A 1,047,724-nucleotide genomic window follows, 5' to 3' on the forward strand; every position below is an offset into this window, starting at 1 on the left:
AATGGAAACAAAGTATGAGTTATATAATGATAAGCAGCAAAGTAACAGTCCCTTGCTGTGTGTCTGGGTGGCTGAGAAAGAGAATTGTGTCCTGCCAAGGGCAGCCAGGATTGAATAGTGGCGAAATGTGTATTCCACAAAGTGAGTCAGAAGATGCATTATATCATACAAGGAGACTTTATTTCAAATCAGCAGTAGTACTTTTGTTCTGCTCTCTCAACCTCTTAACAGTCAATATGTGCTCCTAGTACAGCAGCTTAATTCAAAACCCTTATTTTAAAATAGTGTCAGTGAATTGACACTTGCAAATTGTATGGCCTGCTGTCATAGTAACCAGTTAGAGGTGTTTGATGCATTGGGAAAGATAAAACGTTGGTATTTTCATGCTGCTGATCCAAATTAGGGTCACCACCGACTCTCTCTTCCCTTTGAAGAGGACCCCTACGCCTCTCTCTTTCTCTCTCTCTTTTTCTAAGCCTCATGTGAACATGTGGATTCAGTCAATTTCTTTGCAGTTGTTCTTTTTCCTCTTTTATGTTTTCCTTCTCTCTTTCTTTTGTTGTATCATCTTTCTCGCTCTCTCTTTCTCTCTCACCCTCTCCTCTTTCTTCCTTTCTCTCCATGGGGAAGCAGGATGGTGGACAGTGCAAGCTGACTGTCCAGCTGATGAAACACAGCAGAATCCCAAAGCATTTTCACGCTTGCCTGCCATTTACACAGAATTGGCAATCCAGCAATCCTAAACTAACACAGGTCTGTATGAAAACAGATTGTTGACAATTTGCTTATAATTTTGTTTGCTAGAACAGGTTTTATTTAATATTTGAGAACACATTCTTTTGTAATAACCTGCATGTATTTGTCTTTTCGATATAAACTTTTAGTGGTAACTAAACATCAGTCACAGGAGAAAGTGAGGAGACTGCAGTTGCTGGAGATCAGAGTCAAAGAGTGTGGTGCTGGAAAAGCACAGCAGGTCAGGTAGCGTCCGAGGAGCAGAAGAGTCAATATTCAGGATTCCTGATGAAGGGTTTACGCTTGAAATGTCGATTCTCCCGTTCCTCGGATGCTGCCTGACTGGCTGTGCTTTCCCAGCATCACACCTTTGGACTATAAACATCAGTAACACTCAGGGTAGTTGTTCACTACGTGGAGAAAGAACTAGTAGTACATGAAGATTTTAAACGAGTTACAATTTGTAATTTTTAACAACCTTTAAGTTAGCCCCTGCTTAAACAATGCATTTGATTTTAACAGTAATGATGTTTTTGCCATGAAGATTATTCCCTTGTTGTTGGCTTTATGTCACACTTTGCACTCATGCTCACTACAATGTATAGACAAGCACAGGGCAGGGTTGGTAAATGGTCTCAAAAATACCCGTCAATAGGTTAAATCTGTGAATTGAACAGTTAGTTCGCTTTGCAGCGTTGCTCAGTATTGTATGATCCATAAGTTGTTGAAAATAAGCATCATCCTCCATGGACAGCGCCTCCTATGTTCTCTTGAAGTCAGTTCACAAGTTCCATCCCAGTACAACATGAACAACGAGGAGGTAGCACATGCCAATAGTTGTGGAAACAAGCATCATCGGAAAGCCCAATCTGAAAGGAAAGTAAGGACAGGAGAATAATTAATGGCAAGCCGTAAGAGAATTTAATGCAATATGGGACACCTCTCAGTAAGGATTTGCTCTACAAGAAAGCTATGCTTGTTTGGACACCAACTCCTGAATGCCAATCGTGTTTTGGGAATCTGGAATACAAGAAATCTGGATAAACAGCAGGAGCTAAGAAAGCTGTCTGGAGACAGCAGTAGGTCCATCCACTGCAGAAATGAAACATTTTCCCAGAGTATAAATGGAAATGAAAATTGTTGTGTTTCTATAATGTGAGTAATGTCCATAAAGCTAGTTTCAGACACAAAGGATAAGTTTACATTTTATGTTTTTGGATGTACTATTCCCATTTTTAAAGGTAGTGATGAATATGCTTATAGCTACTCATGCTGATACTGATAGCAACACTCTTCTAGCATTAGCATGGCCTATTCTTTCATTAGAAAGCTAAGCCAGGTTCCAAAAGCAATAATGAAGGATAACAACAATAACAGAAACAAAACCAGAAATTGCTGGAAATGCTCAGCAGTTCTGGCAGCATCTGTGGAGAGAAATCAGAGTTAATATTTCAGTTTGAGTGACCCTTCCTCAGAACTCAGTTCTGATTCATATATAAACCCATAAGTGCAGAAGTAGACCATACAGCACATCAAGTCTGATCCTCCATTCAATGGGATCACAGCTAATCTGATAATCCTCAATTCTACTTTCTTGCCTTTTCCCTGTTACCCTTGATTCCCTTATTGAATAAAAACCTGTCTATCTCAGCATTGTATACACATGTGAACATCCCTCTGCAGGAAAGAGTTCCACAGATTCATAGCCCTTTGAGTGAAGAAATTCTTCCATATTTGTGTCTTAACTGGGTGATCTGTTATTCTGAGATGCTGCCCTTTGGTCCTAGCCACTCCACAAGGGAAACACACCTTTCCGCATCTACACTGTGAAGTCATCACATGACACCAGGTTATAGTCCAATAGATTTGTTTGAAATCATAAGTGCTGCTCCTTTGTCAGGTGAAGTGGAGGGAAGCACCCAGGATAGAGATATGGAAGAATTTCTTCTCTCAAAGGGGTAGGAATCTGTGCCTCTGTACTCCCCTCCAGCGCTCTGAAAGCTTGTGATTTCAGATAAACCTGTTGGACTATAATCTGGTGTCGTGTGACTTCTGACTTTGTTCACCCCAGTCCAACACCGGCACCTCCACGTCCTGGCTATCAAGTAATTACATTGGAAAGGGGTGTGGAGGATACTCACCAGGGCATTACCTCAGTTGCATCATTGGAAAGAGGTTGGATAAACTCAGCTTGTTTTCTATAGAGCACAGAAGGTGGAGAAAGTGACGCGATTGTGGACAGTTCTGAGGAAGGGTTCATTGGACCCAAAACGTTCACTCTGATTTCTCTCCACAGATGCTGCCAGATCTGCTGAGCTTCTTCAGCAATTTCCATTTTTTTTTTGTTTCCGATTTCCAGCCTCTGCAATTCTTTCAGTTTTTATTAACAAGAAACTTGGAAGGTTCAGATCCAAATAGACAATTCAACAGTCCATATTAGTGACAATCACTTGGTTCTCAAAGTCTTTCGGTTCTGAGGGAAAGGAATTCTGAATAATACTCTTTGGGTTCCAAGGAGAGAATGAGTCAGCTTAAGAAGTACTCTTGATGCTCATTTGAGATATAAAGCAGAAAGTTTGGCAGAATGGATGTATCATCATGGTTGGAACTGAACAAGCAAGGGGCAATTTAACCAGCAAAATGTGCGTGGGATTTAGATCAGATGGGATGCTAACATTTGAAAATCTTCAACTTCAATCCAGTCGGTTCCATTTTCAATACAGAGGAACACAACAGACTTCTGAGAGACGTTACCACTTGTTATAAAAGGGGCAGTCACAACATAGATACAAAATCGGCTGAGAGATAGGAAACAGACACTATTAGAGAATGCTAGAGAAACCTCAGCAGCATTTAGCTTTTGTCAGAGAGTATTTGTGAATGGATATGGTTGGAAAGTGGATTACTAAAAGGAGATTTGACAGATGTTTTCAAAATCACGAGGGGGCTGAATTGTGTAAACAGAGAAACTGGTCTCACTTGCAAATTGATCAAGAACAAGAGGACAAAGATACAATGATATTTGCAAAAGAAGCAAGCATGAGGTAAGAAAATACTGTTTCATACAACAAATTTGGATACTGAACTGGTTGAAAGGTAGAAGACACAGGGTGGTAGTGGAGGGTTGCCTCTCAGACTGAAGGCCTGTGACCATTTGAGTGCCACAAGGATCGGTGCTGGGTCCATTGCTTTTTGTCATTTATATAAATAATTTGGATGTGAACATAGGAGGTATAGTTAGTAAGTTTGCAGATGACACCAAAATTAGAGGTGTAGTGGACAGGAAGAAAAGTTGCCTCAGATTACAACAGGACCTTGATCAGATGGGCCAATGGGCTGAGGAGTGGCAGATGGAGTTTAATTCAGATAAATGCGAGATGCTGCATTTTGGAAAAGCAAATCAGAGCAGGACTTATGCGCTTAATGGTATGGTCCTGGGGTGTGTTGCTGAACAAAGAGACCTTTGAGTGCAGATTCATAGCTCCTTGAAAGTGGAGTCGCAGGTAGATAGGATAGTGAAGAAGGCGTTTGGTATGCTTTCCTTTATTGGTCAGAGTAGTGAGTGTAGGAGTTGGGAGGTCATGTTGTGGCTGTAGAGGTCATTGGTAGGCCAATTTTGGAACATTGTGTACAATTCTGGTCTCCTGGATGTTGTGAAACTTGAAAGGGTTCAGAAAAGATTTACAAGGATGTTGCCAGGTTTGGCGGATTTGAACTATAGGGAGAGGCTGAATAGGCTGGGGCTGTTTTCCCTGGAGCATTGGAGGCTGAGGGGTGATCTTAGAGAGGGTTATAAAATCATGAAGGGCATGGATAGCGTAAATAGACAAGGTCTTTTCTGGGGTGGGTGAGTCCAGAACTAGACGACATCAGTTTAGGGTGGAAGGGGAGAAATTTAAAAGAGACCTAAGGAGGCAACATTTTCATGCAGAGGATGGTGTGTGTATGGAATGAGCTGGCAGAGGAAGTGGTAGAGGCTGGGACAATTACAGCATTTAAAAGGCATCCGGATGGGTACATGAATAGGAAGGGTTCAGAGGGATATGGGCCAAGTGCTGGCAAATGGGACTAGATTAATTTAGGATATCTGGTTGGCATGGACAAGTCAGGTTGAAGGGTTTGTTTCCGTGCTGTACATCTCTATCACTCTCTGACTCTATGTGGTTCAGATCTGGAATATGTTGCCAGGATATGTGGTGGACAGAGGTTCAATTCAGGCATTCATAAGGGCATTGGATGATTATTTAAACAGAAACAATCTGTGGGGGATAAATGCAAAGGTGTGGTATTAAGTTTTGATACTGATATGGACAGCCAATTCAGACACAATGGGCTGAATACCCTTAAAACTTTGGTAATTCATTGTAATGTTTTTGAGGACTGGCGAGTAGCTAATGTTGTTGCTCTGTTTTAGAAGGGAAATAGGGATAATCCAGGAAACTGTAGACCGATGAGTCTCACATTGGTGGTTGGAAAGCTATTGGAGTGAATTCTCAGGGATAAGATTTATGTGCATTTGGAAAAGCAGGGCCTAATCAGGGACAGTCTGCATGGCTTTGTATAGGGCAGGTCATGTCTCACTAACTTGATTGAACGTTTCAAAGAGGTGACTAAAATTGATTGATGAGGGTGGAGCAGTGGATGCTGTCTGTGTGGATTTTAGGAAGGTTGACAGTGAGGTCCCTCATGATAGGCTCATCCAGAAGATTAATATGCATGGGATCCCCGGTGACTTGGCTGTGTAGATTCAGAATTGGCAATGCCCATAAAATGCAGAGGGTCATAGTGGAAGGGTACTTTTCATGGTTGGAGATCCGTGACTAGTGGTGTTCTGCAGGGATCCATACTGGGACTGCTGCTGTTTGTGATATATATAAATAACTTGGTTAAAATGTAGCTAGATGGGTTAGTAAGTTTGCAGATGATACAAAGATCGGTGGAGGTGTGGATAGTGTAGAAGGATTTTAAAGGATACTGCAAGATATTGATCAGTTGCAAGTATGGACGGAGAAATGGCAGATGGAGTTTAATCCAGGTCAGTGTGAGGTGCTGCACTTTGGGAGATCAAATATTAAGGGCAAGTATACAGTTAATGGCAGGACCCTGAACAGTATTGACGCATGGGGGATTTTGGGGCTCAAGTCCATAGCTCCCTGAAAGTGGCCACGCAAGCAGATAGGGTGGCAAAGCAGGCAGATGGCATGCATGTTTATTGGTCGAGGAATTGAGTACAAGAGTCAGGCTGTCATGTTGCAGCTTTATAGGACTTTGGTTAGGCCAGTATTGTTTTCAATTCAGTTCTCCACATTTCAGGAAGGACGTGAAAGTTTTGGAGTGGGTGCAGAAGAAGTTGCTGGAGTCGAGGGTTTGAGCTATAAAAGAGGCTTTGGGGTTGTTTTCTCTGGAGTGGCAGAGGCTGAGGGAAGACTTGATAGAAGCCTATAACATTATGAGCTGTATAGATAGGGTTGGCGGTCAGACTCTTCTTTTTTCCTAGAGTTGAAATGTCTAAAACCCAGGGGCGTGAATTTAAGGTGAGGGGAGAAAGTGCAAAGGAGATGTGAGGGGCAAGGTTTTTATAGAGAGTGGTAGGAGTCTGGAATGTGCTGCTAGGTGTAGTGGTGGAGGCAGACGTGATGGGGCATTTAAAAGACTGAATATGAATAACACATGAACATGTAAGGAATGGAGGAATATAGATCATGGGCAGGCAGAAAGGATTAGTTTAATTTGGCATCATGTTTGGCACAACATCATGGGCTGAACTGTTCTCTGTTTTATTGCCAAATGATGGGGACTGGTGACTGGGAGTTGGGATAATTAATCTGATCTCATGAATCAAGTTGGTCGTATTAATATTGCATTGCGCTGCATGCCCCATATTTAGCATGCCTTTGTGCAAGGAATCCTGGAGTTCTGGACTCCCTGAACTTTTTCTTTCTTCTTGCTCACAGGACCAACCTCAGTAAATATCAAAACTTGGATCTGTAAAATGACATCAAGTGAAACTGGAATAAGGAGAAAAATGTGTATACCTGAAAACATTGCAGGGTGAATGATCAAGCAACAAATCTTCTGTTACCTAGGTAATCCCTGTCACTGCTTTTAGCACTTATTTCAGAGACTCTTCCAATCCAGCCAAGCCTGTCTCATTCTTCTAGCTATGGCACCTTCTCTCTTCTTGCTTTGGCTCCACCATCAGTGGCACAGCCTCCAACCACCCACCCTCACCAGCTGATATTCTTTACCTGAATCTCCCTCTCCACGCATCACATGCCTGCTCATGATCATGCTACACCTGCACTCCATCAACCCTACAGTGTGGGCATGACTCCCTTTCCTTTTAACGGGAGGGCTCACTGTTTTAAGAGAAGCCATATATGTAAAAGGAACACTTCTGAATTGTCTTGTCAAGGCGATGTACAATAATTGCGTCATGTTTTATAATCCAAGTGTGTTCACACCAAGGCAGTTTATGTCCTTTAAACAAGCTTTCATGTATTCAGTTAAACCATATTTGTGTGACAAATGAGCTAAAAATATCCTAAATATTATTCATATAGTTTTATTTTTGTGCTGAGATTGTCAATGGTAAAGAATAGAGGATTTTTCCTCCTCTTGGCACTGTTCTAAATATTTCTAATTCCACTGCAGGGTTCTATCGCCTCACCAATTGGCATCACCAAGGCAACAAGGGCATGAGTTTCAGCCTTTTGCTTATTAAAATGTTCACAGTGAGTATGATTCTTCTGGCTTTTAAATAATCAATTGCAGGAAAAAAATGAAAAAAAAGTGAAAGATAAACGTGGGCTATTCAATGCAGTGGAAAAGCACTCTCAGGTAATTTGTTTCTTACTATAGTATATAAAAAAACAAGCTTATCGCTGCTAAAAGGACAGTGCCTTTGTGAGCTCTAAAATCTGTATTTATTCCAGAGTGAAGGAAAACTTGTCCAAAGCAATGCAGAGTTGGTGAAATTGATGTCGATCAGTGCAAAATATATTAATGAGGTGTCCTGAACAGTTCAGTCAATTAATCACCCAGTTGGAAGACTACAATAAATATCCCCCTACTGTCTGAATCATTCCCATTGACAGTATTAGTACAGCAGATAATGAACATAAGAAAACTGAAAGGTCACAGTGCTGGAACAGGATCGAGTTTTGACTTGGTCTTCTTTTGTAAATGAAACACTGCCATCACTAACATAGCAGGTGAATAACTCCACTACAACCAGATCATGTAAACAACAGGCGGGCACTTATGGTTCCTGCTGGATCCAGGGCAATCAGATCTGGGTGGGTGCTGATGTGTCGATGTTGGGGAAAGACAGGGGGAGGGGGTGCTCAGGTTGGGACACAGACAGAGGGGCCGCATGTTGGAAGTTGGGTCCAGTGGTATTTATGAGAGTTGGTTGGGGTTTTGCAAGACAAGGGGGCAGTAAGGACACTGAAGTCAATGTTGTGACCGTGAGGGTCAGTATGAGTGATTGGGGTATCAATGTTATAGTTAACTAAGAATGGGAGAATGATTTAATCCTACTAAGTCTCCAGCTCTCACTCAGATTTGGGGATTTTTTCCAGAGGGTTTAAGATGACAGGTATTTGCTCTTTGGAAGTTTCAACATCGGGGGAATTACAACATAGTCAGTGTATTGGGATTGCCGAGAGCTCCCAACAGGGTGTGTCTGGTCTCTGTCGAAAAGTGTGGCGCTGGAAAAGCACAGCAGGTCAGGCAGCATCTGAGGGGCAGGAGAATCGATGTTTCAGGCTAAGCCCATTCCTGATGAAGGGGTCTTCATCAATTCCTCAGATGCTGCCTGACCTGCTGTGTTTTTCCAGCGTGACACTTTTCGACTCTCTGTCTGGGCTCTCAATATCCAGAATAGACATTTGGGTCAATATTAATTTTGCAACTAGCCAACTATGTCCATGGTATGTTGTTGGCTCTCTGAATACTTTTGTTGATTTCTACATGATTACAACTCTGGTTGCCTTCAACTAAAATAAATGGCTCCTGGATGGTTGCTAAAAAAATCATCTCCAGTCTGAGTGGTAATCCAGCAAAGCAGTGGACAAAGTGCAGTACGGACCAAGGGATTTGGGGATGTGGATATTATAAGAAAGTTAAGAACGAGGGGCAAGAGTAGGCAATTCAGCCCGTTATGTCTATTCCACTATACAATAGGATCATCAATATTCAATAGACTGATCTCACCTTGGCCTCAATTCTATTTCCCAGTCCACTCTCCATAACCCTTCAACCCATTACTCATTTAAAATCTGTCCATCTCCCCTTAAATTTACCTGATGTGCCATCATCCACTGCACTTTGGAGTAAAGAATTCAACAAATTCATGACCATTTGAGAGAAGTAATTTGTCCTCATCTCAGATTTAAATCTGCTCCCCCTTGTCCTAAAACTAGAACCACAAGTTTTAGATTGGCTCAAGTGGTAACTTCCTTTCTACATCTGCTCTGTCAACCCCCTTTTGCATTTTCTATGTCTCCTCTCATTCTTTTAAACTTCAGAAGGTACAGGCCTAAACTGCTCATTCCCTCTTCATAAGGCAAACCCCTCGTCTCTGGAATCAATCTGGTGACCCTCCCCTGAACTGCCTCCAATGCAACTACATCCTTCCTCAAGTAAGGCGACCAAGATTGTATGCAAGATTTAAATAATAAAAGGAAGATCCCAATTAAGGGCAGATGTCTAAATGGAGAATCCTGCAAAGTACAAAATCCATTATCACATCATAGAATCAAACGGCACGGAAATAGACCCTTTAGTCCAATATGTCCATAAAAACCAGCTTTCCCAAAATAAGCTAGTCCCATTTGCCTGCACTTGGCCCAAATCCCTCCAAACCTTTCCTACTGATGTACCTGTACAAATGTTCTAAATGTAAATGTATCTATCATTTCCCTTGGCAGTTCATTCCACGCTCAAACTACCCTCTGCATGAAAAAAGTGCCCCTCAGGTCCTGATTAAATCTTTCTCCTCTCATCTTAAAATTATCCTTTCTAGTTTTGAACTCCCCCACCCTAGGGAAAAGATCTTTGCTATTCACCTTACCTATGCCCCTCATGATTCTACAAATCTCTATATAGTCATCCCTCAACCTTCTACTCTTAATGAAAAAAGTCCCAGAATATCCAGCCTCTCCTGACAATTCAAACCTTCCACTCCCTGCAACACTCTGGTAACTCTTTTCTGCACCCTTTTCAAGATAATAATATCCTTACTATCACAGGGCAATCAAGACTGTGGAAAAAGATATGGAAGATATAGACTGTAGGGAAACAGATGGTGACATCTTGCAAAATGTCCAGATTACAGAGGAGGAAGTGCTGGATGTCTTGAAACGGTTAAAAGTAGATAAATTCCCAGGACCTGTTCAGGGGAACTCGAGAACTCTGTAGGAAGCTAGAGAAGTGATTGCTGGGCCTCTTGCTGAGATATTTGTATCATCGATAGTCACAGGTGAAGTGCTGGAAGACTGGAGGTTGGCTAACATGGTGCCACTGTTAAGAAGGGTGGTAAGGACAAGCCAGAGAACTATAGACCAGTGAGCCTGACCTCAGTGGTGGGCAAGTTGTTGGAGGAAATCCTGAGGGACAGGATGTACATGTATTTGGAAAGGCAAGGACTGATAAGGGATAGTCAACATGGCTTTGTGCTTGGGAAATCATGTCTCACAAACTTGATTGAGTTTTTTGATGAAGTAACAAAGAAGATTGATGAGGGCAGAGCAGTAGATGTGATCTATATGGACTTCAGTAAGGCGTTCGACAAGGTTCCCCATGGGAGACTGATTAGCAAGGTTAGATCTCATGGAATACAGGGAGAACTAACCATTTGGATACAGAACTGACTCAAAGGTAGAAGACAGACGGTGGTGGTGGAGGGTTGTTTTTCAGACTGGAGGCCTGTGACCAGTGGAGTGCCACAAGGATTGGTGCTGGGCCCTCTACCTTTTGTCATTTACATAAATGATTTAGATCGAGCATAAGAAGTACAGTTAGTAAGTTTACAGATGACACCAAAATTGGAGATGTAGTGGACAGCGAAGAGGGTTACCTCAGATTACAAAAGGATCTTGACCAGATGGGCCAATGGGCTGAGAAGTGGCAGATGGAGTTTAATTCAGATAAATGTGAGGTACTGCATTTTGGGAAAGCAAATCTTAGCAGGACTTATACACTTAATGGTAAGGTCCTAGGGAGTGTTGCTGAACAAAGAGACCTTGGAGTCAGGTTCAAAGCTCCTTGAAAATGGAGTTGCAGGTAGATAGGATAGTGAAGAAGGTATGCTTTCCTTTATTGGTCAGAGTATTGAGTACAGGAGTTGGGAGGTCATGTTGCGGCTGTACAGGACATTGGTTAGGCCACTGTTGGAATATTGCATGCAATTCTGGTCTCGTTCCTATCGGAAAGATGTTGTGAAACTTGTAAGGGTTCAGAAAAGATTTACAAGGATGTTGCCAAGGTTGGAAGATCTGAGCTATCGGGAGAGGCTAAACAGGCTGGGGCTGTTTTCCCTGGAGCATTGGAGTCTGAGGGGTGACCTTATAGAGGTTTACAAAATTATGAGGGGCATGGATAGGATAAATAGGCAAAGTATTTTCCCTGGGGTTGGGGAATCCAGAACTAGAGGGCATAGGTTTAGGGTGAGAGGGCAAAGATATTAAAAGAGACCTAAGGGGCAACTTTTTCATGCAGAGGATGGTACGTGTATGGAATGAGTTGCCAGAGGATGTGGTGGAGGCTGGTACAATTGCAACACTTAAGAAGCATTTGGATGTGTATATGAATATGAAGGGTTTGGAAAGATACGGGCTGAGAGCTGGCAGGTGGGACTAGATTGGTTTGGGATATCTGGTTGGCATGGACGGGTTGGACCGAAGGGTCTGTTTCCATGGTGTACATTTGACTCTATGACTCTATGTGCTCCAAAAGTGGCCTCACCAATGTCCTATTAAGCTGCAACATGACTCATTGCCAACTAAGTTCCAGGACATTGCCCATTAATGCCCATTTTTAGATGTAGAAAAGGCACAATACACATTAAAATCTGCAGCTGAGTTTCAAGAGTATTGCGTTAGAGTTCCAGTATGTCAGGGGCATTACTCAGCATCCACACCTCTGCATTATCCAATAGCGATAGACATTATGAGTGCAGTCATTTTTATTTCTACTTTTTGTGATCCAGGAGCACTGTAAGAAATTATTATTATCATTTAAAATGCTCCTAAAATGTCCCAAGACCAGATGCTGCTGCCAGGCTCTTCCTGTCCTCCATTATTCAGTACACAATGAACTTACCAAAAATAAAAACAAAAGAGTAGGAAGTTTGCTACCCATAGCTAAAACAGGAGAAAAGAGCAGGGAATCTTTTAGCTACAGTTCCTTCATTGGAATAAAGATCAGACAAAGGCTTTATACCTGAAATTTCAACTTGGAAAATTGATGGTCTGTGTGAAGGGAGTGGAGCAAAATGAATAGTCAGTCATATTGCTATTCAATGGCAGTGCCAGTGCCTAGCATTAACTAGAAACTGAATTGGACTAGCCATATAAATGCTGTAGCTGCGAAAGCAGGTCAGAATCTAGCAATTCCACAGCAGTAACTCATTTCCTGTCTTCCACAAAGCCTGAATGCCATTTACAAGTGACACGTCGAGAGTAATAAAAATGAAAATTGCTCAAAACAAAATGATCAACAGGTCTGGCAGCGTTGGTGGAGAGAAGGTAGAGTTAACTGTTCAGGTCCAGTAACCCTTGTTCAGAACTGAAGAAGTTGGGAGTAGCTTAGAATAGTCTCCACTTCCCTGCAGCATAAAAAAACACTCGAGACATTCAACACCACCCAGGACAAAGTAGCCTCATTAATTGACCCCACGTCCTGTTTTGATTTATTTGATTTGATTTATTTATTGGCACATGTACCTTTTTAAAATATTGCAATGACAGGTGTTGTAGAGTGACGCCACCCTCCAGTGCCATCTTAAAACACAGAAAAATAAACCAAAACTCAGAGCAAAAAGGCAGAAAAATTAAGAAATAAAGAAAAAGTGTCCAACTTTACAGTATTTCCGGTTAAGTGCTCCGTCATGGACCAAGGGCCTGGTGACGAGGCATGAGTCCCATTTGCAGTGCTACTGCCACTGGAACGTAAGTTGCCCATTCTTCAGCACCATCTTGCTTCCACCAATGCCCTCGCCACTGGACCTCGTCAATGGTGGACCTTACTGCTAACACCGTTATCCCTCCACCACAGTAGCCACAGTTTATACCATCCACAAGACGCATTGCAGCAACTCACCAAGGATCCTCTCTCAGCACCTTCCAAGCCTGCAACTTCACCCAGAACGGCAAGGGCAGCAGATGTAAGAAAACACTGTCCGCAAGCCACAGGTCATTCTGACTTGGGACCATATCGTCATTCCTTCATTGCTGCTCAATCCAAACCCCAATGTAGATGCATCTCCAACCCGTGGACCACGGATATTCATGAAGACTGCTCACTACTATCTTCTCGGGGGGAATTAGGAATCAGCATTGAAAACTAGTCGATGAAATGAAGGGAGATGGAGGTGGGTGAAACAGATGTTAATTTTGACATGCTGGGGAGGTATCCTGATTAGGCAGACCAGCAGGCATCCAAGAATACTACTGTTGGGGGTTAGAGTGGATGACAGTAAGTGAGGGGAGATGTTGTACATAATAGAGAGAGTCGTAGAGCCTTGGTTGAAGGCGGGTTCAGTAACAGTGAGAGAGTGCATACGAGGTGTTCATGACAAAATGGTGACACATTCACTGTCAGAGCTGAGAACATCTTTGTCCTTTTGCCTACATTTCTCTTGGAGCTGGACTGATAACCCAGACCAAGCTGCATGATCTGGTACTGTGACCTCCTCCTGAGGTTCTAGGGGAAGAGAGTGTCCAGTCTGTTCACTATCCCCTGTCCACCATGGCCTCCAGGTCCTTGTTTACAAAGTGGGGTGACTACTTTCCCTCGTCTGCCGTGACCAGGGCAATTGTCAGGAACTTCGCAGGGCACTTCTCAACTGACCATCTTTGACACAGGTGCTGTGTTGGGCGGCTTGGTGGCTCAGTGGTTAGCACTGCTGCCTCACAGCGCCAGGGACCCGGGTTCGATTCCAGCCTCGGGCAACTGTCAGTGTGGAGTTTGCACATTCTCTCCGTGTCTGCGTGAGCACCCTCCGGGTGCTTCAGTTTCCTCCCATAATCCAAAGATGTGCACATTAAGTAAATCGGCCATGCTAAATTGCCCATAGTGTTCAGGGATGTGTAGGTTAGGTTTATTAATCGGGGTAAATGTAAAGTAAAAGGGTAAGGAGATGGGTCTGGGTGGGTTACTCTTCGGAGGGTCGGTATGGACCTGTTGGGTCGAATGGCCAGTTTCCACATCATAGGGATTCTATGATTCTATTCTATGATTCAAATACCAGAACTTGATTATAAAGAAACTACAAAAGATATAATTGACCTCCAATAACACCGGGTACTGAAAACGTAATAACCCATTACTTTTCATTCTACAAAGATACCTTTTTAATCTTCGATAGCAAAAACAGTAAAACAATCATCCTTAAAGAAATATACTTTTATGGCATTGTCACAAATGATAACATAGCCTCTTAAAATATTCATATCTGTTTATGGATAACATTATTTGGTTATGGCCATCTATAATTGGTAGAACTTAAGAGCGAGGTTGTCAAAGCCTTATGAGCAGGGCCTCAATTGCGATCATTTATTTGGACATAACGACAGCAGTAAAGGGAAGGTGAAGTCACCACAGCCCCAGAAAACCATGGGGCTGCTCTCTTGGTAGACAGAGATGGCTGGTAGTGGTTTAACCTGAGGGTAAGGTCAGGTAAGGGGGAGAGACAATGAAGGCAGAACCTTCATGGCAACCTCAGCCAGGAACTGAACTGGCATTGTTGGTGTCACACTGCAGCACCAAGCAGCCAACTGAACTAACCAATTAACCAATCTGGAGAGATTAGCGCTCTCCTCTTATAAAGTAAAACTGCTGGGTTTTCTTTTCATCTTTTTCTTCTTGCAAGATGTCCTGATGAGTGGCATGCAAGATAAAAAGCTTCGACAAAATGGGTAATTTTTCTTTTAGCCATATTCTGTGCCAAATTTAATAACTTCCCATTTTCCCACATTACACTCCATCTACCAGAAATTTCTCAATCGTTTAATCTTTTGATATTGGTCTATATCCTTGTTATGTCATCTTCACAAAATACTTTCCTACCCATCACTGTGTCTCCTGAAAATTCAGCCAAGATTTTGATCGCCTCATCCAAATCCTTGACCCGAATTTGAAGTTGAGGACCCAATTTGGAGCCTCCACCTATCGCATCATTATAATCTGTAAAAGGTTTATGCACACTCTTCATTTTCTGTCAGCCAATCAGATTTCTATCCATGCAAGCATGTTAACCCCCACACCATGAGCTCCCACTTTGTGTAATGATGTTCTTATGTGAAAATCTGGTCAAATGCCTTGTGGAAATCCAAGCACAATTCAACAACTTTACATCCACTGTGTATGTTACTCTTCAAAGGATTTCAAAAGACAGAATTGCCTTTTCGCAAAAACATTTGATTACCTTGAACTTTCCAAGTACCCAACTATAATATCCATAAGGACCAATTGCATCACCTTCCCAATGACTGATGCCAATCTAACTTAGCCTGTAGTCTTCCATTTTCTGCCTGTTTCATTCCTTGTTGTCTGCTAGAATTTTTCTTGAATCTAGGATGTTTTGGAAAATTAACACCAATGTATCTATTTCTGCATTAGCAACCACCTTTAGGGCATAAGGATGAAGTCAGTTGGGACCCGGAGATTGATTAACATCCCTCAGGCTTCTCAGTACTGCTTCCCTAATGATTATAATTTCACCAGGTGTCTCTCTTCCTTTCGTCTCCTGAGAGACTTATTGTGATTCCTATAGTGAAAACAGAGGCAAAAATATTCATTCACAACACCTGCTATTTCTTTATTATCTACAATTTTTAGAAACTCTTCATAGAAACTCTTGCCTTCTGGTTTTGCACTTCTAGCTCCTTCTCATGCTCCAATTTATTTGCCCTGATTAACCTTTCAGTCATTCTCTGCCATTCTTTCTATTCTGAACCACTCATTTGATTTGCCATTCAGCATGCCACAGTTAATTGTTTTTTTCTTAAGTTTGATCCATTCTCTGACTTATTTATTTAATCACAGATGGTGGAATTTGGCTTTAGAGCAGGCATGTGCTTATTCTGAATATCCTGAAATATACCATTAAATGTGTGACACAGCTTCCTTTGCTTTTCCTAATATTCCTGTTCAGCTAGCCCAGCTTTCATGTCCACATCAGAATTAAAAACAGAAGCTGCTGGAAAAGCTCAGCAGATCTGGCAGCATCTGTGAAGAATTAACATTTCAGGTCCAGTGACCTTGCTTCAGAACTGATGGTAGTTAGGAAAATGTTGGTTTATATGCAGAATGTAGGGTGGGGGGAGGGGGTAAGGAGTAAATGATAGGTGGGGATAGAGGTCTAAGAGAGAGAAGAATAGTTGGACAGACAAAGGAGTGGATAACAATCTGGTTGGGAGGGTGGATCGCTGTTAATGGAGACTGTTAGTGGCTAACAATAGGTAGTGTCTAGATTAGAGTGGTGCTGGAAAAGCACAGCAGGTCAGGCAGCATCCGAGGAGCAGGAAAATTGACGTTTCGGGCAAAACCCCTTCATCAGGAATAGAGTGTGATAATAAAGCCTGTTGTGTGGGGTTGGGTGGTAGAACATAGGAATGTTCAGACCCTAAAATTATTGAACTCAATATTGAATCCAGAGGGCTGCAGCACTGTAACAAGCCTGAGACACAGATGTTGGCCAGAGAACAGGAAGGTGTGTTAAAGTGGCAGGCAATGGGAAGCTCAGGGTCTTTTTTGCAGGCAGATGTTCTGAGAAAGCAGTCATCCAGTTTATGCTTTGTTTCCCCAATGTAGAGGAGACCACACTGTGAGCAGCAAATGCAGTAGACTAGATTGTCAGAAGTGTAGGTAAAGTGCAGCTTCACCTGGAAGATGTGTGGATACGGAGAAGGGTGGAGGTAAATGGGCAGGTGTTACACCCTCAGTGGTTGCACAGCAAGGTGCCGTGGGGCTGTAGGGAATGAAGGAAGAGCAGACCAGGGTGTCCCAGAGGGAATGGTGCCTGCGGTAGACTGACAAGGGCGAGGAACGTGTGTCTGCTGGTAGCATCTCACAGGAGGTCATGGAAATGGTAGCTGATGATGGTCTGGATGTGAATGCTGGTGGGATGGTAGGTAAGGACCAGGGGAACCCTATCGCTGTCGTAGGAGGGAAGAAAGGGGGTGAGGGCAGAGGTGTGGGAGATGGGTCAGACCTGGTTGACAGCTCTGTTGACAATGATGCTGGGGAATCCTCAGTTGAGGAAGAAAGTGGACATTTTGGAGGTTCTCTTTTCAAAGTTAGTCTTATCGGAACGTACGTGACAGAGACGGAAGAACTGGGAGAAAGCAGGGTGTGAAGATGTGTAGTCCAGGTAACTGTGGGAGTCGATGGATATTATTGGCCAGTCTATCCCCAAAAATGGAAAAGGAGATGTCGAAGAAGGGAAGGGAGGAATCAGAGATATACCAGGTGAAATTGAGGGTGAAGTGGAAATTGGAGCAAAATTGATAAACCTTTCCAATTCCGGATGAGAGAGGGAAGCAGCACTGATGAGGTGATCGATATAGTGGAGAAAGAGTTGCAGGTGAGGGCTGGAATGGGAGTGGGAACAAGGAATGTTCCACGTACACCATGAAGAGACAGGCGTAACTGGGGCCCATGTGGGTACCCATGGCCACCCCTTTGACCTGAAGAAAATGAGAGGAGTTAAAAAGTGAAGTTGTTGAGGGTGAGGATGAGCTTAGCCAAACAGAGGATGGTGACGGTAGGTGGGGACGCTTTATTCCAGGAAGAAGTGGAGAGCCCTGAAATCATCCTAGTGGGGGATGGACATGTAAAGGGATTGCACATCCATGGTAAAGGGAAAGCAGCTGGAACATGCAAACAGGAAATTCTGAAACTGGTGTAAAGCGTCAGAGGAATCGCGGATGTACGTGGGCAGGGACTGGATCAGGGGAGTCATGGTAGGAAGAGATGAGTTCTGTGGGGCAGGAGCAGGCTGAAACAATGGGTCAGGCTGGACAGTCCTTTATGTGGGTTTTCAATAGGAGATAGAAGTGAGCTGTGCAGGGCTGTGGACCTATCAGCTTGGAGGCAGTGATGGGGGAGTGCACTAGATGTAAAGAGGTCAGTGACCGTAATTGATACAATGGCCTGATGTTCCATGGTGGTGTGATGGTCCACGGTGGGATGGGAGGAGGTATCTGAGAGCTGGTGCTCAGCCTCTGCAAAGTCGAGATCAGTTCACCAGATGACAACAGCACCACCCTTATCTTAACGTGTCGTATGAAAGGCAGCGGCTCTGACATTGCAGCCGCCCTCAGAACAGCATAGAGTCATAGTCATAGAGATGTACAGCATGGAAACAGACCCTTCGGTCCAACTCATCCATGCCAACCAGATATCCCAACCCAATCTAGTCCCATTTGCCAGCACCCAGCCCATATTTCTCCAAACCTTCCTAATCATATACCCATCCAGATGCCTTTTAAATGTTGCAATTATACCAGCCTCCATCACTTCCTCTGGCAGCTCATTCCATACACGTACCACCCCTCTGCTTGGAAAAGTTCTCCCTTAGGTCTCTTTTATATCTTTCCCCTCTCACCCTAAACCTATGTCCTCTAGTTCTGGACTTCCCACCCCAGGGAAAAGACTTTGTCTATTTACGCTATCCATGCCCCTCATGATTTTATCAATCTCTATAAGGTCATCCTTCAGCCTCCAATGCTCCAGGGAAAACAGCCCCAGCCTATAGCTCAAATCCTCCAACCCTGGCAACATCGTTGTAAATCTTTTCTGAACGTTTTCAAGTTTCACAACACCTTTCCGATAGGAAGGAGACCAGAATTGCACCAATATTCCAAAATATGCCTAACCTATGTCCTGTACAGTCGCAACATGACCTCCCAACTCCTGTACTCAATAGTCAGTCCAATAAAGGAAAGCATACCAAACGCCTTCTTCACTATCCTATCCACCTGTGACTCTACTTTCAAGGAGATATGAACCTGCACTCCAAGGTCCCTTTGTTTAGCAACACTCCCTAGCACCTTACCAGTAAGTCTATAAGTCCTGTTAAGATTTGCTTTTCCAATATGCAGCACCTCACATTTATCTAGATTAAACTCCATCTGCCACTTCACAGTCCATTGGCCCATCTGATCAAGATCCTGTTGTAATCTGAGGTAATCTTCATCACTGTCCACTATACCTTCAATTTTGGTGTCATCTGCAAACTTACTAATTATACCTCTTATGTTCAAATCATTTATGTAAATGATGAAAAGTAGAGGTCCCAGCACTGATCCTTGTGGCACTCCACTGGTCACAGGCCTCCAGTCTGAAAAACAACCCTCCACCACTACCCTCTGGCTTCTATTTTTGAGCCATTCTGTATCCAAATGGCTAGTTCTCCCAGTATTCCATGAGATCTAACCTTGCTCACCTATCTCCCTTGGGGAACCTTGTCGAAATCCTTACTGATCACATATAGATCACATCTACCGCTCTGCCCTCATCAATCCTCTTTGTTACTTCTCCATAAAACTCAATTAAGTTCGTGGGACATGATTTCCTATGCACAAAGCCATGTTGACTATCCCTAATCAGTCCTTGCCTTTCCAAATACATGTACATTCTGTCCCTCAGGATTCCCTCCAACAACTTGCCCACCACCGACATCAGGCTCACTGGTCTATAGTTCCCTGGCTTGTCCTTACCACCTTTTTCAATAGTGGCACCAAGTTAGCCAACCTCCTGTCTTCCTGCACCTCACCTGTGACCATCGATGAAATAAATATCTCAGCACAAGGCTCAGCAATCACTTTCCTAGCTTCCCACAGAGTCCTCAGGTACACCTGATCAGGTTCTGGGGATTTATCCACTTGTATGCGTTTTAAGACATCCAGCACATCCTCCTCTGTAATATGGACATTTTCCAAGATGTCACCATTTGTTTTCCTACAGTCTATGAGTTTCTTGTCCTTTTCCACAGTAAAAGCTGATGCAAAATACTCATTTAGTATCTCCCCCATCTCTTGTGGCTCCACACAAAGGCCACTTTGCTGATCTTTGAGAAGCCCTATTCTCTCCCTAGTTACCCTTTTGTCCTTAATATATTTGTAAAAACCCTTTGCATTCTCCTTAACTCTATTTGCCAAAGCTATCTCATGTCCCCTTTTTGCCCTCCTGATTTCCCTCTTAAGTACACTCCTACTTTCTTTATACTCTTATAGGGATTCACTTGATCTATCCTATCTGTACCGGACATATGCTTCCTTCTTTTTCTTAACCAAACCCTCAATTTCTTTAGTCATCCAGCATTCCCTATACCTAACTGAAGTGTCGGCCTGTAATTTGTGAGATGAGGCTTGGCAAAATTAATTTCACGAGGAGAAAGTGAGGACTGCAGATGCTGGAGATCAGAGTCGAGAGGGTGGTGCTGGAAAAGCACAGCAGGTCAGGCAGCATCTGAGGAGCTTATGCCTGAAACCTCGATTCTCCTGCTCCTCGGATGCTGCCTGACCTGCTGGACTTTTCCAGCACCCAACTCTCAACCAAAATTAATTTCACCCTGAATATGTAGATCGAGGAGAGAAGGGTGATCCTCAACTGATCACTCTTGGATATGTTCAGGTACTTGAGGTGAAAAGACAGTATTTTCGATAGTTGCATTTAAAGACATTCACCACTACAAAATTAAACTGTGCCATTCAACATTACCATTCAACACTGAGTTCATAATTTACTGGTTGAAATTACCCATTAAGAAGGAAATACAATAAAATCTACTGAGCCCACTTTAATTAAAACAGTCTCTTAAGTAATAACAGTAATGTTTCTGAAACAATAACTTGTATTTCTATAGTACCTTTAATATAACATGCCAAAGTGATTCGCAGAAGTGTTTTAAAACCAAGTACGACACAAGACCACATGAGAAATTATTGCCTTTCATGACCAAGAGCTTGGAATGTTTGAAAGGAAGGAAACAATTGGAATTGTGGAGAGATTAGGGAGAGATTAAGGAGAGATGACGGAGGGAATTTCCAAGCTGGGGCCTAGGTCACTAACACTGGAGCAATTATGATTGGGATGCTCCGAGGTCAGAATTAGAGGAGCACAGATGTCTCAATAGAGTTAGGGTGTTAGAGGAGATCTCACAAATAGAAAGGGGCAAGATCATGGAGAGACTGTAAAACAAAGATGAGAATCTGATCGATTCCAATGTCCCAACTGCTCCATTTTAGATGCTGTATGATGTCAAGAAAATTAATCTTGAGCTATCGGGCCAGGTGAAGTTACAGGATATGCTCAAAACAAGTTGTTTGCAAGTTCACATATAGTTTAAGATGTTTCACTCCATATGCACATACATTTTAATCAATTTTAAGAAACACTGTGAAAGTGAATTACAAAGTAATTCAGGGAGAGTTCTTTTCATTCAACATAATGCTCCAGAATGAGAGGGTCTCGGTGCATTATAAATGCCGAAGTGTTTTCTTGCGTACTGTACCTACCAAATCATAAACATCAGAATTAATGTGATCATTTATTTAAACATATGCAAAATAAATATGGTGTTAGATATGGTGCACCAATTCACAGGCTGACACATCAGTGCTGAAATGTCAGAGGTGCGGCCCTAAAGTAAAAAGAGGCCCCTTCTGCCTTGCCACATGGATTTAAAAGGTCTTCTGTTATTTGGAAAGCATGTTACCCTATGTCCTGGGCAAGACTGATCCCATAATTAAAACCACCAAGAGTAAACTGGTCATTATTATTTTGTTGACTATGGGAGCTTGCTATGCACCAAGTGGCTGGCTTTCCTTTTCTTCAATACCCCAGAAATCACCTTTCAAACGTATTTTATAGAATTCCCCCAGTGCAGAAGCAGGCCATTCAGCCCAGGAATCCATAATACCTCTCTGAGAAGCATCCCACCCACTCTGTAAAATGGTTAATCCACCTAACCTAGGCATCCCTGGGCACTATGTGCAATTTGGCATAGCCAATCCACCTCACCTGCGCATCTTTGGACTGTGGCGGGAAACCCACGCGGACACGGGGAGAACGGGCAAACTCCACACAGACGGTCGGCCAAGGCTGTAAACTGCTGAGTGACCATAATGCTCTAGAAAACGCTGACAATGTCAGACTGTGGGCGCAAAAAGATCCGGTCCTGGCAAATCTAAAACAGCTAGCGATGATGGGGGAAACCAAAAGGGCCATCACAACCAGATCACAGTGGGAGGCAGCATTTTATTATGGGGAGCAATTATCCTGAACAAAGGGGTTCCAGTGACTTTGGGTCAACTTTGGGTCACCTATTCCAGGTGATATAGAAATACAAATACTTTGCTTTGTACAAAAAGGAGTTTGCAATTATACAACTCCTTTTATTTCCTTAAAACATCTCAAAACCTTTCTTGCTGAAGACAATTTGTGCTCTGAAAGTATGTACAAATGGTAATGTGACAAATTACTAGATAATCTCTTTTTAGTGGCACTGACAAAGGCATTGAACAGGATGCTGGAAGAACTGTGTTTGCTTTCATACATTGGTATGGAATCATTTATACTGAAGTAGCAGATGGGGTATTGGATTAATGCCTCATTTGAAAAGCAGTAACAATAACACAACATTACAAACAGGAACAAGGGTAGATCAATTAGCTGCTTAAGTCTGTCCTGCCTTTCAATGAGATCAGGACAGGTCTTTTTTTGAAATCCACCAGATTAACTGCATCAGTTACCCATCTGGAACACGGAGTATAATTCGGAACACTGTACCTTAGAAAAAAACATATGCATGCCTACAGATGGCGACAGCACATACATTCTGCTGTATTTTGTATTGAGCATACATGACAATAAATTATTTAATTCAATATAGCATACATGGGATGTATATAATGCAGAATCACCAAACCTTTGCAGGAGTCTGAGGGTGTAAACAGGAGCAAAGTGTACACACTCTAGGCCTGTACTCTCTTGAACAATAATGGGTTACTGTTAATTTGATGGAGGAATTTAAGCTTTTGAAGCAATTTGATCGTATAAATCGAAGGCAACAGCATTTGCAGGTGAGGAAGAAGGGCTGTATCTCCAAAATGAAAGCCAGGCCATTCAGCCATCAGGGCTTGATACAGCAACTGCTCTGCCCAGGACCATAAGAAACTACAGAAAGTTGTGAACACAGCCCAGTCCATCATGCAAGCCAACCTTCCATCCACCAATCTTCTCGTTGCCACACAAAGACATCCAACATCATCAAAGACCCCTCCCACCCTATTTATAATCTCTTCCAACCTCTTCTCTCAGGCAGAAAATACAAAAGAAAATACACATGTACTAACAGATTCAAGAACAGCTTCTTACATACACTTTAACTCTCCCTCCCACTCCACCGAGGACATGCAGGTCCTTGGACTCCTCCACCGGCAGAACATAACAACACGACGGCTGGAGGAGGAGCGCCTCATCTTCCGCCTGGGAACCCTCCAACCACAAGGAATGAACTCAGATTTCTCCAGTTTCCTCATTTCCCCTCCCCCCACCTTGTCTCAGTCGGTTCCCTCAACTCAGCACCGCCCTCCTAACCTGCAATCCTCTTCCTGACCTCTCCGCCCCCACCCCACTCCGGCCTATCACCCTCACCTTGACCTCCTTCCACCTATCACATCTCTATCGCCCCTCCCCCAAGTCCCTCCTCCCTACCTTTTATCTTAGCCTGCTTGGCACACTCTCCTCATTCCTGATGAAGGGCTTATGCCCGAAACGTCGAATTTCCTGTTCCTTGGATGCTGCCTAACCTGCTGTGCTTTAACCAGCAACACATTTTCTTCTGAGTGGACTTCTCAAATTTCAAATCTAATGTTGATCTTGCTTTTTGTACACCATCTCTGCAGCCGTAACTTTGTATTCCTTGCTCTGTTCAATCACCTTCTGATGTTTGTGTCTTTGTGTGTTATGATCTACTGCACTGCACATAAAACAAAACTTTGCACTGTACTTAGGTACATGTGACAATAATAAATCAAACCAAATCAAATCAAAACAGGACAGAAGTCAGAATAGAATTCTTCATGCAAAGGGTGGCAGTTACATGGAACTGTCTCCCACATGAAGCAATGGATGCACATTCAATTAATCATTTCAGATCACAGATCAATAGACTTCTCCTGGACAAGGAGGGGGATAGAGTTAAGAAAAAAGACTAATCCTGATTGCACTGTATGGCGGGACATACTGGAGCAAGTACCTAGCCTACTCCTATTCCTATGTTTGTCTGCAGCATCAGGATTGATAATGTAATCACATTTCTGAAATGGAAATTGAATTTTCAGCATTATAAGTCAAGGCGAAAGGACTGAGCTACACAAATCCTCACCAGGCACTGTCACTTTGGAAATGTAAACAGAAAGCAGGAACAGAAGCTATTAACTAACAAGAAAAACTCACGGAAAATTCCTCACCATCTTCCAAACGCAATCGAGCAGGCTCCAGAAGCTGCCACAACTCATTAGCTGATGGAACCTTTGCAATCTTCCTGTATCCTCATGGCTGAGAGTGAAATGACATTCTGAAATCTACCCTTTGTATTTTGTCTCTGACTGTGGCTACTTTGAGAAGATTATTTCTTAAACAATTAGCTGCAAATAGGATCAAGACAACCTCTGGTTTTACATGAAGCCACAAAAATAAAAGCCTTTGTAAAGACTCGTCAGCAGATATTGAGCAGGGAAAAGCTCACAATGCTCTCCAAGGTGGAGATTCTGTGTGGAAAAATCTTCAACTAGAAGGTGAACTGGGTTTTCACGTTGTGAATATGACACATTGTGTGGACGATGTCAAACATTTGGAAGCTTTTGCAACTATTAATAGGATTAGAATTAGGTTTGAAGAAAATTGATAAACACATACTCAAAACCAATATTGCCACTGGATCTAGTATGCACTACAAAAGCTATTTTTTCCATTCCTGCCTGATGTCAGCTCCCTGATTCCAGTTTGAATTTCACCAGGTGCTTGGCAAAATCATGCAGGTGACTCTGGGAAAGTCAAGGTTAGCAGCAGTTTAGGTATTAACCCTGCCATACTGACTATTCTAAAAACACCAACCCTTCCCTCTCATTTCCAAAATAAGATTCAATTTACAATCAGCCCCAAATTATCATTGTTAGTTTTATTCAACGCTCAAATTTTTTTGCCTGTACTAAATAATTCTGAACTACAGTGCAAGCTTAACATGGAAGGTTGCAATAGAAAGAATGAAAAGACAGCTCCTAATCAGCCTGCAAACAGACAAACAAGTCAACAATTAATGGTGATGAACACAGTGCACACTGCTACCATCTCCTTGCCAGATGTCAGCTAAGTCTCTGCTTTGATGAAACATCTGTCTCCTGAACTCTACAGAGGAATCCTTTCAATGAAGGATAATTTAACAAAGTTAGGAGGCAGATGAGTATGGTACAGATCACAGAGAGGTGAGGGTCAATTACTTTATCCTTTCCCTTAATGCAAGACATCTATGGGATAGTTGACGACACACAATCCCTTGTTTTCCTGACAAAACACATTTTTGTTTGCTGTGAATCAATTATAATAATAGCCACAGAAGAGATTAATGAGATATATTCATTTTACAAGCAGCTGGAGAAAGATGATGGATGACTTTTAATAGGAAGTGGTGATGCAGCACCCAATAATTGCTGGCATCAAACTGAAGCCAAACTTTTGAAACAGGATTTATCATATCTAACAGACTGGTTCAATCTTCCTGAATGGTTACTTGTCACATAAATAATGAGCTCCATTTCCCTGAGGATTGCAGAATAAGTCTCACTGGGTAAAAAATGCATAATGCATTTAGCAGCTTAAATGATGGGAGGTTGCCTTCCACAACGTGTTTTATATTTAAAAATGGGTGCGCATATTGTGATATTGAAGAATCTAACAGGCATTTATTGCACCATACTATTATACATAAATGTTATTATATTTCCAGGCACACTAGTTAATAGAATGAAAGTAAAATGAAGTGTGTGATCTTTCTACCCTTTGGTCACATGCTAGGCTACAGTGATGATGTTGTGAATATGACTCTTAAAGGTTTGCTGACCGTGAAACATAAAATAACCAAAAGGGGAAGACTATGTGAGATTTACATATATTGACTCTGAGGCCTTCCTTGTGGTTTTTTTATATCTTTATTATATTGCATTTCAGATATTGACTCATAATCAACTGACTGTAATGCCTTGCCTTTACACACTATAACTTGTGGACAAACTACGCACCTACATTTTGAAATACGTATTCTCGGGATGATTTTTAAAAATCCCAGATACTTCCATTTTATTGAAGCTGGGGCCTCTGTTTAACTTGTCTTTAGCAGAAGACACCAGGGTAAAGTAATTGAAACACTCACTAGAAACAGACATCCTGAAGATCACTAACGCTCTAATTAATAATTAAATTGCCTGCTAGCATTAGGTAAAGCAGCTAAATGATATTTTGGTAGCTCAGACATGAACTAAAGACTTCTCCTGGTCACAGGGAGCTGAATAGGAGTCATGTAGTCATGTTTATCTAGAGCTATGCTAAGTTTTCACTGTTCACTTACTGCTAGAGGTTTGAAGATGGCCTTTGAGGTCCAAAATGAATCTTTCTCTGACACTTTATGTCAATACTTTGTCTGCCCTGTATCAGCATTGATACCTGAAATTTTCTAAAGGCCTCACTCTTATAGGAGCTAGTAGGAGGAGGAGGAGAATGCTTGCTCACAAAATCATAGTACAGGAGAACTTTAATTCTTTGGACCTGCTCCACCAGGACTGTTAGTATCACTTTTCAGAACCTGCGCACTCTCTCCCTTGGTTTCTGACAATGTCTTGACATACTCTGTTGTATGTCAATCAGCTCATTCCTCACCTTTTGTGGTAAAGTGTGTGTAAGGAGACTACTTAAGCTGTTCCATAATGGTCAATGTTTGAGCTAAGCAAGCAGGAGTCTCTTTCAGCTGTTCCAGTCTAGTTCAAATGTTGTTAGTCACCAATTAGTCCTATAATAGGAGCCGAAATCTGAGATTTAAGCTGGTGCATCTCTTATTCCCACAGTAGATAATTAACGCTTGTGATCTGCCTAGCATTAAAGTTATCCACCATACTCTTTGCTGAAGTTAAGTGCAACCAAATTTACAATCACAAGTCAAAGACAACATGAACACTGCCAACTGACACAACAACAAATTTGATTCAACAATTCTGAATTATTTGTTCGACTCTCTATTTGTGAACTTATACTAGGTTTCAAAGAGTTGAACACATAAATTTAACCTTCAACCTTAGCTTTCAAATCAATAGCTAGTTCCCACCAATATCTTTAGCCAAATATCATTGTACATGCCAACATTACCTGACGTAGATTTACCTCACTCTTCATTCCACTGTTACTCCTCGCTCTTTTAGTAACCATTTCCTTTGCTTCTGCTCCTCACTTTCTTAATTCACTTGTCTTGCCATTTTTGTTAGAAGTGTGGTGTTGGAAAAGCACAGCAGGTCAGGCATCATCCAAGGAGCAGGGAAATCGCATTTCCAGCTGGAGCCCTTCATCAGGAATGACTCTGGCCCGAAACGTCGATTTTCCTGCTCCTCAGATGCTGCCTGTGCTTTTCCAGCAACACACTCTCAACTCTGATCTCCAGCATCTGCAGACCTCACTGTCTCCTTGCTGGTTTTTGTCCGTGCTTCCAAATGCATGTCACCAATTTCAAACTTTTCATTGCACCCAGTTCCCTTCCTGGATAACTTTCCCTGTTCTGTAAAGAGCAACTCAATGTAATTTTAACAAAGCCGAGTCATAACCTGAAAGTGTATATTTAAAATAAATGTGGGGCCATCTCAAATCAGGCACAGAACTTGATATTGTCACAATTCATAAGATTCGAAGCACATTGTAGTGGAACAGACCAGGCCTGGTGTAACTGTATCTGTTAATGATCTTGAATGCCTGTTCTCAGTCAGACATAACTGGTGATGCAGTATGCCATTTTAATGATGATGCAACCCATTTATTGATCCTCTGGTGAAGTACAGCATTCATATTGAGGAGAAACTTGAGGACTGATATGGATTGGAATTGTACAATTTGGAAGATTGAACATTACAGAGGTTGGTGTAGCTCCATCGCATGGTGTTTTTAAAGCGAGGTCAAACCATATATTCATGCCTAGCTCCAAAGCACCTGAATCTTTCACTTAAAAGGTGCCCACATAAAATACTGGAAAAATAAAATCTTAAATTTTCCAGAGCAAGTTTCTTTTCAAACCTAGATGTGAAGTGTGAATCCAGGTCTGTCTAATTAATAGAAGAATCTGAAGAGCTCATATTATTTAGGATGCTGTTTGAATGGCATTGTCTCCAATAAATACAATTAGGGTTATCAGTCCCATTAGGGCTTTCAGTCCCATTAGGGTTTTCAGTCCCATTAGGACTATCAGTCCCATTAGGGCTATCAGTCCCATTAGGGTTTTCAGTCCCATTAGGGCTATCGGTCAGTGAAGATGCATTTCAGTAGCATATAGAAAGGATTATTGAGAATGTACCTGGTTGTACTGACATTGCTGATAATATTGCAGTGGTGGGCAAGACAAAGGCACATCACTTCCATCACCAGATAACAGATGTGCCATGTCAAGGCTTGGTGGTTAACAGGATCTACTGCCAGGTTAATCTCACTCAGATAAACCTCTTTGGGTACTTTACTCCAGGTCAGATTAAGGATGTTAAAACAAATGCTGACACCAAAGGATTTTGCGACACTGCCTTAGATTTATTCATTTCCTCCTACCTTATACTTTCCCCTTTTGCAGACAAAGTATCTCCAATGAAAGATTTACTCAAAAAGGAAGAAACCAGCGTGTGGCAAGATGACCAACAATCTGCCTTCGGTTCTCTCAAGCAGATTGTGTCAACAAAGTCCTTACACCCCAGGAAAGACATGATCCAATGCAAAATAGATACGTGCATGTCTTTTGCAAGTTGAGAAACTGATTGCTTTGTTTTGAAAACCTTGTCATCTTTGCACACCGACTATTCCTATATAAATTTGAGACATCAGTTCTGGTACTCAGCATCAAATAGTTTGACATCAATCTATTTCACTGGTAAAACAGATCACAAGCCTTTAGAAATAATCAGCTGCAAACCACTAAAGAGGGCACTACCATATTTGCAACAAAAACAGATATTGCTGGAAAAACTCAACAGATCTTGCAGCATCTGAGAAAAGCAAGCAGAGTTAGTGTTTCGGTACCAGTGACCTGAACTGTTCTGATTTCCAACACCTACAATTCTTTGGGATTTTTTTGTTTACCATACTTGCATCGTTTACTTGTCAAGGTGCAAGCATATAAATTTGAAGTTAGATATGAACCTGATATGCTGTGGTTCTGTTCACCGAGCTGGGAATTTGTGTTGCAGACATTTCATCTCCTGTCTAAGTAACATCCTCAGTGCTTGGGAGCCTCCTGTGAAGCGCTTCTGTGATGTTTCCTCCAGCATTTATAGTGGTTTGTCTCTGCCACTTCCGGTTGTCAGTTCCAGCTGTCCGCTGCAGTGGCTGCTATATTGGGTCCAGGTCGATGCGCTTATTGATTGAATCTGTGGATGAGTGCCATGCCTCTAGGAATTCCCTGGCTGTTCTCTGTTTGGCTTGTCCTATAATAGTAGTGTTGTCCCAGTCGAACTCATGTTGCTTGTCACCTGCGTGTTGGCTACTAAGGATAGCTGGTCGTGTCGTTTTGTGGCTAGTTAGTGTTCATGGATACGGATCATTAGCTGTCTTCCTGTTTGTCCTATGTAGTGCTTTGTGCAGTCCTTGCATGGGATTTTGTATACTACGTTGGTTTTGCTCAAGCTGGGTATCAGGTCCTTTGTCCTGGTGAGTTGTTGTCTGAGGTTGGCTGTTGGTTTGTGTGCTGTTATGAGTCCTAGTGGTCGTAGTAGTCTGGCTGTCAGTTCAGAAATATGAACCTGGTATCTGGATGAATGAGTAGCCATCCCAGGTACTTAGAAAGTCCTCCTTGATTATGGTGCTTCATTGAGAAAAAAAACAAAAGCATGTCCAGAACAGTGTTCAGCTCACCAATCACGCAGGAAGTGACTGAGGGAGAAGACTCCAATGATGATAATTGTGAGGTGACATTGAGAGATAAACAAGCAGCAGTAAGATAACTAAATCATCAAACAAGTGCAACAGAGAACAATGTGTATCTCTCCAGATTGGCACAGAGTAATTGAATCAGAGTGAGTTGTCAAACCTTCAAAACATGACACTGAAGTTTGGAATGTTTGTCTTGGAAACTTTGCTTAAACTTGTAAAATTATCAAACTTACAGCATGAGCCGATGTACGTATATTTGTTTGGGATAGGATTATATCTTTGGAAATTGAGGGATGTTGTGCTATGTCTCATGGTCAGTATGTCGCAACAGCTTTAACAGGTATGCTCATGAAATCATCCCTTTGAACATAGCATCTGACCTGAGGGTATAAAAGTCTCATACTCCAGCTTACCACGGATCACATGCCACAGTCTTGCCAGTCTGTGATGGCAAATCAAAATATAATACAAGTGTACTTTGCACATGGTAGCCATGTAGCTTTGCTGAATGCCTGATTATGTTAGATTAGTGGACCCATCAAAACCTGGGAGGGCATGCTCCAATTACAGTATGTTTGATGGACCTAATTGTTCTCTGCTGAGTCAGTTGTGAATATGTAATTTCAGGACTCAATGGATCTAATTAGAGAAATGGCGATCATCTTTAGATGCAAGCGCATTTAAAGTCACAGGAACAAGTGTTGGACATTCAGCTCCTCCTACATGCTCTACTATTCAGTGAGATTATAGCTGATCTCTTAGACATTTGCCACACAGATGGTGGCTATTTGACCCATCGTGTCTGCAGTGCAGGACAGAAATAGACCCTTCAGTCCAACTAGTCTACGCCAACCATGTTCCCAAATTAAACTGTAATGTGGGTGACCAGAATTGCCCACTGTACTCCAGTTGAGACCTAACCAGCGTTTTATACCGTTCTAGAATAATCTCCTTGCTATTATATTCTGTACCTTGGCTAATAAAAGCAAGTATCCCATAAAAGTAGAAATTGCTGGAGAAACTCAGCAGGTTTGGTAGCATCAGTTAAACAAAAGCAGAAATAATGTTTCAAGTCCAGTGAACCTTCTTCAGAACTGTTTCAGATTTCCAGCTTTTGCAGTTATTTGTTTTATTCCAGTTATCGATATGCTTTCTTAACCACATTATCTCCCTGCCCTGCCTATCTGTGGATCCCAGGGACTCTTAATTGACCAGTCTGCCATGAGGAACCTTATCAAAAGCCTTACCAAAATCTATGTAGACAAAATCTAATGCACTGTAGTTCTCAACACTTATCTTCTCAAAATATTTAATCACTTTTGTTTTATGAGCTTCCTTTGAACAAATCAATGCAGATCTACAACCTAAGTTTATACATCTATTATTGCCTCACTTCCCTTTTATTTTTTGCTTCATAAATATCTATTCAATCTCAGTTAGAAAATGAACAAGCTGGTCTAGCAACAGGTACCATTTGTGGAAGAGAGTTCTGAAATTTTAATCCACTTTGCCTGAAGATAAATTTTCTAATTTCAGTTTTGAAAGATAGGCTGAAAGTTTATTCTTCACAGTGCCCTCTCGTCTTAGACCCCTCAAGCCCGCAGGAAATATTTTCTGACAGTTGACTACTGACATGAGGCAGGCTGTTTTCTGTTTAGTGCATTTGTCATGTTAATGTCCCAGCACGGATTCATGTGACTTCTATTAAAACTATCGGAATTGATTGAACAGTCAGACATTTTATGATTCATTTTAAATAAAACCTAAGATAAGCATCTTTTGTAGAATCAATTAGTAATCACCAATGCCTAAAGAGAGTGAAGCAAATGTTGTTTTATTAATCAGAATGAAGGAGGAATGCTTTTTCACAATTAAGTTAAATGGGAGCTAATCATGGAAAGGAGTCCAGTTACAGACAAAGTTAGTTCCAAAGCTTCCTCTGGTCCTAGGGATTCCAATGTGACATTTGACATGAACTCTTGAACATTTGGTCAAGTGCAGAATTTCTGTAATTCCGATAAATTGATAGGATTGCTAAACAAATTATCATATGAACCGCTTGTGAATTAATTCTACAGGATTTGATAATTAAAATGAAGACCCATTCTATGTCACCATCCATGAAGCTACTCAGCTTTATCGAGCAAAACTGAACATAATTAATGTAATTTTTTTTCCCCGAGGTGACAATCTATTTCTAGAGCATGGTCCTTTTAAGAGAGTAATGATTCCACACTCGATCAACAAATTCAAAACTGCTGCAAACCTTTGCAGCTTTGTGAGTATCCCTTTTTCCTCACCCTACCATTGGAAAACATGCCCTCAGGTGTACTTTATAGGCTGACGGATTCTTTTTCCAAACCTCTCCGATTTCCTACATTCCTCTCCTCATACATGATCATCTTAAAATTGGTCTCTTTAATCAAAGTTAAAAATCACACAACACCAGGTTATAGTCCAACAGATTTAATTGGAAGCACTAGCTTTCGGAGCGACGCTCTTTCATTAGGTGGTTCATCAGGCACTCTGATAGCTAGTGCTTCCAATTAGACCTGTTGGACTATAACCTAGTGTTGTGTGATTTTTAACTTTGTACACCCCAGTCCAACACCAGCATCTCCAAATCATCTCTTTAATCAAACTGTCACCACCAGTCCAAATATCTCATGGGAGTTGATGACAAAATTCACTTGAAATTGCCCTGTGAAGTAGCTGGGGACATTTGACCATGTTAAGAGTGTTATATAAACACATGATGATGTTGCTTTGTGTATGAAACAGGAAAGGTTTCGTAAGATGTGTTTGGAATTCTTCAAAACACTGTTACTTCCTATCGGCAAAACTGTTGAAATTAATTTCCTTTTAATTTATAAAAGCAAATTACTGTGGATGCTGGAATCTGAAACCAAAAGAGAAAATGCTGGAAAATCTCAGCAAGTCTGGTAGCATCTGTAAGGAGAGAAAAGAGCTGATGTTTCGAGTCTAACTGACCCTTTGTCAGCTCTTTTCTCTCCTTATACATGCTGCCAGACCTGCTGAGATTTTCCAGCATTTTCCCTTTGGTTCCTTTTAATTTAAGCCAATTAAATAGAAGTCATGACTAACTGTGGTAGAGTAAGAAATACTATCTTTGTCCACTCTCAGTCCTTGACCCGTCCATTACTCTTTGTTTCTGCTGGATACACAAACAAGTTTGATCATTTCTGTCTTCCATACAAACGTTGCAGGAAGCCAAGTTTGTAGATGACAAAAGATAGATGGGGATGCAAGTGGTGAAGGTGATGCAAATAGTCTACAGGTAGATACAGACAGGTTAAGCAAGTGAATGAAACATGGTAGATGGAATATAATCTGTAAAAATATGAGGGTGTGTGTGCTTTAGCAGGAAGAATAGAGGAGCTGAATAATATTTCAATACAAAAAGCTACGCACAGAGGGATTTGTAAGTCCTCGTGCATAAATCATGAAAAGCTCGCACACACATTCAGAAGATAACAGGGAAGACAAATGGATAATTGAGCTTTATTTCAAAGGGAATGGAGTATGAAAATAGGAAAGTTTTGCCAAAGCTATACATGGTACTGATTAGACCACAGCTGGAATACTGTGAATAATTTTGGTTCCCTTATTTAAGGAAAGATATACTGACATGGAGACAGTCTGCAGAAAGGTTGGTCACATGTATACAGGATTTTCTTCAGATTATGTAGGTTCGTAAAATTGTTATGGAGGAGGAAGAGGCCATTTGGTCCATCATTTTGGACTCCTTACTTGGAAAAGAATATACTGGCACTGGAGAGGGTGCAGAGGAGATTCACAAGATTGATTCAGGAGCTGAGAGGGTTGGCTTATGAAGACAGATTGAGTCGACTGAGACTATACTCATTGGAATTTAGAGTTTATGGAGAGGGTGGTTATCTTATATAAATATCCAAACTTATGAAGGGAATAGATAAGATAGAAGCAGGGAGATTGTTTCCACTGGTGGGTGAAACTAGAATTAGGGGTACATATCTCCTCAAAATAAGGGGAAGCAGATTTAGGATTGAGTTGAGGAGGAACCTCTTCACCTAGAGGGTTGTGAATGTGTGGAATTCCCTGCCAAGTGAAGCATTTGAGGCTTTCTCATTGAAGGTTTTTAAGACAAACATAGATTTTTGAACAGTAAAGGAATTAAGGGTTATGGTGAGCAGGTGGGTAAGTGGAGCTGAGACCTCAAGAAGATCAGCCGTGATCTTATTGAATGGTGGAGCAGTCTCAAGGGCCAGGCGGCCTACTCCTGCTCCTAGTTCCTGTTGCCTGCACCAGCTCTTCAACTGAGTATTATACCTAGTAAAACAATCTCCTGCCTTGAACATCACATTTCTAACCAAATAATCATCCAATTCCTTCTTGAAAGTCTCAATTGAATCTTCTTCATCACACTTCCAGGGTGAGTCTGTTTTGTTGGAGCTGAGAAGAATGGAAATGAAACGTGGGAGATTCTTTGAGGACTTGACAGGGTAGATATGGAAGGATTATTCCTCCTTGTGGGAGAATTTAGGACTAGAAGGCATAATCTCAGAGTAAGAGCACAGGTCAGAGATGAGAAGGAATTCCTTCTCACAGCGGGTAGTGAATCTGGAATTCTTTACGGCAGATGGCTAGTGAGGTTCGGTAATCAAGAATCTTCAAGGCTGAGATGGACAATTTTTAATCAGTAACGGAATCTAGGTTTATCAGGACAAGTCAGGAGAGCAGACCTGGGGACTATCAGAGCAGCCGTGATCGCATTGAATGGTGGACCTGGGGAGCTAAACTGTCTACTGCTTCTATTACTTATAGCCTTGGGAATAGATAACTTTCTGAATGCAAAAGATTCTTCCAGTTCTCAGGATTTTAGAGGGAAATCTAATTTTTGTTTAAATATATTTTTGGGAATGATTTTGCTTTGATCTTAGAAGATGCAGAAAAGCAAAGTACACACAACATGTTAAACACCTCATTTATGTGAAAATTTATTTGTGACAACCAGACCGGACCCCCTCAAATATATTAAGGAGATAGTCAAGGCCCTAACTTCTTATTTTAAATGTAAATCTAATGTGATACATTCCACGTGCAATTCGATTGGTCAAACTACCAGATTTGAAGCAAAACACACTTTATTCATCCACTCTAATTAAAATGCAACAAAAGGACGAATAAAGAAGAGAAGTGACTTAGCTTTAACTTTTTTGAAAAACTTAACAGTAACTATTCCAATATAATAACATCCCAGTAACACACCCTTGGCAAAAGGCAAATTCAGGAAATCGATTGACTCACATGCAATTCCAACAGCCCAAGAGGAAAATCATCAAGATAAAAATCTGAGAAAGTGTAGCACGGAGAGATGTACTGCATCAACAGACCCAGCAACAACTGCTAACGAAAAACTAAGAAGCTAGCTATCTTGGTTCTGTGGGAGCTTGACCACACCCATCCAGGCTGCTTCTATTGTTCTAACTTAAAAATATATACCCAAGGCCTCACAAGCTGTTTACTTTATGAGTTTTCAAATGACATATCTGCACTTCTGTCTTGACCTCTTAAAGCCATAGTATCGTCAGACCTCTGTTACCCATTGTGTTGATCCACTAGATGGTGTCTATTGTGCTAACTTCAGAACATTAATCCATAGATCTCAGCACTCTGTCAACTGGAAGGAAGGCAACCAGATCAGGTACCTGAATAGCAGTCATATATCTTTTTAAAAAGAGTACAGAATTGAGAGTTAAAATGCATTTTCACATCTTATTTTACTGGGGTTTTGGAAAAGACACCCCATCAGTAAGAATTGGCTGCAGCTTGAACATTTTCTGGATGCTTCATTAAGCCAGCCAGCCAAGAGGCATTACACCAACTAGTTCAGACAACTGCCATTGCTATGCAAATAAGGAGTTTCACCAAATTCTGCCACCCTCTGAAGTCCCTGGGGAGTGGAATTGTTGATTCATGTGGGTTCATATTTTCAAGCACCCCTTGCATAAAACATGAAGGCCACTTAAGATCAATAAAGGATTGCATGGATCAGCAGAATGGAGCTATCAGTATCAGTGTGCTTCAAACCCCCCATTATTACAGATAGACAGAGTTATAGATATTTAAATCACAGGAGGTGGTCGGTCAGCCCATCCTGTCTGCACCAGTCCATAAAGATCTGACTAAACTAACTGCATTTTCCATCTTTTGGCCCATATGCCTTGAGGCTATAGCAATACATGGGGACAGCTAAACACTGCCTAAATGGTACAAGAATTCCTGATTCAAACACCCTTTCAGGTGAAAAGATTTCTCCTCAACATTCGTCTTAGTTCTTTAGCTCTGACGTTAACTCTATGCCCGTGGTTATTGACCCCTCTATTATTAGAAAGAGTGTATTCCTATCCACTGTGTCAATGCTCCCCCCCCCCCCCCCCACCCCCACCCCCCAAATTAGGACCTGCTGAACCTTCACTGCTGCAAGGAAAGCTACCAGAATCTGTCCAATCTTTCCTCATAGCTCAACCTTCCAGCCTGGGAAATCTCCTCTGCACCCTCTCTCACACAAACACATCCTTCCTGTAAAGCTGGTGACAGCAGAAGCAATCAAGATAGTGCTGCTGGAAAAGCATAGCTGGTCAGGCAGCATCTATGGGGCAGGACAGTTGATGTTTTGGGCATTAGCCCTCCATCAGGAATGAGGCTTGTGGGCCAGGGGGCTGAGGGGTAAATGGGAGGGTGGTGGGACTTGGCGGGGGGGGATTAGGTAGCTAGGAATTCAATAGGGAGATGAAGGTGGGGAGAAGGTGATAGATTGGAGAGGAGGGTAGAACGGATAGATGGGAAGGAAGATGGACAGGGAGGATGAGCAGAGGGATCTTGGTGTCCATGTACACAGATCTCTGAAAGTTACCACCCAGATAAATAGTGCTGTGAAGAAGGCATATGGTGTACTGGGCTTTATTGGTAGAGGAATTGAGTTCCGGAGTCCTGAGGTCATGTTGCAGTTGTATAAGACTCTGGTGCGGCCTCATCTGGAGTATTGTGTGCAGTTTTGGTCGCCATACTATAGGAAGGATGTGGAGGCATTGGAATGAGTGCAGAGGAGATTTACCAGGATGTTGCCTGGCATGGTAGGAAGATCGTATGAGGAAAGGCTGAGGCACTTGGGGCTGTTCTCATTGGAGAAAAGAAGGTTTAGGGGAGATTTGATAGAGGTGTACAAGATGGTTAGAGGTTTAGATAGGGTTGACAGTGAGAACCTTTTTCCGCTAATGGAGTCAGCTGTTACTAGGGGACACAGCTTTAAATTAAGGGGTGGTAGCTATAGGACAGATGTTAGGGGTAGATTCTTTACTCAGCGGGTTGTGAGTTCATGGAATGCCCTGCCAGTAGCAGTGGTGGACTCTCCCTCTTTATGGTCATTTAAGCGGGCATTGGATAAGCATATGGAGGTTATTGGGCTAGTGTAGGTTAGGTAGGCTTTGGTCGGTGCAACATCGAGGGCCGAAGGGCCTGTACTGCGCTGTATTTTTCTATGTTCTATGATAGTTCAAGAGGGCGGTGCCGAGTTGTAAGGTTGGATATGGGATAAGATGGGGGACAGGAAATTAGGAAACTAGTGAAATCCACATTAATCCTGTGTGGTTGCAGGTTCCCAAGACGGGGACCTGACAGCAGCAGTAACCCATTCACATATATATCTCAGAGGGAATAAATTTTGTACAGGAGGGCCAAAATGTATATCTTCAATGTCTTGACCTCTTAAAGCCATAGTATCGTCAGACCTCTGTTACCCATTGTGTTGATCCACTAGATGATGTCTATTGTGCTAACTTCAGAACATTAATCCATGGATCTCAACACTGTCAACTGGAAGGAAGGCAACCAGATCAGGTACCTGAATAGCAGTCATATATCTTTTTAAAAAGAGCACAGAATTGTGAGTTAAAATGCATTTTCACATCTTATTTTACTGGGGTTTTGGAAGAGACACCCCATCAGTAAGAACTGGCTGCAGCTTGAACATTTTCTGGATGCTTCATTAAGCCAGCCAGCCAAGAGGCATTATACCAACTAGTTCAGACAACTGCCATTGCCATGCAAATAAGGAGTGAGATAGAGGATAGGAATTCTGTGAAAAGTAACTCACATTCTCTCTCCTTATTGCCTGTGCACTACCCACAAGGGACAAGTCAGGAGTATGAGTGAATACTCCCACACTTAACTGGATGGGTGCAATGGAGTAGTTCTAATTTTGCACAAGTCCCGAAATGTTGTTAAGGAAAACTTTACAAGATCAACAGAACTCAATTTGCTATCTTTGCTTCCAATGCTGGCGAGTAGTCTGTTTGGCTTGAAACTTTGCAAAAATTTGCTACAACTGAGAGTCATGCAAGGCAATTTTAGGGGGAGGGTACGAGTTGACCATATTGGTGTTGATCTAGAGTCACATGTAGGCCAGGCAAGATGAGGTGACAGACTTTCTTTCCCTAAAAGGGCATTACTGAACTCGATGGATTTTTGCAACGACTAACAGTGAATACATCATTATCATTAGGTCACCTTTAAATCAGTTTTTAATTCCAGATCTTTTTCCAAATTGAATTAAACTTCACTACCGACTACAGTGGGAATTCCATTTCATATTCCAACAACATTAGCCTGAGGTTCTGGAATTCTAATCTAGTGACTAGTGACTAACTTAATGACATTGTCGATAAAGTGGTGCTGGGAAAAGCACAGCAGGTCAGGCAGCACATGAGGGGCAAGAGAGTCGACGTTTTGGGCTAGACCCTTGTCCTGATGAAGGGTCCTACCCAAAACATCGACTCTCTTGCACCTCAGATGGTGCCTGACCTCTGTGCCTTTCCAGTGCTAAACTTTATCAACTTTGACTTCTCCAGCATCGGCAGTCCTCACTATATCCCAGTTTAATGACATTACTATCATTGGATTCAGTCTAAATCAACGTTTTGGGGTAACTATTGACCATGAAATTGAAATCGACCAACTACATAACGATAGAGCTACTTGGAGGTTGGGAATTCTGCAGTGAGTAACCTCTTGTTTTCCCAAAACCTGTTCACCATCCACAAGGCACAAGTTCAGACTGCACTGGAATACTGCCCACTTGTCTGGATGAGTGAAGCTCCAATAACACTCAAGAAACCTGATACCGTCCTGGATAAATGAGATTGCTTGATTGGACATCCAATCTACACCCTTCTACATCCACTTCTTTCACCGTGGGCATACAATGGCAGCATTATGTACCATTTACATGATGCACTGCAGTAACTCAACAATGTTCTTCCCACAGCACCCTCCAAACCTTCAAACCTCTGCCTTTAGAAAGACAACAACAGCAGAGGTATGGGACCATTCCCCTCCAAGCTAACCATCCTGATTTTAAACACATTCCTGATGAAGAGCTTATGCCTGAAACATTGACTCTCCTGCTCCTCGGATGCTGCCTGAGCTGCTGTGCTTTTCCAGCGTCACACTTTTCGATCCTGATTTTGAACGACAACATCATCCTTTTACTGTCACGAGGTCAAAACCCTGGGACTCACTTTGTAACAGCACCACATGTGTATCTATACTGCACGGACTGCAGTGATGCAAGAAGATGGTTCTCCACTAAGGGCAATTAAGAAAAGCCAATGAGTGTTCACCTACCCATGATGCCTAGATCCCATCTACAAATTTTAAAACATTTTCTGACATTCAATCATCCATTCTGGTCCCAGAAAGCTCTGGAAATTGATCAATATTCATGAGCCTGAAACCTTGCCTACCATTCTGGGGGTGGCAGCATTGCTGCCATAGTTTATTGCCTAGGTTGAATTATACAGAGAAAGTAGCTCACCACCACTTTCTCAAACCACCATCAGCCATGTAGTACACAAATTCATTATTTCTGTGGCAGTTTGATGTGACTGAATGGCTTCCAAACTCATTTCAGACAGTAGTTAACAGTCAACTACATTACCACTGAGTATGTTCTTCTCTGAGGAAATAAATGTTTTTTATGGCAATCTGGAAATTACATTATCACAATTAATTAAACAAACATTTTTATTCCAAATGTATTAATTAATTGCATTTAGATTGCCCAGTTGCTGGAGAGGCTTTTGAAATCTAATCTCCACTGAGCCAGTAACACTGCCAGTCTGCAACCATTCCCATTGACTAATACTGTGAGAACACACAGTCTGTATTTGCAAATCATTGCAAAGACTGGAAATATTACAGGGACCTAATTGTGAAATATCCTTAAATTCCAAATCGTTTTAGAATTGCGTGGATTATGTTCACATCCTGTGGGCCGTATTTGCACTGTAACTGGAATTGTTTTGCATCAGCACTGACAGTGTTCTGTGTAAGTCAGAGACTGACTTGCCTCCAAATGAAAGTGGAGTGAGACTCCCTTGTCAATGGAATCCACCTCCGCATATCTTCTGAGCTCGACGAGGCCTTGATGCCAAATTTACGCCAACCCCTCTCCCACAGTTTAGCCTCATTGCAAAACAAAACTGTAGTCAAAAAGATCAGAGCCAGGAGTCGAATTAGGAGGCAGAACTAAACACATACACAGCCAATGCATGGCAGAAGTATAGAATCTCCTTCTGCAGATGCAGTTGGTGCTGGGTCAGTTGCCAATTGTAGCTGCAAGATTGAGTTTTTTTGTTAGGTAAAAGGTATTAACAGATGATGGAACAAAGGTAAATATGTAGAGTAAGGTTTCGGTGAAGTTATGAAAGGCTGGATTGGGGTGGGGAGTTAGAGACACTGGGATGAGGAGGTGAGTTGCCCACTCCAATTCAAATATGCCTGCATAAATGCAGTCTTAATGGTCATATTTGGCAATCAAAGCTCTGAACTGATAGCATAAAATACGTGCACATAAACACGCATGGTTCTGATTGCTTTCATTGTAAAATACAGTTTGTTACGCTGAGATATTATTTGGTGGCTTACTCATTTATAAGCTGTTAATCTACAGCTCAGAGTGTACATTCACATTGTAAATCCTACATCACACAAAAAAAATCCTGATTCGTTATGGTTTCCTATGACAAATGAGCAATTATTTAGCCATCTGTTGTAAGATAGTGTGTTTCCTAAATACTCAAGAATTGAAAGCAAAGATGTTTTTGAAAATTATGCAGCCTAATCACCAGTGTAGGTTAGCAATGGATACTGCCAAGGGGGGAAAGAAACTGAACTGCAAGACAAATCTGAAACTAGGAATCCTGCCAAACAAGCTGAAAAGTAAAAACGCCATTCCTACAGTCAGTGGCTAATAAAATCCGATACTTTTGCTCGCTGCAATCTATTTTTTTCTAATTTAGTACAATGGTTTTGTACTTTTGAAGGTCTGTAACCCTGGACTTCTTATTTCTTTATTTTTCTCAATTTTTCTCCCCTAAGAATTTTTTACTCAAGAATCTGTGCCCAGGTATATTTGTATCTAAGATAGGGCCATATATGGGGGCTTGTAAACGTTTCATTACACCCATGTGAGTACATGTGACAATAAAGCTAATACAAATCATTCCAGTTCAATTAACTAGATAGCTTTGACATTGGACAATGGGCTATGATTAGATTAGATTCCCTACAGTGTGGAAACAGAACCTTCGGCCCAAACAGTCCACACTGACCCTCCAAAGAGTAACCCACCCAGACCCACTTCCCTCTGACTAATGCACCTAACACTATGGGCAATTTACCATGGTCAATTCACCTGACCTGCACATCTTTGTGACTATGGGAGGAAACCAGAACATCAGGAGGAAATCCTTGCAGACACAGGGAGAATGTGCAAACTCCACACAGACATTTGCCCAAGGCTGGAATCGAACCTGGGACGCTGGTGCTATGAGGCAGCAGTGCTAACCACTGAGCCACCATGCCACCCAATATAGAGCCAGTTGCCTGATGGAAGACAAAAAAAAATTAACAATATAAGCCAGCCTTATACCACTCATTTTACACCATCACACAAATAACTAACTATCTTATTGTTAAATAGACAAATTAACAGTATTGTAGACATTAGAAAATGCATTTGTCATCCAATTAGTCAGGCTGCTTGCATCCGACAGAGAAATTCATTGCCCCAAAGAAGCACAGGTGTAATAAGCTGGTAGAAATAGTAAAAGTTAGAGCATTACATTTAGGAGACCATCAGTGATATTTAGATACAGAGTGTGTAGGAGAATTGAGAACAAAATTATTAAATGGAGTGTCTGAAAAGATAACAAAATTGAAAAGAGGATGGAGAAAGGGAAAGTTTATGCTGACAATAAAATGCTCTGTAAATATCATTACATGCAATCTGAATTTAATTAATCCCTTGAATGATTTCCATTCATAAAAAACAGATTTAAATGGATTTTAATTTGTAAATTATTTCTAGAAAACAGAGACCTTTATACATTGAGGGTGAAAAGATATTCCTCTTGTTTTTATTGGAAGATTAGTTCAGTGATTGATTCACTGAGATTATTGCCTTACTAAATACAGATTAATTCATTTCAAATAATGGTATATGATGGCATCTTTGAAATGTGATAAAATGACCAGCCCACATTACTTTTGCATTTAAGAAGAAGCGAAATAACCTATGAGAGAGAAGGAATCAAAAGGTAATGTGCATATCATTAGCAAAGAGCAATGGAGTGGGAGTGGGACTAGGTGCAGTCTAATAATTGGTATACTGTAGCTCAGTGTGTAGCACTGCTACCTCACAGTGCTAGGGACCTGGGTTCAATTCCACCCTCGGGCGACTGTCTGTTTGGAGTTTGTACATTCTCCCCATATCTGTGTACTTCTCCTCCCCATGTTTGCATGGGTCTCCTCCAGGTGCTCTGGTTTCATCCCACAATGCAAAGGTGTGCACTTTAGGTGGATTGGCCATGCCAAATTGCCCTTAGTGACCAGGGATGTGCAAGCGAGGTGAATTAGCCATGGGAAATGCATGGTTGCTGGGGGGAATGGGCTGCTCTTCAGAGAGTTGATGTGGATTCTGATGGGCTGAATGGTCTGCTTCCACACTGTAGTTATCTAAATGAACTTCAGTAAGGTCTGTTTGATGCCTCATGGTAGATTGGTTAGCAAGGAATACAGGGAGAACAAGCCACTTGGATACAGAACTGGTTGGAAGGTAGAAAACAGAGGGTGGTGGTGGTGGAGGTTTGCCTGTCAGACTGGAGGCCTGTGACCAACGGTGTGCCACAAGAATTGGTGCTGGGTCCACAGCTTTTTGTCATTTGTGTAAATGAGTTGGAGGTGAACACAGGAGGTTTGGTTAGTAAGTTTGCAGATGACACCAAAATTGGAGGTGTAGTGGACAACGAAGAAGGTTACCTCAGATTACAACAGGATCTTGATCAGATAGGCCAATGGACCAAGGAGTGGCAGGTGGAGTTTAATTTAGATAAATATGAGGTGCTGTACTTTGGAAAGGCAAATTAGGGTAGGACTTATACACTTAATAATAAGTTACTGGGCAGTGTTGCTGAACAAAGAGTCCTTGCAGTGCAGGTTCACAGCTCCTAGGTAGACAGAATAGTGATGAAGGCGTCTGGTATGCTTGCCCTTATTGGTCAGTGCATCGAGTATAGGAGTTAGGAGGTCATGTTGCGGCTGTACAGGACATAGGTTAGGCCTCTTTTGAAACACTGCATGCATTTCTTGTCTTCCTCCTATCAGAGGGATGTTGTGAAACTTGAAAGGGTTCAAAGAATATTGACAAGGATGTTGCCAGGGTTGGAGGGTTTGAACTCTAGGGAGAGGCTGAACAGGCTGGGGCTGTTTTCCCTGGAACATTGGAGACTGAGAGGTGATCTAAAGAGGTTTATAAAATCATGAGGGGCATGGATAAAGTAAATAGAAAAGGTCTTTTCCCTGAGGTAGGGGTGTCCAAAACTTGGGGCATAGATTTAGTGTGAAAGGAAAAAGATTTAAAGGGACCTAAGGGGCAACGTTTTCACACAGAGGGTGATATATATATGGAATGAGCTGTGGAGGAAGTAGTGGAGGCTGGTACAATTACAGCATTTAAAAGGTGTTTGGATAGGTACATGAACAGGAAGGGTTTAGAGAGATATGGGCCAAATGTTGGCAAATTGGACTAGATTTATTTAGGATATCTGGTCAGCATGGACAAATTGGACTGAAGGGTCTGTTTCCATGCTGTACAGCTCTAGACTCTATGTAGGGATTCTATCACCCCAGAGGCTGAGCTCATGACCCCACTGAGGGCTCTGACAGTATAATTGAGGAACCTGTGACCTGGTCATTCTGAACACAGAATTTCGCCAGTGAGACAATACAAAATGTCTTGGCAATATTCTCACTCTGAACAGTGGTACCGGCTTAACTAGTTTCAAGAACAGGAGTGCAGGGATATTCACATCCACCCACACACCATGACAGAGACTGACAGCTCATGGATGAACCACCGTCTTTTCCAGTCAAACATCTCCATCAACCTGACTCAAAAAATGACAGGACAGCAGAGCGGCTGCCATAGCAAATTCAAAGTTGACGGATGTAGGATTCTGCTAAAAAATGATCACTGTTCAAAAGTAAGGAATTGCTCGTTAAAACACAAATGAGGTAATGTCACAGAGCTTAGCGAGTGTTTGTAACTCTTTTCCTGAAAACATATTAGATAATGGGTCTTTGAATATTTTTAAGGCAGATGTGGATAAATTCTTGGCAAGCAAGGAGATGAAAGGTTGTCCGGGCTAAGGGGAAATGTGGAATGGAGGTTACAATTAGGTCAGCCATCTTTTATGAAATGGTAGAGCAGGTACAAGGGCCTTAATGGCTTCATCCTAAGCCTGGTCCCTGAGTTTGTTACGAACAGATTGTTGGTGGATAGAAACAAAGAAACCCAAAAATGGAAAATGGGAGCAGGAGTAGACCGGAAAAGCCTGCTCCACCATTCAATATGATCACAGCTGATCATCCAACACTGTACCTTATTCTCAGTTTCTCTCCAAACCCTTTCACCCCTTTATCCCAAAGAACCAAACATAATCCCTGCTTGAAAACATTCGATGTTTTGGCCTCAGCTATGTTCTGTGGCAGACGAAGAGAGCAGGAAAGCCAGAAATTTACCAACAGCCACAATGTGTGTCGATTCTACCACGTGCATGTGCCCCAGGACCTAACCCATTAAGAGCAAAGAACAGAAAGGAGCTCATCAAGGACAGACAGAGACATAGTCAGCACTTGTTGGAAGTACACTTTTTGAATCTCCTCAAACAAGACTCAATCCTTGACACGGGGGTCCTTGAGTGTGTCCTGCCACCAGTGCAGCCCAAGCCCAGACCCACATTAGTTTAAAAAAAAACCAACATTGCCGATGGCAACTCCTTGCCTAAATTCTGAAATATGGTGAAGAAGCACAAATGCATGACAATATCTGGAAGGAGGACAGCATGTCCAAAATGCTACAATTATGACCATCTTCAACAACGCCAATTGCAGTAACTACAGCGAGGTCTCTCTGCTGGTCATCATAGGGAAGGTCATTGCAAAGATCCTCCTCAATCGCCTCCATCCAGTAGCTGAAGAGCTCTTCTTAGAGTCACGATGTGGATTCCATCCAGCAAGAGGCACATGAGCAAAACTAGTCCAAGGCAAACGGAGAGAGTTGCCGCAACCTTTACGCATGACTTCCTTACCCTCACTAAAGCCTTTGACTATCAACCAGGAGCAATCATGGATCAGCCTCCTCAAATTTGGTTACCAGCGGAAATCTGCCATACCGTTCTCTCCACAAATGACAACATACAACCCACCATCCTCACAAATGGATACACCACAGCCAATCCATGCACAAACTGGAGTCAAGCAAGGTTGTGTCATCCTCCCAATGGTCTTCATCAATTTCCTCCCTTTCTTGTGCCTTTGGGAAGGTTTGAAACAAACTTGTTGGGGGTATTGGACACAGATTGGATGTAAAGTCAGGGGCAAGATCTAATCAGACATAGAAGGAATACTAGGATGATAGATGGAAAAGACATGGGCAGGATAAGGTACATGAGATGGTTGGAAAGCTAAGTTGTAACTATTTGAATGCAAGAAGCCTGACTGAGAAGGCGGATGAACCTCGAGCATTGTTCGGCACATGGGAATATGATGTTTCTGTAATCACTGAGAAATAGATTAAGAGAAGCAGGCCTGGCAACTAAAGATTCCAGGGTCGGGAAGTTTCAGACACAAGAACGGGAGGATTGATTATGCATTACTGATAAAGGAGACCAGGACTGCAGTAGTGACGGAAGATGTCTTAGAAGAGTTTTCAAATGACACCATCTGGGTAAAGCTCAGAAATATAACAAGGGGCCATTACCTGGCTGGGATTAAACTACAGGCCTTTCAACTACCAGAGGGAAATAGAGGAGCAGATACATAAGCAAATCACAGGAAGGTGTGAGAAACACAGGGATTGTCAACGTTTCTAAAGTTATCTAGGATCAACCTAGTGTGAAAGGATGAGATGGGGTTGAATTTTTAAAGTACATTCAGGAGAGCTTTTTATGCCAATACAAAGGTAGTCCCACTAGAGATGGGGCAGTGCTGAATCTAATCTGAGGGGATGGAGCTGGTCAAGTAGGTGAGCATTTTGGCAATAGTGATCACAACTCTGTAATATTCAAAGTCATTATAGAAAGGGAAAATGATAGTGCAGAAATTAAGTGTCTAAAGTGGGGGAAGGCCAATTTCAATAACATTGGACAGGACCTCCCAAACATAAACTGCAGGCAGCTACTTGTAAGTAAGTCTACATTTGGAAAGTGAGAGTCTATTAAAAGTAGTATAGTGAGAATTCAGGGCCAGCATGATCCTCTAAGAGTAAAGGGCAAGAACAGCAAGTCCAAGGAATGATGGATGTCAAAGGATATCAAGAGTTTGATAAAGAAAAAGAGGGAAGCATACATCTGGTACAGTGTATTAAAAGGAGGAGAGGATCTTCAAAAGTATGGACATTGTAAGAGGTTGCTTTTAAAAAAAAGGATGAATAGAGACCAGAAATATCTTTGGCAAATAGGATCAAGAAAAACCCCAAGGCATTTTATAAGTATATTAAAAGCCAGAGGGTTACCAGGAAAAAAAATGGGGCCTATTAGAGACCAAAGGGGCAATGTGTACATGGAGCTAGTGGACACTGCTGGCAACTTAAATGAAAACTTCTCATCTGTATTTACAGAGGAGAAAGGCATTGTAGTTGGGGATTTTAGTTGGAATATTGAGATCCTAGAAATTAAGGTTAACAAGGATGATGTTTTAGTGTGCATAAAGGTGCTTAAAACTGATGAGATGTACCCCAGGCTGCTACGGATGCAAGGGAGGGGATTTCTGGGGCCCTGGTGAGATACTTAACACTTCAGGTGATGTGCCAGATGACTGGAGGTTAGCTAATGTGGTTCCTTTGTTCAAAATGACCAGCAGGAAAGGCCAGGTAATGACAGGTCAATTAGTCAGATATCAGAGGTAGAGAAGTTACTGGAAAAAAATCTGAGGGACAGGGTTAATCAAAACTTAGAAGGGCAGGGATTGATCAGGGATAGTCAGCACAGATTTCTTAGATGGGGATCCTGCCTGACTAATTTAACTAAGGCTTTTGAAAAAGTGAGTAAATATATTAATAAGGGGAGTGCATTTGATGCGGTTTACATGGACTTCAGTCAGGCCTTTGACAAGGTCCCACATGGAAGGCTGGTCCAAAAGGTAAGAGCCCATGGGATCCAAGGCAAGTTGGTAAGAATAGTTCCAAGGAGAAAGTGAGGTCTGCAGAAGCTGGAGATCAGAGCTGAAAATGTGTTGCTGGAAAAGCGCAGCAGGTCAGGCAGCATCCAAGGAACAGGAAATTCGATGTTTTGGGCATAAGCCCTTCATCAGGAATGAGGAAAGTGTGTCCAGCAGGCTAAGATAAAAGATAGGGAGGAGGGACTTGGGGGAGGGGCGATGGAGATGTGATAGGTGGAAGGAGGTCAAGGTGAGGGTGATAGGCCGGAGTGGGGTGGGGCGGAGAGGTCAGGAAGAAGATTCCAGGTTAGGAAGGTGGTGCTGAGTTCGAGGGATTCGACTGAGACAAGGTGGGGGGAGGGGAAATGAGGAAACTGGAGAAATCTGAGTTCATCCCTTGTGGTTGGAGGGTGGAAGATGAGGCGCTCTTCCTCCAATCGTCGTGTTGTTATGGTCTGGTGATGGAGGAGTCCAAGGACCTGCATGTCCTTGGTGGAGTGGGAGGGGGAGTTAAAGTGTTGAGCCACGGGGTGGTTGGGTTGGTTGGTCCGGGTGTCCCAGAGGTGTTCTCTGAAACATTCCGCAAGTAGGCGGCCTGTCTCCCCAATATAGAGGAGGCCACATCGGGTGCAGCGGATGCAATAGATGATGTGTGTGGAGGTGCAGGTGAATTTGTGGGGGATATGGGAGGATCTCTTGGGGCCTTGGAGAGAAGTAAGGGAGGAGGTGTGGGTGCAAGTTTTGCATTTCTTGCAGTTGCAGGGGAAGGTGCTGGGAGTGGAGGTTGGGTTGGTGGGGGGTGTGGACCTGACGAGGGAGTCATAGAGGGAGTGGTCTTTTTGGAACGCTGATAGGGGAGGGGAGGGAAATCCATCCCTGGTGGTGGAGTTCATTTGGAGGTGGCGGAAATGACGGCGGATGATACGCTGTATTTGGAGGTTGGTGGGGTGGTAGGTGAGAACCAGTGGGGTTCTGTCCTGGTGGCGGTTGGAGGGGCGGGGCTCAAGGGCGGAAGAGCGGAAAGTGGAGGAGATGCGGTGGAGGGCATCGTCGATCACGTCTGGGGGGAATCTGCGGTCTGTACGCTATTGGAACTGGTCCTCCTGGGAGCAGATGCGGCGGAGACGAAGGAATTGGGAATATGGGATGGCATTTTTACAGGAGGCAGGGTGGGAGGAGGTGTAGTCTATGTAGCTGTGGGAGTCAGTTGGTTTATACTAAATGTCTGTGTTGATTCGGTCGCCCGAGATAGAAATGGAAAGGTCTAGGAAGGGGAGGGAGGAGTCTGAGATGGTCCAGGTGAATTTGAGGTTGGGGTGGAAGGTGTTGGTAAAGTGGATGAAGTGTTCAACCTCCTCGTGGGAGCACGAGGCAGCGCCAATACAGTCATCGATGTAGCGGAGGAAAAGGTGGGGGGTGGTGCCAGTGTAGTTGCGAAAGATGGACTGTTCCACATATCCTACGAAGAGGCAGGCATAGCTGGGGCCCATGCGAGTGCCCATGGCAACTCGTTTGGTTTGGAGGAAGTGGGAGGATTGGAAAGAGAAGTTGTTCAGGGTGAGGACCAGTTCAGTCAGTCGAAGGAGGGTGTCAGTGGAAGGGTACTGGTTGGTGCGGCGGGAAAGGAAGAAGCGGAGGGCTTTGAGTCCTTCGTGATGGGGGATGGAGGTGTACAGGGACTGGATGTCCATGGTGAAGATAAGGCATTGGGGACCGGGGAAGCGAAAATCATGGAAGAGGTGTCCAAGAACTCCCCACCTACGTTTGGGACACCACCCAGGCCCTCCACCTCCTCCAGTACCCTTCCACTGACCCCCTCCTTCGACTGACTGAACTGGTCCTCACCCTGAACAACTTCTCTTTCCAATCCTCCCACTTCCTCCAAACCAAAGGAGTAGCCATGGGCACCCACATGGGCCCCAGCTATGCCTGCCTCTTTGTAGGATATGTGGAACAGTCCATCTTCCGCAGCTACACTGGCACCACCCCCTCCTTTTCCTCCGCTACATCGATGACTGTATTGGCGCTGCCTCGTGCTCCCACGAGGAGGTTGAACACTTCATCCACTTTACCAACACCTTCCACCCCAACCTCAAATTCACCTGGACCATCTCAGACTCCTCCCTCCCCTTCCTAGACCTTTTCATTTCTATCTCGGGTGACCGAATCAACATGAACATTTACTATAAACCGACCGACTCCCACAGCTACCTAGACTACACCTCCTCCCACCCTGCCTCCTGTAAAAACGCCATCCCATAATCCCAATTCCTTCGGCTCTGCCGCATCTGCTCCCAGGAGGACCAGTTCCAATACCGTACAACCCAAATGGCTTCCTTCTTCAAAGACTGCAATTTCCCCCCAGACTTGATCGACAATGCCCTCCACCACATCTCCTCCACTTCCTGCTCCTCCGCCCTTGAGCCCCGCCCCTCCAATCGCCACCAGGACAGAACCCCACTGGTGCTCACCTACCATCCCACCAACCTCCACATACATTGTATCATCCGCCGTCATTTCCGCCACCTCCAAACGGACCCCACCACCAGAGATATATTTCCCTCCCCTTCCCTGTCAGTGTTCCGAAAAAAACCACTCCCTCCCTGACCCCCTCGTCAGGTCCACACCCCCCACCAACCCAACCTCCACTCCCGGCACCTTCCCCTGCAACCGCAAGAAATGCAAAACTTGCGCCCACACCTCCCCCCTTACTTCCCTCCAAGGCCCCAAGGGATCCTTCCATATCCGCACCTCCACACACATCATTTACTGCATCTGCTGCACCCGATGTGGCCTCCTCTATATTGGGGAGACGGGCCGCCTACTTGTGGAACGTTTCAGGGAACACCTCTGGGACACCCAGACCAACCAACTCAACCACCCCGTGGCTCAACACTTCAACCCCCCCTCCCACTCCACCAAGGACATGCAGGTCCTTGGACTCCTCCATCACCAGACCATAGCAACACGACAGCTGGAGGAAGAGCGCCTCATCTTCCGCCTAGGAACCCTCCAACCACAAGGGATGAACTCAGATTTCTCCAGTTTCATTTCCCCTCCCCCCACCTTGTCTCAGTCAAATCCCTCGAACTCAGCACCGCCTTCCTAACCTGCAATCTTCTTCCTGACCTCTCCGCCCCCATCCCCACTCCGGCCTATCACCCTCACTTTGACCTCCTTTCACCTATCCCATTTCCAATGCCCCTCCCCCAAGTCCCTCATCCCTATCTTTTACCTTAGCCTGCTGGACACACTTTCCTCATTCCTGAAGAAGGGCTCATGCCCGAAACACCGATTCTCCTGCTCTTTGGATGCTGTCTGACCTGCTGCGCTTTTCCAGCAACACATTTTCAGCTCTGATCTCCAACATCTGCAGTCCTCACTTTCTCCTTCAGACCAGAGCCAAGACCAAGCTCTGTCATTGGGTTGCAATACGCAGATGTGCTTATATAATCAGAGACCATTATTGATGGATTCACAAGGAGATGTGAGAATATTGGCCTTAGTTCAGACATCATCTAGACAAAACTCCTCAACTAGCCTGCTGCACCATACAACATTGACCTTGATTACCAACATTGTGTAAAGTAGATCAATTCTCATACCTCAGGAGCCACCTTTCAGTGAGGACAAATGTTGGGTATAATATGCAGAATTGCTTATTGTGTGCCAGTACAGCCTTTGGCTGAGACTCAGAGTGCTTGATGACAAAAATTTCAACTGGAACACCAAGTCTGTGGTCTCCCGACAGTAATGTTATCTACATTTCTCTAAGTGTTGAACATGTACAACATACATGTGACATCTCAACTTCATGGAGAAATACCACTGGAAATGGCTGTGAAAAGTCCTGCAAATCCGCTGGTCGGAACTCCGAAGTCAGAGTCCTTTCTCAAGCCAAACTCACCGGCCTTAGGGCACTGGTTCCAGCTGTGTTGGACAGGCCACATCACTGCATGAAAGAAATGCCTCAAAGACATCCTCAGAACCTTCATGAAATATGGGGCAGCCCCATAAATTCTTGCCCTGGGCTGCCCAACTGGAGTAGAAGCATCTACAAAGATGGCAACCATCCCATTGGCAAAGTGGAAACCAAACACAAACAATAGAAGCTTGAGCATGCCATCTGAACCCTCCTCAGACACCAGCATCACCACGGGTGGAGGGGTAGAGTGTGCAGACCAAGCTTTGAATTGTTTACTCAGCCCAGGGCCCAGGACACTGGAGTGGCAGAAACTCATCCTTGACCCAGACAGACCACCTAAGAGGAAGGAGAAGGAGCCACTCAGTGTGGTTTCCAATGGCAGCTCATTCAAAGAGAAGACAAGAACATCTTCAATTTACCAAAAGAATTTGGGGTAATACTTCTGCAGCGATCTCCCAACATTAATTTAACATATGAACCATGGCAACAAGCAAGCAATAGTAATTTGCACTGTTGCTGTTGGAATAACACTGCAGGTCAAAGTAATACAAGACAGTTTTATTCTATTTCCTTAAACTTTACACACAGTGCAACACACACCTCCATTGTGATGTTGGAGTATCTAATCTCATCTGAAACACACAAAACTCATTGTTATCTAATAAATATGTTACAACGAATAGAAGAATGCCTTGATTATAAATTACAAACTGTTTAGCTGCTACTTAGTTTCTTATTGCATTCTACTATCAGATATAGTGTGAGGTTATTAAGATGAAATGTCTTATTACAAATTAATAAAATCTCAGAAGTAAAATGTTTCCCACAGAAAATGTCTGTACTCAAATTAAATAAACAAAGGTGTAATTCAGTTACCAAGGATAATTAAATATAATTTAATGTCCAGATTTTCTGCTAGTTTGTGAATAAGGCCTTTCCTTGTATCCATCAGCTAGAAACTGTTTACCCTGGACACGGATGTGTGATGGCAACCGGGCATCTGGGACTTTTAAGTGAACCAACCTTAACTGATGAGCTTTAAGGATAAAGAAATTGAGGAACAACAGAGAATGTGATGAGGGCACTGGAATCAAATCAAGGAGAAAGAGAAAATAAAGGGAACAAATGACTAGGAGAGACAGGAATGAAGGATGAAAAGTAAACTGTATTTTTAAAATCTACAAGAAACATTTCCCGAAAGTAAGGATGAGTCTTAGAGTCTGAGTCAACAGCGTGGAAGCAGACCTTTCAGTCCAATCAGTGTGCACCAACCATGCTCCCAAATTAAACTAGACGCACCCTCATGTGCTTGGGTCCATATCCCGCTAAATCTTTCTGTGGAGTTCATTCTACACACAAACCACTCCCTGTGTGAAAATATTACCACTCATGTCATAGAGTCATAGAGATGTACAGCACGGAAACAGACCCTTCGGTCCAACCCATCCATGCCGACCAGATATCCCAACCCAATCTAGTCTTCCTCCTCTCACCTTAAAAGTATGCCCACTAGTTTTGAACTCGTCCACCCTCGAGAAAAGACCTTTGTCATTCACCTTATCTATGCCCCTCATGATTCTCTAAACTTCCATAATGTCACCCTTCAACCTCTTACTCTGCAGTGAAAAAAGTCCCAGCCTTTCCAGTTTATTTTTATATCTCAAACCCTCTATTCCTGGCAACATCCTGGTAAATATGTTTGCAACCTTCCCCAGTTTAAAAATATACATCTTATATCAGGGCAACCTGAATTGCACACAGTATTCCAGAGAATCAAGCGTGAAATTTATTTCAAATTATGAAAATGGTATTGCTGTTAAACACCTGCATTTTCTGTCTGAATTTAATGTTCCTGTGAAGCAAATTTTTTAAAATCACCAGAGAGATTGGGAACGAGCTGCTGTTCGTGCAAGGCAGAATATGAATTTGTCATTTCTGGGATATATCTTTATCAGCACAGGTTGTTGTCAATCTCATATTAATAACAGTAAGCATTATTTAATTTGTTACACGGTGTCTCCAAATTCTGAATCTTTATTAAGTATGGTACTATTGACTCTACTCCCAGATGTGCATCAGGGATGACAATTACAGTGTCCATTCCAACAGTGGCACCATATAAACTGTCCTCTCCATAAACTGGAACTTGCTGCAAATTTGCTAGCTTCTTCCAAACTCATGTTCTCTACCACCTGGAAGAACAATGGCAGCAGATGAATGGGAACACCATACTTGCAGATTACCTTCTAGGTTGCAAACATCTGGACTTGGAAATATATCATGACCACTTGGTTGCTTTCAAATCAAAATCCGGGAACTCCCTTTTAATCAGTACTTGGGTGTGCCCATTTAACAAGCAATGCTAATAAACCACAAACATCTCAAGGGCGATTTGAATTGGACAACAAATGCTGCAGTGTTGAATTGAATTTATTGTCAATTGTGCCAAGGCTCAGTGAAAAGCTTTGTCTTGCGAGCAATACAGGCAGATCATAGAGTTAAGTAGCATAGATAAGTAAATAATAGTAAATAGCGGCAAAAACAAAAACACAGGTGCAGGTGAATGTTAAGAGTTTGAGAGTCCATTCAGTATCCTAACAACAGGAGGGTAGAAACTGTTACGAAACCAGCGGGTGCATGTGTTCAGGCTTCTGTACCTTCTCCCTGATAGTAGAGGTTATAGAAAAGCATTGCCAGGGTGAGATGGATCTTTGAGAATGCTGGTGGCCTTTTCTTGACAACGGGTCTGGTAGTTGGATTCTATAGATATGAAGTTGACCTGTGTGGTTGTCTAGGCCAAGTTCACTACTCTCTGTAACCATCTCCAATCTTGAATGGTACAGTTGCCATATCAGGTAGTGATACATCCAGACAGAATGCTCTCGATGGCGCACCTATAAAAGTTGGCAAGGGTATTCGCCGTCATGCCGCATTTCCTCAGCTGTCTGAGGAAGAAGAGACGTTGTTGAGCCTTTGTAACCAGTGCATCTACATGATGAATCCAAAAAAGCTTGTTGTGGATGACCACTCCCAGGAGCTTGACACTCTCCACTGGTTCCACTGTAGGAGGGCATGAGTAACATCCCGTCAAAAGTCAATAATGAGTTCCTTGGTTTTGCCGGCATTGAGAGCTAGGTTGTTCTCAGTGCACCATTTTTCCAGGTCTTCCAACTCCCATCTGTAGTCTGTTTCATCGCCATCTGAGATTTGACCGACTATGGTGGTATCATCAGTAAAGTTGTAAATGGCATTAGTCTGGTATTTGGCGATGCAGTCATGGGTATACAATGAGTACAGTAGGGGGGCTGAGTACACACCTCTGAGGAGAGACTCCAGTGTTGAGTTCCCAGCCCACAAATAAAATAAAAATCAGCTGCATTTTCTATTGCCCAGAAATATTAGCTTGGAAAGATCGTTTGACTTCTTAATTTATTGCGTTAGTTTATGATTCTCTTTAAAATCATAATTAGAACAATCTTCCCATTAACACATTTATTGGTCTTAATTTTCACAAAGTCTTTGCAAAGTTAGGAGTGTGATGGAAACAGGAAGATACATTATCAGTGGGCACGATGACACTTGGGGCAATGTGCCTTCTTTTCTTCTTTGTTGGTGTACAGTAACAGCTCAATGAACTGATCCTTGGGATGACAAAGCTGTCTTATGCAGAGCAATTGAGAAGAATGGTCCTACATGCTCTGGAGTTTTGATGAATGAGAGGTCATCTTATCTAAAGACATGAAATTCTTTGACGAATCAGTCTTAATATATTCACTCATGTGATGCAGCTGCTGCTGGCTGGGTCAGCATTTATTGCCTGTTCCTTGTTGCCCTTGTGGGGAGCTGTCTTCTTAAACATTTTCGGTCCATGTGCTGAAACTATTGTGGGTCTACCATGTCCACAGTAGGCCTGCAGTACTGTTAAGGGGGGAGTTCTAGGATTTTGATTTGGTAAAAGAACAGTAATATATTTGCAAGCCAGGATGGTGCGTAGCTAAAGGCGAACTAGCAGATGGTGGTTTTCCAACGTGTCTGCTGCCCTTGTTCATCTAGATGGGAGTGACGGTGGCTTTGGAAGGTGCTGCATGAGGAGCCTTGGTGAATTCAACAGTGGAGATGCTGTGAGGCTATTTCCCCATGCTAGGAAATGAAGACCATAAGATATAGCAGCAGAATTAAACCATTCAACCTATTGCATCTGCTGCAGCATTCAATCCTGGATGATATGTTTCTCAACCTCATTTCCCTGCCTGCTCCCCACAACCTTTGGTCCCCTTACTAATCAAGAACCTATCTATCTTTGTCTTCAATACCCCCAATGACTTGGCCTCCACAGCCTTCTGCACCAAGAGTCACCATTCGCTGACTGAAGAAATTCCTCTTCATCTCAGTTCTAATGGGTTGTCCCTTCACTCTGAGGCTGTGTTTTTGGAACCTAGTCTCTACAACTAATGGAACCATCTTCTCCATATCCAGACATCTCTGCATAAGGTAAGTTTCTTTGAGATCAGCACCACCCCACCCCATTCTTCTAAACTCTTTTGAGTACAGACCCAGCATCCTCAACTGCTTCTCCTATGGTGTACTCTTGGTGTCTTCCACCGCAAAGACCATTTCAAGAACTACGGCTTGAGTCTCAGGTTCAGAGGTCGAACATTTATCCGGACAGAGATGAGGAGGAATGCCTTTACTCAGAAGTGTAGTGATTGTAGTGAGGTCAGCCATGTGGACCTCAGAGAACATGAGTTCCCTGATTGGGGCTGTTAATTGGGTCTATTCAGGGAGCCCTGGCTGACAGATATAAACAGGACTGTCAGAGGTTCTGTTCAGAGATCTGACTTTGAGGGAACTGGATCAGTGTCAAGGACTCTCCACCTGTAAATAAAGGGTGACTTGGTGATGGGATACCGGCCTCTGTGGAGTTATTTCAAGAAGGCTGTGATTCTTTGGAATTCTCTGTTTCCAAAGTCTGTGGGTTCATCCAAGGCAAAAATCTGGAGATTTTGAGGCACTAAAGGTATTGGGGTTGCACAGAAAAGTTAAACTGACATAAAAGATCAACTATGATCTTAGTGTAACAGCCACATTGCCCATTCCTATTTCCAACACTTATCACTCGATGTTCTTCAGTGAGCAGAAAACGTTGCAGTTAAAATACAACGTAGGGAATCATGAGATTGGCCACTTGGCATTTGAAAGTGAAAAAGTCTGGATGACTTCTGAATGAAGGAACTGTGGAGGAGCAAAGCAGACGAATTATTAAAGGTTAAAACAATGACTGCAGATGCTGGAAACCAGATTCTGGATCAGCTTTATTCCTGATGAAGGGCTTTTGCCCAAACGTCGATTTCGCTGCTCGTTGGATGCTGCCTGAACTGCTGTGCTCTTCCAGCACCACTGATCCAGAATTATTAAAAGTTGTCAGACAGCTAATAAAAGGCATCAAAAAGGCTAGTGAAATGTTTGTCCTTTACTCAAAAGAGGGTTTGGGACACAAAGGGAGAGGAAGTGATGTCGGAATTGTGCACGTCCTAGCGAGAGTCAATGTGGTGTAGTCTATTTATATTTGACGATCTCACTTCAGAATATATTACAGCATAGATCACCAAAATGATGCTCAGGCTTAAAGGGTTCAGTCAGAAGGTTATGTCGCATAAACGGAGCTTATATTCCCTTCAGCTGAGAAGGTTGAGGAATGATCTAATTGAGTTGAATTAAAATAATAAAGTGTGTTCCAGATTCAGAAAGAAACAGCTAACTCCGGTGCAGGTCCCCAAAATGAGAGAACGCCATCTCAAAATCCAGTCGTGAAATCATGAAAGCATATTTATATAAAGGTGTGTGGAAATCAGAATCTTTAAAATTAGATGAAGCTCTCAATTTTCCAGACAGTCACTGCTAGATCTTTGTTTGGTGTGAGCATACAGAGCAGAATGGGAAAGTGTAGTTGAGGAAAAGACCAGCCAGAATCCAAATGAATGTTAGAATAGGCTCGAGGGTATGAATACTCCTGTTCCAACATTTCAAGAGGACATAACATTTTGTTGTGCTTTAATTTTAATTAGCCTGCCTATCTAACAGTGACTACATTGACAATGAAGTGTCCTGGGATACCTTGAGGAGCTGAAGGTGATATATAAATGGAACCTCATTCTTAGTTCATCCACTGGGTACTGTTCTATTTCAGCCTTGCCCTCCATGATTTATTACATCAGTCTTTGTTGATGGTTTGGTGAATTGAAAATATTCATTCATTCTTCCCCAATTTCTCCAAACGTTAACTAAAAATTTTGAAATCTGTGACATTGCAGACAACTGAGGAGCTGAAAAGCCGACGGTAGATCTATTTTAATTGGTACATACAAAGCAAGTACTCGTACAGCAGAACTGGTTGGCAGCACCTCCCTTGATGGGGTCAACTAGTTAAGGCAGTCTGTAAGCCAAGTCTCACATACCCAGAGAGTCTGAAGTTTGATTGGTGGTCAAACTGAAACTCAGTGGTTACTGAAACTCTGACAAGGAGTCAATAGCCATGCTCAAATTAGCTTTTCTGTCAAGATAAATCAGACAAAGTTTCCAGTACAGTTTAAAAAAGACACGTGTGGGCATCAGCCGAGAATAGGATTAGATTGACTATGATGCCTACTACCCACAACTTCAGCACAAATCATGAATGTGGTGAGAAGAGAAAACCCAAGAGTTCAAACAATATGTTAACCATCATGACATGCACAGATTTCTCAAAGCTACCAGGTCCATTTGTAGCCTGAGGTCAAGTAGGAGAAGGTGAATTAATGGTATTCTTAATGCACTATTAATTTAGAGAGCTGTTGGTTCAAATAACACCACAGCAGATAATGGGACTTGAATTCAATGACCAAACCTGAAATAAAAGGCTAAGCTAATTGTGATCATGAAAACAGCAACGATTTTTACGAAAGGTAAGTTGTCATCCTCATCTGTCTGACCTACGTGCGACTCCAGATCCCAAGCAATATGTTTGACTCTTAAAGGCCCTTTGAAATGGCTGAGGAAGCTACTTAGTCATATCGGAAAGCCTGATAAAAGAAACAAGGCTGAATGAATCCAGAAATGACAACAGATAACGCAGCCCTTACTAAGACAAGGGACCTTGTGCCAAAATTAGAAGAGCTGTTATACTCACTGAATCATACTTGACAATTATCCCAATTACTACCATCGCCATTCCTGTCCTACCTACAGGACACTTTCTAACCAAGGTTGTTCCACTGAAAAGTCTCTTCAAAGGATGTCCACTTTGAAGAAGTGCTCTGTCTCCCTCAGCAGGTCTGGCAGTATCTGTGCACCATTTCTGCTACCTCCAGCAGGATGCCACTACCCAACATTTAACCCCCTCCCCTCCTTTGTCAGCTTTCCATAGGGACCATCCTTCTGGGGCACTTTGTCCACCCCCAACACCTCCCCAGACCCCCAAGGCATCTTCCCATGCAACCGTTGAAGGTGAAACACCTGACTATTTACCTCCTCCCTCCTCAGTATCCAAGGCCCCCGACGCATCTTCCAAGTGAAGCACCACACTTCACTCAATCTAGTCTACTGCGTTCACTGCTCACAATGTGGTCTCCTCTACACTGGGGACTTGAAATGCAGACTGGGCGACCACTTTGCAGAACATCAACATGTCATTTGCAAAAATGATCCTGACCTGCCAGTCTCCTGCCACTTCAACACACCACTGTGTTCTCTGGGCAAGATCCTGTGAATCCGCTGGGAAGACAGGCCAGGCCAATATCCCCAGTATCGAGGCACTGACCTCTCCACCTTGATCGACTGCAATGGGCTGGGCATATCATCCACATGATCAAGACGAGACTCTCCAACCAGATACTCTACTCCCAGCTTCGAAACGGAGGGCCAGCCTCAGGTGGAGAGAGGAAGTGCTTCAGGGATCCCCTCAAGGGCTCACTGGGGAAGGGCAGCATTCCCACACACACCTGGGAATCACAGGCCCAAGACAGTCCAAAGTGGAGCAGCAGCATCCGGGAAGGTAGAGAGCATCTCACGACTTGCCGTTGGGAAAATGGGGAAGCCGGGCAGAAACAGTGAAAGGAGTGCACTGCCACAACAACTCACCCACCCCCTTCCTGTGACCACCTTCTGCCCCAAGTGTAACACGGTCTGTAGGAGCCTTGTCAGTCTGGACAGATACCTACAGATTCACCCTGAGAGCGGAAGAGTGTCATTCTCATCTGTGAGGGGCTACCAATAACAATAACGATGATGATAATAGACTAAATATCAACTCCTACCCATTCACCAAATACACACCATATACAAAAACAATTCATCCTATAATAACAATGATGATCAAACAGGCTTCTATCGTATCAGAAACAAAAGCTATAAGTGCTTGGCATCTCTTCATCATGTGCAAACTAACATTGAGTCATTGACAGCAATAAATTTCAATAAAGTCACAGAGATGTCAGTTAACAGTTCTCTGCACCTCTGTAAACAAGTGTTAATCCCTGCAGGAGAATCTGTATTCTGAGCCAAACATTCATAATGAGTCAGAAAATCATGCTTACTATAGGGTTCACTGGCTCTGTTCATAGTGCATACTGGGTGAATTGGAACAGAAAGGTCATATGTTGGTGTGGAAGGTATGAGGAATGATTAGGTGTGGGAGTTGGCACTGAACAGCATGGGTGCTTCAATGTACCATGGGGTTAAGTGGGGATGGGGCAATGATTGAGTCAGGGCTGTGTTGAAATGGATGAGGTGCATGGGTGCAAAGAGCAAGGCATTTTCAACTTACCTTTCGTGCAATTCTCAAATCTAATCTGTGATTCACAACTCTTCTGAGAGGCTGTGAATTACAAGTCATCCAAAAGCTGATTCTACTCAATGAAAGTTGCATGGCAGGATGGTGACTAGGAAGCACCTACCTCCACGAAGGAACTGGCCAGGCCTAGGGGTGGAGGTTCATGAGACGCACCCATATCCCACATCATCAAAAACTGGGAGCATTTTAAACAGGCACAGTAATCCCAGAACCAGATTATTTTTCAAAAGACACTTCTGACTCTGAAAATCCAGCTGCAAATTTGATTTCCTATTTTCTAACAAATAACAATGTTTGCTTCTCATGGTAGCTAGCTTTTTAAGTCATGTCGTGTATCTGCCTCCAACTCCATGCACCTTGAGATTGACCAGTAGTTCCTTTGCACCTGAAGCATGTACATTTTATTTTCCGTATAAACTTGTAGTTCTGGCTGGGACTGTAACAACTCCAGGGGTTTTGCTCTAATTCTGCCAAAATCAGCACAATGTGAAGCCATGGTCTGATGGAGAATCATGATCACAGCGTATTTTTAGATTTTCCCTTGAATGCATTGTTTCGTGAAGTTGACAAAACGGTGGGATATTTTTGAGGTAAATCTTAACCAAAGTGTAAAATAGGAACAGCAAACATGTTTGAAGAAAATAATTTGAAGCCACTAGGATGTCAAGGGAGAAACTTATTTCTCAACCACCAGCAAGTCTTAAGTTTCAAGGCTCAAGTCTGAATAGGATGGAATTAACAAGGAAGTGGACGAGGGGTCACATGGAAACTATGCTCCACAATAAATGGCAGAAGAAATGAAAAAATCGCTGAGTCTGACACAAACTCTTTGAGCAACAGGCATCCTCAAAGACTTTCCTTGTTAATTTGCTCTAGTTGGTTTGGACTTTGGATAATGAAAACAGTTCATTGAGCATGATTAAATTCTGTAGACAATGCTGAAGAAAGCAGAAAAAATGGTCTCCCCCAGGAAATGCTGATAAACACTCGTTTTGGTTTCTTAGAAATGATTGGAAGTATTGATCCATTTTTTCAAATTGTAAAATAGGTCCCACTTCAGCCTGACCTCAAATTTCAACGCTTCTGCAGGTTTGAAGAAAATGTCTCTCAGCAAATATGGACCGATATTTCAGTACATACTGAAGGTTTACCTTCTCCTGTAATCAATAGAACTTCCTTCCCATGACCCCTCCATGGAAAAAAATTGTATTGAAAAGAAGAAATTTAATAACAACTCAAGTAGTTGCCTGGCTTTATGTCAAGCCATCACTTTTACAGTATTAAATTGTGGATTCAAATGCGTATGAATTTAAGTGACATATTTGGATGAAGCTTGGAGTTGACCTAGGCACAGTCAAAAGGGTGGTGCTGGAAAAACACAGCAAGTCAGGCAGCATCTGAGGAGCAGGAGAGTCGACATTTCCCTTCATCAAGAATGGGCACAGCAGAACACCCCTTCAATTGGAAAGTCAGGACTGGCAGTAGTACCTCAAGAGCTTGTACCTTCCTTATGTTTTCTTTGTGGGAGTTTGCTGTGTGTAAAATTGTTACATTAGAACATAAGAACTAGGAGCAAGAGTAGGCCGTCTGACCCCTCGAGCCTGCTCCGCCATTCAATAAGATCATGGCTGATCTATTTGAGGCGGAGAAAGTGAGGACTGCAGATGCTGGAGATCAGAGCTGAAAATGTGTTGCTGGAAAAGAGCAGCAGGTCAGGCAGCATCCAAAGAGCAGGAGAATCAACGTTTCGGGCATGAGCCCTTCTTCACAAATGAGGAGAGTGTGCCAAGTTGTTTTGGATTTTATTTATGTGTACACACCTGTGGTTTTTCCTTATAACTCAGTATTCTAATGTCAGGAGTGACCCTGTGGGCTGTTCTCTGCACCAGAACATCAATTATTTACTGACCAGAAATGGGCCAGATTTGGTCTTACCAGATCAGTTTATCTACCCATTTCTCTGAGCCATAGTCTTCCAATTTGATTGCCCAACATTATTTGCTCTGCTGACTGGTGCTCCACAGAGTGGAAATTGACTCTCTGGTGAATCCTCCTGTTACAGACCAGGTCAGACACCTGCAAAACATTTCAAGAAGGTAACCCAGACCCTACCTTGCCTCGCTGTTTTAAGCAGGTGTACAGTGGATATTCCGGGAGAGATGCAGCTAGTCAAACCACTTAGTTTTAAACGAAAGAGAATTTATTGACAGACTACCAAATGAAACACAAGCAAAGTAACCCAGAATATTGAATAACAGTGATTTGAAAACCCAAAGACCATGATCTAACTTGACAAAGAGCTGTTCCGATTTCCTGCAATACCCACAAACACACCCCTTGGTGAAAAGATAAATTCAAACCCAGGTTCTTACAGGAGAGAGAAATTGCAGGGAGGATCAATAAGAGATCATTGGCTGAAACATGGAACCTCTTCCATTTTCACTGGGTCCCCAGCTAAAACCAAACCAAACTAGAAACATTCCTGAATTGGGAGAACTATCCACTCCCCTTTCATTAAAAGACCCTAAAGGCCTCCTCTGATTGCTGGATTAGGCAGTCAGTCATTATTAAAGTAGCCAGTTCAGACATATTAGCATCTCTGCCTTTATAACCCCTCAAGGGCAAAATAACATTTGTAAAGGGGCAGCAGCATCACACTCCAAATTTCCCATTCTTGTGCCTTCCCATTTAATTTCTTAAGTGCTTTCCACCTTCAATTTAAATGAGTACTGTGACAAGGGAAAAGAAAACATGGGGTTGGTTTCCCAATGTAGTGTTCATGTGTGCTTTAAGGGAGCACGAGTCCGTTTTCAGCAGAATTCTTGATCCGCAAGAAGCTGCAGCAACATCTTTGCTCATCTGCCATCACCAGCAGAAAGGTTTTGGTGTTGCTGCTGGCCTGGGTTAGTAACCCTAAGTATGGCACCACTACCTTGGCATGGAACAACCTGCAATAGGTCAAGAATGGCCACGCCCCAGGGCCTCAAATAACCCTGCTGGACTTGGTCTACATCAAGCGGCGAGAGAAACAAGAGGGAAAATCTTATCTCAGCTCGACCTCACCAATTTACCAGTCGCACGCACACCCTATTCTTGACAGTATCAGCAGGAGCGGCTATCACACAGTATTGTGAAGCTAATGAGTCAAGATTAGAGTGGTGCTGGAAAAGCACAGCAGGTCAGGCAGCATCCGAGGAGCAGGAAAATCAACGTTTTGGGACTGGGAGCCTCATTCCTGATGAAGGGCTTTGACCCAAAATGTTGATTTTCCAATTCCTCAGATGCTGTCTGACCCGCTATGCTTTTCCAGCACCACTCTAATCTTGACTCTGATCTCCAGCATCAGCAGTATTCACTTTCGCCATTGTGAAGCTAATGTCCTATCTTCACATTGAAAACATTCACAAAAGTGTTGTGTGGCATACTCACTGTGTAAAAGGAGATAGATTTTGAATATACCTGGCGACTCAAGCCTAGATATCCATGACGTGTTGTGGGTCATCACAGAAGTGCATTCAATAAGAACATTTTACATTAGGAACTCACATATCTCCCACTCTACTATTACCACCAAGCCAGGAGGTCTGACACAGTTCAGTGAAGAGTGGAGGAGGGCATGCCAGGAGCAGTACCAAGAATATATAACCATGAGGTTTCAATTTGGGCAAAGCTACAGCAGGTGACTCCTTGTATGTCGAACCTAAGAAGCAGCATGAGATAGGTAGAGTCAGGTCATTCCAGAAGCAACTGAGCAAATCTAAGCTTTTCAGTCCTTCTACACCTCATTGTGAATGGTGGTGGGAAATGAAACAGCTAAGGAGGAGGCGACGCCACAGATTTTCCCAACCGGAAATACAGGAGAGCCCAGCACATTCTTGCAAAAGGTAAGACTGCAACATTTGCGAACAGCCTGGAGTGTCAAGTGAATGATCCATCTTGGCCTTCTCCTGTGGTCCCAGCACAGCAGATGCCAGTGTTTGGTCAACTGGATCAATGCACATGACATCTAAAACAGTTGGATACACTGGATACTGCAAAAAGCTAAATTTAGGCCCTGAAACATTCTGGCAATAGACATATGCTCCAGAACCAGCTGGCATATATCTGGCAATGTATAAATTTTACCCTATATATCCTGTCCATATAAAGCAGGACAAATCCAATGGATACCAATTACCATTCCACCAATTGGCCCTCAATCGTCAAAGTAATGAAAGAGATCATCGACAATGCCATCATGCTGCACTTGCTCAGTAATACTCTGCTCACTGACGCTCAGTTTGGGTTACATCAGGGCCACTCAGCTCTTTATCTATATGAGTCCAAAGGTCAACGAAAGAGCGGACATCAGCCTGGAGGACTCAATATTGAGTTCTCCAATTTCAACTAACCTCCCTTCCCAATCCCCTGACTCCCTTCCATTCCTCTGATTGAACCTTCCTTTCTAACCAGGTCATAGCCTCCACCTGTGTTCACCTATTCCCACCTCACCACTCTGCCACCCTCTACACACACGCAGCTCCCCTTACACCCACTCCTGGGTCCTGAAGAAGGGTTACACCTCAACTTCACCTCCTGATGCTGCCTAGCTTGCTGTGTTCTTCCAGCCTCCTGCCTGCCTGCCTTGACATCATGGCAGCAATTAACTGATTTATGGTTTAAGTAGTGTTAGCAAATCTGTAGTCGATGAGAGGCAGGGGGAAAATTCTCTGCTGGTTGGAGTCATATCTAGAACAAAGAAGATGGTAGTGGTTGTTGAAGATCACTGCAGGAGTGCCTCAGGAAGGATCCTTGGCACAACCTCTTCAAGTGCTTCATCAATGACCTCTCCTCTATCTTTAGGTCAGAAGTGGAGATGTTCACTGATGACTGCACAATGTTCAGCAGCATTTGTGACTCATTAGGTATGAAAATAGTCCACATCCAAATACAGCAAGACCTGGACCATATCCAGGCTTGGGCTTAAAAGTGGCATGTAATGTTTGTGCTACACAAGTGCCAGGCAATGACTTTCTCCGACAAGGGTAAGTTTAATCACTTCTCTTCGCATGCTAAGACATTACCATCAGTGAATTCTCCATTATCAAAATCTTGGGGGTTATCATTGACCAGAAACTAAACTGAACCACCATGTAAATAGTGTGACTGCAAGAGGTGGTCAGAGACTAGGAATCCTGTCATGCATCACTCACCTAGTCTACCATCTACAAGGATGAAATCGAGAGTGTAATGGAATACCTACCAGGTGCCTGGATGAGTGCAGTTCCCATAGCACTCAAGAAGCTTGACATCATTCAGAATAAAGCAGCAAATTAATTGGCACCCAGTTCACCACCTTCAACAGTCATTCTCTTCATCACAATACACAGTGGCAGCAATGTGCACCTTCTTCCAGATGCAGTCACTCACCAAGCTTCCTTCAACAACCCCTTCCAAAGCCACAACCTTCGCCCACCCCTGGACACAACACCCACTCTCCCCTTGCCAGAGCAATTTCTCCCAGCCATTCCAAAACTCTCCAATGATGTTAAAAATCTGAAACAAACTCAGAAAATGCTGGAAATACTCAGCAGGTCTGGCAGCATCTGCAGAGACAGAGTTAACAGTTTGAGTACTGTGTGACTCTTATTCTAAACAGGATAAGAATCTGAATTAAGAGTCATATCACATTGGAAATGTTAGTTCTGTTTCTTTTTTCACAGACGCTATGAGACCTGCTGAATTTCTTCAGCATTTCCTGTGTTTGTTACCCTAATAGCTGTGACTCTTATCTGGTCCCTTGCATCCTTATACTTTCCCCACTTGACACTCTTGTCCATTGCATCTGGTGCTCTACAAACCTCACACTTACTGTTATTTACTTTCCACTTGCTGTCCAAATGGCTGTCTGATTCTGGAATTTTAAGTTTAGAATATGGCCACTGACTGCTGAGAAAAGGGGACATGATTTGTCTTGGTGTATACCTCGAAAGGACTCTCAGACTGCACATTTCTGAAGAAACTGTGATTGCAATCGCTTGTCAGAAATGGGGTGCTCTCATCTTTCGTTAAAAAAAAGGGAGCAGAGTTAAATATGGTTGAGTAATGGTAATGGTTCAAGACTAAAAACTCAGAGAATTTCTTATTGCAGAAAAACAGTGAACACAATTGCTAGGTCTGTGCTAACAACAGATTTGTTAACAGAATACCCTTCAAGGAGAAGAAAGTTTCGCACATTTGTCTGATTTCCCTTTCATTTATTCCTTTTAGGGTGTCAGTTGCAAATCTTTGACATGGACAGAACCTCAGCAGTTCAGCGCCTGAGGGAAATCTCTCCAACTGCATAACATTTCCAAGTAAGTCTTTAAAAAGCTTTCCCAACCAAAGTACTAAAAGGACAGAAGTATAAAATGTTAAAAGTGGCAAAAGCCCCTTTTGAAATACCTTTCATACATACATTCAATTTCAAGAGTCCAATGTAATATTCCAATTTAATCCTCATTGAAATGAATGCAAAACAGCACATTGGAACAGACCATCTAGAATATCGTAGGCAGCCTTATTCCTGTCATTATCTGATGTAAGGGAATTCCATTTGATTTTCAGGCCCTCGCAAATCATTCCACACTAACATTTTATGTGGTCTCTGAAAATAGAGTCATAGAGCCATAGAGATGTACAGCATGGAAACAGACCCTTCGGTCTAACTCATCCATGCTGACCAAATAGCCTAACCCAATCTAGTCCCATTTGCCAGCATTTGGCCCATATCCCTCTAAACCCTTCCTATTCATATACCCATCCAGATGCTTTTTAAATACTGTAATTGTACCAGCCTCCACCACTTCCTCTGGCAGCTTATTCCATACATGCACCACCCTCTGTGTGAAAAAGTTGCCCCTTAGGTCTCTTTTATATCTTTCCCCTCTCATCCTAAACCTATGCCCTCTAGTTCTGGACTCCTTCACCCCAGGGAAAAGACTTTGTCTATTTATCCTATCCATGTCCCTCATGATTTTACAAACTTCTATAAGGTCTCCCCTCAGTCTCCGACACTCCAGGGAACACAGCCCCAACCTATTCAACCTCTCCCAATAGCTCAAACCCTCCAACCCTGGCAACATCTTTGTTAGTCTTTTCTGAACCCTTTCAAGTTTCACAACATCCTTCCAATAGGAAGAAGATCAGAATTGTATTGAATATTCCAACAGTGGCCAAGCCAATGTCCTGTATAGCCGCAACATGACTTCCCAATTCCTATACTCAATGCTCTGACCAATAAAGGAAAACATACTAAATACCTTCTTCACTATTCTACCTACCTGTGACTCCACTTCTAAGGAGCTATGAACCTGCACTCCAAGGTCTCTTTCTTCAGCAACGCTCCCAAGGACCATAACATTAAGTGTATAAGTCCTGCTCTGATTTGCCTTTCCAAAATGCAGCACCTGACATTAATCTAAATTAAACTCATCTGCCATTTCTCAGTCCAATGTCCCACGTGATCAAGATCCTGTTATACTCTGAGGTAACCTTCTTTGTTGTCAACTACACCTCCAATTTTGGTATCATCTGCAAACTTACTAACTATATTTCCTACGTTCACATCCAAATCATTTATATAAAAGATGAGAAGTAGTGGATCCGTTACCGATCCTTGTGGCACACCACTGGTCACAGGCCTCCAGTCTGAAAAGCAATCCTCCACCACCACCCTCTGCCTTCCACCTTCAAGACAGTTCTTTATCCAAATGGCTGGTTCTCCCTGTATTCCATGAGATCTAACCTTGCTAACCAGTCTTCCGTGAGGAACCTTATCAAACATCTTACTGAAGTCTACATAGATCACATCTACTGGTGTGCCCTCATCAATCCACTATGTTACTTCTTCACGTTTGTGAGACATGGTTTCCCATGCGCGTAGCCATGTTGACTATCCCTAGTCAGTCCTTGCCTTTCCAAATACATGTACTTCCTGTCCCTCAAGATGCCCCCCGACAACTTTCCTAGCATCAATGTCAGGCTCACTGGTCTATAGTTCCCTTTTCCTTGCCACCTTTCTTAAATAGTGGTACCAAGTTAGCCAACCTCTAATCTTCTGGCACCTCACCTGTGACTATTAATGATACAAATATCTCAGCAAGGGGCCCAGCAATCACTTCCCGAGCTTCCCACATAAATCTAGGGTACATCTGATCAGGTACTGGGAATTTATCCACTTTTGTGCATTTCAAGACCTCCAGGAACTCCTCCTCTCTGAAAGCTATCTGCAAATTCAGCGCTTGGCAAGTTTTACGTTTTTTTTTTCAGTTACAATCTTCTTTCCTGAGTTGGTGCGATTTGTTCAAGCTGAATATATTTAACTTTCTCATTAAAGATACTGCAGATCCTGCCGTGTTGATGTAAAGTTAATTAAAAGGATATAATTAAACTTATGAGGCAAGTTTTTAATTTGTGATAGTGGTCTAATGAAATCTCTTAGTTTGTATTTATTACGATTAGTGAAGCATCAAATTAACAATGGTCACAGACCAACACTGGAATTATCATGAAGCTTGGCCCCAAAATTAAAAATCAAGATAAAATTATTGTTAATAGCAGAGGATCATACTAAGCGAGAGCTCTTGCAAATTAGGATCTAGATAGTACAAAGCAAATAGTGCAATTGTCAGGAACCGTAGTAAAGCAGGTAAGTTACTCAACCAGTAATCCACAAGAGTTCAGATCCTAAAATTTGGGAATTTAAAAATTCAGTTAATTGTACCAAACTTGAGATTAGATTATGATTAGGTCCCCTACAGTGTGGAAACAGGCCCTTCAGCCCAACCAGTCCACACCGACTCTCCGAAGAGTAACCCCACCCAGACCCATTTCCCTCTGACTAACGGACCTAACACTATGGGCAATTTAGCATGGCCAGTTCACCTGCACATCTTTGGACTGTGGGAGGAAACTGGAGCACCCGGAGAAAATCCACGCTGACACTGGGAGAATGTGCAAACTCCACACAGACAGTCGCCCGAGGCTGGAATTGAACAGGCAAGTAATGTTAATTGTAATTATGCAAATGTCCTAAAACTCCACCTGTTTGCTGATGTCCTTTAGGAGATGAAATCTGCTGATCAGACCCACTTACAACTTCAGAACCAAGCCATACTTCTGTCAGTCAGTTACCAACTTGGTTAATCTCCATCTTCTCTGCCAGCAATACCTAGATCTTACTATAATGGAATTCAAAGCTTGCATTTTTTTTAAGATAGACCACATTTGAAATGGTAAAGCTGGAAAAGTAAACTGAGAAGGGAAACCAACTCATCTAATTTATCTGGAAACTAAGTCTGAAACTGAGACTGGAAACCAAAGTTTCTGGGGAAATTGAAATTGGTTGAATCATATAAAATAACCTGGAGCCACCCAAATTCAGAAGGTGATGATTCCAGTGATGTAGTACAGGCACACAGAAACCATCTGTTCTCCTCAATCATCCTCCACCTCTGTTAAAGGGAAAAACCACCATTTTCTAATCCCTTTCCATTCTGAACCAGTCATACCAAGACTAAAACATTAACTCCATATCTCTCTCCACAGAAGGTGCGAGACCTGCTGAATTTCTCCAGCATTTTCCATGTTTGCTTCAGAGTTCCAGCGTCCGCAGTATTTTGCTTTTATTTGAGGATAATCCAAGCAGGCTGAAGAAGACGGCTGAAGTTTGAGCCAGACGCTCATCCATAGTTGCTGCAATTCTTTTTGGTACTTGATTTGATTAGATTTATTCTTGTCACATGTACCTAGGTAGAGTGAAAAGTTTTATTTTGCATGCCATACAATCAGATCATATGATACAAAGTGAATTTGGGTAAGAGAACAGAGTGAGAAGTACAAAGTTAGGGCTGCAGAGAAGGTGCACAAGGAGTGAGGTAAGGCAGCACGGTGGCTCAGTGGTTAGCACTGCTGCCTCACAGCACCAGGGTCCCAGGTTCGATTCCAGCCTTGGGCGACTGTCTGTGTGGAGTTTGCACATTCTCCCCATGTCTGCGTGGGTTTGCTCCAGTTTCCTCCTGCAGTCCAAAGATATGCAGGTCAGGTGAATTGGCCATGCTAAATTGCCCATATTGGTAGGTGCATTAGTCAGAGGGAAATGGGTCTGGGTGGGTTGCTCTTCGGAGGGTCGGGTCGGGCTGAAGGGCCTGTTTCCACGCTGTAGGGAATCTAACTTTAAAAAAAACAATAAATTTGAGAGGTCCATTCAGAAGTCTAACAACAGCAGGGAAGAATAGGTTCATATGTGTCTACAAACTTCTATATCTTCTGCCCGGTGGAAGAGAGTTCAACTGGAGTGAAAGGGGTCTTTGATGATGTTGGTTGTTTTTCTGAGGCAGTGGGAAGTATAGATGGAGTCAATGGATGGGAGGCTGGTCTGTGTGATGGCCTGGGCTGTGTTCATGACTCTTTGTAGTTTCTTGTGATCTTCAGGATAACATTGGTGGATTTTGGTGCAAATCCACCAATAACACTGGTGCAAATTATCACAAGCTGAGTTGAGCAGATTCTACAGACATATGCCATTTCTGGTGCCCATGATTGTGTACTGCTGTCAGATGGGGATTGGACTAAATTCTAAAAGAAAAACCCATAATCATTAATTTGAATTACAGAAGGTTACCCAAGATAATGATTTAAAATTTATTTTTTTGCGTGGAGTACCAACTCTTCTGCTTAAGCCATGTAACTGTGTGGTTTCAGTTCAGTACTGCAATATCAGATGGTTCCACGTTTAGAAGGTGTTTCGAGTCTCTAACACAAAAGAGATATATTTAAGAGGAATCCACTTCAAAAGGCTGTGGATTTTCAGTCATAAGAACTCAGATGAATAAATTGTTGGGATTCGCAAAACTTGGAGAAGTGAAGAGTAGTGAAGTCAATGTAGCAGTTCAGTCGTGATTTCAATGAACATCGGCTGACCTAAGGAATCATACAATTTACTCCTAACTCTCATTTCTTACGTAGGCAGGAAGCCTTATCTTCTTCTAATTCACCACGCTCCAATGTTTCTCCCTTCAAAGCAGATTAATTTAACTTCAGCTTCTTGAATGACAGCAATTAATCCTGATTCCATTCTTACTCTTCAAAGATCCCACAGCCAATTCGGATTCTGTCGTTTCCTTACATCGTCATGCATACACCTTACACAGCGGTCACTGAATAGCAATCATGGAGTCTCACATCATTAGCCAAAGAACGATAAGGCTGAAGTTGTGCCTCAATAAAAGAGCTAACCTTTGGGCTGTCTTAAGGCTGAGCCAGGGATGTCAATTTGACAGATTAATGGACATATTACTAATTTTGCATTCAAAAATTCAACATATTTGAGTACCTCCTTCATCACTGTTTTAACTCCTGTTTCAGCCATGATTATTTTAAAGTTAAAAATCACACAAAACCAGGTTATAGTCCAACAGGTTTATTTGGAAGCACTAGCTTTCGGAGCACTGCTCCTTCATCAGGTAGTTATGGAGTATAAAATTGTAAGACACAGAATTTGTCACAAAAGTTTATGGTATGATGAAACTGAAATTATATATTGAAAAAAGATCTGGATTAGTTGTTAAGTCACTCATCTTTTGGAATGACCACGTGGGTTTCAATTCTTTCATATGTAAATCGCAGAACTTTTCTAAAAGTTGCATTCTCAAGTGAACTTTAACAATTGAAATAGACAGTCTCACACAGGGAAACTCACACCTTCAATGCATTATCTGGCCGACATGACACCAATTGTTAAAGTTCACTTGAGAATGCAACTTTTAAAAAGGTTCTGTGATTTACATATGAAAGAACTGAAACTAACATGGTCATTCTAAAAGATGAACGACTTAACAAACAATCCACGTCTTTTTCAATATTTAATTTCAGTTACATCACACTGTAAACTTTTGCTATAAATTCTGTGTCTTACAATCTTATTCTCCACAACCACCTGATGAAGGAGCAGCGCTCCGAAAGCTAGTGCTTCCAATTCAACCTGTTGGACTATAACCTGGTGCTGTGTGATTTTTAACTTTGTACACCACAGTCCAACACTGACATTTCCAAATCATGATTATTTCAAAGACTTTGAATTAGTTGGCTTGTACAATTCAAAATGAAGGGGCTGCAACATTAACAACTGATCCACTCCTTCTTGTGCTATGCTTTTTAACATATCATACTCTTTATATTTCCCAGTTCTACCTTTTTTTAATTAAAGTTTGACTCCATGGCTGCACACTTGACACTCGGTAAATCACAAATTCAAGTCACAACACAGGCTTTGAGCACATAAACGGCTGCAGTTCAATGACATAATCAGGAAGGGCTAATTTATGTATAAAAGCTGCCTTTTATACAAAACAAAATTGACAGAAGATCTGCCTGTCCACCTAAGGAACTCATTGAAGAAGAGCAGCAAAGATGGACGGGCCAACATATATATACAGCCAATGCTGATTAACCAGCCATATGCTTCATTTGCTAATTTTAGGAGCTTGTTCTATACAAATTGGCCGTCAAGTTTGCTTATGTAGCTTCATTTCAAAAGAAGTTAAATCGTTGTGAAATCTTGGTAGGGTCCTGGGTAGTGTTGGTGAACAGAGACTGAGGGGTTCAGGTACACAGTTTCTGGAAAGTTGTGTCATAGGTAGACAGGTTGGTAAAAAAAAATCTTTGGCACACTTGCCTTCATTGTTCAGAACATTGAGAATAGGAGTTGGAGCATTATCATGCGGCTGTACAGGACACTGGTGACGCCATGTTTGGAGCATTTTTGCCACAGTTTACTTATCACCTATTATCTATGCTACTTAATTATGTGATCTGCTCGCAAGATACAGCTTTTCACTGTGCCTCAGTACACGTGACTAACTTCAATTCATTCAATTCAATTCAATTCAACTGTGTACAGTTCTGGTCACCCTGCTATAGGAAGGACATTATTAAACTGGAGAGGGATCAGGAAAGATTTACAGGGATTTTACTGGGACTGGGGGGTTTGAGTTATAAGGAGAGGCCGGATAGGCTGACAGCGTAAGAGGTTTGTAAAATTATGAGGGGCTTAAATAGGGTGAAGAGCAACGATCTTTACTCTAGGGTAGGGGAGCTGAAAACTTAGAGGGCATAATTTTAAGGTGAGAGGAGAAAGATTTAAAAGGGACTTGAGGGGCAATGTTTTCACACAGAGTGTGGGTCAAATGTGAAATGAACTGCCAGAGGGAGTGGTAGATGCAGTTACAGTTACAACATTCAAAAGACATTTGGACAGGTTCATGAATAGGAAAAGTTTCGCAGGATATGGAGAAAGTGAAGACCGCAGATGTTGGAGACCAGAGTCGAGAGTGTGGTGCTGGAAAAGCACAGCAGGTCAGGTAGCATCCAAGGAGCAGGAGGGTTGACATTTCAGGATGAAGGGCTTATGCACAAAATGTCAATTCTCCTGCTCCTTGGAAGCTGCTTGACCTGCTGTACTTTTCCAGTATCACACTCTTGACTTAGCGGGATATGGGCGAAGCGCGGGCAAATGGGACTGATTCAGTTTGAGAAATCTGGTCATTTGGACGAGTTGGACCGAAGGGCCTGCTTCTGTGTTGTATAATGCTATCCTTTTGGATGTCCTGACATTGAAAGGTGCTGTATAGAAACAAGCTCTTACTTTCATAACTGCCAATAGTTTTGCAGCCATATGCACTGCCATGCAAAGGCAGAAGCTCAGAGGTAATTAAGAATACCACCCTGTGTTAGACACTAATTAATACCGTACTGGTCTGGGTAAACACTTCCAAACAGATTAGAAATGGCTTGAAGTTGAAAACATAGCACATGTTGAGAAATAATCAGCTGTGGCCTCAGTAAAACACTAATGACCTACTGATAGATAAAATCACTCCTACTTGATCATTTCACAGTTCACTGAGAAATATTAATGGGTTTCTTTCAGGAAGCATTTGATTTGTTACAACTTTTTTTATATATAGATCCAGTACACTAATAGAAAGATTAAAAGACATACAAAAAAAAAGTAATGATGCATTTTATGTTCAGGGCATTGAACCACAAAAAATAGAATCATTTCACTCCGATGACCCAGTGACTGCCTTCTGTGTTGTGTAGTCAATAGACAAATGTTTCTGACCACCCTCTGCCCGAACAATGAGGAAAGAAAAAATATATGGCCAGAATTTCCTTGTTAAATGGCCCCTTTCCCAACTGCTCCATACAGCCACCAACAGATCCCAGTGCCAGTCTGTTATAATGTCAGGTTCAGGGATATTCCCTGTTGTTCTGCAGCGGCAAACACAACATTCTCAAAATCCAAGGTCCACTATGGCATCTCTTAAGGGTCTCTCTTCACCTTGCATTTACGTCCCTGCTAATAAGCCAGTGCTATGGACCATACCAAACCCCCTCAAAACATATTAAAGAGATAGTCTGGACCCTACCTTTTCCTTATTCTAAACGTAAAAATAAGGCATTGCGTTCCAGATGTAATTTGATTGGTCAAACTATTCAACTTATAGCAAAACACACTTTAGTTTACAGACAAAATAAAAATAAAATAACTGGCTTAACTGTAACTCTATCAAAATGTGAAACAAAATTGTAGTTATTTTAACAACTACTATTTAACTGTTCCAATACAGTAACTTCCCATAAACACATCCTTGGCAAAGGCAAATTCAGTAAAAGACAATATATCACATGCAATTCTAGCAGCAGGAAGAGAGCCCCAGTTTTTAGCTATAACAGCGAGAGGAATAAGAGCTTCCACATCCAATTTTCAGACCTCAGCAACAGCTGAAAGCTAAAATTGAAAGTCCTGGTTCTGCGGGAGCTTGAACCCACCCATTCAGGCTGCTTCTATTGTTCCAATTTTTTTAAAAAGCCCAGGGCCTCACAAACTGTGTATTCTATTGGCTTTGAGTAGACCACTTCACATCTCTGACTCAACAGTTCTTCATAAAACAAAAGACAAAACCTTTCTTAAGGTCGTTATATCGTCTCAGCAGTCTCATGAGGAATCTTGCTTTCGGGTGCTGGTCAAGAGGAAAGAGAAATAAAAGGCTGGGAATAATGCCTTTCACTCAGTACAGGTGATTACAATGTTGCAGCACCACATTAGGTCCAGATGTGTGGGAAAACATTAGAATTTTAAACCTTAGTCTTGGCTAATGTTACTCAAAATACTGAATCCCATTTCTGTATTTGGAGAGAAGGGATTAATTTTGTATTTGTCTGGGAAATGAAAATATGGAGGAAACGTTACTAAAAAATCCCAAGGCCTGACTTGCAGTGATTTTAAACATTAGTACAATTCCTTGCTGCACACTGCATCAATGGCTGAAAAATTGCTTTGCTCGTTTTCGGGTAAATTCACAAATTCTCTCCTGCAGCAGGAGACTGTGAATCAAGAGAGTGAGGATCAAAGGTAGGTTCCCACTGGGAGTGTAAGCTCGATGAACATACTCTTAATGTCATACATTTTCAGTTAGCTTTTTGTTGGAATGCATCTATAACATGAACGTACGCCATGAGAAAGGCAAGTCTTTACTCACGAGGATAACCTACAACTTTAGGCTCCCTCTACCACAACTAATAATATCAGAGCAGAAATCAAAGCCAGTACATGAGGTTGTCTGGCTATTAGAATATACAATAGCATCGGTAATTAGGAAGACAAATATATTGTTGTCATACATCTCAAGAGTAACAGACCTCCCTCCGGATCCTCCGCTCCACCCTTGCAGCCATGCGTCGCCACTTACACTCCCTGCAATCAGCCCTACCCCAGCTCAGGACAACACTCTCACAGACCTGCAAAGGACCCCTGCTGTACTTCATCTACAGAAGAATCCACAAACTCAACAAACAGTTCTTCCTAGCCCTATCAGAGATTAAAGACAGTAAGTACCAAAAACTTTCATGTACTTACCCCCACACTCGTGGCTCCTCAACTATTCCAGAATCTTCTATAGGCCTGTCGGACGTCATTACACATGTGGCCTCCACAGCGCCCGCGGCACCCAAGGCCGCCGCCGACCGTGACGTCACTTCCGCCCCCCCCCCCCGACCTCGGAGCCCCCGCGATCGCCGCCCCAACAACTGCCCCGGTGACCACCACACACACAACCGCTTCCACGATCGCCGACGGACCCGCAACCCACGCGGCCACCGGGAATGACCACCACTCCTCTGTCGCCGCAACCATTTCCGCCCCTCCGGTTGCCGTCGGCGCAGCCACTTCCGCCCCCACTGACATCACTAACCTGCAGGAGCACAAATCCTCAGGTTTCCCCGCCCCCACGCCGTCTTTCGTCACTACGCGTAACCCCGCCCCCACGCAAACCTTCGTCACCACACATAACCCCGCCCCCACGCCGTCTTTCGTCGCTTCACGTAACCCCGCCCCCACGCTTATTTCCGTCACGACGCATGACCCCGCCCCCACATCGAGCAACGTCACCACGTCTAACTCCGCCCCTACTTCGATCTCTGTCCCCGCCCCTAACCCCGCCCCCAGCCCCAGCTCCAGCTCCAGTCCCACACCAGGTCCTAGCTCCCAGCCATGCCGGATTTTCACCATCCCTCCAGACCTCCCCCTCTCTGAGGATGAAAGATCAGTCCTCAGCAGGGGCTTCACCTTCGTTCCCCTACGCCCTCGGATTAATGAGTTCAACACGCGGCGAGATATTGAACAATTCTTCCGCCGCCTTTGCCTCCGTGCCTACTTCCACAACCAAGACTCCCGCCCACCCTCTGACGACCCCTTCTCCCGCCTCCAACACACCCCATCCACCTGGACACCCCGTGCTGGCCTCCTACCCGCCCTCGACCTCTTTATAGCCAACTGCCGCCGTGACATCAACCGACTCAACCTGTCCACCCCTCTCACCCACTCCAACCTCTCACCCTCAGAACGTGCAGCCCTCCACTCCCTCCACTCCAATCCCAACCTCACCATCAAACCCGCAGACAAGGGAGGCGCGGTGGTAGTTTGGCGCACTGACCTGTATACCGCTGAAGCCAAACGCCAGCTCGCGGACGCCTCCTCTTATCGCCCCCTTGACCACGACCCCACCTCCCACCACCAAACCATCATCTCCCAGACCATCCAGGACCTCATCACCTCAGGGGATCTCCCATCCACCGCCTCCAACCTCATAGTCCCACAACCCCTCACCGCCCGTTTCTACCTCCTGCCCAAAATCCACAAACCTGCATGCCCCGGCCGACCCATTGTCTCAGCCTGCTCCTGCCCCACCGAACTCATCTCCCAATACCTCGACACGGTCCTGTCCCCTTTAGTCCAAGAACTCCCCACCTACGTTCGGGACGCCACCCACGCCCTCCACCTCCTCCAGGATTTTCCCTTCCCCGGTCCCCAACGCCTTATTTTCACTATGGACATCCAGTCCCTGTACACCTCCATCCCCCATCACGAAGGACTCAAAGCCCTCCGCTTCTTCCTTTCCCGCCGCACCAACCAGTACCCTTCCACTGACACCCTCCTTCGACTGACTGAACTGGTCCTCACCCTGAATAACTTCTCTTTTCAATCCTCCCACTTCCTCCAAACTAAAGGAGTTGCCATGGGCACCCGCATGGGCCCCAGCTATGCCTGCCTCTTCGTAGGATATGTGGAACAGTCCATCTTCCGCAACTACACTGGCACCACCCCCCACCTTTTCCTCCGCTACATCGATGACTGTATCGGCGCTGCCTCGTGCTCCCACGAGGAGGTTGAACAGTTCATCAACTTTACTAACACCTTCCATCCTGACCTGAAATTCAGCTGGACTGTCTCAGACTCCTCCCTCCCCTTCCTAGACCTTTCCATTTCTATCTCGGGCGACCGACTCAACACAGACATCTATTATAAACCGACTGACTCCCACAGCTACCTGGACTACACCTCCTCCCACCCTGCCCCCTGTAAAAACGCCATCCCATATTCCCAATTCCTTCGTCTCCGCCGCATCTGCTCCCAGGAGGACCAATTCCAACACCGCACAGCCCAGATGGCCTCCTTCTTCAAGGACCGCAGATTCCCCCCAGACGTGATCGACGATGCCCTCCACCGCATCTCCTCCACTTCCCGCTCCTCCGCCCTTGAGCCCCGCCCCTCCAACCGCCACCAAGACAGAACCCCACTGGTTCTCACCTACCACCCCACCAACCTCCGCATACAACGTATCATCCGCCGCCATTTCCGCCACCTCCAAACGGACCCCACCACCAAGGATATATTTCCCTCCCCTCCCCTATCAGCGTTCCGCAAGGACCACTCCCTTCGTGACTCCCTCGTCAGATCCACACCCCCCACCAACCCAACCTCCACCCCCGGCACCTTCCCCTGCAACCGCAGGAAATGTAAAACTTGCGCCCACACCTCCACACTCACTTCCCTCCAAGGCCCCAAGGGATCCTTCCATATCCGCCACAAGTTCACCTGTACCTCCACACACATCATCTATTGCATCCGCTGCACCCGATGTGGCCTCCTCTATATTGGTGAGACAAGCCGCTTACTTGCTGAACGCTTCAGAGAACACCTCCGGGCCACCCGAACCAACCAACCCAATCACCCCGTGGCTCAACACTTTAACTCTCCCTCCCACTCCACCGAGGACATGCAGGTCCTTGGACTCCTCCACCGGCAGAACACAACTACACGACGGCTGGAGGAGCGCCTCATCTTCCGCCTGGGAACCCTCCAACCACAAGGTATGAATTCAGATTTCTCCAGTTTCCTCATTTCCCCTCCCCCCACCTTGTCTCAGTCGGTTCCCTCAACTCAGCACCGCCCTCCTAACCTGCAATCCTCTTCCTGACCTCTCCGCCCCCACCCCACTCCGGCCTATCACCCTCACCTTGACCTCCTTCCACCTATCCCACCTCCATCGCCCCTCCCCCTAGTCCCTCCTCCCTACCTTTTATCTTAGCCTGCTTGGCTCTCTCTCTCTTATTCCTGATGAAGGGCTTATGCTCGAAACGTCGAATTCTCTATTCCTGAGATGCTGCCTGGCCTGCTGTGCTTTGACCAGCAACACATTTGCAGCATACATCTCAAGAGGACTAGAATATAAAAGCAGGGCTGTACTTCTGAAGCTTTATAAGGCTCTGGTCACACCACACTTAGAGCATTTTGAGCAATTTTGGGCCCCATACCTCAGGAAGGATATACTGGCCATGGAGCAGGTCCAGAGGAGGTTCATGAGAACGATCCCAGGAATGAGGAACATTTGAGGATTCTGGGTTTTTCCTCGATGGTGTTTAAAAGGATGTGGATGATCTGATTGAAACTTACAGAATACTGAATGGCCTGGACAGAGGGAATGTTGGGAAGATGTTTCCATTGGCAGGAGAGATGAGAACCCAAGGGCACAGCTTTAGAATAAAGGGAAGATCCTTTAGAATGGAGATAAGGAGAAACTTCTTTAGCCAGAGAATGGGGAATCTGTGGAATTCATTGCCTCAGAGGGCTGTGGAGGTCAATTAATTAAATATACCTGTGGAGGTATATTTAAAACAGAGGTAGATAGGTTCTTGATTGCCAAGGGGATCAAAGGTTATGGGGAGAAAGCAGGAGAATTGGGTTGAAAAACCTATCAGCCATGATCAAATCGTGAAGCAGACTCATTGTGCTGAATGGTCTAATTTCAGCTCTTATGGTCTCACGATGTTTGTTTATCATATATGATCCTACAGCAGAGAAACCAATTAGTCAGCTGACCAGTCTCTACCCCAGATAAGTCTCATTCCAATTCTTTCCAACTAACCCCATTAGCAGATACTTCCATTTCTTGCTCTCTATTGTCCTCACCTAACTTCCCCTTCAATGTATCGATGTTATTTACCTGATGTAGTTCTTGTGATTGGGAGATCCTTGACATAACCATACTTTGAAAGAAGATATTTCTCTTGAATTCCCTACTTGACTCATTAATGACTGCTTTCTTCTTCTGGTGTCTTGCTTTGATCCACAAGTTGAAGCATCTTGCACCATCTTTGGGAATTTTCTTTGAGCTTTTGCCAATGCCACTACATCCCTTTCTAAAATGAAGGCCAGAACTGTTCACAGCTCTCCAGTATTGTCCAACTAAAGTTCAACTGCACAGAAGTGGTCCTGCAGATGTTGGAGCTTAGGGTGGTGCTGGAAAAGCAAAGCAGGTCAGGCAGCATCCAAGGAGCAGGAAAATCAACATTTCGGGCAAAAACCCTTCTTCAGGAATGGATGAAGGGCTTTTGCCCAAAATGTCGATTTTCCTGCTCCTTAGATGCTGCTTGACCTGCTGTGCTTTTCCAGCACCACTCTAATCTCAACTAAGGTTCAACACAGGTTTAACATAACATCCCTATTTTTCAATTCTATCCTTCTGGAATTGGAGCCTAAAGCTGAGTTTACATTTTCTATTTATGGACTTATTAGCCTCCACTGCTGGATATATTGATTTATTAATAGGTATCTTTGGATCTTGTGAGATATTGTGTGATATCTTTATTAACTCACTCACCAGCTTGCTATATTCATTAACTCCAGGTTCCTATTCATTCATTTATTCAATCATAACCCTTTACTAACCCATTATTTACTATAACAGTTTCATTCATTCATTCATTAAACCCCAGTTTTGTAGTATATTTTAATATCCAAATTCAAAAACAACCCTTTCAAACTCATGACTGCATTTTCACACCTTATCAGCCCCTGCTCCCAGCAGTGTTTACCTCTGAATAAGTGCAGCAGACAGAACAATACCATCCCCATCAAGTCTCCACAAAACAGTATAATATTAATCAGCGAGTAAAAAATGAGGTCTACAGATGCTGGAGATCACAGCTGCAAATGTGTTGCTGGTCAAAGCACAGCAGGCCAGGCAGCATCTCAGGAATAGAGAATTCAACGTTTCAAGCATAAGCTCTTCATCAGGAATGGCCCTTACCAACCATCTCCTGAACCTGAATAGATTCTCCAATTAGAAAGTACCTGTTAAATAAAACTGATGCCGGCAAATAGTAAATAAATCTCATAACCCAGCTGCAGTAATCAGTTTAATATCCTTTATTCTTCTATTAAGTAGATGTACAATTTTTAACTTATTTAGAGCATAGAGTCCTAGCATTTTGACTAATATTTTCTAATTTAAAAGACAAAAGGACTAACACCTCCTAATTATCCAAGCAGACCGGACAGACATCCCATCAGAAGCAGCAGCCAACATTGAGCATGTTTTAACCCATCTCCTGTCTCCCAGGACAGAAGCCTGTTAAATTGTTGTGTACTATAGATAAAAGAACGTAACACCATAGTAATGGAATTTTAATATACACAAGAACCATGTATAAAGGGGCTCTTGTAAGAGCTGTATTTCAGGATTCTATTGCCGCCTTGAACTTGTAATGTGATTGCTAAATAAAAGAGGCTATTTTCGCCACTCACTGATTCTAGTCATTATTTGAACACGATCCCACAATACTATGCTTCTCTATTCTACTTAGACTCATTTTTGGTGTCATTAATGCTCTTACCACTAAAATGTATCTAAATTGTAATTCGTTCGCAAAACGTATGTTCGTTCTGCGAGTGTATTTAGTATCTTCTTGCATTTAGACAAAGTTTTCAAGCCATTTTACCTGAAAAAGGCCATGAAGGAGAAGCCATAACCATGTTGTTCCGCTATTCCTGCACATACCACGTTGGTAGAAGCACCAATCAATGTCCCGTTGCCTGGAATGGGGAAAGGAAATTACACAAAGGTCAGAATAAAATGATATCAACATCAGTGATCATGAGAGGCCAAACCCAAGATTAACACAGGAACCTAAACACGTAGACAACGTAAGGTAGATTTAAAAATAAATGCAATTTGTATTTCATGTGAGAGATGCAAGCTTTGTAAATGAAGACTTGGATGGATATGGCAAAATGTATATATATTCAAGCACAAAACTAAAAGGTGATAAGGAGAAGTATCCATTATAATTCCCCAATCTCTTGCAAACTGGTTCTGATAATTGGTCATGATTTGGAGATGCTGGTGTTGGACTGGGGTGTACAAAGATAAAAATCACACAACATGAGGTTATAGTCCAACAGGTATTTTTGGAAACACGAGCTTTCAGAGTGCTTCTCCTTCATCAGGTAGTTGTGGTACACTCCACAACCACCTGATGAAGGAGCAGCACTCCGAAAGCTAGTGCTTCCAAATAAACCTGTTGGACTATAACCTGGTAATTGGTAACATTCTTCCTTCTGACTGGGAATGCTGTGTTTTAAAAGTCCACTGTGTAGTAAAGTTGAGTTTGTAGCAAATATTGATTTTTAATTCATTGGCTGGTAATTGGACATTCAAGAAGGCAGATTATTTTTTAAGAGCATAAAGTTGTTTTACCCGACAGCAACATGACCAATTCACATCAACAAATGCAGATGAATTAATAATTCAGTGTATTTGATGAGAACCTGAATTTGTTGCTGAATTTCACAGTGTTGAAGTACTGTCTAACTTTCAAAAGGATTTGTTTGTCTGCCAAGTGTTTTAGGATGAACTGAGGTGTGTATGTGCTACATTCCAACCTTGTTGGGTGGAGAAAGAATATCTGCAGAAACTTATCAAATTTAACACGCTTACACACACACTTAATCACCTACAGTGTTTAATAATCGAAAGCGAATGTGGAGGTGATGGCCTAATGGCATTATCACTGGGTTACTCACCCAGAAACCCAGGTTCAAAGCCCCCTTTGGCAGATTGGTGGAATTTGAATTCAATAAAAATCTGGAATTAAGAGTCTAACAATGACCATGAAGCCAGTTGTGATTGTCGGGGGAAAAACAATAGGCGAAAGTGAGGACTGCAGATGCTGGAGATTAGAGTGGTGCTGGAAAAGCACAGTAGGTCAGGCAGCATCTGAGAAGCAGATTACTCTGTTATCTATCTTTGTGTTTGTGAACTACAAGTTCCTCCTGGTTTGTGGAAGGATTGAATTTAGAATTCTGCTCTCATTAGAATTTACTTCAGGAAATCCTGATGAAGGGCTCCTGCCCAAAACATTGATTTTCCTGCTCCTCGGATGCTGCTTGACTGGCTGTGCTTTTCCAGCACCACTCTAATCTTGAGGGGAAAAAGAATGTAACACCATAGTAATGGAATTTTAGAATACCTAAGAACTGTGTATAAAGGAGGTCTTGTAAGAGCTCGGGAAAAAAATCTGATTCACTCAGGTCCTTTAGGGAAGGAAATGGCCTACATGTGACCTCCGGACCAGCCGGGATGTGGATGACACTTAACTGCGCTTTGTGTAATTAAGAATGGGCAATAAAGGCTGGCTCAGCCAGCAATGCCCACAACCCATGAATACATTTTAACCAACAGATCACTAAAAATGTAACTGCTTGAACAATGAGAACTTATGATTTAAGATAGCTCTTAAATGTTTGCTCTTGCCTGCTACAGAATTGGTTCTGGGGGAGGCATGGTGGCTTAGTAGTTAGCACTGCTGCCTCACAAAACCAGGGACCCGGGTTCGGTTCCCGCCTCGGGCGACTGTCTGTGTGGAGTTTGCCCATTCTTCCATATCTGCATGGGTTTCTTCTGGGTGCTCTGGTTTCTTCCCACACTCCAAAAATGTGCAGGTCAGGTGAATTGACCATGCTAAATTGCCCATAATGTGAGGTGTGCTGGTTGGGGTAAATATAGGCTGGGTGGGTTAATCTTCGGAGTATTGGTGTGGACTAGTTGGACCAAAGGGCCTGTTTCCACACTGGAACATACAATTATGCTTGAATTACTGGCAGTTAGAACTAGAGATCACATACCAAGCAAAAGTCCTTTGAGTTTTGAAGCATATATTTGCTCTTCCCTGCTATAGAGCTGGCTCAGGCGCTGAGGAGCAAAGTGAGGTCACTTTTGACTCTCTCTCCCTCCCCAGAAAACTTCTAAGTTCAGGCCCTGCCAACAATATTGAGGCTATGTGCAGCAAGCAGAGACAATTAATCTCCACAGCTATCTCTCCTGGGGCAAAAAAACAACTTTGGTGTGTATGTCTTTAAATCAGAAACTTCAATACTATTGAATTTAGCCCAAGGTCATCCTTATACACCAAACCATTGATTTTCTACTCTCCCTACCTTTCCTTTATATAGATTTTACTTTGGTCAATTATTCTGTCTTACTCTGTTATCTGTCTTTGTGTTTGTGAACTACCAGTTCCTCCTGGTTCGGGAAAGGATTGAATTAGAATTCTGCTCTCATTAGAATTTACATCAAACCCTGACCCTGTGTGCACTTTTTTTGGTAGAAGTAAATTTCTGCTGTCCTCAACAAAATTCACATCAACAAATGCAGATGAATTAATAATTCAGTGTATTTAGTGAGAATCTGAATTGGTTGCTGAATTTCACAGTGTTGGAGTACTGTCTAACTTTCAAAAGGATTTACTTGTCTGCAAAGTGTTTTATCATAGAGTCATAGAGATGTACATCATGGAAACAGACCCTTCGGTCCAACCTGTCCATGCCGACCAGATATCCCAACCCCATCCAGTTAGAATGTCCTGAGAACATAAAACATAAGGGTGCAAAGGAGGATGAACATAAGAACAAGGAAGAGGAGTAGATAATTCAGCCCCTTGAGGCTGCTTTGCCATTTGATATGATCATGGTTTATTTCAACAACATTTTCCTGCCCACCTTTCACAACCTTTCAGCCCATTTCTAATTAAAAAGCTATCTCCTCCTTAAATTCACTTAATCACCCAGCATCCATCACACTCTGGGTGCAGTGGATTCCACATTTCTTCCCAGTTCTGTTTTAAATCTGTTACCCCTTATCATAAAACTATACCCTGTCATTCTAGGTGTTTCAATAATGCCAACTCATGCCTGCAGATTTGCTACATGCCACATATATTGATAAATTTTGCTAAATTGGAAATCTGGAAAAAAAAACAAGAGATAGCATTGGTATATCAACACCCAGAACAAAGGTAATACGCTTCAACTGAAGGTTAAATTCAAAGTTTGTGCGAAGATTTGTAGCTCGGGTGCTTGTTGTAGTGGTTCTGTTCGCCGAGCTGGAAGTTTTTGTTGCAAACGTTTCGTCCCCTGGCTAGGAGACATCATCAGTGCTGTGGAGCCTCCTGCGAAGCACTTCTCTGATGTTTCTTCCGGCATTTATAGTGGTCTGTCCTTGCCGCTTCCGGGTGTCAGTTTCAGCTGTCCGCTGTAGTGATTGGTATATTGGGTCCTGGTCGATGTGTCTGTTGATGGAATTTGTGGATGAATGCCATGCCTCTAGGAATTCCCTGACTGCTCTCTGTCTGGCTTGCCCTATGATAGTAGTGTTTTCCCAGTCGAATTCATGTTGCTTGTTGTCTGAGTGTGTGGCTACTAGGGATAGCTGGTCGTGTCGTTTCGTGGCTAGTTGGTGTTCATGTATGCGGATTGTTAGCTGTCTTCCTGTTTGTCCTATATAGTGTTTTGTGCAGTCCTTGCATGGTATTTTATAAACTACATTAGTTTGCTCATGTTGGGTATTGGCTCCTTTGTTCTAGTAAGTTGTTGTCTGAGCGTGGCTGTTGGTTTGTGTACCGTTATGAGTCCTAGGGGTCGCAGTAGTCTGGCTGTCAGTTCTGAAACGCTCCTGATGTATGGTAGTGTGGCTAGTCCTTTTGGTTGTGGCATGTCCTCGTTCCGTGGTCTATCTCTTAGGCATCTGTTGATAAAGTTGCGCTGGTATCCGTTTTTGGCGAATACCTTGTATAGGTGTTCCTCTTCCTCTTTTTGCAGTTCTGGTGTACTGCAGTGTGTAGTAGCTCTTTTGAATAGTGTCCTGATGCAGCTCCTGATGAAGGTTAAATTCTCTGTGGCAGTCTTTAGCAGGAGGTATGTTCCTCAAAAAAGGATTAGTAATGTTCCTAACCCCTTAATTTTCCCTGAACACTTTAAAAAGGGTCTCATGCCAGGGTTTTAAAACAATAGGCCCCTGTGAATATGGGATTAGACCCACATCAAAGTCTAACCAGAAACTGGTTTTGGTGAGTGGAAGGATGGGCATTGGCCGTGACGCAAACCTCCCACATTTTTCTGCAGCTAGTGCTGCAGCACTTTGTTTATCAAGCTGAGTGAGTGAACAGGTCCTCAATTAAAAATATAGAATAGCAAATAGGAGCAGGAGCTGGCTATTCAACATGGTCAAGGCTAACCACCGGTTATTCCCTGTTTCTGGTTGATCACTTTAGCTCTCAGAACTATATTGAACTCCTTCTTAAAAACACTCATTATTTCAGCCTCAACCACTTTCTATGTCAGAGAATTTCACAAGTTCATCCCTCCCTGGTGAAGAAATTTCTCATTCCAGTCCTAAATGGCCTACCAGATATCCTGAGGCTTTGACCCCTAGTTCTGGTCTCCCTGTTACTGGGAACACCTCTCCTGATCTTAGCCTGTCTCACCTTGCTGGAATTTTCTTGGTTTTGATGAGTTCCTCATTCATTCTTCAGAATTCCAATGGATATGGTCCCAACTAATCTAAGGTAGCTCAGTGGTTAGCTCTGCTGCCTCATAGCACCAGAGACCTGGGTTTGATTCCACCCTTGGTGACTGTCTGTGTGGAGTTTGCACGTTCTCCTCGTGTCTGTGTGGACTTCCTCCTACAGTCCAAAGATTTGGTGGATTGGCCATGCTAAACTGTAGTGTCCAGGGTTGGCCATTAGGATTGGGGGTGGGATGTCCTTCACAGGGTTGGTGTGGACTGAATGGCCTGCTTCCACAATGTAGGGATTCTATGATTGTAAATTTATTTTTCATTGCCATCACAGGAATCAATCTGGTAAATCTTTTCTGCACTCCCTCCTTAGCCAGAACGTCTTTCCATGGTTTAGGACTGCACACAGTATTCCAGGTGTAGTCTCACCAAGGCCCTGTACAATTGCAGTCCTGTATTCACATCCTCTCACTATGAAGCCCAACATACCATTTATCTTCATCACTACCTGCTGCACCTGTGTGCTTACTTTCACCCACTGGTGTACAAGGATATGCAACTCTTCTTACACCTCAGTTAATGAGCATTTATTCCACAAGACAGTACCCCAACTGGTGCAACACTTTCACAGTACTGCAGTGAAATGGCAGCCTTGAATATGTAAAAGATGCTGATAATTCAGCGAAGGGAATGGATTGCTAAATCACCCCCTGGCACACTGTTGATAAAATGCCAATATATTTTGAGAGCTGTCAATTAACATACTTACTCCAGATTGGAGTCTACATTCACTAACGTTACTGTATGAATCTATATTGGATTTATAGCAAATTCCTCTCCCTGTTATTTTATCAGGGCAGTTAACCTGCTTATGTTAAGTAATGCCTCTATTAAAATAGAGAGGAAGAGCAAGTTGATACAAGTAGCTATTTCTTATTCATACAGTAATGTCGTTTACGGTGATTTCCACCAAGAGCACCATTTCAATTTTAAAATGGGCACTCAATCACACGTTCAGCACATTTCAATTTCAGCTTCACCTCCAAGTTTGTGTGTTTCTCAGTGATGGTCATAAAATGGTGCTTCAATTGTGATTTCCTGTTATCCTGTCCAATTAACAACAGATTCCTCACTGCTTATTGACTGGGCTCTCATTTTCCAAACACTGATTAACTTTTGTTTTCAAGAGAGGCATGTTCCTGTTCATGCAGCACAGCCTGCATCTCCTGGAAGACTGTGTACCTGCTTCCTCAAGTAAATTCAATCATCGTGTGCCTGCTGGAGAAGGTATCAGTCTGATGCACTTTATCCCTGTGTTACTGGGGTGGGGGGAGACAAACAATCAGCACTGATAGCATCAGGCCTCCAATCAATAGAAGCTGACAGAATTCAGGTGATTAGGCCTTGATGTTGTCACTAGTTTCTTGTTTTCTCCATTCATGATGCCAATTTTCAGCCAGCCTGCACATCTCATCCTTGTTTTAGGACAGAAAATATCTAATTAAAAATCTCATACTGCCTCAAGAACACAGACAAAAGTTCCCCTTGCTTCAAAAGCCTTCAAATTGCTAAGGAATAATTTTTGAATAGGTCAATATTTCATTGGGTGTGCAGCAAGGGATTTAGATTGAATCCAATTCCCTACAGTATGGAAACAGGCCCTTCGGCCCAACAAGTCCACACACCAACCCTCTGATGAGTAACCCACCCAGACCCATTTCCCTCTGACTAATGCACCTAACACTATGGGCAATTTAGCATGGCCAACTCACCTGACCTTTAGACTGTGGGAGGAAACCAGAGCAAACCCACAATGTGAATGTGCAAACTCCACACAGACAGCCACCCAAGGCCAGAATTGAACCTGGGACCCTGGCACTGTGGGGCAGCAGTGCTAACCACTGAGCCACCGTGCCACATTTCTCAAAATGCAATGCATCTTTCCCACCAATGTTCTTCCTTTCTGTCCTGAAGGCATTTATTCCTTTCAAACCCACCACTATCTAGAAGGTGAGAGGTAGCAACTGCAGATACGAGGAGCTGATAGTTTAGTGGTATTATCACCAGACTCTTAGTCTAGGTGACCCAGGCAATGTCCTGGGGAGCTGGGTTCAAATCCTGCTATGGCAGATGGCAAATTTGATTAAAAGTTTGGGATTTTGAGTCTGATGATTACTACAAAACTGTTGTTGTTTGTTGGAGAAAAAAACCCATCTGGTTCACTAATGACCTTTAAGGAAGGAAATCTGCTGTCCTTATCTGGTCTGCCCACTGTGTGACTTCAGACTCATAGCAATATGGTTGACTGTCAACTGGCCTCTGGGCAATTAGGGATGTCCAAAAATATTGGTCTGGCCAATGACATCCATGTCCCATGAATGAATTTTAAAAATAACCTACCATCTATAAGTCCTCCTCTGAACCATTCACCATCCTTGCTTGGAAATATATCACTGTTCCTTCAGTAGCCCTTGGTCACAATTCAGGAATTTCCCCCTATTTGCACAGTGGGTCTACCTATGATATATCGACTGTAGCAGTTAAGGCAATCCACTTCCTCAAGGGTAATTAGGGATGGATATTAAACACGAGCCCAGCTAGTGACACTCATGCCCTATGAGTGATGTCTTAAAAATGTGCAAGGTATAAAATTGTGCATCAGTAGATGGTTTTACCACAGGATGAATCACTCCCTATCTTCAATAAATACTGGGAGTTACAGAGGGCCATTGGAAGCACTGGTACTATCCTCCTAGATAGTTCAGCATAGATTGATAATCCAACTTTAGATTTTCCTAGTCTATATAACTCAGCCGCTCACTGAATGACTTCTTTATCTATCCTAAAGAGTTGATGGGACACACATCCTAGTGATTGTTGTTGCTTGGAAACATGAACTTTCTCTATATTCCTGGTAGCTGTATATTTACAAATATTTAATTATAGTTATTGATAAGATGTAGGCATCGCTGGTTAGGCTGGCATTTATTAACAATTCCAATTGCCCTTGAGAAGGTGATGATGAGCTAACTTTTTCAACAGTTGCAGCTCTTGGGGTGTGGAAACACCCATAGTACTGTTATGGAAGGAGTCCCAGGATTTTGACTCAGTGACAGTGAAGGAACAACAACACAGTTCCAAGTTAGGATGGTGTGGGTCTATCAAAAGTTGAGAGGCAATTATGTTGCCAGGGTTGGAGGATCTGAGCTACAGGGAGAGGCTGAACAGGCTGGGGCTGTTTTCCCTGGAGCATCGGAGACCGAGGGGTGACCTTATAGAGGTTTACAAAACTATGAGGGGCATGGATTGGATAAATAGACAAAGTCTTTTCCCTGGGGTCGGGGTGTCCAGAACTAGAGGACATAGGTTTAGGGTGAGAGGGGAAAGATATAAAAGAGAGCTAAGGGGCAACCTTTTCAAGCAGAGGGTGGTACGCGTATGGAATGAGCTGTCAGAGGATGTGGTGGAGGCTGGTACAATTGTAACATTTTAGAGGCATTTGGATGGGTATATGAATAGGAAGGGTTTGGAGGGATATGGGCCAGGTGCTGGCAGGTGGGACTAGATTGGGTTGGGATATCTGGTCGGCATGGACGGGTTGGACCGAAGGGTCTGTTTCCATGCTGTACATGTCTATGACTCTATGACCATAATGCCACTTTTGAGTCCATTATGATAATCAAAGACCAAAATGTTACCTTGAACTCATTTTTCAATTATTTTGTTTCTTTTGCAAGTTGAATGTCAACTTGGTTGTTGGGCATTTTAATGGCTGGGTGTCCTTGACTCCATAAACTCTGCTACATTTTCTGAACTCTATATTTGCAAAGTAAGTTCACATGATGTGAATTGACTTCATTTTGGATACGGTGTATTGGAGAGAAGGAGGAAGAGAGGAGACCTGATCGAGGTGTACTAAATAATGAGAGGAATAGATAGGGTCAATAGCCAGAGACTTTTCTTCAGGGCAGGATTAACTGGTACAAGAAGTCATAGTTTGAAGATATTAGGAGGAAGGTATAAAGGAGACGTTAGAAGTAAGTTCTTTATGCAGAGAGTTGTGAATGCATGGAATGCGTTGCCAGCTGTGGTGGTGGAAGCAGAGTCATTGGGGACATTTAAGTGACTGCTGGACATGCACATGGATAGCAATGGGTTGAGGGGTGCGTAGGTTAAGTCATTATATTTTACATTAGGATTAAATCTTGGCACAACATCGAGGGCCAAAAGGACTTTTCTGTGCTGTACTTTTCTATGTTCTATGTTCTAAATGCTACATGGCAAAAAATAGATCAAACCCAAATTGGAAATTGAAAATCCCAAAGCTTTTCAAGAGAAATGTTCTGACCTGAGCCTTTGGTTGATGTGCTTCAACACACAGTTACGTTTAAACTCTTGATATCAAAGAAATTCATTAGAATTTTTTTTAAAGCAAAGGAATTCTCAATTTTTGCAATGGAAGTTTCAAATTTATTCTTTCACAGGCTGTCAGTAACACTAGCAAGGACAATATATTATCCACCCCAACTGCCCTTGAATTGAATGGCTTCCTAGGTCATTTCAGAGTGAAGTTACGACTATCCACATCCGTATACATTGTAAATCACACATTGGCCAGATTCGATAAGGGTGGCAGATTTCCTTCGTAAAGGACACAAATGAAACAGATGGGTTCTGCTAAAGTGCTTTGTGTTTCCATTAGCTTGTTCTACTCATTATTTACTCTTAGCCCTACAGTGCAGAAGCAAGCCTTCAGCCCATCAAGTCCACGTCAACCCTCTGAACAGCATCACACCCAGACCCACCACCATATCCCTCTAACCCTGCCTTTTAATTAATCCACATAGCCTACGCACTATGGGCAATATAGCATGGCCAAGACACTTAACTTGCACATCTTTGGTCCATGGGAGGAAACCACAGTACCCGGAATAAAACCACGCAGACATAGGGAGAATATGCTAACTCCACACGGTCAGTCGCCTCAGGCTGGAATTGAACCTGTGCCCCTAGTGCTGCGAGGCAGCAGAAGACTGGAGGTTGGCAAACGTGCTGCCACTGTTTAAGAAGGGCAGTAAAGACAAGCCAGGGAACTATAGACCGGTGAGCCTGACCTCAGTGGTGGGCAAGTTGTTGGATGGAATCCTGAGGGACAGGATGCACATGTATTTGGAAAGTCAAGGACTGATTAGGGATAGTCAACATGGCTTTGTGCGTGGGGAGTCATGTCTCACAAACTTGATTGAGTTTTTTGAAGAAGTAACTAAGAAGATTGATGAGGGCAGAGCAGCAGATGGAATCTATATGGACTTCAGTAAGGCATTCGATGAGGTTCCCCATGGGAGATTGATTAGCAAGGTTAGATCTCATGGAATACAGGGAGAACTAGCCATTTGGATACAGAACTGGCTCAAAGGTAGAAGACATAGGGTGGTGGTGGATGGTTGTTTTTCAGATTGGAGGTCTGTGACCAGTGGAGTGCCACAAGGATTAGTGCTGGGCCCTCTACTTTTTGTACTTATATAAATGATTTGGATGCGAGCATAAGAGGTACAGTTAGTAAATTTGCAGATGACACCAAAATTGGAGGTGTAGTGGACAGCCAAGAAGGTAACCTCAGATTACAACAGGATCTGGACCAGATGGGCTGAGAAATGGCAGATGGAGTTTAATTCAGATAAATGCGAGGTGCTGCATTTTGGGAAAGCAAATCTTAGCAGGACTTATACACTTAATGGTAAGGTCCTAGGGAGTGTTGCTGAACAAAGAGACCGTGGAGTGCAGGTTCATAGCTCCTTGAAAGTGGAGTCACAGGTAGATAGGATAGTGAAGAAGATGTTTAGTATGCTTTGCTTTATTGGTCAGAGTATTGAGTACAGGAGTTGGGAGGTCATGTTGCAGCTGTACAGAACATTGGTTAGACCGCTGTTGGAATATTGCATGCAATTCTGGTCTCCTTCCTATAGGAAAAGATGTTGTGAAACTTGAAAGGGTTCAGAAAAGATGTACAAGGATGTTGTCAGGGTTGGAGGATCTGAGCTACAGGGAGAGGCTGAACAGGCTGGGGCTGTTTTCCCTGGAGCTTCAGAGACTGAGGGGTGACCTTATAGAGGTTTACAAAATTATGACGGGCATGGATAGGATAAATAAACAAAGTCTTTTTCCTGGGGTTGGGGAGTCCAGAACTAGAGGGCATAGGTTTAGGGTGAGAGGGGAAAGATATAAAAGAGAGCTAAGGGGCAACCTTTTCATGCAGAGGGTAGTACATGTATGAAATGAGCTGCCAGAGGATGTGGTGGAGTCTGGTACAATTGCAACATTTAAGAGGCATTTGGATGGGTATATGAATAGGAAGGGTTTGGAGGGATATGGGCTGGGTGCTGGCAGGTGGGACGAGATTGGGTTGGGATATCTGGTCGGCATGGATGTGTTAGACTGAAGGGTCTGTTTCCATGCTGTACATCTCTCTGACTCTATGACTCTACTAACCACTGAGCCACACGCCATTGCATGAGGTGATGTACCAGGCTGAACTTCAGACTTTTGAATCTTTGGTGGCTTTGTTGTACTTTGTCAACAGAAGTTCTATCAATCAGTCAACTTTTTGCACTGATTGGTCTTTCTCAGACTGCAGCTTGCTTGCAACATCAAGAGACAGAATATCACTCAGCCAGGCACTCAATCACCTTTGATATCTTGTGCTGTCAGTTCTAAATATGTAGCTTTGAATCAACAGGCCCTTACAGTCCCTTGCCTTGTATTGTACTGTCAATCTATACTTACGCAATTTAAACACAATGCGCTACTATCTTGTGTGGCATTTCATACAGTGATCCCTTCATACCTCTCCCACTGCATTACTGTGTGCCTACACAAATTGGCGGAATTTGTAATTCTCAAATACTGCAACTGTCACTTCTCTCTCTAATTGGGCACGTTTACACTCCGTTGGTAGATATTTGTGTGTTGCATTCGGAAAAGGCTTCATCCTCATCAAATAACCCCTCAGCTTCCAATATCAAGCTGGTGGCATTGCACCTAATCTAGAATGGTTTGCTCACCTCACACTCTATTACTGTCACCGTTTCATTTACATTAGAGAATATACCATGTCCATGAGGGCAGAGAAATGCTGGGTCTATTTCAGATTGTTTTCAGACTCCTTTGTGACTGCACATTCCGAACCCTCAGCCATTCTCACCTGGAAGGGCATGGGCAGCTGATGCTTTGTAACACTACCACCTGCAAGCCACTCACTATCCTGACTTCCTTCACTGTCGCTCGGTGAAAATCCTGGGTCTCCCTCTCTAACTGTACTGTGGATGTCCTGCACCTAAAGGACTAGTCCTTTAAGAAGGTAATTCACCACCATCTTCCTGAGGGCAATTAGTGTTAGGGAGTATGTACTTGCCTAGCCAATGATGCTACCATCCCATGAACAACTTTTTTTGAAAAACCTCTGTACCTTTTGACAATTTGACTAACTAAATCACCATTAAAGATCCCATTGCATTTGTCTTCAACTATCTAATTCCTTCCTCTGTTTCCAATTATTGTACTAACTCTTCTCTTTGACTAGTGCAGTGCAATTCGACACAGTCGCTACTATCTAAGATCCATTATTGACAAGCTAGTTCGAATTTTTTGAGTTGATTGAATGAAGTAGAATGTTAGGTTCTTTCCCATTGCTACTTTACTGTCTTCTGTTCCTCTGCAAGTATCAACTATTTACTGGAGAGTTACATTTGTCTCAGAACTGGCTATTTATTACTCTGACTAAAGTTGTATCTTTAATGAGGCTGTGGATAGGGATTCACAAGACTGGAAGCATTTTTCTACAAATCTATTACATGTTAATCAATACTTCCTGCCTCAGCTTGAAGCCTGGTTTAAAAACATCTTTCATCAGTAATCTTCTTCTGAGATGCAATATATTCCTCGAATTTGTCCATTTATCTTTTCCTTTACTGTGCACATACTAAGTTAAAATCATACAACACTGGTATTGTCACAACCATGTGATGAAGGAGCAGTGCTCCGAAAGCTAGTGCTTCCAGATAAATCTGTTGGAGTGTAATCTGGTGCTGTGAGATTTTTAACTTTGTACATCTCTTCAAAACTGGCACCTCCAAGTCATGTATGTACGGGCGGCACAGTGGGTCAGTAGTTAGCACTACAGCCTCACAGCTCCAGGGTCCCAGCCTTGGGGGACTGTCTGCTAGGAGTTTGCACATTCGCCCCGTGTCTGCGTGGGTTTCCTTCGGGTGCTCTGGTTTCCTCCCACAGTCCAAAGATGTGCAGGCCAGGTGAATTGGCAATGCTAAATTGCCCACAGTGCTAGGTCCATTAGTCAGAGAGAAGTAGGTCTGGGTGGGTTACTCTTCAGAGTGTCGGTGTCGTCTTGTTGGGCTGAAGGGCCTGTTTCCACACTGTAGGGAATCTAATCTAATCTACTAGGTATCTCTTTGACGTCTGGCAGTGGCAAGTGTTGCATCTACCTAAAATTGTTTGTACCATGAGTCTTCATGTAGTTGAACAGGCTGCTTTTTCACCTGCAGATCTTTGGGTACATTGGGCACAATGTCTCAGGAGGTAATGGGATCTACAGCCACCACCCTTTGAATAGAGAGATGTGTCCTCATTGCCTAAATGAGTGATTCTTTACCATGAAGTTATGCATATATGTTCTGGGCATCACCTCACAGTGTCTACCCTGTCAAGCCCTTTCAGAATTTTGCATGTCTCAACAACTTCAAAGAAGCACCAAGTGTCAACATTTCTCAACAAAACAAAATTATGCAACCTAGAATTACATTATTAAGGAATAATATTAAAGAATCAAACTATATATGTATAATGCTGACATTGCCTTTTAAGTGAAAATTCTAAAACCTATCTTTATGAAAGCTGGAGGGTAAATAATGAATGATGATATTAGACCTGATTAACATGGCGAATGCATTTCATTATACCTTACTGGATTTGAAAATGAATGTCAAGTCTGTTGGAAACATGTTGAAGCTGACCTTAGATCCAATGCTAAGAGCCATGTGCTCCAACACATCAAAACTAAAACCCAAATAAGCTTTTATAAGGAGTGGAATTCCATTTATCGTTTCAACTTCCCATTCTCTCAGCAGAGGCAAGTGGGTAGTTAATGGGGAAAATGGGTTGAATTAAACTCAGTAGTGACACCCATTGTACAAATAGCAAATTGACCCCCATTGTACAGTTCCTATAATCCTTCAGTCATTTGAATGTAGGACTTAGATCAGTTGGCCTTTTGAGCCGATGTCATAATTCAATAAGAGCATTAATGAATTGTACATTACACTGCTGACATTACCTGTTAAGTAAAAATTCTAAAACCTATCTGCATGGAAGTTTAAGTATAAATAATGAATGATGATATTAGACCTGATTAACATGGCAAATGCATTTAATTATACTTACAGTAATTCAAAACCCAATGTTAAATCTGTTGGGAACATATCAAACCTCTGGCTTGGTCTCAACTCTACTTTCCTGACCCCACTCACCCACCCCAACCTCTGACATCACTAATCTTGTGCACACTCTCTGTGACAATAAATCTAAATCAAAGCTAATCTAATCTAAATTGTGATCCCACTGGTCACAAGCTTGGCTGTAATTCTCTCTCCTTGTAGGGTGTAATTTCTACCTTCATGACTTTGGAGCACCTGGAGGAACCCACACAGACATGGGGAGAAATTCCACACAGACAGTCAGCCAAGGCTGGAATCGAACCCAGGTCCCTGGTGCTGTGAGGCAGCAGTATTAACCATGAAGAAAAGGTGTGAACCCCACCATGGTGCATGATGAAACGTAAATATAATCAAATTTAAAATGAAAAGCCTCTATACTGGTGACCATTGTCAATCATGGTAAAAGCCCATCTGGCTCACTCATGTCCTTTAGGAAAGGAAATCTGCCATTGTCATCTGCTCTGTGATTCCATTCCTACGGCAATGTGACTGACTCTTCAATGTCTCCTGGGCATGAGAGATAGATGATAAATGGTGAGCTAGCCACTGATGCCCACATCCCATGAACACAGTTTTTAAAAAAGTTAAGAATTTAACTTTTTGGGGAGTAACAATGAGGATTGAGGACTGCAGTGCATTATTTTTCTTTTATTCCCTCATGGGACATGGGAGTCACTATCTGGTCAGCATTTATGGCCTGTCCCTAGTTGTTTTTGAACTGAGTGACTTGCTAGACTGCTTCAGAGGGCATTTAAGAGTCAACCACCATTGCTGTGGCTCTAGGGTCACATGTAGACAAGACCAAGTGAGGCCACTAGATTTCCTTCCCTGAAGAGGTTTTGTGAGCCAGATCATTTTCAATAATCAACAATGGTTTCATGGTCATTGGTGATTCTTAATTCCAGTTTTTTTGTTGAATTGAAATCTCTTCACCTGCTGTGATGGGATTTGAACCTGCATTCCTAAAGCTTTAGCAGAGTTAATAATCGAGTGGTAATACCACTAGGCTATCACCTCTCCCTAAAGGTGAGGTCACTGTAGTCGTGACAGGCCATAGAGCTGACCTGTCATTAGAGAGAGATGATTGATGGTGGTTTCACTTGAGGGTGGCCAAGTCTCAGGCAGAGGGAGAGGTTGAAGAGGAGAGTCTTTCATGGTGACCTCACCCAGTGCAGGAACTGATCCCATGCTATTGGGGTCACCTGCATACCAACTATCCAGCCAACTGAGTTGTGCATATAGATTTTAGTAAGGCCTTTGACAGGGTTCCACCTGGCAGACCAATAAGCAAAACTGAAGCCTCTTAGGACACAGGGGAATGTGGCGAGTTGCTTAGTGACAGGAAATAGGGTAATGGTCCGCAGATATTTTTGCAAATGAAAAGTGGATTCCAATGGTGTTCCACAGGCCTTAGTGAAGCTTCCCTTGTTGTTTGTTGTACATATGTGACGTTGAATTAAACATATGAAGGATGATAGACAGTGAAAGTCTTTTTCCTAGGGTGATGATGTCAGATTGTATGAGGGGACATAACTACAAATTGAGGGGTGATGGTCAGAGGCAGGTTCTTTATTCAGAGAGTGGGAAGGGCGTGGAATGCCCTATCTGCCAATGTAGTTACCACAGCCACATTAGGGAGATTTAAACAAAGCTTGGATAAGCACATGAATGATGATGGGATAGTGTAGGGGGACAAGCTGAGAATAGTTCACAGCTCAGTGCAACATCGAGGGCCAAAAGGCCTGTTCTGCGCTGTATTGTTCTATGTTCTATGTTCGGGAAACTTGCAAACAAAACAAGAATTACTTGGTCGTTTTCAACAAACTGAACGGCTCGTCAAAAGTATAATGCTGGAAAAAGCACAGCAGGTCAGGCAGCATCTGAGAAGAAGGTGAGTCAACGTTTCGGGCATAAGCCCTTCAAATGAATAGTAGTCAACTGTAGAATGGTACCAATTGCTTGTTTGAATAGGCAGGGAGGTGGCAATGGAATTCAGTCCAAAGAACTTTGAGGGCATGCATTTGGAGAGGGCAAACAAAGTATGGCAATATACATTAAACAAGTATATTGAGTGGGTTAGATGAAGTAAGAGACCTAGAAATGCACATCCATGAAAGTGGGAGGACAGGTAGATAAAGTGGTGAAAGAAAGCATTCCATTTGCCTTCTTCACTGGGAAAGCTATTGAATACATAAATAGGGGTGCAATGCTGGAACAGTATAACATACCAATTAGGCTATAGTTCGGAGTGCAATTCTGGTTGCCTAATTACAGGAAGGACACAATCGCTCCAGAGAGAGCACAGAGGAGCAGCACAGTGGCTCAGTGGTTAGCATGGCTGCCTCAACAACCCCAGGAACCCGGTTCAATTTCATCCTCAGGCGATTGGCTATATGGAGTTGGCAGCTTCTCCCCGTGGAGAAAGTGAGGACTGCTTGGGATCAGGGTTGAGCGTGTGGTGCTGGAAAAGCACAGGAGGGGGAGCATCCAAGGAACATGTGTATGCATGGGTTTCCTCCGGGTGCCTCCTGTTTTCTCCCTCAGTCCAGGTTAGGTAGATTGGCAATGCTAAATTGCCCATAGTATCCAGGGATGTGTAGGTTAGGTGGATTAGCCATGGGAAATGCAGGGTTACAGGAGTAGTGTGGGTTGCTCTTCGGAGGATCAGTACTGACTTGCTGGGCCGAATGACCTGCAGGGATTCCGTGGTTCTATGAGGACAGATTTATTACAGTGTTGCATGGTTTGAAAATTATCTCAATGCAAAGAGATTTGATAGGCTACAGTTGTTTTAATGGAACAAATGAGGCTGAGGAATGACGTAATCGAAGGGTTAAAAAATAATGAGGGGCCTGGATGGGAGGAGGGGACGACATGTTTCCGGCTGTGAATGATCAGTGGATGTAGGACACAGATTGAAGGGGACCAGTGGAAGGACTGAAAGGGACCATACAGAAAAATATTTTGCCCACTTTGATGGATAATGTGGAAACCCTGAACTCATTTTAAAGGAGATTTTCATAAACCCCTTATTGCCAGCAAATAAATGCTTAGATTCATAGATTTTAAAGGTATAAAGGGGTGTGGAGAGAAATTGAGAATATATTCTTGAATTGGAGGGTCAGCCATGATCCTATTGAATGGTGGAGCAGCCTCAAATGGCCAACTTCTGTTCCTAGTTTTTATGGGCCTGCACCTGAAACACTGTAACCTATAGGGCTGCAGACCAGGGGCTGGAGCGTGGCATTAGACTGGGAAGCTGGTTTATTTAGCTAGGGTAGACACAATGGGCAGAAATAGTTTGATGATCTTCTATGAAATCAATTTTGTCTCATGCAGCAAGTTGTTTGATCTTGAATGTAATGCCTGAAAGGCTGTTCACATTGCAGTGACCTACACGAATTAATGGTCCAAAGGTAAATTTATCAGGCAGCCCAGAGATTTAGAACCAGTGAATCACACAGTATGTCTCATTGGCAAAATCGATATTTTTAAAGTTGGGGCAGCAGGCCAGAGAAATGAGGACTGTTAAAAAGCTCTTTTAACTAAGGTAGTTACATTTAATCAACCTGTGTAGAAACCTTGTGACACACCTCTGGGGCAGATGGGACTTGAACTTGAAGCTTCTGGTTCACAGGTAGGGACACTACCAACTGCACCACAAGAGGCCTCTTTTCAACAAACGTATAACGGACCAATTAGCTGCCTCCTGTGCTGTGATCATCTCTGATTCCACTGGCCAAAAGAGAAAATGCTGGAAAATCTCAGCAGGTCTGGCTGCATCTGTAAGGAGAGAAAAGAGCTGACGTTTCGAGTCTAACTGACCCTTTGTCAAAGCTGATCTGATTGCTTTCATCTGATTCGATTGGTACTGGCTTTCATTATGTCCATGATGGAATCTTCCATGACACATAGCCATAAGTTTCAGAGTTTGGTGCTGGAAAAGCACAGCAGGTCAGGCAGCATCGAGGAACAGGAGAATCGGCATTTTGGGTATAAACCCTTCATCAGGAATGAGGCTGGGAGCTGAGGCGGTGGACAGATAAATGGGGGGGGGGGAAGGTAGCTGAGAATGCGATAGGTGGATGGAGGTGGGGGTAATGTAATAGGTCAGAGAGGAGGGTGGAGCAGATAGGTGGGAAGGAAGATGGACAGGTGGGACAGGTCATGAGGGCAATGCCAAGTTGGAAGGTTGGAATTGGGGTAAGGTGGGGGTGAGAGAAAATGAGGAAACTGGTGAAATCCACATTGATGCCATGGCACAGCCATTAAAGTCAGGCCATATACCATACTTTGTCCCCAGTCTTTGTTGTGGTCATTAATTTCAATTATGACTGCAGAAACATTGGAGTTGATATTAGCTTCTAAATTGGAGAGAGAAAAATTTGTTGAATTCTGCAATGTGTGAGTGTGTGCTGCTGCTGTGTGTAAATTATTAACAAGATATAGACAAAGATGGCTTTGAATGGTCTGGAGAAGAGACAAGAGAACCCCTTATCCTGAATTTAATTGATTGGCTTGCGAGGTTATTTCAGAAGGAAGCAACCACATTGCTGGGGGTCACATATAGGCCAGACCCACTGACAATGGCAGATTTCCTCTCCTGAAGGACACAAGTGAAGAAATTTGTTTTTGTTTACTACAATCCAGTTACTTGGGGTGATGACTATTGATAATGGGTTCTTAATTCTAGATTTATTTAATTTAAATTCTAAAACTGTCATAGTGAAACTTGAACTTGGATACACAGATCATTCATCCAAACCTCTGGATGACTAGTCCAGTAACAGAACCACTACATCACTGTTAACCAGTATTGAGGATGGTCATCTACCTGTCCATGAAGAGATAGTTGAAATTCAGTTTCAGATGAGGACAGTGTCCTTTGGACACCGACAGGGGAGGCAGCAATAAATTGGTGAGATATTAAAAAACACGATATGTTGATAGCAACACTACATTCCTCTTCACTTTGTTTTCTGTAAAGATTCACTGCTTCATGGAAAGAGCTAAAAAGAAAAAGCCAGCATCCAGCGGAGAAAATAAAAAGCCTCATAATTCATGTTCTCAAAGGCATTTCATTGATGATGAGGTTCCTTTGTAGAAATCATCATCTCCAGCTGTCAGATGTGCTGACTATGGTGAAGGATTGGGAGGGAGGGAAACATCTATGTGTACCGGGCTGCATTTTCACAAATTCATCCGCAGCACAGTTTGATGGAATGGCTTCATTGTCTCTTGTTACTGAAACAGATCACCCTTCAGCCTGCTGTAATACAGCCCTGTCACTCACCTCCCAGGCAGGCTCCCATTGCCAGTGCGAAAATCAAAGGTTTCACCGGCAGGTTTACATCTGTGTCCTGGCTCAAATTTAACAGCACGGGAATCTGTTAGAACAGAGGGCAACACATTAGAAGCCTTTTTACTGTCATCGGGTGGCATTCGATCTATTTTAATGATGAACAGCAACTAAGATTTGCCAGCGTCTGTTTTTCAAATGCAGATCACATCCCCATGTACCAATACTCTAAATGAAATAATTTCTCATGAAAAGCAACTGTCTAGTAATTCTTTTGAGAATTTTTGAGCATTTATTGAGAATTTGTGCTTTCTTTATTTGTACTTTCTTCGAAAAAAGTCACTTTCGGTTTGTTTTCCTCCAGTGGTCAAGTGCAATTGTCTGCTTTATAATTGCAACAGCGTCTCCGAAATTGCCTTTTCCACAGATGTATATGTGTATAGATAAAAGTGAGTTTTGACTGAAGGCATTTTCCTCTGTAATTGAGGAAAGGTACTTGCAGCCCCGACACAAAGAGTTCAACCCATTCACCAGCACAGTCCTATTTTTGGGGTCAGGAGCAAACTGCCAACAAACCAGCAAAGAGCAGTCAGCCTCCAATGACTGTGTGTGTGGAGTTTGCACATTTTCCCCGTATCTGCATGTGTTTCCTCCAGGTACTCCAGTTTCCTCCCACAGTCCAAAGATGTGCGTGGCAGGTGAATTGGCCATGCTAAATTGCCCATAGTGTTAGCTGCATTAATCAGAGGGAAATGGTTTTGGGTGGGTTACTCTTCGAAGAGTCGGTGTGGACTAGTTGGGCCGAAGGGCCTGTTTCCACACTGTAGGGAATCTAATCTAATCTAATCTCTGTATAGGCTGTGGAATCAGCTACCACACACAGGTCTTCACTAGATGGGCTGCAAAACCAAATAGATGGAGAAATAATTGGGGGCTTAATTTATCTCAATTACTTTACAAATTCTGTCGAAAAGAACTTTTACATAACGCACAAAAGCTGAACCTTATTGAGAACTAGTTCGCATTCAGGGAGGTCATTGTAAAAGTGAAAGGAGGTATTTATTACTGAAAGGACATAATTGAACAAGTGATGCAAGGTAATTTATTCACGAAACAAGGTGAATACAGATAATGTACTAGTCCAAGGATGTAATGAGAAGTTAATAAGTAGTTAAAAGAGGTTAGCAGCACATTAAATGTAACAAAATCATATTTTTTCTAACACATGTATTTATAATTTTATCACAGGAAGGAAGTTAGGATAGTTACAGCACAGCAGGAGTGGCACAGTGGCTCAGTGGTTAGCACTGCTGCCTCACAGCACCAGGGTCCCAGGTTTGATTCCAGCTCGGGCGACTGTGTGTGGAGTTTGCACATTCTCCCCGTGTCTGCGTGGGTTTCCTCCAGGTGCTCCGGTTTCCTCCCACAGTCCAAAGGTGCGCAGGTCAGGTGAATTGGCCATGTCAAATTGTCCATACTGCTGGGTGCACTAGTCAGAAGGAAGTGGGTCTGGGTGGGTTACTCTTTGGAGGGTCGGTATGGACTTGTTGCGCCGAAGGGCCTGTTTCCACACAGTAGGGAATCTAATCTAATCTCAGTATTGTCTTGCAGCTCACCATCTTCCTGCAAGAGCAACTCAGCTGGTCTAACTCCTTTGTCTTTCTCCCCATAACCCTGCAAATTATGTCCTTCCAGATTGTCCTCCAAATTCTCGGGGAAGTTGTGTAGTGGTAGTAATATAGCTGGACTAGAATCCCAAGCAAATGTTCCAAAGATATGGTCTCAAATTTCACCAAGGCAGATGTTGGATGTGAATTCAATGAAACATCAAAAACAAAAGGTCTAATGTTGAATGTGTAACCATTGCCAATTATTGCATAAACCTGAAGAAGGGTCACTGGACCTGAAACGTTAACGTTCTCTTCATAGATGCTGCCAAAACTGCTGAGTTTTTCTGTTTTAATGCCCTTAAGTGGGAACAAAGCTGCCATCCTTACCTGGTCAGGCCTATAGCAAACTGATGCTGGAAGCCTAGTGATGGGAGATAAGGAAATAGCAGGAGAACTTAACTAGTACTTTGCATCAGTCTTCACAGTGGAAGACATGAGTAATATCCCAACAATTAAAGGGAGTTGGGGGTTGAGTTGTGTATGGTTGCCATTACAAAAGAGAAAGTGCTAGAAAAGCTAAAAGGTCTTAAAATTGATAAATTTCCTGGCCCCGATGGGATACATCCTAGAGTTCTGAGAGAGGTGGCTGAGGAAATAGCGGAGGCATTGGTTTAGATCTTTCAAGAGTCACTGGAGTCAGGGAAAGTCCCGGATGATTGGAAGATCGCTGTTGTCATCCCCTTGTTCAAGAAAGGATCAAGACAAAAGATGGAAAATTATAGGCCAATTAGCCTAAGCTCGGTTGCTGGTAAAATTCTAGAATCCATCATTAAGGATGAGGTTTCTAAATTCACACGGATGATCCCTGGAATGGTTGGTCGAACAAACGAGAAATAGCTGAGGATCCTGGGATTGTATTCATTGGAGTTTAGACGATTAAGGGGAGACTTAATAGAAACTTACAAGATAATACATGGCTTGGAAAGGGTGGGCGCTAGGAAATTGTTACAGTTAGGCGAGGAGACTAGGACCTGTGGACACAGCCTTAGAATTAGAGGGGGTCAATTCAGAACAGAAATGCGGAGACATTTTTTCAGCCAGAGAGTGGTGGGCCTGTGGAATTCATTGCCGCGGAGTGCAGTGGAGGCCGGGACGTTAAATGTCTTCAAGGCAGAGATTGATAGATTCTTGATGTCACGAGGAATTAAGGGCTACAGGGAGAATGCGAGTAAGTGGCGTTGAAATGCCCATCAGCCATGATTGAATGGCAGAGTGGACTTGATGGGCCAAATGGCCTTACTTCCACTCCTATGTCTTATGGTCTTAATATGGCTGCAGTGATTGGAACCATGTAGATCTCATTGACAATGAGATCCTTGATTGGGGTTGTTAACCTGGGCCAATCAGAGAACCCTGGCTAAATTAGATCCCAACAATGTGGAAACAGGCCCTTCAGCCCAACAAGTCCACACTGACTCTCTGAAGAGTAACCCAGCCCTTCTCTGGCTAATGCACCTAACACTATAGACAATTTCGTATGGCCAATTCACCTGACATGCACATCTTTGGACTGTGGGAGGAAACCCACGCAGACACGGGGAGAATGTGCAAATTTCACACAGACAGTCACCCGAGGCTAGAATCGAACCTGGGACCCTGGCACTGTGAGGCAGCAGTGCTAACATGCCACCCTGTGGCTGACCAATATTAACAAGGCAAATGTTTTATTTCCCCCTCCACTCTATTTTAATTTAATCCCTGTCCTCCCCTTCACTATTTGATCACACAGCATTGCCCTCTGAGAAGGGCACTGCTTGTCACTGCCCCCCCTGGTGTTTCCTTCCTTCCTGGTGGGGGGAATTGAATAAAGATTTGTACACCTTGTGCCTTTCACTGTGTCCTACACCTGCACACACACCACATGGGTGCTGGGGAAAAATAAGCACTACCGCTGGTAGGTGGAAGTGTGGGGGGATAAGAAAAAAAAAACAAATAGCAGATTTAGTGTCTCCTCAGTTTAGGGCACTGACTCTGTGCTGACTGGGCCACAGTCAGTGTGTTCCTGCTACTGTTAAAAGAATGTATATATAAACAAGGGATTCAAAATCTCCTCACTTCAGGAACTGACTCTGAGCTGATTGGCCACAGTCAGTGTACTGTGCACACATCAATAAAGGGTGACTTGGTGACAGGATACCGGCCTCTGTGCAGTTATCTTAATGACTGACTCTAAACAGCCTTCTGAGCGATCAGAATGAATGCTGGCCAGGCCCAAGATGCCTGTGTCCAATAGTCACATCACAATAAATTGAATCTGCCATCATCACACTATCAATCAGTGCTTTCCCGACCTCACTGAGTAATGGGAAACATTCTGGTCTCACTGGTTTGTCCCAATTTATTTTTAAAGTATTTAAAATATTCCACAGTGCTTGAAAGGGGCAGAAGCTGATGAAAGCTTCCCTGTGTAGGAGGTAAACGTGGAGAGATAAATAGGAGCGCTGATTGAATGGCTATGTCGATGTTGCCCATGCTGGATGGTTCACTTTGGAACTTGTATGCTTGTATTATCCATCACTCTCGAACTGACTTACCATAGTGGCTGTGAAAGGGATATTATCTATCAGGGACGAGGCCAGAGAAGAAACCCAAATGACTAGGATTAAAGCGACAGAAAGCCGTTGTTCTTCCGGAACAGACTGTTTGGAGAGAAAATTTTAACAAAGAGAATGTTAGGAGAGAAAAATTACACTACATAATCATAACATATTCTTGAATGTATATGAGCTGATTGGGTGTCGACCTCTCCTGCTGTCCAATCAGAGTCACCATGTGGCTACAGGTGATGAGAGAGCTGCCTGCCTGGCAAATGCAAACAGCAACTGTTAGAGGACACTGTGGCCTTGGCACGGAGAGCTGGTAACTCAGCAGCGGGTGAGGAGACAAGAGACGGCACTGTGTGGTCATGGTTTCCAAGTTAAGTCGCAGTGCTCCACCCAGCGCTGGTTGAACGCTCAAATTCCACAAAGAAACAAGTGGGAGCAAATTCTATGTTGTCCTGTGGTAACTGCGCACTGACATGCACTAGACTGGCTTCATCTGTTAAAATACTGCAAACCCCATTCTGTTCTGCACAGGCTCCTTAACAAGCTTAAGGGGTCTGTGATTGGTAGCAAGCAGGTCCCCTATCCCTTTGTCACTCCGTTGCAAGTTACAATGTCCCTACCTCTGAGCCAGGATGCCCAGGGTCAAGCCTTACCCATTCCAGCAATGTGTTATAACATCTCTTAAAAGTTTGATTCGGAAAATATCTGTATATTGCAAACTGCCCTGGAACCAGCAGGTTATTTTGACAACCCTCAAGCAATGCAATTTTTAAATCACACCCACACCCATTGCCACTTCAATCAGCAACTGAAAATCGAGCCCAGTCTTTCGGATAGATTATTTTTCATCACAACTCAATTGGATTAAGGTATTTGACCTGATGTGTTGGGAATTCTCCCTTACTTCAGGTTTCCAGTATCTGCAAAAGTTTACTGTACTCTGGAAAGATTAAGGCGCTGATACATTAATGTAGTGGATTCCAAAGTTAGATCTGGGCATGAAATGTATGAAGAGTACATTCAGTTGATAAGAAGAGTTTAAGTAAAAATAGTCCTGCAGAACCATAACTGAAAAAATCGAGAATTAATATGCAATAATAAACGTGACTGGAAATGTAAGTGACCAGCTACATCATAAGTACATTTTTCTAGCCCTTAACATTTTGTGGGACTCTAAAACAAAACTAATAAGCCTTTATTGGAGCATATCAGTGGTGTTAAAAATTTAACTTTTTAAAACAACCTGGCTTTATTGACTTCTTAGTTATGAAAATATGGATAATGCAAGTCAAAATATCTGTCGAATACAAAGGACCTCGGTCATAGGATGTAAGTTAATGCTGCCGTTTTAACTACGTATCAGGAAGGACTCAAATGAAGGCCTTACATTTCTCTCACAGCCGAACAGATGCTCTCAAAGGCAGAGAAAATGCCAAGAGCTCTCCTTAAATATTTTAATTCATCTGATCCCAGCTGACCACAATTATTTTTCACCAGCCACAGGAATGCTGGCAAGAAACTTCTCTTGCTTTTAATTTGCAAAGAAAATGACCTTTATAAAATGCATGTGGCAGGAAGTTTAAAGATGCAATGTCATAACCTCCGTGCTGTACATCACACTGTTTGTGACTCAGCCATCCTTGTCCAAGCGTTAATTATTGCCCTGAGACCGCTTACTGATGTTCAATGTTGCTACCAGGTACACAAAGATCACCAAACTTGTGAAATTGACCTGAAATTAACAAGCAAGTGCAAAGGAAATTGCACATTGGAATGGTGTTAATTTATGAAGGTTCTCTAGCATCACTGTTGCAATATGCCATCTGGTGAGCTGATTTACGCAAGCACTGATGTGTCAAAGATTGGTGCATTCTACAGAAGCTAGTCTTCTCCTTCGGAAGCAGACCCTCTAGCTCAAGAATTACTTGAATAGATGTATTCTCAAATGGGTGGCAAGTCCACAACAAGATCTGCAGCCTATGCCACAGATGGGATAGGCGATACTTGAAGGGTAAATGGTGTATTTACGAGTTTGTGTCTTCCTTCTGATGTCTCAACCTCACCCCTGCTCATTTCCAATGAAGCCTTATCTTACTTCCCATTTATACAGTACCTTAATGAACACTTTCTGGAAATCCAGATATAATCTAAGGATTCGTGAAAGGTTATTACACTGCATCCTCTACCTCTGCAACTATTTCCTTCAAAGGCGGAGGGTGGAACCCATCAATTCCAGGAGATTTACAGACCTTTAACCCTACTAATAACCCTTGCATGTTTTTGCCTGCAATGATAGTTATTGTGTTTAGTTCCTCCCCCTTTTAGCCCCTTGATTATTTAGTAATTCTGGAATGCTATGAGCTATCTTTGATTCAAAGCATTTATTCAACTCCTCTTCCATTTCCTGCATTTCCATTACTAATGTTCCCACCCTGGTCTCAGAGTTGCCTCTGTTCACTCTGGCCTTTTTTGTCCTTTTTAGATAATTAAAGAATTTCTTACTGTCGTTTTTTTCCATTATTTGCCAGTTTGCCCTCATAGTTCATTTTGTCCCTCAATTTACTTTAAGACAAATTTTATTGTCTTTTAAAGTTTTCCTGATCCCTACAGTTGACCAGTAATCCTTGCCACATTCTTGTTTTCAATCTGATACTGCCCTCAATATTTTGGAGGGGGGGGGAAAGTCAGTGTCTATTGTGGATCAACTTCACATCCAGCAGCTCCCACATGCTGTAACTGCAACACATCACCTGACCAATGTGATGATGCAGGGGCTTTAAGATGTTATTTTGTCCCTTTTTTTGAAGACAGAGGCAGTCTCCAGAACCACTATAGTAAACAGCTTGGGAGGCCTTGGGTTTTTTTTAAAAAACAGCCTGAATGGGTGTGGCCAACTCCCACAGGTCAGGAATCCTGGGACTTTAGGTCGAGCTTTAAGCAGAAGCAATTGGGGTCTCAACAGAGTTGGGAGCTTCCTGGCTGCTACTCTCTCTGAATCTTCTCTTGGTGTTTTTTCTTTCTCCTGGATTGGAGAACTATATGTGAGAATCTATGTCTGATTTATTTCTTTACATCAAGGGATGTGTTTATGGGGGGTTACTACATTGGAACAGGTTGATTAGATTAGATTCCCTACAGTGCGGAAACAGGCCCTTCGGCCACAACACGTCCACACCAAAGAGTTAACCTCCCCCCACCAAGACCCATTTCCCTCTGACTAATGCACCTAACACTATGGGCAGTTTAGTATGGCCAATTCACCTGACCTGCACATCTCTGGATTGTGGGAGGAAACCCACACAGACACGGGGAGAAAGATGCAAACTCCATACAGACAGTCGCCCGAGGCTGGAATCGAACCCGGGTCCCTGGCGCTCTGAGGCAGCAGTGCTAACCACTGAGCCACCATAATTAGTAATAATTATTACATCTATTATTCTGTAAAGTTTTCTGATCAAGTTAAGTTATTCTAAATTCCTCTTTCTTCGGTTGTCAACTGTTTGCAATGACAGTGTTTAAATATATTGTATTTTGCTTAATGTTGAGTAGTTTCACCAGTCACATTCCATTAGGAACAGACATTCATATTTGCCTTTAAAGGTAGAAAAATGTTCGAGTCTAGGCTACCTTCTTAGAATATTTTGTTGGGGTCTGGTCTGGTCCATAGCACCAAAGTTGATTCAAGCTTCTGCTGACATTCACCCTGATATTTCCCAGCAGCCAATGGACTGAATGATGTTTTGACTTTGAGCACTGCCAGTGTTTTTAAGTGCCTCCTCTCAATCTGTTTATTTCTAATCAAATATCTTTACTAATCTATCCTACACTGCCACTGGCAGCATCCTTGTCTTTAGCAAAGACAGATGTAACGCTCAGTTAATAACTCCTGCTCCATTAGAAGATCACTCTGCTCTCATACACTCCTCATTTAGCTTCAGTTTTTCTCTGCCATCTTTGTACTTATCCAAATTCTCAACTCAATAATGAACCTGGAATTTATCCTGGGTTTAGATTTTCTGTTTCATTTTAATGTCCACATCGTTACATCATCCAGGGAGTTCGGGTTTTGGATGCCAATCCATTCTCTCTCGTGGGCATGAGATGCACAAGTGATACCAACTGAGACACAGCTGGCATAGCTAGTAGGCATTCTCACAGATGTTGGGGATAACTGCTGCTTACAATTGTTACAAACTCATTCTCCACAAATGGGATGTGTAAGTAATAGTAACCATCGGGTAAATCAGCCTTTGGATTGTGAAGGTAAGAAGCAGCAAATGGGTTCCTCTGTGCTCCTTCCCAAGGTTACCTTTATCAATGTGGCTGTCTGCTCTCCAATGTAGTCAATCAATTGCAAGTTAGCCAGTGCCTGGAAGAGAAATGTTAAACTGAGAGAAAAGTCAAGTCACACGCAGAGTCAAGAGAAGATGAAAAACAAATATGATAGCTCACTCTGCACACAACAGTTCAGCAAAGAAGTACTCATAGATCAGGAAGAGTTGTTCCATTTAATGACATATTTCTACTAATACTTGAACACAAACACAGTTGGATAACAGGTATCCCATTCAGAACAGATATAACAGCTTCCTGACTTTTGATTTAAGAGGCCTCCTTCAAAATCAATATCTTTTTTAGATTTTGATTCTTATTTGGTTTTATAAGCTTCTGGCAGCTTGCATGGAATTAGAAGCTTCTTGGAACAAGCGTTGTTTCAGAGTTTCAGCTGAAACAATCTATAATAAATAGTGTTAAAGCAGCTCAGATTTCAGCAATGGCTCTCTTGCCATGTTATGAATTGTGAAAGTAGGGATTTTAAATGGTTTCAGCAGAATGGAAGCACATTTTTTTTTTGCCAGCCTTTTCACCCCATTCTCAATCTATTTGTATTGTATCAATGCTATTTAACTTAATTTTTAATGGGCCAAATTCGAAATTTCTCCAGAATGTTCTTTAATGAGATGTGAACATTTTGTTGTAATTTTGCTAAGACCCAGCTTAGGTTATCACTGGTCAACTCAGGTCCCCATCATGATAAATTTTCTATTTTTTATCTAATTGTAAGAGTAGTGGACAGCGAAGAAGGTTACCTCAGATTACAACAGGATCTTGGTCAGATAAGCCAATGGGCTGAGAAGTGGCAGATGGAGATTAATTTAGGTATATGCAAGGTGCTGCAATTTGGGAAAGCAAATCTTAGTAGGACTTATACACTAAATGGTAAGGTCCTAGGGAGTGCTGCTGAACAAAGAGACCTTGGAATATAGGTTCATAGCTCCTTAAAAGTGGAGTCACAGGTAGATAGGATAGTGAAGAAGGCATTTGGTATGCTTTCCTTTATTGGTCAGAGTACTGAGTACTAGGGTTGGAAGGTCATTTGCAGCTGTACAGGACATTGGTTAGGCCAGTGTTGGAATATTGTGTGCAATTCTGGTCTCCTTCCGATTGGAAAGATGTTGTGAAACTTGAAAGGGTTCAGAAAAGATGTACAAGGATGTTGCCAGTGTTGGGGAATTTGAGCTATAGGGAGAGGTTGAATAGGCTAGGACTGTTTTCCCTGGAATGTTGGAGGCTGAGGGGTGACCATATAGAGGTTTATAAAATCATGAGGGCCATGGATAGAGTAAATAGACAAAGTCTTTTCCCTGGGGTGGGGGAGTTCAGAACTAGAGGGCATAGATTTAGGGTGAGAGGGAAAAGATATAAAAGAGACCTAAGGGGCAACTTTTTCACACAGAGGGTGGTACGTGTATGGAATGAGCTGCCAGAGGAAGTGGTGGAGGCTAATACAATTGCAACATTTAAAAGGCATTAGGATGAGTATATGAATAGGAAGGGTTTGGAGGGATATGGGCCGGTTCTGGCAGGTGGGACTAGATTGGGTTGGGATATCTGGTCGGCATGGACAAGTTGGACTGAAGGGTCTGTTTCCTTGCTGTACATCTCTATGACTCTATGACTGTAATATAATGTGGCAGTCCTTTGTTGAAACATCAGGCTACAATGGTGCAGGTTTGGTTTTAACAATAAAATAGAAGTTTATTACACATTTAAAGAAAAACAATAAACCAAATCAAATAATGTAAACAGGAGGCACTTCTGCCGTGGTAATGTTTCTGGATGAGTAATCTCGATCTCTAGGGTACCGTTCTGGGGGCAGAGGTTCAATTCCACCAGATGGTGAAATTTAAACTCATTAAAAACCCAGGAATTAAAAGCTAGCTTAACAGCAACATTGTTGTGGTTCTGTTCGCCGAGCTGGAAGTTTTTGCTGCAAATGTTTCGTTCCCTGGCTAGGGAACATCATCAGTGCTATTGGAGCCTCCTGTGAAGCGCTGCTTTGATGTTTCTTCCGGTATTTATAGTGGTTTGTTCTTGCCGCTTCTGGGTGTCAGTTTCAGCTGTAGTAGTTTGTATGTGGGGTCCAGGTCGATGTGTCTGTTGATGGATGTTCTTGCCGCTTCCGGGTGTCAGTTTCAGCTGTAGTGGTTTGTATATGGGGTCCAGGTCCATGTGTCTGTTAATGGAGTTTGTGGATGAATGCCATGCCTCTAGGAATTCCCTGGCTGTTCCCTGTCTGGCTTGTCCTATGATGGTAGTGTTTTCCCGGTCAAATTCATGTTCCTGGTTGTCTGAGTGTATGGCTACTAGGGATAGCTGGTCGTGTCGTTTTGTGGCTAGCTGATGTTCATGGATGCGGATTGTTAGCTGTCTTCCTGTTTGTCCTATATAGTGTTTTGTGCAGTCCTTGCATGGTATTTTGTAAACTACGTTAGTTTGGCTCGTGCTGGCTATTGGGTCCTTTGTTCTAGTGAGTTGTTGTCTGAGTGTGGAAGTTGGCTTGTGTGCTGTTATGAGTCCTAAGGGTCGCAGTAGTCTGGCTGTCAGTTCTGAGACGCTCCTGACGTATGGTAGTGTGGCTAGTCCTTTTGGTTGTGGCATGTCCTCATTCTGTGGTCTATCTCTTAGGCATCTGTTGATAAAGTTGCGTGGGTATCCGTTTTTGGCGAATACCTTGTATAGGTGTTCCTCTTCCTCTTTTCGCAGTTCTGGTGTACTGCAGTGTGTTGTGGCTCTTTTGAATAGTGTCCTGATGCAGCTTCGTTTGTGTGTGTTGGGGTGGTTACTTTCATAGTTTAGGACTTGGTCTGTGTGTGTTGGTTTCCTGTGTACCCTTGTGGTGAATTCTCCATTGGGTGTTCTCTCTACTAACACGTCTAGGAATGGGAGTTGGCTATCCTTTTCCTCTTCTCTCGTGAATCGTATTCCTGTGAGTGTGGCGTTGATGATTCGGTGTGTTTTTTCTATTTCTGTGTTTTTGATGATTACAAAGGTGTCATCGACGTATCTGATCCAGAGTTTGGGTTGGATTTGTGGTAGGGCTGTATGTTCTAACCTTTGCATAACTGCCTCTGCTATGAGTCCCAAGATTGGTGATCCCATGGGTGTTCCGTTGATTTGTTCATATATCTGATTGTTGAATGTAAAGTGTGTGGTGAGGCACAGGTCTAGTTGTTTAAGCATGCCGTCCTTGTTGATAGGTTCGGCCTCCTGTGTTCTGTTATGTATGTCCAGTAGGTTGGCTATTGTTTCTCTGGCTAGGGTTTTGTCAATTGATGTGAACAGTGCCGTCACGTCGAATGATACCATGGTTTCTTCTTTGTCTATGTGTGTATTCCTGATGATGTCCAAGAATTCCTGTGTTGATTGTATGGAGTGTTTGGATCCGCTGACTAGGTGTTTCAGTTTTTGTTGTAGTTCTTTGGCCAGTTTGTATGCTGGTGTCCCTGGTAGTGATACTATGGGTCTGAGTGGGATGTCTGGTTTGTGTACTTTGGGTAGTCCGTAGAATCTGGGGGTGTTGTTGCTTACCGGTTTCATTCTTTGCTGGTCCGCTTTGGTTATCTGTCCGTTTTTTTGTAGATTCCTTAGTGTGTTGATTATTCTATTGGTGAGTTGTGGTGTGGGGTTGGAATCCTTCATTTGGTAGGTGTTGGTGTCTGCGAGGAGTTGTTGTGCTTTATTGATGTAGTCTGATTTATCTAAGATGACCGTCATTCTGCCTTTAAGAGAACACCCAATGGAGAATTCACCACAAGGGTACACAGGAAACCAACACACACAGACCAAGTCCTAAACTATGAAAGTAACCACCCCAACACACACAAACGAAGCTGCATCAGGACACTATTCAAAAGAACCACAACACACTGCAGTACACCAGAACTGCGAAAAGAGGAAGAGGAACACCTATACAAGGTATTCGCCAAAAACGGATACCCACGCAACTTTATCACCAGATGCCTAAGAGATAGACCACGGAACGAGGACATGCCACAACCAAAAGGACTAGCCACACTACCATACGTCAGGAGCGTCTCAGAACTGACAGCCAGACTACTGCGACCCTTAGGACTCATAACAGCACACAAGCCAACTTCCACACTCAGACAACAACTCACTAGAACAAAGGACCCAATAGCCAGCACGAGCCAAACTAACGTAGTTTACAAAATACCATGCAAGGACTGCACAAAACACTATATAGGACAAACAGGAAGACAGCTAACAATCCGCATCATGAACATCAGCTAGCCACAAAACGACACGACCAGCTATCCCTAGAAGCCATACACTCAGACAACCAGGAACATGAATTTGACTGGGAAAACACTACCATCATAGGACAAGCCAGACAGAGAACAGCCAGGGAATTCCTAGAGGCATGCCACTCATCCACAAACTCCATTAACAGACACATGGACCTGGACCCCATATACAAACCACTACAGCTGAAACTGACACCCGGAAGCGGCAAGAACAAACCACTATAAATACCGGAAGAAACATCAAAGCAGCGCTTCACAGGAGGCTCCAATAGCACTGATGATGTTCCCTAGCCAGGGAACACAACATTTGCAGCAAAAACTTCCAACTCGGCGAACAGAACCACAACAACGGACACCCGAGCTACAAATCTTCAACCAGACTTTTAACAGCAACATTGCAACCATTATAGAGTTGTTAGAGATGTACAGCACAGAAACAGACCCTTCGGTCCAACTCATCTATGCTGACCAGATATCCCAATCCAATCTAGCCCCATTTGCCAGCACTTGGCCCATATCTCTCTGAACCCTTCCTATTCATATACCCATCCAGATGCCTTTTAAATGCTGTAATTGTACCAGCCTTCACCACTTCCTCTGGTAAGTCATTCTAGACATGTACCACCCTCTGCGTGAAAATGTTGCCCCTTAGGTGCCTTTAATATCCTTCCCCTCTCACCATAAACCTATGATCTCTACTTCTGAACTCCCCCAACCCAGAGAAAAGAACTAGAGGGCATAGAATTAGGGCGAGAGTCTTATAGAAATACTTGAAGTGATATGCTTGCATTTAGGAGGAACTGAATAGGTGATTGTGGTATACAAATAATGAGTGTATGCTGGTAACATGCTCCTGCAGTGTCCATTATAACAGAAACATATAAGATGGAGTGTAGTCTATGTCAGATGCCAGCCACTGTACAGATGATATTCCAGCAAGTTCCCAAGATCTACTTCAGCCCTAATTCCAGGCACTCTATTCTCTCACACCTCTTATCAGATACTTCATGTTTCTCATTGCCACATTCCCTTTCATGAGCAATTCTTGTCTAGTTAAAATTGTCTCCTCGAGCAATGCTTGCTGGCATGGTCAGTTCCTCCTAAGAGTCAACAGCATCAACTTCCAATATTATCAATATCTTTCTTCCTTAAATATTCTATTTCTCACACCCCAAGAGATAGACAAGGTCCCTTGCAAGTTACACCAGCTAATTCTGTGCTCATTTCTTCCAATTGTTTCTGTTGCCCACAGGTTTTCCAACACTGCACTCCATCTGCCATAGTTTTGCCTGTTCACTTAGTCTTCCCATGTCCCTTTGCAAATACATCTTCTCAAGCTCACATCTTAACTGTTTGTCCTAATTTAGGATAAAAACACAAAAATCTAATTGCAGGCCGTTGGCAGAATCAAACATTCTGAAGTCATCAGCTTAAGTTCCTGCATCACGGGACACAGTGCTAGAAACTCTGGTCAGGATGTTATCTGGAATAGGCATGATATGGAGATGCCGGTGTTGGACTGGAGTGGACAAAGTTAAAAATCACACAGCACCAGGTTATAGTCCAACAGGTTTAATTGGAAGCACTAGCTGTCGGAGCGCTGATCCTTCATCAGGAAGTTGTCAACCACCTGATGAAGGAGCGGCGCTCCGAAAGCTAGTGCTTCCAATTAAACCTGTTGGACTATAACCTGGTGTTGTGTGAGTTTTAACTTTGTGTGGAATAAACTCCACAAAGATTCACAACCCATTGAGAAATTCCTCCTCACCCCAATCCCAGATGATTGGCCCCTTGTGGCCCAGATGATTGTGCTCCTGTGTTTGAGAGTGGAGAACTGAGCTCTTAACCTTACTAAAAACGAGGTTCATAACAAATATAAAGTACCTCCATGAGGATAAACAGTGCAGCAAAGAAAAGGAGGGTTGCCCATTCAATTCTGTGCAGTATAATCTCAAAGTCATGGATGTCAGCTAGGACCAGAAGCCATATTGCACCCAACATTGCGATCCAACCTATTGAAAATGCACATCGATGGTTAATACAAGAACAATGCTTCAGACAAAATATGTAACATCAATATAACAGAATAACACAAATTCAATCAAAGCGATCTCTAGGAGCTTCACTTGAAATTATTTTCCTTGCAGTTTTGGCTATCAAACTGTGTGTGATAAATATGAAACAGCAGCTCACTTTGTGCACGCAAAAGTGCTGCCAAAAGCTAATGACTGATGCAAATTAAAACAATTAACGATTTCCAGGTGGTGGCTTGGTTTTCAGTCCGACAGAACCAATTGTGTATTTTTGTTATATTTCAGCTGTAGTTCCATATTGCAATTAGAGCTGCAAGTGTTATTTAGCGTTTGTCTTGAAAAGACAAAAAAAAACAAGGAGAAACAAACAGCCTGCCTTTATATAACACTTTAGCAGGTCCTCAGAAATGCCCAATAGATTTCACAATCAAACGATTATTTTTGAACCAGACTCACTGCTAAAGAGCCAGATGTTGCAGTCAATTTGAACACAGTAAAGCCGAAAAAAGAGAAAGTTGCTCGAACAGGATTTTTTTTTAATGGTGTTGGACAAGGAATGAGTGGGCAACATTACTAAAAACGAGGTTCGTAACAAATATAAAGTAGCTCCATGAGGATAAGGAGTGCAGCAAAGAAAAGGAGGGCTGCCCATTCAACTCAAAGTCATGGATGTCAGCCAGGACCAGAAGCCATATTGGTTTGGGTTACCAGCACAGAGGCAGGCGGTTCTGTAAGTTACCAGCTCCTCAATAACTGGGGTTGAGTGGCCTTAGACAGTAAACTTTCCCCTTGGCATCTCTGAGGGAGCTACCTCAAGCTTGAGTGCTTCTTTCATCATGGAGCTTGGAATGTGCCAGTCTGGACCAGTCAGTCGAGGACAACTCTTTGCACATCTCATTTCAGACCTCCTTTCACTGAGTTGATGTTTCTCGGGGCCCAGTTCAGATAAAATGGAGCTGTTGTTGAACTGGGAGTCAATGTAGATCAGTGAGCTGAATGAGATTTCAGACTGTACAGTAGTTGTTTTTCAATTGAATTTAAATCGATAACATTGAAAAATCAAATCTGACATATAACATGTAAAGGTTCTGCATGTTGGCAGGAATGCTTTTTTATAAGAAAACAAACAATCTTAGTTTCTCCATGTCACCAAAGAATTTCACATTTTCTACCAGTACATTTACATTGTTTTCTCTTTCAGGCCTTGACATACATTCCTGATGAAGGCCTTATGCCCGAAACGTCGACTCTCCTGCTCCTTGGATGCTGTGCTTGTCCAACACCACACTTTTCAACAATAAAACCTAAAGTGCTGTTCTGTCAATTGGCTGGAGTGAAATCAAAGCAACTTTTATAACTTCCTTCCCTCCCTATGCTGGATGACGATGCTAACAGCATGGGTTCAACTCCCGCACTGGCTGACATAACCGTGAAGAACTCTCCTTCTCAAACTCTCCCCGTGCTTGAGGTGTGGTGACCCTCAGGTTCAACTACCACCATGAGAGAGCAGCCCCGTGGTCTGGTCGAACTACGGTGATTTTAGCTTTTACTTTCTGCTTCTGTTGACGAGGCTAAGGTTCCCATCAGCCTTTTAACAGCTTTCTCCACTGTTCAGTTATCTTCAGTCACTTGATTACCTGGACCCCCCAGGTACATGTGTCTCAGGAGATGGAAGGATTTACTTTTCTTCCTTTTATTCATTCACAGGATGAGGGCACTCCTGTCTGGGCTGGCATTTATTGCCCATCCCTAATTGCCCAGAGTCAACTCCATTGCTGTGGGTCTGGAGTCACATGTAGGCCACACCAGGTAAGGATGGTAGATTTCCTTCTCTGAAGGACAGTAGTGAACCAGATGGGTTTTACAGACATTCAACTGTGGATTTTCATGGTCATCAATTCCAGATTTCCATTGAATTCAAACTCCCCCATCTGCCTCAGTGAGATTCAAACCTGTGTCCTCTGAACACTACCCAGACCCTGGATTAATAGTTTAGCGCTCAAGAGTTTTTAGCAAATCCCTTCCTTCAATGACAGCAGAAACAACATTTTTGGCTACCTTTAGATAGCAGAGATAGTTAAATTTTGGAGAAATAAGGAGATGAAAGGTATACGGGTAAGAAGCGATGTGAAATAATCATGGATTTATTGAATGGCAGAACGGGATCAAGGGCTGAGTAAACTACACTTGATCTTAGTTCTTATGTTCTTATTATGTTGTTTCTTTACTGAATGTGGGTTCTCTAAGAAATTATTTTACTCTTTATTTGTATTTGTTTTCTACCTAATTAGTTTCTGCCAAGATATTGTGCTAATGGGATGAGCAGGCAATCTGCTCCAAGGCCTGTGAAATATTAATCCATCTGTCGGAGATAGAACAAACAGACGGAAAAGGAAGTCATAAAATGTGCAAAGAAAATTAGAATTGGACGAAGAGTGATGACTAAAAGTAAAAGGTGAATTTTTGTTTTGAAAGTAGGGCTTTAAAGAAGGTAATTTTTTTGACATTTTACAGTTATGCTTTTGTTTCTAGGTATGATAAAATCAGACATTATGACAATGAACAAGCAGCAATTTGGCAGATAGTTGTTAGGTAGTAATTTTATTCAGTTAGTCGAATGGCATAAAATGCTGAAACTGGAAACTTATGCAATTAACAATGGAACAATGAGAAAGGGCACAGGTTCCAAAGTTTGCAGGAAAGCCAATTTCTTCAGCAGTATGGCACAGTACTGACATTCCGAGTGGGCATTGCTGAGATACACTGGCTGGCACAGCAAGCCCACTTCAGCCTTACTTTCTCAGTCCCTTTCCCCGTGTTCATTATCCACCCCCACACGCCTAGCTCCTGCTCAGTATGGGATGGTCCCAGCACAGCTAACCCATTCACAATGACTCACACTTCCCATTAGACCCACTCAGCGTTCAGCGTTCTCCCAGATTATCCTCAGCAATACCTCTATCTGCTTCTCCTCTTCCTTCTCTCACTATGCACTGTCTGCAGCTAGAGAATCCGTGGTACTGGAAAAACACAGCAGGACATGCAACATTGGAGGAGCAGGAGAATCGATGTTTCAGGCAGGACACTTCATCAGGAACCACCCTCAAACCCAAACCCTTCCCACCATCAGCACAAATACCACCAGGTCCTAGCTGCTTTCAGTTCTGATGAAAGGCATAAAATATAAGTCTGCTTCTCTCTCCACAAATGCTGCCAACCTGCTAAGTTCCTCCAGCACTTTTGGTTTCTCACTTTGTTCCAAGGACTTGGTCAACAGAGTAGACAGGAAAAGCCCTGATGAAGGGCTTTTGCCCGAAATGTCGATTTTCCTGCTTCTCGGATGCGACCTGACCTGCAGTGCTTTTCCAGCACCACTCTAATCTAGACTCCGATCTCCAGCATCTGCAGTCCTCAACAGAGTAGGCAGCACATGAAACGGCAAGATAATATTGCATGACCACCTACAGCACTAACAGTGAGGCTTGTGGGCACACTTAAACCTGGGAGCACTGAAGGCTGAAATGAGATACAAAGTGTTGTTTACGATACTCAGTTGTGAGGAAACTATCTGACCACATTTTAGCAGCATGCTTTGCCAGACCAAAGGAGAAAGCTCGTTGTGAAATGCTGCAAGCTGCCTGTTCACAGCTAAGAGCAATCAAGATTCTCCAAGTAGAAACATCTGCATAATGACCTTCCAGCTCAGCAAGCTAACCTTCAAACACATCCACAACCCGAGCTACAAATCTTCGCAAGGACCTCATGGAATACTTGCCTGTGAGGCCCAGTGTTAAAACAGGGATCTCAAGAAAAAAGACGGAAACTGTGTTCAATCATACTCAGAATCACCGTCATATAGCATGGAAACAGACCCTCAGTCCAACTCATTCATGCCACCTAAGTTTCCCAAACTAAACTAGCCCCATTTGCCTGTGTTTGGCCCATATCTCTTTAAACTTTTCCCATTCATGTACGTGTTCAAATGTCTTTTAAATGTAACTGTATCTGCATCTACCACTTCCTCTGATAGTTCCTCCCAAACACAATCCACTATCTTTCTCCTCTCACCTTAAAATTATGTCCCTACTTTTGATCTCTCCAATCCTAGGGAAAAGACCGAGGGAACCCCCTACGCTCCAGTGAAAAAAAGCTTATCCAGTCTCTCCTTATGACTCAGACCCTTGAGTCCCAGTAACATCTTCTATACCTTGTTTTAAGATAGAAAGATGGTTGTGATTGGTCAAGGTGAGTCATCTCAGCTCCAAGACATCTATGCAGGAGTTGCTCAGGGTGATATCCTCAACCCAATCAAATTCAGCTGTTTCATCAATGGCCTTCTCGCCACTGTAAGGTTAGAAGTGGGGACAGTCGCTGATCTTTGCACAATGTTCAGCCCCATTTGCGACTCCTCAGATATTGAATAATGCTACAAGATCTGAACAATATCCAGGCTTGGGCTAACAAGTGGCAAGTAACAGTCATGCCACACAAATGCCAGGCAATGACCACTCCAATAAGAGATGATTTAACCACATTCAATGGTGTTGCTGTCACTGATTCCCCCACTGTCAACATCCTGGGGGTTATCATTGACCAGGAGCTCAATTGGACTCTCCAAATAAATACATTGGGAATAAGAGCTGGTCAGAAGATGGGAACACTGTGGCAAGTAACTCACCTGCTCACTCCCCAAAGCCTGTCCACCATCTACAAGACAGAAGTCAGGAGTGTGATGGAATAATCCCCACACACCCTGAATGGGTGCAGCTCCAACAACAAAGAAGAAGCTTGGCACCAATCAGGATAAGGCAGCCCACTTGATTGGCACCACATCCACAAGCATCCACTTCCTCCACCAATATGCTCATTAGCAGCAGTGTGTACCATCTACAAGATGCACTCCAGAAGTTCACCAAAGATCCTCAGACAGCATCTTCTAAACCCATGACCACTTCCAACTAGAAGGACAAGGGCAGCAAATACACGGGAACACCACCAACTTAAAATTCTCCTCGAAGCCACACATCATCCAGAGACTTGGAAAAATAGTTTTTCATTCCTTCAGTATTGCTGAATCAAAACCCTCCCCAAGCACATTGTGGGTCAACCCATAGTAAGTGGACTGCAGTGGTTCAAGAAGGCAGCTCACCACCACCTTCTCAGGGGCAAATGGGGAGAGGCAATAAATGCTGGCCAGCCAGCTACACCCACTCCGCATGAGTGAATTAAAAAAAACACTTGTGCAGCCCTCCTGATTAATATTTCCATGGACGGTTAAGCTCTTTACAGGTCATTCTGTAATGCTCGTATTTCCTCTCCTTTACCTTTGTCCTATTCCTTTTAAATTCTGCTCATCTGCAATTTTCTTTTCAATTTCTGAAGGGTTATATGCCTCTACTGTTCACTTCCATTCAGATAAACAAAAGAACTAGGAGCAGGAATAGGCAACTTAGCCCCTTGAGCCTGCTCTAGCATTTTATTTGACCATGGTTGATCTCATCTCAGCCTCAACTCCATTTTCCCCATGAGCCTTCAACCCATTACCAATTAAGGATTCATCTATTTCCTCCTCAAATGTATTCAGTGTCCCGGCATTCACCACGAGAGTGAGTTCCACAGATTTATGAACATTTGAGAGAAGTACTTCCTCTTCATCTCAGTTTTAAATCTGCCTCTTAGCCTCGTATATTTGTCAGAGTATTGAGTACAGGAGTTGGGAGGTCATGTTGCAACTGTACAGGACATCGGTTAGGCCAGTGTTGGAATATTGTGTGCAATTCTGGTCACCTTCCGAACGGAAAGATGTTGTGAAACTTGAAAGGGTTCAGAAAAGATTTACAAGGATGTTGCCAGGGTTGGAGGATTTGAGCAATAGGGAGAGGCTGAACAGGCTGGCTCTGTTTTCAATGAAACATCAGAGGCTGAGGAGTGACTTTATAGAGGTTTACAAAATTATGAGGGCCATGGATAGGGTAAATAGACAAAGTCTTTTCCCTGGGGTTGGGAAGTCCAGAACTAGAGGTCATAGGTTTAGGGTGAGAGGGGAAAGATATAAAAGAGAGCTAAGGGGCAACGTTTTCACACAGAGGGTGGTACGTGTATGGAATGAGCTGCCAGAGGAAGTGGTGGAGGCTGATACAATTGCAACATTTAAAAAGCATTTGGATGTATTCCTGATGAAGGGCTTATGCTCGAAACGTCGAATTCTCTATTCCTGAGATGCTGCCTGACCTGCTGTGCTTTGACCAGCAACACATTTGCAGCTGTGATCTCCAGCATCTGCAGACCTCATTTTTTACTTGGGTATATGAATAGGAAGGGTTTGGAGGGATATGGGCCGGGTGCTGGCATGTGGGACTAGATTGGGTTGGGATATCTGGTCGGCATGGACAGGTTGGACCGAAGGGTCTGTTTCCATGCTGTACATCTCTCTGACTCTATGACTCTAAGTGGAAATATCTGCCTTATTAATCCCTTTTAGCATTTGATATTCCTCAAGTACATTTCCTCCCATCCTTCGAAACGCTAGCATGTATTGGGCTAAACTGCTCAATCTTTCCTCATAAAATAAGCCTTTCATCTCTGGAATTAATCTAGTGGGCCTCCTCTGAGCTGACTCCAATGCAGCTACATCCTTCCTCAAGAAAGAAGGCCAAACTGCAGGCAGTTATCCGGTGTCAAACTAAAATATTGCAGATACCCGAAAAATGGAAATAAAAACAGAAAGTAGCGGAGAAATTCTACAGCATTTGTGGAAAGTGAAACAGATTTAACGTGGAGTTCAAAATGACTCACTGAACCTTTTCACTTCCATTCAAACGTTGACAGAGCAGCACTTGGTGTCTTTCTCATTTCACCTCCAGTTTATTTTATTTGTCTCTGCCTAATTTGTAATTAGTGAACAATCCCAACTGAATTCTCATTTAGTTATAATTAATGAATAAGGAGCTACAACTCTGCATTCCCATCTGGGTTTCAATTGTGTAACTTCACCAATGATAAATGCAACACATGTACCAAAAGCAAACACATACAATTGTGACATTGCAGCTTCAGATTTATCCTGGATGATTTCTGGCATGGAGGTGTGTGAATGAGGACAAGCATTAAAGTTAACACTTTTTCATATTAGACACCAATGCACAACTACTGGGTTCAAAACACACTGAGCAAACATTCAATGGGTATTTTTGGCAGGGCATAAATTTAAGACAATGTTCTTGAGGTGCTGCCAGTAGTTTTGCAAACATGGAATGAAAGTTCCACCATGCTGAGCTCTTAAAGAAATCCAGAAGGTGGCACTTAAATCTAGTTACGTACAATAAAACCTTCAAATTTAATGGAGCAACAAGTATACTCTTGAGGATACCTTTATAGGTTAGGATGGGTTTCACGAAATGCTGCATGGAATACAGAACATGATGCAAGAGGAAATCCTTCAGAAACTTGTTAGATTGTCACCCCAAATTTGATGTTAATGGAATTACAACTTAGCATCCTGGGAAATAGGTACTGATCCCATCATATTCTTTTCCAAAAGAAAACCTCCAAAAATAAAGAAGACGACCAGTCCTTTCATAAATGAACCGGTGGGTAGCAACTTTGGGGCAGACTGGCTGACTCTGATGCCATGTTCTCCCGCAGGCTGCTGACCACAAAGCGGTGCACTGATTTGCCCTTGTCTGCCATGTCTGAGACAATTGTCTTGAACATTGCTGGACAGCTCCAGACTGAGTGGATGGACAAAAGGCATTTAAAGATGGAGCCAGGGGGTCCTTGGATCTTCTGACAGCAGTGAGTACATCTGACTACAGAGGGTGCATCAAGCAAGGCGGAGCGGTGTGCCGTGGTGGCTGGTTAACAAAGCAAGTTTGGAACGATAGTACAAAACAACCTACTAAGCCTCAGAGACAGAAACCCTCCATGGAACTCGACAAAAAATAACTCTAAAGCTGATTTCCTGTCAAATTCTTTTATTTTTACCTTAAAGGGCAGGCGCTGCCTCCGAGTTGCATTTCATCTGAGAAACAGTGCCCCCTGAGCCTTCAGCATTCTGCTCACTTTAATCCAACAAACTGCCGACTCAAAGGGGAGAGACCTGGAATAACTATTTACAGAGGAATCTCGATTATCCGAAGGACACGGCAGGGAATATTTCATGCGAATGACGGACGATCGAATGCGGCGGTTCATAATTTAGCCAAGCGTCGGGATCTTGCGGTCTTGCCGGATAATCCGAAATTCAGACAATCGAATGCCGGATAATTGAGGTTTTTTTAAAAAATGATGCAAATTGATCAGCGGAGAGATACAGGGGCCAAATAACAACTTCAGGCAGCAGAGAAAGTGGTTGAGGCTAAAACGTTGAATGATTTTGAGAAGGAGCTAGATATAGTTCTCAGGGCCAAAGAGACCAAAGGGTATGGGAAGACTGCCATTCCTGATGAAGGGCTTTTGCCCGAAACATCAATTTCACTGCACTTTGGATGCTGCCTGAACTGCTGTGCTCTTCCAGCACCACTAATCCAGAATGCAGAAACAGGGTACTGAGTTGGACAATCCACAATGATTATATTGAATGGTGCAGCAGATTGGAAGGGCTGAATGGCCTATTCCTCCTTCCATTTTCTCTGTCTCTGAGAACCAAGAAGCAGTCATTAGAGACATCAAATCTGATCCCATGTGCTTCTATCCTAAACTACTTCTAATTTGTCTATGCTAAGGAAAATGGACGAGAAATGACTCCTTCGCCAAAACAGAATTGAATGAAATATGCAACACAGTTTCAGCAAGTCTCTAGTATCCCCAAATCCCAATTGTATAATTTAGATCAGAGTCCTCCCTTGGTGACACCAGTACTTCCATCACAGCAGTAAAGAAATCATTGTGTTCAACTCAATCTTTGATCAGCTTTATCCCATAACATCAAGATGCTTATTCTGCTTCTTATTTAAACCAAGGTTTTCATGATATAAGTGATTGCATCTAATCTAATTTCATATCCTCTTGAGCAGTAGAATTGTAGAGGTTGGGTTAGTTCCAGTTTTGAAGACAATGCCACTGATTTGATTATCCCCTACCTTTGCAACTTCAAACAATGGAGGAAGGTTCCTAATATATCAATCCAATCATTGCGACAGTAATTGGCTTTCACAGAACAGTAACACGTCTGAAATACTCACTGAGAACAAGTGGTTCTGAATTTCAATTCAGCTCTTCACACTCCTTTTGCAGAAGGATTTCGCTGCTCTGACAGGTTTTCCCTCTGCATGTAAGTTTTGGTTGACTTCAAGCAATTTTTAAAAAAAGAGCATGTTTCAAAACTACTGAGTACTTTTGTATTTTCGATTCCTTTGTGAATTAAGTCTTAAAAAGTATCAGTCTAAATGGTTGCAACAGAGCAGGCAGCTGCATAAAAGATCCAGGCTGGAATTACTAAGTGTTATTCTTTTTATAATGCATATTCCTTTGAAGTTGAGAAGATCGGTGAACAGCCACAGTAAAAGGCTGAAGCAAGTGTAAAAAAGGCAACAAAACAAAGCTGAATCAATCAGCTGCAAATGTACAATTCACTTGCGTTTTAATTTTCTACTCAACCTGTTAACCTGCTGCAGTTAGGAGAGATTGCTTAAGTCTCTCCCTCCCTATAGAGCTGACCATGGCATTGTGGTACAGGAGGCCATTCAAGAAAGGGGGAGAAAACCACAAGTGACAGTTGTAGGGGATTCTATAGTTAGGGGAATAGATAGCATCCTTTTTAAGCAGGAGTGAGAGTCCCACAGGGTATGTTGCCTGCCCGGTGCCAGGGTGAGGGGTACCTCTGACTGACTTGAAAGGATATTGGAGAGGGAGGGGGCGGACCCATTTGCTGTGGTCCACATTGAGACAAACAGGACAGGCAAGATAAGAGAGAGGACCTGTTTATATTAGATTCCCTACAGGCCCAACAAGTTCACACCAACCCTCCGAAGAGTAACCCACCCATACCCATTCCCCTACCTTATATCTATACCTGCCTAATGCACCTAACACTATGCGCAATTTAGTATGGCCAGTTCACCTTTGGACTGTAGAGGGAAATCAGAGTACCTGAAGGAAAGTCACGCAGACACGGGGAGAATGTGCAAACTCCACACAGACAGTCATCTGAGGTGGGAATTGAACCCAGGTCCCTAGCGCTGTGAGGCAACAGTGCTAACCACTGAGCCACCATGCCACCTGTTTAGGAGACTATCAGGAACTGAGAATTAAATTAAATTAAAGATTATCATTTCCAATTAATTTCTGACCCCTGGGCAAATTGATAAGGGAAGTAAACACGTGATTAAAAGAGTAGTCTATGAAAAAGGGACACTGACATCAGTATTGAAACAGGAGGGATTTGTAACGTTGGGATGGTCTCCACCTGAAGTGAGCTGGGACCTGTGTTCTAACAAAAAGACGAAATAGGGTGGTCAACAGGACTTTAAATGAAAAAATGGGGGGGTAAGGGAAGAGTAAAACTCCACAAAGTATAATGGCCAATGGGCAACAAAGCAGCAGGTTACCATCTGTAGGGGTGGATTCAACTGTATGGAAAAATATGAAGAAATGAAAAGGAAGGAGAACTCAGGGGCAGTTATTAAAGTCTCAAGAACACAAAATAGGACAGAATGTTTGGAAACTGTAAGGATTCAAATTTCAAGCACACTGGATAAAGGGAGGAGATTGAGAAGGGGGATGGTAAATACAGAACTGAAGGTTTATATCTGAATGCACACAGCATACAAAACAAGGGAAATGAGCTTGTGGCACAGATCGAAATTGGCAGGTCTGACGTGGTGGGCATAGTGGAGACATGGCTGCAAGGGGAGCAGGACTGGGAGCTACACATCCAAGGATATACATCATATCGAAAAGACAGGCAGGTGGGCACAGGGGGTGTGGTTGCCTCATTAGTAAGAAAAGAAATTAAATCAATAGTAAGAAATAAAGTAGAGTCCGCTGATGTCAAATCTGTGTGGGTAAAGTTGAGGAACCGCAAAGGCAAAATAAACAGTAATGGGAGTTACGTACAGGCCTCCAAACAGTCGTCAGGATGTGGGGCACAAGATACACCAGGAGACAGAAAATACGTGTAGGAAAGGCAAGATTACAGTGATCATGGTGGAATTTCAACATGCAGGTGGACTGGGAAAATCAGATTAGTAGTGGATTGCAAGAAAAGGAATTTGTGGAATGTCTATGAGGTGGCTTTTTGGAGCAGCTTCTAGGGAACTAGGGAACAGGCAATACTGGATTTAGTGTTGTGCAATGAGGCAGACTTGATAAGGGAGCTTAAGGTGAAGGAACCCTGAGGAGACAGGGAAAAATTGAGAACTGCAGATGCTGGACATCAGAGCTGAAAAATGTGTTGCTGGAAAAGCGCAGCAGGTTAGGGGCAGCATCTAAGGATCGGAAGAGTCGATGTTACGGGCATAAGCCCTTCTTCAGGAAGACAGTGACCATAACATGATCGAATTTACTCTGCAGTTTGAGAGGGAAAAACTGGAATCAGAGGTGACGGTGTTACAGTTGAATAAAGGCAATGACAGAGGCATGAAGGAGGAGCTGACCAGAATTATTGGGAGAGAAACCTAACAGGAAAGGCAGTGGAACAGCAACGGCAGGAGTCTTTGGGAATAATTTGGAAGGCACAGCAAAACCTCATCCCGAGGTAAAAAAAATACTAAAGGGAAGATGAGGCAACCATGGCTGACAAGGGAAGCCAGAGACACAGCATAAAAGAAAGAGAAAGCATATAATACAATGAAGGGCAGCAGGAAAGCACAGGATTGGGAAGCCTACAAAGACCAACAGAGGATAATGAGAGCAGAAATAAGAAGATTAAATATGATGGTAAGCTAACCAGTAATATGAAAGAAGATTGCAAGAGTTTCTTTAGATATATAAATGGTAAAAGAGAGTCAAAAGTGGACATTGGGCCACTGTAAAATGATGCTGGAGAAGTAGTAATGGTGAGCAAAGAATTGGAGGAGGAACTGAACAAGTATTTTGTTTCAGTCTTCACGGTGGATGACATGAGTAATATCCCAAAGATTCCAGAGAGTTGGGGGGCAGGAGTGAGTATGGCGGCCATCACCAAGGAAAAGGTGCTAGAAAAACTGAATGGACAAAAGATGGTTAAATCACCTGGACCAGATGGAATACACCTCAGAGTTCTAAGGGAGATAGCTGAAAAGATAGTGAAGGCATTAGTGGTGATCTTTCAGGAATCAGTGCAGTCAGGGAGGGTCCCAGAGGACCTGAAAATCACTTGTGTAACCCACCCCCACTTTTAAAAAGGGAGTAAGACAAAAGATGGGAAATGACAGGCCAATTAGCCTGACCTCAGTCGTAGATAAGATTATAGAGACCACTGTGAAGGATGAGATTTCTGAAGACTTGAAAGTGTACAGTAAAATAAGGCAAAGTCAGTATGGTTCCATCAATGGTTGGTCATGCCTGACAAATTGGTTATAATTTTATGTGGGGTAATGAGCATGTTGGACCAAAGATAGATGTGATCTATCTATACTTCCAGAAGTCAAGCTGCCACACAGGAGACTGCTGTGTAAGATAAGAGCTCATGGTGTTCGAGGCAAGGTACTAACATGGATAGAAGCCTGGGTGTTACGCAAGGCTCAGTATTGGGACCACAACTTTTCACTTCATACATTAATGATCTAGGTGAAGGAACTGAGCGCATTCTAGCTAAGTTTGTAGATGATACAAAGATAGGTAGAGGGACAGGTAGCATTGAGGAGGGGGGGGGGAGGTTGCAGAAGGATTTGGACAGGTTGAGGGAGTGGGCAAAGAAGTGGCAGATGGAATAGCATGTGGGAAAATGTGAGGTCATGTGTTTTGGTCAGAAGATTAGAAACATAGACTATTTTCTAAATGGGGAGAAAATTCAGAAATCTGAAGAGCAAAGGGACTTGGGAGTCCTAGTCCAGATAAAACAAAGAACAAAGTACATTACAGCACAGGAACAGGCCCTTCGGTCCTCCAAGCTATGCCGATCCATATCCTCCATCTAAATTTGCCACCTATTTTCTAAGGATCTGTATCCCTCTGCTCCCTGCCCATTCATACATCTGCCTAGATACACCTTAAATGACGCCAATGTTCCAGCTGAAAATGTGTTGCTGGAAAAGCGCAGCAGGTCAGGCAGCATCCAAGGAGCAGGATGGTAAATACAGAACTGAAGGTTTATATCTGAATGCACACAGCATACAAAACAAGGGAAATGAGTTTGTGGCACAGATCGAAATTGGCAGGTCTGACATGGTGGGCATAATGGAGACATGGCTGCAAGGGGAGCAGGACTGGGAGCTACACATCCAAGGATATACATCATATCGAAAAGACAGGCACCCCCTGTGCCCACCTGCCTGTCTTTTCGATATGATGTATATCCTTGGATGTGTAGCTCCCAGTCCTGCTCCCCTTGCAGCCATGTCTCCATTATGCCCACCATGTCAGACCTGCCAATTTCGATCTGTGCCACAAACTCATTTCCCTTGTTTTGTATGCTGTGTGCATTCAGATATAACATCTTCAGTTCTGTATTTACCATCCCCCTTCTCAATCTCCTCCCTTTATCCAGTTTGCTTGACATTTGAATCCTTACAGTTTCCAAACATTCTGTCCTATTTTGTGTTCTTAAGACTTTAATAACTGCTCCTGAGTTCTCCTTCCTTTTCATTTCTTCATATTTTTCCATACAGTTGAATCCACCCCTACAGATGGTAACCTGCTGCTTTGTTGCCCATTGGCCATTATACTTTGTGGAGTTTTACTCTTCCCTTACCCCCCCATTTTTTCATTTAAAGTCCTGTTGACCACCCTATTTCGTCTTTTTGTTAGAACACAGGTCCCAGCTCACTTCAGGTGGAGACCATCCCAACGTTACAAATCCCTCCTGTTTCAATACTGATGTCAGTGTCCCTTTTTCCTAGACTACTCTTTTAATCATGTGTTTACTTCCCTTATCAATTTGCCCAGGGGTCAGAAATTAATTGGAAATGATAATCTTTAATTTAATTCTCAGTTCCTGATAGTCCCCTAAACAGGTGGCATGGTGGCTCAGTGGTTAGCACTGTTGCCTCACAGCGCTAGGGACCTGGGTTCAATTCCCACCTCAGGTGACTGTCTGTGTGGAGTTTGTACATTCTCCCCGTGTCTGCGTGACTTTCCTCCGGGTACTCTGATTTCCCTCTACAGTCCAAAGGTGAACTGGCCATGCTAAATTGCGCATAGTGTTAGGTGCATTAGGCAGGTATAAATATAGGGTAGGGGAATGGGTATGGATGGGTTACTCTTCGGAGGGTTGGTGTGGACTTGTTGGGCCTGTAGGGAATCTAATACAAACAGATCCTCTCTCTTATCTTATCTTGCCTGTCCTGTTTGTCTCCATGTGGACCACAGCAAATGGGTCCGCCCCCTCCCTCTCCAATATCCTTTCAAGTCAGTCAGAGGTACCTCTCACCCTGGCACCGGGCAGGCAACATGCCCTGTGGGACACATTTTCAGCTCTGATCTCCAGAATCTGCAGAGCTCACTTTCTCCCCGCCAATGTTGCAGCCCCTACTGCCTCCACTGGCAATGCATTCCAGGCCCCCACCAACCTCTGCGTGAAGAACTTTCCACGTATATCTCCCCTAATCTTTTCCACTCTCACTTTGAACTGGTGACGCCGAGCAATTGAGACCCCCACTCTGGGGAAAAGTTTCTTGCTATCCATCCTGTCTACACCTCTCATGATTTTGTAGGCCTCAATCAGGATCCCCCTCAACCCCCTTCTCTCCAATGAAAATAATCCTGATCTACTCAACCTTTCCTCATAGCTAGAGCCCTCCATACCAGGCAACATCCTCCTCTGCACCCTCTCCAAAGCATCCACACCCTTTTGGTAATTCGACGACCAGAATTGTATGCAACTTTCCAAATGTGGTTGAACCAACGTCCTATACAACTGTAATATCATCTGCCAACTATTGTAATCAATACCCTGTCCAATGAAGGAAAGCATGCCGTATGCCATCTTGAACACCCTGTTGACCTGCAGTGCCACCTTCTGAACACCCAGATCTCCCAAATTAACAGATTGAGGTGGCAATTAGTAGAAAGTGAAGACTGCAGATGCTGGAGATCAGAATCGAAAGTGTGTTGCTGGAAAAGCGCAGCAGGTCAGGCAGCAACCAAGGAGCAGGAGAATCGATGTTTCAGGCATAATCCCTTTATCAGGAATGAGGCTTGTGGGCCTGTGGCTGAGAGATAAATGGGAGGGGGCTGGGGCTGGGGGGAAGGTAACTGGGAATGCAATAGGTAGATGAAGGTGGGGGAGAAGGTGATGGGTCGGAGAGGAGGGTAGAGCGGATAGATGGGAAAGATGATGGAGAGGTCAGAGGGCAGTGGAGGCTTGGGATTGGGACAATGTGGGAGGAGGGGAAGTGAGAGAATTGTTGAAATCCACATTGACCCCGTGTGGTTGCAGGGAACCAAAGCGGAATATGAGGTGTTCTTCCTCTAGGCATCGGGAGGTAGGGGTTTGACAATGGACACGGCCCAGGACCTGCATATCCTTGACAGAGTGGGAGGCAGAGTTGAAGTGTTCAGCCACAGGTAGGTGGGGTTGGTGGGTGCAGGTCCCAGAGATGTTCTCTGAAGGAGGTGTTCTGTCTCCCCGATGTAGAGGAGACCACACTGGGTGATATTGGTGGAGGTACACGTAAATTTCTGTTGGATGTGGAAGGATCCCTTGGGGTCTTGGTTAGAGGTGAAGGGGAGTGGTGTGGGCACAGGTTTTGTACTTCTTTCAGTGGCAGGGAAGGTGCTGGGAGTTGGGTGTGAGACGAGGAGGGAATGGTCTCTCTGGAGCACTGGGGTGGGGAGGGAAATATATCTCTGGTGGTGGGGTCTGTTTGGAGGTGGCAGAAGTGGTGGAGGATAATGGGGTGGAAGGTAAGGACTGGGGGGGTGTTTTGTCCTTGTTGCGTTAGGAGGAGTGGGGTTCTAGGATGGCAGTGCGTGAAGTGGAGGAGATGCGCTGGAGGGCATCATCGACCATGTGGGAAAGGAAATTGCGATCTTGGAAGACGGAGGCCATCGGGGATTTTCTAAGGTGGAATTGGTCATCCTGGGAGCAGATGCGGCAAAGGCGGAGGAATTGGAAATAAGGGATGGCGGTTTTACAGGAGATAGGTTAGATTCCCTACAGTATGGAAACAAGCCCTTCGGCCCAACAAGTCCACACCGACCCTCCCAGACCCATTTCCCTCTGACTAATGCACCTAACACTATGGGCAATTTAGAGTGGCCAATTCACCTGACCTGCACATCTTTGGATTGTGGGAGGAAACCGGAGCACCCGGAGGAAACCCATGCAGACACGGGGAGAATGTACAAACTCCACACAGACAGTCACCCGAGGGAGGGATTGAACCTGGGACCCTGGTGCTATAAGGCAGCAGTGCTAACCGCTGAGCCACCGTAAGGTGGGGGGAGGTGTCGTCTTGGCAGCCGTGGGAATCGGTGGGCTTATAACAGATGTCCGTGGTTAGTCGCTCACCGGAGACAGTAATGGAGAGGTCCAGGAAGGGGAGGGAGATGTCCGAGGTGGTCTGGGTGGAAGGTGTTGATAAAGTTGATGAACTGTTTGATTCCCTCATGGGAGCACGATCCAGTCATTGATGTAGCGAGGAACAGGTGGAGGATGGTGCCAGTGTAACTGTGGAAGATGGATTGTTCCACATAGCCAACAAACAGGCAGGCATAGCTGGGTCCCCGGCAGGTGCCCAAGGCTACCCCTTTGGTTTGGAGGAAGTGGGAGGATTAGAAGGAGAAATTGTTGAGGGTGAGCACACATTCAGCCAGGCAGATGAGGGTATCGGTGGAGGAGTACTGGTGGGGATGTCGGGAAAGGAAGAAACTGAGGGCTTGGAGGCCTTTGTCATGGATGTGTACAGGGCCTGGATGTCCATGGTGAGGATGAGCCGTTGGAGGCCAGGGAAATGAAACCCTTGGAGGAGGTGAAGGGCCTGGGTGGTGTCCTGAACGTTGGTGGGGAGTTCATGGACTAAGGGGGACAGGACAGTGTCGAGGTAGGAAGAGATGAGTTCAGTGGGATGGAGCAGTCTGAGACAATGGGTCAGTCAGGTTTGTGAATCTTCGGTAGAAGGTAGAACCGGGCAGTGGGGGTTCCCAGACTATGAAGCTGGAGGGTGTGGGTGGGAGATCTCCTAAGGTGATGAGGTTCTGGATGGTCTGGGAGATGATGATTTGGTGATGGGAGGAGAGGTCATGTCCGAGGGGGGACAGTAGGAAGAGGTGTCTGCGAGTTGGCGCCTGGCTTTAATAGTGTAGATGTCAGTGCGTCAAACAAGGTGCCCCACCCCCTTGACTGTGGCAACTCTTCTTACGGCCACCGTAACATCTACTATCTCAACCTATCCACCCCTCTCACCTACTTCAACTCTCGCCCTCACAACTTGCAGTTCGCCACTCCAACCTTAACCTCAAAACCAAACCACGGACAAGGAGGGCACAGTAGTGGTTTAGCGCACTGACCTCTACACTGCTGAACTCTGGAACACTCAATATGACTATGTATTTGGTGAAAGATATGGGCATGGTATTCCAATTACCAGAGAAGAACCCTGTCTCCCTTAACTAACTTACCAGTGGTTTAATGTCCTAGTGACATTTTCTCTAGACTCCCGAACATAATATCTTCACTTGCAGAACACTCCAGTACAATTCCTGATGGGGAGTAGCTCTATTTTTAAATAAAAAGATGACAAAAAGAATGGGTTCCTTCACTTTAAGGTTCTGATGGGAATGGGTTAAAACTAAGAGAAATTACTTTGACACTGTGAGGCTGATGGGAAGTGGATGGAGGTGTTGAACAAAACGTGACAGAAATTAGATTGAAAATGTATTTTTATATTAAACGATGCTCTCTGGGAAAGAAACATCAGTCGCACACTTGAATGCATCTGTGATCTTTGCCACCCTTTTTCATGATAAACCTCTTTTTGATATTGACTGTTGTGGTTACCATGACAGCAGCAGCTTGCTTTTGGAAAGACTGGATGCCCCAAATCACTGAGTTAATGAGACCTGCTGATTTACTATTATCCCAAAGTCAACAAAACATCAACAGCAAAACCTTCTGGTATCAACTTAAAGTGAGAACTGCTTGACTTTATTCCAATTATCCGCTGTGAAAGGGAATTTGAGCGGCTCTTGTGCTGCAGTAGTAGTGTCCGAACCTCTAAACCAGGAAGCTTGAATTCAAGTCCCATCTACTCCAGAAGGTGTGTCATAACATCACTGAACAGGTTGATGGTAAATAACTGCACGATCGAGGATTCCAAGAATAGTGAAAATCTATTAGGCTGAACTCCTTCAGTTTTGATGAGGCTTGAAGTGTCAAAATATCCAGCAAGGAAAACACTTCTGGCAATCATGTACTTTTAAAGGACCACTCCAAATCTCCTATTCCAACTCATTCTGAGCTTTCTCATACCTCTGAGGGTGTCCTGCATCTAATTTACATATGGTCTCCTGTCAGCTCAAGGTGCTGCAGATTTAAACTTCCCTGATTTCCTCGTATGATGTTGAATAAAAAAGAGATTTTTCTTCTCACCGAGAGTTGGAATCATTATCCTTTGTAAACATTCTTGATTATATTTCATTGCAGCACATAGCAATAACACTGCAGAAAGACATCAGGCACTGATTTGGATTGGGTTTGCTACAGTATGGAAACAGGCCCTTCGGCCCAACAAGTCCACATTGACCCTCTGAAGAGTGACCCACCCACACCCATTCCCCTATCCTACCTTATATTTACCTCTGACTAATGCACCAAGCACTATGGGCATGGCCAATCCACCTGACCTAGGTGAAAGTGAGGACTACAGATGCTGGAGATCAGAGTCAAGATCAGAGTGGTGCTGGAAAAACACAGCAGGTCAGGCAGCATCTGAGGAGCAGGAAAATTGATGATTCAGGCAAAAGCCCTTCATCAGAAACAATGGGCTTTTGATCAAAATGTTGATTTTCCTGCTCCTCGGATGCTACCTGACCAGCCGTGCTTTTCCAGCACCACTCTGATCTGGACATCTTTGGACTATGGGAGGAAACTGGAGCAAATCCACACAGACACAGAGAGAACATGCAAACTCTATATATACAGTCACCCGAGGCAGGAATCGAACCTGGGTCCCTGGCGCTGTGAGGCAGCAGTGCTAACCACTGAGCCACCCTGCCACCCCACTTTACTTTTTAATATCTAATACACAAGTTCATATAACTGTATCATGGTTTGACATTTCCAGATTACATTCCAGAGGATCATGGAAACAATAAGCAACTCCCCCTGATTACTGCAAGACTGTCACACAAATGATCTCTCCTACCCATTCTCAATATAATTGAGATGTCAAAAACAGGAAAAAAACCCAGTAATTTACCACAAAAATAGTGCAACACCGTACAGAACTGTGCACAAGATGTGGTCTAGCCTGGGTTTTCTATAATTGTAGGATTTTCTTTTCTCCACTTTATCTAACAGCCTTCTAGTTATAATGTGAATTTCCAAGAAAGAGTGCCTACTCTCACCACTGATTGTAATGATCCAATGGGAAGTAACTTTGAGCTGCTTCTGTCTCCTGGTTAGTGCATCAGCTCAAAAGAAAAACCCATTTCTAACTGAACACTGAACACAAATCTTAGTCAAGATTTGGAGGAGCCGGTGTTGGACTGGGATGCACAAAGCTAAAAATCAGACTACACCAAGTCATAGTCCAACAGGTTTATTTGGAAGCACTAGCTTTCGAAGTGTGACTCCTCATCAGGTGGTTGTCGAGGATAAGATTGTAAAACACAGCATTTACAACAAAAGTTTACAATGTGATGTAACTGAAATTATATATTGAAAAAGACCTGGATTGTTTGTTAAGTCTCTCATCTTTTACAATGATGTTGGTTTCAGTTCTTTCATATATAAATCGCAGAACATTTTTAAAAAAGTTACATTCTCAAGTGAACTTTAACAGTTTGTATCATGTCAGCCCAGATAATGCATTGAAGGTGTGAGCTGCCCTGTGTGCGACAGTCTGTGCCACAATGTTCAGACTGATTCTAATCTTAAAAACGATTGACAGAATCTTACATGGATTCATACAGTTTTTGAGCAAAATAAAGTGTAATTCAGCAAGTACAAATTCACCCCACAAACCTTTGCACGTGGGTGTGTCCGTGGTGGGCGGAGGGAAGGAGGTTTGAGTGTATGTGAGAGAGTGTGTGCGTGTATACATGAGTGAGTGTAAAGAGATATATGTCTATGAGAGGGTGTGTGTGGAGGGGATATGTGTGTGAGTGTACGAGAGAGAGCTTGTGAATGAGAGGGCCTGCGTGAGTGTGTGGGTCTGTAGGAGTGCGTGTGTGTGTGTGTGAGTGTGTAGTGCAATGGGGTCACCTGTAGCGTGACATGAACCCAAGGTCCCGGTTGAGTCCATCCACATGGGTACCGAACTTGGCTTTGTTCTTGCAGAATTACATTTTATTTTGCTTCCTTACTCAAGGGTGTCTTCATCGAGGACAAGTGATGTAAATAGCAAATTTTAAAAAAAATTACACCTGTGTTTTTCCAGTCAAAATACATGAGAAGATTCCCCAATCCCTATCATTCACAACATTAACAGAAGATCCAAACTAAAGGTGGAAATGACTGTTTTTAGTATGGTCATGGGGTCTCCTCTGATCTTCTGTCAAAGTTGTGGATGACTGGGGGATGCCAGGGGTCGCCAGGGAAGCAGAATAATGATTTAGTGGGAATTTAATCCACTGAACCGGGAGTGTGTTCGATGCTGACACTACAGATCAAGCTATTGCAGTCACATCCTTGACTGTATATAACAGGGTCACATAGAAAGTCAGTTTGTGCTGAGTTGTGAATGCATAGAATGCGTTGACAGCGGTGGTGGTGGAAGCAGAGTCATTGAGGATATTTAAGCAACTGCTGGACATGCACATGGATAGCTGTGAGTTCAGGGGTGCGTAGATTAAGTTACTATAATTTATTTTAGGATTAAATCTCGGCAGAACATTGTGGGCCAAAGGGCCTGTTCTGTGCTGTACTTTTCTATGTTCTATATTCTATGAAACATGAGCCCAGAATTCCCTATTTGAAAAGGACATTAAATTTCCATAATTAATTTTCAAAGATATTTGAAGGTGAGCACCCTGCAGTGTTAAAGATGACAAGCAGGATGTGAGATTAATTACAACCACCCTTTCATAGAGTCGACATCGCTACATAAGGCTGATTGTCCTCCTTTGTTGCAGTACGTTTCAGTGAATATGTCTAACAGAATCGACCACGGAACTTCCCTTGGCCTGTTTGTTGGAGCTAAATGTGCGGTTTTTACAGATTGCCTTTCGTTGCACAGAGAGCAGGCAGCACAGAAGGCAGCAAACCGCTATCAATTGTACTGAAGTTGACCAAACTGCAAGGAAGGCACCTGAGAAGTGCTCCCTTGATGGCTCATGAGATTGCCTAGCCGTTGGCTAAATCACAAAAATCATCAGAATCAAAAGGTCAACCTTCAATCACCACGGCACTGGAGCTCAGTGGTGAGCACTGCTGCCTCACAGCACCAGTCCCAGGTTCGATTCCCATCTCGGGTTACTTTCTGTGTGGAGTTTGCACATTCTCCCCGCGTCTGCAATGGTTTCCTCTGGGTATCCAGTTTCCTCCCACAATCCAAGTTAGGTGAATTGGCCATGCTAAATTTGCCCATGGTGTTCAGGGATGTATAGGTTAGGTGCATTAGTCAGGGGTAAATGTAGGGGAATGGGTTTGGGTGAGTTGCTCTTCAGAGGGTTATTGTGGACTTGTTGGGCCAAAGGGCCTGTTTCCACACTGTAGGGATTCTGTGAATTCAATCTCCACTTAGTTGAGTAACCTGATTTATTCCACTCCAGGAAAGGGTCCAGGGTAGTGTAGGGTGTAATATAAATAGTCTCAGCAGCTCTGAGTTTGGGGAACTACAACGAGACTGAGAAGCATCATTCTATCCAGTGTCAGGTTAGAGACGTGTAGACAATAGGAGACAGAGGAGATCATTAGGCCCTTTCATCTTGTTCCATCAAGTCATGGTTGATCATCCAACTCAAGATTCAGGTCCCACTCTCTCGCCATACCCTTTGATCCCTTTAGACTCTAAAGCTCTTCTTGAAAACATTCAACATTTGGGTCTCAAAGACTTTCTGTGGCTGAGAGTTCCATGGACTCACCAATCTCTGGGGGAAACTCCTCCTCATCTCAATCCAAAATGGCCTATCCTGAATCCTTAGATTTTTACATTTGGTTCTGGACACCCCAGACATCAGGAACATTCTTCCTGCATTTATCCTGTCTAGTCCGACTAGAATTTTATAGATATCAAAGGGATCTCTCTCCTGATTCTTTGAAACCAGTGAATATGTTCCTAATGGATTCAGTCTTTCTTCATATTTCAATCCTACCAATCAAGAACTCAGCCTAGGAAACCTTTGTTGCTCTCCACCCAGAGCCAGAACATCCCTCTCTCCGATAAGGTAGCCAAAACTGAACACCATTCTCCAGGTGTGGTCTCACCAAGACCTTGTACATTCTTGCTCCTGTGGAGACAGTGAGGACTGCAGATGCTGGAGATCAGAGTTGTGAGTGTGGCACTGGAAAAGCACAGCAGGTCAGGCAGCATCCGATGAGCAGGAGAGTCGACGTTTCGGGCAAAAGCACTTCTGAGCCAAGGGGATGGAAAGATAAATGGGAGGAGGGTGGGGCTGGGGGGAAGGTAGCTGAGTAGCACCTATCGCACTGTCAGCCATCTTCACCCCCAGCTCCACCCCGCTCCCATTTACCTCCCCACCCCCTAGGCTCTCAGTCTCAAACCTGATGAAGGACTTTTGTCGATTCTCCTGCTCCTCGGATGCTGCCTGACCAGCTGTGTTTTTCCAAACCACACTCTCAACTCTGATCTCCAGCATCTCGATTCTGACTCCTGACTCCTTGCCAACCAACACACCATTTGCCTTGTTCACCGCGGCTGCACCTGCATGCTTACTTTCAGCAACCGACAGACAAGGACACCCAGGTCTTGTTGCACCTCTCCCTTTCCCAATCTATCATCATTCAGACAATAAACTGTGGTTTTGATTTCTGATTTTGCGACTGAAGCGGATAATCTGATACTTACCCACATCCTGCTTCACCTGCCACGTGTTCACCATTTCACTCAACTTGTGGAGATCACAGTGAAAGACCATCACTACATCCTCCTCACAGGTCACCCTCCCCACCCCCAGCTTTGTCTCAGCTCCCAACTTGGAGATATTACTTTGGTAGCCTCAGCTAAAGCATGAATATACCTTACAGATTGGCAGGTTCCAAGGATTGCTCCCTGCTGTCCGCTGTTTATTCCCACTCTGTCACTTGTCTACCATCAATTCCCAATCCAAATCAATACATCACTGCCAACCCCGTCAGTACATCATCGACAAACCCTGTCAGTACATCACCGCCCAACCCCATCAGTACATCACCGCCCAACCCCATCAGTACCTCACCGCCAAACCCGTCAGTACATCACTGCCCAACCCCATCAGTACATCACCGCCCAACCCCATCAGTACATCACCGCCCAACCCGTCAGTACATCACTGCCAAACCCATCAGTACATCATTACCAAACCCATCAGTACATCACCACCAACCCCGTCAGTAGACTGCCGCCAACTCCATGCACTCTAATTTTTAATGTAAATTTCTTATGTGTGACCTCAGAGCATCCAAGATCCTGTCAAATTCAGCAGTGAGCATCCATTCACCCCAAGTCCTGAAGATGTGCTGCACTATTGAGAGGAAGAGGGAGGTGAGAGATGGATATCGAACAACCCTGAGTCAGCTGTGCTACAACACATCGCCATCATCAGCAAGGGAAGTATTTTGCTCTAATTGACCTGGATCCCCTGCCTACCCTCCTATCGTGACCCCAAACTGGTAAGGAATACCCTTGATCAACTGTCATGAAAAGAAATGAAACAAAAACAAATCAAAACGCCAAAGGAACTGAATGACTTCAATTAAAATTTGCTAATAATACATCCTGCATTAATGTGGTGCATGGGACTGAGGATAGTGCACTGATACAGAACTGCTTGGCAGACAGGAAACAAAGTCTAGATCTGAGTGGTGCTGGAAAAGCACAGCAGGTCAGGCAGCATCCGAGGAGCAGGAAAATCAATGTATCAGGCAAAAGCCCTGAATCAGGAAACAAAACCTAGGGATAAATGGGTCTTTGAGTGGCAGGTAGTGCTTAGTGGGGTCCCACTGTTGAAAGAAAGAATCAGGCATTTTTCTTGATAGTGGACCCCATGCTCCCTCTCTAGGGACATCTGGATGCAAACATAACCATGTTAGGCAGCCCAGCAGTGAGGCCAAATGACCCCTAGAACACCCACTGTCTGGACATTTTAATGACAATCTTACCAATGGAACCTTGCCTCTCGCCACCCGTATTTATTTTCAGCTTGTTATTACTATGTGTCAGCCAAATATTGCAGTTATTGTTTCACGAATATCACAGAAGCAATCTGAGCCATTTGCTCCACATCACATGTGAATTATTGTTAAACAAATACAATTTATTACAAGTCACTCAGTGTCAAAAGGATATTGCATTATTTTAGAAAAAAAAAGTATTTCTAAATCAATAACAATCAGAATGACTGATAAGGATGGTAGTTATTACAAAGTAAAATTACTTTATCAAATGTCAATGCCACAATACTTTATGGTATCTCTCATGCAATAATATGAGAGCAATCTGATCAGTGGACCATAATATCATTGCTTTATTGTAAATCCTAATAAATCCTAGAAAAGGAACAATCTCAGGGGACTGAGGTTATGCCTTCCTCAGTTTGAAATCATTAGGTTCCCAAGTATTAAAACAAAAGCAACAAAATCCCTCATCTGTTTTTACATCAAGGTATTTGGGCAGCTGTCCGATTCCTCAGTTGGTAAAACCATTGTCCATTGTTCACGCCACAGCCAGAATTAGATTAGATCCCCTACTGTGTTGAAACAGGCCCTTCGGCCCAACCAGTCCACACCGACCCATTTTCCTCTGACTAAATGCACCAAGCATTATGGGCAATTTAGCATGGCCAATTCACCAGACCTGCACATTTTTGATTGTGGGAGGAAACCTGAGCAGCAGGTGAAAACCCACACAGACACAGGGAGAATGTGCAAACTCCACACAGACAGTTGCCCAAGGCTGGAATCGAACCTGGGACCCTAGTGCTGTGAGACAGCAGTGCTAACCACTGAGCCACCATACCTGTAATTTGTGCATTTCGTATGGGAGGAGGAGGTGTGTTTTCTAATTAAATAATTCAGTCTCAAGCTTTTGAGAGTTTAAAAATAGAGGAGGTTATTTATTCTTACATATTTGCCCTAAATGAATGAATCATAAAATACTCAGCCATATGCAGGGGCGTGTGTGCACACACTGACATGAACAGACACATGCACAGAAAGACTGAACACAGAAAATAGATTGCAACAAATTCAGTCTCTGATTTAAGGTTTCTCATGTTGAGAACCAGATTAGAACGATGGACAAAAACTCTGTTCTGCACTGGGTTTACCCAGTATCCTGAGATATGCAGAGGGAAGGTCAGACACAATGCCACACACGGTTCTGGTATATGCCACATTCTCCGTCCCAGATTCAGGAGTTTCTCTCCCCTCTGACTTTACACTGGCTTAGATTTATGCCTTGCTTGGAAGTGTACGTTGGTATCGGTGTTAGGATAGGATGGGGTTATAGTTATTTAGTTTTGATACTACTCCAAGTTCACATATGTTGCTGACATATTACTGAAAATCCAACTAACTTAAATACACCCACATTATCTTCACAAAAGTCATAGTAGCTTATGTGGTTCAATTCAATATCTAATACATATGTAGGCAACATTGTCAACAGTAATATTAATAGAACATAGAACATAGAAGGATACAGCGCAGTACAGGCCCTTCGGCCCTCGATGTTGCGCCGACCGAATCCTACCTAACCTATACTAGCCCAATAACTTCCAAATGCCTATCCAATGCCCGCTTAAATGACCATAAAGAAGGAGAGTTCACCACTGATACGGGCAGGGCATTCCATGAACTCACAACCCGCTGTGTGAAGAATCTACCCCTAACATCTGTCCTATACCTACCACCCCTTAATTTAAAGCTATGTCCCCTAGTAACACCTGACTCCATTAGCGGTAAAAGGTTCTTAGTATCTACCCTATCTAAACCCCTAATCATCTTATACACTTCTATCAGATCTCCCCTAAACCTTCTCTTCTCCAATGAGAACAGCCCCAAGTGCCTCAGCCTTTCCTCATAAGATTTTCCTACCATTCCAGGCAACATCCTGGTAAACCTCCTCTGCACTCGTTCTAAAGCTTCCACATCCTTCCTATAGTATGGCGACCAAAACTGCACACAATACTCCAGATGAGGCCTCACCAGAGTCTTATACAACTGCAACATGACCTCAGGACTCCGGAACTCAATTCCTCTGCCAATAAAGCCCAGTACACCATATGCCTTCCTCACAGCACTATTTACCTGGGTGGCAACTAATTAATCAGTAAATACAATAAATTCAATGATAGTACGATGAAGGCTCCTTTGTTATTACGATTGGACAGCTCATGTTCTAGGGTGGAGGAAAATAGAATTTAGTTTACAGCTTTGTGAAGACTTAATCTGTCTTCTTTTTGGAAAAAGCGAGAAAGCAATTTTGAACAGTGAATTAAAAGGAGCATTTCCAAGAAAGCATATGATCTTAGCTAAACGACCAGCACAGTCTCCGGGAGATAATTGCCAAGGCTTTAGCTGACTTGGCTTTTACAGAAGAGGAGGTGCCCAGACACAAAAGTTTACAACAAGAGAGGGGCCATTATTTAACCGTCTCTGAAACAGTCAGAGCAGAAAAGGAGAAGCTCCACGTTGCTGAGAACACAGCTCCAGAAGCAGAAGATTGGAAGTATCAGAAAGGAGGAGATTGTATAACGGTGCTGAGTGCAGCATTGGGGCTGAGGAGGAGTGAGGGTGGTGACGGCTACTTGGGTTCCATCTCAGCAATAGATTTCCAAATCACCCATTTGTTTGATCTTAGAGTAGGATAAAAGGCTGACACAACATCAAGGGCTGAAGGGCCTATACTGTGCTGTACTGTTCTATGTTCTATGACCTAAAACAGCCTGTTGGAGCTCGATTGGAATTGTCTCATATTGCTCCTCTAGCTTCGAGAGCCTGATATTTGGACAATGAGCCCAATCTCCAGCTATTAATTTGGGGAAAATCTCAATTCCCCCCAAGCATGGCTATTTGACCCCTATTTGTGTCTGATGTGTATGTCTTGAAGACCCTGACCTAAGCGTCCATTCACCTGATGGAGAATTAATCCAATCTAAATTCTAAGTGCATATTCCCGCTACTGCAGCTTGATGTCGTGTTCACTTATTTAAGAATCTGTGGTCATTGCAGACATTTCATTGGTGGCCAAATCTTCTACTGTCTGATATTGAAATGTAGCATTGGATTCTCCAAGGAGATGCAATCACACTCAGATTATTTTCTTCTTCTTCACAATAAGAAAGGGCTCCTTCAGACATGTGGAACATACAATATGTCATGGAGCCATTGACCATGTTTCCTAAACAGAACAAATCTCATTTTTCTGCATTTCCAGCCTTTTCTTACAACTCAAACCATCCCGTCTTGGTAACATCCTTATATACTGTTTTTGCATCCTTTCCAGTTTAATAATGCCAGGTGGCCTGGAGGAAGAACACCTCATCTTCTGCATTAGGACCCCCTAACCCCAAGGCATCAATGTGGATTTCACCAGTTTGCTCTTTTCCCCTCTCCCCACCTCATCCCAGATCCAACCCTCCAACTCGGCACCGCCCTCTTGACCTGTCCTACCTGTCCATCTTCCTTCCCACCTATCCGCTCCACCCTCCCCTCTGACCTATCACCTTCACACCCCACGTGCATCTACCTATTGCCTTCCCAGCTACCTTCCCCCCAGCTCCATCCCCACCCTCCTATTTCTCTCTCAGCAACCCCCACCCCCCAACATTCCTGATGGAGGTCTCAGCTCTTGTCCTCAATACTCTGCCAGATCCCCTCTGTGCAGGATGGTCAGGGGAAAAGGAAAACCAGACCTTGTTTTTCCCCACATCAGTCAGTAGCTGTATTCTGCGCTTTAGGTTTCCAGCATCATACACTGTCACTGTTACACCTCACGTGAATAGGTAAGTCCACAAGGTAAGTGTGAGGGTTAAGGTACCAGAAGTGTAGGTTGCTGGGTAAACAGGGAACGCGAACACTTGGTAGGAAGGGGACCAGGTAAGCAATGGAATGCTTAGTATACGTCAGATCGTGTAGGATATCTTGGGACTGGTGGGTGGCCAGTGGAGTCGGGTCTTGGGGCAGCAGGGAGGTGGGGTGTTGAGTCCAGCAGCAGGGGAGGGCAGTGGTGTCAAGTAATGGATGCAGAGGGGATTTCGCCTCCTAGTGGGGGAATAGGCAGTGATTTCAGATCATGGGATGGTGTCAAATCCTGTGGGGGGTTTTTTTTGGGTAGGGGGGGAGGGTGCAGAACTCCCGTCACGAGCTGAGAGGGCTTAGTGTCATCTCCCAGAAGCACAGGGGCTTTGCTTGATCTCAAGCAGAGATGGGAGTTGCCAGTTCCCAATTTGCATGACAGGTATCGTGCCCCAGGGCAGGTGAGGGTGGTTAGGTCCAGGGTGAGATGCGCAGATCGTGATGGGAAAGGTGGCTTCCGAGTTCCAGATCAGGGATGTGGAGCAAGTTGCCGATCCTGGGGGTTGGGTCTCCAGGAGCGAGAGAGAGATCTTGGGCGTGAGGTGGTGTTGGGTCTCAGGAATGGAAGAGGTAGAGTGGGCAAGGGCAGTTCTCAGGCAGTCTTAGGTGCTGGGTGCCAGCGGACACGGGTTTGCAGCTTCATATAGAAGGAGATTTCCATGGGAGGAGTGTGGTACCCGATCCTGGAGAGTGGTAAGTCTTGTGAGGGCCAAGGGCTAGCATGTCCCATGCACAGAGAGCGTTTTTTGGGTTTTGGGCTAAGAGGCGGTATTCAGGTCCTGGGATAAAAGGGACATGTATTGTCTTGTCCCCAGCAGAGAATAGTTGTGGGGTCCCAGGGGAGGGGGAGGTATAAGGAAGTGAGGTGAGGAGATCATTGGATCCCACAGCAAGAGTTGTATCATAGAGGAGTGGTTCAGTTCCTGGGGGGACAGAGCTAGGATTGAGATCATGGGGTGGGTTGGGTGGATATAGGATCTGGGGAGAGAGGGGTGTATTGGGTCCCAGCGAGTAAGAGTGGTTTCATGTCCCAGGAGGTGGGGGTCGTTGGGGCATGAGCTCCTGGGTGGAGTGGATGGTGTCATCCATTAACAAGGAGGGGGTGATGTCAGGTCCCAGAAGGAGCCAGAGTATTGGCTCTGGTGCCAGGGTGAGGTGCTGGGTCCCTTAGAGAGAGAGGTGTTTTTAGTCAGAGTCTGGGGAGGTACAGTTAAAGGTATCCATTGGAGCTATAGTTGGAGGGGTCTCTGATAAACTATAGGGACAGGTTAGAAAGGAGTTTTAAGCAGTAAATTGCTAGTTACTCAGGCATTAGACACGTATTTAATACTCTAATTTTTCCTGAGTAACTGTTAACCTAACTGCAGCAAAACTCTCTCAACTCTCGGATTTAAGTGGATTCTTTCAGAGGGAAATTTCAATTTCCCAAGCCATTCTTTCAGAGTCTGCGACATCATGGATTCTGTACAGGCCCCATATCAATTCTGATCAACCCTGCAGAAATAACTAAGTGGCCATCAGAAAGTCCAGATTGTAGAGAATAGGAGCAACATAGGCCATTCAGCCCAACAAGACTAAAGCACCATTCAACACATCATGGTAGATCCTCTATCTTAATGCCACATTCTTGCATGTGCTCTCTCTCTCTCTCTCTCTCTCTCTCTCTCCAAAACCCTTGATACCTTTAACCTTTACAAATTTATCTATTTCTTTCTTAAATATATTCACTGACATCTTCTCCACAGCCTTCCATGGTAGAGCACTCCAAAAGCCATTTCTCCTGATCTCAATCTAAAATGGCCATGACCTCTGGTTCTGGGACCCATTGCCAGGGAAACATTGGCCCTGCAGCCAATCTGTCCAGTCTCCTCAGCACTTTGGGCTTTATAACATGATCCCCTTTCATTCTTCAAAGCTCCAGCGAGTGCCAAAAATGAGTATCTTACAGAGTCAAAGGTTGCAATATCCACCTCACAACTCAGCTGCTTTAGCTTCAGGACCAGTCTGATGGAGGTTGTCCATATCACCACCAGTATCTGAACATCCCTGCTTTGGTATAAAGACCAGAGTTGTACCTAATACACTCGGTCTGGCAATAAAGATGTGACGCCAAACATGAGCAGAAACATGTCAAGATTAGAGTGGTGTTGGAAAAGCACAGCAAGTCAGGCAGCATCTGAGGAGGAAAATCGATGTTTCGGGCAAAAGCTCTTCATCAGGTTTCCTGATGAAGGTCTTTTGCCCGAAACACAGATTTTCCTGCTCCTCGGATGCTGCCTGACCTGCTGTGCTTTTCCAGCACCACTCTAATATTGACTCTGATCTCCAGCATCTGCAGTCCTCACTTTCACCTATGACCAGAAATATGGGAACTAAAACCCTTCAAAGACACTCCATAAGATTAAAAAATACTGCAAGTGTGTTATCATATTATAAAGGTGTTACGTGACATACATGCGAATGTAAATTCGACAACAGATGAGAAAAATATAGACCGTGTAAACAGTAGCTTGTCTGTTGTCAAATTAGTTTTTAAAAAATGCTCCACAGCATGAAATATCAAATTAGGTTAATACTATAATTACCCCTTTAAATCAAGTGTACCATATAATGAAATGGAATTGCAATTTTAAAGGGATCAACCTTTAATTAAAGTAAATGTAATTCATCAGGTGCTGCATCATAGGGAGGAATAATAAAGCCCTATAGATGCATGACTCATCTTACATTTATTTTCGAAAGAGAGCCATTACAATATCCATCAGCAGCACACAGTACGAGGCAGTTCCAATTCAACGTAGCTGACAAATTTTAGGACTGTAAAGGCTGAGAGAAGAACCTGCAATGCTCCACCTAATGATGTCCACTCCTTACAAAGCAAAGTGATTTGTGTGCTCGTTACCTTATTCTGTCTGAACATCTCTGATTCTCGATCAGCAGCAGCCTCACATGCAGATCATTACTTAAATAAGGACAATCAGAGTAATGACTTGGGAAGCAGCACTCATGTGCATCGCGTTGTCAAAATGTCTCAAAGATTTTCACTGACAAAGCTTTTCACTGTGCTTCGGTGTGCGTGACAATAAATTCAATTCAAACTTTTCACATGCTGAAACTTTTCGCTGATAATATCTGAGCAAAATGTACGACCAATTTACACAGTCTGATGACCATCCTGGATACAAAATCAGTTGAACAAGGAAATGTTACTTTTGACAAAAAATGCATGAAATCATGTAAGATCCTGTAAATCTGTTTTTTAGATTAAAGTCAGTCTGACCATTGTGGCGCATGATTTGCAGATGCTGGTGTTGGACTGGGGTGTACAAAGTTAAAAATGACACAACAGCACATTATAGTCCAACAGGTTTAATTGGAAGCAAGGTCTAGATTAGAGTGATGCTGGAAAAGCACAGCAGATCAGGCAGCATCCGAGGAGCAGGAAAATCGACGTTTCGGGCAAAAGCCCTTCTTCAGGAATAGAGGTTGGAAACACACTAGCTTTCGGAGCACCACTCCTTCATCAGGTGAAAGATGAACAGATAAAAGACTCAACAAACAATCAAGGTATTTTTCCAAGTATTATTTCAGTTACATCACACTGTAAACTTTTGCTACAAATTCTGTGTCTTACAATCTTATACTCCACAGCCACCTGATGAAGGAGTGGCGCTCTGAAAGCCAGTGTGCTTCCAATTAAACCTGTTGGACTATAATGTGGTGTTGTGTGGCGCAGACAGCCTCACACAGGGAAACTCATACCTTCAATACATTATCTGGGCCAACATGACACCAATTGTTAAAGTTCACTTGAGAATGCAACTTTTTAAAAAAGTTTTGTGATTTACATATGAAAGAACTGAAACCAACATAGTCATTCTAAAAGATGAGAGACTTAACGAACAATCCAGATTCTTTTTCAATATATAATTTCAGTTACATCATACTGTAAACTTCTGTCATAAATTCTGTCTCTTACAATTTTATCCTCCACAACTCCTGATGAAGGAGCAATGCTCCGAAAGCTAGTGCTTCCAAATACGCCTGTTGAACTATAACCTAATGAGGTACAGTGAAAAGTGTTGCCTCACATGTTTTACAGGCAGATCATACTATACAGATACATTAGGATAACAGCAGAGTGCAGGATATAATGGTACAGCTGTTGAGAAGGTGCAGAGTGAGATTAACATTAACATTAAAGAAGTCCATTCAAAAGTCTGACAACAGACCTTTTGTTTATCAGTTTCTTTGGACTTAAAGATTTTCACACGAATAAAAACCCTTTGTTTTTAAATTCATTCATGGGATATGAGCACCAGCTTTTATTGCCCATTCCTAATTTTCCAGAGCCAGAGAGCAGTTAACAGTCAGCCACAGTGCTGTGGGTCTGGAGTCATATGTAAGCCAGACCAGGTAAGGATGGCAGATTTCTTCCCCTAAGAGATAAAGGAGAACCAGATGGCTCAACCATGGCTAAATAGTTACCATTTGGATAGGCTTTTAAAGGTCAGATGTAAGTTCATGTCAACAGAATATCAGCCTGAGTTTTTGAATTATTAATGACATGACCCCAATGCCACCCCTTCACCTTTGCCACCTTGCGCGTTAGTTGGGGTCCATGCCACATGACTGAAACAGGCAAAAGTGAGGACTGCAGATGCTGGATATCAGAGTCTAGATTAGAGTGTTGCTGGAAAAGCACAGCCGGTCAGGCAGCATCCGAGGAGCAGGAAAATCGACGTTTTAGACAAAAGCCCTTCATCAGGACTGAAGGCAGGGAGACTCCAGGGTAGAGACATAAGTGGGAGGGGGGTGGGGCTGGGGAGAAGGTAGCAAAAAGTATAATAGGTGAATGGGGGTAGGGATGAAAGTAATAGATCAGAGAGGAAGGTGGGGGGAAGATTGAAACAGATTAACGTTCAAAATGATAAGTCACTGATGGCTTTCCAGTCGGTAGTAACATGAGCAATTTTAACCTGTTTGGTATCATTCCCTCATTACTTCTCTATTCATTGCAAAACAAGGCCACTCTTGCGAGTAGAAATTCTTTGCTTTCTGGCCTTTCATCGCCTGTTAAAATCAACAAGACACTCGTGTCACACTAAAAGCAAAGCAGCAAGGTCATCAACCTGAAACATTCAGTCTGTTTCTCGTTCTGCAGATGCTGAGTATTTCCAGCAATATTTATTTCAAGTTTCCGGCATCTGCAATATTGTGCTTTCTGCTGAAAAGAGAGAGGAATTATAGAATCATAGATTGCCTACCGTATGGAAACAGGCCCTTCAGCCCAACAAGTCCACACCGACCCTCCGACGAGTAACCCAGCCAGACCCATAAATTGTTTTTTTTTGTAGTTGGCTTGCACTCCTCAGGACAAATGAAAGGATGACAAACTTCAAATGATCACAACAATTTATACTGCAGGTGTCGAACAGCGGGTACATGGAACTTCTGAACGCTGATTTGCTTCCGATGTTTCGACCACAACATTGACCGGCAGTGATGTGAAATGAAAAACCAAATGACTCTAACCCAGACAGACCCTAACCTCACACCTTTAATGCATTGTCTGAGCTGAGATGTCACCTTTTATTAAATATAAAACCTTAAGTTAATTCGAGAATGTGATTTAAAATAAATTCTGGGGCTTATATATTAATGAACTGGAACCTGCAACCCATTCTAAAAGATGAAAGACTTAACAGCAAGTTAGGTTTGTTCAATATATTGTTTTAATTGCATGACACTGTGATCTTTTGCTCTAAATTCTGTGTCTTATGATCCTGCTCCATTAGCTATCTGATGAAGGAGCAGTGTTCCAAAATACAGTAACTTCTAAATACAGTAAACCTGTTGGACCATAACCTGGTGTTGTGTGATTTTTAACTTTGCGAAAGCGAGGACTGCAGATGCTGGAGATCAGAGTCAAGATTAGAGTGGGTGCTGGGAAAGCACAGCAGGTCAGGTAGCATTGGGCTGTGTTTTGCAAGCCCCCACTCTAACCTCGACTTTGATTGTTAACTTTGCCCAGGGTAGCCATAGTTCGAGCATGATTATGGAGAGAGTTAAAAAGCAGCCACTTCAGATCACTAAGCAGTGAAATGCAGTTTCCCACTAATGGGTATTGAGCTGAGCTGTGATGCTGCCTTTTGTCGGTAGTTCTGCTGACACATACTGTTTCACACATTCAGGAAAACGTGACACTTGGGTGAAGTGCCGGTTAGAACTATACTTCAGTCAGAGTAGAAAGGGGGAAAAAAATGTGTTGCTTATTGAAACCTGCTCTCTTGACATAAGTTACAATTCAAAGAATAGAAACACCAGTTTCAAAGAATTCAATCTGAATGAAATGGAGTAACATTAGATGGACAATGTAAATAGCTGGTTTGAAAGCCACAAGATGTAATTCGACTCTGTATCTGTTCTATTGCAATAAGCTAGAGGGTGAAATGAAATCGTACTTATTGAACACAATCTGATGAACAGCTTCTGAATACATGATGCACGCTAAATCTACCCTGAAGAATATCCTCCATTCATCTCAAATAAAGCAAAAGTAAAACTCACTGGGAACTGTCAACCATGACTATATAAATCTGAATGGACAATGCCCTCTGTAAATAATAGCACAATGTTCCATTTCAACACTTTCATTTAAGACCAGCATTGCTTTGCTCCCCTTGAAAATCCAATGGTAAAAACAATGACTGCAGATGCTGGAAACCAGCGTTTAGACTAGAGTGGTGCTGGAAAAGCACAGCAGTTCAGGCAGCATCCGAGGAGCAAGAAAATCGACGTTTCGGGCAAAAGCCCTTCATCAGAAAATCCAATCCTCTATCTGGTGGGACTTTGTCCAAAGCAATACTTTTTTGATGTTCATATTAAATTCAGGTTGTTTTATAAAGCGGACAAGATGGATTCAGATGCCCATTGTACATCTATCCCGGCTTTTCATATAAAGGACAGCAGAATCAATAGTGTCTGTTTACACAATTAACGTTAGACACAATAGGTCAGCCTAAATTGTGACAACTGGTGGGTTATGTCTTCCAGAGCACCCCGTCTTCACTGTGACTCTGCGTCCTCACTTGCCCATTGTGTCCCTGGAACCCGCCTGCTCCATGTTAGTAAGGCACCGTCACACTGATTCCATGGCATTCTGGTGGGATTGTTCTGCATTTTGCAGGTACATTGACAATCAGCTGAATTTTCACTCAAACAGTGAGAAACAGAGGTCAGACCCAGTGCCCAGGAGCCCTCGCTCCCATCTCAGATTGTGGGGAAGCCTTTACTCTTGGATTTTCACAGAGGTGCTCTCGCAGCTGGCATGACGCCAGGTTTGCTTTCCCAGTTAAGGGGCAGTGAGCAGGCTCTTGAAGCTGCAGAGGCCTTTCTGGCAGTGAGGAAACGTGAACTAAGTCAGTAGAAGAGAAGTCACCTCGTACAAACTTTGTTGAAACTGCAAATACAAGCTGCTTCCTGCAGCCAGATCACCACTATGAGGGACGGAGACCTGTATACAGGGAGCCCAGTGGCAGGGAAGGAAAGAATCTAGGCCTGGCTCGAGCACTATCTCCGCTCCAAATCTCCAGGTAATGTATTCCAGGCCCAAACATCTTGCCATGTAAAGTTCTTTTCCACTCCACATTTGCTTCTTCTGCAACTTACATTAAATCTGTGCTGCCTCATTCTTAATCCTTTTATAGCTGGGACAATTTCTACTCTATCCAGACTCCTCATGATTTTGAAACCTTGCGTCGGATCTTCTCTCAGCCAACAGTCTCATCTCTCCAAACTATCCTCACAACTAAAATTTCTCATCCATGGAACCATTTTTGTAAATCTCTTCTGTGCTCTCAGGTAACCAGTCCACCCTTTTGGATAGGTGGGATATTCCTTTGAATTTGGTCCTGGGGTATCTTTGGTCAGATGCCAGGTTTCCTTTGAAAGAGGTACAAAGCATGTGGAAGAGGTTAAACCTAGGCACATGCATGTTTAATAGCGTATACAGTCGTTAGCTATAAAGTTATTAGGACTGTCAAACAGGCCCGTCAGAACCAACTGCCAAAATTGTCGAAAGCAATTGTTAAGAGAACCTGTCAAAAGTATTTATCAAGTATCAAGGCATTTGAAAGGCCTGCCATTTACATTTTTGAATCTAAATATCTGCCCTGTTAGAATAAAATCATTGTTTACCACATCACTACCTGTTGACTTCACAACCTGAATGATTTCACAACCAGTTCCCAGCACCCTCCAGTCATGGTCCGGGGTTGACCATCCCAACTTCGAATGTAGCCCGACCACCCAGACCGAAAATCTGACATCACGGTAGGTATTTTTTAAAAGTCGGGTTCACGGAGCGAGGATTGCCCCGGTGCTAAATTACGAATGAAACATTCAGCGTAAGAACTCTTTACTGTGTTTCATTTTAGTCTCTTTGGGCAGAATTTTCTTCCCTTTGGGGTTACATGGGCAGTGGCAAGAAATTTGGGAAAATACTGTAAGAATGAAAAAAGATTGTAATCTTGATGTTGAGAAAGAATTTCCCCTCAAGCTTTAAACAACTTCAGAATCTTGCTATCAAGCAGCAATTATTTCCCTGTTTTAGCATCTCCTTCACGCCACTTCCAATTATCCTCTGCCTTCTGAAAAACTAAATAGCATGAATTCCTGACTTATAACTCAGAGCAGACTCCTACTAGGCACTCGCTGCTTACTTTACTTAGCGTTCATCCTACCGTGTCTTCATCACATTGTTGTACATTCCTTCGATAATGAAACCTAGGAATAGATGTTGGTCATTCAGCCCATCCAAGTGATAATTGCCTGGTACTTGTGTGGTGCAGATGTGGCACTTGCCACTTGCCAGTCCAAGCCTGGATATTGTCCAGGTCATGCTGCATTTGGACACAGACTGCTGCAGTATCTGAGAAGTCAGGTTTTCCATCTGGGTGGTTGGGCTACATTCGAAGTTGGGATGGTCAATCCTGGACCAAGACTGGAGGGTGCTGGGAGCTGAGGCACACTGAGCATAAGGCCTTCCTTGGTACAAGGGCACTACCAGCATCTACAGTCCTCACTTTGGCTTAGCAGTATTGAGAAATCATGAAGGGGATTGAACATTGTGCAATCATCAACGAACACGCCCACATCTGACCTTATCTTGGAGAAAGGCCATTGGTGAAGCTGCTGAAGTTATTTCGGTTTATGACACCATCCTAAAGAACTCCAGCAAAGATGTTGCAGTTGAGATGACTGATCTCTAATAACAACAACCACCTTCCTATTTGCCAGGTCTGAATCCAACCAGTGGCAAGTTTGCCACCTGATACCCACTGACTCCAGTTTTTCCAGGGTCCTTGATGCCACCCTCGGTCAAAATGTAGCCTTGAGGTCAAGGGCAGTCACTTGCACCTCACTTCTGGAATTCACCCTTTTGTCCCAGTTTGAACAAGGGCTACAGCTGAGCAGCCTGGCAGAACTCCAACTCAGTTACTAGTGAGCAGGTCATTGCTAAATAGAAACATAGGAACAGGAGTAGGCCATTCAGCCCCTCAAGCCTGTTCATCATTCAATGAGATCATGGCTGATCTGCGGCCTAACTTCATCATCATGCCTTTGTCCCATACCCTTTAATACAATTTCTTAACAAACAGTTATCTGCATCAGATTTAAAGTTAACAACTGATCCAGGATCCACTTCCATTTGTGGAGGAGAGTTCCAAACATCTACCACCTTTTGTGAGTTGACTTGCTTCGTAACATCTCTCCTGAATGGTCTGGTCATAATTCTCAGCCTATGCCCCCTAGTTGTAGAATCCCCAACCCGTGGAAATCATTTATCTTTATCTAGCCTATATTTTTCTATTAATAACTTGAAGGTTTCGATCAGATCACCCCTTCAACTTCTAAATTTGAGAGAAATCAGGTCTAATTTATATAAGCTCTCCTCATAACTGCACCTCTGAAGTCCAGGTATCATTCTTGTAAACCTACATTGTACTCCTTCCTTGGTCACCATCCCCTTCCTAAGGTGTGGTGCCCTGATCTGCTCACAGTACACCAGGCAGGGTCTAACCAGGCTTTTGTATAACTGCAGCATAACGTCTGCATCCTTGTCCTCCACTCCTACAGATATAAAGACTGGCATTCGATGATCTTTCTTGATTATTTTCTGCACCTGTTTGTGACATGTTAAAGATCCATGCACCTAACCCCCCCAAGTCTCTTTAGACATCCACTGTATTTAACTTTGTAGCATGTAGAAAGTACCCTGATCTATCCTTTACAGTCCAAAATGGATAACCTCACACTTGCTTATGTTGAACTCCATTAGCCACAGTTTTTCCCATTCACATGGTCTATCAATATCCCTTTGGAATTTTAATCTATCATCTACATAGTCTACAATGCCATCGAATTTTGTGTCATCAGTAAACTTGGATATACGACTTTCCATACCATTATCCAAGTTGTTAACGAATAAATAATCCTGTGGGATGTCACTGGTGATCTGTGATAGCACTGTTGATGACACTTCCTATCACTTTGTTGATGATTGAGGGTAGCCCACCATTGCTGGCTTCCTCCAGTTCCAGGGTAGTATGGACTGCACACACCCTACTGTGGTGCACAGACAGTAGGGTAAAAAATCTTCTGCTGCTCCTTTATCCTTGTCTTAAAATTCTGTCTTTGAACTGACAGGTACACCACTCTTTTCCCATACTGTCCCAGTAGTTTTGATCAGTATATTGCACTATTTGTCATGGAACGTGGGCTTGATTAACTGGGCCAGTATTTCTTTGCCACTCAAGAAGATGATGGTGAACTGCCCTCTTGAACAACTTCAGTCTTTAGAGGGTTGGAAGCAGTAGGTAAACCCTGTTAGGATTTCGGGTTATATGATTTGGATTCAGTTGGTGAAAGAATGCGATATACTTCCATGTCAGGATGGTGTGTGGATTGGAGGGGACCTTGCAGCTGGTGGCCTTCCCAGGTATCTGCTGCCTTTGCCCTTCTCGATGAAAGGTGCTTTTGAATGAGCCTTGTTTAATTGTTGTGATTAATTGCAGCTCACTTTAGCTACTTAGATCCTAAATTTTGCAATTCTCTTCATAAAAACCATTTTACCTCTCTACCCCTCACTCCTCCTTTCAGATATTCTTTAAAACCTACCTTCAGTCACCTGTCTAGGTGCAGCTCCAAGTCAAATTCTGATTGTTAACTTGCCCGTGAAAACACCTTGGGAAACTTTACCCTGTTATAAGGGCTATGTAAAGGTAAGTATATATTGCAGAGTGCAGCATGAAGGAATACAAGTTTTGAAAAGTCAATTTTTAAAAAGGCTGAAATGAAAACACAAATTGCTGGAAAAAGGCCAGCAGGTCTGCATTGGCATTTATGGAGAGAAATCAGAGTTAATGTTTCAGGTCCAGTGACCCTTCATCAGAGCTTTAAAAAAGGCTGTTGCCCCAGTTGACTGCTCCCAGCAGTCTGGATAAAATGGAGTCTGCCGATTTCCTGATTAGTTCTTCCCGAAAAGGTCTATCCCTGGAACTGTTAGTTCAAATGAACCTAGAACACACTCGGGCGACTGTGTGGAATCTACACATTCTCCCTGTCTCTGCGTGGGTTTCCTCCAGGTGCTCCGGTTTCCTCCCACAGTCCAAAGATGTGCAGGTTAGGTGAATTGGCCATGCTAAATTGCCCGTGGTGTTAGGTGCATTAGTCAGAGATAAATGGGTCTGGGTGGGTTACTCTTCGGAGGGTCGGTGTGGACTCGTTGGGCTGATGGGCCTGTTTCCATTCTGTAGGGAATCGAATCCAATCTAATCTGGTCTTGAAACCTTGCTTCAAAGTACCCTTTCCAATCACTCATTGCAGACCAGTATCATTATCGCCTGATAATATCTCCTAAACTATCTAACTTTTTTTTATTAAAAGATTCTCCAGCCCCAATTCTGTAAAATTACTTGCACTTGGTTTAACAGTTTTGAAACTGTTCAATCTATATCTGATTCAACAAGTCTTCATCCTTCAAATATTTAGCAGCTAAATTTATTTTCAGTCCTGACTTGCACTGACAGAGGTTTTTTTTTTGGTTTCCTCAGGGGGCTAGATATAAAGGTTTTGTTTTAATCATAACAAGAGTAAACTAGATATCAATAACATGGGCTTTTCAAACCTTCTTTTGTAGGCTTTGCAACTATTCCATTATTTATCTCCTTCTTGCTTGATAGTTCTGAACCTTTCAATTGAAAAATCTCAGTGAAGAACAAGAGTGACAGAGCAGTACATCATCAAGGCTGGGAATGGATGGGATAATTCAGGAATTACGCTGGACATAAGACCCGCTGAAATAGCTGCTCTCCCTGGAACATGGTGACAAGCAGGGGACCCCGAGGAGAGCAACAGAAAGGCTTTAAGGCTACCAAAATGTCCCTAAAGAGATTAGGCTGTTGATTATGAGAATCCTCAGTTTAGGATCGAACACAATGAAGAAGGCATTAAACCACTTCGAGTGACTTCTTGAGGAATATGAACTGAGCTGCTGGAGGACATACACTAAATTCCCAACAACTAAATTCATCCAGGCGCCCTTCCAAGCACCACCTGACCTATAAGTGGCAGAGTCTGTCAATGGAGTCCCAGACCTATCAACCACCCGAGAATCCACTGGAACAATGCAGAACCAAGCCATCTTTGATCATTTTGGGACTGCCAAAATGAATTCAAATGATGCCAAGGGTGGTGACAGGGAATTAAGGGATTCTGGGAAATGTAAGGAGATAAAAATTTGGAATGGAAAGCAGCTCTTGAACCCTTGTATTATTGTTTCGATCAGATCACCCCTTCAACTTCTAAATTTGAGAGAAATCAGGTCTAATTTATATAAGCTCTCCTCATAACTGCACCTCTGAAGTCCAGGTATCATTCTTGTAAACCTACATTGTACTCCTTCCTTGGTCACCATCCCCTTCCTAAGGTGTGGTGCCCTGATCTGCTCACAGTACACCAGGCAGGGTCTAACCAGGCTTTTGTATAACTGCAGCATAACGTCTGCATCCTTGTCCTCCACTCCTACAGATATAAAGACTGGCATTCGATGATCTTTCTTGATTATTTTCTGCACCTGTTTGTGACATGTTAAAGATCCATGCACCTAACCCCCCCAAGTCTCTTTAGACATCCACTGTATTTAACTTTGTAGCATGTAGAAAGTACCCTGATCTATCCTTTACAGTCCAAAATGGATAACCTCACACTTGCTTATGTTGAACTCCATTAGCCACAGTTTTTCCCATTCACATGGTCTATCAATATCCCTTTGGAATTTTAATCTATCATCTACATAGTCTACAATGCCATCGAATTTTGTGTCATCAGTAAACTTGGATATACGACTTTCCATACCATTATCCAAGTTGTTAACGAATAAATAATCCTGTGGGATGTCACTGGTGATCTGTGATAGCACTGTTGATGACACTTCCTATCACTTTGTTGATGATTGAGGGTAGCCCACCATTGCTGGCTTCCTCCAGTTCCAGGGTAGTATGGACTGCACACACCCTACTGTGGTGCACAGACAGTAGGGTAAAAAATCTTCTGCTGCTCCTTTATCCTTGTCTTAAAATTCTGTCTTTGAACTGACAGGTACACCACTCTTTTCCCATACTGTCCCAGTAGTTTTGATCAGTATATTGCACTATTTGTCATGGAACGTGGGCTTGATTAACTGGGCCAGTATTTCTTTGCCACTCAAGAAGATGATGGTGAACTGCCCTCTTGAACAACTTCAGTCTTTAGAGGGTTGGAAGCAGTAGGTAAACCCTACTGCAGTAGGTAAACACAAGCAGCTCTTGTATTATTTTTTTAATACAATATATCATCTCAGCACATTTCACGAAGCGATGTAAAGCAACATTGAACACCATGCCACATAATAGGACACTTGTCCAGACGACCAAAAGTTTGCGCGGTCTGACCGAATATGTGACTCCAGACGCACAGGAATGTGGTTGACTCATAATTGCCCTCTGAAATGGCTTAGCAAACCATTCAGTTCCAGGGCAATTAGGGATGGGCAATAAATGCTGGCATAGCCAGTGACGTCCAAATTCCTCAGATGAATTTGTTTAAAAAAAAACATTGGTTTTAACAAGTGTCTGAAAAGAGGAATGAGGTGGAGAGAGATGGAGAAGTTTACTCCACAGAGGAACTCCAGAGTTCAGAGCATAGCTGAAGGCAAGGTCTTGAATGGTGCAGCAATCAAAACTGAGCTTGCTGTTGGGATCAGCATAAATGCTCACAGATCTTTCAGATGATTGTGGAGATGAAGATGATTACAGAAATAGAGAAAGTCATGGAGGAATTTGTAAGCAAAGCTTCAAACTTTTGATTCAACGTTTGATCCCTATTGACTTAATGTGTCGGATTTTCAAGGAGATTCCCAGGACCTTTAAAACAACAGACAGGATGCATGTCCAAAAGGCCCCCTTCCAGTTTTCAAAGGACACCATCTTTTCTAGTCGGGAAAAGGGGTTAGAGACTGAAATGAATAAGTTGAAACGATAAATTAGCTGTGAGTGACTTAGAGTCAGAGAGTCATAGAGATGTATAGCATGGAAACAGACCCTTCAGTCTAACTCGTCCATGCCAACTAGATATCCCAACCCAATCTAGTCCCATTTGCCAGCATTTGGCCCATATCCCTCAAAACCCTTACTATTCATATACCTATCCAGATGCCTTTTAAATGCTGCAATTGTACCAGACACCTCCACTTCTTCTGGCAGGTAATTCCATACACACACCATCCTCTGTTTGAAAATGTTCCCCCTTAGGTCCTTTTTAAATGTTCCCCATCTCACCCAAACCTATGCCCTCTACTTCTGGACTCCCCCGCCCCGGGAAAATACTTTGTCTAGTTACCTTATCCATGGCCCTCATGATTTTATAAACATCTATAAGGTCACCCCCCAATCTTCTACACTCCAGGGAAAATAACCCCAGCCTATTCAGCCTCTCCCTATAGCTCAAATCCTCCAACCCTGGCAACATCCTTATAAATGTGAGTTTTGAGAAGATTTGTAGCTCAGATTGATGTGCTGGACGTAGATTTGCTCGGTGAACTGGAATGTTCATTTTCAGATGTTTTGTCACCATACTAGGTAACAACAGTGATTCTCTCGATGAAGCACTGGTGGCATGGCCCACTTTCTATTTATGTGTTTAGGTTTCCTTGGGTTGATGATGTCATTTCCTGTTCTTTTTCTCAGGTGGTGGTAAGTGGGATCCAAATCAACATGACAGGATCCTTGTAAATTTTTTCTGAACCCTTTCAAGTTTCACAACATCCTTCCAATAGGAGGGAGACCAGAATTGCACACAATATTCCAAAAGTGGCTTAACTAATGTCCTACACAGCCACAGCATGACCTCCCAACTCCTATACTCAATGCTCTGTCCCATACCAAACACCCTCACTATCCTAGCTACCCTGTGACTCCACTTTTAAGGAACTATGAACCTGCATTTAAATCCAAGATAAACAGATTTGATTTTCAGTACTGGAACAGACTCAACAACACTGTATATTCTATTACAATATTGTGAAGACATAATGGATAAGGTATGTAAAAGTGTCAATGTAATAAGTTATTTAAATCACCTGCTCTTTAAATTTTGAAGAATGAGACTACTTTTCTGTTTCTGAGAGAATAAAAACAAACTATTGTCGGAGTTCAATTAATGTTTGTTGACATAACCCTAAGGGCTGTCATTACAACGTTATCACTGTGAGAATCACTTGCAAAACCTGTCATTACCATGGTAAGGAAATGTAGGTTTACAGTTCAGACTGGGCTATGACATATACATCTACCAACTAAGTCATCAAAGACATCTGGGAACTTACATATATTACAAAATGCCCAATTACATTTAAAGGCTGGGATGTCAAGAAGAAGTTTTACTGTATATTGTAGCGATATCATGCGGATTCCAATCTAAAAGCTATTTGCAGCAAGTTCCAATCCCTTTAAAACATATCACTATAAATAAAGCTAATAGCATTCCTTTCTCAGTTTTATTGTGTTTTTGAATTTAGTTTAAGTACGCAAGAGTAGTTTGCCCCCATTTCCTATTCCACAAAGTTTAATCTTGCATCTCTGGAAATTTGAAAGAATGACTACATTTTGGAAATGGGATTCTTTCACGGAGTGCCACAGACTGACCTTTTAGAGTGACCCGTGGTGATTTAATGTCAGGCAGAGGCTAGTTAGTTATCAAGGTGACTAGTTTACCGTGTTTGATTTTAGTGACAAATATCGTCAATTCACAAGCAATTTCACAGCTCTACAGCAATTCCACATACATGGCAATTAACACAGATGACCTTGTGAAATTCAAAGCATCAATGCAAACGAGAGACAGACACAAAGAGAGGGACGAGAAAGAGAACAATCAAAAGAATTGTAGTATATTTAGAAACCGGTTTTTCCATTCACTCTGTTTTGTGATGTCCTGCTTGTAATAGAAGCTATGTGGACCTGAAAGGCATATAATAAACCTATTTTTTAAATATATTCATGGGACCTGGGCATCTGGATGGACCAGCATTTATTGCCTGTCCCCAGTTGCCCTCAGGAAGGTGGTGGTGAGCTGCCTTCTTGAACCCTGCAGTCCATGTGCTGTAGGTACACCCACAGCGCCCTTGGGGAAGCAATTCCAGGATTTTGACCCAGTGACACTGAAGGAACGATGATATATTTCCAAGTTGGCATAGTGAGTGGCTTGTAGGGGTGATGTTCCTGTGTATCTGCTGCCTTTATCTTTCTAGATGGAAGTGGTCATGGGTTTGGAAGGTGTTGTATAAGGATCTCTAATGAATTTCTGCAGTGCATCTTGTAGATAGTACACGCTGCCGCTACTGAGGATCAGTGAAGGGAGTGGATGCTTGTGGATGTGGTGCCAATCAAGTTGGCTGCTTTGTCCTGGATGGTATTTAGCTTCTTACAGAAATCTAAATCAATAATAACTATAAGCAAGAGTGTTATTTGAAATCATCCTCCCAAATTCTGGTTGTTTTATATGTGGTGACGAGTCCCCAAGCAAGTTCAAATCTAACTATAACCACTTTTACTTATGTTCTGTCAGTTTATGATCCATTTTAACTTATTGCTTGCTGTGGTGTCTGACCACACATCACAGTAACTGTCCGCCTGAAGCTTTATGTCCAAGTGGGTTGGGACAGAGTGGGGCATTAAAACTTTAAAAATTCAAGCCTAATCCAAATTGTTTCTAACGCACACCTGAATCGAATAGAATTGTGACAAGAGCAAGTAGTGAACCTTGGAGGGGGTTTGTGAATTTAATTGTAATAATGAGCATAGCTGCCTTAAAGTTAATCATGGCCTAGCTGGTTAGGCTCCAGGGATCCTGACAGTTAAAGGCAGCAAGGCCAGGGGAAGGTAGGTCTCTTTCAAACAGTCCCTGTGAGCCAAGTGAAGCATTGGAGCTTCCCACTGACTCCCCACTCTGTCCCCAATTCCACCAGGCAGCAAAGCCTATCCCATACAAAGACCCAAGGGTAAGAATGGCCGACACTGAAAATGTGTTGCTGGAAAAGCACAGCAGGTCAGGCAGCATCCGTTTCGGGCATAAGCCCTTCTTCAGGAATGGCCGACCACAATAAGTCAAATGTCATCCAAGAATGGGACTCTGCCTGCACCAAACGTCCTCCAAACACTCTACGTAAATGCCAGCTCTTGCTTCACTTGCCTTTGAAAACCTCCTGTTCAGAGCCTGTGTCCAAGGGATGCATCAGGCTGTCCTGCAGCCAACTACACGATCTGGGCAGCTCTCACTGTCGTGTGTTGACAGTCTAAGCAGCGGATCATTGCCGAATTTACAGGGGACCTTTTCTAAATCAACTACAAAGCAAGAGATGGGAGTCTTCTTTATGAAGAGTACTAGGAAATAGACACGCATAATCATTTAGTACAGAAAGAGACCATATGGTCCTTGTACCTATGTCAGCTCTCTGAAAGAGCTACCAATTCATTCCTCTCCCAATGGCCCTGTTAACCTTTCCATTTCAAGTGGACATCCAATGCCTTTTTGAAAGGTACGACAGAATCTGCTTCCCCCACATATTCAGGCCTTGCATTTCACAGCATTACATCATCTTGAGACAAGATGGCAGCAGAGTTGGATGCTCCAGCCAGAGCTTGTCTGCTGCTCTGTCAGCCCCTTTTGTTCTGTTCTCCCTCATTTTTTTCCCTCAGGAGAAACTGAGGACTACAGATGCCGGAGATCAGAGTCGAAAAGGGTGGTGCTGGACAAGCACAGTGGGTCAGGCAGCATCCAAAGAGGAGAGTCGACATTTCAGGCAGAGGTCCTGCATCAAGAATGTGATGAAACGCTTAGGCCCAAACATTGACTCTCCTGCTCCTCGGAAGCTGCCTGACTTGTTGCCCTTTAAATTTTCCCAGCATGCCTTGTGAGTGACACAGATCCAGGCTGTGAGAAAATGGCTTAGGGGCAGGATAGTGTCAACAAACTGGTAAACAAATGAATGAGGTAAAATTTCATGCCCATCTCTGTTTTTGTCCCCTTATGGAGGTGAAAATTCTGCCTGCTAACTCTGTTTCTTCTTTCACAGTACAGAATTATTTAGTATTTCCAGCATTTTCTTGCTTTATTCTAGATTTTCAGCTCTTTAGTGCTTTGCTTTTGAGAACAATTTGTCCCTATCCACACTTTAAAGCCCTGCTTGAGCCCAAACATTTCTATTATATATCCCCTTGACAATGTCTGCTCTCATTGGAATAACCGTTATAATCTCTACATAACCAAGACCCTCTTCTGTATCCTCTTTAAGCCCTTTATGGCCTCTCAAAGGCGTTGTGCAAAATGGGTCACAAAATTCCAGCTCAGCCTGATCAAGGGCATATTCAGGTTTATTACAATGCTCTTGTCTTTTTTCTGCCGTTTCTCTTCACAACGCCATGCATTCTGCTTGCTTTCCTGGGCGGCACAGTGGTTAGCACTGCTGCCCCACAGCGCCAGGGACCCGGGTTCATTTCCCGCCTCAGGAAACTGTCAGTGTGGACATTCTCCCCGTGTCTGTGTGGGTTTCCTCCCATAATCACAAAGATGTGCAGGTCAGGTGATTTGGCCATGATAAATTACCCGTAGTGTTAGGTGCATTAGTCAGGGGTGAATGTAGGGGAATGGTCTGGGTGGGTTGCTCATCGGAGGGTCAGTGTGGACTTGTTGGGCTGAAGGGACTGTTTCCACACTATAGGGAATCTAATCTAATCTAACCAAAACTGCCTCAGTTCTGTCTTGCCACCTACAAACATCTATGTCCATAACAATGCCCTGCAGACCACAGAAGGTCCTTGAAAGTGGAGTCGCAGGTAGATAGGATAGTGAAGAAGGCGTTTTGTATGCTTTCTTTTATTGGTCAAAGTATTGAGTACAGGAGTTGGGAGGTCATGTTGCGGTTGTACAGGACATTGGTTAGGCCACTGTTAGAATACTGCATGCAATTCTGGTCTCCTTCCTATTGGAAAGATGTTGTGAAATTTGAAAGGGTTCAGAAAAAGTTTACAAGGATGTTGTCAGGGAGAGGCTGAACAGGCTGGAGCTGTTTTCCCTGGAGCGTTGGAGACTGAGAGGTGACCTTATAGAGGTTTACAAAATTATGAGGGGCATGGATAGGGTAAATGGGCAAAGTCTTTTCCCTGGGTTTAGGGAGTCCAGAACTAGAGGACTTAGGTTTAGGGCAAGAGGGGAAAGATATAAAAGAGACCTAAGGGGCAACTTTTTCACACAGAATGATACGGGTAAGGAATGAACTGCCAGAGGAAGTGGTGGAGGCTGGTACAATTGTAACATTAAAGAGGCATTTGGATAGGTATATGAATAGGAATGGTTTGGAGGGATATGGGCCAGGTGCTGGCAGGTGGGACTAGATTGGTTTGGGGTATCTGGTCAGCATGGATGAGTTGGACCGAAGGGTCTGGTTCCATGCTGTATATCTCTATGACTGGTCAGCTTCTAGAGTTCACAGCAACAGCATGATTGGTAGAGAGCACCATCTACTACATGCCCATTGGAGCTGATTGACACTTGCTGTAGGTGTAGGGCTGGCCATGGTGAGGGCATCCTTGGTGATCCATTTTGTATCAGCCTGCCACCAATCAATCCTTCAAATTGAGTTTCCAGTGAGGGCATGAACTAGTGGATATTGTTTATGGTCTTTGGGGGCAAGGTAGAATCTCTACAGCATGGAAGCAGGCCATTCAGCCCATTGAGTCCATACTGACCGTCTAAAGGTATCCCACACAGACCCATTCTATAACACTGCATTTCCCATGGCTAATCCACCTCGCCTGTGCATTCCTGGACACTATGGGTAACTTAGCATTGCCAATCCGTCTTTGGACTGGGGGAAGAAACCCACACAGTCGTAGGGAGAATGTACAAACTCCACACAGAGAGTTGCCCATGGCTGGGACTGAACCTGGGTCCCTGACAGTGTGAGGCGGCAGTGCTAACCACTGAGCCATCCCACTACCCTGGAAACAAATATAGCAACACCTACAGATCAACTTAAAAGAGTAAATGAAATCTGTACACCACAAACCAAGCACAGTGGAGAACATCCTGTAAGTTAGTTACCCAATGAGCAATCTCTTCAAATTCATCCTGCAGAAACATTTGCTCAATTATAGATTGTGCCTCACTGCAGCTTTATCCAGTGCTCTTGAAAACAAACACAGGCATCATCAGTTGGAGAAATTAGGTTTCCTTCATTTTGTTCTTCTATTTCCACCTACCTGCAGTAGTAAACTTCGGCAAAAGTCAACACAGATTTAAAATTCAGCTTAGAAAGACTGAGGTTATATTTGGCTCCAGAAGGTTGCGCCTTTAAGAGTGTTCATCCCTTTAAATTGGAATTGTTATAGATTCTGCATGGTCCAATGTCAATGAGCTGCCAGGCATGGTCCAAAATTGTGCAAGGGAACTTACTTTTATTTAGTAAAATACGGTGTAACTCTATAGTTAGGCAGATTCAGTTCTTCAAAATGTTAGTAGCAGCTGGCTTTTGGTCAGATCATAAATCAACATAATATTTGGATGCAAATTCATAGGTGTTATTAGTGTGGAAATAACTTTCTTTGTGAATTTACTTATTATTTTGAAGTTCCTCTGGTCCATGTTTACTGAGGTTCATTTCATTGGCAATATTATAATATTCACAGACTTATAAGAGGCCAAGTAGCAAAACTTCTCAAAGGAATCAATCTTCAAAAAGAAATAACATCATATTCAGGTACAAGAATTATGTATGCGTACAGAACACCAAACCAGTGCAGCAGCCTCATCTGCACACAAATTAACATATCGATATGAAATCTGCCAAAAGGTGCAATTGTTTTATTTCTTTATTTAAACACAGCCAAGGTACATACTATAGTGGAACTAAGGATTAAGTGTTGATATTGCTTCCTTATTGGTTGAAGAACTGCGCTTTGATCCAGTTTGCAACTAATTAGTGCTAAATGTCAGATCCTTTGCTGAAACAATCCACTAATCTCAGGCAACAAACAACGTAAAAGCCAAAGTTGTCTCAGTCCCACTGGACCACAGGGCTGCTCTCTCATTCGAGAGAGACAACTGAAGGTGTTTTAACCTGAGCATCACCACACTTCAGGCGAGGGGAAAGGTTGAGAAGGAGAATCCTTCATGATAACCTTGGCCGGTGAGGGCTGCTGGTATTATTCTGTACAGCAAACCTGTCATCCAGTCAGCTGATCTAAACAAAGCCCTGGCAATAAGCAAAGTATATTCCCAATTGAGAAAATTAGCATCTTCATCAGTGTGGCCCAAACTTTTCCCATTTTAACACCACAGTGCTCTGGCCCCAGAATGAAGGAGCAATATTATTGTAGTAATATTCTTTGCAGGCTAGTCTTGTTCTGGAAGGTAATGGTTCTGAAGGAGTTATGTCCATGAAACGTTGGCTGTGCCCATTCTGCTGATGTCACATACAGCCTGTTGTTGGGGACAAGCATTCTGATCGAGCTTTTAGAGGGAGCAGATGTACTTGTACAGCTCCTTAAGGTCCTTGTAGTTATGCCTGGCTAAACATAATTGTATTCATTGCTATCATCCAATAAACCTTCCTGTTACCTTCGAATAGAGCCTCCTATGTGGCTGCTATGTGATGGCGTATCCCCTGCCACAAAGACAAAGATCACAGACAATGGAGGAGTGCAACAGTGAACTATCTCAAACAATCCTTGTGCAGCACCACATACTGGGAGAGGTGGAAAATACCACAAAGCAGCAAGAGCAATGATCAAGGAAAACTGCACAACTTTGATTAAAAACAGCAGAGCACCAATCACATGGAACATCCCCTGATGCTGTAAAGAAGGTGTCTGGATTCTGGTGGTTTCCCATTGGTAGTACCCAGGCCCAGCTTATAGCCTCAAAGCAGGGTTGGTAGAAGGCCTAAAGGAATGATATCTCCATGTCACCCAGGAGGCCCTCAGACCTCTCCACCTAATTTATATAACTTTACAGTGCCTGCACATACATGCACTCCATTAGTACTGGAATTCTCCAAAGTTAAAAATCACCAACACCAAATTATAGTCCAACAGATTTATTTGGAAGCACTAGCTTTTGGAGCGCTGCTCCTTCATCAACAGCACTCCAGATGCTAGTGATTCCAAATAAACCTGCTGGACTACAACCTGGTGTTGTGTGATTTTTAACTTTGTACAGCCCAGTCCAACACTGGGCAGCACCAAATCATGGAATTCTTCAAGCAGCCAAAGGGCAGAGATTGGCCCTTTATCCCGTCTGTTTCACTCCACACTCAGTCAGGTCATTGGAGGCAATCTCAGGCCAGGAGATCCTACATCCTGATCAAGCCATGTAAGTAATTGTACAAATGTGGAACACCAATCAGACAACAGTGGTTGGGACCAGGACCTGGAGCCATGTCAGAAGGTTGACATTTTGTTTTCTGTGAGAGCTTTCTTCAAACAGCCAAAGGGGCCTTGTGATTCCTTCCTGAAGCGGTGCCAGCGTAATCATTACCCCTACACCCTCCAGTTTGAAACCGTCAGAGGTCTGCACTCTACCCCTGGGTTTTGCAGACAGCTACCATGGATATCAAAATTCAGTGACCAGTTTCTGGCCCTGCCAATTCCAATGGAGTTAATACTCAAAGATCATTAAAAGGTTTCCAGCCCAAATTTTACTATTTGGAAGCAAAGTAAAGCCAAAACAAATTATGCTAATTAAATAGATTGACTGTAATGGCAGTCACATTTGGTAATATTAAATGGAGGGTCTCAGAAGAAGATAAAGTAACAGATGAAACAGGGAGCTGATACTTAAGGTGTAACAAGCTGCAAAATCACCACTGTAGATCTGTTTATGACCCATATTCACATTCATGAGTGGTTTTCTAATGGATGTTCATGTCTACTAAATTTATCCTTCAGCTAATAAACATAGAGGGCTGAAATATGAGCAGAAAACACTGGAGATACATGGCAGAACAAAGAGAGCATAGAGGTGTCAGATCTGGAACAGGCTTTACTGTTGGATTAAGCAAAATGGCAGGTGCGTGTTTGAGAGCGTGAGTGGGTACATGTGGGGATATCTGAAAAAAGCTGATGCCAGCTCCAGACATTAAGAGACAACAAAACTGCAGATGCTGGAATCCAAAATAGACAGGCAGGAGGCTGAAAGAACATTAATAAGCTGAAAACAACGTGCGCTGGAAACAAATGGGATCCGGTGATGATAAACAAAGGTCAGTGAGATGTAAAAAGATCGATATGGGATTTGTAGGAGGATATTAGACGTGGATCTGACCACGTGCACCATCACTAATACAACTTACTTACCGAGATCAAGATGGATGCTGGGAACAAACGAGTTGAGAAAGAACATGAAGATAACGAATCCCAAAACTATTGAGCATTTAACCAGGAGGGCTTTGTCCACTATCCTGTGCTGTAAAGATATAAACAATGAAAAAGGGTAAAAATTGCAGCTTCTTCTACAAAATCAATAGGACAGAAAAGAAAAATCAAAACACATTATCAAATCTTAGTTTCTGTGCACAGAAGGGAAAATGGCAGAGTAATTCAATCACAGGTCCACATGACAAAAAATAATTGTTCACAAAGTTTTGACAAGCTAAAAATCAATTTTTGATCATTTCTAATACTAAGCATTATAATGGTCCAGGATCGAGAACAGACTTTTGCCCCCATTTTATTGCAAGCTCTGCATGATTTCTACACAACTATAAGCTGTTTCACAATCTACATTTTCTCGCTAATAAATCTCATTTATTCTCAACAGTCCGGTCTCCAGTGGCCACACAGCACTATTAACTGGCATGCATAAGTATAGCTCTAACAGACTTGACCATCCACTTGAAAAGCTTCAGAATCTCATGTTCTTTTGTTCTTGCAGCATTAATTTTTCTTGGTTTTGTTTTCCTGAAGTTAATCATAGAATCCCTACAGGACAGAAAGAGGCCAACCCTTTCTGCACCAGCCCTTCCGAGGAGCATCTAGTCCAGACATCGCTCCACGCTCCCCCCCACCCCCCCCCCCCCCACCACCTTGCATTTCTCGTGGTTATTAATTGAGTAGTTTTACTTTGTGACGTAAAATGTAGTTCACATTTGCATACCAACATTTGCAGTGTATACTTCAAAAAGTAGTCATTATTGTGATGGTGTACAATTATTAATATGTGCTGCATTCATGAACAGCCACCATTCACACAATCAGATTAATTTGTTGCATGGTGATCAATGGATCCAAAGAATAGGATTACTCTGTTTTCAAAAGATTCGACTTGATTATTCAAAAATAACTGGAGAACTAGATGCCTCTCTATCTCTAGTCCTGTGTTTCCTTTGGAATTGTTTACGAAGATAATTGTAGAATTGCAAATTGAAAATCATGGAGGCAAAGATGATTTCTTTAATACCACTTCAAGGATTCGTGACATTTCACAAACAGCTCCAGTGCAGATAGGAAGATAACTTTGGATCAAATGAAGTGAAAATAAATTCATATTCTCACGGCAGACTTTTTGTTTGACCTTTATTGAAAAGTCAATTGAAAAGTAATCACATTGATGCAAATGTCCAGGACAGTCCAGGTGGAGGTGCATTTAAAATATGATTTATACCATCAGTTTTCAGAAGATCATTTTCCTTCCTTGGGAGGTAGTTTGTAACAGCAGCTGTCACAATGCTACTGAAGGCAAGACTACCAAAACCAAAAAGATTCAAGCCTGAGAAATCATTTCTCTCAACCTGAAGAGCTGTTAAAATGCCCTCCAATTCCATTTGACCCCTATTTGACTACAAATTTTAAGAGGTTTAGCGCAAATAGTAGCACTGCTCCCTCTGATTCAGAAGGTTATGGCTTTCAGTCTCCACCCAACACCAGCCAGAGGCATCAGAAATATTCCAAGCTAATAGTCAAATGCAATTGTATCTCAACGCACCACATGGAATCCCCACAGTGTGGAAGCAGGGTATTCAGCCCATCAAATCCACACTGACACTCTGAAGACCATCCCACCCAGACCCACCCCCAACCTTATCCTTGTAACCCTGCATTTCCCCTGTCTACCTCACCAAACTGCACATCTCTAGACGTTATGGCAATTTTTAGCACGCCTGATCCATCTAACCGCGCATCTTTGGACTGTGGGAAGAAATCAGAGCAGAGGAAACCCATGCAGATATGGGGGAGAAAAGTGTAAAATTCAGACACACACAGCCAGCCAAGGCTGGAATCAAACCCGGGTCCCTGGCGCTGTAAGGCAGTAGTGCTAACCACTGGGCCATTGTGCGTCCCAGCTGAATCTGAGGCTGGATTTTCACTGTGGAAGTTGGAAGCTCAAGCGAGGAAATCCCCTAAGTTGGTAGATCCAAGTATCCATGGAAACGACACCAATAGGCATGATGGCCCCTCTAGTTTGGAGCGATGGTCATGTCAAGTTGGTCTAGGAGAAAATGAGGACTGCAGATGCTGGAGGTCAGAGTCGAGAGTGTGTGGTGCTGGAAAAGCACAGCAGGTCAGGCATTCCTGATGAAGGGCTCCTGCCTGAAACATCGATTCTCCTGCTCCTTGGATGCTGCATGTCAAGTTAGTCTGCCATTTCCTGACACAGTTCGGGGTCAGCCAGGAGGACAGAATAGAATTGAGTTGGGTTGTTCAGAAGACACGTCTCAGTTCTTGAAGATCTCGACCAAGTTTTATGAAAGGCTTGAAACCAAAAAATGCTGCAGATCATAACGGGTCAGGGAGCATCCAGGGGAGAGAGAGCAAGCTAATGCTTACCTTGTCAGAGCTGACATGAAGTGTGGAGGGGACAGCATTTATGTAATTGTTGGGGAAGAGGTGCAGTGCTGGGGGAGAAAGGATGTTGATAGTGCAGATTAAGTGATTGGAATGCGAGAATAGTGAAACAACAGTGTGCAGAGCACCCTCCTCTGCCCTGCACTGGGTCTCATGCCCCGTACAATCTGCATGCCACCTCAAATTGCCATGTTGCCTTATATCCTCCAAGCCATGGAGATTCTAAGAAATTACTACTTAAAATAACAGAGTTGTTCCTACCAATTAACACTATGCCCCACCTCAGTTTAAGCTACATTCATACAGTCAGAGTCAGACAGCATGGAAACAGACCCTTCGGTCCAACTAGTTCATGCCAATCATGTTCCCACACTCAACTACTCCCACCTGCCTGCACTTGGCCCCTATCCCTCCAAACCTTTCCTATTCATGTACTTATCCAAATGTCTTTAAACATTGTAATTGTACCCATATTCACCACTTCCAAATGAACTACTCTCTGTGGAAAAAACATTGTCCCTTATGTCCTTTCTACATCTTTCTCCTCTCAACTTAAAAGTATGCCCCCTGGTTTTGAACTCCCTCACCCTTGTCATTCATCTTATCTTTGCCCCTCATGATTCTATAAACCTCAATAAGGTCAAATGCCCAAAACGTTGAATTTCCTGCTCCTTGGATGCTGCCTGACCTGCTGCGCTTTTCCAGCAACACATTTTCAGCTCTGATCTCCAGCATCTGCAGTCCTCACTTTCTCCTCAATCTCCTATACACCAGTGAACAAAGTCCCAGTTGTTAATTTGATTTTTAATCGATTTTAGGGTAAAAAAACCAAAAGAGAGAAATGCTAAAAAGCTTTGAAAAAGGGTCAGTTAGACTCGAAACATCAGCTCTTGTCTCTCCTTACAGATGCTGCCAGACCTAATGAGATTTTCCAGCATTTTCCCTTTTGGTTTCAGATTCCAGCATTCGCAGTAATTTGCTTTTATTTAGGGTAAAAACAATCTACAGTGCACTGGATTGGAATGAATAGAAAGTTGCAAGGTTTGGGTGACAGAGACTTCAGAGTGTAACAGGAACAGCAGATTGAGGGAGGTTGGCAATGTAGTACCATCTCAAGTTTAAAACTTTGGCTAAGATCCCTTTCCAATTCACAAAAGAGGTGCCAGCCTTTTTAACTCATTGTTATGAAAGTACCTGTGGAGAGAAATCAGAGGAAGAATCACTCAACCTGAAATGTTAACTCAGACCAGCTGAGCTTTTCCAGCAATTTCTGTTATTGTCTCTGATTTACAGCACCTGAAGTTCTTTCAGTTTTAATTCATTTTTATCTTTATTTTAATGAGCTTCACTAGCAATGCAGAAGGTCTACATGTTCAGTACTTTTAGGTGCTAATCAACTATTTTCCATAAATTTCAGCAATCAGGCAAAAATTGTTAAGAGGTAGAATTTGTCAGAATAGCTTCAAGTTGCATATATTACAGATGGAGGTTTATATTTTAAACAGTTAACGTTAAAAAGTCAAAACTTTCTTACTGTTTTCTGCAGTTCCTGAATGTTAGTCTCCCAGTTTTTGTCATCATGTGAAATTTGTCTAAAATGTAGAAAAAAATGACATCAATAAATACAAACGCTGCAGCTGTACACTCGACATGACATAGAGCCATAAACAAGCAGGCAATATTCTCAGGAATATTATACTCTGCAGCATTTTACATGTGAGACAATAACAAACTGAATTTTTGATTTCACACCTAATGTTCAAAGGGTGCTGCATCCAGAATTAAATTTGTTTTGTTTTTCTTTTGGCTGTAACTCAATCAAGAGAGGATTTCAATAACATTTTGCAGCTTTACTTTTCGATTTCACCCTTCTCAATTTCACTGAAGGCAGAAAACATCATCCATAGGACATAAGAACATAAGAAGTAGGAGAAGGAGTAGGCCATCTGGCCCCTCAAGCCTGCTCCGCCATTCAATAACATCATGGCTGATCTTTATGTGGACTCAGCTCTGCTTACCTGCCCTCTCACCATAAATCTTAATTCCCTTACTGTTCAAACAAAATTATCTATCTTAGCTTTAAACCATTTACTGAAGAAGCCTCAATTACTTCACTGGGCAGGGAATTGCATAGATTCACAACCCTCTGGGTGAAGAAGTTGCTTCTCAATTCAGTCCTAAACATGCTCCCTCTAATCTTGAGGCTATGCCCTCTTGTCCTAGTTTCACCCACCAGTGGAAACATCCTCTCTACTTCTATCTTATCTATAACCTTCGTAATTTTGGATGTTTCTATAAGATCCACCCCATTCTTCTGAATTCCGGTGAATATACTCCCAATTTACTCAGTTTCTCCTCATGAGCCAACCCCCTCAACTCTGGAATCAACCTAGCGAACATCCTCTTAGAGTCATAGAGTCATAGAGATGTACAGCACATAAACAGACCCTTTGGTCCAACTCGTCCATGCCAACCAGATATTCCACCCTAATCTAGTCCCACCTGCCAGTACCTGGCCCATATCCCTCCAAACCCTTCCTATTCATATACCCATCCAAATGCCTTGTAAATGTTGTAATTGTACCAGCCTTCACCACTTCCTCTGACAGCTCATTCCATACACGTACCACCCTCTGTGTGAAAAAGTTGTCCCTTCGGTCTCTTTTATATCTTTCCCCTCTCACCCTAAACCTATGCCCTCTTCACCCCCTCCAGTGCCAGTACATTGTTTATCAAGTAAGGAGGCCACAACTGCATGCAGTACTCCAGGTGTGGCCTCTTCAGCACCCTGTATAGTTGCAACATGACGTCCCTGCTTTTAAACTCAATCCATTTAGCAATGAAGGATAAAATTCCGTTTGCCTTCCAAATTACTTGTTCTGCAGCCAGAGGACGAGCAACTCAGAATTAGGATGCTGTTCATCTCAAATCCAAACAAATGTATCTTACATCATCAACACTACGTGACAACTCAAACATTCGACCTCAAGAGCCAGGCTACTGTTCCTGCTGGTCTAAACCCAGACCAAATGATGGGAATACAGCATGTGGAATGTTTGCAATTTAATCCACAGTAGAATCCCACCCTAAAATATTTAATGAGACTGACCTAAGACACCCAAGTGTTTCATCTGTAGATAGAGTCATACAGTCATAGAGATGTACAGCATGGAAAAAAACCCTTCGGTCCAACCTGTCCATGCCCATATCCCTCCAAACCCTTCCTATTCATGTACACATCCAGATGCCTCTTAAATGTTGCAATTGTACCAGCTTCCACCACTTCCTCTGGCAGCTCACTCCTTACACTCACCAGCCTCTGTGTGAAAAGGTTGCCCCTTAGGTCTCTTTTATATCTTTCCCCTCTGATCCTAAACCTACGCCTCTAGTTCTGGACTCCCCAACCCCCGGGAAAACACTTTTCCCATTTATCCTATCCATGCCCCTCATAATTTTGTAAACCTCTATAAGGTCACCCCTCTGCCTCCGAAGCTCCAAGGAAAACAGCCCCAGCCTGTTCAGCCTCTCCCTGTAGCTCAAATCCTCCAACACTGGCAACATCCATGTAAATCTTTCTGAACCCTTTCAAGTTTCACAGCATCTTTCCAATAGGAAGGAGACCAGAATTGCACGCTATATTCCAAGAGTGGCCGAATCAATGCACTGTACAGCCGCAACATGACCTCCCAACTCCGGTACTCAATACTCTGACCAACAAAGGAAAGCTTACAAAATGCCTTCTTCACTATCCTATCTACCTGCGACTCCCCTTTCAAGGAACTATGAACTTGCACTCCAAGGTCTCTTTGTTCAAGAACACTCCCGAGGACCTTACCATTAAGTGTATAAGTCCTGCTAAGATTTGCTTTCCCAAAATGCAGCACCTCGCATTTATCAGAATTAAACACCATATGCCACTTCTCAGCATATTGGCCCATCTGGTCCAGATCCTGTTGTATTTGGGGTAACCCACTTCGCTCTCCACTACACCTCCAATTTTAGTGTCATCTCCAAACTGACTAACTGTACCTCTTATGCTCGCATCCAAATCATTTATGTAAATGACAAAAAGTAGAGGGCCCAGCACAAATCCTTGTGGTACTCCACTGGTCACAGGCCTCCAGTCTGAAAAACAACCCTCCACCACCACCCTCTGTCTTCTACCTTTGAGACAGTTCTGTATCCAAATGGCTAGTTCTCCCTGTATTCCATGAGATCTAACCTTGCTAATCAGTCTCCCATGGGGAACCTTGTCGAACGCCTTACTGAAGTCCATATAGATCACATCTACTGCTCTGCCCTCATCAATCTTCTTTGTTACGTCTTCAAAAAACTCAATAAAGTTTGTGAGACATGATTTCCCACGCACAAAGCCATGTTGACTATCCCTAATCAGTCCTTGCCTTTCCAAATACATGTACATCCTGTCCCTCAGGATTCCCTCCAATAACTTGCCCACCACCGAGGTAATGCTCACTGATCCATAGTTCCCTGGCTTGTCTTTATTGCCCTTCTTAAACAGAGGCGCAACATTTGCCAATCTCCAGGCTTCCGGCACCTCACCTGTGACTATCGATGATACAAATATCTCAGCAAAAGGCCCAGCAATCACCTCTCTAGTTTCCCACAGAGTTGTCAGGTACACCTGATCAGGTCCTGGGGATTAATCCACTTTTAACCATTTCAAGACATCTCGCACTTCCTCCTCTATAACCTGGACATTTTGCAAGATGTATTTCCCTACAGCCTATATCTTCCATATCCTTTTCCACAGTAAATACTGATGCAAAATATTCATTTAGTATCTCCCTCATTTTCTGTGGCTCCACACAAAGGCCACCTTGCTGATCTTTGAGGGGCCCTATTCTCTCCCTAGTTGCCCTGTTGGCCTTAATATATTTGTAAAAACCCTTTGGATTCTCCTTAATTCTATTTGCCAAAGCTATCTCATGTCCCTGTTTTGCCCTCCTGATTTCCCTCTTAAGTTTACTCCTACTTTCTTTGTACTCTTCTAGGGATTCACTCGATCTATCCTGTCTATACCTGACATATGCTTCCTTCTTTTTCTTAACCAAACCCTCAATTTCTTTAGTCATCCAGCATTCCCTATACCTACCAGCCTTCCCTTTCACCCTGACAGGAATATACTTTCTCTGGATTCTTGTTATCTCATTTCTGAAGGCTTCCCATTTTCCAGCCGTCCCTTCACCTGCAAACATCTGCCTCCAATCAGCTTTCGCGAGTTCTTGCCTAATACCGTCAAAATTGGCCTTTCTCCAATTTAGAACTTCAACTTTTAGATCTGGTCTATCCTTTTCCATCATTATTTTAAAATGAATAGAATTATGGTCGCTGGATCCCACTGACACCTCAGTCACCTGCCCTGCCTTATTTCCCAAGAGTAAGTCAAGTTTTGCACCTTCTCTAGTAGGTACACCCATATACTGAATCAGAAAATTGTCTTGTACACACTTAAGAAATTCCTCTCCATCTAAACCTTTAACACTATGGCAGTCCCAGTCGATGTTTGGAAAGTTAAAATCCCTTACCATAACTACCCTATTACTCTTACAGATAGCTGAGATCTCCTTACAAGTTTGTTTCTCAATTTCCCTCTGACTATTGGGGGGCCTATAATACAATCCCAATAAGGTGATCATCCCTTTCTTATTTCTCAGTTCCACCCAAATAACTTCCCAGGATGTATTTCTGGGAATATCCTCCCTCAACACACCTGTAATGCTATCCCTTATCAAAAATGCCACTCCCCCTCCTCTCTTGCCTCCCTTTCTATCCTTCCTGTAGCATTTATATCCTGGAACATTAAGCTGCCAGTCCTGCCCATCCCTGAGCCATGTTTCTGTAATTGCTATGATATCCCAGCCCCACGTTCTTAACCACGCCCTGAGTTCATTTGCCTTCTCTGTTAGGCCCCTTGTATTGAAATAAATGCAGTTTAATTTATTAGTCCTACCTTGTCCCTGCATGCCCTGACTGTTTGACTCACTTCTGTTCTCGACTGTACCCATCTCAGATTGATCTCTTTCCTCACTAGCTCCCTGGGTCCCATTCCCCCCACCACCTTACTAGTTTAAATCCTCCCAAGCAGTTCTAGCAAATTTCCCTGCCAGTATATTAGTCCCCTTCCAATTTAGGTGCAATCCGTCCTTCTTGTACAGGTCACTTCTACCCCAAAAGAGATTCCAATGATCCAAAAATGTAAATCCTTCTCCCATACACCAGCTCCTCAGCCATGCATTCATCTGCTCTATCCTCATATCCTTGCCGTCACTAGCTCGTAGCACTGGGAGTAATCCAGATATTACTACCCTTGAGGACCTCCTTTTTAAATTTCTGCCGAACTCTATGTAACCTCCCTTCAGAATTTCAACCTTTTCCCTTCCTTTATCGTTGATTCCAATGTGGACAATGACCTCTTGCTGGCCCCTCTCCCCGTGAGAACATTCTGCACCCTCTCTGAGACATCCTTGATCCTGGCACCAGGGAAACAACACACCATTCTGCTTTTTTTCTGCTGGCCACAGAAACGTCTGTCTGTACCTCTGACTACAGAATCCTCTAACACAATTGATCTCTTGGAAGCCGACATACCCCTTGTTGCATTAGAGCCAGTCTCAATACCAGAAGCTTGGCTGTTTGTGCTATGTTCCCCTGAGAATCCATCACCCCCTACATTTTCCAAAACAGCATACCTATTTGAAATGGGTATATCCACAAAAGACTCCTGCCCTAGGTGCCGACCTCTCTCACCCTTCCTGGAGTTAACCCATCTATGTGACTGTATCTGAGACTTTCCCCCTTTCCTATAACTGCCATCCATCACATACTGCTGCTGTTGCAAATTTCTCATCGCTTCTATCTGTCTCTCCAACCGATCCACTCGATCTGAGAAGATTCGCATCCAACAGCATTTATGGCAGATATAATCCGCAGTAACCCTTAAACTCTCTTTAAACTCCCACATCTGACAAGAAGTACAAATCACTGCAAAGGCCATTTTTGCTCCTTCACCCAGAAACAACTATCAGTGGAGGCTCTGGTGTAGTTGTAACATTACTGGACAAGTAATCAAAAACCCTGTGTAATGTTCTGGGGACATGGGTTTGAGTCCAACCATGGAAAGTGATGAAAGTTTAATTCAGGAAGAATTCTTAGCATAAAAAGCTAGCCGAATGGTCAGCAACTGGTTTTGTAAACCCATTGGGTATTTTATTTCAAAGGTTTAAACTGCAGGAATTTTAAACATCTTGAAAGGGCTGCCTGACACTATTACATCATTACTATCATTTTGATCAGCCCTCTTGATACTTTTAGTCAGGTCCATTGGCAGTTCTTCTTGCTGTTTCTACAGGTCACTTTGGCATGTCTTCTTGACATTGGCCTCTGATTGTTTTGATATGGGATTTCAACAAATATATTGACAGCTCCTAATGAGTTGGAGAGTAATGAGTTTATGCACTTTTTACACACATTTATTTCTACTTTCAGCAGGATCCAATAGTGGCCCTGATTTCTTTTTTGTTTTGGTTTCCTGAAGTTAATCGTAGAATCCCGACAGTGCAGAAGGAGGCCAGTCTGCTCATCCAGTCAGTACCAATCCTCTGAAGAGTATCCCACCCACCCCCATCACCATAACCCCATATTTACTATTATTAATCCACCTAGTCTACACATTCCCGGTCAATTTGAGCAATTTAGCGTGGCCAATTCACCTAACCTGCACAGCTTTGGGCAGTGGGAGGAAACTGGACCACCTGGAGGAAACCCACACAGACAGAGGGAGAAAGTGCAGACTCTGCATAGACAGCCATCCAAGGCTAGAATCAAACCTGGATCTCTGGTGCTGTGAGGCAGCAGTGCTAACTCTGGAGCCACTATGTGCCCCCCTCAAAAGATTCCAAAGGGCATCTGACTTCTTCCAAGGTACACCATAGCTTGCTCAAGTGTGCATTCATGATGAAAGGCTTATGCCTGAAAATGTCGACTCTCCTGTTCCTCGGATGCTGCCCGACAGGCTGGGGGTGACTTTCCAGCACCACACTCTCGACTCTGATCTCCAGCATCTGCAGTCCTCACTTTCTCCTCCTTGCTCAAGTGTGTTCCAGGACAAGATCTAAAAGGTAGTTTACCTCTCCGAAGGGGGAGCACTGGCTATTCTCATGTCCTGACCCTGGGTGAGGCTCCACAATTCACTAGGGTTCCAGACAGGACACCCAAAATTATTAAGTCTCCAGGTGAGCAGCAATGAACTGGCTCCTTTCTCTATGCACCTGCCCCCATGGGTTGATTGCAATAAGATTAATTATTTTTTAAATCCCTTCCTTGAGGACACCATTTTCCCAGACCCAAATGAATATCAGTTTTGTAATGAGCCAAGTTAACCAGCCTTTCTTTAGTTAACCAAGGGTGAGTTTGTTAAGTACTCGTCACAAGAAGTATTATTGACAGAACACAGAAAACAGAAGTAAGTGGAAAGTCCACAAGGAAAGAACTTAGATATATTCAGTCTCTGAATTGTTCATGAAGAGTGTATGGTTAAATGATGTGACTGTTGCAGTGGAGATAGCATTGATGTTGACCAGCGAACAGTGGTAGACCATGAGCATTGATGTTAGGTGGTGCAGTACTGGAATTAGAGTGAGTGCAAAGTGGCAGAGAATATGGTGGCACTCACCCTGGTAGAGTGCAGAGCTCTCTGTTGCATTTCAGTGCATTCCTCTAGACTGTGGACAACTCTCTGGCCTGGGAGGTCTGACAGCATTTGCTGCGATGGTCTTTCTTTATTGGCCTGGGGCAAAGACATGGCCCACCTCTCCATCATACCATCTACCAAGGTCTCCAGGTTGCTTCAGGCAAAGCAGGGTGCTAACTTGCCTCTGTCAGCCATACCACGTGGAATTGAACATCAGTAAGCTCAGGACAGTTCCTGGCCTACAGAGTTTGAGGTTGTCTGCAGCTGGGGTTTAAATATAAACCTTGTGACATGATCCCTGCAAGATCCCAGAGCTCAGTGAGTATCTTCACCTCTGCTGGCTGCAAGATTTTGCCAGAATGTTGCCATGGAGACAGAATGCATAGTTAATGAGGTGCGCAGTGGAAAGTTCAGAGAGAAATGTCTCCAGGGCTTGCAGAGGGAAACCCTGCATAAAACTCCCTCAGTCAAAATGTTGGAGAATTCAGTCCCCAGTGTCTGTAACAGAGATTGCTTCCTTTAAACCCAGTTGGCTCCTTTTGCGTTAATGATTTAAGCATCTCAAATTCTCTTTGATGATACAATTAAAGTGTAGTTGAAAGTCTGATGGCTTAGTGTCTAAAAGCACCAGATGGTGAAGCATTAAACAACACCCACCAGAAGGCTGCAGGTTCAAATCCCAGACTCTGACTAGTTAGTTGATAACCAGGGTGATTGTTCAGAGTGTTCTGCTTGGCATCAAAGCCTCAGTTTAATGGGGAGGAAAGGAAAAACAAAAATAAAATCACCCTGGCTTCCCACTCGTGATTCTGACAAACTTACTGCTGCAGTGATGATAATTATAACGAGCGAAAGATTCTTAACTATGTCCCACATGTGGTCCCTCTGATCTCCTGGAGGGGTTTTCATTGTCCAAGGCATTCAGGTCACTGTATAAAAACTTTTAGCCACAGAACATTGAGGAGGTGGTGTTTGTCGTACCCCTAGTACTGTATGCTGACATAGAATGTGGTCTGTAAATGCCAAATGCATTGAAATGACATTGAGGCACCTGACAGGAAAGCATGGGGCATGGAGAAAAGTGTATTTGTTCTGTACTTTAACATTTCCATTTGAAATGTTTTGCATGAGAACTGTATGCCTAACATAAAATTTACATCGTAAATACTAGGGGTATCATCACTGCATCGAGACTACAAAGAATGGAATATCCAGAAGGAGAAAAGTTGAAATTTATTGTATCTTCTGTAACGTTTAGGTCAAAACATTTTTGAAATATACTTTTACAAATTTGATGAGTAAGGTATATTTTGATTTTAAAAAGTTCAGAGATGGATTGTCCAGGATTTTTTTTTTCTGTTATGAGCTGTGACTTTCCGATCATGGTTACTGCTTGTGGGTGAGAATTGTCCCTTGCCTTCGTGATGTGTGACGTTTTTTGGTTTGTCAATTTCCTATAATCCTATGTACTGAACTTGCTGCCATCCTTACCTACTCGTTGACAACATTACAGACTGATTCGTGATGTGCCAATCTTCTACCACCCTTTTGCTAACCCAGGTCTTTGGATTCTTGAGCTTTATCCCAAATTATGGATGTTTACATAGTTACCAGCTGCATTAATAATCATAAATCAGAAATAAATAGCTTTCTTTAAATACTAAGGGCAGTAAGGAATACGGAGCCAATGGGAGTTAGGATAGAGACCAGTAATGACTTTGTTGAATGGCACAGACAATCGGATGAGTGAATGGCCTACTCTGTATAAATATCACAATGGGTTCTCAGTGCTTTTAACAGATGAGGGCTGGAAACCAAACTAGGGCAAAGTAATGAACATATATTAATTATGTACACCCCTTACAGAGACATAGTTAAGTACACCTCCCATCAAACATTCTTCCCATAGGTCCCAGTTCCATCTGGTCTGACATAAATGATGATGGACTCTAGCTATTAGCATAACATTTACTAATGCTTCATGTTACAGTTCCTCTACTCAACACATCCAACCCCCTCCACTCACTCTCTCTCTCTCTCTCCTCCCTCCACCAGCCCCCCACCCTATTCTGGCCATCTGTCCCAGCCTCTGTTCTGTTCAGAGGAGTCACACAGCCTAATTTGTTCCCTCTGATTTCTCTCCACAGATGCTGCCAGACCTGCTGACCATTTCCAGCAGCCTCTGTTTTTGTTTCCGATTTCCAGCATCCACAGTTCTTTCAGTTTTTACTCTGCCCTTTCCAGTCTGGGTCATTGCTTTGTTTCCTGCTTCTCCATCCTCTGAGGCAGATGTATTGGCCACTCTACTGGCTGGGACTCTCATCCCAGTTCAGACCATTTGCCTTCCTTGGTGCACTGGTCTCCTTTTTCTTTGTCTGGCTCAGAAACTGCTTCCCAACCCTTGAATCCCACCAATTATTACTTCTCTCACTCCATCTTCATCTCTGTACTTTGCCAAGAGCTCAGGATGATTGTTTTCACAAGACGACTGCACGGATTTAAATTTGTTACATTGTTGAGCATTGGGTATGTGTCAGGATGTGTCTCAAAAACTGCCTGCACTGGTAGATTGCCATTGTTCAAACAAGTGAAGCAACAGTCACCCTTTTGAATGACACACTCTGGTAATCGTGTGCATTCAGGGCCACCAAAGCTCCTTTTGAAGGCATCTTCCAAACCCATGACCTTGACCATCTTGAAGAGCAAGGGCAGCAGTTGGATGAAAGCATCACTACCAGCAGGTTAACCCTCGAAGCCACACATCATCTGGACATGAGTCTATATCACTGTTCCTTCAGTGTGACTGGGTCAAAATCCAGGAACTCCCTTCCAAACAGTTCTGTGGGTACATCTACACCTTAAGGACTGCAGCAATTCAGTAGATACCAACTTCTCATGGGCAGTTAAGGACTAGAATAATTGCTCACCTATCGAGCAAAGCCCATATCTCATCAATGAATTTTTAAAAACTGAGAGATGCAGCATCTAGGAGCAACACTGCTCCAAACTGAAAAATTATTGAAATACTTTTACATTTTAATTATTTCAAAACAATTAGTCACATCCAAAAGATTGTCAGAGTTTAATAAACAGAGTCTCGATGCAGTTCACAAACAGTGCCAGCTGGTGTGTGCCAACTCTTCTTCCTTGCTACCATAACACATAACACGTTGAGAATTGCATCAGTGTGAAACTTGACACAACTAACAGACATCGGACAAATTGCTGTGGGAGCTACAGAGCAGAGATTGTAAACGGAGCATAAACCAATTGTATTTAAATGCAAAGCAGTAAGTCATCCAAAAAGTCACTTCAAGTCGACAGGCCTCCTGAAGTTAAAAAGAGTCCCACTGGGAAGCCCAAGTGAGCATAACATAGATTATCATTTATTTGCAATTCTACAGGTTCGCCAACAAAGCTTAAACAGCAACGAGCAAATAAAAAAAACCTAACCTTTGAAAGGTCCTAAGCTTTTTCCGAAGCACGTTCTCCAGATTGAGCACCTTCTGCATTAGCAGGCACTTCACTGCAGTCTCCTCCCGACTGGCAGGGTTAATGCGCTGAGCTGTTAGTCTCCAAACGTGAATCTCATGCTTCAGCTCTGGGGAAGTGGAAAGAACAACAAAATTAGAAGGTTAAATAGACTGGCATGATCTTTTGTTACCAACATCTGACTGTCTTTTCTCCCACCCTCTTTTCCAAGGGTTGGCATGGACCTCATTTGTTTGGCCCACACTTACAAGGAAAGTCCTGCAATGACTTGTCATGGCCTCTGCAGACATGTTGGAAGGAGTTACAGGCTGACAGCCAATCACATTGGCTATGTTATAAACACGGCTTCCACACACACATGTCCTGGCCTAGCATTCAAACACAGAGCGCTGGATAATACCACTTCACCACAAGATCACCAATTGTAAAAATAAAGGTAAAGTCTCCATTGTTTTACCATTGGGTCTGATTTGAGGGACATGACTGGTGGTGGCTTAACCTGAGGGTGACCACGCCTCTGGCAAGGGGAGAGGTTGAGAAGAAGGACCTTCATAGTAATCTCAGCCAATGCAGGAACTGAACCCACACTGTTGACTTCCCTCTGCATTGCAAAATAGCCAACATCTGCCCCCATCCCCCAACTGATCTATCACCATTCATAGCAGTACAACAGCGCCCACCCCACCAAAAAAAAAAGGAGATCTAGAACTAAGGGCTTTTCCACAACTTCAAACCTATTGAACTCTTCACCTTACTCTTCTTCTGAATTTGCACCAGAAAAGACAAGTTTGACATCAGAGAATAATTGCTGCTGGATTTTTCTAGTCTTTTCACCCAATCTTTACAAGCTTTGCTCTTCAACTTGGTTTTGAAATGGAGTGGTTTACAGTAAAACCCAGCAGCTAAAGTGACCAAATTCCTAGGTTAGATTAGATTCCCTACAGTGTGGAAACAGGTCCTTCGGCCAAACAAGTCCACACCAATCCTCCGAAGAGTAACCCATCCAAACCCATTCCCCTATCTTATAGTTAGTCCTGACTAATATACCTAACACTACTGGCAATTTTAGCATGGCTAATTCACCTGACCTGCACATCTCTAGACTGTGCGAGGAAATCGGAGCACCAGTAGGAAACCCATGCAGACACAGGGAGAATGTGCAAATTCCACACAGACAGTGGCCCAAGGCTGGAATCGAACCTGTGTCCCTGGCGCTGTGAGGCTGCATTGCCAACCACTGAGCCACCGTGCTGCCCATTATTTTCTCATTTAGCAACACCTGAATGATCATCTGGTATGACTAATTTAAGATAATTTCATTTGTAAGGGGTCTTTTTGGGATAGAAAGGAAACAATACAACTCTTAGCAATTTTTATGGATGCACCACGGAAGGCATCCTATCCGGATGCCTCACAGCTTGGATTGGCAATTCCTCTGCCCAAGACCGCGATAAATTACAGAGAGTTGCGAGCACAGCCCAGCCCATCATGCAAACCAGCCTTCCATCCATTGACTCCGTCTATACTTCCCACTGCCTTGGGAAAGCTGCCAACATAATCAAAGACCCCTCCCACCTCAGTAATACTCTCTTCCTTTGGGCAGAAGATACCAAAGTTTGAAAACAGAGCCTGATAAGTGCACATGAGCTTAAAGTCTGTTTTCCTAGAAGTTCCTCTGACCAAATCCTCATAGCCCCATCATAGTGGGATGCACTTACTGCACTGAGTAGAGTACTAACCATGACAGAACCTTTCAGACCATCATACAACAGCATGAGATTACTGCCTTGTCCCTTGTACTCAGGCCTGCACCAGTTCGTTGTAAAATAAAAATCCTCTCTCATTGCTTTTGTAACTACTTTAATCCTGTTTCTCTGGTTACCACCTTTTCTACCAATGAAAATACTGTCTTTTTTTTCTATTCTTGTGTAATTTTAATTGCATTAATTCAATCACCTTCGATGATATCAGGAAAACAATCTCAGTGTCTCCACAGACCGCAGAGCTGTTACAGTGCCAATTAGAGGCCATTTGGCTCCTCTTTGAGCATCTTGACCAGGCACCAATCTCCTGGCTTTTCACTTTAACCTTGCGCAATATTTCCGTGAAATAACCAGTGTCCTCTTAAATACCTCAGTTGAATCGGTCTCCACCACATTTCCTTACTACTTGTTGTAAGGAAAACATTTTTGAAACCTCACTTTTGCTTCTTTGGCAAAACACTTGGAGTCATAGAGATGTACAAAATGGAAACAGACCTTCTGGTCCAACTCATCCATGTCAACCAAATATCTTAAATTAATCTAGTCCCATTTGCCAGGATTTGGCCCATACATTCTAAACCCTTCCTATTCATGTATCTATCCAGATGCCTTTTAAATGTTATAATTCTACCAGCCTCTGCCACTTCCTCTGGCAGCTCATTCCAAGCATGTACACCCTCTGTATGAAAAGATTGCCCCTCAGGTTCCTTTTAAATCTTTCCCCTGTCACCTTAAACCTATGCCCGCTAGTTTGGATTCCCCTATCCTTGGGGGAAAGACCTTGGCAATTCATCTTATCCATGCCCTTCTTAAGCTGTGAGAATGTGAGTACTACAGATGCTGGAGATCAGAGTCGAGAGTGTGGTGCTGGAAAAGCACAGCAGGTCAGGTAGCGTCCGAGGAGCAGGAGAATCAACGTTTCGGGTATACGCCCTTCATCAGGAATGAGGAAGGGCTTATGTCCAAAACATCGATTCTCCTGCTCCTCGGATGCTCCCTGACCTGCTGCACTTTTCCAGCACCTCGCTCTCGACCTTTCTTAAGCTGTGCCCTCTGGTCCTCAATCCTTTTCTGAACTGTTGCTCTGTCTAGATCCCTCAGGTGTTGTTTCTCACTGGGGCAGTGCACTGGAAATTAAACCCTGCCATTCCAGAGTCATCAACACCTTTAAAACATTTTAACAGCAGGCGGAGTTCACTAATTATAGTTTTAGGCACAGGTTGACAGAAAGCACAGACCAGATTTCCGTACTTAACAATAATGATTATTTATTAGAAATACACAGAGTCGATAGAGTGTGGCACAATCACAGCAGATCAGGCAACATCTGAGGAGCAGGAGACTCGATATTTTGGGCAGGACCCTTCACCCTGTGCTTTTTTTTATTACCTCACCCTATCTACTCAAACTCTCCAGCATCTGCAGTCCTCACTACCTCCTAGAAATAAATAGGTTCTAGCTTCAGACAAACAATTAAACATAATCAGCATTTAATTACTGTGTAAAACTCGAATCGTCTTATCAACACATATATACAAGTAGACAAACAGACGGAAAAATACGTAGGTGTTCAGAGTAGAAGAAAAGGCTGGGTAAGCAGTTCCATGGTCCCGGTCCATAGGATTTGCTGAGATGATTCTTTTTGTCGTCCAGGACACTGTTTCTCGGTCTTCCTTCTCCAGATGCTTTCACTCGATTTGCAGGAGGCACAGGGTAACTAGTTCATGTTTGTAAAGGTCTTTGGTATTATTTAAAGGTCACATAATAATAGCAACTGGTAAAGGGAAATAAACAGACTACCTTCAGGCCTGACTTGCTGCAGATCAAAAATAGTTCCTTCTCCTCCAGAAATTGGATGTTTTTTGCCAAAATATTCCCCCCCACCCCCACACTCCATCAAGCTATTCAGCTGCCTTGGAACCAAATACATAGTTACTGACAGGCAGAATGGCGTCATCATCAATAGTTGATCAATCATCCACAGACCAATCAGCTATTTGTTGCCAGCTAAAGAGTCATTCATACACACCCCGCAGTTCCAGTTCGTCTGCAAACCACTTCCACTCAAACATGCAGCTGTATAAACACTACTTACGAATCAGGTTACTTGCTTTCAAAGTGCAGCAATCCTTCGAGGAGAAAGTGAGGTCTGCAGATGCTGGAGATCAGAGCTGAAAATGTGTTGCTGGAAAAGCGCAGCAGGTCAGGCAGAATTTCCTGTTCCTTGGATGCTGCCTGACCTGCTGCGCTTTTCCAGCAACACATTTTCAGCTCTGCAGCAATCCTTCACCAACTTATCATTTTTAAAACAGTTCTTTTCCCATTTTAGTCCATAATCAAAAAATATAGAAAAATAAAAAGAAATATCGTTAAATTTTGAAAACACTTCTTTAATCTCCACTCAGCCTTATAATCTCCACGGGAAACAGCTGAACTTCTCTGACTAATCCTCCTAAGTGAAATGTCTCAGCCCATGCACCATTCTCGTAAATCTTTCCTGAACTTTCCCCAATGCATTAATATCCTTCATAAAGCATGGTGCCCAGGTCTGTACACAATACTCCAAAAGAGATCTAACCAGCATCCTCTATAGATTCAGCATACTAACCTCCCTCCTCTTGTACTGTCTGCACCTTTTAATGAAACATAAAATAATGTATTAATTACCAAGTCTGTCTGCCTGTCCAGACTGAAATAAAGATATATTTCTTATTCCTAGTACATGCTTGGATAAATCTCCTCTGCACCCGTCCAAGACCTTGAAAACACTTCAAGTAAGATGGAGTTATATTGTTGAATAGTTTTATTTTGTGATGTAAAATGTAGTTTGCAGGTTTTCCAATATTTGCAGTGTATATTTCAAAAACTTGTCACCATAGCAATGAAAGACTGAAAATTACTAATATGTACTGCTTTCAGAACCATCCAAGGGTACTGTGCAATATTCACACAATCAGATTAATTTGTTGCATGGTGATCAATGGATCCAAAGAATACGATTATTCTGTTTTCAAAGATTAGACTTGATTATTCAAAAATAATTGTAGAACTAGATGCCTCTCTATCTCTAGTCCTGTGTTTCCTTTGGAATAGTTTACTAAGATAATTGTAGAATTGAAAATTGAAAATCACAGAGGCAAAGTCGATCATGATGATTTCTTAAATACCACTTCAAGGATTCATGACATTTCACAAACAGCTCCAGTGCAGATAGGAAGATAACTTTGGATCAAATGAAGTGAAAATAAATTCATATTCTCACGGCAGACTTTTTGTTTGACCTTTAATTGAAAAGTCAATTGAAAAGTAATCACATTGATGCAAATGTCCAAGACAGTCCAGATGGAGGTGCATTTAAAATATAATTTATACCATCAGTTTTCAGAAGATCATTTTCAATCCTTGGGAAGTAGTTTGTAACCGAGCTGAAAATGTGTTGCTGGAAAAGCACAGCAGGTCAGGCAGCATCCAAGGAACAGGAAATTCGACGTTTCGGGCAAAAGCCCTTCATCAGGAATGAGGAAAGTGTGTCCAGCAGGCTAAGGTAAAAGGTAGGGAGGAGGGACTTGGGGGAGGGGCGATGGAGATGTGATAGGTGGAAGGAGGTCAAGGTGAGGGTGATAGGCCGGAGTGGGATGGGGGCGGAGAGGTCAGGAAGAAGATTGCAGGTTAGGAAGGCGGTGCTGAGTTCGAGGGATTCGACTGAGACAAGGTGGGGGGAGGGGAAATGAGGAAACTGGAGAAATCTGAGTTCATCCCTTGTGGTTGGAGGGTTCCCAGGCGGAAGATGAGGCGCTCTGCCTCCAACCGTCGTGTTGTTATTGTCTAGCGATGGAGGAGTCCAAGGACCTGCATGTCCTTGGTGGAGTGGGAGGGGGAGTTAAAGTGTTGAGCCATGGGGTGGTTGGGTTGGTTGGTGCGGGTGTCCCAGAGGTGTTCTCTGAAACGTTCCGCAAGTAGGCGGCCTGTCTCCCCAATATAGAGGAGGCCACATCGGGTGCAGTGGATGCAATAGATGATGTGTGTGAAGGTGCCGGTGAACTTGTGGCGGACATGGAAGGATCCCTTGGGGCCATGGAGAGAAGTAAGGGAGGAGGTGTGGGCACAAGTTTTGCATTTCTTGCGGTTGCAGGGGAAGGTGCCGGGAGTGGAGGTTGGGTTGGTGGGGGTTGTGGACCTGACGAGGGAGTCACAGAGGGAGTGGTCTTTTCGGAACGCTGATAGGGGAGGGGAGGGAAATATATCCCTGGTGGTGGGGTCCGTTTGGAGGTGGCGGAAATGACGGCGGATGATACGCTGTATATGGAGGTTGGTGGGGTGGTAGGTGAGAACCAATGGGGTTCTGTCCTGGTGGCGGTTGGAGGGGCAGGGCTCAAGGGCAGAGGAGCAGGAAGTGGAGGAGTCCTGGTGGCGGTTGGAGGGGCGAGGCTCAAGGGCAGAGGAGCGGGAAGTGGAGGAGGTCCTTGGACTCCTCCATTGCCAGACATAACAACACGACGGTTGGAGGAAGAGCACCTCATCTTCCACCTGGGAACCCTCCAACCACAAGGGATGAACTCAGATTTCTCCAGTTTCCTCATTTCCCCTCCCCCCACCTTGTCTCAGTGGAATCCCTCGAACTCAGCACCGCCTTCCTAACTTGCTATCTTCTTCCTGACCTCTCCGCCCCCACCTCACTCCGGCCTATCACCCTCACCTTGACCTCCTTCCACCTATCACATCTCCATTGCCCCTCCCCCAAGTCCCTCCTCCCTACCTTTTATCTTAGCCTGCTGGACACACTTTCCTCATTCCTGATGAAGGGCTTATGCCCGAAACGTCGAATTTCCTGTTCCTTGGATGCTGCCTGACCTGCTGCGCTTTTCCAGCAACACATTTTCAGCTCTGATCTCCAGCATCTGCAGACCTCACTTTGTCCAGGTAGTTTGTAACAGCAGCTGTCACAATGCTACTGAAGGCAAAATAACTAAAATCAAAAAGATTCAAGCCTGAGAAATCATTTCTCTCAGCCTGAAGAGCTGTTAAAATGCCCTCCAATTCCATTTGACCCCTATTTGATTACAAAGTTTAAGAGGTTTAGCACAAATAGTAGCACTGCTCCCTCTGATTCAGAAGGTTATGGCTTTCAGTCCCCACCCAACACCAGCCAGAGGCGTCAGAAATATTCCAAGTTAATAGTCAAATGCAATTGTAGCTCAATGCACCACATGGAATCCCCACAGTGTGGAAGCAGGGTATTCAGCCCATCAATTCCTGATCAAGGGCTTTTGCCCGAAACATCGATTTTCCTGCTCATCGGATGCTGCCTGACCTGCTGTGCCTTTCCAGCACCACTCTGATCTAAACTCTGTTCAGCCCATCAAGTCCACACCACCCAGACCCACCCCCTGTGCCCTATCCCTGTAACCCTGCATTTCCAATGGCTAACCCACTAAACCTACACATCCCTGAATGCTATGGGTAATTTAGCATGATCAATCCACCTGGCCTGCACATCTTTGCACTGTGGGTTGGAACCGGTGGAAACCCATGTAGACAGGAAGTGAACGAGCACACTCCACACAGACAGATGCTGAGATCAAATCCAGGTGCCTGGTGCTGTGAGGCAGCAGTGCTAGCCACTGTGCCACCTCACATTGATGAGAGGTGCTCTAACGTAAGATTGCCCTTCCACCAATGTCTGCAAAAACAATTAACTGTTGATTCACCCCAATGTAAAATGGTTGTTCTGTTTTATTTTCAATATAACAGCAGTGGTCTCACAGAAATACAGGAATATTTGAACAGGCTATTCAGGCTATTAAGCCATTTAATATAATCATGACTGATTGAAAACTCAATGCCTTTTATCCACACTATCCCCTGAACAATTGAGGGCATTAATACTCAAAAATATATCAACTTCTACTTTAAATATGCTCAAAACTGAGTTTCCATAGCCTTCCCAGGTACCGAATTCCAAAGATTCATCACCCCCTAAATAAACAGACATGTCCTTGTCTCGAGCCTTAGTGTCATCCCCCTTGTTTTTTTAAGTGTGACCCCTGATTCTCAACCAGTGGAAACAGCTTACCTGCACCTACCCATTCTATCCCTTGAAGCATTTTGTAAGGATTCAACAAAACCACTTCTCGTGCTAGAGTACTCTACAGAAAATGCACACACCATTGTCCAAAATTCTTCAGAGGACAGTCCCAGCATCCTGGGCACAAGGCCAGTGAAGCTTTGTTACTCTCCCTTCAAAGACAAGTGAGACAAGTGCAGTCTAACCAGGCTCCTACACAATTGTAGCAAGACTTCATTAATCCTGGACTCGATAATTCATGCAAATAACTGACTAAATACAAGGGTACATATTCTATCAATCCACACTCAAAGGGCAGAAATTCGAACTTTGTACTTTAGATGATAGGTCTGTCGTATTCATTAGACTGTACACTCATCAAGGTATTTATAGATGCAGAGTGAAAGATCATTTTTCACCTTGGATGCAATTTAGCTTTTGTCTAGACAATTTGAGAAAACTCTCTCATTAATGTACTGATGCAGCATGCTACCGGTCACACAGACATAAAGGACAAAATTAAGTTCCAGAAAGTGCTAGACATGATGAAACTGATGTTTTTTTCATCGTGAGTTCAATCAGAGTAACAGGATTGTTGCTATAGCAACATAGATGTTTAAAGAAGCCCATGAGTTACCATTAAGTTAATAACTAGGTCTTCTCTTGGAAACATACAATGTAGCACAGAAATCTATTTTTGAAGTATAACTACAGCCCTGAAAGCAACATTTAGCTTTTTAAATGATCTGAATGCATTAGCTGGCACTGGTACATTTTCTCATTTGTGCCTGTATTTAGAATGTGGCACTGTGTCCCCAATTAAATCGCTTGACAGCTCAGATTTACGTTATTACAATCTGTGATAGATGGTAGAAGTGAGAACAGACTTTAGCTGGTCTCATTAGTCTGGAGTTCAGGAGTCCTCAACAGAACGAAATGCAATTTGCAGGAGTCGAAACCTGTTGCCCTGCATTTCAGCATGCGGATATAAATAGGGTCCAGAACTATAATATAACTGCAGTTTTAGCTGCAATTTCAGCCCCACAGTGTGTGAGGATCTAAGTTTCTTTAATTTTTTTTCTAACAATACTTTCAAATTACAAACAAAAATAGAAAATCTACCTACTTTAATGTCTACCATTTGTTGCAAAAGGAAGGAGGTTAAGCTTCAGTTATACCTATTATATCGGCGAGACTACTTCTGGAGTACTAGGTATTGGTCTCCTCATTGAAGGACGCATGCAAGTGGTTGGGAGCACTTCTGATAAGGTTCACTGGACTAACACCTGGAATGGGTAGGTTGCCTTATGAGCAATGTTGTCACTAAGCTGCATGGCTATGTAGCTGCTTCAAGGATCCATGAGCACAGATTCACTTCCTGTTTCTCAAGCTACTGCCACATGGAGACCTTGAAAGTCTGCACAGTCGTTAGAGAAATTAGAAGACAACCTAACTTATGAGGGAAGGATGGAGAGGCTGGACTTGATCTCCCCAAAGTTCAGACGAGTATGAAGCAGTATGATTGAAACATAAAAGGGGTTGTGACAAGCTGATGTGGAAAGGATGCTTCTTCTTGTGAAAGAATTTTGAGCTTTAAAGATAAGGGGATGCCCACTTTAGATTAAATTGAGAAGAGATTTTATCCCACTGACAGTTGTAACAAGAGATTTGAACTTACACAAAGATGATGAAGTTAAAAATCACACAATACAAGGTTATAGTCCAACAGGTTTATTTGGAAACACTAACTTTTGGAGCGCTCCGGAAGCTAATGTTTCCAAATAAACCTGTTGGACTATAACCTGGTGATGTGTGATTTTTAACTTTGCACACCCCAGTCCAACACCAGCTCCTCCAAATCATAAAGATCATGAAGCAGGTATTCTTTATTCCACAGGCATCGGGTCATTACAGACATAAAGGAAAATGAAGGTCAAACAAGAAACTATTTATAATATCCCCATAGAATAAAAGGGTCTCTTTTTTTTCCAGAGATGGTCAAATCGATGGCTCCAGCTGTCCTTCGTTGCTGTCACCACCTACTGATGATGCCAGCACAACTACTCGAGCTCCCTTGCTCAGCATCCTCTCTCACTATTACTACCTGTTCCTGGAGATTCTTTTACAGACTTCCCTGCTGGGGATTGGTCGTCCCGGTAATAACACACAGCAACTGCTTATTGATCACTTTTTGGTTTAATTGCTCCGTGATGACTAGAACGTTCGAGCCTGCATTAGTTGGCAGCATTTGTACCACCAATCTGGGCAAATGTTCACAGTGAGAGCAATGTCCAGTACTTGCTCAGGAAGACCTTCTCAGCCTCTTAACCTGGGTCAGGGGAAATGTGAAGAGTCTGGTCCACCACACTGATCCTCGACAGCCCCATATTTACTTCAAAGCCCCCACACACTGTATCCAAAAGTTCCCTCCACCTTCAAGCATCTGGGCCATTATCTCAAACCAAGGCAGTCAATAACTTCTGGATTAACGACAGGTGGGAGGTGACACCAGGCAGGAGGAAAGTTTCAACTGAACTATATCAAACTCTTTAAATAAATGGTGCACTATACCCATTCTTTAGGCTAGCTTGTGGCAAGCTGCTAGATGATGATTAGATTCTACAGTCTTACATCCTAACTATACTTAGAGCCATCTTTCTCAGTTAGAAACTCAGAGCAAGCGAACATAAGAACTAGGAGCAGGAGTAGGCCGTCCAGCCCTCTGAGCCTGCTCCACCATTCAATAAGATCATGGCTGATCTTTTCATGGACTCAGCTCCACTTACCCACCTTTTCACCATATCCCTTAATTTTTTTACTTTTCAGAAAAGCATCTTTTTTTGAAAAGAATGTTTAAAAGCAATTACTGAAGTAGCATCAACTACTTCCCTGGGCAAGGAATTCCATAGATTAACAACCCTCTGGGTGAAGAAGTTCCTTCTCAGTTCAGTTGTGAACCTGCTCCCTCTCAGCTTGGGGCCATGTCCTCTTGTCCTAGTCTCACCTTCCAGTGGAAACATCCTATCTATTTCTATTTTATCTTCATAATTTTATACGTTTCTATAGAGAAAGGAAAAAAAGGAAGAGAAGAAACAGAAATTGCACAGAGGATCTTAAAGTGACTCACCCACAATCTCGCTTGGCTCCTTGTTGTACAGCTTTTTGTTCCAGTAAAGCAGTCTCAGGAAGGGAAATGACACGAGGAGGACCAAGACAATTCCGACAAACATGTGACCAGTGAATGCAGCAAAATCCAGGCCCTGTGTGAGACAGAGGCACAAGAGGAATAAAACATAGCCAGTGGGGGGGAGGGGGGTGGTCAAGACATGCCTGGAACCTTCATTGTCGCATCTCGCTCCAAACAAAACAACTTCTTGTATACAGATTGTACCTTTAGTATGGAACAATGTGCTCTGTTTGCTGCAAAAATGGACAAAAGCGATGAAATCCAGAGGTGAGGTGAAGGTGTCTGCCCTTAACATCAAGGCATAATTTTACCGAGGGTGGCGTCAAGGAGTCAGAGTATTCATTGATATCAGGGAGGTCCCAGAGGACTGGAAACTCACAAATCTAACTCCCCTGTTTGAGAAGGGAGGAAGACAAAACATGGGAAATGACAGGCCGATTAGCCTGACCTCAGTCATTGGTAAGATTTTGGAGTCCATTGTGAAGTATGAGATTTCTGAATACTAGCAAGTGTATGGTAAAATAAGGCAAAGACAGAATGGTTACATCAAAGGGAGGTCATGTCTGAAAAATCAGTTGGAATTCTTTGAGAAGGTAATGAGCAGCTTGGACTTAGGAGAGCCAATGGATATTATCTACTTACTTCCAGAAGCCTTTTGACAAGGTTCTGCACAGGAGGCTGCTGAGTATGGTAAGGGCCCACAGTGTCAGAGGCAAGGTACGATTATGGATAGATGCCTGGCTGTCTGGCAGAAAGCAGGGATAAAAGGGTCCTTCTCAGGATGGCAGCCAGTGACTAGTGGTGTTCCTCTCAAGGCTCAGTGTTGGGACCACACTTTTCATTTTATACATTAATGATCTAAATGAAGGAACTGAGGGAATTTTGGCTAAGTTTGTAGATGATACTAAGGTAGGTGGAGGGACAGGTAGCATTGAGAAGGCAGGGAGTCTGCAGAAGGATTTGGACAGGTTAGGAGAGTTGCCAAAGAAGTGGCAGATGGAATAGCACATGGGAAAATGTGAGGGCAAGCACTTCGGTAGGAAAAATAGAGGTATAGACTATTTTCTAAATGGGGAGAACATTCAGAAATCTGAAGTACAAAGAGAACCAGGAGTCCTAGTCCAGGATTCTCTCAGAGTAAACTCATAGGTTGAGTCAGTAGTTAGGAAGAAAAATACAATGTATTTTGAAAGAACTAGAACAAAAAGCTGGGATGTACTGCCGAGACTTTATAAGGCTCTAGTCAGACCACATGTAGAGTATTGTGATCAATGTTGAATCCCATATCTCAAGGAGGATGTATTGGCCCTGGAGCAGGTCCAGAGGAGGTTTACGAGAATGATCCCAGGAATGAAAGGCTTAACAGTTGAAGAACATTTGAGGACTCTGGGTCTACTTGTGATGGAGGTTAGAAGGACGAGGGGGAATCTAACTGAAATTTACACAATACTGAACGGCCTGGACAGAGTGGATGTTGGGAAGATGTTTCCATTACCAGGAGAAACGAGGACCTGAGGGCACAGCTTTAAAGTAAAGGGAAGACCCTTTAGAATGATGATGAGGTGAAATTTCTTCAGCCAGAGAATGGTTAATCTATGGAATTCATTGCCACAGAAGGCTGTGATGGCCAGGCCATTGGATATATTTATCATAGGTTCTTGATTGTCATGGGGATCAATGGTTACAGAGAGAAAGCAGGAGAATGAGGTTGAGAAACCTCAGCCATGGTTGATGATGGAGCAGACTCACTGGGCTGAACGGCCATATTTCTGCTCCTGTGCCTTATGGTCTGAAACTGAAATCAATGAGAATTGGTGAAAAGTTCTCTGCTGGTTGGAGTCACACCTGTCACAAAGGACGATGGTTATGGTTACTGGGGGTCAGCCATCCCAGCTCCAGGACCTCACTGCCGGGGTTCCCCAGGGTGGTGTCCTTGGTGCAATCATTTTCAGGTGTGTCATTAATGACTTTGCCTCTGTCATGACGGTCAGACATGGGAATAGTCGTTGATGATTTCACAATGTTTGCACCATTCACCACTCCTCAGGTACTGAAAAAGCCATGTCCAAATGTAGCAAGACTTGGACTGTCTCCAGACTTGGCTGATAAGTGGCACATAACTTGCCACACAGGTGCCAATAGAACACTTGTGAAGTGCAGTCATGGCTATAATGCAGGAAAAAAATCATTCAGTGGCCTCTTTGGTAGTTGTTTATCATAAATTAATATTTGTCATTCATATTTACAGTAACTCTCAAACTGTTCTCTATTTCCAATGACCATCTCCAACAAGAGAGAACTGAAGCATCACATCCTGATGTTCAATGATATCATCATCACTGAATCCTCCACTATCAACATCTTGGGGGTTACCATTGACCAGAAACCAAACGACTAGTCATATAAATATTGCAGGCACAAAAGCAGTTTGGAGACTAGTAATTCTGTGCACCTCCAATCTCTCTGAAGCCAGTCCACTATGTACTAGTCAGGAATGGGATGGAATAATCTCCAAATGCCTGGAAGGAGCAGCTCCATCAAAACTTAAAACATGACACCTTTCAGCACAACTTGGCCTACTTGATTGCCACTCCATCCACTACCTTCATCGTACACTCCCTTCACCACTATTGCAGAGTAGCAGCAATGCGTAGCACCTGACAAGAAACACCACAGCAACTCACCAAGGCACCCTCGACAGCATCTCCCAAACCCGCAACCTCCACCACGTAGAAAGTCAAGGCCAGCAGATACATGGAAAACACTACTATTCACAAGTTCCCCTCTAAGCCATTCACCATCATGACTTGAAAATATATCAATTTCCTTTTGAAATCCTAGAAATCGATTCTGAACAGCACCATGTATCTGCTGCACTGTCAGTGCCCTTAAACGACAAGGACTGGAGTGTTTTAAGAAGACAGCCACCAGCACTTTGACCAGGAATATTATGGAAAGCCATAAAGTGCTGGTGTAGCCATATCCCATGAATGATTTTTGAAAAATTATCTGGAATATAACGATGCCAGAGTAAGGGAGGGGTTGCCAGTGAGGGCTTTAAAGGAACAGAGTAATCTGAAGGAGAGGGAGTAAGGAGTTTGAAGTCTAAAAGAATTATTGTAAATACGAATGACAAATACCAAAATATGAATGGCAGATGCAAAAGAGGTCATTGACTGAATTAGATTACTTACAGTGTGGAAACAGGACTTTCGGTCCAACAGGTCCACACCGAACCCTCCAAAGAGCAACCCACCCAGACCCATTCCCCTATACTTACCCCTTCACCTAACACTACCTGAATTAGCATGTACAATTCACCGAACCTGCGCATTTTTGGATTTTGGGAGGAAACCGGAGCACCCAGAGGAAACCCATGCAGACACAGGGAGAATGTGCAAACTCCACACAGACATTTGCCTGAGGTGGGAATTGAACCCAGGTCTCTGGCGCCATGAGGCAGCAGTGCTAACCACTGTGCCACCGTGCTGCTCCAATTATTCAAATCTTTTGTAAATTACAGCCTTGACTACACTTCAAAAGCATTCTATTGGCTATAAAACGCTTTGGGATGTCACAGCATCTTTAAAGGCATTATATACAGTATATACAAGTCTTTCCTTCTACCTTGTTTTAGAGCACGCTAATAATTTTATCTTGTATGCAGTGGCCTGAGACACTGCTTCAAATTAACAAAGTGCTGAAGCTGCTTAGGTGCTATGTTTGTTTTCAGCTGTAATTTAGATTATGTCAGACTGTCATTTAAAACTTCAAAACCTCAAGCTAATTAAGAAGCCTACAATCTGAAATTGCTTGTCATTGACAGTTATAGGTCAATTAACCAAAGGTTTGATTTTAAAATCTAGTACGTACATGGACTGACATGGTTTCAGAAAGGAAACATTTCAAATGAGCACAGTAAATAACTGACTACAGATAGACTCGTAGTTCATGAAACCAACAAAAAACATGAACAAGTTTGAGCTGAGATTTAGTTAAAGATCACACAACACCAGGTTACAGCCCAACAGAATCAGACGGGGTTGAGGGGCCTGTCTCATTCGATGGGGAGGGGTATTGTTGGAAAATAAATATTGTGTATTTATTTATATATTTGCATCATCAGAACGGAGACGAGGGAGACAGAGGAAGTCACAGAATGGGATAGTTTCCTTTTCGAGTGGGATGTGATGATATTAATCAGGGTTGCTTGCAATATTTTCCTTTCCAATGTCACAAAGGTTAGCACTGCTGCCTCACAGCACCAGAACCTGGGCGACTGTCTATGTGGAGTTTGCACATTCTCCCTGTGTCTGCATGGGTTTCCTCCGGGTGCTCTGGTTTCCTCCCACAGTCCGAAAATGTGCAGGTTAGGTGAATTGGCCATGCTAAATTGAACATAGTGTTAGGTGAAGGGGTAAAAGTAGGGGAATGGGTCTGCGTGGGTCCCTATTCGGAGGGTCGGTGTGGGCTTGTTGGGCCGAAGGGCCTGTTTCCACACTAAGTAATTTAATCTAATCTAAAGATGTATTTGGAAGCATTAGCTTTCAGAGCGGCGCTCCTTCATTAGGTGATTCATCAGGACAACCACCTGATAAAGGAACGGCGCTCCGAAAGCTAGTGCTTCTAAATAAACCTGTCGGACTATAACCTGGTGTTGTGTGATCTTTAACTTTGTACACCCCAGTCCAACACCGACACCTCCAAATCATGAGCTGAGATTTGTATCTTTAATGAAAGAGCCTGAAAGAAGTCAGCCAGACCAGAATCTCCTGCTTGAAGAAACATTGTCTGCAATTATCCTGTTTGGAGGCAATTAACAGGAGAACACAAATCAGCTATATATTTCAAGCTGCTGCTTGTGGTAGAGCTGGAGATGAATTTGTGATCGGAACAAATGAAGACAGGTCCCGCTCAGCACCAAGGTGTGAAAAGAGTCCAGTGATGAAGCTGATTGAAAATATCTGATAACAGAACATCAAACACTGAAACTGTTGCAGATAAAAGGTTTAAAAACATCACAGAAATCCTGCAATTTAAAGGACACCCTAAAGACTTTAAGTTGTATGTTATTATATCTCCACTTTCTACTAGATCCTATCCCTTATATTTAGTGTGTCTGTATGTTTGATGTTACATCGTTATTGCAGTGGGACTAGATTAAATTAGGATACCTGGTCAGCATGGATGAGTGAGACCAAAGGCTCCATTTCCATGCTGTACATCTCTATGACTCTAATTGTTTTTCTTGAGGTCAACAAATAATAAAATTGCTCTTTGTTTCAGGGACGAAAACCTTGAAATTGGATCATCATCGTTTCTGTTGAATTAGTTAACTACATTTTAATTGAAGTGAGGTTCAGCTGCATGTTAAAAAAGCCCTTTGAGTAATGTGACCAATGGTGAGAAATGTGGGACAATGCAGTGAGAACATAATGAGATTCTCAATGTCATGAAAGAAATCTTGTGGTTCCAATGGCTAGATGACAATTTCAGCTGTAAGTGGCGAGTGCTTTGCATGCATGAACATTTTATTGGTAGCTAACCTTTAAGCACATTGTTGCTTTGTTTAGAAATTACAGGCTCATAGGATCTCAGTCTTTTCGGGCAGGCAGAGAGCCAGGAAGGACGTCATAGTTGTCAGTGCTGAACAATCAATAAGATAGACATGTTGCTGGACAGAACCTAACTAAATCAATGTCAGACCCACAGAACCCAGCAGCAGCTGACGTGACCAACACTCTGCATCTTCTTCAATCGAATGGCCATCTCTGAAAGTCATTAGTTGAGAGAAGCAGGGAGCTATTGTCAATCAAGGGTGCCATCTGCACTCAGTCCAGGGGACTGGCCATTCGACTCGACCTGATTTTCCATGGCAGCCACCTTCTAGGAGGCAGAGCCAGCACTGCACCGATAACATTGGTGGCCTCCTCGAACCGTCACTCCAGATAACCAAATCACTCCTGCTGCAGTTCCTCCTGGGACTGTCACTGTATTTACACAAACCTATAAATAGCCAGTACCACTGGTCTCCAACAGCCCCCTGAGTGCCAATGACCTGTGGCCTCTCTCCCTCATGCCGGTGATATGTTCCTGAGTCTAATCTAGATTAAGCGCCCATCCAGATGAAAGTCTCTGAGCTGGGGGCATGTGCAGGGGTAAACCATGCCAATGTCTCCTCTGGGGAATCTGGTGCTTCTTCCTTAGAGGGAAGAGGGTCAGCTGACTTGAGGGACTGACCTCTCTAGAGGATGTGCAGGTGCCACTGGTGTCTGCAAAAGGCACAAGAGAGGGATTAGCTCCACAATACGAGTAGGAGATTACACACATTTCAAATGCACAGTGGTGGTAATGGGAGAACTGCACACGGCGATGAATCTTATATTGATGGAGGTCTGGGCATCCCGAGCTGAACAGGCTCAAGCCGCTGCCATGAGGTCTTCAATTGGAGCAGATGATTATCAGCCAAATCCACCGCCTGCTTTTTCCCTCTCTGACCAATTCACAGATATAGGGAGGGACTGAGTGAGATGAAATTGGCTGGAAGAGCTGAGGTAGTGGAAAAGAGGGGAAGTGTTCTGAGTGATAGAGTGTGAGAGAGGGACAGAGAGAGAGGAAAACACGAGCGGGGAGAGGGTGCACGGAGGAAGACAAAGAAGTGCAAAGGGGAATGTGGATTAAAAATCTGTGGGAGTGAGTAAGAGCCGTTATGTGCAGGTGCTGCATACAGTGGGGAGGATAGTATAACACGAGCCTTGCTGGGAGGTGTGTGCAGTGACAGCATTAGAATGACTGAGGTAGCAAAGAGAAGAAGACAGCATTCACTCTAGTGGAATCCAGGAGGGCACTAATCTTCTTGCAGCATGCGGTATGTGTTTTCCAGAACATGGGCACCGTACTGACGTTTGTGACTCTCTCTCTCTCTCCAGGCTGGCAGCATCTAGCACAATCCTGAGGGAAGAGGACAGTTCTCCTTTCCACCACCCTCTCCACCGGGATTTCCTGGTCCCTGTTGGTGAAGTGGGCTGCCAACCTCCTTCCTGACAACTTCCTTCCCTCACTGGATTCAGCAGCAGACTTGGATTGGTGGTTCCTGGCTTGCAGAATCTGAGGTGCTGAGCAGCTGAGGTATAAAATATGGCACCCACTAAATCTGCACTTGCAGCTCCCATCAGCAGTGCTCAATTCCAATTCCGCAAACACACTATTCAATAGGAAAGTCAACGTGGAGGCCAGTTGTACATATAATGAGGAGAGCAGCATGAGAAAGGTCACTAGGGCTCACAGCATGAACCCCCTCCTCACCCCAGGACTGATACTTAGCCAAAATATGAGGCAACTTAGCGATTTGTTGTGGATGTTGAAAAGAGGGGAGCTAATTCACCCCACCCCATGTGGTCACAACAATAGACATTAATCAAGCTGACTTAGCAGTTACAATTTCAGTGTGAGTCACCAGCCATCTATAAAAGAGGGAAGACGCCACCACAGAGAGAATGGAAGGCCTAAGAAAACCAAGGATTTGGTGATTTGAGGAGTAAGTGTGAATTTCAGAATCTAGTGCAGTGTAAGAAGGCTGTTTATACCATTTTTACAATATTCTGGTTGGTGTTTAATGTTCAAGTGCACTTATGAGGTGAGGAGGTAGGTATTGCTGAGGGAAAATTTAAGATGGTACACCTCCAAATGGCAGCAGTAGTTTAACCAGTATTAGGGAGATATAAACATGGCCTTCAATTTATAACTGACTTGATCCAAGGCCAAGTGCAGGACAGTGTGACAGTGAATGAGGCAGGTAAAGGGATTCAGGCAGAGCTCCTTGATCCTTCATCAATTGGTCAAAAAGTAAAGGGTGGCTATTCTATTCCTCAACGAGAGAATATAAATAAGACAGAAGAGTATTGTTTAATGATCACCAGAAATCGTCAAAAGCTTTATGACCATGAAGTACTTTTGAAGTTATCAAATATCTGCAGTCAATTTATATACAGTAAACTTCCATAAACAGCAATGTGATGTTGATTGGATAATTTGTTTTATAATAATGCATTGAGAAGTAAATACTGATAAGAATACAAGAGATAATTATCCTACTGTTCTTCAAATTATTGTCACTGGATCCTTTACATGCAACCAAACAGAATGGTGGAACCTCAGTTTGACATCTCACCTGGAAGAGAGCACCTCGAGATCTGTGTACTCACGCCCTGAGGCCTAACCTAGACCCTTATGACACTGAGGCAGAAGTGGGTACTACAGTTGCTGGAGATTAGAATCAAGATTCCAGTGGTTCTGAAAAGCACAGCAGGTCAGGTAACATCCGAGGAGCTGGAAAATCGATGTTTCGGGCAAAATCCTTTCCTAATGACATTGAGGTAACTGCTAGGTCTCAACTCCCATACAAAGAAAAACAAAAAGATTTTGCAGTAAAGGACTTATGTTCTTGTGGAATTATTATGCTTGCAGCCTCAATAAAATTAATAAGAAATGTTGCCATTAGCACTATTCAATTAAATGGGAGGATCAGGGGTGTGAGGGGCGTTTTTGATGGCGACCCTGTCCTAAGTGGCATTCCAGACAGCTAGTTATTCATCTGACTCTGCAACACAAAGCTAGTTGGTACCCCTTATTATAACTCCTGTTCATTTATAAATGGAAAGCAAGTGGCCTTGTAGGACCTCTTACTAAAATCAGAAGGAGGTAACCACTGACAAAACCCTGATATTTTGGGATAGATTTTCAAAAGGAAACAGCAAATTTGTGGCATCACATTCCAGAGACAAAGGAAGGCTCTTTCAGTCGTGTTAGCCAACTGAAAAGGGGATGTAAGGTCTTGAGCCTTTTATACAGAAACGTGCATATCTCAGGACACCTACAAGCATTTCACAGTCAATTAAATAACTGTTGCATTATGGAAAACACAGCAGGGAATTTGTACACAGCCAGTTACCACAGTCAGCAATCTAATTACATCTAGATAATTTGAGGTGATATTGGCCAAGGAATAAATATTGGCCAGGAATAAATATTGGCCAGGACAATTTTAGGAAACTTTGAAGATGTTCTTGAAGACTGAGGAGTCCAGAATCAGGGGTCACCAAAGGATATGGGATTGGCCATTTAGGACTGAGATAAGGAAAAATTTATTCTCCTAGACAAGGAAGAGCCTGTGGAATTCTCTGCCACAGAAAGTGGTTGAGGACAAAATGTTGAAGGTTTCCAAGAAGGAGCTGGACATAGTTTTCAGGATTAAAGGGATCAAAGGGCATGAGGCGAAAGCCGGAACAGGGGACTGAGTTGGATGATCAGCCACGATCATACTGAATGGTGGAACAGGCTTGAAGGGCCGAATGGCCTACTCTACTTCCAAATGTCTTTGTTTCTGTGATTTGCAATAACCAAAGTGCAGGGCGGTCAAAACTTTAGGCCAGAATTTTCTCATAACAGCTAAGACCCCAATACAGGCCTTGAAAGCCTGAGAGGTTCCAGCCTTGGCCAACTGCACGCCACCCAACTGCATTGAATGCAGGCCAGACAAGCAGCCATACGGACCAGCAGCTCATGTATCTCAGCAACACCATCATGGTGGAAGCTCCTTCAGGTAAGTTGGGGGGGGAGGTAACAGAACATAACAGGGCCCATCATACATCACTTGAAAGAGGCACTGGCTGCTTGAAGAGATGCTTGATCTGCTGGTTAAGTAGTGCAATCGGCCTTCAGTTAGGAAGATCATCCTCCAACCTCTGTGTCTTTGGTAAAATGTCATAGAGTCATAGAGATGTACAGCATGGAAACAGACCCTTCAGTCCAACCTGTCCATGCAGACCAGATATCCCAGTCCAATCTAGTCCCACCTGCCAGCATCCAGCCCATATCCCTTCAAAGCCTTCCTATTCATTTACCCATCCAGATGCCTCTTAAATGTTGCAATTGTACCAGCCTCCACCACTTCCTCTGGCAGCTTATGCCATTCACATACCATCCTCTGTATGAAATTGTTGTCCCTTAGGTCTCTTTTATATCTTTCCCCTCTCACCCTAAACCTATGCCCTCTAGTTCTGGACTCCCTGACCCCAGGGAAAAGACTGTGTCTATTTATCCTATCCATGCCCCTCAAAATTTTGTAAATCTCTAGAAGGTCACCCCTCAGCTTCCGACGCTCCAAGGAAAATAGCCCTAGCCTGTCGAGCCTCTCCCTGTAGCTCAAATCCTCAAATCCTTGTAAATCTTTCTGAACCCTTTCAAGTTTCACAACGTCTTTCCGATAGGAAGGAGACCAAAATTGCATGCAATATTCCAACAGTGGCCTAACCAATGTCCTGTACAGCCGCAACATGACTTCCCAACTCCTGTACTCAATACTCTGACCAATAAAGGAAAGCATACCAAATGCCTTCTTCACTATCCTATCTACCTGCAACTCCACTTTCAAGGAGCTATGAACCTGCACTCCAAGGTCTCTTTGTTCAGCAACACTCCCTAGGACCTTACCATTAAGTGTATAAGTCCTGCTAAGATTCGCTTTCCCAAAATGCAGCACCTCGTATTTATCTGAATTAAACTCCATCTGCCACTTCTTAGCCCAGTGGCCCATCTGATAAAGATCCTGTTGTAATCTGAGGTAACATTCTTTGCTTTCCACTACACCTCCAATTTTGTGTCATCTGCAAACTTACTAACTGTACTTCTTGTGTTCGCATCCAAATTATTTATGTAAATGATAAAAAGTAAAGGACCCAGCTCCGATCCTTGTGGCACTCAACTGGCCACAGGTGTCCAGTCTGAAAAACAATCCTCCACCACCACCCTCTGTCTTCTACCTTTGAGACAGTTGTGTCTACATGGCTAGTTCTCCCCGTATTCCATGAGATCTAACCTTGCTAACTAGTCTCCCATGGGGAACCTTGTCGAACGCCCTAATGAAGTCCATTCATATCACATCTACCGCTCTGCCCTCATCAATCTCCTTTGTTACTTCTTCAAAAAACTCATTCAAGTTTGTGAGACATGATTTCCCACGCACAAAGCCATGTTGACTATCCCTAATCAATCCTTGCCTTTCCAAATACATGTACATCCTGTCCTTCAGGATTCCCTCCAACAACCTGCCCACCTTCTTCAATTCTCCCCTATTTTAGTGGGCTCTGTACCATTGCCTCCCAAAGCATTTCCAGTGGGTTGGAAAATCCAGCCCATCAAGCTGCCCTTGTGAAAGAAAAGCCTTTCCAATGAGGATTTAAATGAAACTAACACTGTCCAGTTCAGAGTAACTACTCAGAGATTTATCTCTTTACAATGTGTTCGCATCACAAACAAGGTTTACTTGAGGTTCAAAGATATTAGCATCTTAAACGTCTACTCATGAAATGAAATGATCAGCAAGCACTGCAATCTTTTAGCATAAGCTTATCATCTCAACAAAAGCTTTCATTAATGAATATTTAATTCTGTCATATATTTTTCAATGGATAACCTGTTTCCGTGCCAGACATCTCTATGACTCTACGATGTCTCACTATACAAGATGAGAGACCCCTTTTAAACAAAACAAACCACTAAGATAGGTAAAATATTAATCTGAATGCTTTTGCTTTCTACAGAAGGCTGTGTCAGAGAGATGCCTCTGGAGTACAATCCTGAATTCATGTAGCAGTGAAACCCATTAATATGTTGCTTATACATCACTACTCATTGTGGATACACAAAATGTAACTGTTTTTCTGTTCTGACATCAGAATATGGGCAACACTGGCTGAGCCAGCACTTAGCATCTATCTCTAATTGTCCGTAAACTGAGTAACTTGCCAGACCATAACAGAGGGCAGTTAAAATCCAGCCACATTGCTGTGAGTCTGGAGTCACATGCAGGCCAGACCAGGTAAGGATGGCAGATTTCCTTCACTGAAGGACATTAGTGACCCAGATAGTTTTCTTTTTCAACAATTGCTGCCGATTGTAACAATGTTCACTGTCCTGGAGAAGGGTTACACCTGAAACGTTGACTTCTCCACCTGCTGATGCTGCCGTGTTTGCTGTGTTCTTCCAGTCTCCTGCCTGTCTACAATGGATTCCAGCATCTGCAGTTTTTTTTTTGTCTCTATCCATGTTCACTGTGGCTGAGATTGGTTTCTATTTCCAGATTAATGAAGTGAATGTAATTTCCACCCGCCACTGGATTGGGGTTAAGTCATGATGACAATGGACAATAGCCAAGGTGCAATACATGTCCAGTGGATGAATATTCAAGAATAATCTAATTGGACTGTTTAAGATATTTAAAGGATTTCATAGACTAGGTTTCATTGTTACAGAACTAGCTAAGTGCTTTCACAGAAATCTTATTTTCGATCCACATCCTCTGACTTTTGCTAAGAGGTTTTCTGATACAGGATCCTTCAGAACTTTTGTTGTGCAGCACAGAAGATCTGTGCAGAAGCTATGTTTTTTTAATGCACTAACTTCTGTATTCCAGCAAATAAAGCTAAATGACCCAAAGCTTCTTTGAAAAACTTTGGAGGAAAGGTGAAATGTGTAATTTAAGAGTATCAATGGATAGGCTGGATGACTTGAGTAAGGGGCTGAGTTGGGATTAAGGAGTAATGGGGAGAATGGAGTTGAGAGACTTATCAGCCTTGATTGAATGGTTGAGGAGAGACTCAATGGGCTGAATGGCCTAATTTCTGCTTCTATATCTTATGGTCGTTTGTGTGGCTGGGTCGTAGGCTGGCAAGGTGACAGGGTAGTAGGTAGAGGAGATGGGTAAATGAATGAGGTGAGGGGGTGAGTGAAGAGTGTGGGTGAATGAGCTGGGTAAGCGAGTGAGATGGCAGGTTGGTGATGTGATAGGTAAGTGAGATGGATAGGTTTCATCAGTTGGAACGGGCAGATGGGATAGGTTGTGTCTGTGGTTAGTCAGCTTGGGTAAAGATGGGTCAGGGAACTTGCTGTTCAGGGGAGTAGTTGATTTCAGACCCAATAGTTAAACTGGATTTCCTCCTGTCTGATATTTCCTGGGTACAATCCAAGTAAGGAAGTCAGAATTGCCTGCTAATGTTGAGTCTAATTCAGAATCATAGAATGCCCACAGTGTGGAAGCAGGTCATTTGGCCCATCAAGTCCACACCAACCCTCAGAAGAGCATCCCACCCAGATACAAATCCCCCTGCCACATCCCTACAACCCTGCATTTCCCAAGGTTAATCCACTTAGTATGTATATCCCTGGACACTATGGCCAATTTAGCATGGCTAATCCACGTAACCTGCACATCTTTGGACTGGGACATCTGATGCGGATTTTTTTTCTATAGGGTCCAAGGGAGCAAGGAAATGCCCATCAGAAGTTAAAACTTCCTGGGCAATTCCTATGGACTCCTTGTGTTGGGACTTCAAGAGGTCTTGTAGAACCTTTGGAGACTGGAAGATATGGGCTGTTTTGTTTGGTATTGGAGACCAGAACAAGGAAGCACACCTTTTGAACTTAAACTAGGCTATTCAGGGATGATCTCCTGGAGCAGAGGATCATACAAGTCTGGAACTCTCTCCCCACTGCCCCCAAACACCTCCGCACCCCGTCCCTCCCCACCTTCCAAAAAAAAATTAATTTTGAGGATAAGTCAACTGAAACATTTTGAATCTGATGTTAATAAGTTTTATTTTATTCGAAAAGGTCACTAAGGGTTATGGAATCAAGGTGAGCAGATGCAGATCAGCTTTGGCCCAAACTACAAAAACAGAGGTCAAAGGTAAACACATGACTTCGCAGAGTATCTGGTATTTAAGAAAAATGCTAAATCCTTAACATAATTTTCATTAACTTCCAAGTATTGAATGTTGAGAAGCAAATCTCAAATGACTTTTTCTTAGATAAATTAAAACATGGATTCTCAATTTTTTTTTCTCTTTCTGACACTCAGTCACAAACTTCAGTGTTGCAGAGATAGATATTCACCAAGCCTAAATACAGTGCTCAAGCAAATGTGGAGTCCTTCAAATGTGGCTATTAATTCATGTCCTCGATTCAGTATTAAACAGCTGAGGGTACCTTCTGGACTATTTGCCCAAAGCTCTCTGATCCCTCCCACCTAGTGCTGATGGCCTACCCATCCAGGAACCAATAACCTCTCAGAATCACAAAACTGTAACGATGACAGAGAAAGCCATTCAGCCCATTGTGGTTTCACCAGCTCTGGGTATTTTGACCCAGTGCCACTTTCCTAGCTTTTTCTCAAAACCCTGCACATTGTTTCCATTTTAGTAATCATTTAACACCATTCATGAATGCTTCCATGAAGTTGCCCTCTTTTTTCAAAACACATGTTTGCTTCCTTTGCAAAACATTTTGAATCCTTACTATCTAGTTCTTAATTAAGGAAATGTTTCTCTCCCACTGACTCTGTCCAGACCACTCATGATTTGAAAACCTCTATCAGATCCCTCACAGTTTTGTCCTCTCCAAAGGAAACAGTCCCAACTTCTGCAATCTACCCTCATAACGGAAGTTTCTTATCCCTGGGACCATTTACGTAAATCTTTTGTGTACTTTCTCCTAAAACACAATACTTAAAATTTTGCTGAAGTCCACCCGGTGTCTTATGTAAGTTCAGCATCGTCTCTCTGCTCTTGAACAATATGCCCTATTTATGAAACCTGTTGGTTTTATCATTCCTTTCAGGCCTTTGCCCGAAACGTCGATTTTCCTGCTCCTCGGATGCTGCATGACCTGCTGTGCTTTTCCAGCACCACACTTTTGAGTTATTAACAGATCTCTCTTTCTGTCGTCACAATTAATGGGCATGCATATATGTATATAGGTCTCTCTATTTTAGAATAATACCCTTTATCTCATCCTGTCTCTCCATGTTCTTTGTACCAACATGTACACTGCTCCACACTAAACTTTACCTTCCATCTGTCCACCCACCCATTCTACCCACCTGCCCATGTCTGTTTGAAGCTCTGCACTGTCTTCCTCTCAGTTTACAATGCTCCTAAGTGTTCTATCATCGCAAACTATGCAATTCTCCCTGCACACCAAGATCTAAATCATAGAACAGGAAAAGCAACAGTCTCAATGCCTGGGAATTCCATAACAAGCCTTCCTCCAGGTTGAAAAAAATATCCACTAACCATTACTCTCTGCTTTCTATGCCTTGGCCAACTTGTGACAATACTATGGCTATTTTGCCCTTGTTTTTTCTTGAAGAGAGGTTTTAAAACAGACATAACAAGCAGTCTACAGTCACCGGAGTACACAGCTTATGAGGCCTTGAGGTTTTGTTTTTAAAAGTTGGAACAATAGAAGCAGACTGAGTGGGTGTGGTCAACCTCCCACAGGATTTTTAGTTTGAACTTTCAGCAATTGCTCTTGTGGTCTTGAAGAAGTGGAAGCTATTTTTTTCCCTCTCTCAGCTACAGCTAAAAGCTATGAGTTGTCTGTGAGACCATCTGTTTTTTTCTGAATTTACCATTTGCCACGGGTGTGTTTATGGGATATTATTATATTGGAACAGTTAATTAGTAATTAGATTAGATTAGATTACTTACAGTGTGGAAACAGGCCTTTCGGCCCAACAAGTCCACACCGACCCACCGAAGCACAACCCACCCATACTCCTACATTTACTCCTTACCTAACACTAGGGGCAATTTAGCATGGCCAATTCACCTGACCAGCACATCTTTAGACTGTGGGAGGAAACTGGAGCACCCGGAGGAAACCCACACAGACACTGGAGAACGTGCAAACTCCACACTGTCAGTCGCCTCCACACAGTCAGTCGCCTGAGGCGGGAATTGAACCCAGGTCTCTGGCGCTGTGAGGCAGCAGTGCTAACCACTGTGCCACCGTGCCGCCCACTAATAGTTACTGTTTCTATGATTCTGTTAACTTTTTCAATCCCTTCTTTTTTTTGGTGTATTTTTAACGATAGTGGATGAATAAAGTGTGTTTAACTTTGAATCCAGCAGTTTGACCAATTGAATTGCATCTGGAATGCAACATCTTACAATTACCTTTTAAATAAGAAAAAGTTGCGGTCTGGACTATCTTCAGAATATTTTGTGGGGGTTTGATCGGGTCCATAACAAATTTTGTAAGCACATTGCTACTGTCCCTTTTATTCCATGAACTATCACATTCCTCCCAAGTCTGACATGCGACACCTTATCAAATTCCTTTTAGAAATCCATATACACCAAATCAACTGCATTTCCCTCATTCACCCTCCTCAATCTCCTCATTACTCCCTTAAAAATAAATCCAGCAACTTGATTGGACATAATTTTCCCCCAATAAATCCATGCTGTCTCTTCTGAATTTATCATACTTTCCCATATGCTACTAAGTAATTGTTTCTAGACATTTCTCCACCACTAAAATTAAACTGACACGTTGGAGTTTCCTCCTCATCCTTATGCCAAATCAAAGTGACTGACTGTGGGAATGGCTTTGAGAAACCAGACTGCTGGCCAATTCTGTGTGCTCTGATTATATTTATTTTGCATAATTCTATGCACCAAAGTTCATCATTGTAAAATTGGAAGTGCAGTTTTGGACTCACTCATATGTGACTATGAACGCTGGGCCACAGATGTAACATTACCTCCCTGCAGAGCTGTGATTCTCGATGCATTTCACTGTGGAGATATGTTGCTATCACGCCAGGTGCTTCTCCATAAGGAAGGAGAAGACAGCAGCCAATAAATAATTCAGTTCTCTGCAGTTTCGAGAGTGCACAGCTTAAGAACAGCAGAGGCTCTAAAGTATGACTACTCTTATCTTAAGAGATGAGCAAACAGAAAAGAATTGAGAGTGCATCAAATCCTACAACAATGTATGTTATTTATGTTGTTGTCAGTAATGTTACAGAAATATATGATTAAGGTCCCTCAAGCCTGTACTGCCATTCAGTAAGATCATGGCTAATCTAAACCAAATCTCAAACTCCACTTTCCTGCCTACTCATGATACCCTTTGACTCGCTTGTTAGCCAAGAATCTGCCTTTCAAGTACTGAATGACTCTGACTCCAGTGTGCTTTGAAGAAAAGTGTTAAGAGGAAAATGTGCATATGAACCAGAATTATAATAAAACTAGAAAATGCTAGTGAAACTTAGCAGGTTTGCTGGTATCTGGGGAGAGAGAAACAGGGGTAATATATTGAGTCCAATGACTGGTGTATGTAACTGAGATCTAAGCTCACTATCATGCACTGTTACGCGTATACTCTCAACTGCTTTCTCCATCGGCACCAGCCCACGCTATCTCAAAGCCATCCTGGTCCTCAGTTCCACTTCTTTTTCATTTCGGTCAATGCTTTAACAAGAATCATTTTTCTCTTCCTTTCAGGTGTCAAAGATTGCAAGCTGCATAAGCGCACTGGTACAAACTTCCCATTGGATATTTATTCCCTCTAACTCCATCACAACTTCTAACCCACCTCTTCTTATAAAAATAGAAAAGAACGTTCTGGAGAGGAACCTTTGAACATTAACACCAATTCTCTCTCTTTCTCTCCACAGATGCTGCCAGATCTACTGAGTTTCTCCAGCATCTTCTGATTTTATTTCAGATCTCCAACAATGGGAGCACGCAGAAATGTCCCAATTAGCTTAAAATGAATAATACATAAAACACTGGATTAGCAATAATCTTCTACCTGGCTGTATCAACATGGGGTAGTAGAAAGTGTGGAAACAGGCCCTTCGGCCCAACAAGTCCACACCGACCCTCCAAAGAGCAACCCATCCAGACCCATTCCCCTACACCTAACACTACAGGCAATTTAGTTTTTACCTAATTCACCTAACCTGCACATTTTTGGACTGTGAGAGGAAACGGGAGCACCCAGAGGAATCCCACGCAGACACGGGGAGAATGTGCAAACTCCACACATACAGTTGCCCGAGGCAGGAATTGAATTCCAGGTCTCTGGCGCTGAGAGGCAGCAGTGCTAACCACTGTGCCACCGTGCCACCCCACAAAAAGAAAGAGTAGCTTTCATATCCCCTGGATAACCCAGAATGAGTTACAGCCAACCAAGTAATTTTGAAGTTCAGTCACTTTTGCATTTTGGATCACATACTCCCAATGTGATAATGAACCGATGACTTATTTCTGATGTCGATCTTGGCATAAGTATCAGCTCGAAAACTTTGCTTGTGAGAGATAGAGACAGAGAGAGAGTGGCTGGGGATTTGTGGCAGAGGCAGAAATAGGTGCTTTAACGTTCACTGCAAGAAATAACATCTTCAGAGCAAGTCATGAGTGGAAGTGGAAATAAGATTCAGATCAAGAGTCCGACTTGCACTGAGACTGATGACAGCATGCCATCACAAGTAAAGGGGGAGCAGCTGATTGGTGAGTATTTTGAATCTTTGAAGTGAAAGTTGGGACCCAAACTGGACTTGAAATGTTAACTCTGCTATCTCTCCAGAGGTGCTGAGTTTCTCCAGCAATTTCTGTTTTAGTTTCAGATTTACAGCTTCCAGGGTATTTGCTTTTATGTTATTTGTCTTTTGTTTAAGTTTCTAACCATTTTTTGTTTCTTTTTTCTCAGAAGTAGCTTCCATGGTAAATTTATACTTATTTCAAGGATGACAAGTAGTTTCCAGCATTCCAGGTCAGAAGGGACAAGTGGAGTGTATATCCTGTCGTATGTGTGAAGTCCTTAATATATCACATGTCCCAGACAAACACATTATCTGCAAGATAGGTCACTGGCTGCACAAGCTTGAGGTCTAAGCTTAGGTATTTGAACAACTTCTAAAGTCACTTTTGTGCATCTGTCTGACAGAGGACTACATGGATAGCATACATAGGGAGGTGGCCACACTGCAGTTTAGAAGTGCACAGGCAGAGAGGGTGTATATGACCCCCAGGCAGTCTAAGAAAAACAGTGTAGAAGCTCCCCGAATCTCTTTTGCTTGCTAATAGGCATTCCATTTAGAAACTAGTGAAAACAATGTTTCCTCAGAGGAATGCAGTAGAGCCAAGTCCACAGCACAATGGATGACTCAGCAGGAGAAGAATAGTGGAAGATCAATAGCTTTAGTGGAATCCATTGTCAAGGCTTCATTAAGGTAGCATTTAATGTGTGTTCAGGGTGGTGTGTTGCTTTACTAGCTCCAGGATGTCCCGGAGACATTGCAGGATATCATTCAAGGTTAGGAACAATCAAACCAGAAGGCATGGTCCACATTGTTACCAACAACACAGAATTCTCAGTCACTGGGATAGGTAGGACCTGTACAAGCCAGTCAGGTTATATCTTAATTGGCACTGATCGTCTTGCAGGGTCATAGTTAGTGTTTATGGGGTGCATTCAAGTTGGCTTGTCAAATTATTTGTCACCCCTGAAATATGCATAAATTTACTATGGAAGCTACTTCTGAGAAAAAGAGAAAAATAAATGGTTAGAAACTTTCACAAAAGCTAAATAAAATAAAAGCAAATACCCTGGAAGCTGGAAATCTGAAGCAAAAACAGAAATTGCTGGAGAAACTCCGCATCTCTGGAAAGATAGCAGAGTTAACATTTCAGGTCCCGTTTGGGTCCCAACTTTCACTTCAAAGATTCAAAATACTCACCAATCAGCTGCTCCCCCTTTACTTGTGATGGCATGCTGTCAGTGCAAGTCGGACTCTTGAGAGGGTAAGAAAGTAAAGTTGGTAACAGAAGTTGAAGAGATTGTAAAGAGATTTAAATAGAGAAGAAACAGGGCCAAGCACCAAGTATACTTCAAAAGCTGAGTGATGTCAAAACAAAATGTTAAGTGCACACGATTGGAATGTATGCAGCATTCGTAACACGGTGATCAAAAGGCACAAATAGAAATATATGAATATGATTTAATTGATAATATAGACACATGGCTACGTGGTGACCAGGACTGGGAAATGAATGAATATTCTAGGTTATTCAACATTGAAGGAGGACAAACAAGAAGGAAAAGGAGGTGGAGGTCTACAGATAATAAACCATGAGGTTATTAGTACTTTAAGGGAGGATCTCAGATTGGAAGAAGAATGTGAAATTTGTTTGGGCAGAGCTAAGCAACAGCAGACATTGGTTGGACTTACTTGTAGATCACCAAATAGTAGAGGTCATGTGGGCCATGGTATTGATCAGGAAATAAGAGAGGTTTGTCACATGTGCAACACAGTAATTATGGGTGACTTCAAACTGCATATAGACTGAGTAAGCCAACTGAGCACTAAAGCTGTGCAGGACACGTTTCTAAAATGTATTACGGATTGTTCTCTAGGGCAGGATGTTGGGGAGCCAACTGGAGGACATGCTATTTTAGATCTCGCATTAGATAATGAAAAAGGACCAATAAACAATTTGCTGGAAAGAACCTTTAGGGATGAATGATCACAATAACATTTTACATTATGTTTAGAAGTGAGGTGATTCAATCTGAAGCCAGGTGTTAAATTTTAAGGTGGGAAATTATGAAAATATGAAGCACAAATTGGCCGAGGTGGATTTGGAAAGTACATCAAAACACATGACTATAAATATGCAATGGATAATCTTTGAAGAACTGTTGCATGGCTTACAGCAACTATACATCCTTCAAGGTGCAAATACCCAAAAAGGGCCAGCTGACCATGGCTAACTTAGAACATTAAGGAATGCATAACATTAAAAGAAAGGCTTATAAAAGTTGACAGAAATAGCAGTAATTCTGAGCACTGTTTTTAGAATACAGCAAAGAGAGGCCAAAAAAAAAACTGAAACTCACAGAGAAAGGAATATGAATGCAATCAGGCAAAAACAGACTGTAAAATCTTCAGTAACATGTAACAAGGAAACATTCGGCAAAAATGAATGTAAGCCATTACAGAAAGAGTCAGGTGAACGTTTAGTGCGGGAGAGAGCAATAGCAGATGAGCTAAATTATTACTTTGTGTCTGTTTTGGATGAATGGATTAATGATTGGCTGACAGACAGGAAGCAGAGAATAGGAATAAATGGGTTATTCACTTGTTGGTAGGGTGTGACCAGTGGGATACCACAACGATCAGTGCTTGGTTTCTAGCTGTTCATAATAAATATCAATGATTTGAAGGTGGGGATCAAATTTAATATTTGCAAATTTACAGTTTACAAAGTGGGAATGTGTGGTGTGATGAAGATGTAAAGCAACATCAGGTGAATTTTCAAAGGCATAGTGAATGGCAGGTGGAATATAATGTGGAAAAAAACAAGAGATTACCCACTTTGGTATGAGGAACAAAAGTTCAGAGCATTTCTTAAAATGGTAAGAGGTTGGCAAGTATTGATGAACAAAAGGACCTTGCTGCCCTGTCAATAAATCACTGAAGACTAACATGCAATCTCATGGAATTATGGTATTTAATGCAAAAGAATTTGAGTATAAGAGTCATGAGGTCTTACTCCAATTATATAGGAGTTTGGTTAGGTCACTCCTGCAGTACCATGATTTTAGTCTTTTTACTTTTATTATTATTCATTCATGGGATGTGTGCATAGAGAGAGTCAGCCTCAGTGCTGGGGGTCTGAGCCAGAGCAGGAAAGGACAACAGTGAACCAGGGCAAGTCTTTGCTGCAGTTAACAATGGTTTCAAGGTCCTCATTGCACACTTACTTCTAGTTATTTACTGAATTCAAATTGTACCATCAGCTGTGTTCCTCAGAACATTACCTGGATCTCCAGATTACTGTAGCAACAATATGATGAGGCCACTACCTCCCAAGAAAGATATTATTGTCATAGACGGAGTGCAACCACGGTTCAACAGACTTGTTCCTGGGATAGTGGAACTTTCCTTTGAAGACAGACTAGACAAGTTGGGCTTGGAATCTCTCATGTTAAGAAGAATGAGAGGCAATCTCACTGGAACTTATAAGGGACAGATATGGTCGATGCAGATAAAATGTTTCTCCTGGTTGGGGAGTGTTTAAAAGTAGAGAGAACTGTTACATGAATCCGAAATGGAGAGAAATTGTTTTACTGAGAAGGTAGTGAACCTTTGAAATTCTCTGCTGCAGAGAGCTGTGGAAGGTCAGTCTTTGATTTAGAAAGTGATAGATTTTTGATTACCGATGGCATGGAGTTGGGGGAAGGAATGGTAAAATATTCAATTACACTTAAAGGCCAGGCAGGCTCAATGGGCTGATTTTTGTTCCTATGTTCCTCTTCACTTCGTGCACCACCGATGTCAGTAAGAGAAATGTGTACTACCTAAAAGATTAGGTTGTAGTCCAACAGGTTTAATTGGAAGCACACTAGCTTTCACAGCGATGCTCCTTCATCAGGTGATAGTGGAGGGTTCGATCGTAACACAAAATTTATAGCAAAAATTTGCAGTGTGAAGTAACTGAAATTATACATTGAAAAACTGATTGTCTGTTAAGCCTTTCATGTTGGACTACAACCTGGTGTTGTGTGATTTTTAACTTTGTACACCCCAGTTCAACACTGGCATCTCCAAATCATACCTAAAAGATGTAAGGCAGAAATTCACCAAGGCTCCTGAGACAGCACTATCCAAACCTACATCCATTACCAGCAGGAAGGACGAGGACAGCAGACACATGGAGACACCATCAACTGTATGGTCCCTTACAAACCACTCACCATCCTGACTTGAAACTAGATTGCCATTCCTTCAGTGTCACAGGGTCAAAGTCCCAGAACTCCACCCCGAATTGCATTGTGTGTCTACTGCCACCAAAATTGACTGCAGTGGGTTCAAGAAAGTAGCCCATCAACACCAACTTCTCAAGGGCAAACTGGGATTGGCAATAAATGTCAGTCCCGACAGTAACACATCCCATAAATAAGACAAGATTGATATCTATCTCCAGATGCCCAGTAAAATTTACACACAACACCTTGCCAGAAAATAACAGAATAAATTAATTCCCTCTTACATGAATTAACAACATCTTATCGTCAAACAGCATTTACTCAGCTCAGAAACAGTATTTGTCCAGGTCTTTATAAAGAGTCATGGAGTCATACAGCAAGAACGTGAACACTGCAGATGCTGGAGTCTGGTCGGAGCAGATGAGTTGGGCTGAAGGGTCTGTTTCCTTGCTGTCTGACTCGATGTCGAAGAGTGTGGTGCTGGAAAAGCACAGCAGGTCAGGTAGCGTCCGAGGAGCAGGAGAATCGACGTTTCGAGCATATACTCTTCCCAAAACGTCGATTCTCCTGTGCCCGGATGCTGCATGACTAGCTGTGCTTTTCCAGCACCGCACTCTTCGACATCGACTCAGACAGCAAGGAAACAGACCCTTCAGCCCAACTCATCTGCTCCGATCAGACATCCCAATCTGACCTAGTCCCATTTACCAGCATTTGGCCCAAATCCCTCTAAACCCTTCCTATTCATATACCCATCCAGACGCCTTTTAAATTTTGTAATTGTATCAATGTCTACCACTTCCTCTGGCAGCATGTTCCCATACCACCCTTTGCGTGAAAAAGTTACCCCTCAGGTCTTTTTTAAATCTTTCCCCTCTCATCTTAAATCTATGCCCTCTACCTTTGGACTCCCCTACCCTGGGAAAAGACCTTGCTCATTTATCCTATCCATGCCCCTCATGGTTTTACAAATCTCTATAAGGTCATCCCTCAGCCTCTGATGCTCCAGGGAAAAGATCTCCAGCCATTCAGCGTCTGCCTGTAGCTCAAACCTTCCAGTACCATATCACAGAGAATGAGAAAAAACACATGTTATTCCTTCTCTTCTTCAGGGATACGGTGAGTTACATTATTAAACATTATTCAATTATACTCCTGTATTCTTTGCTGAAATCTACCTGTGGTGTAAAATATTCATCCCTTTTGAGCTATTAAAGGCTGTGATGCAATAAAGCAGCGCTCTCTCCAAATTAAATTCGATAGTCTTCTGAGACTCTGCTCCCAGATTAAAGATAGATTTTGTTCCATTTTGTATGATCTTCAGTATGTTGATGCACAAGATATGGGAAATAATTAACCATCATTTTAATAATGTACAGTTCCTTGCAAATCTGTGCACTAGTCCAGAAGAAATTCTTTTCCAAGTCGGATTGTTCAACACATGTCGATTTTCTGCTGCATTTATTTCTCTCTTAGCCACCCTCTTCATCTCATGGCTCTTGCTTTCCTCATTCTTATCTTCCTATTGAATTTCCACAGAACAGCTCATTTGACATTCAGACAAGGTTGATGAACTCTTGAAAAGATTATTATTTAAAAACATCAGAGCACAAAAAGTAAGAGCAGGGATAAATCATTGCATTCACAGAGTCAGAATCATAAATCATGGAAACAGACCCTTCGGTCCAACTCGTCCATGCTGACCTGATATCTTAAACTAATCTAGTCCCATTTGCCAGCATTTAGCCCATATCCCTCTAAACCCTTCCCTTCGTATACCCATCCAGATGCCTTTTAAATGATGCAATTGTACCAGCTTCCAACACTTCCTCTGGCAGCTCATTCCATACATGCGCCATCCTCTGCGTGTAAAGGTTCCCTCTTACGTCCCTTTTAAATTTTCCCCTCTCATCTTTAACCTATGCTCTCTAGTTCTGGACTCTCCTACCATGGGGAAAAGACCTTGACTATTCACCCCATCCATGCCCCTCATAATTTTATAAGCCTCTATAAGGTCACCCCTCAGCCTCCGATGCTCGAGGGATAATACTATTCGTCTCTCCTATTGCTCAAACTCTTCAACTCTGGCAACATCCTTGTAAACATTTTCTGAACCCTTTTAAGTTTCATTCTTATAGCAGGGAAGCCAGAATCGAACGCAGTATTCCAGAAGTGGCCTAACCAATGTCCTATACAGCTGCAACATGCCGTCGCAAATCCTACACTCAATACTCTGATCAATAAAGGAAAGCATACCAAATGCCTTCACTATCCTATTTACCTGCGATTCCACTTTCAAGGAGCTATGAACCTGTACTCCAAGGTCTCTTTGTTCAGCAACACTTCCCAGGACCTTACCGTCAAGTTTATAAGTCCTGCCCTGATTTGCCTTTCCAAAATGTAGCACTTCACATTTATCTAAATTAAACTCTGCCACTCCTCGGCCCATCGGCCCATTTGATCAAGATCCCGTTGTACCCTGAGGTAACCTTCTTAGCTGTCTGCTATTCCTCCAACTTTGATGTCACCTGCAAACGTACCAACCAAACCACCTATGTTCACATCCAAATAATTTATTTAAATAATAAAAGCATTGGACTTTTGTATTCTTGTGTTAGTTACTTAACACCAGAACTACCACTCACCCTGGATTGGTAAGGGCTATAGGCTGAACTTACTCGAAAATTTCTGAAGTTTACTTAACAGTCGAATGGATACCTTACAGTGGGAGAGCAAATCAATCCAGCGTCCTGTTGCTTGGTGACCTCATGGCTTCTGGTCATGTGGTGCCATCCAATTCTGCATTTTCAACTCTTAAAGCAGTAATACATCAAATAACATACAGGCCCCGAGACAGCTCCATAATTCAACACAGCACGGAATCACAGCAATTCTGCCTCAATCCTGCCCTCTGGCCTATTCTCCATTTCTCTTCATTATCTGAGAGACAAAAGAACTGTCTATCTCATTCTTAAATCTATTCATCGATGGCACACCTACAAAATACTGAGGCACAGAATTCCAAAGATGCACAGTTCTTTGAGTGAAGAAATTACTCCTCTTCATTCTAAACTATTGATACCTTATCCCAAGAGAGCACCTTCCAGAGGTAACAACTTCCAGCATCAAATGCTGCATATAATCAGACCCATATCAGTGAACTCACTGAATGGCAAGGTAGCTTTCTGAAGCAAATCTATTTTTTTTAATCTTATATATCTGCAGTTAAGGTTTAGCAAGCCATGTTGAAGTGGTCCTTGCAAGCTTCCCTTTAGTTTCTGCTCCAGTTTCATATCCTGGCCTTAATTGTCTCCTGATAATCCTCTCTCACTCACAAAAACACTTTGTAAATGTTCATGACATTCTACAACAAAACCTACTGTAAACATGTTGCTTTCATTCATGAATGTTTAAAGCGGGATTTTCCAAAGTTGGGTTGGTGATTTGAGCCTATTGCCAAAGGAGGAATGCTGGGCTGCAATCTTAAATTTACATTTACGAATGTGCCACATAATATTGCAAATAAGATTGCACTGAATGACATGGACATATTGGGCTACGCTTTCTCCCATTTGCAAAAGCAGATATAAACATTGAACTGCGAGGACGTGTTGAAAGCAAAGTAGTTCACATTGGAGGGAAAACTCTACCGCAATATATCTGTCTTTGCCGTCATAATCAGAGAAAGGAAAGAGCACTGAGGGATGGTGTTCATAATTCAGAGATGCCGGTGTTGGACTAGGGTGTACAAAGTTAAAAATCACACAGCACGAGGTTATAGTCCAAACAGGTTTATTTGGAAGCACTAGCTTTCAGAGCGCTGCTCCTTCATCAGGTGGTTGTAGAATATAAGATCGTAGGTCACAGGTTTTATAGCAAAAGTTAACAGTGTGATGTAACTGAAATTCTATTTTGAAAAAGACCCGGATTATATGTGAAGTCTCTCATCTTTTAGAACTCACACACATACACACACTCTCTCACAGACACTGATAACCCCCTGCATACACACCCCCACATGCACACATACACATGTAAGTTTGTGGGGTGAATTTGTACTTGCAGAATTACACTTTATTTTACTCAAAAACTGCATGAATCCATGTAAGATTCTGTGAATCCCTTTTTTAGATTAGAATCAGTCTGACCATTGGGGCACAGACAGTCTCACACAGGGCAGCTCACACCTGCAATGCACTATCTGGGCCGACATGGCACCGATTGTTAAAGTTCACTTGAGAATGTAACTTTAAGAAAGTTCTGGAATTTACATATGAAAGAATTAAAACCAACATACTCATTGTAAAAGATGAGAGACTTAACAAACAATCCATGTCTTTTTCAAAATATAATTTCAGTTACATCACACTGTAAACTTTTTCTGTAAATTCTGTGTCTTACAATCTTATACTCCACAACCACCTGATGAAGGAGCAGCGCCGAATAGACCTGTTGGATTATAACCTGGTGTTGCATGTTTTTTTAGCATTGAAGGATGTCTTTTGACATCAGGTCTCTGCCTGCCCCATTTGGGGTGGCATGGTGGCTCAGTGGTTAGCACTGCTGCCTCACAGCACAAGGGACCCGGGTTTGATTCTAGCTTTGAGGGACTGTCTGTGTGGGGTTTTGTACATTCTCCCTGTGTCTGGGTGGGTTTCCTCCGGGTGCTCCAGTTTCCCCCCCCAGTCCACAGATGTGCAGGTTAGGTGAACTGGCCATGCTAAATTGCCCGTAGTGTTAGGTGCATTAGTCAGAGGAAAATGGGTCTGGGTGGGTTGCTCTTCGGAGACTCCGTGTGGACTTGTTGGGCCATAGGGCCTGTTTCCATTCTGTAGGGAATCTAATCAAATTGTAAGAAGGATTCAACCAGTCCCATTCCCTGCCTTTCCCTGTAGCCCTGGTTTACCTCCACATTTTTAACCAATTGCCTTTTCAAAGCTAAGATTGAATCTGCTGCCATCACACACTCACACTCTCCTCATGTTGCCTCTGGGTTCATTCTCTCATCACCTTGAGTCAGTGCCCTCGCAACTCAACTTATCAAATACTAACCTTTAATTCACTGCTGCATTTTCTTCCAAATCACCCTGACTCGCTCCATCTCCCCACATCCTCAAGACTCACCTCAAAAAAGTATTTGATTACCTCACACTGACTCATCTGCTACTCCTATTCAGAACTCCTCCTCTCGGCCTAGTTATGAAATGTCTTGGGATAGTAAAGGTTCCATGCAAATGTAAACCACGATTACATAATTGCTAATGCACCAGGAACCTGACCGTCGCGTAGTATCCCCTATTGAATCCTGCCCAGTGACCTTGCATGGCATCATCATTGTTCACAAGTCCTGACTGCAACTGTTCCAATTTCCTTACCATCTTTTTCAAATCCTGAGCCTACTTCTTTTAGATTAGATTACTTTTAGATTAGATTACTTACAGTGTGGAAACAGGCCCTTCGGCCCAACAAGTCCACACCGACCCGCCGAAGCGCAACCCACCCATACCCCTACATATACCCCTTACCTAACACTACGGGCAATTTAGCATGGCCAATTCACCTGACCCGCACATCTTTGGACTGTGGGAGGAAACCGGAGCACCCGGAGGAAACCCACGCAGACACGGGGAGAATGTGCAAACTCCACACAGACAGTCGCCTGAGGCGGGAATTGAACCCAGGTCCCTGGCGCTGTGAGGCAGCAGTGCTAACCACTGTGCCACCGTGCCGCCCAGTAATTCTTGTTTAATTCCTCTCCACATCTGAAGCAAACCTCTAGCACTAAACTAAACCTTGTAGTTTATGAAATTTTAAGTGCACAGCTCTGTTGCCAGCTTCTTTTCCCTTATTCCACCTTCTCAAATCTGCACTGATCACAGAACCTTGATCTGTCACGATTCCTTCCCTTTGCTCCCCACTTGCAAAAGCAAATTCTTCCATCATCTTGTTCTACACCACCCCTAAATCTTAGCCCAATCTCTCCTCCCCAACTCCAGTATGTGCAATATCTCAGATTGTTCGTGTAAGTATACAAACCAATTAGCCATGATCAAACTGTGTCAGGGAACAAGTCCTTGGAGTTATTCCTGTTCCTATGCTGTGATTCCAGCACATTTCTGGAAATGAGTTGACTCTGCTCAGTCGCTGCTGAATTCATGTAATATTAACTGATCCAAATAGCTTGTCATTTACCAGTCTTGTTCTCCATAGATAAATACATAATGTGGATATTACAAGAGTTTTGGAAGCCTGCCTCATATTAATTATTCAGCTGCTGCAGTCCAAACATTACTAACAGCAGGATCACAGGGCTTCCATAACTGTGTACAAGGTCCTGAACAACACAGAAAGGTCACCCACTTATAAAGACTTCAGCATCCCTTGTATCAAAACTCAAACTTGACAGGTCTCTGGAAAGCTGCAGTCCTGAAAGGATCATCCCCAGTTTAGAATTTGGACTCCTTTTTGGGAACACTGCCTTAACAATTGGTTAATTAAACAGTCTCCTGTAAAGCAAGATGCCATCAATGTAAGCTCATCACCAACAAATCCAATTTGGAAATCAGGAGAAACCTATTTCTCCAAACAATTGTAAGAAATTGACACAGGTATGATTGGTTAAGCGCAGTTAGGAGCAAGTGTGTAAATCCATGACAGGGAAAGTAACCAAAAACATTTCTGGTGTGGTTGGAAGAAGAGGAATGGGATTTGAATGATGTGGAGCATAAGTGCCATGATGGATCAATTGTACTGAATAGTATATCTCTGTTCTATAGACTCAATGGCCCAGATTTTCCATTAAGGATTGGAAATCCTATTTCTGATCCTGATCCGAGAAGAATTTGGCACTTTAGAGGAATTTTTCCAGAATACTTTCTGGCCAGGAGACTTTTCTTCCAAAAAAAGCACAGGAAAATCTAGGAATCCACAGAGACAGGAGCAGAGTGGATCAGCATGGAAATATTTTGCAGTAGTCAGTGCTGTACTGTGGTTTAAAGATCTGTCACAACTTTGCAAGGTATTGAGAGAAGGTTAAGCGTTTAAGGTCAATCTGAGAGAAGGATGGCAGTTGGATGAGGGGATGAGGGGAGTAGGGTGTCAGGTAGGCGATGCAACGTGGGTAAGGGGTTAGGAGCTGGGGTGCCTGGTGGATAGGCTGGTACAGTGTCATGTTGCTGAGAGGATGGGGTTTAAGCTCATAAGTGGATAAGGGTTTGGAATGGCAGGTGAGAGAGGGTTAGTGGGTGAGGGGGGCAAAGTGGCAGGTGACTGAGGGGGTCACCTTCCTGAGGGTGTCAAGTGATTGAGGGATTTGGGTGTCAAGAGAATCAGGGTACAAGAACCAGGTTGGTCAGGAGCTCATTGTCACGGTAAGTGGATCAGTGCTTCAGGTAGGTTTCAAGGAGAACTGGCGCAGTCAGGGAAGTCAACATTTCGGGCTGGAGGCCTGCATCAGAAATGAGGGGAGGTAAGTGTTTAAGATGTTCAAGCCCCTTATTTCTGATGAAGGCCTCTGGCCCGAAATGTCGACTCTCCTGCTCCTCAGATGCTGCTTGACCTGCTGTGCTTTTCCAGCAACACATTCTCGGCTCTAATCTCCAGCATCTGCAAACCTCACTTTCTCCTCCGCAGTCAGGGAATGTCCGGTCGGGGATGAGGTGGGACATGTCTGAAGGTGGGATGTCAGGTTAGGGGAGATTTGTACCGATTTGAGAGTCAGGGAATTATCAGGTTTAGCAGGTGGTTTTAGAATGGTGGTGGTGTCGATTTTGGTGGGTGGGGAGGGATGCGATTTGGTGATGGGTCGGAGGAGTAGCAATGGAGCAATGATAAGGTAACCACAGGGGTAGGAATGGAGGGAGGCTGCAGGGATATTAGGAATCAGTGTTGGAGGCGGGGGCGGGGGGCGGGTGGAAGCTGGGAAGTATTGTGTAGTTGGGGAGTCAATCATGCACCAGGGACAATAACTATTCAGGAGACTTCCACATTTTCGTGTTCTAATGCTCCCCAGGTAACTATTAAATTTCCAGAGTCTCCTGAGGAAGAAGAGGCATTGTTGTGCCTTCTTGACCTTCTGGTCATGGGAAGTTCAGGACAAGTCGTCACTCCTAGGAACTTGATGCTCTCAACCTCTGCACTGTTGATGTAGATCTGTGCATGTTCCCCTCCTTTCTTTCTAAAATCAAAGATCAGTATGCCAATACTGGGCTTGGTACAGCAACTGCTCTGCCCAGGACCCTAAATAACTACAGAAGGTTGTGTGTACAGCCCATCCCACCAAGGAAGCCAACCTCCCATCCATGGGCTCTATTTACACTTTGTGTTGGCACAGAAAGGCTGCCAACATCATCAAAGATCCGTCCCACCTGGTAATATACTCCTACACCTCTTCCATCAAGCAGAAGATTGAAAACACACACACACACACACACACACACACACACACACACACACACACACACACACACACTCAAGAATAGCTTCCTCTCTCCCGTTATTAGATTGATGAATGGACTCTCTAATTTTAAGTAATGTTGATCTTATTCACGTTCTTGCCTCGTGCACGTTTTGTGAAGCATTACCTGCATGCATAGCTCTGTCCAAGTATTTTTGCACCCTATGATCTGTGTGTTCTTGCTTCCCATGATCTGTCTGTACTGCTCACAAACACAGTTATTCACTTACTTAGGTACACATGACAATAATTCAAATCAAATCAGAATAAGTGAGACAAAGTGAACAAAATAAATAGATTGAGAAATAAGAGGACTAAGGAAAGCAATTGGGGTAGGCAAGGAAATAGAGTGAGACAACTTACTTCCAATCCTACCTAACTCTGCATCCTAAATATTTCTGGACTTCCTAAAAATATTCACTGAAGCACTGCAGCTATCTTAAGTCCACTTCAATACTGTCATACTCCAGAATTGACAAGCAGGAGGCTGGAAGAATACAGCAAACCAGGCAGCATCAGGAGGTGGAGAAATCAAGGTTTCAAGCACAACCCTTCTTCAGGACTGGGGATGGGTGTGGGGGGAGCTGCAGAAAAAAGGGGTTGCACTATGCCTGCAGCTCCCCTTACACCCACCCCCAGTCTTGAAGAAGGGTTATACCTGAAATGTTGGCTTCTCCACCTTCTGATGCTGCCTGGCTTGCTGTGTTCTTCCAGCCTCCTGCCTGTCCACTTTGGATTCCAGCACCTGCAATGTTTTTTGTCTCTAACTACATTCCAGAGTTAGCAGCCATTGTTTCTAAATCCAGCAACTCCAGTACATGACTGTGGCCAAATTCCTCAGCACTGGGCATTGTTGCTTGGCCATTATTGTTGCCCATTTCTAATTGGCCTGAGAAAGTGGTGGCAAGTTGCCTTTTGGAACCAACAGAGTCCATTGGTCTCAGCACTCCTACAATGATGTCACAGAAGAAAGTCCAGAATTTTGACCCAGTGACAGAAAAAGAACTATCCAGTTTCAGTTAGGATGGTGTATGGCTTAAAAGGGAACATGCAGGTCCTGGTATGTCAATGATCTAATGTTCTTTTCCTCCAATGTGGTAGGTATTGCAAATCTGGCAGGCGCTCTCAAAGAACCCATGGTGAGTTTTTGTAGTGCACCTTACAGATAGTACACTCTGCTGCCACTGTGTGTTGGTGTAGGAGGGAGTAGATATTTGTAGATGGGTTGACTTTCAAGTGGATTGCTTTGATTGTAAGGTGTCGAGCTTCTTGAGTTTTGTTGGAACTGCACCATCCAGGCAAGGGGAGAGTAGTCCATCACAATCCACACTTGTGCCTTACAGATTGTGGACAGGCTTGGGGAGTCACCTGCTGCAGGATTCCAATATGTTGCATCCTCCTTTGTACAGTATATAACAAAAAGGATGAGGAAAACCTTAAATGCATTAATAAAATAAATTATAATTGTGGCTAATATCTTATTTTTACATGAAATAATGGGGGAAATTGCAAAAATCATACCTGAAGACACTTGCTAAAATCAATAAAAGAACAATACAGCACTGGACCAGGTCCTTCGGTCCTCCAAGCCTGCACTAATACATTTTGCCCTTCCATATGAAAACCGTCTTCCCTTACAGGATCTGTATCCCTCTATTCCCTTCCTATTCATGTATCATCCAAGTGCTTCTTGAATGCTGCTACTGTGAATGTTACCATCACCTCCACCAACATGTTCCAGGCATGCACCACCCTTTGTGTGAAAAACTTGCCTCACACCTCTCTTTTAAACTTACCCTCTCACACCTTGAACCTGTGTCCCCTAGTAATTCACCCCTCCACCCCGGGAAAAAGCCTCAAACTCGCCACTCTATCCATGCCATTCACAATCCTATAAACATCTATCAGGTCGCCCCTCAACCTCCTGCGTTCCACTGAAAACAAACGTAGCCTATCCAAACTTTCTTCATTGCTAAATCCCCCCATACCAGACAACATCCTGAAAAGCCTTTTCTGTACCCTCTCCAAAGCCTCCACATCCTTCTGGTAGTGTGGTGACCAGAACTGTACATAATATTCCAAATGTGGCCTAACTAAAGTTCTATAAAGTTGCAGCAAAACTTGTCTATCCTTATACTCAATGCTCCTTCCATTGAAGGCAATATTGCCATAAGCCTTTTTTACTACCTTATCCACCTGCGCTGCTAACTTCAGTAATCACACCCAGATCCTTCTGCATATCAGAACTCACACCCAGATCCCTCTGCATATCAGAACTGCATAATTTCCACTTGTAGTTGACCTTCCAAAATGTATCACCTCATATTTGTCTGGATTAAACAACATCTACCATCTTTCTGCCCATGCCTCCAACTGATCTTTGTCCTGCTGTGTTCTCTGACAGTCTCCACTCATTTTTATATCATCTGTAGATTTACTAAGTGCACCAGCTACATTTCCGCCAAATCAATCACATAGATCAGGAATAGCAGAGGTCCCAGCACCAATCCCTGTGGAACACCACTAGTCACAGCCCGCCGTTCCAAAAGAAAATGTCAAAACATAAAGTAATAAATCTCAATTTATCTTATATTGTCACTGTAAGACATGCTCTGATATTAATACATAATATTGTCTAAAACCAACATTAAGCAATACAAAGGATAACCATAAGCAAAATCTTGGGAAGAATGCCATTACGGTTCAAGCGAACTCCTCCAAAATATCGAAGGCTTTTTTTTTGTCAGTCATCTTCTACGATTGGGAGTCTTCAGATTGGTTCTCTATCAGAGAGTCCATAGCAAAGAACTGGGCAACTTTTGTGCTCAGGAGGGGGAATCTCTTTATGAGCAGAATTGATCCAATGTGGATGGAAATTCATTGGATTTTGCTTTTCTATTACAGTTATTTCAATGATTATAGTCATTGAGGTCAACATCACAGAAAAATCCCATTAGCTCACGAAGACTACACTGGTCAAAAACAACCAGCTATCTATTCTAAAACATTTTCTAGCAGTTAGATGAGTAGATTGCTTAGATTACTTACAGAGTGGAAGCGCATAGCCTTGGCATCACAAGTATACATTTAAATATTTAGGTGTTGTGAAGGTCCCTGCCTCTATCTTGTCTTTACAGGCAGAATTCCAGATTCCCATCACCCTCTGGGTGAAAATAAACTTCGTCAAGTCTCCTCTAAACCTCCTACCCTTGCCTTAAATCTACTCCGCTGGGGATTGATCCCTCCACTAAGTGGAAGCATTCTTTGCTGTCTACCCCGCATACATCCCAATTACATCTCCACTCAATCTCCTTTACTCCAAGGAGAACAACACCAGTCTATCCAATCTCTCCTCATGACTAAAAATCTCCCCCAGATAATATCCTGGTTAATCTCCTCTGCACCCTCTCCAGATCAGTCACATCCCTCCTATAATGTGGATTCCAGAACTGCACACAATGCATGAGCTCTTACAGGAAATAGGCTTTGAAAAAAATACTAATCTTTCTCCCCTTTCTTTCTTTATTATGAATTGCAATATTGAAAGATATTATAGTCTCAAAGAAGTATGGAACTTCCTAGATGCGTTTTGGCTCAGTGGGTGCCGTTTAAACCTAAACCACGGTCTGCAGAGGATTTACATCTTCACTGCTTCAGTAAACAGTTAGTCATCTCAAGGTTCTATGCCTTTTGGTTAAATCCATAAACTCCAACCCACATCCCACATCCATCTCCACCACACGATGTCTCGCTATCACTGGAAGGGAAGTGTAACTTGTCAGTGAGCACACCGAAAGAAAAGAATTTTCAAAGCGAACTTATTTTCCTGGTCATTCAAAATCACTTCGCCTCCAACACAAACTCCCAATGAGTGCAGTCTGTTAAAGAGTTGGAGAAGTAAATGGCACGACATTTCATTCGCGGCTGCTCTCCACAGAATGTTGATGGAGCACCAAAATGACAGGAAACCAACCAGAACGTCGTTGTTAATATTTCATTCAAAACTGTCACACTTCAGTTACACTTCCAAGTTAGTCAGTTCCATTTAAAACTATATTTTCTGTGCCACGCAATTGTTGAGATTTTTTTTCATTTTCCCTATAATTTGAATTTATCGTACCATGACTGGATTTGAGTTCAAGCCTTCGGTCTATTTAAGACACAAGTGTTTTGGGAAAGAGCAAGAAATAAATAATTATTTTTCCATTTATTCCTGGTTAGTTAACAGCACTGCCAAGTCTAGCAGTTTTCTGTATTCATTCACAGGATGAGGGCACCGCTGGCTAGGACAACATTCATTGCCCATCCCTAATTGCCCTCAGAGCAATTAAGAGTCACCACATTGCTGTGGGGCTGGAGTCACATGTAGGCCAGACCAGGTAAAAGTAGCAGTTTCCTTCCCAAAAGGACATTAGTGAACTAGATGGATTTTTCCTGACAATCAATAAGAGAAAGGGCTCTGGGGGGGGGGGGGCATTGGAAGGGTTGCTGTGGGAATTAGAGTAAGGGGAAGGGTACCTAATGCTCAGCTCTGAAACTGGATCGAGGTTCCAGCGAACTTAGCTAAATTTTTTTAACCTGTCCATCTTAACATCTGATCACCTCTTTCTCCATCACAGGCCTGCCTCTGGAACAGCCAGCCCCAACTCTAGACCATTCCCACCAGGATGCCATAAAACTTTGCAGGAGTGCAAGTACTTTAGACGGGTCAGTTTTTGCCCAAAGTGTGCTGGATGGCTTCCTGACACAGTCTGTAGACAGGCCAACAAGGGGCAAAGCCACATTGGATTCGGTACTGGGTAATGAACCTGGCCAGGTGTTAGATTTGGAGGTAGGGTAAAGCACTTTGGTGACAGTGATCACAATTTGGTTATGTTTACTTTTGTGATGGAAAGGGATACGTATATAATGCAGGGCAAGAGTTATTGCTGGGGGAAGGCAATTATGGTGCGATTAGGCAGGATTTAGGATGCATAGGATGGGGAAGGAAACTGCACGGGATGGGCACAATTGAAATGTGGAGCTTATTCAAGGAACAGCTACTGTGTGCCCTTGATAAGTATGTATCAGTCAGGCAGGGAAGGACCTGTATTGCGCTGTAATGCTCTATGTTCAGGTAGGGTGTGGGATCATAATGTCAGGAAATAACCTAACTCATGACTCCCGACTCAAAGATGAAAATTTGACCGGTGTTTGCAATTAGTTTGATTGAACCTCAGTTGGAGGTATTCGAAAGTTTAAATATCTTTGATAAAGTAAATATAAATAAATAGTTTCCAATAACAGAAGCACCAATAACCAGAGTAGAGATATTTATAGTAATTGACAAAAGACCCAAAGAGAATCAGATGGAAGGAAAATATTTTTTTATATACAGTCAGGTACGAACAGACTCAATGATAACTTTCAAAAGGACATTGGCAAAGAGTGTGATAAGGAATGAATAGGAGAAGTACTATTTGTTGAATAGCATTCAAATATTTGGACAATGACATGAGTGGCCTCATTCTGTACTGTATCACCCCATGTATATATCCTATGATTTTAAATATGAGCAAATCAGACAGACAGTATAGATTTGTGATGATACCTTATTAATCTGGTTGAATGTTTTAAGTTGGTTCTGGTGTGGTAGTGAAAATGTTGCTGATATGGACTTTCTAAAGGAATTTGATAAGATCCTCGACAGGATTATTTGTAAACATGAAAGTACACTTCTAGCAGCTCGCCATCATCCACAAAGAGATAGAAAGTGTCAATGGCAGTGCTGTCAAGCAGCACTTACTCATTAATAGTCTGGTCAACAATGCTCAGTTTGTGCCATTCAGCTAGAGCTCACTTTATAGTTTTGGTCCAAATATGGACAAAAGAGCTAAATTCCACAGGTGAGGTCCGAATTATTGGCCCTGGAATCGAGGTGCACTTGATCAAGGGATGCATCAAGGAACAGGAGTAGGCCATTCAGCCCCTTAAGCCTGTTCCACCACTCAGTGAGATTATAGCAGGTCAGTGGCCTGACTCCATTTGCACCTTTGGTCCAAATCCCTGAATACCTTTGCTGAACAAACATTTCTCTTTCATATTAAAAACCAACATCGAATTAGCATCAACTTGTGGAGATAGTTCCAAACCTCTACCACTTGGGTGCAAAAGTATTCACTAGCATCTCTCCTGAACAGTCGGGCCCTATGTTTTAGGCTATGTCTCTAGGCCTTGGTAATTTGGAGTCCAATAATCTTCATGAAAGATCTTCATTGTGACTTATCAGCACAGCAGTGGGGAATTTTCACCGATGGTTGCTCAATGTTCAGCACCTGTCAAGCCTTCTCAGATGCTGAAGCAATCCATTTCCAAATGCAGAAAGATTTGGACAACATTTAGTTTGGACTGAGAAGTGGAAACAACTGCAGCACACAAGTGCCAGGCAAAGACCATCTCCAACAAGAGGCAGAAATCTAGCAATTTCTCTAAAACAACACTGTCATTGCTAAAGCCACCTCCACGAACATCAGAGGGCTCACCACTGGTGAGAAACTGAACTGGAAAAACCATTTAAATATTGTGCCCACAAGACCTGATCAGTGGCTGGGTATCCTGTAGCAAGCAACTCACCTCCTGACTCCGCATTGCCAGTCCACTATCCACAAGGCCTGAATGCATTCGGCTCCAACAACACGAGAAGCTCAACAGCATCCAGGATAAAGCATTCTGCTTGATTGCATCCAATCCACCATTTTCAACATTCACCTTTTTCATTGCTAATGCACAATGGCAGCAGTGTGTACCATCTACAAGAAGTGCTGTTACAATTCACCAAGGCTCCTTAGGAAGCACCTTCCAAACCATTGACCTTTACCACCTAAAGTGACAAGAGCAGCAGATACGTGGGGATTCACCTTCAGCTTAATTATAGATATTGTATGTCAAAGTGGTGTCACTGGCATATTGTAGGGTCAGGACCCGCAACTGATCTGCACCTCACATTCTGGATCCTGGCTTGGAAATCAAGCTTCACAACGGTTAACTTCTTAACACTGACATTTATATGCAGTTACTAATCTATGAATGTCCTTCACTGCACCAATCATTTACACCAGTGTGACACAGAGCCATCCATATACTGCACAGCCTCAGACCAAAGGAGCAAATTATCAACTTTTCATAATTGACCACACTTGCCTTTATAAAATAATGTACTGTGTAGAACAACACAGAAAATCCACTTGCATTCTTTTCAAACTGCAGACAACTTGCAGAGCACTAAACACTAATGAAGTGTGGTATCCATTATAAAACAAAGTATGCAAACAATTTACTGGATAACATCTCACCCACATTCATCCATAAATCATCCCTTGCTCATTGTGTGTGTCATTAATTCCATTTTATAACAAGGACTTGGTAGAAAGCGCACAAGTAGAAATGGCCATTTGAACAAAATGTATTTGATCTATTTAATTAAAGTAATAGTGGTAACATTAAAAACTTCATGAGGCTTTGCAGAGCATTTCAATTACACAACTAAGATATGCTATAAAAATATTTTTCTTTTTCAACTTATTTTGTTGAAGCTGTTGACACTTGGTTGAACAGACTTGCTCAGGCAAAGGGGAGGTAATGGCCTGGTGGTATTATTACAAGACTATTAATCCAGACTCTCAGCTCATGTTCTGGGTCTTGGAGTTTGAATCCCACCACAGCAGTTGGAATTCAAAATTGATAAACAAACATCTTGAATTAAGAATCTACTGATAAACCAATGTCTGTCAGAAAAGCCCATCTGTTCCAGTAATGTCCTTCAGGGAAGGAAATCTGCCATCCTCACCTGGTCTGGTCTCCACGTGACTCCAGACCCACAGTAATATGGTTCATTCTGAATTGTCCTCTGAAATGGCCTAGCAAGCCACTCAGTTGTATCAATTTCTTATGAAGTTTCAACAAAGAAATGAAACCAGACAGATCTCCGGGGACATTGACTCAGGCACTGGAAACAACAGCAGAAACAGCCCTCCCACTCCTGCAAAGTCCGCCTCATTAACATCTGAAGGTTAGTGACAAAACTGGGAGAGCTATCTCACAGGACTCGTCTAACAACAACCTGATATAGTCATACTCACGGAATTATACCTTACAAACAATTTCCTAGCCACCCCCATCACCATCCCTGGATGCGCCCTATCCCACTGGCATGACAGACCCAGAAGAGGTGGCAACACAGTGGCATACAGTCAGGAGGAAGTTGCCCTGGGAGTACTCGACATTGACACTGGATCCCATAAAGTCTGTGGCTTCAGGCTAAACGGGGCAAGGAAACCTCCTACTGGTTACCACAGACTGTCCTCCCTTGACTGATGAATCAGTCTACGTTGAACAACACTTGGAATAAACACTGAGGGTGAAAGTGCAAAATGTACTCTGGGTGGGGGATTTCAATGCCCACCATCAAGAGCATCTTGGCAGCAGCACTACCAATTGAGCTGGTCAAGTGCTAAAAGATGTAACTTCTAGACTGGGTCTGCAGTTTCACTATGGACATCCAGTCCCTGTACACCTCCATCCCCCATCACGAAGGACTCAAAGCCCTCCGCTTCTTCCTTTCCCGCCGCACTAACCAGTACCCTTCCACTGACACCCTCCTTCGACTGACTGAACTGGTCCTCACCCTGAATAACTTCTCTTTTCAATCCTCCCACTTCCTCCAAACTAAAGGAGTTGCCATGGGCACCCGCATGGGCCCCAGCTATGCCTGCCTCTTTGTAGGATATGTGGAACAGTCCATCTTCCGCAACTACACTGGCACCACCCCCCACCTTTTCCTCCGCTACATCGATGACTGTATCGGCGCTGCCTCGTGCTCCCACGAGGAGGTTGAACAGTTCATCAACTTTACTAACACCTTCCATCCCGACCTGAAATTCACCTGGACTGTCTCAGACTCCTCCCTCCCCTTCCTAGACCTTTCCATTTCTATCTCGGGCGACCGACTCAACACAGACATCTATTATAAACCGACTGACTCCCACAGCTACCTGGACTACACCTCCTCCCACCCTGCCCCCTGTAAAAACGCCATCCCATATTCCCAATTCCTTCGTCTCCGCCGCATCTGCTCCCAGGAGGACCAATTCCAACACCGCACAACCCAGATGGCCTCCTTCTTCAAGGACCGCAGATTCCCCCCAGACGTGATCGACGATGCCCTCCACCGCATCTCCTCCACTTCCCGCTCCTCCGCCCTTGAGCCCCGCTCCTCCAACCGCCACCAAGACAGAACCCCACTGGTTCTCACCTACCACCCCACCAACCTGCGCATACAACGTATTATCCGCCGCCATTTCCGCCACCTCCAAACGGACCCCACCACCAAGGATATATTTCCCTCCCCTCCCCTATCAGCGTTCCGCAAGGACCACTCCCTTCGTGACTCCCTTGTCAGATCCACACCCCCCACCAACCCAACCTCCACCCCCGGCACCTTCCCCTGCAACCGCAGGAAATGTAAAACTTGCGCCCACACCTCCACACTCACTTCCCTCCAAGGCCCCAAGGGATCCTTCCATATCCGCCACAAGTTCACCTGTACCTCCACACACATCATCTATTGCATCCGCTGCACCCGATGTGGCCTCCTCTATATTGGTGAGACAGGCCGCTTACTTGCGGAACGCTTCAGAGAACACCTCTGGGCCGCCCGAACCAACCAACCCAATCACCCCGTGGCTCAACACTTTAACTCCCCCTCCCACTCCACCGAGGACATGCAGGTCCTTGGACTCCTCCACCGGCAGAACACAACTACACGACGGCTGGAGGAGGAGCGCCTCATCTTCCGCCTGGGAACCCTCCAACCACAAGGTATGAATTCAGATTTCTCCAGCTTCCTCATTTCCCCTCCCCCCACCTTGTCTCAGTCGGTTCCCTCAACTCAGCACCGCCCTCCTAACCTGCAATCCTCTTCCTGACCTCTCCGCCCCCACCCCACTCCGGCCTATCACCCTCACCTTGACCTCCTTCCACCTATCCCACCTCCATCGCCCCTCCCCCTAGTCCCTCCTCCCTACCTTTTATCTCAGCCGGCTTGGCTCTCTCTCTCTTATTCCTGATGAAGGGCTTATGCTCGAAACGTCGAATTCTCTATTCCTGAGATGCTGCCTAACCTGCTGTGCTTTGACCAGCAACACATTTGCAGCTGTGATCTCCAGCATCTGCAGACCTCATTTTTTACTTACAGTAAGTGGTGAGGGAACTAACAAGAGGGAAAAACATACTTGACCTGATCCTTTTCAATCTGTTGGCTTCAGATGTATCTGTCCATAACAAGTAACAGTAAGAGTGACCACCACAAAGTTCTTGTGGAGGCAAAGTCCCACCTTCACATTGAGAATAACCTCCATTATGTTGTGTGGCACTATCACTGTGCTAAATGGAACAGACTTTGAATAAACCTACCAACTCAAGACTGGGTATCCACGAAGCACTGTGAGCCATCAACAGCAGCAGAATTATACTCCAGCACAATCTGGAGGTCCATGACTAGGCATATCCCCAACTCAAACAATACCATCAAGCCAGAGGATCAACCCTGGTTCAATGGAGAGTGCAGGGAGGCATGGCAGGAGCAGCACAAGAACACTTGCATGATAAACAGCAACTGATAGAGTTAAGCGATCCCACAAACAATGGATCAGATCTAAGCTCTGCAGTCCTACCACGTCCAGTAACGAATGGTGGTGGACAATTAAACAACTTACTGAAGGAGGCGGCTCCACAAGTATCCCCATGCTCAATGTTGGAAGAACCCAACACATCAGTGCGAAAGATAAGGCTGAAGCATTTGCAGTAATCTTCAGCCAAAAGCATCTAGTATATAATCCAACTTTGCCTCCTCCAGTGGTCCTCAGCATCACAATCAATTTGATTCACTCCACACGATATTAAGAAACAGCTGGAGGCACTGAATATTGCCAAAGCTATGGACCCTGATAACATTCTAGCAATAGTACTGAAGATTTGTTTTTCAGGATATGTTGCTCCCCTAGCCAAGATCATCCAATCCAGTACTCGACCCGATAGCACGAAAAATTGCCCAGTCATGTCCTGTACATAAAAAGGAAGACACAATCCAACCTGACCAATTACTGTCTGATCATCTACTCTCGATCATCAATAAAGTGATGGAAGGTGTCAACAACAGTCGATTAAGCAGCACCTGCTCAGCAATAAACTGCTCAGTGATGCCCAGTTTTGGTTCTACCAGGTCCAGCTCCTGACCTCATTACAGCCTTGGTTCAAACATGGATAACAGAGCTGAATTCCTGAGGTGAGGTGAGAGCTGCAGTTCTTGACATCAAGGCAGCATTTGACTAAGTGTGGCATCAAGGAGCCTGAGCACAACAGGAATCAATGGGTATCCGGGGGCTGACTCTCCACTGATTAGAGCCATACCCCAATGTATTCTACACTTGATTTAAGCAGAGGGGCAGTAAAATGATGTCACCTATCCGAACAGTTTTGGATGCACCTGTACCCTTGGTCACAGCTGGAGACTGATTAGATCAACCTTTTCGAAGGTGAACCCATCAGAAACGATAGGCCGAGATAAAGTGGCTGTGCACTCAGATCCTGGATGGACCAGCTGGGGTGAAGAGTCACTGACATCATTAACCTCTCCTTACTATGATCTGAAGTCCTCACCTGCTTCAAGAAGACCATCATTATCCCATGTGCCAAAGAAGATTCATGACTACTGCACGGAGGTGCTGAAATCCACAACTATGATGTGCTTTGACAGGTTAGTGAGGGCTCATATCATCACCCGCCTCCCAGATTACGGTGATTCCTCGCAATTTGCCTACCGGTGCAACAGGTCCACAGCAAACACCATTGCTGGAACATCTGGACAACAAGGGTTCCTCATCAGGTTCCTACGTATTAACTAAAGCTCCGCCTTCAACACCATAAATCCAAACACACTCATGTCCAACCTCCAGGACTTAGGTCTCTGTTCCCCAGTCTGTGACTGGATTCTCAAGTTCCTGTCCAACAGATCGTAGTCAGTAAGAATAGGTAACAACACCTTATCCATGATATTCCACAATATCAGCGCCCTCCAAAAGTGCGTACTCAGCCCCCTACTATACTCCTTATACATGTGGCCAAAATCCGCACCAGCTCCATTTACAGACTTGCTGATGACACCACCATTGTAGGTTGGATTTCAAACAACAGTGAAACAGAGTATAGGGAGAGATGGAGTGTTTGACGTCATGGTATAAACACAGCAACCTCTCCAGCAATGTCAGCACAACGAAGAAGCTGGTTATTGACTTCAGGAAGCAGAGTGGAGGGCACGCTCCTGTCTGCATCAATGATACTGAGGTGGAGATGGTTGAGAGCATCAAGTCCCTGGGAATGAATAACCTGTATTGATCCACTCGCATTGACACTAAGGTCAAGAAAGCACAGCAACGCCTGTACTTCCTCAGGAGGCTCAGGAAATTCAGCATGTCCATAAAGGCTCTTCCTAATGTTTATAAATACACTATAAAAGGATTCTATCTGGATGCTCCACAGTGTACTACAGCAACTTCTCTTCTCAAAGCAGCAAAAATACTACAAGGAGTGGTGAACACAGCCCACTACATCACACAAGCCAGCCTCCCATCTACTGACGCCATCCAAAGCTTCTGCAGCCTCGGGAAAGCAACCAACATCTCACCCCAGGGCTATACTCTCTTCTACCCTCTTCTGTTGGGTAACAGGTACAAAAGTTTGCATACAACACAAAAAGATTCAAGAACAGTTTCTTCCCTGCTGTTATCAGATGTTTGAATGGACCTCTTTAATGTTAATGTTGATCCTCTCTCTGCACCTTCTCGACAGCTGTAACATTGTGTCCTACACTTAGTTCTGTCACTCTGGTGCACTTGTGTGGTACAATCTGCTTGTAAAACACATAAAACAACACATTTCAATGTTCCCAGCACACACGACAGTAATAAATCAAATCAAATCATACCTGGCACACAGAAAAATGGTCATGGTTGTTAGACCGCAGTCATCTTAACTTCATGATATTTCTGCACGAGTTCCTCAGGGTAGTGTCCTGGGCAAAGTTAATCACCAGCCACATCATCAGTGACCTTCCCTCCATTATTAGGTCAGAGGTGAGGATGTTCCACAATGATTGCACAGTGTTAAATACCATTTGCAACTCTTCAGATACTAATGCAGGACATGTTCAAATGCTACAAAATCAAGCTTGGGCTGACAAGTGACAAGTAACACTCACACCACACAAACGTCAAACAATGCCCATCTACAATAAGAGACAATCTAACCACCGCCCCTTTTCACTCAACAATGTTACCATCACTGAGACCCCACAACCAACATCCTGGGAATTGCCATTGGCTAGAAACTCAACTGGATTTGCCACACAAAAACAGTGGTTACAACAGCAGGTAGAGGCTAGGTGGTCAAGTGACACACCTCCGGACTCCCCAAAGACTGCCCATCGTTCTACAAGGCAGAAGTTAATAGTGTGATGGAATACTCCCCACTTGCCTGGATGGGTACAGCTCCAACATCACTCAAGAAGCTCAACACCACCCAGAACAAAGCAGTCCATTTGATTGGTACCATATCCAAAACCATCCACTCCCTCCATCACCCATGCTCAGTCACAGTAGTGTATATATCCATAAGATGCACTGCAGGAATTCAAAGATCCTCAGCTACCATCTTTCAAATTGACAACCACTTCCACCTAGAAGAACAAGGGCAGCAGATACATGGGAACACCACCACCTTCAAGTTCCCCTCCAAGCCACCCATCATCCTGATTTGGAAACATATGGCTGTTCCTTCATCGTCGCTGGATCAAAATCCTGAAAATCCTCCCCTAAGGGCATTGTGGGTCAACCTACAGCACACGGACTGGAGCAGTTTGCAAAGGTAGCTCACTGCCACCTTCTCAAGGGCAATTAGGGACAGGCAATAACGAGCCAACAATGCCGAGAACATACCAGTGAATTATTAACAAAAGAAAAGCATGTCTCTGTTGACCACCCAAGTAACCACTCAACACTTTGAACATCAGTGAACCGTCCTACTGTGACGGACCTTACAGAGAAGCCATATCATGTTTTCAACAAGCGGAACATCTTCCTACATCACGACGGTGACAACACTTAAAAACGATTTAATTGACTACAAATTGCTTTGCAACCGCTCAAGGTTATGAAAGATGCAAAATAAACATGTCATTCTTTTCCCAACAGGAAGCATTGAACAACAATTGCAAGTTTAAACTCTGAGCTGAATATTCTCTTCTTGGCCAAAGGACAATTATGTTTCAAAAGCATTCCAGTGGCTGCAAAACACTTTAGGCACTCCAAAGTTCAGGATGTCAATGTATAAAATGCAAGTCTTTACACACAATCTACTCCAGCACAGACTAAGTAGGGATTCTGTATGCCTTAAATCCTCACTTATCAACACTTCAATGTTCTAAAAAATAAGTTGTTTCCTGATGGTGGAAATATTGAACAAAGTATTTTGCACCTGGTGTCCTCACTGAGTCCCTACACATATACACACACAACATACAAGAAAAAACAAAAAGGAAAAAGTATATATAAAAAAACACAGGGGATTTAGAATCTCCTCAGTGCAGGGGACCAACTTTGAGCTGGCCACAGCCAGTGTACTGTGCATAAGGAAATAAAGGGTGAGTTAGTGAAAACAAAAAAAACAAGCTGTGCAGAAGGACCACTGGACCCAAAACCTTAACTCTGCTTTCTCTCGACAAATGCTGCCAGAGCTGTTGAGTTTCTCCAGCAATTTCTGTTTTGTTTCTGGCTTTTCAGTTGCTTTGATTTGAGACCTCTATGCTTCGTGTACATTTGAATTGTGCAGGAGATTTGTTGAACTGAATTGTTCAGCTACCACAGAATATACTAAATGGGAGCAAATATAGACCATTTGGCTCCACTTGTTTGCTCACCGCTCAATAGGACCATGAGCGAACTGTTTGTGTTTTGAATGACACATTCCTATCTATTCCCTATAATCTTTGATTCCTTTGCTTAATCAGAAGCTATCTACTTCTGCTTTAAAAATATTTAATGAAACTGCCTCTATCACCTTTTAAGGCACAGAGTTCCAATCGCACAGAGCCTCAGAGTGAAAGAAACTCCATCACCAGTTCAAAGGGCACCCCTTAACTTTTAAAAAGAGGCCCCTTGTTCGCAATTCATCCACAAAGGAACCATCCGTACAACATCCACCTCATCAAGACTATTCAGGATCTATATATTTTGATCAAATCACTCTTCACTCTTGTAAAATCCACAGAAAATATAAAGGCCAACCTGCCCAATCCATCCATGTAATACAACCCACTCAATACAGAAGACTTCACTTTCAAAACACTTAACTTCTTCCTTAAGTCAGAAGATCAAAACTGTACATATTATCCAAGATGTGGGTCCAACTGTTGAACTGAAATACAATATTCTATTCTTTATGCTCAATATATCTTGTAATAAGCAAATAATCCTCTTGATGACCTCCATGTCAACGTTTTGTAGTTCAGGCACAAGAACATCCAAATCCCCCTTGCACTTCAGAATTCCACTCCTTCTTCACTTCACTAATATTCTGTATTTGCATTCTATGTCCCGAAGTGAACAACTTCACATTTTTTCACATTGTACTCCCTCTACCAGATCTTTCCCACTCACTCAACCTATCAGTCTCTGTCTGCAATCCCTTGTGTCGTCTTCACAATATACTTTCCTACCTTTGATTTGGAGATGCTGGTTTTGAACTGGGGTGTACAAAGTTAAAAACAACACAACACCAGGTTATAGTCCAGTAGGTTTATTTGGAAGCACTAGCTTTTGGAGCACCACAATCACCTGATGAAGGAGCAGTACTCTAAAAGCTAATGCTTCCATAAACCTGTTGGATTATAACCTGGTGTTGTGTGATTTTTAACTTTGTATTTTCCTCCTGATCTTGGTATTATCTGTGAATTTAGTTACCGTGTCTTCCCTCACCTTATCTGAGTCAAATTGTAAAAGGTTGATGCCCCTGCACAAACCCATTTAGACATATTCTGTTTTCGGCCAGCCAGCCAATCTTCTGTCCATGCTAACATGTTAACTACAGACCATGAGCTTTCATTTTCAACAATAACCTTATCAAACACCCCTGGATAGGTTCCTGCCTATCCACTGCACACATTACTCTTTCAAAGAGCTCCAATAAATTGGTTAAACATGATTTCCCTTCAAGTCATAGAGTCTCAGAGGTCCACAGCACAGAAAAATGCCCCTCAGCCCATCATGTCTGCACCAGGTAACACACCAACCTAACTATTCTCATCCCATTTTCCACCACTTGGCCAAGAGCTTTGTAGTCTTGGCATCACAAGTATACTTCTAAATACTTCTTAAACATTATGGGGGTTCCTGCCACTACCATCCAGATTCCCAACACCTTCAGAGTCAAATAAATGTTCCTCACCTCTCCTCTAATCTCCCTGCCCCAGACCTTATATCTACACCCCTGATCATTTATCACTCCACCAAGGGGAAATGCTTCTTTCTGTGTCATCTATCTATGCCTCTCATAAATCTGTACACCCCAACCATGCGCAGCCGCCACCCCTGCCCTCCCCCATCCTTCATCTCTCCTGATCCACAACACACAATCCCAGAACGTCCAATTTCTCTATAATTCAAACTCTCCAGCCCAGGTAAGTCTCCTCCGTACCCTCTGCCCACATTGACTCTTCACTGTTACCTTGCTTTTTTCTATGTGTGCACCTACATTCTCTTTAATGATCAATGGTAATACCTTCCCACTGACTGATATCATGACAACTGGCCCATGTTTTCCTTATTTCTGCTCACTCCTTTCTTGAAGACTGGGGTTATTGTTGTGATTTTCTAATCTAATGGAACCTCTCCTGAATCAAGAGAATTTGGAATAATTATTACCAATACATCTACTCCCACATTAGCCACCTCCTTGGGTGAAGTCCATCTGGACCAGGGGACTTGTCAGCTCACAATTTGATTAGTACTCCTTCCTTGTGATTTCTTTGGAATTTTGCCAAGTTCCCCTCTCTCTTCCCTCTCCTGGTTTACAACTATAGCTGGAGTGCTTTCCGTATCTGCTATATTGAAGACAGAAGCAAAATATTTTGTCATTTCAATTGTCTCTTCCTTATTATTCATTGTCTATTCACTCGCTAGAGGACCAACGCTCACTTTATTTACTCCATCTTTCTTTAATTTACATGCCTTGCTAGATTCCTTTCAACTTTTATTTTTTTCTTCCTGATTAACCATTTCATCATTCTGTAGTGTCTCAATCTGTAGTGTATGTGCAAAACGTATATGTATCAGTAGTGTATATGCAGAGCGTAGCTGTATCTGTAGTGTACATGCAATGGGCATAACATTCTGCTCACTCCCCACATGTAAAATACTAATGTTATGACATCAGCAAGAAACATCAAGATGTCCAAAATCCAAAGTTGGCACACCATGTCATGACAATCATTTCTTTTTCCAATTCTCAACCCTTGTTCTGTTCAGTTACCTCTAAGGCAATCATGCTTCTGTCAGAAGATCATGTTTACTGGACACAGGAGACTGAAGGCATGGATGACCAATATAAAATGAACCATCCCAAGTGTCAGTTACAACTAATCTGAGTTTACTTAACATTAGCTCAATAAAGTCCACGTGCCAGGAGCTGGCAGGAAAACAACAATATAAAATCAATCACAATGGTAAATATTTAATAATTGGATGTACGGACTCATTTGAAAAGACAAGTGCCTGTTATCATTGTAGAATAGCATAGAAAGTAGATGAATTTTGCAATAAAGGAGATGAATTAACAGCAGAAATCATCATGAATGATTATGATGTGGTAGGCATCACAGAGACGTGGTTACATGGGGTTCAGGACTGGCAGTTAAACATCTGGGAGAGCTGGTAGGTTGACTTGCAAATGGACCCCGTGATTAAGAAAGCAAATATAATGTTGTCATTTATCTCAAGAGGTTTGGAATATAAAAGTAGCAATGTGCTACTGAGACTTTATAAAGCTCTAGTTAGGCCCCATTTAGAATACTGTGCCCAGTTTTGGGCCCCATATCTCAGGAAGAACACACTGGCACTGGAGCGTGTCCAGCAGAGATTCACATAGACAATCCCTGGAATGCTAGGCCTAATATACAATGACCGGCTGAGGAACCTGGGATTGTTTTTACTGGAGTTTAGAAGGTTGAGGGGAGATCTAATAGAAACTTACAGGATAATGCATGGCTTAGAAAGGATGGACACTGGGAATTTGTTTCCGTTAGTCGGGGCAACTAGGACCTGTGGGCACAGCCTTAGAATTAAAGGGAGTCAATTTAGAACGGAATTGAGGAGACATTTCTTCAGCCAGAGAGTGGTGGGCCTGTGGAATTCATTGCCATGGAACGTAGTGGAGGCCAGGACGTTAAATGTCTTCAAGGCAGAGATTGATAAAGTCTTTATCCCTCAAGGAATTAAGGGATACAGGGAGAGTGAGGGCAAGTGGCATTGAAATGCCCATCCACCATGAATGAACGGCGGAGTGGACTCGATGGGCCTTACTTCCACTCCTATGTCTTATGCTCTTATAATCCCTACAGTATGAAAGCAAGCCATTCAGCCCTTCGAGCCTACAATGAACCTCCAAACAGTATTCTACTCAGACCCACCCTCCCACCCTATCCCTGTAACCCTGCCTTTCCCATGATTAATCCCTCTAGCCTACACACCCCTGGACACTATAGGCAATGTAGCATGGCCAATCCACCTAACCTGCTTATGTTTGGGCTGTAGGCAGAAACCGGAGCACCCAGAAGAAAGCCACGCAGACACGGGGAGACTGCAAACTCCGCACAGACAGTCACCCGAGGGTGGAATCAAACCCAGGTTCTTGGTGTTGTGATGCAACAGTGCTAACCACTGAGCCACCACGAAATAAACAATGTGTGCCTCTTCATGTCAGTTGATAACATTGTGATAAATGCATAATGATGAAAAATTACCATTTCCTTTCAAAAAAAACTATTCATGTTCAATATTAGAGTGTCTAATTCTGCATTTTTCACACCACAGTTCAATTTACCATTGCTAATGACTGATCAGTAGACAATTAGTTGCAAACCCACGACATATCAGCTAGGAGGCTATTCTAATGAATATTAATGATTCTAAGAGGTTAATCTAGCATGATGGATGACTGAAACAGCAATTAATTTAGACAATACACAATCAAGAATTGTTGTAGTGTGCCACGCTACACTTGAAGAAAAGATAATAATTTCACACTTTCACTCGTGCATCAGTATTAAATGGAATTGAGGACCAAAGGTTAAAATGTCTGGTTAGACCAGAGTCCAGTGAAAAACTTTTCTGGTCAGAGATTTAGTTCTAATTCACACACCACAAACTCCAACACTGCTTGCTATCTCCCTGCAATTACACAATTGGTTCTGACTCAATTATATATTACATTCCCATCACTTGTTCCTTGATTCGATTACCTCTCAGGCATCCCTGCCAAATCCTACTAATAATAACATTGAGGGCGACAGCAGCAAACTATCAATCATAGGTTCTGAGAGTTAGCTGAAAGGACTACTGTCCTCTATTACATGAAGGCTAAATTATTCACTGCATTAGCTCAGACATGCAGCAATTATTGTTCATTCGGAACTGGTCTGAAGTCAGGTTTATTAATATTAATTGTCACCTAATTGGGCTTTTATATGGATTATTGACAAGTTTAGCATTATCAGTCCTTCTTGTCAGTTGCCCCATACCCACAATGCCTCGTGTTCCTGTCCATTACTGAGGAGTTAAAAGGAGCCCCCTTGTGGAACAATGGCCATGTCACTACCCCTGGACCAAGAGACCTGCTCCATAGGTGTGTAATAAAATCTCTGAGCAAATTGATTAGGAAAAATAGACTGAAGAACTAAGTAGGACCACACAGAATCAATGAAAGCCTAGGACTTTTCCGGGATCATTGGACTCAAAATGTTGATATTTTTTTCTCCACAGTTACAGCCAGTGCTGCAGAGTTTGTGTCATGATTGTTAACAAGCTGGATGTCATAGAACATGAGTTCTCTGATTGGGGCTGTTAATCTGGGTCCAATCAGGGAGTCCTGATTGACAGCTAAAAGGAGTGTCAGAAAGAAAAAAAAAGGAGTGTCAGACATTCTGACACCCTGAGAGCTGGTTGTAAAGGGGCAGTACTAGAGTCAGAGATCTACAGCACAAAAACATGTCCTTTGACCCAACTTGTCCATGCCACCCAGTTTCCACAATTAAACTAGTCCCATTTGCCTGTGTTCGGTCCCTATCCCTCCATACCTAACCCATCCATGTACCTATCTAAATGTTTCTTAAATGGCAAAATTGTACTACCACTACCTCTGGCAGCTTGTTCCAGTCACTCACCATCCAATGTGTGAAAAAGTTCCCCCCCGACCTTTCTGTATCTCTCCCCTTTCATCTTCAACCTATGCCCTCTGGTTTTAGACTCCCCTACCACAAGGAAAGGTTGGCGCTCTCTACTTTATCTGTGCCTCTCATGATTTTACTCCCCTCTACAGTCTAAAGTCAAGGACAGCTCGTGATTAAATGAAGGGTGACTTGCCCATGGGATACCGACCTCTATGGAGTTATTTCAGTTTCTCCAGCACCTTCTGTTTTTGTTTCTGTAACTGTAATGCTCCTGGAATACATCATCTACTGTTATGCAATTTTGACTCTCCCTGCTATGCCAACCGTCATTTCCCATGAAAAAAAAGTGAATATATACACTGACAAAATGGAAACTCCTGAATGAGTGAACAGATTGTTACAGTTCACATTGAGCTCAATATTTTGGCCTCAAAACTCAATTCTACAATAATTCTGCAGTTTTAGCATTATGGGTAACTTTTTGATAGCGTCCAATATAGTTTCCAAGCTATATACACAGAAACACACATTTTGGTCTGGTTAATCTGACACAGATGCTAGGCTGGTGCATGAAAGGTATGTAGTGTGGATAGATGGTGGTTGAGTCAATCTGTACCACTAATTTAACACTAGCTTAGTCATTTTCATTGAACATACCCTATTGCTCATTCGTTCAAGAGGAGAAGACTTTGCAGAAATTCTAGGCGAGGACTGCAGATGCTGGAGATCAGAATGGTGCTGGAAAAGCACAGCAGGTCAGGCAGCATCCAAGGAGCAGGAAAATCGATGCTTTGTGCAAAAGGCCATGAAAAAACAGCGTGTGTGTATATACTGACAAAATGGAAACTCTTGAATGGGTTACAAGATTGTTACAGTTCACACTGAGCCCTTCCTGATGAAGGACTTCTGCCCGAAACGTCGATTTTCCTGCTCCTCGGATGCTGCCTGACCTGCTGAGCTTTTCCAACACCACTCTAATCTAGACTTTGCAGAAATTCTGCTGACTTGAGTTCCCTCAGATTTGTTGCTAGTGAATTTCTCCTGACTGTCTCAGAGTTTACAGTCAGGAAAAAAAGCTTTGATTACAACTTCAAGAGTTCTGGTTCGACAATGTGTTCCCAGCCATGTGTAACTGCACCCCTGAGAGACAGATAGAATGAAGAGGAAATGAAGATGCATGTAGACAGAGGAAGAGGAGGTAGACTTTCAGCAGGGTAATTTACACACCCAAGAATCTGTGGGAGTAATTTTTTTATCCATTTCCTAACTCAGAAGCAGATAAATCCACTTTACAAAGGCAATGTTCACAGAAATCTGCAAAGGTGCCTTAGTCAGTGGCTGTGAAGATGGCAACTTCCCTGAATGTCTTTGCATTGGGAACCTTCCACAATTGAACAAATCGTATCTTCCAGTTCGTGGTCGATAGTGGAACCATATTTGTCTTCTGTCTGATTAGAGAGGAGTAGGCATGGAGGAGGAGTGGAATGAAGAGGAAAAAGATAAAGATCAAACTGGAGCTGAAGGGGTTTGTTTATGAGGAAAGACTGAGCAGACTTGGATTCTACTCATTGGAATTCTGAAGAATGAGGGGGGCTAATCTTATAGAAACACATATAATTAAGAAGAAAATAGATAAGGTAGAAGTAGAGAGGGTGTTTCCATTGGCAGGCGAAATGAAGACAAGAGGGCATAGGCTCAAGATTAGAGTGGGCAGACTGAAGACTGAATTCAAAAGCAACTTCTCCACCCAGAGGATTGTAAATCTCTGAAATTCTTTGTCCAGTGAAGTAGTTAGCATAGATCAAGAACATTTCTGAACTGACAGCCAGACTACCATGACCACTAGGACTCATAACTTTTTTTTTGAGTGGGAGCAGCAGCTGAGTAAAAGCGAACCCGGGAGACTACAGCTAAGGTAAGACAGTTTGTTTTAAAATTACTTACCTGTAGCGGGCAGCGGTGTTTTTTTTCTCTCTCTCTCTTCACAGAAAGAGCGGGAGCAGCAGAGGAAGTGACGGCGAGCAGAGGGGCAGCCGGGAAGGAAAGCAGTGAGTATACAACTCAGGCAGGTGGCTAAACCCGAGATTCTACGCCTGTAGTATCTCCCACCCACCCTCCTCCTCTAACCTTCTTAACTACTCTGTTTTTTTTAAGGTAAGGATTTTTTATTTCTTTACCAGTGACTAGTTAAAAATTTACTTCGTTTTTTTGTGTGTGTATATATTAATTCCTTTTTTAGGGAAAAACTATAGCAGAGAGGTATCAGAAAGTATTCTAACTCAAACTTGTACAAAGTAACTAAGTAATTAACTAACTAAGCAGAGATGGCTGGGCAGGTGATGTGCTGTAGCTGTATGATGTGGGAGCTGGCTGATCCCATTGTGAACGGCAGTGACCACATCTGCAGCAAGTGTTGGTTGCTGGAAGTACTCCGGATCAGAGTTGATGATCTGGAATCTGAGCTTCAAACACTGCGGCACATCCAGGAGGGGGAAGAGTTACCTGGACGCTTTGTTTCAGGAGGCAATCACACCTGGGAGATTAAGTAATTCACATTCAGCTAGTGATCAGGCACAACAGAGTATGACTGTAAGTGAGGCAGGTAGGGGGAACCTGAGTTCAGGAGTGGAGGAGCCTCAGCCCTTGACCTTGTCCTACAGGTACGAGATTCTTGCTCCCTGTTCGGATGAGGAAAAGGGCTCTAGACAGGATGAGCCAACTGACCAAGGCACCATTCAAGAGGGGGGAGCTAATAGACAAGGAGTGGTTATAGGGGATTCTATAATTAGGGGGACAGATAGTATCCTTTGCAAGCCGGATCACGAGTCTCGCATGGTGTGTTGCCTGCCCGGTGCCAGGGTGCGGGACATCTCCGACCGGCTTGAAAGGATATTGGAGCGGGAGGGGGAGGATCCAGTTGTTGTGGTCCACGTTGGTACTAACAACATAGGCAAGACTAGGGTGGAGGACCTGTTTGGGGATTACAAAGCACTAGGCAGGAAATTGAAGCACAGGTCCTCAAGGATCATAATCTCCGGATTACTGTCCGAGCCACGTGCCAATTGGCATAGGGACAAGAAAATTAGGCAAGTAAACACATGGCTAAGGGATTGGTGTGGGAAAGAGGGATTCCACTTCATGGGGCATTGGCATCAGTTTTGGAACAGGGGGATCTGTACCGTTGGGACGGTCTCCACCTGAACCGATCAGGTACCAATGTTCTAGCGAAGAGGATAAATAGGGTGGTCAGTAGGACTTTAAACTTCTGAGTTGGGGGGAAGGGAAAGTGAAAGCGACAGGGAGTATGGCGTTTAATGGAAAGATAAGCAGCAGGATAGCATGTGTCCAGGCGGATTTAAAATTGAGGCAGACTGAGAATGCAGAAAAAAGCAAGGATAACTTAGGACATCATATGACTTCCAACATCTCTAATGATAAGGAAGTTAGCATTAAGGCACTTTACCTGAATGCTCGTAGCATTCATAACAAAGCCGATGAACTAATGGCACAGATAATAGTGAATGATTATGATGTGGTAGGCATCACAGAGACTTGGTTACAGGGGGGTCAGGACTGGCAGTTAAACCTCCATGGTTTTTCAACTTATCGAAAAGACAGAGAGGTGGGCAGAGGAGGTGGGGTTGCCTTGTTAGTTAAGAACAAAATTAAACCAATGGTATTGAATGACATAGCGTCGGATAATGTGGAGTCTGTGTGGGTGGAATTGAGGAACCACAAAGGCAAAAAAACCATAATTGGAGTTGTGTATAGACCTCCTAACAGTAGTCAGGACCAGGGACGCAATATGTACCGGGAAATAGAGAAGGTATGTCAGAAAGGCAAAGTCACATTGATCATGGGAGACTTCAATATGCAGGTGGACTGGGTAAATAATTTTGCTAGTGGATCCAAAGAAAGGGAATTCATGGAATGCTTATAGGATGGCTTTTTGGAACAGCTTGTCATGGAGCCCACAAGGGAGCAGGCTATTCTGGACCTAGTGCTTTGCAATGAACCAGACTCTATAAAGGATCTTAAAGTAAGGGAACCCTTAGGAAGTAGCGATCATAATATGGTAGAGTTCAATCTGGAGTTTGAAAGAGAGAAGGCAAAATCGGATGTAATGGTGTTACAGTTAAATAAAGGTAATTATGAGGGCATGAGAGAGGAACTGACAAAAATAGACTGGAAGCAGAGGCTAACCGGGAAGACAGTAGAGCAAAAATGGCAGGAGTTTGTGGGTGTAATTGAGGACACTGTACAGAGGTTCATCCCCAAGAAAAGAAAGATTATCCGGGGAGGGATTAGACAACCATGGCTGACAAAGGAAGTCAGGAAATGTATTAAAGAAAAAGAGAGATCCTATAAAGTGGCCAAGAACAATGGGAAATCAGAAGATTGGGAAGGATACAAAAACAAACAGAGGATAACAAAGAGTGTAATAAGAAATGAGAAGATCAAATATGAAGGTAGACTAGCCAGTAATATTAGAAATGATAGTAAAAGTTTCTTTCAGTACATAAGAAACAAACGACAGGCAAAAGTAGACATTGGGCCACTTCAAACTGATGCTGGAAGCCTAGTGATGGGAGATAAGAAAATAGCAGGAGAACTTAACAAGTACTTTGCATCAGTTTTCACAGTGGAAGACATGAGTAATATCCCAAAAATTAAAGGGAGTCACGGGGCTGAGTTGAGTATGGTTGCCGTTACGAAAGAGATAGGGCTAGAAAAGTTAAAAAGTCTTAAAATTGATAAATCTCCTGGCCCCGAAGGGATACACCCTAGAGTTCTGAGAGAGGTGGCTGAGGAAATAGCAGAGGCATTGGTTGAGATCTTGAAAGAGTCACTGGAGTCAGGAAAGGTCCCGGATGATTGGAAGATCGCTGCTGTAATCCCCTTGTTCAAGAAAGGATCAAGACAAAAGATGGAAAATTATAGGCCCATCAGCTTAACCTCGGTTGTTGGTAAAATTCTAGAATCCATCATTAAGGATGAGGTTTCTAAATTCTTGGAAGAGCAGAGTCTGATTAGAACAAGTCAACATGGATTTAGTACGGGGAGGTCATGCCTGACAAACCTGTTGGAATTTTTTGAAGAGGTAACAAGTAGGTTAGACCAGGGAAACCCAGTGGATGTGGTCTATCTAGACTTTCAAAAGGCCTTCGATAAGGTGCCACACGGGACGCTGCTGAGCAAGGTGAGGGCCCATGATGTTCGAGGTGAGCTGCTGGGATGGATTGAGGATTGGCTGTCTAACAGAAGGCAGAGAGTTGGGATAAAAGGTTCTTTTTCAGAATGGCAGCCGGTGACGAGCGGTGTCCCGCAGGGTTCAGTGTTGGGGCCACAGCTATTCGCATTATATATTAATGATTTGGATGAGGGGACTGGGGGCATTCTAGCGAAGTTTGCCGATGATACGGAGTTAGGTGGACAGGCCGGTAGTACTGAGGAAGTGGGGAGGCTACAGAAGGATCTAGACAGGTCGGGAGAGTGGTCCAGGAAATGGCTGATGGAATTTAACGTGAGCAAGTGCGAGGTCTTGCACTTTGGCAAAAAGAATAAAAGCATAGACTACTTTCTAAATGGTGAGAAAATTAGTAAAGCCAAAGTACAAAGGGATCTGGGAGTGCTAGTCGAGGATTCTCTAAAGGTAAACATGCAGGTTGAGTCCGTGATTAAGAAAGCGAATGCAATGTTGTCTCTTATCTCAAGAGGGTTGGAATATAAAAGCAGAGATATGCTACTGAGACTTTATAAAGCTCTGGTTAGGCCCCATTTGGAGTACTGTGTCCAGTTTTGGTCCCCACTCCTCAGGAAGGACATACTGGCACTGGAACGTGTCCAGTGGAGATTCACATGGATGATCCCTAGAATGGCGGGTCTAACATATGCGGAATGGCTGAGGATCCTGGGATTGTATTTGTTGGAGCTTAGAAGATTGAGGGGAGACTTAATAGAGACGTACAAGATAATACATGGCTTAGAAAGGGTGGACACTAGGAAATTGTTTCCGTTAGGCGAGGAGACTAGGACCCGTGGACACAGCCTTAGAATTAGAGGGGGTCAATTCAGAACAGAAATGCAGAGACATTTCTTCAGCCAGAGAGTGGTGGGCCTGTGGAATTCATTGCCACAAGGTGCAGTGGAGGCCGGGACGCTAAATGTCTTCAAGGCAGAGATTGATAGATTCTTGTTGTCTCGAGGAATTAAGGACTACGGGGAGAACGCTGGTAAGTGGAGTTGAAATGCCCATCAGCCATGATTGAATGGCGGAGTGGACTCGATGGGCCGAATGGCCTTACTTCCACTCCTATGTCTTATCGTCTTATGGTCTTATAACAGCACACAAACCAACAGCCAATCTCAGACAACAATTCACCAGGACAAAGGACCCGATACCAAGAATGAGCAAAACCAACGTAGTGTACAAAACCTCATGCAAGGACTGCACAAAACACTACATAGGACAAACAGGAAGACAGCTAACAATCCATATCCATGAACGCCAATTAGCCACAAAACGACACGAACCAGCTATCCTTAGTAGCCACACAGCTTAAAAATGTGTTGCTGGAAAAGCGCAGCAGGTCAGGCAGCATCAAAGGAGCAGGAGAATCGACCTTTCGGGAATAAGCCCTTCTTCAGGCTTATGCCTGAAACGTCGATTCTCCTTCTCCTTGGATGCTGCCTGACCTGCTGTGCTTTTCCAGCAACACATTTTTAAGCTCTGATCCCCAGCATCTGCAGTCCTCACTTTCTCACATGCAGATGACAAGCAACATGAGTTCGACTGGGACAATACTATTATAGGACAAGCCAAACAGAGAACAGCCAGGGAATTCCTAGAGGCATGGCACTCATCCACAGATTCTACCAACAAACACATTGCCCTGGACCCAACATACTGGCCATGGCAGCGGACAGCTGGAACTGACAACCGGAAGCGGCAGAGACAAATCACTATAAATGCCGGAGGAAACATCACAGAAGCGCTTCACAGGAGGCTCCCAAGCACTGAGGATGACACCTACACAGAGGACAAAACGTCTGCAACACAACTTCCCAGCTTGGCGACCAGAACCACAACAACGAGCACCCGAGCTACAAATCTTCTCACATACGTTGAAGGACTTATATCCTTAATTGTAAGATCCTAGGGAGTGTTGCTGAACAAAGAGACTTGGAATCAGGTTCATTGCTCCTTGAAAGTGGAGTCGCAGGTAGATAGGATAATGAAGAAGCATTTTGGTATGCTTCCCTTTATTGATTAGAGTATTGAGTACAGGAGTTGAGAGGTCATGTTGTGGTTGTACAGGACATTGATGAGGCCACTTTTGGAATATTGCGTGCAATTCTGGTCTCCTTCCTATCAGAAGGATGTTGTGAAGCTTGAAAGGTTTCAGAACAGATTTACACGGATGTTGCCAGAGTTGGAGGATTTGAGCTTTAGGGAGAGGCTGAATAGGTTGGGCTGTTTTCCATGGAGCATTGGAGGCTGAGGGATGACCTTTAAGAGGCTTATACTCATGAGGGGCATGGATGGAACAAATAGACAAAGTTTTTTTCTTTGGTGGGGGCTGTCCAGAACTAGGGTGAGAGGGGAAAGATATAAAAGGGACCTAAGGGACAACGCTTTCATGCAGAGGATGGTATGTGTATGGATGAGCTGCCAAAGGAAGTGGTGGAGGCTAGTACAATTAAAAGGCATCTGGATGGGTACATGAATAGGAAGGGTTTGGAGGGATATGGGCTGGGTGTTGGCAGGTGGGACTAGATCGGATTGGACCAAAGGGTCTGTTTCTGTGCTGTACATCTCTCTGATTCTAAATGTGGAGGTTATTTAGGGAGCACTTGCTGATAGGGTTGGACAGGTTTGTCCCACTGAGGCAAGGACAGGATGGTAGGGTGAAAGAACCTCAGGTGACAAGGGATGTGGAACATTACGTCAAGAGAAAGAAGGATGCTTACTTCAGGTTGAGGAAGCAATCAGATAGAGCTCTAGAGCATTATAAGGTAGCCAGGAATGTACTAAAAAATGGACTTAGGAGAACTAGAAGAGGGCATGAAAAAGCTTCAGTGGTTAGGATTAAGGGATACCCTGAGGCATTGTACACTTAAGTGAGGAACAACAGGATGGCCAGAGTGAGGCTAGGGCAGAGCAGGGATAGTGGAGGGAACTTGCGCCTGGACTCAGATGAAGTACTGGAGGTCCTTAATGAATACTTTGTTTCAGTATTCACTACTGAGAGGAACCTTGACATTTCTGAGGATAGCATGAAACAAACTGATATGCTCAAACAGGTTGATGTTAAGAAGGAGGATGTGCCGAAAAGTTTGAAAATCCTAAGGATTGATAAACCCCCTGAGCCAGACGGAATATACTCTAGGTCACTACAGGAAGTGAGGGAAGAGAAAGGGAAGGGGGCAATCGTGGGAATTACAAACCAGTCAGTCTCACGTCTGTGGTGGGTAAAATATTGGAGAGGATTATGAGAGACAGAATTTATGATTACTTAGAAAACCATAGTTTGATTAGAGACAGTCAACATGGCCTTGTAAGGGACTTGTTACAAAACACATTGACGAAGGTAGAGCAATGGATGTGGTGCACATGGATTTTAGCAAGGTGTTTGATAAGGTTCCCCATGGCAGGTTCATTCAGAAAGTAGGGGGAGAAAGTGAGGTCTGCAGATGCTGGAGATTAGAGTTGAAAATGTGTTGCTGGAAAAGCGCAGCAGGTCAGGCAGCATGCAAGGAACAGGAGATTCTTTTTGACGTTTCGGGCATCAGGAATCAGGAAAGTGTGTCCAGCAAGCTAAGATAAAAGGTAGGGAGTTTTGACGTTTCGGGCATCCTTGGACGCTGCCTGACCTGCTGCGTTTTTCCAGCCACACATTTTCAGCTCATTCAGAAAGTAAGCAGGCATGAGATACAGGGAAATCTGGCTGTCTGGATACAGAATTGGCTGGCCCAAAGAAGACAGAGGGTGATGGTAGATGGAAGAGTGGGTTAGTAAGTCTGATAATGACACAAAGGTTGGTGGAATGGTAGATAGTGTAGAAGGCTGTTGTAGGTTGCAACGGGACATTGACAGGATGCAGAACTGGACTGCTAAGTGACAGAAGGAATTCAACCTAGAAAAGTGTGAAGTGATTCACTTTGGAAGGTGGAATTTGAATGCAGAATACAGGGTTAAAGGCAGAATTCTTGGCAGTGTGGAGGGACAGAGGGATCTTGGGGTCCATGTCCACAGATCCCTCAAAATTACCAAGCAAGTTGATAGGATTGTCAAGAAGGCATATGGTGTGTTGGCTTTCAATAGCGGGGGATTGAGGTTAAGAACCCTGAGGTTATGCTGCAGCTTGGTAGTGCCCTGGTTAGATCACACTTTGAATATTGTGTTCAGTTCTGGTCACCTCATTATCAGAAAAATGTAGAAGCTTTAGAGAAGGTGCAGAGGAGATTTACCAGGATGCTGTCTGGACTAGAGGGCATGGCTTATGAAGAAAGGTTGAGGGAGCTAGGTCTTTTCTCATTGGAACGAAGAAGGATGAGAGAAGTTTACAAGAAGAGGAGAGGTAAAGATAGAGTGGATAGCCAATTCCAAGTAGACCTCACCACCAAGAACATCTTCCCCTCCCCACCCCCTCTGCTTTATGAAAGGGCCATTCCTTTCAACAGTCCTTGGTTTGCATCACTCATCCCACCACACCCCTCACCCCCCACCCCAAATCCACAGGTACCTTCCCCTGCAACTGGGAAAGCTGCAAAAGCTTCCCCTCCATTCCACTGTTCCCTGCAACCAACCAGATTCATTCCTTCCATTGACCAACCAGGTCATACCATCTACCTGTCTTCACCTATCCCCACCTCACCACCCTCTCCCCACTACCCCCTTTACCTGCAGCTCCCCCCAACACCCACCCCCGGTTCTGAAGAAGGGTTACACCTGAAACGTCGACTTCTCCACCTCCTGATGCTGCCTGGCCTGCTGTGTTCTTCCAGCCTCCTGCCTGTCTACCTTGGCTTCCAGCATCGGCAGTTTTTTTTGTCTTTTTCAATAAATTTAAGCAGCTCTGCCAACTTCTTCCCTTAATCAGCACAGACTATCAAAAAGATGGTAAGAAAACTTATAGGAAAATAGTACAAAGTTAAAAATCACACAACACCAGGTTATAGTCGAACAGTTTTAATTGGAAGCACACTAGCTTTTGGAGTGACGCTTCTTCATCAGGTAATAGTGAAAGGCTTAATTGTAAATTTTTGCCATAAATTCTGTGTTATGATTGAGGCCTCCACTATCACCTGATGAAGGAGCGTCACTCTGAAAGCTAGTGTGCTTCCAATTAAACCTGTTGGACTATAACCTGGAGTTGTGTGATTTTTAACTTTGTACACCCCAGTCCAACACCGGCATCTCCAAATCAGGAAAATAGTAAGTATTGAGCAAACACACAAGGCCATCAGCACAGTGAAGGGAGAAATAGTTACTGTTTGCAGCAAGAATTAGGTAACTCACCCTATGTGAATGCTGATAAACACACCATTTTAAACAGCATGAAGAAGATTGTCATCATTTAGCCTTTCATCGGAAGTAATTCAATCGATAACAATCACAAAACACGAATACAAAACTGATCACAATTTAGTGAAGAGGAATAAATTGTTCTTAATTTTGACTTTTGGCTTTAAACATACACGAGTGAACACGAGTAGAATGAATGAGTGAAAGATTAATTTATGCATAACGCCTTAGGTATCTATTGGGTCTTACATCAGTTCTCGTTTAAAAAGTGGCTTAATTATTAAAACGCTCATCCTTGAAACACAGCATATTTGCAGATCATGTCATGACAAATTACTCATCATCTATATTATTAAGGTTGAAAAGAACTGTATTACTTTCTTTTGCAGGTGTTGATTGGAAATGATGATGACATTTGGTGGATCCCCAACAGCTGTGGCCGCTCCACCAATGTTCGTGAAGACAATTTCTGCAATCAGCACGTGCCTAGGGTCCAGATTGAGCACCTCACATAACCTACAGGAGACAAAACAGCATCTTGAAGCTGGAACCCAAATTTAGGAACCTTTGAAAGCATTGGCTCATACCCAATCAATACCCACATGTCTACACCGGCCTGAAAAACAATAGGAAGACAATCATTGACAGAGATTTCAGAATTGCAAAGTCTGGGCTCCTGGTAGAGGTAGAGATGAGATGGATAATTGATGATTTGTTCAAGGACTAGGAATGTTTTTGTGGTAAAATGTCACCTCCTCACTTGGGAATATTCCCTAAGCATCAGCCATCCAATTCAAACATTTGATACTCTTTATGTACAAGCCTATAGAAAGATAGTGCTTGAGTGATTCAACATCCTGCCCTTCCCAGGAAGGCATCAGGTCCCTGCTCAAACCAACGCTCCCTGCACATGTACAAACTATCTTTCTATCCACTGACTCCACCTTCCTTCTTGTTGCCTCAGCAAGACACTAACATAATCAAAGACCCCTCCCACCCCGATATAATCTCTTATAATCTCTTCCAACTTCTTCCATTGGGCAGAATTCTGAAAGCTTAACCATGTGCACCAACAGATTTGAGAACAGCTTCTTCCCTGCTGTTTAGACTTCTGAATGAACCTCTCAAATTTTAAACTTAACATTGATCTCATTCCTTGTGTACCTTCCCTGCAGCTGCAACATTGCCCTGTTCTGTGACCCTAATTCACTTTGTATGGTACGATCAGCCTACACGACATGCAAAACAAAACTTCTCACTGTATCCAGGAACATGTGACAATAATAATAAATCAAATCAAATCAATGTACCTGGTATGGCAGAGGTCACTGGTGGCGTGAACCGAGATTAATTTTTCCCAGGGAGCCAAAACTGCAGCTGGTACCTTGACTCAGTGAGGTCAACATGGACTGAGAATTAAAACCATTCCCTTCCACCTCATGTGACTTAGTGCTAATACAGTTTTCACATCTCCCAACAAAGTAACCAGAAAAAGATATTCAATATTTTAAATGTAGTGGGAAAAACAAACTGAATTGTTGCCAACATGAGGAAAACAGGGGAGTTCCTGACTCTTCCAACACCGCAGAAGCTGAGGTGACAGGTGGGAAGGTGCTGTTTGATTGCGCTGGAAGGTGCAAGACAGAGGGTGGACAGCAACCCTCAGGCATGGAGGCCAAATGGGGCCTTAAAGTAGCCGCTGAGGAGGCTTATCCTAACAGAAACCAACAGGAAATTTGTCGTGTGGGACAACTAACCCCCACCGAGCAAAGCCTGTTGGGTTTGCTTCTGACCTATTTGAGGTGACCCTCATATTCAGGTGCTGTGCCCGCTCGAGGCCCCTGGCATGGGGGGGGGGTGGGGGGGGGGCAGGCCTGAGAAAATTGTTTTGCTATCCTTCCATCATCAGTTCCACATTAAATGGAGGGTTCCATTATCAATCCTTGGTGAACGTAATACTGGCAGAGGCCAGCCCTCCCAGTGGCACGGCAGAGTTGCCAGCCTCTGATTGGCCAACAAGGGAAGGATGGACTCAACAAGTAGACCTAAGCTGTCCAGGGAAGTGCCTGACTGTCATAAAATACCAACAGGGCTCACAAGAAAGAACGAGGCAGAGACACCATAGGTTTTCCAGGTGATTGAGGGGCACCCCAATACCAAACATCAATTTTCAACAATGGAATACTGTATTTTCCTGTCTCTGTAATAGTATGTGTCTCTGTTCCATTTAAAGTTAGCATTTTAAACACCACTCTCAATTGGAAACCCAGCCTTCACTAAACGATATCACATTTGTTCAGAGCCAAATGTCTAAGATTTCTTCTGATTTTGAGGTCAGAACCAGTCAGTGGAACAGAGGAAGCCATTGAGTCATGTGACTCTTTCAGCACAGAAGGAGACCATTCAGCCCATCAGGTCTCACTTTGTGCCTTTTCCCTGTGTCCTCCGGCAGTATGGGGCTTGTACCAATGACATTAGTATCACACTGCATTGCAAACTAACCACTGAGGCATCTGAGCTAAACAAACACAGCCACAGCCCTTCTCTGAGGTGTGGTGACCCTCAGGTTAAACTTACCACTGGCCGTCTCTCCCTAATGACAGAGCAGCCTATGATCCTCTGACTATAGAGACTTTCACTTTGTCTTTCCTCCTTGATTTTTTTTAGAATCACAGAATCCCTACAGTGTGGATGCAAGCCATTCAGCCCATCAAGTCCACCTGGCCCTTCTGAAGAGCATCCCACTCAAACCGTCTCCTCCTACCCTATCTCTGTAACCCTGCATTTCCCATGGTTAATTCTTCCAATCCTGCACATCACTGGACATTATGGGCAATCTAGCATGGCTAATCCACTTAACCTGCGTATCTTTTGACTATAGGAGGAAACCCATGGGGAGAAAGTGCAAACTCCACACAAACTGTTCCCCAAGAGTGGAATCACACCCAGGTTCCTGGTACTGTGAGGAAGCTTGAGCTACCATGCCGACCTCATGGGTGCTTATCTAATTCTCTTTTGAAACCCAAGATACAATTTGCCTTGTCCATATTCAAACACTACATCACAGATCAAAAGCACGCAGTGGGTTGGATTTCACATATTGCCACCCACACCCAACAGATTAAGAAAAGAATATTGGTTAATGATTTGAAGAACAAGCGTTAGGATTTGATTAATTCTCACAGCCCATGGTGCATTCAGTATTGTTAAAATGTCAACAAGGGGACATCCTCTCTGTACTTCAGAACATTTGTTGCTGAATAAGTCGGGTTTGGTTGAACTTGCTTTTAGTCTGTTTGCAATGGTAAAAGCCTGAGAATCTGAAATCTTGACATGAGCCCTGAAGAAGGGCTCATGCCCGAAACGTCAATTCTCCTGCTCCTTGGATGCTGCCTGGCCTGCTGCGCTTTTCCAGCAACACATTTTCAGCTTTGATCTCCAGTATCTGCAGTCCTCACTTTCTCCTGTGTAGCAACTTGAGTTGGTCACTGGGATTCAAATTTCATGTCTGAAATTATGGATCTCTATGGGGAACATAACATTTCTCTTTTCAAGAAAAGGGTATTTATTCTTCCTTTTGTACCACCCTTGCTAAAAAGGTGTTTTATTTCAACATCTGCATGAAGAGTTCAAATTGTCTATTGGATTGGAATGGATAAACATCATTGACTTATTGGTTTCTCTGTTATACTGATCAATCCTTACTGACACTGTTTGTTTTCCTACATTTGCCATCACAACTATGCACCAGCTGCAAGAACCGTCATATAGCTAATGTTATCTGTCTCATTTGATAATCTCCGTAATGCTCAACAGAAAGTTAATTATAAATTAAGTAGAGCAGTGCTAAATATCACAGAGATAGCTGAGATCAAGAGGAATTCACAACTAAAGCTTAAACTGGAATCCACACGGAACAAGTTAGAGTTGGAGGCAATTACCAAGGATAGATCTCTGGCTATAAAAGTGAGTTTAACTTGTTATCTGGTCAAACATGAGATACGAACAATAAGCTACTCTTTCCTTAAAGAATCAAGTAAGCGTATCAAAACGATTACCCTTCTTTTCATCAGAATGGGATTTATTGGATATTTTTATTTATTTACAAACAATACTAACTTTATTTGCTACACTCAGGAGGAATGGAAAATCGACGTGATGCTTCTGTCTTTGAATCAATTGTCTTTTTATCTTAAACCTTTTATAGAAAATCCTCATAATCCTTTCATATATAACTGCAGGTGCAGCATTGCTTAAATGGGTATTGTTCAACAAATTAACAACCATACTTATATATTCTTACTTTACAACAACAGACATTTCAAAATTATGCATTCCCGTTTCTCTGGCAGCAGTGGGAAAAGATAAAGTATTGCATTTTCTGTTTTACAACACCTGACAATCAATAGCAAAGCAAACAAGTGATTGGGCTCAACTGGTCTATTCGAATTGAAAATGTGTTGCTGGAAAAGCACAGCAGGTCAGGCAGCATCCAAAGAGCAGGAGAGTTCTGATCTCCAGCATCTGCAGTCCTCACTTTCTTCTGGTCTATTCAAATATTTACATTCCACACAAGCATACTTTTATATCCAATCTTATTCCTTTCTCCCTCATGTACATATCTTCCTCTTAAATCCGTCTATCCCATTCAGCTCAACTCCTTTCTGTCAGAGATGTTCTTATGCATCTGGAGCAGGGGAACTTGAAGCTGGATTTTCTGGTTCAGAGGTAGAGACACTACCACAATGCTACAACAGCCCTTTGACATAATTATTGTTTTATTAAAAGAAATAAAGAGTTTTTCATTCCAGCGATTCAAGCAACACAGATATTCTGGTGAAATAAAATACCAGATAGATTTGTGAGTTGAATGCTATAATCTTTACAGAGTAGTCATTCAGACTCTTTTAATGCCTCTTAATAGCAAGGCAGCTTTATCCTGATAGTTACAGCTAATTCCTTTCCTAATCTTGTCCCCCACCAGCTTCATGCTCAATGCGATTGTCAGTTTTGGCACTGATGACTGATGGTTGTAGTAGGTAAGCCTCTCCATGCCAACTAGCAGGTAACGAATAGACATTTTACCAACTAGAAAATAACTGTCGGAAGGGAAACAAAACAAAAATTATTGCCAAGTACAGATCAAAGCACAACTAGTCATACAAGGTCTGCATCAATTGAAACATGTGTGTCAGTGCTGAGTGCGGAGGTGTGCCTAGATTCTCTCCAAGCACGATGTAAGACATTTGAAGGCATTAACCAACACGGGGAGTGGCAAGATATACACTCCACTTATACAAGACTAATCACACGGCCAGGCATCAAATGACTCAGGGGTGGACATTCAGTTCAACCGACTGCTCTCCGAAAACGCCCATTTAATAAAGAGGATGATCACAGAGTTTGAAGTGGTGTGAAATGCAATGAAAATCCCGTTCACACTTGAGGCTGAATCTTTTCTTACTTATTTTTGGCTGAGTGTCAATTTTGTCACGTTTGATGGTCTCTTGCCGCATCTTACCAAACTCGCTTCATTAACTACCAACTCTGCCTCTATGTTGCCCTAATTCCGTCCCCAAATGTCCATTGACTGACAACTCACCATGCCATCCAGACATGGCAGACAAGGGCACATCTGTGCCCAGGATTGCAGTCTGACACTTGGAGGCCTTTGTAATGGGTGGTGCCAAGACAACACATCCACGGCCATACACACTGGACCCAGCAGTGGAGGCCCAACACCAAACCATGCCAGTAGGGTCCGAGCTGGCCATTCAAGTCAGTGCAGTCCCAGCCACCCTGAGGAATGCACTGCAATGTAAGAAGAAGGTCACTATCCTTCACCATTTTCTCTCCAATACCGTGCTTTGACTCTGCTATTGTACCTACCTCACAACAAGGTTCAAGCACCAGCCTCGTCACGACTGCCTAAAAAATCTTCCCACTTGCTCCAACTCCTGATGCCAATAACCCTCTGAATGCCCTCTGCGCTGCCTACTCACTTGCTTGGGACACCTCCTCACCTGTGCCAAATGGACAACTGTTACCACACATTTCCATCTCCGTTAAAACCTACTTCTCTCTCATTCCAAGAGGGAAAGAGCACCCATCAGGCAGAAAGAGTCAAGACAGGTGGTGAACTGCCCAACATTCAGTTCCTCACCGTTAATGTGGAAAATATCCATGCTCTGACCGCCCTGAATGGTTGGCTGATCCAGTCCAAGTCCCTGACCTGGTACTAGAGGCTGCCCTTGACCTATTGTGCTGAATCAGTGATAAAGAAGGCAACTTGACTACAAATTACTGACAAACATAAGGCTTTGTATGTGTAATAAGCGACAAGACGGTCCAGCAGTATGGACGGCCTAGCAACTCTACCTGTGGGACAAGGCACAGAAAGGCAACACAGGCAAAGAAAGAATGCTGTGAGCATCCAGGTAGGTTGAAAGTGAGCAAGTGCTAAGAGAGAAAATGAACAGGCTGGAGATACAGCCTGGTCCAGTCACTGAGCTGGGTGCATGTATCGTTGCTGCAGCATTATAAAGATGGTGACATTTGCACCCCGATGTTTTATAACATTGTTGCCGCTATAGGCAGTGTCAGTTCTTTTGGCAAGGTGTTCGGGTGTAGTAATTGGACTGATTGTTAACCTGCGCCGATCAGGGAACCCTGGATTGGCGGATGTAAACAGAAGTCTCAGAGAGTCTTCTCATTCTAGGGACTGGCTCAGATCTGGCTGGCCAGAGCCCATGTACTGCTTACATGCAAATAATGAGTCACTTCGTGACAGAATACTAGCCTCTGTGTGGCTATTTCACCAGTTAATGATATTGTAAATTAATATTTTGGATCACACATTTCATAATCATTTGGTGACTGTCTTGGATGGAGAAGACTGAGAAAATTCTTGAAAATCAACACTTTAAGGGGAGGGAACAATTTATAACAATCAGTACCTCGAGGGTAAAGGTATTGAGAAAACTCTTTGTTATAGCCAAGAGAGAGAGGTGAATTGAATTAATCATGTTGTCCTCCTTTTCTGTCTGTAATAGAAGGGTTGTCGTTAAAAGTATTTTCTTATTTTTTTAGCACAAAAAGTTGTGGCTTCCCTGAGATCTTTATTGTAAAGACTAATTTAAAAATGACCCATGATAAATTCTTAGGGTTAAAACAAGGTAGAGATAATTACTACATTCAAAATACTGGGGAATGGTTTACGACATAAATTCAGACAAACATGCATCCAAGAAAAAAATAAAAAGACAGAAGTTGTCAATCATGAATTACTTAACAACAAAGATGGTTCATATGAACTAGAGAGTCCTGAGAGTCAATATCTTAGAATTAGAGTCAGATTTATTGTCACCATGTACTCAAGTACAGGAGTACAGTGAAATGTGTACAATGTCGCCACATAAGGTGCCATTTTAGGTACTAAGTACCCTAGGTACAATGTTTAGATACTGAAATAGATTAGGTACAAAGTCCCTTTAGTTGATGTGTTTAAAAGAAGCATTTGTTAACATATGGCATTAAAGCAGTTTGAAGAAAGTTCTCTTCACTCATTTTGGGGACGAAGAGCTTAATGTGTGAAGTGAGGTTGAATAGGTTGGGCTTCATGCTCATTAGAGTTTAGAAAATTGTGAGGTGATCTCATTGCAATGCAGAAAATCCTGAGTGGACTTGATGAGGTGGATACTAGGAGGATGCATCCTCTCAGAACTAGAGGACACAGTTAAAATACAAGAAGTGTCCCATCTAAGCCTGGTGATTAGAGATTTTTTTGTCTCTCTTAGAAGTCATTACCCTGTTTCTTCCCCAGAAATTAATGGAGGAAGGGGCATTGAATCTATTCATTCTGAATTAGAAGGATTTTTGATAGAAGAGGCCTCTGGTGTGGTAGCGGGGTGTGTGTGTGTGTGTGTGTGTGTGTGTGTGTGTGTGTGTGTGTGTGTGTGTGTGTGTGTGTGTGTCAAAGAAAAGTACAGTTGAAGCCACAATTGGATCAACCCATGATCTTTTCAGTACCATTTCTATGGAGTACCTCTCCCTACTCCCATAATCTTTAGATGCTGTTTTCCACCTTTCAGCCATTTTTTTCTATACGAACAAGTTTTACTCTAAATCCCTATGAGTTTTTATGCAGCTTCTCAAATGTTGAAAGAACAGCAGGAAGTCACCTTGTTTCCTGATCAGCATTCCTTGCTCCAGCTCAAACAATGGATATAAAGTGCCTTGAGACATGCAGAGGATGTGACTGGAGTTTAGTAGCTGAGGTTGAAAGTTCAATACATTGGGGATCATCGCTGTAAATATTGATCTTGCCACTTGGTAGCGTAGTGTGTTGGGATGCTAATGTTTTGCGCAAGCAAAGCTCTCCATAGATTTTAATTTTAAAATTGGCTCATCATCATTTTTCTCTAGATTCTTCAATATCATGCGTTGAGAGGAACATTTTCACTTTTCTCAAGTCATTTCCTGGGCTTCCTACCATCTCATCTGCCTCATGACTGCTCATATCCACTCTAAATAGAATTACTTAAAATAGATTGAAGCAGTCATTAGATCTCATATATTTTTCTTGTGAATGTACCAAAAAAGGATTCTGACCTAGGGACATCCTTGTAGCTTCTCTCGCTCACCTTCCGCTACCAGGAAGTTATGGACAGAATGTAGTAGAGGGCTGAACAATGAGGGCTTTGGCAGAATCTTATGTGGAGTTCAGACATGACAGGAAAAACTTGCTGCATCTTTTAACCAAGTTCTGGGCATTGAGATGTGATTCACACTAGACAGTGGCCATTAAGGGGAATTATTGTTTGCTAATGATCGTAACTGCACATCTTACCCTATTATATGCATTGTATCCAGCCACTGAGCAAGCTAGGTGCTGAGAATTCTCGCTGTGGGAATCAGAGCAGGTACGTCAGCTCACCGCTTGCTCCACTTGTTGGACACCAGGCACCAACATCTCAGGGCACGCTCCATCCATGAACTGGCCACATCCATGAACATTGGCATCTGACATCTGCCAAACTCTCGAAAACCCCCGTGGCATATTTTTGATCCACTTACAGGACACATCCGCCCTTCAATGGTGTATCTCGGGGTGCAAATGCCTCCATCTTTATAATGCTGCAGCAACGATGCTGTGTGTTCAGGGACATGCACCCAGCTCCGTGACTGGACCAGGCTGTATCTCCAGCCTGTTCACTTTCTCTCTTAGCACTTGCTCACTTTCAACCTACCTGGATGCTCACAGCATTCTTTCTTTGCCTGTGTTGCCTTTCTGTGCCTTGCCCGGCAGGTAGAGTTGCCAGGCCGTCCGTACTGCTGGACCGTCTTGTCCCTTATTACACATACAAAGCCAGGAGGCTCCTTATGTTTGTCAGTAATTCGTAGTCAGGTCGTCTTCTTTATCACTGATTCAGCACAATAGGTCAAGGGCAGCCTCTAGTACCAGGTCAGGGACTTGGACTGGATCAGCCCAGAGACAAACGATGCTCAGAGAGCCATAACTGATCCATAGAGAAATCCGAAAATGTATGTGAAACATGACTTTAGCCGTAAGCCAGCATTTGAACAATCTGCGAAAAACTTTTTTCCTGAATTTAACTGTTTGGCTTAAGTACCTTTAAAGTCCATGTGCAGAGTTTTGTATCTTTTTTTCCAGATGGGGAAGGTATATTGCAGTTGTGTCTCTATGTCTTAATTCTGCAAGAGGGGTAATTGCACATCATTATACAATTTGGATGTTTTGTTAATAATCTTTAAGTCTTTGCTTGAGTAACTTTGGTTTGCAATAAACTAATTATCTTCTGTTACTTAAGGATCTTGCCTGACTTGTTTCTGATGCTGAGCTGACCTGTCAGACCTACATTTAGACAGTAAGCAAAAGTGAGGACTGCAGATGCTGGAAACCAGAATTTAGATCAAATTGGTGCTGGAAAAGCACAGCAGGATGCTGCCTGACCTGCTGTGCCTTTCCAGCACCACTCTGATCTTAACTCTGGTTTCCAGCATCTGCAGTCCTCACTTTTACCTCGTTGATTTTAACCTTACTGCGAATCCTCTTGCAAGAATGCCTACCTTGAAGAAGCTCTCCTCCTCTCTCCACAAGAATCTCAGTGAGTCTATCTCTCACTGCAACCCCCAGGTCATCTCCTCTGCCCTGAAGAACTTCATTTAGATAGTGACTAGTGCAGGAGGGAAAAGTGATTAGTTTATCTCTTCCAACTCAGCTGTACAACATCTATTCAAAGTTTACACTACGTCCTTGTTTTTCCATTATTAATTCCCCAGACTCTCTCTGTCTGGAGGACCAGCACTCAGTTTAGTTACTCTTTTCCTTTTAAATGTTTCTAGAAACAGTTACTGTCTCTTTTCACGTTTTAGCTAGCTTTTTCTTATTTAGCTTTCTCCATTTTTTTGGTTCTAAAACTTGTCCAATCTTCTGTCTGAGTAGGAAAAACAATTGAACTGAACTCAGTAAGAGCAGATAGAATTAATGGCAAAACAAGACTTGGATGTGTAAGACAGGAGGCTGAGAGAAAAGTGTTTTGCACCTGAGTCAGTGGAGTTGTGGATAGTGAGGAAGGAAGTGGTAGGTTACAGCGGGATATAGATAAGTTGCAGAGCTGGGCAGAAATGTGGCAAATGGAATTCAATGTAGCTAAGTGTGAAGTCATTCACTTTGGTAGGAGTAACAAGAAGATGGATTACTGGGCTAATGGTAGGCTACTTGGTAGTGTGGATGAGCAGAGGGATCTTGGTGTCCATGTACACAGATCTCTGAAAGTTGCCACCCAGGTAAATAGTGCTGTGAGGAAGGCATATGGTGTACTGGGCTTTATTGGTAGAGGAATTGAGTTCCGGAGTCCTGAGGTCATGTTGCAACTGTATAAGACTCTGGTGCGGCCTCATCTGGAGTATTGTGTGCAGTTTTGGTCGCCATACTATAGGAAGGATGTGGAGGCATTGGAACGAGTGCAGAGGAGGTTTACCAGGATGTTGCCTGGAATGGTAGGAAAATCTTATGAGGAAAGGCTGAGGTACTTGGGGCTGTTCTCATTGGAGAAGAGAAGGTTTAGGGGAGATTTGATAGAGGTGTATAAGATGATTAGGGGTTTAGATAGGGTCGACACTGAGAACCTTTTACCGCTAATGGAGTCAGGTGTTACTAGGGGACACAGCTTTAAATTAAGGGGTGGTAGGTATAGGACAGATGTTAGGGGTAGATTCTTTACACAGCGGGTTGTGAGTTCATGGAATGCCCTGCCAGTAGCAGTGGTGAACTCTCCTTCTTTAGGGTCATTTAAGCAGGCATTGGATAGGCATTTGGAAGTTATTGGGCTAGTGTAGGTTAGGTAGGATTCGGTCGGCGCAACATCGAGGGCCGAAGGGCCTGTACTGTGCTGTATCTTTCTATGTTCTATTATGCCAATCAATAGCCCCAGCAAGGAAAGACCAGGTTCGGTCAAAATTAAATAACAAATTCTGAAATCTCTATGATAATATTTGTCACAGTATGATAGAGAGAGCCACTGTTACTTGATATGGTCTGTGGCAGTGGTCAAAGGGCATGTTCTCTGCTCATTTCTCCACACCTCGTGGTTTTCCATGTTGTAAAGTCATACAGCATGGAAACAGACCCCTTGCACCAACTCGCCCATGGCAACCAGGTTTCCCAAATTAAATTAGTCCCATTTGCCTGCAGTTGGCTCATATCCCTCAAAACTTTTCCTAATCATGTACCTATTCAAATCTCTTTTCAATGTTGTAACTGTACCTGCATGGACCATTTCCTCTGACTGTTCATTCCATATATGAACCACCCTCTGTGTGAGAAAGGTTGCCCCTCAGGTCCCCTGCAAATCTTTCTCCTCTCAGCGTAAATATTTGCCCTCTAGTTTTGATCTCCCCTTTGCTATTCACCTTATCTAAATGATTTTACAAACGCCAAGCCCCCAACCTCCAATACTCCAGTCAAAAACGTCCCAGCCTATCCAGCCTCTTCCCATAGCTCAAACCTTCCATTTCTGGCAACATGCCTGCAAATCTCCTCTTCACTGTCTCCAATCCAAATTTACTTGCTTGTAGGAGCCTCACATATTAAGTTTTATTCAGCTCGATGACTCGGGGAATGAGTACATTGAGATGGCTTTTCATTGCTTCCTTCATGTACACATCAAGGAAACAAAAGTTCTCTTCCCCAAGGTTCCCTGGCCTGTCAGCAACTATTGTCCCTCAGTCATAGTGTGGAAACAGGCCCTTCGGCCCAACAAGTCCACACCGACCCTTCAAACAGTAACCCACTCAGACCCATTCCGCCTAAACCTATATTTAACTCTGACTAATGCACCTAAACTACACATCCCTGAACACTATGGGCAATTCACCTAGTGTGCACATCTTCGGATAGTGGGAAGAAACCAGCGGACCCAGAGAAAATCCACACAGACACAGGGAGAACGTGAAAACTCCACATAGACAGTCACCTGAGGCTGGAATCAAACCCAGGTCCCACTGTTAACCACTGAGCCACCATGCCTCCCTTCTTTGTGGTACATAACACTAGCCATGGAATCCTTAGTTGAGTATAGGACAACAATGATACCATGATAGAGACTATTAGCCATCAATTAACGCCAGAGTATATTAAGAGATTAAGAGAGTTTACTAAGAAGCAAATCCGTTAATCTTCCATTAGCGAAATTAAAATTTGCTCATGATAACTTATCATATTTATCTAAGGAGTCATTGGCAAGAAGTAAAAATCTATAATCGAAACAGGTGGGCACTTTGATCAGTTGCTGGAATGAATAGAAGGAAGCTGTGATGGGGGAGGAGGGATCTTCATTTGTAAAATTAAATATGCAAAACGTTCTGGGGGTGGGCGGATGTTTCTTTGCATAGGTTTGTGAGGCACTTCACAGCTATCTATTAATCCCTGGTGGCAATCATCAGCATGCTATTCATTCTTGCTTGCTACAGTGATGCAAAGGAAATGAATTTCTCCAACTGTGTTCTATGGAGCCAATAGGGGTTTTAATTGGGAAGAACATTTGCAAAATTTCGTTGCGACCTGATTAAATCTGGAAAGGGCATCAAGAAGCGAAGGAAAGGGACTGTCTGTGCAGTGAGACTTGGCAGTTGTGAGAGTGTTAAATGTGGGATTTCAAAAGTTTCAGAAGCCTAATCGGATGAAAGCAAATATTTGTTGTCAGTAAGGAATTACATTTCAAAGAACAGAACACAGGGTTACGTGTACGTGAGAAACAAAACACGTCAAAATCAGGAAGAAATACCCGAGATGTGGATGGAATTCAATCTTGCAGATGTCCTTGAGATGGACTCAAGGATTTGCAGGGAAACAAGTCAGTCAAATCCAGAACACAATCAACACATGGTCCAAAAGGATCAGAAACGCCTGACTTATCATTACTGAGCGCTTACAGTTATCAGAAAAATTTAACAGCTTGGGGATTTTACTTAGAAAACAAAAGACATAGAGAAGAACACTCATAATTCAAAAAGTTATATTGGACTTGAAACTTTCTGCTTCTGTTTCTCTCTCCACAGATGCTGACAGACCTGTTGAATTTCTCCAGAATCTTTAATTCAGACTTAGAGGAGACCTGATGAACACCTACAAAATTGTGGATGGGTTGGACAGGGGAGAAGTGGGAGAATGAATATAAGAACATAATAAATAGGAGCTGAAATAGGCCAGCTGGCCCTTCGAGCCAGCTCCACCATTCAATAATATCATGGCTGATCTTTCTGTGTTACCCGCCTGCTCACCATAACCCTTCATTTCTTTCCTGCTCAAAAATCAATCTATCATCGCCTTAAAAACATTCAGCAAGGTAGCCTCAACTGCTTCATTGTCCAGAGAATTCCATAGATTCACAACCCTTTTGACGAGGAAGCTCTTCCACAACTCAGTCATAAACCTGCTCCCCGTTTATTTTCAGACAATGCCCCAAGTTCTAGTTTCACCCGCTAGTGTGTCTACTTCATCTATTTATGATTAATATCTCTTCATAAATGTATATGTTTCTGCAAGATGTCCCCTCATTCTTCTGAATTCCAATGAGTGTAGTCCCAGCCTCCCCTTATAAACCAACCCTCTGAACTCCAGAATCAACCTACTGAACCCTTCCACACGCCCTCCAGTGCCAGTACATCCTTTAGGAGAAAGTGAGCACTGCAGTTGCTGGAGATCAGAGCTGAAAAATATGCTGCTGGAAAAGCGCAGCAGGTCAGGCAGCATCCAAGGAGCAGGAGAATCGACGTTTCGGGCATAAGCCCTTCTTCAGGATTGAAGAAGGGCTTATGCCCAAAACGTCGATTCTCCTGCTCCTTGGATGCTGCCTGACCTGCTGCGCTTTTCCACCAACACATTTTTCAGCCCAGTACATCCTTTCTCAAGTAAGGAGGCCAAAGCTGTTCACAGTACTCCAGGTATGGCCTCACCAGCACCTTATACAGCTGCAGCATAACCTCTCTACTTTTAAACTCCATCCACTTAGCAATGAAGGACAATATTCCATTTGCCTGTTTCTACTTGAGACACGAGGAGCCTTTTAAAATGTACAGTGCAGATAATCAGCAGTGTTAAAAGGTATATGTGTATATGCAAAGTTAACAGAAAATAAAACTGATGAGCTAAGGGCACAGCCGACAGGATCACTGCTACAATGGAAACTTGGTTTAAGGAAGGTCAGGAATGGCAGCTCAACACCCCTGGATATACAGTTTTCAGACAGGTTATAAAAAGGAATAAAAAAAGTTAGGGGTGTAGCGTTATACATTAAGGAATCACTCAATTCTATGGGGATATGCTAAATGAAACAACAATAAGACTATTATGATTGAATCCAAAAACAAAAAGGGCATCCACACAATTAGGCACATACTATTCACTCTTAATAATGACAGAAAAATAAAGGTGAAAATATAGAGCCAAATGTCTCAGTGCAAAAATCAATGGGGCAATAATAATTGGGACCTTCACTTTCTCCAATATAAATTGGGATACCACTGCGATGAAAAGTGCGGAGGGCACAAAACTACATTCAAAAGAACATTTTTTTAAGCCAGCTTGTAACAAGCCAAACGAGAGGGGACACAATCCTAGATTTAGCCTCAGGAAATGAAGATGGGCAAGCAGGTAAAATTGCAAGTGTAGACATTTGGAGATAGTGATCATAACACAGTCTGATTTAGCAGCATTAAGAGACAAAGATAGAACAGGAGCAAATTTTCTAAATTGGGGGAAGGAAAACTTTAAAAAGCTGAGGGATATCTAACAGAAGTGAGCTGGTAGCAGTTTCTCAAAGGAAAGTCAATAGCAAATCTGTGGGAGGCATTCAAAAGAGCGATTATATGGGCACAGTGTACACACGGCCACACAAAGCACATTACCATCAAATCCAGAGTATTAGGTGGCACAAAAGAATAAGAAAAATAGAGCTTATGACAATCTTTTTGAAAAAAGACTTTAGGAAGCACAGGAGCTGGAGCAAGTACAAGATTAAATGCAAAAGGAAATTCGGAAAATAATTTGTGAAATAATATGTGAAAAATATTGGCCAGTAAAAGTAAGGAAGATCCAAAGATGCTTTATCAGTACAGTAAGAGCAAAATGATGGCTGAAGAAAGGTTGAGCCAACAAAGATGTACATGGTAAGTTTTGTGTCATATAGTCATACATCATAGAAATAGGCCCTTCAGTACACCATGTCTATGCCAACTAACAAACACTACACTGCACTAATCTCATTTACCTGGACTTGGTTAGGCCAGAGATAGCATTTTCAATATTCTTCTCCAGATATTTCTTAAATGTTGTGAATGCTGCCTTCTTGAGCAGCATGTTCCATATTTCTACCACTCTCTGGGTGAAAAGATTATTCCTCTGATTTCCTCTAAAACACGTATATATCACGTTAAACTTGTGTCCTCTAGTCTTAGCCATGTCTGTCCAACTGGGGAAAAGATTCTCATGATCTATTCTGTCTAGACCTCGGGTAATTTTGTATACCTCAATCAGATCCCTCCTCAGTCTCCTCTGCTCCACAGAAAACAAACCCAGCCTATCCAGTCTCTCCTCATAACTGAAACTTTTCATCTCAGGTAACATCCTGGTGAATCTCCTCTGCATCCTCTCCAGTGCAATCACATCCTTCCAATAATGTGATGACCAAAACTGCAGACAGTATTCCAACTGTGGCCTAACCAATGCTTTATAAAGTTGTAATAAGACTTCTTTGCTTCTATGTTCGATGACCCCGCTAATGAAGGCAAGCATTTTGTATGCCTTCTTCACCAACCTGTCTACCTGGGCTGACACCTTGAGGAATTTATAGACTTGTGCACCAAGGTCGCTTTGTACCTCAGTATTCCCTGGGGTATATCATTCATTGTGGATGTCCTTCCATTATTAGACATCGCAAAATGCATCACTTCACACTTCTCAGGATCGTGTTCCATCTGGCATTGCTGTGCCCGATTTACCAGCTGACCATAGAACTTAGAACATAATAGATTTTGCCAGAGCAGCGAGGAGAGGAGGAGTGGTGAAGCGAGGGCTGCCAGGAAGGGTAAGTTTTCCCGCATTAAAAGGGACTTACCTCGGGAGTCAGGCCTCCATTTGCTGAGAGGTGTGAGGGAGGAGTGAAGCACTTCTGGGAAATCATACATTTGTGTGGTTGCATTACTCAAAATACTACTCGGGTAGTATCCCCCACCCATCCTCCTCCTCTAACCAAAAAAAAGGTTCTGAGAGCCAGATTGGTAAGGTAATGAGTCTATTTTTTATTTCTTATTTTTCAACAGTGTTTTTGGGAATTTAGAATAGTGAAAATGAATGTGAGGGCATTTGAATGTTCCTCCTGCAGAATGTGGGAGGTAAGGGTCACCACTGTGTCCCTGCTGACTATATCTGTGGGCAGTGCACCCAACTCCAGCTCCTCGAAAAACGCGCTAGGGAACTGGAGCTAGCGCTGGATGAACTTTGGATCATTCGGGAGACAGAGGGGGTTATTGAGAGGAGTTACAGGGAAGTAGTCACTCCTCAGGTACAAGAAAAAGGCAGATGGGTTATAGTCAGGGGACAGAAAGGGAACCAGCAGGTGGTGCAGGGATCCCCTGTGGCCAATCTCCTCAACAATAAGTATACCGTTTTGGATACTGTTGGGGGGGGATGACTTACCAGGGGAAAGCAGTGGGGCACAGGGCTCTGGCACAGAGTCTGTCCCTGCTGCTCAGAAGGGAAGAGGGAAGAGGAGCAGAGCAGTAGTCATTGGGGACTCCATAGTTAGGGGGACAGATAGGAGGTTCTGTGCGGACGAGAGAGACTCACGGTTGATGTGTTGCCTCCCAGGTGCCAGGGTTCGTGATGTCTCTGATCGTGTTTTTGGGATCCTTAAGGGGGACGGGGAGCAGCCCCAAGTCGTGGTCCACTTCGGCACCAATGACATAGGTAGGAAGAGAGATGGGGATTTAAGGCAGAAATTCAGGGAGCTAGGATGGAAGCTTAGAGCTAGGACGAACAGAGTTGTTGTCTCTGGTTTGTTGCCATGCCATGTGCTGGTGAGGTGAGGAATAGGGAGAGAGGGGAGTTGAACACATGGCTACAGGGATGGTGCAGGAGGGAGTGTTTTCGATTCTTGGATAATTGAGGCTCTTTCTGGGGTAGGTGGGAACTTTACAAGCAGGATGGTCTTCATCTGAACCACAGGGGTATCAACATCTTAGGGGGAAATATTCGCTAAGGCTTTTGGGGTGGGTTTAAACTAATCCAGCAGGGGGATGGGAACCAAAATTGTAGTTCAAGTATAGAAAGGGTTGAGAGTAGGGAGGTCCAAAATCAAGTTTCAGGGATGCAAGATGGCACCGGCAAGCAAGAAGTTGGTTTGAAGTGTGCCTACTTCAATGCCAGGAGCATCCAGAATAAGGTGGATGAACATGCAGCATGGGTTGGTACCTGGGACTTCGATGTTGTGGCCATTTCGGAGACATGGATAGAGCAGGGACAGGAATGGTTGTTGCAGGTTCCAGGATTTAGATGTTTCAGTAGGAACAGAGAAGATGGTAAAAGAGGGGGAGGTGTGGCATTGTTGGTCAAGGACAGTACTACAGTTGCAGAAAGGATGTTTGGGGACTCATCAACTGAGGTAGTATGGGCTGAGGTTAGAAACAGGAAAGGAGAGGTCACCCTGTTGGGAGTTTTCTATAGTCCTCCAAATAGTTCCAGAGATATAGAGGAAAGGATAGCAAAGATGATTCTCGATAGGAGTGAGAGACACAGGGTAGTTGTCATGGGGGACTTCAACTTTCCAAATATTAGCTGGGAACACTATAGTACAGGTACTACAGATGGATCAGTTTTTGTCCAGTGTGTGCAGGTGGGCTTCCTAACACAGTATGTAGACAGGGAGAAAGTGTGGACTGCAGATGCTGGAGAAGATTTGAAAAATGTGGTGCTGGAAAAACACAGCAGGCCAGGCAGCATCCGAGGATTCCTGAAGAAAGGCTTATGCCCGAAACATCGATTCTCCTGCTCCTCGGATGCTGCCTGGCCTGCTGTGTTTTTCCAGCACCACATTTTTCAACAGTATGTAGACAGGCCAACAAGGGGCGAAGACACATTGTTATAATAAATAGTTGACATTCCTTTTGGAAGAGAGGCAGATGTTAGAGCATGGTTAGGAACATGGGACTGGGGTATCATAGCAATTAGAGAAACATGGCTCAGGAATGGACAGGACAGGAATGTTCCAGGATACAAGTGCTACAGGAAGAATAGAAAGGGAGGCAAGAGAGGAGGGGGAATGGCGTTTTTGATAAGGGATAGCATTACAGCTATACTTAGGGAGGATGTTCCTGGAAATACATCCAGGGAAGTTAATTGGCTGGAACTGAGAAATAAGAAAGGGATGATCATCTTATTGGGATTGTATTATAGACCCCCCAATAGTCAGAGGGAAATTGAGAAACAAATTTGTAAGGAGATCTCAGCTATCCGTAAAAATAATAGGGTGGTTATGGTAGGGGATTTTAACTTTCCAAACATACACTGGGGCTGCCATAGTGTTAAGGGACTAGGTGGAGACGAATTTGTTAAGAGTGTACAAGAACATTTTCTGAATCTGTATGTGGATGTACCAACTAGAGAAGGTGCAAACATTGACCTACTCTTGGGAAATAAGGCAGGGCAGGTGACTGAGGTGTCAGTGGGGGAGCACTTTGGGGCCAGCGACCATAATTCTATTAGTTTTAAAATGTGATGAAAAAGGATAGACCAGATCTAAAAGTTGAAGCTCTAAATTGGAGAAAGGCCAATTTTGACGGTATTAGGCAAGAACTTTCAAAAGCTGATTGGGGGCAGATGTTCGTAAGTAAAGGGACAGCTAGAAAATGGGAAGTCTTCAGAAATGAGATAACAAGAGTGCAGAGAGAGTATATTTCTGTTAGGGTGAAAGGAAAGGCTGGTAGGTGTAGGGAATGCTGGATGACTAAAGAAATTGAGGGTTTGGTTAAGAAAAAGAAGGAAGCATATATCAGGTATAGACAGGAGAGATCGAATGAATCCTTAGAAGAGAACAAAGGCAGTAGGAGTATACTTAAGAGGGAAATCAGGAGGGCAGAAAGGGGACATGACATAGCTTTGGTAAATCGAGTTAAGGAGAACCCAAAGGGTTTTAAAAAATACAGTAAGGATAAAAGGATAACTAGGGAGCAAATAAGGCCCCTAAAAGATCAGCAAAGCGGCCTTTGTGTGGAGTTGCAAAAGATGATGGAGAATATAAATGAGTATTTTGCATCAGTGTGTACTGTGGAGAAGGACATGGAAGATTTAAGCATATGGAGGTTATTGGGCTAGTGTAGGTTCGGTAGGCTTCGGTCGGCGCAACATCGAGGGCCGAAGGGCCTGTTCTGCGCTGTATTGTTCTTTGTTCTATGTTCTATGTTCTAATTAATGTAGCACATCTGAGGTTTCAGAAGGTAATAAAAAAGGACCCCATAAGGGGCTATTACACAGATTAGAGCTTCTCAGATAGGAGTTTAATTGAACAGAAAAATCAGTTAATGAAAACAGAGAGTAGAAATAAATGTGTATTTTTTGGGATAGCAGGGTTTCAGAAGTGTAACGTGATATGGACCAGTGCTTGGGTCTCAGCAATTTCCCATCTATATTGATGACTTGGATGAAAGAATGAACAGAAATCTATGTTTGCTGACAATATAAAGGTAGGCGGAACCATAAGTTGTAATGGGGATAGAAGGAAGCTGCAACACAACATAGATTAGTTAAGTGACTGAGCAAGAAGAGGACAGGTGGAGTATAATAGGGGGAAGTTTGGAACTAGCTACTTCTGTTAGCAGAATAAGTAGAATACTTGTAAAAACGAGAGACTAGAAAATGTCAACATTCGAGGGAATATAAGGATCCCGTACAAAATCACAGTAAGTTACCACGCAGGTACAGCACACATTTACAAAGGCAAATGGTATATTAGCCTTTATCACCAGAAAGCTTTGAAATCCTATCTTCTAGTCTTACATGTGGGCCTTGCTTGCTGTCTCAGTATTTATTATCCAGAGGCTGGTTAGAAGTCAACCACATTGCAGTGGGTCTGGAGTCACATCTAGGTCAGACCAGGTAAGGATGGCAGATTTCCTTCCCTAAAGGATGTTAGTGAACTTGATGTTTATTTTTTATGACAATCAGTAATGGTTTCATGCTCATCATTAAACTAGCTTCTTACTATGTTTTTAATTGGATCCAAATTTTCCTATGGAATATTAGCATTGGGTTTGGACTGACTTGTCCAGTAACATTATCTCCCACTATTAAACACTTGCATCAAAAATCTAAGGTTTGATGAAATGACACCTGGTGTATTGATTTTTTTTTTGCCTGCACGCCTGAGGAAAAGCATACTTACCTTGGAAGAAATGTAGGTTCATTAGATAACTTCCTGGAACGGGAGCACTGTCCTACGCAAAAGGATTGAGTAGAATGGGAACATATTCTCCAGAGTTTAGAATATTGAACTGTGGTCTTATTAAAAAGTATAAAATTCTAAGACAAGATAGATGCTGATAGGTTTACTACTTTGGTTGGAGAGTGCAGAACTCACATCCTCATAAGAATGAGATGAGGAGTAAGTCAATCTAAAATGAAAGATCGTAATTTTCAGGTGAGTGATCGCAGATTTAAAACAAAAATGAGGAAAAATTATTTCTGTCAAAGAGTTATGAATCTGTGAAATTCACTATCCCAGAATGTGGTAGATGCTGGAAGGTTAAGTACATTTAAGGAGGAGGTTGAGAGATTTTTGATTAGTAATGGGTTGAAGAGGTATGGAGAGCAGGCAGGAAAGTGCAGTTGCGATTGAGATGAGCTCAGCGATGAGGGGATGAATTGCCTATTCCTCCTTTTACTTCTTATGTAGGGGTAGTGTCTTCACTCAGAGGGTTATGAATCATTGGAATTCTCTATCCCAGTGAACTTGTGGGGTCATACAGCACTGAAACAGATTCATCCATGCTGACCAAATTTCCGAAACTAGTCCCATTGCCTGTGCTTGACCCATAAATGTCTAAATCTTCCCTGTTCATGTATCTGTCCACATGCCTTTTAAACATTGTAATTGTACCTGCATCTACCACTTCTTCTGGCAGTTCATTCCACGTACAAACCACCCTCCATGTCCCTTTTACATCCTACTCCACTCACCTTAAAATCATGCCCTCTAGTTTTGAGCTCCCTTACCCTTGGGAAAAGATCTTTGCTAGTCACCTCATTAATGACCCTCATGATTTTACAAACATCTAAAGTCATCACTCAACCTCCTACACTCCAGCAAAAAGGCCCCAGCCTATCCAGCCTCTCTTTATAACTCAAAACCTCCAGTCCCAGTAACACCCTTGTTAATCTTCTGTACCCTTTCCAATTTAATAATATCCTTCCTGTGATAGGGTGAGCAGAACTGTACACAGCACTCCAAAAGTAGCCTCATTAATGTCCCGCACAACTGCAACATGACACCCCAACTCCTAAATTCAATGGTCTGAACAATGAAGACAAATATACCAAACGCCTTCTTTACCACTCTGTCTATCTGTGATGTAACTTTCAATGAACTGTCTTTGAGTAAATCAAAGAATTAAATCAAAAGATGCTTGAGCATCAAGGGATTTGATGAACATGGTGACCAGACAGGAGAGTGGAGCTGATGTTTAGACTTAATTTTGTTGAATAAAGGACAATAGTTCAAATTCTATTCTTAGAGAGAAGAGAGATTTACACAGTGTAAGGAATCACACTTTTCCAGAATCTAATACATTTTAGGCCAAACATTTTTCCTTCAAATGAGAGACAATGGTCTTTGCACAAACCGTTCGATGGTTATTAAATCGCTTTAAACTGATTACACATCGTGCTTGCTTAGATTGGCCTGTGGAAACATAATGACCTAATATAAACTATGTGCTAGCTCCATCACATTCAATACATTGTCTTAATGTCAAAATTAATGTTCACTTCAATACAGATAAATAATTTCTCTTTATTATTTATCGTGACATGTTCCAATTTTTTATCAATAGTCGCCCAATGTACACCTGCAGTTTTTGCATTTCCTTTTTGACTGTGGGTATTTAGTCTAACTACACCACAAAGTGCTTCAGTATAACATTGGCCATTTAAGTTACATATTATCATGCAGGAACCATTCAGCTTAATGTCAATCCACAAGCAGAAGCACACTGTGCAATATTATTATCATGTAGGGTCTCGCAGGGATGCCTGAGACCAAATGGAAATAGCAAAGAGGCGATGGTTAGATGTTAATTAAAGGATAATTGGGTGAACACTTGACGGTTATGGGGAACAAGTAATCAGTGGAGTTGGAGTTTGTAGCGCGTGAGCTGAAATAAAAAAGTATATGAATTGACTCTGTCTAATCAGCATTTGACCTCTGATATTTAACAAATATCACAGGGTTACCAGAAAAGGTGCAATCTGCAAGTGCTGAGTACCTTTAAAATTATAACATCATAAAATAACTTTTTTCCAGAAGTCTGTAAAAGGGAATCTGGTACCCCTCTCAGTTTGATCAGAGTCGGGGAGGTGGTGATGTAGTGGTAATATTACTTGGCTAGTAATCCAGCAATCTGGGCTAACATTCTGGGAATGTGGCCTCCAATTCCAGTTGTCACTTGTCATAGAAATCCATTTGGTTCCCAGCACTTAAAAGGCATCTGGATGGGTATATGAATAGGAAGGGATATGGGCCTAATGCTGGCAAATGGGACTAGATTGGTTGGGATATCTTGTCGGCATGGACGAGTTGGACAAAAGGATCTGTTTCCATCCTGTACATCTCTATGACTGCATGTCTAATGTCCTTTGGGGAAGCAAGTCCACCATCCTTATCTAGTCTGCCTCCATGGGCTCCAGACTCAAAACAATAGAGTTGACTCTTAACTGCCCCTCGGGGAAACTACGAATAGGCGATAAATGCTGAACTAGCCAGCAACTCCCACATCCAATTGACAATTTTTTAAAAATAGAATCACAGACATCTTATGGCACAGTAGGAGGCCATCCAGCCTATTGTGCCTGCACTGGCAGTTCAAATAATCACCATTTTTAGTGGCAATCTCTAGCATTCCTGGATTTCTTTTTAATAGAATCATAGAATTCCTATAGTGTGGAAGCTGGCCATTTGGCCCACTGTGTCCATACCAACCCTCCGAACAGCATCCCACCCAGACCCAACCCACCTACCCTACAAGATGGAGTGTATTCAATGGCATTTAGAAAGTTAAAGTTTTTTTAGAATCCCCACAGTTTGGAAACAGATCCTTCGGCCCAACACAAATCCACACCAAGCCTATGAAGAGTAACCCTCCCAGACCGATTCCCTCTACCCTGATTTATCCCTGACTAATACACCTAACTTCCACATCACTGAACACCATGGGCAATTTAGCACAGCCAATTCACCCAACCCGCACATCTTTGGACTGTGGGAGGAAACCGGACCACCCGGAGGAAACCCCCGCAGATACGGGGAGAATGTGCAAACTCCACACAGACAGTCACCCGAGGCAGGAATCGAACCCCGGTCCCTGGCGCTGTGAGGCAGCAGTGCTAACCACTGAGCGACCATACTGCCCTAGAGCATTATTAGAATTTTATGAGAACATTATTGTTTATTGCAAGGGGAATTGAATATAGAGATAGGGAGGTTACACTTCATTTATACAGTGCCTTTGTCAGACAACATCTGGAATATTGCGCACATTATTGTTTGCCTTATTCAAAGAAAGACATAAATATGTTGGAAACAGTTTTCAGAGAAGATTTATCAGACTAATACCTGGAATGGAGATGTTATGCTATGACGAAAGAGAACTGTGATACAAACAGCTAAATTAGTCTCTGCTGGAGTTTGGAAGCCTGATTGAAATCAGATCCTGAGGAGCCTTGACAGAGGTATATGGAAAAGATGCTTCCTCTTTTGGAAGAATTTAGGACTGAGGTCACTATTTATAAATCAGCACCTGTGTGTTTCAAACAGAAATGGGTGAGACTTTGCTAATTAGGGGCTTATGAATCTTTGGAACCCTTCTTCAAAGGTGGTGGATGCAAAGTCTCTACGTATTTTTAAGGTTGGGGTAGACAGATGCTTGATAAGCAAGAGGGTGAAAGGTGGTCGGGTCGGGAACGTGGGTAAACGATGATAGGCCTTTAGAATTCTCTTTCACAAACAATATTGATGGTACATCAATTGTTAAGTGTAAATCTGAAACTGGTAGCTTCCTATTCACCAAGATATGAAGGGATATGGGGAAAAAGGGACTGATTTTTGGTGTTAGGTTGCCACATTAGAGCTAATTGTTATTAATTTGCTTGGAAGGGCCAAGTCCCCTTCCTGCTGCTAGAATTACATGTGAGACAATCTAGTTTACTGAATTTGCTTATGCCAAGGGTGTGTTTTGGGGAAGCAGTATTGGGTCCAGTGACACTTCTTCAGAACTGCTTGGGTAGAGTTCAATAATTGTTGGACCCGAGCACCTTCTCCCAAGTCCTTACCCAACCTCCACACACCAGGCCTTGTCATCAGATGGGCTGCTTACACAAACAACCCATTGTCTGCGACCCATGACCCCATTAGCGGCTATTCATTCTCCCAGGCTGGCCTTTAACCGTTCCTCTATCTGTCCAACTGTTTTTTTCTCTCTCTCTGGGCTCCATCTTCACCTACCTTTTATTCCTCTCGACTCCCCCTACCCTATCTAAAACATTAACACTGTGTCACTCCAAAGATGCTGTCAGACCTGCTGAGCTTTTCCAGCAACTTCTGTTTTTGTTTCTGGTTTCCAGCATTTGCAAATCTTTGAGGGTTTTTTTTGTTTAACCAATTCAAACTTCAATTGACTCCTCAAATCCATGCCCCCACCCCAACCCCTCCATTTCCCCCCTCCAGAGAATAGACAAATATAGCTACAGCGGTGAAGACATTTCACTACAGCACAGAACAAGTACCTTATGGTTACTGGTGTGAAGATAAGCATTGTGGTGACATTGTCCAAGAAAGCTGACAGAATGGCAGCAATGAGGCACAGAATGACGATCATGGTCCAGATTCTTCCTCTAGACAGTTGGTAAGCCTGGAAAATAACAAAATATTCTCCTTAGTTACAGCACTGTAGAACCATAAAAGGGTGCTGTCTTTAATGTCCCTGTACTGTATACGAATTATTGTATTTCATTGAACTAATTTTCAGAATATGTTCTTCAGTGATTTTGCAAATGCATAGAAAAGTCTTTGTCGGTAGCAATTTATGGAACAACATACATAATTACTTATTTCCTAAGAAGGTAGGATGCAATGCAAATAACAAGTTTTGTTAAACTTTTCATGCGACCTGACACAGATGAAAATTATAGCAGCAAACTGGCAATTTGGCTCTTTCTGGATACATGTGATGTAAGATAATAACACCAATGCACATCCAATGACCAAAAGAATACAGGACTGCATGGAACCCTCCAATCACAAGGAATAAATTCAGATTTCTCCAGTTTCCTCATTTCCCCTCCCCCCACCTTGTCTCAGTCGGTTCCCTCAACTCAGCACCGCCCTCCTAACCTGCAATCCTCTTCCTGACCTCTCCGCCCCCACCCCACTCCGGCCTATCACCCTCACCTTGACCTCCTTCCACCTATCCCACCTCCATCGCCCCTCCCCCAAGTCCCTCCTCCCTACCTTTTATCTTAGCCTGCTTGGCTACTCTCTCTCATTCCTGATGAAGGGCTTATGCTCGAAACGTCGAATTCCCTATTCCTGAGATGCTGCCTAACCTGCTGTGCTTTAACCAGCAACACATTTTCAACAGATAACAGCTACTGTGTGATCTATAACGGCTTCTAATGGGACAATACTAAGGCTTTGAGAAATGTATTTTGTCCTGTTTTGTTTGAAAGAAAGGGTGAGAAGGAGGTGCTGAGTAGCCTACTCAGAGCCACTAAATAGTTTGTAAGGCCTTGGGGTTTTTTTCCAAAATTTTGGAACAATAGAAGCAGCCTGAATGGGTTGGGTCACAGAACCAGAATGTTTAGTTTTAGTTTTTCACTTGGAGTCTTGATGATGGATGTGGAAGCTAAATTTCCTCTCTCAGTTACAGCTAAAAGCTGGGGGTTGTCTTCCTGCTGCTAGAATTACATGTGAGACAATCTAGTTGACTGAATTTGCTTATGCCAAGGGTGTGTTTTGGGGATGTTATTAATCGGAAGAGTTCCTGTTTAGTAGTTGAATAAGCTATTACTCTGCTAAGTTTTACAATAGAGTTTTTATTCCAATTCCTTCTTTCTTTTGCTGTATTTTTAACAAAAACTGTATGAATAAAGTTAAAAATCACACAACACTAGGTTATATTGCAACAGGTTTATTTGGAAGCACTAGCTTTCGAAGCGCCGCTCCTTCATCGGGTGTATGAATATAGTTTGTTTTGCTTAAAGCCTGGTAGTTTGACCAATCGAATTGCATCTGGAATGCAGTGCCTGGCACTTGCTTTTAAAATAAAATGTTAAGGTTTAGGCTAGCTTCTTAATATATATATTGAGGTGGTTTGGTCTGGTCCATAATATTAATCAGGTGCAACTTGCCTCACTGATAACTCATTCATATTGGTCCAGATCTTGCTGTCAAAGTAATAATAAAATTTATTAATATCCTCCATTTTATTAATGGGTAAATGTGCCAGCAATTTGTGGTGAGGTGGAGACACCCCGTGCATTCTAAATCACCATAAAACTACAAGTTTCCTAAAAATGCAACATTTTTCTTTTTCTCTTTCAGAGGCTATGTCCATCATTGACAAGACCATCGTTTATTGCCTTTTCTTAATTACCCTTGCACTGAGTAGTTTACTAGGCCATTTCACAGGTCACTTTAGAGTCAACCACATTGCTGTGGGTCTAGGTGGACAGCACGGTGGCGCAGTGATTAGCACTGCTGCCTCACAGGGCCAGAGACCTGGGTTCAATTCCCGACTCAGGCGACTGATTGTGTGGAGTTTGCACATTCTCCCCGTGTCTCTGTGGGTTTCCTCCCACAGTCCAAAAATGTGCAGGTTAGGTGATTTGGCCAGGCTAAATTGCCCGTAGTGTTAGGTGAAGGGGTAAAGGTATGGGTGGGTGGCAGGTCGGTGTGGTCTTGTTGGGCTGAAGGGCCTGTTTCCACACTGTAAGTAATCTAGAGTCACATATAAGCCAGACTGAGTAAAAACAGCAGATTTTCTTTTCTAGAAAGGATGTTAGTGAGTGTAATGGAAAATTAACAAAATTAACATTTACTCTGAAATCCATTTACTCTGAAATCTGAAAGACAATGCTTTTTTAAATATTAAACCTTTCTGACACTTTGCAACTTTACTGAAGTCTGCAGCTGAGGGACAGCTTGTCTCTGTGGAACTTTGTAAACATTCAAACTGGCCTTGCGAGCAGTTGATTTCAGAGTTGAGCAAAGAAAAACAGAAGAACTGTTATGTCCAAGACAAGGGGATGAGAGAATAATGACTTGAGTTTTCCCAGTCTTTACCCTTGAGAGCATGATAAGAAACAGTATAAGACGAGTATCTGAATTATGCTCAGGGCCTTGCACAAGGCATTTCTGTCAAGTGCATGTGGTCCCTCTGCAATGCAGAGGCTAAAAAAAGTTAACAAAGCTTTTTGATTGCTGTTGCCAATAGTTAAGTCGAGTCCATTTAATTTCCATGTGAGTCAGGTGGATTTTCATGACAATTGATAACAATTTCCTGATCACTGTGATGAGATGAGCTTAAGAAGTCCAGGCTCATGATGAAATTTAAATTTCTTCAGTGATGTAGTTTGAAGTCAAATCCCCAAGGCATAGTGTGAGTCTCCAGTTCATTAAATTAGCAACATTACCACCATCTCCCAAATGCTTGCTGCAAAAATACAGGACACTACTTATAAATGACTAGCTCTATGCCACGGCCATGCCACTGAACCTGTCTGGTCTAGAAATGGAATAAAGTGATCTGTAAAGCCTCACAGCTTACAATTCCAGCAGCAGCTTACAGGTAAAATCATTTTTAAGCTGGATGTTCAGTGGAAAAATCTAACTAATGGGGCGTACTGTGAGATACCCAACTCCACCAAAAGCTGGGTTATTGTCCCAATTTGAAACTATTCCAGAATATGCGGAAACTTCTGGAAGCTGTTTTTAGAATATGTTTGTTTCAATTAACACATGAAAATGAAATTAAAAAATTAAAATGCAGTTTTGTTTTTCTTTTGGCCATCTCTTTGTCTCATGACTAGCGACATTACAATTATGTCATGTTTGGTTGATTATTTTCCTTTTCTTGTAATAGTGTTAATTACTGGAAAGCACGAATTGGAATTGAATTAAAGCTAACTGCTGATAGCAGGCTCATATTATTCACAGGCCAAGCTTTTCAGACTTCAGTGCTAAATGCAATTACCTTTTACTTACAGATTTCAAGCCAAAGCATCCCCAGTCGCAACATAACTCTTTATCAATGTCTCTGAGTAGCATAGGGACCACTTTGAAAGTTCAGAGAACTACTTCAAATGATTACCTCTAATACGGTTAAGTAATAAAGCAGCCCACAGCAGGCTACGGAAGCAGTTGGACAATATCCAGATTTCAGTCAACAAGTGACCAGTAATATTCATATCACGTAGAATATTACATTTTCACATAACAGTAGCTCAATGACAGCATTTCCCCAGCCTTCAACAGCATGAAAATTAGTGAGTATTGTGCCATCAATATCTTATCACTGATTAATCATTTAATTGAATCAGTCACCTTAGCACATGGGATCAAGAGCCCATCACCGGTGGGGTACCCTGTCATGGTTGGCTTCTCAGTTGGCTCCCCAAAGCTTCAACAACAACAAGACAGAGGTCAAGAATTTGACAAAATACTCCTCACTTCTCAGGATGAATGCAGCTATATCAGTACTCAGATACGTTCACACCATCCAGGATGCAACAGTCGTGCCTGCTAATTACCTCTATTACCACCCACTTCTTCACTATTACAGCAGATATGACCAGCAGGAACCCACAAAAGATCACTATATTAACACTTCCTGTGGTGTTAGTCTCTGAAAGGTTTAATGCCAAGGAGCGTCTTAAATACCAATGACAATGATGATGACATCATACAGACTTAGGGGCAAAAACAGCTTAGGAAGTCGAAAAGGAATGCCTTACCTTCTGTGTCTTCAATAGCCTCTGTAACAATCTCTAACACATTAACATCACTTATTCATGGCTGTTAACATGCAATAAACTACACCATGTTTAAGTCTTTTTGTTAGACCAGCAAGTGATTTTCCGCTATCACACTGGTCTAAGCAGGTCCGATAGAACCCTGACCAGAAAAGTGGATGGTGACAGAAGATCTACTAGATGGTTAATGTAGCATGCAGTGTCAAGGAGTCATCCAACAACGGGTGCCTCTAGCTACCACCCAAATAGCATGAATAGACATGTCCCAGGAATACCATTCTCAACAAATTGCACACCAGCCCCACTTTGACATAAACCTACATTCAATCACTCTCACAAAGTCAATATTCTAGAAGTCCCAACCACACAGGATTGTCTGAATACCATCACTATATGTACTGCAGCAGCTAAACAGTCAAATGGACAACTAAAAATGTATGAAAAAGTACAGAGTCTCAGCCATATCAATTTCCTGAGAACAAATCAGTATTTTTCAACTTTAATTAGTCTGCCAACTCTTAAAATATTGATCTCTACACAGTAGGATGAGAAGCAATGGACAATAAATGTAGAACTGCTGATAGACAAAATTTAGTGTGCATTTTTAATCTTTATAGTTTGAAATCCTTAGTTTGCCAACAAAATTTAACAAACTCATTGATTCTTGTGTGAGAAATCCAATGCTGAGTGCAATAAAAGGATGAAATCGAAAGAATCCTTATTCCAAATTATTTAACAATGATGCAGAGGGTAAATATGTTTGTATAATAGTGTTTTCCATCCAGCCATGCATTAGGCAAGGGCAGAAATAGATGGGTCCCATGTACCCAATGCCTTGACAAAATAGTTCTTCAACACTTTATTATTTAGGCAACATTAGTAACACCAATGAAATTGTAGCAATGATAGGAAGGGGGAAAAACTGGCAGAATAGAAATAATGAGCAGAGAAAAACATTGTACAGCAGTCTAGAGAAAAGACATTATGGGCGGCACGGTGGCACAGTGGTTAGCACTGCTGCTTCACAGCACCAGAGACCTGGGTTCAATTCCCGCCTCAGGCGACTGTCTGTGTGGAGTTTGCACGTTCTCCCCGTGTCTGCGTGGGTTTCCTCCGGGTGCTCCGGTTTCCTCCCACAGCCCAAAGATGTGCGGGTCAGGTGAATTGGCCATGCTAAATTGCCCGCAGTGTTAGGTAAGGGGTAAATGTAGGGGTATGGGTGGGTTGCGCTTCGGCGGGTCGGTGTGGACTTGTTGGGCCGAAGGGCCTGTTTCCACACTGTAAGTAATCTAATCTAATCAAGACATTGATCCGAAAATACTCTACAAACAACAGAAATTACATCCAGGTACACATGAAACTTTGTCTCTTACGTATGAGCAACCAAATAGGCCATTCAGCCCGTCGAGTGCTCTGCCATTAAACAAGATCCTGGCTGATTGATTTGTGTTTCTGATTCTGCATTACCATTTGCACCAGATAAACTTGCCTAGCAAGAATCTAACCACTAAAATAAAACAATTGCAAATGCCTGAAATCTGAAACAAAAACTGTAAGTGTTGGAGAAATGCAACAGGTCTGCCAGCATCACCAGAGAGAAAAACAGAGTTAACGTTTCAACTCCAGCGAGTCCTTCATTAAAGCACAGTTTCTCCAGCACTTGGTATTTGTTTAAGAATCTCTCTGCCTCTGTCTTATAAAATACTCAATAATCTCACCTCCACCACTCCTGAGGCCCAGAGGTCCAAGGTGTAAAGCCCTTTGAATGAAAACATTTCTCATCTCAGTCCTAAGTGGGCGACCCAAAACTGCATTCACAAGAGAAAACCCCCTTTCCATGACTGTCTTGACAACAGCATGCAGGATATTATACATTTTAATCAAGTCACCTCTCACTCTTCAAAATTCCAGCAGAGACATGCCCAACCTGGCTTACCTATCCCCATTAGGTATCCCATTAATTCCACCTATTAATCCAGTAAATCTCCTCCAAACCACTTCAAACATATTTACGCACTTCCCTGAATGAGCAGATTAGGTAGAGGTATTGCAACTTGTGTAAAAAAAGTCATAAACAAAATTGTATAGCCCTGAGAGAAGCCATTCAGTCCATTTTGCTTGTGCCAGCACTTTGAAAGAACTATCTAATTAGACCTACTCCCCATCACCTAGAATTTAGTTTCTTTTCAAGCAGACATTCAATTCCCTTCGGAAAGTTACCTTTGAATCCGCTTGCAAAATCATTTCAGGCGGTGCATGCCAGATCACCACATAAAAAAACGTTCTCTTCATTTACTCCCTCTCATTCTTACATCACTCAGTTCCCACCTCAGGCGACTGTCTGTGTGGAGTTTGCACATTCTCCCCGTGTCTGTGTGGGTTTCCTCCGGGTGCTCCAGTTTCCTCCCACAATCCAAAAACGTGCAGGTTAGGTGAATTGCTAAATTGCCCGTAGTGTTAGGTGTAGGGAATGGGTCTGGGTGGGTGCGCTTCAGCGGGTCAGTGTGGACTTGTTGGGCCGAAGGGCCTGTTTCCACACTGTAAGTAATCCAATCTAATCTAATCTAATCTAAACTACCTTAAATCTGTTTCCTTTGGTTACTGACCCTATTGGTAGTAGAAACAGTTTCTCCTTACTTATACTATCAAAACGCTTCAAACTTTTGAGCACCTACTGGTAGGGAGATTTGCTAGAGCTGCTCGGAAGGATTTAAACTAGTGAGGGTAGTGGGGGGGGGGGAGTGAGGGGGAGCATGGAGATAGTGAGGAAAGAGATCAATCTGAGACTGGTTCAGGTGGGAAAGGGACAAGTCAAACAGTCAGGGCAGGCAGGGACAAGGTAGGACTGATAAATTAAACTGCATTTACTTCAATGCAAGAGGCCGAACAGGGAAGACAGATGAACTCAGGGCATGGTTAGGAACATGGGACTGGGATATCATAGCAATTACAGATATATGGCTCAGGGATAGGCAGGACTGGCAACTTAATGTTCCAGGATACAAATGTTATAGGAAGGATATAAAGGGAGGGGCAAGAGAAGAGGGGGAGTGGTGTTTTTGATAAGGGATAGCATTACAGCTGTACTGAGGGAGTATATTCCCAGAAATGCATCCAGGGAAGTTATTTGGGTGGAAGTGAAAAGTAAGAAAGGGATGATCACCTTATTGGGATTGTATTATAGACTCCCTAATAGTCAGATTGAAATTGAGAAACAAATTTGTAAGGAGATTTCAGTTATCTGTAAGAATAATAGGGTGGTTATGGTAGGGGATTTTAACTTTCCAAACATAGACTGGAACTGCCATATTGTTAAGGGTTTAGATGGAGAGAAACTTGTTAAGTGTGTACAAGGAAATTTTCTGATTCAGTATGTGGATGTACCTGCTAGAGAAACTGCAAAACTTGACCTATTCTTGGGAAATAAGGCAGACGGGTGACTGAGATATCAGTGGGAGAGCACTTTGGGGTCAGCAACCATAATCCTATTTGTTTTCAAATAGTGATGGAAAAGGATTGGCCAGATCTAACAGTTGAAGTTCTAAATTGGAGGAAGGCTAATTTTGATGGTATTAGGCAAGAATTTTCAAAAGCTGTTTGGGGGCAGGTAAAGTGACAGCTGGAAAATGGGAAGCCTTCAGAAATGAGATAATGAGAATCCAGAGACAATACATTCCTGTTAGGGTGAAAGGAAAGGCTGGTAGGTGCAGGGAATGCTGGATGACTAAAGAAGTTGAGGGTTTGGTTAAGGAAAAGAAGGAATCATCAGTCAGGAATAGATAGGATAGATTGAGTGAATCCATAGAAGAGTATAAAGGCAGTAAGATTATGCTTAAGAGGAAAATCAGGAGGGCAAAAAGGGGACATGAGAAAGCTTTGGCACATAGAGTTAAGGAGAATCCAAAGGGTTTTTACAAATACATGAACGACATAGGGTAACTGGGGAGAGATTAGGATCAAAGATCAGCAAAATGGCCTTTGTGTGAAGCCGCAGGAAATGGGGGAGATACTAAACAAGCATTTTGCATCGTTGATTACTGTGGAGAAGGACATGGAAGATATAGAATGTAGGGAAATAGATGGTGACATTTTGAAAAATGTCCATATTACAGAGGAGGAACTGCTGGATGTCTTGAAACACATAAATGTGGAAAAATCCCAAGGACCTGATCAGGTGTACCTAAAACTCTGTGGAAAATGAGGGAAGTGATTGTTGGGCCCTTTGCAGAGATAGTCACAGGTGATGTGCTGGAAGACTGAAGGTTGGCTAACATGGTACCACTATTTAGGAAAGGTGGTAAGGAAAAACCATGGAACTATAGACCAATGAGCCAGATGTCAGTGGTGTGCAAGTTGTTGGAGGTACACAATTTACATGTATTTGGAAACACAAGACTGATTAGGGATAGTCAGCATGGCTTTGTGCATGGGAAATCATGTCTCACAACACTTGATTGAATTTTGGAGACTGATTAGCAAGGTTAGATCTCATGGAATACAGGAAGAACTAGCCATTTGGATACAGAACTGGCTTGAAGGTAGAAGATCGAAGGTGGTGGTGGAAGGTTGCTTTTCAGACTGGAGGCCTGTGGCCAGTGGAGTACCACAAGGATTGGTGCTGGGCCCACTACTTTTCATCATTTATATAAACGATTTGAATATGAACATAGGAGGTATAGTTAGTAAGTTTGTAGATGACACCAAAATTGGAGATACGGTGGACAGCGAAGAAGGTTCCCTCAGATTACAACGGGATCTTGGTCAGGTGGGCCAATGTGCTGATTGGCAGATAGAGTTTTATTTTGAAAAACACAAGGTGCTGCATTTTGGGAAAATAAATCTTAGCAGGATGTATACACTTAATGGTAAGGTCCTAGGGAGTGTTGCTGAACAAACAGGCCTTGGAGTGTAGGCTCATAGCTCTGTGAAAGTAGAGTCGCAGGTAGATAGGATAGTGAATAAGGTATTTGATATGCTTTCCTTTATTGGTCAGAGTATTGAGTACAGGAATTGGGAGGTCATGTTGTGGCTGTACAGAGCATTGGTTAGGCCACTGGTGGAATAATGCATGAAATTCTGGTCTCCTTCCTATCAGAAGGGTGTTGTGAAACTTGAAAGGGTTAGAAAAGACTTACAAGGATGTTGCCAGGATTGGAGGATTTGAGCTATAGGGAGAGGCTGAATAGGCTGGGGCTGTTTTCCCTGGAGTGTCGGAGGCTGAGGGGTGACCTTATAGAGGTTTATAAAATCATGAGGAGCATGGATAGGGTAAATAGACAAGGTCTTTTCCCCAGGGTCGGGGAGTCCAGAGCGAGAGGGCATAGGTTTAGGGTGAGAGGGGAAAGATATAAAAGGGAACTAAGGGACAACTTTTTCATGCAGAGGGTGGTGTGTCTATGGAATGAGCTGCCAGAGGAAGTGGTGGAGGCTAGTACAATTACAGCATTTAAAAGGCATCTGGCTGGATATATGAATAGGAAGGGTTTAAAAGGATATGGGCCAAGTGCTGGCAAACAGGACTAGATTAGGTTGGGATATCTGGTTGGCACAGATGAGTTGGATGCTGTACAGACAATGCTGCACATCTCAATGACTCTCTGAATCTACGACATAGATTCTTTGGTAAGCCACCAGTGTGGATCAAGAAGCCACCATTTATGCAGAATGCAAGATTTTCAATCCTTGTCCTCCCTGGGAGAGAGACAGTATCTCGATCGATAGTTCAATTGTTTACACTGAACTCCTTTTCAATCAGAGATGTTTGGACATAGTTGAATTTTTCAAGGAGCCACAGGCCAGGCTTGGCATTCTAATAGCAAGTCAAGCACAGTGTGCAACTTGGCAAAGAAAATACTCATTTCACATTCCCTTCCTCATCAGGCACAAAACCAAACTTTTTCATTATTCAGCTAATTCTACATATAAAAACATCCCTTTCAAAATTTGACTTATAATTTTCTCTCTCTCTCCAGCTCATTTAAATTTCAATTAATTTATCATTCAGCATAACTATCCATTTGAGTTGCAAAATGCAATTTTAAAAGCATGCATTTAATTCAATTTATGCTTTGCCATCAATGATGAAGTTTGGATGCTTTAATGGCCAACATTAATTTGACAACATTAAGGCACAAGAACCAAAAAGCATAAATTATTCCTTCATGAAAGGAAAATGATGCAAAAGATTGGAAGGGACTTTTTAGTTTCTACTCAAATATCACAGCTTACCATAGTTCACTTCCGATCAGCCATTAAAAGTTCGATATTTCATTGGAAATTTTTGGTAAGCTCAGATGGGATGGCATTTCCTGTGAGTTTTTTCCAGAAGAATCAAATGCAAAGTCAGTTTTAAGATTCTCCAAATCCAAAATGAATTATAAAGAGAGACTTCCAAACTGGACTCTGTTTAAACTGGAGGAGAAGGAAAGACTGGGATCGATCTCACAAGATCCCTCAAGGTCCTACGGGAAACTGTGAGTTGAAATCTGAGGAACTGTTTATCGCAAAACTGTGAGAAATAGGACTAAGCAGTGAGTGATCTGGCTTGATGCACTGCTCAAACCTTCGTTAAGATCATGACTGATCTGAATGTAACCTTAAGTCCCTTTTTCGGTGTATCCCAATAACTCTCAACTTGCTCAAAAATCTGTCCAACTAAGCCTTGGATATATCCAGTAACCGAGTCTCCAGTGCTCTCTGTGAAAGAGAAATTCACAGGCTCACCTCAGAGCCCCCTGATGTTTACACTGTCTAGTTGCCTATTTCTAAACTCATAAGAGGGAAACATTCTCTCAGCATCTATCCTGACAAAGCTCCTTGGGGCTTTATTTGTTTTGATAGCATCACCTCTCATTGAGTATTGGCACACCCTTTCCTCAGTGGATAATCTTTTCATCCCAGGAATCAGTCTAGAGACCCTTCTCTTTTCCAATGCAAGTATTTTCTCCTCAAAAAGCCAAAACTGTATGTAGCATACTAAGTACAGTCTCACCAATCCCTACATGGTTGCATCATCACTTGCCTAATTTTAAACTTCAGGCCATTTGCAACAGAGGCCAATATCCTATTCCTTAGTGCGTCAAATAAGTCATTTTGGTCTCAAAACATTAACCCTGTTGTTCTTTCCAGAGATGTTACCCAGCCTGCTGGGTTTCCCTTGAATTTTCAGTTTTATTTCAGATCTCCATCTCAGCAATATTTTGTTTTTATTCCAACGTTTTATTTGCGCTCCCGCTCATCTGTATACCTGCATGCTAACATTTTGCTCATTAACACCCAACTCCCTCCGTACAGCATTCGGCAACCTTGTTCCATTTAAATAATAGTGTACTCCACCTACCAAAGAAGATTATACTCCTTCTCACGTCTCAATCTATAATCTCTTTGCAGAGTCATTGGCTCCTCCTCAAACCTTGCCTTCCGAGCTATATTTGCAATGTCAGCAAATTCGACTGCAATGCAGTCAGTGCCTTTATTCAAGTGAGTAACATACATTGAAAATAATTGAGGCCCTAGCACTGATCCCTGTGGAACTTCACTAGTTGCAGTTTGTCAACCTAAAAATTTGGGATTTGGTCTGATTCTTTATCCCCTGTTTGCTCTTCGGAACTAAAGGGGACTAGAAAATGATGCTTTTACGCTGTTGACAAAGGGGGAGGAGGAATGAGTGAAACAGATGGTGAGGATGTCCAGAGTAAAACACAGAGAGTGTCCATGGCAGTAGAGGAGTGATGATAGTTGCAAACTATATGCTAAGGGTAAATGTGAATAGAGAGGAACCTCGATTATCCGGCATTCAATTCACCGAATTTCGGATGATCCAAGCGAGATCCTGATGTGTGGCTGACTATGTTGTCCAGCATTGATTATCTGGCATTCAATTAACTGAACAAAATACTCCCCGCCCGCGTCCTTTGAATAATCAAGGTTCCTCTGTAGTTGAAAATAGTTCAGCTCTGCTGAGAACAAACCCATACGAAACAAGACACTGGGTTGGGGAAGGGCTGTGGGAGAGGGAGAGGGGGGTAAACTTCATTCTCTGAAGTCACTGAACTTAGTGCCAAGTCTTGAAGACTAAAGCACAAATGTTTCAGCTTGTAGGACTCAACACTTCAGTGATCAACAACTTCAAAGCATAAACATTGCCCCCCTATTTTCAATACATCCCTTCCCCACAGCCTTTGTTGTATCTTCTGTCTCTATTTTAGATCTCCATCATCTGCAGTTCTCTATTTTTAGGCAAATATCGCAAGTTGAAATCCTATCTGGCTTTTGAGACAATTCCACAGCAAAATCTTGAAGAGAAGTAGAGCACTTGGAGCGACATGGTGGCTCAGTGGCTAGCGCTGCTTATTTAGGGCACCAGGGTCCTGGGTTCGATTCCCACCTCAGGTGACTGTCTATGTGGTATTTTCACATTCTCCCTATGTTAGCATGGGTTTTCCTCTGAGTGCTCCAATTTCCTCCCGCAGTCCAAAGATGTGCAGGTTAGGTGGATTGGCCATAGTAAATTGCTGAGTGTCCAAAGACGTATAGGCTAGGTGGGTTATCCATGGGAAATGCAGAGCTACAGGGATAGGGTCGGAGTTGGGTCTGAGGGGGATGCTCTTCGGAGAGTCGGTATGGACTGGATGGGCCAAATGGCCTGTTTCCACACCAGAGGAATTCTAAAATTCTCCAAAAGAACAGTGCACACAGGAGTAAGAGTTTGAAAGGTGCTTGAGGTATGCATACCTGGTGACTGGTGGACTCCCCTTAATATGATAAGAAATTCAGAAAAATAAATCAAAGATCAGAAACCGCTGTGACAGTGGATGGATATTGCATGTGTATATCATGCTTTCTTTCTGCAATCATAAGTACAGATGTTAATTTCTCTGCTATAACAGTCCTCAGATGATTGCAATAGATTCAACAATCATGTGGGTCACTGCCTTGGTTCAGGCTGCACACCCAAGTTTGAGCTGGTAATCCAAGTGAGTAGTTTTTCAAACTGGGGTTCACAGACCCAACCCCACTTGTGGGCAACCAGTTAAGAGGAATCAAACAGGCTGTGACCAAATACATGTTCCACTCCCAAATTACCACACTACCCAATGTGCCTCAATTCTCCTCTGCATCCTTCCCATTCTCTCGATTCTCTCCCCACTTTCCTCTGCCCCTTGCTCATGTGGTCATTATTCCATGGGCAGTTTTGATACATTGCTGTTCACAAATTAGCTGCAGTGTTTCATACATACTTTCTAGCAATTTCAACAATGATGACGTTTGAAAGGTAAAGTGCTTTAGGGTATCCTGGGAATGCCGAAGGTACAATACAAATCCAGGTCAAGGCATTGTCAGTGGCAATTGCTACAGTTCTACAACTAAGAATTCCCACCCTGAAGTACAAACCTCCTGCAACCTACAGTTTTCAGCCCATGGACAGTGCGTTACCAAGCATTACAAAGCAATATCATTTAAAGTTGTCTCCAATTAATGCCACACAGCTCGCACAGAATTGATTAACTTCTGAATTCCAAGTGCTATTCAAATATAGCCAAACTCACTTCAAAAACATATCGACAAATACTATTCATAAATTCTTCCTATGTTCGCTTTGAATTTGGTATTGCATCATTACCTTTGCTCTCAATGAAGCTTGATTCTATGTCCATTTCACAATTCTTTCATCTGCATTTCTCTTGCTCCAGATTCATTTTCCTGACACATTACAATTAGGCTTTTCTCAAGCATTTGTCTTGACTGTATACACATATGTCATGCAAAAAGCTGATTGGTGCAGAATTACTTTCAGACCATTCATCACAATGGACTGAGAAATAACGTGTAGGCAAGTAAAGCACATTTGAATGTTTATTCATGCACATTAACATATTATAAGTAATAAATTAGAATAATCTTCTGCAGATAACCAAACATATTTTAGTTAGTTTTTGTAAATATTCAGGTCCACTAGACCTGAACTCACGAATTGTATCACTCTAATAACCAATGTCTACAGTGAAGATGCACAAATTTACTGCCTAAATCATCTGTATTTCGATTATGAGCTTTTGTGGAAACAATGCTGCATTAGTAAACAAAGACTATCTATGAAGTGCATCCTTTTAAAAACTGATTTCCATTCTTTGGACTGGATACTAACTCATGAAGGGAACAAGGAGACTGGTTTCCCATTGGAAGAATGGGAAGAGGAGGCTTCTCAATGATCCTGATTAACTTAATGGAAGAACTTGACATTTTGCCTCCACCTTCCAACTGCAAAGAGGCTTAAGGCAGAGAGGTCTCTGGGAGCAAAAAGGTTTCTGGGGAGGTGGGCGTAGGTCCTTGGAAGTGGATAGAGGGGGGGGAACAGTCTATGGATCTGGATCATCAGGGAAGCGGAGGGATAGGGAAGCAGAAAGTCAGGATCCGTATCGAGGGAGGGTAGAGCAGAGGGTGACGATGGAATGGGTTCTGACAACCATCAGGGTAATGAGGTCAGGAACGGGCTGGTGTCAGGCTTAGATGGAAAGCCTCACAGGAGATCGGAAGAGTAATGAGGAGCTTGACAGAGGTCATGGGCAGATTGTAAGCTTCACCGAGATTAGAGGAGTTATGAGAGTAGGTAACTGCTGCGGTGATTGATGGATTATGGTGGGATGGGGGGTGGGTAGGCAGGGGATAGTGTCAGGGCCAGAAGGCAGGTGAGGTGTTGTGGACAGGGGTGGGGATGGAAATGGTGATCTGGATGGTGGGGTCGGGGTGAGGCAGTGGTCGATGAAGCAAGTAAACCAGATTCAGTGGGAAAGGCATTTACCCCAAAGGAACAAGCAACCCTTGCCTCCTTTCACACAACAGATTTCCTGAAGCCTGGAAAGTTCTGCTGCTGGCCAAGGTTAATTTGTTTTTATACATATGCCCTATTTATTTTCCTCGATGAGGGAGTGGATCTGATGTGAAGGTGGGAGGGGGTAATATTTTCCAATCAAACTGTTCAGCGATGTTATTACACACATCTGAAGCAGGCGGGACTTGAACTTGGATTGCTCTATCCAGAGGTAAGGACACTACCACTGCGCCACAAGAGCTCTCCAAGGTTAATATTAAAATAATGGTTTAATATGTAGCATACAGACTCATTACAAGATTTCAATCACTTTGTGACAGAGGATTTATTGTCGATTCAGCTGACCCATCTTTTTTAAATCAGGTGTGGGCTTGTTGGAACTGCTTTGGAAGCAGAATTCAGATGTTTCATATTTAGATTAGATTAGATTACTTACAGTATGGAAACAGGCCCTTTGGCCCAACAAGTCCACACCAACCCTCCAAAGAGCAACCCTACATTTACCCCTTCATCTAACAATTTAGTGTGGCCAATTCACCTAACTTGCACATCATTTGGACTGTGGGAGGAAACTGGAGCACCCGGGGAGAATGTGTTACTTCCACACAGAGAGTTGCCCCTGGTGGGAGTTGAACCCGGGTCCCTGGCGCTGTGAGGCAGCAGTGCTAGCCACTGAGCCACTGTGCCGACCTCCCCCACCATCCCCGGCTCCAACTAACTTTTCTGCCTGGGGTGGTGGGGCATATGGAATCAGAAAGGAGACTTAAAATTCCTCTCTTTGTTTCTCTGTTTGTGTTTAATAATTCTTCAACAGTAGAAAGCTCAAGCTAAATAATGAAATGGGCAGCCCCCCCCCAGACTATCCCTCAGCTTTTCATATCACAGCTGAAGGAAATAACACTTGTCTCACTCACCTTGACAGCACAGTAATCGAAAAAGCCAGTTTCTGAAAATATTGCCACCGAAATCATCTTTAAAAAAAAAATAGCACAATGAATGAAAGAACATTGGTTTCAGCATTTCTCTTTCGATTCTACATTTTTACTCGTATTTCTTTCTGAGGTCATATTTTTTTCCTAATTTGTAAAGCATTGACTAGCAGGTACAGGTACAGAAAATGGAAGCTGAAAATAACTGAGAGAGAGCCAGAATGCTTTTTAATACACCAGCTTATGGACAGTAATCCCATCTGTCTGGTTTTAACTAACAGTAGTTCTCATACTGTGTTTGAAGGTGGAAAGGCACGATGACCTGCACACTATTCCATCAGGACGTGAAGTGCAGAAATCATTCCGTGCTCACATTGACATAAAATCACTTTGGCTGGGATTTCTCATTTCTGCACTCACCAGTTCCTGACTTTCCTTTTGAATAGATTACGTGGGCATAAAAGCAAGGACTGCTGATGGTAGAAGGTGATAATCTAAGTCCTTTTTAAAGGGATGTTAACATCTACTATGAGATAAAAGATCATGTTAAAAATTATATGGAAAATAACTTGAACATTGCTAAAAGGGGGGGGGGGGGCATGTTGCCAGAATGTTTTGTCTTAACCCTAACCTTAACTCATCTGGACAAATGCAGAACTGCCAACTTTCAAACAATCACAATAATTTATAACACACGACAAAAGGTGGCTGATTGGTTGGCAAATTGACTGATTGACCCAGGATGGACAAAGTATCAGGAATATATGCTACCCAGACTCCTGGATAATTGGAAAAGATACAATATCTGTTTGCATATTCCTCTGGTTTGCAGTGAAAGGCCCCTGCATATGAATGTACATTGCTTCTAGCAATCTCAAATGAATCATGTTCCAATCTTGAATGGTTAGCTGAAGTTGGTCGTTCATATAGCTATTAGCAAACTCAGGATTTTTCAGTGCTGCCCAATCACATTGAACAGTAGACATTTTTATTGTGTTTTGTAAGCATAACTAGGAGAGCACAGTCTGTCTCTGAATCTGCCTACAACTGAAGAGACTGTTGTTTCATTCCATCAGCCAAACTTTGGGGCAGACAGCTTATGTACTTGACATCCCACTGGCACTGATGAAGTCCTGATGAAAGATCCTGCCCGAAATGTTGACTCCATTGTACCTCGGATGCTGCCTGACCTGCTGTGCTTTTTTGAGTGCCACACTTTATCAAATCTGACTCTCTAGCATCTGCAGTCCTCACTGTCTCCTATCACACTGGCACTGAACTTCATGTATGACGCTGCTTAATTGCACAGTGGACAGACTACATTTCTGCACTGACGGCAGCATCCTCTTAGTGGGGAATAGCATTTGCATAACCATGGAATAGTTATGCCATGAAATGGAAAGTAACTTTGTCCAAAGGCATTGAACATTAATTTGCAAACACCTGGCTTATGGTCAGTGCTATGCTTAATTTTTACTTTTGTCCCCTTGCATATATAGGTCTTGCATGTTAGCATCAGCTGTGGTTGACTGATTATGGGCAATTTGGTCTCTCAATTTGAAAAGTCAGAGGGTCAAGTTCCAAGACTGAAACTTTATTGCATTACTGAGGGGTTGCTGAACTTTTTAAAAAACCCTTCTATCAGATGAGACATCAAACTTCAATCAGTTGGAAATTATTTGGTTATTAGCTGGTGAACTGGGGAAGGGTAGATAGACTAATGATAGATAAAGAGACTATACCTAAAATATTAATCTGCCTATTATTTGTACAAATGGCAATGCAAAGGTTTTACAGTCAAAGGCTATTCTGCAACAGTAATGTTACGCCAGTGTGGAAAAATGACATCCCTATGTTCAATACCAGTAACTCCCAGAGAGAGCAACTAGTCAAACACCCTTCTGGAAGAACAAAGGGTCACAGCCTGGCATTTAGACTGAGCCAATACCAGGGCATCTTCAGGTAATATGGAAATCTGGAATTCTCTCACCACAAGTTATTGAGAGTAGGCCAATTGAAAATGCGAGATTGATAAATTTGTGTTAGACAAAGGCATTAAAGGTTTGAAATAAAGTGGTTAAGTAGAGTTGAGATGTTGTTCAGCCTTGATTTAACAGAATGATAGAATAGGCCAGATATCCTGCTAATAATCCTATATTTCTATCATAATGAAAAATGGGATCCATAAACATGGAGTATATGGGCTTTATAGCGAGGTACCTTAAGTTAGCACCAATGCTGGAATACTCACAGAGAATGAGGTTTATTTTGAAAACATTATTTGTGAATGAACATTCTAAATATCCAAGAGGAGCTAATATGGTGAAGAAGATTTGTACAAGATTCAATTTCAAAGTCAGTATGATGAATGCTACAATTTCCTGTTCCAATTACACTAATCTTGTTTAAGACGACAAGTAATCCATTAATATGACAGCTCGCTGCAGCTTTGTAAACAGACTGGGTAATTTGACTTTAGTGTTCTTTTAGATATATTGCTACAGATTGTACAGTTGCAATGATGGCAAAATTGTCAATGTTCACCATCATTCCAACAGTGAAACTTGGAGCAACTTCTGACATCTGTAACTAAGTGCAGCTAGAGTGGAAGTCCAGGTGTGGTAGTTAGCAATGCCTGCTCCCACAGGCTGTGTTATCAATACCATTGCTGATCAAAATCAGTCAAAAATCTGATTCAAACTTTCACTTCTACACAATTATTCTCTCTACAAGGCCTTGCATTTTACTGTACATATGTTCCTAACAGTGTACCTTGCTCAGATGCTGCCTGACCTGCTGTGCTTTTCTAGCACCACATTCTTGATTCATAATTATTATTATTGCAGAGGTGCTCTGATCATGAAAAACTGATTTTGTGCCTCCAGAATTTTATTTGTTATCTTTACAATCAAAGAAACTAGATTTTTAAAATGCTCAAGAATATTTTTTAGAAGCTCCCTTATGATACTTCAGCACTTTAGTTAATCTCAAGTGTAAGTCCCAAACTTGAACTTGCTGTCTTGAAAATGTTAAAAATAAGGAAGACTAATGAATGGCCTTTCTGCTTTTCTGTCTGTTAAAATTCTTTGGTGTGATTGGTTGTTTATCCTGCTCAATGATATCATGGTTGCAGAATTGCTTTGTCACTGTTGGTAGAATCTGACATTTAATAGTTAACTAAGTTGGATGGTTATATTTTTGATAAGAGACAGGAACAAATCAATTCTCTTTAACTGACATTTCATTAAAGGGTCTGCCAACCAGTCTTCATCCACAAAAGGAGACACAAAGTATGCTTACTGATTATTTTGCCGACAGGCCTTAAGTTTAAGGTAAATCAGAGAATTGAATCTGTAGCCAATGCTCAGGAATTGGGCTAATAAAGTAGCAACAGAGGTCTGTAAAAGGCAGAGGAGGACTGGCACAATGAACTACTCTGACACATTCCACCAGAACATGCAGTAATCTGCTTGTGTTTCATTAAACAAATATTTCAAAACAAACCTCCATTTGCATTGAATCTTCAGGAAATTACTGTCAGTTTGAGCTATGGTGAAGTTAATTTCTTCAGTGACCATTTTTTGCTGTTCCGTGGACATAAATCCTAATGACTGCAGGCCCCATTGTGCTTTTAGAGCGAAAAAAAGTGAATTTGTGTGAGCACCCTTCCACTTTTAATTTAAGGAAGAAAGGAACCCACTTAAAATAACAGCTCTGTTTTAAAAAATGAACCAAAGCATTTCCAACAAATATGCTAATGCTAATGCAGTGCACAAAATTAAATTTAATTTCGATTCATTTGACATCTTTAATGTGAGAAAAAGGCAACATGGTCATTTGCAAAGTGGTAACGGACAACAAGTTGGCATGGAGTTACATGGAGAGCTACTGCGCCAGGTGCCCAAAAACTTGCTCAGAGGTTTGAGGAGTGACTTAAAGAAAGAAAGTGAGGCAGAGAGGCCTGAGTTTAAAACCATCACAGCTGGACTCAGGGGCAATGAAGAGGCCAGATTTCAACCAACACAGAGCCCCCACAACATATTAAAGGCGAAAGAAGTTACAGAGACTGGGACGGGTGAAGTTACGGGAGAATTTGAACTCAAACAGCAGCAAGTTAAAATTGATGTGCTGTTGAGAATCAGCTGTTAATATAGGTCAATGCGCACAAGCATGATTACAAACCCTTGGTGTCAAGGCCTGAGGGGCTGTGTCCTTAGATTTGCACAGGCAGTGTGTGGAGGTAATGCCTGAAATAGTAATCCAGAGCACCAGGCTCATGTTCTGGAGATTTGTGTGGCAGTTGGTAAAATAAGCGATTTGGAATTAAAAGCCAGTCTAATGATGGCCATGTAACCATTGATTGGTGTAACTGCCCATCTGATTCATGAATATCCTTTCGAGAAGGAAATCTGCCATGCTTACCTGCCCTGGCCTACATGCAACTCCAGACCTACTACAATGCGTTTGGCTCTTAATTGCCCTCTGAAATGGTCTAGCAAGCCATTCAGTTTCACGACATTAAGATTAGATTAGATTCCCTACAATATAGAAACAGGCCCTTGGCCCAACAAGTCCACACTGACCCTCCAAAGAGTAACCCACTCAGACCCATTTCCCTCTGACTAATGCACCTAACGCTATGGGCAATTTAGCATTGCCAATTCCCCTAACCTCCACATCTTTGGATTGTGGGAGGAAACCAGAGCAGGCACGGGGAGAATGTGCAAACTCCACATAGACAGTCGCCCGAGGCTGGAATTGAACCCATGTCCCTGGTGCTGTAAGGCAGCAGTGCTAACCACTAAGCCACCTTGCCACCCCAAATTCCCACATCCCATGAATGAACAAAAACACAAAAAAATTAGCCATCCCCCATTAGTTGATTCTGAGTGCACCCAGAATTATTACCAGCACAGAAGCTACCACCACAAGCAACATTTCTCTTCTTGTTGTGACTGGTGTCATATTCCAGAAATGATGTGGAGATGTCGGAGTTGGACAGTGGGAGACAAGGTCAAAAATCAAATGACACCAGGTTATAGTCCAACAGGTTTACTTCGAATTGTAAGCTTCCGGAGCTTGAGGAAGGAACTGAGCTCCGAAAACTTGCAATTTCACATAAACCAGTTGGACTATAACTCGACATATTCCAGAAAGCCGGTTGGTGAAGAATAGTATCAGAGCCAATCCTCACAAAGTTTACTTACAGATTGAAAGTTTGCAAGCATCCATCTCCAAAGTTAACCCAACACTTTCAATAAGTGCTTCTGTACATGTGCTGGAGTGAAAACTCAGTTAATGCCCATCCCAATAAATGATTAAACACATCTAAAAAATAACACCTAAGGTCATTCATAATCTAAATGGACGGCTGAACAGAAGTTGCTCAGAACCCTTGAGAAGTGCTAGATTGTCGCAATGAACTTCTGAACTCCAAAAGCTGTACTCTGAACTTTTGGATGTTTCCTGTTTTTGATGTAAAGAAAAGGTCTTGCAACACCTGAGAACTCACATCGCACTTTCTGAGACTGACGTCCATGAGTTTGCAAATTCTGGTCTTACTCAGCCAAAACAGAACCAAATTCTGCCACCAACGTTTCACAAATGTTTTGCAAAGCTGGCAGGTGGTGAGATTAAGATTAAGAAATAAATTCTGCTCCACAGTTAAACTGCTTGAAAGACATCACATTTCAAAAGAGATCAAACTATGTATGCATGAATAAAACAATCCCAGTTAAAATGACTTTAATTACCATTCCAAACAATAATGCCAGTGTTTCGTAATCAATCCATTCCACGATTGTAGCCATGCTTGGCCTCTGCAATCAAAAATATAACACTCACAGTTAATCTCACGGCTCTAGCCAACAATTTTAATTTATAGCATGGCCTCTACTTTCTTTTGTTTTGATCTGGAGGTGCCAGTGTTGGTCTGGGTTGGACAAATTCAAAAATCACATCATCACTGGTCCAACAGATTTATTTGAAACCACAAACTTCCAGAGACCCCGCTTCTTCCTCAGGCAGGGGGTGAGAGCCTGAAGAAGGAGTGGGGGCTCCAAAAGCTTGCAGTTTCAAATAAACGTGTTGGACCAAAACCTGGTGTCATGTGATTTTTTTTACTTCTTCTGTTTTCCCATTCTTCTCAGGTGCAAGTCAACCTTTCCATTTTTCCGTTATAAAACACCAAAATCAAAGCCATATTTTGCTAAAACCAAGTCAGGCTTGTCAGATAAAGCTTTCATGTTCAGTTGTGTTAGTGCTGACAAATGGAAAGGCGGCAGATTTGGCAGAAACCCTCCAAAATATAGACAAAGGCTGGACTGAGTTCCCACCTTCCACATGACTGAGTCAGAGAAGCATAAAACCACACAGCCTATTTAGTTGGTCAGGTTAATGCCAGATACATTACAGGATATGATCCAATTTATCCCACTCCCCGAATGAAACAAAGCATTGCAGATGCTGGAATTTGGAAATTAGAACAAGTGCTCCAGAAACCCAACAGCTTTAGCAGCATCTGCGGAGAGAGAAACAAAGCACAAAATCTTGTATCTTTTGGCAGAGTTTTGAGAGTGCTTTCACCACAAGGCCTTGCAAGATTTCTCACCCTATCTTAACAAAGGCGCCTTATGAATTATCTTCCTAAGACATCCCCCCACGCTCGATTTCCGTCCCACCTCACCATGAGCCATTCCCATAGAAACTTGCCACTCTACAGATATCCAATGGAAAAGCAGCATCTGTTGTGCACCACATCATCTTCAAAAGCCCGTGGTGCATTCTGAAGATGCCCCGTGCAAAGATAGGTCTGAACATGGTGGAGAAGGGGTCATTTTGTCACTACCTAGTGAGAATCTTGCCATGAGACAGCATGGTGGCTCAGTGGTTAGCACTGTTGCCTCATAGAGCCTGGGACCCAGGCTTGATTCCATCCTCAAGTGACTGTCTATGTGGAGTTTGCATATTCTCGCCATGTCTGCGTGGGTTTCTCCAGGTGCTCCGGTTTCCTCCCACAATCCAAAGATGTGTGTGCGTTAGGTGGATTGGCGATGCTAAACTGCCCATAGTGTTCAGGGGTGTGTACATTAGATGCATTAGTCAGGGGCAAATGTAGAGTAATAGGGTAGAGGAATGGATCTGGGTGGGTTACTCTTCAGAGGGTCGGTGTAGACTTGTTGGGCCAAATGGCCTGTTTTCACACTGTAGTGATTCTATAATTTTATGGCACTTGTGAAAAGCATAAAAGATGGAGCAAGAGTATTACTTCAATGTAAAATACTGCAGTAAGTTGTAACACAAAGAGACTTGGGGGTATGCACACGCAAAACACAGAATGTGAGCACATAGGTGCAACAGGTAATCAGGAAGGCTAATGGAATGTTAGCCTTATTTACAGGGTGTTGGAGTATAAGAGTAGGGAAATCTTACAGTCATTGTAAAGGTGGTGAGACCACTTCGGGAGTGCTGTGCGCAGTTTTGGTCCCCTTATCTAAGAAAAAATATTATTTCCCTGGAGACATTCAGACAAGGTTCATTAGAGGATGATCCCTGGTATGGAAGGATTGTCTTATCAGTGAAGGCTAAACAGGTTGGAACTCATTAGAATTTAGAAGAATGAGAGATGATCTCAATGAAATGTGTAAAATTCTTAAGTGGCAATGATGTAAAATGCTTAAGCACTAAATGCTGAGAAGAGGTTTCCCTTCCTGGGAGAGACTGAGACTGGAGGGCAGAGTCTCACCAAATCAAAACTGAACTGAAGTGAAATTTCTTCTCTGAGGGTTATGAGATTTCAACTTTGTTGCCACAGAGAACTGTATGGGCAGAGTCCTAGTGTATATTTAAGGCTGACTTAGATTTTTGAAGAGGTGGGAAATAAAGGTGATGGAGAAAGGGCAGGAAAGTAGACAGGAGGAATATTGAATCAGCCGTGCTCCTATCAAATGCCTGAGTGGGCTCAAGGGGCCAAGTGCCCCCGGACTCTCCCATGACTGGGAACTTCTTTTTAGCATTTACCCTGTCACCCGCCAATGGAATTTTATATATTCTAGTGAGAGTCACGACATCGAAATATCCCTTGCCTGGCTCAAAAATATTGAGCAAACTGCTCTTTAATCTGAACACATTTCTGCAGGAGGCTAGAAAAAAGGGTACACAGACACAGAATAGTATTCCACAATTTCAAAAATTAGTAAGTGTACTACAACTACTGTTTGCAGGTACTAATCAGTTGTATGCAGAATTTTCATCTGGGATAATATTATTGCTTTATGCATTGCTAAATCATGTTTAAATTAGACATTGTCCTTATTAAAATAGCAGCAAGGACATTAGATGGAAGTTACAACATTTGCCCACAATGAACCTAATTTCATTCAATGACATCGAGTCATTGATGTACAGCATGGAAACAGACCCTTTGGTGCAACCTGTCCATGCCAACCAGATATCCCAACCCAATCTAGTCCCACCTGCCAGCACCCGGCCCATATCTCTCCAAACCCTTCCTATTCATATACCCATCCAAATGCCTTTTAAATGCTGTAATGGTACTAGCATCCACCACTTCCTCTGGCAACTGATTCCATACATGTACCCACCCCCTGCATGAAAAAGTTGCTCCTTAGATCACTTTTATATTTTTCCCCTCTCACTCTAAACCTATGCCCTCTAGTTCTCAACTCCCCAGGGAAAAGACCTAGACTATTTACCTACCCATGCCCCTCATGACTTTATAAAATCTATAATGTTACCCCTCAGCCTCCGACGCTCCAGGGAAAACAGCCCCAACCTATTCAAACTCTCCCTGTAGTTCGAAACGTCCAGCCCTGGCAACATCCTTGTAAATCTTTTCTGAACCCTTTCAAGTTTCACAACATCCTTCCGATAAGAAGGAGATCAGAATTGCATGCAATATTCCAACAGTGGCCTAACTAATCTCCTGTACAGCTGCAACATAACCTCCTAACTCCAAATACTCAATGATCAATAAAGAAAAGTATACAAAACACCTTCTTCACTATCCTAACTACCTGTGACTCCACTTTCAAGGAGCTATGAACCTGCACTCCAAGAACTCCCTATTCAGCAACACTCCTGAGGACTTTACCATTAAGTGTATAAGTCCTGCTGGGATTTGCTTTCCCAAAATGCAGTACCTCGTACTTATCTAAATTAAACTCCATCTGCCTCTCCTCAGCCCTTTGGCCCATCTGATCAAGATCTCACGCTAATCTGAGGTAGCCCACTTCGCTGTCCATTACACCTCCGATGTTGGTGTCATCTGCAAATTTACTAACTATACTTCTTATGCTCACATACAAATCATTTATGTAAATGATGAAAAGTAGTGGAACCAGCGCCAATCCTTGTGGCACTCCACTGGTCACAGGCCTCCAGTTTGAAAAACAACCCTCTACCACCACCCTCTGTCTTCTACCTTTGAACCAGTCCTGTGTCTAAATGGCTAGTTCTCCCTGTATTCCATGAGATCTAGTGAGCTAACTAGTATCCCATGGGGAACCTTATCAAACACCCTACTGAAGTCCATATAGATCACTCTGCCCTCTTTGTTACTTCTTCAGAGAACTCAATCAAGTTTGTGGGACATGATTTCCCACGCACAAAATCATGTTGAGTATCCCAAATCAGTCCTTGACTTTTCAAATACATGTACATCCTGTCCCTCAGGATTCCCTCCAACAACTTGCCCACCACTGATATCAGGCTCACTGGTCTATAGTTCCCTGGCTTGTCCTTACCACCTTTCTCAAACAGTAGCACCCTGTTAGCCAACCTCTAGTGTTCCGGCACCTTACCTGTGACTATCGATGATACAAATATCTCAGCAAAAGGCCTAGCAATCACTTCTCTAGCTTCCCACAGAGTGCTCGGGTACACCTGATCAGGTCCTGGGGATTTATCCACTTTTAAGCATTTCAAGACATCCAGTACTTCCTTCTCTGTAATATGGACATTTGTCAAGGTGTCACCATCTATTTCCCTGCATTCTAGATCTTCCATGTTGTTTTCCACAGTAAACACTGATGCAAAGGCCAGTTAGTACAATTGGCTTAGATGTCCAGTGCTCAGTTCAAAATAGCACCAATAGCACAGGTTTGAATTTCATTCTGATCAAAATGGACTTGGGACCTGCCTCATCATCCCCTCCCCAGGAGTGGAAGGCAATGGCAAACTACCGGTTACACAAACTGCCAAGAGAAAAGGTTCAGGATGGGGTTAGTGTCAGCACACAATGAGGTGAGAATTTAGCTTTCCAAACATAGACTGGGACTGCCATAGTGTTAAGGGGTTAGGTGGCGAGGAATTTGTTAAGTGTGTACAAGATAATTTTCTGATTCAGTGTGTGGATGTACCTACTAGAGAAGGTGCAAAACTTGATTTACTCTTGGGAAATAAGGCAGGGCAGGTGACTGAGGTGTCAGTGATGGATCACTTTGGGGCCAGTGACCATAATTCTATTAGATTTAAAATAATGATGGAAAAGGATAGACCAGATCTAAAAATTGAAGTTCTAAATTGGAGAAAGGCCAATTTTGACGGTATTAGGCAAAACCTTTCGAAAGCTGATTGGAGGCAGATGTTCGCAGGTAAAGGGATGGTTGGAAAATGAGAAGCCTTCAGAAATGAGATAACAAGAATACAGAGAAAGTATATTCCTTTCAGGGTGAAAGGGAAGGCTGGTAGGTATAGGGAATGCTGGATGACGAAAGAAATTGAGGGTTTGGTTAAGAAAAAGAAGTAAGCATATGTAAGGTATAGACAGGATAGATAGAATGAATCCTGAAAAGAGTATAAAGGAAGTAAGAGTATACTTAAGAGGGAAATCGGGAAGGTGAAAAGGGGACATGAGATAGCTTTGGCAAATAGAATTAAGTAGAATCCAAAAAGGTTTTACAAATACATTAAGGACAAAAGGGTAACTAGGGAGAGAATAAGGTCCCTCAAAGATCAGCAAGGTGGCCTGTGTGTGGAGCCGCAGAAAATGGGGGCGATACTAAATGAGTATTTTGCATCAGTATTTACTGTGGAAAAGGATATGGAAGAAATAGAATGTAGGGAGATAGATGGTGATATCTTGCAAAATGTCCATATTACAGAGGAGGGAGTGCTGGACATCTTGAAATGCATAAAAGTGGATAAATCCCCAGGACCTGATCAGGTGTACCCTAGAACACTGTGGGAAGCTAGAGAAGTGATTGCTGGGCCTCTTGCTGAGATATTTGTATCATTGAGAGTCACAGGTGAGGTGCCAGAAGACTGAAGGTTGGCTAATGTTGTGCCACTGTTTCAGAAAGGTGGAAAGGACAAGCCAGGGAACTATAGACCAGTGAGCCTGACCTCGGTGGTGGGCAAGTTGTTGGAGGGAGTCCTGAGGGACAGGATATATATGTATTTGAAAAGTCAAGGACTGATTTGGGGTACTCAACAAGGCTTTGTGTGTGGGAAATCATGTCTCATAAACTTGATTGATTTTTTTGACGCAGTAACAAAAAGGATTGATGAGGGCAGAGCAGTAGATGTGATCTATATGGACTTCAGTAAGGCGTTCGACAAGGTTCCCCATGGGAGACTGATTAACAAGGTTACATCTCATAGAATACAGGGAGCACTAGCCATTTGGATACAGAACTGGCTCAAAGGTAGAAGACAGAGGGTGGTCGTGGTGGAGGATTGTTTTTTAGACTGGAGGCCTGTGACCAGTGGAGTGCCACAAGGATCGGTGCTGGGACCTCTACTTTTTGTTATTTACATAAATGATTTGGATGCGAGCATAAGAGGTATAGTTAGTAAGTTTGCAGATGACACCAACATTGGAGATGTAGTGGACAGCAAAGAGGGTTACCTCAGATTAGCGTGAGATCTTGACCAGATGGGCCAATGTGCTAAGAAGTGGCAGATGGAGTTTAATTCAGATAAATGCGAGGTGCTGCATTTTGGGAAAGCAAATCTTAGCAGGACTTATACACTTAATAATAAGGTCCTCGGTAGTGTTGCTGTACAAAGAGACCTTGGAGTGCAGGTTCATAGTTCTTTGAAAGTAGAGTCGCAGGTAGATAGGGTAGTGAAGAAGGTGTTTGGTATGCTTTTTTTTATTGGTCAGAGTATTGAGTACAGGAGTTGGGAAGTCATGATGTGGCTGTACAGGACATTGGTTAGGCCACTGTTGGAATATAGCTGCAATTCTGGTTTCCTTCCTATTGGAAGGACGTTGTGAAACGTGAAAGGGTTCAGAAAAGACTTACAAGGATGTTGCCAGGCTGGAGGATTTGAGCTATCGGGAGAGGCTGAACAGGCTGGGGCTGTTTTCCCTGGAAAGTCGGAGGCTGAGGGGTGACCTTATAGAGGTTTATAAAATGATGAGGAGCATGGATAGGGTAAATAGGCAAAATCTTGTCCCTGGGGTCAGGGAGTCCAGAACTAGAGGGCATAGGTTTAGGGTGAGAGGGGAAAGATATAAAAGAGACCTATGGGGCAACTTTTTCACGCAGAGGGTGGTATGTGTATGGAATGAGCTGCCAGAGGAAGTGGTGGAGGCTGGTACAATTGCAACATTTAAGAGGCATTTGGATGGGTATATGAATAGGAAGAGTTTGGAGGGATATGGGCCAGGTGCTGGCAGGTGGGACTAGATTGGGTTGCAATATCTGGTCAGCATTGTCGGGTTGGACCGAAAGGGTCTGTGTCCATGCTGTACATCTCTATGACATACTCATGTGATACAGTCAATCATAGATCTGCTCTTCTAAAGGGTCTTTGGAAAGATTCCACAAAAAACAATATAAGGATTTACGAGGAATGAAGATGACACTTACATCACCAATCACAGCCAAGGCAGCCAAAGCTGCCAGTGATCCCAACATAGCAGCCAAAGATCGGTGAACAATCTGAAATCACAGCACATAACAAAATGCAGAATTAGTCAATCAAATATAACAACCAGAATCTGTAGATTTCCTTATTTAAGAGTGCAAGAACGGTGCAATGCGGAGAGGAAAGAATGGGGAAATATGTTTCAAATCAATGTTTCATAGACTCGGTAACACTAATCTGTTGCTCCTTCACTCCCTTTCTGACAGGGAGCTTAAGCAAGAGAAATGACTAAATTGGACACAAACTAATGAAAGGAAACCTTCAGCCGTACTACCCATTCACAGTATCAGTTATTCAATTCAATCTATACATTCAAAACAACATTTGAGTAACTAACATTGCCATTCAGTGAGTTAGACACTTGTTAGGCACATCTTTGGATTGTCTTTCACATTGACAACATTTGAAAGGTAACTAAGTCAGGTAAATGGATCTCGGCAATGAATTCAAAGTCAACTCATACATTATTGTCCAAAATCAAAATTACCCCAGGGTGTTTTTCCTTGATGCCTCAAAGCAGGATGCCAAAGACGTGTGGCTGAGATGGTACATGTATTTCTCTGACTAATATATAAAAGTTGAGGATGTCCTAGCTATACGGAATATGGAAATACATCAAACTGCAGGGTCCCCAAAAAGTTTTCCCTGGAGTCAGCAGTAATTCCATTGGCTGGACCATGCGAGTGACTGGGCCCACACTTCCAAAGGCATGTTTTATGGTTCGCTTGTTATTGACACAAGACAACATGCTCTGATCAAATCATGTCTACAGCACGGCCTCAATTTGACCAGGATTAGAGTTGTTGCGCAGGGATGCTGCTGCCCAAAGTGCCTGAAGCCAATCTGTCAGGAAGATTGTGGACAAAGCTGAGGTCAAAGGAAGTGGGCAATGGAGCAAATGAAAGCCCACCAGAAGGAGGAAAAAAATCAATGATTTTGGGGCCAATGCCATTCATTGGTGACAGCCACTTGCTAATCGGTCTCCACAACGTCTCAGCAGACGATGCTCAAATTTAGAAGTGATATACACCGGAGATAGAAGGATACGTTAGGAGGGCATGCTGCAAACTTCTCACTTTACATTTTACAATCGTCCCATAATTAAACTTACTGCATTTTCCACAAGCTCTTGGTAAGGTTAATAAATGCAGGGAGTCTAAGGGTGGAAAACTGTGCTCTAATACTTTTGGATTTACAGTTCATTAAAATTTGCAAAGTTATGATGGAGGATTAGAGGATTTGAGTAATAGGAAGAGGCTGCATAGGCTGGAGCTGTTTTCCCTGAGCGTCAGAGGCTGAGGGGTGACCATATAGAGGTGAATAAAATCATGAGGGGCATGGATAGGATAAATAGAGAAGATCCTTTCCCTGGGGTGGGGGCGACCAGAACTAGAGGGCAGAGGCTTCAGGTGAGAGGGGAAAGACATAAAAGACACCTAAGGGGCAACTTTCCCATGCAGTAGGTGGTACGTGTATGGAATGAGCTGCCACAGGAAGTGGTGAAGGCTGGTACAATTGCATCATTTAAAAGGCATCTGGATGGGTATCTGAATAGCAAGGGTTTAGAGGGACATGGACCAAGTGCTGACAAATGGGACTAGGTTGGGTTGGGATATCTGGTCGGCATGGATGAGCTGGACCGAAGGGTCTGTTTCCATGCTGTACATTTCTATGACTCTGAGACTATTAAGCAACCTCGAGGGTTCTGACTCTTTGCCTTCACAACCTATTTCTTATTCTGCCTTGCTCTTGAAGTTGCACTATTTCAGACAGTTCCGATACACGATGCAGACTGAACCCCAGTCACCTACCCTCCTCCTTCTAAATGATCCTCTGTGTGTCTTCAACACTCGTGGCTGTTTTCAGCCCTTCATTTTGGCTGAATGTTGCTTGGCGTCTGAGTATTGAGCGAGAGAGCCTTGGAATTAATTTTAACTGATGGGCATCCCTCCTTTACACTTGCTCAAAGCTGTTCAATTGAAGAGCTTGAATATTTAAAGGGAAAATTTGAATGGAAAAGCTGACAGCAGTAATGTATTCTGATTGTCTTTTTTTTTGCATCAGAATTGGCACAGATATCAAAATATCAATGCCAAGGGAAACTAGCACAGCAATAACAGAATTCAGTCTTCCTAAATAGAGTGGTACATGGATAAATTGTTGTGGAACTACCAGAGTTACTCCAGAGTATTAGGAGAACAAAGAATATAAAAGGTATGCAGAAAAGGGCAGACAAGAGGTTTTAGCATGGTCTTGTTAACTGAACAGCTAGCTCCAGCAGAGGATTAACAGATTGAGTGGCCTGATGCTGTGCTGTAAATGCTTTGATTCCATGAGTGTAGATCTGCCAAGTACCTTCATTTAAAGTGAATTGCAATCATTGTCCAGGGCTCTCCTCAGTGCTGCTCCTTTGGCCCATTGGCAAAGCTTCACAAGAAATACATTGGAACACCTGCCCACAGGCACATTAGGGCTTTCCATTGTTCATCCAGTGAGACCATGGCAGCCAAGTGGGAGCAGTTGTTGGAGGGGCAGCCAAGCTGCTCTGATTTTAGAAAGTGGTCTAATTTTATTATTTTAATCAAACTCTGCTCCAGTGGTTCACAGCAAGTACAGCTGCGAGAGATCGAATATGCTGTAAAAATCTATGATTCTTTTACCATTGGTTTGCACTGACTCAACACTATCTCTGGTTCCTTCAAACCCTGAAACCCTACACTGGGAAGAGAAAAAGGGGGAGATTTCTGGGAGAAACTGCCTCCAGGCAGCTGGCCGGAAGGATATGTTGGCTGACTGCTCAGACATCCTGCCAGAAAGTGTGACCCACCTTGTCACTGGGCCTCAGTTGTAACAGGCTGCAGCTGAAACCAGGGTCAGAGAAATTGACATCCCTGGGGTTGCACTCAGTTGGCAGTGTATAGAAGTTAGATCAACAGGTGCCAAGGCTGGCTTTGTGTTCTATTTATACCTGTCCCAACGTCACACAGAAAAAATGAAGAGCTTTTGGATTGCAACCAAGCCACCAGCTGGGATTATGTCAGTGCACAGCTAAATGCTCAGTCCACAAGCTGAAGCTTCTGGCTGAAGATTAAACTGGAAACCCATTAAATGTAGTAGAGAATAATGCTCTGCATTTGACTCACTAATCAGTGGCATAGGATCGGAGACAAACTCTTATTAAAAGATTCCAATCATGTTGTTCCCAGAGTGTTTGCAGAGAATTAGTAGGCACATTTGTCACAACATTGACAGTGGACTTTTTTCCTTTAATTACCTTGGACTACAGCAGCAGTCACCTGTAAATAATTTTCCTGTTTAAAGATTAAAGAAGACATGTTTTCCTGAGAGCCTCATCACCAACAATAAGTGTGTCCCTCTCAAAACTCAAACATTTCTCAGGGAGTAGTGTCAGTATTTTCTCTCTTTACAATTCTGTTATTGTGGGAGAAGAGGCTGGGTGCTCCACAGCACTTAAGAGATTGCTGATGTCTAAAGTCTTTTTAAGGTTACTGTTTAATTATGAATCAGTTATTCTCTTACATTGAGGAGCATCTCTCTTCCCTGTCACTTCCATGTGATCTTTTACATCACTCATGATATAGCTTAAACTTCCTGATTTGAGAGTTAACTTTTCACACTACAACCTACCCCAAGCCTCCGTCTTCAGATAATATTTGCATCCTCTTCCATTTCCTGCCAAAATTCTCTGTCTCATAAGGTTAAACATTTTGGTGGGATCACCAATCTCCAAAGTCTCATTTGTAGCTCCCTTAGAAGTGGCTGAGGATCGATATTGCCCAGGTTTTCAATGGCATTCTGTGAATCATTAGTTTCATACAAGAGTGGTAGTGGAGAGAAGGAATAGGCCCCTTGAGTCTGTTCTGCCCTTTAATAGGAATATTAATATCAGATTGTACCTCAACTCAACATTCCTCACTCCCTTGTTTCCCAAAGATCGATCCATTTCTGCCTTAAAAATTATTCAAGGATTCTCATTCCACCATGTCTTGAGGAAGAGGCTTCCACAGGCTGACAAGTCTGAGGAAAAAAAATCTCCTCATCTGCATAATTTTCCCCCCACAAGAGGAAATATCCGCATCAATCCAGTCAAGGCCCCTCAAGATCGTAAAAATTTCAACAAAGTTAACTCTAACTCCTATAAACTCCAGTGTCTACATGCCCAACCTGTCTAACTCTGAAGTCAGGCTGCCCACTCCAAGAATTAGTCTGGTAAACTTTTGTTGACCTGCTTGTAATGTATTTACAACCTTCCATAAATAAGGAGACCACTACATTTCACAGAACTCCAGATGTGGTCTCTCACTATTTCGTTGGCGTTGTCAGACTGATGACAGAATGTCAGCTCTTTGTCCCTTTTATTACCAGCTACATATGGTTTGCTAGTCCAGCCTATTAATGGTTTCCTTGTCATCAGAAATAAGGTGCTCCTGTTTCTTCATCTTCTCCCACCAGAACAGAAAGTTTCTATTATACAAATAAGTTTCCATTTCTTTCTTCATTATTTTACTAAGCTGGTCTAACCTCCTATAATTTTCTCGGCCTTGTGGGGAAATCCCTGGTAGGTGAGGGGGGAAATGCTCTGTCCCATTTCTGGCATTGCCAATGAACTTTCACTCACATCTCTGTCCTGATGACGGGTCTCAAACTCACTGCCAACATCGGTTCTTGTGGCAATAATCATGCAAGTGCTTGGGTGCTCCTCAACTTTAAAAAAGCTGCTGGGGTAGGAAGTCTCTTTAAAATTCCTATTAACTTAACAATCTGTGAACTATTTCCAGTCTTAGATTTAAGCCAATGTCTACAAGATCTTCTTACATAAGATTTCTTTTGTATCACCTTTGACACGGCTCACTGTTTACATATTTGAAAGCTAACTCTTATCTCTCCCAATACACTGGTCTGAGTCTTACATCTTTTGGCTATGTCTCAATTCTGTCAAGTTTCACGGAGGGTTTCTGTTCGTGAGGACTAGCATGTTTATTTGTACTATCATCCAGAACTCTTTTTATTGACTACCTATCCCACCCCAAAGGTGCCATTCATGTCCGATACTAGCTCAATTCTATGACTCAGTGTACCCAGAATAGTCTGGCAACTCCGGTACCCATTCATCTTCAACAGGCCTGGGTTGCCTGCACAGTTTGTGATATATTTCCCTAGACTTGGCCTCTATGAGGAAACTGGGGCTCTGCTTTGTGGATGTGCCCCTGGAGGTGTGGAGGAAAAGGTGATGGAGAGGACTGGCAGAGGAGGCCATGCCATCAGATCATGCCAGCCTGGTCAGAGGTTGCCCATCAGGTCAGTATGGTGACCATGGTCCAGAGGAATGCCCAACATTCAAGGGAGAAGGTCAATGATCTCTTTTCTCCGACACCCAACGCTCACTCCATCTGGTACAACACCCACCTCCCAGCAAGACTCATTCCTTACTCCGCTCACTATTTCATGCAACATTTTCTAGTGCTCACTCACCCACCCTCGTCACCTATCCTCCCAACACTTTACGTCCTCTATGCTGCCTACTTACTCGCCCAAGACACCTCGTCACTTCTCCCCCACCAGCTTTAACAGCTGTGCCACCCACTTACATCTCGGTCAATCCATCCCTTTGTCTAATTGATGAGAAACAAAATGGCTGATGGGCTGCCTGTCAGAGAGCTCCCCATCCTCTTTGAGAAAAGGGCCTTGGATCCTTACTGCCACAGTGACTGACTGACTGACAGTGTCTGAGCCTCTGGACTGATATCAGAGGCTGCCATTCACTTTCTAGACCAGTCAGGGTCCCCCGACTGAAGGGTGTCACCTTTCACTTGACTGAGGAATGCTGGCAAGTACAACAAACTTCCTGCCTTGTGCCTAGTTTAAATGGCTTAGACAGAAGTGCTGTCAGTCTGGTACCTCTAGCTGGGGGAAGAGAGGGCGTGAATGGTATCAGAAGCATAAAAGCACGGCAGAGACGTTAGAAGTATCCAGGTTGGCTAAACATGTGAGAAGCAAACAGCCCTGAAGCACAGCCTGTCCAATCCATAGCCTGATCCTATGCATAAAATGTCCCTCCAGCAGCATTTTAATGCACCTCTGAAATGCACCTGAAAGTGCCGCAGTGTCCATGGAAGTGAATTGGGGAGGCACCATGAGTGTGCCAAGAGGCTGGCAGGAATCAAATGGCAGATGGTGTGGGATAGTGGTCAGACCAACAGGTATTCAGGAGCATGTCCTGAGACATTAATTCCTGGTGTCTAAGATGGTGATCCACAGGAACAAGCAGGTACCCAAAGTCACCAGGTCCTTCCTCGGACCTCCCTAGCAGGAAGTCTTGCTTCCTGTAGTACCTGGTAGATTCGGAGACTGGACATTAATGGAGGTGAGATGTGGAATTAGTAACATCATTAACCAGCAGTACTCCACCCTAAACTGCTGCTGCCCAGCAAGAATCTCACCTCAACATCTGGAACTTCACTGGAAAATGCAGCAAGTTGCTCCCAACATCAAGAAAGGCTTCGCTAGGTTTCTCACACGATTCTCTCAGGTTCCTCACCATAGCTTACAACATTCAGGCCTCTAAGATTCTGCCCACTGCTTTTGAAATAATATGTATATCCTTCGACAGCAATCACATTTGTATCGTGTAACTGTTGCACAATATTCAAACATCTAATTTAATGGAAATGGTAAAAGCATGAAATTTAAATTGCAGATACGTGTCACAGCATGGGCAGGTAAAACTACATGCATTATTCTGCTTCTGGTAGAAAAGCCTTTGAAGGGGTATACAGCAGTAAGGAGCCAGCAGAGTGACTTATTCTTTGTTCTACAATGCTTGGTCCCTCCAACTGAACTTGCAAAGAAAGTCATTCACAAACTGGACAAATTTCAAAACGACTTTTGTTCAATTCAGTGCATACAATAATCCTCCCCCTTGCCTTACTGATGAAACGGTATGGAGCAGTAATTATAAACTGTGCGTACACCAGGAAACACAATGTTAATGTTATTCTACAGACTGAAAACACGGCAGACTGCCCTGAGAAATGTTTAAGTTGTGAGAGGAATTCACTTATTGTTGCTAATGAGGATATTAGGGAAATGTGTCTTCTTTAATCTTTAAACGGGAGAATTCTTTACAGGTGACTGCTGTTGCAGTCTGAGGTAATTAAAGGAAAAACGTACACCGTCAATGTTGTGACAAATGTGCCTAGAAACTCTCTGCAAACACTCTGGAAACAACATGACTGGAATTTTTTAATGAGGGTTTGTCGATGATCTCTACTAAGGCTTACTGAGTAAATGCAGAGTGTGGTGCTACAGTGCACACTAGTAACTAGAGTTTGCCCTGTTTCATCTTCAGACTGCACCAACTCAGTTGATATCACCTAATACAAAAGAGTCATTTGCATTTTATAGCAATTTGCACGTACTCGGTACAGCCCAGAGTATTTTACAGCGTCTGAAGTATTAGCTTCTTCAATGTCAGAAACACAACCGGCAAAGATCCTACAGCATATTCTCCCACACACTAATGTGATAATGACTGCTTTCAGCAATGCTGCTTGAGGAATAGCTATTGGCCATGGCAAGGAGTGAACTCTCCTGCAACTAGTGACATGGGCTATCAGAAGGATCTTATGAAACGTGAACGGGTTCAGAGAAGATTTACAAAGGATTTTGCCAGGGTTAGAGGACTTGAGCTATAAAGACAGGCCGAACAGGCTGAGCTGTTTTCCCTGGAGTGTCAGAGGCTGAGGGGTGACCTTATAGAGGTTTATAAAATCATGAGGGGCATGGATAGGATAAATAGACAAGGTCGCTTCCCCAGGGTGGGCAGTCCAGAACTAGAGGGCATAGGTTTAGGGTGGACAAAGTTAAAACTCACACAACACCAGTTTATGGACCAACAGGTTTATTTACCGGAACCTCCACATTATAGGTTTAGGGTGAGAGGGAAAATATTTAAAAGGGACCAAAGGGGCAACTTTTTCAGGCAGAGGGTGGTGCGTGTATGGAATGAGCTGCCAGAGGAAGTTGGGGAGGCTGGTACAATAACAACATTTAAAATGTATCTGGATGGGCATATGAGTAGGAAGGGTTTAGAGGGATTGGGCCAAGTGTTGGCAAATGGGACTAGATTAATTCAGGATGTCTTGTCGACGTGGATGAGGTGTACCGAAGGGTCTGTTTCCATGTTGTACATCTCAATGATTCTATGTCAATCTGAGACAGCTGGCAAGATCCTCAGCTTAACAACTCATCAGCAGGGTAGCACCTTTGGCAATGCAGCTCTCCCTCTGCACTACATTGGCATGTCAGCCAGAAGTATGGGTGAACCCACAACCTTCTGTTTCAGAAGTCTGGCTGATTATTGTGAAAAAGCTGACATGTGGGTCAGATGTTGAAGAGAGCAATTAGTGATCATCAAACAAGCACCCATTTCTCAATTCCTACAGCCCTACTGCCTGGATTATCTTATCCTGACAAAGATTAAGGTGCACCGGGAATGGGACTGGGAATCCTGCAACTTGGCTGCAAAACAACATTGTTAAAGGTCTGCAAAGTTTCCTGACTCCATGAAAACCCAGCCAATAAGATGGGATGCTTGCCCATTATCAACTCATTTCATACTCTTCCTCAAAGTCAAAATCTACTACACTGCAGGTAAAACTAAACATTGGTGGGGACCCAGAACACACTAATTCTAACACCAAAATTACATTTCACCCCAAATGTCTGAGTCGTGAAATTGCTAAAAAACCTCAACTAACTTAGAAAAGCAAATTAAAATCTAATATACAAATCATATTCAGACACAATTTGATCCATAGATGTCTTGTACATGTGCCTAAATCACTCAGCAACAAAATGCAATGTTAATGCTACCGATCAAGTAATTAAGTTACAGAGTACAGAAAGCGACTCATCTAAACTGATGTGCTACTAATCCTGGGAGAACAAGTGCACCAGAGGTACATTCAAAATGAGGCAGAGCTCTTCATCTGGTCGAATGTCATGCAATAATGTAGAAACTAAGCAACATAACATCATCAAATGGATGAGTGTTCTAGTGATTGTAACGTGGTCAGCCAGGTGAACTCCCAGAATACAGGTTTCCTGATTGGACCAGATTAATTCAAGATGGCGGAAACAGAGTAGGCAGCATCCATCTGTCTGCTTTTTCTTTTTTCTTTTCCTTCCTCTTTTTGTAAAGATTTTAAAGTATTTGTTTTAAAAAAGAAAAAAGTTCTAATTTGGAGTGGGTGAGAGCCTGAGTAGAGCAGAGATGGTGACCTGGAGTGGAGCAGGCTGGAGACACGGAGCAGAGTGGAGATGGAGACACGGAGCAGAGTGGAGATGGAGACGTGGAGCAGAGTGGAGATGGAGACGTGGAGCAGAGTGGAGATGGAGACACGGAGCAGAGTGGAGATGGAGACGCGGAGCAGAGTGGAGATGGAGACGCGGAGCAGAGTGGAGATGGAGACGCGGAGCAGAGTGGAGATGGAGACGTGGAGCAGAGTGGAGATGGAGACGTGGAGCAGAGTGGAGATGGAGACACGGAGCGGAGTGGAGATGGAGACACGGAGCGGAGTGGAGATGGAGACACGGAGCGGAGTGGAGATGGAGACGCGGAGCGGAGTGGAGATGGAGACATGGAGCAGAGTGGAGATGGAGACATGGAGCGGAGTGGAGATGGAGACGTGGAGCAGAGTGGAGATGGAGACACGGAGCAGAGTGGAGATGGAGACGCGGAGCAGAGTGGAGATGGAGACGCGGAGCAGAGTGGAGATGGAGACACGGAGCGGAGTGGAGATGGAGACGTGGAGCAGAGTGGAGATGGAGACACGGAGCAGAGTGGAGATGGAGACGCGGAGCAGAGTGGAGATGGAGACGCGGAGCAGAGTGGAGATGGAGACATGGAGCGGAGTGGAGATGGAGACGTGGAGCAGAGTGGAGATGGAGACATGGAGCGGAGTGGAGACACGGAGCAGAGTGGAGATGGAGACATGGAGCGGAGTGGAGATGGAGACACGGAGCGGAGTGGAGATGGAGACGCGGAGCGGAGTGGAGATGGAGACATGGAGCAGAGTGGAGATGGAGACGCGGAGCAGAGTGGAGATGGAGACATGGAGCAGAGTGGAGATGGAGACATGGAGCGGAGTGGAGATGGAGACACGGAGCGGAGTGGAGATGGAGACGCGGAGCGGAGTGGAGATGGAGACATGGAGCAGAGTGGAGATGGAGACGCGGAGCAGAGTGGAGATGGAGACACGGAGCAAAGTGGAGACACGGAGCAAAGTGGAGACACGGAGCAGAGTGGAGATGGAGACACGGAGCAGAGTGGAGATGGAGACACGGAGCAGAGTGGAGATGGAGACACGGAGCAGAGTGGAGATGGAGACACGGAGTAAAAGGCCTGGGAGCGGTGTGGAGCTGGTTGTAGGATTGGGGAACAGTACGGGCGATCTGCAGTTTGCCAACCCGGGCAGATCTTACGTGGAAGCCCCTGCGCTGATCCATTGCAATGTATTTTTTTATCTGTAATCTGTTTATCTGATTGTAATGTTTATCCTTTTAACTCTATTTTGTATTTTCTAACTTATACTATGAATCACTGTAAGGTAATGTAGCTATTTGTTCTTCATTTTTCTATTTTGCATTAAGATTTTATCTAGGTATTTTGTATCTAAGATGGGGCCGTGAGGGGCGACATTGTGGACTTTGCACTTTACTCCTATACTTGAGTAGATGTGACAACAAACCTAATTCTAAATTCGAAAACAGCCCAACAAGGGAGTCCTGGCTGACACATATTAACAGGAGTTCACTCAGAGGTGGCTAAGAGCCGCATTAGCGTCAGGAGTGTTCATGTGGAAATAAAGGGTGACTTGGTGATGGGATACTGGCCTGTGTAGAGTTAATTCTAGTGCCAAGCTTAATCTGCAGAAAACGAGTAACGGCAAACCAGGCAAGTTGGTTCCAGACCAGGCACATTTTCTTTGTTTCTTTACCCTTCCCTCCAATGTTTGTCTTATACCATCAGTTTTGATATTAAATGCACTCCTGCCCGCCACCTTATCTCTGAAATTCCATTTACTCTTTCCTACAAAGCTTCTTCTGTGCTTGCGGTAAACTTTATTTTTATTATTCATTCAGAAGATGAGGGTGTCGCTGATGGGCCATCCCTAATTGCCCAGATGGAAGTTAAGAGTTAACCACATTGTTGAGAGTCTACAGTCACATGTAGGCCAGGCAAGGTAAGGGCAGCAGTTTCCATCTCTAAAAGGCATTGTGACCCAGATGGTTTCTTCCCCAATAACCATCAATGGTTTCATGGTCATCCTTAAACACTTCATTCCAGATTTTTTTTTAAATTAAAATTCTTCCATCTGTCATGGTGGGATTCAATCCTGGGTCCCCAGGATTATCTGGTCTCTGGATTAACAGCCCCAGGATAATACCTCTCAGCCATCACTTCCGCATTTGCCTCCATCTTCTCTAGTTCTGGTAACGGTAAAGTCACCACAGTCTTACCAGACCATTGCGCTACTCTCTTGTTCGAAAGAGACAACTGGTGGGTGGATTAACTGAGGATCACCATACCTCAAGTGAGGCGAGAGAGTTGAGAAAGAGTTGGGATGGGTCTGCATCACAAACCAGCCATCTAGCCAACTGAACTGACCAACACAGCTTCACGAGATGATCATTGATCTGTAACATTGGGCCCTTTCTGCAAGTCGGTGGGCTTTGAAAAAAATTAAGCTCTCGCCTGTTAACTCTCCACATGACACTTGACCTTCCCGGTATTTCCAGCCTTTCCTCTATTCGATTTTCCAGTGACTGCCAGCAGCACTTTGCTTTCATTCTGGTCATTAGCCTCAAAGTAGCAGTAGCAGAAAGAGGCCACTCAGCCATCCTGTCTATACCAGCTCTGAAAACCAGAATCATTACCTACTGCAATTTACCTGCTTTCTTCCCAAGCCCTTGCACATTATTTCCACCCAAATGATCATCTCATATCCTATAAATTCCTCATTGAACCTGCTTCTACCACACTCCCTCAGGCAGTGCATTCCATACCACAGCTACTCGCTGGATGAAAATGTCTTTTCATGCATCACTTTTGCTCTTCTTGCAAATCACTTTAAATTGGTGCTCTGTTTTTTTGATCCTTTTACACGTGGGAACAGTTTCTCCCTATCTAACCAATCAAGCTCGCTCATAATTTTGAAACCCTCTATCAGATCACCTCTCAGACACGAAATCAATAGACAATAAGACACAGAAGCAACATTAGGACATTTGGCCCATTGTCTGCTCCACCATTAAATCTTGGCTGATATGTTTCTCAGGTAAACAATTTCTCCTTCGAATCCTCCCACTTCCTCCAGACGAAAGGGATAGCCATGGGCACCCGTATAGGCCCCAGCTATGCCTGTCTCTTTGTTGGCTATGTAGAGCAGTCCATCTTCCGTAATTACACCGGCACCACTCCCCACCTCTTCCTCTGCTACATTGATGACTGCATTGGCGCCACCTCGTGCTCTCGCGAGGAGGTTGAGCAATTCATCAACTTCACGAATACACTACACCCTGACCTTAAATTTACCTGGACCATCTCTGACACCTCCCTCCCCTTCCTGGACCTCTCCATCTCCATTAATGACGACCGACTTGACACCAACACTTTTTACAAACCCACCGACTCCCACAGCTACCTGGATTACACCTCTTCCCCCCCCCCACCTCCTGCAAAAATGCCATCCCATATTCCCAATTCCTCTGCCGTATCTGCTCCCAGGAGGACCAGTTCGACCACAGAACACACCAGATGGCGACCTTCTTTAGAGACCGCAATTTCCCTTCCCATGTGGTTAAAGATGCCCACCAACATATCTCGTCCACATCCTGCACCTCTGCCCTCAGACCCCACCCTCCAACCGTAACAAGGACGGTTACGGTGCTCACCTTCCACCCTACCAACCTTCGCATAAACTAAATCATCGGCTGACATTTCCGCCACCTCCAAACAGACCCCACAACCAGAGATATATCTCCCTCCCCACCTCTTCCTGCCTTCCGCAAAGACTATTCCCTCCGTGACTACCTGGTCAGGTCCACGCCCCCCAACAACCCACCCTCCCATCCTGGCACCTTCCCCTGTCACTGCAGGAATTGCAAAACCTGCGCCCACACCTCCTCCCTCACCTCCATCCAAGGCCACAAAGGAGCCTTCCACATCCATCAAAGTTTTACCTGCACATCCACCGATATCATTTATTGTATCCATTGCTCCCGATGCAGTCTCCTCTACATTGGGGAGACTGGACGCCTCCAAGTTGAGTGTTTTCGGGAACATCTCTGGGACACCCGCACCAATCAATCACACCGCCCTGTGGTCCAACATTTCAACTCCCCCTCCCACTCAGCCGAGGACATGGAGGTCCTGGGCCTCCTTCACCGGCACTCCCTCACCATCCAACGCCTGGAGGAAGAACGCCTCATCTTCTGCCTCGGAACACTTCAACCCCAAGGCATCAATGTGGACTTCAACAGTTTCCTCATTTCCCCTCCCCCCACCTTACCCCAGCTCCAAACTTCCAACTCAGCACTGTCCCCATGACCTGTCCTACCTGCCTATCTTCCTTCCCACCTATCCACTCCACCCTCCTCTCTGACCTATCACCTTCATCCCCACCCCCATTCACCTATTGTACCCTATGTTACTTTCTCCCCACCCCCACCCTCCTCTCATTTATCTCTCCACCCTTCAGGCACTCTGCCTGTATTCCTGATGAAGAGTTTTTGCCCGAAACGTCAATATTCCTGCTCCTTGGATGCTGTCTGAATTGCTGTGCTTTTCCAGCACCACTCTAATCCTGAATGTGATATGTTCTCCTGTCTTCTCCCATAGCCTCTAATCTCCTTACTAATTAAGAACCTATATATAGCCTTAAATGCACTCAATGACTTGGCCTCCACAGCCCTCTGCGGCAATGAGTTCCAAAGAGTCACCACCCACTGGATGAAGAAATTCTTCCTCAAGAAATACTTTCTAAATTCTTTCACTCTGAGGGTGTGCCCTCAGGTCTTAGTCTCTGCTACCAGTAGAATCATCTTTTCCACATCGATTTTATTCAGGCCTCTCAGTATTCCTTAAGTTTCAATGCATTCTAACCCCCCACTCTCTGCCTGCCTTTATCATTCTCAACTCCATCAAACACACATCCTTCTTCTCGCAAAGGAGAATAAACTGGAATCTTTCAAATCTGGAACCTTTCTTGTTAATCACTTCTCCAATGCGTTCACATCCTTCTGAAAATGTGGTGCCCTGATCTATACACAAAAATCCAGGTGAGGTCTAACAAATGTCAGTTGCAAGTCTGATTTAAGGACAATGATTGGCAATAACTAAATGAATGCATTAATATACTCAAACTCGCAGAACTACAGTGATAGAGCAGGGGGATCCGCTCTACAATGAGGTAGCACAGACAGTATGGACCAAAGAAGCCTTCTTCCATACTGTTGTGACTCTATTTACTTGCAGAAAATGAAAATCACTTTTCCCTGCACATTTAGTTATCCACGTGTATATTTTTATAATAGTATTGATGAAATATGGCCTAACTACAGATGTACAGAAAAAGAGTGCAGGATGTTACTGAACAGAGCCTACCACACACTGCTCCTGAGAAGGTAACGATGTAGATTTATTCACTGCCACAGATGCAGTAATCCACAACATACCAAATGTGCACAAATTTAAGTCCCTGCTGATTCCAGGTGTCCAGTTAACAATTTATGATCACTGCTTCCAAAACTACAAGTAACCTGCAAATCCAGTTCATTCCACTTGACATAAACACAATTTTTTTGTCCAGCATCAGGAAGACGTTCTGCCCACATCAAGCAAGGGCTCTCAGTCCTGACAGACTCACAGAATGAAAGAATTTTAGATTCCCTACAGTGTGGAAACAGGCCATTCGGCCTTAAACATCCACACTGACCCTCCAAAGAGTAATCCACCCAGACACATTCCCCTACATTTGCACCTGACTAATGCACCTAACACTACAGGCAATTTAACATGGCCAATTCACCTAACCTACACATCTTTGGACAGTGGAGGAAACCGGTGCGCCCGGAAGAAACACATGCAGACACGGGGAGAATGTGCAAACTCCACACAGTCACCCGAGGCAGGAATCGAACCCTTTTCCCTGGCACTGTACGGCAGCAGTGCTAACCACTGAGCCATCATTCCAAAGTACAGAAGGAGGCCATTTGACCCATCGTGGCTACACTGTCTCCTAAGAGAGCTCCCCAGCTAGTCCTGTACTCTAGCCTTGTCTCTGTAGCCCTCTAAATTCATCACTTTCAAATATATATTACAGCTGTCTTCCTAAGGAATCCACCTCCACCACTCTCCCAGGCAGCACAGCCCAACTCTCCGAGCAAGATATTTCTCTGCATCGCACTCCTAGCTCTCTTGCTGACAATCTTGAAATTGTGACCCCTAGTTACTGACATAAATGAATGTATTGTTCTCTACTTGGCTTCCACACAGCTTATGCACCACAACTAATTGGACTACGTTCAGCAGTCAGTAACTTCAATATGTCAACATCAGAAGAGAAAACGTCCACTGTGATTTCTCACGTATCTGACAGTGGAGAAAAGTTGCAGATTGACATGGCTGTTATTCCCGATGTTCAGCATCGTCACAAGATGTTAGCTGTACAAACTGAAGAAAACAGAGGCAATAATAAAAGAATTTAAAGGATAAGTGAAAGTACAGATGGCTTTACATCCTGGTCTCTCATGAGTACTCCAGAAATCAGGTATTGTAGTATTGAGTAGTTTTAATGATGGATGAGAGTGAAATATATAGGACGATTCCACATTACTCCCAATTTTCCTTTCAACTGAAGTCAGTGGATACAAAAATTGAGTGGTGGGTAATCATAGTATCATTACAACACAGAATCAGGCCATTTGGCCTGTCATGGCTGCACTGACTATCCAAATGAACAATGCACTGAATACCATTGGCTTGAGAATGTGTATAGGGTATAAGTAGGGAGGGAAAGAGTTAAGTTCTGAGTTTTGTGAAACAAGAGGTTCAGCTGAGCATGACTCAGATCAGATAATAACTTGCAGTTAACAATGGGGTGCTGGAGGCAAGGTTAATGGGTTAACAAGTGGAAAAGTAGTCATTATGTAGAGCCATTCAACAAGATGAGGTAGCATTCAGTACGTAATATCAGTTAACAAGGTAAGAAGTATTCATTGTGTGGAGCCAGTTATTCATTGTGTAACAGCAGATGGCTTAATCTTTACTATTGTCACTCGTTGATTGTAACAGTCACCCAATTAATATGTATGTTGCCTTATCTGGATGCTCCTCCCTGTAAAATGACTATATAGTTCATTGGGAAACTGCTGTTTGAGATAGAAGAACATGAACTCATGTCTCTGTGCACATGGGCAATCGTTCTCTCTCCCTCCACAGCCCAGAATAAAGATGAAGGAGGTAAAACTACTCTGTGTCTCTGAGTATTTTGCTTCAACTGAGGGGGGGAGGAATGGAATGACAATATTGGCGTAGTCGACAGAATCTAAATGAGTAATTACGATCAGATGGTGTCAGCGGCTGCGTGGAGCATTGGTGTCACAACAACGATGGGCCCACAAGATAAGATTTAAAACCTTGGTCCCTCTCAAGATTCCTGTGTGCCGGAGACAGTCCCCTCGTTCGATCACTCTGAATTCTATGGAGTCCTTGAATGGTATTTGGTTCAGTCGAGAGACACAGTTTCGCAAGTACACTGGCAGGTAGGGGCTTGAGTCTTCTGTGCTGCATTGGAGGGAGGGGACGTGATTGCGGTTAGAATCCTCTGCACGGTACTGGGGTTACAGCCCCCGGTGGTGGGTTTGATTGAGGTGAGAGTCCTCTGCGCAGTACTGGGGTTAGAGTTCCTGGGGGGGGGGTGGGGGCGGGGGGAGAGATTAAGGTGAGAGTCCTTTGTGCAGTACTGGGGTTCAAGTCTACTGGGTGGTTTGTTTTGAGGTTCAAGTCCTCCACACTGTGCTGAAGTTTGAGCTTTCTGTGTTTAAGTGAGCTTCGAGTTCTGTGTTTAAGCGAGGTTTGAGATTTGTGTTTTATTGGGGTTCAAGTTTGCTGTGTTTAATTTGGTATTCGAGTTCTTTGTTTTTAACTAGGATTTGGGTTCTCTGCATTTGAGTGGGATTCGAACTCCTGTGAGAAATAAATGAGAAAGGGGTTAAAGTTCCCTCGTGGCAAAATTTGAGGCACTGAAAGTGTTTGTTCTGGGGGAAGAGATTGGCTTTGATTGCAGCACCATGTCATCTGCTGCGAGGGCTCTCTCTTTTTATAAATATAATTCCAGTGAGAGAATGCAAAAAGAAAAATTAGACAACACTGAAATTAAGGCTGCACTAATACTTAGGGTGAAAAAGGAAAGTTTTAATGTAGATTTGCCATGCTGAGAGTGATGTTCAAAACTTTTTGCTTTGTTAGAATACTTGTTCGGAAAATCCTTTCAAGTAACTGTTTTTGCTTTGTTTGAATTAGGATCTCAACTCAGTGTGTTTTGTGAGCTATGAAATGGGCCAGATTTTGTTTTTACATTGAAATTGTATATTATGTCCTTCTTAAAATTATCAACCTTCTAACCTTAAAACAAATTGATTGAGTGCCTTGAGTCCCTTGATATGTTTGAAATTTTACAATGCCTGTTTAAAAAAAACAGTTGGGTCATGCTTTAGCCAGATGAGAATATTGTATTAAAATATCTTAGCTGCTGTGTTTTAATGCAGAGCAAACAGAAAAAGAAGAGTGCATCTTTAGTTTAATGTTTTGTTAACGAGAATATTAGAACTCAAGGCGGGGCAGCTTAAATTCTATTAATTATTGTTAAGTCTTCTTTGGCCCCTTCATGTTGTAAATTCAAAGAATGTTGATCTCTACCAAAGTTGCCGCTGTAATTCTGACTGTTTTATTTGGGAAGTTTTAGTTGGAGAACATTTTAAAAAATATTCTGCATTTATTTTCCACGAATATTTGAGATTTAAATCTGAACTGAAACTGCCTCTTCAATTGCTAAAGCCCAGGAAACATTGTTGTTTTCTTGCTGTTCCAGACTTTTGAAATACTTTTCCTGACAGCTTTCACATTATCCAAGTATCAATTTGTTAAAAGAAAACAATTTTTGAATAGCTTGAATGGAGACGCCCGAGGGTTTGATTTTAGAACCTTTGATTGTTGTTTACAATTGACTGAATTTTTTAGGCAGTACAATTTAGAAGTTTATGGATTGTATAAAACTTCATAATGTCATAAATAGCGAACAGAGTAAGAGAGACTTCAAGAATTCAAAGAATATTGAAGTAGGCAGACACAATTTAGTGTAGTTAAATATGTGACTGTCTTCATAATGATAACCACCCTGGCAAGGAAGGAATGAGAGCGTAAAGATACTTTCAGCAGCTAATATTGTCACCAGAGTTTCTCTATTCGCAGGTAACGCATGCCTTCGGACCACCGCCCACCCCTCCATAGTCCTCCAATGGATTCAATCAGCTCCCCAGTCATGAGCACGAAAAGTGAAGAAGGTAACAACAGTGAAGAGGAGGTTGGGATGCTTTTTGTCAGTGGCCTTCCTATGGACATTAAACCATGTGAGCTTTACCTTGTCTTTCAAACATTTAAGGGATATGAAGGTTAATTGATCAAGCTCACATCACAACAGCCAGTTGGCTTTGTTACATTGAACAGCTGAGCAGGAGCAGAGGCAGCAAAGAATTCTGCATTCACCTAGCCTGCTACTGCAGCTGCTGCACTGCACACTCAGGTGCACTAGTATCTTCCATTTGAAGCATCTCCAGAAGGATGAAAGTCTCCTCTGTGTTGCCCTTATTTAATTGCTCTTATCCAAGAAATCAGATTTCTCCATGGAGCGATGTACAAGGACAGACTGAAGTTTGTTTTCAGGTTGGACTTTACTGTAGGAGATTTTGGAGAACTGGTTCATTTCCACTCGACTTAAACAGGATGGAGTGGTCACTAAGGACTGTGGATTTAAGAACTTTACCGGTGATTTTTTTGTCTACATGGGAGGATTCTTCAAACTCTAATTACTATAATGGACTAGTAATTTTTGTTGTTATAATTGTATGCTGTGTGTCAATAATTTACTTAAATACTGGCTGTCAGAGTCTTATGAAAGCTGGTAATGCCATTTGTTATCATGAAATGATAAAAGGAGGGAATGAGAACATGTATGGGGTATAAGCAGGCAGGGAAAGAGTTAAGTTCAGAGTTTTGTGAAACAAGAGGTTCAGCTGAGCAAGACTCAGATCAAATAAGAACTTGTAGTTAACAATGGGGTGCTGGAGGCAAGGGTAATGTGTTAACAAGGTGGAAAAGCATTAATTATGTACAGCCATTTAACAAGTTGAGTTAGCATTCAGGACATAACATCACTTAACAAGGTGAAAAGTATTCATTATGTGAAGTCAATAATTCATTGTGTAACAGCAGATGGCTTAATCGTTACTATTAACACTCGCTGATTGTAACAGTCACCCAAACAACATGCACGTTGCCTTATCTGGATGCTCCTCCCTGTAAAATGACTATAGATTCATTGAGAAATTGCTATTCCAGAGAAGATTGTGAACCCATGTCTCTGTCACATGGGCAATTGTTCTCTCTCCCTCCAGCGCCTGGAATAAAGATGAAGGAGATAAAACTACTCTGTGTCGCTGAGTGTTTTGCTTCGACTAAGGGAGTGATCGGGATGACAACCTCATCTTCTCTACAGAGTGTGGTTTGCTGTCAGTTCAATTCTGGCTATCTTGCTCAATTGCTAATAGTTACCCCTCAGTGCCAACGTGCAGCCAGCAAACAAGGCAATTAATTATGCACAACATGGTACTCCACACCATCACTGAGGTTGTGCAGCTCCACAAAGATTAACTTGAAATCAAGTATAATCAGCTTATTGAAGAGAGATGCTAAATGCATAACACGTGCCAATTTTCAGTACCAGAGCTATTCAGTGTACCAAAGACAGGTTAGTGAAGATTTTCGGATGTTCTGAATGTAAGCAATGGTGTGCAAACCGTTCTCCAGAGATTTTGTTTTCATTCATTCATGGGATGTGAGCCATCACTGGTTAGGCCTTCATTTATTGTCCATGCCTAATTGCCGAGTCAATCTCAATGCTGTAAATCTGGAATCATACATAGGCCAGGGCCAAACCAGGTAGGGATAGCAAATTTCCACTCCTGAAAGGGCATTAGTGAATCAGACTACGATTACCACCCACCCCCAATATATAACAGCAGTCATATGGTCACTACTATGGTGGATCTGCATTCCACAATTTTATTGAATTCAAATTTCACACTCAGCTGTAGTGGGATTTGGACCCAAGTTCCCAGACCTTTTTCCATTATTAATGCAGTGTCAATGTCACTTCACTGTCCCCAAGGAATAGCCCTAGTCTTACAAAACCAAAGTGTAATTGTGTAAGGAGTTTCCAGAATATTTTGGCTTGTCTTCATCAGAGAGAGAATATTACCAGAATGGGTTCTCAGTCCAATTCTTAATGTTTGTACCTCCAAATACAAACAAATTCAAAGGAATTTACCATAATTAATCACGCTTCACACAGCCAATACAATTCTCATCTCCATAGGACAAAAAGGAGACAGAGACAAGAGAGAAGGTGCAAAAGAAAACTGATAAGGATAATTCATGAACTGAGAGGTTTGAACCCATTGAGAAAACTTGAACAGATTGGGACTGTTTGCTCTGGAAAAGAGGAATGGGATTTTAAGATTATGAAAATGTTTAATAGGTCAGGCATCCAGGAGATATTTTGACAGAGGCTAAACTTAGCAACTGTAAACACGTGGTATGTAATGGTGGCAATAGGGGCCTTGCCCAACAACAATAGCCCGTGCTATTTCTTTCAAGGCAGACCTGCCAGAGAACAGCAGCTCAATTGAGAGGCAGCACCACCAGGGAGAGGCAGCACCACCAGCTGCTGGGGATAAGACATAAGCCTGCCGAGGTTGAATATTGTTGTTGAATCCCAGGACACAGAGATTGTGGGAGATAATGTCATGAAGTGAATCATAGACTCGCTACAGTGTGGAAACAGGCCCTTCAGCCCAACAAGTACACACCAACCCTCCAAAGAGTAACCCACCCAGACCTATTCCCATAACCTATTATCCTATATTTGCCCCTGACTAATACACCTAACCTATATATCCATAGATGTGGCAATGTAGCATAGCCAATTCACTTCACCTGCACTTCTTTGGATTATGGGAGGAAACCAGCTGGAGAAAACCCACACAGACACAGGGAGAATGTGCAAACTCCACACAGACATTCGCTCGAGGTTGGAATCAAATCCAGGTCCCTGGTGCTGTGAGGCAGCAGTGCTAATCATGTCACCCAATGGGGCTGCAGGGGAGGGTTGGTCAAGTGACCAACAGCCTAACCAACTAGGCCCAACATAAAATTGACTAAACAGTTTCTGCAAGCAAGGCCAGATGGAAAGCAAAGAGGCAAGGTTACCACAGGTCAAAAGCCAATGAGGATCAGCCCAGACTTGTATTGCATGTTGAACAATGGGAAAGTCTGTTTTGACTCGAAACTCATTCAACCAGAAAAATAAGGAAAGGCATTATGATTGTGTATTCCCCAGTTTCAGACAGACTCATTGGCACCATGGAAGAGAGATGGATACACCTCGGATGACTTGCCTAGTCTTATTAACTGCCTTGACTTGTGCCCTATGATCCCATTGGCTGAAGTCAGAGAACATTCCGGAAGTGCACAGAAAGGGGGATAAGAAAGGATACCAAGCAGGCATTCCCTCAGCGAAGACTCAGCCAATGAAGTCTCCCCCCGAGACCTACCTTCACGCCAAGATGAAGAGACAGATATTAGAAAGAAACTGGATAGGGTTGAGATTTATGAGGAGGATGCAAGGAGGCTTCAAGGTGATTTAAACAAGTTGAATGAGTGTGCAAACCCATAGCAGATGTAGTACAATGTGGCCAAATGTAAGGTTGCATAATTCAGTGTGAAACACAAAAAGCAAGTATACCATTTAAATGGTGAAATACTGAGAAGTATGGAGACGTACAAAGAGATCTTGGTGTCCTTGTAAAATCATGAACTCACTACAGTCCAGAAAGAGGTAATTTGGCCCATCAAGTCTGCACCGACTCTCAGCCTAGCCACTCACCCTATCTCCACATTTAGCATGGCCAATCCACCTAACCTGCACATCCATGGACACTATGGGACAATTTCCCATGTCTAGTTTGGGGAACAGTTAACTTGCTTTGTATAAGAGTTGTTATCTTTAACAAGCGTGTGTTTTAATAAAACTAAATTTGAACCTCAGACCTTTGTATCCTACAGTAAGAGCAGCTGGATAAACATGCTTAGTGAGTAATAAACTAATCAAAGTATCAGTACAGAATATTTCACAAGGTGTTTAGGAGGTGTCAGCAAGGGCAGGCAACGCCGTGCCTGGTGCCAGGTCACTCAGCAGCCTGTCAACAGGTTTCCATGCCATGTTGTATGGCGAGATCCTTAGGTGGGCAGGGTAATGGGGCCTGTTAGTGCACATTAACTGGCCACTTAAGGGCCTCAGTCTGGAGTAAGTTGGTCTTCCTGGCACAGCTTTAACTGGGGTGGAGGCAAAAAGGTGGCAGGATATGCAATCCTTCTCCTAATTCAATGCCAGCCCTGCCCCACTACCATTAAATTCCATGCATGGTCACAACTATTCAAGAGAAATGCGTTCGCACAGAGTTATTAGAATGTGGAACCAGCTTCCAAAATGAGGAGCTTCTTTCCATTCATTCATTCACAGGACAAGGGTGTCACTGATGAGGCCAACATTTATTGCCCAAAGGGCAGTTTAGAGCCAACCACATCACTGTGGGCCTGGAGGAACCCGTAGGCTAGACCAGCTAAGGAAAGCAGGAGAGATTGAGGACTGCAGATGCTGGCGATTTCAGAGTCGTGAGTGTGGTGCTGGAAAAGCACAGCCAGTCAGGAAGCATCCGAGGAGCAGGAGAATCGACTTTTCAGGCAAAAGCCCTTCATCAGGAAAGCAATTTCCTTCCTGAAAGGACCTTAGTGAACCAGTCGGGTTTTTCCAACCATCGAGATTGGATTCATGGTCATCATGAGATTCTTAATTCCAGATTGTTATTGAATTCAAATTCCACCATCTGCCATGGCAGGATTCAAGCCCAGGAACCCAGGTGATTGCCAGTGCCCATGTTTCCAATGAGAAAAATTGGTATGCCAGAATTCTTTTCAACACCTTGCTCTGGAGAAAGAAAGTTTTTGTCTCTTGGCAATATGTACCAATCCAAGCAGCCACTGGAAATGGATAGGGAACCCATTGTATGAATTCTTTGAATGCTTTACTGTTCATAATCTTTTCATGGGATTGGAGTGTTGCCTACATTTTTTACCCCATCCCTAATTGCCCTTAATCCAAGTGCTTACTCGGTCTTATAAAAGAATGGTTAAATATCAAGTACATTGCTGTGGGTCTGGAGTCACACCTAGACCAGACCAGGTAAGGATAGCAGATTTCTTTCCCTTGAGGGCACATTCATCAGGTGGAAAACTGTCTCTTCAATGTCAACGCACACATTTGTAAAACAGCTGAAGTACCCAAATCCTGATGGATTCTTCTGACTTAACACCAACACCAAGCCGCCAAAAAACCACCTGCCCTCTGATAAAAAGGCAACACCAACTGAGGCAAAATGAGGAAAAACAGTTCAGTTTGGACAGTAAAAACTGAAAGAGCTGCAGATGCTGTAAATGAGGAACAAAGACAAAAATTGCAGCAGATCTGGCAGTGTCTGTGGAGAGAAATCAAAGTTAACATTTCAGGTTTGGTGGCCCTTCCTCAATTGTTTTCCCTCTCTTTTGGCTCTATCTCCACCTGTTGTTTATTCCTTACCCCCTGCCCCCCATCCTAACTTCTGTATAAAAAACATTTTCCTAGCTACGAGCAGCTCTAAGGAAGGGACAGTAAAACCAAAACATTAACTCTGATTTCTCTCCACAGATGTTGACAGACCTGCTGAGCTTTTCCAGCAATTTTTGTTTCAATTTGGACAGTGTCAGGCACAGTGCTTACACAAACATCGATGCCATTTTACATTCAGTTTCACTCAGAAACAAATCTAAATTAAAATCGAGGAATAATGTAGGTTTATAATATAGTCTACAAACTGAAAGACTTCTTAAAGGTTAATTTGTGTAGTTCCTTTGAATTCCTTGAAAGCACACTCATACTCAAAAGACTGGGTGATGATAAGTTTGTGCTTTGTCCTTATGCAGCACTGTAAAGATGTCTTTGTTTCACAAACAATCATTGGCACATCAAAATATCACACCACAGAAATGAGAAAGATCATTGAATGATTCCTATTTGTAGGTTTTGCTCCATGCTGCTTCCCATCAACATAAACTGAAATGCACATGAGCATCAGATGCTGTAATATAACAAAAGCAGTACCATTTTAAGCATGGAATTGGTTGAGAAGTGAACTGAACCCACTTCAATGCAGAGAGGCACCACAGGAGCAACTAAATAATGATTATGCTTGGTTTGTCATCATTATGAACAGTCATTCCTCAGAGATCTGTGTTCTGATGTTCTCTAACTTTTACATGTACTGTATACATAATAAACACAACTCAGAAGCAAGGTTTTCTACTTGATTGGTCTATTCCGAAGTTCAATGCTCCACTCAAGTTTCCTCATCCCCCTTTTACATCTGTGCCCATCCATTTCATCCATCCTCCATCCATTTGTCAAGCATGTCTTCTCTAAGTTTCAAGCTGCTCCCTGGTTCCAGATTCCACAACCCAACCAATCTCATCACTATGCACAACTGAGCTAACTGCATTGGCTGCTACAATTGAGGCAAGACATGATTGACATGATGAGATCTAGGTGCAGTGTCCAATCCTGGACTGCAAAACAGCTGTTGCACACCATGCTTTGTTGGTATTCTGGGAGGAAATTCAACCTCTGGTTTTTCTGTTCACATTTGGTGATTGCAAATCAAAATAAACCTTTAAAATTGCCCGAATGGTTCCCTGTATGTCACGGTCGTACATTGAACAATGACAAGATGATAAGGCTACAGTGGGCACTGGGGACAAAGTAACAGTGACTTCTATTATGGACCAGACTAAACCCCCTCAAAATATATGAAGAAGATAACCGAAGACACTAGCTTTTCTCTTATTTTAAAGGCAGGTACCTTTAAAAGGCAAGTTGTATTCTGGAAGCAATTTGATTAGTCAAACTACCAGATTTTAAGAAAAGCCATCTAATTCATACATTACAGTTAAAATACAAAAAAAAAGTAGAATACTTAGGTCTATTGGAAAACTAAACAGAATAATAGATTACAGGTCATTCTGCTATAACACACAATTCGTCAATGCAAATTTGCTTTAGCACGATTGACAGATAGGAGACACTGTTTCTAAAGTGCCAACTTTTAAAACTATAGCGTGATCGCGTCACCTAAACTTTAAGTGGTATTTGTATTGCGCGATTCTTGTAAAGCGTGGGGTCAAACAGGAATGTGACTATCGCACTATAGAAGAAATGCCTGTACTTAATTACTGAACAGTAACTGTTCCGGTACATTAAGATCCCATAAACACATCCTTGACAAAGGCAAATACAGGAAAACAGGTTATCTGACAGGCAAGTCTGCAGTTCATAAGGAAAACATCAAAAGAAAACTCAGAGAGAAGAAAAGGAGTGTAGCACAAATAGGTATACTGTAGCTTCTTAACCCAGCTGAGACCAGAAATAACTGCTTTTGAAAACCAAAAACCCTGCTTGATCCCACGCAGTCAGGCTGCTTCTATTGTTCCAACTTTAAAGAAAAGCTCAAGGTCTCTCAAGCAGTGTACTTTATTGGAATCAAATAGACAGCTCTGTACCTCTATCTTAAAACCTCTCTTCAAAAAAGAAACCAGGACAAATACACCTCTTAAAGCCATATTATCATTACACTTGGAGAGGGCGATAAGATGAGGTATCACCAACGACACCAACAGTACTGCAGAACTATTGGCTTCAGACTAGCCAGCAGCTCTTGAGTGGAGATTATCCACCTTTTCGTGGAAGTGCAGCAATTAAATGTCCTTGGTGGATCTGGGAGTCTCAGTAGAATGATTCCTATTGGCAATTAGGAACTATACTCCAAGGAAGCTCCCCGAGATCTGTTCAGCAGGGATACCACCAGATTGCAACTCCCCATGTCCACAGTAATTCTGCCCAATGTCGTAGATTGTTGACTTGATGAAAGGTTAGCAACCTGTTTTTCTTTCTCCATAAATGCCAGCACACTTGCTTAGTATTTCCAGCACTTGCTGTGCTCAATTCAAGGGGTACACATAATTCATGAGCTTCAACCTTGTACAGTAAAGTCCTTTGGAGCTGCTTAGAGAGGGATGAACCAAAAAAAACACATTCACATGCTAATATGTTACATCTATGATGTGGAAATGAAAGAGGATAAAGATTCCCTAATAGCTCCTTTGATATAATGCAATGCCCACCATTGAACTCAATTACATAGACCAGGGGTGGTGAATCATATACAAGAAGCCTCAATACCTTTGCTTGGAACCCATCCATCATTGCAATTCAATCTATTACTTACATCTGACCTGAGGCATCAACAACAGCGAAGAAGGTGCAGCTTTCACCATTCTCAACTGAGAAGCACAGAACAGTATTGAGAAAAGGCTTACTTTCTAAATCACTATTGTATTATTTATGAAACTACAAGTTTATTAAGGATAAGGGCCTGTTTTTAAAAAAGATTTCTGGCCGAATGATATAGTCCACACTAATGAAGCATTAGTAATGCAAAGGCAATAAGGAATCCTACATTATAGTTTGGTGCATTACAGTACAGAATGATGTACATATATAAAACATTACAGACATGACTCCCCACATTTGGCTAAGGGGGTTAATCCTACCTAGACAGATAAAGAATTGTTTCTACCCTGCTGAATTTTTAAATAGGTAACAGAAAGTAGAATATGGTAATGCAGTCAATATAATTTAAAACAAAGAACTGCAGAAGCTGGAGAACTGAAACAAAAACAGACATTGCTGGTCTGAGAGCAGCAGTGGAGAGAAGGCAGAGTTAACTCTTCATCAGAGCTCTACATCATTTATTTGGATTTTTAAAAGATCCTAAATATCGTGCTCCTTGGTAGACCAATGAATAATGTCAGAGAATGTGGAGTCAGGAGGGAAAATAGCAGAACAGATTACTAACCAGGTATAAGACAGGGGTGGAATGAAAGGGGCATTGTTCAGAGTAACAGAAGCTATGAGTGTGGCCTGTTCATAGAATCATAGAGATGTACAGCATGGAAACAGACCCTTCAGTCCAACTCGTACATGCCGACCAGATATCCTCAAGTAATCAAATCCCATTTGCCAGCATTTGGCCCATATCTCTCTAAACCCTTCCTATTCATGTAGCTTTTAGGTGATGCCTTTTAAATGTTGTAATTGCACCAGCCTCCGCCGCCCCTTCTGGCAGCTCATTCAATACGCACACCACCCTCTGTGTGAAAAAGTTGTCCCTTTTATATCTTTCCCCTGTCACCTTAAACCAATGCTCTCTTGTTTTGGACTACCCTGGGGAAAAGGCCTTGGCTATTCACCCTATCCATGCCTCACATGATACATGTTCCATAAAGATTGGTGTTGGGAATACTGATGCTCACAATTTACATGAATTATTTGAACTTTGGAATTCTTCCTATTTTCATCCATTTTCATCCATTTGGGTTCCATCTTTAATACACCCTTCTCTTCATGCCTTTATAAAAGCATCAATTCTTTCCCGCAATTCATGTCAGATCCTTTCATGAAGTTGACTGTGCAATTTATTGAAGCACTTTCTGTGAAAGTGTAAGGTTAGTATTCCTGTTTTAATGTTCCTGGAGATCACACCAGCTTGACCCTCCCCCTTAATGCTCCATCCAAACTACAAGCCACTGATGTAGTCCAGCCATGTCAGGAATGGTGGGGAGCCTTGAAATACTCTTACCAATAACAATCAACCCAGTGCTCCCAGAATTGGAAAACTTAACTGTTGTGTAAGGGCTTCAAGACCCTGGAGCAACCTTGTGATGATAGCACAGAACCGCACATCAGTGTGTATAAACAGCACAGTGTGGACAGACTCGGAAAACTCTCGAGTGAGAGCTCATGGGCATGAACAGACAAGCGATTGTAGTCCTTTTCTCATATAATTATAAGATTAGAGCCTGGTATACCAATGATTACCATATATAGCAACATTTAGTATCTATGTGTAACAAATATTTATTTTGAAGTCTGAGCCTCAAGACAGTACTTGACTTTGCATTCTCCTTGATCAGTCTGTCTCAAACCCAATCTCATTGTGCAGCAATAAACTACACGATAAAAGATGTTGGCAATGATGGGATTTACTGCCGAGAAAATTGTGGCAGCACCAAGTATCAAGAAACAGACTTGAAATTGCCTGGGAAAGAGAATTTTAAAATAATTTTGTTAAGAAATCATTGATATCGCCTTGAGGCCAGCTAGTAGCCAGAAACATAACAGACCTGAAGGGCTCATGTGAAGAAAACATCTCTCAGCTCCTCCAGAGAAATCACAAGAATGCAAGGTCTCAAAAAGCCTTACATTACCCGTAATAGGTGAAACAAGCCTTATTTTTTTTTAAAAATGACAGCGTTAAAAGCCCAGTAGCACACATGAAAAGAAGCAAATTACTACATCCACAAAGCAGACTGGATCCCTCAGAGAAGGGATAGAAAGTTCTGTTTTCACCCAAATAAAGTTAGGCTGAGGAGCAGAACTAAGACTTCAAACAATGAGTTAATAGATTGCTGAACAATTTAATCTATGTCAAGGTTAAACACAGCATATTAAGGTAATTAGAAATTGCTGGAAAAGCTCAGCAGGTCTGGCAGCGTCTGTGGAGAGGAACCAGACATAACATTTTGGGTCGAATGACCCATCCTCAGAACTGACCCAAAACATTAATTCTGCTTTCTCTCCACAGATGCTGCCAGACCTGCTGAGCTTTTCCAGCAATTTCTATTTTTATTTCTGATTTACAGCATCTGCAGTTCTTTCGGTTTTTATTTAAAGTAAAGCAATTTTTCAGGTACAGACTTAAAGAATACCGATTAAAACGGGGAAAAAATCAAGAATAAAAATTACTGATGCAATTTAAGTATCAAAGCCGTAGCAGGGAAGTTAGCAAGCTCTTTATTATTTTGACAGTTTGAATGACAAATTCAAAGTTTTATTCCGCAATTAAGGAACTTTAGCAATTTTAGTCATTAAAAAAAAATTAGATAAAGAAAAAAGACAGGAGTCTAAAATTGACAAAGGTTCCAATGATAGATCCGCTGAAAATCCTTCAGCCTTCTTGAAAAACCAATGTTTTCAATAATTTCTCTGAAGACATCGTGTTGATAAAGAAAAGCTAAAATTTACATTGAAAAATAATTAGTTAAGCAGAAAATTCGACAGCTTTCAGTTTTATTATTACAACTAAGATTCAACAACTTTAATCAACCACAAATTTCAAAAATCAATGTAGATTAGAATAGATTCCCTACAGTATGGAAACAGCCCCTTCAGCCCAAAAAGCCCACACTGATCCTCAGAAGAGTAACCCACCCAGGCCCATTCCCCTACTCTTGATATATCCCTGACTAACGCACATACCACTATGGGCAATTTAGCATAGCCAATTCACCTAACCTGCACATCTTTGAATTGTGGGAGGAGACCGGAGCGCCCAGATGAAACCCACGCAGACACGGGGAGAATGTGCAAACTCCACACAGTCACCCGAGGCTGGAACCGAACTCAGGTTCCTGGTGCTGTGAGGCAGCAGTGCTAACCACTGAGATACCGTGCCACCCATGGCATAGAACAAGGTCAAAATCCTAACATTCGTCTTCATAATCAGGAAAATACTCAATAACTGTCAATTATTGTGACAAAAGTTACTGATATCAATCTTTCCAGCTAAAAGAAATGGTCAGCTTTCAGATCCATTGGATAGAGCAGAAAATCAGCAAATTTGGAAAAAACAATTTGGGTAGGATACCAAATGAAGTACAGAACAGGTTAGCACACTTCAGTACTATATGGGAACAAATTCAGATCATGTGTTACACTCAACAGATCAATGAGAAACAAATTAGTTGGATGAGTGTTGCTCAAGAATCTTGACACCATCCAGGACAGAACAGACCACTTCCTTCATACCACACCCATAAATATTCAGTCCGTCCACCACTGATACTCAGCAACAGTAGTGTCTACCATCTATAAATTGCACCACAAAATTCACCAAAGTTTTTTGGACAGCACCTTCCAAACCCACAGCCATTAGAAAGACAAGAGCATCAGATGCATTGGAACACCACCTCCTGCAAGTTCCACTCATTGTCCTGATGTGGAAATGTATCAGAGTCGAGAATGTGGTGCTGGAAAAACACAATAGGCCAGGCAGCATCTGAGGAGCAGGAGGATCGATGTTTCGGGCATAAGCCCTTCATCAGGTTTTCCTGATGAAGGGTTTATGCCCGAAACGGCATGTCTCCTGCTCCTCAGATGCTGCCTTGACTGCTGTTCATTTCCAGCACCACAGTCTGGACTCTGATCTCCAGCATCTGCAGTCCTCTATTTCTACCCGTGGAAATGCATTCATTTCCTTCACTGTCGCTAGGTCAAAGTCCTGGGATCTCTGGCTGATGGCATCGTACATCATCCTACATTAAATGGACTACAATGGTGCAAGAAAGCAGCTCACCACCATCTTCTCAACGGCAACTGAACCAGGCACTAAATGCTGACCCAGCCAGTGATATCCACATCCCAGAAAAGAATTCTTAAAAACACATTTGACAATGTACTAAGAGTTTTTGATCAATTTTCACTGAAAACAAATAGATTACAGGTGAGATTATATTCCAATGGCAGATATCAACTCCCAGGAGAGTTGTAGATAGATCTAAATGAAACTATCTGCAGCATGCAGCAATGGAAATTTACAAAAAGAGTTCATTTTTGACAGAGTGATCACTAGCCTCTTGGATAAACCTGTCATTGAAAGCTTTCAGTCCAAAGTGGATCGAACAAGGGATGACCATGGAGGAATAATGGCGGATATTTCTGTGTATAATGCAGAAGTTGCAGGATCAGTTCATTCCTAAAAGGAAGAAAGATCCCAGGAGGAGGCATGGGCGGCCGTGGCTGACGAGGGAAGTTAAGAAACATATAAAATTAAAAGAGAAAAAGTATAACATAGCAAAGATAAGTGGGAAAACTGAGGACTTTAAAGAGCAACAGAGGATTACTAAGAAGGAAATACGCAGAGGAAAAATGAGGTACGAAGGTAAACTGGCCAATAATATAAAGGAGGATAGTAAAAGCTTTTTAAGTATGTGCAAGGTAAAAAAAAATGGTTAGGACTAAAATTGGGCCCTTGAAGACAGACACAGGGGAATATATTACGGGGAACAAAGAAATGGCAAAAGAATTAAATGGGTACTTCAGATCTGTGTTCACGAGGAAGATACAAGCAATCTCCCTGAGGTAACAGTGGCTGAAGGACCTGAACTTAAGGGAATCTATATTTGCCAGGATTTGGTGTTGGAGAGACTGTTAGGTCTGAAGGTTGATAAGTCTCCCGGGCCTGATGGTCTACATCCTAAGGTACTGAAGGAGGTGGCTTGGGAAATCGTGGATGCATTGGTGATTATTTTCCAGAGTTCGATAGATTCGGGGTCGGTTCCTGAGGATTGGAGGGTGGCTAATGTTATACCACTTTTTAAGAAAGGTGGGAGAGAGAAAGCAGGAAATTATAGACCAGATAGTCTAACCTCAGTGGTGGGAAAGATGCTGGAGTCTATTATAAAGGATGAAATTACGGCACATCTGGATAGTAGTAACAGGATAGGACAGAGTCAGCATGGATTTATGAAGGGGAAATCTTTCTTGACTAATCTTCTCGAATTTTTTGAGGATGTAACTCTAAAGATGGACGAGGGAGATCTAGTAGATGTATGTACCTGGACTTCCAGAAAGCTTTTGATAAAGTCCCACACAGGAGGTTAGTGAGTAAAATTAGGGCGCATGGTATTGGGGGCAAAGTACTAGATTGGATTGAAAATTGGTTGGCTGATAGGAAACAAAGGGTAGTGATAAACGGCTCCATTTCGGAATGGCAGGCAGTGACCAGTGGGGTACCGCAGAGATCTGTGCTGGGACCGCAGTTTTTTACAATATATGTTAATGATATAGAAGATGGTATCAGCAATAACATTAGCAAATTTGCTGATGATACAAAGCTGGGTGGCAGGGTGAAATGTGATGAGGATGTTAGGAGATTACAGGGTGACCTGGACAAGTTAGGTGAGTGGGCAGATGCAGTTTAATGTGGATAAATGTATGGTTATCCACTTTGGTGGCAAGAACAGGAAGGCAGATTATTACCTCAATGGAATCAATTTAGGTAAAGGGGCGGTACAGAGAGATCTGAGTATTCTTGTACACCAGTCAATGAAGGCAAACATGCAGGTACAGCAGGTAGTGAAGAAGGCTAATAGCATGCTGGCCTTCATAACAAGAGGAATTAAGTATAGAAGCAAAGAGGTGCTTCTGCAGCTGTACAGGGCCCTGGTGAGACCACACCTGGAGTACTGTGTGCAGTTCTGGTCTCCAAATTTGAGGAAAGACATTCTGGCTATTGAGGGAGTGCAGCGTAGGTTCACGAGGTCAATTCCTGGAATGGAGGGATTACCTTACACGGAAAGACTGAAGCGACTGGGCTTGTATACCCTTGAGTTTAGAAGACTGAGAGGGGATCTGATTGAGATATATAAGATTATGAAAGGATTGGACACTCTGGCAGCAGGAAACATGTTTCCGCTGATGGGTGAGTGCCGAACCAGAGGACACAGCTTAAAAATACGGGGTAGACCATTTAGGTCAGAGATGAGGAGAAACTTCTTCACCCAGAGAGTGGTGGCTGTGTGGAATGCTCTGCCCCAGAGGGCAGTGGAGGCCCAGTCTCTGGATTCATTTAAGAAAAAGTTGGATAGAGCTCTCAAAGATAGTGGAATCAAGGGTTATGGAGATAAGACAGGAAGAGGATACTGATTAGGAATGATCAGCCATGGTCATATTGAATGGCGGTACAGGCTCGAAGGGCAGAATGGCCTACTCCTGCACCTATTGTCTATTGTCTATTAACACTGGAATCAGCAGTCCACAAGCAGTAAATTCAGAATCAAAAACATGTGCAACAAGCTTTACACAGCAAAGGTCTCACTTAATACAAAACATTCCACAGAAGGTGTTGGATACTTAAAACACAATAAACTATCTGACCAGTTGAGACAGACCTCTCATTTGAACAATATACACATGCAACTATATCAACATGAAATCCAAAGCAATGTAATGCAACAGCATGCTATAATAGGTGTGGCTACAAAGTCCCACATCAGGAATGACAGAATTGCCCAGTCTTTCGCTAACATTGTACACATTGTAGAAAAAGAGCTCACTTCTAAAAGATGTGTTACAGTCCGAAGAACCTCCCAAGCAACAAATCAAGTCAATTCTCAATGGAACAGAATCTTGAACACATCAACACTGTGAGGGGGAAAGCTACTCACCATGAAGAACAACACATGGATACATAGTTAGTTTCTTTCAAATGGGACTAGCAACAGTATCCAAAGCTAATCATGGAATAGAAGATGTATAATTACTTTGTAATTCCTATACTATCCTGAAATTACATCTCTGCAAGTTCATTCAGCCTGATCAATTAAATCTCTGATCTCACAGATGCCAACAGAGAAACACCTCAAGTGTTCTATACCTGGTCATAGACTTTAATAGTCTATTTATCAAAACAAGTGAATCAAGACTTAGAGTCATAGAGATGTACAGCACATAAATAGACCCTTCAGTCCAACTCATCTATGCTGACTAGATACCCTAAATTAATCTAGTCCCATTTGCCAGCATTTGGCCCATATCACTCCAAATCCTTCTTATTCATATACCCATCCACTTGCCTCTTAAATGTTGTAACTGTACCAGCCTCCACCACTTCCTCGAGCAGCTCATTCCATACATGTACCATCGTTTGTGTGAAAAAGATTCCCCTTAGGTCCCTTTTAATTTTTTTCCCTCTCACCCTAAACCTATATATGCCCTCTAGTTCTGGATTCCCCGACCCTAGGGAAAAGACCTTGTTCTATTTACTCTGTCCATGCTATTCGTGATTTTATAAACCTCCGTAAAGATCACCTCCTCAGCCACTGATGCTCCAGAAAAAACAGGCCAAGCCTATTCACCCTCTCCCTATAGTTCAAACCCTACAATCCTGGCAACATTCCTGTAAATCTTTCCTGAACCCTTTCAAGTTTCACAACATCCTTCCTATAGGAGGGAGACCAGAATTGCACACAATATTCCAAAGTGGCCTAACCAATATCTTGTACAGCCGCAACATGACCTCCCAACTCCTGTACTCAATACTCTGACCAGTAAAGGAAAGCATATCAAACACCTTCTTCACTATCCTATTTACCTAACACTCCATTTTCAAGGAACTATGAATCCGAACTCCAAGGTCTCTTTGTTTAGCCATGCTCCCTAGGACCTTACCATTAAGTGTATAAGTGCTGCTCTGATTTGTGTTTCCAAAATGCAGCCCCTCATATTTATAGAAATTAAAATCCATCTGCCAATCTTCGGCCCAAAGGCCTATCTGATCAAGATCCTATTGTGCTCTGAGGTAACATTCTTCACTGTCCACTACACCTCCAATTCTGGTATCATCTGCAAACTTACTAACTATATTTCCTATTTGCATATCCAAATCATTTATATAAATGATGAAAAGCAATGGAGCCAGCACCAATCTTTGTGGCGCACCACTGGACACAGACCTCCAGTCTGAAAAACAACTTCTAGCACCACCTTCGAGCCAGTTCTGTATCCAAATGGCTAGTTCTCCCTATATTCCTATGTGATCTAATCTTGCTAACCATTCTACCATGAAGAACCTTGTCGAACGCCTTACTGAAGTCTCAAGGAGAGTAGGAGATATAAGATTAAACTGTACAGTCATTGTTGCAAAACGTAACCTTCCTTACACATTTGAAAATGTGTACAACTGGTAAATGCTTATGACAGGGGAGAGAATGTTTGGGGAGTGGTGTTGAGGGAGGAGCTCTGGGAGCCTGAAGCAACCTGGCAATTATGTCATGGAGCTACACATCACAAAGCTTAAATAGCACGGAATGGGCGAAGTCAAAACAGGAATGAGAGATTCTCAAAAGTTCATGGCGATGGGCCCATGATGAAGATTGGTTAGTCCTTAACAAATATGACTACAAATTCAGAGCTTGATATATATCTGTAATGACCAGATATAGAATTATTCAATGTTGATTTATATTAAATAGTGTTACTTTGAATTCTAAGCTGGTTCAGGAAAAAGCAAATCTATTACACACAAACTTCTGTGTGGCATCAAAGTGCACTAACGTAAGCTTTTACCAAGACAGTTTAACAGTTTGATTATTAACTCTAACAAATGCATTCGGCTGGTGGTTCAATTCAAAAGTCCATTTATTTTAATCCACAATGTGCACTGCCCTCAAGTGGTCAACCATCCACCGACAAAGCCACTGAATAATTTGTCTGCAGTGAAACAGCATTAATGTGTGCTCAGGTAATGGTGGTGAGTGCATTAAATCAAGCTTATACATATTAATGTGTCCATAATGCTCAAAGTAGCCAGAATAATGGGCTGGCCCATGTGATTGTGCAATTAATTCCAATAGTAACAGTAACCTGTGCTCCTTGCATTCAGCTGGGGATCTAGTAGGTTAGAGTAAAAACAGATTTCTCACCAAACTTACTGAAGCATATTGGACACATTTGTTTGGAACAGCAGAAGATACTTTAAATTCACTGTCTTGCCTGTATGATTAGATGGAAAATACATGCTGAGGCCCTAGTGTACAGCAAAATAAACCACCAGGAGGTGCCGATTGCTTAACTGACGAGTGCAGCAGGAAGCCATGGTGTCAAGGGTCTATTTTAAGTAACATCTGATCTTGATTTTTGTTTTGCTTTTACATTTCAGTCTGACGTTTTGTTTAAGTTCAATTTTCTTCCCAGCGCCAGGCTCAATCGATAGTATTCTTGTTTCAGAATCACAAGAGTTCAGGTACTAACCCTACCCCAGGGGTTCAACACAAACATCAGGCATGGACATCACTCCAGATGATGCAATTGGCATCTTCACCTACAAGGTCAAACTAGAAATGATGGCATAAACTAATCCTGGCACTAAGGTCAATGATGTCTCAGAGCAGCTACAGGATGTCCTGGAGGGGGGAAGATGAACAGATATTGGTCATATCACACATTATTACCACCAACTTAGGTTTAAAAAAATGGATGAGGTCTTAAAAGCAGAATATAGGGAGTTAGGAAGCAAATCGAAAAGTAGGACTGCAAAAGGTAGTGATTTCAGGATTACACCAGTGCCACATGCTAGTCAGAGCAGAAATGGTGGGATATATCAGATGTATACGCGAAAGTGAGGACTGCAGATCTGGAGATTAGAGTCGAGAGTGTGGTGCTGGTAGAGCACAGCAGGTCAGGCAGCATCCAAGGAGCAGGAGAATTGACATTTCGGGCAAAAGCCCTTCATCAGGAAGGGCTTCATCAGATATATGCATGGCTACATGGTGCTAGGGAGAAGGTTTCAGACTCCTGGAAGTTTGGGACCAGTTCTGGGGGAAGTGGGAGCAGGAGAAACCAGACAGGTTACACCTGGGAAGGGCTGAGACCTAAGCACCGTATTTGCTAGTGTGGACAGGTGTATTTAAACTAGACTGGGAGGCGGGTTGGGAACCTAAAGAGGGTGACATGGGAAAGAGAAAACAAGAGCAGTACTAAAAGAAAGAACAGTTAAAATACTAAAATGGCAAAAAGACAAGCCTTTCTATCTTTATGCTCAAAGCATTTGGAATGAGGTTGACAAACTGACGTTACAAATCAAGATAAATGGATGTGATCTTTTAGCCATTACGGAGACATGGCAACAAGGAGATCAGAATTGGGAACATAATATTCAGGGATATTTGGCCTCTCAGAAAGACAGGAGGGAGGAAAAGGTTGGCGTAGCATTGTTAAAAGAAGATGAAATGTGACCAGTTGTGAGAGATAATGTAGGCTTGGATGATATGGAGTCCATTTGAGTAGAAGTAAATAATGACAAAAGAAAGAAGGCCCTGGTAAGACCTGTATAAGACCTACTTACAGCAGTTTAGAAGAATGAGAGACAAGACAATGGACCAGTGGTTAGCACTGCTGCCTCAGTGCGCTAGGGATCTGAGTTTCATTCCAGCCTCAGGTGACTGTCCATGTGGAGTTTGTACATTCTCCCCATGTCTATGTGGGTTTCTGCTGGATGCTCTGGTTTCCTCCCACACTCCAAAGATGTACAGGTTAGGCCAACTGGTCATGCTAAAAATGCCCTGTAGTGTGCAGGGATGTGCAGGCTAGGTGAAATACCTAACAGGGCACACGTATTCCATCCAATTTAACTGTCGAGTTTACTGCTACAGGAAAAATTCATAGTGTGTTCATATGACAATCCATTGTCCTGTGTTATAACAGTGGCTCTTCTTTTAAACACTAGACAGTGGAAGCCAAATATTCAAAAGAATCAAAAGCAAGTTAAGGACAGGCAATGGAATGTCGTGCGTGCGGTGCTGGAAAAGCACAGCAGTTCAGGCAGCATCCGAGGAGCAGGAGCATCGATGTTTCGGACATAAGGCCTTTATCAGGAATATTGGTCTTTATCATAAGGGTGTGACACACAAAGAGGAGGAGTTATGCTTTAGTTGCACAGAATAATGAACAGTCTCCATCTGAAATACTGCATTCAGCTCTAGATACCAAATCTCAAGAAGAATGTACTGTCCTTGCAAAAGGTGCAGCGTAGATGAAATGATAATGATACTAGAACTCTGAGTGTTAAACTAGGAGGGCTTTGGTTGCATAAGTTGACTTGTATTCTTGAACATGCAAAAGTTTGAGAAATGATGAATTGAGGCATTAAAAAGTTAAACTGGGTCATTAGATTTGATGACACTCCACCTTCTGTTGAGGGCATTAAGGGTGACGGGGAATAGTCTTAAAGTTAGAGCTATGTCAGTGAGAAACAAAAACAGGAAGCACTTTTCCACACTAGCAATAATAGGATGTGGAACCATGTCCCTTCCATATAAAGCCGTGGCTGCCTGAAGATTTTACCAAGACACATAGTGTTAGATAACAACGTAACAACTAGGAGCAGGAGTAGGCCGTCCGGCCCTGAGAGTCTGCTCCGCCATTCAATAAGATCATGGCTGATCTTTTCATGGACTCAGCTCCATTTACCCACGCTCTCACCATATCCCTTAATTCCTTTGTTTTTCAAAAACAAACTACCTTAGCTTTCAAAACGTTTACTGAAATAGCATCAACGACTTCATTGGGAAAGGAATTCCACAGATTAACAACCCTCTGGGTGAAGAAGGTCCTTCTCAATTCAGTAAAGATAGGGCAAAGGTGATTAAATAACATTGAAGTGTAAATTGACCATTGAATGGTGTGAAATTATTTAAAAAAACCTATCTCCCTTGCTCATGTCCCTGTGACATGTTAAACCTTCACACCGCCGTTATCATTAATGGTCATATCCAGCTTTTATAGCCTTGCATAAACTGGGATTAAGGTATAATATAAATTGAGAAAGGAGAAAGTGAGATCAGAGCTGAAAATGTGTTGCTGGAAAAGTGCAGCAGGTCAGGCAGCATCCAAGGAACAGGAAATTCCTGAAGAAGGGCTTATGCCCGAAACGTCGAATTTCCTGTTCCTTGGATGCTGCCTGACCTGCTGCGGTTTTCCAGCAACACATTTTCAGCTATAAATTGAGAAAGGAAAAATAACTGAAATAAAGTAATGCTTTCATCAATGTAATTGAGTAACTGGAGAAAATATAGTTCAATATTATTACCTGCAGAATTTATTCATTAGCAGCACCTTATTGAGCAAACCATGGTATAGACTGTATATCGCCTTACTGATTTGAATTATATGAATTAGGCTTTTAATCTAAAAGCAAATGTTATTAACTGGGTTTAAAAGCATTGACAATTGCAGGAAAAAAACTTCAAATCTTCTCAAACAACCACCAGTTAAATAATTGAAACCATATTTGCATGGAGTACAACTAGGCTCAGATATAATACAACACAATTGCAATTACTTTTCTAAAGGTCTGATTCCTAGCTAAATGGCACATGAAGACATTCTTAACTGAAAATCCTTGGCTAATTTTTAATAGTCTTATTCAGAATTAATGTGTATAAAATATGCAGAAGCCGCAAGTGTCAAAAGAAATGACTCTACTAACGTAAATTCCACTCCGAATATCTGGCCTGTTGAATATTCCTTTGTTAAGGAATATAGAAATCCTGTGGGATCATCACATCCAGCTTTGAGGATTGTTCATTATCAGAATCTCACAGCTTTAATTCAAAACTATTTTGGCACTCTGATGAGACTCTTTCCCCATTGAACAAAAGTCTTTGTACAAAGGCTTTTATTTGACATCATACTCTTGCAGCTCACTTATGCACAAGATGCTCAATGATGGACCTAGTTAGGGATAATCAGAAGGAAGCAGAAAGTCTGTCAGCTGAGGGTTGGTGTTCTGAGTCATGACTCGTACCTCACAGTCTCATTACCTATTGTGGGAAGTTGCCATTATTGTCTGTCATAACAAAGAGATGCAACGTCACACAACTCAAGTCTCTAATAGACCAGACAAAAGAGCAATACATATAATACATACTTTGTGAAGCATTTCAACAATGCAGACTAGAGTAAAAGCAGTAGTACATTCAGATTTTCTTACTGGGTCAGTCAATACGGTCTAGTTCGAAAATAAATCACACTGTAAGACGTCAGCTCAGATTTTGAAATTGTTCGGAGTTAAAAGGATCTGGGTTTGACTCACGCTCGAGAGATTTGAGCATGATCAGAGATCAGCATTTAAATTCCCTTAATAAAAAGAAAATACTGTAGACACTGTAAATCTGAAACAAATACAAAGAATGCTGGAGAACTGGCAGACAGCAACAGAGAAACATTCAAGTCCAACGTGACTCTTCAGAAGTGACAATCACAGCTAAAGTTGCCATCGTCTTACCAACCTATAGGATTGTACTCTCATTAGAGAGAGATAACTGGCTTAAACCAAGGGTCACAATACCTCAGGGGAAGGGAGAGATTGAGAAGGAGATTCTTTCATGGTAATCTCAGTTGGTGTAGGAATTGAACCTGCACTGTTGGCATCACTCACCAGTACCTCCTACCCAGGTCAACTGATCTCACCCCCTTCAGTAATAAATGCCAGTACATCAGTAATCAGCAATTATAAGTGAGGGATAGGATTTACACATATTTAGTGACCTGCTGCGCTTTTCCAGCAACACATTTTTAAGCTCTGATCTCCAGCATCTGCAGTCCTCACTTTCTCCTACATATTTAGAAAGGCAAGGACTGACTAAGGAGAGCTCGCATGGCTTTGTGCATGGGAATCTGAGTCTCACTAACTTGATCGCGTTTTTTGAAGAAATTACAAAGAGGACTGATGAGGGCAGAGCATGGATATCATCTATATGGACTTCAGTAAGGCGCTCGACAAGGTTCCTCATGATAGACTGGTTAGCAAGGTTAGATCTCATGGCGTACAGGGAGAACTAGCCATTTGGATACAGAACAGGCTCAAAGGTAGAAGACAGAGGGTGGTGGTGGAGGGTTGCCTTTTAAAGTGGAAGCCTGTGACCAGCAGTGTGCCACAAGGATCGGTGCTGGCTCCACTGCTTTTCATTATTATATAAATGATTTGGATGTGAGCATAAGAGGTATGGTTAGTCAGTTTGTAGGCGACCCTAAAATTGGAGGTGTTGTGGAAAGGAAAGAAGTTACCTCAAAGTACAACAGGATCTTGATCAGATGGGCCAATGGGCTGTGAAGTGGCAGATTGAGTTTAACTTCGATAATTATGAGGTGCTGCATTTTGGAAAAGCAAATCAGAGCAAGACTTATACACTTAAGGTAAAGTTCTGGGGAGTGTTGCTGAATAAAGATTCCTTGGAGTTGAGGTTCATAGCCTTTCAAAATGTAGTCTCAGGTAGATAGGATAGTGAAGAAGGCATTTGGTATGCTTGTCTTTATTGATCAGTGCATTGAATATAGGAGTTGGGAGGTCATGTTGCGGTTGTATAGGACATTGGTTAGGCCACTTTCGGAGTATTACATGCAATTCTAGTCTCCCTCCTATACGAAGGATGTTATGAAAATTGAAAGGGTTCAGAAAAATTTACAAGAATGTTGCAAGGATTGGAGGGTTTGAGCTATAGCGAGAGGCTAAGTAGGCTGGGACTGTTTTCCCTGGAGTGTAGGAGGCTGAGGGGTGACCTTATAGAGGTTAGTAAAAACATGAGGGGCATGCATAAGATTAATAGACAAGCATTTTTTTTCCCTGGAGTGGGGGAATCCAAAACTAGAGGGCATAGATTTAAGGTGAGAGGAGAAAGATATAAAAGGGACCTAAGGGGCAACTTTATCATGTAGTGGATAGAGGAAGTGGTGGAGGTTGGTACAATTAAAACATTTAAGAGGCATCTGGATGGGCATATGAACAGGGAGGATTTAGAGAGATGGGACCAAATTCTAGCAAATGGGACTAGATTTACATAGGGTATCAGATCAGCATGGACGAGTTGGACCAAATGGTCTTATTCCGTGCCGTATATCTCTATGACTCTATAATAAATTTGCATGTTCTTCTTCAACATACTGCCATGGGATCTCTTGTATCCACATGAGAAACTAAACTGAAGGCTTCAGTCTAACTCCCCAGCTGAAAGATGGCATTCTGACAGACCCGCGGTAGAGTCTGTCGAGACTTTTGTACTCCAGGGAGACTTGAAAGGCTCATAAAACAGAAAATACTTGAAATTAGCAACATACTGCCTTAAAAATAAAATAGTCAGTGTGTTGTTACCTTGAAGAATCAGTGCAATGCAGCAAAAGAAAAAAATGTCTTGTAATTTTACAGACTGGCTCTGTGCACAGCCCAACAATGGAAACATGTTATCTGTATTGGGCATTTAGCATGAAGCAATTACAGGTCAATGTAAAATGGCCCTGAGTTCAGAAAGAAAACTACCAAGCAATTACAGAACCACCATCCTCTCAAACTGCTACAGCAATTCTATTTTTCTATTTCATGCACCACACACATTGGCAGCCTGTGCTTCCATGTCAGCTACTCGCTGGGAAATCTGCACAGTTCCTATAATTGCAATGCATCCCAAAATCTCCCATTGAACTCCAGCATTGAGCTGTGTTCCCTCACCTTTTGGGATTGTTGTAGTTTGTGAAGATGTTACACATAGCTACAAATAAGGGAATCTAGTCACTTTAGAAAATGCCATGGTGTGCAGGTGGCCAGCGGTTGCCATGTTGGGGAGTTGGATGGTGCAGTGGCATTGTTACTGTCCCAGTAATCCAGAGAGACTGACTAATGTGCTGAGGAACTTAGGGTTTGAATCCCACTAGGAAAGCTAGAGAAATATGAATCAATAAATTTAAAACTGGTTGAATGGTAACTACTGTTGTAACCTAATTCATGAACACCCTTTAGGGTAGGAAATCTGTCATTCTGATCTGTCAGCACAGAGCCACAGAAATGTGGTCAATTCTTAACTACCAACTTCAATAACCCTGGCCAGACAGTTCATATTTCCATCATTGGGAATGAAAGGTGGGCAATGAAGATCAGCTTGGGCAGCAATGCCCACATTCCAAGAATCAATTTATAACAAACTAGGTCGCTTTGCATGAAGCTGAACAGCATGTTCTCGCTAGGAGCTGAACCAGATTTTGACAGCCTGCTCATTGTGAACACATCCCAGAATTTAGTTCATGATGGCTGCTGAGCTTGGGGCTCCCCTCTGCTTTTTCTTTCCTTTTTAATTTTTACTTTGGCTATTTTTCTTTATTTATCCTCTTCCTTTTCTTTTTTCTTCTTTCCTTGGGGTGTCACAATGACTCGGTGGTTAGAATGGCAGCCTCACAGTGCCAGGGACCCAGGTTCGATTCCAGCCTAGGGCGACTGTCTGTGTGGAGTTTGCACATTCTCCCCGTGTCTGCATGGGTTTCCTCCGGGTGCTCCGGTTTCCTCCCACAGTCCAAAGATGTGCAGGTCAGGTGGATTGGCCATGCTAAATTGCCCATAGTGTTAGGTACATTGGTCAGAGGGAAATAGGTCTGGGTGGGTTACTCTTTGGAGGGACTGGTTGGGCCAAAGGGCCTGTTTCCACACTGTAGAGAATCTAATGTTTTCTTTAAAACCTTTTCTGTTGGCACGGCAGCAAAAGCAAGCCGTTCGCAGAACGGTGGGCGGCAGTAGCGAGGTTGTGATTCCTCTCATCGAAATGTGAGCAGCAATTTCAGTGGCAGCAAAGCTCCTCCTGAAGACCAGAAGTAGCAGCAGCAAAAGGCTTGGGCTGTGGCTGTGGCTAGGCTCAGACATCTGTATCAGAGGGTGATTATTCTACACACCTTTATTGAGATGTGATTTAAGATCTGGATATTTTTCTTTCTTCTAGATCTGGACTTTTTTTCTTTTAGCTTGATTCTTTTTATTTCAGTTTTGTGTTAATTCTGGTTTTTGGAACCAAGATGGCAGTGGAGAATGGTGACTTTGTATATTTTTCACTGTGCTCCTGTATTCCTATACTTGAGTACACAGGACAATAAAATCTCATTCAAATAACAGTTCATTATTATTAAGTTATATCCATCTGATTCTGGTACTTAGTAAAATATCAGAACATAATTGTTTCTGTAATCCCCCGCATGTCTGTAACAATAACTTTCACAAAACATTGGAAACTGGGAGCATTTGGGACTCAGAAGTAGGGAAGGCACAATTACTTTAGTGTGATTTCAGTGCACCACAGGCTACTTAAAAGAGTAATCCCAACTTTCTGTGGTTGTGGGGTATGGATAACAGCAAGTTATCATCATGCTTTACATCTGTACCAATTGAACTCAACAGAAGTAATCATTGGGAGTAATGTACGGTGAGTTTCCAATTTACTAATGTCCATCCAATTATCGCAAAAGCTCAAGATCTACTGCAAGGCCATTTAAAGCTATATTGCTCCATGAGTCTTTCATTATTAAATATATCACTGATAAACGATCCCTTCACTATCATCTACAAGAAACAACATATGGATCCTGGTGTACATAAGACACATTGTTTTTTTTTAAATTTGCACACAGGATATGGGTGTTGCTGGCTGGACCAGCATTTATTGCCAATTCTTACCTGTCTTTGAAAAGGTGTCTTCCAAAACCTCTGCAGTGTGTATGGTGTTGGTACACCCACAAGGTGGTTAGGAAGAGAGTTCCTGGATTTTGACTCAGTGACAGACGCCCAAGCCAGGATGATGTGAGACTTGGAGGGAAACTTGAATGTGGTGCTCCCATGTCCTTCTAGATGGGACAGCCCATGAGTTTTGAGAAGTTTTGGTGAGTTTCTGCAGTGTATCCTGTAGATCGTACTAACTGCTGCTACTTTCATTGATGGTGAAGGGAGTGAATGTTGGAACAGAAGACGATGGTGGGTGGGATGCCAAACAAGCAGACTATTTGTTCTGGATGGTGCCAATTCATGAGTGTAACTGGCTCCACACTCATCCAGGTAAGTGGATTGTATTGCCTTACCTGCCTGACATGTGCCTTGTAGATAATGGACAGACTATGGAGACTCAGTGTAGGACCGCTAACTTTTAAATGACTCTTTTAACCAGAGTGCTTTATATAGTTAGTCCCGTTCCGTTTCTATTAAGTGTATTATCCAGGATATGGATAATGAGGATTTAGTGATAATGCCATTAAATATTAAGGCATTCAGACAGATGTGAAGTGATGGAATAAATAAATGTTCTATATCATGTGGTGACACTGCATCTAGCCATTTGCAGCATGCAAAGTAATTTTGTCACTATGTAATTCAATCTGATTGGATTTGGTCTGATAATAATAACCTGTTATACAACAGATTTGGATCTTGTGTATTGACAAATCGTTTAAGCTAAACCCTTCTGAATGTGTACTTGTGTACATTCAGAGAAGCCAAGAACTGTAACCTTGTCAATTCCTGGGATCTCTTCAAAGGATCGTTCAACTCCAGCCTTTCGTTGGATTGGCCGCAGTGCACATCCTTCTGCTTGCTCCTGAATCCTAGCTTTCTCACCTTTCTATCAAAGATCTTTTCAGATCGGAGGGCAGTACATACAGTGCCACAGATCTCCATCCATGAAGACATAGCAGCCCACCCCCATCCCCCAGCAACCCAGCTTGTCTGTGCTACATCAGTACGAATAACTAGTAATGAGTACTGTCTGAGCTGCTAACAATACCATTAACTGGCATTACAAACTAGAATCATTCAGCTATATGCTCCATTGCTTTATATATTAGCTGGGATGCAGCAAGACTTAATCAGATGATGAATGGATGAATGTTTGACAATAATAGGGATCTTCTTAGATTACATAATTAAATTGGGATGCTGGAATTCCTTCATTCACAATGAAAAAAAGTTATCAAATTGAAGTTAACTTTGCAATATGTTTTAGATTTTCTAGGATGGGGCAGAATGGGTTACTCAATGGGCAGAAAGGACTTACCTCAAATATAATAAGCGCGTAGACTCCAGCCAAAATGATGGATGCAATGGCAACTTGAGTCTCAACATTTGCGTCGAGATAATGGTGATGAATGGAGAGTGGAACCATTTCATTGTTCTTGAGAAAGGCCAGTATACTCAAACTGATGTCATTGCTGCAAAAGATGTGCAATTGTTGGTCAAAGACAGTTGTAACATTCTATATAACAAGTCACAGAGTTTTATAACACAGCCCCTTTGGTCCAACTTATCCATGCTGACCAGATATCCTAAATTAATCTAGGTGCATTTGCCAGTACATGGCCCATATCTCTCTAAACCCTTCCCATTCATATACCCATCCAGATACCTTTTAAATGTTGTAATTGCACCAGCCTCCATCACTTCCTCAGGCAGCTCATTCCATACACGTACTACCCTCTGCATGAAACACTCCACAGTTCCCTTTTCAATCTTTCCCCTCTCACATTAAACCTGTGCCCTCTAGTTTTGGACTCACCTACCCGAAGGAAAACACCTTTTGATATTAACCCTATCTGTGCTCCTCATAATTTTATAAACCTCTATAAGGTCATCCATCCCTCAACCTCCGACTCTCCAGGGAAAAAAAGCCTCGCTTATTCAGCCTCTCCCAATACGTCAAACCCTCCAATCCCAGCAATATCCTTGTAGATGTTTTCTGAGCTCTTTCAAGTTTCAAGCAATTTTTTTCCAGAGCAGGGAGACCGGAATTGAACACAAGATTTTAAAAGTGGCTTGTTAGGGCTGCCCCATGACAGTACAGAAAAAATGGCCAATGAAAGCTCCAACTTCGCAGTATATTTCGTAGTACTAAGAGAGTGTGGGTAAGGCTTGTGCTCGCAGCACTTAAAACAATAGTTGTCTGTTTCCTTTCAGTAAGGTTGAATGTACTATTCTTTGCTATCCTGAAGATAAGAACATTTCATACCAATTAGTTATTTCTTTTAAGTTTTTTCTGACCAGCTGTAATACTACAAGTAAGTTGTAATTAAGATTCTTTAAGATAATCGTAGATATAGTTTTCTAAAAAATTATAGATTTCACACACACACACACACACACACACACACACACACACACACACACACACACACACACACACACACACACACACACACACACACACACACACACACACACATATATATAAAATCATTAAACAGAAAATTAGAAGGAAAGGTTTAAAAATCTAATTTTGAGTAATAGAGTAATCGAGAGGGGCCTCCCTGTCTTATTAAGTACAGCTGTTAAGAGGGTTGGAATGGTGTGAAATCTCTAAGAAAGTCCAGTTATAATCTCGAACAAAGTAACAGACACAGACGTCAGAGCGGAGAAATAAAAGGTCACAAGTGACCATGGAGAGTGCAGTTTCCCACATACCAAAAGGGATCCATTCAGATCACAGCAACAAGACTAATAATAGATTGATGCACTAGAAATCCATAGTTGAACAAGCCAGCACTAATTAACCAATAGTATACGGGGGGAGGAAGTATGTGCCGCCCTGTTAATGCTACAAGAAAAGACAATGTAATTGTGTTTAAAATAGAACATCATTGACTTTTCTTCCTCCTCTGAGCTGAAGATTAAGGGGGTGATTGGTCCCTCACACTGAGGCCAGCTTCAGAGTAATCTCTGGCCTCTCACTGCATTAGACTGACAGAATGCATGATCAAATGACCACGTCTCATTTGCTGTTGCCCAAACATTTTTTATCTCTGCAAACTCATTTCAACACAGCCTGACCAATGTCCTGTACAGCGCAACATGACATCCCAATTTCTATTCTGAATGCAATGAAAGCAAGTGTATCGCACGCCTCCTTCACCACCCTGTCTACCTGCAATTCCCATGCTGTCCATGCAACTGCCCAGGCAGTCAAATATGGTTAATGACAACAACATGACTTTATATAGCACTTCAAGTCTAGTAATGCATCCATTAGTCCCTTCATAGGAATGGGTTTCAAACAAGACTTGACACCAAGTCGTATAAGATTGTATGAGAAATAAAAACAGAAAATGTTGGAGATCCTCAGGTAGTCTGGCAGCATCTGTGGAGCAAGCGACAGAGTTAATGTTTCAGATCTTGACTTTCTATCAGAACAGAAGTGATTTTACGACAAATGATGGAAGACTTGTTCAAACAGATAGACCTTGGAAAGTGTCTTAAAGGAAGAAAAAGAGGTGAAGAGATGGGGCAGGGTTTTGAGACAGAATTCCACAACAATAAAATCCAGGTATATAAAGAGACAGCCACCAGATGTGGATTGATTAACATCAGTGCTGTACTCAAGGCCAGAACTGGAGAAGCATTAATATTTTGGAGGGTCAGGGTTTGAGAGCTGCTGGAAGAGGTATGGATGAGGTGAATTTTATTAAAAGGTGGAAGGCAGGAGACCAACCAGCAGAACAGAGGAATAGCAAAGTGTCAAATAATTAAGACGTGATTGTGACAACTAAGGAATCCAGTCCCAGTCTCCCACACAGAGGAGATCACCGGTGGCAAACACCCCACACACACCCTATCACAGTTAATTTGGTGAACTTTGTGGCAGTACTGTATGGGGTGAAGGGGATGAAAGGAAGGAGGAAATCCTGGCAACACTCAGGAATCTTAGAAGTTACATCATGGCCTAGATACTGCAGAATGATAATCAGAGTGGACTGGTCAGCCCTCACTCTCATTACTGGAATGGCCAACAACCTTAGTCAGGAAAAGCCCCTTTGATACCATCCCTCCCCCACTTTTCTGATACTCTTGCTCACCCCACCAGTCCTATTCCTCCCTGTTCAGTCTTCTCCCACACACCCTCTCCGATACACCGTCCCCCTCCCCTTCCACTGCTTCCTCAACAGATACTGGAGGTCTCATCTGAACCTCATTTCAACGTTGCACCGTTCTGTGCAATTTGTGCATGACATAACAACTTAGAGGATCTGGAAGCTTGTGCATGCATAGTTTGAATGAGCACGTAGCCCACAGTTTCTGTGTCAGCAAACATTTTTGCAGAATAACAAAATAATGATGAAGTAAATAGTTGTCATCATTGTTTTGACTCTCCACTAGAGGGTGCACTATTAAGCAACCCATTCATGTAAATCTCAGTCCAACAGTCAAATCTTTAGGTCACCAGTGAATTGGTGGACATTTGTCTTATACATAATTAGTCTCACTGTAAAACATCACACTGCTGCTGATACCTGGTCCCACTAACACTGTACAACTTAACCATCCATATTACCATGTGTATTTGAGCCCTAAACACTTTGAAAACATCAACCAAAACCCGTAACTAAACTTCATAAAACAAACAGCAGCAGCTTCAATTGCAATCCAAAACTATCCACAGTCAATAACACATCAAATCAACAGAATAGCGCAGTAAGTGTCAGGGGGGGACTCAAAACTGAGCTTTTAATAAATATTATTTTTATAGAGGCTTCCAGCTGTACAGCATGGCAACAGACCCTTCAGTCCAACTCATCTATGCTAACCAGATATCCTAAACTGAATTAGTCCCACCTGCCAGCACCCGGCTCATATCCCTCTAAACCCTTCCTATTCATATACCCATCTAGATAACTTTCAAATGTTGGAATTGTACCAGCCTCCACCACTTCCTCTGGCAGATCATTCCATACACCTACCACCCTCTGCGTGAAAAAGTTGCCCCTCAGGTCCCTTTTATGTCTTTCCCCTTTCATCCTAAACCTATGCCCCTCTGGTTCTGGACTCCCCCAAGTCTGGAAAAAGACCTTGTCTATTTAAGTGTAAAAAATGAGGTCTGCAGATGCTGGAGATCACAGTTGAAAATGTGTTGCTGGTTAAAGCACAGCAGGTCAGGCAGCATCCAAGGAATAGGAAATTCGACGTTTCGGGCATAAGCCCTTCATCAGGAATGATTCCTGATGAAGGGCTAATGCCCGAAATGTCGAATTTCCTATTCCTTGGATGCTGCCTGACCTGCTGTGCTTTAACCAGCAACACATTTTCAACTGTGATCTCCAGCATCTGCAGACCTCATTTTTTACCCGAAGATTTTAACCTACTGCGAATCCTCTTGCAAGGATGCCTTCCTTGAAGAAGCTCTCTTCCTCCCTCTACAAGGATTTCAGTGAGTCTCTCTCTCACTGCACCCCCCCAGGTCATCTCCTCTGCACAGAAACTCTTCAGCCACGTTCTCAAACAGACTCCTTACCACAGCCACATCTCCTTCCTCAGCACCTGCCTACGGAACCGACTGATCCCACACGGACTCCGAACTACATTCCAACCAACAAAATTTGGACCCAACCAGGACAACCTGTACCTACAACAAATCCGAAGCCTCCAGCAACAGACCTCCCTCCACTCCACCCTTGCAGCCATGCGTCGCTACCTACATTCCCTGCAATCAGCCCTACCCCAGCTCAGGACAACCTCATTCCTGATGAAGGGCTTATGCCCGAAACGTTGAATTTCCTATTCCTTGGATGCTGCCTGACCTGCTGTGCTTTAACCAGCAACACATTTTCAACCTTGTCTATTTATCCTATCCATGCCCCTCATGATTTTATAAATCTCTATAAGGTCACTCCTCAGCCACTGACACTCCAGGGAAAACAGCCCCAGCCTAGTCAACTTCTCCATATAGCTCAAATCTTCCAAACCTGGAAGCATCCTTGTAAATCTTTACTGAACCCTTTCAGGTTTAATAACATCTTTCCTATAGCAGGGAGACCAGAATTGAATGCAGTATTCTAAACATCTCCTGTATAGCCACAACATGACATCCCAAATCCTGTACTGAATGCATTGACCAAAGAAGGCAAGTGTGTCAAATGCATTCTTCATCACCCTGTCTACCTGTGAAGAAGTGGTCATCACCTTAACTCGGGTGGGAATAGCAACTGAAAAAAAAGTGCACATAAATAATTAAATCATACAGTGCATACAGACCTTTGTGTCAGTGCCAAGTCACTGTAAGAACTGCAAATTAGTTCCATTCCCCTAAACTTTCACTGAAGCCCTTTAAATTTGCTCTCCACAGGAACTTATCCAATCCCCTTCGAATCTACCTTCACCACATCCTTCAGCAATGTATCCCAGACTCTGAAAACCCGTGCTTTACAAGCACATTGTAAACCTATTGTTCACAGAGAATCACAGAATCACAAAATGGTCACTGTATGGAAGGAGTCCATTCAGTCCATTATAAGTCGTAGAGTCATAGAGATGTACAGCATGGAAACAGACTCCTTGGTCCAACCAGATATTCCAACCCAATCTAGTCCCACCTGACAGCACCAAGCTTATATCCCCGCAAACCCTTCCTATTCACATACCCATCCAAATGCCTTTTAAATGTTGCAATTGTACTAGCCTCCACCACTTCCTCTTGCAGCTCATTTCTTGCACCACTTCCATACAAGTACCACCCTCTGTGTGAAAAAGTTGCCCCGTAGGTCTCTTTTATATCTTTCCCCTCTCACCCTAAACCTATTCCCTCTAGTTCTGAACTCCCCTACCCCAAGGAAAAGACTTTGCCTATTTACCCTATCCATGACCCTCATAATTTTGTAAACCTCTATAAGGTCACCCCTCAGCCTCCGACGCTCCAGGGAAAACAGCCCCAGCCTGTTCAGCCTCTCCCTGTAGCTCAAATCCTCCAACTCTGGCAACATCCTTGTAAATCTTTTCTGAACTCTTTGACGTTTCACAACATCTTTCCGATAGTGCCAATCTCCTGCCTCTCCCCCAGATCCCAGCACCTACTATCCAAAAAACCATCCAATACACTCTTGAATGCTTAGTTGAGCCACTTTCAGCTAACCCGTGATTTTGAAAACCTCCAGAGCTTTGAGTTGTGACGACATGTTGAAATTGTACAGGACATTGGTGAGGCTTTGCCTGCAATGCTGTGTCCTGTTCTGGGTGCCCTTTTACAGGAAGGATGTCATTAAACTGGCAAGTGTTCCGAAATGTTTTACCAGGATGTTGCCGGGAATGGAGGGTTTGAATTATAAAAATAGGCTGGGACTATTTTCACTGGAGTGTAGGAAGCTGAGGGGAGACCTCATAAAGGTTTATAAAAGCATGAGGAGCAAAGGTGAATAGCAAGGGTCTATTCCCAAAGGTGGGAGAGTTCAAAACCGTAGGGCGTGTTTTTAAATTGAGAGGAGAAAGCTTTAAAAGGGACCTAAGGGACAACCTTCCCATACAGAGGGTGGTTTGTAAGTGGAATAAACTGCCAAAGGAAGTGGATGTGGGTACAATTACAATGTTGAAAAGATATTTGGACAAGTAGATGAATAGAAAATGTTTGGAAGGATGTAGGCCAAATGCAGGGAGTGGGTCTAGTTTAGTTTGGGAACATGGTGGGCATGGACTGGATGGTCCAATGGATCTGTTTCCATGCTGTACGACTCTATTTCTTCTCAGCCTTCTATTCAGGGAGAAGGATACCAACTTCTTCAACCTATCACGGGTACTAACATAGCCAAGTTATCAATGTTCCTCAGGACAGCCCTTCTACCCTCATGAACCCACCATACCGTAATGTCCTTATTCCCTCTCAAATACATGCAGAAATCACTCACACTCTCACTCTCTCACTCACACACACACAAACATAGAGTATCCACTCATTTGCTCCCTTGACAAACCCACAGTAATCAGCCTCCTTTTTCCATCATCCACACATACTTAATAGTTAGTCCTTTGTTTCCTACTGTGCCCCAACTACACCCTGCATTCAGTCAACTGCTGACCTTACACCCTTAGGGGCAGCATGGTGGCTCACAGCACCAGGGTCCCAGGTTCGATTCCAACCTCAGGCGACTGTCTGTGTGGAGTTTTCACATTCTCCCCAAGTCTGCATGGGTTTCCTCCGGTGCTCCAGTTTCCTCCCACAATCCAAAGGTTAGATGAATTGGCCATGCTAAATTGCCCATGGTGTTCAAGGATGTGTAGGTTAGGTGCGATAGTCAGGGGTAATAGGGTGGAGGAATGGGTCTGGGTGGGTTGGTGTGGACTTGTTGGGCCGAAGGACCTGTTTCCACACTATAGGGATTGTATTCTATTTTGGTTTTGATACAGGTGTTTGCAAAGCAGACCTCCATCTCCTGGCTGCAGTAAGAAGCTTTGTTAGAACAGGCAGATGGAAAGTAGCATCTTATGCAGAAATGGGACATAAGATATCTTGAGGCCGATCCTGATAAAAGGGACATGTCACACCACTTTTTATGTTTTTCATAAGCAGTGTGGTGAGTATCTTGCTCAGCAGGTGACGAATTGCCAATTAAAGGGGCCTATAGCTTGATAAACATATTACTAATGGCACAAGTCGCTTCATTAATATTCTGATTACCAAACTTGTCATATAAGTTAGATGCTGAGAAATCGCAACCTGAAACATAGTGGGTACAAGCTCGGCACTTTTTCCAAACAGCCTCCATGTTGGACACTATGTACCAACATCTCAGCTCATGCTCGAGTTTTGCCCAGTGCCACGTCCAGCACAAATATCAGGGACCATGCCACGGAGCTCCAGACTGACAGTGCCCATCCAGGTGCACAATGGGATAGCGAGGAGCAAGGAATGCTGGTCTTTCAGTGGATATCCTGAGTAGTGACTTGTTCTGGGAATGGTGCACAGTAAGATAGGAATAGCAGCGAGTACCGTCCACAAGATGCCCACACAGGGTGCCTTTGAAAGCAACTTCCAAACTGGCAACTTCTACACCCTCGATGGACAATGGCAGTAGAATACATGGGCACACTGTGCCCTGCATGTTGCTCTCTAAGGCACACACAACCGACTTGAACTGTAATGCCGTTCACTCTTGTTGCCGGGTCAAAATACTGAGAATCCCTTTCCTCCCAGCATTGCGAGTGTCTCAGCACACCGAGGACTACACCAGTTGAGCAAGGCAGTCACTGTCATTTTTTACAAGATGATAAGGATTGTGCAGTAAAGGCTGACCCAGCCAGAGACACCTGCATACCATAAAACAATAACAGGAAATGCCCAGAGAAAGGGTAAGCTCAGGGAGGGAAACGGTGGGTAGGGGATGTAGTGCAGCAGCCATCAGAGTTATTTCTGTGAAGCCCGGAGATATTGACGTTTACTCCTCATTACTGTTGGGCTCACTTCCTGGACTGGGCTGCCATCTGAAAATGGACTTAAGTCATTATAGTCTCAGATAGGCATTTACCTGCTGGCCATTTCAAATGTCTTTGTCTTGAGGAGTTGATTCCTTTGTGGGCTTAGCGGAATGGTCCAATTGTGCACCAACTGCAAAAAAAAAAGCAGAAGATCAACACAAATCAAGTTCTTGAATTTGTGTGTGCGCAAATATTCTTCAAACATCATTCCAATGTCAGGTATTGTCTGCACTAACCTCTTCCAAAATATTATCATTGAGGTTACTTCAAGTCCAAAATTAGAGGGTATAGGTTTCAGTTGAGGGGGAAAGATTTATAAAGGACCTAAGGGGCAACGTTTTTACACAGAGGGTGGTGTGTGTATGGAATGAGCTGCCAGAGGAAGTGGTGGAGGCTGGTCCAATTGCAACATTTAAAAGGCATCTGGATGGGTATATGAATAGGGAGGGTTTGGAGGGATATGGACCAAATGCTGGCAAATGGGACTAGACACATTTAGGGTCAGCAATGGACAAGTTGGACTGAAGGGTCTGCTTCCGTGTTATACAGATCTACAACTCTAAACATAAAAGGAAATCTGGTGGAAAATCAATACCAGAAGATGTTGAGGTGCAAAAGCAAATGCAGTTGAAATTCAATCATAATTTTAGTTTTCGGTCAAGAGAAAATAATAGGTGTGATTTCCTCCAGAATTAAGTGGCACAGATTATGTCACTGCTCTTTGCTGATCATCTATTTCACCCCATGCAGCTCGGAGAAGGTGCTGAGTAAGTTCTGCAAGATACCACACTCTCCTGTACTCTCTCATGGAGGATTCTCCTTCTCAACCTCTCCCCTTACCTGAGGCATGATGACCCTGAGTTTAAACCAACACCAGTCATCTCTCTCTAATGAGAGACCAGCCCTTTACCTGGTAAGAGTATGGATAGCATGGTGGCTCAGTGGTTAGCACTGCTGCCTGGGTTTGATTCCACCCTCAAGCAACTGTCTGTGTGGAGTTTGTGCATTCTCCCTGAGACGGCATGGGTTTCCTCCCATAGTCCAAAGCTATACAGGTTAGGCAGAATGCTGAATTGCCCATAGTGTCCAGGGATGTGCAGGCTAAGTGGGTTAGCCATGGAAATGCAGAGCTACTGGGATAGGGTGAATTTGGATGGGATGCACTTTGGATAGTCAGTATGGACTTGATGGGCTGAATGACCTGCTTCTACATGGTAGGGACTTTACGGTGATGTTGCCTTTTTTAAAAAAATTATCTATTCTCTCAAGATCAATAAGAATCTTCCCAGAGGTTAAGGGATAGGGATTCTGCCCACCTTTTTAACACACAAATCAACAAATAAATTGAGGAAAAATGTGATAATCTTTTTTTGATCATTTGTAATTGTATCATCTATAACTGCCTTTTTAAGAGTCGGACAGCATGGAAACAGGCCTGTTGGTCCAACTAGTCCATGCCAACCAAGTTTCCCAAACTAAACTAGTCCCATTTACCTGCATTTGGCCCATATCCTTCTAAACTTTTCTTGTTCATATACTTATCCAAATGTCTATTAAATGCTGTAACTGAACCTGCATCTACCACCTCCTCTTCAGTTCATTCCACATGCGAACCATCCTGTGTGAAAAGGTTGCCCCTCACATCCCTTCTAAACCTTTCCCCTCTCACCTTAAAAATATGCCCAGTAGTTTTCCCCTACCCTAGAGAAAAGACCTTTGCTATTCACCTTATCTATGCCCCTCATGATTTTATCAACCTGGAAAAAAAATCACCCCTCAACCTCCTACACTCCAGGAAAAAAAGTCCTAATCTATCCAGCCTCTCCTTATAACTCAAACCCTCCTGTCCTGGTACATCCTTGTAAACATTTTCTTCACCCTTTCCAATTTAATAACATCACCCTGCTATAGGAAGGATCAGATCTGTATACAGTACTTTGAAAGTGGCCCCACCAATGTCCTATACAGCCAAAGCATGACGCCCCAACTCTTGCACTCAATACTCTCACCAATGAAGGCAAGCATGCCAAATGCTTTGTTCACCACCCTGTCTCCCTGTGACACCACTTTCAAGGGATTATCTACCTGAACCTGTACATCTTCCTGTTTGACAGAACTCCCCAGTGTCCTACCATTAACTATGGAAGTCCCGCCCTGGTTTGTTTTACGAAAATGTAACACCTTGTATTTACCTAAATTAAACTTCATCTGCAGCTCCTCAGCCCATTGGCCCAGCTAATCGAGATCTCTTTGTAATCTTAGATAACTTTCTTCACTGTCACTACATCATCATCTGCAAACTTACCGACGATGTTTCTTATATTCTCATCCAAACCTTTTATAGAAATGACGAACAACAGTGCTCTGATCCCTGCAGAACACCGCTGGTCACAGGCTTCCAGTCCGAATAACAACCCTCTACTATCACCCTCTGTTTCCTACCATCAAGCCAATTGTGTACCCAATTGGCAAGCCCTCCCTGACTCCCATATGGTCTAAGTTTACGAACCAGTCTACCATGCAAACTTTGTTGAAGGCCCTGCTAAAGTCCATGTAGACAACGAGGAGCAGGAAAATCAATGTTTCAGGCAAAAGCCCTTTATCATCTTCTTCATCATGACCCTCGAACCCCATGGCATCATTGTGGATTTCTCCAATTTCCTCATTTCCCCTTCCCACCACCTTACCCCAGTTCCAACCTTCCAACTCAGCACTGTCCTCATGACCCGCCCCATCTGTCCATCTTCCTTCCCACCTATCCACTCTAACCTCTCCTCCGACCTGTCACCTTTACCCCCACCTCCATCCATCTATTGCACTCTCAGCTACCTTCCCCCCAGCCCCCTTCCATTCATCTCTCCACGCCCTACACTCCCAGCCTCATTCCTGATGAAGGGATTTTGCCCGAAACGTCGATTCTCCTGCTCCTCGGATGCTGCCCGACCTGCTGTGCTTTTCAGCGCCACACTCTCGACTCTAATCTCCACATCTGCAGTCCTCACTTTCGCCTCCATGTAGACAATATTTACTGCCCTGCCCTCACCAATCTTCTTGGTCACGTCCTCAAAAAAAACTCAATCAAGTTTGTGACATATGATTTCCCATGCATAAAGCTGTGTTGAGTATTCCTAATCAGTCCTTGCCTTTCCAAATGCTTGTAAATCCGGTCTCTCAGAATGACCTCCAACAACTTGAATTGGACTTCAGTTATGCTCTGTACTACACATTAACACATGTAATCGTGTTGGTCAACATTCCCATTAGAGAACCCAATAGGACTAGCTGGCCTGAAGTAGCTTACAAATCACTGATCACAACTGTCTCAAATCAAATGGAGTTAGTGCCCCGAGACACCGGCACCTGCTGACGGTTCCTCCTCCTTCTGCCACCATCTCCACCCTGTTCAATGTGAATGCTGATGTATTCGGCTGTATTGCTGTGAATTTGACCTTCTGCAAATGGTCCTGCGATTTCCAGTTTGAGAAGAACATTGCCTTCAAAGTTTGAGAGATTTAAAACTGAAAATAAGTTCAATCAAGGACTGTAACAGCATCACTGGAAAACTGGGAGACACCAGCACCAAACAAATAATCTTTACGAACATTGATTTAACACAAATTGGGGTGAGAATTATTCTGGGCAATAGCATCATAATGCATTAATGATAATTTGGTTTTAATCAGTGTGTCTCGTGACATTACAAGCAAGAATCCTTTGTCACAATTTCCCATTGGAAATGCTAAACTGTTCATATTTTTCTTAAACTTTGGATGTTTGTATCCAAGAAGGGTATATTTATTTTGTATTATGATCCAGCTTTATTTCTGAGACAAGCGAATTAATCAAGATGAGCAACCTGTAGACTTAAATAGAAACATATGAAAATGAATAGGGTCCTAGGACCTATTCCACCATTCAATGGGATCATTGCTGAGCTGAAATATATTTCTCTATACTGCCTTTGTCCCTTGTTTTTGGCAAATAAAATTTCCATGGCATGTTTCTGTTAGCAATGTAAAGTACATTACTGTGCATACTATGGAGAGTTATGGCTTTATTACAAAATGAACCTACAAGCAGTTATGGAGATATATTTTATGCCAAATAATGACTTCTAATGCAACATGAATTGAATTTATCAAAATAGACTTTTCAAAGCCCAGACTAGAGTGAACTAAACTAACAGCAAAGATGTCTACCCAGTTTGCATTAACATTCCAATCCCAATGAGATGGAAGCAGCATGAATGCAAAATCCCATTAGAGCCAAACACTTCAGAGGAATGTGAATGAACTACATTTCCAATTCCATTACCAGTGTTCAAGATATTCAACTGGGTAGAAACAAACTGCCAAGTCCAATCACTTGGACAATGGGATCCCAGCTAAGAGGGAGCATATCCAGGCCTGGGTTTATCAAGTTACAATTGGAATATATGATTAGGTTTGAAAAACTAGTCAGTTTTAGAGAGTGGTCATATCATAACTCAGTAAGCACACAAGTTCTCAGCACAACTGAAGGCAAACAACTGAGAAACTGAAAGAAATATTTCCTCTCCCCCTTTCTCTCTCTTTACACAACCTACCTTTGGATTCCATCTGTTCTGTTTAACAAATCCATAACTACTGCATAATTCAAGAAGAGAATGACCAGTTTTGCCTCGTATCTGAGACAATTTGAACAGGAAACAGCTGGTCAGGAAAGATTGCAGCCATTTTCATTTCATAAGTGTTTTCACTGAGATCTTCTTTTTTCATTCAGAGATTGGCAGCTCACAGCTGTGCTTTCTTTTTTTTTCAACTCTGGATGACTCACCTCTTCTGAGATCACGTACAACACAGCAGTGTGCTCAACACAAGGACTTTACTGATGTGAAGCTTACAAGGTCTGCCTTTGGGGTTTGTGCCTCATGGTAGACTTGACAATGCCACAGAAGACATGATCAAGACATTTGACCATGATCGCACTTCAAACCAAACAATATCCAAAATTTGCTTTTGGAATAGTGAAGAAAGGCAAGGGTCTGAGGGGCAAAACTAGGAATTACTGGAAAAGCTCAGCAGGTCTGGCAACATCTGCGGAGAGAAATCAGAGTTAATGTTTCGGGTCCAGTGATCCTTCCTCAGAACGCAAACATCGAAGGAAGGGTCACTGGATCTGAAACGTTACCTCTGATTTCTCTCCACAGATGAGACCAGACCTGCTGAGCTTTTACAGCCATTTCTGATTTACAGCATCTGCAGCTCTTTTGGTATTTAAGGGTCTGAGGGGGGTGTGCATATCAGAACTATGTCCAACACACACTCCTGAGCTGTTGAGGAATTCATGCCAACTAAAAGTTAGATTAGTGTTGCTGTGGATGCAAAGGAGGACTTCAAACCTGAACAGTAAAAGTAATCCCTTACAATTACACCAATTACCTTATAAAAGATGAACAGTTACCTTATTGAAACAGCAGTAAGAATTCCACATCACTCACCCCTCTTTGGTCATTTAGTTCCCCAAGTCTGAATTAGAGTCATCGAGTCATAGAGGTGTACAGCACGGAAACAGACCCTTTAAAGAAGAACAAAGAACCTACAGTTCAGGAACAGGCCCTTCGGCCCTCCAAGCCTGTACCAATCCAAATTAACTAGCTAAACCTATCGCCCAATTCCTAAGGATCTGTATCCCTCTGCTCCCCAACTACTCATGCATCTGTCCAGATGTACCTTAAATGAATCTACCATTCCTGCCTTTACTACCTCTGCTGACAACACGTTCCAGGAACAAATATTTTCCACGTATATCCCCCGAAACGTTTCACCTCCCATCTTGGATGCATGACCTCTCGTTACTGAATCCTTCAACCTGGGATAAAGCTTATCTCTATCTACCCTGTCTAAACCCTTCATGATTTTGTAGACCTCAACCAGGTCTCCCCTTCAATCTCCTTTTTTGTAATGAAAACAATCCTAACCTACTCAACCTCTTGTCATAGCTCGCACCTTCCATCCCAGGCAATATCCTCGTCAACCTTCTCTGCACCCTCTCTAAAGTGTCTACAAGTGGGCGGCACGGTGGCACAGTGGTTAGCACTGCTGCCTCACAGCGCCTGAAGACCCGGGTTCAATTCCCGACTCAGGCGACTGACTGTGTGGAGTTTGCACGTTCTCCCCGTGTCTGCGTGGGTTTCCTCCGGGTGCTCCGGTTTCCTCCCACAGTCCAAAGATGTGCGGGTCAGGTGAATTGGCCATGCTAAATTGCCCGTAGTGTTAGGTAAGGGGTAATGTAGGGGTATGGGTGGGTTTCGCTTCGGCGGGTCGGTGTGGACTTGTTGGGCCGAAGGGCCTGTTTCCACACTGTAAGTCTAATCTAATCTAATCCTTTTGGTAATGTGGCAACCAGAACTGTATACGATATTCTAAATGCTGCCGAACCAAAGTCTTGCAAAATTTTAACATGACCTGCCAGCTCTTATACTCAATACCCCGTCCGATGAAGGCAAGCATACCATATGCCTTTTTGACCACTCTATCCACCAGTGCAGCCACCTTCAGTGTACAATGGACCTGAACACCCAGATCTCTCTGCTCATCAACATTTCCCCAGCTCTTTTGTTTACAGTATAGTTCACTCTAGAATTGCACCTTCCAAAATGCATCACCTCACATTTGCCTGGATTGAACTTCATCTGCCACTTCTCCGCCCAACTCTCCAGTCTATGTATATTTTCCTGTACTCTTTAACAGTCCTTATGCTTTCTGCTACTCCATCACTTTTCATGTCATCTGCAAACTTACTGATCAGACCACCAAAGCCCTCTTCCAGATCATTTATGTATGTCACAAACAACTGTGGGCCCAACACTGACCCCTGTGGAACACACTAGTCACCTTTCTCCATTTTGAGAAACTCCCTTCAACTACTACTCTCTGTCTCCTGTTGCTCAACCAGTTCTTTATCCACCTAGCTAGAACACCCTGCACACCATGTGACTTCACTTTCTCTATTAGTTTACCTTGGGGAACCTTATCAAATGCCTTACTAAAGTCCATGTATATGACATTTACAGCCCTTCCTTTATCTATCCACTTGATCACTTCCTCAATGAACTCTATTAATTTGGTAAGGCATGATTTCCCCCGCACAAAACCATGTTGCCTATCACTGATAAGCCCATTCTCTTCCAAATATAAATAGATCCTGTCCCTCAGTACCTTTCTCAGTACTCACTGGTCTGTAGTTACCTGGAATATCCCTACTAGCCTTCTTGAAAAGGGGGACAACATTAGCAACTCTCCAGTCTTCCAACACTTCGCCTGCGTTTAAGGATGCTACAAAGATCCCAGGATCCCAGCTAGTTCCCTTCTCACCTCCCTCAGCAACCTGGGATAGATCCCATCCAGTCCTGGGGATTTGTCCACCTTAATATACTTTAGTCCACCCAACACTTCCTCCCTCCTTATATCAACATGAACCGGAGTAAACAAACTTCTGTTTCTAATCTCAGCATTCATCACCATCTGTTCCTCGGTGAACACTGATGTAAAGTAATCATTGAGAATCTCACCTATTGCTCGACTAACAACCTTCCTTCCTTATCCTTTAGTGGACCAATCCTTTCTCTAGTTACCCTCTTGCTTCTTATATATGAATCGAAGGTCTTGGGATTTTCCTTAATTTTGCTCGCTAAAGTTATTTCATGCCCCCATTTAGCCCACTTGTTTCCTCACTTAAGATTGGTCCTACTCTCCTGTTATTCCTCCAAGGCCTGTTCTGTTCTAGCTGCCTGGACCTTATGTATGTTTCCCTTTTCCTCTTGGCTAGTCACACAATTTCTCCTGTCATCCACGGTTCACGAATCTTGCCTTTCCTATCCCTTGTTTTCATAGGGATATGCCTATCCTGCACTATCTTCAATCTATCTTTGGAAGCCTCCTATATATCAAATGTGGACTTCCCTTCAAGTAGCTGCCCACAATACACATTTCCCAACTCCTGCCGAATTTTAATTTAATTGGCCTTGGCCCACTTTAGTAAGCTTCCCTTAGGACCACTCTCATCTTTGTCTATAAGTATTCTAAAACTTACAGAACTGTGGTTCAACTCATCCATGCCAAACAGATATCCCAACCTAATCTTGTCCCGGTTGCTTGAACTTGGCCCATGTCCCTCCAAATCCTTCCTATTCATATACCCATCCAGATCCTTTTAAATGCTATAATTGTACCAGCCTCCACCACTTCCTCTGGTAGCTCATTCCATACATGCACTACCCTCTGTGTGAAGAAGTTGCCCCTTAGGTCACTTTTATATCTTTCCCCTCTCACTCTAAACCTAAGCCCTAATTCTGGACATTCCCCACTCCAGTGAAAAGAATTTCTTCATAATTTGCTGGGTGGCATTTCAGGTGCACCCAAATTGTCTGTCCCAACTCAACAGGTCATGAGAGTGTCTACGTTCGAGGCTTCATATACATCCAACTTTTAGATATTCCACTTCAGTGCACTCCCACTGGTTGGGGCAGGGACCCAGAATCTCAGAGCTACAGACTTTTTTAGATACTCAAGATGTAGCAACTGGAATAATGGAATTGCTTGGTTATTACAGGGATGAGTGTCACTGGGTCTAATATCTTTTTCTCATATTGACTTTCATTCAAGTTTTATACAAGGTCATCACCAGCACTAGGATACAACAGGCAACCTCCATTAGTTAGGACACATTATAATCTGAATTGTCGCACAGAATTACTCCTCTAAACTCTGATTGCAATTTATAAAGACTGGAATCAGTTTTACGCTCCTGCGTTAGGTCAAAACCAAACTTCAGATGCATCGATTAACTGATGAAGCAATATTCATGATAAAATGGCTGCTCAAGTCAGCTACAATAAGACATGAGTAGTTCCTGGACCCATTTGCAATTGATTGAACAAATTTAGCTCTTTGGATGAAAAATTATTTGTTCAAAGGATGAGGCATTCAGTTGAAATTCCCTGTTCACTATTTTAATGAAGTCATTAACTTACATGGGTTAAAACCACAAGCAGTAAAGGTCCACTTGAATTCGTTAGCCAAGTAGTTAAAAATAGCACACGGATAAACATGTATCCTTAATGATGTGAAACATCACTCCATTTCTTTATTACTGGCTAACACCTTCCAAACCACCGACCATTCAATGAGTACAGCATGATGATTTGCAACTGAGAGAAAAAGAAAGGTTTTTATAATGCAGTTAATTATATGTGTACAGCGCAGGCAGTTATATCTTTTTGAAACAATACAATAGATTCCATGCACCATTCTCTGTGATTGTCCACAATTGCTGCTGTTTTCAAGAGACATTGTGTGAGCACTTCTCAAAACAGTCAAGTTTCTTCACTGCTGAAATCTATTTTTAAACAGGTAAATGTCTGAGCAGTCAGTGCTAGTCAATTTTAATATGGCCTTACTCTGTCTTTCAGCAACTACCGTCATTGAGAATCTGAAGACAAGGGCAGGGCTTTGTCGCAAATTTATTTTTATTTAAGGAGAACATAAAGCGTGGTGCTTGCCTTTAGAGGACAAGACTTATCACCTTGAGGGTGAAAATTGTTGAATTTTAAACCAACAGAGCAAACTATAAGGGCTTTGAAAAATATAATTTGTCACTTTTGGAGTCGGGGGGGGGGGGTGAGTCTGAAGATCACAGAGAACTATATTGCATTGTTGGAATTTCTCACCGCCCTGCCGAGATGAATTAGCAAAAGACTCTCTTCAGATAATATATGGCAATTGGAGAAACCTGCAAATGACAAATGGCGGGCATTGACATAATAAATGATTAATTTTATGATAACTGTTTAAATGTGGCCCAATGAAATCTCACTTACTGAACTGCAGGCGCTTCAGAAACCACAAAACATCATAATTTAATGCATTCCTTCATATCTCTATGAAATATGTTTTAAAACCATTCCCAAAGATTTTGACTGAATGTTCAAAATCCAGGAGCAGTTTCTAATTTAGGAGCAAAAGATTGCTTTTATCAAGAAATAATGTAATTATGTTATATTACAGCATCGAGATGAATGGATAATTTTTCCTGCCCCTACCCACTAATTCATTAGTCTGTTCAATCTTTATCCATTTTCACAGGGTTTACTCTATCATTTCTCTTTCCAGTAATTTATATCAGTGAATGTTTGCAGGTACATGCAATTTTATCTTCTTTTTAAATGCAGTCTTTCATGGAGACTCCATCACATGCAGCAAACATCATTTTGGCTGGCTGGTAAATTGCTGTCTAATTTATTGGAATAACAAGCACAATGCGAAAAGTAATCTTTTATGTCCATAGTAAAAAACTCACTAAATTTACAGCAATCAGGGGTCTACTTTAGTCAATCAGATTGGAATCTATCCCAGTTTCATGCTTATATAAAGCAGAAAATTGGAAGCAGTAAAGCATCTGTGGGGCATAAAATAATTTGACAACAGTGGGAACTAACTAAGTTTTACTAATGGGTGTCCTTGGACAAATGTATAAAACAAAACCTCATATTATTCGTCCAATGGCCATTTGGCAATTTTGCTTCCATTTTGGACATTTAAACAGAATGGATAGCACACTATGTGATACACACACAATACAAAACTCCAAACCAGTTTGTGAAAAATAGCCAGCAGTTTGAGAAACAACAGAACAAAGACAAATTTAAGGGATTGTCAAACAAATGGAACTGGGCAGTTTACGTATTTTGTTAATCATCAGATATTTTTGTCATGGTAAGCAGCTTGCTTTTCCATGGCAAACCTCGTCTCAAATATATCACTGGAAGTTCAGTCTATAGTAATATAATAACAGTACTTTCCGACATTGTAATTCAGAGCACACTTGAGAACGAAAATCACCAGCTATAAGGACTGGTGGCCATGCCCAGCTACAAAGCACAACCACATTTTGTAACTTGTTTCTATGGCCAGGACATCTGTGCCCTTGCTTCCTTATTCACTCTTGGTTAGAGACAAAAAGGCCTGCAGATGCTGGTGTCCAAGGTAGACAAGCAGGAGGATGGAAGAACACAGCGAGCCAGGCAGCGTCAGGAGATGGAGGCACGAAATGTTGACTTGCCCACCTCCTGATGCTGCCTGGCTTGCTGTGCCCTCATTCACTCTATGTTTGCACATAAACAGGGTGGGGTTCACTCAAAATCAGGTGGTGAGATGTTATGCCACTTGACTGGGGCATCAATGTCCTTTTCCATTATTGAGAGGACCTGCACTTCAGTCACCAATTACTCCATTGAGCTGAATGTATATGTGGGCAAATCATGGTCAAATAACACAATGAGGGCCCGAATGCCATTTTTACTTCTGCCTGCCTGACTCCCGCCATTTCCTGATGAAAGGCTTTTGCCCGAAACGTCGATTTTCCTGCTCCTCGGATGCTCCCTGACCTGCTTTGCTTTTCCAGCACCACTCTAATCTTGACTCTGACTCCAGCCAGTTAGGATTGTAGATGCTGGAGGTCAGAGTTGAGAGTGTGGTGTTGGAAAAGCACAGCCGGTCAGGCAGCATCTGAGGAGCAGGAGAATCGATGTTTCGGGCATTCCTCATGAAGGGCTTATGCCTGAAACGTTGATTCTCCTGCTCCTCAGATGCTGCCTGACTGGCTGTGTTTTTCCAGCATTGCACTCTTGACTCTGACCCCTGCCAGTTGCTGATACTAGGAGAAAGTGAGGACTGCAGATGCTGGAGGCCAGAGTTGAAAAATGTGGTGCTGGAAAAACACAGCAGGCCAGGCAGCATCCAAGGAGTAGGAGAATCGATGTTTCAGGCATTCCTGAAGAAAGGCTTATGCCCGAAACGTCGGTTCTCCTGCTACTTGGATGCTGCCTGACCTGCTGTGTTTTTCCAGCACCACATTTTTCAGCAGTTGCTGATACTGCCCAGCCACACAGGGCAGGCAGTATAAACTGGGAGGCAGGCATTTCACATTTATTTAAAGTGATCCTCAGCTGTTGTCTGTTAAAGTTTGAAAAAACTATCAGTTGCTTGTAGTGATTCTCACCTGAGTGCATCTAAAATGACATTTTGCAAGTACAGAATATTACAATCTTATTCTAGACAGAATCCTAAAGTCACCAAAATAACATAGGAAAAAGAACAGGCCATTCAGCTCCGCGAGTCTGATCCATCATTCAATGAGCTCATGGCTGATCTCTGGCCTAACTCCATATACCTGCCTTTGGCCCATATCCCTTATGACTTCACCTCATAAAAATTTTACTCATCTCAGGTTTAAAATGAACAACTGATCCAGCATCCATTTCCATTTGTGGAAGAGAGTCCCAAACATCCATCATCCTGCGTGTGTAGATGTGCTTCCTAACCAGGGTGAAAAAGGCATCAACAGGAGTGAACCTGATAAAACTGGAGGAGCAGGGTCCGCATTGAGCTCACTCAGAGCAACAGCAGCAAGGGGAGAGGGACAAGGGTGACCCTGGGGGTTGGCAGAGGGAGGGAGAGAGAGAGAGAGACCCGGGGTGGACGGAGGGAGAGGGGGAGAGAGAGAGAGAGAGAGAGAGAGAGAGAGTGAGAGAGACACACCCAGGGGTGGATGGAGGGAGAGGGAGAGAGGGGGGGGAGAGAGACAGAGAGAGAGAGAGACTTGGAAGTGAATGGAGGGAGAGGGAGAGGAGTGACCCTGGGGGTTAACAGAGAGAGGGGAATGGGGGAGCAGAAGAGAGAGAGAGAGACAGAGGGAGAGAGTAAGTGAGAGAGAAAAAGTGAGGGAGGGAGAGAAAGAGAGTGAGTGAGTGTGTGTGTGTGAGAGAGAGAGAGACAGAGAGAGTGAGTGTGAAAGGAGTGAACCTAAGGGTGAACAGAGCGAGTGACAGAGGAGTTATCCGAGGGATGAACAGGGTGAGGGATGAGAGAGAGAGAGCAGTGAACATGGGGGTGAACAGAGGGAGAGGGTAAGGCAGAAGATTGAACCCGGAGGTGAACAGTGGGGGAGGGAGAGGTATACCAATTTTATATTTTTCTTCTGCGTGTGTGTGTGTGTGTGTGTGTGTGTGTGTGTTGGGGGGGAGGGTGCGGTGTACCTCCCAAGGAAAGCAACAACTGCAGCCAGATCAATGGCACCACGATTGGCTCTGTTGTTCAGCAGGGAGTGTTGAAGTGTACAGAGCAGTAATGAGAGGGGAACTCTACAGTAAGGGGCATGGATAGAGGCTATGTGTGGGACTCCAGAGTGGCATGTTGCAATCCTGATGCCAGAGTCAAGTTGTCTCCGAGATGGCACAGGACATTCTGCAAGGGCAGAGTGAGAAACCAGTGGTCATGGTCCATATTAGTGTGAACAATATTGGCAGGAAGAGGGCTAAGGTCCTGCAAAAAGAATTTTAAAAGTTAGATACCAAATTGAAAAGCAGGACCTCCAGTGTTGTAATGTTGGAATTACTCCATGTACCATGTGCTAGTGAGGCCAGGAATAATAAGTTGAATGTGTGGCTGAAGAGCTGGCAGAGGAGACAGGGTTCCAGATACCTGGACCATTGGGATCACATCCAGGGTAGGTAGGTGGCACCTGTACAAGAAGGATAGGTCACACCTAAACTGGAGGGGCACCAATATCCTGATAGGAAGGTTTGCTCGTGCCACTTAAGAGGGTTCAAACTAGTGTGGCAGGGGGTGGGAGCCAGATAAGTGAGTCAGAACATGGAGTGGGGATTCAGGAGAAGCTCAAAGTTAAGTAAGTCTAATAGGACAAACAGGCATGGCCAGGTGAATGAACAAGGTGGGACTTACCCTGAAGGGTATTTATTTTAATGCAAGGAGTATAACAGGTAAGCAAGATGAGCTGACAGCTGAATTAGTACATGCAACTGCAATGTTCTAGCCATTACAGAAATTTGCTTGCGAGGGGGACAGGACTTGCAACTCAATGTTCCAGAGTTTAGGTGTTTCAGGAAAGAGTGAAAGAAAGATGTAAAAAGGATGGGGGAGAGAACAACTTAGAGGACTCATCCAATGAGGCCATATGAGTAGAATTTAGGAATAGGAAAAGTGCAATCCCCACAATGGGGTTATAGTATAGGCCTCTCAAAAGCCAGCAGGAGATAGAGGAACAGACATGTAAGGAGATCGGGGAAATACGTACAAACAATAGGGTTGTTGTAATGGGTGATTTTAACTTACCCAACATTGACTGGGACTCCCTTTGAATTTGTTAGATGCATCCAGGAAGGTTTCATGAACCAATATGTGGGTGGTCCAACTGGAGAAGAGGCTGTAGTTTTGGGGAACATGCCTGGCCAGGTGATCGAAGTTTCAGTGAGGGAACATTTTTGGAAACAGTGATCATAATTCCACAAGTTTTGAAATAATTGTGGATAAGCGTATGACTGGTCCTTGGGTGAGATTGTTAAATTGGGGAGGGCCAATTACAACAGTATTAGGCATAAATTGGAGAGATTAGATCGTAGGCAGCTGTTTAAGGATAAATCCATATTGATATGTGGGAATCTTTTAAAAGCCTGTTGATGCGACTTCAGCACCAACTGTGAGGGTGAAAGGTAAGGCTAGCAAGATTCAGGATCCTTGGATGACAAGAGATATTGAAAGTTCAGTCAAAAAGTAAAAAGCATATGTGAGCTTTAGGAAACTGAAATCAAACAAAGCCCTTAAGTAGTATAAAGGAAACAGAAAATAACTTGAACAAGAAATTAGGAGGGCGAGAAAGGGCTGTGAAATATCTTTTGGAAAGTAGGATTAAAGAGAATCCTATTTTATGCATTTTATACATAAATGCATTGTACACATTTATTAGGAACTAAATGATAGCTAGGGAAAGAGTAGGTCCACTCAAGAATAAAGGACAGAATTTATGCTTGGAGCTAGAGGACGTGGGTGAGGTCCTTACTGAGTACTTTGCATCTGTATTCACCAAGGAGAAGAACATGGTATAATTAGTGGGGGGTAATGTTGATATTCTGGGGCATGTCAATATTAAGAAGCTGAGCATAGAAAAACATTAAATTCAATGAGTCCCCAGAGCCCAGTAGCATCTATCCCAGGATACTGAAGGAAACAAGGAAGGAGATTGTTGGGCATTGACAAAGATCTTTGTATGCTCTTTAACCACAGGTGAGATCCCAGAAGACTGGAGAATAACCAAGGTTGTTCCTTTGTTTAAGAGAGATAATCCAGGATATTATTAACCAGTGAGCATTATCTCAATGGTAGGGAATTTATTGAAGAAGATTCTTAGGATTTACTCACAGTTGGAGAAGAATGGGTTTATTAGGCATAGTCAGCATTGCTATATGCTTTAGGGATAGTCAGCATTACTTTATGCTGGGGAGGTCATGTCTCACAAACATGATTGGGCTTTTTGAGAAACTTACAAAGCTGACTGATGAGGTTATGTGGATGTTGTTTACATGGCCTTTACTATTTGATAAGGCCCATGGTAAGATGGTCCAGAGCATAGTCACACTTGGGATCCATGGTCACAGCAAATTTAATGCAAAATTGATTTGGTCATAGAATCAATTGTGGAGGGTATTTTTTTGACTGGAGGTCTCTAATCAATGGTGTTCCACAAGGATCAGTGCTGGTTCCTCTGTTGGTTGTATTTATATTGAAATTAATAGATGAAAGTGTAGATGTTCCGATTAGTCCATTTGCAGGTGATATGAATATGTGTGGAGTTGTGGGTGATGAGAAAAGTTATCAAAAGTTATGGTAGCATATAGATCAGTTGACAAATTGGACAGAGAAAGGGTCCATCAAGTTTAATTCAGTAAAGTGTGAGGTAATGCATTTTGGGAGATCAAATGCAAGAGGGAAATATACAGCTAGTGACAGGACACGAAGGAGCATGGACATACAGAGGGATCTTGGGGCATGAGAACATAAGTCCCTGAAAGCAGCAACAGAAATGAATACAGTGGTAAAGATGGCATATGGCATGTTTGCCTTCACCAATCTGGGCAATGAGCACAAAAGTTGGCAAATCATGTTGCAACTATAAAAGACTTTAGGAAGTAAGAGGAAACCAAAGCAGACACAGGGAGATTGTGCAAACTCCACACACTCACCTGAGGCTGGAATCAAACCCAGGTCCTTGGCACTATGAGGCAGTAGCGCTAGCCACTGAATCACCCACAGAGACATCTGGCAAAGAAGAGGCCCTTCAGCCCATCAGGTCTGCATGACCTCACTAAACCAATCCCACTTTCCAGCACTGGGTCCATACTCTTGAATGTCGTGATATTTAAAGTGCTCATCTACGTATATTTTGAAGGTTGTGAAGTTTTCTACCACTACTTCCTCTGAGGCAGTGTATTCTGAATTCCCACCATCCCCCTGGGTGAAGAAATGTTTCTTCAAGTCCCCAGTAAACCTCCTGCCCTTCACTTTAATTATGGCCCCCTCATTATAGATCCTTTTAATCAGAAAATCATCTGAAGTCCACCTTGCCCATGCCCCTCAAAATCGCATGCACATTAATCAGGTCCCCTATCAGCTTTCTCTGTTCTCAAGGAGACAACACAAGCCTATCCTGCCTCCCTTCACACCTAAAATGCTCCAACCCAGGCGATGTCCTGGTAAAACTCCACTGCATTCCTTCCAGCGCAATCACATAGAACACATTTTCAGTTTTTTGAGTGCTGCCGGTGATGCATTCATCCACATTACTGAGATGTAGTTCTTTCACTTTCCTGACTTGCGCCTGATGAATAGGAAACACTTTAAGGAGATAGCAGGTGGGCTGACACCTCACAGAATTCTCAGTTGCTGAACATGAAGCATTTTGGAATGTGCTGAGGACACAGAAGGATGCTGCATCAATTGCAAATCTTTACTTTCCCAGATGAGGGCCAGTTTCCACACTGCCGGGATTCTATGATTCTATAATTACATAAAGGTTTGGATGTTTGGTAACACGAAGCACTGAATTTTAGCATACAATTCCATCTAGAAAACAATCCTGTTATTGCGGGAGATTCACTGATTTCCAGCTGGTTTGATAAATTCACAGTAGTAGGTTTCTCAGGCACAGTGAAGGAGTAATCAAACACATTACAGAAATCATTATTTCATTACAACCAGTCAGAAATGTCCAACCAGCTAGTGAGAATTGAATACAACCAGCCTTGTATACACTTTGATATCCGACTGAGGGACATATATTGGCCAGGGCACCGGGGAGAGCTCTGCTGTTAGCATTATGTCCACCTCTGAGGGTAAACAGGACTCTGGATTTAATATTTTTTCTGAAAGACAGAACCTCGGACAGTGCAACACTCTCTCAGTGGTATGGTCAATCAAGATTTGAGTGGAACTGAAACCCACATTCTAACACAGACTACAATGCTTCCAACAGAATCCTGGAAGACAACAAGAACATTTAAAAAAGGAGTAGGCAATGTGCTATCTTCATAATTAATTATGATCACAGCTGATCTACCTCAAATTCAATTTCTTATACTAACTCCATAGTTCTCCAATCCTTTACCATGCATAATTCTATTATCAGAGTCTTGAATATACTTAATGCTAGGACTCCACCATTTGTCTCTCTCCAGTGAGAGAGCAGACAAAGGCCGCTCCCACTTTTCACAATTAGGTTTCTGATGTTTTATGACATTAAGGACAGACTTAAAGTTGTTGTTGAAAGGTGTAAACCAGTCAGGTGTATCAGCGAATACAATTGGAAACATCTAACTTGATTCTCTATAAGCTGTATTACCTAATAACAAGACCAATAAGTAGTACTGGCACTCCAACATATTAAAAGTTGGCTTCTAATTTTTGTTTCCAAGGCATAGGAAAGGGTTGGGAGTTCAAGCTGCTCCGATATTGATCGTTATCTACATTCAAATTCCTGGAGCCTGCAGAGAGTCATAGAGGTGTACAGTATGAAACAGACCCTTCGGCCCAACATGCCCATACCCCTCCATACCTTCCCAAATTCAGCTGTCAAATTCCAACGTAAAATTGGTTAAAATACCAACTCATTTGCCCCACTAGGCCCCATCTGAAAGGGGGCCATGAGCCGATCAACTTGAAACATTAACTTTCACATAGTATATTCAAGGCTGAGGTAGACAACGCTTTAATCAGTCAGGGGAAAGGCAGGAAAATGGAGTTGAGGAGTATCAGATCAGCCAGGATGTCATGGAATGGTGCAGCAGAGTCAAAGGGCTGAATGGCCTACATTTGTTCCTACAGCTTATGGCCTTTATACCTCCAAAAATGAACCCTGACCTGCTGAAGATGCGCCAAATTTTTTTGTTTGCTTTAGATTGCAGATTTCTAGCACCCCAGCAAATCCTTGTCCTGTCTAACATCATTGGTTGAAGGGAGAGGACTATGAGACATAGGAACAGGATTAGGCTACTTGGCCCACCAGATCTGCTCTGCCATTCGATCATGGCTGGTATGTCTCTCAACCCCATTCACCTATCAATAACCTATCTATCCCTGTCTTAAATACAATCAAAGACTTGGCCTTTGCAGACTTCTGTGGCAATGAGTTCCACAGATCAACCACCTTCTAGTTAAAGAAATTCCTGCTATGATTGTGAAGGCTTGTAGCTCAGGTTGTGGTTCAGGTTGTAGATTTTCCTCATATCAGTTCTGAAAGGTCGTGCCTTCACTCAGAGTCTGTGCCCTCAGGTCCTAGTCTCTCCTACTAGTGGAAACAGTTTCTCCATGTCCATTCCAACCAGGCCTCCCAGTATGCTGCAAGTTTCAATCAGATCCCCCCTCATCCTTCTAAACTCCATCAATTACACAGCCAGGGTCTTCAACTGCTCTTCATATGACAAGCCCTTCATCCCCTAGATCATTCTTGTACTCCTCTGGACCCCCTCCAATGCCAGCACATTCCTTCCTTGGGTATGGGGCCAAAACTGCGCACAATATTCCAAATGCATTCTGACAAGAGCCTGATACAGAGCCTCAAGAATACATCCCTGCTCTTGTATCCTAGACCTCTTGAAATGAATGCTAACATTGAATTTGCCTTCATAACTGCCAACTGAACCTGCATGTCAACCTTAAGGAGTCCTAGTTCAGGATTCTCCAAGTCCCTTTGTGCTTCAGTTTTTTTAAAGCTTTCTCCCATTTATAAAATATTCAATGTCTCTATTCTTCCTACCAAAGAGCATAACTTCACACACTCCCACATTATATTCCATCTGCCACTTTTTAGCCAATTCTCCTCGCTTGTCAAGGTCCTTCTGGCTCCCATCTCCTCACCACTACCTATACCCTCCCTCCCCCAACCTGTCCTTATATCATCTGCAAACTTAGCAATAATGCCCTTACCTCCTTTGTCAGGGTTCACTTGGATGTACCTTCAATTGAATAAAGACTGTGCACTTAACAATGTCGAAGTGCCTTTTAATTTTTTTTCCAGATGGTGTTTATCGCTGTAGAGCTTGAGTAAGCTCTAGTGTAGATTGTCAGTGTTTCCAGCTTCATTTTCAAAAGCCTCTTGCATTGGCAACAGTAACGCTCAACAGTCATCAATCCCAGTAAAAACGTCCATATGGCGAACACTCTACTTTAAAATAAAGTGGCTGTTGCCAGCATCCAGAGTCAACTGACAGGGCAAGTTTACTCTCACGCTACTAGAACTGTCAAGGCTTAACTGGGAACAGGGTGTTGATAATCATGTCCCACTGTTCCACAAGCCATCGCAAAATGCATAATGGTATAAAATCCTAATGAGATAACTAAAATGATTAATTTGCCTGACTGCTACTCAAAACAAAATAATTTCTCATTGGGTTTTATCAGTAATGATAAAATAAATTTATTCATTGTAACACACTTAACAAAGAAGTGCAAGGAAGAACTTTCAAAATAATATTACGCAACAAACTACCCCTTTCAATACATACAAACACGCACACGCTTACAATTAAGGCAGACAATTAGTTTAGCAGATGAACTATGTAAGGGAAAAGAATACAAAACGGGTATACAAAATTCTGAAGACCAAAAGCGAATTAGTTAGAGGTAATTATAGGTTAGGGAATGGGCTTGGGTGGGTCACTGTTCGGAGGGTCAGTGTACACTTGTTGGCCGAAGGGTCTGTTGCCATACTGTAGCGATTCTTAACAAAAAAGTCAAGACCACAAAGGGGTAAGTTATTTTTTACAATGTCCTTTCAATTTTAGCTCTGATGGAATATGTCATCTAGAGGTCATTCTTCCATCCAATAGGTGATCAAAGTGAATCTGATATTTTCTTGTTTGAATTATCTCTCTTAAGCTTCTTGGCTTTCTGTCTTTTTCTCACTGAAGGAGGTAGTGGGAGGGGGTGATGATCTCTGTCTCCAGGGGCTGTATTTTTCTTCTCTGCTGTTCATGACACTTTAGGGTGACACTGTGGCTCAGTGGTTAGCACTGCTGCCTTATAGCATCAGGGCTCTGGGTTTGATGCCATCCTCAGGCAACTGTCAGTGTGGAGTTTGCACATTCTACCCATGTCCACATGGGTTTCCTCCCACAGTCCAAAGAGGCCCCACTGAAGCCTCCTCCCACCCCTTCTCAGCTAACCCCATGTTCAATAGCATATATTCAAAATGTTTATTTGCAATACCCTGAAATGCATTGATCAATCAAGAGGGCTGCCTCATCATTAATAATATTGAGCATCTTGAGTTTTGTTGGAGTTGCACCCAGCCAGACTAGTGTTAAGCATTCCATAACATTCATGTTGTAACCTGGTAAAGATATACATGAAGTTAAATGAAAAATAGTTTAAAATATATACAGTTTCTGGACATTTTGTTGGTCCCTGTAGAAGTGTCTGGGAGAATTCCAATGATTTTTATCCAATGCCCCTGGGCCCACTATATGTCAAACTCCAATCTGTCAGTCATTTTCCCCTTGTTCTCCCATGTATTCATTAACCCACCTAGCTCAGTGGAACTGCTGGTAAACACTACGCACCTGCATTCGGTATGCTCTAATGCAAAGACAATGGAACAGGAACCAACCAGGCAAGAGAAGACTCACATGTTTGAGCACCATGAGTGAACAGGAGCAGACCATCCAGATCTGGCACCAAATAAGAAGGGCTCCACCTCTGAAGGTCAGTCCAACAAAGACGAATGTTCACTGATAAGCATTAGCCATTCAGAATACTAATGAAACAAACTTGATTAATTTCTTTGAAACAATAGAGAACATTCATGAGGACAGTGTGGTTGTTGTGGTTTTTGTCAAAGGTTCAATCATGCGATGCTGGGCCAGCATTTATTGAACACCTCTAGTTGCCCTTTAAAAGGTGATGGTAAGCTGCTTTCTTGAACCACTGTAGACTGTTTGGTGTGGTAGACCCCAATGCCATTAGGGAGGTGTTCCGGAATTTTAACCTAACAACAGAAGGAACTTCAATATATCTCCAAGTCAGGTTTGGAAAGGAATTCACAGGTAACGATGTTACTGTGCATCTGCTGCCCTTGTCCTTGTAAATGGTAATGGCCATGGGTTTAGAATGGAATGATTCCTGAAGAAGGGCTTATGCCCGAAATGTCGAATCTCCTGTTCCTTGGATGCTGCCTGACCTGCTGCGCTTTTCCAGAAACATATTCTCAGCATGGGTTTAGAATGCACTGTCTAAGGAGCTTTGATGAATTTCTGCAGTGCATCTTGTAGATAGCATTCATAGCTGCCACTTAGCATCGATGCTGGAAGGAGTGGATATTTATGGATGTGACACCAATCAAGCAGACTGCTTTGTTCTGGATGTTGTCAAACTTCTTGAGTGTTGTTGGAATTGTGTAATTTTGACAAATGGGGAGTATTCCATCACACTGCTGACTTGTGCCTTGTACAGACACAAGGCTTTGGGGAGTTAGGAGATGAGGTACTCACTGCAGGACTCCAAGCTTTTGCCCTCCTCTTGTTGTCACAATATTAATATGGTTAGTCTAATTCAGTTTCTGGTCAATGGTAACCTCAAGGTTGTTGATAATAGAGGGATTCAGTGATGGTAATGTCATTGGATATCAATGTCAGTTGTTGTTAATTTTCTCTTCCTGGAGATGAAACGCCTGGCACTTGTGTGGTGCAGATGTTATTTGCCATTTGTCATCCCAAGCTTGGATTTTGTCCAAGTCTTCTTGCATTTGGACATGAACTGCCCCAGTATGTCAGGAGTTACGAATAGTGCTGAACATTGTACAATCATCGGTAAGCGTTCCCACCTGACTTTATGATGAAGAAAAAAATCACTGATGAAGCAATCAACGATGGTTGGGCCTACGATACTACCCTGAGGAATTCCTGCAGTTAAAAGAATTGTTTCGGTAAAAGAAGCTGTTATGAAAAACTCCAAGCTTTTTGTGGTTTATCCAAAAGCTCAGTCGGTAAATCATAGCCCAATATTCTAAAGGGCAACATTGATTAAAAAATTGGCTAAGGGACCAAGAGCAGAGAGTGATGGCAAAGAATTGTTTGTCTGAATGAAGGGACATATACAATTGGGAAACACCAAGTTTGCAGATAACAGAAAATATTGAAATGTCATAAACTCCAACGAGGACGTAAACAATCTGATCAACTGGATAGGAATATGACAGACCAAATTTAATACAGAGAAGTGTAATACGTGTTGGTAAGAAGAATGAGGTGTGTGAAGTGGACCAAAAATTTAATTGGGAGCAGGAATAGAGGATCCAGGAGCAGAGATGAACAAATTCTTGCAAGTTGAGAAAGCAGATAATATTGAATCCATTGTTTTATCAATAAAGGAAGAGAGTGAGGAACCCATGCTAAATCATAAAACACTGATTAAGCCTCAGCTGGAGGATTGCACTCAGGATGTTGCAGAAGAGACTAACTCGAATGGTATCAGGGATGGGGCTCTTTATTTCAGCGGAGGGATTGGAGAAGCTCAAGTTTATCTCCTGAAAGCAGAGAAGTTAAAGACAGGATTTGTTACTGCAGTTCAAAGCAAGAATAGAGTTAATAGTGAAAGCATTAGTACTGAACTTGGCTGAGGGTGTTAAAAGACACATTTCTGACAAAACATTTCATCTTCCACTCATCAAAGCATTTCACCAGAAATACCAATTCAAAGAGAAAATAACATTTTCACACAGTATAAGCGCTGTCTCCCCTTTACATTGATAATGTTTGCCAAATCCTGATGCATGCACAATGAAAAGCTTCATGAAAATGCACCTCTTTTCAGCAATACTGAAGTAAACAAAGAGAAACTGCAGAAAGGTTGAAAACTAGAAGACACCAATTTAAGGTGAGCAACAAAAGCAAACAGGGGTGACATGAGGAAAAATTACTTTCCGCGGAGTGGTGTGGCTCCTGGAAGGCACTGCCTGAGAGGCTGCCAGAATGAGATTCATGTAATAACATTCAACAAAGAGAAGAGAATAAAGGGGAAAATGGTGGTGGACTTGGAATGACATTGGGCTAGTTAATCCTGAGGCACAAGACAATTAGAATCCCTACAGTATGGTAACAAACCCTTCGGACCAACCAGTCCACACCAACCCTCTGAAGAGTAACCCACCCAGATATTTACCTCTGACTAATGCACCTAATACTATGGGCAATTTAGCATGGCCAATTCACCTAACCTGCACATCTTTGAATTGTGGGGGGGAAACTAGACACCCAGAGGAAACCCATGCAGACCTGGGGAGAATGTGCAAACTCCACACAGACAGTCACCCGAGGCTGGAATTGAGCCCAGCTCCCTGGTGCTGTGAGGCAGCAGCGCTAACCATTGAACCACCGTGCTGCCCCTAATGAGTTCAAATCCTATGATGGAAGCTGATGGATTTTAAATACAGTTCATAAATCTGCAGTAACAATGACCAAAAGCTATCAGTAATTGCCAGGACACATGCATTTGGTTTAGTCACCCCCTTGACAGAAGCAAATCTGTTGTCTTTACCTGCTCTGGTTCCAGACTGACTGCAATGTGATTGACTTTTAGCTGTCCTCTACAATGGACTAGCGGGCCCCTCCATTCAAGTGCACTTAGGGATGGGTCACAAATGCAGGTGTTTTCAGCAATGTCCACATGCTTTGAAAGAACCACAAAACATACTTGAATGGAAAATACACCTAATTAGCTTGTGGGAAAAGAGCAGGGCACTGGAACTAATTAAATAGTCCTTCCAAGGAGCTGGCACAGTCAGAATGGCTTCCATCTGTATTGCATCTCTCCACAATTCTACAATTTCCAATTGCATCGCCAATGCACAAGCTTCAATCACAGCACCAGGTCAAATTAAAATTACAGCTGTCACTGGCAAAGCAAAGTTATTAAAATAAGAATAATAACGTTTACAGATGCAGCAACTGTCACAAGAGCACACATCCAGGAATAGCAGAGTTGGCAATCTCCATACAGCAAATGAAACAAGAAGTCACATTACCTGGTGCCAGCGTTTCCTAACAGTGTGCACATCTGGCAATATAAGCCATCAGCGTCACAATTGTTCAATTATTGTACTTCATGCTTGCCAGGCATCAGCGTTAGTGACACTGAGCATCACATTAAAGTCCTTGTAGAGAGATTTAACATCTTATTTATAGATTGTTTTCCCAGCAGATCTAAAAAGGCTGCTGAAACCAGATATAGATGTTCAACCAATCACCTTGTGCAATTAATTTGGGTTTCCCAAATATAACTGTTTGAAAGGCCAGGCGCCAGGCAACTAGAATTGCAAAATTGGTTGCAAACACCCCCTGAGGTTTCAAATCCCAAACTAATACTTTGGCAAACTGCTCGACAATGCACATTTTAGACTTGGGCTTTTTTTTAAACCAGCGCAGTCTGTCATTTTGTAGTATAGCTGGGAATTTCTCACTTTCCAAACGCTGAGCTAAAAACAATGTAAAATTCTCTCCATACGTTAGAGTTGGTGCAGTAGAATGCGAAGAAATTATGATTAAACTGATTGTGTGGATCCAAATCTATTTGATGGTTTGATTACACAGGTAGAGCAAGAGCAACATATAACCTCCAATGATTTTCTGTACGTAAAGGAGACACAGTTGAAGCTGATCTTCTGTAAGATGACTCAACATCCACTTGCCTTTTGCTATCCTTCACCTAAACTCTTGGAAAGATTAAATCACCACATTGCTGATTACACTGTTCCTTCATCATTCAGACTACAGTGCCTTCACTGAGTTTTCTTTCACCCCAAAGATGTAGTACTTTTTAGATTCCTGCATTGAACTTTATTAGATATTTGTCCGCCTACTTCCATAAACCTATTTGGTCCACTTACAATCGTGCTTTTTTTTCTTGCAGCTCACCACCCCCACAACTTACTATCATTAGCAAACTTTGATATCAATTATTTCATAACTCTGTCCAAGTCACTTTTGTAGAAGTAAAAGAAAAAGGCATTGTCTTCTTTTTATATGGAATACTTGCTACTGTGCTGTAAAACTGCACAAGAGGATCAACTACCTGTTACATAACTATCCTATTCACCTTGAAGGAAATAGAGTGGCTTGTAACAATAAGTTTACACGTCAGACAACAAGTTGAAGATCTATCCCCAGCACACCCTAAATGCATTCAACAGCTTTGGTGTTAAAGTAATATTTTTAACAATGGAAAATGCCACAATTCTTCTAAATATGGCCCATAGCACAGAGCTGCTGAGTACAAGTGCAAGCAGGAAGGCAGGTTGGTTACTGAGATGGTCATGGATCGGTGGAAAACAGCAGGCAGCAAATATTCTAACTGGAGTGGACTGTCCGGTGTGACTTCCATCACTCGCAGGCAGAAGTCAGGTCAGTTCCAAAACATTTTCATCAATGATCCTCCTTGTGAAAAGATCAGGTGAAATGGTGAGACAACTTTTGCAAGTTTAACTGACAAATTGAGAACTGTCCGAAAGTTTAGCCAGTGTTTCCAGTGAAAGGCAGAATCCAATGACCACTGATGTACGCACACCAGATGCTGTTCTCTTCTAGTGTGGAGTTCTAAACTCATGCAGTCATAAAGCATGGAAACAAACCCTTCGACCCAACTTGACCCAATCAAGTTTCCCAAACTAATTTAGACCAACTTGCCTGCATCACTTCCCTACCCTGGGGAAAAGATCTTGACTTTCACCTTACTATGCCCCTCATGATTTTATAAACCTATAATATGGTCACTCCTCAGCATCCTACATTCCAGGAAAAAAAATCCCAGCCTTTCCTTATAAATCAAACCTTCCAGTCACAGTAACATCCTTGTAAATCTCTTTTGCACATTTTCCACTTTAATAACATCCTGCTTTTAGGAGGGTGACCAGATTTGTACACAGTACTCCCACTGTGGCCTTATCCATGTCTTGTACATAGAACAGAGAACACAGAACAATACAGTGCAGAACAGGCCCTTCGGCCCTCAATTTTGCGCCGACATGTGAACTATTCTCAGCTCGTCCCCCTACACTATCCCATCATCATCCATGTGCTTATCCAAGGATTGTTTAAATCTCCCTAATATGGCTGTGTTAGAGGCAGGTAGGGCATTCCACGCTCTTACCACTCCCTGAGTAAAGAACCTGCCTCTGACACCTGTCTTAAATCTATCACCCCTCAATTTGTAGTTACGCCCCCTCGGACAAGCTGACGTCATCATCCTAGGAAAAAGACTTTCACTGTCTACCCCATCTAATCCTCTGATCATCTTGTATATCACTACCAAATCCCTCTTTGCCTTTTTCTTTCCAAAGAGAACAGACCCAAGTCTCTCAGACTTTCCTCCAGACCAGGCAACATATTGGTAAATCTCCTCTGCACCTTTCCCAATGCTTCCACATTCTTCCCAAAATATGGCGACCAGAACTGTACACAATATTCCAAATGTAGCCGCATTAGCATTTTGTATAGTTGCAGCATGATATTGCAGTTCTGGAATTTAATCCCTCTACCGATGAAACCTAACACACCATATGCCTTCTTCACAGCACTATCAACCTGGGGGGCAACTTTCAGGGATCTATGTACCCGGACTCCAAGATCCCTCTGCACATCCACACTACCAAGAATCTTTCCATTGACCCAGTACTCTGCCTTCCTGTTATTCTTTCCAAAGTGAATCACCTCACATTTAGCTGCATTGAACTCCATTTGCCACCTCTCAGCCCATTTCTGCAGTTTATCCAGGACTCCCTGCAACCTGCAGCATTCTTCCAAACTGCCCACTACTCCACTGACTTTAGTGTCATCTGCAAATTTACTAATCCATCCACCTATGCCTGCATCTAAATCATTTATAAAAATGACAAATAGCAGTGGTCCCAAAACAGATCCTCGTGGCACACCGCTGGTAACCAGACTCCAGGCTGACATCCATGACACTCAACTCCTGCACTCAATGTTCTAAGTGATGAAGGCAAGTACGCCAAATGCTTTCTTCTTCACCCTGCCTATGCACATTGGAGATACAGTACGCACTCTCTCCACATCCACTTCACCACCATAGCACCCCTGCAACCACCCTCCCCCCCCACCCCACCCCAAAACTTTGGGGTAGCCAAAGTTAATGAATTCTTAATTTCAACCTTTGTACCTCACTTTATCATATTTCTCAGTAAGTTGACAAGGAAGTCTTGTCGAGAGACAAAAAACCTGCAGATGCTGGAATCCAAAGTAGACAGGCAGGAGGCTGGAAACTCACAGCAAGCCAGGCAGCATCAGGAGGTGGAGAAGTCTACATTTCAGATGTAACCCTTCCTCAGGACTGGAGTTCTGAAGAAGGGTTACACCCAAAACGTTGACTTCTCCACCTCCTGATGTTGTCGAGCTTGCTGGGTTCCTCCAGCCGCCTGTCTGTCTACTAAGGAAGTCTTGTCAGCCTTGCTTAGACCAAGGAACATCAATGAAACTTGCAACAGGGATGTGAATAGAAAATTAAAACAAACATCACCAAACCATATCACAAATCAATCCACCAAAGTTCTTCAAGTATGACTTTTAATTTAATTACACTGCAATTACAAAAGATGCCCATCATTTTGAATGTTACACATGCTGCAAAATCGAATCAATAATTATATTGGAAAAGGATACGTGTGTTTTCGAATGGTGAAACAGCTACCATTTGTCTTCTATTCCCAGGTCCTGGATAAGAGCTAAACAAAACCTGAAATAATTACAAAATGAAGCAGTTGTAAACTATTATCATTGCAGCTCAAAGTTCAACAAAATAGCTTATATTTATATGGCACCTTTAACATCATAAACTTCCAAAAGTGCTTCACAGGAATGTTCTACTTCATGCTCTTTTGTGCCTGGAGGTATCTGATCCACAGCACTAGTCAAGGCAGGGGGCAGGTGCCAAGTCCATTCGAGCTGCAACAAGGATCAAATCCATAAGACCATAAGGTGTAGGAGCAGAATTAGGCAATTCAGCCCATCGAGTCTGTTCCACCATTCAATCACGGCTGATGTGTTTCTCAACTCTATTCTCCTGCCTTCTCCCCATAACCCTTGAGCCCATTACTAATCAAGAACCTATCTCTTGCTATCTGAATTACATTGGCCTCTGCAGCAATGAGTTCCACAGATCCATCATCCTCTGGCTCAAGAAATTCCCCTTTATCTCAGATCTAAAAGGTCATCCCTTCACTAGTGGAACCGTCTTCTCCACATCCACTCTGACCAGGCCTCTGAGTATTCTGTAAGCTATGCTATTGGGATCCATCTGATCCTCACCAACCAAATAAGCCAAGCAGAGAGCCACTAATGAAGAGAAACTGGTACAAAATGGCAGGTTTACTCAGAGCACAAAGACTCTGAAACATTGATTCTCTAAGTGGCAGTATTAACGAGACTGAGAATGTTACACTTGTTCATGTGGGCAGATCAAGACCCGGGTTCAATTCCTCCCTCGGACAACTGTTTGTGCGGAGTTTGCACATTCTCCCAGTGTCTGCGTGGGTTTCCTCCCACAGTCCAAAGATGTGCAAGTCCGTTGAATTGGCCGCGCTAAATTGCCCGTAGTGTTAGGTGCATTAGTCAGGGGTCAATGTAGGGGAATGGGTCTGGGCAGGTTGCTCTTCAGAGGGTCGGTGTGGACTTGTTGGGCCGAAGGGCCTGTTTCCACACTATAGGGAATCTAATCTAATCAAAACAAATGATAGAAGGATATCAAGCTGAATACTGACAATCAACTTGAATTTGGACAGTGGGCACGGACCAATCAGACCGGTCAGAATGTTACATGAGGTAGATTTTCACTTCAGGCCTCATGAAAAGCCTCCTGTCTAAAGCCATCGAGAATGACCTAAAATGTGGCAAAGTGTCGAGACACCAACAGTGTTTCTCACAGAAGGTCCCAGCCACAAAGGAAGGAGGATGATTGGTAATTGAAATAACTCCACAGGGATCAATATCCTGTCACCAGGTCACACTTTATTTACATGTGCATAGTACACAACACTAACCCAGCTAATTCAGTGCTGGTTCCTAGAGTTAGCAGAACCCCTGATACTCCTGTTTATCTTTGTCAGCCAGAGCTCCCTGATTGGACCAGATTAACTGTCCCAATCAGGGTACTCATATTCTATGATTTCCACCTGCTGACCTCATTCTAATCACTGGAGTAATGACACAGATATACAGAGATTGAGGTAGGGGGCAAGGGAGGAGATGAGGGAGACTCCTAGAGCATGGAAGGCCAATGGATCCTAGGGAGCTTTCCTGCTCAATTTAACAAGAAAGTTATCAACTGAAAATTACGTTTATAAACCCTTCTCATCATATTCTGGCTTCTTCCTGACCTTACACTGTATGTGAGGTGTGAGGATTGACCCCCTTGTGGATCGATCAAATGGGGAATTAAAATGTTGTTGTGATGCTGATGGCTTCATGCAGCCAAGAATTTAAGAAATAAATTGGACCATTGTTTGCCTGCAGTGAGAATTGCAGCTAACTTCAAAGATGAAATGTCCACAGGAAGGGAAGGTCTGTTTCTGGGCTGAAATCTAGAATTGGATCATCTTAACCCACCCCACAAACCATTTTCACGAGCTCAGAGTTAAACTGTTAACTCGATTTCTCCTCTAGTGGTGCTGTCCAATCTCTTGAGCATTTCCTATACTTTCTAGTTTTATTTTAGATTCCCAGCGCAGTCCTTTGGGCTTACGCAGATGTTAAGCTATTTATTTAGCTTTCAGTAAGATAGCAGAGAAATTAATGTAATTCATAACAAAAGCCATTAATACTTGTACTAATTCCACTTTGTTATTTAATAGATATCATATAGGCGCCATTATTACAGCAGAAGAAATAATGCTTTATGAATTAACATATCACCAGCAGTAATTTCAAATTTCTACCATGTGGAGGAGCCAGTATTTGACTGGGTTTGACAAAGTTAAACATCACGCAACACCAGGTTTTGGACCAACAGGTTTATTTGGAAACACTAGCTTTCTGAGCGCTGCTACTTCGTCAGGTGAACAAAGCTTGTGATCTCAAATAAACCTGTTGGACTATAACCTGGTATTTTGTGACTTCTGACTTCAAATTTCTAAGCCTATTGTTATGATCCCACATGATAGTATTATAAAGCAAGTCAGATCCCAGAATGAAATCTGGGTTGATAGATCATTTTTAAAAATTTAATATGACAGTCTTTTGCTGAAAACATAAGTACACAGGCTGATTTTAACAATAAAACAGAAGGTTATAATACAAAGTAAATCTAAAACTGAAGAGTAAACAATGCCATCTAAACATAAAATAGGTTAAAACATTTCAAAATATATGGAAAACAAAGTCCCACCTATTCCCTACCATCATCATTTTATGGTTAATCAAAATCCAGAGACATTTTCCTGCCTTATCAAATTTCTAAGTTTAACTGAACTGCATCTTCTCAGTTGTTATCCTGTGAGCTGTTTCCCTTTAACTACTCATAGAACTGAGAACTTAAAATCATAGAGCTGTACAGCATGGAAACAGACCCTTCAGTCCAACTTCTCCATGCCAACCAGATATCCTAAATTAATTTAGTCCCATTTGCCAGCATTTGGCCCATATCCCTCTAAACCCTTCCCATTCATATACCCATCCAGATAACTTTTAAATAGTGCAATTGTACCAGCCTCCACCACTTCCGCTGGCAGCTCATTCCATACACGCACTACCTACTGCATGAGAAAAGTTGCCCCTTAGATCCATTTCACCTACCATAAGACACCTATTTTGTATATCCAAATTTCTATATTGCTCCTTTGCTGGAATTAAGACAGTCTTTGTTTTTGCTCTGGGTGCCATCACCATTTGTTCCACTCACTCCTCCTCCCACTCAATCAGCAACATTACACTCAGGCCCTGAAGAAGATGTGGCCTGACCTGCTGAGTTTCTCCAGTGAGTCTGCCGTATTTTGTTTTTGCTTGGGGCTCTGGATAGCGCACACAGTGACATTACCATCAAGTCACCATCTGCCTCCTTCATTAAACCACACAACATTTTGCAATTCTATATCACTTTTCACACAGTAAAACATCATAAAGGGCTTCACAGTAGCTCTATTGGACAGTACAAAGAGACAGTGAATAACCTCCATTTCCAAGTTATAATGCCCATCTGACAGCAAGTAACAGTGGGCTTGATTAATTAGGCTTTGCACTAGATCACTGTTTGTACTCACGAGACAGCATAAGTGAAAACTTTGTACAGCTATCTCTACATGAAAGAACGGGAAACAGATCACCTACTGAGCAAACAACAACAAAGATGAAGAGGCTGGAAATCTTCATAACTCTTAAAATGCATCTGCAAAAAAAAAACAAATCAAAGAGGTATAAATATAGACACAAATCAACATTTGAGCATATTTGCTTAATTGACTGTGATTGACAGTAATACGGTTATGATTTGACTTTCAAGGGAGACACAATCATAAAATCCTCACATTATACAAACATAGAATGATTATTCTGATCTAGAAACATAGAAATTGGAGGTGGCCATTCAGCATCTTGAATATATTCTATCACGTAAGGAGATCATGGTTGATATATAGGGAAATCAAAGGTTATAGAGAACAGCAGGAAAGTGGATGTGAACAATGGTGGAACAGCCATGATCCTTCTGAATGGCAGAGTAGGCTCAAGGACCCAAACAACCTACACCTGTTCCTATTTGTAATGATCTTATTAGAAGCTCCACAAATGCACCTTCGCCCTTCATTCCTTACTCACCTAAATTTAACTGAAATCCATCAAGCTTAGACTGAACATTACAACCATTCTAGCACTAATTGCCTTTTGTCAATAAGAGTTTCAAACGTCAACACACATGTTTGGCAAAATTACATGACTTCTCCAAGGCAATTTAAAATTCATTCATGGGATATGGATGCCACTGCCTGGCTCAGTATTTATTGTCTGTCCCCAGTTGCCCTTGAGAAAGTGGTGGTGAGCTGCCTTCTGGAAAAACTGAAGTGCATTTGCTGTAAGTGGAACCACAATGTCACTGGGAGGGTATTTCAGGATTTGGACCCAGTGACACTGAAGGTACAGCAATATATTTCCAAGTCAGGATAGTGTGCAGCTAGAAGGGGAACTTGCAGGTGGTGATGTTTACATGTATTTGCTGCCCTTGTCCCTCTAGCTAGCAGCCGTGGGTTGGGAGAGTGCTGCCAGAACAGTCTGGGAAAGGTTCTCCAGAGCATCATGCAGATGGTACATACTACTGCTACTGAGTGGAGGTGGTGAAGTGAGTGAATACTTGTGGATGTGCTGTCAATCAAGTGGGCTGCTTTGTCCTGGCTGGGGTTAAGCTTCTTGGTACTCATCAAGCCAAGTTGGAAAAATGCCATCCTGACTTGTACTTGCAGATCATGAACAGGTTTTGGAAGTCAGAGAGAGAGTTGCTTGTTGTAGGATTCCTAGCTACCAACAAATCCTTGCAGCCACATTATTTACATGGTTGGACCAGTTCAGTTTCTGGTCAATAGTAATCCCAGGATTTTGATTCTTTGAAGTTCAGTGATGGTATTGCCATTAAATGGCATGGGGTAATGGTCAGATTCTCTCTTATTGGGGCTCGCATTTGTCTGACATGAATGTTATTTTCCAACCCAAATCACTCCACAACCAAACTTGCTGCATTTGAACATGGACTACTTCAGTAACTGAGGAGTTGTGAATAGTGCTGAACAGTGTACAATCTTCAGCAAACACCCCTACTTCTGATCTTATGATAGAGTGAAGATCATTGATGAAGCATCTGAAGATGGTTGGGTTTAGGACATTGCCCTTAGGAAGTCCTGGAGAGATGTTCTGGAGCTGAGATGACTGACCTCCAACAAACATAACCATCTTGCTATGAGCCAGATATGATACCAATCAACGGCAAGTTTTGCACTGTCCTCTTCCCATTGACTCCAGTTTTGCTGGGGCTGCTTGATGCCACATCCTGGTGAACATTTGTTGCATTTCCTTTACGACAGTAACATCTCTCCCGAGATGAGAACAAAACTACATGCAATACTCCAGATGTTTCTAACCAAGCTCCGCTACAGTGAAGCAAGATTTCACTACACCTGTAATATCTACCTGCCAATGTGAGATGGCATTCACTTTACAAATGAGTGCATAGGACCTATTGAATAAGTACAGAGCATTGCTCCTACAGGGTGGCCTACATGGTACTTTATAACATCACTACCCCCTCCCCCACCACATCACGCCACCCCACCCCACATCACCACCATGTCCCAAATATAGCACATGGAATTCAAAGCACAGAAACCAACTGTTTAGCACAATTGGTCTCTACCAGTTCTAATGACTCATTCAATTTGAAATGTTAACTTTGTTTCACCATCTCTACAGATGCTGCCAAACCAAGTGAGTATTTCCAACACTTTGTGTTCGTATTTCAACTTTCCAGAATTTACCATACCACAAAATCTTTTTTTTAAAACCAGCACCTACGCGATCAGGAGTGTTCAGTTCATTCGAATGATCCAGATAATCAAGAGACACGCATAACCACAGTAAACCTAATCAAGTGAAGCTCCAAGATATCAACATCCCTCAAAAGATTCAATGTGAAAACATCAACCCACCTCCTCAATTCAATGTAAACCAATACAGTAAGTAATAAAAACGTAATTCAGGGAGTATACACACCACCGTTAAACTTTATTTACAAAATAAATACTCAGACATTGCAGTAGATCGAGGTATTTGCGGTATATTATTTCTGCCAGTTTATCAAGCCGCTGGTTAAAACAAAATTTTATTGTTATCATGGTCTCTGCCAGCATTCTGCAATTTCCTTTATTCCTTTCTCCTTCATGTGATTATTTAGTCTGCCCAAAAATTACATGTAATCATCTCAGCTACTCTTTGTGATAGTGAATTCCAATTCCTAACCATTCCTGAAGTTAAGGTTTTTTAGTGACTGTGCTGTAGTATGGCCATTATTTGGATTTCCCCTCAACTAATAGATTTTCTACATCTACTCTATCAGCATCTTCATCAAATCTCCATTAAACATATTAGTAAGGTTAACTGCCATTGGGGAAACTAATGAAGAACATCAAAATCAATTCCTCAAGCCTCAAATATCTAGCTTGTCACTTCACCTCAGTATTCCAAAAGTGAACAAAATTTTAAGTGTGCCCCAAGGTTCTGAGATCTGCCGGTATATAATATAAACAATTGAAATTGTACACATTCAATCATAGAAGTGCTACAGTGCAGACGGAGTCTATTTAGCCCATTATATCTGCACTGTCTCTCCTAATAAGCAATGTATCTAGTGCCTCTCTTCCGCCTCTTCTCTATATCCCTGCACATTCTCCCTTTCCAGATAAAGCTTTAATTCCCTGTTGAAAGCTCCACCAGTCTCTCAGGCAACGCATTCCAAACTTGAAAAATGTGGTGCTGGAAAAGCACAGCAGGGCAGGCAGCATCCGAGGAGCAGGAGAATTGGTGTTTCGGGCATAAGCCCTTCATAAGCCCTTTGTGCATCTGATCTCCAGCATCTGCAGTCCCCACCTTCTCCAATGTGTTCCAGACCTCAACCTTTATGTGAAAATATTTTTCATTCTGTCACTTTTTGCTTCTTTTGATAACTAGCTTCAGTGTGTGTCATCTCATTCTTGATTGTCTCATGAGTCTGACAGCTCCTCCCTATATTCTCTGTCACACGATTTTCAGATCAACAATCAAAACTCCTCTCGGTCTTCTCTTCTCCAAGGTAGACTGCCCCAATTTCTTCAATCTATCTTCAAAACCAATGCTCCTCATCCCTAGAATCATTCTGGTAGATTCACAGATGAGGTGAAAATTGGCAGTGTGGTAAACAGCGAGGTTGATATCGACGGGCTGGTCAATGGAAAATAGAATTTTATCCATTTTGGGAGAATTAAAAGGCAGGAGATGAATGGAAGGACCCTAAAAAGTACAGAGGGACCTTTATGAGTATGTCCAAAAATCCTTGCAAGCCACAGCATAAAGTCATTTAGAAGGCATTGCCTTTTTCTTATATATTTAAAAAAAACTTGAAGCTAAGAATTTTGCTTTAATAATTGTGGCCTTTACCTTTTGTTAATTCAATTTTCTCTCTTTGCTCACTCATACATATGCACAACTGCAGTCTGAAACAGCTCAAAAGTTGGTTACAGATGCTCTCAGTTCGACATCTTACTTTGTCCTAGGGCACAGGATGTATTCCTAGCAGTTTAACCAAGTCAATATGTTCATCCCATAGCCAACTCCTGCTGCACAAAGGTTCATTCTCATTTTGCACTTACTGAACACTTCTCACTGGCCCCCACCCCCATCCAAGCTCTCCCTTACCTTAACACAATTATAGCTTTCCATCACAGCCTGCAGCTATTACATCGAGGAACAAGAAAATCTAGCTCGTGACACTTCCTTGCTGATCCATCTCTCGGTGGAATTAAAGCTGCTTCAGAATGAAATTGGTGAAATGTGATATTCAGCAGTTATTTTCAGCTTGGAAGTCACAGGACTGTTCTCCTTACTGACATCAAAAACTATGTGTTCAAAGATATTCAGCATGTTCCTTGATATGGAGCAATAAGTATCTCACCTCCTGACTCCACAAAACCTGTCCACAATCAACAAGTGAAAGGTCAGGAGTATTGTGGAATACTTCCCACTTGCCTGGATGGGTGCAGCTCTAACACTCAAGAGGTTTCGCATCATCCAAGATAAAGGCCACTTGATTGGCACCAGATTCACAAGGAAGTGGCATGGCTGATGGCACCACCATAGCCGGTCAAATCTCAGATGGCGACGAAACAGATTATAGACGGGAGGTGGAAGACCTGGAAAGATGGTGCACTGAGAACAGCCTAACTCTCAATGCTGGCAAAACCAAAAAACTCATTATTGACTTTTGGCGGGATGTTACTTATGCCCACCACCCCCCTACACATTAACAGCACAGAGGTGGAACGAGTGGAGTGTGTCAAGCTCCTGGGAGTGGTCCATTGACTACTGATACTTAGCTGCAAGATTCACCACAGAACCTTACCAACAGCTCCTTAGGAGCACCTTCAATAAGCAAGATGACTAGAGTCTAGAAGGTTAGGGGTAACAGATACATATGAACACCACCTGCATGATCCCCTCCAAGCTACTCAACTCAGAAATATATTATCTCTCCTTCAGTGTCACTGGGTCAAAATCCTGGAAATCCCTCCCAAACAGCATTGTGGGTCAATCCGCAGCACATGGACTGGAGCTGTTCAAGATTGCACGGAGCCATTACCTTCTCAAGGGCAACTAAGAGTGAGCAATAAATGCTGGCCAGCCATCAACACCCATGTCTCATGAATAAATAAGAACAATTCAAGTATGTCAGAGTCAAAAATAACAATTTGTGAATTGAATTGAATTGAATTTATTGTTGCGTGTACCAAGGCACAGCGAAAAGCTTTGTCTTGCGAGCAATACAGGCAGATCACAGTGTTAAATAGCATGGATAGTAAATAATAGGTCAACAGCGGCAAAAACAAAAACACAGGTACTATGAGTTTGAGAGTCCATTCAGTATTCTAACAACAGGGCGGTAGAAACTGTTTCGAAACTGGCTGGTGTGTGTATTCAGGCTTCTGTACCTTCTCCCCGATGGTAGAGGTTGTAGAAAAACATGACCAGGGTAGGATGGATCTTTGAGAATACTGGCAGCCTTTCCTTGACAGCGGGCCTGGTAGATAGAGTCTATAAATGGGAGGTTGGCCTTTGTGATTGTCCAGGCTGAGTTCACCACTCTCTGTAACCGTCTCTGATCTTGAATAGTACAGTCTCCATACCAGGTAGTGATACATCCAGACAGAATGATCTCGATAGCGCACCTATAAAGGTTGGCAAGGGGTATTTGCCATCGTGCCAAACTTTCTCAGCTGCTTGAGGAAGAAGAGACGTTGTTGGGCCTTTTTAACCAGTGCATCCACATGAAGAGTCCAAGAAAGCTTGTTGTTGGTGAACACTCCCAGGAGTTTGAGACTCTCCACTCGTTCCACCTCTGTGCTGTTAATGTATAAGGGGGGGGGGGGGCATGAGTAACATCCCGCCAAAAGTCAATAATGAGATCTTAGGTTTTGCCGGCATTGAGAGCTAGGTTATTCTCAGTACACCATTTTTCCAGGTTTTCCACCACCCATCTGTAGTCTGTTTCGTCGCCAGCTGAGAGTCAACCGACCATGGTGGTGTCATCATCCGTGCCACTTCCTCGATGGTGTCTATTTTAACAGTCACCATGATGATACAACATGGTAAGACTTCCTTAGAGTTGCACAGATTTTATGCCAATTAATGAGCTAGAGTTACCCAAAGTTTCCTCACTCAGCTCATTTGTACTTTTATTAGTCACTGGCATGAAAACTTGCAGTAATTACCTGGAAACTGGAGAACAACTTTTAAAAGGGCTCAGGTGGTTAGCACTGCTGTCTCACAGTGCCAGGGACCCAAGTTTGATTCCAGCCTTGGGCAACGATCCGTGTGGAGTTTTCACACTCTTCCCGTGTCTGCGTGGGTTTCCTCCCACAATCCAAAGGTGTGCAGGTTAGGGTGAATTGGCCTTGCTAAGTTGCCATAGTGTTTGCGTATGTGTAGGTTAGGTGCCTTAATCCGGGTAAATGTAAAGCAATAGGGTAGGGGGAATGGGTCTGGATGGGATACTCTTGGGAGGGTCAGTGTGGACTTGTTGGGCCGAATGTTTCCTCACTGTAGAGATTCTATGATTCAACCCGTATATTTCAGCATCTAGCTAAATGGCTCTAAGGTAAGAATACAGTACCTAGGGATTAAAAGTGTGTTGCTGGAAAAGCACAGCAGGTCAGGCAGCGTCAAAGGAACAGAAAAATCGACATTTCGGGCATAAGCCCTTCTTCAGGAACCTTCCAGCAACACATTTTTAAGCTCTGATCTCCAGCATCTGCAGTCCTCACTTTCTCCAAGAATAGAGCACCTGTCTTACACTCATGACTTTCAGATAACGGCATTCAAAGGTTCATTAATCTTTTCAGAATACAGTATTTCAAGAACTACATCTACAATGGGCGCACCTGCCTCCAACAGGCTATGGGCAATACTGTCCAAAAGAGAATAACACTCTCATGCCCCCTTCAAAGAAATTGAAATTGAAATTGAAATCAGGAGATACAGCCACTTGGGATAACAAGAGGTCAGCTGGGATTATTATTCCTCCTGGCTGGAGGGAGTGATACTATCAGATCAGGAGCCAAATCCCTCACTCCAAGACCTGTAAAGCAGTCCTGAAAGAAGATCATTGATCTCACTGGGACAAGCAAGATAGCAGGTCGATTCCTTATTGACCCTTCCTCCTGTGGGTACTCTGCATCCTCCTGAAGCAACACTTGTGCATATAAATCTGGATTTACACAGACCTATGTAAACAAATACATATACATATTGCAGATGTGAAGAGCTAGTTCAAAAGAACACAATTTGAATTTTATTCAGATTGCCCTGGTCAGAATGATTGCACAGATAGCCAATCACATAGCAATAATTTGGCATTGAAATCATCAATTAATATATTAATTGGAACTATGTAGGATAAACAGAAACTGCATTCCTTTCCAGTCACTGAAATGTATAAAATTGTTGAAACTCTATCCCTTCAGTTAACCAATCATCCAGCAATGCTACCTATTGTTGTATAAAGTAATGGTTATGAAAAAGTTAACACTGAACTACATTGATTCCATCCATACTAAAGTCATCACTCCATCTTTAGTTTGAAAAATTGTTAGTGTTCCTCAAGGTTCCAATGGAAACAGATGTGACCTGTCTGGCCCCGATTATGGTAATTACCCCTAATTAGTTAATGTGAATACTTAATGATATAATGTATGAACTATGCCTTGTTTTGCAAGACAAATTTCCTTTTTGTTAAGACCCCCCTTTGCTCTATCCTCTATTACTGCTAACTGTACAGGTCTGAAAATGTGTTGCTGGAAAAGCGCAGCAGGTCAGGCAGCATCCAAGGAACAGGAAATTCGACGTTTCGGGCATAAGCCCTTCATCAGGAATGAGGAAAGTGTGTCCAGCAGGCTAAGATAAAAGGTAGGGAGGAGGGACTTGGGGGAGGGGTGTTGGAGATGTGATAGGTGGAAGAAGGTCAAGGTGAGGGTGATAGGCCGGAGTGGGGTGGGGGTGGAGAGGTCAGGAAGAATCCAGCAGGCTAAGATAAAAGGTAGGGAGGAGGGACTTGGGGGGAGGGGCGATGGAGATGTGTGATAGGTGGAAGGAGGTCAAGGTGAGGGTGATAGGCCGGAGTGGGGCTCCAGCAGGCTAAGATAAAAGGTAGGGAGGAGGAACAACAACACATTTTCAGCTCTGATCTCCAGCATCTGCAGACCTCACTTTCTCCTCCTAACTGTACAGGTCCTCAGCTTTAGCCTTGAAAGAAGAAGTGGTGGCAGCAACCATCCCAATAACAGACCACCAGAAGATACAACGTGCTGGTAGAACTGGAATCTGAAATGACCACAGCTACCATAAATTAACTGATAGTCACTAATGAAACGTTCAGTACAAATGTGGAATTTCACCCACACCACTGCTCGGTTTTTTGACTATCCAGCACTGCCACCTTCAGCAAGAAAGAGCAAATTTCTTCATAACCATTGTTAATGAAAGTAACAATGCCGTCAGGTTGAAACCATGCAGTGTCGCTTTTGCTAAATTGCTCAAACAAAACTGAATGGAATAATGTGTTTGATAAATGGACCATAAAGGAATCTCATGGTAACCTGATACCCTGAGCTTAGGCCATAATGTGAACCTAAATGATTGGGAAGAAATACAAGGATTTTCTCAGACTGCATAATACTACCTTTTTTGTCATTGATTTCCTGGAGAGGACATTGATCTTATCCATGTTGAGGGGCGCGTCCCCTATTGGGAAAAGTGGGACCATGAGAGGAGATTCCCCAAGCCTGTGCATTCTGTCCTGAAGTTGTTTAACCTAATGGCCTCCCACTCCCATCCCTGACCCTCTTCAGTTGGGAGAAAGTGAGGACTGCAGATGCTGGAGATCAGAGTCAAAAAGTGTGGTGCTGGAAAAGCACAGCAGGTCAGGCAGCATCTGAGGAGCAGGAGAGTCAACATTTCTGGCATTAGCCCTTCATCAGGAATGGCATATGTCTGTAACATCGACTCTCCAGCTATTCGGATGCTGCCTGACCTGCTGTGCTTTTCCAATCTCTCTACTGTTGGGCTATGAATTGTGTCCAGGTGGGTAGTGGCCTAAAATGCCATTAATTGACTGTTTAAAGCCTTCAATTATGGTGAGATTGGGCAGGCTTATCAGTGCCGTACCTACCCCTTTACAAAATCATTGCCAGGTCCAATACAGGTTAAAGTCATGGTTTTTGCTCCACATTCGTAAACTCACTTGGAAGTGATACTGAGACTTGCCCCAAATGGTTAGATAGTGTCCTATAAAAATGTATCAATGTAAGGCAAATCAGGGCAGGACCTTTGGATGCAGGTTCACAGTCCCTTGAAGGTGGAGTCACAGCTAGATAGGGTAGTGAAGGCAGTGTTTGATACACTTGCCTTCATTGGTCAGTGCATTGAGTGTAAGAGTTAGGATGTCATTGCAGCTGTACAGGACATGGGTTAGGCCACTTTTGGAATACTGCATTCAATTCTGGTCCCCCTGATATCGGAGGCAGTAAAGATTTACCAGGATGTTGCTGGGGTTAGAGGGTTTGCGTAATAGGGAAAGGCTGAATAGACTGGTGCTGTTTTCCCTGGAACATCAGAGGCTGAGGGGTGACCTTACAGAAGTTTATAAAATCGTTAGGGGTGTGAATATGGTGAATAGCCAAGGTCTTATCCCCAGGGTAGTGGAGTCCAAAACTAGAGGGCATAGATTTAAGGTGAGAGGAGAAATCTTTAAAAGGGACCTGAGGGATAACTTTTTCACAAAGGGTGGTGCGTGTATGGAATGAGCTGCCAGAGGAAGTCATGAAGCCTGGTACAATTACAACATTTAAAAAGTATCTTGATGGGTATATGGATAGCTAGGGTTTAGAGGGATATGGGTCAAATGCTGGCAGATGGGACTGTCTCAATGTCACTATCTGTGGTTGTCCTCTAGTAATTTCTGGGATCTGGGTTTATTGAGATTGGAGGGGGGGGGGTCAAGTTGTAAGTAAACATTAAATTTTATTGAACTATGTCTTCCAATTACACCAGGACAAGATTTTACACAGGGCTTCTATGAAGAAGTTTCCTGGTATCTGGCAGTCATGTGATTATACATCACTGATGATGCTTTTTATCTTGCCTACATATTACCATTCACCCATTACAATACATACAGAATAACTATCAAACAAAACTTGAGACCTAGAGAGGTAAGGAGGTTTTAGGACAGTGACCAAAAGTTGGGTCAAAGATAAGGAGATAGGGAACATCTCACAGGAAGAATAAATGCAGCAGACATTTAGAGGAGGAAATTCTAGAACATAAATACAAGAAAGCTGAAGCTGTGGATAAAGTGATAAAATCAAGGGTCAATCAATGACCAGAATCAGAAAGATAAAGAGATATTTAAGGACTGTTGTGCTGAAGGAGATTGCAGAGTTAGGGAGGGGTGGACAAATGGAAGAATTTGAAGCTAGGTATGAGAATTTTAAAATTGAGGCTTGACTGGACTGGAAGCTAATGGAGGCAAGGAAGCGATGGGTGAATGTTGCAAGCTTGGGTAAAGGCTACAGAATTTTGAATATTATAGAGGGTGCAGTGTGGTGGACCAGCAAGAGAGCATTAGGACAGTCAGGCCTAATTGTAAAAAAAAATGCACGAATTGGGCTTTTAGAAGAAATGGATGATCCTAAACCGATGGAAGAAAATGGGTCTTGTAATTGAGAAGATAAAAGGCCAGGAGTTATTTTCCCTGGAGCATCAGAGGCTGAGGGGTGACCTTACAGAGGCTTATAAAATCATTAGGAGCATGAATATGGTGAATAGCCAAGGACTCATTCCCAGGGTAGGGGAGTCCAAAACTAGAGGGCATAGGTTTAAGGTGAGAGGAGAAATCTTTAAAAGGGACCTAAGGGGGCAGGAGTTCAACTTGGGAATCATATAGGGATGCACACAGTCAAATTCAGGCTCAAACAGACTGTAGGAGGAGGGATGGAGTTGGTAGCTCACGTTTGTAACATGCATCAACTCTGCCTGCGTGAGGAATATGATGTGCAGCATGGGCCCAGGAAGCTCAATCAAGCAAGATCAAAGCCTTTCCAAGCAAAGAGGAGGAAACCAGAGAGAAAATGAAACTAGTCATCAGCAGAAAACTATTAAACAATAGTCAATGTAGGATATTGATTACCTCAGCTTGTTAGGAAGTATGAAGTTCAGGTGGAGACTGTCCAAGATGTCACATTTCTCGGTGGAGTTTGATGTAGACAGGCAGCCAACCTCACTTCCCAGTCGGCCTCGTTGCTCCAGTTCACCTGAATTGTACTCCCATGATTCATCAGGATCTGCTTCATAAAGTGTCAGGTAGTTTCTCCTGGCAACAGATAATGAGAGGACAGTTAATGAAGCGCACAGTATCCAGTGCTTTATTAATAGGGGCACAGAGCACCACCCCCCATCTTTTCCTCCGCTGGCACCACCCCCCACCTTTTCCTCCGCTACATCGATGACTGTATCGGCGCTGCCTCGTGCTCCCACGAGGAGGTTGAACAGTTCATCAACTTTACTAACACCTTCCATCCCGACCTGAAATTCACCTGGACTGTCTCAGACTCCTCCCTCCCCTTCCTAGACCTTTCCATTTCTATCTCGGGCGACCGACTCAACACAGACATCTATTATAAACCGACTGACTCCCACAGCTACCTGGACTACACCTCCTCCCACCCTGCCCCCTGTAAAAACGCCATCCCATATTCCCAATTCCTTCGTCTCCGCCGCATCTGCTCCCAGGAGGACCAATTCCAACACCGCACAGCCCAGATGGCCTCCTTCTTCAAGGACCGCAGATTCCCCCCAGACGTGATCGACGATGCCCTCCACCGCATCTCCTCCACTTCCCGCTCCTCCGCCCTTGAGCCCCGCCCCTCCAACCGCCACCAAGACAGAACCCCACTGGTTCTCACCTACCACCCCACCAACCTCCGCATACAACGTATCATCCGCCGCCATTTCCGCCACCTCCAAACGGACCCCACCACCAAGGATATATTTCCCTCCCCTCCCCTATCAGCGTTCCGCAAGGACCACTCCCTTCGTGACTCCCTCGTCAGATCCACACCCCCCACCAACCCAACCTCCACCCCCGGCACCTTTCCGTGCAACCGCAGGAAATGTAAAACTTGCGCCCACACCTCCACACTCACTTCCCTCCAAGGCCCCAAGGGATCCTTCCATATCCGCCACAAGTTCACCTGTACCTCCACACACATCATCTATTGCATCCGCTGCACCCGATGTGGCCTCCTCTATATTGGTGAGACAGGCCGCTTACTTGCGGAACGCTTCAGAGAACACCTCCGGGCCGCCCGAACCAACCAACCCAATCACCCCATGGCTCAACACTTTAACTCTCCCTCCCACTCCACCGAGGACATGCAGGTCCTTGGACTCCTCCACCGGCAGAACACAACTACACGACGGCTGGAGGAGGAGCGCCTCATCTTCCGCCTGGGAACCCTCCAACCACAAGGTATGAATTCAGATTTCTCCAGTTTCCTCATTTCCCCTCCCCCTACCTTGTCTCAGTCGGTTCCCTCAACTCAGCACCGCCCTCCTAACCTGCAATCCTCTTCCTGACCTCTCCGCCCCCACCCCACTCCGGCCTATCACCCTCACCTTGACCTCCTTCCACCTATCCCACCTCCATCGCCCCTCCCCCTAGTCCCTCCTCCCTACCTTTTATCTTAGCCTGCTTGGCTCTCTCTCTCTTATTCCTGATGAAGGGCTTATGCTCGAAACGTCGAATTCTCTATTCCTGAGATGCTGCCTGGCCTGCTGTGCTTTGACCAGCAACACATTTGCAGCACAGAGTATAAAAGCAAGGATGCCATAGGATCCAGGTTCAGCCTCAACTAGAGGATTGCATGTGAAATAAAACCAGAACATATTGGAAATACCCAGTACGTCTGGCAGCATCTAGATTTAGATTAGATTAGATTACTTCTCTGTAGAGAGAGAAAAAAAAAGTTCATGTAGAAAACAAAAACAGCTAAAGAACTGCAGATGCTTGAAACCAGAAACAAAATCAGAAATTACAGGAAAAGCTCAGAAGATCAGGCAGCATCAGTGCAGAAAAAGCAGAGTTGATGTTTTGGCTCTGTTCTGATAGCAGGTCATTGATCTGATACAGTAATTCATATTCTCTCCACAAATGCTGCCCACCCCGCTGAAGATTTCCAACATTGTCGATTTGTATGCGACTTGACCAAGGTCTGTGCAGGGTTGTCAGGTTCCCTGCATGGCAAAAGGAATGTGTCTCAGGTTGGGCCCTTGGGTAATCTGGGTCCAAATCTGCGCGCTACCTTTCACTGAACCAGAAGATGCCTACGCTTTTTGGTAAGGCCACAGCAGGCCCCAAGGTGATCGTGGACTGCCTTTGGGTGCCAACCTCACCTTCTGTCTAATTTGGAGATTAGCATTTAATCATGAGCGATATGGGGTCAGGACCTAGAATTTACCCAGTGCTTTGGTTTTCCTTCCTTCCTTCAGTGGAGAAGTAAACTGATTCCATCTAATGCAGACTAAAAGCAACACAATTCTCAATGAGAGATAGTGGTGCGTTGGCAATGCCACTAGAAATCCAGAGACTCAGATAAATGCTTTCAAATGCAGTTGCAAGTCCAACCATGAAATCATTGTCAATTATCATAAAAATCCATCTGTTCCACTAACATCTTTTGGGAAGGAAACTTACTTGGTCTGGTCTACATGTGACTCCAAACTCTCAGCAACATGGTTGACACTTAGCTACCTTCTGATAAGGCCGAGGAAGCGAATCAATTCCAGAGCAGTAAGGGATGTGCAACAAATTCTGCTCTTGCCATTAACAACCAGATACAATGAAAGAATTAAGAAACATTATTGAAATCAGGTAAGAAGATGAAACTTAAGCTGGATGGAGGTTTGCTCATTGAGCTGGAAGGTTCATGTTCAGATGTTTCGTTACTATATTAGGTAACATCTTCAGTGAGCTTCCGGATGAAGCTGGCATCGTCCGGAGGCTCACTGAAGATGTTACCTAGTATGGTGACAAAACGTCTGAACATGAACCTTACAGCTCAGTGAGCAAACTTACATCCACAGCCTCAAACCGAGCCACAAATCTTCTCAAAACATTAAACTTAAGCTTTTAACTATTCTTTGTGCAAATGTACCTGAAGGAAATTCCAATAATTAGACCAATCCAATGATTAACAGGGATAAACTAAACAGATAAATGTCAAATTAAGCTTTTTTTCAAAATTTTTTTTGATAGCTAATTCTATAAATGCAGCAATACAGACCAAAAATTGTTAATGTAATAAAGCTCAGTTTGGGTGGCATGGTAACTCAGTTGTTAACACTGCTGCCTCAGTGCCAGGGGCCCAGGTTGCCTTGGGCATCTGTCTGTCTGGAGTTTGCACGTTCTCTTCGTGTCTGCATGGGTTTCCACCGGGTGCCCCAGTATCCCCCTACAGTCCAAAGGTGCATAGGTTAGGTGAATTAGCCTTGGGAAATGCAGGGTCACAGGGATAGCAGGGATTCTCTTCAGAGAGTTTGATGTGGATTTCATTGGCCAAATGGCTTGCTTCTGCACTGTAGGCATTCTGAGCGCAAATAGATGATCTTAGGGTGGTCTACTGCAGTGAATGGACATCTTGGTGGAAGCAGAATCAAATTGGTTTGAATAGGTCAGGGTTTAGATTAGAGTGGTGCTGGAAAAGCACTGCAGGTCAGGCAGCATCCGAGGAGGAGGAAAATCGTCGTTTCAGGCAAAAGCCCTTCATCAGGAATTTGCCCGAAACGTCAATTTTCCTGCTTCTCAGATGCTGCAGACCTGCTGTGCTTTTCCAGCACCACTCTAATCTACACTCTGATCTCCAGCATCTGCAGTCCTCACTTTCGCCTGAATGGGTCAGGGTCTAAGCTTGTGATTCATTGCTTCACTAGCAATTAAAAGATGTTGAGGCCTCTGGAACCATTTCCCAGTGAAAAGTGAAACAATTGAGAAAACAAATAAAGATCAAACAAATAGAAATGAAATCAATTTTATGAAATCCAACCAAATCTTGGAGCAGTTTGATTAAAAGTTTTCAAAATCTTAAGTTAGGGCACAAGATAAACTATTTCCTCTGGTGGGAGGGTAGGGGATGTTGAGGTTCATTTGGAGGATTCAACAGGACATCAGACTTTTTTTGGAAAGTGATGGTGTGTGAAGGTATGGGGAAAAGCCAGAAGGTTGATACTAGATAATTGATCTGAAATGGATAATATACCTGGTACTGGCATGATGGACGCAATATACAGTAATAAATGTGATTCTGGGAAGTCTAAGGATAGGGAACAAAATGTAAAAATTAGAGTCAGACCTTTCAGGAACTACAGAATGTGGTCATCAGGAACACAACTGCCAATATTGGCAGCACAGTGGCCATTGTTAAATGGCTGGAGCTACGACATCTGCCCTTCACAGAGCAGTAATCCCCACTTCAGGGAGCTGCCAACCAGTCAGACAAGGTGGCAATCCCGCAGTGCCAGTGGAAGCAATTGCCACTGTTGGAACCGCGAGCACTACTTTGAGGAAGTGATTAAGTTGATAGATGAATGAAGGGCTGTAGATGACATATAAATTAACTTTAGTAAGGCATTTGATAAGGTTCACCATGGTAAACTATTGGAGAAAGTGAAGTCACATGTTGTGCAGGGTGTTCAAGCTAGGTGGATAAACAACTGGACATTAGTGAGTACTGCAGTTGCTGGAGATTAGAGTCAAGATTAAAGTGGTGCTGAAAAAGCACAGCAGGTCAGGCAGCATCCGAGGAGCAGGAAAAATCACCCTTCATCTGGATGAAGAACTGGTTGAGCAATAGGAGACAGAGAGTAGTAGTTGAAGGGAGTTTCTCGAAATGGAGAAAGCTGATCAGTGGTGTTCCACAGGGGTCAATGCTGGGGCCACTGTTGTTTGTAATATACATACATGATCTGAAAGAGGACATTGGTGGTCTGATCAGTAAATTTGCAGATGACACAAAGATTGGTGAAGTAGCAGAAAGCATAGAGGACTGTCAAAGAATACAGGAGAATACAGATAGACTGGAGAGTTGGGCAGAGAAGTGGCAGATGCAATTCAACCCGGGCAAATGTAAGGTGATGCATTTTGGAGGGTTTAATTCTAGAGCAACGTATACTTAAACGGAAGAGCTTTGGGAAGTGTTGATGAGCAGAGAGATCTGGGAGTTCAGGCCCATTATACCCTGAAGGTGGCTGCACAGGTGTATAGAGTGGTCAAGAAGGCATATGGAATGCTTGCCTTCATCGGACGGGGTATTGAGTTTAAGAGCTGTAACATTGTACAAGACTTTAGTTTGGCCGCATTTAGAAATTTGGGGCAGCATGGTTGCTCAGTAGTTCGCACTGCTGCCTCACAGCACCAGGATCCCAAGTTCGATTCCAGCCTCGGGTGACTGTCTGTGTGGTGTTTGCACATTCTTCCCGGGTTTGTGTGGGTTTCCTCCGGGTGCTCGGTTTCCTCCCACAGTCCAAAGATGTGCAGGTTAGGTGAATTGGCCATGCTAAATTGCCCATAGAGTTAGGTGCATTAGTCAAAGTGGGTCTGCATGGGTTACTCTTCGGAGGGTCAGTGTGGACTGGTTGGGCCGAAGGGCCTGTTTCCACACTGTAGGAAATCTAATACTGTGTATACTTCTGGTCACCACATTACCAAAAGAACGTGGACGCTTTGGAGAGGGTGCAGAGAAGGTTTACGAGGATGCTGCTTGGAATGGAAGGTGCTAGCTATGAAGAGAGGTTGAGTAGGTTAGGATTGTTTTCATTAGAAAAAAAAGAGATTAAGGGGGACTTGATTGAGGTCTACAAAAATCATGAAGGGTATAGACAGGGTGGATAGTGATAAGATTTTTTCCAGGGTGAAGGATTCAATAATAAGAAGTCACGTGTTCAAGGTGAGAGGAGAAAAGTTTAAGGGGGATACACGAGGAAAGTACTTTAAACAGAGGGTGGTCCGTGCCTAGGACGTGTTGCCAGCAGAGGTAGTAGAGGCAGGCACAGTAGATTTATTTAAGGTGCATCTGGACAGATGCATGAATAGGTTGGGAGCAGAGGGCTTCAGATCCTTAGGAATTGGGGCGATAGGTTTAGACAGTGGATTTGGATCAGCACAGGCTTGGAGGGCCGAAGGGCCTGTAACTGGGCTGTAAATTTTCTTTGTTCTTTGTTCAGTCTCCAGATTCTAAATCCCAGTCACAGAACAGAAAGAGGTCCTTCAGCCCATCGAGTGGGCCAAGGTTTAAGGTGAGAGGGAAAAGGGACCTCAGGGGCAATATTTTCACACAGAGGGTGGTGCGTGTATGGAATGAGCTGCCAGAGGAAGTGGTGGAGGCTGTTACAATTGCAATGTATAAAGGCATCTGGATGGGTACATGAATAGGAAGGTTCAGAGGGATATGAGCCAAATATTGGTAAATGGGACTGCATTCATTTAGGATATCTGGTCGGCATGGACGTGATGGACCAAAGGGTCTGGTTCCATGCTGTACAGCTCTATGATTCGATGTCTGCGCATCCAGGACAAAGGTAAAAAGGGGAGGCCACTAGGTTGGGGAGGATGAGAGGGTTGGGAGTAAGAGTACACAGCTTTATTGGAATAGTCAAGAGTGAGGCAACACCCCGGGGTGAGGATAAACCTTGGGACAAGAGAAGGGTCCAATCAGGAAAGGGAGCCTGTGATTGAGACACCAGTATTTCACTTCCATATTCTTTTAAAAACTTCTTCTCAAACTGTCAGGGTGGAATGTCCAGCTTCTTCTTCTTATGCACCTCTTCAAGGTCAAGACTGATCATTCTGAGATAGCTAGCAAGTCCAACCCACAATCTGCAACCACTGCCACGGTGCAGGGCAGGCAGTATTTGAAGGGGTGGGTGCGTTGTTTCAAAATTTGTGCGATCCCTCCCTCTGGTTACCTCCAATTGGCTTCTGCACATTCCCGATGAAGTCTCTCGTTGCCTTCCCAGGTTTGCCTTCTCCATTTCGGCTGACCACAAGCCAGACAATCCTATACAAGCATCTCTAAAACATTACTATGGTCCTCCAGGCCAGAGATTAAGGTCATGGCTCATTAGGCAGCTTCAGAAACTTTGGCAACCTGCAATAGGTACCACAGAACAATGGAGGCACCAGCGGCAACATCAACATCTTCCCCAAACTCAGCAGAAAGAGAGTCATCGAAGAGCAGCATCCTGTTCCATGCCAACAAGCTGAGTATTACAGTGTCCACCACTCAAACCCAGTTCCACAGGGCAGTACCCTTCAGTAGGATATTAGGCACCAGATTCCTGAAGCAACTGCTCTCCTTAGAACCCAGTCACGGTAAGAGAGTTCTCAGAAGTCAACATCCTAGCTTAATCCATCAATATAACTTTGACACCATTGTACTATCTACAGGCTCAAATGTCATAAAAATGTTAGAGGGGAGAACTTTGATCTTAGTGCTGTTGGGCACAACTTCACTGATTCTAGAGGGTCAGGCAGCAATGTGGACCTCAAACTGCAAAGGATGCACAGCTTTATTCAATATTAATGAGGAATATGGCAAAAAATTTCTCCCCCATTTAATTTATAAAACAATGTAACAACGTAAAATGGTTACACATGTACCACCTTGAACATCTGCAGGATGGAGAAAATGCATCTCAAGCATTTGTAGTCATTTTCGCAACAATGTAAATGGGATTTTTGTGAAGTCAATATTGCTGCAAGACGTCAAGGAGTTGAAGAGATTCAATATCAGCCACAACGATTACATCAGGCAACAACTGGGCTTCAGTTAATTCCTTCAAGTAAATTGCAAAAATGCAACTATTCAAATTAGTGCTATTTGAAAGGCTTTTTTTGTTAGGAAGGAAAATAGATTTTACAGCATCAACACAACTGTTAAGGTAAGGCTAGTCCATAGAATGTACAGAGGTTTTCATATAAAACTTTGCAAGCAACATATGAAAAATTCAACCAGGTACCAATAGATTGCTGCTGTGCATTTAAATAGCTTCTCATTTTGTCAATGAATTGTTGTGCACTGAGGCAGGCTGAGGAATTTGCAACATCCACTTGCCATTGTTCTTCCTAAAACCATAAGAAATACGAACAGGAACAGGCTATTCAGCTAATTGAGCATGTTCCGCCATTCAATAGGATCATGGCTGATCCCATGTTTCTCATGTCCATTTTCCTGCATTTTCCCCATAAACACAGATAAATTCTTGATCCATGGAGGAATCAATCTCAGTCTTAAATATACACAAGGGCTTGCCCCGCACAGCCCTCTGTGGCAAGCAGTTCCAAAGACTTTCTACCTTCAGACAAGAAATTCCTCCTGATCTCAGTCTTAAATTGACATCTTCTTATTCTGAGACTATGCCATCTGGTCCTAGACTCTCCCATGCGGAGAAATATCCTCTCAGCATTTCTCAACCTGTTGAGTCCCTTAAAATCTAGTATGTTTCAATGACATCACCTCTCATACTTCTAAATTCTAGACAGTAAGGTCCCAACCTGTTTAACCTTTGCTCATCCCTCCATACCAGGGATCATCCAGTGAAAAAGTATCTTTCCATAGATAGTTTCCATGGAAACTGCTCAAAATACTCCAGGTGTGGTCTCACCAGTACCTTGTGCAGTTGCAGTAAGACTTCCCTCATACACCAACTACCCTTGAAATAAGGGCCAATGTTCCATTAGCCTTCCTGATTACCTGCTGTAGCTGTGAGCTAGCTTTCTGTTTTGTGTACAAGTACCCCCAAGTCCCTTTGTGTTGCAGGTTACTGCAGCTTTCCCTCACATAAATAATACTCTGTTCTTGAGTTCTTCCTTCCAAAATGAACAACATCACAATTTCCCAATTGTATACCATTTGCCAATTTTCCGCCCACTTTCTTAACCTCTTGATCCCTCTCTGTTTGTATCCCCTTCAAAACTTGCCTGTCCACCTATTTTTATGTCATCGGCAAATCTGGCTACAGCTCATTTACTTCCTTCCTCCAAGTGATTAACATACACCATAAACAGCTGTGTCATCAGCCTGATCCATGTGGAACCCCCCAAATGCGAAAAAGAACTCCTTATCCCCACTCGCTGTTTCCTGACCATCAGCCAATTCTCTATCCATACCAATATATTATCTCTAACACCGTGGGCTCTCATCTTGTGACTTAGCCTTTTGTGAGGTACCTCATCAAATGCCTTCCGAAAGTTCAAACACAACACATCTACAGGTTTCCCCACTATCCACCTGGTTGAGAATTCCGTGAAAATTTCTAATAAATTAGTTTGACATGATTTCCCCTTTCATGAAACCGTGCTGTGACTCTGCTGATTAGATTATGATTTTCCACATGTGTTGCTGTTGATTCCATAATAATTGATTCCAACATTGTTTCCCAAGAATACATTTTAGGCTAATCAGGCTATAGTTACTTGCTTATTGCCTCTCTTCCTTATTGGATAAAGTGCTACATTAGCATTTTACCACTCCCCCAGGACCTTTTCAGAAGGTTACAATAATACCTCCATTATCCCTTACTTTAGTATCCTACTCCATGGCTCCAGAGAATGTGTTTTACAAAAGTATAGTAATTATAATCAGGTGGACCTCTAAATATGAGGTCCTTGATTGGGACTGTTAGCCTGGTCCAATCAGGAAGCCCTGCCTGACCAGTATAAACAGCAAATAGCCTGGGTGTCCCTTGGAGAAGGAGCACACGGTGTCCACCAACACCCTTGAGCTTTTCAGGGAAAGGTGGGCACCACAGGGAGTGGAGTGCATTATTTCCCTCCCCAACTCTTTAGATTTAATCCCTGCCCTCCCCTGTCACTATTTGATCACACAGCATTGCCCTTTGATGTGAAGGGCACTGCTTGTCACAGGCCACTCGGGTGTTTCCTTTCTTCCTGGTGGTGGAAGGTGAATAAAGATTCATACACCTTGTCTCTCTCACTGTGTCTCACACCTGCACACACACAACATGGGTGCTGGGGAAAATAAGCACTACCGCAGTTAGGGGGTAGTGTGGGGATAAAATATATTTAAAAATATAAACAGGAGGTGGTGTCCCTGGAGAAGGAGCACACAGTGTCTAAAAACTCCCTTGAGCTGTGGGCGCCGCAGGGAATCAAGTGTATTATTTCCCCCTCCAATTCTATTTAGATTTAATCCCTGCCCTCCCCTTCACTGTTTGATCACACAGCATTGCTCTTTGATGTGAAGGGCACTGCTTGTCACCGGCCACTTGGGTGTTTCTTTGCTTCCTGGTGGTGGAATACAAATAAATATTTGTACACGTGTTGTTTTTCACTGTGTCTCACACCTGCACACACACAACATGGGTACTGGGGAAAAATAAGCACTACCGCAGTTAGGTGGTAGTATGGGGGGAAAGAATAGAAAAAACACTATATAAACAGGAGATCCTCCTTGGAGAAGGAGCACGCGGTGTCCACCAATATCCTTGTGGTTTTCAGGCAGAGGTGGGCACCATGAGGCGTAGAGTGTTCTACTTCTCCCTCCAATTGTATTTTGATTTAATCCCTACCCTACCCTCCCTTTCACTTAGGCAATGCCTCTATAGAGAAGGGTGCTGCTTGTCACTGGTTACTCGAGTGCTGTTTCTTCCTAGCGTATGAATAAAGTTTTCTGCATTCACTGAGTCCTACACTCACACGACAGGGGTGCTGGGAAGAACTAGGCACTATCGCTGTTTGGTAGTAGTGTGGGAGTTTAAAAAAAGATATATACATAAACAGGGGATTTAGAATCTCCTCAGTTCAGGGGACTGACTCCGAGCTGGCTGGATAAAGCCAGTGTACTGTGCGTAACTAAATAAAGGGTGAGTTGGTGATGAGACACTGGCCTCTGTGTACTTAATTCAGAAATACTGGACCAAATCAGGAAATCTCTCACGTTTTTGATTCAGCTCATTAAATGTTATAATGCATATTAGGATTAGCTTTCATCTATAAATGGTCTGTTACTGTATTGGCTTTGCAAATGTTAATACAGTATTCATGCTTAAACTGAGTAGTATTAAATCCCCTAAGATCTAACCTACCTTAGCCTGAGTAGTCGGAAATTCAAGTACAATACTTTCAAAAAACTGTATCTGAGTTGAAAAAAACCTGTCTGATTCTCAAAGTCATTTGTCATTATCTTTGATCTTCTTTCTCCCAATTCCTTCTATACATCTTTTTCATCTCAATATTAGTTCTCCAAGCATGATATATTGCACCTACAAAGGAACCAATAGGCAAGCAGAAATTTAATTTGTTCAATAGGTTAATAAAGGTAATCTTTCATATATTATTGTAGTTAATTCAGATTTTGTTCCAATTTTCCACAATAACTCAGTCAGCAATGTGTCCCCAAATAAAAGTACGCCCTTGTCCAGACCAACATTAATCTCTTAGACAACATCACTAAGAGTGATAGTTCTGGAAGAACTCAGCAGGTTAATTCTGCTTTCTCTCCACAGATGCTGCCAAACTTGCTGAGTTTTTAAAAAAATTTATGTTTTTGTTTCTGATTTCCAGTATCCGCAGCTCTTTGTTGTTTTTAACACTAAAAGAGATTATCTAGTCATCATCTCAGCGCAGTTTCAGGAACCCAGCTGGTCACAAATTGTCTCCTCTACTTCCTATATGACATTGGCAACTTCAGTTCAGAGGCATGTCATTTCCTGTGAAGCACTTCGAAATCTCCTGAGGTTATGAAAATGCAAAGTTACATAAACATAAGTTCAATGTTGTTTTATTCATTCACAGGATGTGGGCATCGATGTTTAGGGCAGCATTTGTTGCCCAAGAGATGGTGGTTGTGAGCTGTTTTCTTGAACGACTCACTGTACATTTTGAGATGTAGACACCCACGATGCTATCATGGAGGGAGTTCCAAGGTTTTGATCCAGTGACAGTGAAGTGATAGGATAGGAAGTGACAGGGTAGTCCCATCCTGTTTCTCTTGTTTTAACCAGGTCGCTTGTTAGGCCAGTTCACACTACAATTCAGGGTCAACCACATTGCTGTGGGTCTTGAGTCACATATACTTCAGTCTGAGTATGGATGGCAGATTTCCTTCCCTAAAAGGCATTCATGAAACAGATGGACTTTCACAACAACTAATAATGGTGACAACCAGATTTACGTTTGATTCCAGGTTTTACTGGATGAAATTTTACCACCTGCCAAACGAAAATCATTCAAATGCTCATTTCAACACCTCAAGCACCCTAATGAATACCACACAGCACTGAAATACTTTGCCAGTCAATGGGATAATGGTTTATCTGATTAGAATTTTTTTTTAACAGTTAGGTTTTTATTCTTACACATACTCAAGGGTGCAAGAGTCCCAAGAAACATTCCTGAAGAAGGGCTTATGCCCGAAATGTCAATTCTCCTGCTCCTTGGATGCTGCGCTTTTCCAGGAACACACTTTTCAGCTCTGATCTCCACCATCTGCAGTCCTCACTTTCTCCTAAACGAAAATCTATTCCATACTCCTAAATTATGATCCTGTCTCTCTAGATTACTAGTCCAGTGACATCAAATCTCAAACTCCGAACTAATAAAACTGCCATCTCAATACTAGGTCCCTCATTAAAATGCTCATTTCAACACCTCAATCGCCCTAATGAATACCACACAGCACTGAACTACTTTGCCAGTCAATAGGATATGGTTTATCTGATTTGAATTTTTTTTAACAGTTAGGTTTTTATTCTTACACATACTCAAGGATGCAAGAGTCCCAAGGAAAGTGCAAAATGTCACCACACACAGCACTTCCTTAGGTACAAAATTTTAGTTACAAAAGTAGAAAATTAAAGAAATAGATTTAAAAGATCAGCAGTACAATTTTTAGTACAAAAGTAGGAAAACAGAGAAATGATGTCAAATATTGTGATCCATTTCTGAAGCCATGGGCCTACACACACCCCAGGTTGGGCATCCCTAAGAGGGCTCACTTTCCCCTGCACTGGACCAAGAGCTGCCTATACTCACCAGCCACATTTGCCACCGACCGCCACTGCTGACCTCCATTGGTCAGTCCAGGCTTCTGCCCCAACCGCCATGGTTGATTAATTCCAACTATCCCCCCAATAAACTTTCATCATCTGCTGATCAAAAACTAACACTGTTTACACTGCCTTTTGAATTGAAGAGTTCCGAGGACTCTCAAGCATCTGCAAGGAAATAACTCTGTTTATCTCTGTCTAATATGGGCAACCCCTCATGCTTAAATGTTGACCAACCCCACACTGGTTTTAGATTCTCCCACAAGAGAAAGCATTCCTTTTGTTACATCTCACTTGGTAGCGCTGGTGATTAAACCCTGCTATTTCTGGTGTCATCACAAAAGTTAAAGCTTTGTAGAAAGTAGGTAAAGTTCCCCAAAATGCCTGATTTTCAGACTCCAATTGATTGAAAGCATCGATCAAAGAAAGTGAGGACTGCAGATGCTGGAGATCAGAGTCTCGAGAGTGTGGTGCTGGAAAAGCACAGCAGGTCAGGCAGCATCCGAGGAGCAGGAGAATCAACGTTTCAGGCATAAGCCTGACCTGCTGTGCTTCCCCAGCACCACATTCCCGACTGAAAGCATCGACCAGGTTTCTGTACCAAACAAAAATCATTATTTATTACAAGTAAATAAATTCTAGCAACAGATAACTGTCAGCATATCATACTATTGATTGAAACTCTAATCTCCTACTCAACTTTCCCTTACGCACATACACGGAAAAACAGAAAGGGAAAACAGGTTTTAAGGCAGAAGGGTAAAACTGGAAAGACAGTTCAGTCATCTTTGTTCCCAGGTTCTGTTGCTGAGATGATCCTTATGAATCTTTCTCCAGATGCTTCCATTCATTTATAAGAAACACAAAGGTTCACTTATAAAACATCTCTGACTTATCAGCTAAAAGTCACAGCTTACAGTAACGGGTTGCAGAAAAGATAAACTTGTTTTCTTCTCAGAATTACAGAAGCATAGAGCTGTTAAAGTGCAGGAGGAGGCCAATTGGCCCACTTGCCTGTACTGGCCCCTCAAATTAGCATTATCACCTGGTGCAAATGTCGTGCTTTTTCCCCATATCCTTGCACACTACTTCCATTCAAATAATTAGCCAATGCTGCCTCAAATGCCTCATTTAAAACGGTCTCCACCATATTTCCAGATAACTACTCACTGAGTGAAAAGGTTTGGTTTCCCATCACCTTTGCTTTTTTTTTGCACATCAGTTTTAATCTATGCTCTCTTGGTTTTATTCCTTTTACAAGAAGAAACAGCTCTTTCTTTTCCAGCCTGTTCATGATACTGAAATCCTCTTCTCTCCAAGGAGAACAGTCCCAATGTCTTCAATCTGTCCTTAACTGAAGGTTCCCATGCCTAGAAGCAAACTTGTAAATTACTCCTGCACTGTTCAGGTTTAAAGTTAGCTTTGAATGCAGAGAGACTGCTCCCAAACTGAGGAAGAATTGAACACCTGTTTCTCTCTCTAACTTTTTACCAGCTCCAAATTACTTCATTTATCTGAGAACTAATCCACAGTTGTTCACAAGCAAAAGTCTCTGCCATCGATAACTAGTCATTAGTCCATAGACAAATCCGCTTGTGGTTACCAACCTTGTTGAAATAGGGTGCAGGATTATCGGGGGAAAGCAGAAGATTGGCACTAAGTAGAGCTGAATATGTATATTTTTCCAAGGATGTAATTATTTGAATAATAAAGGGGATGAAACAATGCCACAAGACCATGCTTCATTTACATGTGCACAGTACTTGAATGGTCTTGCATCCTCAGAACCAGCTCTCAGAGTTAACAGAACCTCTGACACTTGGGTTTACATCTGTCAGCCAGGGCTCCCTAATTGGATCAGGTGCATAGCCTCAATCAGGAGTTATGGACCAGGCCAGACACCTCAAAACATTTCAGGAAGGTAGCCCAGACCTTACTTTGCAAGCTGTTTTAAGCAGGTGTAACATGGATATTCCAGGAGAGATGCCGCTGGATAAACCACTTACAAAATTTAGTTACAACATTACTGAAGGAATCACAAACTTAACCTCTCCAAAAACCCAACAGAACATCCCAACTTAAATGATGCTGTTCCAAATACTTGTGACATAAACAACCCTTGGCACAAAAGGTAAAATCAAACTCAGGGTCTTACAGGCAAGAGGTCAGAGAGAGTACCAGCCTGGAACTGCATCTATGGGTCTAGCAGATTTTACTACACTGCTACTAAAAAAAACAAACCAAACCAGAGAAAAGCTGAGCTGAGAGAACTGGCTACTCCCCTTTCATTGTACAAGTGTTTTTTTTTTAAACTTGAAAGGCTTCTGTCTGAGGCAGTATCTGTTAGCTATTATAAAATTGGGCCCAAAGCCTTTCAACCCCAGACTTTTCAGAGTCTGTGTCATTTATAACCTCTCTGAAATGAGAAGCCAAGGACAGCATAACCTTGTTAAAGGAGCAGCTTTGTCACACCTCCCTACTTAAAAAAATGAACCATGAATATCCAAAGATGGCTTCATTTTAAAACCCCTTAAACCCAAATTGCAAGCACTCTAAAACACACATATACATTACATTAACTATAAACGTGCAAACATGCACAACTACATTCCGTTTCAGGCTGTTGTACTCCTGCCATCAAACGCCTCCGTTTCTCATTCGAGTCTCGACAATGTGTCAGCAATCATCTTTCTTGTCCTGGCACATGCACAATTTTCAAACTGAATGGCTGTAACAACAAGCTCCATCTAAATAGTCTGGCATTTTTGTCTTTAAGTTTCTTCACAAAATACAGTGGGTTATAATCATAAAGTCATAGAAATATGCAGCATGGAAACAGACCCTTCAATCCAAATCATCCATACTGACCAGATATCCCAGCCTAATCTAGCCCCACCTGTGATCACCCAGCCCTTATCCCTCCAAACCCTTCCTATTCATATACCCATCCAGGTGCCTTTCAAATGTTGTAAGTGTACCAGCCTTCACTACTTCCTCTGGCAGCTCATTCCATATACGCACCACCCATAGCATGAAATAGTTGCCCCTTAGGTCTCTTTTATATCTTTCCCCTCTCACCCTAAACCTATGCCCTCTAGTTCTGGACTCCCCCATCTCAGGGAAAATACTTTATCTATTTATTCTGTCTCTGTCCATCAGATTTTATAAACCTCTATAAGGTCACCCCTCAGTCTCTGGTGCTCCATGGAAAACAGCCCCAGCCTGTTCAGCCTCTCCCTATAGCTCAAATCCTCCAATCCTGGCAACACCCTTGTGAATCTTTTCTGAACCTTTCAAGTTTCACAACATCTTTCCGATAGGAAGGAGACCAGAATTGCATGCAATATTCCAAAAGTGGCCTAACCAATGTCCTGTATAGCCACAACATGACCTCCCAATTCCTGTACTCAATACTCTGACCAATAAGGGAAAGCATACAAAACGCCTTCTTCACTATCCTATATACCTGCAACTCTCCTTTCAAGTAGCTATGAACCAGCACTCTAAGGTCTCTTTGTTCAGAGTATATGATTACTGGTAACAAACGCTAAAACGTAACATCAACACCAAGCTCAAAGTCTCCTTCTCAGCCATCGAATATTTCTGCTGATGAATGTTCAACTTCCTGGACTTCTTGCCATCTTCTTGCAAGGGCACAGCACCAATACCCACATCACTTGCATTAATAGCCACCTAGAATGGCTTTGCGTAATTAGGCATGGCTAATACTGGGGCAGTGGTTAACACAGCTTTCAGTCTGTCAAACGCCTTCTGACAGTCCACTGTCCACTGAAACTTCATGCCTTCCTTTAGCAATTCAGTGAGTGGAGCAAGCCACACTACTAACATTTGATACAAATTTTCAATAAAATCCACTCAATCCCCAGAACTGTAACACTGCTCTTTTTATTGATGGCATCAGAAACTTTCCAGTTACTTTTGTTTTTGCATCTCATGGGGCCATTTATCCTTGTCCAGTAACATGGTCCAGGAAGGTGACTTGGGTTTTGGCAAATTCACTTTTAGCCAGATTTATCACCAAGCCTGCCTTCCAAAGTCAATCGAACAAGTCTGATAAATGTTGTTGATGTTCCTTCCACGTGTGACTAAAAATCACCAGCCACCAAATATACGATGCAGTTCTTCCCTCTGTGTGTTATAAACAATAACACATTCTTCTCTTGCTTTTCTAGTCTCTGAAATGCAGCTGCCATACCTTTCATGCCAAATGGCATGACTTTAAACTGATACAGTCCACTCGGCATTACAACAACCGAAATTGTCTTTTTCCTTTCTGACAAAGGTACCTGCCAGTATCCTCTGAGCGAGTCCAACTTAGAAATAAAAGTTTCTTGTCCCACCTTTTCAACAGTCTTCCAAACATGGAATCAGATATGCACCAGTCTTTGTAACTGCATTGACTTTGTGGTAGTCCACACATTACCACTGGGTGTGATCTGATTTTGGCATAATTACTACGGGTGACCTTTGGTCACTGTTACTCATTTGGATTATGTCATCTTGGAGCATGCATTCAATCTTGCTTCAAAACTGTGCCAACTTTAGAGGGTTATCCCGATAAGGATTTTGCTTAATTGGAACAGCATCTCCTATATCTACATCATACATAATTAGGTCAGTACTTCCCAGCTTATTTCCACATATCTCCCTATGTGATAGTAATAACTCTTTCAGGTCATTTCAATTTTCCTCAGGAAGGTAACTCAATAAATTATCCCACTTTTTGACATCTTCCTCATTGTCCAATTTAGTTTGAGGAATGTCCAATTCAGAATCCTCTGAATTTGGTACTTCCCTCTGTGTGTTGTAACCAATAACACATTCTTCTCTTGCCTTCCTTCCCTGTCAAAATACGTTTTGAGCATATTCACTTGACACACTGAGATTTCTTTCCGTCTGGAACCCTTATCAAATAGTTCACCTCCACTCAATTCCCTTTCAACATGATACAGTCCACTAAACCTTGCTTTTAAAGGTTCGCCTACCACTGGAAATAACATTAATACCTCATTCCCGGTAGCAAAATAGCAATTTTTTTATTTCTTGTCTGCTTGCTGTTTCATTGTACGCTGCAATACTTTTAAATGCGGTCTAGGCAACTCCCCCACTCTATTTAATCGTCCCCAGACTTTGACACTTATCTAAATACGTGATCTCTGAATTCTGGCTAACCAATTTCTCCTTAATCAATTTTAACCGTCCTCTCACTCCATGCCCAAAACCTAATCCAAATTGTCTGAATTTGGTCAATTCATTTGATGCATCTCTGATTGCAAAAAGCACAAATGGAATTCCCTTATCCCAATCATTTGGATGGTCTTCACTGTAAGCCCTCAATATGGTCTTTAATGTCTGATGCCCCCTTTCTAGTGCTCCCTGTGATTCTGGATGGTACATAGATTTGAATTTTTTATTCCTAAGTTGTCCATCACTTCCTTGAATAATTTTGATGCAAAGTTTGACCCTTGATCTGTTTGTATCTCTTGGTAGTCCAGGTCTATTGAAAAATTTGAGTAATTCCTTTACAATCATTTTAGCTGTGATAATGCGTAATGAAACGACTTCTGGAAATCTAGCGGACACATCCATTATTGTTAACAAATACTGATTCCCACATTTTGTTTGAGGTAGGGGCCCTACAAAATCAACTAGGACTCTTGTAAAAGGTTCTTCAAATGCAAAAATAGGTATTAAAGCTGCAAGTTTTATTACTGCCCGTGGTTTTCCAATTACCTGATATGTATGATATGTCTGACAAAATTCAAATACATCCTTTTGCAGTGTAGGCCAGTAAAAATGTTTTTGTATTTTAGCTTGTGTTTTTCTCACTCCTAAATGACCCCCTAGAGGCAGCTCGTGCACCATTGGCAACACCTCCTTTCTATACTCCACTGCCAATACAGATTTGATTAACTTCTGCTGATTTCTCATCTACCTAAATATGTGGTGGTCTCCATTTCCTCATTAAGATGTCATTTTTAAGATAATAACATTCAGGGATACATTCAGATTCTTTTTCTGTGTATGCCTTTTGATACAACTGCTTTAAATTTTCATCTTTCTGCTGTAACTCAATTAATTTACAAGATGTCTGCTTTGTCATCTATCTGCTCAACCATCTGATCAAACAGGGTCTCTGCTAATTCCATTTCAACTTTCTTATCTGTACTCTTGGATCTCCCCTGTTTTAACTGTTGACTTTACCTACTGCTCCTGTCCTATACGAGTAAACTTTATCGTTGCAGGTATATGGTTTAAGAAGATCAGGCACTCCCTCCTTAACCAACCTCCAGCCAGCTTGCACATTCTGGTGCAGCTTTCTAGCCTCCACTGTGCTCTCTGTTAACATTCCAACAAAATTCACTGGCTTATCCTGTTTTCCTTCATCTAGCTTCCCAGTGCTTTTCCCACCAACACTGTGATTTCATGTGCCCTACTTAATCACAGTGAAAACATCGGAGCTCTTTAACTTCTCGGTGCCCTTCAACTGTTTCCTTTTCACCCTGTGGTAAGTTATCCTTATGATCTTAACCAAGATCTACCTTTCCCTTTCGATGTGAGGATTTCTCTTTTCCCCAATTTCTATCCCTCATGGATTGAAAGTGATTCAGGAAGCCAAACTTTGTTTTATGGACCAACTCACAATCATCAGCCATTTCAGCTGCTAATCTTGCCATTTTAACTCTCTGCTCTTCCACATGAGTTCTCACTACTTTCGGAAGTGAATTTTTGAACTCCTCCAAAACAACTGTCTAAAAGCATTGTTTGCTCTATTTTTAATTCCCTTATTCACCTATGAGCATTACTTTGTTTGATCCTTTGAAACCCAATGTAGGTTTGTCCTTAAATTCCTGAAATGTTGTCTGTCGGCTTCTGGTACAGGCACATATGCATTTAAGGTGGCTTTCTTCACCTCTTCATACACCCCATAGAACTCCTCTCATAGTGATGTGAATACTTCACTAGCTCCAACTACAAGTTTTGTTTGGATCAACAAAACCCATATGGTCACTGGCCACCGCATTCATTTAGCCACTTTTTCAAATGAGATGAGAAAGGCTTCCACATCCTTATCATCAAATTTTAGGCAATGCTTGAACATATATAAACAGACCCCCTCCAGGCCTTTGTGTACCATGGGTTGGCTCATCCTAACTTTCTTCATCACAAAGCCTTCCTCTCCATCCTTTTCAGCTGACTTTCTTGTCTAAGTCGAAGAAACGTCGATTCTCCTGCTCCTCGGATGCTGCCTGACGAGCTGTGCTTTTCCAGCATCACAATTTTCGACTCTGATCTCCAGTGCTCACGGTCACCTTTCCTAAGTGCCAATTTCTGAAATTCAAATTCCCTTTCTTTCTTCCTTTCCTCTTTCTTCTCTATCTCTTTCCTTTTCTCTCTCTCCTCTGTTTTTATGCAAACTGTTTCATTTCTGCTGGCCATTCCTAGTCCTTTGCCTCTAACTCAAGCTGCTTCATTTTCAATTGAAATTCAGCCATTTCTAAAGATTTTTATGGCCTCCAGCAACTTTAAATGCTGAGTTATTGATGTAATTATCTTTCCTCACAGAAGGAGGCAGCTCCACCTCCAGCCTGTCTGTTAACTCCAGCAGCTTGGCCTTAATTACCTTTTATAAAACCCCCAAGGTCACTTCTTCCACCCCCCCCCCAGAAAACTCTTGGTAACTGAAAGAGCCATTGCTATCCTAAGCACTGTTTAAACCAACCGAATTAACACCTGGAACAAACAAAACACTAACACCTACCATTCACAGCCTTCGAGTCCAACAATGCGAATTCCAATTTGGAACTACAGAACAAATTCCGCAAAGAATTCCCAATCTGTTAAGGACCAGGCCAGACCACCTAAAAACATTTTAAGAAGGTAGCCCAGACCCTAACTTTGCTTGTTGTTTTAAGCAGGTGTAAAGTGGATATTCCAGGAGAGATGCGGTTGGTCAAACTACTTCATTTTAAACAAAATAGAATTTATTTACAGGGTTACTGAATGAAACACCAACAAGAGAGAACAGAATACCAAATAACTTAACCTCCCTGAAAACCCAACGGAACATCCCAACTTAATGATGGTGTTTCAAATACTTGCAACAATCTACATAAACCACATTGTACTTCAGCTGCCGTACATTTTCCACTCACTCAACTTATACAAACCCCATCGGAACTCTTCTGCATCCTCTTCATTCTCCCACCTACCTTAGTGTCACCTGCAAACTTGGAGAGATTACGTTTAGCTCCCTCATCTAAATCATTAATATTGTGATTAGCTAGCGTCCAAGTAATGATTCCTGCAGTACTCCATGAGTCATTTTCTGTCACTTGGAAGATAACCTATTTATTTCTACTTTTCATTTTCTGTCTGCTAACCAGTTCATTGTCCATGCCAGTACATCACACCCAGTCCCATGCGACTTAATTTTACACGCTAATTTATTTTGCGGGACCTTATTGCCAGCCTTCTCAAAGTTCGAGTAAACAACATCTACTAGCTCACACATAGTGATTGTAACAAGGTCAGCCAGGTGGATCTCATAGAATGGGTTTTCTGTGTGACCAAGCATAAAAGGTAAAATCCAACAAAGGTTCTTATAGGAGAGAAGTCAGAGAGAGTACCAGCCTGGACCTGCTTCTTTGGGTCCAGCAGCTTTTTTCATACTACTGCTAAATACTAAACCAAACCAGAGAAAAGCTGAGCTGGAAGAACTGGCCACTCTCCTTCATTGTAAATGTGTGTTTTTTTTTACTTGAAAGCCTTCTGCCTCGGGCAGTATCTGTTAGTTATTATCAAGTGGGCTCCAAAACCTTTGAACCCTAGACTCTTCTGAGTCTGTGTCGTTTACGATCTCTCTGGAAAAAAAAGCCAACGACAGCATAACTTGTTAAAGGGGCAGCTTCGTCACACAGGAAACTCATTCTATGAGATCCACCTGGCTAACCTTGTTACAATTGCAGGCGACACAAAGGTAGGTGGGAGGATGAAGAGGATGCAGAATAGTTCCGGTGGGATTTGTATAAGTTGAGTGAGTGGAAAATGTACAGCAGCTAAAGTACAATGTGGATAAATGTGAGGTTATCCACTCTGGTTGCAAAAACAGGAAAGCAGCTTATTGTCTCAATGACAATAGATTGAGAAAGCGGAAGGTGCCACAAGACCTGAGTGTCCTTATACATCAGCCGCTGAAAGCAAGCAACACAGGTAATGAAGGCTTGAAGAGGTTAAAAGGAATGCTGACCTTCAGTGAGAGGATTTGAATATAGGAGCAAGGATACCTTGCTACAGTCAATAGATGTGAAGCTGGAGAAAGACAGCAGGTCAGACAGCATCTGAGGAGCAGGAAAGTCAATGCTTCGGCACAAAATGTTGACTTTCCAGCTCTTCGGATGCTTTTTGACCTGCTGTGTTTCTCCAGCTTCGCATCTATTGACTGTTGCTTCCAGCATCTGCAGTCTTTACTGTCTCCATGCCTTGCTACAGTTGTACTGGGGTTTGGTGAGATTATTTCAAGAGTACTGTGTGCCTTTTTGGTTTTGTTATCTGAGGAAGCATGTTCTGGGGGAGCACAACAAAGGTTTACCAGGTTGATTTCTGGGATGGCAGCTCTGACACATGGAGAGAGATTGGATCCATTGGACTGTATTCACTAGAGTTTGGTAGAATGAGGAGGGTTTAATTGAACCCTATAAAGTTCTAACAGGACTAGACAGGGTAAATGCAGACAGGATGACCAGGGAATCCAGAAGCAGGATTATAGTCTAAGGATATGGTATAGGACCCTTCGGACCGAGATTAGGAGAAAGTTCTTCACCAAGCGTAGCGAGGCTATAGAATTCCCTGCTACAGAAAGCAACCGAGGCCAAAACATTGAATGTTTTCAAGGAGGTAGAGTTACATAAACTTCTTACAGTTAAAGAGATCAAACAGTATGGAGAGAAAGTGAAAACAAGATAGAGTAGACTCGAGTTGGGGGCAGCACAATGGCTCAGTGGTTAGCACTGTTGCCTCACAGCGCCAGGGACATGGTTTCAATTCCACCCTTGGGCAAGCGTCTTTGTGGCTTTTGCACATTCTCCCGGTGTCTGTGTAGATTTCCTCCCACAGCCCAAAGATGTGCAGACTAGTTAGATTGGTTGATAATGTCCAGGCATGTGTAGATTAGACAAATTAGCCATGGGAAATGCAGAGTTACAGGGCTAGGATAGGAGGTTGGTTCTGGGTGGGATGCTCTTTGGAGGGGCAGTGTGGCCTGCTTCCACACTGAAGGGATTCTGTGATCTGCCATGATCATATTGAATAGCAGATCAGGCTCGAAGGGCTGAATAGTCTACTCCTGGTCCTATATTCTATGTTACACTCCCTTGACTCAATCATCTGCAACTTCAATTTCAGCTCCTGGTTGTTCAAAGTTGTTTACTTGATGTTTGGCAGGAGTGTCAGGTTATTGGCTTCTCAAACATATAACCCATCCTAACAAGCACTATTTTTAAAACCAGTTCTTTCTCATTCCAGTCCACAGTTTTTAAAAACACTAAAAGAAAAGACATGATCTCCACATCTAACTTGTCAAGACCCCTTGGTATCTTACCTGTTTCAATCATTTCACTTCTTAATCTTCCAAACTCCAATGGATACAAACATAGCCTGCCTAGCTTTTCCTCATAAACCAGCCAATTTGAGGTATAATTTCAGTAAATATGCTTGGAAATTCTTCCAACACATTTACACCATTCCTTAAATAAGGAGACTAGTCATGTACCCAATATTACTGTAATGTCACCAGTGCCCTGTATAGCTAATGCATACCTTTCTCGCTTTAGCATTCAATTCCCCTCATACTAAGTGATAATATTCTATCAGCTCTCCTGATTACTTGCTGTTCCCATAAACTAACTTTTGCAATTCATGCACAAGGACAGCCGGATTCCTCTGCCTCTGAGTTTTACAGTCTCTCACAATTTGGAAAATATTTTTCTTTTATTCTTTCCGCCAAAATAGACAATTTTACATTTTCCCATATTCCACTCCATTTGCCAGATTTTATTTAATCTGTCTCCCTTTTATAGGTTCTTTATGTCCTTTTCAAACCTGACCTTCCTACCTGTTTGTGTATCAACAGCAAATTTGGTGTCATATTGTCAGACTCTTCATCCCTCACAGCGCCAGAGACCCGGGTTCAATTCCCGCCTCAGGCAACTGTCTGTGTGGAGTTTGCACGTTCTCCCAGGTCTGCGTGGGTTTCCTCCGGGTGCTCCGGTTTCCTCCCACAATCTAAAACGTGCAAGTTAGGTGAATTGGCTATGCTAAATTGCCCGTAGCGTTAGGTGCAGGGGTAAATGTAGGGGAATGGGTCTGGGTAGGTGCTCTTTGGCGGGTCGATGTGGACTTGTTGGGCCGAAGGGCCTGTTTCACACTGTAAGTAATCTAATCTAAATCTAATCTAATCTAAATCAAGTCATTTATATAAATTATGAAAGTTGAGGCCCCAGAACTGATTCCTATGGTACACTGCCCAGAAAAGAGCCTGTTGTGCCAATACTCTAATTCCTGGTAGCCAGCCAATCTTCTATCTATGCCAATATGCTACCCACTATACCACAAACTTTTATTTTCCACAGTTGCATTTGATGTGGCATCTTATCAAATATCTTCTATAAATGCAGGAAAGCCATCAATTCTCTGTCACTCCAGCATTTTCTCAAAGAACTCCAGCAGTCCAAGGACCACACTAGGCCACAGATCAGTCACGATCTCTCACTATTGGAACAGGCTCAAAGTGGCTAAATGGCGTCTTACTGCTCCTATACTTTCTTTAAGAATAGATTCCAACATTTTCCCTAAGACAGACATTAAGTTAACCAGCTTTCTCTCTCCCTCACATTTTCAATACATTGCTATTTTCAAAACTTCATTGGACACCATCACAGCACTAAATCCCAACAATAAAACCCCCATCAACAATTTCCCACTCAATAAGGCTCCCACATCAGCTTCTTCTTTCTCAGTCAGAGGATGGAATTTCTTTCCACGGAGCATACATTTCACAAAAAAAATCACACTTTACTAAACTAAGGTGATCAAAGAGACCACAACTAGCACAAGGCATTGCACTTCTGAGCGAAACTGGGAAGGCTTTCACAAGGGTTATGGCTAAAATACTTACAGACTCACAGAGTCATAGAGACGTACAGCATGGAAACAGATCCTTTGGTCCAACTCGTCCATGCCGACCAGATATCCCAACCCAGTCTAGTCCCACCTACCAGCACACAGCCTTTATCCCTCCAAACCCTTCCTATTCATATACCCATTCAGATGCCTTTTAAATGTTGCAATTGTACCAGCCTCCACCACTTCCTCTGGCAGCCCATTCCACACATGCACCATCCTCTGCATGAAACAGTTACCCCTTAGGTCTCTTTTATATCTTTCCCCTCTCACCCTAAACCTATGCCCTCTAGTTCTGGACTCCCCCAACCCAGGGAAAATATCTTGTCTTTTTACTATATCCATGTCCCTCATGATTTTATAAACCTCTACAAGGTCACCCCTCAGCGTCCAATACTCCAGGGAAAACAGCCCCAGCCTATTCAACCTCTCCCTATAGCTCAAATCCTCCAACCCTGGCAACATCCTTGTAAATCGTTTCTGAACCTTTTCAAGTTTAACAACATCTTTTTGATACGAAGCCCATGATTGCACGCAATGTTCCAAATGTGGCCTAACCAATGTCCTTTACAGCCGCAACATGACCTCCCAGCTCATGTACTCAACATAGTCATAGAGTCATAGAGATGTACACTTGATCACTGTGGAAATGTTTTGTCTCCAGAAGCAGAGTCTGGTTTCCATGGTTACACATCTACAGTCGACATGATCTTCTCGACATACCAGGTATGATAGAAGTGTGAAGAACAGGGTGTACCTTTTTCACCTTGCTGTCATTCATTTCACTAAAGCACTCATCATTCTCAGAAGAGCATGATGCCGCAAGCTGTCCACAAAAGCTCCTCAGCCTCATTCTCTTCTTTCATGATAACTTGGATAGTGTAGGGTATGCTAAGGACACCATTTCCAAACGTTCAGGGTGAAGAATGGAGTAAAATAGACTCTTAGTACTTCCTTCTACACTGAAGGGATCGATGGGCAAAGTTACTTACACACATACAAAATGCACTGCCCAAGGCATTGGTGAGACTGCCATTGGGGTATTGTGTACAATTTTGGTCCCCTTACTTGAGGAGGGGTGTAAATGCATTGCAGGCAATTTAGAAGAAGTTCACTAGACTGATTCCAGAGATGATGGGCCTGTTCAATAAAGAGAGATTGAGCAGCTGAGGCCTATACTCTTGAGAACTTAGAAGAATGAAAGGAGATGTAATTGAGATGCACAAGATTCTGAAAGGGATTGACAAAGTAGACGTGGAGAGGACATTTCCTCAAGTGGGTCAATTCAGAAAGAGAGGCCATAGTTAGGGGATAAGGCGTAGCAGAGTAAAACTGAGATAAGAAGCAATTACTTCTCTGAAAGGGTCATGAATGGGTGGAATTCACTACCCCAGAGTGTGGTGGATGCCGGTATATTGAGTAATTTGAGGAGGAGATAAGATAGGTTTTTGATTAATAATGCATTGAAAGGTTATAGGGATGGACAGGAAAGTGGAGTTAAGGCTGAGATGAGATCTACCATGAGTACATTAAGTGATGAAGAAGCTATGAGATGCTGACGTGCCTATGCCTGCTCTTACTTCTCGCATTTTTATGTACATAGTTTTCTTAACCTTACTAATTTACAGAAATGATGTAGGATTAGTGATCTAATTAGGGTATGGGTTCTCAGATAAAGCTGTTAAAGCAAAAGTGATGATATTCAGGGGGGGAATACATTCACTGGCAACAAGTAAAGGTTAGATGGATGAGGCCATTACCATTTTTGACTAATTAACTTTCTTGATTTTTAAAAAAGTGGACAGAAAGAGAGAAATGTAAAGTGAAGGTTAGAGAAAGTAGAAGTCAGAATATTTTGGTATGAGAAGGAAGAAAATGAAGGAGGAAGAAGGGGCGTCAGATGTGATCTATTTTTACATTATTGTGTAAGTGTAAAACAAAATGTAAACTAGAGCATGTGATCAATGATGTAATTATGACACATGAATGTTATAAGAATAGTATAAAGACTAGAAATCTGTTGAATTGTTGAGATGCCTTTTGGAGGAATCCGAGCATCCTTTCTCCTGTATGCATGCTTACATTGATGAATAAATGGCTGGTGGGTTTACATGACAGTCAAGATTAGAGTGGTGCTGGAAAAGCACAGCAGGCCAGGCAGCATCCGAGGAGCAGGAAAAATCGACGTTTCAGGCAAAAGCCCTTCGTCAGGAATGAATCTTGATGAAGGGCTTCTGCCCAAAATGTCAATTTTCTTGCTCATTGGGTGCTGCCTGACCTGCTGTGCTTTTCCAGTGCCACTCTAATCTTGACTCTAATATCCAGCATCTGCATTACCCACTTCTCTTGGGTTTACATGACAGTTGACTTGTGTTAAGTGTTTTTTTTAGTTACTCCAGAACACCATACTTTTCTTTCATACAGAAATGGAAGGAGCTCACCTACAAATAGGTCAGACGACAATCTCTAACAATTTGTCCATAGAATCATACAGCACAGAAACAGCTAGTCCATGGTGATCAAGTTTCCCAAACTAAACTCATCCCACTTGCCTGCATTTGGCCCATGTTCCTCTAAACTTGTCCAATTCATGCGCCTGTCCAAATATCTTTTAAATGTTCTATCTGTACCTGCATCTACCACTTCCTCTGGTAGTTTGTTCCACCTTTGACCCACCCTCTGTGTGGAAAACGTTGTCCCTTAGGTCCATTCTAAATCTTTCCCCTCTCACGTTAAAACTATGCCCTTTAGTTTTGAACTCTCCCATCCAAGGGAAAAGACCTTATCTTATCTATCCTCCTCATAATTTTATAAATATCTATAAGATCACCCCTTAGCTTCTTATGCTCCATTGATAAAAATCTCAGCATATCCTGCCTCTCCTGATAATTTAAACCCTCCAGTCCTGGAAACATCCTGGTAAATCTTTTCTGAACCCACTCCAATTTAATAATATTCTTTCTACAGCAGGGCAACTAAAACTGCACACTGTACTCCAAAAGTGGCCTCACCAATGTCCTGTACAATGTGACATCCAGATTGAAAGCAAAGACAAAAATTAGATATCATGATCAGAAAGTCTCTCAATGCTGATAATGCTGTAACTTGCTCTCCGTTAGAATCATATAGTACAGGAGAGGCCATTCAACTCATCATGTCTGTTTCACTACAAAATACACTACTACCTACACTAATCACACTGTCTTGCACTCGACCCTTAGCCTAGTGTGACGAACCTGTTCTTTGACAAGGATATATTGTCCTTGGTTTCTTTCAGAGAGGTTTGAAACAACCCAAGGCTCTAACTAGGCTGGGTCTGAAGGGTTTTTGGGGCCCTTTTTGTTTAGCCCTAACAGATAATGCCTCCAGCCTCAGCCTTTCATGTCTTAAAAAAGGATATAATCAAAGGGGAGTGGCCAGCTAGCTGTGCAGGTAGCCTTCGTTTAGATTAGAGTTAGTTGCAGCTGCTGAACTCCCTCCTCTAATTTGAAACCTGTAAGCTTTTTGTTTAATTTTAATCTTCGTACTAAGGGCTGTGTTTATTGGGATTGCAAGTATCTTTGGAACAGCATCATTAAGTCAAGATAGTCTTTCAGGTTTTTGAGATAGGATAAGTTATTCGGCATTCTATTTTCTGTTCTTTGTGTTTCATTCAGTAATTTTGTTAATAAATTCCCTTTGTTTAAAACTTGGCAGTCAGATCAGCTAATTCACTCTGGGAATATCCACTATACACTTACCTGAAACAAATAGCAAAGTTACGGTCGGGCCTAGTCCTGAACAATAGAATGACACTTCAGATGTTTTACTTACACATCAGGAAAACCGGATTTATGGGACAGAGTTTCACAGCTCTGCCCTTCATCTGAATAAGCAACACTCCATGAGACGTGATTAGTAAATTCTGCTACCTTTGGTCCACTGCAATTAACAATCCACCTTTTGATGCAGACCTCGATATTCACAGAGGAAAAGCAGCCACCCACTGATTCAGAAAATCTGCACAGAATAACGTCAAGCTGACCTTTCAGGACAAGGATGCTGTTTTTTGGAGGCCTGAATTCTCAGTGCCTCATTGGACAATTGTACAACATGGACAACAATTAAGGAAGTTCACCAACTTTCATATCCTGGTCACCTCATAGCTTAAATCTCAAATGAGGCAGTCCTCTAAACAAAAGTCTTCTCAGGACAAAATAAAACGTTTCATCAACAGTTTCAGTTTTTTCTTCACAGCATCCCAAGGATGTGGTCTATTACTGAGCAATAGTGACCTCACCGATGACTAAAACAAAGAACTTTGGATGCTGGAGATCTGAATCAAACAAAACCAGAAATTGGTTGAAAAACTGTCACACTTGCTGAGCTTCTCCAGCAATTCCCATTTTTGTTTGTCTTCAAAGACTTGGACACACTTGCAGGATGGAAGGTGGATGGATCCATGAGAACTTTCCAAGTGAAAGATAGCATGGTGGCTCAGTGGTTAGCACTGCTGCCTCATAGTGCCAGGGTTCTGGGTTCAATTCCATCTTCAAATGACTGTCTGTGTGGAATTTGCACATTCTCTCTGTGAATGCATGAGTTTCCTCCCACAGTCCAAAGATGTGCAGGTTAGGTGGATTGGCAATGCTAAATGACCAATAGTGCACAGGGATGTGCAGGCTAGATGGATTAGCCAACGGAGATGCAGGGTTATGAGTGGGCTGCTGTTCAGAAGGTTGGTGCAGACTCAGTGGGCAGAATGGCCTGCTTCCACACTGTAGGAATCCTATTAATCTAAATATTGGCTGTAGCCGATGGATTAGCAAAACACCCAAAGCTCAGCTTTTAACCGTGTTTGCTAGCAAGACGTGAAGGACTTTACACATGGATTATCATAACCTAGTGTGTTTGTTCAATATATCATTTCAGTTGCATGACACTGTAATCTTTTGCATAAATTCTGTGTCTTATGGTCCTGCTCCACAGCTACCCAATGAAGGAACAGCATTCCAACAGCTAGTGCCTCCAAATAAACCTGTTGGACTATAACCTGCTTTTGTGTGATTTTTAACTATCTTCACACCCAAGAAACCCTAACCATTTTCAGAGAGAAATAGCAAACGAGACCATGACAATCATTGACTACTGTAAGCCGCCAACACCAAAATCAACAGCCCACAATGGCATCTGATAACCGCCTCATATGCAGCACAACCTGTCTCTCACAGATTAGAGTCTTTAGCGATCAACAGAACTGCACCATATGAAGATACCCCATTGATTTGTTACATGGCCATCCTCTTACATAGATGGAAGGATGCTGAAGACTCCTTTCAGCTTTCTATTGTTCTGGGTTAATTCAAAACTTTTGTCAACTGCCTTCTTTAATAATTGGCAATAAAAGATTAATTATATTACTCAGTAGCTTGTAACCCAGTTGTGCAGATTTCTTGAAACAATGTGGGTGTGACTCGATTAACACACCCAGAAAGCATTACAGTCACACCAAGAAATTAATTTCATATAATCGTTTTTCATGAGTAGTTAATCCGAATAATGATATATTACAGTTACTGTTATTATATCTTAAGTACCACTAACTATAATAGTATTTGTGTTAACGAAAACTAACATCGTTGTGGAACTGTAATCTCTGCGAGACACAATGAAGCCTCATTAGTTTATTTAATTAGGATTTAATCAGGGATTAGTAAAACAAATTATAAAATATTTTCATAGAAAGCTTGGCAACTTGAAGCCTATTTTTATACAATAGAACCTTCAGAATAAGTCAAAAATGCAAATTCCTATCCAATGTGCTCTGCAAAAACACGTTTTGAATTTTTAGTGGGCTGGATTGGACTATAAAAATACATTCAATAAGGCGTTTTGATCTTCCCTAAGGCTGTTAGGTTGAGAATTAGAGCTGCAAGATTTTAATATTACTTGGAATGGTCTAGAAATATTAAATATTTAATGTGATGATAACAGACTTGGGAATTTCCCTGACCTATTTCTACTTATTAATGTACTTGAGCATAGGTTGTGTTCCGTGGCTGTTGAAATTGCTTCTGTCAATAGTGTAAGCCTTTATCAATGTGCCTGAGTCAATCTTTACCTCTTTTAGTTCAAACTGTTGTGCCTCACTTACCCTTTACATTAAATTTTAATAACCTGTTTATTACTTCCTGAAGTCACTTAGTGCTCACATTATACACAAAAGAGAGGTGGAGAAAGAAACAAAGGGAGGGGGGGAAGAGACACTGAGGAAAGAAAAATAAGCAGTAAGAGAAAGAGACAGTAAGAGAGATAGGGAGATCAAGTTGGAACTGAAAATTTGAGAGCACCTGCTCTGCCTCACCCAACAAACACTGCACACCAACGGTGATGTCTACAGCATCGCAGAGACTGTCAGAACTCATTTGACTAAGGATGGCAATGCAAACATGTTCTGGATCAGCTAATAATCAATGTTTGAGAGGACCGATGTGATATTTTACTTGATTTATTCATTTTTGTAGTGAGCATCACTGGTAAGACTAGAATTATTGTCCAGCTATCATTTACACCTTACCCCCTCCCCCTACCCTATCTTCTGGTAATGAACAGATCTTTTCCAAGCTAACATCAGTTCTGAGGAAGGGTGGCTCAACCTGAAATGTTATCTCTGATTTCTCTCCGCAGATGCTGTCAGACCTGCTGAGCTTTTCCAGCAATTTCTGTTTTTGTAACATCTTGTCCTTCCCTAGGTTCCCCTAGATAGTAGTGGTGAGGCACTACCTGGAACTACGCAAGGACAATCAGAGTATGGCTAGGAAGGGATTGCAGCTTTTCATCGAGTGATGAGGAAGGCAAAGCAATCTACTTTCAATCTGCTCGACGAGGTTAGTGGGAGGACAGGAAGCAAGTCTATTGGGCAAGACAATACTGGGAGAGTTAGAAAGGGGAAGGGGTGGCAAAGGAAATAATTGCCAATGTCCGGGGGAGAACATGCGGGAGAAACCAATAGCTGCAGGGGGGAGGAGATGATGGGGAAGAAGCCTGCCCCAACAAAGGGAAAACTGGGAGAGAAGCTGCCAAAGATAGCCTATCAACAAAGGAATACCTAACTACCTGGGAAGCAGGAAATGCTGAAGTCATAGCAATTAATTCCTTGCAAACTAGTTTTTTTTTAATGAAATACGCACGTTATTGAAATAAAAACTTTCATTGCTAACTTATGATTGGTACCTTGAGCCAATTTAAATACTGCCATGACAATGAAGGGATATCTCACTTACTGAGATATTGAACTTTAAACACAATGTGGACTAATTAGACTGAAGGATCTATTTCCATGCTGTGTGACCATGACTCAATATGTTTTTATAATAAAAGGACATGTAGCCAAAAGATGATGGTGGATGTATATTCGGTGGTAACATGGAAACAAACTTGTCTGAGGGATAGGAAACAAAGTTATGGGTAGTTTTCAGTCTGGAGGAAGGTTCATAGTGGAGATCGCCAGGGAAGCAAACCATTGGGACCTTTGTTTTCCCTAAATGACCTACATCTTGGTACACAGGAAACAACTGCAAATTTCGTGGATGACACAAGACTCAGAAGAATTGTAAACTGTGAGCAGGGTAGTCTAAAACTTCACAAAGAGATTGACATTCTGGTGTAGTGGGTAGATAGGTGGCTGATGAATTTCAATGCAGTGAGATGAGGTAAAACATTGGCCCATTAATGTTTTATGTGATCCGTCAGCCTCAACAACAAACACACCATAAATGTCTTTGTTCTCAATGAGGTTACTTAATTCTTTTCAATTACTTTCATTCAAAATCCAAATACTATTTGCTGCAGGTTGTTACTGCAGCAGCTGTTATGAGGTCAGCCAGGTGGAACACATAGAATATGAGTTCCCTGATTGGGGCTGTTAAGCTGGTCTAATCAGGGAGCTCTGCCTGACAGATATAAACCCGAGTGTCTTACGTTAGAGCCCGGGTGACCTTGGAGAAGGAGCACGCGGAGTCCACCAATACCCTGGAGTTGTTCAGAGAGAGGTGGGTGCCGCAGGGAGTGGAGTGCATCATTTCCCCCTCCAACTCTATTTTGATTTAGTCCCTTCCCTCCCCTTCACTGTTTTCATCACATAGCATTGCCCTTTGATGTGAAGGGCATTGCTTGTCACAGGCCACTCGGGTGTTTTCCTTTCTTTCTGGTGGTGGAAATTGAATAAAGATTTATGCACCTTGTGTCTCTCACTGTGTCTCACAATTGCACACACACATCATGGGTCCTGGGAAAAAATAAGCACTTCTGCAGTTAGGCGGTAGTGTGGGGGTTAAGTAATTAAGGAAAAAAAGAAAGAAAAAAAATAAATAAACCCGAGTATCAGAGGTTCTGTTCACTCTGAGCTGGCTGTGAGAAAGCTGGATCAGTATCAAGTCCTGTGCACATGTAAACAAACGGTAATTTGTTGATGGAATTCCAGTCTCTGGGGAATCATTTCATTTACAATAAAATAGATGATGCTAACTGCAAAGCAGTTTTCCTTTTGATGCTTCAGCTCTATCGCCACCTTTCACATCCCCTTTTAACCACCTTTTACATTTAATTTGCAGTCAAGGAAATTAATTTCATTTAATTTTTCACCTTACCCATTCCCTTCAGATGAGTCATTCAATAAAGGTGTCCAATCATTGAAATCATTACCCTGTGACTTGGAGTTGAAGTGTTGGTATTCTAAATTCCTTGTTGCATTGGACTGGAGCCTAAAATAAAAAAGGAATGAAACAATTTAGTTTGAAGATCACTCAGGTACATTGGCCTAGAATTTCTTATCATGGCAAAATCTGCAAGACATGCAATAAATTTTGTCATTTTGGTCATCAATCCATCCAATGCTAATTATTTAAAGAGAAAAATAAAATGTTACATTTGCATTATTTTTTTTTATGACCATCAATAAAACGTCCTAACACGATTTATAACAAATTCACTGGTCTGGAAATTTAGCAACTGTTGTGTAGGAAAGGCAGGAATTAATGTTCAACAGCAAACACCCACAAGCAACAATGTGGTAATGACCAAACAATTGGGTTGATGATCTAAACTGAAAGATGCATTGGCATCAGAGGACCAAGCACAGTGCTCTTCATTTTCTTCAAAAGTGAACCATGTCATTCTTTATATTTGTCACCCCACTCAAAATCCAGCACCTCTGATGGTGTGGCAGTCACTGCATACTGCACTAGTATGTCACCCAAGAATAATGTGTTCGATTCATGGAAAGGGGTCTTGAAACTGGAAAGCTTAGTGTGTTTCAGAGGTGACAACTGAGGCACGGCTGACACTCCAGCATTTATTCCGGAATATCCTGGTTTCAGACCATTAGACCATAAGACATAGGAGCAGAAATTAGGCCTTTAAGCCCATTCAATCATGGCTGTTAAGTTTCTCAACACCATTCTCACACTTTCTTCTTGTAACCCTTGATCCTTTTGATACTCAATAACCTATCTATCTCACTCTTAAATATACTCAATGATCTGGCCTCCACAGCCTTCTGTGGCAATGAATTCCATTGATTCACCACTCTCTGGCCAAAGACATTTCTCCTTATCTTCGTTCTAAAAGGTCTTCCCTTTCCTCTAAGGCTGTCTCTTCAGGTCCTAGTCCCTCCTACTAATGGAAACATCTTCCCAACCTCTACTCTGTCCAGGCCATTCAGTATTCTGTACACTTTAATTAGATCCCTCCTCATGCTTCTTAACTCCATCGAGTGTAGTCCCAAAGTCCTCAAACATTCCTCATATGTTAAACTTTTCAATCCAGGTCCATTCTCATGAAGTTCTTCTGAACACACCCCAGGGCCAGTACATCCTTCCTGAGATCTAGGGCCCAAAGCTGCGCACAATGCTCCAAATACGGTCTGACCAGTGGCTTATAGAGTCTCAGAGTACACCCCTGCTTTTGTATTCAAGTCTTCTCAAAATAAATGCCATCATTGCATGTGTCTTCTTACTTGCCTATTTGTATTTGCCTTCTTGCAAGGTTTGCCACAGCAACAGATCAGAGGCAAGGAAACCAATGTCCACTCAAACTTGGAATGTTCACCTTTCTAATGGATATGGTGGTGTAAGGAATCCTAGCGTTGACCACCTTTCCATCTGCCTGTCCATACAGAGCAATTCTAAACTATGTAAGCACTATAATGGCTTTTCCTAAGTAGATTAGATTACCTACAGTGTGGAAACTTTGGCCCACCAAGTCCACACCGACCCTCCGAAGTGTAACCCACCCAGACCCATTTCCCGCTGACTAATGCACCTAACACTATGGGTAATTTAGTATGGCCAATTCACCTGACCTGCACATCTTTGGACTGTGGGAGGAAACCAGAGCACCCAGAGGAAACCCACGCAGACATGAGGAGAATGTGCAAACTCCACACAGTCACCTGAGGCTGGAATCAAACCCTGGTGCTGTGAGGCTGCAGTGCTAACCACTGAGTCACCATGCTGCTCTTGAGAAGCTTCGTTGAGAAGCTGAGGTTTCCAGCTCACTTAAACAGCAAGGGCACAAGAAGCTAATCAGACCCATTTGATGGGTATTGTTGATGCCCAGATAATCTAGATCAAACTTGAATTGCCAGAGATTGAACTATATTTATCTCAACTAGTTACCTAATGAAGGAGCAGCGTTCTGAAAGCTAGTACTTCCAAATAAACCTGCTGAACTATAACCTGGTGTTGAGTGATTTTTAACTTTGTCTACCCCAATCCAACACCGGTGTAGGTAGGTGCATTAATGGGGGGAAATGTAGAGCAATAGCGGAATGGGGCTGGGCGGGTTACTCTTCGGAGGGTTGGTGTGGACTTGCTGGGCTGTAGGTCCTGTTTCCCCACTGTAGGGATTCTAATTCTAATCATTCTGTCAATGTAAATGGACAAAAGATCGGATTGATGCTGTAACTCTGTTTTGTGCTGCTGACACTAATCAATTTCAGTTTCTCTCAAAATAAATGCCATCATTGCATTTGCCTTCTTAATTGCCTGTTTAGGTATGCCTCCTTGTTAGGTTTCTACAGCAACAGATCAGAGGCAAGGGAACCAATGTCTATTTAATTGGTTTCAGGCTGTTTGCACACCTTAAACCATGTGGAATCATGACCATTTCTTGCCCAGAGAAGCAAAAGATGCATACACACTGTGTGGTTATTTCTAACAGACAGTCCATGTTCTTGCATTTTCTGAATTTGACTTCACGTGAAATGGGCCTCTTGCAGGTACCGATCTTAGAAGTATTTTCATAATAGTTCAGTCTAAGTGACTCATTGTAAAAGCCAGCACTAATCCATGAAATTCATGATCACCATTGATCCTTAGGAAGTGACAGACCTATGGTAGCTTCAGCAAGGGGATAGTGGAGCTGCACACCAAAGCCGCTGGAAATTACACCAAGGTACAAGTAATGGCGCAAGTCATTTACTCAATAATTTCCTTCTCCTCCTGCGACATTCTATGGTCTTTGCAACAGCTCATGTCCCAATACATTCTACATGATGAACTAGAAAGCAATTTCACCACAAAGTTACCACTCCATGATTTATGAGTTAAGATTTAAGTCAATAGTGCTTTTAAAAGAAAAGTTCCAACTGATTTGGCTGATGGCTTGGGACGGTAATTTTTCTAAACTCCATGCATGTTTTGATGGTTTTCTGTTCATTACAATTTTGTATTCCCTTAAGTCATCAGAAATTCTGAAACTAATTGCACCCAGAGTACAATTTTTCACAGCACCGTCCCTTTATTCAAATACTGAAGTAAATTCCCTTTTCTATCACAGAAAAGATGTGCCTTAGGCGTGCCTTCAATTACTTGTTTGCAAAATCTATTTGCATCTTTCTTGAACCTTCCTACAATGGAAAGCCTTCCTGCAATTTTTAAGTTTATAAGCAAACTCTCCCAGTCTGGAAATTTAAAAAAACAACTTTTCACACTGAGGTAATTGAATTGTTAACAGTTCTAAGCCATCTTCCTTTAAGTGCAATTGTTGTAGACATCCATTTTTAGCCAACACTTCTGTAAAACTGCCTGGCTGACACTAAAAACATATCCAATCTATAATTGTTTCCCTGGTTAGAATAAAACGTAATATCCAGAACCTTCTAACTGAAACCTAATGCACTGTACTGTTTATTCTGTACTTATAAACTTCAGTCAAATGTAAAAACATTTCCACTAAACCTTCAAGAGCTAGTTCTCTCATACTTCCTTTACATAACACCTTGGCTACAAAAATACTTACAAGCTAATCATTAAACCTTTTCGTACACAGAAAACCCACATGCCACTAGTTCAATATTCAAAATCTGAAATAAATGATATTTAAATATATATATATCATAGACCTTGCAATATAGAATCAAGTCCAACAATAATCTAGCCAGAAAAATCTAATGAATACCAAGAGAGGAATCAGTCAGATGAAATGTTAAACTGAAGTCCTTGTTGCCATCTCAGTTGTACATAAAAAGATCCAGGGCACTATTTCAAAGGAGAGACAGGGATTTCTCCACAATTATCTGACCATCTTTTATCTAAAATCGATCATCTGGTCATTAGCATATGGCTTTCTTTGACAGAAATTGTTGTATGCCAAATCATCCTTCATTACAGCAGTAAAGACACTTCAAAAGAAGTACCTTAAGACAAATTTAGGAAACCTTAAGGCTATGAAGGACACCCACCATAAATAGAAGAGGTGTGTATGCGTATGTGCGTGAGATTGCTTTTCCATGGAGGCCCTACTGGAGCTTTCTGATGTGGAGTGTGATACAACAAAATGATCGCCAACACGTCCTGAGTTGATTAGAGTAATTACAATTCTGCTACCATAATCCTCCAAATACAGGGACAGCAAAAAACATTTTGGTGCAGGAGTACAAGATTTTACTGGAGCTTTTCAAAGGGGGCTGTGATGCAGAAAACTGATTGCTATTAGTTCCTACATTGATAAGGTCAATGAAAATTTAGCTACCATAACCCCCGGAATAAAAAGACTTTTCTTTGTGTCAATCTGTTAGCGAGGCATTAGCTATTGAAATTGTGCTGAGTGCAGGAATGGTTTAGGGAGCAAAACAATCAACAGGCTTTGAAATATTGAAGTGCAAAAAGTTGGGAAAGGAGTGCATTATTTGTTTCTCCCAATGGAGGCCTCTTTTCAATCAACATTTGAAGAAAGTGGAGCATACTTGAAGTCTTCTTCCAGGTCATGGTGGAGAAGGATTAAAGAGGAATATATGTGGCAACAACCTGGAAATGTACATCTCTGTTACTGTTTCCACAGCAACACAAGGCAATGGGAGGTGATGCCCTATTGGTATTATCACTGGGCTGTCAATCCAGAGCCCAGGTAATGTTTTGGAGACTTAGGTATGAATCCCACCAAGGCAGATGGTGGAATTTGATCTTTTTTTTAAAAATTTGGAATTAAGACTCAAATGATGACCATGAATCCACTGTCAATTGTTGGGAAAAAAATGCACCTGGTTCATTAGTGCCCTTTAGAGAAGGAAACTGGTTTGGCCTACAAACGACTCCAGACCCGCAGCAATGTGGTTGCCTCTGAACTGCCTTCTGGGAAATAAATGCTGGCCTAGCAGTTGCCATGCAATGTAAAAATCAATACCACTACTTTAGTCCAATGGACCAAGGAGCCAACTAGTTATATGTGAGACAATTCCTTTGCTAAAGTGACAACAATTTAAAACTTAATCATTTGGCACTTACGAACTGCAGACATTTTAAAAATGAATCCCACCACAAGGACATCCAGCAATATTATTATAAATTGAATATATCATGGAATGCAGTAAGTATCGATACATGCACTGAGTTTAGAAAATAGAACAACAGTGTGGCAGTCCTGTAATGTGACTGAGTAGCTAGACAATCCACTTTCCTCAGCAGAAAAACATTAATCTAACTGGATAGAAACATAAAATACATTCTTTGTGAAGCATTTTGATCATTGGAAACATTAAATGGATTAGAGTCAGCCACATAATTTGATTTTTTTTAGATATTGTTCATTAAAAGAAAATTGAAAAGCCATCAAAATGATAAGTCACCGCATGGCTATCATTCACTTTTTTGAGTTATTGACCATCATATCTCTATAAATTTCTTCTTTTCATTGTCCACACTGAAGTAGAATTTTTTTTCTGCATTATTAAAAAGATTGGCATTTCAAGGAAAGCAGGGTGCATGAATCATACTGTGTGGGCTGATGTTCCTGCACTTTTCCCATCTATTGTATCCCATTGCCAGCAGTTACAGTATAATTTATAATCAGTAACCAACTGGCAATTGCAACCTTGAACTCTAATCTTCAAGTCTGAGCTTGGATGACCCTGGAAGCAATAATCCTAGCATCCATGCTTAATGTCAACTAAAACACAGTGAAAACCAGTATCCTTTAAAATCCCAGCTGAATAAAAAGCCTGGTAATGTTGAAATGCCTGAGTCACACTGGTCGTCAAAGTATATTGCATGTACCGTGCACTGACTTAGTGCAGTTATGCAAGCAATCAACAACAAGGTTAATACATGACCAAGCGGTTTTGTTTCATTTATTCTTGGGATGTAGGCATCGCTGGCTGGGCCAACATTTATTACCCTGCCACTATTTGCCCTTGAGAAAGTTGTGGCGAGCTGCTTTCTTGAACCGCTGTGGTCCACATGCTGTAGGTTGACCCACAATGCCATTAGGGAAGGAATTAAAGGATCCTGACCCCCCCCCCCCCTCCAGAGACAATAAGGGAACAGCAATATATTTCCCAGCCAGGATAGTGAATGTCTTGGAGTGGAACTTGCAGACGGTTGTGTTCCTATGTATCTGCTGCCCTTGTCCTTCTTGTAGAAGAGCTGGTTGAGGATCTTTGGTGAATTTGCACAACACCATTAGCACCTTAATAATAATTCTGCAGGACAAGACAGCAAGTAAATGGGAATTGAGGATGCTGTTGGTAAATGTGCTTACAACGATAGCAATTTCAATGCTAATTAAAGAGGAGAACAGCACATCCATTAGAAAGCATTCTATGCACCACGAGGACAGTGATAGTCAGCTATAATACAGTCCGCATGTGCATAATCTGCTTTAAAATAGAAATCAACAATGAATCAGAACTGATGAGTCTGCACTACACGCACCTTTACAAAATCTGCTGTTCTCCCCACACCCACTTCAAAGCACAGTGAAGCTGTACCTTCAGCTTACAAATTGTTGTTTTGCAGACTTAAGCCTAATTTTAGCAAATGCAATACCATTTCTGCTTTGGAAGCAAAAAAGGAGCTGAAAACACAGATTATGGGAGAACAGGTGAGCACAGCAGATGCTGCTCAGGAGCAGGAAGACACGCAAAGACACGTGGATCATAGTTCAGAACTGCACATGGGCTGACTGCAATGAGAGCAACGGAATCAATCAGAAGGTAGCGATTATTTATCACCGAGTTAAATGATGAAATCGTGGAAGTTGTTCGAGGAGGTGATGCAGAAGTGCGGCGACACTTTTGCGTATAACACATGAAAAGACACTTTTCTCTGCATTTTTTATATATATGTGACAATAAATCTAATCCTAAAGAAGGAGAGACTGGAAACAATAATAAGTTTCACACATCTGAGAAGTTGGATCAAAAAGTTTTAATCGGAAACTTCAAGGATGTGGGAAACAAGGGTCAACAAACCCCAATAGGGTTACTTCCAGATTCTTGAAGGATTGAGGAGGTGCGGATGTGGTCCCTCAGTCAGAGGCCTGGCTGACGGACTCAGCATCAGGCTTTGTGCCAAGAGGATGGATATACACTGGTACCCCTTATCTTGTTGTCAGCCCCGTTGTCAGCCATCCAATTCCAGACTCTAAGTCGAAAAGTGTGGAATTGGAAAAGCACAGCAGGTCAGGCATCATCCAAGGAGCAGGAGAGTCAACATTTCGGCCATGACTCCTTCATGAAGATTTCCTAATGAAGGGCTTTTGCTCGAAATGTCAACTCTCCTGCTCTTTGGATGCTGCTTGACTGGCAGTACTTTTCCAATGCCACACTTTTCGACTCTGATCTCCAGATCTGCAGTCCTCACTTTCTCCCAATTCCAGATTTTGGCCATCACTCACTCACTTGCCAACAGGGATCCATCAACAATCCCAAGCCTCAGATTGCCTCATCTTATCTGTGAGCCACTTTGGCAAAGTCGCCACCAGGTTTTTGATCCTGGAAATGGCACACCTTGCCTAAGTGAGGTGACAAGGGGCTCTGCCTCAGCTCTCCAACTCATCGTCAGGCTGCCTTTCACCTCCACTGGAACACATCTGCCTGAAAAGACGGTGGAGGCAGGCTCAACTGGGGCATTCAAGAGGGCATTGGGTGGATTTTTTTGTTAGCAACTTTGGGCATGGATATAGGGAAAGACAGGAGATTGGCACAAGGTAATAGATCCAGGCAGACCGATGGGCTCAATGGTCTCCTCCTGCACCACAACAAACCTGTAATTCTGTGAAAGGCTACTCAGTGAGAATGCAACCGCACCCAGCCAACAGACCCTTTGGTCCAACCGTCCATGTGGATCAGATATCCCAACCCAATCTAGTCCCACCTGCCAGCACCCAGCCCATATCCCTCCAAACCCTTCCTAATCATATACACATCCAAATGCTTCTTAAATGTTGCAATTGTACCAGCCTCCTCCACATCCTCTGGCAGCTCATTCCATACACGTACCACCCTCTGCATGAAAACGTTGCTCCTTAGGTCTCTTTTATATCTTTCCCCTCTCACCCTAGACCTATGCCCTCTAGTTCTGGACTCCCACACCCCAGAGAAAAGACTTTGTCTATTTATCTTATCCATGCCCCTCATAATTTAGTAAACCTCTATAAGGTCACCCCTCAGCCTCTGAAGCACCAGGGAAAACAGCCCCAGCCTGTTCAGCCTCTCTCTATAGCTCAAATCCTCCAACCCTGGCAACATCCTTGTAAATCTTTTCTGAAGCCTTTCAAGTTTCACATCATCTTTCCAATAGGAAGGAGACCAGAATTGCACGCAATATTCCAACAGGGGCCTAACCAATATCCTGTACAGCCACAACATGACCTCTCAACTCCTGTACTCAATACTCTGACCAATAAAGGAAAGCACACCAAACACCTTCTTCTCTATCCTATCTACCTGCAACTCGACTTTCAAGGAGCTATGAACCTGCACTCCAAGGTCTCTTTGTTCAGCAACACTCCCTAGGACCTTACCATTATGAGCCTAGGTTCTGCTAAGATTGGCTTTCCCAAAATGCAGCACCTCACATTTATCTGAATTAAACTCCATCTGCCACTTCTCAGCCCATTGGCCTATCTGGTCCAGATCTTGTTGTAATCTAAGGTAACCCTCTTCGCTGTCCACTACACCTCCAATTTTGGTGTCATCTGCAAACTTACTAACTGTACCTCTCATGCTCACATCCAAATCATTTATTAAACGACAAAAAGTAGAGGGCCCAGCACCAATCCTTGTGACACTCCACTGGTCACAGGCCTCTAGTCTGAAAAACAACCCTCCACCACCACCCTCTGTCTTCTATCTTTGAGGCAGTTCTGTATCCAAATGGTTCATTCTCACTTTACTCCATGAGATCTAACCTTGCTAATCAGTCTCCCATGGGGAATCTTGTCGAACGCCTTATGAATAAACACAGCCTTTCCTTTAGCAAAAAGTAAGGCATTTAAAACAGAATAGCCATAGGTTCCTTGTGCCCAATGGCTTTCACTGCACCTGGCAATGTGTTATATTTTTTTCAAGACGTACTTCTTTCCAGAATAATTGCTCTTCATTTCTGCCTTCATTGCCAGCCAGCACTGTTTCTTTAACAAACAATTTCTTACCCTCATAGACATTGAAACAGCTATTGCGCTCTCACAAAACCAAAAGTCATTCCCTCCACTTGATTATTCTTCAGAGGAGCTTCCCAAAATGGGTCTCACAATCTCCAGTGAGAGCTTAAAGCTGAATGGTGACAGATCGCAGAGCTCTGAAATGAGGCAAGATGAAATCATTCAGTCGATAATTAATTGCCCAATTCATCATAGAATCCCTATTGTGTGGAAGTAGGCCATTCAGCCAATCCAGTCTACACCAACCCTCCAAAGAGCATCCTACCCAGACTCATCCCCGTTTACTGTCCCTGTAACCCCACATTTCCCATGGTGAATCCACCTAATCTGCACATCCTTTGGACTATGGGAGGAAACCGGAACACCCAGCAGAAACCCAAGTGGACACGGGGAAAACATGCACACTCCTCACAGGCAGTGTGGGTGGCACAGTGGTTAGCACTGCTGCCTCACAGCGCCAGAGACTCAGGTTGAATTCCCACCTCAAGCAACTGTCTGTGTGGAGTTTGCACAACCTCCCCGTATCTGCGTGGGTTTCCTCCGGGTGCTCCTGTTTTCTCAATCCAAACGTTAGGTGAATTGGTAAAGGGGTAAATGTAGGGGAATGGGTCTGGGTGGACTGCTCTTCGGAGGGTCAGTGTGGACTTGTTGGGTCAAAGGGCATGTTTCCATACTGTAAATCATCTAATAATCTAATCTAATCTAGTTGGCCGAGGCTGGAATCGAACGCGGGCCTGTGACGCTGTAAAGTAGCAGTGCCACATGGTGCTGTAATAAAGTCATCACCTGATGACAGGTCAGCAAATCTAACCATACTTTCCTATAACAGACTTAATTCTGGCAGTTACGAAAGTGATCGCCTGAACCCATCCATGATTAGGGTATATGACCACCTACTGCAAAAAGCAGAGAATAGCAGAATTTAGTCCTGTTAGCATTACTTTAGGCTACTTCTGCAGAGAATACTGCAACTATCTGTGCAATTTTTCCAGTTTTATTGTTGCAACCTTTTTTCATACATTCTTTTCATACATTCAAGGGAAGAGTGTTCTAGTAAAAGTAATAGGATTAATTTTGGAATCTGAACTTGTTCTATAGATCAAGAAGAGATCATTGGATATTTTACTGGAAGCCATAGTGGATGAAGTTAAAAATCACACAACACCAGGTTATAGTCCAACAGGTTTATTTGGAAGCACTAGCTTTCGGAGCGCTGCTCCTTCATCAGGTGGTTGTGGAGTATAAGATCGTATGACACAGAATTAATAGCATTGCTAACTTTGCTATAAATTCTGTGTCCTACAATCTTATAGTCCATAACCACCTGATGAAGGAGCAGCACTCTGAAAGCTGGTGCTCTGACAACTAGTGCTTCCAAATAAACCTGTTGGACTATAACTTGGTGTTGTATGATTTTAACTTTGTACACCCCAGTCCAATACTGACTCCTCCAAATCAGATGAAGAAAACGAATGAGAAAAAAGGTAAAAACTTCAATCGTGACAGTAAGAAGACTGCTTCAAAATAAGCCCTCCAACAGGATAAGAGAAGAATTTTAGTCAAGAATGATATTCTATTCACTACCTGAAGGCTAAACAACATCAGTGTTGTAACTGCAGTGCTGAGGTCTGCAGGGAACAGACTGTCATTGTCAGCACATTTCACATTTAACAGCCTTAAACCAATAGCTGTTGTATATCACTGAACTAGAACTTGGGTCTCAAAAGAACTGGCAAGAGCTGTTAAATCAATCATTGAACCAACCAGACTTCGACTCAAAATAATGCTGTTAGATGGAGTGTTGATTGGAACTACAAATGTGTATTATGTACCCTGGAGTGCAGAGACAGTTAATCAGAAAACTAAGCAATCAGCTTTGATATCAAAAATCGACATTCATCCTGTTTGTACAAAATCATTGCAGAGAATCCACCATGCAGCTACCATTTAGCAGGGAACCAGCCCACTCATATTAATCACTTGCATACATTTCCCATCCTGGAGGCATCATTTCTAGCAGTAAGCTGTCCCACAAGAACCTTCGCCCTGGATTTCTGGGCTTCTGACAGTGCAGAAGTCTACCACCCCATTCAGGAATTTCTGATCAAAGGCAAATAAGAAATTTGTAAGAATCAAGCTGTTCAATAAGGGTGCACATTCACTGCCCCCTGCACATATGCTTTGTGCAATATAAGGCCAGATAGAATCCTCAGAAGTTTGCAAAACTGAGACCTATCCACTCAGGAGGTGCACGGAGATATCACTGGAGATTACCCAAGTGAAACAACACAGAAGCTGTATTGTTCCCCTCAGAGCATTAATGTTCCAGTGTTGTGCAGAGCTCAATGGGAAGAATGCCAGCCACTCTGATGGATAAACCTCTCTTGATTCCATCACTAAACTTGGGTTGGCTGGTTACTATCAACAGTTCGCTAGAATACATTAGATCAGATTGGCCTATCAGTTTTGAACTGCCTTAACCTGAAACAAACTGCACCTTCGTCCCTCCAAGTCATTAACTCATCATTCATAAGGTTGAGAGGGTCGAGAGCATGAAGTTCCCAGGAATGACAATAACTAACAACCTGTCCTGGACTTCCCACGTAGATGCAACGATCAAGAAGGCACAACAACACTTCTTATCCCTCAGACAGACAAACAGAGGCTGGAAGAACACAGCAAGCCTGGCAGCATCAGGAGGTGGAGGAGTCAACTTTTCGGATGTAACCCTTCTTGAGGACTGGAGATAAAGTGGGGATGTGGGGGGAGGATTTTGGGTGGGGAGAAGGGCAGTGAGTTAGTAATAGGTGAACACAGGTAGAGGGTATGGCCTGGTTGGATGATGGGAGGAATGAATCCAGTTGGTAGCTGGAAGGAAGGGTCGGTCAGAGGAATGGAAGGGGGGGGGAAAGGGGCTGGGAAGGGAGTTGGGGTTGGGATGGGAGGTTATTTGAAATTGGAGAACTTAATGTTGAGTCCTCTGGGGTCTAGGCTGCCCAGGCAGAAGATGAGGCATTGCTCCTCCAATTTGCAATCTGATTCGCTATGGCAATGGAGGAGGCCAAGGATGGTCATGTCGGAAAGGGAGTGGAAGGAGAATTAAAATGGGTGGTGACTGGGAGGTGAGGTCAGCTCCTGCGGGCCCGGCTATGATGCTCAGTGAAACATGTCCTGAGTTCACATTTGGGGTCTCCCCGATGTAGAGGAGACCACATCGGGAGCACCAGATACAGTAAACATGGTTGGAGGAGAGGCAGGTGAACCTCTTCTCACCTGGAAGGACTGGTTGGGGCTCTGGATGAAGGTGAGGGGTGTGTTGTGCTGGCAGGTTTTGCACCTTTTACAGTTGCAGGGGAAGCTACCAGGGGACTGTTCCCTTTGCCAATCCTTGGTTCGCATCACTCTCCCCACCAACCAACCCCCCGAACCACCCTGATACCTCACTGAGCATCTCAGCCAGGCCGGGGCAGCCTACAGCCCAGAGGACTCAACATTGAGCTCTCCAACTTTAAATAACCTCCCTTCCCATCCCCAGACTCCCTTCCCGGGCCCTCCCACTCCCTTCCCTTCCTCTGACCAACCCTTCCTTCCAACCGGATTCATTCCTCCCATCAACCAACCAGGCCGTACCCTTTACCTGTGTTCACCTAACACTACCTCACCACCTGCCCTTCCCCCACTGCCCTCCAGCCCACTTTATCTGCAGGATCCCACCCCCAGTCCTGAAGAAGGATTACACTAAAAACGTTGACTTCTCCACCTCCTGATGCTGCCTAGCTTGCTGTGTTCTTCCAGTTTCCTGATTATCTACCTTGCATGCCAGCATCTGCAGTTTTTGTGTCTCTTATCCCTCAGGCAGCTTAGGAAATTTGGCGCATCCATAAGGACCCTCGCCAACTTTTACAGATGCACATAACAAGTATACAATCAAAGAAATCTAAAGGAAGATTTGGAGTAGACTGGGAAAGGAGTTGAGAAAGGACAGAGTGTGGAGCAGATTCACCAGGATGTTGCCTGGGATGGAACGTCTCAGCTATACAGAGAGATTGGATAGGCTGGGGTTGTTTTCCCTGGAGCCCAGGAGGCTGATAGAGGTATCGGATGTACGTATACAAACTTATGAGAGATGTAGATAGGGTAGATCATGAGAACCTCTTCCCCATGGCAGATGACTGGATGGTATAAGTTTAAGATGAGGAGTAAATGGTTTAGAGGGGATATGAGGACATTTTGTTTCACCTAGAGGGTGGTATAAATATGGAGCATGCTGCCTGAGAGGGTGATGGAGCCAGGTACTTTCATAGTATTGAAGCAGCATCTCTGGATGAGTGTTTAAATTACCTGGGCAGAGTAGGCTTATGGGCCACATGCCGGTAAACAGGTTAGTATAGTTTGGTGTTGTTGGTCAACATTGACATGGTAGGCTGAAGGACCACTTTCTATGTGTATGATTCTGACTCTGAGTAGCTACAGAGAAAGCAGATGCACTGATAACAGTCTTCCAAGAATCCTTAGATTCTGGAAAAATCCCAGAGGATTGGAAAACCAACAATCTTATCCAGGAAAGGAAGACGACAAAAAAAAGACGCTGCAAGACGGTGTCAGATTGTGAACATAGATACCACTATTACATGTGGGAACACCTCCAGATACTCATGTGACAGCCAACGTTGTCTATCTTATACGTTGCAGGCAAGGATGCCCGGAGGCATGTTACATTTGGGAAACCGAGCAAAGGCTACGACAACGGATGAATGGGCACTGCACAACAATCGACAGACAGGAGGGTTCCCTCCCAGTTGGGGAACACTTCAGTGGTCCAGGACATTCAGCCTCGGACCTTCGGGTGACCATCCTCCAAGGTGGACTTTGGGACAGGCAACAGAGAAAAGTGGCCAAGCAGGGGCTGATAGCTAAGTTCGGTACCCATAGGGAGGGCCTCAACCGGGACCTTGGGTTCATGTCACATAACAGGTGATCACCATTGCACTACACATGCACATAGATATTCCTACACACACACACACACACTCTCATATACACACGGACACAGGTACACACAGACGCGCACACAGACACCCACACACACCCTTATAGACACACACACTCCCACATGCACCCCCTCACAGACTTAAGACACTCTGTACTCATTACACACGTTCACACACACTCTCTCACACTCACAATCCCCACCCCAGACAGACACACACACACAGACAAAGACCCACATGCACACATATATTTTGTGGGGTGAATTTGTACTTGCAGAGTTACATTGTACTTTGCTCAAAAACTGCATGCATTCATGTAGAACTCTGAGCTCAAAAACTGCATGAATTTATGTAAAACTCCTTTATCTCACTTTTTAGATTAGAATCAATCTAAACATCATGGCATAGACAGAGAACACAGGGGGCCAACACCTTCAACATATTGTCTAGCTATCACCATTGTTAACAGCTAACCCGAGAATGCAACTTTTTAAAAAAAGGTTTTGTGGCTTACACATGAAAGAAGTGAAACTATCACTGTATTCTAAAAGATGAAAGGCTTAACAGACAATTTTTCAATGTATAATGTCAGTTACATCACACTGTAAATTTTTGCTATAAATTCTGTGTTACAATCGAGCCCTCCACTATCACCTGATGAAGGAGCATCACTCCGAAAGCTAGTGTGCTTCCAATTAAACCTGTTGGACTGTAACCTGTTGTTGTGTGATTTTTAACTTTGAACACTAGACAGCAGAGTTGGGATAAATAGTGGATTTTTCAAAATGGCAACTGGTGGAGTGCTAGAGCTACAATTATTTACAATAAATATTAATAACTTGGATGAGGAAAGTGACTATGCTCTAGCCAAGTTTTCACAAAGTAGTGGTGAAGGTAACAGTCTGCAAAGGGATGTAGACAGATTAAGCGGAGGGGTAAAAGCTTGGCAGTTGGAATATATTGTAGGAAACTGTGAGGTTATGCACCTTGGCAGAAATGCAGAAACTGGATATTGCTGTTATTATTATTTAAATGGACAATGACTGCAGAAAGAAATGCAGTGGAGGATTTTGGGATAAATCACAAAGTTCCGCAGGAAACAGGGAAGACAAATGGAATGTTGACCCATATTTCAAAGAAATGGAGCATAGAAATAGGAGGACCTGTTTAAACTATACAAGGCACTAGTCAGACAACAGCTAGAATGGTGAAATAGTTTTGGGCCCCTCTCCAGGGAAAGATACACTGACATTGTCGCAGTCCAGAGAAAGCTCCACGGTATTTTCCTCAGGGTCAGGGAGTCCGAGCTTTAAGGAGAGAGGGGAAAGATTTAAAAGAGACCTAAGGGGCAACTGCTTCATTCAGAGGATGCTGTGATTATGGAATGAGCTGCCAGAGAAAGTGGTGGAAGCTGGTACAATGACAATGTTTAAAAAGCATCTGAATAGGTATATGAACAGGACAGGTTTAGAGGGATATGGACCACATACTGGCAAATGGAACTAGATTAATTTTGAATGTCTGGACAGCATGGGCAAGTTGAACTGCAGGGTCAGTTTCCTTGCTGTACAACTCTATGACTCTAGGGTTGATCCTGATTATGGAGGACCTCTCTTATGAGGAGATTTTGAGAAGTGACAATGACGCAGCAATAAAGGCCGAAGCAATGAGAGGAAATGTGCTCACTATATTGAAAAGAAGAAAAACAGAATACATTTATGTGTGCGGGGTGGTCAATTTAAGTCTTACACATGGCAGCCTTTCTCTACTTTGTATTTCATGTTAATTTCTTGCAATTTCTTTAAAAAAGCAGCATAGATTCAGTGTGTTATCTCACAAAAATAAATGCTGCACATTTACAAACACAAAGCAAACTAATTAGCAAATAATGAACACTTTGCAATGAAAAGGGTTAGGTTCCTGGGATAAGTGGTGCTGAAGCTGAGAAATAATTATCTCTGGTCACAGTCCTTTGTCCCTTTTCATGCAATGGGCTGTTAGCTGGTGTTTTAAACAGCGTAGACAACAGTGTGCTGTTATAGTGCAACATAAAGCATCAGGGTCTTCAAGGTTGCTATATTCAGTGAGCACTTTCAGAAGTGTCAAAATAAAAGCATTACCTGAAAAAAAAATCAATGCATTCCAACTGTCCTAAGGTTCTAAGGTGGCCATTTTTATTAAAAATTGAGAAGCTCAGCTGATGGATAGAAATAGTTCAGGTCTGTGCTGTTGACAGAAAATAGTCCACACCTTTGACTACCAATAACTGTTGTTAGAGATATATAGAGGAGCGAATGATTAAGGAAATCTGAGGAACATGACACATTCAGGTCCCATCTGATGGTGATACGATCAGGTGATCTGATGTGATCTTGACATTTGTTTTTATGCACATGCTCAGTAGCTCTTATTTGAATAAAGCCTTTACTTGACAAAGAGCAAGGTCCAAAGAGCAGGGTACCAAACTTAACAAGAGAAGAGAAGAAAATAGAGCAAATCAAATGAAACCCTAAGAGAGAGAAGCTTTGATGACCCAAAACAAGATATAAATTTCCAAAGAGCGAGGTTGGGAACAGTTTCTCGGACAGCTATTGATTTGGCACCACCACATACTTTCCAATGCTCCCCATTTAACATAGAAGAGCAGGCTTTGATTCTGAGGATCAAGACTTGCTGCAGGGGCTGAAAGCAGAAACTAACCCTACTCCAAGGGGCACCAGGACCAACACGATCATTTTATCTGGAGTAGCCAATTTGAGATGCTGGTCCCAGTCTTAGAGCAAGCATTCTCAGGTGCACCTTCATTTGCAGTGCCCACTGCTGCAGCAGAATCACACAGGGGAGGAAATGGAAGATGTGTACGCCTTGTCCAGAGGAATCTACAACAAGAAGACAGCCCCTGTCACTGGGGTGGTTGGAGGGGGTGGTTTCTAGGGAGTATTCCAGCAGCAGTGGTGGCCTTTGAGGTCTAGGCTTGCCCAAATACAAATAGCTCCCTCCAGGATCACGTGGAAGTCAGGGCTTCTGAGTAGTTGGTTCGTGTAGTAATTGTCATGAGATCAGCCAGGTGGACCTCATAGAATATGAGTTCTCTGATTGGGGCTGTTAATCTGGTCCAATCAGGGAGCCCAGGCTGACAGATAAAAAATAAGAGTGTCAGAGGTTCTGCTCACCCTCCATGGACAAGTTTGACCGAAGGGTCTGTTTCCGTGCTGTACATCTCTATGACATTATGACTCAGCCTCTGATGCTGCAGGGAAAAAAGTCATAGCCTATCCAGCCTCTCCTTCTAACTCAAACCCTCCAGTCTTGGTAGCATCATGTAAGTCTTTTTTGCACCCTTTCCAGTTTAATAAGATTCATCATGCAACAGGGTGACCAGAATTGTACGCAGTATTCCAATTGATTTCCCTATCACAAAACCAGATTGCCTCTTCCCAGTTACCTTGAACTTTTTTTCAAGTGACCAGCTATAACCACTTTACCAATTGACTTTAACACCTCCCACACCATAGACATCAAGCTAACTGGCCTAGAGGTTCCTGCTCTCCATCGCGCCTTCACCCACCCCCACTTCTCTTTTGAATAGAGGAGTGATATTTGCTACTTTCAGAATCCAGAGAATTTTGTAAAATTAACACGGACATATCTACTACCTCATTGCTGGAATATTGAGCAGATTGAAACTGGCTTGACAGAGTTAAGCGAGCCTCGGTATTGTACACTGTCACTAGCCACCACAAAGAGCAGTGATACCAGTTATCTTAACAAAGGTTATTTACCTGGCGCATTAACTCTGTTTCTGTCTCCAGGATTGCTGCCTGGCCTGCTGAGTATTTCCAACACTTTCTTTTTCATTACTTTACTCCAACTCTTTTTTCTGATGTTCTTATATCAGAGCTACCATAACATGGATTCCAGAAAATTATTGTTACTTTGTCAGTTCCTCCCCTTAATTAATTCTATTACAGAATACCCTGAATTTCTTTGAGCATCAGCAGACACACATCAGTAATTAATGAGAACAAGGGACACTGGGGACTTATCAATGCTCCTCCATCTTCTCAAGCAACGGTTCACTGCAAACCAAACACTGGGAATAATCAGCACAAAGAAATGCAAAGTACGTACTTCAACCACACCCACTAAGCTTCTGTCACTTACAAACTGTTTCTTTATTTAGTTCACTTGTACCCTTTTGGGAATTGACATTTAATTCTGATGGAAAAGCTGCCTTTTCAAAACAAGTTTGCTCATGGGATTCATCCCATACAACAAACTGAGTAATGGTGTAAGGAATAAAGTTCACCTCCATATAAAGCTGATCACAGACCGGTAACTCCTCCAAAGTTTATCTTAATCCTATAGAATAATTTGTTTCTAAGCAATAAAGCGCATGTATTTGTTAAACACTGTGTGGGATCTTGAGATATTCAAAGCATTTTTATTTAATCATGAGATGTGCGCACTGTTATGTTATGGACAGTATGCACTTAAAGATATTCACACATCATCACCACTATATCATAGCATGTGACCTAAGGATATAAAGATCTCATATGAGAGCCTATCTCTATTGTAATCATGGTCCTTTGTTCTAATATGGTGGTCTAATATTAGCCCAAATACAAAGGAATGCAATGTTTGTATATAATAATTAATTGCATTCAATGTCTGTTGGATTCCTCAATACCACAATATTTAACCCCGTTCATCCAGTTTCTTAAATCATGGGAGATAACGCAAGCCTTGCTACCTCAGGTAAAATACACTGTTGGAAGCAAACTCACATGCAGTATCACTGGCTAGCCCAGCATTTACTGTCCTCATTGCCTTTGAAAAGATGATGGTAAGCAAGCACCAGACATTGGTAGTCTTTGTCTTTCTAGGTGATTTAGGTGTGTCATCAAAGAAGCCTGAATGAATTGCTGCAAAGAATCTTGTAGATGGCCCTCATTGGTGTCACTGCGCACAGGTGGTGGAGGAAGTGATTGAATGCTTAAGCTAATGTATGGGGTGCCAATCAATCGGGCTGCTTTTTCTGCATTGTGTCCAATTTCTTACGTTTCGTTAAAACTTCATTTAGTAGGGCACATGAAGCATATTGCAACACCATCAGGTGTAGAAATAGACCATTCAGCCCATCAACTCTTCTTGGCCATTCAATGAAATCATCACTGGTCTGATAATCCTCAACTCGTTTCCTGTCTTTCCTTCAATTCCCTTACTGATTAAAAATCTGCCTACCTCAGCTTTGAAAATATTAAACTATTCAAACTCCACCCAAACAGTTTCCACAGATTGATTGTTATCAGAGAAGACATTCCTCCTCATTTCTGCTTTAAATCGGCACCCCATTATTCAGAGATTACACCCTTATTACAGACTCTTCCACAAAGCGACAGAACCTTTCCACATCTACCTTCTCAAGTCCCCCAATAATCATGTTTTTTATTGATTTGTACATGGGACATTGCTAGTTCAATCAACATCAAAAGCCTGTCCCTAGTTGCCCTTAAGGTGGTCATGGCCAATTGCATACTTGAACCACTGCAATCCATGTGCTATTTGTGAATCCATAATGACATTTGGGAGGGAATTCTTACACTTTGACCCAGTGATACTGAAGAAATGTTGCTTTATTTCCAAGTCAGGATAGTGAGTGACTTGGATGATAATTTGCAGGTGGTGTTCCAATGTATCTGTTGCCCTTGTCCTTCCAGATGGAAGTGGTTCTGGGTTTGGAAAGAACTGACAAAAAAAAAGCCTTGGTGAATTTCTGCATTTTTGTAGATGGTACACACTGATGCTCCTGAGTGTCAGTTGCAGACTGAACCAATGTTTGTGGAATCAAGCAAGCTGCTTTGCCCTGGATGATGTCAAACTTCTTGTATGTTGTTGAAGGGGCATCCATTACACTCCTCACTTGTGCCTTCAAGGTAGTGGACAGGCTTTGGGGAATCAGGTAAGTTAGTCCTGTGGTATTCTTAACCTCTGACCTGCTCTTGCAGACATTGTCTTTATACAACTCATCCAATTTAGTTTCTGGTCAATGGTAAGCTCCAGGGCGATGACTGTGGGAGAATCAATGATGGTAACATCATTGAACGTCAAGGGGTGATAGCTAGATTGTCTCAGTTTAGAGATGATAATTATCTGGCATTTGTATCATGAATATTAGTTACCAATGTTCAGTCCAAACCTGAATATTGTCTAGGTCTTGTGGCATTTAGAAATTGACTGCTTTCAGATCTGAGAAATTGCAAATCATGCTGAACATTATGCATACATTAGCAAGCATCCCCAATTCTGACCTTATGATGGAGGGAAAATCATTGAAAAAGGAGCTGAAAATGGTTGGGCCCAGGACACTATCTGGAGGATCTCCAGCAGAGATGTATGAAGGGGAGATGACTAACCTCCAGCAACCATGTTCATCTTCCTCTATGACAGGTATGACACCAATACCTTTACTAGGTAAAAACAAGGAATGCAGATGCTGGAAACCAGATTCTAGATTAGAGTTGTGCTGGAAAAGCACAGCAGTTCAGGCAGCATCTAAGGAGCAGGAAAATCGACATTTCCTGATGAAGGGCTTTTGCCTTAAACGTCGATTTTCCCACTCCTCAGATGCTGCCTGAACTGCTGTGCTTTTCCAGCACCACTCTACTCTAGAACCAATACCTTTACCCCAAATTCTCATTGTTTTAAGTTTGTTAGGCTCTTTGATACCACACCAAATACAGCCTTGACATCAAGGACCAATATGCTCAAGTCATCTCTGGAATTCAGCTCTTTTGCCATGTTTGAACAAAAATGTGATGAGATCAGGAGCTGATTTCTCCTACCAGAAACCAAACTGGGTGTCAGTGTATGTTTCAATAAGGTTGCCTTCCATTCTTGTAAATTCCAATTATATAATTATCAATCAATCTCTCCTCATCAAGCATCTCCTTCTATACCCAGGATCAACCCATGCACCTTCTCTGGATTGCTTCCAATGCTAAAACAAGGGACCTCGATTATCCAAACGACACAGGTGGGAAGTGTTTTGTTCAGTTGATTGAATTCCGGATAATCAAATGCCAATAACATAGTTTAGTCAAGCATCAGGACCTTGCGATCTTGCCAGATAATCTGATATTCGGGTAATCCAATATTCATATAATGGAATGCTGGATAATTGAGGCTCCTCTGTATAGCTTTCCTAGATAAAGAAGCCGTGCTGACACTGCTTAATCATATCCTGTATTCCTAAACACTCCACATCTTCTGTAATAGACTGGGACATTTTCCTAACAATAGATGTTAAACTAACATGCTTATATTTGTCTGTTTTTTCTGCCTCCCTTTTTGAATAAGGATGTTACATTGGTAGCTTTCCAATTTTCTGAGATTTTTCCATAATCCAAGGATTCTGGAAACCCACAATCTCTGCAGCTACTCCTTTAGTATTCTGGGAAGCAACCCATTGGAACTAAGGGACTTGTTGGTCTTTAACCTTATTGTTTCCCTAGCTTTTTTTCTCTAGTGACTGTTATTGTATTTATTTCCTCTGATCCTTTTGCCCCTTGTATATAGTTAAAGGTGGACACCATTGAGGAGTTCAGGATCTGAGATACTACAGAGCTTCCAGCTCTTTTAGCCACAATATTATATGGCTGGTCTCATTCAGTTTCTAGTCATTGATAAGCCTCAGGAAGTTTATGATGGGGGAATTCAGTGACGGTTGTGCAGTTGAACATCATGACAAGATTGCTATCTTCTTCCTTGTTGAAGATGACCAGTACCTACCACTTGAATGATACCAATATTACTGGCTATGTATCAACTCAAGTCAGAATGCTGCCCAGGTCTTACTGCATTGTTGAAATGCAATTAGTGAGGAATAGCAAATGGTACTGAATACGATGCATAATAGAATACTTCTACTTCTGACCTTATGCTAGAGGAAGGTAAGGCAACAGTTGATTGTTGGAAGGAGGACAGTAGCTTACAGAGCTCTTGCATCCATGTCCTGGGGCTGGGATAATTGGCTCTTTAACAACAAAAACCATCTTTCCTTGTCGTAGATATAAGCCCTGGAGAGTTTTGTTCCTCAAGTCTCACTGAATTGAATTTAACTCTGATTCCTTGATGCCACTCTCAGTCAAATACTGCCTGAGCCATCAAGGGTAGTCACTCATTTCATTTGAGTTATTGTTTTAATGTAGAAAGCAACAGTTTAAGCCTCAAAAAAGTGTTCTTTCAAAAATGCTGAGGTAACAAGGGCAATGCACATTAATCAATTCTTAACATGACAGCTGTTGTTACATTCTAGTAAACTGCTGGATTATAAAGAATATCATGTGTGGAAATAGCTTTACATACTTGAATATCAAACCACACGTTTTGTCAACTAATTTATGTAAGGGCCTGAGGGAGAGACATTTTGAACTAAAACATCCAAAGTGCTATTGATATCCATTAGAATGATTTATGTTACCTGGCAATGACATTGTGCTGTTTACAGTTCAGCATTTACAGCACAGAAAATATGTTTTTAAAATTCATTCTCAAGATAGGAGCGCACCTTTAAGGCCAGCAAGTTTTTCCCATTTCTAATTGCCCTTAAGAGGGTGGTGGTGAGTCATTCCTTCGACCACTAATGTCCAGGTTGGTGAAAATACACTAACAGTAGCTTTTTATTCATTGAGGACCTGATAATTTCAACAATTATTGCCCATCGCTGACTGAGCTTGAGTTGGCGTGCTGCCTTCCTGAATCACTGCAGGTCCAAGTGATGGACTAATATGCACAAAGCCTTCTTGTAGCAGTTTGATTCTTCTCTAGGAGCAGATAAGAGGATCCAGATTGCTGTAGATCTGGAGTCACGTGAAGGCCAGGCCAGGTAATGAGGGCAAATTTCCTTCCATGGCTAACACCATGGTTTATGATCACCATTAGCATTTTATTCCAGCTTTATTGTTAGCTTTTGAATTTTTGAACCATATACTTTCAGCAACTGGTCTATACTTATGGGCAAAATACTACAGTTGTTTATCATCATCTTTTCATTCATTCGTGGGATGAGGGTGATGCTGATTGGAGCAGCATTTATTGCCCAGAGGGCAGTTCAGAGCCAACCACATCGCTATGGATCTGGAATTACGTGTAGGCCAGACCGGGTAAAGAGGGTAGTTTCTTTCCCTGAAAGGACATTAGTGAACCAGGTAGGCTTTTCCAACAATCGACAACGGTCATCATTAGACTCTTAATTCCAGATTTTCATTGAATTTAAACTTCACCATCTGCTATGGTGGGATTCAAACCCAGGTCCCCAGAACATTACCTTGGTCTCTGGATTAACAATCCAGTGATGATGCCACTAGGCCACTGCCACACATTGCCATGCCCTGCAGGATGGCATGTCTGGAGACTCTCCCACCCTGCCCTCAGATGTATTGGAAGGATTGATAAGCTGATAATCAACCTGATTAGGCATATTAAGTGCATGTGGCCAATAAATGGGACTCCTGGCCCAAAGGTAGGGATGCTACCACTGCACCTTGAAACCTCCTGAATTTGAAGATAAACAACAGAAAATACATTGAATCACATGAGCCCAGATTTCCCATCAGAAGATCCCCACTTCAGCAATATTGGCCCAAGGGTGAGCTTTGGGACTGTGGGAAAGTTCTGACACAGCTGATCCTGCAGCAATTATCAGGAAGATGAAACTTTTGATAGGTGATTAACCAGCATTTGGAACACTCCAAAAAAGTACCCAATTCTGAATTAGAGTTTGACTTGTCAGATGGTTCTGACTTACTTAACTTAGCAGTTGGCCTGGAATATAACACACTCCAACCCCTGGGCAACTATTAAAATGTAACACCCATGAATCATCAATGCCTCCATAGCCCAGCTCCCCAAGTGTCCATGCTAATTTCTCCACAATCAACTTGACCCAACACCCAGTAACCATTCAATGCACACCCCCATCCCCTCCACAACCCAGGACCCAGCATTACTCCCACATGTCCCACAACCCCCTCACTAAACCAGCACGGTGAGGCAGTAGTGCTAACTGAGCTGCCATGCCGCCCATCTTTAACCAATAACCTCACAATGGGTACAAAAACGACCAATAAGAGAAGCTCGAGTCTGGAGGGGCCAGAGTTGTAAAGCCAAACCCTGCAGCCCTTTGTGAGAAGTCAATGACTAGAACTTGAGCAGTGAGGCCTGAGAAAGGACTGCTTCCAGAGAGGAAACACACCATGAGTGCCTACTTCATAGGGAACCACAGGGGCACTGCTTGAAGGAAAGAACAGATAACTGTGACTGACGCAGTAAAGGTCAAAGTGGAAGAGTGTTTTCAGGAAGGAGCCGTATCATGAGCGTTTGATTGGTAGGGTGTCGCAAATATACCAACCAGAACAATGAACCAACCCAATTCTCTAACTCTGTCAAAGGTTTCAGCTCTTCCTTCAGCAAACTGTGGTAGAGCTGCTCAGAGGAGGTTGGAGGTTGGAGGTTGGAACTACTAGCCTGAGATTCAAATACTGTATCCAGCCTCATGCAGTACCAACTTTCTCTCTCTAACCTCCACTACTCACCTTTTGGCTTGTTTATCAGGTTTAAGTCAAAAGATGTGGCTCAGGCAAAGCACAGCAAGTCAGGCAGCGCTCAAGGATCAGGAGAGTCGATGTTTCAGATATAAGTCCTTTATCAGGAATGTTTGTGGGGTTGGGGGTTGAGAGATAAATAGGGATGTCGGGAGGGTAAGGTAGGTGGAAAGGCGATAGGTGGATGCAGGTGGAGGAGGTGAGGGTAGTAGCAATAGATCGGTGGGGAAGGTGGAGTGGATAGGTGGGAAAGAAGATGGACAGGTAGGACAGTTCAAGAGGGCATTGCTGAGTTGGAAAGTTGGATCTGGGATAAGGTGGTGGGAGGGTAGATTTGGAAACTAGTGATGTCAATGTTGATGCTGTGTGGTTAAAGGATCCTGAGGCGAAAGATGAGGTGTTCTTCCTCCAGTTGTTGGGTGGCTTGGATTTGGTGGTGGAGGTGACCCAGGACCTGCATGTCCTTGGAGGAGTGGAAGGAGGAGTTGGAGTGGTCAGTCAAAGGGCAGTAGAGTTGTTTGGTGCATGTGTCCCAGAGACATTTCCTGAGATGCTCTGTGAGTTAGTGTCTTGTCTGCCTAATGTAGAGAAGACCATATCAAGAGCAATGGACACAGTAGATGAGGTAGATGAATGTGCACACCTGTGTCCCAGAGATGTTCCCTGAAATGCCAAATCCAAGCCACCTGACAACTGGAGGAAGAATGCCTCATCTTCCACCTTGGGACCCTGCAACCATATCGCATCAACATCAACTTCTCTAGTTTCCAAATCTCCCCTCTCCTCACCTCATCCCAGATCCAACCCTCCAACTCAGCACCACCATTTTGACCTGTCCAACCTGTCCATCTTCCTTTCCACCTGTCCGCTCCACCCTCCCCACCAACCTATCACAATCACACTCCATCTGCATCTATTATTGCCTTCCTGGCTACCTTCCCCTCCAGATCCATCCCCACCCTCTTATTTATCTCTCAGGCCCTTTCCCCTCCCCTCTCCCCCACACATCAACTCTCCTGCTCCTCGGATGCTCCCTGACCTGCTGTGCTTTTCTAGCACCACACTTATCAGCTCTGACTCTCCAGCATTGGCAGTCCTCACTTTCTCCTTCTCAGGTTTAAGGGCTAGCTTTTGGAAGAAAGATAGATTTTAGGCTTGGGTAGTTAGTTAGTAGTTTTAAGAATTTGTACAATTGACATTCCTAGAACTTTGTAAAGTACTTTTCATCAGTAATAAATAGTTATTCCTGTTTTGCATAAAACAAATTGTTTCAGAAGTCTTAGTAAGATGTATAACTCAGGAGCAGCAAATTGAGGGTCAGGTCAATTGTCAGGAGCTATCACGATAACTTCACAAACCTTTGATCACATGTTACAGACACATTGTTCTCCACTGTGTGTTTACCCGTGTGGTTAATTCAGTGACTGCAATGACAGTTGTAACAGGTCTTCCCTGATTTTAAAATCCAGCCTCCAAGCAACAAGCATCCAAATTCCATTTGACTTCTTAATTACTTGCTGCAGCTGCATGCCAATATTTAGTTTAAATGTTTCAGGTACAAGAACACTCTCATCCTTCAGTGCTGCACCGTTTTGGAGTCCAACTCCATTTAAATACAGTCTGACTTTTGATAGTTCCTCCAAAAGTATATGATGTCAAATCTTCCTACTTCATACTGCAGATAGCTTATATCCTCATTGTATTGTCAGCAAATTTGAATACAGCGTACTCTTCCCCCTCCTCCAATTCAAGAATGTGGATCACATATATTTGAGGCACTAAGACTGATCCTAATGGCACTCCTCCATTTGTGGCTTTCCAATCTGAAAATCATCCATTAATCCCAACTCTCTTCAAATTATGCTAGCACATTATCTCAATACCATGAGCTTCTATCTTGTGCAATGCCCTTTCTATGTAGCTCCTTATCAATTGTCTTCTGGAAATCCAAACACATTGCACTGATTGGTTCCCCTTTATCAACCCTGCCTGTTGTATCCTTAAAGAACTCAAGCAAATTTGTCAAACATGATTTCCCTTTCACAAAGTCATGTTGACTCAGTTCGATTGCATCAAACTTTTCTACATGTCCTGCTATGTATTCCTTAATAATGGACTCTAACATTTTGACAATGACTGATAATGTCCCACAGGGGCATCGTATTAGTAAAGTTTACATTCCGTGGAACGCAGTAGAATCCAGTCGGCCCTGGAATATTTTAAACAATACCTCCACGATCTCTGCAGCTACTTCCTTTCAAACCGCTGGATACAGGCATCAGGTCCTAGCAATTTGGCAGCCTTTAGAATCATCGAATTTTACAGCACAGATGGAGGCCGTTTGTATGTACCCATAACGTCAGTACCGGTTTCTGAAACAGCTACCCAGCGAGTTCCATTCTCCAGCCTTGTTTTTGAAGCCTACTAAATTCATCACTTTCAAATATAAATCCAGTTTTCTTTTGAAACATTCTCCCTGGCAGCATCTTCCAAACAATTCTGAGTGAGAATGTTTCTCCTCATTCCTAGTTCTCTTGCTGACAATCTTGAAATTGTGACCCCGAGTTACTGACATGCCAACCAACGGAAACAGAATATCCATCTGTATCCTGTCGAAATTGTTTACAATTTTGAATACCTCAATAAGGTCATTTCTTAATCTCTCTCCAAGGAGAATCAGCCCTATTTCTCTAATCTTTCCTTGTATCTGAACTCCCTCATTCCTGGATCATTCTAGTGAATCTCCTTTGCACTCACTCCATGATTTAACATCCTTGCTTGAACAAGGTGCCCAGGACTGAACACCAAACTCCAAATGTGGTCTGACCAGTGATTTGTAGAGGTGTAGCATCACTTCCTTACTTTTTGCTCTCTGCCTCTATTTATAAACCCAAGGATCCTATAAGCTTCTTAACAATGGTTTAACTTGCCTGGACATCTTCAGAGAATAAAACACGTGAACCCCAAGGTCTGACATTATGAAATTCTGCTTAAAATGTCTGCCACTGCTCATCCACAAGTTTCCCATTAATCTGCTGGAGCAATCTGCTGTGGAGAGCTCTTTCACCATACCTCTGTCTTTAGTTAAATTGCAGACCTTTGCTTTGAGATTTAAGCTCCTCTTCCTCAAACTGAATTTGAAATTCTATCATGTTGTGAACACAACTTCCTAGAGGATCCTTAACTATGACAATAGAGTCATAGAGATGTACAGCACTGAAGCAGACCCTTCAGTCCAACTCGTCCATGAGATCCTGGATAAATCTAGTCTCGCTTGCCAGTATTTGGTCCATATCCTTCTAAACCCTTCTTATTCACATACACATCCAGGTGCCTTTTAAAATATTGTAGTTGTAACGATCTCCACCACTTCCTCTGGCTGCTCATTCCACACATGCATCACCCTCTGTGTGAAAAAGTTGCCCCTCTGGTCCCTTTCAAATTTTTTCTCTCCCGAGTTAAAACTATGCCCTCTCATTTTGGACACCCCCACCCTGGGGAAAATACCTTGTCTATTTACCCTATCCATGCCCCTCACCTCTCAGCCTACAGCTAAAGCTCAAATCCTCCAACCCTGGCAACATTCTTGTTTGCCACATCTCCTACAATGCAGCAATGACTACAATTCTGAAGTGGTTGTGAATTGCTTTGAGATGACCTGGAGTTATGAAATGCATTGCATGAACACAAGATTTTCTTCCACGTAACAGAGTAGTGCGTCATTATACAATCCATCCACAGAGTCATAGAGATGTACAGCACGGAAACAGAAGCTTCGGCCCAACCCGTCCATGCCAACCAGATATCCCAACCCAATCTAATCCCACCTGCAGCACATGGCCCATATCCCTCCAAACCCTTCCTATTCATATACCCATCCAGATGTCTTTTAAATGTTGCAATTGTACCAGCTTCCACCACTTCCTCTGGCAGCCCATTCCACTCACACACCATCCTCTGTGTGAAAAAGTTGCCCGTTAGATCTCTTTTATATCTTTTCCCTCTCAGCCTAAACCTATGCCCTCTAGTTCTGGACTCCCCCACCCCAGGAAAAAGACCATGTCTATTTACCCTATCCACGCCCATCATTATTTTATAAACCTCTATAAGGTCACCCCCCAGTTTCTGACGCTCCAGGGAAAACAGCCCTAGTTTATTCAACCTCGCCCTATAGCTCAAACTCTCCAACCCTGGCAACATGTTTGTAAATCTTTTCTAAACCTTTTCAAGTTTCACAACATCTTTTCTATAGCAGGAAGACCAGAATTGCATGCAGTCTTTCAAAAATGGCCGAATTAATGTCCTGTCCAGCCACAACTTGACCTCCCAAATCCTATACTCAATGCACCGTCCAATGAAGATAAGCATATCAAATTCCTTCTTCATTATCTTATTTACCCGCGACTCCACTTTCACGGAACTATGAACCTGCACTCCAAGGTCTCCTTGTTCAGCAACTCTCTCCAGGATCTTACCATTAAGTGTATAAGTCCTGCCCTGACTTGCCCTTCCAACAAGTTTGCAGCGTCTCACATTTATCCAAATAAACTCCACATGCTACTCCTCGGCCCAGTGGCCCATCTGATCAATGTCCTTTTGTACTTTGAGGTAACCTTGTTTGCCATCCACTACATCTCCAATTTTGGAGTCATCTGCAAACTTACTCTCTATACCTCCTACATTCACATACAAATCATTTATATAAATGATGAAAATCTCCCAGCACCAATCCTTGTGGCACACTATGAGTCACACACCTCCGGTCTGATCACTTATTAACCTATTATCCTGCCTCATTACATATTATTTAATTGAAAATAGCCTGTAGCCAGGTATATTGTTCAACATACCATAAAGAAACAATCCCTAATGCATTATATATTCATCTATCATGTTACCCTTGCCCATCTGATCTGTCCAGTTGACGGATAAATTAAAACCACTCATGACAATTGTAGGGCCCTTCTTACATACTTTCGTTATTTCCCAATTTATACTTTGTCCATCAGTGAAGCAATTCTTCAGGGGCCTATCAATAATTCCCACCTGTGACTTCCTCCCCTTCCTCTTTCTTATTTTCACCCAAATTGATTCCATATTATGTTTTATTGCATCTGTATTACTACTCACTACCATAATGACCGTGCCTTTATTAAGAAAGCTATCCCACCTCCCTTACCTCCTGGCCTATTGTAGCAGAACATTGATTACCCTGAAAGTTTGAGTCCTAGTTTTGGTCAACTTGCAACCATGTCTCTGCATTAACTATTAAGTCATTTTCATTTATTTCTATTTGTGCCATTAGCTCATCCCATCTTGATGGATGTGTCCATCAGATTCTGTGTCCATCGGATAAAGAGCTATAAGATTTGGCTTTTTACCCAATATTACTCAACCTGGTTCTGATTTCTGCTGCACTCTTCTACTTATCATTCTACTCCTACCTGACACGGGTAATTTTTAATTATCATTCATCTCTTTACTATCCTGCATCTCTGCTATCTCATTTCTTTTTGAATTTTTAAATGCTCTTTTACTTGATCCTTCCACACCACTACTCACCCACCCAGCCCCTACTTATTGGTTTAAGCCCTAACTAAAACCCTGGTTATACAACATCAGTTCCTGCATGTAATAAAGCATGTCCCAACAAGATAGCTCTTTCCTTCCCCACTGCTAGTGCCAGAGTACCATGATTCAAAACTCATTTCTCCCACACCAACTTTTCAGCTACGCGTTTATTTCTCCAAACTTCTGCCAGTTTGCAGTGCCTCAGGTAGCAATTTAAACCTTTGCAGTTCTGGCTTTTTAACTTAGCACCAAGCTGCTTTTAATCTCTCAGCAGAATCTCTTTCCCAGTCCGAAACTATGACATTGGAACCTAAACAGACCACACATTGCATCTTTCCCCTCCACATTCCTCTCCAGGCCACATCAGGAATGAAGGGCTTATGCCCGAAAAGTCGACTCTCCTGCTCCTCGGATGATGCCTGACCTGCTGTGCTTTTCCAGCACCACACTCTCGACTTTGATAGGATTACTGAGGCAGAACTGTTCTGACAGCAATCAGAATTCTGGGTTATTACATTAAGTGTCTGTTACCATTAGTGCAGAGAGTTGTTTTTGTTTTACTTTGACGACAGTATTTTGCATTCAGTTTCATGCTCGTGATCCCTTTATGTTCCCTTCTACATTACAACAGTGACTACAATTCAACAGGAGCACATTTATTGCATAGCACTTCACAATGTCCTGAGATTGTGAAAGGACTTATTTACTGCAATGATTTCTTGCTTTCCCATTTGTCCCCTTTGGTGTCACAGGCAGTAACAGACTATATAGACTGACCTGACATTTTAATGAAGTGGTTTGCATTGTTTCATGATTAATTAGTCAGACATTACTTTGAACAGTGCAAATAGAAACCTACCTTCCCATAGTCACACTGCAGCCAAACAGAGATTATAAAATATCCTATCTCTAAGGGTAAACCAGAGGGAAAATCCCAGTCCATTCTAATATTCTCCCTAGTCACTGAGGGGTGAGGTGGCACGCTGTGCAGTTAATTCCCACATTGGCCTGAATGGAGTTACACCACACAGATGATTCCCTTATAATTAATCATTTTCAGGAAAGGGTTTAGTCTCCAATTACTACAGGGTGCTCTTAATGCCCAGACTGGACTGCGAGCTGACTGTACAACATGCAGAAACACTAATGAAGAGCATCACTGTATGGTAATCTACATTTAAATAGCACCAAAATTAACAGTGTAGTGTAAATAATCAGAAAATGTACAAATGTGTGAATCTAAAACAGAAATTGCTGGAAAAACTCAGGTGTGGCGAAGGGTCACTGGACATGAAACATCAACTCAGATTTCTCTCCACAGATGCTGCCAGACTGGCTGAGTTTTTCCAGCAATTTTGTGTTTTTGTTTCTGATTTGTAGTATCCGCAGTTCTTTCAGTTTCTTGTTGTATGAATGACTTTTACTGTGGTTGACCGTAAGGTAGATTTACAGATGGTTTACTCATAATGATCTAAAGGGTCTACTTAATCCTGTGCAAATGAGGAAAACCACACAGCTGTCTGACAGGAACAGGTTCTTGTAATAGTCTACCTCATTTTTAAGACATGACAGCAACTACATGCACATTCTATTAATATGATCAACATCTTTACAGGTAATGGTAGGGCTTACTCCTTTGAGATCCAAAGCTGTTCTCTAGCCAAGCCCATATAAAATCATCATTGTGGTGGTGCTTAAGGCACTCCTTAGAGTTAACCCTTCCAGATGCTTGCATATTTACACAACAGCCCTTTTAAAATGAAAAAGAGTCATACTCAACTTGAAACGTTAACTTGGTTTCTAAACAACAGGTATTAAACTTTGCAGGTGAAGCAAAAATAAAGAATTGTGCATACCCATATTCTTCAGAGACAATGACATTCAGCAAGGTCACTGCAACCTACTGTAACTCATAGAAAACTTCAAATGCAGTCACTAATGACAGAAACATAAGTGCCTCAGTCCCATTAGGTAACATCTAATTATCTGTTCTGACTAGTGTTAAAGATTATAATCAAAATTACATTATTGATACCACCCACACAAACAGTTGCAGCAGCACTCTGCCATGCAATTAAACTATTATTTTAGTGATTGATTCCAGGCTGTATGGCATCATTTCAAGAAACTTATTATGAAAAATTATCCTTTTTCACCATTGTAACAGTTTAAAGCCAAGTAATCGAGTCTGAATAATGCAGAACTCAAATGTTAGTGAAATATTCTGGATGCTTCCTTGATTTATCTTTGAGGCAGTGAGGAATGAGAGGAACATTCCCCCATGATTGGGTGAAGGCCACCAGAAATACAAGTCATAGAGACATGGTCATACAGAGTGGAAACAGGCAAATCATCCTTGCCAACCATGCTTCCCAAATTAATCGCTTCCCACTTGCCCACTTTTGACCTATATCCCTCTAAAACTTTCCCATTCATGTACTTGTCCAAATAACTTTTAAATATTGCAACTGTACGTGCATCGACCACATCCTCTGGCAATTCGTTGTACATACAAACCACCCTCTGTGTGAAAAAGTTGTCCCCTTGGTCCCTTTTAAATCTTTCTCCTCTCATCTTAAAAAGTGCCCTCTAATTTTGAAATCCCCCCACCGAGGGAAAAGACTGAGTGCCTGCGGTCTATTGTGCGGATGGCAGGCCTGGGAATACATTCTGAGTACACTGAGAGAAAACATAATACACTATAATGTGCAACCATCAATGGAACAGAGGTTTAAAACAATGACATAAGAACTGTGAATGACAACTGAGACAGCTGGTTCTCATAACAGAAATGATTTATACAAAAGATATAACCAAGAAACAGAATAAAAAAAGGAAGAAAAGTCTTTGAACAGCAAATAAGCAATGTAACAATTCCAATAGGATTTTACTCATGTTGTTGCACACATATGAATGTGGTGCTCATATTGCCTGCCCCTGCTACCTACATGCTTCTCTTTCCCTTTCTATTTCCTTCTTCTAATCGTTTCCTTTTCTTTTACTTCAGCTTTGTTTCTTTTATAATTATTCGTGTTTCCTTCTCTCTCTCTTTTCTGATAGAATGTGATGGTGCCGCTTAAGGTGTTAGGACAAGTTGCCACCATTTGGGGCTTGGATTACAGAGGAAGTACAGCCTCAGTGACTCTAATCTAATCCAATCCTCTGCCCATGCATGCTGACTGCACCCCATTCCCTCACACACTAATGCTTACACCCTGACCCCTCACACACTCACTAATGCTCACACCCTGACCCCTCACACACTCACTAATGCTCACACCCTGACCCCTCACACACTGACCCTTAACACACTCACTAATGCTTACACCCTGACCCCTCACACACTCACTAATGCTCACACCCTGACCCTTAACACACTCACTAATGCTCACACCCTGACCCCTCACACACTCACTAATGCTCACACCCTGACCCTTAACACACTCACTAATGTTTACACCCTGACCCCTCCACATTCCCATCATGTCTCACTTCTCCTTCTATAAACAACTTCTACCTTTGAACTATCCCATCAACCCCCTACCATCCCCTTGCACTACTGTTAAACATCTCAAAATTAACACTATGAACTATCCCATTCTCAAGTAAATAAAATAAAGTAAATGTAAGTCACAAGAAGTGGAGGAACCTGATTCTATGATTCAAATCCTTGTTTCCAAATCTCATCATGTCCTCATCCTCTCCCTATCCCTGGAATTTCCTCAACTACACCTCCTAACTGAAGAAAGCATTCAATAGTGGCAGCTAGCTTTAAAGTTATTAACTTTTTGCTTATAAATACTGTATCTTATACCGTTCTATCATACCATGCCCGAGGAAGGAGCTGAGCTCTAAAAGCTTGCAATTTCAAAAAAACCCATCGGACTATAGCCTGATGTTGTTTGATTTTTGACCTTGTCCACATCAGTCCAACTTCGGCATCTCCACATTATGGAGACACAGTAATCCTCCGATTCTGTTCTCCTAAGCATCTCCAATTTAAATCACTCCTCCAGTGGTAGCCATCCCACCCTCCCTCTCACCCTTCATCCCTCAACCTTTCCTTCCATTTCTTACAAACTACCTCTTTGACCAAGCTTTGGGTCATCTCGTCAAAAATCTCCTTGTGTGCTTCACTGTTTAATTTTGTTTTATAACACAATCATGTATCACATTGGGAATTTTCTTCATGTTAAAGATGCTACATCAATATAAGTTGGTGATGTCACTCGAAGCCCCAGGAACAGAGCAGAAGGGAAGATTGAGACTCCATAATCGAGGAACAGGAAAGTTAATCAGAGAAAATTGTTTAAATTACAGACTTATGCTAGAGTCTATTCATCACTGGGAACTGTGATTTTCTTTCACCAGATGTTTTATATAACAATGTATTTTTTGAACGCAGATTAAGATAATGTGGTTTATGTTGCCATGACTATGGGTTCTACATGTTCAGCGAGGGCTAACCTCATCTCTTCTGATACTTTGTGGCCTAAAGTCATTCCCTTTTACCTCAAAATAATAGTTGGCTGAATCTGGTAGGTTTCTGCAAATTCTTTTATTTTCACTAATGCACATAATACTGTTCTTTGTAAACTGCACTGACAATTCCACCTCTTTGTCACAGTCTCTTGCACACAACTGCAGATGTCACTGTTCAATCATGCTATTCACCATCATCTCAATCCAATATACGTTTTCACTATACCACAAGATAAATGTGAATATCAGCATTGCTGCAAAATAGACTTTAAAAAGCAACTTTCAAGGCTGTGCCTTCGTTTTGTGAACTGAACATTTGAATTAAGAATGTGAGTAGACAACTCAGCCCTTTGAGCCCGCTCTGCCATTTAACATGATCATGGCTGATCTTATCATGGTCTCAGCTTCACTTTCCTGCCTGCTCCCTATAGCCCTTTACCTGCCTTTCATCAGAAACATATCTATTTCTTTCTTGAATCTGTGGATTGATTCTGCCCCCACTATAGTCTGGGGCAGTGAGTTCCACTGATTCACAATCTTCTGAGAGAAGTAGTAGTTTCCCCTCATCTCAGTTTTGAACCAACTGCCTCTCACTCAATATCTATGCCCTCTTGTTTGAATCATGCTCCCCACTGTGGGGCACTGTTCGAAGTCCACCTTATCAATTCCCTTTAGCATTTTATATATCTCAGTCAGATTTCCCCCTCATCCTTCTAAAATCCAGCCAGTACAAGTCCAAACTATTCAGCTGTTCCTCGTACAATAGCCTTTTCATCCCTGGAATCAACCTGGTGAATCTCCTCTGAACTGCCTCCAGTGAAGAGATCCAAACTGGACACAATACTCTAGGAGTGGTCTCACCAACACTTCATATTATTGTAACAACATTACTTTCATAATGCAGTTCTTTTGTAATAAATGACAGGATTCCATTTGCCTGAGATATGCTGCTCTGCATTTCCACTTTCTGTGATTCATGCACACAGATGCCCAGATCCCTCTGCACTGACACCCTTTGAATCTGCTTCCTATTTAAACAATTGGCCCTTTCATTTTTCTAGCCAAAATGGAGGCCTTGCACTTATCCACATTAAACTCCATCTGCCAGATTGTGGTCTATTCTCTTAGCTTATCAATATCCATCTGCAAACTTTGTATCTCCTCATCATGCCTGCTTTCCCACCTGTTTCAGTTGCCATGAATTCTGCTACGTTACATTCTGTCCCTGCCTGCAGATCATTATATAGATTGTAAATAGCTAAAGTCTAAGAACTGAACCCTACAGCACCCCACAAGTTACAGCTCACCATCCAGAGAAGCTTATCTCAAACCTCTGCTTTCTGTCAGACAGCCAATCCTTCATCTAAGCCAAAATTCTACCCAACCGCACCCCCACCCCGAGATCTAAGTTTGTGAATCAGTCTTCCACACCAGGAATATTATGTCCAGTTTTGATCTCTTCACTGGAGACAGTTCAGAGGAGGTTCACTAGCTTGATTCCAGAGATGAAAGGGCTATTCTACAAGGAGCTGTTCAATAGCTTGGGCTTGTTCTTTCATGCAGCACCTTGTCAAATGCCTTCTGGATTGAAAGTTTCCCTTGCCATGTAGTTGGATAATTATGATTTTTATCTAGCACGCCATCAATACATAACCAACTCCCCAAAATCCTACAATGGCACTCAGTAGAATTTAAATTCTGTTCATAAATCTGGAATTGAAAGCTAATCCATGACCATGAAAATTATATTAATTTTCGCTAACACCAATCTGGATTCACTAACATGAGTTCAGGAATGAAATCTGCAGTTTCACTCATAACTTCAGTTCCACCATGTTGTGCTGACTCTTAGCTGCCCTCAGGTACCAAGCTACTCAGCTCAAGGGCAATTCGGGATGGGCAACAAAGGCTGACAATGCCTCCATTGAAACTGAATAAAACTAAGGCAAATTTGACAAGCATTAAGGAGGTCCTTGTTCAAGGTCCTCAGTGCATTAAAACATAGATGCTCAGAACAGGAGTAGATCATTTGGCCCCTCAAGCCTGATCCTCCATTCAATATGATCATGGCTGATCATCGAGCTCAGTACCCTAATCCTACCCTCCTGCCTTGATGCTTCTTTAGCCACAAGAGCTGAATCTACCTCCTTTCTGAAAATACAAGGCTTGGCATCAGTCATTTTGTGGTAGTGAATTCCACAAGCTCAGCACTCCCTAGGTGCTTGTTCAACGGATCCAGCTTTGGGAAGCTTATCCACTGAAAGTCAACCACTCCCAGTTATGCTGACAGTCAGTAGGAAATGCCTGGCAATCTGAATAGGTGGGACTTCCATCCAAAGCTCTGAAATCCCAGGGAATGCTCAATGCTGGCCAGTTAAGTGCCTGATCAGAATCAGGCAGTTTTCTTTTATTATTATCGGGTTTTGAGAAGATTTATAGTTCAGGTTGAGGTTCGATGGTGGTTTGCTCGCTGAGCTGGAAGATTCATTTTCAGACGTTTCATCACCATACTAGGTAACATTATCAGTGATGATGGGCTTTTGCCCAAAACATTGATTTTCCTGATCCTCGGTTGCTGCCTGACCTGCTGTGCTTTTCCAGCACCACACCCTTGACTCTAATCTCCAGCATCACCAGTACTCACTTTCGCCTAACATCATCAGTGAGCCTCCAGATGATGTACTGGTGGTATGGCCCACCTTTTACTTGTGTTTAGGCTTCCTTGGATTGGTGTTCATTTCCTCTGGTGACATCATTTTTGTCTGTTTTTTATTATTCATTCATTGACGAGGGCACTGCTGGCTAGACCGGCATTCATTGCCCATTCCTAATTGCCAAGAGAAAGTCAAGAGTTGCTGTGGCTATGGAGCCACATGTAGGCTAGAACATGTAAGATTGGCAGTTTCCTTCCCCAAAGGACATCAGTAAACCAGGCTTTTTCCCCTCAGGCAGTCAGTAATATGTTGTGGTCATATTAGATTCTTAATTCCAAATTTTTTGTTGAATTTGCTGTGGCAGGATTCAAACCCAGGCCCCCAGAGTAATACCTGGATCTCTGGACGAACAGTCCAGCAATAATATGACAAGGCCATCACTTCCCCTGAATTAGGTTGAGCCTTCCTCAGCAGAGGTTCCTCTGCAGCCATGGGGCCAGACCCTAGTGCCAATATTGGGCGTTTCCCAAGATTGGAGAATCGAGAACCAGGGTCACAGTCTCATGGTGGGAGATAGGCCACTGCAGACTGAGATGTAAAAACAGGCCTTCACTTAGAGGATGGCCAACCTGTGGAATTCTGTGCAATACAAAAGATTATTTAGATCACGTTGTTCAGTATATTCAAGAAAGAGACTGAAAAAGCTGAAGATATTAATAGGCATTAAGGGGTATGGAAAGAAAGTGAGAATATGGTATGAAGATAGATGATCATGTTGAGTGGCAGGGCAAGCTTAGAGGGCTGAAGGGCCTGTTCCTGCTCCTAGTTTCCCTCTAACATTAGATTCTCTCCAGTGACTGATACCCTGTTCGAGCCTAATGACAGGTTTCAGAAAGCTATCTTACCCTACTGCCAGACACAGAAAAGAATCAGATATCGCACACTTTCTAACTCATCCACTACCAGTCATCAACTGTTTTAGTATATGTTCATCTCAGACCTCAAGGTACGTCTTCCAACAGTGCTCGTCAACAGTCTATGCATGGAGATTCAGCAGCTGCTATCTCTGCCCTCAGCTGCTGGATTTCCAAACTTCTAACAGTCCCCCAATCAAGGAGGGCACAGTTATGTTACAACATACCACAGAGACTCCTGTGCATACCCACAGTCATCCCTGCCATTAATCAGACAACAATTCAACATCCAAAGTGATTTCTCCAGTTTCTCATCTCTTACAGGCAGGAGATCAAGCAGTGGACACACTCTAACGGGCAGCAGTAGTCCCTCTGTAAACAATCTATCCTTCGGAAAGGAGCAGCCATGTCTTTTCAACCTACTGGAATCCCTACATGTGTGGAAGCAGGCCATTCAGCCCATCAAGTCCACACTGACCCTCCAAAGAGCATCCCTCCCTGAGCCACCTCCCCACTACCTGAACCCTGATATTTCCCATCACTAATCCACATGGTTACACATCCCTGGACACTATATGGGGCAATTTAAGCTTGGCCAATCCACCTAACCTGCATGTTTTTGGACTGTGGGAGGAAACTAGAGCACCCAAAGGAAACCCATGCAGACATGGGGAGAATGTGCAGCTGCCCGAGGCTAGAATCAAACCCCCAGGTCTCTAGCACTATGAGGCAGCAACGCTAACCACTGAGCTACTGTGCCGCCCCTAGGCAGAGTGTGGTAATGAACACAAGCCAGCCAAACTGCTGCTTTGAATGTGTCAGAGACCATTCTCAGAATTGCGAATGAGATGAGCAGACTCATTTTAAATTGCACCCACGGAATCTTTCAGGGCACATGAATTGGAACAAAAAGCTTACAAATCACCGGATTTATTAGCACCACATTAAAAGTAAAGCATAATGGAGCAGCGTAGCAATGAGTAATTAGATTAATGAGTGATGAAAATGATGGTCTTCAAAACCATCCATAACATTTCAGTGTCAGTAAAAATTCGGTAATATTCCTCTCTGCTAGTAATTAGTTCATTTTGAAGTCAGACACCTCACTGAACACTGGCCAAGATTTCCAAGGCAGAGTGCTGTCTGGAATTTCAATCCGCAGCTGCACGGGTGTACTGGGCTGGGTGGCTGCTAAAAGGCAATCTTTCAAAAAATGTTTAAAGCGTTTGAATGTTTCAGTCATTGTTGAACATCGAACTGATCTCCAGGAATGTCAGCATCTAGAGTAAGCAAAGCCGAACTGAAGAACTGTGTCACAACGTCTTTCCAGGTGAAGACATCCTCAGATCTCTTGGTAAGGCTAAACTTCGCCCACAACATTCTACTACATATTGGCCCAGATATTGCAGATGTTTGAGTTCGGGGCAGGTTGATGGCTCAGGATCCCTCTCCTAGCATTACCTCTGCCTCTGATACGATGAATTTGATTTTGAATTTTGATGGCATCAGGCACAATAATCCCAAGCAAGCTTCTCCTAGAACGGCACGGCGGTTAGCACTGCTGCCTCACAGCGCCAGAGACCCGGGTTCAATTCCCGCCTCAGGCAACTGACTGTGTGGAGTTGGTATGTTCTCCCCGTGTCTGCGTGGGTTTCCTCCCACAGTCCAAAGATGTGCGGGTCAGGTGAATTTGGCCATGCTAAATTGTCCGTATTGTTAGGTTAGGGGTAAATGTAGGGGTATGGGTGGGTTGCGCTTCGGCGGGTCATTGTGGACTTGTTGGGCCGAAGGGCCTGTTTCCACACTGTAAGTAATCTATCTAATCTAACCTAAACATGCCCAGGTGGCATGGGTGGCTCAGCAGTTAGCATTGCTGCCTCACAGCGCCAGGGATCTGGGCTCGATTCCACCCTTGGGTGACTGTCTTTGTGGAGTTTGCATATTTCCCTCGGGAATGCGTGGGTGCTGTGGTCTCCTCCTACGGTCCAAAGGAAGTACAGGGCTAGGTGGGTTAGCAATGAGAAACGTCGGGTGGGATGGGCCAGTTGGGCCAACTGGCCTGTTTCCACATTGTTGGGTTCTACAAACTCAAGGTTGATATCAAAACTCCTCAGTGAAGACTTCAGTACCCCTTTTCTTTGGCCTCTGCAATGACAGATCAGAGATTTAATGCTATGATCTTCATAACAAAAGAGCTTCCATGGTCTGTTCTTGGATCTTTCCTGGGGCTGTCTTACTGCTAACACCATATCAGTGGTTCCTCGACTATTTCAGAAACTGCACCGACTCCCTGGCAGCAAATCCTACTTAAGATGTTGCACTTAGAAGTTCAGAAGGATGCTGACAAAGATTTTGCCAGCAATGGGAGGAGGAAGAGAGATAAACAAACTGCAGATGCTGGAATCCAAGGTAGACGAGCAGGAGGCTTGAAGAATACAGCCAGTCAGGCAGCATCGGGTGATGGAGAAGTCAATGTTTCAGATGTAACCCTTCTTCAGCAATGGGGAGGAGCAAGATTCCTTCATGATTGTCATAAGATTGGTGAATCAATTCCTGGTTCTAAAGATTGACAATGGAGGCATCTTTGTATTCTTGACAGACAGCCCCTTTTGTCACAGACAGAAGGGGTTCCGTGAGGTTTTTGATGAGACATCATCTTCCAACCTTATAAACCTCTGTTGGGCTAACATCAGATTCCTGAGTACACAGTGTCTAAGGATAGTGACTCAGTATGTGCAAACATAACAATATCCTAGTGACATCGGATAATGTGGAATGGAAGCCTCAGTCTGTGACATATCCTGCCTCACTGACCTCTGAATAGGCCTGCTGTTGTCCAGTCACAAGGACAAAGATCACAGCGGTAGACTTTGTCTACATGGACTTTAGTAAAGCTTTTGACAAGGTTCCCCGTGGTAGATTAATTAGTAAAGTTAGATGACATGGGATTCAGCGAGAGCTTGCTAATTGGATACTAATTTGACTTGACGGAAGAAAGCAGAGGGTAGTAGTGGAGGGCTATTTACCAGAGTGAAAGTCTGTGACCAGCAGTGTTCCACAGGAATTGGTGCTAGACCCACTGTTTCTTGCCATTTATATAAACAATTTGGATGAGAATTTAAGAGGCATGGTTAGTAAGTTTGTGGATGACATGAAAATTGGTAGCTTTGATGTGGAGGTGGTAGTGTTGGATTGGGGTGGACAAAGTTAAAAATCAGGTAGGTAAAAACAATGACTGCAGATGCTGGAAACCAGATTTTGGACTGGTGGTGCTGGAAGAGCACAGCAGTTCAGGCAGCATCCAAGGAGCAGCCACAACACCAGGTTATAGTCCAATAGGTTTAACCTGACAAGGGAGCTGTGCTTCAAAAGCTTGTACTTTCAAATAAACCTGTTGGACTATAACCTGGTATTGTGTGATTTTAAACCAAAATTGATGATATAGTGGACTGTCAAGGTGGTTATCCGAGATTACAAAGAGATCTTGATCATTTGGACCAATGGAGTGGCAGGAGTTTAATTTGGATAGATGAAAGGTATTGCATTTTGTTAAAATGAACAAGAGCAGGACTAACATAAATAATGGTAAGGTCTTGGGTAGTGTTGTTAAACAGAGAGATCTAGGGATTCAGGTACATAGTTCTTTGGAAGTTGCATCACAGGTAGATTGGGTGGCTAAGATGGGTTTTGCTTGTTTGTTCCCATTGCTCATACCATTGAGTCCAGGCCACTTTTGGAGTCCTGTGTGCAGTGCTGGTCACCCTGCTATTAGGAAGGATATTATTAAATTGGAGGGTTCCGAAAAGATTTACCAGGAAAAGCAAAAGGTCTTTTCCCTAGGATGGGGGAGTTCTAAACTAGGAGGCATATTTTTAAGGTGAGAAGAGAGAGATTTAGAAAGTGACCAGAGGGTGGTTTGTATGTGGAATGAACTGCCAGAGAAGGTGGTAGATGCAGGTGCAGTTACAATAGTTAAAGGACATTTGGACAGCTACATGAACAGGAAACATTTAGAGGGATATGGATCAAATGCAGGCAAATGGGATTGGTTTAGTGTGGGAAATTTGGTCGGTATGAATGAGTTGGACTGAAGAGCAGGAAAGCCTGTGAAGATGAAGACAGGGCAGGAAAAGACCCATTGTGGAGTATGTGGCAAACTATTCAGACAGTAGAAGAAAGTGAGGACAGCAGATTCTGGAAGTCAGTCAAGAGTGTGGTGCTGGACCTCTACACTGCTGAAGCTAGATGTCAATTCAAAGACACCTCCTCCTACCGTGCCCTCAACCATGACCCCACCCCACCATCACCAAACCATCATCTCCTAGACCATACAGAACCTCATCACCACAGGAGATCTCCCACCAACAGCTTCCAACCTCATAGTCCGGTTCTACCTCCTTCCCAAGATCCACAAGCCTGACCACCCTGGCCGACCCATTGTCTCAGCATGCTCCTATCCCACTGAACTCATCCCTACCTACCTCGACACTGTCCTATCCCCCCTAGTCCAGGAACTCCCCACATACGTTCGAGACACCACCCACACCCTCCACCTCCTCCAAGACTTCCGTTTCCCCAGCCCCCAACGCCTCATCTTCACCATGGATATCCAATCCCTCTACACCTCCATCCACCATGACCAGGGCCTCCAAGCCCTCCATTTCTTCCTCTCCTGACATCCCCAACAGTACCCTTCCACCGACACTCTCATTCGTTTGACTGAACTGGCCCTCACTCTTAACAATTTCTCCTTCGAATTCTCCCACTTCCTCCAGACCAACGGGGTAGCCATGGGCACCTGTATGGGCCCCAGCTATGCCTGTCTCTTTGACAGCTACATAGAATAGTCGATCTTCTGTAATTACACCGGCACCACTCCCTACCTCTTCCTCCGCTACATTGATGACTGCATCAGCGCCACCTCGTGCTCCTGCGAGAGGTTGAGCAGTTCATCAACTTCATCAACACATTCCACCCCAACCTTAAATTCACCTGGTCCATCTCTGACACCTCCCTCTCCTTCCTGGACCTCTCCATCTCCATTAATGACGACCGACCTGACAATGACATTTTTTTACAAACCCACCAACTCCCACAGCTACCTGGATCACACCTCTTCCCACCCTACCTCCTGCAAAAATGCCATCCCATATTCCCAGTTCCTCCGCCTCTGCCGTATCTGCTCCCTCACCTCCACCCAAGGCCCCAAAGGAGCCTTCCACATCCATCAAAGTTTCACCTGCACATCCACCAATGTCATTTATTGTATCCATTGCACCCGATGCAGTCTCCTCTACATTGGGGAGACTAGATGCCTCCTCGCAGAGCGCTTTAGGGAACATCTCCACCGCCCCATGGCCCAACATTTCAACTCCTCCTCCCACTCTGCTGAGGACATGCAGGTCCTGGGCCTCCTCCACCATTCCTTCACCACCTGACGCCTGGAGAAAGAATACCTCATCTTCCTCCTCAGAACACTTCAACCCCAGGGCATCAATGTGGACTTCACCAGCTTCCTCATTTCCCCTCCCCCCACCTTACCTCAGTTCCAACCTTCCAGTTCAGCACTGTCCTCATGACCTGTCCTACCTGCCAATCTCCTTTCCCATCTATCCACTCCACCCTCCCCTCTGATCTATCACCTCCATCCCCACCCCATTCACCTATTATACTCTTTGCAACCTTCTCCCCAGCTTCCCCCCATTTATCCCTCCACCCTGGAGGCTCCCTGCCTCTATTCCTGATGAAGGGCTTTTCCAGCACCACACTCGCGAAGCTACTGAGAGAATTAGTCAGCGACAGCGGGTGAAGTATTACTGAAATGAGAAGTAGTTACAGGGATGTAGTAGACAGGCACTCAGAAAGCACGCAGGCGGAAAGTACACAAAGAAACAGGCTACTGTCCAGGCCATAAAGGATTGTCACCGGTGAGAACCCAATCCACCAATTTAACAGAGGATCAAAAGTGCAAAATGAGATACCAGGTTTGGCAGAGCAGGAACACAGAAAATTAAGCACTGACTGCTGGAGTTCGAGCAGCAAGAGATGCAGGGTGAATTACTCCTGGGAATTATAAACAGGCCAATACAAATTCTATTCCCCTGGCAGTACAGACCAACAGGACTAATTCAACTATGTAGAAATTAAGGTAAGCAGTAGGGACAATAGTTTTAAATTGATTACAAGAGAAGGATTATCAATCTTTTCATATGCTCAGCCATGGTTGAAGCCAAAATCTTCCAATCATCTTCCATTCAACTTTGAGGCTTGGGAAGTCTTAATATCAGAGTGAGGGGCCAGGTACATGCTACGCATCACTACTATCAAAGAGAAGTTACACACATCTCATATATGATTCCCAATTATTTTGATTCTTTATTAAGTGGAGTAATTTGTGTAGCTTCAGAGCCCCAGAGGATGCTAAAGTCACTGAAGTGCAACAGTGAAATACAGAATTACACGGTAACACATTCAGAAAAGGTGATCACCATGTAGTTAATGGGCAAAGAGGCCCACAGGAAATGGATAAATGCCAAGCAGGTCCAAGGGAAATAGGCAGGTCTTACTCACAAAATTGGTTTCCATTTTGGGCATGTGAGTTTTGGAGCAGTAAGGGCAGGGTCTCTAGAGCAGTGGAACACATTACATTCCATAAAATAACCCAGTCACCTTCAATACTGGAGAAAGCTCTTAAGTTGATCTGGATGTGAAGGGAGTTTCTTATGACAAGAGTTTGTGTTGTTTGGGCTTATACTCACTGGAGCTCAGAAGAATGGGATGGACCTTATTGAAACATTAGAGCCCATGACAGGGTAGATATAGAGATGCTCTTTCCCCTTATGGGAGCCTCTATAGCCAGAGCATATAATTTCAGAGTAAAAGGTCATCCAGTTAGAAGAGAGATTCGGAGAAGTTTCTTTTCTCAGAGGGCAGTGATTCTGGAATTCATTATTGCAGAGGGCTGTAAAAGCTGGGTCAGTGAGAACATTCAATACTGAGATAGTCAGATTTTTAATCAATGAAGTAATCCAGAATTATGGGGGAAAGGCAAGAACATGGAGTTGAGGATTATCAGATCAGTAGGAGCTCACTGAATGGCAAAGTAGACTTGATGGGCCAAATGGTCTTCTTCAGATTCTATTTCTTTATCTTATGGATTTATGGAGTTGCTGACAGAACATCATCTCCTATGCTCAGAAAGTAAAATGCTAGGGGAAAGGTTGGGGATACTGGGGGCATTTGAGGAGTGAACCAAGGTGTTGTGGAGTGAACAGTTCCTTCACAATTCTAAGAGAGTAGGGATTAGAGAGAGGTGTTTAATGGTGGCATTGTACTGGAGATGGCAGAAATGATGGAAATTTATACATTGAATGTGAAGGCAAGTAGGATGGAAGATGAGGGCATAGTGCTTTAAGGGAGGGGAAGGGGTTAAAGTAGCGGGAATTAAGTATGAATTTATTCATCTTGGTAGAGAACACAAAGGCAGAATATTTCCTAATTGGTGGAACACTTTGAATTGGTTTAGTCCAAAAGGACTGAGATGTCCTTGTCCAAGAGTCATTAAAGTTAGAATGCAGCAAACATCTAGAAATGAAATAGCAGCCATCATCACAAGGTGATTCAAGTACAAAAGTAATAGCACCTAGCTACAACTGGACAGAGGCTTGATGAGACCCTATTCACGTTGGGTTTTCTTAACAAAGGAGAAATACATTTGCCATCAAGGGAGGCAATGACATTTCACCAGATTAATGTGGGGTTTGCTGGATCATCATATCAGGAAACATTCAGGACTTTGAAATTCTAGAGAGTACAGACCCAAAGAATGAGGGATGGCCTCATTGAAACCTATGAAATTCTTATATTGTGTGACAAGATGGACATAGATGTTTCTCATTTGGCAAGTCTAAAACCAGGGATTATAATCTCAGGATAAGGGATAAACCATCTAAGATTTGAGGATGTGGAGGAACATCCCCAAAAAATGGTAAATCTTTGAAATTCTCAACCTAAGAAAAGGCTTTGGAAGCTCATTCATCAAGCAGATTCAAGATAGTTATTAATTGATTTCCGGAGACTAATGATATCAATAGATATGGAGACAGCATGGAAAACTGGCTTTGAGATAGATGATCAAACTGAACAGCAGAGCACGATTGATCAGCAGAATAGCCAACTCCTGTTCAAAGGCCCTGACAATCATGTTCAGGGATATCTTCAATCGAGGAAAAAGGAAGACATATCAGAATTATGGAGGGTGGCACTGACAGAACAGATACAGCATGGATGGACAAAATTAAAATGAGAGGATAGAATCGAGTCTTTACAGGAACAGAATGAGAAGAAATATCGTCAAGGTAAACATGGGAATCAGTGAGCTTTTAGTAGATTTTGGTCAATAGTCAGTCGTAAAAATGAAGACAAAAAAATCAAAAGAAGGGCATCAGAACGCCAGAACTGGACCACGTGAAGAAGAGAGAAGAGTAGAAATTAGAAGTAAAGTTGGTGAAATGTTCCAGTTCAGGGCTAGAGCTGGAATCAGTAGCAATACAGTCATCGATATGCCAGAAAAAGAGAGAGAGGAGAATGTAACTTATCTCCACATTTTGGGTTTCCAACTTAAAACTGGCAAAGTTCAGTCCCACTAGGATACATCAGATGTTATTCCAAACAAGAGAGACATTATTCAATTCTACTGAACCCAGCTATCATCAAAATAAAGCTAACTAATAATTACATGAAAATCTAAAAATAAATAGGAGGCAAATTTAAACATTCCAAGTGAGATGCCCAATGGCCAGAGAGAACAATCAATGAGCTGTCAGATACTGCAGATTAGATCATCCATTATTAAGTTGCAGATACAGACAACCAGTGACAAAGAGTAGTTAGGACAGAAGTTGCTGTTGAAACCTAATGATAACATCCCATCTGACCTCCATTTTCTTCCCCTGTAACCAATCCTTCACTAGATGCAAATGTCTGGCAAGATGTAGAAGCAGACAGATGGACAGATATTCCTGCTTACTACCATTGAGGAAGCTAGGGCTTTTCGCATTGGAGTGAAGAAAGATGAGAGGCGACTCGATAGAAGTGTACAAGCTGCTGAGAGACATTGATAGAGTGGATAATCAGAGACTTTTCCCCAGGGCAGAAGTGGCTATCACACAGGAGCATAATTTTAATATGATTGGAAGGTTTAGGGGAGATGTCAGAGGTAGGTTCTTTACACAGAGAGTGGTGGGTGCATGGAATGCACTGCCAGCAGTGGTAGTGGAGTCAAATACATTAGGGACATTTAAGCAACTCTTGGAAAGGCACATGGATGATAGTAAAAGGAAGAGTGTGTAGGTTAGTTTGATCTTAAAGTAGGATAAAAGGTCGGCACAACATCAAGGGCCAAAGGGTCTGTACTGTGCTGTACTCTTCTATGTTCTGTTATCTCCATTAGGCACAGAACCACCTATGAACCTCCAAGTGGCTTCTTCGCCTTTCATGTAGGGTCTTCAGACCTTGGACTTGATCAAAAAGGAAGCTTCGAGTGCACCATTCCTGTGCTATTCCTCACCCTTTAAATGCCCCCTAACTCAGGTTCAGCAGAGCTCCTTCATGGTGATAGAGAACTCACTGAAGATTTCATCTGCTTACATAATCAAGCCTGGCCCAGTCTATACCCATATAGATGGGTCAGAGCTGCAGTAGCTGGCAACAATTGCTCATTAATTTGACTTTAGAACGTGGGTGACTGTATCAGGGATGGATGGCATCTTTCCTCCTGAAGGGTATTAGTGAAGGATTTTATGACAAGTCATGAGCATCCCTCAAGGTTTTTCCTGTGATATTATGATTTCAGAGTCTCTGTTGGATTATCATAATGACAACACTAACTGGGTAACCAGTCATAATTTAAGCAGCAAGTTTGTCATAAGCACCGATAAGGAAAAGAAAGAACAAAAATCAAAGAATAGAATGAAAGAACGAACTCACAATTTTTCATTTATTTAGTAACGCTTACAAACTCAGTATTTACAGGTAAGGAACTATATTCACTGCTGCAATCCAAAGAATGCAACAACCAATTTGCACACAGCAAACTCCCACAAACAGCAGTATGATAAATTATGACTAGATGATCTGTTTTGTGATAGTTTATGGATAAATGTTGGCAAGGACACCAGTGATTACATCCCTGCACTTTTGGATTATTGCCGTGGAATCTTATTTGTTAACTTGAACAGGCTGACAGGGCCTCAGTTACTGTCATGCCCAAAGGACAGCATTCCCTCAGTACAGCACCTTCCTGGTCAGAGCAGACATTTAGGCTGAAGCCCTGGAGTGGAAACTGAACACACAATCTTCTGACTCAGTGCTCATGCTCACGAAGGGCTAATTATGGGCCAGAACATCATGAGATTCCTCTGCTCTTGCTTGTATTGTGCATCAATTATTATTTCCATGTTTCTGCTCTTTTGAATTCACTCCAAGAACCACCATGTTTCTAGACTGGGCCCATTCTGTGTTCAGTTTAAAGCAACATTTTAAAGCAGTTTAAACACACAGTATGACTCCTGCAGTGGTTGTCAGTATGTAAAACATGTGCATGCTTTCCTCAACTCCAACCTTCTGCACCACAAACATTCTAGTCTTTGTAGGTTATTATTATTATTATTATTATTATTATTATTACCTCACGAGCTCTCCAAGTTTTTCTCTTGTTCTTCCTCAAAACCAGAGTTAACAGCATAACCTGCGCCCTCCTCAATCAAGAAAGTTATCACATTCTATCCTCTCCTGACATTTTCTTTTCAGTTCTTCAGAATGGTGAACTCCTTAACTTCCTTAATGCTTCCTTTCTCTTCTAATCTTCACACTTTGGAACATTAAATCAGGAGGGACATGGATAGGGTAAATAGACAAGGTCTTTTCCCCAAGGTAGGCGAGTCTAAAACTAGACGGCTTAAGGTTTAGGGCGCAAGGGGAAAAATTTAAAAGGGACCTAAGGGGCAACTTTCCATGCAGAGGGTCATGCGTTTAAGGGATGAACTACCTGGGCAAGTGGAGCAGGCTGGTACAACTTTCTTTCAATATATAAGAAACAACAAGGGGCAAAAACAGAGATTGGACCACTCCAAATTGATGCAGGAAGGCTTGTGATGGGAGATAAGGAAATAGCTGAAGAACTTAATAAATACTTTGTGTCAGTCTTCACTGGGGAAGGCATGAGTAATATCTCAACAATTAAGGAGAGTCAAGAGGCAGAGTTGAGTATGGTAGCCATTACAAAAGAGAAAGCATTTCAAAAGCTAAAAAGGTCTAAAAATTGATAAATCTCCTGGCCTAGATGGGCTACATCCTAGAGTTTTGATGGAGGTGGCTGAGGAAATAGTGGAGGTGTGCTTGTAATCTTTCAAAAATCGCTGGAGTCAGGGAAAGTCCCAGATGATTGGAAAAAAGCTGTTGTAACCCCCTTGTTCAAGAAAGGATCAAGACAAAAGATGGAAAATTAAAAACCGATTAGTCTAATCTCGGTTGTCTGTAAAATTCTAGAATCCATCGTTAAGGATGGGATTTCTAAACTCTTGGAAGTGCAGGGTCAGATTAGAACAAGTCAGCATGGATTTAGTAAGGGGAGGTCATGCCTGGCAAACCCTGTTAGAATTCTTTGAAGAGGTAACAAGTAGGTTAGACCTGGAAAACCCAGTGGATGTTATTACCTAGACTTCTAAAGGTTGACTTGCAGGTCGAGTCCGGGTTAAAAAAGCAAATGTAATGCTGTCATTTATCTCAAGAAAGGTTGAAATGTAAAAGCAGTGATGTGCTTCTGAGACTTTATAAAGCTCTAGTTAGATTGGATTAGATTACTTACACTGCGGAAAAAGGCCCTTCAGCCCAACAAGTCCACACCAACCTTCCAAAGAGCAATCCACCCAGACCTATTCCCCTACATTACAGGCAATTTAGCTTGGACAATTCACCTAACCTGTACATCTTTGGACTGTGGGAGAAAACCAGAGCTCCGAGAGGAAACCCACACAGACACGGGAGAATGTGCAAACACCACACAGACAGTTGCCCGAGGCAGGAATCAAACCCAGGTCTCTGGTGCTGTGAGGCAGCAGTGCTAACCATTGTGCTGCCGAGTCTATTTAGAATACTGCATCCAGATTTGGGCCCCTATTTCTTATGGTCTTACAATTACAACATTCAGAAGGCAACAGGATGGGTATATGAATTGGAAGGGTTTAAGAGGGATATGGGCCAAATGCTAGCATATGGGACTAGATTTATCTAGGACATCTGGTCAGCATGGAGGAGTTGGACCGAAGGGTCTGTTTCTGTGCTGTACATCTCTATTACTCTAAGGCTGGTATCATTCTTCTCAATTTACATCACCTTCTACCCTTGCACTGTTTATGGTTAGTGGGAATAGAATATTATATCCTGATGTTACACACTCCTACATCCCTGTTCCTTTTACCTGCATTGCCCACTCTGGAGAAGGCGTGGGCAGTATAAAAAGTACATAAGTTTCAAGTACAAAAATAACAGTTCATAATGCAAAGCTTTGTGTGCAGTCACACTGTGCAAAAAAGATCAAATTCATGCCAGGATTTGCTAAGCTAGTCGTGTTTTTTAAATTAATGATGAATGGCCCTGATTGAATCCACCACTGAAGGTAACACTCACTCAATAAATACTTCACAGCTGCATTGCAGAATCTGTAATTGTCTTCAACCCCCTCGCACAACACGTGCAGAGAATGCTAAGGGAGCTTGTGGCACTTGTCGTAATAATTTGGAGTTCTTCCCACGAGGATGGAGATACTACATTGCTGGAAAATGACAACACCTACAACTTGGACAATTCAGAAAAGCTTCTAGGTAGCTACTGAGACTGAACACTATGGTGAGAATGTCAGTCTTACGTCTATGGTCAGCAAGGTTTTGGAAAGAATTCTGAGGGATAGGACTTATGGCTATTTGGAAAAGCATAGCGTGATTATAGGCAGTCAGCATGGCTTTGTGAGGGGCAGGTCATGTCTAACTAATCTTGTCACCTCCTCAAAGAACTTGATAAGACAGGTCGATGAAGGTCGAGCAGTGGATGTGATGTATATGGACTTTAGCGAGGCATTTGATAAGGTTTCCCACGGTAGGCTTATTCATAAAGTCAGGAGATATGGGATACAGGGAGATTTGGCTATCTGGATTCAGAATTGATTGGCTGACAGAAGGCAGGGGGTGGTTGTAGATGGAAAGTATTCTGCCTGGAGGACAGTGTTGAGTGGGGTCCCATAGGGCTCTGTTCTTGGGCCTCTGCTCTTTGTAGTTTTTATAAATGACTTGGATAAGGAGGTTGAGGGGTGGATTAGTAAATTTGCAGATGACACAAAGGTTGGAGGTGGCGTTGATAGTATTGAGGGCTACTGCAGCCTGCAGCACAACATGGACAAGATACAGAACTGGGCTGAGAAATGGCAGATGGATTTCAACCTGGATAAATGCGAAGTGATGCATTTTGGAAGGTTGGCCTTGAATGCTGAATATAGGATTAAAGACAGGATTCTTGGCAGGGTGGAGGAACAGAGGGATCTTGGTGTTCAAGTACACAGATCCCTCAAAGTTGCCACCCAAGTGGATAGGGCTGTTAAAAAAAGCATATGGTGTTTTGACTTTCATTAACAGAGGGATCGAGTTTAAGAGCTGTGAGATTTTGCTACAGCTCTAAGAGTCCATGGTGAGACCACACTTGGAATATTGTGTCCAGTTCTGGTTGCCCTGCTATAAGAAAGATAAATAGGCTTTGGAGAGGGTGCAAAGAAGCTTTACCAGAATTCTGCCTGGACTGGAGGGCTTGTCTTATGAAGAGAGGTTGACTAAGCTCAGACCTTTCTCTCTGGAGAGGAGGAGGAGGAAGACAGGTGACCTGATCAAGGTATACAAGGTAATGAGGGGCATGGATAGAGTCAATAGCCAGAGACACTTCCCCAGGGCAGGATTGATGGCATAAGGGGTCATAGTTTTGAGATATCAGGAGAAACATATAGAGGAGATGTCAGACGTAGGTTCTTTACACAGAGAGTTGTGAATGCATGTAATGCGTTGCCAGCGGTGACGGTGGAAGCAGAGTCATTAGAGACATTTAAGCGACTGCTGGACATGCACATGGATAGTAGTGAATTAAGCAGTGCATAGGTTGAGCTATTTTATTTTACATTAGGATCAATCCTCAGCACAACATCATGGGCCGAAGGGCCTGTTCTGTGCTGTACTTTTCTATGTTCTAGTGTTAACTGTCAGTGGGAGATACGTTGAAGAATCAGTGCTTGGCTCAGTAACAAAATTGGTTTCATCACTACTTGCGAAATAAATGGTTTTGGAAATGTTGGGGGTGCATTCCTGCCCTCTTGTTCAGCAGCCTCCTCTGCTCACAGTGTTTTGAACAGTGATAGCGAACACATGCAGAATGGATAGACCTTCATGCCAGACAGCACCTCATGATGATTGCTGTTCAACTTGCTATTTGGGAGGGTGTCAGCCCTCAAAGTTCTCTGTTGAGCATTAATTCAGCTGCACCACTCATGATAGCTATTGAAGAACATTACCATTTATGGCCAGTACAAAAGCTCAGTGGTTAGCATTGCTGCCTCACAGGGCCAGGCTCCTGGGTTTGATTCTACTCTCGGGTAACTATCTGTGTGGAGTTTGCACATTCTCCCTGTGTCTGTGTGAGTTTCCTCAGGGTGCTCTGGCTTCCTCCCTCAGTCCAAAGAGGTGTGGGTTACATGGATTGGCTGTGCTATAGTGCCCAGTGTTGGTTTTTATTTGTTTAAATTTAATTCAAAACTAAACTCCAAGATTCCAGTAGAAGCCCAGTAATTTTAGACGGATAGGAATCTTCTCAAAATGACGGAGATTTTTGCTGCAATATACAGCCCCAGGAACTTTAAGACTCATTTTTAGATGAAACATTTTTCAATAAGTCTCTTTGCGATTGGCAAATATTACCATTAACCCTATCATGCTACTGGCTTCCTCCCAACCCCAGATTGCAATTCTGGGGTTGATGATCTTAGTTGGCTGGACTGCAATGCAAGGTGCGGCCAAAACCTACACTGGCTGAGGTTACCATGAAAGCCTGTCCTTCTCAACCTCTCTCCTCCCCTGAGGTGTGATGTGGTGAGCTTTGGACTAAATCACAGAGTTGTACAGCACAGAAAAAGACCTTTCAGTCCAACTCGTCCATGCCGACCAGAAGGCTCTAAATTAATTTTAGTCCCATTTGGCCTATATTCCACTAAACTCTTCCATTCCATGTGCCTATCCAGATGCCTTTCAAATGTTTTCATTGTACCAGCCTCCGCCACTTCCCTCTGGCAGCTCATTCCATTCACGCACCACCCTCTGTATGAAAAAGTTCCCTCTCAGTTCCCTTTTAAATCTTTCCCCTCTCACCTTAAACCTATGCCCTCTAGTTTTGGACTCCCCTGCCCTGGGAAAAAGATCTTGTCTATTCATCCTATCCATGCTCCTCATGATTTTATTAATCTCTATAAGGTCACCCCTCAGCATCCAGGGCAAAAATCACCCCAGCTTTTTCAGCCTCTCCCTTTGGCTCAAACCCACCACACTCAGCAACGTCATTATAAATCTTTTCTGAACCCTTTCAAGTTTAACAACATCTTTCCCATTGCATGATGTGAGGGTGCAAGTGTTGTACTGGGACGGACAAAGTTAAAAACCACACAGCACCAGGATGTAGTCCAACACGTTTATTTGGAAGTACAAGCTCTCGGAGCACTGCTCCTTGATCAGATAGCTAGTGGAGCAGGATCATAGGACACAGAATTTATAGTAAAAGATCAAAGTGTCATTTGTCTGATGTGATGGATTGAACAAACCTAGATTGCTGTTAAGTCTTTAATCACTTATAATGGGGGTGCAGGTTTTGATTGCAGGGAGACCACCACCAGTCATTTCTCTTTAAAGGAGAGAGAGTAGCCCTGTTGTCCAGTAGGACAATGGCAACTTTATTTTCCTAATGGAAGTCATGGTTACTGTGTTAATGATGGGACTGAGAGAGAGTATGTCAGTCAGAATGGAGTGCAAATGTCCATTTAGATGGAGTAGTGTGGCTCTGAAAGTTGCCCAAGTTCTAACACTCACTCCCAGTCAGGGAGCACCTTCATTTCAGATCTACACAGCTGCAACAGGAACTGGAGGTGGAGCAGAGGCAGGAGTGGGAGAGGAAGGGGAGATGTTCACAAAAGGAGGTGGAGGGGTGGCTCTCAGCAGGACTTACTCATCCGGTGAAATGTGCTAGCAGTACGGAGATGTTTGCCCTAACGAAGCAATTGGTTGAAGCATTCATCAAAAAAAATACAGCCAACAAGTACCCTCTCTGATTTACTTGCCAGGTATGTGCACCATCCAGTTTCTCAGAGGAGAGGGGAATTGGAATGGACCTTTAATTCCCAAGCTCCCTTTGTTTAATGAGATACAAAACACGGAGATAAAGGCAGTCGCTGATCAGTGACAAGGTTCAGAAGTTGCCAAAGATTCAAAGGCAAAATAGCAAAAACATTTCTCACTAATATTCTAAATGTTTAAATTTGATATTTTCCCCCTTTTCTCATTGTTTAAGCCACATTAGTGGTGAAGGGAAAATTCTCCCTCCTCTTCCACAACCACCCCACACCCCCCACCCCCCCACCCTGCCCGAATCTCCAAATACTTTCTAAAGCCAAAGCCTACTGATTTCAACATCTCACATCATATACTCAGACAATGGCACTGCACAGAAAGAGGCCATTGGGCCCACCATGCTTTTGCCAGCCCCTTGAAGGAACCAATTTGTGCCTCTGTTCTCCTTTAAAACGCAGCAACGTTTTCTTATTCAAAATATTTATTCCGTTCCCAGAGAAGGTTCTTTTACCCCAGAATGAAGCAAAACCTCACTGAAGAAGAGTATTAATTCCAATATACGCTTTGTTCTCTCCAGGGATCAGTTAGCTCAGTTGGATGAATGGCTGGTTTGCAATACAGAGTGACACCCAACTGCAGGCCAAGGTCATCATGAAGGTCCTGCCCTCTCATCCTGAGACATAGGGACTCTCTGGCTAAACCCACCATTAATCATTGGTCTCTCATGACAGAGCAGTCCTATGGTCCTCTGAAACGATGGTGACATTACTTCCCTTTCTTTTGTCTGTACCAGTTAGTCTGATTCTTCTAATAATTTCAGTTCATTCTTGGGCATCTGACCATGTATTTGACCACAGTAATTGTCCTTTTATAATCTCACAGAAACAGGGGCATCATATTAATATCACTGGACCAGTAATGTCCTCGGGTCACAGGTTCAAACCTCACTGATAGAATTTAAAATCAAGTGAAAAAAATCTAGAATTGAAAGAGTGCCTCAGTAAGGTGACCACAGAATGGATCATATTATTAAGGTTCACTAATGTCTTTTAGGATGCAAACCTTCTATCTCGACCCATCCGGACTACCTGTGATTCTGAACACAAGCTGCTATTACTGTACACGTCAGATGCCAGACTGAAATCTGGCTTGATCGATCACACTTTGATTTATTTAACAGAGAATGTGAGAAAGGAAGGCTGACAGGGGAAAAAAGAAGTGTAGGAGAAAGGCAGAGAAATGGAGAGAAAGAGGAAGAGGAAAGGAGAAACATAATTGTATCTGAGGAAGAGGGGGGAAAGGAAGTAAGGAGAAAGGGAAGCAGAACAAGTGTAAACAAGGAAAAAAAAAGAGGAAGAGTGCATGTGAGAGATACAGCTAGGGTAATGGAGGAGAGAGAGGGAGGAGAAAGAGAGACTGTTTATGGGGGAGGAGGTGAAGAGATTGAGTGTGTGTGGAGGAAGAGGGAAAGGGGGTAAAGAGAATGAGAAATAATTTGAGGATAGAGAAAAAAAGATAAGAAAGGAATGGAAGAAATAAGAGAAAAGATTGCTTCCAAGAACACTCTCAATTTGTGAGGAAGTATTATTTGCTTTCAAATAGAACCAACAATAAAATAAAACAAACTTTCATACAGCTTTGCAAAAGAAATGGAGCCACACTGTTAAGACTGACAGTTGAAAAGTTACAAGTTCAAACAGCTGAATTGAACATAAGTGGAAAACTTATAAAAGCAACTTTTGAGTTAACACTTTCATCTGAACACAGGCAGGAAATGGTGACTGTCAGAGTGCTCAGAGATAATGTGCATGTGAGAATAGGCGAACTGGAATGAGTATAAGATAACCATGGACACTCACTCCCAAAGGAGAGCTGAACATTCCAATATCACAGCAGAATACTTAACCAAAAGGATAAGCTCATCTAAATTCGTATTCATGTCCCGGAGGAAAATGTAAAGCTTTTCAGAAAGTTGGGCAGTTGAATTTTTCAGGACGGAGATACACCAAATCATATGAAGGAAATGGCAGGGAAATGAAGCCGAGGAGCAGATAAGACATGTTCAAATTGAATAGCACTATAAACTCAAGAGACTGAATCCATCAGTTTTCTTATTCCAAGTGATGCACTGTATCGTGAGTTATAATAGTCATTAGAGATGAGGAGGGGTGAATAGGATATCCTCTTTTTAACCCACACCATGGTCAGCTGCAAAAACGCTTTTTAATTCTTTACCTTGTCGCACAAATTAAAATATAGCACAGCTAATGTTAAGAAGCCAATTACAAATTTCTTTCAATGGAAAGAAAGAGGAATTTTATTCCTCACGAATTAAAGAAAAATAATTAAAAGCAGTATCTAACATATAAACAAAGCTTAAAAAGGGGGGAGTTGCTCGTTTAATAAAGAAGATAAAGAATAGGACATTTTACAAAGTAGTTCTTAGAATTTTTGAAGCATCAGAATTTAACCTGAGACCACAGGTTTTCTTTTTTAAAAAAAAACTGATCGTTTGTATCCTCAGGACCAGTGGAATTTAAGTTTATTTTGAGTTCTCAGTGAATGAATGTTTCTCCAAAGAGCTTCATCACCAGGTTTGTATCCCCCCTCTCCCCCCCAACCCCGAGAAACTGGGAGAAACAGGGAGTGAACGAGTGTGACAGCATTACTGTTCTTTTGGTATTTTCATGTCAAAAGTCACATTTTTCTTTCCCAAGCTGGATATCCCGCAGAGCCATTCCTTACCAGCATTCTCAGTGGCTAACATATCAATTAAAAACAAAATAATAGTCCATTCACATTTCAGAGAAGGTACAGAAATGTTGACACAACAGAAACGATTATCTTGATGACTTCTCTACATCACGTTTATAACCACAGCATCAGACTCACCACTCCTGTTGAATGGCTGGGCTGAATTCTTCACAGTGGATATTGTACTGGCCAGATACTACAGCTCCATTCTGGTAGTGACCTTGTCCTGCATCCTGACCAGGCAGAAGCCCGCAAAAGCCTTCCAGAAGTTTCAGATCCCCGCAATCTCTGCTCTTAGCTGACATTTTGAGGTGGTCATTCAAAGCCATTTGAGGGGGATCGATTTTCCGTGCCAGTTCTATCTCAATCTGGCTTTTGTTGTCCAGGTGCATTCTTGTTTAACAAAATAAAATGTAGACTGTGTCACTAAAGTAAAAGAAGAGATAAAAAAAGAATCAATTTCAAATGCCACCATTTGTCCAATTGTGAAGATCTGAGAATTCTTTCACAGGATCACAAAATTCTAAAAAATACAACATAGACCTCTGTTCAGCTGTTCAAAGAAACTATAGCATTTGTGTTCTTATGACATAAGTGGAGCAGAACACCAGCCACCCATGGGCTTTATCATAGACTCTACAACAAGTTGGAGTTGGAAGAGGGTGTTGTTGGATTTAATTGTCCGTCAAAACAGGGGGGTTGCTTAAAGCTGAGGAAGTCTGAGACTCGAGGAACCAGTTAGACTAGTAACTGAAGCATCAGCTAAGTTAAACATATGCTTAGGTGATAGAGAACTTTCTTTGTTGTTTGAGTACTCTAATAAGGATGGTGCTGGAATCAGTGCAATTTCATTTTACTGCACATTTAAAGTTGCGTTACGTGTCAACAGCTTGGTTTATTCTACTTTATCTTCTTCATTTCCTTTACATCTTTTATGGTTGAAACCAAATCTACAGCATTGCGTGCTTGTGTTGCACTGAAATAAGACTTTGTTAAAGTCAATTTCAATGCAAGGAGTGTCAGATGAATTTAAAGCACGGAACTTGGAACTACGATGTTGTGGCCACAAAAGCGACAAGGATTGCACAGGGGCAGAAATGGTTGCTGTCTGTTCCAGAGTTTAGATCTTTTAAAAAGAACAGGGAAGGGGGGTAAAAGAGGAGGGGGGAGTAGCATTGTTAATTAGAGAGTGAATCACAGCTGCAGAAAAGGAGGGTTTGTCCACTGAGTCACTACGGATGGAAGTCAGTAACAGGAAAGGATCAGTCACTTTATCGGTGGTTTTATATAGATCCCCCAACAGCAGCAGAGAGATGGAAGAACAGATTGGACAGCAGATTTTGGAAAGGTGCAGATGTAATGGGTGACTTCAACTTCCCCAATATTGATTCCTTAGTGCAGATGGTCTGATGGAGCCGATTTTGTCAGGTATGTCCAGCAAGGATTCCTGACTCAATATGTAGTTAGGATGAGTAGTGGAGAGGCCATATTGGATTTGGTGCTAGGCAATGAGCCAGGCCAGACGTCAGACCTCTCGGTTGGACAGCATTTAGGTGACAGTAACCACAATCGCCTCACCTGTACCATAGCCATGGAGAGAGATAGGAATAGACCGTATGGGAAGGTATTTAATTGGGGGAGGGGAAATTTTACTGCTATTAGACAGGAGCTGTGGAGTATAAATTGGAAAGAATTATTCTACAGGCAATGCACAACAGAAATGTGGAGGCTGTTTAAGGAGCACTTTGTGAGTGTTGAATAACTTTATCCCACTGAGGAAGGCAAGGAATGGTAAGGTGAAGGAACATGAGATGACAAGAAAAGAGGAGCTTCTCATCAAAAGGAAGGAGGAAGCATACTGAAGGTTGAGGAAGCAAGGAGCTGGCACAGCTTTACTAGATTACAAGGTAGCTAGAAAAGAACTCAAACATGGACTGAGGAGAGCTAAGAGGGGGCACGAAAAAGCCTTGTTGGGAAGCATTAGGAGAAACTCAAAAGGCATTCTACACATACATAAGGAATAGGAGAGAAGGTAAGGCCGATCAGGGATGGTGGAGGGGACTTGTGCCTGGAATCTGAAGATGTAGGGGAGGCCCCAAATGAGTGTTTTGCTTCAGTATTCACTAGAGAGGGGGAGCTTGTTGATAGTGACAACACCGTGGATCTGGTTCATAGGCTTGCAAAGATTGATGCTTAAAAATGTATTGCTGGAAAAGCGCAGCAGGTCAGGCAGCATCAAAGGAGAAGGAGAATTGACGTTTCAGGCATAAGCTCTTCTTCAGGAATGATTGATTGATATTAAGGAAGAGGATGTGCTGGAAATTCTGGGAGGCATCAAGATTGATAAGTCCCCACGGCCAGACCAAACATATCCAAGGTTACGACGGGAAGTGAGAAATGAGATTGCTGTGCCTCTGGCAATGATCGTTGCATCCTCACTCTCCATAGGAGTAGGAGGGAGGTGAATGTTGTGCTGGTGTTCAAGAAAGGGAAATTCCTTGGAATTAGACACCAGTCAGTCAGTCTTACATCTGTGGTAAGCAAGGTATGGAAAAGATTCTCAGAGATAGGCTTTATGACTATTTGGAAAAACATAGTTTGATTAAAGATAGTCAGCTTTGAGGGGGGCAGGTCATGCCTCGCAAGGCTTATTGAGTTACTTGAGGATGTGATGAGACAAGTTAAAGGTCGAGTAGTGGATGTAGTGCATGTGGATTTCAGCAAAGCATTTGATAAGGTTCCCCACAATAGGCACATTCAGAAAGTTAGGAGGTATGGGATACAGGGAAACTTGGCATTCTGGATACAGAATTGGCTGGCCGAAAGAAGACTGAGTGGTAGTGGATGGAAAGTATTCACCTGGAGGTCAGTGACCAGTGTGTCCCACAGGGATCAGTTAGACTTAGACTTAGACTTACAGTGTGGAAACAGGCCCTTCGGCCCAACAAGTCCACACCGACCCGCCGAAGCGCAACCCACCCATGCCCCTACATTTACCCCTTACCTATCACTACGGGCAATTTAGCTTGGCCAATTCACCTGACCCGCACATCTTTGGACTGTGGGAGGAAACCGGAGCACCCGGAGGAAACCCACGCAGACACGGGGAGAACGTGCAAACTCCACACAGTCAGTCGCCTGAGTCGGGAATTGAACCCAGGTCTACAGGCGCTGTGAGGCAGCAGTGCTAACCACTGTGCCACCGTGCCGCCCACAGAGTTCTTGGGCCTCTGCTCTGTAGTTTTTATGAATGACTTTGATGAAGAAGTGGAAGGGTGGGTTAGTAAGTTTGACGATAACACCAAGATCAGATGTGTAGTAGATACTGTCAAGGGCTGTTGCAGACTACAACAAGACTTTGACAGGACGCAGAGCTGGGCTGAGAAGTGGCAGATGAAGTTCAACCTAGATAAATGCAAAGTGATTCATTTTGGAAGGTCGAATTTGAATGCTGAATACAGGGTTAAAGACAGGATTCTTGGCAGTGTGGAGGAACAGAAGGATATTGGGGTCCACATAAACATATCCCTCAAAGTTGCCATCCAAGTTGAGAGGGTTGTTAAGGCGGCATATGGTATTTTGGTTTTCATTAACAGGGGGATTGAGTTTAAGAGCAGCCAGGTTTTGCTGCAGTTCTATAAAACCCCGGTTAAACCACACTTGGAATATTATGTCCAGTTCTGGTCACCTCATTGTAGGAATGATGTAATGCTTTAGAGACGGTGCAAAGGAGATTTACCAGGATGCTGCCTGGATTGCAGGGCTTGTCTTATGAAGAGAGGTTAAGCGAGCTAGGGCTTTTCACACTGGATAGGAGGAGGAAGAGAGGTGACTTGATAGAGGTATACAAAGTAATGAGAGGCAGAGATAGAGTAGATAGCCAAAGACTTTTCTCCAATGCAGAAATGGCTGTCATGAGGGGGCATAATTTTAAGATGATCAGAAGAAGGTATAGGGGAGATGTCAGAGGAAGGGTCTTTACACAGCGAGTGGTGGGTGTGTGGAATACACTGCCAGCGGTGGTAGTAGAGTCAAAAGACATTAGGGACATTTAAGCGATTGCTGGCTAAGCACATGGACAAAAATAAATTGAGGGGTGTATAAGTTAGGTTGATCTTAGATTAAGATAAATGCTCAGCACAACATTGTGGGCTGAAGGGCCTGTATTATGCTGTCCTGTTCTATGTTCAAAAACATGATCCATCAAGCCAGATTTCACTCTGAGATCTGGCTTGTTAAGTAATTATATCAACTGAGATGAAAATTATGGCCCTCAGTTTCTCCTTCAAGTTTATTTTCATAGAGATAGCCAAACATTTCATTGAAACATTTTTTAAAAAGTGTGGATGCTGGAAATCAAAAATGAGAACAGAAATTACTGGAAAAACTTAGATGCTGCCAGACATGCTTGAAACGTTTGTCAAGTTAAGTTGGGATATGGTTTGGAATGCAACTCTCTAATATTCTTTTGACAGTCACTAACTGAAAAAGAAATCCCATTTTAAAATGAAGTAAACAAGTTTAATGTTCATTGCACACATTATTAATATTCAGAAAGGAGATGCCAGAGTCATTTAGCTGACACAGTGAGTCCCTGCTCTAGAATATTTGGCTCCAGGCCTACCGCAACCAGAGGTCCCTATTGTGGACACCACAATGAACCCAGGCTCCAGGCCTACTGTAGCCAGGGGTCCCTACTGTGGGCACTGCCATGAGCCCAGGCTGCAGGTCTACCACAGCCAGGGGTCCCTACCATGGGCACCACAATGAGCCCAGGCTCCGGGCCTACCATCGATGTGGAGCAGGGTGTCATAGAGGAAATAGGCCATGCAGAATGCTAGTCAGGGAGGGGAGGAGAAGACATATTTAGTGGTGGCATCCTGCTGGAGTTGGTAGAAAAGCAAAAGGATAATCATTCGAATGTGGAGATTGGTGTAGTGGTAAGTGAAGATAAGGGGGGGCCCCTAATGTGCTGGGAAGGAGAGGAAAATGTGAGGTAATACAGGAAGAGTCAGATATGGCTGTGGACCCTATTAACAGTAATGGGGAAATCAGCAGCAGTAGCACCCTCACGAAAGATAAGATTATCAAAACAGACGCAATGGAGAAAAGATACTGGGAGAACAGAATGGAGTTCCGACAGGGATGTGCGTGTGGAAAGGTAACTGTACGGGTTAGTTGGTTTGTAATGGATATTTGTGGTGCTGGTGGATTGGAAGGTTGCTCATGTTGTCCCCCTGTACATGAAGGATAGTAGGGATATTCCGGGTAACTGCAAACCAGTGATCCTGATGTCAGTGGTGGAAAAGTTGCTGGAGAAGATACAGAGGGATAGGATCTGTTTATATTTAGAAAAGAATGGGCTTATCAGTGAGAGCCAACATGGTTTTGAGTGAGGGAGATCATGCCTTACCAACTTAAGAGTTCTTTGAGGAAGTGACCAAGTTGATAGATGAAGGAAGGGTTGTTGATGTAATATCTACATGTAATATCTATTCCTGAGATGCTGCCTGGCCTGCTGTGCTTTGACCAGCAACACATTTGCAGCTGTGATCTCCAGCATCTGCAGACCTCATTTTTTACTCTAATATCTACATGGACTTTAGTAAGGCATTTGATAAGGTTTGCTTAGGAATTGGGCGACAGGTTTAGACAGTAGATTTGGATCAGCTCAGGCTTGGAGGGCCGAAGGGCCTGATCCTGAGCTGTAAATTTTCTTTGTTCTTTGGTTCCAGTGAAGTCATAGAAAGGAAAGAAAGAATCAGAGATGGACCAGATTAAAATAAGAGAATGATGGAAATTGAAAGTAAAAATGATTATTTCTTTCCCCCCCCAAATCTGACAAGAGAAAGTAGCAGCACTGATGATGTCATTGACATTCCAAAGAGCAAGCTATGGGTGGATAGGTAGGCCCGAGTAAGATTCGAATAAGGAATTTTCCAGGCACAAATGGGATCCGTGTGGTTTTACCATAGGCACAGATTTGACTTGGAGATAGTGAGATGAGCAAGAGCAAACATTGTTCAAAGTGAAGACAGCTCAGCCAGGCAGAGGAAGGTGGTGGTGTGCATGGAGACTGTTTCAAGAGAGAAGCAGACAGCCTTCAGAACCACCTGACGGGAGCTGGATACGTGGAAGCATTGAGCGTCCATGATGAAAAGGAGACAGCTGGGGTCAGAAAACTGGAAATTGTGGAACCAACATAAAAAAGGCCAGAAGAGTCATAAATGGACAAGAGAAAAGGCTGGACAAAGACAGGCAGGCCCTCAGATTATTATCTCACCGAAATCGCAATACTTCTGACAGTGCAACACAGGAGCATCTGCCTAGAAGCTATACTAAACCCCTGAGGTAGTTGTTGAACTATGACTGACAGTAGGCTTTGAAATTCCCAACGCTTTGTCTCTAACCTATCATACCAAACGGTCATTCATTTTTGATTAGAGATTTTCCTGATCTGTTTTGAATTGTTGTTTCATTAATTTCTGTTCATGTCCTCTGATTCGACTTGCTGCCTGACTTTGAAGTAATAATCTGGGATTACATTATCTACTCCATTTAATACTGTACGTGTTCAGATGTCACTTGCTGATATGGTGATGGTCTTTAGTTTAAAACAGAGTGAGTCTAAATAAAGCATGGATGGCTTCATGGAAATAAATGCAAACCTATTTTCAAAATGATCAACTAAGCATCAGCAAGATCTAATCTTGAGGGCAGTAGTTTTTCCTCAGTCCCAATGCTTAAAATTTGAGGCTCCATGGCATATTTTTCTGACAACATCACGCCAATGTGTGGACTCCCTCAGGAATCTGTGCTGGGGCCCATCCTTTTACAATATGTATCAATGGGTTGGATGTCGGGATCAAAAGTGTGGTGGTTAAATTTGCATATCTCACAAAATTAGGTAGAAAGGTATGTTGGGAAGATGTTGCAAGTTATTTATAGTTGGATAGTCATGGGTTGAATGAATGGGCAATTATCTACCAGATGGAGTATAATATGGGAAAAGTGAAATTCTTCACTTTAGTAGAAACTATTAAAACGAGAGTTTTCCCTAAACAGACAATAACCACAACATTTTGGAATGAGAGGAGTCTCGATACGAACTACAAAATGTTGCCATGCAGGTACAACACATAACCAAGGCCGCTGATGGAATGTTAAAGTTCTGAAGAAGGACCATTAGACTCAAAACATAAACACTGCTTTCTCTCTTCAGATGCAACAAGACCTGTTGAGTTTGTCCAGCAATGTCTGTTTTTGTGTCAGATCTCCAGCATCCACAGTTCTTTGTTTTTCTTTAAAATGAAATGTTATCCTTTATTCCTGGGAGGAGTTGAATATAAAAAAAAGGTTACTACTTTTCAGTTTGACAGGTCATTGGTGAATCTACATCTCAAATACTGTGATCAGTTTTAGGTTCCTTCTTTAACACAGGTGTAAATACATGGTAGATAGTTCAGAAGAAGTAGTTTACTAGAGTGATACCTAGGAGTGGGTTGTTTTAGGAGGATAAGTTGGACAGGCTGGGCTGGTTTCCATTATGAGAAAGTGAGCACTGGGGATCAGAATTAGGAGTGTGGTGCTGGAAGAGCACAGCAGGTCAGGCAGCATTCGAGGAGCAGGAGAATCAATATTTCGAGCAAAAGCCTTTCATCAGGATCCAGCACCAGAATCTTTCCTTAAATATAGGGGACCAAAACTGTTCACATATTCTAGGTATGTTGTGTAGAGTTAGTAAGACTTCCTTAATTTTATATTCCATTTCCTCTGAAATGAATGTGTGGTCATTGTTTGACATGATATCTTCAGAGTCCAACTTATCCTGTGTAACAGGTGCTTGATTATGAGTCATTCAGAAATGCCATTTGCTTCTTAACAGGACTTGGCCATTCCCATTATACAATGTTATATGACCTAGTCTTGTCACACGGTGTAGTTTTCTCAGAAGTTTACGTGAAAATCTAGAACTCTGATGCTTTGTCCTGGTTCAATGTGAGATAGTTGTCTGCATGCTTGTGATCATGCTATTGTACCATTTCCTCCATTCTTTTCAACAATGCATTAGGCACATGTGGTTTGGAGGTGCAGGTGTTGGACTGAGGTATATAAAGTTAAAAATCACAGAACAGAAAATGTGTTGCTGGAAAAGCACAGCAGGTCAGGCAGCATCCAAGGAGCAGGAGAATCGATGTTTTGGGCATGAGCCCTTCTTCAGGAGCCATTCCTGAAAAAGGGCTCATGCCCAAAACGTCGATTCTCCTGCTCCTTGGATGCTGCCTGACCGGCTGCGCTTTTCCAGCAACACTTTCAGCTCTGATCTCCAACATCTGCAGTCCTCACTTTCTCCTAAAAATCACACAACACCAAGTAATAATCCAACAAGTTTATTTAGAAGCACCAGATTTCGGAGCACTGCTCCTTTACCTGATTAAACTAGTGCTTCCAAATAAATCCGTTGGACTATAATCTGGTCATAGAGATGTACAGCACAGGAATAGACCCTTCAGTCCAACTCGTCCATGCCGACCAGATATCCTGACCCAATCTAGTCCCACTTGCCAGCACCCGGTCCATATCCCTCCAAACCCTTCCTATTCATATACCCATCCAGATGCCATTCTGAAGAGTGACCCTCCCAGACCCGTTTCCCTCTGACTATAATTATACTAGCCTCCACCATTTCCTCTGGCAGCTCATTCCATACACGTAGCACCCACTGCGTGAAAAGGTTGCCCCTTCGGTCTCTTTTATCATTTCCCCCTCACCCTAAACCTATTCGCTCTAGTTCTGGACTCCCCAACCCCAGGGAAAAGACTTTGCCTATTTACCCTATCCATGCCCCTCATGATTTTATAAACCTCTATAAAAGGTCACCCCCCTCAGCCTCTTGACGCTCCAGGGAAAACAGCCCCAGCCTGTTCAGCCTCTCCCTAGAGCTTAAATCCTCCAACCCAGGCAACGTCCTTGTAAATCTTTTCTGAACCCTTTCAAGTTTCACAACATCTTTCCAATAGGAAGGAGACCACAATTTCACGCAATATTCCAACAGTGGCCTAACCTGGTATTGTGAGATTTTTAACTTTGGTTGGGGGGAGATGATGGGAGGAAGATTGGTGCAGATCAGTCTCTCAAGCACAGGGGATGCTAAACCACTGCCTTGAAGAATAGCAGATAGATTTAGAATAGCTCTCTGAAAATCTGACTATCACGGATTTTACTGTAATGGTAGTGTGTTCTGTAAGAATATATGATCGAGGGTAGTGAGACAGGGGTAATATGTAGAAACCTCTGACTCATGAAAGAGTGTATTACTGCTCTTCAGGCTGTTTTTTGGAAACCATTTATTGATGAACACTTTTGTCTCTTGTGGCAGAGACAAAAGCTATTGTATTTGCGGCAACTTTACACCATGGGAGTTTGGTGAAATAGTCACTAGGATTAATCAGGACGGTGGGCATAGAAAATGTCAGTCAGTATTTTCCACCATGGCTCAGTAAGAATTTCCAAAGGAAGGAGAACTTCTCTTGACTGTGGGTTTGATTGAACTGACTGTTTCACATGACATGATTAGTTGATCAAGGGCCACATTAATGCCAGACCAATCTATGGATTCACTTTTTTTTTTAAAAAAAGATTCCCTACAGTGTAGAAACAGGACCTTCGGATGAACTAGTCCACACCGACATTCTGAAGAGTAACCCTCCCAGACCCGTTTCCCTCCGACTAACGCACCTAACACTACAGGCAATTTAGCATGGCCAATTCACCTAACCTGCACATCTTTGGACTGTGGGAGGAAACCGGAGCACCGGAGGGAACCCACGCAGACTTTGGGAGAATGTGCAAACTCCACATAGACAGACGGTCACTCGAGGCTGGAATTGAACCCGGGTCCATGGTGCTGTGAGGTAGCAGTGCTAACCACTGAGCCACTGTACCGCCCCCATGCCAATCTCTTAGTAGTTTCTACTCCTACGTGACCTATATGCATATGTTCTAGCATGTCTTGACATGAGCAGGAGTTAAGATTTGTTTTTCTTTGAAGACTTTGGCGGCACGGTGGCACAGTGGTTAGCACTGCTGCCTCACAGCGCCAGGGACCTGGGTTCAATTCCCGCCTCAGGCGACTGTCTGTGTGGAGTTTGCACGTTCTCCCCGTGTCTGTGTGGGTTTCCTCCGGGTGCTCCGGTTTCCTCCCACAGTCCAAAGATGTGCGGGTCAGGTCAATTGGCCATGCTAAATTGCCCCTAGTGTTAGGTAAGGGGTATATGTAGGGGTATGGGTGGGTTGCGCTTCGGCGGGTCGGTGTGGACTTGTTGGGCTGAAGGGCCTGTTTCCACACTAAGTAATCTAATCTAATCTAACTGCATTCATCCAAATGAATGTGTTTATCTCAATGATGTGTTGAATGTGTTCAAGCCACCCACTGATGATGATCTTTGAGTGATTGCAGGTGGTTATTATCCTTTCTGCTATTTTAGATTAGTTTAGATTCCCTACAGTACAGAAACAGGCCCTTTGGCCCAACAAGTCCACACTGACCCTCCGAAGAGTAACCCATCCTGCCCCATTCCCGTACCCTATATTTACCCCTGACTAATGCGCCTAACACTATAAACAATTTAGCATGGCCAATTCACCTGATCTGCCCATCTTTTGGATTGTGGGAGGAAACCAGAGCACCCGGAGGAAACCCACACAGACACTGGCCCAAGGCAGGTATCAAACTTGGGTCCCTGGCGCTGTGAGGCAGCAGTGCTAACCACTGAGCCAAAGTGCCGCCCCAGCACTGCAATTGCTTCACCTTGCTGAGCCCAGAAGGTACGAGATCAATGTTGTGGTCTGGAATCTTTGGTATTGCAAGTGACAGATTTACCACCTCGTGGATCATAGCAAATGTGTAGATCTATTCAAACTGGCAGACCAAGAATTCAATTGGCTTTATTGTCACATGTACATAAATGAGGGCAGTGAAAAGTTTACAGTGGCCCTCATTATAGCACCATCTTAGGTATAAAAGGCACCTAGGTACAGATACTGAAGATCAAATTCTTAACAAAAAAAAATTAGAAAAGTTAAGAAATAAATAGTTCAGCATTACGGAGTAAATTAGAAAAATAAAAGGAGTAAAACCTCCAGAATATTAGTCCATTTTTGGACCCAGCCTTAAGGGAAGACATCCACCACTTTGCTGCTGCCTGCGCCAGACTCATTTTAGGCATCACCTCTTCACCGTTGGACCCACACTTGCCGTACCATCAAGAGAGTCTCTGGCTCCACTGGCCAGGCCAGGTCACTAGTCCCACTTCGGCTGCAGATGTCACCTTGCCGACGCTGACATCCCTAATCGCTGGAGGAGCTTTGCTGCTGCTGATCCCAAACACCAGGAGAAATCACTCTGTCACTGTCAGAATCGCCAAACGCTAGGGGAACGTGCTTACTGCCTCTGCCTCCAATCACCCGAAAAAGCCACGTCTGCCACTCCGCATGCGGCTCTCGCTCGCTACTGCGCTGTGCTGCCAACTAACCCACCACAGAAAAGACGACCAAAAGTAAAGGAAAACAAAGCAAAAGTAAAAAGCAGAAACTAAAGTAAAACCAAAAGGAAGAAAGGCAGATGGGGTCCAGGCCAGAGCCCGCATGCCACCCAGTTACTCCGCCGCCATCTTGCACCAGAATAATAGAAGGCCGTGATGTATCCATGTTGTAAAAGATTTCACTTGTCTATCTTGAGAAGGTCTGTTTTTAAGTGAAGATAGATACTGCCAATGATGGTTCAGCTGTCCAGCCAACTGAGCGAATTTGGCTGGACAGTTGGTTTGTGATATGGAGTGACACCAACAGATACATTCAATTCCTGCACTGGCTGAGGCTACCACAAAAGATTCCTTCTTCTCAATCTTGTCCCTTGCTTGAGGCAAGGTGGTCCTCAGGTTAAACCATATGTTTTGCTCTCTCCCTCTAAAAAGGAGTGCGGGACTGCAATGATTTTAATTTGGTTACCCACTAGCTGCATTAACCGTTAACTTTAACCAATAACCATTAACTTTTAGTGCCCGTTTGTATCAACAGGATGCAGTTTCTTGGGACAAATACCACGATGAGTAGGATCTGATCTGAATGCAGCCCTATGTTAGATCACTTAACATCTACCATAAAGACCGGGGTCATGCTGAGATAAAGATCTTGAAGTTTATTCACAACACTAATTATTTACCTTGCTATAAAAATCAGACTTCCAGAGTGTGGATTCTGTGTTTATTTTTATTACTGTACATTACATGCAAAACAGATTGACTAAACATATGACACTGACAATTTATTTAAGATTACACTAGAAGCCTGACTAAAGGAGAGGTGTGTTTTATTGTACTACACTGAACATGAAGGTGAAGGCCCTCTGCCAAACTGGCCTGATATTGTGAAGCAAAGCCCCTATCATCAAGGTGAATAAGGAGACCACTGCCAATACCAAGGGAGTGATGTGTTGACCAAAACAGATCATGATGAAGAGATCCAGCATCGCCTCCAGTGTGCTAGCGCAGTCTTCAGCTGCCTGAGGAATAGGGTGTTCGAGGACAACAACATCAGATCTGACACCAAGCTCATGGTTTACAGAGTTGTGGTGGTTCCAATCTTCCTATATGGCTGAGAGGTGTGGACTGTTTACAGCAAAGGGCCTCAAAGCATGGGAGCAGTCCTACCAACACTGCCTGCACAAGATCCCGTGAATCTGCAGGGAAGACAGACACACCAACAGCAGCGTCCATGACCAGCACCATCCCCAGCATCGAGGCACTGACCCCCGCCCTCCCCTCCCCTTGATTGGCTGCAATGGGCCTGGGCATATCATCCACATGACCAACATAGTACTCTAAGCAGATGCTCTACTCCCAGCTCTGAAACAACAGGCGAGCCCCAGGTGGAGATAGGAAAACACTTCAAGGATATCTTCAAGGCCTCACTGGCAAAGTGTGGCATTCCCACAGACACCTGGGAATCGCTGGCCCAAGACCAAAGTGGAGGAGCAGTAGCTGGGAAGGTGTCGAGCAGCTTACAACTTGCTGTCGTGAAAACGCCAAAGCCGGGTGGAAACAGCATACAGAATGCACTGTCACACCAACTACATCCAACACCCCTTCCCCCCCATCGGACTCTATCCCCACCTATAGAGTGGAAGAAGAGTCATCCTCATCTGCGAGGCACTGCCAACAATTGTACCACTGCATCTCTTGCTGTGATGTCACGTAACTGCCATGAAATGGTACACAGCCTGCCGGTTTGGAATCTACGCCATAATGCAGCTAGAGCTCTGGTTGACCAGGAAACCCTCGCACAGCTATTGCCTGTTGTAAGGATATCAGAAGGATTTACATATCAATTATGAATCTGTTTAGCTGCATTAGCACACTCCCTTGATGAGACCTACTCTTAAAAGTTATAGAAGGAACTTTGTCGACTGAGTAACACAAACAGAAAAGGTCATTTATCCTCACTTCATGTACACACAGAAATAAACAAAGCTGCGTTCTTCACTCATACACTTTTGCAAAAATACTACCTACTGCTTAAAAATGTATTTAAACTGAGATACCGTCTCTTGTGTACATTTGTTACTAAGATCCTCACTTAATTCCCTTCAAAGTCAGCCAGTAGTTTATGATGATTAATATTGCAAATGCATATTATCAATAACTTGTATTTTTGTAGTATCTTTAACAGAACAAAAACATCTCAAAGCACTTCACTAGAACACATATTATGACACTAAGTTACATCGGACGTCTCAAATTTAAATTGTAATGTTGATCTTGCTTCTTGTGCACCTTCTTTGCAGCCATAACTGTTTCCCTCACTGTTCAAATACCCTTTGATCGTTGTAAGCTATAATCTGCCTGTACTGCACACAAAACAAAACTTTTCACTGTACCTAGGTACATGTGACAATAGTAAAATCAAATCAAATATAAAGGAGATACTAGGTCAGGTCACTAAAGGCTTGGTCAGATGGGAGCATGTATGTTTTAATGTTTCCAATTTAAAATTTGAAAAATGAGGTAGAGAGAGTCAGAGAAGTGTGGGAAGAGTATCTCAGAGCTTGGGGATGAGACAGCTGGAGGTATGCCCAGTGATAGAGCAGATAAAATCAGAGATGCTCAAAGAGGTTAGAATTAATATCTTGGAGCTGTGGAGCTGCAGGTGACTACAAAGATAGGGAGGGGTGAGACAATGGAGGCATTGGGAATCTTGGCTCAATTTTACAAATCGAGCTACCACAGGACACAGAGCACTGGGGTGATAGATACAAGTCAGTGGACAAATTTGGATGACCTCAAATTGCCAGATGTAATTCAGGCGTGCTATTAAAAAATACATAGCAAGCATTTGCAATCTGTGTTTCTTTACAAAACTAGCGAGGAGCTGAACAACAGCTTGTTGAGACTTTATTAGTGTGTCTACACTGCCACACTGTGGACATAAAGAGTACTGGCCTGCCCTGGAGTTGATCAATTCTGGTGATAGCTATTTTAAAATCAACCTGTTTAGATATACAAGGACAGACCTCTGGAGTAGGTAGGACTTGAACACAGACTTCCTGGGTCAGAGGTATGGACATGATTACTGCACCACAATAGCCCTCATACAATCCCAGTTGTATCATTAATTTTAGATCCAAAAACTTTAGATTCTTTATTTTGTACTAAGTATTGAAGGACAAGTTTGAGAGTCATAGTTCCAGCTAAAAGAATCGGCCATTTCCCCAATAGCCAGATACTGACATACATTAATGATTTGAATCTTGGTCTGCAGGGGACAATTTCACACGTCGCAGATGACACGAAACCTGGAAGAATTGCAAACTGTGGAGGACAACAGTGTGGGACTCCAAAAGGACATTGACAAGTTGGTGGAGTGGGTGGATAGGTGGCACATGAGGTGCCATGCAGAGAAGGGAGAGGTGATGCACTTTGGCAGGAAAATAGGGAGTACCATTCTAAATGGGCAGACAGATTTGGCTGTATATATGCACAGATTATTGAAAGTGCCAAGAGAGATGGAGAAAACAGTTAATAAAGCATACAGTGTCCTTACCCTTTTTAAATAGGGGAATAGAGTACAACAGCAAGGAGTGGTTTGGAACTTGTTTAAGATACTTGTTAGGCCACAGCTGGAATATTGTGTACAATTGTGGGTGACACATTCTAGGAAAGTTGTGAATGCATTTAGTGAGCACAGAAGTGATTTACAAGAATAGTTCCAAAAATGAGATAGTTTGAAGACAGCAACCGAGGACAGTGGAGAAGAAGTGGTTAAGGGGAGATTTGATAGAGGTTTTCAAAATCATGAGAAAGCTAAATACAGTAGTTAGAGCAAAGAGAAGTTCCTGCTTGTAAAAGAAGAGAGGGCATATATTTAAAGCGATGCACACAAGAAACAAGGGTAATATGACAAAAATAAACTTTTTCCACAGAATGAGTAACTAGCATATGGAATGGATTGTCTAGAAAGGTGATGGAGGCAGATTCAATTGAGGCACTCATGAGGGCATTGAATGGTTATTGAGATAGAAATAGAGCACGAGGATAGAGGGTAAAGGCAGATTACCTCAGCGCCAATGATGCCGTTTGAAGTGTTGGCGTAGGCAAGATAGCCTTCTTCTTTGCCAGAGTAATTCTGAGATTCTGACAGGGAACAGACTGTGTTAGCCAAAACACAAGAGCAAACGCCATCAAATTCACTGGGTGAGAAAGTCATTTATGTTTGAGCTTCTCAGCCATTCAACAGATTTTTGGCTAGTTTGTATCCTAATCCCATCCAACTGCTCCATTTCCCTCATACGCTCAACTAACAAAAATATAACAATCTCAGATTTAAAATGACAACAATTTTCAATAAAATAAAAAGTACTGCAGGAATTCGGAATTAAAACCCGAAACTGCTGTAGTGGTTTGAAGAGTTATACTGGACTCAGCGCTAACTGTTTTTCTCTCTACAGATACTGGATGGACCTACTGAGTTTCTCCAGCATTTTCTGTTATTATGATGTTTATCACAGCTGCAAGGTAAAAGCCAGCAAGTGGGACTTGGTGAATTTCTCTTGAGGAGATTGCACAGGGAGATGAGAGACTGTGGTCTTCTTTTGCTCTGTAATCAATCCCATCGTTCTATATTTGATGCAGAATCTAATGCTTTGAACTAAGAGGTGTATCCGAATTTCTTTCACAAATAATGGCTTTGCTTTCAAGGTTCGACCCCCTTCTGGATGCCCCAAAAGAAAAAAAAACATTGTGGGGAAGATCGCACCAGCTGTCTAGCTATCAATTCTTTTCAAAACTCAAAATAAAAAATGACATTCAAAACATCCCTTAACCTATCAAGTTCCAAACACAAGACTGGTTTATGTAACACCGTACTCTTCGAGATAGATTTGTCTGCCCTATCCGTGCAAATCTAGATCCCCCTACTGTTTGAGATTCTATCATTCTCAGCCCTAAATAGAAGTAAGGATTCCTACAAAGAGCTGTGAGGACAGAGTTCCAATGATACTCAACCCTCTGAAAGAAGAAATTCTTCCGTATCTCACTCTTAAATTGGTGCCCCTTTATTCTGAGGCTGTGTCCTTTTGGTCCCAACTTGTTTAATCTTTGCTTGTTAGACAATCCCTTCATATTTGGGGGGGGGGGGGATCATTCTCTGCATTGTCTCCTATGAAATAATATATTTTCTTTAATTAAGACGACAAAAAACTGCTCTCAGTAAACTCTGGATGTGGTCTCACCAGCACCCTGTACAGTGGCAGCAAGACTTCCCTACTCTCGTACATTAGCTCCCATGAAAGGGGAGGCAATGGCTCAGTGGTATCTGAGTACTCTGGGAGTATTCATCCGGAAGTAATATTCTGGGTGCTTGGGTTCAAATTTGAATTCAAGTTTAAAAAAAAATCTGGAATTAAGAGTTTAATGACGACCATGAATCCATTTTTGGAATAATCTATCTGGTTCGCTAATGGGCTTTTAGGGAAAGAAATCTACAGGTGACTCCAGACCAACAGCAATGTGGTTGACTCTTGACTGCCCTCTAGATAATTAGGGAAGGACATTAAATGCTGGCCTAGCCAGTGACACCTGTATCCTGTGAATGAGTCGGGTACAAAGGCTAATAGGCAGCAATTTTCTACAACTCTATGAAGTCCTTGTTAGATCAGGGCGTTGTCCCATTGTGCAGGATATATCTATCTCCAAGAGTACAGTGTGGATTCACATGAATGCATTTCAGGATCTCAATGGTTAAATTATCAGTAGAAGTTACATAAACCAAGGATGTGTGGAATGTTGGATCAGACATGATCCTATTGAATGGTGCAGCAGGCTGAATGGCATTCTTGTTCCTACTGTTAATGAAGATGTGTGTACTGTACCTTTAAGAGAGTTAAAAGCAACAAAAACACCTGACAGAACCAAGCGTTCTGAAAAGAAATATAATGTAATATTTGGTCGAACAACTTGATTAACTGGTTGCCTGGCAACAATAAAAGATTTGAATTAGGCAAAAAAGTTATACCCCAAAAAAATACCAAACTCCAATCCAATCTAGGCAATCTAGAATGGCCTAGAAGCTGAACTGTAAACATGATTGCAGATATTGTGATTGCAGAGATATTTTAAAGTTTCTTGAGAAACTGGAGTCACCTCTGGCATTGTTTTGTTATATCCAAAGTTTGTGATAGAAGCTACAGCCTTCTGATTCAGACCAGGACTGCTCCCAACAAAGTGACATTTACACCACTCAGAGGCTCTAGAGCATAAGACCATGAGATATAGGAGCAAAATTAGGTCAGTCGACCTATCAACTCTGCTCCATCATTCAATCATGACCGAAATGTTTCTCAATCCCATTCTATTGCCTTTTCCCCGTAACATTTGATCCCCTTACTATCTCTGTTTTACTCAATGACATCCATTTGCAGCTGAGAGTCCCACAGATTCACCACCCTTTGGCTGAAGAAATACTTCCTCCTCTCAGCTCTAAAAAAAAAAGGGTCTTCCTTTCACCAAGAGGTTGTGCCCTGGGGTCCTGGTGTCTCCTATCAATGGGAACATCATCTTCACATCCACTCTATCCAGGCTTCTTGTTATGAATTTTCAGCAGCAGTAAAAAAGCTAAAAGTAAACAATTAGCATCTGCACCAAACCTTATACTTCTCCCAACATTCATCAGATCACTTACTCCGGTTTTTAATGAATTTTCAATAAGTTTCTGTAAGTTTCAATGAGATGATCCCTCATCCTCCTAAACTCTATTGAGTACAGACTCAGAGTCCTCAACGACTCCTCATATGACAAGCTGAGATCAATGCAAGGCATTATATAAATATTATATTCATTATTAGTGTAATTAATGGAATAAAATCAAACAAAAGAATTCAAATCAGAAAATGGCATAATAAACAGAGGACAATACACTGGGTACATGTATTTGGTCATTCTCTGAGCTTGAAGCAATAGGGAGACAGTTAAAAAGCTGTTCAATTCCTCAGACCACCCACACCCCCTTAAAGATTCACATTAAAAATCAAAGTAAGTGATCGGAAGAAGATGTGAGAAGTGTGAAGTTTGATGTAGATGCTAATTGGTGTTTATTTTTAAGCTTTACTGCTGCTTAAAATTCATAACAGGAACATGAGTCACCGTTCAAAGTCAGATCTTGGGGCAGCTGCCTAGGGAGGACAGGAAAGCAAAATATTAGCCAATTATTTGTTATGTTTGAGAGCTGTGGCTCTACAGTTTCTTGTGGTCCCCGAGGATCTTTCCACATGCTGCAAGTCAGCCTACACCAGAAAAATAACTCACATTAAGGATCATTGCAAACTCACAATACACAGCTAATAGCTAGCCACCCAATACCACGCTACATGCTAAGAAGATAGGAAATAGAAATATATATCATTCATTCATCCCCTCAGGCCTGCTCCATCAGTCAACAAGATCAACAATGATCGGTCGTCATTGTATCCCAGCAGGAATAACTAGTAAATCTTAGAAGTGAAAGGTTCTCGTCAAAACCAGGAGAAGTACTTTAAGGCATGGAAGACCAGTTCAGAAAATGGTCAGCCACTTCCATGTTTTCCTGGTTTTACCAATTTTCCAGTCTCTCCCTCATAGATCCCAGTTCTATCTGGAATATATTCAATAACAGACGTGATAATGCTGCCCCTTTAACAAGGTTATTTTGCCCTTTTCTCCCCTAAGAGGTTGTAAAGGCAGAGGTGCCAATATGTCTAAACTGACTACTTTAGTAATGGCTAACATGTACTGCATAAGTCAACAATAAGAGAAGACCTTTAGTGTATTTTTTTTAAAAAATACTCTGGCAATGAAAAGGGGAGTGGCCAGTTCTCCCAGTTCAGGGATTTTTCTAGTTTGGTTTAGTTTTCAGTTGGGGACCTGGAGATACAGCTGCTGGAAAAAGAGGTTCCATGCTGATTCTCTCTCTGACATCTCTCTTGTAAGAACCTGTGTTTGAACATACCTTTTTGCCAAGGGGTGTGTTTATGGGACGCTGTAGGAAATTGGAACAACTCTGTTAATTTAAATCATGTCGGTTCAGTTTTCAAATTATTGTTATTCTAAATTCTGTTTTCTTTTGATTAGATTACTGACAGTGTGGAAACAGGCCCTTCGGGCCAACAAGTCCATACCAACCCGCCAAAGTGCAACCCATCCAGACCCATTCCCCTACATTTACCCCTTCACCTAACACTACAGGCAATTTAGCATGGCCAATTCACCTAACCTGCACATTTTTGGATGGTAGAAGGAAACCGGAGCACCCAGAGGAAACCCACGCAGAATGTGCAAACTCCACACAGAGTTGCCTGAGGTGGGAATTGAACCCAGGTTTCTGGTGTTGAGAGGCAGCAGTGCTAACCACTGTCACTGAGCCGCCCATTTGTTTATGTTTCATTCAGTAGTCTGTAAATAAATTGTTTTGTTTAGAACGGATTGGTTTGACTAGCTGCATCCGCCTGGAATATCCACCTTACATCTGCTTAAAACAACTAGACAGGTTATGGTCTGGGCTACCTTCTTCAAAGCATTTTGATGGGGACTGGCCTAGTCCATAAAACAGAGGTGAGGAAGAGAATTCCAAAGATGGACAACCCTCAGAGAGGGATTTGATCCTCATGGACATCTTGAATGGGATGACCATTGTTATGAGATTGTGCCCCTGGAATAAATTGCCCTACAAAATAAAACATTCTCTTTCCATCTTGAAGAATTCAGTGGACTTTTTTTTGTGATGATCTTTCTTACATTTTGATAGAGATCTTTCATGCTAAAGCTAATGCACACAATTAATTGATAACTTTGATCGAATTATGTCAAAACCAACAGTTTGCAGAATGTACTAGGCAGAAGCAGGCTTGAGATAACAACTCTTAATGATGTGGTCAAAGAAGGGATATGGCTGAATTGAGAGACCACTTCCCCAATAGTGTGCACTACATCAGTCTCTTTATTTAAGCAAGGACTTAAATGCACTGGAGATGGTTCAGTGGAGATTTATCAGATTGATACCTGGAATGAGTGAGTTATCTTACGAGGATAAGTTGGCGAGGCTCAGCTTGTTTCCACGAAGTTTACAAGAGTGAGGGGTGACTTGATTAAAATGGGCAAGATGGATGTGGAATGAATGTTTCCTCTTGCAGGGGAGCCCCAAAGTTTGGGGTTGGGGGTGGAAGGAGGTGTCGCTATTGAAAAATTAGGGATCACCCTTTGCAGACAGAAATATGGAGAAATTCTCTTTCAAAGGCTTACGTGACGTTGGGAATCATTAAATATTGAGGGAGTGAGAGAGTGAGAGTGAGAGAGAGAGTGAGAGAGAGAGAGAGAGAGAGAGTGAGAGAGTGAGAGAGAGAGTGAGAGAGTGAGAGAGAGAGAGAGAGTGAGAGAGAGAGAGTGAGAGTGAGTGAGAGAGACAGGGGAAATCAAAAGGTTCAGGGCCAGAGGGGAACGTGGAATTTCAAACACAGATCAGCTAGATCTTAGAATTAGGATTAGCTTTATTGTCACCAGAGGATGGGAAGTAAAAGGAAAAAAGTATGTAAAAGAAATCCCAAAAAAGATAAAGATAAAAAATGGACGGAATGGATGAGTTCCGTCTCAAGTATCATACAGCACAGAAACAAATCCTTTGGTCCAACCCATCCATGCTGACTAGATAGCTTAGCCTAATCTAGTCCCATTTGCCAGCACTTAGCCCAGTTCCTTCTAAACTCTTCCAATTCATATATCCATCAAGATGCCTTTTAAATGCTGTAATTGTACCAGCCTCTACCATTTCCTCTAGCAGCTCATTCTATACATGCACCACCCTCTGAAAAATTTTCCCTTTAAGTCCCATTTAAATGTTTCCCCTCTCTCCCTAATCCTATGCCCTCTATTTCTGGACTCACCTAGCCCAAGAAAAATACCTTGTCTGTTTACTCTATCCATGCCCCTCCTGATTTTATTATCTCTATAAGGTCACCCCTCAGCCTCCAACGATCCAGGAAAAACAGCCCCAGCCTATTCAACCTCTCCCCATAGCTCAAATCCTCCAATACTGGCAACACCCTTGTAAATCTTTTCTGAACTCTTTCAAATTTTGCAACATTCATGCTATAGGAGGGAGACCAGAATTGCATGCAATGTTCCAAAAGTCACCCAACCAATGTCCTGTCCTATACTTGATGCTCTGACCAACAAAGGAAGGCTTAGCAAACATCTTCTTTACTATCCTATCTACCGGTGACTCCACTTTCATGGAACTATGAACCTGCACTCCAAGGTCTCTTTGTTCAGCAACACTGCCCAGGACCCTCCCATTAAGTGTATAAGTCTTGGTCCGATTTGCTTATCTTTTCCAAAATGCAGCACCTCACATTTATCCAAATTAAACTCCATCTGCCACTCCTCAATCCTTTGACCATCTGATCAAGATCCCGCTAGGCTCTGAGGTAACATTCTTCACTGTACACCTCTAAATGTTATCTGCAAACTTACTAACTATACTTCAGATGTTCACACCCAAATCATTTATATAAATAACGAAAGCAGTGGACCCAGCACCGATCCTGTGGCACTGCCACTGGTCACAGGCCTCCACTCTAAAAGGCAACCCTCCACCACCACCCTCTATCTTCTACCTTTGAGCCAGTTTTGTATCCAAATGGCTAGTTCTCCTTGTATTCCATGAAATCTAACCTTGTTAACCAGTCTCTCATGAGGAACCTTGTTGAATGCTTTACTGAGGTCTATATAGATCATGTCCACTGTTCTGCCCTCATCAATCCTCTTTGTTACTTCTTCAAAAAACTCAATCAAGTTTGTGAGACATGATTTCCCATGCACAAAGCCATGTTGACCATCCCTAATCAGTCCTTGCCTTTCCAAATACACGTACATCCTGTCCCTCAGGATTCCTTCCGGCAACTTGGCCACCACCGACGTCAGGTGACCGGTCTATAGTTCACTGGCTTGTCCAAACTCCAGTCTTCTGGAATCTCACCTGTGACTATCAATGATACAAATATCTCAGCAAGGGGCCCAACAATCACTTCCCCAGCTTCCCACAGAGTTCTAGGGTACACCTGATCAGGTCATGAGGATTTATCCTCCTTTAAGCATTTTAAGACATCCAGCACTTCCTCCTCTGTAATAAGGACATTTTTCAAGATGTCATCATCTATTTCCCTACATTCTAGATCTTCAATGTTCTTCTCCACAGTAAACACTAATGCAAAATACTCGCTTAGTATCTCCCCCATCTCCTGCGGATCCACACAAAGGCCGCCTTGCTGGTCTTTGAGGGGCCCTATTCACTCCCTAGTTACCCTTTTGTCCTTTAATGTATTTATAAAATCCCTTTGGATTCTCCTTAATTCTATTTGCCAAAGCTATCTCATGTCCCCTGTTGCCCTCCTGATTTCCTTTATACGCTTCTAAGGATTTGCTTGATCTATCCGGTCTATTCCGGACATATGATTCCTTATTTTTCTTAACCAAAACCTCAATTTCTCTAGTCATCCAGCATTCCCTACACCTATCAGCCTTGCCTTTCACCCTAACAGGAATACTCGGTCTCTGGACTTCTCATTTTTGAAGGCTTCCCATTTTCCAGCTGTCCCTTTACCTGCAAACATCTGCCTCCATCCAGCTTTCGAAAGTTCTTGCCTAATACCATCAAAATTGGTCTTCTTCCAATTCAGAACTTTAACTTTTAGATTGGGTCTACTTCTTTTCCACCATTTTTTTTTTTAAAACTGAGAATTATGGTTGCATCCACTGCTGTGTCAAACTGTGTAGGTTTCTTTCTCTGACCAGGTGGTGTCTGCCTTTGTCCATCTTCGTCCTTTTTAAAAAGCTGCTGTTTTGATCTTTTCTCCCCCCCCCAAAGTTCCAAAACAATGCAAAAAAAAACACTAATTGCTACTCAGAATTCTAAGAAGTCACCTCCAACACCTAAAATACCTCAAAAGGAAAAAAAGCAGCAGCTCTTACATCTTTTCTCATCTTCCATCTTAGATCCTACTCCACCACCATCTTGGAGACATTTTAGTGAATGGTGAAACACATTCAATGGGCTGAATAGTGTACCCTGCTCCCATTTTGCATGTTCGTATGTTCATCCCTGATGCATTAAATGAATAATGTTGGAATATGGCCAAGCATGGAATGGAAGGGATTGAACAGAAGGAAGTTCAAAGACATTGGTAACAAAGTTTGAAGAGACACAAAAGAAACAGGAAGAAGAGAGGTCCAAAGATATCACCTGCACTACAACAACTTGGGAAGCAATGACCAAAGATTGTTGTTAAGCATTATATTTCTTAAATCTTGTGTTATTACTTTCACTCAGCTCACACAAGTCATTAGGCGAAAGTGAGTACTGCAGATGCTGGAGATTAAAGTCAAGATTAGAGTGGTGCTGGAAAAGCACAGCAGGTCAGGCAGCATCCGAGGAGCAGGAAAAACAAAATCAACGTTTCAGGCAAAAGCCTTCCTGATGAAGGGCTTTTGCCCAAACCGTCGATTTTCCTGCTCCTCGGATGCTGCCTGACCTGCTGCGCTTTTCCAGCACCATTCTAATCTTGACTCACACAGTAGGCAATAACCTGCATCGGAATCAAAATCCAGTCTATCATTTTTACAGATCTATCCTGTCAACACCCTTCAAGATCCTATGTTTCAATCATTATTCTAAACTCCGATGAATGTGGGTCCAACTGGCTCAACCTCAAGAAAACTAATTATCTCTCGAACCAACCTGGTGAACATTGTCCGCAATGTCTCCAATGCAAGTAAATCCCTTCTCCATAAGGAGATCTAAAACTGCACAGCTATACGGTTTCAGCAGTACCGCCCTTAATCAGTGGCCATGATTATTATTGCATGGGACCATTGGTTTAGAATTCCTACAGCATGGAAGCATTTGGCCCATTGGGTCCACTGAAGAGCCATCCCACCCAATCCCTGGAGCCATGCATTTCCCATGGCTAATCCACCTAGGCTGCACGCTATGGGCAATGTCGCATGCCAATCCACCTAACCTGCACAGCTTTGGAGGAAATGCATGCAGACACAGAGAGAACGTGCAAAGTCCACAAAGACTGCTGCCCAAGGACAGAATCAAACCCGGCTTCCTGGAGCTATGAGGCAACTGTTCTAACCACTGAGCCACCTCTTGCCCTGGATCTATGGAGCAAAGATCGCCATAACTATTAGTTCAAAGCCTGCCATTCCCCACAGCTCATTTGTCATAACGAGCTTGCAGGTGACTTGTCAGGTTTCCCAATGTTTTGGGATTAAAAACATTTCCAAAGCAGAGTCATACAGTTGGAAATATTAACTCTGCTCCTCTCTCCACAGACGTTTGAGTTTCTCCAGAATTCTGAGCTGATTTGTCAAAGTCAGAGGTTCCAATGGTGATCGGAACATTTAAGCCATTATTAAATTTGATTTTAAAAATGCTGAGAATGTTTGCAGAATGCTGTTATATTTGTTATGTAGCTAGGACTGCATGGAACAGGAACAAGACCATGTTATCCTACAGCTAGTCCCTATTCACAGTGCTTTACCTTGAAGCATATTATCCGGATTAAGGAGAGCGGATTTCCTCTCAACAGCACCAATCTGTTAACAACTCCGTAATCTTCACACCAGATTTTCTATTTAATTTTAAGAATTTACTGTAATTGCAGCACTGAAATGACCTTTAGTGGAGATTTCTAACTAGGATCTCACGGGAAAACCTTTAATTAGCTGCAGCTAACTTGCCACTAACAGTGACAAAATAGACCCAGCTCAGCTCAGAGCAGGATGCTAATGGCTGCCAAGCTGGGTTTTCCATTCTTGATGTGTTTGCTCGAAGCTATTAAAAGTCTCAAATGATCTGACATTTTTAAATAGATCCTACAGTTGGCACAGGAGAGTTGTTGAGACAAACACTTTGCATTCTTGCGTCAGATCAAAGAGAAAGGATGCCTGACATTGTGTATGCAATGATAAATTTAAGTTATTATGTTACTCTAATAATTCAGAGTACACAACAACAACTGGACTCCCATTCAAAATCACACTTGTTTTAAAAAAGTTGAGAATCCCACTTTTTAAAAAAATGCCAGAAATAAATTTTAAATAAAAAAAAAGTGGGAAGGGATCTTGGATGGAGGTGAAAACCAAACTGGTTCTCTAAAATTCTTGAGACCTGTCATCTTATTGGACCAAATGTGACTTCAGTCCTAACCAAAAGTAGCTGACTCTTTCTCAAATGGCTCAGTAAGACACTTAGTAAAGGTAACTAGGAATGGCCAATAAATGAAGGCTTTGCCAGCAATAAATCATATTTATAAACAAATTCTGAATCAACAGACACATTGCTGCTTCAGGGAAGTCTTGAGTGATCTTGGAGCAGTCTACAAAGCCAAAATTTGGATAGGCCACCAGCAAGAACTTGTGTCTCATAAAAACAATGTCAGCTCTTCATAAAAAGATTAAGACATTGTAAAGTGTCTGGCTCAGATGCCTTTAATTCATCTCAGTATATGACCGCCTTCTTCGGGGATGTTTGACAACATTTGACCTTGGACTTTGGGAGTTAACAAATGATGTATGTTATGGTGAAATGTACTGGCATTAAAATTAGTTATTTAGAAGTTACTTAAATTATTTTAGCTGCTAATACACACAATCCATAGTTAATCATTAACAGTCCATATTAATAGCTATTCACCCTCCTAGCCAGATCGCTATCCACTCGTCTGTCCAATTGTTTTTCTTTCTCTACCTCCACCAACCATTTATCCTTACCCCTTCCTCCCACCCTTTCTCCTAGCTACCATTGAGAATATGGGGCTCAGGGAGATATGACAAAATGGATAAAGGAGCTGCACAAAATGGCTCCTGTATTGCTAAATTAAATGCAATGCAACAGTTAATTCTAAAAACTGCAGCTAGAGACAAAATGGTTGCCTATGTGACTACCTGCAGTTAGTCTGTAAAAGTTATATAAGTAACTAACCACTAAAACCACCAGCATGAAGTAGTAGATGGATACGATGATGGAATACTAACTACATTTGAAACCTGCAAGTTCTCATAGAGGAAATACTAAACAGCATTTTGCAAGCTGTGAATCTTTGTAAAAAAGTGACATAACCCATTACAGCTTAAAACAACACCACTGGTTCAAGCTACTACCCATGAAGTGATTATAATTTATCGATTGGTTGTTACTATGCGATCATGCTCCATGTCTGCTGATGATTAATGTATATAAACCTTATGCAAACTCTGTAAGGCTGTTGGATTCTTTTGATTGCCCAGAAGTATGAAAACTTCTTAACAATCAATCAATCAGTCTGCCAACCCAGCACTGTAACATACAAGAAACGATTGCTTGCACATTGGACAAAGAGTCATTTACGGATGCGTTAACTGACTGATTGTGGAACCAAGTGACTTATAGATCATCACCCTCAGTCCTGAAACGTTAACTCTGGTTTCTCTCCACAGATGCTGCCAGACCTGCTGAGCTTTTCCATCAATTTCTGTTTTTATTTTTGATTTCCAGCATCTGCAGTTCTTTGTTTTTATTTTCATAAGGCACCAATTATAGTGATCAACAACAATATATAAGCATCTTGAATAGAACAAAAAGCCCAAAGTTCAGGAGTATTTGTACTTCTTATAATGAGAAAATTTCTCCTTAGTTCGACATTATGCCCCAAATTAATTAACCGTAGAGTCATAGAGATGTACAACACAAACAGATCCTTTGGTCCCACTTGTCCATGCCGACTAGTTATCTCAAACTAATCTTGTCCTATTATCCAAAACCTGGCCTATACCCCTCTAAATCCTTCCTAAAAATATACCCATCTAGATGCCTTTTAAAAATGTTGCAAATGTACCACTAATCTGTCAACTTATTCCATACACGCACCACCCTCTATGTGAAAATGTTGCCCCTTTAGGTCCCTTTTAAAACTTTCCCTTCTTCCCCCTAATCCTATGCCCTCTAGTTCTGGGCTCCCCACCCCAGGAAAAAAAAACTTTGCCATCTATTTACCCTGCCCATGTCCATCATGACTTTATAAACCTCTAGAAGGGCAATGTTATTTCTTGATGAGCTGTAAACTTTGATAGTGAAATAACAGTAAAAGGGTTAGAGAAGATGCACAGAAACATATCTGTGCAACGATGTCAAAAGACCGAATCTCTTCCTATAATTTTGTGTTATTTAGGGCACAGCTTTCTTCTAAGAGTCATTAGGTAGCATTGATGATCAGTGCAACTTATAGTCATTCTTTACTTCCTTAGCAATATATAAAATCATACAGTACAAAAGGGGGACTTCAGAGCATATCTCCAACAAAAAAAAGCTCCATCTTTATTTATTTTGAGGGCACACTCAAAGGATGAAAATTTGCTGCAAATAAATGCATTTTGAGGATGCCCTCCAAATGGTAATTCAAACAGATCATTAATACTGACAATCCCAGAATGAACATACTAAATTTACAAGGCCATTGTGTATAGTAACCAGAGCAATTCATATCTGAACAATAATGCTATGTTGATACAATTTGGGAAGCAATAGGATTCTCTCTTCCCTTTATCCATTAAATAGTAAAAAACAAAAAAAGGTAACTAGCTGTGCCTGTAAAATGCATGATTGCAAACACACAGGGATGCAAACCTGAACACGGTGCTGGATGTTTGGGCAGAGTCAGTTTCACAGGGATCTTATGGAGTGTTTCTTGCTGCAAGGATCAGCATGATCAATTGCCATATCTTATCAGACTCACCTTGTTCATGACCAACCCTGACCTTATGCATCTCTCCCACCCAAATCACAAACTCAGAAGAACTGTTTGGAGGTCATCTTTGGTGGGAACACCACCACCTGCAAGTTCCCCTCCAAGCCACTCACCACCCTGACTTGGAAATATATCACCATTCCTTCACAGTCGCTGGGTCAAAATCCTGGAATTTTCTCCCTACCAGCATTGTGGGTCAACCCACAGCAAGTGGGCTGCAGCAGTTCAAGGCAGCAACTTACCACCACCATCTCAAGGGCATATGGGGATGGGCTATCAATGCTGGCCAGCCGGTGACACCCAAGTCCCACAAATGAGTAAATACAAATTTGGTTCACCATGCCTGCACCTAGTGCCAACCTCATGCCTTTTCCCCATACCTCTTGTATACTATTTCTATCCAAACAACCAATGCCTTCTTGAATGCTTCTGTTGAAGCTGCCTCCACAATATTTCGTTGTATTCCACATCTTAAATTATTCAGAGTGAATTTTATTTTGAAAAAAAAACTTCAGCCTTGCTTTGTTTGTGCATTAGTTTTGAAATTGATTTAAAATGCTATCCCCATCATTCTACCCTTCATTCCCAGCAAAACTTGTCACAACCCCAGTGGAGAAATGATCAACTCTTCTCAAAGCCACCTATTCACTCAACCTTAGAAGAAAGGCTTCAGCACGGCTGCCTCTTATAACCCCTCTCTTTCAGATACGGATACCTTAAAAGTTTTGAGTAATGAGTTTTAAAAAATCTCTAAGTTGCTTTTTTTAAAATTCATTCACTGTATGTGGGCACTGGCTGGGCCAGAACTTACTACCTATCCCAATAGCTCCTTGAAAGTGGAGTCGCAGGTAGATAGGATAGTGAAGGCGGCATTTCCTTTATTGGTCAAAGCACTGAGTATAGGAGTTGGGAGGTCAGGTTACAGCTGTACAGAACATTGGTTAGGCCACTTTTGGAATATTGCATGAAATTCTGGTCTCCTTCCTATTGGAAGGATATTGTGAAACTTGCAAGGGTTTAGAAAAGATTTACAAGGATGTTGCCAGGATTGGAGGATTTGAGCTACAGGGAGAGGCTGAATAGGCTGGGATGGTTTTCCCTGGAGCATCAGAGGCTGAGGGAGTGACCTTATAGAGGTTTATAAAATCATGAGGGGCATGAATAGGGTAAATAGACAAGGTCTTTTCCCTGGGATTGGGGGGGGGGGGGGGGGGGGGGGGGGAAGAAGAAGGAGTCCAGAATTAGAGGCATAGGTTTACACCTAAGGGACAACTTTTTCACACAGAGTGTGGTGCATGTTTGGAATGAACTGCCAGAGGAAGTGGTGGAGGTTGGTACAATTACAGCATTTAAAAAGGCATCTTGATGGGCATATGAATAGGAAGGGTTTGGAGGGATATGAGCCAAGTGCTTGCAAATGGGACTAGATTAGGTTGGGATATCTGGTCGGTGTGGACCAGTTGGACTGAAGGGCTGGTTTCCCTGCTATATATTTCTTTGACTCTAATTGCCAAGAGGCCATTTAAGAGTGACGCACATTGCCAAGGGTCTGGAGTCACACATAGGCCAGAACAGAGAGGGATGACGGGTTTCATTCCTCAACGGAATTAGTAAACCAGGTGGTCTTTCCAACAATTAACAGTTTCACAAGTCTTAGACTCTTAAGTTCAGATTTTTAATGATTTAAAATTCTGTTTGGTAGCTGGTGTAGTTTGAACCAGAGTCCATATTACCTGGGTATTTTTCACTGGGTTTCAGAATCAATAGACTAGTGATGATACCAAAGGCTATTGTTGACTCGCTTTAAAGCAGTGCTGGTTAACTTTAAAGGAATATCTAACTTGCTGATTATCTTAAAGCAATGTCTAGCTTGCTGACTACATTTATGCAGTGCTGGCTAGCTTCAAGTTTCTACACTAAGGTCCCCTGTGTGCAGCCAATGCACATCATGGCGAGCACTGACTACACACAGCAGGGTGCATAAAGATGGCTCACTGCCTGCATTTCAAATCATTCAGTTGGAGTTAAATATCCATCACAATCCCTGGGCCTATAGCCAATTTAGTCCCCAGTCTGTCTGTTCCTGCTGTTCAAATGGATGTAAAAGATCCCATAACAGAATGTGAAGAACAGCAGGAGTTTTCTTGAAGTTGTTGATAGAGTGAAACAAGGTGATAGCAAATTGGCAGCATCACTCAACTTGCATTTCTACTGAACACCATTTAAAAATCCATATAAAAGACATCTCTACCTGACACTTTGTTCAAAAAAAATTAAAACTTGTTAAACATGAACAATATTTTGATACTACCTCTTCAACTAATCACTGAATTTCTAAGTTCTTAATCATTGTCTCAGAGTTTGCCAACAACTGATTTTAGACCAACTTGTCAAAAGCATCTTTTTGCCAGAATAGTTCCTTTGTTAAAATAATGAAACCAAAAGGGAAAGTGTGATATGAGCTCCACCTACTGCTAGATATCATCACTTGTTACTAACAAGTGGCTTAATGCCACCGATGGAATCTCTAAGTTGGTGATGGATATTAGGTCTGTGATGAATGCAAAGCAAAAGTATTTCTCCTAAATTGTCATTGCCACTGGATGTGGATCAGAAATGTTGTAACATTCGTAATGACAAGATATATTTTGGCGTACAGGAAAAGATTTGCATGCACAAAACACCATTAACAACACAATGATGTCAAAAAGCACTCTACACCTAACAAAGTACTTTTAGTAGCAGGTTTGCTGCTGTTTCATGGGTAACACAGCAATAAATTTGCATTAAGCAAGCTTCCAGCATCTGTGATATTGAGGGAGGTAAGTAATGATCACCATACTGAAGATAAATTTTATTAGTGCAACTGATTCTCCTGTATTAAAGAGCAACATCTTCACCTGAAGAAGAGAACTTGCATCAACAGTACCTTGGCTTGAAACATCTCATCTCAGGTAAAAACAAGGACTGCAGGTGCTGGAAACCAGATTCTGGATTAGAGTGGTGCTGGAAAAGCACAGTTCAGGCAGCATCCGAGGAGCAGGAAAATTGACGTTTCGGGCAAAAGCCCTTCATCAGGAATAGAGGGCTCATCTCAGATTGTACGACACTTCCCTCAGTCCTGCAGTGGAGTGTTATAGCCAAGATTCTCTCTCCAAAGTGGAAGTTGAACCCAAATTTGCTGACTGGGATGAGAGTGCTACCAACCGAGCCACAGCAGCCAAACACCATCATAATAACTTTAAATCATTAGCATTTTCGATCTGCTATTTCTCTGCATTGAAAACAACTGAATATTTAGGTGATATTTCACTTTTGCAGGTGAGAGGTGCTCATCAAACTGACATGCAAATACTTTTTCCAAGTTTTCATGAAAATATAAAGAAGGTCTTCATATTTCGAAACTTATTAGTGCACTGATGCACTGTTCAATTTGCACACTTCAAATAGTTCACATTACACAGTATTGTATCTCTTGCACCCCACATCTATGCCAAGATGGATAGATTTTAGTCAGTGCCTTAAAATGTCAACTCCCTGCTTTAAATGAGGCTCCCACTTCTTTGCTTATTATTCCAAGTCCACAATTAATCAAACACAATGGGCACCAATTTTAAACAGACTCACATGATAACAGAACACCACATACAGGCTCCATTAAGGATATCTCATATGGCTATGGTGGATCACATCAAAGAACTCTGATCCTTAAGCATCTGACTACAGACAGGAACATATCAGCATAGGCTATTGCATTCTGACATCTTGGCTGCTTAGCACAAACAGAGATGTGGTAGAACAGAGATACTGACAACCTGAGAGAGGGTAGAAGCACTGCTCCAACTCTGCATGAGGATAGAGGACAGAAAAGAATGGAAGATAAGATGGAAGTGGCTGTGTGTCTCCAGAGTTACCACCATAATGGGCACCACTCATATTCATGGAGGTTACCTCTCATTCAGTGGGAGAGGAGATGGCTCTCTCCAAGCCACAGTAAATTTGGAGCTGGGCTATTCCATGGTGCACAAGCTTGTTGGTTGGCCACCAGTACATGGTGTATGTCCACCAACCGTTTTCACTAACCTGTGTACTGAATGTCAGCATGCAACTGCTGTGTGGAGAGTGGGTACATGTTGTCATCCTGAAGCAAGCTGGTACCAATGGCTTTCTAATGCCCTAGCCCACTGTAGCCAAACCGCTGAACAATATGTAGTGCCCATTTCTGAACTCATATGTTGGTACTTTCCAAGGTCAGAATGATTATTTGTAAATTTTCCAGAGACTAAAAGGGCATAAGCTTAAAAGGTAAGGAGTAAGTTGTTGAGGGGGGATTGGATGCAGGATTTTAATCACTCAGAGGTTGGTAAAAATATGAAACATGCTGCCTGAGAGGGCCGTGAAAGCAAGTACTCTCACAACATTGAAGAAACGTCTGAACAAGCACTTGAAATACATAGTAGGTTATGGACCAAATGCAGATAAATGGGACTAGTGTTGTTTAGTTTTTGTTGGTCAGCATAGATATGATAGACTGAGGGGCTGTTTTTATGCCGTATGACTATGAGTACATGACAAAAGCTGACATCCTCTTTCCGAAGAAAGAGAGGTATCTACACCATGTAAATACCCGAAATAAAAGTGAGGGGCAGTGGTTAGCCTTTAAAGTGAAAAGACAAGTGGTAACTGGAAACAGGTGCCGTGTATGCAAAGCAGAGTGTGATCAAAAGAAGGAAAGAGAGGATAAAAGGGTATGGTGCATGTCTCTTCTAGTGCTGCAACTACTCAGTCCCAGTGCTCCATGGTCATTTCCTTCCAGCAGCTAGGCTTGACCACCTCACACATGTCCTCCCACCATAAGTTGTCCCATACTTTCTCCTACAGAGTGTTCATGGCAGTTTTGTAAGTTGTTTAGAAAACCTACCTATCATGGAGAATAGGTGGCACCTAGCGTCTTAGATACACTGTCTGGGGAACTGAAGGTTCTAGCAGCATAGGGATATGAAGAGAATAAGATCTAGTGAAGAGCAGTATGATTAATTATCGGAGAAGGAGAATGAAGCAAGAATGTAAGTATTACACTTCTTCAGACTTGAAACTTGAAGGGAAGAGTAAGAGGCAGTGCTCTTAGCTTAATGACTTGTGAGGTTGTTGAACTACTTTTGGTATTGCATGTTCTGTAAACTAAATTCCTGGCAAACCTAGTCTGCAAACTCTTCCAACCCCTGGTGGAGATTTCTTGAATGTCTTCTGCGTGGGTCAAGGTGGTATCTGTGGGAATAGGAAGGGTCCTCCAAAATGTCTGATAATGACCAGGATACCTTTGCCAATTGTGAAGAGAGAAAAAAAAAATCTATATGCAACTCCAGACCCATAGCCATGTGGTTCAGTGGGCAATAAATGCTGGCCTAACCAGCCTGACCACATCCCACAAATTAATATAATTTTAAAAAGGTCTGTTTTTACACTACAATTTAGAACGTCAACCGTCATAGAATCAAATTCTCCAACACATTAATAGGAAAAGTTAAGGACAGTAAAGATGAACTATTTCCACTGGTTGGGGATTCTAGGACTAGGGTCATAGCCTAAGAATTAAGGTCAGACTGTTCAGGAGAGGTTTTTGGAAACACTTCTACACACAAAGGGTGGTAAGGTTTGGAACTCACTTTGCATGCCAGCAAAGAGTGTCAAAGGGGTCACCTAACTTGTACAGACTTTAATAAACTTTAACCGTTTGCAGAAGTTGGTGTGTGAAACCTTGGGAAAAAGAATCAAACAGGGCTCTGACAACATTCAAGCAATAGTATTGAAGACGAGTACTTTCTGCACTCTTAACCAAACTGTTACACAACAGCGTCTACCCAACAATGCGGAAAACTATTTGTACACAAAAAGCAGGACAAATCCTACTCAGACAATTAATGTCAATCAATCAATCTGCTCTCGATCATCAGTAAAGTGATGGAAGGTGTCACTAGCAACGCTGCCCAGCAATATCTGCTCAACAGTAATCTGCTCTCTGACATTCAGTTTGGGTTCTGCCAGGACCACTCAGACCCTGACCACAATATAGCCTTAATTCAGTCAGGGGACAAACTCTTCACTGGTCAGATTCAAATCTGGCACACAACAATTCAACCATTTTCCTTTTGTATCAGTCATCTCAGTTCGAGGACCTTTCTGCAGGAGATCCTCAGGGTACCGGCCAAAGTCCAAACACCTTCAGATACTTCATCAATGACCTTTTCTCCATCATATGGTCTGAAGTGGGGATGTTCGCAGGTTGCGTAAATGTTCTGCACCAGTCAGGAGAAAGTGAGGACTGCAGATGCTGGAGTTCAGAGCTGAAAAATGTGTTGCAGTAAAAGCACAGCAGGTCAGGCAGCATCCAAGGAGCAGGAGAATCGACATCTTCAGGAATCCTGAAGGGCTTATGCCCAAAACGTCGATTCTCCTGCTCCTTGGATGCTACCTGACCTGCTGCGCTTTTTCTGCGCCAGTCAGGACGTCTCAGATACTGAAGCAGTTAGTGTTCAAATGCAACATTATCCAGTCTTGGGCTGAAAATTGGTGACTAACATTCACACCATTCAAATTCCAAAGAATGACCATCTCCACCGAGCATTTAGCTTTTGCCAATTGATGGCATTACCATCACCGAATCCCCCCCATTATCAACACTCTGCAGGTTTTCATTGACCAGAAACCGAACTGGACTACTCAAAAATAGAATGGCTACGAATCCCGAAGTGAGTAAGTCACCTCCTGACTCTCCAAAGCCTGTCCACCATCAAGGCGCAAGTCAACAGTGTTATGGAATACTCCTCAAGCCTGGACAGATGCAGCCCCAACAACATTCAAGCAGCTTGACACCTTCCAGGACAAAGCAGACCACTTATTTTGGCACCCCATCCGCAAGCATCCACTCCCTCCACCAACACCATCACTCAGTAGCAGCAATGTGTACCATCTACAAGATGCACTGCAGAAGTTCACCAAGGCTGCTTAGCCAGCACATTCCAACCACTACCACGTGGAAGGACAACAGCAGCAGATACATGGGAAACCATCACCTGCAAGGTTCCCTCCAAGCCACTCAGATTTCCAAGTCAGGCTCTATCGCTGTTCCTTCAATGTTGCTGGGACAAAAATCCAGAAACTGCCTCACTCCCAGCATTGTTTGTGTATCTACAGTACATGGACTGCAACTAGGTACATGCAGCATTGCTCATATTCCTGGAATTAATTTATTTTTAAAAATCTCAAATGGAATGAGAGATATCATAAGATCTTACTGTCGAGTTAAAAACCATTGGGTGGACTTAAGTGGGCACTAATGGCATGCGCCCACTATAACTAAAATGTTAGGGCATCCTAACCCCATGTCACAATCCCAAAGGCTTTCCCAAAGCCATTTAAAATTGGAAGCTGTATTGAGTAATTGAAATCAGGGCTTCTGTCCCCCTCTTAGGAGCACCTCCCATCTCAAAAGCTTCCTAACAATTGGATAACAGGCAGCTCTGAAATCCCAGCAGTGCCAGCAGAAAGTGATGTCCTCTGCTAGTACTATACCAGTCAACCATGCTGAGGATCCTGGGTAAGTCCAGTGGTATGGTGGCTCAGTTGTTAGCGCTGCTTCTTCACAGTGCGAGGGACCTGGAATTGATTCCAATCTCGGGTGACTGGCTGTGTGGAGGTTGCACATTCTCCCCGTGTGTGTGTGTGGGTTTCCTCCAGGTGCTCTGGTTTCATCCCATAATCCAAAGATGTGCAGGTTAGGTGAATTGGCCATGCTAAATTGCCCACGATGTTCAGGGACATATAGACTAGGTGCATTAGTCAGGAGTAAGTGTAGAGTAGTGGGGAATGGGTTTGGGTGGCAAACTGTTTGGAGGGTCAGTATGGACTTGTTGGTATGAAGGGCCTGTTTCCACAATGCTTTTTTTTCTTAAATGGGTTCCCACCGACACCAGGTTGGAGGGGCCTCAAAAAGGGTGGGGGAAAGAGTGTGTAGTGGTGGGAGTGGGTATGTTAGTGAGCCAGATATGTGAAAGCGGGATCCAAAGGGAAGAGATGGGTTGATCCTTGGGGTGGTGTCTCCAAATGGGCCCAGAGACTGGGTGATCCCTACTCTCCTTACCCATAAGTCCCATTACCCATTTGTCTTATGTAGTTGATCTCACAAGGAATTAAGGGCTATGGGGAGAAAGCGGGTAAGTGGAGATGAAATGCCCATCAGCCATGATTAAATGGTAGAGTGGACTCGATAAGCTGAATGGCCTTACTTCCACTCCTATATCTTATGGTCTTATAAGAAGCCCATGTATCTAATATAGCTCAAAAACTCCCCTTCCCAAATGAAAGGGGAGATTCAAGGGGCCAAATGCCCTACTCCTAATCCATATGTATCTTCCTAATTTCAATCGGGGCGGGTGGGGGCGGAGGTAGTATGAGAGTAGCTGGAGGCACAGCATTTGCTGGCTTTTCCAGCTCCACCTTTTTATAAATCCAGCCACATGCATCTCATTAAGTCTGTGCCACCTCTTTAGAAGATCCATTTAATTTATCCCACTCCACTGTGCTCTCTGCATTGCCAGCTAATATTTCCTTTACAAGTGTCAATATCATCTTTGGAAAAGTTGCTATTGATTCTGCGTCTGGCACCCAGATAGGTACAGACCCCACCACTTAAAAAGTATCCAGCTTTAATACAGGCTGTCTTGTCAATGACATTTCTGTTAATTATACAATTTTTAGGGACTTAACAATTACTACACAATTCAATAGTTACTTCAAAAAGAACAAACAACATTGAAGCAGTGACAAGCACTGAACATTTTGCTGATGACAAAGATTCACGGTTGATTACTGAGGCAGGATCAATCAAGACCACCAAGGTTTGAACTACCGAAAGCATTGGTGTTTACATTGAGCAGCTATCACATCATTAATGATCAAAGTTCGCACTTTTTAAAAAAGTCAGTGTTGTACAGCACAGAAACAGACATTTTGTGCAACTCATTCATGCCGACCAGATATCCGAAATTAATCTCGCCTTTTTTGTTGTGAGAATTTACTACAAATATACAGAACTAACACATCTGATAAAAGATACCAACCAAACTGTTTCCAATAATTTATCGCCAATTGGTTGTAATTGATTTTGTCACAATCCCTGTCCCATCAACTGATTAACAAACAAAAATTGCTGAAGAAACTCAGCAGTTCTGACAGCAACTGTGAAGAGAGAAACAAAATTAACATTTTAAGTCCACTTAGTCTTCATCAGAACTGGATCAGTGGTGCTGGAAGAGCACAGCAGTTCAGGCAGCATCCAAGGAGCAGCGAAATCGGCGTTTCGGGCAAAAGCTCTTCATCAGAACTCACCAGGCTGATAACGTTAACTCTACTTTCTCCCCACAGATACTGTGAAACCTACTGAGTTTCTCTAGTGTTTTCTGATTTTATATCAGATCTTAATAATTTATATAGTTCCTTGTTTTATTTTGATAAATCAACTGACTAATGAACTGTAGCATTCTTGCCACATTCTTTTCATTTGCACAAGTTTTCAGGGTCATGTGTTCATTGGGGAAGAAGTTGAATTATTGTTGTTATCAGCTCAATGGGTAGCAGCTTAGCTACTGAGCCAGAAGGTTGAGAGTTAACAACTCACTTCAGTGACATAAATCGATAAACCCAGGCTGATTTTTCAAGTGCGGCACTGGATGCATGCTCCATTAGCAGAGGTGAGATTGAAATCTTATCTCCGTTTACTCATTTGGATGACCATATGAGATTATGGAATCATTATACACAGGAGACTCTTCAGCCCATCAGGTCTGTATGGCTTTTCAATTAAGCAATATATCTCATGCCATTCCTCGCAACCCTGTACTTTCACTGTTCACATGACATTACTTTGAAGAAAATCTGTACAAGTGTCCAGGCTGATTATTAATCCTGCAATCAATACCATTCAGGACAGATAAGCTAGTCATTGGCAGTTTGATGTTTGTGGAAACTTGCTTTTGCACAAATTGGCTGTCACATCTCCTACAATGCAGCAATGACTCCAATTCCAAAGTGGTTGTGAATTGCTTTGAGATGACCTGGAGTTATGAAATGACTCATGAACACAAGGTTTTCTTCCATGTAACCTAGTGGTGCCACATTATACAATCCATTCATAGAGTTGGAGATGTATAGCACGGAAACAGACCCTTCGGTCCAACTCATCCATGCCGACCAGATATCCCAACCCAATCTAGTCCCACCTGCCAGCACCCCGCCCATATCCTTCCGAACCCTTCCTATTCATATACCCATCCAGATGTCTTTTAAAATGATGCAATTGTACCAGCCTCCACCACTTCCTCTGGCAATCCCATTCCACACACACACCATCCTCTGCAAGAAAATGTTGCCCCTTAGTACTCTTTTATATCTTTCCCCTCTCACCCTTAACCTATGCCCTCTAGTTCTGGACTCTCCCCACTCTTTAGAAAAAACTGTCTATTTAACCTATTCATGATCCTCATCATTTTATAAACCTGTAAGAGGTCACTCTTCACCCTCCAACGCTCCAGGGAAAACAGCCCTAGCCTATTTAACATCTCCCTTATAGCTCAAATCCTCTAACCCTGGCAACATCCTCGTAAATCTTTTCTGAACCCTTTCAAGTTTCACAACATCCTTCTAATAGGAAGACCAGAATTGCACACAATATTCCAAGTGGAGAAATTGCTTTTGCATGAATGCAGTCAAAACATGCAAAAGCAACGGTACAGACAATGCTTATATCCTTGCACCAACAGGTTAGGAAGTGAAGTACACTGCTCCCTGCTCTGAATCACTGACCTCTGCTCCTGCAGAGTGAGAATGGAGAACTGTAGCAAATGGCAGTGTGATGCTGTTTAGGAGAAATGAAGGTCCACACTACTCAGAATTTTCACATGTATGTTTATGTTAGAAACAATCACTCCTTTAAAATACTGGAGCATACATGCAGCTACAAAGCAAATCCTCCATCGACATGAATATTTTTACATTAAAAATAGATGTCCCATTCATTAGCCTGGGTATCCTCTCCTACCAGCTAAAGCATCTGTAGGACCTGGTCCTGAACTATTAAACTTCATTTTTCCTTCAAGTGTTGCTCGACTTGCTATGCAAGTGTGTTCTGGTTTGCTTTATCTGAAAACTCTATTCATTTTGCTTATGGTCCTTACAATCGTAATAAGATCTCATGCCATTGAATGGCAGAATTGGCTCTGCATTTCTCCAGTTCTATCTCCCTTGATCCCCATGCACTGCTGGTTTTAGTTACTCCACGACTCGAGCCTCGAAAGCTAGTGCTTCCAAATAAACCTATTGGACGGTGACCTGGTGTTGTGGGAGTTTTAAGTAACTCCGCCACTAGGTGGCCAAAGTTTCTGCTGCGTTAGTCCCGAGTTTAGGATTCCCCTCCTTAAGAACTTGCTACCTCTGTCTTTGATGCTATTGAAAGGTTACGCGTTTGTTCGATTTTTTAAAATCATTTTTCCTGATTTCTCCAGCTTTGGCTCAAATGTTAGAGAAAGCATGAAGTTATATCTCTATCACCTTGGAGAGCATATTAAAAAAATGCACTGTGCAAATACAAGTTGTTGTTGATTGACTGAATGAACCATCTTCCTCCGTTCTGAAGATAGCCAAGGACAGAGTCGAAAGCCGCTGCAATTGAAGCAAGCTGACCTGCTGTGCTTTAACCAGCAACACATTTTCAGCTGATTTGAAGAAATGCCGATCCAATCTTTGGATTGAACTGCAATTTTGTTCGCGCTTTAGCAATGAAATATAATTTGCAAGTTGTATGGCCACGCAAAAATCTACCAGCCTCCTTAAATTGACTCGCTTGCACGGCTGCAGAACAACTTGCAAAGGAATTGTGTGTACTCTGATTTAGAGCAGCCGTGAAATTAAATCACACGAACACCACACAAAAAAATAAAACGGAACATTAGATTTTTACAACAGCAATCGGATCAAAACCTCAGTGGCCCTGTATCATATTATCCCTGCTTGCTGTGTCGTACTAGTATCGAGTTCTTAAACATTAACAATGGGAATAATGGTTGGATCTTACTTATTGATTCATTGCACTGCTGGAGAGCAAGGATGTTCTGATGAGAGTTCTGAAAGCTGGCTTTTCTCCTCTGCTAGACCATAGCGTGTGCTGAAATGGTTTCACGGGTGCATTTTTGAAATTTACAAAATGACTGGTGTTTAGGTTTAATAGAAACTATGAAGGCAGCCGGCTGTGGGGGAGGCGGGGTTGACAATTGATTAAAGTTGTACCACAGAATATTACAGCGATTCAAGTTAATTTGCTACAGAACTAAACTGCGGCCGTTATAAGAAAAAGGAAATTGTCCGAAGGTACGACCAGGCTGAGCTGCAAATCCCTGTACAGTTATATAATTTGCGGTCACTCGTATATTAAGGCATTTTAGTCAGATAAGAGATGAGTACCTGCCCTAAAGAGGTATACTTCTGAACAAAAGTCTTAAGAGGTGGACAAACTCAGGAATAAAAGGCCATTTTACACCCAAAACTAAAACGTAAAGACATCTGACTGAGGGCAAACGTAAAATATAAAATCTGTCAAAAGAGCTTGATCTTACCAGTACAAATAATTCTGCTGAAGAACTTTAGAGCAACAGTCGTCGAGTTCTCTCCAGATTCAGAATAGAGTTCCACAGAAAGAAGGGTGGTGCAAATAGAATTACTGAAGCATCGAAAAGATTGCAGCTATTAATCAAGTTGAAGAGTTCCTGAAAGTAAAGCAGGTTGTAATTTTGGAATGGATTCTACTCACTGTAGCTGCTATCCCATGACACTTGTGAGTGAACCTTCCTCAATCACGGATAAGCCTGATAACCCTGGCTTTGTCATCATGTGATGGCCAATTAACAGCAAATAGTACATTTGATTGCCACATTGGCTATTCCCTGTGTAACCAGTACTGTTGACACGTTGCATGGTAGACTGAGGTTGATGGATTGGAAGTTACACACAATGTTAAGGAACAAACAGCTTTCAAGTTCCTCAGTTTTTCCTCAACAAACTGAAAGCTTTACACAGTTGGGCAAAAGTGTGGAAAGTCAGACCTTTAATTTTCAGAGTCTTTCTATCTGAGTCAGGAAGGTATTTGTGTGGATGTGTCTAATTGCTTGGGGAATTTTCTTAAGGTTTCAGCGTGCTGGGTGTGTTTCTAACCAGAGCCTCATTGGAGCACAGTCAAAAGGAGAGAAAGGTATCAATATGTGAATGAACAACAGTTTACTGCGACAACTCCAACGGGACACAGCCATTTCCAAACTGGGCCTACTTTAGCCAAATTGTTATTTAGTTTAAACAATTTATTAAATTCATCCCAGTTTTCTCCCTATCTTCTCCTATTAGCATGGTGTTGGTACTCTTGGTTCCGTTTATACAAATGATTCTCTATTACTCAGTTTACTATTTAACTGTGTGGGGCATCACAGCCAACGAGTGCAATCCTGTACTATCCTGAAATCAACACGCTGCACTTACAGTGCAGGTCTGCGCTAATTGATCAAACATTCAGAGATTTGTAAATGTAGGGAATCGGATTTTATGTTGACATTAGCGATAAGATTTCCCCTGCACACTTGTAAACAAACCATCGGCTCAAGTGTGGCCCAGGAGTATACCCTCCCGTCATTGTTCTCAGCCTCCTATGGAGCTTAAACATTGTACCATTCCTTTCTCCAACCCAGTTGAGATCCAATAGAATTAGAAATTAGAATTGAATTTATTGTCACTTATACTGGGGCACAGTGAAAAGCTTTATTTTGCGAGCAATACACGCTGATCACTGAGTTAAGTGGCATAGATAGTAAATAATAGGTAAATAGCAGCAAAAACAAAAACACAGGTACAGGTGAACGTTAAGAATTTTTGAGTCCATTCAGTATTCTAACAGTAGGGTAGAAACTGTTTCAAAACCGGCTGGTGCATGTCTTCAGACTCTGTACCTTCTCCCCAATGGTAGAGGTTGTAGAAAAGCATTGCCAGGGTGGGATGAATCTTTGAGAATGCTGGCAGCCTGTCCTTGATACTGGGCCTGGTAGACGGATTCTATAGGTGGGAGGTTGGCCTTTGTGATTGTCCTGGCCGAGTTCACCACTCGCTGTAACCATCTCTGATCTTGAATGGTGCAGTTACCATACCAGGTAGTGATATATAATGCTCTGGATGGCACACCTATAAAAGTCGGCAAGGGTATTCACCATCATGCCAAGTTCCCTCAGCTGCCTGAGGAAGAAGAGGCATTATTGAGCCTTTGTAACCATGCGTGCACGTGATAGCTTAGCAATCAGTCAGGGAGCGGAGGTGGTAAGGGACCAAATTTGGAAAGATGTGGTAAATCAGAGTAATGTAATAGAGGAAAAAGGGTCAAGGGCAAGTAGGGGCAGAAAAGATTATCTTAGCAATACAGCAACAATCTAAATTAATTAATCAATCAAGACTAGATGTTGCAAAAATAACAAAAAGACAAACTTAAAGGCTCAGTATCTGAATGTGCATTACGTTCCTAACAAACGAAGCAGGTTAATAGTGCATTTCCAAGTAAATAAATGTTAGTTGATAGCCATTCCAGAGATATGGCCATGGGATATCAACACATGGTTCCTGGGTATTGAGGAGCTTATACATTTGTGAAAAATAGGAAATTGTTAAAGTTGGAGGGATATCACTGTAATCATGAAATAGCTAAACATGACCTTGATTCAGGAGATCAGAATGTGGAACTGGATTGGCTGAAAGTTGCAGAATAGAAGGGGAAATAGGTCACCTGTGGGAGTGGTGTACAGGCAATGTAATTGTAACCACAATGTTGGACAAAGTATAAAAGAAGAAATATTGGGTGCTTGTGATAAAGGGGCAGCAATACTCATGGGTGATTTCAGTCTGTATATAAACTGGAAAAACCAGAATGGTAGTCGTAACCAAATAGGATGTTTTCAAGATAGTTTCTTAGAACAGCATGTTTTGAAACAAGCAGCAAGCAGGTTGTATTAGATTTGGTATTGTGAAATGTGGTGGAATTAATTAGTGATCTGAGATCCCACCTAGGTGGCCGCTACCAAAAAATGATTGAATATTACATCCAGTCTGAAAGGAAGAAGATTGCATCTACGACTAGTATCTTCAACATAAGCAAGAGTTATGATATGGACATTGAAGCTGAGCTAGCTGAAGAGAACTGCCAGACTAAGTTAGGCATGATGTCAAGGTGTTGGTGTTAGACTGGGATGGACAAAGTTAAAAATCACACAACACCAGGTTATAGTCCAACAAGTTTATTTGAAATTACAAGCATTCAGAGCACTGCTCCTGATGAAGGATGGTAACTTGATGCTGTACACTAAAGTTAGGGAACAGACCATTTGAGACATAATGACATTCAAAGAGATATCTTAGACCACTCAGGGTAAGTATATTCTTTAATATTTAAAAAAAAATTAAAGGGAGGACTTACCATGTGTAGTTAACCAAGAAGTTATGGAAAACAAAGATGAGTGGCTAGAATGTAAAGAATGGCAGATTATAACTAAAATCAGGAGGTGGGAATTTAAAGTATGAGAGGAAGGTAGTTAGGAATGTTAAACTGTTCTCAAGGTGTTTAAAAATGAAAAGAGAAAGTAAAGTGAGTGTTGGTTCTTTACAGAAGGAAAATAGGGAGTGAATAATGCATAATAAAGAAAAGGCAGCTAAAAGAAACACATTCTTTCTTCTGCTTTCGCTGTAGACGATATGAAAAGCATTCTAGTTCAAGATGTAAGTCAGGAGATGAAAGAAAGAGCGGAAGTGAGCAAAATTGCAAACACAAGGGAAATAGTACAAGACTCCTAGTCCAGATGAATCTTATTAGGATCTTGAAAGAGATGGCTAATGAGGTAGCAAAAACAGAATTACTAAAGAACTCAGCAAATGTGGCAGTATCTGTGGAGAGAAAGCAGAGCTAATTTTTCAAGTTCAGCGATGATCCTTCTTCAGAATGAATTGTTACATTTCCAAACTTTGCTATGTTCAGTGAAGGTTTCAACAGACTAGAAAGCAGCAAATAGAACCTTGCTACCCAACAAGGAAGGGAGGCAGAAAACAGGAAACTATAGGCCCAGTTAACTTGCCGTTTGTCATGCAGAAGGTTAGAATCAAGCACTAAAGAGATTAAAGCTGGACTCAAAGAAAAGGTTGGGAAGAGTCAGCATGGTTTCATCAAAGAGAAATCATATGTAACATATTTATTGATGTTCTTTGAACAGTATCTGTGCTGTAGATGAAGGAAAGCAGAATATGAGGAGTGGAGTCGAACAGGGGCCTGTAATGCGTCCTCATCATTTTACAATTCAAACCAATGAGAGTAGAGAAAATATATCACTTAAATTTGCAGCTGAAATCAAGATAGATAGGAAAGTATACAGTGAAGAAGACAAAAGGTGTTGCAGCTAGATATAGATAGTTTGAGTGAGTGAGCAAAAACCCTGGCAGGTAAGAATATAAGAAGATAAGAACTAAGAACTGGTGAGAATGTATATAGGGGACATCCAATCTCTCTACACCTCTATCCACCAGGACCAGGGCCTCCAAGCCCTCCATTTCTTCCTCTCCTGACATCCCCACCAGTACCTTTCCACCGACACTCTCATTCGTTTGGCTGAACTGGTCCTCACCCTTAACAATTTCTCCTTTGAATCCTCCCAGTTCCTCCAGACGAAAGGGGTAGCCATGGGCACCCAGCTTTGCCTGTCTCTTTTTTGGCTACATAGAATAGTCCATCTTCCACAGTTACACCAGCACCACTCTCCACCTCTTCCCCCTCTACATCGATGACTGCGTCGGTGCCACCTCGTGCTCCCAAGAGGAGGTTGAGCAGTTCATCAACTTCACCAATACATTCCACATTGACCTTAAATTCACCTGAACATCTCTGACACCTCCCTCCTCTTCCTGGACTTCTCTATCTCCATCAATGATAACCAACCTTACACAGACATTTTTTTACAAACCCACCGACTCCCACAATTACCTGGATTACACCTCTTCCCACCCTAGTTCCTGCAAAAATGCCATCCCATATTCCCAATTCCTCCACCTCTGCCGTATTTCCTCCCAGAAGGGCCAGTTCCACCACAGAACACACCAGATGACCTCCTTCTTTAAAGACTGTGATTTCCCTTCCCACGTGGTTGAAAATGACCTCCAGCGCATCTCATCCACATCCCGCACTTCCGCCCTCAGACCACACCCCTCCAACCGCAACAAGAATAGAACCCTCCTGGTCCTCACCTTCCACCCCACCAACCTTCGCATAAACTGCATCATCCACCGACATTTCTGCCACCTCCAAACGGACCCCACCACCAGAGATATAGTTCCCTCCCCATCCGTTTCCACTTTCCACAAAGACCATTCCCTCCATGACTACCTGGTCAGGTCCACACTCCCCAGCAACCCACCCTCCCCTCCTGGCACCTTCCCCTGCCACCACAGGAATTGCAAAACCTTTGCTCACACCTCCATTCAAGGCCCCAAAGGAATCTTGCACATCCATCAAAGTTTCTCCTGCACATCCATCAATGTAATTTATTGTTCTGTTGCTCCTGATGTGGTCTCCTTTACATTGAGGAGACTGGACTCCTTCTCACAGAATGCCTTAGGGAACATTTCCGGGACACCTGCACCAATCAACCCAACCATCCCATGGCCCAACATTCAACTCCCCCTCCCATTCTACCGAGAACATGCAGGTCCTGAGCCTCCTCCACCGCCACTCCCTCACTACCCAATGCCTGGTGGAAGACTTCAATCCCAGGACATCAATGCAGACTTCACCAGTTTCCTCATTCCCCCTCCCCCAACTTACCCCAGTTCCAACCTGCCAGCTCAGCACCATCCTCATGAACTGTCCTACCTTCCTTCCCACCTATCCACTCCACCCTCTTCTCATCCCCACCTCTGTCCACTTATTGTACGTTTGGCTACCTTCTCCTCACCCCCACCCCCTACATTTATCTCTCCACCCTGGAGGCTCTCTGCCTCATTCCTGATGAAGGGCTTTTTCCCCAAAAGTCAATTTTCCTATTCCTCAAATGCTGTCTGACCTGCTGTGCTTTTCCAACACCATCTAAGATAAACTCTGATCTCCAGCACCTGCAGTCCTCACTTTTGCTGAGGGTATAAGTGGGCAGGGCAAGGGCTAAGTTCTGAGTTTTGTGAATCAAAAGGTTCAGCTGAGTGCAGGCAGGAAAAGAGTTAAGTTCTGAGAGGTTCAGCTGAGCATGACTCAGATCAGATAGGAGTTTTGTGAAACAAGAGGTTCAGCTGAGCATTACTCAGATCAGACTAGAGTTTGGTGAAACAAGAGGTTCAGCTGAGCATGACTCAGATCAGATAAGAACTTATAGTTAACAAGGGGGTGCTAGATGCAAGGGCAATGGGTTAACAAGGTGGAAAAACACTCATTATGTAGAGTCATTTAATGATATTTGAAGCATTCAACACGCAAGGTCAGCTAACAAGGGGAAAAGTATCCTTTGTATGAGTTCAGTTAACAAAGTTAAAAACACCTATTGTATAACAGTAAAGTGTTTGGTCTCTGCTATCAATACTTGTTGATTGTAACGGTCAACCTATTAATATGTATGTTGCCTTATCTAGATACTCCTCCTTGTAAAATGACTATGTAATTCATTGAGAAGCTGTCTGTTCGAGAAAAGACCGTGAACTCATGTCTCTGTGCACATGGGTGATTGTTCTCTCTCTCTCTCTCAACATAGTCTCTCTCAACTAAGGCTCAACTTCACTTTCCCACCCACTCTCAATAACATTTCAAGCCATTACTAATTAAAAATCTGTGTATCATCTCTTCAAATTTACTCAATGCATCAGGCCCCACTGCACTCTAGGATAGTGAATTCCACAGATTCACGACCCTTTGAGAGAAATAATTTTTCCTCATCTTTGTTTTAAATCTGTTTATCCCTTTATCCTAAAACTGTGACTCCTCATTCTAGATTTTCCCACAAGGGCAAACATTCTCTCTCCATCTACTTTATCAATCCCCTTTAGCATCTTAAGTACCCTAATTAGGTCTCCTCTCATTCTTCTAAACTCTAGAGAGTATAGGCCTAAACTGCTCAATCTCTCTTCATAAGATAGATCCCTCATCTCTGGAATCAATCTAGTGAATCTATTCTGAACTGTTTCCAATGCAACAACATCCCTATTCAAATAAGAAGATCAGTACTGTACACAATACTCCAGGTGTAGTATCACTAATGCCTTGTACAAAGGCAGCAATACTTCTCTTTTTTCACACATCATTCCTCTGGCAATAAAAGCCAACATTCCATTTGCATTCCTATTAGCTGCTGAATTTTAGCATATGAATTTTCTGTAGTTCGTGTACAATGACATCCAGATCTCTCTGCACTGAAACACTCTGAAGTTTCTCTCCATTTAGCTAATATGTTGCCTTTCTATTTTTCTGACCAAAATGGACAACTTCACCATTAAGCATTTTAAACTCTATTTTTCAAGTTTTGGCTTATTCATCTCACCTATCTATATTCATGAGAATGCATTGTTAAGGAAGTCACAACAGGATGTTTGGATAGCCGAAACATAATCTATCAGAGTCAGTATGTTTTTAAAAAGGGTAAATCATGTTTGACTAATTTGCTAGAGTTCTTTGAAGATGTCACAAACAAAGTGGAGAATGGAGATCCTGTATATGTAGTATATCTTGACTTCCAGAAGCAATTGATAAGGGGCCACACAAAAGCTGAATATATGAGGTAAAATAACATGGGGTTAGGGCTAATATATTAGCTTGGGTAGAGGATTGGCCAACCAACAGAAAGCAGGGAGTTGGGATAAATGGGTATAAGGTGGGAAAATGTGAAATTGTTCACTTTGGCAGGAAGAATAAAACAGTTCAGTTTTTCTTAGAATTGAGACTGACTACAGAATTCTAGAGTTCTAAGTGCATTTAAGAGTTCGAGTGCCTAAGTCATAAAAGGTTAGTATACAAGTACAGAAAGTAAGCAAGAAGACTACTGGGATATAATTCTCTAATATGAGAGGAATTGAACATTAAAAGTAAGGATGTTGTGCTTTAGTTATACAGGGCATTGGTGAGACCACATCTCAAATGCTGTGTGCAGTTTTCATTTCCTTATTTAAGGAAGGAATCTAAATGTATTGTTAACAGTTCAAAGAAGATTTAACAGATTGCTACCTGGAATGAGTGTACTTTCATATGAGGATGGGTTGGACAGGCTGGGCCTGTTTGTCCCAGAGTCCAGCAGAGCTAAATGTGACTTGTTTAAATGGCATAAGATCCAGTATAGCCTTGACAAGCTGGATATGGGTCAGTCCAGAATTTAAATTAGGAGTCACCCTCTCAGGACAGAGAGGAGGGGATTTTATTTCTCTCAGAGGGTTGTATGACCTTTGAACTCTCCCAAGGATGGTGAAGGTGAGGGTCATTGCATGTTTTTTAAGGCCAAAGACAATATATTCTCATTAGACAAAGAGAAATTCGTAGAATCCCTACAGTGTGGAAACAGGCTGTTTGGCCCTACAGGTCCATACTGACCCTCTAAAGAGTATCCCACCTAAACCCATTCCCCAACCTTATGCATCCCTGAACACTATCATGGCCAATTCACCTGACCTGCTCAACTTTGGATTCTGGGTGGAAACCGGAGCAAACCTGCGCAGACATGGGGAGAACGTACAAACTCCACACAGACAGTCACCTAAGGCAGAAATCAAATCCAGATCCCTGGTACTGTGAGGTAGTAGCACTAACCACTGAGCCAATGTGCCACCCCAAATCAAGGGTTATCAGCGACAAGTGATATTTCAAACACAATCAAATAGCCATGGTAGAGCAGACACAAAAGGCCAAATGATCTGCTTCTGTTCCTATTTCCAATGTAGAAACCAAGGATTAAACTTGGGCTTTAGCTGCTCAGTTCTACACTGAAGACAACTGCTTCTTAACTGAGTTACCGGGGGAACTATTTTAATGAAGTTGTTTGATTAAAGCAGTTTAATTAAATCACTGTAATGACGACCAATCTAAAGCTAAATTAGCTATTCGAACATTATAAATCCATTCAGAGAGGGAAAGCTCAGCAAAGAAACACCCATACTACTTGGAAATGGATATACTGGAGCTACGTTTTGAGGTAAACAAGATGGGTCAGATCAGTATGCCCTCTTCTCAAGTTCTACTTATTTTCATAATAGGTTTGGGCCAGGTATTCCATCAGAATTGATAATAAATTTTATCTTGTTCCTTGTGCTATATACTGTACATATGATTGATTCCAAATACTTGATGATGTCTTTTGGGCTTTTTTAAAGCTAAAACTAATACTAAATGATGAATACACAGTAATGATAGTGGGTGCTGCAGCAGAGTGACTGTGGCCTCTGACCATGTCATAGCAAGATCTTCAACAACAGGTGGCGATGGTAGGGGAGAGCATTTCCGTTTCTCTGAGGCCCTTCCGAATACTTTGACAAGGTGGGAACTGGAACAAGAGGAAAGAGAAGGAACAAAACGCCATGAATTGTGAGTAGAAAGTCTTTGATGCCACTGGACAACCAAGAAGGAGAACTGGAGCAGAAGAACAATTGCTGAATACTTGTCAGATCATGAGGCAGTTCCACTGAGTTCGAGAAGCCTTATGGAGCATCAGAGGGACAGAGACAGAGACAACAAGACAACAGCCAGGAGTTGGAGCAGAGTTCAAAACAGTCAACATTCAAGGGCCAAGTCTACAAATAGTGCAGACTAAAGTCACTGATGATAACTATAAAACTGGGAAGTGGTAATGGAGTAGGCCAGACACTGCAAGAAATTGGGATGAGTGATTTGCAGAAAAAAGACTGACTGCGATTGGACACAAGGAGAGAAAAATCCACCTTGTATCTGGAAGTAAGGTAAACAGTGCTACAGGGCCGTGGGAAGCTATCCATAGGAGTTCCCCAACTGAACTCATTAGGATTCTGGGTAATCCAAGATGGAGAATGGGAAAAATTTCTGGCTGTAAGAGCTGCTCCTTTTTTGAGGTATTTTAGGTGTTGGAGGTGATTTCCTTGAATTCCAGGAGCAGCAATTACTGTTTTATATGCTGTTGCATTGTTTTGGAACTTTGGGGAAAAAAAAGTGAAAACAACAGCAGTTTTAAAATGGGGAAGAGCAGACAAAGGAAGCACATGGTGAGCACAGTGCAGGAGAAAGAGAGAGAGAGAGAACGAACCTGTATAGTTACCGCCTTTGCTGTTTGAATTCGTGTATCGCTGGACATCGGAGTGCATCTGGGAAAATTAACAAGCAGTGAAATTCACAACTAATCTTGGAGGAACTGTGGGGCGAAGTTCACAGCACAGAATCAGATAGGTTAATTGTTGTTTTAAGTCTGTCCAAGAAAAAGGCTGCAGTAGTGAGTTTGGTGGATTCTTTCTTGATTATATGTTTTTAGAGATAAGTCTCTTGATTAAACTTAAAATATAAGCCATAGCTATTAATTTAACCTGGGGCAGTGTTTGTAGAGGAATAAGACGGTATTATTTTCTGGGTCTATAGATTGTGAAGGAGCAAAAATGGCCTTTGCAGTGATATGTACTTCTTGTCAGATGTGGGAGTTTAAAGAGAGTTTAAGGGTTACTGCGGATTATATCTGACATAAATGCTGTTGGATGCGAATCTTATCAGATCAAGTGGATCGGTTGGAGAGACAGATAGAAGCGATGAGGAATTTGCAACAGCAACAGTATGTGATGGATGGCAGTTATAGGAAGGGGAGAAAGTTTCAGATACAGTCACATAGATGGGTTAACTCCAGGAAGGGTAAGAGAGGTAGGCCGCTAGTGCAGGCGTCTTTTGTGGATATACCCATTTCAAACAGGTATGCTGTTTTGGAAAATGTAAGGGGTGATGGATTCTCAGGGGAACGTAGCACGAACAGCCATGTTTCTGGTGTTGAGACTGGCTCTAATGCAATGAGGGGTATGTCGGATTCCAGGAGATCAATTGTATTAGGGGATTCTGTAGTCAGAGGTACAGACAGACGTTTCTGTGGCCAGCAGAGAAAAAGCAGAATGGTGTGTTGTTTCCCAGGTGCCAGGATCAAGGATGTCTCAGAGGGTGCAGAATGTTCTCACGGGTGAGAGGGGCCAGCAGGAGATCATTGTCCACATTGGAACCAACGATATTGGAAGGGAAAAGGTTGAGATTCTGAAGGGAGATTTCAGAGAGTTAGGCAGAAATTTAAAAAGGAGGTCCTCAAGGGTAGCAATATCTGGATAACTCCCAGTGCTACGAGCTAGTGAGGGCAGGAATAGGAGAATACAGCAGATGAATGCATGGCTGAGGAGCTGGTGTATGGGAGAAGGATTTTTGGATCATTGGAATCTCATTTGGGGTAGAAGTGACCTGTACAAGAAGGACGGATTGCACCTAAATTGGAAGGTGACTAATATACTGGCAGGGAAATTTGCTAGAACTGCTTGGGAGGATTTAAACTAGTAAGGTGGGGGGGGGGGGGGGGGGGTGTGACCCAGTGAGATAGTGAGGAAAAAGATCGATCTGAGACTGGTACAGTTGAGAACAGAAGTGAATCTAACAGTCAGGACTGGCAGGGATAAGGTAGGACTAATAAATTAAATTGCATTTATTTCAATGCAAGGGGCCGAACAGGGAAGGCAGATGAACTCAGGGCATGGTTAGGAACATGGGACTGGGATATCATAGCAATTACAGAAACATGGCTCAGGGATGGGCAGGACTGGCAGCTGAATGTTCCAGGATACAAATGCTACAGGAAGGATAGAAAGGGAGGCAAGAGAGGAGGGGGAGTGGCATTTTTGATAAGGGATAGCATTACAGCTGTGCTGAGAGAGGATATTTCCAGAAATACATCCAGAGAAGTTATCTGGGTGGAACTGAGAAATAAGAAAGGGGTGATCAACTTATTTGGATTGTATTATAAACCCCCCAATAGTCAAAGGGAAATTGAGAAATAAACTTGTAAGGAGATCTCAGCTATCTGGAAGAATAATATGGTAGTTATGGCAGGGGATTTTAACTTTCGAAACATCGACTGGGATTGCCATAGTGTTAAAAGTTTAGATGGAGAGGATTTTCTTAAATGTGTACAAGACAATTTTCTGATTCAGTATGTGGATGTACCTATTAGAGAAGGTGCAAAACCTGCCCTACTCTTGGGAAATAAGGCAGGGCAGGTGACTGAGGTGTCAGTGGGGAGCACTTTGGGGCCAGCGACCATAATTCTATTCGTTTTAAATAGTGATGGAAAAAGATAGACCAGATCTAAAAGTTGAAGTTCTAAATTGGAGAAAGGCCAATTTTGATAGTATTAGGCAAGAACTTTAGAAAGCTGATTGGTGGCAGATGTTTGCAGGTAAAGGGATGGCTGGAAATGAGATAACAAGAATCCAGAGAAAGTATATTCTTGTCAGGGTGAAAGGAAAGGCTGGTAAGTATAGGGAATGCTGAATGACTAAAGAAATTGAAGATTTGGTTAAGAAAAAGAAGGAAGCATATGTCAGGTATAGACAGGATAGATCGAGTGAATCCTTAGAGTATAAAGAAAGCAGGAGTATACTTAAGAGGGAAATCAGGAGGGCAAAAAGGGGACATGAGATAGCTTTGGCAAATAGAATTAAGGAGAATCCAAAGAGTTTTTACAAATACATTAAGGACAAAAGGGTAACAAGGGAGAGAATAGGGCCCCTCAAAGATCAGCAAGAAAATGGAGGAGATACTAAACAAGTATTTGCATCAGCATGTGGAAAAGGATATGGAAGATGTAGAATGTAGGGAAATAGATGGTGACATCTTGCCAAATGCCCCTATTATAGAAGAGGAAGTGCTGGATGTCTTGAAATGCATAAAGATGGATAAATCCCTAGAATCTGATCAGGTGTATCTGAGAACTCTGTGGGAAGCTAGAGAAGTGATCGCTGGGTGTCTTGCTGAGATATATGTATCCTCAATAGTCACAGGTGAGGTGCTGGAAGACTGGAGGTTGGCAAACGTGGTGCAACTGTTTAAGAAAGGTGGTAAAGACAAGCCAGGGAACTATAGACCAGTGAGCCTGACCTCGGTGATGGGTAAGTTGTTGGAGGGAATCCTGGGGGACAGGATGTACATGTGTTTGGAAAGGCAAGGACTGATAAGGAATAGTCAACATGGCTTTGTGCATGGGAAATCATGTCTCACAAACTTGATTGAGTTTTTTGAAGAAGTAACAAAGTAGATTGATGAGGGCAGAGCAGCAGATGTGATCTTTATGGACTTCAGTAAGGCGTTCCCCATGGGAAACTGGTTAGCAAGGATAGATCTCGTGGAATACAGGGAGAACTAGCCATGTGGATACAGAACTGGCTCAAAGGTATAAGACAGAGGGTGGTGGTGGAGGGTTGTTTTTCAGATTGGAGACCTGTGACCAGTGGAGTGCCATAAGGATTGGTGCTGGGCCCTCTACTTTTTGTCATTTACATAAATGATTTGGATGCAAGCATAAGATGTACAGTTAATAAGTTTGCAGATGACACCAAAATTGGAGGTGTAGTGGACAGCGAAGAGGGTTACCACCGATTATAACAGGATCAGGACCAGGTGAGCCAATGGGCAGAGAAGTGGCAGATGGAGTTTAATTCAGATAAATGCGAGATGCTGCATTTTGGGAAAGCAAATCTTAGCAGGATTTATACACTTAACGGTAAGGTCCTAGGGAGTGTTGTTGAACAAAGAGACCTTGGAGTGTAGCTCCTTGAAAGTGGAGTCACAGGTAGATAGGATAGCGAAGAAGGCGTTTGGTATGCTTTCCTTTATTGGTCAGCGTATGGAGTAAGTGTTAGGAGGTCATATTGCGGCTGTACAGGACATTGGTTAGGCCACTGTTGGAATATTGTGTGCAATTCTGGTCTCCTTCCTATCGGAAAGATATTGTGAAACTTGAAAGGGTTCAGAAAAGATTTACAAGGATGTTGCCAAGGTTGGAGGATCTGAGCTACAGGGAGAGGCTGAACAGGCTGGGGCTATTTTCCCTGGAGCATCGGAGGCTGAGGGATGACCTTGTAGAGGTTTACAAAATTTATGAGGGGCATGGATAGGATAAATAGACAGTCTTTTCCCTGGGGTTGGGGAGTCCAGAACTAGAGGGCATAGGTTTAGGGTGGGAGTGGAAAGATATAAAAGAGACCTTGCGGGGCAACTTTCTCACACAGAGGGTGGTACGTGTATGGAATGAGCTGCCAGAGGATGTGATGGAGGCATTTGGATGGGTATATGAATAGGAAGGGTTTGGAGGGATATGGACCGGGTGCTGGCAGGTGGAACTAGATTGGGTTGGGATATCTGTTCGGCATGGACGGGTTGGACTGAAGGGTCTGTTTCCGTCCTGTACAGCTCTGACTCTGAGTTAACCAGTATAACAATATCCTGATGGATCAGCAATGCCAGGAAAATACTACTGTAAATAGACTGTTCTTCTATTTTACATTTTCCCTTTCATACTTGTAAAGATACCAAGGGAGTAATACAGCCGACTTTTCATGAACTGTGTTTAAATCACCTGATACAATTAGGGTGACACAGTTGCTCAGTGGTTAGCACTGCCTCACAACACCAGGGACCCAGGTTTAATTTCACATTCGGGTGACTGTGTGGACACATTCTCCTCGTGCAAGCATAGGTTCTCTCCAGTTGCTCCGGTTTCCTCCCACAGTCCAAAGATGTGCATTTTAGGTGGATTGGCCATGCTCAATTGCCCATAGTGTTCAGGGTTGTGTAGGTTAGGTGCATTAGTCAGGGGAAATGTAGAGAAATGGGATAGCCGAATGGGTTTTGATGGGTTACTCTTTGGAAGGTTAGTGTGGTCTTGTTGGGCCAAATGGCCTGTTTCCACACTGTAGGGATTCTACGAAAATGTTGACATCCTGACTCATCTGCATTTTGAGCTGTTAAAGGGATATCATTTTTCAAGTGATTGTGCAACAAACCCCAACCTTGGTCAATGGCCTAAACTACAGAGTTTGCTATTGTCTTCAGCTTCCAGATTTCCATACTGTACAGATGCCTCGGAAATCTTTGATACAGCATTTATTGTCTGTTCCTAGTTGCCCTGGAGAAGGCGATGGTGAACTGACTTCTTGACCAATTCGACAGATGAGGTAACATTTCTTTGCTCCAAGGGAGGTCAGACTCTGGATTATGACAAAAGGCTATGGAAATGGAATATATTCAAGAAAGAGATTGATAGATTGTTAGATATTCTTACGAAGATATGGGTGTACTGTACCTTTTAAGAGAGTTAAAAATGATCAAAAACTACCTGACAGAACCAAGTGTTCCAAAAAAAATGTAACATTTTGATCAAGCAACTTGATTAGCTGGTTGCCTGGAAATGACAAAACAGATTCGAATTAGGCTAATCAGTTTAAATTATACCCCGAAAAATACCAAACTCCAATTCAGTTTGAAGTGAGTATATGGACAATCTTAAAAGCTGATGCTTTAGGGGTATAAGACCAAGGAAAACTGAACAGTTGAGAGGAGAACTGCCAAGCCAACGACATCTGCACACTGCCCAGAAAATAGCTCTCTGAAAATGTACCTTTATCGATCAGTAACCTGTGAAGCCGAATCTCCAAGAAGAAGAAAAGAAGACAGGAATTCAGAAAAGAACGAAAGCTGCCTGGTTTTGAGATAAGGAGGTTTGTTTTGTAAATCATAATCGGGGGTTTATCGGACTATTATTATAGAAGGGAAAGTAAAAAATAGGTTAGAGGACGGAATGGTAAATAGTTGTTAGTTAATTATTCACTGTTATACTTTAAGAAATAAAATTGTTATTTTTGCTTTTAACTAGTTCATGACCTCTCAAATTTTCAGATTGCTGCATGGGATAAACCTCTTCTGTGTTACTGGTTTTAAATTAAGCAAGAGGGTTTAACCCGTGTTGTAACAATATTCAAAGACATCAAGGGTTACAGAGAGAAAGCAAGGTGAAGGATTGCCTTTGACCAGATTGAATTTTGGAACAAGCTCAAAGGACCAAAAGGCCGCCTCTTGCTGTTAGTTTCTAGAAAGGTACTTGACTTATCAATTAAAACTCATAGCTTATCGCAATCAGAAAGAGGAAATAAACTGTCATCAGACTTGAGATGATTTTTCTGGAGAGCAAAACATAGCTCCTTCACTTCTGGAGGGTCCAATGCCTTCTATCAAATTCCTTCTCGCCCCAAGCTGCTCAACTACCTGAGAGCTCATGGGAGTTTAGAAGGTGATCTTATTGACATGTAAATTTGAGGGAACTTGACAGGGTGCATTGTGAAAATATCTAAAACTAAGGAGCACCTTTTGAAAAATAAGAGGTCTCCCATTTAAGAGGGAGGTGAGGAGGAATCTTTTCTCAGGATTGTTAAACTTTGCAATTTTCTTCCAAACAAAGTAGTAGAGGATGAGTAATTGAATTGTATGCAAGGCTAAGTTTCAGATTGTTTTCAGAAGGAAGTCAAGGGATTTGTGAACAGGCATGGAAGTAGAGTTAGCGTCACTTTAAGATCAACTCTGGTCTTCTGAATGACGTATGAGGTGCACTTCAAGAGACTCAATGGCCTACTCCTGCTACTATGTCTTTGTGATCTTATGAAACTGTTGTGTTTTTTCTTTTATAAATGGTGTTCTTGACCTCATTCTGAGCTGTTACTGGTTTGTTTCAGAAACGCAAGAAGTTTTAATGGGGAACAAAGAGATAGCAAACCAATTCAATAAATACTTTGGTTTTGTCTCCAAAATGGAGGACATGTATAATGTCTCAAAAATATTGGGGCCCAGAGGATCTAGTTGTCATTTCCATTTATTGCCTAGTTTCTTGCCCTGAGATCTTTGAACCTTTCCACATTCCTTCAGCTTCCACTCACCCTCTTGAACGACATTGGTTGGGGGTGGAGGGGAGGCGAGGCAGAGTGTCAATGTACAAATTAAAGGACATTTCAACATGAATGAACTTATCAGAGCCAGGGTGGGGGTGGATGGAGTACAGTTGAAGACTGGGAAGGGAGGTTGCTGTCTCATGTTTGAATGTTGGCTCTGCTGGGAATATACCACAGTTTAGCTCAGTTGGCTGAACACTTAGTTTGCAAAGCAGTATGATGCCAACAGAATGGGTTCAATTCCCATCACTAGCTGATATTACTGTGAGAAGTTCTTGTTCTTGGCCTCTCCCTCACCTGATGACCCACCAATTGTCTCTCTAATGAGAAAGCAGTCCCATGGTCTGGTAAAACTCTGGTGACTTTACCTTTACCTTATCTCCTTTAGTGTGGGAAAAGGCCTGGCACTTCAACTCTACCTTCTGTGATGAAGTGTTTAAGGTGATTAAGTAATATAACAGTCTCTCTCTATCTCTGTCTGACCTATTTCCTGTAGCTCTGGTGTCCAGGACAAGGTGATACAAACTTAAAATTGGAATTTAACCAATCAGAGATAAAGCTGAGGAAACACTTCTTCATTCGAAAAGTGAAGGCAATCAGGAACTCCCTCCAAAAAAGCTGCACTATTTTTAAAAATATCAAAACTGGGAATTAATCATGACTTTAATTTAATATTTTATTTGTTAGAGAAGGATATGTAAGGCTGTGGAACCAAGGTGGGTAAATAGAATTGAAATATGGAAAGGTCATGATCTAATTGTACAATGCAGTAGACTTAAGGGGCTGAATGGCTTCATCCTGTTCCTCTGTTCAAAATAAAGATCGATCCCTCAACCAGAATGTCACAGAAGCAACGATGCCCTGTTCAACCTTTCTTCATTTTTAAATCGCTATCCATTGAAGTGAACTTGACCATTGTTGCATGAAGCTATAGTTTCTCACCAGTCTGAAATGGGGGCTGCTTACCACTGCAGTCACTAATGAGCATTTAATACATAAGGCTCTTAAAGATGCTTAGTGGCTCAGTGTAGAATTTTTCTTTCCCTCTTAAGTCCTCTTACTGTGTCATTTCCTTATCGTCAATTAGCCTTAGCACCCAGCATCAATGCCTTGCTGGGTTTATGACTGACTTGATTTGGGAATTATTTCGAAAAGTCAAAAGTTTTCAGCCCTTGGTAACCCTTGACTGAATAGTTCAGTAATCCCATCAGGGACAGTCAACTTTGGCCCTTAACTTCTTTAATCCCTACAAGCAATGCAAGTGTTTTTCCTGCCTATCTTGAGACAATTGAAAAACAAAGTGTTTAGCAGCATCAATATATGGAGGACATTATGAAAGGGAAATGGATGCTACAGAAAAACACTGGCTTCAATGAAAGAGCAGATTATCGCTTTGAAAGTCAACACCAACAGGATATATCTTAATGATATAATGGCACAGAAGAATATTTGGCCTACTATGTCCATGTTGGCTGCACATGGAGCAATCAAGTCAGTCCCATTCATCCGCTGCATCCTGACAGCCTTTCCAACAATGTTCGCCCAAGTGACCATTTCAAATCATTGACTGTCTCTTTCCACCAACATCACAACAGTGAGATCCAAGTCATCGCCACTCACTGCATGGTCAGGTTTCTCCTCACAGTTTCTCTGCATCGCTTCCCAAAACCTTAAACATAGAAACTAAGGAAAGGAGTCCATTCGGCCCCTTTGAACCTGTACCGTCAAAATGATTGTGGTTGAACCTCAATCTCCATGAGACACTCCCACTTTCTCCCCTTGTCCCCTGATGTCTTTAACATATAAAAATGTATCTATCTCTTTCCTGGATCTATTCAGTCAGTTGGCCTCCACAGTTTTCTGTGGAAGAGAAATGCAATAGTTCACTACCATTTGAGCGAAGAAATCTTTCCAAGTCATAAATGGTCTTTACTCATAGGACAGTGCTACCTCTTCTATATCAATGTTGTGAACCTCCACTGCTCTCCCATGGTGGCTAGTATATCCTCTCTTAAGTAGGGAGATCAAGACTACATGAAATACTCGAGGTGTGGTCTCGTCAAGCCCTATATAACTGCGGTAAGGCATCCCTACTTTGGAATTCAGATCCTCTTGTGATGAAGGGCAACGTACTATTCAGCTTCCTAATCGCTTACTGCACTTGCCTATCTCCTTTTATTGCCTGGTGTACAACTGACTGAGGTGGCCACGATGGCTCAATGGTTAGTGCTGCTTCTTCATAGCACTAGGGACCGAGGTTCAATTCCAGCCTTGGGTTACTGTCAACGTGGAGTTTGTACCTTCTCCCTATGTCTGCATGGGTTTCCTCTGGGTGCTCCAGTTTCTTTCCTGGATGCAGATTTGGTGGCTTGGCCGTACTAAATTGTCCCATAATGTCCAGGGATATGCAGGCTAGGTGGATTAGCCCTGGAAAATGTGGGGTTATGGGGATTGAGTGGTGTGCTGGGTCTGAGTGGGATGCTTGTTGGGGGTTTGATCCAGACTTTATGGGCTGAATGGCCTCACCCTGTGCTGTAGGGAATCTATGATTCTACAAGGGCACCCAGGTCCCTTTGTACATCCATACTTCCTAATATATCACCATTGTAATAGTACTCTTTCGTTCTGTTTATCACACTGAATTATATAACTATACATTTAGCTGCATTGTACTGCATCTGCCATGTGTTTAAACACTCACTCAATTTCTTTAATCATCTTGAAGCCTCTTTGTATCCTCCTCACAACTCTCAATCCCACCCAGATTTTTTTTGTGTCCACTCGTCCTCGGACTTTTATCTACCGGAAATAGCTTTTCTTTGTGTATTTTATCCAAGTCTGTCATAATCATGTGGTTCGCTATCAAATATCCTCTCGATCTCTTTTGTCCACCTAACCTTGACATTAACGATATCGGGGGATTTGGGGGGAACTTCAGGGAAATGGCGTTGAGGTAGATCAGACATGGTCCCTGCTGAGTGTCAGAGCAGGGTCAAGGGACTGAATAGCTTTCTTGTACTCCTACTTCCTGTCTCCCTACTATTTTTGATAAAGAATCTAATGGAAATTGGATAATTCTTCCCCTCCTTTGTGGTCAAGACCTCTTGAGATAAAGCCCAACATTCCATTGGCTCTTTTAACTGTGTTTGACAGCTGTCCAGTAGCTTTTAGTGATTTGTATTTCCTGGCATGTTTTGAGAATTTCAATTTTGATCTTAAAAAAAATCTGGAAGTAAAAGCAGGTCTCTTTAAAAATGACCACAACACTGCTTTATAGCCGATACAAAATCACTGGCTCGTTAATGTCCTTTTAAGAAAGGAAACCTGAGATCTTTCCTGGTATATTAAGGTCTTCTCCCTGGGGTGGGGGAGTCCAGAACTAGAGGTTTAGGGTGAGAGGGGAAAGATTTAGATTAGATTACCTACAGTGTGGAAACAGGCCCCTTGGCCCAACAAGTCCACACCGACCCTCCGAAGAGTAATCCACCCAGACCCATTTCCCTCTGACTAACACTATGGGGCAATTTAGCATGGTCAATTCACCTAACCTGCACATCTTTGTATTGTGGGAGGAAACCAGAGTACCCGGAGGAAACCCACGCAGACACAGGGAGAACATGCAAACTCCACACAGCCAGTTACCCGAGACTGGAATCAAACCTGGGACCCTGGTGCTGTGAGGCAGCAGTGCTAACCAGTGAGCCACCATGTCACCCACGTGAGCCATCGTGTCGCCCACATGGGACCTAAGGGGCAACCTTTCATGGAGAGGGTGGTGGATGTATGGAATGAGCTGTCGGAGGAGTTGGAGGGGCTTTGTGCAGTTACAACATTTAAAAGGTAAATGGGTACATGAATAGAAAGGGTTTAGGGAGATATGAGTCAAGCGCTGGTGAATTGGACAAGATTAATTTAGGATTATGGTCAGCATTAATGAGTTGGACCGAAGGACATGTTTCTGTGCTGTACATCTCCATGAGTCTATGTGTAATATTTTGTTTTCTAATGTTTCAGTAAAATGTCGTGGGATGCTTTATGCCAAATGTTAAATTGTTTTTTTTTAACATGTCATTATCCCATATCAAGACATTTCCTAGCTCTTGCTATGCCTGGAAGGAATTAAACAATTAGAAGTAACCGACACACCTTTTCATTAACAATAGTAGCTGTACCTGTTTTTCATTCTCTTGTGGAATGTGGGCATCGCTGGCCTTGAGAAGGTTCAACTGTATTTGTATAAATTTGGTAGTTTTGGTTTATGCCCTCATTGCCAACATTGGAAAAGAGCAGAGCTGAATGCAGAATTTACTATGCGCATGCCATCAACCATGCTGTATCCCATTCCTTTCATTGTCATATGACATTCTCTTAGTGCCCAAAGCACATTGACTACAAGAGGAAATGCATTGGCGAGACATAAATGAACTACAATTTGTTACCCACACCAGTAATTCTGTTAATTTCTGAAGGTCTGTTTCCCCTCTTCAGAGAATTTGGGAGAACTAAGGATGTACTCTCAAAGTGATCACTGACTGTTCTCTCTCTCTCTCCCTCTCTCTCTGCATAACTAATTGTAAGCATCTGAGGGGATGTGGCATTGTAAAGATATCACTGGACTAGCAATCCAGGGGCCCAGCAGTGTGCTGAGGGGAGACAGAATCAAATTGCACCATGGAAAATGGTAGAATTTAATTTCAATTGATAAATCTGGGATTGAACAGAAGAATAGGAACACAGTAGACTATTCGGCCCATTAAGGCTACCCAGCCATTCCACAAGATTATGGATTCACTCCATTTTCATGACAGCTTCTCATAGCCCTCAACTCCTTGGTATTTTAAAACACAATCTATCTATTAAAACTAGGCTCAGTAATGCTGATAATGCTGTCATTGAATGTTGAAACCTTTCATGTGGTTTACTAATGTTCTTTATTTATAAGATGTGAGCATTAGCATTCATTGCAAAGTTGGATAGAGTAGTTGTAGATTGGGAGGCAGCAAGTTATAATTTGGTGTTTATAAAATTATAAGATTCTAAATGGGTTGGGGGGGGGCAATCCATTCAAATACATAGTCCCATTAAAAGATGGGGTTTTGAGATTTAAAAATTTATGTCTGTGAGCAACAGCTTGAGTTTGCCAGGACACAGGGAGCCATTTGAATAGCATGCCAAGCAGGATTTATCAAGGCAACAGGATTTGGATTTAGAGCTGAAAATGTGTTGCTGGAAAAGCACAGCAGGTCAGGCAGCATCCAAGGAGCAGGAAATTCGACGTTTCGGGCACAAGCCCTTCATCAGGAATGAGGAAAATGTGTCCAGCAGGCTAAGATAAAAGGTAGGGAGGAGGGACTTGGGGGAGGGGCGATGGAGATGTGATAGGTGGAAGGAGGTCAAGGTAAGGGTGATAGGCCGGAGTGGGGTGGGGGCGGAGAGGTCAGGAAGAAGATTGCAGGTTAGGAAGGCAGTGCTGAGTTCGAGGGATTCAACTGAGACAAGGTGGGGGGGGGGGGTGCGAAATGAGGAAACTGGAGAAATTTGGATTTAGCCAATCAATTTGAACCAGGCACTTAGCAACCAAAAACTTAATTAAATTTAAATCTAACCGTTTTGACAACATAGGACCAAACCAATGTAAGGAATATTGTTATGTCATCAAGGGTATAAAACAAGGAGTGGTTGGATAGAGACCCCAGAGCAAACTGCCATCCTCCAGAGCTAACAGTCTCAGCTCTCAAGACTGGCTGTCATTGCCTCATCTATGATTTAGAGGAAACACCATCTAAATAATCACACTATCAACAGTGGAGAAGACCCTATAGAGAGTCATAGAGTCCTTTAGCAAAGAGATAGGCCCTTCAGCCCAGTCTAGTCCATGCTGACCAAAATGTCCATCCACGCTGACGCCATTTCCCTGCAGTTGGCCCATATCCTTCTAAGCATTTCCTATCCATGTACTTTAAATGTTGATAATAAACATTCCTGACAGAAGAAACCAACAGAGAAGACATTCCCGATAGAAGAAATGACAGAAGAAGGCACAGAACTTTCGGGAATACGCTGGAATTTCAAGTTCTGGTATTTTGTTCTGGAGATGAGTGGAACTTGTATTTATTAGAATAGCATACCATTAAAATCTTGTTTTATTTGTGAATAGTTTGAAGACAGAAGGGATTTATTCAGTTTATTAATAATTTTGTTAATTTGTTCACTTTTTGTGTTAGATAAATAAATTGCTGATTTTGATGTAAGTGTCAGGGATTTATTTTATTTAACCACTAGAAGTTGCTGAAGGGTTAAACTACATTTTGCACTCTTTTTACAGATTATAGGGCAAGGTGCTCCTCTTTGGGTGTTCAAGTTTTGATTCTGGGGAGGGGGGTGGTGTCAACCTCTACTTTATAATAATTACCCATCCCTAACAGCCCTTGAACTAAACACCTTGCTGGGCCATTACAGAGGCATGTTAACAGACAACTATAGGATCTGGAGTCACATGTAGGCCAGGCTACATAAAGGTAGCAGATAATTATCAAATGGGTTTTTAATAACAAAACCAGAAATTGCTGGAAAAGCTCAGCAGGTCTGGCAGCATCTGTGAGGAAGAATCTGTGAGTTAACGTATAGGGTCCTGTAACCCTTCCTCAGAAGCTTTGCTAGCTACTTCTCTTTTTGTTTCTGATTTACAGCATCCGCAGCACTTTAGGGTTTTTAATAACAATCATTGTCATTAAATTTAAATCTGATGGTTTCACTAAAAGGCTGGAATTAAAAATTAGTCATGATTGTAACAATAGCTTTGGGGTCATGCAGACTAGCTTTTAATTCCAGACTTTTATTAATTCAATTTTATTGTTGAATTCAGATTCTACCAGTTGCCATCTTACGACTTGATCCCATACCCAGAATATTCGGCCTGCCTCTCTATTTACCAGTTTAGTGACTTGACCACTCTGTCACCTTCTCCCCTTAGAAAATGGAATCAGCCATCCTTACAGGTTTTAATACTTCAGCTGACAAATCCTTAACACCTGGAAGGGGAGATAAGAACATTAGAACTAGAAGCAGTCGGAGGTAATTCAGCCCCTCAAACCTGCTTGTCATTTAATATGATCAGGGCTGATCTCATCTTGGCCTCAACAGCAATCTCCATAACACTTCAAGGTTTTTTTAAATTTAGTCTAATTTTCTAAGCAACCTGTTCAGAGTTGTTATTAACACCTCTGGAGCGGGTGGGTCTTGAACCTAGGTCTGTCGTTCTAGGGGTAAGGACACCATCACTGTGTCACAAGAAGGCACTCCCATAACATGTTAACCTGGTAATAATTAAAAATCTATTTCTTCCTTAAACATATTCAGTATCCACCGCACTCTGGGATGATGAATCACACTGAGGCCCAAGTTAATGTCCTGGGGAATGGGTTCAAATCCTACTGTGACATTCGTGGAATTTAAATTCTATTCATTAATAAGTCTGGAATTGAAAGATAGTCTCATTCACGGTGACCATGAACCAATCATCGATGATCATCAGAATCCATCTGGTCACCAATGCTACTATAGCCCTACCACTGCTACCTATGTTCTGAGAAAAAATAATTTTAAAATGGTGTAGTGGTGGGGCCCTCTTGTGGCATAGTGGTAGTATCCCTGCCTTTGGACCAGGAGGCCTGGGTTCAAGTCCCCCCCTGTTCCTGAGGTATGTATTAACATCTGAAGGAAGAATAATTTTTAAACAAAAATCGTTCATATCAGTGAAGGGCAGTGCAATTGACTACATCCCTGTTTCTAATAGATACAGCTTATAACATATATCTGAACATACAAATTAGGTGCAAAGTGTAAATCATTTAGCCTGTTCCACCATTCAATAAGACCACGGCTGATCTAGTTATGGTATCAAGGCTACATTCCAGCCTACCCTCATGTCCCTTTGATTGCCTTGTTAGTCAATGTTACTCCTGCCTTTAAAAAACTCAATGATTCTACCTCCACCACCCTCATGGGAACAGAGTTCCAAAGACACACTATCTCCTTCTCTCCATCTTAACCAGGAGATTCTGTAATTTTTGAACCAAGTCCCCCAAGCTGATAAGAAGAAATGACCCTCCAGCATCCCTCCTGCCAATTTATGTAACATATTTCAATAGAGCCATTGCCAATGTTAAGCAGATGCTTTAACACATGTAGCACACAGCTACCAACATGCCAACGTATTCAAAAGTCTGAGCTACCGTGTGACTACACTTCTGTTGAAAGCAGAGGGTAAAATGACTGCCCTATGACTTACCATAACAAGGGAGAACACTGAAGCTATTAAGGGAATTCGCACAGATACATTAGCGTCAGTTCTTGTACTCTGATCCTGTGCCTGACTTGTGATTTGCTCAATACGTTAAAGACCATATTTATGAATTGCAAATTTAATGCCAAATGAAAGCATTCTTTTTAAAAAATCTCTTTTTGGTCATGAGCCAGTTTCTCCCTGGACTTCTCCAGCAATGTTGAAATTAAAGGTTAAGCAATGAACAAAATTTTGATTTGAAACCAGGTTTAGTGAAGAGTTAGCGACGGTGTTAAAAAGAGAGAAAAAATAGATACATATCAACAACAATCTGAACTTCACGAATGCTTATAATGTCTTCAAATAGGGAGGTAGTGGCCTAGTGATATTATTGCTACACTATTATTCCAGAAACTCAGGTGACTCTCTGGTTCAAATCCCACCATGGCAAATGGCAGAATTTGGAATTGCTAACGATCTTGAATTAAGAATCTAATGATGACCACAAAATCATTGTCAAATTGTTGGAAAAACCCATTGGGTTCACTAATGTCCTTTCGGAAATGAAAATACCATCCTCACCTGCTCTGGTTGACATGTGACTCCAGACACACAGCATTGTGGTTGATACTTACCTCCCACATCCACAATTAACGATGGGAATAAATACCAGCCCTGCCACTGGCACCCACATCCCCCGAATGAATAAAAGAGACCAAATGTTCTTCAAGGTACAAAACACCTTGAAACCACATCTCATTAAGGGGGGGGGGGGGGGGTGCAGTATTAGGATAGGCAACCAATAGCTTGGCCAAACAAAGTGGGCTTTGAGAAGAATCTTAAAGGAGGAGGGCAATGTAGAGATGTTTACGGAAGGAATTCCAGAGCTTAAGGTCCAGTATTACAACAGGTCCCCAACTGGTTCCAATTCTGTACTGGATCTCAGCTTCTGGGTGAGCAATGGATGAACTAACTCCCTTTCTCTCAGATGGTTGCAACAAGGTTAAGTGAGAAAGGATCCCTTCCCTCACAGATACCTCTCTCCAATCCAACTGCCCATATATTTTAACAAGAGCCAAATTGACTAGGCTTGGGTGAAAGAAAGCTGAAGTTTATTTGCTACTAATCAGGGGAAAAAAAAGCAATAAAATGCAAAACAAGGTCTCACAGTCAGATTCATTTTGACACAAAGACAGGAATTCCTGGAGAAACTCAGCAGGTCTGGCGACATCTGTGTTGAGAAAACAGACTTAAGTCCTGTTTTAAGTCCTGTAATCCTCCTTCTCTGATTCGTTGAGTTTCTCCAGCAATTTCTATTTTTTTAATTGTTTCGGATTTTCAGAATTTGCAGTCCTTTGATTTATTTCATGTTCATCTTGAATTGCTCACTCCCATAGATCATAGAACATTATGGTGCAGTATACACCCTTCGGCCTTAGCGAGCTTTGAGAAGATTTGTAGCTCAGGTTTAGGTTTTGGATATAAATTTGCTCGCTGAGCTGGAAGGTTCATTACCAGACGTTTTGTTACCCTACTAGGTAACATCTTCAGTGGGCCTCATGCAAATAATGCTGAAAATTCCTGCTTTCTATTTATATGTTTGGGTTTCTTTGGGTTGGTGATGTCATTTCCTGTGGTGATGTTATTTCATGTGGTGAAGTCACTTTCTGTTCCTTTTCTCAGGGGGTGGTAGATGGGGTCTAACTCGATGTGTTTGTTGAAAGAGTTCTGGTTGGAATTCCATGCTTCTAGAAATTCTCGTGCTTGTCTTTGTTTGGTTTGTCCTAGGACGGATGTGTTGTCCCAGTCGAAGTGGTGTCCTTCCTCCTCCATATTTGAGGATACTAGTGAGAGAGGGTCATGTCTTTTTGTGGCTAGTTGATGTTCATGTATCTTGTTGGCTAGTTTTTTTGCCTGTTTGTCCAATGTAGTGTTTGTTACAGTCCTTGCACGGTATTTTGTAAATGACGTTAGTTTTGCTTGTCTGTACAGGGTCTTTCAAATTCATTAGTTGCTGTTTTAGTGTGTTGGTGAGTTTGTAGGCTACCATGATGCCAAGGAGTCTGAGTAATCTGGCAGTCATCTCTGAGATGACTTTGATGTAGGGAAGAATGGCTAGGGTTTCTGGTCATGGTTTGTCTGCATGTTTGGGTTTGTTGCTGAGAAATCGGTGGACTGTGTTCATTGGGTACCCATTCTTTTTGAATATATGGTATAGGTGATTTTCCTCTGCTCTGTGTAGTTCCTCTGTGCTGCAGTGTTTGTTGGCTCAATGAAATAATGTTCTGATGCAGCTTTGTTTGTGGATGTTGGGATGATTGCTTCTGTAGTTCAATATTTGGTCCATATGTGTTGTTTTCCTGTAGACATTGGTTTGAAGTTCCCCATTGGCTGTTTGCTCTACTGTGACATCTAGGAATGGCAGTTTGTTGTTGTTTTCCTCCTCTTTAATAAATTTTATGCCAGTTAGGGTATTATTGATGGTCTTCGGGCCTCGATGTTGTGCCGACCTGTGGAAACAATCTGAAGCCCATCTAACTACACTATTCCATTCTTGTTCATATGCCTATCCAATGACCATTTAAATGCCCTTAAAGTTGGTGAGTCTACTACTGTTGCAGACAGTGTATTCCATGCCCCTACTACTCTGAATCAAGAAACTACCTCTGACATATGTCCTATTTCTATGTTCCCTCAATTTAACGTTATGTCCCCTTGTGCTAGCCATTGCCATCCAAGGAGAAAGGCTCTCACTGTCCAATCGATCTAACCCTCTGATAATTTTAAGTCACCTCTCAACCTTCTTCTCTCAAAGGTTGTTGTTTGAATTTCTCTTGGCACCTTTTTAGATGTGACATTCCATGGTTCCTCTCAGATCTTTGCCAGACACACACTGAATTAGTATCAACTATTATTGTTTGTCTCTATGTCCTCCTCTTAAAAAACAGAACTAAATGATGAATTTGTCCATAAACGTGCTTAGTGTCCTTCATCATGACTAGGCTGCTCAAGGGGCCAGAATTGGAAGAGCACACATATTTCACAGGGCATTAGGGCTGGAGAAGGTTACAGAGGTAGGAAATGCACATTGTAGTTGAATGACACTGATTTGGTTTTGTAAATCACCCAGTAGAGGGAAAGTAATAACATTGAGAAAGAGCTCAATTGTTCTCAAGCCCCAAGAGGTTGCCCTTGTATGAAATAAGGGAAACAGCCTCACTTACAAGGGCTTGAAGAAAATGGCTGCCCTGCGGCCATCTAAATTGGCCTTTTGCCCACACCAGTTGGATGGAGTAGAGAACGACACGACCACTCTTTAGGCTTATATTCTTCGTTCAAATGACATATCGACTAAGTATGGCCCACATCACATGGATATAATTTTTTTTTAAATTACAGTTTGCCCATGAAGAAACAATACTTTAAAAGACAATCATTTCTTACAATATGCATTTTTATGGACAAATGTCTCTCAATCTTGAAGTTTCTAATCCGCTAGCAATGGGGAGAAAGTTCCAGATTTCCATTGTACTTTTAATGGAAAAGGTGCTTCCTGATTTCTCTCCTGACCGACTTAGCTTTAATTCTTTTCTGCAACCCCTATCAGACAGATTCTCTGTGTCGACCCTAGTAAACCCCTTTATTCCAAACAATCAATCTTCTAAGTACCAGGAAATGCAAGACCTGTTTATACGCCATGCAAAGCTTAATTTAAACCCTAATATCACCAGTGACTCTGCACTTTACCTCATGTAAGAGCAAAGCATTTTTGTCAAGGGCTTGATACCCGAGTCTGAATAAGGTGCTCAAGACATGGTCAGGGCAATGTCTTCCAATTGCAGGTGTATGGATGCAATTGGAAGTGAAACAGCAAATTGCATCCATACACCTGTAATACCTCTTCTACAAACAAACATCATTTGGGGTCAAGAATCTAACAGATAACAAAATTTTACTTGTGTGAACAATAAGGGAACATTCTAGATTTAAAAGAAACACGGGCTATACACTGTATTCTGGCTCTGGTGCAGTTTGGTTAATCTGCTTATGTTCTTTTCATAAAATCACTCAAGTTACACAAATAATTCAGTTGATCTGTTTGGAAAATCACAGAACAAAAGTTCAGTCAGTGAAAAGGGCAAACAGAGTGCAACTGAAATTTTAAACAATGCCACCCTATTGTAATAGTCATTTGGATCTCAGTCTACATACAACTGCTTGAACAATTTATCATACAGGATCGAAAATTAACCTTGTAATACTGGCCAGTAGCAATAATGTGAGTGTTGCACCTTGGAAATGAGGTGGAAAGAAGATCTCATGGCTTGGCGTGGCCGATATAAAAAAACAAGTCTTTTCATTTTCTCATTTTCAAAAAGGTTGATCTAATGGTGGACTGAAATGAAGAAATAATTGTTTTAAAAGTAGGGATTGTTACATGGTTTGAAAGCAAGTAACATCACTCTCATTGTGAACATTGTCTGCATGGCTGTGCGTCATAGCAATAGTTGCAGACGAACTGGAGCCAAAGGGTTGTAGAATCATAGAGTCCTCCAGCATGGAGACAAGCCCTTTGGCCAACCAAAATGTCCATCCACATTAACCCCATTTCCCTGCACTTGGCCCATATCCTTTTAATTTTTTCTATCCATGTATTTATCCAAATGCCATTTAAATGGTGTTAATGTACCTGCTTCAACCACTTCCACTGCAGCTCATTCCATATGCGGAATTCCACATTCCATCCTCTGTGTAAAAAAAGTTGTGCCTCAGGTTATTTTTTATTCTTTCCCCTCTAACCTCAAACTGATGCCCTCTAGTCCTCGATTCCCCAACCCTGAGAAAAAGACTGAGTGCATTCACCCTATCCATGCCTCTCATGATCTTATGCACTTCTATAAGGTCCTCCGTCAGTCTCCTACGCTCTAAAGAAAAAAGTCCTGGTTTGTCCAACCTCTCCCTGTAACTCAGATCACTGAGTCCTGGTGACATCCTTGTAACTTTCTTCTGCAGTCTTTCCACTTCAATAACATCTTTCCTACAACAAGGTGACCAAAACAAAGCACAATACTCCAAGTGCGGCCTCACCAACGTCTTGTACAACTGCAACATAACTTCCCAACTTCTATACTCAATGTCCTGACTGATGAAGGTCAGTGTGCCAAAAACCTTCTTCACTGCCTTGTCTACCTGTGACTCCACTTTCAGAGAACTGTGAACCTGATCTCCAAGACCTCTCTGTTCCACTACACTCCTTAAGGGCCTATCATTCACCATGAAACTCCTACCTTGATTTGACTTTCCAAAATGCAAGACCTCACACTTATCTATATTAAATTTGCAGGGATAGGTTCTATACCACAGAGAAAGAGGTTTAACTGGGGGAAAGACAATTATGATGCGATTAGGCAAGATTTAGGATGCATAGGATGGAGAAGGTAACTGCAGGGGATGGACACACTTGAAATGTGGAGCTTATTCAAGGAACAGCTACTGTGGGTCCTTGATAAGTATATACTTATCAGGCAGGGAGGTAGTTGTCAAAAGAGGTAGCCATGGTTTACTAAAGAAGTTGAAGCTCTTGCCTAGAGAAAGAAAGGGGCTTATATGAGGATTAGCTGTGAACGCTCAGTTCGGCTTGAGAGTTATAGGTTAGCCAGAAAAAGATCTATAGAGAGGGTGAAAAAGAGACAGGATGGCACATGAGAAGTTGTTGGTGGATAGGATCAAGGAAAATCCTAAGGCCTTCTATAGATATATCAGGAATAAAAGAATGACTAGATTAAGATTATGGCCAATCAAACATAGTAGATTAGATTAGATTACCCATTGTGTGGAAACAGGCCCTTTGGCCCCAACCTGTCCACACCGTCCTTCTGAAGGGGAATTCGCCCAGACCTATCTCCCTCTGACTAATGCACCTAATACAATGGACAATTTAACGTGGCCAATTTACCTAACCTGCACATCTTTGGATGGTGGGAAGTTGTGTGTGGAATCTGAGGACATAGGGGAAGCTTTTAAAGAATACTTTTCATCAGTGTTCACATTAGAAAAGGGCAATGTTAGTGAGAATATGGAGACACAGGCTACAAGATTAAATGGGATTGAGATTGACAAAGAGGAGGTTTTGGCGATTTTGGAAGATCTGAAAATAGATAGGACCCCTAGGCCGGATGGGATTTATCCTCGGATTCTCTGGGAAGCCAGGAAGGAGATTGCAGAACCTTTGGCTTTGATCTTTGTGTCAGGATCTACAGGAAAAGTGCCAGAAGACTGGAGGTCAGCAAATGTTGTTCCCTTGTTTAAGAAGAGGAGTCGGGACAACCCTAGAAATTATAGGCCAGTGAGTCTGACTCCTGCAAGTCTTCCCAATCTCCCTGAATATTTGTTCCTCTAATTCCTGTTGACTATTTGAGGCCTATAGTACAATCCCAATAACATCACCATCCCCTTCTTATTCCTTAGCTCCACCCACAAAGCCTCACTGATGATCCTTCAGCTATTTTATCTCTGGTTACTGCTGTGATACTCACCTTAATCAAAAATGCAACTCCCCTCCCCTCCTTCCACCACCTCTGTCCCACCTAATGTACCCTGGCACATTAAGCTGCCTCCATTAGCCATGTTTCTATAACGGCTATAATATCCCAGTCCCACGTACCTATCCATGTCCTGGGTTCATTGGCCTTGCCTGTCAGTCCTCTTGCATTGAAATAGATGCAATTTAATCCAACAGGCATTCCTTGCTCCCTGTCATGTTCCAGCCTGACCTGATTATTTCTGATTACTGTATCTCCTTCAAACCTTCCACTTGCCTCCCTTCTGTTGAGGATCCCAGCCCCTGCCAATATAGGTTGTAGCACTAGCAAGTCTGCACGCCAAGATATTGGTTCTCCCTCCAGTTCAGGTGCAACCTGTCCTTCTTGAACAGGTCACCTTTGCCCCAGAAAAGATCCCAATAGTCTCAAAATCTGAATCCCTGCCCCTTACATCAATTCTTTAACCACGCATTAATCTGCCATATCCTGTTCTTCCTCTCACTAGCACATGGCACTGGAAGTAATTCGGAGATTATCACCAGCGAGGACCTGGTTTTTAACTTTTTTCCTAGCTCTCTATGATCACTCTGTAGGATATCATCCCTATTTCTACTTATGTCATTTGTGCCTACATGCTCAATGACTTCTGGATGCTCACCCACCCCATTGAGAACATTCTGCAACCCCTCCTGGAATCCAGGAGGCAGCACACCATTGTGGATTCCCATTTGCGGCCACAGGATCTCCTATGTGTCCCCCTAACTATCGTGTTTCCTATCACTAGGGTCCTGTTTACATTTACCCTTTCCCACTGTGCCCCAAAGGTGGTCATAGTGCCACCGACCAGGATACTGCTGCTTTCCCCTGAACAGACATGGTGTACTTGTTTTCAAAGGGAATAGCCACGGGGGATTCCTGCACTCTCTGCCTACTCCCTTTGCCTTTCCTGGTGGTCACTCAGCTACACTCTGTCTGCTCCTTAGGTGTGACCACCTCACTAAAACTCTTACCAATGAAGCGCTCAGCATCTCAGATGATCCTGAGTGCATCCAGCTCCAGCTCCGTAACACAGTCTCCCAGGAGCTACTGCTGGGTGCACTTCCTGCATGTGTAGTCCTCAGGGATGATGGAAGTCTCCCTGAGCTCCCACATCCTCCAGGAGGAACATGTGACTGCCCTCACTGCAACCTGAACTGCTGTAAAACAAAAAAAGGAAGTTGAAAGGACTTTACCTGAGATTATCTGTACGTTGTGTATGAATGGAGCTTTGATCGGCAACAAATAGCAGATTGGTTTGTGCACCAGTAGTCAATGACCACAAAAACCAAAGAACTGACAAAGACCAGAAACCAAAACATAAATTGCCTGGAAAATCTCAGTAGGTCTGGCAGAGAAAGCAGAGTTAACGTTTTGGGTCCAGTTATCCTTCTTCAGAATCACTGACACAGATCTTCCTCCTGCCAACAAAGCTCTCAGGAACAGCTTGGGGATGTGAACAAGTTATAGAGATCACCACAAGTTAAGGAGTTCTCCATGTTTTCTGCTCCTAAGTCTCTTTAAGCCTGAAGAAAACTGAATTATCATTCCTTCAGCAGTTACTTTAACTTATAATCCAGAGATCTATTATAAGTGAACCAGTCACACTGTGCCTTTTGCAAACCAGTGGAAGTATCCAAAGAAGGATAACTGAGAAGCACCATTCTGATTAGCACAAGAATCATCTCAGTAACCCTTGTGAATAGGAATCACTGAACTGTTTCCCTCCATCCTTAACCCAAGCTCTTTTTCTTTACAGTGTGTGACTACTAGAGAAGTTATAAGGGAATGCAATTTTTAATTAGTACAGTTATGTAGCAATGGTTCATAAGTGTTTAACTGTACCTGAACTCAAAATAAATATGATGTGGAGGTGTCAGTGTTGGACTGGGGTGGACAAAGTTAAAAATCACACAATATCAGGTTAGAATCCAACAGGTTTATTTGGAAGTACAAGCTTTCAGGGCACTGCTCCTTCATCAGGTAGCTGTGGAGCAGGATCATAACACAGAATTTATCTGCAATTACTGTAATTTCAGATGCAATCTATTTTGTTCAAAAAGCACACAATCTAGAGGCAGTCAAGTCAATCCATGTAACATTTTATAAATTCCTACTTTGGGAATAGAACCAGTCTGACTCCCAAGATTGGGATACAGACTGACTGAAACCTCACACCTTTACAGTATTGTCTGAGCTGAGATGTCACCTTTTTTTTAAAATAAAACCTTAAGTTGTCTCAAAAATGTGATTTGAAATAAGTTCTGGGATTTGCATATTAATAAACTGAAACCTGCAGCCCATTCTAAAAGATAAAAGACTTAACAGCAATCTGGGTTCGTTCAACATATCGTATCAGTTGCATGCATGACACTGTGATCTTTTGCTTTAAATTCTGTGTCTTATGATCTGCTCCACAACCACCTGATGAAGGAGCAGTGCTCCAAAAGCTAGTGCTTCCAAATAAACCTGTTGGACTATAACCTGGTGTTGTGTGATTTTTAACTCAAAATAAAAAGTAATTGTTAAGTATAGAAACCTGATCCATGCTTTCTATCAATTTGGGTCTAAAAGACAGGTGAATTGAAATATTTTGCATACTTTTTAAATATCTTTAACTTTTGTGAAGACTCTGGGGCAGTTGATTTCCAGCCCACTCCCCCAGTGTGGTGTAACACAACATTGAGAGCAAACAAGTTATTGTCCTGCAGATTACTGCACTCAGTAAATGTTCAAAAATGACCTGGAGGACCCCTGAAAATAATGTAACCACAAACGGCATGGTGGCACAGTGGTTAGCACTGCTGCCTCACAGCGCCTGAGACCCGGGTTCAGTTCCCGACTCAGGCGACTGTCTGTGTGGAGTTTGCACGTTCTCCCCGTGTCTGCGTGGGTTTCCTCCGGGTGCTCCGGTTTCCTCCCACAGTCACAAAGATGTGCGGGTCAGGTGAATCGGCTATGCTAAATTGTCCATAGTGTTAGGTAAGGGGTAACTGTAGGGGTATGGGTGGGTTGCGCTTCGGCGGGTCGGTGTGGACTTGTTGGGCTGAAGGGCCTGTTTCCACACTGTAAGTAATCTAATCTAAAAACATTAACATGACATGATATTTTATTCATGAGTATTAGAATGATAGAATCCTATGTAGTAGAAAGAGTCCATTGAGCCCATTGTACCTGTATTGGCTCATTCAAACAGAGCTAGCCAAGGATTCCTACACTTCAGCTTTCTCCCCGTAGGTCTGAAAACATTTCCTCTTCCAGTATATAACCAACCCCATCTGACAGTTAGTATTGAAGGCATCTTTCTTCATCTTCTCTCAGTGCTTTTCTCAATCATCATTAAATCTGTGTCCTCTGGTTACCAATCTTCCAGCCAATGGGATATTTCTCCCTGTCATCCTTACTGAAACCCTCCGTGTGCTTTAATTTCAGGTTTTTGTTAAGATTTCAGACCTATCTCCAAGTTCTAAGTATGGATATTTATCCTAATGGTGGGTAGGCAGGGGAATTCCCGAGTCCAGAGCAGGATTGTTATTGCCAGGGAACACAGGTTTAAAGTCTTTTCAAAAGAAGTAAGTACAATATGAGAAAAAGGTTTTCAAACAGTGAGTAGTTCGGTTGTAGACCACTGCCTGAGATTGTGGTAAAGGCAAGTACAGTCAAGGCATTCAATGATTGTTTCTATTCAAATAATGTGCAGGGTTATGGGGCAAAGCCAATACAATGGCTCTAAGTCATACTGCTGATTTGGAGAGTGGATGTAGATATAATGGACTCAATGGCATCATTCTACATTCTGACAATTCTGTACAAAACATCAAAAATCAAACAAGGATTAGGCCTTTCAGCCCTCCAATCCTGCTCTGCCATTCATTTAGATCTTGCCCGATCTGATTGTGCTTATTTTCTGTATTTATTCATGATATTCCAATGATAAATGGATCTCCACATCCTGGTTCTTTAGACCTCCACTGTTTCTAGCTGTATACCATGCAGCAAGTATATTAGATTACTAACAGATTAGATTACTAACAGTGTGGAAACAGGCCCTTTGAATTTTCGTTTCAAAGACTACATTGAAATCCATTCGCCTCAATTCTATTAATATGTTCATAATTCTATGTTTCATCTACACTGCTTACAATACATTTCTTTGATTGACAAATTTAGATATCTAGCTTTCCATTCCATCATTAAAGTTGCTCACTAATACAGTGAGGTCCAACATACATCCTTATGGGACACCGTTAAGTACACCCCTCTATTTAGCATTCCCTCATTATCCCTACACTGTTTCCTTCCACTCAATCTGTTTTGTAACCAGATCAATAACTTATCTTCAATTTCATGAGCTCCAATTTTAACTAACAATCCCTTTTGAGAGTTATTATCAAGTGCTTTTTGGTAATTGCCTTAGTTAAGCATCTGTAATGAGGGACTTTGTCAATTATATTTGGAAGCTCCCCGTACGTAATATTCATAGGTACTCCTTTGTTCACTACTTTAACTACCTCTTCAAAAAAATTCAGTCAGTATTGTCAGACTGGAGCTCCTCTTTAAAGTGCACCATCACTGTCTGTATAATTACCTGCTTTAGTTCTCTTGCCTTTCTTAATAGTGCATTTTTTTAAGATTAGATTCCCTACAGTGTGGAAACAGGCCCTTTGGTCCAACAAGTCCACACCGACCCTCCGAAGAGTAACCCACCCAGACCCATTTCCCTCTGACTAATTGACCTTACACTATGGGGCAATTTAGCATGGCCAATTCGCCTGACCTGCATGACTGTGGGAGGAAACCCATGCAGACACAGGGAGAATGTGTAAACTCCATGTATACAGTCATCCAAGGCTGGAATCGAACCTGGGACCCTGGTGCTTGAGGCAGCAGTGCTAACCTCTGAGCCACTGTGCCACCCCAAGGAAAATGGCGTATATATCTCTTTCATCTAAAGAAATGGTTCCTGCATCCAGTAAACTGTAGAAGATTATGTATGCAACATTTGCAATGTTGTCACATTCCTCTTTTAAAACACCAGCTTGGAAACGATCCTGAGGTTTTATCACGCTAATGCTTTCCATGTCTCCACTGCTGTTGATTTAGTTGAGTTCCTGCCCCAGTTCAATAATAATTTCTTTGGTCTCTTTCCAGTGTAAATATTGATGTTAGCAATTATTTCATTTCTCCACCAATTCCTTAATTTCACTGAAACGTAATATTTAGCAGTTTTCAAGAGATCCATGTTACTTGTAGCTATACTCTTTTTCTTAATGTCTTTTGTGAAAGTTTTCATATAAATTTTGATATCATTTCCATGTTTCATTTATGTCCCTTTTTGTAGCTCTTATTATCTACTTTGTCACTTTTTCTGCTACCATTCAGTTTATTGTATACTTTTTATCATTAGTCGTTTTATGTTGTCTCTTAACTCTTCAGTTTTTTAGGACTGTTTTGTTCAACAAGTGGATTTCTTGCCTTGAGACTGGTCTTTGTATGACAGCAAGTTCTTTTTGAACACCACTGCCATTGCACTGCTCATCTCATTGGATCTATTATGAAATTTGCCCAGTCAACTGTTGTTGAAGTCATTGTTGCTATGGACTTTCCTCTCTAGTTCAAGGGAGATATGCATTCAGGACAGTTCAAGTTGTTAAGGATATCTTCAGTTTACCAGATTGGGAATTCAATAAAAGGAGCTTTAAAGATTAATCAATCAGCACTACCTGCTGTACAGACTGGGAAATTGCCCTATCATCCATTACATGCAAAGCACAGTTAGTCACTGTGAGACATAAGTGCTGTCATGGGACTGCAGTGGCTTAAAATTGTTTGGAAATACACCCTCCACCATTTCCTTGATCATATCATATAAGAGTGGCATGGAGACCTAGCGGTTAGCATTACTGCCTCACAGTGCCAGGGCCCCAGGTTTGATCCCATCCTTGGGTCACTATCTGTGTGGAGCTTGCATGTTCTTCCTGTGTCTGCATGGGTTTCCTTTGGGTGCTACAGTTTTGTCCCACAGTCCAGTGATGTGCAGGTTAGCTGGATTGGCCATGCTAAGCTGCCCATAGTGTCCAGGGATGTGCAGGCTGGGTGAATTGGCCATGGGAAATGCAGGGTTACAGTGATAGGGCAGGGGGAGTGGCTGTGGGTGAGGTGTTCTTTGGAGGGTTGCTGTGGACTTGATGGGCCAGTTTCCACACTATAAGGATTCTATGATTTCTTCAATGATATATAAAAAGACAGAGATGATACTCAATATGCATGAGATGGAGGCCTGTATAGAAATAGGAGACCTGAGCCCTAACTGGACAGATCTTTGAAAGAGTCAGCAACAATGCACCAAAAGCCACTTTTGGAGCTGGGAAATCCAGATCCTCTCAGTCTTGTCTCTTTAAAAACGGAGAATATTTACATTGCAGAAGGATGCCATTTGGCCTGTTGGGTCTGTGCCAGCCAAGAAGAGGAGAACTAGGTTAATCCCACTTAATCCCAGTTCCAGGTCCACAGGTTACAACATTACAAGTGCATATTCAAGTACCTTTTTAAATGCAATGATAGTTTGTGCTCCCAACACCCTTTAGGCCATGAATTTCAGAGCCCCACTGACCCATTGGGTGGAACGAATTCTCTTCAACACCCTTCTATTTTCTTTCTCAGATTGGGTTCTTCCTATTCTCCACACGTTTTCAGACACAAACTGAAAAAAGAAACATCACAGATCTACCCTGTTACATGGGTATCTTAACAAGGCTGTGATGTGAGATTTGCCTGTGATCTCTGTTGATGCAGCAATGCTAATGTTATGTCATAATATTTTTAAAAAGTATGGGACAATATGATATCGAAGAATCCAACAGATAATCCATAGAGCTCTCTAATATATAAACATTACACTCACAGATACATAAATGTCTAGGCTAAACTTAGGGTCTGAAGTTATACAGCGCAGGAACCTTCCATTAGCATTTCATGTTTCAAGTGATCCCAGTTAAGACATTCTCTGACACTTAGGGCACATGAAGTGATGATAACAAGAACATATTTCTTAAAGGTATACTGACATGCTAATTGTGAGACATAGTACAATACCAGCAGAGTTCAAAACTGGTGTACCATGTGAAATAACACTTTCTTAGGATAAAGGAAGGAAATAAGGAAGAAAGGAGGGCACGTGAAATAAGGAAAGAAAAGCAGGACTTCTGAAGTTCAAGAAAATGCAGCAGTTGATTTACACAAAAATAACGTGAAAAATGAACAGTTTCAGTGATATCGTTTGAAGGTTAAGTATTAATCCAATCAACATTAGGCAGTCTCCCTTGTCCTTCAAATAGTGGCATAATATCCTTAGCATCTACCTGAGGGCACAGACAAGATTTCAGTTTGTGTCTAATCTGGAAGGGGGCACCTCCAATAGCTCACCAGGGCCTCCTTATTTCAGTGTCCTCTTGGAGCACTGGCACTTGTCACTGTGTGTCAGATGGGGAAAAGTCTCTTCAGAAGATTATGTCTGCACAACTTTGACTTTTGGCCTAGAACTCAACACCGAAGTCTGTCATTTTTCTTTATAAAAAATAATTATTTTATATAGAAATGATTTCCAATTCTGCACAGCTTTTCTTTTCAATTGGAAAAATAGATCCATGCAAATCTATTTGGTACAATTGGATCAATCTTACACCAGTAGAGCGGCAGCCAGTGATATATTTCTGTGTTTCTTTTCAAGACACTTGAGTACATAAAAGGACCTTCGAAGGCTGTTCAGAGATGGTTAAGTTTATATGAGTAAAAAGGATTTTCTTTAAAATGAAGGGCCAATAGAAGGCTCATGAAGCTCTACAAAAATCTTCTGGATCTTTCCTGCCATCCTTAATCCCTTTAAGTGTCATTTATGGCTCAGTGGGTAAAATAGGAAAAGACAATGACTTAGTGGTATTGTTCCGAGACCAATAATTCAGAGATACAGGCAACAGTCTGGGTTTGAATCCTACCAAGGCAGATGGAGGAACTTGCATTCAGTACAAGTCTGAAATTAAAAATCTATGTGACCATGAAACCACAGTTGATTGTGATTAAAATCCCATCGGGTTCACTAATGTCTTTCAGGGAAGGAAATCTGCCATCCTCAGCTGGTCTGGCCTAGATGTGACTCCAGAGCCACAACAAAGTGGTTAACTCTTAACTGCCCTCCGAAGTGGTCTGGCAAGCCACTCAGTTGTATTATTCAGGAGAAAATCTCAAGAAAATGAATGAAAAAGGCACCACCTGGCAGCAAAACTAGGGTAAACACAGCCCTGTCTCCCATGCAAAGTCTTCCTTCCTAACATCAGAGAGCTGTCTAGAACTGGACATTGTCTTTCATTTCCTGAGTATGACATGTTACAAACAATGGCCCAGGCAACACCAACACCAACACCATCCCTTGACACATCCTGTACCACAGCAGAGGTGACACCATAATGGCATACAGAGGAGATGCCATGGGAGCTCTCAACATTGACTCCAGACTCCATGAAGTCAAATGGCATACGATCAAATAAGATCAAAGATGAGCATGGAACCCTCATACTGATTAATGTGTACCATCCCTGCACTCCACCTCCATTCTGCTTTACCTTAGTGAAACAATGAGGATACCAAGGGCACAAAATGAAATTTTGGGTGGAGCATTTCAATGCCCGTTACCAAGAATGGCTGGGCAGCACCTGGACTGATCAAGCTGGTCAAGTCCTAAAAGACATAGCTGCTAGACTGGGTTTGAGCAGGTGGTGAAGGAATCAATGAGAGGGAAAGATATACTTGAACCTCATCCTCAACCAATCTGCTGATGCATCTGTTCATGACAGTATCAATAGGAGTGACCACCCCATAGTCGTTAGCCCATCTTCACATTGAGAATATCCTGCATCATATTAGAACATAGAACATCGAACATCGCAGCGCAGTACAGGCCCTTTGGCCCTCGATGTTGTGCTGGCTAATGTATTGTGTGGCACTATCACTATGCTAAATGGGGTAGACTTTGAACAGAACGAGCAACTCAAGACTCAACATCCATGAGGTGCTGTGAGCCATTACCAGTGGCACAATCGTACTCCAACACAATCTCCAACCCTCGGCCAATCATATCCCCCACCAGGGGATTAACCCTGGTTCAATGGAGAGTGCAGGAGGGCATTCGGGAGCAGTACCAGACATGTCAGAAAATGAGGTGTCAACCTGGTGAAACTCCCAAATACGACTAGCTATGTCCAAATACCGTAAGCCGCAAGTGATAGACACAGCTAAGCAGTTCCACAACCACCAGATCAGATCTAATCTCTGCCGTCCTGCCACATCCATGAGTGAAAGGTGGTGGACAATTAAACAATTCGCTGGAGAAGCAGGCTCCACACATATCCCCATCCAAATCAATGCAGGAGAAAATTATTTGCAACAATCAAGATATAATAATGCTGATCCCATTGCCTAACTGATGATCTATCTTGGTCTCCCCCAGAGGTCCTTAGCATCACTACTGCCAGTCTTCGGGTGGCACTGTGGCTCAGTGGTTAGCACTGCTGCCTCACAGCACCAGGGACCCGGGTTCAATTCCTGCCTTGGGCAACTGCCTGTGTGGAGTTTGCACATTCTCCCCGTGCCTGCGTGGGTTTCCTCCGGCTGCTCCCGTTTCCTCCCACATTCCAAAGATGCACAGGTTTGGTGAATTAGTCATGCTGAATTGCCCATAGTGTTAGGTGCATCAGTCATGGGTAAATACAGGATAGGGGAATGGGTCTGGGTGGGTTCTCTTCAGAGAGTCAGTGTGGACGTGTTGGGCCAAAGGGCCTGTTTTCATATTGTAGGGAATCTAATCTTCAGCCAAGTCAATTCACTGCAAGTGATATCAAGAAATACCAAGAAACATCAAGGCTCAAGAGAGGCAATGGAAACTGCAAAGGTTATGGAGTCTGACAACTATACTAAAGACTTTTGCTCCTGAACTTGCTGCATCCTAGCCAAGCTGTTCCAGTACAGCTACAACACTAGCTTCTAACTGGTAATGTGGAAAACTGCCTAGGTATGTCCGCAGAAGATAACCAAGCTAATTACTGACCCTTCAATGTATTCTCCATCATCAGTAAAGTTTCTCTATACCTGGTGTCAGCCTAGTGAGCCTTCCCTTGACTAACTTTTCTACATTTACATTACTTACAGTGTGGAAACAGGCCCTTTGGCCCAACAAGTCCACACCAACCCGCCGAAGCGCAACTCACCCAGACCCCTACATTTACCCTTTCACCTAACACTATGGGCAACTTAGCATGGCCAATTCACCTAAACTGCACACATTTTTGGACTGTGGGAGGAAACCGGAGCACCTGGAGGAAACCCACGCAGACACGGGGAGAATGTGCAAACTCCACACAGACAGTCACCTGAGGCAGGAATTGAACCCGGGTCTCTAACGCTGTGAGGCAGCAGTGCTAACTGCTGTGCCACCATGCCGCCCAGAAAGTAAAGTGGTGGAAGGTGTCATCAACAACTCTACCGAGCGGTACCTGCTCACTTTGGGTTCCACCAAGGGCAATCAGGTCCTGGCATCATAACAGCCTTGGTTCAACCATGAATTAAAGAGCTGGATTCCAGAGGTAAGGTGAGAGTGACAGCTATTGACATCAAGGCTGCATTTGAATGAGTGTGGCATCAAGGAGCCTGATGAAAACTGGAATCAATGGGTATCAGGGGGCAAAGTTTTGCCCATGTTTGAACCAGGAACAAATCTGTGTTATTCAAATTCTTTTTGAATTTTACTAATGAGTCTGCACCCCCCGCCCCCATCTTTCAAGTAATGTATTCTAGATCATTATAACCTGCAAAAATACTTTATTGTTTCTCTCCTATCCTCCAAGATCACAAACTTACATCTTTGAATGTTCCAGAACCAAAGTGTAACAATGCTCAGTATTCCATGTCCCTTCACCCCTGATTACTTATAGTCCCAGATGCCCACCTACTCTGCCTACTCCAGTCAACAGTGTCAGTTCCTGGTTTCTTGTGGCCACAGCTGTCAGGGCTCCTTTTGGTTTACCTACCTTTATTACTGCCTCTTTCTCCCCCCATTGTGGTACCCACTTGCACATCCACTGTTACTTGGTCGCATTTGATAAGGCCTTTGGGGAAAAAAAAAAGTTGGAAATCAGGTGAAGCAGCAAAGTGTTATAGAGCAAGAATCATAAACAGAAAAAAAAAACAGAAATATATTAAGGTAAAGAACACAAGAGGTTATACAAAAAAGATAAACCAGATATTTTGTCCATGAGCATAGCTATTTCTAACCAATTTATTCTTATTAATAGGATTTTTTTTATCCTGCCTATAATTTTCAACATGCATTTCTATGAATCTGATGGGTTACCTCTGTCTGATCTTTTCTCATTATAGACAGAAATAAAATCATCTATTTGGCATTGTGTTTCAACTGCTGTTGACTTCAATGTTCTTGATTCAAATCATACCCTTCAGCAAAACATACTTCCCTCTCTTAATGAAGGCAAGTTGATCTTTTTCTATATTCTGCACAATTCTGTTTGAAGCATTAGCTCTGCCCCAGTGCCGAAGGCTTGAGAATGAGATCTGGCTCATCAAGTTCCTGGTATTTGACATTTGTACTTCCCATTGCAGTGATCAGCAGCCACTGATCCATACTCAGATGTCACACTCCCAATGACTCTCTGTCACTTGTATGTCACACATTGCCATCCAAAGCTCTTTAGATGAGTTTACAAACATTTAGCAAACCCGACTTTATCAAGAGTAAATATGCAAAGAACAGAAATCCCAGATTGAATTACAATGTGTCCACTTGACTTGCCTTCTTGATCAAAGTAACTCACTTCATTCTTTGTCAGAGGCATTTACAGTTAATTGAGACTTTCCCGTAAGATCATAATTGGCAATATTGGGGAAAGTCATTTGACTGTAAAATGTAAGATTAAACAGAAACATCTGGTGCCAAATTTACTCAACTATAACAAATACTCCTCATAATGAAGTAGGAATATGGAATGTAACAGCATGACCATATTAGTCTGGGTAATGTGTCTGGCAGTAATGTGTCTGACTTTTACACAATTTGTATTGATCTTGGTGTCGGGGCGTCAAAGATAATGCGTAATTGACGATGATTCAAGTTAGTTAATCAGGTGCAGAGGACTGCATTGCCAATCCCGATGGCCTCCAAACCCAGCCAATGAGAAATCTACGCCTGCAACTTCTTTTCGCTGTGAATGTTACCTCAGATACAGAGTGAGTTATTATACACTGATTATCCAAGTGAATAAGCCATCTCCAGACATTACTTATTAAAAGTGACATTCGATGGCAAACTAAATTCCTTCAAGAAGGGATAAGAATTTCTATGTTTTATATTGATGGGAAAAACACAACATCACCGTCACAACTAACAGTTAACATAAAGGAATAGATTCAGAAGCAGTTGGCAGTTTCTAAGAACAAACTGCTCACAAGGCCTTTGCAACCAACTTGTTTGTGCCAACACTTTGAAAGTTATTAAATTATTCACACGACCTTGATATTTGCCCACAGTCTTTCAAAACCCTTGCATGTATTTAAATGCTTTTAAAAGTTACTGTTGAATGTCATTATAAGTTTTTATGGCATTTTTATGATTATATTTTATATCTGTTGCTTTATTAGATTATCATGTGTTAGAACTGTACCTTTAAGTGTAGTGTCATGGGCAAACTGTGAGTCTTAAAATTACTCTCTTTCCCTATTGTGACAACCTGTCTACAAGAAAATTGATTTAATTTCTTTTCCCAGTTTTAAACAGCAGTGAAGGATACCCCACAAATTCTGTTTGTGTAACTGAATCAACACCGTTGCAAAGTTTGTGTCATTGTCATAGAGCTGGGAGTGAAGGTCAACAGCAGAATACTTCACAGTGCAGGCACATTTGCAAATTTTAAAACATTAATTCACAGGATATAAGCATCATTAGCTAAAATAATATTTATTGCCCATTATTATCCCGTCACCCCAGGAAAAAGTACTTTGCCTATTTACCCTATCCATGCCCCTCATAATTTTGTAAACCTCTATAAGATCACCCATCAACCTCCGACACTCCAGCGAAAAACAGCCCCAGTTTACTCAGCCTCTCCCTATAGCTCAAATCCTCCAACTTTGGCAACACCCTTGTAAATCTTCTGAATCCTTTCAAGTTTCACAACATCATTCTGATAGGAGGAAGACCAGAATTGCACAGAATATTCCAAAAGTGGCCTAATCAATGTCCAGTACAGCCACAACATGACCTCCCAACTCCTGTACTCAATGCTCTGACCAATAAAAGAAAGCATACCAAACACCTTCTTCACTATCCTATCTACCTTTCAAGGAGCTATGAACCTGCACTCCAAGGTCTCTTTGTTCAGCAACACTCCCCAGGACCTTACCATTAAGTGTATAAGTTTATTAGATTAGATTACTTACAGTGTAGAAACAGGCCCTTTGGCCCAACAAGTCCACACCAACCCTCCAAAGAGCAACCCACCCAGACCATTCCACTACATTTACCCCTTCACCTAACACTGCTGGGCAATTTAGTATGGCCAATTCACCTAACCGGCCCGTTTTTGGACTGTGGGAAGAAACCAGAGCACCCAGAGGAAACCCATGCAGACACGGGGAGAATGTGCAAACTTCACACAGACAGTTGCCTGAGGCAGGAATTGAACCCAGGTCTCTGGCATTGTGAAGCAGCAGTGCTAACCACTGTACCACCATGCCACCCATAAGTTGTACTTAAACAACACACACTACACTTGCTTCAGCAAACACCACATGGGACAGGGTTAGTGGATTGTGTATTGGATTATTTAGTCACCTCAGGACCCACAACACTGGAGGGAATGGAAGTCACCCTCAATTACTTAAAAAAGAAGAGCCTTGCATCTGAGTAGAAACATTAATTACAAAATCCCATGCAAGGACTGTACAAAACACTACATAGGACAAACAGGAAGACAGCTAACAACCTGCATCCATGAACACCAACTAGCCACGAAACGACACGACCAGCTATCCCTAGTAGCCATACACTCAGATGACAAATAACACTAATTCGATTGGGACAACACCACTATTATAGGGCAGGCCAAACAGAGAACAGCCAGGGAATTCCTGGAGGCATAGCACTCATCCACAAATTCTATCAACAGACACATCGAACTAGACCCTATATACCGACCACTGCAGCAGACAGCAACTGACAACCGGAAGCGGCAGATTCAAACCAGTATAAATGCCAGAGGAATCAGCACAGAAGCGCTTCACAGGAGGCTCCCAAGCACTGAAGATGTCACCTAGAAAGGGGACGAAACGTTTGCAACAAAAACTCCCAGCTCAGTGAACAGAACCACAACAACAAGCACCCAAGCTACAAATCTTCTCACAAACTGTGAACATTAATTAGCTGTCTCTGGTGTTTAATTAATAGTATTTTCTCTATAGTCATTGATACAGTAAAAATTCTTTCAAAACATTAAACCTTTACTTTTATGAAGCTATAAACTTAAAAGTCGAAATTCTCTTTAGAAGCTATCAGTCTCGAATATAATTTTAAGAATCTTCCACCATCTTTGAGGAAATGAATTCAAGCTCATAGCTAGCTATGTAAACATATTTCTCCTCACCTCCCATGGGTTATTTCTGTTGCCAATTATCTTAAATTTGAATCCTCTAATTATCAACAATCTTGCCAGTGAAGAATGAACCATTAAATTTCCCCTGAACCCCCTCCTACTTTGTGTCAACCTCATCTCCCTGCTCTATCCACTTCCCTGAATTTCCTCATCCTGGTGCTATCCTGGTTAAGGCCAAATCAAATTCAAGCCAGCTGAGGCAAGTAATCTTCCACTGCAAGTTCAGGCCCACTGAATTACATTACGCAGTTCCCAAATGTCACCTTATCTAATTATATTTTTTGAATGTTGAGAAGTTCAATGTTTTGTACCAGTTGGAATAACAGGTTACTGCTGAAAAATAATCTGGAGACTGGCATGAAAAAATAAAAATCAAATCAAAATACCTTAAAAAGCTAAATATACAAAGTCCCACAAAAAACCTGGACTTGGAATTGCAGATCCAGTTCTGAAGAGAGTAATGTGGAGAAAGTGAGGACTGCAGATACTGGAGACCAGAGTTGAAAAATGTGATGCTGGAAAAACACAGCAGTCAGGCAGCATCCAAGGAGCAGGAGAATCGACATTTCGGGCATAAGCCCTTCTTCAGGAATGAGGCTGGTGTGCCAGGCGGCCTGAGATAAAAGGTAGGGGGGAGGGGATTTGGGGGAGGGGCACTGGGAATACGATAGGTGGACCTGGGTGGTGCATTGAGAGAGAGAGAGTAATGAACAGGTGAAATGAGGAGAGAAACTCATTCTAATAGCTTCCCATCCCATTTCAACTTTATTACATTTTGAAAGAAAACATATATTTTCTACTCCCACAACTGAACTGATAGCCTAAGAAGAAACAAGGCAAAAGTTCCACAGATTCCACAATCCCACGTCAATGCAAACTACCGTTACAACATACAGACATTCTGGCCAATTAGGATGACAGCTGAACAGATATTGAAAAGCACATTGCTGGTTTCCTCATGGAATTGGTCAAACTACGATGGACCGTAATTAGGAAAGGATTAAGAACAAATTTAAGTTGTTTCTAAGAACAGAAATGAAGTTGTTTTGAGACGGTATAAGGCCATCTCTTTGATGAGATGCCTCACTAAGATTCCTGGTTCTTCCCCAAATCCTACTCTTCTATATCAGACGAACTGTAGCAACAAGGCAGTGGTCAGTTAGGTAGGGTAAAAAAAAATTCCCTTGCTAGAGCCAACCACATTTCATGACTGAATGAAAGTTATTCAAAATCTGTATCAAAAAGGCAAAGAGTTAAGTTTCAAATATTTATTTCTTGCTATTTTAATCCTGTTTTCTATTTAACTTAACTCTTCTGCTGTATTTATTTTATAAAATAAGTTAAAAGAGTTTCAAAACCATCATTCTCAATTCTACACAGTAATGTCTGAAGATGGGAGCAACACCGATCGACAATAAGTCTTTGATTTAATCAAATCTAGATTCAATGGGATTTTTTTTTAAAATCCAGTTGGCGGCACAGTCATAACCAGGTCAATATCTATTTTTAAACTAATCTCTGACGTGAGAATATCAAACTTCATTTTATGACAATCAGATTTAAATAGATCACGGCATTATTTGATTCATGGTTCGGAGGCTGCCTTAGAGCAGATATTTGCGGCAAAATGGAACTATGTTGATACAATAGACATGAATAAAAGAACTACCAGCAACAGTTCCCATTTATATGAAGTGACGCATTTTAGTAGAAGAAATAATGAGGCAAATACGGATAAAATTATATTATCTTGGAGGGTATGTGGGACAGAAACATTTGGCAGTACAGATCTTTGAAGGTGGCACAGCACTCTGCGATTTCTTTCAAAAAAGCATATGGAATTCTTGGCTTTATTAATAGAGAAATAGAGCACAAAAGGAAATTGTGCTAAACAACACATTATTACAATGACCTTTACAAATAAATAAGTTATATATGTTATTTAGGGCATTTAGAGAATGAGGCTGGTGAAATAAAGAAGGGGAAGTCAAGTAATGACAGACACGCTGAATAAACACGTTGCATAGTCTTCATGACAGAAGACAGTAATAGCATTCCAAAAATATCAAATAATCAAGGGAGAAAAGGAAGGGTCAAATAAATAAATACAATTATTATCACTTCAGAAAAAGTACTAGATAAACTAATGGGGTTGGAGGACAATAAATCCTCTGGACCTAATGAGTTGCATATTTGATTTTAAAGGAAGTAGCTACAAAGACAGTGGATGCCCCAGTAATATCCCAACACTCCTTAGATTCCAGAAAAGTCCCAGACGACTGGAAAACTGCTCATGTACCATGCTTATTCAAAAGGGGAGGGAAACAAAAACTTAGAGAAATAGGTCAGTTAGTTTAACATCTGGCATTGGGATAAAGCTAGAATCAAAATGCTAAAGGATGTCAGAGCAGAGCATTTAGGAGTACATCATATGATCAAGTAGAGTCAGCATAGCTTCATGAAGGTAAAGTCATGCCTTGCAAATTTATTCAAATTCTTTCAGAAGGTAACAAACAGGATTGATAAAGAAGGTTCAGGAGTTAGGGCAACCCAGTGACTAGCACTGATGCCTCAGTGCCAGGAAGCTAGGTTCGATTCCACCCTTGGCTGACTGTGTGGAGTTTGATTTGGAGATGCTGGTGTTGGATTGGGGTGTACAAAGCTTTGTGTACCTTTGGAAGGCAGTAAAAGTCGCCTACCCGAGATGTACTTGGGATGAAGGCGCGTAGGAACTCTGAAGGACTGGATCCAAAGTTCTGATCAGTGTGTTTAATTTATGCATGTGTTCTTTGGTTGGATCAGCTGGTTGTTGCCTGTAGTGTTCCTGGTTGTTCAGTTGTCGGTACACTTCCTTGTAGTAATCTGTTCTATTCTGAATGACAATGGCTCCTCCTTTATCTGCTGGTTTTATTGACAATGTTGTGAGTGGTTTTGAGACCCTGGATGGCATTGCGTTGTGAACGGGTGATGTTTTGCTCTACCTTGTGGGTACAGCTGATGAATCTGGCATTTATATATTTCCTGACGGTTTGAGCATACATGTCAAGCTCAGGACAGCGGCCCTCCAGTGGGGTGCAAGTTGACACCTTCTTTGGTCGCTCCTCTACATATTCCTGTGATGACTGTTCTAGTTCATCAGTGGGCTCATTGGGATCACTGCTGGCACCTTGAAAGAATTCCCTGAGTCTCATTCGTCTGATGAACTCCTCTGTGTCTGCTGCCAGAACCAACGGGTCCATTTTGGTGGTGGGGTAGAAGTTGAGACCCCTGCTCAGGACTTCAATCTCTTCCGGTCGAAGGGTGTAATCCGATAAGTTGATAGTAGACTTCCCCGCAGTGACAATGTTGTCTACTGTGGTTCCAGGGTGGGCTTTGCTATTACTGGTGAGAATGCCAAGTTTCTCCAGTTTTTTTGTTCTTGGCGTACATGTACGTGGTGTACCATCATTACGCGTGAGGTTACCTCCCACCTCCATGGCAGGTACTCATGTGATTCAGCCAACGTTGTCTATCTTATACGTTGCAGGCAAGGATGCCCTGAGGCATGGTACATTGGGGAAACCAAGCAAAGGCTACGACAACGGATGAATGGGCACAGCACAACAATCAACAGACAGGAGGGTTCCCTCCCAGTTGGGGAACACTTCAGTGGTTCAGGACATTCGACCTCGGACCTTCGGGTGACCATCCTCCAAGGTGGACTTCTGGACAGGAAGCAGCGAAAAGTGGCCGAGCAGAAGCTGATAGCTAAGTTCAGTACCCATAGGGAGGGCCTCAACCAGGACCTTGGGTTCATGTCACATTACAGGTGACCACCATTGCACTATACACACACACAGACACTCCTACACACACATGCACACAGACACACATATACACAGACGCACACACAGAAACCCATACCCATCCTTACAGATACAAACACTCCCACATGCACCCCCTCACAGACTTAAGACACTCTGCACTCACGACACACACACATACACTTTCTCACACTCACAACCCAGACAGACACACACACACATATTTTGTGGGCTGAATTTGCATTTGCAGGGTTACATTGTACTTTGCTCAAAAGCTGCATGCATTCATGTAAAACTCAGTTATCTCACTTTTTAGTTTAGAATCATGGCATAGATAGAGAACTCAGGGGGCTAACACCTTCAATATATTCTAGGAGAAAGTGAGGACTGTAGATGCTGGAGATCGGAACTGAAAATGTGTTGCTGGAAAAGCGCAGCAGGTCAGGCAGCATCCAAGGAGCAGGAGAGTCGACGTTTCGGGCATGAGCCCTTCTTCAGGAATTCCAGCGACCTTCAACATATTGTTTAGCTATCACCATTGTTAACAGCTAACCTGAGAATGCAACTTTTTAAAAAAAGGTTTTGTGATTTACACATGAAAGAAGCGAAACTATCACTGTATTCTAACAGATGAAAGACTTAACAATCAATTTTTCAATGTATAATTTCAGTTACATCACACTGCAAATTTTTTCTATAAATTCTGTGTTAGGATTGAGCCCTCCACTATCACCTGATGAAGGAGCGTCACTCCGAAAGCTAGTGTGCTTCCAATTAAACCTGTTGGACCATAACCTGGTGTTGCGTGATTTTTAACTGTGTGGAGTTTGCACATTCTCCCTGTGTCTGTGTGGGTTTCCTCCCACAGTCCAACGACATACAGGTTAGATGGATTAGCCATGGCAAATGCAGGGTTACAGGGATTGAATAGTGTGGGGTGAGTCTGGGTGGGATGCTCTTCCAGGGATTGGTGTGGACTTGATAGACTAAATGAACTGCTTTCACATAGTCATAGAGATGTCTAGCACAGAAATAGACCCTTTGGTCCAACTTGTCCATGCCAACCAGATATCCCAACTCAATCTAGTCCCACCTGCCATCACCCAGCCCATATCCCTCCAAACCCTTCCTATTCATATACCCATCCAAATGCCTTTTAAATGTTGCAATTGTACCAGCCTCCACCACTTCCTCTAATGATATTGTATATGTCATTGTCTGCTATCTCCTGCCACCCTTGTACACATTTACACCCGCAAAAACCTTAGAATCTCAAAAATGTTAAAAATGTCAAAAGAAATCATGGAAACGGGCAATTCAGCCCATCATGTGTATGGAGAAAAATAAAGAACTAACAGTCGATCCTAAGTGCAGCTTCTAGCACTGGAGCCCATAGCCCTGCAGGTTACAACACGAGCTGCAAATCAAGATATCTTATACACAGGTTGAGGATTTCAATCCACAGCTGCATACTGGACAGCAATTCCAGATATCCACCAACTCCTGGGTGAAAATACTTTTCCTCTCAGTCCTTCTAATCATGCCAAAACAAAATCACACACTCAGTGCCCCTCATGCTTGCATCCACCTCAATTAAGTCACCCATCAGTCTCCTCTGTTGTAATGAAAACGACTTTAGCTTACCTTTCCTCAAAGCTGCAATTCATGTAAATCTCCTCTGTACTCTCTCCAGAGCCATTATGCTCTTCCTGTAAAGCAGGGACCAACTATGGCCTAACCAGTGTTTTATATAGTTCCAGTGTTACATCCATGTGTTTGTATTTCACACCATATCCAATAAAGGAATTGATGCCATTTGCTGATTTTATATATATCTGCCATCTTCTGAGACCTGTCCATGGTCTCTCACCCACTCTACTCCTCTCAAACTAAACTCCCGTTTATGGGGTATGCAATACCCAAATGCATAACCTCACATCTCTGGAGCAAATTCCATTTGCCATTTTGCTACCCACTTAGCCAAACCATTTACATTATGTTGATGTCAACAGTTAGGCTCTTCAGAATCAACTGCATGGAAAATCTAATGCAAACCATTAAATATATGCAAGAACATGAAGTGACCAACATTGAGCTCAATTGAATCCTATTGGACACCACATTCATTTATCAAAACCTCAACTGATAGGAGATGGTGGCCTAACGGTACGGCTGCTGGACTATTAATCCAGTCTCCCTGATAATATTCCAGGGACCTGGGTGCAACTCCCACCATGGCAAATGATGGAATTTGAAATCATTAAAAATCTGGAATTAATAATCTAATGGTGATCATGAAATCCATTGTTGGACAAACCCATCTGGTTTGCTAATGTTCTTTAGAGAAGGAAACTGCTGTCCTTACTTGGTCTGGCCTATATGTGACTTCAGACCCACAGCAATCCAATTAACTCTGATCTGCCCTCTGGACTATTAGGGATGAGTAATAAATGCTGGCTTATTCAGCCATGCCCTCATCCCATGAATGAATAAAGCAAAAAAATAACAATTACTCTCTGTTTTCTGCCACTGACCCAATTGTGGATCTAATGCACCACATTTCTCAGAATCCTGTGGAATTTTACTTTTCTTGTCAAATGCCTTATTGAAATCCATGTGCCAACAGCCACCGCACCACCCTCATTAATTCTCTTTCTTACACATCAGAAAATTCAATTTAGTAAAGCACAACCTTCCCTTTACAAGACCATGCTGACCAACCCTAATTAACCCATGCCTAAGTGATAATATATCGTATTTCTCAGAATTTATTCTAATAATTAGCCTTATCAGCCTATCATCACAACTTTTTTAAGGAAAATGGTACAAGCTTCACAAACTTCTGACCCTTTGGAACATCATCTGTTTCTAGTGAGGATGGGAAAATGATCACAGCATCCACCATCTCTCCCTTGCATTCTTTAACAGCCTGGAATACAATGCAGGGAGGAGAAAATGAGGACTGCAGATGCTGGAGATCAGAATTTGTGTTGCAGACGTTTCGTCTCCTGTCTAGGTGACATCTTCAGTGTTTGGGAGCCTCCTGTGAAGCGCTTCTGTGACCTTTCCTCCGGCATTTGTAGTGGTTTGAATCTGCCGCTTCCGGTTGTCAGTTTCAGCTGTCCGCTGCAGTGGTCAGTATATTGGGTCCAGGTCGATGTGCTCATCCACAGATTCAATCAATAAGCACATCGACCTGGACCTAATATACTGACCACTGAAACGGACAGCTGGAACTGACAACCGGAAGCGGCAGATTCAAACCACTACAAATGCCGGAGGAAAGATCACAGAAGCGCTTCACAGGAGGCTCCCAAGCACTGAGGATGTCACCTAGACAGGGGACGAAACGTCTGCAACACAAATTCCCACCTTGGTGAACAGAACCACAACAATGAGCACCCGAGCTACAAATCTTCTCACAAACTTTGAGCTGGAGATCAGAGTTGAGAGTAAGATGCTGGAAGAGCACAGCAGGTCAGGTAGCATCCGAGGAGCAGGAGAATACAAAGCATTCAACCTTGGTATTTTATCCATGGTCAAGGATTCCAAACTATGCAGTACTTCTTCTCTCATTATACTTATTATATCTAATGTTTCTCATTCCTCCTCTTTAGCCAGAATATTTTCATCATCCTTCATCTTTGTGAAGACAGACAACACTCATTAAGAATTCTACATCTTCTGCATCTAAACTTAAAGCTAATCATACAACTCTGATAGGCTCTATGATGGTCTCTCGGCTCCTGAACAAACTTAATAGTGGTACTGTTTACTTTATACGGACTCCCCACACTTCCATCAAAATGTATCATCTCACCATTCTCGGCAATGAACTTCATCTGCCAGCTGTCCACTCATTTCACCTGTATGTCAATGTCCTTTTGATGTTCTACACTGTCTTCCCCACAGTTTGATAATGCCTTTTTTGATCTGAGAACAACTATCACATTCTGCTGGTGTTTCAGGTTGGTAATACTTAGAATACACAGAATGTCATCTATCAAGTCTGCTGCAAAAAGGCTGTCTTTTTTCAGAAGCCAACTCAATATTTAAAATTCTCCAAACATCAACCGACCAGAAATTAAAATAAGACATTGCTTGGCAATTAGATAACTGACAATTATAGTGTTGCTGTTGTGATACTGCCTGAACTGCTGTTTCCAAAAGCTGCCTCATTGTAGTTTATCTAGATTAGATTCCCTAGTGTGGAAACAGGCCCTTCGGCCCAACAAGTCCACACCAACCCTCCGAAGAGTAACCCACCCAGACCCATTTCCCTCTGACTAATGCACCTAACACTACAGGCAATTTAGCAAAGCCAATTTACCTGACATCTTTGGACTGTGGAAAGAAATTGGAGCACCCGGAGGAAACCCACGCAGACACGGGGAGAATGGGCAAACTCCACATAGACATACGTCCAAGGCTGGAATTGAACCTGGGATCCTGGTACTGTGAGGCAGCAGTGCTAACGACAGAGTCACCGTGCCGCCCCTACAAATGATTTGCTCCCTGGAGTTGTTCAGGGAGAGGTGGGTGCCGCAAGGAGTGGAGTGCATTATTTCCCCCTCCAACTCTATTTTGATTTAATCCCTGCCCTCCCCTTCACTGTTTGATCACGCAGCATTGCCCTTTGATGTGAAGGGCACTGCTTGTCAATGGCCACGCGGGTGTTTCCTTTCTTCCTGGTGGTGGAAATTGTATAAAGATTTGTGCACCTTGTGTCTTTCACTGTGTCTCACACCTGCACACACACACCATGGGTGCTGGGGGAAAAATAAGCACTACCGCAGTTAGGCGGTAGTGCGGGGGGTTAAAAAAAAGAGGAAAAAAGAAAAAAAAACAAATGATTTGTTTCTGTACTTTATGAAATTATGTTTGATTGAGACCACATAATTAACTGACAAGCATTATTAAGTGCTTCACATCCAGGAGAAATAGAGAAAAATAAAAAGCAAAACAAAAACACAGATGATTGCATAACAGTTAGCATAGGAAATCTTGATTCTATTAATAGAGGTTGCGACTGCTATTTTTTTAATTAGAAGGGAATGAGAGACCAAGGACTTTAAGCAGGAAGTTCCAGAGAATAGAACCAAGGCAACTCAAGGTCACAGTAATAGTACAGGGCAATGCCATGGAATGAACTGAACACATGTTTCAAACGTAATTGATTGCAGGAGAAGAAATGTGTGGTCAGTGAGAACAGATATGAAAGCAAGCCAGAAGTGGATAGCTTTCTTGTGCTTATGTACTGCATTTCACAACCATTGCTTTGTGCATCTCCAGTGTAACATTAAGCCTGTATTCCTCTCTCTGTCGAAGCAACCTATGATCTGTTTGTAGTGCTCGCAAAACAAAGCTTCTCACCATTCTTAGGTACATGTGACCACAATAAATCAAATCAAACCAAATTACTCCATGTCCTAGAGGGTTTTGCAGCTAATGAAACATTCTTTGAAGCACAACCATAGCTGTAATATAGGAAATGAACCAATTAAAACAGCAATAATGACCAAATGGTCTGCTTTTGTGATGTTAAACAAAGAATAAATATTGTCCACGACACCAGGGATAATGCTTCAGCTCAACTGGAAAATAACGTTAAGGTACCTTCGATATTCACCTGAGGAGATAGATAGGAAGAATGGCTGAATGTCAAATTTGCAAGTCACAGGCCTGGACTTGCCTGCAGTTGAAGAGACTCTGTGAACAGGTGAAAATAGTGACCGGGAAATGATTTCAGAATTCCCAGCTTCATTGCCAGCTAAGAATTCGCAATAAGATTTTGTGAGCCCATAGGCATCCATTAAGATTGTTGAAACAGCTAACTCTCTGGAAAACTTTGCTGTTTTGAGAGCTCTGAATTGTTCTGTCAATGGTACAATTAAGTGGGCTCCAGGTGTTTGCAGTTTCTGCTATTGTACTTTAAACTATCTGCTGATTGGCACATCGACCTACAGCAAAAAGTATGTTTTTAAAAACAAGGTGGAACATTATCAATACTTCTATGTTAGGAATGCTTTTCTAATCATATCTCATTGTCAATGCAGGGCTTATTGATTCCATGTTGTGTGTGAGTAGGTTTGAAAGTGCTATAATACAGTATTAAGGCATAAGGAATCAATGGAAATGGGTAGGTTAGAGGCATTGCTTACCATTGGAGCACAAGGGGCCATGGGGTATGGGTTAGAGGCATAGCTTGGTGTGGCAGGTATAGTGTGCCATGGGACATTGGTGGAGCATATGACACACATTAGAGGCAGGTAGAGCTATGGTGAGGTAGGAGGGAGCTTCCTAGGCATTGGGAGATGGGTCACAAGGAACCTTGGGGAATGGTGAGGTGGCCTGAATAAGACAAGAACAGAGAATGGGAGTGGAGTGTGAGAGGTTTTGAGAGGTGAGAATTAAACAATTTCACGTTTTAAAAGATAAATAGCCCACCTCAACTCCTGGCCGGTTCCTACTTTAGAATTCTTTCCAACATGAATTGGCCTGACTGTAGCCCTGTAGCCTGTGATAAAACTCCTGTCTTTGTGGACACTTTTGGTCATGGCCGGTAGAGGAGTGAAGCTGGGAATTTTCCTGACTCCTGCCATCCACCCGGAGGGTGAAGTTCCAGGTCACGATCTTTGATTGCCCAGCACTGCTCAGTACAGCACTGGTGTGTCAGCCTAAATTGTCCAGGAGCAGCTCCTGAAACCACAATGTGACTGAGAAGTGTGTGCGTCACCAAGTCAGCCACGACTGACAGTAAGAATTCAATATTCCAGACCACATGGTGGATGACAGATAAGCAAAATTAAATGGAAACAGAACAGATGAGGAGGAGGCAATTACCAGCAAGGATATGTGGATATACAGGCAGGCAACATGCAAAGCTGCAAGTATGTAGTCTTGGTGATGGATAGAGTTCAAAGCTTGAAGCTCAGTATGAAGAGGGACTATGTGCTGCCAGATTTGTCTTGGAAGGCTGACTGGGGCAGTAACCAGTGAACAAGGAAATGGAACTAAAGTGGTTAAAATAACTTTACAAAGAATTGGTTGTGAATCTTATCAGATCAAATGGAGACAGTTAAAAGCGATGAGGAATTTGCAACAGCAACAGTATGTGATGGATGGCAGTTACAGGAAGGGGGGGAAAGTCTCAGATACAGTCACATGGATGCAATAACTCCAGGAAAGGTAAGAGAGGTAGGCAGCTCAAGCAGGAGCCTTCTATAGCTATACCCATTTCAAACAGGTATGCTGTTTTGGAAAATGTAAGGGGTGATGGATTCTCAGGGGAATGTAGCATGAACAGACAAGTTTCTGGTATTGAGACTGGCTCTAATGCAACGAGGGATACTTTGGTTTCCAAGAGATCAATTGTGTTCAGGGACTCTCCAGTCAGAGGTACAGACAGAAGTTTCTGTGGCCAGCAGCGAAAAATCAGAATGGTGTGTTGCTTTCCTGGTGCCAGGATCAAGGATGCCTCAGAGAGGGTGCAGAATGTTCTCGGGGGAGAGGGTCAGCAAAAGGTCATTGTCCATATTGGAACCAACAACATAGGAAGGGAGATTAGAGAGTTTGGCAGGAATTTAAAAAGGAGGTCCTCAAGAGTAGTAATATCTGGATTACTCCCAGTGCTACGAGCTAGTGAGGGCAGGAATAGGAGGATAGAGCAAATGAATTAATGGCTGAGGAGCTGGTGTATGGGAGAAGGATTCACATTTTTGGATCATTGGAATCTCTTTTGGGGTAAAAGTGACCTGTACAAGAAGAACAGTTTGCACCTAAATTGGAAGGGGACTAATATACTGGCAGGGAAATTTGCCAGAGCTGCTCAGGAGGATTTAACTAGTCATTTGTGGGGGGGGGGGGGGAGATAGTGAGGAAATAGATCAATCTCAGACTGGTACAGTTGGACAACAGAAGCGAGTTAAACAGTCAGGGCAGGCAGGGACACGATAGGACTAATAAATTAAACTGCACTAATTTCAATGCAAGGGGCCTAACAAGGAAGGCAAATGAACTCAGGGCGTGGTTAGGAACATCGGACTGGGATATCATAGCAATTACAGAGACATGGCTCAGGGATGGGCAGGACTGGCAGCTTAATGTTCCAGGATACAAATGCTACAGGAAGGATAGAAAGGGAGGCAAGAGAGGAGGGGGGAGTAGCATTTTTGATAAGGGGTAACATTACAGCTGTGCTGAGGGAGGATATTCCAGGAAATACATCCAGGGAAGTTATTTGGGTGCAACTGAGAAATAAGAAAGGGACGATCACCTTATTGGGATTGTATTATAGACTCCCCCCAATAGTCAGAGGGAAATTGAGAAACAAATTTGTAAGGAGATCTCAGCTATCTGTAAGAATAATAGGATAGCTATGGTAGGGGATTTTAACTTTCCAAACATTGACTGGGACTACCATTGTGTTAAAGGTTTAGGGGAGAGGAATTTCTTAAGTGTCTACAAGAAAATATTCTGATTCAGTGTGTGGATATACCTGCTAGAGAAGGTGCAGAACTTGACCTACTCTTGGGAAATAAGGCAGGGCAGGTGACTGAGGTGTCAGTGGTGGATCACTTTGGGGCCAGTGACCATAATTCTATTAGATTTAAAATAGTGATGGAAAAGGATAGACCAGATCTAAAAGTTTAATTTCTAAATTGAAGAAAGGCCAATTTTGACAGTATTAGGTAAGAACTTTCAAAAGCTGACTGGGGGCAAATGTTCACAGGTAAAGGGACAGCTGGAAAATGGGAAGCCTTCAGAAATGTAACAAGAATCCAGAGAAAGTATATTCCTGTTAGGTTGAAAGGAAAGGCTGGTAGGTATAGGGAATGCTGGATGACTAAAAAATTGAGGGTTTGGTTAAGAAAACGAAGGAAGCAGATGTAAGGTATAGACAGGATAGAGTGAATCCTTAGAAGAGTATAAAGGCAGTAGGAGATACTTAAGAGGGAAATCAGGAGGGCAAAAAGGGGACGTGAAATAGCTGTGGCAAATAGAATGAAAGGGAATCCAAAGGGTTTTTACAAATACATTAAGGTCAAAAGGGTAACTAGGGAGAGAATAGGGCCCCTCAAAGATCAGCAAGGTGGTCTTTGTGTGGAGCTGCAGAAAATGGGCGAGATACTAAATGAGTATTTTGCATCTGTATTTACTTTGGAAAAGGATATGGAAGATATAGACTGTAGGGAAATAGATGGTGACACTTTGCAAAATGTCCAAATTACAGAAAAGGAAGTGCTGGATGTCTTGAAACACAAAGGTGGATAAATTCCCAGCACCTGATCAGGTGTACCCTAGAACCCTGTGGGAAGCTAGAGAAGTGATTGCTGGGCGTCTTGCTGAGATATTTGTATCCTCGATAGTCACAGGTGAAGTGCCGGAATACTAAAATGGTGCCATTGTTTAAGAAATGTGGTAAGGACAAACCAGGGAACTATAGACCAATGAGCCGGACATCGGTGGTGGGCAAGTTGTTGGAGGGAATCCTGAGGGACAGGATGTACATGTATTTGGAAAGGCAAGAACTGATTCGGAATAGTCAACATGGCTTTGTGCGTGGGAAATCATGTCTCACAAACTTGATTGAGGTTTTTGAGGAAGTAACAAAGAGGATTGATGAGGGTAGAGCTGTAGATGTGATCTATATGGACTTCAGTAAGGCGTTCGGCAAAGTTCCCCATGGGATACTAGTTAGCAAGGTTAGATCTCTCAGAATACAGGGAGAACTTGCCGTTTGGATACAGAACTAGCTCAAAGGTAGAAGACAGAGGGTGGTGGTGGGTTGTTTTTCAGACTGGAGGCCTGTGACCAGTGGAGTGCCACAAGGAGTGCGAGGTCCTCTACATTTTGTCATTTACATAAATGATTTAGATGAGAGCATAAGAGGTACACAGTTAGTAAGTTTGCAGATGACACCAAAATTGGTGGTGAGTGGACAGCGAAGAAGGTTATCTTAGATCACAACAGGACCTTGATCAAATGGACTTACGGGTCGAGAATTTGCAGTTGGAGTTTGATTCAGATAAATGCGAGGTGCTGCATTTTGGGAAAGCAAATCTTAGCAGGACTTATACACTTTAGTCCTAGGGAGTGTTGCTGAACGAAGAGACCTTGGAGTGCAAGTTCATAGCTCCTTGAAAGTGGAGTCACAGGTAGATAGGATAGTGAAGAAGGCATTTGGTATGCTTTCTTTTATTGGTCAGGCCACTGTTGCATGCAATTCTGGTTTCCTTCCTATCGGAAAGATGTTGTGAAACTTGAAAGGGTTCAGAAAAGATTTACAAGGATGTTGCCAGGGTTGGAGGATTTGAGCTATGGGGAGAGGCTGAACAGGCTGGGGTTGTTTTCCCTGGAGCATCGGAGGCTGAGAGGTGACCTTATAGAAATTTACAAAATTATGAGGGGCATGGATAGGATAAATAGACAAAGTCTTTTCCCTGGGGTTGGGGAGTCCAGAACTAGAGGGCATAAGTTTAGGGTGAGAGGGAAAAGATATAAAAGAGACATAAGGGGCAACTTTTTCACGCAGAGGGTGGTATGTGTATGGAATGAGCTGCCAGAGGAAGTGGTGGAGGCTGGTACAATTGCAACATTTAAGAGGCATTTGGATGGGTATATGAATAGGAAGGGTTTGGAGGGATATGGGCAGGGTGCTGGCAGGTGGGACTAGATTGGGTTGGGATATCTGGTCGACGTGGACGGGTTGGGACTGAAGGGTCTGTTTCCATGCTGTACATCTCTATGACTAATTGTGACAATGTAGAATACACCAACCTTGATGCCATTGATTGAAAAGGGATTTCAGTATTTCAAAAATGTTAATATTTGAGAAATAGAATACAGCCAAGCAAACATAATAACTGTCTTTCACAATCAGCTTGTAGCTGATGAATACGGGGTAGACCATTTAGGACAGAGATGAGGAGAAACTTCTTCACCCAGAGTGTGGTGGCTGTGTGGAATGCTCTGTCCCAGAGGGCAGGAGGCCCAGTCTCTGGATTCATTTAAGAAAGAGTTGGATAGGGCTCTCAAGGATTGTGGAATGAAGGGTTATGGAAATAAGGCAGGAACAGGATACTGATTAAGGATGATCAGCCATGATCATATTGAATGCATGCTCAAAGGGCAGAATGGCCTACTCCTGCACCTATTGTCTATTGTATTACTTCAGGAATGCAATCACTTTATAATGCCGGAAATGTAGCTTTATGGATGGTAAAATTTCAGACACAGTAATGTGATATTGGTGAGATAATCTACTTTTACTGTTGGTGGTTGAGGGATAAGTAATAGCTAGCACTTTAAGTATTGCACTGGAGCATCAGGTAAGGATGCTCAAATTCTCTAAAGTTGGACTTGAATCTCCAGGCAAGGTGAAAGTGCTACCACTGAATCACAGTTGAGACCTATGTTGAGTTGCATGGCAATTGAAATGGTACAGTAGACCTAACAGCCAATACAACCTGCTCCTGTGTACAAGGAAAATCTACTTTCTAAAAAATCATATAACAATGCTTTTTAGTGGGATTACCAACAGTAATGTAGCTTATGACGAACTAATAACTGGGGTAAATTTGACTTAAGTTGTTTAAACCAAGGTTTTTATTCACAAGAGAATGAATGAATTTACTTTATGTGTATACATGGCACAATTATCAAATTATGTACATTTGTCAATGTAAGTAGAATGACTGCCTTCATACCTTACAGTGGAGTTAATCTGTGCACATTTAGGAGAATTTTAAAACTTCAGGGAAGAAAAAGGTCCTCAGAGTTGAGACCACTTGAAATGTGTTCTTGCTATTTTAAGAATATCGAACTTTAAATGATACAACATTCAAAATGTTCACTGTCATATAAACAAACACTGCTAATAAAGTCAGCTTACATAGTATTTATAATACTCTTTCAGTTGTTGCACATTATCTCAATATACAGCAGGGGAAAAATGCACATGACAACAAATATTGAGACCCTAAACAACTTGACATTGCACCCTACCACAGTGAAAGGGTGTAAGAAATTCATTTTGGGTGCCACTTCATGGTGCTATTTTACCTCTGGACTAAAACACATTTTTAAAAAAATCAGTAAACACAAAGAAGATGCTCTCAAATCTAATTCTATGTCTCTGGTTATATAGTATTGTGCAACAAAAGGAAAACCTCACCAAACAAAACATTGCATTGTGTTTGTGAGGGATAAGGTACCATATTCTAAATTACACATTGGCTCTAAAGCATTAGTCTGCTATGGTAAGCAATAAATAATTACATTTGTCCACTGTGGTTCTGAGAACTCTAAATTTTCCACATTATTCCATCCACTTTTGTTCTTCGAAGAGAATCTGAATTCCTGCAGCATATTTCAGATATTGTTGCCCCAAAAGTACAACCAAAATGCTTGATTGCAAGTTTAATTTCTGTAATTTTGTTCCTTCTCTAATGGCCTGTTAAGTAGTCTTGTGTGGAATCAGATGCAAAAGAGTCTGCGTCCTCATTATCGGAGTCATCACTGCTGTCATCAGCGGCTGGCTCTCCAGTTAGTGCAATACGAGCATAATCATCAGTGTCGATTGATTTGCAGAAATGAATAGCGTACTTCAGCTTTTCCTCTAACACCTGTTTACAGGAATATCTGGGCAGCTTCAGCAAAAAGAAACAAGTGTACGATTCAGGAAGGAAGTGGTCCGGAGGGTTGTACTTGTCCAGCACCTACCATAAATAGTGAAAAATAAAGCCAATGTTAATCATCAAATTGAACCAACACTGTGGGCAGAATTTTACAATCTCCTGCCAGCAGGTTTGCAACCAGAAGGGGGAGCCCATAAAATGCTTCTCTCCAGCCCTTTGCCTGCACCGATCTTTCCGCAATTTACCATTGTACCAGTGAAGCCTGGGCCAACAACCAACTTCCCCTTTCCCCAACTGAGGCCCTCAAGTGGCAAATTAAGGAGGGGGGGGTGTTGCCTAAGTGACTCTGCTCAAGCCTCAGACAGGGGCATATCCATTTTCAGGGGCATATCCATTTTCAATATCACATTCAGCCATAAAATAGATCTAGGCCTATTGCTCACACTCATCCCATCTGTCCGCAAGCCCAACATGCCTCACCTCCCATTGTGCCTGGAGACTTACATGCTTACCCAGTCCTGGACCTCAGGGGTACTGCAGATTCTGCAACAATCTGTCCCAAAAATCAGATCACAAGACCATAAGAAATAGGAGTCCAAATGTGTGGTGCTGGAAAAGCACAGAGGTCAGGCAGCATCCAAGGAGCAGCAGAGTCTTATGATTGAAACATTGAATCTCCTGCTCTTCTGATGATAGCTGACTGGCTGTGCTTTTCCAGCATCACATATTTTGACTCTGATCTCCAGCATCTACAGTCCTCACTTTTTGCCATAATAAATAAGAGTAGGCCATTCGGTCCTTTGAGTTTGCTGATCCAACACACCTCTCATCCACTTTCCTGAGTAAAGACTGGCCAAGAGTTCTCTGGGGCCGGATCTCCCCTTGAGAGAGAACCTCAAGGTTCCCCTTGAGGAAGAACCTCTTCCCCCCAACTCCAGACACTTAAATCCCCTTGAAGTGTCAAACTACTGCATAGCAGCCAGTATTGGCAGGATGCAGTTCCCACCAACCCTCTGAGTGATGGGCTGGGAAAACTGGCCTTCCAAAGAATCCTGATTCCTATTCCTAACAATCTGCCCTATCTGCAGACATGCAGGACTTGACTTCTCCCAGTTTTCTCTTCATATTCTTTGTATCAAAGAGAATATACATGTCGAGGAACATCTACACAAGGATCGGCAGTCCTCGATTGATGTCAGTCTTTCTTCATGATAGAGCCTGACCCTCGAATGCTTGTACAGGCAGAATTGCAGCCAAGGTGATTTTGTCAGAAATACATGTGCACACATTTTCAGCAAGCCAACCAAAATGGAAAAGCCAAAAAAAACTTTTGATCCAAAATTTATTCCTCCAGTGACTTCCGCATCTTAGCACTTTACAGTTTTGCGAGTAAATCAAATACCTGTGCCTTCTGGATTAATTTAGGCACTTCTCATTCCAAGTAAAGGAAGTTAAAAATTGCATAAAGAAAGTGGGCAAAATGTTTGGATACACACGTTTCTATTAATACTGTCCTCTGGATCCACTTTGCTGCCTTGCAGTGCCATTTAACTTTAAAACTTCAACATGCTTTCACAGTTTCAGTGGGAGTGCACTTTGGGAACAGTGACCATAATTTCCCAAGTTTTATGTTACTTATGGATATGGATAAGAGTGGTCCTCAGGTAAAAGTACTAAAATGGGGGAAGGTTAACTAGGACAATATTAGGGGAATGTAGATTGGAGACTGCTGTTTGAGGGTAAATCCACATCTTTCATGGAGGAATCTTATAATGGCCAGTTGATTAGAGTTCAGGACCAGCATGTTTCTGTGAAAGGGAAGAATAAAGACGACAAGATTCGGGAACTTTGGATGCCGAGAGAAATTGAGAGCTTAGTCAGAAAGAAAAAGACAGTCAGAGCCCATGAAGAATATATAGACAGTAGGAAAGAACCTAACTAAGGAGGTTTAGGGGAGCTAAAAGGGGGTCAAGAAATGTCCTTGGAAAACATATAAGGAGCAAGAGGATAACTAGGGAAATGGTCAGTTCATTTAAGGACAAAGGAGGGAATTTATGCATGGAGCCACAGAAATGGGTGACATCTTTAATGACTAATTTGCATCAGCATTAACAATGGAGAAGACATGATGGATGGTGAGTCTCGAAGGGGATATGTTGATATTGTTGGGCATTTCAATATAAAAAAAGTGGCATTGGGCATTCTGAAAAGCAATAAGGTAGACAAGTCCCCAGGACCTGATGGGATCCATCCCAGAATGCTGAAGGTGGTGACAAAGGAAATTGCTGAGGCCTTGTCCAAAATCTTTGCATCCCCCCTTTCAGTCACAACAGAGGTCCCAGCGGAGTGGAGAATAGCCAATGTTGTTCCTTTGTTCAAGAAGGTCAACAGGGATAATACGAGAACTACAGGCTGGTGAATCTATGTCCATGGTGAATGAAAATGAAGAGTCCACTACCAGCTGGGTCATAGTTGTCACCGAAATAGGAAATTTGAGCATCTCTGGGCCACCATCCAAAACCCTCATCACTGCATGTTTATCTATTGGAAATACCTGAATAACAAAATCCCGTCCCCTGAAGTCCGCAATTGTTCTAGGTAATCGTGTGCGTCCCCACACAAACCGCAGAAAAAGGGAGCGCTCAGTATTGGAGAAGGATTCCATCACCTCCCAGAACCACTGGATTAATGAAGCATTCGGTTCTATTCCTTTATACGTGGCGACAGACTTTAAAAGATGAAGTGGTATATCAGGACTTCCACATACCTGCAATGATACAATGAATGGGATACTTCAGTCAGTTCAGATCAAACCTTTTCCACAACTTAAACATTACATTGGCATTTTATGACTAATTCCAAAAATAGTTTAAATTACTTAAAAACATTTAATACAAACATAAAACTCAAATACTATCTGGAGGAGATTCTGGGAGAAGATTTACAGCAGTAACTGGACCTTCAAACAATTTCATTTAAACAGACCATGATGTGCGTTTGTGCAGAATAATTGAAATTTCTCTCACAGCAACTCACAAGGGACAAACACATTCGGCTAAATGTTCCTGCCCTCATTAAGAACAGGAAGGTGGGGGTCAGTGTGCCCCCACTGTCCTCGTGCTGGCATGCCACCTTGCCTGCAGTGGGATTGGTGGCAGGTGTTCTTCTGATCAGAGCCGAACTGAGCCACTTAAGTGGTCATTTAAGGGATTCTTCCTGCCTCCACTGGCATTTAACAGACAGAGCAGTTGGATACGGGATCTCTACTCCATGGGTTGACTGCCAAGCAAGCCTTTTCAAACTGGGCAGATTGTACTTGGGGACATGCATCTTTTTTGGGCACTCTTCTAGTCAAATGATCCACATCAATGACCTATCCCCTGCCACCTTCTCTTGCAAATCTCAACCTTCACGCCTTTGGCCAGGCCGTGCATGACAGAACTCAGTGACCCCTATTCCTACTTACTTGTTTGAGATTCCACACATCCTTAATGTGGGTTCCTTCTCCAGGAACAGACTCTGCTCCCAGTGGTACTGGTTTAGGCTGCTGAGCTGTTGGGAGTAGTTGGCCACACTTATCAGAAATGCATTAACCACTGCCACTAATAAGAGGTGGCCCCCAGTTCCTGCTGAGTGAGTGCGAATTCATTCTCCATTCTCAGGCTTGGCAGTGTGGTCACTGTTGCTACAATTAAATGTAACCTATTATATTGATCACAAAGCTAGTAATCATCATTTAAATATAAAGGCCGGGTGAATTAGATCAAATGTTGCCCAAAACCAATTGGGAAATAAAGGCCCAGCACAAGATATGTAAATACAAGTTAAAGTTGCCATCGTCCCAGAGAATCATAAGGCTGCTCTCTCGGAGATAACTTGTGGTTTAACCTCAGAGTTAACATGTTTCAGCGATAGTCAGGATTGAGGTGGAGAGACTTCCATTGGGCTGGAAAGCTGGTTTGTGATCTAGAGTGGCACCGACAGGGGTTCAGTTCCGATACTGGTCAAGGTAACCATTCTCAACCTCACTCCTTGCATGAGACATGATTACCCTCAGGTTAAACCACCACCAGTCATCTATCTCTAATAAGACAGCAGCCCTACGGCCTTCTGGAACTATGGTGACTTTTTCTTTAAACATTTGGTAATGGTTTTGAAATTTTTTCATGTCAAAAGTGTCAGCATCAACCAGGTTCATGCAGGGAAAAATCCACGTACCTGAATGAATAGGCTTGAGGCACACCCATCACTAAACATTAGGCCTTATTTATATAACACCGCTATTATGTGGATGATGGAGCAGGAGGAGAAAGTGAGGACTGCAGGTGCTGGACAGTCAGAGTCGAAAAGTGTGGCGCTGGAAAAGCACAGCAGGCCAGGCAGCATCTGAGGAGCAGGAGAGTTGACATTTCGGGCATATGTGGGGGTGGGGGGATGGTAGTTGGGAAGGCGATAGTAGATGCAGATGGGGGTGATTGTGATAGGTTGGTGGGGAGGGTGCAGCGCTTAGGTGGGAAGAAAGATGGACAGGTCAAGAGAGCAATGCCAAGTGGAAAGGTTGGATCTGGGATGAAGTGGGAGCAGGGGAGATTTGGAAACTGATGAAGTCAATGTTGATGCCGTGTGGTTGAAGGGTCCCAAGGCAGAAGAGGTGGTGTTCTACCTATCTACCTACTGCCTTCCCAGCTACCTTGCCCCAGCCCTACCACCACCTTCCCCATTATGTGGATGATGGCTGGTTATCTTCACAAAGCTTACCCATGAATTGACACGGGGTTTGAGATAACTGCACAGATGTGAATGACGTGGGCAGGAGGGAAGGAAGCAGATTGTGAAGGAGAGGGGTGAAAGAATCACAAGTGAGAGAAAACTGACCTATAAGGCAAGAAGCAATTGGGCAGGAAGCAAATACATACTGACAACAGAGTTAGGGGTAATGCAATGTTTCAGGAGTTGTCCATTCAATTAAATTTTTCTTTTATAAACTTAAGACAAAAAAAAAGGAGTAGCAGTAGGCCATTTGGCCCCTCAAACCTGCCTCAACATTGACTAAGATCATGACTTCAACTCCAATTCCTCCCGGTTCCAGCTGATGCAAAATGAAAACTAGTTTCTCCCACCTGAAAACACAACATCTAACCACAAAGTATATAACCTAGAAACAACAGGAGAACATTAAACTTTCATGTACACCTCTCCCCCGCCCCAAGAAAAAGTAGTTTGCCATTGGTTCAAAATCAATGCTATTTAAGAATGAATTCTCAACAATCAATGGTTTAAAATAAAGCAATGACATCTCCTTTATTGAAACTAATCAGACAATTGAGAATTTTCCACTAAGAATCTGTCAGAAGGAATGACGTACCATTGTTTCCAGTTCGTAGCCAGTGAAGAGAGAAAGAAGAGGTACAGGGACGACTCTAGCCATCCCCTCCCGTACGGCAGCAACCTGCTCATCAAATTCATGCAGCCTGTCACAAACAAAGCACACCAAATATGAAAATTCTTACTTATATAGCATTTTCCACATGCAACGAAACGTCTCAAAGGTTTTTTCTTGAGTGGCAGCTTATTGAAGGACAGCAACTCCCACAAACAGCTATGTATACATGACCAGATAAACTGTTGTTTGAGGGATAAACTCTTTTCCCAGGACGCCAGCAGTAACTCCACAAAGACACCATCGGATCTGTTACCCAACCCAAGGTGATTCATAATGCCTCGGTTTAAAACTCATCTGAAAGACAGCGTTCCCTCAGTACTGCATTGGATTGTCAGTCTTAATGTTTGTGCTCAAGCATTGGACTGGGGCAGGAATCTAAAATCTTGTACCATGCAGTCAAGATGGCTAGTTTTACAGAAACAGATTATTAAACTTTGCTTTTTGAAACTTAAAATAATGCAATAGCAACACTTCATGATGACGCAGAGACAATGTTAGAGAAACTATAGCTGGACAAGTCTTTGCAAAATAGGCCTATGAAAAGGCAATGCTATGAAATAATTCACTTTACCTATAGTTTATGGCCAGCCTAACATACTCTGCTCTGTTCTCCAATACGATATGAGTATGCTTGGAGCTCAATTGAATGTCTTGACCACTGGCACTTGGCACGGTGAAGGGCAAAGACATGGCCTCAAATTCCTCAGCTGTGGCTTCATTATCTCTGATGTACATGAGCCCAGGAATAAAGTCCTTGTCAACCTAGGAGTAAGAACATGGGCTAAAGAATAGGTATTTTCTTCAAATATACCCAGATCATTAATGTATGACAACTTTACTTCGATGTAAACAATCAAAAAACAAGAAATTTCATATTAGCCAAAATCAACACTGGGTCGAAGAAAGAGTTATTTGGAGACATTGGTCAAATATATCAGGATTTCAAAATGGTTGAAAAGGAAGAAAGGTGATAGGAAGACAAGTTTAGGAAGGGAATCCAAGAACTTAAGGCTAAGTTACACGATAGTACAACTACCAATGATGTAGTGGGAATTAATAAAGGGTTTTAATACAAAGCCAGAATCATCTCAACGCCTGCAAGGCTTTTGGAAGTTAAAGCGATGGGGGAAATGACAACTGCGTGAACTATAAATGTGGGGTCGAGGAACCAATATAGGAACAGTGTGCAGGACTTGGAATAGGATAGAATATTGGCAGAGTTTTAGACAAGTTGAGGTTTAAGGAGTGTGCAATACAGAAAGCCAGCCAGGAGGGAACTGAAGATAGAGAAGCCAGAGATGAGGGTTTCAATGTGTGGCAGAGAGGGGGCAATGTCACAGAAGCAGGCAGTCTCTACAGTGGAAGATGATGTAGAGCTCAGCTCAAGGTCAAAAAGGTGAAGTCAAATAACCTTGGCCAATCAAAGACAGTGGCAAAGCTACAGAACCATGATTAGTCAAGGTGATACCATCAGTCTTTTCAAAGTTTATGTGGAGGAATTTGCAGCTGATACAGGATTGCATGTCAGAAAAGTCGGCATAATTTGTATGTTTGCAATGTGCAAACAATGCTACTGATACAGCAATCAATAATGCTTTACAATTATGAAGTTTATAAGATTGTAATATCCTGAGATGGTCTTTAACTGAAGGGGGAAATACAGGAGATCATGTGACTCATTCTGAAGTCAGCTTGACAGTAAGCGGAGACTTTTGGACATTAAAGGAAGTCCAGATTCATTTATTGAAATGAAGATACAAGATGGTTAATGCTCAGAGTCAGTGGCAGCAGCCTGTGTACTAACAGTGGATAGACTTTATCTCCAAAGTCCAAGAAGTGGGAGAAATTTAAGATTTAAATAGTTGTGCCGATTTGGATCCAAGATGAAAGAGAATTGGGAGTCTCAAAGTCAGCTGGGTAGAAGGCCAACATGATTCATGTTGTCACAGAAAGTGGATGAGGTCCTTAACGTAAGATTTGCATCATTGTTAACAAAGGAGATGGACCTGGTGGATGGTGAGTCTAGGGAGGGTGCTGGAAAAGCTCAGCAGGTCAGGCAGCATCCGAGGAGCAGCAGGATTGACGTTTCGGGCAGCTCCTCGGATGCTGCCTGACCGGCTGTGCTTTTCCAGGACCACATCCTTGACTCTGATCTCCAATATCAGCAGTCCTTACTTTCTGTGAGTCTAGGGAGGGGTATGTTCAAATCGTAGGGCACGTCAATATAAAAAAGGTGATGTTGGGTGTTTTAAAAATCATTAAAAAGGTAGACAAATCATGGAAATGGGATTTGAGAAGGTAAAGATTTGCCAAAGTTTGAGAGAGGACAGCTAGGGCCCAGACATTTCTGTGAGATCACAGATACCAGAAGGCCCAGACTACCAAACTTGTGAACAGTTACGATGAGACTGAGGAGGAGGATTTAAATAATCTCATGGTGAAGGACAGTTCCAGATTAGAATTACCAGGCTGACAGAGTGTAACAAATCCTTGATAACAGCTTTTGTTTCAGTTATGGTAAACTTCAGAACAGAATTTGTAAACTATATGTTGCCTACAAAAGTAGTGTTTAGTAGTGCATTTGATCTTTTACACCATCAGTCTTTTCATATGGAATCTTGTTACATTACCATTTTAGTTATTAACTGGAAGTTCAAATTGCCCTTTTTAAAAGTTATTGGTATCTTTGGAATTCATAAGAAATGGTGGCAGTGGAGGAAAGATCTTCGCATGAAAATTCAGAAACAGGAAACGGAGCCATTGCTGAGGGGTTCTGGATGCAATTAGCTAAGTAAGAGTGAAAGTGAGGTCAGTCCACTGAACTACGCCGCAGAGGTCTGCCTTGGACGATAGTAGTGCAGTATACTTCAGTGCAGTCTGCAGGTGAGATTAAGGAGGATGAGCAGAGATGGTGCACCATAATCACAGTCACAAAAAATGTCACTGGAAACTTCAATTAGAGTGTTCCAGTGCTATGACAGGGGCAGACACTGGACTGGAGAGATTCAAACACATCATGCAGAAAGGATTTTAGAAAAGAAAGAGACGAGGTTACCAAAAGCTGACAGGTCAGTGGCTGTTTGCATTTGAACACGGATTATTGATTTATAATGTTCGCATAAATCACCCCGTGGCTCAACACTTTAACTCTCCCTCCCACTCCACCGAGGACATGCAGGTCCTTGGACTCCTCCACCGGCAGAACATAACAACACAACGGCTGGAGGAGGAGCGCCTCATCTTCCACCTGGGAACCCTCCAACCACAAGGTATGAATTCAGATTTCTCCAGTTTCCTCATTTCCCCTCCCCCCACCTTGTCTCAGTCGGTTCCCTCAACTCAGCACCGCCCTCCTAACCTGCAATCCTCTTCCTGACCTCTCCGCCCCCACCCCACTCCGGCCTATCACCTTCACCTTGACCTCCTTCCACCTATCCCACCTCCATCGCTCCTCCCCCTAGTCCCTCCTCCCTACCTTTTATCTTAGCCTGCTTGGCTACTCTCTCTTATTCCTGATGAAGGGCTTATGCTCGAAACGTCGAATTCTCTATTCCCGAGATGCTGCCTGGCCTGCTGTGCTTTGACCAGCAACACATTTGCAGTTATAATGTTCGCACACAACCAAGTTAGAATATTTTAACTCCAGACAAAAACAGAGTTCATCTTGGAACCAAATCGGCACAACATTTAAAATGTGTTTCTTTATAAGAGACAGACAGAAATGTCAGAAATTACCTCACTCAAGTCAGCAATTGTTAGATTCATTCCTGCCAGTTGTTTCCACACAGGTTCAGCCAAATTGAGACTTAGAGGACTGCCAGTACGTATAGCAATGCCTAAAAGTACACCTAAAAAGTGGGAACATAAATAGCAAGTTTCAGGATAATATAATGTTAGAAGCATGAATAGATCCCAATTATTCCAATTTAACTCTAATGGACAGTACGGCAGAGAGCAACAAATTTTGAATAGTACTTTGCTTCGACTGCACTCTGCAAATATTTAGCACTCACTTTCTGGATGATCATTAAAAGTTTAAAATAAATTAAGAATTTTGATATTGCATAAATTAAAAGTCTTTAGCTTTCAAAAGAGATTTATTTTCTACAATATTTCTAACTTTGCTCTTCAGGTTTCCAGTACAATGGAGTCAGATCCAATCCAACAGCAAACAACATCCAACATCTTATGTGTATCGCTGGTTTTAATGAGAAGTGTCAGCTACCTCTAACATGCATATCTGCAACATTAGCAGATAGAGATCAAGAGCAGTAATTCACACTGATCTACTTCTCATAGCAAGAAGGATGATAGCAATTGTAATGCCATAACAATTTATCCATTGAGTCAGGTTCAGTGTTTAGGAAACTGAAGACAAACAGAGCCCTCAAAGAATATAAAGATGGTAGGAAAGAACTCAAACAAGGAATTAGGAGGGCTAAAAGGGGCCATGAAATGTCTTTGAAAACAGAATTAAGGAAAATACCAAGGTGTTTTGTGCATATAATAGGAGCAAGAGGGTAAGTAGGGAAAATGTAGGTTCACTCAAGGACAAAGGAGGGAATTTATGGCTGGATTCTAAGGAAGTGGGTGAGGGCCTTAACAGAAGAATAGCAATGGCATTAACAAAGGAGAAGGACATGGTGGATAGTGAGCCTTGGAGAAGTATATAGCATATATATAAGGCCATGTCACCTTAAAAATGGTGGTGGTGTTGGGTGCTTTGAAAAGTATTAAAGACAGTCAAGTCTCCGTGGCATTGTAAGATCTATCCCAGAATACTGAGGGAATCCAGGGAGAAATCTGCTGGGGCCTCATACAAAATCTTTGCATCCTCTTCACTCACAAGGACAGGTTCCAGTGGACTGGAGAATAGCCAACATTGTTCTTTTCAGGGAAATGGATAATCCAAGAAATTACAGGCCAGTGAATATTATGTCCATTGTAGGGAAACTATTGGAGAAGTTTCTTTGGGATAGGATTTACTCACATTTGGGAAAAATATGTGGACTTATTAGCAATAGATGGCATGGCTTTGTGTGGGAAAGGGAAAGTTTTATTGAAGTAACAAAGATGATTGGTAAGAGCAGGGTGGTACACGGCATCTGTACGGACTTTAGCAAAGCCTTTGAACAAGGTCCCTTATGGCAGGTTAAAACAAAAGGTGAAGTCACATGGATCTGCGGTGAGCTGGAAAGATGGATACAGAGCTGGTTTAATCATAGAAGACACAGAGTAGGAGTGGAAGATGTTTTTCGGAGTGGTGATTAGTAAGTTTGCAGATTACACAAAGATGGGGGGAGTTGCAGACAGTGAGAAGGATTGCCAGAGGATACAACAGGATATAGATAGACTAGATACTTGGGTAGATGAATGGCAGATGGGGTTTAATCCAGCCAAGTGTGAGTTGATGCTTTATGGAAGATCTAACGCAGGAGATAAGAATCCAATAAATAGCAGAACTCTTAGTAGCATCAACATAAAAGAGGGATCTTGGCATACAGGCTCACAATTCCCTGAAAGTGGCAATTCAAGTGTATATGGTGCTCGAGAAGGAATATTGCATGCTTCATTGGTCAGGGTACAGACTATAATAATTGGCAAGTTATATTGCAGCTGTGTAGAACTTCAATTCGGCCACATTTGGAATATACTGCACAGATTGGGTCACCATATTACCATAAGGATGTGGAGGCTTTACCAGGACCGAGCTTGAAGGGTATTAGCTATGAGGAGAGATTGGACAAACTTACTCATTTTCAAGGATGAGAACTTCAAAGGATGAGGGGTGATCTGATATAGGCTTACAAAATTATAAGAGGTGTGGTTAGAACAGTTAATCAGGTTTTTTTTCCCTCCAGGATAGAAATGTCAATTATTAGGGGACACAGGTTTAAGGCAAAAGGGTAAAAATATTTAAAGGTGATGTCAGAGACAAGTTTTTTTTTTAATAAGAGGGTGGTAAATGATTGAAATGTGCTGCCAGAGGTGGCGGATACAATGGCAGTATGTAAGAAGCATCTTGAAAGATATATGAATAGGTAGGGAATAGAGGGAGACAGACCACATAAAGGAAAAAAGGTTTTTAGTTTAGGTAAGCTGGCACAGTCTTAGTGGACCAAAGGACCTGTTCCTGTGCAGTAGTGTTGCTTATTCGAGCTGTAATTGTTTAAGGCTGCATAGCCTTATGTCACAATGGATGATGTATTAATTCATCAACTGGTTAAAAAAGCTTACCTTTTGAACTAACACGCACACATTAAGTGACAACCTCAAGACATAACCCACATACCTAGAAATCTGAACATGTTCATGTGCAGTTGTGATTTGGCAGCTGGATTTAACAGAAAGCAGTCTCGGTTGGCTCCAGATTCATCCCTTCCATTTGGGGTAACAATCAACAATGGTGTCAAACCATTTTGAAGTTCTTCACACATCTCTGCAATCGACTCACTGTAGCCTCCACCACAATCATCTACTGATTCACCTGGACAAAGGAATAGGCTTCAATCAGATAAATGCTCCCCAACAACCAAGATGCAAAATTCCTGCAGCGTTACGTAAATGGAACATGTTAATGAGAGACAACCGTGACAAAGAACATTGTTAAAAACTCGACAGAAGAGTGAATATAATTGAGAATAAGTAGAATTCTGTCACCAGTTTTGGCAAAGTGATGTGTCAAACAACTCCTTTAACATTTCAAGTTGGGGTCTTAATGTAGCATTGAATCACAGGCCAAGAAATTGCTAGGGTTGACTTAGTTTAGCAACAAGGAGCTAAAAGATGTCCACAATCATCTTGGACTGGAAAAGAGGCAGAGGGACAAGTCAATTAATTACAAACACTTATTAAACTCAACAATATATGGTGAATGTCCACATGTTGGTATTGGATATGGTTAAGGTTAGATTTGCAAGTAATGCTTTTCAGTAAAACATCGACCACATTCACCGTGAGTGCTCATGTATGGAAGGTGGACACGGAGGTAAAGTATGAAATCTTAAACAACATATGCCACACTTGGAGTTTGGGGGAGGTTACTGACAGTTTATCTTGAGGAATATCGAAAGGAATGGTGTTAGAATCCACTTCTCGGGCTCTCACTGAGCTAGAAGTTGGCATCTGATTAAATCAGCATCAGGAGAACACAAAATAAACTTTTACTTCATCTCCCTACTATGCTCCACAAAAAAAAAGAAAGAAGGCATAAAGTTTAGTTGCATAATTAACGTACCGACAAACTTGACTTTCCATACTCGGTGAGGGAGCAACAAGCTATCAGGACTGAGCGAACTCATCTTAGCACACATCTGACCAAAAACAGACTTCGTGCCGTCAGGACCTGCCAAACCTCCTTTACTTCTGGAACGTTTGACCTGAAGGAAAAGATCAAATTTAATCATCATTCCAAAAGCAGGTTTAAAAGCATAAGCAGCCACATATTTCAAGAGCCATGAAAGAAGTTCAAGTATCAGGAGATAATCGGAGAACTGTATCCAGTTCCACCCTGTACACATCCACTGCCTATCTACGTCACTAAGATTGATTACTAAAATCTTCGTATCATTCATCTCCACCCTACATCGGGACAAAATGAGGTCCAGGCCCATACCCACTCAGCTAGCATCATGCCCCCCATAAGCTGTGCTGGTTCCCTGTGGGAGTTCAAGGCTCTTCCATCTCACTGCATCTAACCTGGAAAAACCTCTTCAGCCTCAGGTAATGACCATCACTGCTGGAACATGGTCCCATGTCTTAAAAGATAACCTTCCGGCTACTACATTTCCATCTTCTAAACTCCTGATGGGGTCAGGTAAGACTTCTGAATGGATCAGGGCACTGACCTCAGAATGTTAAGCCTAGGGATTGTGAGCAGCCACAGCAGCAATGCCTAAGCAGCATTCAGTGCAAAATAGGATGTAGGTGGCAGACGGCTTAGGGGTGAGAGTGTTAAGATAATAACTGGTTGCAGAGAAAGGACTGAAATGTTATCCAAAACGACCCTGAGGTAGGAAGTGCTTTGGCATGAACAGGTTGGGCTGAAGGGCCTGTTTCTATACTGTGGATCTATGACTCTAAGCAGACCAAGGACCAATAGTGTTTCATGTCGTTCAATTAATTCCAGCAAATGTCCAAACAGTTGAATATCAGCTTATGTCAAAGTTGCAGCGTATTGATTTGAAAGATTTAAAAAAAAGAACTACCTCCCTAAACTCAATATTATCTCGGTTTTACTTGATTTTTTTTTTCCCTAGTTAAATGTTTTCAGTGGTGGATTAACAGGGATTAATCTACGCAACAATCTATTACAATGAGATTATACACAATCAGTAGTATCCACAATTATGGTCGTGGGTATGTCCGCTGAGCTGGCAAGTTGATTTGCAGATGTTTCGTCCCCTGTCTGAGTGACACCTTCAGTGCTTTGGAGCCTCCTGTGAAGTGCTGTTGTCCTGTATCTTCTGGAATTTATTTGTTTCCGTTCCTACTGCTTCCAGTTGCGGTAAAGCATTATAGTGGCCGGTATATCGGGTCTAGGTCTTTGTTGATAGGAGTCCGTGGATGAGTGTCGTGCTTCTAGAAATACTTTGACTGTTCTCTGTTTAGCTTGACCTATGATTGTTGTGTTGTTCCAGTTGAATTTGTTGTTGTTGTCATCATCTGTGTGTATGGCTACTGAGACAGCTGGTCGTGGCATTTAGTGGCTAGTTGGTGTTCAAGGTTGCGGATGGCTAGGTGTCTGTCTGTTTGTCATATATAGTGTTTTGTGCAGTCTTTGCATGGTATCTCATAAATTACATTTGTCTTGCACATGATGGGTATAGGATCTTTTGTTTTGGTGAGTTGTTGTCTGAGCATGACTGTCGGTTTATGAACTGTCATGAATCAGAGTAGTCAGAGAGGTCTGGCTGCCAGTTCCGAGATGTTTGTTTATATAAGGTAGTGTGGTGGGTCATGGCATGTCCTCGTCGCGTTATTTGTCTGTTAGGCATCTGCAGATGAAGTTGCGGCGATGTCCGTTCTTGGCGAAGACTTTGTAGAGGTCTTTGTAGACCTTCTCTTCATGGTCATGAGTGCTGCAGTGTGTTGTAGCCCTTTTGAACAGGGTCCTAATGCAGCTTCTCTTGTGTGCTGTTATTGTTCAGGGCCTGGTCAGTGTGTGTGGCTTTTCTGTACTCTTTTGTAGTGCATTCACCCTTGTGTTCTTTCTACCATCACATCCAGGGATGGGAGTTGGTTGCTGGGTTCCTCCTCTCTCGTAAATCTGATATCTGTGAGCATGGTGTTGATAATCTGGCCTGTGTTCTCCATATGATCTCTGCTGCCCTCTTATCACAATCTATATATTTGGCTGTTTAAATATGTTTTACTGTTCTGTACTCTTTGCTTTTGTACTTAAGCTCCATTGACCATCACCTTACATTTTCTTACTTCCCCATAAGTTCAGTCAGTTGCCTGCTCCTACTACTCATTACATCCCAGGTCCTCAAAACTGTGAGGCTCCTCTATTAACTTCTCTGCTAACACTCTTCTCTGCATCTTACAGCCTACAATCATTCTACCTATCACCACTTCTTGTTAAGTCTCCAACTTCCAGCAACCTTGGCAATGCCTTGTGCGATGGTGTTGCCCCATATCAGAGGTCTTGTCTCTTTACAAGGTTTCTTGGTGCAAATCATTCTTTTTCACAACTAAAATCTGAACATCTTACAGAGATGGCATTTACAAAACTCGAGCATAAGTCAAGGAAATCAGCTATTAAACCAGATTCACATCTAAACTTATTCAAAAACAGTGTTCTTTGATAAAATGTTTTCCGACCCCAAAGTCGGAAGTATAGATAGAGAGCTAAACATTACTTACTCCAAGTGGAGAAAGGAGTCCTGTTAAATTTAGTTATGGGCATTGCCCAAATATTTGGATTAGGCAATCTCAAAGTACAAATATTAAGAATAGTTACTAGAAAGGCCAAGTTTCCAGTTTGAAAGATTTACTGGGATTTTTCTGCACAGTTGTACCTGAATTCTGTTAAGCTCCACAACAGGCCCATGCTGTCGATCTCGCACCATCGTCGCTTGGACTACCTTGCGGAAAGCAGCTTCCTGCAATACAATGTCAGCACAGTGCTAAGTGAACCTCTCAGGTAACTGCGCTTAAGCAAATAAAACTTAAAAAACTGTTCACATCAAAATTACAGTGCTTAAGTACAAAAAGGTATATGTTATCACTGAAATGGTCAGCCTGAATTCTATTTCCTGCTCCTTCATATCCTTAAATACTTCCTTTTCAAAGTTTTCCCTATTTTTAGCTTAAACGATGCTATGGTCACTGTCACCATGCAACTTGCAGTGAAGTATACCAAGGTATAACAATCTTCTGTGAAGGTTTCCGCTCATTTTTCCCTCTGTGGTCTTCAAAAAAAAAGGGAATGATTATCGATCTGTAGAAACAATTTTTGAGTAATTGTCCTCTCAACACATTTCTTTTGTAAGATAACCTGCTTAACTTTTCTATAAATGCAATTATTTTACTATTAACATTTCAAGAAATAAAACGTGCCCGTGCCTTCTGCATTTGTTGTAACTGATGTTGATTCAAATAGTTGAAAATGTGTTGCTGGTTAAAGCACAGCAGGTTAGGCAGCATCCAAGGGACAGGAAATTCGACGTTTCGGGCCAGAACGTCAAATTTCCTGTTCCTTGGATGCTGCCTGACCTGCTGTGCTTTAACCAGCAACACATTTTCAGCTCTGATCTCCAGCATCTGCAGACCTCACTTTTTACTTGATTCAAATGGTGCCAAAGTAAGATGGTGAACCTTCTATACACTCTTCATTACTTCACAATATGTTAAACATCTGATAAAGGCAGCTATTCCCAAACGCCAAGCCCCACTGTCAAAACTGGGTCTTACCTTGCCCTGTGAAATTAATATTCCACGTAAAGTATCAAGTCCAACTGAAGGGCCTTGCCCAGTTTCATCAAGTCGGCCTTCCAAATCAAACATTGGAATACAGGGACAGAAGAGTTCAGAGATGTGATGCAGTAGTAACAGTCTATTCCGCAATGAAATTATTGGGATTTCCTGGAGGTAGTTGTATTCCATTGGAATCTTAAATAAACAAGAAATACACACAAATTTAAAAAATTTACTTTTAAAAGATGTTAATTACAATTAAAAGTTGGTAGCAAGATGGGCAGCATCTCACTACCAACTACTTGTTTGTGGAGGGGATAGCAATGAAAATTAATTACTTTCCAATCACTCTAACACATTCTTCTGTCAATTTAACTTACAAGAGTATTTGGAATTAACCAATGATGTTATCAACTAACCTGTGATGGGAGCTTGCCTGCATTGGCAGGTTTGCTGGTGGACCATGCTAGAGTGTGGGCTGAACCACACGCAACACGATTAATCTTTTTGCCTTGCAGTGCAGTTACCAAGCGTGGCCGCTGGATAGCATTCGTAGTCCCATCTCCCAGTTGCCCTTCATCATTGTCTCCCCATGTATAAACTTCTCCTTGTGAGGAATGGAAAAACGAAAATGTAATAGAATCATACATCATGGAAACAGACCCTTCAGTGCAACCAGTCCATGTCGACCATAATCTCAAACTAAACTAGTCCCACCTGCCTACTCCTGGCCCATACCCCTCCAAACCTTTGCTATTCATGTATTTATCCAAATGACTTTTAAATGTTGTAATTGTGTCCACATCCACTATTTTCTCTGGAGGTTCATTCCATCCATGAACCACCCCATGTGTCCCTCATGGCTTTCTTAAAACCTGTCTCCTCTCATCTTAAAAATGTGCCCTCTAGTCTCAAAATCCCATACTATTGGAATGACAACTACCATTTACTCTATTGTTATGGTGCCGAAGGTGTGTACTATATCTTTGAGAGAGAGTGAAGGCGGTTTTGGCTGTGGGAATTTGAAGGCAACTGTCTTGTAACTGACTTGCAGTCTCAGAGTCTACTGGAAAATTGAAAATATGTAACATTTGGCTATAAACTAGATACCTCAGTTGTTTTGACCACCATTTGAATTTAACCAGTTTAAATTATGCCCCAGGATACTAAAACCCAATTAAATTTGAATTTTACTGTTTTGACAACATTGAACCGATGAGACAATCTGACATTTGGGGTATAAATAAGCTGGCATTTTGAGAGTTAGCCAGAGAAAGCAAATGACAGCTGCCATCTAGAGAAATAGACTGCCATTCAAAACACTCTCTATCAAAGGTACCTTTCTCATATGAAACATTTTATTCAGCAAAAGACCGAAGACGACCCAGGAGATCGCTAAAAGAAGACGGATGTCAACAATGACAGTCGCTGTCTGGTTTTGAAAATTAAGTTGATATAATTTTAATGATCACTACATCGTGATAGAGTTGGAGGTAGATAACAGACCTTCATATTATGAGTGGAGGTGAGCTTTTCTGGGTGTTTGGTTTAACTAGCAGAAGGCTTCACCGGCATGTCGTAATACTATCCATACCCCTCATTATTTTATATACTTCTACAAGGTAATCTCTCAACCGCCTGCACTCCAGTGAAAGTAGTCCTGGTCTACCCAACCCCTCTTTAAAACTCAAACATTCCATACCCAGCAATATCTTGGTAAATCTCTTCTGAATCCTTTTCAGCTTAACGATATCATTCCTATGACTGGACAGCCAGAACTAGACACAGTATTTCAGAAGATACATCACCAATGTCCTGGATTAGTGGTGCTGAAAGAGCACAGCAGTTCAGGCAGCATCCAAAGTGCAGCAAAATCGACGTTTCGGGCAAAAGCCCTTTGTCAGGAATAAAGGCAGTGAGCCGGAAGCGTGGAGAGATAAGCTAGAGGAGGGTGGGGGTGGGGAGAAAGTAGCATGGAGCACAGTGGGTGAGTGGGGGAGGGGATGAAGGTGATAGGTCAGGGAGGAGAGGGTGGAGTGAATAGGTGGAAAAGAAGATAGGCAGGGAGGACAAGTCCAGACAAGTCATGGGGACGGTGCTGAGCTGGAAGTTTGGAACTAGGTTGAGGTGGGGGGAAAGGGGAAATGAGGAAACTGTTGAAGTCCACATTGATGCCCTGGGGTTGGAGAGTTCCGAGGCGGAAGATGAGGCATTCTTCCTCCAGGCGTCTGGTGGTGAGGGAGCAGCGGTGAAGGAGGCCCAGGACCTCCATGTCCTCAGCAGAGTGGGAGGGGGAGTTGAAATGTTGGGCCACAGGGCGGTGTGGTTGATTGGTGCGGGTGTCCCGGAGATGTTCCCTAAAGCGCTCTGCTAGGAGGCGTCCAGTCTCCCCAATGTAGAGGAGACTGCATTGGGAGCAATGGATACAATAAATGATATTAGTGGATGTGCAGGTAAAACTCTGATGGATGTGGAAGGCTCCTTTAGGGCATTGGATAGAGGTGAGGGAGGAGGTGTGGGCCCAGGTTTTACAGTTCCTGCAGTGGCAGGGGAAAGTGCCAGGATGGGAGGGTGGCTTGTAGGGGGGCGTGGACCTGACCAGGTAGTCACGGAGGGAACGGTCTTTGCGGAAAGCGGAAAGGGGTGGGGAGGGAAATATATCCCTGGTGGTGGGGTCTTTTTGGAGGTGGCGGAAATGTCGGCGGATGATTTGGTTTATGTGGAGGTTTGCAGGGTGGAAGGTGAGCACCGGGGCGTTCTGTCCTTATTAGGGTTGGAGGGGTGGGGTCTGAGGGCGGAGGTGCGGGATGTGGACGAGGTGTGTTGGAGGGCATCTTTAACCACGTGGGAAGCGAAATTGCGGTCTCTAAAGAAGGAGATCATCTGGTGTGTTCTGTGGTGGAACTGGTACTCCTGGGAGCAGATACGGCGGAGACGGAGGAATTGGGAATACGGGATGATGTTTTTGCAAGAGGTAGGGTGGGAAGAGATGTAATCCAGGTAGCTGTGGGAGTCGGTGGGTTTGTAAAAAATGTCAGTGTCAAGTTGGTTGTCACTAATGGAGATGAGAGGCCCAGGAAGGGGAGGGAGGTGTCAGAGATGGTCCAGGTAAATTTAAGGTCAGGGTGGAATATGTTGGTGAAGTTGATGAATTGCTCAACCTCCTCGCGGGAGTACGAGGTGGTACCAATGCAGTCATCAATGTAGCGGAGGTAAAAGTGGGGAGTGGTGCCAGTGTAATTACGGAAGATCAACTGTTCTATGTAGCCAACAAAGACACAGGCATAGCTGGGGCCCATACGTGTGCCCATGGCTACCCCTTTGGTCTGGAGGAAGTGGGAGGATTCAAAGGAGAAATTGTTAAGGGTGAGGACCAGTTTGGCCAAACGAATGTGTGTGTCGGTGGAAGGGTACTGTTGGGGATGTCTGGAGAGGAAAAAATGGAGGGCTTGGAGGCCCTGGTCATGGCGGATGGAGATGTAGAGGGATTGATATCCATGGTGAAGATGAGGCGTTGGGGGCAGGGGAAATGGAAGTCTTGGAGGAGGTGGAGGGCGTGGGTGGTGTCTCGAACGTATGTGGGGAGTTCCTGGACTAGAGGGGATAGGACAGTGTCGAGGTAGGTAGAGATGAGTTCCGTGGGGCAGGAGCATGCTGAGACAATGGGTCGGCCAGGGTAGTCAGGCTTGTGGATCTTAGGAAGGAGGTGACTGCATTGGCGCCACCTCGTGCTCCCGCGAGGAGGTTGAGCAATTCATCAACTTCACCAACATATTCCACCCTGACCTTAAATTTACCTGGACTATCTCTGATACCTCCCTCCCCTTCCTGGACCTCTCCATCTCCATTAATGACGACCGACTTGACACTGACATTTTTTTTTACAAACCCACCGACTCCCACAGCTACCTGGATTACACCTCTTCCCACCATACCTCTTGTAAAAACATCATCCCGTATTCCCAATTCCTCCGCCTCCGCCTGCTCCCAGGAGGACCAGTTTCGCCACAGAACACACCAGATGGCCTCCTTCCTTCGAGACCACAATTTCGCTTCCCATGGGGTTAAAGATGCCCTCCAACGCATCTCGTCCACATCTCACAACTCAGCCCTCAGACCCCACCCCTCCAACCGTAACAAGGACAGAATGCCCCTGGTGCTCACCTTCCACCCTGCAAACCTCCACATAAACCAAATCATCCGCCGACATTTCCGCCACCTCCAAAAAGACCCCACCACCAGGGATATTTTTCCCTCCCCATCCCTTTCCGCCTTCCGCAAAGACCGTTCCCTCCGTGACTACCACGCCCCCCCCCTACAAGCCACCCTCCCATCCTGGCACTTTCCCCTGTCACCGCAGGAACTGTAAAACCTGGGCCCACACCTCCTCCCTCACCTCTATACAAGGCCCTTAGGAGCCTTCCACATCCATCAGAGTTTTACCTGCACATCCACTAATATCATTTATTGTATCCGTTGCTCCCGATGCAGTCTCCTCTACATTGGGGAGACTGGGCGCCTCCTAGCAGAGCGCTTTAGGGAACATCTCTGGGACACCCGCACCAATCAACCACACCGCCCTGTGGCCCAACATTTCAACTCCCCCTCCCACTCTGCTGAGGACATGGAGGTCCTGGGTCTCCTTACTGCTGCTCCCTCACCTCCAGACGCCTGGAGGAAGAACGCCTCATCTTCCGCCTCGGAACACTCCAACCCCAGGGCATCAATGTGGACTTCAACAGTTTCCTCATTTCCCATTTCCCCACCTCACCATAGTTCCAAACTTCCAGCTCAGCACTGTCCCCATGACTTGTCCGGACTTGCCCTACCTGCCTATCTTCTTTTCCACCTATCCACTCCACCCTCTCATCCCTGATCTATCACCTTCATCCCCTCCCCCACTCACCCACTGTACTCTATGCTACTTTCTTCCCACCCCCACCCTCCTCTAGCTTATCTCTCCATGCTTCAGGCTCTCTGCCTGTATTCCTGACAAAGGGCTTTTGCCCGAAACGTCGATTTCGCTGCACTTTGGATGCTGCCTGAACTGCTGTGCTCTTCCAGCACCACCAATCCAGAATCCGGTTTCCAGCATCTGCAGTCATTGTTTCTACCTCACCAATGTCCTGTACAACCTCAACATGACTTCCCAATTCCTAGATTCATAGGACTGAATGATGAAGGCAAGCTGTGGGGAACTATTTTTATATACACAATTCAAAATGCAGATCAGATGAAATGTGCTTTTTCATTTTTTTCTCCTCTTACTGATTTTTATTTCTATCCCCCTAGTTTAAAACATGAACTCATGCGCTGCTAAACAAATCTACAAAGAGATATGTTCTTGCCAGTTGACCATTGAGCAAATAGATAAGGCACAATATCTTTGACAAAAAGAAACCTCAGAGAAATTGTCACTGAGCATTTTACAAGCATCTGACACATGCCAATCATACTTATCTGCATAAATTTTAATAAAAGCATTAACCAATGTGACAGATTGGAATTATTAAAATAAAGAGAGGAGAGAGATACAGGCATGTTAAAAAGTACTCATATGGACAATAAAATTGTTGACAATTATAGCTGCGAGTCAATTTTGTAATTAAAATTATACCAAACTCCCATTGGTGCTGTAGTTCAAGTAGGCTTGCATTAGCATGTCTATAAAGCTTTCAAAAAATCTTACAAATCTTACCATCCTCAGTGCAGCACACACAATGCAAAGATCCAGTTGCAATAGCGATCACCTTCTTCCCTTGTAACCCCTGGACTTGCCGAGGTCTCCTGACATGATCATCAGAGCCATGACCCAACCTATGGTAGTCACCTTTACCCCTGTAAAACCAAATAATCACACAGTATATCAGTAATTTGACAGTGATTGGTTAGCTCAGTTGATTAATTGTTGTCACATGTACAGAGATATAGTGAAAAGTGTTGTTTTGCGTGTTATACAAGTACATCAGGGTAGCAGAACAGAGAGGAGAATACTGTGTTACAACCACAGAGAAGGTGCGGAGAGAGAAATCAGAGTTAACATTTGAGAGGTCCATTCAAAAATCTAACAACAGCACGGAAAAAGTTGTTCTGGAATGTGCTCATACATGCATTCAAACTTTTATATCTTCTGCCCAATGGAAAAGGGTGAGAAGGGTATTTGATTATGTTGGTTGCTTTCCCGAAGTATCGATGGAGACAGTGGCTGGAAGGCTGGTTTGTATGATGGACTGGACTGTGTTCATGACCCTGTAGTTTCTTGCAGTCTTGGGAACAGCAGTTACCAGACCACGCTGTGTTGCAGCCAAATCAGATGCTTTCTATGGTGCACCTATAGAAATTGGTAAGAGTCCTTCTGGACATGCCGAATTTCCTGAGACTGCTGAGGAAGTAGAGGCATTGTTGTGCTGTATTGACAATTTCGTTGACGTGGGTTGACCAGGACAGATTGTTGACAATCATCAATCCAAGGAATTTGACATTCTGGACCATCTCCACCTCAGCACGACTGATGCAGAACAATCCTTTCGATCTAACCAGTCCATGCCAAACATCATCGCAAACTAAATTACTCCCACCTGGCCCTTTTCCTCCAAATCTTTCCTATTCGTATACTTATCCAAGTGTCTTTTAAACATTGTACTGCCTGGGAATAGACTGGATTAACCGTTATCAGTCAATTTGCGAGAGAGAGAGAGATGTTGGGAAGGAGAAACAAAAAATGAATGAACAAAAAAAAAATGAATGGTAGGAGGAACTAAAAATGAAAGACTTTTCCATTTATATAGTATTCTCATAAGAATGGATCATTCTTAAGCACTTTATAGCTCAAAGTACTTTCAAAGTGTGGTAACTGATGTATTATAGAAATCACAGCAGCCAAACTGAGCACAGCTAGGCCCAAAGTCAGCAAGCTCACAACTACTGATCTATTTTAAAGTGGTAGTTGAGGAATAAATGTTGGCCTGGACTGTATGAACAGCAGTGCAAATTGAAGGAATTTATTTAGATGAGCAGAACAAAGAGAGAGACAATCACTTTTCAACTGGGAGGGGATTTTCATCACTGAAAACTGTTAAGGGTTTTCCTTATGGTACAGTGATACTGCACTCTCTCACGTAACAGGAAGCTAACTTGGGGAGTGGGAAGAAACAGAACAGAACAGATAAACTGTTCATGTCAGCCAGAAACATGTTAGGAACTACTTAAGGGACCCATAGCTTGAACAGTTTCTAGCTAATCATTTGCAAAGACTGAAAAATGAAACCCTTTTCTTCTAATGATAATATCATTGAGGTTTTATATCATAACTAAAGCAGAATTAATAAGCTTAAAATTAGAGCTCACCTATTTAGGGTAGAAATAAAAATTAGCACATGTTCACACAAAGTTGTGGGACTTGGAAATTAGATCCCTCAAAAGACAGTGTATTCTGGTCAATTTAAAATTTCAAGACAGATCAATCATCCCATCAGGACTGTTCCTGGTTGATAGGTACTTGATTTGTGCACTATTTATTTTGGAAATATCCAAGAATCTAATCCTCGATCCATGCTTATCTTTTTTGACATGCTGCCTTGTGGGAATATTTTTGCAGACATAAGATCAAATGTAATTTGCATGTTGGTAACACCAATCTCTACCCTGACACTACCCTCTTGAGCTCTTCTCTGTTTGTCCAATCTGCTTAACTTAATTCCAGGCTAGCAGCCCAATTTCCTCCAGAAAAACAGAGAAGACCTTAACTATTCTTTTTGACCCCTGCCACATTTCACTGCTCCTTGGATGCTGCCTGAACTGCTGTGCTCTTCCAGCACCTACTAATGCAGAAACAAATTTAGTTCTCCTTCTTTGCCACTCGCGGACGCCTCCTCTTATCGCCCCCTTGACCACGACCCCACCTCCCACCACCAAACCATCATCTCCCAGACCATCCAGGACCTCATCACCTCAGGGGATCTCCCATCCACCGCCTCCAACCTCATAGTCCCACAACCCCGCACCGCCCGTTTCTACCTCCTGCCCAAAATCCACAAACCTGCCTGCCCCGGCCGACCCATTGTCTCAGCCTGCTCCTGCCCCACCGAACTCATCTCCCAATACCTCGACACGGTCCTGTCCCCTTTAGTCCAAGAACTCCCCACCTACGTTCGGGACACCACCCACGCCCTCCACCTCCTCCAGGATTTTCGCTTCCCCGGTCCCCAACGCCTTATTTTCACTATGGACATCCAGTCCCTGTACACCTCCATCCCCCATCACGAAGGACTCAAAGCCCTCCGCTTCTTCCTTTCCCGCCGCACCAACCAGTACCCTTCCACTGACACCCTCCTTCGACTGACTGAACTGGTCCTCACCCTGAATAACTTCTCTTTTCAATCCTCCCACTTCCTCCAAACTAAAGGAGTTGCCATGGGCACCCGCATGGGCCCCAGCTATGCCTGCCTCTTCGTAGGATATGTGGAACAGTCCATCTTCCGCAACTACACTGGCACCACCCCCCACCTTTTCCTCCGCTACATCGATGACTGTATCGGCGCTGCCTCGTGCTCCCACGAGGAGGTTGAACAGTTCATCAACTTTACTAACACCTTCCATCCCGACCTGAAATTCACCTGGACTGTCTCAGACTCCTCCCTCCCCTTCCTAGACCTTTCCATTTCTATCTCAGGCGACCGACTCAACACAGACATCTATTATAAACCGACTGACTCCCACAGCTACCTGGACTACACCTCCTCCCACCCTGCCCCCTGTAAAAACGCCATCCCATATTCCCAATTCCTTCGTCTCCGCCGCATCTGCTCCCAGGAGGACCAATTCCAACACCGCACAGCCCAGATGGCCTCCTTCTTCAAGGACCGCAGATTCCCCCCAGACGTGATCGACGATGCCCTCCACCGCATCTCCTCCACTTCCCGCTCCTCCGCCCTTGAGCCCCGCTCCTCCAACCGCCACCAAGACAGAACCTCACTGGTTCTCACCTACCACCCCACCAACCTGCGCATACAACGTATTATCCGCCGCCATTTCCGCCACCTCCAAACGGACCCCACCACCAAGGATATATTTCCCTCCCCTCCCCTATCAGCGTTCCGCAAGGACCACTCCCTTCGTGACTCCCTTGTCAGATCCACACCCCCCACCAACCCAACCTCCACCCCCGGCACCTTCCCCTGCAACCGCAGGAAATGTAAAACTTGCGCCCACACCTCCACACTCACTTCCCTCCAAGGCCCCAAGGGATCCTTCCATATCCGCCACAAGTTCACCTGTACCTCCACACACATCATCTATTGCATCCGCTGCACCCGATGTGGCCTCCTCTATATTGGTGAGACAGGCCGCTTACTTGCGGAACGCTTCAGAGAACACCTCTGGGCCGCCCGAACCAACCAACCCAATCACCCCGTGGCTCAACACTTTAACTCCCCCTCCCACTCCACCGAGGACATGCAGGTCCTTGGACTCCTCCACCGGCAGAACACAACTACACGACGGCTGGAGGAGGAGCGCCTCATCTTCCGCCTGGGAACCCTCCAACCACAAGGTATGAATTCAGATTTCTCCAGCTTCCTCATTTCCCCTCCCCCCACCTTGTCTCAGTCGGTTCCCTCAACTCAGCACCGCCCTCCTAACCTGCAATCCTCTTCCTGACCTCTCCGCCCCCACCCCACTCCGGCCTATCACCCTCACCTTGACCTCCTTCCACCTATCCCACCTCCATCGCCCCTCCCCCTAGTTCCTCCTCCCTACCTTTTATCTCAGCCTGCTTGGCTCTCTCTCTTATTCCTGATGAAGGGCTTATGCTCGAAACGTCGAATTCTCTATTCCTGAGATGCTGCCTAACCTGCTGTGCTTTGACCAGCAACACATTTGCAACTCTCTCAGACTGAACCAGACTGTCTGGAAAGTCAGCATCATATCTGATAGAGTTTCATAACCATATCTTCTCCTTAACAAAAGCTACTTACTTCCACTTCCATTATATCACATGTCTTTCCCCTGTCTCAGCCAATCTGCTGGAAACATTCATCCACATGTCGCAGCATTTCTAGACTTAACGATGTAATGCTGTCCTGAAACACTGCACTACACCACCTTAAGCATTCCAAACTATGCAAAACTCTGCCTGCACCCTCACACTAATAAAATACCACTCAGACATAATCTTTCTTCACCTCTATTTGTTCCTGATCACCCAGACTCAAAATTAAAACTTTCACCTTCACATTTAAACCTATTCATGTCTTCATCCTTCCTAACTCTCCAGATCTGAAACCTGTCACTTATCATAACTCTGGTTCCGAGCACATCCCCTGCTGTTCCGAACATGCTGAATCCTGTCAGGCTTCACACTCCAGCCCTGCCTCCCAGCTCCTCGCTGTTCGTTTAAGAGTTTCCTTAAAATCCATCTTTTTGACCACAAGAGGTGAATTTTCTTAATCCTTCCTTCAGCTTGATGTCTATGTTTTAATTTGCAGCCATTAGGCACCTTGACATTTTTTGAGACATTAAAGTGAGCTTGGCAAATGTAAGATGCTTCTACCATGAGTAAGGATGCTCATCACCTGCTCTTGACTTTCATTGCTGTTTGTTTTTTTATAGGCTCAATACAAAGAAGCTTAAGATTGTTAAAATTATCCAGAAGATTAAAAAAAATCTGAGTCCTAGCATGCACACAAGTTATTCATTTTTGTTTTAAGATTACTAACAGTGCGGAAACAGGCCCTTCGGCCCAACAAGTCCACACCAACCCGCTGAAGTGTAACCCACCCAGACCCATTCCCCTACAATTACCCCTTCACCTAACACTACGGGCAATTGAGCATGGCCAATTCACCAAACCTGCACATTTTTAGACACTGGGAGGAAACCGGAGCATCCGGAGGAAGCCCATGCAGACACAGGGAGAATGAGGCAGGAAATGAACCCGGGTCTCTGGAGCTGAGAGGCAGCAGTGCTAACCACTGTGCCACCGTGCCACCCACTGGTCTTTAGAAAACAATGAAAACTGAATGTGAGAAACACTAAAGATATATACTTACCAAGTATAAACAGATCCAGATTTAGTTAGAGCCACTGAAAATTGTGATCCACATTCCACTTTAACCACACCAAGTCCAGTTAGGGAATCAATCTATTTGCAGAAAATATTGAACAATGTCAGTACATGCAATCCTAAAAGTTGTCACTATTGTTAATGCTCCACCTAATTGGTCTTAATCAATTACAAATATAATGAAAAGACTGAATTTAAAAGAAATAAAATGTATTCGTATTAAAAGCAGCTGCAGAGTTGAAAGCAAATAGCAACGATATTCAAAAGCTAATGAAGAATGCAATAGAAAATTAATCTTTAGCTTGCTGAGAATGAGACTTCCAAGCTGTGATAGGGTCTCTAGGGCTCTCCACAATCATATATGTTGTGCTTTTATTTCGTCCAATTTTTTTTATTGGATGAAATAATCAAAAATCCAACTGAGTGAAATTCTAGATGAGCATGGGTGTTTTTAAAATACATTAAGTGATCCAAACAGATGCCTTTACAGAGAAAGTAAAATCCGAAAGACAAGGCAGATGAGGTAAAATAAATTTTAATTTATTATTAAATTGAGGTATTAGAAGTGCAACAATGGCCAGATCAAGACATAGATGAGTGAAAGAAGCAGCATTCACGATGTAGGATGTGTGGGATTTGCAAAGTTCCTAGAAATTAGATTAGATTAGATTAGATTACTTAGTGTGGAAACAGGCCCTTCGGCCCAACAAGTCCACACCGACCCGCCGAAGCGCAACCCACCCATACCCCTACATTTACCCCTTACCTAACACTACGGGCAATTTAGCATGGCCAATTCACCTGACCCGCACATCTTTGAACTGTGGGAGGAAACCGGAGCACCCGGAGGAAACCCACGCAGACACGGGAAGAACGTGCAAACTCCACACAGTGTGGCAAAAGTTGCCATTTCTTCAGCCATGGAACACAGAATGTCGGTTAACTAGCTACATTTGGCAACATTAATGCAGAGTGAATTTGTCTGTAAGACTGCTCAAGCGGTGATTACTCTGCAGTTTAAGACAAATTGGTCACTATAAACAGGGATGGGGGAAAAGGAAGGGAAACTGGACGTATATTTGTCCAGTAGGTATACAGCTCTTAATAATCATGATGGGGAAAGTGTAGTGACATAAATATTGGAAAATAAAATTATGGTACCAAGATGCAGAGTCAGCCATGGCACACATCAAGGAGATATCCTGCAGTTGGTCTTGCTGAGATTGCTACCATTGAAGTTTTTCTACGTAGTGTAGAGTCTAACACTTTGCAATCTCAGCAACAATGCATTACACAATCTGAGGGGAACATACCAATAGGAAGGAGGACAGTAGGCCATTCAGCCTCTCGAGCCTGCTCCATTATTTAACAAGATTTAATTGTAACTTCAAATCGATATCCCTGCCTACTACTAATAATTATTTACCCATTTGCTTACCAAGCAAATTAAACAGGTCAATTCATGAGTTGGAGAACATGAGGAGGATGGTGATGGTACCACCATGACCCTCTCGAGTACATGGGAATAGCAACAGCCTTTCTACTCTTCCTGACATTACACAAACATTTAAAAACAAATTTTACTAATACTGCGAGGCAGCATTCATGTTAGGAAAGCTTAAATGCCTCCATTAAGAACAGAAACCCCTGAAGGTGAATTTTAATATCACAAAATTGAGCGGGCTGGAATTGGGTCAGATGTTAAAATTTTTGAATGTCACATGAGCAGGACTACGGGTGAGATTAATGAGGTTCAAAGTCTGACCTGGCATTAGGAAACTTGGCATTGAAAAGAGAAGACAGCTTTAGGAAAAAAATAAATACCTTTACAACACTGCATCTGGGCAAAAATGAGCACGTGTGATTACTTCAGGTCGCCTTTACAACTTACCAGCAGACAATATCCATCAAAACCCCCAGGGTAAGGGGGAATTGGAACTGCCCGCATCTTCAATGACACCCTGCCATTTTTACATCTAGTGTATCAAGGTTAGGTCTGCATTAAATGGATTTCTCCCCTGTAATATCAGCTTTGTGTGAATTTATCTGCATCAAACTCTCAGTACCTTCATTGGGACCTTACAGCCATCGCTGCCTCCTCTTCCGAGTTTTCCATAATCTCCATCTCCCCAGGACCAGACAATATCATCATCAGTCAAACAAAGAGTTTGTGCATCACCACTTCCACACGCAACATCTATGACCCTGTAACCCTGCAGTGCTTCCACCTGAGAAATGAACATAAATTTGCATTCAGAAAGATAACAACAGCGCACAGAAACATCCTCACTGGAGACCAGAATGCAATATAACTCAATTCAATTAAATTCAATTGAATAATAATTACGATTATAGTACAGGTAGACAATCCTTTATCCGAAGATTTTTTCTCATTAACAAGGTTGTTTGGTATGCAAATAGTTAATGCAATTCCACACCTACTCCCATCCATATCACTGCATTGGCAGGCATCAATTCTGTCTCAGTGCTCATAGTATCACAGATGGGTCTGCTGTTTGGTAATTTTAAAACATTTTAGTATGGAAATGTCATTTAATCCCCATTCAAAATATTCAAAAATCCAAAAGTTACATGGTCCCGAGGGTCTATCTGCACTCAGAACAAACATAAAAGGCTGGTTCTGCTTCTTGGAGTTTCCCAATCAACAAAACATGCAAAACATGTCTGCCAGGTGTGCCTGATGTCAAAAATATCAATCAGCTCCATATGGAAAGAAGTGTTTTCACTTTCGATGAACAACGTCAGCTATCCACTCCATCCTCCTCTCTGACCTATCACCATTACCCACAGTTCCATCTATCACATTCTCAGATACCTTGCCCCCAGCCCCAACCTCTCCCATTTATATCTCTACCCCCTCGGCACACAAGCCTCATTCTTGATGAAGGGCTCTTGCCCAAAACGTCGATTCTTCTGCTCCCTGGATGCTGACTGACCGGCTGTGCTTTTCCAGCACCACACTCTCGACTCTGATCTCCAAGCATCTGCAGTCCTCATTTTCTCCTAATATAAATTTTCAGTCAGCCTGTGTACCACCTAAGATTTACAGGCAGCCTTCCTCCATTCTTGCTAGGCTTGTAGCCATCAGAAATTGAAGCTCTGAACATTAAAGTGAAAAATCAGGTTATTTCAGAATCTCCAACTTTTATGGAATATATTTCCCTTTTCATCTGCTCTGCAAATGTTTTATCTTTTCATAAAATATAGCTGGAATTCTAACACTTGGAAATTGAAATGTAAAATGAGTAAATTTACATATGCAGTAGAAAGGTAATTAAAAACAAAAGAGAAAAACAAAATCTCAGACATGTGACACAGTCAGCCCAGATATTCAAGTACATGGTAAATTAACGATCAAAGTTCAGCTCCATAAAACTGCATACATAGAATAGATTAAACATACAGAGATAAATAGATTTTTTATTTTTTAGGCCAAGCTATTAGAATAGAGGGAACACAAACAATAAATGTTTTAACAAGAGGCTAGTGGGTCTCTGGAATTTACTGCTAAGTCTGGTGATTGAAGCAGAAACCCTCAGGTCATTCAAAAGGAACTAGATCTGTCTGAAGTGCTGTAATCTACTAGGCTATAAATCAAATGCTGGAAAGTGGTATTAGAAAGGGTAGCGACTTTATTCAGCCAGCACAAGACGATGGGTTGCTTGGTCCCTTTTGATACTGTAACTATTACACGATACTATTAATGCTCACAACAAATCAGGAATAATAATTTCCATCACCACTACTTTAGGCTTTTTCAAATTAACACTCCATCAGTTGTACTCACTCACCAATTTTGGTTTCAGTTGATCTTCACTGTCCCCATGTCCCAGTCTTCCGTATCTACCTTTTCCCCAAGTGTAAAGCTCTCCTGCTGCAGTGATGCAGGCACTATGTGCTCCTCCTGCAGCAACATCAATCACTTCGATACCACGCAGCGATTCGACAACACGAGGCCGGTCACAGGGGCTACAAGAGCCAAAAGTCAAATGTAATACACATCTTTTAAGCCTGGCTTCTCAAAGTTGTTTAAAATCAAAGATTAAAATGTTCACTTTGGAGCACTTCTTCCAAATACAAAGTCACAAACTCGAAATCTTGAGTCACAACCAGTCAGTCTGCAAGCTGGAGTAATGTGATGAAGCATAGTGGGCGGCACGGTGGCACAGTGGTTAGCACTGCTGCCTCACAGTGCCAGAGACCCGGGTTCAATTCCCACCTCAGGCGACTGACTGTGTGGAGTTTGCACGTTCTCCCCGTGTCTGCGTGGGTTTCCTCCGGGTGCTTCGGTTTCCTCCCACAGTCCAAAGATGTGCAGGTCAGGTGAACTGGCCATGCTAAATTGCCCGTAGTGTTAGGTAAGGGGTAAATGTAAATGTAGGGGTAAGGGTATGGGTGGGTTGCGCTTCGGCGGGTTAGTGTGGACTTGTTGGGCTGAAGGGCCTGTTTCCACACTATAAGTAATCTAACCTAATCTAATCAAATCATATCACAGAAACAAAGTATTACATTTTGTTGTGAAGTCTCAACTTTTATTTCAGTATATTCAATGTATGAGATGTTGTGTGGTTGGCTGAGGAGAGTTACAATTCTGATTGACTGATCAGCTCAGTCAATCTCATCTGGATAACCAGAGGTCTTAAGGTTCAGTAAGTAGCACCATGACCTCAGAGTCTAAAGTTCTGAATTCAAATCTCACTGCTGGACATGTTGCCCATGGAAGAGGTGCTGCTAATGGTACAGGTCAAGCATGTTGATAATCAACTCGCTAATCCATTCAATAGCTCCCCAAAAGGGATAAAGCATAAGAGAAGATAATAATACAAACAAACCCAGATAACTGGAATTTGCATGGCATTAGCTAGCTGAGGATAGTAGGAGGAGATCATGTCAAACAAAAACAAAACGCAGCAGATGCTAAACATCTAAAATAAAAATGTTTGCAACACTCAGAAGGTTTGGCAGCATTTACAGAGAGCAAACGTTAGTGTTTCACATCCTTCAGTGAAATTGAAGAGGTCAAATAATTCATGGCTCTTATGCTGTTGAAAAAGGTAGTGATGAGGAGGTGGAAAAGAGTTGGTTAGGGAACAGTGAGAGGTCACGGGAAATTAAAGATCACAGATGCCAGTGTAAAAAACAAAGGATGCATTCATGGTTGTAGAGAAGAGAGATGGATGCACAGTAGGGGGAGCTAGACACAAGACAGTGTTAAGGCTAGCTGGTCTGTAAAAACGGAGAATGCAGACAGAGAAATCAAGGAAGAAGAAGAAACAGAAATAGATCAAAGCAAAGGAGTGAGAAGTGGAGACTGGAATCAATGTTAATATTTCCAGCAGCACTAATACAAGTCAACATGTACCCAAGAGATTTGACCCACAACACCACCCACAAACCAAAGCCCCACAAAAGAACAGACATAATTAAGCCCCACATGGGTACTTGCAGCAACAACTTTCACTTAAAGGAAATGGGACAAATCAAAGGAGACATTGTGTAATGAGAACACACCTCAGCAGGTGAGGTTGATACTGGATGGGAACTGTTCAGGCCTTCTTTCAGACGGTAGTGAACTTTATCACTTCATTTTTGTGTCAAATTTCATCTATCATGTAAATATACATTTCAACTGACTGCTGACAGTCTTGAAGCCCATGTCCTTTTCACTATAAAACTTCATATCAGCAAATTTTGAAATTACATCCTGTATCTACCTCAAATCTAGTCATCAATGTATATCAAAAGCGGTACTTTCCAACACTGAAATCGGTGAAACTCCAGTGAATTTCCTTCCAGCCCAAAAATAGCTGCACATACATGCAAAGTTTGGAATTGGGATTACCGGTGCACAATTTCAAAATATGCAGAGAACATGGAAGTTGGAAGGGTAATAAACAGTGACAGAGATGGTCATCGATCTCAAGCAAAGAGATAGGTTGTTGGGATGGGCAGACATTTGGCAGTAGGTAAAATCAATGACTGCAGATGCTGGAAACCAGATTCTGGATCAGTGGTGCTGGAAGAGCATAGCAGTTCAGGCAGCATCCAACGAGCAGCGAAATCGACATTTCGGGCAAAAGCCCTTCATCAGGAATAAAGGCAGTGAGCTGGAAGCATGGAGAGATAAGCATTTATCTCTCCATGCTTCCAGCTCACTGCCTTTATTCCTGATGAAGGGGTTTTGCCCGAAACGTCGATTTCGCTGCTCGTTGGATGCTGCCTGAACTGCTATGCTCTTCCAGCACCACTGATCCAGACATTTGGCAGTGTGGATACAAAATTAGCCAAGGGTAGAAAACAACTATGTTGAATATCTCTTTCTCCTTTCATCCCATGGGTTTCCATTTTGCTTATAAACATAACATTTGGTATTTTATCAAACAGTTTTTGTTTAAAATCCACACAAATACCAATCTTTCATTCTCACTGTTGCCTTCTTAAAACAGTACATTTGGAATTAAAATTCTGTTGTTTGTTTAAAATAGAGATCAAGGAAGTCTTTAATGCAGTAGCGTTTCTGGTGACACTGCATGGAACTACATTGATTTACCAGGGTAGACCATGTTGCAAGTCTTAACCGAATGCTTTTTAATTCACTCGCGTCACAGGATAGTTATCACAAAATCAGGCTATTTAGCTCTAAGTGTCACTGCTGGTAACTTTTTCAAATAAGCCCACCATTGTAACCATCTAATCCCTTAATTCTCATAGGCTGTCTAGTTTCCCTTTAAATGCATTTTTACTGTTCTTTTCAACTGCTCCTTTCCACATTCTTGCCACCATTTAGGTAAAGAAGCATTTTTTTCTGAATTGTGCATTGGATTTCTTAGTGGATACTTTATAGGAATATCTCTAGTTACGTTTTTCCCGAACAAGGATAAACATTCCCTCTGCATTCGCTCTATGAAATCTTTTTGCAATTTTAGAGACCCATTAGGTCATGCCTCAGACTTGTTTTCAAGAGAAAGCAAAAAACAGCCTGAATTTCCTGGTATGTGTACCCACGCGCTTCTTGCATCATCTTTGCAAATCTTCTCCATACCCTCACCGTATCACTGAAAACTGAAGAAGGAGCTCAACTAAAACTAAATGTCCAGAACGTTCTCTCTCACCTCCTATTGCCATGCCCCAGCTTGCCGTCTTCTGCCTCTCCCCAAGAGTAGACTTCCCCTTCAGATGACAAGGCAAGGCAGTGCTTGCCTCCTGAATTTACTGCCACCTTCTTTACAAAAACATGTTGAATGGATTCCAGTAAAGTTGGAGTTGATACAGACTCTGTTCCTCCGATCCCCAGTCTTCCTCCAGCTCCATATCCAGTAGCATACAACTAATATAATAGAGAAAGAATCAAAAATTATTAATGCAATGCACCTGAATTGCCTTACAGCCACACAGTCTTCTCTGATCAATTAGTAAAGATCCCGCAAATTAGTTTAAACAATGCGACTTTGCTATTAATAAAAGTCCAAGTAACAGTTTTTGAGTCTCGTTGTACCATTTTGATGATCTACTGTATTTCAATAAATGGCTTATAGCATGCATAACTCTTCAAAATGGCGAAGCATTAACTCAGTGTTTTAACAAAGGATATGTGAACATTCACCTTTCCATCTGCTGTTACCGCAAACAATGTCTGTTCTCCACCAATCAGCTGCACAGGTCTTAACGTTGCTAATGCCTCACATGGTGTTGGAACTTTAACTTTTGCACCTTCTATACCACCTAGCTGTCCTCGGTGGTTGTGTCCCCAGCCATAAATTGTTCCACTTCCACCAGCAGAAAGAGTCCAATCATCAGACCGTCTGTTTAAAAAAAATACATTTGAAACATATACACGCTTTCTACTAATTGTTCTCCTTTTCTCTGCTCCCAGTCAAAAAAAATTGAACCAAAGCTCATTCTCAACTATCACTCAGTTCATAAATATTTCAGCAAAATCAGTCAATATGATTTGAATTTTTGGTGTCCAGACATGCCAGTACTAAACTTTTTGCGTTCACCTTTACACAGTGATTTGGTGATCTCATTGATATCATTAAAAGATCAACTATTTCCCCTCTGCATAAAAAAGGGAGTGTGACCACAGATGCTCATGGTTATTCCCAGAGCTTTTACAGCACAGGAGATCACTCAGACCTTCATTTCTGTGCTAGGTCTTCATGGCTACAATTTACCCAGTACCACTTCAGTCGCCTTCCTGTAGCCTTGCATGTTCTTTTTCTCAGATCATTATCAATTGCCTCTTGAATGTAATTACTAAATCGGTTTTTGCCATACTCTTGAGCATCACATTTCAGGTCCCAACCCATCACTCTGTGAAACGTACCTCTCAGTTCTCCATTGCTTCCTTTGCCAATTACCTGAAACCCGTGCTTTCTTACTTATGACCATTCTGATCTTCGGAACAATTTTGTCCTATCCAGTCCCCTCATGACTTGGAATAATGATCAAATCTCTTCCTGCTTCGCTTCTCTAATCCATCTACATAAGTCAAGTTTCTCAATATTGGGACAGTTCTTATGAATCTCTTCTGCAGTTTGTCTCCTGACTTCAAATCCTTCCTAAAGCGTAGAATAAAGGATGGGGCGTAATATTCTAGTTGGCAGCAAACCAGAATTTGCCACAAGTCTAACATGACTTGCTGCCTTTTATTGTCTACATCCTCACTAATACAGCTGCATAATTTACTCACCATATGCCCTACCTATTCTGTTAGCTTCAATGACTAATGCACATTTACAGCCAGGTCCCTCTGATATTGCACTCCCTTCAAAATTGTAGCTTTGTTTTGTATCATTTCTCCATGTTCTCCTCATCAAATGACTCACTTCTTAATATTAAATTGCATACTTATAAACATACAAATTGGGAGCATATAACGACCATCGACCCTTTAATCTTTTTCTGCCATTTAAAAGCATTATGGCTGATCTGTTTGTGTTCCGAACCCTTCATGTCCTGAACAGGGTGGTGAACTGCTTTCTTAAACCACTGCAGTACTTGAGATGCGGGAATACCACCAGTGCTGTTAGGGAAGAAGTTCTAGGATTCTCACCCACCGAAAATGAAGGAATAATATACATTTGAGGCAGGATATTGTGTGGCTCAGAGGGAAAAATACCTTCTGGACGCCCATGTGCATCACATCAATAGCACTGCCTTCATCAAAAGATTCCATCAAGCTAAACACCTTTTTTCTTTCATGTATTGATTGCTTGCTTTCGTCAATTAACCTGCATTTGCTCAACTGGCTATTCAATTTGTCTAGAATTGTTTCTATAAGCTTTCCGACCAAGGTTTAACTAGTTACTGGGCATAGATTTACACACAATTTTGAAAACGGCTACAAAATTTGCAATTCTTCAGTTTTGGTGGCACTAACCTGAGTCTAAAGAAGATGGAAAATTACAGCTCACATCTCTGTAGTTAACATACTCACTTCCCTTAGGATCTATCCCATCTGGTTCTGTCACCTCATCAAGTCCCCTTAGAGACAAGTTATCCTGCACCACCTCATCAATTTTAAATCTTTCGTATTACTATACTGAAAGACCATTACTTCATTTCTGTGTTTCAAATACTTTCAACTAATTTTAAGAGGATATTTTTCTGATTTTTAATGGATCCCTGCTCTATATAGTGCAATCTAATAGCCTTAAAATTGTTTCATGTTTTTCACCTCTGTCGACATTCCTTTAAGTGACTGAATAAGCACCTCTATATTAAAATTTGGAAGGTGCCACACAAAGTTGTGAAATAAGATAAGAGTCTATGGTGCTCGGGGCAAGATATGGCATAGAGAGAGGATTGACAGACTGACAGAAGGTTCAGTGTAGGAACAAAGGGGTCTTTTCTCAGGATGGTAGCCAATGACGAGTAAGTTCTACAGGGGTCAATGCGGGACTACATTATTCATATTATACATAAACGATCTGAACAAAGGAAGTGAGGGCATTATTGCTTAGTTTGCACATGACACAAAGATGGGTGGAGGGACAGGTAGCGTTGAGATGGCATGGAGGCTGCAGAGGACTTTGATGGGCTAGGAGAGTGGATAAAGAAGTGGCAGATGGAATACCATGTGGGAAAGTGTGGAGTTATGCTCTTTAGTACATAGAAGAGAGGTGTAGACTATTTTCTCAGTGGGGAAGGGCTTCAGAAATTTTAAACACAAAGGGACTTAGATATCCTGGTTCAGGGTTCTCTTAAGGTTAACATGCAGATTCAGTTGGCAGTCAAAGAATACAAGAGCAGGAACATACTGATGAAGGCATACAAGGCTCTGGACATACCACATTTAGAATATCGCGAGCGGTTTTGGGCCCTGCACCTAATGATGTGCTGGCATTTTGGCAATCCAGAGGAGGTTCGCCACAGCAACTGCAGGAATGAAGGGCTCACCGTGTGATCAGCAGTTGAGACTCTGGGTCTGTACTCGATGGAGTTTAGGAGGATGGGAGTGATGGGGTGTAATCTCATTGAAATTTACAGAATACTGAGAGGCCTGGAAAAGAGTGGACATCAAGATGGTGTTTCGACTAGTGGGAGAAACTAGGCACAACTCACAGTGAACAGACGACTCTTGAGAACAGAGATGAGGAGGAGTTTCTTCAGTCAGATAGTGAACCTGTGGACCTCAATGTCACAGAAGGCTGTGGAGGCCAAGTTATCATCTTTAAAGACAGAGGTAGGCAGCTTCTGCTTAGTAAGGAGATTTATTCAAGGTTACAGGGAGAGGGAAGGAGAATGGGGTTGAGAAACATGATCAGCCATGATTGAATGGTGGAGCAGACTTGTTGGGCTGAACCCTATGGTTATTACCAGGTCTTCCATCTGGTATTTAAAAAAGACAGTAAACAGAGGAGAACAAGACAGTAAGCTATGCTGAGTTTTAAGAGTGTGGTGCTGAAAAAGCACAGCCAGTCACGCAGCATCCGAGGAGCAGGGGAACAAGATAGTAAGCTATGCTGAGTTTAAGAGTGTGGTGCTGGAAAAGCACAGCCATTCAGGCAGCATCTGAGGAGTAGGGGAATCGACATTTCGAGCATAAGTCCTTCATCAGGAATACTCACGTCTGATGAAGGGCTTATACTCGAAATGTCGATTCTCCTGCTCCTCGGATGCTGCCTGAATGGCTGTGCTTTTCCAGCACCACATTCTTGGTCTCTGATCTCCCGCATCTGCAGTCTTCCGTTCCCCTAGTAAACTATGCTGCCATTGTTAGATTTCATTGAATGGAGTAGGGAAGCATCATACAAAAAGTTTAAAGGAATTTTGTTTTTGGCATTTATTCAGAGGCAAAATAAAGTCACAACAACATATCGTAACCGAATACTGTACGTTCTACAGGCAATTTAAAAATGACAGTATTGGCTTTGTACCTGTTAACCCACTGAACAAGTTGTTCATCTTGCTCTCTTTTAAAAATGTCATGGTTCTCGTGAAGTACATCCATATTTTCATTCTCAGTCATTAATTCACGGATTTTTTTTGCCACCTGTACCAGATGCAAAACAAGCTATGAGGAGCTGAAATTATGTTTGAAACCCTTCCAATTTGGAGCTTCAGTTGATGTATAACAAAAACAGTTATTCCCAGAAACATAAGCATTTGGTCCACTGAGCCTGCTCTGCTGTTTAACTCGATCAGAATTGATGGAATACCTCAATGCCTTTTACCTAGCCCATCCCCAGAATCCTGTATACCATCAGTACTCAAACTCATTACCCTTGGCTTTAAATATACTCAAAGACTGAGCTTGCATTATCCTCTGGGGAAGAGAATTACGAAGATTTATTATATTCAAAGTAAAAAGAAAGCTTCATCTCAATTGTAATTTCCTTTGTACTTAAATTGTATCTTCTAGCTGTAGCTCCTCAACCTGGAAACTCTTATCTGCATTTACCCTGTCTAGCTCATTAAGCATTTTTTTTTAAGTTTCAATTAGATCACTTTTCACGCTTTGAAACTCTGGAGTAGACAGGCTCAGTTGTCCAAACTCTGCATGGTCCTGGGAACAAACCTTTGTTATACTCACTCCATAGTAATAATAAATTGAGATAAGGAGAACAAACTGTACACAGTATTCTATGTGCATCCTAAACAAAATCCTGTGCAAACGAAGCTCCACTGAAGTACTATTAGCGAGTTTTGAGAAGATTTGTAGTTCAGGTTGAGGTTCTGGATATAGGTTTGCTCACTGAGTTGGAAGGTTAATTTTCAGATGTTTCGTCACCATACTAGGTAACATCATTAGTGAGCCCCCAGACGAAGCACCGGTAGCATGGCCTGCTTTCTATTTATGTGTTTCGATTTCCCTGGGTGATGTCATTTCCTGTTCTTTTTCTCAGGGTTTGGAAATGTCATTTCCTGTGGTGATGTCATTTCCTTTTTTTCCTCAGAGGGTGGTAAATGGGATCCAAGTCAATGTGTTTGTTGATAGAATTCTGGATGGAATGCCATGCTTCCAGGAATTCTCGTGCAAGTCTCTGTTTGGCTTGTCCCAATGTCATTTGTGTCTAATACCATTTACAAAATACCTTGCAAGAACTGTAACAAACACTAATTGGACAAACTGGCAGAAAACTAGCCACCAGGATACATGAACATCAACTGGCCACAAAAAGACACAACCCACTCTCACTAGTATCCTTACATGCAGATGACAAAGGACACCACTTCAACTGGGACAACGCATCCATTCTACGACAAGTCAAACAGAAACACACACCACGAGAATTCCTAGAACCATGGCATTCCAACCGGAACTCTATCAACAAACACATTGACTTGGATCCCATTTACCACCCCTGAGGAAAAAAAAGGAAATGACATCATAGGAAATGACATTTCTAAACCCTGAGGAAAAGAACAGGAAGTGACATCACCAGCCCAAGGAAACCTAAACCCATAAACAGAAATCAGGCCATGCCACCCGTGCTTCATCCAAAGGCTCACTGATGATGTTACCTAGTATGGTGATGAAATGTCTGAACATGAACCTTCCAGCTCAGTGAGCAAACCTACATCCTGAAGTACTACTCCTTTACTCAAAGCCTGTTGTGATAAAAGTGTATATTCCATTAGCCTTTTGAATAATTTGCTGCAGCTATGTTAGCCTTCAGTGAATTTATTGACAAGGACACCCAAGTTCCTCTGTTCATCTATTCTTTCAGACTTTGGCTATTTACAAAATACTCTGCACACCTGTTCTTCCTACCAAAGTGGACGACCTCAATTTTTTTTTATATTACATAGCTATCAGTAAAGCAAAGTGTTGTTTAGCCAAATGGTGAGAATTTAAAACCTAAATTTGATAAACATTTTTGAATTTTGGTAAGTGGGAATAACAAGATCAGGTTGAAGATTCCTGACCTTTCATCAATGACTAGTATTGACAAATCCACTGAAGAATAGGAATATAATGAAGAAATATTGCAATAATTTTTTTAAAATGTATCCATGAATGGGAGCATAACTGGTTAGGCCAGCACTAATGGCTTATCCCTAACTGTCCAGGGGACAGTTAAGAAGCAATCACATTGCTGTGAGTCTGGTATTACATGTAGGCCAGATCAGATAAGGATGGCAGATTTCCTTCCTGGTAAGACATTTGTGAACAGCAGGGTTTTTAGAACAATCTACACTAGTTACAAGTCATTGGGCTAGCTTTTTATTCCAGATTTTTATGGAATTCAAATTTCCATCCTGGGATCAAATTCATGTTCCTGGAACATTAGCCTGGAGTTCTGGATTACTAGTACAGCATATTTACCACTACAACACTGTCTGCCCTTTGATAATTATGATTCATTAACAGAATTAACAAACTTATTCAAAAAGATTTCTATATAACTGAAAAAGACAAGGTTCATTCTTATAATACAATTCTCCACGAGTGGGATTTAATGGCATAAATGTGTGCTCATAATGGCTGAAGTATCAGCAAGAAACGCAAATAGCTTCAGAAGGGAAGTGAAATTGGAATTAAGTGCCTGACAGGTTATGGAGAGGAAGAGGGTTAGGAGAAGGGAGGCAAGGGCAATGGGGTTTGACATTCAGCAGTGACCCCCTACTCAATGCTGTACAGCCCCACTATAACAGAAACAGGAAAGTCACATCACTGGATTCCATCTCTGAAGTACTGAAGACCAGAGGGCTCTGAGTCAAATGGCTCTATGGGGGAGTGATGCATAGCTCTTCTATAGTGAGATGGACCAGGCATCCACTTCTCCACTACAGTGGGATTCACTAAACACATCTCCATTTCAACCCATAAAGAATGAAATAATCAGCTACTGATTAAAACATTGACATATAAAACACGTTGAGACAACTTTTATGTAAATTTCCACGAGTGCCTTTTTAGATCGATGAATTTGGATATGTCAAATAGCCTTCCTGATCTGTAGTGATTCTTGAATAAAGGAATGACAACTGCTTATTACAATGAATAATGTTAAGAAAATGGTTAAGGTAGATATACCAAGACAGAAATGGGTGACCAAGGATTAAGAGTCAGGTTTTCCACCTAGTTCACGTTTGGAAGTCTAGGACAGAGCATGTGAGGCATCAAGTTAATTTGCTAGAGTGAATAATCTACAGGCAGTCAACGTGATACATTTTCCAAATTGTGGAGCTGGTTATGGCACTCTGTTTCAGAGTCTTCACTAACAAGCCCTGGGTTTATTCAAATAATCTTAATCTTTATTACCTCCTCAGGAAACTGCCGTGGCAATGATGTTCTCTTATCAAGAGCCACAGCAACTCTCAAGGCCATGCAGTATCTTCTAAACCAAGCCCACTTGTGTGTCTCAGCACAGCAAGGTAGTGTGTCAAGCTCTAAATCACAGGCCAGAGCAACTAAAACCTGCAAAAACAAGAAGTAACACTTAAGATTTCATTACATTCTGTCTTTGTACAAAGATTGTCGATGTATCTCATGAGGACTAGACTGGGTTCAGACAAGCTGTGAAGAACAGACACCGGAGTAAACTTTCAGATACCTACATCCACACTGCAGAATTAAATCCAACAAAGGATCGATGAAGAGGGAAAACTAATCACAATAAAAGTGAAGTTTCACAGTTTGTGCATCAAACATGTCTTGATATTAACAACACTATTCTGATATTAGTGTCTTTGAAAGCTTGCTTTGTGACATATTGCCTGCTACATTTCCTCCAGTAAATAGTGACTACAGTTCAACAGTATTAAATGGGCCAAAAGGTATTTTCACAAAACCAAAAGTTGAAAAGTGCTTTACAAATGCAGGTTCTCTCTTTCTTTATTCCTTCTAATTTGGTCTTAATGGTGGTTTTCCTAGGGAGCTCTAATATCAAGAGACACAATGTTATATTTCAACTGTTGATTATAAAATGTTTATTAGCAGCTAAGATCTTTAAGATTACTATTCAACGAAAATATAAAATCTAATTTTGCATAAATTGTATGTAAATACAAATTGATTACTTTTGGATGATTAATATCATTCTAATCCAAAGCCACAGAAATCTCAACTGAGGGAATTAAGGTAGCACCTTGGTGAGCATTAAACAAACAATGACCTCCAGCTACTTCACCTGAAGGCAGTGGGAAAAAGTGATTGAAGAGGATTCTGGGAGAAGTTGGCTTGCTCACTACAATTGAGAAAGGGATCATGAAAGACCCAGTGCTCAACAGAAGGAAGAGCATTCAACCATAAGGCCATTTTGGGAGCAACCATTTTGTTGAGGTACTGTGCTGTTGAGATCGAAGTGTGGGCTTTGGTCAGCATCAGGCTTCGCTGAGGGTGGCCAGCAGCATTACGGTAAGTCAAGGTAATTTAATCCACTAGTTATTAGTGGGTAGTAATAGTAGTTAGTGGAGTGGTATGCTCCTCCTGTGAAATATGGACGATCAGGGAGCACAGTCAAGCATCCCTTACAACTGTGTGCAGGAAGCTCCTCTCAGTCTACATGGATCCACTAAAATGGAAGCTGGACACACCCTGGAGCATGTAGGAAGCACAAAACTTATAAATAGGACTTTGAGATTTTAAAAATTTCGTTCACAGGATGAGTGTGTTGCTGGCTAGACCAGCATTTACTGTCAATCCCGAATTGCCCAAAACACAACAAAGTCCACTTCGAATTAAAACTGAGTCACCCAATTTTCAGTTTACTTTTTCAAAAAGCACACTTTGGAATAGCAATCTGGCATCACTGAAATTATGCTTTATTTAAAATATTACTTAATTAAACAATGGTGCATCATTCCAAAGGTCCAAGCTGATGATAATGGACAGCAATCAGGAGAGCTAAGGTCAATTGTTGCAACTCCTAGTACACAGAGATCAGCTGATTTCACACAGGTCAACAGTCAAATTCTACAAAATAAAACAAAGAACTGCAGGTGCTAAAGGACAAAACCAGATATTTATAGAGAAACTCAGTAGGTCTAGCTGCATCTGTGGACAGAAAGCAAAGTTAACATTTCAAGTCCAGTGACTCTTAATCCGAACTTTTGCTGCCAGACCTGCTGAGTTTCTCCAGAAATTTCTGGTTTTTGTTTTGAGGTCCTCCCACTTGTACCTTTATCATTAAGTGAGCTCACATCTGATAAAATTCATAAAACACTTACTTTTCAATCTGGACTTCAAAGTACTCCGGTTCTAAATAAATACATCAAAACAAAATTATTACCTTGAAGAATGGGCTGTGGAGGAGCTGTTTTCCCCCTCTTACTATGGGATCTTCATATTCATACTGACGCTGCAAAGCCTCTGGAAGACCTTTGACTAATGCAGCTAAAGCAGTCCCAGTAAAGCTCTGAAAGGAAAACTGTTCAAAGTGAGCAAGTAACGCCACTATTTCTTTTTTAAACATCTCGCAATGAGCAAATAAACTTAATACACATCTTTAAATAGATTGTTACTATACCAAAGATCGTGGTTCTCCATCACTGTCCCCAAGAAGCCTATTGATGTTTATGGTCTGACCAAACTCCGTGGTTAGAAGTTTGCGCAGTCTCTGCAAGGCCCACATTCTGTGACTAGCAGCTTTTATATAAAGGAAATAAAAATTATAAGCGCATCAGACGCAATAATGGCTGAAAAATGAAAATTCTCTTCATCACTTCATCTTTTGATACTTACCGAGTGCACTTAGCTGAGCACAAGCTGCCAGGGAAGCAGCTAAACGAGGCACAATACTTCTGTTTGATGCAAAGCTTAATCGGAAATCCAGCAGGCAGGTAACTAAATCCATTGAAGGACATGACAAGATGCACCGATCTGACAGAAGGTCTTTAGGGCCTGGTTCAAATATTTTAAAAATTGAGAGACTGATTACAGCAAAACAAAAATCAAACTTGACAAAATGAAATCAAAGAGGTCTTTTCAGAAACATTTGATATTACAATTATAAATTATTGTTACTTTATTAAACAAGTCCATATTACGAAAGTTGTGCCACAGATCAATAGGATACATGGAGAGATGTACAAGTTTGAATCTTATCATTTTTCACAATGAAGTCTTTGATCCCAACTACCACATCAAGAACAAATGTCAAAGAATCCCAAAATAGGAGGTAGCGATGGTGATTTGGTTATCTAGCAAATGGATTGTTCTCGAGAAGTACTCCAATCTTTCTTCTTATATTTTGACCGGGAGGTAGTGCATTTCTTAGTTGCATTACTAATGGACAGTGCTGAACTATTGAAAAAAACCACAAACCATGACAGTTCTTCAGAACTCTTAACAATATAAAAATCCTCTGACATGGAGGACAAAATAGGCATCACCATGCCTTTTATACAGTAATAAATAAAAGGCAGGATTCAGTTCTAAGCTTCTGACAGCAACACAGACTGCACAATTTTGAAAAGTTTCCATGTGATTCCTCAATTTTTTTCCATGGAATGTGGGCATCAGTGTCATGGCTGACGTTTCTTACCCATCCCTAATTGCCCTTTAACTTAGTGACAGACTATGCCTTTCAGAGGGTAATTCAGAGTCAAATGCATTACTGTGGAACTGGAGTCACACAAATTCTGCTTGAGATGCCATATACTACAAGAGAAAGAACTGGGGATGTTAAACTATATCAAACAGAGAATTCTGCAGAAACTCAGCACATCTAGCAGCATCCATGGAGACAGAAACAGAGATAACATTTCAAATTATGGGAAGAGTCATACTGGGCTCAAAACGCTAACACTGTTTCTCACTTCATAGATACCATCAGGCCTGCTGGGTTTCTCCAGCATTCACAGTATTTTGCTTTCACTTGAGAATCAGCTCTTTCAACCGACAGACATGATGTACAATGGCCTCCTTCCATGCTATAATCTTTCTGCATCTGAATATTTGAACCCTTCAAATGTACCACTGACTTTCAATTTGTATAAAAGCATTCTGCAATGTGCAACAAAATGTTTTAAAAATGCAATAAAGCTTTGCTCCTGGTGTTGCTCAGTTTCCTTATCAAAATACTCGATCTTACAAAAAACACACAAGCATACATTACCTGCAGCAGGCATTATGGGATACACTGTAAATCGCCATCCCCAGCCATTCACAGAACCATCACTGGTAAACTTCCACTTTAGCTCATCACCAGGAATTCTCAGTTCACTTGACCAGTCAGACCATTCTCGACCTGTAACAACCAAACTATAATTGTGCAACTAAAAATACAAATGGGTCACAATTTATATCATAAGACACCCACCAACTATCTATGATTTTGCGTGATTTGCTGCCTTATATTCAGAAAAGTTTTGCAGCTGATGGGATTATTATTCATGCTTTTCTTAAATCCACCATCACAGTTTCTGTGGATACACTTTATTTTGATGAACATTTACACTATATTCAGACCTAGATTTTCTCTTTTCCATTTACAAATTGTCCTAAAGGTATAAATCATAACTAACTCTTATAACCTTTTCCAATACTTTACCCACAACTGAAGTAAGGCTCACTAGTCTATAATTACCAAAGTTGAACAAGGGGACAACATTTGCTATCCTCCAGTCTTCTGGCACAATTCCTGTAGACAATGACAACAAAGATCAAAGCCAAAGGTTCTGCAATCTCTTCCCTGGCTTCCCAGAGAATCCTGGACAAATCCCATCCGGCCCACGGGACTTGTCCATTTTCACGTTTTCCAGAATTGCTAACACCTCCTCCTTGTGAACCTCAATCCCATCTAGTCTAGTAGCCTGTATTTCAGTATTCTCCTGGACAACATTGTCTTTTTCCAATGTGAATACTGATAAAAAATATTCATTTTGCATTTCCCCTATCTCCCCGGACTCCACGCACAGGAGTACAGACAACCCTGGTAATTACAGACCAGCGAGCCTTACTTCAGTTGTGGGCAAAATGATAGAAAAGGTTATAACAGATAGGATTTATAATCATCTCAAAAGGAATAAATTGATTCAGGATAGTCAACACTGTTTTGAGAAGGGTAGGTTGTGCCCCTCAAACCTTACTGGGTTCTTTCAGATGGTGACCAAACAGGTGGATGAGGATGAAGTGGTTGATGTGCATTTCACTATGGCATTTGACAAGGTTCCCCACAATAGGCTATTGCACAAAACATAGAAGCATGGGAATGAGGATGATTTAACAGTTTGGATCAGAAATTAGCTAGCTGAAAGAAGACAAAGGGTGATGGTTGATGGGAAGCATTTATCCTGGAGTTCAATTAATAGTGGTGTACCGCAAGGATCTGATTTGGGGCCACTGCTGTTTGTCATATTTATAAATAATCTAGATAAAGGCGTAGAAGGCTGGGTTAGCAAATTTGCAGATGGCACTAAGGTCGGTGGAGTTGTTGATACTACTGAAGGATGCTGCAGGTTACAGAGGGACATAGCTAAGCTGCAGAGCTGGGCTGAGAGGTGGCAAATGGAGTTTAATGCAGAAAAGTGTGAGATGATTAACTTTGGAAGGAGCAACAGGAATGAGGAGTACTGGGCTAATGGTAAGACTCTTAGTAGTGAAGATGAGCTGAGAGATCTGTGTGTCCATGTACACAGATGATGATAGTTGCCACCTCGGTTGATAGGGTTCTTAAGAAGGCATATGCTGTGTTAGCTTTTATTGGTAGAGGGATAGAGCTTTGGAACCACGAGGTCATGCTGCAGCTGTACAAAACTCTGGTGCGGCCGCATTTGGAGTATTCTATACAGTTCTGGTCACCACATTATAAGGACGTGGGAGCTTTGGAAAGAGTTCAGAGGAGATTTCTTAGATGTTGCCTGTTATGGAGGGAAGGTCTTATGAGGAAAGGCTGAGGGACTAAATGTTGTTTTTGTTAGAGAGAAGAAGGTTGAGAGGTGACTTAATTGAGACAAGATAATAAGAGGGTTAGATAAGGTGGACAGTGAGCCTTTTTCCTCAGATGGTGGTGGCTTGCATGAGGAGACATAGCTTTAAATTGAGGGGTGATAGATACAAGACAGCTGTCAGAGGTAGTTTCTTTACTCAGGGAGTAATAAGGTGTGTTACGCCCTGCCTGCAACAGTAGTAGACTCACCAACTTTAAGGGCATTTAAATAGTCATTGGATAAACATACGGATGAAAATGGAATAGTGTAGAATAGGCTTCAGATCGGTTCCACAGGTCAGCGCAACATCGTGGGCCAAATGGCCTGTACTGCACGGTCATGTTCTATGTAAGTTATAAAGTTATGCATGATAGAACAGCAGAATATAACTTTATTAAAGGAAGACATAAATTTTTGAATAATCATCCCTCTAATTTCATTTGAAACAAGGTTTCATTAAGAGGGGAAAATCAAAATATTGGCACTTCCTACTACCTACAGTTCTTGACATGAGCAAAGAAACATGAAAAATGAGCCACACAGATTGCAGTTTTACTTCTTCATTAATGGCTCTGGAACACACCTGCATCACAGAGATTTCATTTAAGCTCTCTACATCATAATTTCAATGTTACATTGGAATTTGAAGAACAAGAGGTGATCTTATTGAAATGCATAGGAGTTTTAAGGGGTTTGACGGAGTAAAAGCTGAGAGCATGTTTCTCATCATGGCAGAGTCTGGGATCAGGCAGCATAGTCTCAGAAAAAAGAAGCACCAATTTAAGACCGAGAGAAGGAGGAATTTCTTCTCAGAGAGTGGAGTATCTTTGTAACTCCTAATGACAGAGAGCTGTGGGGCCACTCTCCTGGTGTACTTTCAAGGCTGAGATAGATTCTTGATCAGCAGTGGAATCCACGGTTATAGAGAAAGGGCAGAGAAGTGGCCTTGAGCAATGTTGGATCAGCCATAATCTGACTGAATGGCAAGCAGGTTCTAAGGGGCTGAATAGCCTACTCCTGTTCTTATTTCTAATGATCTTATTAGCCTGAAGACACCACAAAAGTCAAACTAGGGGGGCCGACTGCATGCAGCTCAGCAGTAAAACAACTAATTGGTCTATAATCTGCCAAGAATGCGACGTGACAATAGGGAAATGAAAGGATCAAGAAAGGAAATGGACATGTAAAGGCAAGGGTGAATAAAAATGTGCACTTATACAGCATATTATAGACACAAAAATATCCAGACACAGATGGTGAATTATAGAAGGAAACGTTTCTGGTTATTTCAGAGGATGAGACACCTGGAAGCTTCAATTGATACCATAAATTGATACCATTAACTAAACTTTGGAAGCAACTCAAATGCATTAACAGTATACAAAATACGAAGAATTTATCTACATCAAGGAGAAAGGAAACCAGTTTTACAGGTACCATTAATTTAACATTCCAGCCATCACAATAGAAAAGATCACATGAATGTGAAAACATTTTAGATCCACAGGAGTTATTACCTGATCGGACAGACACTATCCGGTTGGCGCCATCCATTATGGTTAATGGGTCATGACGACGCTCTGTGGAGCACTGCCTGTCAAACTCTACTCGAAGACCTTCAGCACCTAAAAAACATGCAAAGCATCCTCAAGAAGAAAAATAGTTATCTGCCCGCATGTCTTAGTTTTCCCTTCTGCAGATTAGTTATCCATTCTGCTATCACCTACCTAGAGACCGAGAAAAAAATTTGAGCTTCAAGCAAGTAGCTGAAAGGATGACAAGACTTTACACTTAGGTTTATACTGCAACAAATAGACTAAAATCATCATTGGATAAACTCTATCAACAAACAACTTCTACTTAAAAAATTACAAAGAAGAACCAAAAACTATACAGCACAGGAACAGGCCCTTAAGCCCACTGAAATTGCACCAACACATGATCTTTCTAAACTGAAAGCCTTTTGCCTCCATGCAGTCTATATCCCACTATTCCCTGCCAATTCACATATCTGGCAAGATCCTCTTAAACACTGCTATTGTATCTGCTTCTACCACCTCCTCTGGCAGTGCATTCCAAGCACTTACCACCCTCTATGTAATAAAAAAACTTGCTTTCACATCTCCTTTAAACTTTCCCCCTTGTACTCATGAACGTTGCACATAAACCTATGTCCTCCAGTAACTGACATTTCCACCCTGGGAAAAAGACTCCAATTATCCCTTCATCCATTCTTCTCACAATTTTGTAAACTTCTATCAAGTTGCCCTTCAGACTCCAAAGTTCAAGTGAAAACAAACCAATTTTTTTCCCAATCTTTCATAGCTAATATGCTCCAAAGCAGACAACATCCCGGTAAACCTTTCCTAGACCCTCTCCAAAGCCTTCGCATCCTTCCAGAATTGTACACAATATTACAAATGTTATCTTCCTAAAGTTCTATACATCTGCAACACAACATACTAATTTTTATACACTATGCCCTGACGGATGAAGGTAAGTATGCCATATGCTTTCTTGGTCACCTTAAACACGGTACACAAAAATCCCTCTGCACAGGGATTGCAGAACTGAGCCTTTTCACTTTATTTCTAACACAAAATCCTACTCCCGGATTATATTTCACACTGCCCCTTAAGCAGACATTTAATCATCCCTGAACCAGTGCAAGGTGATCATCAGGTCTCCCAAGCATTTATTTCTGTTCTTTTCTTTTCCCAGATTTGTAGCTTCTAACCCCAATCCAAGTTTGAGTTCACTCCTCCAGATAAAAACTTAACACTTCTATCTGCTCCTCTTTCTCACGAACAACTGACTTGGCTCCGAAATCCCAGGATAGTTCTAGAAGAACCTAATAATCCAAACCTCTAATGGCTTTCTGTGTAACCTTCCTTCCTAAAAGTCCATCTCCATGAAAATATGAATCATATCAGTCTTGTAACATAAATGTAAACTAATCATAATCTTTTAAATTCTACCCAAACTCTCTTCCACCTGAAAATTAAACAGGCAGTCAACGTATAAATATTTATAAAACCAAAAAGTTTTAATATCCCCCTAGGACGAAGACTGCTGGGTTGAGTCTTCGTCTGACAAATCATCTGTCAGCACAGATAATTTCACCTTTATCTTTAAGTGTGAACGCAGTGTAATTTATTCCCAATGAAACAACCAGAGGCCCCTTTTAATCTTTAACAACCATGCAATTCGGGATTGTTTTCAGGAAAAATTTAAAACAAGTTAGCTGATTCCTCTATTCCTCTAATTTTCCTATTTTTTTTCCCTCAGTCTAATCAAAAAAATACAAGATCTCATAAACCTCACATTTGCAGCAATTCCAAGTATGGAAAAGTGCCAAGGAATATGTGACTGAGCATGGTGCATTGGTGACATACTTGCATGAGGGAGATACCTGGTATTTTCACTGTCCCACTGGTAGATGTGTCATCAGTGTACGGATGACTGCTTTCCACTATCACTGGCTGAGGAGAATGGCGCCCACTTTGAGAATCAGAGGCCACATCTTCCAACTCAGTCACACATAGTTCCAACAGCATGTCAGCCACCTGCAGAGGATAACACAAAAGAGGAAAACATATAGGGCATGAACCAATAATAAATTTGAATTCAGTGTGAAATGCCCATCTGGGAATAAATGTTATGAATGCTTGCCTTAAACATTACAGATAACAATGATATTATTATAAAGGCTAAACATGGTTTAAAACATTTTATTTTGGAATATACAATCATATTTTCACTGATATAGTTGAGTAAACAATATGCAATTCTTCAAATGTTTAATTTTTGAAAATTTAATATATTTAAAAGCAAATTTCATAAGAAGCATTTTAATAATGAGACAAAAAAGACAAAGACACAGATTAATTCTCTTGATTACAACATTGAGGTTTGTATGAGAAACTGTTATACAAGCACAACAATGTATAGCATCCAATTTGTATCAGCTCATGGATCTTATTTAATATTACAAATTTAGTCAACCTTCAACTTGTCCTCAATTTTTCATTTGATGTCGGCAAGCAATCATTAAATGGTATCATTAGTGTCAGCCAAACATTAAGTTTTAGACATCACATATCCAACTCATAAATCTTTTCTAACATAAATTTGTTAGAATGACTGCTTTCATTTGACAAGACACTTAATAAATGCCAAAATCAGGATGAAATGAAGAATCACTAATCGCCAATTCCATCCTTCATCAGTAAAGATTATTGGATATGTTCAATGAGGGAAAAGGCCTACATACAAAATGACCACTGGACAACATAATGGCAGACAGTTGTCACTCATGGCACTGTAGCAGAAGTTGCTGTTTTTGATGATAAAATAGGGGACAAAAATAAGGCAAAAAGCTTCAGCAGAATTTAAGAGATATTGTCCAAGTTGATTTAATAATAAGAAAAGATTGAGTTCTCTCTTTATCCTCCATGTAAGGAGGTTGGAACAGAAACAAGTTTATATCATTGTTTCTAATACTTTACATAATAGGCCATCCTGAAAAAGGCATACAGAGGAACCTCAATTATCTGAACGACATGGGTGGAGAGTATTTTGTCAGATAATCGAAGGTTTGGATAATCGAATACCAGATAACACAGTTGAGCCAAGCACTGGGACCTTGCAAACTTGCTGGATCATCTGAAATTAGGATAATCAAGGTTCCTCTGTATCTGGTAATTTTACTATCCAAAGGCAGGATTTCCTAAATCTATTTGAAATTAGTGTATGTTAGGCATACAACAGCTTAACACATTTGTGTCTTCACATGTTATTTTAAGAAAGTCAATCAGCTACTTTGATGAAACAAACTAATCCAATCATTAGAACAGCGATGTGAATTCATAAGTTAATATCCCATTCGGCACATTCAAGGTTCGTACTGGAAAAGAATCATTATGCTTACTAGGTAGTGAACTGTGCCTTTGGTTTGAAAGTGTTAAAGCATTTGTATTTACCTGGGGGTAGGCAGTGCCCATGGCTGAAAGCACAGCTGACAAGACATCTTTGCCTTTTTCACCAGCACGATTCGACACAGCTAACTTCAACAAATCAACCATTACTCGAGTGTCATCTGGTACAAGTAGACTTGTAAATTCATCTAAGTGCTGTGGCTCTGGCCCAGATGACTTTGTCTGGTTTTCTGAATCCTTTTGTCATAAAAGGAAAACATCATTTTTATCCGAAGGTTGGAATAAAATGAAAATTGTGCACTTTTCTTGAAAATATGTAACTGACAAAAATGTTTAAAATAACTATTTATTCATCACTCAGATTTATATGCCATATCTGCCTTTTTATGCAGGGACAGCTTAAAGTGAGATCGATGGTTAATAGTTCAACTGCAGTCCATTGTCCTACTTAGAGCTGTCACATACTTGTTCATCCTTTAGCAAGAGTTCAGAGAGAGATAGCAAAAATCTCTTGCTTATCAAAAGCTGACAATATTAACTCCTCTGGGTCACAGGCTGCATGAAACTTGTTCAACATGGGGCAGCAGTCAAAGATCAAGAGAGAGTCAGAAGTCACATGATACCAGTTTATTTGAAATACAGGTTTATTTGAGATCACAAACTTTCGGAGCGCAGCTCCTTCATCAGGTGCTGTGAGAAAGAAGAGCACACAGACACAGAATTTATGGGCAGAGAGATCAAGGATAAAGAGATCAAAAGATCAGACAACTAGTATGAGTGAAGTGTTGAATAATAAGTCTCTGCAGGTGACAAAGCATGTCAGACGGTGTGAGTAAAGTATCAACAGCTGAATATTATGCAAAGGGATGATCTATAAACTGATTTAATGAGGCAGCAAAATAATTACAAAAATTAAAATTAAGGTGGTGCTGGAGACAAACTAAATGACTGGAATAACCAAAGTAATAAGCAATCCAAAACTATACAAACTAATTAAGGTAGGTCATAATTTATCAAGGTGACAGTGTCAAAACAGGCAGTAAGGAAGATTTTACAGATACATAACAGTATGTGAGGCTACATGCAGCTCGACATGAACCCAAGATCACGGTTGAGACGATCTTCATGGATATGGAACTTGACTATCAGTTTCTGCTTGTCGATTCTGCATTGTGTATCTTGTATCTTGGATTCCACCGTGGAGGATGCTTACCTGAAGATCAGAAACTGAATGTCCTTGACGGCTGAAGTGTTCTCCAACTGGGAGGAAGCATTGCTGTCTGGCAATTGTTGTATGGTGTCCATTCATCCATTATCAAAGCGACTCCATGGTCTCACCAATATACCATGCCTCAGGAAATCCTTGCATGCAGCATATGAGATAGACAACAGTGGGCAAGTCACAAGTGATATGGTGTTCCCAAATGTCAATGGTCTGACATGTCTTGCAGAGGTTGCGTGGTGTTGTGGTCAATGTTGTCCTGAAAGCTAGGCTGTAAATGATGGCCTGTTTAAGATTTAGCGGTTGTTTGAAAGCGAAAATTGGAGACATAGGGATGATCTTTGTGAAATGCTCAGTCATTGATGACGCATTGAAGACGACAAAGAACACAGCATAGTCTCTCTTTTCAGGGGAAGTAGTACTAGACAATGAAAGATACTCATATGCTGCAGACAAGGATTTCGAGAGACCAGGGTGTCCATCTATATATATGTGTGTGTGTGTGTGTGTGTGTGTGTGTGTGTGTGTGTGTGTGTGTGTGTGTGTGTGTGTGTGTGTGTGTGAGAGAGAGAGAGAGAGAGAGAGAGAGAGAGAGTGTAACGGGTGAGGGTGTGTGTGTGATGGGTGTGTGTGTGAGAGCGTGCGTGTGAGAGCGTGCGTGTGAGAGTGTTCAAGAATGAGAATGATTCTGAAGAGAAGTCCATTGTAAGTCTGATGGTGAGATGAAACTTGTTGATTTCGCTATGTAGTCGTTTCAGTGATTCCTCACCATGAGTCCAAAGTGAGAAAATGTGGCCACTGTACCTGGTGTATAGCACTGGTTGGAGGTCCTGCACAGCAAAGAAATCCTGCTCAAACTTGTGCATGAAAACCTTGGAATATTAGGGTGCAAATTTGGTCCCCATGGCTCTTGTGTGTGTCTGGATGGACCACTGGTTGTCAAAGATGAAGACGTTATGGTCAAGGATGAAGCAGATGAGTTCGAGGATGGTATCTAGAAATCAGCAGTTGTTGGTTTTGAGTACTGAGCTGTTGCAGCGATGCAGTTATCAAGGGGGATGCTGGCGTAGAGTGCCAAAACGTTCATTGTGACAAGGAATGTTCCTGGTTCGACTGGATCATCAGTACTGAGTTTCTATAAGAAATCTGTAGTGTCACGACAAAAGCTGGGGCTTCCTTGTACAATGGGTTTCAAGATGCCCTCTACATAGCCAAAAAGGTTCTCATACAGGGTCCCATTGCCTTATACAATGGAACATCAAGGTGTGTTGGCTTTGTGTAAGTTTGGAAGGCAGAAGTCTCCTATGTGAGAAGTACACAAGATGAGAATGCATAGGATTACTCTGAAGGTGTAGATCAAAGGTCTTGATTGAGATGACGGGTGTGTTCTCTGGTCGGATCAGCATTTAGTTATCTATAGTGTTCTGGTTGTTCAGTAATTGGTGTGCTTCTTTGCAGTAGCCTGTTCTATTTGGTATGGCGATGGCTCCTCCTTTGTCTGCTCGTTTGATGACAATGTTGTGACTGGTCTTGAGAGCATGGCTGGCACTGCATTGTGCTTGGGTGATGTCCTACTCTATCTTGTGAGAGCGGCTTGAGTACACATCGAGGCTAGGGCAGTGGCTTCCTGGAGGGGTCCCATTCAATTCTTTCTTCTTTGGTCACTGCACTGTTGATCTGTCTGTTGGCTGTTCTGGTTCATTGTTTGTCTCACTGGGCTTGCTGTTGACATCTCGGGTTTGTGGAAGAATTCCCAGAGTCCCATTTGCCTGATGAATTCCTCTGTGTCTGCTACGGGTTCTGTACTCAAAGACAATCTCAACCATGATCTTGGGTTCACGTTGCATTGCATGTAACCCCACCACATTGTTCTGTATCTGTAAAATCTTCCTTACTGCCCTGTTTTGACACCGTCACCTTGATAAATTGTTATGATCTCTCTATCTCAATTATTTTGTATAGTTTGGGATTATCTATACTTTGGTTAGACCCTCAACATGCGACTCTTACACCTATCATGTTATTCCACTCATTTAGCTTGTCTCCAGCACCACCTTACTTTTAATTTTTTGTAATTATCTCCCTTCCTCATTAAATCAGTTTATAGGTCATCCCTTTGCTGGTTATTCAGCTGTTTATACTTTACTCACACCATCTAATGCTCTTGGTCACCTGCAGAGACTTGTTATCTGACACTCCATTCACACCAGGTGACTGATCTTTTGATCTCTCTGCCCAAAAATTGTGTGTCTGCGTGCTCTTCTCTCTCACTACACCTGACGAAGAGGCTGCGTTCCAAAAGCTTGTGATTTCAAGTAAACTTGGACTATAACCTGGTATTCACCTCCTGATGAAGGGCTTATGCCCGAAACGTCGAATTTCCTATTCCTTGGATGCTGCCTAACTTGCTGTGCTTTAACCAGCAACACATTTTCAGCTGTGATCTCCAGCATCTGCAGACCTCATTTTTTACCCTATAACCTGGTATTATCTGACTTTGTCCACCCCAGTCCAACACCGGCACCTCCACATTACGACAAAGAGACAGAGGGAGAAACCGCCACTTTTACTCTGGAGAAAAAATGTCAGAACAGCCATTTCCCACAAAACATCGCAAGAAAAAGTCAATTCTAACCCAAATCACTCATCTTCTATTGTTGCTTAATAAACTCTTGGCATAACCAATAACTTGCAATTTGTCAAAATGTCCGAGTAAATCATTTCAATTCTATTGCAATTGCATTGATTACCTCCTTTGTTTTGGTCATAGTCTCTGCTATGATACTGGCAGCCCTAGGGTCATCAGTCACTGGAATGAAAGGACGAGCAGAAGTAGCTGAGGTAGAGGGCGTTACAGCAGATGATGGAGTTACAGCTTCCTCTGAAGGTATAACCTTCAAGATGTAAGAAACATATTTTAGAGTGATAAAAATCTGTCTCAAATGATTCAAAAAGAATGTTGACAATTACCAAAGATTAGCAGCATAGTGCTGGATATATAAGATCATCATGTAAGGACATAACAACTAAGAGCAGGGAAGGCAATTCAGCCCCCTGAATCTGGTCTGCCATTTGATACATCCATGGCTGATCTCACCTTGGCCACAAGTGCACTTTCCTGCCCGGTCTCCGTAACCTGTAAATGCAGTATTAATTAAAACACTTCAATCTCCTTCTTAAATTTACTCAATGCTCCAGTATCTACCACACCTGAGGGTAGCGAATTTCACAGATTTGTGACCCTTCAAGAGAATTAATTTCTCTTCCGTTTTAACTCTGCCACTCTTGCTCCTAAACCTATGACCTCTTATTTTAGATTGCACAACGTGAGCAAACACCTTTTCTATTTCCAGTTTGACCGTCCCCTTTAGCATCTTACATACCTCAATTTTATCTCCTCCCATTCTTCTAAACTGCAGAGAGCATATACCTAAACTGCTCTCTTCATAAGGTAAACCCAAACAGTGGCATGGCTTGAAATTGTGCCAAATATTCTTTGCTCATTTCGTTTTCTTTTCATCTTGGACTCAGCCAGGATCATAAACATCGCTGGGACACCCCCATCAATCAAACACACCGCCCTGTGGCCCAACATTTCAATTCCCCCTCCCACTCTGCTGAGAACATGGAGGTCCTGGGCCTCCTTCACCGCCGCTCCCTCACCACCCAACACCTGGAGGAAGAACGCCTCATCTTCTGCCTCAGAACACTTCAACCCCAGGGCATCAATGTGGACTTCACCAGTTTCCTCATTTCCCCTCCCCCCACCTCACCCCAGTTCCAAATTTCCAGTTCAGCACTGTCCCCATGATTTGTCCTACCTGCCTATCTTCCTTTCCACCCTCCTCTCTGACCTATCACCTTCATCCCCAACCCCATTCACCTATTGTACTCTACGCTACTTTCTCCCCACCCCTACCCTCCTCTCATTTATCTCTCCACTCTGCAGGCACTCTGCCTCTCTTCCTGAAAGGCTTTTGCCCAAAACGTCGATTTTCCTGCTCCTCGGATGCTGCCTGAACTGCTGTGCTTTTCCAGCACCACTCTAATCCAGGATCACAAATGTCATACGATACATATATACTTTAAAATGTTCTTTTAGAGCACACCATTCAGCAACAAATAAACATCCAAGACTTGCATTTGAGTTCTCACCTCTCCTCTCCTGTCCTGCCAAGGATTGGGACTCTCTCTCTCCTCCCCATCACTTGCCATGTCTGTAGCGTGCTCACCAACCGGGCTTGTGGCTGCAGAAGAGTCTGTTGGTGGTACAGGAGATGACGATATGCACTCCACAGGTGCAATCATGCTCGCTGGCATCAAAGCTCCAACCAAAGCATCCCTGCAAGAAAAAAACAATTAAACATAAAAGGGAAATTCTAGTGACTGCAGTTTAGTATGTCTGGGTTTGTCAATGTATAAATGTCCAACTGTTACACTGGAGGAATGGAAAGTCACAATCTGTCAAGTGTATGACTAGAAACCCAAACTCTAACAAAAATCGGAAATTACCAGCCATTGAAGTTAGAGAATCCAATGTTTAAAAAACAGAGATAAATGCTGGACCAGCATGCTGGTTATCATTGAGCTAAGTGCTACAATAGCATCGATCAAACAGACAGGCAAGATAACGCACAGGTGATGAGAAGTAAAGAAATAAAGAACATGCAATTGGACATCGGATAGGCTAGAGCAAGGCAAAGCTGTTTGGTCAGGTAGATAGTTCTTTGAAATTTGTGTCACAGGTAGATGGGAGGGGCTAGGGCAGCAGTTAGCATGTGTTTTGACATGGGGTAATCACTCCTGTTTAATTTAAAGCAGTAACACAGAAAATATTTATCCCGTGCAGTAATCTGTGAAAATTCGAAAGGTCAAGAATTATTAAAAGTAAAAATTAACAACTTCATTTCCTGAAGTATAACAGAGAATGATTAACTAACAAATATTTACAACTCCTTCCTCTAACCTATCTTTTACTTTCCCCTCTAACAATACTAGTCCAATAAAAACCTCCGATTAAGATTTACAAAATAAAACTTCTTATCTCAAAACCAGGCAGCTTTTAGTTCTTCTCTGTATTTCTATCTTCTTTTCTTCTTCTTGGGGATTCTGTCTCAGAGATTACTGATCGATAATCTCTACATGCTGCCTTGGCAGTTCTCCTCTCAATTGTCCAATCCTCCCCGGTCTTATAACCCCAAAGCATCGGATTGTGTCGTTGGCTTTTAAGATTAAGATGCTAAATTCAAACTGGATTGGGATTTTGTATTATTGGGGTATATCTTAAACTGATTGGCCGAACTCGAATTTGTTTTTGTCTCATAGCAATTCAGTGGTATCTGTTCTGAAACAAATGTCACATTGTAAATTCTCCAGCACTAAGTCCTTCATTCTCTTCAATGTACAGTACACTTCGACACCTTCATAACACCTCCACCCTTAAGAAAAACTTGAACCATCATAATGAAAAGATAGCTTCATTTTCTTTCTATTCTTTAAACAAATCAGCCTAACATACAAATAACTTTAATCTACGCTCACCTTAACTAGAGAGAGAGAGAGTGTGTGTGTGTGTGTGTGTGTGTGTGTGTGTGTGTGTGTGTGTGTGTGTGTGTGTTATACACAAAAAAACATTATATAAATACAAATCTCATCGCAACTTTATCAGTTAGATCCAAGATAAAGCATCTGCGATTACATTCTTGCGACCTGCAACATATATGATTTTTTAATTAAAAGTCTGTAACATAAGATTGAGACTATTTCATTGGAATCTTGTCATTAAAGCATTCTAAGAGTATAAGAGGATTGTGATAAGTGTACACATCCATTGACGGTACATTGTTCATGACATACACATTAAAATGTTTTAAGGCCAGCACTAAACTCAACAGCTCTTTTTCGATCGTGGAGTATTTCATCTGCGAGATGTTGATCTTCTTCAAAGAGTAACCAGTTCAACCTCATTCACATCTTTCTGTAGCAGTATAGCTCCAACTCTTATATCACTCGCATCGATGGTGACTTTAAAAGGTTTTGAAAAGTTTGGTGGTAAATATAGTTTTCAAATGGTCGAATGCCTCCTGGCGTGGTTCTGTCCACCTAAAATTTGTGTTCTTCTTCAGCAAATCGGTTAATGGTGCCACTACACTGTTAAAGCTTGGAACAAACTTCTGATAGGATCCACAGAGTCCTAAGAATCAAAGCACCTCCTCTTTCTTTGAGGTTGGTCGTGGGAGTTCCTCGGTGCCTTCACCCTTGTGTTCCGTGGGGTCAACTTTCCACGACTGATGTTTATTCCCAAGAACGTCACCACTGCTTTCGCAAATTCAGTTTTATTTAAGTTTATCACCAGTTTTTCTTCTCGTAGTGGTTCGAGTTGCTCTACCAACAGTACCATGTGATCTTTCCTGGATTTACTAAAGATCACTATATTGCAGTCTATTTAGACACAGTTTGTTAACTCAGCCACAACTCTGTTCATGACTCTTGGGGTGAGGGAGTCTAGAACTAAAGGGCATAGGTTTAGGATGAGAGGGAAAAGACATCAAAGAGACCTAAGTGGCAACTTTTTCACAAAGAGGGAGGTGCATGTGTGGAATGGGCTGCCAGAGGAAGTGGTGGAGGCTAGTACAATTGTAACATTTAAAAGACATCTGGATGGGTATATGAGTAGGAAGGGTTTGGAGAGAGATGGGCCAGGTGCTGGCAGGTGGAACTAGATTGGGTTGGGATATCTGGTTGGCATGGATGATTTAGACTGAAGGGTCTGCTTCTGTGCTGTACATCTCTATGACAAAACAAAGAAGTAATTTTTTTCATTATAATGGTTCATTTTTTTCTTTGGGGGGGGGGGGGAGAAGAGAGAAGATAAGGGGTACTGTATCTTTAAGACAGTTGAAGGATTATGCCCCAAAATACCAAACTCTAATCCAGTTTAAATTTAGTATTTGACAATATTAATACCAATGAAACAATCCAATGCTTTGGGATGACAGCGGAAAAAAATTGAACATTTGGGGGAGAACTGCCAAGCCATCAACATATGCAGACTGCCCAGTAGTTAAAGGTACCTTGAACTACCAATGACGTGTGAAACAGAAATCCCTAAGAAGAAAAGACGACAGATGAAAATACAAAGTCAAATTTCACCAGCTGGTTGGTTTTCAAAATGTGAAATTTTATTGTAAATCTTAATCAGGGGTTTTATCAGACCAATATTGTAGAAGAGAAAGTAAAAGATAGGTTTACATAAATGAGTTTTAAGCAGTTGTTAGTTAATTATTCTGTTAGACTTTAAAAAACTAATGCTGTTAATTTTTACTTTCAATAGTGACTTTTGGGAAACTTCTTTGCCTCTCGAATTTTAACAGATTACAGTAAGAGTTAAATTATTTCTGTATTGCAGATTTAAATTAGTGATTAAATGTGGGGGGGGTGTCCCTGTGTCATAACATTTGCAAGGAGAGCACTGGAAATGTTCAGTGTCGTAGCCTCAAAAGTTTGAACAGTGAACCTGTAGCAGCAAGGATGTACTCAGGACGAGGTAAATAACTTTTCAGAAATACTTTGCACAAAGCAGTGGTGGTGAGCAACCAAAGATAAAGTTTATAGTCAAGTACAATAACAAGTGGGAAATCAATGCCATGTACTAGCTGCAGAATGATTGCGCAAAGATTAGCAGAGGAGTTTTGAATAAGAGAAAAGGCATAGTACTTAGACTATAACCTTGGTGTATGCCCATTGTGACTATGTGATTGAGAGAAGACAGGACTGAAACAAAAATAAAGATCGCTGGCAAAACTCAGCTGTTCTGGCAGTATTAACATGGAGAGTTAATGTTTTGAGTCCAGTGACTCTTCATCAGAAGCAATAGCAGTAGGTGCAAGTGGATGCAGGGAAAAAGGTGGATAGGTGAAATATGAGAGAGAGCACACGAGAGAGAGAGAGAGAGGAGAGAGAACGCAAGAAAGAGAGAGTGCACGCACATGCAAGTGGGAGGGAGAGAGATGAAAGGGATAGGTAACTGAGTGATTATGTGTGGTATATCTAGGCAGAAGAGAAGCTGAATATAAGATAATGAGAGCCGAGGATGGCAGAGAATGGGTAGCAGAAAGTGAGGACTGCAGATGCTGGAGATCAGAGCTGAAAAATGTGTTGCTGGAAAAGCACAGCAGGTCAGGCAGCATCCAAGGAGCAGGAGAATCGACGTTTCAGGCATAAGCCCTTCTTCAGGAATGACGAGGGTGTGCCAAGCAGGCCAAGATAAAAGGTAGGGAGGAGGGACTTGTGGGAGCGGCGTTGGGAATGTGATAGGTGGAAGGAAGTTAAGTCCAGGTCAATGAGCTTATTGATTGAATCTGTGGATGAGTGCCATGCCTCTAGGAATTCCCTGGCTGTTCTCTGTTTGGCTTGTCCTATAATAGTGGTGTTGTCCCAGTCGAATTCATGTTGCTTGTCATCTGCGTGAGTGGCTACTAAGGATATTAATAAGCACACCATCCTGGACCCAATACCGACCACTGCAGCAGACAGCTGGAACTGACAACCAGAAGCGGCAGATTCAAACCACTACAAATGCCGGAGGAAAGATCGCAGAAGCACTTCACAGGAGGCTGCCAAGCACTGAGGATGTCACCTAGACAGGGGACGAAAAGTCTGCAACACAAATTCCCAGCTCGCCGAACAGAACCACAACACTCATTCAGCTTCCTGGCCTGATATCTATAATCCTCTCATTTACCTTCAACTTTCATCTCTCTCTCTCTGGGCTCCATCTCTACCTATACACTCATCTCTTCCTTCCCCCTTCCCCCACCCTCTACCAACCTTGTCCAGCATAAATTCCAGTTTTTCCTAACTGCTAACAGTTCTGATGAAACGGCACTGGACTTGAAACATTAACTCTGCTTTCTCTCCACTGATGTGCCAGATCTATGTTATTTGACTGTAGGACTGGAGTTATTTTCAGGAACTAATACTTGTAACTTGATTCGGCAGTGAGGAACTAAATTATATTCTACTTAACTGTGGGATGTTGTTAAACAATATCTGCAGGGAAGTAGGCGTTGACCCAGATTAAAAGCAAGGTTGAAAGTTTTGTTAAGAAGGCTTTTGCTCAAAGACACAGCTACATTTTAAAATGGTTGAGATTCATAATTTAGTGGAACAGGCCTGTGTGTTTAGTGTTAGGTTTATGTTTTTATGTTTATTTTGAGCCTTAGCTTGTTTTAAGTATGAACAGCTATTGTGCTTTTGACAGTTAAAGAACAACGAAAATTTTGGAGATCATTAATGCATCTGTTGGAACATTTGGGATGACAGGTAATCATCAGGGGGTGACATGGCATAAGCCAAACAGACATTAGGTGCTTATTGATGCAATCTTAGAAAAAAAATCTATGGCATTGGTAAAGTTGAATGGGATGAGCTGTTATGAAAGAGACAATCTAATAAAATGACTGGCATGTTAAAGAATGAATAAGGAGACAGTTGGAAATAATATCAGTAAGATGCCCATTACTTTTGGAAAACAAAATTTAGGAATTAGACAAAGCCAAACAAGGAATGACCATGAAGTGTTCACGCTTTAATAAGCCAATTAGAGTTCAGGCTATCTTCAATCAAATGTAGGTAGTAGTGGCTAGTGTGGGTAAATAAGGCCTCAGTTTTAGTGGTTCAATGTACAAGGAGGTTAAAAAAAGTTCAGTCAACAGAATGAGAGACTTGTGCCCAGTAAATCAGTGTCATGAATTGGTGCGATAGGCTGAAAACCACAACTTTTACTAAGTATTATTTCTTTAGTATTTGCTATGATCAACTTCTGCAAAAGTTACAAAGCATATTTGTACCTGGAATGGCTCTTGTAACAAATTGAAACCAATGACATTTAGATTCATTTTGAGAGAGCCAGTCTACAATTGTAATTGACATAAGACCATAAGGCATAGGAGTGGAAGTAAGGCCATTCGGCCCATCGAGTCCACTCTGCCATTCAATCATGGCTGATGGGCATTTCAAGACTTAGGTCTTATAATTAAACTTAAAGTGCACCCCAAAATTTTAGTGCTTTTGGCTACCTTGAAACAAGGAGTAGTGGAACCATAAAGGGTTGCCCCAAAGAGAGGGGTTACAGGAAAGGCTGTGAAGACAGACAGAATGGCTTTCCACCATAAAAGTGACAAAGAGGAAAAGGAGATTTAAAAAAGGGAATGCACCATTCACGTATTATGTTTCGTAGTTGATTATCATCTCGGATCCTACAACGGATAGTGAGGACAGCTGAGAAGATCATCGGGGTCTCTCTTCCCTCCATTACAGACATTTATACCACACGCTGCATCTGACAGGCTGAGAGCATTGAGGAAGACCGCATACACTCCTCATTCAAACCCTTCTCCTTCCTGACATCTGGCAGAAGAATGAGAGCATTCAGTCTCTCATGGCCAGAATGTGCAACAGTTTCTTCCCCCAAGCCATCAGGCTCCTTAACATAGTATAATCGGAGTCTTTTCATCTGAAATTCTTTGCACAAATTCGAATTGCTGCGAGAAATAGGTCTTTTGCTTACCATTCTTCTATTACACTAGAGTTGCGTGTTTTGCACTTCTAAGCACTTTATGCCACGTACAATTGTGTAGTCTGTGCTGTCCATGTAGCACCCTTGATCTTGGAGGCAGGCTGTCTCATTTTTACAGTATCAGTTGAACATGGTAGAAATGATAAATAAAAGCTACGCTACTCGTAAAAAAAAGCAAAATATAACATCCCAGAGGAAGGTTTTTACTAACAATTCTGTTCTAGACCAGAATCTAACACATGGAAGTATTTTGCCTTCAGGTGATAAAAGACTGGTTGTCTTTTATTAGTTACATCATTGAGAATATTCTCAAGCAGTCAAAAATATTCTCAATATTCTCTTAAATTGTTGAGAATAAACAGAGAATAATGAGCTTTGAGATTCTGAATATAAGTTTGCTTGATAAGCTGGAAGGTTTGTTTTCATACTTGTCGTCACCATACTAGGTAACATCATCAGTGAGCCTCTGGGGATGCACTGGTGTTAGTGACCCACTTTCTATGTATTTAGGCTTCCTTGGGTTGGTGACATCATTTCCTATGGTAATGTCATTTTGTGTTCTTTTTCTTAGAGGGTGGTAAATGGAGTCCAAGTCAATGTGTTTATTGATAGAATTCTGATTGGAATGCCTTGCTTCTAGGAATTCTCATGCGTGTCTTTGTTTGGCTTGTCCTAGGATGGATGTGGTAAAAACAAGGACTACAGATGCTGATTCCTGATAAAGGGCTTTTGCCCGAAACGTTGATTTTCCTGCTCCTCGGATGCTGCCTGACCTGCTGTGCTTTTCCAGTACCACTCTAATCTAGACCCCAGGATGGATGTGTTGTCCCAGTCAAAATGGTGTCCTTCTTCATCTGTATGTAAGGATACTAGAGAGAGTGGGTCATGTCGTTTTGTGGCTAATTGATGTTCATGTATCCTAGTGGCTAGTTTTCTGCCAGTTTTTCCAATGTAGTATGTTACAGTTCTTGCAAGGTATTTTGTAAATGACATTAGTTTGCTTGTTGTTTATATGGGGTCTTTCGGGTTCATTAACTGCTGTTTTAGTGTATTGGTGGGTTTGTGGGTTACCATGATGCCAAGGGGTCTGAGTAGTCTGGCAGTCATTACAGAGATATCTTTGATGCAGAGGAGTGACGCTAGGCTTTCTGAATGTGTTTTGTCTGCTTATTTGGGTTTGTTGCTGAGAAATCTGCATACTGTGTTCGTTGAGTACCCATTCTTTTTGAATATGCTGTATAGGTGATTTTCCTCTGCTCTTCGTAGCTCCTCTGTGCTGCAGTGTGTGGTCCACTTTTTATTACTACATACTAATAGAAAACACTTTTTTGCAACAACTGCATTTTCCTTTGGATCATTGATCTGCTCATCAGAAACTAGGACATAAGCATTGCCAGATTGTGGATCTTGCTATCATCTATATAAAAAAGCAAAGTCTTTTGATTAGTTGCATAACCAGAAATATCTGATTTATTCTTATTTAAGGTGCAGGAATAATTTAAATAAGCAATATTACTCAGCTGTAAATTGTTACCTAAATATGGACTCTTATGCGACAGTGGTCATGTCCTTCCCTCTGGTTCAAGACACACAGGCTCAACTTTCACCTGTTCCAAATGTATGTAATAACATCTTTGAACAGGTTGATTAGTATTTTGTGTTTTTTTTTCAAAAAACAGAAGTGCTTACCTAGAGTACATGATCTGCAGAGCTGTCAGCACATGGGATAATGCCTGTTGCTTGGCATGGGTCCCGTCCAAAGAAAGTAGAATTTTCGCCAAGGAGGGGCGATTGGGTTTCGAATTGCATGTGCCACTCATTTTGTTGCTGATGGTGGAGGAGTCTAGATCTGACTGAACACCTATAAGTACGTACATGAATTGAATTACAAATATGCTATCTTGTTCTTTCAAACATAAATTTTTCCTGTAGAGATTCAAGTGTTTGGGGGTGGGGAGGGGGTGTATTGTTAATCTATTTAAGTTTATAAGCAAAGAATAAGTTACATTGACCAAAGGGAAGAACTGCACAAATCCCACAATTATGGAAGCAGGCAGCTTAATATTAAAACACAGAGGCTTCCTGAGTACACAATGAAATCTTCAATAATTTAAAATGTGCGCAATTACATGTGCAACTATGAAAAGGTATAAGCACACAAACACACTTGCATGCTATATACATTTATACTTGGGAAATATGCTGAAATCTAACATGCCACTTGTTTCTTCTTACACAAAGTATTAGTATTTGAAAACATTTAGCAAATATACAAATTAAATGATTATCAAGGCACAACTAATAAAGTTACCCAAGTATGAAGCACCCAATGGGTCCCTAGCAGTTTGAAATAGGACTGGTTCATGTACAGAAGGCGTTGCCACATCCACTGTTGTCCACGCTATACTGTGTGAAGAACCACAAGCAACACGAGTGATTTTCTGTCCTTCTAGACCTTGTACAAGGGTAGGCTTCCTGTTTACTGTTGTGGTTCCATTTCCTTGCTGACCATGGTCATTATCACCCCAAGCGTAAACCTAAGAACGTCCAATTCAGAAAGAAAGATTAGATTTAAAATCAAGAATTTAGGACAATATATGTGGCATATTATGAAGTTCCATATTAGTGCACAGAAAGTTCTATATAAAGTGATCAAAAGCCCTTTTAGCTATCCGTCATGAACCCATCAATTTGAACATTAGTAGAACTAATTATAAAGGCACTGGATTAAATAAACATATTGAAATGACTTATGAAATGAGTTTCAGCTTCCATTTCAAGGCCTGTGAAAAGCTAAGTTAAAAGAAAATGAGCAGGTCACTCCATCTTGAAATTCGACATTGGAGCAAATGCTGGCATCTGTATTGAAAACAAAAAAATGCTGGAAATCAGTGGATTAGGCAACATCCAAGAGCACGCTAACATTTCAATTCGACATAATTCTTCATCAGAGCTGTAGACTTGAAACACTAGCTTGCTTGCTCTCTCTCTCTCCTCCCTAACTCCCCCTCCCCCACTGATGCTGCCTGAACCCTGCGATTTCCAGCAGTTTTTGGTGTCCATTGAAATTTGAGATGCTCTATTTTCAAGACTGAATCATTTCTCCAAGGGTCTTGTTTGTAAAACCAACAGTGTTCCCTTTCTTTGCATAAGTTTTAACTAGAACGTTAACGATTGTTGAACAAAAGGTATGCACTCACTTGTCCTGTATCAGAGACGGCAAGACAGTGCAATGCACCTACAGCCACATGAATAATCTTTTTCCCACGTAGACCTTCCACTACTTGTGGCTTCCGAACATGAACATCAGTACCATGGCCTAATCTGAAATAGTCACCTTTGCCCCTGTGGACACAAAAAAAATTTAAATGGTACTAATTTAATTTCATACATATTACGATCATAAAATGCTTTCCAGAATGCCCTGAGAGTGTATCTTTGAACATTTGGCATGAAATTTCATTTTCACTACAAATCCTTTCCCACATAGGTTCTATGCCTGTGATCTACAGGTGTAAATTCTTGGTGCAAATTTCAGGACATCTAGCCTATGTTTCTGATGGTAACTTCAAATGTTTTGAAAAAGCTAGAACTTTGGAGGCAGTGATGGAAGGTTCAGAGCATACACCTCTGGCCTCCAGAAGTTTAAAACTCTGGTGCAAATCCATGCATCTGTGAACACAGGATTCCCTGTGAAGTCCCAAGACTTAATAGTGGCAATAGAAACTGGACTAGTTAACATGATAATCAGTTATTTGGACTACAATGTACTTTTTGAACTTAAACTTACCAAGTCCATACTACACCAGGCTTTGTAAGTGCCAAAGAGAACTGAGCGCCACACTCAATCTGGCAAACCCCTTGCCCATTGAGTCTTTCAATATTTTGGGGAACATTGCAACCTTCACTTCCACCACGGCCCAACTTTCCAAAGTCACCATCGCCCCAGGAAAATACCAGACCTGTAGAAAAATATACCAATAGACTAGGTGCATTGTAGGTAATGAAAGGTTTTATAGCTTTAAATAGCAAAGTTGGCCCTACCTTCATCAGTTAACGCTAGTGTTTGTGCATCTCGACTTCCACATGCGACCTGGATGACTCTGTGCCCCAGAAGAACTTTCACCTAGTTAAAATAAATATGATATCATTTTTAGATCAATTTTAGCACCATTTTATGACATCGTGGAAGGCTATTGTATCTGTTGTGAACAAAATAAAATGTTGCCAAAATAGCAAGTGGCCAAAATATTCAGTATGTTAGCCAACATCTCTGGAGAGAATAGAGGAGTCATGCAATGACAACCAAGTGAATTCTGTTTTAATTTGGAGAAGCATGGTTTTCATCAAATCAAACTGCTGCTGCCATTGTTCTAGTTTCCTAAGCAGTGGGCAGAAAAGACAACTTTTAAAAAAAAATTATATTCAGCTCTACAAGTCTGCTGGTGCATGCAAAATTGTCCAAATTTTATTTTACCAGCCAAGTAACAGCAACCTTAAGCTTTAGTCTCCTATTAGCAACACACAAAGTATCGTTAACTGTTTAATACACAAAGTTATGCAATTACCAATTTTGGTCTCAACTGTGTTGTGTTATCTCCATGTCCAAGTCTGCCATACTCGCCAAGACCCCATGAATACAGTTCACCACTGGAGGTTATGGCAGCACTGTGAGAACTTCCACAAGCAATATCTCTAATACGCTTGGTTTTTAATGCCTCAATCAGTCTTGGTTTATCACAATTCCTGTGTTTTTTAAAGAAAAGGAAAAAGTGAACATTCTTGCTAAGACATGTCCAGTGAAAACCCAAGATACACTAAATACTTTAAAGCAAATTGTGCAATTACTCCTATTTCTTTAAAATTGAGAAGCTGATTTTCTATACATCCAATGTTTGGCACTAGACAGTAGAATCTGATAATGCATTCATACATCATTCTAACTGCACTGGTAGTAAATAAGTTTTAGCTTCATATTCACATTGAACAGTGGGTAGAATTTGGTCCAAAACTGGCTGACACCAATGGTAGTTTGAACCATAACTCTAGATGCAGACTGCATCAGAACTATAATGGCAGCACTGACAGGAAGCAAAGGAAATTTGGCACTGTAGGGTATATACAGTCATAAAACAACACTAATCTAAACAACATAATGTGGTTCCAATTTAAAAAGAAACAAACTCCTAATGCTAGTTCCAATATTCATTTGTCATTAGTGAAAAGTGCATATTGGAGATCAGATCATTTCTCACAGGGGACAAAGAATTCAACTCAAAGTAAACACCAACAGAAGTTGGAGCCACAACGAGTCACAACAAAGAAATAGGCAAAGAAACATTGTAAACAAAGTTAAAGAGTGCAAGGACAACTACTTAACCGGGGAATGAGACATGAGATGGGAAAGGAATGGTAATGCAAAATAGGAGAAAAAGCTTCAAATAAATTAGTTAGTTCTTCCTAATTAATGCACAAAGGCTACTTGGTATCCTGGGACAAAAGGTAATCTTACAAATTCTAGTCCTAAAAGTAAGCAATTAATTTTGCAGAAAAAATACAGCAAAAAGCAAAAGTAAGTTGTTTTTAAAAGAAAATTACATTCTGCTGAAGTGTCCAAGTTTTCCATCATCTCCTTCACCCCAGGAAAAGACCTTTCCGTCAACAGTTAAAGCCATTGCATGACGACCACCTGCAATGCAAAGCGAAATATAAATACAGTTATGAACTAAATGACAATGCTTCAAAAAGAAATTTGACTACATACCTGAGTGCACAGCCACTTTCTTTACAACATAATTGCTAAGAGCTGAGATCTGTCGAGGGATGGGTATTGTTCCACTGGATATTCCAAGACCAAGTCTTCCATTAGTAGCTTCTCCACAGGCATAGACCTTTCCCTCAGCAGTAACTGCAATGCAAAACTCAGTCAGCCATGTATATAAACCTTTTGCAGTGTCAGAAGCACTTCAAAGCTTACAATATTTTAAAATGCCATTTATACAAAGAGGAAATTAGGTAAATTGGATAACGTTGGACAAATAGCCATTAATAAAGGAGATGGCAGAGGAATTCAAGAAACTGTCCTTTTAAAAAGTGTTCCCAGAGTAAATGCATCGTCTCTTGACTGACTGAACTATTTAGAGGAGGAAGCAACATGTTTGATCCATGACATGTAGCAAGTTAGCTAAGCTAATGAAGATGTTCATAGAAGCGTCAAAATTGCCCACATGTTTAAAGTTTGGAGGGTAATTTATTGATCCCATTACACAGTGTTGCTTGCTGAATAAAACTTGCATTCATCAATGTAATGCTGAAAATAGCACCAAGATTGGAGGTGATGTTCCTTTCCCATACCCACAGTCAAGTACTAGTGTACATTCACTTTGAAGGTTTACACACAACACCAACAACATTAGCTGCCAGGAAGATACAGAATCACAGACTACCTGAGTCAACAGATTCAAGATGGCTAGGAAAAAAGAATGAAGACGGTACAGGTTATCATGACTCACGAGCCATAGTAAACTTCCTAAACACTGTACATCAAAGCCATCCTGCTAAAGCATGCCTTCACTCTTTTGAAAGCAGATCAGATGAAGTTTAAACACATATGAATAGAATGGATCCAAGTAATATCAGAATAGAAATAAGGGCAGAGAGGAATGAAGATTTATCTAAAAATAGCTTAGAAAAGGGGAAAAGTAAGTAAGCTCAATATTTATTATTCCCTCAGATTCTATGAGAACCTCCCTGACATAGCACTTCTCAAGATTGCTGCATTACAAGGAAAACACACTTTGGCTAAATCATCTATAAAAGTAATCAGTTGCTGATTGAATTCACAGGTTTCACAACTTAGGCTAGCAAATGTCATTCTAAGTCATTCGCTAAATCTTCACAATGACTGATGCTTTGTGAAATCTGCCTGAAGGTCTCATAACCAAAAGATAATCAGAAGAATACTTGAAGAAATTTTAAGAGATACATCAATAGGAATGCCAACTCAAATGAGTATTACAAATGGAAATAAGTCTAAGAATTAATTTATGGTGTGAATTTTTCAAAAACTAAAATTGCAAAATAAATCACAAGTTGAGAGTTTTGACATTAAGCTCATATGCAAAACTATTTGACATAAATGATAATTGACCGATTGATGTATTTATTGTCATGTGTATTCGTTACATGTATTTGTTATACAGTACTTTTCACTGTGTTTATAATGTCCTCTGGCGCCACCTTAAAATACAGAAATAAACCTGAGTATAAAAATAAGGAAATAAAGGTAAAAGTTGAACATTACATTCCGTATGTGATTAGCCATGGTCCTAGATCCGGGCTCTTGCACACAGAGTGTGAGACAATCACCAGCTCAAATTAGTCAGTCAGCCGTGAGTTCCTTTACTGCATCCCTGCGACAGAACCATGTCACCATTCTTTGGTGCCATCTTGCTTCCATTGCTGATGCCAAGAGTCCAAGTGGGGCTAATCTCGGAAATCTGGGCATTGGGCTGAAACTCACCTGATTCCACTATTGTTGCGAACACAATCTCACTGTCCTCTACTGCCGCCCTATTGCAGGCACAAGTGTGATACCTTCCACGCCAATAGGAACAAACTCTTGCCTCTGACCTCAATGCCATTCGAGCTCTCCACAAGATGATGAGTAAGGTTAAAGTTAAAAAAGAGAGAAAAGAAGGGTCGAAGCAGATGAGCTCCAGGCTCCTGGAAATCAAACACTGCGTTGCTACTCTAATACCATTTTGACCAAAAAATGGTAAATAGCTGAACTACCAGAAACCTTATTACTACTGTATTTCATCAAATAAAATTAATCCAATAAAACTGAATTGACTGTAATCTTGAAGGTGTTAGTTGTGGATTAACTGCAATATTCTTTCACTTCTACGAATGGCATAACCTAATTGTTGCGGCTGCTAAGAGGAACACTTCTTATTCCCTAGGTATAAAGCTCCAAATGAGACCATTTGTGAAAGTTCAATCCTGTCTCTACTGGAAACAGTAGAGACAAAAATATAAAAGTAGTCCTTCCTTGGCACTACAATTTCAGTCAGTCAGGTACAGCAGTTCAATAATTGATGACAATGACTCAAAAAGAGACAACATTGTAACAGAGAGCTTCAGATATGTCAGCTCCAAAGAATTATTATTTGACTCAAATTATTAATTATTTCTTACTCCACAGATTTGGAGTTTCCCTGGCAATCCGTTTGTGTTGGAACAGGTAGCCACGCAAAGTAGGAGGAGTACTTGATATTGGAACTAAGTGACTGAACAAAGAAAAATATTCTCTCCTCCAGGACTGACATCCCAACACCTGGGTCTGACGAAAGGCCGTTGACTGAAATCATTAACTACTGTTTCTTTCTTTATATTGCTGCCTGATCTGCAGGGTATTTCCTGAATTCCAAATTTCCAGCAAACACAAACTATTGCTCAAAAGAGACATGAAGTCAATCTTGATCGTCTTTCACACATCAGGACTGAAATGCAAGAGAACCAATAATTTAAAGCATGAGCAGAGGGTGCTGACTAATTGGAGTTGCAACTGCCTGTCTCAGTTAGCCTGATTAAATTCATGTCTCCTTTTAACAATGTTTATGTTCTTTCTAAGGATATAAAACACAGCAGATGCATTTAACATTACTGCTTTTCATCAATACACAAGCTAAAAACAATTTTGTACACTTACCACAGAATCATTATTAGTGGAAGAGGCCATTCAGCCCATTGTCTGTGCTGTGAACCTGCACCTTCAGAGATTCATGGAACAACTAAAGACTACTATCCCCTCACACAGTATCCCTACACATTCTTCCATGTACAAGATGGAAAGCCATCATATTCATTAGTATAAATCATCATCTGTAGTGCATGTCACATTACCTGCAAAAAGGCTTTTGGAACCACCAGCCACCTGAACGACATTTAAAGCTGACAATGTTTCAGAAAATGAAGGGACCTTTATCTAGGAGTAAAAACAAAACACTCGTTAGTACGGTGAAATATAATATGGTGGACTAATGATTAAATCAGAGGATAATTCTTTCAAGACTGCTTTTAAATTTCAAAACAAATTATTCACAGAAGTACAGGCAACTGTGACACTAACATTATCAATTATTACAAATCAAAGGATTAAATGCAGTCCATCGTATGGTCGCTTCTGTTCTCCAGTATTACACACTGATGCACAGCTAAACATACGCAATATGAAAAACATTATGAGTTACCAGATTATTATAGAGAACATAATATTGAACAAACAGCATTTCTTTCTCCAGTCCAAACATTCCAAAGTTCCTTGAATGGCTCATGTCTGGAAGCTGTCTTTCAAAGTTAACTGAGTTTTTTTCTAATCAACCTGTTCAGAGGTGTTATTACACACCTTGGCACATGTGGGATTTGAACCTGGTCCAGGGATATGGACGCTACCACAGTAGTGCAGAATGGCCCTCGAACAGACCACTTTTTTAAAAATGTAACCTATTTTTCTAATCAACCCATTCAGAGGTTTTATTACACACTGCTAGCGCAGATGGGACTTGAATCCAGATCTGCTGGTCCGGGGTAGCGACACCATCACAAGAGTTCCCTCCACGCTAAGATGATTATCTGATTCAAACCACGTGCAGGAAAGCTAATATTAAGACAAAATACCACAGAAACAGTAATTCTACCTTTGAACCTTTCAGTCCTCCCAGCTGATCTTTGTCATTTAGACCCCAGACGAACACTTTTGTTCTAATGGTGGCTGAAGATTCAACACTAGATGCTTTCTTCCTTGCAAGGCTTGAGGAGAAATAACAATTTCTGAAGTTACATCATCGAAAGGTAACACTTTTAGTTTTTCCCATATCTCAAAATTTTGCTCAATTCATACAGCTGAGAAAAAGACATTTTGTTAAAGTTTTTCATCTTGTAATCATCAGGATATCTTGTAAGAATAACAATTCAATGGGAAAGCCAACATTTATACTACATGAACGGAGTGTGCTGATGGGTTGCCAAGTGCAAACAGGATTAGAAGAACATAAGAAACAGAAACAGAGTAGATAATATAGCTCAGTGAATCTCCCCCACAATCTGGTACGATCACAGGTGATTTCACCTCAAACTCCACTGCCTCATTGCTCCTTTTACCATTCCACACCCCGAGAAAGTTTGAACCCATGTCCCGCAGGATATTAGCCAAGGGATATAGATTAGTAGTCAAATTATCACAGCATCACCACTTAGCCATAACAATATTTGTCAATAATGTTTTGTGAGATGCACGACTCATCAACTTTTACACTAACTCATTTGTGTGTGTGCACATTTACACTGGAATATTTAAATACAAATGACAAAGGCTGTAATGGTCAAACATTGGATGCCCAAAAGAAACTGAGAGTGTCATTAAATGATTTCAGAAGAACACAAGTTGTTTTACAAAAAATCCAACTCCTTGCATCAGTTACTCCAGTTATCAGTAAACACAAAATCAGTACCTTCCAGTATTGCTTTTATCATCATCCTCCTCTTCATTGTCCGAAGCAAGGAAAGGGAAGTTTGCTGCAAGATCCTCATCCTCTGCTCGGATACGTCCTACAATGCTCAAGCCATGAATTTTGCAATCAATCCCAGAACTTCTGCACTGTTTGATTGCAATCTCAATATACCTGTGCTGCTCAGAAAATGAGGTCTGGTTATAAAAGACAACCTGCAATGTGGTCCAGTTGTATAAAAGGACAAAAACATTGTTGACTAAGCACAAAGGTATGTTAACTACCCACGGTGACCTCTTCAATACTCTTTTGGTCAGAGGCATTAAAGGAGAGTTTTAAAGATGGAGTTATGAAGGGAAACTAAGCAGGCAAGTTCATTCATCTTGATGAGTTTTGTATCATTTTGTGGGATTTTGTTTGCTGCAGATGCAGACAGTAGTCATATTGAAGAGAATTGGAGGATCTAAATTCTGAGACACACAAGGTAGGGTTTTTTAGATGGCGAAATGAGTCAGGTTTGCGGGGAATGCATCCCTACCAATTGCAACAGGCCCACAGCCATTTAAACATTCCATGGAGTAGCAATTCACTGGAGGAAGGACTTTCAGTCCTCACTCAGAGCAGCTCAGCCAATCTGAATGGATACAGCAACCCCATAAGCGGGCCCCTGTCAGGGAGGTGCCTTAACGCCGTCTCCAAGCTCAAGCCAGCCAACAGTTGGGTGCCCACCCAACCCTTCATCTACTCTCACTGGCCTGAATATTGCAGCCAGGCAACAAGGGTACCTGTGGTCATTTGGCAATTTAATGACCACAACTGAGAACTGAACAAGCAGGTACAAGGTGACCACATCAGAATTTTACAGAGCCCTGCTGGCAAAACCGTCAGCTGGGAGACCCAAAACATTCTGGCTAAAGTCAGAAGTAGCCTTGTTTGTGATTAAAAACAAGGGTGTGGAGAGACCACAGAAGTTAGCAAGATAGAAGGCATGAGCTTGAACAGGTGTACAAAAAGGACTATAGACAGACAGACACATAAACCATGAAAGCTCACCCAAGCATCTAAAACAGTTTCATCTCAGCTCAAAAAGCATTAGTGACTATTTGACCGATTAGCTGGACATATGTTTGCATTGTCAACAAGAAGTTAACTCCCAAGATAAATATGAGATTGCATATACACCTTAAAGCAACCTTGAGAATACATACCTCCACACATTCATTCAGCAGCATTACAACAGTATCAGTAGGGGTTATATTAATCGTCTTCAGTTCAATAAGATTGTCAAGTGAGTTTCCACCTGAAAAGGAGGATGGTTAAGTATATGATCAGAAAAGTAATTAACCAAGTAAAAATAAGGGGTGAATATAAATAGCATGCAAGATGTTTAACTTACCTGACACTACTACTAATGAAGGCATATAACTACTGTCAGCAGGATCCACAGCCATATTTAGTCTATGAACAAGGACATCTGGGAAGATTTCCAAGCGAATCCAGTGCTAGTCAACAAAAAAAAATTAAGAGAACACATCTATCAGTAAATTGAAGCCAAAAGTTGTTTCAACAAGAAAGATTGATGAGTTGCTCACATGACTCCATCTTGAAAAATACAAACTTCCTAGACACCATAGATTGGAATGCGAAGTATAAAAATGACAGGCATTTTCACAGAGTTTACCTTATGGATTATTTAGATCAATACAGGAATGGAGCACCAGTTGTAGGCCACAAAGAATGCTGCAACCTACTGATCACACATGTATTTAGTTTCATTACTTCTCAGAGTCTTATCCCTGCCATTCTACCAGCTAAGTGACCATTTATTCCTCCTACTTTTGCTCTTGAAGGCACAAGACATGGACATGCAGAAACAACTAAACTTGCTTAATTATTTGTTGCCAGTGCCACATGTACAGAAATACAATGGTCAAGATTAGAATTGCAAATACAGCCATTTTTCAGAAACATTTACTTGAGAAAGGACATCATTCCAGCACACAGCAAAACTTAGTGACAGATAGCCACAATGGAAATCAAAGTTAAAGCATCATTTGCAAGGCTCAGTTGAAATATCAAGTCAATGGTAAAGAAAAACAAGCTGAAGAACACACAGAATAAGGTGGCACTCAATATGGTACTGATGTTTTTACATCATCCAAGGTCGTAATTAAATTGCATTCACTAAATTTTGACATTTTATTCTTTGCTCAGAGATAAATCAGAACTGTTCAAGCTATTCAATGAATTTTACAGGTAATGGATAAAGATTGTTTTTGAATCAGATAGTATGCAGATAAACTATCATAAGAAAAAGAAAGAAACCATTCAGCACATCAAATTTTTGGGGGAGGGAGCTAACAAGAGTTGGGGGAAAGAGGGGAAAGGTTTGTGAAGGAGTTCTCAGGAGTCAGTATAGAGATCCATGCTTTTCTCAATTCCTATTACTGACCTAGACCTTGGTTTACAGACCATAATCTCAAAATGTGCAGACAAGATAAAGTTTGAAAGTTTTTTTTAGAAGAACATAGATAGCTAGTGAAATGGGCAGACAACTGGTAGGTGAAGTTCAGCAAGCAGAAATATGAAGTGACCCATTTTGGTAGGAAGGACAAGGACAGACACTAAGGGGCACAACTCTAAAGAAAGTGAAGAAGCAGAAGGGGCTTGGGTGTGCATATGCACAAGTCATTGAAGATGACAAGACAGTTGAGACAGCAGCTTATAAAGCACACTATATCCTTAGCTTTATTAATAATGACACAGAATACAAGAGCAATTAGGTTAAGTGGAGACTAGGTCAGCCTCAGAGTATTGCATACACTAGGGAAGATGCAAAAAAGATTCACAAGAATGGTTCCAGCAATGAGGAACTTCAGCTAGGAAGTGAGATTGAAGCAGTTAAAGTCTGTCCACCAACTAAAAACACAAGTCAGAGGTGTACTGGAATACTCCCTGAATGAATGCAGCTCCAAAAACTTCAAGAAACTTCACAGCATCCAGGGCAAAGCAAATTGCTTGATTGACACGACATCCACAAACTTTCACTCTATCTGCCACCAATACTCACTCATAGCAGTGTGCATCATCTACAAGAATCACTGCTACAATTCACTAAAGCTACTTAAATAGTACTTCCATTACTATTGAGAAGAACAAGAGTAGTAGATACATGGAACCCCAACATGAACGTCTCCTCCAAGCCCACAGCATCCTGATTTGGAAATGTATTTGTCATTCCTTCACTGTTGATGGTTCAAACTCCTGAAACTTTCTTCTGAACAACATTGTGAATGTACCTATAAAACCTACACTGCAGCTGTTCAAGAAAGCAGCTCACCACCTTCTCAAAGGCAACTAGAGCTGAGCAACCAATGCTGGTCCAGCCAGCAAAACCCACATCCACCTTAATTTTTAAAAAACCAACAGAGATATTCAATATCACAAGGGGTCTGGGCAGAGTAGATTGGGGGAGAATGTTTCCACAGGTGAATGAATCAAGATCGAGACAGCACTGATTTAAAGTAATTGGCAAAAGTATTAAGAGCGACTCAATGTGAGTTCTTGAGGTCTGGACAGCAATGCATAAGTGTTGATGGAAGCAGATTCAATGAGGCATTGGAAAGGGAATCTGACTGTTCTTTCTCAACTAACAAATGTGCAGAGCTTCGGGAAGAAGGTGGGAGGATGGCACTGAGTCAATTGTTTATTTCAGAGAACTGGGGCAGATACAGTGGGCTGATTGTTGCAATGAAGGAAAAGGACAATCAGTCACCCAGAATGCATGACCTGAACAAAAGGAAACAATTTAGGGTTAACTTCCTCAAAGCAAAAAAAATTTGGGAGTTTTCCCCACTGAAACAGATTATCTTCTGATTTTAGCTACAGACTTTAAGAACTGACAAAGATCATATTCAGCAAAATTTTAATTTTGAACAGCTCTGGAGCAACAAGCAATGGATGATGGAACTACCTTTCAAGCGTATAGAAGATAAAAGCACAAGCTAGAAAGATTGTCGTATCAGTGACTTCTCACTTACTTTCCCTTGTGAGCCTGAAGACTGCCAACACTGCCCAGAGCCATCAATCAAGCGGGAAATTTGACTGACAGAGGAGGAGACTCCAAAATTCTTTACAATCCTCGACCAATCATCTAGCAACATTCCTCTCTCACAACTGTATCGCTTACTCTGTTGTTTTCCAGAACGTCCAGCAAATACTGGTGATTGTCCTTTAAACCAACAAAACCATTATTATTAATAGAACTCTTTTAGAATGCTGTCACACAGTCAGTTAGGTAGATCATAAGCAGCAATCATTGCATTTCCCAGCAATCTCTCACAAGATCACTGGGGTCACAAAAAGAAAAAGACATGTATCAGGAAACCTAAACTGAAGCCAGAAAGGACATAGAATTGCATTTTATCCACACAACTTAAAACACCAAGTATTGATTAGACTGAAAACATTTTATATAAAAGTAGTTTGACATTCTGTTAAATATTATCTTTACATTCAAATAGTACATTACAAACTTTTATTTTTTAAAAATAACTCCGCTACTTAATGATTATCAATTGTCACACCATTCCTGCACAAGATTATTAGTAGTCTGGTTAAATATGCGTGGGCTATTTAAATATTGCAGGAAATATGATTAAATTTTGTTGTGGCTTGGAATGATAATCTGTAAAATGTAACTTTTAAAACAAAATCAAATCTGTTAAGAAATTGTACAATGCATCTCACCTGGCTCATTAACTCTACCAAAAGTATGCCTTGAGTTGTGTTTCCTGGTCTTGAAACAGTTTTCACAGTAGTCAAAATCATCACAGTTTCTACATTTGAACCTGGGCCCATTCATTGGAAACATTTGGCAGCCATCACACCTGCATTTTTTATCCAAAAAAATACCTGGTACAATCAGTCTGATTATTGGAAACAAATTATTAAATTTTGAAAGCAAATCCATCATGATGGGTTTACATAAATCTCCTTAATCAACGAATGCGATTCAATTTCAACATAAGTTAAAGCAGGTACCAAATTAAAATAAAGCAATTGTTCTTCAAATAACTTGCAAGTCATTCAAGCAAGGAATACACTGCCTTCTATGCCCAACATTTATAAACAAGACATTGAAAATCCTGAAATTCATAGTCAGAAATCATACAATACCAAGTTATAGTCCAACAGTTTATTTGAAATCACAAACTTTGAGCGCTGCTCCTTCATCAGGTGAAGTGGAGGTGCTTTCTGAAAGCTTGTGATTTCAAATAAAGCTGTTGGACTATAACTTGGTGTCAAGTAACTTCTGACTGTCCACCCCAGTCCAACAGCAGCACCGCCATACCACAGCTATCATTGACACCTGAAATTCACAGATTTTGCAATAATGAGAATAAATCTTATCGAAACATACAGAATTTGATGAGTTTGACAGAATACATGCAGTGGGAATGTTCCCCCTTACAGAAGCACTCATAACTGGAGGTCATAATGCCGGAGTAAAGGGTCAGCCGTTCAGGACAGAGATGAGCAGAAACCTCTTTGCTGCAAAGGTTGCATATCTTGAGAATATTTAACACGGTCTAGCCTCCAATGGTTGTGAATGCTTTGTCATTCAGTTCTTTTAAGTTGGAATAAAACTATTTGGATGTGAAGAGAATCTAAAGAAATAGGGATAGCGTGGGAAGCTGGAACTGATCTAAATCATTGGTTATGAATGGTAGAACAGACTGTAAGGAGTCAGGTTTTGTATGTTCTTACACATGACAGGAGGATTTGAATGTTCTTGAGAATTTGGAAGACAAAATTCAATGTCAAGCCATGTGAATTGCTTTCCAGGAGAACAGGAAAAAGAAAACTCAGGAAGAGACTATTAGCTAAATGAAAGCAAAAAAATGCGCGTGGGCCAAATCAGTTTCAGTGTTTGGATGGAATAGAAACCAAACTGAAGAAATTCAGACAATGAAAAATGACAGGAGTAGCCAAGAAACTAAGTGAAGGAGCTCATTCAGGGAGCCTGGGAATGGGCAATAGTCAGTGAGGGCGGATGGATCAAGGCTTGTTGTTTCCCCGTAAGAATATAAAAACATAGGAATAGGAGTAGGCCATTTGGTCATTTCCAAAGCCAAAACTGCATGAAGGTATGGCAACTGCAGCGCCCCCAATACCCTACACAGTTGTAAACAAGACTTCTCCATTGTTAAACTCCAAACAGCTTGCAATAAAGAGGAACCAGTACATGCAGCATATTTAGATTTTCAGAAAGCTTTTGATGAAGTGTCAGATAGAAAGTATTGGAAAGAATAGGCGTTCAATGTGTCGAGAGTATTGTTAGCATGGATTAAGGATTGGGTAACACACCAGATGAGATTCAGGATTAATGGATTTTTTCATTTTGCAAAGACATAATTGGTGGAGTGTTACCAAGATCAGTCTCAGAGTCTCAATCATTCAGAATCTGTGCTAATGATTTGGGGGAGGGTCAGCATGTAACGTATGCAAATTTAGTGGCAATTAAACAAAAACACAATGGATAACATGTTGTGGTGAGGAGACGAGGGATCTGCACTGAGTGAGTAAGCATAAACTTGACAGATAGGGATGAAAGTAGAAAAGTGTGAAGTCATGCAGTTTAGTGGGAAGAATCAAAAGGCAGGCTATGATTGTAATGAAGAAAGAATCCAAAAAAAAAGTGCAGAGAGAGATCTGAGTGTTCGTGTGCATGAAACACAAGCTAGCTTGCAGGTGCAGCAGATTCCTGGTCTCCTCATCACAACTGCTCTCCCACGGTTTTTTTAAATAGTCAGTAAATTTGGACAATTACATGCTGGCCCTCCCCCAAGTCATTAACACAGAGTAAATGATTGAGGCTCTAGGACTGATCTTGGTGACACTCTACCAATTATGTCTTTATAAAATGAATAGGATCCATTAATCCTGAATCTCATCTTCTGTGTGCTATCCAATCCTCAACCCATGCTAACACAATACCTCAACACCATGAATTCCTAGTCTATGCAATAACTTTTTATCTGGCACTTCATAAAATGCCTTCTGGAAATCAAAACACACTACATCTGCTAGTTCCTTTTTATCAACTCTGCTTCTTACACCCTCAAAAGAACTCAAGCAAACTGATCAAACACAATGACCCTTTCAAAGGCCATGTTAACTCTTTCTGATTGGGTGTTTCCAAAATAATTTGCTACTTCTTTGTCTACAAGCTATCCCAACATTTTCCCAACGACAAATGTTAGGCTAACTGACCTATAGCTCATTGTTTTCGGTCTCCCCCACTTTTTGAAACAGGGCATCATATTGAGAGAGGAATGTGATAACAGTCTGGAAGGGGAAAAATAATGACCAGAATGAAAGGAGAAAGTGCCATCACCCAACATTTAACTATCTGCAAATGTGTTGCTGGTCAAAGCACAGCAGGCCAGGCAGCATCTCAGGAATAGAGAATTCGCCGTTTCGAGCATAAGCCCTTTTACAACATTTAACTATCACTAGAGGGCACAGGTCGAAGGTGAAAGGAGAAAGATTTAAAAAAGACCTGAGGGGCAACTTTTTCACACAGAGGGTGGTGCATGTATGAAACAACCTGCCAGAGTAGTGGTAGAGGTGGGGACAATTACAATAGTTAAAAGACATCTGGATAGGTACATAAATAGGAAATTTAGAGCGATAACAGCCAAACAAAGGACTAGTTTAATTTGGGAAACTTGGTCGACATTGACGAGTTGGTTACTGTATGATTCTACGAATCTACAGTGAATCAAAGGTAGATGCTTTAAGGAGTTAACTACAAATCATGCAGCAGAGTAGACAAAAACTTGGTTGATAGGAAACTGACTGGTCAGAATCTAGACACAAAACATTAATGATCTGTTAGTTTAGGCAAATGTTCTTGGCTGAGACTTAGTTTGGAGGTGGGTAGATATTGCAAGGTGTCTGTGTCCTTTGAAGCAAGACCTGGACAATAATCAGATTTGGGCTTCTTAATCTTATTTAGTCATGGGATATGGGTGTCGTGGGCTGGGCCAGCATTTATTGCCCATCCCCAGATGCCCTTGAAAAGGTGGTGGTGATTTGCTTTGAGTGCTACAGGTGGAACCTCAATGCTGTTAGGGAGTAAATTCCAGGATTTTGATCCAACTCAACTGAAGGAACAGCAATATACTTCAAGGTCAGGGTTTTGACTGGTTTGGATAGGAACTTGCACGTGGTTCCATTCCCATGTTCCATGCCCTTGTTCTTCCAGATCAAAATGGTTGTGGTTTTAGAAGGTGCTTTCTAAGGGCCTTTGGTGAATTTCTGCAGCACACCTTGCAGATGGTACACAGCATTGCTATTGAGCATTGATGTTGGAGGAAGTGCACATTTGTGGATGTGGTGCCAGTCATGCTGGTTGCTTTGTCCTGGTTGATGTCAAACTTCAAGTGTTATTGGAACTGCACCCAATACAGGCAAGTGGGGAGTATTTCATCACACTTCTCACTTCAACCTTGTGGCTGGTGTTCAGGCTTTGAGGAGTCAGGTGGTGAGTTACTTGTTGCAGGAGTACCAGCCTCTGAACTCTTGTAGCCACTGTATTTATGGAGTGAATCCAGTTGAGTTTCTGATCAATGATAACCCCTAAGATGTTGATAGTGGGGACATAGTGATGCTAATGCCATTGAAATGTCAAGGAGCAGTGACTGGATTGTCTCTTTTTGAAATGGTCATTGCCTGGGGTTTGTGTGGTGTGAATGTTACTTGCCATTTTTAGCCTAAGCCTGGATATTGCTGCATTCAAATGCAGATTGCTTTAGTATCTGAGGAGTCATGAATGTTGCTGAACAATTTGCAATCAGCAGCAAACTTATCTACATCTGACCTTATGACAGAAGGAAGGCCATTGATGAAGTAGCTGAAGACGATTGGGACCCTGATGACCTCCTGCAGATATGTCCTGAAGCTGAGATGACTGATCTCCAACAACCACAACCATCTTCCTTTGCATCAGATATAACTCCAACCAGTTCCACCACCCCCTCACGATTCCCAATGATTCCAGTTTTACAAGGGCTTCTCGAAGCCACACTCGGTCAAATGCCACCTTCACGTCAAGAACAGTCTCACTTACCTCCCCACTGGAATTCAGCTTTTTTGATCATGTTTGAACCAATGAAGTCATGAGTTCAGTGGCCCTGGTAGAACTCTAACTGGGCGTCAGTGAGCAGTTGACTGCTGGTTGCTCTTGAGCACATATCAAGTGACACTTACTATAACTGTGTTGTAATTAGACCAAGAGGTGTAAGCTTGGATTGTTTGACTTAGTAAACAAATACATGACTGAATAAAGATTGGTTTGAGTACCAAAGACCAAATGTTTTTCTATAAATGATAACAATCAAGCTTGAGGTAGCCTTGGCCTGAATTGATATGGCATTACTGAAATATAACAGTGAATGAATCAACCTTGCATTCATACAACAATCTCTTCTAAATCATTCTTTCCTTCTGCTTCTGCACACCATACTTCAATATAACTTTAATATAAAGATGAAATAAATTAAAAATATTCTATTTTCACCAAATTCAATGCACAAATTGTTAGCTGTCCTTCTTTTAAAAAGGCTGAAGTAATAAAAGGAGTGTGATTACTGTACACTAGTATTCTTACAAAAAGATATATAACTATTTCATTATTTCATGGTACAAATAGAAAAGAACATGTTTAAAAGTGCCTATTTGGTTAAGTATGTATAAGTTCTTACGTCACTCCCGGATGAATGCTGGGTACCAACTCCATTTCAGACAACAAGCCAGTCCAGTGAGACTGTTGCGGAAAATCAACAATAACATCTTTCCCATTGGCACTGAATGCTGCAAGAAAGAAAAATGCCACCACACGTTGAAATCTTAAGGAGTTGCCAAACAGTGACACTCAGCCTTCAAAAACAGACTTAGATCATATATTCATTTCTTCTTGCTGGTTGATACAAGAGACAACAGTGACAAGTTGTACACAATAACTAGCTCATTACCTCCACTAAAATAGCAAGATGTTATGCAGCCTGGCTTTTTCTCCCAATGTTATATACAGCAAGCTTACAGCTTAAAAATGTGTGAGAAAGGAGGGATGGATACAAAAAATAAGAAATTCACTGGACTAAGAATCAATGAACCCATGTACTATGTTAGTCCAATCCTAACATTCATTAGCTAATTAAAATAGCATACTCTACTGTAAAACTGGTGTATACAACTAGAGGATAGAGCTTCTTGCTTCTAAATCACAAGTGAGCTGTACCATTGAAAAGAATTAGAATAAATGAAAAATTCCACAATAAACAATTTGACTAGATAATCCACAAGTTCGACCTTCTAACCTTCCAGTATTATTTTTTTGTAAACCAGTCAGGTACAAAGAACACAATCCTCAAGCAACCAAAAAAGGAATGACCTTTAAAAGTGAGATTTGCAGTTTATAGTTCAACTGGATAAAAGTCTCAAGAAACGTTTGAAACATGACTGAGTTACTCATCTACTGGCTGTTAGAAATATAAGTAACAGTAATACAGAGGAACCTCGATGATTCGGTATTCAATTATCTGAATATCGGATTATCCGGCAAGATCGCATAATCCCGATGCTTGGCTAAACTATGTTACCTGCATTCGACTAACCAACGAAATATTCCCTGCCCGTGTCCTACATATAATCGAGGTACCTCTGTACATTACAAAGTAAATGTTGGGGTGCAGGATCTATTTCTCCATTTTGATGTTACGCTCCAACATTAAATTATTTTGCATGATTCACTACAAATCTACAGCTGGTTCTTGCAACTAGGTGGCAGTAGCTTTCTAGATTTTGAAATCAAAACTGAAGCAGGAGAGAATACAGGCAGGACTTGGTTACCTTTGACAACTCCCACACTCCTGTGAGTAACTGAACCCCACTTGTACTTTGGTGTGGTAACCGAAGCTTTAACCCGCACTTTATCAGCGATCTTTATGTGGGAAGTAGAATTCTGTGGTGGGAAACCTAGCACAAAAGCAAAAGCAATGAAAGTTAAATAGATCCAGAGTCACACTTCAAAAGATTGCAGAACCATAACTACAACTAATATTAATGTTTCTGACTGATAAATTACACACGTACCCAACAGCTCAACGTGGATGTATCTAACCCAGTAAGTGCCACCTTTTTGCTGCCAGTCACACTGCACATTTAAATCATGCAATCCATCTCGATCCAATTTGATTACTTTTCCCATATCTCCTTCACAAACCTCTTCATAGGTTCTGCAGCATCGGACCATCATTCCCACCTGCATGATACAAGAGAGCTCAGTAAGTGTAGGCATATCTTATGGAAATAAACATTAAGAATTTCATTACATAAAACATTTAAACTGCACATGTACTAATATCTGCTTAGAAATACCCTATTGACCAAGAAATCAGAATAACTAATGAGGTATGCACATGTTATTAAATAATACGCCAGCACTTAGCACAGATAAAACGATCATTTAATCAATAAAAGGCAGCTTGGAAACAAACATGGCACCATCACACCAAGGCATAAAAAATGTCAACTAAAGGAGAGATACTGGAGCCATAAAACCTGAAGCATGCAAATAAACATATGACAAAGATCTTTGGCAGAAGAATACCACTGGACACCAGCAGCAAACAAAAATTATGTCAAAAGCAGAGAAATTTGTGCGAACTGAAAGACAAAGAAATTAACACATCATTTTACTGTTAAAATAATTCATTGTTCAAGATTTAAAATTAAAAAAGAATAAGAGTTAAAATAAACCTTCATATAGCTATAACATCACAAACAAATTGACTAGATATACAGCATCAGAAAAAAGTGGGCAGAACCTACAGAAATGGTTGGTACCCAATTTTGCTAAACAGAAGGATTAGAACAAAATAAAAATGACCCTTTGAATGAAATTCTGGTAAATATTGGGAACCGTTAGATAACACTTGGGCAAAAGATATTGTGAGCAACACAAGAAGCACACACAGAGGCATTTAAGTTAAGACTTTATGTTAAGTACTGACGGCTATTCTATTCTTAAATATTCCTATATAGTTACAAATAAAATCCAACTGGGTTCTATTAGCTTTGATATTGCATCTTTGCATAGATTTTTGGCTTAGTTTTTACATATCCATTTAAAATGTATTTGCTTAATTTCTAACAAAATTGCCAACATAATAAATAGTCTAATTTAACAGTTTTTGTGACAATTAAAATAAACCTTGACATTTTAATATGCACAAGTGGGCAAGCATATATTCTTGAGAGAAATCTTAAACACTTAAGATGTGGGCAATTTTTGCAAAGCTAAAGCTTATTAAAATTTAGCAAGCTGCTAAGAAGGCAATATAATTCTCACACAACCTCTTCACCATAAGATAGTTATGTTACTCCTTGTGAGCACTTGTGTGGTTATAAAGTCATAGAGATGTACAGCACGGAAACAGACCCTTCGGTCCAACTCATCCATGCCAACCAGATATCCCAACCCAATCCAGTCCCACCTGCCAGCACCCTGCCCATATCCCTCCAAACCCTTCCTATTCATATACCCATCCAAATGCCTCTTAAACGTTGTAATTGTACCAGCCTCCACCACTTCCACTGGCAGTTCATTCCATACACATACCACCTTCTGTGTGAAAAAGTTGCCCCGTAGGTCTCTTTTATATCTTTCCCACTCTAAACCTATGCCCTCTAGTTCTGGACTTCCCGATTCCAGAGAAAAGACTTTGCCTATTTATCCTACCCATGCCCCTCATAATTCTGTAAACCTCTATAAGGTCACTCCTCAGCTTCCAACGCTCCAGGGAAAAGAGCCTAGCCTGTGCAGCCTCTCCCTATAGCTCAAATCCTCCAACCCTGGCAACATCCTTGTAAAGAGGAGAAAGTGAGTCTGCAGATGCTGAAGTATCAGAGCTGAAAATGTGTTGCTGGAAAAGCGCAGCAGGTCAGGCAGCATCTAAGGAACAGGAAATTCGACGTTTTGGGCATAAGCCCTTCATCAGGAATGAGGAAAGTGTGTCCAGCAGGCTAAGATAAAAGGTAGGGAGGAGGGACTTGGGGGAGGGGCGATGGAGATGTGATAGGTGGAAGGAGGTCAAGTTGAGGGTAATAGGCCAGAGTCGGGTGGGGTCAGAGAGGTCAGGAAGAAGATTGCAGGTTAGGAAGATGGTGCCGAGTTCGAGGGATTCGACTGAGACAAGGTGAGGGGAGGGGAAATGAGGAAACTGAAGAAATCTGAGTTCATCCCTCGTGGTTGGAGGGTTCCCAGGCGGAAGATGAGGTGCTCTTCCTTCAACCGTCGTGTTGTTATGGCCTGGCGATGGAGGAGTCCAAGGACCTGCATGTCCTTGGTGGAGTGGGAGGGGGAGTTAAAGTGTTGAGCCACGGGGTGGTTGGGTTGATTGGTCCGGGCGTCCCAGAGGTGTTCTCTGAAACGTTCTGCAAGTAGGTGGCCTGTCTCCCCAATATAGAGGAGGCCACATCGGGTGCAGCGGATGCAATAGATGATGTGTGTGGAAGTGCAGGTGAATTTGTGGCGGATATGGAAGGATCCCTTGGGGCCTTGGAGAGAAGTAAGGGAGGAGGTGTGGGTGCAAGATTTGCATTTCTTGCGGTTGCAGGGGAAGGTGCCGGGAGTGGAGGTTGGGTTGATGGGGGGTGTGGACCTGACGAGGGAGTCACGGAGGGAGTGTTCTTTTCGGAACGCTGATAGGGGAAGGGAGGGAAATATATCCCTGGTGGTGGGGTCCGTTTGGAGGTGGCGGAAATGATGGCGGATGATTACGCTGCATATGGAGGTTGGTGGGGTGGTAGGGGAGAACCAGTGAGGTTCTGTCCTGGTGGCGATTGGAGGGGCGGGGCTCAAGGGCAGAGGAGCAGGAAGTGGAGGAGATGCGGTGGAGGGCATTGCCGATCACGGCTGGGGGGAATCTGCGGTCCTCGAAGGAGGAGGCCATCTGGGCTGTACGGTATTGGAACTGGTCCTCCTGGGAGCAGATGCGACGGAGACGAAGGAATTGGGAATATGGGATGGCGTTTTTACAGGGGGCAGGGTGGGAGGAGGTGTAGTCTAGGTAGCTGTGGGAGTCAGTCAGTCAGTTTCCGTGTTGATTCGGTCGCCCGAGATAGAAATGGAAAGGTCTAGGAAGGGGAGGGAGGAGTCTGAGATGGTCCAGGTGAATTTGAGGTCAGGGTGGAAGGTGTTGGTAAAGTGGATGAACTGTTCAACCTCCTCGTGGGAGCACGAGGCAACGCCGATACAGTCATTGATGTAGCGGAGGAAAAGGTGGGGGGGTGATCGATGTAGTGGAGGAAAAGATGGGGGGGGGGGGGGTTCTCCTATGGGGAACCTTGTTGAATGCCTTACTGAAGTCCACAAAGACCACATCTACCGCACTGCCCTCATCCTTGTAAACCTTTTCTGAACCCTTTCAAATTTCACAACATCTTTCCAATAGGAAGGATTCCAGAATTGCAAGCAATATTCCAACAGTAGCCTGACCAATGTCCTGTACAGCCACAACATGTCATCCCAACTCCTGTACTCAGTACTCTGACCAATAAAGGAAAGCATACCAAACGCCTTCATCACTATCCTATCTACCTGCGACTCCATTTTCAAGGAGCTATGATCCTGCACTCCAAGGTCTCTTTGTTCAGCAACACTCCCTAGGACCTTACCATTAAGTGTATAAGTCCTGCTAAGATGTGCTTTCCCAAAATGCAGCACCTCGCATTTATCTGAATTAAACTCCATCTGCCATTTCTCAGCCCATTGGCCCATCTTGTCCAGATCCTGTTGTAATCGGAGGTAACCCTCCTCGCTGTCCACTACACCTCCAATTTTGGTGTCATCTGCAAACTTACTAACTGTACACCTCTTATGCTCATATCCAATTCATTTATGTAAATGACAAAGTAGAGGACCCCGCACTGATCCTTGTGGCACTCCACTGGTCACAGGCCTCCAGTCTGAAAAACAACCTTCCACACCACCCTCTGTCTTCTACCTTTGAGCCAGTTCTGTATCCAAATGGCTAGTTCTCCCTGTATTCCGTGAGATCTAACCTTGCTAATCAGTCTCCTATGGAGAACCTTGTTGAATGCCTTACTGAAGTCCACAAAGACCACATCTACCGCACTGCCTTCATCAATTCTCTTTGTTACTTCCAAATAAAATTCAATCAAGTTTGTGAGACATGACTGAACTCAATGCAAGTTATCACAGAAATGTTCCTGATCTAAATTTGCTCTAATTGAGAGAGTTAAAAGTTACACATCACCTCAAATGATCCATACCTGAATATTCTCCCTTACGTATACAGCATAATCATCATTACTCAGGAAATCTGCACGTTTCTTATAGGTTTGGCTTTCAGTCACCACAGCAGCCCAAGGCTACAAAATCAACAACAGTGTGTTATTATAAATTGAGTCAGAACGTAATGATTACAATGTTATTAAAATCTGCGAAGTACATGCTGTTAAAAAGTACATTAGGTAGAGTTGCTTGAGGGCCAATCACAGCATAAGCTGCTTCAGTCTCTTCAACTTCTTCCAGAATCTCTTCATCTGAGTACTCTGATAAAGTGCTGTCTGCATCAGAAAGTTCTGCGATCTGGACATCAGGGTGATCCAGCAGCCAACCAACTAATGCTTCCACACCTTTGAAGTGAAATTTTAAACAAAAATAGAGAGTAAACTTACAAATGCCACTGGATTAGACATGCATTGTGTATTCATTTCCATTTGACGTGGAACGTAAGAATTAGGAATCAACCTTTCAGATTTGTCTAATTCTACCCACACACCGAGGTTGCTGTTTCTTCCATGCAAACCAAATCAACTTTAAACAAAAATAAGGAAATCTGCAAAATCTGTTTGAGATGTGCAAAAGGTCACCACAGTATTCAAAGGATACAACACTAAAAACAGAACACAATTGTGATGACATGATGGCAAGTTTCCAAGTGATGCCAGTGTTACGCACGTCCTTCTTAAAAGTATTTTATGCAAAATCCAATTCAGAAAAAACAAACAACTGATTTTAACAAATTCCCCAGGATTTTCAAATGCACCTCAGCATACCCGTCTCAAATGTAGCATTTTTAACTTCTCTTTTTCAAATAAAAACATTTGCATGATTTCTTACCATGTAGAATGAACCTAAATGAAGTCGCATATGCTTTTAGCAAAAACATCACTGTTTGAAGGAGAACAAATAATCAGGTGTTGTGGAGTGCTGCATATGCATCAACATTTTATTTCACCTGACTGCTGGAAGTGGATTTAATGTTTTATTCCTTACCCAATAGCTTTTATTCTATGAATTATTTAAAAACTCAAGGAAACAAGGCATTGAGAATTTCTAGCCCATCCATTTCTAAATGGAGGGTGAAAAGGGCAAAGACCACGTTATTTTTCCGTTAACTTAACACTATTTATTTTAAAAGTTTGTATGCGAGTGGCCAAGTGTCATTTATCATGAGTTACACTACCAATGGAAGCTTCTGAAAAAGCCAGTGATGTATTTTAAAGTTGTACATGGTCTATAAACGAATTAGTTACCTCATCAACATCTATATCCTAAATTATGTTCAGTCCTCTTACAATGATCGAACAGCCATTTCCTTATTTAGCTCTTACATTTAAACAAAATTCAACAGAATGTAAAAAGATGTGAAAGTAATTTCTCTTGTTAGAATGGGCTTATTCATATTATTCTTCTTTTACCTGGCAACCCTGTAGCATTTCCAGAGCCTCCTGTAAGCGACTTTAGTGCAAATTCAATATTTTTCCGCCCAAAGCCCATTTCCATTAGTTGAGCTACAATGGGTAAAGGTGGAGGGGGAGAAGGCTTGCGCTTCTTGTGTTTTACTGGACGTGCAGGCTGCACTGTAACAGGCGTCGTCGCCTCACTTGAGCTGCTGTCATCAAACACTGGTGTAGATGGGTGGGAAGACTCCACTGCCAAGAACTGACAAACAGCAAGGGCTGCCGCCTGACAAGATAAAAGCACAAAGACTGAAATGCTTAACAAAGGCTACATTAAGTAAATGATACATGAAACTATATCCTCAATCCTTCACTGTCACTGGATCAAAATTCTGTAACTCCCTTCCGATTAGCATCATGAACACACTTCTATCAGACAGACTGCAATTGTTTAAAAAAGCAGTTCACTACCACCTTCTCAAAGGAGGAGAATCAGGATAGGAAACAAATGCTGGTGTTGCATTTAAACAAAGCCTGGCAGCTATCACTTATCATGTAACTGGTTTATTCCCCAGGGTAATAAAGGACAGGGAAATGTCGACCAGCATCTCCTTGCCAGTCAATCAGCATTGTCTTCGCATAGAGTAGAAATGTTTAGCTCCCTTTCCTTGGTCATTCTTCAAAACTGCCGTGATGACAGCAAAACAAAGCATTTGACAAAAGGTGTTTCTTTTCTGCAATACTCAAAACAAAAGAATGATTCTCTCGGGCCTCCACTGTGGTTAAACAGAACATTTCGTGGAAAAGCTCAGCAGGTCTGGCAGCATCTGTGGAGAGAAATCAGAGTTAATATTTTCAGTCAAGTGACGGTTCATCAGAACTGGAGTTCTGCTCTCTTTCCATGGATGCTGTCTGACCCGCTGTGACCTCCAGCATTAGTTGCTTTCAACACTAAGTTCAACTGTTTTAAATCAAAACCTCTGCATGATTTTCTTTTGTGTTGCTTGTTGGCAGGTGCCGGAAGACTGGAGGTTGGCAAACGTGGTGCCACTGTTTAAGAAGGGCGGTAAAGACAAGCCAGGGAACTATAGCCCAGTGAGCCTGACCACGGTGGTGGGCAAGTTGTTGGAGGGAATCCTGAGGGACAGGATGCACATGTATTTGGAAAGGCAAAGACTGATTAGGGATAGTCAACATGGCTGTGTGTGTGGGAAATCATGTCTCACAAACTTGATTGAGTTTTTTGAAGAAGTAACAAAGAGAATTGATGAGGGCAGAGCAGTAGATCTGATCTATATGGACTTCAGTAAGGTATTCGACAAGGTTCTCCATGGGGGACTGATTAGCAAGGTTAGATCTCATGGAATACAGGGAGAACTAGCCATTTGGATACAGAACTGGCTCAAAGGTAAAAGACAGAGGGTGGTGTGGAAGGTTGTTTTTCAGACTGGAGGCCTGTGACCAGTGGAGTGCCACAAGGATCGGTGCTGGGCTCTCTACTTTTTGTCATTTACATAAATGATTTGGATGTGAGCATTAGAGGTGTACAGTTCTTAAGTTTGCAGATGACACCAAAATTGGAGGTGTAGTGGACAGCGAAGAGGATTACCTCAGATTAAAGAAGGATCTGGATCAGATGGGCCAATGGGCTAAGAAGTGGCAGTTGGAGTTTAATTCAGATAAATGCGAGGTGCTGCATTTTGGGAAAGCAAATCTTAGCAGGACTTATATACTTAATGGTAAGGCCCTAGGGAGTGTTGTTGAACAAAGAGACCTTGGAGTGCAGGTTCATAGCTCCTTGAAAGTAGAGTCGCAGGTAGATAGGATAGTGAAGGCGGCGTTTGGTATGCTTTCTTTTATTGGTCAGAGTATTGAGTACAGGAGTTGGGAGGTCATGTTGCGGCTGTACAGGACATTGGTTAGCCACTGTTGGAATATTGCATGTATTTCTGGTCTCCTTCCTATCAGAAAGATGTTGCAAAGCCTGAAAAAGTGTTCAGAAAAGCTTTACAAGGATGTTGGCAGGGTTGGAGGATCTGAGCTACAGGGAGAGACTGAACAGGCTGGGGCTGTTTTCCCTGGAGCGTCAGAGGCTGAGGGGTGACCTCGTAGAAGTTTACAAAATTATGACGGCATGGATAGGATAAATAGACAAAGTCTGTTCCCTGGGGTCGGGGAGTCCAGAACTAGAGGACATAGATTTAGGGTGAGAGGGGAAACATTTAAAAGAGACCTAAGGGCAATGTTTTCACGCAGAGGGTGGTACTTGCATGGAATGAGTTGCCAGAGGAAGTGGTGGTAAAATTGCAACATTTAAGAGGCATTTAGATGGGTATATGAATAGAAAGGGTTTGGAGGGATATGGGCCGGGTGCTGACAGGTGGGACTAGATTGAGTTGGGATATCTGGTTGGCATGGACGCGTTGGATGAAGGGTCTGTTTCCGTGCTGTACATCTTTATGACTCTATGACTATGTTCTTTTTCACCCATTCATTTCTCTCATATCCTTTTCTTTGCATTTGAACAGTTGCTATCCTGTTGTTCACATCTCATCTAGACTCATCATTAATTTCTTACTCCATGTGTCCTATTCACCACTTCTTTCAGTCCCAAGTCACGGAATCTTTTATCATTTAATCACTCCTGTCGTCTACTTTAACAATCATCATCCCTTTTGCTCTTCTTCCCAGCATCCACACCTTGCCATCTTCACTTGTTTAAAACTTCACATTCCTAACTCTAAGTTCTGATGAAAGGATACAATTCTGAAACATTATGCTGAGTCTTACCAAAAATTGATTCAATGTCAATTTGAAATGCTCATAGAGGCTCTCTGTCTACAAGCCTGAGCAAGCTTTGCCACACTATCTTCCCAAACTTGCCTCGTTACCTGGGCACCACCCCATCATGCCCTAGGAATACGCCCTGCCCAGAGATGCTGGTGACTGATGTAGGCCTGGAGGATTAAGTGGCGAGAATGTGGTCCTTGCATCCATACCCTAAAATAATGTGTTACAGTTAACTACATTTCTCCCATCTTGTTTGCATTTATTGGTCCTACTTACACCTAATGTGAATGCAAGTCACATTCTTCAGAGCTCAGTTGGCAGCACAATCCCTCTGATTGTTGATTCAAGTCCGACTCTAGGGCTGGGAAGAATCAAGGCTGACATTCCTGAACAGTCAACTTTCAGAAAAGACATTAAATCAAGATCCCTCTCTGCCTCTGCTTGGGTAAATGTAAAAGATCTCATGGTACTATTTCAAAGAAGAACTAAAGTCCTAGCCAATACTCTTCAATGAACATCACAAAATCTGATTAATTGATGATCACCACCTTGCAGTTTATAGGAGTCACATACTGGTAGCCAAATTTCTACGTTACAACACTGGCTATCAGTCAAAAAGGTACTTCATTGGCTGAGAGAATTTTGAGATGTCCAGTAGTCGTGAGAAGTGATATACGCATGCCAGTCTTTTATTCTTTTCAAAATACTAGAAGTTCTCGGTGTAAAATGTTCTCTGCAGCTTGGCAACCATTAACTAACTAATGCCAGCAGAGGAAACTTAGTATTAAGAAACCATGGGGAACAGGAAAAACTACTAGATCCAAACAGGACAATACTCTTCATGGATCAAGCTTGACTTTCCAGAACAAGGTAAAATCTTTTCACTTACTGTAATCTTGGCTTGTGCTACCTACCTGCTTTGGTATTGCTCAGAAAATACAAATAATTTTTTTCCCCAAGATTGAAGGCTTGATAATAACTTTGCATTCTGCCAGCAAAGTGTTGACAGTGGTTCCAAAATGTGGAACAATAGGTATCAGAAACTAATTATATACAGGCATTAACCAAGCTCAATGTACTTTTCCAAGATTCTTTCATTGAACACTCTCATTTATCACGAATAATCGGGATGAGGAGCAGCCAACCACAAACAGGCACAGTGTTGCAACATTTCAACTGAGACAGCATGACATGTTACCAATTGATATGCAATGTGTATCCCCTCCCAGCAAACACATTGTCCTTCTGCTGACTTGAACTTTCTTTACTCAGCTCTTGAATTTTTAAGATGGAATCTACATTTACAGCATTTGTAGTATTCGAGCAGCACAATACAGTTGAGGTTCCAAGCCTGGGGTTGAGTTTGGGTTGGCTTCACATGCTTTAAAGCAGGAGAAACCCATTTCACATCAAGCATGTAGTTCAGCAGTGCCCTCAGCTCAGTTACACAATGATACCAGCTTGAATTTTAAATAAGCTCCCTAGCACTCAAGACATGAAAACAAATTCAGATTTTTGTTTGTTTGTAAAAGTTTCACAAATCAAACCTCAAGCTCATGTCTGTCAAATACAGCTTTCACTGGTGATGGCTGGGTAGCTGCACTCAACAGTTGCTGAAGTAAGATCAAGGGGGGCTGCGGTCCCTCAGGTGAAAAGTCAGCAGCATCTGGAGAGGAAACTGTAGCATCCTCTGAAAAGAAGAAATAAACAGTAAATTACAAATAAATACTAATAAGAACGTAAAGTCTCAGAAAACACACATCATATAGGCCACTGTTGATTGTTAGGTTGGATTCGAGGAAGCCAGCTGCTTTAATTGTGCTTCTGTTACTTAACCATTCAAATACATAATCGCTTATCTCAACAACACGGTCCTGTAAGATAAGGGAGCAGGATTTAATATTGTGAATGTTAGAACCTAGTTTACAGACTCCAGGATCCTGGCATCACTTAGAAAAAAAAGCACTGGTATTATCTATTATTGTGTTGGAAAATTATGAGTGATGGTTTCACTGGGGAGCGCAGCCAGAGGCCAGCTGCACAACACAGGAGCCGACAGAGGGGGAGAGCAATAGCAGAAGGAGGTTCATTAGGGGGAGTACAGACGCGAGTACAGTCTGTGGCTGCACACTTCACCCAGGCCAAGGTCAAAGAGATCCCTGAACAGCCACATGCCATTCTGAAGGGGAAGATGTAAGTCAGATTGCGGTTCACAGTGGGGCTAATGACATTAGGAGGAAGGGGGTTGAGATTGAGGAAAACAAAAACAAGAATTTAAGAATCGAGGTAGCAAATTAAAAAGATTGTAATCGCTGGATTACTCCCTGTGCCACCTGCTAACGAGTATAGGAATACACCGATAGAAAAGATGGATCTGTGACTAAAGAGTTGGAGGAGAGAAGACTTAAGATTCCTGAATGAGTAGATTCATTTCGAGGGAAGATGGGACCTTCTACAAGTCAGTCAAGTTACACCTGGATCAGAATAGGATTAACATCCTTGAAGTGAGGTATGCTAGTGCTGTTGATGGGCATTTAAATTAGTTTGGCTGGGGGAAATGGAATGAGACATGGAGACACATAACTACATAAGAACCACCAGGTCAGTCTAGAAGACAGTGCAAACATAGTCAAGTCATAAAGTCACATGGCAAGCCTAGATGGCAATTATTTTAACGCAAGAAACCTTGCAATATTCAGATGAGTCAAGGGTGTTAATTAACACATGGGGATGTGATATCATTGCCATCATGGAGAATGGTTAAGGGAAGAAAAGGACTGAGACCTCAATATTCATGGAAGGTGGAAAAGGAGATGGTATCACAATTTTGACTGGAGTCAATTACTGCAATAAGGAGGGATTAAATCTTGAAAAATGTCTCAAATGAGGACATATGTGGAGAAATTTTAAAAAAAAGAGGGGGCAAGCACATTACTGGAGCCATGCTCCAGACCCCCCACAAAGAATCAGAGAGATAACAAGATAGATATATCGGACACCATCAGAGACTTATAAAAATAATAGTCACAGAGTAAGGGATTTCAGTTTCCCAAATATTAACCAGGGACAGACAAACAAGCTAGAGGGAGTGGAATTCTTAAAATGTGTCCAGGCAAGATTTTTATTCAGCACATAGAAAGTCCTAAAACAACAGATGGTCTCAAGGAGTATAGAAAAAAGATAGTGATAGCAAAGAGGGGACATGAAAAAACACTGGTATGGGCTTTTGACAAAGTATTACATGGCAGACTGGTTAAGATGATAAGACTCCTGTTGCCCAGAAAATTTGGCAAATCAGATCCAAAATTGGGTTAGTGGCAGGAAGCAGAGAGTAATGTGTAAAGGATGCTTTTGTGACAGGAAGCCTGCGCCCAGTGGTATACCTCAAAGTTTGGTGTTCAGTTCCTTGTTGTTTTAAGTGTATATCAAATGATCTAAACAAAACTACAGGAAGTATGATCGGTAAGTTCATAGATAACACAAAAATGGTGGTATGGTAAAGAGCAAGGGGGGAAGCTCCAGGCAACAGGACGATATAGACCGGCTGAACAGTAGCAAAGGGAATTTAATCCTGAAAAGTGAAAGGTGACATAGTTTGGGAGGACTAACAAGGCAAGAGAGTACAAATTGAATGGTGGAAACCTAGGAAGTAGAGAGGATCAAAGGTACTTTGGTCAGCATACACATAGATCTTTGAAGGCAGCAGGACAGGTGTATAATCTGGTTAAGACGGCATATGGGATATTTACCTTTATTAGTCAGGGCAGTGAATAAAAGGCTAAGGAAGTTACGATGGATCTATGTACATTGTTAGTTAGGCTACAGCTGGAGTACTGTCTAGTCATCATACTTTAGGAAGGATGTCATTGCACTAGAAAGGATGTAGAAGAGATTCACCAGGATGTTGCCTGAGCGATTCAGCTATAAAGATAGACAAGATTGGCTAGAATTGTTTTCTTTAGAGTAGAGATAGTGAGGAAGGATCTGGTTGAGGCATACAAAGTTCTGATGAGCACTGACAAGGTAGAGAGATAGAGAAAGCACAGATTGAGAGAAACTTTTTCTCATTGTCAAGGAGTCAATACCAGGGGCTATAAGGAAGTATAAAAGAGATTTAAAGGAACCTTTTTTGACTCAGAGGATTATGGGTTTTCAAGAAAGCAGCTATCTGGAATTCACTGCCTGCAAAGGGTGGTCAAGGTAGCAACACTCAAGACATTTAGGTTTTAGATGAGCATTGGAAATGCCATACCATACCATACCATACCAAGACCACAGGCCAAGTGCTGGAAAATGAGATTAGAATAAATTTGATGATTGGCATAAACAGAATGGGTCAAAGGTTGTCTTTCCATGTTGTAAAAACTCTTGTCTGTAAAAATGTGCCAGTGCTGTAATAACAACTAGATCCTATGCAATATGTCACAAATTTCAAGAATGTCTTGGCATTTACAAATTTTTAAGAACTCCCATTTTGAACAAAGACATATTCTCACCTATATGATGCTGATTATAGTGTTGGGGTTCGCTGACTTACAGTCCAACTTATAAACACTCATACTTATGAATGAGATGCCTTAGTACTATTAGTTTTAATGGTCTAACATGTAAACGTTTGCTCATACTTACAATCACGTATTTTACACGGCACTTTACTGTATTCTAAGCTGTGTACAAATTAACTTATGAACATACTCAAGAATGGAAACCATTTGCAACACAGGGACTGCCTATACAAAGAACCAAAATTTCAAGAATTAGATTAAAAGATTTTTTGTAACAATAAAACTCAAACACAACCCCTTGTTTTGAATGTACATTTAGAAAGCAATTGAAATTGGCTTACTGCAAGTGATTATATATAAATAGTCATTCAGTCCATCGTTGGTACTTTGTAACGGTAGTGTGTGCTACCTACAATATGCAATCTACAAATTCAAAGATCCTTTGCATGAGCCAAACCCATTATCACTGCCATCTAGCAGGACAAGGGCAGCAAATACTTTGGACCACCTCCTGTAAGTTCCCCTCCAAGCCACTCACTATCCCGACTTGGAAATATATCACCGCATCGTTATGTCAACATCCCAGAATTCCCTCCCTACAATATTGTGGAATCACCTACAGCACATGGATTGCAGTGGTTCAAGATGGCCGGTCACCAGCATCTTTCTTTGCTGTTTCTCCCATGAAATAGGTCATAACTCATCAGGCGTCATGAATATGACACAAACTCAAAGGACTAGCTGGTATTTTCTTTCCTCTAATTGGTTTCATTGTATTGAATTGGGGTGAAATCACAAATCTTATGCAATTAGAGTAAAGCTATCCACCAATTAGCAATAGGAGAAAAGGGAAAGAAATGAGTCTGCATTTATATGGCACTTTTCACATTCGTGGAGCATCCAAATGTCCTTCACAAACTATTAAAGTCCTGAAGCTTGGTCACTATTTTAGATCATAACAATTGAAAGATTAATATTTAACAAGCTCCGGAAGAACTTTCCAAGCTTTTTTTTAATGCGAAAGAACCTTTCACATTTATCATTGCACCATCTCATCCAAAAGACATCTTTCTCAAGGCATCATTGAAAGTCAGTTGTGTGATCAAGCCTCTGCAGCTGGGCTAGAACTCACCCACGTGGTTGTGTGCAATTATAGTGAGCCAATTCCACTATGTGAAAGACTGGATTTCATTGGAGTTTTCACATTCATCTGAACAGTTAGACAAAAAGTATAAAAGGTGTTTTGCTGAATTATACCTGTGGAAAGTGGCCCAGTTTCAAATACAGCTGGTTGTGAAAGAATCTGTCTCAATTTATCCTGGTGCATGAGTAAGGCTCGTGCTGCCTTCAGTATGTACAATCTCAGCTGTTGACATCTTAACAAATATAAATCCACTTGATCTAAATGGAGGAAGGGAGGAAAACATATTTATATTAAACACAGAATACAGTTTCACCACAAAAACAGCCAATCTTGGAATAACAGAATTACAATTTGAAAAATGAAAGAATGCAAATTTTATTGAAAAACAGCACATCCAAAACATTATGGAAACTACAAAAATTTCTAATATGAGATAAGTAGTTATATCTACATGATGCACAAGCATTTAAAATGTCACCCATTCAGGTCTTGTGTAGTACAGAGAGCAATTCTAAAATTATTCAATCTTCAACATTATGAGAAGAGAACATTCAAGTCAAAAGTGCATGAAGATGGTGTTGTTTGGTTAATTCAGTAGAGTTTTAGGAGTAATTATAACTAAAACTAATGCAAAATCTCATTTTAATGAACTGTACACTTTAATTGCTGATTCAGAAATCACAACTGGTTAAAGGACAACCAAAATTAAACTACTGAGCAACATTAATGCATTTACTCCACTTGTTTATTGTCAAGCATCTTATGTGTAGTTTTATTAACCAAGCTCATAGTCCAGCTTCCAGTTGGAATTTGAGTAAGAATGATCTGAAGTAGTAGAAAAAAAAAATCTCCACCAGGGCTCAAAACACTTTGGAGGTGTTGGCAAATTAACCCAGGAAATTTTATTAAATTGGGGTTGGGGGCGGGGGTGGATTTCCATGAGAGTTGGGATGCTTGCATGAGGTCAACACTCAATAGGTCACTATGAACTACAATGGGCTCCACTAGCTCCTATATCACTCAGTTATAACACATTGCCCAGGCCAGCATCTCAAATTTAACTGTTTAGTTCTTAATTTGCTTTTTAAAAAAAAACTTGTGTGTTTCACCTTTTGGCAAAGGCATTTAAGTAAGAATTTCCTGTAAAACAGGGTGGAATCTCTAACATAAGGCTGCATAGATCCAAAAGCTAACATGTGGGGAAATACATAGTGGATACTACTGAAACAAACACAATGTGTCAATTGTCAAATTCTGATCTGAGGTCCAGCTAAAGAAGTAACACCTGCCTGGTTCCAACTGTGTGCTTGCAATGGAAATACAGCAGTGACAATACCATCCTGTACAAGATAGGGCCACGGGATGGCCTTTTGTGTTTGGATGCCTGTCAGCTACTTTGAAAGAAATGCTTATTAACTGATGCCTGTTGTCTTGTGCCAACTTAAATGCTATGTTGCCTAGGAAATGAATTTTTCCTTGAATGCTGTGCCTTTAAATTTAAAGGAGGGACAATAGTTAATGATGATATTAAAGAATTCTTCCAATTCTGCTCCTGAGTGCAACTACCAGATGTCAATACAAAGGTAGATGGCATTGTTACTACATGAATGTACAAGTCAGTGAGACTAATAAAAGGGGCCCTAAAATCCAAAAAAATGTCCCCACTGAAAATCTCAACAGGAAACATTTTTTTTCAAAATAAAAAGAGTGTAACCTCTAGTCTCTACTCTGATATTTCAAAACAAAAACGGAAGCTCATGTTTTATTTACCTGAGAGGCTTTGGCTGGATTTCTTCATTTTGTGCTTTTCAAGTTTGCTCCCTGCTAGGTTCACCAACTGAGCCCAGACTGACAGCATTGGGTCAGCAAATGGCAAATTGTTAATACTGAAGGCAATCACTGGAAGCTGAAATTAACACAAAAACATTATAAGGATTGAGATCATCGACTGAAAAATCAGGCAAAAATTGTTGGTCTACTGATCGGATTGGGCCGGGACAACTGCTTAGCAACCATATATCACCTACCGGTTGTAACTGACTTAAAGAACAAACTCTGTACATTCGCATATCATGGAACTGCACTGTAATTTTTCCCTTGGGGGTAATACGAGCCACAGTCCCCTCTCCAAATTCTTCATGTGTCACCTGACCACCCAATCTCAGGCGCCCATCGACTCCACCAATCACAGCCAGTACTGCCATCAATCCACTAATCTCTGGATTGTCTGAATCTGGGAAACAATCTTCCAAGACTGTCTGCAAGGATGCAAAGGGAGATGATGGAACATTTTGCTGTTAAACATAAAAATTCATCCAAACAATCTCATGCTGCAATCATAATCCTTTTCTCAAGTATAACCAATTGCCTGGCATTGCGTCAGTCATGAAGTAAATCCCTTTGTAATCCATGTTAGTCCCAGCCATGCAATCCAGTGCAAGCAAAAACCTGGGTTGCAATGTCCTCAAAACAAAGATGTGGTTAATGAAGCCTGCAAAAAAAAAAGCAGAGACTTCACATTTCTTACAAAACAACTAAATGCCATCAACATGGTCTTCTACAGAAAGATTTCTCAAAGATCTTCATATCGAAGAAATTTCACTAAGTATTTTGAGGAGAAATCATGAACAGCATTGTAAGATTACACAAATGAATTAGCACAAGATTGGCACCATACAGAAATTTATGGGATTACAATAAGATGAGAAACCCATGTCAGAACTTTGGACATCTTGATTGCCTGCTTCGAATATGACAATTACCCCATAGTATCAAGACAATAGAAACTAAATAATAAAGATTCCCCAGTGCTCAAGCAAAAGCTCTCATAGGAAGCTACTTTTCCTTTTCCCCCCAGAGAATACAAATTTCAAAAACTTCAAAAGCTAACATTAAATTTGTCTATTTTAGATCAAATAAATCTTCCGAAAAGAGGTAACTATATCATTCCAAATTTAAAAATCACAACACCAGGTTATAGTCCAACAGGTTTAACTGGAAGCACGACTTTTGGAGCGCCGCTCCTTCATCAGGTGGTTGTCAAGGATAATCCTGTGCATTTTAAAAAGCAAGTGAAGCACTGCCAGTTGCGATGGGTAGACCACACTGCTTGCATGCCTGACACTGCATGCCTGATTCCCTAAGTAGTCTACTCAAAGCTATCAATAGGATGGCAGAGGAAATACTGCGAGGATCCCTTGAAAGCCTCACTAAACAAATGCAACATCCCCATTAACAGGTGGGAATTACTTTCCCTAAAAAGACAAACCAGAGAAAATGTCAACCACTTGAAATGTCACTGAGCAGAGGCCAAGTGTAAGCAGCAGTAAATGTCCTCAGAATCCAGAGTGTCCTATCCACCCACTGCATCAAACATCACAAGCCCAGTTGTGGCAGAGACTGCAGCACCTCAATTGGACTATTCAGCCACTGCAGAAGCCAACTCCCCATTCCCCCCCATGGAAGCAAGTCATCCTCAACCTGAGGGACTGACAACGAAGAGTGCAACATTACACTTACTGCCTCTGCCACTTTATCACTCATGATTTCACTGATGCAATTCAGCTGGGAATTGATGTAGTCATTGATAAGTCCATTCCACTGATTCAGAGTGTGAAGAGTTCGCAACAGTGCAACAATTTCCTCTGCTAATGTGCTACTGTGGGTGGCAGTCAGAGAAGCTGGAGGTCGAGCTTTTCTTCTTCTCAACATTCCATCTGGAAACACAAGAAAATGCTTTAATCGTATATTTATTTTTTACCATGTTATGAACTTGTCAAATAATACGGTAAGAAATATATGTACCAATCATAAAGGAAGCTCACCTCTTAAGAGTGGAAGGTCACTTGAGCAGGTGCTCAGAAGGCTACCCAAAAAGACAAACAACTTTTCAACAAGGAACTTCATGTCTTTTGACCGCTCATCTCTGTCCCAGGAAGGAAGGACCGCTTGTAACAAACGCAGCGCTAAAATCTAACAAATTAAAAAGCAAATATCCATGTTAACAGATATACTACACCAATCCAAACCTGATCAACCTCTCATGTGAAAGTTATTACACACTACTTTTTATCTTCCATTGTTTGAACCCAATTTGCTATCCCTCCCTTATATGCCTTAATCTTCTTCAAAGCTCTGTGCGACTGCCAGCACTTCTGAGACATAGCTGAGCTTTGCAGATTGGGTATTATCTCAGGAATCCCAGAAGGTCTCAGCAGGAGTCAGTACTTCCACTTGTAGCAAGTGGAAGAATACAAGACACAGGATGCCATAAGGACACAGTACATTGGTAATGGGTTGAGATAGGAAGATGGTGAGTTTTTTCATACTTGGGGCTTGCAGAGAAAAATCGTCCACGAAATTTGCCAGAATTGACACTTAGCTATTTTCTGACTTAATTCAGCCCCATCATACCAGAGGTGAAAAATGAAAATGTCCCCTTTGTCAACATTAATATTTTCCTTCGATTAGCATCAATACCGAAATGATGACATTTCAAAAGGGGAAAAAATAAAAGAGTTCAGACAAATACAATAGCAGATTATTTTTAACAGTGTCTCAAATACATCTTGCCCTTGGTTTCTTGGCAGAAAAGAGTTGCACAATAGTTCTCACCTGTCGCTGCAGAGACACAGCAGTAAATGACTGTTGTCCTTCAACAATTTTGGTTAGCAAGCTGATCCACTGAGATGAACTCAGAGTACCACACATGCGAGGGGTAAGCGCTATACTTCGAATGAAACCCAGGGAACACCAGCTCCGGTGTTGCTCTCTAGATACAACTTTGTTTACTGAAGAAACTAGAAACAATATAAAAATGTTAATCTCACCAAATAACTGAAGTTGTTTCTTTATTTTTACTGTAGCTCAAACGCAAGGGCAACAAGAGTAAAATGTTCTAGTCAGTTGAACAGAAGTCAGTCACAGAAATAAAACCAGCCATACCAACGTTTCATTACGATCAGTGACAATATGTATTCAGTTTAAAGTCAGTGTTCAAATAGTTTCCCATGTCAAACAACTTGTTACAAAGATTCGTCGGCACGGTGGCACAGTGGTTAGCACTGCTGCCTCACAGCGCCTGAGACCCGGGTTCAATTCCTGACTCAGGCAACAGACTGTGTGGAGTTTGCACGTTCTCCCCGTGTCTGCGTGGGTTTCCTCCGGGTGCTCCAGTTTCCTCCCACAGTCCAAAGATGTGCGGGTCAGGTGAATTGGCCATGCTAAATTGCCCATAGTGTTAGGTAAGGGGTAAATGTAGGGGTATGGGTGGGTAGCGCTTCGGCGGGTCGGTGTGGACTTGTTGAGCCGAAGGGCCTATTTCCACACTAAGTAATCTAATCTAAAAAAAATTCGTCATAGGGAATATTGCTCGGAGAGCTTATGTTTTGAAGAATTATGAAAAATCGAGCTGTGTGGAAGTACTTGGAGTAGTTTCTTGAAACTAAATAATAATTGAAAGTTCACTACGGACATTGGGGATTTTATTTTATGCAAGGTTTTGTGTAAATCATATGACTGAAGGTAATCGTCTTGCTTTGCTGCAGATTCTAGCTCAGGTGGTTTTTGAAGACTGATTGGCTTGGAGAGGTTCCAGTTTACTTCAGTTGGAGCAAAACTTGCTCAGAGCAAGCTGAACTGAAAGGCACGTTTTGAAGAACAAAGCCATCCAGCTGATCTTCTTTATTTGGGAAAAGGAAACCCTTTTGTTGAATTCAGGGTGAAAATATTCAGTATTTTGAAAGAAAGAGTGACTGAATACACATCAAGATTGAAGTCTTGACTTATTCAAGGAATACAAAGACAAACATGCACGACTTGACCACATGCCAGAACATCAGAGCCCAGCACATTTTCAACTTGTCTTCATCATTGACCAAATAGCTTTATTTAAAAAAAAGTCATCTCTGCAGAGAAATATATTACTTTCCCTCTTGAAGTGAGAATATGTTTGTGCGCACTTTGGTAATATTTAGGATAAGCTTTTATACTTCTACATACTGCTGTGTTAACCAATTAGGTTTATTGATTGAATAGGTTGTGTTTTAATAATACACCAATAATTGCGTTTAGAAACCAGGTTGACGGATCTTCTTGTTTAAAACCTGATGTCAATCAGGTACTTAATTTATTATCTTGATAACTGGATAAAATATTTCTATTTTATTTTGTGAGCCATGAAGGTGTGTGGCAAGAGCACTGGTGCACTCCTTCAGCCTCGGTAGTAACAAAGCCAATGTTTTGATAACTGAAACTTTCATGTTGCTCAGTACAATTAAAATTTTTACCAACCTCAAAGCATCAGGACAAAATCTCTCATCCTTCTTGTAATGAGTAATGCGCTTGACATTGGGAGTAAAATAATTGTTTTTAATAACGATCTAAAGGGATAGATCGGAGGCACAAACTATAAATACTGGGACTACACATCTCAGTTGCTTCATAAGGATTGCAATTTGATGGGGTGTTATACTTATGACAGGGAAATGAGATTTCATTCAGAATTTTTACACAGGTCCAAAATTTAGTACACATTTATTCATTGTCTGCACTATACCTCCAGCGAGAAATTGCTTGGCTTCAGTTTCATTGCAATAGGCACTGCTGAATTGAAGCTGGAGACTCAAGTGCACAACAAACCTGCTGTTCTACATGCCAACATATCATTAAAAGAAAATTAACGCATCAGCTATTCAGAACATGGAAGTGTTCACTCTCTACTAATGATAAATACCAAAGTATATGTCGTCCAGAACACTGATACTGGCAAAAGACCTTTTTTTAAAAAAAATTAAGAGTTCAATTACCAGTTTTATCTGATGCCCCACTCTCCACAAGCATTCGCAAAAGACCACATAAAGTTTTGGTAGCTTCATTCTGGACTAGGTCTGAGTGTATTCCAGCAGAAAGTGACAATGTTTGCAGAAGGTTAACTGTTGCCATCAACAGCATCACAGTTGGATGCGTGTTCTTCTCAATGGTTTCTGCTTCTGTGCACAAAACAGCGTCACAAGAAAACTTTGTTTAGTTTCTAGATGCAAGTATCCTTTCTTTAACAACCATCCAAAATGTGAAGAAAGCCCCAGTATGCTGGCTATTGAAGAACATACAGTATTAGTCCTAAAAGGTATGTTGTTTTCATTATAAAACCGTGAAGAAAAACTGGAAGACAAATTCACAAGATTACTACAAGACCATGTTCTGGTAATGAAGTGCTATAAATTGATTAAGTGCCTTTCAACTGAATTGTGAAATCCTCCACTTACACAGAAGATTCTTTCATTTTCCGACATGTGGAAACTAAACTCTTGATAAATCAAACTATTAAAATATGCTTAAAAAATATTACAAGCATCGAAATATAGATGATAGGAGCAGGAAAAGGCCATTCACCCCCTTAAACCTGTTCTGCCATTCAGTACAATCATGGTTGATCATTGAGCCCACTACCTGAATGCCGACTACCCTCTCCCAATCTTTGATCCATTTAGCCACAAGTGCTATATCTACTTCCTTCTTGAAAACCCAACATTTTGGCCTCAACCACTTTCTGTGGTAGTGAATTCCACAGATTTAGCACCTTCTAGGCAGAGAAATCTGTCCTCACAGTCCTAAAAGATTCACCCCTTAAACTATGGCCCCTGGTTCTGAACTTCACCACCACCATGAACATCCCTCTTGTCTCCAACATCTCGTCCCATTAGTCTTAAAGAAATCCAAAAGATTCTAAACTCCTTTAATACAGTCTAATCGAAGAAACCTCTCCTCAATCACCAGTCCTGCTATCCCAGGAATCAATTTGGTAAACCTTCGTCACACTCGCTAGCAAGAGCATCCTTCCTCAGATAAGGCGGCCAAAACTGAACTCTATTTCCAGTGTGAACTTGTCAATCCCCTGTATAATTACAGCAAGACATCCTTGTTTCTGTACTTGAATCCCATCATTATGAAAGCCAAAATGCCAACTGCATTCTTTACTGTCTGCTTCACCTGTACACTTATATGCAGCAAATGGTCAACAATGACATTCGGTTTCATTGAACATTCTTCTCTCTCAACTTACAATCATTCAAATAATAATCAGCCTTCCTATTTTTGTACCAAAGTGGATAACCTCTCATTTATCCACATGATACTGCATTTGCCCATTCACTCAGACCATCCAAATTACATTGCCGCATCTCTGCATTTTCCTTACAACTCACTCTTCCATCCAGCATTGTCTCATCAGCAAATTTTGAGATCTTACATTTAATTCCCTCATTTAAATTTTCACATATTGTCAATAGCTGAGGTCCAAGTACTATATCTGCAGTACCCTACTAGTCATTGCCTACCACTCAGAAAGAGGCATTTATTCCTACTTCTTGTTTCCGGTCTGCTAACCAATTTTCTGTCCAACTCAATACACAAGCCCCATTCCCAAGCACTTTAATTTTACACAATCTCTCATGTGGAACTTATTCAAGAGCCTTCTAAAAGTGTAAATAAACCAACTCCACTGGTTACATCCTTGAAGAAATCTAGTACATTTGTCAAGCATGATTTCTCATTTGTAGATCCATGCTGGCTGTGAATGATTCTACTATTGTTTTCTAAATGTTCTGCTATAAAATTCTTGACAATGGAATGATAGCAGCTTAAACACTTGATAAACACGTTCGGGTTACCTCACAGATTATTCTGAAAAATATCTCACCCTCTTGTAGTGCCCACTAAATTTTCCCCCTTTTAACAAAACACCAATGCTGAAATTCTTTATTTGAAATACAATGTCAATAACTCAAAATTTTATTACAAACCAGAATCATCCTCTGTGTCAGAGTCTTCTGTAGTTGGCTGTGTAGCAGGTGGTGGTTCAGCTAATTTCAGATCATACTTTCCTTCTTTTCCCATTCTATAGGAGTTAGTGCTACCAGTATCCCACTGAACTCTGATCCAGCCATCATCCCCCAATTCGCCAATTACACGGCCTAATCCTGGAGGTGGTCCATCCTGGAAAGTTATGTTCATTAAAAACAACAAACATAAAAAGGCAAAAAAAACAAACAATGCTTCTGCTATAGGAATAGCTCGATAGCCAGTCAAATATATTTATATTAGCTCAAATTACATTCTTTTCATATTTAAACATAAAATGCACAAAACTGATTAAATTGAAGTGCTTAAGATCATGAAGGAATGGGATAGATAGAATTTGTTGTTGGCAACAGTCAAAGGATGTGATGCATTCTCCCAACACTTGGGCAGAGGAGTGTTGTGCACACAGGAAAAGAAATGCTTTATAGTCTAGGCTGATATCTCAGGTGTTATATTAGGCCAAGTCTCGACTCGCAGAATTGATTGCAATCAGGTCTGGAACAAAGGAATATTAAAAAAATCCCCAAAGTATCTATTTTTATTTTCAACCTCAGATGAATATTGAAAACAGTACACATTACAAAAGAGTAAGTGCTGGAGGTCTTTGAAAACATCATGGTAGATAAAGCTCCAGGACCTGATCAAGCATATGCCAGGATATTGTGGGAAGTTAGGGAAGAAATTGCAGGGCCCCTACCAGAGATACTTGTAACATCTACAACCACAGGTGAGGTGCCAGAGGAGTGGAGAGTGGCTAATGTTGTGCCTTTGTTTAAGAGAGACTGTAAAGAGAAGCCTGAGAACAATAGACCGAGAGTCTGACATCAACAGTGAGTAACTTGTTGGAGGGGATTCTGCGGGACAGGATTTACATGTACTTTGAGAGGCAAGGACTGATTAGGGTTAGTCAGCATGGCTTAGTGTGTGGGAAAATGTCTTACAAACATGACAGATTTTTTTTTTGAGAACATAACTAACAAGATTGATGAGGACAGAGCTGTAGATGTTGTCTGGACATAGATATAGACTTTAGTAAAGCCTTTGATAAGGTTCTGCACAGTAATCTAATGAGTAAAATTAATCATGTGCGACTCAGGATGAGCTTGCCAACTGGATACAAAATTGGCTTGACAGTAGGAAACGTAAGGTAATGATGGAGGATTGATTTTCAGATTGGTGCCCTGTGAGCACAAGTGTTCCACAGGGATTGGCACTGGGTCCACTTTTGTTTATCATTTATATAAAAATTTGGATGAGAATTTACAAGGATTAGTTCGTAAGTTTGCAGATGACACCAAAATTGGTGGTACAGTTGACAGTGAAGAAGGTTATCTAAGATTACATTGGGATCTTGATCAATTACGTAAATGAACTGAGTGGTAGATGGAGTTTAATTTGGTTAAATATGTGATGTTACATTTTGGTAAAACAAACAAGGGCAAGACTTATACAATTAATAGTAAAACCTTTGGTATTGTTGTCGAACAGAGATGCAGGGTTCAGGTAGATAGTTCTTTGAATGATGCATCAAAGGAAGGTGGGGTGGTTAGGAAGGCATTTAGCATGCTTGCCTTCATTGCTCAGACCTTTAAGTATAAGTGTTAGGATGTCATGTTGTGTTATACAGGATGTTAATGGGACCAATTTTGGAGTATTGTGTGCAGCTCTGGTCACCTTGCGATAGAAATATTATTATTAAAGTGAAGAAGTCTCAGAAAACATTTACCAAGATGTCAGGATTGGAGGCTTTGAGATATAAGGATAGGCTGAGACCTTGCTCACTGAAGCATGGGAGGTTGAGCGGTGTTAATGAGGTTTATAAAATCATAGAACATAGAACAATAGAACAATGCAGCGCAGAACAGGCCCTTCGGCCCTCCACCGTGCTCCGACCTGTGAACTATTCTCAGCTCGTCCACCTACACTATCCCATCATCATCCATGTGCTTATCCAACGATTGTTTAAATCTCCCTAATGTGACTCAGTTGACTGCATTGGCAGTCACGGCATTCCACACCCTTACTATTTTCTGTGTAAAGAACCTGCCTCTGACATCTGCCTTAAATCTATCACCCCTCAATTTGTAGTTACGCCTCCTCGGACAAGCTGATGTCATTATCCTAGGAAAAAGACTTTCAATGTCTACCCTATCTAATCCTCTGATCATCTTGTATGTCTCTATCAAATTCTCTCTTAGCCTGCTTCTTTCCAATGAGAACACACCCAAGTCTCTCAACCTTTCCTCATAAGACCTTCCCTCCAGGCCAGGCAACATCCTGGTTAATCTCCTCTGCACCTTTCCCAATGCTTCCACATCCTTCCCGTAATATGGCAACCAGAACTGTACACAGTATTCCAAGTGTGGCCGCACTAGCGTTTTGTATAGTTGCAGCATGATATTGCAGCTCCAGAACTTAATCTCTCTACGAATGAAACCTAACACACAGTATGCCTTCCTAACAGCACTATCAACCTGGGTGGCAACTTTCAGGGATCTATATACATGGACTCCAAGATCCTTCTGCACATCCACACTACCAAGAATCTTTCCATTGACCCAGTACTCTGCCTTCCTGTTATTCTTCCCAAAGTGCATCACCTCACATTTAGCTGCATTGAACTCTATTTGCTACCTCTCAGCCCAATTCTGCAGTTTATCCAAGACCCCATGTAACCTGTTACATTCTTCCAAACTGCCCACTACTCTACCAACTTTAGTGTCATCTGCAAATTTACTAATCCATCTGTTTATGCCTGCGTCTAAATCATTTATAAAAATGACAAACAGTAGTAGTCCCAAAACAGATCCTTATGGCACACCACGAGTAGCTGAACTCCAGGCTGAATATTTTCCATCAACCACCACTCGCTGTCATCTTTCAGAAAGCCAGTTTCTAATCCAAACTGCTAAATCAACCTCAATTTCATACCTCTGCACTTTCTCCAACAGCCTATTATGTGGAACCTTATCAAAGGCTTTACTGAAGTCCATGTATATCACATCAACTGCCCTACCCTCATCAACATGCTTGGTCACCTTTTCAAAAAACTCAGTGAGGTTTGTGAGACGCAACCTGCCCTTGATGAAACCATGTTGACTATCTGAAATCAAATTGTTGCTTGCTAGGTTATTATAAATCTTATCTCTTATAATCCTTCCCAAAACCTTTCCTACAACAGAAGTAAGGCTAACTGGTCTATAATTACCTGGGTCATCTCTACTGCCCTTCTTGAACAAGGGCACAACATTTACAATCCTCCATTTCTCTGGTACTAAACCTGTAGACAATGATGACTTAAACATCAAAGCCAAAGGATCTGCTATCTCCTCCCTAGCTTCCCAGAGAATCCTTGGATAAATCCCATCCTGTCCAGGGGACTTGTCTACTTTCACTCCTTCTAGAATTGATAACATCTCTTCGTAACTAACCTTGATCTTTCTAGTTTAATAGTTCATGCCTCATTCTTCTCCTCTCCTATATTCTCCTTTTCCAGAGTGAAAACTGATGAGAAATGTTCGTTTAGCACCTCTCCAATCTCCACATGGTCCACATTCAACTTCCCACTTCTGTCTTTGACTAGCTCTATTCCTACCCTTTTATTCCTCACATACCGAGAGAAAGCTTTTGAGTTCTCCTTTATTCTACTTGCTAAAGACTGCTCGTGTCCTCTCTTTGCTCTTCTTAACTGTCTCTTTAAATCCTTCCGAGCTGATCTGTAACTCTCGATCGCCTCATCTGAACCATCTTGCCTCATCAACGCATAAGCCTCCTTCTTCTGCTTAACAAGAGATGCAATTTCTGTAGTAAATCACTTCCTTATCATTTCCTCCCTGCCTGACAGGGACATACCTATCAAGAACACGCAATATCTGTTCCTTAAACCAGCTCTGCATTTCCATTGTCTGCATCCCCTGCATTTTGCTACCCCATTCTATGCAGCCTAATTCTTGCCTAATCGCATTATAATCCCCCTTGCCCCATCGATAACTCTTGAACTGTGGCATGTACCTATCCCTTTCCATCAATAAACTAAACATAACTGATTTATGGTCACTCTCTCCAAAGTGTTCACCTACAACTAAATCAAACACCTCATGAGAGGCATAGAGAAGGTGAATAGCAAAGATCTTTTTCCTAGGGTAGATGAGTTCAAAACTAGCATGTATATTTTTAACATGAGAGAAGGGAAAATTTAAGAGGGACCTGAGGGGCAAGTTTTTCCACCCAGAGGGTGGTTAATATGTGAAATGAATTGCCAGAGGAAATGGCAGATGCAAGTACATTTGCAACATTTAAAAGACATTTGAACAGATACATGAATAGGAACATTTTTGAGGGCAATGGGCCAGTTTACTTTGAGAACATGGAAACACACCATAGGGTCTGTTTCCATGCTGTCATGATTCTATAATATTCTTTGTTCCAGTGTTATAGCCTCAACATACCTCACACCAAGCATCACTATAGTCTGGATGTAGGTTTGCCCGCTGATCTGGAAGGTTCGATTTCAGACATTTCGTCACCATACTAAGTAACATCATCAATGTGCCGCCGTATGAAGCACTGAACGTATGGCCCACTTTTTATTTGTGTGTTTAAGTTTCCTTGGGTTGGTGACATCATTTCTTAGTGATGTAATTTCCTATCATTTTTCTCAGGGGAGGTAAATGGAATCCAAGTCAATGTGTTTGTGATAGGATTTCTTGTGCGTGTCTCTGTTTGGCTTGTCCTAGGATGTATGTGTTGTCCCAATCGAAGTGATGTCCTTCCTCATCTGTATGTAAAGATCCTAGTGGGTCATGTCTTTTTGTGGCTAGATGACATTCATGTATCCTGGTGGCTAGTTTTCTGCACGTTTGTCCAATGTAGTTTTTGTCACAGTTCTTGCAAGCTAATTTGTAAATGACATTAGTTTTGCTTGTTGTCTGTCTAAGGTCCTTCAAGTTCATTAGCTGCTGTTTTAGTGTGTTAGTGGGTTTGTGGCCAACCATGATACCAAGAGGTCTGAGTAATCTGGCAGTCATTTCTGAGATGTCTTTGATGTAGAAGAGTGTGGCTAGGATTTCTGGACGTGTTTTGTCTGCTTGTTTGGGTTTGTTGCTGAGAAATCGGGGAACTGTGTACGTTGGATACTCGTTCTTTTTGAATATACTGTATTGGTGGTTTTCCTCTGCTCTTTGTCGTTGCTCTGTTCTGCAGTGTGTTGGCTCGTTGAAATAGTATTCTAATGCAGCTTCGTTTGTGGATGCTGAGATGATTGCTTCTGTAGTTCAGTATTTGGTCCATATGTGTTGTTTTCCTGTAGACGCTAGTTTGATAAGGTTTAATGCTTACATACAGAAGAGGAAGGACACTACTTCGACTGGGACAAAACATCCATCTAGGACGAGCCAAACAGAGGCAGGTGAAAATTCCTAGAAGCATGGCATACCAACTGGAATTCTATCAACAAATACATTGACTTGGATCCCATTTCTCACCCCCTGAGAAAAAGAACAGGAAATGCCATCACCACAAGAAATGATGTCACCAACCTAAGGAAACCTAAACCCATAAATAAAAAGCAGGCTATACCAGTGCTTTATCCAGAGACTCACTCCAGAGACTGATGATGTTACCTAGTATGGTGATGAAACGTCCGAAACCGAACCTTCCAGCTCAGTGAGCAAACCTACATCCAGAACCTCAACCTGAACGACAAATCTTCTCAAAACCCACGATCACTATAGTCTCTCTTCATGACACTCTTAAAACAGAAACATGGACATTTTTAATCTGTAAAAGTACAATCATTAGGAAATAGTTTTTTAAAGATGGTATGAATCGAAGTTGTGCCTTCCCTACAAACAGCTGCATTGTGAACACCAAAGTTACATTGTGGCCTGAATTATATTCTAGGCTGAGTTCTGCTAAACCTTGAATTACTGGAAAGCTGGAAAAGTAAAAATGTAATCAAAACATAGAGATAATGTTGATAAAATGCTCAGGACATTAAGTTTTAAAGCACTTTTTGAAAGCCTGAATTTTACATCATGCAATATCAAGTTCAGGCATTGCAACTGGATCTCCTAGCTAATGTTTCAGTTATATTGAGATTTGACACAGAGTTAAATAGTAAACTTTGCATCATTAAATATAAAGGCATAAATCACTACCGAATGGTACAATGTGTACTGTGCAGCTAATTAATGCAATATTTACAAACAGGATCGATGGCTGAACTAGAAATACTCATGCTTCAACTTCTTTCTCAACTTCTCCCTGTCAAAAGTAACAGTTCAAAACAGGGAAATGGTGCTCTAGCCTTTTTTTTAAAAAAAGAGCTTTAGAATAGACGGGTATCAGTTTACTGCAATACCTGATCTCCCCATTTCCAGTCGACACCCCTCATCACCCTAGTGCCAATTTTCATCATTGCTGCTAGCTCTGGACCAGAGACAGGCAGTGGAGCTGGTGTGCTTTCCTTTCTTGACTCCTCTAAAACAGTGGCTGAGGCTCCATGAAGAGAAGCACCAATATCATCCTCACCACTATCAGAAGCTGGGCCTGAAGACAATAAAATGTTGCAAAAATCAAGTTTAGAATTATATTTGTGAAAAAGTAACAAACTTTCCAGGAGGCAAGGAATCACATCTTGGCAAATTCTTACAAATTCTTTAACTACAAAGTAAGCATGTTGAACTTCAATATGGTGCACATCACTCTTCAAAAATCCTTGTACAAATGATTAACTGCTGACCATTAAGGTGCACAGATAATGTTTCTTTGAAACTATACTTCTCTCCTTGTAGCTGTATTAAAAGGTTCCATCTGGGCTGTGATTTATTCTTTGGCATTTTTGTCTTCTCCCACCATCAACCTTTGTTGAGGGAGCTGAAGACATTGAGGAGAAAACTCCAAGCAAACTGAGTCACTGAAAGAGCAACAAAGCCAATGCAAAAATAAAGAAGGACCTTTGTACATAAGTGTGAAATATACAAAAAAAATTACAGAAAAACAAATCAATATTATAACAAAGTTCAACAAGAAATAAAAGGTGGGACAGAAGCAGGACATTCAGCCCTGTAAACTGTTGTTCTGCCATTAACTGAGACCATGACAATCCGGACCTTCACTTCAATAATCTGCCTCGGTTCTATGATCACTTAATAACCTTACTCAACAAAAATTAATCAATCTCAGTTGACCAAGCTTCAACAGTGTTTTGAGAGTTTTCAACATCTGCACATCGTTAATCATTTATGAAAAGATAATCAGATTATATTCAGCAAGACTAGAATAGAAAAATCAATCTTGAATTCGCAGCACCTCAGTTAGTTTTGGTCCTCAAACAAATTCACTGAAGCTAATAGGAAATGCAGATATACACAGTCAGGTTGTCCTTCTATGCCAACATAAATTCTGTTCTCTAAGCACCTAGTCCACTCCTCATCTAGATCATTTTTCAGGGGCAATTCAATTTCACAGGGATATTCCAAAGCCAAGATCTCCAACTTTCACTTCTGCAAGATCTCCTATCGCCAATCCTACATCATTCAACTGTTGTTGGAACCCACATTATGATATTTGACACAACTATCCAAATATTCCTCTGGGCAGCCTTTGTAAACTTGAACTCATCCAAGTAATACTGTCCCCATCCTAACTTGCATCAAGTTTCATGGTGTTTGCTAACCTACATTGGCTCCTGGTTCCACAATGCCTCAGTTTAAAAAAATCTTACCCTGGTTTCCAAATGCTTTGAAGGTCTTAGCCCTCCCTATCTCAGTAACTACTCACTCGCCAATCTTTTAAGATCTCTGCACTCACTCCATTTTATCACTGTACAGTTGGTAATTGTGCTTTCAACTGCACAGACCAAAGGTTCTATAAACTTTCTCTAAGCCTCCATCTCTCTTTCCCCCAAGATGCTCTTTAAAATCTAGCTTTCACCTGTTGAAACACATCCTTCCATAGATCACTGTTTGACTGACCACCTGTGAAGTGCCTTAGGGCAATTACTGTCCGAGAGTCACTATGCAGGTTCTTGTTCAAATTACTAATCAGTACTTTTAGTGTAGGATAGTCCAAACCCTGGTTAAATATTACCTAAAGTGACGTTTTTCATTTTAAAAGCCGACAGAATGTCAGCATTTCAGATCTGGAATGATGGGTGGCCTAGCAACCATTTTTTTCTTGCAGTACTTTACAATTGTTAAATTATTTTTAAAAATCCAATCTAGGCCACAGTCTTTAGAAAGTTGTGAATGTAAATCAACAGCACAGCCCCCATCAGCTGCTTGCACTGGAAATACCTGCTAACAAGATGCACTGCATTTGATATAAGCAACTGGCAAGGATGGAACTTTCAAGTTAGTTGATTAACAAAAAGATTCAACATATAAAACTAAATCAAAATTGGAGATCCAGTACACCAGCAAAGTGAAGTTGTACACAAAAGAAACAACTTTTAAAAAATACCAGTCCATAACCCAAATGATAAATGCAAAAGTTATTATGTATATAAAGTTTGAACTGGCACAGTTTGAAATTTCAATTGTGCAATGTTCTTACAATGAGTTTGAAGGGGACAAACGTGGGAGGTACTGTAAAATAAGATGCTGCACACAATTCAATCCACGAGAGTTCAAAGCCATCTGTGAGTATGCTACAAGGAAATAAGTCTTGAAAGAATCAGTACCTGGTGAGTCAGTCAATAGCTTATTCATTTATATACGGAAATGTAAAAGACCAAAAAAAAGGGCTTTCATTGTATTGGAACAATATACTTATTTAACAACAACCTTAATTTAAGACTTGGTTTTCAGTTGGCAATGAAAAAGTGAAGAGTACTTCGTACACTTTGTTTGATGTTTTAAGTCTGTAGTGGCAAAAGCAGAAGATTAATGAAGCAATGATCTTAGTATAGTTTAAAGGTCAGCTGCTAAACTTCTTTTACATCATAGCCTGTTTGAAAAGGAATGTACCAACATGGTGAAAAGAAATAGGAAAATTAGAATTAAATTCAGATTTCTGTTGAATCTGCCAAAGAAAGCTTTTTGAAATCATGTATTGCAAAAGTGATGACTGAAGGTATCGAGGAGGCTTGTTGAAAGAACTACTGTGCTATAGAAAGTCAATAAAGAGGACCCTTCAGAAATGATGCATTTCCTAACTATGCACATTGCTCCATTTAACAATAGCTTCTTTGCACATTGTCAGAGCCTATTCATTTCCCTTACCAGAGCCTCCAAACCAGGTTATACTTCCCATCCCTTGCCCTACTGAAACTGCGTGCCATTCAATCCCAAGTCACTTCTTGGCCCCTCTATTTCTATGGCTCCTAATCATGTCCCACTCTCTTCTCATTCAAAATTATATCACGTTCCCTGAGCTATCTCTGGGATATCCATTTTTTTTTGCCTTTCCTCAGCCTGTACACAAAGACTCCTCACAAAACCAATTTCAATTGTCACCTCAAAGATGCCACCTTCTCACGTCAAAGTTTACCACCATCTCAGACATTTCTCCCACCCCATTTGTGGTCCCCAACACTATTCAGATCACTTCCTCATGTCCTCCCAGGCAAAGCCCTTCTTTACGCAGTCTAAGTTTCTATATTAAAAGTGCCTAGCTGTTGACCCTTCATTTGTCATAATTCACCTGATACTGCAAAGTGACTTAACCACTGTTATACCGAATTTTCACAGCTGTCACTTAGCTAAACCTTCATTGTTTTCAAATCCTGTCACTTCTGCCAAAGAGACCACAGCTTTGTTCCTTCAAGCTCAAGGAACATATTTAAGTCGAGTTGCCACACAATTAGATTAGTCATTTTACTGCCAGATACAACTCAACCTCATCCAGTTCAAATGGCCCAAACTGGTCCTCTGCAAAAACCACTGACTATTCTGTCATCATGCTTTGAGACAAAGATAACCCTAGGGTACTTTCCTCTCTTACCAAATGTCTGCTGGATCTTTATCATCAAAGGCTTAGTGTGGCATCGCTCACTGCTTTTGTTGCCAGGCCTCTTTCCACATCAAAGGTCGTTTCTTAAATTTCTCCTACAATTCCTATTTCCCACCCTTCCTTCCAAGTTAGTATAGCCCACACAATGCACTCACAGCTCCCTCAACCATAATCCACTAAATTATTAATTATCCATCTTACTTCCTAGGTGTTATGTTAGCTATAAATGAGTTCTTCACCTCAAGAACTCATTCGCTCTGCCTTTCAAACTCATTGTCACCATACTTCCGCAAAGAAAATCAGCACATTGACCAGTCCATCAAAATAAACATTTATAACCTCCCTTTCATTTCCCAAGTTCTTTAATATTGTTATTTCCCAGGTCTATCTCAACCCAATGCTTAAATTCTGCTGTTGAGTTTTCATCTCTTTCAAATACAGTCTGAAACAAAGTAATAACATCATAATATAATCAGGGTGTATATCATCTCCCCAATCCAGTCAACCATTTTCATCCAAACTAGTTCCTCTTAACAGTTCCGTAAGTTATGACTGCCTAAGTTTACTTCGATATTATCTTTCTCAAGAAAACTTCCAGCAATTATTTCTCCCTTCATCATCTCTCTTGACCATTTGCTTGACACTGTGCTGTCAAATTACTTGACATATCCCTGGGTTTCAGATAAATTTTAACTTTCTCCATTAGGAAGACTCAAGGAATTGGCTTTGGCCTTCATCACAAATTCTGCCTTCTGCAACTGACTATACTGTCTCCTCAGGTAAGGTATTTTACTGCACTAGAGCTTGTGCTGTGAGAGAGTCATGCTTAACCCAGAGGCAAATCTCAACTCCATATCTTCTCTCATACTTTCACCTCTAACATCAGACTGTCTGCAAATAAAAACACCATCTTCATCAGTGCAGCAAACAGGAAGAGAAAAGACTGTTGGAGATGTTCTGGCTACTTTTCCAAATACTATAAAATAGTGCATCTAAGTAAATGCAGTCATACTGAACTGGACAAGGAAAGAGAGCTGTTGCAGTTGAATGGCATGATCGACAATGTGAAAGTGCCCACTCAAATGGAATCAGTGCAGAAGACAGACCAACTTAACTACATAGGTATGAGAGATAAGTTAATAAGTTAAAACAAGAAATTAGATTAAAAGGTGTGATGTTAGTCAGGCAATGGAAATGATTTTAAAAATTAAAATATCATTCATGATAATTAGATATAACATATGGTAAAGTGGTCCAGCTGTGGAAAACAAAAAGGACACAATTCACAAGTTTAAAAGAAGTAGCTGCTAATATTGCCAGAAACAGCAGTATGACAGAGGAGCGGAGCAGTTTTAAAATACAAGAAGAAAATGGGATAAGAGAGTAAATTAATTAGATGTAAAAACAGATAGCAAAAGCTTGAAAGAAATGTAAAAAGGAATAAATTTTAGTGAGATTAAACTTGGGTCCCTTCGAATTAGAAGCTGGAGAAATTATAATGGAGAATAAGGAAATATAAGTATTCGTGTTACAAGACACAAAACATTCTGGAATTAACAGGGAACCATGGGTCTGGTGAAAATGAAGCATTTAAGAGACATAAGTAAAAAAATTCCTGGAGAAATTAAGGGATGAAAAGGACATGATAGCTTGCATCCTAAGTAATTTGGCTTGGATCTTATCCAATTCCATATATTCCAGAACAATACCAATGAAATGGAAGGTAGATAAACTACCCACTCACTGTTCAAGAAAGCAGGGAGAGAGAAAACAAGAATGGTAAGCCGTTTAATATCATCAGTTTCAGGGAAAATGCTCCAACCTATCAAGGTTTTGACAATCAGGAATTCACTTCAGAATTCAAAATATGATTGCACAGAGTCAACCCAGGTTTATGGAAGGAAACTAATATAGACAAATCTGAAGTTTTCTTTAAAAAATTGTGAATAATATGGTGAATGAAATGAGAGTAGATTTTCAAAAACATTTGAAAAAGGTGCTGCATATGAAGTTATCGCATAAATTTAGGGTTCATGGGATCGAGGTTGGCCAATGAAGAGAAAACAGAGTAGGAACACTAAGTTGACAGTACTTGTGGGGTATCGCAAAGTCAGTTACAATCGTAATCTTCTAGGAGAAAGTGAGGACTGCAGATGCTGGAGATAAGAGCTGAAAATGTGTTGCTGGAAAAGCGCAGCAGGTCAGGCAGCATGCAAGGAGCAGGAGAGTCGATGTTTTGGGCATGAGACCTTCTTCAGGAAGGGTTCATGCCCGAAACGTCGACTCTGCTGCTCCTTGGATGCTGCCTGACCTGCTGCACCTTTCCAGAAACACATTTTCAGCTACAATCGTAATCAACAACTTAGATGAGGGGACCAAGGGGAATGAATTATCCATGGTTGCTGATGATATACAAATAGGTGTGAAGGTAAACAGAGGGTGAATGTGTAAAGATTGCAAAAGGATTTAGGCAAGTAAAGTTGAGCAGGTAAGAATGTGACAAACACAATATAGTGTGGAAAAAGATAAACTGGTTAAAAAATAGAAAAGCAGATTAAAAGCCGAGAGGCTGGGACACATCGGTATTCAGAGGGTTTTGATTTCCGTTTGCAAAAATTATAGAGTTAAGACGTAGGTACAGCAAACAATTAGGAAAGAAACATTATGTCACCCACTATTGCAAAAGGATTGGAGTAAAAAAAAAAGAAATCTTGCTACTCTCAAATTGGGCCTGAGTGAAATCACAGCTGGTTCACTGTTCACATTTGGTTCCATATCTAAGCAAGGATGTACTTCCCATAGAGGGAATGCAAGAAAGGTTCACCAGACAAATTCCTGGAATGAAGAGATTATATTATCAGAACAGATCGAACTATATTTAGAGTTTAAAAGAGAGAGAAGTGATTGCATTTAAACATTTAAAACTCTTAAGGGTTTTGATTGCGAAAAGCTGCGAAGCAGTTCCCCTTAGTTAGGGAATGAGGGACACCAGTCTCAAAATAAGAGATTAGCATTTAGGACACTGATGTGAAAGAAATCTCTTGACTTGAAACGGTTCTTTGGAATTCTTTGCTCTACAGCAAAATGAATGTTAATTTGTTGACTGCATTCATATCAGAGATTAACAGTTTTTTTTAAAGATACTAAAGGAATCAAGGAATATGGAGATATTGAAAAGTGTAAGTGAAGTAGAAAATTAGCCATGATATTAATGAATGGTAGAGGAGGGGGATGGGGGTCAAAGGATCAATGGCCAAATGTTCGTAATTAAGAGGTCGGGGGTAAAACGTGTATAACAAAAGTCCCAGTTGTATCATATGTTCTAAGACCAGTGTCAAGGACGTGCATAAGATTATACACAGAAAATAAATGTTAAAAATTGCATTTAAGCACGGACACAGAAAGCACCACGTCTTTTTATCCAAATGTTTCCATAATTCCTAAGGTGCACACTTACCGCATGCGCACAACACAGCCCCACCTTTAAATCTGTTTCTTTCCAATTTTGATATGGACGGTCCTGTTCCTGAAAGTACAAATCGCTTCTTTGAATTATAAACTGATAGAGGTAATTTTTGGATGGCATCATTTATATATATATATAGTAAGGGAAAGCGATGTTAATCTTAAAAGGAGAATTGTTAACGCTAACAATCACTGCACACTAGGAAAAAAAAAGACTTGTATAAAATGTATAGTATTCAAATATAGTTACAAATGAACAACAGGCTGTTTAATAAAGCCAGAAGGTTATAAAATCAAATTACTTGGAAAAAATTCTGTAAAAGTGGGAAGCAATATTTAAACTTAAGGGGTTAAAACAATATTTATAAAAGTCAAAATTGTGAAAAATTGCAGCTCGATAGAGCAAGTCATAAACAAAAGTGATTTTTATAAGCTATGAAAGCACAACTGTTTAGTGTCCATATCCATTTTATGAAAAGGATCATCTGTTTCCCAATCTTGATTGTGCAGTGACATAAAATTAAACTGTAATAAAAGCAGTTTAATTTTCAGAACAATGGAGCCCACTTTGTGTCCAAATTGTCAGAAGGAAAGAAAAAGATATTATATAGGCTAAGGCAAACACAAAATAAAGCAATTAAAAAATTAAGAAAAATGAATACTGCAGGACGGTATATATTTAGCCTCACTAAATTTTAATTAAAAAATAAGAAATTATGCACAAAGATTGCATATTTTGAACCTCACTTAGGTATCTTCCACTTTTCCTATCATCGCCCTTTAAGCTTCATGAGACGAGTTTGCACTCTGCCTATAGCACAAAGAGTTCTACCAGTGAAGTTACAAAGAAGGGCAATTGTCTCCATGTCACACCATCCTGAATCTGCCTTGTAGATGTCACCATAGCAACAAACTAACAGTACTAACTCCTCAATGGTTCACACCATCACATTTGCCTTGTTTTGCACTCCCCACAATACGTAACAATAATGATAAATCCCACGTTTTTTTGGTTCTTTTTGTGTGGGACCTAAAGGTTCCATTTGTGGCCATAAGCTGCTCTTAAGGCCGTTTTAACACCACTGTCAAGAATCATTTCTGAACAATTGACTAATAGTTAACATCATAGTGGTGGGTGAGTGGTGGGGACTTGAAAGTGAAAAAGAAGGTGGTTCCCCTTCGTGGGAAAGTAACTCTGAGGTAACATTGACAATGTAGGAAAAGGTTTGAAATTGCTTTGATGACAAAAGAAGCGACGAAAAGCAGGTTTATACATTGCTGAGACAGTAAAGGACAAACCTTTAGTTAGATAACAAGATAAAACTAAACATGCTGTATAGTCTAGTTGATGCAAGATAGATTGAAAATGAGATGATATTACGGCATGGAAGGACAAAAAGATCATCTTTTATAGAGCAGCTTCCCCATAGAGTATTCCACTGTGGGATAATTTTATGGGATAAGTTTACGATTCACTTTGAACTCAGACATTAACTGAAGAAAGAATTTTGAAGTACAATATTCATACAATAGTGAAAACATTTAACTTAAGCTACTTTGATTGCCCTATTCTAACTGACCCAATCATCTGTTGTAAAATTTTACAACTTGCAGGTAATTATGCAACAAGTTCAAACAAAAGCCAATGATCTTCACTTATGTAACTCACAATGATACAGAGAAAGTTATAGAAGGTTATTTTAGTACGTTCAAGATAAAATAAAAATCCAATCAGATTTCATAGAGGAGTATTTACTTTTCACTGACCTATTAGCCGCAGAACTGTTTGAGTCAATGCAAGCAAACCAGAGTTCAACAGAAGACTGAGACTGTTGGCTCCATGCTCAAGCGTCAAAATATTTATCATGATGAGTAGAAAGCGAGCTTGTGGAATGGTACCAAGACTTGGTGCTGAAGGATTCTCATTCGTTACAGTATGCAGAGGGACAGACTGCATGCCTAAAATGATGATGTTTATAATTAGTAATATTTTGATCAAAGCAATTTGCAATTAGTAACTCTCTCATCTCAAACTGAAACTAATCCTCTGTCTTCGAAAATGATCAGGTCATGAAGATCCATTAAAAACAATTAATCTCTTGCAATAACTAGGTGTAAAAGGTTGTGGGTTATTTTAGAACTGTAACATTTTTCAGCACACAAGATATTTACTGTTTATCAGCGGATTGCTACTCATTATAAGAATATGGCATCTTATTTTCTTTGTTGTCCAAGACTCCATAAATGCTGCTTTGCCATTGCCTTTGTTCCCGAGATACTGCTCGGAAATGTAGCATTTGACATTTGAATTTACAGATAAAATATCATGAAACAGTGATAAAATTGTGTCATGCGCTGCAAATCAGATTCCAACACATGAATGAAGTTTAGCCAATAACTATAACAAAATGCATCAGAATGTAACCATGTGTACATAAATAATTATGTTTTAGATACCTGACTATTACCTTTTGAGTTCAAAAATATGAATGACCAGGACTCTTTTTCTTCTGCCCTGACTGTTTTGAAGGTGCTATTACTTTAACAGCTGATGGTGCCACAGACCTGCTCTCTCCAATAGAAACATGCACTCTGCCCTCATCTTCAGGATTGTTCTGTCTTTCTACAACAAACTTGCTTCTAACTGTCTTCATGTGTGATAGGATACCTTGTTATTTTAGAAAAGTGCTTTTTTCTTCTTCTCTTCTACACTAATTATTTTGAAGTACTGAACTATTTTTTCTATGTAAAAGCTTCGATTGTTGTATGGAATCAAGCTTCCAGAAAACCTCATACCACTCTCAATGTTAGTTTTATTTTGAGCTCCATGTCTCCCCTTCTTAGCACACTAAATGCAGAAATACATATCAGACTTAAAAATACACATGATTCTCTCCACGTCAGAATCAAAGTTACTAAATGTGATGATGCTGTCTCTTTAACAAAGGTTATTTTGTCCTCTGGCGTTTTTTATCCCCCCCCAAGAGAGTTTGTAAAAGCAGAGGTGCTAAGATGTCTAGAAATGTCTACTTTAATAATAGCAGGGGAGTGGCCAGTTCTCCCAGTTGAGGTTTTTTCCCCCTAGTTTGGTTTAGTTGTAGCAGTCACAGAAGCTGCTACAGTGCAATAAGGTTCTATGCTTCAGAGGATTATCCTTGGCTGACTTTTCTCTCTGAAATCTCTCTTGCCTATAAGAACTTGTGTTTGAGTTTACCTTTTGCCAAGGGGTGTATTTGTGGGATGCTACAGGAATTGTAACAGCTCCTTAGTTAAGTTTCTAAGTTGGGTCGGTTAAGATTTCCAATAGTTAAGTTATTCTAGATTTTTTTTTCTTCCGTTAGTGTTTCAACTGCAGTTTTCAAATCAATTCTGTTTTACTTAAAGCTAAGTGGTTTGACCAGCTGCATCACACCTGGAATATCCACTTCTTAGCCTTTAAGCTACGAAAAAGTTAGCATCTAGGCTACCTACTTAAAGTATTTTGAGTAGTACCAGCCTGGTCCATACCACTAAATAATAACGACAAATCATGAACCAAGCAACTCTCAATTATTAATCTGTCAGCCAAAGAAATTTCGAAGAGATTTTAGCACAGTTAATAATTTGTGGAATGGCATTAGGTAAATATCTTAGTTGAAGAGTCAGTGCCAACACAACGCATCAACCGTCAATCCTCTATAACAATCATCTGGTTCTGTGAATAGCACCATCTCTTTCACTAAAGCAACAATTAATGGACCATGTAACTGAATGTAACAGTGCATAAGTACTGTGTCAACCTAAAATAACTTAATCTTACCTAGATCATCAAATCTACCTTGTGCATCCAACAGCATAGTTCGAATATTCTGAATAGCCCAGGCATAAAGCTTTCCAAAAGTAACTTCCAGTAACATACGGTTAAATGGTGGTATGAGATCCACATCCTTCAAGCAGTCTGAAACAGGTTCACTAAACAGAGGATTTTAATTTCAGTATGAAGGTAGACATGAGTCAAATCCAATACTGAAAAACTTAACCTTTTAAAACTCACTGGTTAGCCAACATAAAAAAAATCAATCGCCTGGACTCTGACATCAACAGTTACTTGTCACTGACTCAGGTGAAGACTGGATGTAGCAACTTCAGTGGCACAGACTTCCCCTTACATTAAGTTTGAGGCCGGCATCTCAAGAAATCCATTAACCATGATGTCATCAAGCAGGAGAAGCAATTACAATTGGGCAGCACTGTGGCTCAGTGGTCAGCACTGCTGCCTCACAGCACCAGGCACCTGGGTTCGATTCCAGCCTCGGGTGAATATCTGTGTGGAGTTTGCCCATACTCCCTGTGTCTGTTCCAAAGATGTGTAGGTTAGGTGAACTGACCATGCTAAATTGCCCATGGTATTCACTGATGTTAGGTGCATTAGTCATAGAAAATGTAGAGTAATAGGGGAAGAGTGAGATACTGTTTAGAGGGTCAGCTGGACTTGTTGGGCTGAATGGCCTATTTCCTCACTGTAGGGATTTTATGGTCTCCTTTGACAATAAGGTATTCTCAAAGATCCCAAACATGGAAATACATGTTATTAACTCTCTTCACTTCAATTTGATTTCTCTAAAAGAAGTCTTGACATAAATTATCAGAACTTACACAGGGGACTGTAATAACCAAAACAGCATAACTTTTTTTTTAAAAACACTTAAAACCCTGAATTTCTTCCCAGCTCTGCATTAGAAACTAGCCGTTTCAGCCAACTGAGCTAACCAAACTCTCATATTTCAATATGTCATTCAACAAACGTTAAATTTTCAGGGCCAATGATGCTGTTTAGCAACCTAGTACACAGTTAAAAATTCAGCTATTCAACAAAGTACAATTTTGTCAATGATTTCCATACTTAGCTAGGCTGTACAGAACCAAGAAGCTGCTGTCAGTCTCAGAAAAGTAGACATCTGAGATCTTCAATTTTGTCATCACTACCAGCCCAAAATCTCAGAAGATGAAAAGTGAGCTTACTGAAACTTAATGCAAGATTCTGAGGGGACTTGACAGGGTCGATGCTGTAAATGTGTCTCCCACCCACAAGATGAAACTAGAACTAAAGAACAGTTTAAAAATAAGGGGTTTCACATTTAAGAATGATAAGAATTTTTTCTTTAGTGGCATGAATCTTTGAAATGCTATTCCACGCAGGGCACTGGAGGCAGTATCAATGAATACTTTTTAGGGCAGAGACAGATAAATAGATTCTTGCCAATAATGAAATCAGTGGTTATGGAGGTTAGACAATAATAGGGAGTTGAGATGACAATCACATCAGCCAGGACATTCCTGAATGGTGAAACAGGCTAGATGGGCTACGTGTAGATTAGAGTGGCGCTGGAAAAGTACAGCAGGTCAAGCAGCATCCGAGGAGCAGGAAAATCACTGTTTCGAGCAAATGCCCTTCATCAGGAATGCAGGCCTCCATTCCTGATGGAGGGTTTTTGCCCAAAATGTCGGTTTTCCTGCTCCTCAGATGCTGCCTGAGCTGCTGTGTTTTTCCAGCACCACTCTAATCTAAACTAAACTGGAGTACTCACTTTTGCCTAGATGGGCTGAGTGAGCTACACTCCTGCTCCCAATTTGTAAAAATCCAGGCCATTAATTCTGCTTATGTATCAGCAATAAATTTCCTTTCAAAGATAAGATTTGTACCTTTAAATACTATTCAAACCAGACATGTCAGATTGAAAATAGAAAATTCAAATTTTCACGGAAGAAGAACAGCAGAAGATCTGTAGCTGAAATCACAGAACTAAGTTATCATGGTACAATGAGAGCTTTTTGCCTCTGGATGAAAAACATTTCCATTGATCAGAAATTCTAATAGCAGAGATCAATTTATTCAGTAATACTGGAGGTACCAACTTAAAGTCCAAAATCACATGGATATCCAGACCATATATACTGTTGGGTATGCAGTTTTAGGTGTGAACAGCTGAGAAACCACTTAAAACACAATTAAAAATAAGTATTTTTACCCTATATTTATCCCCTCAGGGATGAGTCTTTGCCAACCACATAACATGCCATATTGCACTGATGGAAGCAAAAAACTTTTTGATACCAGTTTAAGCATTGTGTCTATTCCTTCCAATCGAACTTCAGCTCTCTCCAGCTGCAAAAGCAAGCAACACATGAATAAACACTTGGAATTGGTCACAAAGGTGAAGAATTGTAACAGTAAAATAAAGCTTCTCAATATTGAAGCTTGCATTCAGTGGAAAATTCTATCTTACTTGTTTTAAGAGACACTTTCGCATTTTCTCCACATCAATTGGCTCTTCTTTCAAGGCAAAGTCAAGTATATTCGCCATTAATGCCGATTGTGGAAAAGAACCCTGAACATTATGCTTCAGCCACTTGTATCTGTGAACATTTGCTACAGAAGAAAGGAGGGGTTGCCATTTGTCCTGGTTCACAGCACAAAATAAAAACACAAATCAGAATTGGCATGTCTTTTGGAGAACAAAAGCACAATAATTCAAAAGCACACAAGTTTGCTGGTAGGCAAATGTTTGCCATTCATTTTTAAATTTACTCATGGGTTGTCTTGAAGCTAGCTAGACCAGCTTTTATTGCTGTTCAGGTGATGGCAGTAAGTGTCTTCTTCAACTACTGCAGTCCAATTTGTATAGATATACTCACAACGCTATTACAGAAGATTTTCATACAACACTGAAGGAACTGCAATGTATTTCCAGGTCACGATTGTGAATGGCTTGAATGGGAACTTGCAGCTGGTAGTGTTCCCAAGTATTTGCTGTGCTTGTTCTTCAAGACAATAGCAGTCCTGAATTTTGAAGACGTTGTCAAAGTGGCCTTCAGGAATTTCTGCAGGCCATATTGTAAATGGAACACACTGCTCCTGGAGGAAGTGAATGTTCTCGATGTGGTGTTGGGATGACATCAAGTTTCTTCAGTGTTCTTAGAGCAGAAATTGTGCTGTATTTCATCACAGTCCTGAAATTTGTCTTATAAATAGTGCACAGGCATTGGGAAGTCACAAAATGAATGACTCGCTGCAGGATTTCTAGCCTCTGACTTGCTGCTGCAACCACAGTATCTATACGATTAATCCACCTTACTTCTGTCATTGATAACCCCAGGATGCTGGTAGTGAGCGATTCAGTGATGGTTATACCATCAACCTAACTGTTGCAATACAGTTATAACTCTGGCAAGTTCACTGAGCCTGCCCACCATTCAATACAATCAATGCTGATCGAATACTAAAATTCCTTTTATTCATTCTATCTACATAACACGATATGTCACCAGTGTTCAGAAGTCTGTTAATTTCTACCTTAACTATGTTCAAATGACAAAGCCTCATAGCCCTCTTTGATAGGAAATCCCAATGGTTCACAACCCTCAAAGATTTCTTTTCATCTCAGATCTAAGTGGCTCTAGACTTCCCCAACCAGTGGGAACACCTTACCTGTATCTACTCTAGATTAGAGTGGTGCTGGAAAAGCACAGCAGTTCAGACAGCACCCGAGGAGCGGGAAAATCGACCTTCTTGGCAAAAGCCCTTCATCAGGAATAGAGGCAGAGTGCCTGAAGGGTGGAGAGATAAATGAGAGGAGGGTGGGGATGGGGAGAAAGTAACAGAGTACAATGGATGAATGGGGATGAAGGTGATAGGTCAGGGGGGAGGGGGGAGTAGATAGGTGGAAAGGAAGATAGGCAGGTAGGACAAGTCATGAGGACAGTGCTGAGCTGGAAGTTTGGAACTGGGGTGAGGTGGGGGAAGGGGAAATGAGGAAACTGGTGAAGTCCACATTGATGCCCTGGGGTTGAAGTATTCCGAGACGGAAGAGGAGGCGTTCTTCCTCCAGGCGTAGGGTGGTGAGGGAGTGGCGGTGAAGGAGGTCCAGGACTTCCATGTCCTCAGCTGAGTGGGAGGGGGGAGTTGAAATGTTGGGCCACAGGGCAATGTGGTTGATTGGTGCGGATGTCCCAGAGATGTTCCCTAAACATCTGCTTGGAGGCGTCCGGTCTCCCCAATGTAGAGGAGACCGCATCAGGAGCAACAGATACAATAAATGATATTGGTGGATGTGCAGATGAAACTTTAATGGATGTGGAAGGCTCCATTGGGGCCTTGGATGGAGGTGAGGAAGGAGGTGTGGGCGCAGGTTTTGCAATTCCTGCAGTGGCAGGGGAAGGTGCCAGGACAGGAGGGTGGGTTGTTGGGGGGCGTGGACCTGACCAGGTAGTCACAGAGGGAATGGTTTTCACAGAAGGCGGAAAGGGGTGGGGAGGGAAATATATCCCTGGTGGTGGGGTTCGTTTCAGGGTGGCGGAAATTCGTCGGATGATTTGGTTTATGCGAAGGTTGGTAGGGTGGAAGGTGAGCACCAGGGGGGTTCTGTCCTTGTTACAGTTGGAGGGGTGGGGTCTGAGGGCAGAGGTGCAGGATGTGGACGAGATGCGTTGGAGGGCATCTCTAACCACGTGGGAAGGGAAATTGCAGTCTCTGAAGGAGGCCATCTGGTGTGTTCTGTGGTGGAACTGGTTCTTTTGGGAGCTAATATGGCAGAGACGGAGGAATTGGAAATACAGGATGGCATTTTTGCAGGAGGTATGGTGGGAAGAGGTGGAATCCAGGTAGCTGTGGGAGTCGGTGGGTTTGTAAAAAATGTCAGTGTCAAGTCGGTCGTCATTAATGGAGATGGAGAGGTCCAGGAAGGGGAGGGAGGTGTCAGAGACGGTCCAGGTAAATTTATGATCAGGGTGGAATGTGTTGGTGAAGTTGATGAATTGCTCAACCTCCTCGTGGGAGCACGAGGTGGCACCAATGCAGTCATCAATGTAGCGGAGGAAGAGGTAGGGAGTGGTGCCGGTGTAACTATAGAAGATGGACTGTTCTACGTAGCCAATAAAGAGACAGGCATACCTGGGGCCCATATGGGTGCACATGGCTACCCCTTTGGTCTGAAGGAAGTGGGAGGATTCAAAGTAGAAATTGTTAAGGGTGAGGACGAGTTCAGCCAAACGAATGAGAGTGTCGGTGGAAGGGTACTGTTGGGTAGGTCGGGAGAGGAAGAAAAGGAGGGCTTGGAGGCCTTGGTCATGGCGGATGGAGGGGTAGAGGGATTAGTATCGATGGTGAAGATGAGGCGTTGGGGGCCGGGGAAACAGAAGTCTTGGAGGAGGTGGAGGGCATGGGTGGTGTCTCGAACGTATGTGGGGAGTTCCTGGACTGGAGGGGGAAGAGAGGACAGTGACGAGGTAGGTAGAGATGAGTTCAGTGGGGCAGGAGCATGCTGAGACAATGGGTCAGCCAGGGTGGTCAGGCTTGTGGATCTTGGGAAGGAGGTAGAACCGGGCAGTGCGGGGTTCCCGGACTTTGAGATTGGAAGCTGTGGGTAGGAGGTCTCCTGAGGTGATAAGATTCTGTATGGTCTCGGAGTTTATGGTTTGGTGATGGGGGGGTGGGGTCATGGTCGAGGGGGCGGTAGGAGGAGGTGTCTTCGAGTTGGCGTCAGTGCGCCAGACTACCACTGCACCCTCTGTATCAGCTCGCTTGATGGTGAGGTCGAGATTGGAGCAGAGGAAATGGAGGGTTGCACGTTGTGAAGGTGAGAGGTTGGAGTGGGGGAGGTGGGTAGACAGGTTGAGGCGGTTAATGTGCCGGCGACAGTTGGAAATGAAGAGGTTGAGGGCGGGTAATTGGCCAGCGCGGGGTGTCCATGTGGATGGAGTGTGTTGGAGGTGGGCGAAGGGGTCCTCGGAAGGTGGCCGGGAGTCCTGATTGTAAAAGTAAGCTCGGAGGCGAAGCGGCGGAAGAAGTGTTCGACGTCACAACGTGTATTAAATTCATTGATGCATGGGCGGAGGGGGATGAAGGTGAGTCCTTTGCTGAGGACTGATCGTTTGTCCTCAGTGAAGGGGAGGTTTGGAGGGATGGTGAAAACTAGGACCTGGGGTAGGTGTGGAGCTGGGAGTGGGGGCGGAGCCTGTAACTGGAGTGGGTGTGGTGGTGGGGGAATGGGGGTGTATCTACTCTGTCTATCCTTCAAGTATTTTGTACATGTCAATGAGATCAACTCTCATTCTTCCAAATCCTACAGCAAACAGGCCTAGTTTGTCCAATCACTGTTCACAGGACAGATCTGTTATCCCAGTAAAAAGTCTGGTAAACCTACACAGCATCCCTCTTTGGCAATATTTTTGTTCCTAAGAAATGAAGATCAAAACTGTACATATTACCTACAGAGTCATACAGCATGGAAACAGACCCTTTGGTCCAACCAATCCAGACAGACTATGTTCCCAACCCAAACTAGTCCCACTTGAATGGGTTTGGGCCATATCTCTCCAAAGTTTTCCTGTACAGGAACTTATCCCAATGGCTTTTATATGCTATGACTTTACCTGCATCCACCATTTTCGCTGGCAAAATGACACATACAAACAACCCTGTGTAGAAAAATTGCCCCCCCCCCCAGGTCATTTTTCATTTCTGTCTCCTCTCACCTGAAAGACATACCCCCAAGTTTTGAATTTCCCCTAACCAAGGGAAAAGACCTTTGCTATTCACCTTATCTATGTCCCTCATGATTTTATAATTGTTTCTAACGTAAGCCCTCAACATGGACTTTTTTTAAGTGCCTTTTTAGACTATGGTCTTTTTATACACATCATTTAATTGGTACCACATGCACAACATTCATTTTCTCCAACATCATCTGCAAGATACCCTGCAGAAATTCACAATGGTTTGGAAAGTGCTGTCTAAGAAGCCAAATGACCATCTAGAAGGTCAAGGTCAGCAGATACACAAAAACAACAGTACCTGCCAGTTTCCCTACAAAGGGAATACTTCACCATTCCTTCAGTGTCACTGGGTCAAAATACTGGAACTCCCTCACTAACAACTTTATGGGTTTACCAACATTAAATGCGCTGCAGCAGTTCAAAGTGGCAGTTCACCACTACCTTCTCAAGGGCAATTCGGGATGGACAAGAAATTCTGGCCCAATAAAGTCAACACCCCATAAAGGAAAAGAAACAAATTTTATGAAATTAACAGTGAAGAAAGAACATTTCCAATACTTGTTTCCATAGATTATGCTTCAATACTCCACAAACATGATATCATGGCAGCCTTGAATGTTTATCAACTACAACTGCATGCAACATGAGAATCTTTGTCACCATCTTACCTTTGATTTCACAGGTAAGACCTTTTTATCCACACCTTCAGGGTTAAGTGGTACAACACAGGAATCTTCTACATCACTCTCACTGTTGTCATTCTTGGATTCTTCCACATCAGCAGACTCAGACTTCTTTGGAACTATGAAGAGTTACCACACAGTCAGCACTATGAACAGGCTGAGGAAATCAAAGGTGACATATCAAAAGAACCAACAGTTCTTTTGAAAAAGAAGAACACTCAAACAAAAAGTCACAGGCAACATGACATTTAGTATGAAACTAAGGCACATTAGCACATGATAGAAATACAGAAAAGAACACAGGAATTGGATAAATTATAAACAGTCACTGCAGATTAAAGATACTCCATTTTATTTTTAAATTGCAAGTCATATCATAACAAGACTGAGAAATATAAAATTACTGCATAACAAAATTAACAACATCCATTATGATCCAGATGTTTAAACAACTAAAAACTGTGAGCCTCATTTCAACAGTACAATCACAGGAAAGTGAACTTGGACTTGTGACTCTATACAGTAAAATACAGCCCAGGGACAGGCCTTTTGGCCCACCAAGTCCTTATTTAGACTCACTACTTATTGTCCACACAAGGTTTCTATCCCTCAGATCGCCTCCCGTTCATGTGTCTAATCAAAATACGCCTTAAACTTTGCTACCGAGTTTGCTTCCACCACCCTGTGTGCGAATATTTTTCCTTACATTTCTCCCCTAAACTTTCCCCCCTCTAACCATGAATCTCTGCCCTTTTGTAGTTGGTCATTCCACTGAGAAAAAGCTTCTGACCATCCATCCTATCTGTGCTTTTCAATGAAAACAATCCGAGTTTATCCAATGCCTCCTCATAACCAAAACCCCGCAGGCGAGGCAACATCCTGATAACCCTTCTCTTAGCCCTCAGCAAAGCAACCACATCCTCCTGGTAGTGTGGCAACCAGAACGACACACAATATTTCAAATGTGGTCAAATTCAAGTTTTATGCAGCTGTAACTGAACTTGCCAACTTTTACATTCGATGCCCGGCTGACAAATGCAAGCATGCTGTATGCCCTTTTGACCACCTTAGCTGCCTGTTTTGCCACTTTCAGGGATCTGTGAACCTGTACACCCAGATCACACTGTATGTCGCTGTTCCCGAGGGTTTTGCTATTTATTGTATAATTCGTACCTGAATTTGATCTTCCAAAATGTATTATCTCATTTAAACTATATCTGTCATTTCTCTGCCCAAATCTGTATCTTAAATCCTGCTGTATCTTTTGACAATGCTCCTTACTATCTGCAACTGTCAATTTTGGTGTCATCCGTGAACTTACTAATCAGACCATCTACATTTTCCTCCAGATCATTTATATATATTACAGAGGTCCCAGCACTAATTCCTGCGGAACACCACTGGTTACTGAACTCCATTCCGAAAAGCACTCTTTCACTGCTACTTTGTTTTCTCTGATCTCAACGAAGGTAAGAAATCAGAACCTTAGTATCAACTGACAACTTTGAGGACTAATACTCAGAAAGCTTCTGCTACGCTAGTCTAACTACATAAGGCCTGCTCACTTGTACATCCTAGCCAGTTCACTCAATTGTGTTACTGCTTGCCTCATTAGAAAAATCTACCAGCGAATAAATTTGCTGACTGCATTTGCTGTACCCTCACAGTCAGGATTAAATTCAAGTTGAATGATGAAATAAAGTCAGTGTTTACTGAACAACCTAATTTTGGTGATCATCCATGTCATCCTGCACAATTTTAGATGAAATAAAATTCACATATTGAAGTCAATGCTCCAGCAACTTCTAGAGTGTTGAGATATTTATCATTTGAACTGGAGGGACCATATATTTGTTAAAAATGTTAAAGCAAATACAAATGAAGGTATTGCCTGTAGGTTGGTTGCTTTCTCCTCTTTGAAGGAATCAAATTTGCTTCCAAAACTTGCTTCAAGTTTCTTTTCTGCATATTTTAAGATTTCTATGTTTCATAGATATAAATAACAAACATGATACATAATAGCACATGTATACATTTTATTTGCATCATGTGTGCACTTAACCCAAGCCTTTTTTTTTAAATCAGGGCATATATTGTTCTATCACCTTCTGAGAGACAGAAATAATTTTTGCATACCTCTCATCCTTCTCCTTTCACGGATGATTTTCTGGGTAATCTTCTTCCACCGAGGCAAGGAACTTAGTAGTTTCAGCTTAGACATTATAGAAATGTCATTACTAACAGCAGGCCGCAGCTCATTGAACAAAAATCTCAGACGTTCAATTACTGGTGCACACACTTCTTTATACGAACGTCCTTGCTCTTGGTGAGTCTAAGATTTAGAAGGGAAAAAAAATTAGTTGGTTTGCAACAAATAAATTGCAAAGAAAATGACACTTTAAAAATAGCATCTACAATAGAAAAGACATTGTTTACACGTATACAAAATATATCATTCACCTTTATTAAAGAACACTTGGCCTGATATACCACTCGACAAACATCACCCACTGACTTAGGCAAGACTCTGAGCTTCCCTTGATCCACTCCTAAGGCATTTTGGTTGATGACAGATAAAGCTGCATGGCCTGTATACAGTTTACACAGGGGAAAAAAAATGCACACGTTAGATTTAAGCCAGACATTGAACTGATATTCCAAGAGAAGATTTTGTTTAGTGCCTGTGACAGCATATTGCTCAGATCAGTAACTTCAGACTCACAGAGGAGTATGTCATTCCTCTATACCGCATTCTCTTAAAGAATCAAATAAAATCAAAAATACTGCAGATGCTCATAATCTGAAACAAATAGAGAATGCTTGATAAACTCAACATGTCTGGCAGCATATGTGGAGAGAGAAACAGAATTAGCATTTCAAGTCTCATACACTCTTCAATGTTCTGAATTTGAAAAATTAACTGTGTTTCTCTCTCCAGAAATACTGCCACATGTGCTGAGTTTCTCCAAAATTCTCAGTGTTGGTGTCTTAAAGAATCAATCCAGTTCATCAGCAGTCTGGTCTCTTATGAAGTATACATCATTCAAGTTAGACTCATTGCACAATAATCAAATAGTCCAAATCTAGCCATAGACATCAAATGCCTAGGAGTAACGGTAACCAACCACCTGTCCTTGACTCCACGTAAATGCGACAGTCAAGAAGGCACAACAACTAGGAACTAAATGAGGAGCTAAAAATACTTACCAATGACACAGACAACAGAACAATAGTGAATAATGCACAAGAGAAAAGAATAATGGACACAGTACAAATCAGTGAGAATATTAGCAGCAGAGGAGAAGTCATGAAAACAAAAACTACTTCAATAATTTATTAGCAACATAGACTGACAACATGGGAAGAAAATTAGAACATTCAATCTAAAAAGACTCCTGGTATCTGCAAAAGCAATTCTGGAATTAGCTTTTGAGGCTTATCAAAAATTCAGAATACGCAAGTCCATTTATTAAAACTAATACTACTTTGAATACTTAAGATTTAGCGAAGTGTCCAACCTAAATCCTGGTGCTTCAGTAGACAGCACAAGAGTAACCGCCCTACGTCTTCCACAGGATGCTCAGGAGGGAAAGTGATTGGTGTTGTCAGATGACACTGCTTGCAATAGCGCTCTATTTGGCACAAGAAATCCTGCCATAGAACATAAGTAAGTCAATATAAACAAAATAATACTGGAACTGCAATATTAAAAAAAATGCTTAAAGGAGGTACAATTTCACTACCAATTATTTTCAAATTCTGCAAAGCCATTTAAAGAAAATAAAAATCTACTCAACATTACTTCTCTGTATATTTTAGTTTAGCAAACAAGTTTAGATTATACAACAATTTTTAAAAGTGTAAAATTGAAATTTCAACTTCTATATTGTAACTATGACAATTGGATACTCGTTAAAAAGAAGGACACTTTATTTAAATGACTAAGCACTTCAGTAACAGATGAATAAAGACATGCAACGTTATGCATTCAAATGCTTGTAGCCTTTATGGAAAGTCAGAATACTCAGCTCAGGATTAAGCAGGACACCTGATAGCAGTATCTGTCCTTTGGGATCAGTATTTCAAGCTTGCTCAATGACCCCATGGATAACCACTCAATCATTTCATTGTGTTGACAGTTGAAAAGTATTAACAACGTGCAAAAGCCAAGAAAAAAGGATCAACAGTATCCATCTCCAACACATCAGATGGTAATTGGATGTCTTCTCGTTAAAATAAAAGTGCCAAGTATACAAATATACCAGCAAACAGGGTTCCCCAGCTTGTTTGCTCTCAAGACAACAGTTCAGTTGACTGGGCTACGTTAACTAAATAGATGATGGTCAATTCCCTTGATACATGCAAGCCTATTATCAGCACAAAATCAACAAATCATCTGTATATTCAAGGAAGGGAGGTCTGTAAATGAGATCTAAAGTTGGTTGGGATCACAGTTAATGCATGGGAATTCCTGAAAACAAGTAGGCAGAAAGTGGGAGCATGCGAAAAGCAGAGGACAAAAGGAATGACCCGACTGCAGAAAAAAGAATCTGCTGAAAGAAAACAATGTCAGTCAACGTCGGGATGATGTTATTCATCATTGCCATTTGTGGAAGGCACTGCCACTCTCAAACTGCTCCCTACAGATACAACTGACAATGCTAAATCCAGAAGTGACACCACCCTGAGCACTGTCCATCATCAAGGGTGGATGCCATTACAATCAACACAGATGAGGCTTTGGTACAGTACTGTGCTGTACTGCTCACAAGGTCACCACGAGTCAAGCTCTCTTTTACATGTAACAAGAGAGCAGCAAGAACTGCAAATGCTGAAAGAAGGTTCAGAAAAAGATGAGAACAAAGGAAAGGGAATTTCTCATGGGCTGAAATTCAGAAAGACATGGATTATTCTGCCAATGTTAAATAATGGATGTGAAGAAATGTAGAATGCCCATAAACGTGTCATGCAACTGAAATGATATTCTGAATAAACCTAGATTGCTGTGAAGTTTTTCATCTTTTAGAATCGGTTGCAGGTTTCAGTTCATTAATATGTAAATCCCAGAGCTTGTTTTAAGTCACACTGTCAAGATAACTTAAGGCTTTATTTAAAAAAAGTGACATCTCAGCTCAGACAACGTAAAGTGGCCAAGCAGAGGCTGATAGCCAAGTTCGGTAACCATGAGGATGGCCTCAACCAGGATCTTGGGCTCATGTCACACTACAGGTGACCCCACAACACTATATATTATATACACACACACACTCTTCCAGGCTTATACTCCATCACACACTCATACACACTTTACCACGCTTGTACACATGCAAACACTCTCTCATGCACACGCACACACATATAAGTGAATTTATATTGGAAGATTTATATTTGCAGCTACATTCTATTTTGCTCAAAAAATGCACAATCTGCAGGCAGTCAATGCAAGCAGTCAATCCATGTATTATTTTGTAAATTTCACTTTAGAAATAGAACTAGTCTGATTCAAGATTGGGATACAGACAGACTCTAACCTCACACCTTTAATGCATTGTCTGAGTTGAAATGTCACTTTTTTTTTAATAAAACCTTAAATTATCTCAAGAATGTGACTTATGAAATTCTAGGATTTTCAGATTAATGAACAGAAACCCGCAAAGGTGAAAGATTTAACAACAATCTAAGTTTGTTCAACATATCATTTCAGTTGCATGACACAGTAATCTTTTGCTATAAATTCTGCATCTCACAATCCTGCTCCACAACTACCTGATGAAGGAACAGTGTTCCAAAAGCTAACGCTTCCAAATAAACCTGTTGAACTATAACCTGGTGTTGTGTAATTTTTAACTTTGTCCACCTCAGTCCAACAACAGCTCCTCCATATCACTGAATATGTGAAGATAGCTGTAGCAGATACAAGTTCATAACAGTATCCACATGTTTCTAAGTAATTTGTATTGACACAATTTGGTATACCGACCCAGCTACGAACAAAGTCTGTGTGGATTTGACTGGAACAGTGTAGGCAAACCACAGTTGAACACACATTACAATCATCTTAGATAAAAATTCCTGATCTTTTCCTCCAGTTCTAAAGTCAACTTGCCAAAGCAAAATACATCCTCATTCACAGGTAAGTATGATGTATTGCTATCAGTTGCACTTCTGTTGAGCACACATGAACACTGCATGCAGAATTTCAGGCACATTGACATCACAACTGCAATGAGCAGCCATAAATTAAAGCTTGATTCAGGTCAGTTTCTCAGTTTTTAAATTCAGATTAAATAAGCTCAAATTCAGTCAACTGCTTTGGCACACAAAGTCTGTGGTCGACGATTAATGAAATGATTGATTGGTCTGTATCTCCCAGCCAACCAGAGCTTTGCAAATTTGCACTGCAGCTGCCTTCTGTCCAAATAAAAATTCCTGCAAATTTGCATAAAAAATTTAAATGCAATAACGCAAGATCCAGAATAACTATTTTAGGTCTCAGATAAAAGCAGCAACAAGCAATGTTTCATTTTATCTGTGAGAACCTGTTTGTTTGAAACATGTACCTTTACGTTGTAGTCTTGAATGTTGTTGTCTGCAATGGCCTGCAGGAATGGTTGAGTATGATCACCTTGCGTTAAATTCCGCACATAAAGTTTGGTCTTGTCTGGAGTGGTAGTAGAGCTGCAATGATCTTCATCTTTCTCCTCATTATAGCTGTAATGAATCTGGCTGGTCTGCAAGCCACCAGAGAAAAGGGAAGATTGCAGCCATTCTGTTAAATATAGAAGTTGCGTTAATTTTACAAACAAGTGTGACTATTTGGATATTACTAAAATACCTAATAAGATTCAAGATTTCTTTTCAAGTGGCAATGCCAGGTTAACTTGATGAGTGTTAATTCTCTCTCAACCTTCAAGAACAAGAACTAAAATCATCATTGACAGTCATCTCTTTTTGCAAGCCTCAATTTCACATACCACACTCTTCAATTAGGATGATGGCAATCACAGATACTGCAAACACACCCAATCAACGCAGCTCCACACTTAGCAGGAGACGTTACTTAAACAAGGTACACAATACACATGTCAATTGATATAGGGTCTCCAACAAGTTCCTTTTCCAGTTAAGCACGAATAGGACTGTCAGTCATTCAAATAAGCAAAAAGTACGGTATAAAGTATGCACTGAAGTACAAACTGTTAAAATAAACCCAGCCTCAAACAAAAAAAGCTAAAACCTTGAATTGCTAAGCTTGTACAATTCAGAATCTGAGCAAATCTCCCAGCAAAGGAGATGTTAACAGTAACTGGATTAAATTGTTTTTAATACTTTGATTTAAAACACTGGCAAAAGTATATATAAATAAGGGTTTTTGTAAATTATGTTGTCAGTATACTAACTGGCACATTCGACCTCGAGAGATGACAAAGGAGTACTCATTCCCAAATATGATGCATGTAATCCTAGGAGGAGACCAAGATTCCTTTCTGTGTCTATCAGAGGTGAAGACAAACTGCCAAGGTCTGGTGTGGTTACAACTTCCTGATCTGGCTATAATGGAAAGACAAGGAAAGAGAAATTAAAAGGCAGCTTTTTAGAATGCAAAAAATGTTAGTCTGATGTAAAACCAAGAACTGCAGATGCTGGAGATCAAAAACCAACAAAAAGAAAAGCTGCTAGAAAAACTGAGCATGTCTGGCAGCATCAGTGGAGGGAAAGCAGAGAGTTCATATTTCAAGTCCTGTGATCCTTCTGAAGCACTCCAAATGTTTTCTCTCCACAGATGCTGCCAGACTTGTTGGGTTTCTTTAGCAATTTCTGTTTTGGCTTGATTTAGTCCAACGCATGTGGAAATTACTTGTTGTTTGAGAAAATTAAGCATAAGGTGCAATTTTTATTTTAAAAAGTAGCACTTTAATCAGAAATCAAAGGCAAATAACCCATTCATTAAACACAATGGTACAGATCTCAGCACAGCTTTATGAAATACTTCAGTACCTCCATATATTGGCCAACACAAAATGCTTGCATCGACTCTCTGGTGTCTTCAAACTGAAGGGCAGCTTCCAATGCAACCACTGGGTCTTCTCCAGCAAACTGAGCTGAAAGCAAAAATACCATGCTATCAACACTTTTTGAAACAAAGAAGCATTCTACCAGCAAGCATTTTAAACTTATTTTTTTTTCTGGAGGAAAGTCTTTTTAGTGGGGAATTGGTTGTACTCTACTTATTTTGTCAGCTTCTTCACGATTGGGATCAAATATACAACTTGTATCTTAACCACACAAAATAAACACACATTTTGAGCACTTCTTCCCCTTCAAGGGTTCAGTCTCAAAAACAGATCACCTCACTACCTACTTACCCATAAATGCTACTGAACACATCAGTAAAGATGAAGCCGACACAAGGTGGGCCAAGATACATAGCATTAGTATCTACCCACCTAAAATGCATGGAATCCTCCATGACTCAACAATGCAAATAAAGAACGGTGGCAGGCAGATCTCACTACATGGGTTCAGGATTCCTATACTTACATGCCCAAAAGCAGGCAAGTAATCTGGTCGCCATGTAAATTAAACTGTACCTGTCCCAGGTAAAAACGAAAAGAAAAAAATTGTCAATAGTGTACATTTGCAAAAGTGGCCATAAATTTTAGTGCAGTTAGTTTATGAGTCATAGAGATGTACAGCACGGAAACAAACCCTTCGGTCCAACTTGACCATGCCAACCAGATATCCCAACCCAAACTAGTCCCATCTGCTACCACCTGGCCCATAACCCTCCAAACCCTTCCTTACACTTCTTTTAAAAAAGAATAAGATGAAGGCATTAAAGAAGCTATAAAAAACACAGCTGCACAAATAGAGTGCGTTAGAACATTCTTCTCTCACAACTTGGATTAAGTGATGGAAGAATTATTCCTTTTCTTTCCTGACCAATGTCACAAATGCCAGAACTGAAATGAACTTATGGGATTACACCTCACATTGCTCACAAAAGAGCAGTACAACTACTGTCAATATTGGCTAAGCACTCACTCACCCAAACTTAACAAAATCATCCTGAAATTGTAGCACTCCTCAGCTTTTGGTGCCCAAAGCTTCCCCTGTGCAATCAATATCCAGGAGAAAGTGAGGACTGCAGATGCTGGAAAAGCAACATGATTCCTGAAGAAGGGCTTATGCCCAAAACGTCGAATCTCCTGTTCCTTGGATGCTGCCTGACCTGCTGCGCTTTTCCAGCAACACATTTTCAGCAATCAATATCCCAGTCAGGCACATAAGAAAATTAATTTTCTCTTTGCCTTTTGACAACCATTGGACATTTAGCAGCACAAACATTGCATCCTGGATAAAATTCTTTGGAGGTTTCTTATTAATTGTCAATGGTATCACAAATAAGCACTGTGATCGGGCTTAACCTTTGCACACCATTATACAAAGTGCATTGCATACTCAAAGTCAAAATAACATTCCTATAAGCTAAACTGAATTTTGACAATCTCTACCAATTCCCTATTGATTATGGTTATAGACAGACACGAGTCATAATGCTATGCTACTTGCAGTCATGCACATAAAGTAGATTGCCTAGTGATAGCTATGACCTAGCCCACGGCCCTAGGAAAACAGGCAGATCAAGTGGAAAATGTTAGAGTGGGGGAGCATTTGAGAAATAGTGATCATTGTATTATGGTCCAATATTAAGTTTTTAAAAGAATAAAAATTAGTCAAGGATTAAGAACCCAGACTGAAAAAGGACAGATGTTGGGAGTCTAAAAGTTGAACTGGAGCAGTTTAATTGGAAATGCATTTTGGTAATTAAAACAGTGGATGAAAAATGGGAGATTCGCAAAATACAGATAAATAGGGAGCAAGCTAGACCAAAGGGTCTGTTGCTGTGCTGTATGACTCAGCTAGGCACATATCCATGAGAAATAAATATGGGCTATTCAAAGCTAGAGTACTGCAGATGAATAAGGACATTAATGAGAAAATGGAAGAGAAAAAAAGCATATGATGTTTTTGTAAATTCATTCATTCTTGTAATGAGGGTGTTGCTGGCCATTTATTGTCCCATACTTAATTGCCCAGATGGCAGTTCAGATTCAACCACACTGCTGTTGGTCTGGAATTACATATAGGCCAGACCAATATAAAGATGGCAGTTTCCTTCCCTAAAGGACATGAGTGAACCAGATGGGCTTTCCCAACAATCAGCAATGGATTCATGGTCATCATTAGACTTTTAATTCCAGATATTTATTGAATTCAAATTCCATCATCTGCCACAACAGGATTCAAACCTGGGTCACCAGACATGACCTGGGATTCTGGATTAACAGTCCAATTATAATACTAGGCCATTGCCTCCCTGAGGATATATCCATATAAATACTGGAATAATGTCAGCAATAGAAATCAGGAAACATATCTCAAATGCAGGAGAAAGGCTGAGACTACAATAAGAAATGCTAAGAGGAAACATGAGGAAAGGATAGCAGGGTGTGCTAAAACAAATCGTAAATGTTCTTCAAACATAGTAATAGTAAAAAAACAATTAGTGAAAGATATAGTGGAGCCTGTAAGGAACAGGTGGGATAAGCTGCCCACTGAAGCAAGAGGTATGGCAGAGGCACTAAATGAGCACTAAAGACCTTCTGTCTTTACCAAATTAGAAAATGGTGACAGTGGCCTATTTGAAAATGGGAATATTCAGTGATAAAGCAGTATACTGGTAGATAAAGAAGAGGCGCTAAAAAGGCTGGCAGCACTCCAGGTAAAGTAGTCACCTGGCCTAGGTGAGAACCAGATTGCTCAAAGAGGTAAAGGAGCAAATTGTGAAATAGTTGACAGAAATTTTCCAGACCTATCTAAACACAGGATTATTCCTAGGGGCGGAGGATTGCAAATATGACATGATTGTTTAAGAAAGCAACAAAGGGTAACCCACGAAATTCAGTCAGTCAGTCAGCCTGACATCAATAATGAGAAAATTATGAAGGACATAATACAGGATAAGGGAAATACACACATATTTTTCTCTAATACTTGACAGTCAACATGGCTTTGTCAAGGGCAGGTCATGTCTGATGAATCTGACTAAGTTCTTTGAAGAGGTGACACAAGTAGTGGATGAGGGTAGCCCTGTGGATGTTGTACATTTGGACTTTCAGAAATCATTTGATATGGTGCCACATGGCAAGTTGGTCAGCAAATTAGAAATGATTGAGATCAGTAGGTCCTCAGCAGAATGGATTAGAAGTTGGCTAAAAGATACGAGACAGAGGAATAGATGGGCAATTCTCAGACTGGGGACAAGTTGAAAACTGTGTTGGGACCCTTGCTTTTTCTTATTTATTATAAACGATCTGGAAATAGGTGTAGAGAACAAATCTGTAAATTTGCAGATGATACCAAGCTGGGGAGTATAGTGAATTGCGAACTGGGTGACTTCAGAGGGACACTGTCAAGTTAACAATGGGCAGACACCTGGCAGATGAATTTCAATGAGAAGTGCAAGGCCATGCATCTTGGCAGAAGAAACACAGAGGGTCAATATAGGCTTAATGGTACAACCTTGAGGTGAGTACAGGAGCAGAGGGACCTCAAGGTACATGGGCATCGTTTTCTGAAGGTGGCCAGGCAAGTTGAAACAGTTAAGTCAGCTTATAGGGTCCGAGGATTTATGAATGGAGGCATGGAGTATAAAAGCAAGAAGGTGATGCTACACCTCTACACGTTATTGGTCAGATCACATTTGGAGTATAGTGCTCAGTTTTGAGGACCTTATTTAAAGAAGGGTCTTGAAGCCCTAGATAGTGCGCAAGCCCTGAGATTTTAGATACAAGGAAAGATTAGATAAATTGGACTTATTCTCTTTAGAGCAGAGAAAATTAAGAGGTGATTTTATTGAGTTGTTCAAAGTTATGAACAATTTTGACAGGGTAAAGAAGGCTATTCAGTTTCCACAAGTTAGTATGTCAGTAACTAGGAATCACAATTCCAAAGGCTGTCAGCTAGATAGCTAGGACTGAGATGAGGAGAAACTGCTTTACTCAGTTGTAACAATTTAGAATGTATTGCCTGAGAGAGTGTTGGAGGTGGATTTCATAGTTGGTTTCAAAAGAAAGCTGAACATATATTTGAAAGTTGAATATATCCAGCCCTAGAGGGCTACAGAAATAGGGCTGGAGAATAGGATTAGCTGTACAGCACTTTCAGAAGTCAGCACACCATGATAGCTGAAATGGCCTTCTTCTGAACTGCAAATTTGTGGGCGGCACGGTAGCACTGCTGCCTCACAGCGCCTGAGACCCGTGCAAATTTGTGGGCGGCACGGTAGCACTGCTGCCTCACAGCGCCTGAGACCCGGGTTCAAATCCCGACTCAGGCGACTGACTGTGTGGAGTTTGCACATTCTCCCCGTATCTGCGTGGGTTTCCTCCGGGTGCTCCGGTTTCCTCCCACAGTCCAAAGATGTGCAGGTCAGGTGAATTGGCCATGCTAAATTGCCCATAGTGTTAGGTAAGGGGTAAATGTATGGGTGGGTTGCGCTTCGGCGGGTCGGTGTGGACTTGTTGGGCCGAAGGGCCTGTTTCCACACTGTAAGTAATCTAATCTAATAAAAAAAAATTCTATGGCGTTTTCAGTTGGATTGAAGACATGTTGGTAAGGCAAAGTAGAACTTAATGAACTGATGTTAATGCACCACAATTTGGGTGGGAATTGGGCCCTCTGGTGCATTTAAGCACATATAATTTTTTTTACTGCTTGCTGAGGAAGCAGTTGCAGTTTGATGACAATATGTACAGTCAATTTAATGGTTTCAACTGAAGTGTGGACAGTTAAGATCCTACCAAAGACGGATCTCTCAGGACAGAAGCTCAGATGGGCTAACTTGGATGGCCACAATCACAATTGGAAATGTTTCTCATGTTCTATTTTTGGAATAGTGGACATATCTTTCTTGGCCCCTCCCCAGGTGGCTGAGACTTGTCCAGAATCTAGTGTTCCCTTGGGTCAGTAACCAGGCTTAGTTGGTAACAGTTGCAGCCAGCCAAGTAGTACACCATTAGGAAGGAGGGGTTGTCTTCAGTTAACTTGACAGGTGCGTTCCAGTAGGATCCATGAGATTTAGAACAAGTCCATGACAGTTTTATTTTGAGATTCCATGTCAATGGAAGCCCTGTCAGCCAGTGGCATTCTTTGAAGGCAATGATTTCCCAACAGATATTAGGAGGTTCAAGCAGTGTTGGCACATGAAGCCACTCAAGCCTTGTTGTTCTTCTTAATGGTCAGGAAAAATAATCATAACTTCCCAAGCATGGACATCTATCACATTTGGGCAGCAGCTGAGCCAGGTCAAGGATTACTACTTCATTTGCAATGCACAATGGATCGGATCAGTTGTGCAACATCAATTAGGATCCTATATTTTGAGCACAAATCAATATCTAACTTGTTTAGAAGTAAAAGTCCAGGAGAAGGAGCACTTCTTTGTTCAATGTATATTCAAAGTTACAGTAAAATAAATCTATAAAAGCCTTGATTGATTTCAATAAAGTTAGGTTTCTTTTCAATAGCAAAATATACACTGGGGTCTAGAAACTGTATAGTTCATATTTCTGCAATAGTGACAGCACTCAAGGTTTGTGTTTCATGGTACTTGTTGGGAGACATTAGCCAGGAAGAAAGAGAGAGGGATTGTGTGCTGCAGTATGACTGAGTTAAGTCAGAGTCAACCACATTCACTAATCAGTTAAAATTCCTTTTGAAATAGGATAAATTAATCTCACCAAGAATGCTGCTCCCACTCAAAGATTGCGTCTGGAAATCTTTGATGTCATACACTTTTGCATCAATTACAGTCCAAAAGCCACCATCTTTATTATGGTTCTCAAGATCAGCTTTTCGAATTAGGGTAACCTCCTCATTGTTCCGTGAGCTCTGATTTGTGAAGAATGAACCTGTAAAACCACACAAAATGATTTATTTTTAAATTAAGATCAAGGCTACACTTTCCAGTTAAGTGACAGACTTGAAATTAACTCCAATTGAAGTTTTCTTCTATGCAATAACATAACGTGATTAAAAAAGACAGCCATGTGACTGATCTCAGCTGGCACTCAGAGCAACTCACCTCTACCTACTTCCCACCCTTTCCTAATGGCTTGGCAGATCTGTATTCTTCTGTTGTCTAGTTCCCCTTTCAACGCCGTGATTGCATGGTGAAGGCAGATTCACTCAGGCAGTACTCGTGTGAAAACCTTGTATCCTCATATCATCTCTGGGTCTTTTCTTAATCACTTTCAATTATTTCTAAGGCAAATTTGCAAATTATTTCATGCAAACTATCAGTAATTTGACATACCCATTATTCCAGGCCATGCTAAATCATCATTATCATCCCTCTCTTTGCCAGGTGCGAGTTGGTTAAACCTGTCTAAATGTTCTAGCAATCCAGCCAGCAGAGGAATAGCCCCAGCCTCCTGCATCAGTCCAGCATTTTTAGTGAGAAGCAGGACAACACACACCACCAGTTCAGGAAGCAGAACTCCTACAACAAATCAAAAACAGAATAAACATTATAACCAAATCACAACTGTACATATACATATCCACCAACTCATTCGCCAAAGGTGAAATCCTGTAATTAGCAAGAAATTACATCGGTTAAAATTAAACACAGACGGCATTAAAAGCTTTTTTTTCCCTCACCAACCTTAAACATTTTCTTACAATTAGAAATCAAAGTTAAAAATAAAAGGGCAGAAAACAGCACCAAAACATCAGATTTTCAGAACATCAGACAATGTCTCTATTTTTATTGGGTATAGTTATCACAAAGTATTTTTGACTGCTCAGTCAGAATTAAAAATCTGAACTGATGGACAGTTAACCATAAAATAGTCAAGGTATTTGTGAGTGTAAACTCAGCACTACAAAAAAATACTTAAGTGGATCTATTCAAAGAGAAAGAGAACCAGTAGAAAAATCTGGCATCTGAATAACTGAAAACAATGGCTTAAAATGATATTTACTGAATATGCAAGACCAGGCCGAGAAGTTACTGACAATCAATTCAACTAATACAATGGTACAAATCTCTATGACATGGGTTTTGAACAACACTGTTGCTTTGTCTAATTGCAAAAGATATCATTCAAGATCTAGCCCTTTGCATCAATTCATTGAAAAAGTTGTTTCAAACTTCTGCAGTTTGGTTCAAATGATGAGAAGTTAAATGAAATACTGCACTTCCACAGAATGAAAGACTGGTTAATGCACAGGTGGCCATTCAGGATGTCATGTCCGCTTTCTGCAAAAAAGCGGACTGTTGTTACTCATATTCCCTGCTCTGCACGTTCTCTCTCTTCACATAAGTATCCAATTCTCTTTTGAAAGCCCTGATGGTATGTGCCTCACTATGCACTCAGGCAGTGCTTTTTTTAAGTTCAAACCACTTAGTGCAAACATTTTTGGTATTGTCGTTGGTTCTTTTGCAAATCACCTTATATAGACAGACACTCATTCACCAATGGGAACATATTTGAGCTAAATTTTCATGGAGTTGAGGGACTGCAGACACCCTTAAAACCAGCAGGTGGGGCCCACCTACAGAAATCTCATTCTCATTCCAACAGTTCCCATTTTCATCAGTGAGGGAAAGGAGGCAGAACATGAAGTGTATGTAAGGGAAAGCCAATTTCCATCTGGACTATACGGAGATCTGATTGTCACTCCAGAAATAATTTTGACAAGCAGTGTTCTCCAGGCCTTCTGTTGAACTGTCAAACTCTAATAACATGCTTGAAATCCTTTCAAATACTTAATCCCCTACATAAACATTATACTCCTGGCGTAGGTTTAAGGTGGTCGGGGAAAGATTTAAAAAGGAACTGAGGGGTAATTTTTTTTTTCTTTTAAATGCAGAGGATGGTGCATGTACAGAACAAGCTGTCAGAGGAAGTGGTGAAGGTCGGTACAATTACAAGATTTAAAAGCCATCTAGATGCATATGAATAAAGTTAAAAATCACACAACACCAGGTTACGGTCCAACAGGTTTAATTGGAAGCACAATTAAACCTGTTGGACTATAACCTGGTGTTGTGTGATTTTTAACTTTGTACACCCCAGTCCAACACTAGCATCTCCAAATCATATATGAATAGGAAGGCTTTAGAGGGATATGGTCCAAATGCTGGCAAATGGGACTAGGTCAGCTTGGAATGTCTGCTTGGTGCAAATGAGTTGACCAAAGGATTTGCTTCCGTGCTGTATGACTCTATGACATTTTGCCACATATAAACAAGAATCAATGTATCAAATAGGGTTTTATCACGAAGTACTCTTCCTATATAGTGAAGACACAAAGAACCTCAGTTTATTTTTCTCAGCATATCTCCAGAGGTCTACGTGGAATAAATAGTGAGAGACACATCTTGGAAGTTATACGTTTTGGCATGAGTTGATGCTGTTTTAACTGTCTCCCCTCATCGTTTCTCCCAAAATGCATAATTTCACAATTCTCTGCATTGAATTTTGTCCCACCTCACCAGCCTGTTCTCCAGTCTATCACTATCCTTCTTAGTATTTACCATAGTTCCAAGTTTTGTGCCATGTGCAAGTTTTGGCCTCTATACTGTACACCTGCAAATTAGTATTTTTAGCTTGTGTTACATGTTCCAGCAGCATTTATTCTTCTCTCACTTCAGAAGAATCTGGAAAGCATAGTGTGGCAGCCATATCAGTCCCTGTACACAACCTAATGAGGCAGTCTTACCTCTACAAAAACACAGAAGAAAGTACAGTCTTGCCAAAAGTAGAAAATCTGAATAAATTACGGAATAATCCAAATGCAGCAAGAAAGTGAGGATAAGTAATACCAAGGCATCACTGTCCACACCAGTCCACACCAACTCTCATTATGTCCTAATAAAAAAATGTAAGGTGGACCTCTTTCTTCACTAGGACTGATCTATATAACTGCAGCTTTTTAGTTTATTTCACATATACACACAGAACAGCAAATGACCACAGGTTTCATTATATTAAAAAAAAGGCACTAGTCACTGGCACTGACAACTGGGACAGGTAACTGATGACTGTGACGCGGAAGCCTGACAGTCTGAAGGGGCCCTGATAGAGCCAGGGCAAAATAAAGCTCAGCCAGCAGGATAGAGGAAGTGATGTTTTGGGCAAAAGCCCTTCACCAGGAGGGTTCCTGATGAAGGGCTTTTGCCCGAAACATCGATTCTCTTGCTCCTCGGATACTGCCTGATCTGCTGCACTTTTCCAGCGCCACACTCTCGACTCTGATCTCCACCATCTGCAGACCTTACTTTCTCCCAGCAGGATAGAGGGCCCAAAGAGAACAGGGATCAACAAACCTTGCATCTTTTCAGCCCACTGCCTTCCTTTGCAGCAAATGCACAGAAACTATGAAAGTGGGGTTCTCGAACCATGCTCATGTTACAATCCAACTTTTTTTTTTATTCAGAAGGATGCCAAGACTAAGTCATTTATACTGCTATCAGAGTTTTACATCCAGATTGTTTTTTAAACATTACTCTCATTCTTTGAATTTTAGATATAAATCATTGAATTATTGACCCATAACACTATCCTCCGGGCTCAGAAGTTGAGATACTATCACTCCACCACATTTCAACATCATGGTAGTTATTTTGTTCAAATGTTATGCTACACATACAGTAAATCAAGAAAAAATGCTGGAAAATCTGACAGGTTGTGGAGTAACTATACACACACGACAAAACTGTACAATTGCATTCTTCAGAAGCACGGAGAAAAGATGCATCCAAAACCACATCACTACACGTGTTACCTGTCAAATCGCCCTCAAGAATACGAGACACCTCTGCAAAATGCCTGTAACTGGTTGAAGCAATGCTGGTTGCCACTGGCAGAATGTCCCCTATGTGCGTACACAGAAGGGCAATGTACTTTTTAAGCAACGAACCTACTCCCAAAAGCTCAGGACCTGCAAAAGTATGGAATGGTAATTACTGTTTAGGCTAATAAATGTCAAAGAATAACTATAAAAAAGCAAAAAGAAAAAAACCAAACATTCTTGTAAAAAGAGAGCATAAAGTTTACCAACTTCAACTGTATTGAATTAATCTAAAACATTTCAGAATTTAAAGTAATGTCTATCATTTGTAACTATTCAACTATAGTACAGAATTCTATTGCATTCTCCTTGATTCAACGGCAGAGTTGAGAAAACTACCATCACCTTCTTCAAACTAAATTAGACTTGAATTATTACTGCTTTAATGCAAATTCAATACAAGTTTAATAGTAATTTTCAATCAAGATAATTGACCCAGAAACTAGCTTTGCATCACATTAACTGATTAGCTGAACTGAGGAGGAAAGAAGTTTATTAGAAGTTTACTCACTGTATCCATTGGTCTCATAACTGAAATTTACACCTGGGTAAAGTTTGCTGATTAACAGACGCTGAAATCGCAGCAACAGATCCAAAGAAGCTGACCTCTCCGGATTGAAGTGCTCATGGTCCAAAGAAGAAGAAATGTGCCGTGTGACATCTTTCAATTTAGCAATGCTCTGTGATGCAATGTTTCTTTAAAAATAAAAGATAAATACTTTTTTTTGTTAATTACACGGTTTTCTTTTTCCCCTTCCTTTTTTTACATTCCAATATTGTTTCTTCATGTTTACTTTCTAAGATGCTGGCCGGATACTAGATGTTTTCCATCATCTTACCAACAGATACCATTCATACACAGGGTTGGGATTCACACAAAGTATCACAGCTAAGCCCAATTCTTAATGTATCTGATAAACCTGTGGGAAGCATTTAATGTGGTTGATTACACGATCTCCCATAAATGTTTCATTCCCATTCAAGTGGGACCAAGTTCCATTCTGATCTATTTAACTGTAGCTAAACAAACATTTACAATGGCTACACTTCCTGCTGCTGCACCATTATTAGTGTCCCCCAAGGATCCATCCTTGAAACACCACTGTTTCCCACACTCACTTCATCTTACGAAGGAGCAATGCTCCAAAAGCCTGTGATTTCAAATAAACCTGTTGGACTATAACCATGTGACTTCTGACTTTGTCCACCCCAGTACAATACCGGTACCTTCACATCATCACAACTGTTTCTGATCAATATATCATCACTCAACAACATCTGAAAGCACAGTGTTAGGTTTCATAGGAATCTAGACAGCGGTCAACTCTAGCTTATTTCTATTCTTCACAACTCCTCCTATCCATCTATCAGCCAACACTGAGATGTTACTTGACCTGGAACCAATTTAAAATTTCTCAACATCTTTTCAAATTGGGAGAAGTATAGGAATATGATCTAAGCCTCTTGGACCACATTTGAGCTTATATAGCTCTGCACAGCGAGCAAAACGATGAAAAGACAAAACAGAATTTTACCAGTACCTTAATAACTGCTGTACAAGTTGAACAAGTGGTAAGCTCTGTTTCCCAGAAGACTCATATATGCCAGTATTAATGAGATCCTTATCCAATGGTGTTCTGCTCCGATGGAGTGTTGAAGCATTGGCTTCTTGTTCATCTATCTCCTTCTCTTTTTGGGCTTCCTTCTTTGCTTCTATGTCCTAAAACAAAATTATTCAGAAGAACACAGGAATTGCAAATTTGCTGCTCATTATCAATCATCAAGAGAAACCCATCTGTTTGAAATGTATTTGTCAATTTACCACAATGTCAAATATCTAAACTAAAAATACAATGTTGGACATATTCAGCAGATCAGATAGCATTTGTAGAGCGAGAAACAAAGTTAACATTTTAGATCTGGGCTATCAACCTGAAACATTAATTTTGTTTCTCTTGCTTCCAACTATGCCAGACTGTTGTTTTCTACTTGAATTTACAGTTAACTTGATGTTTTCTCAGAATTTTTCAGTAAATAAGAGGCTCTTTGGCCCATCGAGTCTGCACTGACAAAAGCAACACGAGTCCCACTTTCCAGCATTTACCCCATAGCCTCGAATATTAGAATATTTCAAGTGCTCATTCAAAAACATTTAAAGGTTGTGAGGTTTCACACCACTATCCTTCCAAGCAGTGCATTCAAAATTCCCACTCCATCAGGTTGAATTTTCTTTTCCTCAAATCCCCTCTAAACTCCTGCCTTTCACCTTAAGGCTATGCTCCATTGTTTTCACACTTCCATTTGGGTCAACAGCTGCTTTCTATTCACCTTGTCCATTCTCCTCAATCGTACCCCTTTTAGATGGCTAGAAGAAAATATTTACATATATTCCATAAAAATGTTCTGAACTTCAATCTCCCATCTACACTTGGTTCATATTCCACTCCCAATTACTCCGGAGACTGCAATGAGACTCCAAACCCCAAAACTCATCAAGGCTAATCATAACACTTTAGTTGTATCGAAACATCTTTGACTGCTACGTCGACTCCAACACAGACAGTAAAGTTCTCTTAAAATCCTAGCTCCCAAAACAAGGTACATTTAAGTTTCTTCACAAGATCACTCCATGTGTAGTTTCACCAAACTTTGCACAATAGTAGCACAACAACTATGATCAAAATACCATTTTGCCTTCTCAATTGCTTACCATACTTGCATGTTAATTCTTTTGTTTCATGTATACGGACACCAAACTCTCTCTTAACACTCATGTTTCTCAGTCTCTTACCATTTAAAAGCATTCTGCTTTTCTGCCAAAATGAATAATGCCACGCTTCTCTCCACTGTGTCTTCTTCAAAGCTCTAGCTCATTCATTTAACCATTCTATATCAGCTTGCAGTTTCCACACCTTCCTTGCAACTTACTTTCCCACCAACATGAACAAATTTTGAGTTAGTAATATACACTGTAAAGGGCTGAGAAACCAGCGCTCATCCTTGCAGCATTTCACAACAACCTGCCAACCTGAAAAAGACCACTCCTTCCTATTAAAATACTGATAAAAATCATTTGCTACAGCAAATTTAGACAGTTACTTGATTAACAACAATCATGAGGTATAGGTGGAAGAATAATCGAACTGAAGTAAGAGACAGAATAAAGAGAGATAAGTGATTAGTGTCGAACAAAAGCAAAGTTGAAGGGGAAAACATGGTAAAGTTAGTTTTGCAACAAAAGCATTCCAAAAGAAATGGACTAAACACGCTATGGAGAAAAATATGCAATGATTAAAAGGTCATCACTAATTCTACTGTTTGGATGTGTTAATCCATCTTTTCATCAGTTCCATGACAAGTTTCAAATTGAAAAACAAAAACAAAAGCTCTTGTCCTGTGGATTTTTAAAAATGCATAAATGGAATATGAGCTTACTGGCAAGGCTAGCACCTACTGTTCAAACCAACTGATAAACCACCTACCCAATTACAACTGCTGAGCCATTTCAGAGGAGCACTTAAACGTCAACCACATTGCTGTGGGTATGGAGTCACATAAGCAAAATTGGGTCATTATGGCAGATATCATCCCTTAAAAGAGCACTGATGCACCAGACCGGTTTTCTGGCAATCATGGTCACCACTACTAATACTAGATTGACTTAATTGCTCAAGCTTAAATTCCATCACATTAGGATTTGAACTCTTAACTCCTTTTATGAGTCAATGGGTCTCTGAATTTCTAGGTAAGTAACAATGTCAATGCAAACGTACACCCTAAATTCAGAAAACAATTGAAACCACCTCTGAATACAGAGATACTCCATACATAATGCTCATTTTTACCTGGATTTCAGCTGTAATTGCAGCGTTCAGTGCCGACTCTAAGCCTCCATCTGCCATCAAACTGCTCACCAAAAGATCAATCATAAATCGACGGCCTGGACTTACATTCATTTCATTCCCTGAAACTTAATGATCAATAAAATGAAATTAATGCTGAATATGCACAACACGTTTGCAATTTTATGTCCTTGCAGAGTGGACTTCACGGTGGTTAGATACTGGGCTTTTACACACGGAAATGGAGTCAGTCTAAAAGAATACATCTCAACAAAGCTCAGCACTAATTAGAAACATTCTCAGTTAAGGCCTATGGGTATTTATTGAATTTGGAGTTGAAGTACATAGTTAGGGCTTCATTGTACTTCAAGACCTACTGCTTTGGAACAGATAGTTTCCCATTTTCAGGGCCAACATCACACAAGAAAAAAACTTCCAGGCTTACCTGCATTAGGTAGCAATGCTGAAAGAGCTCTGGCTCGTTCTTCTGCTGTGGGGAGCAACACAGACCATCCACTTTGCAACACAGCTTGTGCAGATGATTGCACTGTATTCAGAACTCCAGCATTGCTGGCAAGAGTCACCACAGTCTGCTTCAAGCTATTCAACAGTACACTTCCTATGCCTAAACCAAGGCATTCTGGGTCAACTTGATGGCTAATAGCTGCATGTAGCTAGAATAGAAAATAAAAAGAAATAATATATTTAGACTTGTTCATGCAAAACTTGAAATTACTGAAGAAAAGTATATGCTGACATAGGTTTATGTATCGCACTAACCAGGACAAGTGCAAGAATACCAAATTTCAAAACATCATGACAATACCACAGAAGAAATAGGGTGCTGATTGATTGGAAAGCAGCATTTGTGAAATGACTATGTGAGTGGTATTTGACACCAAAAAGATATGACTATCAGTTCAAAAATTGTGCTGACAACAGAATTAAGCAAACGTATGAATATACATGAATGAATTTTATTGCTGGTACTATATCAGCTACATTAGCTGTACATCACATGGTCGAATGAATCGAACAGCACGTTCCTTCAGTTCTTTATAATAGGCAGAAGACAAACACTGAACCAGCTCACACTTGCAAAATGTGAAACTAAACATCTGCTGTCAGATGTGATTCTGTGATTGGGCAGCACTGCTGAACAATCTTTAGTGCGCTAATAGCTACACTGACAGCCATTTTAAAGCCTAGCTGAGTTAAAAACACAACTCATTTACCCTTGTGAGAAGTGATACACAGGGGACCCACTGTCTACAAACAAAGCAATATGTTCAAGCCTGAATTTTTTTTTAAAAATCAGCCAGCAGCTTAATCTAAAATCAATAAAAGAAAGTAGAAAAATAAGCTTAAAATGTGAATATAAAGTTCAATATTTCAGATCAGAAATAAAAACAGAAAACATTCAAGGAAGAACCAGAGAGCCTTCAGACTGTTCCAATGGGGGATGTGTGTGTGTGGAGGAACTGCATATCCACAGAAAATAGACAGCAGTTAGAGGCAGATAAACTTGAATTGTTGAAGTGACAAAGGGAGTCAGAAGAGTCCCAAATGTAGGTGGGAAGAGACTGGTCAACAGCAGAAAACAGACAGGTCAACAAGAAATAAGCTCAGTTGGACAGGATAAGGCTGAGTCAATGGATCTATCAGGACAGTTGTGTGTGTGGATTTTAGGAAGAAGATAGAACACAGCTGTAAGTGGTTTGGTGGGGCAGGGGGAGGACAACTATAAGATGGAAAGCTGAAGAGGGAAGATCTTCAGAGGAGATGAAATCATTGTTAGGCCTCAAAATAATGGTTTAATGCTCAGCAGTGAGATCACATCCAGGGGAGATAGGAAGGAATTTCTGAGAACTGGCACCAAGCCTTGACAAGATTGGGGCTGGGATGCCAGATGACAACAGCACCACTCTTCCTGGCAGTTTCAATTAAAAACAAGTCAGGGTTTGACCTAAGAGAATGGAGTACAGAGTGTTCAGAGAGAGACAGGTTAGTTTGGCTGATACACCAACAGTTCTGAAAAAAAATCAGATGAAGGGATCCAGCTCGAGAGAGGAAGTTGGAAATAGGTGAAAATGTCCATTGAACAGAAGAGAATTCCTGCCTGTATACATTTATCTGCTAACAGGACACCCCGAGACATCTCTCAATCACCCTCAAATTTCGGCTCAAACAGTTCCCATCCACCACTATCATCCTCCTTCGTCTAGCTGAGCTTGTGTTCTCATTTACCATTTGTCCATTATCTCACTTTCCCAAGTCAGAGGTGTTATCTTGAGTATCCAGATGGACCCAAGATACACTCATTTTTGGTGATGTATGTAGAATACTCAGAGTCAATCCAACTCAGGCCCCTCCCACAGCTCTTTTTCCAGTATATTCATGACTTTATCAGTGCCATGACTTGTTCTCATCTGCTTTCCCTAGAACATAGAAAAGTACAGCACAGAACATGCCCTTTGGCCCACGATGTTGTGCCAAGGGTTAATCCTAATGTAAAATAAAATAACTTCACCTACGCACCCCTCAATTCACTGCTATCCATGTGCATGTACAGCAGTGGCTTAAAATATCCCTAATGACTCTGCTTCCACCACCACCTCTGGCAACGCATTCCATGCATTCACAACTCTCTGTGTAAAGAACCTACCTCTGACATCTCCTCTATTCCTTTCCCATAATACTTTAAAACCATGAGCTGGGGAGGAGTCTCTGGCTATTGACTCTATCTATTCCTTTCATTATCTTGTATACCTTGATCAGGTCTCCTCTCGTCCTCCTCCTCTCCAGAGAGAAAAATCTGAACTTTTTCAACCTTTCTTCATAAGGCAAGCCCTCCAGTCCAGGCAGCATCCTGGTAAACCTTCTTTGCACCCTCGCCAATCCTCTGTATCTTTGCTATTGTAGGGCGACCAGAACTGGACACAGTATTCCAAGTGTGGTCTCACCAGGGACTTGTAGAGCTGTAGCAAAACCTCGCGGCTCTTAAACTTGATCCCCCTGTTAACTTTGGCAGTGGCAACTTTGAGGGATCTATGTACTTAAACACCATGATCCCTCTGTTCCTCCACATTGCCAAGAATCCTGTCTTTAATCCTATATTCAGCATTCGAGTTCGACCTTCCAAAATGCATCCCTTTGCATTTATCCAGGTTGACCTCCATCTGCCATTTCACAGCCCAGCCCTGCATCCTGTCTATGTCGCAGTGCAGCCTGCAATAGTCCTCGATACTGTTGACGACACCTCCAACCTTTGTGTCATCTGCAAATTTATTAACCCACCCCTCAACCGCCTCATCCAAGTCATTTATAAAAACTACAAAGAACAAAGGACCAAGAACAGAGCCCTGCAGGACCCTACTCAACACTGACCTCCGGGCAAAATACTTTCCATCTACAACCACTCTGCCTTCTGTCAGCCAACCAATTCTGAATCCATACAGCCAAATCTCCCTGTATCTCATACTTCCTGACTTTATGAATGAGCCTACCATGGGGAACCTTGTCAAACGCCTTGCTGATGTCCGTATACATCAAATCCACTGCTCAACCTTCATCAACCCGTCTTATCATCTCCTCAAGGAACTCTAAGATTTGTGAGGCATGACCTGCCCCTCACAAAGCCATGCTGACCGCCTTTAATCACACTATGCTTTGCGAAATAGTCATAAATCCTACCTCTCAGAATTCTTTCCAAAAGTTTGCTGACCACAGATGTGAGACTGACTGGTCTGTAATTGCCAGGGATTTCCCAATTACCCTTCTTGAAAAGAGGGTCAACATTTTCCACCTTCCAATCCTCCAGTACGACTCCTGTGGAGAGTGAGGAGGCAAAGATCTTCGCCAGCAGCTTAGCAACCTCCTTTCTCACTTCCCAGAGCAGCCTAGCTTAAATCTGATCTTGCCCTGGGGACTTATCAACCTTAATGTTTTCCAAAATTTCCAGCCCATCAACTTCATCTATCTTGATCTGGTCAAGCCTGTATCCCAGCTCCTCAAAGTTCTCATTCACAATGAGAACTTTAATTTGCTTCCAATTTCCATCTTCTCTCAGCTTTATCTGTTGCAACTCTGGCTTTTCCCTTGTCTTATAGAGCATGGAAGTAGACCTTCAGTGCAACCTGTCCATGCCAATCAGATATCCTAAACTGATCTAGCCTCATTTGCCAGTATTTGGCCTATATCCATCTAAACCCTTCCTATTCATGTCTCCATTCTCCTTGATTTCTTCCCATTTCTGAAAATAAGCTGTCTACTAAGATTTGTCTACCTACCATTCTCACTGCTACCTCGACGACATGCCCTCACACCCTGTTTCCTGCAAAGACGCCATTCCATTCTTCCAATTTCTCACACCTATTCCAACAATAGTAGATTTCACAACAATGCTTCTGGTTTTCTTTCTCTGTAACAGAGTCTAGCCCATTTCCCGCAATTCCACTCTTGACCTTTCTTGGTTGATGTTGCCAGGCCTGATTTTCTCAGAAATCATGCCCTGAAATTCTGTGTCAGCTACTGAGAAACTCAACCAATTTTAAAAAATGTTATTTGCCTCCGAGTGGATTGGAACAGAATTTTACAAAAAAAAACAATTTTGTGGCGAATTCAACTAGCCTTTTGTATTAGAATAATTTCAGTCTGAATGGGCTACCTTTATCATGAAGAAAATGTTAAACTGGTGAATTGAAACACACAGGTCTTGATTAAGGTACAGGCATGTCATTACCTGAAGTCTCAGCAGGTTGAGTGTTGCAACGGCCATACATTCTTTTTCCTGAGGTGGAGGCCAGTCTGAAGTGCCATCCATTCCTTCACATACTTGCCGCAATAGCAAATCCAGTTGCTCAAAAGTCATCTGGCAAATATCCACAACAAAAGGTACACGAAGGCCAATTGACCATTCTGAACACGAAGACCAAGCAAAGCTCTAAAGCAACAGAAAATAATTTCATACATAAAGCCAAACTATGCCTCTAATACTGTCAGCTTTACGTGTCAGTAACTTTTGCAACTCAAAACCCAAATCACCCTCGGCTGTCTTACTGAGTTCAAATGAACTAAAGGAACCAGGAAGGTACCAGGTTTCATTACCGATAAAACAAAAGCCACAAGTAGGGAACAGATCCATCAGCCGGAGAGTATTAAAACATCTGACTGTGTGGAGTTTGCACGTTCTCCCCGTGTCTGCGTGGGTTTCCTCCGGGTGCTCCGGTTTCCTCCCACAGTCCAAAGATGCGCGGGTCAGGTGAATTGGCCATGCTAAATTGCCCATAGTGTTACGTTAGGGGTATGGGTGGGTTGCGCTGCGGCGGGTCGGTGTGGACTTGTTGGGCCGAAGGGCCTGTTTCCACACTGTAAGTAATCTAATCTGATGATATGCACATTAGCCAAGGACATAACCGGCTCAGGCATGATGCTCTCAATAGGCAAATAACATACTGACATTTAACAATAAATCATGACATAAAGATGGTGGTCACTCAGTTAAAATCTAAGAAATGCAGCCCATCTCTCATGTGACTCAATGAAGTTCAAAACCATAAACAGAAAACAATTGGCACGAGAAAGCAAAAACTTGATTCAATGATTTTCACCCCATTTTGAAGAACAATTTTGACAAAAAGATTCTCACCTTAAACGGGCATAAAAACCCAATTAAAAGCAACTCAAAAAATACAGATTTTTGTTTTAAGAGAAGCATCAAATTCAAATTTGAGGTTTAAGGTTGCCACTTTCTATGATGGGCCATAGGCTAGAGTTGGTTTTGACAAAAAAAAGAGTATGGACAGACTCTGTTTAACTACTTGTGGAACAGGTTGAATGGCAAGTATGGAAACAATTTTCTGAAATAAAAATGATAGACAGACAAACAGAAAAATATCATGCTTTCATCATTACTGAAATCCAACAGTAAGAAAGAAATAGGGTGCAAATTCAATTTCTGTAGAACATGTTACTGAGAGACACAGAGGCAGATATACATTTGAAATACAAATGTCTTTTTACCTGAGCAGCCCCACAAGCAATGCCAACAATGTGCTTGGTATCGAGGCCTGGCAGTGCAGCTGGTTCTGGTTTTGTTATCCTCAAAGTGTCAAAATGCTGACACTGATCATTACTGCCCCAACTATGAACTTCACCATCTTCAGTCAAGACCATGCAATGTGTGGATCCAACAGCAACATCAATCACTTTTTTACCTGCAATTAAACAAAGTAACCTACAAAGCAAATACTTTTTGCATCTGAACAAATATGTAAATGTAAGTGTGCTTACATGAATATATGGACGTTCAAATGGAATTGGAGTCATAATAATTGTACATATTAAACACCCTAAAGCCCTGTTCAACTTTCCTTTAGTGTCTAATAAGTCTCAAAAACATACATTAGGCAAGACAGAAAAATGAATTCGTACTAAAAACTGCCTCTGCTTTTGCAAATCAGAATGTATATTTTTGTACAAGTAATTCAAATAGCAATGCACGCATCACAAACCGGTGTCTGATTAAATGTTCACAAATTAATTTTTGGTTAGGCTCTGTACCCAGCTGCAAATTGAATCATAAACTCAGAAAAGGCCAGATGTTTCCCCTCTCTTTTGCAATACTGTTCAAGTCAACAACTAACATACTATGTGAAATAAGTGTTTCAGATTGAACCAAGTCAATGTTTCCAGTAGAACCAAAAAAATCTATACAAGCAGAATTTTGCAATCATTAATTGAGAAAATAAATCTGAGATTTGCATCAAAATTCCTACTCTACAAGAATCAACAAAACATTTAGTTGCAAAATTAGAACTTTTGGTTATCGAAAATCAACTGAAAAGGAATATCACTATCTCAAAGCACTTCCTGACAACTTAAATCCTTTTAAAATAGTCACTGATTATGTCAGCAACTATAGTTGCCAAATTGCACACTGCAAAGTCTCACACACATCAGTAAAATACATGACTGGATATTTGTTTAATATTGGTTGAGGAATGCATGTTGATTAGACCAATAGGAAAATGCCCCTGTACTTTGAATAGTGGCATAAGATCATATAAGTGGGAAGATTGGGATTTAAAATGATCTTCTGACAATCCTTGGCAGATTTTCCCCTTCCTCTACCCCAGATCTATGAATCTGGAGCTAAAACAAATGTCAGCAAACTCACAAATGTAATGTGGAAAACAGACATCTGTTTTCTGGATTCACCTACTCCCATGAAATACAGCAAATAGAAACTAGGAGAAGTAGGTCATTTGGCCTTTCAAGCCTGCCCCACCATTCAATATGATCATGGCTGACCATACAACTCAGTACCTTTTCCTGCTTTCTCTCATACCATTTATTTCCTTTGGCCTAAAATTAGATCTAACTCCTTCTTGAGAATATTCATTACTGTAGTCTCAATTGTTTTCTGTGGCAGAGAATTCCACAGGATCACCACTCTCTGGTTGAAGATATTTAGTCCTAAATGAGCAACTAAAAATCCTTAGACTAATGATTCCCAGTCCTGAACTCGCTGGTTATCAGGAACATCCTTCCAGTATTTACCATGTCTGGCCCTGTTAGAATTGTATAGGTTTCTGTGAGATCCACATCCCACTCACTGTTCTAAATGCCAATGAATGCAGTCCTAACTGATCCAGTCTTTCTTAATACATCAGTCCTGCAATCCCAGGAATGAACATTGTAAATCTTCACTGCATCCCATCCATAGGCTGAACATCCCTCCTCAAATAAGGAGACCAAAACTACACACAATACACCAGGTGTGGTCTCACCATGGCCCTGCACAATTGCAGCAAAACATCCCTGCTACTGCACATGAATCCACTCAACATACCATTTGCCTTCTTCGCTGTCTGCTGCACCTGCATGTTTACTTTCAGTGATGAATGTATAAGGACTCACAGCTCTTATTGCATTTCCCTACTTCCCAAGCTAATCACCAGTTAATAATCTGCCTTCCTATTTTTCCTACTAAAGTGGATAACCTCACATTTACCCACATTATTCTTCATCTGCCACGCATTTGCCCATTCACTCAACTTGTCCAAGTCACACTGATGAATACCTGTATCCTCCCCACAGGTCAAACTCCCACCCAGTTTCATGTCAATTACAAACTTGGAGATGGCCCCTCCTCTAATTTACTAATATATATTGTGAATAGCAGTGTGCAGTATAACTGCAGTACCCCACTAGTCACTGCCTGCCACTCGGAAAAACTCCTGTTTACCCTGACTCCATTACCTGTCTGCTAATCAGTTCTCTAACTATGTCAATATCCTACACTCAATCCCATGTGCTTTAATTTAGTATTATTCTCCGCTGTGGGACCTTAGAGAAAGCTTTCTGAAATTCCAAGTAAACTGCATCCATGGACTCCCCCTTATAAATTTTATATTAACATTCACAAAAAACTCCAGTAGATTTTCTTAAGCAGGATTTCCCTTTTCTAAATTTATGCTTACTCTGTTCAATCCTGTCACTGTTTTCCAAATGCTTTGCTCCTCAATCATTTATAATAGATTGTAGAATTTTCCACACTACAATGCCAGGCTAACCGGTTTGTAATTTCCTGTTTTCTTTGTACCTCCTTTTTTAAACAGTGGGTTCCTCCAATCTGGAGGAACTATTCCAGTCTCTGTACAAACTTTAAAGATGACCACAAATGCACCCACCATTTCTCCAAGCCGCTTCTTTATTTATTCTGGAATGTAGATTATTGGGCCTAGGGACTTATCAGCCTTTAATTCTACTAATGTCACCAACACCACCTTCCTACCGATACCGATTTCCTTCAGTTCCTCCTTCTCACTGGTTCCTGTGATTCCCAACAGCTTTCAGATTTTATTTGTATCTTCCTTTTTAAGGACAGACCAAAATATGTATTTAATTGATCTGCCATCACTTTGATCCCCATTATAACTCTACTGATTCTAACTGTAAGGGACAAACATTTGTTTGCACTAATTTTTTTCTGTTCACGTATCTACAGAATCTTTTATACTCAGACTGTATGGTTGCCATAAACTTACCCTCATTTCTATTCTGCCCCACATTATCATTTCCTCTGTCCTCCATTGGTGAAGTTTAAGCTTCTCTCAATCCTCAAATCTGCCCCTTCCTCGGCTCTAATATGATCCTGAATTTTCCTTGCTAGGTAGTTCATCCATGTGCTCCTTACATATTTTCTGTTATCTATTCATCGTCATCTCTTTAAGTAACATATCCCAATTTATCATAGCCAATTCGCATCTGTACCATCTTAGTTTCCTTTATTCAGATTCAGGACCCTAGCCTCAGAAGCTACTAAGTCACTCGCCATCTTAATGAAGAATTATATTCCATTTTGGTCACTCTTCTCCAAGGGGCCTCCCAAAGCTATATCATCAATTATTCCTTGCAAACAACTTCTTGCAAAGTCCCTGGGATTCTGCAGACTAATAATCAGCAATTTTCAAAACTGAATACTTCGATCTTATAGAGTCACTGATCGTCGAGAGCTCACTGAAACAACAGGTTTTTAAATTAGTGACGAAACAGCCTGACATGCTTCCCTCATTCAATGCACTCAAATTCCAATGGGAATAACAGAACAGCAATCAGATAAGGCAGCACAAACCATGGCATGAACCTGGATTATTCATATGTAGTCATTCAACAATTTGATTACTTTAGCCATTGGGAACGCAAGGTTTATTTTCAAATTTTGAGAAGATTCAGAGAAACAACAGCAACTTGTATTTAAGAAGATCAACCAACCATGATGCTGAAACAAACTTAGGCATGAAAAGAAAACTAAGACATGAAAAGAAAACTAAGACCAAGTGTCCAACAACTTACTGAAGTGAGCCAGTTTTTAAAAGGAGGAGAGAAACAGAGGGCATGAGAAGCAAAACTCTTGAGTTCAGGGCCCTGACAGCTGAAACCATTAACTTTAATACTGAAACTTATAAGAACAGAATGTGCAAGGGAGGTCAAATTAGAAAAGTAAAGTCCACAAACATAGGAATTCAGAGCTGCAGCAGTCCATTTGGCCCCTTGAACATGCCCTCCCATTCAACAGAGTGAAGTAGTTGGGATTGCTCTTCCTCGAAAGAAGGTGGTTATGGGAAGATCAGATTGAGGTTTTCAAATTCATGAGCAAGCTGGACAGAATTGTTTAGGATGAAGCTGCTTCCATTTGTGAAAAAACAAGAAAAAGACAGCATGGACTTAAAATGATGTACTAACAAAGCAATGGTAATCAGAGAACAAACTTTTTCACACAGCAAATCGTTAGGATATGGAATGCATTGCCTGGAAGTGTAATGGAGACCAGTTTGTGTCAAGAGAGCATTAGATGCCATTTTGGATAGAATTGGTGTGCAGGGATATGGGAAAAAGTCAGAAGATCATTAGATAATAGAGATGGACTGGATAATACAACTAGTGTAGGCATGACTCTTGGAGTGGCCTTCTCTTCTGCACTGAAATAATTCTGTGATCAATAAGGTCAAGCTGATCGAACTGTGGCCTCAGTTCCATGCTCCTGCCTATCTCAATATTCTTTGACTCCCTTATTAGCCAAGAATGCGCCTCCCTCAGCCTTAAAAATATTAATTGACCCTGAATGTCTCCCCCACTCTCTGGTTAAGACTCATGACCCTGAGGGAAAATATTTTTCCTCATCTCTATCATAAATGGAAAATCGCCTTACTTTAAACTACATCCCTTTGTTCTAGTCTCTCATATACCCAAAGTGAACTTTCTTTTAAAATGCACCCCATCAAGTCCCTTGGGATCTTCTATATTTCAGCAAGATTGCATCTTATTTTAGTGAACTCCAATGGGTGCAGGCCTTGCCTACCCAGCCTTTCTTCATCAATATAATACCCAAAGCCCTGGAATCAGTTAAGTGAATCTTCTGAACTGCTTCTAATGTCCAATTATGTCCTTTCTTAAATAGAGACCCAAACTGAATGCAGTAGTTTATTTGAGGTCTCATCAATACTCTAAAAGTATATTTTTATATTCCATCCCACTGGCAATAACCAATAATATTCATTTGTGTTATACGGCAAAGTGGTTTAGTGGTTAGCAATGCTGCCTCACAGTGCCAGGGACCAGGTTCGTTTCTTACCTGGGGCAACTGTCTGTGTGGAGTTTGCACATTCTCCCCATGTCCACATGGGTTTCCTCCCACAGTCCAAAGATGTCCAGGTATGGTAGATTGATTACACTAAACTGCTACATAGTGTCCAGGGATGCACATGTTAGGTGGATTATCCACGGGAAATGTAGGGTTACAGGGGTAGGTTGAGGGGAGTGAGATTAGGTGGAATGCTCTTCAGAGAATCAGTATAGACTTGATGGGTCAAATGCCCTCTTTCCATACAAGAGGGATTCTATGATTTACCTACAAACTAACTTAGTGATTCAGGTCCAAGGATACCAATTCTCTGTATTGCAGAGTGTTCTGCAATTTCCCCCTATTTAAATAATATGCTTGTATGGTGCAAGGCTGAGAGTTATTGAAATATAGAAAAGTGAGGTCATGGAGGGAGCTGAAAATAAGGAAAAAGTGTACAAATAAAAAATAATTGAGGAGATGACAAAGCAGGAGCTAACGGAGGTCAGTGATCATAGGGGTGAGGGATAATTGAGATTTGCTTTGAGTTAGGCTAAAGGCAATGGAAGGACAATATAGGGTGACCAGCCAGCAGACCACTGGAATAGTCTAATTTAAAAAGCAGCAAAGTCATGAATGAGAAATTCGATTTAGCAGGAGATAAGCAGAGACTAAATAATACTAACCCTGAAGACACTCCAACAATTTTGGATATCGCACATGCTCTTCAGTTCCATGTCCAAGTCTTTGGGTATCACCTTTTCCCCAGGTGTAAATCTGTCCATCTTTTGTAATTGCAACGGAAAACTGGCTGCCGCAGCGTACTTTTATAATGTCAAGGTCTTGGAGCTTTTCGATCAACTTAGGGGTTTTACAGCCATCACTGCCACCTCTGCCCAATTTTCCATAGTCACCATCTCCCCAGGACCATACTTGACCTGTACAGAAATTTAAAATGACACAAAACGCTCAATAAATCTTCCAGACGGATCTTGAAATAATGCAATACTGATAAAACATTATTCATTCAAAATAATTTGAAAATTTTTCTTATTGTACAAGGATACCAGAGCTAAAATGAGTACATAACAGCTAAGGAGATACTCCAGTCTCAAACCTTTCCTTATCATAAGTACTGTAGCTTCTTGTAGGCCAAAATTGCTGCTATGAACAGAACAATTCAATTGTACAATAATAGATCACATCAAAAATGTCTCCTTCCATACAACGACCTAACCTTTAGAAGATGAAATACCACACTTGATCAAAATCAGAAGTGCTTCTTGCAGATGATATAACATAATGCACAAACACAAATAGTAATTTGCGACATGAAACACCACCCTAAATAGTGATCAAATTGCCACGGTTCTTTTTGGTACATTCAATCATGGGATTACGGGGTCTCTGGAAAGACCTGCATTTATTGACCTTCCTTTGAGAATTACCCTCAAAAAGATAGTGGTTATTGAACCACTTCAGAAAAGGTTAACAGTCAAGCACATGTTGTAAGCCTGAAGTCACGTATTGACTGGACCCGGTAAGGATGGCAGTCTTCCTTACTCAAAAAGGATATTACTAAATCAAAAACTATTCTAGCTTCTTATTCCAAGGTTAGTTAAATTAATTTAATTTACATTCCCCAACTGCCAAGAAAAATCATATCTGGAATACATTATTAGCCAAGGCCTCTAGATTACTAGTACAGCGTCAGAGCAACTGTGCTGACTGTGCTACCTGCTGCAGTGAAAACACCCATACCATTGCCATGCTGTATTTGCCCATATTCTCACTGCACTTAATCTCTGAAGGCAAGACTTCCTCGTATTTTCTTTTCCTTTTCAACTGTTGGCCATCTTGCATTTCACATGTTTGACTAAGATGGCAGACAATTTTCACACCCAGGATGTGGGTGTCCCTGGCTCAGCCTGCATTTACTGCTCATCCCTAATTGTTAAAAGTCAACCATATTACTGCGGGTCTGGAGCCACATTTAGGCCAGATCAAGTAAGGATGACAGATTTCCTTCCTCAAAGGGCACAAGTGAACCAGATGGCTTTTTCCCCCAACAATGAGCAATGCTTTCATGGTCATCATTAGACCTTTAATTCCAGATTCTTCATTAAAATTCAAAATTCCACCATCTACCATGGCGATATTTGAACCCAGATCCCCTGAACAAGAGCTGAGTTTCTGGGTTAATAGTGTCGCAATAATACACAAGGCCATCGCCTCCCCATAAATCACCGGATCCCTGACCTCCCCTAATATAACTTCCTTCAATAAGTCATATATCACAAATACATTTACAATTAAAACATTCCCCCTTCTTCATTTGCAGAGATTAAACTTGAGATATCAAATACCAATAACCTGAGGAAAGACAACCAGCCTATTATTTTTTAAACAATACTGCATCCAAGCTTCCTATGAACAATCCCAGTCTTTTGACCAACAATACTATTTAGGAGAGTATTCCAATTAGGGATCACTCTTTCCATACAAAGTCGGTACTTCAGCTTTGAATTTGCATGTTAGCACATTAACTCCTACCTCTGCAATCTACATAGTACAGTTTCTGTTTAACTTAAATAGTGCTGCAAGTTAATCTTTATCATTTACCATTCTCAGCCACTGCTAGAGTCTGGGCATCACCACTGCCACATGCGACATCGATAATTTTCAATCCTTTCAGTCCAGTCACCAATATGGGTGTAGTCTGATCTTCACTGGACCCTGGAAAGACCAGAGATTACCAAGTTTAAGGTTTAAAAATAGAACACATTTTCTTTTCACTGATTACAGCAGAACTTGGAAGAAATGAAAATTTGGTTCAAAAAAAACTTTCAAAAAGAAAAGGTGAACATTTTCAGTTCATCAAATGCAGTAAAAACTAAAACAGTCAAAATTGTTAGTATATGGTGTCCTTTCAATTCTGTTACAGCTAATATGTTTCATCACACATCGATGAAACTCTAAATATGAAGAGCCAAGATTTCCATCAGATATTTCTTTCAGAAAAATCAAATACATTTGCAATAAGAATCTACAAAGATGTTGCAAAGAGTCAGCACTTTTCCAAGGTGCATCTCAGAAGTCTCAAGCTACAGGGATTTACAAAAATTAGAGATTCAGTTGTACTGCCTCCTCACAATTTGGGTAGAGATAAATCATGAAAAGAACAAATGTTCATAAACATTTATCCCTTTGTAAAATAAGGAGAATTTATCTCAAGCTTTTCAACATCATTAGGAACTTGAAAATAATCAAAAATTTCTGATTCAGACAATTCCAAAGCAAAGATATAGTAATTTGCAAACCAAAGAACAGTTTACTACAATACCCATGATCTAAAGATGAAATATGCTCGACATCTTTTACAATTCGGATAGAATTTCCAGCAGATAAATTGCATCAATACCATGTCCAAGCCGGCCATAGTTTCCTCTTCCCCATGTATACAGTTCCCCTTCTGAGGTTATAGCTGCACTGTAGGTGCTTCCACAGGCCACATGAACAACATGCTTTCCCACTTGCTTTCCTGACAAAGCAGCTATCATCTTTGGCTCCTCAAGAGAACTGTTGAAAGCACACACAAAAAATTATAGAACAAAATATATTCTTTTCAACCGTCTGAAGTTACTTAATAATTATGCTTAATATCTATTTACCGTCACAGTTGGAAAGTTTGTTCATGCCCAAATTATCACTGTAAATCAAATCACCATGCATTTAAAAAGGCATTTGCAAATTTTAAAACATTTCTTGCATGATGTTATATTCCACGATACAAAAAAATTAAAAACAACGGACTGGTCAGCTCCAGATTGAGATTAACGTTAGCTTTTCTTTGTTCTAACATACTTTTAGACTAACTGGTATTTAATCCATTACCTATATAGTAACTGAGCATTACTAGATTGAAAATTTGGTTATATAGATAAAACTGCCTATTTTGGAATTGCTGCAAATGTGTTGCTGGTCAAAGCACAGCAGGTTAGGCAGCATCTCAGGAATAGAGAATTCGACGTTTCGAGCATAAGCCCTTCATCAGGAATAAGAGAGAGAGAGCCAAGCAGGCTGAGATAAAAGGTAGGGAGGAGGGACTAGGGGGAGGGGCGATGGAGGTGGGATAGGTGGAAGGAGGTCAAGGTGAGGGTGATAGGCCGGAGTGGGGTGGGGGCGGAGAGGTCAGGAAGAGGATTGCAGGTTAGGAGGGCGGTGCTGAGTTGAGGGAACCGACTGAGACAAGGTGGGGGGAGGGGAAATGAGGAAGCTGGAGAAATCTGAATTCATACCTTGTGGTTGGAGGGTTCCCAGGCGGAAGATGAGGCGCTCCTCCTCCAGCCGTCGTGTAGTTGTGTTCTGCCGGTGGAGGAGTCCAAGGACCTGCATGTCCTCGTTGGAGTGGGAGGGGGAGTTAAAGTGTTGGGCCACGGGGTGATTGGGTTGGTTGGTTCGGGCGGCCCAGAGGTGTTCTCTGAAGCGTTCCGCAAGTAAGTGGCCTGTCTCACCAATATAGAGGAGGCCACATCGGGTGCAGCGGATGCAATAGATGATGTGTGTGGAGGTACAGGTGAACTTGTGGCGGATATGGAAGGATCCCTTGGGGCCTTGGAGGGAAGTGAGTGTGGAGGTGTGGGCGCAAGTTTGGCGGATATTGAACAACTTTTAAGAATACATGGAATTATGCAGAATATCCAGCATGTAACATTTAATTCTGACATACACGGGTAGGTAGAGTTACCAGAGGATGGTATTAGATCAAAGTGGAGAAGACAGTCCACCCACTTCACTCAAGTTGACAAGCATCAGAGCAACATTGATAGAAATCTACAAACAAAACGTCAGTCTCTGCACCAAGACAAGGAGTGGTACACAATATAAAGGAGCTCCCGCAGAATGGCATGTTTAGTGAAAAATTAAAAACATGTAAAATTTACATGCCTAGCTGGCAACGCACAAATAATGTGTTTGCTTGGCTTTCACGTAATCCTAAGGTTTTAAGAAGTTGACATTGGGGAGAAGTGGAACAGATACTCGCCTTTCACATCTTTAAACTTTTCCTGCCTTAGTCAACTTTCTGATAAAAGTAACATCACCACCATTTCAGAGACCTGTAGGACTTTGCTCTCATTAGAGTGACAATTAGTGGTGGTTTAACATGATCGCCACGACCGCCAGGCAAGGGGTGAGGTCAAGAAGGTGAGACCTTCATGATAAATTCAGTTCAGCAAGTTAAATTGACAAAAAACAACTTGTTTGGTAATAACTGGCACCAAGATGGCAATCCCAAACAGCAAGTACAGAGGCTAATGGTATTGGGCATACTAAGAAAACGCATTCCTCTAAGACTGATTGATCTGGAATGTGGGTCGAGTAAAAGATGTTACATCTTGCAACTTCTGCTGGAGTGGGCATAAGTTGGCAAAAGGTTCACAAACTGGTTAAGAGTAACATTGCTCACCATTGTGTTTTCACATACATCGTGCACTTCAATGAGCACAAAAGTTCACAGTAACGAGTACTGTATACAGTTCTGGTCACCTTGCTGTAGGAAGGATATTATTAAATTGGAGAGGGCTCAGAAATGATTTACCAGGAGGTTGCCAGGACTGGAGGGTTTCAGTTATAAGGAAAAGCTGGATAGGTTGGGTCTTTTTTCACCAGACCACATGAGATTGAAAGGTGACAGTATCTAGGTTTATAAAATCATGAGGGGCATAGATAAGGTGACTAACAAAGGTATTTTCCCTTTGGTGGTAGCAGAGTTCAAAATTAGGGCATATGTTTAAGGCGAGAGGAGAAAGATTTAACAGGGACCTGAGGAGCAACTTTCCCCACACAGACAGTGGTTCATATGTGCAATGAGCTGCCAAAGGAGGTGGTAGATGCAGGTACAGTTACAACATTTAAAGACATTTGGAAAGGTACATGAAGAGGAAAGGTTTAGAGGGATATGAGCAGGCAAATGGGTCTAGTTTAATTAGGGAAACTTGGTTGGCAAAGACAAGTTGGACCAAAGGGTCCAGTTCCATGTTGTATGGCTCTATGACTTCATAAGTTCCAGCAAACTTAACTATTTGAGGTCTTTATGGATTTCCTTTTAACTTCACTAATTCAGTTATGCATCATCAATGTATCAATTTTTTTTAAGAGAAGTTCCAATACATACACAGTATCTCCATGGCCAAGTCTTCCACCATCACCACATCCCCAAGAGAACACCTCCCCAGCTGCTGACAAGGCTAGAAAATGTTGGCCATCTGGATGCGATGCAACTTTTACAATGTTCCTTGAGGCAAGTCCCTGAACCAACTGAGGTGCCTTTCATTAAAATAAAAATGAGAAATTAGGACCACATCAGCAACTCTAAACAGGATTCTTAAAATATCTAATCTTAAACATACCAACACAATATTCAACAGCAAATCAGACTCTCACACTAGAAAGACTACAATGGAAGCATACAACCACTGCAAAACAAAATCAGAAAGAAAATGTTAAAAATCACACAACACCAGGTTATAGTCCAACAGGCTTAATTGGAAACAACGTTTTTTGAGTGCTGCTCCTTCATCAGGTCGTTGAGGAGTATAAGATGATAAGACACAGAATTTATAGCAAAAGTTTACAGTGTGATGTAACTGAAATTATACATTGAAACAAACCTTGATTGTTTGTTCAATCTCTCATCTGTTAGAATGACCATGTTAGTTTCACTTCTTACATATGTAAATCACAAAAAAATTACATTTTCAAGTGAACTTGAACAATTGGTGTCAGCCCAGACAATATATTAGATATTAGCATCCCTCTGGGCTGTTGTCTGTGCCATAATGTACAGACTGATTCTAATCTAAAAAATGAATTAACAGAATCTTACATGGATCCATGCAGTTTTTGAGCAAAATACAATGTAACTGTGCAAGGACGAATTCACCCCACAAATGCGCGTGTGCAGGGGTTGGGGTTGAGTGTGTCTGTGAGACAGAGAGAGAGAGAGACAGAGAGAGCACACCTGTGTGTGTATGCGTGGTGCAATGGGGTCACCTGTAGTGTGACATGAACCCAAGGATCCACACCCATGGATACCACCATTACACATGGTGGTACATGGCAGGTACTCATGCGACTCAGCCAACATTGTCTATCTCATACGCTGGAGGCAAAGATGCCCCAAGGCATGGTACATTGGCGAGACCAAGCAGAGGCCACGGCAACGGATGAATGGGTACCGCACAACAATCAACAGACTGGAGTGTTCCCTCTCAGTGGGAGAACACTTCAGCGGTCTAGGACATTTGACCTCGGACCTTAAGGTGACCATCCTCTAAGGCGAACTTCAGGACAGGCAGCAGTGAAAAGTGGCTGAGCAGAGGCTGATAGTCAAGTTCGGTACTCATGGGGAGGGCCTCAACCGGGACCTTGGGTTCATGTCACACTACAGGTGACCCCATTGCATTGCACTATACACACACAGACCCGCACACACACAAGTTTGTGGGATGAATTTGTACTTGCAGTGACACTGTACTTTGCTCAAAAACTGCATGGATCCACGTAAGACTCTTAGCTCAATTTTTAGATTAGAGTCAGTCTAAACATTATGGCACAGACAATAGCACACAGGGGCGAACACCTTCAACACTTTATCTGGGCTGACACCAATTGCTGAAGTTAATCTGAGAATGTAACTTTTTTAAAAAGTTGCGATTTACATATGAAAGAAGTGAAACTAACATGGTCATTCTAACAGATGAGATACTTCACAAACAATCAAGGTATTTTTCAATGTATAATTTCAGTTACATAACACTGTAAACTTTTGCTATAAATTCTGTGTCTTACAACCTTATCCTCCACAACCACCTGACGAAGGAGCGTCGCTCCGAAAGCTAGTGCTTCCAATTAAACCTGTTGGACTATAACCTGGTGTTGTGTGATTTTTAACTTCCAAATTAGGAAGAAAATGGCTTTATTAAGAATGGCAATAAAAGCCATTCCAAGTGAGAAGGAGAAGAAAAGTGAGAGAATATTAACATCTGTTAACTGAGGTCGGCATTAAGAGAGATTGAAATCACAGAGTGATATACAAGTTGCACTCATATTACATTGTTAATGACAGCCAAAATATTACATTAACGGTAAGCAAAACCAGCTGCAAACTTGCCAACATTCACAAATGGATTGTGAGTGCTTTCTCAAAATCTGCCCTATTCATGGTTCCATGAGAAAACTGCTGCAAGTGTGCACCATTCTATTACAGTTAACCCTGGGCATTTGCTGTCTGCAACTTCGATAGTGCCTACACAACTGCCACCACCTCCAACAAAGAGGGAAAAGAAAATGATATGACATGTCTACGTTCTGCTTTCTATAGGTGACCTAAATGCATTAAGCTTTAATTCCTAATATGCCAGTAGGAACCAACTTGACATATTTTCAGGAAAATTATTTGCTATTTAATTTGGGAGTGCAGTGCTGGAAAAGCACAGCCGGTCAGGCAGCATCCGAGGAGCAAGAGAATCGACTTTTTAGTATATACTATACTTTTTAGTATAGGCCCTTCATCGGGAATGAGGCTTGTGGGTCGGGGAGCTGAGAGATAAACAGGAGGGGGGTGGGGAGGCAGCTGAGGAAGCGATAGGTAGATGAAGGTGAGGAGGAAGCTGATAGGTCAGAGGAGGGTGGAACGGATGGATGGGAAAGGTGAATGGACAGTCAGGAGGGTGGTGCCGAGTTGGAGGCTTGGGACTGGGGTAAAGTGGGGGAGGGGAAAATGAGGAAATTGTTGAAAACCACATACATCCTGTGTGGTTGCAGGGTCCCCAAGGCAGAATATGAGGCGCTCTTCCTCCAAGGGTCGAGTGGTAATGGTTTTGGCAGTGAAGGAGGCCCAGGACCTGCATGTTCATTGCGGAGTGGGCGGGGCAATTGAAGTGTTCAGCCACGGTGCGGTGGGGTTGGTGGGTGTGGGTGTCCTGGAGATGTTCTCCAAGACGATCCGCAAGAAGGCATCCTGTCTCCCCAATGTAGAGAGAACCACATCAGATGCAACATATACAATAGATGATATTAATAGAGGTACAGGTAAATTTCTGTCGAATGTGGAAGGATCCTTTGGGGCCTTGGATGGAGGTGAGGTAGCGGTGTGGGCACAGGTTTTGCACTTCCTGCGGTGACAGGGAAAGGTGCCAGGAGTGGAGTCTGGGCTGGTAGGGAGTCCGCGGAGGGAACAGTCTCTCCGGAATGCTGATAGAGGTGGGAGGGAAATATATCTCTGGTGGTGGACTCCGTTTGGAAGCGGCACAAGTGGCAGAGGATGATGCAATGTATTTGCTATTTAGTTGTATGTCTGCCACTCTATGTGAAGATTTTAATATTTCAGTTGATCTGGGCTATATGTATCGATTTGAAATTATTCAGTGGCTCTGTAATTTCAAACTCTCATTTTGGCCGTGAATAAGATAGTTTTGGCAAATAGGGTTAAAGAGAATCAAAAGAGATTCTATAAATATATTAAGGGCAAAAAGAGTAATTAGGGAGAGAATAGGGTCTCTTAAAGATCAACGAGGCTATCTATGTGGGGAACCATTGGAGATGGGCGAGGTACTAAATAAATATTTCAAGTCAGCATTTATTGTGGAGAAAGACATGGAAGCTAGGGAACTTTGACACATAAATAGTGATGGATTGAAAAGTGCCCATATTACAGAAGAGGTGGTGCTGGAGGTCTCAAAACATATAAAAGTAGATAAATCCCTGGGATCAGATCAGGTGTATCTCAGAACTTTGTGGGAAGCAAGGGAAAAGATTGCTAGGCCCCTTGCTGAGATATTGTATCAACAGCCACAGGTGAGGTGCCGGAGACAACAGCATGACTAGCGTAGTGCCATTACTTAAGAAAGATGTTAAGGAAAACCTAGGGAACTGTAGACCAGTGAGCCTAATGTCTAAATTGTTGGAGGGATTCTGAGGTACAAAATTTACATGCATTTTAAAAGGCAAGGACTGAGGAGGGATAGTCAACATGGTTTTGAGGGCCAAGGTTTTCAGATGGGCCAAGGACTGTCAGCTGGAGTTCAGTTTAGATAAATGTGACGAGTTGCATTTTGATAAGGCAAATGAGGGCAGAACTTATACAGTTACCATTAGAACCATGGGTACAGTTGCCAAACAAAGAGACCTAGGGGCATAAGTGCATAGTTCCTTGCAAGTACTGTCACAGGCAGGCAGGGTGGTGAAGGTGGCATTTGACACACTTGCCTTTATTGATCAGTGCATTGCGTAAAGGAGATAGGACTTCATGTTGTGAATGTACAGAACATTGGTTTGGCCACTTTTAGCAGAGGATGTTCAATTCTGGTCTCCCTGATACAGGAAAGATATTGTTAAACTTGAAAGGATTCAGAGAAGATTTACAAGGAAATTTCCAGGAGTGGAGGGTTTGAGCTATAGGGAGAGACTGAATAGGTTGAGGCATTTTTTTCCCCTGGAGTATTGGAGGCTGAGGGGTGACCTTACAGAAGGTTATAAAATCATGAAGGGCATGGATAGAGTGAATAGCCAAGGTCCTTTCCACAGGGTGGGGGAATGCAAACTTGGGGCATAGGTTTAAGGTGAGAGGGGCAAGATTTAAAAGGGACCTGAGCAGCAACGTTTTCACAGGTGGTGTGCATATAGATTGACCTGCCAGAGTAAGTGGAGGACAGGTACAAATTACAACAATAAAAGACATTTCGATGAGAACATGAATTGGAAAGGTTTAAAGGGATATGACCCAAGTGCTGGCAAATGGGGCTAGATCAGTTTAAAATATCTGATGGTCATGAATGATTTGGAGCGAAAGGTCTGATTCCATGCTGTACAAGCCTATGACTCTATGACTCTAAGTGACACCACCACCAATTCCCTCACGTATGGCTTTGTGTAGATAAAGCAGCTATAGCTTGAATCGAACCAGGTCTTTATTTCATCAATGCAGCAGAGTGCCTTGGGGATGAACACTGAGCGACTCAGCACCGAAATGCATATGCACCATCCATGGCCAATTAAGGAAGTTGAGGTTAGCACAGAATTAAAAAAAACACAGGTTATTGCAAAGAATAGTGACAGCCAAGGCCATTGGTAAAATTTAATACACCAAAGGGAAAGGAGAAATTGAAGTATGATAAAACTACCAAGAAATATAAGAACAGATAACAACACTTTTACAATTATATCAGAAAGGAAAAAAATAGCGAAATTAATTGTTAGTCGTTTCAAAAGCTGAGACTGGAAAGTTACGAATGAGATACAATGAAAAAGTTGAGACTGACAAATATCCTCTGTCTGTCTTCACAGCAGAAAACAGTGAAAAAACACCAAGAATTGCAGAAAACTGCCAAAACTGGGTGAGCTGCCTCACAGACAACTCAAGCATCAGCTGACATTGATACAATTCTCAGTATCACTAACAGACTACATCCCCAACAGGAAGCACTCATAGGACTAATTGTGTGCCAAACAATATAAACAGCAAGTGATAAACAGAGCTAGGTTATTACACAGCCTTTTGCTCTATACTCCTGCAACATCCAGTCATTAATAGGTGCAGTCAAATAAAGTTCACTTGTGAAAAAGGCTCCACAAATATCCCCATTCTCACTATCAGAGCAACACAGCACATCAGTGCAAAAGATAAGACTGAGATATTTGCAACAAACCTCAACCAGAAGTAATGAGTGGATGATCCATCTCGACATCTTCCCAACATACCCAGTATCACCAATGCCAGTCTTTAGCTAATTTGATACATTCCAGCGATGTCAAGAAGCAGCTACAGGTACTGGATATTGCAAAGGCTTTAGCCTCTGATAGCATTTTTGCAATTGTACTAAGGACTGGTGCTCCAGAAGTTGCTACGATATAACCAAGCTGTTCCAGTATAGCTACAGAACCGGTGTGTGATTGGCAAAATAGAAAATTGTCCAGGTATGTCCTGTACACAAAACGTGAGATCCAACCCAGCCAATACTGCACCAATCTGTTCTTGAGCATCAGTAAAATGGTGGAAGATGTCATCGACAGTGCTATCAAATGGCACTTGCTTAGCAGCAATCTGCCCACTGTCGCTCAGTTCATGTTCTACCAGGGCCACTCAGCTCCTGACCTATGGCCTTAATTTAAATATGTGAGGAGAAAGTGAGGACTGCAGATGCTGGAGATCAAAGCTGAAAATGTGTTGCTGGAAAAGTGCAGCAGATCAGGCAGCATCCAAGGAGCAGGAGAATCGATGTTTTGGGCATGAGCCCTTCTTCTGAAGAAGGGCTCATGCCCGAAACGTCGATTCTCCTGCTCCTTGGATGCTGCCTGACCTGTTGCGCTTTTCCAGCAACACATTTTCAGCTTAATTTAAATATGAACAAGTAGTGAATTCCAATAGTGAGGAGGCAGTAATTGCCCTTGACATCAAAGCTACATTCAACCAAATATGGCATTAAGAGGCCTAACAAAACTAGTGTCAATGAGATTCAGAGGAAAACTCGCCACTGATTGAAGTCACACCTAGCACAAAGGAATATAGTTGTAGTTGTTAGAGGTCAATCGTTTTGGTTCCAGGACATCTCTGCAAGAGTTGCTCAGGGTAATATCCTTGGTCCAAACAGCTTCAGCTGTTTCATCAACAACCTTCCCTTCATCATAGAAGTGGGGATATTCGCCAATAATTGCAAAATGTCCAGCAGAAATCGGTGACTCCACAGATACTGAAGGGATGCATGTCCAAATACATCAAGACCTGAATAATAACCAGCGCTTGGGCTGACAAATAGCAAGAAATATTCATGACATATAACTGCCAGGCAATGACCAGCTCCAACAGAACTTAACCGCTGTCCCTTGAAAGTCAATGACATTAGCATTGCTGAAGCACACGCTAACCACCAGGAGGGTCCTATTGATCAGAAATTCAACTGGACTAGTTATACCTATACTATGGTCACAACAGTAAGTCAGAGACTAGGAATCCTGCAGAGAATAACTCACTTACTGACTCCCCAAAGCCTGAATCTCCAACATGACACAAATCAGGATCGTGATGAGATGCTCCCACTTTCCTGAATGGATAAAGCTACAACACTTAAGCAGCTTGACAACCATCCAGGACAAAGCAGCCTGCTTAGATTGGCACCATAGCGACAAACATTCACACCCTCCACTACCAATGCATTGCAGCAGCAGCATGTACAAGGTGCACTGCAGGAATTCAAAGATCCTTAGACAGCGCCTTCCTAACACACAACTACCATCTAGAAGATCAAGGGCAGCAAATATATGGGAACATCTCCCCTGCGATAACTCTCCAAGCCACTCACTATTCTGACTTGAAAATATATGATCATTCATTCATTGCTCTTCGATCAAAATCATCATAAACTCTCCCCAGTAGCATGATGGGTATCTCCATGATTGTAGCAGTTCAAGAAGGCAGTTCAACAACATCTTCTCCAGAGCAATTTGGAATGGGCAATAAATGCGGATCCAGCCAGTGAAACATACTCTCCCAAAGTACTTACTCCAACCTATTATCAAGATGCCAGTTGTGGGATATTTCAAAATCCATAATGAAATTAGGCAGAGTCAACATAGTTTTGTGAAGGGGCAATCATGTTTGACAAATGTATTATGGAAGCCTTTAAGGACGTAATAAGCAAGATGTATAAAAGGAAACACCAGATCTAGAGTAGCTGCATTTCTAAGAGGCATTTGATATTGTGTCACATGTAAAAGTTACTGCACAGGATTAGAGATTGTAGCATCAGGAATGATATAAACACAGACGTAGCTAACTAACAGGAACAGAGTCTGGATCATCATCAGGTTGGCAAGCTATAAGCAGTGTGGCAAGCTATAAGCAGTATGGTACCACTTGGTCCAGTCTTGGAGCTTCAACTATTTAAGATTTACATTAATGATACAAATCCATGAACCAATGCACTGTCACTAAATTTGTTAGTGATACAAAGATAGGGAGGACAAACCTATTTGTTGTGAGGAGAATAAAGGATGTTTGCAAAGCGAGAGATAAATCAGTGGTCTAAAACCTGGCAGATGCACTATAACGCAGGAAAATGTAACACTGTACACTTAGGTGGGAAGGATAGAAAAATCAGATTATATAAAGAGACAGTTACATATGCGATAATATGTTAGAGTTCTCAAGTGTCCTTGTAGACAAATTACAACATGTTAGCATGTAGGCATAGCAAAGCAACTTGAATGCTGGCCTTTATCATAATGGGGATGAAATACTTAATGCCTTACTACAATGATATCAAGCATTATTGAACTGCACCAAGAATATTGAACAGTTCTGGTGTCCTTATTAAAGGAAGGATATACTTGTATCTGAAACAGTTTAGAGCAAGTTCACTAGATCGATTCCTGTAATGAATGGCTATCTTCTGAGGAGAGTTTGAGCAAGTTAGGCTATACTTATGGAAGCTTAGAACAATGAGAAATAATCTTCTTTAAAAGTAGGAAGATCCTGGATAAACTTGACAGGGTACATGCACATTGTCAGAGAATAGTGCCACTAGTGAGGAAATCTGAAACCATGGGACAGTTAAAAATAAAGCATAACCCAATCAAGACTGTGATTAAGGAGAAGCTATTTTCTTAAAGGATCATTCATCTTTGAATTTCCGCTTCACAGAATGGTGGAGGTTTTGAGTCATTGAATAGGTTTAGAGATTTTGAGTAAAATTTTTGTTTTGGGCAGGGGGGTGTGGTTGCACATGCTTTGCATGCTGTGCTTTCATCCTTTTGTTGTGCGCGTGGAAAGCAGAAAATGCAAAAAGGCTGCTTAATCTATGCAAACCCAAAAGATCCAAGCTTCAGCATTCATATAACTAAAATATCACTTCATGAACCGATGTAAATATGGGTCTGGAACTTAGAACATAGAACATAGAACATAGAAGGATACAGCGCAGTACAGGCCCTTCGGCCCTCGATGTTGCGCCGACCGAATCCTACCTAACTTATACTAGCCCAATAACTTCCAAATGCCTATCCAATGCCCGCTTAAATGACCATAAAGAAGGAGAGTTCACCACTGATACGGGCAGGGCATTCCATGAACTCACAACTCACAACTTCTTGCGAGGTTGCTAATTCTGGTTGCGCATATTACTGGAGGTCAGATGATAACCTTTCTGACAATATGTCAAGTGGTCACATCACTCTTGCAAATGTTGTTGTTAAGGTTAGTTTGACTCAAGTACTTTTGTTCAATGTTTCAGGAACTGTTTCTTCTTACATCCAACTGAACTGCCTGCTGATTTGGTTGCAGAGAGCACCTCCTTGCAAGCTCCAAAGGAAGTTAGCAATTTTAAATGTTTTAAATTTAAAAGTACGTTAAGTATCCCCTGGGCAGAGTTAGAGAGGATGAGACTGTCAAGAGGAAGAACAACAATTCACTTTCTCTCACAAAATGATAGTCCAAGGGAGTGGAGGCTCAGGTAAATGCCCAAATGAGCCAACTAGACCAAACATTTGCCATATATGTCTATATATTTTAGATTAGGACTTTTTTTACAAACAAGAGCAGTTAACTGGTCATTTCTCTCATTTGTTGTGTAGGATTTTGTATTACATTTATCTGCAGATCAGAACAAACTAATTCATTAGTTTTGACATCATGAAAAGGTGCTGTATAAATGCAAGTTGTCTCTTTAAATTTTGCCTGGTTAATTCACAAGATTGATGAAAACAGCCACAATGATTCTAATTTTTTTTAGTGACTGAAGCAAACCTAATCCAACTATCAAAAATCAGTACACAACAGAAAGGTAAAAGAAGCACTATAAACTTACCAGTGTATCACTACTGTAAGCTTGCATGTAAACCCTTCCATTCCTTGATAGAATGATGAAACATTTCTCGGCACAGGCAATCTGCATCACTCCAAGATTGGCAATGCCTTCACATTGAATTGGACAAATCACCGTAGTTTGGCTTCTCCATCCAAGCAGCCCCCAGCCAAGGACTTCTTGCAAAGATCCCTACCACAAAATTCAAAAGAAAACAAGAATTCTCAGTGTAAATCAATGTTCCAGGCAATGTCAGAATACATACTTGTGCACACATTTTGAAGTTAAAAGAGGAAATAATGTCTGATAGGATTACTTAAAAAGTTTCCGAAACATTTTGGTAAAAGTGGAGGTTTTGGGTCATTGAACAGGTTTAGAGATTGAGTTAAAATTTCTTTTTTTCCCTTGAGTGGGATAGGGGTGGTAGTTGCACATGCCTTGTATGCTGTGCTTTCCCCCTCTTGTGCGCAAGGAAAACAGAAAACGTAAGAAGGCTGCTTAATCCATGCAAACCCAAAACATCCATGTTTAGTTATATGAATACTGAAACTATAATTTCATGCAAAAAATCTACAAATGCTGAAGGAAAGAAGCCCGACCAGAAATTTCAACCCATCTTTTCTGAACGCAGATTCTCACTCATCAACTGAATATTTACAGCATTTTGAGTTCAGCTACATAAAAATATCTTAGGGAAGTTGAACCTCTTCAGCATGAGGAACTGGTTGTATCCTGGAGCTGCTCTATCCATTGTAATGGGAGCTACAAAATCAGACAGGTCTGAATGTTGGTCCTGAGACCAGGAGTGTACACTTACACTTTTAAGATTGCCAACTTTCCAGGATCTCCAGCGATTAAAGATGAACTTTCAGGAAATCTCAGCAGGATATATAAAAATATTGCTCTTTACATTTTCTATAGACAGCTGTCTTTATTAGTCATAAAACTATTAGAAATGGGAGTGCGACATTATTTTTGACAAGGTGGGCAAACTTTTGCTGCAACCATCAGGGATTGTCCAACCAGAGCTACATGGTGCAAGTTCAATTTGTAGCAAACTCACCAAAATTCAACTTCAACTTGGTTTGTATTAATGTGTGAACTACAATCATTTCACTTATGCTTTTCCAGGTGCAAAATAAACAATAAGAAATGTTGCTGATAAATCCAGCAAGACCTCCACATTCAGTGGATCCCTCTACCATTAGTACTGCACCCACACACACTTTTCAAAGACAGCAAGAAATCATTGGGTTTATCAGTGTTAATCATGCCCAAGAGAACATCTAAAGCCAAACTGGAAAGTATTGCAACTCAGACTGAGGAGAGTCGTCTCTTAGTTGCACTAAGCAACTTTTAGTTTCAATTGGAGAGCATAGATATCTTAGAGATAGAGATTCCCATGTTACACATCATCCAATCTAGGAGCCTCAAAAGGACAGACAGCGAGTATAGAACTGGACTCAAAAATAGCAAAAAGTGCCCACCGTATTACATCTTCAAAGTGTCTGGCAACCAAATTTGAATTATGAATCAGATTGCAAAATGCATGACAAATCATTTGAAGTGGATGTTTCTATGCTCATGTTGAGACTTCAAAGTAATTTGCACATTTTTACCTTTTGAGATGGAGGAGAGCTACATTGTGGTGGCATGCAGGGAGTTGACAAACGGTCTAAGTGAGCCATAATCACAACTGCCGTCTGCCGTAGGTCTATAGCCAAATCATTATCTTGGGGTAAAGTAAGATATCTCAAGAAACATTCATTTGGGCTCAAAGGATTTCCCAATATCTGCAATAAAACAAAATATCATTTAATTCATGTTTTTTCAACAGCAGATACATTACTGTAATTCACAAGTTAATTTAAACTTTTGAAGAGTACAAACCCAAAATTAGACAAAGTTTACAAGTACTTCATGAAATCAATGCAATTAAACTGACACAGTATCTTGAGGTTTTATGGAAAAATTTAGTGATCAAGATATTAGAGGTGGATTCCCCTACTGTAGGTAAAGTAATCTTGAAGATGTTATTACCATCGTAAAGAACACCTTCATGTGAGGTCACTCAATCAATATTAAAGTTGCGTTTTAGCTGGGTGAGAAGTTCCAAAGGGAAGTACTTTGAAACTACCTACAGAAGGTGATATAGAAGGGAAGGCATGGAAGTTAAACAAGTGTATTTCTGGGTTCAACCACGTCGAGAGGGTTCATTTTCTCAGTGAGGTCCATCTTGCAGGAAATAGGTCGCTTCCACTCTGCCAATTCAGCAATGTTTGACAACAAAGAAAACCGAGCAGTCATATTTATGAAATGCATCAAAAGCTTGCTGTGAGGAGACTCAATGGATTTTGAGCATAAATAAATAAAAAAAAGGAATTTAAGATTGGAGATCAGCTTTAAATACAAAAATTTAGATATTAAGAGAATAAGTCAGGGGTAACTTCGGATTAACAATCTTACTTGAAGTATTAACTACTACTTGTCAAATTGAGCCAATCCTCAAAGAAAAATGATTTTGCACTCATGAAAAACCAAATCAGCTAACAAATTTTACTGGACAGTTAAACTGGTCATGCACTCAGGCAGATACAATGCTTATGATGATTTATAGATAAAAGTAATGACTGCAAATGCTGGAAACCAGATTTTGGATTAGTGGTGCTGGAAGAGCACAGCAGTTCAGGCAGCATCCGAGGAGCAGTAAAATCGACGTTTCGGGCAAAAGCCCTTCATCCAGGCTCTCTGCCTTTATTCCTGATGAAGGGCTTTTGCCCGAAATGTCGATTTTACGGCTCCTCAGATGCTGCCTGAACTGCTATGCTCTTCCAGCACCACTAATCCAGATTATGATATTTATGCCAAGTATGATGATGAAAGAGGCTACTGATGAGGGAGTCTTGAGAACAAACAGGAAATCAAGTTCAGAAAAATGCATACTCTACTTTGCAGCCTTAAATAATCTAAAAGATATAAAGCCAGTCCTTTTTAGTGCAAACCTTCTGCGTGGATATTGGAGCAAACATGGTTTATCATGTCTTTGGTGGAAAATAATGATAAATGTTCTTCATTGGCATGGGAAACCAAGAAAATAACAAAGAATAACAAATGGAAAAAGAAATTGCGTGAGAAATTCAGCACGTCTGACAGCATTGAATTGAATTGAATCAGCTTATTGTCAAATGAGTACAGCAAAGGTTTAGAAGTCACCACTTACAGCACCATCTAAGTACAAAGGTACCTAGGTACAGATTCTTTGAGTACAAATTTTTAAGGAAAAAAAGAAAAATAAAGAAATAAAAAGGCCAGCATAACAGACTTCAAAAGTACAAAATCATAATGATAAATCAGAAAATTTTTAAAAAGCTCAGAGCAACAGTCTTTCTACAGCGTAGAAACAGGCCAAAGATCGATCTGCTGACAGTACACTAATCGCAATCAAGTCCGGTAATGTTTTGTGAAGTTACTCAAGAGTCCAGAATTATTAGCACCATTTCATCACACAATTGTTAAAAGTCCAAGTCTCAGGATTACTCATTTCAGTTGATTCATATTGCTGAGTTTACTTAATTTTCAGTCAAGTGTTAAACAGCAAAATGATACAGGAGAGGATATTTGCCAAAAAGAGAAAGATCGGATAGTCAACTACAGGGGCATGTAATATCTGCATCTTTCACCTACTAATACAATTTACTACTGAACAAAACAATAAAATCTACAGCAGCACTTTCAAATCTAAGACTGAAATTTATGACTTGCTCACCTTCCAGTTAGACATAAAACCCAATTGAAAAAGCAACAACAACTGCAAATAGAACTAGTGTTTCTCACAAACAGCATTAGATGAATATGGATCATAAATTCATCATTCCCAAATTTGTCTTCGTTTTAATTTACTTCACAGGACGTGGGTGTTGATGGCTAGGCCAGCACTTATTACCCATAGTTGTCATTTATTTTTTCCATTCCAGATTTCTATTGAAATCAAATTTAACCACGAGCTGTCATGATTCGAACCCATGCCTACAGGTTCTGGATTATTCATCCAGTGACATTATTACTACACTGCCACGTCCCCAGGCAAGTGCTTGCAAGTATTGGTGCCAAAGAGGTGTTGCTGTATACCCATGCTCTTGATCGTCCTTTTTCTATTCAATGTCTAAACAAAATTTATGGGAACGAAGTTTGCAAACATTCATTTTGCTTATCCATAATCATGCAGGAGCTCTGCAAATACACCTTTTTTGGTTCTACGGTCTACTACCCATGCTTAAAACTTCAGACTTCAAACTTGTTACACTGTGTAAAATCAAAAGGATGTATTCCACGTTATTGAGATGTTATGTTGCTCTGAACAGCTACAGTCAATTATGTTCAGCCAGTGAACAGAGGTAGGGAGGAAGGGAACAAACACGCTCTATATCCTCGTGTGCAGCAACCTTCTTCCAAAAATGCACACAAGACTCCTTACATTTCATACCAGCAATGCAAGACAAATGTATGTAGTACTTTGTTTTTAATTGACATGAAAGTTTTCTCTCAAGTCCACTCATACCTCTTCATCTGCAGTTGGCGAATCTTTTCCACACTGTATACTCTGGAATCTCTGCAGAAGAGGTAAAAGTGGTGCGCTAGTACCTTGTGAGGATCTTTCATTGTCAGTTTCCCTGGTTCCATTTTCCCAAAGCTGCAGTAGTAGCAAAACAGCGGACAGCATTTGGCTATTAAGAAAAATGAATATTCAATAAATGAGGCATTCAAAACTAGGTTCTCGTATATTTTGCTAAGATTTTTGAAAAACGGATAAAATATTTGTGCAGGCATCGTGCCTCATATTTTTCAGTCATCCATGCTTTCTATGCATGAATGTAAAAACATTGTATATTCCCACTGGTCGACACCATTTAACTTTAACATATATTTACTGCCTAACTTTCATGACAATATGTTGTTTTGATAAATTCTTTGGTCCCACAAAAGATTCACACATCCTGACACAGCAGTGTTGGTGAATGATACAAACTTATTTCCTGCAAATTCAAGTGGCTACTCAAATACAAGACTAGATATTCAGGGTCAATAGGTCATTCAAGCATAGAAATCACAGCTAAACCCAATCCTATTCTCAGCTGACAACCATTCCTACAAATTATAACAGCAATGGGCATATTAAATTAAGTAATATATTTAAAGTAAAACTCAAGGCAAGGTGCAAGGCAAAAAATTGATACAAAGCACCAATTTGAAGGGGTGACCAATATTTAGTGAAAGAAAAAAAAGCATTCAATAAACTAACCAGGGTCCCAGGCTACATTTAAAAATCACTTAAAATCTGTGTCCTCTCATACTTGATCCTTTTATAAGCGAGACCAGTTTCCCCCAATCTACTCCAGGGAGACCTCTTATGCTTTTGTAAACCCAGCAGATTTCCTCTTAGCGTTCACAATGTTCCTACAGCAAAGCACCAGGAACTGCACACAATACTCCAGCTGACATTTAACAAATATTGTGTATAGATTCAGTGAAACCTCCTTTCTCATCTATGTCCCTATTAAAATAGTCAATGTCATTTAAGCTTTATTAGCTCCTCTTTCCATCCGTCCTGCCACCTTCAATGATCTATCCAACAATTTTTCTTCAATTTCAAACCCTTCTAGGCATACAGTTTACTTTATCGTCATGGGTATCACATCAAATTTTCCTTAGCACTAGGTATGACTCCAAACAACTGGAAGATTTCGCTTCGATTCCCATTTATTCCAGTTTTACAACTTTTCTTTGATGTCACACCCAGTAAAATGCCACTTTGATGTCGAGAATAATGATCCCAATGGAATTCAACACTTTTACTCATTTTGGATCAAGGTCAGGAGCTGAAGGGGCCTGGTGGAACTCAAATTGAGCAGTGAGAAAATTAACGTTGAGTAATGCCTCTTAATAACTGTCGAAGATTTGTTCTTTTTTGTTGTCATGAAATACCTGGGCAATTTCCTACAATGCCAGGTAGATGCCAGTGCTACAAATGCCTCAAATCAACCTGACACCATTCTTCCCTATTTCATTACTGAGGCAGTTTGATTAGTAATTACTTAAAAATACAACAATTTAGTTTAACACATGATAATACACTAGTTTGCATTCCTTACCTCAGTGTTCCCCTTTGTACTGCCAATTCTAGAAGTATTGCAAGAGCCAAATGCTGGTCTTGAAGTGGAATGTTCCCTGATCCCTTAGAGCTTGGTGCTCCATGAAGATCACTGCACAACAAAATTTTAAGCAAATTATATGAAGCCAGTAAATTTCCTTTCTCGTTAAAATATCAAATTTAAGCTTGTCCATAACACCAACTTACCCTGTAACAACAGACCTGAGAAATTTTGTTGCTCTCTCCACTACTTCTAGCCACACACTGGATACTGTGCCTTCATCAAACAAGGATGCTTCTGGGAGAGAACGAAGTGCATCCAAAGATTCTTGTAGTAACTCACTGCACAGGTCTGCATCTTCACCTTAAAAATAAAAATAAACAAAATGTGCCTGGAAAGCTTTCAAAAAAAAAAGTGAAATCTGTATTTAGTCCAAAAAGTAAGTTGTGCACCATCATGCAGCATTCCCTCTTACCTGACCTCCAAGCTCTGCGAAGGAATGCAAAGGCAAAAGAAAGTGCTGCTCTGGATCCAACCCTGGCAAGTCCTTCAACGCCTTTCCCAACTGGCCTAGAACTGAAATTTTTAAGATGTTAAAATGACATGCATGCAAACTTTTTAATGAGCGAATATGCAAGCAAAATAAGCATTTCTTCTTCTGTTACTTCCTAAATGCAGTGGATCTCAATGGGGAAATAACTCATACAAATGCCAAAGGTGCCCCAAATAGCCTCTAAAATACTACTCCAACCGCCATTCTTCACGAGTAAACCTGCTTAGAATATCAGCAAGAGCTGAACATGTGTTGCTGGTTAAGATTAGATTAGATTACTTACAGTGTGGGAACAGGCCCTTCGGCCCAACAAGTCCACACCGACCCGCCGAAGCACAACCCACCCATACCCCTACATTTACCTCTTACCTAACACTACGGGCAATTTAGCATGGCCAATTCACCTGACCCGCATATCTTTGGACTGTGGGAGGAAACCGGAGCACCCGGAGGAAACCCACCCAGACACGGGGAGAACGTGCAAACTCCGCACAGTCAGTCGCCTGAGTCGGGAATTGAACCCGGGTCTCAGGCGCTGTGAGACAGCAGTGCTAACCACTGTGCCATCGTGCCGCCCATAAAGCACAGCAGGTCAGGCAGCATCCAAGGAACAGGAAATTCGACGTTTCGGGCCAGAGCCCTTCATCAGGAATGAGGAATCAACCTCATTCCTGATGAAGGGCTCTGGCCCGAAACGTCGAATTTCCTGTTCCTTGGATGCTGCCTGACCTGCTGTGCTTTATGGGCGTTCACAACCATTCACAAAGTTAACAAGGTCAGAAAGATAATCTAGTCGAACTTTATTTTGTGCAGTAGCATAAAATAGGCAATAAAGAGTCGGCAACAAAGTCAGTGGAAATTGAAGTTAATAACCAAAGTTAGACGCCATATGTCCATTATAAGCATGAACTGATTTTGGCCACAGTTTAAACACAAGATCAAAGGTCAATCGAGAATGGTGAGAAGCAACCTCACCTCAAATGTGTGACTGATCCATTTTATGTGTAAATATAATCAACCTAAAATTAAGATATTTTGATCTTAAAAATAGAGAAAATTAACTTATTAGCTACCTTAATAATACAAAAATATTCCAAATCCTCTAATGAATAGTCAAAGTAGTGCAATGGACAGGACAAGGTGTAGAATTGCTGACAAGCGATTGTGGCAATTTAACTCTTCCCAGTGTTTAACTGGAGCAAACTCTGGCTTGTCCAGGACTGATTAACCAACAGAGAGTGACAAGATCACAATAGAGATGGTGAATTGGTGGAGTTAGACACTGTCAACATTTGAGAGGTGACCCCCTATTTGCTGATTATGCCATCAAGAGTCGGTAGGCAGATAGGCAACAGGAATGAGGGCAAGGAATAGATCCTTAGGACACTCCAGAAGATAATTGTGCAAATCAGGAAAAAGAGCCAACAAGATTTGGCGATATTCAGATGGAGCCATGAAGGGCAGCCCCAAAGAGAAAAATTACTGAGAATCACAATAGGAACATAGGAGCAGGAATAAGCCATTAAGCCCCTCAGGCATGTTCAGTTAATCTAGATCATGGCCGATCATCTGCTGTGATACAATAGTCCTGTACTATCCCCATACCTCTCGATCATCAGTAATCAAAAATCTATTCATCTCTATCTTGAATTTGCTTCGTAAGTGAGCTTCCGGATTTCTCTCAGGCCGAGAATTCCAAAGATTCACCACCCTCTGAATAAAGATATTCCTCTCCAATTCAGTCCTAAATGGCCTGCCTTTTCTTCCTAGATCCTGTGCTTGGTTCTACATCCCACAGCCAGAGAAAACATCCTTCATAATGTACCCTGGGGTCAACCACATCAATGACTAAGATAGTCCAAACAGCAGTAATATACCATGGTCACAGACAGAGTATGTCATTTGTGACTTGAATTAGAAATGTTTCAGTGCTCAGTCAGGGCTGAGAAACCAGACTGGAAAAATCCACAAATGCATTGAAATTCCTGATGAGAAGCTTGTGCCCAAAACGTTAACTCTCCTGCTCCTCGGATGCTGCCTGACCTGCTGTGCTTTTCCAGTGCCACACTTTCTGATCTCCAGCATCTGCAGTCCTCATTTTCTCCACATATGAGTCAGTACATTAGAGTTCTCAAGAGAAAAAAGGTTGGAGATGGTGCAAATAGTTTGAAAGGACTTGAGAGCCAACAGGACAAAGGTGATGACTTTTGAAAGGGAGAAGGAAATACTCGGGAAGAGAGAATTATTTGTCAACCACGACCAAAGTTGGTGGCATGGTTGACAGTGAAAAAGGTTTTCTAAGATGACAAAGGAATCTTCACCAAATGGATCAATGGGCTGAAAAATGGCAAATAGAGCTCAATCTGGATAAATGCAAGGTATTGCATTTGGTACAACAAATAAGGGTAAATGCTTATGCCAGGTTTGTAGCTCAGGTTGAGGTTTAGGGTGTAGGTTTGCTCGCTGAGCTGTAGGTTTAATACCTGGCTAGGTAACATCATCAGTGGCGACCTCCAAGTGAAAGGAAGGTTAAAGGGCTTATGCCCGAAACGTCGAATTTCCTGTTCCTTGGATGCTGCCTAACCTGCTGTGCTTTAACCAGCAACACATTTTCAGCTGCGACCTCCAAGTGAAGCGAAGCTGTTGTCTCCTGCTTTCTACTTATTTGTTTGTCCTGGATGGGGTTCCTGGGTTTTGTGATGTCATTTCCTGTTGGTTTTCTGTGGGGTTGATAGATGGTATGTAGATCAATGTGTTTGTTTATGGCATTGTGGTTGGAGTGCTAGGCCTCTAGGAATTCTCTGGCATGTCTTTGCTTAGCCTGTCCCAGGATAGATGCGTTGTCCCAGTAAATTGGTGATTTTTTTTCATCCGTGTGTAGGGCTACGAGGGAGAGGGGGTCGTGTCTTTTTGTGGCTAGCTGGTGTTGGTGTATCCTGGTGGCTAACTTTCTTCCTGTTTGTCCTACGTAGTGTTTGTGGCAGTCCTTGCATGGAATTTTGTAGATGAGTTGGTTTTGTCCATGGGTTGTACTGTGTCTTTTAAGTTTGTTAGTTTTTGTTAGAGAGTGTTGGTGGGTTTCTGTGCTACTAGGATTCCGAGGGGTCTTAGTAGTCTGGCTGTCATTTCTGATACTTCTTTGATGTATGGTAAGGTGGTTCGGGTTTCTGATGTCCTGATAGCAGAGATCCCATGGGTGTGCCGTTGGTTTATTTGTAGATTATGTTGTTGAAGGTGAAGTGGGTGGTGAGGCACAGGTCCACTAGCTTCATGATGTTTTCGTTGGTAATGTGATTGATGGTGGTTGGGGTGTGTGTGATGGTCTCTTCTAAGTATGGCGAGTGCTTCCTTTGCCAGGTCGATGTTGATGGAGGTGAACAGTGCCGTTACATTGAATGAGATCATTGTTTTATCTTCCTCTATTTTGGTGTTTTTGATGATTTTTAGGAATTCCTGGGTTGAGGGGATGGAGTGCTGTGACTCTTCTACAAGGTATTTCAGTCTTGCGCGTAGTTCTTTGGCCAATCTGTAAGTTGGTGTTCCGGGTAGTAAGACTATGGGTCTGAGGGGGACTCCTGGTTTATGGATTTTTGGTAGTCCATAGAATTGTGGGGTGTTGGTCCCGTCTGGCTTCATTTTCTGGAATTCCGTCTTGTTTATATAATTAACAGTAGCACCTTGGATAATGGCATAGAACCTCGGGGTTCAGGTACATAATTCTTGAAGTTTGTGTCACATATAGGCAGGTGGTTAAAAAAGTGTTTGGCACATGTGCCTTCATTGCTCAGTCCTTTGAGTATAGGATTATGACATCATTTTGAGGTAGTACAGGGCATTAGGGAGGCCTCTTCTGGAATACTGTATCCAGTTCTGGTCGCCCAGTTAAAGAAAGGATATTAAGGTTCAGAAGAGATTTGCCAGGGTGTTGCCGGGTATGGAAGGTTAGAGTTATAACAAAAGGATGGATAGGCTGGACTGTTTTCACTGGAGTGAAGGAGGTGACCTGATAGAAGTTTGGAAAATAATGAGAGGTTATTAGAGTTAATGGCAGTTGTCTCTCACCTAGAATGTGGGATTTCAAGACTAGAGGAGACATTTTTAAGGTGAGAGGAGATAGATTTTTAAAAAAGACATATGGGGCAATTTTTTTTTACACTCAGAAGGCTGGTTGATCGGTGGAATAAATTTCCAGGCAAAGTAGCTGATGTGGACACAATTACAATGTTTAAGTCTGGATAAGTATATGAATAGGAAAGGTTTGGACGGATATTGGTTAGGAGCAGGCAAGTGGGATTAGTTTGGTTTGGGATTATGTTCAGCATGAACCGGTTGGACTGAAGGGTCTGTTTATGCGCTGTGTGACTATGACTTATGACAGGAAGAGAATCAAGATAATCACTTAGAAGGAATCAGGATCTCCATAGCGTCTATTTCAATGCTGCCACCTTCCACTGGGTTGCGTCTAACACAACCTCCTTTCTCATCCCCCAAAACATTGAGGTTGACAGAGCCTTCAGCCACAGCTAACCCATCTCCTGCACTTTTGCCCTTGCCCTTTTGCCTCCTTCCCAGAACAATGGGGTTCTAGTTGTTTTTACCTTTACGCACCCCCCCCCACAACACCTCTGCCACCCGAGTCTCCATACTCCAAGGATCATCCCCTGCCACTTCCTCCATCACCAACAAGATACAACCAGCAAACACAGTTTTCTCTCTCCTCCACCATTACCATTGTGCAAGGACTGTTCCCTCATTACACCCTGGTCTATTTCTCCATCACTCCCGACATTTCCTGACTCGTCCATGCAATCACAAAGTGTAACACTTGCCCATTCACCTCCTCCCTCCTCACTATCCAAAGGTCAGGTGAAGCTGCAACTCAGGTGTACTTCTTTCAATCTAGTCTACTGCATTTGTGCTCACAATGCAGTTTCTTTTACCTTAGCAAGACTAAAATGCAGACAGGGTGACCACTTTGCAGAACACCTTCGCCCTGTCCATAGAAATGACCCTGACCTCCCAATTGCTTACCATTTCAGTAAATCACTTTACTCACATGCCAACATTTCTACTCTGGATACACTGCAATGTTCCACTGAAGGACAACACAAGCTCAATGCCCCCTGCAGAACGTGAGAGGCTTGAGGTTTCCTATTAAGTTCAACAACTTCAGAAATTGACAGCATTATGTCTGTTCTCCGTTTTCCTTACATTCTCTCCCCCACCCTTTTCCCTATACCTCACTGCCATGTCACGTTTGTGTCTTATTTACAATGCACTTTGTAGAAAGGACTAATTCTCTTTTACATCTTAATTTACAAATTTTTAAACATCTTTGTCTTTTTCCTCCACGACTGACAACCCATTGCCTTTTGCACTAAGCCTCTGTACCATCTGCCCTATTACTCTTCCTCTACAAAGTACCAATCTTCCAACTCCTTTCAGAGACAGAGCAGATGCAAAACCTTTGTTCTATTTCTCTCTCTAGATGCTATCAAACCTGCTGAGTTTCTCCAGCATTCTCTGTGCTTGTTAGAGGGAATGGAGTTGAGGGAGCAGAGGTGGATTTCATGGGCAAGATAAATTCAAAGAAAGCAAAAAAGCAAAAAAAAAAGAGATTAGAAAGAAAATAGAGCATAATGTGAGTTAAAGGCTATGGCAAGTACAGGGAAACGTGACAGCAGAAAGAACTGAAAAGCTTGTCTCAATCTTACTGATAAAAAAAGGGGACAATATTAACTTGAAATATACCTTTTCTTGTCAGCAACAGGCATGGGTACATTAAGGCTCTTCCATTTAACATTTGTATGTTCCAAGAGTACACTTCTACTGAGTGCAATGAAGTATCTTTCAAGAACGGCCAATCGCTGCTTCAGTCTTATCCCAGAGAGGGTGGTGGTTGCAGCTTGTGCAGCAATCGCCTGCTGTTCCTTCACAAGTATATGCAGACATTCTTTCAATTCACTCACATCTGGAATTAGAATTCAATAACAGTTATTTCCAAGGAATAAAAGCAAAATGGAGCTCTATGGTACAATTACATAAGGAAGAGCGATGAGTATGTCTTGTAAAAGGTAACATAAATGTACATAATTTTCACAAGTTCATTCTAATGCATCCTTCCCTACAAAAGGTTTCACAATTCAGTGCTGTATCAAGAGAAGAATCTCAGATATATCCAACATTCTGTTTCATTTTGTTCCAACTGGAAAGACACCTACGTCCAATAAAGACAGAAAAATACTAACCTTTCCACATTCCCTGATTAAATTCGATAAGTTTAATGGATATGTTAATTTACGTTATTGCAACAAATGAACAGTCATTTTAGGCAAATCAAGCATATTTGAGAACCAAACAGCCCTAAAGACTCAAATCTACATGCAAAGGACTCGGGTCAAAAGAAATATTAATTCAAAAAGAAAAGGAAACAGATTTTTTTTTGCAAAAGATTTAAAGCATAATTTTCTAAATTAGCTATTAAAAGTGAAAAATCAGACAAGCATACAGCATCTGCCTGCAACTTCAATTTAACATTCTCAGTTTCCTTATTCCTCTAAGTAAATAAAAGGTCAAGCAGAAACAATTCAGCATGAAACTTACTGCCACCAATTAACTGGGAATCAATATTCAAACCCTCTATGCTCAAAAATAGCCTTCCTGTTCCCTCTTAGGTCAGAACACAGGAACCTACCTGCCTGTTCCTTCCTAGACTGAAGATACATATAACATATATCAGGAAATGCATTCTTCCATATATGAAATATGGAATAGGTAGAAGAGGTTACAATAGCTCAAGCTTCCAGCTGCCTGCCACTTCACAGCGCTCCTTCTCTAACATTTGTGTCTAAGGTCTGCTGCAGCGTTCCAGTGAGGCTCAACGCAAGAACATATTCCTGCTTGGGGGCACTGCAGCCTTCAGGATCCAATATCCAGTTCAATAATTTTGGAGTCTGAACTCCACTTTCCAGCTTGTTAACGCACCCCCAGCCCAAGCCCTGTATGATATGTGCTGTCTCCAGCACAGCTGACACATTTTCACTTATAACGATCCTCATTATCTGCTTTCCTTCTTCCCTGGTTTACGTTCAACCATCCTTTTTTTCTGCCTAACTTCTCTCTCAGGGCTCTATCTCCACCTATTCAGTCACTCCACCACCTCCCTCATCAGCATCGTTTCCAAGCTACCTTCAATTCTGAAGGGTCACTGGACTTGAAGCATTAACGTTGCTTTTACTGGAATAGGGAATTCGACGTTTCGAGCATAAGCCCTTCCTGATGAAGGGCTTATGCTCGAAACGTCGAATTCCCTATTCCTGAGATGCTGCCTAACCTGCTGTGCTTTAACCAGCAACACATTTTCAGCTGTGATCTCCAGCATCTGCAGACCTCATTTTTTACTCGTTGCTTTTACTCCACAGATGCTGTCGCATCTGCTGAGTTGCTCTGTCAATTTCTGTTTTTTTACATAATTGAAATATTTCTTGTAGATGTATATTAGAATAATAAAAGTCACATTTGAATTTCAGCATGGTAAAACTTAAAAGGAATGGAATGAGAAAATAAACTAAGAGGAAAGAGAAGAAAGCGAGAAAGACACAGAATTAGTGGAAGAAAAAGGAGAGAGTAAATGGTTTGGTAAAAATATAGGGAAATAAAGAGAAAGAAAGTATAAGATGAAGTGATAAGGTAAAAGCTGCAAATGTGTTGCTGGTCAAAGCACAGCAGGCCAGGCAGCATCTCAGGAATAGAGAATTCGACGTTTCGAGCATAAGCCCTTCATCAGGAAAAGGGCTTATGCTCGAAACGTCGAATTCTCTATTCCTGAGATGCTGCCTGGCCTGCTGTGCTTTGACCAGCAACACATTTGCAGCTGTGATCTCCAGCATCTGCAGACCTCATTTTTTACTCACTGATAAGGTAAAAGGTCAGGACCAATTAAAAGAAAAAGAGTAGAAGACGACGATTGACAATTACAGGGAATGTGTATTTCAATCTGGAACAAAGAAGAGAAAAAGACATTGTGGAGGATGGAGGATTGAAGTGAAGCAGAACATAGAGAAACTGTAGCAGCATGCTAAAGAGCAGCAAAGAAGAAAAAGTTACATAGCTTAAACATTAGATGGGAAATTATGCCAAATTGAATTGTGGAAGAAAAGAGAAAGAAGAAATCTAATACAAACTGGTAGGTTAAGGAACAACTGCCTCCATTAAACAATAATGAGTTGAGGGTCAATCCATGGAAGCTGTTCAAGTGCCTCGGTGAAGCCAACCAGATGAGATTTTTTGGGTACTAATGTTGAAAATCGAAAAAGCATTTTATATTCCTCAATAACATTAACCATCTAAGCAGCAAAGTATTTAAATTGCTTACTTTTACATGAAAAAGACTATTCTAAAGAAAAACATGCTCCCAGGCAGCCTGGAAATTCTTGAAAAAAAAATTTGCATCTTCAAAAATCTGCAAATTGCCCTGCATGCCTTCACAGATAAATAAACGGACTTGGTAATAGAGAACATAATTCTCCTTGGCTGGTCATTTGCTGCTTTTAAGCAGAGCAGTCAAGTGTTAGATCTACTTTCACTGACACATCTGCTTCAATATGGCACTTTGCCTACTTACCTCAATTCAATACTAATGGCCATTCAAAAATATTTTGAGGCACATAGAACCCAGTCTGACCCTTGTTAGTACATTTCCCAAATGTGCCACTACTCCTCAAACAGTTGCTTTCTTTCTGAAAATAAACATATAGGAAGTTCGAAAACAGGAATCAATTGAATGGAACATCACTTCCCAAAGACCCCTCACTTCTTCAAAAAGGTCAAGGTTTGTCAGGCAGAGACCCTCCCTAAATTCTTTCTGGGTATCATTCATGGAAGTGGTGGTGTAGTGGTTATGGCTAAACCAGAACACTACTTTAATGCTTTGGGGGACATAGATTCAAATCCCACCAAGACAGACAGTGAAATTTGAATTTAACTTCAGGTGATACTGGAATAAAAAGCTAGCTGAATAGCATATATACAACCATTGTCAATGGTCATAAAATAAAAATCTAGTTCACTAATGTCTTTTAAGTGAAGGAAATTATCTTACCTAGCCTTACCAACATAGGACTCCAGATTCAAAACAATATGGTTGCTCCTATCTGAATGGACAATAAATAATGAGTCATAGAAATGTACAGCACGGAAACAGACTCTTCAGTCCAACCCGTCCATGCCGACCAGATATCCCAAACCAATCTAGTCCCACCTGCCAGCACCCGGCCCATATCCCTCCAAACCCTTCCTATTCATATCCCCATCCAAATGCCTCTTAAATGTTGCAATTGTATCAGCTTGCACCACATCCTCTGGCAGCTCATTCCATACACGTACCACCCTCTGCGTGAAAAGGTTGCCCCTTAGGTCTCTTTTATATCTTTACCCTCTCACCCTAAACCTATGCCCTCTAGTTCTGGACTCCCCAACACCAGGGAAATGACATTGCCTATTTACCTATCCATGCCCCTCATAATTTTGTAAGCCTCTATAAGGTCACCCCTCAGCCTCCAGCACTCCAGGGAAAACATCCCCAGCCTGTTCAGTCTCTCGCTGTAGCTCAGATCCTCCAACCCTGGCAACATCCTTGTAAAGCTTTTCTGAACCCTTTCAAGTTTCACAACATCTTTCCAATAGGAAGGAGACCAGAATTGCACGCAATATTCCAACAGTGGCCTAACCAATGTCCTGTACAGCCGCAACATGACCTCCCAATTCCTGTACTCAATACTCTGACCAATAAAAGGAAAGCATACCAAACGCCTTTTTCACTATCTTATCTACCTGCACTCCAAGGTCTCTTTGTTCAGCAACACTCCCTAGGACCTTACCATTAAGTCTATAAATTCTGCTAAGATTTGCTTTCCCAAAATGCAGCACCTCACATTTATCTGAATTAAACTCCATCTGCCACTTCTCACCCCATTGGCCCATCTAGTCCAGACCCTGTTGTAATCGGAGGTAACCCTCTTCATTGTCCACTACACCTCCAATTTTGGTGTCATCTGCAAACTTACTAACTGTACCTCTTATGCTCACATCCAAATCATTTATGTAAATGATAAAAAGTAGAAGGCCCAGCACCAATCCTTGTGGCACTCCACTGGTCACAGGCCTCCAGTCTGAAAAACAACCCTCCACCACCACCCTCTGTCTTCTACCTTTGACCCAGTTCTGTATCCAAATGGCTAGTTCCACTGTATTCCATGAGATCTAACCTTGCTAATCAGTCTCCCATAGGGAATCTTGTTGAATGCCTTACTGAAGTCCATATAGATCACATCTACTGCTCTGCCCTCAATCAAACCTCTTTGTTACTTCTTCAAATAACTCAACCAAGTTTGTGAGACATGATTTCCCACGCACAAAGCCATGTTGACTATCCTGAATCAGTCCTTGCCTTTCCAAATACATGTACATCCTGTCCCTCAGGATTCCCTCCAACAACTTGCCCACCACCGAGGTCAGGCTTACCGGTCTATAGTTCCCTGGCTTGTCTTTACCGCCCTTCTTCAACAGTGGCACCATGTTTGCCAACCTCCAGTCTTTCAGACTGTGACTATCGATGATACAAATATCTCAGCAAGAAGCCCAGCAATCACTTCTCTAGCTTCCCACAGAGTTCGCGGGTACACCTGATCATGTCCTCAGGATTTGTCCACCTTTAACCGTTTCAAGACATCCAGCACTTCCTCCTCTGTAATGTGGACATTTTGCAAGATGTCACCATCCATTTCCCTATAGTCTATATCTTCCATATCCTTTTCCACAGTAAATACTGATGCAAAAATATTCATTAGTATCTCCCCCATTTTCTGTGGCTCCACACAAAGGCCGCCTTGCTGATCTTTGAAGGGCCTATTCCTGAAGAAGGGCTTATGCCCGAAACGTCGATTCTCCTGCTCCTTGGATGCTGCCTGACCTGCTGCGCTTTTCCAGCAACACATTTTCAACCCTATTCTCTCCCTAGTTACCCTTTTGTCCTTAACCTATTTGTAAAATCCCTTTGGATTCTCCCTAATTCTATTTGCCAAAGCTATCTCATGTCCCCGTTTTGCCCTCTTAAGTGTACTCCTACTTTCTTTATACTCTAAGGATTCACTCGATCTATCCTGTCTGTACTTGACATATGCTTCCTTCTTTTTCTTAACCAAACCCTCAATTTCTTTATTCATCCAGCATTCCCTATACCTACCAGCCTTCCCTTTCACCCTGACAGGAATATACTTTCTCTGGATTCTTGTTATCTCATTTCTGAAGGCTTTCCATTTTCCAGCCGTCCCTTTACCTGCGAGCATCTGCCTCCAATCAGCTTTTGAAAGCGCTTGCCTAATTTCCTGTCATGCAATTTCCAGGAATTAGCTTACCTGACATTTAACACTCAAATTCTTATAATTAGATTAAAGCAATTTGTTTGAGAGTAGTAAACTACAAAACTGTATTTCAAAATAATTTAAATTAAAAGTTTATTCTAAGTTGTTAAATTTTATTTACAATTACAGCTCAGGAAATAATTTGAAAATAATGAATCATAAAAGAATCAGGTAACAAAGAGCTTGAGTAACTGTACATACCAAAATAACTTTTCTTAAAATATAACATAGTAAAAATAAAATGCAAGTTTAAGATCCTCTTGAAGTTTCTACACAGTTAATAACTTGGCTGCATACCATGGTGATGCCTATCATGTGCCAATGTTCACTTAACAGATCTGTCAGTCAGGCAGGTCTTGTGATTCTATTTCAGTTGTGCAACAAGCAGCTGCTTCCCAAGCATTATCAGCCATGCACTACATATTCAGCAGATCTCAATGTTTTCATGGATTAAGCAGTGACCTTTCCAAGCACACTGTTGTCCAGGATAACCCTGCAGCTAAATCGGTGGAACAGTTGGCATGCAAACAAATTAAGAATGTCACATTTCATGTTTGCCAGTCATGCAAGTCAATATCCTCTGGTTAGTTTTGATCACTCTGAGCAGAGGTACAAAATCCAGAGAGGAAACATTTAATACTGCAGATCTTGTACCCCTTGTAAAGTTATTTATTCTCCCCTCGTGACCTTAATGGCTTAATATTTAATATACTTCCCTTTACATGTTGTTAAGGATGTCAAATACATAAGTGGAATGGTACATTTTGTAACTAGAACTACAGAATTGTAATAAATATGCTATCTAAAATACATATCTACTGACAGAGTAATCAACAGTTATATAACTGTGAGGGGTTCTGGGTGCCTTATGCAAGAAAGTTGTCAAGGCCTGGGAGTGTGTATACAGAGTTTCATTAAAATATCAGGACATGTGAATCACAAGGGGAGATGAAAGAAATTGTAGCTCTATAAATCTGAACAACAGTTACCAAGACATCCATTAGATTAAAATTTAGCAGTACTGATGAAACTGATTTGTAATATCTGAGTCTTAGAGAAGCAATCTGGCCTGTACCAGCTCTCTAACTATTAATCCAGTTTCCCTGCTCTTTATCCAGAGCCCTATAAATTTTGCCGCTTCAAGCATTGATCCAATCCCCTTTCAAAGTTATCAAATCTGCTTCTGGAACCACATCAGGCAACACATGTCAATCACAACTCACACCAAACTCTGGCCACATCCTAAAAATTAGCTTCTATTCAAATGGAGATCGGACATTTAAGAATAATGCTAAAGCAGTAGAGGGAGGGGTTTGGCCGTTGTTTTTAAACAGATGATTGTTAGGATAGGAGGGAGGGGACACAGTAGCATGGATTTGGGCTCTATTTATACTGTCAATGGGACACAGTGATAGTTGTAGTTTCACTGGACTAGTATTGCCTGGAATAGATGGGTTGGCTTAGGAGAAAAGGTTGAACAGATCAGGCTTGTACCCAATGGAGTTTAGAAAAACAACATATGATTTGACTGAAACACACTCAAGATCCTCAATAGGCTGGCAATAATTCTGTGGGAATCTAGAATTTTGAGTCTCTTTTTAAAAATAAGGGATCATCCATTTAAGATAGAGACGAAGCTCTAATTTCTCTTTTAGGGTCAAGTTCTTGGAACGCACTTCGTCAAACTCCAGTGGAAACTGTCTTCAAACTTTTTCTTTCAGGCAGAGGTGGTTAATTCTTGGTAAGAAAGGGATTGAAAGTTTATCACGGGTAAGTGGAATTATGAAGGTGGGGTTACAATCAGATCAGCAAAATTCTCATTAAACGTCAAAGAAAGCTGAAGAGGCCAAATGGCCCAATCCTGTTCATAAATGAGATGATCGTTGGTACGTAATCCATGGCAGTGCCAGAGGCACAAGGTCAAATCCCACCACAACAGAGAGTCATGAATGGAAGTAAATTAATAATTCTGGCATTGAAAGCTTGCCTCAGCAAAGATACCCATGAAATTATCAATTGCCCTAAAACTCCAGCTGGTTCACTATGTCCTTTAGGTAAGGACACCTGCCATCTTTACACGCTCTCCCTCCATTTGACTCCATGAAATCACAGTAAAGTGGTTGACTTTCTACTATCTTCTGAAGTAATTCAGCAGTAAGTTCACGGACAATCAGGGATGTACCCACAAATGCTCACCTCACCAGCCATGTCCGTAACTCAAGTAAACAAAAACAACCCCAGAGCATTAGAAAAGTAATGTATGCAAACAGATTTTTCTTTCCAAGCATTTAAAAAATGGTCTGAGAAAAGGACAGGAAAATGGACAGTTGATACAATGGTCAAATGGTTATCAGCTGCAAGCTTTAATGAAACTACCACAGGAAATTCCAAAAACAAACTCAGAGGAAAGCAAATCCTTGAAAATCAGAAGTTTCAAATCCCTGTAGAAAATTCACATTTTCAGGACTGGATCTCATTATTTTGTCCTTTATAAGAAACTGAGGTGAAATGAGAAAAGCTGTTTTAAAACAAATGCTTTAAAGGCTGACTACAGCTTTGAAGAGCAGGTAAGCTGATAATCCATGGCAACATCAAACAAATTAACTACTTTTTATCAAATAGTTAAGTTACAATTTGGAACAAAGAGGCTGTTCAAATGCAGTTTTTAGTGATAAGAAATTGAATTGAGGGAGAAAGGGAGAGAAAGAAAGACAGACAGACACACACAGACAGAGAGAGTCACAGAGAGACAGACAGACAGACACACACACACACACACACACACACAGAGATAGAGAGACAGAGAGAGACACACACAGAGAGAGAGAGACTTTTTTTTAAACAGTCAAATCCTTTAAAAATACCAGTAGGTTTGTCAAACATGATTTCTTTTCATAAATTCCCGCCTCAGGCAACTGACTGTGTGGAGTTTGCACATTCTCCCCGTGTCTATGTGGGTTTCCTCTGGATGCTCCGGTTTCCTCCCAGTCCAAAAACGTGCAGGTTAGGTGAATTGGCCATGCTAAATTGCCCGTAATGTTAGGTGAAGGGGGTTAATGTAGGGGAATGGGTCTGAGTGGGTAGGGCTTCGATGGGCCGAAGGACCTGTTTCCACACTAAGTAATCTAATCTAATCTAAACATCTATCCTGATTCTGTTAAATCCTGTCACCTGTTTTCCAAGTGCTCTGATATTGAATTGTTGACTATCTTTTTACCTCTACTTGTAGTAAAATCAGTTTTAAACCTAAAGAAAACCAGTCTATCTTTGCTTCACCAGTAGTTGTAAACTATAACTTTTAACTGGTAAGTCAGAGAGCTTATTTAAGTTAACTTACGACCCTTAGTCTCTGACAAACCAGTGAAAAGACAGCAAGGATGATGACTGAAGCAAAGTGCAAGCAGACAGAAAGGCCGTAAGGATCATCTCAGCAACAGTACCAGGGAACAACTATGGAACTCTTTCCAACTTTACTTCACTGTCGAGCAACCAATTTTTCCTGCGTGTGTCTGTGTATAGGGAAGACTTTATACAGGCATTAGAATTATGATTAATGGTTTTACATGCCAAAGGCTTAACTGTAAACCTACCTGGTCTGTGCATTCTACCAACTAGGATCCCAAAGTCAAGTTAATTACAGAACTTTGCATATCTTATAAAGTCTTGAACTTTTCTGCCAATTCCAGGAACAGCAAGGCTCAATTTCCAGCACATTAACCCAGTGAGGCATAATAACATACACAAATCTTTGAAGGTGTCAGGACAACAGCAATAATTTGTATTGGTATAGTTCACTTAACACGAGTACATTCCAAGTGGGTGGTGAATTGCTGGTGAAGCTATTACAAGTGTACAGAGAATTATTATTGAAGGTATAAGGTACAAAAGCAAGGAAATTGATCATAAATAGTTTGAAATCATTGCTTAGGAATCAGCTGGCGAATGGCACCTACTGGACTCCACACTGCAGAGAGATAGTGTGACAGTTTAGCAGAATGGAACTATTCTAATTGGAGGAAAGCAAGTTAAAAGGTTACATTTAAAAATATTGAAGTTATAAAAGGGTTTTGATACAGTAAAGAAAAAAAACCTGTATTTCATATCACACATTTTACTACTTCCCAAATCATTATACAGCCAATGAAGTAGTTATGAAGTGTAGTTACTGCAAGAAGTAGATAACAAAAAGAGTAGGTTCCAAGGAACCAATTCCATTGTTACAAATCTTGGTCACTGAAGCAGACAGATTCACAATAATTGACAAATATTCTAAGGAATTAGATAAAGAGCAATGCTTTGACATGATGAGTTGTTCGAATCTGCAACACATTCTTTGAAAGGATGGTGGAAGCAGGTTAAATTGTAAATTTTAATGGGACAGTGGATACATAAAGAACAAAGAATATGGGGAAATAGCAGGGATGATGGTTATGACTATACTTGGACAGTTCCTCGGAGGCTGCCTGACCTGCTGCGCTTTTCCAGTGCTACACTTTTTGACTCTGATCTCCAGCATCTGCAATTCTCACTTTCGCTCAGCTCTTTCAAAGACCTAGTAAGAGCATAATTGGGGTTAAATGGCCTTTTTTCATACTCATCATTCTTCACAGAAAATTTGAAATTGCTGCAGTTATTTAGAATGGCAAATAAATTAAAGCTACTTTAATGGTATGGTAAATAACTGAAATCATGACTGTTTTTAAGAAATGAAGCAAAGCCTGGCTAAACAAGGGCATAACCTTGAATTAAAACTTTATTTTAAGTGATGTTTATTTGTGGGGATAACACTGAATGACCAGCAAACTGGTGCTGATTTAAATGTTACCCACAATCTTAAGGAGTTTAAGAAAATTTATACAAGTGGGAAAAAAAACAGGCTTCAGGGACTAAAATCCATCAAATCCATTGAAACCAACGGCCCACATCCTAGAGTTTTAAGAGGTGGCTGGAACAGATAGTAAATTCATTGGTTTTGATTTTTCTAGAATGGTCCCAGTGAACTGAAAGATTGAAAATATAATCCTGCTATTGAAAAAAATTAGGGCAAGAGAAAGACAGGGAACTATAGATCAGTTTGCTTTTCGTCAGTCACTAGGAATACTCAAATCTGTAAACAGGAATTAGACAATTCAATTCTTAGTATATCAAAATAAGACTGGGCATAACCAACATGAATAAATGAATGAGAAACTATGGTCGCCAAATCCATCCTATCAGAGGTCTTTCCGAGCAGGATGGTTTAGAATGAGCCAACGGAAGTAGTGTATTTGGATTTTCAAAAACACTTTCACTTAGATACCTTAAGAGATTATAACACAAATCAATTAACAAGGATGGGTGAGCAGTTCACAGACAGAAAACAGATTGAACAGGTTTTATTTTGGTTTTGGTTGGCTATAATTGGTGGGATACTGAAGGATGTTTGGGCCTCCGGTATTTATAATTTATGTCAATAACTTAAGACGGGAAGACCCAAGTGCAATATATCCAATTTTGCTGATTATATCAAGTGCTTGCCAAGTAAAATGGCTCAAACTGAAGCATCAACAAATACAGAGCCAAAAATGAGCAGAACCTTTGCAGAACAGAATAACAGAGTTGAATTTGGTTCGACGGGAAAGGGAAGCATATAACCAACTTTTGAATCCCGACACAAAAGCGTTTATGCTCCAAACACTTCTGCCTTCACAGGACAACGTTCTAGCCTCACATAGATAGCACACCCTGTTCTGGATATCTGAGCTAGAATTTAAGTCACATATCAGAGTTGAATTGAACTAAAGCTAACTCTAAGCAGCAGTTCTAAAATACAGAACATTACAGTAAAAAAAAATTAGCTTGTGTTAAGATAACTAGAAAGATCTAGGAGTTAGTAAAATTGGTTTTACTTGCTTTGTGTATCAATAGCAGGGCAATTTGAGTGTTTATGGAATCATTTCCACAGCCAAGAGAAGGAAGAATTTTTTTTTTCAAATCGTTTTTAAAATTAGGTCTTCTGGACAGAAGTGGGATTAAGCATAGTCATGGACCGTAAATATTAACAGAATGTCAAATAACATTCTTCCATAAATTCAGACAAAGTTTGAACTGAATTATCACAAGGTTTACTCTGGACATAGCAACACTGACTCAGTTAGCTGGGTAACCTTCAATTATATAGCAATGAATCCCACAATCACAATAAACCTGTAGAAGAAACACATGGCAAACAAAATTTTAAAACTTAAACATTCACGTATATAAAAGTATTACAACAAGGAAGAGACCTCAAACTGTAATTACCTGGCTGTCTGCCCCAAACCCATGAGTCGATAATTGTTTTGGCTCGATAAGTGGATGCTGGTGTCTCCTCTTCGTCCTTTTTCTCCTTGTCATTCTGTTCATCCTTCTTTGACCCACTCTGACATTCATTATTATCCTCTGGGGAAAGAAGGATCATATTTTGAAGGTCAGAACATAACTGCTGCCTCACCAAATAAGATAGTGGAATAGAACATAAGACCTTTGTGGATTGTAATGAAACACATTTTCAAAGCAGGAGGATCCACCTGTAAGGTTAAGCATTGAATTAAAAACATTCCATGCCTCAAAAACATAACATTCAAACACAAATTGAGGATGGACAGGTAATGTATTCAACAATATTGAGCCATTATATAGCATCTCTGACAAGCACATTTTTGGATCATTCACTAATTTGTGAATCATTTCATTTGTGGCTTCCTCTCAACAATTACTGATCATCGGAGATCTCAATACAGAACTGTGTCATTCACCAATTCTATTTTAGATTTTTCAAGAACCATTTCCACAAACAACAGGTGGTTTCCATGATTCCGGCCTATCCAATGTATTCAACCCAGTAAGTACCTTATAATCTCAAAATACTTGATGTTTCCCCAATAGCTACATTTTTTTTTACATAAAGTGAATGACACAACCAGATCACTTTCAATTCCATTAATCTGGCCTTTCCTTTTAAAAGTTAACGCCATCCAGAATAAAAGCAGTTCACTTCACTGACACTCCACCCATCACCTTCAGCTGTCACACCCACACAGGCAGGCAAAGCAGATAGGTCAACAACCTGCACCCACAGGTTTTTAACAAAGTGATTGCAGAGAAAATTGAGGTTCTGTCTGAAATATTTTGGAATTCACCGGACTCTGAGAGGAGGAAGTGCTGGATGTCTTGAAATGCATAAAAGTCGATAAATCCACAGGATCAGGTGTACCCTAGAACTCGGCGGGAAGCTAGGGAAGTGATTGTTGGGCCTCTTGCAGAGATATTTGGATCATCGATAGTCACAGGTGAGGTGCCGGAAGACTAGAGGTTGGCTAACATGGTGCCACTATTTAAGAAAGGAGGTACAGACAAGCCAGGGAACCATAGACCAGAGAGCCTGATGTCAGTGATGGGCAAGTGGTTGGAGGGAATCCTGGGGGACAGGATGTACATGTATTTGGAAAGGCAAGGACTGATTAGGGATAGTCAACATGGCTTTGTGTGTGGGAAATCATGTCTCACAAACTTGACTGAATTTTTTGAAGTAACAAAGAGGATTGATGAGGGCAGAGCGGTAGATGTGATCTGTATGGACTTCAGTAAAGTGTTTGACAGTAAAGATTCACCATGGGAGATTGGTTAGCAAGGTTAGATCTCATGGAATACAGGGAGAACTAGCCATTTGGATACAGAGCTGGCCCATAAGGTAGAAGACAGAGGGTGGTTTTTCAGACTAGAGGCCTGTGACCAGTGGAGTGCCACAAGGATTGGTGCTGGGTCCACTACTTTTCATCATTTATATAAATGATCTGGATGTAAGCATAAGAGGTACACAGTTGATAAGTTTGCAGATGACACAAAACTTGGCAGGGTAGTAGACAGCGAAGAAAGTTACCTCAGATTACAATAGAATCTTGATCAGATGGGCCAAGGGCTGAGGAGTGATGGATAGAGTATAATTTCGATAAATGAGAGGTGTCGCATTTTGGGAAAGCAAATCTAACAGGATTTATTCACTTAATGGAAGGTCTTCGGGAGTGTTGCTGAACAAAGAGACCTTGGAGTGCAGGTTCATAGCTCCTTGAAAGTGGAGTCACAGGTAGATAGGATAATGAAGGTGGTGTTTCGTATGCTTTCCTTTAGTCAGAGAATTGAGTACAGGAGTTGGGTGGCCATGTTGCGGCTGTACAGGACATTGGTTAGGCCCCTGTTGGAATATTGTGTACAGTTCTGGTCTCCCTTCTATCAAAAGGATATTGTGAAACTTGAATGGGTTCAGAAAAGATTTAAAGATGTTGCCAGGGTTGAAGGATTTGAAGAGAGGAGAGGTTTAAGAGGCTAGGGCTGTTTTCCCTGGAGCATCGGAGGCTGAGGGGTGACCTCAGAGGTTTAGAAAATCATCAGGGGCATGGATAGGATAAATAGGCAAAGTCTTTTCCCTGGGGTTGAGGAGTCCAGAACTAGAGGGCATAGGTTTAGGGTGACAGGGGAAAGATATAAAAGAGACCTAAGGGGCAACGTTTTCATGCAGAGGGGTGGTATGTGTATGGAATGGGCTGCCAGAGGAAGTGGTGGAGGCTAGTACAATTGTAACATTTAAAAGGTATCTAGATGGGTTTATGAATAGGAAGGGAATGGAGGGACATGGGCCAGGTGCTGGCAAGTGGGACTAGATTGGGTTGGGATATCTGGTCAGCATGGACGAGTTAGACCGAAGGGTCTGTTTTTGTGCTGTACGTCTCTATGACTCTATGCGGTTTCAGCAAATTGGAAAACCGCTAATATAACGGTCTTGCACCTGAAATGAGGAAGACAGAAAGGAAGAAATGTTGGGCCAGTTAGTCTGACATCTATTGTTGGAAAATTCTATAGTCCATTATGATGGGAGAAATGGCACAACATTCAGAAAAGCTTATTGCAACCAAACAGAGTCAACATGGCTTGTGAAAGGACATGTGCTTTAAGGATATAATAAGCATAGCTAATAAAGTGGAACCAGTAGACATAGAATTAATTTCCAGAAGGCATTTGATATAATGTTACATAAAAGGTTACTCTACAATAACAGCTCACAGTTGGAGATAATGTATTAAGATAGATTGAAAATTTTTTAACACAGAAGACAGACATTCTGGATTAATGTGCCTTTTTGAGGTTGGAAAGACAGCACTAATGGGAGCACCATAAGGATCAATCCCAGGGCCTCAAATCTATCTTATCTATACTAACGACTGGGAGGAAGAGTAAATTTGCTGACGATATAAAAATAGGTGGGAGGGCATGTTGTGAGGAGAACATAAGGAATCTACATGGGGACTGGGCAAAAACTTGGCAGATGTAGTTCAATGTAGGAAAAGGTAAGATGGTGCATGTTGGTAGGAAGAATCAAAAGGCAGTATATTATTTAAATGACTCAGAAACAGCGCAACACAGTGGGACCTGCACACTTGTGTGCATGAAACAGAGAACATGAGCACATAATTGCAGCAATTTAATAATGATGGCAAATAGAATTTTGTTCTTTATTGTTAGTGTTGGAATTTAAAAGTACAAGTCTTGTTACACCTGTACAGGGTGTTGGTAAGGCTGCAACAGGAGTACCATGCAGAGTTTTGGTCTCCATCCTGAAGAAAGGCTAGATTGGCATTGGAGGCAGTTCAAAAAAAATTGATTCTGCTGCTTTTGGACTGATTTATAAGCCTTTATTCATTAGGGTATAGAAAAATGAGGACTATTGAAAATATTGAAACATACAAGATTCGAGGAGGCTAAGAGTCTGGAAAAGCAGGTCAGGCAGCATCCGAGAAGCAGGAGAATCGACGTTTCAGGCATAAGCCCTTCATCAGGAATGGAAGGGAGTATTACAGCGTTAATGAAGAAAAGATACTTCCACTTCTGGGGGAATCCTGAACTTGGGAACATAGTTTTACATGATTGTCCCCTCATTCTATAACTGAGATGTGAAGGGATTTCTTCTCCCAGTGGTTATGGAATGTCTGGAATTGTCTACTCAAGTGTTACGGACGCTAGATCACTAAAAGGTATTTAAAGAGGAGATATTTTAGAACAAAACAAAAAGAGTTGAGGCCTGGGACAGATCAGTGATGAACTTATTGAATGGCAGGGTAGGCTGGAGCCTGCTTCTACTCCAATTCCTTAATGTTCTTAAAATACATCCAAGAATCACCAAGGTTTTTGCAAAAGAAACTTTCAAACTTGTGACCACTCCAACCAAGAATGACAAGGATATACAATGCAAGGGAAAACCTCTGCTTCTACGTTTCCCCCCAAGCCATACACCATCCTAACCTGAAGCAGTTCTCTCACTGCTGCTGGGTCAAAATCTTGGAATTCTGTATCCACACCATACGGCAGTGTTTCAAGAAGGCAGCTCAGCGTGACCTTCTCATCATTACAGATGGGCGGTAGTGCTTCATTCATCCCAGAAGTGAATAAACAAAAAGTCTTCTTCCTCAAAAACTCAGTTTATGCATCAAAACCTACATCTCCCAAATTCATGCTTGATTTCACAAGTAACTGCTGAAACTCTCAATACATCACATTCATGCTTCAACTACTTCCCCACTGTGGTGTTTTCGTAAAATTGCTGAACTTGTCATCCCAACCCAACCTTTCAGAATAGGTTCAAATCCCACCATAGCATCTCTCAGATTCTAAATTTAGTGGAACAGATTGTAAGGGTGTCAGAATGTTCAGAGAGAGAGAGAGCGAGAGCGAGAGCAAGCGAGAGAGAGATGTAAAATGAGTATAAATAAAAACATTGAAAGGAGGAAATAGGTCAACAAGCCACCAACAAAACTGGAATAGGTCTGTGATAGGGACTGTTTCTCTTGTTTTTAAAAATATCCAAACGCTTTTTAATTCGTTCAAAAGACACTGAGGTGAGAAATAGGTTCTATGATATCCTTACAAGTCAGCAAGGGTTAATACATTATAACTAATGTATGTGCATTACCAAAGGTCTGGTTTGGAATTGGGACAGAGTTTACTGGATGATAGCCAACAAGATGAATTCACAATCTAAGCGACTGTGGAGGCCACGTGGTTATTCAGATGTTTTTCCATGGGGCCAAGGACAGAAGCCTCAGTAAACTCATAACCTGACAACTCCCATGCTAAGTGACAACAGGATGGTCCCTGTGCTCTTCCATGCTTATGTCTATACTGTGCATAATCTTCAGTGAACCAAACTAAGTAAAAGATACATGCGTACTTGACAAGTTTTTTAAGAACAAAAACAACAGAGGAATCATTTCAGACTAGAATGTTAATTTTGTTTCTCTCTCCACATACACTGCCGGATCTGTGTTTCTCTAGTATTATGTTTTTATTTCAAATCTCCAGCATCCACAGCACTTTGTTCTTATTTGACTTGAAAAGGCTATCCATCTGCAGCCGTATGTTTTTTCTAATTTGCCCATATTCATTTATTTTCAAATGTCATCTTTCAACACTAGCCAACTTCAAAATCTCGCTATGAAGAAAAAATACAAACATCAAGAAACAATATTGCAGTGACTTACAAGATTTTAACACCACACTTAACTTCTTACCTTTCGATGTTAACGAGTCATTAAGATTTTGCATCACCTCAGGACCCGTATAAACAATTTCACCATCTTTGACCATTTCATTCCAAAGACCACAGAGTCCATCTCGAGTGAAGGCAAGCTAAGATGAGAGCAAAACAGAAAGCTGACTATGTGATAACTTACCAAAACCTTTCAACTTCAGAAATTAAAGAGTCTACAGCACGAGGGCAAGTTAGCAACACCTCTGTATTAGCAACATACTTTTTTCATTAAAAGATTTTACATGTAAAAGTTCATGCTCCTGCGGAACAGAAAAGAGGAAACGGCTGCAATCTTATGATAAAAATTAGGTCCTTCCTACTCCCCATCCAAATTGAAACTCCAAACAACCCCATACAAAATCATAATCACTTATATCCAAAAAATTTAAATGTTTCTTCTTAGAAGACTAGCCCTTTTCATGCAAAATCAGGAAGCATGGACTATCTAACAAATTGCCAAATTAAAGCTGCAAACATTTGGCATACAGCAAAAGTCCCAGCTCAGCAATGGCATCATGGCTATCTGCAGCATTAAGTGACCAGCTTGACAGCAGCACACTGACAATTTGATCCTCAAATGATTGTATGATTTCAACAGATTTGTAGAATGGCAGTTTCTTTTTGTCAATTCTAAATACAGATGCATTATAGGTGCTCTTGTGTTGTCAAAATTAATATCAGCTCAACTCAGCCCAGACCAGGAATTTTGGGCCGATAAGAAACCTCGTTAAGTAAGTGATGAGCTCACACATTCGCCTAAATGAATCCAATGTACCAAAACATGGCTTTTAGGTGAGCTGAATGAAATTCTATTTCAACCAAAATAAATAAAATACCATCTGCCAGATTCCAAACCAAAACATTATTGATGTGGAGTAAGGGAAAGACCAGAAGTAAAGACCAAGCACCTTATGCTAGTGTTGGTCAGAGAGCTGAAAAAAGAACCTGCTGAGGGAGGCAGTTTTTGGGCAACCAGACACAATTTCAATCAGTAGCTATTTGTTGACAGGCAACCTTTTATTGCTGTGCATTAAATCCTGGATTGATAGCTTGCATTCTCATTTATGACTTGGTCATCCTTACAGTACCTACCTATTCAGCTGTAACTTGTTATTTCACAAACAAAGTATTACAGTCAAAAGCACATGGTGAATATATCCAGTGCGATACATACAACAGATACACACTGAAAGCATCAGACAAGGAGACCAGTAATAATGGTTTTCAGCAAAACTCCACATCTACTTATCACCACCTTTTACCTACTGCTACAATGATATATAACACATCTTCCTAATTGATAAATATATATTCATTATCAACAGAGATAGTTTTTCAAAGCTAACATTACATGCTTGTTTCTTGAACATCCAGATTAACGACATCAACCCAATAATACTACACGGCTAATTTGACTTCTCCCTTAATATTTCGGCAAACTATAACTTTGGAAGTTATTTTCACTTCAAAATCAAGGCCATCAATGGTCACCATAATTGGTCTGCAACGTGCAAATCCACCCATCGAATAAATCTGAAAAATCACCAAGTGTCAAAATTGCCCTGCTATCGTAGAAGCTCGAGCCCAGCATTTAAATACATGAAATGAGTGAGAGAGATGCACCCGTAAGCAGACCAGAAAAACTTTAAAGATTATCCAGTCCAGTCAGAGTACCTTTTTTTTTAAAAAAACAGCTTGGTAGCTTAATTACTGTTAAGCAGCCTCACTATCACTGAAATTAATTTTTAGTTTTTTTTTAAGATGATCTTGGGGGAAAAAATGCAAATAACCTTTTCTTTATACATGTTCTCTTTTCAAATGCTATTTTCTTCTACTTCTTTAAGTTTCTTACTATACAAAGTTTGGGATTGATTTGACCAATCTAACCTACACTTTTTGGTTCATACTCTACATTCAAAAAGCTTCAATCTTATTAATTATGAATATATACTACTGCTTATCCTGTCCGAAATTCTACATGAAGGATACTGTGGCAAATTAACTTTCTAATCAAGTTGCAGCACAAAACCCCACTAAAATGTCCATGGGCAAGTTAAAGCACAGCAAAATAGGGGCTATTCACCTACCTTTGATTGGAAAATCTAGCAACTCATCTTTACACCTTAACTGTGGTCATGGATAATTGAATCTTTGATCCTCCACACCTTTACCTCTCACTTTAAAAGATCTGATTTTGCTCAGAATGAGCATGTTTTCACCTCCCACTTCCCGCCTCCCCCCAACCCCCCCTCCCCCTTTGCTCACAGAGGTGCAAACTGTAGATAGTAAAAATCCTCTCCCATTTTAAAAAAAAGAGGCTGGCGATATCGAGATGACCTCCATTCAGGAGACCAGGATGGAAGATTGGTTTGAATGAAGATGAGATATGGTACAGGAAAGAATTCACAAGTGGGAGTCGTCTACCCTAAGAATAAACACAATGTAGGACAAAAAGTAGAGTATGCTGTGAGAGAAGAATGGCAATAATCACACGTGACTTGAGTTCTATACTTAAACAGTAAAAAGAAATTCAGACTGATTGTACATAGTACCCAAGATGAAGCATTCCCAGAATGCTTTTGGGATAGTGTATTACAGCAGCACAATCCTTAATTACTGGGGTGTAGGTCGAATTAGACTTGCTTTTGTATTTAATACAAGACGTTAGAGTTAAGGCACCTCCAAATAACAGTGAACACAAAATGATTGAATTTTACATTTATTTTGAGAAAAAACATTGGGTTGAAGCCTAGCATTGTAAACTTTAGAAAGGGTAACTGAGATGGCTCAAGAAAACTGGCATCCTTGGCCAAGAGACAGACCAATAGCGATAGCAGAAGACAATACTCAGAATAAGTACATTCTGAAAATTCTAAAAGCAAGGACCCACCATTCATGGTTAACTGGAGTAATTAGAGCAAGTCATAGAGACATACAGCATGGAAACAAACCCTTCGTCCAATTCGTCCATGCCGACCAAATATCTCAACCTAATCTCGTCCCACTTGCCAGCACCTGGCCCATATCCCTTCAAACCTTTCCTATTCATATACCATCTAAATGCCTTTTAAAATGTTGCAATTGTACCTGCCACCGCCACTTCCTCTGGCAGCTCATTCCATACACGTACCACCCTGTGTGTGAAAAAGTTGCCTCTTAGGTCTCTTTTGTATCTTTCCCCTCCCACCCTAAACCTATGCCCTCTAGTTCTGGACTCCCCCACCCAAGGGAAAAGACTTTGCCTATTTATCCTATCCATGCCCGTCATCACTTAATAAACTTCAATAAAGGTCACTCCTCAACCTCCAGGGAAAACAGCAAGTATCAAACTCAAGGAAAAAGTATATCACTGCACAGGTCAGATGACTGGTCAGAATATTTTGTTTTAAATTAGAGAACAATCAGGAGGAAAAAAAATATACAAGCCAGCTACAAACGTGAAGATAGGAGAGCAAGAGTTTCTACAGGTACTTAAAAAGGAAAATAAAATGGTGAGAACAGGAGGCTAATTGTAATTACACAAACAAATAGCCTGCTTGTACCTTCACCACAAAGGATACAAAAAAGATCCAGTAAATAAATCCCCAGTACCTGAGCAGGTGTACCCAAGAATACTGTGGGAAGCTACAGAAGTGATTGCTGGACCCCTTGCTGAGATATTTATATCATCCGTAGTCATAAGTGAGGTGCCAGAAGTCTGAAAGTTGGCTAACGTGGTGCCACTGTTTAGGAAAGGTGGTAAGGAAAAGCCAAGGAACTCTCGGGCAGTGAGCCTGAAGTCAGTGGTGGGCAAGTTGTTGGAGGGAATCCAGAGGGACAGGATTTACATGTATTTGGAGAGGCAAGGACTGATTACGGATAATTAATATATGCTTTGGTACATGGGAAATCAAGTCTCACGAACTTGATTGAGTTTTTCGAAGAAGTAACAAAGAGGATTGATGAGGGCAGAACAGTGGATCAGATCTATGTGGACCTCAGTCAGGCATTCAACAAGGTTCATCATGGTAGACTGGTTAGCAAGGTTAGATCACATGGAATAGAGGGAAAACTAGCCATTTGGAACTGGGTTGAAGGTAGAAGACAGAGGATGGTGGTGGAGGGTTGCTTTTCATATTGGAGGCCTGCGACCAGTGGAGTGCCACAAGGATCGGTGCTGGGTCCACTGCTTTTCAGCATTTATCTCAACGATTTGGATGTAAACATAGAACATATATACTTAGTAAGTTTGCAGATGACATCAAAATAAGAGGTGTAGTGGACAGCAAAAAAGATTACCTCAGAGTACAACAGGATTTTGATCAGATGGGCCAATGGACGAGGATGTGGCAGACGGTGTTTAATTTAGATAAATGTGAGGTGCTGCATTTTGGGAAAGCAAATCTTAGCAGGACTTATGCGCTTCATAGTAAGGTCATATGGAGTGTTGCTGAACGAACAGACCTAGGAATGCAGGTTCACAGTTCCTTGAAAGTAGAGTCGCAGGTAGATAGGATATGAAGGAGGCAGTTAGAATGCTTTTCTTTATTGGTCAGAGCATTGAGTATAGAAGTTGGGAGGCCATTTTGTGTCTCTACAGAACATTGTTTAAGCCACTTTTGGAACATTGTGTGAAATTCTGTCTCCCTGCTGTAGGAAGGATGTTGCGAAACTTGCAAGGGTCTAGAAAAGATTTACAAGGATGTTGCCAGAGTTGGAGGGTTTGAGCTATAGGGAGAGGTTGAATAGGCTGCGGCTGTTTGCCCTGGAGCGGAGGCTGAGGGATGACCTTACAGAGATTTATAAAACCATAAGGGACATGGATAGGGTAAATAGATAAAGCCTTTTCACTGAGTTGGGAGAATCCAGAACCAGGGGGCATAGGTTTAGGGTGAGAGGGGAAAGAATTAAAAGGGACCTAGGAGAACCTTTTTCATGTAGAGGGTGGTGCGTGTATGGAATGAACTGCCAGAGGAAGTGGAGGAGGCTGGTACAATTACAACATTTAAAAAGCAGCTGGATGGGGACACGAATAGGAAGGGTTAAGAAGTATGTGGGCGCAGTGCTGGCAAATGGGACTAGATTAATTTAGGTTATCTCATCAGTATACGAGTTGGATCGAAGGGTCTGTTTATATGTTGTACATCTTTATGACTCGATAACAGCTGTAAGTCAGGACAGGTGCAGAAGAGAGGAATTTACTGAAATTACAATCACCAGAGACACAGTCGAACCATAGACTAACAAAATTTAGGAGCTAATGGACTTCGTCTTACCATCTTAAAAGAGTTGCTAATGAAGAACTAGATGCATTAATTTTCCAATATTTTCTAGATTCAGGAAAGGTTCCATCAGACTCAATAGTAAATATAACCCCTCTGGTTACCTGTTAGCTCCTTTCCTTCATGAACAAAGGCCAGTTAGCTTGACATGTCGTGGAAATGTATTAGGTCAATCATTACAGCTGAAACCCTTCAAAAACTGAAGCTAATTGAGAAGAATCACATTTGGTGAAGGGAAAGTCTTCTTTGAAGTAGTAAAATATAAAAGGGAGCCAATAGACGTACTATAATTGGATTTCCAGAGGCCATTTAAAAAAGGTACCACATCAAATGGTTTTTACGGAATATAAAACCTTCCGGTGTTGGGGGTGACATATTAGCATGAATAAACAGTTGAGTGGCTGCAGAAAACAGCAAGTATAAATCTGTCTAATTGGCAGGATGTGATGAATGGAGCCTCACACAGGTCTATACTGATACCTCAATTTTCTAATTTAATCAATTACTTACAAAGGGAGCAACGGCATGGTTGGTAAATTTGCAGATAACATAAAGTTAGGTACAAACGTGTGCCATGAACGTGGCATAAGCAGCTTGCTGAACGATACAGATAGGCTAAGTGAGCCTGAGCGTAATGTGGAAAAATGTGAAGTTGTTCACTTTGGCAGGATAAATAAAAAGTAAAGTATTACCTAGAATGGCGAATGACTGTGGAAATCCAAGGTAAATCTCCTCCTAATCAGCATGTGTACACCTCTGGAGCAAGTGGGACTTGAACCCAGGTCTCCAGAGGTAGGGACACTATCATTGTGCCCTAACAGCTTCTGAAGAAGAATTTCATTGTGATAGTGCAAAAGCAACAGTAAGTTAGTAGGAGAAAGTGAGGACTGCAGATGCAGGAGATCAAAGTAGAGAGTGAGAGACTAGAAAAGCACAGCAGGTCAGGCAACATCCGTGGAGTAGGAGAATCTGAAACGGGAAGAACAATCATTGCTGTGACTTGGATTTGAACAGAGGATGCTACAACACAGAGTACTAACCACTATAAGCTCACAGTGTCACAATGATTCTCCTGCTCCTCGGATGCTGCCGGATCTCCTGTGCTTTTCCAGCACCACTCTCTCGACTCCTGTTTTCGGTATCCATTTGAAAGATTATTCAAATATTAAGCACGTGATTGACACAAGTCTGTATGAGGTTTTTACCCTTAAAGGTACAAATAACTGAGCAAGCTAATGAGACAATCCTGTATTATGAGATAAACTGAACATATGAGTAAGGAACTTTGCTTTAGTTGTACAGGTGAAACCACATCTCAAACACTGTGTACAGTTTTGGTCTCCTTGTTCAAGGAAGATGTGAACGAGATTTACAAGATTGATACCTGGAATGAGCAGGTTGTCTTACATTGATCAAATGAAGAGGCTGGACTTGTTTCCCCTGGAGTTTGGAAGAGTAAGGGTTAAAACATACAAGATCCTGAATGGTCTTGGCAAGGTCAATATGGAAAGGTTATTCACTCTTGTGGGTCAGTTCAGAATTAGGGGGCGTGATTCGAAACTTTGGAGTCACTCTTTGAACAGCAAGGAGGAATCATTTTCTGAGTGCTGTCCCTCTGAAGGTGGTTGAAGCGGATTTGTTGGCTATTCATCCAACAGAAGGAGACTGATTCACTTGTCTAACAAGAATCTAACATTATTGGGCAAATGGAAATGTGAAATTTGAAACAAACAGATCAACCTTGATCTACTGAACAAGACATTAGGCTCAGAGCTGAATGATCTACTTCGGTTTTTTAATTTGTATGTCCGTATATAAAACGGTAATGTTTCTTCTAATTTTCAACCTCTTGGCAACAACTTAAAAAGGAGAAAGTGAGGACTGCAGATGCTGGAGATCAGAGTTTGAGAGTGTGGTGCTAGATAAGCACAACAGGTCAGGCAACATCCAAGGAGGAGAATCGATGTTTCGGGCAAAAGCCCTTCACAGGCTCATTCCTGATGAAGGGCTTTGCCTGAAATGTCAACACTCCTGCTCCTTGGATTCTGCCTGACCTGTGCTTTTCCAGCACCACACTCCCGACTAACAGCTCAAAAAGCACCACCCTTCTGAACAGACAACACCATTTTATTTAATTTCTCCAAGTAGCCTTTATCAGTTGTATTGCACTGATTTTGGCATTGGTACCACTGCTGTATCAAAATACACCATACAGCAATGCCAATTCAAGTTTAAGTATACCAGTGAAACCATCTCATTTCTCATTTCCAGGATTGGAGGTAAAAGTCTAAAAGAAATTAAAGCATCTGACAATGCAGTTTTCAAAACTCCAATGATGCAAAAGCCAACTGCTTAGTCCGAGCTTCTTACACATTACTGATCTGAACTCAGTTTATACCTCTTCCCGCTCATCGGTTTGTTGGCTGGCAACAAGTTATTATGTTGCAAAACAGATATCAACTGCCAAAGCTCAGAAACTAGCGCCATAATCCCACAGCAAACATCAACAAAATTACAAGCTTCAAATTACCTATATCAGTTGAAATTAAACCCATGTGCTTGAATTCAAAAATGAAACCATAACATTGGGCAGTATGGTGGCTCAGTGGTTAGCACGGCTGCCTCACAGCGGCAGGGTCCCAAGTTCGATTCCAGCCTCGGGCGACTGTCTGTGTGGAGTTTGTACATTCTCCCCGTGTCTGCGTGGGTTTGCTCCAGGAGCTCCAGTTTCCTCCCACAGTCCAAAGATGTGCAGGTCAGGTGGATGGGCCATGCTAAATTGCCCATAGTGTTAGGTGCATTAGTCAGAGGGGAAATGGGTCTAGGTGGGTTACTCTTTGGATGGTCAGTGTGGACTGGTTGGGCCGAAGGGCCTGTTTCCACACTGTAGGGAACCTAATCTAAAAGTACAGAAATTAAAAATAAACATGAAAAAAATGGGTTTAAGCTGCAGGAAGAGGTGTTATCGAAGCCAGAAACCAAAGACCCAAGGCTCGAACGAATTAATGAACTATGGAATCACTGAAGCATGGCGATTGACTGATGGATTAGGAAAGGCTAGGGATTTTTGCTTTTGACATTTTCACAATCTTTATAAATCCAACAGGTTGGTTCCTGAAGGGTGTTTACAGAGTCTACACCCTATAAGATCCAGTTTACTGTAACCCAAATTTCAGAAACTGGCTCAAGACCATAGTTGAACACACCCTACACCAGCTCCTGTGTGTAGCCATCATACAGCACACCTCTCAGTTCCCTTTGAGATATCTGTGCCCACTTACCTACAAGGTCATTTTTCTGACCAAGCAAGCGCAGAGCATGCAATTCCTACCCTTTATTTCCCCCTCCTCACTCCCACAATCCAGGATCTTGGTACTCCTTATACTGTAGGTGAAACAGCAATTTACTTGGACTGATTTCAGTTTTGGAATGTTGGGGAAAATCACACTGCTGATTGGATGATCCCTTTGCAGTGTATACCATTCAAGGTTTCCAGTGATTTGCCATTTTTGATTATTTGTTGAGTTTTGACCTCAGCATCTTAATCTGTTCCAAGGAGGCATTTTACAACCTTTTAGATACGAGCTGCAATTGTTTAAGTGCCTGATAACCACTGTCTACCATCTATTCAACTGGATGTTGACTGGGTCCCAAGTCAAATCACTCCTGTGTTCCACCCAATCACAAACCTTCCTTACCTCTCCAATTCTACTCATATATCTAGGTAAAACTACTACATACATAACATTTTCCAATTCTGATAAAATGTCACAGATACCAAAATCTGAAAAAGAAATACAGGATATATGGGAGAAAATAAAATGCTGACTTTATCCCATGTGAGGAAGTTGAACAGTTCATCACTTCATGAACACCTTCCACCCCAATCTCAAGTTCACCAGGACCAACTCCCTCTCCTTTCCGGACCTCTCCATCTCCAGCAACCAACTCAACACTGACTATTACTTTAAACCTACCAAATCCCATAGCGATTTGGACTACACCCCCATCAACCCAGCCTCCAATCCTGACACCTTCCCTTGCCACCGCAAGAGATGTAAAACCTTGGCCCTCAACTCCATCCAAGGCCCCAAAAGGATCCTTCTACATCCAGCAGAGATTTTCCTGCACATCCAAATATCTTATGTGCTGTATCTGTTGCCCTCAATGTGATCTCCTCTACGCTGGTGAGACAGGACAACAACTCATAGAATGTTTCAGAGAACCATCTCTGGGACACATGCATCAAACAACCTGGGACTGACCACTTCAACTCCCCCTCCTCCACCCAACCCCTGGAGGAAGAACACCTCATCTTCCGCTTTGGGACCCTCCAAACACACGTCATTAACGTAAATTTCAACAGTTTCCTCAGTCCCCCTCTCCCCCCACCACATCCCAGATCCAACCCTCCAACTCAGTACTGCCCTCTTGAACTGTCCTACCTGTCCATCTTCCTTCCCTGCTATCAGTTCCAACCTATCACCATCACCCCATGCCCACATCAACCTATCACCTTCCAAGCTACATTTCCCCCAGCCCCACCTGCTTCCTATTTATCTCTCAGCCCCCTTCCCCCCCACCCCCACCTTCACAATCCTGATGAAGGGCTTATGCAAGAAACATACTCTTTTTTAAGTCAATTCTAGCCCATAAGTACACAGAAAACCCTTTATTGATCCTCTTAAAGTAGCTAGCGTAACAATGAAAAATTCAAGAATTCAAAATAATACAAACACACAATAAAATATCAGTGTTCAACACATCCTCGAAATCAGAAACGCCCAGTAAAAGGAAGTCTTGCAAACATAGTCAGCTCAAAGTACTGTGTGAAAGATTTATCTCAGCACCATGCTTAGGTCCCCAGTGTCTTAGATGCCAGTGTTCATACAATTGACTCAGTTTATATATCAAAAAATAATTGAAGGCACTGCAAATGCTGTGGGACCCAACAACATTCCAATAAAAAGTACTAAAGACTTGTGTTCCAGAACTAGTCTCACCCTCCCCAAGCTGCTCCAATACAGCCACCTCACTGGTATCTACCCAGCAATGTGTAAAACTGCGCAAATATAGACTCAAGCAAAATGTGTAGGACAAATCCAATCTAGCCAATTACCACACTAGTCTAATCTCAATCAAAGTGGTGAACAGGGTCATTGACAGTGCTATCAAATGGAGCTTGCGAAAGGAACAACCTGCTCACTGATGCTCAGCTTGGGTTCCCCTCTCAGATCTCATTACAGTCCTGGTCCATGAGCTAGGCTCTAGAGATTAAACACAAGTAACAGGGTTTGACATCAAGGCAGAACTCAACCAAGGAGCCAAATATAAGTCAATGGAAATAGAGGGCAACCTCCCTGCTGGTTTGAGTCATAGGAAGATGGCTGTTATGGGTCAACCTTCTCAGTCCTAAAACATCATTGCAGGAGCTCCTCAGCATAGTGTCAGTACAGAACAAATACAAACCCTGAAATGAAACATATGACGAACAATGCCCTTTTATAAAGATTTTCTTAATGACTTCACCAAACGAAATAAAAATCTCAAGGAGAGCAAACAGGTTCAAAACAAATAAATCATAAGGGAAGGGATGCTGAGATAAACAAGGGAAAGACTTGAGGCATGGAGAATCATGAGGAGTCAACTGATATTGGAATGATGTTATTAAATTGAAACAGGCCATTATAATCTACACTTTCAAAGAAGGCGATCAAATAGACACAGGCAACTGCAGTTGAGTTTCACCCGACTAAAAAAAAGCATACAATTAGTCAAAATAAGCACAAGGATCAACAATTCCTGAAGAAGGGCTCATGCCCGAAACGTCGATTAACCTGCTCTTTGGATGCTGCCTGACCTGCTGCGCTTTTCCGGCAACACATTTTCAGCAAGGATCAACAATAGTCTAGTTAATTGCAATCAACACATATTTGCAAAGGGATGACCTTGGCTGTCTGATAACTTCAAATGTTGAGAATGTGATAAACGAAATGGATTGAAAGAAACATTATGAAGGTGGGTTGTACATGGACTTTCAAACGGCTTTAAACACAATAGCATGTAAAAGATTATTACAAAAGGAACCTTGATTATCTGGCATTCGATTAACTGAATTTCAGATTATCTGAACAAGATCACAAGGTCCAATGCTTGGTTAATTATATTATTTGGCATTTGAATAACTGAACGAAATACTCCCCACCCACGTCCTTCGGATAATCAAGTTTCCTCTGTAATTATGTTCAAAGCTATAGGGAACCAAAATAAAAATCTGTAAATGGATAAGAATGGTAATTATTTGATTATGTACAAGCTATTCTTTATCATTACCAACAACCCATGAAGAGTACATTACACAGATGTGTTAAGAGAAATCAGGAGGTGGAAACCTAGCCATTACAAAGCTAGAGGCACAGACAATAATTATTGCAACCTTCTGCCAGACCAACTGAGATCAGCCAACTCACCAGAGCCCCAGGATCACAATCTGGGACTTTTCTTATCTGCATAAATTTGCTAATCTCTGAATAAAAATCACTGACCATTCAGAAATGCAATTTTCACATTTTACTTCAAGGCAGAACTTGCATTTACCTCTCTTTTGCTTAAAAATTAAAGCTGAATTACATTAAGAGTTGAACCAAACAATACATAATTAGCAGGTTATGTCAAAAGCATTACCTTAATCACACAAAATTGTGTTTGTGTGACAACAAAGTATATAGTATGTTGCACTAAACACAAAAAAGCAATGCAGAACCCCAGGCTATTACCTGGGAAAAGGGCTTGAATCCCACAACAATTGATGGTGAAATTTGAATTCAACAAAATTCTATTAAAAATGTGGTTGAACTGATGGTGTCACCTTTATTAACCATTGTTAAAAAATCCCACTTTTTTCATAAGCATTCTTTAGGTAAGGAAACCTGACATTATCTTCTGGTCTAATTTACATGTAACTCCAATTGCACAGCAGTGGTTGAAATGCAACTGGGGATGAACGAAAAACGTTGGCCTTGCCAGTGACATTCAAATTCATGAATGAGAAAAACATAACATAGTAATCTACTTCAAAATATGTTTTCCACCATTTATATTAACTGCAATGGCATAGTGAGATTTGTCCAGTATTAAGGAGTTACACCATATATACATAAATGAAAACTGTCAACGTTATCCAGGTCCCATCTTAGAATTCCTTGTCACAGTTCTAGAATTCCTTGTAGATATAATTTGTTGTCACAAAGCATTAGAGTTACACAAAAACTGTTGAGTCTTTATTACACAGCTAAATTAATTCGAAATAATTAAAATGGCAACTGACAATTATGAACATTATAATAAAACTTCTACTTCTCATATAGACTAAAATCGGCAAGATGCTGATATTCGAGTGGAGCTTTTGTAATTGACTCTCATGGCAATGATAAACTGTTAGTGCCATATGCCTACCAGACAGCTGCCTGTGGTAAGCATAAAATGACAAGAACTTGTATTCTCATCTCTATTAATACAAGTTCTACATGGAAAACTTCATTTCAAAAGTTGACGAGGTAATGACTGTATACTACAACCTGCTTTGAATAACTTTTAAAAAGCAGATGCACCTCGACAAAATACAGAAAGTCACATGTCAAGACTTCTTAACGTGTACTTGATGTTGGCCACCTCCAAATCACAAGCGCAGACAATCCAGTCAACAAGTTTTAAGGGAAGTTGACTCTGGTTGATGTTTGCTCCTCAGTACTGCACTTGAATTTCATGGAGCCACAAGCTTGAAAAAGAGCTGTCTTTCCCTACAAAGTTGCTTACTAGGATAAATCCTAAATTAGAATCTAGTAGCATCAGTAGTTTAAGATAAACATAGTCAAATAATGAGCATACAGACATGACCCAGGTAGTTTGGTTAATCCAGCCGTAAATGGACTACCGACAATTTGATTACTGCAAGTGATTTTGGGACTGGGTATGAGTAGATTCAAAAAAAAGAAGAATTACACAAGTTTCCACCTCAAGAAATGATCAAGATATTTATCAGAAAAAAATTATGTATTGGGCCAAGGTCCCTCTCTTCCTGTCTCTCGCTTTCACTCCTAGCAACCCTCCCCTGAACTTTACATCAATACTTAGCCAAGTACAAAGCAAGATTCCATCAACAGGACATTTCAAACCCCTAACATTTATCACCTAGAAGTTCAAGGGTAGCAAATACAATGACAGCATTTTCACCTCTAAGTTATACACCATCCTGATCTAGAACTATATCTCCACTCCTTCACAGTCATGGGGTCAAAATCCTTGAAGTCCTTAATAGCACTGCGGGTGTACCTGCACCACATGGACTGCAGTGGTTCCAGAAAGCAATTCACCACTATCTTCTAGACAGCAATTGACGATGGGGAACAGATTCTGGCCTAATTTGTGCCACCTACATTCAGGAAAGAAAAAAGAAAACACAAGGGGGGGGGTAAATCCAAGATAGCACTGATCCAGTAAGATTGTATTGCAGAGCTCCACACTGCATCGCAAGCGGGACAAAGTCCTGACCCGCCCGACCTGGACCACTACGATTTCCTGGGACTCTAGAAAAGTTGTGGAGTCAGAACAACTTAGCTCGGTTTGGTGTCGTCCAGGGATGCCGAAGGAGGGAGGAGAAGCATTCAAGCCAGACCCACGACCCAGCCTGCAAAATCTTCGGTTTCTATTTCTTACTAGGCCCTAGTGAAGGAGCTCGTGAGATGTTGGGGAAACAGATAGAGGAGAAGCTGGCCCCGAACTCTATCATGCTGCAGAAGCATGAATATCAGCTGGGAGACCTGGAGAAAAGGATGGATGAGGCAGAACACAGAGTCAAAGTGGTGGAAGCTGATACCGGTTCCTCCAAGGATAGGATCCAGACTCTGGAGATGCAGGTCTGTAATTTGCTTGACCAGGTGGATGACCTCGAGAATAGAGGCAGGAGAAAAAGATATTCGGATTGTCGGTCTGCCGGAGGGTAAGGAAGGTGAGCGGCCGGCGGAATTCATTGAGGACTGGTTGCTGAAATTCCTTAACTGGCTGGAATGGGAAGCTTGAAGATTGAGACGGCTCAATGGGTCATGGTGCGGAGGTCAGGTCTGGACCAGCGTCTTCGTCCAATCTTGGTGCAGTTTCATCAATACAGAGATTAGGAGAGAATCGTGGAGGCTTTCAGAATCCAGGTGAAGGATCCAAAGACCCAGGTTTACAAGGGCTCTAAGATAATGTTCTTCCAGGACTGCTCAGCAGCAGTGATCCAGAAAAGAAAATCCTATGACAGCGTCAAGAGAAGACTGAGGGAACTCAGGATCCAGTAATCCCAGAGGTATCCCGGTGATGCTTCGGTCACCTTAGATGGATCTGTACCTCTCTTTGACATGTCAGAAAAGGCAAGAGATTTTGTGGGCAAATTAACTTAATGTGCACAATTTAGTTTGTATAAATAGTGGTGTTGTTTGGGTATGTCTCTACTTTTCAAAAAAAAAAGAGGAAATCTGGTCAGGGCTTTCTTTTCCTATTTTTGTTTCTTCTTGACAATAATCTGGTTTAAACTATGCTCACGGATGGTTGGGATGTGTACTTTCAATATCTAAATTAAGTTATACCAAAGGATGGGTAGGGTACTTATCTTTGTTCCCAAAATCTATTCGTTCACATTGCTATTCCATGGTGTATTTTCTTTCTTTTCTGCTTGTGTTTGCGGTGCGGCTCTAGTGAGGAGAAGAGAAAATGGTTGGGATGGCTAAATTCCTATTTACAGTTTCTGCCTGGTTCAGGTATTTAAATGCCCAGAATGCAGTACCGGGAGCAGGATGGGAAGTGGAGTTTGGGGTGTGTAGATGCCCCCTTTGGGCAGGGGTGAGTTCCCCTTTTCAGCGTCATTGGTGCTTTATATGTTGGTCTGTTTTTTGGTTTTTGTTGGATATAATCTTTGATAGCTTTGTAGGTTTGTTAACCCTAGTGGTTTCAGTTTACGTAATTTTCATGTTCGATGGATCATGCGACACTAAGGCTCAGATATGTAATTCGCGTTCCTCCTCTCTGGAATCGAAATGTTACAGCAGAAAGTTATGGCTAATGAATTGATTAAATAGTGTATGTGGAACAGCAAGGGGAGTCACTCGCCAATTAAGAGGAAAAGGTGGATATTGTTTTGTTACAGGAGACACACTTGGATGATAGGGAGTATTTGAAACTACAGCAGAATGGCTTTAATCGGGTTTTCTTTTATCTTTTAATACCAGATCTAGGGAGTGGCTATATTGGTTAGGAGGAATCTCCCATTTAAGTTACTAGAGTGTGTTAAAGACACATATGGGAGGTTTGTAATCCTCCAAGCCCTGATAAAAGGGGAAAAATATGGTGTTTTAAATGTTTATTGTCCTCTGCCCATCCCCTCAAATTTCTGGTAGATGCGTTCTCTAAATTGATCAGTCTCAAGTCCCGGCATATCATTACAGGGGGAGATTTTAATTATCTCGTGGATCCCGCAGTAGACACATTGCCCAAAGGCCACCCAATACCCTCTGTACAAACTAAACAATTAGTGGACCTGTGTGTGGAGTTAGGGTTGGTGGACACCTGGAGGGGTCACCACCCTACAAGCAGGGATTTTACCTTTTTTTCCCAACCCATACAGATGTTACACCAGGATTGATTTTTTTTTCTGACCCCCGTGGCAACCCTGGACTTGGTGGCATCTTGTACAATTGGTAATATTACCATATGTGATCATGCTCCAGTGTACCTGTCGGTTAAGATCAAGGACGCTATAGTGGGCCCGAGTCACTGGCAAGTGGATCCCTTCGTACTTAAGAATAATAAGTGTGGAGTACTTCTAAGTTATTTATGGCATTCCTAAATTTTGCAAAATTAATCTTGTATCCTGAGAAGGTGCCAAATGAGCTGATGCATTATATCAGGCGAGGCACCGAAACTGCTGGATTTGGCAAAAAAATTAAGACATCATCTGCATACAACAAAATCTTATTTAATTTTGACCCCACTTCTGGAGCCAATATATTGGGATCCCTATGACTGGCCTCCGCCAATGGTTCAATTATCAATGTAAAAAGCAGTGGCAAAAGGAGACAGCCCTGCCAGCTGCCTCTAAAAATGTTAAAATTGCTTGAGTATACCCCACTAGTAATGACCACAGCAAGGGGGCTACTATAGAGAACCTTTACCCATAACTCAGGCACGGTCAGCAGCCCATCCGTCCTTTGGGAAACTGCCAAAGCCTATGTCAGGGGGTTAGTTATTTCCAACTCTGCCAGTAGGAAGTGGCAGAAGGGTGAGGAGCAGCATCCTCTCAAAGCACAGTTGAAGGCAACCCAGAAGGTTTACTTTGACAGGCCTTCGTTGGCCAAGCTACATAGTATTGCAGCACTGCGGTCTGCAGTGAACTCCGTGCTCACACGGACAGCAAAGAAGGAACTTATTTTCGCAAAACAAAGGTTATATGAGCACGGTGACAAGCCAGGCAAGCTCATCTCAAAAGGAGCACCCCTAAAGCCATTACATCGATTAGGGAAGGGTCTGGGAACCTAACACGTGATTCCAAAAAGATTAATGCGGCATTTCAGATTTTACTCTGAATTATACCAAGTTGAGGATTGAGAGGAAGGCGGACCAAGAAGTAGCCCTTTTTCAAAGATCTGGAGTTCCAGGATATGACCCCTGAACAAGAGTCTTTTCTAAATGCCCCCTTATCAGAGCAAGAGGCACAGGAGGCTGTGAAGCAGCTTCAGAATGGAAAGAAGCCCAGTCCTGATGGACTCCCCAACAAATTCTCTCAGGAATTTAAGCATATTGTCAGGCCCAATGCTTAACATGTTCAATGACTCATACAGTCATGATTGTCTCCCACCATCTCCAAGAGGGACCAATATTTCGCTTATACTTAAGAAAAGGGAAGGTCCCGGAGAACTGTGCTTCTTACAGGCCCATTTCACTCTTAAGTGTTGACTTCAAAATCCTCTCTAAGACTCTTGCTTGAAGGCTTGAGACTGTGTTACCTTCTATTGTTAAAGAGGGCCAGACGGGCTTCATAAAGAGCCGCAGATCCTTCAATAATGTTAGAAGGCTGCTTAATGTAATTCAAGCGTGCCAACAACAGTCAATACAGGGATTGGTGATTTCTCTAGATGCAGAGAAGGCATTTGACCCAGTTGCCTTTACCTTTTTTTTAATATGCTCGAGTGGTTTGGCTTGTCCAAAGCCTTTTTAAAGATGGGTAAAAGGTTCTCTACAGTAACCCTCACCCCATTATGACGACTGCAGTGCATGATCAAGCAATTTTAACATTTTTAGAGGCAGCCGGCAGGGCTGTCTGCTTTCGCCACTGCTTTTTACATTGCCAATGGTTCAATCACCAGAGGCCAGTCATAGGGATCCCAATGTATCAGCTCCAGAAGTGGGGTCAAAATTATCTAAGATTTTGTTGTACACGGATGATGTCTTAATTTCTTTGTCATACTGAGCAGTTACAATGCATCAGCTCGTGTGGCACCTTCTCAGGATACAAGATTAATTTTACAAATTCAGGGGCTATGCCTATGGGTGGTCTTACAAAGGTGCTAGGTCTTGAGGGGGAATCTTGATTCCCATTTCAGTGGTCACAGGAGGGTTTTATGTTGTTTAAAGCCAATTCTGTTCAACTATTCATCAAAACCAAACATGACCTTCAAAGATGGGAGGCACTTCCGGTCTCATGGTTGGGTCGGATAACACTTGTTAAGATGAATATTCTCCCCTGTTGTTTGTTGTACCCTATTCCAACACTCCCCCAATTTTCGATAAGCAAACATTCAGAGAGACTGAACGGCTGGTTCAGCTCTTATTTGGCATTGTAAGCGATCCCCTAATAAATTAATTAAACTGCAATTGCCTCACAGACAAGGGGGAGTGGATCTCCCAGACATTAAAAACTACCAACTAAGCTCACTTTTATCTTATGAGAGTGATTGGGCTTGTGGGGACCCTTTTTCTATCTGGTTTGATATCGAAACCTCGTAAGCAAAGTGCCCCGTTACTAGCTGACTGTTTTTGGACAAAATGAGGACAGTTAAGGAATATTGCCATAACCCAATAGTTATCAATACTGTTAAAGCACAGAGGGTAATTCGGCAGAGGGGAGGCAATATTGGCAAAATATAATTTCTTACATCTACAGTGGGTATACTGGGTTTTCAGCCAGGGCTGATGGATTCAGGATTCAAACATCGGGCAGCTAGAGGTGTCTTGCATGGGTGATTTATTTGAGGGAGGCACAATGATGTCTTTTGATCAGTTAGCATGAAAATATGAGCTATCTAGAAGGGACTTCTTTCGTTTCTTTCAACTTACGCATTTTATTCAAAAAAAACTACACTTTGACTGACCCCTACAAATCTGACAGAGAGGACGGTGCTCAATGCTAAGAGTACACTTTCTGTCAGCATTTTATACCATCAATTGAGGAACGGCCCCTCAGATTAATTTGATCGGCTTTGCAGGGTGTGGGAGAGAGTGCTAAGCTTCGCCGTCTCCTCAGAGACATGGGAAGATATTTGGGAAAACGCAAGAAAGATAGAAATTTGCAATAGGGCCCATGCTTTCCAGTTGAAGATTCTCCACAGGGTCCACTTGGCTCTGGAGCATTTGTCAAAATTTAAACTTCAACATGCCCCAAGTGCAAAGTTGGTACAGGCACTCTTACCCATTGTCTCTGGCCCAGTGGCAGGCTTCAAACAGCGCTGTGGCAGATGCAATGGAGGGGATTTTGGGTGTAAGGGTGGAGAAGGACCCAATCTCTCTTCGCTTTGGCCTGCCCAGTGTATTCCCTGTAGATGCGCATAAAGAACTTTTCAATATCCTCACTTCTGTGCAAGGAAGAATATCTTGTTAGGTCGGGTGTCTGAAAGTCTCCCGGGCTTGTCAGATTGGCGTAGGATTGTTATGGAACATATTCCCTTGGATTTTCTTACAAGTACAGTACACCTCAAAACTGAGAATTTCTCTAAGACACGGCAGCTGGACTAGCTGGACACAGATTTGTCTGCCACATTAATAAGGGTTTTTATATGGCTGTAATGATTATGCTTTATGAGTCCAACACCGAGACAGGGGGTACTGTGAATGTACGAATAGGTGAAAATTAATGCTCTCGATACTCGAGGTCGCTCGGGTCATACAGTGGCTGCAGGCTCAGAAGCTCATTGAAGGTTGAAAGAAGCAACCAAGGTTGAAAACGATCTGGTTCAGCTTCACATAGCTGGTAGGGAAAGGGATGGAGTCAGCGATGAAATTTCTGCTTATCCAATAGATGTCAATATCAAAGAGTGCGGCAAATTAGAGAAAGTGAAAAGCCAAATGAGGTCGCAATGACATGCAACTGGGTCGTAGTAGAATATACGTGGCACATAATAGGGAAATCCATTTGCACACATCAAAACTTTCCAAATACAATCAACTAATCTTTTCTTTCCCCTGTCGCTGGATCAAGGATAAATGTTTGTCAGCTCCCATCCAAATTGTTTTGTCAGATATTGTTTAACAACTAAAATGTCAAATAGGGAGCTCAGTCTTAGCTGCTAACAATACAACATGCTCAGTACTGCACTCGGGTCTCTAGATTGGGATATGAACTTTGATTCAGAAGCAACATGGCTGGCAGCGATCTGAAACAGAGCTGTGCCTTCATATGTTATTTAAAACACAGGACACTGGTTTTCATACTTTTTGCTAATTTTTTTTAGAAGAAAAAACAGTTTATTAGTCCATGGATTCTTATAATGTTGAAAATCATACTGGATAAACAACACATCCTTAACCCTACTAATTCAGACTGGGCCACAAAACAAGCATTTAGACCTTTTCTACCAGTTACTAAACCTATCTGTATTTGTTGTCATATCTGTGGATATGCTGTGGTTAAGGACTATACACAAAAAAACTGAGTCAACAGTTATGAGGTTAACTTCCAGCTACACATCCTGGGTAGATTCTGCAGTTGAAATAAATCTATAAATCTAATATTAACTTATACAGCAATTTAAAATTTAGTACCGTTTGACAACTGTTCTGGAATGGAGCCAGATCTACGGTCCTGATCAAAAACAACTTACTGACAAGACAACAAGCCAGGCTCACATCAACTGTCACAACAATCTTTGGCATGGACTGAGCAGTTACACAATTTCTTCAGTCCTTCTCATAAGCTCAGTTATCTTTTCTCTCAGATATACACAGAAATTGGCTGTTAAGTATTTGCCCACCCTCTCTGCAGTTTAGCTTCCTTTCTTAAGTCGCTGATGAAGCAAAATGAAAGAGGCAGGCACACTAGAAAACAATTAAGCTTTAGGCCTCAAGTAATCTCAGTGGTTCACCAGGTGTTTATGGAGATCAAACATGTAGTGCACATTTAAGCTGTAGTTGCACAAAGACACAAATAGCTCAACAGTTCAAAGCGTGTTCTTTCACAATACCGTGAGGTTTAAAACAGTCAGTATATACATTAGCATTTGAAGTTCCACATGATTTTCTTAACATTCCCATGACCACCTTAAAATATTTTGACTTGCTCAAAGGTTTAACTGCCAAAGGTATAGTAGGGCTAAAGAAATAACTCACAAGTAAAGATTCCTCTTTAAGCAACTGAAAGATCTTCAGGATTTCCTGGTCAATTTAACAGTCTCAAACTATTTAGATTCTTGCTAGCAACTTTAAACATGAATGATAATAGATCAACATAATATAAGTCACATTACATTGAGGGTCCAGTTTCTTCTCCTTCCCACACAGGAGTTTCATCTCAATAAGCAGTGGCCAAAAATGTGACAACAAGCAGAGAGTGCATAAATTCAATTTTTCATTTGGAGCATAAAAAGACTAAGAGATTTTAGCCAAAAGCAACTGAGTAAGAATCTTCCCACAGTCAAATCTAAACTGGGGTGCTTCATTCAATTCAGGTGATGTTAATGTGGTTTAGAATGGACAATAACAGCGTAAGACAGTAAGTCAGTCTGACAGACTTTCAGACAATCGAGAAAGAGCGCTTTTTAGGTTTTATGAAAATGCATTCACTTTCCACAGATCATTATTCCTAAACTGAATACTATCAAGTTTTTTTTTTGCTTTCTACATCAAGCAAGTTTAAAAAGAGACATCCTTTTGCTAAAATTATTCCAGTGAGGTTAGTAAGATAGACATTCTTAGGTATTTCTTATCTACTTTGCAGATCAAAAATGTTACATTAATCCAGCTGAATCCACTCCAGCTCATTATAACCATGTCAAAATATAATCAAATGTCATTTTACAGATCTTGCAAAGGACCAGCAAGTTTCACTTTTCAAAACTTTCTTTGCATCAGAGTGCAGCAACAAAATCAGTTACAGTATGAAAGAGAAATTCTACTGAAACTCTTCAGGGAACATAATGGAGGTCTAATGGGATCTGACGAAATTCATTTCACTACAATTAAGCTGTAAACAGAAAAAGATCATTTGGAAACAAAAATCATTTGCTTAAATTTCTTGCTTTTTTATTGTTCTTTTCAACAATAACTGTTCCAAAAACAAACATTAACAAAATAATAATCAAGCTCATGTTTTAAAATATGATCAGTACCTGTTTAAGACATTCAGTTTGCTTATAACAGTTTTGTAAAACTATAACCAATTAACAAAACATGAGAATCATTGCTCAATACCTGTACCTACAAATAATGCTCATAGAATCACAGGAATGGGCGTAGACCATTCAGCCCATCAGGTCTCATGCACCATTGGTGGCTGATTGAACACTTCAATGCCTTTCACTCACGCCATCCCCATACAAACCACTGATAATCAGAATCACTCCAAATAATTTTTCTGCATAATGCATCAATGAATATCCACGCACACTCCATTCTTGCCAACGCTGCTCATTTAGAATAAACCAAACATATTCAACTAAACATCCAGTCAGTCAATACGAACTTGTGATTCACCATCGAAATACTCTACTACACTCCAAATGTTCTCCAAAGACTGTCCAGTCTACTTCAATTCATCACCAAACTCCACGGCCATTGCTATCCTAAAGTTGCAATGTCTCTCATTGTTGTTCCATCAACTTCCATTAGCCAACCAATATTATTACCCTCAACTCAAAATTCAAACAGACCTCCTTCAATCCTACATATGCAAATGTTTTCCATTCTATTTCCCATCTTCTAGGCTTTACTGTGGTCATCATGGCCCTGTGCCCTGTACTGCAAGTTGCTCATCTTGAACCCCATTTTCAGAGCTTTTTTTTTCAAAACCTTCCTCTTTGACATACCTTTAAGTTGCCCCTCTCAATGTTTCTCTCATTTTTGCTGAGCATCTAAACCATCTTTCTCAGGACATTCGCTGTATTAAAAAGCTGACACATTCAGTGATTATTGAAGAATAGAAACTGTGTGGAAAATTCCAAAATTACAACGTGTTTGGATTCTCTGTTCTTCCTCCACGTATAAACTGATTGCTGGGATGAGAAAAAGTGCTGATCTCAAATGAAATACAAGAGAATACAGGCATGCAGCAGAAATGTATTATTTATTTTACACAATACGCTAGAAAACTGTGGACTGCATTACCAGAGTGAGTGAGTGACTGGAACACAGTACCTGCCAACATTTAAGAACATGAACAGATGAGATATGCCAATAGGATGGACATACGGAATTAGGATAGACAACATAGCCCATGTAGGCTAAAACAACTTGCTTCCATGTTTCAAATTCTAATACTAATGCCTATCATTTTGCTTTGCACAGATGATTTCTTTGCTCTCCCCTACTTAATATCTGAATAAATACCAGAAAATAAAATAAAATCAGCAAGATTATTGAGAAGGAAGGCATGCACAGAAATTAAGCTCACACTTGACATGTAAATTTCCTCTCTGCAATATGCATTTCTGCTCTTAGCATTTCCCTTTTTCCATACAATTACCCTTGAAATTCAATATTATTTATTCTTTCACAGGATTTGATTTCATTGGTTGGCCCAATTGCCCTCAATTTCTCCAATCACAGTTTCCCTCATGAATCAGATGGGTTTTTACAGCAATGGTTGGAAGTAACCATTATTGAGACATCACTGAGCTCCTGATTCAAAATTTATTCACAAAATTTATTTCCCCAACAGCTGTTTTGGTGATATTTGACCGTTATGTCTGCAGAGCATTTGCCTGATGCACTACACCATCACCTCAAATGAAATCTGGGTACAAGCAAGTATAGATATATACGTGAAGATTTCATAGCAAAGTAATTTGCAAAGCATGCTACATCTTTACTATGTTATGCATGGAGTTTCTCATTCTTATTCACGTCACAAATATTCCCTCCATTAATTACTTGCCTCAGACACACTGACTACCAGGTCCTTCTTACTTCACATGGCAAGTACCTTGCCCAGAGGTGGGGATAGCATTAGGGGTAGCTGAACTGGACTAGGCATACAGAGTTAAAACTCAACACCAGGTTATAGTCCAACGGTTTAATTGGAAGCACTAGCTTTCAGAGTGCTGCTCCTTTTTAAACTTTGTACACCAACACTGGCATCTCCAAATCATGGACTAGGCATATAATTGCTGTGGTTACAAAAGCAGATCAGAGGCTGAAAACTCTGTAGCAAATAACTCACCTCCTGATTTCCCCAAAGGATACCCACAATCTACAATGCACAAGCCAGAAATGTGATGGATTACTCCCCGCTTGCCTGAATGAGCGCAGCTCGAACAACAATCAAAAAGCTTGACAACATCCAGGACAAAGCAACCCATTTGATTAGCATCACATCCATAACTATTCACTGCCTTCAGCACCATTCAATAGAAGCAAGGTGTATCATCTACAAGAAATTCACCAAGCCTCCTTCAATAGCAACTTCCAAACACACAATCACTACCATCTAGGACAAGAGCAGCAGACAAATTGGAACACCTACACCTCCAAGTTCCCCTCCAAGCGACTCACCATCCTGACTTGGAAATATATCTCCAATGCTTCAGTGTCATTTGGTAAAAATCCCAATTCCCTCCTCACAGCACAGCAAGTACATTCGCAATATATACCAAATGAACTGATGGTACAAGGACGCAACCTGGTCAAAGGCAACTCTTGGGGAAAATAAATACTGGTCCATTCAGAAAAGGCCACATTTTCTCAACGAATTAAAAAACGATTCTGAATGCTACCAATGCATGAAAATAATTCAACACAAAACAGCTTCCGGGAAGAGAGTGTTATAAAAAGAGGTTAACCTGTTAATCTCACTTACATGAAAGGTGTGTTTAAAAAAATGTTTGTCACCTTGCTTCTTCCATTTTCAGACCTTTTTGTGGTCCAAAGGAGATTAACTTAATAGCAGTTCCTGATATTTAGCTAATATTGAGAACTCTTTAAACACCCTATGCTAATGTGAAAGTACATACTGATCCTTTAAAGAAAGTATAATGTTTCAATACTAGATAACTACCTACAGTAAATATTGATACATGCTCCAAACCAGGGGCAATCTGAGATCAAGACAATACAAGAGGCTTTCATTAGGACTCATATACATATAGAACTAATTAAGTATTAAATGTGAAACGAACATAACCATATGTTTAAAATTCTTATTTGTACCCTCTCTATTTAACATCTCCATCATTGAAGCCAACAGAGCAGTGGGAAAATGAGGCGGTTAAGAGAAAAATAGCCATCCAGGTCCAGGGCTGCCTGCCTGCAGGAGACTAAAATTATAATCACACTGCAAAAATCTGCATCCCTCACCCACCCACCCACCCACCCAAACACACACACACACACACATTATCCCACTGGCGCTCCCATCCTTATGTTACATCTTTCATTGAGAGGTTTTTGGATATCTTCACCGGGCATTAATCTAGATTAGGGATTCCACCTACCACACCGCCTGGTAACAGTTTAATTTTACTACCTGCAAATCCGTCTTGAGCCACTTTGAGTCGAATCGAGCCTGTGCTGTTAGGCAGAAACACTGGACAGGCATCTTCCCAGCTCAGATCTGTGCAGGATATTCAGCGGCAGGAGAAAAGGGAGGAAAACACCCGCATTATCCTCGATGGATCTGCCGAGGGGAGCAAATCACTGCTGCACAAGGCTCGGGCCTGCCTCCGCTGCTGATTTAACAAGGGACAGCCTGCTCCTCCATAACGTTAAAGCCCGTTTTCTGCCTCTTTTCCCTCCGTCGTCCGTCTCCTCCCCAGGTCCGTGCAGCCTCTCACAGCAACTCTGACCGCCGGAAGTGGAGATCAACCAAACCTGGAAGCGGCGGCCATTAGCAACGGCGCGCTGACGTCACCGAGTGACGGGGTTGGCAGCCAATCGGACGTGGGACATGCCCATTAACCCCCGTCAGCCAATCGGAGTGAGGGGCTTTCGGCGAGCTGTTGGGTGGGTCATGTGACTGATGCTTGCCTGAAGGTGAGGAGGATGAAGAATTTCTGCCAGGGTATGAACTGTGCTTGCTCGTTTAGTTCTTTTATCTAAGATTAGATTCCCTACAGTATGAAGACAGGCCCTTTGGCCAAACAGTCCACACCGACCCTCCGAAGAGTAACCCACCCAAGATCCTTTTCCCTCTGACTAATGCACCTAACACTGTGGGCAATTTAGCATGGCCAATTCACCTGACCTGCACATCTTTGCATTGGGGGGGGGGGAAACTGGAGCACCCGGAGGAAACCCACGCAGACAGGCGGGAGAATGTGCAAACTCCACACAGACAGTCACCCGAGGTTGGAATTGAACTTGGGTCCCTGGCACTGGGAGGCAGCAGTGCTAACTATTATGCCACCTAAGATGGGCATCATGTTGGGGTTTCTGAGCACTCTGAGGCACACAACCTCACACCTCCTCCCTTACCTCTCTCCAAGGCCCCAAGGGATCCTTCCATATCCGCCACAAATTCACCTGCACCTCCACACACATCATCTATTGCATCCGCTGCACCCAATGTGGCCTCCTCTATATTGGGGAGACGGGCCGCCTACTTGCGGAACGCTTCAGGGAACACCTCTGGGATGCTCAGACCAACCAACCCACCCACCCCGTGGCTCAACACTTTAACTCCCTCCCACTCCACCGAGGACATGCAGGTCCTTGGACTCCTCCATCGCCAAAACATAACAACACGACGGTTGGAGGAAGAGCGCCTCATCTTCTGCCTGGGAACCCTCCAACCACAAGGGATGAACTCAGATTTCTCCAGTTTCCTCATTTCCCCTCCCCCCACCTTGTCTCAGTCGATTCCCTCGAACTCAGCACTGCCCTCCTAACCTGCAATTTTCTTCCTGACCTCTCTGCCCCCACCCCACTCTGGCCTATCACCCTCACCTTGACCTCCTTCCACCTATCACATCTCCATCGCCCCTCCTCCCTACCTTTTATCTTAGCCTGCTGGACACACTTTCCTCATTCCTGATGAAGGGCTTTTGCCCGAAACGTCGAATTTCCTGTTCCTTAGATGCTGCCTGACCTGCTGTGCTTTAACCAGCAACACATTTTCAGCTCTGATCTCCAGCATCTGCAGACCTCACTTTTTACTTGGAAATTTTTACAGCAAGGAAAAGAGGCTCTTGGAGTCATACAGCATGGAACTAGACCCTTTTATGTGGCCCAACTCTTTGATACTGGCCAGATATCCTAACCTAATCTAATCCTGTTTGCCAGTACTTGGCCCATATATGTCTAAACCCTTCCTAATTATATACTCAGAGTTGTGTTTTAAATGCTGTAATTGTACCAGTCTCTACCATTTCCTCTGGCAGCTCATTTTATACAAGTGCCACTGTCTGTGTGAAAAGGTTGTCCTTCAGGTCCATTTTAAATCTTTCCCCTCTCACCTTCAACCTGTACCCTCTAGTTTTGGACTCCCCTACCTGAAAAAATACTTGAGCTATTCACCTTATCTATGATGTGGCGGTACCGGTGTTAGACTGAGTTGGACAAAGTAAAAGAACGTAACACCAGGTTATAGTCCAACAGGTGTATTTGAAAACACTAGCTTTCAGAGTGTTGCTCCATCAGATGGAAGGAGCAATGCTCTGAAAGTTAGTGTTTTTAAATAAATCTGTTGAATCATAACCTAGTTTTGTGATTTTTCACCTCAACTGTGCCTCATGATTTTATAAACTTTTGAGGTTATCCCTCGGCTTCCTTTGCACAAGGGAAAACATTCCCAGCCTATCCAACCTCCCTTTATAACTCAAACCCTCCATTCTCGGTAACATGCTTGTAAATTTTTTTTGCAGCCTTTCCAATTTAATAACCTTCTTACTATAGCAAGGTGACTGGAATTATTCACAGTATTCCAAATGTAGCCTTACCAATGTCTTATTCAGATGTCACATGATGTACTAACTCCTGTATTCTATGCCCTGACCAAAGAAGGTCATTCAGCCCTTCAAGGAATTATCTGTTTTAATCCCAATGAGAGTGAGTGAATGGCAACACGTTTCCAAGTCAGAATAGTGAATGACTTGGAGGGGAACATGCAGGTCATAATCTGTTTTCTAGCATTTGGCCTGTAACTTTACATACTATGGCACTTCAAATGTTCATTTAAACAGTTTTGAAAGTATCTTGCACCATTTCAGGCAGTGAGTTTGAGATGCACCACTATCAGGCTGAGTATTTATTTCCCTCAAACCCCTGCTCCTGACCTTAAAATGGTGCCCCTGCTTATTGACCCCTCGGGCAGAAGTGTCTCCCTATCTATGCTCCTCAGAATTTTGTGCACCTCAATCCGATCCACTCCCTCTCCACCGATACTGAGTAGCAGCAGTGTGTACTATATGCAAGATGCACTGTAGAAATTGACCAAAACTCCTTTGGTGAAACCTACGACCACTTCCATCAATAAGGAAAAGAGCAGCAGATAATGGACAAACCATGACTTGCAAGTTTCCCTCCAAGTCATTCACTATTCTGACTTGGAAATGTGTTGCCATTCAGGTTAAAGTCTTGGAATTCCTTGCTTAAAGGCATTGTCGGTCAACGTACAGTGCAGCGGTTCCAGAAAACAACTCAGCACTATATTCTCAAGGGCAACAAGAGACTAGCAATTAATGCTGGTCAGGAGGAAGGATGTGAATCATTTGTGCACTTTTCTCTGTCTCTGACCTGCTCTGTAGCCACGATATTTATATGTCTAGTCCAGTTCAGTTTTTGGTCAATGGTAAGCTCTTGATGTTGATAGTGAGGGATTCGGCAATACTAATTCCTTTGGATGTCAAGAGCCAAAAGTTAAAATCTCTTTTGTTTGAGATGACTGTTGTCCAGAAATTCTGTGAACATTACTGACAATTCTTGTTGCAGTGAACGTGGGCTGCTTCACCATCTGAGGTGTTGAGATTGGTGCTATGCTATGTGTAGTTATCAGCAAACATCCCATTCTGACCTTACAATGAGAGGAGGTCATTGAAACTGCTGAAGATTGTGAGCACTGCTGGTGGTGGAGTGGTAGTATTCCTACTTCTAGTCACGAAGACCGGGTTTTTATATCTCTTGCTCCAGAGGAGTACAACACTTGGTCTGAACGAGTTAATTTGGAAAATGTAAGGGGTCTCTTGTGACAGTGATAATGTCCCTATCTCTGGATCGGGAGGCCTGGGTTCAAGTCCCCCTTGCTGTAGAGGTGTGGATAACCTTTCTGAATAGTTTGATTATGAAAAATAAGTTTAATATTTTTAAAAAACTGAGGAGGTCCCGCAGAAATGTCTTGAAGCAGGGAGGACTGATGTCATACAAACATTACCATCTTCCTTTGAGCCAGGTATGACTCCATTTAGTGGTGAGATTCCCATTGAGTTTAATTTGTTGGTGCTCTTTCATGCAACGTCTACTCAATTGCAACCTTGCTTGACGCACTCCCCTCACCTCTGGAATTTAGTTGGAACCAAGACTATGATGAGGTCAGGAGCTGAGTGCCCCTGGCAGAACGCAAACTTTGTAATAATATTCTTTATCCAGAGTTTCTCTTCCTCCTCAGGAAAGGAAAGCCAAAAGTTGCTGCTCTCATACAGTTTGTTTTCATTTAAAGTACAAAGTGTTGCCCCACATCAAAAAGAAATGCTTGATGGGAAATATGACAAAACTGGGCAAATTTCTTTTCCTCTTCTCTCTTTTACTAAGGCATTGCAGGCATGTGTTTCCACAGGAACTAAACACCCTCTAATACAAATCAAAGTGGCTATCTTTTGGCAGCCTTATCAAGGACTAAGTGTCTGCAAACTTTACAGTTTTGAAGAAGTGAGCTTGACCTCTCATTCAACTGTGATGGCTCAGTTATTGAAATGTTTGCTGATATTCATAGTCAATGCTCACAAATGTGCAATTCTAGCTATGAATATAGAAAGTTCATGACTGCAGTCAGTACCTCCCTACCAGGATAGTGAAACCCTTTATTGTAACCGAGCTGCTACCCCTAGTAAACTTTGCTTATTCAACACAAAAAATTGAGAATCAATGAAATTTCAAAACTCTGCAGGGCAAAATAACCACCAGCGATCCTATTCAGACTAGAATTTAAGAATGTAAAAAGATAACTGGATGAGATGTATGTTATGTTATTTGGTTATCAGTCAACTTTTGCAGGAATGTTTCCCATTTCTTGTCATGCTTTGAGGGAAAGGCTACAATGTTGAAACTGTTTTGATTGCAGCATTAACTTGAATTCAAATAGCACCTGTAAAAAAATATATTGGCATTTTATAGAAGTGTGAGACTAAACCAAACCAGAGGCCTGAGGTGGAAGTGATTAGAACCTTAGTGAAAGAAATAGGTTTTAAGCAAAGGAGGAGATGGAGTGCAAGAGAGGTTTAAAAAGAATGACTGAAAATCACCTGCCAATTGCAAAAAGTTGGGACATATCAGCACAATGCCTCTAACTGCCTTTTTACAAATTTAGGGTTTTCTCACAGATTTAGGCAGGACAATCACTGCTGTATGAAACCTGGTGTCCTTTGTTTATAAATTAGCTCCTTCTGTTCAATATCTAGTCTTGCAGTAGTGCATCCTAACATTACAGTAGATCTGAACTGGATTGTGTCTGTTGCATGTGACCCTGTATGAGCTTTCTCCATTGTTCACAAGGTGGATTGGAAGATCTTGTGAATGGTGTGTGTTTTATGATCAAATGATCAAAAGCAATCCAATGAGACCAGGGACATGCAAAGCAGGTGAAAGCATACTGTTAAAACTCAGTGCCATTTATTCATAATTACCCATTTTATACTGCCTGTCTGTCTTTTCCTTTCCCATTTCTTTTCTGTGGTGTGATATGTATTGAAAATATTTATATTCTGTGATTCAGATATCATAGAATCCCTATAATGCAGATCAAAGCCATTCAGCCCATTGAGTCTGCATCAACCCCCAACAGCATCCTCTTCCTGACCCCACGTTTACCATGGCTGATCTACCTATCCAGCCCACAGCTCCAAGATGGCAGTGGAACAGGGCTCCTGAGCTGGAGCTCGTTCACTCCAACCACTTTTCTTTTTGCGTTTTTTTTCTTGTTCTTTTTATTTTTCTTTTCTCTCTGCTTGCTTTTTGGAGGGATAATCTGTCATGTAGGCCGCTGGGGACCCAGAGTGGGAACTTTACCAATCAGCCATGAGCAGGTTGGCATGCCCGAACAGAACTCTAGCAGGCGGCAGCATCGCAGAAGTAGTTGAGGGCCCAAAGTAGCATCAGAGCAGGATACTGGCAATCAGCATGACGGAAGCGCAGGGATCAAGAGATTGAATTCAGCGTGAGAGAGAGAAGATGGTTGGTGACAAGATGGCAGCATGGGGATTGAGATATTGAACTCTCATGGAGAAAGACCAGTCTGTAAGACTATGGCTAAAGGAGGATTTTAATTTGGAACTTATAACCTCATTGTTTATTTACTACTTTATACTGACAAGAACTTAAAGTTAAACTTTTAGCATTTCTTTATTTTTCTACTTTTTACCTAAGGTTTTGTACCTAGGTATCTTGTACCTAAAATGGTGCCATATGTGACAACATTGTAAACTTTTCACTACTCAAGACAATTAAACCTAATTCTAATTCTAATTCTAACCTGCACAACACGGAGCAATTTAGCATGGGCCAACCCAGCTAACTTGCACATCTTTCAACTCTGGGAGGAAACTAGAGAACCCAATGGAAACTCACAAAGACACAGGGGGAGCACACAAACTCCATACAGATATCACCTAGGCTGGATTTGAACCTAGGTCTTTGGTGCTGTGAGGCAGCCGTGCTCCCCATGTTGTGCCACCATTCTACCCATGTCACAACAGAAGTAGATGTGGTCAGTTCTATGACAGTAGGACTTATGCCCAAAATGCTGTCTCGTGCTCCTCTGATGCTGCCTGTCCTGTTATGCTTTTCCAGCGCCACACTTTTCTCAAGTTTTTAAATAGGTTATGATGTCATTCAGGATGTAACTGCAGTCGAGTGCTTGGGATAATTCCAGTTGTGTTAATAGATAAACTGTTTCTATTGTTTGAATTATAACAGATTTAAGGGAACAAAAAGCGATTGAGTTTAGCTTGGGCTTCTGAACTGAAATTTCAGGCCTTTCGCTCAGAAAAACCAGGAGTTCAGTTTTTATTTTGTTTTCATTCATGGGATGTGGGTATCACTAGTTGGGCCAGCTTTGTTGCTGATCCCTAATTGCCCATAGGTAACTACATCCACTATCAGAAGAGTCAAGCAATCAGTTATCCCGAGTCTGTGGAGCTTCCACAGAGTGCGGATAGAAATTTTCAGGATTTTAGTACTGAAAAAGTTTAGGTCATCAGAATTGAGAGGTTAATACCTACAAACTCAAAATGCATTGCTTTTTTAAATAAAAAGACCACAGCAGTTCAAGGGGCAAAGAAAATCTGGAAAGAGTTTTAAGAACATGAGATTGAAGTTTTTTTTTCCCCCAGGATTCAGTATCAGATAGTGTTGTGAAACAATTCAAAAATTTATTTTGAGGTTTGTATTAAGATCTTTTTAGTAGTCCTCCTACAATATTTTCCTTGTGTAATGAATTTGTGTTCTGTTGTTGAAGTTAATCTGCAACCTCGTGTAAAATGTTTGTGACTAATCACAGTAACCAGCTGCAAAAATTAAGCATATGATCTGTCAAACGTGTATGTAATCATTCTGGGATAAAACAAAGATCTAAAGATCTGAAACAAATAAGAACAGAAATTGCTGGAGTAACTCAGCAGAGACCTGAAGAAAGGTCACTGAACTCAGAACGTTAACATTATCTTCTCTGCACAGTGTTGCCAGACCATCTTGAGATCTGTCTTATCCAGTATTACCATGAGCTGGGTCATATGTTGTTAACTTCTACATTTCATATTTGCATAACTAAAGGCAGAATCCCTTGTGATACGATATGTTCGGCTGCTCCTGACATGAGCTTCAAGGAAGACACTATTTGGGAGAGACCAAAGGCAAGTCTTGTTTTTAACTCTTATAAGAGATTCTTATAAGAGGGAAGACCATTTGTCCTTCATATAATTCTGTAAGAAATACAATCCAGAATATTTCTACTCATGGATCCAAATTTATTAGATCTAACTTTTTAATTGAAAGCCAGTAATAAAATAGTTCTAACAGCACATTTTATTCAACCAAGCAAAGAGCAGTCATGTCAGCTTCTTTTCTGTGCTATTATAAAAATAGTGCATATTTTAAAGTTCCTGTTCAGCTGTAAAAGCAAAATCATAAAAGGAGCAAGGTTTACATTTCATTAAAGTTAGAATGGTTAAGATTATGTAGAAGGTATAGGATACATTTAGTTGACTTAACAGATTTTGTGAATGATGCTCATTGGTTGTTTGTCAGCAAGCATAGCAGTGGGACTACATTAACACAAACAGCTCTGTCTCTAAGGGATCAAAATTAAATTTGAGGCAGAGGTGAAGAATTTATTCATTCTTGGTCTTCATCTTGAGAGTTCACATCTTCTGATTCGTTTGTAAGACTGGAGTCACCGACATCAACTTCTTTCACCTAATGGAAAAGTACTATTTGCATTTTAATTTATTTTATGTTCAATGCACACAACTCGCACTTACATCAAACTCTTTGTATGTTTTCTCTCTGGTTACCTTCTCCGTTCAGCATTCTTTATCAAGATCTACACCAGGCAAGTGACTAGGCCCCACAGTACACCAATGTGTATTGCATCTTGAATTGTTTCCAATATTCGTACCTTTACACTTCTGTGCAAATATATTATTCAGATTGAATGCAATAGAAATATAACTTGAAAGCCATTTATATTGATCAACATGTTAAACTTTTTAGCATTTGATATTGTGTCCTCACAAATTACAATATTTCAGAAAATCTTGTATAAAAGATTTTGGTAACCAAGTGGAGAATGATTGATTGAGTTACTGTCTTGGTGGAGACAGCTGTTTGAAAGTGAAAAGTGAGTTTCAGAGCTTCAGCACTGTGTGGGGCTCTTGAGTTCTTTATTACTGAAAATGGGTCTGCTGTCACTCTGTAGAAACAAGCAGACACCTGGAACTTGCCGTGCAAAAGGATGAATGTGGGTAGGGTACACCACAAAGACCCTGCACTGCCGGATTCTCTGCAGCAGGGCAACATCAGCATGGGTGATTTAAGTGAACAGAAGGCAAAGTAGGGAGACATGGATTTTTTTTTCAGCTTGATGCTAATATTGTGGCACAGAGATCAGTGCTAAATCCTCAACAATGTGCAACCTATAGCTTTTTTGTTTCTGAACGGTGAAGTTACTAGTAACTTCAGTCTTCCAAGATGTTAGGTAGAGGGATTCTGGTGAGAGTATTATGAATGCTGATTTTAGGAAAGTAATGTTTTGCATACTGTATAAATGCTCATTTCATTTCAATTTATCAAGGAGTATTTTTGGGATTATACTTTTTGCTAAAGATTGGGGTGGAGATCAGACCACCACCAGATCAGCTAAACTTTATTATAAGGTGAGCAGGCTTGACAGGCCAAATGACTGCAGTAAGTGACCTTGCTAATGCATCAATTTACTGTGTACTGCTGCAGAAAGGACTCTGACAGGTGAAACCATTCAATACCCTTTTCTATGGATGCTGTCAAAGCAGAGAGAAAACCCTGGGCTTTTCCTGAATTACTGGCCTCTCCCAAATCATCAATTCTATTCACACAACTCAAAATGAAAACCCTAGAGTATTTGCCAATAAAAATTTGAAAGTTGAGGCTAATATGGGACCATTAACAACTGGTTTCTACTCACTTCACTCGTCCCTGCTTTTTATAATAAAGTTTTTACCCTCTTTGCCAGTCTTTAATTTACCTCTATTTTAAACACAAGCCAAGAATTATCAGCCTGGCTTGGGAAGAAGGGATAACCTGATTCCTAGTTGGTAGTAGGGATAAAAACAAAATTAAGATGCAACTAGAGCCCAGAATAAACCCATGACATTCTGAAACTGTACCACGAGCTAGAAAAAGGTGGAACCTGCTGAACCATCTAACTCGGAGCTTTAGCATAGCTCTGAAGTGGGAGATGGTACAGGGTAGGGTGACAGGCACTCGGACACACAAGATGGCTGCTATCATACGTTGCCCATTTGACACACCAGATGGCCGCTGGACCACAATATGGAGAGAGACAGCAGAGCAAATACAGATACTGCCTGGGGCCACCAGAATGCCAGCACAATGCACTCACATCCTAGTTGATTAGTTTAAGGAAGATGGGGAGAGAAAACACAAGTAGCATATACTGCCTGCCAAAGTGTTTGAGTCCAGCTAACACCTTTGATAGAAATGCGAACAGGTTGATACGGACTCAATACAAAGTGCTAACAGCCAGGGCTGCAGTAATTGTCCTCAGGAAGAGCGATCAGTACTCCAGCAATGGACTTCCGCGCAGACATAGAAACTGACAATGACAGTGCTGAAATTAACAAAGGCTGCGCTGGAACTGACAATGACTGCAGCGAAACGATCAACTGTTCTGCAATGTTTACAACAAACAAGCTATGTTACAGAGACAATTCCTCAGCACTGACCTATTATAAGAGTATCTCAACATGTGCTCCAGGTTGAGAGAAGAATCGCAGCTGACCACTGTACTGTTGGTGTCTTTCTCTCCCCGGAGCTCCAGTATTTCCATGTGCAATGAACTCTGACTCGGAGGCTGGCGATTTTCCCCTCAACAATTGGCATTGTGAGCAGGGTTCTTATTACTGGTGCCCTGGTCAAAGGCCACAATCTGGGAGCTGGGGTAACAACCAATTTGTACCAGCAAACGGGAAGAGTCAGACCGGGCCAAAGACACAGTCTAAAAGGTATCCCAATTGTCATGTCTAACTTGCTACATGTCTGTGGAGAATAAATGTTAATTGTATTAACTGTTGTAAGAACCTGCTACTTGTGCTGAAACAGGCACTACCTTGTCCTCTGGCTATCTCAATGACCCTGTCCTAAAGCGGTTGTTAAGAGGAGTAGCCCCCCCCCCGGGCATGAAGGTTGGGATTTGAAATAGGAATTGAAAAGGGCACTAGGAGTTGTGAAGCACATCTGACAAAGTCAGGTAACATTGGACTTTGTAGGGGCGAACAACGCAGAGTCCAGTTAGAGTTTAAGTTAAAAGTTGGGTGCTGTTTCTATTTGTAATTTCCAGTGTGGTGAGGAAGAGGAGCTGATCACTCCGATCAAGAGCCAAACCTCAGTAGAGCGCATGTTACCAAGGTGTGGAGGGTGGACACTGTGGGTAACTGTGATACCCTGTCAGTCCATAGTAGAATGATAAAGGCTGAATAGTGGCGGTGGCCAGGTGGGTAAAGAGTCCCACCAAGAAAGAGCAGTGGGCTAGAGGTAGGTTTCTGAACTTATCGGGAGGTGTTGGGTCAGTAGAGGTGGCTGGGGGAGGGGAGGAGTTGGGGGGGGGTGGTGGTGTAGAGGTGTCCCAGTAGACAGCACACCCTATTGAACCAGCATTCCTAGCTAACCGGCAGATTGGGAGTAGCAGGAGGACAGAGAACATAGAAAAATACAGCGCAGTACAGGCCCTTCAGCCCTCGATGTTGCGCCGACCAAAGCCTACCTAACCTACACTAGCCCAATAACCTCCATGTGCTTATCCAATGCCCGCTTAAATGACCATAAAGTGGGAGAGTCCACCACTGCTACTGGCAGGGCATTCCATGAACTCTCAACCCGCTGAGTAAAGAGTCTACCCCTAACATCTGTCCTATACCTACCACTCCTTAATTTAAAGCTGTGTCCCCTAGTAACAGCTGACTCCATTAGCGGAAAAAAGTTCTCACTGTCAACCCTATCTAAACCCCTAATCATCTTGTACACCTCTATCAAATCTCCCCTAAACCTTCTTTTCTCCAATGAGAACAGCCCCAAGTGCCTCAGCCTTTCCTCATACGATCTTCCTACCATGCCAGGCAACATCCTGGTAAACCTCCTCTGCACTCATTCCAATGCCTCCACGTCCTTCCTATAGTATGGCGACCAAAACTGCACAAAATACTCCAGATGAGGCCGCACCAGAGTCTTATACAACTGCAACATGACCTCAGGACTCCAGAACTCAATTCCTCTACCAATATCCATATCCATATGCCTTCTTCACAGCACTATTTATCTGGGTGACAACTTGTGGTATATCACACTGTTGCAATAAGGATCCTGAGGGAGTGGCAATTCCCAGCTGTCAGCGTCCGTGGAAGAGGGGTGCATGCCTGTAGATCGTGATAGTAAACATGGAGTCACCTCACAGTCAGTAGTGAGCTGAAATGATGTGCTCTTACTTCCACGACAAGAATGCTCAGCATCTAATAGCATGGAGGCAGTATATTACAGAAGTGGGATGCTCAGTTAATTAGGTTGCTAATAAGCAATAATCTCGCTTCATTGGCAACTTGCTGGCTGCCTCGTGGAAATTTAACCTTGACACCCGGAACTGAAGTAAAAGATGCAGCGAGTTGCTCCAAACACTGAGATGGGCCTCACTGGACTTGAGAAGTTCTGCTGGTTGAGAGCACACCTTGCTAGGAGGCTGCTACAGCTGTACAGACAGTGCTGGGATAGTATTATTAGTCAGGGAGTAGAGAGGTCCCCACTGGTTAGGAACACTTTACTGTTGGTGGTATCCAGGGGGTACACAATCTGCTAAATGGCAGATCAAAGCTTTAAGGGGGATACTGCAGGCTCCATTATTGAGAAATACAAGGCAGACAGACAAGGGTTAACAGAACAAATGAAGAAAAGTGGTTGGGATCCATTCCAGACATTAGTACAACAGAGAGAGTGGATAGATAAACAAAAATGAAGTGAAACTGAAAAGATAGGGGTAATGTTAGGGTACCAATTAGCAGGTTTAATTGAACAAGTATGTGCCTCCACTAGCAGGTGGAGAAAAAGCCAAGAATGAATTGAGGAGCTGGGGGATAGGATAAAGGAGCTTGAACAAAGATTAGAAAACGTACAAGAGCAAAGGGAGATTGACTCTCCCCTCCTATGAAACAGTCCAGCAGGGACCAACCGCTCCTTCTGTTGGACGAACCTTGCAAGCGTATAACTTAGCGCCCATTACTAGAGGAGGAACAGACTCACAGCCCAAAGCGAATTATCAACCCTTCACTCAGGGGAGAGGCAGCAAATTATGGGCCTCCCTGGGCAAATTACAGCCCTGGAGTATAAACACCAGGTTCTAGCCAGATGGTGGGTAGGCTGTTCTGAGCGCTGTTGTCCGATAAGGGGTAATCGGGACGGGCTGCCCTAGAGGTGGTCGAAAGTTGTCAGAGCAGCTGAGAGCCAGAAGGCATGTAGGGGCGGGCTGAGATCCGGAAGGCTTGTGGGCTACCCTACACGCTGTCGTCCCAGGGAAGGGGACGGGCTGCCCTAGAGGTGGTCGAAAGGTGTGCTAGGATAGCCCACTTGTCGGAGGCCCAATGGGGTGGGTGAGAGCCCAATGGTACGTAGGGGCAGACCGAGAGCCAGAAGGCGTGAGGCCGTCCTCAGCGCTGTCACCCCGGGCAGGTACCAGGGCAGGCTGCCCCAGAGGTGGTCAAAAGGTGATGAGGGTGGTTAGTGAAGCTGGAAGGTGGGTAGGCCGTCCTGACCGCTGTCACCCCGGGCGGGTACTGGGGCGGGCTGTCCTAGAGGTGGTCAAAAGGTGTGTGAGGGCGGACCGAGAACTGGAAGGGGCACGGGGTGGACCGAGAACCAGAAGTTGGGTAGGGGCGGGCTGCCTTCGAGTGGTCAAAAGGTGGGAGGGGCGGGGGCTTGCTGGGTCTGTATTGTCTGCACTTCTGTATGTAACCGTATTGTTTAATGTACAAATGTTGTTGTCACTGTCTTGTCATATGTGGAACTGGGATTTGAGGGTTGTCCTCATCTCCCTGTAAAATGGTCGAACGGTAGGGTTTGGGGCCTGGCTTTGCTGCTGCTCCTCTCCCTTGTAAAATTGCTGTCTCTTGTATGCAGCTGTAAACGTTTTTTGTAAACTGATTTGTAATTCGTTTAATAAAATAAACACCAGGTTCTGGGAAGAGCTGAACTACACTTGAGAGACACACACCAGCTGGTCCGTGGAGCTTGCCCAGCAGACAAGTGGAGACAGGTAGTTGGTGGACCCACTGCTACAGCAGCCTGAAAGGAGGACAGTAAACACATGCTGTTGCCCTTACAAAGAGGAAATCCAGAGGGTGCTAGGAAATGCTCCCACGAACTGGAGTAAGATCATGACCACTAAGCAACTTAAAGGAGAAGGAACCTCTGAGTATGGGGAACACTTTTATTTAGAGTCCAGCAGGAATGCTCAGGGCAAGCGAATGCAGATCGGGGGCATTGTGCATTTATCCAAGCCTTTAGAGATGGGCTCTCTAGCGCCCACCAAGCCATTCTGAAAATGGGAGTAATAGTGTCCCAGGATACTGATGATCTAGTTGAGTGGGCTAGCGAGGTGAAGGAGGCAAAAGCTCCTGCGACAAAGGCAAGACCTGACAAAGCAGCCTACTGGAATGGAGGCGAGAGTGGCATAAAACCATCCTGCCACAACTGTGGCTGACAGGGACTCTTTGCTCGAGAATGTGGGGTCCTACAAGCAGGGAGTAGAGCAGGGAACAATGTAAAATACTGCAACAGAATAGGACATATAGAATCAGTTTTCCCAGCTGGGAAAAGCACCACCTGGAACACTGTGGAACCGCAGGAATCCTGAGGTCAGCAGACCTGACAACCAGCTGCCCTGATTCACGATGGTAAAGGAGAGGGGAGAATTTATGTGCCCGCAATAATAGGAGGGAGGAAATGTGAAATGTTAGTAGCCACAGGAGTGGCTGTATCCATCACAAAGTTACCTTTACCTTACATAATAAAATGATTCTCTTAACTGGGATAGGAGGGGATAAAATACCAGCTTAGCCAAGCGAAACTATCCTTGCAGAAATAAACAATATATATATATATCCCCTAGAAATTTTATGTATGCCAAAATAACAAGGGCACCGTAATGGTCAATGATCTCATGAAAGAATATTATGTTCTAATCGATTGTGCAAAAGGGAAATTGATTTGGCCCAGATAGGACAGTTGAAAGACTGAGATTGGGAAACGTACAAGTCACCTTGAAACTATTAAAGTGACCACATTCACCAGTAGGGATTGGAACCTTAAAAAGGGGGGATTCGGAGCCATCTGCACCTCTATCCCTGGAGCATGGGCAGAACAAAGTTAGACACAGGTCTAGTTAATATAGACCCAATAAGGGATTCTGGACCGGAGCATAAGCCCCACCAGCAATACCCAATAAAACCAAAAGCAGAAAAAGCAGTTGTGCAGATAGTGAAAGGACTAGTGAAACAGGGAATCCTGAAAGCAACCACAAGTACAACTAAATTCCTAATGTGGCCAGCAATAAAGCCTGACGGGAACTACAGGCTCACCAGTGATTGTACAGGACTAAATAAGGCCACCCCCAAATTGCACCCCATTGTAGCAGACCCCGCCACAATTTTAATTGGTTTGACCCCTGAACGCAAGGTTTTTACTGTTTTAGACATAGGCAATAGGTTCTGGTGTATCCCATTACACCCCGAGTCCCAGAATAAATTTGCTTTTACAGTAAGGGATTGGCAGTACATGTGGACTTGTCTGCCACAAGCATTCCATAACAGCCCCACTATTTTTCTCAGGGTGATGAGCAAAATTCTGAAGAGAATAGATTTACCAGAGGGTAGCACTGCCCTCCAATATGTAAATGATATCCTAATTGCCTCAGAGTCCGAGTCAGGACACCAGGAAGCTTTATATCTCATATTATAGGAATTGGCAACCATGGGGTTAAAAGTTAGGCCTACAAAGGCACAAATTGGCAAAACACAAGTCTTACACCTGGGACGCCTTATATCCCAGAGATTCAAAGAAATGCCCAATGGCCACAAGAAGGCAATCCAACAGGTGCCACAACCTGCCACTGTCAGGGGAGCCGGAAAAGTCTTGGAGCTATTCAACTACAGTCAGAGCTTTATAACCGAGTTCGCAAAATTGGCTGAACCGATCCAGAGATTAATGGAGGCAAGCCCGCCTTGGAACCTGTAACTTGGCGGCCAGAACAGGAGGACGCACACAATCAACCTAAAACACGACTCATATCAGCTCCCGGGCTAGGGCTGCCCGATCTCAACAAAGGTTTTCACATCCACTGTATTAATGAGGGAGGATTGTACTCTGCAGTGGTCACCCAAGACCACGGTAGCAGGAGAAGACCTGTAGGGTACTACTCAACTACAGAAGTGCCAGTAGTCACTGGGTTCCCCAGGTGCATAGCAGCCTTAGACTGCGCTGCTTGGCCATTAGGGTTAGCGAGCCCATAGTAATGACAGGGAATCTCATCCTCCATACTAAACACACCCTGATAGAGATGCTAAACACAGGAAAATGGAGGGCTATCTCCAATATGAGAAGGGTAAAGTGAGAGGCAGTTCTTTTACTCTCACATCAGTGCGTGGTAATAGTTAGGGATACTGGAGAAAACCCAGCTGAGGGAATTCTCGACACAGAGGAACTGCACAACTGTGGATATTAATGGGGATGAAAATAAGGGAGACTAAAGGATACCACCCTAGAAACAGCCAAGGAGACGCTGTTTGTGGATGGGTCACAAAAATATGTAGTAGGGTCACCCCAAACAGGATGAGCTGTGATAAATGATAAGTTAGAAATAGTTATGTCTGGAAGGATTAACGGAAGTCAGTCCGCACAGGTTGCAGAACTGATGGCATTCACCAAAGCACTGGAACTAGCAAAAGCAAAAATCATGAATATATATATATAATATATATATAGAAGTCAATATGCCTTCAGTGTAGTCCATGATTACATGGTGGCATGGGGCAGAAGAGGGTTCACTACTATGGGGGGAACACCTATCAAACACCAATTAAGAATTCAGGCACTATTTCATGCCAGTGAACAGCCAAAAGAGGCTGCAGTAATAAAAATAAAAGCCCATCTAAAGAAGCCAGAAAAAGAGAGCCCAAGTTGGCTAAAATTCAAAGGAAACCAATCGGCAGACCAAGCAGCTCAGAAAGCCCTAGAACAAGAATCCATTGACAAGGCTGCAAGAGCCACTCATGATTTAGCAAAAGACACTATCCAAATTTAGCAGCTACAGGAGAACACTCCGCAGGAAGAGGGAGAGCAATGGGAACTGCAGGGGGCATTCAAAGGGGAGGATGGTGTCTGGAGGTGAGCAGACAAGGTGATATCATCAGTGTGTATAGAGAACATATCGCTTAAACTGGACCACAGGTTCTCTCATAGAGGTAGAGAGGCCATGATAGCAAGCCTAGGGAGAGAGTGGTGGTGGAAGGAATGGGAAGAGATGTGGCCATGTACTGCTGCAGGAGCATGATTTGTGCACAACATAACCCAGGCAGACCCATAAAAGTTAGGATGGGACACCAGCCCAGAACTAGGGGACCCTGGGAACACCTTCAGATAGATTTCACCTACCACCTTCCTGTGGGAAAAGGTACTGTCTGGTCATCATAGACCAATTCACCCCATGGGTAGAGGCATTCCTGACCAAAAGCTGCACTGCGACCACAGTAGCCAGAATATTAGTGGAGGAGATAATCCCGAGGTGGAGGGGGCTACCCCACCAGATTAACTCCGACCAAGGGACGCATTTTACAGGCAAGGTCATGGAGACTGCCAATTACTCAACATTAGACAAAACAATGCACATTCCCTATCACCTGCAGAGCTCAGGGATGGTAGGGAGAATGGATAGAATGCTCAAAAATACTTTAGCTAAGGCTATGCAAACCTCAGGCATGGGCTGAAGTGCTGCCAGCCATACTAATGAAATTAAGAGCCATCACAAATCAGGCAACCGGGCTAACACCATATGAATTAATAACTAGGCAAGTAATGCATTTGCCATAGACAGTAATCACAGGTGGCATCAATGTGAGTCCACTAAAAGACAAAATTTGGTGGTATTTGATAGAATTAAGCACCCAGTTGAAAGAGATGTGGAAATCTGTAATTGACAAACAGGACATAAAGGACAAGGCAGGGGAACTCAAAATCTTCCCTGAGGTCCCAGCAGCAGGAAGCCGCACCTTGGTGCGAGAACTGCCCAATAAACCAGGCTTTGCCCCGAAATGGAATGGACCATACAACATGGTAATTAGTGGGAACACCTGTGCCTGTATAGATATTAAAGGAAAAGGCACATGGAAGCATTAGACCCAACCAAAACCATTTAAAGATTCCTGTGACCAAACTAATGTCATTGACCATTCCCCGGGTGCAGACAGGAATGGCGGACAAGACGGTCATCCCAGGAGGGAGTACCGAAAACACAATTGAACAACTCACACAGAAGTATGACTGCACCTCCTGACACAAACAAACACTTTGACTGATAACTTTATTTAACTGCAAAATGTACATACCTGTATGTATTTTACTGCGTTTAAGTGTCACAACTGTGGGGAGCATATCAGGATTTGAAGATAACCTCTTCTATAAAAGCCACCTAAGTTTGCATGGGAACCAAACTGTTTGCTACCCACTGGCCTGATCAGTAGAATGGATCCCTTGTGATACAGTAGACACCTCGAGAGCACCATGTAAGGGGCAGATAGGAAAATACAAACGGCAATTCCAGGGTAAATGTGTGCAGCCAATCAGGACTTCCAGTCCATGGGGCCAGGTACCCCCAGCCTAGGCAAGAGAAAACCCATTTCAAACCCAGTAATTACCCACACTGTTTCACCGGGCAGGGATGGGGATGGGTTTATGCCCTGGTTCCCAAAAATCATTCATGCATTCATGCATTCAGACACAGTGCACTTACCAGCACTGTACAGTCACCAGGGGACAGTTTGCTTGCACTTGCAGTGAGCAGGCATGCTTGAATGTGACTGTAAGGAGACAATTCATGTGTGATCAGTGCAATGGCACCCATGTCAGCTCTGCCTCATGGACATACCCGTTCAATACTTACCAACTTGGGGGGCACCCAGGGAATCAGGCGACATGGGTGGACAGACTGATGGAAGGACAGGACAACGCATGTTACTGTGCGGCGAAGCAATTTGTTTTTCTATTTCAAGGCACCCATGCGACAGACATCCCAGACCTCCCAAACCTGTTTGTGGTAGGGCCAATTGCACCCCTTCTTATACCATGCCCCAGCGGAAGACATGTTCGGAGAGGGATAGTGACCCGCTCCATCTGCCAGGAGTTCTATGCTGACTGGCAGATCCCCACCATTTTGGGGTCATCATTGGGATATGAATTCTTGGGATCTTTATCTTTGGGGGCGCTGCAGGGGTCGTCAGCGCTAAAAACCGAAATTACCTTGTATGTGGCCTGACTATCTTAGGCAATAATACCTCAAAAGCTCTGGAAGCAATTAATACAGAATTGGATGAACTCAGACTCGACACACAGCACGGTGGATTACACGGTGGATTATCCGTTAGGACAGCAAGGGGGAGTTTGTATAATTATTGGTGACAATTGTATCACCCATGTTATTGATGACTCTTATAACATTACAGAAGCCATCAAGAATATCCAAGACCAGCTAGATAATTTTCAGCAAGGAGCCATAATTACAGACAGCTGGCTGAATTGGTTGATAGGTAAATCATGGGGACCCTATTTGTCATTGGGATAGTTCTCCTCATTGCACTCACACCGGTATTCTGTGTGGGCCTCAGGTGTTTAAAGCTCTGCTGTAAGGTGCTACTGATGAGAACTGCACCTGCAGCAAGTGTCACCATGGAGGAGCCCCCAATGAAATTGGCACTCCATGATACTCCTCGGGTAGAGGAGTTCCTAGAGATGACCTACCCCTACATGTAAATTGGGTGGTCTGCGAGAAATCTCCGAAGTCGCCTCCTTGACCACAAAGCGGGGAGTGAAGTAGGAGATAACATGGGGCAGGGTGACAGGAGGCACACTGACACACAAGATGGCCGCTGAACCATAAGTTGGCCACTTGACACAGAAGATGGCCGCCGGACCACAATATGGAGAGAGACAGCAGAGCAAACACAGATACTGCCTGGGCCACCAGAATGCCGGCACAATGCATTCACAGCCTAGATGATTAGTTAAGGCGGATGGGGGAAAGCATACACATGAGTAGCATATACTGCCCACCCAAGTGTCTGCATCCAGCCAACACCTTTGATAGAAATGCTAACAGTTTGACATGGACTCAATACAGAATGTTAATAGCCAGGCTACAGCAATGGAGTTTCGTGCAGACATTGAAATTGACAATATCTGCGCTGAAACTGACAACGACAGTGCTGAAATTAACAAAGGATGCGGCTGGAACTGACAATGACTGCATTGAAACTATCAATGATCCTGCAATGTTTACAACAAACTATGTTACAGAGACAATAACCTCATCCCTGACCTATTATATCACAAAATGTATAAAAGTATGTTGACATGTGCTCCGGATTGAGAGAAGAATCACAGCTGACCACTGTGCTGTTGGTGTTTTTCTCTCCCCAGAGCTCCGGTATTTCCTTGTACATTAAACTCTGTTGTTGAACCCTGATTCTGACTCCAAGACTGCTGATGTTCCCCACAACAGCTCCAAACAAATTACTGATGTCAGCTAAATTCTCCTCAACTTCACCCTGTTAACGTAGGCATACCACTTAGTATTGAGCAGAAAGAGCACTGGACAGCAATGCTCCCAGCTGTCAGACCTGTGTATTAACAAATCATCAAGAAACAGCTGCACCGCATCATCTGTTCCCCGTTAAAATTGCTCATAATCACCTGAAAACTACTCTTGACTTCAATGGTACCAAGGTTTCACTGTGCAACTGCAAACTATTTCATCATGGTTAATTGCAATACAAGAGACCAGAAGTGGAAATTCTGTGAAGGTCTAAGCAAAGTAAGAGAGTCATCAATCTGGCCTCAACTCTCGTTGATGTAGCAAAAACAGAAAAGGTCCTGAGTTCGACTAAAATTGTTACGTATTTTAGGATCATAGATTTGATTCATAATAGATACAGTAGGGTTAATGGAAGTAGATTGAAAGAGTGGGCATGTATTCTTAATGCCTGAAGCTTGCAGTTACTGACATAACCAAGAAAATGGGAATCAGATAGCTGATTTAAAAGATGAGTATGGGGTTGAGTAACAAATGAAATGACTGAGTACCAAAAAAACAGATTTATTACTGGAACAGGTAAAAAGCACAGACTCCAGGATGCGAGGAGTGGTGCAGATCAATTCCTTATATACTTAAATCAAGCATGAAATAATCAGAAGCAGTAATATGGGAAATTAGTGTTGAGGACATGCATTCTGCATTAGGATTTGAAACCACCAGGGTACCCAAAGTTGAGAACAGCCCAGTATGCTAAAGACTGAAACAGTGATATTATTTATAGTGTAGTTTAAGTCATGCACTCAGTTCCAGTATTCTATAAATAAGATGCATATAGTAGTTTTAGACAACCTGCTGTTTTTAGCAGTTGAGTTGCAGCGCTGACCTCTCACTGAAAATCATTTCGCCCTCTTCATAACATACAATACAACATATAATTCACTTCACAGTGTAAGACTTTGCCAAAACTACACAGCAGCTCACCTATTAATAAGTGTTTACCTTTATAACTCAGAAAGTAATCCTAACCTTTTCACAAAAAATTAGAGTAAAAAATGAGGTCTGCAGATGCTGGAGATCACAGCTGCAAATGTGTTGCTGGTCAAAGCACAGCAGGTTAGGCAGCATCTCAGGAATAGAGAATTCGACGTTTCGAGCATAAGCCCTTTTCCTGATGAAGGGCTTATGCTCGAAACGTCGAATTCTCTATTCCTGAGATGCTGCCTAACCTGCTGTGCTTTGACCAGCAACACATTTGCAGCACAAAAAATTAGAATAAATATTCTGGTTCAGATTCTCTTGGGAACTCAAACCAGTACCTTAAAGTCCCTTGAATAATGCAGGAGGAAGTAATTTATGGAGTAAAAACATTTAAAATGTTCTGTTCCAGGCACTTTACCACCACTGCTCCATTACTTCTGCCAAAGCAGAACTGGTATATCAACCAATATTTCCAAAATGTAAGGAAACTTTAATGTATAATGAAGTATCTGAAAACAATCAGCTTTAATGAAATTTACAAAAGATCAAGATTTAGAAGGACTTTGCCAGGATTGAAGGGTTTGAGCTGTTAGTAGATGCTGAATAGGCTGGGGCTTTTTTCTCTATAGCATCAGAGGCTGAGGGGTGTCTTTATAGAAGTTATAAAATTGTGAGGGGAATGGAGAAGGCGAATAGCCAAGGTCTTTTTCCTTTGAATCCAAAACCAGAGGGCATAGGTTTAAGGTGAGAGGGGAAAGATGTAAACAGGACCTGAGAGGCAACATTTTCATGCAGAGGGTCATGCATGTATGGCACAATCTGCCAGAGGAAGTGGTAGAGGTGGAAACAATTGCAGGTATAACATTTAAAAAGCATCTGGAAGGGTATACAAATAGGAACTGATTAGAGGGATATGAACCAAACACAGGCAAATGGGACTAGATCAGTTAAGGATATCAGATACCCAGGAGTGAGGGACTATCTGGTCAGTGCAGACGAATTGGATTGAAGGGTCTGTTTCCATACTGTATGACTCTATGCCTCAAAAGATGATTTGCTGAAAGAGCAAACATTGGCCAAACCAATGTGTCTGCTCTATATGGATGTCTAAAAGCGAAGATGAACATTCTACAGAGGCAATGAAATTGAAGGTTATTTTCAAAGCTAAAAATTAAAAAAAAAGTTGTGTCTGTTGGATCTGTCAACAAATATATGCAAGTAATGGTACTAATCTTTAGAATTGCCTTTGTACTTGTTATCATGTTTGGCTATACAGATAACAATCATTTGAAAGAATTAGCTGTTTTGTCAATATTCATCAATGGCTTTCATCTTTTTTCACAGGAATATAAAATACAACTGGGTCATTTTGATTTAGTGTAAAAGCATGAAATAGACATCGTCGATTTCATTGCCTATCAGCCGCGTCTCTCAATAGACGGCAGCAGAAATGAAAACCTGACAAAAGGGTTTCATCCAATATCACCTATTTAATCACTATCAGCTCATGCATCACATGAATCTCATGTACCCCCTACACACATCCCCTAATCTCTGATAAAACATAATGTGCAAAATGAGAAAACAAACAGGTATACCTGGAATATAAACTTAGGTGCTGAAGCCATTAGGTGTTTGTGAAAAGTGCCAATTTTGCTTTCTATCTCTAGGCCAGAAGGTCTGGATTCACATCACACCTGTCACAAAGGGCTGTCTCAATATGTCTCCCATTATTAACCAAACAGGGCCTGAGACCCAATACAGAAAAGAGGGGTGGTGTTCTTGTGGTGCAGTGTTAGTGTTCCTTCCTCTGGACCAGGAGGCCTGGGTTCAGGTCCCACCTGCTCCAGTGATGTGTAAAAATAGATTGATGAAAAGATATCTAGAAAGGAAGGTTGATGGCAGCACTCTACCCAACTATTGGCTGGTGGTGTTTGATTCTGCTGCACAAAATAACCGGATAATCTGTTAAGGGGATGTAGTGGTGTCATGGTAATATCACTGATCTCGTAATCTGGAGCTATGAGTTAATATTCAGATTAAAATCCTACAGTGGCAAACAGAGAAATTTGAAATCATAAAGATCTGGACTAAAAGGTTAGCTCAATATGATCATGGGACCTCTGTTGATTGTCACAGAACTCACCTGGTTCATTGATGTTTTTCAAGGAAGGAAATCTGCCATCTTTGTCTGGCCTACATGTCAGTCCAGAGGCCACAGTAATGTGGTTGACCTTTAACTGCTGTCTGAGCAATTAAGGATGGGCAATAATTGCTGGGCTAGACAGCAATGCCCACACGTTTTATGTTTTTTTTAAAATATGAACACATTTGATAAAATCTAAAATCATCCCATAATTAAGAACTCATCAGTTGTAAAGGAGCTAAGGTGATTATTATTAACCCCATACTCTTTCAAAAATTTCTAACCTCTGCTTCTGTTATATCTTCATCTTCATCTTTGGGTTCATTCATTTCTCCTAGAGCAATACCAAAAGACAATAAGCAAGACACAGCAATCAGAACCAATACATAATGGTGTCTTAAAAAGCAGCCTTATACGTCAGTGCCAACTTTGCAGGCTCTTACTTCAAGTGCAAAATCTTCACATTGTTCTTTGAAAAGATTGTTAGTTGGTTGTGCAGGAAACCATTGTGGTCAAAAAGAATTCAAAGCGAATGAGGTAATCAGGAATTTGTATTGTGGTGACTGAGTGGGATCAATAATGCCAGAAAGTATCTTAACTGTTCGTTAGACATGGCCATATATGAAGACCTGAAAAGAAAACATTGAACAATGCAATGAAGATCTAAATGTAGTCAGAGTTAAAAATCACACAACACCAGGTTATAGTCCAACAGGTTTAATTGGAAGCACACAAGCTTTCGGAACGTCCTCCACTATCACCTGATGAAAGAGCAACGCTCCGAAAGCTAGTGTGCTTCCAATTAAACCTGTTGGACTATAACCTGGTGTTGTGTGATTTTTAACTTTGTACACCCCAGTCCAACACCAGCATCTCCAAATCATAAATATCAGATTACTTATAGTGTGGAAACAGGCCCTTCAGCCCAACAAGTCCACACTGACCTGCCGAAGGGCAACCCACCCAGACCCATTCCCCTAACACTACGGATAATTTAGCATGGCCAATTCACCTAACCTGCACATTTTTTTTTGGATTGGGAGGAAACCAGAGCACCCGGAGGAAACCCACGCTGACACAGGGAGAATGTGCAAACTCCACACAGAGAGTCACCTGAGGCAGGAATTGAACCCAGGTCTCTGGTGCTGTGAGGCAGCAGTGCTAACCACTGTGCCACCCACAGTATAGTCAGTAATTGTTCCATTCGGGGACAGCTAGAGCATGTGCTGTTACTTGTCCATTTTTCTGTTACCAATACAGCAATAAAACAAGAAGTAAAATGAAAAATGTGGGAAATACTCAGCAAGTCAGGTGGCATCTAAGAGAAATAGTTAATGCTTCTGGTCGAGATGATCTTACATCAGAATGGGATAAAACAAAGATGTTTTCATGTTGTGGCATAGCAAGAACCAGATGCTGCTTGAGCTTCCAATCTCTGTTTTAACTTCTTCCTCTCTTTAAAGACAGCTTAAGGTTATGCCATAAATTTTCCTTCACCCAATTGTCATTTATAATGTATGAACCAAGATCACAAACTTATATGTTGCTTAAGTGTAGGAAACTGTCACAGTAGCTGACCATCATCTTATTCAATTAACTATCTGGTCAGTTTTGAATGACTTGGAGCTTTCTCACTGTGAAGTATTTGGAAGGAAACTGTCTCCTAGTCTGTCCTCTTCCTCTTCTGGGCATAAGAGTATTAGTATTGGGCAGCAAGTCTCTCTCGCCATTATAGTTATGAATGGGAGAGAGAAACCAAATAAAAAGAGAAATATGAACTTGAAAATACAAATGAGTCTAGAATGAAAGAATTTTGACAAGTAAAGTTGTGTAAATAATGAACTACACAGTTAATTTTTTCAGATGTAATTATAATCACCATTAATGCCTTCTGCAGCCATCCCAGTGACACCATCTTCACTTTCTGTCTGGACAAGACATTGATCTTGAGTATCTTTTCAAAAAAGCAAACAACAAAGAGAGATGCAACTTATTGAAAACATAACATCAGTGAATGACAGTTCACTTTAATATACAACATTGTGGTGTGTAAGGAGTATAATACCTGTAATGCAAAATCCATACACACTGCAGCTGGAGTGAGTTTTTGAACACCAATCTGATATAACATCAGCTGTAATCACAGTTGCATTGGTAGGAGAAGTACTTCCCCACACAGTAAGGTATTTCCCCATAAACAGCCAGAAATGATTAGAGCTTGTAGCAAAAGCATTGTACTAATCACACAGGGTTTTAAGCTTTGTATTTTACATTGCTGCATGAAATAGTGTCCCAGGCCCAAAACATTTTCAGTCATTTTATCAATGACCTTCCTTCCATCATCAGATCATAAGTGGTCATCAGCTCACTGATAATTATTGAGAGTTCAGTTCCATTTTTATCTCCACAAACAGTGAAGCATTCTATGTCCACCTGCTGCAAGAGCTCAATAACATTGAGGCTTGGACTGAAAAGTGGCAAGGAACACCCCCTTCCCATTAATCTCTCAGTCCCAACCCACAAGCTGATGAAGGGCTTGTGTCCGAAAAGTCAATTCTCCAGCTCATCGGATGCTGTCTGACATGCTGTGCTTTTCCAGCACCACACTCTCGATCAAGAAATATCTGTGTCAATTGCAGGCAATGAACATCTCCCTCTTCTGTTAACAGTGCTTATGGGTATACTGACAACAATGAATTGCAGTGATTCAAGAAGGCAACTCACTAGAGTGTTCTCAAGGGTAACTAGGTATAGGTAAAATTGGCAAAGATATTCTGGAAAGTTTAACGGAGCAATACCTTGTAGAACCTTTGACAAACTTTTGGATCAAGCGTGTAATATGGGAGGTCTATGGGAAATATGGATTGGGAAATCTGCAGACAACACAAATTCTGGAAGGATAGTTGACAGTGAAGAGGATTATTGTCGACAGAAGGATGATATCAGTGGTTTGGTTTCCTGGGTGGAAAAGTGACGAATGGAATTCAGCTGGAGTAATGTAAGGTCATGCATTAACATAGGGCTAACATAGAAGGAAATATACAATAAACAGGAGAATATAGGGTGAACAAGAGGAAATGAAACACTTTGGAGTGCACTCACAGGTTCCTGAATGTAGATAATGTGGTAAAGGAGGTGCTCGGTGTGACAATGCTGTTCCTTTAACAAGGTTATCTTGTCCTTAGTTTTTTTTTCAGAGAAGTCATAGAAGATACAGACTCTGAAAAGTCTAAGTTGAAGGGTTTTAGGGCCAATTTGATTACAGATAACAGATACTACCTCAGGCAACACACTTTAAGTTTAAAAAACACACTTGTACGATGAAAGGGGAGTACCCAGTTCTCCCAGTTCAGCTTCTCACTGATTTGGTTGGGGTTTTAGCACTGCAGTGTTTTGAAGCTGCTGGACTCAAAGAAGCAGGTCTATGCTGGTACACTCTCTCTGACCACTCTCCTGTAAGACCCTGTGTTTGATTTTACTTTTTGTGCCAAGGAGTGTTTACGGGGATGGTTGCAGGTGTTTGGAACAGCATCATTGAATTGGGATAATCTTTTGGGTTTTCAGATAAGTTAAGTTATTCTGTATTCTGTTCTCTTTTTTTTAGATTAGATTAGACTTACAGTGTGGAAACAGGCCCTTCGGCCCAACAAGCCCACACCGACCCGCCGAAGCGCAACCCACCCATACCCCTACAATTACCCCTTACCTAACACTACGGGCAATTTAGCTTGACCAATTCACCTGACCCGCACATCTTTGTGACTGTGGGAGGAAACCGGAGCACCCGGAGGAAACCCACGCAGACACGGGGAGAACGTGCAAACTCCACACAGTCAGTCGCCTGAGTCGGGAATTGAACCCGGGTCTACAGGCGCTGTGAGGCAGCAGTGCTAACCACTGTGCCATCGTGCCGCCCACATTCGTGCTTCATTCAGCAATCTTGTAAATAAATTCTGTTTTGTTTAAAACTAAGTGGATTGACTATCTGCATCCCTCCTGGGATATCTGTGTTACACCTGCTCAAAATAACTCACAAAGTTAGGGTCTGGGCCACATTCTTGAAAGGTTTTGAAGGGGGTCTAGCCTGGTCCATAACACTAGGGCTGGTGAACAATGTGGTACACAAGGTTTGTGAGATACTTTTAGGTGAGGAACTAAATATAAAAACAGAGATGTAATGCTAGAACTGTGTAAATCGTGAGTTCAGCACAGCTGGAGTTCTGGTCATCAAATTACAAGAAGGATATAATTGCTGTAGAGATGGAGGAGATTTACACAAATGTTATCAGGCCTTGAAAATTGCAATGATGAAAAAGGATTGGATAGAGTAGGATTGTTTTACTTAGACCAGAGGTGACAGTGGCTGACTTAATCAAAGGGGACAAATTAATGTAAGGCTTGGATACAGTGAGCAAGAATGACCTGCTTCCCTTAGTGGAGAAGTATCTTGTAGACCAGATTTATGTAGCATCTTAAAGTATCTAAAATCTAGTATGCCAAATCAAGTTGACATTTTTAATTAATATTATCATTAAAGAAGTTATAGCAAGCTGCTCCGAAAAGTACAAAGTTATCAGGCAGAATCAACATGGTTTATGAGAAAGAAATAATATTTTTGAGGAAGTTACATGTGCTGCAGATAAAGGGAAGCCAATGGATGTACAATTGGTTTTGCGACAAAACATGTTTCTTCAATTCGCAAATTGACTTTAACACAATTGAAGAATTTAAACTGCTATTTGTAGAACACAAACTTTCCTTACCTATATTGGCCGTAATGCGATTCCGGCCCCATTAGTTTAAATAGCGCAGCTATTGCATGAATTTCTTATAAACGAGATCGCACAAGAATGGAATTATTGCTTTATATCAGAACTGACTGTACTATATTTTAATATCCAGAAGGCATTAAAGAAGGTGTCAAATCAAAGGTTCTTGCAGAAAATAAAAACCTATGTTACAGGGGCTAGTGTATTGGCTTGGATAGAGGAGTGACTGGCCAACAACACATCTCTTTTAGGTAGCGGAACGTAACAAGTGAGATGCCCAGATCAGTGCTGGGACTTCAACTGTTTGCAGTTTATATAAAAAGGGTAAAATTGTCATAGTCCTACAGACCATAGGGCTATTCTCTCATTAGTGACAGACAACTGGTGGTGGTTTAACCTGGTGGGTTTGGTGGGTTACCAAACCTCAGGTGAGGGGAGAGATTGAAAAGAAGAATCCTTCATAGTAACTTCAGCCAGTGTGGGAAATGAATCTATACCATTGGCATCACTTGCCAGCCATTCAGTCAACTAAGCTAACTGATGACTCAAAAATTGGTGGTGGTGTTGATAGGGAGAAGGATGGTTTCAGGCTAAAGTCTGATATTGATCATTTGATAAATTGGGCAGAGCAAACGACAGACAGAATTTAATCCTGATGAGTGTGAGGTGATGCATTTTGGGAGTTCTAATAAGGGAAGAATTTACACATTGAAGTCCCTAGAGAGTACTGAGGAACAAACAGAGTTTGATGTATAGGTCCAGCACAGGACAGCACAGGAAGATAGGATGATGAAGAAGTCAAATGAGATACTTGCCTTCATTAGGTGGGACATAGAATGTATGAGCAGGGAAGTCTTTTTGTAACTTATTGACCATTAGCTCAACTACAGATGGTATGCTGTGTGCTGTTCTGGCCATCACACTATTGGAAGGACATGTTTGCATTAGAGAGGGTGCAGAGGATATTCACCAGGAGGTTGTCTTGGATGGAAAGTCTCAGTTATGAGGAGAGACTGTATAGACTAGGTTTGTTTTCTCTGGAGCAGAAGAGGCTGAGGGGAGATCTGATTGAGCTGTACAAAATTATAATAGGCATAGATAAGGTAGAACGTGAGAATCTTTTCCCCATAGCAGACGCGTCTAAGACCAGGGGCATAAGTTTTAGGTGAGGACTAAGTGGTTTAGAGGGAATCTGAGGAAAATTCCTGGCATTAAATTGTCTACACTTTCTCAAAGAACAAAGAACAAAGAAAATTTACAGCCCAGGAATCGGCCCTTCGGTCCTCTAAGCCTGAACCAATCTCTAAACCTGTCGGTCAATTCCTAAGCATTTGTATCCTTCTGCTCCCCACCTTATCATGCATCTGTCCAGACTTAAATGAAGCTACCGTGCCTGCCTCTTCCACCTCTGCTGGCAAAGCATTCCAAATGCCCACCACACTCTGTGTGAAGTACTTGCCACGTGTATCCCCCTTAAACTTTCCACCTCTCACCTCAAAAGCATGACCTCTCGTTATTGAATCCTTCACCCTGGGAAAAAGCTTGTCTCTATCCACCCTGTCTATACCCATCATGATTTTGTAAACTTCAGTCAGGTCCCCCCCCCCCCATCTCCTTTTTTCTAGTGAAAATAAACCTAACCTGCATGGGTTTCCTCCGAGTGCTCCGGTTTCCTCCCACAGTCCAAAAATGTGCAGGTTAGATGAATTGGCCATGCTAAATTGCCCGTAGTGTGAGGTGAAGGGGTAAATGTAGGGCAATGGGTCTCGGTGGGTTGCGCTTTGGCATGTCGGTGTGGACTTGTTGGGCCGAAGGGCCTGTTTCCACACTGTAAGTAATCTAAACTAATCTACTCAACCTCTCTTCATAGCTAGCACCTTCCATACCAGGCAACATCCTCGTAAACCTCCTCTGCACCCTGTCCAAAGCATCTACATCCCTTTGGTAATGTGGTGACCAGAACTGTTCACAGTATTCTAAATGTGGCCGGACCAACGTCTTATACAATTTTAACATGACTTGCCAGCTCTTATACTCAATACCCCATCCAATGAAGGTAAGCACACAAATGCCTTCTTGACCACTCTATCCACCTGTGCAACAACCTTCAGGGTACAATGGACCTGCACTCCCAGATCTCTCTGCCCATCAACTTTTCCCAAGGCTCGTCCATTCATTGTATAATTCACTATAGAATTAGTCTTGCCTAAATGCATCACCTCACACTTGTCTGGATTGAAAGCCATCAGCCACTTTTCCGCCCAACTCTCCTGTCTATCTATTTTCTCCTATATTCTCTGACAGTCCCTTATGCTTTCTGCTACTCCACCAATCTTTGTGTCATCTGCAAACTTGCTGATCATACCAACAGTGCCCTCTTCTAGATCATTTATGTATATTACAAACAACAGTGGCCCCAACACTGACCCCTGTGGAACACCACTGGTCACCTTTCTCCAGTTCGAGAAACTCCCTTCAGCTACTACTCTGTCTCCTGTTGCTCAACCAGTTCTTTATCCACCTAGCTAGAACAACCTGCACACCATGTGACTTCACTTTCTCCATTAGTCTACAAAGGGGAACCTTATCAAATGTGTTACTAAAGTCCATATATATGACATCAACAGCCCTTCCTTTATCCATCAACTTGGTCACTTCCTCAAAGAACTCTATTCAGTTGGTAAGGCATGATCTCCCCCGCACAAAACCATGTTGCCTATCATTGATAAGCTCATTCTTTTCTTAATATAAATAGACCCTATCTCTCAGTACCCTCTCCAGCAACTTACCCACTACAGACGTCAGGCTCACTGGTCTGTAGTTACCCGGAATATCCCTATTACCCTTCTTGTACAGGGAGAATTTACCAATTATCCTAATTGGTAAACTAATATAAAGATAAAGGGTAGATGTAGTATTCTTGGACTTCCAAAAGGCATTCAGTGAGATGTGACACAAAAGACCAGTGAGCAAGATAAGGACTTTTGGTCTTAAAGGTAATGTATTGGGTCATAAAACAGATAAAGAGATAATTGATTGACACGGAGGAAAAATCAGAGATAAACTGAGTATTTTTCATGTCTTCAGGCTGTAACTAGTGGGAATGTCAGAAAGAGAGCTGAGAGTTCAGCAATTTACAATCCATATTAATGACTTAGATGCATTACTTATGGTTTTTGACAGTACAAAGGTAATTCGAAATATAAGCTGTCGGGAAGACATAAAGGACAGAAGAGATATAAATAGATTGTAAATAGACGATATGGTAGTAGATAATTTCATGTGGGAAACTTTGCAAATAAAATAAAAAAGCAGAATACTTATTGAAAGCATTAAACATTTAAATGTTGCTGTGCAGAGAAACTTGTATGTGTAAAAGGAACTCAGAAAGTTAGTAGATGTACAAGCTTTTAGGAGGATGGCCTTAATGCAGGGAGATTGAACGAGAGTACAAGATTAAGGAAGTCTTGCTACAATTTGGTGAGACTACACCTGGAACACTGTGTAAAAGTTTGGCCTCTATAAATTATTTTAAGATGATACAATGAAGGTTCACATCATGGATACAGTAGTTGTTTCAAACAAATTCAAAACTGCTTGAGAAACACAGGACAGCTGCCTATATCTGTGGAGAGAGAAAAATGGTCAACACATGAAGAGTCAGACTGGTTTCAAGCACTGATCATTTCCCTCTCCACAAATGCTAAAAAGTCTGCTAAGTTTCTCCAGCATTTAGTGTTTATCTTTCAGATTTCTCATATCCATGATGTATTGTTGTTTCCCCTTGCTAGGGAATCTAGAATAGGGAGCAACTTCAGGATGAGGGGTTGATCATTTAAAACTGTAATAAAGTAAAATTTCTTCACCCACAGTTGTGAATCTTTGGAATTGTCTATCCCGGAGGGGTGTGAATGCTACATCACTGAAGTAATTTAGGACTGGACTGTACTGATATTTAGTTTCTCACATATCATGGGACCCGAGGAGCAGGTGGAAAAGTAGATTTGATGTTGATGAATTAGCATTGATTGTATTGAATGGAGATTCAGACGCAAGTAGGTGTGTAGTTTATTCATCCTTATTTCTTAAAATTAAAGGTAGTCACATTGGAGTGCCCTCACAGACTTTCAAACATCTGATTTCAAAGCCAAATGGAGCCAATCTGTGGTGAGGTAATTTCTCAACATACATACAGCATGCACGTAGGCTTCAGGAAGGAAGAAAATGAGATATTGTTTTCAAAGCAAGGCATTCTCAAGAAAACGAAAGTGAAAAATTAGATCAGCTTTGTTCTTCCTTACCAGGTGGCATTCCATCTCTTGAGGAATCACAGTTGACTGGATCACTGCAATAATAATTTTTGGAAATGAGAATTTTTCCAAATGCTAAAGAAATTTAAACACCATGAAAGTAAATAGCAATGTAAAACCCTGCACTAGCATTTAGCTACTAATAGAGATTCCCGATGATATTTGTCTGACTCAATTCAAATTGTAATTATATAAATTATTCAAATGTTGTCAAGTAACGTGTTTGTGGAATCAGCAAAGGTGCACATATTTAGCATGGAGCAGATATGCACAAATGCCAGTTCTGGACATATTCTGACACCAGACTGCACTGTGTGGCCAGGATACTCACCACCACCCACAGACAGTTCCTAGCCTCGTGGTTATGCCCCTCTCAACCCCTTGAGCAAAAATGCAATGCAATTACAAAAATTTAAGCCACAAAGTTAATTTTGGGGTCCAGGCATTTTCTCTGGCTGAGACTCCATAGATAGGACTCACAAGGTCACTGACAAGCCTCACCTCACTTGGCATAATGCTGTACGCCAATACACCAAGTCTCAGCCCTGCCAATGAGTTGGGACTTCTTGAGATCAGATGTCTGTTGTCATAATTTGCCTTGTAAACAGTGGACAGCGATGCCACCCCTTTCACAATAGTCAAACCAACATAGGTCTCACAGCAAAATTCACAATGCAATGTGTGGCCATTTCATTGCGCATACACTGAATTTCATTTCTCAAATGCCAAAGCATGTTTAAGCAATATGGTTAAAAAAAAATATGGCTGCCTAAGATATACTAGCCAGTTTGAAATATTTTCAAGGAGAGAGAATGAGGACTGCAGATGCTGGAAAGTCAAAGTTGAAAAGTGTGGCGCTGAAAAAGCACCTCAGGTCAGGCAGCATCCAAGGAGCAGGAGAGTCGACATTTTGGGCATAAGCCCTTCACCAGAAATAATGAAGAGCTTATGCCCGAAGCATCGACTCTCCAGCTCCTTGGATGCTGCTTGACCTGCTGTGCTTTTCCAGCACCACACCTTTCAACTCTGAAATATTTTCAATCCAAGTACAATGCTATGTACCAGATAGATTTGTCGCCAATTGTTCAGTCCAAGACTTCAAAGAAAGGATGTTATCCCACACTTCAAGATGCTAATTACTGAGTGGGAAAAGGCAAGATAGAGCCTTATGTCCCTGATACTATTTTTTTTTCTTACCAACTATCATGCAGTTTAGTCAAAGACATTGGGTTAGAAAAAAAACCCCTCCATTGCATATAAACAATTAGCTCAGTGGCTCAACAGCTGATTTGCAATGTAGAGAGACACCAACAGTGTGGGCTCAATTCCTGCCACAGCTGAGGTTACCATGAAGGACTCTTTCTCAACTTCTCCCTTTCCACAAGGTGTGGTGATCTTCAGATTAAACCACCATCAGTTGTCTCTCTCTGGCAAGACTATGGTAACTTTACCTTTACCATTGCATGTAGTACTGAACTATCTTCATGATCCAATTTAAGTATTTGGGGAAAAGTTTAAGGGATATCATTATGATCAGGATTGAAAAATTCAACTTGTGAGGCTTAATCATTCTAATCTATTTTGTGTATGTGTGGCTTGAACTTTGACAAATTAAATTAAGAACAGTTTTGATTAATATAGACATTATTTTCTCTAGATAGGACCAGTAAGAAGAGTAATTTGTCCTTGAATGAATGTCTTTTACCATTCTTCCAGTGCCAGTTCCAGACGTCCATGATTCTCTATAGGAACAATACTCTCTGACATTTTACTAAATTTAGTCCTCATGACCCTGAATGTTGTCATTTATCCTGCTGCCTATCCAATCTGCAAAAATAAAACACATGAAAACAAGAATCATGTGACAAAGTTTGTCTGTGTGAAAAGTTACATTGGATTGTACCTTGCATTGTGTTCCAGGTCATGGGTTCCATCTGTTGAAATAAGAACAAGAAACAAATACCTGAAATATGTTTGTGAGACTGACTTGGTTCTGTTCATCAATACTTTACTCATACAACAGATTTGGTGAGTTGAGTAGGTAACCAAGGTTTATAATTAGCATTTTATACCACCATATAGACAAAGTCAAAACTTAGTTTTTCAAAGCAGTAACATGTCATAAATTCATAATGGTTTTGTAAGCTTCTTGTGGAGTAAATACCAATTTGAGTGTGGAGTGAAACAAGCATTTAACACATTGATCATCACAATAGAATTAAATGGAATGGGAAATGGACAAGTATGTGTAATGGACTAGCTGATCTAATACCACTGGTTAAACCCCACAGTTGAAAGTTACCTTCATAAGTTTTCAAAACTTTTAATCACTACCTTGAAAAAAATTCAAATCATATCACATCATACTAGAGCACATGATAGGTATTAGATGTTCACTAAATCCATGCTCAAACTTCTAACCAAAATCAGTGAAAATTCCCATCTGGTTCACCAATGCCTTTTCAGGAAAGAAATTTTCCATCCTTACCATCTTGGCTTATAAGTGACTGCAGACACATAGGAATGTGGTTGACTCTTAACTTCCCTCTGAATAACTGGGAGTAGGCAATAACTGCTGGCCTTGCCAGCAATGTCCACATACCATGAAGGAAAAATAAAAATCTAAGCAAAAACCGGTCTTAGAGTAAGCAATTGGGAAATCAATCGTATTATTAAATTAATTGTATCATGGTTGTTCTAATGGCAGGCACCACCCTGGAATATATTTCACATAAACAAATGCTCCTGAACTCCTGTATGGATTCTCCCAATTATCTGTGATTCAGCAAAAATCCCAAAGGAACAATGTAAATATGATTGTTTATGCAGTTTAGATTTTGAGGCAGGGAGTGGTGGAGGGATTGTCTGTGAAACCAACCTTCAGGTCATTAAGGGAAGACAGCAAAAATTTTAGCACCTGTGTTGCATGTTTTTTTTTAAATCTTCTTCCCATCATCTTTTCAAGATCAAAAGAAATAGGAACAAGAGCAGGGTGTTAATCCATCGATCCTGCTGTGCCATTCAATTAGATCTGATCTTGGCCTCAACTCCACATTCCAACCTGTCTCCCATAACCCCTTACAGATCAAAAATCTATCTAACTCAGCCTTGAATTCATTTAATAATGTAGCAATGGCCTCCTCCACTCCCCACCAACTCACAGGGGAATTGAATTTCAAAGAATCTGACAGAAGAAACTCATCCTCATCTCTGTCTCAAATGGAAAGCCCCTCATTATAAAATTGTGCTCCCAGCTCTTGGTTTCAATTAAGGAGGAAACTTAAGCATAAGCCCCTCAGAATCTTGTCTGGTTCAACAACATCGCCTCTCACTCCTCCATGCTACCATGAGAAGAGGCTGAATCTGCTCAATCTTTCTTCTAAGATATGCCTAGAATTTGTCATAGAATGAATATTGCCTGAATTGTTACCAAGACACGCATATCCTTCTGTAAATAAAGAGACCAAAACTGTGTACAGTTCACCAGATGTGGTGTCATCACTGGGAGAAAGTGAGTACTGCAGATGTTGGAGATTAGAGTCAAGGGTGTGGTGCTGGAAAAGCACAGCAAGTCAGGCAGCATCTGTAGGGCAGGAAAATCAACATTTCAAGCAAAAGCCCTTCAACAGAAGGTGGTGTCACCACTGCCTTGTACTGTTCTAGCAATATTTCCCCACTTCCCCTTTCAAGTAAAGCCAATATTACATTTACCTTCCTCATTACCTCCTGTACCTGCAGACTAATTTTTTGTGAATCCATACAAGATCCCATATCTCTATGTACTATGATGTTTCACAATGTCTATTTAAATGCATTAATCATGAAAGCTTAGCATGCTGACATAGCAATTAATGAGGAAAGTTAAGAGAATGTCATCACTTATTGGAAGGTGAATTGAATTCTAAAGTAGGGGGTTATGTTTCAGTTATACAAGGCACTGATAAGATCACATCTGGAGTGTTGTACATAGTATTGGAAATCTCATTTACAGTAGGATCTAAAGGTATTGGAATCATTTTACACAAAGCTTAGATGATTAATATCTGGAACAGGGAGGTTGTCTGATGAAGAAAGGTTGGGCAAGCCAGACTTTTAACTGTAGGCATTTAGAAGGGTAAAAGAACACTTGGTCACAACATATAAGATCCTGAGGGGTCTTGACAGGTTGAATGTGGAAAGGATATTTCATTTTATGGGAAAATCCTGAACTAGGAGTTAAAATTAAGGGTTTGGCCATTCAAGAAAGAGATAAGATAGTATAAAAGTTATCTTAGATGGCTGTATACCTTTGGACCTCTCTTCCCTAAAAAGGTGGTGGTAACAGTCATAGAGTCATACAGCACAGAAACAGACCCTACGGTCCAACCAGTCCATGCTGAACATAATCCCAATCTAAACTAACCCCACCTGCCTGCTCCTGACCTGTCTCCCTCCAAACTTCTCCTGTTTGTGTATTTATCCAAATCTCTTTGAAACATTGTAATTGTATCCACATCCACCACATCCTCAGGAAGTTCATTCCACTCAAACACTACCCTCTGTGTAAAAGATTTGCCCGTCATGTCTTTGTTCAGTCTCTCTCCTCTCACCTTAAGGATGTCCTAGATATTTTTAAGGCCGAGGTGGATAGATTCTTAATCAATAAGGGATCAGGGTGAAAGGATATCAAGGTAGGCAGGAATGTGGATTCAAGGTTACAATCAGATCGCCATGGTCTTATTAAACTGCAGAGCAGCCAAACGACCATTTTCTGCTTTTCATTTATATATATATATATATGTGTGTGTGTGTGCGTGTGTTTAGTGGTGGGTTACTATGTCATCATCTGCCTAGTCAGTCAATATTGCCACAACTTTGTTGTCTTCACACAAAGTTCAAACATTCACTTTCCAACAAGCATTACTAAATAAAATCAGGATTGTCAGTCATGACTGATTCCATCACCACCCCATGTCCAACCCCCTGCAAGTCAATCACAACTCTCCACTGCTCCCCTGGTTAAGACTAACTTGCTAAGCAGAGAGCAAGACCATCTTGCTTCTGCAAAGCCCAGTAACGTACAACTAGCACATTTAGATTAAACCAGATGGTAAACCAACTTGTTACATTTCAAAAGAAGAACATATTTACGTTTGCAGTATCCTTTGAAGCGCTGGATAAGGAGCATGATGATTAAAAGTAGCAGAATTCCACTGAGGATGATGCACATATATGTGGGAAGGTGACTTGGACCACCATTTGTTACCACAACTGGACAGTCTCTTCCAGCTGACCCCAGCTGATCTTGATTCAAGTCTTCACTCCATGGATCAGAAGTTTCATCCGTTTTTATTGTCGATTGTATTGTGGTCGGATAACTTTCAGTTCTTAGACTAGTGGTCTCAGGGGATGTGCCCTGCATCCATTCTACATCGTTCCACATCATCTGTGAGGCATTTGTGATCTCATGTGTTGTTATCACTTGTGTGGTAGTTTCTTGGGTGGTCAATGTAGATGTTGATTCAGAAGTAATAAAAGGAACGGATGTACTGGCTGGGTAATCATAATCTCCAGGAAGCATTGTGGTATCAAGAAAATCAAGGTCTGAAACAATTAAATAAACTTTAGATTTTTGAACAAGAACAAACCAAAACTGTACTGTCATTTGGATTGTTGATGTAAACGGTGTGGGTTGCCAGGAAAAATTGTAATTTAGACAAAACAATCAGATATATTCTCTTGTGTGGGGCATGATGGCTCAGTGGTTAGCACTGCTGCCTCACAACACCAGGGAACCCAGGTTTGATTCCAGGAAATGGGATTGTGCAGGAAAATGGCATTGAAGTAGATGATCATCTGTGGTTTTATTGAACAGTGGAGCATATTTGATGGGCCAAATGGCCTGATCCTCCTCTATTCCTATGCTCCAATGCACAATCATTAAACTCATTCATGTTTGCTATCCATTGACCCATTTGACAACCAAAGTTTGGCACACTTATTGAGCGAAGTCAACTCTGATCTCCTCTGATTGTGTAGTAACATTTATCAGAAAAAAAATGGAGCAAAAGTAATGAAAATATGAAAACAACTCACATCACCCATTTTATCCTATTGCAGAGTAAAAGTTCATCCCAATATGTTGAAAATGATTTTTAAAGCAGAAATATCAAGTAAATTGCATATATTTACATGTACCATTTTAATTCAAGGGTATTTAATATTTGGGGTTTAATATCTGCAGATGAGGTTAGATTCCCTACAGTTTGGAAACAGGCACTTTCACCTAACAAGTCCACACCGACTCTCTGAAGAGTAACCCACCCAGATCCATTTCCCTCTGACTCACGCATCTAACTCTATGGGCAATTTAGCATGGCCAATTCACCTGACCTGCACATCTTTGGACTGTGGCAGAAAGCCCATCCAGACACAGAGAGAACATACAAGCTCCACATAGACAGTTGCCCAAGGCTGGAATTGAACCTGGGTCCCTGGCACTGTGAGGTAGCACTGAGCCACCATTCTACCCCAATGCATATAAGGAGATCATTATGATTTGGTACTTCGAACTGCTAATGGAAATGAAACTATACATGGAGAAGGCTGGGGCAGGGGACTCACTGGATGCTGAGGAAGGGTCACTGGAGCCAAAATGGTAACTCTGATTTCTCTCCACAGAAACTGCCAAATCTGCTGAGCTTTTCAAGGTATTTCTGTTTTTGTCACTGGATGCTGAGTTAGATGGCATGTAATCCCAATGCACATTTAAAAAGGTGCTGACAATTCTCATTTCATTAGCTGACCCCAATGCTCCTTCTGTTCTGGGGACTCAGCCACAAGGACTGAGGGCTGTATTGTTTGGTTTGCAGGGTTAGATCACATGGAATAAAGCTAGACTTAGCCATTTGGATACAGAACTGGCTCAAAGGTAGAAGACAGAGGATGGTAGTGGAGGGTTATTTTTCAGACTGGAGGCCTGTGACCAGTGGAATGCCACAAGGATCGGTGCTGGGTCCTTTAATTTTTGTCATTTATATAAATGATTGGGATGTGAGCATAAGAGGTATAGTTAGTAAGTTTGCAGATGACACCAAAATTGGAGGTGTAGTGGACAGCAAAAAAGGTTACCTTGGAGTACAATGGGACATTGATCAGATGGGCCAATGGGCCGAGGAGTGATAGGTGGCATATAATTTAGATAAATGTGAGATGCTGCACTTTGGAAGGTAAATCAGGGCAGAAGTTATACACTTAATGATAAGGTCCTTGGGGCTGAACAAAGAGAACTTGAAGTGCAGGTTCATAATTCCTTGGAAGTGGAGTCACAAGTAGATAGGATAGTGAAGAAGACGTTTGGTATGCTTGCCTTTATTGGTCAGTGTAGGAGTTGGGAGTTCATGTTGTGGCTCAACAGGACATTAGTTAGGCTACTTTTAGAATACTGCACATGGTTCTGGTCTCCCTGCCAGAGGAAGAATATTGTGAAACATGAAAGGGCTCAAAAAGCTTTATGAGGATGTTGCCATGGTTGGAAGGTTTGAGCAATAGGGAGAGGCTGAATAAGCTGGGACTATGTTCCATAGAGCATCGGAGCCTGAGGTATGACCTCTTGAGGTTTATAAAATCATGAGGGGCATGGATAGGGTGAATAGCCAACGTCTTTTCCCCAGGGTGGGGAAATCCAAAACCAGACAGCATATGTTTAAGGTGAGAGGGAACACATTTAAAAGTAACCTAAGGGGCAACATTTTCACACAAAGGGTGATGCGTGGATTGAATGAGCTACCAGAGGAAGTGGTGGAGGCTAGTACAGTTACAACATTTAAAAGGCATTTAGATGGGTACATGAATAGGAAGGGTTTAGAGGGAGGAGAGCGAAGTACTTGCAAATGGGACTAGATTAAATTAGGATATCTGTTCGGCATGGATGAGTTGGACCAAAGGGTCTGTTTCCATGCTGTTCAGCTCTATGACTCAATGACTGTATGTATGCTAGTGGGAAGTGTAGCCACATTTCCTAGTGATTCCAAACCAAAAACACATTAACATTTGTGTAAATTCTTGAATACTATTATTTGAATTTTCTTTTTACCTATGTCCAGGCATATTTCAGAAACTATTGATTCCTTTTTGGCCAAACTACATCCATACTTCTTCAGATGCTCCTGATCCACACGCGAAATAACAAGAGACTGGCCGTCATTGCTGATGCTTACAGCCCCAGTGTCCGATATAGACAATCCATCATACAGCCATTTTATTCGGGGTGTCAGCACTTTCGGTCCACAGTATGTGCATGTCAGTGTAACTTTATCTCCAATTGACACGACAGGTGGGTTCACTGTAAGTTGGAGGTTTGACCAGCATCCTACAGAAAATAAACCCTCTGCATTATATAGTGAAAACATCAGTAACTGTGCAACATGTGATTTGGTAAACTTTAACCAGTTTTTAGATTGAGATATCCAAAATGATTAGTTCAGTTAATAAACACTCAACTGTAAGTGCATTTAATGAATCTTGTCTAAACTGCCTTCAATGCAAGTGTATCTTTCCTTAAATATGTAATCAAAACAAGTTCACTGTACTCAATGTGATCATATCCAATGTTTTTTACAACTGTAGCAAGACTTCCTTATTTTTGCATTCATGCTCCTTTCAACAAAGACTAAATTTCATTGTGTTCCTAAGCATGGCTTGTACCTGTATGTTAAAGTTTTATGATTCATGAACAAATTCTTGAGATGGTAAGATTGTTGTTTAAGACTAGATCAGTTCGGGCAATATTTATTGGAGTTTCAAAGAATGAGGGAGGATTTCATAGAAACCTAAAAAATTCTGACAGGACTAGAAATGGTAAACTTAGGAAGGATGATCCTGATAACCAAGGAGTCCAGAATTGGGGAGGGGGTGGTCACAGTCTAAGAATATGGGTTATGGCATTGAGAACTGTAATGAGCATAAATATCTTCACCTAGAAAGTGGTGAACTTCCAGAATTGTCTGCCGCAGAAAGCAGTTGAGGCCAAAACATTGAATGTTTCAAGAAGGTAATAATTATAATTCTTATAGCTAAAGGAACCAAAGGTCATGGGCAGAAATTGAGAACAGGGTACTGATTTGGATGATCGAGCATGATCATGTTGAGTGGTGGGGCAGGCTCAAACAGCAAAATGGTCTTCTCCTGCACCTATTCCTAAGTTTTTATGACATGCCATTGATAGTTGAGGCTTTAACATTGAAACCTGTAGCACTCCAAAAAGTTACAGTTTGCCAACATGAAAATGATCTATTTATCATGTTTCTGTGTATAGTGTTATTTAGCACTACCAGTTGAATATGTTGCCCTTAATACCTTGAACTTTTATCCAGTGGCATCTACCTGGCACCTTATCAAATGCATTTTAAAACAAAGCAAATACATTAATTAATAAATCAATTAATTCCTTTATCTATCCTACTGGTCACATTCTCAAAGAGTTCAAATGCATTGGGAAACACAATTTTCCTTTCATAAAACCATGTTGACACTGCTTGAGGGAGAAACCTGTCAATTGACATCAAAAAAGCCTATCAACATTTTCTATCCAGCCCCAAACTTGAAGAATGGGACATGAAAGTGTCAAAAGAAAGGAAGGTAATGGTAGCAAGCCTTTCAATGCATAACCTCCTCATTAACTCATGCAACCTGATATATTATCCTTCTCAACAGTCAATAATGCTAACCTATGGAGGAGATACACAAGCAAAGGGGAGAAAAATGTGCTTAATTTCAGAAAAGAAATCTCTCAGAATATTCAATTAAATGCTTTAATCAATAAACTAACTCTATAAGGCCAAGATTGCACTTCAATTCCTGTCACAGTAACTCCAATGGCAGGCAATATTTACAAATTAGAAACTCTGCAACTGTGCTTTAGATTGTTATCCTGACAACCTTGTTTCACTGGTACCTTACGCCATTCTCAATTGCCAGTATTACATGACCGAATGGGGGTTACTATTACCAGAAACTGAACTGGACTCGTCATATAAATTCCTGCTCCTCGGATACTGTTTGACCTGCTGTGCTTTTCGAGCACCACACTTTTGACTTGTCGTATAAATACTGCTGCAGCAAAAGAAAGTTAGTGGCTTGGAATCCCGTTGTGAGTAATTCACCTCATGTCTTCCCAAAGCCTATCCGTTAACTACAAGGCATGAGTCAGGCATGTGATGAATACATTCCACTTGCCTGGATGAGTGCAGCTCAAGAAGATTGATACCATCCAGGACAAAGCAGGCCACTTGATGAGCACCACATCCATGAACATTCAGTCCCTTCACTATTGATTCTCAGTAATAGCAGTATCTACAAGATGCACTGCAGAAATTCTCCAAGATTTCTTGGACAGTACCTTCCAAACCCACAGCATTGCGATCCACAAGGACAATGGCATCAGATATGGTGGAACATCACTCTATTAGTTCCCCTCCAAACCACAGACCATCCTGATTTGGAAATATATCACTGTTCCTTAAGTTCTGCTGGGTCAAAATCTAGAACTTGTCCCCAAATGTCATTATGGGTCCACCTACAGCACATAGAGTGCAGTGGTTCAAGGAGCAGCTCACCACCACCAGGTAAATAAAAGTTGGCCGAGCCAATGATGCCCACATTCCATGGATGCATACAAACAAGAAATCCTTATTGCATGACTTGTTTTTGTCTTCAATCTTCATTCTTTTAGTGAAATTTTCATCTGACATTCAATATTTCATTGAAATGTATCGTGACTAAACCAAAACATTTCGTTTACAATCAAGTCTCTTTTGGCCCCACAATGTAGCCCTGCAATCCTCTCAGCTCAGGCACCCAATCTTATTTATCAATTGTTTAGTCTACTTTGTACTTTCTTCCATGTCTATGACTTTGTTTGTCTACAAGAGCTGCATACAGTATTTAAGGTGGAATGGGTCAGTGCTATGCTCCAAGTTACATATCGATTAATGTGGTAGGTGTTCTACCCTTCAAGTCATTTTTTAATCTATCTACACAGGGTGCTGAAGATTAAGGTCTGTTTAACACAAAAATAGCAGATTCCTCTCCTTTCCATTTAAATTTCCTTGACTAATCCTGTACTTTAAAACATTTTTTTTCTCTTTTCACACATCTTTTTTTCATTCATCTACATTAAACAACATCTTCCAAGTGTTTGTCCCACTATTTGGGCATGTGCTGATTTTTCTACCACAGATCTACTTCTTCCCTACTACCTGTTGCCATCACAGCTTTTGTACCAGCAGATTTATGACTTTTCCTTCCTTTACACCTTAAATATGCACTGTTCTTCCTAGATTCAACTCCGAAAGTAACTCCTTTTCATGTAGGTGCAAACGTAAGTAATCAGCCATTTTAACTGTGATTCAATCAGTTAGATGAAGGAGCCATGTATAATGAATGACCATGAGTTGGAGGAAATGCAGATTTCGGAGAACATTGACAACATAATACAGTCAAAATTATATCCTGCTGAAAGGGAGACGAGGAAGCAAGAAAACAATTTCATTCATAATTGTGAAAATCTGCTCAGCTTTATAATTTGCTCTCACATACCTGGCTTCACTACTAGCCTCACTTTTTTCTCCTCAGAAAGGTAGTCATGGGTACAGATGAATGCTCCTGAATCCGGTATCTTTATTCCCCTTAGTGTGATTGAATAATCACCCTTCTTTATTTTTGATCGGTATACAAGCACTCGCCCTTTGAACTGTTCCTCATAGATGGCTCGCCCATCGGGATAAATGTCCAGAACCTTTCCACCATTGGAACCACTGCATTCTGGATATTGTGGTGTCCAATACCAGCTCACAGGACGGTCAAATGGAAGTTGCTCTGAGATTATGCAGCTAAGTGAGGCAACATTTCCAATAGTGACTGACACTTCCTGTTCAGCTCCAGCAGTCAGTTCAGTGAAGACAAGCAAAGCTGAAATAGTAACACACGATTATACATTATAATTCCAGTACCACTCATACTTAAAACATTATTAATTACCATTAGCCATTTGAATTTTACTGTTGATGTGAAATCTTTATAAATAACTGAGATATGTCGAATAGGGTGACACCAGCATTGATTGAACTGGAAGATGAGATACAGTTTTTAAAAAGTGGTAAATTCAATATTATTTCCTTTCTTCAAACCATCTGAAGAATGTAGAAGGAAGAGAACTAATGGGGGACTTAAGGTGTCCTACAATATTGAGTGCACAGAACAATTTATATGAGGGGCTGAAAAACGGGACATAGTTTCAACACAGAAGGGACTCAGGGAAATGGAACTATGTATGGAATGGCAAATGCATCGTTTATGAGGAATAAGAGAATCATAATAGAAGATACGTGTAGTCCACTAAGATTAGTAGCATCATGCATCACTCTAAGATTCACTTAGATGCTAATAGAGAACTAATCAGGCCTGTAAATTTTGCAATACATTTTTGCAATTGTATTTCAGGCCACAGCATATCTCCGATGCAAGGCTCAAGTTCTGCGTTAACAACAGTTTACATTTATATAATATATGAAGAACATCTTTCCACACCGCACACATAGGCAGAGGGGAAATGAACATAGCATGGAGAAGAGACAATGGAAAGACGAACCAAAACTAGGTTGAAATTCCAGAGTTTTAAGAGTTACTTGAGGGTGGAGAACAATGCAGCAATGTTTAGGAATGGAGTTCCAGAGAATGCAGAGGGAAATAGAAGAGACATTTCTGATGATGCGCTGGTAGTTTTGGATAAATTAATACCGAACCCTGCATTACAGGTTTTGTTACATTAATTGTATTCTACTGAGGCAGTAGGGGTCAGTATAGTTAGCTTTAACATCTGCAGCTTGCAAAGAGGTAAGTGAGCCCGGGTTCCCATTATATTTCTATTCAGTAGTCTTTATGAGATCATTATATATTGGGCTTTCAGGTGAAGATGGTTTTGGGATGGTTGAGTAACTTGTTGAATAAACGGTACATAAGACCAGAAATAAGTTATTTAATAATTATTTATTAGAATCTTATTTGTATCATATTTACATATAAGTGGATCTGGCTTATTTAAATTCTGATGAAAATAAGCTTTGAAAGGGAATAATTAATCAATTCTAATAATCCCACTTCTGCGATTTGAGGTCTGTTTACTAGGTGAAGCTCAGCTTCTTTCACCTCTAGTTGTTCAGCTTTGTTGCCTGTTGCTGAATATTGACATTTCGTAGAATACAAGTAACAATAGTAGGACAAAGAAAAGGTTTCAGTCATAATCTTGCCTCTATCCTGCTTTATCATTTTGTTACACAACACAAAAGAAATTGCATCTAATTGTAACTATAAATAAATTTAACACTTTAGCTAGTTACATGTAAATACATTCTAAAGTCTGAACAACGTAACTGAGTTTCTGTTATAACTTTAATAAGTTGACTTTTGATGGAGCTGCATGTTTACTCTTTTATCTAATGACATGGTTCAGCTGGTTTTACACATGACTCTAAATTGAGGACTTTTATATCAAGCCCCATTTCATGATGTGATGACAAAAGTCAAAGCTGACAGTCCTGTGTAGTGTTTAGGTAGGTGTGCATTGTTGCATGACACGTTTTAAAAAATCATTGCCCGAAAGATTTATAAGTGTCCCAAAGTGTCTTTATGGTCTGACAGTAAACGTACTGCTCAGGTCATGCGCAGAAATCCTTCTTGGTCAATTTAAGACACAGAATTATCTTTAATAAAAGCAAAATACTGCAGACTTTGTAAATATGAAATAAAACAGAAAGTGCTGGACAGTCTCAGCATTTGTGGAGAGAGAGAAAGCGAGAGAGCGAGAGAGAGAGAGAGAGAGAGAGAGAAAGACCAAGTTAATATTTCGAATCCACTATGATTCTTCTTCAGAACTTGTTGATGGGTTTATTATGAATATTGGTGAAAGAGGTTGCACGGCAAACAGCAACAGCACCACCTTTATCAGCAGGTTTGATAGTAAAGTCAGATTAAACCTGAGAGGTCAGAGTACAGCGAGTTCAGAGGGGATAGATTAGACTGGGTGGGGGGAGCACAGAAATTAAATTGGCTGATGAGACATTGAGAGTTTTTGATGAAGAGATCAAATGCAGGTAAAAGGCCAGAGGGTGCAGTCCATGTGGAAGGAGAGGGGGAGAAGGTCCAAGGCGTGATGACAGGACTGCTGTCCAAATAAGTGGGCATGGAGATGAAGATGACAGAAGAGTTCAATGGCATGCCATCCCTGAAATTCACTGAAGTGAAGGCATAAAGGGATAAAACTAGATCCTTTGATCATTCAGCATTGAAGAGGGTCAGAGGATACAGTAAAAGTATGAGATTAGAAGAAGGGTTGGAGACAGACGGGAAGAAGAATCCAGAGGAGCATTCATACCTATTGGTTTTTGAAGCTTGTGTTCCTAACACTTGAAAGGAAAAGAAAACGTTTCTTGTTAAAGTTTCAAATGAGATGGTGAATGAAATGGATTTGAGATGTGAAAGATGGAATTTCACTTGGAATCCATGTGAGGGAAGGCAGAGCTGAAGACAATTCCTGAGGAAGGAGATGGGCTGTGAAAATGAATTTTGTCAAACACTTTGTTAAAATCTAAGGGAGAGAGATCAAAAGCAATGAAGTTGAAGAAGCTGAAAAATTTAAATGGAAATGCCATTGGAGAGAAGAGCCGAACTTTTCCAAGGCAGGCATAACTGGAAGAAAAGTCGCAGTGAATTAAGTAGCTAATTAAAAACAAAGTACTGCAGTAGTAGTTCTGAAGAAGATTCATACTGGATTTAAAATGTAAACTCTCTCTCTCTCTCTCTCTCTTCCCACAGGTGCTCTTAGATCTACTCAACTTCTCCAGAACTTCTTGTTTATATGGTGAAATAATCTTTCTTTATCGTCGCTGGAATTTATGTGCAGCCTTGCGTGCCTCACAGCGCCAGAGACCCGGGTTCAATTCCTGCTTCGGGCAACTGTCTGTGCGGAGTTTGTACATTCTCCCCATGTCTGCGTGGGTTTCCTCCGGGTGCTCCGGTTTCCTCCCACAGTCCAAAGATGTGCAGGTTAGGTGAATTGGCCATGCTAAATTGTCCATAATGTTAGGTGAAGGGGTAAGTGTAGGGGAATGGGTCTGGGTGGGTTGCTCTTCAGAGGGTTGGTGTGGACTTGTTGGGCCAAAGGGCCTGTTTCCACATTGTAAGTAATCTAATCTAATCAGCCTAATGATGAAATGCATCTAAACATTTACTGGAATTCATTTTTAAAATTTCATAATAAAATCTTGGTTTTGAACATTTTGAGTTACAAAAGATCAACCACTCCACAGTATATGTGACTCAGTAATATTTATTTGCTGTTCTGTGAAAAGAAAATGAGTTTCTCAATTTCACCATCTTTTACTATGTTAGTACAGAAGACTGCAATATTTAACTCACCTCAGCAATTGCCATATTCGAACTAGTCTATTTCACCATGAGCTAATTAAACAAATAATGTACAATACATAGCTCGAATATGTTCTAATAAAGTCTAAGATCTTAATATGGAAGGAAAATTATAAATTTTAAAGTTGAAAATTCTGTTTTGAATTCAACTGGAATATCACTTGGTGTGTTACCATTCGCTCGCATCAACTCTAAATGAGGGAAGGGAAAACATCAGCCACTGCTCACTTTTGTTTCAAACAATACAAGTGACTCCCAAGTGCAGTTGGAGTGTGGTGATCAAGCACTGAGAGAGTTGTCCAAATTTTCATTTCTAAATAGTTGAACAGTCCATTAACAGAGTGCGATTCTTTAAGAAAGCAGTTTATTACAACAATCAGGGTCTACTCTGAGCCAATGTTCTGTTTCTTTATTGCAACCCTTTGCCCTTTGTTCTGTAACATCTTTGTTATTTAATCTCACCTACCCTTGGGTTCTGCCTCCCCATCACCCCTTTCAATAGTGTAAACCCATCACATTAATCAACTTTTCACATCTGAAGATGAGTCACTTCAAACTCAAAACTTTAACTCTGCTTCTTTTTCCACAGATGCTGTCAATCCTGCAGAGAGTTTTCCAGAACTTTCTATATTTATTACATATTTCCAACATGAGCAAATTGTGCTTTTATCATGTTGAGGCTAAATCTGAATTTTACAAAGGCTCGTCATAACGTCCTTGCTGACTAGTCTGTGCCTGTATTGAGAAAATGATCCTATATCATTACTTTTTCAACTTATCCTGCCACCTTCAATGATTTGTACACGTATACCATCAGGCCCTCTGTTTATTAACCCCGTTTGGAATTGTTTCTCTATTTTTATTGCCTTTCCTCAGTATTCCTAACAAAACGGTGGCACGGTGGCTCATTGGTCAGCACTGCTGCATCACAGCGCCGAGGACCCGGGTTCAATTTCCGCCTTGGACAACTGTCTGTGTGGAGTTTGCACATTCTCCCCATGTTTGCGTGGGTTTCCTCCGGGTACTCCGGTTTCCTCCCACAGTCCAAAGATGTGCAGGTTAGGTGTATTGGCCATGGTAAATTGCCTATAGTGTTAGGTGGATTAGTCAGGGGTAAATATAGGGGGTGGGGGTTTCTCTTCGGAGGGTCGGTATGGACTTGTTGGGCTGAAGGGCCTGTTTCCACACTGTAGGTAATCTTAAAAAAATGAACACTTTTCACTTCACATTTAAAGTCAGCTGCTTTGTGCTTCTGATCATTCCACTGGTCTATCTATGTGTGTTTAAAGTTTATCATTATCCCTCTCACTGTTCACAATTGTTATATATTATCTTATTTCCTGTAAAGACCACAAAACTAATTAGCCAGAAAGCAGTTGCATGTTTAAGTGATCCAGTGGCAACCTGGCTACAGTGGAGGATCCATTCTTTGACTAATATGGCACTGACCTAAGCAGCCTTCCAATCAGGCGGCGAGGTAGTTGTATTAAAGACAAAGAACTCTATCCACTCTTAGCCTAAAGTGTGACAGTAACATCTGGAGCAAAAGACAATCAAAAAACATAAATTCCAGATTTGGTGGTGTCTCCAAATTTTGAAGTTGTGCCCTGCCAACCCAAATCGAGATCATTCATGTACATCACAGAAGATACCTTATGTTGAATAATTCAAATCTTAGGTAGAGGAAGTGAGACAGGTTTCTTTGAAGTGAAACTTGCTTCGAGATGATTTTCCTTTAATTCAAATAAAATCACACAAACCACGAATAAATCTGCCTTTCTCATCAAGTTACAGTCACCATACTCTTTTCGCTTTGGTGATGAAGTAGAGGCATGTGAGGAAAGTTACATCTTCCAGGGACAAACCAAGCCTTTTCTGCATTTAAGCTCCATTAAGGAGACAGATTTGGCTCATCAATCATCAACATGCCTGGAGGACCTATCTGACTTACGTATTTGATTAAAATGAAATCAAGCTATGCGGATGCTAGAAATCTGAAACAAAAGCAGAAACTGCCAGAAAAACTCAGCAGCTCTAGCAGCATCTGTGGAGAGAAAGCAGAGTTGGTGTTTTTAATCCAGTGACCTTTCCTCAGAACTGATGAAGTTCTGAAGAAGGATCACTGGGCTCAAAATATTAACTCAGTTTCTCTCTCCATAGAAGCTGCCAAACCTAGTGAGTTTCTCCAGCAATTTCTGCTTTTGTCACGTACTTAGTTTGTGGCTGTGCGCATTGCGAGCAATATCATTCAGAAACCAGTTTCACTTCAAAGAAACTTGACCCAACTTCCTTCATTGACGAAAGATTTGAGTTGTCAAATATTGATGTTGACTTTATAAATCAAATTATCATAAATGAGTGGAAATATATCTAATGCAAAACTCTTTACAAAGCTTTCGTCTGTATTCTAGTTCCGCACAATAAAATGTATCAGCGGACATGTAAAGGTGGCTTTTCCAAAATTGATTTCTAATTCATTGCCAGAAACATAGACACATGCACAAATAGTCCAATATTTACACAGTCATAGGGTCATCAAATCATTGAATCAGACGATACAGAAGAGGCCCTTCAGCCCATCGAGCCTGAACCACCAAACATATGGTACTACCCATACTGGTCCTATTTTCCTTCTTTAGGTCCACAGCCTTGAATGTTATGACATTTCAAGTGCTCATTCAAGTACGTTTTCAAGACTGTGAGGTGTCGTGGTTCAATTACATCACCAGGGAATGCATTCCAGGCACCCACCACCCTCCGAGTGAAAAGGCTTTGCCTCAAATCACCACTAAACCTCCTGCTTTTCACTTTAAGATGATGTCCTCTTGTTATTGATCCTTCAACTAATGGGAAAAAGCTACTTTCTATTTATCCTGTCCATGCTCTTTTTTTATCTTATACTCCTCCAATTTCGAGACCTAAAATATGCCATGGAAAGTTATTTTTGAAGTTTAGAACGTTGAGTCACTGAACAGGCAATCAGGGTGAGACATTCACAGATCGGTAAAGTTCCATTTGCTCCACTGCATAATGAGCTCAACTCTACTTTCAGAAGAATTAACTTTTCTCTGTAGTGAATCAACAAATGGTAAAAGAAATGAATATATAAAAATAAATACTTTCCTTAAATTGAAAATTGTCATTATTGAATAATGATAAATATTGGAGAGAAAACTCTCACACAAGTAAATACACGGACAAATAATTTTTATGTCTATTTTGATACCCAGACACAAGCTTAAACAAATTATTCAGATTATATAAATGACTTGGATGTGAGTTTAAGAGATACAGTTAGTAAATTTGCAGATGACACCAAACTTGGAGGTGTAGTGGATAGCAAAGAAGGTTACTTCAGATTACAAACTGGATCTTGATCAGATGGGCCAATAGGCTGAGGAGTGGAAGACGGAGTTTAATTTAGATAAATGTGAGGTGCTGCATTTTGGGAAAGGAAACCTTAGCAGGACTTAAACACTTAATGGTAAGGTCCTAGGGAGCGTTGCTGAGCAAAAACACCTTGGAGTTCAGGTTCATAGCTCCCTGAAAGTAGAGTCGCAGGTAGATAGGATAGTGAAGAAGACGTTTGGTATGCTTTCCTTTATTGGTAAGAGTGTTAAATACAGGAGATGGGAGGTCATGTTGTGGCTGTACAGAGCATTGGTTAGGCCATTTTTGGAATACTGCATGCAACTCTGGTCTCCTTCCTATCAGAAGGATGTTGTGAAACTTGAAAGGGTTCAGAAAAGATGTATAAGGATATTGCCAGGGTTGGAGGATTTGAGCTATAGGGAAAGGCTGAACAGGATAGGGCTGTTTTCCCTGGAACGTCGGAGGCTGAGGGGTGACCTTATAGAGGTTTATAAAATCATGAGGGGCATGGATAGGGTAAATAGACAAGGTCTTTTCCGTGGGGTGGACGAGTCCAAAACTAGAGGGCATAGGTTTAGAGTGAGAGGGGAAAGACATAAAAGAGACCTAAGGGGCAACTTTTTCATGCAGAGGGTGGTGCATGTGTGGAATGGGCTGCCAGAGGAAGTGGTGGAGGCTGGTACAATTGCAACATTTCAAAGGCATCTGGATAGGTAAATGAACAGGAAGAGTTTGGAGGGATATGGGCTGGGTGCTGGCAGGTTGAACCAGATTGGGTTGGGATATCTGGTTGGCATGGACTAGTTGGACCGAAGGGTCTGTTTCATGCCGTATATCTCTATGACTCTCTGACTATATATTTAATGGGCGCTGCACCATGATGCCAAAAAAAACTGAGGTGATTGTAACTGGGGGAAAATATCCTGCACTTGCTCAGGTTATGTTAATTGTTTCTCTGATACAACACTACACTTAGATTCAGAGAGTCATAGAGATGTATACAGCATAGAAACAGACCCTTCCATCCAACTTGTCCATGCTGACCAGATATCCCAACACAATTTAGTCCCACCTCCCAGCACCCAGCCCATATCCTTCCAAACCCTTCTTATTCAATACCCATCCAGATGCCATTTAAATGTTTCAATTGTACTAGCCTCCACCATTTCCTCTGGCAGCTTATTTCATTCATGCACTACCCTCTGCATGAAAAAGTTGCCCCTTAGGTCCCTTTTATATCTTTCCCCTCTCATCCTAAACCTATGCCCTCTAGTTCTGCGCTCCCCCACCCCAGGGAAAAGGCTTTGTCTATTTATCCTATCCATCCTCCAGAACAAATGTAAAAATGCCTTGTAAGAACAGTAATAGATAACTACATCGCATCTGGATTTTATACGCTTTCTTGCAATTTTCTAAAACCATGACTTTCGTGTTAACCATATTCTAAATTTTGATTTACTGTATCTTCAAACCCAGTGGTTCCTAACATTTAATACTTTGTGTGCCACCAACCACTTTGTAAAACACCTCTGGTCCCCAACATGATAAAAACAAAACCACACTTTTTCCAGGGAGTATACATATATTTTATTTTAGCAATGAAAATTTTTAAACACATTAAAAATTGCATTGGTTTTACTGAGAATAGGTTTTATTGGTAAATTTAGCACCTGATTGAGAAACATTGTTCTAACCTATAATTTTTTTTTAACTTTTAACTTTTATTGTCTGTTGCTTTAATTTTTCATACAAAAGGAGATTGTTTAGTCCATCGTGCCTATGCTGGCTCATTGTAAGAGCTGTCCAATTAGTCCCAGACCTCGGCTCTTCTTCTACAACTAAATACCTATTAACCGTTCCCTTTTGAAAGCTATGATTGAAAGTGTTTCCACCTAGTTCCGTTTTCAGACAAGACATTCCAGATCATAGTGCACTAAATAAAATAAAAGCCCCTCATCTTCCCCAGCCCAACCTTTTCTTGATAAACTTACACCCGTGTCCTTCATTTACTGAACCTCCTGTCACTGGAAACAGTGTCTTTATGTCTACCTTGTCAGAACTCCATATAAGTTTCAATCAATACATTAACTAATTGAATTCCCTCAACTTGATATGCTAAGCAATGTCAAGAATTCTGTCAATTGAAATCTTTTAGCAATCATTTGCAATTTGATCACTTGAGTTATCTGTCCTCTTTCAGGAGGTTTCCATTGTGGAGACAAATCCATTGCATTGCGATGATCTCTTCAGGGAACTGAAAAATGACAAATAATAATCCAAAATACCAACAACAGTGTAATCTCTTGAAAGAAGAATCAATGTCACTCGAATAAGATAGCACCCCGGTTGGCTGCAGTCAACTGAACTCCCAAACATTTTGTCAGCAATTTTACTCACCTAGACGAAGGAGTTTGAAATACACATAGATGTTGTTGGATTTCATTGTTTCAGCTGTGAATGGATGTGCAGTCAGAGTTCAAAAAGCTGATTTTAACTCGTCACACCAGAACTGAACACTATCCTCACATCCTGAAGCTACAGGGTCTCGGTTTCTGTCCATAAATGGTAAAAAAAAAAGAGGCCAACTGAACACATTCCAATTTCTTTTAGCGTGTTTCCTGAACCATCGATGTGTACCAGTAATGATATTTTTTAAAGTTCTCAGAAATATGTTGCTCCAAAAAATGCACGCAAGGTGCTAATTGGAAATGATGAAAAGAAAAACCATTGAAAGACACAGAACAATTTGATTTATCTAGTGAGAAATAGGGGGAATTGTATGCTGACCAATGTGGATGTTCTCAATTTTAATAATGGAACATTTCACATTTTTGTGCCAACATTTTGGGTGGCACGGTGGCACAGTGGTTAGCACTGCTGCCTCACAGCGCCAGAGACCCGGGTTCAGTTCCCGACTCAGGCGACTGACTGTGTGGAGTTTGCACATTCTCCCCGTGTCGCGTGGGTTTCCTCCGGGTGCTCCGGTTTCCTCCCACAGTCCAAAGATGTGCGGGTCAGGTGAATTGGCCATGCTAAATTGCCCGTAGCGTTAGGTAAAAGGGTAAATGTAGGGGAATGGGTGGGTTGCGCTTCGGCGGGTCGGTGTGGACTTGTTGGGCCGAAGGCCCTGTTTCCACACTGTAAGTAATCTAATCTAATCTAAAACACCCAGGTCAACCATAGAATTGATAAGATGGAGATTAAGTATTTAACAATAACAGGTTTGCATTTATACAGCACCAAGACATCCAAAGACATTTCATTGATATGTTATAAAAAAAATAAAATGATGCCAGATTATATAATGAAACATTAGAGCAGATTACCAAATGCTTGGTCAAGGAAGCAGATTATAGGAACTTTTAAAGAAGATAGAGAAAGATGCAAAGGATTTGGGAGGAAATTCCAGAGTTTAGGACTGAGGCAGCTGCAGACAATTGACAAATGGTGGAGTGCTTGAAATTAAACATGTTCAAGAGGTCAGATTAGAAGAGTGAAGAAATCTTGGAAGCTATTGCAGAAATAGAGAGGGATCCATGGAAACAATGATAAGAATTTAAATTGAGATGTAGCTTATGAAAAGCTAATATCAGCCAGTGAGCACAAGGCATAATAGGGCACAAGGAAAACATGGCTAGCTGGTTCAGAGTGCAGTCAAGTCCAAACGCAAATAAAGTATGGACCAAGGGTTCAGCCATAGATTACCTAACCTGGTGCTGAAGTATGTGAATTTGCAGATATTGATAAAGGCTATCAGAATTAGTGCAAATGTACAGCCAAAATCTCACTTTGATTTCAAGAAGGATACTAGGATTTTTATGAGAAGTTCTGCTTTCGTGGGATGTGGGCAATGCTGGCAAGTTCAGCATTTTCTACCCATCCCGAATCACTCTTGAAATGAGAGATGTGCTAGGCCCTTTCAGATGACAGCTAAGAATCTTTTATGTCTTAAAAACATAAGAAATAGAAGCAGGAATAGGCTGTACAGCTCATCTAGCCTGCTCTGACATGTAATGAGATCATTGCTGATCATATGAGTCAACCACACTCAGAGGGTCAAAACTACATGAGCTGGCAGTCATGTGCTTGGCTATATGGAAATAGATTGAGGGATTTACAATTAGGAACTCAAAGGAGGAAGATAAGTTGAGGTGAGATTAAAATTGCCAAGGCTGAAAACTTCCTGATAGCAAAGGCTGAAGGAGGAAAGCACTGAAGTTATCATGGTTGGAATGTTATTTTTTTATATATAGGGTGGCATGGTACTTCAGTGGTAAGCACTGCTGCCTCACAGTGCCATGGACTTGGCTTCTGTTCCAGCCTTGGGTGACTATCTGTGTGACATTAGTACATTCTGCTCCTGACTGTGTGGTTTCCACTGGGTGCTCTGGTTTCTAAACATTGCCTCGTAGTGTCCAGGGATGTGTAGGATAGGTGGATTGGCCATTGTAAATGTGGGGTTACAGGGATAGAGTAGCGTTCTGACGTTTTGGAGGGTTAATGCACTCGATGTGCTGAATGGTCTCTCTGCAACGTAGGGATTCTATGACTTTGTGGCCAAAAAAGTTCATTAAATGATTGAGCAGGTTCATGGGGCTGAGTGGCCATGTACAGTATTTATGTGTCATAGAGATTGATGGTTTAAAGTAGAGGCAAACAGGATTTAAAAGATGAGATGGGGGAGAAACTGCCTGAGGAGTAGTGGAAAGGTATGGATTTGAATCTTTGATCTGAGTCAGAAACCTGTATCTGATGCAGAGTCCATCCCAAGAGAAGCTACCTAGCAAACACAAAGGCAGCATTGAGATGGATCGTTGCAAATACCATACCCTCTTTTCAGTAACAACTGCTGTATTCCAGGAAATAAAATGTTTAAAGGTCCTAAAGTTGCTTAAACAGCCATGAGCTAAGAGAATTGGGTGAAGGAACAGTGCAGCAAGTGGGTACGGTATAGTTCCATATAGGAAAGGGTGGGGCAGGTGGTAATGACACCAGCTTTGACCAGTCTGCTCAGGAAGCCAACCCCCAGATCTAACCTCTCCTTTTCCTGCAAAGTTTGAGGATGTTAAGTGCTAACTGCTGCCTGATGGACTTGTGCTCAAGGGGTGGTCATCTGCACAAACTTTGTCATGAGGGGAAGATGGTATGTCATTTCCATGGCAATGTGGCCACGCAATGTCTTAACAACACAACAGGTAATACCTCAGCTTGTTGTAACTCTGCAAACATGGCACAAGAGTGGGAAATGTACTAAACATGTGCCACATAAAGCCACACTGAGAGCACTCCACACCTGATGATCAAATGCACAACCACTGCCATCTAGAAGGACGAGGGCAACAGATACATGGAAATGCCAGCGCCTGTCATGAATCCACGCTGGGTCTCCCCAGTCAACTGAAAATATTTGAGGTGTTCAGTTACCCCATTCTCAATTATAGACACCAACAATTTCCCGACCACAAATGTTAGGCTCACTGGTCTGTAATTCATTAGTTTTCCTGCTTTGCCCTTCTTAAAAAATGGAGTGGCATGCGTGTAAATTCTGTATTTTTTAAAATTAGGTCATGAGCTGTAGCCATTACTAGCTAGGCCAGCATTTATTTTCCTGCCCTTACAGCCTAAAGAGCAGTTTAGACTCAACCATATTCTGCAGGTCCAGAGTCACATACCTGATAAAGGGCTTTTGCCTGAAACGTCCATTCTCCTGCTCCTCGGATGCTGCCTGACCTGCTATGCTTTTCCAGCACCACACTCTCGACTCTGATCTCCAGCATCAGCAGTCCTCACTTTCTCCTCGAGTCACATGTAGACCTGACTAGGTAAGGATATCAGCATCTGGATCAGTGGTGCTGGAAGAGCACAGCAGTTCACAGCAGCACAGCAGCATCCAATGAGCAGCGAAATCGACGTTTCGGGCAAAAGCCCTTCATCAGGAATAAAGGCAGTGAGCCTGAAGCGTGGAGAGATAAGCCTGGGGAGGGTGAGAGTGGGGAGAGAGTAGCATAGAGTACAATGGGTGAGTGGGGGAGGAGATGAAGGTGATAGGTCAGGGAGGAGAGGGTGGAGTGGATAGGTGGAAAAGGAGCTAGGCAGGTCGGACAAGTCCAGACAAGTCATGGGGACAGTGCTGAGTTGGAAGTTTGAAACTAGGATGAGGTGGGGGAAGGGGAAATGAGGAAGCTGTTGAAGTCTACATTGATGCCCTGGGGTTGAAGTGTTCCGAGGCGGAAGATGAGGCGCTCTTCCTCCAGGCCTCTGGTGGTGAGGGAGCGGCGGTGAAGGAGGCCCAGGACCTCCATGTCCTCAGCAGAGTGGGAAGGGGAGTTGAAATATTGGGCCATAGGGTGGTGTGGTTGATTGGTGCGGGTGTCTCGGAGATGTTCCCTAAAGCGCTCTGCTAGGTCGCGCCCAGTCTCCCCAATGTAGAGGAGACCACATTGGGAGTAACGGATACAATAAATGATATTAGTGGATGTGCAGGCAAAACTTTGATGGATGTGGAAGGCTCCTTTAGGGCCTTGGATAGAGGTGAGGGAGGAGGTGTGGGCACAGGTTTTATAGTTCCTGCAGTGGCAGGGGAAAGTGCCAGGATGGGAGGGTGGGTCATAGGGGGGCGTGGACCTGACCAGATAGTCACGGAGGGAACGGTCTTTGCGGAAGGCGGAAAGGGGTGGGGAGGGAAATATATCCCTGGTGGTGGGGTCTTTTTGGAGGTGGCGGAAATGTCGGCGGATGATTTGGTTTATGCGAAGGTTTGTAGGGTGGAAGGTGAGCACCAGGGGCGTTCTGTCCTTGTTACGGTTGGAGGGGTGGGGTCTGAGGGTGAAGGTGCAGGATGTGGACGAGATGCGTTGGAAGACATCTTTAACCACGTGGGAAGGGAAATTGCGGTCTCTAAAGAAGGAGGCCATCTGGTGTGTTCTATGGTGGAACTGGTCCTCCTGGGAGCAGATACGGCGGAGGCAGAGGAATTGGGAATACGGGATGGCATTTTTGCAAGAGATAGGGTGGGAAGAGGTGTAATCCAGGTAGCTGTGGGAGTCGGTGGGTTTGTAAAAAATGTCAGTGTCAATCAGTGCAATCAGCATTCCTTTCCTAAAGTGAACCAGATGGATTTTTACAACAAGGGTCAGTAGTTACATGGTCACCACTGAACAACCTCTTCTTTCCAGACTGTTATTGAATTCAAATTTCATCATTCGCCATGGTGAGGTTCAAATCCATGCTCTCAGCCTGTGGTTCAGGTTTACTACTCCGGTAACAAATAGATAGAAAATATACACTAGAATAGATAAATGGAGCTTCAATCCAAAAGAGATTAGAAATGTACCATTTGCATATATATGTATATGATAAATATTTGGAGATAGCAAACAACTATTCACAATATTCAGGGACTCAACACTAATGGAAACAATTTTTAATAAAAAGATCTTGTACCAGTTAGTCCTTGTAAACAAGTTACAAATGAATTATTGTAATATAGGCATTGCTTGTCCATGAAATGGTGATGATGCCAGGCTTTCTTTTTGAACTGTTGGAGTCCTTGTGGTAAAGGTGCTCCCACAGACTTTACTGGGGAAAAGGACATGGAAGATACAGAATGTAGGAAAATACGTGGTGGCATATTGAAAAATGTCCATATTACAGAGGCGGAAGTGCTGGATGTCATGAAATGCATAAAAGTGGATAAATCCACAGGACCTGATCAGGTGTACCTTAGAACTCTGTGGGAAGATAGGGAAGTGATTGCTGGGCCTCTGACTGAGATATGTGTATCATCGATAGTCACAGGTGAGGTGCCAGAAGACTGGAGGTTGGCTAACACGGTGCCACTGTTTAAGAAGGGTGGTAATGACAAGCCAGGGAACTATAGACCAGTGAGCCTGACATTGGTGGTGGGCAAGTTGTTGAAGGGAATCCTGAGGGACAGGATGTACATGTATTTGGAAAGGCAAGGGCTGATTAGGAATAGTCAACATGGCTTTATGCATGGGAAATCATGTCTCACAAACTTGAGTTTTTTTAAGAAATGGAGGAATACCCTGTGGTCATTCCCCTGAAAAACATGTATACCATTTTGGATACTGTTGAGGGGGACGACTTACCAGGGATATGCAGTGGGGCCCAGGTCTCTGGCACAGAGCCTGTCCCTATTGCACAGAAGGGAAGGAGGGAAAGGAGGAGGGTGTTAGTCATTGGGGACTCAATAGTTAGAGGGTCAGATAGAAGCTTGTTGGGAACGAAAGAAATTCGTGGTTGGTGTGTTGCCTTCCAGGCACCAGGGTCTGTAATGTTTCGGATCGTATCTTTCGGGTCCTGAAGGGAGAGGGTGAACAGCCTCAAGTCGTGAGCCATATAGGTACCAACGATATAGGTAGAAAGAGGGAGAAGGATGTAAGGCAGGATTTCAGGGAGCTAGGGTGGAAGCTGAGAGCTAGAACAAACAGAATTGTTATCTCTGGTTTGTTGCCCATGCCACGTGATAGTGAGGCAAGGAATAGGGAGAGATATCAGCTAAACTCGTGGCTGCAAGGATGGTGCAGGAGGGAGGGTTTCAGAAACTTGGATAATTGGGACTCATTCTGGGGAAGGTGGGACCTGTACAAACAGGACGGTCTTCACTTGAACCAGAGGGGTACTAATATCCTGGGTGGGAGATTTGCTGGTGCTATTCAGGTGGGTTTAAATTAGCTCAGCAAAGGGATGGGAACCTGAAGCGTAGTTGCAGTGCACAGAAGGATGAGAGTAGGGAGGACACGGACAGGGTCACAGGAATGTGCTGGCAGACAGCAAACTGATTTGAAGTGTGTCTACATCAATGCCAGAAGTACCCGAAATAAGGTAGGTGAGCTTGCAGCATGGATAGGTACCTGGGACTTCGACATTGTGGCCATTTCAGAGACATGGATAGAGCAGGGTAAGGAATAGATGTTACAGGTCCCGGGATTTAGATCTTTCATTAAGAACAGGCAAGGCGGTAAAAGAGGGGAGGGTGTGGCCTTGTTAGTCAAGGATAGTATAACGGTGGCTGAAAGAACTTTTGACAAGGACTCGTCAACTGAGGTAGTGTGGGCTTAGATTAGAAACAGGAGAGGAGAGGTCACACTGCTTAGAGTTTTTATAGGCCTTTGCAGAGTTCCAGGGAGGTGGAAGAGAGGATTGGCAAAATTGTTTTGAGTAGGAGTGAAAGGGACAGGGTGGTCATTATGGGGGATTTAGCTTCCCCAACATTGACTGGAAATGCTATAACTCTAGTACATCGGATGGATCAGTTTTTGTACAATGTGTACAGGAGGGTTTCCTGACACAGTATGTCGAAGGGCCGACAAGAGGGGAGACCACACTGGATCTGAAGCTTGGTAATGAACCAGGCCAGGTGTTTGATTTAGTTGTAGGTGAGCACTTTGGAGAAAGTGACCATAATTCAGTTGCCTTTAGTTTAGCGATGGAAAGGGATAGGAAGATGCCACAGGTCAAGAATTATTGATGGGCCAACGGCAATTATAATGCGATTTGGCAAGAATTAGGATGCATAAAATGGGGTAGCAAATGCAGGAAATGCAGACAATGGAAATGTGGAGCTGATTTAAGGAACAGATATTGCATGTCCTTGATAGGTATGTCCTTGTGAGGCAGGGAGGGAGTAATAAGGTAAGGGAACCTTGGTTTACTGCAGAAATTGTATGTCTTGTTAAGCAGAAGGAGGAGGCTTATGTGTTGATGAGGCAAGATGGTTCAGATGAGGTGATGGAGAGTTACAGATCAGCTCAGAAGGATTTAAAGAGAGAATTGCGAAGAGCAAAGAGAGGACACGAGCAGCTTTTAGCAAATAAAGGAGAACCCTAAAGCATTCTATAGGTATGTGAGGAATAAAAGGATGACTCGGGTAGGGATAGGGCCAGTCAAAGACAGAAGTGCGAAGTTGAGTGTGGACCCTGTGGAGATCAGAGAGGTGCTAAATGAACATTTCTCATTGGTTTTCACTCAGGAAAAGGAGAATATTGTAGATGAAAAGAATGAGGTACGAGATATTAGACTAGAAAGGATTGAGGTTAGTTATCAATTCTCAAAGGAGTGAAAATAGACAAATTCCCTGGGTCAGATGGGATTTATCCGAGGATTCTCTGGGAAGCTAGGGAGTAGATAGCAAAGCCTTTGGCTTTGATATTTGAGTCATCATTGTCTACAGGTTTAGTACCAGAGGACTGGAGGATTGCAAATGTTGTGTCCTTGTTCAAGAAGGGCAGTAGAGATGACCCAGGTAATTATAGACCAGTGAACCTTATTTCTGTTGTAGGAAAGGATTATAAGAGATAAGATTTATAATCATCTAGCAAGCAACAATTTGATTTCAGATAGTCAACATGGTTTCATCAAGGGCAGGTCGTGTCTCACAAACCTCATTGAGTTTTTTGAGAAGGTGACCAAGCATGTAGAAGAGGGTAGGGCAGTTGATGTGATATATGTGGACTTCAGTAAAGCCTTTGACAAGATTCCACATAATAGGCTGTTGGAGAAAATGCAGAGGCATGGAATTGAGGGTGATTTAGCAGTTTGGATTAGAAACTGGATTTCTGAAAGAAGGCAGCGAGTGGTGGTTGATGGAAAATATTCAGCCTGGAGTCCAATTACTAGTGGTGTGCCATGAGGATCTGTTTTGGGATCACTGCTGTTTGTTGTTTTTATAAATGATTTAGACGCAGGCATTGGTGAATAGATTAGTAAATTTGCAGATGACACTAAAGTCGGTGGAGTAGTGGACAGTTTGGAAGAATGTTACAGGTTGCAGGGGGACTTGGATAAACTGCAGAATTGGTGTTCAAAGCAGTTAAATGTGAGGTGATGCACTTTGGGAAGAATAACAGGAAGGCAGAGTACTGGGTCAATGGAAAGATTGTTGGTAGTGTGGGTGTGCAGAAGGATCTTGGAGTCCATGTACATAGATCCCTGAAAGTTGCCACCTTCCTGATGAAGGGCTCATGCCCGAAACATCGAATTTCCTGTTGCTTGGATGCTGCCTGACCTGCTGCGCTTTAACCAGCAACACATTTTCAGCTCTGATCTCCAGCATCTGCTGACCTCACTTTTTACCTAGGTTGATAGTGCTATTAAGAAGGCATATGGTGAGTTAGGTTTCATTCATAGAGGGATTGAGTTCCGGAGCTGCAATATCATGCTGCAACTATACAAAACGCCAGTGCGGCCACACTTGGAATATTGTGTACATTTCTAGTCGCCATATTACGGGAAGGGTGTGGAAGCATTGGAGTAGGTGCAGAGGAGATTTACCAGGATGTTCCCTGGTCTGGAGGGAAGGTCTTATGAGGAAAGGCTGAGAGACTTGGGTCTGTCCTCATTGGAAAGAAGAAGGTTAAGAGGGGATTTGATAGAGACATACAAGATGATCAGAGGATTAGATAGGGTAGACAGTGAAAGTCTTTTTCCTAGGATGATGACGTCAGCTTGTCCGAGGGGGCGTAACAATAAATTGAGGTCTTTACTCAGAGAGTGGTAAGGGCGTGGAATGCCCTACCTGCCAATGTAGTCAACTCAGCCACATTAGGGAGATTTAAACAATCCTTGGCTAAGCACATGGATGATGATGGGATAGGATAAGGGGACGGGCTGAAAATAGTTCATAGGTCGGCGCAACATCGATGGCCGAGGGGCCTGTTCTGCTCTGTATTGTTCTGTGTTCTACATTGGATGTTGCCAGGGTTGGAGGATTGAGCTATAGGGAGAGGTTGAATAGGCTAGGGCTGTTTTCCCTGGAGTGTAGAGGCTGAGGGGTGACCTTATAGAGGTTTATAAAATCATGATGGGCATGGATAAGATAAATAGACAAAGTATTTTCCCTGAGATGGGGGAGCCCAGATATAGAGGGCATAGGTTTAGGATGAGAGGGGAAAGATATAAAAGAGACCTAAAGAGCAACCTTTTCACTCAGAGGGTGGTACGTGTATAGAATGAGCTGCCAGAGGAAGTGGTGGAGGCTAGTACAATTGCAACATTTAAAAGACATCTGGATGGGTATATGAATAGGAAGGGTTTGGGGGGCTATAGGCAGGTGATGGCAGGTGGGACTAGATTGGGTTGGGATATCTGGTCAGCATGGACAAGTTGGACTGAAGCGTCAGTTTTCGTGCTGTACATCTCTATGACTTCATCCCAATGACAATGATGGAATAGGGCAATATATGTTCAGTCAATGTAGTGTGTGAAGTCAAGAAGATGACAGTGCTCATTTGTGTCTGCTACCAGTATACTTTGAGATGGTGAACGTTTCAGGTTTACGTGGTGCTGCAGTGAATCCTGAAGATCATGCACACTACAATTGCACTAATAATGGTCTTGAAATGAGTCGGTGTTTAAAGTGTATCAAAATCAATTTTTTAATCTAAGAACCACTGAGAAACAAAGCTGGTGTAATGGGTTAAACTTACAGCAGGAATAAAAATAAATGAGGAAAACACTGCAGGCCAGTCAGTATCTGTTGAGAAACAGTTCTTTCTGAACCACCATGTTTCCACATTGCCTCATTTTGCTCTAGTTCCCCTTTTAGATCTGTGTTCCTTTTTCTGTGTTCACCCGTAATACCTTAAGATACAGGAGCTGAATTAGGCTGCTCAGCCCATCGTGTCTGCTCCGCCATTATGGCTGATATAACTCAGATGTTGACTACCACTCAGCTCTGGAATTCTTTGTCTAAATATCTCAGGCACTCTAACTTTCTCACTTCAATTAAGTCACTCCATAAATCTACCCATAGCATAGGGGTCAGTGAGCTCAGTTGACTTGATGGTTGGTTTGCAAAGTAGAGTAATATCAACAGGGTGGATACAATTCTTGCACTGGACCACAAAGGTCTCTCCTTCCCAATATTTCTCCTTACCTGAGACAGGATGACCCTCAGATTAAACCATCACCAGTTGGCTCTCTTTCTCTCTCGAAAGACAAGGCAGCCCTATGGTCTGGTAAGACTACGGTGACTTTACCTTTACTTTAAATCTACCAGTTAAAAGGAGTCAGCTGTTCGAAGGTAGCTCAGTATAAAATGTTGCTGATCAAGAACACTGGCGTGCCTTGAGATGTTTCAGTAAGGTGTGATGTGAATTTAAATTATCATTAAAACATGCCCAAAAAGCAAGTGAATACATTCATCTCATTTTTATTTAGCAAACACACATTAATTCCATTTCAAAGTTCTATTTTTTTTGTCTCATGAGATTTTATTAGCAGTTTCCACATTTGATTTCAGTTTGAGTCTGTTGCACCAAATATTTACTGTCGTTAATAAAATTACATCTAATTTTCCCAGTCACCCATTCACAATGATAGTACATGTATTATCAAATCAGAGTGAGTTGTATAAATCAATACCTTGCATAGATTAATACTATTAAACAAATATAAATAATGCTGAGAATTTTAAGAAAACTTATGGAATTTGAGAAAGATCAAATCACAGAATGTTTTCAGACAAAAACAGTTTCACACCAACACCTGATCTAATCCGAGGCTCATTTCCAAACCCTTAAATATCCTCGTCAGTCCAGACCCACTCAATCATGTTCATTCCTCATACTCTTATTTCCCATCCCAGATTAGTCCAAACTTCTGGTTAATGCTCCATTCCCTTTAATATCTGCCTGCCTAAGCCCTCTTTCCTGCTCACTCCCCATTAATACACCACCTCACCTCCTAACCATTAATACACCACCCCACCTCCTAACCATTAATACACCACCTCACCTCCTAACCATTAATACACCACCTCACCTCCTAACCATTAATACACCACCCCACCTCCTAACCATTCAATCAAACCAGTGGCTAATTTGCTTTTGCCAAACTAACAAATAACTGAAAATAGGAATGTCCACCCTAGCCCTTCTTCATTTTAATGAATTGTACCCAAATAGCTATTAAGCAAAAACATAATACCTAGAATCCAAGAATCACAGAGAATTATAGCAGATGTAATTGATTAAAGGCAGGGATAAAATTAAATGAGGAAGACACTGCAAGCCAGTCCAACTTAATGAGTTGTACCCATGTATTCAGCCCCAATGTGTCTTTTCTGATCAGACACCACTGTTCTGGCCTTGAGGACATGAGTCAGGTGTATTATAATGTTCTTCCTTCTCAGAGTCGGAAATTAATGAGGGTGTCCCCAAATTCTGGTAACCACGGTTTCTCCATCGCTTCCTACCATAGTAAGCGAGTGCAATCACACCCACCAGAGCCAGGGTAACAGTGATAGAAATGGCGACTGTGGCCCCTCCGGAAGAGCTCTTGTTAAACAACTGAGGAACTTCGGATGCATGGGCCATTCTCCACATTTTGGTGTGAGTATCCTTTAGCCAAGGCTCTTGGTATTGAGAGAGAACAACCACAGTGTTAGTGGCACTGGCAGTCAAAAGAGGGAGACGTGAGAATGGGGGAAGATTGATGCGGGGCAAATCCATCCCATCAAAGGCACCAGATTTCACACAGTAGAGTATTTGACATCCATCACTGATGACAGCTAGGTGTTGACTGTAACCCTTGGGGCATTTCTTGGGGTAAGTGCTTGGCCCTGTTTGCGGGACGCTCTCCTGAACTGCTTTGGGATGCTGAGCCAGGGGGTTGCCAACATTGCAGCTGAAGAAGCCACCAAAGGTCACAGAGTAACGAAACGCCATCTCGTAGTCATTGCTCACACAGACTTTCAGATCTTGGAAAAGGTTCAATGGGTAGAAGGACGGAGGGCACGAGCGGGTCTGGGTCAGCGGGTTCCCAGCATCTGTACTGTAGAGGCCACCAAAGAGGTAGCCTGAGGATTGGGTCACTGAGCCCATGGCTGCACACCAGTAAGCCTTAAACTGGGCTCGGCGTACGTAGTAAGTATCTCCACACACATCTTTACAGCAGCTAAAGAAAGCCCAGCATGAATGGCAGCGGCGCTGACACTCATACTGACTATAGGCTTCCTCTTCTACCGCTGTGTGCAGCTCAATAGCTGTGTACTCAGAGGGACAGCTAAATGACCCTGTTATAGGGTTCTTCTGCTCCAGAGCATCGCACAAGGGCTTAGCATCTGCACCTGAAAGCCTGATGCATTCCTGGTAGATGCCCCCAAAGGTGAAATTGGTGCCCATATCCATGCAAGACCCATCATCAACATTAGCCCTAAAATTGAAGTTGGGGGAGTGGAGGTCCAAACAGCCAGGATGTTCATTGACAGTGTAGTAGAGGGAAATGGCTCTGTTTATAGCCTGAGCCACCTTCCTGACTGTAGGTTCCGGGAGCTCTGGGACAGTCTGGGGGTTAACAAAGAAATTCAACGGTTGTCCTGACCTGTCAATGGCCACCAGCTGGTTGGTGATCGCCTGCTGCCACTTCTGCAGGGTCATCCCTGGATAAAAGGGGATCCCACCATTGCTCTCGATCATGGAGTGGGATCTGTTCCCCAAATACTGCCTGGTGAACTCATCCGCGGTTTCAAGTTGGCCGCCAATGCCAACATTTACAACATGGAAGAAGGTGGCACCAGCGGAGGTGGTGATGGTGGACTTCCGACTCCAGCTGTCGGACACAAAGCTCGATCTCACCTGGTCCTCCTGCACCAGACTGGCACCAGCATGGACACCAGTTAACACATGGGTGCCGTAGTTAAGGATAAGCATCTGGGCATAGTAGGAGGCAGCTCTTGTCTGGTTATTCTCCAGGTAGTTGCCTATCTGAATCAATTGATCCTTAAAGCCCTGGTCCAGTTGAAAATTGGGATAGGTTTTGATCTGGTACATGAGGTTCCTCACCTGGATTCTGGTGGTCATGCTGCTGTCTCGCACCTGGTGAGTTTTGACCCTCTGGCTGCTCGTGGAGAACTTCCCGTTCAGGAACGACAGGAAGGAGATCTCAGCGTTGACCGAGGCGCTGGTGGAGCTTTTGTAGTTGCGCCAGTTCTCGATCAACTCCGATACCGTCTCGATGCTGGTCCGCTTCAGGGGCACCACGTACACCTGGTCCGGGAGGAAATACACTCCGTCCTCGGTGGTCTTACACTGAGAGTAGCTGACGTTCATCACTCTGCCCCGGTCCAAGTTCCTCAGGTTGTCCCAACCTCCCCCGGGCAGCACTTCCAAGGCGGTCAAGCTTTGGGTCTTCCGACATTCCTGCAGACCGTCCGCAGTTGACACTTGCTGCTCTGACCCTAGGGCCAGAGAGTGCAGGTACACAAGAACCAAGAGCGGACCCATCCTGACACAGCACTCTGTCTCTCTCTCTCTCCCCTCTCACTCAGCTCCTTCTCCGGCCAGAGTTACTTGCTCAGTGAGCTCCGGTGATGGATTTCTGTTTCACTTCAGGCTCACGGTGTTTCCTCATTCTCTGCTGCTGTGCTGGGTCATGAAGTGAAACATCGACAGGGAAAGCCCACACGTCACCAGGTCAGCTCCAGCGGCCAACTCTTTCATCTCCCCCCCACTTAAAGGGGGAATTTACTGGCGGTCTGTTATTAATATCTTAATAAGAAGAGAAGCAGTCCCGCTTCATAAGTCTACATAACATCTCAATCATATTCCATAGGAAATGTAGGGTATTAAATCCCAGCACCTGTGACATAACCATTCAATCCCTGAAGCCTGTTATGTAGGAAGACAGCACTGTGGTTCATTGGTTAGCACTGCTGCTTTGACAGTGCCAGAGACCTGGGTTTGATTCCACCCTTGGGTGACTGTGTGGAGTTTGCATGTCCTCCCAGTGTCTGCCTGGGTTTCCACCCCTTTCCCCAGTTTCCTCCCACAGTCACAAGGGCATGCAGGTGAGGTGGGTTAGCTCTAGGGTAAGGTGGGAGCTGGGTGGATGCTTCCCTGAGGTGTGGACTCAATAGGCCAAATGGCCTCTTCCCACACTGTAAGGATCCTAAGAGGAGCTCAGTCACATCAGGAAAATGTGAAGGCCATTCAGCCACCTTATCAACAACTGAGTGTCTTCAACTTCCTGCACAGAGAATTCCCAAACATTTGGCGGGGGAGGGGGGAAACACCGCCTCATCTCACAGGTGATCAGAATTGGTGGAGCACAGGGACCTCGGAGGATTTTAGTACTAGATTAAGTTGAGCAGACAGAGAGGAAGGGGTAAGGCCTTGGAGAGATTTGAAAACAAGTGTGTGAATTTCAAAATTGACCCTTTATCCTGAGGTTGTGCTTACTGATTTGAGACTCTCCAGTGTGAGACAAAAACAGCCTCTAGCCATCCACAATGTTAAGTGATTGAAGATTCGTAAATGGCTTCAAGTAGATCATTACTTGTTCTTCTAAACTCCTGACAGTACAGACCGTACCTGTTCAGCTCTCTACATAGGACAGCTCTCACATCCCTAGTAAAGCAATCCACTGAACCTTCATGTCCTTGCTGCTGGGTATAAATTCCTTTGGTGCAGGGATCAAAACTGTACACAGCACTTGAGGTGTGATCTCACCAAATCCATGTGCAATTGCCATAAGGCTTCAGTACTCATGTGTTCACCATCTTCTCAAGGGCATCTAGGGATGGGGAATAAATGCTGGTCAGCATGCAACTGAATGCATCCCATGAATTCATAGGATCCCGACAGTGTGGAAGCAGGCCATTTGGCCCATCGAGTCCATGTCGAACGTCCCACCCAGACCCAACCCCCTTACCCTATCCCTGTAACCCTGCTTTAAGAAAAGTCACTCATGCCCCATGAGCTTTCACTGAGTTTAAAAGTGGATGGGACTGTGAAAGATTATACAACGGGTATCTGAGTTAATCCTGTCAGTTTCTCACCAGGGCAGGGAAGGGTGTGTGGGTGGGGTGGGGGAGTGGAAATGGGTTGACTAAAATTAGTTTAATTTAATTTCAAAAGAGCTTGAAATGTCATTCTGAACAAATAGCTCTCCGCCTGCTTCACAAAAGATTGGTATTTGCTTTGTCAGCAGATCTGTTCAATTAGGACAAAGTTTATTTTCAGGTTAATATTGAAGAAGTGAAACTGAGTACATTTTGAGACATGAACACGTGCTACTGAGATCATCCATAACAATGTGCAATTTAAAGGAAGACAGAGAGGCAGGGACTCATGAAGGGCAAGGGAGGAAACTCAGGAGCTCAAGGTAGCTGGAGAAATGGTTCCCAGTGTCTACAGCAAAGGAAATCCAGGTGATCAGAATTGTTGGAGCGAATGGAACCTTGGAGGAGTTTAGGACTAGATTAAGCTAAGCAGACAGGGAGGGGTGAGGCCTTGGAGAGATTTGAAAACAAGTGTGAGAATTTTAAAATTGAGTTGTCACTGGACTGGGAGCCAGAGATAGTCAATGATCACAGAGTGATAGCTAAATGAGATGTGGTATGAGTTAGGATAAGGACAGGGGTGGCTTGGATGAACTCAGTTTACCAGAGCTTCAAAAATCAAAACCAGGGCAATAGTGAAAAGTATTGGGAAGGTGGGCTCTGTGATGATGCACACATTTGATGACCAATGCATTTGGTATGCTTTCCTTTATTGATCAGAGTATTGAGTACAGGAGTTGGGAGGTCATATTGCAGCTGTACAGAACTTTGGTTAGACCACTTTTGGAATATTGCATGCAATTCTGGTCTCCTTCCTATCAGAAAGATGTTGTGAAACTTGAAAGGGTTCAGAAAAGATTTACAAGGATGTTGCCAGGGTTGGAGGATTTGAGCTATAGGGAGAGGATGAACATGCTGGGGCTGTTTTCCCTGGAGCGTCGGAGGCTGAGGGGTGACCTTGTCGAAGTTTACAAAATTATGAGGGGCATGGATAGGATAAATAGACAAAGTCTTTTTCCTGGGGTCGTGGAGTCCAGAACTAGAAGGCGTAGGTTTGGGGTGAGAGGGGAAAGATATAAAAGAGACCTAAGGGGCAACTTTTTCATGCAGAGGCTCGTACATGTATGGAATGAGCTGCCAGAGGTGGAGGCTGGTACAATCGCAACATTTAAGAGGCATTTGGATGGGCATATGAATAGGAAGGGTTTGGAGGGATATGGGCCGGGTACTGGCAGGTGGGACTAGATTGGGATGGGATATCTGGTCGGTATGGACAGATTGGACTGAAGGGTCTGTTTCCATGCTGTACATCTCTAAGTGTGGTTGACAGAGATTGTGTGATGACACATCCCAACGTACATTCTGCCATTGTTGCCAATCTATTACTCAAGACAACAGTTAGGAACAACAAATGTTTGTTTCAGTTATACTATTGCTCCAATTTCTGAAAGAAACTGAACAAGGACTTCACTTTGTACAAAATCCGGAATCCTACATTGCTGCCTGACTTAACAATGCAAAGTACAATGGATCCTACCAATAGACTGTTCAGCCAGATGTTGGAATCTAACAAATATCACTCAAGCTTGGGAAGTTTTGTTTGCACCGTGGACCTTCAAGGACGAAAGTTCATGACCTTTCAAAGAAATGTTTGGTTGAAAGTCCCACAGCTCAAATGAAGTTGCCCGTCACATTCCTCACCTGGAATTGGTGATTTGCCGAAGAGTGACTTTTTACTAGAGATGACCTACGGAGGGTATTACAGCATCAGGCATACTTTAGTGACCCCAACCTTACTTTCCCTAAAATCCCCTCTCATCAGCTAAATAACCCTGTCAACAATACCCACCATAACACATTCAATGTTAAATACATGCTTGGAGGGGAACAGGTTGAGCCCTGTGTCAGCAATAGCATACCAACAAGAAGGCAGACAGGCACAATGAGTGGGAAAATGTAAGGGCATTTCACGACAAACAGTTAATTGAATTCCAGTGAAGGAGGTGGACTTGAGATGCCTGGAGTATCGGAGGCTGAGGCCTGATCTTATAGGTGTTTATAAAATCATGAGTGCCGTGGATAGAGTGAAAAGGCAACATTTTTTTTCCCAGAGTAGGGGAGTCCAAAACCAGAGAGCAGAGGTGTAAGATGACAGAGGAAAGATTTAAAAGGGACCTAAGGGGCAACTTTTTTCATGCAGAGGGTGGTGCATGTTTGGAATGAGTTGCCAGAGGAAATGGTGGAGATGGATACAATGACAACATTTAATCGGAATCTTGATGGGTAACAGGAAAGTTTAAAGGACTTTGGTTCAAATGCTGGCAAATGGGATGGGATTAACTTAAGATATCTGGTCAGCATGGAGGAGTTGGACTGAAGGTTCTGTTTCCATACTGTATGACTCATTGACTCTATGACTCAACGAACATTGTCATGAGGAGGGCAACATCTCAACAACTAAGGAGTTTGATTGTCTTGGAACTGAACAGGGAAAATCCAGCACAGCCAAATATTGATCTGCATTTCTGTGGTTTTGCTTGTCCTGTTGTGGCGTGTAAACTGATACTGAAACAAAACTAAAGCCTGCTGATTTCCCAGTATGAAACACAGTTCCTTTACATAGAATTACAGAATACAGAAAAGACCCTTCAGCCCATTGAGTCTGCACCTAACAAAGAGTAATCTGAATCTGCACTCGCCTCATTTACCAGCACTTGGCTCATAGCCTCAAATGCTGTGACATCTTAAATTTTCATCCAAGTACCTTTTAGAGGTTGTGACGTTTCCTGCCTCAACTACTCACCTTTTCAGAGAATGTTTGGTGAAAACAAATTATGTTTCATACCAGGAGTTGATAAAGCATGGCACTGGAAAAGGCACAGCAGGTCAGGTAGCTTCCAAGGAGCAAGAGAGTCGATGTTTCAGGCAGGACCCTTCTTTAGGACTGGGGAAGGGGAACAGAGTTGAGAGATAAGTGGGGGGAAGGGGGTGGGGCTAGGGGAAAGTTAGGCGATAGATGGGGAAGGTAGGAGGTGATTGTGACAGATTGGTGGGAAGGATGGAGTGGATAGGTAGGAAGGAAGATGGACAGGTAAATCAGGTCAAGAGGGCAAATCTGGGATAGGGTGGGGGAGGGGAGATTTGGAAACTGCTCAATTCAATGTTCATGCCATGTGGTTGTAGGCTCCCGAGGCGGAAGATGAGGTGTTCCTCCTCCAGTTTTCAGGTGGTCTTGTGTAGGCGGTGGATGAGGCCCCGAATGGATATGTCCTCAGGGGAATGAAAGTAAGAGTTGAAATGGATGGCCACAGGAAGGTGGGGTTGGTTGATGCATATTGACCAGAGATGTTCCCTGAACCAATCCATGAGTTTGCAATTGTCTCTCAACAGCAGGGCTTTATTTTTGACCAAGTGTCAGTTCACCTGGGTGACAATCACAGCATTTATATGAACCAATTAAGTGTTACCCAGTTTGCAGCTCTGTCTTTGTCTGCTGGGTGCCTGAATTGGTGCCGAAGGACTTGGTAATATCTGGTGTCAGCCACAGCAGGTTGCACTGGTCCGTCAGTTAAAAGCTCACTGGAAAGGACTGGACCAAAGTTGGTCAACTGGCAACAAACAGGTTTATGGTCAACTTGGGAATAGAAAGGACTGGTTTCCAATGGGCTTCTGCTGGACTCATGCTGCATCTTTGGCTGTTTGTATCCGTATTAATGATGTGGGTTTCATGTAGGGCATGGTGTGACATATTGGCAATGCCACCAGGTAGACAAGTCAGTGAAGAAGGCTTTTGGCACACTGGCCTTCATCAGTCAGGGCACGAGTATAGAAGTTGGGAAGTTATGTTGCAGTTGTACAGGACGTTGGTGAGGCCACATCGGAGTAGTGTGTTCGGGTTTGGTCGCCTTGTTATAGGAAGGATGTGATTAAACTGCAAAGAGTGCAGAAGAAATTTACAAGAATGTTGCCAGAGCCCAAGGGTCTGTATTATAGGGAGAGGTTGGACAGGTTAGGACCTTTTTCTTTTGGGGTTAGGAGACCGAGGGGCAATCTTCAAGAAGTGTATAAGATCATGAGAAGCATGGATAGGGTGAACCCACTCAGCCTTTTTCCCATGATTGGGGGATTGAGGACTAGAGGGTATCAGTTTAAGGTTAGAGGGGAAAGAATGAAAGGGGCAACCTTCTTACACAGAGGGTGGTACGAATATGGAATGAGCTGCCAGCGGAAGTGGTTGAGGCAAGTACATTAACAGCATTTAGAAGGCATTTGGACAAATACATGGATAGGAAAGGTTGAGAAGGAGATGGGCCAAGTGAAGAGAAATGGGGTTAGTGTTGATGGACATTTTGGTCGGCATGGACCAGTTTGGACCAAAGGGCCAGACTCCATGCTGTCGGGCTGGTCCAATTACAACATTTAAAAGGCATCTGGATGGGTATATGAATAGGGAGGGTTTAAAGGGATGTGGGTCAAGTGCTGGCAAATGGGACTATATTAGGTTAGGTTATCTGGTCAACCTGGACGAGTTGAATCAACGGGTCTGTTTCTGTATTGTACATCTCTTTGACACGCTGCAGAAGAACTACTTCTTCAATGCAATTTGCAGTTGGCAGAGACTACTATCAATTATCTATCATTATTCAGAGACTTTCTTCCTCCCTGCCCCAGATGCCCTGAGAAGCATTTTTGCAAAGGCTGCAGCATCTCAGCACAGCTGCTTACGGACAGTGACTAGTCTCCTTTCCAAATCCCATGTTGCAAGAGCTTTATTCGTTGGGTTTGCCTACACCCAGTCAGTGGTAAAGCAAAGAGGACACAGGGATGAGTTGGGCAGATACTGATGCTACACTGAAAGATTAATGGAAATCTTTGATGTGGTTGACATGAAGGGAGAAGCTGAAAAGAGGGACATTTGAACAACTAGGAGAAAACTGTCATGATACTGGGACTGAAGTAACATCACAGAATCTGGCATCACGTTACCAAGTCACCCTTTATTTACATGTGGATAGTCCATAACACTGATCCAGCTCCCTCAGAGCCAGCTGTCAGAGTAAAGCGAATCTCTGACACTCCCGTTCTTTTTTTTCTTTTTTTCCTTTTTCTTGTGTGAGATACAGTGAAAGACACAAGGTGCATGAATCTTTATTTGATTTCCACCACCAGGAAGCAAAGAAACACCCGAGTGGCCAGTGACAAGCAGTGCCCTTCACATCAAAGGGCAATGCTGTGTGATCAAACAGTGAAGGGGAGGGCAGGGATTAAAATCAAAATAGAGTTGGAGGGGGAAATGATGCACTCCACTCCCTGCGGCGCCCACCTCTCCCTGAACAACTCCAGGGTGTTGGTGGACATCGAGTGCTCTTTTTCCAGAGACACCCGGCTCTAACATAACCACAGAAGAGGGGTAGGCAGTTGGCCCTCACGACCCCCTCCACGGCCCGCTGCCTGGACCTGGTTATGGCCAGTTTGGCCAGGCCCAGGAGCAGACACACCAGGAGGTCTTCAGACCTGCTCTCGCCCACCCCCGTACCAGGTGCCCGAAGATCAGGAGCGTGGGACTGATGTGTAACCAAAAACAGAGAAGGAGGTTTTTAAGAAAATTAAAAAGGGAGTGCAAACGCCCACACCCAATATATACATGGTCCACGGACTCCACAGCACCACAGAACAAGCAGTTGGGTTGGGAATCCGTGAACCACCGCAACCTGCGTTTGCAGGGGACCGCTGCGTGCAACACCCTTCACCCCAGATCCCCGAGAGAAAGGGAGAGGACATCCATGTAGAGAGCCCTCTACTGGGGCTCCCCACTGCCCGGTGGCAAATGGGTACGCCAAGGCGTGTCCTGGCAGTGAATGAGGGAGAAGAAGTGGACGGTGTGCAGCAGCAGTCGATACAGGGCCTGCCTTTTTACGTCCTTAAAAGGTACAAGACTAGAGTTCTGGAGGCAGCTCAGGTTGTGGGGCACAGGCTCCCGCAGGAAGTACGGGACCTTGGGGCCAATGTGAAATTCCTTCCGGGCAGGGGTGAGCATGGACGGGATTCCACTGCACACCTGAACATCCTCCACCTGGTGCACTATGTCAGGTGATACTCCTATTCTTTTTTTTATATTTAATCCCCACACTACCGCCTAACTGTGGTAGTGCTTATTCTTTTCCCCCAGCACCCATGGAGTGTGCGTGCAGGTGTGAGACACAGTGAGAGACACAAGGTGCACAAATCTTTATTCAATTTCCACCACCAGGAAGATAAGAAAACACCGAGTGGTCCAGTGACAAGCAGTGCCCTTCACAAAAGGGCAATGCTGTGTGATCAAACAGTGACGGGGAGGGCAGGGATCAAATCTAAATAGAGTTGGAGGGGGAAATAATGCACTCCACTCCCTGCGGCACCCACCTCTCCCTGAACAACTCCAGGGTGTCGGTGGAGACCGCGTGCTCCTTCTCCAAGACACCTGGGCTCTAAGAAGACACTCCCGTTTTTATTTTTTTAATTTTTTTTTCTTTTTTTTTTAGGCAGTCAGCCCTAATGACCCCCTCCACGGCCCGCTGCCTGGACCTAATCATGGCCAGGTTGGCCAGGCCCAGGAGCAGACCCACAAGGAGGTCCTCAGACTTGCCCTCCCCACTGGGTGCAGACTACTGGTTTTTTTTTTCTTTTATTAACCCCCACACTACCGCCTAACTGCGGTAGTGCTCATTTTCCCCAGCACCCATGGTGTGTGTGTGTGTAGTTTGTGAGACACAGTGAGAGACGCAAAGTGCACAAATCTTTATTCAATATCCACCACCAGGAAAAGTAGGAAAACACCCGAGTGGCCTGTGACGAGCAGTGCCCTTCACATCAAAAGGGCAATGCTGTGTGATCAAAACAGTGAAGGGGAGGGCAGGGACTAAATCAAAATAGAGTTGGAGGGGGAAATGATGCACTCCACTCCCTGCGGCGCCCACCTCTCCCTGAACAACTCCAGGGTGTTGGTGGACACCGCGTGCTCCTTCTCCAAGACACCTGGGCTCTAAGAAGACACTCCCGTTTTTAACCTGTCAGCCAGGTCTCCCTGATTGGACCAGGTTAACAGCCCTAGTCAGGGAACTCATATTCTATGAGATCCATCTGGCTGACCTCATTTAAGTCACTGCATCCCTCCCCCTATGGGTAGAGGACATAGAACAGTTCTTTATTTTGTAGCTTGTCCTGCGGCGTTCTAGCATTGTGTCAGGTTCCTCTAATTCTGCCTCTGGAATGGGTGCGTGTGACATACAGTAGCTCACCTCTTCCATTCCGAGGTGTCTTGGAAGAAATTCATTTACTTCTTCGGGCAGCAAACGCATTGAGATAATGTCACCAACCATATCCATCTCAGATTCAGTGGTATCTTTAACACTTGATGGTGAGGGAGAACCCATAGGTTGCAGAAAAGTCAGTAAGGAGCCAGGCACATTTTGCTTCCACCCCGGTTGTGGCTTTCACATGGTCTACACGCTTGTTCAGGACCGTCGCACCCCTACATGGACTTTATACTTCACTAGACCTGACCTTGCAGTGACCATGCTTCTTATCCATGCAGGACGCTGGGAGCACATAGCAAGCCAAGCAGCTGTGTTCTTTCAGTCTCCTGCTTATCTACCTTGAATTCCAGCATCTGCAGTTTTTTTTGTCTCTTATCCCTGCAGAGCCTTTTCTGTGGTTCCTACACCAAACTTCATCGCCTGAAATAAACTGTCTCTCTTGCTTAGCAGAGTCTTATTTCTGGGATTGGCGTTCCTGATGCTGTTTCACCCAGGTCCAGGAAGATCAGATTTAACCTGGTATGGAGTCTTCGCCCCATGAGCCACACTGCTGGAGCTATCCCTTTGGTTGCATGAGGGATGATCCTATAATCAAGTAGGAACCAGGACAGTTTGGTATCTGATGAACAATTGAATAGAATAGCCTTTAGTGTCACATGCACTCAAATGAATGCAGTGAAAAGTCTGTAATGTCACCTCTCGACACCATCTTAAGCACAGGTACTTTAAGTAAAATAAAAGACTGGTATGGGAATACCAAGTTTAAAAAGTCCAGAATGATAATAAAAACTATCTTCGGAATATTCAAGTTATAGTCATTTTTCACTAAGTCCATGCCCACCACCGGGCTTCAGAACACAAGGGCCCCGCTGCCTCCACTTGTGTTGGCCTCTGTGCCACACTCGTCCACAAGGATTCATCCTCTCAACTGGCCCACACTCGCTCTGTTCCCTTCTCCGGCCTCTACTCACTTCCAGGACTCGGCCCATGCTCGCTCTGCTCCCTGCTCAGGCCTCTACTCACTTCCAGGACTCAGCCTGCATCCACTCTGTTCCCTGCTCCAGCCTCGACTTGTTTCTGGGAGTCAGCCGCACTTGCTCTGCTCCCTGCTTCAGCTGCGACTCGCTTCCAGGACTTGGTCCTTCTGGCCGGGACTCATCTCCTATACCGGGCTGGTCTCCAACTCCATTCTCCATTCCCTCCTGGTAGGGTCCTCTAAGAAGTTAGACGTTGGGGGGGGTGGAAGAAAAACCTATTGCAAGAGGGAAAAAAGAAAGAGGAAAAAGAGTTGGCGAACAGAGGAGCATTTTACTCTGCTGCCACCTTAACCCACAGCTATAGGCTGCTTCTTTAAGCCTGGATTAGTGGTGTTGGAACAACACAGCAGTTCAGGCAGCATCTGAGGAGCAGTAAAATCGACGTTTCGGGCAAAAGCCCTTTATCAGGAATAAAGGCAGAGAGCCTGAAGCGTGGAGAGATAAGCTAGAGGAAGGTGGGGGTGGGGAGAAAGTAGCATAGAGTGGGGGAGGAGATGAAGGTGATAGGTCAGGGGCTGGGGGAAGGTGGAGTGGATAGGTGGAAAAGAAGATAGGCCAGTAGGACAAGTCATGGGGACAGTACTGAGCTGGAAGTTTGGAATTAGGGTGAGGTGGGGGGAGGGGAAATGAGGAAACTGTTGAAGCTCACATTGATGCCCTGGGGTTGAAGTGTTCCAAGGCGGAAGATGAGGCGTTCTTCCTCCAGGCGCCTGGTGGTGAGGGAGCGGCAGTGAAGGTGGCCCAGGACCTCCATGTCCTCGGCAGAGTGGGAGGGGGAGTTGAAATGTTGGGCCACGGGGCGGTGTGGTTGATTGGTGCGGATGACCCAGAGATGTTCCCTAAAGCGCTCTGCTAGGAGGCGTCCAGTCTCCCCAATGTAGAGGAGACCGCATCGGCAGCAACAGATACAATAAATGATATCAGTGGATGTGCAGGTAAAACTTTGATGGATGTGGAAGGCTCCTTTGGGGCCTTGGATGGAGGTGAGGGTGGAGGTGTGGGCGCAGGTTTTGCAGTTCCTGCGGTGGCAGGGGAAGCTGCCAGCCTGCCTTCAAAGTTTGGACTTCTCTTTCTGCCAGACTATTGGATGATTGATAGTGTGAAGCTGTCCTTATGTCAAATACCATTCAATTTTAGGAAATACTCAAATTCCCTGCTGCTAAACGATGTACTGTTATCTGTGACCAACACTTCTTTGAGTTCGTGCATTGCAAAAGATGCACACGGTTTTTCTAACATCTTCCCAGTGTATGACAAATGAACTTTATGCACGTCCAGCCACTTTGAATAGGTGTCCACAATGATTAAGAACATTGAGCCCATGAAAGGACATGGATTGTCGATGGTGGCAATCTTTAACTGGGTCAGTCAGTCTTGCTCTCCATAATAATATGCCAGCCTCGATGGTGATCTGGTCTTGCTGGGTCCAGAAAGGTTTCAATTTTGGTTGTGATGGCCCTTTTGTTTCCTCTATCACCACCAGCTGTTTTAATTTTGCCAGGACAAGATTTCTTTATGTCCACAGTCAGCAGTGACCAGAAGGGTGTCCAGAAAATTTAAAACTAGACTGGAGTCTTCCAGCAGAGGTGCCACTAGTGGTGTATCTGCTAATGGGAAACATCTGAATTTGTCACTTGGCCTCCCAGGTGGTGTTTTAATTTGTAATTGTATGCACTTAGAATGAGAGTTCACTGTTGAACTTGACCAGAAGCTATGGGTGGCATGGCCTTGTCCTCTTTAAGCAGCCCCAGCAGGGGTTTGAGGTCTGTTGCTACAACAAATTTATAACCATAGAGGAATTGATAGAACTTCCTCATACCAAAAATTCCCATCAAATCTTCCTTCCCTATCTGGGCATATTTGCGTTCGACATCGGCCAAAGTCTGAGAACGATACACTATCAGGCGTTCCTCTCCATTGGGCTACCTGATACTGTATAGGGAGATATCGCATGTCAGCACCACATCCCACTTCAGATCGTAGTTGGCCAACACTTCAGACAATGACAGTTGCATTTTCACTTGCTTCAAGGCTATTCTTGACTATGTGACCATTTCCAAGGCTAACTTTTTCAACAGCAGGTGTACAGGTGCCAAGATGGAGGCCAGGTTATGAATGAATTTTCTGGAACAATGCACAAACTCAAGGAAATACCCAAGGCGTGGGTGTTGGGGCACATTTGATCACCCTCACTTTATCTTCTTACAGGTTTAACCAGGTCTTGTCGACTCTGTAACCGAAGTTGGTCACTTGGGTGCCTGGAAAACACATTTTCTCTTCTAACGCCTTAGCTCTCTGAGTGTTTCTTATTGGTCGTCCTGGTTATTTTCACATCACCACAATAAATGGCGATCTGGGGTAGACCTTGTAAAATGTTCTCCATAGTCCACTCGAAGAGACACAAGTTGATGATACTCCAAATGATAGTCTTGTATATTGATATAAACCCTGATGGGTATTAACTGTAGCATACTTCTGAGACTCCTCATCTAGTCATGATTACAGATAAGCATGGTTCATGTCCAATTCCACAAAGGACAGTGCCGCACTGCCAATTTTGCGTACAAGTCCTCTATGTGAAGGATTGGGTATTTATCCAGCTGCAAGAAGCTGTTTACCATTCACTTAAAATCCCCACAAAGGTGAACCGACCCATCAGGCTTCACAATCAGTATGACCAGTGCTGTCCATTCAGCAAAATGTACTGATGGATGATTTCTTTGCATTCTAGCCCTGATTTCTGCCTCTACTTTTGCACATAAGGCAAATGACACCAAGTGGACTTAGCAGAATTGCACACTTGCTTCCTGGTCAACATGTAAAGCGACCTTGGCTCCTTTGATAGTCCCTAGACCTTCCTGAAAAACTTCCAGGTATTTAACTAGGGTTTTATTCAGGGAGTCATTTTCTCATCAAAAAATGTTGAACCAATCAAGGAGAACTTTTCTCAATGAATTCTGCCCCATCAAGGCAAGCCTTTTACTACAATCAGTGGTAGCTGCACAAACTGCTTCTCATTGGAGACCGGAACTGAATCTGTACCCTTAATCTGTAACAGTTCCACACTATATGTTGTCAGTTGAATGAGGTTTTGCACAAAATTAAGATTTGAAGTTCAGAGTGAATCTTGTTCAAAGCTGGTTCTGCAATCACTGATACAGCTGCACCAGCATCAGCTTCCATTAGAACCGGGTGACCATTTAACCACACATCTAATTTTGATTGCTTCTGATTTAGGTGTTGTTAAGCAATTTAACTGTTCCAAACCACATATAGGTGAACTTTCTAGAGTGGGCACTTGTCTAGGAGTTCTTTTACTCAAGTTAGCCCTCATAGGACTCCTTTGCTGTCTCAGGTCTGCACACCAGCAACAGCTACAGCGGCCTGGATCTGAAAGAACATTATCGTCATTTGGCAAAGGCTTGGCTTTGTTTTGAGGTTTTGCTGTGGGATGGCCTATGGTCCTTCAGCTCAGGATAAGTCCTGTGTGAGGCTCTGCGATTTGCCTTTACTCACGTGGCATTCCCCAAGCTCAGTTGATGTATGAATCTTTGTTCAATTTCCACCACCAGGAAGAAAAGAAACACCCAAGTGAGAGTGTTCGCTTTCACCAGGTTACCCTGTAACTCGCATGCTCCACTTGTTGCATTTTCTAATGACAAAGCCAGATGGGCTTCAGCCAGTATGCACGTCTGCAGTGTCATCTCATTATTTCAATATACCAAACAGTCTCTCAGCATCTCATTCAGTGTTAATCCAAAATCACCTGCCTCTGCCAATCGTCATAAACTCTTCAAAAATCCTGATATGGATTCTCCTGGTTGTTGAACTGCCGAATAAACCTGCCACTTGAGTAAAGGCAAATCGCAGAGCCTCACAGAGGACTTATCGTGAGCTGAGGGACCCTAGGCCATCCCACAGCAAAACCCCAAAACAAAGCCAAGCCTTGGCCAAATGATGATAATGTTCTTTCAGATCTAGGCCAGTGGTAGCTGTTGCTGGTATGCAGACCTGAGACAGCAAAGGAGTCCTACGAGGCCTGACTTGAGTAAAACAACTCCTAGACAAGTGCCCACTCTGGAAAGTTCACCTATTTTTTTTATCTCCTGTTTTTTTTTAGCACAATGCTGTGTGAGACACTGCAGTTTATTTATTTATTTTTATTTATTTTTTTCTTTATTAGCCCCCACACTACCGCCTAACTGTGGTAGTGCTTATTTTTTCCCCCAGCACCCATGGTGTATGTGTGCAGGTGTGAGACACAAAGTGCACAAATCTTTATTTAATTTCCACCACCAAGAAGAAAGGAAACACCCGAGTGGCCAGTGACAAGCAGTGCCCTGTGGTTTGGAACAGTTAAATTGCTTAACAACATCTAAATCAGAAGCAATCAAAATAGCATCTCAAAATTAGAGGAAGTATTGTAGTAACCCTTAACTAAATCCATCAACTCTCGAAAAGTTTTAGTATCTGGTGCTTCAGGGGAAGTTAGGCTTCTGATAACCGAAAATGTTATGGGTGCGCAAGCAGTCAGAAGAATTGTTTGTTGCTTTTTAGCTGCCCCAATGTCATTTGCCCAAATAAAGTAATGCATACTTTCTGTGTACTGGATCTAGTCCTCGATGTCAGAATCGAACAAGCTCAAATAAAGACACAATGCCAGAAATGCTTACCCCAACTCAAAGATGACTGTTGTGAGTGAATTTTCTTCAGGACCACCCTGTTTTCTGTTATCGCCACTGAAATAACTCCACAGAGGCCGATATCCTGTCACCTGTGCACAGGACCACCAAGTGCACAGTACATGAACTCTGACCAGCAAGCTCAGAACCAGTCCCAAAAATGAGGAGAATCCCTGCAATTTCTGGATTTTAAAAATTTTTTTTTAACAGCATGTTGCCAGAAATGTTTTACCCCAACTCAAAGACAACTAATGCGAGTGTGTGTTTTCAGGAGCATGCTTTTATTTGGTCACCACTGAGTAAATTCCATAAAGGCCAATATCTCGTTACCAAGACACCCGATTTACAAGCGGAGAGTCCTTAACACTGATCCAGCTCCGTCAGAGCCAGCTGTCAGAGTGAACAGAACTTCTGACACTTCTGGTTTTTTTTCGTTTTTTTCTTTATTTTACAACTGCCTAACTTTGGTGGTGCTTATTTTTCCCCAGCACCCATGTTATGTGCGTGCAGGTGTGAGATACAGTGAAAGACACAAGAGGTATGAATCTTTATTCACTTTCCACCACCAGGAAGAAAAGAAACACCTGAGTGGCCTGCGACAAACAGTGACCTTCACGTCAAAGGGCAATGCTGTGTGATCAAACAGTGAAGGGGAGAACAGGGATTAAATCAAAATAGAGTTGGCGGGGAAATAATGCACTCCACTCCCTGTGGTGCCCACTTCTCCCTGAACAGCTCAAGGGTGTTGCTAGACACCGCGTGCTCCTTCTCCAGAGACACCCGGGCTCGAACATAACCGTGGAAGGCAGTCGGCCCCAAGGACCCCCTCGATGGCCTAAAGACTTCTGTTTATTTCTGTCAGCCAGGACTCCCTGATTGGCCCAGATTAATAGCTCCAATCAGAGAACCCATATCCAAAGAGATCCACCTGGCCAACCTTATTTCAAACACTGGATTAATAACATTATATTGGAGGATATGTTTGATTAAAAACATGGATCAATACAAGAAATAAAAGACAAATTTCCTACATTGTTATTTTAATATACATTTAACACTGATTAGCAATTTTTAAAAAAAAGTTAAATCTGGGCTAATAAATTAGAACAGCATATCCTCGGACATCAAGGCACAACACCACAGTAATCCATGCAGTTAGGAAGTATGCATGATCAACCTGGGATGACTGATTTCCTGCTATTTTTGTGGCCTTTGCACAGAACTTCCCCAGAGTTCACCAAGCAATAAATCAAAGTATCGCCCACTTCTTACTATTCTGAGTTGCAGTGAACTAGAGCTGCAATAATTTGCAATATCACATCCAAAAGAAAGATTTTCAACAATCAAATCTCCAGTATTTATGTAATTTAAGAAATGGTGGCAATGTCAATTGGCTTTTTTAAAAAAAATTGTGTTCCTTTTTTCTTATGATTTGTTCAGCAACAATCGTCTGATATGCACCAAAAGCGTTGTACAAAAAAGGTACCATTTAAATAAATGTAATTATGCACCGATCCAAAAGACGTTATGGAAAGTAATTCTTCATTTTCCCAATTACATCACCTCCTTCTTACGCCCTGCTTTTATGATTTGTAAATTTCACATTATATTGCAAAAGTAGCGTATCATCTGGGAAGGAACTAAGCAAGACCAAACAATCCTTAAGACATTTACCACAAAGGAAGCATTGTTCAGAGCATCTATGCTTCTAAAATTACCAGCCACGCTTATTGACTGTTTCATAATCATAAAGCAAAGTGAAATTAACGCAGGGCATATCACATTAAAAAAAAGCAAACATACTTTAAATTAACAAAGGAAGTCACTGTTACTGATGCAAACTTAAAAGCACAATTTCTGTACACTATTTATGGTATTTACCTGCTGTGAGGGTTCAGGTTTTCATTTCTTACTTTATTTCCACATTCACCTATAAATATTTTAGAATCTGTTACTAGTGCAGATGAGGGAATTTACCACGACGATGGCTCATCCACAGGGAAGCATCCAACAGTTTGAACTGGGGTTTAGATGGAATAGAATAAAGCTTTTTGACACATTTTCCAGTTGTGGACTTGATTCTCAGTTCCTTCCATATTGTTCTATTGATGAAAAAGGGAGATGGTTGCATAACAATGATGTTAATGGTCTAATAATCTTGAGGCCCAGACTAATGATCTGGAAACAGTGGGTTCCAATGGCACCACAGTAGCTGATTGGAATTTGAATTTAATTGATAAATCTGCAAGGTTAGTGTCTGTGATGGTGACTATGACAATGATTACAATTCATTTTTTGTAAAATCCTGGTTCACTGACGTCCTTTAAAATCTGCCATCCTCATCTAGTCTAACCTACTACACTAGATCCATAGGAGTGCAGTTGACTCTTAATTTCCCTCTGAAATGGCCTGGCAAGCCACTCAGAACAAGGGCAGTAGGATGGGCAACAAAAACATTGACCTTGACAGTGACTCCTGCAGCCCACAAAAGAATAAAAATATTATTGCCCCTGCCTGAATCTCCAATGGCGCTCCCTACAACATGACTAACAGTCACTGGAAATTTTGCATGGTTGCTCCTGTTGATAAAAAACATGATTGCCATTGTATTCTCTCTCTCTCTCTCTCTCTCTCTCCATCCTCATTTCACAATTAAGCTACTTTCAACACTCTTTCCTTCACACAGTTACCAGGCTCTCTGTTTAGCTTTGCTTTTGCAGCCTTTTTCCCTGCTCTCTCTGTCTTTCTGTCTCATCTGAATGTAACATGCCTTTGGAACATGGTATTTTGCATCACCACATCTTGATCCTTTGCACATTGATAACCTGCCTTTCCTTGCTTGTCAGATAATGTTTTGAAAGCCTATCTCACCAAAGTATCCACATTGAACAGAAATAAGGTTCATTGCCATTTTTTTCCACACCACTGTCATCCTTTCCTAAAAAAAAATTACAGCTGTCAGCATACACTTCAAACTCCCTGTGCCACACTTTCCATTACAACACCCATCAGAGCAAAAGGCTCAATTCCCTGGATTGCAGACTTAATAGCTCCATCAAATGCACACTCCTAAATGTCTTTGTACTTATGACTATGTTTCTCCTTCTCCCCATTGTCACATCTCAGGCTGAATGAACAATACATTTGCAGATTTAATTTTGACAAAGAAATCAATAATGTTTTAGTGGAACTTTCTTAATGCAGCTGCTGCATGTGCTATTTAACCTTGCACCCTACACAGTACAGTTTTCATTTCAACTTCTCATTCAAATGCAGCATACTGTATTTCTTTTGTTATAACAAGATGAGTGGGAGGTCCTGGCTCCCCTTCTGTTTAATAGCCTCTCGGTTAGTCACAACACATTTCTTGTATTTTTATTTTTTTTAGCTCATAATCAATTAAACCTAGTGAACTACATCAAAAATGAAGGGTCATTTCCTTTGTTTTTCAGAGTGAATGGGGGTGGAAATGTATTACCTACAACCCCTCCCCAAAAACAAAATCAAACATACAGAAGTACACAGATAAGGAGTTTAAACAGAAAGGGGCAGTGGTAGCTGGTAGGTATCTGGGAGGAAGGTAGAAGTAGATGTGGTTTCAAGTTTTTTAAAAATGAAAGCTAAGTCCAATTGTTTTGTGCTGTCTTTTTTCTTCATAAAAGCTGACAAAGTTGCAGATGTCCTGAAGATGTCAGTGAATTATTATTGTTGTTTCAATTGATGTTTATCAGCTAGTTTCTGAGCTTAAAGGAGATGAAAGAAAGACAGGGGAGTTTCCAGTAACCTTGCTGTTACCCATTTATATAAAAACTGAAAGAACTGTGGATGCTGTCAATCAGAAACAAAACAGAAGGTACTGGAAAAGCTGAGCAGGCCTAGCAGCATCTGTGAAGAGAAATCAGAGTTAATGTTTTGGGTCCGATGACCCTTCCTAAAAACCCTTCTGAGGAAGGGTCACTGGATCCGAAACATTAACTCTGATTTCTCTTTACAGATGCTGCCAGATTTGCTGAGCTTTTCTAACAATTTCTGCTTTTGTTACCAATCTATGCTGCGTTCTCCCTTCTTTTTGGCTCAAAGCTGCCGAAATATGGCTGGTTTGTATATGCCTCCATTGTATTTTTCAAACACTCCACAGATAACCTTCCATCTCTAATATGTGAAATTAGCATGCAAGTATGAGTAAAACAAGAGATACAAATTTCTTCATGCCTCTCTGAGATTCAGTGCCCATTGATTAAAAATGTCACTCCTGGATACCTGGTTTTGAATATTCCATGTGGTTGCCTGGGCTGATGAGGTGACCTCAGCCACCATTTTGGGTCAGAAGTGTCCATTTTAAATAAATTTTAGTCAATGATAGTCTCAGATATTGAAGTCCAATGAGAAAAGTTGAATATTGACAGTCCAGTTAATTACACTTGTAACAATATCTAACTATAATCACAGCATGTATCACTTCTTTCCACTGAAGGCAATGGGGAAACAGAGTCAACCTTATAAATTATTTGAAAAACAATTAGTGAGCATGATTGTCTTGAGAATTTTTTTAAAAATTGTTAATATAATCACTGTCAAAGCTTCCATTTAGTGTGTTTTCCTAATTTCCCCATAGAAGATTCAGGTGAGTTACCTTTCTGATGTGCTGCAAATCCAATGGTGCAGGTACATCCACAACACTTTGAGAGAAGTGTTCTAGGATTTTGACTCAGCAATAGTGAAAAAACAACAAATATTTCCAAGACAAGATGGTGTGTGACTTAGATGGGTGCTGTATATTTGGAAGTCCCATATGCCAGGTGCCTTTTTCCTTTAAGTTGGTAAAGGACATGGATTTAAAACTTGCTGTCTAAGAAACATTGATATGTTGCCACATACATTTTGTAGATGGTAGAAAATGCAGCATCAGTGTACAGGTAATGGAGAAATATACGATTAACTAATGACCTGACAGTGAAGGCACCCATAAGTTGCAGTAATTATGTTTTTCAACAATATGCTTTATTCATAGTCATGTAAGTACATTATAGAAGAGTTGATATTGCAGTAAACACAATAAAAACATCGCATTTCTCAATTGGGCAACTTATAAGCGTTTCCATCCAAAGCAAAATTGGAATGTTAAGAGTCAGATTATAATGTCACGTGCACCCAAGCTTCAGGACATAGGAGGACAGTGCAAGTGTACAAAGTTGCCACTTCCAGCATTATCCTGGTGACACACTTGATTACCAGCCTCCACCACATCCTCTGGTAACTCATTCTACACAGGTAGCACCATCTGTATGAAAAAGTTGCCCCTTAGGTCACTTGTATATTTTTCCCCTCTCACCCTAACCCTATGCCCTCTCGTTCTGGACTCCACGACCCCAGGGAAAAGACTTTGTCTATTTATCCTATCCATGCCCCTCATGATTTTGTAAACCTCTATAAGGTCACCCCTCAGCCTCCGATGCTCCAGGGAAAACAGCCCCAGCCTATTCAACCTCTCCCTATAGCTTAAATCCTCCAACCCTGGCAACATCCTTTTAAATCTTTTCTGAACTCTTTCAAGTTTCACAACATTTTTCCGATAGGAAGGATTCCAGAATAGCATGCAATATTCAGACAGTGGCCTAACCAATGTCCAGTACAGCTGCAACCTGACCTCTCAGCTCCGATACTCAATATTCTGACCCATAAAGGAAAGCATACCAAACACCTTCTTCACTATCCTATCTACCTGTGACTCCACTTTCAAGGAATTATGAACCTACACTGCAAGGTCTCTTTGTTCAGCATCACTCCCTAGGACCTTACCATTAGATGTATAAGTTCTGCTAAGATTTTCTTTCCCAAAATGCATCACCTCACATTTATGTAAATTAAACTCCATCTGCCACTTCTCAGCCCATTGGCCCATCTGATCAAGATCCGTAGTAATCTGAGGTACCCTCTTTGCTGTCCACTACACCTCCAATTTTGGTGTCATCTGCAAACTTACTGACTGTACCTCTTATGCTCACATCCAAATCATTTATGTAAATGATGAAAAGTAGTGGACCGAGCCTCCAGTCTAAAAGACAACCCTCCACCACCACCCTCTGTCTTCTACCTTTGAGCCAGTTCTGAATCCAAATGACTAATTCTCCTTTTATTCCATGAGATCTAACCTTGCTAATCAGTCTCCCATGGGGAACCTTGTCGAACGCCTTACTGAAGTCCATATACATCATGTGCGCTGCTCTGCCCTCATCAATCCTCTTTATTACTTCTTCAAAAACCTCAATCAAGTTTGTCAGACATGATTTCCCATGCAAAAAGCCATGTTGACTATCCCTAATCAGTCCTTGTGTTTCCAAATACATGTACTCAAAGTTTGTGAGAAGATTTGTAGCTCAGGTGCTCGTTGTTGTGGTTCTGTTCGCCGAGCTGGGAGTTTTTATTTAAAAGGGGCGATCAGAACCACAACAAATACATGGACATCCTGTCCCTCTGGATTCCTTCCAACAACTTGCCCACCACTGACAACAGGCTCACCGGTCTATAGTTCCCTGGCTTGTCCTTACCATTTTCTGAAACAGTGGCACCACCTCCAGTCTTCCAGTACCTCACCTGTGACTATTGATGATACAAATATCTCTGTAAGAGGCCCAGCAATCACTTCCCTAGCTTCCCACAGAGTTCTAGGGTACAGCTGATCAGGTCCTGGGGATTTATCCACTTTTATGTGTTTCAAGACATCCAGCACTTTCTCCTCTGTAATATGGACATTTTTCAAGATGTCACCATCTATTTCCCTACAGTCTATATCTTCCATGTCCTTTTCCACAGTAAACACTGATGCAAAATACTTCTTTATTGTCTCCCCCATCTCCTGTGGCTTCACACAAAGGTCACTTTGCTGATTTTTGAGGGGTCCTACTCTCTCCCTGGGTACTCTTTTGCCCTTCATGTATTTGTAAAAACCCTTCGGATTATCCTTAACTCTATTTGCCAAAGTTATCTCATGTCTCCTTTTTGCCCTCCTGAATTCTCTCTTAAGTATACTCCTACTGCCTTTATACTCTTCTAAGGATTCACTTGATCTATCTTGTCTATACCTGACATATGCTTCCTTCTTTTTCTTAACCTAAACCTCAATTTCTTTAGTCATCCAGCATTCCCTATACCTACCAGCCTTTCCTTTCACCCTGACAGGAATATACTTTCTCTCGACTCTCGTTATCTCATTTCTGAAGGCTTCCTATTTTCCAGGCGCTCCTTTACCTGTGAACATCTGCGCTCAATCAGTTTTTGAAAGTTCTTGCCTAATACTGTCAAAATTACCCTTCCTCCAATTTAGAACTTCAGCTTTTAGATCTGGTCTATCCTTTTCCATCACTATTTTAAAACTAATAGAATTATGGTCACTGGCCCCAAAGTGCTCCCCCAATGATACCTTAGTCACCTGCCCTGCCTTATTTCCCAAGAGTAGGTCAAGTTTGCACCTTCTCTAATAGGGACATCCACATACTGAATGAAAATTTTCTTGTACACACTTAACAAATTCCTCTCCATCTAAACCCTTAACACTATGACAGTCCCAGTCTATGTTTGAAAAGTTAAAATCCCCTACCATAACCACTCTATTATTCTTACAGATAACTGAGATCTCGTTACAAATTTGTTTCTCAATTTCCTGCTGACTATTAGGGGGTCTATAATACAATCCCAATAAGGTGATCATCCCTTTCTTATTTCTCCATTACACTCAAATAACTTCCCTGGATGTATTTCCAGGAATATCCTCCCTCAGTATAGCTGTAATGCTATCCCTTATCAAAAACCCCACTCACCCTCCTTCTTGCCTCCCTTTCTATTCGTCCTGTAGCATTTGTATCCTTGAAATTCAAGCTGCCAGTGCTGTCCATCCCTGAGCCATGTTTCTGTAATTGCTATGATATCCCAGTCCCATGTTCCTAACCATGCCCTAAGTTCATCTGCCTTCCCTGTTAGGCCTCTTGCATTGAAATAAATGCAGTTTAATTTACTAGTCCTACCTTGTTCTCTGCTTTGTCCCTGACTGCCCTGACTGTTTGATTCGCCTTTGTTCTCAAGTGTACCAGTCTCAGATTGAAACCTTTCCTCACTATCTCCCTGGTACTGGGTAATGAACCCGGTCAGGTGTTAGATTTGGAGGTAGATGAGCTCTTTGGCTATAGTGACCATAATTCGATTATATTTACAATAGCAATGGGAAGGGATAGGTATATACTGCAGGGAAAGAGGTATAACTGGGGTAAAGGCAATTATGGTGCGATTAGGCAAGATTTAGGATGCTTGGGTGGGGAAGGAAACTGCAGGGGATGGACACACTTGACGTGTGGAGCTCAGTCAAGGAACAACTACTGTGGGTCCTTGATAAGTATATACCTTTCAGGCAAGGAAGTAGTTGTTGAGAGAGGGAGCCATGGTTTACTAAAGAAGTTGAAGCTCTTGTCAAGAGGAAGAAGGAGGCTTATGCGAGGATGAAACATGAAGGCTCAGTTAGGGGGCTTGAGAGTTATAAGTTAGCCGGAAAAGATTGAAAGAGATGGTAAAGAAGAGCCAGGAGGGGACATGAGAAGTTGTTGCTGGATGGATCAAAGAAAACTCTAAGGCCTTCTATAGGTATAACAGGAATAAAAGAATGACTAGATTAAGATTCGGGCCAGTCAAAGATAGTAGTGTAAAGTTGTGTGGAATCTGAGGACAGAGGGAAAGTTTTCACATTGGAAAAGGGCAATGTTAGTGAGAATATGGAGATACAGGCTACTAGATTAGATGGGATTGAGGTTGATAAAGAGGAGGTTTTAGCAATTTTGGAAGATTTGAAAATAGATAAGACCCCTATGCCGGATGGGATTTATCCTCAGATTCTCTGGGAAGGCAGGGAGAAGATTGGCTTTGGCTTTGATCTTTATGTCATCATTGTCGACAGGAGTAGTGCCAGAAGACTGGAGGACAGCAAATGTTGTTCTCTTATTTAAGAAGGGGAGTCAAGACAACTCTGGTAATTATCGGCCAGTGAGACTTACTTGTGTTGTGGGTAAGGTGTTGGAAAAGGTTGTAAGAGATAGGATTTATAATCATCTGGAAAGGTATAATTTGATTGGGGATAGTCAATATGGTTTTGTGAAGGGTAGGTCATACCTAACTAACCTTACTGAGTTCTTCAAGAAGGTGTCAAAACAGGTGGATGAAGGAAAAGCTGATGATGTGGTGTATGTGGACTTCAGTAAGGTGTTTGATCAGGTTCCACATGGTAGGCTATTGCACAAAAATGGAGTTTCGGGATTGAAGGTGATTTAGCAGTTTGGATCAGAAATTGGCTAGTTGTAAGAAGACAGATGGTGTTGGTTGATGGGAAATGTTCATCCTGGAGCTCAGTTACCAGTGGTGTGCTGCAGGGATCTGTTTTGGGGCCACTGCTGTTTGTCATTTTTATAAATGATATGGATTTGTGTGTAGAAGGATGGTTTAGCAAATTTGAGGATGACACTAAGGTAGTCAGAGTTGTGAATCGTGCTGAAGGATGTTGTGGGTTACAGAGCGACATAGATGATAAGATGTAGGGCTGGGCTGAGAAGTGGCAAATGGAATTTAATGTGGAAAAGTGTGAGGTAATTCACTTTAGAAGAAATAACTTGGCTAATGGTAAAATTCTTGGCAGTTACGTGAACAGAGAGATCTCGGTGTCCAGGTGCATAAATCTCTGAAATCTGCCACCGAGGTTGATAGGGTTGTTAAGAAGGCATATGGTATGTTGGTGATTATTGATAGGGGGATTGAGCTCCAAGGTCATGCTTATCTGCACAAGACACTGGTAAGGTCATGTGGGATATAGGTAAAGTAGTGTAACTTCTGCAATCATAATTGCTTATGCAAGGTAAATGAACTCACACCAGTGTATAATTGTTTCAGCCAAGAGCTGAGTTAATAAGAATGAAAACTATGTGAAGGAAATATATAATTGTTTTTGCATTAGCTAAAATGTGCATACAAGAATGAAATGTGCCTGCAAACAACGGTAGATGTTATAGACAAATAGATAAGGCGCTGTGAGGGGAAGGGGTGTAGGTTAAGTTAGATATGCCGGTACAAACAGTCAGAAGCATCTGTTTCCCACTTCAGCAAAAACAAAACAAAAGGCCTCCATCAAGGCTCTGTGTAAATAAAGAATAAAAGGAAATATTCCTTTGGCTCACACGGAAACAGATGCAGTGAAGAAGAATAAATAACAATAAGACCACAGAGGAAGGTGGTCAAACGGCCTTGTGAGGCCAGAGATAAACATTTTTTCACGGACAAGGCTGGATGAGTTCAGAGTGGGCAGCACGGTGGCACAGTGGTTAGCACTGCAGCCTAACAACACCAGAAACCCGGGTTCAATTCCCGCCTCAGGCGACTGTCTGTGTGGCGTATGCACATTCTTTCTGTGTCTGCGTGGATTTCCTCCAGGTGCTCCGGTTTCCTCCCCCAGTCCAAAAATGTGCAGGTTAGGTGAATTGGCCATGCTAAATTGCCCGTAGTGTTAGGTGAAGGGGTAAATGTAGGGGAATGGGTCTGGGTGAGTTGCGCTTCAGCGGGTCGGTGTGGGCTTGTTAGACCAAAGGGCCTGTTTCCACTCTGTAAGTAATGTAATCTAATCTAATATAAACAGCCGGGTTTAGATTAGAACAGATATAAACAGGGAGGAGCAATGGGAGGAGGGAAAAGAAACGAATTACATAAATATTGTGTACTCGTTAAATTCAGTGTGTGTGTGTGTGTGTGTGTGTGTGTGTGTGCCTTGTGGACAGTGGACATCACATCCCTCTTGCAAGAGCATAATAAACGATACTACTGTTTCAGATCTTACCTCGGACTGAAATTATTGAAGTGAGTGAATTTTGTTTCTCACAGGCCGCACCTGGAGTAATGTGTGCAGTTCTGGTCACTGCATTATAGGAAGGATGTGGAAGCTTTGGAAGGGTTCAGAGGAGATTTACTAGGATGCTGCCTGGAAGGAAGATCTTATGAGGAAAAGCTGAGGGAACTGAGGCTGTATTCATTGGAGAGAAGGTTGAGAGATGACTTAAACGAGACATACAAGATAATTGAGGGTTAGATAGAGTGGACAGTGAGAGCCTTTTTTATCAGATGGTGAAGGATAACACGAGGGGACATAGCTTTAAACTGAAGAGTGATAGATTTAGGACAGATATCAGGGGTAGTATCTTCACTCAGAGAGTGGTGGGGCATGGAACGGCCTACCTGCAACAGTAGTTGACTTGCTGACATTCAAATGGGTATTGGACATACATATGGATAATAATGGAATGGTGTAGGTTAGATGGGCATCAGATTATTTTCACAGGTTGGCACAACATCGAGGGTTGAAGGGTCTATACTGTGCTGTTGATAGAACTATGTTCTATCTACCTGCACTCCAAAGAACTATGAATCTGCACTCCAAGCTCTCTTAGAACAGCAACATTCCTCAGGACCTTACCATTTAGTGTATAAGCCCTGCCCTGATTTGCCTTTCCAAACTGCAGCACCTCACATTGATCTAAATTAAATTCCATTTGCCACTCCTTGGCCCATTGGCCCATCTGATCAATAGCCTATTGTTCTCCAAGGTTACCATCCTCGCTGTCCACTCCACCTCCAATTTTGGTGTTGTTTGCAAACTTACTAACCATACCTCCTACGTTCACATCCAAATCATTTATATAAATGATGAAAAGCAGTGAAATACAGCACCAACCATTGTGGCACATCACTGGTGACAGGCCTACATTCTGAAAAGCAACCCTCCACCACCGCCCCTGTCCTGGACCTTGGAAGGTGCCAGTCTCCAATATCCATTGAAGGACTATTCTTTGCAGTGACAGCTCAACATGTTTTGGGCAGACCAAGGAGCATCTTTCACCAAGTCAATGATTTTCTGGGTGCTGGTGATGTTTGTATCGGTGTGCATCCCAGTTAACAGCCCAAAAGCACTGCGCATGGAGTTGTTCATTATGAACTTGGACAGAAACCATCTCTCTCCAGAACTTTTTTTATAAAGGCACATTCCAGACAAAGATGTGCAATAGCCTCTTCACTACCACAGCCATCTCAAGAGCAGCATATGGTGGCAGACAGTCTGGGCTTGCATGAAAGATCTAACCAGCAAAGTTACATCTTGGAGCTTGTTGGACTCGCAGGATAATAATGGTATGGCATTCAGAGATAATAATGTCATTGAATGTGAAGAGGAGATGATCCAGCTGTCTCTTGTTAGAGATGGTACTTATGTGGCATGCATGTCACAACATATCGCATTAAAAGTCCCAACTTAGGACTTGATAGCTACAGAAAGAATATCATACCAAAGCCAAAGAGGTTGATAATGAATCTGTAAATTTGTAAATAGGGCAGGGAATAACAGAGAAACTTCTGGTCAAGCAGAATGGTGTGGTAGCTGCAGTGCAACAGTTTTCTCATGTTTCTCATGGGATCATTCTGTGACTGAATGACTTATTTGTTTCAAGGGACTAGCCCAACACACTTGACATTTGTCAGTTTCAATATTGAATGTTGCCCACAGTTTGCTGTATGCGGTCATGAGTTGCTTCATTGTCTGAGGAGCAAAAGGAACTGAACACATATTGGACCTCAGAAAACATTCCCATTTCTGCATTTCTGAAGCAGCTGAACTCTGCCTGGCGAACTTCTGGACAGATTTAAAATAAAAAGAGAAAGTGCTGAAGAAAACAACAAAAAAATCCAAAATTGCCGGAGAAACTCAGCAGATCTAGCAGCATCTGTGAAAAGGATGCTGAGTTAATGCCTCAAGTTTCCTATGACTCTCCTTTGGAACTGACAGGAGTTGGAAGATTATGGTTTTTATGCTGTCAATGGAGGAACAAATAGAACAGATCAGGGAGTGGCACAGTGGCTGAGTTGTTTGCACTGCTGCTGCACAGCACCAGCAAACTGATTTGTTTCCAGCCTCAGGCAACTGTACATTCTTCCAGTGTCTGCATGGGTTTCCTCTGGACGCTCTGGATGTTCAAGATAGGTGAATTGGCTAGGCTAAATTGTCCCAAAGTGTCCATGGGTGTGCATGCTAGGTGGGTTAGCCATGGGAAATGTGGGGTTATGGGAATAGGTTTGGAGCTGAAAATGTGTTGCTGGTTAAAGCACAGCAGGTTAGGCAGCATCCAAGGAACAGGAAATTCGACGTTTCGGGCCAGAGCCCTTCATCAGGAAGGCTCTGGTCCGAAACGTCGAATTTCCTATTCCTTGGATGCTGCCTGACCTGCTGTGCTTTAACCAGCAACACATTTTCAGCTCTGATCTCCAGCATCTGCAGACCTCACTTTTTACTCAATAGGTTTGGAGGCTGAGTCTGGGTGGGATGCATTTCAGAGGATAGTTGCAGACTAAACGGCCACTTCCTGCACTGTTGAGATTTGATGATTAAAAGCAAACGACAAACGCTGTCTGGACTGATTGCTTTTGGTTGAAATAGTTGCCTTCCAGTAATCTTTTTACCAAATACCCTGATGGAACAGAGAGAAAAGACATACAGTACCAACCTTGGATTTGCATCCCTGAAATTGCAGCGTTCGGACAGTAAGGGGGAGCTCTCCGCTCAGTCAATGAACTTGAAGCAGTAAATGTATTTTTCTCTTTCAGTGCGCATGTATTGGAAGCTGGGTGTGTGTTGGTCAGAATACGGAAGCAATCTTTTGCTAACTTTCTCCTAAAAAAACTTCAATGATAAGTGCTCTTCAGTACGTTGGAAATCAAAAGCATTGGAGTTATTAACTGTTGGTGGCATTAACACTTAAGAAAAAAAAAGAAATGTTGATGGTTCCAGTTGTGTGACAGGTTGCTACTTAAGAGTTGTGTGGTGGAGCACGAGCAGGTTACCTGGCCAGGTGAGCGTGGGATGGAGCCACAGCACGAGCAGACTTCAGGTGTCTCTCTGGGACTTAGCATTGCCTTGCTCGCCAGCCTCGTGAATGGCTCCACTTTCGTTTTGCAAAGAAAAGGCATCCTTAGAGCTGAGAAACGAGGTTTGTAATCATTGGATTATCTCACCAACACCCCCGCCAAAAAAAAGGTTAACCTGTACATGCAAAAATGACGCCAAAAACAAAATCTGGATGTGTTTAGCGGACAATGGAACCAGTGTGTCACAAGCTTCAACCGGAAAGGGCTGGGTCATCTGCACAGCCTGACCACTCTCTGAAACTGCAGTATAGATTGTAAACTGCTGATCGCATCTCATGATGTGTGGCAATTGTAGAATGTCAGCTCTGTCAGAAACACCTGATAAGAGCTGAATTGTAAGTGTCTTTCCCCGCCCCCCCCCCCCCCCCCCGCAATGAGCCAATGATCCATTTTGCGAAGTGGATGAAATGTACAGTATAGGATAACAGCCATCTATACTTGAAAATTATTTCTAATTGTAATTGAAAATGCAAATATCAGCAATTTCAGCCTTGATTTGCATTTTGTCTGGCTTCCACCAATGAAAAAGTAGAATTAACGCATTGCTTGTTCCAAAACCTCTGTTTTGCTTCTCCTATCTAAAAGATATTTAAAATTATTGTGTTTTCTAGCCTACACTTGCATTGAAAGTGTTAAAAGGATTACATTGTCTTGCCAAGGAAAAATTGGTATTTTGTGGATCTCATCTAATTAGATCTCATCCTAAAGTTATTTGTTCTCCCTAACTTGAAAAATGATGCCAGTAATGGTTTTATATCCTTGGTTAGAGTTTATGAAATATTGGTCTTCGTGGCAGCCTTGTGGCAAACGTTTCACTTGAGAACTCTAGACTCAATCCTACTGTCCATCGATAGCTCTATTTTCAGATTTAAATAAGACTTTTTAAATTTTGCCTTCAACAGATAAATGGTATTTTGACTCCAATATCTTCCATTAGAAAACTTTCCATGTTAGAACAATCTCAAATGGAAAATAACTCTCTTCAATCCCTTCATCGCAATTTTAAAAGAAGTGTTGAAAACTATGGATTTTGTAACCAAAAGAGGGTTTTTTTTGCCATTCATGATTTAATGCTATTTTGAAAAAGCCTGTTGTATCTCCATTTGTTTTTCTTTGTTGTGGAACAGTTCCAGGATCTTGAGCCTGTCCTCCTAATTTTATTCTCATTAGTTAATACCATGTTTGTAAACATAGTCAGTGGGAAATTGAGAAATAAATATGTCAGGAGATCTCAGTTATCTGTAAGAGTAACAGGTTGGTTATGGTAGGGGATTTTAACTTTCCAAATATAGACTAGACTGCTATAGTATTAAGGGTTTAGATGGAGAGGAATTTAAGTGTACAAGAATATTTTCTGATTCAATATGTGGATGTACTGACTGGGGAAGGTGCAAAACTTGGAGTAAAAAATGAGGTCTGCAGATGCTGGAGATCACAGCTGCAAATGTGTTGCTGGTCAAAGCACAGCAGGCCAGGCAGCATCTCAGGAATAGAGAATTCGACGTTTCGAGCATAAGCCCTTCATCAGGAATAAGAGAGAGAGCCAAGCAGGCTAAGATAAAAGGTAGGGAGGAGGGACTAGGGGGAGGGGCGATGGAGGTGGGATAGGTGGAAGGAGGTCAAGGTGAGGGTGATAGGCCGGAGTGGGGTGGGGGCGGAGAGGTCAGGAAGAGGATTGCAGGTTAGGAGGGCGGTGCTGAGTTGAGGGAACCGACTGAGACAAGGTGGGGGGAGGGGAAATGAGGAAACTGGAGAAATCTGAATTCATACCTTGTGGTTGGAGGGTTCCCAGGCGGAAGATGAGGCGCTCCTCCTCCAGCCGTCGTGTAGTTGTGTTCTGCCGGTGGAGGAGTCCAAGGACCTGCATGTCCTCGGTGGAGTGGGAGGGAGAGTTAAAGTGTTGAGCACACTCACTTCCCTCCAAGACACCTCCACACTCACTTCCCTCCAAGGCCTTGCGCCCACACCTCCACACTCACTTCCCTCCAAGGCCTTGCGCCCACACCTCCACACTCCCTTCCCTCCAAGGCCCCAAGGGATCCTTCCATATCCGCCACAAGTTCACCTGTACCTCCACACACATCATCTATTGCATCCGCTGCACCCGATGTGGCCTCCTCTATATTGGTGAGACAGGCCGCTTACTTGCAGAACGCTTCAGAGAACACCTCCGGGCCGCCCGAACCAACCAACCCAATCACCCCGTGGCTCAACACTTTAACTCTCCCTCCCACTCCACCGAGGACATGCAGGTCCTTGGACTCCTCCACCGGCAGAACACAACAACACGACGGCTGGAGGAGGAGCGCCTCATCTTCCGCCTGGGAACCCTCCAACCACAAGGTATGAATTCAGATTTCTCCAGTTTCCTCATTTCCCCTCCCCCCACCTTGTCTCAGTCGGTTCCCTCAACTCAGCACCGCCCTCCTAACCTGCAATCCTCTTCCTGACCTCTCCGCCCCCACCCCACTCTGGCCTATCACCCTCACCTTGACCTCCTTCCACCTATCCCACCTCCATCGCCCCTCCCCCTAGTCCCTCCTCCCTACCTTTTATCTTAGCCTGCTTGGCTCTCTCTCTTATTCCTGATGAAGGGCTTATGCTCGAAACGTCGAATTCTCTATTCCTGAGATGCTGCCTGGCCTGCTGTGCTTTGACCAGCAACACATTTGCAGCAAGGTGCAAAACTTGACCTACTCTTGGGGAAATAAGGCAGCGCAGGTGACTGAGGTGTCAGTGGGAGAGCACTTTGGGGCCAGTGACCATAATTCTATTAGTTTTAAAATAATGATAGAAAAGGATAGACCAGATCTAAGTTGGAGGAAGGCTAATTTTGATAGTATTAGGCAAGAACTTCCAAAAGCTGATTGGGGGCAGATGTTCACTGAAGGAACTGCTGGAAAATGAGAAGCCTTCAGTATTGAGATAACAAGAGTCCAGAGACAGTTTATTTCTGTTACGGTGAAAGGAAAGGCTGGTAGATATAGGGAATGCTGGATGACTAAAGAAATTGAGGGTTTGGTTTATAAAAAGAAGTAACCTTTTGTCAGGTATAGACAGGATAGATTGAGTGAATCCTTTGAAGGGTATAAAGACAATAGGAGTTAAGCAGAAAATCAGGAGAGCAAAAAGGGGACATGCGATAGTTTTGGCAAATAAAGTTAAGGAGAATCCAAACAGTTATTATAACTACGTTAAGGACAAAAGGGTAGGGAGAAAATAGGGTCCCTCGAAGATCAGCAAGGTATAGTTAGTACGTTTGTATAACATCAACATTGGAGGTGTGTGGAGCCGCAGGAGATAGGGGAGATACTAAATGAGTATATTGCATCAGTGTTTACTGTGGAAAAGGATATGGAAGATATAGAATGTAGGGAAATAGATGGTGATATCTTGAAAAATGACCATATTATAGAGGAGGAAGTGCTGGATGTCCTGAAATGCATAAGTGGATAAATCCCCAGGACCTGATCAGGTGTACCCTAGAACTCTGTGGGAAGCTAAGCAAGTGATTGCTGTGCCTCTTGCTGAGATATTTGTATCATCGGTAGTCACAGGTGAGATGCCACAAGACTGGAGGTTGGCTAACATGGTGCCACTGTTTAAGAAAGGTGATAAGGACAAGCCAGGGAACTATAGACCAGTGAGCCTGATGTCAGTGGTGGGCAAGTGGTTGGAGGAAATCCTGAGGGACAGGATGTACATGTATTTGGAAAGGCAAGGACTGATCAGGGATAGTCAACATGGCTTTGTGTGTGGGAAATCATGTCTCTCAAACTTGATTGAGTTTTTTGAAGAAGTAACAAAGAGGTTTGATGAGGGCAAAGTGGTGGACGTGATCTACATGGACTTCAGTAAGTTGTTCGACAAGGTTCCCCATGGGAAACTGGTTAGCAAGATTAGATCTCATGGAATACAGGGAGAACTAGCCATTTGGATTCAGAACTGGCTCAAAGGTAGAAGACAGAGGGTGGTGGTGGAGGGTTGTTTTTCAGACTAGACGCCTGTAACCAGTGGTATGCCACAAGGATCGGTGCTGGGTCCACTAATTTTCATCAATTATATAAATGATTTGGAAGTGAACATAAGATGACATCAACATTGGAGGTGTTGTGGACAACAAAGAAAGTTACCTCAGTTTACAATGGGATCTTGATCAGCTGGGCCAATGGCAGATGGAGTTAAATTGAGATAAATGTGAGGTGCTGCATTTTTGGAAAGCAAATCTTAGCAGGACTTGTACCCTTAATGGTAAGGTCCTAGGGAGTGTTGCTAAACAAAGATACCTTGGAGTTAAAGTTCATAGTTCATTGAAAATGGAGTCGCAGGTAGATAGGATAGTGAAGAAAGCATTTGGTATGCTTTGCTTTATTGGTCAGAGTATTGAGTGCAGGAGTTGGGAGGTCATGTTGTGGCTGTACAGGACATTGGTTAGATGACTTTTGAAATATTGCATGCAATTCTGGTCTCCTTCCTATCGGAAAGATGGTGTAATACCTGAAAAGGTTCAGAAAAGATTTGCAAGGATGTTGCTAGGGTGGAGGATTTGAGCTATAAGAGAGGTTGAATAAGCCAGAGCGTCAGAGGCTGAGGGGTGACCTTATAGAGGTTTATAAAATCTAGAGGGGCATGGATAGAATAAATAGACAATAAAAAGCCCTTTGACATATTCAGTTTCCGCTAGTCAGAAACGACCGCCTGACTATTCTAATTCCATTTTCCAGGACTTAACCCACAGCCTTGTATACTTTGGCACTGCAGGTGCACATTTCAGTACGTTTTAAAGGCAGTGGGCTCCAGGTTTCCACCACCGTCTGGTCATAGATCTTTCCATTGAGAGGAAATGTTCCTTTCTGACTACCCTATGCCCTCATAATTTTTGACATGTTAAGCATGCCCCTTTGCTCCAACCTCCACCCCACCATCTCCTCTGCTGCAATTTTCTTTTCATAACTAAAACTCTCCAACCCAGGTAACATCCTAGTAAAACTTCTCTGCACCCTTTCCAGTTTAATCACATCCCTCCAGTAATGTGATTTTCAGTACTTCACATAAAACCTATCGTTCTTTTTTTTTCCCCCAAAATAAATTACTTCAAGTTTTTCCAGATTAAATTGCATTTGTCACTTGGCATTCTGCTAACTAATCAAACCTTAAAGTTTGACAAAGCTGTGCTTTTGTAGCACTGACAAATTTGAATAACATGGTCACCATGTCAAAGTCCAAATTATGTGTGTATATCATAAAACAGAGTGAAAGTAACCATGTATTTGTGTGCGGTAATACATTATATATGAATACAATATCTTGCAGACTCTTAGTAATATTACTTCCAATTCTTTCTCTTCATACAACATGCATTCACCATATATCTATTTCTTGTTTGCAAAATTTTGCAATCCGAGCTGATGCGTTTAATTTCCTGTGAGATGCCTTATGAAAATCAATTTGTATCACTTATCTATTCAAGCAGTCACTTAAACAATACTAAGTTTGTCAAATGTGACTTTCTTCTTTTTTTTTAAGCAATTATACGAACAGACTTTGTTGTTGGCTGAATTGCTACTCAAAGATCCAAGTGCTCATAACATTGGCCTAAGACCTATCTGCTTTTAACTATTGTCCTCAATGAACTGATTGAATGCTCCTTTGTGGTACATTATAGTTTTATCCATGAAAAGTCTGTGATCAAATCCTTCACAGATAATGAGGACTGAGTGCATAGCCCATCTAATTATATGAAAATAGTGTTCCCTTAACATTATTACAGCAAGACTTAATAGTTTGGTTTTATAATAAAATAATTCAAAAAATAATCATTTCAAATAAGATAATTGTAACTCTCACTGTTCAAAATTGTAGATCACAATTAATTTTAAAGTATGACTTGTATAAATTCAGAAAGCCAAATTTGAAAAGACAATGTTAAATTTAGCTTATGCTTTTTTGAAAGCAAAAAGTGCTGATATGTAAACAAACAGTCCATTTTGAAGAATTAAACCTTGCAAAGTTCCCAGAATGATGCAGCTCTGAGTATCCTGGAAAAAAAAATCAAGGAAAGGATATATGTTGGCAAATTTCGATAATAAAACTCTTCCTTAGCTCAATTATAGAGACTGCTTTAGAATTAAGAGACCGATCAGTAAAAGGTTTTTTTGTATGAAAAGATAAAAAATGGTGGCAAATTTAGGAGTTAAAAAGCTAAAGAGAGAACTTACTTTAAAATGTGTGCATTCCAAGATGAGGTCCGTGAAATGTAACATGTATGCAACTCTAATAAGGATGCAACGTTCAAAAGTTTACACAAAGCAACTGATGGCCAATTTGAGAGCAACTCGGTGCATTACTGAGTAATCGTGATGGTGTTCAGTCAAATGTTTCATAATGTGAGTGCTATTGGTCAGAAAAACAAAAAAAAAGCCAAAAAAAGTGTAGTCAGGAGGAGAAAAGAACAGTGGAGCAGAAACAAACCAAACATGACTCCACATTTTAAGATGTGAGAAATTAGTAAGGATTGTCTTTGGAGACTGTTGCTGAATGAAATATGGTTTGCTGCACAATTCTTTTGCACAGAGTACTGCAGGGCCACAGAGTGGTGGAGGATATAAGTAGTTAATGGTAGATGAAGATAAGGTCATCATGGTCTTAACAGAACTCATTAAAGAGACTTGACAACTAATGGTGGTCAATCTGGCAACCTGAGGGTCACCACGCCTCAGACAAGGGGAGGGGTTGAGAAGGAGTAAACTAATGGTAACCTCAGCTGGCGTGGGGTTTGACCCCACATTGTAGGCATCACTAAACAGTTGTCCAGCCAACTGAGTTAAATCAACCAACGTAAGCCAATGCTTAGTAGATTATTGAGGAGTGTAATAGCAAAGAGATTTTTGACTGTTGATGCATTTTTTTACCAAGACAACCAAGATACGGCAATGTTACAGAAAAATATTACCCGGGTGGCACAGTGACTGCGAGGCAGCAGTGCTAACCACTGAGTGCCAGGGACCTGGGTTTGACTCCAGCCTCGGGCAACAGTTTGTGTGGAGTTTGCATATTCTCCCCATGTCTACTTGGGTTTCCTTCGAGTGCTCCTGTTGCCCCCCTTGGTCCAGAGATGTGCAGGTTAGAAGGACTGACCATGCTAAATTGCCCATAGTGTCCATGGATGTGTAGGTTAGGTGGATTAGCCATGGAGAATGCAGGGATAGAGTAGGTGTGGGATGCTCTTTGGAGGGTCAGTGTGAATTCTGTGGGCCAAATGGCCTGCTGCCTTGCAATAGGAGTTCTATGATGTTAAATACAAATGTAATTCTTGGGGCTGCATGGTGGAGAGGGCCTAGTAAAAGAAGATTTAGGTAAAAATGTGGGGAGCTTTTGGGAGTTTTTAAATTTGTTTAGTGTAATCTTTAAACAGGAGTTTCATTTTTAAAAAAAGGCAGACTAAGGGAAAGTTGAACTAATGTTATTATGCACACAATGAAAAATTAGCTTGACCACCATCCAGTAGTTTGGGAGATGGTATAAAGTGCCCCCTTGCAGCTCTGTTAGTTGAACTCTTATCATTTTTTTTCTATTGTTTGTACGAGAATCTGGTTCTAAATAGGTTTATTATGTATCAAAAAAAAGTGACTTCTGCTTATTTCCTCTTGCAGCTGACCAAAATGTAACAGTAACACATTTCAAAAAAAGGCTCCTTCCTGTTGAAATAGGCAAAATGTTTGACCACAAACACCCATGTGGTTATGCAAATTGTCAGTATTAATCAAATGGGTTTTTTTGATCTTAGTTTTAGAAAGTGAAAATCTCCAGTCTCTGGCTAGCACAGTGAAGTCAGGTTTGCCAGTGGTCATTAGAGAGGGATGTGGGTCACTGACTTTTGATTTTGAGGTATTGACCCTGTTTGTGACACAGACTTCCTTCAATTACTAATGAGAAAATGTCACCTCTTCTCTTTTGACAGGTGTTTCCTATTTAACAGAATTGGCTTGGTGGAGTGGAACCGTTGGAAGTAAGTGGCAATTTTTAGTGTCTCATTCTTGTTTTCAAATCCTTCCATGACCTCTCCCCTCACTATTTGTGTAACCTGTATCAGGCCTACACACTGTGATTTCTGACCTCTTGCACGCCCTCAATTTATTATGTTCACATACTCTTATCTCTTTTAAACAAGGTTTTATTTATCTGCTATGATTAGATTACTTAGTGTGGAAACAGGCCCTTCGGCCCAACAAGTCCACACTGACCCGCCGAAGTGCAACCCACCCATACCCCAACATTTATCCCTTACCTAACACTACGGGCAATTTAGCATGGCCAATTCACCTGACCCGCACATCTTTGGACTGCGGGAGGAAACCCACGCAGTCACGAGGAGAACGTGCAAACTCCACACAGACAGTCGCCTGAGGCGGGAATTGAACCCAGGTCTCTGGTGCTGTGAGGCAGCAGTGCTAACCACTGTGCCACCGTGCCACCCACCATATGGTGTGATATCAAATTTTTGTTTGATAGCACTTCTTCCTTGCTACATTATGTTCTTTCAGAATAAATACATCAATGCAAGTTATTGTGTTATCTTTTTACCTGCATTTCAACTAAACCCATAGAATCTCTACAGTGTAGAAGCAGGCTATTTGGTTCATCGAGTCCACACTGACTCTCAAGCATCCCACCCAGAACTAAACCGATCCCTGTGACCCTGCATTTCCCATGCCCAATCCAACTAATCTCTCACATCTGTGTGAGGAAACCAGAGCATCCAGAGGGGACCTACACAGACACTAGGAGAATGTGCAAACTCAACACAGATTGTTGCCCAAGGCTGGAATTGAATCTGGGTCCCTTGACTTGGACTCCACCTTCAAGGTTTACCTGCCTGGTGAGATATGAGCTGAGGAAGCTACATACATCAGCAGATGTGCTTCTCAGAACAACTGTGGTAAGTCTCTAATAAATGGTCATTCAGCATGGATGAACCATCAGACCCTTCAGTCCAATCAATCCACACCAACCATGTTCCCAAATTAAACAAGTCCCACCTGCGTGCGTTTGGCCCAGTTCCCTCCAAACCTTTTCGATTCATGAACTTATCAAAAGTTTTTTAACTATCTACACCCACCAGTTTCCTTGACATTTCATCCCACGCCTGAACCACTGTGTGGGGGAGAAAAAATGTCCTTCATGTCCTGTTTAAATCTTTCTCCCCTCTCCTTATAAATATGCCCCCTAGTTTTGAATTCCCCCACCCTAGGGAAAATATCCTTGTCATTCACCTTATCTATGCCCCTCACTATTTTATAAACCTCAATAAGGTCATCCCTCAAACTCCTATTCTACAGTGAAAAAATGGACCCAGTACTGATCCCTATGGAACACCACTGGTCACAGGCTTCCAGCTTGGAAAAACAACCCTCCATCCACTTCCACTCTCTGTCTCTGACCATAAAGCCAATTTTGTATCAATTGGCAAGTTCATGAATCCCATGTGATCTAACTTTACTTATGAGTCTACCACAGAGAATATGTAGGTAATGTCTACCGCTCTGCCCTCATCATTTCATGACAAAGGATGACTTGCTGGTTTTGGATTAAAGTCATTTTTAAAAAATATATTTTTATTGAAAAGTAGATTTTTAAAATATTCAAACAAATACAAAACAATACAAAGAAAGAGCACCAAAAAAATACAAAAACCCAAACTGCCCTCATGTACAAATGTATAAATATGTATAGAAAAATGTATATTTAAAAAACTCCAACTAATACTTAACTAAATAAGTAATAACCAACAACAAACTAATAAATAATAATAACTCAGCTCAACCAAACAATACACTTCCACTCGAATATCAAAAGCATTAATTTTCACCTATTCATGCGTTCACAGCTCCCCCTCTCTGGATATTGGATTCGTAAAGCACAATTGTTACAGTTTATTAGCGTGGCAGACAAATGTGTCCAGGTAATCCAAAAAGGGCCACCATGTCTTATAGAAATTCTCAGTTTTGTGGTGTACCATAATTATGAGACAATCCAAGGAAATATGCGCCATAACAATCTTCCACCAACCAGACAGGCCTGAGGGATTTTCGGATACCCAACCTAATAAGATTAGATTACTGAGTGTGGAAACAGGTCCTTTGGCCCAACAAGTCCACACCGACCCTCCGAAGAGCAACCCACCCAGACCCATTCCCCTTCACCTAAGACTACGGGCAATTTCCCATGGCCAATTCACCTAACCTGCACATCTTTGCACTGTGGGAGGAAACCGGAGCACCCGGAGGAAACCCACGCAGACACTGGGAGAATATACAAACTTCACACGGACAGTTCCCTGAGGCGGGAATTGAACCCGGGTTTCTGGCGCTGTGAGGCAGCAGTGCTAACCACTGTGCCACCATGCAGAAAGTGAGGATGTTGAGAAGTTTTTTCTTGTGTGCATTGACAGGAGATACACTGGGCAGGCCAAGAAAAAGAGAGATCGGCCTTTCTCCACCCTTACACCCAAAATCCCCTCCATTTTACCTGCCCCAGAGCTCCAGTATGTTTGAAGCCTACCACAGGACCGGAGACAATGGGTAAGAGTGCCCGTACCAAGTCTACACTTGGGTTATATTGAAGATACCCTTGCTTTAAATTTTAACAAACGATCCAGAGCCAAGAGGACCCTGTGGAGAATCTTCAACTGTCAAGTATGGGTCCTGTTGCAAATTGATATTTTTCTTGCGTTTTCCCAAATATCTTCCCATGCCTCTGAGGAGACCTCACTGCAGAGTTGATCGAACTCCTCTGAGGAGGTGCCCCCCCAATTGATGATATAAAGTGCTGACAGAAAGTGTGGTCTTAGTACAGAGCACCCTCCTGTCTATGTCAGATTTGTAGGGATCAGTCAAAAGTGTAGTCTTTTTTTGAATATGGTCCCTAACTTGAAAAAAGCAAAAAGCCCCTGTCAGATACCTTGTATTTCCATGCTAACTGATCAATGCACATTATTGTGTCTCCCTCAAATAAATCGCCCATGTAAGACACATCCCTATCTGCCCGATGATTGAATCCTGAAACTACCATCCACGGTTGAAAACCCGGCATACCTACTTTTGGTGTAAGAGAAGATGTTTTGCCAATATTGCCTTCCCTCTGCCGAATTACCCTCTGTGCTTTAACCGTACTGATAACTATTGGGTTATGGCAATATTCCCTAACTGTTCTCATTTTGTCCAAAAACAGCAACTAGTAAGGGGCACTTTGCTTGAGAGGTTGCGATATCTAACCATATTGAAAGAGGGCCCCCATATCGCTCACATAAGATAAAAGCAAGTTTAGTTGATAGGTTTTAATGTCTGGGAGATCTACTTCCACCCAGTCTGAGGCAATTGCAGCTTAGCTAATTTAATAAGGGGCCGCTTACAATGCCAAATAAGAACTGAAGCAGCCGTTCAGTCTCCTGAATGTTTGCTTATCAAAAATCAGGGGGAGCATCTGTATATGCTACAACAAAAGGAGGAGAATATTCATCTTAATAAGCACTATCTGATCTAACCACGAGAGCGAAAGTGCTCCCATCTTTGAAGGTCTTGTTTGATTTTGTCGAATAATTGAATAAGATTTGGCTTTGAACAACCGATCGAGAACTGGAATGGTGAATATGTCCAAATGCATAAAAACCCCTCTGTGACCACTTAAGTGGGAATCAATATTTGCCGTCAAGACCTAGCACCTTCGTGAGACCGTGCATAGGCATATCCATGATTTTGCAAAATTAATTTTGTACTCCAAAAAGTGCCAAACGAGCTGATGCATTGTATCAGGCGAGGCACTGAAACTGCTGGGTTTGGCAAAAAAATTAAGACATCATCCGCATACAACAAAATCTTATTTAATTTTGACCCCACTTCTGGAGTCGATCGATTGGGATCCCTACGAATAGCCTCCACCAATGGTTCAATCACCAATGTAAAAAGCAGTGGTGAAAGGGGACAGCCCTACTGGTTGCCCGTAAAAATGCTAAAATTGCTTGATCGTATCTTACTGGTGATGACTGCAATAAGAGGATCACTGTAGGAAACCTTTACCCATCTTATAATGGCTTTGAACAAGCCGAACCATGCCAGAGGATAAAAAAGGTACGGCCACTCAACTCTGTCAAATGCCTTCTCTCATCTAGAGAAATCACCAATTCCTGTACTGACTGTTGTTGACACACTTGAATTACATTAAGCAGCCTCCGAACATTATTGGAGGATCTACAGCCCGATATGAAGCCCGTCTGGTCCCCTTTAACAATACAAGGTAACACAGTCTCCAGTCTTAACGCGAGAGTCTTAAAGAGGATTTTGAAGTCAACATTTAATAATGAAAAGGGCTGTACAAAGCACAGTCATCCAGGACCTTCCTTTTTTTTTAAGAATAAGAAAAATATTGGTCTCTCTGAGATGGTGGGAGATGATCATGACCAAACGAGTCATTGAACATGTTGATCATTGGACCTGAAAATATGCTAATAAATTCCTTATAGGATTCACTGGGAAGTCCATTGGGACTGAGCGTCTTTCCATTCTGAAGCTGCCTCACAGCTTCCTGCACCCCTTGCTTTGTTAAGGGGGCATTGAGGAAAGACTAGTGTTCAGGGGTCCCACCTGGGAACTCCAGGACTTTGAGAAAGGACTCCATCTTGGCCCAACCCTCCGATTGGTATAACTTAGGGTAAGATCTCTGGAATGCCACATTAATCTTTTTGGAATCATATGTTAGGTTCCCAGACCCTTCCCTAATCGACATAATGGCTTGATGGACACTCCTTTTCTTGGCGAGATACGCTAGGGTACTTGCCCAGCTTGTCACCATGCTCATATAACCTTTGCTTTGTGAAAATAAGTTCCTTCTTTGCTATTTGCATGAAAACTGAGTTCAATGCAGACCGCAGTGCTGTAATACTATGTAGCTTGGCCAACAAGGGCCTATCAAAGTAAGCTCCCTTGGCTGCCATCAACGGTGCTTCGAGGGGATATTGCTGTTCGCCCTTTTGACATTTCCTACTGGCAGAGTTGGAAATAACTAACCCCCTGACATAGGCTTTGGCAGTTTCCCAAAGGACGGTAGGCTACTAACAGCCTTGATTAATGTCTCGGAATGCCCAAAATTCTGCAGAGAGGTGCTCCACAAACTTCTTATCCTTCAGGATAAAGGGATCCATTCACCAGTGCCTCGGGGCCACTATTGTATCCTTAATCTTAACCAGCAAGCACACTGGAGCGTGATTGCTGATGGTAATGTTGCCAAATTCAGGGTTGCCATGGGGTCAGAAAAAAATGTAAAATCCCTGCCTGTAGTAGGGCGGAGAGACCTCCAGACATCCACCAACCCTAACTCCACACACAGATCCACTAATTGTGGGCGGCACAGTGGTTAGCACTGCTGCCTCACAGCACCTGAGACCTGGGTTCAATTCCCAACTCAGGCGACTGACTGTGTGGAGTTTGCATGTTCTCCCCATGTCTGCGTGGGTTTCCTCCGGGTGCTCCGGTTTCCTCCCACAGTCCAAAGATGTGCAGGTCAGGTGAATTAGCCATGCTAAATTGCCCGTAGGGTTAGGTAAGGGGTAAATGTAGGGGTATGGGTGGGTTGCGCTTCGGCGGGTCGGTGTGGACTTGTTGGGCCGAAGGGCCTGTTTCCACACTAAGTAATCTAATCTAATTGTTTAGTTTGTACAGAGGGTACTGTGGGATCGATGAGACAATTAAAATCTCCCCCTATAATGATATGTTGGGACTCGAGTCTACTCAATTTAGAGAACTCATCGAACAGAAATTTGAGAGGATGGGCCAGAAGGCAATAAACATTTAAAACACCATATCCTTCCCCATTTATCAGGGCTTTGAGAATTACAAACCTCCCATGTATGTCTTTAATACACTATAGTAACTTAAATGGGTGATTCCTCCTAATCAGTATAGATACTCCCCTACTTCTGGTATTAAAAGATGTAAAGTAAACCTGATCAAACCAGTCTGCTGTAGTTTCAAATGTTTCCTATCATCCAAGTGTGTCTCCTGTAACAAAGCCAATATCCACCTTTTCTTTTCTCCAGACTTGAGTACTTTCTTTCTCTTAATTGGTGAGTGACTTCCCTTGATGTTCTGCGTACACCATTTAATCAAGTCATGAGCCAGAACCTTCTGCTGTAACATTTAGATTCCAGAGAGGAGGAACACAAACCACAAATTGCTGAGTCTTAGTGTCGCAAGATCCATCAAACATAAAAACTACACAAAGTAAAACAATTGCAGTTAACAAACCTACAAAGCTAGCAAAGATTATATACAACAAAAACCAAAACACAAACCAACATATAAAGCACTAATGGCGCTGAAAGGGGAAACTCACCTCCTGCCCAAAGGGGGCATCTATACACCCCGAAACCCAACTTCCCATCCTGCTGTTAATACTGTTAAATACTTGAACCGGGCATAAACTGCCTGTAAGTAGCCATCTAGCCATCCCAACCATTTCACTCCTCCTAGCTAGAGCCACACTGCAAACACAAGCAGAAAAGAGAGAAATTAACCATGAAATAACAACGTGAATGAAGAAATTTTGAGAAAAAAAAGGGTTAAGTACCCCACCCATCCTTTGGTGTAACTTAGAAATTGAAAGTAAACATCTCATCCACCACCAAACATAGTTTAGACCAGATTATTACCAGTAAAAAAGATAGGAAAGAAAGCCCCTACCAGACTTAATCTGTGTTTTTTAAAAAAACAGACATATCCAAACAACACTACTATTTGTGCAAATTAATTGTTCAGATTAAGTTAATTTGTCCACAAAGTCTCTTTCCTTCTCCGACATGTCAAAATGTTGTACAGATCCATCTAAGGTGATCCAAAGCACCGTCGGACACCCAGAATACTAGATCCTAAGCTCCCTCGGTCTTCTCTCGACACCATTATAGGATTTTCTTTTCTGGATCACTGCTGCTGAGAGGTCCTGGAAGAACATGATCTTAGAGCCCTCATAAACTAGGACCTTCGGATCCTTCCCCTGAATTCTAGAAGCTTCCACGATTCTCTTCTAATCTCTATAATGATGAAATCGCACCAAGACAGGATGATGACGTTGGTCCAGACCTGACCTCTGCGCCGTGACCTATAGAGCCCTCTCAATCTTCAAGTTTCCCATTCTAGCTAGTTAAGGAATTTCAGCAATCCGTTCTCAATAAATTCTGCCGGCGGCTCACCTTCTTTACCCTCCAGCAGACCGATGATCCAAATATTTTTTTTCTCCTGCTTCTATTCTTGAGGTCATCAACTTGTTCAAGTAAATTATGGACCTGTGTCTCCAAGGCTAGGATCCTATCCTTGAAGGAACCGCTATCAGCTTCCACCACAGCAGCTCTGCGTTCTACCTCATTTGTCCTTTTCTCCAGGTCTCCCAGCTACTGTTCATGCTTCTGTAGCACGATAGAGTTCTGGGCCAGCTTCTCCTCTGTCTGCTTCCCCAATATCTCGCGAGAATTCGTGAGCTCCTTCAACACAACCTGGTCAGAAATTGAGTCTGAGGATCCTGCAGGCTGGGCCATGGGCCCGCCTCAGATGCTCCTCCTCCCTTCTTCGGTATCCCTGGACGGTGAAAACCAAGATAATTTTATTTTTAAGAGTTTTCTGGGACTCCATGACTTTTCCGGTTGTCCGGGGTAGGGCAGGTTGAAAATTCTAGATGAAAGTGAGGACTGCAGATGCTGGAGATCAGAGTCGAGTGTATGATGCTGGAAAAGCACAGCAGGTCAGGCAGCATCTGAGGAACAGGAGAATCGATGTTTCGGGCAAAAGCCCTTCATCAGGAATCGGATTAAAAGTTCATCCTGCTTATGTTGGGTTGCAGCGCTCTGCAATGCGATCTTCCCAGATTGCGGCCATCTTTGATCCCCACCTGGATTAAAGTTTGATTGTTCCAGATTCACTCCAGCAAAATACCCGACATGAGATGCACCAGGGAAACTAGGCCAACATTCAAATTGAAATCCACTGCAATCTTGACAATCTCTTTGGTTACTTCTTTTAAAGACTCAATCAGGTTTATGAGACACGATTTTCCTTGCAAATGCTGACTATCCCTAATCAATCCTTGCCCCTCCAAATGCATGCAAATCCTATCTGCTGCTGTCTTCTTAAAAAAGCTTGTTTCCAGTAACTGATTGTGATGAACATTTGTGAAATTGAGTCATGTACTTCAACCACGGCATTGTATCAGTAAGTTAGCCGAACAGACTCGAACACAACAGGAACAGAAGGATAGCTGAGAATATATTGCCATTTACCAGTACTGTGACCAAGATTGGCTAAGCCAAAGACCCAGTGTGTCGGTCATGAAGACTTATCTAGAGCAACAACAACAATCATGAACAAGGATGACTTACCAGTTTTGGATTAGAGTTGATTGTTCCAGATTCACTACAGAAAAATAACCTGTATGAGATGCACCAGGGAGAATTCAGATCACCAAGAGTAGAGCCAGGATTGGGTGATCGGTGTTCTGGCTAGGGATCTCAAAGGACATTGAAGACCTCAATCTGGATCTGTATCACTGTCTAAGAATATGGGTTAGGCAATTTAGGGGGAACCATCTTTGGGTAAATGTATAAGTTCATGATTCTGAAAGGATCAATGCATTAGTTTCAACCCAATCTGATGTCATCAGGATTTTAGGGAAAATCCAGAACACCTTAGGATCTTGTAGGTCTCCCAATAGTCATAGTAACAACATCTAGCCTACTTATGTAACTTGTACCAGGTTCCTCACACTCACAAAGTTGCAAGTTGTTCAAGATAAGTCTCTTCTCATTCAGACTCACTCATGACTTTTTTTCTTTACCACTGTGAACCAAATAGACCCATCCATCTGGTCAAGGAAAGAGGGTGGCAGCAACAAATTACTCCAACTGCAAGTCCATAGTGGTTGACATTGCAGCATTTGTAACAGCAATAAGAAGGGAGGAACTCCTAACACACGACTGTCTGTTTTTTTTTCAATACTGACTCCATCTGAAATCACATTATTCATAAAAGGGGGAAAAGAAAACAAAAAGCAAATAGTGGAAATCAGAAAAATAATGGAGAAAATGACAAGTTAATGCTTTGTCATAAGCTTTCAGATTGGATAAAGGAGGTGTTTTTTTTAACAAAGTAACTCAATGAAGAAAGCAAGCTCAAAATAAGAGGAAAAATTCATAGACTGACTTCTAATACATTTGAAAGGAAAGCAGGAGCTGGTCAAATGGCTGAAAGCTCTTCAGTTGTCAACCTCTTGTCCATGTTTTAAGATGCTACTGAAAACCTCCTTTGAACAGAACTGTCTTCATGTCTCATGTATAGGTGTCACATGAACCATGCTCTTGTGAAACATCTTGGGATTGTACTGATATCTCAAAGGTACTATATAAATATGAGCTGTTGTTACTCCCACACTGGATGAGATCACCATGAAGATCACATCTTTTCAACCTTTCCTCTTGTCTGAGGCACAATGACCCTTTAGTTCTAACACCCCCAGATATCTGTCTCTCATGATAGGACAGTCCTAATGTCAGAGTCATAGCATTGGACAGCACAGAAACAGACTCTTCAGTCCAACTCACTCATGCTGGCCAGATATCCTAAGCTGATCTAGTCCCATTTGTACACATTTGGCTCATAGCCTCTGAACTCTTCCTATTCATGTACCCATTTAGATGCCTTTTAAATGGCATAATTGTACCCGCCTCCATCATATCCTCTGGTAGCTTGTTCCATAATGCAGTACCGTCTGCGTGAAAAAGTTGCCCCTCAGGTCCCTTTTAAATTTTTCCTGTCTTGTGCCTTCTGGGACTATGCTGACTTGAACTTTAATCTTAATGTTAAGCACATGACAAGATGAGAAAAAAATCCTGGTAAAGGAAATTGAAGGTTTTTAGAGATATGGAGCATGTGCACACAGTTGAGTTGGATATGATGTCCTGGATTTTTTTTTCAAAAATGTAGTTTTTACAATAAGATACTTTGGGATGTTCTTTTTTCCATGTAAGATTTGCCACTTTCCTCTGAGGTTGGTCCATGTTTAATTTTGATTTATTTATTGTCACATGTACTTTGTTACAAAATACAGTGAGGTGTTGCATCGTGTCACCACTTCCTGGTACCATCTTCAAACACAGAAAAGTAAACCAAACCATAGAATATAAAGGCAGAAGAATAAATAAATAAAGAAAAAGCATTCAACTTCACAATCTTTCTTGTTAAGTGCTCCACCGCGGGCCTGGTGTCTGGGCATGAGTCCCCTTGTCTGCACTGCTGCTGCTGAAATGCAAGTCACGCTATGCATTCTCTCGGATTGCTGCAGGGTACCACACCAGCTCAAACTTGATTGCGCCATCAGCTGCATTGGACACAGGTGTTACTGGGAACCCAAGCTATCTCTGCCAAAGCAGCCAAGAATCCATGTTGCCGACTGCCATGAGTCCACGCTGCGCTTACTCACCAACGTTGTTGCTGCAACCAAGCTCTTCAACTAGAGGGAAGTAAAATAGAAGAGGAAAAAGAGAGGGAAAGAGAAAAAGTGGATGGAGCCCTGGGATCAGAAGCCTTACTCCACCGCAGTCTTACTGGGAAAAATATCCTGTGGTTGATGGATGAACTTTAAAACCACTCTGTGGTGTCACAAACTGGTGCTGTGATTCTGCACCACCCTCATGCTCTTGGAATTATTCTAGTTTAGTTTTGGTGTAAGTGGTTAAATGTTTCTTTTGTTTTGAAACCAGCATGAATGAACTAATACTGATTTTCTTCTTGTTGCAGTGGGACTGGGTCAAATAGGAAACTTCTTCGCTTACAACACTGCCCCTGCTGCTTTGGTAACGCCACTAGGAGCCCTCGGCGTCCCATTTGGGTACTATTTTTCACTTGCAGTATATTTATTTACTTATTTATTTATTGCGCTATGTCATGGAAATTGGTTTTCATTGTGACCAGTTGCAGGGCTATGACACTGGATGTTATTTCAACACTTTTCTCTTGAATGAGTACATGACTTTACTCATATCAATTGTTCTGTGTCTCATGCCTCTTTTAAACTGCTATTTTTTTTTAAAACCCACTTCTTTGAACAAATCTGCTTTCAAGATAGGTATCAAATGATCATGCTCCAGAGGAGATTATTGATAATTTTATGTTTACATAGCATCACTGAACTATCAGTAGCTGTTATGAACCATTCTTAAGTTTTATTTACTGATCTGATCGCATCTTATTCGCAAGAACAGCTTGGAGGAAGATGCTCAGTATTTCCTGCGATAGAGCACCTTAATCATCATAGAATCATAATCTAATGTTTAAAATCTCAGATATTATAATCCAGTCTAGTCTTGTATTTAGAGATAATTCGAAGTATTAATCGAGTGGAACAATGTAGAACTGAAGTAGCAGCTATTTGGAATTCATCCAATAACTGGGCAGGAATATGATTTGCTTTGGATCCTTGATGTAGTAATTGTTTGTTCAAGTGCAGATAATTAAATGTGCCTTTTTTTTCACCTACTCATTCCTTTTCTACCCTGGTCTTCTTTCTAGGTCAATCTTGGCTTCATATGTGTTACAGGAGAAGCTGAACCTGTTAGGGAAACTAGGATGTCTACTCAGCTGTGCAGGTTCAATAGTGCTGCTTATTCATGCTCCCACAACTGAGAATGTAACATCAAGGTTACAACTAGAAGAGAAGTTAGCAGATCCAGGTAAATCTGAGTAAATGTAGTGTTGTGACATTCATGTGAATTTATATGGATGGAAGGACTGTAATACTGATTGCTAAAGCACCCTAGTCATTCTTTGACATAACTCAGTGGGGTGGCACGGTGGCTCAGTGGTTAGCGCTCCTGCCTCAAAGCACCAGGGCCCTGGGTTTGATTCCACCGACAGACGACTGTCTGTGTAGAGTTGGCAACTTCTCCCTGTGTCTGCATGGGTTTCCTCTGGGTGCTTCACTTTCCTCCCACAGTCCAAAGATGTGCAGGTGAGATGAATTGGCCGTGCTGAATTGCCCATAGTCTGCAGGGATGGTGTAGGCTAGATAGATTAGTTATGAAGATGCAACGTTATGAGGATTGGGTAGTGGAGTGGGTCTGGGTGAGATGCTCTTTGGAGGGTGATGGGGACTTGATGGGCTGACACACTGAAAGGATTCTATGATTAGAATCTAACTCCTCCATCAATTAACCATTATTTCTTCCTCTTCTGACTTTTTTTTTCAATCCAACCTTAATTCCTCATCATCAATAGCTTTGAACAATAGCCTTTGAACAATTGGTCAAGTTCCTTTTTGGAAAGCACATTGTTGATAGGCTTTCTCTGATTCATTTAATCCACACTTACAAGGTTGGTCAAGTAAGTTCTCCCCTTCTCTATTCACAGGGGTCAACTTGTAGTTACACAGTTAATCCCTACTCTGATAATTAGTTTAATTTTTTCTTTCAACTGGAACTGGAGATAGTGGACTAATGTTCATGACATTAGACAAGTAATTCCAAGACCAAAGCTAATTATCTTGGAGCACTCCGCTCAAATCCCACATTGACAGCTGGTGAAATTTAAATTAAATTAATAAAATCTGTAATTGAAAACTAATGGTAACCATGAGAGTGTTGTTGATTTGTCATTAAAAACCAATTTGGTTGATTTGTGTTAGAAACCTGCTCCTCTTCCCTGACCTGACCTACACATGATTCTAGATCCTTTCCCCTCCCCCCTTTTGAATGTGGTTGTTTCTTAATTGATCTCTGAAATAACCTAGTAAGTAACTCCAAGGGCAATTAGGGATGAACAACAAATACTAGAGTTGCCAGTGATGCCCACATCCCATCAGTTTTTTTTTAATGATTTAATACCATTGAATTTCTGGTGGTTTGGGTATCATCATCATTGTTTGAAAATGCCATCATGTTAGTGTATTTTTGAATCCATTATGATCTTGCAAAAATTCAATACCATTCATAAATAACAATCAGCTCTCATTCCTAATCTATCTTGCTAACTTGCATAAGTACCCTTTGAATATCTTTAACTTACAACTTGCTTTGTAATTTTCTTCTTCTCCTGCCTTTTCTAACTTCATGCTTTTTCTAACTTGACCAAGTTTTTGCATGAAAGGCTATTGTTCAAAGCTAAAGATGATGAGGAATTAAGGTTGGACTGAAAAAAAAGTCAGAAGAGGAAGAAATAATGGTTAATTGATGGAGGAGTTAGATTCTAATCATAGAATCCTTTCAGTGTGTCAGCCCATCAAGTCCCCATCACCCTCCAAAGAGCATCTCACCCAGAACTAGATCTCAAACTTGAAACAAGCTGTAATGCTTTGTGGTACAATTAATATGAAAGCCTGATTAGGAAGTGCTGACAAAACAAAATAAAGGTATTTAGGTGTCTTGCTGTGCTTTTGTTCAAATAATGTTTGTTTTTTCTCATTGTTGTATCTGTCTAATATTATAGTGATTACATCTTCCACTAAAGGAGGGAAAATTCAGGCTTAGCTAAGCTTGCATGATTCTGCTGCATTTCCTGATGTGTGGTTGAAAACGCAGGTAGAGCCAACTGTCCTCTGTCAGATAATCGTGCACTTCAGGGAAAGGGAAATAGAATTGTGGATCAGCAATGCATACAAACTTACAAATCTGGAGTGATATTGGCAGTTTGGCCCCGTGAGCCTCTTTTTGCTATTTAATATATTATGGCTGACCTGGTTGTAACCTGAAGTCTACATTTCCATTGACTCATGATAACGTGTAACCCCCTTCCTTGCCAAAAATCTATAACACAGTAAGGTGACCAATACTGCACACAGTATTCCAGATGTTGCCTTTTGCCATGTATAGTTGAAGCATAACCTCCATGCTTTTTTTGCCTGCCTCCACAACAAACATTTGCATTCTATTGTCTTAATTACTTGCTGTACATTCATGCTAACTTCATGATTCATGCAGTGGACAAACAGCCCCCACTGCAGACTCTCTCCATTTATACAATGTGCTTTTATGTTCTCACCAAAATGTACAATGGCACACATTGCCACACTATAGTACACTTGCCAGAAGTTTGCTCTGTTATAGCCTCCTTATGTTCTCATCACAACTTACTTTTCTACCTATCTTTGTGACATCAGCAAGTTTAGCAAGCATATCTTTGGTTCCTTGATCCAAATAACGTATATAAATGGTAAATAGTTAAGGCCCCATCACTGATCCCTGTGGGATACCACTCATTACATCTTGACACCCAGAACAGAGCAAACCACTAATACAAGAACAAAATGTTATGCATGGTAGAGATCTAAAATGAAGTCATAAAATACCGGGCAGGTCTGGCAGAATCTGAGGAGAGGAAAGTAGAATTAATCTCACATGTAGAATCACTGCCCTGAAACACTGACTCAATTTATCTCTGCACACATGATCAAACGTAATGAGGATTTTCAGCTGTGTCTTTTTTTTGGTCTTCGTTGCAGACCAAGACTCCTTGATGCATTTGTGTTTGTGCTGGAGCAATTAATGCCAATAACATGGCCTGATATGACACCAGTAAACATTTTATAAATGGAAGGTTTGGGGTGGAGGAATAGGTCAATTTAAAAGCACCTTTTTTTAAACCCATCTTTCATAATTATTATTATTCTTTTACAGTGTTTCTTGGTTACGTCTGCATTGTCTTCTCACTTCTTATCCTGCTTATTTTCGGGATCGCACCTTCTCATGGCTCCACCAACATCCTGGTTTACATTAGTATTTGTTCGTTACTGGGGAGCTTCACTGTGCCCAGCAGTAAAGGCATTGGTTTAGCAGCTCAAGAAGCATTTAGTGATAATCCATCAAGTCAAAGAGCCCTTTTCCTCTTCATCATCCTATTGGTAACATTGGTTTGCAGTATTCTTATTCAATTTATATATATTAACAAGGCTTTGCAATACTTTGACTCATCCATATTCAATGCAATATACTATGTGATTTTCACAACTTTGGTCATTCTGGCTTCTGCCATCCTCTTTCGAGAGTGGAATAATGTTGGATTTGTAGATTTTCTAGGAATGCTGTGTGGATTTATCACTGTTTCGGTAGGGATCATACTCTTGCAGGTTTTCAAGGAATTCAGCATCTCTGCCAGTGACTTAAGGAAAATCACTTCAAAGAAGCACTGAAACATAAGGATATACTGACTCTTTCATAAGTTGTGTTTCAGATTTTGAACAAATAATGCTTGTATGGTGGTAAGGATTGAGGATATTTAGAACACAGCTATTGGAAATTGCAACATATTTAATCCTTAATTTGTATTGGCCCCATGTCAGATGCACTTCTTACCCTGCTGTTCACTACTTCCTCTCCTTCCCTTGTCCACTTGAGAGAATCTTGAGAAGCTCACTCCTGAAGGAGAGCAAGTTCAGGCTCTACAAAATCTCAGACCCATAGTTTAAAAGAGGAAACGGAAAAAGACTGGATTTAGATTGTGTTTTTTGTGGCTTCATGACATCCCAACATGCTTTTTAATACATTTTCCATTTTAGTCACTGCTGTAAAACAAAATGGCAGGTAGTTAACACTGAACAAACTCTCCACAAACGATTTTTAAACATTGGCCAGGGATAACTTTCCTGTTTTTTTTAAATAGTGGCATGGGATCCTTTATGTCTATCTGAAAGCGAGCAGCTCAGGTCTCAATTTAACATCTTCCACTCCGTGTACTGAGCTGAAGTGTCAGCCTTCTGAGTCAGCAGCAAGTTTGATCTCCATTGAGCCATGGATGATGAATGCTGGTCCTGGTCATGCCCTCTTGCACCCATCCCCGCCCATCCCTCCATTAGTTTTTAAGGGGAAATAAAAACCTGTCAGCTTAGCAACTGTCCACGTGACACAGTAACAATAGGAGAGAGCTCACATGAAGAGACCCATATTCTGTTACTCTGCTGTTGACACAACTTTATATCAACACAGCATTTGGGTTGTTGCCAGAGGCAACTGTCACAACAGAAGTTGCTTGGAATTGTGATGCAACTGAAGTTTGGGTAATAATACTGACCAATAAAACTTGGAAATTGTTTTGTGATGGTAATTTTTTATTACTCTTTATACTTTTTCTTTTAAGCTGTGGTTTTAAAAGAGTTAGCACTTTTTGAAAACTGAAAACTTGTGACACTTTTAATTTCCTTCATGCACTAAACAGCAGCAATGGATTAGATATTCGGGCAATGAATTATCTTCAGCAAACTTTTAAAATGTACAAGCTGAGACATCTTAACATAAAGAGTACAGTTCTAATCTGGGTACAGGAAAAGAGGGACTTGAGTGCGTATATACACAGATCATTTGAGAGTGGCCTGAGAGGCAGAGAGAGTAGTTAATAAAATGTACTGTATCCTGGGGATTTTTCATAGGGGTACAGAGTATAAGAACTAGGAGCTGGAGTAGGCTGTCTGACCCTTCGAGCCTACTCTGCCATTCAATAAGATCATGGCGGATCTTTTCGTGGACTCAGCTGCACTTACCCACACTCTCACTGTATCCCTTAATTTCTTTATTGTTCAAAAAAAATCTATCTTTTAGTTTTAAAAATGTTTACTGAAGTAGTGTCAACTACTTCACTGGTCAGGGAATTTCATAGATTTACAACCCTCTGGGTGAAGAAGTTCCTTCTCGATTCAGTCCTAGAAGCTCCCTCTAATCTTGAGGCTATGCCTCTTGTCCTAGTTTCACATCCTCTCAACTTCTAGCTTACCTATTCCCTTCATAATTTTAGATGTTTCTATAAGATCCCCCCATTCTTCTGAATTCCACTGAATATAATCCCAGTCTACTCAGTGTCTCCTCGTAAGCTAACCCCCGAACTCCGGAATCAACCTAGAGAACCTCCTCTGCACCCCCTCCAGTGCCAACACATCCTTTCTCAAGTAAGGGGAGCAAATCTGCACACAGTACTCCAGGCGTGGCCTCACCAGCACCCTGTATAGCTGTAAAATAACCTCCCTGCTTTTAAACTCAATCCCTTTAGCAATCAAGGACAAAATTCCATTTGCCTTCCAAATTACTTCTTGTGTCTGCAGGTGAACCTTCTGTGATTAATGCACAAGACATTTGTCTGCATAGCAGTATGCTGCAACTTTTTACCATTCAAGTAATAATCCTTGTTACTGTTACTCCTTCCAAAATGGATGACTTCACATTTATTTACATTTGTATTCCATCAGCCAGACCTTTGCTCACTCACTTAAAGTATCTACGTTTCTCTGCAAAGTTTCAAAGTCCTCCGCACACTTTGTTCTGCCACTCATTTTAGTGTCATCTGGACATTTTGACACACTACACATGGTCCTCAACTCCAAATCATTTATATAAATTATGAATAAAACTGATCCCTGAGGTACACCACTAGTCACTGGTTGTCAGCCAGAATAGCATTCATTTAAACCCACACTTTGCTTCCTGTTAGTCAACCAATCCTCAATCCATGCTAATACTTCACCCGTAACACCACACACTTTATTTTATACAGCAGCCTTTTGTGCAGTATCTTGTTGAAGGCCTTTTGGAAATCTAGGTATGCCACATACGGGCGGCACGGTGGCACAGTGGTTAGCACTGCTGCCTCACAGCGCCAGGGACCTGGGTTCAATTCCCGCCTCAGGTGACTGACTGTGTGGAGTTTGCACGTTCTCCCCGTGTCTGCGTGGGTTTCCTCCGGGTGCTCCGGTTTCCTCCCACAGTCCAAAGATGTGCGGGTCAGGTGAATTGGCCAAGCTAAATTGCCCGTAGTGTTAGGTAAGGGGTATATGTAGGGGTATGGGTGGATTGCGCTTCGGCGGGTCGGTGTGGACTTGTTGGGCCGAAGGGCCTGTTTCCACACTGTAAGTAATCTAATCTACATCCACTGAGTCCCTGGTGTCCACCTTGCTCGTAATGTCTTCGTAGAATTCCAAAAGATCTGTTAAGCATGACCTGCCTTCATGAACCCATGCTGCATCTGCCCAATGGGACAATTTCTATCAAGATGCCTTGCTATTTCTTCCTTGATAATAGACTCCAGCACCTTCCCCACTACAGAGGTTAAGATGACCGGCTTATAATTCCCCATCTTTTGTCTACTGCACTTTTTAAACATTTGCTGTTTTCCAATCTGCTGGGACTACCCCAGAGTCCAGTGAATTATGGAAAATTACCACTAATGCTGTTTCTCCTGCCATCTCTTTTCAGTTCTCTGGGACGCAGTCCAAGAGTCTTGTCTATCCTCAGCTCCATTAGCTTGCCCAACACTACCTCTTCCATAATAATGATTGTTTCCAGGTCCTCACCGACCTTCATCTCTTTGTCAATTACTGGCATGTTATTACTATCCTCCACTGTGAAGACTGATACAAAATACCTGTTCGATGCCTTAGCCATTTCATCATATCCCATAACTAAATGCCCCTTCACGTCCTCTAAAGGACCAACATTTACTTTAGCAATTCTTCATTTTTATGTTTATAGAAACTTTTACTATTTGTCTTGATATTCTATACTTTTTTTTTCCTCTTGTTCTACCTTATTTTTCTTCACAGCTTTTTTGTTTGTGGCTTACTGTTGACCTTTGAAGTTTTTCCAATCTTCTAGTTTCTTGCTATTCTTGCCCACTTTGTGTGCCTTCTCTTTCAATTTGTCACCTCCCTTATTTCTTTAGACATCCATGGCAGATTACCCCTTATCTTACAGCCCTTCCTTTTCACTGGAATATATTTTGCTGAGCACTTTGAAAAAATTGCTTTGAAAGTCTTTCACGGCTCATCAAGAGCAAGGAGCTAATACTGAGTTTGTACAAAACACGCGTTAAAGTGTGTACTATACTAGAGGAAGACTTTGAAAGGATTGGAGAGAGTGTGGTTTACACGAATGGTTCCAACAATGTGAAATTTCAAATATGAGGATAGTTTGGATATATTTGGAGTGTCTTCACTGGAGAGAAGAAGGCCAAGAGGAGGTTAAATGAAAGTTTTCAAACTCATGATGGGGCTGGATAGAGTTGATGGGAGAAACTCTTTCCACTCTTAAAAGGATCACAAACAAGAGGGCCAGATTTGTAGTCATTTGCGGAAGAAGTAACTATAATGTGAGAAACATTTTTGCAGTGAGTTATTCAGGTATGGAGTGCCTGGAAGTTTGGTTGAGGCAGGTTCAAATGAGGCATTAAGTAAAAACCTCATGAGGCATTCCAGAGAACATTGTTTCTGTTTAAATAATCCTCTAATGTGCAGGGATGTGGGAAAAGGCAGGAGAGTGGCACCAATCATGGCACTCATTTGAAGAATTGGTACAGACATGATGGACTCAATAGCCTACTTTCTGCACTGTGACACTTGTGTGATTCTGTAAACTCTGTCAGATACCATATTTGCATGGCCCCCAGTGAGTATCATACTGTAAATGATCCTTAATGGGGATGCAACATTTGATTAATCAGAATATTAAAACTCCTCAAGCCTTCAATGAAACAATAAATAATTGTGTGATTATAATTAGAGAGTTTGATGACTTTATGTGCATTTCTTTTAAATAAAATGTGTTGCTTTTTAAAGAATAAATGTAACTTGCTTCTGTACATTTCAACAAAGCATTGGTGAAGCAGGTGGTGAAAATGCCTGATGTCATTTCATGGCTCCTTTTTAGAAGTATAACTCCATTTTTGGGAATTGAAATGCTTGAATGTAGGATAACGAAATAAGCTAGGTATAGGAAACTCTTAAACACTCCTGGCTAATTACAATTCCAACAAATGTCCATGATTTGGAGATGCCGGTGTTGGACTGGGGTGTACACAGTTAAAAATCACACAACACCAGGTTATAGTCCAACAGGTTTAATTGGAAGCACACTAGCTATCAGGTGATTGTCAATCACCTGATGAAGGAGCATCGCTCCGAAAGCTAGTGTGCTTCCAATTAAACCTGTTGGACTATAACCAGGTGTTGTGTGATTTTTAAGAAATGTCCATATTTACTTGAGGCTTAGAATTAGAAGCAAGACAAGGTTAATCCCCTTGAAGTTTCTTGGTAGAGGTGATATTTCTACATGTCTTCATGAAGGATTGCTATTATTTAACTAGGTGCCAAACTAAAGAAGTTTTGAAAACAACACAAACAATGAAGATCGTTTAAGTATTTACATGTTTTTCAGATCAAAGGACAATCTTAGAGCCTGAATTAATTGGTTTCAATTTCTATTTCAGGAGTGCCACATTGTTGTGGGGATAAATTGCCAATTAGTAGTTTATCTTTGTTTTGGATTATACCCCCAGCCGTTCTCCCACAAACTGCAATTAGAGTCTCCAGCAGAAAGTCAAAACTTGAAAATACAAAGAGCAATCAGAAATCAGGAGGGTTGGAGGGCCTCTTAGTTGGCCTCAATGTATGTAAACGTAGAGGCATAAAGAAATCTCCGGCTCAATGTATGTAAACATAGAGGCATAAAGAAATCTCTGTGGAAAGTAGTAGAAACATTGAGGAGAATGAAAGTGAAATTCTGAAAGTTGTGGCACATCACAGTTTCATCCCAGGAACAATTGAGATCCAGTAAAATGCATGGAAAGATTGGGTGGAAGTAAAAATATTGGGTGGAGGGCAACATGGTGGCTCAGTGATTCACACTGCAGCCTCCTAGCACCAGCCACCTGGGTTCAATTCCAGCCTCAGGTGACTGTCTGTGTGGAGTTTGCACATTCTGCGTGGGTTTTGTTCAGGTGTTCTGGTTTCCTCCCACAGTCCAAACATGTGCAGGTTAGGTGAATTGGCCATGCTAAATTGCCCGTAGAGTTCAGGGATGTGTAGGTTAGGTGCATTCGTCAGGAGTAAATATAGAATAATGTATGAGAATGGGTCTATTCGGCTTACTGATCAGAGAGTCAGTGTGGACTTGTTGGGCCAAATGGCCTGTTTCCATACTGCAGGGATTGTATATAAAAATATACTGAGTGTTCTGCTAGTTTTTTAGCTTAAAGTACAAGTGTAACCTTTCATCAGAACATTTCTAATGAAAGGTTACGGACTGGACCTGTGTGGGATTATTGGGCCAAATGGCCTGTTTCCACACTGTATGGATTCTGTTCTATGGAATGTATCCAGCAATTTGTGCTTTTTTTTTCATTTCCAGATTTCTTTTTGTTTTGACTTAACAATTTTTGAATTTAAAATAAAGCTTGGGTTACTTTTATGATATGATTGCAGCAATGGTTCCCCTAAAGATATAAATTAAAGTCTGTTGTTGATTATTTCTGTGATCTATGAATGTTAATATGTACTGAATAAAAGTCATCCTGATTTATTATCTCAAATAATTTTTGTAACTGTTGTACAGTTTACTTTGTTTCAGTTGGATGAGAACACTAACAATTTGTTTTACAGATACTTTGTTTTAAATTAGTGCTTTTCAAAATGATGAATCTGAAAAATTTTGTTTCTTTAGCTCTGCACAATTGGCTTGATTGACTCCTAGCATTTTGAAAATTCAGAAATAGTACTTTTGAATATTGGTGTTGTTTAGTTTCTAAGCATTTTATTCTGAGATGGTACTTTTCTGTTTCTCCCAACCTTTTTGATTAAAAAATGTTTTAACTCTAACTCTGGCATTCGAGACATAATCAATTATTTAATATTCTAAAGTAATGGATGTGTAATTGTTTTAATGATCCTGCTTGAGGTGTGAGGGAATTCTATTTGAATTTAATTCTTTTATCTAGTTTATATTAAGCTTGTATTAAACTTATAACATGTTAAATAAATGTCTTGAACTTGCAAATTACATTTCAGGGAATTTTGTGATAAGAAAATTTTTCACTTGAAATTAATAGAGAACTGTACTGCGAAATTGGAAAGTTGGTGATTTATCATCCTGATGTTGTAGTAATTTTAATCCACCTTGAAAGATTGAATTATACTGCATCAGGGTTGCAAATGTGTGAAACAACTCAAAGTAATCTGAAATTCTATTTGATATGTGCACATGTAATACGTGTGTATTTTATGGTATGAATAGAAAAGTATCTCTTGTGTATTTTTCCTATGTACAGATTTAGAACTGAATTTAACTGATTTCACTTGAATGCAATAATAAAGATTGATATGCACAATCCATGTTGACAATGAGTTCTCCCTGTTACTGGAAATTAGGAGCAAGAGTAGGCTATTTGGCCCCTCAGTGAGATCATGGCTATCTCAGGGCCCTATTTCTGCTTTCTGACCTCTTCATGCCCTTAATATCTAAAAATTTATCAACCTTTTTCTTGAATATATTTAGTGACTCAGCCTCCATAACCTTATGAATTCCATAGGTTGAGCACCCTCAGAAGAAATGTTTCTTCATCTCTGACCTAAGTGATGTACTTTATATCCTGAGATCATGCCCTCTGGTTCTAGAGTCCCCAACCTGGGAAACCATCCTACTTGCATCTGCATTGTCTAGCTCAATTAGAACTTTGTATGTTTTAATCAGAGTAAAAAGTGAGGTCTGCAGATGCTGGAGATCAGAGCTGAAAATGTGTTGCTGGTTAAAGCACAGCAGGTTAGGCAGCATCCAAGGAACAGGAAATTCGACGTTTTGGGCCAGAGCCCTTCATCAGGAATCAGCCTTTCCTGATGTAGATTTATCAACCTGATGTAGTAATAATTTTAATCCACCTTGAAATATTGAATTATACTGCATCTGCCATATGTTTGTCAGTACACTCAACTTGTGTAGATCACTCCAAATCCTCCTTGCAACCTCTTTACAACTATCAATCATACCTAGTTTTGTGCCATCAGCAAACTTGGAAATATTGCATTTAGTTCCCCTATACAAGTCACTTATACATATGAAGCTGCAACACATTTTTAGCCACCGCCTGCCACCTGGAAAAAAAACCCATTAATTCCCACTCTGTTCCTTGTCTGCCAATCCATGACTGTGTATTACTGTCTATCACATGCTTTAATTTTGCACTAGCATCTTATGTGGGATCATTAGAGAAGTCATATTGAAGTCCCAAGTTGGCTTTATTGCAGAGGGGAATGTGTTAAATCACTAATTTTTTTGGTATTTTTCAATTGAGGTACTTAGATTTGGCTTTTGAGCTATTTGTATCAGCCACTGTTTTATGATTACCAAACTTAATCTGTTAAAGTATAGATGAACCCATGAGTAAGTAACAGGTTTTATACAATATATCAATGTACCTAAACTGATCAGATTCCCTACAGTGTGAAAACAGGCCCTTTGGCCCAACAAGTCCATACTGACCCTCCAAAGAGTAACCCACTCCCCTCTGACTAACGCACCAAACACTATGGACAATTTACCTGATCTGCATGCCTTTAGACTATGGGAGGAAACCGGAGCACCCAGAGAAAACTCACACAGACACAGGGAAAACGTACAAACTCCACATAGCCCAAGGCTGGAATCGGAACTGGGACCCTGTTGCTGTGTAGCAGTGCTAACCAGTGAGCCACTATGCTGCCCAGTTTGGAAAGTTTGGATACTTCAAATTGGAAAGTTAGATGTTATTATTTAAAGTTGAATAGAGATGGTACTATTTCCTCTGGGGATGACATATTGCCAGTTTACAGTTGGTCCAGACTGAGAAGAGAGTTTAGGATCCATTTCTTTATTTAGAGGATTGAGAGATTAAAAATGTTTTTCCTGTTCTTTCCTGTGTTGGCCAGCAGAGGTCACTAGAAAATAATTACGTCAACCCTGACTCAAATGTTTTTTGCATAATCAATTTACTTTGCTTCTGCATTACTTGAAAATGTGCCTGCAATATCCCCTAGATTCATAAGCAGACAAAACACAGCTGCACCTGTTTTTGCACAATTATGTTTTGGGTATGCTGCTACCTTTTAACATTTGAGTTGATTTATTACTGTAAAGTACTGAGGTACAGTGAAAAGTCTTGTTTTGCGTGCTTTACAGGCAGGTTGTATGATACACGTGCATCAAGGTAACAGAAGAGTGCAGGATACAATGTTATAGCTGCCAAGGAGGTGCAGAGAGGGATCAACATTAACATTTAAGAGGTCCTTTCAAAGGTCTGATGACAACTTGTTAGTGAGTTGGTCTGACGCTTTGAATTTTTCTTACTCAGGAATGTTTCTATTGAGTGTACAAGTAGCCCTTGATTAGCGGGTTGGTTACATTCCTGAACATCACAGCATTAAGCAAAACTGCGTTATTAAGAACACTTGTTTCCACAGAAACCAATAAAAATGTTCAGGTTATGTCCTTGGAGCATCCAATGGGTACAGTATACAAGCACAAACTTAATATAAAACAGCAAAATAGAAATGAAAATATGTGAAATGTAAACCTTATAATGTCTATTGTCTGCTACATAATTGCTTATCTGGAAATGGAAGGCTATTATCAGCTTTTCAAAACTGATCTAGCCTGAGTTGAGGCAAGCAATGACCAACATGAGGTGAACAAACAGAAAATTGCCCAGGGACACAAGGGTTTGGCATGTATTTATTTCTCTGCTCTAATGGGACAGCTGGCTCCCTGGTCAGCTCCAGAACGCTCTGTTCTGAGAAACTATCCGGAAAATATTCAATGAATTCCTCATCTTTTTTTCAGTGTTCTGGGACACAGACAATGACTGTGAGTGAGGCAGGTAAGCAGGACCCAGACAGCAGGACCAGCCTTGCAATTGTTCAATGGGGCATTAATTAAGTCATGGCACTGTGATACAGGTAGCCACTCTGGATAGGGGATTAAGTAGGAATGTAGTGGTTGCAGGAGGCAGTCTATTGAATGGAATTGACAGTCTTCTCTACAGCAAAGAGTGAGAGTCCAGATGACTGCATCGACTGCCAAAGCCATGGCTTGGGACATCTGCTAAAAGCTGGAAAGGAACTTGGGGTGGGCGAATCCATTCTTCATCACCTATCCCGGTATCAACAACAGAGCAGGGCAAAGAAGGAAGTTCTGCACAGAGCGTAGGAGGAGGTAGGTGCCCAAATAACAAGTAGAACCTCAAAATCATAATCTCTGGACAGCCACTTGCCAATTGACATCAGGCAGATCAGATTTAGCGAGATGAATGAAAGGCCCAAAGATTGGTGTTAAGGAAGTGGATTCTGGTTTTTGGACCCTGGTAACATTAGTAAAGAAAATGGGACCATCGTCACCTAAACCATTGCTGTGGCTGAGGTTTTGACAGCCACAAAACTAAAGAGTGTGAGAAAGGGATTAAATTTGAGAAGCTGGGTATCAAAGAGTGGAGGCCAAAGAAAACACATTAATATGGGAAATTGTAAACAGACTGTGGTGTGAAAGTATGAACAGTATTAATCTGTCAATAGACTTTGCAAAGAGAGTACAAAGACAGCCACATAAATGCCAGGTTATGACTAAAACCAATAAGAGACAATCTAACCACCACCCCTTGAGATTCAATGGTGTTGCTGTCACTGAATTCCCTCACTACCGACAACGCGGGGTTATAATTGATCAGAAACTGGACTCTCCACATTATCACAGTGACTACTAGAGCAGGTCAAAAGCTAGGACTACTGCAGCGAGTAACTTACCTCCTGACTTCCCAATGCTATCTACAAGACACAAGTCAGAGGTATGATGGAATGCTCCCCATTTGCCTGGATGATACAAACACACTCAAAAACACTCAAGAAGCTTGGTACCATCGAGGACAAAGCAGCCTAATTGATTGGCACTACAGCCACAGGCATCCACTTCCTCCACCACCAATGCTCAGTAGCAGCAATGTGTACAAGTCACAAGGTACACTGCAGAAACTCACCAAAGATCCTCAGACAGGACCTTCCAAACCCATAACCACAAGGGCAGCAGATATATGGGAACACCACGTTCCCCTTCAAGTTCCCCTCCAAGCCACTCACCATCCTGACTTGGAAACACATCACTATTCCTTCACTGTTGCTGGGTAAAAATGCTGGAATTCCCTCCCTAATAACATTGTGGGTCAACTCAGAGCAGGTGGACTGCAACGGTCCAAGGAGGCAGCTCACCACCACCTTCTCAATGGCAAGTGGGAATGGGCACTAAATGCTGGCCAGCCAGGGACACCATATCCCACAAATGAATGATATTTTTAAAAAACTAAAATTAAAGGCTCTCTATCTGAATATGTGTAGCATTCAAAGCAAAATCATGATATATTTCCAAGTTTCCAGGGTAACTTGCACAGTCGCTCAGTAGTTAGCACTGCTGCCTCACGGGACGCAGGTTTGATTCCAGCCTCATGTGACTGTCTGTGTGGAGTTTGCACATTCTCCCTGTGTCTACATGGACTTCAGTAAGGCCACTGACATGCCCCACATGGAAGGCAGATCCTGAAGTCCATGGGGTTCAAGGCAAGTTCGCAAACTGGGTCCAAAATTGGCTTACAAATGGGAGACTAAGGATGGTGGCAGGTTCTTTTTGTGATTGGAAGCATATGACCAGTGGTGCACAACAGGGATCAGTTCTGGGACTCTTGGTGTTTGCTATTTACAGTAATAACTTGGATGCAAATGTAGAAGATATCATTAGTAAGTAAAAAATAATTAGTATGTTTGCAAATGACATGCAAATTGATGGTGTTGTTAATAGTGAGAAGAATGGTCTCAGGTTACAATACGACATTGGTCAGCTGGTAAATTGGGCAGAGCAATGTAAGATGGGATTGAATCCCGATGAATGCAAGGTGAAGCATTTTGGGATGGCTAATGAGGTAAGGACAGACACAATGAATGGTAGTTACCTGGGGTGTACTGAAGAACAAAGGGATCTTGGTGCGAAAGTCCATAGATCCCTGAAGGTGTCAGTACAGGTACTTAGGGTGGTGAAGAAGGTATAAGGGATGCTTGCCTTCATCAGCCAGGGAGTAGAATACAAGAGCAAATAGGTCTTGCTATTTCATTACAAAAGATTTGTTCGGCTCCAGGTGGAATGTTGTGTGCAATTCTGCTTGCCACATTATCAGAAGGATGTGATTGTACTGAAGAATGTGAAAACCAGATTCACCAGGACGTTGCCTGGGATTAAAAGTCTCAGTTATGATGAGAGACTGGATAGATTGTGTTTGTTTTCCTTGGAGCAAAGGAGGCGAAGGGAGAGGTGCAAATTACTGCAGATGCTGGAATCTGTACTAAAAACAAAAAGTGTAGGAAATCACAGTGGGTCAGGCAGCAACTGTGGAGAGAGGGCATTGACTTTCAGCAGAGCTGATGTGAGGTGTAGAGGAGGCAGCATTTATGCAATTGTAGGGTGTGGATTGCAGATCTCTGAGTGTAGCAGAGCAATCCAGAGCTGGCGACCTCAAATCATCTCTCTCTTTCTTTCTCTCCCTGTCTAATGCGTCTCAGTGTTGAGTGTAAATACAGAAAGTCGAAAGGCTCTAAAATGAAAGAATTCTAATACAAGAAACAACTTAAATCCAATGATCAGCTATAAAATTGAGGAATGACTATTGTGCCGCAGCCAACGTCTTGCCATCAGAACTAAAATCAAAATGATAGTGAAAAATAATTCTCTATCTTATGATCTGGACCTTTGATTGACAGAGGTTGTTTTCCCTGTCTATATTTTTCTATCCACAGTACTTATTTGTGAATTAATTCATGTGCTTGTGGTTTAAGGGGCTATAGTTTAAGTTAGATTGTAGTAAGTTAGTAATTCACATTTTTTTGTCAGTTGTTGAAGAATACCTTTTTTATAATAAATTAATTTGTTTCCCTGTTAATGATGAAACCTGATGTGAAATACTTTTGTCACAAATAGCAGGCAGGCAAGTTGATCAGCTTGGTGCCTCAACTGGGAATTTATAAATTTGCGATGGCTTGTGAAATATTAGGGCTCGATTATCAGCACCGTCTCCCCAGTTGAGTCATAGCAACACTTAATGTCACTGTTTCAAAATCTTATTCATTTTGAGGAATCGATATGCCACCAATTCTCAAAGAAAAACCACTATCCAATGGAGCAAATTTCCTATCTTGGATCCTCCAAAGATTGATGGGTTGGACTTTGACAAATTCATTGGAGTTTGCCTGCTGCAAGGCATTTATTAATGACCTGATATTTTGAGAAATCCTGATTTCAAATGGGTGTCTCAGTCATGTCAGAAAACATTTAATCAGGCAAGACTGGAACTATCCCTTCAGGTGGGGGTAGAAGGGGATCCAAAATTGGCTTAATGAGGTTGGCAAATGTGGTGCCACTGTTTAAGAAGGGTTGTAAAGACAAACCAGGGAACTATAGACCGGTGAGCCTGACCTTGGTGATGGGCAAGTTGTTGGAGGAAATCCTGAGGGGCAGGATGTACATGTATTTGGAAAGGCAAGGACTGATTAGGGATAGTCAACATGGCTTTGTGCATGGGAAATCGTGTCTCACAAACTTGATTGAGTTTTTTGAAGAAGTAACAAAGAGGATTGATGAAGGCAGAGTGGTAGATGTGAAGTATATGGACTTCAGTAACGCGATCGACAAGGTTCCCCTTGGGAGACTGATTAGCAAGGTTAGATCTCATGGAATACAGGGAGAACTAGCCATTTGGATACAGAACTGGCTCAAAGGTAGAGGGTGGTGGTGGAGGGTTGTTTTTCAGACTGGATACCTGTGACCAGTGGAGTGCCACAAGGATTGGTGCTGGGTCCTCTACCTTTTGTCATTTACATAAATGATTTGGATGCGAGCATAAGAGGTACAATTAGTAAGTTTGCAGATGACACCAAAATTGGAGGTGTAGTGGACAGTGAAGAGGGTTACATCAGATTACAACAGGATCTTGACCAGATGGGCCAAAGGGTTGAGAAGTGGCAGATGGAGTTTAATTCAGATAAATGCGAAGTGCTGCATTTTGGGAAAGCAAATCTTAGCAGGACTTACAGACTTAATGGTAAGGTCCTAGGGAGTGTTGTGAACAAAAAGACCTTGGAGTGCAGGTTCATAGCTCCTCTAAATTGGAGTCGCAGGTAGATAGGATAGTGAAGAAGGCTTGCTTTCCTTTATTAGTCAGAGTATTGAGTACAGGAGTTGGGAGGTCATGTTGCGGCTGTACAGGACATTGGTTAGGCCGCTGTTGGAATATTGCATGCAATTCTGGTCTCCTTCCTATCAGAAAGATGTTGTGAAATTTGAAAGGGTTCAGAAAAGATTTACAAGGATGTTGGAGGATTTGAGCAATAGAGAGTGGCTGAACAGGCTGGGGCTGTTTTCCCTGCAGCGTCGGATGCTGAAGGGTGACCTTATAGAGGTTTACAAAAATGTGAGGGGCATGGATAGGGTAAATAGGCAAAGTCGTTTCCCTGTGGTCAGGGAGTCCAGAACTAGAGGACATAATTTTAGGGTGAGAGGGGAAAGATATAAAAGAGACCTAAGGGGCAACTTTTTCACGCAGAGGGTGATACATGTATGGAATGTGCTGCCAGAGGAGGCTGGTACAATTGCAAGATTTAAGAGGCATTTGGATGGGTTTATGAATAGGAAGAGTTTGGAGGGATATGGGCCGGATGCTGGCAGGTGGGACTAGATTAGGTTGGGATATCTGGTTGGCATGGATGGGTTGGGCTGAAGGGTCCGTTTCCATGCTGTACATTTCTGTGACTCTATGGCAGGAGACTGAGGATGGTAGTTGAAGGCTATTTGCGTGACTGAAGCCTGTGTGCAGTGGCATCTGTGCTGGATCCCTTATTGTTTGTGACATTCATAAGAAATGTAGATGAGAATGTGATGGGGGTATGACACAGAAGGTTGGGTGGTTAGGAAGAAAGGTGAGAAGCAGATAGGTCAGATGGAATTTAACCCTGATAATGTAAGGAATAAGCTGCTTTTTTTGGAGAGAGAAGGTTGAGTGGGGATCTGATAAAGATGTATAAGATAATAGGGGGTATGGACAACTGTTCCTCTTAATCAAAGGGTCAATAACAAGCATACATCATTTAAGGTGCAAGGCAGGTGGTTTAGAAGGGATCTGAGGAAAAATCTTTTCACCCAGAGGATGGAGGAATCTGGAATGCACTGCCTTGGAGGGTAGTTGAGGTAGGAAATCTCACAACTTTTACAAAGTACTTGGATAAGCACTTGAAGCCTCATAACATTCAAGGCTGCGGGCCTAGTGTGGGAAATTGGGACCAGTGAAGGTTCTTCTGTACTGCATGATTCTATGATCCCATCTCTGAAGAATACAGTCGAATTAGTTAACCTTTTTTACAACTGTCCAAAGACTAAATTTTATTTCCATCACTTTTGATGGAGGAACTTGAACGCCCAGTATCTCAGTCACCAGTGTACTGCTGTAATCATCAGTTTACTGTTGTGTAATGGGAAAATTGACCAGGACAAAGAGAGTACCATGGCTTATCTTTAAATTATGTAGTGGATCATTAATATCCACATGAATAGATAGTTTGGATCTTGATTTGACATTAGCAGATTGACCTGCCTTCAGACATTCATCCATTATGAATGAAATATCCTTTCTGTCTTTTTCCATTAATCTTGTTCAGTTATTACTGTGTTTGCACATGGTTATAATAAAGCCTTTTGTGCCAAGAAATGAAATATATTAAACCAGACAGTAGCACTTGTTCCAGTAGGAAATAGTTCATATTTTATTTATAGTTTTTGATTATTAAAATTGAGTGAGTCATTAACTAAACATAGCAAGAATAATCTCAGTTCTGAACTGTCATGTGCTCACTGTGATACAATGGAAAAGCTGGTTGAGTAAAATAAACGATCTTTTTGGATCAATTATTTAGTAGAACGAATACGATAGTGTACTAATGTAGTCCAAGCATTGGACATGATTGAGATGCAAGGAAAGATAAGCAGTTTGAGAATATCAGATATCCCAGAAATTGTTAATAAACATGGGTAAAATGTGAAGCAGTCATAGAGATATACAGCATGGACAGAGAACCTTCTGTCCAACTTGTCCATGCCAACCAGATATCCCAACCCAATCTAGTTCCACCTGCCAGCACCCAGTCCATATCCCTCCAAACCCTTCTTATTCATATACCTATTCAGATGCCTCTTAAATGTTGCAATTGTACCAGCCTCCACCACACCCTCTGGCAGCTCATTCCATACACGTACTACCCTCTGCGTAAAAAGGTTGCCTCTTAGGTCTCTTTGATATCTTTCCCCTCTCACCCTAAACCTATGTCCTCTAGTTCTGGACTCCTCCATCCCAGGGAAATGACTTTGTCTATTTATCCTATTCATGACCATCATGATTTTATAAACCTCCATAAGGTCACCCATCAGCCTCCGCACTCCAGGGAAAACAGCCCTAGCCTATTCAATCTCTCCATATAGCTCAAATCCTCAGACCCTGGTAATATCCTTGTACTGTAAATCTTTTCTGAACCCTTTCAAGTTTCACAACAACTTTCCAATAGGAAGGAGACCAGAATTGCATGCAATATTCCAACAGTGGCTGAAGCAATGCCCTGTACAGCCGTAACATGACCTCCCAACTCCTGTATTCAATACTCTAACCAATAAAGGAAAGCATACCCAAACGCCTTCTTCACTATCCAATCTACCTGCAACTCCACTTTCAAGGAGCTATGAACTGGTACTCCAAGGTACCTTTTGTTTATCAACACTCCCTAGGACCTTGCCACATTTAAAAGGCATTTGGATGGGTATATGAATAGGAAGGGTTTGGAGTGATATGGGCCGGGTGCTGGCAGGTGGGACTAGATTGGTTTGGGATATCTGGTCGGCATGGACGGGTTGGACCAAAGGGTCTGTTTCCATGCTGTACATATCTATGACTCTATGAATCATTGACTTTCTTTCAGACAGAGACAGATAAGATCTCAAATGAAGAATTAGAATTAGAATCCCTACAGTATGGAAACAGACCCTTCGGCCCAACAAGTCCACACTGACACTCCGAAGAGTAATCCACCCAGACCCATTTCCCTACCCTCTATTTTCCCTGACTAATGCACCTAACACTATGAGCAATTTAGCAAGGCCAATTCACCTATCCTGCACATCTTTGGATTGTGGGAGGAAACCGGAGCACCTGGAGGAAACCCATGCAGACAAGGGGAGAATGTGCAGTGGTATTACGTGGGGAGAATGTGCAAGTGGTAAGGGGATGAAGGGGTTATGGGGAGAAGGCAGGAGAATGGGGTTCATATCAGCCGTGTTTGAAAGGCAAAGCAGACTAGTTAGGCTGAATGGCCTAATTCTGCTCCTATATCTTAAGGTCTTATGGTTCTGGACTCTGCACTATAGAAAGGGTGAGTGCATGAGGGAGGGTGTAGGAGAGATCCACCAAAGTGTTACCTAAGCTGGTGCAACGAAGAGAAAGACTGAGGTTGTTTCCTTTAGAAAACTGTGGTTGGGGGGGATCCCGTTTGAAGCGTACAATACTAAGAGGGATGTAGATAAGGTGTACTGGAAGAAATGTCTCCCCTTAGTAGAGGGATAAGTAATTATGATGCACAGATTTAATGAAAAAGGCAATCTTGACTTGCCACCCCACTTTGAGCTCATTCTGCAGTTCACTCCAGAGCTTGACCTCCCATTCCATCATCCCAAGTGTATGTGTGACATTGTAGAAACATTCGAGACTTGACAGTCGAAATAATTCCACAGAGGCTGGTATTCTGTCACCAAGTCACCCTTTATTTACACATGAACAGCCCTTGACTTTACGACTGCTTCTTTAGAGTCAGCTATAAGGGTGTCAGTTTCTCTGACGCTCCCCTTTTTATTTTTTTCCTTTTCTCCACACTCCCGCCTAACTGCAGTAGTACTTATATTTTCCCCAGCACCCATGATGTGTGTGTGCAGGTGTGAGACACAGTGAAAGACACAAGGTGCACAAATCTTTATTCAGTTTCCACCACCAGGAACAAAGGGGGAGGGCAGGGACTAAATCAAAATTGAGTTGGACATACACCATGGGTGTTGGGGAAAAAATAAGCACTACCGCAGTTAGGGTGGTAGTGTGGGGGTTTAAAAAAAATAATCAGGAGTGTCAGAGATTCTGTTAAGAAAAAAAAGCAAAATAAAAAGGGGATAACAAAATAGAAATAAAATATAAATGTGGGGGTTAAAAAAGAAGAAGAAAAAAAAAATAAACAGTAGGTGTGAGACACAGTGAGAGACACAAGGTGTACGAATCTTTATTCAATTTCCACCACCAGGAAGAAAGGAAAACACCCGAGTGGCCAGTGACAAGCAGTGCCCTTCACAAAAGGCAATGCTGTGTGATCAAACAGTGAAGGGGGAGGGCAGGGACTAAATCAAAATAGAGTTGGACACTCCCCTTTTGAATCTGTCAGTCAGGTCTCCCTGATTGGACCAGATTAACAGCATAAATCAGGCAACCCATATTCTACGTGGTCCAAGTGACTGACCTCATTGCAATCACTACAACCTTCCCGCTCTATGTATGAGGTCATAGGATGGTCCTTTTTCTTGGAGATTCTCCTTAGTATTTTAGCATTGGGTCAAGTTCCTCTTACTTGCTGTCCAATACAGGCACTGTGTGACACACAGGAGCTTGCCTCTTGTACCCAGAGAGCCTCAGTAGAATTGCACTCCACTATTCCAGCAGCAAAGGTGTTAAGGCAGCTACATCTATTATGTCCCTCTCTGGTTCAGAGGACCTGTCAATGCTTGACAGAGAGGGTGAACCCACCAGTTCCAGTAGCCTTTCTTACTGTTCTGAGGGCCAAGGCACATTTTGCTCTCACGCCATTTATGAATTTGTGCCTTTCACATTGTCCACGTGCTTGTTGAGGGCAGTCACACCTAACCGAACTTTATATGCCACTTGCGTTGACCGTGCCACTTATCTTTGTAGCATCATTTCCGTGATTCTGACACCAAACCTTGTCCCCAATGTCAAACCATCTCTCTCATGAAAGTCTTGTGTCCAGCACTGGCTTTCCTGATGCCATTTCACCTTCCCCCTTAAGTCCGCTAGGATCAGACTTAACCTGGTGCGACGCCTTCTACCTATTAACAACTCTGCTGGTGCTTTCCCTGTAGTTGCATGAGGGGTGGTCGTATAATCAAATAAGAACCATGACAGCTTGGTGTCTGGCAAGACTGCAGGCTGTTTCTTCAAGGCAGCCTTCAAAGTTTGGACCTCTGTCTCTGGCAAGCGATTGGATGATGGGTGATATGGAGTTGGCCTTAAAATGTCGAATCCCAATTGACTTCAAGAGATACTCAAATTCCCTGCTGGTAAACAATGGCCTGTTGTCTGTTACCAAAACTTATAGGTCTCTGTTTATTGAAAACAATGCACGCAGTTTTTCAGTGGGTGATGAATGGACTCTATGCACGTCCAACCACATTGAGTGGACATCTACAATGACTAAGAATGCTGAACTCATGAAAAGACCTGCATAGTCAACATGCAACCAGGTTCAAGTTTTACACAGCTATTCCCCTGGATTTGGGGAAGCTGCTGGCAGTAATTTTTGTCCTTGTTGGCACACTGGGCACTGTTCCACCAATGTGGCAACATCAATATCCAGGCTTAGCTACCAGACATAATCTATTACCAACATCTTCATTGTGGAGATCCCTGGGTTGCCGTGGTGTAGTTCAGCCAATATTTGGAAGCAACCTTTACTTGGATCAATCACTCTTGCTCCCTGTAACAATATACCGTACTCAACTGTGATCTGCTCTCTCTGGGTCCAAAAAGATTTCAAATCTAGTTATGATGTCCTATTGGTTTCCTGCATTGCTACACCTTTTTACATTTTGAAAAGATTGTATCTTTCTGTGTCCAAAGTCTGATATTGTCAGCTGTTACTGGAAGCATGCCTAGAAAATTCAATATCATTATGGACTCTTCCACTGGGGGTACCAGTGGTGGTGTGAAGGCTAATGGGAGGCGGCACAATGCATCCGCATTTGCTACATAGACTCCTGGATGGTGTTTTAACTTGTAATTTTAAGCACTTAGTATTAGACCCCACTGCTGAATACAGCCCAAAGCTATGGGCAGCACTGCCTTGTTCACTTTAAGCAGACCAAGAAGGGGTTTGTGGTCCATGATTTTCACAAATTTTCGTCTATAAAGGTATTGGTGGATACTTCTTGACTCCAACTATGAATGCCAATCCTTCTTTCTCTGGGCATTTCATACTCTGCATCAGCCAAAGTCCTGGATTCATACAGTATTGGGCATAGTTCACCTTCGGGCCATCTATGAACTAATAGCACCCTGATGCCATATGGGGAGGCATTGCATGTCATACCAGATCTTTCTTGAGATAATAGTGTCCCAGCACCTTCGAAGATGATAGCTCTTCCTTTACTTCACTGAAAGCCGAATGTGTGATCATGTCAGGGGCTGACTCTTTTTTTAAGGAGTTGTTGCGAAGGTGCCAAGATCAAGCCCAAGTTTTGTATGAACTTTCTGTACTAATTTACCAACCCAAGAAATGAATCTAAGCTCTTGGACAGATATGAGAGCCAGGGTGCCTTTGATCACCCTCACTCTATCCTCCAATGTATGTGAGCTTACTCACACACACACTTTACCAAGCTGGCACACACACAGACACACACTCTCTCACATGCATTCACTCATATGCACACACTCACTCTGTCTCTCTCTTCTGCCACGCACGCCCATATATGTCTAAAGGGTGAATTTGTATTTGCAGAATTATATTTGCAGATACATTCTCTTTTGCTCATAAAATGCGGAACCTGAAGGCAGTCGACACAAGCAGTCAATCCATGTCATATTTTGTAAATTCTACTTTGGAAATAGAACCCGTCCGACTCAAAATTGGGATGCAGACATATTCTAACCTCATGCCTTTAAGGCATTGTCTGAGCTGAGATGTCACCTTTTGTTATAAAACCTTAAGTTATGTTGAGAATGTGACGTAAAAGAAGTCCTGGGATTGACATAATAAGAACCAAATCCAGCAAACCCATTCTAAAAGATGAAAGACTTAACAATCCAGGTTTGTTCAATATATCTTTTGCTGTAAATTCTGTGTTTTCTGTGTCCTGCTTCACAACGACCTGATGAAGAAGCAGTGCTTTGAAAGCCAGTGCTTCCAAATAAACCTATTGGACTGTAACCTGGTGTTGTGTGGTTTTTAACTTTGTGACTGACAGCTCCCTCCCCATAAGCTTTGCATCTAAATCCTCTACCCAAGGGATTGGGTTTTTATCGAGCTGCAAAAAGCAGTTTATCATTTACTTAAAATTTACAAAAAGGCAAACCAACTCATCAGGCTTCAAAATCGATACAACTGCAACTGGACTGGTTTGATGATTCCTTCACTTTCCGCCCTTCTGATTTCTGCCTCTTCTTTTGCCCGTAAGGCAAATGGCACTTGGCGGGCCTTGCATAATCATGGAATTGCTTCCTGGTCAACATGCAAGGTGGCTTTGGCTCCTCTGATAATCCTGAGATCTCCCAGTATTTAATTAGGATTTCACTCAGGCAGCCATTTCCTAATCGAAAAATATTGAACCAATCTAGGTAAATCTCTCACAACTGATTTTGTCCCATCAAGCTTGGGCCCAGGTCTTTTACTAACATCACTGGTTACTGAACCACCTACTTTTCATAAGAGACCAGAACCAAAGTTGTGCCCTTAATCTGTAAACGTTCCCCAGTATATGTTCTCAGTCTAGCCAAGGTCTTTTGCAAACTTAAGTCCAGAGCAAATTTTGTTAAAAACTGATCCTAAATGCTGAGACAGCCACATCAGTATTGACCTCCATTAGAACCGGATGACCATTTAACCTGCCATTTATTTTGATTGGTTCTGATTTTGATGTTGCTCAGCAATTTAACTGTTCCAAACCTATGTAGGTGGACTTTCCAGGGTATGATACCCTTCTGAATAACGGCTAATGAATTACCTTCCTCAGTTTCGGTCTAGTAGAGCTCTTTAGCTACCTTAAGTCTGCATACCAGTTGCAACTACAATGGATTACTAACCCGGATCCTGAAGAAAATTTTAACCATTTGGCCGAGGCTTGGTTTTGTTTTGGGTTTTGCTGTGGGCTAACTTAGAGTCCCTCTGTTCAGGATAAGTCCTGATTTAGGCTATGCAATTACCTGCACTCAAATGGTGTTCCTCAAGCCCAGTCGGACTGGCGAGGGTATCCACTTCCATCAGAATACCCAGCAACTCCTATACTCCACTAGCTGCATTTCTCAGTGATAAAGCCGGTTGGAGCACCTATTTGAAGTCAGTTGGGCTTTAGCGAGGAAGTGATTTTGCATAGTTACACCATTAACCCCACATACCAAATGGTCTGATTAAGGATTAAACTAAAGTCATAACCTAACAGTAGTCTTGACCTAGTCAAAAATCCGGGTATGGATTCCCCAGTTCTTGAATTGCTGAGTAAAAACGATAGCATATCAGAATTAGAGGAGGCTTGGGGTCATAATATTCCTTAGGTAAATCAGTCAATTCTTGGTAGGTTTTAGTGTCTGGTGCCTGAGGAAGAGTTAGGCTCAAAGGTAATGCTCCACAGGCTGTTGGGAGAATTACTCATTGCTTTTCCTCCACTACAATGTCCTTTGCTCAGAATTTTAAAAAAAATTCTTTCTACGTACTGGACCCTGTCCTCAACGACAGGGTCAAACAAGCCCAACTTCCTGAACAAAAGCATGATGTAGGAAATGCTTACCCCAACTCAAACACTGTTGTTGTGAGTGAGTTTCTTCAGGAACATACTTTACTCTTGTCGCCACTGAAATAACTCAGCAGAAGCCAGTATCCCGTCACCAAGTCACTCTTTATTTACGCATGACTCATCCCTGACTTTAGTACTGCCTCTTTAGAGTCAGGTATAAGTGTGTCAATATCTCTGACACCCCCCTTTTTATCTGTTAGCCAAGTCTCCCTGATTGGAGCAGATTAACAATCTGGGAACTCATATTCCATGAGGTCCTGCTGACTGACATTATAATCACTCCAAAGACCATTTGAAAAATAACACATTTTGTGGCTTCTGTAGTTCTTATAATAGCTTCACATTGCTCAATATTATGGGATGGTCCTCACCTTTGATGCAGGAGACAGTATCTCTGGTGGTGACATCACAAGCTCTAAGATAGCCTGAGCAGTGAGTGTGTCCCTACAGATGTGGTGGCAACAAGTACAGCCTTATAAAAGATGAAAGTATGCTCTAATATCATGTAACATCATCATTTATATCGATAAATGTTATTAATCCAGTTTTACTTGTAAAAGTAAAAATAAAACTGGATTAATGTGCACTCCCAAGCCTGAGTTCCCTTATCTCTTGAAATCTTGAAGGTTCATTCACTATTCGTGGACAAACCCAAAGGTATGCCAGAGCCCTCTGGAATTCACTTAAATTCCGCTCAGTTTTTCATGTTGATTCACTGCTCATCTCCCCACAGTGAGCTTGCTCTGCTCCTCATTCCAGCATTTAGCTCATTGTCCCAGTATCCCACTGTGAGCTTGGCTCACCATGCTGCTTTGATTTCATTCTGCCACCCCTCCCCTGATGAATCCAAAACAAAAAGTTTGATAAAATGTGCTTTCTTTTGAGCAGGACACAAGTTATTCACAGGTCTATCTTCCTAAACTGGCAACCTGTTGGTCTGAGACCCGCAGTATTTCTGGTTCTCCTGTTATGGTTCTACATTGATTTTTATTCACATTATTCTTGGGTACACTTTGTCCAGTTGGGAAGCCTGAATCCTGTTTTCAGTAGGCAAAAGCTAGGACTGCAGATGCTGGAGATTAGAGTTGAGAGTGTGGTGCTGGAAAAGTACAGCAGGTCAGATAGCATCCAAGGAGCAGGAAAATCGATGTTTCAGGCAAAAGCCCTTCATCAGGAATTATGCCTGACCTGCTGTGCTTTTCCAACACTACACTTTTGACTCCTGTTTTCAGTATCCATTTGAAAGATTATTCATCTATTAGGCACGTGATTGACACAAGTCTGTATGAGTTTTTTGCTGTTAAGGTTTTGGGCATTCAGTATAATTAACCTTCTGTCGTATGGCAAATGCTCTGGTCCGGCAAAGGCCAGGTCCCAAAGTTGCACATAATGGAGGTATAATTTGTATACTAATCATTATTTGTATACTTTTTCACATTCTTCACTCTTCCCCAAAAGTTGATCTTTCATTAAACATTGTATTTCATGAGTGAAATTTGAAATTTGAAATGTCATAAAGCAATAGAGATGTACAGCATAGAAACAGACCCTTCGGTTCAATTCATCTATGCCAACCATTTGCCAGCATTTGGTCCATATTTCTCTAAACCCTTCCTATTCATTCCCATCCTGATGCTTTTTAAATGCTGCAATACTTTTCCAGCCTCCACTACTTCCTCTGGAAGATCATTTCACACATGCACTACTCTCTGATTGAAAACGTTGTCCCTTAGGTCACTTTTAAATCTTTTCCTTCTCACCCTAAACCTATGACCTCTAGTTCTGGACTCCCCCCACCCCAGGGAAAAGACCTTGTCTATTTACCCTGTCCATGGCCCTCATGATTTTATAAATCTCTGCAAAGTCACCGCTCAGCCTCCGATATGTCACGGAAAACTGCCCCAGTTATTTAGCCACTCTCTATAGCTCAAATCCTCAAACCCTGGCAACATCCTTGTAACTCTCTTCTGAGCCCTTTCAAGTTTCCCAACGTCCTTCCTATAGGCAGGAGACCAGAATTCCACACAATATTCCAATGCCTAACTAATGTCCTGTGCAGCTGCAACATGACCTCCCAACTCCTATACTCAATGCTCTGACCAATAAAGGAAAGCATACTAAACACCTTCTTCATTATCCTATCTATCTGTGACTTTACTTCCAAGGAACTATGATTCTGCACTCCAAAGTCTCTTTGTTCAGCAACACGCCCTGGAACCTTACCAGTAAGTGTGTAAGTTCTGCCCTGTTTTACATTTATAAAATGCAACACCTCTCATTTATCTAAAATAAACTCCATCTGCCACCCCTTGGCCTATTGACCTGTTGGATCAAGATCCCGTTGTAATCTGAGGTAACCTTCTTCACTGTCTGCAACACCTCCAATTTTGGTGTCATCTGCAAACTTACTAATGCTAGCTCCTATGTTCACATACAAATCATTTTTATAATTGACAAAAAACAGTGGAGCTAGCACCGATCCTTGTGGCGCACCACTGGTTACAGGCCTCCAAGTTTGAAAAGCAACAATCCACAATAATCCTCTGTCTTCTACCTTCAGGCCTTTCTTGACTTCTTAAGTGATAAATGCACCTTGCAGGATCATACAAATTTACACTGCAGAAGGTGACCATTCGATCCATCATGCCTGTGCTGGCTCAGAAAGAGCTATCTAGCTATAATTCTACTTTCCAGCTGTTGGTCTGTATCTGAAAAGATTATAGAAATTAGCATACATAGCTAAGCATTACTGAACTATAATGAGGATTTCTGCCCTTATTATCCTTTTTAGACAGTGGGTTCTAGTCCCTTCTGTACAATGATTAATTCTGAAGTTGATTCTAACCCTTCCATCTTATTGACCACTCTGCTGAGGGAGATAAGTCCTTCCTGTCGATTATATCTCAGACTATCATGATTTTAAACTAACTCTATTTTCAGTGTTCTGATCAAGGAAAATAACCACTGCCAATTCAAACATTTCTCATAACTGAACTTTTCCAATCCTGGCAATGTCCTCATAAATCATCTTTACTGTCTTTCTAGTGTTATCACACTCTTCCTGTATGTGGCGTGAAGGTGTAACAATTATAGATTTTATTGGTTTTTTCTTATTTCCCTTGAAAATCCTATGGCTTCTGACAGACTGCCAATATCTCCTCAGTCTCTAATGTGTCTCTCCAATAATCCATTTCCACAGTGTTTTTTTGTCCGTGTGCCATTTTTAAAAAATGTATTTACACTCCTAACTCTGTCCTGATTAGTTAGCATGGCCACATAACAAACTTGTGCAAGTTCAGCTAATTCAGATTTACCAGCCTAGAACTTTGACTTATGTCAAGTCATCTTTTCATTTTATTTCCTGCTCAGCTGGCAGAAATTATGTTAAAAATTACACAACATGAGGTTATAGTCCAACAGGCTTATTTAGAAGCACTATCTTTCGGAGTGCTGCGCCTTCATCAGGTGGTTGTGGAGTATAAGATCATAAGACACAGAATTTATAACAAATGTTAATAGAGTGATGTTACTGAAATTATGTATTGAAAAAGACCTGGATTGTTTGTTAAGTCTCTTATTTTTAGAATGAACATGTTGGTTTCAGTTTTTTCATGTGTGAATTGCAGAACATTTAAAAGTTAATTCTCAAGTGAACTTTGACAATTGGTGTCATGTCAGCCCAGCCAAGTTTGGTACCCATAGGGATTGCCTCAATCGAGCCTTTGAGTTCATGCCACACTTCAGGTGACCCCATTGCACCATACACACACACAGACCGATGCGTGCACACACAGACACTCCTACAGACACACACTCTCCTACAGACCCATACACTCACGCAGACCCTCTCTCATATGCTCACACACCCTCTCACAGACTTATACCCCTTTTACACTTACACACATCCACACACTCTCTCACAGACACCCATAACTCCCCCCGCCCCCCCCCCCCCCACACACACACACACACTCAAACACAAACAAACACATACAAGTTTGTGGGGTGAATTTGTACTTGCAGAATTACATTTTACTTTGCTCAAAAACTGCATGAATCCATGTAAGATTCTGTAAATCCATTTTTTCGATGAGAATCAGTCGGACCATTGTGGCATAACAGTTTACGCCTTAAATGCATTGTCTGGGCTGACAGGACACCAATTGTTAAAGTTCACTTGAGAATGTAACTTTTAAATGTTCTACGATTTACATATGAAAGAACTGAAACCAACATGTTCATTCTAAAAAATGAGAGACTTAACAACATTCCAAGTCTTTTTCAATATATAATTTCAGTTACATCACACTGTAAACATTTGCAATAAATTCTGTGTCGTACGATCTTATACTCCACAACCAACCGATGAAGGAGCAGTGCTCCGAAAGCTAGTGCTTTCAAATAAACCTGTTGGACTATAACTTGGTGTTATGTGATTTTTAACTTTGTATACCCCAGTCCAACAGCGGCATCTCCAAATCATGGCAGAAATTATATCTTTGATATAGTCAGAGTTTCAGGTTTTCTGATTCTTACTCATCATGATGTTGTTGTACTGATTTATTTCAGTTTCTCAATTCCACATTTAGATAGGTCCTTTGATTGCACACAATTTCTCAGAGGTTTTCTGTATCTTCTTCTGTGAAGACAGATATAAAATATTTGATTGGCTTCTTTCTCTGTTTTCCACTACAGATGTTTCTGTTTGTACCTGCAATGGGTCATAGTTGCCCAAGCTAATCTTTCCTTACTCATACCTAAATAAGCTTTTACAGTCCACCTATATGCTTCTCACTGAGTTGCATTCATTCAACTTTCCCTTGCTTTTTAAGTTTTAAGAGGCTACCATTTGCTGTATTCTAAACTGCTGCCAATCCATGGCTTTACTACTTTTTCCAGATTCCTAATAAGCCACTTGCTTTGATTCAATGCTATTGTGAGGATATTGCTTTTTTTGTATTTTTAAAAAACTGGGGAATGAAAAAGAAAGCTTGTTTTTTGGGAAGGGCAGTGCAAGTTTTGAAAAGCAAGTGTGGGATATGGTAAATTAATGTTACTTCTGCAATTCCCAATCATAATTTCTGATACAAGGTGAATGAACTCACATCAGTGTGGAGGAAATGCATAATTTTTTTTGTATTAACTAAAAATGTATGCAAGAAAGAAATGGGACTGTAAGACAATGGTAGAAATACAGGCTCAGTGATAAGATGCTGTGAAGACAGGCCTGTATAAACAGTAGTATAAACATCTGTTACCCACTTTTACAGAAACACAGGAACAAAACCCAATTAAAAGGGCGTAGTAATAAGATTCTGTGAAAAGGCAATGATGTGCCCACAGCAGGATGAGGTCAAATGGCCTTGAGAACTGGAATGAGCATTTTTTTCACAGACAAGACTGGATAAGACATGAGATAAACAGTAGTAATGGGTACCGGTCTTAGGGAAATGGAGGATGTAAACAGGGGGGGAAACAATGAAATAAGAAAAAAATATATAGGAACCAAATTATATAAATATCGAGTATTTGTTGAATTCAGTGTGTTTTGTCCCTGCCTTGTGGACATCACACCCACTTGCAAATGTGAAATAAAGGGCAGTACTGATTCAGATCTTGTCTCGGACTGAAATTATTGCAGTGCGTGAGCTTTGTTTCTCACAATTGGCGCCCAACGTGGGGCTGTCCAGAATGTTCTTCCATCGCCGGGGGGAGTGGCTGGCCCTGGACACTGGGAAGACGCGTCCCGTTCCCCATTGAGGAGCGGTCTCGTGTCCTGGTTTGGTCCACTCCCTTGGGCGACTGGTATGAATCCCGCAAGAGAGACATCTGAATCAGACAGTGACAGGCGGTTGATAGAACATACGGCAGAAAGGGGCCAGGCAACTCTGTGCACAGACCAAGTTAAGAAAATTGACTTTTAAGTATTGCCTTGGTGGCCAGGATTGAGTTTTAGTAGTTAATAAGGGACTAACTAAGGAACTCAATAATAGTTGTGCCATGGGTAAGGAAGAAGCCTCCGGGGTAACAGACGAAGAACAAAACAATGGAAATGGAGGCGTGGTCTCTTACAACATACCTCCAGAAAGTCCGTTGAGCAGGATGTTGTGGAATTGGAAAAATCATTTTCGTACAAGGGAAGAAAATGATTAAATATTGTTGCTTTGTATGGAATAAGGAATCCATTCTTCGTCCCGCCGTCTTCTGGCCAAAGTACAGGTCAGACGAAGACTGTGTTTGTAAATATCTGAATTTATATGTCAATGTGTGTGTGAGAGAGAGAGAGAGAATGAAAAGAGGTGTACAGCTGATAGAAAGTTTAACCCTTTGTGATTTGGTTTGAATGCACATTTGTTTGTTGATGATTGAATGTTTGAGTTTTATTCCCTGGAGCTTGAGTTTCAGGACTGTTTTGAATCTGATTTTTTTTATTATGGAAACTTAACATGATTTCTTTTAAGGTTAAGGATTCTATAGAGATTATGGAAAAAAAAGATAACTCCTGTTCTTTCTACAGGTCATGACTGCCTTACTATCAGTTTCTAACTAATCTATTTTATCCTTACATAAAAGCGATTAATGGAGGACCGTTGAAGTTTCAGTTCAACATTAGATAGTAGTAAAAACGAAAACTCTTATAGCCAATATCTGTGACCTTGGATTCGGCCATTGTTCATGCATTAGAAGTTTTTTTTAACTTGAATAGACAAATTCTTGTAAGGCAGCTCTGATTATTTCACGACCTATAGTATTGTAATTGAGCAATGATTGGTCAGGACTACTTAAGAAAACTAATTTTGGATTTAAATTAGGGGACTAAAACTGGGTGATTACAGTGGATTTCAAAATTGAGAGCTGTATGCATTTTACATTTTAAATATTAAATACTGAATAACTGAACGTAAATATATAAATATGTTTACAAGTTAGGAACAGGCTTTAAAGTTAGTCAGGCATGAATTGATGAATTGGTGTTTGAAGTTATGGGGAGCTAGAAATATTGCAATATTTCTTAAAAGAAAGAAAAAGGGGAAGAACGTAATGCCTTGTCCCCTTCGGGAGGTACCAATAGGGGAGAAAGAGATTGGGTCTGTGTGTGCCCCCCTCACCAGTGGGGAGGTCAGAACATTTACAAAGGAAATGACGGTCCTGGTTGAGGATCCGGTAGGATTGTCTGAACAAATTGATCAATTTTTGGGGCCCAGTCTGTATACTTGGGCTGAGTTAATGTCTATTTTGAATATACCATTTATTGGGGAGGAAAGGGGACTTATATGGGGATGCTGGACAGGGAGAGATGAAGTTTCCCCTCAGAGACCCCCAGTAGGAAAATCAAAACCCGGAGCATAGGGAAGAAATGAGGGAATTGAAAGACTTGATTCTAAAAGGAATAAGAGAGGCAGTTCCGAAGTCGCAGAATCTGACTAAAGCCTTTGAAGTTAGTCAGGAGAAAGTTGAGACTCCTTCAACTTTCTTGCAAAGATTAAGAGACGCCATGCGGAAATATTCTGGAATGAACCTTGAGGACCCAGTGGCACAGGGTCTTTTGAAAGTACATTTTGTGACAAAGGCAAGGCCAGACATACAAAGAAAGACATAGAAGATAGAAGGGCGGAGTGAAAAACCATTAGATGAATTGTTAAGAGAGGCACAGAAAGTGTTTGTAAAGAGAGAGGATGAGAGACAGAAACAGAAGGTGAAAATGATGGTAGCTGCGGTTGATGAGGTAGTTAAGAAAAGAATGGAACCAATAGTGAGCAACCGGAGCAGCGGGTGACAGCATGTAGGGCAGAGAGGACAAGGGGGAGAGGGAGAGGACAAGGGGGAGCATTTGATAGAGGGTTCGAGCGACAGGGGCGAGATGGGGGTCTCCACAGGCAGGATGCTATTATTGTGGAAAGATAGGGCATTTTAGGCAGGAGTGTTCTGATCTATAAAGGGAAGAAAGGGCTATTCTGCTTATGAATTTTGCTGAAGAATAGGGGTGTCAGGGGTTCCTGCCCTCGGGGACCCACCAGGAACCTTTGATAAACTTGAAGGTGGGACCCTGTAGGGAAGAGGTAGTCTTCCTAGTAGATATGGGGGCAGCACAGTCATCGCTGAATTTTAAACCAAAGAAAGTAGACATGTCGACACGGTCAATTACTCTTTCTGGGGTGAAAGGGGAGGGATTTACTGTTCCAGTATTTGAACCTATGATGATAGAAGGTCCTAAGGACAGCGTCACAGGGGAATTGTTGTATATCCCTGATATAGGAAGTAACTTACTAGGGAGAGACTTAATTATCCTCTTAGGACTGGAGATTGGAATTCAGGAAAAATAATTAGTTGTACAAATGGCAATGTTGACAGAGGATATGGAGAGAGAGATAGACCCTATTGTATGGGCTAGGGAAGGGAATCGTGGAGAACTACAGATCCCTCCCCTTGAAGTAAATTTAAAAAGGAAAGGGGACATTGTCTGTGAGCGACAATATCCCATTTCCATAGAGGGTAAACGAGGACTGCAGCCAGTAATTGAGGGACTGATTAGAGATTAAGTAAGATCCCTCATGACCACAAATGGTTTAGTGTGATAGATTTAAAGGATGCCTTTGGGCTTGTCCCTTGGCGGAGGAAAGGAGGAATTTGTTCACCTTTGAATGGGAAGACCCCAAGACAGGACGGAAACAGCAATACTGGTGGACTGTGCTCCCCCAGGGGTTTACAGAATCCCCGAATTTATTTGGACAGATGTTGAACAAAATGATGATGCGAGAGATTATGGCTGTCCTACACCAAGGCAGTCATTGGGGAGTACCAGCAATGTGTGATTTAGTTCTTAGGGAATATAGATGTAAAGGAATATATACAATTGATAATCTGCAGAAAGGTAAATAAAAAGTCTTGAGAAAACAGACCCCGGGAGGAAGAGACCCAGGATTGAGACCCTTCCAGAGTATACAAATAGATTATACTGAGTTACCCAGGGTAGGGAGACTAAAATATATGTTGGTCATAGTAGATCATTTATCCAGTTGGGTTGAGGCATACCCCCTAGCTACTGCCACTGCGAATGGGGTGTCTAAAACAATATTGGAAACACTCAAACGACAGCTCTCTAAATTGATAATAGAAACCAGACTCCCTTGGACCAAATGTTTACCTATAGCTCTCTTGCGAGTACGAACAGCCCCAAGGAAAGATTTGGGACTATCCCCCTATGAAATCTTATTTGGATTACCTTATCTGGGAATGAATGGAGAATTGCCAATTCCTGAAACTAAAGATTTGTTCTTAAAGAAGTATATACTGGGCTTGTCCTCCTCTTTGTCTTTCCTCAGGAAACAGGGTTTATTAGCACAGACTCCACCCCTAGAATTCACCGTTCATCCCATCCAGCCAGGAGATTGGGTCTAAGTAAAATCATGGACAGAGATTAAATTGCAGCCGGACTGGGAAGGGCTGTACCAGGCTCTTTTGATTACACGAAATGGCAATAAGGATGGCGGAGAAAGGCTGGACTCACTACACTCGGATCAAAGGGCCAGTGGAATCTCCAGTTGAGGAAGAAGTCTGGACAGCCGAATCAATGCAAGACCCGTTGAAACTCAGGCTAAAGAGACTTTGAGTAACTGATTATACAGTGGCGACGCGAATGCGGGATTATTTCTATAGGATTGTACATTGAGTCATTTTGTGCTTCAGCATGATGTTTAAAGTACTGGGAATGCTTAGAGTTATGATGTTAGCCCTCTTAGTATTGGGATTTTGTCAAATATCCTTTTCATATGTATTATTAATGGTTCCTGAGTCTGATAATCTACAAGTAATAGATGCTGATGCATGCAGCTTAGTAAATTGTGGGGATGTAAATAATCAGAGATAGTACCGCAGTTCAGAGATACATCTTAAGTCCTATGGGGATGGCCTTGGGATGGTACTTGGTATAATAGTCACGTCACAGTACACCGGAACCCCTTCCAACAAGCTCGCAATTGTCCTGATAAAAAGTGTAACCCAATATACCTGACAATAAAGAAAACCACATGGCACGAAGCAATTTTGGGAGGGGGCACCTATGAGATACAATTAAATGAAACATTTGGGATAGAAATGAAAGCACATGGGAAGAATTTCGTGGGCTGTTGTTTTCGAATTAGCGTAGGACAGGGAAAACGGGCGGAATTACTGGATAATGAGATACAACCTTTCACCCCTCCCACTGATCCTAAAGTAGTAAAAATCATAGAGGTAAAGGACTTGAAACAGTCTATGGAAATAGAAACTGGGTATAGGGATGCAAATGCCTGGGTTGAATGGGTAAAGTATACTGTAAAAAGTCTGGACAAAAGCAATTGCTATGCATGTGCCTCCGGTAGGCCAGTGGCCCAGGTGATTCCCTTTCCGCTCGGGTGGAAGCGAGACAGGAAGGGCATGAAATGTATGATAGCCCTGTATCAGGATGAGACTGCATGGAATGATAGGAATTGTACCTCCCTATCTCTGATGTTCCCTCCCTTGGAGAAGAAAGATGTACAAGTTCCCCCCACATTTTCCGCCGCAGTTGGAAATCACACGTTGTGTGTGTGTAGACTAGGTACAAGTCGGTCTAGAGATTTGGGGGAGCTGAAGTTGTGTACAGAGATTAAAAATGTTACTGACACGGAGAAAGGAGGGAACTACTCAGCACTAAAGGTTCCCCGAGCGGATCTGTGGTGGTACTGTGGAGGCAAAATATTGAGACCCACCCTACCTCCGGGTTGGCAAGGGATATGTGCAATTGTACAATTAGCAATTCCATTTACCCTGGCATTTGAGAAGGAAAAGATAGTAGGGAAAAAAAAGGGAAGGAGTAAGAGATCACTGTTAGACACTTCTTTCGATGACAGGATTTATCTCGATTCGGTAGGAGTCCCTGGGGGGGGGGGTACCTGATGAATTCAAGGCTCGTAACCAGATTGCAGCAGGCTTTGAGTCAGCTCTCTTTTGGTGGGTAACAATTAATAAAAATGTAGATTGGATAAATGACATTTTCTATAATCAACAGCGATTTATAAATTATACAAGGATGCGGTTAAAGGAATATCAGACCAGCTTGATGCGACAAGTAGGATGGCATGGGAAAACAGAATAGCCCTTGATATGATTTTAGCAGAAAAAGGGTGTGTGTGTGATGTTAGGAGGAAGCTGTTGTACCATTATTCCTAATAACACTGCACCTGATGGTTCAATTACTCGGGCCTTAAGGGGATTGACTACCTTAGCAGAGGAACTGGCTGAGAATTCAGGAGTAGACACATCTCTCACGGGATGGCTTGAATCCTGGTTTGGAAGATGGAAGGGGGTGGTAGTTTCCATTCTTACTTCCCTGATAGTAGTAGTCGGGGTATTGGTGGCCATTGGCTGTTGTATCATACCCTGTTGTATACGAGGGCTCACCCAAAGACTGATTGAGACAGCCTTGATGAAACAGATGCCCTTAAAAGGAAATCAATCAGAAGACCTTTATCAACTAAATATTGAGGAGATGGGTGAGACCAAGATGGATGAAATCTCCAGAATGATGCTTGCGAATTTCGGGGGCAATGCTTAAAAGAATAATGTAGAAGATAACAAATGGTAAAGAAAGAAATAGGGGAAATTGTGGGATATGGTAAATTAATGTTACTTCTGCAATTTTCAATCATAATTTCTGATACAAGGTGAATGAACTCACATCAGTGTGGAGGAAATGCATAATTGTTTTTTTGTATTAGCTAAAAATGTATGCAAGAAAGAAATGGGACTGTAAGACAATGGTATAAATACAGGCTTAGTGGTAAGATGCTGTGAAGACAGGCCTGTATAAACAGTAGTATAAACATCTGTTTCCCACTTTTACAGAAACACAGGAACAAACCCCAATTAAAAGGGCTTAGTGATAAGATGCTGTGAAAAGGCAAGGATGTGCCCACAGCAGGATGAGGTCAAATGGCCTTGAGAACTGGAATGAGTATTTTTTTCACAGACAAGACCGGATAAGACACGAGATAAACAGGAGTAATGGGTACCGGTCTTAGGGTAGTGGAGGATGTAAACAGGGGAGGAAAACAATGAAATAAGAAAAAAAATATAGGAACCAAATTATATAAATATCGAGTATTTATTGAATTCAGTGTGTTTTGTCCCTGCCTTGTGGACATCACACCCACTTGCAAATGTGAAATAAAGGGCAGTACTGATTCAGATCTTGTCTCGGACTGAAATTATTGCAGTGAGTGAGCTTTGTTTCTCACACAAGTAATCTGACACCTGTGCCAGGTATCATCTAAACAATCATTTGAACAAGCAGTAATTGAAGAGTTGAGTTGCAGTTGATTTGGAGCAGAGGGGTTGCACAGATGCAGCTTTTGCTAGCCATAAGAAATTAATTGGTCTATGGAATAATGACCAATTATCAAAGACCTGTGTTCTCTACCAACAACTGTATGATTGGTTCTCAGGCAATTGAACAGTTTGGAACTGAAAACATGCTGCTGACAGAAGGACAAAGTGTTCAGTTCTTTCCCAGCTTGGAAACAGTCTCTCTATTCTCTGCATTGAAAACTAATTTTAAACCTTTAGACACCCAGTTTTTCTTCTCTGTAACCATTGCCATAAACTGACTTTTAACGGATAGATCAGCGATGTTTCATAAGCGAACCAGCCACATTTTGTCTCTAACCACTCATAGAAGCACCTGGAGAAAGATGATTGAAGCAACAAGATGGTCAGCAGAAGTGTCACAAAAATCATCTTAATCACAGAACCTGGGAACAAAGACTACTGAATATCTTAGCAGTTTTTCCCTTCTGCCTGATAATCTATTTCCCTATTTGTTTGCCCATTTATCTATGTGTAAGGAGGGGTTTATTAAGGATTAGTTGTACAATATGCTGACATTTTATAACTGTTAACCTATAGGTAGAATCCAATTACTTGTAATCATGATTCTTATTCAGTGACTGTGCTCTTTTTCAATCTGGGTCTGAATGTCAGGTAAATTTGCTACTTTTTGTATACCTTTTAAAATCTTTAACTTTTGTAATGACTCCAGACTTTTTTCTGGCATGCTATCCCAGTGAATCATGTCTGTCATTGTAATTGAGATAGATGGTGTGTCAAAAGTCAAAACACGTTGTAAGGAGCTGTTTGTATCATCTGAAATTCTCAAAGATCATCACAACAGTGAGCACAGCAATTTAAATGTATTATAAAATAAATGTTGAAACTAGTGAGTCTATCACATGTTGCTACTGGAAATAATAAAATATGTTTCATTTGCTATTAGAGCTACAGTGCATTTTCAGCACCTGTTTTCGTAACCTCAACTGAGCTATCATGGCAGCACCAGTCAACATTTGTCAATAGTTGATGACTGAATTAAGTCTGCAACCTATAATAGTTGGAAAGTGTGGGTTGCTGATGTAACATATTAAAAATGCATTATGTTCATTAAGTTAGGATTAATGGCCCAGATGAACCTCTGACTTGAGTAGCTTTTCACTGATCTATTCCATTCAATGTTAGAAAGGAGACCTTACTTAGTCAACTCATTCATGCAGGCATTTATGTGCTGATGAACCCAGTTTAACTGGTGAATTGCCATACCTCATATGAGGGAGGAGTTAAGAAGGCAGAGCCTTCACACTAACTTTAGCTGGTATAAGAATTGAACCCAATTCTGCATTATATACCAACCACCCAGCCAACCCCCAAGTGAGTATAGAAATAGGCAGGTAGTGCAAGATTTGATATGTATTTAACATAACTTTCTGACTTAATTATTTGCTTACTTGGTGTTATCTGTATCTTAGTTGATAGTGCTTTTCTTTCTAATCAGAAGATTGTGGGTTCAAATCCTATCCTAGCTATTTGCACACAAAAATCTAGGTTGTTACTTCAGCACAATAAGGGAGTGTTGTCTTTCGGGATGAGCTTTTAAACCATGTTTGTCAAGTGGACATTTAAGATGGTATTCCAAAGAAAAGCAGGTGGTGTTTTACTTATTGTCCTCTCTCAATATTCAACCCACCATCAACATTAGCAAAATAGATGATCTGGTCATTGTTGTTGGTGTTTTTTGATTCCCTCATGGGATGTGAGTGTCACTGGCTGGACTCGCATTTATTGCCCATCCCTAATTGCCCAGGGGGTAATTAAGAATTGACCACATTGCTGTGGGTCTGGAGTCTTTTGTAGGCCAGACCAGGTAAGGATGGCAGTTTTCCTGCCCTACAGAATATTAGTGAACCAGGTGAGTATTTCCTGACAATTGACAATGGTTTCATGGACATTATTAGACTCTTAATTTCAGACTCTTGACAGACTTAGGGGAGTTCAGTGTGAAAATTGGGGACTCAAATTTTCCATATGAACAACTTTCCAGAAATGTTGTTTCTGGAACAACAATGGCTGTAAAAGCATGTTGTTAAAGGCTTGAAGAGAGTGTCAACTTCCGTTGGCGTGCCTTACCCTGGGCTCAAAAGAGGGAGAAGTTTTAGTATTGAGAACAAAAAATGCTGGAGGTCCATGACAAGAGAAAAAGAGAAAAATTGCTGGAAAAGTTTCCTCTGATAAAAGGTTGCTTGACCCTAAACATTAATTCTGATTTCTCTCCATAGATGCTGCTGAGCTTTTCCAGTAATTTCTGTTTTTACCTTGGGCTCAACAGAGTGAGGAGGTTCAGGGCTGAGAACAAAAAATGCTGGAGATCCATGAAGAGAGAAAAAAGTAGAGAAATTGCTGAAAAAGCTTCCTCTGAGAAAGGGTTGCATGACCCTAAACATTAATTCTGATTTCTCTGCACAGATGCTGCCAGATCTGCTGAGCTTTTCCAGAAATTTCTCTTTTTTCCTCTCATCATGAACTTTTGTTCTCAGTCCTGAACATCTTCACTCTGTTGAGCCCAGGATAAAAACAGAAATTACTGGAAAAGCTCAGCAAGTCTGGCAGCATCTGTGGAGACAAATCAGAATTAAGGTTTAGAGTCGAGCAACCCTTCCTCAGAGGAAGCTTTTCTAGCAATTTCTCTTTATGTTTCTGATTTACAGCATCTGCCATTCTTTTCGTTTTTATGCATAGAGAGAAAGAGAAGGCTAACGTTTCGAGTCTAGATGACTCTTCATCAGAGCTCCCCAGTTCAACCTAATCTCCATGAGTCTAGATTAGAGTGGTGCTGGAAAAGCGCAGCAGGTCAGGCAGCATCTGAGGAGCAGGAAAATCGACGGGAAACTTCGATTTTCCTGCTCCTCAGATGCTGCCTGACCTGCTGCGCTTTTCCAGCACCACTCTAATCTAGACTCTGATCTCCAGCATCTGGAGTCCTCACTTATGCCCAATCTCCATGGGTGTTGCCTGACCCTCTGCACACATTCCAGTATTTGCAGTCATTGGCTCTGAGCAGGTTCAGGACTCAAGGCGCCTCACTGGTGGCCTCCAGGCCGGCAGGTGGCGCAGTCATGGGAGGAGCGGCCCTATGAGTGCGATGCGGGTCCGGCCCGAGGCCGATGCGGGTGTGTTGTCAGTTGGAGACTGTGGCGTGGGGAGGGGGGACGGTGAAGGGAGAGGATGAAGAACGGGACCGCGAGCGGTACCGGCGGGTACAGACGGTGAGTAAACATCGGCTCCTCTCAGTGAATGAAGCGGCAGTCGGTCACCTTTCCCCCCCGGGGGCGGTCGGGCTTTACCCGGTGTCAGTGGCTGGAGGCACCGCCTCCTCCCCCACGGCCCTGGGTTTTTCACTCTCTCTCCCCGGGAGAGGGACAGCGGCCTCCTTTCGGTTACGGGAAGCCGCAAACATTGACTGTCAGCCGGGGCAGGGAGAGGGAGGCCCATTCCCCCATTCCCTCTCCCCCTCTTTACCCCCGTGCCCCCTTCCTTCCCCCGCTCCCCCTCTCTCTCTCTCCCCTTCCCGCTCCCCCTCTCTCTCTCGCCCGCTCCCCCTCTCTCTCTCGCCCGCTCCCCCTCTCTCTCTCTCCCCCTTCCCGCTCCCCCTCTCTCTCTCGCCCGCTCCCCCTCTCTCTCTCCCCCTTCCCGCTCCCCCTCTCTCTCTCTCTCTCTCTCCCCTTCCCGCTCCCCCCCTCTCTCTCTCTCCCCTTCCCGCTCCCCCTTCCCGCTCCCCCTTCCCGCTCCCCCTTCCCGCTCCCCCTTCCCGCTCCCCCTTCCCGCTCCCCCTTCCCGCTCCCCCTTCCCGCTCCCCCTTCCCTCTCCCCCTTCCCGCTCCCCCTTCCCCCTCTCCCCCTTCCCTCTCCCCCTTCCCTCTCCCCCTTCCCTCTCCCCCTTCCCTCTCCCCCTTCCCTCTCCCCCTTCCCTCTCCCCCCCTCCCTCTCCCCCCTCTCTCTTCCCCCTTCCCGCTCCCCCTCTCTCTTCCCCCCTTCCCGCTCCCCCGCGTTCCCCCTCCCCCCCCCCCGTCCCCCCTCTCTCCCCCCCCGCGTTCCCCCTCTCTCCCCCCCGCGTTCCCCCTCTCTCCCCCCCCGCGTTCCCCCTCTCTCCCCCCCCCGCGTTCCCCCTCTCTCCCCCCCCCGCGTTCCCCTCTCTCCCCCCCCGCGTTCCCCCTCTCTCCCCCCCGCGTTCCCCCTCTCTCCCCCCCCGCGTTCCCCCTCTCTCCCCCCCCGCGTTCCCCCTCTCTCCCCCCCCGCGTTCCCCCTCTCTCCCCCCCCGCGTTCCCCCTCTCTCCCCCCCCGCGTTCCCCCTCTCTCCCCCCCCGCGTTCCCCCTCTCTCCCCCCCCGCGTTCCCCCTCTCTCCCCCCCCGCGTTCCCCCTCTCTCCCCCCCCGCGTTCCCCCTCTCTCCCCCCCCGCGTTCCCCCTCTCTCCCCCCCCGCGTTCCCCCTCTCTCCCCCCCCGCGTTCCCCCTCTCTCCCCCCCCGCGTTCCCCCTCTCTCCCCCCCCGCGTTCCCCCTCTCTCCCCCCCCGCGTTCCCCCTCTCTCCCCCCCCGCGTTCCCCCTCTCTCCCCCCCCGCGTTCCCCCTCTCTCCCCCCCCGCGTTCCCCCTCTCTCCCCCCCCGCGTTCCCCCTCTCTCCCCCCCCGCGTTCCCCCTCTCTCCCCCCCCGCGTTCCCCCTCTCTCCCCCCCCGCGTTCCCCCTCTCTCCCCCCCCGCGTTCCCCCTCTCTCCCCCCCCGCGTTCCCCCTCTCTCCCCCCCCCGCGTTCCCCCTCTCTCCCCCCCCGCGTTCCCCCTCTCTCCCCCCCCGCGTTCCCCCTCTCTCCCCCCCCGCGTTCCCCCTCTCTCCCCCCCCGCGTTCCCCCTCTCTCCCCCCCCGCGTTCCCCCTCTCTCCCCCCCCGCGTTCCCCCTCTCTCCCCCCCCGCGTTCCCCCTCTCTCCCCCCCCGCGTTCCCCCTCTCTCCCCCCCCGCGTTCCCCCTCTCTCCCCCCCCGCGTTCCCCCTCTCTCCCCCCCCGCGTTCCCCCTCTCTCCCCCCCCGCGTTCCCCCTCTCTCCCCCCCCGCGTTCCCCCTCTCTCCCCCCCCGCGTTCCCCCTCTCTCCCCCCCCGCGTTCCCCCTCTCTCCCCCCCCGCGTTCCCCCTCTCTCCCCCCCCGCGTTCCCCCTCTCTCCCCCCCCGCGTTCCCCCTCTCTCCCCCCCCGCGTTCCCCCTCTCTCCCCCCCCGCGTTCCCCCTCTCTCCCCCCCCGCGTTCCCCCTCTCTCCCCCCCCGCGTTCCCCCTCTCTCCCCCCCCGCGTTCCCCCTCTCTCCCCCCCCGCGTTCCCCCTCTCTCCCCCCCCGCGTTCCCCCTCTCTCCCCCCCCGCGTTCCCCCTCTCTCCCCCCCCGCGTTCCCCCTCTCTCCCCCCCCGCGTTCCCCCTCTCTCCCCCCCCGCGTTCCCCCTCTCTCCCCCCCCGCGTTCCCCCTCTCTCCCCCCCCGCGTTCCCCCTCTCTCCCCCCCCGCGTTCCCCCTCTCTCCCCCCCCGCGTTCCCCCTCTCTCCCCCCCCGCGTTCCCCCTCTCTCCCCCCCCGCGTTCCCCCTCTCTCCCCCCCCGCGTTCCCCCTCTCTCCCCCCCCGCGTTCCCCCTCTCTCCCCCCCCGCGTTCCCCCTCTCTCCCCCCCCGCGTTCCCCCTCTCTCCCCCCCCGCGTTCCCCCTCTCTCCCCCCCCGCGTTCCCCCTCTCTCCCCCCCCGCGTTCCCCCTCTCTCCCCCCCCGCGTTCCCCCTCTCTCCCCCCCCGCGTTCCCCCTCTCTCCCCCCCCGCGTTCCCCCTCTCTCCCCCCCCGCGTTCCCCCTCTCTCCCCCCCCGCGTTCCCCCTCTCTCCCCCCCCGCGTTCCCCCTCTCTCCCCCCCCGCGTTCCCCCTCTCTCCCCCCCCGCGTTCCCCCTCTCTCCCCCCCCGCGTTCCCCCTCTCTCCCCCCCCGCGTTCCCCCTCTCTCCCCCCCCGCGTTCCCCCTCTCTCCCCCCCCGCGTTCCCCCTCTCTCCCCCCCCGCGTTCCCCCTCTCTCCCCCCCCGCGTTCCCCCTCTCTCCCCCCCCGCGTTCCCCCTCTCTCCCCCCCCGCGTTCCCCCTCTCTCCCCCCCCGCGTTCCCCCTCTCTCCCCCCCCGCGTTCCCCCTCTCTCCCCCCCCGCGTTCCCCCTCTCTCCCCCCCCGCGTTCCCCCTCTCTCCCCCCCCGCGTTCCCCCTCTCTCCCCCCCCGCGTTCCCCCTCTCTCCCCCCCCGCGTTCCCCCTCTCTCCCCCCCCGCGTTCCCCCTCTCTCCCCCCCCGCGTTCCCCCTCTCTCCCCCCCCGCGTTCCCCCTCTCTCCCCCCCCGCGTTCCCCCTCTCTCCCCCCCCGCGTTCCCCCTCTCTCCCCCCCCGCGTTCCCCCTCTCTCCCCCCCCGCGTTCCCCCTCTCTCCCCCCCCGCGTTCCCCCTCTCTCCCCCCCCGCGTTCCCCCTCTCTCCCCCCCCGCGTTCCCCCTCTCTCCCCCCCCGCGTTCCCCCTCTCTCCCCCCCCGCGTTCCCCCTCTCTCCCCCCCCGCGTTCCCCCTCTCTCCCCCCCCGCGTTCCCCCTCTCTCCCCCCCCGCGTTCCCCCTCTCTCCCCCCCCGCGTTCCCCCTCTCTCCCCCCCCGCGTTCCCCCTCTCTCCCCCCCCGCGTTCCCCCTCTCTCCCCCCCCGCGTTCCCCCTCTCTCCCCCCCCGCGTTCCCCCTCTCTCCCCCCCCGCGTTCCCCCTCTCTCCCCCCCCGCGTTCCCCCTCTCTCCCCCCCCGCGTTCCCCCTCTCTCCCCCCCCGCGTTCCCCCTCTCTCCCCCCCCGCGTTCCCCCTCTCTCCCCCCCCGCGTTCCCCCTCTCTCCCCCCCCGCGTTCCCCCTCTCTCCCCCCCCGCGTTCCCCCTCTCTCCCCCCCCGCGTTCCCCCTCTCTCCCCCCCCGCGTTCCCCCTCTCTCCCCCCCCGCGTTCCCCCTCTCTCCCCCCCCGCGTTCCCCCTCTCTCCCCCCCCGCGTTCCCCCTCTCTCCCCCCCCGCGTTCCCCCTCTCTCCCCCCCCGCGTTCCCCCTCTCTCCCCCCCCGCGTTCCCCCTCTCTCCCCCCCCGCGTTCCCCCTCTCTCCCCCCCCCGCGTTCCCCCTCTCTCCCCCCCCGCGTTCCCCCTCTCTCCCCCCCCGCGTTCCCCCTCTCTCCCCCCCCGCGTTCCCCCTCTCTCCCCCCCCGCGTTCCCCCTCTCTCCCCCCCCGCGTTCCCCCTCTCTCCCCCCCCGCGTTCCCCCTCTCTCCCCCCCCGCGTTCCCCCTCTCTCCCCCCCCGCGTTCCCCCTCTCTCCCCCCCCGCGTTCCCCCTCTCTCCCCCCCCGCGTTCCCCCTCTCTCCCCCCCCGCGTTCCCCCTCTCTCCCCCCCCGCGTTCCCCCTCTCTCCCCCCCCGCGTTCCCCCTCTCTCCCCCCCCGCGTTCCCCCTCTCTCCCCCCCCGCGTTCCCCCTCTCTCCCCCCCCGCGTTCCCCCTCTCTCCCCCCCCGCGTTCCCCCTCTCTCCCCCCCCCGCGTTCCCCCTCTCTCCCCCCCCGCGTTCCCCCTCTCTCCCCCCCCGCGTTCCCCTCTCTCCCCCCCCGCGTTCCCCCTCTCTCCCCCCCCGCGTTCCCCCTCTCTCCCCCCCCGCGTTCCCCCTCTCTCCCCCCCCCGCGTTCCCCCTCTCTCCCCCCCCGCGTTCCCCCTCTCTCCCCCCCCGCGTTCCCCCTCTCTCCCCCCCCGCGTTCCCCCTCTCTCCCCCCCCCCGCGTTCCCGCCCTCCATCCCCCCCCCATTCCCCCTTCCCCCCCCCATTCCCCCTTCCCCCCCCCCCCTCCATTCCTCCTCCATCCCCACTCCTTCTATACCAATGGTTATAACTTCCTTTCTGATTGTTTTTTAAACTTTATATGGTATTTTTATATTCTTTTAGTAATAAATGGTAAAGTTGCCATAGTCCCAGAGGACCATAGAGTTGCTCTGTTATTGAAAGAGAATTGGAGTAGTTCAGTTTGAAGATCACTACACTTGAGTCGAGGTTGAAAAGGCAGGACCTTCATGGTAACTTCAGGAAATTGAACCTACACTGTTGTTGTCACTCTGTATTGTATACCAGCCATCCAGCCAACTGAACTATCTTTTCTTAAGATGGAAACTGGACTATGCACAATATGTTAGATGTGACAGATGCAAGATTCTGGGCCTCGTTGCTGTGATGTGAGCATCAGGAATGGTAGTCTCCTGGCCTTTGTGCCAGGAACTCTGGATTTAGGTCTCACTTGATGGCTCTGGAAGGTGCATTTGTGAAATGGTTAAACAGATTAAAGGACTAAAGATGTGCAGATTGGCCGGATTGGCCATGTGAGGTGCCCATGGTGTTCGGAGATGTGTCGGTGAACCATGGGAAATGCAGGATTACAAGCAAAGGGAAGTGGGGTGGGTCTGGGTGGGATGCTGTTTGGAGGGTTGGTGTGGACTTGTTGGGCTGAGTGGCCTGCTTGCACACTATCCCAAGGAAAGGACCTTGTCTATTTATCCCATTCATGTCCCTCATGATCTTATAAACCTGTATAAGATCACCCCTCAGCCTCTGAAACTCCACAGAAACCGGCCCCAGCCTATTTAGCCTCTCCCGAAAGCTCAAATCCTCCAACCGTGTACCGAAGGGTCTGTGTCCATGCTGTACAAATCTGACTGATTGTGGGCTGATAATAAAATACACATCTGATGGGTAAAAAGCAGTAGCTTCGTATACACTGTAGCCATGGGCCAATGATATAGCGAATGAATGTTTGTGGTTGCACAGTCTGTTCTGCTCTAATACGCGTTTCTTCAACACAAATTGGCTTTAATGCAATTGAAGAATTAGACTGCTATTAATAGAACGCGAACATCATGTCACAGCTATTGTGTGATTTTCTTGTAAAGTGAAATTGCATAAGAACAGATCTATTGCATTATATCAGAACAGACTGTAATGGGGATGTAGATTAATTGGGCTGCTTTTTCTTCCTGGATAGTGTTGTGCAGCTGGAGTGTTTTTGACACTGCATTAAACAGGCAAATGGAAAGTATTAGATTACATTTCTGACCTTGTAAATAGTGGATAGATTTTGAATTGAGTTTTCACTGAAGAATTCTCAGTCTCCAACCGAACCTGGTAGCCATAGACTTGTATATCTGGGCTGCTTCAGTTCCTGATCAGTGGTAATATTCAGTCTTGATTATGGGGGGAGGCAGGAATGTTAATATTATTAAATATCGGAGGGAACTGGTTAGACCCTCTATTTTTGATGATTGCTGCTTATCACTGTAGTGGCAAATGTGTCTTTGCACTTGATAGACTAAGCCTAAACATTGTTTAGATCTTTGTTTACATGCAGTCATGGACTGCTTCAATATCAACACATAAGGTAAGTATTTTTCAGGTAATTTTAGACAACTTTTCACTTTTATGCTGAATCTTATATTCATGGAGAATTGTAAAATGAGTTGTTACTTTTGAATGACTCTCAAAAGTACAGTATTTCTGAACTTAAGGATTTGACTTTAAAATCTCATGAAGTTTTCACCGTTTTCATGGATACTGTAGTGGTAGTATTTCAGCAAAATATTTGTCAAAGGTACAATCCTGTTGCATATATCTGAAGAGAAGCAAAGCACTAAGTGATTTGCATAAGCAAATTACATTCCTGTTTGTGCCAGTAGGGTATTGGTAGATTCATAGAGATGTACTACACAGAAACAGATCCTTCAGTTCAACTTGTCCATGCCGACCATATATCCCAACCCAATCTTGTCCCACCTGCCAGCACCTGGCCCATATCTCTCCAAACCCTTCCCATTCATATACCCATCCAGATGCCTTTTAAATGTTGCAATTGTACTAACCTCCACCACTCCCTCTGGCAACTCATTCCAAACATGTACCACCCGCTGCGTGAAAAAGTTGCTCCAGGGCCTCTTTTATGTCTTTCCCCTCTCACCCTGAACCTACGCTCTCTAGTTCTTGACTCCCCGACCGCACGGAAAAGACTTTGTCTATTTATCCTATCCATGTCTGTCATGATTTTATAAACCTCTATAAGGTCACCCCTCAGCCTCCGATGGTCCAGGGAAAACAGCCCTTGCCTGTTCACCCTCTCTATAGCTGAACTCTGGCAATATCCTTGTAAATTTTTTTCTGAACCCTTTCAAGTTTCTGATAGGAAGGAGTCTAGAATTGCCCAAGTTGTTCCAAAAGTGGCCTAACCAATGTCTTGTACAGTCACAATATGACCTCCTAACTCCTGTACTCAATTTTCTGACCAATAAAGGAAAGCATACCAAACACCTTCACTATCCTATCTACCTGTGACTCTACTTTCAAAGAGCTATGAACCTGCACTCCAAGGTTTCTTTGTTCAGCAACACTCCCTGATTTCCCATGCATAAAGCCATGTTGACTATCCGTAATCAGTCCTTGCCTTTCCAATACATGTACATCCTGTCCCTCAGGATTCCCTCCAACAACTTGCCCACCACCAATGTCAGGTTCACCAGGGTGTAGTTCCCTGGCTTGTCTTTACTATCTTAAATTGTGGCACCCCGTTAGCCAACCATCAGTCTTCCGACACCTCTTCTATGACTATCAATGATACAAGTATCTCAGTAAGAGGCCAATACTTCCTAGCTTCCCACAGAGTTCTGGGGATTCATCTACTTTTATGCGTTTCAGGACATCCAGCACTTCCTCCTCTATAATATGGACATTTTTTCAAGATGTCACCATCTATTTCCCTACGTTCTATATCTTCCATGTCCTTTTCCACAGTAAACACTGATGCAAAATACTTATTTAGTATCTCCCCATTTCCCGCAGCTTCACGCAAAGGCTGCCTTGTTGTTCTTTGAGGGGCGCTATTCTCTCCCTTTTGTCCTTAATTTATTTGTAAGAAACGTTTGGATTCTCCTCAACTCTATTTGTCAAAGCTATGTCATGTCACCTTTTTGCCTTCGTGATTTCCCTCTTAAGTATATTCCTACTGCTTTTATACTCTTCTGAAGGTTCACTTGATCTGTGTTGTCTATACCTGGCATATGAGGAGAAAGTGAGGTCTGCAGATGCTGGAGATCAGAGCTGAAAATGTGTTGCTGGAAAAGCGCAGCAGGTCAGGCAGCATACAAGGAACAGGAAATTCAACGTTTCGGGCATAAGCCCTTCATCAGGAATGAAGGGCTATACCTGGCATATGCTTGCTTGCTTCCTCTTTCTTAACCAAACTCTCAATTTCCTTAGTCATCTCGCATTCCCTACACCTATCAGCCTTTCCTTTCACCCTAACAGGCATATACTGTCTCTGGACTCACGTTATCTCATTTTTGAAGGCTTCCCATTTTCCAGCCATCCCTTTACCTGTGAACAGCTGCGCCTAGTCAACTTTTGAAAATTCTTGCCTAATATCGTCAAAATTAGCTATCCTCCAATTTAGGACTTCAACTTTTAGCTCCAGTCTATTGTTTTTGATCACTGTTTTAAAACTAAGAGAATTATGGTTGTTGGCCCTAAAGTGCTCCCCCCTTGGCACCTCAGTTACCTGTTCTGTCTTATCTCTCAAGAGGAGGTGTAGTTTTGCACCTTCTCTAGTAGGTACTTCCACATATGAATCGGAAAAGTTTCTTGGGTGCACTTAATAAATTCCTCTCCATCTAAACCTATCGCAGACCTATTCTATATTTGGAAAGTTAAAATCCCTTACCACAACCACCCCATTATTCTTACAGATAACTGAGATCTCCTTACAAATTTGTTTCTCAGTTTCCCTCTGACTATTAGGGGGTCTATAATACAATCCCAATAAGGTGATCATCCCTTTCTTATTTCTCAGTTAAACCCAAAAAACCTCCCTGGATGTATATCCGGAAATATCCTCCCTCAGGACAGCTGTAATACTATCCCTTATCAAAAATGCCACTTCACCTCCTCTCGCTCTCTTCCCCGCCACCCCCCCCCTCCCCCCTTCCTGACCTTCCTGTATTCTGAAACGTTAAGCTGCCAGTCCTGTCCATCCCTGAGCCATGTTTCTGTAATTGATATGATATCCTAGTCCCATGTACCTCACCATGCCCTGTGTTCATCTGCCTTCCCTGTTAGACCTCTTGCATTAAAATAAATGCAGTTTAATTTATCAGTCCTATCTTGATCTCTGCTTTGTCCCTGCCTGCCCTGACTGTTTGACTTGCTTCTTTTCTCAACTGTACCGTATTGGACTGATCTCTTTCCTCACTATCTCCTTGAATCCCACCCCCAACTTTGAGTTTAAATCCTCTTGAGCAGCTCTAGCAACTCTCCCTGCCATTATATTCATAATAACTGCTAGAGAATGAATCTGTAACAATGGTGTGTTTAAAAAAAAGAATTCTCGAATGAGAAAACATAGATTTAGTGTGAGAGGGGAAAGATCCAGAAGAGACTTGAGGGGCTACTTTTTCTTGCGGTGGGTGGTGCATGTGTGGAATGGACTGCCAGATGAAGTGGTAGAGGCTCATAGAATTGTAACATTTTAAAAGGCACCTGGATGGGTATATGAATAGGAAGGGTTTGGAGGATATGGACTGGGTGCTGGCAGGTGGGACTAGGTTGGGTTGGGATATCTGGTCAGCTTGGAGAAGTTGGACTGAAGGGTCTGTTTCTGTGCTGTACACCTCTATGATTCTATGGTGAGTGGGTGGGGTGGGGTGATGCAGCATGGTGATCAGAACATTGTGAAATGTATCTGAGTGAATCGGAAAGTCTGAGTCTCAATGGATTTGAAGACCAGATAGACTTTGAGGTGTAAGTAAACACTTTTTTAATATTCCTGAAAAAATGAATATTTTTGTCAAATCTTTTCATCTTGCACCAATCAGGACATTTGCAAGAATATCTGTGTAATGAGAGCAATATTATTGTATTGGATGAGAAGATTTGAGCTGCAGAACTTGTTGCTCCCAAGGCCATGTTCCTCCAGTATTGTTAGAGCGCATCAACCTGAAAATGTGAAAAATTGCCCAAGTATGTCCTGTACACAAAAAACAGGACACATCCAACCTGACCAATTACTGCCCCATCTGTATACACTCAATCACCAGTAAAATCATGGAAGGTGTCAACAACAGTGCTATCAAGCAGCACCTGCTGAGATTGCTCAGTTTGGGTCCGCCAGGGCCACTCGACTCCTGACCTCATTACAGCCTTTGATCAAGCAGGGATAAAAGCACTGAATTTTAGAGTTGAAGTGACAGTGACAGCCCTTGACATCAAGATCGCATTCGACTGAGTGTGTCATCGGTCCCTTGCAAAACAGGTAATAATGGGAATTGCGGATAAATTCTCTGCTGATTGGAGTCATACAAGAATGGTTCTGGTTGTCAGAAGTCTTCATCTCAGCTTCAGGGCATCTCTGCAGGAGTTCCTCAGGATAATGTCCTCAACCCAACCATTTTCAGCTAGTTTGTCAATGATCTTCCCACCATAAAGTTAGAAGTGGAAATGTTCACTGATGATTGCACAATGTTCACAGCCATTTCCAACTCTTCAGATCCTGAAGCAGTCCTTCTTCAAATCCAAGATGATCTGGACAATATCCAGGCTTGGGTTAACAAGTGACAAGTAACATTGATGCCACACAAATGCCAGGCAATGACCATCTCAAGTAAGAGACATTCAGTAGTGTTACCATCACTGAATTCCCCCTTCCTGAGTGTTGCCATTGACCAACTCAGTTGGACTTATCATATAAACATAGTGGCTACACGAGTAGGTCAGAGGCTCAGAATTTTGTGGTGAGTAACGCACCATCTAATTCCCCAAAACCTGTCCTCCATCTACAAGGCAGAAGTCAGACATGTAATGGAGTACTGCCCACTTGCTTGGGTAGGTGCAATTCTGACAACACCTGAGACTTGACACCATCCCAGACACACCAGCTCTCTTGATTGACACTATATCCACAAGTATAGACTCCCTCCTGCCCTGATACTTCGTAAAAGCTGAGGATGCTTTTTACAAGGTGCACTGCAGAAATTCACCGAAGATGTTTAGGTAACACCCACCAAACTCCTGATCACTTTCATCTAGAAGGACAAGAGTACAGATACATGGGAACACTACATCTGCAAGATTCCCCCTCCAAGCCACAGTCCATCCTGACTTGGAAGTATATCACGAAATCCTGAATTCTTTCCCAAAGGGCATTGTGGGTCCACCTACAGCACATGGATTGCAATGTATTGAGAGGCAGCTCACCACCACCTTCTCAAGGGCACCTGGGGACCAGCAATAAAAGCTGGTCAGTTAATGTCACCCATGTCCCATGGCTGAATAAAAAAATTCTAAGGTTCCAGAAAGTACAGTGAGGAATTTTAAAAATTAAAGTTAGCAATGATTTCTGTCAATCAGGCTTTTGCGAAACCCGAATTTCATTTGCACAATTTGCTTTGGGTGTAATCAAAAATGGCCTTGAAAACTAAATGCATGCCACATGCCTCCATGTATACTTGTATGCATAGAATTGATGCTCAGTACTGACTAATTGTTCCAGAAAGTAACTTATGTTCCATAATGGAATTTGAAGTAGTAGAAGAAGTAGATATACATTTCAAAATGACTTGCCATTAAACCATGTCAGTGTACTTTGACAAATATGAAAATAAAAGTCTCCTTCGTAGAATGTTACATGTCAAAGCTGCTGCACTGTGGTTTGAAAAAATACTTAGTTAATTTAGATCAGCTGTTCCTTGCAAATTGCAAGATAATTAAAGATGAGAGAGACCATTCAATTCATCTTAGCTTCAAGAATGCAGTACAATCACCCTGTTGCAGCATTAATTAGATGCTAAAGTGATTGCATGAACTTTCAAAATTGCTTGAGTGGCATTTCTCATATTTTAAATTTGACCTGAATTTACTTGAACACTTGTTCCCTTGTGTTTATTCAACCAATTGTCTGTGAAGGAATTTAACATTTCTTTACTACTTCCATATTGTGAACTATTTATCTATAAAGTTACTTTGCCCATCTTTTCAAAATGAAAACATATGCACAGTAATTTATTTCAAACTTTAACCAGATATTGGCCACTTGGGAACAGTCTCATGTCTGTTTTCTATGTTGTCATTAATGTTTGAATGTATACTTTATTGATTGTTGAACTGAGCAAGTAGTATAGATGGAGAGCACTTGACGCATTGTATATGTGTTGGTCAAAAGTGTGCTGTCAAGTCTGATCCCAGTTTCCAGGCTTTTAGCTCAGGTTCTTGTGTACAGTGCGTGAACTGCGTATCTAAGTATTCTGTAAATGTAGTGATGTTTTCTGCCTTAGTACACTCATCAAGGTACTGAGCTAAAGCAAGATGGGATTTTAAAACTGGGGCCTATCCAATCTCTGAGGTAGCTGTAGAAGAATCACTACCATTATTTTGAAGAAGTCTGTCTTGGCTAATATTTATTCTATTGGCATTAATAAAAACAGATTAACTGATCATTATTACCGTGCTGTTTGTTTGTAGAGAGCTAGCACTAATTGGCTGCTGCTATTTCTGCATTGCAACAATGAATGTGCTTTAAAAGCACTTTGGAATGTCCTCAGGTCACGCAATGTGCTATATAACAGGCTTTTAACAAAAGTGAGGGCAGAACAGGCCTAATAGTAGAAATAGAAAGTCAGAGCAGGAGTAGGCCATTTGGCCCTTTGAGCTCACTCTTCCATTCAACATCATTCCCGATCATCCAACTCGGTGTCCTGTTCCTGTTTTCTCTCCATACCCTAGGATCCCTTTAGCTGAAATAATTCTACCTAACTCCTGTTTGAACACTGTTAATGTTCTGGCCTCAACTGATTACTGTGGCAGAGAATTCCATAGACTCACTACTCTCTCTGGATGAAGACATTTCTCCTCATCTCAGTCCAAAAATGGCCTACTTTGTATATTTAAAAGGTCATCCCTCGTTCTAGGCTCCCTAGTCATCAGGAATATCCTTCCTGTGTTTACCCTGTTAGGATTTTATAGATTTCTACAAAATCTACCCCCTCATCCTTCTAAATTCCAGTGACTATAATCCTAACTGATCCAGTCTTTCGTCATAATTCAGTCTTGCCATTCCCCACAGGAATCAGTCTGATAAACTTTGATGCTCTCCCTTCATAGCCAGAACACATTTCTTCAGAGAAGGAGACTAAAACTGCACATAATATTTCCAGGTATGATTTCACCAAGGAGCCGTATTGCAGCAAGACATCCATGCTCCCATACTCAAATCCTTGTGCTATTAAGGCCAACATACCATTTACTTTCTTCACCACCATCCGCGCTTGCATGCTTGCTTTCAGATATTAATATGCAAGGATACCCAGGTGTTGTTGCATCTTCCCCTTTCTCAATGTGTGACCATTCAGATAATCTGAATTGTCTTGCTCCTCATGTCTGTCCACATCGTATTTTATCTGTCATGCATTTGCCCACTCACTGAACTTGTACCACTGTCCTCATAGCTCATTCTCCTACCCAGCTTTGTGATTTTGATATATTTTTTATAGCAAAGGAATCAAATTTCTGCAGTCACAGTTCCTTCAGCAGGTGTGCTTTTTTCCCCCACACATAATATTTAAACACTGTATTGCAAAAAACGAACATTGTGCAGCTGCTCCTATGAATTTTTAAGGTTTTCTGGCAGTCACAATATTTAAAGCAACTGATCCCAATGTGGATTTTTCAAGTGTCAACAAGTGGGAGAACAAAATGAATCCCTTCCCATAGGTGAAGAATCTAAACAGTTACTCTCAGATGTGACTGTATTGGTGATGTTCAGTGTTCAATCCTTTCCATAGATTCCTCCTCATCCTGCCGTCAAACCCCACAAACTCCTTTTTATGGACATGTGGGTATGTTAGCGGGCAAAGTAAGCAAGTGAATCTCTCTCTCTACAATTCGCTAGTGAATGGTCATTCCTTGTTAAATAGTTGTGCAACTCGGTCTTTTTTTCCCATGTTCACAGGGTCACCTGTGTCTCTCATGCAAGGTGATTCGTTCTTTCGCTACATCAATAGCACGAGGATTTGAGTATAGGAGCAGGGATGTCTTGTTGCAGTATGGGGCCTTGGTGAAATCATACCTGGAATATTATGTTCAGTTTTAGTCTCCTTCTCTGAAGAAATATGTTCTGGCTATGAAGGGAGGGTTGCAAAGCTTATTAGACTGATTCCTGGGGGAATGGTCGGACTGACATATGACAAGAGAGTGGATCAGTTGGGATTATAGTCACTGGAATTTTGGAGGATGTGTGTGTAGATTTCATGGAAATCTATAAAATCCCAATGAAATGCAGATCTTGGCAAATATGGTAAATCTAATAATTCCTGAAACAATATTGCTGTTTATCTAAGAACAATTCAGTTAGTCTCACATCCTTGCTTTTTCCATGTAGGCTTGAAGACTTTAATTCCCAGATAATTATCCAGTTTCCTTTTTAAAAGTTACAATTTAATCTGCCACCACAACTGTCAGATAGTACATTAAGTTTGCAGATGATAGCAAAGTTGTTGGTGCAGTCTTAAAGTGCAGTAGGACCTTGAACAGATGGGCCAATGGGCCGAGGAGTAGCAAGTGGAGTTTAATTTAGATAAATGAGGTGCTGCGTTTTGGAAAGGCAAATCAGAGTTGGACTTGGACACTTCATGGCAAAGTCCTGGGGAGTGTTGCTGAACAAGTAGACCTTGGAGTGCAGGTTCATAGTTCCTTCAAAGTGGAGTCGCAGGTAGACAGGATAATGAAGAAGGCATTTTGTACACTTGTCTTTATTGGTCAGAGAATTGAGTATAGGAGTTGGGAAGTCATTTTGCAGCTGCACAGGACATTGGTTTGGCTGAATAGGCTGGAGCTGTTTTCCCTGGAGAGTTGGAGGCTGAGGGATGGGTGACCTTATAGAAGTTTATAAAATCATGAGGGGGCATGTGTAGGGTGAATAGTCAGTGTTTTCGCCGTGGTGTGGAGTTCAAAGCTAGAGGGCATAGATGTAAGGTGAGAGGGGTAAGATTTAAAGGGGAGCTGAGGGGCAACTTTTTCATCCAGAGGGTGGTGCGTGTATGGAATGACCTGCCAGAGAAACTGGTAGGCAAGCAGAATGCTGGAAGAACACAGCAAGCCAGTCAGCCTCAGGAGGTCAAAAAGTCAATCTTTTGGGTGTAACCATTCTTCCGGACTGGGGGTGGATGTAAGAGGAGCTGCAGATTAAAGGGGGAGATGGGGAGAGGGGTGGAGTGGTGACATAGGGGTCAGTGAACACAGATGGAGGCTATGACCTGGTTGGTCGATGGGAAGAATGAATCCAATTGGTAGCTGGAAGGGTCCGTCGGAGGATTGGAATGGAAGGGATTCGGGGGTTGGGAAGTGGAGTAATTTGAAATCTAAGAGTTCAATGTTAAGTCCTCTGGTCTTTAGACTGCCCAGGTGGCAGATGAGATGGTGTTCTTTCAATTTGTGGTCTGATTTGCTGTGGCAATGGAGGAGGCCTTATGTTGAATTCCCTAATCTCTTCCAATCCTCTGATCAACTACCCTGAAGGAAAACATTCTGAAAGGGGTTCCAAAGCAGTAAGGTACAGCATGGCACGAGGAGCAGTCATTTGGATAATAGCCTAATGTTTTGGCAACGTTGGATATCTTTTCCTTTAGGACACTGCCTTTGTTGGCAGTTCATGAAAATAATGTGAATTTGAGAATGAAAAACAACTACATATATTTTAATTGAAAAACTGTTTCGATGCCTTGTTGGAATCTAAAATGGTTGATAGATGTAAATAAGTTCTGAATAAACATGCATGAGTTGTCATTGATTTCTGAGAAATATTGCATTGTTTATTACGAACTGCAGAAGATAATTGCTTGCTGAAGTGTGAATAGGTTCTAATGTAGTGTAAAAAATATGGTAGTTAATAACTCATTATGTCAGAGCTAGTGCAGAAAAATATGTTTATATAAAAGCATTAACCAACAAGCTCAAGATGCTATAAGTGCATTAGGGTAGGGGCTATTGAGGGAAATTAGAATGAGGCAATCTCACCTTTTTGGCAGGGTAGCATCTGTCATTTATAGAATCATGAGCATGTGAAAAGAGGAAAAGCTGAAGCTATCTTTATCCGAATATAACAATCATATGCCTGGTTTTTTATTTGCTGCTACTGTATATTTTTGTCACTTTATCTATCAGAAATATAATATGGAAGATAGTTACTTTAAGAAGATGACCAAGCAGATGGATGAGGGTAAAGCAGTTGATGTGGTATTTATGAATTTCAGTTAGTTCCCACAGTAGACTATTGCAGATGTCGTCCCATTCCTCCCTCAGTCGAAGCAAAACGCTCAGACACAGTGTAGTTTTACCTCCTTCATCTTTATTCCGGGCCTGGAGGGAGAGAGAATAATTGCCTATGTGCACAATGACATGAGTTCATGGTCTTCTCTCTCAAACAGCAGTTTCTCAATGACCTATGTAGTCATTTTACAGGGAGGAGCATCCAGATAAGGAAACATACACATTAATTGGGTGACTGTTCCAATCAATGAGTATCAATAGCAGAGGCCAAGCCCTTTAATGTTATACAATGAATGTTCTTAGACAGAAGTGTGTACAGCAGATGCTGGAAATTAGAGTAAAGAGTGTGGTGCTGGAAAAGCACAGCTGGCCAGGCACCATCCAAGGAGTAGAAAAATCGACGTTTCAGACAAAGCCCTTCATCAGGAATCAGGCTGGGAACCTTTGGGGTGGAGAGATAAATGGATGGGGGAGGGAGGGGAGAAGGAGGTAGCTGAGAGTGCAGTCAGTGGATGGAGGTAGGCGTAATGGTGATAGGTTGGAGGGGAGGGTGGAGTGGATAGCTGGGAAGAAAGATGGATAGATGGGATGGGTCATGAGGACAGTGCTGGGTTGAAACTGGGGTAAGGTTGGGGGAGGGGAAATGAGTAAACTGGTGGAATCCACATTGATGCCATGGGGTTGGAAGGTCCCGAGGTGGAAAATGAGGCGTTCTTCCAGGCATCAGGTGGTAAGAGTGTGGTGTTGGAGGAGGCCCAGGGCCTGCATGTCCTTGGCAGAGTGGGTGGGGAAATTAAAGTTTTAGGCCACAAGGCGGTGGGGTTGATTGGTGCGGGTGTCCCGGAGATGTTCTTTGAAGCGCTCTGTGAGTAGGCGTCCTGTCTCCTCAGTGTAGAGTATTGATTTGGAGATGCCGATGTTGGACTTGGGTGGACAAAGTTAAAACTCTCACAACACCAGGTTAAAGTCTAACAGGTTTAATTGGAAGCACACTGTGTGCTTCCTGTTAAACCTGTTGGACTATAACCTGGTGTTGTGTGATTTTTAACAGTGTAGAGTAGACTGCATCAGGAACAACGGATACAGGAAATGGCATGTGCAAGTGCAGATGGAACTTTGATGGATTGTAAGACTCCTTAGAGGCCTTGGAAGGAGGTGAGGGGGGAGATGTGGGTGCAGGCTTTGCATTTCCTGTGGGGGCAGGGTGGGTTGTTAGGGGGCGTGGACCTGACAAGAAAATCACAGAGGGTACGGTCTTTACGGAAAGCGGATGGAGTGGGGAGGAAAATGTAATTCTGGTGGGGTCTGTTTGTAGGTGGCAGAAATGGTGGAGGATGATGCAATGTATACAGAGATGGGTGGGGTGGATGGTGAGAATGGGAGTGTTCTGTCTTTGTTGCGACTGGAGGGGTGGGGATTGAGGGCAGACGTGTGGGATGTGGATGAGATGAACTGGAGGGCATCATTAACTATGTGGGAAGGAAAATTGCAGTCTTTTAAAAGGCCATCCGGTGTGTTCTGTGGTGGGACTGGTCCTCCTGGGAGCAGATGAGGTGGAGGAATTGGGAATAAGGTATAGCATTTTTGCAGGAGGCAGGGTGGGAGGAGATGTAATCCAGATAGCTGTGGGGGTCAGTGGGTTTATGGAAAATATCAGTGTTGACTTGGTCACTGTTGATGGAGAGGTTCAGGAAGGGGAGAGAAGTCTCCGAGATTGTCCATGTGAATTTAAGGTTGGGGTGGAAAGTGTTGGTGAAGTTGATGAACTGTTCATCCTCCTCATGGGAGCATGAAGTGGGGCCAATGCATTCATCAGTGTAGTGGAGGAAAAGGTGGGAAGTGGTGTCAGTGTAACTGCAGAAGATGGATTGTTCCACGTAGCCGACAAAGAGACAGGCATAGTTGGGGACCATGCGGGTACCTCTGGTTATCCCTTTCATCTGGAGGAAGTGGGGTGATTCGAAGGAGAAATTGTTGAGGGTGAGGACCAGTTCAGCCAAACGAATGGGTGTCAGTGGAGGGTACAGGTGGGAACGTCAGGAGAGGAAGAAACTGAGAGCTTGGAGGCCCTGTCATGGACTGGATATCCATGGTGGAGGTGAGGCATTGGAGGACGGGGAAACTGAAGACTTGGAGGAGATAGAGGGTGTGGGTGGTGTCCTGAACGTATGTGGGGAGTTCCTGGACCAGGGAGCATAGGACAGAATTGAGGTAGTGGAGATGAATTCGGTGGGGCAGAAGCAGGCTGAGACTGTTCGTCGGCTGGGGTAGTCAGGCTTGTGGATCTTGGGTAGGAGGTAGAATTGGGTGATGCGGGGTTCCCGAAATATAAGGTTAGAAGCTGTGGGCAGGAATGAATGTTCTTAACCTTGTTAACAGGATTCAAGCAGTGATACCTTCCCCTTGTTAGCTGACCTTGTGTACTGAATGCTTCTAGTATTGTTAAATGGCTCTACATAATGACTGGTTTTCCACCTTGTTAACCCATTACCCTTGCCTCCAGCACCTCATTGTTAACTGTACGTTGTTATCAGATCTGAGTCATGCTCAGCTGAGCCACTTGTTTCACAAAACTCAGAGCTTAACTCTTTCCCTGTCTGCTTATACCCCTACATACACTCATTCCTTCCTTTTATCATTTCACAATAACCACCTAGATGGCACTACCAGCTTTCATAAGACTCTGATTACGACAGCAGTAGCAGGCTAGGTGAATGCAGCATTCTTTGCTGCCTCTGCTCCCGCTCAGCTGTTCAATGTAACAAAGCCAACTGGCTGTTGTGATGTGAGCTTGATCAGTGAACCTTCATATCCCTTAAATGATCGAAAGACCAGGGTAAAGCTCACATGGTTTAATGTCCATAGGAAGGCCACTGACAAAAAGCATACCAACCTCCTCTTCATTGTTGTTAGCTTCTTCACTTTTCGTGCTCATGACTGGGTAGCTGATTGAATCCATTGGAGGACTATGGAGGGGTGGGCGGTGGTCCGAAGGCATGCGTTACCTGCGAATAGAGAAACTCTGGTGACAATATTAGCTGCTGAAAGTATCTTTGCGCTCTCATTCCTTCCTTGCCAGGGTGGTTATCAGTATGAAGACAGTCACATATTTAACTACACTAAATTGTGTCTGCCTACTTCAATATTCTTTGAATTCTTGAAGTCTCTCTTACTCTGTTCGCTGTTTATGACATTATGAAGTTTTATACAATCCGTGAACATCTAAATTTACTGCCTAAAAAATTCAGTCAATTGTAAACAACAATCAAAGGTTCTAAAATCAAACCCTCGGGTGATTCCATTCAAGTTATTCAAAAATTATTTTCTTTTAATGAATTGATACTTGGCTAATGTGAAAGCTGTCAGGAAAAGTATTTCAAAAGTCTGGAACAGCAAGAAAACAACAATGTTTCCTGGGCTTTAGCAATTGAAGAGGCAGTTTCAGTTCAGATTTAAATCTCAAATATTTGTGGGAAATAAATGCAGAATATTTTAAAATATGTTCTCCAACTAAAACTTCCCAAATACAGTCAATTACAGCGGCAACTTTGATAGAAATCGACATTCTTTGAATTTACAGTATGAAGGGGCCAATGAAGACTTAACAATAATTAATAGAATTTAAGCTGCCCAGCCTCGAGTTCTAATATTCTCGAGAAAAAATTAACAAAACATAAAACTAAAGATGCACTCTTCTTTTTCTGTTTGCTCTGCATTAAAACACAGCAGCAAAGATATTTTAATACAATACTCTCATCTGGCTAAAGCATGACCCAACTGTTTTTTTGTAAACAGGCATTGTAGAATTTCAAACCAATCAAGGGACTCGCACTCAAATCAATTTGTTTTAAGGTTGATAATTTTTAAGAAGGACATAATATTGTACAATTACAATATAAAAACAAAGTTTGGTCCATTCCATAGCCCACAAAACACACTGAGTTGAGATCCTGATTCAGACAAAGCAAAAACAGTTACTTGAAACGATTTTCCGAACGAGTATACTAACAAAGCAAAAGTTTTAAACATCATTCTCAGTACGGCACAATCTACATTAAAACGTTCCTTTTTCAACCCAGGTATTAGTGCAGCCTTAATTTCAGTGTTTTCTCATTTTTTTTTTGCATTCTCTCACTGGAGTTATATTTATAAAAAGAGAGCCCTCGCAGCAGATGACATGGTGCTGCAATCAAAGCCAATCTCTTCCCCCAGAACACAGACTCTGTGCCTCAAATTTCGCCATGAGGGAACATTAATCCCTTTCTTATTTATTCCTCTAGGGGGCCCAAATCCCACTTAAACACAGGGGGCTGAAGCTCAGCACAGTGTGGAGGACTTGAACCTCAAATCAACCCACCCAGTATACTTGAACCCCAGTACCATGCAGAGGACTTGAACCTCAACCAAACCCACCATGGGGGACACTAACCCCAGTACGGCGTAGAGGAATTGAACACTGTCATTAATTTCACAAGGGAACGGCAGTGAATGTTATCACTTGGTGTCCTGTTCACACAGATTCAATCATGCTAAGATAAATGTTCTTAATTGTCTTCCAGCATCCTGTTATCACTTGGTGAGTCCAGTGTCCCTATCTTTTGCATTATTTAAGTTTCTTTCACCCCCCCCCAATTTTCTGAGCCTTCCTGCCGATCTGTTTTCTAGTGCAGTAAATGTGTTCTATAATTCAGCATTACATCTTAGTCTAAATGTTTAAAGACAAGTTTTAAGGCTATAGACTTTCTCAGGAGTAGTAGGGGCATGGAACTCTCTGCCTGCAACAGTTGGCCAACTCTGTCCCATATCTCTGTGTGAATGTGTAGAGCGTATAAGCAGGCAGGAAAAGAGTTAAGTTCTGAGTTTCGTGAAACAAGAGGTTCAGCTGAGCATGACTCAGATTAGATAACAACGTACAGTTAACAATGGGGTGCAGGAAGCAAGGGTAATGGGTTAATAAGGTGGAAAACAGTCATTACGTAGTTGGCATTTGCCAACTTTTAAGGGCATTTAAATTGTCATTGGATAGGCATATGGACGAGAATGGAATAGTGTAGGATAGATGGGCTTCAGATTGGTTCCACAGGTCGATACAACATTGAGGGCTGAAGGGCCTATACTGCACTGGTATGTTCTATGTTAAAATCTTTTCTTAAATTAAAAATGTAGATTGTTTTTATTACAGGCAACAATCCACTGTCTGAGAGGGTAGTGACAACAGACTTCTCATGCCATTTTTAAAAGTAGTTAAACATGCATTTCAAGTCCGTAAACTTGAAGGCTCTCAGCCGAGATCTGAAATGTGCAATTAGGAAGTTCCTTTTTGACTGACTTAAACACAATGGGTAAAAGGACACCTGCACTATACATTTCTGTAATTCTATAATCAAAGCATTTGCAAAGTTCCAGTAAACAAGAATGAAATGAATTGTTCTACGCTGATAATGACTGATGTAAAGTCTGAACGTAGAGCATTTGAAGCCAGTCAAGTTAGAAGAGGTGAAAACTGAAAGGACCAAAAGACATAGGAGCAGAAATTAGGCCATTCAGCCCATTAAGTCTGCTCTGCCTTTCAATCATGGCTGATAAGTTTCTCAATCTATTGCATCCGCTGCACCCGATGTGGCCTCCTCTACATTGGGGAGACGGGCCGCTTACTTGCGGAACGCTTCAGAGAACACCTCAGGGACGCCCAGACCAACCAACCCAACCACCCCGTGGCTCAACACTTTAACTCTCCCTCCCACTCCACCGAGGACATGCAGGTCCTTGGACTCCTCCACCGGCAGAACATAACAACACAACGGCTGGAGGAGGAGCGCCTCATTTTCCGACTGGGAACCCTCCAACCACAAGGGATGAACTCAGATTTCTCCAGTTTCCTCATTTCCCCTCCCCCCACCTTGTCTCAGTCGGTTCTCTCAACTCAGCACCGCCCTCCTAACCTGCAATCTTCTTCCTAACCTCTCCGCCCCCACCCCACTCCGGCCTATCACCCTCACCTTGACCTCCTTCCACCTATCCCACCTCCATCGCCCCTCCCCCAAGTCCCTCCTCCCTACCTTTTATCTTAGCCTGCTTGGCACACTCTTCTCATTTCTGATGAAGGGCTTATGCCCGAAACGTCGAATTTCCTATTCCTTGGATGCTGCCTAACCTGCTGTGCTTTAACCAGCAACACATTTTCAACTGATAAGTTTCTCAACCCCATTTGCTTTCTCCCCACAGCCCTTGATCCCCTTGATACTCAAGAATCTACCTATCTCAGTATTAAATATGGTCAGTGACCTGGCCTCCTCCTATGGCAATGAATTCCACAGATTCACCACTCTCTGGCTGAAGAAGTTTCTCCTTATCTCTGTTTTAAAAGGTCTTCCTGTTATTCTCAGGGCTGTGCCCTTGGTCCTAGTGTCTCCTACCAATGGAAACATCTTTCCAACATCTATTCTGTCCAGGCTGTTCATTATTCTGTATGTTTCAATTAGATCACCCCGTCATCCTTATAAACACCATTGCGTATAGATCCACAGAGTCCTCAAATGTACCTCATATATTTAAGCTAATCATTCCTGGGACTATTTTCGTGAACCTTCTCTGAACATGCTCCAGGGCCAGTACATCCTTCCTAAGGTTTGGGTCCCAAAACTGCACACATTACTTCAGATGTGAACTGATCAGAGCCTTATAGAGCCTCACAAGTACATCTCTGCGTTTATATTCAAACTCTCTCAAATAAATACAATCATTGCATTTGTCTTCTGAGCAACTGACTCAACCTGCAAGTTTACCTTTGCTCTTCAGACTTCTGAATTTTCCCTCCATTTAGAAAATAATCCATGCCTCTATTTTTCCTAGCAAAGTGCATGGCCTGACACTTTCCCACGTTGTACTCCATCTGCTGGAACTTTGTCCACTCTCTCCTATCCTGTCCAAATGCTTCTGCACCCTTCCTGCCTCCTTAATGCTATCTGATCCTTTACCCATCTTTGTGAAGGCTGCAAATGTAGACAGAATGCCCTCAGTTCCTTCATCTAGATCATTCATGTATAAAGTGCAAAGTTGTGGTTCCTACACTGAGCCTTGCAGAACATCACTTGTCACTGGCTGCCATCCTGAGAAAGTCCCTTTTATCCCCACTCTCTGCTTTCTGCCAGACAGCCAAGCTTCTATCCATTGTTAGCACCTTGCCTCTGATCTTTATCTCACTTAGTAGCCTCCTGTACGACACCTTGTCATGGGCCTTCTTGAAGCCAGGTAGATAATATCTTTGATCTAACCTGCTCATTACTTCCTCAAGGAAAAGGTGGAACCCACAAAAACACATCAAATATTGCCCACTCCATTATGTATATGAGGGGATATATGCATAGTATCCAGCTTATTAAAAATCTGTATTGCACAGGATGTGGGTGTTGCTGTCTCGGTCAGCATTTATTTACCTTTGAGAAGGTAGTTGTGAGCCTTCAACTTGAATTGCCATAGTCCATGTGCTGTAGGAATACTTGAAGTGCTGTTACAGAGGGTGATCAAAGATTTTGACCCAGAAATCATTTTGTGGGTTGTGGTTTGTGGATTAAAGGTGATCTTGCAGCTTTGTGGCCTCTAGGTAATTTAAGTTGCAGGTTTGGAAGCTGCAGTTGAGTGCTTGAGACATTTGAGATAATCATAGGGTTAGATAAGATGGACAGTGAGAGCTTTTTGCCTTGGATGGCAATGGCTAGCATGAGGGCGGCACGGTGGCACAGTGGTTAGCACTGCTGCCTCACAGCGCCTGTAGACCCGGGTTCAATTCCCGACTCAGGCGACTGACTGTGTGGAGTTTGCACGTTCTCCCCGTGTCTGCGTGGGTTTCCTCCGGGTGCTCCGGTTTCCTCCCACAGTCCAAAGATGTGCGGGTCAGGTGAATTGGCCAAGCTAAATTGCCCATAGTGTTAGGTAAGGGGTAAATGTAGGGGTATGGGTGGGTTGCGCTTCGGCGGGTCGGTGTGGACTTGTTGGGCCGAAGGGCCTGTTTCCACACTGTAAGTCTAATCTAATCTAATCTAAATGGTGAAGGAGTAATGATTATAGTTCCAAGACTGGATAGTTTGTGGATTAAAGGTGATCTTGCAGCTTTGTGGCCTCTAGGTAATTTAAGTTGCAGGTTTGGAAGCTGCAGTTGAGTGCTTGAGACATTTGAGATAATCATAGGGTTAGATAGGATGGACAGTGAGAGCTTTTTGCCTTGGATGGCAATGGCTAGCATGAGGGGACATAGCTTTAAATTGAGAGGTGATAGATACAGGACAGATGTCAGAGGTAGTTTCTTTACTCTGAGATTAGTAGGGATGTGGAACGCACTGCCTGCAACAGTTGTAGACTCGCCAACTTTAAGGGCATTTAAATGGTCGTTGGATAATCATATGGAAGAGAATGGAATAGTGTAGGTTAGATCGGCTTCAGATTGGTTTACAGGTTGGCGCAACGTCGAGGGCTGAAGGGCTTGTATTGCGCTGTAATGTTATATGTTCTATGAGTTTTATTGAGTTGCTGCAGCACATCAGAACAAGAACAAAAGGACTATTCAACCCTTCAGCCTGTTTCGCATTCAATGAGATCATGGGTGATCTGTGCCCTAACTCCACATACCTGCCTGTTGCCCATATTCCTTATTACATTTGCTACAGAAAAATTTCAGATTTAAAATTAACAATTGATATAGCATCAACTGCTGTTTGAGAGTTCCAAACCGCTATCGTCCTTTTTGTACAGAAATGCTTCCTAACACCCCTCCTGAATGGTCTGGCTCTAATATTTTGACAATGTCCCATGATTCTGGAATGTCCAACCAGTGGAAATAGTTTATCTTTACTTGTTCCTGTTCATGTTTACCGTTTCCTGTTAATATCTTGAAGACTTTGATCAATACCCTCTTCAGCTTCTAAATTCTGGAGAAAACAGGCCTAATTTTACTATGAGTTCTCTTAAATGGTGCTAAATGTTGTGTACTCGTTGTTCTTATATCTTTGTTGAAGCTGGGCACAGCTCACCTGTAAAAAGGGATGTGAATGTAAGCCCAGACATCTGTGAGTGAGGGTAAAATCTAATTCCAGGAGCAAAATCAATGTTATTTGGGAAAATACATATGCCCTTAAGTATCAAGTTTATAGAAGCGGGGCATTGAATTGTATTTTAATGGCCATCCCTAACAGCATTGTTGGTGTACCTTTCGCAAATGGACTGCAGCAGTTCAAAAATGCAGCTCACCACCACCACTTTGGTGGACAAACTATGCTGGTCGAGCTAGCGAAGCCCATACTTTATGAATGAATAAAGAACCACTTGCGCTCCTAAGGGAGCAGACTGAAATTAATCATTGGGTTCAGAGAAATCTGTGTCTGTGTAAATTAATTGATACATAGGTACAAACCTTTAATTCCACTTTTACCTTTAATCATGTTACCTGGAACAGAATTGAACTGAAATATAAGAAAATTGTGCTTGTATTGCAACCTTAGTTCTCAGACTGAAAGTCTGCAACACTAATAACCTTACAATGTTAGCATCAGAATTTGAAGAAATATACTTAGCTTATTGACTAATAACACTGAAAAATTAACTTCTTGAAAATAATAATGCATGGAATAGCTAAGAGCTGGTCAGATGCTAGGAATTCTGCAGTGAAAAAGACCATAAGATTTAAGAATAGAAATAAGTCATTTAGCTTTTCAAATTTGCTCCACCTTTCAATGAGATCATGGCTGATCTGATAATCCTCAACTTTACTTTGCTATCTTATCTCATAGCCTTCGATTCCCTCACCAATTAAAAATCTGTCTACCTCAGCTTTAAATATTCAGCCTCCAACAGTCAAAGCATTTCATTAATTCACTACCTCTATAAATTCTTCCTCATCTCTTTCAAAAAGGTGACACTTTATTCTGAAATTTTGTAGCAGCACTATGTGCAATCTACAAGGCACACTGCAGAAATTCACTAAGGCCCCGTAGACAACACCTTTTTAACCCACATCAGCTACCATATAGAATGTAAGGGACGGCAGATTATTGGAAACACTATTACCTTCAAGCCACTCGCCATCCTCTCTTCGAAATATATTGTTGTTCCTTCGATGTTGCTTGGTCAAAGTCCTGGAACTCCCTCCCAAATGACATTGTGGTTGTAACTGTACCAAATGAACTGCCATGATTCAAGAAGGCAACTCACCACCACATTGAGGGCCATTAGAAATAGTCTGTCAGTGTTGATCCAGCCAGCCAGGCCTATATCTCAGGAGTGAATAAGGTAGTTACTAATTGTAAATTGATTTCATTTTAGTTGCAATCAATAGGCAGCATTGTAATGCTAATACTTTTGGTTCTTATTACTCAAGTGATGGTGTTGTCATGTTGTTAAATCTATTACTTGTTGATGCTTGTCCAAGAGCACACCAGCCAGTTGTCCAATTTGTGCTTGCTGTTTTGATGCATAATCCTGCTGCCCCTATCTCCTGCTCCCTTACATCTGAGGTTTTTGTTGGACTTGGCTACTTACTTACCTTTTGAATACTATTGTTGAATCTATAACCACTACCCCATCAGGGATCCAAGATGGCGGCGACTCAGCAAGTCTGAGTTTACAGTGCTCTTCCCAAAACCTGGGTAAAGTGAGTTACTCACCCCCACCACACTTACCAAACCACCCAAAAAAATTTTCTAACCTTAATTAGCTGTTTACTATTATATTTAAGCAGTTTAATATTAAGTGGATAATGAGTAAACCAAAGGGATCCCGCAGCTCTCAGAAAACAAAGACCCCTCCCCCACCCTCCTCTCCTCCTCCGGCTGCAGCTGATGTAAAAACAGGCCTTGAAGATGATTGCCAGGCTGGAAACGACACTCGTCAATTTCATCGCAGAATCCAGACAGAGATGGAATGCATTCGAAGAAAAGTTACAAAAGCACAGCGAGGCTCTCGAGGAATTACAGGGCCGAGTGGAGGGGGCGGAGCTAAAGGCCACGACCTCCGAGGCTGCAGCACAAACAGCTGCAGAACAGGTGCGAGCTCTGGAGCAGAGAGTCCGGGCCTTTGAAATCTACATGGATGACCTGGATAATAGAAATCGGAGAAAGAATATCCGTCTTCTGGGCCTCCCTGAACAAGAAGAGAAGGGACAGTTAGTAGTATTTCTGGAGCGATGGTTGCCCCAGCTTTTAAACCTGGGGGCTGAAACTGACCGGGTAAGGGTGGAGTGGGCCTACCGGGTCGCAGTACGCGGATCTGGCCCAAACCAGCGCCCACGCCCGGTCCTGTTCCGGCTGCAGAGTTATAGGGAGAGGCAGATACTCCTGGATGCCTCCAGAAATCTTGGAAAGGATCCTGAAGCTATGATTCATGAAGGATCCAAGATTATGTTATTTCAGGACTTCTCCCCGGCTTTGGCACGAAGGAGGAAGGCGTTTGGTGAGGTGAAGAAATGTCTAAGGAACTTAAATATTCAATACACCTTACGCTACCCAGCGACGTTATGCTTTACCCACGAAGGATCCGAGTATAATTTTAGATCACCAGAAGAGGCTAAGGAACTTTTAGACTCGTTTAAATAAATCGTAAGAGACAATTTATGTTGGCTTGCCTCTTCCACACTCCGTGGGGAGAAGTGGATACTTTACTCTACTTTACTTTTGCTTCTGGGAGCAGGGTTGTCTTCTCTTGCTATTTTATGTTATTATACTTAATTGTAATTTGTTGGAGTTGTAATTTTATAGTTATGTGTGTTTGTACGTGGCATTGATGTATCAGATATACTCAGGTATGGGTGGGGAGGGGTGGGGGTGGGGCGCTCACTGTCAACTCTAGCTCGGTATTATATCTAAATCCTATTAAGGAGCGCCCGGGTCAAGGGTGGGACACTGTTTGGGAGAGGATATGGTGGACCTTTAGAAAGGAAGTAAGGCCCCCTGAGAACAGGGGGGAGGATCTCCATTCAAACATGTTTTTTTTGCTCTTATTGTTTGGAAATAGTTTCCTTTTTATTATACTGTTATGAGTGTATTAGAGAACATTTTCTCTTGTTTGAAGGATGTAAGTGACTCAACTATACACTCTGGATAATTGTGGATTAGATTAGTAGTTAACTGAGTTTCATTGTTTTTCTTTCTTCTTTAGTATCATTCCTTTGAATTTTGATGATTATATATTTAAGATCTATTTTTATATTAATGTTTGTGCTTGAAAGTTCTGTTTATTTTTGTAAATCTGTCAAAATATTAAATTTCTAATAAAAATATCTTTAAAAAAAAAACCACTACCCCATCAGGAAATGCATTCCAAAATGTAACCACCCAGGGTGTGAAAAAAATATTTTCCTCACCTTGCCTCTGATCTTTTGTCAATTGCGTTAAATTTGTGTTCTCTTGACCCTTCACTCGAATGCAAAATAACTGCTAGTTACTTTGATGAATATTCAGTATGGCAGTGGGAGATTGACTTGCATGAAAATTATATTTCATGAATAGTTATTCCTAAATCTAAGTGCAGAGTAAGTCAATTGGGCAAGATGTTTAGGTCTCTTGGTTTATTAGAACTTTAATTTAAAATGATTTTTCTTTTGTGGTTTGCAGTGTTATAATGTTAAAGTATAAGTGCAGTAGAGGAAAACCATTCTCTGAAACTAAGTGTGAGCTGAGCAGTCACCTCTTCATGATCACTCCTGCCTTTTTCTTTCTCATTATAAAAAAATTACAATTAAACAGGAGTCTTATTTCCCCAACAGAGATATTGTGCATCATTTGTAAATGGAAACTGAATGCATTTATTGGAAAGTGAAACTGCATGTTGGCAATTTTCAACAAAGAACGGCAGAAGGTATTGTAACAATTACTTAACCATCGCTTGTGTCATGTGGTATCAGTTGACCATTGATTAGTTAATCGTACCCAACAGGCAGAAGATTAAATTGGAAGAGTAATACTATTCAGTCTATTATAATTCATTCAAAAGATGTATTTTTGGAACTGTGTGGAGATACTTCTAAGGCTGATACTGTAATATCAACAATGTATCTATCTCTGGCTTGAAGAGGTTTTTTGTGTAATCTCCAAATTTAGGTTCCTGAAATTCTGCATAGTTTTTGTGCAGACAGAAGCTAATAAAGAGAAGACAGTGTTCGGATAAAGATAAAAATCACACAACACCAGGTTATAGTCGCAACAGGTTTATTTGGAAGCATTAGCTTTTGGGATAAGTTGGGATAAAGGGATCTTTTTCAGGATGGTAATTCGTAACTAGTGGAGTGCCAGAAGGATCATTGTTGGGTCCACAGTTGTTGACTATATATATATTAATGAGCTAGATGACAGAACAAAATGCCACAATGTGAAGTTTACAGATGGCATAAATAGGTAGGAAGGCGCATAATGAGGATGACACATGGAGTCCACGGGGGATATAGACAGGTTAATTAAGTGGGCAAAATTTGACAGACTAACTATAATGTGGGAATACTTGAGGCTGTGCACTTCGGCAGGAAGAATGAAAGAGCTGAATGCCATTTAAATGGAGCGAGACTGCCGGGAGCTGCAGCACAGTAGAACTAGAATGTCAGAGGTGTGGAAATCTAAGCAGGCTGACAAGGGAAAGAGAAACAGGGACAGTAATAAAAGAACAAGTAAAATGCAAAAACAGTAGACAGGATAATCAAGAGCTAATATAAGTTACTAACAATATTAGTAGAAATAATAAACTAATGGGGCTAAAGATAGGCTTCCTGGTCCCGATGGCTTGCATCCTAGGATCCTAAAAATAGCTAGAGATAGTGCGCTGGTTGTAATTCTCCAAAGATCTGTGAATTCTGGAGAAGTGCCAGAGTATTGGAAAACTACCAGTGTGACACCCCTATTTTAAAAAAAGGAAGGAGGCAGAAAGCAGGTAATTGTGGAAAAATATTGTAATAAATTACTGAGAAAGTAATAGCAGATTTGGCAAATCATAATCAAATTAAGCAGGGTCAGTTTGGCTATTGAAAGGGAAATAATGTCTGACTGACTGAGTTTTTTGAAGAAGTATGAACCAGTGTGGATAGAGTGAATCCAGTGGAGATGTTATATTTGGACTTCCAGAAGGCATTTGACAAGGTACCTCAAAAATCATAAGAACCCATGGTATTGGAATTAATATATGGTGTGGATAGAGAATTGGTTAATGGTCAGGAGGCAGCAAGTGGAGATAAAGGGTACTTTTTCAGGTTGGGAACCTGTAACCAGTGGAGTTGCCCCGGGGTCAGTACTGGGACTGTAACTGTTTAAAAATATATTAATGCCTTGGAGGAAGGAGCAAATGTGCTATTGTCAGATTTGCAGATGACACAAAAATAGGTGGAAAGGCAAGTTGCAAAGGTGATTAAGAACAATTTAGAGAGAGAGGTTAATAAGTAAGTCAACAAAAAGTTGGCAAATGGTGTATAATGTTGGAAAATGTGGCATTCATCTTGGAAGATAGAGCAAAATAATTCTTGAATGAAAATAATATTTAATTAACTAAATAATTTAAGTAGTATTTACATTTGAAAAAGACCGTAGAAAGCTGCAGCACAAAAGGACTTGGGAGTACTTGTGCACCAAACAGTGAAAGCTAGCACATAGGTGCAGCAGTTATTCAGGGAGACTCATGGAATGTTGATCCTTATTTCAAGGGGGTTGGAGTACAAGCGTGGGGAAACCATACTGCAACTGTACAAGTTGCTAGTGAGGCACATCTGGAGTACAGTGAACAGTTTTGGTCCCCTTTTCTGAGGAAAGAGATTTCATGGGAGACAGATCAGGGAAGGTTGATGAGGATGATCGCTGATATTGATCAAAGGCTAAATGGGTTGGCACTCCATTCACTGGAGTTTAGAAGAATGAGAGAGCATCTGATTGAAATACAGCAAACATCATTTTAACCAGCACGCTTGATAAACCGAGAAAAATTATATACTTCAAATACTACGAAGCTTACTACTATAATTATTCTGCTCATTATTATAGTTTTTAAATTTATTTACCTAAATGTAAATGTACCTGTTCAACTGAATGGCCACTCAAAATATCAACAGTTGATTTAATCTTTCGTAAATTTATCCTTAAATATTGCAATTTACTACAATGTTAGAGTAGTCACTTGAATGACAAAGCTCACTGCCAGTAAGTTTTATTTCAGGCAAAGTTACATTATTATTTGTAATTTTATGTTGTAAATAAAATATATCAATGATATGTATACCCAGTGAATCACGTTTCTGTTACTTAATGTATTTACATTGATTATGTGGACCTCTTGATCAATCTAGCACATCCCTGGTACCGTAACTGCTCGTTAATAAAACATTTGCTGTAAAAAGGATTCTAAAGGGGCTTGACAGGGTCAATGCTTGGAGGATGATTTCCTTCATGAGAGAATCTAGGACCAGAGGGCATAATGGGTTGCCAAATTAAGACTGAGGTGAGGAGGAATTTCTTCTGAGGGTTGAGTGTCCTGTGAGAAAGTTGATTTACCTGGTTGTAACAGAATGAAACCTACAAATCAAAGGAAATAAATTTGGGGAAGAAATTATGGTCTGAAATCGTTGAACTCACTGAGGCCAGAAGGTTCGGAATTGAGATTATATTTGTGAACCTTATAGAAATGTTCTATAAAACCATCACTGAATCCTCATTTGGTCTCTCATTGAGAACAGAACGTGTGAGCAGTGAATATAGTGTGCCAAGTTGAAAGAAGTGCACGTATATTGCAGTTTCACCTCGATGGGATGTTTAGGGCCTGTGGCAGTGAAGACAGGGATATAGGAAAAAGGGCAGGATTTGCATTTCCTGCTCTTGCATAGAAATATGCCAAAAGAAAGGTTGGGCTATTGGGATGCTCAAGCAGTGTACCATATTGTTGTGAAGGGAATGCTGAGATGCTGTGAAAAAAAATCTGTTTAGCAATGGCCTTGCTTTCAGTTGGTAGAAATAGTCAGGCATAATAATTTGAACACTGAAGTTAAAGGAGTGAAAGATGTGGGCGAGTCTTGGTTTTACTCTCATTCCTCCTTTTAGTTTTGCTTTGAGACAGCAGCTGTGCAGCATTCACACCACCTCTCAATGCACCTATTGTTTCTCAACCTGTTCCTTTACAGGTTTGATCCTTCCCATTCATCTCTTTTATCATTTAATCTCTTCCACCCTATCACGTGCCACTCCTTTTGTGCTCTCTACAACCCTCTCCACTTCTTTTCATGCACTTCAAATTGTTTCCATTTCTAATTTTACCCAGTCGGATGAAAGGTCGTTGACCTGAATGATTAATTTTGTTCCTTCTCTGTGGATACAGACAAACCTGCTGAGTATTTTCTACTATTTTCTATTTCAAGTTGTCAGCACCTGCTTTATTTTGTTTGTATAATTTTTCACTGTGTTCTGGTTGGGAGTCTACAGTAAGAAATTAAAAATACTTTTTTTTCTTGTCGAACCTTTATTTCTATTTATTTTCTTTCTCTCGTTCTTGACATTAAGGGTGAGATAACTCACTTTAAAATCTCTTGAGACTTGGGGTGTCTTGCTCATTCGTTCACTCACTCATTAAATTTGCTCTGGGTATTTATGAAAGTGAAAAGGCACTAGGGATGTTAACTGGTGAACACGCATGTTAATGTATTTTCCTTTTCATCATACTGCTAATTACTTCATAGCATACCATTTCTTATGTTCCCCTCCAGTACAGTTTTTAACTAAAGGAAGTGAAAATGCCATATTCAGAATTGTCTATGCTTTGCACATGAAACATATTTGGCTGTGTCTCTGCTTGAGTAAACAAAAGTGTGTGAAAAGTGGAAAAACATGTTAGTTGAGTGATAACTGGTTTTCTGATTCTGCTGAAATCTCATTCTGAATTTCAGGGACATTTGCTCCTTCAAGCCTGCTCCATGATTCATTCGAAAAGGGTGGCACTGCAAAAGCGCCTGATTCATCATTTTCTGATGAAGAACTTAGGCCCGAAACATTGACTCTCACCAGACCTGCGCTTTTCCAGCGCCACACTCTTCAAATTTGACTCTCCTGTATCTGCAGTCCTATTTGCTTCTCCTTGAGGGAGATTTAAACAATCCTTGGATAAGCATATGGATGATGTTGGGGTAGTGTAGGAGGATGAGCTTAGACTAGTTCGCAGGCCGGCACAACATCAACGGCCGAAGGGCCTGTTCTGAGCAGTATTGTTCAATGTTCTATGCTCCACGATTCATCGGGGTTGTGGCCACTCATTGGCTTGTGTTCAAATATTAACAATTTAGCAAGAAAACTTTGGAAATATGCAGTAGTGTTTTCTTTTGAAAATAAATGTAATTTTCTTATTTAATTCAATTCAGAGAAATTTACATTCAGTTTATTAATTAAATTCACACAAGACTATATAAAGTCTGCAGTATATTTTGGATGTATCTGATTGCACATTCAGTAACAGTGTCTACCTATAATTAAGAGGGTATGTGTCAAAACAAAGTCCTAAATAAACCTCCGGGAACAATGTTTCTTGTGTTCTACCTTTGATACATTTCTATGCAAAATATATTAACCTATTATTATGTTTGTTTTTGATCATAGCTCCACTTATAACCTTTACTTGTTTGTCTCAGTCCTAGTGGGGAATACTGTGTTTGGTCCTTAATGTGATAAACCCCTGCTTGCCAGTGCCAAGAAGAATGGGCCAGGAAAGAGGAAAATATGACTTTTATGTTGGCTTGGCATTAGCTATTAGCTCCAGCATATTTATTGGAGGGAGTTTCATCTTGAAAAAGAAAGGTCTCCTTCGACTGGCCAAAAAAGGGTCAATGCGAGCAGGTGAGATTTTGTTTACAACAAAATTCCTCTAATAAGGTAGATTTTTTTGAACAATAAAGGAATTAAGGGATTTAGTGAGAGCGCGGGTAAGTGAATCTGAGTCCGTGAAAAGATCAGCCATGATCTTATTGCACAGCTTACTCCTGCTCCGAGCTCTTTTGTTTTAATAAAATGCTAATGTGCGAAATGAAGTTGTTTTGATTCACTATTCCTGGACCATCTTCTGAGGGTAGCTATGTTAAATGTGGTGTTGTCAGTGTTACCCCTGTAAATAATGTTTTTAAAATCCAGTTTTATTTTCATATGCACGCGGTACTTTCTGATGTAATGTCACTCGTTTTGAATAATTATGGCTGTGACAATTTATCTTGTGTGAAAACGCAGGTGGCTAAATGGTGAATGCTGAAAATTCATTCTGCACCTTAAGACATAATGAATTTATGCTGAACTATGTTTTATCTGGCAACTTAGTTGGAGACATCACTTCATAATATTATACAACACAAGGAAGCCATTTGGTTCATTGTACCCATGCCAGCTCCTTGAAAGAGCTATCGAGTTAATCTCATCTCAATGCTTTACCCACATAGCTCAAAGTTTTCTCTTACAAATGATCAAATTCCACTTTGATCACATTCATGGTACTGCATCCTTGGAATTCTTGTGCATTTTTTTTCTTAATCTGGCTCATTTTCTAATTGTAGGTTATTATTGTGCAACCAAAAAAAACCTTTCTCATTTATGTACCGAATTGTTGAATAAACAACTCTCATTTGAACTAATTTTCCATTTGCCTTCTCAATTCTAAAGAGAACATTTCCCGCTTCTCTAATCTCTCTACGTAACTGAAGCCTGAATTACTAGTCCTAGTAAATCATCTCTACATTCTCTATGAGGCCTAGAACTTGCTTCTTAAAGTGTGGTGGCTACAACGAGACTGTTATACTTGCTTTGCAGTTGTATTCTATTCCTTGGTTTATAAAGCCAAGGATTTTTTATGCTGTCAAAACAACGTTCTTGGTTTGTTCTGTCTCCTTCAAAGATATATATTCTTTTCATTTATCAGTACATCATTTAAATAGTCAATTCTACGATCACCTTTAATTTGTCTGATGAAGGGTCTAATTACTAACTTTGCTTCCATTGGAAGGACCACTTCAGACAGTCTTTGATTAATTCACAGTCTGGAGTATAAAAGTAATGACAGTCCAGACTGGTCTTGTTTTTGATCCCTCATCTGTTTTCAATAGCTGCTCAGTTGGAATGGTAGTATAATTAACTCCAGCATCTGTGTGCTAAGCTAACAACGTATCAACCAGGATGAAGAGAGGGAAGAATATGCTTAGCTGTGAAATACACAATATCATGCTGTTTGTCAATATGCAGTAAGTTCACACAGACACAAACCTAGGTGTTGAAGTATCATATGATGTCTGGTGTTCATGTTACTGGTATTTCAGCATGAGCATAGCTTTTTCTAGAGTAGTTTCAAAGGATGATCTGGAGGAAAAACCTAAGTCCATTCAGTATGTGAAGTGAAACTGTACTTGCTCTTTTTGTCAGCAAGGACAATTTTTCCCCTACTGTTGTAACTCTAGTTTCACTGGCATGAAGAGGATCAGTAGTATTAGAAAAGATTTCCTCAAAAATAAATTGAGGTAGGTGATTAAAAGATCTCCTGAATGGAAATCAAGATGTGGAGTTGCCAGTGTTGCCTACCCCATTCCAGTGTTAAAAATCTCTCAACACCAGGTTATAGTCCAACAAGACTATAATCTGGTGTTGTGTAATTTTTAACTGAATGGAAATTTGAGACTTACCTTTGATCAGTTTATTGGAAATGATGGAGATAAGAAACAGGAAGAAGAATGAGACGTTGTCAGCATGTTGCTACTTTCAGATAATGTACACTGCCTCACAATCTGTACCTGCTTATTTGTAGAAATGTCTTTCTAAACTAGAATTATTGTTGATTATTTAATTATTTCTGTGCAATTTTGTTTCTTCTGCGAACCCACAGGTCAGGGAGGACATGCATATCTCAAAGAGTGGCTATGGTGGGCTGGACTGTTGTCAAGTAAGTATGACAGCAATCTGGGTTTTCTGATTAATGGACTCGGCTGGCGTGTGCGCTTGCTCTCGTCTGATGAAAAAAATGAAACTATTAATTTCTCAAATATCAGTCTGAAAGTAAGCAGTCAGGAGAATGCAAAGATGCAACAAAAGCCTTTTTTAAAGAAGAAATGATTGGGCAAGAACATACAGAATATCATGTGCAGAAATGTGAAGTTATTCACTTTGACAAAAGGAGAATGTATTTTTAGAAGTGGCAGCTTGGGAAATAATGGTTTTCAAATGTATCTGGGGGCCTTTATATATGAATCACAGAAAGTTAACATGCAGATAATAGCAATTAGAAAAGCAAATGGTATTTTAAGTCTCAATTACAAAGGGAATGAAGTAAGAAAGTCTTACTGCAATTACATAGGAAGATTGGAAGGCCAAGACTGGAATGTTGTCATCATATTTCCGAACATATTTGACTTGGGAGGAATTATAGGAGAGGTTCTCTAGGCTTATACCTGGACTAAAGAGATTATCCCAAGAGTGGAGGTTGAGCGGAGTAGATTATTCCTTAGTGAGAGGTGATCTCATTAAACTATACAAAATTATTGAGATACTGCTTAGCAAGATTGATGTGAGAATAGTGTTTTCTTCAGCTTAGAGAATCTAGAAAGTGGTGTACATTGGCATTTAGGAGTGAGATGAGGGAAAATGTCTTCAATCTGTGAATCTTGGAATGTTCTGTACAGAAGGGCAGATGCTCCACCATTGTGTTTTCGAGTATGACATCAACCGACTTGGATACTAAGGGAATTGAAGGGGTGTGGGAGGTTATATCTGAGGTGGAATATCAACCATGGTCTTACTAAATCATCCACAGGCTCAAGAGTCCAAATGGTCTGCTGGTGAATCTGATATGTTCTTATTAAAGAAATGTTCCTTCAGCAGCACCTAGTACCTTTCCTAACACCTGTTGTGGTTCTGTTTGCCGAGCTGGGAGTTTGTGTTGCAAACGTTTCATCCCCTTTCTAGGTGACATCCTCAGTGCTTGGGAGCCTCCTGTGAAGCGCTTCTGTGATGTTTCCTCCGGCATTTATAGTGGCTTGTCTCTGCCGCTTCCGGTTGTCAGTTCTTGCTGTCTGCTGCAGTGGTCCAGGTCGATGTGTTTGTTGATAGAATCTGTGGATGAGTGCTATGCCTCTAGGAATTCCCTGGCTGTTCTCTGTTTGGCTTGCGCTATAATAGTAGTGTTGTCCCAGTCAAATTCATGTTGCTTGTCATCTGCGTGTGTGGCTACTAAGGATAGCTGGTCGTGTCGTTTCGTGGCTAGTTGGTGTTCGTGGATGCGGGTTTTTAGCTGTCTTTCTGTTTGTCCTATGTAGTGCTTTGTGTAGTCCTTGCATGGGGTTTTTGTACACTACATTGGTTTGGCTCATGCTGAGTATCGGGTCCTTCGTTCTGGTGAGTTGTTGTCTGAGAGTGGCTGTTGGTTTGTGTGCTGTTATGAGACCTAGTGGTCGCAGCAGTCTGGCTGTCAGTTCGGAAATGCTCCTGATGTATGGTAGTGTGGCTAGTCCTTTGGGTTGCGGCATGTCCTCGTTCCGTTGTCTTGTCAGGAGGCTCCCAAGCACTGAGGATGTCACCTAGACAGGGGCCGAAACGTTTGCAACACAAACTCCCAGCTTGGCGAACAGAACCACAGCAACGAGCACCCGAGCTACAAAGCTTCTCCCAAACTTTCCTAACACCTGTTCTTATGTGGAATTTGTCAATTGGTTATTATGGGAATCTGAGCTGAGCTTGATTCTGTCCATACCAGTCTTAGCATTGTTGGATTATGATCATGAGCAATCTGGATGATTCTCCCTTTTCTAATCTAGAATTACTCAGGAAATTTCTGTGCAACCGCACTCAGGTCATTTAACTTAAAAACAAAGGCTCCAGTCTAGGAAATGCCTTGGATTAAAGGGCAAAACGGTGGCTCAGTGGTTTGCACTGCTGCCGCACAGCACCATGGGCCCAAGTTTGATTCCATCCTCAGGCGATTGTGTGTTGAGTTTGTACATCCTCCCTGTGTCTGTGGCAGTTTCCTCTGGTTGTTGTGATTTCCTTGCTCAGACCAAAGGCTGTACTAAATTGCCCCAAGTGTCCAGGGATGTGCAGGCTAGGTGGGTTAGCAATGGGAAATAAATGGTTACAGGTAGAGGGTTGGGTCTGAATGGAATGCTTTTTGGGGGAGGTTGGGGTTGGTGTAAACATGATGGGCTGAATGTTTCCACAATGTCGGGATTTAATGAAATTGGTTGCTATTTAGCCAGCTATTCACATAACTGTTTCATATCAATTTGAAACTATTTTAATAGAGTTAATGCTGTACATTATGGATGTTTGTAATGCAGTTTTAGTGATTGTGTTAGATGTTGAAAATGTTCCAGTTTAATCTGAATTGTAAATCAAGCCTTGATTACTCACTAAGTCTTGTTTGAACATAATTGCTGTAATTTGTGACTGTAAACAAAATGTTGTCATGTTATTATAAAATTACTTTTAATACTCTGTTCGCTGTGTAGGCTTAAATAATTTCAAGCTAAATGCAGATTTTGTGCTTTGCTATTTTAATTAGGCCTGAGAGTCACTAGTTTCTGGTTTCAAGTACAGCACTAGGATCCAAAAGTCAAGGCTATCACTCCACTGTAGTACTGTGAGCATGATGCTATGATGGAGGTGCCATCTATTAAATGAGATGTTTAAACCATGCTCTCAGTCTGCTTGGATGGTGTGTATAATTTCAAAGAAGGATGATAGAGTTAATCCCTGGTGCTTTTGCCAATGTTTATTCCTCAATCAACATCGCAAGAAGTAAAGTCACCATAGTCCCAGGGAGCCAAAAATAGACACTGGTTATCATCACATTGTTGTTTGGGTGTTGCACAAATTGGATCCCGCCTTTGTTTCATCACAAGGGAAGCATTTTTTAAAAATACTATACTTTATTAGCTATAGAAGCTTTGAGACATCTAGTCACCATGAAAAATGTTACAAAAATACAAATCTTTCTTTTTAGGTCATATCAGCTCTGCTTTGTACCCACCCAAGGATATAAATGTCTTTGTCTATTTAGAAAGGTTTTTAAAAATCCTCGATAGGCTGCACAATCTAAGTAGGATGGAATATTTGAGGCCAAATGTAATTTTTGCAGCTATTCATTGTTTTATTAAATTATAATACATTTCGTACTATTAAAGTTAAAGTGCAGCTGAAAAGATATCAAGAATTTTAACTGACTTCTTTGTCTCATTGCAGTGGGTGCTGGAGAAGCTGCTAACTTTGCTGCATATGCCTTTGCTCCAGCAACGTTAGTGACACCATTGGGAGCTCTTAGTGTTCTCGTAAGGTAGGCATATTGTTGCTGCACATCAGAAAAAAAAAGTAGCAAATCTTAGTGAAAAATATGACCCCCAATCAATATAGTATGAAATTACAGCTTACAACATTTTCATATACAGAACAACCTCTATTGTCCGCACAAGACAGATGGGGAGTATTTTGTTCAGATAACGTTTTTATGGGACCTTGAAATCTTGATCGGATAATCTGAAATTCGGGTAATTGACCTTCGGATAACCGAGGTTGTTCTGTAGCTTCTCTCTGGCAGGTTTGGGTCTCCTTCAAAGCAGGGCACAAATTATCGCTCCTCTCTGCAAAGACACTTGGCAAATCAGAATCTGGGAGCAGACTGGATGTTGATCTGTGGACACACAGGCTGGTTCTTGAATGCACACAGGGCTTAAAAGCTTATTAATTGCTGATGGATTTTCGTGTATTTTAATGCACGTTGGACCACGTGCAAACCATGAGTGTCCATAGCAAATGAAAATTTGCTTATCATAATTGTCAGACTGTACCCAATCAGGATGAAGCTGTTAATTAGCTCAATTAAGTATTGAGATGCAGCTAAAAGGCATCTGGTTACAGGTACAAACATGTCTTTTCTACCTTAGTGAGATCATATTTGTGTGCATTTATCTTGGGAAAAATATTTTCCCTCTCTTGCACAGTATTTTAATATTTATATAATGTGAAATCTGTCATCTTCCAAAACAGGAGTGAACTCTACAACAGCATGAATGTAGGCAAAAGATGGCCATGGTTTTTTGTTGGTGTCTCCTGTCCTGTGGCACTTGAATCGCAGTACTGAACAATTTTTGAACTTTAATTGTGGTCAAATAACTGTTTTGTTTTTGAGTTTACTTCAAACATAATGTTTACATTCCTCTTATATGTTGGGGTTCTGTTTCCATAGTGCTGTCTTGTCGTCATACTTTCTGAATGAGAGACTTAACCTCCATGGCAAGCTTGGTTGTTTTCTAAGTATTGTTGGTTCTACTGTTATGGTAATACATGCTCCACAAGAGGAAGAGGTGGAAACTATTCAGGAGATGGCCATTAAACTTAAAGATCCAGGTATAGTATCCACTTGTACTTCTAGCCTATTTATTTCATATTTAATTTAAATAAGGCATAGCTTTGGTTCATTGAGTAGCACCCTTGTTTCTGAGCAGAAAGCTGTGGGTTCAAGTTCCAGTCTAGAATCTTGAGTAGAAAATCTAAGCAGTGACACTCCTAGAAGCAGTATTGAGGAAGGGCTGTGCTTACAAAAGTCATATCAAACTTGAAAAGTTAATTCTCTCTTCTCTCACCGCTCCCCCCCCCCCCAAGGTAGCTGGCAGTTTATCTGATTGTTGCTTCTGCGACCTTCCTATAAGCAGTTTAGCCTTTTTCTTTCCTTCCTTCCTTCCTTCCTTGTAGTAAAACAATGGCAGTGACAACACTTCAGAAATAATAAATTGGCTGCTGAGCACTTTTCAATGCCCCAGGTTGGTGAAAGGTGTTAGAAGTGGGAATACTAATTTCTTAAACTTAGCTAAATAAGACAAAATGCAATCGAAAACAATAAGTAGTTTCCTTTCACTTAATACCTCTTGGTTTGTTTTTGTTTTGACCTTTGGGCGGCACAGTGGTTAGCACTGCTGCCTCACAGCGCCTGGGACCCGGGTTCAATTCCTGACTCAGGCGACAGACTGTGTGGAGTTTGCATTTTCTCCCCGTGTCTGGGTGCTCCGGTTTCCTCCCACATTCCAAAGATGTGCGGGTCAGGTGAATTGGCCATGTTAAATTGCCTGTAGTGGTAAGGGGTAAATGTAGGGGCATGGGTGGGTTGCGCTTCGGCAGGTCGGTGTGGACTTGTTGGGCCGAAGGGCCTGTTTCCACACTGTAAATAATCTAATCTAATCTAAATATAAAGGCCATAATCAGGGCTATAGTAATCATTTTAAATATGGTCATGTGATTTGCTTTGAGAGGAAATCTGCTTAACTTGAATGAGAACAGACAACCCATGGACCTGTCATCCTCATGGAGAAATGAGACAAAACTCTTCTTTCTGACAGCTGAAACAACATTTATAAAGTGTCATTAACGTGGTCAAATGTTAAATCATGGTCACAGCTTTGTGATATAGTTATTAGATAGATGTATCAGTAAATCACAACGGTGGCATGAGGATAGGTGACCAAATAAAGGCTAAAACAGTAGGGTTTAAAGAGTGACTTAAAGGAGAAAAGAGACTTTAGGGAGGACTTCCTGAGCAAGGGACTGGATAATAGAGAAGTGAAGGAAATCTGGAATCGCAAGAATCGGTCATTTAAAGAGCACAGAAGTTTGATTGTTGTGGGACAGGAGGAGTTTAGAGATAGCGGGTCAGGGCATGGAGGGACTGACATACGAGGATTTCATGTCGGTCAAGGAGTAAATAGGAGGCATGGCTAGTAGGTTTGCAGATGACACCAAAATTGGTGGCATTGTGGACAGTGAAGAAAGTTATCTAAAATTACAAAGGGGTCTTGAACTGTTGAGCCAATGGACTGAGGTCTGTTAGACGAGTTTAATTTAGATAAATGGGAGGTATTGCATTTTAGTATGATGAACAAGGGCAAGACTTACACAGTTATTGGTTGGGCCCTGGGTAGTGTTGTCAAACAGCGACCTGGGATTTCAGGTGCATAGTTCTTTGAAAGTTGCTTCACAGCTGGACCGGGTGGTTACGAAGGCATTTAGCATGCTTGCCTTCATCACCCGGACTGTACAGTATAGGAGTGTGATGTCAGATTGAGGTTGTATAGGATGTTGGCAAGCCATTTTTGGGAGCACTGAGTACAGTTCTGATTGTCCTATTATAGAAATGATATTATTAAATTAGAGAGGATTCAGAAGATATTTACAAGGATGTTGCCAGTTCTGGAGGGTTTGAGCTATAAGGAGAGGCTGGATGAGCTGGGATGTTTTTCACTGGAGCATTGGAGGTTATAAAATCATGAAGGACTTTGATAAGGTGAGTAGCAAAGGTCTTTTCCCTAAGGTAGGGGGCTTTAAAACTAGTGGGCATATCTTTAGGTGAGAGGAGTAGCAGATGGAGTTTAAATTAGGTAAATGTTAGATGCTGCACATTGGAAAGTCAAATCAGGGCAGGACTTATGTACTTAATGGAAGTTGCCGGAGAGAGTTGCTGAACAGGTTCGTAGTTCTTGTACAGGTTCGTAGTTCTTTGAAAGTGGAGTTGCAGGTAGATAGAGTGGAGGCGGCGTTTGGTATGCTTGCGCGGCGTTTGGTATGCTTGCCTTTATTAGTGCATCGTGTACAGGAATTGGTAGGTTGTGTTGTGGCTGTACAGGACATCGATTAGGCCACTTTTGGAATACTGCATGCAATTCTGATCTCCCTCCTGTAGGAAGAATGTTGTGAATCTTGAGTTCAGAAAAGATTTATAAGGATGTTACCAGGGTTGGAGGGTTTGAGCTATAGGGAGAGGCTGGATAAACTGGGGCTGTTTTCCCTGGAGCATCAGAGGCTGAGGGGTGGCTTTTTACAGGTTTAAAGAATCATAAGGGGCGTGGATACGGTGAATAGATAAGGTCTTTTCTCAGGGGTCAAGGAATCCAGAGTTAGAGAGTATAAGTTTAACATGAGAGGGGACAGATTTAAAAGGAACTTGAGGGGCAACTTTTTCATGCAGAGGGTGGAGCATGTATGGAACGAGCTGTTAGAGGAAGTGGTGGAGGCTAGTACAACTACAACATTTAACAGGCATCTGGATTGTAATATGAATAGGAAGGGTTCAGAGGGAGATGCTGGCAAACGGGATTGGATTAGGTCAGGATATCTGGTTGGCATGGATGAGTTAGCAACTTTTTCACACGGGGTGGTTTGTATGTGGAATGACCTTTCAGACGAAATGGTAGATGCAGGTACAGTTACAACGTTTAAAAGATATTTGGATTGATATGTGAATAGGCTCGGTTTAGTGTTATGGGCCAGTGTAGGTCACTGGGACAAATTTAGTTTGAGAACATAATCAACATGGTCTGGTTGAGAAGGCTTTGTTCAAAGTCTTCGTGTATCTTTATTTCAGAGCTGCTGATACTCTGGTGTTTGAGTTTGGTTTGATAAGATTCTGATCATATGAGTCACAAATATGCAGTCCTTCATAGAATCATACTGTTTCCAATCAGGGAGAAAGGGATGAAGAAAGAGCAGGCCATTATCTACCTTCTCTCAAAACTGAGGATTTCAAACATTGTTCCTATTAACCCCAAAAGGAGAAAAACCAAGATATTAAATTCTGACTTTTTTCCTCTCTTTCAGGTTTTGTGGTGTTTGCAACTTTTGTCATCACTGTTTCCCTGATTCTTATTTTTGTTGTTGGACCTCGTCATGGGCAGACTAATATCCTGGTTTACATAACCATCTGTTCAGTAATCGGCGCACTCTCTGTTTCCTGTGTGAAGGGCCTCGGTATTGCTATTAAGGAACTGTTTGCTGGGAAACCTGTACTTACCTACTCATTGTCATGGATCCTTTTGCTGAGCCTTATAGCTTGTGTAAGCACTCAAATTAACTACTTGAACAAGGCATTGGATATTTTCAACACTTCCTTGGTGACTCCCATTTATTATGTATTCTTCACTACATCTGTTTTGACATGTTCTGCTATTCTTTTTAAAGAGTGGTATCATATGGAAAATGATGACATCATTGGCACACTGAGTGGCTTCTTCACCATTATAGTTGGCATCTTTTTGTTGCATGCCTTTAAAGATATCAACTTAACATTGGCAACTTTGCCAGTGTTCATGAGAAAGGAGGAGAAGGGATTCGCAGCGAATGGGAGTGTACATTATGAGCGATTAGACCACAGTGTGGAAAATGATAGCTGTGCTGAGAGTTCGGACATACACTCCTCAGATACAGTTTCCTCCAGAAGAAATGGAAATATGATCACCATGTGAGAACTGGAAAACAAAATGTTAACAGATAAAGGAAAAGCACTGCCCTGTCTATAGTAACTCTGCTGTCATAGTTACCAGAATTGAGCTGCTTGTAAAAGGTCATCTGTGTTGGTGACTTCACTTATTGTAAAGGACTGTCTCTAGGGACAATCATTTTTCCATCAGTGTGATTGGGATGGACCAAGGGTTATTAAATTACATTTTTATTTGCCTTATTTTTTCATGGCTCTTTTTTTTTAAAACCTCCTTTAAATGATGCATTGTGGCTTACATGGTTTAAACAACTACAAGAAGGAAAAATCACCATGTAACAGTGTACATATGCCCATTATTTTAAATATTTTTTGAAAACAACATTGTACTTTATGCACTGAGGGTTTTAATTTTAAATGTTTGAAATAAAATTCTTTCGGATTTGCCTTTTCTTCATATAGCTACAGTGTATTGGAGAGAAAGCAACTTTAAGTATTCAGGTCAGGGTTCCACAAATGGAAAATACACACAAGAACAGACTCTGCGGGTTTGTGTTTAAAATAAGCCTTTGCAGATGTACATTAGTTCCTAAAATTAGTCTTTGTTTCCTTATGAATATCTACACCATAAAATTTGAGCCTTGATGTGACTAAAATTCTTTAGTTAATCCATATCTTGCAAAAATTTGGATGAACTTTTCCACACCGTACCACTTTTGCAGTAATTTTTCCTAAAGATCTTGCTTTAGGAAATCTTGTATAAACATCCATTTATGTTACAAGATGTTGGTTCCCATTCCTGACTTTAGGAAGGAATCCTACACAATTTGTTAAATCCCTGCCAAACGATTCTTCAAACATTGATATTGGAGTGAAAGATGCAGTTTTATTTGAGCTTTGGGATTTCCCCACTACAGTCCTTGGCATGTATGCAACGTATGGCAAAATTTGACCCTATGTAATCCCTTGCCAATGAAAATGTTTCAATATTTTTGCCTGTGCTTTCCTAATATCTAGAGATCTATCAATGGAATTTTGTGAATCATTTATAAAATTGCATTGATGCTCTGGAATTACCCACCTGTCCATTCCTCACCAGCTGGTATTTGAGTTAGTCTCCATTTCTACATTAAGACTTTACTTGAATGTTATTGTTTGAAAAATATAGTAGATTAGATTACTTAGTGTGGAAACAGGCCCTTCGGCCCAACAAGTCCACACCGACCCGCCGAAGCGCAACCCACCCATACCCCTACATATACCCCTTACCTAACACTATGGGCAATTTAGCATAGCCAATTCACCTGACCCACACATCTTTGGACTGTGGGAGGAAACCGGAGCAAACCCACGCAGACATGGGGAATTCTGAGTGTGCTACATTTACTCACCTTGTTAGAAATGCATCAACCTCATTGCTTTGACTTCATTCTGATAACTGAACTTCCAAATTCTGTTTCTTAAACTTCTTTTCTTCTTGTCTACTTTGGGTCTGAATGGTTTATAGACACCATGCAGAACAAAGCTGCCAGCTTGATAAGTTTCCTCCATTCGCCACCTTCAACCTTCATACCAACAGTGGTAAGAGTGTGTTTACAAAATGCACAGCAACAAATTGCACCAATTCATTACACACCTTCCAAACACATAACCCCTATTTTCTATGTAAGAACAAGGAGTGGGCACTTAATTCACTCAGGTCTGCTGCACCATTTAATAAGATTAATCACATTTGGCTTCCTGATCTGATCTTTCAAAAATCACAAGACTCGGGGAAAGTCCCAGATGATTAGAAAATCATTGTATTCCCCTTGTTCAAGAAAGGATCAAGACAAAAGATAGAAAATTATAGGCTGATTAGCCTAACCTCGGTTGTAGGTAAAATTCTAGAATCCATCATTAAGGTTGGATTAGATTAGATTCCCTACAGTGCAGAAACAGGCCCAATAAGTCCACACCGACCCTCCAAAGAGTAACTCACCCAGACGCATTCCCCTACTATCACTGGGTAATTTAGCAGAACCAATTCACCTGACCTGCACATCTTTGGACTGTGGGAGGAAACTGGAGCACCCAGAGGAAACCCATGCAAACACTGGGCGAATGTGCAAACTCCACACAGTCGCCCAAGGCTGGAATTGAACCTGGGTCCCTGGCACTTTAGAATTAGAGGGAGTCAATTTAGGATGGACATGAGCAGACATTTCTTCAGCCAGACAGTGGTGGGCCTGTGGATATCATTGCCACGGAGTGCAGTGGAAATGTTTTCAAGGCAGAAAGATTGACAAATTCTTGATCTCGCAAGGAATTAAGAGTTACAAGGAGAGTGCAGATAAGTGGAGTAGAAATACCCATTAGCCATGATTAAATGTTGGATTGGACACGATGGGCCAAATGGCCCTACTTCCATTCCTAGGTCTTTTGGTCTCAACTCCACTTTCCTTCCTGATCACCATGATGGTTTACCTCTTACAAATTAAAAATCTACCTCCTCAAATTTATTTGTGTCCTCCAATGCTGAAGCTGGCTGAACCAGTCCTGTACAAGTAACTCTGCCAGATAATTCAACCTTGTTGATTTAGTAAAAGATAATCAAAATGTTATATGATAGGTAAACATTATGTTAACAACTTCTGTGTGACCGAACTTGACATTTTCTTCTGTTGTTTCATTCTTATCAATCTTTGTTGCTTTTTAAAAATTAAACTAACAAACAGCCCACATTCTGTGCAACCGTTGACCGGAGCTTCAAACCAAGCATTGTTCACATTCAATACACGCAAACCGCTGGATGATTTTGCAATGTCACCAAAATACCACCTACACCCTGTCCTGCACTAAGAGTAGCTTCTCTACTGTTCATTCTTGCTGATCCAGACATCCGATGCATCAAATTAAAACTCTTTGTCTATACATCCCCCAATAATCGGTTCCTGCACTTAATCCATGTATTTTTTCTTTTATTGAAAAAAAAGCCTTTATCACCTCAGCCTTAAGTGGATTTTTTTTAAAACAAAATGCATCACATGAAGACTGATCTATATGCAAAGAGAAATATAACATGGCAATTTTTAAAATGCGTGCGCTCATTATTTTCATAAAATCCCTACAGTGTAGAGGCAGGTCATATGGTCCATTGAGTCCACACCAATCCTCTGAGGAGTATCCCATTCATATCTGCATTTCCCATGACTAATTAACCTAATCGGCACATCCATGCAAACTATGGGCAATTTAGCATGACCAATCCACCTATCCTGCATATCTTTGTGGGTTTTCCCCAGGTGCACCCACCATCCAGACATAGGGAGAACGTGTGGAGTTTGTAGTCAGCTGAGAAGAATTGATCATGGGTCCCTGGTGCTGTTAACCAGCATGCTGCAGTTATAGTTCATGACTGCAGTGTACATTATATGCTCTCTCATGTGTTTTGATGGTTTTGCCTAATTTCTGTCCCTTCATGTTCAAGTAAAATTATTTTAAAGTCATTGCATGTTCCCTGGAATGTAATTTTGTTATAGGAATTTTGGAGGCATACATTAGTAAAATGGATTTTTCTTAAGCCCTGCGGTTGAACAGAATTAACCTTGTAATCAAAATTAAATTCATTTAGATTTCTATTTTTCAGTTTCAAAACTATTCACTGTTGTCTGAATTTGAAATTGCAATGTTTTAGTTGACTGAGATGGTGTTGGATTAATATGATATCCAACTTAACACCTCCAAAGATAGTTTTAGAAGATGACCATAAAACAATGCAATGAAGTTTATTCTAACAGGTGTGCAAATATTAGTTGGTCAAAGCAAGTCAGTGAAAATGTGATGGATGAGTCATGGGTAAATAATCCAGTTAATTTTTTTCAGGTGAACAGAGCCAACAATGAATATTATTCAAATGAACATTTGGAAGCCAAGTCCAACATATAGGATTATGGTAAAAACAATAATGCAGCTTTGTCAGTAATTGATTAGGTCATTAACAGCAAGGATAAAGGATGTTGCTGTGAATAGCACTCCCCACGGACCTGAACGCAACTCCATAGATTTTCATTCTATTGTTAATGACTCAGATGGACAGAGAATTATATATCCTGGCTAGCAGATTATACTAAACTAGGAACTTTAATGGGTAAGTATGGGAGGCAGGTTTAGTTGAAGCATTCAAGGAAGAATTGGTTCACTATTTAGATGCAAATAGGATGCTGGGTTATGGGGAAAAGGCAGGAGGTTGGCACTCAGTCATAGAGCCAGTGTAGACACTATGTCCCAAATGGTTTCCTGTTGCACCACAACAATTCTGTGATTGTCTGATAATAGGAAGCTACAACGGGCCACTGACAGCAAGTAGGGAAATCTCCAGCTATCAGATAGCCTTTAATTTGGGGAAAGAGTGAGGCCATCCACCTTGAAATACAAATTTGCATATGTTGCTATCGTGTGCCTGGAAGCTGAGAGGGTGGGGTGGGGCGGGGGGGAAAATACATGTACACAAATCACTGAAACAATGAACAATTAACAAAGTAATTAAAATGGTGAAAGTAAATTTATATTTACATAAATGGAACGGCAATCAAAGCTAGAATGACTTCTTCACAACTGTGACACTAAAACCACAAAAAATATAGTATCATCAGTAGGTCATTCAGCCCATTAAGTTGTTGCACCATTTCAAGAAATCAAAACTGATTTGTTATCCCTCAACTCCATTTTCCTGCCTTTTTCCTATAACCCAAATTCCATTACTGATTAAAAATACATCTCTCTCACTTTGGTCAGTTTCAATTTTAAGAAGTGCATTGATTTTATGTACTGAACCTCAGTAAGGATGTATTGGAATTGAGAGTACAACTTAGATTCATCAGAATTACATCACTGTATCAATTTGAAACCTGTTCTACTTAATTAATTTATGAGATCAGTTACATTAATTTGATTTATATTTTCCTGAGTTTGTATGGCTTCCGGATCTATTAAAGAGATTTATAATTAAGTAGAACAGGTTTCAAATTGATACAGTGACGTAATTCCATTTGATGAGATGAAACCCAAAAGA

At 42.2% G+C, this 1,047,724-nt stretch overlaps 6 protein-coding genes across 12 annotated transcripts; 2 read left to right on the forward strand and 4 right to left on the reverse strand.

Annotated features, from left to right (window-relative positions):
* Nucleotides 1-791: 791 nt before the first annotated feature.
* On the reverse strand, nucleotides 792-540,627 carry oca2 (oculocutaneous albinism II). Its single transcript, XM_060826999.1, has 24 exons — nucleotides 540,566-540,627; nucleotides 500,208-500,495; nucleotides 442,381-442,494; nucleotides 408,621-408,803; nucleotides 397,478-397,535; nucleotides 393,821-393,893; nucleotides 369,127-369,284; nucleotides 365,817-365,896; nucleotides 357,599-357,752; nucleotides 311,505-311,576; nucleotides 304,419-304,484; nucleotides 298,651-298,707; nucleotides 282,661-282,785; nucleotides 257,468-257,606; nucleotides 194,898-195,030; nucleotides 183,905-184,052; nucleotides 173,273-173,330; nucleotides 169,252-169,360; nucleotides 116,672-116,799; nucleotides 110,488-110,547; nucleotides 106,167-106,271; nucleotides 101,957-102,050; nucleotides 82,305-82,398; nucleotides 792-1,604 (listed from the first exon to the last, which is right to left on the reverse strand). The coding sequence occupies exons 2-24, from the start codon at nucleotides 500,459-500,461 to the stop codon at nucleotides 1,517-1,519; spliced, it is 2,550 nt and encodes an 849-aa protein (XP_060682982.1). The 5' UTR covers nucleotides 500,462-500,495; nucleotides 540,566-540,627; the 3' UTR covers nucleotides 792-1,516.
* A 61,831-nt stretch (nucleotides 540,628-602,458) lies between these two features.
* On the reverse strand, nucleotides 602,459-841,243 carry herc2 (HECT and RLD domain containing E3 ubiquitin protein ligase 2). Of its 5 annotated transcripts, none has more exons than XM_060826244.1 (93): nucleotides 840,949-841,243; nucleotides 815,687-815,804; nucleotides 810,390-810,527; nucleotides 798,439-798,658; nucleotides 792,610-792,710; nucleotides 792,356-792,497; nucleotides 792,135-792,245; nucleotides 790,544-790,709; nucleotides 787,605-787,778; nucleotides 785,989-786,177; nucleotides 776,304-776,455; nucleotides 773,550-773,707; nucleotides 772,751-772,864; nucleotides 770,815-771,066; nucleotides 765,025-765,218; nucleotides 763,745-763,945; nucleotides 759,449-759,677; nucleotides 759,007-759,131; nucleotides 756,703-756,881; nucleotides 755,673-755,857; nucleotides 755,096-755,251; nucleotides 751,617-751,802; nucleotides 751,042-751,212; nucleotides 745,235-745,338; nucleotides 744,637-744,787; nucleotides 743,797-744,005; nucleotides 740,755-740,887; nucleotides 739,697-739,824; nucleotides 739,373-739,568; nucleotides 737,222-737,355; nucleotides 732,287-732,460; nucleotides 732,029-732,165; nucleotides 729,820-729,971; nucleotides 727,788-727,979; nucleotides 726,013-726,081; nucleotides 718,963-719,150; nucleotides 712,544-712,736; nucleotides 710,549-710,731; nucleotides 708,357-708,541; nucleotides 707,567-707,714; nucleotides 707,262-707,458; nucleotides 705,770-706,000; nucleotides 705,513-705,648; nucleotides 703,856-703,999; nucleotides 699,641-699,783; nucleotides 695,322-695,589; nucleotides 694,084-694,253; nucleotides 693,888-693,986; nucleotides 689,685-689,853; nucleotides 689,442-689,567; nucleotides 688,295-688,403; nucleotides 683,274-683,413; nucleotides 682,565-682,755; nucleotides 679,921-680,026; nucleotides 679,733-679,824; nucleotides 678,528-678,703; nucleotides 677,715-677,826; nucleotides 676,921-677,002; nucleotides 673,778-673,921; nucleotides 673,612-673,702; nucleotides 672,582-672,759; nucleotides 672,058-672,139; nucleotides 671,804-671,975; nucleotides 671,214-671,358; nucleotides 670,325-670,550; nucleotides 669,703-669,874; nucleotides 661,590-661,776; nucleotides 660,185-660,328; nucleotides 656,258-656,449; nucleotides 654,688-654,841; nucleotides 652,793-652,900; nucleotides 649,463-649,594; nucleotides 648,088-648,246; nucleotides 647,873-647,991; nucleotides 647,636-647,761; nucleotides 645,667-645,822; nucleotides 642,335-642,450; nucleotides 638,557-638,755; nucleotides 638,066-638,280; nucleotides 634,745-634,922; nucleotides 632,999-633,160; nucleotides 630,919-631,010; nucleotides 625,569-625,708; nucleotides 620,290-620,477; nucleotides 619,868-620,065; nucleotides 618,973-619,056; nucleotides 616,188-616,329; nucleotides 615,243-615,437; nucleotides 612,686-612,798; nucleotides 609,522-609,712; nucleotides 608,873-608,978; nucleotides 606,062-606,274; nucleotides 602,459-603,588 (listed from the first exon to the last, which is right to left on the reverse strand). In XM_060826244.1, exons 1-93 carry the CDS (start codon nucleotides 841,018-841,020, stop codon nucleotides 603,316-603,318), a joined length of 14,592 nt encoding a protein of 4,863 aa, XP_060682227.1. In that variant the 5' UTR covers nucleotides 841,021-841,243; the 3' UTR covers nucleotides 602,459-603,315. The 5 variants fall into 5 exon arrangements, with proteins under 5 accessions (XP_060682227.1, XP_060682228.1, XP_060682226.1 ...); XM_060826245.1 differs by having other exon boundaries at nucleotides 726,037-726,081; nucleotides 792,341-792,497; XM_060826243.1 differs by having other exon boundaries at nucleotides 792,341-792,497.
* A 7,390-nt stretch (nucleotides 841,244-848,633) lies between these two features.
* Nucleotides 848,634-894,763, reverse strand: LOC132816855 (uncharacterized). Its single transcript, XM_060826838.1, has 9 exons — nucleotides 894,618-894,763; nucleotides 884,964-885,335; nucleotides 881,461-881,736; nucleotides 878,517-878,969; nucleotides 875,290-875,320; nucleotides 873,378-873,421; nucleotides 866,187-866,261; nucleotides 864,592-864,641; nucleotides 848,634-849,041 (listed from the first exon to the last, which is right to left on the reverse strand). The coding sequence occupies exons 1-9, from the start codon at nucleotides 894,661-894,663 to the stop codon at nucleotides 848,961-848,963; spliced, it is 1,428 nt and encodes a 475-aa protein (XP_060682821.1). The 5' UTR covers nucleotides 894,664-894,763; the 3' UTR covers nucleotides 848,634-848,960.
* Nucleotides 894,764-905,402: 10,639 nt separating this feature from the next.
* Nucleotides 905,403-908,627, reverse strand: LOC132816530 (macrophage-expressed gene 1 protein-like). Its single transcript, XM_060826248.1, has one exon. The coding sequence runs from the start codon at nucleotides 908,465-908,467 to the stop codon at nucleotides 906,311-906,313; it is 2,157 nt and encodes a 718-aa protein (XP_060682231.1). The 5' UTR covers nucleotides 908,468-908,627; the 3' UTR covers nucleotides 905,403-906,310.
* A 28,118-nt stretch (nucleotides 908,628-936,745) lies between these two features.
* nipa1 (NIPA magnesium transporter 1) lies at nucleotides 936,746-961,138 on the forward strand. The gene is made up of 5 exons (XM_060826250.1): nucleotides 936,746-937,091; nucleotides 944,990-945,037; nucleotides 955,860-955,950; nucleotides 956,631-956,791; nucleotides 959,729-961,138. The coding sequence occupies exons 1-5, from the start codon at nucleotides 936,965-936,967 to the stop codon at nucleotides 960,238-960,240; spliced, it is 939 nt and encodes a 312-aa protein (XP_060682233.1). The 5' UTR covers nucleotides 936,746-936,964; the 3' UTR covers nucleotides 960,241-961,138.
* Nucleotides 961,139-998,210: 37,072 nt separating this feature from the next.
* On the forward strand, nucleotides 998,211-1,042,910 carry nipa2 (NIPA magnesium transporter 2). 3 transcript variants are annotated; one of them, XM_060826840.1, is made up of 7 exons: nucleotides 998,211-998,346; nucleotides 1,027,211-1,027,302; nucleotides 1,032,086-1,032,290; nucleotides 1,034,311-1,034,367; nucleotides 1,037,658-1,037,748; nucleotides 1,038,658-1,038,818; nucleotides 1,042,056-1,042,910. In XM_060826840.1, the coding sequence occupies exons 3-7, from the start codon at nucleotides 1,032,152-1,032,154 to the stop codon at nucleotides 1,042,697-1,042,699; spliced, it is 1,092 nt and encodes a 363-aa protein (XP_060682823.1). In that variant the 5' UTR covers nucleotides 998,211-998,346; nucleotides 1,027,211-1,027,302; nucleotides 1,032,086-1,032,151; the 3' UTR covers nucleotides 1,042,700-1,042,910. The 3 variants fall into 3 exon arrangements, with proteins under 3 accessions (XP_060682823.1, XP_060682824.1, XP_060682825.1); XM_060826841.1 differs by lacking the exon at nucleotides 1,027,211-1,027,302; XM_060826842.1 differs by lacking the exons at nucleotides 1,027,211-1,027,302; nucleotides 1,032,086-1,032,290.
* Nucleotides 1,042,911-1,047,724: the final 4,814 nt, after the last annotated feature.

The sequence above is a fragment of the Hemiscyllium ocellatum genome, chromosome 6 (genome assembly GCF_020745735.1).
Source record: "Hemiscyllium ocellatum isolate sHemOce1 chromosome 6, sHemOce1.pat.X.cur, whole genome shotgun sequence".
In the NCBI taxonomy this organism is placed as follows: domain Eukaryota; kingdom Metazoa; phylum Chordata; class Chondrichthyes; order Orectolobiformes; family Hemiscylliidae; genus Hemiscyllium; species Hemiscyllium ocellatum.

What these genes read in the sequence shown, in the direction of transcription:
- oca2 (XM_060826999.1), bottom strand. Translation starts at nt 500,461, where the DNA reads ATGCACCTGGACAACAAAAGCCAGATTGAGATAGAACTGGCACGGAAA. An exon ending in TTCAGGAACTGCAGAAAACA is followed by an intron (nt 169,361 to 173,272) that starts GTAAGAAAGTTT and finishes ATATCTTTACAG; the next exon opens with CACAGGATAGTGGACAAAGC. An exon ending in CACTGTTTATCCTCATGGAG is followed by an intron (nt 110,548 to 116,671) that starts GTACTTTATATT and finishes TTTCTCTTCCAG; the next exon opens with GCACTGGCTAACTTGCAATT.
- herc2 (XM_060826243.1), bottom strand. Translation starts at nt 841,020, where the DNA reads ATGCCTGTCCAGTGTTTCTGCCTAACAGCACAGGCTCGATTCGACTCA. An exon ending in TGACCTTCCACTCTTAAGAG is followed by an intron (nt 707,459 to 707,566) that starts GTGAGCTTCCTT and finishes TTGTGTTTCCAG; the next exon opens with ATGGAATGTTGAGAAGAAGA. An exon ending in TCCACAGCCCATTCTTCAAG is followed by an intron (nt 645,823 to 647,635) that starts GTAATAATTTTG and finishes TTGTTTTTGCAG; the next exon opens with GTTTTAGTTGCTCTGGCCTG.
- LOC132816855 (XM_060826838.1), bottom strand. Translation starts at nt 894,663, where the DNA reads ATGAAATCCAACAACATCTATGTGTATTTCAAACTCCTTCGTCTAG. An exon ending in GACCTGGAACACAATGCAAG is followed by an intron (nt 873,422 to 875,289) that starts GTACAATCCAAT and finishes TTATTATTGCAG; the next exon opens with TGATCCAGTCAACTGTGATT. An exon ending in GGCTGCAGAAGGCATTAATG is followed by an intron (nt 864,642 to 866,186) that starts GTGATTATAATT and finishes GTATTGCTCTAG; the next exon opens with GAGAAATGAATGAACCCAAA.
- LOC132816530 (XM_060826248.1), bottom strand. Translation starts at nt 908,467, where the DNA reads ATGGGTCCGCTCTTGGTTCTTGTGTACCTGCACTCTCTGGCCCTAGGG.
- nipa1 (XM_060826250.1), top strand. Translation starts at nt 936,965, where the DNA reads ATGGAGCCACAGCACGAGCAGACTTCAGGTGTCTCTCTGGGACTTAGC. An exon ending in GTGGAGTGGAACCGTTGGAA is followed by an intron (nt 945,038 to 955,859) that starts GTAAGTGGCAAT and finishes TTCTTGTTGCAG; the next exon opens with TGGGACTGGGTCAAATAGGA. An exon ending in GCCCTCGGCGTCCCATTTGG is followed by an intron (nt 955,951 to 956,630) that starts GTACTATTTTTC and finishes TCTTCTTTCTAG; the next exon opens with GTCAATCTTGGCTTCATATG.
- nipa2 (XM_060826840.1), top strand. Translation starts at nt 1,032,152, where the DNA reads ATGGGCCAGGAAAGAGGAAAATATGACTTTTATGTTGGCTTGGCATTA. An exon ending in GTGGGCTGGACTGTTGTCAA is followed by an intron (nt 1,034,368 to 1,037,657) that starts GTAAGTATGACA and finishes GTCTCATTGCAG; the next exon opens with TGGGTGCTGGAGAAGCTGCT. An exon ending in CATTAAACTTAAAGATCCAG is followed by an intron (nt 1,038,819 to 1,042,055) that starts GTATAGTATCCA and finishes CCTCTCTTTCAG; the next exon opens with GTTTTGTGGTGTTTGCAACT.